The 1,037,008-nt window shown below is 37.3% G+C and overlaps 7 protein-coding genes, 5 long non-coding RNA genes, 1 other non-coding gene and 8 pseudogenes across 41 annotated transcripts; 12 read left to right on the top strand and 9 right to left on the bottom strand.

Annotated features, from left to right (window-relative positions):
* Positions 1 to 4,023: 4,023 nt before the first annotated feature.
* On the bottom strand, positions 4,024 to 18,892 carry STARD4 (StAR related lipid transfer domain containing 4). 5 transcript variants are annotated; one of them, XM_016137253.2, is made up of 6 exons: positions 18,774 to 18,892; positions 12,695 to 12,809; positions 11,695 to 11,744; positions 8,164 to 8,290; positions 7,175 to 7,289; positions 4,024 to 6,283 (listed from the first exon to the last, which is right to left on the bottom strand). In XM_016137253.2, the coding sequence occupies exons 2-6, from the start codon at positions 12,797 to 12,799 to the stop codon at positions 6,054 to 6,056; spliced, it is 627 nt and encodes a 208-aa protein (XP_015992739.1). In that variant the 5' UTR covers positions 12,800 to 12,809; positions 18,774 to 18,892; the 3' UTR covers positions 4,024 to 6,053. The 5 variants fall into 5 exon arrangements, with proteins under 5 accessions (XP_015992739.1, XP_036082078.1, XP_036082077.1 ...); XM_036226185.1 differs by lacking the exon at positions 18,774 to 18,892 and adding an exon at positions 18,601 to 18,727; XM_036226184.1 differs by lacking the exon at positions 18,774 to 18,892 and adding an exon at positions 18,336 to 18,567.
* A 199-nt stretch (positions 18,893 to 19,091) lies between these two features.
* Positions 19,092 to 32,743, top strand: LOC118606795. The gene is made up of 3 exons (XR_004952630.1): positions 19,092 to 19,271; positions 19,495 to 19,596; positions 32,362 to 32,743. It is a non-coding gene; the product is annotated as an uncharacterized LOC118606795 (long non-coding RNA).
* LOC118607636 lies at positions 30,601 to 30,719 on the top strand (annotated as a pseudogene).
* A 3,197-nt stretch (positions 32,744 to 35,940) lies between the features above and the next one.
* LOC107506532 lies at positions 35,941 to 37,261 on the bottom strand (annotated as a pseudogene).
* A 117,849-nt stretch (positions 37,262 to 155,110) lies between these two features.
* Positions 155,111 to 184,213, bottom strand: LOC107506547 (neuronal regeneration related protein). 3 transcript variants are annotated; one of them, XM_036225604.1, is made up of 5 exons: positions 183,950 to 184,213; positions 183,130 to 183,171; positions 181,772 to 181,834; positions 161,343 to 161,420; positions 155,111 to 156,862 (listed from the first exon to the last, which is right to left on the bottom strand). In XM_036225604.1, exons 3-5 carry the CDS (start codon positions 181,784 to 181,786, stop codon positions 156,737 to 156,739), a joined length of 219 nt encoding a protein of 72 aa, XP_036081497.1. In that variant the 5' UTR covers positions 181,787 to 181,834; positions 183,130 to 183,171; positions 183,950 to 184,213; the 3' UTR covers positions 155,111 to 156,736. The 3 variants fall into 3 exon arrangements, with proteins under 3 accessions (XP_036081497.1, XP_015992745.1, XP_036081496.1); XM_016137259.2 differs by lacking the exon at positions 183,950 to 184,213 and adding an exon at positions 183,584 to 183,686; XM_036225603.1 differs by lacking the exon at positions 183,950 to 184,213 and adding an exon at positions 183,326 to 183,344.
* LOC118607624 lies at positions 172,890 to 173,008 on the bottom strand (annotated as a pseudogene).
* Positions 184,214 to 207,263: 23,050 nt separating the features above from the next.
* LOC118606530 lies at positions 207,264 to 462,547 on the bottom strand. 3 transcript variants are annotated; one of them, XR_004952492.1, is made up of 5 exons: positions 462,264 to 462,547; positions 338,994 to 339,172; positions 302,057 to 302,206; positions 220,574 to 220,666; positions 207,264 to 210,173 (listed from the first exon to the last, which is right to left on the bottom strand). It is a non-coding gene; the product is annotated as an uncharacterized LOC118606530 (long non-coding RNA). The 3 variants fall into 3 exon arrangements; XR_004952493.1 differs by lacking the exons at positions 207,264 to 210,173; positions 220,574 to 220,666 and adding an exon at positions 267,167 to 268,734 and having other exon boundaries at positions 462,264 to 462,545; XR_004952494.1 differs by lacking the exons at positions 207,264 to 210,173; positions 220,574 to 220,666 and adding an exon at positions 275,973 to 288,088 and having other exon boundaries at positions 462,264 to 462,545.
* On the top strand, positions 358,739 to 378,248 carry LOC118606533. Of its 2 annotated transcripts, none has more exons than XR_004952497.1 (3): positions 358,739 to 358,834; positions 374,913 to 374,979; positions 377,770 to 378,248. It is a non-coding gene; the product is annotated as an uncharacterized LOC118606533 (long non-coding RNA). The 2 variants fall into 2 exon arrangements; XR_004952498.1 differs by lacking the exon at positions 358,739 to 358,834 and adding an exon at positions 363,047 to 363,351.
* Positions 426,664 to 448,527, top strand: LOC118606531. 2 transcript variants are annotated; one of them, XR_004952496.1, is made up of 4 exons: positions 426,664 to 426,796; positions 427,711 to 427,885; positions 442,046 to 442,244; positions 448,452 to 448,527. It is a non-coding gene; the product is annotated as an uncharacterized LOC118606531 (long non-coding RNA). The 2 variants fall into 2 exon arrangements; XR_004952495.1 differs by lacking the exon at positions 448,452 to 448,527 and having other exon boundaries at positions 442,046 to 442,491.
* On the top strand, positions 443,689 to 443,807 carry LOC118607562 (annotated as a pseudogene).
* A 104-nt stretch (positions 462,548 to 462,651) lies between the features above and the next one.
* LOC107512083 lies at positions 462,652 to 464,149 on the top strand. The gene is made up of 3 exons (XR_001597201.2): positions 462,652 to 463,092; positions 463,549 to 463,621; positions 463,994 to 464,149. It is a non-coding gene; the product is annotated as an uncharacterized LOC107512083 (long non-coding RNA).
* Positions 463,336 to 463,469, top strand: LOC118607189. Its single transcript, XR_004952727.1, has one exon. It is a non-coding gene; the product is annotated as a small nucleolar RNA SNORA13 (small nucleolar RNA).
* Positions 464,150 to 464,478: 329 nt separating the features above from the next.
* On the bottom strand, positions 464,479 to 675,957 carry EPB41L4A (erythrocyte membrane protein band 4.1 like 4A). 5 transcript variants are annotated; one of them, XM_016147164.2, is made up of 23 exons: positions 675,638 to 675,957; positions 598,901 to 599,005; positions 574,748 to 574,799; positions 569,454 to 569,532; positions 561,179 to 561,276; positions 559,931 to 560,051; positions 557,452 to 557,539; positions 555,161 to 555,249; positions 554,466 to 554,529; positions 539,075 to 539,166; positions 537,618 to 537,695; positions 532,710 to 532,831; positions 511,817 to 511,907; positions 509,334 to 509,417; positions 508,229 to 508,339; positions 500,661 to 500,708; positions 499,528 to 499,605; positions 488,178 to 488,297; positions 472,971 to 473,018; positions 472,346 to 472,414; positions 471,218 to 471,328; positions 470,063 to 470,144; positions 464,479 to 466,312 (listed from the first exon to the last, which is right to left on the bottom strand). In XM_016147164.2, the coding sequence occupies exons 1-23, from the start codon at positions 675,734 to 675,736 to the stop codon at positions 466,184 to 466,186; spliced, it is 2,058 nt and encodes a 685-aa protein (XP_016002650.2). In that variant the 5' UTR covers positions 675,737 to 675,957; the 3' UTR covers positions 464,479 to 466,183. The 5 variants fall into 5 exon arrangements, 4 of the variants coding, with proteins under 4 accessions (XP_016002650.2, XP_016002660.2, XP_016002677.1 ...); XM_016147174.2 differs by having other exon boundaries at positions 569,454 to 569,529; positions 675,638 to 675,764; XM_016147191.2 differs by lacking the exon at positions 598,901 to 599,005 and having other exon boundaries at positions 675,638 to 675,763.
* Positions 608,348 to 608,463, top strand: LOC118607631 (annotated as a pseudogene).
* On the top strand, positions 675,735 to 717,904 carry LOC118606529 (junctophilin-2-like). Its single transcript, XM_036225605.1, has 2 exons — positions 675,735 to 676,435; positions 717,813 to 717,904. Exons 1-2 carry the CDS (start codon positions 675,735 to 675,737, stop codon positions 717,820 to 717,822), a joined length of 711 nt encoding a protein of 236 aa, XP_036081498.1. The 3' UTR covers positions 717,823 to 717,904.
* Positions 717,905 to 763,311: 45,407 nt separating this feature from the next.
* On the bottom strand, positions 763,312 to 763,430 carry LOC118607524 (annotated as a pseudogene).
* Positions 763,431 to 823,391: 59,961 nt separating this feature from the next.
* APC (APC regulator of WNT signaling pathway) lies at positions 823,392 to 948,202 on the top strand. Of its 15 annotated transcripts, none has more exons than XM_016147102.2 (17): positions 823,413 to 823,560; positions 880,015 to 880,167; positions 885,045 to 885,129; positions 886,254 to 886,455; positions 890,639 to 890,747; positions 893,286 to 893,399; positions 901,980 to 902,063; positions 911,779 to 911,883; positions 922,380 to 922,478; positions 924,910 to 925,288; positions 927,052 to 927,147; positions 928,407 to 928,460; positions 932,002 to 932,141; positions 932,729 to 932,806; positions 933,075 to 933,191; positions 937,919 to 938,133; positions 939,569 to 948,202. In XM_016147102.2, the coding sequence occupies exons 2-17, from the start codon at positions 880,033 to 880,035 to the stop codon at positions 946,149 to 946,151; spliced, it is 8,595 nt and encodes a 2,864-aa protein (XP_016002588.2). In that variant the 5' UTR covers positions 823,413 to 823,560; positions 880,015 to 880,032; the 3' UTR covers positions 946,152 to 948,202. The 15 variants fall into 15 exon arrangements, with proteins under 15 accessions (XP_016002609.2, XP_036082089.1, XP_016002599.2 ...); XM_016147083.2 differs by lacking the exon at positions 823,413 to 823,560 and adding an exon at positions 823,645 to 823,752; XM_016147092.2 differs by lacking the exon at positions 823,413 to 823,560 and adding an exon at positions 864,958 to 865,065.
* Positions 829,418 to 829,536, bottom strand: LOC118607414 (annotated as a pseudogene).
* On the top strand, positions 893,794 to 893,911 carry LOC118607647 (annotated as a pseudogene).
* Positions 948,203 to 957,849: 9,647 nt separating the features above from the next.
* Positions 957,850 to 964,775, top strand: SRP19 (signal recognition particle 19). The gene is made up of 5 exons (XM_016147227.2): positions 957,850 to 957,986; positions 958,365 to 958,440; positions 960,841 to 960,912; positions 961,034 to 961,145; positions 962,668 to 964,775. Exons 1-5 carry the CDS (start codon positions 957,946 to 957,948, stop codon positions 962,799 to 962,801), a joined length of 435 nt encoding a protein of 144 aa, XP_016002713.1. The 5' UTR covers positions 957,850 to 957,945; the 3' UTR covers positions 962,802 to 964,775.
* A 5,008-nt stretch (positions 964,776 to 969,783) lies between these two features.
* Positions 969,784 to 1,003,950, bottom strand: REEP5 (receptor accessory protein 5). Its single transcript, XM_016147213.2, has 5 exons — positions 1,003,755 to 1,003,950; positions 1,002,937 to 1,003,030; positions 987,049 to 987,187; positions 976,666 to 976,834; positions 969,784 to 972,119 (listed from the first exon to the last, which is right to left on the bottom strand). Exons 1-5 carry the CDS (start codon positions 1,003,870 to 1,003,872, stop codon positions 972,070 to 972,072), a joined length of 570 nt encoding a protein of 189 aa, XP_016002699.1. The 5' UTR covers positions 1,003,873 to 1,003,950; the 3' UTR covers positions 969,784 to 972,069.
* Between the last annotated feature and the right edge of the window lie 33,058 nt (positions 1,003,951 to 1,037,008).

Genomic DNA, 1,037,008 nt, shown 5'->3' with positions numbered 1-1,037,008 from the left:
ATCTGGGTTATCTATATCCTGGCCTAGTGCTGACACCACTGGGAAGTCAATTCACTAGGTACAAAGTAAATGCAACTCATATAAAAACTGATTTTTCATTATAAAAATTGAAACTACAGGAAAATATAAAATTATCATTAACACCTTTCAAAAACAAGCACTTTCCCTAGCATTAGTTTTTTTCTTCCAGACTTGTGATCATTGTAACTTTTTTTGTATCAACGTAGTGCGAAAGCACAAGCACTTTTTGTATAATCTTCACAAACATTTTGATAGCTGCATTATTCCAGTCTCCATTGTTTTTCTTGTCTAACACTACGTAAAGCCTCTTGTGTTGGGAGAAGTCCATCCTAAAGAAATAATCCCAATGTGGAACTGATGGGGGCAAATGTATTTAGTGGTCATTTCAAGATGAAGCTTACAAACCTATAGGATCTGAGAATGAGGGTAAAAAACACATGCTCACTTTTAAGCTGATTGTTAGCAGGAGATATAAAAAGATCTGAGTCTAATTGATTAAGTCGACCACTTAATCAATTAGCAAACATTTGTGTGAAATATTTGAGGGGAAGGACTATGACAGCCAAGTTTACCCTCTGATTTACAGCTTGCTACCATTATATCCAAAATCTTCACTTTGTTGAGAAGATGCTTAGCCTAAACAGTGACTTGCCAACCAAGTTGAGGGAATTGCTAGAGAAAAACAAAAAACAAAAACCTCTCCCGTTTGCAAGTCCACTTTTGACTATAAGAAACATATTTTTATTTCAGTCTGGTTTTGCACAATCTCTGGACTACTTCTTTTAAAGAATCAGCTGCCGTGTACTGAAAAAATAGGTACTATGTACTAATACTTAAAAGATGTAACTAAAGCTCACTCCCTAAGCAGGAGGGTAAATCTCCTGAAAAAGAATACCATCCAAATGATGAGTAAAAAGCCTATTTTTATCAGAATAATAAATGCCACTAATCACCTCTACAGCTGACAAGTAGCGTGGATCCATCATCTTCTGGGATACATTTTCCATCAATTTTCTGTCATCTCCTGGTTATGAGTGCCTTCAACCATTGTGGACCCTCTGCTCCAAAAGAATAGAAATGCGGTATAATATAAACATAGGTTGTTCACACTGGATGCCATGTGATGCCATTAATTAACCTATAGAGGAAGCACCATCACATCATTACCTCAATTAAGAATACCTATGTAGCATCTGCTATGTAGATGGGGCCCAATAAATGTTTCATGTAAGAGTGAATGACTATTTGGCTATTATCATTTCTATTTTGGTAATCTATCACTTTTCTATTGACATCTGGAAGAACCTTATACACACATCCCAGAACCAATCCACTGAGAGATGCTATGGTTCCTTCTTCCAAGAGGCTGGAAATCCTTATGTTGGCCTTCCTGGTCAGCAAGGGGTAGTAGTCAGTCATGTGACCCAGGCTACTAGAAAGAAAAGAAATTGGAGGCTTCTGGGAAAGCTTCTGTTTTCCTGATAAGAATAGACAGGCGAGTGGTGCCATGCTTTTATTGCATACTGACCACTGTATCCATAACTACTATCTTATAACACAGTCAAGGGTTTCGTAATCATTTGCAGTTTTCAACTCCAAATGAAATTATCACAATTTCTAATCAAATTAACACAATTATTTAAACACGTGTACAATAAACCTTGTGCATGTTACTGTAGGAGCAGAATACAGTCATCATCATCCTGGCTATAAAATAGCAAATCAAGATTTAGCAGTATTGTGGCTTATATGAGACATTGACAGCAGATTAGCATGGGTATTATTGACCTTTAGTCCCCCGTTTATATACCTATTTTCATAAAAGTTCAGGAAGTTAAATTATATACTTTAAGTTCAGATATATGAAACTATGTGTCAGACTTAAGGTTAAAACAGCTTACACAGACAGAGTGATCAATTATGTGTCTAGAAATTTTATTCTGATATATTTCATAGCAATTTAAAAATAAATACACATTTTATTTATTTAACACATGTTCTTGGTTTAATAAAGATTCTAGTTTTACATATTGGCTGATAGAAGAATTTAAACTTCTTAAAAATAAAATCTCTCTATATATATAGTTAGCATAGCTTCTACTGAATTGCAAAAGATGGATTTTTATTTAACTATACATGTAAAATCTTTGGAAACAACAAAATAATGAAGAAATTATAATTCTAATGTCCTGTGCTCTGGGATTAATTTAAAGTTTCTTCTATGTTCAGATCCCACCATCCTCCACTTCTAGAAGTTGAATAAGAAAGACATGGAAGATACATTAGACAAGTAATTACACAACATGTTCTAATAGAAACCGGTCAAATTCCTTAGTTTCTCTGGGTTAATTTATCCATAGGGTTGGGATAGCTACAGCATCCACAAAATTAAAAGAAACTGGATTTTAACTGGATTCTGAGGATTCTAGTGTGCTTTTGAGTAAACACGTAAAGCTTTTACCTGTACCAAAGGTTACTCATACCCAAAAGCTTTTTTTTTAACTGGGAGATAATTTCTGACATAGAAATCTATAGTTTCTAAATCCAACCTCAATGAACAGTGAAATGAAGAGATCTTTAACATTTACAATTTCTTTAATACTCTAGAAGTGTATATTATATATAACTACAGAACACTAAATTTCCATAATTATTTTACTGAGTATTATGTCAAAGTTCAAGAGTTAATCAAGAGCTATCAATATAAACATTTCATACAAAATATCCTTTATGACAAATTACTATTTCTTGGATAGAACTATTTCTTCAAAAAACAGGTACCATGTACTAAAAACAGTACAGTGCCAAGTATTTCCTGTATACACATTTCTAATGCAAACTAGCAATAAGCTAGAGAAAATAATCAACCACCTAACAAGGCAGATTATATTCTTCCATAAAGCACCCTATGAAAAGTTATTTTTAAAGAAAATTTGGGGGGGGGGGTGGGCTGTAATTTCTATTTTATTGACAACTACTAACTGATTTATTTCTTATGTTTAGAAGTTCCCATTTAAGCACTGAAGGCTCCTGAGACCAGAAAAGATTTTGCATTTAAGAGAGTAATCCTATGAAATTCTCTACTTCATATTCTAAAGACAAATTAATACATATACTATAAAACTGCACTATTCAATATAGGCCCCTGGCCTCAGATGGATAATGAGCACTTAAAATGTGGCTAAGTCCCAATTAGTAAAATACACACCAGATTTCCAAGAATTAGAATAAAAGAATATAAGCTATCTTAATAATTTTTATATTGATCATATGTTGAAATGATAATAAATAGGATCTACTGAGTTAAATGGACCATATTATTAAAATTCAGCTATTTCTTTTTAATTTTTTAATGTGGCTGCTAGAAAATTTTTAATGACATATATGGCTCACATTATTTTTTTATTCTACAGCACTGTTACAGAAATAGCAGACTCAATTATCTGTTAATATTAATCTCAATCCACATCATTAAATGTTTGTATCATTATGACTTGAGATAACATCTGAGCTTAGATTCAAATACACCTCCTACTCTTAAAAAACAAAACTAAACAAAATCTAATCTTTTTCATCATTTCTGTATGCTCACAACTGTGCTAAACTTTGGTTAGGTATGAGTCTGCAAACAGGCAAAAGGATATTTTTGGGAGATGAAATGTTCTAAAACTAGATTATGGTGATGATTACACAACTATATGTATTCAAAAATCACTGCATTGCGTAGTTAAAACCAGTGACTTGTATAGCATGTAAATTATACCTTAATAAAGCTGAGTTTGTTTTTTTAAGTACAAAGCTAGAGCCTACCAGTTCTAAAGTGTCATCTAGAAGATGCATATAAATTTCAGGTAATTCAAATATAACTTTCAATCTACCATGACTCGATATTGCAATTAAAATTTTTCTGAGTATCCTTTTACCTGCAGAAGGTCCATAAATTCAATAGTGGATTATGCAACCACTAATTGGAGGTGTAAGTTGGAAAGGACAAAGGGAACATTAGAGTAGCTGAGAGTCGAAGTTTATTTGCCTTTAGAGAAACCCAGACCAGGCAATAATAGCCCTTGTAAATGTACAATACTGTCACAAATCCCTTTACCCAGTCTAGGCACTTTATAACTGAATATCTACTGGTATTTCCTCATCCCAGTTAGTATGCTGGAATATAAGAAACTTCCTACCCTACACTAATAAAACCAAATAAAAGAAAATACGTGAAGACAAATTAACAAACAATTTCCATGGGAAACTGAAAGCTAAACTGCTGTTTTCTTTTCCTCTTGCAAGAAGAAAAAAAAGTAGCAGAGAAATTCAGCAACTAAAAAGTTACAGTCAATTTGGAAAAGAATATTGGCGATTAATAAATTTCAGGTTAAGAATACAGGATCATTTATGAACTGTTCTGCAGACTTTGTTCCAAATTATTTTCAATTTAAACACTGTGAGATTATTCACCACGGATACTGTGTTTGGTGCTATTACCTTTTTGTTTGTTTGTTTTTTTTTTTTTTTTTTTGAACATCATTCTAACAGCAAAAAAATAAAATAAAAAATAAAACCAAAAACTAGTTCTACTTTTTTCACTTCATCGAAATGGGTTTGAAGAACTATAATTCACACATTCTTTTCACTCAGGAAAACACATTAAAGTAAAACATAGATTAAACCTTCATGGACTTGAACCACTCACTATATATTCTTGTGCTTTTTGTGGCTTCTCTAGCACATATTTCCAGAGCTCACTTTACCCCATATTAAAAAAAAGAAGAAGAAGAAAACAATGGGAACGGTAATAACACACAGGAAGAATTCACAATGGACAATGAAATAGATTTCAAGATGTATGCATGTACACAAACATAAATACATACAAAAATTTGTATAAACATAATGAGTTGCCTCAAGCTCTAATTTTAGAAGTAACCTAGGTAGATAGTTCAAAAGCCAAAGAGTCATTTGGAACGTTAAAATCATTTAGGAATGTTCATTTAAGGCAGCCATAAAATCAAGGACCTATTATGGTCCATTCTAGTTATAAAATGACTCAGGCATTTAGATAAATCTGTGAATGCATTTGTTATAGTTGCAGACTAAGGTTACATCACAATTGTAAATGTTTATGAAGTAGTTAGTAATAGTTTATGAGTTGAGTGATACTTTTAAAACTGAAACATTTACAGAACATTCACTGAATCCACTTTGTAGAGATGATTCTCTGTTGTTGAATACAGGATACCACCAGCCATTTCACACAACACAGACTACTGCCCAGTCAAAGTGGTGACCCCAGCACACAACTGGCAGGTTTTTGTACTGTCTTATTCATGTTTAAATGTTCTAAGACTCCCAAAATAAATGCACATAAAAATACAATTATATTTTTAAAGACACCCACAAAATAAGGCTATGTAGGTATTGAAACTGAACTGCATTTGAATTGTATCCATAGTTTCTATGATACTCTATTCTCTTCTTATTTCTGGTATTTTCAAAACTTAAAGTAGTGTAAGCCAACTGACAATGAAGTTTATCTTTATCAAATATAGAGAAGAAGAGAAGAGCTTTTTCTTTAGTACAAGATATTGGCAAACTCTTAGAGCATACCAAAAGTAAAGCACTAACATTTAACCTCCAAAAAAATTAGAACTTATATAAAATGTTCATAAAACTCCAAAATAAATTATTTTAACCTAACAGTATGAAGTTTGTGCTTTCTCAATTTCCAAGCAGCCAAAAAATTCACACTGAGGCACTATTCAATTTCTTAAGAGTGTAGGTCAAAGAACTGTTATCTACTTCTTGGTGGATTTCTGTCATATTCTCCATTGCTATACCAAACAATGTGCAAATAATTGTAAGAAAACTGAAATGCCCTTAGATAACTATTTAGTTTAGGAATAAAATCAACCAAAAACATCTCAAAGTTTTTAACAGGCTACGCAGAAGAGAGGTAAGAATGATTTTTACAGGTCATGTAGCTGAGAGAAAGAGTTGATTTAGGGGACCATAGTACTACAAATTCAAACATATTATGCCTTTTTTAAGGCTCTTCGTAAGTCTTCATAGAAGTTGATTAAAGTGCTTGCCATGGCTGTATCTACTGCAGACTGAGGAATCATCCCGCGTAGATCTGTCTGAATATAGCCTGTCAAAAGACTCTGGTTTGCATTGTCTTTAAGCGGAACACAAAACCAACCACATGGATGGTTATATCCACGAACAAATTCTGGTCTCTTTTCACTCCAGTCAAGACTTATCCCTACAAGGCAATTTTAAAACAACACTATTAATAGCAATGACTAACATTAGTCTAAAACTCTCATTAAAAATATTATTGGATTTCTTATTTAAATATTTTTCTTCTTATCCTTGTAGATGAAAATTAAGCACCAAGAGGGACCATGGGGAGAAAAAAAATTACCAAATAGAATTTATTTTTTTAATGTGGCTGCTAGATAGGCAAGGGGAAAGTTCCAACCCTTTCAGAATAGATGATATCTATTGGCATCTTGGTAACTCCTTGGAAATGAAGAATCTTGACTGTAGCATCCAGGCCACAAGGTGTCAATACAACTAGGGTACCACCACTACTCCCTACAGGTGCTACCATATCCAGCTTTGATACTGACTAAGAATAAACAAGATGTTTAACTATAACTGTCAACTCAACTATGTACAATAAAAATATTAATTTACCTATAAAATATATCTTAGAAAGCAAGATTCTTCTAATAGCAATATTTTTAATTTTGAAAGAAAAATATTGCATAACCCAAGGAAAGAAAAATATTCTAATACATACTAAGTCTATTTTTTCTACGTATATGACCAAGAAGCTGTTTTCTGTTTTCTCTTTAGAAAGAAATCCATTTAATGGACCTCTTTTGTAAAGGCAGTAATGTGGTCTATATTTGTTAGTTATGACCTGGAGGATACCATGCAACTGGGAATAAAAATTTATCAGAAAGATTTCAAAATGCTTCTTGATATTGTTATTTTAATTCCTAGGGTTCAGCATTTGCAAACAAAGCTTAGTGATTATAAAATAAGCATGAAGGTTAAAAATATTTCTTGCATAGAAAAAAATATCTGTCCTAGAAAACTCAAATATTTAAAATAAAATGAGGTATAAGATTTTTGAGATCATTACCACAGGATAAAAGCCCTTCTTTATGGCCTACAGTGTAGGAGAAATCAACAAACTCTCTTGGAGAAATGATATTCCAAAGCTGACTAGCAGTAGTGTAACGCATCACACAGCAATTCTGAAAGAGAAAGGGTAGTGGGGTGTTACTACTATACAAACACATACAAAGATTCATATATCATAATTTAATCTTTAGTAAAAAAATTAATACTCATTTAAAGTATATTATAATTAGTATTAATAATAATTCTTATAGTAATTCTGACAGATTTAGATCTCTAGTCTAAGTCTCACTGCTACTGTATGCACATGAAGAAAATATATAATCAAAATAGAGAGGTAAGTTACCCAGTATGCAAATCTCTAATTCAGTGCAGTCGCTTTGCAGCTCATATGATATTCAAAATAGAAGTGGGTGGTGTAGACTGTAGGTGTTTTAAGATAAAATCCACAAATAACTGACTAAACACCAAATGGTTTAAGAAAGAAATTCAAACAAGGCAAGAACTGAATTTATAAAAATAAAAGAGCAAGCCACTTTGATTACATAATTCCCTAATGCCTATGGTAGCATTTTTACCTTTAGTCTTTGATTTTGGCTTAATATTCATGGAAAACCTATATACAATTAGCTAGACACCTAAATACGATGGTGATGTTTTCAGAATTTTAAATTTCAGAACCTAAAGTAGTTTTACAATTAAAGATACTGACAATTTTCTTAAGCAGTAAAGGATACTATGGAAAACAAACTCAGTTCTGACTAACACTCATTAGCTAATATGAGCAAACTCAAGCTTTTTAAAAGGCAGCAAGACTTCCCCTGTGAGAGCTTTGCCATCACTACTTATTCTCAAAGCAATGAATTCAAGTGTATACACATGCTCATGCCCACATGTGCATGCTTGTTCTCTCTCTCTCTGTCTCTCTGTCTCTAACCCATGCACATACGCACACACACATACACAAATCTGAAACATTTCTAAACATACCTCTTCAAAGTGTTCCAAAATATCCATTGACGTCATTAAGCTGTCCCAATCCAAGCGACAGGGACCTGGGCGTATATGGTCTATTATACTATTGACAACATCATCTATAACACCTTGAGCTTTGAAACTGGAGAAAACAAATATTAAAGTCAAATGCTAATAGAAAAAAATTTCAGCATGCCCTCATAGTTCAGAGCTAACTTCAAAAAGAATAATTAATGAAAAATTTTTTAAAGGAGTAAATCCTAACAACATTTGTGATAAATTCTAATCGATTATTTTATCAGAATGTACTTTGCCCTCAAATCTAACAAGATAACAAGTGATCTGAAGTCTATATTATTCATTAGCATGAATGTAGTAAAGTACTTTTAAGGTGTGATGTAGCCACAAACAATCTGCAGAACACTGTAATGCTTCCATTTATTTTATATGTTATTCTTTTCTCAGTTATGCTCTAATATGTTATTAATATAAACATATTTTTACTCTGACTTTTAAAAACTTTTTATTGGGAAAAGAAAAGTAAGTCACCCAGGAATAGAACACTCAGGATTGGCTCACAAATAATATCAAAACTTGACATATTTTAATGGTGGCATTACATATCAGTGGGGAAAGGATGTACTATTCCATAAATGGTGCTTCGATTCAATAGTTATCCTAAAGGACAAAATAAAAACTGAATCCCTACTTCATACCACTCAAAACAACTAATTCCAGATAGATTAAGACCACTATGTAAAATGCAAAACTTTAAAACTTTAAGAAAAATATATAAGTGACCATCTTTGTAACCTCAGGATACAGGGGTTTTGTTTGTTTGTTTGTTTGTTAATATATAAAATACACACAAACATAAATAATACAAGATGGTTAAAATTTAAAACCTGTATAGCACAAATGGAAAAATAAGTAACTTCTTTAAAAACTAGTCACGGACTAAAAGAAGATATGTGCGACATATATAAAGACATTAATTACTATATAATTAATTCCTATAAACCAATAAAAAAAAGACAGGCAATCCAAAGATGGGCAAAGGACATGTTAAGATTGATCTGAAATGTTAATAAATTTGGAAAAGATGCTCAACTTCACTCATAATCAACTAAATACTAACAAGATACCATCTTGTATCCCTCGGATTGGCAGAAATTATAAACTTAATAACAAGTATTGAATAGCAGGAAATAAGAACTCTCAAACTGCTACCACTACTTTAGAGAACAATTTGGCAATGTCTAGTGAACTTGGCTGACGTATATCCCTGAGATCCAGGTACATACCCCAAGAAAATCACACAGGTATAGGAGATACCCAGAAGTTTACTATAGCATTATAAATTGACAACAACCTAAAATTTATCAGTGGGCAAATTTGCAAACAGATAAACACACGGGCAACATAATATTGAATAAGCAACATAATATTGAATGGAAAAATTAAAAGCAAATTATTAAAGGAAACGCATACATGGTCAAAGTATGAAACAGGAATAATACACACAACTTCAAGATAGCAGTTACCTCCAGGAGGAAAGAAAAGAGAAGAAATGAGAGATAAACTGGCTTTAACCCTAACAGCAACATTGGGGAGGGAGGGGGGAAGGAGGTCATTTTTGGTTGTTTTTAAAGCATCTGATGCTGTTTTATCATTTTATAAATATATAAAGTTCAAACTTACACTATGTCCCCCGTCCTAAACCTGCTCTTCTCTCCTGGGTCTCTAACTTTTAGTAAAGGATGAGGGTGGAGGTAATAAAAATTAATCCAGTCACTCAAATTAGAAATCTAAAATTCAACTTTTACTCTTCATTTTCACTTAACCCATTCCAACAGTCAGAATTCAGAGGTCACAATGTTTTATCAGGATGATTTCCTAAATGTAAAGTGCTTAGAACAATATCTGGTTCTCAATAAATGTTAGTTGTTATCTCCTTCACGTTTATATGCCCTTTTCAACTCCCATGTTTTGTACTTAGTTTGGGTATTCTGTGTCCAATTGGACACTGCATTAGTTTCTAGTTCTTTTGGTCACATATCTCTTTAAGAATCTGAAAAAAAAAGAAGACAAATGTCTTCCCAGGAATATAGACATTAACACAAAATTTTGTATACAATTTTGGTGGAACTTCAAGAAGTTAGGCGTGGACTCCCATGGTAAAACCTCTTCTCTGAATTCTCCATGCTAATTTCAATGTTATCAGAGTAAATTCAAAATCTTTTGAGGACCTGGGACATGAGGGTGGAGGTTGAGCAGAGATTAAATGTGATACTGAATTCCTTAGCTTAGCATTCAAAAATCCTGCAGACATATGCTTTCCCTACCCCCCTACTTTATGCTTCAGCTTTACGAATACAATTTCTACTTCCCTAAACAAACTCCTTAAAGCGTTTCCCATCTGTGTTTATGTAGTAGATGCAATTCCCTCTGCCTGGTATATGAATCAGTCCTCCTCATTCCCTAAGAAATTCTAATTTTTCCTTTAAGGCTTAGCTCAAATATTAGTTCCTATATGAAATCTTTTCATATCACCAAGCATAATGCTCCCTTATCATTGTTTATACTTTTCAACACCAACTGGGAATTACTGATCCAGAGAATTAACTTCCATACTTGCTTAATGTTAATTCAACTCCAGTTTTCCTGTCCTTGTTATAAATATTGTATAACTCATCTTTCTAGAAACACTATCACTGGTATTACACTTCAGAACATTCTGTATATAGTTAAGTGGGGCCAGACCCCAGTTTCAATTTTTAAAGGGGCTGAGTCCCAAGGATGTGAACATTCACTCTGATTGCACAAGGCAATTGTCCCCACTGGTTCAACTACATGCAAATACCAAAAAACAGAAATAAAAATCACCCATAAAATCACCATCTAGAGGTATGTATTTGATGTTAGATAGAAACATATCAATATATAAAAATACATAGTCAACTCACAATTGTGCTACATGCAGTTGAATATTCTGCTTTATTCACTTTAGATTGTATCTTGAGCATTTTATGTTTTTAAATAATTTTTGAAAATGTGCTTTTTAAAGACTATAAAATATCATATATGTTCCAAAATTTAATCATTCTCCAACTGTTGATTATTCAAGTTGTTTATAATTTTTAATATTATAAGTAATGCTATGAAGGAAGAGACAAATACTTAACTATTATCTTTCCAATAATTTCATAAAGATAAATTCTTAGCATAAAGTATGCTACAGCACTGAGTAAATGTAGAGTATTAGAAGGATCTTATATATCATGCTAAGAAATTAATATCTTAAGTCATTTGATTTCTCCCTTTCTTTTTGATATCATTATTTATGACCCCCTCACCAACGCAGTTTACACAGGACACTGTAGAGGCTTTGAATTCATAAGGTAATATGCTTCTCAGAAAGTCTAAATCTTAAAAGCAAAGACCAAATTTTACTGGCAATGATCATTTAGTGATCATAAATATGTGTGTGTGTAAAATGTTTAGCAATGTCTTAAGAGCTACATAAAACTACTAGAATTTACTTACAGATATCCATTAAATTCTTCTGAAGGTTTTCTCCAAATTGTTACATCTTTCTAGAAAAATCAAAATATGTTGATAATTATATAAGTGGAACCTTGAATATAAAACGGAAATTTCATAAGTCTAGAGCATTAGTCTTTGCATTAAAATAAAACTTAATATTCGGATATGCACAAAAGTCATTTATGCCATCAAATGATCCATATTTGAATTTCCTCTGTTTCCTAAAGTTCTTTATATTTTACTTAAGCTATAGACCTCCAAAAAAGATTTTGCAATAGCTTAATGAGACCCAAACACTGTGAAGATTCAGTGATGGCGCCATCTCATTATTATTTGCCTTATTCCAATCTTATCTACCGACACACTTAGACTTAAGATATTAGGAATGCTAAATATTTCATGCTGAATTTGCTCATGTCTTCTAGAATATTAAACAACTCACATCTATTATGATAGTGCTACCTTGAATTAGTCCCTACATTTTTTTTCTGGTTGTTTCCCAAGAAATTCTGAATATCAGAATAGCTAAGGACTTAAGTCCTGGGTTCTAGGGTTGGCTCTGTCAACACTTCAGCCATGTGATAGTTTAGGCAAGTCAGATTGGTGTAAAAAAAGAAAAGAAAAGAAAAGAAAAACCCCACTAACTGGTCACCCTCACCGGCTTGTTGAAATAGCTGAAACTACTCCAAACTATCAATTACTATACTTCCTTAAATTGACAATGATATATTTTATTCGTTGACTTAAGAGGCTACACTTTAGGCTCTTGTTGCCAAGAGTCTATTCTCATGTCCAATATCTAAAGAACTAAGTAATGAAAGCAGTGCAGGATTACTAGGTTCCTTCGTTTATGATATGCTAAACCATCAATTTTATTAGCAAAATTATCTACTCTGCACATCCATCTAAAGTACGGTCCATATTTTTCCACATCATTTTGAAAGTCGTCAACCATTTCATTAGACAGAAGTTATACCCCAAATATAAGTAACTAATTTACCGTTTTCTTTGCAACTCGCCACTTATCATCTTCAATGGTATGGTACTGGATGAGAGTATTTTTAAGTTTAGTTGCAAAAGCAGCAGTATCAGTTAGGCCTTCCATAGTTTTCCCCCTGTCACAGAGACCAAGATTAGCATCAACACACACCAGAGTTTGATGCAGTAGGCCAGTAGGTTTCATATGTGGCTTCACAATAGAATCACCTGGGGAACTATAAAAGATCTCTATACCTGGACCCCAGTCCAAATCAACTAATTAGAACCTCTGAGAGTAGGACCTGGTCATAGGTTTTGTTTTCTAAATGCTCCTAAAATGAGTAACACATAGGGATGAGAATCACATATTTTGAGTTGTTAAAGTAACTCATATAAAAAATAAAATGCAACCCTATTTTCTCTAATTGAATCTAGTAAAAAGGAATAAATTCTAAAATTCCAGATCAAGGTAACAAACTTAAATAAGAGATTCTGTAATGTGATGGTTTTAAAAACACTGCTGCATGTTTTTTGATACACTTCCCAAAAAGAAGTGGAATCTCCCATAAAGAGGTAGTCTGCATGACTTCCCAGGTTAGGTTAGAAAAGTCCATGCTCCCTTTGCAGGTTTCTTTTAGAATAATTGCTCTGGGAGTCTTTAATCAACATGCAGGCATGCAAAAACTCTGGCTAGCCTGAGGCTGACAAGTGGAAAGACCCAGGGGGAGAAGGGAAGAGAGAAAGAGCGAATCCACCCCAAAGTCCCAGATCTAGAACCCTACTTAGAGCTTCGTGCCTAATTGGCATCTCATGCTCCCCTCAATTTGTCTTAGACTTCCCATCTTAACAATTTACTATTAAAATGGTAATTGAGCCAGTTGTTCAAAGTCAAAAGCTTTGAAATCACCCTTAATAGGAATGAATGGAATCCTATTCATACTACCATATCCCTTTTGCCTATAATCTTGTCCTACTGGGTTTTTTTTGTTCCTCAGATAGGCCAAGCTTGCCACTGACTTTGGGCCTGTGTACTTGCAATTTCTCTGCCTGGATTACTAGGATCCCAAATCTGAGCATGACCAATAATAACAACTGGTAATAACAATTTCAGTTTAAAACTCCTGTCCTTATTTGGCCTTTCATAAGTCACTATCATAATCTTCTTTTATCACTACCTGAAATTAATTTGTTCATTTATTGATCATTTATTCTACTCTTTGGCCATCACATCTCCAACTAATAGAGCAGGGGCCCTTGTTTGCCTTAATCATCACTACATACCCACCAACTAGAACACTGCCTGGAACACAAGAGACCCCTAATCTTTGTTTGAAGTGTGTTTGCTTCAAAACAAGAATTATGTGGTCTTAACTCCATCTCCTTTCGATGCTATGGTACTCTCCAGTAAAATCCTAAAGGAGAAAAGACTTTCGGGGAAGTTTCCCATTTATAGACCCATCGAGTTACTACTAAAAAAGTAGATCAAGAAAAATCTAAATGAAATATCAAGCCTCAAGCGTCTATGAGAATAAGGCTGCAATTCTCAACTACAGATGTATGTATCAGAATCATCTTTGTTGTATTTTGTAGTAGTTGTTGCTCTTGACAAAGACTCCTTAGTCAGGCTCCTCTGAGTCTTCTTTTTGATTAGGCCTAGCTCTTAGGCTTGTCCTTAGCCCCCAGTTTTAGCAAGAATCCTGCTGAATCACTTTAAATTTCCCCCACCCTCAACAATTTCTCATTTTATCCTCAGTCTTACCCCTCTTGCCTACCTTCCACAGGAATCCTATCAAATTGATTTATCCAGAATCCCCTTTACCCCTAAAGTTTCCTCAGAGTAATTTTTCCACCCAGTGACACCTACCCTGCTCCTTGGCTATAAAGCTCCACTTGTCCTTGTCGTTATTCAGAAGGGAGCCCAGATCTATACTGACGTTTCTTTTCCCCATCACAATACCTCCTGATTAAGAACTGCTTTAACCACTTTAACTTCTGTCTGCTTTACGTTTTCTTATTTTCTTCGACACTATTTTTAAATGTTAGGTTTCAGGGCCCACTGCCAAAAAGTCTGATTTAGTGGGTCTGTTTTGGGGTAGGCCCCAGAAATCCTTTAAAAAGCTTCACTGATCATTCTGTTATTTGGCCAAGGTTGAGAGCTATTAATCTAAACACTAAAAGTGACAGAAATAAATCAATGTTGTAGTCAATATTTCATTAGCACAAAGCAGAGTACACAAGTCATTAAAAATGATGAACACTAAAATGGTATAGAACTGTAGAGGAGGAAAAAAATTTTTTTTCTACTCTTTTAGGTTCTATCTCTAGGACCTGTGAAATAAACTGACAAAGATTAACAGGAGAAAAGGATGACAAATTTTATGTGATTGTTAACATTTTAGTTTTTATCTGCACAGAGGCCTTCACAGAAAATAAGTGGAGACCCAAAGAAGAAGTTAGACCCAGGGACCTATATGCCACCTTAACAAAGGGTGATAAATTGTGACGATGAGACAAGACAAAGGAAAAAGGGTTTGGTTTCCAGGGATGGTAAATTATGGGAAGGAAAACATATGGGAGAAAACTAATAGAAGATAGGATTCCTTTAGTAAAGTTTGTTTGTGTAGACCATCTTGGTGCCAGCTTTCTATCTCCAGTGATGAGTTGTTCTCCTAGTATAGCAGAGAGAACAGGGAAGACCTTCACAAAAGGAAGTTTATGCCCCACTTTTAGGCAGGTAGTGGGAGGGAAAACAGCTTTCTGTATTTGCTGTTTCCTAATTGCCTTCGGCTCAAAATAATCCTTATTCCAAAGTGGTATATTTTGGGGTGGCATATCCTTTCAAAAACATGGGAAAGTATATAAAGAAATTTTAATAATATGAAATTTAGGATCTATGTGACACAAAACATATAAGTATAGATCCTACCTACAGAATAAAAGTGGATGAGTTAATTCAAAAAGTCCGTCTGTCAGAAATATATCCCATTTCCACTTGACAGACTGCCAACTCGATAGCCGTACAATGACCTTATTCAAACATGTGTTACAAGCACAAGTTCTTAGAGGACTGGCAAAACAAAATTTGGTTGTCTACTACCGAGATAATTATAATTAAACAATACTCTTTAAGCTCAAAGTTCACCAGCCAAGTTCCTGTGGTGGGCAGATAATTTTTTAAAAAACTGATTTGATAAAAATCAAAGATGAAATGGAAAGCTACCATTATCATAGATAACATTATCTCTGCAAGTCCTGCACACAAAATATAAGCAATTAAAATACTTATAAAGATGAGTATCTGAATCTTTACGGTGCTTACCTTAATAATCATTCACTCCTACTGATCATTATAAAATCTAAATTTCTTAATATGGCTTAGGGCCTTTTATGAACTGACTCGGCTTCACTGCCTAATTTCTACTCTTCTTTCCTATAGACTAAGTTGGTTCCCTCTCCAATGTTTTCTCACAGCAACTCTGTAATGTAATTATTCATTTATCATCTTCTCTCATTTAACTGAAAATGTTTTGGAGCAGGAAATGTGATTACTTCAATGATATAATCCTTACATCTAGTATACGATAGGAACCCAATGAATAAAAAAAGAAAAAAAACCGGAGGGCCTCAAGATATCTAAGCTGGCCCATTTATACTAATCATTCTTGACTTTCTGAATGACTAAAACTTTCATTACCATAATGAAACAATTTCTTAAAGGTTTTCTATTTTATTCTCCAAGCATCAAGTATATACCAGATCCCAGAACTAGAAAAATGGATGTAATCCAGTTTTTGTTCTCAAAGTTAACTTATTCTACCCTTTAAATAAACTGCAACAATAACAGACACTAAAACATTAAAAACTCCTATTAATGAGACACTTTAAGCTGATGGAGTACGGAGGTAGGAAAAGAAAACAACAAGGTATAAACTTGGAAAGCTCTCTTTTAGCCAATAGAATAACCAAGCAGTTAATTCTTGCATGAATACTTTTCATCAAGGTTAAGTCAATAAAGGAATGATGATTACTGTCTAAACTATCTGTGTGGGGGCAGGCATGGCATGACAGAGGATCTTTAGAAATATATGCCAGAACCAAGAAGGGACAATATTGGGGTTACCAAGGCCTGACACTCTCCTAAAATAACAGGGCACTCACATTAATTGACAGGAAATAATACAGTAAGCCCTCCTGCAATCTTCATCTGTGGAGAATGTCAAAAAAAAAAAAAAAAAGTTTTAAACACTATTCTGAACTCCCTTTTACTAATTAATTCTTTTATTCCTTTTCTTGACCTTACATCTGGAAACTCTCCAATTCCACCACTTACATTTTAGAAAGAACATATACCACTTAAGCTTATCAGAATCTAACAGCTCCATATAAAAAGGTTATATGTTCTTGACAGTTCTATTACTCAGAGCTGAGTAATGTCCATTTTCATTTTTTCCCTACTTTAATCTTTTTGTTCATTTTTTCTATGCCCACATTTTTGAAGTGCTCACTAGTATAGATAAGTGGCTACCATCATAGAGGGGGCAGATTTCCTAGTTAAAATTTTTCTTGAGGCCATGTATAAGCACCATAGTCTTTGACCAATACAACTCCAATTATTGTCAAATATATGTCACAGTGAAATGGTCCTAGCTTCTATTTTAACTATGGAACATCATAAACATCTTAACTGCTAATAAATAGTAAATGCCATAAGAATCCATTTGGACTAATGTAGTATGAGTAAGTCAGAATTCACTTGATAAAGAAGTTCCTATCAGAATTAACTTTCCATTAACAGACACGGATTTCACTTATGTAAATAGCTTCAATTTAACATGCCATATATTTTCCCGAAAATGTTGTGCAAACCAAGGCCTTGTAAATTAAAGTATATTTTCACCTAACTTAAGAATTTCAGTATATGCTTGGTTTCCAATTAATCTTAAATTGGTAATTCAGCTTTTTCAACTCAGTCAAATACAGTAGTTTTCTCATTTTTGAGAATGACAACTAGGAAGCCTACTTCTGCAATGTGACTAATGCTCCTCTGTTTTAGTGCTCACTTGTGCTTATTTTAGTACAAGCCTTACAACAATGTTGAGGCTTTTTACAACATTTAAGGCAATATTAAATTTTAATGATATCACAGCTATGAGTCCAAGTTAACATTCAAGTCCTAATGCTCTAATCCTTATTTAAAATAATAATAGCTAACAATGATTTTTTTTTTCATTTATTATGCGATCAATCTTTCTGGCCACTTTAAATTATATTATCTCATTTAATTCTTATAAAGACCCTTAAGAGCCGATCCTATTATTTTTCTCTATTTTACAGAAAGGGAAAGTAGCAACAAGGTATTAGGTCACTTGTCCAAGATCATACATCTAATAAGTGATGAAACCCAAGCCTTCTGCCTTCAGAGGCTAAAGTTTGTTTTGTAAAATGCTCAAAGTTGATCACAGGCTGGAGAAGACTTTACATTAAAAATCTGACATTGTATTGAATTTATCATATTTTGTCCTGGTTTCTGAACACAAAATAGCTCAGGTAATATTTCTTAATGGTAAATTAGGGATAATAGTGACATTAATTTACTGAGGAATTACATGAGTTAACACACTTAGCATTGAACTTGTAAGATAAACACTGGGAAACGCTCTTACCATCAATATCTCAGCCAAAGCCTGACATTAGAGGATGGATCCTATGTTCTCCGTGCACCACCTCCCTAGAAGCGACCTCAATGAAACTTCACCACCACCCTAGAAGCGAAATTACTGTGCCTTCCTCATTTAACAGATGAAGAAACTGAAACCTAATCGTTGTCTAAATCCTCAAGCTGGTGAGCAGTGTAGGGAGGCGAGGTGGAAGCCCTGGGATCCTTCCAGCTCGCCCCTTCTCCTCCCTGGGCCTCAGTATTTCTCTCACCTGTGAGGTCCACATCCGCCCGGACGCCGGGGTCCTCCAGCCCCAACCTCCACAGCGGCCTCCCTCAACCCACTAGCCACAACGTTTCCAGGAAAATGTACCGGGCGCCCCTGCCGCTCATCCCCTAGGCAGCCACACTTCCACCGCGACTCCGTGCCCCTACACATGGGTACCTGCGAAGATGCGAGGAGTGATGCGGGACCCAGACGCGTCAGACCCAGACAGGACTCACCGCTCTCGGCTACACTGACGCGTTAGAGCTCTCAGCTTCCCCGCCCGCCGAGACCGCGAGCGGAAGCAGCCAATGGGCGTCAAGCCACTCCGGTCGCAGCCAATTGAAGGCATCAAGCTCCTCACGGGAAGGCGGGCCAACCTCCAGCCACGCCTCCATCTCGAACCCGACGCTCTTAGGGGCCAGCCGCAGGAGTTGGCCCGAGCAACGTGTATTTGCTTGGATTGGCTGGCGTGGCAGCGTGCGGAGTGCTGATTGGTCGCCGGGAAATGGAATGATTCCGCGTGTTGGCAGGAGGCAGGCCAGGGTTTCCTGCGGGTCTAGGGTTTCCTGCGGCTTTGGGGTTTCCTGTGGGTTTGCCTCGGGTGGGGGGTCCTACGGCTAATTCGTGCTGCGAGAAATACAGACACGAAGAGGGAATGAATGGTGATAGTGAGGGGTAAGGCTGTCCTAAACTCTCCTCAGCTGTGAAGATCTAGTATTGTGCCGCGGCACTAGAGTACCCTCCCAGTACCAAATGAGAAAAGGCAAAAGTCCCGAGGATGACACGCCTTTCTGCCGCCCGCCTTCCCCAACTTAGAGTTGACAGCGCTTAATGAGAACGCAAATAAACAAAGTCACTGCCACAGATCATTGATTTTTGACCTAACTTTTGTCCTCAGATAAGGGAGTTCAGAGGACAACCTTGAAAGTAGAGAAGAGAGAAAGTGTGGCAGGTGGCTTTAGAAGCCTCACAAAGTGTTCTGGTTTTCATCTATTTGAAGGTTAAGTGACATTTCATCCAGTGGCTGTGAAGTCACCTATCTTATAGATAAATCTGAATACTAAAAATCAGGCGTTTGCAAATTATATTTACCAGGCTATGTAGTTTGAAAACCAAGAGTAGGGAGGAATGCAATGTTACACCATTAGTCATTATTGATAGACCTGCAAGGAGAATAATACTTCGTAAAGTTTGAAATTAGCGTCACTAAGAGAATCACCACAAACAACTTGTTCATTATTATTATTGGCAGATTTTTTTAAAATCTTACCTCATTCTTTATATATAAAAGGAATACTAATTTGATGATTATTTTTCCATTGAAACATACCAATGTAGGTATGTTTTACATGTTTCACATGTTTCACATGTAAAACATACCTACATTGGGGGGCTGTTAAGTGGATTCAACGAAATATGAAGTATGTAAAACTTTATACAAAGCACTTTTCCACAACTATCTCAAATTATTACCCGTATATATACAAACAAGGACCACAATAGTTGACTAATAACAACAGCAGGTTAATGGAGCCCTAGGCATAGAACTTAAAACCAATTACTAGTTTCTGAGGAGCTGCATTAGAATTTGGTCCAAGTCTGCTAGACTCTAAAACTGGACCTCTTGACCCCCACAAAATTCAATGTGTTTCACAGCTCTCTGTCAAGCACCTGTGCACAGCAGTGGGGATCAGAAATGAAAGGCCTAATGCCTGCCCAGAAGGTGGAGAGAAACAGATCTTCATATGCATTTCAGAAAAGAAGAAAATTAGTATCTCTTATTTTTAGGAGACAGATGTGGGTACATTGCTTCACAGCTCTTTTCTCTCACAGAACCCAGTAGAACATGTTGAAAACAAAATTAACAGCTTTTCTTTTTTTGTAAGGAGGTGTGCTGCAGGTGTCCAGTAGGGTGGTTTTTGTTTCTTTGCCTTTTGTTCTTCATATGTTGCCATGTTTTATTCTTGGTTACAAATTGGGGTAATTAAAAACCACTCAATGTCTATTAAAGTGAAATGCTACTAAAAGCAAAACTTCAGGTTCAAAAAAAAATACATTTGTCATCTGGAGCTTTTAATGAGGGCTTACAATAGACCAGGCACAGTGCTGAGCAGTTTATACATCTTGACTCAATAAATCCAGATAATAGCCCTGTGATGTATGCACTATATTACTGTTATTAAACTCACGAGGGAAATATAATGTATAGGGCAACAGACAGATCTCCCCTCCAAATAGTTTGAAAATGGGAAAATAAGTTTTCTATCTAGAGAGTTCAAGTATAAAAGAGTCATATAACGTACCTGACCAGCTATATGGAAAGTCACCCTAAAGAGACAAAACAGCTTCCTTGACAAGCCCTGACTGTATCAGGTTGAATGTATTAACATATCTAAAGAAAGAATTTCCGGAAAGAAAAATGAAAAAAAAATCAAAACAATATATACCTAATTTCTGACCAGGAGGCAATAAATCTAGGAATAAAACAGAATAAAAACACATATGCACAAATATCCCCAAATACTTGAAAACTAAAAAAAAAAATATCTCCCCCCAAATTTTTGATCAAAAAGAAAATCAAATATACTGAAGAATATCAATAAATATATTTAAAATATTAATATTAATAAATATTAACATTAATAAAAATGAATTAAAATAAAATCCCTATGCATCAAAACAAGGACATATGACAAATTTAATACTTAGAGAATTCGACTCAGGAAAATACATAGCCTTAATTCGATCAACCACTATGTATGAAATACCTGCTGTAGGAACCCTGTTGAAGCTGGGACAGTTTATAAAGTGACCCTCAGCTAATTCCAGAGCTGGATTTAATCCTGAACTTTTAATTTATATAACTTAATAAAAAAAATTTTTAAGTCATTTTGAATTGATTTTCTCTCATTTAGGATGAAAGAGCTTTTAAAGAATAGAGGGTCCCTCTTGCAACCCTTTCTTTGTTTTATCCATCTGGAGCCAGGTGAAAACTGGGAGTAGGTGAGGTGTTGGAGAGGGATGTCCTAGGGGTAGCTCAACAGAAAGGGGAACCTGAAAATTTTCAACTTTAGCTGTGGGGAGACAAGGATAGTTCCTGCATTCCTGGGCAGCTCCTACACCTGGCTAAAGCAACTTTTTGGGTGAGACCATTTATACATATGTTGGGAGAATACATATATGAGAATTTTATATTTATTTTGTTGTTATAAATATCTCAGACACCCAAGGCTGTGTTTAAACAAGTTTTCTTAAGGCCAAACTGTATTGTCAATATTTGGGTTCTATGACACTCTCCTATAACCTTTCAATAAGCCTTCTTCATGTTTTTTGAATGGGTTTCTGTTCCTTATAATCACTCCCTGACAGAAGTACAAGGCTTGACCCATCCCCTCGTGGAGATTTCTTCCATGCTTAAACAAATGAATTAATATCAACTATAGTATTAACTATATGCTCTTGTCGAGGAAAGAGGTGGAAGAGTTTGTACAACTTACTAAGCATAACTGAGCCTTAATTTCCTCACCTGTACTATGTGATTAAGAAGATCTCCTTTGCAGGGTGGTTGTAATTGTTTGAGACAGTGGCTGCAGAAGCTGGCATGGTTTTTGGCACTGTGTGAGCACACAGACAGTGGTAGTTGGGATTAGGGAGGAACACTTGGGTGAAAACAGGAGTGAGGGTATAGAGCAAAGGTCCCCAAGTCTCCTATACATTTGCATCATGGAGGCATTTTAAAAATCAAGATTTAAAACTGTATCCTGAAACTACCAAGTCAGAATCTTTGGAGGTGCAGGGCTAGAAATGTGACTTCTAACAAGCATCCCTGAATTATTTCATCTAGTTAATCTAAGCCTAGTCTGACTAGTGTACAAGAACTACCAGAAAAGAGGGGGAGGCAAGGTCTGTGTGAGAAGAGAACAGGCTAGAGGAACGGTCAACTGGTAAGAATCAGGGGGTACAACACTGAATCACCTGTAGTATTTATTTCTATTACTTTTTGTGTGTGTTTTACTCTTTTGTGCTGTCTGCTCTACTGTTTAAAGCTTATGCTCATTTGTTTTTTAAAAAGTGCACTTTTAAGAAGAATGAAAGCCAATTAAAAATATCATAATCTTCATAAATGATATAAATAGCTGATACTAAATTCCCCATTGTAGATAGCACCTGTGGAATGTCTGCTATAGTCCAGGCACTGCTTCAAGTAACCATTATCGTGATCCCTGTCTTGCGCATTGGGAAACCAAAGCATAGAAAGATTAGGTAATTATCCTAAGGTTGCACAGCTAATAAATACCAGAGGTCAGATGTGAACCTTGTACTCCTGGTCACTATGCTAGTCTCTCTTTCAGTACAAAAGCTAAAGCGCTGTCAAGGAAGGTTGGCAATAGAATTTCTACCCTGGTATGGGAGGCCATACCGGCTTACAGGTGCTCCTGGTATGTAAAGGATACCAAGAGGCTGTAGGTGAATCCAGCTTACAGTTGAGGCTGACAAAAGAACATAGATTGCTTCAGGCGTAGCTGAGCATAGCTGAGAGTAACTAGCTGTCTCCTTTATAAAGATGGTTACTGAAGTTAAAGAAATTTCATGTGTTTAGGTTCACAAATGTTCAGAACATTATACATGACCATAAAGTAAAAGGAAGCAGAGGAAATGCCATCTCAAACGCCAGAAGTTAGGTGGAGTGGAGTGGAGTGGAGTGTATGAAAGAAAGGACTATCTACACACAAGGAAAAGAGAATGGGCCAACTAGAATCCACATCTTCAGTGATCAGCAAGGTACTCTGATGAAATTTTTATCATGAAATTATCTAAAACAAGGGTTGGCAAATGACAGCTCACTTTCCAAATTAGATTCCTCAGCTTTTTTTCTAAGGTAAGTTCTGTTGGAACAAAAGCACACTCATTATCTATGATTGCTTTCACACTACAATGTCATGACTGAGAAACTGCAACAGACACTGTGTGGCCCAGACCTCTCCTCTAAAACATATTTCGCAAATTTAGGTTTAACATGTAAATCTTTAAAGAGATAAAACCAGGCTCGATCCACATCTAAGAGCCCTTATTTCCTTGGATCGTGAGTATCAGAAGACACAGAGAGGTGAAACTACTTGAGAAAGAACCAAGTATAAGAGAATTCAGTTAAACCAGGACCTTTAATTTATAAGGTCAATTACTCCTCCAGAGAATGAAATCTGTAACTAGTTATATTTAGAAATATTCCGGTTACATGTATAAATATTCCAGCTGAGAGAACACTGTATTACACTTGAATAAGCAAAAGTTCAAAGTGATTGTGACATAGTTTGCCTTTTACAAATCTGATCTCTTATTTCTGAGTTCGCATTTCCTCTCTCTAAGTGGAAACTTGTATTATGTTTCCATAAATTTGTCAATTATAAAGGGCCTGCTCTATGCCAGAAATAATTCTAAAATATTTACGTTCACAATCTAACACGTGTTCTTTATCTCCTTCCTCCTTTTCTCTCACAGAAATAGAGCCCTTAACCTTTAGCTGGACACACCATAGGTCAGAGTAACAAACATTTCCCACTCACTAATAGCTAGAGCTCTGATTTGACTTGCATCCTTCTTATCCGATGTACTCGTAAGAGGCTTGCAAGGTAGAAATCGTGCTTTTACTGCTTCTGCAATTCTAACACAGGTTTCCATTTCCCAATTTCCCTCTCCAGTTCAAGATTGCTTTGTGATCTTGGTGGTTTCCTAATAGCCATAGGAACATGAGCAGTGGTGTGCCCATTCTGCTGTACTATTCTCTAAGGGTTCTTTGATTATCTCTTTGGTCCTCCAATTGATTCTCTGAGCCATAACAATACTCGTACTTAATCCTTTTCTGATTAAACTAGCTGCCCTAAAGGATAATAATGTATGTTTCCTTCACTTAGCAGTCTTAAGCAGCAGATGACGAAAACAGGTATAGCAGTGTGGAAAGCTGAGACCCTTGTATTCAGTGGCAAACCATTTGATAAATGGTTGCCTAAAATAACCTTAAAAGAGAGATTATATGCAGATCAAGTCTGTAGCTATAGGTTAAATCGTTGGAAAATTTCATGATGGCATAGGTTGATTGCTTCAGCAAAATTTTATAAGAAAAAGATGAACTAAATTTAGATTTAGCCAGTTTGCAAAGAGAAATGCAAAGCCTATATCTCTGTTAAGGAAAGGACAGAGAATCTAAAATGGTAGCAGAGAATCTCAACCTGTGGTGGAGAATCTAAAATATTTGAGAGCCTAATAATTTGATGCTGAAAAAGTCAATTGTGTCTGTACCCCAACACCGAAGCAATACTAAGAGTTTGCTTTGAAGGAGCACAATGACCCCAACTATTTACAAGCATCTCTCCAAAGCATTCTGGACCAGTCGATAAGAATCAAGCTAGAAGCACAGATCAGGTTAAGGGTGTTGTCTTACCATTCAAGATCTTTATTTTAGGGCACTATAGAGCTGCCGTAACAAAATACCACAAACTGGGTGGCTTAAACAACAGAAATTTGTTGTCTTACAGTTGCAGAGGCTAGAAGGTTGAGATTAAGGTCTCAGTAGGGTTGGTTTCTTCTGAGACCTGTGAGGGAGAATTTGGAGGTGTATTGGCAGCCTTTTGCATTCCTTGACTTGTGGATTCATCACCTTGATCCCTGCCTTCATATGCACCTGGCACTCTCCATGTATGCATGGCTATGTCCTAAGTTCCCCTTCTTATAAGGACACTAGTCATTTTGAATTAGAGCTCACCCTAATGACCTCATTTTAGCTTGAACTCCTCTATAAAGTTCCTGTGTCCAAAGAAGATAACATTCTGAGGTACTAGGGGTTAAGAATCAAACTTTTTTTGGTGGGGTAAGGGGGACAGGAGATACAATTCAACCCATAAACACCACCATTAGGTTGAAAAGAGGCTGTACAGAACAGGGCAGCTAACAATTAAAACCAGATCTTCACCTCTTCCTTACTGTGTGTCCATATTAAAGGAAATGGGTTAACAAAGTCTTTTAAACTGTAACTCACAGGAAATACAGAGTGACATATAAACTGAATTCCCTAAACACTCAGGGTCCCTCTCAGTGCCTTTACTCTGTCCCTCTCGCTCTGCCTCTGAGAAGAGACCACGCTCTGTGGAGTGTTACCCATTTTCTAAAAATTTTCCTTTTAAGACTCTAAGAAACAAACAAACAAACAGATCTTCAGACTTAAATATATATAATGTCCAGATGAGCTCTGAACTGACCAGAAGAAAGATTTGAAGCTCATTAAGTTTATAAGGAAATTCTTTACCAGAGAAACCATAAACCTGGCCTGCCTGACTGTCTGAGTACAATGAAAGCTTTAAGTACTCAAACCTACACCAGCAAAAAGAAGGATGACAAAGTTTTGCAGCTCCAGTGCTCAATTCAGATATGGTCAAGGAGGCTATTAGACAAGGAGGACCTCCAAAAAAACAAAGCCAGTAGTCATGGAGATAACAGAAGAATGAGAGGCTGTTGTTGGAAAGGCTAACCCAGAAAATATGAATAGTCTATTGCTAGGGCAGAGGTTTCTGAAATTCTTGCCCAGTATAATATTATTTCTGAGGGGAATTTTTTATTATAGTTACTTCGTTCCAACAATACCATTGAATAGTGTGTGTTAGGCAACGAGGGATAACTTATCTGTCAATTCCTGGATCACTCCAACACAAGTAGCCACATCTGGACCTGATGGAGAGGACTCTATGTCGTTCAGGTATTCTGGTCTTTGAGCTGGGTCCAGTCTCTGGCTGAGACTTTGAGGTCATACCTCTTAGGTAGGGTATGAATTGTTCTCTGTTTGTGTAAGAGATGCTCACAGATCTCAGGGATGGAAATGGGTGGTCTGCGGCAGACTGCTAGATATCCTTCAATAGCTGTTCTCCCCCTTTTTTTTAATCTATGGCAAAAGAACCTATGATTTTTTTTTTCTTTTTATCTGGACACAAGACCACTCCAAATAAAAACTATATTTCTGAGCCTCCCATGGAACTACAGTTCTGGTTATGAATTAGTTTCGGTCAATCAGATGTATTATTGAAATATTCAGAAATTAAGTAGAAAGTAGAGGCAGGGTGGAGGTCTCTGGTTTGTGTGTACCTGCTTCTGATCAGGGAGGCTTTCCTGATCATGGTAGAGGCAAAGCAGTTTCAAAACTGTTAACCACTGCAACTTCCTAAATGAGCAGGTAGCTTCCTGAACATAGAAGAGACAATAAGTCCCTCCATAGCCCAGTTTGGTGGTGTGACTCTCAAATTGGTTTTCAAGAGCTCAAACTATAACCTATTTTGTAATCCTTCCCTACAGTTATATAGGGCATTTAAGACTGTCTAGCAAATGCCTTTTCTATTTAAACTAACAGAGAGATTCTCTCTACTGAAACTAAATGTGTCCAGTACAAGTTGGAATTGCTTGTCTCATTTTATGGAACTAAGGCTTAGAGATAGAAGGGAGTTACTAAACCTGTTCTCTGTGAGGGGAACACATGCATTCATTTATAGTTTTTGCCACCATCTGTGGTAAATTCTCCCACTATGGCTGAATTCAGATCTCCAGAAGTTTAACAACTTTTAGGCAAAACTACTGAAAACTTAACAATTGGCTTTACAAGCTGACTCTTGCTCCAATATATCACTGCTTAGGGAATTTAAGTAACTTTCCCAAGGTACCAAGTCAGTAAGTAGTTAATTAAAAGATTGAAAATAGAATGATATTTATTTTGCCTGAAAATCCATTATGCTTTATCAAGAGAGTTTTTGGCTGCCAACACAACATTGAACAATAATTTACAACACACGGTATAAACGTCTTCGGTGTCTTCACTTCAGAGACTTAGTTAATGAGTGTTGAGACAGGAGTAGAGAAGTTTATAATATTTTTAAAGCTTTGAGTAGAATTTGGATGTGTAGTCATGACCAATATGTACACAGACAGAAAAGAGTTTAAACAGCTTAAGACCGTCAAAGTTTTAGATGGGACTTAAGGAGTGAGGGAAATAATTTTATAAATGTAAAGTCATAAATTTATAAATGTAAAGTCAGTGCTTCTAGACTCCTGTTTGAGTTTGTGGTTGAGGTAGTTATACAAGTGACCTACTAGAAAATTCCTGAAGATCATAAAGAAACTGGGCTTTCTTCCTGCACATTTAGATTATCATAGTATTGCTTTTTGACATTAAATGAGCAAAGAAGAAACTGATAGTGTATGTCCCATTTTTCTGGGGGGTCTGTGAGGAAATCTGGTGCTTAGTCTAAGGAGTTGGATCTGGCCATTTATCAAGACTCCTCAGAACAATGAAGTGGGGGGCATCTATTCTTTACCTCGGTATGACTGTGACAATCTGGTCAAGGCAAAGGCTTTTAGGTAAGTACTCAAAAGAGACCTTAAAATGAGATGACAGGTTTTATTTTTAGAATTTTGGAAAAAGAACTAAATAATCTGCTAAAATAAGAGGTAAATTGTGCAAATGCACACAATAATGAACACTCTATAGATCTTAGCATTTAAAAATTATAAGACAACAGTGGTAGGAAAAAATATGTGACTGGAAGGTTTAGACATAGGCCTCATTCATTCAGTTCATCGAACATACTCAGGCAGCCCCTGTTGTGCTCCCAGCATTCACCAGGTGCTGCAGGAGCCAGGGCTGTGGCCTCTCAGGGATTTTTTTGACAGGAAGATGTGGTGAGTTCTCCTTCCTTAGGTCAAATGATCAAATAGGTTTTGCTTTTAAACACTGTAAGATAACAAACAAAACTATAATAAGATTAGAAATAATTCTCAAATTTGTTATTTCTTTATAAGGTTATAATTTGAAAGGGCAAAACATTTTGAGACTAAGAAAATTCTTTATAAAGTAATGTGGAGATACATGAATCCTGTTCTTCCTTAGATATACCTGCTTTAGAAAACATTCTCATGGTTTCCTTTCCATCATCTATGAAGAAAAGCTTATTGAGTAATTAGAAAACATTACTGCTTGACAAGTGAGAACAAATGATAAGACAATAGATAAGTGTAAAGACACAGTTTTATCTAAAACTGCCACTGCTTTAAAGATAGAGATTGATTTTAATTCCAAGGAAGTCAGTCACTGTAATAGATTCTGTGTTTCAGTATTTCTTCCACCCCTCTTGACATCTACATTCCTGTCTCCACCACAGCCTCATGTTCGTAGTACTATATCAGAATCTTAATGGTATAGAACAGATTTCCTACTTCCAGTTCTTCTCAACTCAGATCTGTCCTCTATACTAGTTCTTGATGAATGTACCTAAATCATTGATTTTATGAGGCAAATCCTCTTCCACAAACTAATGATCCACAATGTAATTTATTAAAGCATTATAGAAATTTGTCCTGAATTAAAATGAGCTAAAATGTCCAATAATAGAGGATTATTAAATATGATTTGATGTATCAATAAAATATTATGCAGTCATTAAGAACTTGTGATAGAAAAAAATTATTGATCTGAAGAAAATATTTGCACATTATTGAATATAAAGAAAAGCATGAAACAAACCACCTAACAGTGTGTACAAATTCTGTAAAAAGAAGTAAATACTCTTTGACTCAAAATTTTGCTTCTGGGAATTTATCTAAGAAAGTACTAAGGAATGGGTGCAAAGATTCCAAGTTCATCTTCATCTAAGAATTGTTTTTAATAGTACAAAAATTAAAAACAACTTACAAGTCCAAAAATACTATTGAATTTCTGTTTGCAATCAAGATAGAGTAACAAAAGACATACAAAGTATGTTCTCTGACCACAATGGAATTAAATTAGAAATTAATAACAGGAAGTTATCTGGACAAACCCCAAATATTTGGAAATTAAGTTACATACTTTAAAATAACCCATGGGTCAAAAAAGAAATCAAAAGGGAAATTAGAAACAATTTTAACTGAATAAAAATGAAAACAGCATATGACAATTTATGGAATACAGCTAAAGCAGTAATTAGAGGGCGTATTTTTGCTCTGAACACCTGTATTAAAAAAAAAGAGCTCTAGTCAGTGACATCAGCTTCCACCTTAAGAAACAAAAAAAATTCAAATTCCTTAAAAGATATAAACTATCAGCCCTATTTAAGAAGAAACATAACCTGAAGAGCCCTATATCTATTAAAGATAGTGAATTTTGAATTTTAAACCTTCCCACAAAGAAAATTTTATTCTTAGATTCCTTCACTGGTGAATCCTACCAAACACTTAAGAAGAAATAGTATCATTTCAACAAACTTTTCTAGAAAATTAAAGACTTCCCAACTCATTCTATGAGGCCATGAAACTAAAACCAGAAAAAGATACTGTAAGAAAAGTAAATAATTTTAGTTTCATTACCATGAAACTAAAACCAGAAAAAGATACTGTAAGAAAAGTACAGAATGATATCCCTCATGAATGTAGAGAAAACAGTTCTTACCAAATTTTAACAACTATTAAAAAGCCAATACGTCATGACCAAGTGGGATTTATATTGGAAAGCAAAGTTAGTTTAACATTTGAAAACCAATCAGTGTAACTCACTGTGATAACAGACTGAAAAAAGAAAAATGATATATCTCAATAAATAAAAACATTTGATAAATGCTCAACATCTGATCCTAATAAAAACACGCAGCAAACTAGAACTAGAAGGAATATCCTCCACCTGATTGCCCTTTATGAAAGCTGTGCTGATAACATCATACTTAATCATGAAAGACAAAATTCTTTCTCCTAAGGTGAGGAAAACAGGCTAGGATGTCTACTCTCACCACTTTTAGTCAACATTGCATTGGAGGTTTTAGCCAGCCCAACCAGGCAAGAAAAAAAGAATAAAAGACTTTTGAAAAGATCAGAAATGAAGAAGTAAAATTGTCTTTGTTCACAGATGACATGATCATCTATATAGAAAAACCTGTGGAATCTGTACCTTTATTGAGTTAGTAGAGCTAATAAGTTTAGCAAGACCAAAAGATGCAAGATCGTTTATGTCCATGCCACACTGAACGCGCCCAGTCTCGTCTGATCTTGGAAGCTAAGCAGGGTCAGGCCTGATTAGTACTTGCATGGGAGATCACTTAGGAATACCAGGTGCTGCAGGCATTAAAAAAAGAAAGAAAGAGAAAAGATAGTGATAAGTTAGAAAAAAAAAAAAGGAAGATGCAAGATCAATATACTAGCAGCAAACAATTGGAAATTGAGATTTAAATGACTATACCATTTGGAGAGCATAAAAATATGAACTACTTAGAGACAATGTGAGAAAAAAAATGTGCAAATCCTGTAATTGAAAACTGTAAAACATACTGAGAAAACTCAAAGAACTCCTAAATAGAGATAAATGCCATATTTATGGATAAACAGATAAAATATCGATTCTCCTGAATTTGATCTATAATAACACAGTCTCAATTAACATCTTAGTGGGCTCATTTGTATTTCTTGACAACTAATTCTAAAATTCATGTGGAAATGCAGAAGACATGGAATAGCCAAAACTACTTTGTAAAAGAATGAAGTTAGCTAATTTATTCTACCTGATTTCAAGTCTTAGTATAAAGTTACATTGATCAAGATTGTGACATTAGAATTAAGAGAGACAAAGAGATCAATAATAGATCAGAATAGTCTAGCAATAGACCCACACATGTATGGTTAATTGATTTCAACAAAGATGCAAAGACAATTTAAAAATGTGAGATTAATTGAATAAATTATTTTGTATAGGATGCAGCCTTTAAATTTTGCTGAAAAAATACATGTGTTAACAGTAAGATGCTCATAGTATATTAAGAGACAACTGCAGGGTCTAAAACAGCTTGTAAATATTATTCTATTGTTGAATGAGATCTTTGTTTTTTTCAAAAGGATACACATACATACACACATATGCACACAACAAAAGTAATTATTAATAGTAGAAGCTTGGAATTGCTTATAATTTGTTTTTAATGTTTATGCTTCTATTTTATTTATTTACAATACATATTACTATACTAAAAGACAAAAAACATTAAAATATTGTGTAATTATTACATAAATTTCAATAACATTTTTTTTGGGAGGGGGGCATGTGTTTGTGTAGTAACTGGAAGATATATTCCAGTTACTAGAAGATATATTGCTGGCATTACAAAGAGTGGTGGAGTTACAAATACTCTTTTAGCTTTGTCTTTCTTGGTTTCCAAATTTTCTACATGAGGCACAATTTGCATTTGAAAAATCATAAAAACAGTATATATATATATATATATATATATATATATATATATTTTTTTTTTTTTTTTAACTCTAAATAATTCTCCATTACTACCTGGCTAAAGATCTAACTTCCTAATTTGATGTTAAGATCTGCTATGAACAATATGGCCCAAACTGACCTTTCTGACTTTCCTCCCTTCCCATGCAAGTCCTCCTGTTCTCTGCTAATTCACCTTGATTTGTTCTCTGCACTTGTACACCCCACCCCCACCCCACCCACTTCCTTCCTCCACTCCTTCCTTCTTACTTGGGCCATGCTTTCCCCTCTGTACATTTTTGCTTCATACTGATACACAATATCACTTGTAAAATTCTTAATCTTTTAGCAGGAAATGATAAGGGACATCTCTTGCAGAGTTCTTAATCTTTTTAGTAAACCTAGTTAAGTTTTCTTTCCTTTACTGGCTTAATAGGCAAATCAATAATAGAACTTAATAGACATATGATTTAAATAACAAATTTGTATCTTCTTTTCCTTGTCTAGGGACTGAAGCGGCACTTCAGCAGGAAACCCAAGACTTCACCCTCAGGCAGAAAAGGAAAGAAAGAGCTCCATGAAACGCAATGAGCAGGGACTACGGCGCTTCTCAGCAGGAAGCAGATACAGAAGAGACTTCTTGTCCCCCAACATCCATACTAATAATAAGGGGGTTTATAGCTCTTAGAATAGAATTAGTCAGGAAGGCAGTTAGGGAGTTTAGGGTCTGCCTGCAAAGACACTGAAGTCATCCTATTCTAGAAGGGATCCTCCCTAATCCACCCATAATTAAGCAAGCCAGAAGGCATTTTGTTTAACTCACACAAAGAAACAAGTTAGCAGAGAATTAGGTACTAGTTTAAGCCAGTCACTCACACCTGCGCAATAAAGACCCCAATGACCTTCAACTCACCTGAGCCTCGTTATGCCATCATTATAATATGATGCATATGCCCAGAAGTTCATTAATATCATTATAACTGACTGAATTCTGGGAACGAACATGCGCAGAAAGTAAATGATGAATCACTGAGGCCTGTCAATCTTAGTTGTTAATCAAGGAAGCCCACCCCTCTAAGAAAAGTAACCACCCACAGCAAATAGGGATAAAAACCCCAAAGGCTTTGTTACCAGGCCTTTTGAGCCACGCTTGTCTTGCTCAGATCTGCTTCTACATCTGGAAGTGTACTTTCCCTTCTAATAAAGCTTTTCTTTTCTACTGTATTTCAGTGTCTTGCTCAATTCTTTGTTCGAGACATCAAGAACCTGGACAACGCCCCGGGGGCGGGGGGATCCCCACTCTCCCGTAACAATACCAATGTTTGAAGTCAAGTTTCTGCTATCTCTGATATTTCTCTAAGAAATGCCTTTATCAAGTATCCTATGCTAAACAGACTTAAGGTTTTGGAACTAGACTGTTGGTTTTTAAATCTTGGCTTTACCAGTTAATAGGTGGTTGATCTGAGGGCAAATTCTTTCACTTCTCTTTATCTCAGTTTTCTCTTTTAAAAATTAAATATAATACAAGAATTTGCCTCGTAAAGTTATTATGGAATTAGAGTAGTACTGAAAAGCATTAGCATATTGCCTGGCACATAGTAAGCACTCAATAGGTATTAGCTATTTGTTATAATAGTTATTGTTAAAATCTCAGAAACAAGTCCATTCGGAAAACCCAGAAATTTAAGGGCTTAGAAGACATTCTGAAATAACCTCTATATTTGACTTTCTCATATTTAGTCCCCTTAGTTAATCTAAGATTTCTCGTATGTTATCTGACTCTGAGAGTAGACAGCAAATAAAGATAGAATTTAGGGCTAATATTTGAGAGAACATTAAATTCCCAATTGAAAAGCCCAATTTGGGCCACTAGGTGGCTATAAAACACTAGCTATGCTTTTTTAAAATCAACTACAAGAAACAATTTTAAGACATAATCCATATTTCACATTTACTTTCATAATTTCTAATTACTCCCTCCTCCAGTGCAGAGGATGCAGAGAAAGAGAACTGTGAGTCAGAACCCTTTCTTTGAAAACCCAGAGGCATTGGTCAGAGGAGATAGTATCTTGGGGACCCTCCCTAGTTTGGCTGCACACCCAGACAAGAAGCCAGCAAAGGTTATATATTTTAAGGTACCGTTTGCCTAACCTGTGCACCCTGGATGTGATGAATATTTATTTTTCCATCTCATTGCTACCTAATAGTAGTAGGAGAGCTTCTTAAACTCCAACCTCACTCTGGCTAACTGTTCTATGGGTGACAGCAATGGTGTGGTATGACATGAGAGGGCATGGGCAGCCAGCAGCAAGATGAAGGCAGAGAGAAAGTTAATGCAGGGGTGGTGACCAGAGACTCGTCCGAGCAGCTCGTGCAAGTTCGAGAGGAGGCTTCAGTACCTAGGGGTCTGTGCTTTAATTTACAAATAGAAAATATGTTTAGTCTTTGTATCTGCAAATCCTAAACATTCAGATTTAAAATACAGGGTTGTCTACAATATTTAAAATTTTTGAACATTTTCTCCCCAAGGTGACTACCACTCGTCATCTGTATAATTGACCACCAACTTCTTGCATTTAAAATTTGTGCTTACAATTCTCTGGAGCTTCTAAAAAATGGCAGACCTAAACTAGAATACCTCTTAGAAATTTTCATCAAGAAGATGAAAAGACTTGAGTGGACACAGATCTAAAGAGGAAAGAGACCGAAGATAATTCTGTACTTTTGAACTGAACGCCAGAGTGCCCCAAAACTAGCTGGGTGGGGCTTTGGGATGATAGAGGTGAGGAGACTTCTAAATCAGCTTGGGTCTCAAGAACTGCTTTACAGAGGACATTTAACTTCATCTGCTAAATTTTATTGAGTTATTAACTTATGTTTTCTGCCTAAATTTTTCATTTTCCTTATGCCACATTCAGGCAGCCAACTCTACCTCCTTGCCCCAGGGTAGGACTGTGGCAGGGTAGTTTTTATTCAAACTTACTCGCCTAGGAGATTGTATGCTGGGAGCAGAGGGAAATTGTAATAGGCGGGGATTGGGGGACTGAGGATGTAGGTGTTAGATAAGATTGCTCCATGCCAGGAGGGACTGAGTAGAAGACAATGGGTGGAATTTTCAGAAGTACACCTAACTGCATTCTGGCGTTGCCGATGGGGTGAAGGTGGGAAATTCTCAGACAAAACTGCATGCAAGGTGACCTGTAGGCAGAGAGGATTTTATCCTCACATATGTAGCAAATATGAGTAAATATCCCAAATAAATAGTAGAATATGCTGCTTCTAGATCTTTGCCAATGCTGTGTTGTCTTTCTGGAAAGGTCCTCCCTTCTTATCTATTTGTTGACTTTCTATTATGGGAGCAGAATTGTACTAAAGTTTAACAGGCAAGGAAGACTGTATTCAAGGCTGTTGCAATAGAGAAACCAAAACTGAGTCTGAACTCAACTGAACTGAAACAAAAAGCAGGAGGGTTTTTAAAAGTGAGATAAGCTCGTGAAAAAAAAAAAAAAAACTGGAGGTGTTAGGCTAATCAATTGGATGTGTCCAGCACATTGAGTTATTCCTGAGTTTCTCCATGTTTTTCTCTGTGATTAGGCCACCTGTGCTTGCTAATTGGCAGGTGGAAGTAGGTGTCTACCCTCCTACAGAGATTGGGAGATAGGTTACTATCTTTCTTGATGATCATATTTCAAAGGGATGGCTCTTAGGTCCTTGAGAAAGACAGTCTTGGGTTCTAAAACTGCAAGGGGCTTTTTAAAAGATTTACATTTCAAAAGGGCAGATAAAGAATGATAATTTTCTAAGGTAAATGCTCTAAGAAAAAGGGATTAGGGCCTAGATTCAGAAGCAAGACTTTCTAAAGTTTAGTCAAGCTGAGGGGTACCTTAAGGCCATCTTGGTCATATATCTTTTCTTTTTTCTTTTTCCATGACTTTACTTTTAGACACGAGGGGAAAATCTTATAGATACACATGAAAAAGACAGACATGATTCACAGGTAAAAGCGAAGACAGCCTAGCCAGAAAGCTTAAAAGCCTGTCAGCTGTTGAAGCTGGAATATGACATGTTGCAGAAGGAAAGGAATAATTAGTATTCCTCTCTCTCTTCCTCACCCTCTCTTTCTTCCTCACCCTCTCCTTCAACAGAGTCCACACCAATCTCCTCACAGTCCTTCTCAAGGGCAGCCATGTCCTCACGGGCCTCAGAAAACTCTCCTTTCTCACCCACATACCAGTGAACAAAGGCACGCTTGATACACATCAGGTCAAACTTGTGGTCCAGGTGAGCCCAGGCCTCAGCAATAGCTGTGGTGTTGTTCAACATGCACACAGCTCACTGTACTTTGGATTTCCATCAGGTACCACAGTGGGAGGCTGATAATTAATGCCAACTTCGGAGCCAGTGGGGCACCAGTCTACAAACCGGATGCTGCACTTGGTCTCGATGGTGGCAATGGCAGCATTGGCATCTTTGGGAACCATGTCCCCAGTGAACAACAGGCAGAAAGCCATATATTTACTGTGGCAGGGGTCACATTTTACCATCTGGTTGGCTGGCTCAAAGCACACACTGGTGATCTGCACTACAGAAAGCTGTTCACGGTAGGCTTTCTCAGCAGAGATGACAGGGATAGATGTGGCCAGAGGGAAGTGGATGCAGGGATGGGCACCAGGTTGGTCTGGAATGGTCAGATCAACATTCAGGGCTCCATCACATCTCAGTGAAGTAGTGATGGAGGACACGATCTGGCTAATAAGGCCGTTAAAGTTAGTGCAGGTTGAGTGTTCGATATTGAGGTTTCTATGACAGATGTCGTAGATAGCCTCATTGTCAATCATGAAGGTATAATCAGAGTGCTCTAGGGTGGTGTGAGTGGTGAGGATGGAGTTATAGGGCTCAATTACAGCTGTGGAAAACTGGGGGCCTGCGTAAACGGAGAACTCCAGCATGGGCTTCTTGTTATAATCTACAGAGATGGTCCATCAGCAGAGAGGTGAACCCAGAACTCACTTCCCCAAAGCTATGGAAAACCAAGAAACCCTGAAGACCTGTACACTGGTCAGTCAATGATCTCACCAATGGTGTAGTGCCCACAAGCATAGTTATTGGCAGCATCTTCCTTACCTGTGATGAGCTGCTCAGGGTGGAAGAGCTGGTGGTAGGTGCCAGTGGGAACTTCATCAATGGCTGCAGGTTCCAGGTCTACAAATGCTTCCCTGGGCACATGCTTGCCATCACCTGTCTCACTGAAGTAAGTGTTGAAGGAGTTGTCTCCCCCCACAAAGGTCTTGTAACTTGTCATCTGGCCATCAGGCTGGATGCCACGTTCCAGGCAGTTGAGCTCCCAGCAGGCATTGCCGATCCGGACACCAGCCTGGCCAATGTGGATGGAGATGTACTCACACATGTGTACGAGTCAGCAGATGCGGGGAACAGAAGTAGACACCAGATCCCAGTTATCATCCTTGACAAGCCAAGTGTCGAGGTAAGTGAGTGCTCACTATCTTTAAATTCCACTTTTTGTCACTAAAACTGACACGTCTTGATTTTCTTTCCCTATTCTCATTTTTTTTTTTTTTTTAACTCCAGCATTCACAGAAATTCTGATTCTTGTTCATACATCCATTACTGGTATGTGGAACTGAAGTATTGATTTATATATTTAGACATTGGAGGCAGGGATGATAAAGGCATACTTTGTTTTGTTGCACTTTACTTTATTGTGCTTCACAGATGTGTTTCTTACAAATTAAAGGTTTGTGGCAACCCTGGATTGAGCAAGTGTAGCAACACCATTTTTCCAACAGCATTTGCTCACTTTGTGTCTCTGTCACATTTTGGTAATTCTTGCAATATTTCGAACTTTTTCATTATTATTGTATTTGTTATGGTGATCTGTGATTAGTCAGTCAGTAGCCATCGACATCGAGGCAGGACCCTCATCAGCAAAAAGATTACTACTCACCGATGGCTCAGATGATGGTTAGCACTTTTTAGCAATAAAGCATTTTTTTAATTAAGGTATGTACATTTTTTAGACATAATGCTATTTTACCCTTAATAGACTACATATTACAGTTCTCTATATAATGTATCACTGTATTACAATATAGTGTAAGCGTAACTTTTATACACACTGGGAAACCAAAAAATCATATGACTCGCTTTATTGTGAAACTGGCTTTATTGCAGTGGTCTGAAGCTGAACTCTCAATATCTCTGAGACGTGCCTGGTATCTCATTCTATCAGTTAGTACAATGATGATAACCTGGTTTGCAATGCAGAATAAATATTTGTTAAACTGAACGAAATCTTGCTAACTCACAGGATATCATGACTATTTTCACTTACATGATCTTTCTATCAAACTGGCTGTCAATCAGTGCACTTATTTTTTCCCCACCTAATCACCACACATGACTTATTTAGTTCATTTGTTTTGTTTCTGTTAATTTGAATAGTTTGCATGTCTCCTTAGGTTAAGTGACTAGAATTCTAATGTGACATATTACCATTCAATGTGAGCCCAGTTTAAAGAATAGATCATTTTTAGACAGATTCTAAGTTTGAGCAGTAAATTTTCCACTTTCTCTATTAGCAACATTCATGAATGGTAAAACCAAAGAAGAACCTTCATAGGGGCTTTGAGTGTAGCTCCTGGAAAAAAAATTTGAGTGAGGAATGGCTGCCAATTTCCCATCAGCTAAAAAATTGCCTCTCAAATAGTTCTACCAGTAATTCCATGGAAGCCGAGGCTTTGTCATTTCACAGTGAAGGGAAACATTGAAGACGTGGTTTGTGTTGATTTTAAATTCCCTCTTCAAATCATTCTCTAGTAAGAAGAAACATCATTCTTCTGTCTGAATTACCCAGAACTGTTTGTTTTGATTAAATCCAGCAGATAATTCCTAGTCAGCTCCCAGCAGTAATCCTATTTAGCTGTCCAGACAACTGAAAATGCTATGCCAAGTTCATTTTCTTGTCTTGTTGACCAGACACAGCCTAACTATTAACTTGGATTTCAATTGGCTCTCATACATAAAAATATATATATGTATATGGAGTTTATATAGTTATTGTTGTTTTATATTAGCCAAGGGCTTTATTCTACTCTTGAAACTTAATTTAAGCAATTATGGTCCAACAGTTCCTGTTGGTCATAGAGTAGCATTTTGTACACAGCATGAGTAGGTTACTATATGGATTCTGTTAACATGAAAGAGTTAATGTGTTTCTAAAAATTAAGTTGCCAGTTCTCAGAAAGTCAATTTTATGTCCAGACCACCAGATAACAATGAAATAACATCCCGTACAAGTCTAATGAAGTGTACACAAGTTTATTGTGCTCTACCTCAAACATAATTGTTTCTAAATACAAAGAAGATGGAGTCATGAAATAAACCATATTTCTTAAAACATAGGCCACTGTTTTGTAAATATCTCTCCCTCACATCCCTCCGTTCCTCTATTGCCTGATTTATCTCAATTATAGTGCATTTTTAATATAATTACCTGATTTATTTACATGGATATTCATGTAATATATACATGGTACCTTGAAAAAATCAGTTGCATGAGAAATATATATGAGAAGATGGACTGTTATGATGTCTAAGATGGTTTCTCAGCACTTTTTATATCTGAGACTCTGGTATCATGTTTGTGAGAGGCTTGATATTTACATTGGTTTTAAAAATATACCCTCCTAAATATCTTTGGTATAGGAAAAAGAAGGGTACACATTTAGATGCTAAAAATCTCTCTGTCTTTATGCAGCTGACATATTAATTTGGTGTGACACTGGGTTCTGATGCCAGTAAAGCATTGCCACTAATACATTCTACTAAGTCTGGTTCATATTTTTGGATGTCCTTTATGTTCAAGATTTTTGTTTATACACATAGAAGTTTGGAATAATGTCATTAGTGAATTGTATCTCTAGTTCGCTCATGGAAAAGGTTATGTCTCTACAAAGCCATTGAATTGAATGAATTAATTTTGCATTAAATTTAATGTCAGTTAAGATAGCTCTAACTGCCACTATTAACCATTCCTCAACTTGTGTATCTATTGTAAAGGAAAAAATATTAATCTAACAAAGATAATATAACAAAATTGAATACATTTGATATCAATCATAAAATAATTGTCTTCTAAGAGAAAATCTTCATGAAAACAAAATCTTTACCCACAGAGAAGAGAGCTAAGCTGGCTAGGAGATGTCAATTTTCTTTGTCTGATTCTAGACAAAGAAATTATTCCTCTTTATAGCTGTGCTAGCTTAGAAAGTTATTTCATGTCATTTGACCCATGTTCACCAGCGCCCTTATCTATAAAATAGGACTAAAACCACCTGCTTCTGAAGTTGATGTGAGACTTAAATAAGACATTATATAAAACGCTTAAGAAAAATGATTGGTGCATATTAAATTCTCAGCAAATACTAGCTAGTATTAGTTTTATTATAAATTAGGAGAGGAAAAGATCAGTGAAATGCCTACTGAAGAACTATGGGAATCAGGAAATCAAAAAGGATTAATGCTTCCTTAGTTCTCAAAATGGCTGTAATGGCATTTTTTTCTTCTCTAGGTATTTCCCTTGCCTTTCCCCTTCTTGGAGAAACTCGCAAAGGTGTTACAACTTCCACACCTCACTCTTATTTTCTTATCAACTACAGCTCTCTAGGCCCTGGCCTGCTTTCCCATCCTCTTGGTAACTGCCAGCACCCATGCTGCCCCTGGGTGTCTTTTTCCTTCCAATCTCCTAGTGTGGGAGTATGGACCCCACATCCTCCCTTCATTTGTGTCCTGAAAGTATGAGACACTTGAAAAGGCATATAAACATGAAGGAGCATAGCATACGTTGGGAAATAAAGTTATGACTTGCACTAGGGCATCGGGACAAGAGAAGAAGCTAGCGAAGGTAGAAGGAGTCAGATCATGGAAGACCTGTAAAGTTCTACTGAGAAGCTGGATTTTATCCTGAGGTTAAGAGGGAGCCAGTGAGGTACAATATAAGCCAGGAGGGACCTGATCATATTTTCATTTTATAATCAGGACTCAGACTCTAGCATTGAGAACGGGTTAGGAGGCTGGATCATTTAAAAGAAATAATAAGAGTTTCTATAGAAGCTGTGTAATGAAGATGGAGAAAAGAGACCAATATAAGGAGATATTAGGAGGCAGATTTTCCAGGAGGTGGTGGCTCATAGGAGGTGGGAAATGAGGGGCAGAGGGAGTTAAGGATTCTCTGGTTTCTGGCTTGGAAGGCTAAGTGGATGATGGACATAGTAAGAGGAGCCAGCTGTGGACAAGAGAATAAGTTCAATTTGAGGTGTTCATGCAACATGCAAGTGAAGATGGGAAGCTATCCAGTGGGCAGCTATATTATAGGTCTAGAACTCAATTTAAGGTTATGAGCTGTAAATATAAATCTTGGAATTATTAGTATATGAAGATTCCAGGGATAACGTGAAAAGGGAATAGAAGGAAATAGAAAAGAGAATCCTAGGAAGCAACTTAAAGGGAAAAGCAAAACAAGAGGGAAAGCTGGAAACAAGAAGATGTATTCTCAAGCCATGGGATGAGTTCAGGAAAGAAGGAGTAGCTGTCGTCTGTGTTGAATGTTTTTATTTTGTTGAGAAGCTTAAACAGCTATGGAAAATTACCAAAGTTCATAGAGTAGAATATTCTGGAAGCTCACCTGTTTGATGTCTTATTCAATTCAACACTCATTTATTAGACTACACGTCTGCTCCTTACATCATAGTGGAGAAAAATATAATCCAGATATAGTTTTGGTGCTCAAGAAGCCTAAGATTAAAGTCAAATATAAAAAAGGATTAGCAAGATTCATTTAAGAGAAAACAGATATACTAAACCAAATTCTTCAATTTTTATTTGAATATTTATGTTTTTTTAGATAGAAATCTTACTTCTATTATGTCAAAAATATGACAAGTATGGAAAGATTAATTAAGTAATTAGACTTGGCAATATCAAATTAAAAAATAAAAACTGTTATTTTAGAATTGTATAGATACAGTCATGATATATTCCTATTTGGGATTATACCGCAGTTTGATTTGTCATTTCATTATGTGGTAGCAGGTCTTGAGAAGATTTAAAACTTCCTAATTATGTTTATTAAAAAGTTAAATGTCATTGTTCTAATTTTTAAAGGGTCTTTGAAAAAATTCTATAAATCAATCTGTTTCTGCAGGGCCTATCTCTCTAGTACTTATATTTATCGCATTTCTATATTTTATGTTGAAGAGCATTTAAATAGAAATCAAAGAACCCTATTATTAACTCAATTACCTCTTTGAAGAAGCTACTGAGAACATTTATCAATTATTAATGTACTGGAAAAAAATGTAGGATCAGGAATTGAGAAACTTGGTTTTTAGTCTCCATTCTGTCACTTACTATTTGGGTAAATTTGGGCAAGTTGCTCCACTGCTCTGAACCTGTGTTCTTGTCTGTAAAATGGTAATAATAGCAGGATTAGTGTGAGGCTTTGATAAGGTATAAAATGCACTATATCAAATAAATATGTGAAATTTCTTTAAAAATAATAAATTCCTATACATATATTTATTACATTATCATTTCCTTGAGAGAAAAGTTAATGTGAGAAAAAATTTCAAATATGAACTACCACTCAAGGCTTATAGATGTATATTTGCATCAGTTTCAATGGCATATAGAATCATTGCCACGTTGTAGATGGAATTGCCAAATAACCAATCCCTTTCAGTGGTAAATGGATAGAAATAATTGATGGGGGCATTTTGCTGATCTTAATGACCAGATGTCACTCCTTGGCACTAGATATTCATGATAGATAAAAGAAAGAAATTGATACCCAAATAACAATTACACAAACAAGTCTTTGAATTTAAAAACTTATTTCATATAGGAATACATGAATATTAGTGCTGTATATATGATTGTATGTCCTACATTGGGTATATGTATATATATGTATGTGTGTGTGTGTGTGTGTGTGTGTATTTGAACCTAGATATAAATATAAAGAGGATATACTCATATAGCATAATTACATCAATTTTCATCAATCTTTTAACCAAATCTTTTAAGAAAAATAGAATTGAAGAAAGAAATGTGGATAAGAGAATAACTGAATAATTTTGAATATGGGGCAATACGTTAACCACAGAATCACTGAATATTAGAGTAGGAAGACATCTTAGATTTTTAGGGGCTTGGGGATGCAAACCACTCAAGAGTAGCAGAAAGAGAAAGGACGCACTGACTTCTGGCAGACGCCAGTTCCGCAAAACCGGCTATGGCACCCTTTCTGCCTCAATTTCATCTGTAAAAATGGTAATAAGGGATTTTTAAAGCTCCATATCACTTTTAAAAATAAACAATTTCAACTCTTACTTAAATAAAATAAAACAAATTGGGAAAAACTATTTTTAAAATTCCAAGATATGACAAAGCTTACGATAGACTTTTTAGATTGTTAGTGTCTTAGATTTTGTGATGCAAACTCAAACCAGAGGTTGCTGGAGGAGGTCATTAAGAGGATGTGACTGCTGGCTGACCCTCAAGCTGGGCCCAGGCAATCAGAGGCTCCTCACCCCCTCTCCTGTTCTTGGAATGTATAGTATTCTCTGTCCTCCATTTCCACAAACAGAGCCATTTTCAAGGACGAAGCCTTGAGAGAACAATGTGTCATTGAGACCATCTGAATGGTATATGTGACTGAACCCAGTTAAAGCTTTTGTATAAACTTTAAGATCCTGGCAGGCAGGTGCAGAGATGCACTTGTCTGGTGGATGCCGAGGTCAAGCCTCCCAAGTTCATTGCTTATTAAACCTGCCACTTGCCAATCTGAGAGTCTGCCTCTTTCTTCGGTCTCTCCTTGCCCTCTGTGTACAGGGACCAGTTTACAAACCAACAAATACATAATATTTTTCTTATTAAGATTTCAATTTTTTCAACGTGTGTGATGCATTATTGCAATATACAAGAAGTTGATAATATATTTACAAATTTATTTCTCGGTTGAGTTAGAATTGTGATGGCTTTATTTATTAACATATCTACGCTGTTTTATTACCCTGAGATTTCAGTGACTTTGAGACTATAAGAAAATCTAGAGAAAATGTGGGAAAATGAAACAAACATTTGTAAATGTGCGTGATAGTTGAATTAATCTTTCCATCATATTTTTATGATTATCATCCTAAAGAAAGATAAAAAAATGTATTAAACATTCTCTTCAGTCTCAAATGGAACATTTAACAACCAGGAAATAGTACATCCATGGGTAAAGAAATAGATTTCCCTTAAGAATCTCCACATTTAAATGAATACATTTTTATATAACCAAAAAATAACTCAGTGATATGAAAGACTGAATTGCTTCTGTCATCTTCATTTTGGGAAATGAACACACAATTCCCTGAGGTTTTTTAGGTCTTGCCCTTTTGTTATAATTTGTTAGTTTTTCATCTAACCAAAAAGTTGGGAACTTTCATCAGCCAACCAAGGACCAGCTTTCTAAACTTTTTTCCTTTTGACACAGGGCTGGGATCCCAAATCCTGTAGAGTTGTGCCTGTTTGCTCACTGGTCAGGAGAACACATGATCACAGGTTGATTAAAACAAGATTTTCTGCAGAATGGGGCTGATTTCTCAAAGTGCAGTGGTGCAATTCTCCTCTGCTCCCTATCTCAATTATCTCCTCTCTGCACTGGATTCATGAGAGGAAAATTACTTCATAATTCTGCACAGCACAACTTTCAATTGAAGAGCCTTGGGCACATATGGATGTAGCACTGAAGCAGGTGGGCATAACTGCCTTCTTATCCCAGGCTTGCCAGTGACCCTGGGCATGTCCCATCTCATCTTAGTTTCCACATGGTTGAGCTGAATAGTTAATGAAGCTCCTTGTGGCAATTTCATCCTATGATTGACAGCCCATTTATTCAACTTTTGGTGGTTTTCCCTAAAAAAATAACTTTTTAAATCTAATTTAATTTCAGTAAATGATCAAACAGTAAATCTGACCTTTTTTTTTCCTTTTCAAGTAGAATTCTGTGAGATTTAACACATATAGAGATTCTTGTATCCATTACAATCAGGAAACTATACCGTCCCTTCACCGCCCCAAATCCCTACAGCTATCCCTTTATAGTCAGACCCTTTCCCCTGGCAATCACTGATCTTGTTCCAACCTATAATTTTATCTTTTTGAGATTGTTAAATAAGTGGAATTATACTGTGTGTGTGTGTGTGTGTGTGTGTGTGTGTGTGACCTTTGAGACTGGTTTTATTCACTCGCTCAACATAACGCTTTTAAAATTTATCCAAGTTGTGTAGTATATCAATAATTTGTTCTCTTTTACTATTAATTAGTAATCCAATATATGGGTACACAACAGTTTATGTGTTTATGACTCTGCTCATTAAGGGATATTGGGTCATTTCCAGTTATTAACTATCATAAATCTACTATGAACATATGTGTATAGGTTTTTGTGTGAACATAAGTTTTCATTCTCAAGGGTAAACACCCAGGACTACAGTTGCTGGGTCAGTAGTAAAACTATGTTTAATTCTATACAAAACTTAAAGACTGTCTTCCAGAGTGGCTGTACCATTTTTCATTCCTATCAGCAATATGTAAGAATTCCAGTCCCGTCACCACTTGGTATTGTTAGTATTTTTAATTTGAGCCATTCTGATAGGTGTTTAGTGATATGATTGTAGTTTTGTATGTGATAATAACGTTGAGCATTTTTTGATGTTTATTTGCCATTCTTATAGCCTCTTTGATAAAGATTCTATTCAAATCCTTTGCCCATTTTTTAACTGGGTTGTTTGTTTATTTTTATTGTTGAGTATATTCTGGACACATGGCCTTTGTCAGATATGTAGTTTGCAAATATCTTCTCCAAGTCTGTAGCCTGTCTCTTCATTGTCTTGGCAATTTCTTAAGCAGAGCAAAAGTTTTTAATTTGATGAGGTCTAAATTATCTCTTTTTTTTTCTTTATAGATCATAGATTCTATTTTGGTGTCATTTTAAAGAACTCTTTGCCTAACTCTAGGTTGTAAAAATTTTCCCTGAGAAAACTATTTCAAAGAAAGAAAATATTATATGCATGCAGACATTCCTCATAGCAATATTAGTAAATAGTGAAAATTCAGAAATAATATCATGTTGCTACCATAGAGCAATGGGTACATAAATTATGGCCTTGTCATCCAATGACTATTAAAAATATTTATAAAGAGCGTGTAATAACACCACAGGGAAATAATTATGACTTATTTCCCTGTGGTGTAAGATACTTTATGTGTGTTATATTCCCAGAATTATAGAAAACAAACAAACAAACAAAACAAAAAATAAGGCAAACACTGCTTAGAAAAAGAGATAAGAAGGAAATATGCTAAAAAAAATTTTAACAAAGACTAACTACAGTGATTTTGGGTAACTTTTATGCTTTCTACTTTTTTGTAGTTCCCTAATTTTCTTTAAATAGGTTTATGAAATAAACCAAAAAACAAACACAATTTTATTTTTAAAAAAATCCACTCTTGGCATTTTATGTTCAGTGTGAGATTGAGCATTGCTCTATACTGAGTCTGACTGCTATCCCCCAGTTGGCCAGGGGGATAAAGGTTCGAAGAGAAAGAACTACCTGCCCTGGGTAGGGTGGAGTCGCCTCAGAGTTGGGGCGTGGAAATGTAAGGGGAGTGTGAGAGCAGGAGTACCTTTGATAACACATGGGAACAGTGGTTGTAGCCTACGTACCAGCAAATTCTATTTTTATCTCTCATAACCTCTGCCTCAGTTTGCTCTAAGCCAGGAGCTCTGGAAACAGTCTAGATTTTTGTATGGATATATTCATTCAGTCACTACTGAGGATACTCTGTGTGTCCTGTAACACAAAGAGGACTAATGCACACCCTCTATCTCGTAGGCCCTCACTATCCAATGATTTCATCTGCCATCTAGCACAAGCAAACTACTAGTTAGTACTGCAGCTAAAAAAACTCTTCTCTGATGGAGATGTGCTGCTGTTTTCAAAATTATGTTTTATTTAATATTTCCCCAAATAGCCACGTGATTCACCTTTCTTAGTCTCCTGCCCTGAGCTGTAAAATTATGTTGTGTTTTGTTTCTTACACATAGCTGCTCTATTTCACATCAGGGCACTGATGGCTCCAGAGAAGATAGGTAATCAACACAGTGTTCTCCAGAAGGACCGCTGCAATCCTCCTCATGAATGTGGGAGAGAACCAACAGGTGTTCTAGAGTCACCTGCAGTGTCTGAGAGAGGAAACAAAGCACAAAAGCACAAAAGGACCTATCAATCCTGATTAACCCCTTTCCGCGTAGCAATCTGAGCAAACTGAAAAGCCTCCATCTACCACGCCTGACCAAGTTAATTCATGCTGAGTTCATCTTTAAATATTTCATGCAGGAAATGCAGGAGTCGCTTGCAATGTCTGAGAGAGGAAACAAAGCACAAAGGCACAGAAAGACGGTTCTGAGACAAGATAAACAAGGCTGTCATCATGGATTACAAAGTGAGGGACCTCCCACCAGAAGGAGGCGCTCTCAGACAGGACCTGTGGCTGCCTATAACTTGGTCCCTTTGACCTCTGAGCAGGGCTCTGCTAATAAAAAATGGAGGCGCTTGTTAGCTTTCCTTTTCATTCTTGCTTGTTTTGAAAACATTACATTCCTTACAGATTACATGGTAATTATACTTAAGGACTGCCAAGGTGCTTCAGGAATAATTATCATATGATTTGCAGGATTTAGAGATCGGGTAACACTTTAAGGCTAGGAGGACCTCTTTAGTCATTTGCAGCAATTACTTTCTCCAAAATGCACTCACGATCTTAAATTATTCCTTGAGTCCAGTAAGAAGCCAAAGAAGCTAAATGAGACGTGTTCAAGGGAGGTGGGGAAACTTAGGGGATGTGAAGCTCCACCGGAGTCCTGACTGCAGAGCCGGCTCAAAAGTGCTTACTCCTTCCTTCCTTACTCTTCACGGAAACCTTGAAATGGGAATTAAGTATCGTTGCAAGCAGTCATTTTCACCACTTAACTGGAATTGCTCATGAGGATGTTTCTAACTATGCCCAGTTAAGTGGTAAAGGCTTTGAGAATTTGCCGTCAGCAGGTTAAGCTTTAGCTGACCAGCCCTCTTCTGGGTGAAACCCTCTTTTCCTTCGATATTGAAGACACTGTTCTTCCCTGTTTGTTATTCTACTTCTCTTTAATTTCTCCATTGATTCCTTCATACTGGGCTGAGTTCTGTGTTTAACATGTAGTTGGTCCTGGGTAATTCTTGTTCTATAAATTAATTGGTGATAATCAAATACTGAATGAGTTGCACTGAATGAGCACATGTCAATGGTCATCAACGTGTATGTGCTGTTAGAGAATGGTGTCTGTTATGTCCCACTCACTCATTTATTCATCACTCAATACCTATGTAACAGCTGTCAAGTGTCAGGCAACAGGCTGGACACTGGTGTCACAACTAGGAACAAAATAGGTAGAAACAGAAATTCTGCTTTTAGGGAGCCTGGTCTAGTGGGAGATGCTAAGTAAAAAAGCAATCAAAATATAGCCCAATAAGAGCTATAACGGGAAGCAAAGAGGACTGTGGGAGCACATGAGAGACACATCAACTCCATGCTTATAAGAGAGCAGCTCTCCCCAGACTTGGGGGCTGAAATCTGAAGGATGTCTAAGATTTGGAGAGGGTTAAGAGGAAGCATGGTTCAGATGAAGAAATAGCCTGTAAGAGAAACTGGAGGTAAAAGTGAGTTGAGATACTATGAAGGAATGAAGGGAAGAGGCCAGGGAAGAGCAAGTAAAGGACAGATTGATTAATTCTGGGTCTTGTGCATTTGGGAGAATGTCCAAGTAGGGTACAAGCATTATGTGCTCAGGACACACTTTGCCTGATGGGAAACAGTAGGGTTACCAGTTACAGAAGTCTCTGGTAGAATCAAGAAATACACCAGTTTAACCACAGTGAGAAGAGAGAGATCATTTCTAAATGAGACAAGACTTTATAGGAAACACTGTGACTCTTCACAACTGTTCCTGTGTAAGGCGACAGGATAGGTAGAGTATCTCCCCCTTATCCACAGTTTCCATGGTTTTGGTTACCCAGGGTCAATCATATTCCAAAAATATCAAATATAAAATTCCAGAAATAAACAATTTATAAGTTTTAAATTGCATGATGTTCTGAGTAGCATGATGAAATCTCCAGCTTATTCATGCTGTATATACTGCCTGCCCATTAGTCACTTAGTGGCCATTGTGTCATCCCACATCATCACAAGACTGGTGAGTACAGTACAATAAGATATTTTGAGAGAGAGAGATCATATTCACATAACTTTTATTATAGCATGTCGTTATAATTGTTCTTTTCTTATTAGCTATTGTTGTTAAACTCTTACTGTGCCTAATATATAAATTAAACCTAATTATAGGTATGTGTAGGAAAAAACATAGTATAAACAGGGTTCGGTGCCATCCACAGTTTCAGGCACCTGAGGGGGGTCTTGGAACATATTTTTCCGTAAGGGGTTACTACTGTCAGTCGCCTCTACCCTGGCAAGAAAATTAATGAGATTCCCACAAGAGGGCGCCCTTGCAGAAGAAAGTCCTTCATCCACTCACATCCTTTGTGCCTGTCTGACAACAGCAACCTCAGAAGAAAGGAGGATCCCCTCTGAGGGTCCTGCTGTCATCCCCTGATGATTACGGTAAGGACACTGGCCCTCTTAAATTTCTGTGGGGCTTAACACAGGTGTTCTTCTGATCCCAAAACAAAAAACTCTTATTATAATCTTAGTGATCTATTTTCTAAGTCAGATCATCCTTAAGGAACCACACACTATTTATAATAACTGATTCACTTTCCTTATCATATAAGCAATGAGCTGTCTATTTTTGGCACCTAGAAGTATTCGAGGTGAACCTTTTGGCATCTTTCATTTTCCACCACACACGTCACCCTCAGATCTGTTATAAGACCATGAGATTGTATCTTATTTGTGTCTTATTTTAGGTGAAATACTATAGTCATTTGTCCCCAGAAATATGCCTGTCACCTTAAAGTCATTTGGTTTCTTAGTGGTATTATCTTGGAATTTCAGCCCTTTTCCTTAGGAAGTGCTCATAGCAGTACAGGATGCAGAATTTAGTCTAATGACCAGACAACAATGCAGATGTTTTAAGCCCAGGCTATGTTTTGGATAACTGCTTAAATATAAAAGAATAAATGGACCTTTTTTTCCCTTGCCTAAGGACCCATATTGGAAAGACCCTTCCCTATCCCTCACAGATGCTGACCCAGTAAAATATGGCAGATAATGAGTATTATCTGACATGGTCCCTCACTTGCCTAGGCCCTTTCCAAGGCTCTTGGAGGGGCCTAGAAATTTTGTATTAGAGTTCTGTATTTTTTCTTAGATGGGGCTCCCCAAATTATACAAACTTTGGATGTTCCCACAAAACCTTGGTTCCACAGATGTTATTTATGTGAAGCCATATCTTGATCTATCCTTTCAGCAGCAGGACACCTGTGAATCCCTGCTAGCTCAAACACATCTAGGACAATAGCAATTGTTTGAAATTGTGCGCATTTCCACCAGCTTTTCTCCCCTGGTTTTTCTTTAAGGGGCTATTGTACAAAAGAGAAGGAAGGAAGTGACTAAGAAAAGGAAGTTATGCCTAAGTCATTTTAAAAGTGTATTTTTCAAATGACAAAAGCTTTTTCCCAAAGTAAGGGTTTCTGGTGAGGCTAAGGACAGTGTGGATTGAAACAAATCTTTGAGGGGTTGAATTCCTTCTTTGACCTGCTCCTATTCATCACCATACAGATTGTTATTTGAGGTTTCACAAATTTTCCCAGTGTCCTTTCTATATTCCCAAACTCAGTCGGTGGTTGGTCTGAACCTCTCTGTTTCAAATCTTTTTCCTCAGCCTTCAGGGATGTGCATGCCTACTTTCTGCATTGCTGACTTCATTTCCATCTTCAGCATGTGAGAGACTCTGTCCTGGCTGCAGATATATTACCTCTGTGTTCCTGGAGTCTTTCCCAACAGCGCTTATGTCAGTCAGCTCCCTTCCACATTATTTCATCCCGTGTCGTCCCCCTCAGTCAACATCAGCTAGCAAGGCTAATGGAGACAGTGAACTTACCATGCTTTGTGTCCATCCTTCAGGAGAAATCATTTCTAATAGTGTTTAATCCGCAGTGGAAAAGAGGAAAGAATCTTGTGCTGTATGGTCTCAAGCCCACAATAGTAGAGATTGACTTACTACGAAACTTCAAGCTTCAGGCCAAGCGGGGAAAGAGTTCAGGGCATGCCTGAAATACGTGTATTAGGTTTGCCCAATAATTGATATGCACCTGGTACAAGCCCCACTTTTATACTCTTTCTACATGTTGGATATGTCAGGAAGCCCTTTTTTTTTTTCACTTTGACATTTAGTTAAACTAATGCAAAAACAGCCATCTGTACTGGCTTTGATACAGTAGATTGCTAAAAGCTGTTCCCTGTCAGACCTCTTCTTTCAGCCTTGGCAAAGAGATGTACACATATGACAATTTTCTCATCCACATATGAAATACACAGATTTCAACAGAGTCATAGGTCCTCTATGAAAACATCAGGCTAAATACTAAATTCTCCCCAATGGCTGGCTTTCCTTCTATTGCCACAGCAGAATGGAAGGTATTAATTTCACTTTCAGGTTTTAGGTTTTGTGTGTGTTTCGTTTTCATTGCTGAGGGGCACCAAACATTTTTTCTGATCCTGAATTGCGCTCTATATTTTTCATTAACACTTGCATTTAAGCTGCTCGTTCTAATTCTTTCCATTGTTCCTGTTCTGCATGAACTATCTGCTGGCAGTTGCCATGCCAACCCCAAATCCTGGGGTCCTGCTGCTAGATCACAAGCTTCCATTAGCATATTTTTAATAGCACCTGATTGCCCTCCAAAGACCTTCTAGTAGCTGAACTCCATTAGCTCAGAGTGTCACGAGATTTGACTGCGTATTTACAGACTGGATCAGGGGGAGAATATGCTGAGTTGCACAGCTCATCTCCAGGCCTAGTTTCCATGAGTGCCAGGTTGGTTCCTTGGGCCTCATTCAAACGGAAGATCATGACAATTATATAGTCCACGTAGGTAACATTTCTTGTTTCTAGAGCTGACTTACCATAATGTGGAATGCCCGTATGACAAACCTGGAAGGCTTCTCTCACTTTTATTGAAAAATTAGCCACTCTCCTCAGTTTAAGAGCATGAGAGGGGCGATGCTACCATCTTGCTCTTTCTAACTTATTCCAAACCCAACGGAGCAAGCAGTATTGATCAACAGTCAGTTTCTTCTTCAAAAGAGCAGTAGAGAAAGAGTGAATTAGAAGTGTTTCAATAATTAAGAGAGTTAAGACAGATTATTTCAAAGTAAATAGCTGAGAACTTTGAAATTAAGTTGCTTTGAAGTTCCGAAGATGCTCAGCAGCCAGTGAGCTAAGTAGAAGAATTTTGACAGCTAAAATGAAGACAAAAGAAAGTTTTAAAATTGCTTCTAAAATTTGAAGACAGCAAAAAAGACTTATATTAAAATGTGAAAGATTTATACGATCTGAAGATAAACCAGAGTATTAAAAAAGAGTTCTATTAAACTGTGGGCAAAAACAACTTGACGAAGAGTGAACTTGCAAACTCAGATGCTTATGGAGGCAAAACAGACAAGGCAAATAGATGAAGTGAAAGGCAGATGAAGATGATGGAAGGCAGTAGGTGCTCAGTGTCAATACTACAGAAACATAAGTGACATAAGGACAAGAGCAATTCAGAGTGCCGACACCATCTAAGGGCAGTGCTCTCTCCTACAGGTGATCTGGAAGGCCCAACGCTACCAAATATTCAAATGCTGAAAAAAAGTTAGAGATATATTTTTAGTAAAATCTTCCAATTTAAAAATATTGTGTATATAATAATTTGACTTTAAAACACTGGGCAATCCAACACTCTGGAGGGCAAAAACAAAAACAAAACAAAAAAGAAACACTTCTTGCATTGAAAATGGTCTAGGAGCTGCCAGTTCGCAACCCATTTTAAACAGAAGCCATTTTTAATCCTAGAACTAAGCTATTCTAAAACAATAAATTCAATCTACTAAGAAATTATATTTTGATAGAAAGCAATACTAGATAAAGTTATATGTTAATCTGTATTCCTAGATAAACTTTCATAAGCCTCTGAATTTGGTTCAAATAACCAAGCAACGCTGGAAGAATAGGATGGACAATGAGCAATGTGAGAGTTCAAAAGATAAAACAAAACAAAACATGGGTGGCTGGTACAATCAATCATAGAAGGCTTCAAGGAAGAGGTAGAACTTAATCTGTCCTTCAAAGGGTAGTTGAATGTAGAGAAAAGAGATGAGAGGGGAAATTAATCTGGGGAGAAGACATAGCACAACCACCAGTTCAAAGGCAGGAAATTATAAGATACTTTATTCTCCAATGACTGAACTGAAACATCACAGAGGCAATGCTGAGTGAATGAATGAATGAATAAATAAATCAATAAATATTAATTAACTTGAAACAAAGAAAAACATTACTACTTACAGTTCTTAACTTTCCGTTAGGGCTAGAGGCAGGAAGAAATGAATTTATCTTGGGAATGAAGATTCAAGTATTAGAATACTGCTGACTAAGAAGCTGACAATCTGAAAGGCATTGCATTGGTACTCAGAGTATTCACTTAAATTATGATTATGTGAATACATTTTCCCCTGATTTTCTTTAGAAAACTTGTATTTCTCCATTTTTTAATTACTTCTATATGCTGCCACTGTGTTAATAGATCACCAGCTTAATTTTGAATTACAATTGTAAGCCTGGAATCATAAAATAGTTTTCTTTTATCAAAAATTTAAAAATTTGCTTGCCCACTGAGGTCAGTTACAGATGCCTTCTTTGACACTGGCCACCTACTGTTCCTCAAGGGCTTGGTGGTTTCATCATTAATTTGACTAGTCAATAGACTAAACATTATGATACTCTAACTGTTGATGGAGAATTTAGGTCTTGTAAATATAATTTGATTATATATCTGTTTCTGTAGAGCTTCCTACAGCCTTCCCAGGCAAAGTCATGCAGAGGGTGGGACTGTGGAGTTAGTTCATCTCCAATCAGGGCTGCCCTGGAGAAGTGTCCGCAAGTGTGGGAGGGGGTCTTAGATGGGTGCCAACAGGGGCTTGCGTGGAACTATCAGGAGGAAGAAGGTTAATTAAAAGTCTAGTTAAGTCAACCCAAAAGAATAATAAATCAAAAAGTTCATCAGGCTGGAGGAGCTGAGTTGAACAGGAGCCAAAAGATCAAAGTGAGGGTCAGAAACAGGATGACTGGAGACAAAGCCGACTCAGGAACTTGCCCTGGGAATGCTGAGACAATGCTCTGGCAATGTCTTATGCATAAGTCAGTGAGCCCAGATGGACAGGGCCCCTGTTCTGACAGTATGGGAGCCTCATATTTTGATGGGAAGGGAACATTACTGAGAGACAATTTTGCAAGCACTAGTTTCGGAGCATTGCTTTCCTAGTCTGTCAAATGAGAGATTTGTGCTGATGATGGTTCATGTCTGTGTGAATAATAATGTTCCCTAACACCATCTGGATAAGGCACCTAAAGCAGTAGATTGGGACTCTCCTACACTCGGCCGGTCCTCCCTCAACTTTGAAAACTTATCCCTGGTCAATGTGCTAACCATCTAAGGAGAGCAAACAGCTGGGGCAAAGCTCCAGAACATCCATCCTTCCTAGGTGCTGACAGGTACCTCCGTGAGCCCCTATTGCAGGAAGGAAATGCCTGTGGAGCGTTCCTTTCCATATGCCCCAAGATCAGGCCTTGGAATCTGGGTAAATGCTTGCAATGGGAATGTGCTGTCCTCCGAAATCAAGCACACCCGGTTAAGCTGAAAGAAAGCGAGTAAAGTGCATGCCAAGTTTGCCTGTGGTCACATAAACGAGCCTTAGCTGTTTCCTGAAGATAGGAGCTGGAACTCTCATGGGGAAAGCTGCCTGAGCTCACACATTTCACCCTTGGCCTAGTTTGTTTATCTTGAGACCACTGAAGCATTCAGTCTAGACCGTACAGTATTTCCAGTATCGCGTGTTACTTCTTTCCCAAGCATCTGTTTTTTCTCAGGCCCCACGTGACTCACCCTACATGACCTGTGCTGGGACCCAAGAACTCCTACAGAATGTCCTGCCAGTGCTTGGGTCACTGAGACATCTATTAAAGTCTGGGGCCAGTCTTCCAAGACAACCTGTCAAATAGTACAAACTTCGGTTCTCTTTCTGGACAGTGAGTGTGGGGCATTCGAATGTGATCTTTTACTAGACCAGAACTCAGGGAAGGGAACAACCAGGGAGTTTCTTCCCTGGGAACTCAGACTACAGGCCTGGGAACTTTTTTGTGGTGAAAGCACTGAAACTCTTTGAAGCGCCTCAACTACTGTTCAAGTTGGTTCTCACACCATTCACATCCATTGTATCATTGTGTTCATTATTTTTGTTTCTCTTCGCTTTTACGGTATATAAAAACCCACCAATCAACAAGTATTTTTTGAATACCTGCAATATAACTGTGCTAAGCTACCTGCTTCAGTGAAGTCTTCTGATCTCAAGAAGCTTATCACCGAGATGAGATGATAAAAATGATTTGTATAAAGGAATATTGAGTAACACAAGGCAGTGTGTCATGAAGGCCTACATTCTGAGTGGCAAGCAAGTTCTGTAAAAATAGAAAGTTAAAGGGAGAGTGATGGATGCTTCCAGGTAGAAATGTTATTATGGTAGGCTTTGTAAGGTGGATAGAAATTGAATGGTGGATTGAATCTTTATTCAAGATAAATTATCTAAATTTATTTAGACAGATAGAAATAATAAACTAAGTAAACCATAGAACAACATTCCAGATTAGGTTTATTTATCATGTTGTCACATCATCTTGTATTACCTTTTTATGTAAAGGGATAAGAAATTTGATTTCTATTTGATACAAGTACAGATAACCTGTAATTACTTATTTACTTCTGCCCTTTGGGTCTAAGGGTGACACTACCAGTTCTCATAAACTGCCCAAAATACCATATGTTCCTTCAGTATCACACTGTTTTCTTTCAGCCAACAGTTATATGTTATTGTCTTAGCTATTCTATATTTGTGATTAGATCCATTCCTACTCCTAGCTTTACCCAGTCCCTGATATACTATTTTCATATAACGTTTTCTCCTCCTAACTTATGAATGTTCAATTGGATAAGAACCAATTCATAAACATTCATACATCTAATTCATATTTAACTTCAGTTTCAGAAAGTTTTGGTATCCCTTTATTAATTGTTCTATTTCAAACTAAGGGATGATAAGCAGCCAATGATTGACATCTAAAGGAGATACTGAGGCCAGAAACAGGCTGATCCTGTTGACTCCATCAGACCTGCCAGAGTCAACGTCACCATATTGCTGAAGACAGGTACCAGGAAAGACGGCCAGGATGGGAACCATGTGAACATTCAGAACCAGAGAATGCTTCATGTGATACTGATGTGTTTAATCTTAACTGCAGAGGACAACCAAGTTGGTCACAAAGAAATTGACTGCCCGCAGAGAGTACACCTAAACCTTTGCACTTGGATAGCCTACCCTTAAAACATGTTCTGAGCTGTACCTGGTGGCTCCCAATAATGATTAAGTCTTTATCTCACACAATTTGGGGGCAAACTCACTAGAGGACTAGCGCTCAGGCATGGCTATAGGGGAAAAAAGAGGAATTATGGAAGTAAGGAAACTGTATCTTCAACATGCCTAGTGGGGCTGTATCCACAAACAGAGAGGGTTTATGGGAAGGTGTTTGGAAAGCCACTGTAGAGAGCAGTGAATGTGCACAGTGGAGCAGGAGTTGGAGTATGTACAAGAGCTGGATACTCTGGCCAATAAGTGATCGGTTTGGTCCCTCACAAGCAGGACAAGTCCCATTGTGTATCATTTGTCCCTTAGCTACATTTGCACATACTCCTGAAAGTGACAGCACCTAAATTGTTGGGACATTTCTAGTGCCCTTATTTTCACAGAAGAGGAAGCATGGTACTGTCATAAACAAACACAAATTTCACTGGGTAAAATTTTTAAATGCTTAACCTGGTTCTGGGAATGAGATAGAAACATACTTTCAGTGTATATTCTGTTCTATTGCACGAAATGCTATGTAAGATCTAACACATATGCACGCCTAAAGTAAGCCTTTAGAGGTGTGGCCTTAGGGAAATGCTACAGGGTAGAGTTCTGACTGTGATGCTGCCTTCATTCATTTGACTGCCAGGGACATCATGGAATGAGTAATAAAGAGCATAAGAAGCAGAGGGTACTTGATTAATCACATCAACAAATTTGTTTTGAGTCCTGCTAATGGCAGACAATGCAATAGGTATCAAAGATATGGGGATGAATGGTCCTCCCTCTCAAGAGTTTATAGATAAATGAAGGGGGAAATACAATAATTCAGAAAAGTAGTTGTTTTGATAAATATATACATGAGAAAAAGTGGAAACATTTATATTTTTATATAGTTTATCAGGGACTGCTGGAAACCCCCCTAAAATCTGAATTCCCAGGTGCCAGCCAAGGGTCAACCTTGCAAGCAGGCCTTTCTGAAGACATCAGTCTCAGACCTGCTATGTACTTACTGTACACATGCCTCTGCTTTGCTGCAATGGAAGCTGGGAAATGTAGTCCATCTGTGACTGTGTGCCCAGCTAAAACTTGAGAGGTTTGATTATTAAAAGATGAAGAATGAATACTGTAATAATTAGTAGCCTCTACCACACAAGAGAAGTAGAGGGACCAGGGTAAGGGTTCTCAACCCTAGAACTATTGAAATTTAAGACTGGATAATTCTTCGTTGTGAGAGGCTATTCTGTACATGTGGGTAGCACACCTTTCAGCACTGAAAATCAAAAATGTCTCCAGACATTGCCAAATGTGCTCTAGGGGTTCACAAATGTCCTGGAAGAGATCCAAACTAGTGTGTGAAGGCTAGAGAGACCAGGCCTTTTTGAGGAAACTACAAGTAGTTTGTTACAGTTTGAGTGTAAATTAGAGATGAAGAATAGTAAGAAATAATACTGAAGACACAGGCACGGTCATATTATTAAGCAATGTGTGTCATAATAAGGAGTTTGAATTTTTAAAAAATCATTTAAAGGTATGAGGAGCTACTTAAAGATAATTAAACCAAGGATCATATTTATGTTTTCAGAAAACAGTTTGACCTACATGTGGAGAATTAATTGAAAGGCAAATAGTCTGGAGTCAGAGAGACTAATTAGGAAGATATTTCACCTATATTCAGGTAAGAAATTTTGGGAAACAAAGTGAAGACAGTTGAGAATAAAAAGGGAAGAATTTCATAAATATCATAGAAATAGGAAAAAAAAGAGGACTTGGTGATTGGTTGGAATTGGGACTGTCATTCAGAGTTTTGCTTTGAGCATCTGGGTAAACTGCAATAACAAAGTCGAGAGAAGGAGAATAATATAAGGAGAAGTTTGAGTGATCATGGGACTTCCAACAGGAGATTGATGATGTATGATGCATGATATAATGGACACTTGGTGTAATGTGGGCAGATGAAGACGAAACCTACACATACAGCCAACTATTGCCAATATTTCTTTCCTACTGAATTTCTAAAATCTCATGGCTTACTTTCAAATGTATATAAAGCAACTGCTCTACCAAGTTTGTTAAGTCGAGAGGGTGGTTCCCTCATTCCCAAATATTCAGATGGGTTTTAAAATATTACAACCTAGCTACCCAGACATTTTCATTTCTTTCTAAACTGGGTATCATTTCTTGGGCACAATATATTTTGGCTTTAGTAACTGTTTTCCACTTTGAGAACTTAGAATCTTCTGGCATTCAGTGCCTTTGAGTATAAATAATCCTTAAAGGGACTGAACTACAAAAACTTAGGTAGATATGGAAACTACTATTCTGTGATTTAAATGATTTAACCAGAAGACATTTCACACTGGTGACTACAGTTTCCCCATCTTTAGTAGAAGGTATATTGTGTCTGTCAGAGAAGCTAAATTGGCTTTCTCTCAGGCAAGACATGTATCATGTGGTTAAAGAATTAGTTGGAGATTAGTTACTTTAATTAGCAATCAAGACACAGGCTGCTAAACACGAGGTCAGGGATTCTAAGCACCTGCATACCTCAACCCATAATAATAAGGGAAAGTTCTCATATACATTCCTTACAAAGTTTGATATGAGAGTAAACAGTGGGATAAAATCCAGGTTCTGGTCTTTAATGACTCAGATATCATTGTTGACAGGAAGAGATACGTTGTGTGTTGTTTCTCCATTTGCTTAGCAAGATTTGACATGTGGTGAGCCAGAATAGAAGTCTGAAGAGTTGAATTAAGTTATGTTGAAGGAATTTTGAGTGAAAGAAGTGATAAAAGAAGATCTGGATATACAACATTATGCTGCAGATGGAAACCTTAAAATAATTTTGCAGGATTGCCTGTTTTGTTAAGCTGATTGGTAAAGTCGGTGCTCGTAGAAAAGAATTTTTAAAATACAGAGGATATACGACCAGGATATCATAACTCTAAATAAACAATGTCCATTGTCCATCTATTTATATTTGTTTACATAGTGACAAATACTTACCGATGGCCCTGGAAGCTTGAGCTAGGGGAAACAGAATAAGGTGAAGGAGTGTGGGGTGCATGATGAGCAAGTTGGTTATCCTTTACCACTCATAAGAGCCAGGATTTGATTTATTGCTGTATAGTCTTCTTCTCTTAGCAATTACCCTTGCTAATTCCTGAAGGTTTATTTGTTGTTTTGAATTGCCTACTATGTCTTTTCCTCCTTTGTGACCACATTTACCGATTTTACTTTTGAAACTAAAGAAGGTGAGGGCTGTGAGTTCTTGACGGTCCTTGAAAGCAATCACCTCCCACCTAGCAGTGTGCTCTGGCTGGCAATTCCCAAAGCCAGTGCTCTGTCATGCCTGTTGAAATCCATATCCCATTTTCAAATTAGCCTACTGGGTGGCATTTAAATAAAGCCTCATAAAATCACTAAGATACTGATGACTGATGCTCATGGAGGTTACTCTTCCCATATATTTTTTCTTCATTTATTCCTTCTATAAATATTTATTAACCATTATGCTAGGCACTGGGAATATGTAGATTTTGTCAGTTAGGGTCCTGAAAGGAAACGATGACACGCTTAAGTTGGGTGATTTGAAGAGGGTTTTAAAAAGTGACTATTTACGAATTATCAGTTGGGTGGAATTAAATCATGAGGAAAGGACAAGGGATGGTGCAATTTCCTGGGACTGTGAACAGCAGTGGTAGGGAATTCATTACCAACACTACACGAGAAGGAATGAGAAGAGGAAAACTGAGTCAGGGAAAGATGTGTGGAGAGAGCCAACTGATAGAAAGCTGTTACCTTCCATTAAAGGAAGCCTTCAGCCCTTGATGACCTTGCAAGAAGGGCATTGGGAAGAAGTCAACATCTTGAACTTATTCCCCTCACATCCATCTCTGGGTGCCTCCTATCAATCAACCCCCACAAGATACTGCTGATATTGTCAGTACAGATTGCTTCTTAAACACAGTAACATGAGAATACAGGGGAATGGACCTGAAGGGGCAAAGGAAGATGGTCTAATACAGAGATGGATAAGACAGGGTGCCTTCCCAGAAGCCTACAGCAGTGCTTCCCACACTTCAGCAGCAGACATAACAATTACATAGGTTTTGTTAAAAGACAGATAGATTATTGGGTTCTACCCTCTAGCAATTCTGATTCAGTAGATCTAGAGTAAGGTGGGAAAACTAGTATTTCAGACACATTCCTGGTATTTCCGATACTGCTTTCCTACAGCTCATTTTCTGTAGCACTGGTCTGACATTTTGCGACAAGGCAATATCAAACCCTAAGAAATGGATGTCTTATAGAGTATCAACTCTATTTCAGTAACTTAAAGATAGTTCTTTCACTTTGTTAGTACACTACTGCCAAGACTGCTTTCAAGGCAAGCGGATCTTGACTAAAAGTCATCAAAAAAGAGAGTTCTGAATTTGCAAGAACGTAAGGATGGTTATGGGTTTAACTTTTCTCCTCCTAAGTCAAGCTTTCTCTCTAAAGAAGTTCATTTAGAGTAAGGTAGAGACATTTCATTTCCAGTGTATGCAAAGGCTAGACTGTGTAGCCTTTTTTACTGTTAAAATATATTTTTCATTAAAGATGTTTTAATTTAAAAAATAATTGAAGTCAAATGACTTTATTTTTAACATTTTTCTGTAATAAGTTTTTGTAAGGGAATTTTCTAAACTAAATTAAAAAAAAAACTTAATAAAACCGTTCTAGAAAGTACATGGGAAAGAATGGAAAGTCCTCTTCCAAATATTCTTGGGTAAGAGCCAAATTTCTGATTTGTTATTCCTTCTTTAGCATTAATCCATGAGAATAATGAGCAGTTGACCAACAATAATGGCTCAGAGATCAAGTTATCAGGGAAGAGAAACTGGCCTTTGATTCGTGAGAGAGAGAATCAGTGTTTAAATTGATAATACCTGCTCAGAGCAATGACATGGTACATGCGTAAACCGATGTCCTCTTATTCTCTTTTAGCTACTCTTAAATTTCTCCTTTATCAGTCAAGCCTTTTATTAGAATAGATTAAACTCACTGCCCCACCTCTTCACCTTTCATGCATTTTGTCAATGACTTCTTCTGACTCAGCGTCTTCCAAAATTACATTGGCAAAGACAGCTTTTGATGCTGCGTACCTCTCTCTCATTTCATTGGTTTTAGTGGCATTACTCTCTTCTGGGGGCCTCCGAGTCCCTGATAATTCCTTCTTATAACCCTGAGAAATCTGTCATGTTGTGATGTTCGGCCTCTACTTAGAAACTTTTTCAAAGATGTCCAGAGCAACAACTAAAAGCAACTTAGCCTTATATTCCCAACAGAATATTAAAAGGATTCTAATTCATCTACACTTAGCTAAGACTCCTTAAACACTCACAGGTTTTCTTAAAGCTGGCCTGCAGCCTCCCACTCGAAGACCTCCAAACCTTTCCTGGAGCTCCAGATGCAAGACTTTTCTTTATTCTTCTACACTCTTCCTCCATCTATCTCTTTTTGCATAGCTTCGCTTGCCTTTTGCTATCCTTACTACTTTGGAACGGTGAAGAAGAAAGAAATGAGGGGCTGAATACAGGTTTCTTCTTAAAGCATGGGCGAAGAGTGGAGGAAAAGTGATATAATAGAGTGGTGCTCACACACAAGTGCTTATGCTCCACTACATGTTCATCATCTTTGATTGTCCCCTCTTGCTCTGCCTTCCCCTGAAATGTGGGCATCCCCTCAATTTTCCATGATTGCATTACCTTCTGGTTTTTATCAGCTACTCCTGTGATTCTGCCTCTCTCTCTGAATAGGAATTGTGGACAATGTTTTTCTTGTCCAAAATCTACAGCCCCTCAATACCTTTCAAATGACACTCATCTTCTCCATACATGCTTTTCGTTCAATGTTCCCTTTGCAAGTGCTCCTCGAGGCTCAGCCCAGTGAGCATTGGGCGTCATCCTTGATCCGCCTTCTGCTGTCATATTCCATCTCAAATCGATTTCCAAATTTGTGAATTATTCAATTCCCAAAGTTTCTCAAATCCATTGTTCTTTCCTGATCCCTATACTTCTGCCCTAAGATATACCCTTAATATATCTCCCCTAAACTGTCTCAATGGCACCCTAAGTGTTCCCCTACTTACAGACTAGTTCTTTTTAAATCAAACTTTTTCACCACTGACAAATAACCTTTCCAAAATGCAAATCTTACTCTGTTATTGCACACTTCACTGTTTAGAATGCACTCTCCACATTACCTATGTGATCTGGGTCCTTTACGATCTGAGCCCTACTTGCCTCTTTTTTCATACTGCAGCTCTTCTGAAAGGTCTACAGATCTTCCACAAACCAGCCTCTGTGCCTTAGCTTGTACTTTTATTTCTTTCTATCCTGCCTTTCGCTGGTTACTATTTAATGCTAACTCATCACTTTACTCTGCTAGATGAAGCTAAATAACCTACCTTGGTGTTCTTATTCCCATAGCATGAATTTGTCACATTGTATTCTCATGTCTGTTTGTTGCATGTCTCTGAATTTCTCATAAGTGTTTTGAAGATTGTCAGAGCTGAAATTTAAGTTTAGTTGGGGGAAAAAAACACTTGGCTAGAAATCATGAGAACTTGGGGCCAAGTCTAAATCAGCTGTTAATCTGCTGTGAAATCTTAGAGAAGTCACTCTCCTTCTCTGGTCTGTCTTTCACAGGAGTATCTAACATGCTTTGGTTCTACTTTACGCCTTACTACATATCTAGAGAGAGTGTTCACTGATAGTCACACAATACCCTTTCTAACTTCCCCTATTCCTCTGCTTTCTTTCTCCAGGGTTTTGTCTAAGACAGTTGTTCTCAAACCTGGTTTCTCTGTGGCACTTTAAAAGATACAGATGGCTGGCCCTTTTCCAGGAGATGCTGATTTTATTGGTCCAGCATCAGTATTTTTTCAAAGCACTTCAGATACTTCTAATATGCAGTTAAGATTAGGAACAATTACTATCAAACAGGGATTTTTAAAGTTCTGGCCTTAGACCAGAAGCATCAGCATTGTTTGGAAAATTGTTAGAAATGCAAATTCTCAGGCTGTAAGCCAGACTTACTGAATTAGAAACTCCAGTGTCTACAGATGATTCTCACACAAACTAAATCACTGCCTCAACTTGAATCCTTCCCTCCCAAATCCACCAAATAGGAATTAGAGGTCACTACTGTAGTTTCAGATCTTATACCCCTGGTGTTTATCTCCAAAGATGTTCCCTCAGACAACCTAAATCTGCTTCAAAGAGTTGTTTATGCCACCCTTAAATCTTCCAAGAAGGAAGACTCTAGGCTGGATTGGATTAACATTTAAAATAAATATTAGGTTGGGGCATAGACTGGAACGATGGACTTCATCTTGGAGAGCAGTGGGGCATATCCCTGGCTAGGATATAGGATAGAAGTGACCATCAGGCACAGATGTTGCCCGCATGCGCAGGGCCCTTAGAAACAGGCCAACTGGAATTGGCTATGGTGTTGCCTCACTTTTCCTCTCATAAGTTTCTGATTTCCAACATTTTCTCACAAATCCTAGAATGAAATATATGGTCTGGGTTGTGGTTACTGGTCAGCCAAAATCTAGAGAATTGACTAGTGCTCCTAATTCATCTCCTGAGAAAAAGCACACTGGTTTGAGAGCCATACAATCTGACTGCCTGAATTTACATCCGCATTAATATTTTAGCTTCATAAGTAGTTTGTTTACACCATCCTCTTACCCTCTGCAGAGGAGGCAGACAATAGCAGCATGCACCTATTTCCTCACTTTCAATCTATTTTCCCCATGCGAGAGGCAGTCACTCTCTATGGAGGCTAGAGATGAATTCCAATCCTAATTTTTCTTTATTTGTCCAAGCAGTCTCTGTTCTCTAAATTATGGAGCCCTGGAAATATTTATTCAATCATTAATTATTTCCTGAACAAAATGTCTCAATTTGAAAGTGATATGTGTGTTTTATATTTATCATATTTTTAATTATATTGTTGTTTATTGGTTTAATTATTTGTCTAGCTCCCTCACTAACTGAAAGCTCTATTCAGATTAAGACCATGTCAGTTTGTTAACTGCAATCTAGCCAGTATCTACCACCTGGTAGGTACTTCTTAAATACTGAATGAATATTTTCTCCTCTCTTTGAAATATCTATAAATCCTTTTGAAAACTAGTGAAATATTTTGTGAGCTTTATGACCAGAAATGTCTTTCTTAAGGACCTGGGAGTTATCTCTCTGAAATATAAACATCGAGGGTGATAGCACCCCTACTTCCCAGTTTTTGTGGGAGAGTAGGAGTCTCACTTCAGTGGGCACTTTGCTCCAAGTTGCAAAATTGCCTCCTGTCATAAAAGTATGAGAAATTTGTTTTTCTTTTCGATAAAACCAATTAACAAACACAGATGATTAGCCCAATTACCAGGTAAAGTAGGATAAACCATGTGTGACAAATGATACTGCCAAGTCCTCTTATGTGTGGACTAGTTATTATTTATCTTGAAAACAGGTATGTAATGGGCTGTATTTGCCTGGATGCAATAAGGGTAAGATTTCTTCCTATCCTCACAGTTTCTTAGGCGATTGCCTGTGACACATATCACATTCTGGTTTAATGCTTATATAAAACTTAAAAAAAAAAAAAATCTCTACTACCTTTGTGGGAAAGGGGTTCTGGGATGGGAGGGATTTTGTTTCATTATATCTCTCTAAAATGGACAAGGGCACTCAGCAGAGAATTTATGGGAGAGCAGAAGTTTTCCATGTGAAGGGGAAGTGTTTTTATCACGTGAAAAGGACCAGAGAGGTCAGAAAGGACCAGCTGCACGAGAGATGCAGGGAAGAGCCAGGGACCAAAGAGCCTCTTAAATGATGTTCAGGGATTTGGACTTTCCCTGGAGATAAAGTGAATAAGCAAAGTGGCATCATAATAAGATTTTCCTTTAGGAGCCATAACTCTTGGAGTAATATGCAGAAAATATTGGAGAGAGTTATTAATGGACATAAGGAGATAAAGTTAGGTGAGAGATTCAGTTATCAAGAAGGGCGATAATAATAACAGTAATAATAATAATAATAATAATTGTGGTAACCACAACTAGCACTTTCTTGAGCTAACTATGTACTAGGTACTCTTCTAAGCCCATCACATGTATTGTCATCAATTTTTACAACAACTCCATGAGTTTGTTGCATTTTATTTTCCACATACGGATGAGGAAATTAAAGCATAAACAAATTAAATGACCTGCTCAAGAGTAGTATGAGGTCATGCTGGAATGTAAACCCTGGCTCAGGGACAGTTCTTTTATCCTCTACTCTTAATTGCCTTCTGATATCACATTTTGGACAAGGATGGTGGCAGAATGGATATGGTAAGGTGGGTTGATTCAATAAATAGAAGGTAGAATGAATAGACAGGACCTGAGGATTGAATGGCTGTGGGGAATGGGCAAGAAGATGCTGTTAGGTATGTCAAGCAGTCTTGTATTAGTACAGTTGGGATATTCGCTAAGGCACGAGCACCAAGAATGCCTCAGTTGCAGAAGGCAAAGTTAAGGAATTTGAAGGACACACTGCATTGAGGAACCAGAGTGGAAATGTCTGATGAAGCAGCTCTGGAGGTCAGTAGGAAAGAGTCCTGAGCTCGAGAATGGTATCTGAGGTCATGGGGGCAGACCAGGACACCCACAAAGAGTGAGCTCAGTAAAAAGGAGAGGTGTGGAAAAAAGCCTGGGAGAACAATAAGAGGAGATTAAGAAGATATCTCCAAAAAATATATAAGAAACAATATTAGGAGAGTGTGGTATTTGCAAAGCCCAGAGCCAAGCCAGGAGAGAAGACTGTCCCCCAAGGAGGTAGGGTCAGCAGTGTTAAGAGCTGCCGTGAGATTTCCCTTGGCTTAGAAAGAAGTGAGGGTGTGACCCTTCCTTCAAACTATCGACAAGTCTGAACATAAATCTAGCTCAGTTTCTGATGGATGGTTAACATGGCAATACCTCGCTTCGATTTTTTGCTTTAAATGTTTAGACTGCTGCTGTCATTCCCCCCCTCCCCTCCCCCCCGCCCCATGGTACACCATACTGCTTGCCTTCTGTGAAGCTAAGTATGCAAAAAGAAGGCATGGCAAATCCTCCTGCTGCCTCAGGAGGAAAATGCAGAAAATGAAGGCTGGTGCAGTAAGCAAGCTGAGTATTTGTCTCTGCGAGAACAAAACCGGCCATTTTCACTGTCTCCCATTAAAGCTCTGCAGATCTCAAGGATGTCATTTACTTGACAGACTTCTCTCTTTTGTGACCCATATCTTCCTATCGATATCATTTCATCACTTGGCATTTTCTTTTGGAAGCAGTTTCAGCGTGAATTAATGATGCTTGCAGAGTTTTTATTTATTTATTTATCTTTTTAAATAGACCTGCCAATGGCATTTGTACCTAGTTTGGGAAAGCTAAAATGGAGCCTATTATTTATGCCTAAAGATTCTAAGGAATGGCTAAATGTTTTCATCCTGTGCATCTGGGCAACTTAATTTCATTTTGTCCCCTGACGTTTGAAGATAGCTTTAGGGTTTTTTTTTCTTTTTCTTTCTATTCATTCTCTCCCAAACTTTCCTCTCTCTTCTCCTCCCCTCCTCACTATTGGATTGTTCATCTTTATTGGCTTGGAAACAAGACTGCAATGTGATTTTCCACTTGGTTTCTAGTGGAATGGAATTTTTAGAAGTTTTTCTATCTTCTGGCTGCATGTGGGTGATGAGGAAAATTCTTTCCATCAAGACTCAGAAGATATTACAATAGTTACCTATCAGGAATGCTTGAGGTCTGGAGTTGAGGTGCCTAAATCAGTATATAAATAAGGTCAGACCTACAAGAACTGATAAAGTAAGGAACTAATGATGGGTTTTGAGAACTTGGAGATACTCTCTCTACCTCTTCCTAGTCTTTCTGTATCGAGTTCTCATAAAAAGGAAGTAGCACTGGTTGGAATTCTGTGCAGGGCTCTGCCAATCCTGTTTTAGCTCTTGTCGTGGGTAGTGATAGTTCGAGGTAAGATGTGAGATGATAAACAGGATGGCTCTTGGTGCAATGCAGACAGATTTTTTTTCTCTCTTAATTTGAGAACTTTGAGAACCATTTACTTTCATTTAATTTAATTCCATATAGTTCTAAATATTCACTCCCAGCCTTGGTGTTGATTTGCTGGACATTCGGCAAATTCTGTAAGCACTCTGGGTTTCGTCTGCTCCTCATCAACGTCAGAGCAGTAGCCCATCTCCAGGGCAGTGGGATGCTTTAGATAATAGGGGAAATGAAAGCAGCTATGTGCACATTAGCTCTTGCATTTTCCTCACACAGCATATTAAAGCCCAAGCAGGGATGGCGTGTAAGGAATACCTCTTGCAAAAGCACAGGCGATCACCACTTCTAAATAAGTAACTGAAGAGCATTCCCTTTCATCTAGAGAAGAATGAAGGAGTCTGAGATGGCCAAGAAGTCTTCTGAGAAGTGGATAGACTCAAGTTGGCATACAGTAGAAAAGAGTAAGACTTTCTGGAGACTAGTGGAATGTGAGCCAGGGTAGAGGTGTTCTGTAGGAGGCTCCTGGCTTCAGGATACTCACTCTCACCAGATAGAGAGAGGGAAGGGACCCTGCATTTCCTGAGTACTTTGTCCATGCCAGGCATAGCACTGGACAGTTTTAAGCACATGATCTGGTTTAAGAACTGCTCAATGAGGCAGACACTATTACATAACTTCACTTATGAGGAACTGAGGCTCGGAAAGGTGATAAGATTTGCTGATAGACGCCCCATTAGTAAAGGACATTGATGGAATTCAAACCTAAATCTATCTGAGTTCAAAGTCCATTCCCATCCTTGATATCCTGCTTCTGGCCACACTCCCTGCTCTGGCATTGTCAGGAAACGGAGGCCACCGTGGACGCTCTGCAACCTCACTGCAGATGTTATAGAGGGTGCTGACCTCGTCCCTGCTCTGCAGAGATGGGCACATGACCCAGGCAGGCCCAGTACCAAGACTATGGTACACCTGTGGCCACCATGTTTAGGTCAGGGTCAGGCACATGGCACAAGTAAATCCAATGAGTGTCAACCCTTAGAACTGAGAAAAAGGTACTCTCTTTTGGGGTCGCCAAGCCTGTGGAAAGGAAGACTGGAACGGCCAATAGACACGTGACACCATGTAAGAATAGCGTATATGAGAATAAAATGAGCAAATGCACAGAGGAAAAGTGTATTTCTGACTTCAAAAGTCACCTGATTTTTTTCTGTTGTGTCCAAAGCTAGACCTACTTTAGAACTTTTCATTGATTGAGCCAGATTCCCAACTTGATAAAATTTTCACTAAATTTTCTGTTACTTGCAACCAAAAGAACCCTAATTAATATGAAAATTAAAAGAGAAAAATTTTAAAAATATTTGCATTGTCTCTGATCTTTGGAAATTGTCATTTTATGTTGGAGGAAATAACATGTATCTTTGAAAGAGTTAAATAACCATAGAGAAATAATTTTTTATTTCTGCCATAACAGTTTACCACAAACTCAGTGTATTAAAAAACACTAATTTATTATGTTACAGTTCTATAGTTCAGAATTGTGATAGGGGTCTCATGGGGCTAAAATCAAGGTGCCTGCAGGGCTACATTCCTTTCCAGAGGCTCTAGGAGAGAAGCCATTCCCTGGCCTTGTCCAACTTCTACAGGTCACCCAAACTCTGTGGTTTGTGGTTCCCTTCCTTTGTCTTCAAAGCCAACAACATAACTTCCATCACCACATATTTTGTTCTGACACTTCTACTTCCTCTTCTGCTTTTAGTATCCTTACAATTACCTTAGGCCCACCTGGATAGCCCAGGATACTCCTCCTATTTTAAGGTCAGCTGATTAGCAAACTTAATTTCATCTGCAACCTTAATTCTTTTGCCATGCGAACTAACACATTCACAGCTTCTGAGCATTAGGATGTGGCCATCTTTGGTGGTGGTGAGGCATCTTTTTGCTTACTGCGGTGCATTCTCCCTATATAGCGAGGAACCTGTTTTTTTTTGTGTGTTTTGTTTTGTTTTATTTTTGTAATTATGTGTTGACTTGCTGCTTCTCCAATAGGCTATGATCATCTCTTGTTTTTAATTTTGCCCCAATGTCTATCAAGGAGCTTGTCCCATTAGTCAGTGCCAATTAAAATTTCTGGGTTTGTTTGCTAAGGAAAATCGGGAGAAGGACAATTAGCAGGGCTTAGGAAAGGGTTTCCGGAAAGTGATTGTTATTGCTGTATATTTGCCACCTAACACTCTATATATTTACAAAATTGTTTGGAGATTGAATGAACAAATAAAGGTGGGATTTGAACTGGACCTTTTCAGATGGGTAGTATTTAAGATTTCGAGTAAAAATGTGTAAGGTATACAGGAGAGCTCGGCGAGGAGAGAATGAAAGTACAGCAGGTCCTTGAATAATGTCGTTTTCTTCAACATCTTTTCATTATAACATTGATGAGATGCTGTAGGAACTTGACTTCTGTTTATATCAATTAGCCTATTGTAAAATTGATTTCGTTATTTTATTTCACTTTAAGCCACAGATCCTATCCACGTTGAGTGAGGACTTACCGTAATGACTGGTGTAGAAGGTTCACAAAAGGGAGTTTTTGAACAGCCACAGTTAAGCTGGGTTATAGCCAGCCTTGGGGAACAGCATAAGGAGCAAAGAACTTGTGTTCTCTATGGACCATGAGAACTCCTCTCTGCCCATGCACACCCTATATGATGCGACTGACACCCTCTCGCTTGATGATCTCATCCGGTCCCACTGACATTATCAGTATGCCGATACTTCTCAAATGTGCACCTCCAGACGCAACCTCTCCTGAGACCTCAACACTCACACATCCAAGTGCTTACTTGACATTGCCACCCAGATATCTAAAAAGCATCCCAAAATTTAATGTCCAAAATTAAACTCCAGATTTTCCTTCCACACCCCAATGCCAACTTTCTCTTTCCCCAGTCTTCCACATTTTAATAAATGGATACTCCAGTCTTCCAGCTGCTTAGGTGAAAGGCCTCAGAGTCTGCTTTCCCTCATACTGCACGTTCAACTCATTGGCATATCTTACTCTACCTTTAAGATATTTCCAGAATCTAACTACTTCTCCATACCCCTGCTGCTATCTTCAGTTCAAGCTGCTACAATCTCTCAACCAGGATTACTGTAATGGCTTCCTAACTGGGCTTCCTCATTTCACTATGTCCCCCTTATAAAATAGCTAGAATAATCTTTTTCAAATTCAAATTAGATCTCTGTTCAAAATCCCCCAGCGGCTCTGATTTTTACTCAAAATAAAAGCTAAAGTCCATACAACAACCTACAAGTTCCTTTACCACCTGGCGTCGCCACCTCTGCCCCTCTCTGTCCTCATGGCCTGTGTGCTCTCACATGCACACTCTGCTCCAGCCGCACCGGCCTTCTTCCTGCTCCTCGAATGCACCAAGCCTGCTTCTGCCTCAGGACTTGGTATCTACCGTGCGGGTCTAGCTACACAACTGCTCTTTCCCCAGATGCTCCCATGATTCATGCACTCATTCATTTCTTCCAGGTCTCTGCTAAAATATCACCTTCTCAGAAGGGCCTTCCTTCATCACCCACTATAAAATAGTACCCTGACCTCACCCCAACATTTTCTATTTCCCTTACTAAACGCTTCCTTTTTCTGCAAAGCATTCACTACCATGTCCGATTTACTATATATTTGTTTTACTTTGCGCTCCCTCCAAAATGGTAGTAACTATGCAATTTATTTATTTATTTATTTTTGCAATACTCAATGCTGAGAATAGTACCCAGCACGAAATAAGAACTCAATAAATATTTGTTGCATGTAGTGGCCTTAAGGGGAATGAGGTAGATGCAGACTGCAGACTACAGAAGCACCCAGGACACTGAGACAGATGCCCAGGTTCTTGGATTGAGGAGTACAAGAAAGGAGAGATAGTGTAAAAGAAGTCCACAGTGAAAACCTCTTGGGTATGGTAGAATGAATATTGGAAATGAAGGTGAAAGAAGAGTCAAGTGACTTGATGATTTTTAAACAGGGAAATAGAAATGTGAGTGCCACTAAGAGAAGATGGGTGCTAGCTAGTACAGGGGACCCTTTTGAAGGAAAACAATGGACTAGTATGGGGCTAAGTTCCTTTTGGTGTATCTTCAAAACATCCAGATAGTGGCTTCTCTCAGGGGAAGGGGCAGTGACTAAGCCCGTATGTGACTTTCTGTAGGGCCCTCGGAAGCCTGAGGAGTCAGTCTTGTTGGATGTGCAGGAGTCTCATGTGCTCGCTTGTAGCACAGTCTAATGCCTGGACAGACTGGGTATCCAGCTTGGTTGAGGAACTGATTAGATGGGTTCCTGCTTGAGGCAACCCTGTTTGAAGATTGTCATGGTGGGAGAAATCAGACATGGGAAATTCTAAAGCAGCCCTTAGGGGGTGAGCAGAGATAATTAACCCAGCAAAGGGAGAACTAGAGTGTGTTTATCTCTTTGTTTTTTCATGTTGGTGAGAAAGTTTGGGATTTATCAGGATTCCTAAAGACAGGAAAATGCCATTTTATAGAAATTCCAGTTTCATGGGTTGGGCAATTGAGGCAATCTGTGGCTTTAAGTCCACCGGTAACTGGACTGTGGCAGCAACCCTGCCTGCTCAGGAATGTGCTACCTCATAAATTTTGCTTGAACACTTAATGCTCTCATGTTATTCTAGTTGAGATTTCACCTAAATAGTTTCACCAGTTAAATATTGGCAGAGTCCCGCTTTTCCAATACTCAGTGAAGGAGATTGGTTGCCTTCTGCTCCAGAGGGCTGGTGCTGTGAGCAGAAACCTTTCACACATTCTCGGGTGAGGACAACATGGCCCCCACCATGAAGGCTGTGGTGACTGAGGGGAAGGAGCCAGCTCCCTAGACCAGACATGGTCCTCAGATGCCAAGGAAGGACAAACCAGTGAAGCAGAGCTCCCCATCAATTACCTAGTGACTTTGCTAAAACAATAGCAGTCCTGGGGGCTGAACATCTGACAGGTCATTGACTGACTCATGCCAACTCCCTTCGGGTATACTTTTGAAAATGGCAATGATTCATCTTTAGCTTGGCACCTCTTCTTTGGTACTGGAGCAGGTGTTTGCTTTTCCCTGGGTAGCATAAGTAGATTCCTAATAGACATGTTAACTCAGTCAAATATTTACCCAAATTTCTGGGGGTTTTGAAGGAAATGAATGGTTTTAATTTTTGCTTGATTTTTGTAGCCTCAAAAGGGAGGTGCCTTAACATAGTGCTGTAGAATATGGCTTTCATATCTCTTTACGTCATAGTCACACTGGCTATCAACATGGTTTAAACCTAAGGGATCTCTTAGTATTCAACTTTCTACCTCTATAACCTGCTTGGGGACATGTTACTATTTTGGAGCCAGAAAGCTGTGGCCTTTTGAGTCATCCCCGGGACCATGTCCCTTCAAAGTCTTGCTTTCTACTGGGCCGTAGCGATGAACTGAACACACTTCTCTATGGCTCCAGGTCTCATCCTTAGTTTGCTGGAATTTTCCTTTTCAGACTAGTTCTTTTCAAAGGCATTTCCCTCTTGCCTTACTCCTTCAGGACACTAGCATCAGCTCTTCAACTGCAAGAAATACAGGAAAGATATACAAACACAGGAAGAGCCACTGCCCTCAAACAACACAGCAGCAATCCAGGAGACAAGGAAATGCAGAGCCTGACAACCTGCTTGCCAGAGTGGGAGGCGGGAAAATACAGGGAGAATCACTAAATTACTCTCCCAATAAATCATCCTCCCACGGAACAAAAACCACCTCTATATGCCATCCAGCCTTTTACAGGCCCTGTCTCTACTTCCCCTTTTATAAAATGGGGACCCTATAGGGGTTTTGGAGTAGTGAGAAATTGGTAATTCATTCTTTCAACAAATACTATTGATCATCTGTTTATATGATAAGCACCAAGGATAAAGCAGTATGCTCTTATGCAACTGGCATGCTAATGAGAAGCTGAGGCTTGAGTAAGAAGGCAGTGTCCAGCCCCAGAAAGCCAGGAGGAAGAGCATTCCTGAGAGAGGAGGACACAGCTAGTGCAGAGGCTCTAAGGTGGAAACAAGTTTTGCCTCCCCGGAAATCGGAAAATAGCCAACGTGCCTGGAGTCTATGGGAAAAATCAGGGTGGGGAGGGCAGCAGGGGTCAGCTCATCTGAGACATGTAGGAGAGGGTGATTATTTGGATTTCATGTTAAGTACAGTAGGAAGAGTAGCACGTTTTGTTTTACATTTCAAAAGATCCCACTGTTCTCTCTATGAGGACTGTAGATGGTAAGAGTGCAAGTAGGAAGATTGAAATAGAGTAAAATGCAATCATTTAGAACAAGAGCATGTGATTTGTACCTGACACATAGGACTTTTCACTTCTGAGCAGTAAAAGTTGAGTCTTAACTGGTTTCCAACAGCATCTATGGTCATGCATTCAGAGTAAAGCATCTTGCCTTATCATCTATATGAAGAAGTCTTTGTGAGCCTTTTTAAACATCCAATCTGTTTAGTCTTTGTATCACATCTAAGTCTGGTGTCTTTATTAGTCAAAGACACAGAATATTCTAGAGCTGCTAAGAGGTCATATGGCACATTCATTGTTTCAGCTTGGCCACTCTTAGACCCTTTCTGTCCAGATGAATATCTACACTTAAAAAAAAAAAATTTAACAACTTTATTGAGATGTGATTTGCATGCCACAAAATTTATCTACTTAAGCGTAGAAGTCAGTGGTTTTTAGTATACTCCCAGAGTTGTGCAGCCATCAGCACAATCTAATTTTAGAGTATTTTTCATCACTCCAAAAAGAAATCTCATACCCTTTAGCAGTCACTCTCCATTCCTCCTAATCTTCTGCTTCAGACCTAGGCAACTACTAACCTACTTTCTGTTTTTGTGAATTTGCTTATTCTGAACATTTTATATAAATGCAATCATGAAATATGTGTCCTTATGTGACCAGCTTCTTTCACTTTGCACAATGCTTTCAAGGTTAATGCATGTTGCAGCTTATGTCAGAACTTCATTTCTTTATTTTTATTTATTTACTTATTTTTTTAATGAATAACATTCTATTGCATGGATAGACCACATTTTGTTTATCTCTCCATCAGTTGATAGAAAATTTAGGTTGTTTACATTATTTCTACTTTTTGGCAATTACGAATAATTTTACTATGAACACACATGTACAAGTTTTTGTAAATATATGTTTTTATTTCTCTTGGCTACATACCTAAGAATAGAATTGCTGGATCAATGGTAATTTTGTGTTTAATTGTTTGAGGAACTGCCAGATTATTTTCCATAGTGCACAAGATTTCACCCTGCTCCCTGGTTGCATATTTCTTGAGTTATCTCCCTAAGTGGGAAGTTTATTCACATGAATCTAGAAACTTATTTTCTATATTTGACTATAATGCTAAAACAGCATCCCTTAGTGTCCTCCAAATAAAACAATAGTGAATTTTTTCCTTTAGATAATTTCTTTTTTCTCCTACTCCTTTATAGACTCTTTCTTAATTTAAAATATAAAAATCGAGATCCATCACTTTAATAAATACTTGACCAATGCCAGCAATTACAAAAAGACTGATTATATAGTAACAGCACATATTGTTTCCTTAGTTATATATATACTCACTTTAATCCTCAGGTCTTTTTCTGGCATACTTGTATAATTTGAGTTAATCTCTCCCTCTTTTATCTGCAGTTTTTCATTTTTCCACATGGAATAGTCCGTATTCCATTTTATTTATACATGTCACTCCACATGCCGATGCTTGAAGCTGGTGCTCATCTGATCCCTAGAACTGAGACTTTCTTTCTCTCCCACTTTGGACCACTTACCTTTCTCTCCATTTTGGCTCTGTAACACCAGCACATAATTTTCAGTGGCTGGGAAAAGGGCCCCTTCTCGACCCTTTAAATTCTCAGCTCCCATTGGACTCTTTCCTTTGAGATGAAGGAAGCTGAGTCCTCCTTGCTCCCAAGTTCAACATAATAATTCTGCTTGGATCACAGCTCTTCATGAACCGATGCTATTTATTTATTTTTTCATTCAGTCCTCATTCAACAAATAGTTATTGAGGGTTAGGTGCTGTTTTAGGTTCTAGTGACATGGTAATGAACAAAACAGACCACAATGCTATACTCATGGTTTATAGTCTAGTGAAGGTAATGTAATTTAAGCATAAACAAGCTTGAGTTTGGGGATCAGACCATTTGAAAGGGATTTTATATTTCTGTGAAGTCTGCCCCCCTCTTTTTAAAAAAAATAAAGCTACATAACAGAATGATTACTTGAATTTTTCATAATTAATCTCTGGTGAGCTAAAATGGATCCCAGGTCTTAGACAACTGGAGTCCCCTCCACCACCCTGTATTAATGAACTGGTTTCAGAAACGCCTTGAACTGACAAACATGAGTTAATGTAACATTTATTAGTTGCGGGAACACATATGAGATGTTAGTAGACATTGCTACATGTCTTGGAATAAAAAAAACACAAGGAACATAGAAGAGAAGGAAAAGCAAGAAGTGGTGCTTGAGATTTCTTTTTTAAATCAGACCCTCTTACTTGAGTGAGCGATATGAAATCAGACTTCCAAGGTACAGTAAATATTGTGAACAAACGTATATGATTTAATGGATCTTTTACAGACTCTTTTTGTTTTCTTCAAGGGACTATGAAGGCTGTTTTCCAAGGGCGAATTGGGCGGTGAATTTTCCTGTTTTAATTTCACTGTTCAGCATGTTATTTTATGTTCCCAAAGGCTTCCTGTTTCTCCTTTCTCTCAGAGTTCAAGATTAACAGCAGTTTTCCATCTTGAAAACAATGTAAACATTTCACTTCTATGGATTACAGTGCCGGGCTTATTGATGGCCATGTACATCTGGGCCTTTATGAAGTAGCTTGTGCTTCTTCTCAAGGCCTCGCTTCAGACTGGGCAAAGAAGTGAATTTCTTTTTTAACTGGTGTGGAAGATAATTACAAAACTGTGTTTATTAGAAGCCTCTAATTTTTTAAAAAAAATTTATTGCAAGTAAATAACCTGTGGTAGCTCCTTTATGCAGATCCCACACTCAGACATGCTAGTGTGCAGTTTGGGTGGTTTTTGTTGAGTTTTAGATGTTCAGCTTATTGTCATTTCAAGAGGAGATATCTGGGCACGTCTCTCACTCTGCCATGTTTAATCCAGTCTCTTGAGGCTTCTAATTTTGCAGCCTGTGAGAATCCTCTTCTAAGGTCTGCACATGACTTCGAAGGCTGAGTAACATGAATTGTCCTCCACCCCCAAGACCAGACATGTCAGTGCTGACTCCATGCTGTTGGACCCCTGCCTATATGACAACGTCTTTTCCCTTCTAAAACCCCAGGGAAAGCAATGAGGAATCGACGGTGGCAGAAAAGTTTAGAAAGAGGAATCAATATGTACCAAGAAAATGCAAGGTTTATCCTCTAAAATAGAAAGAAATTAAAGAAGTATCATGGTGGCATAAAAGTAAAATATTTACAAATCAAAGGTGAATTTAGAAATGTAAATGACTATTTAGAGAGAGAGAAGAAAAAACCTGTAGGAAATCTCTACCCTTCTACTCCTTTCTCCAATCACCTCATCACTTCCTTCATCCTGCACGCACACACACTCACCTCAACTTGCCAACAAATGCAGTCTGATAATAAGTGGCAGCAAAGGATTTAATCATTTCCCAAATGAGTCAGGGAAGATCTGGTCTTTTGTCTCTAGCATTTATGATTCACAAGGTGTCAAAAAAACTTACACACTGCAAATACGAGCAATCGTGTTTCCTGACAGAAATCCCTTTGTCTGCATTTTTTGCTTAGAGGTGAAGCTTGTTACATCCATTCACCCCAGGAATCAGAACCCTCTGGTTCGTAGCTATCATCCTGCCACACATGGCTTTTAGCTGTTTCTTCGAGACATCTACCAGCCATTTTTCTGTGGTCATCGAGGTAAAGTGATAGTCTTTTAAATTCTATCAATATTTATTGAATACTTACTATGTGTTATTTTGTGCCAGAAAGTGGCAAATTGAAAGATAAAACAAGCACCAAATTCTCTGGCTTTAAGTCACTTATAGTCTTGGTCTTTTGGAAATGAGCAAAAACAGTCTAACTCAATGAGTACGTGACTTTATGCTCGTGTTTTCCATCAAAGACAACTAACTGATTAGAGCACAGCGTTGTCAAAGTTGAGCTGTATTTCTTCAACCGGGACCAAGCGCCACCTCGGATAACTGCTGTAGTTATCAGATACCTGTAGAACCAATATAGACTGTTCCAAACAGGCATGGCCATATAAGATTTCAGATGTCTTAGGAGGAAAGTGACTATTTTTCTTGCCTAGACTTGGAGGAACCAGATGGATCAGAGTAACTTTGATTGATATCATATTACGGTAACTACATGGCCATTACATAGTGATATAATTAATCTGCAAGAACCAAATTACATCCATTCTGATCCATCACCCTTACTAGGCTCTTAGAGAAAAGCAGAAAGATGTACAATTTAATAAGGGGGGGGGGATGAAGACACAGCAGATGGTATAGTATAGAGAATAAAGACAAGGCTTGAGCTGGACTCTCCGAATTTGAATCCAGATTGTAATACTTACTAGCTGTAAAACCATGAACAATTTTCTTAATCTTCACTATGCCTTGGTTATTTCATCTGTAAAACTAGGATAATAATATTGGCATCTGCCTCAGAGAATGATGAGAGTTAAATGAATTAATACTTCAAAGTGTTTGAAATAATGTCTAGACCATAGTAAGGGCTCAATAAATCTTAGATCTTATTATTCTATTAACCACCTTAAGTTAATTCAGGACCAATTAATGTAACATCCATGCAGAGAACTCAGAGCACAGATACACTGATGGTGACACTTGGAGGTGGTGATACTTGAGCTCAGTTTTGTATGTAAGTGAATCTTTCAAGATGGGGGAATAACTACTGCAAGGTCATAGACATATGAATGTGTTAAATATTATACACAAGGAAGGAGCTGTTTAATATATTCTACAAGAGTCAAAGCTGCAAGATTCTAAGGCAACAGCTGAAGATAATAAACACTCACTGCTTAAAATTCCTCCCAGACTGAGTGATAGAGAAGGTGACAGAATGAGTGCATAAGATGACAGAAAATAATTTTAATAATAGAATTAATTTATATTAGTACAAGAAAACAAGTACCTTTATTGAACAGAAATTTAGAGAAGTCATGACAATGTAAAGAAGAAGGTATATAAATCAGACTTTAAGTTTGAATAACAGAATCTATTCTGCCTAGTTTAAGCAGAAGGGAAATTTATTAAGAAATATTAATTACCTCCCGGAATGGGGAAGGAGGAGTAGAATCAAATTGTAGTTAACCAATCCAAAACAACATTTAACCATGCCAGACTTCTCTAACTGAAGTTCCCTGCCACTACCGCTCAGCACCTATCGTTCAAGACTGGGTAACAGAAGCCCCATCACTGTGTAAGTAACACAAAGTAACAGTGTAAGTAAGAGGCTGGTAAACTCATAAATAGGCCACCTATTTTTGTAAATAAAGCTTTATTGGAACACAGTCATGCCCACTCGTTTATATATATAGCGCTTACAGTTGTTTTTGTGCTGCAACCACATAGTTAAATAGTACAGATAGAATCTAGGTGGCCCACAAAACTAAAATATTTACTTACTGCCCTTTTACAGAAACAGTTTGCTAACCACTGGTCTAGAAACACATTTAGCCTTGAGAAGAAAAAGTGACCCAGCCCTGGAACCAAAATTGAAAGCATGGCATACCCTAGCAAACAGCACATTCTCCTCTTACCAGACACGAGTTATGGTAAACAGAAGCGGCTTCCACAGAGAAGTTAACAAGGAACTCGGATTGGAAGATGAAAGGCCTCTTAATAATCACCAAGTGTTTGAAGAAAACTAAGTACAAAAAAATGAAGATACGACGATGAAACTCCTCATAAAGAAAGAGTTATCAGAACAAACATAAGAATACCTTAAAATAAATAATATAAGTAACACCTATAGAAGTTTAATCGAATCCATTGTACCCAGAAAACAAGGTTATTACCCTAAAGAAGCAGGGAAATTTTTTTAAAAATGTGATCATAAAAAACAAGAGAAGGATCCAGATAGGTAAACTAATTTAAATTTAAATTAAACTCATTACAAATTTACAAGTACAAATTTGAATTCTCTTGACAAAGGACATAATAAATAATGTAAAGAGACAGGAGAAAACTTAAGAGCAGATATTTGATGTCCATATAACAAAGAATAATGTCCATAATATGAAGGGAGGCTTTTCAAATCTATAAGAAAAGGATAAGGAACTCGACACCCTCTCAGATCAGCCAAACTTATCAATAAGCAATTACAGAACAAAAAATGCAAATGGTGAATAAGAAGATAACCAACCTCGTTAATAATTGGTGAGGCGAGACCAGACTACAAATAAACTGGTATTAACGTATACTGCTGGTGATAATAAAAAACGTATATTCCTTTAGCCAGCATTTTATCTCTGATTATCTCTCCTGTAAGATTCATATAAGTTTGCAAAGATGCTTGCTTGGAAATCTTCGATGCCCCTCAGGGACTAAATAAAGATTAAATATCCAAACTATGAAATACTACTATGTAGTTGTTATAAATATTGGGATAGATATATATATATATGCTTCAGGGAAATATCATTATGAAAAGATATTAGGTAGAAGAAGTAAGTTTGAGAACTTTTGTTTTTCAATTATGTAAAAAGGAAACCCAGGTGTATTTGTATATACATATTTATAAATGCTAAAACAAAACTAGAAAGAGGCACATCGAATTGTTAGCAATGTTTGCATGTGAGAGGCATTTGAGCATTGGGTGTAAGGAGTGGGGACTTTCCCATGTTTCCTTAAATAATAATATATTTATCAAATATTTTATAATAAGCTGTATTCATTCGTGACTTATGTATTAAAATAAAAAAAAATTATGGTGCATAGGCTGCAAGATGCAATTAAAGGATCTTGAGCTTTGGAATCAAGCAACCTTGGTTTCTATACTCCTGGCTTTTTCTTGTTGGTTCTGTGACTTTAGGCAAGTCACTCGGGCTCTCTGAAACTTCATCTAAATTTTTACATCTATAAAATATGTGTAATCAAATAAAAATATGTATGTAAATGTCAAACAGTACTTTGAACATAGGAGATTTTCAATAAAATTTGCTGTTTTCCTTCTCCCAGGGAATAGTGAAAAATAAGTAAGACACAGATAGGGCAGAGGCCTCTTTTTCAAGACTTTGAAAATGAGGAAGAATGACTGGGCCTTCATTTGGTAAGAAGAGCCATGGTAAAATCTTGAACCAGAGAGTGAAGATATTTTAAGAAGATTAGTTTGGAGGTTCTAAAGAGAAAAACAAGTCCATTGGCATGGTTTCATCTCTTTTTCTGTATAAATGGCGACATTGTAGAATTGGAAACCTTTATGATGCATCGTTTGTCCTTCATTTCCGCACATGACCTAGCTGAGGATCTGGCCAGAAGAACGGTCCCCAGGGAAGCCCGTAGCTGTGTAGCTTTATTCGATCCTCTCAGAATCAGCGTTGTGGCTGAGCTCCAATGGAGTCAGTTTCTCTAATTGTTTTTCACCAGGATTATCTGCTTTTCTTTCATATTCCTCAGCTACCACTGCAGCTATTGAAATACAAGAAAGTTTTCTTAGTAAGTTGAAAGGAACATTAAAGGTAGACCTAGTTTAGTCATAGCACAAAATTTTGTCATCACAAATATTCCAAAAAAATTCTTACAGTTAAGATAGACTTTCTGTGCTTTCCTGGGAGATAACTGACATTCTGGAAGGATATTCTCACATGGCATGTCCTATCTGATGCCTAAGGCTCCTAGCTTGGTCATTTAGGATAACCCTATGTCCTAATAAATGTTCCCTAGAGGACAGCACTTGTCTGTGGCCTATTAATGATAATAGTCAAAATAGAGGAATAAATATGCTTAGCAACTTGGAGTTTGCAGACCATATTCCTTAACCATCTTCTCACTAGGTCCTCTCACCCTGTGTCTTTATCTTCATCTTGTCTCCATACCAGAAACCATCTTGGTTGACTCTCCAGATTGTGGTACTATACTGAGCTCAGCCTTGAGAAGGAAGGGAATAGGTACTAACCTTTTGGGTGTTCGGAGTGCTACCAAGTCAGGTCGCCGCCCATGTTAGTTTCCAAAGATTTAGAAATAAAGATTTTTTCAGTCAATGCTGAAAGTTGGTAGGCCAAAGTAGATGAAATGTTAAGATAGCAGCTGCTGTATTTCTTTTTGTGCACCCTGCAAGTCATTCAAAAGCCTGCTCTGAGAAGCACACCTCTGCAAGCTCCTTTATATATGTTCTATGCTACAGGGTGATCACTGAATTTATAGAAAGATCACTCTGAGATAGTCTAAGGCACTTCATACCATAAAATAAAATATTTTTCTTTTTCTATGTTTAATTTATTTTTTCTATTAAATATAGTGTTTGTCCCCTAAATGGTCTGACATGTGATGTGTTGAAAAGACATGTAGGAAACATGGAACTCTAGAGAATGTGAAAGGAAGAGAGATCATATATAGGAAAGAGTGCAGAAAGCATATACCTGTAACTTAAAGAATAAAGTGTATAACCATAGAGCTCTCTCCCAGGTTAAGGAGTTAAACCTTGCCAGCGCCCAGAAGCCCCCTGGACATCTTTCTGTATCACCAGGACACTCCCTCTCCTGAGCTCAGAAAGATCTTATCTTAGACTCTTTTAAAAGTTTTGTAATCTTGCCTTTTACATTTAGGTTTATAATCATCCCTGAACAATTTTTTGTGTATATGAGTTGAGGTATAGATCCAGGTTTTTTTTTTTTTCTTTTAGATACTCAATTGTCCCAGTACCATTTACCAAAGAGCCTATCTCCATTGCATTGTGTAAATCAATGATCTGTCTCTAGGCCCTGAATTTATTTATCCTGATTTAAAGAGACACTTTAAAACTTCATTAATTTAAGCCTCGGGTTATTCTAGCTCCCCTTTCTTGAACCTGAGAGACTGAGGCTCTCTCTATGTTTAACAGATAATCTCATTCAGTCCTCATGATCACCCTATGTGGGAGTTCCTATTGTTATTCCCATGTGGTTTAGAGGTTAAGTAATTTGCCCAAGGTCACCCAGCTAGTTAGTGACAAAGTCAAGATTACAAAGTCTGTTCTCCTGCATTTTACTCTGAAGCCCACATACCTTCTACAGTAATGGCCAGCAACCACTTCAGTCACAGACTTTTAGGTATCTTGTCTAAAACCTGCCCTGAACCATCCTGCCCTTCGAGACGCATAACTTGCTCTTTATCTGTATGGGGGAAGTTCTGCTGATCGGATTAGAATTCTTTGTCTATTTAAAGAATCAAATATCAGTCAGCCACCCAAGCGGCCCAAGCATCAGGCTCTCTGCCATGTGCTCTTGCCAAGGAACCTTGGCTAGGTTCGGGGTTTTCCCAAAAGGGTTTGATACTTGATATTCACTCTTCAGCCTAATTTTCAACCTGTGATGCTTTCCTGAGCCCTTACAGGTAGTTGATTGTGCAACTTATCTTTTGTGTACAAAGAATGTTTCGTCATCAGCCCAGATTTACTCTCTCCAAAGGTATCAGTGAGAAATGGCAACCTTTGGGAAAGAAAGAGCTGATTGGAGAATTGGAAATGGGTCCTTGGATTGACGTGTGTTGCTTGGTTGCCAAGCAGGGCTACGTTTTCAAAAGAGATAAATATCCAAGGTCTGTTTCAGAGCTGAAATGAGTCTTACAAAAAAGAAGGGGTTAGTGGCAATGCCATTCACATTGAATATGCCAAATTGTTGATCATGAAATATTCTCAGAATGTTGGCAGTCCCTTCTGGGTAACCCCACTTACACAATAGTTCCCAAAGCTGCCAGACACACTGGTATGAAAAGCTTAAGTAAGGTCAATAAACATGTAGGTGCTCATTGCCTTTCTCTGAAATATCTTACTGACTCTGAATATGAAGAATGTAGATAATCTTTCCTGCTACAAAAACACATGTCAGAGCATGGACGTTGCTACCTTGTTCCATCCACGTGACATTGCCACATAGGGACACAGCTCCCATGAGTCGCATGAGGAATGGATACGACATATAACTGTGTTATTTAAATGCTCTATACTTCTTTTTTTCTAAGGCTTCTCACCTGAGATGTAGTGGCTAAAGGCCAGATGCATTTTGGAAAGAAAAGTTTTAGGTTTCATCTTGGAGTCTATTTCATACCTGGTGGTCCCCCACCACACACTCTTAGGTTTACTGACAACCGGTTAACAACAAGATAACTTTAGCTCTTAGCAGAAGTGATGCATTCTGCTGGTAGAAAGAGGCCATTGCTTTGGTTTTCAGTATCTATTTCCCTTTTTTTAAGACTAAGAAAGATTCTAGTTTTCTTGAGGTATGAAATTTGCCTATATTTACTGACCTTCTGTGCTACCAGATTCTTCACTACTAGACTAAAATCTTAAATGTTTTTGATACATCTCCCACCTTTTCACCTCACCTTTTTTGAGAACTTGTTTTCATCAGCAGTTGTCACTACTATCTGCGTGGGCTCCAAGAATGACCTAAGATAATTATTTAAGTATTGGATTTATTTACAAGAAAGAATGATATAAATTTCCTCATGGCAAAACCATGAATTGCAGTGAGGCCTCCTCTTCAAAATCAGCTACAAGTTAAACGTTTATTTCAGAATCTCCTGGCACTGGAGAAATCTTGGAAAATGAGGAAAGAATACTCAATTTAACATGTTCTGGATTTGTACATAACTAGTTCTATGCAAAGATGTTTCTCAAAGTCAGAATTCTTGCTGTGAGTTCCAAAAATTATAAATACAGATAGGTTCACTATAAATGGGGCTCAGAAAAATCAGTGAAAACCTGTAGTATTATATTTTGGAAGTGATCTTCAACATATAGTGTCTAAATTTATAGAGAATGTGTTGGCAGCAAGAAACTTGGCATCGATTAGAAAATCTAGGGGAATGCAAGTTATAGACAGACAGCTGCTAGGTTGTTTCTCTCTCTTGTTTGCTGTCTAAGGGATGTGGTAGATAGGAGTCCTGCTCTTATGTTCATACTTCCAAATAAAAATATTTCTGAGAGCATCAGAAGTTGAGAGAAAGAGAGAGACTCTCTGATGTATTCTAAGAGAAACCAATAATAATAATAATAAAAGCAACGTCTGGAAAACAGATTAGGGTAGTCAGGACTGCTGATGCTGCTCCTCACCACCCCTGAATCTATGCTGGCTGAAACATGAAACAAGGGGGAATCCAAAAAAAAACAGGAACGAAGCCAAGATAAGGCTTCCAGATGGTGACTTCCATCCCCAACCCAGCCCGCTCCACCCCATCACCATTTGCAAGCACTTTCGAAAAGTCTCTCCCTGGCTTCTCAGAGTTAATTTAGAGTTGGCACCCTCTAGGCAAGTTCTCTCTGTCAGTGTGCCCACATCTTCACTCCTCTGACTAAACATGTCCTGGGGCTCTGACATGTGTAGTGAATATTTCAGTCAAGCTTGCCTTGGAACCTGGAGTTTTAATCAATAAGATGAAAGGGACAAGGAAATTCCAGGAAGTGAAACTTGTAGAGAATAATAATGCTATGATGCTTGACAGCTTAAATATTGTTTTCACATCTGAGATGGCAGTGACTCCGTTTGGTCAAGAGTGGTTACACCAGTCTACGGCCACATCCTTACACTGAATAGTTGCCAATATTTGTTGAATTTGCGATGAACAAAGAAATCTATTATTTCAATTGATATCATAATCACCCACTGAGTAGCTAGGGCTGTTGCCATCCATTCTCATTTTATAGATGAGGAAATTGAGTGTCGGGAAGCGTAAACGTTTCTCCCCTAGAATTTAGGCTGCAAAATTGCTGCGCTGAGACCATAACCCAGTTATTTTTATTCCAAATCTATTGTTCCTTCAACTACACCAAGGAGGAGAAGAAGAAAGCTAAAAGTAATTTGAGTCAGATGTCTAGGAAAATGGATGGATTTCCAATTTTCTCTAGTTAGGGAGGTTGGAGTTTCATCCACAGCCTGAATCCGATTAGGATCTAGAGGAGTCAGTTGGAGGATGTCAGAGGCTTCAAGAAGCAGGGCTTCTTATGGCTTGATCAGAGAGCTAGCTATTGGCTGGGAAGGGGCAATGTTAAGAAGTAGAGTAGCTATAAAAAGTGAAAGCAGAACTTTGGCATAAAAGAAATCACAAGGTGAGGAATGACAGTGAGATCCAGCGGTTACAATATCCAAGGGTAAGTGGGAAGATGGGCCCAAGGACATGGGAGTAATTTTTAAGGGTCAGAAGCTAGAGTGCTAGAAGAACTACATTTGAGCTAGAACAAAAGCTGCAGACTGAAAGCAAGAGCAATCGAGACTTGCAGCAGCATCTGTAATCAGTGTGTCTTGATAGTGGAGCCATCGTGTATAGTAACATGCTCTTCACCTCCCACCCGCCTTTCTCCTGGGAACTGAACCTATCGCTGCTCTTGGGAGAATGCTAGTAAATGCCTGCTGTAGCTCCTGAAAGTTGAGCTTCAGATCCCTGACCCAGAGCACATGACGTTTTCTTATCCTTCATCTCACCCCTTGGAGATTTCAAAAGAGACCTTCATGTTCCTAAACCAATCCAGAGACAATGTATTGGAATGGAAAGACCACTGGAAGAAAGCAGGAGTCACAGGTTGAGTCGTGGCTTTGTCAATAACTGTGTGACCTTAAACAAGTCACTCATACTTCCCAGGGTTCACTGTCCCCATTTGGAAATGGAAGATTAACATAGACTTAGACTCTATGTCATAAAAGGTCCCTGAGTCTAACAATCTGTGATGCAAGGGAGAGAATCAGACGCAATATTTATAAAGAGTTTTGCTTCTTTTATAGATATGGTTTCAGAGGCTGTGTTTAATGCATGCTACTCAAGGCAGGCTGGTTTCCAGGCCCTGATTCATTATGCCAGTGATTTATCAGGCTTACCTAATTACTATTCCCATATAAAAACAAATGAGCCAAATTTAGTTAATTTAGCCTACCTAAGAAAAAAGTCAAATTTTAATGACTTATAAAAAATATCAAAATTAAAAAGAGTAGGGGATTGAAAACACTAGAGGCAAAGACTCCTTTTTGTTTTGAAAAAGATGATAGAATATTTCTTTGGATTATTAGTATACAGTGTATGGGAAATACATTTAAAGAGCAGATTAATTACTTTGGCATGTCCACACAGTAATACTTGGAGAAGATGGGAACATTTCCAGAAAGCGATAAATACTAACTTTCCTTCAAAAGTAGACTTGGGGAGTGGGGGAGGGAGGGAGAGAGGTACTCATCTGAGGATGACATAATTCTAAATGCATGACTCACATTTGCTTTCACTAAGCAAAGTTCCTGAGTGGAACATATGGCCAGAGATTGTTAGTATTCCTTTTAAAATCATCACCTCAGGGCAACTGTTAATCAGACACTAACACCTCTGCAGGTTGAGAAGAGACAGGCTCCATGCCAAATGAGACTGAGTTTTATCTGAATGCTCTCCGAGATGCCTTTCTTGTTCTATTTGCTTTGCTAGAGAGACAGTGTGTGCAGTCATTAGGACCATCAGATTGGAAGTCAGACTATATATAAAGTCTCATTAAGTAGCTGAGCGACCTTAAGCAACTTATTGAATCTCTTGCCTCAGTTAACTTACCTCTACAACAGAATTATAATAGAATTTTAGAGCATTATTCTAAAGAATAAATGAACTAATACACAGACATAGCTTGAATGAATGCCTATTGAGTACTACTGGGTTACCTAGGATAATTGTTGCTGTTGTTAAATTATCTTGGTATAGAATAATTTGTGATCTGAGATGAGGTGTGGAGTGGATATTTGATTAGAGGTCATGACTTGGCACTGGCTGAGTAATATGATGGTTGACATCGGTTGGACCGAAAAGACCAAAGCTTAGAGGGAAATATTCCTTAACTACAGTTAAGTCATGCCACATAACCAATAATTGACTACACCTGGATTTTAATTCTAATTGGGAATTATCTTTGTCCTCCTTTTCTCTACAATGAGAAAGGAGATTTGAGTGAATATAATTTCGTAATAATCAATTAAGTGGCCCAGAATATAAAAGTGACATGTTCTGCCAGTTCTTTCCAAGATATTGTGAATTGGAGTAGAAGTGAATGATCATGAAACTAGCAGCTATTATAATTCATAGATGTAGCTCACTGTAGAAAGGGGATAGTCCAAGCTCCTTCACACTTGTTTAGTTCTTCGTAGATTTTTGACTCTAGCAAGATAATATTTGTCAATCATATGGCACCGTCATATTCTTAAAGAGAGAAACACCATTTGGGAACAGTCTCAAGAGAATTAATGTATTTCAATGCTTGTCAATATTAACAAGAGGGAGTCAGACATTCTCTATATAGGATCTTTTTTATACCTTTTTAGTTTAAATAGAACCACTAATCTATGGAATGTTTCTAATTTTAACTCTCTAAATAGAAATGAAGGACTGAATTGGGCATATTAAAGTGGCAGAGCATACTTATAGAACATATGCCTCTTTCTCTATTTATCTCTGTCCAAAATGGGTAAAATAGTCTCTGTTTTCTTCCTTTTCCTTTCTGACATCCTGGTGATTTTAGTATCCATAATTCTAACAATCACCACCAAGTACAAAGTTTAAGATTTTTTGTGTCTGAAAATAGTTATGGGGATGTAAAGTATAGCATAGGGAAGATAGTCAATAATATTGTAACAATTATGTATTATGTCACATGGGTACTAGATTTATCGGGTGATCACTTTGTAAGTTACTTAAAAGTCTAATCACTATGTTGTACACCTGAAACTAATATAATATTGTATGTCAACTTGTAATTAAAATGTTAAAAAGTTATTTTAAAAAAATTTGTTGTTTGTGGTTAGAAAAGAATGAAGGGCTCCGATATCATGATTATAAAACATCGCTTTTGGCATTTTGCTTCCTGAACTGATTTCTTATTTGAACAAACATTTTTTTTTCTAGAACCCAGTAATTATATACACTAACACTAATTTCTTTCTTTAATCCAAGCCCAGAAACCAAACTTTGTTTGCAAAAGTGCTCCTATCTTGACCGAGCAGCAAACAATTTCATTTTGTGTGTACTAAGAACAAAAGTGGGAGGGTGTGAGGATAAAAATGAGGGATGTGAAGCTACACACTCTATATAGCAGTGGACATTTTTCTTGGGTAATGACTTTAATAATCCTACACTTGACAGAAAGGGCAAGAAGGAAAATAAAGTTGATGGTTCCGAGCTCTATTTTTTCCTGAATTTTAGCAATTACTTTAGCTCTTGAAATTGGAGTCATCACACTCACTTTTGCCATTTTATCCTTAAAGCCATAAATTGAAAACACTTATTATACTTATCCATGGATCCCTGAGTCTATGGTATTAAGTGGATAGTAGGTAACTCTATGAGTTAGGATTAGGATCAGCAGCATGTAACAGAAAAACTCAAAATGACAGCAGCTTAAACAAGACAGATGTGTCTTATTTCTCTCTCACACAAAAGGAGTACAAAAGCAGGCAGTCCAGACCTGATGAGGTGGCTCCATATTGTCATTAGGAACACAGCATCCTTCTAGGTCTCTGTATCATCATCCCTAGGCTGTGGTCTTTGTCCTTGAAAGCCCCAAGAAGTCTTCTAAGTACATCTGTGGACCAGACAGCAAATGGAGGAGACTCTCTTTTAAGGGATTTCTCCCCCCAAACGCCATTGAACAATTACATTTGCATCTCATTGGCTTAAACTTAATGACATAGCCAAAGTTGGCTGCAGAAAAGGCTGAGAAATGTACCTCGGCAGTAATGTACCCAGCTAAAAATTTGGTTTCCTGTGACCAAGAAGCAGAACACAGATAATAGGAAGCAGTCGGTCGTCTCTGTGCAGAACATTGGTGCAGCCCATTCTAGAGGCCAATGGTAGAGAAAACTTGAAAAGCTTCTGTAAAACAGTGCCTAACCTTCGAGGAATCTATGTTAGCATTCTCTAAGTTTTCTATTTCTATGGGTGCTGCATGTAATGTATACAAGTGAACAGGTTATATTATTGAATTCATGTATTGGTAATGCAGGACTTGCAAAACCTGATCATAGAAAGTGAAGTACATAAGAGAATAAAGTCAGAATGTTAGACTTCCTACTCTTCCCAGACCCTCTGCTGACACTCAGCAAGTTACATGCCATGATACGGTGGGTATTATACACATACGACCACGTTCATATTCTTCTACGAACAAAAGACAAGTGTAAATGCTAGGGAAAAAGGAAAAAAGTGATTCTAGGTGTAGGGGAGACCCATTCATCTTATGGCAAATAAATAGATGGCTCTAGAAGTGCTGTTTCATCCATGGAAAAGCCCTATTTCACAGAGGGCTAAAGAGAAAGCTTATATTTAGAATAACACGTCTGTGAAAAGCAACTGTGCAGAATACTATGATAAAAGTGAGCCAGTGAATGCTGAAGAGGCACAGGGCAAAAGAAAACATAGATGAAGGTAGAACTCAGGAGAAAGGCCTGTGGCGTGAGAGTATCGAGGCTAAATGAAGCCAAGTGGAGGATTCCCACTGGCTGAGGGGGCTGCTCGTTCCTTCTCTACTCACAAGGTTAGTTTTAAATGTCTCTCAGGGTTTAGCAGGAAAAAAAATATGTAATTTTTCACCTATTGCTCCAGAAATAGTTAAAGCAAGGATCAGAGTCACATCTGTCAGTCCATAAAAGCCAAATAACAAAATTTTAAACAGAAACGCAGGTACCCACTTGCAGATTATAGAGAGGACACCTCTCTTGGGTCTTCTGTTCTCTGCTCCAGCAGAAAGGGAGTCCCAGAGCAGATCCCCATCACCTGTTTCTGACTGGTCCAGTGGCCCTGGATGACCTGAGTCTTCTCAGGGATCCCCATGAAAAACACAACCCTATTAACTTTACAGTTTTATTTAATCTCACTCCAAGGGATGGGTCAGTCTTTCTCACTGACCTGAGACAACCTCTCTGCAGCTGTGGCCTTGAGAAAATCCTCCATAAGCCCTCTGGCAAGAACAGAAATGGAATCCTGAAAGAACCAGTAAAGTTCCATTGCCTAAGATCGCAAAGTCCCTTCAAATGGTTGAATGGAAGCCAGATGAGGAGAATTAGTGGGCAGTATTTGTCCTCAGACCTGAGCCACCCTGAAGCCCAAACCTACTGGATTACTACCCATGGTACGAAAAGAAATTCTTGAATTTAGATCGGGTATATTATTAACAGTATCATGGGAGGCAGACCCCGCAACTCTACCTCTGGTTCTCAGCCTTTTCAATACAGTTTATGCTTTCCTAGGCTTTAGTAACATGGCCAGGCAAATCAAAGAGGCTTGATGTACCATGATTCTTAAATTGCCTCCATGGGACTGGTCAAAAACAGCACCTGCCCTTCTCATTTCCCCTTATAGATTACACCATGCTGTCTTTGGAATACTTACAAGTAGATAGGAGCTGTCGGTAAGTCCCAGAAGAGAGAGAGACTGGTGAATGGGGATGTTCTCAGCTGTGAGGGTCTATGAAGGTGTATTCTTCTAGTCCACTATTCAGGAAAAAGTCATAGAGATCCATAAAAAGGAGCTAGGCAAGGATTTTCAACCTGTTTATAACTAATCACAATATTCACTTATTCAATTACCATCTATTGATGACCTTTTTTAACCAGGCACTAAACTAACAACTAGGGATACAATGATTAACCAAACAGATGGCCTCTCCTGTCATAGAGCTTACATTCTCATAGGGGAAACATTTTCAAACAACCAAATTTACAAGTAATTATTTAATTGCAGGTGTGCTAAGTTGCTACAAGGAAGTATCCAGTCATACAGATATATTACAAGGGCACCATCCTAACCCGTGGTTCTGGAAAGGCTTCTCTGATGCTGTGTGGTTGTACAATGAGGTTTAAGTTGGTATCCAAAGGATAAATGAAGCTAATTAGCAATGATGATGCTCTTAACAGAAGGAAAAGCATGAGGGAGGCCCCAAGGAAGAGAAAGGGACAGATGATAAGAAAGAAAATGCGGTACATATATACAATGGAATTTTTTTAGCCATAAAAATGAAGTAAGTCCTGCCATTTATGACAGCACAGATGAAACTTGAGGGCATTATGCTAAGTGAAACAAGTCAGACAGAGAAATAAAAATATTGTATAATTTCACTTATATGTGGAATCTAAACAAACAAACAAACAAACAAACAAACAGTTATAGATACAAATAACAGATTGATGGTTACCAGAGGCAGAGTAGGGTGGGTGAAATGAGTGAAGGTGGTCAAAAGGTAGAAACTTCCAGTTATAAGGTAAATAAGTCCCCGGGGATGGAATGTAAAACATGGCGACTATAGTTAACAATACTGTATTGCATTATTTGAAAGTTGCCAGGAAAGTAGATATCAAAGTTCTCACCACAAGAAAAAAATTGTAACTGTGCTAATGATTGTTAACTAAACTTACTGTGGTAATCATTTCACAACATATACATATATCAAATCATTATGTTGCACACCTGCAGATAATACAATGTTATATGTCACTTATACCTCATTTAAAAGAGAGAGAGAGAGAGAGAGAGAGAGAGAGAGAGAGAGAGAGAGAGAGAGAACGAACAGTGGTTTTAGAGCACAGTGAACAGTGAGCTTCCCTACATGAGACAGAAGGGGTTGGCAGGCTGTTTTAAAGATTTCTACACACCATAGATAAAGATAAGCTTGCAAAAGCTTCCAGATAGAAAAAAAGAAACTAAATACACATTCTCTTCTTGTCTCTTGCTCCTCAGCTTCTGATTTGATATCTCTAGCCAACCAGCTTCAAATTTTAGGGCAAACTAAGAAAAATTAAACCAACCTTTAAGCTTTTTGCAAAATTAAACTCTTACATGAGATGACTATGAAGCAAATAATCAGAAATATAAAAATTAAACTCATGTTTTCATCTGATTGAATATATCTATGATTCAGTAGACTTGGCCTTGGCACTTGCACTCATTTATCTCTAAAAACATGTGCAGATGTTTTAACCTTCTGATTTACATGCATTCAGAGCTTTCCACAGCAAACAGCAAATACATGTCGATTTTAAGTAGTACAGGGAACACATACTTCCCTGGATCAAAAAAAATAACTTTATTAGGGATATAAAAACTCATTGATGGAAAAGTAAAGCATCCTCCCTTGATGTAAAATTTGATATCCTGCTTTTACCCTGGTAAGAGAAGTATGGAGACATAGAATTCATCTATATACATGACATTAAGATAAAAAGAGAATGTACCCACAGGCAAAGACATTTATGAAGTAATGTACTTGAAAATTCTTCATCTACTTTTCCTAAAAATGTAAGCACTTGAAGCTTAAAGAGTTTGTACTTCTTTCTTCAACTCCCATTTATACAGGATATCTAGAAGGTAAGGCTGTTTTACTCACTGTGATTCAGGTGTCTAATCCCCAAACACAGCTCCTCCCCTTGGCACACAGCTAGATTACATTCCCAGCTGCTGTCGCAGGTTGTCCAACGGAACTTTAGCAGAAGTAGTATGGACCATTTCTAGGCCCGGTCCATAAAACTTTCCAACAGGCCATCATCTGTGCTCTTTTATTCTTCAGCGACTTTATGAAACCAATCATGGTGACCTTGGACATTACATAATAAAGATGGTGGCGCTGTAAGACAGAGGGAGCCTGGGTCTCTGCATCAAAGGTGCAGAAAAGCAGCCTACCAATCAACCGCTCAGAGTTCTGACTTTAGGTTCTCTCTTCATTTCTGGCACATGGCAATTTTCCTTTTTTGAGCTCTATGATTTCTGAGCTCTAGTGTGATTTAAAATTATTATATTATACTTTGTTCCGCATTTTCATGTAATTGCATTAAGAGAACATTGCACATTAGTCAGCTCAATCTACCATGTGGCTGGAACCAGAACACTATTAAAAATCATGAATATTATTAGTACCCTGATCAGTAGCAAGATTAATAATTTAGAAGGTATTTTTGGATCTTGCCATGCCTCTTGTTATAATTATAATCTATTGTGTTTCATTGTATTTAATACAGTTGAACTATCTAGTTGATTGTTGGATGACTTGGATTTCTTAGTCTCACAAATGTTGCGAATCGGCCTAATCATGGGAAAGAGTTATACTATACTTTATGTGAGTCCACCCAGGTGGGAGGCATCTCCACTTGAAGCACAGTATATTCAAGCAATCTGTCTAACCTTCCTGAGTGGAATACGGTCTCTAAAAATTTTAATATTATTTGTTAATTTGCAAGAGAGGGAGAAATTGCACAAGAGATACTGTAGGCACATAGGAAAAAGGAAAGGAGAGAGAGTGTAGAGCAAGAGAGGAATTGTTCTAGAAGGGAGTGTGTCATAGTGACTAGAAGTTAGACATCTTAGATTCACCACCTACTAGCTGTGTAACCTTGGGTAAGTTACTAAACTTTTCTGAATGTTAGTTTTCCTACCCATAAATAGAGAATAATAATATCAGCTACTTCTTCAATTGTGATTTGGGTGAGATAATACAAATAAATTATTTAAAATGAAGGCTGAAACGAAGTAATCACTCAATATATGCTAAATATTATTATTTAAAATTATTCTAGAAGTGGAGGAAAGGAAAAATGGCAAATGTGGTTGATTGCTAGAAACATTTAAAAAGGTACCTTGCCAGCCCTCCTTGGAGCTCAAGCCTGTTAGTACCCAACCATCCACTGCCTTTCTTAGCCGACTCTAGAGTCTCAGATCTAGCTCTCACTGTGGCTTAAGGGCCATGAAAACCCATAAGGTCAAGTTGGCAGAACTGGACCAACTGCTCCCTCTCACAGCCCCTCCACACCACTATTCGGCAATAGTCATTGTGGCTCACTGTCAACCGGCCACCACCTTTTGAAAGACTCAAACCCTACGTAATTCTACCTCGAGTGCCAGGGTCAGGGCTCACAAAGAAAACACGGTCCTGGGTTCCTTAGACAGATTCCAGAAACCTTTTTGAAAAAGAAAACCATCCTTTTGCTTTGAAGAATATCTCTTATCTTTTAATAGATGCTGTTCTAATATGACTTGGTTACCGGCGCCTTTAAGTGCATAGTAGTTACTTAATAAATGGCAGCTACTACTATGACTAATTTCTTTATTCACTATACTATCTTTTAAAGTCTTTATCTTCATTTTCATTGGCTTTCAAATATCCTGACAATAGTAGTTTTGTGTTTTGCCTGAATTCCATGAGGTTTTAAATTTTTAATAGTAATGAGATTTATGAGTCACTCGCTGGCAGAATCTGCAGGTTTTAGCATCTCAAGTGTTAGAAAAATGATCCATAACATAATACAAAATTGAAAAGGAACAAGTGATCAGTTTCAGAAGAAGCTACAAAAGTCAAACAAATGGAAGGGATGAAAGTTTTTGGTTATATAAGGGATAGAGTATTTAAAGAAACGAGACATTGAGAGTAGCATTTCTTATGTCTAAGTAGATATCCTTTTCAATACTTCTCCTATGGCCCCGACTGGCATCTATCCTTCCATTAGTCCACAGAGGACATGATCTTAGCTTGACAGAGGACATGATCTCTCAAACAAGTTCTTTTGTTCTCTCCTCTCTTGGGCTGGCCTGTTACATTAGGGAATGTGGAAAGGCAGAGTTGAAAACTGATCTCTGACTGACAAGAGGAATCTGAACCTCATCTTCTTCTTTTTTTTTATTTCTATTGAATCAATCACAAACATTCGCTCACTCTTTGGAGCGCAAAGACAAGGAGCCAAGCCAGAAGAAAATGAGGCCATGGCCTTAGGAATATAATTTGCCATCTTTTTTCATTCCTCTTCTCTGGTCTCTGACTTTTAAGTGTTAGTTTTAAAGAGAGAGATGGACTACACTTACCCTAACCCTTGGATGAAGAGCTGTAGAGAGGAAGGGGCAAATGCAGCACTGGTTAGCACTGAAATGGATTTTCTTTTTTTTTTTTTTCAACAAAGTAAGCTAGATACTTTCTTGCTCAGTGACCTATACAAAACTAGGGTTTATGACCGGCCCCACCCCTTCCCCTTGACTTGATGGTAAGTCAGCGGAGCCCCAGTCAGAGTGACTTGCCCAAATTACCACTAAATTGGAAGATTTAATTCTACTGTTATTAGTAACAAACAGTACTGAGAAATTATCTCTAACTGTGTCACATTGACATCTTGATATGTCATGATTGACATCATGCTGTGTCTTAATTTGACCTGATAGTATGTATTTTCCTTACATTCATATTGCTACTTGTGATCCACAGAACTTTTTAAATTATAAAATCCTAAAGATAAAGAAACTCTTCGTACTTAATAAAGTTGGGCTATAACTGACCTTTTCAGGTTTACTTCCATTCTTGTTGCTGCTGCTGAGATACAGACAGAGGATAACTGGAATAAAGCCCACCCTGGCTGAATGCAAAAAGTTTTGATCATATTTTTAGTTCTAGTGCATTGGACAAAGATGTGAAGAAGGCAATGGGACCCCACTTGGTTCCATCAGCAGTCTCCCACACCACCAGCCCTGAATAATGTTTCAAATAAGCTTTCCAAGGGCTTTCTTCCCTTTCCCCTTGGAAAGGCAATTAAGACCATGAGGTACATTGATTCTGAAACTACTCGAGCTTTCTTCTGCAGCATCCAACATTGGACAATGAATGACTCATTAAGATTAATTTCTAGCTTACATAATATCCCTTGCACAAGAATATGTTTGCACTCTAGAGTATTGACACTGGCAAATGGGGCCAGACTTTTGGCAGGTTTTTCAGATAAACAATGCCAAGCTGGCTAACTTCCTATATTTCTCTTTTTTGGAAAATATCTAGAACACTTTCCAAGAAATTAGTTTAGGTCAGTCAGATTTTGTTCTGGATAATGCTGTTTATTGTTGCGTAAGAATCTAAGTAAGGATCAACTCCCCTTCCAGACCCAAGTCAATTAATACTGACATAACACATGGGCTTTTTTGCTCAGGGCATGAAGGCTACTGGAGGTTCAAAAAGGAAATACAAATTATATTTCTGGGTGACTCGAATTGGCCATGATCTCACTACTAGTTCTGCAGATTTGAGGAGACTCTGGTTGATAATAAGAGGAACGGTAATATCCAAATAATTTGAAAAGCTAATGGTTTCTCTCTGTGTTGATCTTTTTCCTGACTGGTGGGAATAAGTACGCTGAATGGGGTGCAGGGAGAGCACAATGCTGGACCTGGTTCTCACAATTACTGGCTAGTTAGGTAGTTCAGTGGGACACAAAGTGTTCAGTGGACAAATTTGAAATCTTTCGAATTTCAACGAAGACAAAGCCAATCTAACTTTCAGTTCATCACAGAATGAATTTCTAGTCCAACAACAATTTAATTATTATGATAATTTGTCATTATAATTTTTAGTTGATAAAGTTTAAAAATTTTGACATCATGTTACAGGAATAATGATTTCTTGGTACTGTCAGTTACTAGATTGCTTCTATGGTCATAACACTTCAATGTGCAATACTAAATAGTCATTTTCCATTTAGGTTAATTGAGTAGCAACATGTTTTTTTAGGACAGCCCTGCTGGCAATTTATTGTCATTGCTAATGATAATAAATTGCCACCCGGATATTAAATGTTCTTTTTTTCTCTAGTAGAAATTTACTAAATAAAGATGTATCTTTTATGACCCACCAGACTATGTAATTTTATTGAGATAATGCCACAAACTACAGCTTTCTGTATTGCATTAAGAAAATGCTTTATGAGTATTTTTAGAAATCAACTTTAAAACATTCTATGTAAGATTAACAATTTTCACAGTTATCATGAGTTATTGCAGAATTTTACTAACTGCCAGAATTTCAACATGTAAAGCACATAAGTAGATTTTTACTTTGTCTAGAATGCTTTCCTATATTTGAAAGTGAATATTTAGTTATTAATTATAAGCTTAACTAGTGTTCCCTGCTTGTTTTACTCTTATTACACTGATTAGATTTGCTTGTAGCCTGGTGGTTTATATTATCGTTGATCATAAATATTGTCAGAAATGCCTAAACCCATAAAGGTCTTCCAAAGGCTAAGGCTGAAGCCCAACTCGAAGAGTAGATTTTGGTCAAATCTTTAGGGTGACATTAAGCTGTATAAAGTTGAGCAGTTTTCTTAATCTATGGAAGCTTTATTTCTTTATGTGAGAAGGGAGGACACCACCTCTTCTTTTCTCTTCTTACTAAATTGTTGTAAAGATAAGAGACCTAGACAATAAATATGTAGGTCCTTGATAAATAGTAAAAGTCTATATATACTCAACGTGCTATCAGTTATTTCAGAAATTTTAGCACATCGTCTAGTACACAAGCATAAGGCCAAGGTGTAGTTTGGTGTAATTGGTATTTGTAGAAGCTTTATTCTTCAAAATCTTCATGCCAGGAACCCCATCATTAAGCCATCTTTTGCAATACTCAGTGTATCCCTTTCTTCGGCCAACGCAACCCACTTCCGGCCCTGATTGCCTCCTGCCTGGTCTATATAATTAACCTCAGTCATGCTTCCCCTGTGTGCAGGCCTCTCTTCACCACTTGTCCAGAACTCCAGGACCAGATTCATATTACAACAGATTTTGTCATGCTGTCTTAAACTCAAACATTGCTCCCCACTGCTTACCATAGAGTCTGCACTCTTTAAAGTCCTTTGAAATCTACTTCCAACCTGTATTTAGAATCTTCCTACTCTCTTGCCCATTTCCTCTGAGCCAGTCACATCAGGCCTCTTGTTTTCCTTCCATGTGACTTTTTGCTTTACTGACTCAACTCTCTCTTCATACTGCGTCTTTTACATAAAACGCCCTCTTCTTCACTCTTGTTTATAGAAATCTTGTCTACCATTACAGGCTCAATTCTACAGTCATAGCTTATAATAGATTACATAAGCATATATTTATATATAACATATAAGTATGGGTATCCAACTTGTGTAAGTGTATATCTATAAATATATTTTACTTCATCCCAATTATATAAATAAGACAGGCTCTTTTGAAAACTTAAGTCAATATATAAAATATAAGAAAATAAAAATTACTTGGACTCTCAATCTTGAGACAACCACTATGAACATTTTGGTGACTCTTGCACTTCTTTATATACGAATATGCATATATATTTATCTTGTTATATTAATGTGATGAAATGATATCTGCTTTTTAAAAATTATATTCAGTTTTATATATACATGTAAAAAAACAAATATTTTTTGCTTTTTTTTTTTTTATTGCATAGCTCCCTCCTTATCTTTTATTTACACCATTCCCTCTAACAAATTCATCCTAGGTAATCAATGTTAAAAACTTGCTACATATTTTTCCATCTTTCTTTATGCACATGTAACCATATGTATACTTTATGTTATTGATTTAAAAAAAAAATTATGAGCTTTTTGAACCAAACTGACAGCATATACTGGGGAGCAAGATCTCAAATTCACCACAGAAGTTTTGCAGTCTCTTTTATACATTTGAAATTAAGGAGAGAACCACAAGAAGATTACATGGAGGTCAGGGAAATCAAGGTGGGGATTAGATTACAGGATAGTTAATAAGATTATGTGCCCTCTTGAGAGTGTTACAATTTATTTTAAAGGTATGTTAACCTAAATACACAGAAACAAAGGAGAGGGCTTGCTTACAGCAAAGATAAGGCTTTTCAGTAAAAAAGTTATATGCCTGGGGTGTAACTACCCACCATGACCTGCCCAGTTAGTAATTTTGATCAGATCACCTGTGAGGTTACTATCCATAGAACCTTTTTTTTCATCCACAGTTCCCCCTTTTGCTAATAAATCAATCCAAAGGGTGCATCGATAACCAAGCAAACTTTTGGTTGGATACTGTGGTCTCACAGCATTAGGGAGCCTTATTAGGAAAGTTTCAACATTAAGGTCATCTTGTTGACCATTGTGGATGGGCCAATGCTAAAACCACGGTGTCTGAGTTGAGGCTGGATTTTCCCAAAATGGGAAGAGGTGGTAAATTGAAGGCAGTCAGGTCTTATGGCATTCATTGCAAGAAAAAAAAAAAATGTGGATTTCTATCTAGTGAACTATCATGATCTGAGTTTTGCCTTCTGTCTCATTTTTCTATACTTGGCATCTAGTATAAGATTTACATAAGCCTTGAAAAGAGTTATACATGTTCGGTAATCATAAACGGTTGGACTATATAGAAAAAAACAGAAGAACAAGTATAACTATTATTATTATAAGGAGAACGTGGGACATATCGAGAGAAGTTTTAAAAGCAAGGCTTTATTGGGAGAGCACTCCTGGGTGAAGTTCTCTGGTCCAGAGAGGAGAGGGGCCAGAAAAGTCATGCCCTGGGACAGGGGGCAGAGTTTTTATAGGGTTACGTGGGGGTAGGGTATAGAATGCAGAATGTCAGTTGAGCATTTGGATTAGGGTGGTGGCGGATTAGGGCGGTGGTGCCAGGGCTTTAGGGTGGGCCCTTGTTTGGATTCCATGTCAAGCTGGGAAGCCTCCAGGCAGGCACTTGGCTGGCCCTGCCCCCACCCCCTAACAATTATGACTAACATCATTAGTAGACAGGTACAGACAAACAAAATAGATTCTGAGTTTGATATCAAACCATAGGATAGCGGACCTTTCTGATGTCTTAGGATAGCTATCTACCTCTGATGTCAATGGCTTCTCATCTCGGAGGAGTCTTTGATGTCTAATGTAGGTGGAGGAGAGTGTCAGAGACAGGGGTAGATGCCCATCTGTGTTTAGGGACCTGATAAGGTACTTTCCAATGAGCTTGAAGAGTGTTTTATTTGATGTCCTTCCTAATATATATATTAGGAAGGACATCAAATAAAATATATATATATATTTTAATATATATATATATATATATATATATATATATATATATATATATATATATATAAAGCCTTTGTCTTCTGGGAGCTCACTGTGAAAGGAAGAGTTTGCCAACTTGACATTTTCTCCAAGTGACTTTATCAAATCTCAGCAGTAGTATAAGATGTCTCCTTTCAATAAGGTCAGCTCATAAGTTCCTTCATCTAAGTTCAGCTTAAATGCACTGTGATGCATGAAGGAATGCAAAAAGCAAAAAATGGGGAGTCAGCCAGCAGGGAAGAACCAAGCAGCCATCCTGGCTTTCCCATACCCCTGACTATTTGCTTAATTTATAACCATCATTTACCCATACAATATACGCTAGAAGTTTTTACCACTTTTTCACAGTACTTCCCATGCAATTTCAAATCTTTAAGGCATTCCAGGAGCCCATCTGAAACACCGCCAAGTTATTTCTACATATATTGAGATTTTACACATAAAACCTCCTCTAGAAACATAGGCTCTTTTACTGGCAAATATATTTAAGACATTTTGTAACCACTAGAAACATATTTTATAGACATCAAAGTCAATTATTAACATGGACTTATTTTTATAAAACCTAGGTAAAATAAAGATACGTCTGTTTTACTTAAACCAACTAATTTAAGATAGCTTTCATTTACTAAGAATTAATCTTAGATAAAGGGAACTTGAAAAGCATTAGAGTTGGTTTCTATATTTCTTAAAATTTTAGAATACCCAATCCTTACAAGAATTTAAATTTAAATCTTAAATTAATTTTAACCATACCATCTGGAGGTAGAAAATTATCTTATATTTACAACATACATATATAGACATACACAGACAGACACAAACAGAACAGTTGGATTTAAATTTTGTTTTGGAGGCATTTTACAATTTACATTTGTCCTTGACAAGTCAAGTTCCAAATGACCTTCCCCCTTTTAAAATAAGGACGGCCATTTTTAATACCTCAGAGAAGTGTTTGACACCTAAACGACATCATAGGTTGGTTGATACATTTCTCTCTCTCTTTTTTTTTGTAAATTTTTTTTACATATTTTCAGCTTCACTTTAGCTTAGGGCAGAAGGCCTTTTTAAAGTTCTGAGATAGTCTTTAATAGTTTTGATCCCCATTCATTCTGCCCAAATTTACAGCCAGGTTTTTCTAATTGTGCACACACCAGATTTTGACCATCTTAGTTTTAACGGAAGGCTGACTGCCATGGGGCTTGTGGGCCTCGGAAGCATGTTTCCCTTATAGGAGTCTAAACAAACTTCTAAGGAAAATCAGCCTTTATGTGCACGTCGCCAGAAGAGCCAAAGTGCGGTAGATACCCCTACGGAGCTGCTTTATGCCCTAAGGGAAAACTTACTCAGGCAATCTCACAAAGATCTTAGCCACCTAGGAAAACCCGAGCAAGGGCCAGCGGGAGCTTCCCAGGCACTGCCCCAAACCGCAGCACTCATCATGAACCCATTCCAGGGCTCCTGCCCTTCTCCCAGGGGCTCCCGAAGGCTTCTCCAGAATCGGGAATGTTACTGAACTGGATGCCTCTCAGCACCCATCTCTACCACTCTGGATTTGGAGATCTAAACAACTGTCATCACCCCTTCGGCTATTCAGGTTGGAGAAGCAAGGGTCCTTTCTCTTTTGGTATATTTAGACTCTCAGGAAGCAATCCAATTTAAAAGCCTAAATTCAAAGCAGCAACTTCCCCCAACCCTTCCCTTTTTTTTTTTTTCTTTGTTTTCCCTGGGTTATCTCAACCCTTCTCCGCCTCAAAGATTTTCAAAGAACAGTTCGAATAAAGTCAAATAAAGTCTGCTCCTTAAAGCGAGGAAGTCCAAAATTCCCAGGGAAACTCACCCACGTTAATATGGAGTGGGAGCCAGTGGGCCTCAGTGGGCCCTTGCTGCTACCTAGCAGCCAGTCTGAGTCCGCAGCGTGGTTCTGGCTGGGCTTCTTCAGAACCCTGTTGACTGTGCCAAGTAAATATCCACATAAGAATGTCCAAAACTGTAGAGAATTTTTATGAGTTTATTTGAGCCAAACTGACAACATATGCCAGGGCACAAAATCTTAAATGCTCCCTTGATTAATTTTCAAAGTAGACTCATATTATAAATATATAATGAAAATTTCTCCAAGTCACTTAATACAGAGTTAAACCATTAAAACTTATTTTATCTATTTTCTTTGTTCACATTGCCGCAAATATATATAATTTTATATAAATGCATGCTTGTTTCTTAAGTTCTACTTTTTGCACCATCTTTATTTGCCTTTTTTCTCTTTCTTTTTTTTTGGGGGGGAAGAGCATAGATTTTCTCCCTTTAACTCATTCTTATTGGCTGTACACCTACTACTACACTTTGTTTTACTATTTCCCTAATTGTGTTGTTTCCAGGTTTTCTGCACTTAGACAATGCTATAGTGTGTGTATGTGTATGCGCTCATGCGCGCGCGAGCGTGCACGCACGTGCACATGTGTTTGAATTTTTGATTAATTTGATGATTAGAATTCTAAATCAGAGGGAATGTATATTTCTAATTTTAATTGATAGGAACAAATTATTTTCCAAAAAGGCTGTAGAATTCGTATTTCCAATAACAAGAATGTATGAGAGTGCCGTCTCCTCATCTTTGTAAATTAAGTCTTATCTGAGAGTTGATGTGATTCTCTCACTGCCACCTTGATTTGCATTTCTATGACTACTGTAGAGGATGAAAATCTCTTCATATGTAATTATTTAAATTTTCTCTTATGTGATTGCTTATTCCTGTCCTTTGCTCACATCTATATCAAGTAATCTTTTTCTAACCAGTTTGTGAAAGCAATTTGTACATTACGGTGGTAGACAGCTTTCCAAATTAACTCCCAGTGACCTCACATCCTGGTATTCATGCCCGAGTGTAATCCCCTCCTCTGAGTATGGGCTGGACCTAGTGATTTGCTTCTAAAGATAGTATACAGCAAAAATGATGAGATATCACTTCTATGATTAGGTTACAAATGACCACGACTTCCGTTTTGCTGGTATTCTTTCTGTGGTTCTTTTCATATGCTTGCTCAGATTGAGAGGGCCACCTGGCATGGAACTGAAGTGGCTTCTAGCCAACGGCCTGTATGCTAAGGCTCTTATTCCAAGAGTCCTTAAGAAAATAAATTCTGCAAACATCTGCATACTCTTGGAAGCAGATCCTTCTCCATTCATGCCTTCAGATGAGACTGCAGCCCGGCTGACATCTCAGCTGCAGCCTTGTGAGAGATGCTGAAGCAGAGCACTCAGTTAATTTGTGCCTGGATTCCTGACGGTGAGTAATGTGCGTTGTTTTAAGCTACAAAGTTTTGGGACCATTTATTTAGCAAAATTAAATAATGAATACAATTACATATACTAAATTTTATCTGAATTATATATTACAAATATTTTTCCTAATCTTTTATTCATTTATTGACTTGTTTATCATGTCTTTTTCCATACATGATTTAAAATTTTTATATAATCAAATATGTCTATGTTTTCTTTCATGGTTTTTAGATTTGATAAAGTGTGTATATGTTTCTCTATGTATTATCTAAATTCTCTTAAATTGTTTTCTAATATTTTTAAGATTTCGGCTTTGGGGTTAAATTCTTAATACATCATTTAGGGAAAATATATATGAGAGTCAACCTCAAGATCTTTTCCCTCACATCCATTTTTAAAATTAGGAGTAACACTGATATTTTGGGTTGCTAATTGACTATTGAACATATACATTCATCGCTTCTCGGCCCTTTGGCTAAGATCAAGTGCGGAATATATACATTCACCACTCACAGCAGAGTCTGATTTTGTTAAACATTCCATACTCTAAGACTTCAAAAATTTTTCTTGTGGAAAGATAAAGACAATTAAAATAATCCTGGAGTGAAAGAGTGATCAAGAAATTGAAATGTCAATCTATAAGATCCTAAAAGAGAACTTTTCTATTATTAGATCATAATATTATTTATTTCACAAACATTTGTTAAGTATATTTCACCTGCCGGGTAGTGTACTAGGTCCTGGTGATAAAAAGGAAAAGGAGACAGGCAAACATGGAATTTAATCTTTACCTTCATAGAATTCTATGCAGGTATGAAGCCAGTTATTAGTAATGTGATGACTATTATGAGAAGGATAGGCAATGACAACATAAGACAAGGAACCCTAAAAAAGATCATGATGGAGAAGAGACAGTTAAGCTGGGAGTAAGAGTTGGCCTCGAAAAACCAGGAAAGAGGAGAGTCTAGGCAGAGGAAACAGGCTGAGTGACTTTCAAGGTGAGAGCAGGCATGGCACAATTGAAGAACCAAATAGGGAAAGATCAATGGGCTAGAACTCCAAGTGTAAGTGAGTCGTGAAAGCTGAGAGCAGTGAGGTAGGTAGAGACTCAGAGGTGGAGATCCTCAGTAACCATGTCACAGAATTAAGATTTGATCCCAAAAGGAGCAGAGAGCAATAGGAGATTTCAAGATTGAGTGTTGTGATGAGATCTACTTTTTAGGAAAGTTACTCTACCTATGGTTTGAAGAATGCATTGGAATAGGAAACAAATCAAGGAGATCACTTAGAAGGTTGAATAATCAGGTTTCAGAATTGCAAACAACTTTATCTAATTTAAGAATTTTAGCTAGGAAAGTAAAATGATATGACACTGGTTGGAGAGGAAATGGGGTCAAAGAAAATTTGAAATTTTTTTTAGTATTGATTGGTTTTACCACGGGGAAGTTTTAAATATGATGATAATAGCTAATGCAGAAAAAAAATGCCTGTAGGTACATGAAGGAGATAAACTCAAAATGATACAGGCTAATACTTTGAATTCTTAACAAAGTGATAGTCTTTAAATATGGGCTAATATTTATTTAATGGGGACAGAAAAAGGCTGAACTTTAAGGCCAAAGAAATGGCATACTTTATTTTTCATAAATTTCTCATTAAAATAATGGATCTAATTTAGGCACTAAATATTATGTAGCATATAGCATTTAACGTATTTGAAATGGTCTACATTTCAGAAGTTTTAAACTTAAAAGTGGTTATTTAGTAATTCTAACTCTCTAAAGATGGAAGTAATTTAAACATATTAGTTACTGATTTTGTTCAAAATGTCTTGAATTCTTTTTTTTAATATTGGCAAAATGTTTCCCATTTTTCTCTAGTTCTTGCTTTCCATTACGATATTTTAAAAATCAGTTAACACCATTAGGTGCTTTTATTAGGTAATAAAATAAGTTACTCTCTCCTAGAAAACACCAGTGTTTTCTATGTTACAGTTGGTTAATGCCTTGTGTGGGGGCTGGGTTGTAAAGTCCAAGAGCAAAGGGATAATCACATTTTCTCAAACCAATCCTCTAGCATCCAGAGTAGAGTACACACACACACACACACACACACACACACACACACACACACACAGTGATGTAGAAGGCATAATAAAGTGTACACATACAAAATATAACGAATATAATTCTACAGCATTTTTAATTATGGGATAGCAAGAGGAGGAGAATAGAAGCCTTTTTTTTTTTTTAAAGGAAAACAACGATGCTGAATATTCACATGCTTCATGGATAGTTTTGCCTGGATCTGATGTTATTAATGGTGACTCATCATGATGACTGATGCTGACAATAGTGATGAGTTCAGTGTCTGTGCGATGAGGAATGAGATAATGAAGATGGGTGTTGTTCACACTCCGGGGATTTGTTTTCCTCCTCCCTGACAACACTATTGTAGGTCAGATGAGCAGTGAGGAGACTGGTAGGCAGAACTGCTTACAATATGTAAATCGTTAGTTGCTGAGCTCTCACTTTTGTTCTTGTGCTCTCTTTAGTGGCTCATATATCATTGATTTTAGATAAGTCAAACGCACTTTTGATGCTTCTTCACTGTATTGTTCTGAAGATTTCAGCTCACTCCAAACAGTTGTCAGTTGGCTGATTTCAGTGTTGGTGGCAACATAGAGGTTGTATCTTGCAATATGAAAGCTCACAAACTCATTTGTCATAGATCAGAGTTGGAGGAGAATTTGCTTGGTTGTTGTTTGGTTTTAATCTCCATTCAGTAAGACGAAGACTAATTTATACTTTATGTTTATACATGAAAACTTGAATTATATGTCTATATTAACTAATTTATTAATTAATGTGCTATATTTCTAAATAATTAACTCCAGGAATGTTTTTCATCTTTTATAAATTGGCATGCTGCTTAGGTGACCTGACTTTGAAAGGAAATCTGAAGATGGGGAAACGGTCAGTGCAGATTCCTTGAGATGTTGAGAATAGGAGGTGATAAAGTAAACCAGCTGTCCCCAACCTTTTTGGCACAAGGGACTGGTGCTCCTATGAGAATCGAATGCCTGATGATCTGCAGTGGAGCTGAGGCAGTGATGCTAGCACTGGGGAGCAGCTGAAAATACAGATGAAGCTTCCCTTGCTTGTCCAACATTCACCTCCTGCTGTGTGGCCCAGTTCCTAACAGGCCTCGGACCAGTACTGGTCCATGGCCCAGGGGTTGGGGAGCCCTGGAGTAAACCCATGGAACAGCTGGCCTTTCATAGGAGGAGGGGCTCCTTGTCAAGGGTAAGGAGTGAAGCAGGACAGGATGAGAGAAGTTGATGTAGAGATTTGGAAGGTTCCAATTTCATGAGGTAAATGAGAGAGTAAGAAATCTGGAGGTATTTGAGGTGGCAATGAACTGACCTGGGAAATGGAAGATTGTCAGGCTACTCCATTTCAAGCACCCAGCGGAAGATGTTGGCCATCTTTTATAGAGACAACAATCTGCCCAGCTGGATTCTCTGTAGTAGTGTAGCAGCCTGGATTTAGGCACTAAGAAGGCCTTTTTTCTAGGAGTAAATATTTAAGGATAATATCAGAAGCCTGAGGAGAAAACTAAATTACAAAATAAGTTGGTTAAATTATTAATTAAGGGGTTAAACCCTGAAGGTAAGATTGACTAAAGAGTGAGAGACTATGTTTCTAAGGCAGTGGGGCCAGCCCATGGGTATTGAGGCCCTGGGGGGGCCTGGCCACGTGGAGGAGCCTCAATGATCATAAAGCTGCAGGTATCAGTGTAATCAATAAAAGCTTCGTTTTGTGCAGAATCAATCATTCTTACAGCGTGTTGCCCCAGGTTGTTCCTATTGGAGATGTCACTTATGAACTTTACAGTCCCCAAAAGCGGTTTTGTTCTTTTGGAACAAAAGGAAGGCTGAGCCATAACAGGTGACTTGAGGAGGTTGAGTTTCATTTCCCCATGCAAACAGAGGGGCCTCTAATGGGTGGTCTACTTCCACTTTACACAAACTTTTAGGGGTTAAGTTGAGCCCCAAGCAAGTTTCCAGGGAGCAGCCCTATGACTATGTGACTCATCCAGGAACAAACTGGTGCCAGGAATGCTAGAACAGATGATCTACCCCACAAGCCAGTGGTCAGTATATTTTCAGTCAAGACTCAGGAGAGACTTGAGAATAAGGCCCTCTTCTTCTCTTGGTCGCAGAACATAGAGATTAACAAAAATCTTCACTTTTAATAAATGGCATGGGAGAACAGGAAACCAGGCACCTGCCTTAGTTCTGATGTTTAGTCTCTATGGAACTTACAGAAATTTTTTTCACTTACAGGCTATATGGAAAGGTGGTTCTGTTCTTAGATTCTGAAGTCTCATTCCCTGAGTCCAATTCTACCATCTCCATCATTGTAATAGCTATGTGACCATGAGAGAGTTATTTAATCTCTTGCATCCTGATTTATTCACCTATAAAAATAAAAGTTATAATATCGGTTGTGGGCATTAAATGAAACAATATCTGCTAAGGCACATGCTTGGCACATAATAAGCAGTGAGTAAAAGTTGACCATTGCACGGGCCTGTTTTATCTTCTATAAAATGAAGTTCTTGAACCAATATCCTTTCCAGCTCTGAAACTCCAGGATTCTGTGACCGATAGGATTTTGCTTATTGTTCCATAGAGGGGGGCAGTAAATGTTTTATGTAAAGATCTTGGTAGTGGCAATTTAGACTTTGCATGTCACACAGTCTTCATCATAACTATTCAACTGACATTGTAGTGTGAAAGTAGCCAGAGATAATACTTAAAAGAATGGACATGCTTGTGTTTCAACAAAACATTATTTATAAAACTAAGCCGTGGCCTAGATTTGATCCACAGGAAGTACTGTGCTAACCTCTGTTCTATAGACTAAAAATATGTGGGGAAAAGAAGTGAAATGCAATCTGTAATAGAAAAAGGACACAGGAAACCATGTACTAGAAAATTGTGTAAGCTTATAGCACATTTGTTTAGCTCAAAACCTTTTTTGTACTGAGCACATGAAAGAAAGCAGATGTTCTGCAACAAAGGTGGATAATAGAAATACAATAAATAGCTTTCACCAGCTTAAATATTTATAAACATTTAACAGGCATAAATATGTAAAATAAGTGAAATGGAAAACAGTGGCTCAGAAATTCTTATTTGCTACAAATTGAAAGAAGGCAAGAAGATAGCAATCATGCAAAAAGCGTGAGAAGCCCAGTTTGCAGCAGCAAGCTAGTGTTGCTTTTGACTCCATAACTAAGGAGACAGTTATGCATTAAACTGGCTCAAACACTTGCAGGGTGATTATACAACCTTCCAGTCACACTCAATCTGATCTTGTCATATGAATACTACAATAACTGGGTTGTGGGCTGTTTTCCTTATTATGTTGATTCAGTGACGAACCATCCAGCAGTCATGTCTTCATGGAATCTGGGTATCTTGACAAAGAAAATCTAACTCTATAGCAGTCACGTTGTACCTGTGAGCACAACCAGAAATAATATTGAGGAAAGAAAAAGAAGAAAAATGTGACTGAATAAATAAAAGTCATGACAAGAAAGGTACATATGAAGAAATGCTACTGGAGAAACATAGAATGAGAGTCCAAATGCCTCATTGGGACACTTGCTATGGGAGAATCATAAGAAGACTATACATGTGTTAGCATCAATAGTCTCTTCATGGGTCCATTGCAGCCATCCCTCTCCCCCAAGCCCTTCCACAGACGTCTTTGTGTCACAGCTGCCTCTCTCCCTTCTAGGTCTTCCCCAGGTGGTTCTCTTAACTAGAGTTTACTCATTTCAAAAAGAGCAAACAGGATAATCTTTGAGCAAATAATTTACTCTCAGTATTTTTCCATCCTCTCATTTCAGGCATTCTAGTACTTTGCTTGCTTCAGGGATTGTGCACAACAGAATACTTGATGTCAAAGGTCTTTCTTGTCTTTTGTCAAAGCTTAAACTCTGAAGAAATTATGCTAGGTGTCCCAGAGAGGAAAGAGAAAAGGTGATGATTTTCAAGGTGGAGAGATTTCCTGAGAGGTAAAAGGAAATAAAGGTCAGAGTCCTTCTAATGTCAACGATCATACACCTTAGCAGAGCCTGAGGAAGGGACGAGAACCCACCCCCCCTCCAAAACAAACAAAAATACAGCTGTAGAGGGCACATAGGAAAGCAGGCCCTACATACAGCCTTGCCTGAGATTCCAGTGCCCTGAGGGTGGCCGCTGGGGCCGATGGCCCCAATGGGACTGTAACAATAGACATCACAGCAGTAACCAGCAAGGACCATGGCCCACGACCAGAGGGGCCAACCTGTTGTTTGGGCAATATATAAGTTCCTTTTCACAGGCTTTGAAAGTGGTGAGCCTTGAAGGAGGGAGATCCAGGGCCGATTTAAACTGTTTTAAAGATATAAAGAAACATAATGGCTCTTACAAAATAGCATCCTTGGGCTGATAGTCATGTACTAACAAATGTTTGGGAATGGGGGTGGGGAGCTGGCAGGAAGAAAGAGGACCTCATATTCTATTTGGCACAGTCTCTGATTCAGAACCAGCAATCTCCCTGGGGAACAGATTAGGTGTGTGGAGGCAATGTGACCACAGTGGCTAAGAAAGAGCAGAAGGCTGCCTTATAAATCCTTCGTCGGGTAAATGAGTGCCCAGAAAAACACAGAGAATGGATGGAGTAACATAATTGAAAACAGCTGAACTGCAAAGCGGGCCTAATTTTTTCTGAACTAAGAATGAGTAAACTGTCTTTTCAAGAACTGGATATAAAAATGGAACAAGGAGATAAAGAAAACCCACTATATTTAGTTGTTCACACACATGCACACACAACTAATATAGTAGCCATGTGATGCATTAAGAAAATCTTCTCCTGTGCTTTTCATAACTTGTCTGGTTGTGTGGCAATCAGTACTTGCAGACTGAAGAACAAAAGGCTTCCTGACCCATGGATAGATCTTAAGAACCTGTGAGTTCATCTCATTAAGAAGCATAACTGCTCAGGGGGCTCAGTGTGGACTCCAGGCTGCGAAGGCTCTGCTCTCTTGAGAAAAGCACATGTAGAGTGCAGGGAAGGGGAGGGGAAGCTGCCCATCAGGCCAGGTGAGCTGGGTGAGCTGGGTCAGCCGGGGCTATCTGGACGGCCAGTGCCCTGGGCTATTCTCGCATCCACTTTCTCACCCAGCTCTTGTTTCAGTGAGATCAGAGGGATCCAGGTAGTGAGCCACTTGCTAAATCAATAGATTTGGTGTAATATTCACTGTTATTATAAAATATTCAAGTCATATTCTGAGTAATAAGTAATTCCCTTAGAGCAAGTGTAGAGCAGTAATTCAAACCAGGTTCTTTGGATCCAGAGATCTATCTACTTACCTATTTATAATCCCTATTGCTTCTACGAGCATAGCAATGATCGTTCTCACCTGTACTGCACAGATGTGACACCAGCTGTGGGCAACAGTTAATGCACTAAGCCACTGAAATCTACTAACGACACAAGGTCAATGATAATTTATTTTGAAATATCACATAACGAAAGGAGGAAACTGCATAAAGGAGAAAAAGAGTCCTTTTAAAAACAAATAATTAATGGGGTCTGATATTTAGCACCTGACAAATATGATTTTACTTTTTGTTATGTTAATATGCCCATTATTAAGGCCCAGTTCTGAGGTGGGGAGTCCAAGAAGATGGACAGGCTTTGAAAAGAAGGATCCAGACAAAACTATCACTTCATTTTTATAAAACTGTATCAATTCAATAATGATGTGAGGAAACTTCCAAAAAATATGAGAAGACAGTAAAATGCATGTTTTCTATTTGAAGAATTATGCATCCCCAGGACATAAGAATAAGCCATTACCTGCAAATGTGCTATTAAACTTTCTCTTTCTTTATTTCCTACAAAAATTGATTGCCACAGATCTGGTCTTGAAATCCCTGTGGTTTCTGAAATCTTATTCAAAAGAAGTGATACATTTTCCTATTCCTGCAGTTTGAGCCAAGCAACAACAAAGAAACTAAGTCTGATCATTCTATTTTCGTTTTTATAAAATTAGCACACTGGTAGATTCGAAAATGCCATTGACATGGTCCATCTTTGCTCACTGGTTTAATAATTTGACCAATAAACACTTAATGAGCATCCAATATGTCCCAGGCACTGGAAAAACTGAGGTCAGTCAAATATGGCTCCTTCCCACATGGAGCTGCATTTAGTAGGGTAGGTAGACAGACTAACAAAGAATTGGGATAATATTTTGAAATACTGTAAGAAGTCTTATTCTTCCTTGGAAAAATCTTTTTTACCTTGTGGCTCTTTCACTGTTGAAACAGACCAAGAGACTAAGGCTGATTGCCCCAGAGAAGAAAGGACACAAAAGAACACAGCCAGAACAGAGTCCAATTTCTGGCTGAGAACCTAAAAAGAAAACCTTGAAAGCTTTCATTCCTAAGAGCCTAGTATTTGGGGGAGGTGGGAAGTTGGGGGTTAGTTTTTGTTGTATTTCATTATTTATTTTTGAATTCTAAAACCTTGGCTCTGACTCAATAGAGTGAAGCCTAAAAGACTAGGCAGTTTCTCCCCAAACCCGGGGAGTGGGGCAGAATGCATGATCTTGCAAGAGCAGCTTTCCAGCCTCAGAGGAAACAAGGCCTTTTCTGAGATGGAGAAGGAGCTTTGGGAGGAAGAAGAAAGGAAAACTAGAGTATTGAGATGCAAATGAGAGCTTTCCTGAAACCCCTGGATGAGGATGGAGGAAGAGGAAGGGTGCCTCCTGGAAATGTTTGGGATCTGAAAGTAGGTGTCCTGCTCTCCATGTGAAGTAGCCCTGCTGGCCTTCCCCTTGGTCGTTGCTCATGCTCAACTACTTGTTAAATATTTTTAATATTATCCTTACACCAGAGAGTTTGGGTAGGTTTTATTCAAGGATGCAACACAATAAGGCCTGCAATTCTGACAGAACTCCAGTGAAGATGAAGACAATAGGCTGGAGGAGAAAAGAGCAGAGACATGGAGAGAAGCTCACAGGCAGTTACTCGGGGAACAGCCCCAGTTCAGGAGTCTAAGCACTTTAATGCTTTGCATGAGCTTAAACTTTGCACTAGTTTACTGATAAGGGAGATGAGGGAGAGGGAAGATCTAGGATTGCACTGGGATTTTGGCACAGTAGGCTGGATGGTGGTGCCATCATCCAACGGACTATCGAGGAGTAAGAGTGAGTCAAGAAAGAAAGATAATGAGTTCAACTTTCATCTATGCATGTTGTGAAATCTTTAAAAATCTTTGAGAAATTGGAGAAATGTGAACTGGTTGATAGCACAGTCAGAAGGATCTGAAGCTAGTGGAACAAATGAACCCACTGTGCTTTTAATGAATCACGATGCCTCTCAAGGGAGGTCTCTGGTGTCACACTGGAGGGCTCTGTCCTTGGCCTATTTTTTTCAAGAACTTGGATATAGACACAGAAGACATACTAATCAAATTGATGTAAGGTGCAGATCTTGAAGAAATAGCTATTATAATAGAAAAATATTCAGAAGACCGAAGCAAATGTCAGAAAATAACAGGATGATACTTAACAGAATAAATATAAAGCCCTGCCTTCAGGTTTAAAGCAAAGTGAACAGCACAGTTGGAGGATGTGAAGGCCTGACTTGGCAGCAGTTCCTCTGGACAATTATATGAGGATTTCAGTTGACTTAAAGTTTACGAATTAACAATGTGATGCAGCCACTTAAAGGCAACCCCATCTCTAGCTGTGATGAAGTAAGGTTGAGAAGACCTACTTTCTAGCAAGTTGCCTCAGTTTTCCCAAACTAAAATCATTTTTTTGAGAAAAAAATAAATAGCTTAAAGAAACCAAAGATGAAAAACGAAGGCTTTTGGTCACCCCTTCCAAACACACTCAACAGGAATAGTTCTTCAGTTGGTGACTTTGTTCCTGATCGCATCATAAGTTTACACAGAGACAGCCAGTGCTCACTGAATATCCATGTGCTCTTCCACATTTTCCAGTGTCTTTTCTGTTAAGTTGGAGTTATGTGACTGAGTTCTGGTGGATGGGAATGAGAGCAGAAGTGATATGGCACTTCTGGTCCTATGTTCTTTACTGTTTGTGTACCTTCTCCATCTATCTCCTCTCCTGACATCATGAATTTGACATCACGTGTTGAGATGTTGACAGTACAAGGTGAAGAGAACCTGGACCCAAATCACTGGAAGGCAGAGTGTCCTGCTGACCCACATGACTTCACATGAGTAAGACATGAACTTTTGTGGTTGTTGAGACCTTGAGATTTAGGCACGTGTCTGTTGCTGCCACCAGCATCACCTAACCCTAACAGCATTTATCTTTGAGCATCCCCAGTCTCTGCTAAGGTGTGTCAGTGCTCTGTATTCATTATATTCCCCTTCAGGGAACTTTTGGGAAACAGCCTGTGGCTACAGCTCAGAGTCCTTCAATGGATAAATCCTCTTGTCAGACACTTAAGTAAAGTGGCTAAATTTTAGGTGATTTGGCTGGAAGAAACCAGTTTTGATTTAGATAATTTATATTTTAAGGAAATTACCAATTTATACTAGGACATACAACATTTTCTTGAGATGTCTGATGGGGTGGGAGTTTGGACTAGATGTCAACCAACATCCCTTTCAGTTCTATGAAGTAAAGCAGAAATCAGTATAAACATAAGAGGAAATCTTAGAGGCCAGCTAATACAACCAAATGCTAGACTCTATAAATGAAGAAACTAAGCCCAAGAGATATTAAGATGTTTGTTCTAAGTCTCTTAGATACCCTGAATTCTATTTTCATGCTGTTTCTAGTATGTAGTTTTGAAAGTATAGTATTTAAAGCAAACAGACCAACAATTAAGACAAACAAACAAACAAAATTCTCCTGATTCTTTTTACCATGAAGGTGAGCTGATTTTTTTTTTTTTTCTTCCTGGATCCCTTTAATCTTTATGATTTCATGAAATGGGGAGGAAAATGTTTCTTCAGGAACAATGACTAAAGTGTGGCAGATGCAAAGGGAACACTGTGCAAGCACAATGCTTGACTTAACCCATAACTACATATACCTTTCTTGGTCCTAAACCCCCGATCCATTCTTTTCTTTAGCGACCCCACAACACAACACATAAAAATGTGCTGCAAAATCTGCATATAACATATTACTTTTATTTTTCTCATTCTAGTTTAAAATTAGTCCAGTCCAGTGATATTTTTTAGTCCAATTAAATTATAAAAATTCTTGTTTATAATTTTAACCCCAGAATACTCTCATCTCAAGGATCTTTTCCTACTCTTTACCACCTAGTTTTAATTTACTTCAAAGCTGGGGAAGACGAGGAAATCTTCTAGCTTAGTAGTAGTAGTAGTAGTAGTAGTAGTAGTAGTAGTAGTAGTATTGGTATTAGTATTTTATTATAAAGGATACAACTCAGGAACGTACAAATGGAAGATATATGCAAGGCAGGGCTGGGGGAAGGGGCTCAGAGCTTCCATGCCTTCCCTATTCTCATCCCTCTCTCAGTACCTTGATGTGTTCACCAACTCAGAAGCTCCTCCAAACCCTGTCATTCAGTTATTTTGTTTTGTTTTGTCTTAGAAATCACCTGAAAAGGCTAGCTTACTAGAATGACTCCTTGGTAGAACTAGGGCAACCAGTAGCTTATGTCAACATGCCAGGCTCTACGTCTGTGATAGCCAGTGTCCGATTCCATCATGGGAAATCAGGGGCCTAGCTAGTCCTCAATATGTTGAGGATCCCACCCATCAGTGCCATTTTCTCCCTCTCATCTGTACCTTCCTACTCAATTATTTGTTTCTTCAATCTGAAACCCCACAGAATGACCAGCAGGCCCTGATGCTTCCTTTTGCAATTGGTCTGGGTATACAGGAAACCTAAGAATCCCTGCCACCCTTGACTTGATTCCATGGGAAACCAGAGGAGTGATCCTTGTACTTTGCCATTCACTATCCTTCTCTGCCTCTCCCTAGGACCCTTGCCCATGCTCTAGAACACCATGGTTCCTCTGCAGGTCCCACCTGCAACCATCCGGGGGGAAAGAGTTGCCAGTCTTCCCATCATGTCATTTGCCCACATTTCACTGGGAAAGTTTTGGAAGGTCTCTGCCTTTGGGAAAGCAGACATTGAGAGGTGAAATAGAAAGGAATATTTACTGATTCAATAATAATAAATTCTACTTATCATTTACTATGCCAACCACTTTTCAAATACTATACATATTACCTCGTTGACTCCTCCCAAGGACTCTAATAAAGTAGGAATTCTAAAAAAGGTGCCTTTTTTTTCTTTTCTTAGACCCTGAGGTGGGTCTGTGGTGAGTGCTGCTGCATAAGTTCTGCTGAAATGCCTAGTCTTTAAACCCTGGGAGGAGGATGTCCAATTCCCTTTTTTTTTTTTTTCAGTTTATACTCGCCTCCAAAATTGCTCATTACCACCTGTCAGAAATCCTGAAGGAGCAAGAAATCGTTTTGTTCTGTACACCACACTCTCATGCTGCAATTATCTTGGTGTTTATAAAAGGAGAGTAATATGAATGCATGTATATATATGTTTACATCTTTTCGTTGTGCGCTTTTTAACTGTAAGAGTAATAGATGCTGCTGTAACAAATTTAAACAACACAGAAATATAACAAATAACAACTGATTTTCTATCAGTTAATTGCCTCATCCCCTTATAATAACTTTTATCAGTTTGGAATGTGTGTATTTTCTATGTATATGCTTTTTTAGTGTATATATAAACATAGATATATACTATTTTTGTTTTCATCTTCATAAAAATATGATTATGTTATATATGTGTATATATGCACATGCATACTACATATGTATCTATATACATGCATGTACATATATAAATGTAAACATATTTACATTTATTAATATTAGAAATAAACATAAAATACAAATATATATATAAAATACCTAAAATTTATATATAAATATAGATATACATACCTATTTCTGAGTCATTTTTCATTTAACATATTACCATGTCAGAACATTTAGATTCACTACATCTTTTTGGTTGTCTCATAATATTCCTTGTTTGGATGTTTTATGACTTATTTGTTCACTTCCCCATTGATGGTATTTGGGTTGTCTCCAGTTTTTGCTATTATAATGTTACAATTTGTACACACACACACACACATACACACACACACACACACACAACCACCCTTCCTTCTAGAGTCAGAGCTTTTCTAAAATAGAATCTTATCGGTGGGTCTACTTGGTTGTAAAATGTGTTTATTTAAATGTGTTAAATTTTGCCAAATTGTCTTTCAAAAATGTCATACCAATTTATATACCCATTAACAAAATATAAAAAGGTTTATTTTCCTCTCCTCTTAGAAACACTGAATATCATAAAATCTTAACATTTGCCAACAAAAAAAAAATAACTTAATAACGTTTTAAATTGAATTACTGTAATGATTAGTGAGTTTGAGCATTTTTCAAATGTTATTGACCATTTGTAATTTTCTTCTCTAAAATGCATCTTCTTATCATTTGTGCATTTTTTTCCCTTAGGTCTTTTTATTTTGTTTTGTAGGAGCATTTTAGCTCTAATAAATTGTTAACTCTTTGTCTTTTATATGCGTTACAACTATTTTCCCACAGTCTTCATTTGACTTTTAAATTTGTTCACGTGAGCTGATTTTGCAAAGTAACAGTTTTGACTTCTTAATCATTCCAATCTGTCGACCTTTCTCTTTATGGTTTCTGGGTCTCCTATTATCCTTAGAAGATTTTCCCCACTCCAGGCTTGCGAAAATATGGAGAGTGTGCCAACTTAGAGCACGAGGTGATCAAATTCAAAGAGGCAGCAGCAACATAATTGATAGAATGCCAAGGAAAATCGCCCTAAGCCCTGTGAGGAATCTGCCTAGCCCACATTTCCCCTCCACTGTACTTTTCCAGCCTGTGGTTATTTGTTATGCTCTAGGCAGCCCCGACTTTCCACTAAGTTCGCCTCCCTCCTCCCTTATTCCCCTACAGAGAGCTGTTTGGTTTTCCGTTTTTGCTTTGTTTCGCAGACTGTTCTCAGCAATAAATGGGCTCCATTTACCTGTAGGTCTCCCACCCTGGGACTGAGTGCAACATTACTGACGATATTTTCATCTTTCTGCTTCTTTACTGTTCACCCCTACCCCCACCACCCACCACCACTTCCTGGAGTGAGCTAGCAAGGCCGCCAAAAGCAGACATTTGACACATCTGCCCTGTGTTGGCTCAATTCCAATGGGAAAGTTTGCTGTCGCAAGCTTTTAAAAGTCACTTGCATTTCCCTGACTTACAATCAAACATGCTTCCTTGACTTCCTTCTAATTCAATAAGGACAAAGAAAGCAAGCCGAGTTTGTGGGGCTCCAATCCTGGGGGAACTAGCCCCAGGCAAGCAGATGACTTAAGAGCCATTGTCCTGGGCCCCTTTCTCTGCCCCAACTGCCTCTTCCTGTCCCCAGGGCTGCCTTTTCTCTCCTGCTTGGGAGCTTGGGACACTCTATCTACTCTAAAGTTTCTTTCCCTAGTGGGGTCAACCACAAGCCAATGTCAAGGATTATTTTAGGAGGATTTTTACCCACCACAGTATCTGTCAGCGTTCACATTGATTATGGTTATTTCTTAAACACACTCTCCGAGTAAAAGCAGTATACCTGCCATGTCATTGTAGCTTCAATCACGTGCCCGGCAACCCACTGCAGCCACATTTCAGTCTGTCATACGTAAATCCCTTCTGTGTGGACATCCTGGACCCCACCTCCTTTCCCTAATTTTTCCAGTTATTTGTGGGGTCAGCATGAGTGCAGGGGATGGAGGATTAAGCCCAGGCACAAGGATTTCAGGTCTTGGTGAGCAAGGTTAGGAAGCAGAGAGCTGGGTGGTACCTCTGAACTCCCACCTCGTGGGAAAGCACCTCATAATCTGTGCTGTGGAGGAATACTGCTTCCTGTTGGACCTTTGCTGGTGAACACTGCAGAGAAAGAGATTGTGGTGCTTTCAACATTTTCTTTTGTTTTGATTATCCATATTTTGTGATTTTTTTTCTTCTATAACCCTAAATATTGTTTCTAATATTAGAATAATGTTTTAGTCCAAATTAAAAAAAAAAAAAAAAAAAAAAAAAAAAAAACAATGTTATCCTCAGGGAAGCTCTCAAAACTCCCAGAAAGAGTTTAAAAGAAATCATGTGTATATTTAAATGAGTTAATAGGTTCCAGTATGTAGGAAGCCCTGGCTAAATGTCAGTTGTTATCATGATCAGTACTATGATTGCTATTATCATTCTGGAGAAGGAACTCAGTGTAAAAATAAAGTCAACAGTGGGTGAGGAGAAGACAGCTGATTTTAGAGTTTGATGGTGCTTCTTGCAGACTATGGAGTCTGCTCAAATTAGCCACATTTATGTTTAGGAATCATATAAAGATTTCAACAAGCAAGGGTCCCAGCAGTGTGAAGGATGCTGATATCTTGATGTTTCTTCCTGTGGCCTGAGTCATGGACAAATAATTCTGGGGGAAAAAATTCTTTATCAGTGTCAAATACTGAAGAGAGACTAGAAAGCCTGAGAAAGTACTGAGAAAATACCAGAGAGGACCCAATTCCTAGGTGATCCTGAAACAAAGAAAAATCATTGGTCTAGTATTTCTTGAAAGTCATATGTACATATGGGCTTTTCTAAGATAATCCTGATTTTAGATATTCTATCCCTTTTCTTCAACAATACAGTCAAGGGTTCTGATGTTTACGTTAGCAAACACGACCACCATATGTCTTCCTAAACACAAGAAAACTTCTAAGTATTGCACAATTTCCTCTGTTCAACATGCATTGTAAATCTCAAATGCCCCAAATATTTTGAAGTTTCCCTTCACCAAAAGGAGTAGAGAAACAGCGGCTCAGTGGCACACAAGTTGTTGAAAACTCATTTCAACCAGAGGATGCCGTTGCCTCGGTGGCTTTGTGCCTCAAGCTCACACACAGGGCTTCTACTGTTTGGGGTGCCAGGAACCCCACTAGGGATCCAAGTTTTCAAGGCTAATAAAGATGATTTAGATGTGATGTTTGAAAGGTCTGTGTGGCATAAAGCCTTCCCTGTATGAAATCCTGGCAGAGCTGTTCAGAGAAATGTGAGTGGGCAGAGATGATGGGGATGTGAGAAGGCACAATGCCATCCCCGGCCGAGCTGGCCATGAAGAAGGAGTTAGAGAGTATAACTCTTTTTCTGCCTTAACTCTATCAATTTAATCTTTTTTTTTTTTTAAGGAAAAAGAGCTCCATTAAAAAAAAAAGAAGAAGAAAAAACTTGGCAATTCATTCAGTAAAGCATGCGCTATGCCCAAGTAGTGAGATTTACTTTTTTTAATGCAAGATTTAAGATTGCAGGGTTAGTGAGACAACACAATTACCGGAACAAATGACCACAGATCATCTAGTTAATCAACAAAACTTGAACCTTGGGGGGAAAAAAATAGGTGGCCTGTGATCTAATCACTCCTTGTCTTCATGAAACACCGAGAAACCTGGATAACACTAGGAAGACCGTTTGAGAGCATATATCATCGGCCGTGGCGTTACTATAAATACTCATCAGTCACAGAGGAACCCAGAATCTTCCAACATAGTAAAAGCAACACGACAGCTGTTCTGATCCAATGAAAAAAAGATGTGTGGCCTTTCACCCTTAATCTTTGCTCTGAAGTCTGACCCTTCAACCCCCTGGGGAGATGGCAAGCCCACTGCAGTCCCTAATGACTCCGGGAGCTCAGCCTGTTGGTCTGAGATCCTGACCCAACAGATGAACTCATGCTTAATAATTTCTTCAGGTTCCTTTCTGTAGAAGGAGCATACGAAGGCTCTGTATGATCATGGCCACATAGCCACTATTATTGCTCCACACGGCTGATTTCTATGATTAAAGCAGCAATTTTAAAACTTACTGTATTTTTCCTGATGATGACATTATCGCTTTTTTTGAAGTTCAAAGAAGAATCATATGAACTGATTTAAACCTTAGCTCATTTCATTTACATGAAAGCCTACAATGATATGTTGAGGGTACGAAGAGAGTCACCTTTCTTGGTGTTCAGGAAGGTGCTGACAGTGAGAGCCTGGTCCGTTCCTGCAACAACGTGGCATGAGCACCTGATGGCGCAGGAGCAAAATGTTCCCCGTGTTAAGGAGCACTCAGAGGAATTTATACTTGGAGTTAAGCCCATAATTTCCTATTACCATACATTAGTGACTTTCTAGAAAGGGCCTCGCTCTAGATTTTTAACAAAATCTAACAGTTATGAAGTGTTTTATTACTCACTATACACTATATATGCATTATCTCATTTTCTCCTTGCAAAAATCCTGTGGGGTCAGTTTTATTATTATCCTCATATAATACTTGAGAAAATGAAGCATAGAGAGGTTAAGTAGCTTTTCCAAGATCACACAGTAATAAATGGCAACATTTGGATTCAAGTGGGGAGCTGTCTGACAGCAAAGTCTGGGCTCTACTGAGACTCCTTTGTGGGTCTATCTACAAAGAACTGTCTCACATGTAATCTCAGGTAATCTTCAAAACAGCCTTGTACATTAAACATTATTATCCTCATCTTACAGATAAAACTTAAGAAGGTTAAGAAACATACTTAGGTCCATTAGCTTTTTAAAGAAATCATTTAAAAATGTCAAACAAACAGATGAACCGTTAGAAACTCTATTCACATGGTATATTTTAAATATTCATCACCTAAGAAAATGTTCAATTTTAACATAAAATTTTGCTAACTCCCATTTTGAATAGGGTTGCCAGGTTTAACAAATAAACATACAGAACGCCTAGTTAAATTTGCATTTCAGATAAACAGCGAATGATTTGCATGGGACATTCAGATACTATAAAAGGATTCATTGTTTATCTGAAATTCAAATTTAACTGGGCATCCTAACTTATCTAGCAACCCTATTTCTGGAAGATATATTTAGTATGTAATAAATAAGGAAATTTTAAGCCAGTTGGAAAAGATTAGAAAACTTTTCCTTAATCACCAGCTAAGTTTGTACTAAGTACGTCCCTGTGGGTGATGTCTGCCTAGCTGCTGTGTGCTCTGGTCTCTGCCCTCCAGGAGTTTACACTCTCAGCTAATATTAATGTAAAAAAATGTGATAAATTGATGATCCTTTTATATGCTGTTAGTTCTTGCTACTAAAAAGTAATAATAGGAATTGCCATTTGTATAGTGTTTGATGATTCGTGCTAATTTAAGATTCACAAAATCTTATTAGGGTCGTGGATATTCCCATTTCACAGATGGAGAAAAAGAGACTAAAAAGTGATTTGTCTAAGGAAACAAAGCCGATAAGGAGCAGAACTGGGGTTTAAGTCTCTCTTATCTTTTCTCTACACTCTACCCAACTGTTTTGTTACCAGGGATCAGTGCTCCTATGAGAATCTCATGCCTCATAGGAGGCATGAGGCGGTATTGCTTGCACTGGGGAGAGGCCGCAAATACAAATGAAGCTTTGCTTGCTCGCTCACCCGCCCCTCACCTTCTGCCATGTGGGCCAGTTCCTAACAGGCCACGGACAGGTACCAGTCCACGTTCCGGGGGTTAGGGACTTCTGCTCTAGAGTGCCTTGCTTCTCAAAGCAACAAGCCAGTCATGCAGGAAGAGCACGGGGAAGGAGCAGCCAGATAGAAATGAATGCCATTTTTATAGACACGTTTATGATGGCTCCAGACATTGGAGCTCTAGATGACAGTAGAAGGTGATGATTCTCCAAGGGAGTGTCTTCAGGTTGACCTCAAGCCCCTAGAACTCTGGGAATGGAGCAGTCAGAATCAGCTTAGGTAAACAACCAGAAGACAAGTTAGTTGGGAGCAAAAGGTAATGCAGGAAAAGCTAAGATCCTATAAAAGATGGCCTGGGCTCTGTCTATGTCAGATTTTTCCTAAGTGAATATGATGATTAATTTCATGTGTCAACTTGCCTGGGCCACAGGGTTCCCAGATAGTTGATTAAACATTGCTCTAGGTGTTATTGTGAAGGTGTTTTAGGATGAGTTTCGTATTTAAATCAGTAGACTGAGTACAGCAAATTACCCTCCCTAATGTGGGTGGGCCTTGTCTAATCAGAGGAAGGCCTGACTATAATAAATTGCTGATACTCCCCAAATAAGAGGGAAGTCCTCCTGTCTGACAGTCTTCTAACTAGAAAATCCATCCTTTTCCTGCCTTCAGACTCAAAGTAAAACATCAGCTTTTCCTGGGTCTCAAGCCTGTTGGCCTTTGCCCTGGAACTACACCATAAGTTCTTCTGGGTCTCCAGCCAGCTGACTGCAGATCTTGGTACTTCTCAGCCTTCATAATCACATGAGCCAATTCCTCATTATTTATATATACGTGTGTGTCTGTATGTTATTTATATATATTATAGATGTCATTTTATATTATAGATAAATCTGTTATTTACACATAAAATATAAATCTGTTATTTATGTATATATAATATATATAATCTATTATTAGTTCTGTTTCTTGGAAAACCTAACTAATCCAACAAATGTCTGCATAATTTTCGTAAGTGAACGTCCGCATCACCACCTACACATCTCACGAGGAAAGCAAATGGCTCTCGCCTCTCTCAAAAAGGCAGCATGGCTTTATTTCACAGTAACTCACCCTGTCCTGCCCCCATTGCAGCTAAGAAAACTGACATATCAGTACAGTGCAGTGAGCCATCTATCCATTCCTTTGATCAGTCTTTTACAAACATTATTTTTATCAAGTCTATTTTTTAAGCTTACAAAGTAGATAAAAGGGGATGAACTTTGATGAAATTGGCCGCCTTGGGAGGGTGGGGTGTCAGGGAGGCCCTGTCAGGTGCTGGTAGCTCCTTGCTCCAGGCCTCAGCAGGTTTTGTTTTCATCACATGAAACAAAACTATTAACATCTTTTTTCTTCTTGAAAAAAACATTTTATTATACAAGTTACATATAGATGTGCTCTAATAAAAAGAAAAAATACCCATTATCTAAAATTCTACTGACCAAAGTAACATTTCATGTTTCTAAATTGTTAACACACACATACATATTAACATATGCATATTTATATTTGCATTATATACACAGACCAAAGCCCTTCTGAAATAATTCCTTTCAGAACAAATAACCATATAGAATTGAAATGCATCTTTTTATAAGGAAAAGGTAGAGTAAAATGTATCTTGACTAAGGAACAATTTCCCCCTGGTTAAGCTGCCTTTCGATTACACATATCAGAGCTTTTACATATAGGTGAACACTATCCTCCTCTTAATAGTTACCTAGTGAGACCATAATTTCCAGTAATGCTGAAAATATATTTTTAGGTTATCTAGACTCTTCAGTACGTTTCTCTAAATATTTCTAGTTGCAGTAAATCTATATTCTTTAGGAGTGGACTAAATGTCTGAAAATAATCAAATATCCAGAGGCTATGGAGTGACCATTTTAGATAACGCAGTTGACCCATTTGGGGTTTGAAAACCCAGGAAAAGAGAGATGTCTAATTTTTGCAATTTCTTTTTGAAATCAACTATATAGAGCAGGATCAAAATTGTTTCATTAGGTAGCCTTGTTATAACAGACATATCTTCGAGGGACATTTTGGGAAAGTATTGCGGGTTTTCAATTTGCTGCCCAGAATACCTCGCCAATCTTTCCTCCTAATTCTCACCTATATATACTGTACACTCCTGTCATTCCTGGTTCCTTAATAACCTGTCTGAGTTTTCCCAAGCCCATGCCCTTGCTGTGCCCTTCCTCATCTGTAGAAAAGTTACCCATATTTTGAGCCAGTGGTTCTCAAACATGTGTGCATCAGAATCACCCAACCACAGCTGGCAGGTGCCACTTCCAGGGTTTCTAATTCAGTAGGTCTGGAGTGGGATGAGAAGTTGCATCTCTAACGCATTCCCAGGTGATGCTGACTTGGGGACCCCGCTTGGAAAGCTGCTGCATAGCAGTGCTTCTCAAATGTTCCTGAGCCTAGGATCACCTGAGGTCCTTGCTAAATGAGAGCCTGATTTAGTAGGTCTATGGTGGACCCTGAGCTTCTGCTTCTTTAGCAGCATTAATGGCAGCATGATTGTAAGGCTCAGCTCAGAATACCCCTGATTTTCTTTTTTTGGAGAAAGACAACCCCTCTTTCTTTCAAGGTGGTCCCCCTGAGCACTCCACTCTCTTTGTTCCCTCACTTCAAAAGCAGGTTTGAAAATTATAAGCATTAAAAAACTACTATACACATGTAATAAAAATAATAGCATTGTGCCCACCAGACAAATATCACCCACTAGAAGTATCCACTAGTGTTTATTAGTTGTTCTGAATAGTATATGAAAAAAAAAAAAACTTTTCTTTTTTATTTTTTTAAATAAGATACCATTGTGCAATGCTGAATTTCTTGACATTATTTTCCAATCCAAGAAATTTTAGTAGCTCCGACCTTTGGCTGCCTAGGGTTTATTGTTGCCCAATCTGCTAATTCCCTTTCTCAATATTTTGCCAGTAAGTTGGGTCTTACTTGGACCAGTGACCGCCATGGGGTACATGCTTTCCAATTACTTGACTACCTGCACAGTCTGCCACCTTGGCCCCTTCCCAAAAGACTATTTAAGGAGGAGTCAGGCTTCTTATTACTGTATTTCACTTATGGCTGGAAAAGATTGGGTTTTTCTTCTCTACAAACATCTGGCCATCAACCGCCAGGAGTATCACTTATGTGCCATTTGGAAGAGTTTCTTGTCCATAATTATTTCCAGATTATATTTCAAATGGATAATGTGGTCAAATTCCATTCTTGTTCAGAGGGCAAAGGATAAACTGAGCACCTCAAAGCACCCCAAAACATTTTACCAAGAGCATGTACATGTAACTGTCCCCAGAGAGGAGGCTTTCATTGCTAATAGGACAAAATCCTTAAAGTAGGGACAGTCTTTTTTCCAACTTGATATCCCCATGGCACAGTGCATGTAGTGGCCTTTCTTGCCTCTTAACAAATCTTGGTTCAAATGAACTAAATTACCAACCTAATAGAAGCTGACTTTAAAATTATTTTATGTTTCCAAACCAATTCAGGATATTAGGTTTTTTTGGGAAAGACGAACTGTCATTTATGACTCTGGCTAAGAGGAATGCCAGCGTCCATTGAAATACAATATTTTCGGTATCATGTTCTCTTAGACAAAATGATATCCCTCAATTATCTTAGGAAGAAAAGAGTAAAAGGAGTAAGTATAGACAGGAGAAAGAAAGAAAAGAAAGAAAAAGAAGAAAGAAAGGAAAGAAAGAAAGAAAGAAAGAAAGAAAGAAAGAAAGAAAGAGAGAGAGAGAGAGAGAGAGAGAGAGAGAGAGAGAGAGAAACAAAGAAACAAAGAGAAAATTAGCTTTCTGAAAGGTGAAATTAGGTAAATTGCTTCACTTTTAAATGCATTTTTTTCATCTAGAAAATGAGGACAGTATTACCTACTTCCAAGTGGGTTGTGATGAAGATTGATGAAGATAATATTTGTAAAGCAATAATGCAGTGTCTCTCACATTTTAAGACACTTATAGGGAGTATCTACATTATTATTACTATTACTGCTGCTGCTGTTATTTTTATAGTGACATGTAGTTACCAGTCTAGATCAGAAAGTCTATTTTATGGTTGTCATCACTATAGTAGTGGTGTTAGAAGATTACAACTGGGAAAGAAGAATATCAGGAAATCAAGCATTTGTTTCAAAAAAATTTTCTGTTGAGGTATAATTGACATATTATATTAGGTTCAGGTATACAATACGATTTGATATTTGTGTAAATTGCAAAATGATCATCACAATAAGTCTAGTTACCATTCGTCCCACACATAGTTATAATTTTTTTCTTTTTCTTTTCTTGTAATGAAGACTTTTAATATCTACTTTCTTAGCAACTTTCAAGTATGCAATATGGTATTATTAACGATAGTCACCACGCTGTAGATTAAATTTCCGTGACTTTTTTTATAAGTGGAAGTTTGTACCTTTTGACCCCCTTCACCCATTTTACCCACCCCAACCAAGCATGTGCTCTTGAATGACGTCTCCCTTTTATCCTTAAACGTTCTTTCATGGGGAAAGACTTGTTTTTTATTAGTTCACAACTTTCAAACACCATGAAGGGAATCTTTGGAAAAATAGTAAACTAAAGCACGATATTTTTGCTCTGCACTAAATCAAGGAATTGGATCTCTTGCACACCATTTTGTGATTTTTTAATATTAATTTAATGAACTGCCTCCCGTGTTACTATTCCCTTTAGTCACACAACTGCGTGCCAGATTTGAGAAGTGAAACACAGAATCGTGGGATTGCCTTGCCGTGGGTGAGTCCATACCCTGTGAGTGGCTGTCCATTGAAGGGTGGGCTCTCCTTCTGTCAACCATACACCCAGAACAGGAAATAAGTCACACTTTGATCTTATCTCCATTCTCCATAAAGGAGGACTATTCCCCTTTGGGGGGCCTAAGATGAGGCTGAAGGCCTCGATTCTGGCTAAAAGAGAACAAAGTCGGCCCTCTTGTGCAGAAGTAAGGTGGTCCTTCCTGGCCGCATGTAGGGAGGTAGGACTGAGGCGGCCTGTGGAAGAGCCCTGGGGAAGTCTCTAGGAGGAGAGTCTAGAAGACATCCTATCTAGAAGCTAGCTTTTAATTTTCTCCTTTTTCATTAGTATTGACTTATACCCAATACTTCAATAATCCTTTGTTAAATGTTGCTGAGTAGTCTCAGCTGGTACTGGAGGAATTGCCAATGCCCCTGTGGGAGGGTCCAATGTCTGTACTTACGGAGGAAGCAAGAAATGGCAAAACGTGAATGACTATTAAGCAAGGAAAATCCAAGCGAGAAAGCTGGCTGAGAGGTGCAGGGATGACCAAAATATTTAAAAGAGTATGAAAGCACTCTTAATCGAATTCTCAAAAATTTGCTAGGGGTGGTGGGAGGGTAGAAAAAAGTCTGGTAAGACGAGATCTCCACATTTCTCAAAATGAGATCCAGATGATTGTTGTGTTTGTTTGCTTATGGTTATTGTTATTTGAATTAAAAGGAAATAACCAAAAAGCTGGAGAGTTCACCAGCATTTGAGTCCTATCATTTTGCTAGGGACACCATAACCAAATACTGTAGACTGGGTTCAGCTATTAAAATTTCTTTTCTCACAGTCTGAAGACCGGAAGTCTGAGATCAAAGTGTCAACAGGACTGGTTTCTCCTGAGGCCTCTGTCCTTGGTTTGCAGGTGTACCCTCACTGTGTCCCCACAAAGCCTGTCTCTGTGCACCCACGTCCCTGGTGTCTCTCCCTCTTCTCATGAGGAGCCAGTTCTATTAGATTTGGACTCACTCTAACAACCTCATAATCACCTCTTTGAAGACCTTATCTTCAAATGCAATCTCATTTTGGGGGTACTGGGGTTTAGGGCTTCAACAAGAAGTTGGGAGGGACATAATTCAGATGTCAGAATGCGATAGCATCTAGACTCTAAAGTGTAGGAAAAGAAAACAAGGAGGTGAGGGTGATATCAGTGCCAGGGTAACTGATCTTTATTCTGATCCTCTCTTGTCTGCAAAGCATAGCATCATTTTTAACTGATTATTTTTCTGGAAATCCTAGGCTATTTCCTTGATGCTCACTTTCTAGAAGATTTTAATAGAGAGATCTCTATCAGGGATCAGTGAAATGGTGTGATGGAAAAGACCGCAAAGTTAAAATCATGAAATTAAGAAAGCCTCTTGTCTCTATGCCCAGCAGTAAGAGCTTGGCTAAGAGACAAGTATGCTGCACGCAAATCTGCTTTCTGCACTGGACTTCCCAACTACCTCTGGGGCATCTAGTACTTCATTCAAACACACTCAAGACAAAGCACTCAAACACTTGCTGAACATTTCTCTGTCAAGTTTCCAGTACTTTATTTTTCTTGCTAATATGACAGGGAAAATTATACAAAGTATCCAGGATGTTGATACCCCACTCGCCTCACAGTTTACTTCAAAGTCCCTTCAGAATTTTCTGAATCTTACTTTCTAGAACAAATATTAACGGCATAAGCTAACTACCCATGTAGTTATTCTTAATAGCAGTGATAAGCAAGTTCTGGATTTTTAGGTCAGAAGCAATGTCTTCTAGCAATTAACAACTAATTGTCATGTAGTAATAAGTTTAGTTGGCACAAGCTTATGTCTCCAATTCACTGATTCAACAACAACAAAGTGTAAAAATGTTCTTACATGGTAACATCGCTTGGCATTGCCCCAGGTACTCCTTTAGCTTCTTGACTGAAGATGACATCTAAGGAGATTTTTTTGATTCACCAAATTATAAAGCTAAATAGGACCACCAGAAATTGTTTAGTTAAATCTGCCAGGAAAACTACATGCAACAAAACCATCAACATTTCCATGGCAGAAAAGCAGCATTTCCAGCATATTTAGCTGTTGGAAAGGTTTTCCTTTGTCGAAATCACTTCCCTGCCAGTGTCTGAACTTGGATTAACTCTAAATCCTACCAAATCCCCTGCCTGATATCCAGTCTTAGGAAGAGAACTAGTATTCTAACATTTTTCAAGAAAATACAAACTGAACTTCGAACAGTGAGTGACCTGGGTTACCCTTGAAATCTTGATTTCTGGCATTAGTCAGGGACACAGCTAGAGGAGCACATATCCTACGGTGGATTCAAAAATTCTTTGTGAATGGAAGACTCATCTGGTCAATTCATTGAAATCTGAAGATTAATTCTAGTCATAAATGTGACTTTCCAGGGGGAACCCTCTGCAATGTTTTTTGAAGTGCAGTTGTTTTCCTCATGTTAGGAATTTGGCTGGTTGCTTATTTTAGGCTATTTGCTTATCGCTTTGCTGTGCCTCTGCATGGATGACCAAGGCATACTTTGCTATCTTCAGCTCTTTCTGTGGTCTCCCATTCTGCTTCCTTTCCTTCAGTCTTCAATAAGAATCCATGTTTTTAAGAACAACACCCACCTGACATTGTCCTCTGCTTCCCACACGGCAACTTAGCAGTGAGATCATCCAGTCCCGGCTCTGGACTTCTGGCTTGTGTTATTGACCAAATAGGAACTGAGATTCGTTCAATGACCTGTTGTTTGGAAGCATAGAAACCAAAGCACGTGGCCAGTCACTTAATGACAGGTTGCTAGGGAAGAACTTGGGCTGTTTAATGTTGCATGTTAAAAGCATCCTCATCAGCCCAGAAACTTAGGGTTTCTGGACATAGAGTCCAAGTGGAGATGCTTTGGGGGTCATCGGTATAGTTGAACTGTGTCCTCCACCGCTGCCAACATAGTGCAGCTCAGGCTCTTATTTTATAGGTGAGGGAAATGGGTTCCAGGGATGTATTAGTCATTTGCCCAAATTCATGTAGCTTGAAGCTGGAAAGTTGTGTGTATAACACAGGCCCTCTGACTTTCAGCTCAGGGTTTGTGACATTACACCATGTGGTTCGCCTCCCACCTGTCCCACAATGCTACCTTAGCCTCAAAACCAAGTAAGTCAGCTCTTTGCATGCCCAACAAAATAACAAGTCTGGGTACATGAGCTGAGCAGCTGAAAAGCCTGAGGGTACTCTTGTCTCTCCACCTCAAGAATTGTCCCTTTCCCTCACCCGCCAGCCCCTGAAGCAGCTAAAGGCACTACAAATAACAAATATTACTGGCCTCCAGTTCCTTCTGTATTTCCTAACGGAAGTTCAAATTCCTTGTCTCGACATTAGAGACAGTCATAGGCTGCTCTAAACCTCCCTGCTTCCTTTCTCCCCAGCTGCTCCCTACCCTGTCTGTTCTTGCTGTTGCTGTATTCTTGCCCCTTTGCCTCCCATTCTCCTTGGCCAAAGTGACCCTCCCACACTCTTCTTCACCTAATTTTAGCTAAACCTCCAAGACCTAAGTTTATTTTCCTAGGTCTTGATCAGGAGGGGTTCTCTCCACCTCCTCTCTGGAGTCATCTAAGCACCCCCCGAACACTGAGTACGTAGAGTCAGGCATTGTTTTCTGTCTCCCAGGTTTCTCCTTTCCTAAAGGCTTTTTAATATCCATTGAATACACCTTATACCTTCTCACCTCTGCACCTTTGGCTGTGCTGTTCTCCTGCTTGGAATTCCTTTTCTCATTTCTGCCTATTAGAATCCCACCTAGCGATCCTGTCTGATCCCAGAAGCTAAGTAGGGTCGGGCCTGGTTAGTACTTGGATGGGAGACCACCTAGAAAGACCAGGTGCTGTAGGTGTAGAAAAAATAAAAAAATAAAAAAAAAAGGGATTGTAAACTGACAAGGGCCTTGCAATCTGTGAGATCAACCAAGGGTTGCCTTGCCTTAAAAAAAAAAAAAAAAAAAGTCTTACCTATATATCAAAGTTCACCTGAAATTCTACTCTCCATTTAACTTTCTCTAATCCTCTGTATTCTATTGCTGCTGTGACAAATTACCACAAACAGTAGCTCGAAACAACACAAATTTATTATTTTATAATTCTGGAAGTCACAAGTCTCAAATGGCTTTCGGTGTCAGCGGGTTTGTGTTCCTTCTGCACTGTCTAGAGGAGAATCGATTTCCATGCCTTCTCCATCTTCTAGAGGCTACCTGCATTCTCTGGCTTGTGACCCTGTTCTACCTCAGAGCCACAGGGTGGCATCTTTAAATCTTTCTCTGCTCTGCTGTTACATTGCCTTCTCTCTTCATTCTTCCTGCCTCTCTCTTATAAGGACCCTTGTGATAAGGACCTGGATATTTAAAAAAAACCTCCCACTTCAAGGTCCTTACATTTGCAGAGCCCCTTTTACCGTGTAAAGTAACTTATTCACAGGTGCTAGCGATTCCCCTGTTAGGCCTAACAGAGAATCATTTTCATTTCTAATACCTCATTTCATTGTGTTTATGTATCTATAATTCGGAGTTCAACAGAGGCTGTCATGAGCCTCACTGTATCCCTAGCAGAGTAAATTCTTTGAGAGGAAGCACTGTGTCTTACTTGTCTTCATTTTCCTCCAATATTAAGCTTGATGTCTTGAATGTAGCAAGTCCCCTACTATGCTTATTGAATTACTAACAGTAATTTTCTCTGCTTCACTTTACATCTTCAGAGATGATTCTAGAAGATTAAATGACCGTAATACAGACATGTAAGGGGAGTCAGTGGGAAAAAAAAAATGATTCTAGATAATCAACAAGCTTGGTCAGCACTTGGGGGGCGAGGTGGGGTTCACAACCTTCATTTTGGCTACAAGCCTTGTTCACTGCTCCATCCCTCATACTTCGCCTAGCATTGTGCCCAGCAAATAGCAGCTTAGTATTGGACAAATGGGAATCAGTAAGTGAATAAATGTGCCTTATAGGCTATGTGTGTGTTTGGGATAATAGATCAAAGTATTTGAAGTTTGAAAGCTAACGAAGCTATATTGATTTTGTTTGTTCATTTCTTCTGAATAAGGCTCAACAATGAAGAAAAGTAGGATTAGAACATAAGTTTCAACATTCCCCTTTATCCTGGCCCCCTTCCACCATAGAAACAACAGCCTCCTGAGATTTCAGGCTTTATATTTCACTAGCAACTTCTAAATGAGTCCAGAAGCTTTGAGTCAAAGCCCCAAGCTCAGCCAGTAAAGCCCCACTACTAGAAAGTGCCTCTTCAGCTTGAAAGCCACACCATAGGAATACTTGCCTTCTTTGCAGCTAACTGACTTGTGTTCCAGAAGAGTCAGACTGCACATGCAGCCCTGTGAACTCTGTGGGGCAAGGGTGTAGCTCTATGTGGCCTGGTTACCCATGACTTACTTAGCTAGCATCTTACCACGTACACTGGCTTAGCACAATGCACCTACACATAGGAAACCTAATAAAATACACTTGAACCCTCGTATTTGCTGTGAATAGTCATATAAATTTTTCCAGGGGGCAATTTGGCGAGAGATTTGAAAATATTAATTGTGCACATCCTTTTCCCTTACAATTATTTTCTAGAAACATCCTAACCTCCCTCCCCTACTGCAATGCCCACATATGGGCATAAAGATAATTTACACCAGTATGTTCATTGCAGAAATATCTATAGTAATGAATAATTGGAAACAAAAGTCTATCGATATAGTACTATTAAATTATAGTATAGTAAAGCAAAATACTAAGGAGATATTCAAAACAAGAGAGAGATGCATAAACTTGCATGGAAATGTTCACAATACAAAGTTTAAAAAAAAAAAGCAAGTTGCACTAAAGCAATTTGGCTTTTGAAAACAAAATCATTATATATATAGTTATATGTGCAAACAAAAGATCTGAAAGATGAAGAGGTTATCTCTTGGGTATGTGATTTTGTTTCACCTTCTTTGAACATTCGAATTTGATTTTACAGTTATGTTTTGGTTTTATAGTTGAAGAAAAGAAAAGAAACCTATTGCTGAAAAATATAGCAACAGCTGCTACGTAAATTCCGAAAAACAAGAAAGGTCAATAAATGGGCATTTGATAAGAAACCAAAACACAGGACATTCTTCTTTCAGAGGAAACTGAACTCCAAGAAGGAGGTAGAATCCCCTAGTTAACCTTAAAAAATCAACTGCTTTACTTTGAGTTTCTTCTTTTATATGACAGCAGTCATATAAAAATATTTCTCAGTGACATTAGGATGTCAAGAATCCACTATTCTCTACATCTGACGCCTTTCAGGTACTTCTGCTTAAGGAAATCTCCCAGAATTCCCAGGGTGAGGAGGGAGAGAAAAAAATATCTTTTGTAATTGAATTGGATACAGGATTACAGGTAATATTAACAAAAAATATTTTGAAAGTGGATTTAATAAAATGGTTTATAGTTTTAAATGGTTCTATTTGTGAATTTTAGAGGGTTTTTTAAATGAAGTCTCTTTTTCCTTTAAGTCCCCATGTCTCTGTTTTTTTTTCTCCTATACTCTAGAATCTAATCAATTTAGAATTCTTTACACATGATGATTCTTTGAATTGAGTTTGGCCACCAAAACAGCAGGATGCTATCAAACTTAGTTTTACACACACACACACACACACAAACACGTTTCCATATGTTTAAAGGTCAATATGCAAATATATGCAAAAATTCCAACCTTTATTTAAATTAAAAAAAAAAAATCTCCCTTAACTTGAAACCAGGCCTTATGGGCCATTCTAGGTATTCTGAAGCTAGGTGGCTTACACATGTGAGTGGGCGATGGATGGCAGGCACAAACCTCACTTTCTTCCTTAAAGTAGCTAAAAATCAAATCTCCAGGAAACCAAGGAGATGTATTCAGAAGGTGCTCAATAATGATGTTCTATAGTCCAATCAAGATGGTGAAGTAGCTAAACATTGTACATGCCTCCTCCCATGACTGCATTAAAATTGCAACTAAATTGTGGAACAGTCAGCCTGGAGAACCATCTGAAGACTAGCTAAACAGAACTGATGTAGCTGTGGATGTAAAGAGATGGGTAGGAGTGGCAGAGGAGCAAACAAGCTGGTCCCACCCCCACATGTGGCAGTTGAGCATTGGGAGGGCTATCTCAGAGGAACAAGGGACCCCAACCCCATACTGGGGCTCCCCAACCCAGGGTTCCAGTACCAGGAAGAGAAATTCCCACCAAATCTGACTGTGAAAATCAGTGGGGATTCCATCCATCTGGGTGAGATGGAAGGCAGCTGGAAAACCAGACATCCCCTTAAAGGGCTCACACACAGACTCACTTGCTTACAGGCATTCACCCTGGGCTCCAGCGGAGGAAGAGAAGGTCAGGAGGTGCCAGAGACATACAGAGAAAGACTGAGTTGTATAGCTTCAGGGCGAAGGCTGGAAGGACAGCCACCATTATTTTCTTGTTTTTTGTTGAGCGCTCCTCCTGTGCAGCCTACATGTGGGTGCAATCTCGCCTGTGTTGAGCCCTCCCCCAACCCAGCCAAATCTGATTCTGCATTGGCCTGGGCAGTGCCAATCACTTTACCACATGACTATCTGAGGGCACCCCACCCCACTTCCCTGGCACCCAACTCGCAAATTTTCAGTGGCAATTTCGATGCTGGGCAACCAGCCCCTGCTCATGCTCTGGCTAGAGACTCCTAGGCAGCAATCAACAGGCCTCTACTCACATACTTCAAAAGACACTTTTGGTGGCTGCAACTAGCCATGGCCCTAGCTGCAGTGTTTCTGGAACAAATCTCAGGGATGTGTGGTCCCAAGGTGGGGAATGGCTGGCCTCATTGTGATCCGAGAGTTTTTCAAGTAGCTACAGCTCACCACTATAATAAATCTGAGCCTACACCAACATGGGGAATACCATTTGCCCCACCCTGGTAACTCCTTGGAACTTTGCCTCACCCAACTTGCATACCGCCTGAGGGTCTTTTAGCTACCGAGTCTTATGGAAAGCCAGCACCTTCTGATGCCCTGAAACTTTTGCTGAACTGCCCCAGACCCAGCTTTGGTTCACTGCGTGGCCTCTCCCATGTGTCTCCAGGTCTAGTACAGACAGCAACCAACCACAAATAGCTTTGTAGCTCTTACCAGGTAGCCCCTGGCTGGTCACAGGCAATGGCTGACCTAGGCCTGCACAGGAGTCCCTCTCCAGGGGCTCCAGAACCAACATACCCAGAGGCTAGAATTGGACCTCAATAGACCAACACCTATTTAGTCCACAAAGCAGTAAACCCAAAGGGTGGTCTCAACAGGCACGCAAGCTTGCTGAGATGAATCCCACTCTGTGGGGTCAGTCCCCACACAGCAGCTCATACACTGTGGGAATGTCCAGTCTCACAGCCAGTCAATCTCTTCTACTGATGGGCCAATAGCAATCGAGGCTCAACTACAACAGGAGGGCACACACGACTACACAAGAGTCACTGCTGGAGCACTTGGCACAGATAATCAGGGAAATCATGACATTGGGCCTCACAGGACATCTACTGTATAGGGCTAGCAGGCTAAGACTGGGAGATGTAGCAGATCTACCTAATATATAGATCTACCTAATACAGAGAGGCAGCCAAAATGAGAAAACAAAGAAAAATGTCTCAAATGAAAGAACAAGAGAAAACTCAAGAAAAAGAACTAAGTGAAATGAAGGCAGGCAACCTAAAAATTTTTAAAAATCTGAGGTAGCAATACTTATATCAGACAAAATAGACTTTAAAACAAAGGTTATAAGAGACAAAGAAGGACATTACATAATGATAAAGGATCAATCCAACAAAAGGATATAACCCTAGTAAACATTTATGTACTCAACAGAGGAGCACCTAAATATATAAAGCAAATTTTGATCAACATAAAGAGAATGATTGACAGTAATACAGTCATAGTAGAAAACTGTAACACCCCATTGACACCAATGGACAGATCTTCCACACAGAAAAACAATAAGGAAAGAGCGGCCTTAAATGACGCAGTAGACCAGATGGATTTAATTAATATTTTCAGAGCATTTTACCCCAAGGCAGCAGAATATACTTTCTTCTCAAGTACGCATGGAACATTTTCCAAGATAGATCACATTTTAGGCCACGAAACAAGTCTCAGTAAATTTAAGAAGACCGAGGTCATATCAAGCATCTTCTCCAATTACAATGGTATGAAACTTGAAATCAACTACAAGAAAAAAACTGCAAAATACACAAACACATGGAGGCTAAATAACATGCTATTAAACAATGGATAGGTTAATGATGAGATCAAGGAATAAATCACAAGATACCTTGAGACAAATGAAAATAAAAACACAATGATCCAAAATGTATGGGTCACATTGAAAGCAGTCCTAAGTGAGGAATTCATAGCAAAACAGGCCTACCTCAAGAAACAAGAAAAACTCAAATAAATAATCTAATCTTACACCTAAAGTCACTAGAAAAAACAGCAAAAAAACCCCAAAGCGAGTAAAAAGAAAGAAATAATAAAGATTAGAGTGGAAATAAATGAAATAGAGTCTCAAAAAAATACAAAAGATCAATGAAACCAAGAGCTGGGTCTTTAAAAAGATAAACAAAATCGATAAACCTTTAACCAGACTGATTAAGAAAAAAAGAGAGGACCCAAATAAATAAAATCAGGAAAAAAAAAAGAGAAGTGACAACTGACACCACAGAAATACAAAGGATTATGTGAAAATACTACAAGCAATTATACACCGACAAATCGGACAATCTGGAAGAAACAGAATCCTAGAAACACACAATCTTCCAAGACTAAGTCAAGAAGAAACAGAAAATATAAACTGTTCAAAAACTCCCAGCAAACAAAAGTCCTGGACTGGATGGCTTCACAAGTGAATTTTACTAAACATTCAAAAAAGAATTAATACCTATTCTTCTAAAACTATTCTACAAAATTTAAGAGGTGAGAAGGCTCCCAACCTCATTTTACAAGGCCACAATTATGCTGATTCTAAAACCAGGCAAAGACATTAAAAAAAAAAAAAAAAAATATATATATATATATATATATATATATATATATATATATATATACACACACATGCCAGTATCCCTGATGAACATAGATGCAATACATTAAAAACATCATGCATTGTGATCAAATGAGATTTATTCCTGGGAGGCACAGTTGGCACAATATTCACAAATCACTTAATGTGATACACTACATTAACAAATTGAAAGATAAAAATCACATGATTGTAGCAATAGATGCAGAAAAAGCATTTGAGAAAATTTAGCAAAGATTGTTAATAAAAAAGCTCAGCAAAGTGGTAGTAGAAGGAATATACCTCATTATAACAAAGGCCATAGATGACAAACCCACAGCTAACATAATTATCGAAAGCTAAAAGTATTTTCCTTAAGATTAGGAAAAAACCAAGGATGTCCAATTTTGCCACTTTTATTCAACATAATATTGGAAGTCCTAGCCACAGCTATCAAACAAGGAAAAATAAATCAATAAAAGGCATCTAAATTGGAAAAGAAGAAGAAAAACTGTCACTATTTGCAGATGACATGATACTAGATACAGAGAACCCTAAAGATTCCACCAAAAAACTGTTAGAATGGATAAATGAATGCAGTAAAGTAGCAGGATACTAAATTAATATCAGAAATCAATTGCACTGTTATACACCAATAAAGAACTATCAGACAGAGAAATTAAGAAAATTCCCATTTACAATTGCATCAAAAACAATAAAATACCTAGGAACTAACATTACCAAGGAGGTAAAAGTCCTGTACTTGGAAAATTATAAGTCGTTGAGGAAAGAAATTGAAGAAGATACAAATAAATGGAAATATATACCGAGCTCATGGATAGGAAGAATTAACATCATTAAAATGTTCATACTACCCAAAGTAATCTATAGATTAAATGAAATCCCTATCAAAACGCCAATGGCATCTTTCACAGAACTAGAACAAATAATCCTAAAATGTTTGGAATCATAAAAGACCCCAAATAGCCACAGCAATCTTGAAAAAGAACAAAGTGGGAGGTATCACACTACCTAATATCAAGTTCCACTACAAGTTTACAGGAATCAAAACAGCATGGTGCTGGCATAAAAACTGACACATAGATCAATGAACAAGAATAGTGAGTCCAGAAATAAACCCATGCCTATACGGTCATTTAATTTATGTCAAAGGAGGCAAGAATATACAATGTGGTAAAGACCATCCTCAAAAAAGTAAAAATAGATCTACCTTATGACCCAGCAATTCCACTTCCTCATATTTATCTGAAGAAAATCAGAATAATAATTTGAAAAAATATGTGTAACTTTATCTTCACTGCAGTGCTATTTACAATAGTAAAGATAGAAGCAAACTACATGCTCATCAATAGATGATTAAATAATGAAGTTGTGGTGCATATGTATAATGGAATATTACTCAGCAATAAAAAAATAAAATCAGCATTTGCAATGACATGGATGGACCTAGAGGGTATATGCGAAGAGAAATAATTCAGACAGAAAGAGGCAAATACCATATGATTTCTAAAGAACAATGTAAACTAGCAAGCAAAATGGAAACAGACTTATGGATGCAGAGAGCGAACTGGTGATTGACAGATGTAAGGCTGTAGGGATACTGGGTGAAAAAGGTGAAGGGATAAGAAGTACAAATTCAGTTACAAAATTGCTATGGGGATGATAAGTACAGCTTAGGAAATACAGTCAATAATATTGTAATAACTATGTATAGTGCCAGGCAGACACTAGACTAATTATGAGATGCTTAGTAAATTATATAAATGTATAACCCCTCTTCTGCACAGCTGAAAGTAATCTAAAATAATATTGAATGGCAACTCTAATTGAAATATAAAAATTAAATGAAATAATGATTTTCTAACTGACAATATTTTGTAGATACTTTTTTAAAACATAGTTCCATTTACTTTAGTCAACAGTACTCCCACTGTTATCTCTGCGATTGTACCTTTACACTCTGTCTAGTAACGTGATTCCTCCATTACAGAATAATAAATCTAATTAGCTGTTTATTCAGAATTTCGATTTAATTCAGAGCTCAGAAACAAGGCTGTATTTTTTATTTGAGAGTCTTTTCCATCATTGGCAATCTTCTCTGCATACAATGTCTTCTGCTATAACAAAGCTAGAATTTCAAAATCTTAAAAAATGCTATGCTTAGTGTCATAATAAGAATTTACAAAAACTCAGTGCTATTTATGTCTTCTTAGAATGACCTTTTTCTCCCCCCAGAATCTGAAACTCTTATCGGGACTCAATGTATCAAGAAAATACTCCAAGCTCAAGGAAGGAAAGAAAGAAGAAAGGATTTCAAGTGGTTGAGTTATAAAATAACATGAACCAGAGAATTCTAAGAGGTTGTACTGCTTTATGTAGGCCCAGCCTTGCACAGTACCAGCCACGCTTACATCTCCTACTCCTAGGACCTCCCACTTCTATCCATCTACCCTCCTTACTCTGACCCATGCACCCACCTCCGGCCCACTCACCCTCTTACCTCTCGTAGGGATACTCGTCAATTAACAGGTGAGCTGATTACATATTATTCAGGTTATGAATGAATATGTTTTGGGGATAAAATGTCAACTCATTCTTTACTTTTTGGTACATTCTAAGCTATAAAGTGACATTTCCCAGAACAGAACACAAATATGCCTGTTCATCCCAGGCGGTGGATCAAGTGACTGTATTTTCAGCTCTAAGACCTCCTTACATTGGGGAATGAAGCCAGTTTTCTTTTTTTAATGTTGAAAATTAGAGCTCATGTTTAAAGTATACTTAAGTCTTTAACTGATTGGGCCATTAAGGTCTTTTGTGAGATGAAATAAAGCAAATTGAGCTTTTGCATAAAGCAAAAGTTGAAGTTAAGTTAGAGAAGCCAGGAAGAATGGTAGAAGAGCGGGCAAGGGAACTCTGCAGCAGAAGGATGCTCCCCTGCCACCCGGGGGAACCGGGGAGGTGGGTGGTGGGAGGGGTCACCCTCTGAGAGGAGGTTCTCATTTCTGTTTTGTAAAATATGTCAGTTTACACAGCTTTGTACGTACATATGCAAATAGACTTCAATATACAATCTAGGGGTGTGGATTAGCATATGAAGCACCCTAATCGGAAATTCATATATGGGCAATAAATAGCTCCAAATATTGCTCTCTAAATATACAACACAGAGTTTTTAATTAGAGGGAGGCATATCAGCAAATACTTTTCTTAGTGGGAATTAGAGGCTTTCAAGACAGGTGGGTTGGTCAGGAATATTTAGACAGATATTTTGCCCTGCACGAATGAGGTGTAAGGTTATAGCAAGACTGTCTAACAGCTTTTGGGGGCACCTGTGATCTAGAACCCCTATTGGTCCTATGTTCCCTTAGGACCACTTTGAAAGGACACTTAGAATGATTCTCTTGCCTGATTCCACCCGAAAGTCAGCTGATATTATAGTCAGTATTTGTTGCTTTTGCTGTGGCACAAGCTTTTCCTGTAAAGTATGTGTTAAAGTTCCAGAAACACTGGAGAGTGAGGACTTTGGCAAGTTTAATAAATAAGCTGTATGACTGCTTTGGTGCCTCCTGGTTTATTAAGGGATGTAAGCAAGGTAGCACTGAGCCTGAGACTTTTATTCACTATAATATGTATAATTTTATTTATTATGATATACCACATGGTAGAGAGGTTGTTCGAAAAAGGCATATGGCTCCCACCTACTCTGCTAGTAGAAGGCTGCTAATATTCACCAGAGAAACATGACATTTGGTAAAGGCCAGATTGGTTTGAGTTCTTGAAAGAGGGGGAACTGCTAAAAAGCCCAGAAATGAAGTCAAAGCAGAGTCTTTGTTTGTCAACCACAAGGCCACATGTGAAAAGTAATCTCATTTCACTTTGCCAGCATGCACTGACAAATGTGAGCTCAGGTGAACGCGAACAGAGGTTTTTGGGCCTCGATTTTAGGGATAGCTCCAGAAACTCTTGATTCCTCTCCTGGTCCTTGCACATAGTCTGCCTAACATGGAACTTACATGATCCCCAGCAGCCTTTCATGCAGGCCACCCTCTGCTCTAGGGTATTCTGTTAGTCTCCAGAAGAAAGCACTCATTCTTCCTCCAACTCTAAAAAGCAGCCACTCAGTGAGGCATCTTGGACTGTTCACTCGTGGATGCCCACACGAAGTGAGGATTTGGAAAGCAATTCGCACAGCAGTGATGTTCTGGTGACAATATTTTCCATAAGATAAAAATCCTATTTATTATGAATGTTTAGAATAATTAGAAAAAGAGGGTGGTGAGTATATGTAGCAGAAGGGAAAGTGGGCCAGGGCTTATAGAAATTCCAGACAAAATAAGAATATAAAAAAAAAAAAATAGTAGAAGCAACAAAGTTGTTATCAATCATAAGCATAGAATGATCATTTTGCCAAAATGCTATTTAGATAAAAATCAGACAAGTTATTTTGCAAGTATCCAAGACAATTAGATTTGATTGGCAGTCAATTTTGTATGTCTTTATGCTGGAATTTTCTTTGATTTCTAAAAAGCTAACATTAATGGGTAAAAGAAAGCTGACAATAAAGTCACTGATTCACCACAAATAATTGTTGAAAAACCAAACATGGAGACCAGGGATGATGCTAGAGTACTTCGTGAAACAGGAAGGTGATATAAAGGGAGAAAATGACAACTTTTTTTGTGAGAAAATAGGTAGATAGTGATAGATTGAACAATAGTGAATTTAACCTCTATCTCGGGATTTTCCTGAGCACATGGTGTGGGAGGAGATCATCTTTTAGAATCAGTGACACAAGAAATATCATGCCGGAATGCTGTTTCCTTTACAGCTGTGACGACTCTGCAGGTGGATGGGGGTGTGTTAGAACCAGTGAGTCTAGACTTAAGCAGGACACTTGACAGTGTCTAAGTTCTGTTCTTGTCGTCAAGACAGGGAAACAGAGGTAGCGGTTTTGAAAGCTCGTCCTTGAACTAATGCCAAAACAATTGCTTAAGTGTCCCCTGGGGAGCTTGTTAAATGGCCCAAGATGCCTGTGTCACAGTACTTAAGGAATGAATTCCAGAAGTCAAGTTTTAGTAAGCTCCTCAAATGACTCCCATGAGCAGGCAGGTGTGACATCCCTGAAGGGAGCTGACTTAAAGACCAAAGACAATTGAAGAGAAGCTTCCCAAAGTGCCATGCAGGGTCCTGCTCCAGCCAACACTTTTACCAGTGCCTCAGATAAAGAGAAGTTGACTAAATTCAAGGTAAAGTCATGAAACTGGACAAGGCAGCGGAATTTCCATCTGAAATGACTCAGGATACTAAGTCTAACCAGATAAAGACCAAATAGAAGGTTCAAATATTTTTTAAAAAGGCTGTCAGTAGAATTTTTATATCAACTATAATTTCAAGTCACATGGGAAACATCCAAAATTAATTTCATTATGTGTAATATTAGAAAGCCAATGAAATAGAGGGATCTGGCCAAGGTCAATGGGGAGGCAGATGATTCAGTACTTTGAGAGGCAAATAGTCATGTGATCACTTTGGTGCCAGGGTCGGGGGCAGTTGTCTTAATTTCTGTGAGTAGACTGTGGAAGAAATAGATAATGTTTACAGCTTAAATCCAAAAACATAGGTCACATGGTGCACATTTCCTGAAACTATGGAATCTAGTATAAATAAGATTTATTTCACCCCAACAAAGTCTAGGCCAAAAACTGGTTGTTAGTTAACCGGAATGGCACTTGTCCTCCTTAAAAAGTGGGCATCTTTCAATGTCAAAATTGAGAATTCAGTAGAGAAATATCTTAGGAAACTCATATCCAATAATATTAATATTTTTGAACTAAAGAAACCTAAAATATAATACTTTATTTACTTGTAACATCTGGGAATCGCATTTGAGTAATAGCTTTGTAACTTCAATTTAAAATATCTAATTAAGTAATTGATTCAGACTTACAGTTTGCACTGGAATTCCTACTAACTATATAATACAATATTGTAACACTTAAGAGAACTCACGGTTCATGAAATTTATGAACTTAATTTATAATATTAAATGAATTGCTTAGTATTGGCGAAGTTTGCTAGTAAGGCAATTGAATTAGTCTAAAAGGAATTAAAATGTATTAAACTTATAAATGCAGGGAAAAATATGTGATAGTGTATAATTAACTAGTTGTAAATAGGATCAAGTATTGCTTAAAGACCATTGCAGTGATTGCTAAAATCGTTAGGCATAACTGGAATAACAGGATTTGTTAAATGAACTTAAAGCCTAAGGAAGAATGAGGTTATTAAAAATTGGTGACTTTAACAAAGAGAATGTTAATTTTTGAAAACAAAATAAACACTTGAATAAGCTTTTTTCAACGTAAAAAATGTATCCTTGGGTGAACCAAAAATCTCACATTAGCTTGTCCAAGGTCAGGATGGACCCACAGCAAGTGTGCAGATGACTAAGGCGGGAGGTTGAGTCCTCAAAGCACTCTGGAGGTCTCAGAATGCAGAGCCTGCCAAGAGCTGCTGCAGGCGTAAGCTGAGTGGAGAGGAGAGTGTCCAGAGACAGAAAACTGATCACCACCCTCCATTCTACCCTAATCACATCCATTGGCATAATGTTCACTTCTGGAAACCTATCATTAAGATCAATTGTTGTTAACTGTCCTGAGCCAGTTTGATCACTCACTGACTCTGAGGTTCTTTGTTTGTGTGGGCAATGGTAGATATTTTAGCAGATAATAGAAGTGGATGAGATCAGTTACATCCCCACAGTTACTACCAAGTTAAAATGAAAGCAGGTTTTCAGCTGAGTTCTGCCTCATGTCTACCAGGTGCTTACTAAACAAACATCTATTAATAAGTAAACACAAAGCAGTTCACACAATCTGAAAAGCCAGCTGTCCTTTTATGTAATCTAACTATACTTTTTATTAAGAAATCTCTATAGACAGATGTGACAATATTTTGGCAGAACTCTAACTCTTATGAAGAGCTACAGGACTCTCACAAGGGCATGGGCTTGGACTTGCGAGGCAGCTTAGTACCACCTAACAAAATAATTCAGAGAAAAAAACCTGAGACACATGAAGACCTGGGTTGAAGTATTGGCTGTCCCCATACATTAATGGGAATGTTACACAATCTCTTTCACCTTTCATTTCCTCATCTGTAAGGCAGGGATGATAGAAACTACCTGTTTTTAAGGTTGTTGTAGGAACTAAATGAAATAATGTATATAATGTACATATTATCCAATAGTCAACATGCAATAAATATAAACTAGTATTGCCATTGTTTCATGTGGCTCTGGAGAAAGAACTAGAATTTATGGGTAAGAATCAGAAATAGAAAAGAAAAAGTGAGTCAATTCAAAGAAAAAATTTTTTGACAATTATGGTATTATAAAAATCTTAAACTACCTTTTGCTGAAATAAATTCCTATTAGGGGAGTATCCAAGGAGAAACTGTCTAAGGTCTCTACTTCTCTCTAACACACAGATTCTGTAATGTTGGCCCATTTTCTTCCCTGGTAGGTATAATTTAGATGGGATTATCCACATGTAGTCACAGGAAGGTTCTCTAGTCTTGTAGTTTTACAGATTGAGAATATTGGTCTACAGAGATCACTTTTTATTTATTTCTAACTCTACACTCTTTTCCTGAAAAACAGTCCAAAGCTCTTCAAATGCATCTTTATTTCCATTATAAGCAGTGTAGAAAATGTTTCTGCTTTCATATTTCTTTCAGGTGCATATACATGCACCAATCTGATATTTTCCATTCCTCAATTTATATCCACAGGCAGCCATTTTCAGACAACCCTAGCCTTATATTTGTTTCAAAGGGTGGGTCTCTACTGAAACAATAGGAACTCATTTCTGGGATTAAAACTGTACCCTGGACTACCTCTCCAGCTTTCCGCTATTTGTATTTTTATGCCATTTGATTTCTGCACAATTTTGTATATTTACCTGCCTCTCTGCTCCTTCTTTCCACCAGGGAAGGCTATACTTAGCTCTTTGTTTATGGAGTGCATGCTGGAATATTGCTTTCTGTGCAGAAATCATTTCTTGATTCCCCCCAGACTTAAATTATGTCTTATCTGGACACTGCCTCTGACCTCACTCTGGTTATGTCTGCTCATCCTCCTCACTTCCTGGTTATGTTTCACCTCAGGATATCCATAATATCTAAACCTGTCTGTCACTTTCATAATAACTTTTAACAAATTACTATCAATTTTTAACCAGCTGATACTCCCTGTGCCCATCACTTCATGCATGAAGAGCCAGAGGTATCCCTCAGTCCCTAATGAATAGACTAATCATAAACGATAGAAATGATTTATAAACATTTAAAAATGTTCACCCTCACTACTACAGAAAAGCTAATACAGGCAATGAGGTACAGTGTTTAACCTACAATAGCAGAGATTGGAAACCAGTTGGGCATCGCAAGCCTGGTAAGGGAACAGGCATCTTGCTTACTCTACTGATGAGTGTAACTTGATACAAACTTTTCAGAAAGCAGTTTGGCAGAATATGAAAGGAAATATGACAGGTACATATAAAGCTTTCAGGGCATAGCGGTTCATCATGGCATTATTTGGAGTGTGAAAAATAAGAAATAAATGTCCAAATTAAATAGATAAGAAATTTTGCTATAATTGAATAGTTTGCAGACATTCAATGTGTTTTCCTAACTCTATTTTTAAAATTAAACTTTCTATTTTGAGATAATTGTGGATTCACATGCAGTGTAGGAAATAATGCAGAGACATCACTTTTACTTTTTACCCACTTTTCCCAGTGATGACATCTTGTAAAACTGTGGCACAGTATCCCAGTCAGGATGCTGACATTGATACAGTCAAGATGCAGAACAGTCCCATCACTTATAGGGTCCTTCATGTTGGCTTTTATGTTTCCTCCTGCCCACACCTCCTCTCTAGCTCCTAGGAACCACTAATCTATTCTCTATTTTTACTTTTGTCATTTCAAAAAAGTTATAAATGGAATCATACAGCATGCAAGCTTTTGGGACTGACTTTTCTTCACTTGGCATAATTCTCTGATTTATCCAGGCTGTTGTATGTATCAATAATTTCTTTCTTTTTATTGCTGAGCAGTATTCCATGAGGTGGATGTACACTCTTAGGCCAATCCACTGAAAGACACCTAGGTTGTTTCCATTTTGGGGCTGTTATGAATCAAGCTGCTGTAACATTCATACATAGGCATTTTTGTAAACACAACTTTCCTTTTCTCTGGTTTAAATACCCAGGAATGCAATTTCTAGGTCATATGTCAACTGTATATTTAGATTTGTAAGCAACTAACAAGATGGTTTCCACAGGGGCTGTACTTTTTACATCCCCACTGGCACTGTATGAATGATCCACTTTTTCTTCATCTTCATCAGCAGTTGGTGTCGTCACTATTTTTTAAAAATTATTCTGACAGGTGTGTAGTGATGTCTCATTGCGGTTTTCATGGGCATTTCCCTGAAGGCTAATGATACGGAATATCTTCTGTGCCTGTATGCCATCGGTATCTTCTCTACATTGACATGTCTCTTCAGGTCACTTGCCATTTTCTAATTGAATTGTTGGTATTTTACTGTTGGATTTTTAAAAATTGAGATGTAATTAACATACAAAACTCATCCTTTTATGGTGTACAAGTCAGTAGTGTTTAGTATATTCGAAAGATTCAAAATGTAACCATCACATTTTATATTATTCCGGAACATGTTAATCACCCCCCGAAGAAAGCCAATCACTCTCCATTCTCTCCTTACTTGGCTTTGGGCAACTTCTAATCTACTTTCTATTTCTATAGATTTGCCTATTCTGGACATTTAATATAAATGATATCATATAACATGTGATCTCTTATGACTAGTTTCTTTCACTTTGCGTGTTTTCAAGGTTCATCCATGTTGTAGCATGTATCGGTGCTTCATCCGTTCTTTGATTTTTTAATTAATTATTTTTTTCATTAGTTTTTATGGCTGCATAAAATCCCACTAGACTGTGAGTAGACCGTGTTTTATGTATCTGTTCATCGGTTGATGGACATTCGTTTTCACTTTTCAGCTAATATGAACATTTGTGTACAAGTTTCTGTGTGTACCCATTTTCAATTCATTGGGTATATACCTAGGAGTGGGATTGCTGAGTCATACGCTAACTCTATGTTTAATTTTTTTAAGAAATAAACCGTTTTCCGAAACTGCTGTACCACGTTACATTCCCACCGGCGATGTACGAGTGTAAAGGAAAAGGCTCTGCCATCTTAGACAAGGTATTTTACTCTGGGCAGTTAATTATCCCTCAACTGAGCTAATGATTCTGACCTCACAGTGTTGCGGAGGGACCATATGCGAAGTGATATAAGTGACAGCCCCTCGAGTGTCCCACACAGGCAATGAGCAAGCGGCTATTTTTCACACTCTTCTGGAGGTTGTTACCACACTTTTTAAATGTCCCTCTGAGCTAATCCTCCTCCTCCACAAGAATGCACATCAAATACTCCCTCATTATCACATCTGACAAAGCAGATCCTAGCTGTTAATGACAAATTAAGAGTGTTCCAGTCACCCCTCTCTCCTAGAAAGTGGTGCCCCTCAGCTCTGCAGGCAACATTTGCTTTTCAGAAACCAGTCTTGGGCTTTTAAGGAAGGTGCCAGCAGGGAGGTGGCCCCTGGGAGGCCTGAGGAGGCACCCTTGCTTGCTCCTCTCTCTCAAACATCTGTCACCTTGGGCGTACACAGCCCGGGAAAGAACAAGAGGTGAGCTAGGGCCTCTGCGGGAAGTGACCACGTCCCTCCCCAGGGCCAGGAAGCAGCACTATGGTGCAAGCATGGCGGAGACTGGGCTCGGGCCTGGGGCCGTCCAAAGCATCAGGGGGAGCAGAGCGCACGGGGCTCTACAGCAGCTGTTTAGACTGTAACTGGAACCCTCACTCTCTGAACTTAGCTATGTCATAGGTCACCCTGATGACCAGCACACCATACAGTATGTCCTTCATGAAAGCCTCTGCCACTGATCTTTCCCAGACCACAGCTACCATTTTTAACAGATTCCGAGTCAGTCACAAACAAGGGTTCTTGGAAGAGGGCAATGGGGGTGGTGAAATTTCCAGAAAACAGGTCACAGGAAATCTAGCTAAAGGAACTGAGGCAGTTTGGTCTGGAGGAGAAAAAGGCAATGGGTATAGGATGAGAAAGAATGTTCTGTGGAAGAAAGAGCTGGCTCAGTCTGCACGGCTCTGAAAACTCAGCTAGGACCAAAGGGTGGGTGGAAAGTAATAGAGGCTTTGGGCTCAGAAAGGTTCCAACTAATAATTAAAGCTGCCCAACTTGAAGGACTCAGCAAATTAATGCATTCTTAAAATTCTCTATTCCATGAGGCTTTCACGTAGCCACGTGGGTCTCTCAGTGAAAAAGCTAAGCTGTGCATTAATGGCATTGTGTATTGTGTGAGGGAACAGATTAATTTCGTACCGCTCCTATGTAGTTATGCTCAGAGGTAAGCCTAACGGACACATGCAATAAAAGAACAGATGACCCTTTTTTCTGCTCTGATTCAGAAGCTGCTTGCTGCTCTAAGGACTTTTCCCTAGGGGTGCTGGGGTCTCAAGAACTAAAGGGTTGGGAGCCTGATGTATAATAGCACTTCTCTCACTGACCTGAGCCCCCTTCTCCTGTGACCATTGATTCAGACCTTTTAGATGTGTTGGATAGAGAGCTAATGAAGTGGTTGGAGAATCTGGAGGAAAAAGATATTAGCATTAAAGGGATTTGACATTGTAAGGGAACAAAGTAAAGGCTCTAAGAATTGCCGGTCTTTGGTCTTTTACATGCTGTTGGAAATTACAGCCCTGATCCCTGGGATCATCCTCATGCCTTTCCCCCAAGTGGTTTGTGCCTCAGTGGACAAACCCCTGACAGTCTGGATCTTTCTGTTGCTTCCCCATCAAAATTCACTGATGCTGTGTTCTCCCAGGGTCTTGTCCCCTGCAGTGCCATAGTTCATGGCCAGCAACCTTCAAGCCTTCAATCAGAATGATAATGGGAGAAATTCAGGCATTGCAGCTGGGTGGAAAAGTATTCAGGGCCAAGAGTGAGTGCCTCAAAACAGCCACAGGTGCTTGTCTAGCTCAGAGGTCTTCAAACTGTTTGGGTCTTAGACCCTCTAAAAGAATTTTAATAAAGTATGTACCATCATGTGGTTTTTAATAAAGTTTTTCATCATAAGTTTAAATGTGTTTAAAGGATGTAATTTGGAGCATGTTGTAACTATTTCCATTTTTAAATGAAAGTTGAGTTTCTTTTGTAAATGTATACAATCTACTCTAAACATTACAATTGACATTCTTATCAATTCCATTTTTAAAAACTTATTTACCCTGCAGAAATCTGATTTTTCTTTTTCTTCTTGACCTTCCATTTTCATTCCACTTCCTCCAAAAATTTTACCTCAATGTAATATAATTATTGTTCGAAAAGACTTTGATTACTCTAGAACATTTATCTTCAAGGAAAATGAGTCCAAATTAAAATTTTTGACTTTTACTTTGTGTTACCATAGACTCTAAGCATTAAACAAATCTGTGTTCTTAAATTATCATTATTAGCAATATACTAATTAAAATAACATGAATATATTATACTGATTATTAAATGTAAGAAGTGAGATTATATTGCAAATGAATCTCTTAATTAGATGAACATTTTTCAGTTAGTTCATATATCTGTAGATGAATATTATTTATTGCTAGAATGAGACAGAGATTGGCATCAATTCTATTTTTTGTTTTTATAGATGTAAGCTGTAGGAATTGAAAGTGTTTATTTGAACTTCTGTGTTGCATGTCAAAATTCATGTAATGCTTTCTTATCAAAAAATATTTTTAATCTTCTGTCACTTGACAACTGATTAGGTCCTTCTTCATTTTTCTTATGGACAGTGAATTGGAAAGCACCTGGCTTGCAAAGAAATTTGTTCTCATTCTTAGACTAATTCACTTTCTCAATTTCTGGGAAGTATACCGAAAGAGCTCTACTAAGATTTATCAAATTATTGTTAATTATGCTGTAACACTTTCACTTAGACCTACCTTTTGAAATCCCCAATCTTCAAAAATGATAGGAAAAAGATATATTATTAATGCATTACTCTTTTGCCAAAATAATGCTTTTTGAGAAAATACTTTGAACTTATTTCTTGCTTTAAATATATTACCATTACTTTTAAGCTGCAGATTTAACACATTTATGGAAAATATCTATCACAAATCTGATAGGCAGAAAAAAATTTTGACTTCATTTTTCAATTCAAATAGCTATTTTGAGGATTATTATAAAAATCAATGAGCATTGAAAGCACAGCTTATGAAACTAATCACTAAAAACAATCAAAATTAAAGTAATATAGATCTAATATAATTAATTATTCCATGTTTAAGTTATAAAATCAAGATGATCAATACTCTCTCATATAAACAGGAATGATAGAAGGCATGGTAAACATCTGGTAAAACTGAGTGAGGCTATTGAATGGTGCTGACTGCCTCTGTAGAATAAATAAGAACTAACGTAAAAAAAATACCACTAATAATACAAAAAGTTCTCGGCTGTTAAAGTCTGGCAGCATGTATTCCCTTTTATTATGAAAAGAATATTAAACGTTTTGTAAGGTATATCATGATGAGAATTGACTGTAACTGAAACAAATATTTCATGCTATGGTTTGATACAACAGGTTTTGACAACTTTGTTAACTAACGCACATCAAATCTCAAAGAACCCGCATGAAAGCTTATCCTTGGGTTTTATTTGTCTTCTCAAAAGTTGGTATTCCTCAAAGCTACTTCAATTACATTTAAAATAATTAGCATTGCAAACTAATAGTGCTTTAGCTTTTCTAAGTTACCCTTCTTGCCAGTTAAAATCTATCCTAGAGATGAGTAGGGAGTACAGTAGAAAATAATTGCTTACAATTACATGAAGAAGCTATTTTTGGTATTTAATGTCTCTTACTGATTTCTCTGCTTCACTTTCTTAGGACTCTCCCTCAAGACCACAGCATTCTTTGACAAGAGTCAGGAGATAGAAGAGGAAAAGCCATTAAAGAAAAATTGTCATTATTTCCATCACTCCACTTCACCATATATCTGAATTCTGAAAATCCATGAGTCCAAACACTTCATTTCTGTGTATTCTAACATGTCACTTTTAATGTGTATATGAAAAGGGAAAGCCCAGTACTATGGATTTATGATAAATTAAAGGAACCTCTCTGTTCGCTATATCTAGGTTTTTTGTGTCATATTAAGGGAAAGGACTATTAGAACACACTCATTTTCAGCCGATTTTATGAAAGAGTACAGTATCTATAGAGGATCTGGAAAGACTTTGCATACTCCAAGGTACGTATACCCTTTTGAAAATCATGAGTTTGTCAGACCCCAGTGTATCCTAACTTGACCCAGTCCAGATTTTTTTTTTTTTTTTTACCATGGGAATCTCTGTCCCTGAGGGAATGTAACTGGAGAGTTTAAGAGGGCCCAGGAGTGCAGCCGAAACTGCAGCAGCCTGTTTTGGAAATAGTAATGAAGAGCCTGTTTCAAGTCTGATGTTGATAGACCTGCACGTGCTCCATGCTATCAAACAAAAAGATCTTAGAAGCTCCCATGGCCCTTTGCTGGTGAACAAGCACATCATTAGCCCCTGAAATCAGAGGACTAGTGTTGCAAACTCACATGCCAAAAGAGAAGTGCAGGTGATACAAATGAATGAAGGGGGTATAAGAAAGTAGGAGGTGTGAGGACTGGATCTTGGAAGGGCCATGCCTCACCAAAGGTGGAGGCTGCTACTCAGCTCCAACCCCACTAGACTTTCCATTTTTCCAGGGAAGCCAAAACTCCGAATTTTCATGTGAAATCTTTCAATTTGTAAATGTTGGCAATTAAATCAACATTTTTATAAAACATACAGCAGGGAAATCAAGTCTGCAGGTCATACGTTCCCCATGGTTGTTGGTTAGCAATCTGCTCAATCACAATATGGGATGCTCTCTTCCTCCAGAGAGAGCATAAAGCTGTCTTTAATCAAAGTTTGGGTCTCCAGCTATGTTCGACTCCAGCTAGAGTTCTACTTTGTTAGTTTTGTCTCAGTAGTTATTAACCCTTACTAAGTCCATAGCTGAACCTCACACATGGGTCCTGCAAGTTTACAGTGAAGTGCAGGGTAAATCATCTGATATTTCAAGCTTCATGGAGGCCAAGGGAGTTGTCATCAGCAAAACCAAGTCCAATGATTTGGACAGAATTTAAATATCATTTATCCCACTTTTCTATTTTTAAAGCTCCTAATAACATTCTCTAAATATTCCTTTTGGGACTAACTGTACTTATATTAGTAAATGAAGGCTATGCAACCCCAATAGTACAGCGTCTGGATGCTCTCCTTGCATCCCTGCAGTCTCTGGAGCTCTAAGGACTGTAAAATCTTCAGTGAAAGAAATTGCTATCATTCTGGTTTCAGTCCTTCTCAGTTCCAGCCTCAGGCCACCAACTACCCTGAGCACTTTAGTGCAGATGGTATGCTGATTTTAAAATGTGTCCAGAAATTCTTTGATACTCCTCCCTTCAGGAAGTTGAGCTTAATCTCCTCCGAGTGTAGGCTATACTTACTGACTTGCTTCTAATGAACAGAATATGATGTATGACAGTAACCTCTGAGAATAAGTCACAGGCAGTGTGGCTTGTTCCCAGCTTTCTCTCGAATTACTTGCTCTGAGAGAAGCCAGAGGTCATGAGGACACTTAAGTAGCCTTATGGAGAGGCCTATAAGCGGAGGAACCAAGTTCTACTGCCAAAAGCCATTTGAGTGAGCCATATTGAGAGATTCTCCAGCTCTAATCAAGCCTTTAGGTGACTGCAGCCTGCTGATATCTTGACTGCAAACTCAGGAGAGATCCTGAGCCACAGCCACCAGCTAAACTTCTCCTGAATTCCTGACCAAGAGAATCTGTGAAATAAATAGATTGCCATTTCAAGATGCGGTATGATTGTAATGTTTTATGTGGCAATAAAAACCAACTAGATGGGCATAAAGCAACCCAGGCCAGACCACCCCCCCCCCACGTCCCCCACCTGGCCTCATCACCTTTCTCTATTCTCTGTTTAGCAAGGGCAAAAAGCAAGATGTATCCCCTCACAGCTGCGATAATAAAGATGGGAGCCTATTGGCCGAGGAAAACAGTGACTATTTCTAAGATGAAAGGTAATTAAGTTTAAGAATTTCTCTAACATCCAGAAATACTAATCATGGGATGGGATTACCAAAAGAGGTAGTGGTGGCTCCATTTTAAGAATTTCTTTCAGATTGAGCAAATTCTGGTAAGCAGTTGGGATTTAGTTCTGCCCTAGGCTTTCTCTAATTAGGTTAAAAGTTGAGGGTAAAAAGGAAACTTAACCGAAATCTAAGATGTGCATCAACTTCAAAGGTAACTCCCCAATTTAGGAGTCCTTTCTGATACACACATACACGGCTCAAGACCCAAGCTTTTGCAGAAGGCGTCCGATCTCCCCTCTCCAGAGGATGAGTTTCCACTTTGGGGCCATGAACTTTTGCTCCTCTTCCTTCTCTCACTGGCTCTTATCTCGGGGTATCTTCCTTAGCCTCTGGTCAGGTGAAACTCAAATATCTGAACCCAACCAGCCTACTCAGCAACTTGTGTGTAATTCTAGTTGACGTTGCACTCTCATGATAGACAGGAAGAGAGCAGCAGGCATTTCTCATGCACCGAGAGAGCATGACACTCCTGACTGCAGGGTTTCAGGGTCACATGAGACTTCTAGAAGGTTCTAGTGATGCCATCTCATCATCTGCTAGATTCCAGGTAGATGGGTACATATAAATTAATGACTTAAAACCCTATGTCGAAATTTTATCATCTTACAAGCATAAGCCTTTTGTTGGAACATGTATCTTTTGGCAAGGATAAAGAATACCACAGAGTGGGTCTTAATGGTAAGGAGTAAGAAAGAATAAGTTTTGAGGTGTGTGGTAGTGCCCTGAAAGGTGGGAAAACGTGTAGAAATAAAGGAGTTTTAGTTTAATTCTTCTTTGTATCCAGAGGCAGCTCTGCAAATACCATCCTAATGAACCACTGCCTAACCTCTAATCTCATAACACCCTCATAAGGGAAAATGCATGAAAGGCGGAGTTGATTCTATCCTTTTTGATATTTGCCCTTGAGTCTACTTTTGGGGTTCTGAGAACACATGAATGAACATGAACCAGTGAAAGCATTCCAAAGTAGGCCTTTCCAATGACAAGCTAAGCCGGTTACCTTACAGCTTGTATATTTATTGAACAAATACTACTAAAATAGCTAAAATACACTGGGTACTTGTCATGAGTGCATCAGTAAAGATCACATTGTTACAAAAGCCTGCATTTTCAGCAGTACACAACTGCAACTCTACATAAATGCCACAGATGCAGAATACTGTTTTCTTGCTCTATTTACACAGCTGATATACCTATTCTAACAAAGGAGAGAAGAGGAGAAATGCACGAGAAACTCAGGCCAATGGGAGAGCGAGAAGAAAACGAAGTGCAGCGCATGCGTCATCGATGTTTAACAGTCAGAAGCAGAACAGTTCAGAACGGAGCCTGCCCTGTGAAAGGAAGAGCTAAAAGACAGTTATATAAAAATTAAGGTGGGCTTTCAGACTGGCTAACACAACAACATTCCATGAGTAGATGGTATTTCTGATTTGTTTGTTTATTTATCCATTCCATTGGGAGCAAGGACAAAAATGTAAGATCTACGCCTTGCGTATTTAAACTGCCGAAAAAGTGTGCTCTGCCTATTTTTTTTTTTTTTCAATTTTGTAAAGACATTTTTTCCAACCTAATTTTTGGGAAGGGTGTCATTTTCATATTCCTACTCAGATGCCAGTTTTGGGATTTTTTTTTTTTTCCAGAGGGCATTTATTAAAAAAGAGTTTGCCCTTTTCCCCCCCAGTCTTCCAAACAAAAAGAACCAAGAGAGACACCTAAAAACGCCTGTCAAATTATTGCTTTTCTTTCTCTAAGTTAGGCAGGCGAGGCTACTGAAAGGAAGAGATTTGGTAAGTAAATTACAGTTTTGTGATTGCTCCCGCTCCAGTGCCTGCGTGTCCGTGAGTGCCAGCCAATGAGACGTGAGTCTCTTACACTCTCGCTGGTAGCATTCTCTCAACCTACAATGCTGAAGAAGAAAGCCACACTGAAGACACAAGGAAAACAAGTCAATCCAGTCTAGAGAACAACATTCAGGGAAACAGAGTACCAACACCTTCTTAGAACATGGAAATAAAAAATAACTCCATCAGAGCTACCTCGCCAAGGAGCATGTTGAAAGTCCAAAATAGCACCATTCATCAGTGTCTCAGGTCCTGTGGCAGCATCTCGGTCACTTACCACAAGGAAACAATGAGTTTCAAACTACTTCTATACATCAAAAGAGTACATGGATAAAATATAGAGATATACAGACAATTGATGAACATAAACTACTAGGTTTGTTACATCTAAATGAAAAAAAAAAATGGGGACTCTCAGCCTCTGCAAGAAGCAGTCGGGAGCTGTGTGAGTGACAAGGCAGGAGTGGACCGGTTGTGTGAGAGCAGTGGGAGTTTGAGTTGTGGAAGACGTCGTCGTAGAGAACCAGGCCTGAAGGCCCACCTGTAAGGGTTGTAAACGTGGATTCACAGTGTGAAATTCTGAGCGTTTCACTTGAGTCAGAATGATTAAAAACTGGTTTGATGATACCTATTTGTCCACTGTAAATTCTCTAAAGCAAGGCTCAGAGTCCCATAGTTTCTTCTTATACTTGATGATTTACACAGAAAAAAATCCCATATATGATACCATGACCTCATCAATACCCATACACCATATGTAATACAAATGGAGGTGTTATGATTAAAAAGAGTAGAGGTAACTAATTCTTGGGGAGTGGAGTTCATTGCTGCCAAGTGGAGCCAGGGAGGCAGCCTCAGTCTCGTCATTCTTCTTGCGGTTCACTTCCTTTGGGACAGGAAGTCTTCCCTGAAAAGCAGGTGGGCCGAGACACAAACAGACGGACATACACAAAAGAGAGACACAGTTATGCTTCTGAAACCATTTGAAAATCTTTGCCTCTCCCTCCCGCCTTTTATCCTTGAACTCCCGATGTTTTGCAAACAGAGTTTACATATTAAACACAGTTCACCTGAATGTAAATATTAGGTCTGTGGGGGCATGAAGTAATTAAACACTAGCTGCCTTGGCTTCAGAAGAATCAAGTGCGTTTCTAATGGCTATACCCAGCCATGTGAGAGGCGGCATTCTCCAAGAGTCAGGTTTGTGAGGACAGTTTTTAGTATCAGATAGGGCTGGCTGAGAGGTGCTCGTAGGAGTATTAATACATTTTTTAAAAAGTTCAATAGCTGTGGTGGATTAGGGTCATTATTTTCTGACATATAATAAAAATATTTAAAAGCATAGAACCACTTGCACAAAAGTAATTTATGTATGGTTTACTCTATAAGCACCGGCACATTACATGTGGGCCTCATGGTCAGAACCAGAAGTGGAGATCAGAGGTGGAAGAGTGTTTGCGAGGGAAATGGTGGGGCTGCTGGGTGGAGTTATAGGACAGAGGATGGCAGTGTGAACTAAGGCTGAAGAGAGAGATTCAGCTACTTTGGACTGACTGGGGCTTATCCTAAGTCTGTCTTCACAGTCCTGTGTTTCTGAATAGAATAACCCAACCTCAGAGTGACAGGCGATCTGTCCAAAACCCTTGGGGAGAAGCTCACCATTGCAAACAAACAGCAAGAGGACAGGACAAACGAAGCACATTTGGCAAGGGATGATATCAAACAAGACTTGTTTCACCATGAATAAAACTGTATGTCCCAATCAGATATGAAAATACTGATCTGTCAAGTTTCTCTTTTAGACAAATTATTAATAACTGCAGTTTTCTTGAAAAAAAAAAAATGCTTATTGTGGTTTTAAAAGATATTTTTTTTCTTTTTGCTGAGGCCACATGTTCTAACAGGACATTTTTAATAAGCTAATTTGACTGGATATAAATACTTGGATTAAAGTGATAATCTTGCTTTGTGATATGTACATGATCACATTTGAATTTCTTTTTAAGAATTCAGATATCAAAAACTTCTGAACAACTGGACTGAATAAATGTTTTCAGCATCCTTAGGGTGAACTAAATGCAACAGATAATCCAAGTCTAAGAAGTATTATTTACTGTATAGAGTTTTCATATTAAACATCTGGTATGCCTAAATTTTGTGTTTAAAAACCTCAGACTTTGAGAGCACACAACATTAGTAGGGTGTATATAAAATCCACTCAGTATGTGTACTTTAATGTTCCAGTCTTAGATTGTGATTTAGAGGTTGTTTTGATACCATTAAATACCAATAGGACCAAATCAGAAAATTAAATTAAAATATAATTCATTACTATCACACATTTAAGGATCTAAATAAATTTCCAAAAGCATTATTTTGGGCAGTTCCTTTCAGTTGTAAAATAATTTCAATCTTGAAATTTTAGCATGCAAGTTCAAGATTAAAAAAAAGAAAGAAATTCACTGTAATATTGGTACCTTTAAAATGTTTGTTCTTCCTCCCTCAACAACCAGTTAGTATGGTTCAAAATGTAACAAACTTGGGTTCTGGACAAATGAAGAGTTCAAGGGCTGCTAATTATCACAGGCCAGGAAGGAAAATCGAAAGTTCATAAACATTATTTCGCTCAACAACTACACTTTGTACATGGTTGTGCTTAAAACTTCTAATTTCAATTCAGACTTATTCTGTTCAAAAGTGAATATAAAGAACATTAGTCTGTCTCTTTATTGGTCTCATTCTTACTAACATTTTACCTCCACAGAAAATACACAACGAAATGAAATGAAGAGCTTAGTGGGATCTGGATAATTTGGGGAAAAAAAAAATGTGAAGATTATTTCAAATTAGAATTCACCATTTTTACTAATTTTTCTCTCTTTTGAGGCTCCCAAACATTTATGTCTGTATTTATTATTCATGTTCTGAGTGCGTGATACAGTTTGAGTATACCTATTACACTTTAAGCCTACAAAGATTAAAACAGACAAAAAAACAGCCACTGCCCATCCTACCCTAAATTAACTTATATGGGAGACAAGGAAGTACAAATGGGCAATGGAGACAAGGAAGTACAAATGGACAATGGAGACAAGGAAGTACAAATGGACAATGGCGAGGCAATGGCGTCACTCACACAGGGAGAAATGTTACTGAAGCAGCCTGAGGGGCCATGACCCAAAACATGCTTGTGGGGGAGAGGAGCTCCAGAGGGGTAAGTACCGCACATCTTCTTTTTGGAGGCCAGAATTTACTAGATTTCAATCCTAACCTCCTGTCCCTCATTAAAATAAATTAAAAAATAAAGTTTTTCTGCTCCCTCTGCAAGGATTTTAGGCTTCTACAGCAAGAGGAGAAGGTGTTTTCAAGAGGAGATACAATAACGTCTTACTTCTCCACAAGTGAGGCCTTACAGAACTTCAGGCAAAAATAATCCCACCTTCCTGCTTTCTGAGGAACCTGAATAATCTAGAAGGCTGGAGGAAGGGAAACAGATGTGTCCAGTGGCTCCCACAGACCAGTGCTCTTGGACGCGCCTACAGTTGAGCTACCTCAGGTTGGATAACCCTCTCTGCTGATGGCTATTAGTAGATGAATTCCCCAGTTGCTCAATAATGTGCCTTGGACCAAATAAGTCAGGATTATTTTTCTTATTATTATGCTTTCTTTTTTCTTTTTCTTTCTTTCTTTCTTTCTTTCTTTCTTTCTTTCTTTCTTTCTTTCTTTCTTTCTTTCTTTCTCTTTCTTTCTCTCTCTTTCTCTCTCTCTCTTTCTTTCTTTCTTTTTCTTTTCTTTCTCTATGTGTTCAGTAATTATTTATTGAAAAAAATAACCAATTGCTTTCTTAAGATGTGCTTTTCCAGAAAGAAACTGCTGGAAATAGGACAAATATCTTATGTTTAAGATACTATTCATGTACTTAGAGAGGAAAGAGCTTGCAATAACAGAAGACCTGAATCACAAGATGCATTGTGCCAACTCTCTGGAGCACAACTCATTGTAAGCAAGGCCTAGCACCTGGACTGGCCTTCCAAGAGGAAAGGGAGGCACTACTGACCTCACTGAAAAATTTACTTAATCTTGTTCCTCTGGTCGATATCACCAGTATCAAAGACCTCTGGATGCCTGAATGGGGCAGGAACTAACGAAGACTACAGTCTCCCCCGCACTTTCCATTATCATGTCTTCCCCACTGCTACTCAGGAATTACGCCCTGAGCTGGCCAGTAAAGAATGCTTAGAGTTATACTGCTGATGCCAGTGGTATGATGGTGGTGAGATGATGGGGTGTAGGTGTATGTTAAGTAAAGCTCTAGCGTTTTAGCTCACTTCCACTCCAACTCTACAATATCAGTGCAAATGGATCTCAGGCAGGGCCCAAATCATTTTGTTTACCTATTTTCCTGCCAATGATTTCAACTGTGACCTTCAGAAATTCTCTAAAAAATTAAATGTGATTTAGAATTTTCTTTCAGTGCAAACTGCCAGTTGACACAATCTCTTCAAACTCTGCTTGTCAGTAAAAGAGAATTGTTGAAACCACTCAGGGTAAATAAGAGTTTTTCAAGTATCGAAATAGCTAGAAAGGCCTCATCAATTACACATATGAAATTTTTAAATGTTAATTTTATTTTCAATAGGCTCTATTTTTATTAATTGTAAAATCAGCAAGTCAGTGATAAAAAGTACAATCCTCTTATTTAAGGTCAAATGGACATTTACCTTAACAGGCAAAGTCCAAATGTATCTGCAGTAAAAACTGGTAAATATATTTTTCAATGTTTTTGTTTTTTCCCCCCAGAAATGGTGCATAAATCTAAAATGTAAATTTTATAAATTTTCTTGAGGCAGAGAACTGTCACAGCTAAGATGTCAGAACAAAGAAACATGTTTATAGAAAATATTCTTAAGCATAAAAATTAAAAAGAAGAACATAACAGTTTCTCTTTTTTTTAATGTTCCTTCTGTCTTGTTTCATGGGTAATCTTATCAGACATGCAGGCATTATTACCAGACAAAACTGTCATTATCTTATCCTTTTAAGATATCTTTTAGTTTGAGTAACACATTTAAGTTTATCTTCCCAAGAAGGGAACAAACTAATTAAAAACCTGTAAAATGTATGTTGATTCCATAATCTTATATGAAAATATGCCTTGGACTTTGGATTTGTTAAGAAAGGAAGATAATGTGAACTTTAAGAGTCATAGGATTTTAAGGTGTGACTTTTTTTTTAGTATATGTTATTTCCAAGGTCATAATAGTATCAAATTAATGGATTATTATAGTAGACTATAATGGATATTAAAATAAAAAATGAATAAATTTGCTTTTTAAAAAATTGCTTCTAATTTAAAACAAAAAAAAAATAATAGCTAAGGATCTTACCTTAGGAAGCCTTCCCTCCATTTCTTTGTTTGGAAATGGTTCTTGACTGACCCAGACAGAGAGCTCTGGGTAATAAACCTGTAAGAGACATAAAAGCACACACATTGAGATTAAAAACAGGATCCACTTCGAAACCACAAACGGTCAGTTTAATGAGCTCAATTCTCCTCAATTGTTACTTACTTCCTGATTCCGACTCTGAGCCATGGGGAAGCCCATCAACTTTCAGACTGTTAGTGTTCTTCTGAATGTTTGCTGCACTAAGGAGAGGTTTAGCTCAATGGCCAATAGACTAAGTCCAGTGGAGCGGAGATAGCAATCAATGTTATCTCCAGCATGCCAAGTGGCAGCTTCATGGCATGACTGGCTAAGCAAACTAAGGCACTTGGGGAGGCCTAACTTTCAAAGCAACCCATGATAAATCCCCTTGTAAAATTCCATATTTATGAAACAAATATACCATGTACCCATCAAACACTGTTGGGGTGATCCTAATCATTTATCAGAAGACTCAAAATTATTCACAAAGCGTAAGAGAGGAAAGGAGGAAGCAGCCTGCATTCTCTTCAGCTACTGAGAGAGGGGCAGGAAGATGGGGAGCAATGCCATGAATGATTCAGAGAGTACTAACTGATGAATTTGGGGGTGGGGGCAGCAGCGGGGGCAGGTGGGGGAGAGTGAGTCAAACTGAGTAACTCTTCTTTAAATATACAAAGATTTCTTATCATAATAAGTTTTCTGACCAGCTGTTCTCCATCTCCAATAAAGACAGGCGTAGGGGATTAGGACTTAAATTACAACTACAGATTTAGGTCAGCTATAAGAAAGAACTTGGCATAAGAACTATTGAAGTACTAAGAGAATTTAGAGATGGAAAAAATGCCAAATCTTCTTTAAAAAATTTAGATACAGAATGTAACAACCTAATTCAGGACTAATTCACATTTGATACAGCCTGGCTTGAAGAGAGGAGGAAATTGTTAAGACCCCCTCCAGATCTGATTCTCTAAACGCTATAAATGCTTCACATTTAATAAATAATGGAAAGAATCACACATCATCAATAGTATAACAGACTTACGTGTTGTTTTTGTTTTTGGAAGTACTAGGTGTGATAGCCTAATCACTGGGTTAACCACAACGTCTTCAATGTCCCAATCAATCCATTTGATCCTGAGGTCTGAGGTAGCAAATGTGGATGACTGTGCTTATTCCTGGGATAGTAACATCGCTCTCCTCCAGTAACATTTATGGCACATCCCAATTTACAAAGCAGCTTTGCATACATCACCTAATTTATCCTGATGATAAACCCACGGATATGTCTTATCATTACAGAGATGAGGAAAGTGAAATCCAAAAAGGTCACCCAACTTGCCCAAAGTCATAATTAGTGTAGAACGGAATTGAATTCAAACCAGGTTTCCAGATTCTAAACTTTAGTTCTTCCCTCTACCCTCATGTTCTTGAATTATCCCAGAATGCAAACTGCCTACCCGCCTGTCTCTCAGAATTACTCAAGTTCATAGCCACCACACAGATTTAGATCTTAAATACTTGAGAGTTCATCTTGCAAGAACTGGACCTATTTTCTGACTTTGTACAGGGTCTGCTCTGGCCATGTGCTTCCCCCAACCCCAACCTCCTTCTTCTTGCTCAGCTTTCCTCTCCTCTCACCAGCTCCTTCTGGGAGAATTCTACCATCTACCTTGTTTGGGACAAACAGCCATCCCTGACATTCCTTTTAGCCAGGAATGGGTGAAGAAAACAAAACTGCAATCTAAAATACACAAGCTTAAATCAAAGTCACAGGATACAAAATCCCAGTTGGGGCTTAATTTTAGGAGACCCTAAATTGGGAGCAACTGTAAATTCACTTAATATAAATTGATATAAGATGATTACATTATCTACATTACTACTTTTAAAAGCATGCTTCAAGTACATTAAAAATACTACACACATTAGTGAGAAACGAAGTTCCACTGTAAACCAAAAACATTAAGAAAAATATATGTAAAAACCTAGTAGGCAGATGGATGCAACAAAAAGCAAATTCAAGTACACATTATGTCTGTGTTCTTAAGATTTTCTGTGATATTCTATTTTAACAAAATAACACTCCTTTAGCATTTAACTTCTAGGTTCAAAGCATCAATACTAAAGCCACCCAAGTCTGATTTGTAGAGAAAAAAATAGCTTGCCTCTCAGAAATTATACTTATTATTACAATTTGTTTTTCTAACTTTCCTTTTTTAAGAAAAAGTCAGTGATTTTTTTGCCAAAGAACTCAGGAACATGAGTATCTGATAGCAAAACCCACAACTGAGGAAACTTCCCCACCTACCTCAAATTTGTTCTTTTGAAACATATTAATTTTAGCCACAGATTTGCGAAGGGCATTTCTAATTAGGCATTTTTTAGTGTTTGAGTCATAAAGTAATCATTGTACACTTTAAGAAAAATAAATGCCACTTTGGCCTTGTGGTAAATTCTTCCAGTCTCACTCAGAATCAGAACTTTTGAGCCCCAAATGGCAAGAACAGAGGAGTCTCAGTTACATTCGTAAAACCTGCTTGGCTGGTCTCTAAGAACTGAGCATATACCTGGACATGGTATCTAAACAGAATATTTAAACTTCCTCTTTAGATTTTGGAAAAAGGTGCCGGATTATTGGAATTATGAGATACCTACGTTACAACTTTGTTCTTTCTTATATACCTATGGTGTTTTGAGACTCTAACATGAAGGTCTTAAGAGAAAAGATACACAACAATTTTTACCCTTGCTCTCATATAATTCAGAACACCTTTGTCCGTGCATGCACTCACTATGAGTTTGTGAATCACCTCCAATGTGCTGGATACTGTTAGGTTCTGGGAATTGCGAGAAGAGAAAATAAGAGCTTGCCTTCCAGAAGCTCAAATTGAGGGGGTGGGAGGAGGGTGCAGTAGGGGTGACAGACCCTCTAAAAGATCGTTTTAAAAGTGTGTGCTATGGACTGGATTGTGCCCTGACTCCATTCATATGCTGAAGTTTTAAACACCCAGCACCTCAGAATTTGACTGTATTTAGAGATGAGTCTTTAAAGAGGTGATTAAGTTAAAATGAGATCTTTAGGATGGACCCTAATCCAAGGACTGATGTCCTTACAAAAGGAGGAAATGAGACCACAGACACACACAGAAGGAAGACCACGCAAAGAAACAAAGAGAAGATCATCTACAAGCCAAGGAGAGGAGTCTCAGGAGAAACTAACCCTGTCAACATCTTGACCTCAGACTTCTAGACTCCAGAACTGTGAGAAAATAAAACTTCTACTATTTCAACCCCCTAGTCTTCGTACTTTGACAACCCTCAAACTAATAGTGTGCTTTAAGTGCATCTCACACACACACACACACACACACACACACACACAGAAATGTATAGGTTATGTCAAATGTAATAGCTGTTGGAACATATATCAAATGATAAACAAACGAAACCAACATTACCAAAACATCTAGTAGCACTGTCAACAGAAGAGATGGAGGCAGCAGTGAGTGGATCTGGGAGTGACTCCACAGGCTGCTGTGCCCCAGTATTTTTTACCCAGTCCATCATACTGGGAGCTGACAATGACCCTGTAACTGAGGCTTTTGAGTACTGATAACACGTGTGTCAGAAAATGGGGCTAAGTTGATATGTCTTTCTGGAGTCCTTCTGTTCCTACTGGACCCTGAAACTGTTCACTCTTCTCGGTACTAGTCAACTGCTGCTCCGAAGATGGACCCATGGCTTAAACTGTATTCCAGTCATTCTTTTCTGGATTCAAGTTTCTGTTTTTCATGAAGAACAATTAACCTTTTCCTTTTTAAACTTTACTGAATTCTCTCTCTCTCTGTGGTGGTGGTGTACATCTCAAAAATGTAAGCAATGTGGGCAATCCACATGGAAATACTTCAAAACTGCTGTTGTATTAAACAAGTAAGCCAAAGTGTGTCTTGATCTTCACAAGAGAAGTATGTGTCCTTTTAAAACCGTTTCCATAGAAAAAAAAGCAGCATTTGTTTGTTCTTGCTCAAGTAAAGTCCTCAAAACTCTCTAGAAGACTATTTTTCCAGAAGTGAGAAAACAGAGAAGCAAGCTATACCCTCGACAACTAAGAAAACATGAGCATTTGGAAAATATAAAGGGAAAAATGTTTTATTGTTTTAAATTGCAGAACATGCAAAGGTTTTGTTTGAATTCTGGGATAGTTTGAGTGTTTATGTTTGTCACCGAATATATGAGTTAATGTGCCTTTTTCTACAATGCTATATTTATATCACTGACAACTATGTTTAAAAACAACAGAGCTGACATGAAGAATCACATTTGTTTAAATACACTAATCATGATAGATATGTATTTAAATATCATGAATAAGTCTTAGGTAAAACCAATCTTTTGCTTTCAAGTACACTTAACATAGTTAAACCCTCTGTATATTTAAATCTATAGTTTTATGGTGAAAATGTACTATTTCTTACTGATTCTCTTAAATGTATTGGATGTTTGGCTACTTAAGTTTCAATTGTCTATCACAACATTCAAGTTGAAAACAAAATGCTCATGATTTTTACCTTTTTAAATCTTCCTTTTTTTCGTTTGAGGCTGGTTATTCTCTGGACAATGCATCATAAAAAATTACTTCACTTTTTTAAGTCTGTAAGGTAAATTATCTTGCCAATGGATATTACTTGGTGATCAAATTAGAAAAATAATATGTGGGGAAAATCAGAGCCCATTTCTCCAAAGTCCCCCTAAAATGCAAACTAGATAATTCCTTACATTTTTTGTAACCCCTTTTAAGCTTTTCATTTCAAAACTTGCTATTTATTTTCTAATAGTATGGTCTACGTACAGAATCAATCTAATTGATATGTTTCCTAGCACTTTATACTGTATGTAAAATTTGAATTCTATCTATTTACTACTTGTTTCCCAATTTGTAGATGCCTCTCTTCATTTACAGTATTTCTTTGGGGAAACTGTTATATGAGAATGATTCTCAAAGGCAAAGTCATGGCTTTATTCAGAGCCTAAATACATCACTTACATATATGTTACTTAACTGATTAACATACTTTCTCTGAAACCTACTATGAAGATGTTGCATGGCTTGGTTATTAATGACCATAATTATAATATTATTTCTATTTTTGGTAGAGTTTTCTGTGCTTAAGGAATGCACATACATGGCCTTCTTATGACTTAACAAGGACAGGGTAAGTCACCAATTAGGAAAGTGGACTAGGGCTGCAGGTATCCAAACTGCATAATTAATACTTTAAGCATCAAAGGAGTACATTTCATAATCTCTCTGCCAATTAAAGAGCATGTGTGTGTCTGCACATTTACTATGTCCATGTATCTGCATGTTCTATTCCGCCTAACTGGCACGGAGGTTGTGTAACCTAGCACTGTTATACAAGGGGAATTTACATGCATCTACACACTTAATTTCTGCACATATCCTTTGATGTGGTGCTATCGAGAATCTCCCTCAAGAGCTACTGTGCTCCCAGGTGTTGCTGGTCATGTGAGAGGACAGAATGCAAACTGAAACCATAAATGAGTTACAAGGATCCTTTTCCCTGAACAGCATTATATCAATGATTAGATGGTGCCAAAAGATGATGCACTGTCTCTGGAGACCTAGTCTTAGAGATCTGCCTAACCCTGCGAATGCCGCTTGGAGATGAAGCTAGCAATGAAGGAAATGCATTGCAGTTGGAAGACAAAGAGATAAACGAGCAGAACATCGAGCCATTCAGATAACGTAGGTAATCTCTGCACATTCTAAAAAACAGAATAAAAGCACTGGTGCCTAAGTTGGCAAACATTCTCATTTGGGAACTAGCTGAAACATGCAGTGACCTAATTTAGATACATACGCACACACACACACACACACACGCACACATGCACACACGCACACAGAAGCTAGCTGTGGTAACAATGGGTAATTACAGAGAAAGCATTACAAACACTTAGCCATAAATTCCCTCCTGCCAGAAAGAAAAGGATGGCCTTTTTAGGGCAGTGCTGTATCATAACACCTGCTGACATTGGCTTTTCCACGGCCTGACAGGTCCTTAACCTGCACAAATAGGGGTAAGGAAACAACTGTGGTTCAATAAGGAAGATGGTGACAGCTCACAAACTGGTTAAGCCCACTGGGATTAGCTTTGCTTTAGGTGTGCAGATGCACTATGGGCACAGAAAATGTTCACGTTTTATTAATATTATACAGCAGATTGTTACCATCCAACATTATATGCCAGGCAGGCCAAAGATTTACAATTCTTTACTTTGTGAGATGGGGTGTCTGAAACAAGCTGCAAAGACCTTAATAGTGGAATCTTACAAATTCACACTGCTCGTTGTGAGGCCATCTTGAGAGGCCTCTGATGAATATGTGAAAACCTGACAGCTGTAGAATTTTATTTCTAAATTTCAACTAGGCAGAGAAAAGAAAAGGAAATCTCCTGGCAACAAAATGAAAGTGTTTACATGTGAAATTAATCATCAGCACAAAGAGCTTTCACAGTCACTCTGTTCCACAATATAATATTCTGCCTGTTTGGCTGCTGAGTCTTTTGAAATTTGATTTTTAAGAATAACAGCAAAAATTTTCAAGAAGAGCAATGAATCAAGACAGGAGCAAGCCACGAAAGGTTAACAACACTATCCAACTTTGCTTTTCACCACTATTTAAAACAGTTCGAGATGTGAGTTTTTCAGGGCTTTGATGGCACATGGTTCACGGCAAGGTACAGCAGCAGCTGGGTAATTCAAGCATGGTGAACACAGAGGTTAGCTGCAAACATTTGTGCTGAGAAAACTCCTCCTCTCATACCAGCCTCATTCCTTTCCAAGAAGAACATGCTTAGCACAAAGCAATCCACCTAAAGACTCCATAAATCCAAAAAAGGGAGTTACTGATCGAGGAATTCTCAGATTTCTGCCAAGACGCCCTCCCCTGGGCTGGAGGTCAGCCTGGTACAGTAATCACAGCCAAACTGCGGACTGGACTCAAGGAATAAAGTTCACCACTTCAAATCTAGATTTTAATGGGAGAATTTTCTTTTCAGTTATGAAGACAAAACAAAGTACAAAGAGCTGATAACAGCCCAAAGTAAACCAGAAGAAAAAGTACAAGAGTAAAGCTTGGAAACAAATCCATAAGGGATATCTAAGAAGAGATTTCACTAACAAAGGGAGAAAATAAAGCAGCTTTTGAAAGCTCTGGTTTGAGATTAAGTAGTTTGTGAATGAACAATAAAAAGTAAAGGCCACAAAACAAGATATTTGCTCTTTTCAGCAGAAAAAAAATACTGGCCTTTGTTAACTAGCAGGAAAAAAAAAAAAAGGCCCCTCAGGCATTTAAGCACAGCATAAGTTTTTCCTTGCCCTCATGACCTCAGCAAATATGTTAATAAAATCTTTTACCTCCCTGGAGTGGAACCAGAGTAAATATTTACTTAACACATTTGAGTTCCAAGTCTGGACCACCTTATTCCTTTATATAAATTGGTTTTTATTTGCAATCAAGAGATTAAAAACACTACATTTTGCAATGTTTCTCCTACTTTTAAGGTGAAAGAGGAGAGAAGAAAGGAAGAAAACAATATTGTGGCCTGACACACTAAACTGCACTTGTGAATTTTTTGAACAGTATTCTCTGCCACAAATTAGAGTACTGTTGTTGATATGCTTTCCAATAGTGGACATCTGGAGTTAGCAGGACTTTTCTAAGCACATTCCAAGGTTAATAGGAAACATCTAGACTTGCTTTTATTAGCCGGTTTGAATAATTTTAGGTATGCTGGGTTTCACCTTCAAATAACTATAAGAAGTCTGATTTCTATTCACCAAGAATGCTATTTTTTCCCCTCTTATCCTAAAATTACTGCGTTATCCATTAAAATCGTATGATTTTTTTTACCAGCAACATGGAAGAACAAGTCTTCAAAAATCAGATGTCTTTTGTTAAAACCCTCAATAAAAGGCTAGTGAGATAGCTGTATCTTTATCTATATATAAGTAAGGATTTTGAATTTTTCTTAGTCTAAGTGGATGATGAGTTAGCCAGTTGCTTTTGAGAAGTCTGTGGACATTTCAAAGCATTCCTCTTGCTGACAAGTATAAGACTGAGTTTTCCAGAAAGTGTGCATTTTCTCCCAAAGCGCTCATTCCAAAAGAAACTACTCATTCTTTCCATCAGTGCACCCTCTTCTGCTGGCAGCGGCAAACCCCCTAGCACTTAGTAAAAGTCATTTCACAGTGCAGTGCTTGTCTTGCACTGTCTTGGCCATTTAAAGACCGACACATCTTTACCATCGAACAGCATCATAACAGATCACCAAATTTGGAGAGAAAGTAGTTTCTGTTGTGGGAGGATATAATTAAAATTGGTTTAAATCAGAGGATAGTTGGTTATTTCTTAAAAAGCCTGGTTTTAAAAAAAGGAAAAACAGCCAGATCTGCATCCTCATGCAATAAGTGCTCAGGTCACAAAGAGGCTGCTAAAAGGCTTCCAATAAACTGTCCTCTATGAAAACTGCAAAAGCTACAAGTACAAGAGGAACAGAATAAGATTAGGATAGCTGTGCTCTGTACACCACCTGGCTTTTCAACTCTACTGTGTGGAGCCTTTTTAGTAGGGCTCAGCCGGGCAGTACCATGGGAAGCAGGGAAGACCTAAGGCGGCCAACCAAATCACTAAGGTGTTTCTAGGCTGGGAGTCACGGAAGAAACAAACATCTCAAGAGTTGTGAAGACAACTGCAAAAAGAATGGCAAATTAGGAGGCTAAGTTCCCTGTAAAAGGGATCACATACGCTAACTGACATGCAAAAGACAATAATGGAAACTCAGACTTTCATTAGAGTCCTGACGGCATCCTCCAGAAGGAGAATGCTTCGACCTCAGCTTTTTGTCTTTGTTCCATTGCAAACCAATCATGAAAACTATGCTACTCCAACAGAAAAGAGAACTATAAGTGATACACGGGACTTGTTGGAACCCACACAGGCAGAGTGTGTAAATTTGAGGATCCACAATTTTCTGTGGAAATGCACATAGTTTTTATTTTATTTCATTTCATTTTTTTAATTTTTTAAATTTTAGGCATGTTTTCCAGGTGCCCTCATTTAATTCTTTCAGTGCTGGTTCAAGGATGAAATGCATGAGTATATGTAAAGTGCCGGCAGCGGGATCAGGTACATAAGTAAGTGGATCTAGTTAGCTGTCATTATCATCGTCCTCACCATTCTAGGTGAGAATGCTGAGGGAGAGCAGTCAGGGAGCCTGTCCAAGGTCGCAAAAGCAAAAAAATGGGGACGACAAGATGCACACCCAGTTTCTCCTCTAATAGAACACAGTCTGTCAATATCGATCTCTGTCTCGCTGCCACCAGACATGCCGCCATGAGGCCCCTGAGTGCTGGGGCCAGTTTTCAATTCCCCTAGATGTTGAATATCTCTGCTTAGTGCCTTCGTGATGAACTTGGGATGGACTTCTGACACCTACTGTCAAGAGTAATTTTCTCAAAAATATGTTGTTCTGCTGCCCGTGTTTTTGATAAATAGTTGCCTTTCAAAAATAATTTGCCCAAACAAATAAACAAAAATAGCACTGTCTGAGAGCACAGAGTTTGTTCCTCCACGTTCATGTGTTGTATGGCTATTGAGGAAAGACTGCTCTTAGAGCAGCAACTTCGTCTTCGCTACATTAGGATTCTGGATCTAATTAAACCTAAGCAACACTGGTTATCAGAGTTTTGTCTTTTCTCTGTTTTCCACGGAAGGAAATGTTCAGCCCAATACAAATATCCAGTAATCACGAAAGCTAATTACAAAGGGTGTTTGCTGAGAAGCCAAATCGTTTTACTACAACCCCCAAGTGCACTCTCAAACACTTTCTCAAATGGCCTAGCAGTGGACGATCTAATTCAGAATATCTTTCTTTCATGAGATGCACTTGAAACATGTTCACCATAAGTTTACTTTTCAAAATTTTAGTCAATTTAAAAACAAACTGCTTATAGGAAAATTAAAATTTTATCTTAATCAATGATCTGAAGATAGACAAACCATACACTACATAAAAATAAAAAGTGATCGAGTCGAAGAGAAAGAATGGAAACACTTATCGGACCAGAGAGGCAGTGTGTAAACTACTAAGAATGGTAATTCGGAAAGAAAAACAAATTTAACCTGACTCTACTTGGAAACTCTTAAGTAATATAGTAGAAATGTAGACAGTTCTAAAGACAGAAAAATGGAAAAATGGAGATGGGGTAACAAGCCAATTATTAGTTATTACTATCATGAAGATACCAGGTAACAAATAACAAGGTAAGCGCATTTGATCTCCAGATTACATGTGGAGTACCGCACTTAATCACAAAGTCATATTGCTCCTCTGCCTTTGTCTAAACAACATAAGAACGGCTGATCAATTTAGTAAAAATTCACATTAATTATCAGATGAATTATTTCTATGATGCCAAAGAACAAATTTAATTGAATTTCTGATTGAATTGATTGTGACAGTGTAGACAGTTAAGCCTCATAAAATAAAATTAAAGTTTAAAGAGCAGTCCTCATGCAAAAAAAAAAAAAAAAAAAAAAAAAAAAAAAAAAAGGAGAAGAAATAGGCTTAATGAAGATGAAATGAAAAGATGTGGAGACTTGGCTCCCAGACCTTGGTAACAAGATCAGAACAATTTAAGATTCTATTATCAAGAAGCAAGCAAAATATCCAAGGCCAGGGGCATTTGTGATGTATAATTAGACCCAAGTCTCCACAGGGCAGCATGAAATGGAGACTCAGTTATGGTCCAGAGCATCCAGACTTCGGAAACAGTCAAACACAGGTAATTAAGAATCAAAATTATGAAGATGAGAAGGACTCAGATAAGATGTGGGCAGAACTTCTGATGCTATATTAATTGGATTGGTCGGGTATATAATCTCAATTACCCAATCAATTAATCAAAAAATATGTACTAAGTATTTACTTTCTGTGAAGTATTGAATATTTGGTAGGTAGCTTTCAATCTTATAGAATAAACATCTTATGAAAAAGTATGCCCCATTAGTTTGGTCTGGAAGTGCCAAGGGAGCAGACACATTTTTTCCAAAAAAAGTGTTTTTAGAACTAAGCTACCAAATCTGGGGACATCTATTGAGGAAAGGAGTGGGCTAGATAATTAATTCATCTTTTCGAGTTCTAATTCTTTTAACCACACCAAATGGAAATCCCTGATGTTGCCTGTTTCAAACAGTGGGCCCATTTCCTACATGGTAGTCATTCTTTCGGCCAGTATTAACTGAGTCCCTAAAATGCAGCAGGCACTAAACTAAACGTTCAACCATGTGCTGCCACCACCTCCCCTCTGCCCACTACTCCTCCCCCCGCCCCGGACACTGATACACTGAGGTTCGGCAAATGCCTGGCAAATATTCTAAGAACAGAATTTTAGGTCATGGTCCCACTAAGCCTTTTTAAAAAACACTTACAGCACCTGGTCATCCTAGGTGGTCTCCCATCCAAGTACTAACCAGGCCTGACCCTGCTTAGCTTCCGAGATCACACGAGATTTGGCACGTTCAGGGTGGCATGGCCACAGGCACTAAGCGTTTTGGGTAACTCCTACTGCCACGACTTCGTACAGGGCATGAAACAGTACTTAGTAACAATCTCTTACTTGGGTCATGTTTATAAGTATCTTAGTCAATAGGTTTTATCCATCTAACTACTGACTATAGTTTTTCCTTGAGAGTTCCGAATGTGGGCTGCCAAAGATGCAATATCTTCTCCTGATTTCTACTCTTTCCTGTCTGAGAACGGGTCTGTGTCTGACACTGCCTTTATCCATTAAAAGTGTCCTCAAAACACCTAGACCCATTTTAAACACAGTAACTTGTGTAGCTGTCTCCCTGTTCAGCTACTGGACTGCAGTACTTTTCCCTGCTGGAATGATATCAAACACAATTCAGACAGGAAAGCTGTACCTGCCCCAGTCATCAAAGGACAGTGGTGTGTGATGGTGATCTGAGTACGGGCTGGGAGGGGAGAAGGGAAAAGAGCTAGAACCGGGGAGCCGCACCAAAACTTCTGTGCACATTATGACTCTCCCTCTTGTTTTAATTACTTATTGGTATGAGTCTCTGGCTTGTCTTTTTATTGGCAACGACTATTCAGCTATTCTCCCTTTCTTTCCAATCAATGGCTCTGATTCCCAATTTCAGCTTAAAATGGACAAATAGACCTTCCTTTCATTGGCCACACTCTCATATGTAACTCTTCTTCCTCCTCCTTTTTGAACAGGAGTTACAATTGTATTTTAGTCTTTGACAGTAAAACAGTCTAAAACAAAGGTTTAAAAATATCTCCAGCTAGATAATCCTAACACATTTAAGACAAAAAGCTTAGATCGGAAACCATTCTAAGGTAATACCAAGCAATAATTTTATTTATGAAGATTTCACTACTTTGTGAAACCAGAGCAGATTATACTCTACTGTCATGATTACCTCAGATTGTTGAAAAAAACTGCAAAACTGCTTGAAAAACATTAATAACCTAGCGCATAATGGTATTCCACAGCTAGTGTTTTGGATGTGCGAATCTACCCTGAAGTGAGATTCCTCTTTCAGCAGACCAGACCAAACTAACTTTCTAAATTCTCTTAGGATGGCTTCTGTCTAAACAAGTGTAAAAAAAGGAAACACAGAATTTAGGAATTCTTTTTGTAGCGTGCTTAGATTTCACTTAACTCTCCCCACCTCCCTACGTCCCTAACATTGAGTCTTCTTAAATGTTCAGTGAAAGGGACTTTTCAGTAAATTCACAAACTGTGTTTAAATATTTTATAATTGGAACTGTCACAACTCTGCAAAGTGATGGGCTGTTACTAGTTGTTAATCTCAAGGTGAGCCTCCTGGTTCTGCCCAGAAAAAAAACAAACAGATCTCCATGTATCTGTGACCACTGACTCTTACATTTATTCCACAGACATTCATTCATCACTAAGGATGTGCTAAATTCTGAATAGGTTCTGCAACAGTTATTGGACTGATGCATGAATAAGGGATTTGTTCTAAGGTCTCACTAGAGCATGTCAGTTAAAGTTAGGGGTTTCTTCCACTGTGTAGAAAGAGAATGCTAATCAAACTCACTAGCTGTTCTAGAGTTCTCTCTCAATGATGAAACTTTTCCACATCTAAATTTACTATCCTGCTGGTAGAGGAAAAGGAAAAAAATGAGGCACCGCAGACTCAACTGCTACCGAAGAGAGATGATGCTGAGTTACTAAGGGTCAAGGTTCTTGTTTCAAGTTTCTAATCTTGGCAGGGTAGGGAAAACCCACAGAAATAAGGCAGCTACAGCTAGAACACTATAAATGTGATAAAGTGTACAAAGGAGCATGTAGTTATTTCTGCTGGATATACTGGGGTCTAGAAAATGACTATTTCGTCAGGAGGAGCATTCTTTCTAGGACTGAGTAAGCAGAGGCACAGAAGGAGGGACTCCTGGGACACATTAGAATAACAAGTGGCCTGCTTCCTCTAAGAAAATAAATTCCACTGTGGCTAGAAATAAAGTATTAGTCCACATAGTTCCTACTATGGCTGCCCAGCCACAAAAATTAAATTTACTAAGGTCTAAACACAGTAGTTGAAAAAAAAATTTTTTTAAACTACAAAGTAGAAGTGGGAAGAAAGAATTCAGGGAGCACTGCTTACTTATGTCACTTCTGAGAGACTCAGTGATAAGTCAGCCACATCTGAAAGGGCTAAGAAGAGCTGGTGAAACCATTGCATGTTGAAAATCTTGCACTTGATGCATTCTAAGCTAGGAATCTGTGCTATATCCAGAAGAAATTCCAGAAAAATCCTTTTTGCTCTTCTTGGCTTTCCTCAATTTTTGCATATCATGTGATGAGATCCCCTTTAGATGGTCACCAGATTATTGACCAAATTAGTAAAAGCCTGTAGGCCTCAAATTGTAAACAATTTTATTATGATGATGTAAGTGTTGGCTTGAATTCTGAATAAGTACGTCTGGCTAATCAGGAAGAATTAGAGAGAGAGAGAACCAGCTGTGTACTTGTGGTTGCAACTGATTAATAAATACATGGCTACACCCAGCTAGCCTCACAGAAGGGAAGCGTGGTGCCTCCTCTCGGGCGGCTGGCACGGGAGCAGCACCCTCTCTAGCCAAAAGGACACCTCTGAACTGCTTGGGTTTGTCAGTGGGATTGCTGCCATTTTCTCAAAAGAAAGAGGTTAAGTGTGCTCTCCTTTCCTTTCCAATTCTTTTTACTTAGGGACCTTTCTTCTCTCTATCACTCCACCCAAGCCCAAAGGCAGTGAGAGGCAGCAATAAAGTAAGCTTACATTTAACTAGAAAATGTATGTGTGTGCTCTTTTCCTTTGGGCACAATCAAAAAGCAAAAACCTGACAGGGTTGGAACCTGAGTGAGAGCCTTGGGCTGCCTCTAAGATGCCAGATCAGTGGCCTTCTATGGCTCAACACATCAAGTTCTTGACTTCTAGGCCTAGTTTGTGAGGTCTGCCCTTGACAGCACACAGACCCTAAATGGACAAGGGCATTCCCTACTGCAGTAAAAATGCATTAAGCTCACTCTTGCAAATATACCTTTATAATGCATTCCCTTTTTCTAGAATACACTTCTCTCTCATCTGAATCTACTCAAATATTCTTAATTCTTTATTTACTCAATATTTGCTAAGGACTGGTGCTAAACCCTAGGGATAAAAAGCTTAAGAAGGTATAGTACCTGCTCTAAAGGAGCAAATAGTCCACTTCTAGGCTTCAAATTTTGTGCCAACTTCAATCAATAGTTAATGGTACCTTATGCTGAAGATTTTGAAATCAAATTCAGGATAAACAATGATTGTCAAGGTTGATTAGCAACGTCTGCCATAGGTGTAGCAGGAGTTGGTGACGGCATTCCTAGTCAGCACTCCTGGTCCCCTTATTTCTCAGTATAGCAATGCGACTCCATAGAGGATGCTTCCATTCCTCTTAACTACTCCCAGCTAAAGCACCACTTTATTCATTTATTCTGAGAATGTGGAGGGGGTTGCGAAGGAGTCAAGAGCAAGGGAAGTAAAGGTCGGCTGGCAGCCATCTGAGTCTAGCTTAATTTCTACCTCCTTAAAAAAAGTTTTCCCTTATAATCCCCAGTCCTCAATAGTGCACTCTTCTGCAGCTTATGATTTAGTACTAGATTACATTGCATAACATTGTTTGTTAAGTTTGTCATGCATGTTAGTCTTCCTCCCAGAACTAAAATATAAATCCACTGAGAGCATAGGCGAAAAATGCACTTTCTATAATGCAAAGAACTAAGTACAAATAAAATACTCAAAAATCTCACCAAAAAAACCTTATTCAATTGACATGGGAATAGATGCATAAACCTACCACCAACTCTTCTCAGTCTCTTCAATACTTTCAGACATGGCACCTTTGTCTTCTTGGGATCATCTTCATAATATCACAGAATCAGATTACACTGGAAATAAGTGAGGGCTTTAAAGTCCTGATACCGAGAGGAAAGCTTGTCCTGGATCCCAGAGGGGAATTTTATGGCTGCAGGAAAAGTTGCCATGAGCTTTGAGTACCAGTGCTGGACCACACTTCGAGAGCTAGCATCTCACCAGGTTACTCAGAGTATACACTAAAAGCTGGTCATGGTGAACAGTTGCAAGTCACTCTTTTTGGCAAGTGGCTTTATGGCTTAACCACATTTTTTTTTTTCTACTGTTAATAAATTACAGAAAAAAAAACTAGCTGTGAAAACTAAAATACATTCATTTCAATTTCCTAGATCTTTAAGGACACACATGAATTCTAGTTCACCAAAACTAAACATGATTAAGCCAGTGAGGATGAATTTTAAAAGTCCAACTTAATAGATATTAGCATGCATAGACTAAATAGTTTTGCACTTCTAACATACATTTAACACTTTATTAAGCACTGTATATGAACTTTATAAACCTTCTGGGTGTCTATAATTTAGTCAGTCAATGAAAGAAATGCATATGATCCCACTAACAAACAATGCAGGAGTGTGACTAGTGTTATACCCAGGTTAATACCAAGCCATTGCTAATAACTGAATTTATATTTAGAATTTAGTAGAGAGCCATGTTAATGCTTAAATCTCAAACCATTACAGCTGCTCGTATTTGTCATGCACTAACAGATGAACTTCAGGATCACTGCTATTTTTTAAACCACTGAGATGAGAAATTCTTGAAGCTGTCCCTAGATCAAAATATGTCTAGAAATACCCATTTCTGATGAATGCAGACCCAATAAATGATATTTTTAGTAACCATAATCTCTACAGCTGTGGGCTGAGACTCATGGGTAACCTGTTTTCCAGTTCAAAGCAAAAAAGAAGTTTAAAATTGGAATCTTCTAATACATCTTGATCAACCAAGATGACATAGTCCAAGTATATTCAATACATTTTCCTCTGATATATTCTAATTGGATTTGCTGATAAAATTTCCTTGTCCCTAGTCTTTTCCTGTGTAACAAAGGAATTATTCAAGTAAATCAGGCAAATCCTTCCCACTCCTATATCACTCCAGTAACATTTTAAATAACCAAGATGAATCAGACAAAATCAAGTTTTTTTTAAAGCATAATTATTCAGATAATTATCTCAACCCTCCATTTCACTTTGCCTATGAGGATAAGGCCTTAAAAGCCCTTCCAGCCAGAAACATCACTAAGAAAATATGTGCAAGACCCAGGAAGTCACAGTGTTTCACTCCAAGGCTCCCTAACAGTCTAATGTAGATGAATACTTAACTTATGAAACTAGTAATCTGGAGGTTATTCATTTAGTTTAGTTTTAGAAGTCTATTTTCTTGTTTTAGAAGCATTCATATTAAGATTTAAAATAAAGTGAATTCCTTCTGTGTATTTATAATGATCTGATTTACACACAAGTTCTTAAGAACTGTATGGGTTAAAATAGAACAATACTTTGAATAGCTGTTTATTCCACAATTTCTGCTAAAACACCTTCTCCTCCTTGAATTATCTGTATAGCTCAAAAGGAAGCTGGACTAGGGTTAAACCCTGATAGCCAGCCCATCCTACTAATTCCTCAAACAATTCCCAATTCTCCCCCTTACAATGTGCTGAGAGAGAAGATAGTGTCATATAAAATTACCGTTTTCGGTACTCGTCCGCAACTCCACAATCAAGAATCACTGTGAACAACTTGCAAATTTACATTCCAAAACCCAGTGGCACAGCTACCAATAGGACTGCATCCCTCCACAACCTTTGTCTTTTTCTTTAAAACAGGAAAACCTTATGTTAATGGAGAGATTATTCAAAGAGTCTCCTTGTAAGCCCATGAATGCCACTTCACAGACTACAGAAAGCAGAGCTCTATGAACGGTACAATGGAGTCAACTCATCTTTTTTAAAAGCTCAGCATCAGCCTTAGAGAGAATTTAAATTGTTCCAATTCCTAAGTTTTTGTTAAAACATGAGTCCAATGCACAAACACACTCAGAGGCAAGTTTAGCCAGAGGGTAGGCATGTTGAAAATCAGGACTTAACCTTGACATTGGATTCTAAAATTTATTTATTCAAACTATTCAATAAGACCATCTGCACGTTCTTTAAGTATTTTCCTCTTACTGACTTATCTAAAGCAAATGCCTTTAAAATAAAACACCTAAGCAAATAAAATGTAATCTTAGAAATTAAAATATAGCAAACAGCCAAATATAAATTTAAAAAAGGATCTCTGTAGACTCACAATATCTTGCTAACTGTTAAATGCAGTGGGGGTGGGGGGTGCAGATGGGGGAGGCAACTGGTAAAAGGAATGCTTACTAACTTAAAAAGTTGGGGAATGAGTTATTGAAAAGAATATTCTGTTCAACCAAGATATGGCAAACTACTCAAACTTAAAATTTTTAACAGTATTCCTGAGTTGCACAGCCCCAGGGTCACTCTAAGATTCATGAGTGAATCTCTAAATTATTGCTGTGAAACATCATTTTAGGATATATAAAATGTCTAGATATTGATTCACTGTTTTGAATTCTGGAGTCTACCAATTAATTTCTTTTACTGGAATGAGCCGATTATAAATTTGTATTTGGAATAAGCCTTTTACTAAACAGGCTAAATGCACTGAAATCAGATCCTCTTTAGTTTTTAAAATTATATAAATGGAATAACATATTTAACAGAAAGGGCATGTTTATATATTTTCTAGAGGTGGCCAGGTATTAAATCTACTGCTTCTTCAGCAGTAGTTTTTATTGTATGTGGGCTAAGGCTTTAAGTAAGCCAGTTACAGATCAGCAAAGTAATTTTAGTTTTAATCAAGGAAAGAAAATAACTTCATTTCATCAGAAAGAAAAAAGAGGAGGCACAACAAAACACCTCTGATAATAGTTTTTAAAAAACAAATTGAAACATTTTTTTACTTTAATATGTGCAAAGACTTTGAAGAGCTCAGACCTCCCGGAATAAGAGAATTGCTAGAAAGTTACTTGGAATCACCCACAGACAATAACTGTCGGTGGTTTCATTTCAGGCAATGGGCTTGTGCCAAAAGGGACTGACATCTTGATGAAAGGATCACCAAAAAAGTTGTGAGAATTTTTCCATGAGTAAAAATCCTTCCAAGAGCAACAAATTGTGATTTCTCATTCTGCCATCATACATAAACGGCAACTGTAAAAAATTAACAACATGTAATGATACTTTGAATTTGCTCTTCTGCATTCAAATCGTTCCAACTTTCATAATTCTCAGCATTGGCAGATATGCTTGCTTTCCGCAAAGCTCGTTCCACTCACTACTACAGAAACATGGTATTTACTCTCTGAGCTTGATCTAAAGAGCTAGTTTTGGCAGGGTCTGTGGTCAAATTTATGTTTAACCAAAATGGTCACCTGACACACTACAACATACATGGGCCTTCATGATCTACCTACGGTGACACAGAGAGTAAGGTTCTGGGATACAGAGCTAGGTGATTTGGCCCGTCACAAGAAAAGATAATTAAATAAAAATATTTTTTAGCACTTTATTTTGTTGCCATTCTGGTATTCTATATAACAATGGCTAATTAGGAATTTAAGATGAAGTTACGAGAACCATTTACACAAAACCCATTCATCAGTTTAACTTTCTATTCATCCCATTTGTTCTTCTACCACAAGTTCCTTAGTTTGCTTATTAGGAAAGTCTGAACAACAGCTATTTTATTTGGTGCTTCATAACCCACCTGTTGAAATGACAGGTGAGGAATACACAAAAAATAAAGAGTCTACTTGTTAATAGGATTCAAACTGAACTCATCTAATTGCTTCTGATTCATTTTTCTACTTGGAAGCTTATACTTGGGTTGTTCTCAAAGAAAACATCAAGTATATCAGATTCAACTGATTCATTAAATTCCACCCTCGTTTAAAAAAAAGGAAAAACTAAAACTAAATTTGGAAATTACACATTCTAAGTGACAAAGAGGTGTTTTAAAGAGTATAAACATCTGCAGTAGGACATGCTGTACTTATCTGAAAAGTTTCATGACATTTCTATTTTTTTTGTTCAACTTTTTTCCAAAGAGGAAATTTTTTCATAGCAGATTAATATATTACTCAGCTGTATTTAATGTGTATTTCATCTATTTCTTTATTTAATCAGGCATCAAACACTAAACTACTTTTTCTGTGGATCATAATGCCTGTCAGAAATAGTTACATTTTCATTTAGAGGAAAACATGCGTGGCTTCTAAAACTGAGCAGATGTCTCTCATAAATGAAGGTTATAAACCAACAAAAAATAATGCTAATTATAACTGAGATACAACTGACAGAGTGTATTACTATAAAAGTCCATGTTCTTCATATATTGTTCTTAAGGACAGCAGATACTATAGCAATTTGATTAGCTGGACACAGACCCCTACTTTTTGGGTAAGTTCTGGCTATCACTAATACAAGACCCACTGCTTTGTTTGAGCCCTACTGCTGTCACCCTTTCCATGCAAGTCACAACACATCACTCTTCTTAAAGAACAGAATGGTTTCTGTTGTTCAAGTTAAATAAATCTTCACTTCTGAAAAAGGAATTTCAGTGTTCTATTCAAAAATGATTGGAAAATCAAAAGATCTAACTCATCACATCCAATTCATATAAATTACTATACTGCAAAGCTCCCACATGCTGGAGATAGAACCGTTTAAAGGTCACATGGTGTAGGAACAATGAAGGTTTGAGGTGAGATGAAGGTGGGTCATTGATATTTATACAAATAAAGACTTTTAAGAAGCTACTGAGAATCTCCTCTGATGACCAATTCTTACCATTTTGAGAATCATAACAGTCTTGGCCTTGTACCCTCCCTTCTTCAGTCCAGGTAGACCAACCTGAAAAATATGTTTAAATACAGTAGACAAATTGCCTCACCACAGGTCAGCAAATGAAAAATGCCTGCTTAGAGGTTACAGGTAAATAACCATTTTCTGTGGTTAAGTTACATGCAAATTATTACCACCACTGGGGCTTCTGAAAGAGCTTTGCAAGAGGTCTATATGGTTAAATGGGGGACAAAGGAATCCTTGGTACCTGGCTTTGCAGAGTCCTGGGCTATTCTTAGCAATCGGTTCATTTTTAAATTGCAGTTCAAAAGGTTTAGCAACTTAAAAGTGGAACCAAGTGATAAAAATAGATTGTTTTCTGGCTGCTCTTTGTTCCCAGACATACTACTGGCAGTATATTTGCAATCAAGACAGCAGAATAGGAATCAGCCTTCCACCGTGTAGTGTAATGCCTCAGAGTGGATATTTTTGGAAATGGCACTGCATTACATAACCTTCCGTGTTAAAAAAAAAAAAAAAAAAAAACTACACTGGGGGCCGGGGGGGGGGGGGGGGTCAGGAATATACACCATTATGTCCTTCTCTCTAAACCAAATCAACATTAATATACATGCTGCAGTGATTTCCCCCTCAACCTTTAAGTCAACAGAACACAGTTCTTTTGTTAAGACAAAAATTAAGATGAATGGAGAAACTAAATAAAAGTTCTCTAAAAGGGTATCATAAGCTCTTAGAGTTTTCCTGTAATGTTATCATATATACATATAAATGCAAATCATATTATTATCATCAAGCAAAAAGCATTTATATTTAAGCCCTCCCTTCCTCCCACAAAGTTCAACTGCTTTATAAGAAAAGGTAGAAAAAGTGTTGCAAGATCAAATGCCCCAAAAGACCCTTGGCGGCAGCAGCAGCGTAGAAAGAGTAATAAATAGTGTAAGGATGGAGGACACAAATTTATTTGATAAAGGGGGGGCATGCCCCAAAAGTGCATTTAATGCAAAGAAACAAAACAGTTCCTAACAATGCTTTACGAGCACGAAGAACAAAAATTAACCGCACCAACAGGCAGAAAACCCCACCCCTTCCCCCAAAGAATTCTGCCTCTTAACTTGTACATTAAAAAAAAAAAAAGCAGCCCAAGTTAAATTCCAGCTTTAATGCAGCAGGACCAAAATGCCAGAATCTCTCCAAGGTACACGCTTCAGCTCTTTAAAATTTTGAGAGAAGAAGCATGAACTCTGCAGGGTTGCAGGGTCCATCCAGCTAAGAGCAAAAGCAAGGAATCAACACAAAAGAGAAAGCAGCGCTCCCGGCCGGGGATGGGAATGGCATATACTTACAGACAAAAGCCCCGCTCCCTGCTCACTCTCTCCTCTCTACACCTGAAACACAAATGTGGATGAAAAAGGGCATCATGCAAGAAAGACAGCTGGGGGGGAGGGGAGGGGAGGGGAGGGAAGGGAAGGGGGAGGGGAAAGGGGTGGAGGAAGAGGAGGGAGGAGGGGGAAGGGGAAACAAAACCTAAACCCGCTTCACTTAAGTGCAGCCTTGGAAAAAGGAGGGGAAGGTTTCCCTGCCTCGCTCTCTCTCTTCAACTGTGTGTGTGAGTGTGTGTGTGTGTATCTTTCTCTAAGAGAGTGTCTCTGAGTCAGTGTCTGTCTGTCTCTCTCTCCTGCTGCTGCTGCTGCTGCTAGTGTGCTAGTGAACAATGAGCTAATTCTGATGGGACTGGCACGGCGCCAGCGCCCCAGCCTTGCTGCCACTGTGCTGCCGCGGCGGGGCCAGACTGCTTACTCGGCAGGAATCGGTGACTCGGGGCCCCGTCGGCGAGCGGCCAACGCGCGCGCCCCGGCACCCCGCACCCCTGGCGCCCTGAACCTCCCCCACCGAGCCCGCCGGGCCCCTGGGGGACAAAGGAGCCCGCAGCTGGGCGCGCCGCCCGGGCCCCGCCCCCGAGCCCAGCGCGCGCGCACCGGCCCGGCCTCTCCCGGCCCTGGCGGGCTCTCCGCCTCGACGTGCGATTGCTTTTCAGACAAATAAGGAGGCGGAGTAGGCGGTTTGGGGGCGCGCCAACCGTGAAGGCGGCCAGGGCGCTCCACAGCCCGGCGGCCAGCCAGGGCCGCGGGGAGAGGCGGCGCGGCCCGTACTGTAATAATAAACCTGCGGCAGAGGGCATCTGAGGGAAAGAGGACGGCGATGGGCCGCAGCCGCCTTCCCTTTTATGTGCCTGTCCCGAGCGAAGCAAAAATGGTGCCGACGGCGGCGGCCGCACAGAGACACACAAAGAGCCGGCGCCGCACGCGTGTGCGCACGGCCCCGGGTGGGCCCGGCCGCCCCGCCGACTACGCGCGCCCCGCGCCCGCCCCCGCCCCGAGGACGCCCGGGGCAGCAGCGCCCCCAAGGCCGGGCCTGGAGGCCGTGGCTGCGCGCGCGCACACTCGTGCACACACACACAGGGACACGCGCGTGCACAGACTGCATGGGCTGTGACCTGGTGTGATCACCGCAAGACATATTCCCTTGGTAATCTCTTCTTCTCCTCCCTCTCTGTCCCACTGAAATTGTACTTTTTAAAATTGGAGATTGCTTTTTTTTTTTTTTAAAGTGCTCTGCATTTTTGATTTAAGGAAAAAAAAAAACCTCCTCTTTCATATTTAAAATCTATCTTTTCATAGTAATATAACAGCTCAAAATTTTGCTGCAAACTCAAACTGATTTGTTGACAACAAAATGCTAATCATTTTATAGTACATGTCAGATGTTAGGGAAGATTATTTTGTAATTAAATTGCTTTGCCAAGAAAAAAGTATACAAAGGATCATAATGTCTTCTAAATTTACCGTCCACATTTTACTTCTAATCATTAAAGCAATATTTTCTATAACAGTCAAAGGAAAGGGGGAAGGAGAATTTACAAAAACCTTTATAGAATGTCTTATTTTTTAATTTTAGTATTTTGGGGGTACAGAAATAGCACACCGAAAAAGTAATATTTTACATTCTTAATTCTAAAGAGTAAATTCTCTATAAGCTTATTGCTAGGACTATAGATCCACTTTTCATACTATAAAAGCCACTGCAGCAGCAAATACTTATTAGATTGCCAGTGGGTGTTACGTTTAAGGGGCCCACAAGGAGCTTCCTTGAATTAATCTAAAATATTACAGTTATTTTCCTGAAAAAAAAAAAGTCTTAACTTTGGATCCATTGCTAGGAACAAAGGGACGAAATAACTCAACAAACTTCCCCAGTGTCTTCAGGGTCAGAGTTTACCTTCCAGGAAAATGATGGAAGGAAGGTCTGAGTAGTAAGTGGAGCAGTGGGAGAGGGCAGAAGCCTGGGGGCTGCTTCTGCACGTCTGAAGCTCTAACAAGCTGGGCAAGGGCACCTCAACATTGAGGTCTTAGTCATTCACCTCAGTCAGGCTTGAAAAGAAACCTAAGAGGACACTGACACGTGGACGAAAAATCTATCCCAGGAAGATATGTTCAAAAGTTGTTTCTATAATAAAACACACACACACACTAACTTTAATGTTTATGTATAACTTACCAAAGATGTCTTTTCGAAACACAGGGAAATATGGGATTTGTTATATGCTAATTTTTCTTCATGTAGCCACAGACAGGTGACATCAGTAATTTTAAGAAATAATACTGGGTCAGAATCATAGTCTATTTACTGTGTTCCAAAAAAAGGTCACCAATCCAACTATCCAAGAAACATTCTTGAGTCTTTCTGGGTATAGAAGACTACGCTAACCACTAGTGACATAAAGGAACTCACACAGTGTCGCTTCTCTCAGGAAATGCAATAATAGCTGTCTCACAGTGCTCCTGTCCATCATGCTCTGCCCCTTTCCCATCTATCCTGCAGGTTATATGAGATGCTCACTCTCCTAAAATATCTTTCTAATCATGGTACCCACCATTCCATTATAGAATAAAGACTGTATTTAGCCTTCCACTCAAAACTCGCCACAATATGACCACAATTTAACTTTCCAGCTTTATCGTCCATCTCTTTCATCTCTTTCCCAATTGTAGAATATCAGTCCTTCGCTTCAGTCTAATTGATTATTTAGGGCTTATATTCATCCCTAGGCCATTAATAATTAGGAAGTGAAGTCACAGAAGTATTGTCTTAAACCAGGGTGTCTCAACTTCAGTACTATTGAGAGCTGGATGAATAATTCTTGGATAGAGCCAAGGGGCAGGGTGAGGGGAATGTGGAGAGGATAAGAACTGTCCTGTTCATTGCACGATGTTTAGCAGCATCTCTGGCCTCTAGCAGCTGGATGCCAGTAGTAATCCCCAGTTGTGACAACCAGTTATGTGTCCAGACATTGTCAAATGTCCCTCAGAGGAGCAAACTTGCCCTTGATTGAGAACCACTGGCTTAAACAATCAGATTAATTCCTTGAGATGGGAAAGCAGTGGCCTCCTTTGAGCCATGTAGACTGTATGTGGGAAGGACAGAGACCTGCATAAAACCAAGGTTTTCTTAGGAAAGAGGAAAAAGAACTCGGCCATTTCCTTATCTTCATGGAATTTATGGTCTGGGATTAGGGGGTGCAGAGACAATCAAAGCCAAAATTACAGTGCAGTGTGGTAGAGTTCTGCAAAGGGCACAGTGTAATCACCAATGCATCTTTCTAAATCAAACCAAGGGTTCAAAGAAAGTTTCCTAAAGGAGGTAATGCTTAAACTAAATTTGTGAAGAATGAACAAAAGTCAGACAATTGAAAATGGAGGGAGAGACATTGTAGGCAGGGACAGGGAAAAATCGTGAGCTAAGAAATTTGATCGAAGACCCTTGGGTCAGAACCTGCCCCTTGTCTTCTGTCCCCGATATGTATACCAAAGAATAGTCCATCAGAGGATTTGGTCACAAGGAGAAGATGCATTTTCGATGCAGGATTTTCCTTCGAGCTTCTTTAGATATTTCATTCTCAAATGTATCTTCCTACATCCAACTGTATCTCAAATATATATTCCCCCAATTTCATTCATTTTCAGTCTGTATCACTGCTTGGGTCCCATGAGTCTGAGTTCCAGGTGAAAGGCTAAGTATAAAATGATTAAAGCCAAATTTACGTGACCCTGGAGAAGTTATTTAACCTATTTGTCTGTTTCTTCATCTTTCAGTTGGGCTTTAGACCATAATACTAAAGTGCTGAATTATGTAAAATTGCATGCAGTGTTTGGCATTTTAGTTAATGTTACATACATGGTACCAACAGGTATTATAGGTAGTTTATAGAATAAAACTTACATGATGTATCATGATCTGGCCCACCTCTCCTTCTAGCCTCATCTTCAGTCCTTCTCTGCTCAGTTTGAATGATGTGTGACTTTTCAATGAGTCATTGTTGCATGATTCTTGGGCCTTCTCACTTGCTATTCCTATTGCCAGAATGCTTTTTCCTCCTTCTTCAGAGTGTTAACTATCGTTCATTCTTCATAAATTTACTTTACGCATCACCTCTCTTAGGAAACTTTCTTTGGACCCCTAGTCTGATTAGAAAGAAGTATTGGAGCTCATAGTGCGCCCTGTCCAGAGAACTGCAATTGTCCTTATCATGCTGCACTGTAACTTTGGCTTTACTTTTCTGTTTCACTACTAGACTGTAAATTTCATGAAGAAACAGAGAGTAGTTGACATTACTGGTTATCTGCCTAACACTCATTATCTCTTTCTTGATGAAACCCTGATTTTGTCCTGGTGTCTGTCCTTCCCCCATATGGCCCACAAGTCCCAGGGAAGGTGATCCCAAGAAACAGATACTAATTTTTTAGCCAATTAGTGCATTGAATTGTTTGGATTTGATAATGAACTCAAGATAAGCATGTGACCTAAGTTCAACCAATCAGACTAAAGGAAAAAAATTGCATTGCATGCTTGAGCTGAGAAATTGAATTTTATGCTTGAAGCAATACAGAACTATTGAAGAAATTTAATCTGAAAGTGATATGAACAAATTTTTTTCCTAGAAAGATTATTGTGAAAGCAATTCGAAAGATGGGTTTGAGTAGGGAGAAGGGGCAGAACTGAGGAAGTGGAGATGATTAGGAAGGAGACTTTCACAGTAATCCAGATGAGAATTATGAATGGCCCAAATTGTGATAGAGGCCATGCCGGAGCCAGCTGGCTGAAGTCGATCAGTACCTGAAAGAGGGGGGTGAAGCCTAAGAAAAAAGAAGAAGACAGGAAAGAAATGTGGGGAGGGCATACAGTCAATGCTGCAGCCTCGAGTTTATTTAGCGCAGCCTTTATATAAGTTTTTGGATAGAGTAGCAAAGCACAGAGTGCAATAGCAAAGCACAATGTACATTACAATAGGAATGCTGACATTTACTTAAGTTCCTATATATCCTTCCCTCAGGGTACAAGCATTCTTTTCTGGGCTGTAAAACATTCCACTGTCTTAAGAGGATTTATTTAGGAGGCAAACCTCCCCTCCAGGGTCAGTAACGTTTAACTCCACACCCTGCTTCCTAGAACCATTTTTAAGCAGTCTCAGCAGTTGCTTCATGGCTATCAGCTACGTGACTTCTTCAGTGTCTCTTAATGGCTCCTGACAAGGCCATGGGAGAGAGGGGAAAGAGGTAAAGTTAAAACAGAGAGGTGGGATTGCAGGACTCATGAGGGCAGGGGGCCCCAATCCCTGGACCATGGACCAGTACCAGGCCATGGCCTGTTAGGAACCGAGCTACACAGCAAGAGGTGAGTGGCGGACCAGGGAGTGAAGCTTCATCTATATTTGCAGCCACTCCCCAGCACTAGCATCATTGCCTCAGCTGCACCTAAGATAATCAGGCATTAAATTCTCAGGGTCACTGATCCCTGGTGCCAAAAAAGGTTGGGGACCACTGCCCTAGGAGCTTGATAGAATACCAGAGATTCGCTGGAGAAAAGAATCCGAGATGATTGCAAGTTTTTGGCTTTGTGACCACTTGGATGCTGTTGGTCTTTCCTAAAACAGAAAAACACAGGAAGAATAGTGGATTTGTGAGGAAAAGGGGGTGATAATGAGTTCGATTTTATATGTGTTGAGTGTAGAACTCATTTAATATTCCAACAGCAAGCCTTGAGTAATTTCATCAACATTTCTCCTTTCCTCGTGCTTTCTTCCTATGATAGGCTTAATTTTGTCTCCTCCAAAATTCATATGTTGAAGTTCTAACCCCCAGTTCCTCAGAATGTGACCGTAATTAATATAAAGTGGGGTCCTTATAAGAGGAGGTGATTAGGATACAGGCATACACTCAGAGAAGGCCATGTGAAAACACTGGGAGAAGATGCCCATCTAGCAGCCCAGGAGAGAGGCCTCAGAAGACATCAACCCTGATAACAGCCTGATCTCCAGAACTGTGAGAAAATAAATTTCTATTGTTTAAGCCACCTAGTTTGTGGTACTTTGTTGTGGCAGACCTAGCAAACTAATATACCGCCCTTACATCAAACATTCAAAATCCAACAGAATTTGTAGTATTTCTGTTTGTTATGAGGTTTAGGATATTGTAAAATAGAAAGTCCAAGAAAGAGCCTGAAGCTAAAGAAGTAATATGTCCATCAAGGGAAAGGCTTTGTCCAAACAAAGAAAGTCACATTAAATATGAAGAAGACAGTTGCAGTCATGGAGGCTCATCTGAAATTCATGGTTCGTGGTTCTCAAAACAGCATTCCAAAACACATAAGGAAACGTATTTGCAGTCGACCCTGTCCACTTGCAACTTTCCAGCTGTATTTACACAGCTGCCGAAGGCAGCACAGATGAGGAAGATTCTGCACTTCACCACTGAGAAACCCACACTAAGAATAAATTCAGAAAAGTGCCTTCATATCTGAGAATTCAGTAAGTCTCAGAAAGGAACACAAAACACCAACTGAGTCATTGATACTGGGGACACTGGCAATGAAAGGAGGAAAAATAGCTGTAAATTTAGCAAAATGTGAACTCCGAGTATAAAATAGAATATAAGATGACTTGTAACCTGTGTCACTCTACAAAGCACACTGATAAACAGCATTTAAAATATAAAGGACAATTGTAAGAGGCGAGAAACTTGAAAATCATGGTGCTCTCAATCTTGTATTTTGTCCAACATCTGGATATAATCAAAAATCCCTGGAAAAGTCAAGTTAGCCCTCCTGGAGGTGAAGAACAAGCTGGCTGTTGCAGAAACAAAGAGGTAAGTGGAAGGAATGTCTCAAAGGGAGATTTATCCAGATTATCCTACCACGCAAAACAGACCATGTGAAACACATTTAAAAATTAGCCTTCTGCTTGCCTTAAAACTTATCTGAATGGTGGTACAAAATGTTAAAAATAATACTGGAGGTTAATGCTATTCCAAAACAAGTAAAAGGGAATTATTTTAAAATCTCAGTGTGTGAGCATGAGCGTGAGCGTGAGTGTGAGTGTGAGTGTGTGTGTGTGTTAGCTAATTAGCCCTACATAGAAATTTTTTTCCCCCTGGGAAATTCCGAATTTTAAAATTGATTAAAGTAATCGATGGGTAGTCTCCAAAACATAGGAAATGCAAAAATGCGCTCTAAGATGTTAACGAAAGATATAACATTCTGTTACATGAAGGTAGTGTGGAGAAACAAAAAATGTCTCTGGATTTAAATACCCCTTAATACTGTGTAGTGGTTAAGATGAAATTCTGTACAGATTCGATCTAATTTTGAAATTAGCACCTTGATAGATAAATGAAGTTCTGTCCCATCACAGTGGGATTTGGTAGCCGTAGACTCTAGGATCCAGTAGAGGCTGAAATAGTTAGGGTTATAGTTTGGGGCATTCGCCTCACCTGACCGCCTTTCTCACGTGACCACTCAGTGGAACATGGAGATGGAAGGCATAGGCTGACCAAAACGAGAAACAGCTAGTTGGAAGACAGAAGAGAATGAGGTTCTTCTTTGCAAGAGTTGGAACAACGTACCTCCTCTTCTTCTGAAGATATTCAAGAAGGTAAACCCTTTCCAGAAACGTCAAACATCAGATGGTGTGGTCCCCTGGAATTCATGGAAATATACAAATAAAGAATATTAAAGGTATTTATGTGTAACAATAATAACTTCACAGACGTTTATTGTACTTCCTTTTTAACTTGTTAAAAATATATACACATACACATATATATGTGTATATATGTATATGTGCGTGTGTGTGTGTTTGTGTGTGTGTATACAATCAGTCACAAGAACCAGATAAAGAAGCAGGTGGAAAAATGAAGGGAATAATTTAGGATTACAGCTCTAGTTAGTAACTGACTGGACTCTCTAAACCATGATTGGACAGTATTCCTTTTCACCCAAAGTCCTCAATTTCCCAGAAAATAGCATTTGAAACAAGCATTCCCCATGTGCAGGCAGATAGATCATATAGTCCTTGTATTAATTCTGTGACATTGGTTTCTCACTTCACAGATAAGAAACTGAGGTGGGGAGAGGTTAAACCATCCAATTACTTAACACAATGTAAACGGTAGAGCTGGGACTTGAATGCAGAAAGTCTGACTACAGAATTCCATTCTTACCCATCATGCTCTTGTGCCTCCCCTGTTTTACCATGAGGCCTACAGATGTCCAGATCCAGTGGACGCTGGTTAGTCCTTCACTCCTTGACTTCCCTTCATTTCTTGGCCATCCTCTCTGGCTTCTTCTTTGACTTTTTCACAGACTCATTTTCCTTCTTCTATCCCATAAATCCTGGAAATTTATAGGAATGAGATGGTTCTGCTGGCAAAACAATATGTAAAAATGGCACCTAAACTATTCCTAAAACAAGTTGTGACTCTTTGAGGTGATTAATTTATTTCACAAATGGTTTTTCAATGATATCATGTGCCACTTATTCCACCAAATACTGGTAATGACATATTGTCAGAAAACAAAACTGAAAAACCGAGGGTCTCTTCCCCCCCACCCCACATATTCATTTGCATATCTATCATTACAGTTCCTTTTAAAAGTGTACAGATTTCATACTTCAGGTTTATCTTGGTGTTGGTGGTGTATGTAGCCCTGTCATTCTAAATTAAACACCTTGCTGGAGTCAAAAATGTGTCCTAACCATTTTTTTAAAGCAGGGTAAAGTTTTATTTTTGTTGATCCTCAAAGGCATCATAATAAACAGTGAATTTGACTCTGTGACTTGGAGGACCCATGAGACTTCCTTGAGAATTCTGAGCATGTGCACCTTAAGAAGCTGAAATCGGGACTGTTCCAAGAATTGTCAGGTTTTCATTTGCATGAATTTGCCTCATTTTGTACCAAAAGATCAGTGCCTTAAAGCATCCAGCTGTAATCTCTTAACTATACCCTGAAGAGTTCAAAGGGTAAAATGCCTCAGCTACTCATTAGAGAGAAAAATCCTAGAGTTGGACAATCAAAAACACAAGAGTAGAGGATAGTGCAAGGTGGTTCTCTATTTTCTGTCTCAAGTTGCCTTCCATATACTGAGCCTATCCGGGACTGACATCTGAAACCTTTATTCCTGGGTCTCCTCCCCTTGTCTTCTTAGAGCTTCGCCTCTCTCTTCCTCCTCTCACCTCTGTGGAGTTCTGCTGCTTCCTCCTCACAACCTCAAGTTCAAATTAGCAGTCCATTGTTTTCTCCTCCATACAGATGGGTGTCCTTTCAGTTCTGGTGAGAGAGAGGGACCAAAGGTCCAGAAAGCAGGTAGGTAAATGCTTTCTCCCTGGAAGAGCTTGACAAAGAGGTAAATCTTCTTTCTGTTCTAAATCACATGGATGCTAATTCTTCGTTGGTTGCTTAGGTGAGAAACGTCTTGGTTCCTTCTGTTGACAAATTCACTTTTTCTAGTTTTGCAGTTTTAAATGTCCTGATTTCTTTTTGTCTACTTTTTATAAGTCGCAATTTACTTTAACATCTCCCCACCCCAGGGATTTATGGACACACATGGACAAAGCCACAGTTGGTGATATATAAACACATCCTCAGGAATCCAGTTAAGAATTTTGATACTCAGCTTAAGTTTAGACGGAACTGTATTTTTGCAATGCATGTGAAGGAAGATTTTATGAGACAAATGAATGAGATAAACAAGATTTAAGGCCTTAAAAGTCTAGCTTTATGTTTTAAAGTCTAGCTTCAGCACATTTTCCATAATTTTCACAAATTGTGCTGCAAATTACAACAAACAAACAAAAAACAATGAACTTACTTAATAAAGTAGTCCCTGAAGGATTTATGCGTAGAAATAGTTCACTGGCAACTCTCCTGGTGGCTCTATAAGGTGAAAAGGAGCAGAAACCTCTGTCTCCAACACAGACCTACTGCCCTTTGTCTAAGTGTGTGTGGCACACCCCTATCCGCATGGCCTGCAGACATCATAAACCTATCTTATCCCAAACTTAAATTTTCAGCTCTCTTGGAAGTCTGGGAATATCTTTTGTTCTCTGTTTATGCAAAACTTCACACTTCCATTTACTCACTCACACAAGGTAAAAACCTTGGTCTTCCAATCAGTCCCCATTTGATGTTAATCCTGTATCTTAAACAAGGTACTTTAAGCCTCAGGTCAAGCGTTACCTCCTATGTGAAGCTTCCTTAATGGCTCCACTTAATCCTCATGGAACCATGCCTTTGATTCAATAAATATTTACTGAGCAGCTCCTTACTACATGCAAGGCAAAGTGCTGGAGCAGTGAACTGGAGCAGTGAGCTGGAGATAGAGCAGTGAACAAGACAGACCCAGGCACTGTCCTAATGGAACTTAATTCTACAATTCCAATCAAAAATTCAAGATACAAGTAAACAAATTAGTAACTAAGGCATTTTCAGATAAAGAAAAATGTTTTTAAAACGTGATGTGGCAAAGAATGGCTGGGGACAGGGTGAGGGAAGGGGTATCTAGGGAAGGCCTCTTTGAGCTGACACGAGTTAAGACCAGAATGATGAAACGAAGCAAGGAATTGAAAGATAGGGGGCATGAGCATTTCTATCAGAGAGGAGAAAGCAAGTGCAAAGGTACAGAGGCAGGAATCAATGAGGGTGTTTAAAGGATAGCAAGAGTGTGATTGAGGTAAGGTGGCTGGAGTGTAGTGAGCAAAAGTAAAGAGTAATACAGATGAGATCAGAAAGGTAGTCATTCATCTAGTTTAGCACACGTCATAATGTATTGTAAGACTTTCATTGTGTTTTCTTGTCTTATCACCAGACTCTGGGGATCATTACTATTGATTTTTAGATCCCTGGTGTTTGACACGGAACCTGACACTAAGTAGGTAAAATATCTGTTTAATGTATAAAAATGAAAGAACACCTTTTTGCTTTAGAAATAAAGTCTAAAGTGGCTAAACTGATTCAGGATAATGAAGTTTTACTAAATGTTTAATAAATCATCAATATTAAATTTTAAAGATGCACAGAATTTGTGGAGAATTAAAAAAGCAAACTGTAATTTCTTTCTTTAGGCTGTAAAGTCAGCTTAACTTTAGACTGCATGTGTGGTGTTAGAATTATTTTTTTTTACTCTTAACTACAACAAGTTCAAGTTTAATTTAGTACCAAAGTTAAAATAAAGTTTATGCTAATTTGACTAGACTTTAGGAAGACAAACTGATGAATTTTTCCCAATTCCCTCTCTCTGGGCAAGCAAGAGAGAAAAGCACTATAGCTTGATTTGAATGAGTTCTTTCAAAGTAATTCCAATGTCTATGTTTGGAACCCTTCTTTCTCTCAGAAAAGAAACACTCAAAATAGAAAATTTTGGCTTCATCTGAAGAACTAAAGTAATCAAATATTAGTAGAACAGCACTGATACTTCATTTAGAAATAATGAAATGATATAGAACGAATTCAAGTAATAGGTATAAGACACATGAGTGATGGAAGAAAGGGACGAAAGGAGTAGCTATTGAGCTGGTATGTCATGAGAGGTACGGTGTTAAGCACATTCTCCTACATAATGTCCCTTAAACTTTGTAAAATACATTGAGTTCTTTAACTCATTTTAACAGATCTGAGATTACTGTGTAAATAATTTGCCTGACATCATACACAGTTATTATCGACAGAAATAGATTTTGAAAGGACTGTCTGACCAGAGGCTTTATACTCTTTTACATATATATGTAAAAACATATGTATGTATATACACATATATATATGTTTTTATGTATCATATATTTATGTGTTCCAATAGAAAATTCAGAGGTAGGATATTATCATTCCATCAAAATTTAGTATTTCCCTATTCTTCAATGTAAACTAAAAATTATACCAAAGTCTCTAAGAACATTTTACATGGCTTCGGTTTTAGCTTAAAAAAATCGAAGCAAGGGAGCCTTGATTACAGAATGACTTAAAATATATATGTACACACACACACACACACACACACACACGTCTGCTGTTAAAATGGCTTAGCTGTCAGATTGTTATAAATGTCACTGTAAAATACTGTCATTAGGAAAATTTTTAGAGGAAATGAAATAAATAGGAATTCCATGATCTATAAGACAAGGAGATTGAACTAAAAGTTTCTCCAAATCTTTTCCAGTTGTAAAACCCTAAAATCCTATGACTTTAAAGCTTGGAATGAAACTATTGTGTGAAAATTTGTAAGTGAGGTCTTCTGCTTAAATGCATTTATTTAGTTGCCCTCAAACTGTGATGTCTCGTCAAATCATTATCTCAATATTTGGTCAAAGGTCTCAGTTTTGCACTCCTGATAAACAATCAGAGGTGACAGGATGAATGATTTTTAAAAAATTCTTCAGTAGGTTTGAACTGTAATTCCTTTGTCATTTTTGCTAGTGCACGTTTCACTAAATTTTAGAAATAATTCTGAGATTTTCGTTCTTAATGTGCAAATGCTTTTATAAAAGGGCAATTATATTCCTACCTAAGAAACATTCCAATTTCTCAAAGTCTGGAGGTTCAGCTGCAATAAGCAAATCACTGTTTCATTTGAGGAACTTCTTTATGCACTCATGTGAGCACAGTCAGTCAGTCTGGCCCCACAGAGAGGAAAAGGTGTATGGCCTCAGAGCTATACAACAGGGTCATCTCAATCAGCTCCTCACCAAACACATTGACGTGGGTGCCTCTGGCTCTTGATGCAAACTATAATCATAGCCTTTGACCAGGGAGGTGGTTTATTTCCCATGAAGAACGTAACTGAAATTATTTTTGAAATAACACCTAAATGATATTATTTTCTTGAAATGTTCCTTTTCATGAATTTTTCTTCTTATTATTTATCATAGAGATTTAATATAAATGATGTTGAGTTTTATAGCATAATAGTTTTATATTAAGTAATGTTATCTTGTTACTAATGGTTACTGCTGCTTAGTTTCTCTTAAATAGCAGATGATGATATTCAGATGATCTATTTTAGGTTCCATGTTTATTGGTATTCAACTAAGTCAACATAGTGTTGGTAATTCCAGAAGTTTACTATATATAAACACAATTTCTTTCAACTATTAAGTATGTTCATACATCATCAATATGTCTATGGTTGCAGGTTACAACAGACAGTACAGTATGCAAGATACAGTACATATAAATTCCATTTCAAGCCTTTTCTGAGCTTTTATTCTAAAAATTTTTTATAAGAAACTATCGTGTATCCAATACACTATGTACGATGTTTTTGGATTAAAAATAAATCCTTTGCCTAAGGAAGGTGCAATCTAGGGGGTAGATAGAATTATTTATATAGAAACCTTAGTAAGTATTTATTTCTCTAAAATAAATATAATAAATAGTTTTTATAGGTTATTAATTAGTCCTTGATTGTTGCAAAAAATGATACAATGCTTTTATTTCACTCAAACCAAAGTGTGGGAGCTAAAGTATTGGACAAAATATCTTTGCTCAAGAAATTTGGAGATGATTATTTATTTCGCTGAGAACATTTGACAATGAAGAGTAATCGTTAGTGAAACTTGAAGAAAGGTGAGAATCTGTCTTTTCAGTTGTCCAGCAAAGATCAGTAAGAATTTTCCTCTGGGTAGATCATGATGAAAATTCTCATGCAAAGATGTCTCTTTGCTCTCCACCAAGAAGACCCCAGAATCAGATAACATTTCAAATGATCTAAAGTTCTTTTTCTACTGCATGGGATATTTCTTTTTTAAAAAATATATTGCCTTCTCTAGAGTGCTTAATATTCTTCTGTTTATCTAAAAACCCTGGTGAGTCCAACTTTGGCATATGTCATCACAGAGTTCTGTCTGTTTTGTCCCCAAGCCTTGCATGGCACAGCAACCTCAAGGTGCTTAGGCAACCCCAAAGGTGAGCTTAGACCAAGATACACAGAACCACACTCCTGGACCAGGCAGGCCCCTCGCCCCAGGCTGTGGGGGAAAGGGGATGAGACACCCCTTTTGTTTTTTCTACTCTGATATTCTGGGAGTTTATAAACCACCTGACAAATTCTTTTTAATATATATTCCCAGAATTCAGAATGAAGCCTCAAGATGAAGCACTCTAAAAACATCATTGAACCAACTAACATTTATTTAGTTCTCTTTACATTATATGCCAGTAGTGTGCTTGATAGTAGAGAGGAAGAGGGAATGAGAGAAGAGAAAGAGAGAGGTGAGAAGGAAGTAGGAAGAGAATATATTAGTATATTAGACAGATTAATGCCCACCCCCCAAGATGTCTGCGTCCTATCCTCAAAACCTCTGAATACATCACCTTACATGGTAAAAGGGACTTTGCGGATGTAATTACAGTTATAAGCCTTTAGAGAGGAAGATTATCCTGGATGATGCAGTTGTGCCCAGCTAATCTCATTGGCCTTTAGAAGTAGAGAAACTTTTCCAGCTGTGACATGGAGAGATGCCATGAAAGGGGGGAATTCAGGGAGATTCAAAATGAGTCAATGCTCTGCTGTGGGCTTGAAGATGGAGGGGACAATGAATCAGGAATGCAGGTGGCCTTAAAGAGCTGAGAGAAGCTCCTGGAAATGGGGACCATGGCTTACAGTCTCAAGGAACTATATCCCACCAACAACCTGAGTGAGCTTGGAGATGGATCCAGGCCCCCATGTCCCCACCGCAGAGTTTCCAGAAAGCAGCCTGCTCAGGTTCTATCTAACATTTTGATTTGAATAGCAGAGGTCAGTGGGTGAGGAGAAATCTTCCTAAAGTTTGAGACTGATAGTTTAAGCATCTCTGTAATATCACTACTTAGAATAATGTCTTAGGTTCCTCTTTATACCAATCCTCATTTTGAGGGATGTCTCTCATTTTATGAGATATTCGAAGTTGACTAAGTATTTGGGAGCAGTGTGTAGTGACTGCCCATATCTCTGTGACTTGCTGTCTTAGATTAGTGTGAGGCATCTGATTATCACATACACTTTTCGAAGCTGAACAGATGATCCTAACACATAATCTTACTAAGAATGTAACTTGCCTTTTGCTTTCTTGAAAAAATTGTTAAGATACCAGTCATACTCATGTTCTGCATGTCTGCCAATTGCTTTTTTATATTCAGGCTTCCTTTCAATTCTCTAGGTTGTGCATTAGGGCAAAATTATTTTTAATCATCCAGAGAATGCATTTAAAGCATAATTTATTTTTATTCATGAATAATGGTCAAGACACATCTTGTGGGTGGCAAAAGAAAGGGTAGACTAGGGCTTTGTAAAATATGCTTTGGAAACCTTATGTAAAGGTAATATTCCAAATTATTCCTCAATTATTAACAGACACAAAAGACAAGCAGCAATCTGGGGGAAATATTTGTAATTCATATCATAGCAAAAGCACTAATTTCTTTACTATAAAAACAGCTCTCCTAAATCAATAAAAGACTAACTCAATAGACTAATGGGTAAAGCATATTAAAAGAAAAATCACAGAAAAGGAAATACAAATGCTTTTGAACTTATGAAAAGATATCCGATATCACTTATAATAAGATACTTTCAAATTAAAACTACAAAGAAACATGATTTATACCTATGGGACAGACAAGTTCAAAACATTTGATGATTTACTAAGTCCATGTATGGTGCAAAACACTGTCACATATTGCCAGTAAGGTGTATGTACTAGTTAAAACACATGGGAGACAATTTTTTTCATATCTAACAAAATTAAAAACGCACGTCCTTGGGTCTAGCAAATTCACTTCTTATACTTTTATTCTATAGATAAACTTATATACGTGCAAAATGACTTATGCAAAAGGATATTTTGAACATATTTTTTAATAGCAAATAGTTGAAAACAACTTATATTACTATTAATAGTCAAGCAGTTTTAATAAATCATGACAAATCCATATAATACTATGCAGCTGTTAAACAAATGAGGAAAATGGAAACAACATTTTGGAAAACTGGCAATGTTTACTACAGCTGACCCAATCTGCACCTAGTACCTGCCCAAGATAAATGAGTGCCTATATCCACTAAAAGGCGTGTATAAGTCTGTCCACAGCAGCTTTATTCAAAATAGCCCCCGAATGGAAACAATCCAGATACTTACTAACAGGAGAATGAATAGTGATTTGTCCATATAATGGAATGATAATCAACAGTAAAAATAAACTGATACATACAGCAACATGGACAATCTCTCTGACATGTTGAGGGAAAGAAGGAAAATGCAAATATGATTGCATTTACAGGACATTTCAAAACAGGAAAAACTAACTAATTGTAATGTCAGAATTAAACTACAAGTTGCTTCTGGAGCATGAGGGGACATTCTCAAGTGATGGAAATGTCCTAGTTCATACTCTGAATGGTGGTTATATGGGTGTGAACATATATAAATTTAAGTATATGCTGTACTTTTGACTGATGCACTTCACATACTTTCTAATTTGTTATACCTTAATATAAAAGTAAAAGAGGAAGAACAAGGAAAAGAAGGAGGATGAGTAGTAAGTAGTAGGAGAGCAGATCTACATGAATATAATCTGCAAGCTAGATTGTTCAGTATATATTTATCACAAGAAATTAACAGTGATTGTCTCTGGAGAGGGAACTAAGTAGCTCATTTTTAATTGCATGACCAATTGCACAGTTCGAATTGTGTACTATGTGCCTGTAAACACACACATTTCTAAACGTGACAGAGCGTAAGAGAGGTGGGGCTCTTAGGAGTAAAGGCAACGATGCTTCAGTATGTTTGCACATTAACTGAGATAGGTATGCTAGTGGTATTTTGAACAAAAATGTTTTCAGCTCAATTTTTAAGTCCAAAATGTGAGTAAACTGAGAAAGAAAAAGCAAATTTCTGAGGGCAAGGTGTATGATTTAAGATTGTTAAAGTTCCACAAATTGTAGGTGAAGAGAGAAGAAAAAAAAAGGAAATTTGTTAGGAGCATAAAATATGTCAGGGTTGCAATAATATTCCACTAGCAGGTTGGGTCACTTTTTCCTGTCCAGTACAATTGTAATCTGACTGCCTGTGTGATGGCTCACGTGAAGTCGGTTGACTGAGATAAACAAGGTAGGGGAGATCCAGGAATCTGACTGTTTTGCTAGTAATTTTAAAGTTTAGACAGCAAAAGATTAAAACAGCTTCTTAGTCTTGCCAGTGAGTAAAAGTGAATGAAACTAAAGAATGACAAAGAAACTGCAGCTTGATGACTGAAACCATGGGATTCAGCACAGACCAATTTATGTCCACACACACACACACACACACACACACACACACACACAGACAGAGAGAGAGAGAGAGAGAGAGAGAGAGAGAGAGAGAGAGAGATTGAGAAATGGGAGTGGTCTTGGTAAGCAGAGACAAATTGTGTGCCAGTTTCCAGCCAGCACATCAGACTCTTCATATACTAAGAAAATTACACTAGAATTTCCAGATATGTTTGTAATAATGAAGAAAACTGCTATACAACCAGTAAGTATTATGAGATTTACTGAGCACATCAATGCATGTGCCAAGTGCTTTACCTGCCCTATATTGTCAAACCCTCACAACAGCCCATTGTAGTAAATGATGCTGTTATCATGTTACAAATAAGGAAACAAGCTCAATGAGTTTAAGTAGCTTGTTTAATAGTGTGGAGCGTACTTCCTTTCCTCTAAACCATGTCTTGTTTGTGCATTATGTGGCCCATCGTCAGTCAGTGGTATAAATTCCTTACATGAAGAATCATACGTACAGCTTTACAAAGTCCCACTCTTTATTTATTTGTCAATTTAGGCTTTTCCCACAATCCATTACATTTTTTATTTTATACATATATTTTACCTCCATTTCTTGAAATGGATACGTGTTTCTTAGAAATGTTTGACAAGTCTGTTTTTATTTGTTTGCGTGTGTGTTTGTTTTGTTGTGACACTCACCCTTAGGAGCAGAAAGAGATTTCATGAAAACAGTGACAAGTAGCACATTCCTTAGCATCCCGTAAAGCCCTGCTCTGGAGCCCTCTCAAATAAAGTTCACTATTCAAGGGTTAATGCATGCAAAATACTTTCAGAGATACTTCAGCAGCATACAGTTTCTTGAGAAAGATCTTTGATTACCTTGAATAAATTCACAACATTTCATTCACTATTAAAATATGTTTTGTTCTTTTAATGGTCCTAGGATATCAGAGAGGAACATTGATAATACTTTATTGAAACTCCTCGATTTCTAATTCTTCACTACACAGAAAATAGTAGGTAAGTAAATTAATAAAATAAAAATATCTTTCCATTTTCTTCTTCCATCCTGTGTAGAATAATCTGTTTACTTGGTCACACAGTAACTGAAGCAATAAGGTCAGCATACTGTTTCATTGATGGGATCTCTCAGCCAAGCCCAAGGGCAAGAGGAGTAGAGCAGTCAGAAATCTCAAAGGCCAGGAAGCACGAACTAGATGACATTTGAGAACCAGATTTATTTCTCCAGTTCTGGAAGCCAAATGGTTTGAATCCTTGTCAAATCTCTTAGCATCGACTTTATGTTTCTGCCTCTGCTAAGAGGTTTGCTCTGCTTTGCTCAGACTATTGTAGCTACTGTCTTTTAGTCCTATCCCATTGTCCTAGGAAAACTATTTTATTGAATTAGTTTGCGCCAGTCATCCACCATGATCCATTCGCCTGTAGACAGGTATGTAGGATCACATGGTACAATCCCTCTCAGCAGGGCCAGAGTGGAGAGGAGTGGGTCTGGGCGGACTTGCTAAGACAAGGGTCATGGGAGTAGTGAGTACATGACTGTGGAGAAAATAGTTAAAATTTGTACCATGGCTGCCATGTGGGAAGCAATATTCTTCCAGCATCTGGCTATTTAGAAACTATTCAGAGAGTATCTCTATCATATTTAGATGTTTCCATAAAGGTCTCTCCTGAGGAAATAAATATTTCTTAAAATTCATAGGATTTAAGGATAGGCATTGGAAATGGAACCCAAATAGACCCAGAACTGAGCTAAAGGAGAAAGGACAAAAGTGGGGTTTACCTCTCTGGTCTGGATATGAATGGGGAATTGGAGGCTCTTTTGATTGCATGGTGATTTTTGCCTCAGGAGCTCTCTTCTTAGGCATATTCATAAGGTCTGAGGCCGAGCTGTCCCTGAATGTTTTGGAAATCAGAGATGGAAAACTTAAGTGGATAGTGCTGGCTGCAATTCAATGCACACCAATGCAATGCAGAGGAGGAGAGTGTTATTTAAAACCACAACTGAATGCAGCAACTTCTGCCTTTTCCATGGAGAAGATGGGGTGGGAATAGGGAATCATTTATACAACTGAAGAACTGAGTCTCTTCACTTCTCTTTGCCCTTGCAGAAAAAGGTGAAGGAGGGAAACAGGGTGAAGCCTAGATTAGGTGGCCTGTTGTTTGGAAGAATATGTGACTGGATCTTTGTACAGACAAAGAAAGTCTGTGTGCTGAGTACGGGGTATGAAGATGTAGAGGAGCTAAAACAAAATAATTTTTATAAGGAAAAGGAAGGTACTTCAAGTTTTTATTCTTGAGAGGGAAGAGGCAGATAAGAAAACAGATGGAAACAAGGAGAAAGAAAAGCCCTCAAAAGTAAGAAAGAGACTATAGAACTTTTCAAATTATTGGTTTCAAACATTCTATCTTCAGTTATTTGTTTGGCTAAAGTGTAAATCCTATCCATTGCTTCAAGCCTCAGTCAAGTCCACTACACAGAAAAGACTTTAATGAGTGTTTTTGTTTGTGTGTGTTTGGTAGGGAATGTATTTCTTTGTGTGTAAATCATGGAAGGAGGCTGGATTTCAAGTGCTGTATAGAATAGGGAGAAAACATACAAAACAGCTAGTCAATTCATTAATGGAACTAACTCAGCAAAAGCAGGAGTTAAGGGTCATCAGTGACTTGGAAAATTTTTAAATTTCTCACTATTGCTTCCTTTAGCAAACTTTACCTTGCAAAGAAGGCCATACCAATGTATACTTCTCATCCCTCATACTCTTTGTACAAGGTAACATTGGTACATCTTCATCAAGAAAGAGTCTATGTTCCTTTTCCTTGAACTCGATGGATCTTTATAAGTGCCTCAACCACAGAATGGGGTGGAAATGATGCTGCATGACTTCTGAGGCTAGATCAAAATAGGTGATTTGGCTTGCACCTGACACCTGCTCTCTCTCGGGATGTCTGCCCTGGGAACCACACCACCAATATGTGAGGTGTGAATATACACACATGGCCTTTCCATTATGTGTGCCATGGAACGGCCATGCGTGTATGTTCTGACCAATATCCCCAGCTAAGCACCGAGACGGTGTCAACTCCTAAAACTGTTGGCAAACTAGTTTTGGTGATCCCTTCAGCCTTCAAGCTTTCTAGCTGAGAGCCCACACATCGTGAAGCATAGGCAGGCCATCTCTACGATATCCTTACTGACTCAAAGAAACCATGAGAAATAACCAATAATTATTTTGTTACCACTAAGTTTTGGAAAAATTTGTTATGCATCAATAGGTAATATATTCTCATTCCCAGGATCTTCAGAAAACAAATTAAGAGGAACTTTTTGGTGAAATTTAGACGAATTCTATCTGAAGCTTAAAGAATTGGATCATATCTATTTTCATGGCACTTGTTACATCTCAAGTACTATTCTTCACACTTCAATTTCTGTGGCCTGAAAGACAATAGCTGTCAGAGCGAGGAAGGATGAGAGGTGCTTCGATCTGAATGCTTGGGACCCCACCAAATTCATATGTTGAAATCCTAACCTCAAAGGTGATGGTATTAGTAGGTGGGGCCTTTGGGAGGTGCTTAAGTCACGAGGGTGGAGCCCTCATGAATGGAATTAATGCCTTATGCAAGAGGTTCCAGAGAGAGCCCTAGGTCCTTGCCACCATATGAAAATGAGAAGTCTGTGACCTGGAAGAGGCCCCTCACCCAACCATGTTGAAATTATGACTTCAGACCTCCAGCCTCCAGGACTGAGAAATAAATTTCTGTTGTCAATAAGCTACCCAGTCTGTGGTATTTTGTTGTAACAGCCAACAGACTAAGACAGAAGGGGAGTTAGTTCAACTATCAGGAATAAAAAGGCAAAGGCCAAGGAGAAAACGAGTGGCTTGACACACTAAAGAATTAATTCCTCCAGATTCAGCTATTTATTAACTGCAGGACTGAAAAACTATTGTTTTTCTATGCCTCGGTGTCTTCACCTGTAAATGAGACTCATCCATGTTTATAATTGTGAGGATTAATAAAGAAAATGCATACAGTGTTTAGCATAGTGTCTCATGCAAACACTTTATAAATGCTTGCTTTTGTTAATATTATGATCAGCACAGTGCCTAACCCTAGGTAATGGCTTGATGAATGGTAGATGCAATTATTGTAGTGCTCCAAATATTTACTCTAACATGCAAATCCTGATCACTAAATTCTGTATTCCCATTTCCATGGCTATGTCATTGGAATTTCCATATGGAAAAGACAGAAAGCTCTGTAGTAGATGGAATTGTCAGCTTATCAGTATTAGTAGTAAGCTTGTCATAAAATTGAACTCATTCAAAATGTCTTAACCTAAAGCAATTTGTTAGCTACCAGCCTAAAAAGACATTGACTCATCTGTTCATGGGCTGAAATATAAATGACAATCCTTAGAGATGTAATCATGTATTCTGCCAACCTTGAAACATATTTAGAACTCGGAGAATCTGTTTCAAATTAGACTCTTACATTTTGAGTACTTAGTTTCATTTATACTTAACTATATGAGACTTTTGACTGTTCCATAAAATAGAGCTGAAAATAGATTCTCTGGGCATCTGATAGTTCTAAATGAGTAAAGCAGAGAAGAACAAGAAATTTCCCACAATATACACAATAAGTGGAAAATTCAAGTGGGTGTAGAAAAACAAAGAACCACATGGTATTTTTAAAATAGAGACATTTTTTAGGCTTTGGGCAAACTCATGGTAGGAAGGCCTAATTGTACTACACTATCAGAAACAACCTCCAAATTATAGGTGACACTTTCAATAGACTTACCAACTACAAAATTGATCACAATGTCTCCACTTAAAATCTCTGTGCTGATTGCTTCCATGAAAAATGGAGTAGGGAAGATACACCGACTTCCTGAGGCAATTCAGGTGTCCTGTGCAAATTCGTTTTAATGTTTTATAATTTGAAATTTTAATTTCCTCAAAAGGTTAAAAGTCTTCCTAAGATGACCTCATATATTCTATATGTTGGCAACAATATGCGATAGGAGATACTGGGCTCAAATATTCAACTCAATTTGTTATTCTTATCCTTTGCATCCACCAGCCAGGTAGATACAACAAAATGAAAATATTAGTTAAGATTTCTATAGGAGGCGAAATCTATTTTGCCCAAAAGATGTCTCAATGTGTACAAATTCCAAGAAGTTGTCCACATACCCCAACGAAATGATTTTGAAATTCATGAAGCAAAATAAGGTAGGAAATTGCCAAGCCAAATGTTTTCATATTTAAAATTTTTTCAACTTTATCATGGCATAATTGATGTACATTAAACTGTACATATTTAAAGTGTGCAATTTAATCAACTTTGACATTTGTATATATGCATGAAATCTTTACCAGAATCAGGATACCAAACATTCTCATCACTCGGAAAGTTTCCTTGCAACTTTTTATAAGGCTCCTGCTACTCTATCCCCATCCATAGATAACCACAGATCTCCTTTCTGTCACTATAAATTATTTTTCATTTTTTAGAATTGTATTTAAGTGGAATTCTAGAGTGTTTGCTCTTTTCTCTCTGCTTGCCTTCTTTCACTCAACGTGATTTTGAGATTCATCCATATTGTTAGATATCTCAACAGTTCTTTCCATTATTTAGCAATATTCTGTTATGTAGATAAAACAGAATTAGTTTGCTCACTCACCTGTTGATAGACATTAGAGTTACTTCCAGTGTGGGATAATTACAAATATAGCTGCTACAAATATTTGTGTATATGTCTTTGTGTGAACATATGCTTTAGTTTCCGTTGGGTAATTACCAAGGATTAGAAGTTGATAAAAGTTCATTTCTAAAACACTGCCACCAGCAGTGTTGCAGAGCTGTAGATGCTACACATTGTTGTCAACCCTTGGTAATGTCAGATTTTTTTGTTGTTGTTAATTTTAGCCATTCTAATGATGTGTAGTGGTATCTCATTGTATTTGCATGTCATTGATGTCTAATAATATTAAACATCTTTTCATATGCTTATCGACCATCCATATATCTTCTTTTGTGAAATCTATTCAAATCTTTTGACCCATTTTCTTACTAGGTTGTTTCCTTATCTTGGGGTTGTTAACGTTCTTTCAATACATACAGCAAGTTTCTTATCTGATATCTGTGTTGCAAACATTTTTTTCCAGTCTTTTCATTTTTGTCTTATGAAGAGCAAAAATATTTTTATTTTGAAGTCCAATTTATCTTTTTTTTAAATTTATGGTTTATGATTTTTGAATTCGACCTAAGAAAACCTTGCTTACTCTAAGGTCACAAAGATTTTCTCCAATGTTTTCTTCTGTAAGTTTTATAGTTTTAGGTTTTACATTTAAGTCTATAATATATTTTGATTTAATTTTTGTGCATTGAATAAGGTAAAGATTGATGTTTATTTTTTTCCCAGATAATGTACACAATTTGTTGAATGGACATTTGTCTATTAAATTGCCTTAGTAGCTTTGTCAAACATCCATGGCCATACATATGTAAGTCTATTTCTGTACCTTTTCTACTGATCTATCTCTCTACATTTTCACCAATACAAAAATGTCTTTATTATTGTAGATTTATAACAGGTTCTTAAATCTGGTAGGGTAAGTCTTCCAACTTTATTTATCTTTGTTTGTTTGTTTGTTTTTACACTTACTGCACCTGGTATTCCTCGGTGGTCTCCCATCCAAGTAGTAACCAGGCCTGGCCCTGCTTAGCTTCCGAGATTAGAGAAGATTGGGCACGTTCAGGGTGGCAGGGCCATAAACAGCTTTATTTATCTTTTTAAAAACTGCTTTATTTTTTCTGGTCCTTTGTATTTCCATATGACTTTTATAATCAGTTTGTCTATTTTTACAAAAATAAGCTGCTGGGATTTTGACTCAATTACAGTAAATCTATACACAATTTGATTATAATTGTAAATTAAGTCTTTGAACACATGAACATGGGGTATCTTTCTATTTTCTTAGGTCTCTTCTGATTTCTCTCAGTGTTTTCTAGTTTTCAGTGTTTAGGAACTATGCTTTATAGAAATGCTAAAAGTGGGTACCCTTGCATTGTTTCTGATCTCAAGGAGGAAACAGTTTTTCAACATTTAAGTTTGAAATTAGCTGTAATTTGTTTGCTTTTTTATAGATATTTTTACCCGTTTGAGGAAAGTACCTACTATTCCTAGTTTGCTGAACATTTTTTTTTATCTTGAATGGGTGTTGAATTCGGTCAAGCAAACAAACATCTAATGAAATGATCATATGGCTTTTCTTTTTCATTCTATTAATATAACGACCTGAGAAATTTCCAAATTTTTTTTACTTTATTTGCGTAAATATTCATCTGCTTTTAGATGGAGACTCTATATTATTCATCTTTATATCCCCAAACCTGGCACTTTGTGCATGAATAAATGTCTGTTGAATTATAAAATAAATGAATTAATAACTATAGACGTGCCAACTGTGTGTGGCCTTCTGTTTAGTAAGGATAAAAATCTTCCTATACAAGCAGCGATAAACTCAGCGACCTGCATGAAACACATACATTTGGGATAAGGTACTATTTTTATTTCTCAGATAAAGTCCAACTGACATGTGTGTGTGGTGGAGGGTAGAAGACAGAAGGGAGGGCTCTGCTCCACAAATGATTCGGGAGCTCAAGCTGAAGGTCTGCTGTCTTCAACATGTGGCTTTCAGTGCTATTCTACACAAGAAAATATAACCAGTCGATGAGCTGGGGGAAGTAGTAAAGGATGTCATAGATTTTTTTTTTTTTACAAGTTAAGCCTATAAGTGCTATATTTAATTTTTATCCATATTTCACTGGCCAGAACTCTGTATATAGGCCTACGTAAATGTAAGGGTGGCTGAGAATATGGTCTGTTTTCCTGTAGTTGTTTTTTTCCTGAAAAACTACAGTAAAGAAGGGGAGCATGAATTTTTTTGGTGTATAGCTAGTTATCTTTGCCTTGGAAAGGGAAAGAAAGTTCTATTAAATACTGGGCTACATGTATGCTGCACTACCTTTGATTTGTTAAACTGTAGCATTTCTCAATTCCTGCACTATTAATGGTCTTTGTTAAAAAGGTTTGCATGCCAAATAAGTTGAGGAAATATTAGTTTAAACATTTTTTCAATTAAAATATTAGTTTAAATATTTAAATAAGTTTCTTTTGTGCAGGACTTCTCTGGGGCTTTTAATATTTTAATGTGCATTTTGATTCTTCATGAATGCATGGAAGGCAAAGCATTTCCAAACCTTACTTGGTTGCAAATTATCTATGAAGATGATAGGGCTTGGTTTGAGAAGTATTAGGGCAATAAATACCCAATGATAGCAATTAAATAAAAAGCTATATTTTTCAATATTCCTAATCATCACTCATTCTACTTATTTTTATTAAGGAAATACAATAATACTATCTGGGAATAAAATTACTTTCTACAACATCAGGCTGAGTGTGTCTGGGAAAAGCAGAAATAGATCCAGCTAAGGGAAGGCTTGTATTCTTAGAGCTCCTATGCTTCAGGCCTTCATCAGGCTTGGGGTTACAGAGTCACTGAGTATCTTGTCTGGAAGGAACATCAGTGTGGGAATCGTAGGTCAGAATATGTTTTCTGTCTTCCTGAGGAGAAAGAAGGGAAAGTGTTCCCAACAGTAATCCATCACTGGGATTCCTGTGTAATTTCTTTCTTTAATACAGATTCTTTGGACCACAAAATATTCATCATGATTTCCTTCATTGACAAGAATCATGACTTTGTTAAACATAGAGATGCTGTACTCAGACATGATTTGTCTTTATCTTAAAATGACTAATCATTACTCCAAGTTTTGGAAGCTACTGTTGGTAAAAATATATGTGCGTGATGTGGTGATTCTATAATTCATTTTTGTAAAGTGGCTTGGGGTGGTGAGTTGGTGGAAGGGAGAAGAAAGAGGACTTGAAGCTGTGTTTGCTTAGTACACTTTATTCGTTTGAAGAAAACATCAATCATTGATAGCAATGCTTAGGAATAGAGAGAGGGATGAGAGATCAAACACTCCCATGTCTTCCTGAGTCCCCATAGTTTATATACATAAGCTATATGAAGAAGGTAGATAAACAGAGCAAAGGAGATGCAGAGGGAGGATGAGAGCAAGAGCATGGACTAGAGAGAAAAGCAAGGAGAAATCACTATTTTTTTCATCAAGCTATTGAGGGACCCAGAAAAGGCCTTAGAGGTCACCTTGTCCAAACCTCTGTCTTTCATTAATCTTTATTCAGCATTTGATCATTTATGCCCAGTGACAGGGTGCTTATGTAGTTCTCAAAGTAATTCACTTGATTTTTAAACAACTAATTTCTAGAGGATTCTTTCTTCTAGCTGTTAAAATATCTGCTTATTTCCATTTATTCATTCTAGTTCTGCTCATTTCCATTTATTCGTTCTAGTTCTGCTCCCCTCCTGGCCTCCTAAATGATATAGAAAAGTCTTCAATGTGACTGTCTTAAATATTTAAAGATAGTATGAACTCACTGTTTTCTTTTTCTTGTCCAAATATCAGTTTTTCAGATATGAAGATTTGAGAAAACTCCTCCATTCTTGTCACTCACTTCTGACTACATCAGGTATCAATGATCTTGAAAATTCAAGGTGAAGTAAATACAATTCATGGCGGATGCTGTTGCATCTGAAGACAGCGCTTTCAGGGAACTAGGCTCTTTGGAGATTTGGCAGTGTTAATCTCCCCGAGGGGGAAACATATCAGAATTTCGTATACTAAAATGGACCACATAAGCCAGCAGCACCATTAGACCTGTGGCCTTACAAAATGTCTCTCTCTGTCTTATATTCTCAGGCCTGTGGGATACTCTCCCAACTGTGCTTCCTCCCAAGTCCCAACAGGTGGTGTTCTCTGCTCAAGGTCACCACAACTACTTATCTGACATCGGTATTCCTCAGTGGTTTTAGAAAAAGATTCTGAAGCCATCAACACCATAAACACCAATGCCCAATAGTTTTCTGGTGTGTGTGCACACGTGTGTGTGTGTGTGTGTGTGTGTGTGTGTGTGTGTGTGTGTGAGAGAGAGAGAGAGAGAGAGAGAGGAAAAATTATTATTATCGCATAAATAATTTGCTTTAGAATTAGGGGTGAAGAAACTACTTGGTTCTCTGGACAAACAAATATACAATTTAAAAATGGATTGACAATAAGACATTTACATCTAATTGATAGTGTAGATCCCATTCTATGGTCCAGGTTTTTTAATCATATAAGTTCTTATAGCCTGCATAACTTCATATTTACCTGCCATCCTGACAGTGTCATTTTCCTAATCAAATTTTTGATTTTTAAATTTGTATTGTCTTGTTGAGAGTTTGATACACTGACCCAGATACCATGTATAAAAAGAGATAGGCTATAATTAAATAACCAACTGACCCAATTTTATGATATTTTTGGAAAAGATTTAATATATATGTTGCTACCAATATATTTAAATTAAAAAAATAATGCTATGAAGATAATATAGATTAAACCTGGGTATATGATAAAAAAAATAAATGGCCTGATTTCCCACAAAAGGATATGGTCTTAGTAATCCAGATAACAACTGGATTCTACTCCTACTCTTCAAAGAACAGTTTTCTCTGAGATACTTTGCTTACATAAACAATATTTACCATACTCTGGAAAGGAAGACGGATAGATGTGACAGAATCAGTAGAAAGAAATTCGGCAATAAGAGAAAGAAGAGAAAAGAAAAAAGAAAGGAGAGAAGAAAACAGAAAGGAGAGAAGAATTGTTTGAATGAAATGAACAAACAAAATTCAGTTACACTAGTGGTTCAACCACAATTTAGCTTTATGTGTGTCATTTATAATGTGGTTGGCAATTGGCTAAATTGGCACATATTAAAGCCACAGCAAAATGTGAAAATTCCTTTGTGATGACGTTTCTTATTATTTAGTGGTTCTCTGTTATTTCTAATTTTTCTAGTTCTTCAAAATTGAACATCACTATACAGAGGACACAATGGGCCTTTGGAAGGGAAAGGGAATGTATTATACTGATTAAAAATTATAACCAAGCATGTCAAATGACAGAGTTTTCCAAAGCCACTCAGTCAAGTGGGTGCTATAAATTCAAATGAAATATGGGCAGTTCCCAACTGAATTAGCTTTTTTATTTTTTTCACTTTGAGAAGTATCCGGTTTTAGAAACCCTTCTCACTCTCTTGCACAATGCTTCACACCTAATGAATGAAAAGGAAAGTTGATGAGTGAATGTTTATTGTAAAATGTTTCTCAAGTCAAAGTGAAATCGACAACCTCTTTAACAAACAGAAAAGAAATTAAATTCATAAGTGTTTCCATTTAGAATTCAATATAAAAATTCACCGTAATGAATTGCCTTGTCTTAAAACAGTTAACCAGTGTATCTATGATTCGAGTAGCATTATCATGACTTATATTATAAGGAGACATTGATATTCGACCATATTGTACCTCTATTTTGTTCTCTTCTAACCTTTCTGCTTTGTGTAAATAGATGGGGAAGCACAGATGGATCATTACTAAATAAATACACAAGAATAAATAAAATGAAGATGTCAGCGTCCAGGGAATGGACTGGCTATATTCTATCCAAGATTGCTGATCCTTGCAGGAAACTTCGAGGTGGTTTTGCTGACACCACTTCACAAGGAAACCCAGCACAGTGGAACAGAGAGGAGCTTGGCCTTAATTTGGCAAATTCAAGTTATGTAGACAATCAATCTGAATTATTCTGAACCATTTCCCTTGACATGTAAGTTTTTCCAAAGTTGCCTGACTCATCCTTTTTATTTGGCTTCATCTCCTCTTTATAGACTATAATACATATACATACACACACACACACACACACACACACACACACACACACACACATATTTATATATACATATAAATTTTACATTGTCCAAACTCTATAGAGGTAAAATTTCTGTTACTATTGTAATCAATATTTCAATACAATAATTTATTATCTCTTTTAACTCTGAAATCAGTGATTTGTATTTTTACTTAAGAAGCTATTCATACATTAAAATAGATTAAGTACTTTGAGGATGTATTGCTTTGTTAAAATTTAGCTAATTTTTCCAGGTATATCTAATTAAATGGGTAGAAATATAAAAATGATGGTTATAATTGATATTTTAAAATCGATTGAAAGCATATAAAATACTTCATGCAAATAAGTATTTATTAACACTCAAGCATAACTAAGCAACCACAGGAGAAGTGTGCTTTCATTATTCCCATCTTGGAGACAGAAGAACTGAGACAAAGCCAGACCTTCAAACAGTAAAGGCCTGATTAACCTTATTAGTTTCCTATCACTGCTGTAACAAATTACCACAAACTTAAAACCATACAAATATATTATCTTGCATTTATGGAGATCAGAAGTCCAAGATGGCTTTCGCTGAGCTAAAATCAAGATCCCAGCAGGCCTGTGTTCCTTCTGGAGGCTCTAAAGGAGAATCTGTTTCCTTGCCTTTTCCAGGTTTTCAAAGCCAGTTGCATTCCTTGGCTCATGACTCCTTCTTCCATCTTCAAAGCGGCAGCATAGCTCTTCAAATCTCCATTTGCCCCCAAACCCTTTCATACTCTCCCCCTTCCTCTCTCACCTCTAGCTTCTGTCCTCATACCTCCTCTGATTCTTCTAACTCCTTCTTCCATCTTTTAAGGACCCTGTGATTACATTGGGCTCATTGGGATAACCTTTTATCTTAAAAATAAATCTCGATCTTAAAACCTTAATGTGATTGCATATGCGAAGTCCCTTTGTAAGGTAACACAATCACAAATTCTAGAGATTAGGAAGTGAATACCTTTGAGAGGTACTTATTCTGTCCACCACAACCACCATATTAACTGGCATCCCAAAGTCACTGAGCCAAGAAGGCAGAGCCAAGACAAGAATCAGGTCATCTGCTTTTTCACATAATCCTTATTTTTCATCATACTGTGAGATGAAGACTATAAGGACAGTCATGACAAAGAAAAATTTTTTAAAAGGACTGCCTATTCAAAGCCCACAGTAATGTCACAGTCTGGCTCGGTAAATGTTTGATAAATAAATAATTGCTAATAGATGACTTGACTGTCTTAGTCAACCAAACATTCTGAATATAATAACCACTTATTAATGGACTAATATTTTGATGTGACCTACAAGTACAACAAAGAGGTCTCTGGCATTTTCCCTTGCTCTCAAGAAGCTTAACATCATATTGCAGAGAAAATTTTACCTTGCATAAAATCATTAAAGAACTAGCAAACTGTTAAATAAGAACTAAATCGTATTAAGGAATTTGCTGTCCCTAGAGTAAAAATAGATAATAGAAGGAAAATCAGAGAATCGGCGTGGGGGGCGGGGCGGTGTCATACTACTAGGAGGATCAGTGGAGTCTTAGAAATGACTGTTGACCAAAGGCACAAGAAAACACAAGCGCAGTGTCCACAAAAATAAATGAATCAATTAAAGGAAAAACAATAAAAAAGTGGCAAATACATACAGACTGTGGGATAGCTTAGAGAAGAAAATGGAGATTCAATAATTCATCCATTCAACAAATATTTGTTTATTGAGTACCCACTATGTGCTAGGTACTATCCAGGTGCCAGAGAAAAAAACTGAAAAGCTTATAGCCTGCATTTATACTGTGACATTTTATTTTCCTGCAATTGCTTTTTTTGCTTATAGCTTAAAATAAAGTGAAGGAATACTGGCCTAACTGTTGTTCTGTAAGAAGTGTTAACACTTTTATGATCAGGCCTATAACCACTAACATTTAGAGAAGAAAAGATAATTTAAGCAAGAGCCCAGACCTTACAGGTGTTATGTGGTACATGGGCTGCCTTCCCTTGAATTTATGGAGTCCATCACTTAAATATTCACATTCTGCTACTAAATATAAAAAGCTGATAACCTTGCTGGAGCTCTTAGGGTCTTTGCAGTTAAACTGAGAAGGCCAACAGGGCAGAGCTCTGGGCTGCAGTGTCTCAGATGTCAAATGTGTCCATATTGTGCTAGTTTTATCTTCAAATGAAATGAGTCCACCAGTAAGATGACTGAAATGAGAGCCAATAGCAGCCTCAACAGTCAAAGTAGCCTTCCGATTGATGAGAATAGGATTTCACTCCCTTTAGAAAAATGGATTTTCTTAGAAAATGGAGTGTAATGGAGTGAGGTAGATTTTAGACAACTCAATAGGACACATTTATGGAAGAAGGAAAGTAGAATTTTAGGTAAGAGGAGAACAAAGAAATGTGTAGAAAGTGCAGAAAGTGAAGACTAATAGGAAAAACCATCAAGTCTGCAAGGAACCAAAAACTCATTCATTTTGTAGTTCTCATACATTAATATTTTTTAGGTCTTTATATTAAGCACAGATTACTGAGAATTAACTTGATAATTTTACAATTTTCCCCATAAATTCAATGATATAACTTGGGTATTTTGACCTAAATATTAGAATTATAATGGTTATTTATAAAGGATATCTTACTTCTTTTGGTGGAGCTGGATTTTGAAATACAGGTAAAATTTAATTTTAGCAAATACAATAAAAATGACCTCATACACACACATATGACCATAGAGAAATGGGAAACTAAAATGTTTAAACCTCGAACTTTCTAAAAATGAAACACAAAAGTCTTTGGGAATGGATTATGTAATTCCACACCTTGAACACTAGAGAATAACATGGCTATTTTAACATTTCCTAGGAGATCTGACATTATCACTTTTTGAAATCCCACGTGGGACTGATGGATGTTGAAGAAGATCTTTTGCCCTAAGATAATAGATTCTATAATACAGTTCCTTTAAACTTTTTCTCTTTTGTTTTCTCTCTCGGTCATAGTCTTATTCTTTCTACTACTTAAATTTCCTATATGCTTATATTATATATACAAATATTAGCATGAAAGTCTGAGATTGGCTCCATATTCCCACTAAAAAATAAAATACTTGGGCATAATACCAATTATTTCTGATTCGATGTTGTCCAGAAGTTACAGTCACTTATTTCTGGTTCTGTGAAATCTGAACCAGATAAAGGATGATGTTATTTACTTGGGAAATTATTTGTAAATAAAATGTTTCCAAGACTCAGCCAATAGTCCATATCGCCAGAGTAAAGGTAGATATAATAAAATACAGTGAAATAATTTTGTTATTTTCTAAGAAATTGTTGGTAATGGAACTTTATATTTAATGGAATATAATTTAAAAAGTAATGAGCATGCAGAAAATTGTTGGCATCTTCGTTGCTTAAAGCATTCTATCAGAGCTGAGGGCCAGTGGTCTGGCAGCTTTTGCAGTAAGCTGGTGATTGTTAATCAGGGGTCTATAACAGAATCACCAATAGGTCAGGAGTTCACGGGAATTCTGTGAGATTTGAAGTGAATATTATTATGGAGATATATTTAAACAAAATCTCCTCTCAACCTAGAAAATCTCTCTACAAAGGCAGAAGAGGAAATAAACACTTTTTTATTGAATAAGCATTCCACCAGAATGTAATCCGTACCATAAGCAATCCGCTAAAGAGATCACAAAGGCAGAAAAAAATCTTACCTTTTTTTATAGCCAAGCAGAGACGACTCATTGTTAAGTTCTCAAGATAAACAATAACTAGTCCTCAAACAGCAGGCCTTGACAGCACCATTTGTCATATGTAGTTCATTCTAAATCCACCTGGAATTTGGGATGACCATCTGTGTTGGCTAATTGGCTTTATCCAAAGGAAAATAACTTCTCTTATCTTTACCACAAAAGGTAGTTTTGGAGAGAGGAGCTGGTAGTTAGGCTCATACCCTCCCACAGAAACTGGGAGATAGGGAGTCTGTATTTCTTGATTATTTACATTTCAAAGAGATGGTTGGTTCTCAGATTTTGAGAAAGACATTCCCTAGGCCATAAAGCTAAAAAAATCTTAGCTTTTAGAAGACATACATACATTTTAAAGAAGCAGTGAAAGAACTTAAAATTATAAGTTTTCTAAAGTAAAGAGGGAAGAAGTCTTTTTCTTTATTTTCATTGAAGAATCAATCTTCCTATTATAAATTTCTATTTGCCCTTAAAATAATACTGAGTGGGTGCAGGAGGGCAGGGGTTTGCTGACAGTCCTAAGAGGCCACGCTTTCTGTTCATTCCCAAACTTGCTTTAAATGCAAAAAGAAGGCAATGATGACCAAGGAATCACTTCATTTCCTTTCTTACTTGTGTTACTTCCCTGAATTCATCAACCACTTGTTCTAATAATAATAATAATAATAATAATATAAAAGGAAAGAGAAATATAAAGCCACTCATAAGTCCTTAACTTCAATCTTTCTTCACTCTTCAATTAACGGAAAGTAGAGAGTGTTGGTAGAATGTATACATTTCAAGAATTGAAATAAAACCAGTTCAGTTTGTGCAGTTTTCCACTGTTTTGAGAAGAAAAAAATACATATGTGTATGTGATCTATAGAGTATGAATTCTGTAATTTCAGTGAATCCAAATATGTGTTAAATTCTCTAATATTTAATGCCTTAAAAACTGGAATTGTATAGTGTAAAGATGAACAATAAAATTCATTCTAAGAACTTAAAATTTTGTACTTTTTAAATAACAACATTAAATAATTAATTGCAAGTAGAAAGTACCAAGACAATTTTAGAGAGACCATAGGAAAAAATGAATAAGCATTATATTTTGGTAGTTTTAGTGGCATTTTCTGTTTTTTGAACAAGGAGCCCTATATTTTTATTTTGTATGGGATCCTGCAAATTTACATGTAGCTGGTTCTGAGCCTTGGTGGGGCTTTAAAAAACAACGTTCCCAGATTATATACCTCAGACCTAAGGAATCACAATCTCTAGGCAGGGGGCCCAGGTATTTGTACTTTTCACAATCAAAGAGTAAAAGAGAAGATTCTAATGAGTATCTTTGATTAAGAACAACTAGGACAAGCTGTTAGGATAAGACAGTACTACCCAGAGTGGTTAGGAAAGGCTTACCGAAGGATTTGAAGAAAGCCTTTGAAAGAAAAACTAAGCTTTAGTTGGGAGTAAATTTAAGTGGGATATTAAGACTAAGAACGAATCAACAAAAACATTAATGTTGTGTCCTACACAGTTGGAAAGGACAGGAGGGAGATGATTCATCTTGTGGAAAAGAAATCGGCTAATGGTTAAGCAGGTGCCCCCCAGATTGCTAAAGACTTTTAGGGTGAAACAGTGTTGAAAACATTGGGGAGCACAGAATGTTTCTAAGAAACAGAGTTGGTGCCTCATGCAAGAGAGTATTGGAATGAGAGATGGGAAGTTAAAAAGACGGCAGGACGCAGAGCTCCAGGCAAGAGATGACCAGAGCCTGGATCAGCACAGTACTTTCAAAAACACAATTTAATAAATGTAAAAAATAACAAACTAATGGTATAAAAAAGTGTCAGCTAAAATGCACCCCCCTACCTGAACATTAGCCAAACCAAATTGACATGTCCTTCAGCTCATGTAGGCGGACAAAGGTTATTAAAAGACATAATGTAGTTTTTTTAAAATATTAAAATTAATGAATTAATTTTACATTTAAATATCACAAAATATAGATGAAAAAATAATTTCATAGCTTTTGCCTCTAAAAATGCAAAACATCTTACAGAATATTCAGTAGATTACAAGGGACTGTGGGCTCCATAGATGGGACTTTGAGTATTGCTGGACCAGACTGGACCTAAGGAGGAAGCTGAAGTAACAGAAGCAATAATATGAGGGGAGAATCACAAAATTTGTTGACTGATTGACTGTAAATGACCAAGGAACAGTGGAATAAAAAACTGGGAGAATGGTGTTGCCAAAGAAAAACGGAATTTCAGAAAAGATAGTAAAATTCGTTTTAGACAAGGTAAGTTTAATATAACTGTGAAGCAAGTCACTTGAAATTAGTAAGCTCCACTGATACCAGCCATACAGTCAGAGTTCAGAGGAAGAAATTATTTCTTGGGTAAAGTCTAATAATAGGGATTGTATTTTATCTGGATAGGAAATGAAGTTATGAGAGTGGGCGAACCCTCCAAAAGAGAAGCTTTTAATAGAGAAGATGTTGGCAAAAACTGACAGAGGTGATTAAATCAATGGTAGAGAAGATTAGTTTAGAGAAACTTCAAAAAAATCTGGATTGATATAGAGTCACAGGAACCAAATGAATATTTTGTCTAAAATGTACATTCACTAGACAGCAAAGCGCTGTGTCTGAATTCTGTATACTTATTTACAATGATTGTCTTTCCTGATCCTTTTATGTTTCCTTTTAATTACATGCTCATTTTGAAAATATTTGAACATTTAGAGTTCTCCCTTTCTAAGAAATGTTAAATTTATCTTTTTATTGCTTAGAGCATTTATGCTGATGCAAGTGGGAAAAATGAAGCTGCATTTTAAATACCTATTAATATTTATTATTGTCACAAAGCAAGAATCCTCAGCATTATTCATAGCCCTATCAAGTAAAAATCCCCTGGATGTATTATCAGTTATACTTCCTGGTAGAGTTTTTGTAATGCCATTTTATGTTGTGTCCCCCACAGAGATTAATGTTAAAATTTGGAAGGAACAAGATAAAAAATTATGCATAGACACAAAAGAAAAAAATATACAAGAATAAACTTAATAAGATATGTGCAAGCCCTTCTTTGTAACACAAAATAGAAAAATATTCCTTGTTCTTAAGATGAATAAAATCATAAAGATATAAGTTCTCCATAAATTAATTTATAAATGTAATAAAACCCCCATAAAACTAGTAATCCTTTTTTATCCTGGAACTGACAAGTTGATTCCGAACTTGCTATGGAAACTTTTCTGGAGTTCAGGAAAGGCTTAATGAAGAAAAATCTGAGATGAGATGAGGTGACAAAAATAAGAAAAATGAAGAAGGGACTATTCCATTAGAAATGTAAACAGAAATCAGTCAGTTTCAGTTTTAGTCTCTCTCTATCTCTGTCTATCTCTGTCTCTGTCTGTCTCTGTCTGTCTGTCTCTCTGTCTGTCTGTCTCTCTGTCACTCTCTCTCTGTGTATCTCTCTCTCCACCAAAGCCTCCATCAGGCACCTCAGAGACAATGCAGAGGACAGTCCCATTTCAGGACCCCCCACCCCCTCAGCCCAGGAGGCTGTTTCTCTTTTGATCCCTTCCCCATAAAAGCCTGTGTTTAGATCCCCCCAAGTTGGTTACAGGAACCTCAGTGGTACCATCCCACTGACTGATGGGGTGGGGTGAGGAGGATGGGAGGGGCTGAGCGAGTGGCACAGCAGGCTAGCCCCTGCTCATGCAAGTGAGAGTTGTGCTTGGGCTGGGGACTCCAGGCCCCCTCCCTGATCATGACACTGGGTTTTGATGCTGTAGTCAGCACTATACACCGACTAAGCAGAAGTCTCTAGAATTCAAACAGTGTGATATTAGCACACAAATGCTTACTTAGAACCATACAACAGAATAGAAAATCCAGAAATACATGGCATGTGGAAATTTAGTACGTGATGAAGGTGCATCTTAAACCATGGGAGGAATAGATAGATTTTTTTAGTAAAAGATTTGGAATAACTGGATAGCCAGTTGGAAAAATATACCATACCTCACATACACAAAAATAAACTGCAAATAGATCAGTGATCTAAAATGTTAAAATAAAATGAAACCATTAAAAAAAAAAAACCTAAAAGAAAACCCAGGTAAACCTCTTCATGCCTTGAGTATAGGGAAAATTTTCTATGACTCAAAATCCAGGTGTCATAAAATAAACAATTGACAATTTGGACTACATTAAAAAACAATATGGCAGAAAAATACCATAAGCAAAATCAAGGACAAATGCAAATTTGGAGATGATATTTGCAAAATATAGTACAGGTAAAGAGCTATTATTCCTAATATGGAATAGAATTCTAGAAAGCGAGATTCTAAAAAAATTCTAAAAAGGAGAAAAAGAGTGTTTATATACAGACATATAAATATATATATTTGTATATATATATAACCACATATATGTTTAACTTTACTCATAAGATAAATGCAATTTAAATTGAGATACCATATTTTACCTACCAAATTGGCAAAACTTTAGAAGTTTGACAACACAGAGGCAGTGGCCCTCTTACTCATCACTGGTGGGAATGCAGAATTGCACAACTGCTCTGGAGTAGAAAAAAAAGCACACAGATATTTGTTGTTTAAATCAGCAATCCCACATGTAGAATTTTCCCTTAAAGTTATACCTATGACAACACAGGAAAAATATGCATAAGTTTATTCATTGCATATTTGTAATTGCTGAGCATTGTAAACCTAAATGCGCAAACACAAGAGATAAGGTAGATAAACTATGATATAGCCACATAATGGAGTACTGTGTAATGGTTAAAAACATTGAGGAAGACCTGACTGAACTTATACAAAGTGATTTCTAGAATATATTGTTAACTGAATAAAGCAAGGTACAAGATAGTATATGTCTGAGATATATACGTATGTATATGAATGTTTGCGTGCGTGTGTCTATATAGACAGAATAATCAAACGAAAGAAATTTAGTGTGTATAAAAAGAAATGTGTTATTTGTAAGAAATCTGTGTGGCATAGGGAACAGAGTGGAAGCTATAGAGAATAAAATAGGATTTCAGTGATCACACCATTTTATATAGTTCTGACTTTTGAGCCATGCTAATATTTTATATGTTAAATAATAAACGATGGAGGATCCAAAATTTAATGCAAATAGAAACAAATGAGCCTAACTGTATATCAAATTAACATAGCCTCACAGAAAAGAACCTTTTTAAAAATTAGTAATTTTTGAAATATGAGTTCCCTAATTGATACACATAGAAATAATATCCCCTATGTAGTATTCTTGACATGAAATTTGTGCCCTGAAAATAATGAAGAAATAATGGGACAAATCAAAATTGAAGAGTAATTGCAAAATGACTGGTTTGGATTGTTCAAAAACGTCAAAGGCATATAAAAGCAAAATGTTTAAAAGACTGGGGACTCGTTCAAGGTATAAAGGAGACTAAAGAGACTTGACAAGGAAATGCATCGCATGCTCTGAACTGGATCTCAGACTTTAAAAAGGAAAAAAAAAAACAACTGTAAGTTCCTTATTGAAACACTTAATGAAATTAGAATACGAAGTGATCATTAGATAATAGTATTGTGTAAATATTAAATTTCATGACTGACAATTATATTGTGTTTATATAAGATTTGCCCTTTTTTTCTAAACAGATACTCATTTAAGTATTTGCTGTTGAAGTCTTAGCTCTCAATGCTTTAGCAAATGAATAAATAAATGAATGAATGTGTGTGTGTGTTATTAATGAGAGCAAAAAGAGAGAGATTAAGCAAATGTGACAAAATGTTAACAACTGTTGCATCTAGGAGAAGGGTATATGAGTGTTACTGTATTATTCTTGTCTCTCTAGTTTTGAAACTTTTCAAAATAAAAATCTGAGAGTAGGGGGAGAAGAACATGCCTAGATCTACATCTAGCTATGTGCATCTACCCCTGTCTCACTCATTAACCCCTTGGGTCAAAGATTACATACACCAAACTATCTCTATGGACGGGTACTCCTCCTACCTCTGATGACATAGCTTGATACAATAAAGTTATATCCCATGCTATTCCAGAATATCTCTATATGGGGAGAGAGGGGGGGATTCATGGAGTTTTAAAATGTGTGCTACCTTTCGTCAAGAAGAATGACGGGCCTGCTGCAGAAAAGTCACAGGCCTCCAGCACTCTTTCATGACAAATAAAACCTTTTTAAAAATGTTTTATTTATTTATTATTATTATTATTCTTTTTATGGTTAACACTGGTTAACAAAATCCAGTAAGTTTCAGGTATACAATTTAACAGTAAGGCATATATATATATATAGCATTGTGTGATAAATAATAGCTTTAAAATTGAGTGTCCATATCCTGTCATGGTAAATTAGCAAGCAGCCTTGACAAGGAGTATAGAGAAGAATAAGGAAGAGAAAAATAATTTCTCATCAGGTGTTATTGGTGGGGAGCATATTACTCAGCATACTTGTTACAAGCACCAGCCTTGGATTTCAACTTAGCCTTGAATTCTTGATCCAACAAGGGAAGGATACTAAGCATCTAATTCAGGCCTCTAGCCCTGACTGTCTGGATTCTGGTGCCAATTCAACAGTTTGTCCTTTTAATTTTTTTAAGGGAGGAACCAGTTCTTCTTTATTATATGTTTGAATGAGTCCTTCTGATCCTGCTTCAGGATGGAGACCAAACTGCGAACTGGGTCACATGATCTAAAGCTTATATGTATGAGTGGGGTAGGAGGATGTGTTTTAATAACAAGTTTCCAGTGTGGGGATAAGACCCTTAGAGATTATGCCTCCTGAAGCAGTGCCCTGAGACCTGCCTTGGTCCTGCCTGGACCTCCAGGGAGAGCCAGACTTGATGTGGCTTTTGGCTACAGGAGAAGGAACAGACTGTGCTGGGAAATTTTCTACTTGGAAAGTCTATTTTAAAAAAATGTGGGCTGGCAAATTTTAATGTCTTTACAAGGCTACATGTGAGATAATTAAAACTATTTATCTTAAAAAATAATAACTTCATGTATCTGACTATGGGTTTCAGCTTAAAAATAATCCCTAAATAAAAATCTTACACCTCTTAGTTGTTGAGTCAATGTTAAACAACTGGAAAGTCAGATATTCTTTATTCTGGGCCCAATTTTAGTGCAGACTCTCTTATAAGATGGAGAAAAAAATCACTAACTTTATTATGTCCCATCAGGTTATTCAATCATTGAAGAATAACAATTCTAACCTTTCTTTCAGATGACTCTTAAGAATAAGTAATAAACATGAAGGAATCTTGCCTGGAAGTTACCAAATATTATATAAATGCATATTGATCAAAACAATTTGCCTATTTTTGTCATATTATAAGGGTTTAAACTTTATAAAAACATTTAAAAAATCTTACTGTTTTTATTAAACAAAAAATAGTCACTTTTAAGGTAGCAAGTTTTAAAGACAATTTTTAAAATAACAATAGTAGAGGCTAAAAATTAATATTATTAGATACAATTGGTATGATTTAGTAAAAGTTATTTGTTTAGACACCCTAAAGAACCTTAAAGAAAAAAAAAAGATTTCAAAGACAATTTGGAAACATTTGCAACATGCCTTACTATGCACATTTTGTAAGTTCATAAAAATTTCCACAGGAAATGATTCAGCAATTCCATGAGTGAAGCTAACCCACCAAGATGGTGCTTGAAAGAGGAAAGGCTCATCTTTATAACAAAATGAAATACTTTATTCTCAATTATTCAATTAAATAAGGCATAAATATGCTTTTCCCTTTTGGGGGAGCATGGAGATGACATTTTCTCCTGCTTTACACCCTCTTAATAGTTTTGTACTCTCTCTGGTCTCTAGACAGATACACGTGGTCTTGCTTCTGCATGGAGCAATAATCTGCTCTCATTTCTTTACCTGATAACCCTTAGTTATCTGTAAGAAGCCACCAAAGTTTTAATTAGATGACACCCAAGACTGCATTAGCTTCTCCTCCTCCAATGGGCCACTATCGCAGGTCCTTTCTTCATTCAGACTATTTGCCACACTTATAACTGGCCCCCTGCTTTCACTGTACTTCTCTGCCAGGTAGGGGCACGTCTGTGTCATTCAGAACTACATCTTCAGCTCCCAGCACAGTGCTGACATTCGATGTTTCAAACAAAACCAAAAAATTTCTTCTCAGTTATACCGGTTAATCTGGCAGAACTATTTAGTATTGTTCTTTTTTGTTTAACAACTATTCATTGTTCTGGAAGTGAACCTCTTTCCCCATCCCTTTCCCCTCAATATTGACCTCTGCTTGGAAAGTTTCTATGTAACTCACAGGCCTCAAGTTTGCTAATATTCCATTTTAGGAAGCCTTCCTTGGACTTCTGGTCAGGGTTTGGTGCTCCTCCTCTGTGCTACCATTGCACTCTGCACTTCTCCTACGATGAGCATTATTGTTCATACAGTAATAGTAATTTGGCTTTTCTGCATCTTCCACCAGAATGTAATTCCCACAATGGCAAGGACCATATCACATTTTTAACCCTTTTACTTTCAACATGTGGCACATGCCGGCATGTAGGAGGCATTTAAGAAATAATTATTGAGTAAGTAGCATTGTGTAATTATAATTATTTGAAAGTTACAGATGACCTCTTCTTCAGATTCCCATTCCCCTCTCCTGTCCTGTAACGACACTGCCACATTGGCCTTTCTTAAATCCTTCCTTTCATCAACTCACTGTTTGAAACCTATTATTGCCACTTAATTCACTACATAATGAAACCTCAACTCTGTGTATAGAAGTTACGGCAGGTTTTAATAAAGGTAGCCTTTTGCTACTATTCTTCCACTTTAGGTCTTTCTGCTTCACATTGTATCTTTCACTTGAGTTAGTCCAATCACCTTAGTCTAGATTTAAATGACTATGGACAAAACTGTATGTTCATTTGTGATTTTATGATCTACTTTTAGTCCAATCCTAAAAATGCCTGCTACATCCATAGTTCCCTTCTGTGGAGGTTTTACCACAGTCCTGTCACCAAAGAGTCTTTTCCTGAGAGTAACTATGTTGACACACACCTTTTTCCATCTTTCTGCCTGGGGTGTGTGTGTGTGTGTGTGTGTGTGTGTGTGTGTGTGTGTGTATGGTGGGGGGATTGAGATTGAAAAATTACAGCCAACCTCTAGGTGAGATAGTATCTCTGAAGTAACCTGGGGTACAAGATCTCATAAATACAGTCAATAGTGATCTAGGAACCATTCAGACTAATATCGAAGGGAAATTGGAATGAGATATTAGTTAGCCAGATAAATATCCAGACAAAGATATGAGTAGACCAACAGAGGAGAAAATGAGTGAGAGAGAGAGAGGAGAAGAGTGAGAGAGAGAGAGAAAGTGAAGTAGAAAGGAAGCAGCAGACATAGAAGAGAAAAGCAGGCAATGAGCCATGTGTGCAGAGCCCATTAGGCAACAGAAACTGTGAATAAAAAGGCGGAAAATATACAGAGTTGAAAGTGAGGAGGATGCGAGTAGTTGAAAGTCAGGAATTAATGACTCTCTGCTGGTACAGAGCAACAACATAACCAGGTCACAAGTGCCACGCTGGACTCCGAATCACTTTTCAGTTCCTGACCCATGAGCAAGTCTCCACAACCTCAGACTGTACAACTCATTCCATTTCCATAATGCCCAGTGTGTGCCTAGATTCCAAATCTTCCTTGTTTCCACACATACTAGTATACTTACTGTATGTTTGATTTAATATACCCAGAGTGATCTCTGTTACTATCACTAAAAAACTTCACATAGATCCTTTTTGCCTTTATAAAAGTGAGACTCAATTTCTTTTGGAGGAATTCAATAAAATAGAAATAACGCAACTAGTAGACCACAGTATAGCCTCTGTGTTGTGTAGTTTCTGGTACCAAAAAATTGTAAGCTGTTCCATCACTGCCAACAATGAATGAGCATCTTGCTTTGCTAAAAATGGTTTCCCTCTTAACAAGTTTCATACATATTGAGTCTTTTATTTTTCTTTGTACAAAATTGTTACTGAATTGTGTGAGCACTATAATTATGTTTCAAAATTGACAGGTAAGATTGAATGTTAACTGAAGTAATTCTTTCAAGTGCGTTACAAGTACTGCATATTTATTGAAATTACTTGGCTTATCTGGTCAATACTCTGCAAATTAATTGAGGGAATTGATTCCTGATGTTCACTGGGGGAAAAAATCCAAGCAAAGCAGCCTTATATGATATAATTGTAGAACAACAACAACAAAAAAGGTGTGAAATGAACAATGAACCCGTGACCCTCCACCTTTGCTTTCCTTTTCTCCTGGAACTTCAGATCCCTCCAAATGTTATTTTCCTCTATCTCATCTTCACGCGAAGTGCCTCACTTCAACCTTTCTCTTGCCACCAGCCTTAATTTCTGTGTTCACTGTCCTTTTACTTATTGTTCTGCCTCACAGTAATCCATCTGAACTTGTCTCTCCTATTACTGAAATTTTGAGCACCAATGAGAAAATAAAACAAGTGCGAAGATATGTGCCACTCTACATGTATTGTCTGCAACCTAGGCTTAGTAAACATTTTTATGTGCTTGGTCATCTGTCACTCCTATTCCCACAGAAGAGCAGTCAAGATTGGACTGTTCTTTATGAGCCCCTTAACTCAGGCCCCACCTCCTTTAACAAGGATTTAGCATCCCTTTCATACACACACACACACACACACACACACATACACTCAAAATAGAAACCATGCAATTCCTCCTGCAAATTACCCGCATCTGAACCTGTCTCAGTCTTCTGTCCTGTCTTAGAGGCTGGGGAATATCAAAGTGCAATCTCATCAACTCCAGAGGGGAGAGCTTCAAACAAAAGAGCTTTAGGAGTTTTCTGGTATAGGACAAACATTTTCCTGCGATATTTATTTTTCTCTTGGCATTAGAGAAGCCCGTGTTCATGGATGCTAGTGCTAAACTGAAGCTCAGACCTGGTTTCAGTTTTTCTTAGTTCCAAATTATTGAGATTTCATGAATGGTTTTGTGATAAACAACTAGATAAATAACTAGAATGAGAGACAATAATCTGATCCTTTTTCAGTCTTATCCTTACTGATGTCTGGTCATGAAAGATAAATATAACCTTAAAAAATTAGAGACTAATATTTTTTCAATTAGATGAAATTAAGCTCAACTTGTTTCATCTCAATTTGACTCCTGAAATTTTTCTGCAAAATCCCAATCTAATTTTTAACAAGTAAGATATCATGGCTTAGATATTTTCAATATTTACTTTGGCCCAAGCAAAGTCCATGAAATATTACCTTTGAAAATCAAAATATTTAAAAATAAAATATCTGCATTAATTTCATTTAATATAGCTAAATAAGAATAATTAAGGAAAATTGCTTTGATATTGTTGTTAAAACAAAACAAGATCCAATTCTACAGTATAATCAATATATTCAATTTAAGTCAATGAAAAAGAAAATTTTTTAATTTTATAAAATAAATATTTTATCTCTTTCTTCTAATGAGTCATACTTATGTAAAGCATTTGAGATCTTTACCATTCCCCAGGGCCTTATTCTCAGACCATATAATTCAAAGTTACCATTTCCAGATAATATAAGTGGCAATTCTAATAAAGTAGTAAAGGTCACTGCACTGTCATCACTATGCATATAGATAGTATACTTGTGTATACTATATGCTGCATAAATATCACATTTGTAGAATACTAGAATTAAGATACCTAGAACTTCATATATGTCACAAATTTTTAAGAGCTGGTATGATATATTCTCATTTTGTAGGTGAGAAACTGAAGATTTGAGCAATTAAGTAACTTGGCAGTAGTCAATAGCTAGTACATTGTTGAGTCAGATTTTACCCAAGCCTAGCCTAACCCAAAACACTAGCTTTTGGTTACTGTACTGTGCTTCATCTTACAGGTACTTTACTGTTTATGTTCATATGAAGTAAGAAAACTATTCGACTTTGAGAGTCAACATATCAAATTGGCATGATCATCATGCCAATTAAAATTCTGAGGCCCAGGGAGGTTAAGTGACTTTCCCCAAGTTACTTTGCTGGTAAGTAGCAGTGCTGGACTCCTGATGGCAATTCCAGCTACAAGCTTTTCTATCAAATACACCTCAAGGTGTAGGGCATATATAGTTAGAGGAAGAAAAAGTCTCTCTTTCATTGTTACACTTTCAATAAAAATCTTAATAAGGCTTAAACATTTTTTTCCAAAATTAGCAATCTTCATAGTTTTGTTTGAGGATCAATTGTGTACCAAACCCTGATGGTTAGTAATGAATTAAAAAATTGAACTGACCATTTATTTATGTTCTAATGTATCATCTGCATTTGATTTTATAGATACATCTATATAGTTTTCTTCCTTCTTTTAAACCTACAATTTCAGAACATTTCCAGTCTTAAAACCAATTTCTGTAAAAAATGAACACTGTCTAGAGTGTACTTTATAGGTGATCCTATTATCTGATATATAGATTATACTCTTTTTAGTAACTGACCTCTTTGAAAAGAACTGGTTGCTATTTTTACCACAGAGAGAAAGAGAGAGATCACTTTGAAGCAAAGTACTGCAGTTGTGTTTTGAATGATCACGTTAACAATTTCCCCCAATGACTTATCTCACAATCCTCTTAGGAAACAAAAGATTAATATACATGAACATGGGAAAAACTATTTCTTAATTCTCTTAGTATCTAATAGATTCCAGATTCTATAGATGTGAAATCTGCCTTTGCTATCCTTTTGTGTACATGTCTTTAATTAATTTTAATAAGAATTCTGAACACACACTAACAGTTATAAGACTTAACTGTGCAAATGTTCAAGAAAGAATGATCTTAGAAGCTTCTGCCAGTTTTTCTTTGTTGCAGAGCTATTTGTCTGGTTAAGATTCTGAAGGCTGATAGTCGAAAAGTCAAATCAAAAAGCATGAGTTTCAGTTATGCAAATTAAATGTCCTTACACCATTTGATATGTTTACTTGTGCCACTGAACACCTGCAGATATAATCAGTAAAAGAAAAAAAAATATTCAAAGGTAGTCAAGTCTCTGACTTATCTATTTGTTTATACAAATTTTCAAATGTTTAATCAAGACACAAGGAACAGGCAAATATTCAAATAAGATTTCTTAGTCATCCTCTCACCAGGATATACTATGGGATATAATAAAATTAAAATAATTCTATACCATTCTAAGAGTTTAACATTAAAAAAAGGCAAAGGCAAAAAATAACTATTTTCCTCTTCACTCCCTCCCATAACTTTCTTTTCGATTGATTTCTGCTTATATTTTGAGAACTATTAGCATTAACATACTCTTCAGGTCTAGAAATTTATACTGTCTGCCATTCATTGACTTGACCAAAGAACAGCTATTTATTCAGCAACTGCCATGTACTTTGGAGGACTGGCTGCTTTGGAGGCGTTTAGGTGATATTAATGCTTAACAACTCACTCATTACCTGCAGAAGAAACTGAGATTTAAATGAAGACTTGGAAACACTGAAGGAATGGGGGTACGTGCAAATGATTAGAAGGACAGATTACTCTAGGGGTTAATGAGAGGAAATGGGTTGGTCTGGGGACATTGGGGTGCTGCTGGTAAGTAGTTGTTAGAAACCAAGAAATACTGGGTTTGAAAGAAGTAATAGGAAGGCTTTCAAATAAGTACAGGGAGTATGGAGAATATTGGGAAAAATGAAAAAGATGTGGTAAACTAGTGAGAGGGAAAAGAAGGTATGTAGAATACTAAAGGGACTGAGCATACAGAAAAGAATTTGGACCTACCAAGGAACTTTAGAGAAGTAAGTCCAATCACCAGCTGAGTTTGCCCTTGAGGCATCTGCCAAAGCCTAAACTGTATTGGGGCAAAATTGGAAAGAAATCTAGCAAAACCTGATACACCATATATTTCAGTTATAGGCTAAGGAAACAAGAATTTCAGCCCAGGATCTATTAAGGAGGATACAGCTGACTAAAAACCAGGCTTTCAGTTGACAATTGAGAACCCAGCAAGCCTATGGCCTGGTAGTAAGAGAAAATTGGGAACTGACAAGTCAGAAACTTAGCCTTGGGTCATCTCCATATTGGATTGGATCAAAAATGATCATCCTTTAATTTCTCTTCAAAAGAAAAGTAAATCTTCTCTGAAGATAAAACTATACACTATATAATTTTATCAAAAATGTTTGTCATTTAATAAAATAAACAGCATACAAAGATGATTGTACCAAGATTTAAAAAATATTGTAAATATGTTAAAGAAATTGGACAAGATGACAAATTTTTCAACCTGAGAAAGTATTTATGAAAAATCAAATGAAAATTCTAAAATCAAAAATACAATCACTGAAATAAAGAATGCAAACACTGGGTGTTGGGAAAGTTTAGACAGAACAGAAGAAATGATTAGTAACACAGAAGATGGATCAGTAAAAAAAGACCGAATGTGAAGCACACAGAGAAAAAAGAACTGAAAATATATATCAAGCCACAGACTCAAGATTTATAAAGTCCAAGGAACATGAGGTCCAAGAAAACCACATCTAGTCACATCAGAATGAAACTGCTGAAAGTAACAAAGTAAATAATCTTAAAAGCAGCTAGAGGGAAAAAAGACACATGGCCTTCAAAGGGACAACAGTAAGACAAACTATTAATTATAATAGCCAAGACCTGGAAAAAACCTATGTGTCTACTGACGGATAAATGAATAAAAAAATGTGGTATTTGTATACAATGGAATACTATTCAGCAAACATAAAGTTGAACAGAGACAGACAAATATGGTATAATCTCACTAATATATGGAATCTAAAAACAAACAAAAGAGATCAGATTTGTGGTTATCAGAGGCTGAGAAAGGGGGGGGTGAGAGAATTGGACAAGGGCAGCCAAAGGTACAAACTTCCAGTTATAAGATAAATAAGTACTAGGGATATAATGTACAATATAACGACTATAATTAACACTTCTGTATGGTATATTTGAAAGTTGCTAAAAATTCTCATCACAAGGAAAAAACATTTTTTTCTTTTTTTGGTATCTATATGAAGTGATAGGTGTTAACTAAAGTTATTGTGATAATCATTTCACAATATATGCAAGTCAATTCATTATGCTGTATACCTTAAACAGTGCTGTATGTCTATTATATATCAATAAAACTGAAAGAAAAAATCCTGTAATCAGTAAAAATATCCATCGAAAAGATTATTTTTTATATCTCTTTAAAAAGTTTGTTTCAAAAAGAATTTTGGAATTAAAAGTAGAGACTTTAAATAAATATAAACAGAGAATTCATTGCCAGCAGGCCCACAGAGAGGAAAGAAATACCAAAAAGATTTTGATAAGCAAAAAAAAAAAAAAAAAAAAAAAAAGATCCTGGATGGAGGCATAGTATTACATGAAAGAATAAAGAACTCCACAAAGAGTAATTAGGTTAATCTAAATAAATATAGATGTTTAAAGCAATGATAGCAATGTTTTCTGCAATTTAAAATATATATAAACTGAAAACATACAGCAATAAAAATGAAAAGGTGAAAGGTTGGTAAATGAATTTAAAGTATTATTAGATCCTTTCATTATCTGAGCAGTGCCAAAATTATTAACTTATGTTAGACTCTAGTAAGTCAAGGTAATTTTAAAATTTTCTATGGCACATTAAAGTAATAACCAAAAATGTTCACTGAATAAACTAAGAGAAGAAAATAGAATGATAAAAACAATCAATTAATCCAAAAGAAAGCAAGAAAGAAGAAAAAACTGATAATACCGAAAACTAGCAAGATGATAGATTTAAACTAAATGTATTATAATTCTATTACATATGAATGGTCTAAATATGTCTAACTAAACTTCTAAGATTCTCAGATTGAACACATAAAATATTCACTATACTAAGCAGAAAATTTGAAAGTAAAAGAATGCAAAAGGATATACCATAAAAATACCAACTAAAAGAGAGTCGTCGCTATACAAATAACAAAAAATATGTAGATTTAATATAGGCAGAAATAAAAGGGAGAAATTTATTCTTTAAAAGAAGGGAAGTAGACAGGGGAAAATTTAAATCATTTCTTTAATTAAAAAATTTTTAAAAATTATTCTTTAAAAAGGTCAATTCAGCATGAAGATCGTTAGGACTGAAAAACCAACAGACTTGATGTTAGCCTAAGACACAAGACATCTGCCCTGCAGTACTCCGGAGGACATGCACACAGCCTGTGGTTGGTGCCTCCTGAAGTTGTACAGTGTGGCAGTCCTGTTAGACTGATGGTTTCTCTGTTATATTATTTTTATGTTCCTCATTAGGATCCTGAGAAATTATGGGATCTAATGACTCATTCGAGACTGAAATATAAAATGCAGCTTCTGATATATACATTATTAGCTCTATTTTGTCATATTTCTTTTTATTATTTTTTTAAATTATTTTTTTGGGGGGGGGTGACAACAATTAACACAACCTAATTAGTTTCAAGTGTACAATTCAATAGAAAGTCATACTTCATACCCTTTTTTAAAAAAAATCAACTCCTTTCTGTGGCTTAAATGAGTTGCTTAAATCATGCATGTGTACATAAAAAAAACTTACGAATGTGGTCTAAAATAGATTTAATGTAATCCTGAAATTATTACGTAATTATAATTAAGGATACATTTATATTTCTATATCTGAATCCGAATACCTGAAACAAATCAAAGTATTTAGGAACAGTAAATATCAAAACAATTTCTTGACAAAAACAAATGCCAACAGTTATTCTATTAAAATGTCTGTTATTGGTATTTGTTAGCAAGATCTCTATTTTTTAAAACATATTTAAACAGGAAGCAAATAGAACAAAGATGTAACTTTAACTTCATGTTCTTTTTTCTCCCTTTAGCTTCTCATCTAATTCATTCAGCATCTTAGTCCTAGCCCTGGTATTGGAAACTCCTTGTTAAGCCTCCTCTTGCCTTCACTATCTGCCAGGCTATGGCAGAGGACTCAGAAGATGCTTTTTACAAGAGAAAGAATGTTTAGATTTTTTTTTTTTTGAGCGTGTAGAATGGCCTCATGTTGCAATAATATTATGTAGGTTATGTTGCTTTCTAAATGACACCAACAACCTTTTCTACTATGGATTTATACACACACACACACACACACACACACACACACACCGCTTTTTATTATTTTAAACTACAATTAACTTGCAAACTGGTTAATCAAATTTTGTTTTCACAAGAGTTGTCTATATATCAATGTACACATACATATAGAAGCACAGGCAAATTACAGTTAGGATGGACTAGCTCATTACAAACTAAGTTTCCCATTGAAAACAACTAAAAGGTCTACAAATAAAAAAGGAAGAAGAAAAGAAGAAAAAGAAAAGGAAGAGGAAGAGGAGGAAGAGGAAGAGGAGGAGGAAGAGGAAGAGGAAGAGGAAGAAAGTAGCTCTTTAAAGGCAACATGGAGCTATGAAAGCAGTCAAGACCCGAGTCCAAAATCCTGGAGAAAGAAAAATATAGAATAATAGGACAAATATTTATGTTCCTTTTCCCTTAGGGTATTTGTAAATTTACGATAGACATCTGAAAGACTGGGAAGCTAAATGTAAGGAACAAACTGAGAGAAGAGTTGAGACTAAGAAGTTGAGCAGAGCTTTAGAGTTTTATAAAATTGGAGAGACTAAAGTTTAGGGCCTGCAAAAGAGGAAAAGGCCTGGTAAACACTTCCAAACAATCTACTGGGACCCCTGAAAAGCCTACATGCTAGAAGTAAGGCTGAATGGAGAAAGACCAGACCTTAGGAAGTGGAAACCACAGCTTCATATCTGTTTCTAATCAGATTGGATTAATGTTATCGGCCCTTACTCTGACTGCTAGCCAAAACTTAAGTGAATACTTTCTGTGGGAACATAACATTATTCAGAGCCTGAGATTTTCTTTACAACTTCCACAGGCATTGTTCACCATGTAATAATAATGACAATTTTTAAAAAGGCCAGGCATACCAGGCAACAAGATCAAATAGTCAAAATCAATAGACATATTGGAAGTCCTAGCCACAGCAATCAGACAAGAAAAAGAAATAAAAGGCTTTCAAACTGGAAAGGAACAAGTAAAACTGTCATTATTTGCAGATAACATAATATTATATAGAGAGAACCCTAAAGATTTCACCAAAAAAAAAAAAAACCCAAACTGTTAGAAGTAATAAATGAATTCAGTAAAGTAGGACACGAAATTAATATTCAGAAATCAGTTGCATTTTTATACACCAATAATGAACTGTCAGAAAGAGAAATTAAGAAAACAATCTAATTTACAATTGCATCAAAAAAAGAATGCCTAGGAATAAATATAACCATGGAGATAAAAAGACCTACATTCCAAAAATTATAAGACATTGAAGAAATAAAATGAAGAAGATACAAATAAATGCAAGCATATAACGTGCTCATGAACAGGAAGAATTAACATTGTTAAAATGTCCATATTACCCAAAGCAATCCATAGATTCAATGCAATCCCATCAAAATACCAATGGCATTTTTCACAGAACTAGAGTAATCTTAAAATTTATATGGAACCATAAAAGACCCTGAATAGCTAAAGCAATCTTGAAAAAGAAGAACAAAGTAAGAGGCATCACGCTACCTGATGTTAAACTATGCTACAAGGCCATAGTAATCAAAACAGCATGATACTGGAAGAAAAGCAGACACAAAGATCAACAGATCAGAATAGAGAGTCCAGAAATAAACTTACATCTGTATAGTCAGGTGATGAAAATACACAATGGGAGTAAAGAGAGTCTATTCAATAAATGGTGTTGGGAAAACTTAACAGATATATGCCAAAAAAAAAAAAAAAAGAAAAAAAAAGAAAAAAGAAACTGGACCACTTTCTTCCATCATATATCAGAAAAAATTCAAAATGCATTAAAGATGTAAATGAAAGACCTGAAACCATAAAACTCCTAGAAGAAAGCACAGGCTGTAAACTCTCTAATACTGCTCTTAGTAATATTTTCTTCAGCTATATCTCCTTAGGTAAGAGAAACAAACAAATACACGAATAGGACTACGTCATACTAAAAAGATTTTTGCATAGCAAAGGAAACCATCAACACAACAAAAAGACAATATGCTGAATGGGAGAAGATACTTGCCAATGATACATCTGATAAGGGACTAATATCTAAAATTTATAAAGAACTTATACAACTTAACACCAGAAAACAAACGATCCAATTAAAAAATGAGCAGAGGACCTGAATAGACATTTTTCCCAAAAGGACTATAAATGGCCAATAGACATAGGAAAAGATGTTCGATATTACTAATTATTAGAGAAATGCAAATTGAAACCACAATGAGATATCACTTCATACCCATCAAAATGGCTATCATCAATAAATCATAAATCAAGTGTTGGCAAGGATGTGAAGAAAATAAAATCCTCATGCACTGTTGGTGGGATTGCAAATTGGTACAGCTGCTATGAAAAACAGTTTGAAGTTTCCTTAAAAAAATTAAAAATAGAACTAACTTATGAACCAGCAGTTCCACTTCTGGGTATTTATCAAAAAAACTCCACTAATTCCAAAAGATATATGCACCTCTATGTCCACTGCAGTGCTATTTACAATAGCCAAGATATGGAAGCAACCTAAGTGCCCATCAACAGATGATTAGATAAAGAAGTGGTACATACATGCAATGGAATATTACTAAGCCATTAAAAAACCAAAATCTTACCATTTGTAACAACATGGGTGGATCTAGAGGGTATTATGTTAAGTCGGACAGAAAAAGACAAATATCATATAATCTCACTTATATGTGGAATCTAAAAAATAAAATAAACAAACAAAATGAAAACAGACACATAGATGTGGAGAATAAACTGATGGTTTCCAGATAAGAAAGGGGTTGACGGTTGGGTGAAAAAGGTGAAGGGATTAAGAAGTACAAATTGGTAGTTAGAAAATAGTCATGGGGATTGAAAGTGTAGCATAGGGAATATAGTCAATAATATTGTAATAACTATGTATAGTGCCAGATGGGTACTAGATGAGGGGATTACTTCATAAATTATATAACTTTCTAACCACTATTCTGTATACCAGAAACTGATTTAGAATAATATTGTATGTCAACTGTAACTGAAAATTAAAAATTTAAAAAAAAAATCAAGAGTAAAAATGATGATAGAAATAATCCTCGGGACATCCAGACATTATAGTTATAAGACATAGACGTTAAAATACTTGCCATTAGTATATGCAAAAAATAGATGACAAGATGGAGAACATCAACAGAGAACTGGATTTATTTTTTTTAAAAAAAGAATCAAGTAAAAATTACAAAACTAAAAGCCATGTATGTTCACATACATCTCTATCTTTCTATTTTCTACCTTATCTAGCTGTTCCTTGATACTTACAATTAACCTAAATTCTGACTTCAATTAAAACAATCATGTATATTTATCTTTTATTTTTCTCTAATCTGCTTTTATCTAGGGAAGGAGAGTCTCCAGTTGCTAAAATGGAATGATATAGTTTAATAAAAGCATTACATATACCACATACTTCCAAATGTGTTATGTTATTTGATTGATAATCAGGCATATACAAAGTTATTCATTAAGTAAGATTATTATTCCATTATTAACAAAAAAAGTCTATTTGAGCTGAGCTCTCTTTATAAGGTTATAGTCTAATCTGTCAGTCACAGATAAAGTTTTCAAGTTTCAAAATATCACTTAATTCTTATTGTTTTACATTTCCTAGGAGGGGTCCAGAGTAATTCAATATATTCTCTGAGTAAAAAAATCTCAGATTCTTACTTATTCTAATAAAATCATTACTCTGTGAAGTCAGATGACAAACAAGAGTCTACTCAAATAGTTTCTTAATAGAAGTTTCCTAGTTACAGATCTCTTTTTAAGTATTTTGAGTTTACTTATAGGGTAGCATGTATTTATACACATAAATAAACTCATGCATACATATAAATATCTACTTTTTAAAATTGGTTAGCAGATTGATGAAATAAATGCTTATTTTTGATAAATTCTGAGGGGTCAGATGTAAGAATGGCAATTATACAAAAAAGGAAAGGAGATAATATTTATTAAGACCTAAGCCCTGAAAAGTAGGTATTATTTCTTCCATTACACAATGATGTTCAGAGAAATTAAGCAGCATGTTCATGGCCACAGAGCTAGTAAATGGCAGCACCGGCGTGCAAACACAGTTCTATGTGACTTCAAGGCCAATGTTCTTTCAAGTACACTGTGTTTTCTACCTATAGAAACAGATAGATGGGCAGATTTATGTTAAAATTGGTGAGTATATAATCCTGTTAGGAGTATAACATGATTTTTCTGTGAAGTCTATTACATTCCAAATTTGAATGTGACCAAAGTTAATCAAAGATGGACCTCATATTTCAAAGGTGTATAGAATTCTATGCATCATTTTTGTGTCTACTATTTATAATCTTCTCTTCATAAGTTGGTATACTATGTCCCAGTTGTATAGCCTTGAGTGCATAGGTGTGTAGGGTATACATCAGTTAAAGTAAGTTAATTCCACAAAGTAGAAAAGGAATAAGCTATAGGTCTCTATGTAAAGTGCTATGAACAGTTTGATAACTGCATTACCTACATCATTTATTTTCACGTGCATGTTGTCCTCGAGCTAATTTCGAATCAGAGGAGAGATATAAGACTCCACATTAACTGTTCTTATCTTAGAGTTGAGGACAATGACATTGTATTACAGCAAGGAGGTGTGTATATTACACAGCTATCATGCAAAATCAAATTTCCGTTTCCATTAAACTGCTTTAATATCCTGTTATTATACATGCTCATAAATAGTAATGTTAGACCCTCCGACAATGGATAAAAAGTAAAGCCCAGAGCTTCTCTATATTTTTGGAAGAGACCTAGGCAGCTATGCTCATACTAAAGCATTTGTTCCACTCTCTAGTCCTCAGTTGCAAATAAACTGATGAGTATTTGTGGTGGGAGATTAGGGCAGGGCTACAGCTGCAAACTATTTTGCATAGCTCTCTATGCTTCTTCCATTTTAACTCCACAGTTGCAATTATAATTGACTCTAGAACACAGGTTTGAATGGCATAGGTCCACTTATAGTAGATTATTTTCAATAAATACAGTAAATATATTTTCTCTTCCTCGACTTTCTTAATAACACTTTCTTTTCTCTAGCTTACTTTATTGTCAGAATACAGTGTGTAATACATGTAATATGCAAAGTGTGTGTTAATCGATTGTTTATGTTATCAGTAAGGCTTCTGGTCAACAATAAGCTATTAGCAGAGTTGGCCCTCTGTATCCGTGGATTCTCAACCATGGATTCTCAACCCTGGATTCTCAACCCTGGATTCCCAAATGCAGTTCAACAACACTGTTTTCTATCCACAGTTGGTTGAATCCATGGATGCAAAATCTGCCGTAAAGAAGGGCTAACTGTAGTTAAGTTTTGGGGGAGTCAAAAGTTATATGCGGATTTTCAACTGTGTGCAGGTTTGATGCCCCTAAACCCCACATTGTTTGAGGGTCATCCGTACCCTCAAACATTATTCCATTTGTGTTTAATGTTAATCTCTCCTTCTAGTATATGCCAAAGAACAGGGAATATGTGATTGGTTCATGAAAAAAAGCACGCAGAATTCTTGGTTACAATCATTAAAGAACACTCCAGTTATTGAAACATAGGGGATTTTGGGGAGCTAACAAGTCTCCAGGAGGGATAGAGAACCAGACTTGGATACTCTCTGGCTAGGAACAATGAAGGTAGGACAAATGCGCAATTCATATCATAGGCTGTTTTAATAAAACACGATAGCCTCAGTCCTAAACTTAGCACTGAATATGTTTAGATATAACCACTACAACTTCCACTACAGCAATTACGGAAGAATAAGCTTCCACCTTCACTGTGCGTGTCAGGAGATTAGGTTCTCTCTCCAAAGCCACAGCCTCAAGTTTTTCATTTTAGTATTCAGGTCTCTTTCAGGGCCATCTAATTGGTGGCACCTAGGTCACATGGCTGTATTCTGATTGTAAGGGAATATGGAAGTACAATTTTTAACTTTCTAGCCTATTTAGCGGAAGAGTGTTGAAATGGGTATTAAGTTCATGTACAAAATATGTTTCAATACATTTAGTACTAGATTACCTTTACTGTAACTAGGATTATTTTCTTATTTAAAGATGTATTCTTATGCACTAAAGTAAAAATAGGAAATGGATATTTTCTTGAAAGCCAATTCTGATCGTTAGTCACTGGCTTTCCCATGTTCAGTGGGAAAATATTGTGATCAATTTTTGATGTCTTCCTTCTATACTGAAGGATCATTACTGCTCTTAATTTATAAGTTTGATAAAATTTCACCAGTGGAATTTTATCTGCACAATATTTGTACACAGTACTGTACAATAAATAAATACTGTGCACAATACTGTACAATAAATGAATACTGTGCACAATACTGTACAATAAATAAATACTGTGCACAATACTGTACAATATTTATCAATGGAAGGGATGTACACTTTTGGTTTGTTTCCTACATATACTTATAGTTCAGTGTCAGGGAACCTTGAAGGTCAATGTGTTTATACCAGAAGGGTTGTTAGGAGATATCGAAATTTTTCTTAATTCCATTTCAATTATACTTGACAAGTATTACTAACAGTACACGATTTTTTACAAATGCCTAAGATACTGGAAAACCAAGATACCCCTCCAAGGGGGCAAGGTCTTCCATTTACTGTGCTTTTCCAAAAAATGGCCATGTCAGTTGCCCTGTAGGAAGAATAAACGCAGTGCACTCTCTGGAAATTCAATACAGTACCAAGATCATAAGTATGTTTTTACGAAGGTTCCTTCAGAAGACATTTCAAATAGGGCTTCCACAAATATCTTTCGTATTTAGAAGTAGCTTGACACAAAATCTTTATTTCCTTTGGAGATATTTGTAGACAATAGTGAAGAGAAAGATTGATGTGTGTGTATGTATGGGTAGGAAATGCTGCATTTGCGAATAAATAAGAGTATCACGGGGAAAATGTAATTAGTGTATGTATGACCTATGTGTCTCTTTAAAAAAAAACCACACGCAAACATTCATCCCTTAAACAATGTGCGCCTGCTGTCCTTTGGATGACTTTAGCTTAATTTCACACTTAATAATCTTAAAGATTACAGTGCTTAATTACAGCAGTTGTTGCTGATTACTTTGGAAATGAAAAATGGATGTCTAATATAAAGTCATTAATATTATACTTGATGGATTGGTGTTATTATTCATAATAATTCAGACTCTTGGGTTCTCATCTGATTTCTTCACATGTTAAAATGAAACAGTTATCACCTCAATGAAACAGTTTGGTGCACCACAAAGATATTAATGCATTCAACATTTCTTACTATATGCCAGGAACTGTAGGGTAACTATAATCAGTAACATGAGTTCCTTCAAGAAGGTCACAGTCTGGTGGACAACACAGACATAGAACTGCACTAACACGGCATCATACTCAATGTACATAAGATACTATGAGAGCACAGCCCGCTCGTTAGAGAGCCCTATAGAGGGGGAGACAGCTGAACTGAACCTCGTAGTTTCCCAGGCAGAGAAAAAGACAAAGTCATTCTGAGCAAGGAAATAAGGGCAAATTGGCATGAAAGAGAACAGTGTATTTGGGGAAAAACACATAATCCTGTGTGGCTAGAACATTGGGTACATGTTGGGGAGCACAAGGGATGAGATTGCAAAGCAGACTGTCCAGCTTGTGAAGGACAGTAAACGCCATATGAAAAGAGTTTAGACTTTATTCTTTTGAAGTGGGAGTCCAAAGAAGGGTTTTAAAGCAGTGTACTGACATAATCAGATTTGTATTTCATAAATGGAACTCTGTCAGCCATGGGGAGGAGGAATTGGCAGGGAAAGAGTCTGGAGTCGGGGAAACTCCCTAAGACTGTTTCTTCAAGATAGTTCGACACCCACTGGCCTATTAAGATGTTTCTTGATATTTCTTGCTTCTTCCCAATCTGCACCCACATATATCAAGTTTTCTCTGGGTTTTTGATCTTTGATTCCAGATTCTGCCTCTTTACATTCACTCTTTCTGGCATCTAAGCTCAGTTCCCCGCCAAATTTCTTGCTTCACAATGGATGAGTTCAGAGAGCAAATATTTAGTAAATACCTGGTGTCTGACCCTGTACATCCAGACCTTACCTGAACTCAGCTCCTGGGCTGGGGCTATACCTCTGTGTTAGAGGACAAAGAACCTGGATATTAAATAGATATTGAGTTTGTCCAACCTATTCCTGGCTCTTTAAACTCAGCTACCTGACCACATACTATGCCATGGACTAGTCAAACTCCAATGGGAAACCATAGATGAATTATTGGCTATTATATCAGCACTTACTGCCCTAGATTGCGTTTAAAATGTTGATGAAGGTGACTTACTGGAGGATGAGAAACTTACCCAAAAGAGTCTAGATAAAATTCTTATGATCAGCCCTGCCATCCTGGAAAACTCCCCTAGCTCTTATATTAAAGCCAGGTGAAAACTTAAGAGATGGTATCATGACAAGGGAGCAGCAAATGTCCCAGATTAAGGTGGACTCCTTAAAAAAAGTACCACTCAAGGAATCAAGCCTAAGTCAGGCAACGGGTGTGAATCTCACAGCCTGAGGCAGAAAGCAATGCAACTGTCACTGTGGAGTCAAAAGGTACCCAAAGTGGAAAAAGATGGTGTCAGTCATGTGGATTTCCTGAAATAGAGCATTAGGAAAGCCAAAAATACTGAAAGTTCATTTGATTGAGCCATGAGCTACCTCCAAAACACACTAACGTGAAAGTGAATGCAAAGACATGTTGGCACAGAACCATTCTCTCCTTCCATGCCCCTTATCCCTACCTTTCCCTCCAGCCTTAACTACTTTAAGAGAAAGTATAACTAGAAGTGTGACCAAGGTCTCTTTGTCTCCAAAGACTAGATACACCCTTTTGAATCTGCTGGAGAATTTCAGGGAGGAGACAGAATCAAACTTTTATGGTTCTGCTGGATACAGACGCCTAATCCACCATCCTACCAGTTCAATGAAGGGAGGGAACATCAGGATTCTAATAATAAGGATTGGGAAGGCCCAAAGTGGGGAAGGGACACTAATGTGACTTTATGGGTGGGGCCCTTTGGACCAATTCAATGTACTGTTGTTGCTACTTCTACATCAGAAATTATAACAAGAATTAATATGTTATATGCTTGTACTCCTTTGTTCTGTAAGAGACAGAAGGAATGCTCTTGTTCAGGGTGAACTGCATGTATAAAAGAGCTACTAAAAAAACATAAATTGCTTTCCAACCATGTCTCTAGCTCATCCTGAGTAGGGCCTGACAACCTTAATGTCCCCTTGAGCTACGAGTCTCTGCAACTGATGATTTTGACTACTGAAGCTTCTGGCAAAAGGTGCTTTCACCTGGAAGCCTCTGCCTAGAAGCATCCTTGTGGTTCTGGACTGATCATTTCCTGACAAGGCTCCTGGGTACATTCCTTTCAAAAAGCAGCGATTAGCTTGCTACCAGGCTCTTGAAGACATTGAAGACCTGACCCATGAAAGCCTTGTAACTCCCTAGACTGATAATCCCATTTTGGGGGTGGATCAACTCAGACTCAACAACTAACAAGATGTGAAGAGCACATCAAACCTTGCTTGTCAAATGAAACGGTATATTCAGGCACACAGCCAGTCTGGCCCAAGCAAGAACTTGGCTTCACATGAAGCCACTAGCTCAATGGGATCATCAATGCAGACAGTTTCCCCTAAATGACTGGGCCTGGCTCACTGATAGCTCAGCTAAGCTGGAACCAAACAGTGTCCCCTGTGCTGCTGTGATACTTTAACCTCAGCGCCATCGATACAGAACCCAAAGTGGACATGATCGCTATCTTCAACAGGCAGGGCTCTAGGTTATTCCTATAGTTTTGACCAATACTCTCTTTGATGAACCTTGTTTTGTTTTGCTGTCTCTTGGGTTGTTGCCAATGGCCTAGCTGTCTAGTCAGACTCTCTTTGGGGCTGTAAACAGTGAAAATAAATTGCAGCTGCTGATTCAACCATTTGGATCAACTCACATAGAAACTCAGTTTTTACACGAATAAGGGCTTGTTTCCTATGAGACGAACCACCCTGATTGCTACTATTTCTGTCTAGATATATAATCTTACCAGATATGGCAATACATCCACCATCATAGACTGGGCAAAAAGCAGAGAACATTTTTTTTCTGATGTCAAGGCTACCATCGAATGTCAGATTTGTGACTCCTGACAAAAGCTGACCTGCTAGTCTCAAGGTGGAGGAGGCTACACAGTATCCACATGGCCTCTGTCTGCTCCTGGCAGACTGACTACATTAGGCCTTTTACTCTCTTTGGGGTTATTAGTGGTTCCTCTGCTAACACTTTCAGATTCCTACGTTACTGTTCTAGTCCCATCCACCAACTTTGGTCACACCATTGTGGCCCTTGAAACTAATCTGTGTCATGTTTTCTGTTTATTAGAGTCTAAAAATGCATGACTTTTATTAAAAAAACTGCTCAATAATGGGCTGGTTGTCAAGGTATCTGATTGGCTTTCCACTCTCCCTGCCATCCACCCACAGACATCCTGTGTTGTGGACTGCTGGAGTGACCTCAAAAAACAACCCCAAAAGACCTCTGACTCTGTCTCAAGGCCTGGTCCACACACTTTAGCAAGGAAGTTTGTTCACTAAATGTTGCTGTTGCAAAAAGGAATTATCTTCTCTCAGATACTTCCTAGGTAGGGGCAGTGGGTTACATAGATCTAGTGAAAACTTTAGTTTTCATCCTGACCATTTTTAGCCATGACAACTTCTTTCTTTCCCTTAATGGCAGGCTTGGGTCAACCTGTTGGCATATCCTCCAGGTGGCAGCCTGACAAAAGGAGCCTAGTCAATGGAAACTTCCTTCTGGCTCCACCATTAGGTTCTCTTTTAGGTTTGACATGGTCTTAGGTCATGATCAGAAGGATAATGGCCACTTTGGCTGCATACACTGCTTGCTGAGTGGCTTATGCAGGACAAAGTGATGAACATAATAGGTCTCTGTAGTTTTATAACTCTTTACCCTCTCCCACTGAAACCATCTAGATGAAAGGTCTAAAAGTGAGGAGGGGATGTAAAGTCACAGCAACTGGAACAGGACGTACTGATTTTGTGGCAGTGGAAGAAGCAGTGGAAGAAACATATCAGACCTCGGCAGGTAGGGGAGAAAGACGGACATTAGTGATCTTTCTTTCAGAACCACCCTGGAGCCTTCCTCAGGAAAGAAAATGCCTTGGGGAGCTCTCCCTGATTGTTACAAGCATTTTAAATTTAACTAACTCCTGGGTCTGCCATTCTCCACCAAACAGTGCTGACCTTAATTTAGTTACTATTCCTTTAATTTTACTAAGAAATCTCAGAAACAGTAGAAGGCCCCAGCTTCTGCATTTCCTTGCAAAATACCTACCAGCACCTTCAGATCTCTTTACCATTCCCATTGCTGTAGCCAATAAACAGTCATTCCGTAGGTTGGATAAGTGCCACTTAGGTGGTGCCATGGAAAAATAAGTCAGGTTGGACGTCCTCAGGCAGTTCCCCCCAAACCAGGATTAGACTCAGTTACTGTAAACAAAGCTGAAACCCTAAGTTAACTGTAAGGACATAGTGAAGGCACTGTTAACTTGCAGCTCTGATTGAAACAGGTCCCACTGGGGATAAACAGCAGTTCCTCCCCTGGGACCACGCTTCTTGGTGGAAGCCAGGCATTAGTTTGCCTCCCTCCGTAAAACACAGTGCTTCTCATCTTAGAGATGGTCATAGGACATCTGAAAGTGTTGAAAGAAACACCACTTGCTTCTAGATCATGTAGCCCTCAGACAAGTGCAAAGAGCACCCTGAAATAAGGCTACTTTGTTACTCAGGGAAAATTGCCAGAGGGTAAACTGACTTGTATTTATGGGCACCCTCAAGTACAGTTTTGCCTATGTGAAAATCCTTCAGTTACAAAAGACAAAAATACAAAAATTGTCCCTGATCAATGACACCACTTTAGAGCTGCAAAGCATTTGGGTCAGTCTCAATTCATAGGTCAGAGTTGGTTTGGATAACAGAATTGTCCTAGACAATTTCGTTCTTTTAGGCCAAGATAGAATTTGTCCAACCGCTAATACATTCTGCTGTACCTGGACTAATGCTTCAAGCCAAGGAATTTAAGGAGAAACTGCCTGACATTTTACAGTAGACATTATGGTTTATGAGATTTGTAAGGCCAGATGAGTCTGAGACCCTGGCACACAATGGTAGTTAACAGTAGTCAACACTCCTGTCGCTTGAAGTCCTGATGATAGTATCCTGAATTAAATGCTATATAAGACTACTTGACAGATTTGGTCCCAGCCTCTGCCAGTCAGATCAGTCGAAGTGGCTGACAGAGCGGCATACTCACGGCAAAACTCACCAGAAGCCAAGGTAGGAAAGAAATGGAGGGTAGATATTATTTGTAGACAATATTCTGTAGTTCCCTTTCATTTCTGCATGTCTTATGAGTAGAGGTACTGGCTATCTTTGTTTCGGATTATGTTTTCAAGGATGTTTGTATATCAGACAACTTTGTAAGATATAGAGTCTCCCTCTAGATGAAGGGCAGGCAACCTGCCTTACTGCCTGTTAAAAAAGATTGGAATTCTCCAGGCTCCAAGGTCTTCTCCTACCACACTCACTATGAGAACAGATGTCACCTGGCTTTCTTTGTGCTGCCCTGTGGGAACTGGGGCTTAGGAAACCAGTACGAATGCGGATGCTCTGGTTACTGCTCCTGCCATGGGTGATAAAGTCCTTTGATCCTAACCTAGGGGTTTCATGTCTTCTGTCAGCATCCATGAGACTAACTTGTAAGATTACAAATATGATAACATTTCAGACCCTTCATAGTTCTTATCATCGCTATGCAGTGACAATTTAGTAGATTCATTATCAAACACTGTGACTTTCATTAATTCTATTATTGATCTCCAAGCTCCTTCTAAAAACAGAACCACGCATTTATAGTTGAAGGACCAAGACATGAAATAGTTACTTTCAAACCAAAACATTTTAAGTGATTGGAAAGATTAACTCCAAGTCATAGCTCCATGTAAGTAAATGACAAAGGCAGTACTATTTGGAAGCATATCCAAGCTGCCAGACTGTTACGGTATACATTCCAGGTGTTCCAGTCATCTCTTTTTCTCTGCATGTACTTTTGCTACTTATGCATATACTTAGATAATGAAGTTGAAAAGGTATTAGGGGAAATATCAAGAAACCTGAGTTCAAGTACCAGTTTTGCCAATTACTAGGGATGGGACCTTGGACAGATGACCTCCCACTACTCTGGACCTTAGATTCTTCATCTTTAAAATAAATGTGGATTAGGGTTGGTAAAATAAATGTATTTTGTTGGATTATTTTAAAGTTACTTACCCAGTTTTATTTTCAATGAATAATACAAAGAATTTATAGCCATGATGGATAATGAGTATGGGGTTTTTTTTTTTTTTTCTTTCCTGTTTGCTTTAGCAGAAGGTTCTAACACTGGAATAGAGATTTCCACAATCGCCTACTTGTTTTTGTCCTTGTGAGAATGATCTGTCTTAACCCTCCTTAATTTAAGGGTTACATTCCAAGAAGGTACCTCCTGTGAAATGAAATGCAATAGAAGAATATTACTTGCACAGAAGGTCTTTTCATTTGCTGCCTTCACCACACACAGCCATCTTTCCTTTGGCCAGCATACTACACAAACAGGAAAGTTAGTTGATTTCCTATTCAATACATGGCATGACCTTGCCAATGTCATGCTGTCCTTGCCAGGGCTGGCCACAGGAGAAACACACCCATTGGCTTAGACTATCATAGGATTTTTCCTAGACACAGTGGTGTAACTATAGGTAATGTGATAATCTCATTCATTCATTCACTCATTCATTCATTCATTCATTCATATTTTTCAATGAAAGCTTTTAGGATCTACTAAAGCCAGCCTCTGGAAATACACATGTTATTAACAGAATCTTGTACATGACCACAAGAATCCTACAATCACTTGGGGTAGGCATATCTGCCGACAGATAATCACAACACATCTGATACTAGGTAAAATTATAGAAGAAAGGAATAGCCAGCTCTTCTATAGGAGTTTTAGAAGGCTTCCCAGAGGAGGGAAAGTTTGAGCTGAGATTTGAAGGCATAGAATGAATTAAAGAATGAGAGGATACTTCAGCAAAAGAAAGAGAATATAAAAGCAAGAAAGAGGTGAACCACGATAGAGCGTCAGATATTTCAGTATAGCTGGAACATAGTTTTAGGGCTGCAAGCAACAGGAAGTAAAGATGAAGGGGCACGTAGAATTCTGGGGCAAGAAGGGAAGGGGGCTTTAAAAATCTGAAACACTTGAGCCAGTTTATATGCTGAGTAGAAGAAGCCAATGAAAAGGCTAAAGATAGAAGGGAGATCATTGTGAACTCGAGATCCTAGGAATAGTAGGAAGAGATGGTTTCTAGACAGAAGACAAGTGAAAATTGAAAATGGGTCCCTTCTTCCTTGTAGGTGAATGAAGAAGAAATAGATGCAGATGAAAATAAGTTTGAAAAACTATGAAAAGACAAAAACTTTGGCATCCTGGTCCTAGGAGCTGGGGAGGAATTAAGGTTCCTACAATTTAGGTGGTCTGCAATTCATATGCTTATTCAACCAGTCATTTCTTCCTTCCCTCATTCAAAATATTTACTAAGTATAGAAATACAATGATAAACTAGACACTGATTTTCCTTCTAAAGAATTTATAATCTAGTTCAGATAAAACAACACAAACTTTGGTAGGTAGTAGGTTCTTAGTGTATGTTTATAGAATGAATAATAAATAAAATCAATCCCAAAAGAAAGGCAGAGACAAAATAGGAAAAAGGAATATTTTCTGTGTTTGTGTGGATTCTGAAAATGGGTGGATCTAAATATACACCAATGTTCTTACCTGCTTCTCCATCTTCCCCTCTTGTTTCCTGTAACTCTAAAACTATGTTCCAGTCATAATAAAATATCTGACACTCTAGCTTGGTTCATTACTAATAGGAGGTGAGGAAAATCACTCTATACAAAAGGAATACATGAGCAAAATTCTGGTGGTAGGAAAGGGAAAAGGAGCTAAGACAGGAACAGCAAATCTCTCCTGAGCAATGTACACCAATGAAATAAAATTTGAAAACAATAATTCAGGTCTTTCTTAAGTTTTCTTTGGCCCTCTACATCAAAATTAGTGGCATTTATTGCCTTGATTAGGAGACAAAACACTTCAAACAGAAGGCAGTGTTAAAGTAGAAATATGTGGTGAGGAGGACGAGACAGTCCCTTGAATCTTTCAGAGCCCAACAGATGAAGAAGAAAGCATCCTACATTTCTTATGTCCTAGGAGTGGTTGACAGTGATTGTGAAGGGATCATTAGATTAGAAATTTCTAGCAGGTGTGACAAGGTGGACACAGAGGGATTTGCAAAAATCTGGTGACCAAGGAGCAGAGAGAACATGTACATTTGAATTGTGGATGTTGCTAAAAAAAAAAAAGGGACATCTTATGTTTTTATTTGCAAAATCTGGCATCCTGTAAATGAAAAAGATACCTCTTTCTGGGTACTAGGACAACACAAAACACTCCTTCCACCTTAACTCTCCCAAGTCTGTATAATCTTTGGAGAGAGGGAAGAATGAGAGAAAGGAGAGAGACCTAAATCTGATTGACTTTTAACTCAACAAAAGCTAAAAAGAATCCAGGAAAGACTAAGTTTATTTTGATTGGTAAGACTGACTTAGTTTTCTTATATCAGTGGAAATTTAAGTTGCTTATAGAGAAAAAAAATTCCACCTTTTCACTCCTAAGTTTATGAATGAAATTCATAGCATTATAAGTAAATCTAAAAAGTCATGATTTTAGGTCTTGGTTTCTAAATACATTTCCTAGTATAAGGAACGAGAAATATTGTTGGAGAAATATTTCAAGATCTGGGCAGGAAGGTTCAGGTGAGTCTGGGATATACTGCTATGTCAGAGAGCAAAAAATAGCTTTCTAGGACTGATGAGATTGTGTCGAAGGACACTGGAAGCATGTTCCCATGGTCCAAGTTTAAAAATTAAAGCATAAAATAAAAATGATTGTAGTTGGTTGAAAGATATTGTGTATATGAAAACAATCCATGAGTTTGCAATGATATTCAAAGAGAGGAACCAATAAAAAGTAATTTCTCATCATTTATGCCAGCTATTAAATCAATTTCTACTTTGAAAACTAGCAGTCAAAGAAAAGAGGTAATTTATTCCACCTTGCCAATGAGCATTCATAGCAACCAAAGGCTCTGAGTTAAACAGGAAACCTCTACTTAATAGAATGATGACAATCACTTATGTGCAAGGAATGACAAAATTGGATATTGGCTATCTTGCAATGTCTGGTGAGATGATTTATCCAAGCAAGGATTATTAATTGCTGCTGAAACCATCTGATTAATTGTTAGTGAGAAACTGGATGCTCTTATGGTGACAAATACCACAAGGATTACTTTCTCATCACAATAAGAAAAGCAATTTTACCATGAAAGAATCAGAGGATCGTCCCCTCAATTGGTGGCCAAACTCTAATAGTATATGAGGCAATATCTTCTATTGCCATATGAAGTAGCATTGCAATGTAATCTTTCTAGGAAAACTTAACTTTAATCTAATTAAATGTTTAGAATCAAATTTCTAGTTTACAGAAAATACAGAGGCCAGATCAGTGATATTAAAAAGAAATAAAATTTCCCTACATATGGAAGTTGAAATTTTCCAGTAATCATACTTTAAAAAATAAAATGAAACAGTAAAATTAATTTTAGTAATGTGTGCACTCTAACATAAAATATGAAAAATGCTATTATTTCAATAATAAAAATGATTTATATAATAAAATTATTAATAATATATTTAAATTACTTTTATTCGTAGTACATCTTTTAAATTTAGTGTAGATTTTACAATATAGCACACCTCAATTCAGACTGACTAAATTTCAAGTGCTAGGTAGCTAGTGGATGCCATATTGGATAGAGAGAGCTAGAAGAATAAGCTAAATAACACTGTGAGGGTTTAGTTTTATGTATTAACGTGCTTAGGCTATAATACCTAGTTTTCAACCAAACACTAATCTAGATGTTGTTGTTGAAGTATTTTATAGGTGTGGTTAAAACCTATGGTCACCTGACCTTAAAGAAAGAGGTTATCCTTAATAATATGGATGGGCCCCATCTAATCAGCAGCAAGGCCTTAAGAGCAAAACTAAGGTTTCTTTGAGGAAGAAGCCCCTGTCAGAGATTTTCTAGACTGTCAGCCTGCCCTTCAGATTTTAGCCTTGCTAGCTAGCCCCACGATCCCATAACCCAATTCTTTGAATTACATCATACACACACATAAACACACACAGATCTATAAGATATCTATCTATATAACATATATTTATACCTATGTGTTACAAATCAGCTCTAAAAGGCATAATCAAGCAATTGGAAAATTTAAATAATTTAGATAATTGAGGAGCTATGTCAATTTTAACAGGTAGGATATGTAAATTTGTTAATGGAGGAAAATGTTCATATTTTTTATAGATATCTCTGAACTATTTAAGGATGAAACATCATGATGACTATGGATTATACTCTGTTGACAAAATCTACATGAAATTATAACCTTTTGTAAAATGAAGGAAATACACCTAAACTTCAAAACTTCATCTTCATAAACTACATTATCTCTAGCATAACAAGTAACAGTTAACAAGATTTTAGCAGAATATTTAACAGAGTTTTATTGCGTGATGAGTTGGTTTTTAAAAATTAAATGAGAGGGAATCTTAAGATTGATGCAGTTAGCTTTTGCCAGTTGGGGGATCAGGAGGCATTCTACTCTGAGAGCACAGAGAGCAAAGATCAGAGCCATAAATGATGTGGATGATTCGAAATGAGAATTTTTTCCACTTGGCCCATATCTCTACATGACACCCAAGGACACCATGCCTCAGAATTATTACTCTCTCAAATCATCTATAAAACCAATATTTTGGCTTTCAGTATTGTTTGCTTAAGAGTGCAGATGTCCTGGCCAAGTTACAGTATGTTCCTACCAAAATTCTCCCGTACAACTAAAACAACAAGGTTAAGTCGTGATGGAGTGTCGAAGACCTTGTGTTGTGGTCACTGTTATTACTATGGTGACAGTCTGTACATTCCAAGAGAAAAAGCACACCAGCCTCGCATATAACATTAGTTTATAAAAGTCCTCTGTCAGAAGGAGGTAAATTAATTTTTTTGATATAAATTCTAAGTAAATATTTGTACGCCTACTATGTGCTTAGTTCAGTGTGGGATAGAACAATATTTTCCTATTACAAGCATAAAGGGCTTAATGGCTTGTTCACATGTATGATTCTATTTGACCCTATAGATCTGGGAAATTAGACGTTATTAACTCCACATTGCAAGTGGGAATGTGGCAGACACTATTAGGTCTTAACATTCATTCATCTCACCATTCCATCTTCATTGCTAACAAAATCTCGATTGTGCTTTTAGAGAGAAATTGTCCTGTTTCAGTCTAAGTATTTCTTTCCTCTAGCCCTGTTGCTGGGGGTATGTGCTACAGTTCAGGCTCATGACTCATAAAGAAGAAATCTGGGATTTCTGGGACGTCTTTGTTTGCATGTGTGTTTGGTGTTGCTTAAAGGAATTGACATGGTTAGCTCTGTCCTCCACTATCCTTCCTGCCTGTATGTGAATGTGAGGATGGAAGTTGCCATAATCATTATGTGACCAGGAAAGGCCAAAAAAATAAGTAAATAAATAAGTAACCCCCCAAAAATATTGGTTCGGCATTTATTTCTGGACTTTATTATGTGAGAATACAAAACTTCATTTGATTAAGAGGCTGCAGTAGAGTTTTCTGTTACCTACAGCCAAATGCATTGCCAACTGTGGCTGAGACTGAATGTTTAAATGACATTTTCCAAGGTCACATAACCTATAAGGGGCACTTTAAGTCAATTACTCTTTACATGTTGCAAAACTGTCCCATCTATCCAATGGTCAACAACATTCTATCCAATGCTTACAAATAGTCTCTATATAGAAAGAAGAACATGAAGGATACAATGCTTCTATTTAACCTCACAGGACACAAGCCGAGGAAACAAACATCAAACAAGTATGAACAGTAATGTTAACAGGAAAAACCAAACAAAATATGTCTCCAGATCAAATCCAGTTTGTGACCTCTGAAGTAGATGATGCTGGAGCAATGGTTTGAATGATAAAGAGATTTGCCAAACGGAAAAGGAGAAGGGCTTATTTTAGGCTTAAGGTAAAGCAAAAAAAAAAAAAAAGTGGAGCTAGAAGTTGTTTTGTATAGTATCTGTGTGCTTGAGCTTGAGCTTCTCCTGAGAAGCAGACTCTGAGATGGGGCTTGTATGTATGTCATTTATTTTGCGACACGATTTCAAGAAATAGGTATAGAAGTCATAGAAGAGTAAAGCAAAGACAGAGGAAAAACCAATACAAAGGTGAATTATCAAGTGAGACTCTACTTTGTGCAATCTTTCTGGGACCTTCCAAGGAACTGTGTAAAATACACTTCAGAATTGTCCACCTGCAGGCTGGAAAATGGCAGTGTTTATCCATCAGCTCCTGTCACCACGGGTCAAGGGCTGCCCCATGGATTGTTAACTACTGTGTACTTTCGGGTTTGCACCTGTGATCATGTCAAGACTGTTCTCAACAGCATCCTTGCCTTCCTTCCAGAAAAGTCCCAGGGCAGAAAGCAAGAGATAAGAGCTAGAGCTGAAGTGCAGTATTAAGTTACACCTGCAGGAAGCTGGTCTCTGCAGCAATTGCTGAAATAAAAGGTGAGCCAACGGATCTGAGGGCAGGCACCAAATGCGGTCTGCTACCCTGTGATATGGTTGTGGTGGGAGAGATAATGTCTAAGATGAGACTAGAAGGTAGATGGAAACTTCATGAGAAAACATACCGAATGTTGGTTCTTAACCCTGGGGTTCCCCACTTCCTTAGGGTACACTCCTGAATTGTGTGTAGAGGTTTGTTTATGTGAGTGTGGCTAATCCAGTCCTGGGAGGTTTAAGAGTTATATAGGGCTCAGTGATCCAGAATAATCTTAGAAACCCCTGTTCTGGGCATTAAGCAGAGTAGAAGCAAAAAAAATATTGGGTTGGAGTTCACATTTCAGCACTTTCTAAAGGGTGATGTTTCATGCCTTTTGAAGCTGATAGGATTGGAAGGCCAGTGTCAAAGACGTGTTTATTGACAGGCCTCTCTGGTTAGCACTCTGTGATTTAGCACTGAAATACCCAGGAGCCTCTGGTGTCATTGTATTATTGCTCTTAAATATCACTGTTGAGTGATCATTTCTTATAGATATTATCTATCATCTCGTTTTATCTTTACTCGACCCCTGTAGTAGGTAATGGTGATGTTAATGCTAGTTTTTGCTTAACTGAACTCATAATGTTCTTTTGTTATTGAGATGCCTTAATATTTTCCTTTTTTCTGGGTAAAATGTGTTCATGCCCCAAATTTACAATTGAAATTGAGGCCCTAGAAGTTTGGATAGTGGAGACATCACAGCCTTTCCAAGAATTACTGTAAGGAGTCCAGGAATCTGTAGATGAGCTAAGGAGTCATATCTTCTGAAGGGATGAGATTATGCTTAGAAGTCAAGATGGGAACAGTGACAGTTACCCTTGAAAACTTGGGAAGAAGCTCTGCGGAAGAACTTGAAGCCATCTCCCAACTGGTAGAGAGCACAGGCTTCACTCTCCTTGGAGCCCGTTTTCCTTTCTTTAGTTGAGAGCATTTCCTTTTTCAGTTGCAAATTAGCTTGCATTATGGGGATAATGTTCAAACACCACAGATAGTAAAACTCTAGAATCACACTGAGGGCTGCAACATGCCTACACTAGAGGGGATGGAGCACAGGAACAGGGCGAGGCAGGTGGGGGGAGGGGGAGGAGCGGAGGGAGGTCTCACTCTCCCTCTCCGGCACTAATTGAATAGAGCAGCAAGAGTAAATGTTCTCGTTATTTATGCTGTTGACACTTTTTTTTTTTCTGAGCTCCTTGAATTTAAATAAGTTACAAGGAAATATGAGTGACTCTGTAGATTATACCTTAACAGCTAATAGTTATTAAACAACCAAAGCGTACTACATGTTTTAACTAATTTAAGCCGCACACCCACTCTAAGAGGGAAGTGCCATTGTTGTTCTCATTCCACAGATGGTGAAACTGAGGCACAAAAAAGGTGTGCCTCAGTCACATATCTAGTAAGTGGGGAGCAGCCACTGCACGAGGCAGACTGGCTGCAGATTTTGTGCTCTTTGACCCTGGTGTGTGTATGTTGAGGGGTAGGGAAACGAGAGTGGGAAGAGGATGACTTGACTTTTTTTTGACCATAAAAATATCCGAAAGGGTGGGAAAAAACACTTTAATACAACTTCCTGGTTGCACAGATAAGAAAATGAACCTCAGACAAAATGAGGCACCTGGTATCCAACTTAAGGGATAAAAAGGTATAGAGTAAGATACGTAGTGGCCCCAAAAGCTATCCATGTTCTAATCCTTGGAATCTGTGCATGTTGCCGTGTGTGTGTGTGTGTGTGTGTGTGTGCGCACGCGCGTGTGCGTGTGTTTTTTTTTAAATCTTGCATATATGATTAAGGAAAGGATCTTGCAAAAAGGAGATTATTTTAAATTATTCATTTGTGCCCTAAATGTAATCACAAGTGTCCTTATAAGAAGGGGGCAAGAAGGTCAAAGGAAGAAGCAGAAGCGCTAGTGGAAGCAAGAAGTTAGAGTGACGTGAGTCAAGAAATGTAGGTGGCCTTCGGAAGACAGATAAGGCAAAAACAAACAAACAAACAGAAAATGAATTATCCCTCAGAGTCTTCAGAAGAAACCCTTGACTTTAGACCAGTGGAACTGATTTTGGACTTCTGACTTCCAGAACTGTAAGGGAATAAATGTATGTTGTTTTAAGCCACTAAATTTGTAGTAATTTGTTACAGTAATTATAGGAAACTAATACAGAGGGCTTCTTGCTGTTAATGTGAATTGGTTAAACAGTTTGCTTAACATCTGGTAGGCCACAGTTAATTCTGAGTTACATCGACTTGAGAAGAATAAAATTTTATTTCTTTGAAAAAAATATTCTCAGTTCACTTTTCACTAATACACATTTACCTTTTCCCTGATTTTTCCCAGTCAATGATATTTTAGTGTTATTTCTGTGACTCTCTGGCTATACAGCTCAATAAGATGATACCAAAATCACCAGGGCTTGACCCCTGGTTATGACATTTCTTTCATTAGCTAACTATGCCTAAGGCACATGTAATAGCTATCTGGATATAATTTAAGAAAACTGGATTAGAAACCAAAATGTGTTTATTTGTATTCATGGTTCATTCATTCATGCATTAATTAAACTAATGTTTTATTAAGCAACCACCAAATGTCATAAAGTCAAGCAAAAAGATTTACGGGACCAAATGCTAATAAAGGCGACACTTGACCTGACAGGCTTCTCATCTATAAGAGAGATACAGCCTCTTTCGTTTCACTAGACTACTGATGTATTTTTAAAAATAAAGACATGACATATTTTACATTCCATGTTCAATATTTACATTTAACAGACCAATGCTTTTTCATATACAAATTGATATAATTTTGCTCTCCATGCAGTAATGATGGGATTTATAAACTGTGCTATCTCGTAGTGCTCTGCAAAGCAGTATGATCCAGTAACGGGCCCAAGTTTAAAGGTATAAGATGAATGCCATGTGGTTTCAATCCTGTCAGCACATCTCTGACCCTTTGTATATACTCGTTTGGAGACAAGCTGGAATTTCTAAAATTGCTGCCCTTTGTCAATGGGAGGCCTGGGCCAAATGTCCCTCTCTGACCCCAGTTATTGACCATCCAATTAAAACAAGATGCATACATATTCACCATTCACACAGTTAATTAAGTACAAACATAATTCAAAGTTTCTATTCATATCTGTAAACTGGTTAAAACCACTGGCTGCATCAACTCCAATAATATACGTGTGTCTTTTCTAGGTCCTTCATTCTAAAATATTCCCGGAGGATACTTGCCGGTGGATTTTCCAGCATTGCCAGAGATTTAAGACCATGTTTCTTAGAAGGGGCTCTGCCTGGGGAATGCCCTGACCCTGAGATTGAGCAATGCTTATGGGACTGCATTTAGACAGTTCGGCCCTACCCAAATTCCTCCCTTAGGGGGAACACTAGAAACACTTTAAGTCAATAAATATCTGGTTTATGGCTTTGGTTATCTGTATCAAAATACTGATGACAAGGAGAAAAATACAATTAAAAGATATTTTGATTCTTAGTTTGTCATAAATTTAAAAGCTTGTGAGCTTTCTTTCCATAAACTATTTTTAGACTCAGTTGGCAGGCCATATGGATATATTTCTAGTTTATTTCTAGTAAGACTTTATTTAAAAAGAAAAACACGGACTAACCCTAGAACTTTCAAATTAGAGCAGATTGCAAGGCTAGCCATTTAGATGCTCACAGGATGCCTTTGGCACTCCTGCCCACATGGAGAGAAAAATATTTTCTTAGTACCACCTTGCATCCACACCTGCCTGTTTAAAATCAGGCATACAAAAGAGGAAATGCTGATGAATTTGGTGCTGTCTAGACAAGTATACTAATGTGCACTGTTGGGCTGGTGGTTGCCATGGTAATAAGCAAATAAGCTCTTAGAGCTCTGCTAAATAGTGGGTTGTGGCTGCTTCCTTTACAATAGGCAATTTTCCCTCCCTTGAAATGGGGACTGCCAAAAACAATCTGACTAACTCCAAGACGTGGAATCATGACATCCAACAATGTTTCAGGTTGTAAGATGAATGCCATACTCTAATGTTCCTTGTCAAAGTAATTCATTTTCTTTGTCATTTGTCAGCATATTAACAAGTTTCTCATTACGTAGCAGAAGGACTTGAGCCTAAGAAACAACAGTTAAATGGGCAGGGGATCCAAAGCGTTCTCACTTGCTTTGATAAATAATAGCTTTGAGTCTTTCTCTCATTAGAGTCATGCCTTTCTGTCATGTAACTAATACTTCTGAATCTCCTATTTTGTACCAGGTCCTGTGCTAACCTCCTGGTGCACAAATTTGGATAAGCGGCTACCTTTTTCTTCAAGGCACTGAGAGTAGTTATGGGTGACACTGAGAAGCCAAGCATCACAAGGCAGAGTTGAATAAGTGGTACATATGACATGCAGGGCACTTCAGGAACATGGAGATATGGCACAGAACTCTGTTCTGGAAGGTCACTGAAAGTTCCCTAGTGGACAAGGTAGGTATCTGGTGAAGGAAGACAGGAAGCCATACAAGCAAAGTAGAGGAAAGCATACTAAGAAGGGAAGAGGTTTGATGCCTCAGAGGGGTGGGAGATTAACACTGCATTCCAGTCAATGTTAGAAACTGAATGAAGGAGAAATGTAGGGTGTTATACACTATGTGAGAAAGAAGAGCAGACAGGTGATTCTTCAAAGGCAGATAGGTTTAGAATCACAGGAGCCTAGCTGTGCTTAGAGTTTTAGATTCTATCCTAAAAATATCAAGGAGTCAATAATGTGTTCAAGGAGAGGAATGACACTTTAGAAAATTACTTCTAATTGCAGCATGGTCAATGGATTGGAAGTCAGCAAGACTAGAGGCAGGGAAAAAAGTTAAATAGGCTTTTGTAGCAGCCAATAGCTCATCAAAATCAAGAGTCTTTTCTAAATTATTATTATTTTTTCCATTCATGGTAAAGACAGCTCACAGTCTCCCAATATCTATGCTTCCCTTATTACATAGTAAAAGATTAAAATTCATTTGGGCACATGGCTGCCCAGCTGAAGATTTACATTTCCCAGATTCCCTTGTAACCAGGAATGGCCATGGATCTAAACTGATGTGCGCGGCTTCTAAGGCATTCCTTTCCCATTCCCCTTTTCATCCTTCTTACAGACTTGAATACAAATGTGACAACAGGAAGTGGAGGATCTAATTTAGACCACAAGGAAACCTAGTGTCTTAGTTCATGCTGCTATAATAAAGTACCGAAAACTGGGTACTTTATAAACAACAGAAATTTACTTCTCATAGTTCTGGAGGCTGTAACCAGTATGGCTGGGTTCTGGTGAAAGCTTTTTTCCAGGTGGCAGACTACTGTCTTCTCATTGTATCTTCACGTGGCGAAAAGAGGGTGTGGAAGCTACCTGGGGTCCCTTTTATAAGGGTATGAATCCCTAATTACCTATTACCTACTCATCTCCCAAGGTCCCCACCTCCTAACACCATGACATTGGAGGGGGGCGGTTAGGAGTTTAGCATATAACTTTTGGGGTACACATTTAATGTACCCAGTGTTAAGGAGGCAGAGCAATAAGGTGAAAGGAACCTGGGACTTTGACTGTGGAATCACCACACTAGTCCCAAACCATTTAAGGCTGCCATTTTGATTTCTCAGTTACAGAAGCTCAGCCAGCAGCCTAACCAATACACTGTTTTTGTCATTTGACAGTATTGGGAGCTAGTCATTTTTCCTATAAATTGTCTACTGTTTCTTCTTCATGACAAATTCTGTATCTATCTATCTGTCTATCTGTCTGTCTATCTATCTATCTATCTATCTATCTATCTATCTATCTATCTATCTATCTATCATCTATCATCATCCATCCATCCGTCCATCTGTTATCTCTGTTAACCTTCCACTTCTCCAACTCTTCCCTATGTAGTAGCTTTCTTGGGTTCTCTTTGTCCTTCGGTCTCCTGTTTGGGGTCTGATTCTGTGGATGGACTCATGATTTTATTCAGTACAGAAGACATCCAGTTTTATATTTTAGCCCGATCTTTGGCTAGACTCATATTTTCAGATGCCTGCAGCATATTTCCATTTATGTCTCCAGCTATCATTTCCAAATCAACATGTCCCAAACTGAGCTTGTCAACTTCATTCCCTCACCCACATGATTCTGTTTCCCAGGGCTGTCTTTTCTTTCCATGTTTTTCTACTCTGTCAGCCCCCAAACCTTATGACTAACTTGAACTGCTCCCCCCCATCCCCATCCTTTATCCATTATGACTAACTTATCTTTAACACTTGGTTGCTTTGCTTTGTCTCAAGTAAAGTAACTTTCCTATTTGCCTTTCTTATCACTGTTGCCACTACTTGATTCAGCCTCCTTCTCTAAGCCCATTACTCCCATTCTCATCCTTTACTACTCTGTCTTAAATTTGTAACACTGTGAACAATTTCCTAAATTACTTAAATTTGTAACACTGTGAACAATTTCCTAAATTACTAATCCGCCCCACCCCTTGGCCCCCAAGAACTGAGGATAGAGGCTATCTAGGCGTTATCACATTAGCCCGGAGCCTACCCCTTAAGAAAGTGTATGGCACAGAGGAAAGAACAGGATGTGAGAACAAGGTGTGAACTGTTTATCTATTAATCACCAGGTGTGTGATCTTCAACAAATTTCTTTAGTGTTGGAAGTTTAGATAGTCACGTATATGAAATAGAGATGGTAAGAGTTCATATGGAGAGGCTGATGTGAAACTCAAGTAAAATAAGTAGCCTTTATTGTGGAGTGTAGCACACAGGTGTCAGCAATGTCATTTCCCTTCCTGGCCACTACATTCCGGTGCTACTCTATCCATCACATCTAAGTTCTACTTTTGCTTTTTTTTTGGCCTCAGTCTGGCTGAATGTGCTCAGTTCCACTTTTGTGCCTCCCATAAAATATGTTCCACCCATAAAATATGTATTTTCTTCCCTTTTTTATTCAACAAGTATTTATTGAGAGGATTCTACGTGCCAGCCACTCACATGAACCCTGCTTATCCTCTCTGATGTGGTTAAGCTTCATGAAGTTTTCTGCAGACACTCTAGTGTTCCTTCTGAACTGCTATTGTCCTAAACCTAGAGCACTTGGTTATTGTCAACTTCCTTGCCAGCCACTTTTTCATTCTATAAACTAGTGGAGAGCTAGAGAGTTTAATTACACTCCTTCCCATTTCCTGCTTGCTATTCCTTCTCTGAAAATAGCCAACTGACAAATACTATTGCTTAATAAATTAACTTTGACTCCAATATCTATTCCTTAAAAAGGAAACATCTTTGATTATTTCAGCTCTGGCTTAGGAGAAGTTCAGTTCAAAAAAACAAAGGTTACAGCTATACTAATGAGTTATCCAACAAGGCGTTGTTATCTATTTATATAATTATTGTCAGAGACTTTTGAACCATCTTTTTAGCCTTCCTCCCTACACTATTTGTGATAAAGATCTCATGTCCTGTAAGACATGAATCCTTTTCTAAGGATTTCTTCTTTGGAGAAGTTAGGCAATCCGCTAATGCATTTTCAGCAGGGAAACAGGCATTCCAGAGATCATCTTGGGGATGGGGATGGGTTGTCAACAGGAAGACTTTTTCTCCAAGTGGTTGGTAAAGGGGGAGGGGAGAGGGGGAAGTGAGGCACTGTTGTGTAATTTTTCCACTTTCACATATGTAATCTGTTTCTCTGTATCTTCCGCTGCCAAGCCGAAACCCCACAGTGCACTTTATCATAATGTTATGCTGCTGCCCTACAGCTTCTACCGGATGGCAGGCTTTCTTCACAGCATTCTGACTTTGGAGCAGTTGAGAACACTGGCAAAGCCCGAAGATGCACAGCATCTTAGAGCTTCTCGGACTTACAGTCACCATGGCTCGTCACCATTTCCCTTTGAGAATTAGAATGTATCTTGGTTCAAATGAAGAGATATTTATGAAGTGCCTATTATGAGCAAAGTATGCTCTCAAGGTCTTGTTTAAAGTCGAGAATCCCTCAGGTTCCATCCTATCATTCACTCCGGGACCTTGAGAAAGTCACGGACATATTTATTTTCTAATAAATCAGGAGATTCTTCTTTATAGGACTATGTTCTATGATGCAGTGCAGTGCCATAGTTTTTGTAGTGTACAAGCAGGGGATTAAGACATTACAACTGGCATTAAGAACACAGGCCCTAAACTCAGATCACTAAGGTTCAAATGTTGGCTTTGTTTCTTTAGCCATTGTGTGCTCCTGAGGAAGTCCCTGAACCTCTCTGTGTTTTGATCCCTCATTGTAAAGTAGACATAGGAAGAGTACCTTCCTCAGAGGTTTGTAGTGAGGACTGAAAATGCATTTAAAGAATTTGATGGAGCATGAGGGAACCTTTTGGGGTGATGGAAGCATTCTACATCTTGATTGTGATGGTGGTTATATTACCGTGCCTACTGTATGATATTAATGATGCAACATTCAAGAAAGACAAAACTATAGAGACAGTAAAAAGATCAGTGGCTGGCAGGGGTTTGGAGGGTTGGAGCGAAAGGCAAGGATGAATAGGTGAAATGGAGGGGATTTTTAGAGTAGTGAAACTGTTACGATACAAACACAGTGACAGCATATCAATATACGTTCGTCAAGACCCATAGAATATACAACGCAAAGTCTATAAACTATAGACTTTAGTTAATAAGAATGTATGAATTTGGTTCATCCTTTGTAACAAATGTACCATACAAATGCAAGAGATTAATAATAATGGGGAATATGGGCAAACTCGGTGCTTTCCACTCAAACTTTCTATAACTCTAAAACTAGCCTAAAAATTTGTCTAATAAAAAATCTTTTCAGAAATGAGCATTCAGTAAGTTAGTCACTACTGTTACTATTCCTTCCTTTGAAAACAATCAAAGTGATTTTTCTTAAGACTATATGAGGATACCTAGGCCTGGACTGTATCTTGCGGGAGAAGAGTGTACAAATGAGCAATAAAGAGTGCCCCCTCCGCCTCCCCCAATACGAACGTTCTAAACACTGATTTTTTTTTTTTTTAAGGTAAACGTAACTTCATAGCTATCCCCTCTCTGAGCATCTCCCTAAGGCCTGAACTGCATGTGGAAGCTGCTCTTTTCTCCTGATCTGCTCTCATTCTTCATGATTCAGCCACAGATGCTCTTTCTCATTTCATGATTATGTCTGCTGTTTTACCAAGGCACTGAAGACATGGAACAGCCAATTAAATATCATCACATTTTCAGTGCCCTTGGGAAAGCCATACAGGAAACAGACTGTGTTTATATCTAACACCTCTGGAGAGGCTGCGTAAGCTGAAAGCAATGTAGGATTTTTCCTTCTCTTTATTCTCAAAGAAGAATTAAAAACAAACAAAAAAAAAAAATCCAAGCCACAGAGCCACCCAAAACAAACAAAAAAATTAGTTTCAAATATAGAAACATTCTCCTCCAAGAGGAATATGCATGTGGAAGAATTGTCATAAAGTCTATAAAAAATGTGGTCAAAGGCCGTTTCATTTGGAGGCTCAGCAGCTGTCAGTGCTCAGGGCTATCAGAGCACATACACCAAGTTCATGGAGCATGGGACCAACATCCTCTTGGCTGTGTCAGGCAGCACCTTGCAGGGTTACCTGCCAGTGGAATGCTGCCGGACGGTGAGCTCATAGTGAGGCTTGTACCCCAGGCTCACTGTGGTCATAGACACGCTACATAATCTTACTGGTAAAATGTGGGCGTTGACTACAAAATCTCTAGCCCCACCATCTTGTGATTCTAAATTCCTGGTGTGGGTTTTCCAGAGCTGAAATACTACATTAAAAATGCTTTCAAATCAATTAATTAATTTATTTATCTATTCATCTGTCAATTTCTATTCATCCTTAATTGTATAAGAAAAACATGAAAATTAAAAAATAAAAATTATAGAACATGAAAAAAATAAGAGGTCACTTTACACATAATGCTGGAACCTCTCTGATTAGCATCTACATTACCTTCCTTTCTACCCCTTTTCAGAAATAACCACTGTTAGCATTCTTCAATATTTTTCCAGACCTTTTTACACCCACAGATATACAGAGAAAATAGGCAGTATTGCTTTTGTTTTTTTTACAGAAGTGGTATCACACCATTTGTTTCATTCTGCAACTTGCTTTATCACTCAATTATAGACCTTAAAGATCTCTCCATAATATATCTCATTCTTTTTTAATAGCCATGTGTTATTACACAGATATTTAAGTTGTGCATTTTTTCACTAAACAATGGTATGACTGATGCCTCATGGTGAATAAGTGTCTGCATTTTTCTAAGGTAGACATTAATAAGTGGAATCACTAAATGAGTTAATTAGTTTTTATTTTAAACGGTATTACTAAATTGTTCCAGAATGTGTCTATGCAAAACTACATACCTATATGGAGTACATTTTCACAGGGTCATATGGAATAATGGTTAAAAGCATCGGTATCTGGAAACAGACTGCATACATTCAACCTTTACAGTTCTGGGACCTTGGTCAAGATATTTTTCTGTCCTCGGTTTCCATGTAAAATAGGAATAAGATGTATCTATATGACAGGTTGCTCTGAGGATTACTAGCGCAGTTGCTGGCACAGTAAGGACTCCACATGAGCATTAATCATTACTACTTTTACTAGCTTTAGTTGAGGAGCTTCGGGGTCTGCTGTCCCATCTCCCAAATCACTCTGTGAGGCAGGATTTTTCCAGGCCCAGAGGTTAGACGCCTGCTGGGCTCATTTAACTCACACTTCTGAGTCCTTCTCTGAAGTGAAGCCAGCAGGGCTCTGACTGACAGGCCGCCAGCGCCTGTTTGTGCAACAGCCTTTGCTAATGTAAATAGCTAAATGCAAACTGCAACATCTAAGAGGCTTCAGGGTATTTGAGGACATTCTTGGAGGAGGCCGCTTTCATTAATACTTCAGAAGCAAAACACCTTGGCCACAGGCCATTCCAACCCCGCACGCAAGGCCAACCCTAAGAGTTGCAGAAGGAAGACAAATCTCACGGGGCCACTCTTCCCCGGTAGTGCTTTTATGCAGATGAAATCAGGTTAAAGTGAACACCAAAGGCAGCTTGGAGAGGAAAAGAAAGGTGAAAGAAAACTATTTGAAGCTGTAAGGATGTTTATAAAAAGATGAAAGTCCTGTTTTGTCCATTTTACTGTGTTATTATTGGCGAGGACCTGAGTGAGAACAGCTTATGTGTGAACCAGCTTTGGTTAATTTGTTGAGCAGCAGCTGGAGAGGCCTCCTTCTGTCTTGCCCTCCCTCTCTTGCTAGTTGTATGCTAGTCCACCCGCCGTGGAGGGTGGGGGAAGCAAGGTGGAGAATCCGGGATGTTTCCATTTAGAATACTGTCTGCCCACATAGATGGTCCCGCCGCAGAGGGCTATTGCATCTAGCTGTGTTGTCTGTTTTTAATGTGAACATAGGTTTTTTGTCGTTGTTGTTTTAAAAGCTGGATCTTTTCAGAAAGGTATACCGATGCTCAGAGAGTCACACAGATAGTGTCAGAGCCACAATAGGCCCCATATGTCTTGTTTTGCAGCCAGTGGCCTCTCCATATGTAAGTTAACTAAATAAGCAAACTCATATTCTTCTATTAAGGCCCCTAAGACATGAATTCTAAATCAGACAGTTGCCTTGATGCTCTGCATAAAGGATCGTTTTTGAAGAATAGAGAGTGATCAAAAACAAAGGTTAAAACTATCACCAACCTCGGTCTGAACTTCAGAGCCATGCTCTTAACTGCTCTCCACACTACCTTTACTAGAAGGAACATAGTCCATCCTCAGCTCAACCACCTGACGGTGCCTACTGGTACCCAAGTAATCACCATTTGACTGTCAAGGCATTCAAATTTACCCATTTTATGACACCAAAATGACAAAAATGAAATGGATTTGATGATTTGTTCCAGAGTTGTTGAAAGAAAATTTAAACTCAAGTCTGTCTTTTTTCAGTTTCTCTCTGACAAAAAGAGATCATATGGTGGGTGGATAGGTTAATTGATTGATTATTGATACTTTCAACATGTCTTATCTACAATGTGCTGCATCGTTTTTCTAAGTGTGATATCAATTTTGGTGTTTCTTAATTTTAAGTTACTTTGTTTCTGTACATTTCTATTTAGTTTCTTCGTAATTTTACCTCAACTTTTTCTGTTTACAGAAACGTGCTCGTTAAATATTGCTGCACGGTGACAAAACACAGCTGTAATAGGAAATTTCCGCAGAACTCAAAGCGCATGTGCTGGGTTTCCAGTTGGAAGCGGGCCCACACATTTCCCTGGAAAGCAGAGTTGAGAGTGCCAAGAGTATGCGGGGGAGTCTTTAGATGAAAATGACCAAGTGTTTGTCACTCCCCGCATTGTGGGACATAGAAGTCATTGCATCCAGAAGTTTATCTGGGCAGGAACTAGGCCAGGCACTGGGGCCATGGAGTGCAAAGCAGTGTGGCTTCGCTGTAAGCGTTAAGTGGTGCTCATTACAGACAAGGGAGCAGAACCCAAAAGCTGAACTGATAGTTCTTCGGCCTGCATGGTGGCTCTCCCCTCTGAATTATTGGCCTTAAAAGTAGTATCACATAATTTAGCACTTACTGAACAACGCAGCACTGTGAATAAATACTCCCTGAATCAAACTCTAGTAGCTTCATATGTTTGGTCTTACTAGCTTACTTAACCTTAAGTCTCTTGAGGGTGTGGATGGTATGTAATTCTTACCTAGCCTCAGCTGTGTGTTAGGGGGCTGGATGTATAGTAGGTGGAAAATAAAACTATGTTCACCAAATTGTGTTGGGACAAAGAGAATGCCTTGAATTGAGTGAGCTCTTTCATTATACTCTGGAGTGTCAAATCCATGAGTAGATAGATTTTTGTCTGTCTTGTTCATCATTAGAAGCCCGGCTTCTTAGAAAAGTGAGTGGAACACAGTAAGAACTCAATAAAATATTGGTTGAATGGGAAAATAAATGAAGGCACGTGTTGTTTTTCATTGTCCTCTGGATGGCAGCAGAAAGGAATGAGTAGCTGCTCACCTTCCTGTAGTACAACAGGAAGTGATAGCAGTCACCGTCCCAGAGGCAGTTCCTTCCAACGCCAAGCCTGCAGTCGATGTAAGGGACATGAAAAAATGACCCTCTACTATTTGAATCCACTTTAGAAAGAAAACACTCACCTTCGGCCTACAATACCTAAAAGTAAGAAAATGACTTCAAGCAATTGGCCCTCAAAGGAGGTCCCCAGAAACAACAGCATCAGCATCAATGAGAACTTGGTCGGAATAAAATTTTCAGGCATTACACCAGAGCTACTGAATCTGAGACTCTGGAGGAGGGACGAGCTGTTTTTTCAACAAGTCCTCTGGGCAGTTCCAACGCAAGCTGAAGCTTGAGAACCACCGACCTAGAGGTCCACAGCCTGTGTTTCTGCATCCCTCACTCTTCCAAAAGATTCCTTTTTATCTTATTTCTTTCTATCTTCTCTACTTATGTGATCTGGGCTTTCCACAGCCCAGGCCTCTCCCACCAAGTCCAGATCTCCTGATCTGGTCTAAGCTTACAAGGCCAAGGAGACCCTGTGATCAGCTTTTCTTCTGGGATTGAGTAGCTCTCCTGAAGAGACTCCAGATAAAAAGCATTAGCAAAGATTCAAAACATTTTGAGAGTTAGTAGGGCTTTGAAAATCATCAGATCTGAATCATTCACTTTGTATATGAGCAAAATGAATTACAAAGAGACTAAATAACTTAGCCAAGACCAAATATAGTTAAAAGAGTAAAACTCAGTCCAGCGACTCATAGACAAGCTCCCCCCACCATTACTGAAAAATGCCCCACATAACCTTACATCTATACGTCTATGTATAGTTCTAGAGACCCAACACCAACAAGAATACATGAACATTTTTATTTCATAGGGATGCATACAAACACCTCCATATTCACCAAGAAAGCTGAAGAAAAGGGAAAGGCCACATATGGATAACCAGACAAAGGACTAGTTTTAACAAACAATGACTGAATCAGAAAAAGAAGACTAAGTTTTTCTACCTCCTACTCTGACACTCTGGGATAGATCCTGCTACCCACATGCCTCTGATAACATCTACCAGGAGCTGATTTTCAGAATATGGATTCCTGGGGCTGAAAATGGTGGTTAAAGAGGCCAATCCCAATACTTTGAATAACAGCTTAGAGAGCATGCTTGCTCCCTTATCTCTCACTCACTAAAGAGCCTTTATCTAAGAAGGTTTCACTCTGAGCAAAGATTTTAGTCTTTGGCTGCTAGACACTCAAAAAGGGACTCATAGGACTAGGTAGATTGCCAAGGAAAAAATGGCAATATTTGAGTCAGAGATGACAGTGTGCCGGGCAGCTGTGTTCCACAGCATTTCCTCTTGCTGTTGAGTATAAGTTAGAAAACTGAAGCCCATTAGAAGCCATGGGATAAAGCTAGGAGGATAGATCTTAAAAGGGCAATGCAAATGTGCTCACAGATTGCTGAGGATCTGGAGCCAGGCACAGCCTTGCCCCTGCTGGCTCGCCCCTCTCCTCCACTACCATACCTGTTAGTATTTATTTTTCCAAGGGCTGAAAGAGCAGGTCAAGCCCGGTCATGCTGAAAACAGAATGGTTCCAGGAATCTTGCTGAGAAGTCCAAAAATATCTGCTATCCCACAGGCAACTTTATCTGCCCAGTCTTTTTAAATCAGGTCATCTTACTACTAACGGTGCTTGGTAATATTTCTGGGGGCAGCAAACATAAACCTAAACTAATTCAGGATCAAGGCACAGGTCACATTGTATATATTTATTAGCATTCTTACTTCTCATCAATTTGGCTTTATAGGCTCACCAAAATTTCTTTCAGATTTCAAGTCTTTGGGCTAATTTACAAGCCAGGCAAATACTCTGGAGCCTTACTCATGACTCTTCTATTACATGCAAGTTGCATAATCATGTTGTAAGTGAAAAATGATGTTGTAATGAAATCCTTCTAGGACTTCCAGGAATAAACTTTCTCGGATGGCGTCCAAGATGAAATCACCTTATACTGAACTCAAGGCTACAGCAACTGTTTCAAGGCACCGGTGTGTGTGTGCACTTGAGGAGTTAGAGACACTCCATATGAGTTCTCTGTCTCCACAAATGATGCCACTGTCTTCTTTAGACTACACTGAAAGCCTTGGCGTCCTTTTGATTTTCTCTTCCCATCATTCATAACCAACATTTTACCATGTTTATCATGTGTTTCTTTGAAATATTTCTTTCATTTATACTTTCTTGTCTATTCTATTTGCATTTTAATTTAAGGTCTCTTCAGTTAGTGCTTAGATTGCTGCAGAAATCTCCTACCTGGCCTTCCAGACTCCATACTCTCCCTCCTCCGATCTGTCTTAAACTTAGTTTCCAGTCCGTATCAAAGGAAAAATCCCTTTGCCTACTTTCCAGAACAATACCTAAAAAAATTCATATTCCATATTTTAACTGTATTTCTTATTACCACCAAACATAACAGTAGACATTATTTAAAAAAAGCAAAGTGAAAACTAGTTGCGCTAGGAAGGAATGTGGTAATCCATAAGAAAATGCTTTATGTATTCAGAAGCATTATATCAATGTAAAGAATTAAAGAAAAAATCTTTCAGAATTCTATACTTGGGAAACATTTATAATATGCTTTACACATAATTTTAGGGTTCATTGTTCATAAAAAAAATTCAACAATAAATGCTCTGGAGATTGGATCAGGATGGTGCTCTGGGAACACAAGGCTGTGTCCACTTCTGTCCTAAATCCCTAGAAATAACAGAAAAGAATCTTAAAATCCTAAAAAACAAAGGAAAACAAAAAATGATGAGAAATCCCTGAAAGAAAACAAATGAGGACAGAATCATGGAGAAAAACATGGCCTAGAATGCACTTAGAAGGAAACAGCTCTAAGAGTAGAAAGTGTCAATGGCTCCTAAAGCTCAGAGGCTTCAGGAATAGGGATTAGGAAGTATTTTTATAGCAGCTGCCATGGTGGTAAGTTTGGGCTCTATTTTTGGAACAAACAAATGTGCAGCGAGCGTTCCTCTTTAGCTTCCCCTTGGGCCAAGCAGTGGCTGCACAGGTCTTTTCCCTAGGAAAATACATAGGATGCTTGGGTCAGAAAGCTGTGGCGGTGAGTGTTGGGGCTCCTGATATGCAAAGGGGGCAGGGGGTGCTAAGCACAAGGAGAAATCGATGCCACATACCTAGAAGACTCAATGCATGCACCATCTTCTCAATGAAGTTTTCCCCTAAATAGTTATGGAAAATGCTTATTTTTAATAAATTATGAGTACCATTGTGAGAGCATATATATTTCTATTGATAGAAGTGCATTAAGTCACATCATACAAGAAAATAATCAACCAAGGGAAATTCTTTGGGTAAAACCTCCATTAGGAATAAATTCACTTGGAAATTATAAGTTTGCTGAGATGTTTATATTTTGGACAAGACTTAAAATCCTGAGGTTAGTCAAATTATCCATGCAAAAAGCATATAATTTTCTCCAATAGCAGGTAGGTTGACAGGTGATGATTCATGCTGGTGCAGAAAACAGATTGTCATTGAAATATTTCCAAGGGCATAGGTCAGAGAGCAGGGAAGCAAACTAAGTACAAGCACCCACTTCATTATGCAAGAAAAGGAAGCTGTAGCTCTCTCCAAGATTTGAAGGGGAGTACAGCAAGATTCTCAAGGCAGCATCAGTCCTAGTGAGGCAAGACTCTACATGGTGAAGTTCTCTCTCTCAAGGCAGAAATATTGGGAGGATGGAGAGTGTATGACTGTTGCAATTTTAAGAATGAACTTTTAAACAGTTGGCAGTTTCTTAGGAAACTAGGCCACATGGACCATACTCTATCTTTTCTTGCATTTATAAATATTTTAGCAATCAGAGGTCGGGAGAAGATAAACTTTATTCTTCGGTCCTCAAGTTTAATTATTTTACTCCTTTTACCAGGTCCTGTGCTATATTCTGGGAACACAACAGTGAACGTGAAAGACAAGGCTACTATCTACTAATGAAGACAGATATAAAACTACTCATTTTTTATAACTGTGATATATATAACAAGGGAGATAGTCAGGTGGGCAAATGTCATGTTTAAGAAACAAAAGGCAACCGGTGTAACTCATCTTATCCAAACAAGAGGAAGGTGATACACAGTAGGTTTGCTAGGGTAATAAGGAGCCTTGATTACTTAGGGCATTAAAAGACATTAAATATCTTGATATTAATTCTAAGAATGTGGCCATTGAAGGCTTTTAATCAGGGGACAATATAATCTTATTTGCAATTGCAAAAGAATGCATTAGATTCTGGTGGAAATAGATCCAAGGGAGGCAAGAATGGACCCTAGGGGACTGTGGTAGTGTCCAGGTGAAAGTGGTGGTGGTTAGCTGCAGAATGATGGTAGTGGACATAGATAAACGTGAAAAACACAGGAAAGAGGAAGAGTTGAAATCAAAGTGAATTGGTGATGTATTAGATGTGGAGAGTGAATGAGAGGATGGTTTCCTGGTCTTTTGTGACAGTGCCATTCACTGAGATACATTACAATGGAAGAAAAAGAGATTTGAGTTCGGTTTCGTATATGCTAAATGTGAGATACCCATAAAACACCCCAGCAGAGAGCTGGAGGAGGGCTGCTGGATCTATAGGGTTGGAAGTCAGAAAAGAGGTCTGTGCTAAAAGTGACATTTAGAAAATGTCTCTTTCCACATGGTTGAAGACTTGGGCGTCAATGAGTTTGCTTAGAGAGAATATTAATTTAAAAAAAAAAAAAAGGTCTAGGACTGAGCCTTAAGGAACTGTAAGACCTAAAGTTTGATGGGAGAAGGATAAGACGATGAGTTGGAGAAACAGTATCCAGAGAAGCGATGGAGCAACGATGAGAGTGCAGTGCCATTGAATCATGCGCAAGTGGATATTTCAAGAAGCAATCATAATCAATGTCAAATGGTGATGAGCAGTTAAATAAGATATAGATCTCACTCAAATGATCTGTTATTTCTGTCCAAGATGACTCATACACATGGCCAGCAAGCTGGTGCTGGCTTTTGACTGTAAACTCAGCTGGGACTGTCACCTGGAATCCTCAGTTCTTCTCCATGTGGACCCTCCATGGGGATTGTTTGGGCTTCCTCACACCCTAGCTCCAACAGCAAATGTTCCAAGATATAGGGAGTCTCTTAAGGCCTAAGCCCAGAAAAATGGCACTTCATCACCTCTACCATGTTCATCAAGATTCAAGGGAACAGGATATAAACCATGCTTATTAAAGGAAGACAGTCAGAAACATCATGGCATCTTTGGTCTACCACAGACCTCAATATTTGACATGTATAATCCTATCCATTTCAACATGTTTTATAAGCAGAAAAGATAAGAGAAATAATCTAAACATCCATCATTGAGATCCTAGTTAAGTAAATTAATTTAAATTTATAAAGTAATATACTACATACCCATTGAAAATGATAGGGATACTTATAATGTTATGGAAATATTACCATAAGATATTGTTGAGTTAAAAAAGCAAAGATTAGAGCAATAAGTATAGTATGTTACCATTTGTGTAAAAAGAGGGAAATAAAATGCATTTGTGTTTACTTGTATATACATAAAACACTAGAACCTGCATTCTCAATGGCATGATATCATCCCCAAAGGGGTAAAAATTGATTCTTGAGTGGTAGGAGTCTTAATCTTTCTATGTATAAGGCACAGTTATACATACAGCATAAGAACAGATACACAATGCAACTGCACATTAAATTTAAAGAGGGAGGAAGAATCAGGAAAAAATTGTTTTCAAAAGCTTTTTAGAGGCGTAATGATGAAAAAAGGCCGAGAAGCACTGCTCTAGAAGGATATAAAGAAATGAGTCCAACTGGTTGCCTGAAGAGGAAGAGATGGGTTATTGGAAAAAGTGATGAGAATGAGAATGTTCAGGGTGTAATTTTTCATTTTTTTTATATTAGAACCATGGGAACATAATACCCATGAAAATTTAAATTAAGAAATAAAATTTTTAAAAAGGCTAACTATTTTATTTAATCATATGGCATTGCTGAATAGGAGCCCTTAATACTAGTCTTGCAAAATAGCAGCTACTTTGTCATCAGAGTTCCCATCTCCCTCTGATGATCCCAAATGATAATGATGAAGCTGACTTCATCGCCTAGAAATTCCACAGAGACTACATGAATACAAAGCATTTTATAATAATTTTAGAAGTCCACTTAGACCATCCATCATTTCCTAGATTTACTCCCAGGTCATATCATGTGCAACTCTGATCAAAAGTGCCTTTTAGAAAAGATAGTGAATACATGAGGTGCAGCCTAGACCATAAGTTCTGTTCAACAATGCAGAAAAGCTAATGCTGAAAAGCACTGTGGGGATACAGAGCCACTCCCTGCCAACTTCTGATGTACTCCATTGCCTTGAAATATAGAGCTCTCTTGTGGGTATCTCTATGGACACTCAGCTAGGAGTTTTTAGTAAAAGAATGGCAGTTTATTTTCACTAACCCTATTGTCTTAGTCAGCTCGGGCTGCCATAATGAAATATCATAGAATGGGGGGCTTAAACAACAGAAATTTATTTCCTCACAGTTCTGGAGACTGGGAAGTCTGAGATCAGGGTGTCAGCATGACAGGTTCTCATGAAAGCCCTTTTCCTGGCTTTCCATGGCTGCCTTCTCACTGTGTGCTTACATGGCTTGGCATTTTCTCAGTGCAGGCACAGGGGGTGGGGTAGAGAAAAAGATGGAAAGAGGAAGGGAGGGATGTAGAGAGAGAGAAAGAGAAAGAGAGAGAGAGACAGACAGACAGACAGACAGACAGAGACAGACAGACAGAGACAGAGACAGAGAGAGAGACAGAACGTTTCTCTACGTATAAGTCTAACAATCCTATTGGATTAGGGCCAACCCCCTTATGATCTCATTTAGTCTTAATTACCTCCCAAAAGCCCTACCTCCAAATACTGTCACATTCTAGGTTAAGGCTTCAAAATAAGAATTTGGGAGAAGTGGGGATGTCAAAATTCAGCCAATAGCACCTATAATAATAGATTAGAAATATTTAAACATTAGCAAGGAAGTTTTAGGTTGAATATTAGAGAGGTTCAGAATGAAATAAGAACTTGAAATATGAGGCCATCTATTCATAAAACAAAACAAAATAGCACATCCTTATCTGATACTGCGTGTCCTCTGATGATGAAGATGCATCTTGGCATTATGGCTATGGCTTTTTCCTTTATTTTATTTTATTTTTTATTAAGTTCACTGGGGTAACATTGGTTAATACAATTATATAATTTTCAGGTGTACATTATAATTTGACATCTATATATTCTATTGTGTGATTACCACCCAAAGTCCAGTTTCCTTCAGCTACCATATATTTGACCCCCTTTACTCACTTCACCCTCCCCCTACCCCTCTATATTTGAACCCCTTTACCCCATCAACCTCTCCCCTCCCCCCTCACCCCCTCCCCTCAGGTAACCACTAGTCCATTGTCCATGTCCCTGAGTCTCTGTTCATCTGGTTCATTTGTTGCTTTTAGGTTTATATCCCACATATAAGTGATATCATGTGATTTTCTACTTTTTTAGTCTGGCTTATTTCACTTAGATGATTATCTCGAGGTCCATCCATGTTATCGCAAGTGGCAGTATTTCATATCTTCTTATGGCTGAATAATATTCCATTGTACATATGTGCCACAGCTTCTTTAGCCAATCATCTATCGTAGGACACTTTGGTTGCTTCCATGTCCTGGCCACTGTGAATAATGCTGCTATGAACATCAGTGTGCAAATATCTTTCTGAATATAGGTTTTCAAGTCTTTGGGGTAAATACCCAGTAGAGGGATTGCTGGATCACATGGTAAATCAATTCTTAGTTTTTTGAGGAAACTCAAAAATATTGTTTTCCATAGTGGCTGTACCAATTTGCAGTCCCACCAGCAGTGCATGAGGGTTCCTTTTTCTCTGCATCCTCTCCAACATTTGTTATTACTTGTCCTGTAGATTATAGCTATTCTAACAGGTGTGAGATGGTATCTCATTATGGTTTTGATCTGCTTTTCCCTAATAGCTAGTGATGTTGAGCATCTTTTCATATGTTTGTAGGCCATTCGTATGTCCTCTAGGGAGAAGTGTCCTCTGCCCATTTTTGGATCAATTGTTTTTTTGTTGTTATTGAGTCGTATGACTTCTTTGTATACTTTGTATATTAGGCCCTTAATGGGAAACATATTTTCCCACTGAGATGGTTGTCTCTTTACCTTATTGACAATTTCTTTTGCTGAGGGCTTTTTCCTTTAAACTGAGGTCAAATTTACCATTTTAAGTATTTCTGAGTATATAATTCAGTGGCTTCCAGTGCATTCGTGATGTTGTGTAATCATTACCACTATCTAATTTATGAACATTTTTATCACTTCAAAAAGAAATAATATACCTGAAAATAGTGACTCTCTATTTCTTCTGCCCCAGCCCCTGGCACTGGTCCGTTAAGGTTTGGGAATGAACGTTATAAAGTTATGTTTGTTCTCTCCACTGAGGAAAAAAAAAAATGGTGCTATTTAAAAATCTACTGGTACCACTAACTCAGAGAGAGTTTAATGTAGAGAACGGAGTCTGTCTTATGTCATCATGGAAAAGCCAACTTCATAGAAACACAGAGTCAGAGATCAAAGAGGATCTCAGTTTTCAGGGTCTCTCCAAATATGTTACCGCGGCTAAAAAGAAGTTATAGTTACCATGCATCCTCATACGCTCCCCTCAACAAAGGAACAGATTGTATGTTGAAATGCACTTAGGAAACTCTAAGTTAAACTTAACAGCTCTTTGTGAAGCAAAGAGGAAGGATTGAGTACCAAGAAGGAGGTTTTGCTTTTTGTTTCAATTATTACTGTAGACTACCACTTGCAACCCGGTGGTTTTTTATAGCAAAGGCACTAAAATCACAGATGGATTTTATTTTTCAAAAAAATAAAACCAATAATAAAATATCTATATATTTTACACAAAATATATAAATTTCTGATTTACTTTAAGACATTGGGTTAAGTTACAATTTCAGGCCCCTATAGTCAGTGGCAACAACTGGTTAGAAATGAGAGACTATTGTTTTTTTTTTTAAAGGATCACGTATATCCAGGCTCACTACAGCCCCATCTAGTCCATTTTCCTAGCTGCTTGGCCCCTGGCGGTGCTTGGATTTGCTTCTCCTGTTACAGACCAGTCTCTGCAGAGAGCTTGCGGAGGCACATTCTTTTAACCATCCTACTAGCACAAAGCCATCCAAATGTCAGGTAGACTTAAAGCATCATCCAATTATTTTACCATAATCTCGAACCTTCCATACTCAAAATGAATGGTGGGTGCTGTTCCCATGGGTCTAGCATCTTGAAAGTACAAGATTTTTGAGTGGTGGACAAATGACTAAACCTGCTCTCATTACATTTTTGCTGAGAATATCACTTTTCATAAATGTATCAGAAAAAATAAAATTTAGATACTATGGAAAGCTTATTGTGGTTTCCACCACTCAGAATATCCCACAACAATTTACATAATGGCTCTTGGACACTAAGCTCTTGCTTAGACCAGAAGTTCATTCTCAGTCTCTTTTTTTCCCCAGTATGTCTCCTTATAGTGTAGATAAAATAATATTATAATTCAAAAACAACATTCAGAAACAATCAAGTTAACCCATCATGTCTGGAATATTCAAGCTTAATCTCATTGTACTTTGTACTGGTAGGGGTAATTTCTAATTGGTTGAGAGATTTTCTTTCTTCCTTTTCCACACCTGGATTTCATTGGCCATCAGCTCTGATGGGGCTCAGAGATAAGAGTGAAGCATGGGTACCAGTTTATCAACTCTCCCTCACTTGACCATAAATCCCAAAGCACTTCAGAAAGGCAGGTCATTGGTTTCCAATGAAGTACGATTCCCACACACAGCCCCAGGAGGGGGATTGGTGTTCATGGGCTATGAGTACTGAACCCATTCACTTCCCAAAATGAAACAAAGAAACCATAATCTACCAACATAAGGAGAAAGTACCCAACATCACTCTTTTATTTACAATATACTTCCAGTTACAAAACTTGTGGTCTTGAGGCTTGTGACAATAAGGTACAAAGCACAACAGAGTCCCTTCAGTTTGAGTGTTCATATATATAATATTAACCAAATATGATTGTTTATGTATTCATCATAGAGTACTTACCATCTGCCAGGCACCGTTCTAAGTGTTTTACAAAAATTAACTCAGGTAATCCTCATGAGGAACATGTGAGGAAGGAAACATTATTATATTGATTTCACAGATGAAGAAATAAAGACACAGAAAATTTAAATAACTTATCCAAAGTCCCAAAGCTGGTAAATGGTAGAAGCAGGATATAAATTCTGTGATCTTAATCATTATATTAAGTTGGCTTTCATTCTCTAATGACAAAATAGTGACATATTTTGTATAACGCAAATTACTGAATTCACCATCTTTTCTCAAACATGCTTATGTTTCCACTGCTGATCCTAGTTACTGGCATAACTCATCTCACCCATCTAACCTAAGTCACATACCCTCTTCTTAATTACCTAAAGCTAATCTGTCACTATCATCCATCAATTCTATTTCCTATCTATCTCTGTCTGTCCTCTCTTCTCTATCGCTTCTGCTATGGCCTTATCGGCTCTCCCTGGGCCCCTGCAAGAACCTCCTCCACTGTTTACTGCTACCATTTCACAGCCTTCATCCATTATTTCTTCAATAATTCTAAAATATAAATTAATCATGCTACTCCAGCTGATAAACACCCTCTCATGATTTCCCATCCTCTCTACCAATGACCCTCAAAGTGTTTCTCCATGAACCACCAACATATTAGTCATTCTAAGCATATTTTAAAAATCAGGTTTTGTGGTTTCTACCTTAGCTCTATTGAATCAGGATTTCTGGAGACTGGGCCCAAGAGTCGGAATTTTAATAAACTCTTCAGGAGATTTTTATGTGCATGAAAATTAGAGAATCATAGATCTACTGAATAACCTCCAACTTCCACCACGGGGCACAAAATTCTCCTGGGATTTCGTCCTCACGCATTCTCCAGTCTCTTCTCTTGTCTCTCTCTCGTTCTGCTCTCCATAAATACGCAGCTGTGCCACAGCCATACTGTGCTACTCGAATTGTCTTTGCACATGCGGCTGCCTGTGTGCTCTGCCTTGTAAGCTCTGGCCATCTACTGAGGTGCATCTCTTGGACTGCTTATTCCTTAAGGCCTTCTCCTTGAGTGCATAACACTAAGCAAACTAATCATCTCCTCCTTTCTCCCCTCATCCCAGGACACCTTGCAGATGACACCGTAGCTATGTGTTTACCTGTCTGCCTCTCCCGCTGCACTGCAAACTCCATGGGGGTAAAACCTTTCTTCTTCAGATTTCACTTCCACTTCTACCACAGAGCCTGGGCTGTAGAGATACTGACCAACCTTTGCTGAATGAATGCTCTCAAGTTTACAAATCTCCATGAAACAGAAAACCGCACAGGGACATAGCAGCAGGAGTGGGTAACTTTAGAGGTGACATTTGTGTCAAGAAATAGAGCACCATCACAGACTACATTCAGGTCCTCCTTTTCTGGCCTAAAGCCAAAAAGGCCTATAAAACCTTCCCTACCGCTGCACACGGGGTCAGTCAAGGTGAAGCTTCTTGGCAAAGCTGTGTTTATCACAGGTTTTGTGTGTATGTGTACAGCAAAAATTATAGACAGAAATTAAAAGAATATTTGAAATATAAGCCTGTGTAGTTAGCATAAAAAGCCTGCTCTTTTGAAACACACTTTGTGCCACTGAAGGCAGGGAGGCTGGAAGTTGCTTTAATTAGGCTGCTTTTGTAAACACATGACAGAAACTAATTTGGATGTGTTAAATGAAAAGAAAAATCTTTTTTGTAATGATATCAGAGTATTTTACAGAACTCAGGCTTAAGAATGCAGCTGGAGATGAGGAAATTTGCACCAGGGACTCAAACGTTGTAGGCATCTCTCCACTCCTCAGCTTTGCTCAATTCATCTCTCTTGCTACACATGATGGAAAGCATGGTTGATACAATGTCTTAGTTTTAGATCTCATAGTTACTCTAAAAAGATCCTGACTGAACCCTCAGTACAGCAGCTCAATGACCAAGTTGAGTCAATGATCAAGTTCCCCCTGGCCAATCCAGCATGACACTGAAATATGGAGCCCTGGCTACAGCTATCTGAAAGGGTGAGAGGAGTGGACAATTCCGTAGGCATCCACCACAGAGAATCACTTCATTGATATGGGAGACGAAGAGCATAGTTTAAATTTTATGTAACTCGGGTTGGAGATATGGAATGGTAATGACTGAACTAGAAGACCCCAGCCAGGACTCAGCCAGAGAAAGAGCCCGAATCTACCTGGTAAAGGCGTTTACAATGCCACAGTGAGGAACTGACTGTTAAGCCTAAGGTTATCTGTATATTATTTATCATTTGCTGCTATGCTTGCTAAGGTTAAATATTACTATGCTAAATAAGAAGTTTGTATCACAGAATAGTTTTAGTTTTTAACTAATCTCTGTGTCATCTTTTTAAAGGCTTAAGTAAAAAAACCTTTCAAAAGAGAGTAAACAGATGTAGAAAAAAGTAAGAGGCTTAGAATCTGACAGGTCTGTTTTCCCAGAGTGACTCTATAATGCATGGGCTCTGTGACTGGAGAAGGTTCTGATTGTATCTGAGCCTTAGGTACTGTGTGTGTGTGTGTGTGTGTGTGTGTGTGTGTGTGTGTGTGTGTTTAAAATAATATATCTTCTTCATGTGTTTTATGTTTAGTTTAAACCGTAATTACTCATATAGTAAATATCCTTGATCCCCTACTACGTGCCAGACACTGTTCTAGTAACCTTGGATATTGCATTGAGAAAAATAAATCTCTCTGCCCTCATGCAGCTGCATTCTAGAGAAGAAAGTAATTAATAAACAAAATAAAAACGCAAAATTATAATGTTAGAAAGCACAGAACGGGTGACTTTATTTAAAATATTTGCCTTTATATTTACTGTCATCTGTCCACCCTCTTAGACTAAAACTACCTTGAGGGCAGGTGCCTTGTCTATCTGTTCCCCCTACATAGTGGAAACACTGCCTAGTGTAGTGTGGCAGATGCTAAATGAGTTTTGTTGGAGTCATGAAGAAAAAAGAGAATAACATGAAAGTGACTAATCCCAATGCATTGGCAGGCACTAGTATTAGTCCGTCCAGGCTCCCATAACAAAATACCATAGACAGAGTGGCTTGAACAACAACAACTTATTTCCTCATGATTCTGGAGGCTATAAGTCCAAAATCAACAGGTTTGGTTTCTTCTGGGGCCTCTCTTCTTGGCTTGTCGATGGCTACCTTCTGGCTGTGTCCTCACATGATCACCCCTCTGACTGGGTATGTTTCTGGTTTTTCTCCTTACGTGTCCAGCAGTCATATGGGATTAGAGCCCACCCTAAAGACCTCATTTTAACTTAACCAATTCTTTAAAAACCACATTTCTAATTGCGGTCACATTCTGAGATCCTGGGATTTAGAACTTTAGCATATGAATTGGGGGAAGATGACACTGAGGACACATTTCAGCCCATAACACTAGGAACACAAACCTTTTACAGCTTAAGCTACATTATTTTAGTTGGTGTTCATAGTCATGTTTAATACGGCAGGGAGACTTATACCACCATTATCTTCAGGATACAGACAAGACAGCAAGCAACAGCAGGCAGAATCGTGACTCCAGATCGAGTGCTCGATTCCTAACACCATAATACCTCTACGAGCTGTCACTTTCACTGATCTCAGTGAGATACAATTATTATCTGCTGAGGTCCAATTTGGGTAAGAAAGAGTAGAACTGCAGTGGGACAACGACCCTGAATAGTGTAGAATAGTAACCTGTACTTTGGACAATTTAATGGGTGTAAAGAATAGAAAAAGGGAGATTAAGTGCCTTGAAATGTAGCTGAATGCCTTGCCATTTGGGGTTTGTTTGGCAATTTTTCACTGATACTGTTCAAATCTAACTCAAGACATCTCTGACAGGTCTTTTCCAGAAAATTCTAATTTAAAGAACTGCTTGACATGACCATGAGTGTTGCTCTTGAGATGCAGGCAGACCGACCTGACAGCAACACATTCACCTTTTTTACAAAGTCCTTCTCCAGCCTTTTTCAAGTACAAACAGGATTCAGCCCTTTCACAGCCACCTAGTTGACTGGCCCAGAAAACACAGTTCTGATTACCTCATAGCAGCATTCCCAGAGGTGTCTTGTTAAAGCAATCACAAAATGATCTGAAATTGAAGGGAAAGTCCTGTCAAATGAACTACTGAAATGGCTGTACTTTGCAAGACTTACATAGTACAGTTTGTTATAAAACTGGGGGCTGCAGAAGAAGTAACCTTGAAATGTGAATCCAATGGCTACAGGCCTAGAGTGAGGGTCAGCTAAGGCAACTGGCCTTTGGTTCCAGAAATGCTGTTACACTTTTGGGTTGAACGTCTGTTGCCGTCTAAATTGTGGAACAATGATGACTGCCAACGCCTATATTTAATTACGTGTAATCTTTCATTTTAGTCTATGCCTCATTTTTTTGGTAATGGATTTCAATGAAAAGTTTTTGGCCAACTGCATACAGCTTACCATCAACAGGAATGTCTTTTCCACTCTCTCTCTCTCTTATTTCTCCTCCTTGGACCACACCCTAAGCTAACTATAATGCACTAAAAAAGAAATGGATTGACCTCCACTTCAAATGTTGGAACGAGCACATATATTTGCCTCTAGTATTTCATAAGACTCTATAGTAATAAAAATTGAGAAGCTCAAAGTGAACAAACTTATAACAGCAAAGAGAATAAGAGTGGGGTGGTAATTATCAGCGCATTGATGGATTTCAGCAAATATATGCAAGAGAGAAAATGGAATGATGTGTACGGCCTAAGACGCAGCAATCATACTCCTGGGATACATGTCAGATACATTCTCACTTAGGTCTGTAGAGGATATGTACATAGGTGGTCTTTGCACATGTACACAGTGATCATTATGGTAGTGGGGGCCGGAAGAAATTTAGGAGATGGGGTAAGGAGGAGTGACTGTATTCTATGACACACTGGGCAGTAATAAGGAGGAAAACAAAATAAATGAGAATTTAGTGGGAAAAGTAGAAACAGAATGAGAAAGCACATGATTGTTTCTGTAAATTAAAGACTAAAACGCAAAAGTGCATGTTATAAAAAATTACATGTGTATATTAAGAATATATCAATACATTACTGTGGGCACCTATGGGAGAGAGGTGGGTGGAAAGAAACGCGAGTGGGGATTAGGGAAGAAGAGAAACAAATATAACAACAGAGGACATACATTTAAATTACTAATAATGAAGTGCTCTGCACATGGTCCCGGGGTACCTATTGAAAAACACAAGGAATGGAGTAGATCAGATGAAAAAGGGAAGGGGACGTCATATTATAGAATGCACTAGACGGGAACCTATCTGTGTACTATAACATCAAGATAATTTCAACATTTGTATTAGGAAGTTACTTAAAGATAGACTCTAACTTCTCATCATAAGCAAGTCCAAACAATTTTACTTTTTCATCATGGTGCATATATCCTTTAAAAAATAAAAATTAAGAAAATATAGGTTGATTTTAACAGGCAGAGTGCCTGCAATTTTATTTATTTAAAAACTTGACTTACTCCTCCGTAAGTGTTAAAGAAATCACTCAGAAAACAAAAGAAGAGACTCTGAAGAGCAGCTGCCACAGGCAGCCATTCAAGACACTGACACGGGTTTTCAAAAACCCCATGAAGACTTGGGTTTCTTAGATCTGGGGGTTAGTAGATGTTTTATTAACAAAAGTCAAGCCCACCAGCAATATGACCCTTCTACTATGCACAAGGAAAACATGATTAACTGCACTAAGCATTAAATTGGAGAAAAATCTAGAACTCCAGTGAAAAACAACTTTATTGATTCCCCATGTTTGCCGCTGACACACCAGCAGCAGGTCTCATGATATTACACAGGAAGTCCAGCTCAGTCAGAGGGTTTGCTTTGTTGTATGACAGTTGCAGCCAGATCTTCCTGTCTAGATGAAGATACCATCCAAATCCCAGGAAAATGAAACAAAGGGTAAAAAGCCCAGTGGCTGCAAATAATTTCTGTCCAGTCATCAGGACAACTTTCTGCTTTAATTGCAACTACTATACAAACGTTCAGAACTAAATAGGGAAATAACGCAAAAACATTAACTTGGGCAACACACAGTTGGTAGATTCTGTGTAAGCTATAAGTTGAGTAAGGAAAATAATGACTTTTTAGAAAAGAAACAGTACAGTTGTTTCATTGATCAAAGACAAAATCCTTAAAACACCTTTTCTTTCTTCTGTAGATTATCTCGTCTGAGCACTATCTCAAGGTGGCATTCAAGTATTATTTTAAAAAGTTTCTAGTGAAATTTTATTCCATATTTCCAAAGCAAAATAAAGACTATTTACAACAGAAGAACTATACACTCAGTTTAGAACACAAAAATGGAAAATCAAAATGGAAAACTGGAAAATAAAACAGTGTCTACAAGCGTATCTAACTTAAGGGTTAAATCTAAGTTGCTGATTCCTCATTTAATTTTCGGGCAACCTGAGCATTTGCAATTCATTTTGCAATCTTATCATGACATCAGGTATAAAGGGATATAAGCAGAATTTTTACAGGGAGGTTTAAAAAATATGACTTTAACCTATGAATTGCTTTAGTTTTTATAAATAATATTAATGTTTTCCAAATAACAGTTTATCTTAGTTTGAGTGTAGACTATTAAAGAGAATCAATACTTAAGGTTATGATGGGAAATTGTATTGTTTAAAGGGAAAACCTGGTTTCTCTTAACGGACATTTCTTTTAATGGACATAAAGCTTAGAATAAATTTATTCTACTCAGGTTTTCTATTAGCATAACCTTGAGGGATTTTCTTTCTTTTTTTTTAGTTTGAGGTCCTGCTGGAACAAAATTAAATATGGCGGGACTTGCGGAGTCAGTTGGGATTTTCCCATAAATTTGATCTTTTAGAGTCAAACCAAATGGAAAATTGGCAGTTTTCCGAAAACACAGGCACTCCTGTGTTGAAACATAATTCTCTAATTCTGAAGACAAATAAGCCTAGTGAAATGACTGACTCAAAGCAAGACAGATATTGGCCCGGCTCTCTACTGTACTGATGATCCAGGCTGCCTAAATGACTTATTCTGGGACAATGAGACCATGATTGTTGATACACAACGGCAGACAGCCCTATGGGTGTGGGTGGGCTTTTAGATTATGGACAGAGTGGGGTAATCTCAAGGCCAGGATGTGGAGGCCATTCACACAAAGTGAAGAGTGGTCACAATATTTGTACAATGTATCACAATACATTGAAATTAGTTCTGCAACAACACTGTAAGACATTCAATCACCAGGAAAGTCATAACTCAAGTTAAGCAGAGAATGTCTAGGCAAATAATGTTTGTGAACAGCTCTTAGGACACCATCTGAGTGGAAGGCTCTGGGGAATGGCTTTGGCTATCATGCTTTTTGAAGCTGTTTTATGCTGCCGATACTGGAAATGTTGATGAGCAGTTATTTTAATTCACAGACAATGTGGTGGGGACTAAAAACAAATCAGTACACTTTGGATTGCTTTTGTTAACCAATGAAATGTGAAACGGATATGCTCATCTTGTCCTTAAACCTTATACACCCTCTAGGGATAGAGTGGAGCTCAGAAATCCATGGTAGTGAAAAATAAGTGAAGCTTGGCTAGGAAAGGGGAAGGATAGGGAGGGGACAGACAAACACACAGCAAACACACTGTTCTCCATGCAAGGGCAGAAAAACATTTTCTTCTCTTAATGCTGCATACATCCTAGGTGGGAGTGGCAGACAAGGAACAAAAAACTAAATAAGGTAATATCAGATAGTTTCAGTTCTATAAGAAAAAAATGTAAACAGATGACATAATGGAGAATGCTTAGGATAGTAGCAATTTGCCAAAGAGAAAAAGAAGGTAGTGGAGCATAATGTGGTACAGACAAAGTAGGCAGGGAAGAGAGGGTTATCTCAAGGTGTCTCAGCTTAGACATTATTGACATTTGGGGCCAGATAATTTGTGTTTCAGGGGCTGTTTTGTCCTGCAGGATGTCTAGTGTTATTCTTAGCTTCCCCTCAATAGATACCAGTAGCAGACCCACGTCATGACAACCAAAAATGTCTCTAGACATCACCAAATGTCCTCTGGAACATTTGAGAATCTCTAGTTGAGAACCACTAGGTCATGTAAGTACTAAGCAGCAGAAGTAATTTAACTCACATGGCATGAGCACCAGCCAATTAGAATGAGCTCTGTCTGTAAATAACCCATATGGTTATAGCAGTGCATTCTGGATACATATCAGCCCTGCTATATAGCTCATGGTAAATAAGGAGCTTAGATTTTATTATAATTGTGATAGAAAGCTATAGTAGTGACTTAATAAAGAGAGTGATGTGGCATCTTTTATGTTTTCAAAAAGATCATCTTAGCTGCTATTCAGAAAATAGATTTTAGGGTAGTACAGCATGAGAAAGCAGGAAGATTGGTAGGAAGCTACTGAAGAAATCTATATGCAAGATGATGGTGACTTGGACTAGAAAGATAGAGTGTGTGTAAGTCACAATGATTGCAATACATTCTGGAGGTAGAGGGCAACTAAAGAATAAAGGTTTAATAACTAAGTTTTGGCTTAACAATGGAGTGGATGGTAGTCATTTACTAAGATGAGAAGACTAGGGGGAGAAAAGATTTTTGAAGGAAAATCAAGAATTCTGTTTTAAGTATGTTAAGTTTCAGATGCCTATGAAATGTCTAAATGAAGTTGTCCAACAGGTACTAGTACTGGTTGGGTATTTGAGTCTTGAAGTTTGTATAAATTTGGCAATCACCAGCATATACAATACAGAAACTACTATCCAGAAATCTGTGTTTTCATAGATAATCAACACAGGAGAGGCCTCCAACCATTTAAACCAGAATATCTGCTCATTTGCTGAAATATAGCTTACATAATTCATGCCCCGAATCTCAAAACTTTCAAGTTCCTTCTTGTAGTTGATGAGGATCAGTATCATTTAATTTCAATTAACATATAGACTGTACTTAGTTTTCTACTGAAAAATCTTGAGCAAATACCACTGTGAACTTTTCAGGGTTTTCTGATAATACAAAATTGAATGTGTATCTATCAGAACTGGGGTGGGGCAGGGGCAGGGAGAGAAACTCACACAAAATATTTGGGTCACAATATGATTCCTTACTAGAAGGAATAAGAAATATTCCCACAATTAAATGCCATCTATTCTTTCAGTATTCAATACATTTATTTTTGCCATCATATTTCATTTAGTATTATTAAATTTCTGATTATACAATTGGTTTTGGAAGACAGGTTTCACTCCATTAGATTCAAATCTGGTTATAACAGATGTCAGCATACACTACTGTTAATAATAAATAAAATCTTATAGTTAAATAACATTGTGATTTTCAAAGCATTTCCTATGCTGATAAAAATTTTATTTTCACTACAATTTTGTAACATAGGAAAGACAGATATTTGTGCACTTATTTTAAAATAAGAAAACTATTACTCAACTAAATTAAATGATTTGCCCATGGTCCTATAGCTGGTAAATGTTAGGAAAAGAATGAGAACACAAGTATTTTGACAACTAATTCAGTACTGAAAGAGCAGAAAGTACATTCTACAGTGTAACTCACACTATATGACACCAAAGGTGAACTCTTGTTTGACTTTTTGCTGAAAAGGATTTGAGCTGGTTCAGAACTCAGGCATATTTTCCTGTGTTCCTTCTCTAGAATCTAATTTTTCCAAAATTCAAATGGCTGCTATCTGTATAAAACATGCTACCTTTCCTTCTGCTTTCTTGGCTTTCCTCCATCCTAGCTGACATCTTCCTGAGACTTCTTTGCTGGCATTCTAACTTTCCTCTGATTACTTCAGTCCTATTATGACAAACAGTGGAACAGACTATAAAACTTAAATTATATTCTTCTCCTTTGCCATGCTTTCGTGGGTTTACTTTGCTCTCCTTTATTAATAACCTCCCTTTTTCTAACCTAAAATTCTCATTTCTGCACTGATGAATTTTTTTACTAATTTTAAAACTAATATATGATATTGTAGAAAATGACATAAAAGTACAAAGAATAAAAATTACTTACATTCCTGATAATCAACAATCGGTAAAATCTGATTGCTTCATTATTTCTCTTGTTTCTTAAATTGCATGCTTAGTTAACAATTAAAAATTCTTGTTAATAGTGAAGACATTCAAGTCTATAAATTTTACTCAAATTACAGCTTCAGCCACATGTCATAACCTTGGAGGAGGGTGACAGAACATGAATTCAGAGAGGCAACATGACTGACCATGTAAGGCCTTATAGACCATTGTGAAAACTTTGGCATTTATTGGAATGAAAAAGAGAGCCAATGGAGAGATGCAGGTAGAGCAATATTATAATTTAACTTAAAGAATCAATTAAATTGCAAAGTGAAATGCCACAGAAGTACAAGGAAGTCTAAGAGAGTTAATATGCAATTTAGCCTTCCCTATCTGTAAGTAATGAGCCCTGTGATTTAACAGAAACACGTTTTTATTCTCTATAATTGCAATAACCAAAGTCTGATAAACATTTAAGTAAACATTACATTTTCATCTGATCCTCATGTTTTATCTTCATTATGTCTAGAATACTGAGTCTTACATACAATGAGTACTCAATAAATACCTGTTAGATAAAAGGAGGAAGAAGGAAAGGAGGAAGGGGAAAGTCAAAGGTGAAAGGTGTGGAAGGAGAGGACGGGAAAATCATTCAGTACACTTAGTTCTATAAATAGGGAAATATTTCTATTGTTTAGGACAAATAATTAAGCTAATACATTTATTAATTTATCTTTTAACATGTAATATGATGAGCCTGTACTTTAAAAACAAAGAACTGAGAAATCTTTTATTTCTTTAAACTATTCTTAAAAACTTAGGTGTCTGTTATTTGTAAAATATTTTCTTGCCCTATTTTTCTCAGTATATGAATTAAAAAAATAGAGTCATAACTCCTACCCCCTCACATGCACACATAGAGAAAGACAAATTCCTGTTAAAAACTAAGATGGTGGAAGAAGATAGAGTTGAATTTCTTCCCTTAATCAATGCAGAACAACAAAGAAAGTGCTAATTTGCACACGGGCTGGTTTTGTTGACAGTATTTTAAACCACATCAAATTCTGTATTAATGATTATTTAATTGAAGGATTTAGTATACAAATGGTCCCCAACTTACAATGGTTTGACAGGATTTTTTGACTTTATAATGGTGCAAAAGTAATACGCATTCAGTAGAAACTGCACTTCGAATTTTGAATTTTGATCTTTTCCCTGGCTAGCAATATGTAGTAGGGTACTCTCTCATGAGGCCGGACAGCAGCAGCTCTCAATTAGCCACGTGGTCACAATGGTAAACAACTCATACTCTATAGTATGCTGTTTTTCCAGCGCTGTTTTGGATATTGTTTTGTGTTTTCCCATCTCATCATGTCTACAAAACTCCAAGCTCTGTCTCCTGCTTCTGGTGGGAAGAGAAAGGCAATTATTCTTGAGATGAAACAAGATAATGGCTCAATATAAATGTTCTGAGCATGTTTAAGATAGGCTAGATTAAGCTATGACGATTGGTAAGTTAGGTGCATTAAATACATTTTCAGCTTAAAATACATTGACCTTACCAACGGGTTTCTCAGGACATAACCCCATCGTTACTTGAGGCGGCTCTGTGTATGAAAGAGAGCTATTTTGTGCATTTACAAAATGAAATATGATCAGCTTCTCTACCACTATATTTAGCAGCACAAGATATCACTGATAAATGGACTGAAGTGATAAATTTGTCTCCCCGTGAAAATCAAACCTACTTCTAGTCTAAGCAGCTTCTAAGTCTTCATGATCTAAAAATCTCCCAAAAGAGAACTGAGGTTACATCAAAAAAGTATTTTTGTGTGAATCCCATTTATCCTTTTGTAATGGCTTGCGCATCAAACGTATCCCATCTACATGTCAAAGTTTTCATTTTCTAATACAAAATACCACCCAGAGCCTCAGCACTTAGCTGTGTTCTCTTAGCCTTTCCTGTCAACACCAGATAACAATCTAGCAGTAACAATTCATCTGACAGTTTTGCCATGAACACAAGCGGCACAACGGGATACGGATTGCTCTGCCGTCGCTGCGTTATCATCCTTGCAGCTCCCACCATAAATTCCTCCTTTTGTGGATTAAGCAGGTAGTTATGAATAAATGCCTGGACCACAACTTTAACTGTGATTTCTTTCTCTCTTTCCATGTATAAGACTGACTTGATTAGTAAGTCTCAGGCAGGTACCATATAATTTACTGTTATAAAATGCACAGTTATAAGAGAATATAAATTACTGAATTTGTTGTGGACTAGAGTGATGTTATCTCTTCCATTTCCTTAAATTCAAATATCCTCAGCTAGCCAAATTTACCGTGATTGTACCCTGGTTTAACCATCTGCACTTCTGATTATCCACATATCTCCCTGAATTTTCACGCTGGATGCCAAAGAATAACATTCATTTTAGTTTCTGACATGGATCATTGTAAGTTTTTATAAATATATATTGAAGAAAAAACTTGCCACTTAACTTCTCTACTGGATAATTTAAAACACTTTTTTTTTTTTTTTTGTCTATAATAAGAATTCTCACTAGGAACATCATGGAGGGTCGACGTGTAAGAATTAATTGGCTGCTGTCTTTACGATGTGTGACTGGTAGCAGTGTCCTCATAACCAGAAGGACCTTAAGAACTGAACAGCTCAGAAGGACCCACATACTTATTATAATTGGCTTTCTCCAGGAGAAACTTACAATAAATTATAAATATCTAAGATAAGATTCAAAAAAAAAATATGAAAGATCCTAAGGATAGAATTGCTTGCCAAGTATAGGTTTAGGGATGACGTTATTTGGTACTATCAAGGCCCCGGGCTATGGAGCTAAGGAACTTGGCCTCTGTGACTACAAGAGACTCAAAGCTCTTCCAGGAGATAAACCCTTTGATGTCATTGGAGTAACCCCCAAAAAAGAAAGCCTCATGAGGAAGGGACCTGGTCTGTTTTGTTCACTGCCAGAATGCATTAGTATGCCCAGCTTTTTAAAACACAGGTTTCCAAATATTAAATTATTATTTTTGACTAGTTTATATAGCTACTGTAGTATATCCCCCAAATGATCCCCTACTACCCTAGCCTCTTCTTGGTCCTAGATGTTTCAGGGGGACAGCACCTGGCAGAGAAGAACAGCTCTGGGACACTGATCTACCATCACCAGCGTCAGTTCTGATAATTACTCATATGACACTAGCTGTTAAGTATGTTAGAGATCACCCCTGCACCCACTGTTCTGAACATCTCCAGGGCACAAAGCAGTGTCTGCCACACAAGAGCTGCTCAGTAAATTTTCTGAGTAAATTGATGAATGTTTTTACTTATACAATTTCCCAGAAACATTACCTATTTGCTAATTCAACCCAATAAATACCAAATATCTGCATTGGCATTATCCACATTTACAACACCATTCATCAAGACAAATCCTACTATGTGGCAAAAATCCTTCTGGGCCTTAGAGGAACCCTCCTGGAGCCTGAGTGAGCTAGCGATGTGTTTGGACTTCTTCCTAGAAGTACAGATCCCACAAATAATTCACAAATAGGAGAGAAAAGGAGATGCCAAAGAGATTAAGTGACTCATAAATATGCTACCATTCTTCACTCTTCAGGCTCAACTTGACTTCTCTTTGGCTTCGGTCGTAAGGTCTAAAAGTTATTTTTATGAGTGGCTAAAGACATAAAAATAGGCACAACCATATGACAGCTTGCCTAAGCTTGAGGAGACCTCTAGGCAGACATGTAACATCCAGACCCAGAACAGCTCATACTCATTGTCTACTCACTATGTGCCAAGCCCTGTGCAGAGCCTTTCATTTAGTGTCTAGAATCATCCATAAGCAAATACTAGTCTTTGCCCTCACTTTACAGACTCAGAGCTAAGTTGTGGGGAGGCTAAATAATTTGTCCAAAAGTACACAGTGATAGGTGTCAAGGACAAAATATAATCTCCAGTCTTTCAGTCTCCGGCATTCAAATGGTAAGCACTGCACCATTTACCTTGTAAAGATGTAAATCTAGTATACTTAGCTTCTCTGAGATTACTAATTTTATGCTATGTTATCCAATGTTTAAGTTAGAACAGTCATTACACGTCAATATTTCTCCCCAGCTAATGAACTGGTATAAGTTGCTATGGCAATACTCTCCAGCCTCATCCTACCATTCAATGTGCTCTTCTCTCTGACTTCCTCATCCAGTCTGGCATGGTTCCCACAAGTGACCGAACCCACACTGGTAAGATGAGCAAGGGTCTGCTGGTCACATTTTAAGTGCACATGGGTTTACTCGTTGAGCCTCCTCATTTCATTCACTAAGCACCTTGCTCCTTCCCCTGTTCTTCTGATGCCCTTGACTACTACTGGCTGTTGCACATCTATTATGTCCATACACTGACCCTAGAGAGAGATTATGGAGCTTGACTCATAATCTGTTCTTTCTATGTATCTGAAAATGATCTCTTCCTTAACTTCCCAGAGAGGTATAGATTTGTCTCTCTTCTTTGGCTCTGAACTTCCATAGACAAACTTCAGAGGATTGAGATCTTCTCTTTCTTGCCTTTCCAACATCCAAAATACCTAGACTTTTTTTTTTTTTCTTTTTGAACACGATCAATAATAAGCCAGCATGGGACTATGTATAATGTATCTTTGTATCTCTCAAAGTACCCAGCCCAGCCTTTAGCACCTAATAAGTACATAAAAAGTTAATAAACATATGAATACATAATCAGCTGGTTGATGAGACTAGAGAAGAGCTGGCTTGGTACACAACTGGAGTCTAATTTAAGAGATGCCACTTGTATCTTTCTTTCCGTACAGAGTGTCTAAGAAATATTTGAGTGGCTTATTTAACATATTGTTAATGTATTTGCTACATTCTATCAGACACTAACCTAGGAACTCTTTATAATTTTTAATTAAATAGCCTCAAAAATGTGGAAGATAAGTGTTAGTATCTTCTTTTCACAGTTGTGTAAAGACAGGTTAGGCAGGCTTGGAGAAGTTAAGTAAGTAGAGAATACGAAGGAGAGATGGATTCAATCCAGTGTCACTTTAATTCTTTCAAATCCAGGACTTCACTTTTCTTACTACATCACACTGCCTCATTATTGAAGGAGTCATAAAAATACTTCTCTTAAAATTTGCCAATGTTTTCAGAAGATGGGTAATTTGCATGTTATTATTAATCTAGTACCACAGACCAGTGGAAAAGAGCATCAATATATCTCTTAGCAGAAAAAATGACCTTGTATAAATAGAATGCAGGATAAGTAAATGGTAAAGTTTGATGGGGGAAAAAGAAATTTAAGAAGATTTAAATGCGCATCTTCCCAGATTAACAGGGGAATGAGTCTGTAGTTCAGGGTCCTACATGACAAGGACTTAAAACGAGGACAATAGACAATCAGAAGATATATAGAACTAGAAGCCAAAAGAACTAATAGGATAATAGGGTGTAAGGGAAGGATGGGTGGTGAAACAGGCTTTCTCACTTCACAAGAGAAAAGGGGTGATTGTTCAGTTCTATCTTTTTTTCCATCATTGGCTCTGATTATAGGGACGGTGCTGTTATTACAAAAGACTGATAAGGTAGGAGAGGGTAAGGCAAGTAGAAGAGATATCATCAGCTTTAAAGTTACCTAATGATGGATGAGGGAAACTTAAATTCAAGTCAAGCCACAAATGTACTTTAAACTAAAAGCATACCCAGCTTGAATTAGAGAGTAAAGGAAATGCTACAATCATTAGGGTTCAGACAGTAAGATTACCTGGTGGTCACTGGTACTTTTAGATTTGAGTTCATCGACAGCAAAAAAAAATTGAAATGTAAATGACATGTACAGAAGTAGGCACTAAGCTAAGGGACACATCTAACCTCAGATCCAAGGACTGCCATAAAGAGCCATTTAAGTATGATGCCTGGTAGGTCTCTGGCTGAAGTACTTATGCAGAAAGAGGTTCTCAGCATCTCTCCCTCTGCTTGCAAAATAGATCTTTAAGGTGGAACATGCCCATCTGAGGTGGTCAGAGAAGCTTAAAAAGATTAAATGTGCAACTTTCTCTAATATAAACTTAGGAATGTGCTCCAAAGTTGCTCTCAGGGGGATATCTTTCCATTTTTATAAAAATCCTGCTCTTCTCTTTTATTTGGTCTCTTGAACCATGTCTATGCATTGATAAAAGTCCTTTTACTTGTAGGCACAGTCACTCAAACCAGCTATCATCAATGCTATAAAGCTAGCCTGATGTCCTTAGATCCCTTTGACCATTTTTGGGTGCCTTTCTGCTTTCTTTGTTGTGCTATGCTTTCCGGGGCCTCTTCACTGACTTTTCTCTTGAGGACTCCCTTAGGCTTCTGAGCTGTGCACACAAAAAACTGGAGTTTACATGCCCCCGGGGTGGCCCTAAGCTGATGACTGATGGTGCAGGACAATGGAAGTCCAGCTTTTTGGTCTCAGGTCAAGAGAGCTCTGAGACTGAAGCTACCCTCCATAGACTACATGACATGCACCTTACGCAGCACTTTCTCCACTTCCTTTCAGCCTGTCCTGGGAGTGCTTCCTTAATACATTGCTTGCACATGATTCTCATCTCACAGTCAGCCTTTAGGGAACCTGACCTAAGACACTAGCCCAAATAAAAAATGCCTGGAGTAGTCTGAGTAAAGACTGCAAAAGGCAATCACACACAGAAACAGAGCGCAGCACTGCCTTGGGGACCGGAGCTCTAGTGCATTTGGGTCCTGCTGCTTCTCTCTGCACCACACCTCCATGTCTCTTACATGTAGTGGTTTGGTATCTTGTGCGTGCGTGCGTGGGTGCATGCGTGTGTGTGTGTGTGTGTTTCTCTTGGCACCTACCCTAATTCTCTCACTGCAAACAGCCTTCCCAAATTTCAGGAAGCTGTGCCCAAGGACGCATAGGTCAAATATGTAAGACTGATCACTTAAGCATGCCCTTTCATCTCTCTCTCTCTCTCTCTCTCTCTCTCTCTCTCTCTCTCTCTCTCATACACACATGCACACGCACACACACACATATGTTTAAATTGTAAAGTGCACATGTGAATAAAAATGGAGTAGAAAAAAGACAGGTTTATGAAATACAGATACGTTGATACGTTGTAAATCTTTTACATTTGAAAATACACTAGTAACTATATAATATGGAAAATTTACCTGAGAACAGACATTTAAGCACACCAATTTACAAGTCTTACTAGCTTTTCACACAGGTGTAGCTACCTTCTATTCTGAATGGATGATTGAAAAGTACTCTGTCTTGCCTAAAAAAGATACACGTGTGGAAGGGAGTGAGCGGGAGGTTAAATTGAATCATGGTCTTCTCTTTCCACCTAACAACTGTGTGAGTGAATACTCATGTGTTTCTTGGGTCTGCCTCATGTTTTGTGGGGCAGACAGTCATTGAGACAATTCAGGACACTCACTGTCTCCCAATCCTTCCCTCTGCTACTCTGCCAGGAGATGGGACATACTGACCATTAGTCACATCTACCCTATGGCCACAGTTTCTAGAAATTTTTGGCCTGTAATAACACCACAACCCAATTTATGCCCACACATGCACATGCATGCAAAACACATAAACACAATCAAAACACTTTGTGAAATAGTACTTGTTCCATCTGTAATGCACTCTAGTTTCCATTGTTTTCTATTATAATTGAGTCTATTTCATTTTTTAAATGCCAGCAGCAATCAACTAAATTGATTTCAGGGCCCATTAGTGGGATATGACCAGTGCCTCAGGACATTAAGAGCTTGCATCTAAATGCTGATATTACTAGAAGCACTGTCCCTATAAGTCATTATCATCCACCAACACCTTGTTGTGCATCAGCTCATTATTCACATAATAAATGTGTTTTGATCATCTGCTCCATGCAGGGCCTTTATGCTGGAAGCCAAGAAAGATACAAACATAAAGAAGCACTCACTCCTTATCTTTAAAAGCTTACCACTAAGGTCCTTAGTTACAAGCAATAGAAGCCTATTCTGGCTGATATGATATATAGGAGCTGTATATTATTATATACACAGTATGTAGTGATAAGTACAACTATATAGAGTTTTATAGTACATCAATGAGAGAGAGAAAGAGAGAGAGAGCACGTGGTGGTGGGGGGGGGGGGGCGAGTGTACAAGCAAGCAAACGAGGGAGCACAAATTAAGAGCTTTCCCAGGACTACCAGGAGGGAGAGAGAACCAAGTTGAGAGTTGCAAGTCCAGGGTCACATCCCAGTAGTGGTCCACAGCTGTTCCTGCCGGCACTCCAGGTTGAACTGTATGTGGCCTGCACCATGAGGCAGCCCTGAACCCCAGTCACTGTCACTGGCCATCACTGCCATTGTTACCCTGGGAAAGTCCATATTGCAGCTGCAGTGGCCCTCCCAAGTCCCAGGTGGTGTCCTATCTCTGCTTTTCTGAAGCACTAGCTCTTGAATAAGTCTACAGTGATTATATCTGTGTGTCCCAGGTCTGGCTGGTCTCAGGTCTGGCTGTGACCCAGGCTCGCGGCTAGGAATAAGACCCTGGATTTAGAATGTTACATTAGAGTAGTAGGGCGCCTGTGCCTAAAATATGTAACATAATTCAGCTTATTGTATTACGCATGTGTGGTTGAATGCCACTATAGTACTCTGACATATGTGGAGCCATGTGGTCCCCTGGGGAGCAGAAGGGGAGGACAAGAAAGGGAGCAGAAGAAGAGCAGAAGCAGAAATGAGCTTCTTGCAGTAGAACTGCACTCCTCACAGTAGAAGCGCACTCCCCACAATAAACTTGGTGCCTGCCATTTCATTCTCATGTTGCCCCCTTGTGCATTCTTCCAACTGGGTGTCTCAACACTGAAACCTTCCCTTCTGATCAGCTCAGCGCTGACGATATCTGACTATTTGAACTAGGGCCATGTGCATTTGCATGGTGACTTAAGAGTTTAGACTCTGGAGTCATATTCCTTTGGTTCAAATCTTGTCCCTTCTAATTACCTGCTTTGTGACCATAGCAAGTTACTTTCTCTCTGTGCTTCAGTTTCCTCAACTATATCAATTTGATAATAGTAGTACCTGCTTCACAAGGCAGTTTGAGGATTAAATGAGTTACTACTTATTAAGTGCTTACAAGTGACATATGTGTAACTATGAGGTGTTAGTAAAGGTAACAACTGGAACATTCATGTTTGATCGTGGGAGATAGGCTAAGCATCCAATCTAGATCCAAAAAAATGGGAAAATTTCCAAATCACATGATGGGCAGTCAAATAAGAAAGACCAATGTACATTATAAAATCCAGTGGGATCTTAAAAAAAATAAAATAAATGTGAATGATTTGATTCCTGTTCTTGTAGGTCAGGGTTCCAAGGGAATGAAACCCAGAATGGGACAGACTGCAGGGAACAGGGGAAAAGTCTGGAGCTCTGGGGGACCTGGACTGGGGAAGCGTGGCTGCCAAAAACTTCTGCGCAAATTCCAGGAGAAAGGCAGAGTGCAGGGATGAAGAGAAATGAATGCCAGAGGCTTTTTCACTTGATAACTTTGCCATGGACTATTTCTGTTCCTCCCCACCCTGAGAGAGATAAATCGGCATTCTAGAGTGGTAGTCTTCAAATATTTTTGCTCATGTACCCTTGAAAAGAATTTTGAAAACTACTTACTACACAGCTTTTTAAGTAAACATCTAGAATTTTTATCATAAATTCAAATAGTTAAAAAGTCAAAAGGTCGCTCCCTTATGAGCTGTGAAGTCTTAAATTGTCCTTTTGGCACCCTGATGGTTAAGTCCTGAGCAATGCATCATGGTCAAATTTAGGATGAGTGAAGTGGGAGGAAGGCAGCTGTAAAAGGGGAGGTGGGAAGAGAGAACCCACAGACCACAGGCACCTTCTTAGGTGGCCAATTTAGGAATGAATACATTTAGAAGTTAAAGAATGAAAGTTTATTCCTTAAAATAATCCCAACTCACATACTCACCGGAAAATCTTCAAGTACCCTCTGGGGTATGTTTTTTTTTTAATACACCTATTCTTAGAGCATATCTAACTTGGTGCTCTTTATATCATCATGTGCATACTTTCCATTAGGATATATATATATAATAATTATATGTTTTATATGTAGAGTTTGAGCCAATCAGGGCCAGTATGATATAGTAGGTGACACTTTTCCTTACATTGAGATACTTTTAATCTAGATTTCCTGATTATTGTCAAACTGACTTTAAAAAGAAATCTTCCTCTCTTTCTCTTAACATGTGTGTGACCAACACAGCATTCAGTAGGAAATGAGAAATCTGCACAGTGACCTTTAAGAATTTTCAGGACAGGTAAAATCCTTAAGGAATTAAATCTGTACAATGGAACTTCTATGTTACTCAATTCGTCAAGGAAATTCCTATGTGACAAACAATATTCTCCACTCCCAATCATTCATTTGCCCCCTGAACAACAGAAAATTAAAGCCCTCAGATACACTCAAAGCTAAGGAAGTGAATGAATAGTTAAGTGAACACCTATTAAGTGCAAAGCATCTAACCAAATTCCTTTGGATTAAACAAGTTTAGTTTTCCTACTAAAACAGGCAGATTATTTTTGCATTTTCTTCTCCCTTCTATTCTCCTGAATTTTCTTCAGGCAATTATCCAGCAATTGTAAAAACTCCATGAAATGACTAAAAGAAAGTAAAGTTGAAACATGAGAAAATGCTGGGGAGACACACTTTGGGTGAGCAATGCTGAAATCACCCTACATAGCTCTATAGGTCTCAGGAGTACAGAGAGGCAACAAGCCCTATGGCCCTCAATCACCTGCCTTATACAGGGCTCTAATTTATTAAGAGCACGGAGGAGGCAAGGGATATGAAACAATGGGGAAATAAAATATAAGACATCCAATTCAGTACCAGGCCATTTAATACATGGCTCAAGACTTCTCTTTAAATGTTAGGCTCCCGTTAGGACAAATGACAAATTTCACTCTTATCTGTTCCAACAAATGAAAAGAAGTATCATCCCCTTCACTTCATCCCAGATGTTATCATGGCTCCCATGTAAGTGGTGAATTTCATTTAATATCTAACCCCTCTCTTCCACCATCACCGAATATTGTTAAAGATGTATTTTGAGGTTATAGTTTCTGATTTTTTTCCACATCTTTGAAATAGAATGAATTTTATATCAAGAGCTACTGAGGGGTTCTCTAGACTTAATTTTCTGTCTGAAGTGTGAGCTTTTATATTCCACAAAAGAGGTGACATTGCCTTGTACACATGGCATGGTGACTAGAAGATCATTATGTAAGGAGGTTGAAGATCCACAGCTAGCTACCCATTTATCATCAACTCAGTATCCATTTCTCTTTCTTCCTTGTAAAGGGAGCTCTAATTTGTTTTAGCATCCACCCCAGCAACCCTAGCTCAGGAATATATCTTTATCTATGAAAGTCATTCATGGTAATCCCACGTCTTTTGCCTATGATTGGTTTAGCCTTGAATATGTAATGTAGTTATGATAAGGAACTCAAGACAGGAAGCCATTGAGGGTTTCTAGAAAAGGTTTCCTTACTCAAAACTCATATCACAAGGCAGACACAATCTATTTGTCTTGCTGGATTTTGTTGTGACTGGACAAGATAACCAGTATTTGTACAATCATTTTGCAGATATGTTAGGAACTGAACACAAAACCAAGGTACCAATTATGGCAGAACAGAAGATGGAAAGAACTCAGATCCTTGATGATGGCAATGAGATGCTGAAATAAATAATCCAGGCACTGCCCTATCTTTCCCCTTTTTCTCATGTCCCTTTTATTTAAACTTTCTGTGGAGGCTTTCAAATACATCAATGATTCTCTTCCTTATAAGAGATGATGCCTAAATATCTTCCCTTGAGTGAGAGCTGGACTTAGTGACTCACTTCTCTCAAACAGAATAAAGCAGAAGTGATAATATATAACTTCAGAGACTAAGTCTTGAAAAGGCACTATGGCTTTCTCTTCACTCACTTAGATTACTCACTTGGATCACTCAAGGTAGGTGAAACCAGATGTCATGTCATGAGGACACAAAAGTAGGCTAAAGAAAGTTCCAAGTGCTGAGGAGCAGAGTTCACTGCCAATAGACATGTAGATGAGCCATATTAGAAGTAGAACTTCCACTCGAGTCAAGCCTTAAGACTATTGCAGCCTACAATTCACAATAGCCAAGATATGGAAACAACCTAAATGCCCATCAATAGATGATTGGATAAAGAAGTTATGGTTCATATATACAATGGAATATAATTCAGCCATTAAAAATGAAATCCTACCATTTGCAACAACATAGATGGACCTAGAGGTTATTCTGCTGAGTGAAGTAAGTCAGAAAGAGAAAGATAAATACCATATGATTTCGCTTTTATGTGGAACCTAAGGAACAGAAAGAACAAACTAATCAAAAACAGACTCACAAATATAGAAGACAATCTGGTGATGGCCAGAGGGGAGTGGGGTTGGAGGACTGGGAAAATGGAGTGAAGGGTTAAAGAGCATAAATTAGTAGTTGATTGATGGTCACGGGGATGGGGAGCACAGTATAGGGAATGCAGTCAGCATTAATGTAATGGCTAGGTGGAGAGCCAGAGGAGAGACAGAGCAATGAGAGGGATTGTTTTATAAACTGTATAAATGTCTAACCAATGTACTGTATACTTGAAACTAATAAAATAAAAGAAATTAAAAAATAAGAATATTGCAGCCTAAATCCTGACTGCAACTTGATATCAGACTCTTAGATTAATTCGGCTAAGTCACTCCTAAATTTCTGACTTGTGGAAATTGTGAGCTGATATATACCTGTTGTTTTAACCTGCTACATGTTGGTAAAACTGTTATTAAACAATAGATAACAAAGACACTTTCTAAGATTTGGTTCTGTATTCTTTTCACACAAAGGTATATTGATCGATAAAATGTTCTAAAACACTCCTTCCTAAAACCAGAAAATTGCAGGGTCCTCCATGATCTGTTTTCCTCCTTTAAAAGATTATGTAATGTTACCCGAAACAAATAAATGTGTTTCTCACAAGGCCTTCTGAAAAAGGAGATAACAGTTGTTCCAGGGCTTCACTTTCACAAGCAACTGCTGAATCCCTCTGGTTATGATTAAACCGATTACAGCTCGTTGTCTTCTTAGAATCAAATAGTGTTTCCCAAACTTTCTTACAGAAAAAGTATCCTGAATAATATTAACAGATATTCTACCCAAAAAGGACTGGGGGGAGGTAGCGATTAAGATATAGAAAGAGCATATTAAATACTTTGGAGAAATCTTTCTGAAAAGACATTTGTTTAATTTTTATTTAATCCAGAATTTCTCAAATTGAGGGTGACTATGGACTGTCTCCTCCACGTTACTTCTCCCTGCCCCCAAAAATACCTATAAGCATTTCTTGGGACATAAATTTTATTCAGAATACAGGAAAACATGAGTGTGGATGAGAAAGGGTTCATAACAACACACTGAATGAACGCATTAGCATGAATGATCAAAATAGTTCAACACTATACTCAAAATAACGCAACCATCCTACGGAGGTACAGCTAACATCTATCATCTGAGTAGTTCAAAGTGTCTAAGTTTAGACTTAGATGTGCCCAATTAGTTGCAAAATAGGATCCACACATATTTCTTCTAAAAGATAAGCACTTTTCTCCAAATGCAAACTTTCACATTAGCTTCTTCTTTTCTACCAAACAATAAAAATTTTCTCCCTCCTTTAAAAATTTTTATTTTACTATTTCAGAAGAATGTTTCCTCTTAAATATTTGGTACAGGGGGAGAAAAAAAAACTGCTTACAGACATTTAAAAAATATAGATATCTGGTATCTAAGACCCCACATTAGCATGCCCATGCCAGCTAAAAGGTCAAATCGTACACCAACCGTGTAGCTGGCTCTGCCAAGGAAGCCAAGTCCTCTTGACAGTCAGTGCCAGTCCTGGATTCTATCCTTCTGTTAAGACCCAAAGCCAAGTAAGCTAAGCCTCACACTTCAGAGTGAGTGGGAAGATCACTCGCAGCAGTTGATCAGGACTTGCCCTAACCAGATAAGGTCCCCTAAGGTAAACGGTTCTGCCCTGGGGCTGGGCCAAATCTGACATGCCCAGCATACTTCTGACTTCTCCTTAGTATTATAACTTGGAAGGAATTTCTGTGCCTCCTGAAATCAAACCACCAACCCTTTAAGACTTCAGCAAAAATGGGATCTACAGAAACAAAAATATACAAATGTGGTATATGAGAAACTCCAATTTCCTCCTCCATCCCCATGGCCCTTTATCTTTGATTCTTGATGCTGTCACCATGCCCACCACCAAGGAAGAGAGAAAGCTTTTTTAACTCTGGTTCAAGTGAGGACACAAATGTGTTTTCTTAGTTCCCTTAGTACCAGTTAGCTATGCAAAAGAAAGTATCTGGTATCTAAAAAAAGATCCCCCAAAAGAAAAGAAATAGAGCAACTATGGAATGATCTTTGAATGATCAGGTTTCAAAAGGACAGGATTCTGATGCTATAATACACCTTGGCCCTAATGGCTGGTATATCTGGACTCCTCCCCAGGTTCTTCTATTAGTTAACCCATTAACTGCTTAATCCATTGCTTATAAGCCTTTACTGGGAACTTTACCACCTGGGCTGAGGACAGAAAGAATTTATTCTTTCTCACCCCAACCCATCAGCCCCCAATTGCTCAAGTTCTATGTTTTTCTCTAATAGGAGAGATTCTCATCTACAGCTTTCCCAACATCTCACTTCCTAACATCACAAATCCATGAAGGTTATTGCTCGGTCTCAGAATTTCCAAGAAATTAAGGGCACCCGAACCATTCTTTTTGCTTTGCTCAAGGGAAAGATGGACATTACACGTAGACTGCACTCACAAAGCTACTGATCTAGATGCTAGTGAGGACTTAAAACTATCTTGGAAACCAGAGCGGGTCCACTGAGTGGAGCTGCACAGGACCTGGAAAGACCTAGGCTGCCTCAGCCTGTCTCCCCACTCGAGCCGGACATGAGCAGCTCGGAGACAGCCACTTAACTCTCAGAAGGAAGCAGCTGGGCTGCAGTCTACATTCGGGACCAGCTCACTTTGCTTACTGCTTTAAGCAACGAGTTTCTCAATATCTGTTATGTGACGCCCAACAAATATTTACCCCAGGTAGGAAGTTCTGCCAGCACAGGTAGCTGAGCAACCTGGACATGGCAGGAATGCCCTGGAAAGATGAAGAACCTCCTGAGAGAACAAGCAGCAACCCCCAGAGGATGGAGGCAGTAACGTCAGCCACACTTACTTGCACAACTTTGGAGAAGCTAGAGACTACATCACCTACATGATCAGGTGCTGCTTTGCCTGTGGGAGTTACTGTCCTGAAGGAACACATTCTGGATGGAGCCCCAAATCACGGTGAGGTGGGTGGGTAGGAGGAACACAGGAGGGTCACCTAGAAAAGAAAGAGTACTTGGGTAGGATTTTTTTTTGGTAGGTTTAGTAATTATTTTTCTAGAAAGAGAACCATGGACATACGGTATTTTAAAACACTAACTGACATTTCCTCCCCAATATTACTCCACCTTCCCCTTTCCTACCTTGCGCTCATAACTACATGGGAGTAAGGTGACCACAGAAACAAGAGATAAAAAGAATTATTCTAGCCAATCCCCAAGCCTAGAGGGAGAGAGTAGCTATTTACTTGAGTGTAGAAAATAGCACCTTAGAGTACATTCCAGAGATCCCTACCTCCTAGCACAGTCTGAAAGTAGCAAAGAGCAACAAGGACCTGGAGCGAAGGGTGAGGAGCAAAGGAACAAGGAAATCTCAATGTTGAGCCCCAGAGTCCAAGGACTGAGGCCCAGAGGGGAGGATGGATGTTCCCAGCAGGGGAAGATGGCGCCAGGAAGAATGCAGCTCTGCCCACTTCCACGTCGTAGTACTTACTACACACAGTATGTAGCTGTAAATGTAGCTATAAATTCTAAGGTGTGGGAAAATAAAGGTAGTTTGATCAAGATTAAGTTTCTGTCATCTCATTGGAATAAAATAAAAATTAAGTTTAAATAGGGAGAAAAAATAACGTCATACTTTGTTTTAGGTGAGATTATCCCTGCAACAGTTACATTAAAAACATAGACTACAATTGTAAGGTCCCCCCCTTTTTTAGAAATGTAACACGTGATTCTTAGAAGAATACAATCCCCTTTCTATCATTTTAACAGTATGTTCCAGGCACCTGTAAATAACGTTTGTGAATAGGAGGCTGCGTTGGTTTCCTAGGACTGCTGTAACAAAGTACCAGGAAGGGGATGGCTTAAAACAACAGAAATCTATTCTCTCACAGTTCTGGAGGCTAGAAGTCTGAAAATCAAGGTGTCAGGTGGGCTCTGCTCTCTCTGAAGGCTTTAGGGAAGAGTCCTTCCTTGCCTCTTTGTAGCTTCTAGTGGTTGCTGGCAATCCTTGTGACTTGTAGACACATCATTCCAACCTCTGCCTTTGTCTTCATCTTCCACGGCATTCCCCTCCACGTCTGCCTCCATCTCTGTGCCTCTTCCTCTCCTCTTATAAGGATACCAATCATTTTGGATTACAGAGTATGACCATTTTAATTTAAGTAATTACATCTGCGATGACCTTATTTCCGATTAAGGTCACATCCTGAGGTTCTAGGAATAACATGAATTTGAGGGGGTGAGGAAGTCACTATTCAACCCTGTAAAGAGGCCATTGGCACTCTGCCCTCATAGCTTTGTCTCAAATGTAACTTCCTATAAAGAGATCAGAGACCAAGTGGCAACTGTTGACAATTTTTCTACTAAAGGTTGCATAACAAAGTAATTGAAATGGCTACTTTCAGAGTCAGCAGCTGCAGGTCCATCCAAGTGTCTCCCTGACTAATCCAAGAGCTACTTCCTTGGGCAGGAACTAACCTGTTCCCACCAAGGGGAGTATTCTTGACTCTGTGCCCTTAGAAACCAGGCTCACCCTGAGACCCCAGAGAAACGTTTTCTTCCTTGTGGTCAAGGGTTTACTTTCCTATTTTCATTTCTTGTCTTAGGATCAGTTTCTTTACAAGATAACTGACAATAGGAATGGCCACTCCCTTCATGAGAACAGAGCCGTTCACTTTCAGAGGAGAGTAGTCTCGACAGACGAACAGGCAGGCAGGCAGGCAGACAGATTAGTGCAGAGCTTAAAAATGTAACTTTAGTACATCCTGAAGTGTTTCAGTTTTAAATGGCATCAAAAGCAAAAAGATGACTTATTGGGCAAACTTAGCAGATAAATGTAACCTCCAGGAGTCCAGGGGTTCTGTCTGTCTTTCTCATTGTCATAACTTCTATAGTTAGCAGAGTCCTGAACATAGTAAGTGTTCAACCACAATTCATTGAACGGATGAATCAAAGTTGAACTGTTAAGTCTTTCAAATGTTTTCATGATCTCTTCTCCAGCATAAGGTAAAGATCATTCCTACTCACCTTTTCAAACACTAATTTGCTACATGAAGCTCTCAAAACTTACTCCCTTCTCCTCTCCAGATCATATATTGCCCAGGGAATGAGTATCAGCTATCTAACTGCATACACACAAAAGAAACATTAAACATCTCCCCTCGCAAAAAAGCAATAATTTTTTAAGAGACATAGCTCTGGTTAAAGATAAAGCAATCATGTAAATCATAAAATAGAATTCCCGGGTAACTGAAGAACCCATCTATTCCTCCTCACTCCCTTCCCCCACCCACCCAAAGGGATAATTCGCTCCCAGGTCTCCAGCTCTATCTAGAAATGTTTAAAAGGTACTATTCTTGCTTCTCTACTCCCCATCTTTATGCCTCATCTGCTCCTCCTGTCCTACCAGGTAGCTCTTCATCTGGTTTGGCACCAGCCTCTCACCCATGTCCCTTGCAGGGTCACTGGGCCCAACTGTCCGGGGCTCTGATTCACCTCATCATGTGTTTCAGACTTAAGCTGGCCAAGGCTGACCTCTGACTTTTGACCTGATTTTGACTTCTCAGCCCTCCTTTTGAAATGCTCCTTGTTCTGACCTCTACACACATTTCTGGGTTCCCTGTCCTGCTCATGCAATAGAACCTCAGCATCTATCCGCCCCTTTGTCCCTTGATTCCTTTCTATTTCAGCTTTCCTATGTAGTTTCCCTGACCTCGTGTCCATTCGGCCCTTCTTAGATTACCAGTGACCTTGACTCTCATCTCTGAATTTTTAAAGTAACACACTCCTCCTTGGCCATCCTTCCCTAGGGATCTGGACTTCCGCTTCCCTACTACCCCTTGCTGGGCTCTCCACTCTCTTGTCTCTATTCCTTCTCTGTGACACAAAGACCTTCACCAACTGATCCTTATGCTACTCTCCCAGTTCTCCTGTTGCTCATGAAAATGTCATTAGATGGATCACTAGATTATTGAATACTACTAAACAAACGTAAACCAAAGCTGTGCAGATCTATACTGTGAGAAGTTACTGCCAATAACTATCTCATTTTTATTTTATTTCATAATAGATTATATACCCTTCAGTTTAATTTTAAAAATTAATCTTAGCATTCAGACAAGTGAAATTTGAACTTAAAAAAATTAAGTTCATTTCCTCCTTAAGAAAGGGCAATATGGCACAATGTGTTCTGTAAGCACATGGCCTTAGTTGCGTCTTAAGTCTATCCTTACTAAACATATGACCTCTAGAACAAGTTACCTAACGTATGCCTCATTTTTCTTGTCTATAAACTGGGGATAAAACCACACAGGACCTAGTGTCCACCTCAAAGTTCTATTGTAAGGTTTAGATACCTCACACATGTAAAGGGTTTGGAAGAAAACTTAAGAGCATAAAAAGCTTTTGGTCAATACCAGCTAGTTATTGTTGTTCCTGACTGAAGGCTCAGTGTACTGCAGTCATCAGTTCCGAGATCACCTATGAACTTTAACAGTACTCTCAGAACCTCAAGAATGATGATGATGTCTCTATAGCACAGTGAAGAAGTAGGCTCTTTACGGGGCCCAGCTAGTGCGGCACGAAGTTATTTCTCTTAAATCCTTTCTAATGACTCAAGAAGCACCTGTCGCACTGGTATTTGGATCTAGACACCACTCATGGGAAACAATGTCAATAAGCACTTCTCTCTCCCTCGTTCCTTTTCTCTTTTCCTGTGTGTTTATGTTTTTACCTGAGGGCCTGGTTGATATTCCTGTTGTAGTTCTAACGGGAGCAAGTCTTTTCAAATCTATAATAGTCGTGGTCAAGGAGAAAATTTATTTCAAAGCACTTACAGTTAAATCAGAGATTCTATAGTATGAATTGTGAAAGACACTAGGTCATGTGTGGTTTTATATAAAGTTTTGGACATTTAAGTATAATACATGAGAAACTTAAGCCTGGCTCGCAACATTTGTATTATCATTGTACCCGATTAAGAACAGAATAAACATTTTGACTGAGGAAAAAAAGAAAAAGTAACCCTGCTGCCATGCCTTACAACAGCTGGAAGAGCAGTAGCCTGAATCGGTCCATCACTAGAGAAGCTCTTATTATCTTACTTATAGTAAGTATGATCTTGTTATATTATTCATAATCGATCTGAGAGAGACTCAGATTTTCTTTCTTCTTCAGACTCTTCTCCTCTTCCTTCTCCTTCTTATTCTTTGGTCAATAGTACCTAGAAATTACCTTCTCATTCTTGGTTTCCTTCCTTCTCTACCCCTTTCCTCACAACTACACAACTACTTTAATTCCTGGCAAAAAGTCCAGGGATCCTCGCATCCTCCAGCATGGAACACCACCTAGCAAGCAAACCAAGTTCCCTACTGAGGCTGATGACTTCCCATAGCACACATCTGATGTATGAGGTGGGCTAAAGGGACAGAGATTCCAGTCCTGCTCCCTTTGGAATTATAGAGTAGGAAAGATATAAGGAGCTCTCATTTCTTACAGAGACATGAACACCATAACCAAGTACCAACATCCTTTTAAAGATATGTTAGAGCAATGAGCATTTTTCCCTGGTGATACAGTTGATTCTCATTATTTGTGGATTTGGTTTTTGTGAATTTGCCTACTTGGTAAATTTACTTGTAATCCCCAAATCAATACTCACAGTACTTTTGTGGTCATTAGGGGACAAGCACGGAGTGCAAAAAATTTGAGTTGCCTCATGTGCCAGTTCCCAGCTGAGGTCGAACAAGGCAATGTTTTGCCTTCTTGTTTCAGCTCTCAGTGTAAACAAGTGTCTTTTTCATGATCCCTTTAGTGCACATTTTTCACATTTTTGTGCTTTCTGTTGGTGATTTCACCAACGAAATGGTCCCCAAGTAAAGTGCTGAAGTGCTGTCTAGTGTTTCTGTGTGTAAGAAGGCTGTGACGTGCCTCAGGGAGAAAATACATATGTTAGATAAGTTTCTTTCAGGTGTGAGTCATCGTGCTGCTGGCCCTGAGTTCAACAATATCTAAAATAAGCTGTCTTTAAATATAAACATACATAAAACAAGGTTATGTATTGATCAGTTAATTGTGGCCAGAGGTTTACAGGAAACTAACCCTGTCATTCAGTGTTTGCAGCAATTTTATAGAACAAAACTACAACAAATAATGAAAATCAACTATATATCCAAATCTGAATTAATTCATCCCAGGAAGAAGCCTCATTGCTAGCCACTCTCCAAGCACAGTGAAATAGGTTTTCAAAACAAAACTGCTCCTCCAAAGAAAATTTACTTGTTACATAAATTGGAAAAAATTGATTTAAGGCATCCAGCCTTTTGTTATGAATAAAGATGTCCAACATACCACCCTTACCAGAAAGACTGTGAGCTACCAAAAACAAAATTTACTTTAAGGATAAAGATAAAAGATAAAACGAAGGCCATTTTTGAAATACCATCGCCTCTCCTTTCCACCTACTGATTTAAATGCCATGCCCGCTGCCCCGTCGCCCCGCCAGACAGTTGCTCTCCTCTCTCTGCCACGAGCTGTGGCAGGCAAAAGGTTGTACTGACACGGGGATCAGAATGTCTATTTCCCCATGTTCCAGGCCCAGAGAAAGAGAACAGGAGACACAGCTCCCTTCCTTTACAACTTGCAGAAGTCTCGGAGGGGAGACGGAGACGGAAGGCAGGTGTGGCCTGCCCTACCACCCACCACCAGCTACTCCATCCCAGTGGGGGATGGGGGGGGTCACAGTTATAAGGATGGGCCCTGGCTCAGAGACAGAGAGGAGAGGCCAGTGACCCAGTTCAAAGATTGGGAGTACCCAAAACCACCCTCCCTTCTGGCATCTAGTACAAGGTTGGGGATCCTCAAGACCACCACTGGCACCCACTTTGAGTTTCCCTAAGACCACCATCAGGTTCAATAATTTGCTAGAAGGACCTAGAGAACTCAGCAAAACTGTAACCTTATGGTTATAGTTTATTATAGTGAAAGGACAGAGATTAAAAAGCAGCCAAGGGAAGACGCATAGAGGGCAGGGGTCAAGAGACTTCTACACACAATCTTCCAGTGTCCTCTCCCAGTAGAGTTGTGTGGACAGTGCTCTCTCCCAGCAATGATATGTGACAATATCAATAGTGTATTGCCAACCAGGAAAGCTCATCCAAACCCTGGTGACTGAATTTTTATTGGGGCTCAGTCACACAGAAAGAGTCAATCACCTTATTATGTGACCTAGGGTGCCTATCATAAATCATATTACCACCACAGATGATCTGCCATGGTCTAAGAATCCCAGTGAACAAAGACACTCTTATCAGGAAGGGCATTCCAAGAGCCTAAAAGTTACCTCCCAGGAGGCAGGGGCAAAAGCCAAACCTTTCTTTGAAGGAAGTTAATTCTTTGCTACACACCTCACTAGAGATTTCTACCCATTCTTATGTGGACATAGCAACAAAAGCTACTCGTCATATCCACAAGCACAAGAGCCATTCTGTTCTAACTGATGCAGAAGGACCCCTCCCTGCCTGGTGAACTGAGCCAAGTGAATCACATAGAAAAGAGAGAGAAGATGAGATGAGATGGTGTATTAGTTTACCACTGCTAGTATAACAAATTAACACAAACTTCACGGCTGAAAACAAGACAGGTGTATTCTCTTACAGTTCTGGAGGTCAGAGGTCCAAAACCAGTTTTTCTAAACCAAAGACAAGGTGCCAGCAGGACTGGTTCTTTCTGAACACACTGAGCAGAGAATCTGTTTCCTTGCTTTCTTCAGCTTCCAGTGATCATCTGGAATCCTTGGCTTGTGTTCCCATTCTCCTACTTCAAAACATGCCACTCCCATCTGTGTTTCTGTCATCACATCACCTTCTTGTGATTATCCAGGGTAATCTGCCATCTCAAGATCCTTAACTTAATCACATCTGCCAAGCCCCCTTTTCCATATAAGGCAATAATCTTGGGGCCCAGGAATTAGGACATGGGCATATCTGGGGGCCATTATTCTAGCACAGATGGGTTGTATGCCTGAAAAGGCCTAGGTACCACAAAGAGTGCATTTTATCTTCATTTTATCTCACCCATAGTAAGATTTACCCTGAGCAGCAAATATTTATTTCTCAGAACCATATACTATGAAGAAAAAAAATCTTATTTCGCTTAATAGAACAAAATCCCTCTCTAAGGAGTCATGCATTACATAGGGTAAATGTTTTGATAACTCTGAATGTCAGCTGTTCTCAAAGACTGAAAAGGCTGAGATAAAACTAGCTCTTCAGAAGAGTGCCTGGAGAGGAATTAGAAGCTATCTGGGGGGAGGAAAGTATGATCAGGGGAGAAACCAAAATGATTAATGGCAATTTGCTGAGTGGTATGTGATGCAAACCTTTTCCCGTCTTCCAAAAAATCTTCAGAAAAATCCACAATGTATATTTATGTGTTATTAAATGAATTTTTTGGGGGGAGAGCATGCAGCAAACTCTTATTCCTGCCTCAAGATTGCTGGTGGGGAAAACCACGGAATGATTATAGGATCCTAGCAACCTTTGGGTTACAAATGAATAAACGAACATCAAACTTTCCTTTCCCAAAGTAACTGAAAATTGTGAAGGAAGAAATGAATAAAAGTCATGTGGGAATTATCAGGCCTGTTTTCTGGTAGTTTAATTATCTTGTGATAATCTGGCATGTAAGATCTCAAGTGAAAGCTCAACATCGTACTTTTCAGCATTAGTCACCTAGGGCTGCTACAACCCAGTACCACAGAGTGAGTGGCTTAAACAACAGAAATTTATTTTCTCATACTTTCAGATGCTAGAAGTCCAAGATCAAGGTTTCAGCAGGGTTGGTTTCTTTTGAGGCCTCTCTCATTGGCTTACGGATGACCATCTTCTCCCTGTGTCTTCACCAGGTCCTCCCTCTGTGTGCTGTGTCCTGATCTCCTTTTCTCATAAGGGGACCAGCCACATTGGATAAAGGATCATGCTAACGAGATCATTTTAACTCAATTACCTTTTTAAAGACCCTATCTCCAAACACAGTTACCTTTTAAGGTACTGTGAGTTAGGACTTCAGCATATAAATTTAGGAGTACACAATTCAGGTCATAACACTTTACAATTAATGAATACAAGGCTGATATTAACATTTTAAGATAGGGCATCCAGAAATGAGACCGACAGCTAAAAGCCTTAGTGATTCTGGCCTAGAGCATACCATACATGTCTTAAAACTAATTTAAGAGGTTGACCTAACAGAATCCAACAAATGAAATGTAAATTTAAAGTCTGGGACATATAAAATAGTCATGAGGATGTAAAGTATAGCATAGAGAACATAGTCAATAATATTGCAATAACCGTGTATAATGCCAGGTAGGTACTAGACTAATTGAGGGGATCACTTTGTAAATTATATAAATGTCTGGCCACTATGCCATATATCTTAAACTAGTATAAAATAATACTGAATGTCAACTGTAATTAAAAAATAAAAATTAAAATGATAATAAATTTAAAAATAAGTAAAAAAAATTATTTCTTTCATAGATTCTATCCTACTTAGTTATGTCTCCCTCCTGAACATATTTAACTTTTATATCAACACACTAATATACTCATTAGTGCCTAATCTGCACTATGTGGGGACTCAGAATTTCATTTTGAGTAGTCAGTCCAACATTTTGTAGAATAGCAAAACTAATTTTTTTTCTTTTGCCTTTGTGATAAGAGTACCTGTCTAAGCAATCAATTACATAGGATGTAATCTTATTTTCATAAAAGTAATTATATCAAATTAGCCTTATGAAAGACCTTTTCTCTATTTTCTTATGGTAATCATCTTAGGAAAAACTGTTGGCAAGTATTTAATAGCTATTTCAATACATGTTAATTCTGATGCTTACCATAAAATATTTAATATCATTTAATACTTTAATTGAGAATGACACTAAGTAACTATAAAATAAAAATGATTCGTATTTGCTTCAATTGTGGTATTCTGAATTTTTTCACTTAAAAAGTCTCAGGAGATTTGCATTCCCATCTGATAAGTGAGACTCATAGTCCCACATAATGAAGCCTTTGCTCCAATCCCTGGTGCGGGTGAAAAAGAGGCTCTGTCGCTCTTCCTGGTGTCTTGGCTGCACCGTACTACATCTGCACTTTGCTGCATTGCAGGTGTCTTTTATTCATTGCAAAGTAGTTTCTGCTATAAGATAATGACAGCGAGTGTGCACGCTCAGCTTTCTATGCAGCTCTGACGATTGATTTCCCTTTTGCAGCTCTATTCTGTCCCCTGGTGAATTCAATAGCACATTAATAAAGGCCCTACTATTAATCTATTTTCACTAATAATAATAGCTACCATTTTTTGACATCTACTATGCTCCAGTTATTCTTCCTTTTGTGAAAGACACTATACTCCCTAAAACATTCTCTTCCCCAAACTTCCATGGAAACAGTGTCTTGATTTCCCTTGTTTCTTCTGCCTTTCTCTTAAAAACTAGGCTTCCTGGGCATTCTTTCCCCAGTCCTTTCTTACTCCACATACTTTCCTTTGGGTGATGACAATCACATATTTTCAATCAGCAGTTATATGCTTATTATTCTCAAAGCCATACCTCCAGCTTGAATTTCTCCCTGGAGCCCTTCTATGGTAGAGGTGCACTCAATGTCTCAAGTTGGATGTGCCACTGTACCCAAAGCCAGCACAGGCAATCTTAATTCATCTTCACACCCAACCCTCTCTTCCTCTTGTGTCCCTATCTGAGGAAATAGCATCCTTATCATCACTCTATCCCAAGACAGAATGTGTTAAATGTTGGATTGTAAAAGTAAACAACATAGAAATGAGCTCTCTCCTCATGGAGCTCAGATCTAACTGAAGGGTAAAGTATAGGCAAATGGGCCATTCCTCATTTCCTGCCTTATTCTTTCCTTGGGATTTTTTCATTAGCTCTTTTTAAAACTGATTAACTGTTATATTTTGCCACGCATATTTTCCTATTCAGTAACTTGTTTTTTTGCATTCAGAAATTTATTATAGTTATGGAATCAAATATAATGAGTTTTTCTTTTAGGATTTTTTTTTTCCTACCACTTCTAAGCTTACAAATGTTTCCTCCATCAGTAAATCTGATAAATTTTTCTTTCTTTCTTTCTTTTTTTTTCTATTGGTGTTTATATCTTGGAACTAGTAACTTGGCCAAATTGAGGGGAAGATGAGTCATCAACATTTACAAAATTCAGTTATGTTCATGAAGTTAAAGACTGTTTTAAAACATCTGGATAGCATTCTGTACCTTATCATGAAATCAACATCCATGGGCTACAAATATTTTAGTAAATATTTCAGGAAATAGGAATGTTATGTACTATGGCATCTTTTTTTCCCCAGTTATTCTATTTGGTCATGTTTCATTCTATTCCACTTAAAATTTATTTTTGTGACTTTCAGTGAATTTTAATTTATAAAGACTTCCAAAAGTCTTCTTAATAAGTTGGATGAGGTGTTTCTGACACCATTATCTCTTATTATTGAAATATTTGAGACCATCAATTTTTCTGTCTTGAAATTTGAATTGTCTTTGGTTTATCAGAACAATTTTTAGATTTCCTCCTACTCATTTGAACTTTGAGATCTCTCTTCTATTTACTCATTCCTCTCTCTCCTTTCTCCTTCTAATTGTATTTCTCTCTCAAAACAGCTAAATTCTTGGATATCTCCTCTTATCTTGATTATTTTCCTTGACTCCATTCTGGTCTACAACATCAAAGATCGCTTTGATTAGGATGACTTCCAAATGATTTTTTAGCAATGATGCTTCTGAGTTTCAAACCTGTTTCTTCAAGCCCCTACTCAAATTCAGCAAGAGCAAAACTCAACCTACAATTTCCTGCAGCCTTCAACTAGTTCACCTCCATTATTTCTCTATTTATAATAATCCTTTTTTCCAACAAAGTCACAGTCATGTATATTCAAAACCTCAGATTCATCGTCAGTTCTCCTTTATCTCTCTTATTTAATTAGCTAACAATGTCCACTCACGTTTCTCTCGAAGATTATTATTATTTGTATCAATCCCTACATCTCCATTCTAATAGGTTAATACTCTAAAGCAAGACTTCTTCCTCCTAAGTTTGTACAGTACCCTAATTGTTTCTTCATTTATGTACTCTTCATTCTTCAATGTTTATCATGCACTTCCACTGGAGTAGTCATCCTAATGTACAACTCTTATCCTGCTATTTATTTTTTTAAAAATAGGATGTAAATGAGAAAGTTCAACACTGTTATCCTAATTTTTAAGGCCCTGAATTATCTGATTCTATTTGCTGTAGTTTCTTATGAAGGGCCTTTAAAGTAAACGGGGCAAAAGGGGTGAAAAAGGATTAAAAGCAAAGGAAATGAAAACAAAAAAGGAGAGAAGAAATGGAAGAAGAGAAGAAAATGAAAAAAAAAGGATAGTTTTGCTGAAAATGACAGATATTAATCTTAAAGTAAATTAACAAAAATGAAATTATTGACACATATAACTAAGAACGTAAGAATTAAATCTGGCTTCAGGATAGTTTGATCCAGGGTCCTATATGAGATTATTAGGACACTGTATCTCTGTTTCACAGCCCTGGTTTCCTCATTATCTGCTTTATTTTCAGTCAGGGTCTCTGCAAAAAGATGAAAAAGATCTAAACAAGTTTAGCAAGCCAATTCAGATAGTACTAATGAATTTCTACTATTAACTCTGTTTGGCTCACCTTGGATCTTGTACCCAGCTCTGAACCAATAACTGTGACCAAGGACTAGTGGGACACTCTTTAATCAGATTTGGGATATATCCCCATCCCTGGAGCTAGCTAGTGTGAGCCAGACCTGTACCAAATGGACCAAGACTTGGAGAGAGGAGACTTTCCAAAGAGATTCTGTTATGACTTAACACAAACGAATGTAAGAAGAACTAAATTTGCAAGAGCTAGTGACCAAAATAATCTACCAATCTATAATTGCCAATTCTGCTAGTCATCATTGGTGAGATCTTGTCAAGTTAATTCAATTTCCTTTGTGCTTTAGTTTTTTTTTTTTTTACAAGAAAATGGGCATAGAATTTAAGCACCCCCAAAAGATCCTTAAATGTACCTTGACAAAGTACTGCCACAGCACAAATGGCAGATGTTTACAGAGTTAAGTACGAGCCTACACTGAAGTTCTTCACAGTGTTCACTTACACATGTACAGAGGTTTGGATTTTAAAGCATTGTCATATTGTCTTGTTTTATCTGAATAACACCATTATGAAGCATGTAGTTTCTTTTTTATACATAATGAATTTTTTTTTTCCTTTTTCTACATAATGCATTTGTTTCTCAGGACAGAGTAAAACGTAGTCCCTTTAAAACTCAGTTGTCATGTAGAACTGGCCATTTTCTCCCCTCCTACTCTCATTCTTTCCAGTAAAGTCCCTGTGAAGAAGACATATCGCTTCTTTCAGGGTCCTTTTTTTTTTTTAAGGGGCCAAAATCTGTCCAGAGGACAGTTTTTCCTCTTTACTTCCCTCTCCAACCAACAACTAAATTCCCATTGACCCCATCTCAACTTCAAGAGCAGCCACAACTTCTTCCAAAATTATCTCTGCTTCTCCTTTCAGTTATACATCTCCGAGAGTTTTATAATCAACCAGTTGAGAAACCGAAACCAAAACCAAAACCAACCAACCAACCAACCAACCAAGAAACATAAAATGTCTTAGAAGAAAAGTAAGCAAATGCTGGTCTCCTCACTATTATTCCCGTTTTTTTTCTACAACATAATTTAGCTAATAAACTTTAATTCTTCTAGGGTGGTGGATATTTGTAAAATCCAAAAGCACAATTTATAGTTTAAACATTCTCAATGAGAACAACTTTGACATTTTAAAAGATATAAATTCAAAGAAACAGTATATAACTATGGAAGTCCCTGTTTTTGTATTCTCTCCTCCACAATATTTCATAATTATCAGCATACAGTAGCTACCTTAAAATGTTTTCTTAAAATTAATTAAAATGTTGTCTTTGGAGATACTAAATACCAAACTTGTTAGAGAAAAACTTCTTTAGTTCGGCTCTCATTAATTGAGATCCTGTATTCTTTCAATTAAGAACTGAACTAACCTATCTTAGTATTATTAAGAAGAAACGTGGAAATAGTAAATGATGAATGATATTGAACTATACTATAGAGGGATATTTATTGACTTTGAAAAGAGTTTTTAGTTTTATCATTTACATATCAATTATATAATGTCATCATAGAGTCATATTCAATTTTTTGAACATCAAAGTTACCTTTGTTAGAAAACACATTTGCTAGTCTCAGATTTTAAATAATAAAGATAAGCTGCTATTAACAGAGGTAGAGAATGAATCATTCCTATAAATATTGAAATATTTAATTTCCCACAAAAACATTATTCTAATAATTTTATCTTTCCTGTAATGTTATTTCCCTAGTGGGAAGATCAGGTCAGTATGTTCCACATTTTTTGGACAACTTTGTATTTTGGATCAGAAATATATGGCAGTGAACAAGTATGGAGAAAATAGAATGCAGTGTGCTGGATAAATGCTGGCAATTCCCCCTGAAATGAATTCTCACCATTTTAGAACAACAACCATGTAAACTATATGCTTCCGGAGTTTGTTATCACTCAAACCTGACCTCATAGGCTGCATATGAGAGATGCCCTGGTGGTATCTGCTTGTATGTCAACAATTAGTAGGCTAGGATCTGTCCTGGACAGTTCAATTCTATCAAGTTCAAAGACCATTTGTCTTATATAAACAAGAGTCCTTCCCAGACAGCTGTGCCTAACGGCTATGTAACAGTGAGTGGTATTCCAAGGCATGTCTTCATGGAAAAAATTCCTAAACACTAAAACAAATTCAACTCTTCTTTCTCCTGCCCTGTTGGTCTGTCACCTTTCCCAAGCATGGATCAACTCACTGTAAGTGGACGATATGTTCCCAGCTGCAGCTGACTCATATTATGACTGTGAATCCAAGTCAGCATCTTCCCAGTGTGGGAAAAATCTGAACTTAATCAATTCCCCATGTGGAAGGCATTTTCAATTTCTCTAATTCTCTCTGGAGAACAAGAAATTCACCTAACTTGGAGACTTAGTGATCTAAACTCATCAAGCTAAGATGTGAAATAAAAGACAAAAATTGTTGCTGAATCTCTTACTAGATGTTCAAAGAGAAAAAAAAAAAACAGAGAAAAACAATGAAAGCTTGGAATCTGAACAAGAACTAGACTAATGATGGTAAAGTTTCTAAAGACGAATAAGTGGAAAAACAAAACAAAATTTTGATAATCTTTTTTCCCCTCAAGCAGCAATTTTCCATAGCAACCTATCACATCTATCATTAATAAGAGTGCTCTGGAAGACCAAGGCTACAGAAAGCATTTTTTGTTATCCAGCACAAGTGTTCTCATGTTAAATATGCTATCAAACAGGACCGATTATGGAATATGTAGGTGACACCACTGAATGAGACAGTAAGATTCAAGGTTATTGCAGCTGTGTATCAACAATAGGTCAAAAACTACAGCCCAATACAAAGGCATTCAAATTAAAAACCCTAGAAGTTATTTTAATCTTAAGATTCTTGAGGCATACAAAAAGGTCTAGGATACAGTATAATGAGCACTCATTTAGCCACCGTTTGTTTATTCTCGATGAGTTTAAGAAATAAAACATTAAATTGCAAATTAAGTCTCCTATGTGCCTCTCCCTGACAGCACTATCCTTAAGGTTCCCACTCTCCTAAATTTGGTGTTTGTCATTCTCATAAATGTTTTTATACTTTTACTACATATGTCTATATCTCAAAACAATATGTGTAATTGTTTTGTAAGTTTTAAAACTTTAAATAAATTGTATCATATTGTATGCATCCTTCTTACTTGAACATTATGTTTGTGAGATTTAATGATACAGATTACTTATTTATTCATTTATTCTGCTATAGTATTTCATTGTACATATCTATAACAATTCATTCTTCCAATGATAGACTTCAGGTTGTTTCAAATTTTTTCTATTATCAACAATGCTGTTATGAACATTCTTACACATTTATCTTTGTGTATAAGATTAAATGTTTCCTTAAGTCAGGAATCTGAAAACTATCTGTTGGCCCAATCTGGCCCACCATCTCTTTTTGTAAATAAAGTTTTATTGGAACACAGCCATGCTCATTTGTTTACATATTGTATATGGCTGCTTTCACACTACGGTGGCAGAGATGAATAGTTATGACAGGGAATGTATAGTCTGTAAAGCTGAAAATATTTATTATCTGGACTTTATTATTTTCTAGAACTTTTTCAGTTTGTTAACCTCTACTTTAGGGTATAAAGTTAGCAGTGATATGTTTGGGTCAAAGGTGACATAAATATTTATTTTTACCAAATGTTGCCACATGCTTTCAAAGTAATGCACTAATTTATACTCTCTTCAAAATATATCGCCATTCTCATTCTTCATCCTCACTGACAGCCCCTAAAATCTCAAAATTTTTCAAATTGTGTCCATTCATTTTGTGGTCCCATTTCAAATATCCTGGAGTTGCTATAATGATTCATAATGATTTTTGTGAGGTCTGCTATATGTTTCAGGGTAATAATTGAAATGGTAGAGCAATGGTATAACTCTATCCCCAGGTCGGGCTGTGGCACAAAAATGCCAAAGGATATCTCCCCATTGGATCCACATAAAGCTTCTCCTCCCCAAATCCTACATCCCATTCTCTTTTGTGACACCTCTACCCCAGGCACAGTATCTGTAAGAATTTGTCAGTGTGGATCACGTGTATCAAGTTCTTCTATAGCTCTTAATTTGATACCTGTTGAATATAACTTCCTATTCCTTCCCTTCACAAATTGTTCTACTACTCATAGTCCCAGAGGCTTTTCTTGAGTAGAGAGAGGAGAAAAGAGAAGTCCTAGATTTCAGTATGAAACAGCTGTTCTTCACACTATATAACCTAAGGGCAGTTTTTACCACCTACACATAAGGCCTGCCAGGCAGGAGTAAGGGTGTGGTGAAAGAAGGAAGGAATTATCTGTGCCTTTGGCTATTCCAAGGATAATCTTCCTATCTAGCTACATCTGGGATTATATGGTTTTGATCAAGTTCTTTGATGGAAGGAAATTAGCTTTTCAAAAAAAAAAAAAATCTTCCCAGGGCCTGTGATATTATTCTGGAAAACAAGTTTTGATTTACAAGAGCCAAGGTAATTATTTCATTTATTTAGTTGGCTATAGTAAAGGAAATTCTCTTCCTTGTGACTATTTCTATAACTTGAGTAGATAAATGAAGCAAGAAGGTAACAGGGGATAGTCAAGAATGATTTCATATGTGGCAGTTTATTGGAACATACCCAGTGCACCGAAATCTCAAATTATGCCTTCTTTTTATAGTAAAGGCTATTGATCTAAGTAAATTTAACGAGGGGCAAGGGGAATAAAAAGGAAAGGAAAAAATCATTTGAGGATATGATAAATAATGATTAGCCTAATTCCAGTCACAGTGAAGTATAGTTTGGGCTATTATAGTACAGGTTCATGTACTGACACTTAGAGGCCAGGAGGCAGGGACTTCTTACCCTGGGGGTAAATGGTTCAAGGCAGCACAGCTCAAAGCCCTGTCAAGTACCAGCTTCCCAGAATGGGTGTACTGGGGAGCCACTCTACAGCAGATATATCATGGCCATGATATACCCTGGGACTAATTCAACGAGTTTCCTTTTGAATACTCTGTGCATGGGTACAGACTCATGAGACCAGAAGTTTTGTTCCCAAAGATTTTCTCCTGCGTTGCTGGCAACCTCTTCCATTATTGTCTTTTTTTTTTTTTTCCTATCAAATGAGCTGTTTTCCAAAATTTTTCTGGTTCTTAAGCCTTATCTGAGTGTGCTTTCATTCTCCAGGTGTCATGTGGCCCACAAGTACTTGTTTAGGACAAAGTTGATAGATGAGTTTAAGTACTGGGAAAAGAAAAAGTTTCAAATACATGATCTCTGCCCTCAGAAAAACTTACAGTTAAGTCACATTACAGAGTGGAAAGGAGGAAGACATGAACCAAATATCCAGAGTGTGGAACAGGGACCAGTGAACTCTGGTTGGGCAAGTCAAGGAATATTTTCTGGTAGATTTGAGCTGGGCTTTGACGACTAACAGTGAAAAGGGAGGATAACCTAGGTAGAAGGACCAACGTACGCAAAGGCAAAACAATGTGGAAACACATGGCATATTTCGGGGAAATATTTTAAAATAATCATTCCTAGTGGGTAGGAAGTTCCAGCCTTATGTCCTTAAAGTACAAGTACTAGTACCTGTGGAAGTATCAGCATGTTTAGGATGCATTAGGGCCAGGGAGTGAGGTATACACCAGCGAAGGAATTGCAACATTATTTTCCAGGGCCCTGCACATCTCACTAACTTGAATTTACCTAAAGTGAATTAACATCTAACTTTCAGCTAGGCACATGATTAATTCTCTCAAGACATTTTCTGGCTGAGATGGGAAAATATGAGCTCTGTGGTGGCAAGTTTCATATATCATGTGATCATCGAAAGAAAGAAAGAGAGAGAGAGAGAGAGAGAGAGAGAGAGAGAGAAGGAAGGAAGGAAGGAAGGAAGGAAGGAAGGAAGGAAGGAAGGAAGGAAGGAAGGAAGGAAGGAAAGAAGGAAGGAAAAAAGGAAGGAAGAAAATAATTTCTAGTCTGTGCCTAATTGATTATTAATAATCTATTAATATTAATAATTACATTAATGGAGAAATGAACTGTTTCACTGTGGACATGTTCTTGGTTTGGCATAAGTTGTCAATGTCATCATGGCTTTCGTGGTGATATGTTTTGGTAATATGTTTTTTGACCTCCCAAAACTATCAAAAACTGACATTTCTTTAGAACCCCAAATAGATGCATTTTAGTGTCATTTAAATGACATGCTCTAGCAAAAAAACTTCTCCATACTTTGCGGTGTTCATTGCTAGATTGGAGAATAGCATTTTCTCCTTTGCTCACAGATAAATATTGAAAGGGTCAAAGGGAGAAAAAATATAACGAAAGAAAAGTAGAGAACAGAAAGGCAAACCAAGAAATGATAAATTTGTAAAAATGGAAATTGACATTTTCCCTCCATGTTGTAGGGAGGCCATAAGCAGTTAAATGTCTACAGTGTTTGCACAGATTGAGAAACTGAGGCGCTGGGTCATCTGAGCCTTGCCTTCAGACCACGCCATACCCACCTCTTGCTAGGAGCAGAGAGAGGATAACAATAAGATGTACAATACCTTTTGGAAAAGTACATTTTGAAAAAAAAAAATTTCGTTGAATATAGGTAACCATAGGAAAGATCGATTAAGTGCTAAATGTTGCAAATGACATGACTAGTGTACTATCAGAAGCAGACCATAATTCTTTGAAGAAGAAAAAGTGACTATGTGTATTAGTCCGTCGTAACAAAATACAATAGACTGAGTGACTTAAATGACAGAAATTTATCTTCTCACAATCCTGGAGGCTGAAGTCCAAGATCAAAGTGTTAACAGGGTTGGTTTCTTGCTTTTCTTTTGGTTTTAGACAGCTACTTTCTGTCTGTGTCCTCACATGGCCTCTTCTCTGTGCTCACATCCCTAGCGTCTCTTCCTCTTCTTATAAAGACACCAGTCCTATTGGATTAGGGTCCCACACTTATGCTCTTAGTTAATCTTAATTACCTCTTTAAAGGCCTCATCTCCCAATACAGTCATACTAGGGGTTTTGGCTTCAACATATGAATTTTGCGGGGACACAATTCAGTCCATAACAGCATGTGACACACAGAGAGGCAGGTCCAGATAAAAGAGAGCAGTGCTTGCATTACGTCTCCAAGATCTCACCCTAGACTCTACCTTGCATGCCCTGTGGAATCTTGCTGACATCTGGCAACCTACTTTAATCTTTTAGAATTTATCGGAGTATCTATATTGATTTCTTAACTTTAAGTCTAGAGTTGGCTTTTCCACTCCTGACTTCGGAACTCTGAACAATTTATCCAAGGACCTGGTACCAATTGGTTTCTAACATGAAGATTTCACCCCCTTGAACTCTGTCTTGGTCTTGCCTCAGTCTGACTTTTTCTGATACAGTGACGTGAATATAATTGTCTCTCTGCCATCCCCACCCCCCATCCCGTGCTCCAGCCATCTGTGTCCACTCTGAGCCTTCTGAGTAGGCCGTACCTGCCAGTCTAGAGTCTCGAAGGAGCTTAAAATATCTGCCAGCATGTGTCCCTCAATCACTAATCTGGATGATCCTTGAGACAAGGACTATATCTTGTTCAAATCTGTGCACTCAAGGCCCGTTTGAGTATGCAAAAAAAATTCTGAAAAATGTTTTTTAAAAAAATGACAAAGGAAAAAAACCAACTTTATAATGAAAATACACGAGGAAGAAGGCTCGATAAATTTGACAGTGCACTTGGATTTTTTTTTTGTTTGTTTGCTCTAGAAAGGAGAATGTATCTCCATATGCATTGATATTCCCCTCTACAATCAGACCTATGCTCTGCCTTCCTGACATATAGAGAGAAGGGGAAGAATAAGTAAAGTGTTACGGTAAAAGTTATACTCCCAGTGCCTCATTCCTTCATTCGACCAGCATTAATTGAGCACCAGCTAAAATCCAGAAACTATCCAGTCTTTATGTATTCAAAGAGGAATACAGTTCTTATATTTCTTCAGGTTGTAATCTATTATGGGTAACAGATATAAATTAGCAGAATGATAACATAAGTATTTTATTTATATGCTACCTATTCTACCAAAAAAATGAGAAATTTTATAAATATTCTTACTATGCAGAAGTATAAAGTTAATAGGTGAGAGTCAGAAAAAACGATAATTCACACTAATGCAGGCCATCCAGGATTCTGTATGTAGAGGTGCTAGAAGTAAGCAACAAATTTGGCCATAAATTATCTAGCAGCTGATAGACTGAGTTACCAGGTTTGTGGCAAGAAACACAACTATTCTTTGTGTAGAGGCCTGTAAATAATTCCTTTCTGTGTCTGTATAAGGAGAACACTGTGGAGATTTGCAAGTCAAAATAACATATTAAGTACATATTGAATTCCTCACTTCCACTCAAGTAACTAGCAAAACTAAATAAAATATATTAAACTACACTTATTTTATGTACATAGTCTAGAGATGAAAAGAATATTGAGAAAACCCAAGTGCCAGAAATGTAATAATTTGAGCTGGTCTGGCAACTTAAGGCATAGAAGGCAGATCTGGGAGTAAACAGAGCTATGGGATCTGGATTTCAACAGCAACATGAGGATGAGAGGTGGACTCACAAATCCCACTCCTATAGTGAAAAACCAGAGTTGGGCTTCCTAGTAAATCATCCACTCAAGCCGTGGTTGGAAATAGTTTCCCATGTAATTCCAGAATCTTGAGTCTGTGTCACATGACTGTGGAGGCCTAGTTATACTATCTAAAAAACAAAACAGAACAAAACAAAACAAAACAAAACAAAACAAAACAAAACACCCAGAGCCAAATTTAAGAACTTTCACAGCAACAGCGAGACCCGCCCTCGTCCCACAAGGGTTGCAAGGGAAAGGTCCACAACCCAAGGTACACAGATGCAAGAATGACAAAACCTATGAGAATGTCTGCATCAGGAAAATAATGGGAAAAACTCACACCAAAGAAATAACAAGCAACAAGAAAGGAATTTTAAAATGAGTACATTTAGTCTTCAAAGACATAAAGAAATTCTATTTTGTGAAATAAAAACAGTAAGTTATGAAAAAGTACATTGATATTAAAAAGCTCAATAGAAAAATTTAATATTAGATTAAAACAACAGAAAACAGAATTAATTTGAAGAGAAATTTAAGGCCATTTTCCACAATGAAAGATAGAAAAATAAATTGAGCTGGAATTTTTTCTTAAATTATAAGACATAAAAGAGAATATGTGAAGATTCAAAACACTTCGAAAGAACATTTTAGAAAAAAATGGTAAAATTGGGAAGAGGCAATATGCAAAAAACTATTAGTTGAAATTTCTAAAGACATGAAGAAAGATATCGATCTTTATTTTGAAAATTCCTATTAACTACATTGACATATAGTGTAGTGATACTGCAGAATATCAAAGTTAAAAAGAAACCTTCATTTTCCAAGAGAGGAATAAAAGAGATAGCTTCCAATGCATAACAGTCAGAAGGGGGTGGCATTCGAATTAAATATGTCAGGAATGAAAAGGGGTAATATCACAAACAATGGTAAATTTTCAAAATAATACTGGTACTTCCATCAATTTAATGCCAATTAATTTTAAAATGATAAAATGGACTTTTTTCTAGGAAATGCTGAATTACTAATATTGACCCACAAAGGATTTAAAAAATCTCAATGGCTCAATATATATTAGAGAAATTGAACCTTCTCACAAAGCCAGAACCATATAGCTTTATCAAACCTAAATGCACAGGTAATCCCTATCATACACACACACACACACACACACATACACGTATATATATATGTATATAGTTGTATGACATGACCAAGTAGTCTTGAAAGTGTAGTTTATCATTAGAAAACTTATCAAAGTAGATAAATAAAGGAAAACTAGAGATTTAAAAAGTTACAAGAAAATCATGAAAGATGATACACACACACACACACATACACACACATTTGATGACATCAAAATGTAAAATGATTTTTCAATAGATTAAAAAAATTGTTAAAGATGAAACAATACTTATTTATGATTCAAAGAAAGAAAAAAAGCCCAGAGAGGTAGTGAAGAAAAATTCCATAAAAGGAGCTTTCAAAAACTAACAATAAACATCTTATGTAATGACAAACTTTAGGAGCATTCTCATGAAAGCAAGAATAAGATATTTTTCATTTTATAGTAAAATTTATGTATAAAGTTGAGGAAACATTTTTACTCAGACAAGAGTAATGTGATATATTCTTATGCTTTACATATATATATACACATAAATTGTTCAGAATCTGCATATTACACAAATTCTAATACAACAATTTTTCTAATTTACATAAGATAATTTTCTTTATTTGTAAAACTTTGGATATTGATCCTATCCAATGCAATAAGAAAAATAAATGAGGCATAAAGGTGAGAAAAGAAGAAATAAAACTCATTATTTATAGATGATAGAATTTACTACATAGAATATCCAAGACAGGCAAAATGCAATATTTTAAAACTGAGGTACTTCAGCAAAGTAGCTGAATTCAAAATTTTTCTTCAAAAAGTGATATGTATTTCTACACATAATAACAATTTGAAATTATGGTGAAAATAAAACCCATTCAAAATATCAAAAAATTGAAAGCACAGAATTAAGCCTAATATAATATACACAAGAGAATTTTAAGCTCATTAAAATATGCAAAAAGCTATTATTGAAGGTGTAAAAGAGAATCAAGTTATCAGCAAAACAAACCATGTTCATGAATAAGATTCAATAGTTCTAAAAATGTTATTTCTCTCCCTAAATAGTTTCTAGATTTAATGCAATTTCAATCAAAAATCCTTATAAAAATTCACAAAGAACCTGACAAACTGATTATGAAATTCTTTTTAGAAAGTTGTATAAATAAAGAATTTTTTTAAGGACAATGTTAGGACAGAAGTTTGTGCTACACATATCAATATTAAAAATAATGAAAACCATGTTATTTTCACAAGAATATACAAATAAAGTAATGAGACAAAATAGATAGTCCTATGGCATGTCACAAATCACTCGGAAGGTTACTCTTCAATCCACTTTTGGTACATTTTGCTTTTCAGAAAAAAAAAATTATACTCCCTACTTCATACAAGAGAAAAACCAAATGGGTTAGGGAACTAAATGTGGAGGTTAAAACTGCAAACCTATTAAAAGATAATACAAGTTTCAGATAGGAAAAGTTTTAAGCAAGTCACCAAAAAATGCATAAAAAAAGATAAATAAATTTGACTAAATAAAATATATAAAGGCTGAACATCAAAATATACTCTAACTTACTCTATAAATTCCTTTATGTAAATTTTAAAAGCGGGCAAAACTACTCTGTGGTGTTTGAAATCAGAATAGCAGTTATCTTTGAGGAAGGGGTGGTTGGGTAGTAATTGAAGAAGGATGTAAGGGGAGTCTCTGGGTGATAGTGAAGTTCTTTCTTCTGATCTAGGTAAAGATTATACTTTTTGAAAAATCATCAGGCTGCGTGTGTGTGTGTGTGTGTGTGTGTGTACACACACTTTTCCATACACACATAAAATAAATTTAAAGTAAACAGATAATCTAAATATAACTAAAATGCAAATAGAATGTTAGAGAGTAATTTAAGTATATATAAAGGAAACTTAGTATCCAAATTATATATTTTTCAAAACTCACAAAATCAAATTAAAACAATATACTTTTTTAAAAAACCTACACTATTGATAAGAATTTTTAAAACCTCAAATGTCAAGAGTTAGCAAAGAGGTAGGAAAAATTGTATTTTCATACGAAACCCGTGTGTGTGTGGGGGGGACTAGTTTGAATACTTCAAAGAGCAATTTATCATCATTTCTATTAAAATTGAAATTTCATATAGCTCACAACTCATATATACCATAGAGCAATATTTTTCAAACTGTATGCTGTGAGTCATGAGGGAGTTGATAACCAAAAGTTGATAAAAAAAAAAAGTTAAATTAATTTCATGTATTATAACCAGATTTCTTTCATGAAATAAAAATAATCTTTGGAATATAAAAATACCAAAATCATGGACTATAGATAGCAGCCAGTTCAAGACGTGTTCTTCACCGGGACAAATTAAGAAGTAAAGAAGAATCAAGTTTTCATAAAACTGTTAATTTAAATATTTTAAATTCTGAGATTGTCCTTACAATCTTTTAGTACCAAAAAATAAAATAAAATAAAATAAAAAAATAAAGTTCATTCTATTATAAATTTTGGTGATTTTTAATGTCGATGGTAGCTATGGGTTTTTTAATATTTGGACTTAGCAAAATCAAAAGTTGATGAGCCTATGTGTATTCCCAATTTTTCCTCTAAAATTTGACATCTCACTGATTTCTGACATCTCAAAGTCTGATAAGCACTATTTTACTCCATACTTCAGCTGTTTCAAGTGATCAAACTTACAGACTGATAACTATTGAACTAATCACTCATTTTTAAATAAATTCAACGGATGAATGTTGAGGGGGTTGAGGCGAATAAATTGGTTAGCTTGATTTAACTCTACTACGAGGCCTTTTTAAAAGGAATCCATTGTTCACAAGGGCATGGCACAAGAGAAAGATGGATTATTACAAATCCATCATCACTGTGAAAAACAATCCAGAGAATCGGTTAATAAACTCATCTCTATTTGAATATGATGGCACATGAGTACAGTGCTAAGTGACCTGAAGAGGCAAGAATGTAGAGACTCAAAGGATAGTCAAGTCTAGACCCACTGGATTAACGTTTGAAAAGGAAAACAAATGTTAATAATCAACAACTAAATGCTGTGTTTTTGTCCATAAGGAAGCAATTGCGCTATTGATCTGTGGTCCAGCTAGAAGAGCTTTCTTAATCTGACAGCAAAATGAAATAATATTTGAGGGGAGACAATTCTCCTGTAAATGGTGAAAACATGCTCAAACATTCTAATTTCATCTGTAACATTTCCTGTGCATTTAACTTAAAAGAGTTTTATATGGATTATGAGTTCTATCATATTTCTACAGTGAAAAATGCTTACTTTTACTTACTTTACATTTATAATTTTCAAGTAATCCTATAGTTCCTTCTTATTTATTCTGGTTGCAAATCACTTGAAGAATCATCACATACTGTTTAATTTCCTAATCTCTCCTTATTCTATAAATTAGAAGTTCCTAATCAGAATGCTTTAGGGACCAAGCAATAACATAAACATGGGAAATGACCATTTGGAATAGTGAGGACTTGGTGAACAGGAGAGTTCATATCTTTTGTCCTTGTTCTACGTGGATTTTGAAAACACATGTAGAATTCTAACAGGAGTGTTAGAGAGAACACCGGTGAGCAATTAGCTAAAATTCTTTTTTAAAAAAGGTAGGTGAGAGAAACTGAGATGATCTTTTATAAATGAAGGCCTTGCTGTCTTTAACTTAGGGACCCAGTGAAGTATACATGGTCATGTCCCAGAGGAGGTAGTATGATTTGCTCTATAGCAGTCTCCACAGACAAAGCTCAGGTAGCCTCAATAGTTAAGTACTCTTTCATTCCAATACCAGAATCTTTTGTCCTGGCTTTGACTAGTGATGACCAACACTTGTTTTTAACCTCTTCAACAATTTCCTTACCTCTATTTTGCCTGAGAAAACTCATTCATTATCTTTGCTAAAAAGAGATAATCCAAAACTTATATCATTAAAAAATAAATCACTAATATAGGTGGATAAGCCAAAGAAAAATAATTCATGTAATAAAACGGATGCACTCAGAACATTCTTCACATTCTCCAATCCTACTCTACTATTTCATCTATAAGAGTAGAAAAATCAGCATCACAGAAGATGCTGTCAAGTACTTTTTTCTCTCTTCTTGAACAGACGTTTCCCTAAATACTCAATGAATCTCTCAGAGATTGACAGCATCTCAGAGTGACAGTGTCTCAAAGAAGCTCTCTCTGAAACATAAGCTACAAACAAGCCTTACATGAAAATATTATTCTACCAAGAAAGCACGGAACAAGAGATTTGAAAATGGACCATCAAAACTCAGTTCAGAATAAAAAGAAACACAGGAAGCAATTTGAGAACTGAAGGCAGTCAATGAAATAAGACTGAACCTCTTTCCTGAGGCCTCGCCCAGAGAAGTGTTTCAGGGCTTTCTAACAGTCCTGATGTTTTTATAGTTGTATTCACTACAGAAGTTTTGATGGCTCCCTATTCAAATTCTCAAGTTTCATATAGTTTGTACTCAAGGCCAATAGCTAATAAGCTTGAAAAAGAAAGAAAAGGCAGAATGAAGTGATATCTGGTGGGAAAATAGAAAATTACAGTAAGAACTCACCCCATTGGTTCAACTCCTCCTTTTTATAGAAACAGAAACTGTGTCCTTGGAATGACATGCTCAAAGCAAGAATGATGTGAGTAGCAATCCTGTTCTTAATTTTTAAAAATTCATATGCAGTTCTTTTTTAACAACAAAACACGACCTGAATTGGTAAAGACTTAAAAAAAAATTATTGAAGTATTATAGATACATATAGAAGAGCAAATTAAACAAGTGCATGTTTTTTACTTAATAAAGCAAACACTTGTAAAACCACCACCCAGGTAAAGAACCAGAACACCGCCAGTCTCTTGGAAGCCCTGGTATGCTCCTTATCACACCCTCCTCCTACTGCCACAGAAAACCACTCCCTCACATAGGTGATGGCTGCGCATTTACTTTACGTCATAGTTTCATTACTTAGATCTGTATCCCCAAGCAACATACTTTTAGTTTTGTTTATTTAATGGGATCACATCATTATACGCAAACTTTTATGTCTGACGTTCTTCATTCAATATATATTTGTAAGATTCAACTACATTGATGTATAGGGCTGTAGTTTGTTCATTTCATTCCTGTATAATAGTCCACTGTGTGAATATATCATATTTCATTAATCCATTTGACTGCTGATAGACAACTGGATGGGCGCAGTTTGGTGCTATCATAAAAATACTATTATGACATTCTTGAACATGTCTCCTGGCTTAAACATGTACAACCGTTTCTTTAGATTATATACCTATACGGAGTATAATTTCTGTAGAGTATGCACACAGTTTACTTAGATGCTTTCAGTGGGAAAAAATGTAACTCGGATTTAAAATGGCTTAAACAATAAGAGCATTTACTATTTTACATAATAAGAAATTTAAACTTAAAGAAAATTCAGTATTGTTTGTTTCAGGGCTCAACAGTGTGATTAAGGATCTGGGAAATTTCCATCTTCTGTTCTGCCAACCAGAGTGTCCCTGTTACTTTGTCCTCAGGGAAGGCCCTCATAGTCACAAGAGAGCTGCAACAGTTCCAGGCATCATATCCAATCACAACCAGATCCAGAGGAAGAAGACGCTATCTCCTCCAATGGTTTTCTCTTAGGTATAAGAAACCTTTCCCTGAAGTCCTGAGCAAACTTTCTTTCATCTCGCAGTTAAGAATTACATAACATGCTCCGCCTAAACCAATCATTGAAAAGGGAAATCAAACTAGTTTAAACCAACCAAGATATTCAATACACATCCTGACAGGCTCGAGAGAGGACACTTTCCTAAGGATCTAACCATGGGGAAGAGGTTGTATTCGTTATCTTTTCCCCTTAACTTTTGCTATAGTTAAATATAATAATATGAAGTTTTTATTGTACAAAATAAAACTTTTAACATACAAAAATAGAGAGAAGAGCATAATGAATCAAACAATACAAACTCTATCCGGTGTACCCATCTCCCAGCTCCATAAAGAACTCGTGGCCCATCTCCTTTTATCTATATCCAGTCAGCACCTTACTCCCTCCCCCAGATTATTTTTAAGTAAATCCAACTGTCAAGTCATTTCATCTGTATATATATATCAGTATAGATATTTAAAAGATAAAAGACTCAAAAAACAAAATCATAATGCAATTATCACATCATAAAAAAATAAGTTTCCTAATATCTACAAAAATCTTGTTAATACTCAGGTATCTCTAATTATTCCATAAATACATATGTGTGTGTTTAAAGAGTTTGTTTGAGTAGAGATAGAAATAAGTCCCAAACATTGTAATTGCTTGATAGGTCTTCTTAGTAGGACTGAGTATTCTTGAAAAAAAAAAAACAAAGCAAAACAAAACAAAACAAAATCAGAGTTCTATAAATAAAGAGGATGGCTGATTGAGGAAATGGGAGCAGGGACTGGAGCGCCCAGGCTAACAGGCCCCAAACAGTGTGTGGGTGGCCACACCTGGAATGCTGTGGCAGGGCAGTTGGGTTACAATCAGTAGACCTTTGTCCCTCAACAGGCAAGAGATATTAAGGATTCAAATCTCGTAGGAAAAGCATACACAAAGAAATAAGGTTTATTAAAAACTGAGTGGGGAAGATCAGGGAATTAATGCTGATTCCGCTCCAGAAAGAGTTTGTTTTTAAGAAATCAGTCATTAGCAAGAGATGAAAAAAGATGGTAAAAGACCAGAAAACTATAGCTCCCTGGCAAACAATTCCTATAGATTAAATTAAAATTTTAAAGTATAAAAGATGGTTTCAACTCGTCACTTTTTGTAATCAATTTTGCTTTTAATCTACACTTAGTTTTTAAAAGTAGGTTGTAAATATTTGAAATGATTGGTATTAAATTGGAAATTGTGATTTTTTTTTAATGTGAAGCTAAGATAAACTGCTAACAGAAGTGATATAGTGTTAAGATACTTTGCTATTTATTAATACCTCTCCTGCTTCTAAAAATGATTTGCAGTAACAAAGTAAAACACAGATTTGATACGATTGGAAAAAACATCAAAGCAGAGTAAAAAGGCCAAGTGAGAGGAGGAAAGGAGGAGGATAATTAAGCAGAAAACATGGGCTAAAGGAAGGAATTAAACAGAAAATGAGGACAAGAAAATCCTTATAATCACAATAAAGTAAATGATACTTTAGTTTACATAAAACATTTACTATACTTTAAAATAACAAAACTTTTGAAAGTTTGCTCTCCTCATTCTCTATTTTTCAAGCTATTTCTTTCTGTCCAACAGTCACAAGTCAGAGGCAGTAGTTCAATGAGGAGAAAAAAAAATGTTGACTATCAGTACAGCTTCTCCAGAAGCTGGACGTGGCAGAGTGGCTGTACCCAATAATGGGTCTAAGGCAGTGGTTCTAAGGCAGTTTTGTCCCCTAGAGAACATTTGGTAATGTCTGGAGACATTTTTGTTTGTTACAACTGAGGAGAGGGTACTGTTGTATTCTAGTGGGTAGAAGCCAAGGCTGCTGCTAAATATCTTATAATGCACAGGACCCCCCACCCCCCTCCGCCCCCAGTAAAGAATAATGCAGCCCAAGATAGCAATGGGTCCAGCTTGAGAATCCCTGATCCAACGAATGGAGATGTAGAACTACTCCAAGGCACAAGCCCATTAACATAAATAGAATGACTTTTCCCTCCTTTGTCCAACAAATTCTTTCTCTATGATTTTCTTTCCTTGTCATTATCTTCAGCACAATCAAAATGCATGCTTTCTTATCTCACTTCTAGTTTACTCTCAGCTTCCAACTGGTCTCCTGGCTCACTTTAGTTCATGAACACACAGATTAATTATTTTTTCTGACATTGTAGTTCACTCCCTCTCACCACAAGAATTGTGGTGGTTTCTATTTTGTCTACTGTGTCAAAGCTAAAGTTCTCATTCTAACACCAGGCTCATCATCCATTAATGGCTACTTTGCTTTTATAATCTCACCTTAAATTCCCACAGCTCCTTTGCTCCAGCCAAGACATCAAGAGATCTTTCTCTCTTTCATCTGCTTCACCTGGTTCAACCTGCCTCCTGGTTGTCTCTTGCTGTTTTGGTAAAAAATAATTCGTGAAAAACTACATTGTTTTTTTAAATGCTTCCATTATGGATAAGGGGAATGATAGTGGAATCTACTATAAAATTCATGAAATTAAAATAATTTTAATATGCTATGTCAGACAGCTGTTTTCAGCATTAAAGGCTGAAATAAACAAACAACAACAACAAAACGTTTTCAATCAAAAATCATTATTTTTCAATTAATCAATATTTTTTCATTTTCCAAGGGGTCTAATTAATGGAGATTTTCTTTCGTGAAAATTTTGGCTTGGAAGCAAGGAAAATTAGGGAGATGTCATTCACATCTTTTTATTTAAAATCTGGGGTTTCCTAATTGAAAAAAGATATTTCAGAGGATTTTAAAACACATATTAAACCTTATTGGCACAAAAATAAAAATAAAATATGATAACTGCATCTATATTTTCCAAAAAAAAAAAAAAAGTCCATTGCATAAGAGAGTTTTTACTTTCTTACTTCAGATAATGCTAAGTCAATAACATTTCTAGTACAGAAATTGGAACTGTTTGGCCTGTTTCTTTATATATATATATAAAAGAAACATGGGCACGATTTAAAAATATTTAAGTTGTTATACATAAAGAGGAATAAATAAACTTTCAAAATTGCTCACAAGGAGAGAAGCGGGACAAGCAGGAGGCAGTTGCAAGGAGGGAGATTTGGGCTCCAGATAGGGAAGAAGTCCTACAGCCACTGTGATTTTGATGGAGCTTTTGGAATGTCTCGACCATCACTTTGGTTAGGAAAGTGCACCCTGACCAAAAACTGATGGCTTTGGCTTCAGAATTCCCTCGATGTATTATGCACACTGCACACGCCAGCCCCATGACTTCATATTCTCAGTTCTCAAATCTTCTGGATCGCAGCTTCTCTCAGCATCTGGGCAGTCACCAGCTCTAAACATCACACGTAGATGCATTTATATTGCTTCTTTGTTCAAATGTAAGACTCCCTTACCCCTTACAATGATTTTCGAGGTCCTTCACAATCTGCTTACCACTATCAACCCACCGCCCCACTCCAGCTAGATAAGTAAAGATTTTGATGTAAAATAGGTCAAAATTTTAAAATTTGTTGTAGTTTCTTTTTTTTTGATAGAGTTTAAGGACTGATGTAGGGAAATGTTATAGATACAATGAAGCCGTGATAGATAGAAATTTAACAAAGTCTCCTGTAAAATCTTTGTAGTCGAGTGAAAGAAATGTGAACCAGAGTGTGGGGCATTCAGGAGGATCTATAACTAGAAAAGTGGCCATCACGTACTGGCTGATGGGTGATTCCCAGCCTAACGAGATTTCCAGCGGTGCAGTGCAGACTGTTGCCTGTTGGACCACATGGTTAAAAATATGGAACTCATGTTCATCACATTTGCAGATTATGATGCTGAGAAGGAAAACAAATATAGTGAATGGCAGGAATAGGAGACAAAAAGCTAGGAGGCCAGAACACTGGATGAAACAAAAAAAGATGAAATGCAACCAACTGAAAAACTGAACTGCAAAAGCACAGTGATATCATAGAACCATTTGTGGAAAAGGCATAAATATTTTATTCAACTGCAAGCTTAATATAAGTCAACATGTGACTCTCCAAAAAAGAAACTAATATGACCTTGGCTTGTATTAATAGACATACAGTAGCTATAATAAAGGAGATAAATGTTCATCTGTCCTCTACAGCCCAAATGGCAAAGAAACTGGTGATACTTAGCCTGAAAAAAGAAGGTGAATTGATTGTTCTCTTTAAACATTTAAAGAGGTGTCATGTAGAAGCAGCCCTCAAGTTCAACATACAGTGAGTAAAATATATGAGGAGATAAATTTGGATTTTCTTCCTAACAGTAAAAATTGCCATGGGAGAGAATAAGGTCTCCATTACTAGACTGGACCAGTTTTATACACACTGTAAGTCGGATTCAAGTCTTAGAGAGATGATCAGAATAAATTTAACTGTTAAGTATTTTGAATGCCGAGAATCTACTATTTGGAGTGACCCAGAAAGCTGGGGGTCAGTGGGTAAAGCTGTGATAATAGTAGACTGAGAAAGGTGGGGATTAGTGAAGGAAAATGGCTCAATCCTCAAAAATTATGAAATAAAACTCTTGCTGTCTCTGAACAAAGTTTTATTAAAGATGAATTGTACTTCCATACTCATTTGGTATAAAACCCAATAATAGAATTATAGGGAAAATTCTCTTTCTATTTTATGCTTTCAAAAGTTTCCCGTTCTTAAACCCGCTCTGCAAGATTTCTTTCTTAAATTATGTACAAGTAGATTTGGTAGCCATTTTCCAGGAGTAGTTTTTCAACTGTTGTAAAAGTTTAATAATAAATTGTAAAATAAATCTGATCTTTAGAATTAAAATTCGCGGTTCTAAATTTATTTTTTTATTTGAATTTATTTGGCATTTCCCAGACAGCCAGTAAAATAAACTTATCTGCCTGCACACATCGGCCTCCTTTTCTGACATCAATGTCCAATAGTTTTGATTTGAGTGTTTTAGCTCTCAACTTTGGTGACAATCTAGGCCTGGGTGCTGGCCCCAGGAACCCCGTCAGAGAACCCATGCTCCCGCCCCAGGCATGTGTGTGGGAGCACGGTGATGCTCAGCGTGCACCCTGCTCCCCGCTGACCCAGTGGACTCCACTCACAAAACACAAGCTCAAAGGCAAAATTATGAATAATGTTCAAATGGCAACAGCAGAGCATTAGACCAAGCACAGGGCCCCTTCTGGGAACGGGGTCCTATGTGACTGCACGTGGTGCATATCCATGAGACTGGCCCGCTGGGGAGAGAAGTCTTGCAGTTGCTGGGAATTAAATGGGATGTGACAATATCATGCTGTCATCTTGAGAGCACAATAAGAAGAGAGACTTCTTTTCTTTGGATTTTACTGTACTTGTTTCACAAAAATAGAGCTCTCAGCATTTTTTTCTGATCTCGCAGTCCCAGCAGCTGAAATCTTAATTTATAGATTTCCATGAGCAGCAAATTTGTTCTTTTTTCTTTTTTTAATTAATGTTTGAAACTTCTTTTCTTCTTAAGATGAAATTCATTGGACCTGTGATGGCCTGCTAGCTCTTATCCACATACAATATTGTAGGCATTAGTTTTTTTGAGGAAGAAATAGTTCTTCCATATCTCTCAGTTAATCAAAGTTATTTTTAAGTCATTTGACCAGGATGGAAGCTTGTCAGAGCTTTCATGGTAGCGTGCTTTATTCTGCTCTCAAGTCTTGTACCCTAGGAAAGCACCTCCAATAAGTCTCTCAGCAGCCTACCAAGCTCTGGGTCCCAAACCTTTCTGACCTTCATACATTCCCCTACACTGCTCATCCAGAGGTCACTCGCCACCTTGCTCTCTTTACTAACTGGAATAACAGTCATCCCAGATCCACCTTGTAACAGCCTTGGTATTATAACATGGTTTCTTAATTTTGTGATCTACTTTCTCACTTTTAAGAAACTCTCTCCTTTGTTTCTTGTCACGGGCCTGAAATTCCTGAGTTTTGAACTCTTCCTTTGCATTTAGTAAAAAAGGCATATTTATAAGTTACTGAGTATACATTTGTATCTAATTTCTCCTTTTTCTATCCAATTTGCCAGGTTTAATGCTGTTTACCCAATTCGTTATGAAACTATTTGTTTCTGAAATATTTTCCCAAATCGTGTGTGTGTGTGTGTGTGTGTGTGTGTGTGTGTGTATAAATATAGGTATACACTCCATTTCGGTTCTCTATTACTGAACCTTTTCCCCATGCTATAATGCTGCCTTCACTTGGAGGCACTCAGCCAATAAAAACTGAGACCCGTACTACAAAAACCCTTACATCTGAGTGTGTTAACTTGCTTTCCTACTGCTAGCATTTTCTGCATGGTGTCACTTTTCTTTGGTCTTTATTTCTGCCAATTATTTTGGGTCTGGTCAAGAGGTTTTATTCTTAATAGCTAACAAAATGTTTGAAAGTGATAGAGTTGGACTTGCCCCAAAGAAAGCAAGGAAAATATCACGCTGGATGCTATGTTTATACAAGTTGTAAGGCAGCTAATGTTGCCTTCAAAGAAATAGATGTGAAACCATAGGCTGAAGATCAGCAGAAAACTGAGGGACTGGTGGAAATGTAGTGACATTAGAATGGCAGCATAACATCTCTGTAGCTTGGGATAACTGACCTGCTATTGTTTGAAAAAACACCTAGAAGAAAACCTGGCCAGAAGCATGTTATGGCCTAACGGCGTGTGACGAGAATGGAAGAGGTACTGTCAATAAGAAAGGCCAGAAATGCATGGTCTTGACAGCTGTGCTATAACAACTCTGTGTGACATTGTTAGTGGTCCTATTTCCCAAAATACATCCTACTTGCCAAACACAGTGTGCGTATATCATACAATAGTACCTCTGTATAAAACTTGTCACTGTAAGAACTACTGCTACTTAACTTAATCCTAAAATAATTACTCGGTTAACATCATATTTAAGTTCATTTTCCACTTAACTTGTATTTTCAAGATCATCGTATATCTATAAGGTAGGAGTTGGCAACATCATCACTATCAAAATCAAGCACCTACAATGTTTCAGGCACTGGAGAGACACAAAGTCAGCACATATTGCCTCATCACTGAAGGAGTTTACAGTATAGTTTGGGGAAAAGGAAAGTGTCAGTGAGCATATTTTGAGAACAAGGGCTACATGAATTTTGAAGACAGACAGAATGCCCAAGTCGTCAGGGAAAGATGTGCAGGGCAAGAGGGAGTTGGGTTGGATGTTAGCAAGAATTAAAATTCCATGAGGGAGAGAATGGTGGAGGTCCTAATGCAGAGGTGGGGAAGAAGGAACACAATGGGGTTTAGGAAGTAAAGAGTCTGCATTAATTGAAGGGCTCATATAGGGCAGGAGTGAGGATGATTGCATTAGTGAGGAATTGCTTGGTTGCATGTGATAGAAATCCAACTTGAACTACTTTAATCAAAAAGGGGAAATCAGGATAGCAGAGTGTCTTGCACAATTCAAGAACAGAAATTTGGCACTGAACCTGGGAACAACTGGAAATAAGGATTCTTGTTGTCTGTCTTTCTGCTCTTCTGGGCTCATGCTTTATCGTCTCTGGTAAGAAACATGAATGCTCACACCACCCCAGTGCCATACCTTACAGCCTCAGCAATTCAAAACGAGAGGGGGAGAATGGGCTTTGCTCCCATTTATAAATCTCTGAGGAGGACACTGACTGGCTAAGGTATAGGATCAGTTGATTAACATAGAGACTCCTTCAGGAAACCTAAGGATGAATGAGAGGGATGCAGGGTAATTTAGGAAGAGATGTGGTTCTAAGAAAAGTGTTTGAGAAGGAAAATGGTTATACAGAAAACATACACATGTTACATGTAGGAACAGTATCCATGGACATACATATTCATGCTAAAAACTAAAATGGCACATTTTGTGTTTCTTAACTTGGAATTACAAATCCTTAAAACTTCACATCAAAATGCCAACCTGAAATAGAACTGATTCATTCCTGTTATTCTTCCTCCAAAATAGTTAATTTCACTTGCAATTATTAGAATGAAATATATTTACTTTAAGGACTCACTGCTGCTTTGTATTCTATGCAAGCATTTTACCATATCCACATTCCACCCCCTCTTTTCTGTCTTTGTTTAACTAAAGTAGCAGCACATAGAACTCTTTTACAAATTAAGTTGCACTTTCTTCTAGTTGGAGTGAAATCTTTTTAATAATGATAACTGTGGAACTGAGCTAATCCTCAAAGTATAGATTAACTATATCAGAATTTTAAGATGTATATTATGTTTTGAGACTGAAGATTTTAACAATTTCATGTAACAAATCATATTATAAGGAATCATTAGCCTTCACTCAGAAGATTGTGTAACAGCTTTTGACTTAAAAAGGAACTCTGAATATTTCAATGGTACAGTGAAAAAAATAGATAAAAATCATGACTACTGAAGAAATGCACAACTTTAATATAGACAATAAAGACACTGAAATTGTTACATATTTTGCTTACCTTGTTCAGTCATCAATTCAAATAGAGACTGCAGCCAAAAAGAAAAAAATTAAAAAAATAAAAAACAAGAGAAGGCTGAGACTTGGAAGGACAATTAGGAGAGATCACCAAGAACAAAGATATGTCATTGGAGGCCAAGGCTAAGATCATCCACACCCTTATAGTCCCAATTATTTTGTATGGATGCAAAAGTTGGACAGTGAAGAACGTTGATAGGAAAGAAAGAATGATTCATTTAAAATATGGTGTTGGAAGAGAGATCTACAGATACCCCGAACCACCAGAAAGATGAACAAGCAAGTTCTAGTGCAAATTAAGCCTGAAACACCACTGGAGAGAAAAAAAAAGACAAAATAGAAGTTGTCCCACTATAGAAGGCAAGGTTCTTTAGATTAAAAAACAAACAAACAAATAAACAAAAAAAACTGCTGGGGAAAATAGAAGGCAGCAGTAAAAAAGGAAGACCAATATGAGATGAATGTGATTGACTCCATGAAAGAAGCCACAGACAGGCATTTACAGGAGCTGAGCAGGGCTGTTGAGCACAAGACATTGGGGATGTCACTCATTCATAGGGTTGCCAGGAGCTGGACCCGACTCAATGGCACACAACACACATAGAGTGAAAGTGTAGTTAAAAGCATGATAGAAAAATTGGTATTTCTTTTATGGCATACTTGAAACTTTAAGAAATGTCAGTTCTACATCCAGTGTCCCTCTTGGAACAATTTTGCCATTTGTTTCCTGGAGCATTCCTCTTTGCCACACCCCAGTGCCTTCAACCCAAGTCTGTCCTATCATGTACCCGAAGGCCAGGGCTCAGTTTCGACTGGAGCAGGAACCTCACTGGATCCCAGAACCTAAAACAACACTGGAACCATAGTAGGCATTCAGTAAATACTGAATAAATCAATTATTTGTTTGTATTCATAAAAACACAGTAAATATATCCCCAAGGTAAAAAACAGCAAGGTTAAAATGGAGAGCAGTAAGAGAACAAAACATTCTATAAGTGCTTCCTTCCTTTAAAAATGTCCCTTCGTATGCATGAAACAGTAAGCTATTCTTCACATACCAAAGATGAATACTTCCGACTCCTTTCATTCCAGTTCTGTTGGTGCTTGGGGATAAAGCTCAGCCTCTAAAGGACAAAGAAGTTTCTTGCTGAGAGTTGGCCAAATGACTCAGGACACAGCTCTGAAGTCTGTTCTGATTGTCCAGTATTTCCTTTGATAAATAGCATGATTTCACTGCCTGGAAAAGTAATTCCTTCTATCAGAAGATGTTGGCAACATTCTAGACCATAAAAATTATAAAAGAAAATGATAGGAGTGTCAGCAAATTCAATCGGCAGGATGATATCAGCTTTTACTGGGTTCCTTGGAAAACCAGACAGCACATAGCATACTCTATGAATGAAATCTATCCAAGCCCAAACATCCAGCATTACACAGCACACCACATGTCTTTCTGCTATGCCCAAGACGCTCTCCTAATTAACAGAAATGAAGAGCATATGGTAGCAGGGAGACTGAGAGCAAGCACCAGGAGTTTGGGGTACCTTATGGGCAATCCAGGGAGATATGTGCAGTAGCAGATGTAAAAGGGTAAAGACCAGTAACGGTACAAATCATAGCTACCATATATTAAACACTTGCTAGACAAGGAGCTAAGACAATCACCTACGCGACCTCACTAACACATTGTGACAATCGTGAGTATGCTCTACTTTAATTCCCATTTTACCAATAAGGAAATAGAGGTTTAGATAGATTAAATAACTTGTTCACAACTAACAAATGGGAGAACTGGGATCTGAGCCAATATTCTTCTGAATCCAGACTTTATACTCTTAATCCTTACATATGCTGCCTCATATAAGAGAGCTCTAAGCTCAGTCTCCTCTTTCTCTGACTCCCTGCACAGGCAAGCCATTGTCTCTTCATTCACATTCACTTTTCCTGGACCTCAGCAGCAGCATCACTTCCTATCCCCACCACGCCATTGGACCTCTTCTTGCTAAATGTACCCGTGAGAATGTTTTGGGATGCACATGGCAGAATACCTAACATAAAGTAGTCTAAATAAAGGGTTTTGTTGTTTTGTTTTGTTTCACATAACAGGAAAGCCAAAAGCTGGGAAGGCCTAGTATGTGTTCAGTAGCTCAATGATGTTATCCTAGATGTAGCATCTTTGCATCCTTCTGCCCTGCACTTTTCAAGTGTTGGCTTTTATCCTCCAGTCTGTCGCCCCATGATTGTATGACGGCAGTACTCCCGCACCCAACTGCACCCAAAGTGAGAAAGGAAGAGACAGGGACACTGCTTGTGCATTTTTCTCTATATATGGGGGAAGAAATCAGTCCCGTTCCCCCTCATGACTCATTAGAAGTGTGTTTAAGTCATCCCTAGCTTCAGGGGATGCTAGGAACACAAGTATCTGGCATTTTTATAGTCTCAGTTGTAGATGTCAGATTCTTGGATTGAAGAACATGAAAGAAGGGAAGGGCGATTGGGTCATCAAAAAGAACACTCTACTACTTACCTGCTGATCCAGAGCAGAGGACCTTTATCGGCCCTTGCCAGACTGGCCTTTTTTTGTACATGACACTTCTGCCTGATTTCCTACTTCAACTCTTTCTTTCTGAGCCCAGGCTCTTGCTCGTCTTGCCTTCTACCTCTTTAGTCACTCCTTCTCAGTTTCTCCCCCAGTATCTCTCCATCAGAGATGAAACAGGAACACTGGACTCATTCCAGATCACACAAGTACCTCTAGGAACTAGGCCAAACAGATGTGGAGGGAGTCATGAGTGTTAGGGACTGGGGTAAAGTGGAGAATACAAGTTTGTAAAAAAATATGCAAATTCGCATTTTAAAAGCATTGGGCTAAGAAAAACTCCTCTGTAGGCTGAAGATAGCCTGTGGACCTTCACTTTACAACATCTGAATGATTGCCAATGCTTCGGTTCTAACATTTCTTCATGAATTTATCAAAGTAAGTTAAATACTCATGGGAGCCCGTTAACACCCTGAGGTCACAGGTGACATGTGCCTGCATTATTCTGCTTGGGCCAATATAACAAGGTACCACAGACTAAGTGGTTTAAACAATACAAATTTATTTTCTCACAGTTTTGGGGACTAGAAGTCCAACACCAAGGTGCCAGGAGGGTTGGTTTCTGGTGAAACCTCTCCTCCTGGCTTAAGGACAGCCACCTTCTCACGTGTCTTCACGTGGCCTTTACTCTGTGCATGCGTGGAAGGAGAGAGTGAGTGAGCTCTGGTGTCTGTTCCTCTTATTCTAAGAGCACCAGCCTTATAAGATTAGGGCCCCACCCTTATGACCTCATTTAACATTTATTAGTTCCTCATAGGCCCTATCTCCAAATATAGTCACACTAGGACTGAACATAATTCAGTCCACACAATTCAATGCCAGACACTGCTCACAGAGCTGAACCTTGTCAAATAATATTGGCAGGTGACACTGGACAGAGGAGAGTGGTGAGGACATTCTGAGTTATTTTAGAACCATAACTACAAAGTCAGTCAGGTCATCAGAAGATGATGATATAGGTATCTTATATGGCACCTTAATGCTTATAAAACTAAAGGCTTTCTTCAGCTAACACAGCATTATGAGCAGGTAAAATGAATACCATCCACAAGATGTGATTAGAAGGTCACAGGGTAATATCCCTACTGAAAAAATATCTTTAACAATTCTATATGAAATAGTTAGAAATTCATTCTTTTAGATTGTTGATTTTGTATTTTCAAGTCTTTTGTTATAATGCAAATACCTGTGGGCAGACTCATATTTATGTTTGTATCAGCTAATACTTTAATACAGTTAAGGGCAACGAATAGAAAATAAAAAAAAGAGGCTATATAAAGAATATAAAAACCTGCATTGCAGCTGGTTCTAAACACACAAACACACATAAATACACACACACACGAGATTTTTGATATGCTACCTCCCTTAAGAATCATTTTATAAACTGTAGGAAACTAAAATAGGCAATTTTTATTTTATAAATGAGACTATATATTGAAAATGGGATATCACATCTGCTGATCAGCCCATGGACCAAGGCTCCACACTATTCTATCACTTGCTGTTGCTTCTGAATTGTGAAGAACTGCTGGAACTATCTTTAAGCTGCTTTCTATACCATTGCCAGTCACTTTTTTGGACTTGAAAGTGCTATTTTCCTATTGACACTTGCATTATTTCATTTTGCATGCATCCATCCAGTGATTATACATAAGCAACATATGCATTCCGCTTATATATTTTTTAAAAAACCAAACATGCAAAAATGGTAAATAAACTATAAATTCCATAGTTTTTTTGCAAAATTATAATCATCGCCCATGTCATTAAAAGTTTAAATGGGTTTTGTAAAAAGATCAGTATAATAGGTCTGCAAATACTTTATAGATAACTCACTTCTACAAACGTATTTTCACTGTTTACTAGTAAAATGAGAAAAGCCAAGCTATTTATAAAAGGCCTTATGTCGTGTACATACATTGTCTTTGAAATATTTGTGGTTTAGTTTATTGCTTGTAAGAGAAATTACATAATTTATTTAGTAAATAAACTACTATAAACTGTCCTTTTATTGAAATATAATATTTTGTTCTCCAAAAAAAAAAGGGGGGGATATTTCACATATAATCCAGACCCGTCTTCGTTTGAAAAATCAGAGGATCTGGAAACACCGAGTCTACATTTTCTCATGGTAATAATCAGTCAGAGCTCAGTAGTGGCTACTCCTGTTAGACAAGGCATGCATTCTTCTATTTGTCACAGTCTTTCCCCCTCCCTACTGTTGTCCCTATTACTAAGAGCAATATCAGTTACTATTTACCACTGTGTTTTTACTGGAGCTTTTCTATAACTAAGAAATATTTCTTATATATCCATTTAAGAGTGGAAAATAAAATACTAAATAGGTAGAGCATTTCCAAAATATGTGAAAAGCATATGGCAGACTTCTGGTGGTCACCAACATCTGTGTTCTGCTTTCTCTGGGCCCTACATTTCTCAGTCTTTTGGATTTAAACCAATGGAATATGAGCAAGTGACACAGTCAGATAGGTTGAAAGATTTGGTGGAGGGCTGGGGGACTGTGGAGCCACAAAGTGGTTGCTGACTGGAAACCTGGATGACAGCATGGAACAGAGTCCCCTACTCTGTTCTGTAACATGAGTGAGAAATGTATGTTGTTAAGCCGCTGAGATTTGAGAGCTGTTTGTTATCGCAGTTAGCTTTCTTCACTGCCTGAACTGAAACAGAATGTACATTTTTTGTGAAACTGAAAAATATCTGACAAGTTTAATAAGTAACAAAATCTGTCCCCTATTGCTTCATTAATTTACATTACCCTTCAGGTTTCTATAGGTATCTCAACCCCAAAATCAGATAAGGTGTATAGCTAATGGTTTGTCAATATTATTTATCTTTCAAAGATCTAACTCTTAGTTTTGTTAATCTTTTCTACTGCTTTCCTGTTCTCTATTTCACATTTCTGCTCTAATCGTTATTTCCATCCATCTGCTAACTTTGGGTTTAAGTTTTCTCCTTTTTCTAGTTCCTTGAGAACTAGAAAGTTAGGTTCTAGTTAGGTTGTTAATTTGAGATGTTTCAATTTTCTTGAAGTATGAAGATAAGGTGTGGATGAAGAAAGATTAGGTTATAACAAGGGCAACTCAAACAAGATGGGCTGGGGGAGTCAAGACATGTATTAATGGGTTGCAAGATGAGTGTCTGGAGAGGGTAGGGACACAGACAAAGTCTGTTTGACAACTTTTCTTAGGGCTGGCCCTGGCTGCTTCCTTGTATTCTCCTCCTCAACTCAATGACTGCTCCCTCCTACAATACACTCTCTTTCTTTTATATTCAATCTAGTTATATTACTTATACTTTTTGTTTGTTAATCTTGAAATAGCCTTTGGATATCAGAGTTGTTTTATATACTCTGTGTCAAAATGAAATGATGGATTTAAGATTTATGGCATAGCCATTAAGGATGCTAGATTCCCTATCTAAAAAGAGTCTCTATTTGGGAGAAAATGATAGAGGTCTACAGCAGGAATTTCGATTGGTTTGAATTAGGCTTTTGGAAACAGAACACAGACTCACTCAGGCTAAGTCAAGGGAAGCGGGTTAATTATAAAAAGAAACAAAAATAGAGATCTCATGGGAATCCAAGAGCAGAGAACAAGAAAATTCCACAAAGATAGGAGCTGCTTTTGGGGGAAGTTCTAGGGACTTTTGCAGCAAAGTCCACATATCTTCCCTTTAATGGTATTGCCATCAAAGGGACTCAATTACTCTCTATACCTCTTGTTTGTTTTAATAGAGATTTTTTTTCAGCTTTATTGAAATATAATTGACATATAACATTACATAGGTTTAAGGTATATGAATTGTTGATTTGATAAACTTACATATTGCAAAATGATTACCACCATAGCATTAGCTAACACCTCCATCACATTGCATAATTACTATTTCTTTGTTGGTACAGATTCTTAATTCTCTTAGTAATTCCATTACTAATTTGCTTCCTCAGTATCTAGCCATAATTTTCTACCTCAAAACTTCAACTTACTTGCTAATTCTTTCTTCTATTAACTTCTTTTTGTTCATAGCTCCTTTTCTATATCATGACATTTATTATGTGAATTTTAGCTTCCACTCAACTGCACTACCAGCTCCTGCTGTTACTTGTCTATGTCTAGTCCAGTCACTGCAGAAGAGTGGAGGGCAGGAAATGTGGTACTGACAATGGCCTGGAGCAGAAGGACTCAAAAGGTTAGAGGGAGAACAGGCAGTCCAAGCAAGCACCAGGACTGCCATTACCAAGCTATTAAATATCAATGGATAAGCTTCATAGGTCTGTGGCATGTAGTTTTATCAGTGTTTATGTTGAAGCTTGTATGAACAGGCAGGTCATGATGTATGGATTCTTCTGTAAATAATAACAAACATTGGCCACAGTTAAATGTGTGAGAATACCTAGCTGTCCCTTGCAGAGCTCAGCATCTGAAATGAATTTCACAGTATACTCACCTCGTCCTACCTTCATCTACCAACCCCGCCTGCCATGTACACATCCAGCAATTTTTTAAATACAGGTAACTTTTAACACTTTTTTGATAAAATAATATATGCAAATAGAAGTTTTCGAATACTACTCAAAGATACCCAAAGATTGAATAGACATTAAGTCTCCCAGACAATTGACCCCAGCCACCTATTCCTTTTCTGTAAAGATTATCATTGTGCTTCCATGATTTTTATACAAATGGATTCATATTTAAATGAGCAATGGTAGCCTTAAAGGGAAAATAGGGAAGAAAGGCGATACTACCTAATTTGCTTGGACCATTGTGGGGGGTTTATGGACCTTGAAGAACAGGCTCCTTTTTCCCTCTCATAGACCCTAATGAGTCTCACAGTCCAGCTAGAAACTTCAGAAGAGAAATTCCGCAGCATATACCTGAGAATCCACCATACTCCATCGAAGGCTCTTTGTGAAAGTCAGGTAGGACCTATGAGACTATCTCCAAAACATGTGTGAATTGGTGAGTTAATGCTAGCTGGTTCCTCTTTCAGAGAAATACCAGATCTTATGCAAAAACTGTCCCATTGTATAAGACTGTTGCAGGAAGAAATATCTGTGCATTCAGTACTGTACCCTCAGAAGCCCAGCCTGATAAATAAGAATCCACCTAGACTTTTTTGTTCTCCCACCATGATTTATGTACTCCAGTAAACTGTTTTCTCCCCAAATAACAAATGTTGAAGTTCTTAGTAAAAACCAGATTTTAATGGTTCAGGAAATCCCACAAATCTTTGTTGATGCAAGTTATGTCTCTCTCTACTCCCATGACACAAAAATCTCTGGAATTACTAATGACCACCTAAAACCACTCCGAGAACCTTGTCTAAGGTTCTTGCCTCCACACGACCTCTCTCTTATCTTGAGTCCAGATAATACATTTCTGGTTGCTTCCCCTATACTCAATTCCCAGTTCTGCAGGAATTTTCTACACTGCCTTGCAAGAGGAAGCTAGTCTTACCTTGCCCCTCAAATAGCAAAGATGTAGTTAGCCCTCTAGAACCAGACACCCTGAAACTTCTTAATGATCATCTAAGACAGGGGTCCTCAAATTATAGTCCATAGGTCAAATCTGGTTGTGTGTAAATAACACTTTATTGGAACACAGTCACACTCATTTGCTTACATATTTTCTGTGGCTGCTTTTGTGCTATAATAGCAGCATTGAGCAGTTGAAACGGACACTGTATGGCTCACAAAGCCTAAAATACATGACCTGACAAACAGTGGTCTTGACATAAGAATATTTAACACTTTCCCAATCTACAGTCCAGAATTACCCAGGTTCCAGTTGGTTCATAGATTCGACAATGACCTCGGAGATCCAGGATCTTTACCCTCTTTCATTCTGCCATCCTCAGCAGGTTGATCTACTACTTCAGAGATTCCAGATGGCTACAACAGCTACAGACACCTTCATAGGACAGCATCCAAAAAAAGGAAAGCAAAAGGCAAAGGAGCCTTTTTCTTATGAAATTCTTTTTTTTTTTCTTCTTTTTTAACATGAAAGCAAAGCTTTCCCAGGAAACTTTGGTAGGAATTGGGCTGCATGCACAGCCTTGGATGGATCGCAAACGGAACTGATATTGCCATGATGAGGTTGGAGCTATGGTTGTCATGCCTGGTCGCATATTAAAATTACCTGCAGAGTAACCAGCAAATTAGAAAACACCAACATCTGTGCCCCATCTCTGATTAATTATGTTGGAATCTCTGAGATGATTCCCAGTATTGGCATTTTTCTTTAACACCTAAGAAGATTCTACTAGGTTGCAAGGAATGAGAACCACTATTTAGACTAATTATGATTCATTTCCTGGAGTTGAACATGTTTCCATATGAACAAAAACGGAGTTCATTTGGGAAAAAGACAAAATGGCTGACAGCTTCTGGGTTGACAACCATTAGTGTTTGCTGCATTCATGTACATGGACACTGAAGTAATTAGGTTAGCTTATAGGACTAAGAGAGAAGAGACTGCGAGCAAGAATCCACCCAGAGCCCTCAATGAATGAGGAGGAGTTCCCAGAAAGTTTATTGGCAACAACTCTAAGAAGAGTAGAGGGTCATGAACTTCAGTGAGGGAGAAACATACATATGAGATCACAGGAGATAAAGAGGGTCAAGGAAGGCAAGGCAAATAAGAAAGAAAGGAGTGCTGAGAGTATAATTAGTTCAATGTTGGGCATAATGAGGGTAAAGTGTCTGCGATATTTCAAGGTCAAGGTATCTAAAAAGACCTATCGATCCAGATTTCAAAAAAAAAAAGTGAAATACAGAAAGTTTTTTGAGAATGATACGGGGCTACTAACAACTTCCCTGAGGACTAAGTATGAAGTGAGTATTTGCCAAAAAAAAAAACGAAGAAAAACAAATACAAAAAAGTCCTATCTATGGGGATGGTGGAAGTCATGAATCTGGGTGAGGTTGTTCTGTGAGATGTGTGAAATACAGAGAAAGGTAAAGATCTGGACCCTGGGACACAATGAACATAAATCAGTCTGCTGCTAACTGTTTAAATAGATCATAGTTGTAAAAAATTGTCCTGAACTTCTGTTGAAGACAATAGAAGTTCGAATGTTTTAGTTTACATAGTTTAAGCTTTGATGGTCAAATGAAATCACTCTTTTTTCAGTTAAAAAAGAATAATACAACTACTAGGACAAACCCAAGACATCTAATTACAGAACACTTGGATTGATTCCTCACTTAATCCAAAAACTGATTTGCACATGACTGGTAACCACAGAATCTGAGTGACCTTTTGGTCTCCAATGAAACACTCTGAGAAAACTGTTTTCCCTACACTCATTTAAAAACAGTAACTGCTCCACATCATTTAAGACCCTTTATCAAGGGAATTCAATTAGCATCAGCCTGAGGTCACCTCAGGACTTCTTAAAACTTTTTCATCCTGTGAACTCTCCTGGGTTTTCCATGACTCATAGCAACTGTCCATAGAAAAATAAGTTTACTTTTCATCTTACTGATTCTGCAGTAGCTCTGGTCTCCCCCTTAGTGTCCCATCAAATCTGAAGGGAGGAAGTGCCCAAGGGGAGGCAAAAGGTGGAGAATGCTGGGTCACTCACAGTTCACTGCCTCTTCCCCAAGCAGCTATTCAGATTGCTGGGGCTGCAGTCTCTGTGACTTCCTGAGAACAACTCATGATCTCCCTTTGGGGCAACTCCCAGTGTAGAAAACACTGGGAAAATACTGAACGTCTATTTGGTTTAATGACAGACTATAAATTAAATAGAACCCAAGAATGGTAAAATAATAACATTTGCCATTTTGATATAGCGATGGCATAAAAATACCAGTTTAAATCATTGGGCAAATATATATTGGTTGCTATTATTACCAAAATTAAATATGACACCTTCATAACTATCAGAAACTGATATGTAAAAAAAAAAAAAAAGTTCAGCAAATACCTGGGTGCCTCTATGTGCAAATCATTATGTGAGTGAAACATAATTCTTTTAATAAAATTAAAAATCCAAAAATCAAAGTAATAAAATGATTGTTTCCTTTGTTAAAAAAAAAAAAAGGTAATATGACATTATAATATGGCACAAAGGTGTCAGAGCAAGCTCAGCATTCACCGTTAGAATTCAGATGTGCCTGATCATATCCATAGGTTTGATATACTGGGCCTACCAGGAATCCAAGCTTATGAGTTTCTTCCTGAAAAGGTAGCATGAAGGCTGGATTAGATAGGTAAATCCAGCCTGGTAGAAATGTGTCCATTGTCAGAGAGGTACAATTCTGACAGCCTTTGGCTATCAATTGTGTGTTTCCTTTCCCCTTTGAATAAAAGCAAAAAGAGTTGTTTGCATGAACATCTGTAGGATATTGGACCAGGCAGTAACACAGTGTGGCACACTTTGCTCTTTGAGAAAAGTCTTTTAACATGACCAAGACTTAAGCAAATTCAGTCATTCAACAAATATTTATTAAAAGCCAACAATGTGGCAGAAAGAGTCACAGGGTAGTGTGGCCTATGAAAACCCAGGTAACAAATGAATAATGCACATAAGCCACAAAGTGATCCAACTGATATATTTTAAATTAATGAGGTCCTTATTGGAATGGAGTGTCCAATTGGTGACAAATTTTTAAAGGATGTGTGAAGGCTAAAGTGGATTCAAAGGAGAATGGTGAAGATGATTAATTAGAAAAGGAAATTAAGTTCTATGAGAAAAGGTTAAATTAATTCCAGTTACTCAGAAAAGAGAAGACTAAGAGCTAACTTGATTATTATCTTCAGGATCAGGAAGAATTTTATGCTGTTCTTTTCTTTAAAGGACTAGACATGAAAAAAAATGGGATAAAATTACAGCATTTTATATGGGTGTCTGCCTTGTTGCCTAACACAGTAGGAGACTGCAGAAGCATGAAGATGAATACAGCAAGGTCTGCCATTTTATATGGACGTAAGAAAAAACTCCTTTGAACAACCAAGTGATAAACCTCAAGGATCGGCTGGAGAAGCATATGTAATATAAATGCCTAGAGATTGTCAAGAAGAATATTTGCCACTATTCAAGAGTGTTATGACTGTTTTGATCATAGAAATAGATGATGAATAGAGTTCCTTTCTAGATCTGCAATATTAAAACCTGTACCTTAGTCAACAGTTTCCTACAAAGTGATATAAAAGTTTTATATAACTACAGTATATATACAGTATATATATATATAAACAGTATATATATAGATAGATAGATAGATAGATAGATAAACTGGATTAATATTTATCCATTGACTAATATTATGATTTTATGTAAAATATTATGTTCATTTATAACTGATTTAATTAAAAGTAATATCTAACTCGTAGATTTAAGGGAAAATATCTAATAATCTCTCTGACAATGAGTTAAGGATTTAAACTCTGGATCAAGATGATTGCCAATAATAAACAGATTACAGCTATAAAATGAAAAGACTATTCAGAACATAATAATCGATTCAATTTTAACATGGAATCATCAGATTGACTATCCAGTATCACAGAATAGAAAATGGGCAACAAAAGCTCAATCAAGTCCTTCTCAAGAAATGTACTGAGGTACATATAACATTAAACATAGAGTCACATCTGGAATGTCTGATATTTAACCAGAATGCTAAAGAATATACAAATATTTGAAGCTGCCTGCTAGATATTTTTATTTGGGCATCTCACTGAAATTTCAAATTCAATACATCAAGAAAAGAGAATGAGAGAATTAAAGAGTGAGAGCATCTTTATCTACTTCAACTCAAATCTGTACCCTGTACTCACGTCTCTTATTTTAATGACAGGTATCGCCATCTTCCCAGTACATGAGAATAGCAATGTCCACCATCTAAGACTCCTCACTCACTTCTGTCTGCCAAATTCTTTTAGCAATAATTTGTTGGGTAACTATAATGTGTCTGTCACAATAGTAGGAGTTAGGAGTACAAAGATATATGCCACTGTATTTCCCCTCAAATATATGAACAACTAAGCCACTTTTCAGTCTCATGTAATTAGGTGTTTATTTTAAATTTCATTGTAGATTCATATGCAATTGTAAGACATAATATAGAGAGGTTTCTTTACACTTTGCCCCATTTCCTCTAGTGGTAACACCTTGCAAAGCTATAGTACATCAAACCAGATTTGTACATTGATACAATCCTTCCCTCGTATTCAGATTTCTCATTTTACTTGAACTTCTTTGTGTGTGTGTGGTTTAGTTCTATACAATTTTATCACTCATGTAAGTTTCTGTATCCACCACCACAAAAAAGATACTGAACAATTTCATTACTACGAAGGTTTTATTTCCCTTTTATAATGACGCCCACCTCATCCCATCCCCTTCCTCTTTTCCCAGCCACTGGCAGCCACTAATCTGTCCCTCATTTCTAAACTTTTCTCATTTCAAAAATGTTACATAAGTGGAACCATTCAGTATATAACCTCTGGGGGACTGGCTTTTTGTCTTAATACCCTAGAGATTCATCCAAGTGTTTACATATATCAATAATTTATTCCTTTTTATTGCTGAGTAGTATTTCATGGTATGTACTTTTGACAGTTCATTTAACCAGTTACCTGTTGAGTACTTTGGGGCAGATTCCAGCTTTTGGCTATTCCAAAAAAGCTGCAATAAATATCTGTGTACAGGTTTTTGTATGAACATACATTTTTATTTCTCTGGGATAAATGCTCAGGAGTACAATTGCTGGGTCATATGATAGTTCAATGTTTAGGGTTTTTTTTTTTTTTTAAAAGACTGTCAAACTGTTTTCCAGAAAGGCTGCATCATTTTACATTCCCACGAGCAATACATGAGTGATCAAATTTCTCTTTCTCAGCATTCTTGCCAGCATTTGGTGGTGTCACTATTTTTTATTTTAGCCATTCTGGTAGGTGTTTAGTGTCATATGATTTGTTTTATAATAAACCTATTGCTCTGGGTGGCAAGGAAGGGAGTGACAAAATCCAGCAAGCATTTGGGGGGTGGGAGGAAGTACAGGAGAGATGTGAGTAGGAAAACATCCATAAGGGGGTAACATCTGAGTTGAGTTTTTTAAAAATTAAGTCAATCTTCAGAAACCAGAGAGAAAGGAAAGATACCTGCAGCACAGTGAACAGAATATTCAGAATCAGGGGGAAATGTGAGAGCATGAAGAGTGGAGAGATCTACCTAGGTGGAGGCCAGTGTGCCAGGAAGAGGAAAAAGAAAGGAATTGGTGTAGGTGGAAGGACACTTTTACATGTCATGTCAGGGATTTTAACTCTGTGCTGTAGGTAAGAGGAAGGCCTCAGCTGTGATAAGGGCAGTGACAGGATTGTTTCCAGTCCCCATGTGCTCCCATAACGACTCCCATATCTGTCCCCTCCTTTTCTTTCTCACTGCCACTCTCCTGTCCCAGAGGCTCATCATATCCCGCCCTGCTCCAATCCACCCTACTGCTGATATCAGAGCCATTTTCCTAAATCCTACAGTTCAGTGTTATTTCTCTTCCCAGAAATCTTCACTGGTCCTCCTCCTCATACAGAAAAAAGTCTGAACTCTTCAGAGCCATCCTAAATCAGGGATGATATGACCTTATTGCTCCCCTCTAGGAAGATAAGCTCCAGGTTTGTGGGATGGATTTCTAGTCCCTACATGGGTAGTGCTTTTTCCAGCTTCTAGGCTAGAAACTGATGTTTCCTTCACCTCCTTCTAAAGGAGGAATGCTCCTGATCCTTAAAGACTCGGGCTCATGTGGTTTCTTTTGTGAAGGAAACCTCCACCCCCAAATTTATACTATTGTTTTTGGTTTCGCCATCATTTTTCTTATATCATAAATAATGTATTTACTTCACAATGCCTTGCATTGTAGTTTATAAGATTTTCTCCTCCAATATACTGTAGATTGATTCTAGGCTTTAGTGATATAGATGTGAACTGCAAAGTTGAGCTGTCCTCCATTTATCTAATATCAATGCATCTACATGCCAAGGATTTGGCTGCACCCTCGGGAAGGTATATAAACTCTCAAAGAGTAAGGAGTCTAAGGGACATGTTGAAAATAGTAACATACAAGACAGAATATGATTTGTTTTTTAAGAGCACAAATAGTTAAATTTACTCCATATACATCTAAAATGTGATTCTACGTCTAACTTTGTTTCATTTGAGGTTCCTTAGAAACATTTTTGTCCAAAAAAGAAAGAAAGGAAGGAAGGAAGGAAGGAAGGAAGGAAGGAAGGAAGGAAGGAAGGAAGGAAGGAAGGAAGGAGCAAGCAAACAAAAACACAAAAGTGCCACACTGGTCAAAAATGTGGAAAAATCTATTTTACATTTTTAGTCTTTGCTTCTTTTTATTTAACTATAGTGTAAACTTTCTATTTTTTATAAATAAATGTGATAGTGTATTCACAACTGTTCCTACACAATAAAGACTCTTACAATAAAAGGAGCAAAAAAGAACATGGTACTATAGTTTAAAAACTCCTAAAATATTTTTGTGAACATCAAGTCCACTTCTGATAAATTTTCAAAAATGCAGAAAGTGAGGTGCACATTAATAATATTGCCAGTTACAGACATTTTTCAAATTCAAAGTCTCAAACAACAGAATGCCCATGAGAGAGGTCAAGGTGATCACTCATTACCTGTAAGATATGACCAGATGATTTTTTAATAGTTCTCACTTAACAGTAATAAAAACATAATCAGAAATCTCAGAACAAATCTATACAGGATGAATGCAAAATTTATCCTTTGGTAATAATATGCTGATTAAGCTTGAAATTTATCAAGAAAACTTGACATCACCTGCTTTTTTTTAAAGAATTTATATGAATTATTCTTAGTCAAGACCAAGTAAATGTCACATTTTTCTCTAATAAAGTCAATATTCTATTTCTATATTGTATTGACGGCACTCAATGTGTCTTCAAATTAAAGAAAAAGAGAATATATGTCATACTGGCCTCTTAATGTATATAAACAAATATTATAAATAAGTTTAAAGTAGAATTGCTGGAGTATCCTCTCCCCTGGACATGCAATCATTTGGAGCTAATCACTAGGGTTGTCTTTGGGGTTCTCATATAAACTAAGTTTTTATTTGTTTTTATTTCCTTAGGTCAAGCAAATATTCTATAGTTTCAAAACAAATTCAGAAAAATTGAGGTCATGATTTTTATTAACTCCTAAAATTATAGCTTGCATCTCAGCTGCATCTTTTGATAGTCCTTTAATCATTTTTTAATCACATTCACCACAAGTACCAGGGACTGTAATCAAAATGTCCCTCTAACTTATTAGACCTGAGAAGAATGTAATCTCCTGGAAATTCAAACACATGCTTAGCTAAACAAAGAGATTTCTCTGAAGCCAAATTTTAGTTTTGCCCTCTTTCCTGATTAGAAAATGAAAATACAAAAATACAAAAACTTAACCATTAAGTGTATCAAATAAATTGAATGGTTATCTGAACCTTCAAGGGAAAGTGCTGCCAGCTGGACAGGATCCACGCAAACCGATGACAGTAAGGCTTAGTTTAGCCATAATGGATAATAGTTACTTAGAAAAAAAAAAAAAAGGATTTATATAAATGTTTCAACTTTTTCACTTTGTTCCTTCTCCTTTAATATTGAAAAAGGTCAAAAGGAGCTTTAAAAGGATGCTAGAGAAAGAGAACAAAGAAGCACATTAGAGGGAAATTAGAGGGTGGGGAAAAAACCATGGTGGAGAAATGCAATCAAAGTTTTTGATGGATCTACGTCATTGTATTAGAGTGTAATAAAGAAATAAATTAAATTTCCAGTCAAGATGGTGGAGCAGGTATGTATTTGCTTCTTCTCATGGCCACATCAAAATTATAGCCTTGCAGGTGCTGGTCAAAAATCGGGAGGAATAGCTTGGCTGTGGAGTTACCCCAGAGGAGTGAGGTGTCCCAGTCCCATGCCAGGATCCCCAGCCCAAGGTTCCAGTGCCAGGAAGAGAAGTCTCCACAAAATCTAGATGTGAAAATCAGCAGAGATTATGGCTGAGTGGGGCAGAGGCCTGTGGGGGTCATGGGCATTCCTATTAGAGGTCCTGCACATGAACTTACTCACTAATGGACTCACTTGCTCTGGGCTCCAGAGCTGGAGCAGCAGCTCAAAAGGTGCCAGGGACATAAAAGGAGGAAATTAATTGCCTGGCTTTGGGGTGAGGGTGGGAGGGTCAGCTTTCTCCCACATAGAACCATTGGTAGAATCCATTGTTTCTTTGGTAAGCCCCTACCATCCTCCATCCCAACCCGGCATGCAGATGCAGGCAAGTGCCATGTCTGAGTCTCCATCAACCTGGCCAACACTGGTTTCCCTGCCCTGGTGATTCTCTGAGAATCTTTCCTACTCAACTTTTAGGGCCCACTCAAGTTGTTTCCAGTGGCTTTTCCATACAAATGGCCTATCTTGGCTCATGCTGAGGACTTTCCTAAAATCTCTCAAAGGTTCACAAAACCTGAACGAGCATCATCTGGCCTTGGTGTGCCACATACCTCTTGCTGAGCAGACCCAAAGCCAGGCACTGGTAGTACCTGGCCTTGGTTTGCAGCTTGGCCTTTCAAGGCACCTCCAAACCCAATGTGGGTGGCAGCCATCTGTGGATTGCTTTGTGGCTCATGCTAGGTGGCCCAAGCAGGGCACGGCCTGCAGCTGAACTTGGCCTGTGGTGGGGCCCCTCCTAGGAGGCCCCAGGGCAGCATGCTCAGTGTCTTGCTTTGGACTGAACCTGAGCATCTCCTGGGGCCACATCTGAGAATGACACATACACAGGACAGACTGGGAAGGCACCAGAGCCCTGCTTAAGTGGATCCTGCTTCATAGGGTCAGCCCCTACACAACAGCTTTTCCATTGTAGTCACTGGCCAGTCTTCACAATCAGACAGCCCAAGGGTCAATCCCTCCCATTGATGTGCAAACAGCAACCAAGGCTCACCTATGACAGGAGGTCACATCAACTATGACAGGAGGTCACATACGACCCACACAAAAGACATACCTGGAACATCCAGCTCAGGTGACCAGAGAGATTGCACCACTGGGCCCCACAGGACACCTACATAAGGCCATTCTACTAAGATTGGGAAACATAGCAGCTCTATTGAATATATAGAAACAAACACAAGGAGGCAGTCAGAATGAGGAGATAAAGAAACATGTCTCAAATGAACAAACAGAACAAAGCTCCAGAAAAAGAACTAAACATAATGGAGATAAGCAATCTAGCAGATTCAAAATTCAAAACACTGGTTCTAAAGATCCTCAAGGAACTGAGGTGAGGAGTAGATGAATTCAGTGAGAATTTTAGCAAAGAGATAGGAAACATAAAAAGGGAGGTAGAAAACATGTAAGAACCAGTCAGAAATGAAGAATTACAATAACTGAAATGCAGAATACATTAGAGGGAATCAACAGTGGATGAAGCAGAAGTTAGAATGAGAAATTTAGAAGATAAGGTAGCAGAAAACAACCAATCAGAACAGCAACAACAACAAAAAAAGAATCTAAAAAATAAAGATAGTTTAGGGGCCTCTGGGATAATATCAAGCGTACCAACTTTCACATCATTAGGGTATCAGAACAAGAGAGAAAGAGCAAGAACTTGCAAATTTATGTGAAGAAATAATGACAGAAAACTTCCCTAACCTAGAGAAGGAAAGAGTCATACAAGGGCAGGAAGTGGAGTTCCAAACAAGAGAAACCCAAAGAGGCCCACATCAAGACACATCATAATTAAAGTCCCAAAGGTTAAAGACAAAGAATATTAAAAGCAGCAAGAGAAAAGCAGTTAGTTACCTACAAGGGAGCTCCCATAAGACTGTCAGCTGGTTTCTCAACAGAAATTTTGCAGGCCAGAAAGGATTGGTTAAAAATATTCAAAGTAATAAAAAGCAAGGACCTACAACCAAAATGACTCTACACAGTAAGGCTATCATTTAAAATTGAAAAAGAGATAGAGCTCTTCCCAGGCAAGAAGAAGCTAAAGGAATTCATCACCACCAAACCAGTATTACAAGAAATGTTAGAAGGACTTCTTTAAGAAAAAGGAGGAGAGAAAAAAAAGATAAATATGAATAATAAAATGGCAACAACTACACATCTATTAACAATTACTTTAGATGTAAATGGGTTAAATGCTACAATCAAAAGATAGAGTAGCTGAATGGATACAAAAACAAGACCCTTACATAACCTACCTATAACTCACTTCATTCACATCGAAAGACACACACAGACTGAAAGTAAAGAGATAGAAAAAAATATTTCATGAAACTGAAAACTAACAAAAATGCCAGGGTAGCAATACTTATTACCAGCCAAAATAGACTTTTAAAACAAAGGCTCTAACAGAAGAAAAAGGACTCAGTAATCCCACTACTGGGTATTTATCTGAAGAAACCCAAAATGCTGCCTCAAAGGGACATTTGAATCCATAGGTTCATTTCAGCATTATTTACAATAGTCAAGATATGGATGAATGGATAAAGAAGAGGTGACATATATACAATGAAATATTACTCAGCTATATAAAAAGAATGAAATCTTGCTACCTGCAATAACATAGATGGACCTACAGGATATTATGCCAAGTGGAGTAAGTCAGACAGAAAAAGACGAATGTCAAAAGATATCACTTACATGTGGAATCTAAGGAACAAAATAAACAAACAGAAACAAACTCAGAGATACAGAAAACATTTTGATGGTTGTCAGAAGGCAGGGGGGTTGGGTAAAAAAGGGGAAGGGATTAAGAAGTACAAAATATGTAAAATTGGAAGTTATGTAAATTACATCAAGTGAATTAAAAAATGCTTTGATTAAGGAAAAGCAAAATGAAATGAAAATTAAATCAAATTTAAAAAATAAAAAATATAAAAAGAATATTTTTATGTCATGTTAATAAAAGTGCCAGTAAAAAAAAAAAAAAGAAGAAGAAGAAGAAGAAGAAGTATGAATTGGTAGTTTCAAAATAGTCTTGGGAATGTAAAGTATAGCATAAGGAATATAGTCAGTAATATTGTAATAACTATGTATGGTATCAGATGGGTATCAAGGTGATCACTTTGTAAGTTATATAAATGTTTAATCACAATGCTGTACACCTAAAACTAATATAATATTGTATGCTAACTATAATTGAAAAATAAAAAATTATTATCAAACAAAAGAAAGAAAATAAATTCTAACAGGAAAAAAAGAATCTTTCAATAGCCCATCAATGCTATAATAGTAAAAATAATGCTAATATAAATACTTCCCACTTGACCAGTGTTTGGAATTTACCATGCACTTTCACCCACACACATTTCCTTACCTAATCTTCACAATAACTCTTTGAGGGAAAAAAATATTAACTAGTTTCATACCACCTAATACTGTTCTCTTGGCATATGTTCTCTTGGTGGCTCTTTGCATAGAATCTATATTCTCCATCTTTAAATATACAAGCAGAGTATTGGATTCAATTATCCACAGCATGCATAAGTTCTGCTAAAATTATGGACTGTTGAATTCCTGTGTGTATCTGACCCTACCGCTCAGTGCTTGCATCATGTACCATATTTTAGAAGCTACTTCTTTACTTAATGTGTTTTGTGATGATGTGGCCAGTGTAAGACTTTCTCTCTTAATAATGAACTTTATAGAGGTGAAAGGCAACTACAGGGTCTTCTCTATGAACAAGACAAATTTCTATAGTGTTATCTAACGAATCTTTAATTTTAAAGTTAATTTCATCTTAATTAAATCCACATGAATGGAACAGTTGTAATTTGACTGCAAAACTCGTGCCAACCTCTTTAACCTAATTGTGAAATTTAAGCCTTTAAGCAACAGGGACAGGTCAGAAATGAATGATTACAGTTTCTAATAGAGTTAGATTTACACAAATATTCTACATCTTTTGTTAGTTTTGTCATCTTGGACATGTTTAGTCTGAAATAAAGAAGAAACCATGACTATTATTATTGTGGCCTGGGTTCTGGCCACATGAGACACATATGACCTCAAGAAAGAGCACACTGAGTCAGCATTGTGGTTTAGAACGCAGAGGAATGAGTCCTAGATTGGAGCTCATGTCCACAAGGTTGAGTCATCAGTGTCTTGGGGCTGAGCCAATTATTTCCCAACTGAGGAGCTTTTTAGAATACAGAGTCCCACATCGCACCCTGGATCTAATAAACTCACATCTCTTGACGTGGGGCCTATGGAGCCACACTTTTCGAAAGCTCCCTATGTGACTGGATGATCAGTAAGTTTTGAGAAACAGAGGGCTAAATGAAAATTATTTTAAGTGGGCACAAAAAGAGGGGAGTTCTCCATCTAGCTGCAAACAGAAAAGGCCTTCTTAACTGTTTCTCCAGCATCTACTTTTGCTAACTAGAAGTCTGATTACAGTTTGACTCTTACTCATTTGTTTTACTCATTGATTGAGTTTCTCTCTGGAAACTTTAAAATTTAGAGATCAGAAATTTCATTAAGATATAGTTATGTAAAGATACTCTATCAATCTGAAGACTCAAAATATTTGGGCGAAGGGAAATTTCTCTCTTTTTCACGTTTTCTCTTTCCTATGTTTTCTTTTACTGAAACTCCTATTAAGGGGGGTATTTAATATCATGAATTAAAATTGTGATTTAGTTATTTTTTCCATTACTTTCTCTTTTTTCCTGCAGTTTTTGGAATATTTTATTATCCAGAAACTAATTCAGCCTTCATCAATGTTTATTCTGTTTTTCATCCCTTGCATTTGATTTTTTTTCCTTTACCAATGAGATTTTTCATTTCTAGAAGCAATTTGTGTTCTCTAATTATTCATCTTTATAGGAGTCTTTTCCTCCCCTTCCCCCCCTCATTACTCATTTCTTTTAATGAGTAATGGCCATTTGACTCTCTCTAAAGATATTTTTAAGCTATTTTTTAGGTTTACATCTATTCCTTGAATTATTTCTCTTAAAGCCTTGGATCAGTGGTTCCGTTAGTTCATCTTGCTCCTTCTGCTGGTCTTCATCAACTACCTGGTGATCTGTGATTGGCCATTAATAGATGGCTTGAGTTATTTCTGTAGTGATATGGTTCTGATGTTGATTAAAAAGACTGCTTTTAGTTTTCACATAAATGGTTAGGGTGGATCGACTGGGCAACATTCATTAAAGCTCCATGGGCATCAGCTGGCAGGCAGGCTAGGTATCCATTCCCTCTACACCTTGCCAGCTTAGGTAAATGTGCACTTTGGCAGAGGAGCACTTTAGAACCTGAACCTCCTTGGTGAGGGATACCGTCCCCTTTTTCCTACATGCCTGTATAAGTCTCAAGTTACACATGACCTGTTCCTCTTCTCACTGGGATCCCCTAAAGGATTAATTTTGATAATACTTTTCAGGCTTACCCTGGCATTGAATTTCATTTGTGCCTGTAATTTAGTATAGTGGAGGATGTGAAAGGCCTGAACCATTCCGTTGCTGAGATATTAGCTCCTGTTTACTCTGATGAGTATCCCTCTCCTCTATATTAAGTCACTCTGAGCTTAGAGGTTTTCAGCATTGCATCCTTTCTAATTTGCAAAAGTTCTCATAATTTTCTGCCTGCTGATGACACTCTTCCTCCTTTTCTAATATTGTTCTGAATTTTACAAAGATATGTATATTTTTTCAGCCATATCAGGGATTCTGGATAACAGGAAACTTAAGCTATATGTTCAGTAAAATCTCCTCCTACGAATAACTTCTCTTACATTCCTGCCATATTAAACCACTGACACATTTAACCACAGGAAGGTGCAAACACAAATATTAAATCCATCATTCCTAAAACATGTAAGAAACTGTAAAAAGCCCACAAAACTCATAGGCTAATGACATCTGTTTCTTTACTGAGATATAAACAGATAACTTATAGTTAGTCATTCTTTTTCATTTTCTTTTTCAAAAAAAAAAGCAGTCAGTTCTAGCTGACAAGGTATTTTCTTTGGTTAAGAAGAACATTGGGTTGATAAAACATACCATTCAACTACATAAAACAGTTGCTATCATTTTTGAAACTTTTAGTCTCGGAAAACCTAACGTGAATCCATCATCATGGCCTATTGTGTCATGTAAGTTTATAACAGGAATGATGCCTAAAGGATATTGTGAAATCTACATTAATCCTCAGTCTCTTGGATGGCTATAGATATAACATCTGTAGTTGCTAGTTAAAAGGAAACTCTTTCTCACCAGAGCACATCACTGACAGATGATTACAACCTCCTATTAATCTGCACACATGCTTGCCTTGGAGACTGCATTTTGAATTCACATTCTAAATACAAGGAGATGGAAATAGAGCTATATCGATACTGCCAAAAATTGTGATTATTCTTTTCCCCAAGATTTTACAGATAATCTTAACTCAGCCATATCATAGTAGGCCCTCCAAAATTATGGGTTAATAGCAACTAAAGTAAAAAAGAATCTGAAGAAAGCCAATGCTCATGCTAGTGGAAGATCTTACAGTATATAAGCAATGTAGATAAAACCTGCTTTGCATTCCAGAGAGCCAGGCAGTGTTAAAATAATACATAAGTCATATGCAAAGACAATCAATTTCATTTTGATGGCCTAAGTTTGAAGTATTTTCTACTAAAGATTGTGTGTGTCATACCACATTGCTTTTAGTGGGAGAAATAATTATGTTATGACCTTTTACTTACACATGGAAATGTACTGACAAATAAATCTAAAAATATGTGAGGAATTTTAGGCAGGAAAGTCTGAGAAATAAAGGATTTGTGCTGTATTAGTTTGCTAGGGCTATCTTCCCTCTGTACCTGTCTCCGTCCAAATCTTCTCTAACCATAAGGACACCAATCATATCGCATTAGGGCCCACCCTAATGGCCTTATTTTAACTTAATCACCTCTGTAAAGACTCTACTGCCAAATACGGTCACATTCTGACGTTCTGCGGGTTAAGACGTCAGTATATGAATTCTTGAGGAGACACAATCTATCCCATAGCATATAGCTATATGTTTTTGTTAAGTTTTTGGGTTTTTTGTTTTTTGTTTCTTAGAGAGCCATAGTAAATTCCAAATAAGTAAGTCTACTTAATTCCAAATAAGTAAGTTTACTTAATTCCAAATAAGTAAGTTTACCAGAGCCGTCACATCTAACTGAATCAAATAACAAGCTCAAGCAAGAGCCCACACTAGAAGAAAGAAGGAATTTGATATTCTTGACTAGAAAGAAGCAGTGGCAAGTTGAAGGAGACACATGAGTCCTTGCATTTGGCCCCTACTAATTCTTACTAACAATAACAATATCCTAAACTATAGATTCATCAAAAAATTAGAGAAACATTTTTAATTACAAAGTGAACAGATAATCTAGGATTATTTAAGATGAGGTCAGAGTTAATTATATATGAAGCTTCTTTACTGGAAAACATGATAAAGTATTTGTGATGTTATGATGTAGGATATCAAATCAATAATATTGTTGATCCTAGCTTTTTTTCAGTTTTCTGGTATCTACATAGAGGTTGATTTTCCTGATTCATATAATATTGTTGATTGAGGTGTTTGGCTTTGTTTTCAGGTGGGTTTTTTTTTTTTTTTTTGAGGACTATCATTAATAGGATATAAATAGGAATATGAGTAACATGAAAAACATAAAATTTCCTGGCTTTTGACCCCTACTGAAAAGTCAGGCAGACCTGCCAAGATATGAGTGAGAACTGGACTATCACCTCACACTAACATCTTCCACTTCCAATTTTTCACCTTCAAACATCCATGCATTTAAAATAAAAAGCTATAGCAAATCCACTTCAACAGAGTTTTTGACTTTAGCTTTATACTCCCCACCTCCGGACCTCACCAGCTGTCTGGAAATGCCACCAAACAGTCTAGGTTGAAAGATGTCAAAAGCATTGATGTGTCTTGGCAAACACACATCTTTTCTCTTCTGACTTTCAATCATAGCTTCAAAACCCTATGGGATGATGCTGGGGCCCACTTGATTTACCTTGGGAAGTGACCTGTTTTTAGCTCTTATGCTGGTGACTCACTGAGCGCATCTCTTTTATTAATCCTTGTATCTATTGCTATCAATCAACACTGGGGCTGAAACAGCTTTCCCGAATGTCACAAACTGTGTTTTCCTGTAAGCGCAAAGGGGGAAAAAAAAAAAAACAGAGATGAAGGCATCGGATATATAAAACATGCTATATATATTTGGTTTAGAAAGTTACATGTTTAAAATCTGTCTTTTAAAAGTTGGAGTCTCTTCTGAAGTTTTAATTGTCTCTTCTAAGATTCTAGGAACAAAATTGTCTATCCATTTTTCAGTGCGAGGCTGATTTTCATTATGAGGACAAGATTATTGGTAAAGGTATTTTTTGCTTGTGCATTTGTTTATTTGTTTGCTTGTCTGAAAGACTTCCATTTACCATTCAATGGTTTTTTCCTGAATAGCTCTCTGCCTCTGTTTACCACAGTTCGTCGCTGTAGTTACTTGGAATCATCTCTTTAAGTGGGAAGGGTGTGGACTTGGCCTCTTCATCATAGAGGCAAAATGCAAACCTGATAATGAAACCCTCCTTTTTGGTACAAACTCTAGAAAAATTTCCACCTATGTGCTCAGAGACATAAAAATACCAGTGAACTATTGTTTGAAGAAGTGATAAATATAGAAACTATGTCTGCGGATGGAGAAGTTGCTAATGAACTACGGGAAACCAAATCAATGGAACGCTAAGCAGCAGTTGAAGAGACAGAGTGGACCAGCATGTATGTAGTGACATTTGCCAGTTCTCTGGGTTCATTTTGTCTTGCTTTTGGCTGTCCAGCCTGCATACCCATTTCTTATTTGAAGAGAATTCTTTCACAAGATAGAAATATTTGCCCATCCCCTCTAAGTAGAAACATAGTATTAGAAACAAGTATTAGAACACTGCCTGACATATAATAAGTGTTCAGTGAATGTTATCTATTCTTTTTATCCATCTACATAGAGACCTACAACATTAAGTGGGATAACTTTGCACTAGGAAATGTGATACTCAAACTTTTTGTACTACTGCACTCTGGATCTGAGCTAACACTAATTCCTAGACCCAGAATACCACTGCAGTCTACTGGTCAGAGTGTGGGTATAGGGGATTCCTGTTAAAAATGGAATGCTGACAGCCTCCTAAGTGGGTCTCAGAGGACTCTGAATCTATTAAGTGGTTATTTGCAATTATAAACTCAGGAGCTGAAGAACTGATATCCTTAATCAACCACAGAGCCTTCCCATAATAGCTTCCTGATTCAAAGAATAAAGAATATAGAAGTAAGTAACAAATAAAATATGTTGGAACACCTTTCCCTACCATGATATTCAAGCAAAAGCCATACCACAATTCTGAGCACTGGCCAATGCGGTAAACACCAGTAAAGTTTTGAAATATATGGATGATAACTTTTATTGCTACTAATTTTCCAGCTTGGTTGGTCAAAGAAAGAGATGAATGGATGCTGGAGAATAACAGTGGATGAACATAATCTGTAAAGTAAAGCTATTCCCAGAAGCATTCAATTATCAAACAGAAGTGGATTTAAGGATGGGGTTTGAGTAGTTCTGAAAATCCAAATAAATTGAAAAAAGAGATTGCCGTTCTTATTCCAGTCCAGTCATAAAGCTGTTCTATTGCTGAGCTGAATCTTAGAAGCTATTGCCATCAGACTGTGACTACCTTGGCCCATCTGGCAAATCCATCCCTCTCAAGGGACGGAAGCGTCACATATCTCTGTACTGGCGCCACTGCACACACAGTTTATTTAAAGCCCCCTTGCTCTGAGTCCAGGATCACCAAGAAACTGACTCTCAAGTTGTTTAACTTTGGGGTAGGAACAGATTGATTATATAAATTGTACTCCTGAAATCCTTTTATTTTTTCTGTGGTTTTTAACCATGATGAACCTTCTCACGGAGGTTTGTCCACAGAGAAAAATTGTGTTGACCATGCTCTCTCAGGGACTCCCAGGCCACAGACCAGTTATATTTTCCTTTGTTAATAAATGATTTATCATTCTTGTGTCTACCTCAGTCATGCAAGTATTTTGGTAAACATGAGTCAGACTCTCAGGGCCTGGTCACTCCTGGGAAATAGAAGCCATTAGAACTTCAAAAGATGACCAAAATTAGCTGGCTTCTCTTTTTGATGACACTGCATGCAGGAGCACATGTCCATTCAGAATATTATTTTAATTTTTTTCATTTCCTTCCTTTCTCTTTGGCTGTTGGTAATATTCATTCTGTACCTGAACTCCAATTTTTATTCCTTCATCCTTATTGCATGGTAATTGAATTCTCAGTTACCACTCTATTCCAAGGAATTCACTAAAGGTTCCAGGAAGGTTTTTCTGGGAATCCATGGTTTTGTTGATATTGTTACTATTGGAGATCATGGTCATATAATAAACCTAAACCAGGGCCCAATTTTTCTTTCTCTCTCCAGTTGTGTCTAGGAACAATTGATACTTGATGTTCACATAACTAGAAAACTGGCTTCTTTATGGGCTCATGGAATATATTTTCCCAGAGATGCGTATGCTTATCGGTGGCTTTCACAAGAACTCCCTGTATTTTCTATTGTCTAAACCTGCTGCCAAAGCCAATACCCTTTATTTCCTGTGTCTTACTTAAATACATTAATATGGATTAAATAAAGCAGTTTTCTGCTGACCTGTCAAAAAATCAACCCCATAAATGATTAAACTTCTCTCAAGTCCTCTTCCAAACAAGTACTGGGCTGCCCAGAGATTTATTTTGGCAAAACTTGAACACAGCAAACCTAGAGCATGCTGGGTAGAAACTCCATCATTAATCTTCAAAGAGGTGACCAAGTGTAGTTGGCAGTCACCTTTGGCCAGACATGTAGAAACTTTTTCTTAGTGAGAAAATAGGACTAAAGGCATTTAGGAGAGAAGGGGAGAAATGGAGGGAGGGAGAAGGAAAAGGAGAATAGAAATGCATAAATAAAAAATGTGTTTCTTTGGACTTATGCATCAGAGTAATGTGTTACACTCAAATCCCAAATATGGGTTGAAATTTATTTTAAATCGTATTACTTTTATAATTGGCTTGATCAGAGTAAATGTCCAAAGTGGACATGTTTTGTCCCAAGAATTAACAATGTAAGAGAATAGAAATTTTAAAATTAGTTTTAAAAATCATCAATTCTCCAGTTCATGAGTTAGCAGCTGAATCCTAATAGAATAAATGGCTTGTGTAGAAAATACAGATGTATTAAGAGTCCCAATAAGGTATTTTTTTTATCTCTTTATAAACCAAGTGAATGTGTCACCTAAGATTTATACTTATTGCATTTTGCAAAGTCACTTTTTTTCAAAGCTAAAGGGACTTTATGCTATAGCAGTTTGTAAACAGTTACTTTTTTTTTTTTTATGGTGTGGTCTGCTTGGAAGATGTCCCATCTTTTAAACTATGTTTAACTAAACACCATTGTATGGGAAACCCTATAACATCATAGTTTATACATCTAAACTTGTATTTATATGTCTGAAATAATATTAATTAACATAGAGGATGTTTTAATTTTCAGTACTTCTTGGCAGGAAAATTTTGTCCTAAAATCGATAAATGAGAAATTTCACACACATGCACACACACACCCACTAATATAAATGTGAAAACAATAATAATGATGAAATTTCATCTTTAGAAACCATCTAGTTTATTACATAGATAAGAAAACTAAGATCGGGAGACATAAATTAGATGATATTTAGTTTCAAAACAGTAAAAAACATTTTTGTCCTCTTCTTTTAAAAATTACTCTCAAAAAAATATAAATAACAAAAAACAGAAACAAAAACATAAACTTCAGTGCATCCAGGAGATCACTATTACCCTGATCAAATATATGAAAGCAGAGAATGGATGGAGAAATGGTAAATGACTTAGCAGGCAGCAGGAAGATTAAATCTGCATGAACATGATACAAATGAGAAGCAACCCATTCTGATCCTCAGAATCCTGGAAAGTCTCAGGAAATAGAGCAGCAGCCATTATGAAAGCAAGCTGGAAATATTTTATATAAGGAGCACTGAGCTCTTCAGGTTCCCACCTCCATAATCAGACTAAATGCTCTCCCACCCCTCATAAAATACTGAACCAGAGAGCTCCAGATTGGGACACCAAGCACAGAGGAGGGTGAGATGTGGTGCCTTACTGAAAAAGGGAGAGTTAAATTTTATATGCATAATAACCAGTGACACTCTGGAGCCCTTTGCTTTCCCAGATGTAGTATGCTAAAAGCCAATGTTACACCCTCCAGGCAGGAAGTTGAAAGATCCTCTTTCTGAGAATTGTTCCAGAATAAAAATCTACAGAAACTCACATCTGGATGGAAAAACTTGCTGACCATCTTGATGATATCCCACAGGCTATAAGCCCCAGCCAAATATATCAATCCCAATCAGTATTTTGCTGCTTCTCTCTTGCATATAAACAGAGAGTCAAGAGTGATCAGATATTTAAAAAAATGTAAAAGACAGAGATGAGATTTGCCTTGCTGGGCTTTGTAAATTCAGTGTCTGGCAGAGTGAAGGTGCCTATAATGCATCCATGAGATTCTTACATAACATTGAATGCAAGTGTACATTTTTTCTCTGAAAATAAGCAAATATTCTCACAATATACCTTTAAAGGTAGATGGAATATTTTGCTATGTTGCTATTGCTCTTGCTATAATTGTTGTTTTTAAATAAAGTAGAAGAACTGTGTCTTAGCAGTTTTAAGAGGGAAATTTGGAGCATGAACACTACAAAAACTGGAAAATTCCTTGTCTGTAACACACATTCATGGACAGTCACACATCTAGCAAGAAAGAGAAAAACAATCTCTAGATGCAATCTCTTCATTGTAGGTGTTTACATAATAACCTCCCTGTCCATCTGGAGTTTCTGGAAAGAGACCTTGTATCAATATAAATAACTTGCGAATAGGATAATCTTTATGATATGAGTAACCAAATATTTGCCCTAAAACACTAAAAAAAAAAGAAAAAGAAAAAAGAAATGTTTCATAATACAATTAAAGAAAGCAAAAGCATAGTGCTAGTATTTCCAGATACGGTATCTGATCAACGATGTAAATAGTAAAAGACATAATAAGATTAATGTTAATATGAAGCCCTTTCCTTTCTCAGTAACAATTCTATCAGTCTGAACAGCCCCAGTATCACAGGGATCTGTGCTGTGGATCTTTGTATAACTATGTATCATGCATTTCTTCTTCCTTAAGTAATGGGGTCTGGTAGTACTGCTCACCAACTCTCAGACCAACTGGTTAAGATGGGAAAAACTCCATCCCCGGGTCTAGGGGTGGACATTTGGTCCTTGAGGGCCAATCAGAACACTGGTCCCCTGACCCCAAGGCAAGGAATCAGTTAAGCAAAGAGAACATGACCATGTCAGATAGTTCCAGGCCTTTGGCTATGGACACTAGGTTAAGAAATTCTTTCCTTTCTGCTACTCTGAAGATATAAGTCTGAGCTGCTAAGAGACAATCCAAAGAGAAAGTCCACTTGAGAGGGAAGCCAACATCTAGAGGGATGCAGGATCAAAATTAAAAGGGTGATTTGGTTATGAAATTATATCAATAAACTGGATCGAGCCATGCTCAAACAAGAAATACCCTGGGTTTTTCAGATATATGAGCTAATGAGCTCCTTTTCTTGCTTAAGCCAGTCTCGTTGGGTTTTCTATTGCTTGAACTAAAAAACCTTGACTAAATCAATCATTATTTGTATGTAAGTATAGTCAATATAAAATTTTATGATACAATCTAATATCCTTCCTTAGGTCAAATAAGCTAACTGCCATTCCAGGTGTGTCACATCTAAACAGACTTTCAGAACAAATATATACCACATTAATGATACAGCCTAAAAGTGCTTTTTAATCTAATTCCCAGGCATACTTAATAAAGAGTGAAAAATGATCAATGTTTACTGAATGACTTGAAAACGACAAGCTGAATAAATGAATGACTAATGTAGGTCCATGACCTTGTCTAACATCAATCTATGCAATAGAGATTCTCTGTATAGATAATCATTAATCCTAATTTAATGATTTCCAGGAATTGTTGGAAACTCCCAGTCTCCTTTGGTGGAAAGAAAAATATTCAATTAGCTTTATCTAATGCAAATAGAATGTGCCTACAATATTCTTAATGCTTGGTTAGAGAGTGGAAAAAGACAAATTAAACTGGCATAGTTCTTGTCACCTAGGAACTTATTAGCTAATATGGATAATGTACAGGAAGAGCTCTAAAAGAATATAAATATACAATGTTTAATAGGAATACATAACATATGTACACAGTTAAGCATAATTACTTTTTCAGAAATTCCTCACATGATACTAAATCCCTTCACAATCCTGGGAGTTCTCCTCTAAATGTACACTAATTTATTGTACAATAATAATTAGTCTTTTATTAAGCAATTACCCTGTGCCATGCATTGTGATAAGTTCTTTATATACATTATTATTTCTTGAACTCCTAATAGTAACTGTTTATGGCACAATAGAAGATCGTTTATCTGAGTTTAAATACTTTAAGCATTCAAATAATAAGTTATTCTTTAAAAAGGGTTTTTTGTTTTTTGTTTTTTTTGTTTTTTATAATTGTCAGTTTTAGTAATACCAGGTAATAGAAGATCACTTTGCTGCCATATGCTGTGTTAAGAGATGGTGTGGTCTCAAAGGCTGCAAATGACAGGCAGGTGATGACAAAATGGACAAGATGGTTTGGATTACAAAGGATGGTTAGAAAATGATTCTGATGAGGCTTTTAGATGCTGTGAAAAATTTCACAGATCCCACTAAATAAAATGTATTCCTTCACTGGTGAACAGAAGATACTCCAGATATACAGGCTGGGTTAAAGCCTTCAAAATGAAAGATGGCACAAGCAAGCAGAGGTCCCTGCCTGAAATTTTCCAAAGACCTATTGTATTATCCTCTCCTGTAGCTGCTACAGAAAGAAGCAAATCATAATGATTAGTGACCTTCTCGATCCTCTTTCTACAGGTTAGGGACAGTTTCATGTTTTTAAAATAAATTTTTGCTTAAAAAATTACTAGATTTTATTTTTACCATTTTTTAGGAAATGAACATAGTTTATAAATTCTGATTTTACTGTAAAAATATGGTAGGCAAAATACATTCATTATATATAAGGTTTACATTATTAAATATTTAGATTTATGGGATATGTTTTCCTTTTACAGGCTAATATTTTGATTCAATGCAAAACACCAATATATATACAATAAATTCTTTAAGTGATTTGCATGACATTTAAGTAAAAATGATTTTATGAGATTTATGCATTTTAAATTTAAAATTTTTTATTTCTTTTCATACTTAATATCTCATAGTATATATATACCAAAGTGTCAGACTAAAATGTCTTTTGTAAGTCATTATCTTCTTTTGGAGTTAAGATAGCTAACATAGGAAATATTAATCTGGAATGTGTCAGGTACTGCAAGTCTAAGTAAATAATCTTTTACCATAGGTATTAAGTGCCCACACTTTACTGATGGGGAAACTAGGGCTCAGAAAGTTTAAATAACTTGCCCAAATCAAACAGATAATAGTTAGCTGAGTGAAGACTCAAATCTCTCTGATTCCTAAGTTCATACTCTTAACCAGCGTGATATATTATTCAAGGGTAATGACCAAAGAAAATGCAATACAATTGGCCTGGCATAGTCCATATAGAATATAGTATATTACACTAAACACAGCAGTATAGTAAATTACACTAGAATAGAACTCCATGAGGTCAAGGATTTTTATCTGTTTTGTTCATTGTTCTAGTTCTATAACCTAAGATAGTTACTAATATAAAGGGTATTTAATATTTGTAGAACCAATAGAAAAGTGATAAATTCCCTTTATTCTTAATACAACCTAAAGCTTAACTTGTTTAGCAATGAGAGGATAACAGTATATTATATTTACACCTGACTAACTCTTATTTTTTTCTCACAAACAAATGGTAAGTCACAACTTGTCTATTATGTAACTGTGAATGTTTTTAAATTAATATTTATTTATTCACTCAAAAATATTTATTAGATGCTTACAATATGCTAAGATATCTAGGTATTTGAGATGTATCAGTAAACAGAACAAAATACTCTGCCTTCATGGAACTTGCTTTCTAGAAGGGGAGAAAGACAACAAACAATAAATCTAATAAATAAATAAATAACATAGTATACTGGAAAATAACAAGTGCTGTGTAAAAAGCGGGGGAAAAAAGAGGATGATCAGAAGTGCTGAGGGCACAGAATTAGGCATGCAGGTACCTGAGCAAGGAGTGTTCCAGGCAGAGAGAACAGCCAATTCAGACCCTAAGATGGGAATGTGACTGGTGTGTTTGAACAATAGCAAGGAGGCTATTGTGACTGGAGCAGAGTGAACGAGGAGGAGATAAAGTAAAAGTAGAGGAAGGAAGAGCAGACCATACTGTAAGGTCTTGCAGTCACAGTACGTTCTGGCTTTTACTCTAAATGAAATGTAGCAAGGTTTTGAGCATAGGCTACTATATTGAACATAGACTGAAGGGGCCAAAAGTAGAAGCAGGGAGATCATGAGGAATTTATTGCAGTAATCCAGGCCAGAGACTATAGTAGCTGAGACTGAGGCGGTAACAGTGGAGGTGATGAGATGTGATGAGATTTTGGATATGTTTTGAAAGTAGTGTTAAAATGTTTTCTTGAGGGACTGGATATAGAGTGTGATAAAAAGGGAGATAACACCGAGGTTTTTTGGCCTGAAAAACTGCAAGGATAAAAGGCCATTAACTGAGATGCGGAATGCTCTAAATTGAGCAGACTTGGCCGTAGGGAGCTTATTTCTGGACCTTTGTAAGAATCAGACATTTGAGAAATAGATCTGAACTAGACATGTGAATCTGGGAGTCATCAGCATACGAACGAGTTTTAAAGCCATGAAACTAGATGATCATCAAGGCAATAAATGCAGAAAAAGAAGAAAACCAAAGAGTGTGCCCTACCTCTAGGGCTCCTGGAGAAGACGAGGATGCAGAGAAGAGGAGCAAAGAAAAGAGACTGAAAATGAGTAACCAATAAAGTAGTAGAAAAACCAAACTAGTATGGTGTCCTGGAAATCAAAGGAAGAATGTATATCTATGAGAAAAGAAGTAGTTAAAAACATCAAAGGATGCTGACAAATCGAGTGAGATGAAAATAAAGAGCCAGCCATTTTAATAGAAGCATGAAAGCAAAATCTTGATTAGAGTGAGTTTAATAGAGAATGAGGAAAAAATTAGAAACATTGTCAAACAAACTCCATTGAGGAGTTTTGCTGCAAAGAATTGGAGCAGAAGTAAGATCTAAAGAAGGCTTTTTAGGGTAGAAGAAATAACAGTATGCTTATATGCTTGTGAATGTGACCTAGTAGAGAGTGAAAAGAAAAAAAGATATTGTAAGAACTTCCAGAAATCTTGGACTGATTTTCTTAAGTAAATGAGAGGGGTGGTGTCTAGTGTATATTGTGGGTATATGTTGGGTCATAAACAATTCGTCTCTCTAGGAACATAAAGGAAGGCAAAGTATGTGGGTGCAGAGAGGGTGATGGGTCAGGTGGAAGTTCTCATTAGATTCCTTACATTTTTTTCAGGGAAAAGAAAGGAAGGTCATCAGCTGAAAGCAAGAATGGGGAGGAAGTGATAATGTTTAAGGAGAGAGAAATAAGTCTGAAATAGCTATCAGAGGGAGTTCGGGGTGGTGGGCTTTTCTTTAAGCCATGTTTATCCATGGAGGCATGTAAAGAGTTAGATTTATCCACAGTTGTGGTTTTGTAAAGGACAAGGCCAGAGATGGGCAAAAGTGTAATTGTAATGATCAACCATAATATTAAGCTTGGTGATGAGGCAACAGGGAACAGGTAGGGGGTAAGAGACAAAAAAAGCTGGCTGATAGGATCAATGAAGTCGAGGAATTAAACTTCGTTTTAGTTGGAGCCATTTTTAACCACTCAATTCTTTCTGAATCTTAATTCTGTTACTAATTATATTACTCTTTTTTTGTGTCACATAAAACAAATCATAAATATGGCATTAAATCACTCATTCTTTCACCTATTCAAAAAATTTTACTGATGGATACTAAGTACCAGATGCTGTGGGCCAAAAAGTCAACTAAGATTGGTCTTAGACCTTAGAATTTCACAGCCTAGCAAAGAAAACAGACAAGTCAGTAAGGAATCACAGAACAATGTGGCAAGGACCATGAAAAACTATCATAGCAGAGCAGAGGAGAGGCCTCTAAGTCAAACTGGAGGGTGAGAGAAGCCTTCCGTTAGGAGGGGATTCTGAAGCAGGGTTTTGAAAATCAGACAGGAAATAGAAAAGGGCTTTCCATGACTCATCCAAAATATAAATCTAGAACCTTATAGCATGCCCCTAAAGATCACATTCTAAATAAATAATTTCATTAAGGAGTCATTATTGTTCTGCCAGATGTGGCCATTTCACCCAGCTTTTTCCTCCATCTTGTCCGTGATGCCACCTTGTGTAACTACTTCAAATGCATTGAAGAATCAAAATGCTCTATCAAGTTTCCCTGACCTCCCAACGCAGGGAACTATCTAAGAGAAAGCCTGGTTTGTCATTTGGTCTTAGAAAATTCACACAGACCTTCATAACTTACCACTGACTTTTTTTTTTTTTCCCTAAGTAGTAACGAACCTATGTGCTTAATATTCTGTTTTAGGATTTTTCCACTAAATGACATGAGATTTATCAATCTGAAACTTGTCTGTTTATAGAGGATAAAATCAGGCTGGGAATCAACACCTCTTTTTGAAAATGTTTCAAGCAGATGATAGTGTTTGAGAATCACTTTCATGTTAAGGGAATTGAGAAGGGAAAGGACTGTTTTAGACAAAGGCTGAAGATAGATAGGGCAAGATAAATGGAAGGAAAAGACAGAGCATTGGCCTGGAGAGATGGAGTGTTATTTAAGAAGTTTGCATTCTATTCATGAAGGAGAGTAATTCAGGTCAGCCTGGGTCAAGTCCTTAGAAGTCAAAGATAATGTCTTGGTTCTGACATCTGGTGAAGGGCTCTTTTAGAACTTGAGATAAAAGCCAGACTTACTAAGTAAAAACTTGGAAACCACTTTTAAATAAAACAAAGAAAATTCTTTTCTATGACATCACACCAACTCTGCCAAATCCCACTTTGCCAATGCTTGTCACAATGTTTATAATTAAGAATTCGAATACATAAAACTCTTTGATTCCACTGCAGTTGAGTGAGGCCTCCAAAAATCTGGAATAACTCCTTCAAGGGAAAAAAAAAAAATTGGTGACAGATAAAGAATCACAATTCAATCCAGATAATAGAGACTAGTGAGTTAAAGAAATCCCATTAAGTGGATCAATGTAGCCCTATTTGGTAGCTAAGCCACTAATTGATTTCTTTCTTTCCTTAATTGTAAAAATTTATTCTAAGTTATATTTGGTTCCCTTAGTGCCTACATTATTTTTTCAATCTTAAAATCAAAATACAACTTAATACTACTTTATCAAAGTTAAAAATAGTGCCTGCCCAAAGATGAGGGATGGCCAAGAAAGTGACTTCCTTTGGTTATCTTTTGGTTAAATTTTTTTTTAAAAAAAAAGTTATGCTCAAACAAAGTATCTAATGAGCAGAAAATTCAATATTCTCTGTTCAGTTTTTGCTGGGGAAGCAGGAAATAGAACCTAGAAGTCCTGAAATTGCCAAAATTAAAACAACCTGATTAAATTTCTTCTCCATTTAGCATCAGGAACAATTCATTATTATGCCAAGATTAGCCAGCCCTGAAAACAAATATGTTTCCTTCGAGAAAGTCAACTAATGCAATTATAACAATATGCCAATTCTTGCCATTTAGCAATGTTGTTAAAATACTCTTTCCATTTCAACAGAAAGTTTTTTAAACCAGTATTATTGATGAAACAGTGACCAAAAGGTCTAATTATGTAAGTGGGTGCTCCATGGGGGGTTTTTTCCTCTTCATTGCTTTACATGATCTGAACAGTCAGCCATGCTATAAATGCAAGAAGTTTTGAAAACTAAACTACATGAATAGCTTAGATCAAAATTAAATTAGGTATATGCAAAGTTATTCTGACATATTTAATGATGAGTCATTATCATTATGCTATATGGTGATTATTTTATAATTGACAATTGGTATATATTTTTTGGTACTAGTATTTTCAACAACTTTTTTCTCTTTATTTCTCAGTGCCTGCTATCAGTGGAGTTGGTGGTAACGGCAAGCACGTGCTGGAAGCAAAGGGGTGAGAGAGCAGGTCAGTCCACCAGGCTGGATGCAAAGGGAAGAGGAAGGTACCAGGGAGGGCGCAGAAGTGGAGTTTAAAGCCAAACCCTGACATCTTCCGAGGAAACAAAAACTGCTCCTGCTATTTTTTTCCTACTTTTTCTCTGACATTCAACCTTAATATTACTAGGGAGAAATTGTGTGTGTGTGTGTGTGTGTGTGTGTATTTTATATATATATATTTAAAGGGATAGTTTATCTCCTCTTTATTTCAGACATTTTTCGATCTTAGGCACTACCTAGCAGCACGACTTAGCACAATGACTCATATGCTGTAGCAACTGTGTAATTACCAAATACATTATTTTTAATCATTTTGAAAGAAATTGCTCAGTATTAGGTAAAAATTGCTCACTAGAACCAAGTCACTGACTCACTTAACCAATTAGCCATAGAGTAGTAAAAAGCTGATCTGGAAACAGTCCAGGCATCGCAGGTGCAGCAGGGGGAGTGTGTGCCTGAGTCCAGTTCTGGGTTGTTCATTCAGTGTTTTCCGTAAAAAATAGGTAGAAATCAATTTTTTTTTCTCAAATCAACATTTTATCTTAAATATTTCATTGAATTTGATCCTAATAGCAATTACCTATGAGATTTTAGGGAAGATAGTTACTATACTACCTCAGTTTTCTCATCTTTAAGAAGAGGGGTTTATTTAATTCACTAAATTTTATTAAGTGGGTCCAGACACTTCAAAAGAGAGGAAAGAGGACAGTATGGTTCCCCTATTTTCTTCAGGGTCTTAAACCATCCAGAAACAGGTCAGTATCTTTCCTCGTCTAAATAGTCACAAGGAAGGGTATTTAGGAGCATCTCTTAAACGTTATTTACAAATATAAGTAACTCTTTATTTCCACAGTCTTCACCTTAAATTGCCTTGGAGTTTAGCAAGGACAGTGATGACATGCCTTACAGAGTTAGAAAGCTTTTTATTTCTAATCCAAATCCTGCCTTCTATAGCTTATATCCATTTCTTCTTATTCTATTTTCATAGAAGACAGAGAACAACCGTTCATCCTCTATATAATAGTCCTTTATGTGTTAAAGATCTCAGTCTTCATTTCTCCAGGTTACACCAATTCCTTCCATTTTACTCACATATTTTCCCAAGCTTTTAAATTAATTCCATCACACTCCTCTTGGACTCTATGGATAACAAAATAGCCATTCAGCCCCTTTCAGATTCTAATTGGGGTAATAAATCTTCAGGGAGAGAAGTATTTTTAAATCTTGAATCAGAATCTCACATGATCAAGGATTTAAATGTTTTTGGAGAAAAGGAGGAGGCTGGAAAGCACATGTAACATTGGCATAGAAAGCATGGGAAGAAGTGGGAAAGTACCATTTGGGTGTTATTATTTCATAAAAGAAAACTAAGGCATGTGTCATGAAAATAAGGAAAAGAAGCAAGATTAAAGTCACAATTAAAAATAACCAGCTGCTGATTCCTGGTGTCCTACCAAATTTCTGTCAAGTGACTATAGTATCTAATTATAGTAATCCAGACTAAATTTTTAAAAAAATCAGATTATCACAGTTTAATTGGGCAGTGGAAATTCACTATATACCATGTTGGTATTATTTTTCTGGAAAATCTCCAAGTTTCCTCCTCTTCCCTTTCCGACTAAATTCTGCAAAAGAGTTCCTCTTCACTGATAGATTCTACAAGGGGAAATAAACTTCTGAGATCGTTAATTTATTAGACTCATATAGTATCTAAAATCAATCAACATGTATATAAAATATTAGTTACCTAAATTCCATGACTGATGAGTGGATAAAATGTCATATATCCATACAATAGAATATTCTCCAGCCATACAAAGAAATGAAATACTAACATGTGCTATGTACCACATATAAATTTTGAAAATAGTATGTTAAGCGAAAGAAGCTAGACACAAAAATTCACATATCGTATGATTTCATTTCTATGAAAATGTCCTGAGGGGGTAAATACATAGAGACAAAAGAGAGATTAGTGGTTGCCAGGGGCTTTGGTAAAAAGTAACGAGGAATACCTGCTAAATAAGAACTACATTTCTATTTGAGGTGATGAAAAATACTGCAACTAGAAGGTGGGGATGGTTGCACTACATTATGAATATACTGAAAGCCGCCAAATTGTACATTTTAAAATGGTTAATACAGTACATTTTATATTACATGTATTTTACCACAGTAAAGAACATATTACTTATATTCTAACGAACTATATGTATTAACACAAAGTGAGACAGAGATAGAGGTGAGACACAAGAGGTCCCCTCTTGCAAGTTGGGAATCAGTCACTTGAATATTTATTGAGCCTTCAGAGAGCAAATACTGGGTGCTGAGACACAGCAACAGGCAGAGATGTGGCCTCTGCCCTGGTGCGACAATTTGGTGGAGCACCCATCCTTTCATATCTCTCCCTTGCCTAAGATACATTATTCTTAGAGAAAACAATAAGAGAAAAAAATAATGAGTGGACTCTACTGATGCACTAAATATACCTGTATGTGAAAACAAACAACCGAAAAGGAAGCAGATAGCTGCTTACACACATAAAAGTTTATCTTGGGTCCCCAAAAAAGTTCATCGCAGGTCCTAAATAAACACCCTATCAGATGCTATGAAAAGAAGAAAGGATATTGTGTGGTGTATCTGTATATGATGGTGCAGACAGGAATGCTTTCAATCTTATATTTCATTTATCATAAAGAATAAATGAGATAGTTCTGATTATCGTTCAACGAATACTCACCTTTCGTCTCTTTCCTAGCTCTCCAAGAGTGCGATGTATTCCCCTGCCCCATGGATTCAGGGCTTGACCATGTGATTGACTTTGGCCAATGGAACCTTAGACTATGATGGCGTAGAAGTCTTAAATGTGTTTGCACAGTTAAGTTTGGCGCTTGTGTTTCTGCTCTGCCATAAGAATGTGCTCTGAGCAGACGCTGGTCTAGAAACAGTGAAAAGCACGTAAAGCACATATAACCTCAACCAGCAGCCCCAAGAAGAGTGGCACATTTGTTCTAGACTAGATCAAACTGTCAAACCTTTGATCATGAGAATAATTTCACATTGTTGTAAGCTTTGAGGTTTAGAGTTTTTATGTAGCATTATTTTGGTAATGTATGTGGTAACATTGAAATAAACTCACTCAGAATTCTCCCACAACATGTGATTTTTTAAAATACTAAGTTAACTATCAATAATAAATTAACTTTTTTGTCTCAATATTTCCTCATTTGTTTATAGATTTAGTATTAAAAATTGTCAACTGTGTATAATAACATAAGATTTACAAAATGTTACAAAAATATTAGTACTGAGATGTTAAGAACTATAGAAACTATAATATTTGTGCATACACGCTGATATAATCAGGTTCCAATAAATATCCTGAAAGCAAATAAATCACCAATCTGACATTTTCTTTTTGTAGATTAGCAAGATTAGGTTTTATGTTAAATGAAAATGTACTTAAGTATTCTGTCGAAGCAGGATCTCTGGTGGCACAGCTAATGGGATATATATAATTCAAGTAACTCTTCCTTAGAGTATTCTTTCATTTCAGACATTTCTCCTCCTAATCTTTATGTTTTCAGACCCCAGGCAGGACTCATAAAGCAATGTCACCTTTTTGTGAAATTTTCCATATGAAATATTCAAGTTTATAGGAAAAGCATTTGTCACATTCAGAAAATCTTATGATGTTTCTTTGTACCTTGTGTCTCTCCATTGGTCCAGAAGGAAAATTGAAAACTGAAAGACGATACAGTGAATATTATAAGATGTTTATAAAAACAGATTCTCTTAAAGAAATGTAATTCATTTTTAAATTTCATAGGGCACAAGATTTCTTTTTCCTTATAAAATGCTAGTTTATCAGATAAATATTGTTTACAAACTAGGATGAAATAGCTAATGAAGGTAATTCTCCTCTCATTGGACCCTCTCTGCTATTCACAAAAGTGCATTACTCAAGATGACAAAGTAGGTAAATGCTGTGCTCACTTCCTCCCATGACCACAGAAAAATTACAACTATGGAACAATTATCTTTGAGAACCACCTGAAGTCTAGCTGAACAGAAGTCCTATAACTAAAAATATAAAGAAGCCACCTTGAGACCGACAAGAAGGGCAGAAACACAAATAAGGCTGGCCCCGTACTCACGTATAGTGGTTGAAAAATAGAAGAGATATCTCAGCTTCAAGAGTTCCCCATGAGGAATGAGGGATCCCAGCCCCACAGCAGGCTGAGCGAGAAGGAGGGCTGCTGAAGTCCCAGGCGTTCCTCCTAACAGTCCACTCATGGACTTAGCTACTGACAGACTCACTTGTTCTGAGCGCCAGCGCTGGGGCAGTGGCTCAAAAAGTGCCAGGAACATACAGAAATAAACTGAATTGTCTGGCTTTGGGGCGAGGGTTGGAGGGGCTGCTTTCTCCCAGACAGAAGTGTTGGCAGGAGTCATTATTGCTTTGTTGTGCCCTCCCTCTACTCAGCCTGCACACACAGGCAGGTGCCATAGCTGAGTCTCCACCAGCCTAGCTAACACCATTCACCCTTTCCTGGTGATTCCCTGAGATCTCACCCCACTCAACTTTCAGGGCCTACCCGAGCTGCTTCCAGTGGCTTTTCTATACAAATGGCCTGCCTTGGCTCACGCTGGGGACTTCCCTAAAATCTGTCAAAGGTTCACAATCTTCAAACAAGCGTCATCTGGCCTCGGTATGCCCAATACTTCTTGCTAAGTAGCCCCAAGGCTGGCACTGGCAGCAGCCAGCTTCAGTTCACGGTTTAGCCTCTCCCATACACCTCCAAACCCAGCAAAGTGGTAACCACCTGGAGATCACTTTTAGCTCATACCAAGTGGACATGGGCAAGGCACAGGCAATGGTTAAACCTGACTTGCATCAGAGCCCCTCCCAAGAGACCCTAAAAACAACACACTTGGTGGCCAGCTCCAGCCCACACCAGAGCACCACCCAACCACCCCCACAAATGACACACCCAAAGGACAGACTTAGCAGGCACCAGAGCCCTGATAAAGTGAATCCTGCTCTGTAGGGTCAGCCCTTGGATAATAGCTCCTCCACCACAGTCATAGCCTATCCTCACTAGCAATCAGCCCGAGGGTCTATTCCTCCCACTGATATGTAAACAGCAATCAAGGCTCAACTACAAAAGGAGAGTACACATGACCTACAAAAGGGACACACCTAGAGTACTCAGCTCAGTTGACAAGGGAAGACTGCACCACTGGGACCCACAGAACACCTACTACATAAAGCCATTCTACTAAGACCAAGAGACACAGCAGTTATACTTAACATATAGAAATAAACACAGGGATGCAGCCGAATAGGGAGACAAAGAAATGTGTCCCAAATTAAGAATAGAACAAGATTCCAGAAAAAGAATTAAACCAAATGGAAATAAGCAATCTGCCAGATGCAGAGTTCAAGTAACTTGTTATAAGAATGCTCAATGATCTCAGTGAGAACATCAACAAAGAGATAAAAAACATAAAAATGGAGATAGAAATATGTAAAAGAACTAGTCAGAAATGAAGAATTAAAATAGCTGAAATGAAGAATACATTAGAGGGAATCAACAGTAGATTAGAAGCAGCAGAGTTTAGAATCAGAAATTCAGAAGATAAGGTAGGAGAAAACACCCAATCAGAATAGCAATAACAAAAAGGAATCCAAGAAAACGAGAATAGTTAAGGGGCCTCTAGGATACCATCAAGCGTACCAACATTCGCATCATAGGGGTACCAGAAAAAGAGAGAGAGAGAAAGGAATTGAAAACTTACTTGAAGAAACAATGACAGAAAACTTCCCTAACCTGGAGAAAGATATACAAATCCAGAAAGTGTAGAGAGTCTCAAACACGATGAATGCAAAGAGATCCACACCAAGTCACATCATAATTAAAGCACCAAAGGTTAAAGACAAAGAATGTTAAAAGCAGCAAGAGAAACGTGATTAGCTACCTATGAGAAGCCCCCATAAGACTGTCAGCTCATTTCTCAACAGAAACTTTGCAGGTACAAAATATTCAAAGTGATGAAAAGTGAGGATCTACAACCAAGATTACTCTACATTGCAAAGCTATCATTCAATATTGAAAAAGAGATAAAGAGTTTCCCAGGCAAGAAGAGGCTAAAGGAATTCATCACCACTAAACCAGTATTACAAGAAAGGTTAGAGAAACTTCTTTAAGAAGGAAAAGAAGAAAAAAAGATTAAAAATATGAATAATAAAATGGCACTAACTATACAGCACAATTACCTTAAATATAAATGGATTAAAGGTTCCAGTCAAAAGACATAGTGTGGCTGAATGGATAAAAAAACAAGACCCTTACATATGCTTCCCACAAGAGATTCACTTCAGATTGAAAGATACACACAGACTGAAAGTAAAAGAATGTAAAAAGATATTTCATGCAAATGGTAATGAAAATCAGAAGCTGAAGTAGCAATACTTGTACCAGACAAAATTGACTTTAAAACAAAGGCTATAACAAGAGACAAAGAAGGAACCAGTAATTCTACTTCTGGGTATTTATCTGAAGAAACCCAAAATGCTAATTCGAAAAGACACAGGCATTCATATGTTCATTGCAGAATTATTTACAATAAGCAAGATATGGAAACAACCTAAATGTCCATCAATAAATAAACGGATAAAGAAGTGGTACCTGCAACAACATGGATGGACCCTTAGCATTCCATAAGTGAACTAAGTCAGAAAGAAAAAGACAAATACCATATGATTTCACTTATATATAAAATCTAAGAAAAAAATTAACAGACAAAACAGAAACAAACTCATAGATATAAAGAACATTTTGATGGTTTCCAGATGGGAGGGGTTGGCAGGTTAGTGAAAAAGGGGAAGGAATTACAAATTGGTAGTTACAAAATAGTCTTGGGGATGTAAAGTATAGCATAGGGAATATAATTAGTAAAATTTTAATAACCATGCATGGAGTAAGATGGGTACTATATTTACTGGAGTGAATACTTTATAAGTTATATAAATGTCTAACACTATGTTGTACACCTGAAACTAATATAACATTGTATGTCAACTGAAATTAAAAAATAAAAATTATTTTTCAAAAGTTCATTTGAATAGGAAAAATATGTAAAATAATACACAAAGGAAATGAAACAATGTTCATTTAAACACACAAACAAAAAATTTAACCGTTATGATAATTATAAAAAATACTTGAGGTCAGATAAGTAATAGAGGCAGGCAGAGACACAGTATTCTATTTGCTGGAGATAGCTGAGAGTTAAAAATGATGGTGACTAGACCAAAACACACTCCTCAATAGCCACAAAAGGAAGAAACTGTTATTTATTTATTCATCCATTCAATAAACATCAACCATAAAGTATGTACTTGACTAGAAATTTAAATAAATCAAGGAAGTTGAGATTACAGGTTGTAGGAACTTTGAGAACCTTCTGTACTGACTAGAGTAGAAAAACATCAAGGAATCATGACTTCTGCCCTGAGGGAAAGGGTAGTCAAGAAAAACTCCATAGGCAGGTCTCCAAAGTAAATTCATTGCATGTGTCCTTTGACTAAATTAAAGCGGAGCCATGGAACGCTTTCCTTGTATAGTCATGCACTGAGATGCAGTAGGCCTCGTGATCAAGGAGAAAACTTCAGAAAAGCATGAAAAGAAAGCATTGGGGAGAGAGGGTACTATGAATTTTACTGTTGAATAAATTGATGATGAAATCTTTTTCTATGTAAATTCAGAAATCCAGTGAACTCTTAGATATATTCAAAAAAGTAAAAATATTTTTGAATTTAATTTTATATTAGTTTCCAGTATACAGTACAATGGTTAGACATTTATATAATTTATGAAGTGATCCCCCTGATCACTCTAGCACCCATCTGGCACGACATACAGACATTACAACAATACCGAATGCCTTCCCTATGCTGTACTCTATTTCCCTGAGACTGTTTTGTAACTACTAATTGGTACTTTTTCATCCCTCCACCTTTTTGACCCAGCCCCCCAACTCCCCTCCCCTCTGGCAATCACCAGTTTGTTCTCTGTATCTGTGAGTCTGTTTTCTCTTAGTTCGCTCATTTCTTTTGTTCCTTAGATTCCACATGTAAGTGAAATATGGTATTTGTCTTTGTCTGACTTATTTCATTCAGCATAATATCCTCTAGGTTCGTCCATGTCATTGCAAATGGTAGGATTTCTTTTTATGCCTGAGCAATAGTCCACTATACATATGTACCACCTCTTCTATATCCAATGATGGGCACATAGGTTGCTTCCATAGCTTGGCTATTGTGAATAGCACTGCAGTGACACAGGTGTGCATAAATATTTACAAATTAGTGTTTTGGTTTTCTTTGGATAAATACCTAGAAGTGCAATTGCTGGGTCAAAAGGCAGTTCTATTTTTAACTTTTTGAGGAACCTCCAAACTGTTTTCCATCGTGGCTATACCAATTTGCAACCTGCCAACAGTACGAGGGTTCCCTTTTCTTCACATCCTCACCAACACTTGTTTTTTGATTTATCAATGATAGCCATTCTGACAGGTGTGAGATGATATCTCATTGTGGTTTTCTGAAAACTGGACAACCGTCTTATGCCACATACAAGAGTAAGTTCAAAATGAATTAAAGACTTAAATGTAAGACCTGAAACAATAAAACTATATGGAAACATAGGCAGTAAACTCTCTAATATTGCTGTTAGAAAATTTTTTTCTGATATGTCTCCCAAGGCAACAGAAACAAAAGAGAAAATAAACAAATGGGACTATATCGAACTAAAGAGTTTTTGCATAGCAAAGGAAACCAACAAAATGAGAAGACAACCTCCTCAATGGGAGATGATATTTGCCTATGATACATCTGATAAGGGATTAATATTCAAAATGTATAAAGAACTCATATAACTCAACGACGAAAAAAATTCAATTAAAAATGGTCAGAAGACCTGAATAAAGGAAAAATATAGATGGCCAACAGACATGTGAAAAGATGCTTAAGGTCACTAATCATCAGAGAAATGCAAATCCAAAAACTAAAAAAAATAATGAATCTCTGATATCTGTAAGATCAAATAAATTTCGAATATAAATTATTTTAAATATTTAAATGACTTCCAAAGCATTTTTAATGTTTTTAATCTCTGTGGTAGGCAGAACTCCTAAGAGTGCTCCCCCTGCTCTCCCCCTCCCCACCCCCCCCCCCCGGAAGATTCCTGGCTTCTGGTACACACATTATCTTCTCCTAGTTATTTAATCAAACAATAATCTAGATACTACTGTAAAGGGATTTGCAGATATAATTAAGGTCCCAAGTTAGCAGACCCTAAGTTAGAGAGATTATATGAGTGAAGTGGACTTAATCATATGAACCTTTTAAAAGCAGAGTTTTCTCCCATTGGTCTCTGAAGAGGAAGTTAGAGAGTTTCTTAATGAGTGAGATTTATTGAGGGAGAAATTCCCCATTGCTGGCTATATTCACTTCTAACTGTTGTCTTAACAAATTATGACAAATTTAGTGGCTCGAAGCAATGAAAATTTATTCTCTTACTGTTTTGGAGGTCAGAAATCTAAAATGAGTCTTAAGGGGCTAAACTTAAGGTATGAGCAGGCCAGTTCCTTCTGGAGGCTCCAACAGAGAATTTGTACTTTGCTCTTCCAGCTTCTGAAGGCTGCAGCCTTCACTCTGGCTGCATCTCTTCAAACTCTTCTTCTCACTGCCTTCTCCCCTAGTAGGACCCTTGTGACTATATCAGGCCCTTCCAGACAAACCAGAATAATCTCCCATTTGAAGATCCTTAATTTTATTCACACCTGCAATGTCCCTTCTGCCATATAAGGTAACATATTCACAGGTTTTTAGAATTAGGACACGGAGATCTTTGACTGGTAGAAAGAACATTATTCGGCCTATCACACTGGCTTTGAAGATGAAAAGATTTACATGGTAAGAGAAGTGGGTGACCTGTAGGAGCTAAGAGCAGTCCCCAGCTGATAACCAACAAGGAAAGGGGGGCCTCGGTTCTACAATTGCAAGGAACTGAATTCTCCCAAGAATGATTTATAAAAACATCTCTTTTTTTCCCAGAATCTCCAGATGAGAGAGAATTCATTCAAGTCAACACCTTAACTTCAGCCTTATGATGATCTGAGCAGAGAACTCAGGCATGCCATGCCAGACTTCTAACCTATAAGTCACTAAATTTGTGGTCACTTGTTACACAGCAACAGAAGACTCATATAATCCAAACTATTTAACCTCAAGATATTTCAAAAATAGTTAAAATATTTCAAATAGATCTTGGTGTTCATGACGATACATACTAAAAGGTTTTGAACTTCATGCTCGAGCCATTAAAAAATGTGAGTAGTATGGATATGCGCAAGAACCAATATCACCTAGTTATTTGTGTTCTTTGTTGATATCAGGATGATTATTTTAGTCAACACATACTCTAGTAACTTACAAATAAACACCTTGAAACCATAACACTCAGGCACCCAGTTAGGAAAAAGAGACACAAGCAAGGACTTATAAGAACATGGCACCATGAGAGCATATACGCATAACCACCATTCTTGAAGTCTATTTAAATAAATAAAATTAAATTGGTTGAGGTATCAAAATCTCATCCATAATACTACTAGGGAACTACCACTGTCTATATCAAAGACTTCCAATTATAATTGTATCAACTCTTCCGCATACAATAAAATTTGGATCCAATCATAAGAAAATGCTGAGAATTGAAATCCATCTCCACAATCTTGATCTGAATGTAGTTTTGTTTTCTTTAAAAAAGAAAACATCCCTTCGGAAGAAAAGGAAAACACCAATGGCTGAGTTGAACCATGGAGGGAACGGCGGGGGGGGGGGGAAGCAATCACTTCAGTCTTATTTACATGTTCAAGAAAAACGATGAGGTCATTTTGAAGAAGTTACCATGTGCTGTGTCATCTTTATTTTGTGTAAACCTACCTGGGTTTACACAAATGATGGGTGTGTTATCACCCTTCACTATGATCTTTAAAACAAATAAAATTCAAAGGTAGTCCTCTGGTCCCATATACTATTCCAAACTCTAACCTGTACAGACTCCCAGAATGAGACATGTCCCATGATTCATCAGGTCTGGAAACCACCTGAAGCAAGGTTATGAGCTATGTTATCCTAGCTCACACATCACTGCCTCCCCAACATGCATATAAAATCCTACCTCTCACCAAAGTTTTAAGAGGACCACTTAAACAATGCCCATGTAAACATGATGGAGATCCCAGCTACTTTTGACAAAGAGCAGCAGATCAAGAGTCCCCATTTGTGACCCTATGCCTGGTCATCAGGCAGAATCCTGTTGGAGTCTCAAGTGGGCAAGGACCCACTTCCCCATTTCTTGCTGCCTCCATCAATAAGAATCAAGAGGGAACTTTGAGGACCCAGTTGTTCCTGCCCCAAACACTCAAACGTGCTCCTGCTCTCTGACTTGAATCAATCATTATGGCCTTTAGCCTTGTTCATGTTAATTCTTATAGCCTCAGATGTCTGAGTGCACCCTCATCTCCTACCTTGTAACCCCCACAAGGCTCTGAAAGCTCCTCTCCTACTCTCTTCTCCTGTCCCTACTAAATCCTCTTACTAGATTACTGGCACAACCCTAAACACCCTCAGCATCTTCTTTGGCGTTGTTAATATTCCTACTCTAAAAGAAGCCTGGCCGTGCCCTGAAGACACTGCTCCCTGCACAGACCTCTCAGAGGGAAGGCTGGCGTCCTCCCACAACCCTTGCATCTCTGAGCATGGAGATGAGGTGAAAATATCCCCTTTTGCACATTGCTTTCTCATTCATATCTACTTAAAAACAAAAACAAAAACAAACAAACAAACAAAACCCTCCAACTTTATATTTCATGGCATTGGATTAAAGTTTTTCAATTACGTATAATCAAGATATGTTATAATCTCAATAATATTATAATTATATCTCAGATTACATTACTCCTCAGTATTGCTCTATCTATAAATTTTTGTCTTGGTTATTTTTCCTTACTTTACAAAGACTTTCATTTCTTGCTTACTGTCTTTCTCTCCATTACTACTCCTTACTTAATTTTGGGAGATGTCAATATATAAATTCCCTAGCTTCTCAGTTCCCTCAGCTCCTCTCCTCCAGAGATCTTGTTTGTCTTCCTCATTATTTTAGTCATCTATTCCCATGGTCATACCATAGGCTTCACCATTATAACTTTAACCTCTACATAATCATAATTTCACAATTCTACTATTGGATAACCACTTCCTTTTGTTCTTTTCCATCTAGCACCCCAACTCCAACAATTCTTTGAAGCCACTAGGACTCCAGATGATTAGTCTTATCAACATTCTATTGTCCCTCACCTTTTCAATAGGTTCTTTCCCTTCCTTAACCAGCTTTACTCTCAAGGTCATTATAATCCTTCCTGTTGCACACCCTTAAATCCCTTATCTTTCTCCTCCATCATTATAAACACTTGGCAAATTTCTAACCTTGGTTAAATCCAACCTTTCAACCTCCACATACCCGTATCTCTCCAGCTGGATGTGGCTGGAGAAAAACACACAACTATTGGTCTCACTTTGAATTCATGGTTACAAACCTCAAACAATCTCCCTGACTATCATACTATACTTCCATAGCTTGTTCATTTTCTACTCTCTTAGAAAATCATTTTTGCTTTTTACTCCTTTCTCCTCAAACTTCTGTCATCTCCTCCTGTATCCTTACTTTTGATTATGATCCATCTTTCTTCCAACTTCACTATGAAAATTGAAGCAACCAGAAGGCAACATTCACAGACTCCTACTACTGCATCTGCCCAACTGCCAGTCTCGCATCTGTCACCTGACTTTTGCAGAGGAAGCAGCATCCATGGTGTACACCAGTCTTTGAGTGCTATTCTGGAAATCATTCCTGATGGCCCAGTCTACAACCTGCTCCTGCCCTTCCAGCGATACTGTAACACAACTTTACAGCTACAAATGCCTTGTGCTTAAAATAACTAAAGTAGCTTCCTTTATTTGCAACTTAACTCTGATATATCAGCCAAAATGAATGAAATGCTGAGGTTAACCTAATATGACTGATAGTATTTTTTTAAAGGAAAGGAACATACCCAACAAATGACAAAAAAGATTTTGAAATGGGAGATACGCCAAGAAACAAAAGAAAATTTTAGATAAAATATCTTAAGTAGGGTATTAAATCAAACCGAAGAGATTCAAGAGAACAAAGCTGAGATGTTACTTCAACTGAGGAAGACTTAAAAGGGAGTTAGCAAGGCTCAGAAGGCAACGCTATTACAAAAATAAAAATCAAATTGGATGCAGCAAGATAATGAACCAATACTGGTAAAACAAACAAAAAACACACAGTTGAAGTATGGAGGGAAAACTCAAGAAAATAACAGAGAAGTGAAGAAAATCTAGAAGGCAGTCAGTCATATCATAAAGAAGAGAACAACGCAATAATTATTCATCAATAAAATATTCCTTTTCTAAAAGCACACTTACATGTTAACATTAAAGGGTTAAGTGTGGCAGTATTTCATCTTTTCTTATTGCTCAGCAGTATTTCATGTATATTGTATATACATACCACATTTTCTTTATCCAAGCATTAGTCACGTTTACGTGGTTTCCATGTCTTGGTCAGTCACCATGAATAATGCCACAGTGAACATAGGAGTATACATATTTTCAAGAATGCTTTCAAATTTTTAAATTAAATTTATTGGGGTGACATTGGTTAAATTATATAGGTTTCAAGTGTACAATTCAATAATACATCATATATATATTGCATGTGTGTTCACCACCCAAAGTTCGATTTCCTTCTATCACCATATATTTGTGGGATATAAAACTGAAAACAACAAATGAACAAGATAAACTAACAGAGACTCATGGACACAGACAATAGTTTAGTGGTTACTGGAGGGAAAGGGGGAGGAAGGAGGTTAGGAAGAGTAAAGGGAGTCAAATTGTTGTTTTGAGTCATCTTTCAATTGGCTGTGTTGAAAATTCATGTATATTTCTTTTTCAAGAAGAGCTTTTAGTATTCTCCTTCCTGAGCTACTGCAAAATCAGACATTTCCTTCTGATCTGTGAATGACGGTCTGACTGGACACAGAGTTTTGCATCTCGTCCTTTTCCCCTGAGCCCTGTCGATGTAGTTCTTTTCTCTTTTTAGGCTTCAGCATTGCTGAAGCGAAATCTGAGGTTATTCTATTTTTAAAAAACACTTATAAGGGCCTGCAAAGAAACCAACAGATTATTTAATATGATCTATCATTATTATTTTAATTTTATAGAGCTATTTTCCCTAAATGTCACTAAACTCCAACGATTTTGTAAGTTGTTTCAAACCCCCAATGAATAAAATTCCCATGTTATTTTAACTACAGCGGAGCATATGATAAAAAAGAGAAATGCTTCCCTGATTGTTTATAAAATTAGCATATCACTGCCACCATAAACCCACAAAAGCAGCTTAAAATATATATATAAATTTTACTTATCTGGTTTAAGTTATCCCTGAAAGATAGAAATGGATCAAAATTAAGAATTCCATTAATAATAGACAACATATAGTCATCTTGATAGCAAAAATTCATTTGCTAAAATTTTTTATTAAAATGGTTTTCAAATCCATGATTCTTTTTTTAAACTTCAATAAAATTAAAAATTTAAAAATTTTATTGTTAAAATTTTTAACAATTTTAACAAAATTTAGTAAAAATTTATAGTTATTTAATTAACATGACAGCATATATAACACAATGGCCGGCCTCATGCTTAATGCTGAAACACTGGAACCAGAAGTAAGAAACACAGTGAGAAGATGCCTAATTTTACCATGACAGCTTCACTTTTCTCTGGAAGAATGAAAACAGAGTATCAGAGTAATTTTAGAAATATCAAAAAAGAAAAAAGTAATGTCATTACTGTTTACAGACACATGATTGCCTGTCTAGAAAACCAAAGGTAAGCAAGCGAAAAAGTACTAGAAAAAAACAAAGTATTCAACATTTAGCTGGATCCAAAATTAATATACAAAAATCAGTATCTCTCTATTATAAAAAATGGTGGAAAATATATTTATAATTGAAACAAATAGTACAAAACATTCCCGGAAAACTTAACCAGAAGCACATAGTCCCCATAAGAAAAAAGAGTTAAAATTCTACTAAGGGATCTAAAAGAAGACTTGAAAAACTAGTTTCATTATTTTTGTTTTTAGATAGGAAGACTCAATAGTTTAAAAGTATGTTTTTAATCAAATTAATCTATAAATTCAATGTTATAAAAATCAATATCCCCACTGTACTTTTAAAGCTGGGTCCATAATTTGAGCATAGGAAAGTGGAAGGCCTCTTAAATATTCAAATATATTAAAGCTACAGTAATAAAAAATCCTAGGATCAGCATAGAAATAGATAGCCAGAATTAATGCAACAAAATTAACCCGACTATATGGAAATGCAGTATTTGATAAGGATGGTATTTCAAATCAGTGGAGGGGAAAATGAACTATTGAAAGAAGGTTGTACAATGAGCCAGCCATTTGGAAAAGGATAGTAATTTGAAAAATAATTAAATCGAATCCATGCTTTATATCTTGTTACAAAATAAATTCCAGAAGGATGAAGAAGTTAACATACAAAGCCAAAAAGTAAATTCACAAAGAAACTAAGAGAAACAATGGTAAATATTTGTTATAACTTAGAATGCTGGAGTCATTTCTAAGCATGATATGAAACCTAGAAGCAATAAAATAAATTATAGATAGATTAACATAAAAATTTGAAAGTTCTGCAAGGCAAAATAAAGCAGAAACAAAATTAAGAAAACAAAAGCAGTCCAGGAAAAATATAGACAACACACAGAAGAGACACTCTAATATCCCTAATACATATTAATATATATTAACATATAAATTAAAATCGGTTGTTAATAAATCAAATAACCCAATAGGGAAAAAATGTACATGAACAGGCAACTCATAGAAGAAATACCATGGGCCAATAAACTTATAAAAAGAAGACAAACCTAACATTAAATAAATTTAAATTAAAACAGAGTTAACAAAATGATCGATACTATTCAGTAATGATGACTGTCTGGAGAGGTGTAGCTTAATACAACTTTATTTGGCAAAGCAATAAATAACATACTGATTGGCAAAATATTTACTGGCAATCTACTAAAATTTTAAATGTTCACAATTTTTGATCCAGCAATATCACATGTACTAATTTAGAGTTACAGAAACAGAAGGAAGAGGAGTGGGGGAATCAGAATGAGGGACATAGGGCAGCAGAAGAAGAAAAGGAAAAGGAAGGGGAGAAGAAAGTTGAAGAGGGGAATGAAGAAGTGAAAAAAAAGGAGAGGAAGCCAAAAGAGGAAGAGGAGGGGAGAAGCCCATCAAAATTAAAAAATAAACTCTAAAAAAATATACACGAACAGTTACAGTTACTTCTAGAGGGTGGTGAGATTACAGGGCAATTTCACCTTCCTGTAAATATTTGTATAGCATTTAATGTTTTACTAACAAGAATATATTGCTTTTGAAATAATCAAATATTTTGGAATGAAATGAAAATGCAAGCAAGCTTAGAGAGCATTTCTTCTAAGCTGATTTCTCTCCTGCTTATTCTCTGCCAAGTGCATATCTAGAGCCCCCATAGATATGATTTCTGTTTTCCATCCTAGTGGTCACCATCACATCCCCTCTGTTCATGTACTGCACACAGGATTGAATGAAATGGTCTCTATCAAAGCTTTACCCCTTAAAACCTAACGCTGACACAATATCTCCCCAAAAGGTTCAGATTGTTGATTTTAAGAGCCATTAGGCAAGAATCGTTGGAAAGCTAGTGCTGAGTTATATAAATAATGATCTAAAAGGAATGAAAATGATTGTGCTTTGCCAAGTCAGCAATCTAAGAATTCTGTTAGGGAAGCAATAGAAACTTGTTTATATCAAGATTGTTTGTTATGTTTCCAATAAATCTAAAAATCAAAGAAATTTCTTGGACAGGCCTAGTCCTTATTAATACTTTGGAGATGCCTTATCAGTAAAGGACCTCCGAGGAATTGTTAGCCTTGCTCAGCAGAGTGAAGAGGAGAGTTTTCACCTTTTGAACTAAAATTTTTGAATTCTTCCTAGCATTGGTTCAGCACCATGAAAATTAAATTTACTATTGATGTCGACATAATAAACAATTTATACGTATTTATTTCTATGCCTCTACATATTTCTATGTTCAAAGGATAGACAATGATAAAAATAATGAAAGGAACTTGGAAAAATATGCTTTAGTAACCAATTCTTCCAATAAACATATAAATTATTACAAAGACAATTATGTCAAAGTTCCCTGAGGAATTTTTTTTCCACACTGATAAGCATAGAGATTCACTCAGAAACTGAAGTCAACACCAACCCAGCTTCTGTAACTTGGAAATAGCTTAGGAGTGTGTCCATAGGATGGACACATGCACACCCTGGATGCCCTTGGATATCCTCCATGAAGAAAGGCAACGGCTTGCTTCTTAGTTTACTCCCTTCTCATCCTCTGGATGACACCTCGCATACATGCTAGGTAACTGTACTTAACAGTCACTTCAATTTGAACCTCAGTTATGCTTTGGAAAAAAGTACTCTTTTGTGGCCTGCTTCTAGACTGATCTTTAAGTGAACTACATGATCATATTAAGACAGATCCAAAATGCAAAAGGAAGATTCCTCTGTGAGTAAAACTTCACCCCGGCTGTCCTGGGATAGAAATACTGGTATCAGGTATTCAAGGGTTAAAATTAGACACAGATCATGGCTGAGTATGAATAGAGAATGTATAAAAGAGAAAGGATGCTAATTAAAAAATGTCTTGACTTCATTCGATGAACTTCACACTATGGTTGACATTGTCAGTGCTAGTACCCGGGACTTCCTCCTGGACACGGAAGACTGGACAGGGCCCAATAAGTGATTCTGGTCAATGTTATGAGCAGAAGTGCTGGGTGGCTCTTCCAGGAAGAAATATTTAATTATTGGCATGAGACCTTCCAGAGATCTCCACGTGCTGTTTTGATCATATAAATACATTATCAAATAGTAGCATCATGAGATGGTGGTTCATTCTTCATCCTGGGTCCCTGAATGACTATGAAGTACAGTGATCTGCTACTGAACCTCGTTGGGTGTATTTAAGTGGCTGAGATTTGAGGGATCTGTTAAAGGTGCATAACCTGACCTGCCTTGACTGACACATGTACTTAATCAACTATCATGGTATAGATGAAAGATCTGTTTGATGTCATCACTATGGGCAGCAAAAATGAATTAGGGGCTTAGTATTATTGTTTCAAATCTAGAATAAATTTCATGACATAGTTATGCACATAAATGAGCATAGAAATACATAGGTGATTGCAAAGAATTTTATAGATAATTTGCATAAACTAAGAAAGTTTTTTAATTTTCTTTTTATTTCCAAATATTTTGATTTATTTTTTAAGTGAGTATTATTTAAAGGAGAAAAAAGGTGGAGATAAAAATATAAATTTTTTCTTATCCAGTTAGCAGCATGTATACAGATGAGTATCTTTATTTTAGTAGTGGGAAGGAGATATTGTTAATCACATTACATGTTTATAAGCTGCAAGCTGTATCATATAACATCAGGATACATGCTTAGCCTGAGACAGTTCTACTCTAATGAGACAATTAGCTAGGATACTATTTTCTATTTGCTTAATGAAGATTTATTTTCTCTCATTTCTGCCTTGCTTTTACTCAACAGACTCTCATGCATTTTGGCTTCTGGTTATGTTCAGTCAACAGGGATGCTTGGGAAGAAAACAAAGAAGGAAACAAATATGGTCAGGGTATTATTCCTCTAATTCTCTCCTTGGAAAGTCACTTCAACACTGCGATATCCCTCAGAGTCACTGGTTTCTCACGACAGCATGCCGTACTTTATCCTGCTGCCTTCCAGTAACTCTCACCCCTTGTCACTTTCAGTTCTACTATTACTAGCTCTGGGTTCTTACACTATCCTTGCAAGTCCCCTATACGCCCCTCACAAATTTGTACTTAGTTCCTAATAACATTTTTGCATATGTCATTTATTTCTGAGCCTGCTATTTATTGTACCAAAAGATTAATGATGATAAATATTTGTGCTTGAAATAAACAAAGCCCATGCAGATGCAGTCGGCAATGAAGCGAGATTTCCCCTATATAACAGGAAGTTACATATTTTAATTACATATACACATTTACATATGTGTACATAAATGCATGTGTGTACAAATATGTAGATATGCATACACACACATGCTCACATATATACTTAGTTTCTCACATAGAACACACACCAGGCCAGTTTTCGCATGTGATAGAAAAGCTACGGCAAGGAGTGTGCAGTGTGAAGCCACTGTCTTGAGGGGAAGAAAGTGGACCTTTCTGATCAAGCCATCTGAACATCGCCTTCTGCTGACAGGACCATCTTCCTAGCAGCTGGAGTTATCACTGAGCTAATCCAGAAAGACTGCAGGATTGGGAGCTAAAGCCGTTCACAGTGTGCGCATCAGGACGGTCAGGAGTGAGAAGGGCCAGATCCAGTAGACTTGCTGAGATACAGCTGGAGGCAGCTGGCCTGCCAGATACGGGCTTAAGTAACGGTAACATCAGGGCATTTCTAAGAGGTGTCTAACAAAACAGAGAACTTTTCATATCTGAATAGTTATACAATCATCCAATCTTCAACTCTATTAACTAACCTGCAGATTCATGCACATAAAAAGATCAAATATAATTTTAGAAGAACAATCCCCTAAAAACGCAGATCTATGAGAGAGGGTAAGAACAATGGGGAGAAGGCATCGGTGCCAAGTCAAGAGACTCCAAGGGTACCCACACAGGCTCGCAGCAGAGCACGGGAAAAGGAAATCTTATTATTTTCCCTAAACCTGGGGGTCACATATCTTGGTTTATGACTCTCGCCCTAAGACATCCGCTGGCCCTGACTGAGGGTGAGGGCCATGGGAGTAGGCACACATCTGCCAATGGCAGTAAGAGCCCTGCTTGCAGGGAACCAGCTCCTCCAGAAGGAGGCTGCAGTGGACCACCAGGAGTTGGACCTGAAGTCTGAAAGCATCAGGAAAAAAAAAATCACCAAAAGAACATCACCCACACCAAGCAACTGCAGATGGAAAGCTCCCTGTGATCCTATGATTATGCTTCCTAAGAACTCACCAGAGTGGCCTGTGAGAGAAAGAGCATCCTGGTCAGTTTAGACTCACATGTTCCATCCCCTCTCAGCTCTCTTTCTCGCCTTCACCCTGAAAGAACCAGAAATGACCTTGAGGATAAGGACGAAGAGGTGAAAAATCCAGTGGGTGTAATCAATGGGCAAATTGCGCTTTTCTACTGTGGGTTTTCAAGCCTGGGTCAGGAGCAAGCTGCAAAAAGGGAAAGTTTCTAATTGTGTACAAGATAGAGGTTTAGATTTAAACAAGAATGAACTTTCTAGTGTCTGAAAATGAGACTGTCTCTGATTGCTGAATACAACTGGAAAATTATGAGATCTACCCAAGCTAGTTTCCTGGGGTAGAGAAGGGAGATTAGAACCAAAGGGCTCAAGGACAAGGTGAAAATAAATAATGAAATAAAGTTGCTTCCTGCTGGCATCCTACCAATAAAATGGGTACATGGTAACATTTCTGGGTCCGGCACAGAAGAGCTACACTTTAGAACTCTTGAGGAAAAAGAATTAAGATAGTGAGGACTGACTGTAGCACACTCAGTGTGTGCCCTTTGTCCTTACAACCTACCAAGGATAAAGTAAGGATTTGTATGTTCTAAATCTTACAGATGAGGAAACTGAGACTTAGAAAGTTTATGAAAATTGTCCAAGCACAGGGCTGATAATAACGATGGCTATACCATTTGCTGAGTAGGCTCTGCCAGCTCTGTACTGAGAGTTTTAGTTTTACATCCATTTCTCATTTAACCCTGACAATACCCTGTGAGGCAGCTTCTATACGTACAGGACAGGAAGTTAAACTGAGGTCTTTTCTGCCTCCCACTGTTTCACCACCCTGGGCAGCCCCGGCGCTCCAGGAAACCAAAGAAAAGCTTAGTGCAAGAACTTCGATGTATCCTTTAGCAAGGAAAAGTTCTCATAAGCAGCCCAGAGCTAAAGAAAATGTGTTCTAGATTTAATGTCCACTTTTCTTTTCATGTCAAGAGCAGATAGTTGTGACAAAATTACAGAAAAGAGTAGATTTTACTCACTATCCATTTGTAGCCCAAAATTACATGATTCATACCAATAGCTGCTGGACTATTTTAAAAATACTCGTTTATTTAAAGCTGTCAGATACAAACTCTTGGGTTACAGCTTGATGTAAAATTAACTACCAAGTAAATTTCTACTGCCAAGAATAAAAACTTAGAAGCATAAAATGTGAATGGTTTGCTGTGCTATACAGTTAACTTTATAGTTAGAATTATCAGTTTTCTTCCTAAGGAAGAGCACAATATTAGGCTTGGGGCATATCGCTCAATGCCAGGCAGTTACAGAGGAACATATTTCCAGAAGTTATTGAAACTATACTAGCTGGAGAAGAGGGATAGATGACTACAGTATACAAGTACACAAATTAACACAAGCCCAAAGGACAATGGAGTAGACAGGAAGATGACCACCTGGTTTTCTTGGAGCAGTACAGAGTGTGGGATCTGTAAATCTCAGTTATGATGGTACTGAAATCTAAAAAGACACCTTCGGGCATCACCTCGGCCCTTTATTTTAGCTACAAGGCAGGGTTACATTCTGCTCTGTTTTGGTAAGAAATCGATTTTGTTTTCTATTTTCTAGGTTCTGTTTTAATTAGGAAATCCTACTACATTGAGACATAATTTTGAGAAATCAATTTTGTAAGCAAATCTTTGTCCCCATCGCCCTTTGGCTAAGCTTGTTTTTAATTGGCTATTCTATAGCCAACATCTTTTGTTCCTTTGCTCTGTCAGGATTTGTTAAGATATAGATACATGATTTTGCCATTATGGAATTAGTTTTCAAGGTGGGAAGTGAGAAAAACAGAAGATTACAAAGAACCTAAAGGAACCAAGAAAATTATTTCTTAAACACTTTTAACTTCCTGGAGTTTGCTCATGTTATTATGCCATTTCTTTTCTTCTCATGATGATTAGTTGTTAAAACACTGAAATAAATTTTTAAAAAATTCTGTGTTCTGTCTTTGGGTACAGAAAGCAAGGGAGTACTGGAAGGATTGCATCTCAATCCTCAGCCAGAATCATGGAGAAAACACACACACACACACACACACACTCTCTCTCTCTCTCTCTCTCTCTCTCTCTCTCTCAACAAAGCAAGTGGTGGCATCATTAAAGATGGAAGTATTCCAGGTTTGGTCAAAAAGTAAGATGTTTAAGAGAAAACTCCAGAGTCCTAGGACCAGAACTAGGCCAAGTTGGAGTGAGGAGAACGTCATATCACAGCAACTACAAGTACACAATCTAAAAGACTGCCAACTCTTGCTCTGCCTTCCCTTTAGGAGGCAGTGTAGATGGGTTTGCACTTAGGCAAAGCACCATGCCACAGTAAGCGTACCCATCCTAGCAAGGTCATGTTACACAAATATGTTTCTGACTTTCTCTGTCTTGAAAGAGGTATAGCCAGATCACTTCTCCCTACTCAGAGTTCAGTAGAGAATGTCCCAGTATTTACTCTTATCTGGGCCTATCAAGTGGGCCTATCACGCCAAATCAAAAAGTCACCTTAAACTAAAGAGCTAGAGTGCTTCTCCATGACTTGTTTTATAGAACAGTCTCAAAATCAAGGGACAATGGATACCAGAATAGGAAAGTGGATAGTAGCCCTCCCGAAAGCAAGCCCTCAAGGGGAATGGGAAAAAAAGATTTATGTACTTTGCATATTCACATTTGGAACATCATTTGAAAGCTTCAACAAAATGGCCACAGAATCTTGGATAAACATTGGCAATTTTTAAAGTAATGACTGCTCCTCTCGACCCAATTTCAGAAGCAACAAAGAATATAGTACTGCAAGGAATAATTCAGCAGTCCATAAAAACAATTCTGCTTTATGAAAGTAATACTCACGTATTATAAGAAACAAGGAAATATTCTCTATTTCTGAAGCATTTATGATTCGTGTGTTGTATTTATACTAACCTGGATTATTCCCTCTTTAATTTTATGTAAATGGTGCTATCTGAATTTAGGTCTCTTTTTTCCTGTCGTTTTTTTTTTCTTATGTGCATTGCTCTCGGCTCAACATTAATGCTGCAGTACAGAAACACACATGCTGGTAATTATATTTTCCCTCCTATGTGTTTCTCCTTTGTTGTGTTTCTTTGTTGTGGATTAATTCTTATGATCTTTGTCATGAAAACCAAACAAATCAGACTAATGTTCATGGAAATATAACAAAAATTTTGGAAATGTTTGTAATCAATCCCACATGTTCTGTTTGCTTAGATTCATAAAGCTGGAAGGGACTCTTACTTGGCAATTTTAGAAATGAAATTTTATATGGTCTGTTATTATTTACTAATTTTCCAGAAGAAAAGGCTGCCTGAGCAAGTGGGTAGTTTCTCTTAGGCCCCTAGAGTTCCAACTGATAAGACTGCACTCTTGTGTACGAGAATACACTGTTTATAGATAAAGGGAATTCTGATGTCACCTTGGTGAAGGTACCAGAAAGCAAGTGGCAGACGCTACGGAACACTTCAAACAATTCAGATATCAAGAGAGACAGATGACATCAGAACTCTAACCAATTAAAGGCATAAAAAAAATCGATGATTCATGTAATAGTAGTCATTATTTTTTCTTAAGTAGACTAGTGATAAAACATGCAATATAAAATACAGTACCCTGAATGTCTGCTTTCTGCATGGCGTATCTACATAAGATGAACTTGACAGGAAGTTACTTGTCAATCAGGAAATGATTTTATTATTTGTTCTCTCAAATATTGTTTGCCTTAAGGAAATGGAAAAAGTTCAGTCATTTGTGCCACCCCCCTGCTGCTCAGGTGTCCATACTTAAATCCTCCAAAATAACTGTTCATTCATCTAATATTTAAAACCCTTTGAAAACAGGAATCTCATAACCTTCTCATTATGCTAAAATGCTTCCTACATACAAATTTGCTCTTTGGGTTACTATCAAACTCACTAGAGCTACAGGGGACCTTATCACAGCAGCAGAGTTGGTTAATAATGGTGAACTGACAAGGCATGCATGGTAGGGAGCCAAGGAGACAGCTGTAGGAAATAAAGGGAAATATTGGGACTAGCTCATGGGGTATGGTGCACTGCAGTGGTTCTCAAACTGTGGACGCATCAGAATCACCTGGAGGGTTAATTAAACAGATTGCTGGACACACCCAAGTTCCTATTTCAGTTAAGTCTGTTGTAATGCCTAATGGTTTACATTGCTAAAAATTTCCCAGTGAGGCTGATGCTGCCAGTTCAAGTACCTCATTCTGAGAGCATCTTGCTTACAGTATTTGCTCCTGCAAAAGACCTAGCTTCCTGAGACACAGGAAAGCATACAATATAAAAACATAAAAATCTTAGGGGGAAAAAGTTCGCTTTCATTTCTCTAAGAAACATTTTTCACATACCATAAGGATTAAATCTGCAACCATTTGTTTTTCTAATGATGGAGCTAACTGCTCTGATTCAAAAAGACCCCAAATGGGTACAGCCCAGACAGAAGTGTTATCTCCCTAGATATTTACATTTTAAAGAGAAATAAAGCCCAGAAGTTGGAGACATCTCTTGGTAGTACAAGCCAAGACACACAGGGCATTCTGGCTCCTGGGTAGATTTTATTTATAAATCAAAGGGTTGGAGAAAGGATTCAAGGCCGTCCTGTTTCCAAGGAGACATTTCCAGGAGGGGTGAAGGACAGATGCTTCCTTCTCCATCACAAGCAGAGAAAACCACTCTCCTGTCTCCCACCTGTGGGGTGTCCAGCCACTCAAGCTGGACATCTGGCCAGGCTTGTATCATGTCACCCCACAGGTGAGTTCTGGGGCAAGAGGGGCTGATGCACCTAGGGAAGCTCTCTCTCTTACCCAGAACACTTCATGTACACTTTGGGAATAAAATTAATAACTCATATGAAAACCCAACAGCATCCCAACCCTAAATCAGCTCTACTGTGACTGGGATGCTTAGCATCTCCTGACAGAAGTCAGGACTGCACCCAATTAATTCTGTAGAAGTAATAGGAAATATTTTCAAATAATTTCTATCTGGTAGAAAAAAGTAACCCCGCATGTGACAGTTGGTTGCCTTTTAGGCCATTAAACAGTTTCCCAATTAATTTAGCAATCTCATTCTAATGTTCTCTTACTAAATTTCCTATAAATGTCTAGTTTCTCAAAACACTCTTGGAAGCAGCCTTCCATCCTTCTGGTTCCCTCATTAATTGATTAGTTGAGTGAAATTGTTGACAGGTATTTATATTTGTATGAGTTACATCTTTCGCTATTTGAAAATTATATTTACAGGAAGATCCAACAACCATCACTCCAATAGAACCTGGACCAGCCCCTGGCCTGTGCTGCTGCTGCATCTATATTACCTACTCATGGAAGTGCTGTCTCAACAAAAAAAAAGACTCCGCTTATTTGAATAAGCACCATCATCTCTATTCTAACATAGATGTGCAATGTACCCTGAGTGAAATGGGCAAAACTTTAACCCTTACATCTGTTCTTTGGCAAAGGACCTCCTACAACTTTTAGGTGGCACAATCCCAGGTGCTCTTAGTCACATGAAATAAAATTCCATCTAAATGATGTCTTCTGGAGTTGTGCAGTGTGGGTGGCTCTAGATGGACCCCACTGGGTCTTGTCCCAGGAAGACAGGACATTAAAACATATTTGTATTTTATCCATACCCTATGAGCCTGTGGTTATAGAACGACCCACTCATCCAGAGGAAAAAACCTATTCTAGGTCTACATCTACAATTATATAACTAATGAAAAGGCAGTTATAGCCTGCTTAAATGTGCATAATGACCCTCAGTTTTTTCCACTTTTTTTGCTTTTACACAGAAAGTCATTTCCTCCTCCATATAAGCAAATGTTTTTTACTCCTTGACTCTCAAGCACTGAAGCAGCGCAGAGCCCCACAAAGGCGGGGCCAGCTCAGCTGTGGCTACTTATTGTCTCAGAAACAAATTGTTTCTTCTATTCAACTGTACATACAATTTAGAGAGTAACATCTCCTGGTAGGAATGATTTGCTGAACTGTTATTGAGTATGGAGCCATTGAGGCCTAGATAATCAACAACCCTCAGAAACGTTTCATTGCAATCACAGAAGGGCTCCACTGAGAGTATCAATCGTTACATCACATGATGCCAGCTCCTTTAAGACCTCAGGAAATGCCTGCCTCTCCCAGCCTCAGGGACACTTCTGTACCTCTGGAGCCACAGATATGTTTGTATTTTACGTACAACTGGCCCTACATACCTCTTTTCTGAATGGCTTCTAGAATATCAGACACAAACCTGAGGCTTTGTGGGTTTTCATGATTGTCATTTTTTTTTTTTCTAATTAACCTAATTTTTTGCTCCATTGTAATATGCATGTTCTTGTGTGGTTTTCTTCTCTTTTTAAAATTTATATTATTTTGTTTTTCCTTGTTATCTTTCTGTCTCTCCCCCATCCTCCCTCCCACCCTCGCCCCACATACACAGACCTGCAAATTTAAGATTTTTCTGGAACAAGGCAGGCATTAGAAGAAAGATGAATTCTCTACGTCTAGGATTTAGTACTTGAGCCATCTATTAACTTATGCCCTCATGACTCCACATATTATTCATCCATGATCCCTTCTACCCTGTATTTTCCAATTTTCTTTCCTTTTATCATGGACACTAATCGGCTTATCCGATATTCAATAAATTTTTAAGAAATGCAGTTATGCAACTCTTGATATTAGATAGTTCTTTCGATGCTGTCAAGAAACTGGGACGTATTGATTAAGGGGGGTTGTTTAGGGGAAGTAGTTTTTCAGATTAGTAGGAAGTAATTTGTAGATTCATGTCTCTGTGCGGCAAAAGTAAAATTTATTACTGCAGAATATGTTTCTGATTGTGTTTTAAACTTTCACTAACCACCAGCACCATATGAAGGACCAGAAATGACAGCATTAGACCTAATTACAGCCCAGTGGGCATGCTGCCTTTTCTTGCTCCTGTCTAATATAATTCTTTTTCTGTGGCTTACCCTGTCAATTTAGATGTTGTCATCTCTTATTCATCATTATTTTTAAAGTCTTATATCTATCACTAAAATTTCCAAGCAAGTCTAGGCATGTCAAGAAAACAAAAATCTAATTTGTAGAAAATATCGGAATCCCAAGTTTGTTATAAATTCTGAGATTTATTTCCTTAATAATGCGTCAAAAAATTGGTTTTAACGTTGTAAATTCTAAATGTTACACTTTCTCCTTTAATTCTTATTTATTTCCCGGAATTCGAGCAACTTGGACGTTACCCTCCAGGGACGTTACCTCGCCAAGGCACTGCGCTGCGATTACTCAGGGTGAAGATTTTCCGCCGAACGAGGTCGCGGTGCTGTGTTTTACACTTCATGCGAGCTACCCAAATATTCGCCGACTGTGAAAGAAGTCAGATTTTCCAGGGCCCACCGCCACCATCCCGTCTCCCCACTGGCCCCACCAGGCCTACGCTGTGCTGCTCCCGCCCTCGCTTTCCCTGACACAGGTTCCCTTTCAGCGTTCCACGACCTTCGACCTTCGCTTTCTACGCAGACAACTAAGTGGGAGGCATCACTAATATCAAACATGGGGGGACACGGGAGGGATCAATCCCTCTTCTTTTATTTAACCTACGTGAAGGCTTACAAGACAATCATATTGAAAGAAATCATATGGCTCAAATGGATAGTTGCAGACTATTACAGTACATGCCTAAAAAGATATCAGGAGAGGAATCAACAGAGCAATAGTGTAAAATGTGAAACATAACTCACCCCTCTACCCTAAACCCCAACGTGGTGACATTCCAAAGTCTTTCCAGTTCTAGGGCTGGATCAAGATTTCTTGCTTCTCATTGGTTATTTCTAAGTATCTCGGATAAGTTACAGCAATCTGAACGTGCTTCCTTTCTTGAGAATCCAAAAAGGAAGTGACTGAAATCTAGGAACATACACGCCCCCTTCCAAGACATATGAGTCACTCTGAAACATCAGGAAGATTTATGTTTTGGAAAAATTTCCATTCTCCTCTCCTTGCCTCATCTTTATGGCAGTTAGAAAATCATTGAAATTTTTCTGGTTACAGCTGGCACATACAGACCACATGCATTTACTAGACTACCCCATAAAACCCCACTAAAGTGACGTGGAAGGATTAAAAAGAAAAAAAAACTGCATGAGTTTCCTGGAGCTGCTGTTAGTGGTAACAAATTACCACGAACTTGGTATCTTAAAACAAACAACAAAAAAAAATTAATTCCCTCACAATTCTACAGGCTAGAAGTCTGAAATTAATAGTACTGTGCAGAAATCAAGATGTCAGTGGGGCCTCTGGAGACTCTAAAGAAAAAGCTGTTCCTTACCCCCTCCAGTTTCTGATGGCTGCCAGCATTCCTTGCCTTATGGCTGCATTCCTCCAGTCTCTGCCTCCAGGGTCACATTTCCTTCTCTTCTGTCTGTAACATACTTCCCTCTGCCTTTTTCTTCGAAGGATACTTGTGATTTTACATAGGGCCCGCCCGGATAGCCAGGATAGTCTCCCATTTCAAGAGCTTTAAATTAATCACACCTGTGGAATCTTTGTCACAAAAGGGAACATTAACAGTTTCCAGAGATTAGGTCACGGATATCTTTTGAAGAGGGCATTATTCAGCCCATTACATGCCTAAAAAGATATCAGGAGAGGAATCGACAGCATCTAAGAAGCATGACTTTTTAGAAGATTAAAGCAGATGGAGCAGTGGGGTGGAAGAGACTACAGGAGGAGAATACTAACTAAAAGTGAACTTGCATCGACCTAGCTTCCCTCTCCCAACCTACAGGAGAGAAGACACTATTCTCTGAAAAATGAAGTCAGAAAGGCCTCACAGTCATGGCCTTCAAAGAGAATGGAGGAGAAGAGTGTGGCACAGGACGAAAACTAGGGGATGAATTCAAAGTCTACATAGTAAACTAAGAAAACTAAGACTTGCAAACACCTTTCTCTGATCCAATCCCAAAAGGCACTACATAGCCCAAAGTCTGGGTACTGAAGGATTCCTCTCTGAAAGAAAATGAACAATTTCAGAAAAATGCACCTACAAATAACAACATTTGAGAGCATCCCAAGACTAGCTTCTTCCCTTCAACCCTATAACAGCAGTTCTTAAATGTTTTTGTCTTAGTACTTCCTTAAACTCATAAAAATTATTGGAGACTCCAAAGATCTCTCCTTCATGCATGCTATAGCTATCAAATGTTACCATTTTAGAAATTCTAGAAAGTTATTTATTTGTTTCAAAATAACAATAACAAGCCGTTACATAACATAACTAGTACATTTTTTATGGAAAATAACTACATTATCCAAAACAAAACAAAGTTGTAGTGGAAGAGTGCTATTTTTGGCAACCTCTGGAAGGGTTCTCATATCTGTTTCTGCATTAAACTGTAGCAACATGTTATTTTGGTTGAAGTATATGAAGAAAATACAGCCTCACATTAATATGTAGTTGCAAAGAGGAATTGTTTTGAATAACCTTTGCAGATAATTGTAGACTGAAACTACACCACTACTTGAAAAACAGGAGTTTCTTAAAGGTTAGGTGCAAAGCAGAATCTAAAACCACACCAGTGAATTTTTTGTGCTGTTACATTGAAATTCATTAGTCTATTTTGCAGTTTTACCCATGCATGATTCTATAACATTATGCATTTATGATTTGAAAAATTTTGCTCACTGATTTATACACATCTTCCAAATATTGACACATTTCATTGTACAATATCAAGAAATTACATTTGTGAATATTACCACTGATCTCATCAGAATATTCTGTTAAGTATTGGGGAGCTGTCAAGTTCCCAGTGGCCAAAACAAGTTTTCCAAACTTCTATTTTTTTCTTGAAAACTCGACAGTTATTTTTCTTAAAGTGACAGGCTCACTTTATTCATTTCCAAAAAAAAATGTCTGCCAAATGCCCAAGTCTCAATAACCATAGTTCATCTGTCATTCTTTCAAGTGGAAATTGTTTCCATGAAAGAAAATATGGTGAATACAACTCAACTAAAATAATCACACTAGTGCTCTTCCTTGAAACAGCCATTGTATTACAGTACGTAACAAAACTGCTGTAGGCATAATTACCATTTTATCACCAAAATATTAAAAGATATGTACTCAATTCCCAAGTTTTACTGTTTTACTAAGGTCAACCTTAAGTGAAACTAGCATATTTTTTTACAACAGAGTATGGCAATAAAGAATACTGGTATACCTTGGTGCCGCTTTATTTGCTCATGGCAAAATCTTCAGCAGTTTTACCCATCAATGTTTTGTACCATCAGTGCAAATGTTAACACAGTGACAACAAGTCAAATAAAATGTGGTATTGATATGAAAATAGTTTTAAGGTTGTGAACTCCCTGCACAGTTCTCTGATATCTCAAGTACCCTTGAACACTTTGAGAACCACTGCCCTATAATAATGAATTAACCCTGTCTTCCTGTTCTGAAAATCTATGTGTATTTAGTCCCTTACTTAAAAATATGAAGAGTTAATTAAGAATAACCTTCGTATTTGGGTGTCTAAGGCCATGCTCAATGATTCACTGGGAGGACCCATAAGTCTAGAAAAGTTGTTATACTCATGGTTCTATTTTATTACAATTAAAGGATAATGATTAGAACCAGCAAAGGGAAAACATACATGGAACAAAGCCCAAGAAAAACCAGGCACAAGCTTCCATGTGTCCCCTCCCAGTGAAATCATATAAGAATGCATTTAATTCTCTCTGCAATGCTATATGACACATGTAAAGTGTTGTCAACAAGGAAAGCTCATCTGAGCCTTGGTGTTCACGGTTTTTATTGGGGGTCAGTCATAGAGGCAGTGTGATTGACCTCGGCTACTCAGACTTCAGCCTCCCTACCCAGAGCAAAACCAGGCTTTCACCATAAATCACACTGTTAGCATAAACAATCAGATCAAACTAGTATAATGTGGCCCAAGGCCTCAGGCATAAAAATCAATCTTATCAGGCAGAATATTTCAAGGGCTCAGAATTTATCTTTTAGGATCCAGCCATGGGCCAGTTCTGAAGACAAATCTTTCTTTGCAATGTGTTAACCCTTTCCTGCTAAAACTACTTCCAACATAAAAGAAAAAGATAAAGACAAAGATTATATATATATATATATATATATATATATATATATATATATCATAAAAAGAAACAAAGCAAAAGCAGAGGAAACTTCAAATAAATTATAAATATTATCCTCAGTGAGATAAGAATAGATATTATATTCATAAATGAAGAAGCTACACAATGATAAGAGAAGAAAAAGCTTTTAGAAATTAACCATCATAAAATATCCAAAATAAAGGATTCAAATGGTTGAAAGTTAAAACAGAAGACTTCACCAAGAAGGTTAAACAAAAGAACTAGAGTCAGAAAGTACAATAAAGAAGAAGGAAAAAAATTCCTTCTAGATTTGATTTAGGATGGCCAATGAATAATAGAAGTTCTAAAATTACAAAACAAGCAGGTTGGTGGAGAGAAATAATTAAAAAACAAAAACAAAAACAAAAACAAAAAAAAACACAAGATATTTTCCTGAATTAAAAGGAAGATGAGTCTACCTTTGAAAGGGTAAACCAAATGGCCAGAGTGATGAAAGAATATGCAACATTTACAAAACATCAGAATGTCAGGGATAATGTGAAAATCCTAAAAGCTTCCAGAGAGAGAAAGCCTGTCAATAAAAAAGATGGGAATGAGAGTTGCATCAATTACACAATAGCAATACTGAATGGTAGAAGACAGTGGAGCAATCTTTCAAAATCTACGGGAAAAATATTTTTTCTACTTAAAATTCTGTGCCAAGCCAAAATATCAATCAAATGTGAAGATAAAGTAGAGACAGTTTAGACACAAAATGTTTTTTTAAATGAATGTGCCCGTGCACCTTTTTGAAGGATATGCCTCAGCAAACAAAGGAGTCAATCAAGAAGGAGAAATTCATGCATTCCAGGCTCCAAAAAAGTGGCTCCAAGAAAAGAGAGTGAGAATGTCAAAAGGAAAGTTCAGAATGATTCCATACATCAGTTTGTTTCCATTATAATCGCATGACCATATAACCTCTGTTTGCTGGGACAGTACCAGTTTACACAAATTGGTCACAAAACTTCCTTTAACTCTCAAGAGTGTTCAGGTTTGACAATAAATTATGTGGTCACTTTAATTACTAAGCCATTGTATCAGACGGCTTAGCTAAATTATGCTACAGTAACAAATGACCCTAAAATCTGAGTGGCAGAAAACTACGTAAATGGGATTCTCATTCAGGTTCACCATCGTTGTCTCTTTTCCACAGCTTCTTTACAGGCCAAAGGCTGAAGGAGTAGCCTCCTAGCTGCCAGTTTTGTAGAGGAAGGAAAAGCATGAGGGCAGAACCACATTACGGCTCTTAAAGTCTCTACTCAGAAGTGACGCACATCACTTTCATTCATATGTTATTGCCCCTAGGAAGTTACATGCCCAAACATGACACTACTGACTTTAGAATTAAAAACCTCCTGTAGTATGGAGCCCAGTAAGGAGAAAATCAGTTGAGGTTGGTGGGAGTAAATTATTTTTGAATGGTAATTTACTCTAGCACAGGTATTTAGAATCATTTAGTTTTAAAACTGTACATGTTTCACTTTAATTAAAATAAAAACTGATTTTAAAGTAGCAATTCATGAAAAGCCCTGATTCTCGTCTAGAGAGCAGTCACTTGTTTCAGGGAAGTTATAAGTAGCAGCAGAACTCTCCCAGTGAACAGTCTAGACTACTGGGTAAGACTCTACTCACTCATGACTTAGCACATCATAGGCATAAACTTTCATCGCAGCACATGGCAACAAATTGACCTAAATTTGCTCATTCATGCATTCCTTCCTTTAGCACACATGTACTAAACGCTGGAAATCCAAAATCAAATAAGATTTAAAACTGCCTACAAGGAACCCTACATGAAGATACTGATAATACAATGGGATGTGTACTGTCGTATTTCTAACAAAGTCCTTTGTGAGCACTGTTGGGTTGTCCTTGGTTACTGGTCTGTATCTCTCTCACAATGTCCCTCCTGCTGTGGCCTCATTGAGATACTTAGAAATATTTGTTAATTTTTAAACTATATGGTATTTTGATAAAGTGGTTAAAAGTCCAATCAGTATTTTATAGTAACACACTGTTTTTGTTAAGTCCACGTGAAGCAATCATCTCACGCTGTCTAAGCAGAGCATTCTTCTCCGGATTGATAGTCAATGGCTGTAGCTCAAAGGAAATGACAACATAGAAGCACTGCTGCAGAAAATGCCATTCCTCAAAGAAAATCTGATTTCGATTAGATCCATTTACCTAAGAATTTCAATTAAGGAAACCTAAAATGTCACAATTATAAAAACCCAAATTACCAGCTAACATAAAATTTCAGTGGTAAGACAAAACAACAACAAAGTAGAATGAAAGTACAGAGCATCTTAAATCAAAGCAGAAGATGACCCAGGTACGAACCGCAGTAGGAGAAATGTCAGGCTCACAGTGATGTGCTTCCCCTAAAGACCCCTCTTCACTGGTCTATGCACTGACTCAGTGATGGTGATCGAGTTCTTTCTCTGGGCTGAACATTCCTGCCTCTGTAGTACATCTCTTCCATCCTTTCCTTAACCTCTATTTACTTCATGAGATTGGCCAAGGCAGATGTTCCTAAGAGTCAAAGCAGATCTCAGGCACCAGCTCCATAATCTGGGGGGAAAAGTATTTCTTTTCTTTTCTCGAAGCTGATATCACCTAAGAGTAGCGAAAGATGAGAAAATGTAGGGACGAACCTTCTGAAAGCTATGCTTTATTACCCACTGGGAATAACTCTAAGTGCTTTTCATGCAACATCTCATTTTATCCTTTCAAATGACCCATGGTAACTTTTAAATCTCTATTTTGCCAATGAAAAATGTGTGCCCCAAATAAGTTAATACTTTGCCCAAGATAACATTACTAGTAACTGGTAGAACGAGGATTTGAACCCATGAAGACCTCAGAGCCCATGACCTTAATCATACACCAAATTGCCTAGATGGCAGCAAATATGGAAGAGAACATAGTGATAGAAACTGTAGTATAGGAAATATCTTGAATATGTGCTAATCCAATAGTCAATCTGCATTTAGATACCAAGGAACTAGTTAGAAATTCCTGTATTATTTTATGTGGAACATCCACCTTTCCTTTTAAACATCCCCAGTGAGGACAACAACTCATCAAATGTGCTGAACAAAATAAATTAATAAATATTAGTTGGGTGAATTAATTCAACAATCTCAACAATAACTTATCCAAAATATCTTAAAGACTAAAATGTTTCATAGCTAGTTCATAGAGCTAGTATAACAACTTGATTTATAGTCAACAATTTTTTCCTTCTGGGGAAAGAAATCATAACAGTAGACCTCATATGCATATGCACTCCAAGTCAGTAACGGTATGAGTTCTAAGCAAAAGCATTTGTGAGAGATAATAATGTTATCTTTCACTTGATAAGTAAAGTGTTTAGTTTTGAAATATCCTATTTCTGTTCAAGTTGTAATTTGAGCAACATATGCCAGCAAGTATTAAAACAATAACTGTCTTAATTGATTAGTAACCATTATTTTTTAGAATCAAGATTTTATTTATATTTTAATCTATTACCAGTAAAGGAGAATACATATAACAACATGCTTTTAACATTTAAAATTAATTGTTTAACAGATATATTCAAGAGATTTGTATTTCAAATGTTATATATACTCCAAATATCTAAACCCACTTGCATTTATTCTTTAAAAAAAGCGGGGGAAGGGACATCAATTTCTAATTTCACAGGACATAAGTGTGTACTGTGAGAGTATTGATTCTGCCTCTGACAGAGTTATTTCATTCCATTAGAAAATTATGGCTTAGAGGTTATTAGAAGCATAGCAGAATATTACATGTGCATGATGGCAATTTACTACTGAGCTTTCTCAATTTTATTCCCTCTAGTTTTCTACTTTGCTTTATGTGGTCTTCCAGACATACCACTCTACAAAGTACAGCTCTTAATGACAGGAGATTTTACTTTGTTAATTGAATTAGAGGAATTCTCAGAGTCATTATACAGACCATTGGTATATCCTAAGTTATATTATTTGCACAGTCTAGGAGTGAAAATAAATATAACTGAGAATTTTCACCCATGTTCATAAATCTATTCATACAACTATTCAAATGAGATTACACATAACAAAATTCTTCAACATTTACCTTGATTAGCAAGTATTGGTATCTCTAAATTTTTATTTCCCAGATTCACCTAAAAATGGAAATTATTTTATTTTTAGAGGCCACATTATCTATCCCAAACATATTAGATAGCATTTCTTAAATCGGGCAAAATGGAATAATGAAAAGAAAGTCTTGGAAAACTTAATTATTTTTAGTCTGCTTAAATTTGGAAGACGAAAAGGCAGGGAGAAGTTAAATACATCATATGGGATAATTCACATCTCCTTTTTTAAACTACACAGCATTATGCAAACTAAAGATATTTATTCAGAAATTTTGACATATTTTCCCTTTAATTGTTCACCATCAAAAAAGATAAAACATGCTCATTAGAGTTTTGGAACTGAACAAACACTAAATATTTTAGTCTTAAAAAAAAATAGAGAAGTGGCTGTATAACTAGTTGACACCAGAATTGAGGCTAAGTTTCTATTATTTCACTCTTTATTTGACATACTCATTTTTATAACATTTCCATACTGTTTCTATATTGGCTCTTTCTTAACACAATATATATTTGCTGAACATGTCAGCCACTTCCTTGATGATTTGAAGATTTTTATAAAAGTCCAACAAGAAAATATTTAAGGATTTTTAATGGGGAAATGGCATGACCCGATTTATGTTTTTAAAAGGTCTGTCCACTGTATGAAGAATGACTTAGAAGTATGCAAGAGCAGATGTCGGGAAATATTGAGATGATATAGCTAAGATTAAGGTAGGGCTCTACAGGTGGAGAGAATTGGGAAGATTTAAGATATATTTGAAAGTACAGTCCATAAGACTCAGTGATAAGTCTAACATGTGATGAGAACGAAAGAATAAATCTTGGTTTTAGCATTTTGTCAATTAAAGATAACTTTATTTTGAGTCATTTTTCTCTCTATATGGGAAACTTATATCTTGACTGTATTAATTCAGAGTATATTTGTCCTAAAATTCAGTTTTCCACATACTTCATCAGAGGAAGTATCAGATAGATACTTCATCTATCAATATAATTGATTTCACATTATCAGTGCACTGCGCTCCTGTTCTCCAACATCCTGATGGATGATCTCTCACCAACCTCAAAGGAATTATTTTAGACAGACTGTCTCAAAGTCCTGGGAGACGGAGATCTCACCTAAGCATTAAAACTCCATAGCCTTTTGTCACACACAGACAAAAGGTTCTGTCTTCACTTTTCCTGGAAGACAGTTCTCTCTGGGGAAATAATAGTATGCTGATGTTTGTCTATATTTAGAATCCAGTTGATTCTATTTGAATCTGTTTATGTTTTATAATTTTTCTGACTTTTATTTTGTTGTTGCTGAACTGAGTAGCCACTGGTTTTGACAGAGTCTTCATAAAGCCCTTCTAGTTGTCAAACTCTAATAACTTTGAATATGAGTATAATAGAAATTAAGTAATAGTATGTAAGAACTTGTTAAAAGTAAAGTTAACCATATAACAGTTCAATAAAAACTCTACATTATACTAGAAAGTAAACTGTCTCCCCCTACAAACGGAATTGAAGACTACAAAAATAAGTTGCAAATAGAAAAACGCACTTTGTCATTAATTGCCATTTATGTTTCAATTATATTTAAGTTATTAAAACATAAAAGCTTAAATATTACACAAGAACTTTATGAAGATTCTTGTCTCAGAGAAAAATATTGTCACTGCTTATCACACTGTATGTGTATCTCAACTGACATTTAAAGTCATAATGCTGCCCTCAAAGAGACCAAATGATGTCCTAAAATACTATTCTGATTTGAGGTATTAATGAGTGATATTCTTTTTTCCTTACTTATTTAAAAATTTTATACTATTACTAATGTAAAATTTTGCGATCAAATAAATGTTATATTTAATGTAAAAAATAAAAGACATACATCCTGATACCAAAACTCACTACAAAGCTACAGCAATCAAGACAGTGTGGTAGTGGCAAAGGACAGATATATAGGTCAATGAAATAGAATTGAAATTTATGATTAATTGGCCTCAACAAAAATACCAACACAATTCAATTGAGGAAAGATAGTTTTACAACTGATTCTGAAACAACTAAATGTCTACATGCAAAAAAAAAAAAAATAAAACCCTATCTCCCACCATTTACTCAAAAGTGGATCCAAAACCTAAATTTAAGAGCTAAAACTATAAAAGCTGTTAGAAGAAAACCTAAGCATAAATCTTTGGGAATTTAAATTAGGCAATGGCTTTTTAGATCTGCCATTAAAAGCATAAGTGATGAAAAAATAACTGACAAATTGAACTTTATAAAAATTAAAAATGCTTAAGACCCAAAGAACACCATCGAGAAGTAAAGTGACGACCCACAAAACAGGAGAAAACATTTTATATAAATGGAATTATATGATGTATTTGATATGGTTTTTTTTCCCAGAATATATAAAGAATTCTTACAACAATAAAAAGACAAATAGTCACATTTTAAAATGGGACAGGGGTTTGAATATACCTTCTTTCTCCAGATAAGATATGTGAACGGCCAACAAGCACATATAAAGATGTTCAACATTATTAGTCACTAGGGAAATGCAAATCAAAACTACAATGAGATATCAGTTCATAACATTAGGATAACTTTTACTAAAAAGACATACACTAACAAGGCAAGGATGTGGAGAAATTAAAACTCTCACACCTTGCTATTGGGAATGTAAAATGATATCACCACTCTGGAAAACAGTTTGGTAGTTCCTCAAAATATCATACAAAATATCATGCTAGTTACTGTATAAACCAGCAATTTCACTCCTAGGAATCTATATATGAAACTTATAAAAACTCATATCCACATGAAAACTTGTACATGAATAGTGCAAATTTTAGAAGCAACCCAAATGTCCATCAACTGATGAAAGGATAAACAAAACATGGTCTAGCCATACAATGGAATAGTATTTGACAATTAACTAAATACTGACACATACAATAAAGATAAACCTTGAAAACATTATGTTGGGTGAAGAAAGCCAGATACACATTATATAATTGGCCACATATAATATAATTCCATTTATATAAAATGTTCAGAATAGGCAAATCTGTAGAGATAGAAAGTAGATTAGTGGTTGCCAGAGACTGAGAGAAGATATGAAGTTGGGGGCGGGGAGTGACTACTAATCAGTACAGTGTTTCTTTATGGCCCAAGGAAATGTCCTAAAATTAGATTTTGGTGATAGTTTCGCTTTGATGAAAATTCACAAAAAATTTACCTTTAGTGAAAGATTACAAAATTTCACTTCACAATTGTGTAAATAAGACAAAAAAAAAAACCCCATTTAACTGTATGTAATACTTCAAATGATATGTAAATTATATATCAATAAAAATTTTTATAAGTAAATTCACAGTAATACAATTCATAACAACAGAACATTGAAAGTAATCCAAATATCCATCCACAGAAGAGAAAACTTGTATGTCTATAATCTGCAATATCCATAGCAATGGAAATGAGTGAGCTATATATCAAGAGTATAAATAAAGAAGAATCTCAAAAAACATATCATTGAACAGTAGAAGCTACAGAAGTACATAGAATGATTCCATGTATAGAATACAAATAGATAAAACTAAACAAAGTAACTCTATTCCGATTTGATTACTCACTAAAGGAAAAAAAATTAGTGTCATAGTTAACAATTTGTCCATATTATGAAATGTTTGTCCATATTATAGAGTCTATAAGTTTATCATAGAATCTACAACTTTTTTAAAGTTAATGATTATTTTCTGTGAAAGAAGTCTATCCTCTCTAAAAATCGACATTAATATTTTTATCTTCATTCTGTACTTTATTTTACCAAATTCTTATTTAAAGAAAGTTAAAAAGAAAAAAAAATCTCTTGACACTGGAAATGTCTGTATAGATAATGGATATATATGGAACATTACAAAAACATCCATTAAATATCACAGACAAAAGGGGAAGTTTCATAATACTTTAAGCTCTTGTTTTGAATAAAAATAAGTTATGAAATTGAAAGAACTTAAAACTAAATTGTCTTTATTTTTAAACTATTTTCTGTTTTTAGAATTCTCTGTTCATATGTTTAAAGTCTGATTAAATGAGAAATAAAGCTATGGTACTCCTTACCAATTTACTACATGATTAACAGATGGTTTAGGTAGTATAATTTCTGAATAGGAGTGATGGATAAGATCATGGGGTTTCTGGGTTCCACTAACAAGATTCTGATTCAGTAAACTTTAGATATTTGTATATTTTAAAAGTCATCACAGGGAATTTTGAGGTCACTGAATTAGAGAATTCTTAAAGTCCCAGTTCTAGTTTTACGTTGTAAAATACTAGAACTGTGTAAAGCAACTAGTTGGCAACATTAGAATGGTACGGCTGATCCAGTCATCAAATCACAGGTCTTAGAATACAAATACACTCTGCTTTGTGATAAGCTGAATAGCTGTCTTATCTAGTAAACAAAACTGAAATCACATCCTACTTAGAAGACCCAAAAGGTGTTGAACACAGAATCAGTAACCAGAATTCATTCTTTAAATAATACACATTCTTCAAGGCACCTACTCACAGGAAAAATGAAAAATTAAATGATAAGTAGTTCCCATTCTCTAGGTGTGTGGTAATATTTTTCTTTTAGATATGTATAAATAATCTCCATGTTGTGATTAGGTCTTAGTTTTTACCCAAAGGTTTTCAACCCTATCCATTTTTAGTTATATATATAATGGTCACCTACAGACGTCATAGAAATTTTAAGTCATCTGTTTTTCTGATTGCCTCATAAGGTCCTTAAATTCCTTTCAAGTGTAGATTCTCTGTAGGTTCTCTGTGGGCGTCACTTTCTGCAGATAAGTGTTGATGAAAAGCCAAAAGAATTACCTTAAAAGGATGGAGAAAGGGCCAATCACAGTAGTCTAGACATGTACCAAGTAGCTGAACCTTTTTGGTGCCTACCTAATCCCATCCTCAGTCTCACCAGGTTCCTCTCCAGCTTGGCAGATCTGTTCTAACTGGTCCTGCTTCCACAAGGTTGCACATCACAAAGAGTTTTCCTCTCATATCTGTATTTCCACCTTGGGTTTGTTTATTGGCTCAACCCTAACTTTCTTTGGGAAAGAAGCTGCATAAATAAGAACTGTCCTCTGTTTAGGACATATTGACTAGAACAAAGTTATCTTTGATTCCTAATATATTTTGGGAGAACACTTACTAACAATTAAACACTAAACATTAATATGCCCTTTGTTTTTATTCTTTCAAAAGGAATAAAAAATAATATGAGAATAAGAAAACAAACAACTTGATTAAAGAATAGGCCAAAGACCTTAAGATACATTTCATACCAAAGACGATATACAATGGCAAATAAGCATATGAAAAGACGCCCTATATTACCTGCCATCGGGGAAACGCAAATTAAAACAACAGTGGGGTACCATGACACATCAGTTAGAATAGCCAAAATCCAGAATGCTGACAGCACCAAGGAACTCTGATGGGAATGCGAAACGCCACTTTGGAAGACAGTTTGGCTGTTTCTTGCAAAACTAAATGTATTTTTACCAGATGGTCCAGCAATCACACTCCTTGGTATTTAACAAAAGGAGTTGAAAACTTATGTCCACACAAAAACCTGCATGCACATGTTTATAGCAGTTTTGTTTATAATTGCCAAAACTTGGGAGCATCCAAAATGTATTTCAGTAGGTGAATGGATAAATAAAATGTGGTATATTCAGACAATAGAAAATTATTTAGTGCAAAAAAAAGAGAGAGAGAGAGAGAGAGAGCGAGCAAGCCATGAAAATACATGGAGGAACCTTAAATGCATACTACTAACTGAAAGAAGCCAATCTGAGAAGGCTACATATTACATGATATTATGGAAAAGGAAAAACTATACGGAAACAATAAAAACATAAGTGATTGCCAAGGTGAGGTGGTGTAGAGACGAACAGGCAGAGCACAGAGAACTTTTAGGGCAGTGAAAATACTCTATGTATTTTATAATGATGGATATGTGCATTATACATTTGTCCAAATCCATGTAATATAAAACTCCAACAGTGAACCCTAAGGTAAACTATGGACTTTGGGTGATTATGATGTGTCAGTGCAGGTTCTTCTCTGTTAAAAAAAAAAAAAAAAAGTACCATTCTGGTGAGTGTTGATAAGGAGAAGCTGTGCCTGTGTGGGCAGGGGGTTTGTGAGAACTCTCTTGTAACCCTAAAACTACTCTTAAAAACTAATTCTTTGATAAAAATTACTAATAATAAGAGATTGAATAATTTACCAAAATATCAATGTGTTTTTTCTTTTCCCAACCATAGGTATTTTTCCCACTTTATCCCAAGGAGGTTCCTAAGCTTATGTGTCCCCCTTGCTTTGTCTCAAACGTTTTAGTGTTCAAACATAAAACAAACTATTGGGAACCCACAAGATAATACCCCCTCTTGGCTTTTGTATTCAAAAACTTAAACTTATGGAAGGGATTACTGGGTCATTCCAGAGAAACAGATGAGGCAGGCTGGGGCTTTGAAGTATGAGGAGAAGGATGTAGGGAGCTTCACCTGAAGAGCTGGGGAATCATAATTCACCTCAGTGCAAATGTACCCACACACCCTCTAACCAAAATACGACTAGCCCACTAATGGGTCATGAGGGAACCTATGGAGGAGCGATGGGCTTGGAACACTAAGAATCATATCCATGGACACTTTGGGGAAGGATCTTGTGACCACGACACAAAAGTGGCAATGCTGCTATGTGGCTTAGGAAATAGGCAGTCAAAACTAAAGACTGTGGAACACAGTGTTCTGTACTGTGGAGGGCCCTTAAAAACTTTGGGTGATCAGGGTGGCAGGGAAAGAGCTCTAGCAATGAGTGAGATGGAATTTCTTGGCAGTGTATCAGGACAGGAGCTTGAAGAAAATCTGACCCGGGCTACAACAGTTTCTTATTGCTTCATGTTATAGAATACTAAATTTTCTAAATAACAATATTTGGTAGAAAAATTCCCTACATATATTCTTTACTTTTTCTGCTCAAATTTAGATGACCACACAGAACTCTTCCCGAAAACCACTAATCAACGTCTTCAGTTTAAGAAAGGTCATCTGTAGAACCATCAAGATATTTGATGCAGTGACCACAGGAAAAACATGCCTTGTTTATACAATGAAGAGAAGAAAGTATAGTAAATTGCTCTGAGTTAACACATAAAATCCAATCACTTCTTCTCATTCACTGTGGAACAAAACCAAGAAGGAATAAAATTTTAAAACGCCAGACCTCCACTCCTAAAAGCATGTTGTTAATAGTACACTTACTAAACAAAGAGTCATCCTAAATGAATTCAGTTAACCCAAAATGATTCAAGGATGTTTTCTTCTTTCTTTTCAATATAGAAAATAAGAAAATTCTTGGATCTATCTCACTGTAATATAATGTTGAGAGTAAAGTAGTTTAAAGTGTTTTAAGAATGTTCAAGTGTTTTACAGATTTACTTTGATTTTAGAAATCTATAAATACCTACTATTTCTTCTAATTCCTAGATCTCTCTCCCATCCTCTCGCAACTATTCGCTTCTTGTTTTACTTAAAATTTTTCAGTCGAATAAACCATAAGATCTAAATATAAAGCATTGAAAAATATTTTCCTTTTTATACAAAAAACCAAATTCACCCCCAAGTGGGCTGCCCTAACCGATCCAACAGGGAGTGAAGAAATTCTCTCACAACTTTACCCTGAATTGCTCCTTCATCGAAAGGAGAGTCCATGTGGATTTAAAGTATTTTAAGTTCCCTTGAAAAGAAAGCCTATGTGTCTGTGATGAATTAATACACATGTATGCCATTTCCTACTTCTGCAGAAGTACATACCTGACCTCCTCACAAATCCCAGTGTCACAGAGCGCTTCCTGTGACTTGATACCAACCGACTCTTAACAGGTGAAAATTGCAACACACAATCTTAAGTTAGACTGATGAGTAACCATGGATAGTCCCTAAAAAGAAAACAAAGGAATATTCCTAAATCCATACAGAATACCCTAGGCTTGACAGGAACTACCGATATATATAGGAGGAGGGCACAAATCCCCTAAATTTTTAGGACTCGATTTTTTGTTTGTTTGTTTACAATTCTGGATACTAATTAGCTTCTGAAAGCCCAGTAAGGCAGGACAACTACAGCCACCAAAAGAAAGAGTGTAAAAAATATTCATTGCTTAAAATGGTGGGATTATCCAAGCAAACAATGGCCACAAAGGAGTGGAGACTGTGGAACACAAATTAAATTAGTAAGCAAATGGCATGCCCTAATATGACAGTAACTAAGACACTCAAGGGATTCTCTGATTTCCCATCTGTAAAATGGGCCTAATCACTCTAAATACATTTCACAGGCACATACATTAGATTAATGGATATAGGTAAAGCTTTGCTCTTCTTGATTAATATTGAAGGCTCGGGACCACCCTTTAGTTCTTTAGTGATCTATTTAGGTCACAAACAAGATATTTCTTGTGTTACTGAAGCACAGACAGATCATTCAAGGGATTCAAATCCTATCCCTGGTTAAAGATATTCAATGGCTCCCTTTACATACATTTTACCCAATTAGAATCATATGATCAACAAATTGTCTTTCATTTTCATCTACAATTAGCAAATCCACCCTAAAACCTTTTGTTAGGATGTAATCATATTTTAAGAAGTATTGTGTGTGTGTGTGTGTGTGTGTGTGTGTGTGTGTATTTCCTAGTTCAGCTTCTAGGAGGGTATAGATTCGATGACACACCAGTAGCAATGAGCACATCTGTCACCCAGATCTTGATTTCTGAATGCTATTTTCTGTCCGATCTTGGAAGAAATGGTTGATTCAAGTGCCAGAGTAAGGAAAATACAAGATGAACTTAGAACATCTTGTTTCAGAGGTAAGAAGTACTCAAAATATAATAAAAATTAAAACAGTTTGAGCATTAAATAATATCACTATATTATAATCCATTGGATAAAATAAAATCTATGATTTCGTGTTGAAATAAAAGAAGGAAGAGAGTGTGGGAGAAGAGTAAAGGAGAGGAAGGATAAACTTTTTTGACAGTAGAATGCCAACTAATAATAGTAGAAGAAATAATGGTGTTAGAAAAATCCCTATTTTTCAAACATAGTAATGATAATACTAATAATTGATGGGTGTATTTCTGAAAAAATTAACAGCAGCCCACTCTCTCTCTCCCTGTAATTCTGGAAGTAGTTGGCAGTCAAACTGTAACATTTTATAGTATCTCAATATACTTTTCAGCTCTCGACACTGAGATAAAGATGGAACCAAGAAAACAGAATAGGAAAGTGGTGGGAAAATAATTCCTTGATGCCATTTTTGAGTCAGTGAATCAAACCAATCTTAAATCTACCCTAATTCAGAACTTCCAATTACATAAAACATTAGATTTGTTATATTCCTTACCTCAGTTTTCTTATATGCAAGCAAAGCACAGTTACTGACACAGACTTGTGATCTCAAAGTTTAAGTCTGACTTTTTACAAATTTGGTTTCTATGACATAGTTCAATAGAATCACTCTAAGATCTAGTCATTATCACTACACAGACATTAGACTTTTCAGGGCTTCAGTCTCATTATTTGTTAAATGGTTTTACATATATTAAATAACTACAAGCCAGTGAAAATACAAAATGCAAATATTGAAAATCCCACAAGTCTGAGTTGAGATGACTTAATTAATGACAGCAACAGTGATTGTGTCAAAATATGATTCTAAGTAATGTCTCTAAATTCCAGGCAAAAGTTTTCTTCCACTCCTTTTTTCCTCATTCACAATTCTCCCACAGAAATACATACCAAAGCTATGCGGATTTGAAACTGAAAGATAATTACAGGTAGGGTGTGTGTGTGTGTGTGTGTGTGTGTGTGTGTGTGTGTGTGTGTTGCTTTACTGTGGAAGAAAAATATGGAAGTACACAATGGCATTCTGATTTTGTCCAGCAGTCATAATCTGCTCTATAATAATCTCTACAATTTCACCTCCCGTATTTTTCCTTCTTTTTTTTTTCTCTCTTCCTATCTTGTCTCCTATCCTTTACTGCATATTCTTCTTTCCTAAATATATTATCCTCTTTAAATCATTCAACAGTTTTTATAATTCTCCTAGAAGACTCTGGTCCTTGAAGCACATAAATTCTTTCAGTGTAAATTAATAAATGTGTTGTCAGTACCAATTCTCCTTCTTGGCTTAATACTATGAGAAGCAACAGAATATGAGAATGAGCTAACTGGGAACTAGGCATCGTTAAAGAATGGAAGAACAAATAAATCATGAAAATTATTTATATATACAGCCTAAAATCCTGGCTCAGATAATATGTTGCTGAAATTCAGTTTGCAAGAGTTTTCCAAAAGAAAAGAGAAAAGTAAATAAAATGATAGGTTGGACTTTATATTTTAAAAGTACATTTTTCTTTCAAAACCAAACAAGGGAAAAGTCTTACCCACATTCTTTTGATTAGCTTATCCTATTAAAACAAACAAATATAGTAGGCCCATGCTTTCAAAACCGTAAGTAATAAGCTTCTCTAGATAAAGAAATTAACCCTATAAAAAAAGAATTAACTGGCTTTTATACTTATTTTTGCCTTTTAAAAATTCTTTCTCTCTTTGTCTTCAGAAGTTCTTATTTCCAAGCTCATCTTGAAGGGAACTGAAGAACAATAAAAACTATTTCATTGTATGTTTAGTAGAATATGTTGAATTATGTTTAACCATAACACGGCTTTTTATTTTTAATATAAACTTTATGGATTCTAGGAGCATGAGAACTGTCTACTTGATTCAATTAAAGCCAATAAAAATACATGAAGATTCCAAAATATTTCAGGTACTCAGCCACTTTAAGTGCCTAGTACATTTATCCTTATTATCAGCTCTCTTTGAATTAAATAAAAGAGCTGACGATTAGACAAATAACATGGCCTTTGGTTCTCTTGTCTCTAAAACAAGGTAGCTACATTAAGATTGTTACCTTGCTAAAAAAAAAAAAATGAACAAATAAACAAACAAAAACTTGTGATTCACATTTGTGTCTTCTCATTTTCAGGTAAGCAGTGATACTGCTATAGCCTGAAAGTGGGTCGTAAATGTAAAAGTGTTTTAGGAATTCTGAGAAATAATGGCAACAGTAGTGGCATAGTTTTTGAATCTTGGAAACACTGAAAGAAAGGAAGGAAAGGAAGGAAGGAAGAGAGAGAGAGAGAAGGAGGAAGGAAGGGAAGAAGGAAGGAGAAGAAAGGAGGGCAACTAAATAGCAAAATCAAAGAAAACCATTGACAAAACTTATGGCAAGATATTTCCATAAAACCCAAAAGAGAAGCATTGAGGACAGGTCACCAAAATCCACAAAAAAACTACATGTTATCAACATCTGTGTGGGAAGAAGCAAAAGGTAATAAAAGAGTAGATTAGGAATCTGAGAATGGGAGAGCCCCCCAAAAGCCAATAAATATTCATCAGAAAGCATTGGAGACCAATTTGAGAATGGAGGCTGAAACTAGCAAAGTTTCTATATCTAAAACAAATGAAAGAAGTATTCGGTTAACTTTCAAGGGACTGGAGCAGATATGAACATTCGGAGGTGATGAGTTGAGGTTGATCTTCCAAGACCGAGCCCCCACGGCGAGAAGAAACTGAGCAGAATAATGACAATACAGACAAAGAAAGAGAAAGAGCTAATGGAAAGAAGCCAGCAAATCTCAGAAAGCAAACCAACATAATGCCTAACACTACCCAAAACAACAGAAGTAGGAACTATATGAAGTTAGAAATACTATCCTTCTAAATGTTCAGAAAAACTAATTTCTCATAAAAAGTTATAAAGGCAAGGATTGAGGTCAAATCCTATACTTTATTATAAGAAAGAGAATGAGGAGGAAAACACTACCAATGATGAAAGCATGCCAGAAATACATGCCCATGTATCAGACCAAAATGCTTCAAAATGAGTCAATCGATATAAGAAGTGATACAAGATATGAAAGAACAACATCAGAAAAAAAAAAAAAAAACCTCATAAATGAAGTGACAGGCTCACAAAAGAAACAGAAATAATTTTTTTAAGAAAACATTTCAGTAATGAGGAAACAACTAGAAGGGGCAGAAAAGCAAATAAAAATACTATGTAATGCCCTCAGAGAATTATTAGGTAAAAAGAAATGTTAAATTGAAAATTAAAAAGTAATGAAGACAAAAATCAAAAAGGAAAGAAGACAGAGTTTAAAAAGGATTTAAAAGAAAGTGACAAACACTGCACATACACTGACTCAACAATGAGAATAGGAGTCTCTGAAAAAAAGAAAATGTAAGCAACGTTTGAGAACATTTGCTAAACACTATAAATTCAACAAAACTTCTCAAATTTTTCCTTGAAACTACATCTTCATAATTACCAGTACCAAGATAGGCTTGTAAAATGACTGGACTTTAAACAAATGAACAAGTGACTTACAGAGGAAAGAAAATTATATTTTTCGTCTAATTAATTGTCATCTTCAGGTACTGTTTTATGCCACGAGATAATGAGGTAACATATATAGTTAAGAAATTCTAAGAAAATGTGAACCATGGATTTTATCCAGCCAAAACTGACTTTCAAATGTAAAGAGCACAGACGAATGGACATCAATGTGCAAAACCTTATGGACTAGCGTTCCCATGAGCCCTCCTGAGGAATCCACCAGAGAAGCAGCTTCAGACGACTTGAATGGCCAAAGAGATTACCACAAAACATAGTGGTAAGCATTAAACTAAAACTAAATGAATATGAAAGGGAGAGAGTACGGTACTTGATGGCTGTAAGCTCAGACAACAAACAGTAGAATCATTTTAAAAGGAAGGAAGCGGGGAAAGTAAGGAGAACATATGCAAATTTTTAACTGCCCAGAGTAATCATATTGGTGGTAATGGCATTAGCATTACTATTGTGAGTTTGTTGTGGTACAATGTGGAATAAATCAAGGGCATAATTATGGGATTCACAGTGTGGGAGAATAGAGATGCAGATATAGTAAAGCAGATAGTACGTTAAAGACGCTATAGTACTTAGGTATCCCTAACGCTCAGATTGTGGTCTTGAAATATCATTTGCACTAAAATAAACTGGAACTCCTCAGAGCATGCCATCAATAGGGCGATACTGCCTCACAAGGGGGAGAAGTTTGGTCTGGGGGAGATAAAAAAAATCCTACATTACAATGGTTTGTGGTCCTGCAAAACTCGCCTTTACATGAAAAAAAAAAATCTTATTCCTTAATATTTTATTTCTTTCATTAAGGATTTATTAATTTACTTTTTCTCAAGGGAGGATAATAATTTTTTAAAAGATCAAGAGCCACTGTCTCAGAAAAAGGACTGATTCCAGGTCTGGGGAGGAAATATATAAAATAAATCTGGAACAACTTTTCAAACCAGAGGGGAGGAAGCTACCAAAGATTATTAGAGTTATGCCAAAAAGACTCAGAAGAGGTTCCCGCCTGCCATAGATGGGCAATTTGTTCTTCAATAAGGATAATTGCAATGGATTGAATCTATCAAATATATTTAAGTCCATAAGTTTATAACAATACTAAAAAGTAGTCATTGGTTACCTTCAGATGTTGATAAGGAACCAATTCATTATTTTGAATCCTACCTTTCTATTACATACTATTCCCTTGGATAATCATTATTTTGTGAACTCAATGAATTATGAGATATAAATGGCTCACATCATAAACATAGAGACAACAAGACTTACATGCCTCCCACGGTCTTTCCAAACACCAGAGTCTTGACAAAGGAATTGAACCTGAGTCTGATTAGGTTCTGGATCCATCTGCCAAATGTTATTCCAGGAAATAAAAGTGATTTTTAAAAAGTGATGACATCCTGCCAAAAGGACACAGGACAGCTTGAACATCTTGAGCATCAAAATAAATAATGATAGTAGTAAGTTTTGACTCATTAAGTAAAATAACAATCTATGTGTCTATGCTGATGAAAGAACAAGAAAGGAAGAGAGAGAGAGGAGGGAGACAGGAAGGAAAGGAGAAGTGTCTATGGCCATGCCGCCTTGAACATGCCCAATCTCGTCTGATCTCGGAAGCTAAGCCGGGTTGGGCCTGGCTAGTACTTGGATGGAAGACTACCTTGGAATACCAAGGGGAATTAAAAATGGAAGTCATGATAGTAACAACTGAATCAGGCAAAAATCAACAATGGGTGCTTAAAACTAATAGGAGAAATTTTGCTGAGAAACATGATAGTTATAAAATCTCAATGCATCTCCCCACAAAGTACTCACTAATTACAAAAGGTAAAAACTTGGCACTTTACAAGAGGAAACTGAGAGACACTGCCTTAAACAAGTGATTGGACTTAACATCACTAAGAGTGGAGCAGACTGACATTGTATACTTCCTGATATGATGCACTGAGAAGAACACAGCACCTGTGTATTATTCCTGCCCAAAACACACAAATGGAACTTAACAATGAGGAAATATCAGACTTTAAAGTGAGAGACATTCAGCCAAAAAAATAAAATAAAATACTGGCCTGTACTCTTCAAAAATGTTAAGGTCATAAAAGACAAGGAAATAATTAGGGACTATTCTAGACAGATGTGAATTCAATCTAAACTCCTTCACTTACCAGCGATGTGACGTAGAGCCGGTCATTTTCCCTCTGTGTGCCTCAGTTTCATTATCTACAAAAGGGTACTACTAATTTCTAGCTTTTTTTTTTGAGGATGAAGATTGTTGAGGGTTTTTTTTTAAGTACAGTTTCTGGGTCATATTAAGTAGTTAATAAATGATAGTTTTATAGCCAATGTATCAAATTTCTGTGCTTAATTTCAACTTCTTTTAGCTGTTGTATATAATGTTCTTCTCATATGAGTGGAAATAGTCTAAACTTTTGAACAGTCAACTCAGTTTTTTGTATTAACAGTAGGCTATGGTTAAAACAATCTCAGAATTTATTTATATCTAATTTTAGAGTATACTTTTTCAAATTCATTTAACTATCTTTATAGGAACACTACAGTATAGCAGGTTAACTACCTTTATAGAAGTTTGTAATTAACCAAGCCTGATATTGGAATATGTATTGCTTGTATGTTTAGTTATTTTTCACAGTGTATTTCTTGAAAGCAATAGATCACTCACATTTGAAACCCTTTTGCTCTAGCATATTGTTTTGCACATAGTAGGCATCCAACAAATTTGTTTTGACTTGAATTTAACTCTTTGCTCAAAGTTCAGGTTCCTCCCCCAAAGTAACTGTAGTAGATGTTATTGCTGCTTCTCCCAGATCTCCTTTACGGGTTGATATGTCCATCTCCCAGCTTCTGAAGTTGCTATAACTAACAACTTACACCTGTGACCTTCTCCCGAGCATTGCCTCAGCTGGAGATGCCTGAAAAATTAAATCACCAGCATCACTCCACTATCCCTACCCCAGGGGGTGGCCAGTGATTGGCTGATATTGGGTGCAGACTCTGGTCCCCTTGCCTCAAGGCAGGACAGCTCCAGATTGGATCACTTATACCCCAGAGCCCCCCGTGAATCAGGCTATGGCTAGACTTTATCCGAGACCATGCCATTGCTTTACTTGTCTGCCTTCCCCATCCTGTTTCCTTCATCCCCTTACAGATCCATCCCCAAAAGCACTTCTTCCTTTACTCACGTATACCTAAATCTCCTCTGTCTCGGGCTCTTTTAGGAAATGTGATCTAAGACACAATCTCTCCTTCTCCCTCTCCCTCTCCTTTTCTCCATTCCACTAGCATGACTCACACCTTCCACAAGTTGAGTTTAGGTTTACTTCTGCTTAACTTTGTTCAATAAGTATTAACTGCTCTCTGGGCTTCACCAAGTAAAGTCTTTACAAGACAGTGGTTTTTACAAAGGCAGTGGGTCCTAAACAGGCCTGAGAGGTTCGTCAAGAGGGACACTTGAAGATTTCTCCCATAGTATCAAGACTTGAAAGTGTAATTGGAAATTCTGAACATACCAAAGGTAAGACTCAACTCAAGTTCTAGATTTCAAGACAAAATTGGACTCCCAGCTCTGTGGAAAAATTCACATTAAAATAATGTCATTGCTAGTTATTACTTCAGATTATACAGTTACTGGAAAGACTACTAAGATTAAGAATCTAGTATTTAGTTGGATTATTGTACAAAAGTTCAAGTAAACTTACATGTCATATAGTCATACAGTATATTTACATAGTCATAAAATTTGATAATTGAATTAATGCAAGCTAGGACTTTTTCATGATATATCTAGTAAAAAGAATAGTTGAGATAAAGTATAGTTTTTACCAACAACAGGGATGGGAAAGTAAGTGACCACCTTCAACAGCCAACTCAATCAGCAGCTTACACTTCCAACCCTCTTCCCATGGTGATAATCAGATGACTTTAATCTGTCTCTCTATAATTCTATTCTTCTTCACAGTCATAGAGTGGATACAGAAGCTCCAAATAGCATGTTTTCGCTTCACTTTCAAAGACAAAGAACATGAGGAGATGTATCCTTCTCTCACTGGGGAAAAAAAAAATCTTTCCCAAGAGCACCTGGCACACATTCCCTGGCCAAAACCAGGCATCATGATCACTCCTAGGCCGGAGTATGGACCCATTTTGCCTCAGATCATTTTCTCTGCTTCAAATCTCAGCCCCCAGTGATCCCTACCCGCTGTTATTCATCCTGTATAATAACATGAATCCCCTTGAGTATGGGCTGGGCCTAGTGACTCACTTCTAATCAATAGAAATGACAAAGTGATTCCATGTCACTTCCAACATTAGATTATGAAAATACTGTGGCTTCTGTTTTCGATTCATTCTCTCTCTCTCTCTCTCACTCTCTCTCTCTTCCCCCCCACCCCCTCTCTCTCACTCCTTCCCTCCTTCCCTCCCTAAAAGGGCAGGAAGCCCTGGCCCACATGAATTATACTGTAAGTAGATCATCTAGGCCTGCCAGCAACCACAGCAGTGAGCTTGAGAGCAAATCCTTCAACCCAGCCTCCAGAGAGATCCTGAACCAGAGGCACCCAGCTACACGACACCAGATTCTATAACCGTAAGACCCACAGAAACTGTAAGATAAATGTTTGCTGTTTTAAAGTGCTAAATGGGGGGGGGGGGGGTAACTTGTAAAGCAATAACAGAAAACTTCTACGCAGTGGTTTATGATCCAAACAAGGTCCTTGAGGCAAAGGATATGTGCTAGTGCAATAAATGAAACGAAAGAGTATATGTGAGAATCCCACTATCTTCTATTAATCCAAATGATAAAGAAATTTGTAAAATGTAAAGCAATGCTATTCTCAATAATTTTTTGTTTTAAAAAATACAGTTATTTTTCATTAAAATGTGACACGTATCATTGTTTTTAAATAAATTAATAAATATCTTCTTAATTTTCAGTCTTAATTTCCAATATAATAAATACAATAGCTTTAACTCATATTTAAAAGTTTCTTGAGGATCCTCAATAATGTTAAAGAGTATACAGTGGTCCTGAGACAAAAATGACTAGAAACTGCTGTTACAGGTCATAGTATGGAATAAGCATTTTTTTTCAAGTTGAATTGGACTAAAAGCCATTGAAGGATTTTTGAGCAGGATGATATGACCTGATTAAAATTTGTAAAAGATTATTTTGGGTCCCCTAAGGAAGAATGGATTATGTGAGAGAGAAATGTGGAACTCTGTCAGTACTTGGTAAACAATTACCCATAGATGTTTTCATGTGGATCTGAAGAGGACAGTTCTGACGCTGAGGGTTGAATTTTTCACATTAGGAAAGAAAAAGATCTTATGTGAAAATAACTGATATTTCTATCATACAACTGAAGCTTTGCTAGTATATTGATTTAAAAACATAGGAATAAACAAATCCTGATGACTTAGAATGCAATGTGGAATTTCCTTTTCACTTGTTCCTCAGGTCCTGGTAATTTATTTGAAGCTGTGATGTGGCACTCTGCTGACTTGACCTAGGCACGCCATATAATTTCTAAGCAAAATAGAGAAATTATACTTTAGTGACTTTCTGCAAGATGAAATAATCAGAAACAGAGCTACCTACTGGCTGCATTCAGCTTTGCTTTTGCCATTACAAAATTCATGCTTTTATAAATTGGCAGTAATAGAATTTCACCTTCCTTATAAATAGCACATTTGAGATGGATAAAATGTTATCTCCAACAGCGCTGTGCCACAGAAATAGAAAACAAACAAATAAAACAAAAACTCTCTAATATTTCCATTGTTGGGCGAAATGTGTTGGGGGTTTTTTCTGCCAAATGTCAACCCACAGTAACAACAGGATCTAGTCTTAAGTTCTATGAAGTAAAAATTTTTAATTAAATTGAATTACTACTGGTGTTTTAGATATCTTTACTGAACCTTTTCTACCAACTCTAAGGCATACCCAATGCTGTTGATGACTAGCTAGCTTGATTTTTCCCCTATATTCAATGTTTCAGGAAATACAGTTAAAAATCTAGGAAAAACAAATTATATGTCTTTCCAGACTATATGAATTTCTGACCTTTTTAATATCCTCCTTTATGAATTAATCAAACATTAAGGTAAATGCCTACTTAGTGTAGCCTAAATATAATACCACATCTTTCTGAATACTCTCACTAATTTTCCTTACTTAACTTTAGAAATGTAAAAATAAAAAAAAAATCCAATAAATTTTTCTTAGTAGAAAAGAAGAAGCTGTGTGACATTAAAGAATGAAATGTAACAGCACAAAAAGAAATTAAAGTCTGCTAAAGATTTGGTGTAGTTTGCCTGATTTGGGCTACAGAGTACTAGTTTTAGCCTAAATTGCTCATTCTGGCTTTCAACAATGAGAAAAGCAGGCAGAAGATAAAATTTTAAAATTCTCTTTGGATCGACTTCAGGCAATCAGTTTAATATAACTATTGGCCAGTGGCAGAATAGAAATTATTTTCCTGGACATGAGATTTTGAAATCAAATTTGGAATAAATGCAAACAAACCTGATATTAAAACGTACAGCTTCCATGAAATGGAAATGTGATTATTTTTTTAAGCACTCTTTGCAACCTAATCAAATTTACGAAAGTGAGTTTTAAACAGTAGATTTGAAATAGCACTTTATTTGCAGAAAGTCACTTCATGCAAATTTTCAAAAATGTACTTAAAGTAAAGCACATCAGACATTAAATTATTTGCATGATAGCTAGCACAAGGCAACCCTGGAAGTCAGTTTAATTTCCTTCTACTTCTTTCCATCCCATATCCTTTTCTTTCACTCTTATTAACAAGCTCTCAAGATCCTACTGCTCTTGCTCTGTAGGATGGTAATTGCCACATGAGGCAGGATGATTTAAACATAAAAGACAATAAGTACACCAGAGTCAAGCTTACATGTAGCCGCTGCCAACATCATGTGATTTTAAAAGTTCCAAAAGGCCTCCGTGCCCCCTTCTCTATTTTTGCTCACTAAATTCTCTCTATTGCAGAGCCAGAAATTTCCATAGCTTCCACTCTTTGATCCAAGGAAGCAGAGACTCTTGACTAAATACAAACATTACCCAGGAGAGACAGCATAGCAAGTGGTGGAAAAAAATAACTTATGAGTTGTGAGCTTCTCAGATTAGTAGGAGATTGTGAAATCCAAGCTAATCAAGGTGGAAATTCATCTACGATAAACTCATATGGATGAAATGAGGGATAGGGTCAGTAAACTGAAACCTTGGTGGATAAGAAACATGGTGGGTAATGGTTGCTTACTTACTGGGGAAAAATGAATCTTCCCGCTGGAGCAGAAATTCCAAGTCTTAAGGCAAATCCAGTTCAGGAGATACAAGAAAAGTCAGGCGCCACAGAGCAAGTTAGAAATAGGTCAGAAGAGTTTTGCTCTGAGAGTATCTTAAAGGCATCATGCAACCCCCTAGTCGAAAAAAAACAAACAAAAATGTATATGATCAGCTTTGCATTCAAATATTTGGAGATCGATTTCACTTCACTCCAAGTGAAGTGGAATTGTCCAATAGGTTGGCACTAACCGGTCTGTAACTTAAGAGTGAAAACAGGACTGGTGATTTAAGATAAAAGAATTATCCACAGTGAGTTGATGGAGGACTGTGAAGAGGTGACATCACCAGCAAAATATATTAAAGAAGGCCCGAGGGAATAGCTATGGAGATCAGTAGGCACTGGGCTAGAAAAAGAGCGAGAAAAGAATTTGGGGATGAAAAAGAGAAGCCAGAAGGGTGTAGATAACTAAAGGAAAGAAAAGAATTTCAGGAAAAGATGTATAGACAAGTGTCAACAGCCAGAGAGAAACAAGTGGATTAAGGTCCATCAAATGATGTTGGGTAAAGCGAAGTGGAAGGCAGTGATGAACATTCACTGCGTAGACTCAGTCGAATAGGATGAATGGGTTCTGTGTGAAGAGAAAATGGAGGCAATAAGCATAAACCACTCAGTGGCCATTAAAGGAAGTAGAGAATCAAATGATAGTTGGAGGAAGGAGCAATGTCAGGGGAAGATTTTTCTTACGGTAGAGGAGACCCAAAAGAGAAAGTAGATCTTATCTCCTGCTTCTGGCTCTGAAGATGGTGAAAAGTGAGCATGTGTAGGCAAGAGTGTCTTGACCTCAGATCCCTCTAGAAAAGGAACAGGGAGAAAATTAACTCCCCCTCTAAAGTAAAAGATGTTTCTCTTCTAGATAGATTTGTTAAGGAATAAAAAACATTTCTCCAAATACTCCCCACTCCATTCTACCCCACCCCACTCCCACGCTGCTGACACTATTCACTTCCCAGCAGTTACCCACCCACAGGGTCTTCGCCCCTTTCCTGCGCCAGGCCTGGTGGGAAGACCCATGCCTTTCCCTTGTTTTCAGCTGAACCATCTACTTGCCTCTAGACTAGAGATTCTTAACTTCTGCATTATTGTCATGTTGAACCCAGTAACTTTTTGTTGGGCTGGGAGTAGGGGTTCCTGTGCATGGTAGAATGTTTAGTAGCATCCCTGGCCTCTCCCAGTAGCATGCTCTCCCATAGTCCTAACAATCAAATACATCTCCAGATAGTGCCAGATGTTCTTCTGGGGCAAAATACCTCCCCCCACGCCACCCCCACGTTGAGAACCACTGCTATCGACACTTCTGTCCACTGATTTTCCCTAAAGGCCAATACAGATATCCTCTCTAACTCTGCTTCTCATACTGCCTGTTACTGAAACAAGCAAATGACACGGGTTTTTTTCCAATTATTTCTCACATTAGGTAAAAACTAACAAGGTTTAACAAATGTAATCCTGACAGAATTACAGTTTCAAGAATGCTGACAAAGCAGCCATGCCCCTAGACTCTAGGGAAGCACGAAAGCAATGAGGGCTGCAGTTCCATGCCCCCTTTCCAGGCTTCCCCTTAGCTAATAGTGGGATATGGCTGCATCCCAGTTACGGTGAGACTGGATGCCGGACCCACTTCCTATTCATAGTCTTGTGAGACACAGACATAGGTTGCATGATCATTAGATCTGGTAGTTTGGCATCTTTATTTCACTGTCAGGTTTTGGCTGCATAGTCACCCCTTTTGCCAAAAATCAGTGTCATTTCTTGACATTGTGTTCTTATTCTAGGAACCCCCATGCCTATTCTTCAAATATTCAGATTCCTCAGGTTTCAGTCTATTATTTTCTGACTTTGTACCATACAGAGAGATTTATGGTTCCAAGCCTGGGATCTCAACCCTTCCCTGGGCCCTGGGCGAGGAACTGCGTCTCCCCGTCCACTCCGAGGCTCCCTCCTTGACTGTCAGGCTGCCCTGCACTAACCTGCATTCGCCCCGTTAGTCGTCCCGGTGGTCTCCAGGGCTCTGTCTGTGTGATCCAGCCCTCTCCCCAATCCATTTTTCTCTGTACTTTTTATTTTCCTCAAACATCTTTATTGGACTGTTAATGCTAGTCTGATACGTTGGACTTTCAATAAATTTTTCTCACAGTCCAAACAACATTGTGGGTCCTCAGCTCGTTTGAAGACAAGAAATGACAAATATACCTTGAGGCCAATAAATTATTAATACATTTCTGATGGATAACACTAGCTTTACTTACTTTTCAAAAGCCTCTCTGCATCACTATTTATGTCCTTTTCCTCATCCCTCTGAGGAAGAGGTTGTTTACTAGGTTAAGCCAATACTCGCAGACGACTTAGTTGACTTAGGGAGACATCCCTGACCCCCTAACCAGGGAAGACATTAAAAGCACTTGTTTCTAAATTGACTGTCTTTTTGAAGACGTATTTGCATATCTCTTTGGAATTTCTCTCTTTGAATGGCTTAACTGATAGAAATATAAAGGGAAATTGGCCCTACAAAAAGGACAGAAGTATGGTCTCTTCTCTCCCTCACGTTTCTTCTACCACCTTGAGGACGGTTACCGTCGGTCAAAATGGGGACCTCGGTCTACCTTAGCAACACCCTCCAACTGGTTCCCAGATCAATCGACATGCCTGTAAATATTTTGCTTTCAGCCCTCTGCCCTCACATAGTACCCAGAGAAATAAATGCCTATTCTTCCAACCCATTTCTAGTTAATTCATTTAGTATCTGCTCTCAAAAATAAGCAGATACTTCTCCCTAAGACTTTGATAAAAAAATCCTTTCCAAATCCTACCAATTCTCCTCTGAATGTGTGTAGTCTAATATAGCCACTGACTCTAGCATGTGCCTAACTTGATTTTCAAGGAAAAGAGAGAGAGAGAGAGAGAGAGAGAGAGAGAGAGAGAGAGAGAGAGAGAGAGAGAGAAATGCTCCCAAATGTCAATACAAGAGTCTAGGATAGCTACCATTTTCCCAAGGACTGATAGCATGCACAAACAATAAGACCAGTCTCTCCCTTCAGCAAAGACTCGAGAATTTGAAGAATGTACACGCAGAATTGATCTACTCATGTCATGGACAAGACTGACAGGAGAGAGGCTTTAGATTATTCCATTCCCTAACTTACAAGAAAATTATCATTTACAACCATAATATTTTCCCCATTATTGAAAACAGTAGCTATAACTCTTGGTTTGTAACCAAACTTTTTATTTAACTGACCTAGGAAAGTTGATTAAAATTCCATTTGGTGTTATAATTTAAAAACAAGTGAGATGACACTTCTAAGAATATATATACATCCACTTTCTTGAGTCATTTGGAAGGATTATAGAAATGAATTAAATTCACAATAAAAACAGTACAAGTGAGAATTGGTCCCTGTGGGTGTGCGGGATTGAATATGAGAGAGGAAGTGATAAATTGGGAAAGGAGAACAGGATGCATCTCTCTTTGGGCCACAAAAAAAAAAAAAAGAAAAAAAAAAAAACCATAGGAAACTGGGGAAGAGTGCAGAAAGGGTTTTCTTCTTCTTCTTTCCTCCCACAGGAAATCACTAATACTTTCTGAGAAAAGGGATAAGCTGCCCAGTTTTTACCCATTAGTGAAACAGCAATTTCTAAACTTAAGCATATGAGTGAGCACTGCCCATTACAAGAGCTCAAGAAAATTCTGCTTAGAAAGAAAACACTTGACAGTAATCCCCATTGTTTCTTAAGTAAATTCACCCTATTTTAAATGTAACTCCAAAAATTGGACTTCTAAAGAAATGCAAGCAGATTAATATAGGAAATTCTAAGACCCAGCTAAAAACACTCCAGTGTAATGTAATCCTTACCCAGAACTAATTGAAGCAAAATGGGCAGCATGAAGAAATGTATGCTACTAAAGGAGCATTTGAAATTTGAATCTATGACATGCCAGCCTTTTTGAGAACCTTTGGGAAAAGTAGCTGAGGGGAGTTATTTGGTGCCCTCATTTCCCTCCTCGTAATGTGACCACTATGGGAGTAGATCCAGCCCATAACAGATCAGGTCTGGCACCTTTAATCCAGAGTGACAATTGAAAAGGCCAGGTCACTTTCCATGGAGCAAGAGGCTGGGGCATCTCCCTTACACCCTTTTCTCCCCCTATACAGGGCCTTACTTCCTGGGCTGTCCTCGGAATTAACCTACTAACCTAGCGATCAGAGCAGACAGACATATATTTGACTTGTTAAAAAATCCCTAGGATCAACCCCCAGGCTGACTTCCATCTCTAGAATTTAACCACCCACCAACCTTCCCCTATGTCATTTTCATTAGGTCATGATGAAAAAACAGTCAGATCTCTAGTTTAATCACAACTTCTGATTCAGAGGAGGAAATAATGGCATTAAAAGTCAAAAGCTATTCACAGAGTTTCTGTAAATAGCTATTTACAGAGCTTCTTATCTGTCTTCTAGTAATACGTGATTCTTCATATAGTTCTATTTTATACAACTCCAAAGAAATAGCTTCTGATCTATTTGATGATTTTGGAATTATCATGCAATCTTTTATAATTATTTAAGAATCTCATCCTACATTTAAAGCCTGGAAAACAATAGAAAAATTACACTGTTGATTCCTGTGAAATAGCACATATGCAATACAATACTATGTTAAAACTTAAAGACGGGTGAGTGTTAGGTTATGTGTGTGTTATAATACCCCTAACATGATGACAATTACCATTTAATTTTTGTTACCATTTGGTTTGCAAGACTCTAAAAGATCTCTTTCCCCATCTGCTTTAGGATCACTATTCCCCACACACTTGCTAACTTGGCTTGCGTTGATTTCTTGACATGGGGACAGGGACTAAATCCTACCAGAGCAGCATTCTGACTGCTAAAAGACTAATATCACTGTGCAACATATGCATATGTTTCTTGCCTGATAATTAAAATCCATATTTTTGAGATCCATGGAATCTCAATACCCTTGAAACACCAAGTGACATCAAACATTTCTGTGTTCTTCTTTCCACTGTTATGAGCTAAATTGTATCACCTTAAAATTCATATGTCGAAGTCCAAACCCCCAGTACCTCCGAATGTGACTGTATTTGGAAGAAGAGTCTTTACAGAGGTAATTAAGTTAAAATAAGGTCATTAGTTTGGGCCCTAATCCATATGACCGATGTCCTTACAAGAAGAGGATATTTGGACACAGACACGTACAGGGGAAAGACAATGTGAAGACACATGGGGAAGATGACTATCCACAAGCCGAGGAGAGAGGCCTAGAACAAATTCTCTCCTCCTGGCCCTCAGAAGGAACCGATTCTGCTGACACCTCAATTTCAAACTTACAGTCTTCAGAAATGTAAGAAAATAAATTTCTGTTGCTTAAGACACTCTGTCTGTGATACTTTGTTATGGAAACCCTAGCAAAGCAATACACTTACCAAGGGAGGAAGAGTGCAGGAAGTTTTAAGATGCCAAAAGGACAGACTGTAAAACAGTAGGAAATGGGGAAGTCCATTAAGATGACAAGTGGGAGCCAACAGGTTACATAAGAGTACAACTGTTATGCACTCCTTGTAAAGGAAAGGATTAATTTTAGAGCCTGCTGGACCATGCAAAGGTGTAAATTAAACAAAATTATCCCTCCAATTCTAGTTTAAAAAAAAAAAACATAGAAGAACACTGAAATATATTAAGATATAAAGTATCAAAAAGAAATCTGCTATATTGAAAGTATGTTAGGGTATTGAGTTAAAATCAATAGTCTTAACATTTGAATACATAAGACAATAAAAAAGACATAAATCTTTCAAGCTACACAGTAGCAAATTCTAGTATTCCTTTAAAATGTTAAAAAGAAATCTCACTGATTTATTCACTGCAAAACGGTAGTAAAAACAGTCCTAAGGTAATTGTAGCATAGTGCAATTTAGTCTGGTAAGAAATAGATTTCAATTAAATTTATAGAATCACTGATAATGGATTTTTCCCAATATAATTTTTTAATATTTCTAAATTTTCTTCTAATAAATACTGATACCTAAATGGCAACTTGAAACAAATCATTAAGCAGTTTTGGTCCTCTGTTTCCCTATTATGAGTTATAGATACATAAATATCTGAGATACTCAGATTAAACTTTTTATCTTCCTGGATGAAAACTATCAGAGGTGGCAAGAGCGAAGGGATACACTATATGATAAGTAGCTTTATTTTGCTCTGATCATCCTCATTGCATCATTCTGCTCACCAGGGTGGAGAAATGTACCACCTAATGTTTCACAAAAGAGAAAGCATTTTTCTGTCTTTATGTCACAGAGAAGATTGAATTCTCATAATTGTATATTATGCTTTTGTCTTAAGCATCAACCCATCCTTTTCTATCCATGAACCAGAATAGTGAGTTGATTATGATCCTGCAAGCATACCCTTTGCTGAGGTTTATTTTTCATTAGTTTTCATTATTTTTCATTAGTTGCAATTCTGGAAGGAAGGAGATAGAGCCTATATAGGTGATGGATGGGGTTAAGGGCTCAAGGACTAACACGATTGGAAAGAAGCTACTGCTTGCTGGGTGATATATGGACATATTGGAGTAATAAGCACTGAAAGTGAGGAGGCAGCATGGAGCAGTTGGCAGGACAACATGCAGCCCAAACTACATCATTCATTTAATAGGTGTAACATATGGCAGCTATTACATCTCCAAAACAAATGCAAGACTAACCAACACCCTCATAGAAAAGAAGGTTCCATTCTTAATTTTTTAAAATAAAAGGCCTCATTCTAAGTTGCTGCCAATTCCAACAGAATAATAACATATTTCTAAATGCAATAATACAGACTTTGCTAAGAAATTGTTTCACATGCTAATATATAAAATGTTAAATTTCTTGTTTTTGCCTTTTACAAATGTTTAAAGTAGCGGTGTAGGAACTCAATTGGATAATTTCATGGTTCTAAGTAGCAACTGAATTTTGTAATATATATAAATCAGTTCATTATTGTTTTCAGAATGAAGGCTATAAATGCTCTATATTAAAGCTGGCCTTTGCTTAAAGCATGTAAAACATATCTTCGATTCTACCATTCTCCAATTAATCTCATTTTCGTGTTGCACAAAACATAGGAGAAAGCTCCAGTGATCTTTTGGGAACCTAATTTTGTCCTCGTTCAATATGGTTTTCAAAGAGTCACCCTAATCAGGAAAAGAGAGAGAAAGAGAGAAATTGAGAATTTATAACCACTTTCTTTCCACCAACGAACACTGAAAATTATTTTATCATACTTAAGTAAAATCCTTCATCGAGATGCCAGCTCTTCTGCTGAGCTACCCTTAAGCTCTCAGGCCCTCTGCAGTCACTCCAGAAGGGAAAGGGCCTAGGACTGACAGATATATACAAAACAACTTTGCACCAAAATTCAAACAGGGACCCAGAAGTTAGGTCATTCCTCATTGCCTACCTCTGAATTCTATTCTTTATCCATGACTCAGAGTGCAATTCTCCCCTGTCCCTTGAATTTAATGCCATTCATTTAGCCTTTTGCTTCTTTCTGACTTCTCTCATCTATCATACCTCCCTTATACCATTGTTTAAGGCTTTACAATGCACCCTATGGAATATCATTCTTCTGCCCAGAAATTTCCAAAATTTTAAACTTTTTTAAGAATACTATTCCTCTACTGAGTGTCTACTCACTTTTTTTCTAGATTGTATTAGCCCAATTTTCCTCTGGGAAACTTCTTCATTCTGTCCAAATACTTATAGTAAAGTTAACTCTAGCCCTGTCTCCAGGGGCACACAAGAATTAAAGAATAATCAACCAAAGAATAATATTTTCCTTCTCCTCTCTCCATCCTCCCCCTCTTTGTGGTTATGATGAGTTTAGAATGGGCATGTGAACTGATCAGATCCAATGAGAGATGCAAGATGTTCTAGAACTGCTGACAAAGGCAAACTCTGTTCTATTGCACATAACCTGGAAGAATGTAGCCCTGGAGTAGTGGTAAACACATTTCCAACACTGAGCCCTAAGAATAAAGCCATAGTGAATGATACAAAACCAAGAGGTGGTGTGAAACCATTGTGAAACCTCTGTACAGCCATTTACTTCTTATGTTACTACTTAATTATCTCAGGAGTGGAATTGAATATCCCTTGAGATCAAGTTCCTGGATGTCTTTTAGTAGGTTCAACTGTGTCTAACATATTTTATACTTGCTCTGACAAAAGAAAGAGAACTATAATAATATAATAAATAATGTGTACATCTTTGCTCCACATTCTATTTACACCCCAAATTAAAATTAATCTGAGAGATGTAAAGTGCTCTACCTCAATGTACCTCTCTCATGGTGTGAGCATCTCACCACACCGAATGTGATTCCAGAATTCAAAGAAACTTTTTAAAATACAACACTGTCCTTAAACACAAGGCATCTACTTTGTATGGAACTCAGGTGAATATTTAGGAAGTTTTAAGGTAATTTTCACTGTTAATTTTTGCCTTAAGGGTTGATATTATGGCCAAACACCTGAATAATATATGGCTCTTTATGTGACAGACTAGTGCACACCATGGTCATACTAGATTCAGAAGAAGGAGAGACCGATGTGATTGAGGGTCTATAGCAGGAGCTTGATGTGACATTTCTTGATATCGAACTACAGGAAAAACTTGTCTACTTCTCAGAGCCTGAATTCTTCATCTCCAGAAACTCATCTGGAATGCCCAAAGTGCTGTTACTATTAAAATGATTAAGTTTACCTCAGTAAGAGTGACCTATGGACCTCTGAGCATCATTGGTTGTTCATGAGTCCATGGGGTACAGGGAGGTTGATCCACAGAGAATGTGTAAACCTTTTGGTTCTTAAAAAACTATTTTTTTCCTTTTACATGTTCTTATGCTTCTCTGAGCCTCATTAAAGTTTCTGCCAAGGAGACTTGATGAGTAAGAACATAAGAACCTGGAAGTCCCAGTACCTGGTATCAGAGTGAGAATCCAGAGAGGTACCAGGGTCTCAAACAGAGATTGACCTTGAGGTACATTGAAGCAGATGGGCCACAGAAAGCCTCACACAGATTCTGTTTCCTAGCATAGTACACAGGCACAGAACATTCCTACCTCTTCTAGCCTGGCACAGAAGCAGCAGAGAGAGCTACTTGACCAGAAGGCCCTAAGCAGACTGCTCAGTGTAGAAGACGAAGAGAACATGAAGACTCACATGTTAGGATAGGTGCAATAAGGTAGGGTCTGGACATCCCAGTGTGGGAAACCACTGCTTCAAGGCCCCTGGTGCATAGGAATATATGAGAGGCTGTGCTGGCCCCACTGGCCAGGTATTCCACCAGCCATTCCTCCAGCTACACTCAGGTACCAGGGCTTGGAGGCCCTCTTTGAGGCTCAAGGTAGGTTCCCTCTCTCGCCCTCCAACCCAGAAAATCTTTCTCTAATTTTGGGGTTAGTCCTGTCCTCCTCCTCCTACTTCTTCTAAATATTTTGTCCAGAGCCAAAATACTTAGTTCCCTAAGGACTTAGGGTTTGGAACACTACTCTAGAGAGGCGTTTTCTAGTCACTTCCCTTCCCTGAGGTGATGAGCCGAGAGCTAACCATCTGCTCCAATGGGGAGAGGAAAGAAGTGCCAAAAGAAATGAAATAATAAATCTCAAAGGTATTATTCAACCATATTGTCCTCCTGCATTAAAATATGTGCCTCCCTGCAAAGAATTTACTCTACATGCAAGTATTACAACTCATCCTCACCTTCTATGTTTTGCCAATGAGGAAACTAAGGGCCAGAAACCTAAAGTGCTCATAGTAATAACTTCAAAGTTATAGAGTAGTGGTCAGGGACACAAGCTCTGGAATCAGCTACCAAGGTTAAATCTTGGCCCCACTACATACTAGCTATGTGCCCTTGGGCAAGTGTCTTAATCTCTGTGGCCTCTATCCTTTCTTCTATAAAATGAATATGGCTAAAATAGTATCTACCTCATTGAGGTGTTGTAATTAAACATGAGAGTATAAGTAAAGGGCTTTGAGCAGTCGCTGGCACATCACGAATGTTCTGTGTGCTATGTATATGGTAGCTATTGTTTGTTTGTTTTTTGTACAAAAAAAAAATGAGCCCGTTAGTGGCAGAAGTGGAATAGAAACTGAGTTTTCCAAATTCCCGGCTGGTGCTCTCCCCTGTGCCAGGCTCCCTCTCATTGTGCTAGCAACACGGTACCTGGCCAGGAGTAAGCAGTCAATATGTGTTTACTGGTTGAGTGCAGAAGTGTCCACAGAACAGAAACTCACATGTATAGGAATTTCAGAGACAATAATAGTGAGTCAAGAGGGTCCTTGTTAAAATAATTATTTACGTAGGAAAATATCCAGAATACATCTCTAAGTAGTCCACAAATTTGATATCAATGGTGTTAAATATATGCACACATAAATATGTATAAAAATGTGGAAATTTTATGCATCAAAATGTCAATGCAATGGTATATAATTTGGAGTGGCTTTTACTGTTTTCCTTTGTGAAATATTTCATTTTCAAGTATTCTGCAGGGAACATGAATTATTTTTTTAACAGGAAGAAACAATTTTATTTTAAGGTCAGTGGATATAATTTAAAGATGAGTCAAATACAAATGGAAGAATTAATGATATCCCTTTTCAGTAATTCTTCATAATTCCCCAGTTTCATAATATAATTTTTGTGGAATTCAATGTGAATAACATGAGATTATGAAAGTTATTACATTTAGCTTTAATTATAATTACTAACTGTTCCACTTCTGTTCACATGACACCTGGTAGAAGTGACGTTCAGGTGGTTGAGCCTAAATGGCCTATAAGTACACAGGTACTATCTAATTAAGAAAAAAAGTTTTCCAAAAATCTCAGGTAGATCATATCCTGGGGTCGGAAATGTCATATTTGGCTTGAAGCTATCATATACTCCTAAATATATAAATAAATACATGTACAAATGACAAATAATAATAAGAGGTAGACACAATGTAGTATGTGACTCTATGTCAAAAGTTATTACAGGCAACACATTTAATCAATCGGTGGCTTCATTTCAAAGCTTCCTCCTCCTCTGCCTCTGCCCATTCTGATTAATTGAAGTGAGAAGCCTCTAAAATGGCTTTCAGTGATTCCCATTTCCTCGTATTCATGCCCTTCTATAATCCCCACACTCACACTTTAAGTCTGGCTAGACCAATGACTCGCTTGTAACAAATACAAAATGGCCAAAGTAATAGGATGTCACTTGCAAGAATGGGTTACAAAAGGACTGTGATTTCCATCTTGGGCACTTTCTCTCACTCTCTTGATCTGAGGGAAGCCAGCTACCATGTTGTGAGCCGTTCTGTGACTGTCTCTTGCCTAGACAGCAAGGAAATGACATCTCCATCCAATGGCCATTAAGGACCTGAGGACTACCAACATCAGCTGCAGCCTGGGAAAGCAGAACCGCCCCCATGGAGGCTTGCGAAGATTACAGCTCCAACTGATACCCCGACTGCAGTCTTGTAAAGGACCGAACGCATCCGGTTAAGCCACACCAAGATTCCTGACCCATGGAAACTGTGAGATAATAATGTTCATTGTTTTAAGCCACTAAGTTTTGGGGTAATTTGTTATGCAGCAACAGATAACTAAAGGAAGGGGGGAGAAAACTTAAACCAATACCATACAATGTAATAAAAAAAAATAATAAGAGGCATAAAATCTAGAACAATTTGGGGAACAAAATAATGTATTGTTAGATAATAATGTATAATTGGACTATAAATAAACATACAATAAATATACATTGGTATTGATATAAGTAAATGATTGAAGAAAAAAAGGAATACCTATTTCTTACAGAAAAATTCCATATATTACATACTCCCCATACTCCCTCCTTATCCACTCCAAGGAGGTATAGCCTAGTTTCCCTCCTTCTTGAGTGTGGGCTGGACCTAAAAACTTGCTTCCAAAGAATAGAATACCGAAAGGGAAAATAGTGGCTTTAGAATAGAGAAACCTGAAAACTCTGCCTTACCTAAGTGATGAAGATTAACATCAGCAGAAATAAATCATGTGGATGTACAGCCCTTTATGATGCGATGAGAGGAGACTGTAACTCTGTGGTATTCTTCCCCAGAACTTATAACCTAGTCTAATCATGAGAAAAATAGCAAACGAACCCACAGAGGGGGATAATCTATAAAATATCTGACCAGTATTGTGCAAGACCATCAAGGTCATGAAAAACAGGAAAAAACTAGAAAACTGTCACGGACCAGCAGAGACCATGGAGACATGACAACTAACGCAATGTGGTATCCTGGATCGGCAACTAGGACAGAAAAAGGACATCAGTAAAATAACAAAACAAAAAAAATGAGCCTTCTCTCTTCCTGTATGTCTCTCTCCGGTGTTGTTTAAGGACACTTGTTATCAGATTTAAGGCCCACTCAGATAATCCAGGATGATCTCATCTCAAGATCCTTAATTGAGTTATATCTGCAAAGACTCTTTTTCCAAATAAGGTCACAAAGACATCTCTTTGTAAGCAGCAATACTGGTGGCAGTGGGTGCCTGTATGTTTGTAAAGAAAAACACTTAGATCAATATTAATAGTCTAGAAGATCTTAGATTATATTTTGTTTTTATAAGCAAGTCTAAGTCACTAAAGATGAAAAACTGTCCTGATCTTTCCAATATCTTCAAGGTGACGAATGTGAAATTGCTTTCATATCTCGTTACTTTTCTTCCTTTTTTTAATTAAAGGTTTAGAAGAAGGGGATTGGTCAATCACTACAAGAAAATATTATCTGCAGATCCAACAACTCTGATTTTCTTTGAGTACTTCTCACAACACAGTAAAATTCCAAACTCTACAAAATTTGCTCTAATTTGTTCAGTATTTTGAGCAAATGCAAGATAAATTATTCCATTGGACGCTTCTTCCTCTGTATTTATCAACAAAGTCATTTCTACAGTTCAATCCCATGATTGAAAAGCTTAAAATGAGTGTGTGGTGTATACAGCCATGCTACCCTGAACAAACCCAATCCTGCCTGATCTCAGAAGCTAAGCAGGGTTGGGCCTGGTTAGTACTTAGATGGGAAACTGCCTAGGAAGACCAGGTGCTGTAGGCATAAAAAATAAAAAAAAATAAGGGATCATAAGCTGACAAGGTCCTTGCAATCTGTGAGGTCAACCAAGGGTTGCCTCACTTAAGAAAAAAAAGTGAGTATGTGGAGTTGCCTTTCCTGAATTTTTTTTTGGGGGGGGGGCGTGGAGGGTCCTTTTGAGATTTATTCTTTTATCTAATGGGCATTAATTTATTTTCTTTTAATTTCCTTGGGTTATTTTTCTTAATATTATAAAATGGAATCTATTGTCTCAAATGGTTCTAGTTGAAAAGTGATTTCAGGCTTATTCAGAATTCTTACTCTCATGTAAGAACTCTGCGCCCTTTTGATGTAGGGAAAGGGTCTACAGTCAGATGACAGTCACATACAGACAAAATTTCACAGACAAGGAATACAGGAATATCAGGTCCCACAGCCCTGGGATCCAGCTTTGACTGCAGGCCAAACTTCTTTGACTTAGGCAGAACGGCCATCCTCTCTTTCCAGAGTTATCCAGCACCAGAATACAGACAGAGACTGATGGAAAAGAGGAACAACTGATTCTCCATTCCAAGGTTCTCTGTGCTTCTGAACACAGAATGCACAAACCTTAAAACAAATCGCTAAGGAAGCCCGTCAGGGAGTACGAGCCCTGTCTTGCTCTCTCTGACGAGAACACACTGCAGTGCTTCTCACAGCCCATCTTTTCCTGACCGCCAGATTCTAAAATCAAAACCAATTCTGGTGTTTAATATGGCAAATTTACCAATGTAATGAAAAGAAGTTGAAGATATAAGGTCCTATGATATTTAAAAATTGTACATATCACCTTTTCCCCTAGTCGCCAGCTTATACGTCATGAAGCCACCTGCTCTCGTTACCTATCCATAGATTTCCTCTTACTTGTCCTCTTTCACCTCCTCCTGTCTCATTTGAACCATTTGAACATTCCCCTTTCCCCATGCCAAAATCCCAAATGTGAGTTCCAATCATCCCATCTCAAGCCAAATGATCCCTGAGATGTTCCCAAGTGTTCAGTTCTCAGAAGATGTTCATCTGTTTCTTTCCATACCCTCCTAACCTTCCTTTCTTTACAGTAATTGTGCACTTTAGGCATTGAATTTCATGAGATAAAGCTGCCTGTGTGACCACCCTCTCCCGCCAACACCTTTCAGAGACTGTTCTAGAGGAACAAATGTTAACATTCAGCTAGGCATGCGAGGAGGGTTTGAGCTAAATTGTTTTGGTAGAGGCACAATGTGGGGCATCTGAGTCTTGCAGTGCAATACCAGGCTCTGTGTGCATTGTCTCTGTCCCCCACATTCTAACCTTTTGAGGATCTTTGGGGAAAGTTGTTTCTGGAATATGCGTGGAGCCTTTTACACTAGGCTATAGGATTCTTCCACTTAAATGATAGTCACTGAGATTACTACTCTCCTTAGAATCCTACAGGATTGAGGTCCACTGCCTCTTTCTTTCATTTATCGACAGTATTCCTCCCATTTCATAGATCTCACTGTATTCCAGCTTCCCATTTGCCTGAACTTATTATTTCTCATAAAGTATCATTTAAGAATTTACTAGATACTACAAATTATTTTATCTATTCTCCTAAAATAACATCTTGTATTTCAAATCTAGCTGTGATGCAAAATGACAATATGAACTTCATTTTATTATGGATATGAATATGGATTAAAATGCTTATAAGTGTAACTCAAGAATAACCTATTCATAGAAAGTTAATACCTTTATTATAATGAAGAACTCTTCATAATAACTTAGAAGTCATTCAAAAGTGATCTAAGAATAAGACTTTAGAAACTAATTAAGTTGTGACATCTGGACTTCATAGATCAATCAGCAAAGCTAGAGAGAGATGTTGAAAGAGAGTGAGATTTTCAATCAGAAGATTAAGGCTCAATCCTGTCTCTGCTGCTTCCTAGTCATGTGGCCTTGAGTAAATTTCTTATATTTTAAAGTATATGTACCTAATACCTTTTCCAGTCAATTAGTTGTGCTCCCATTTTTTAAATAATTCCCTATATCTATCCCCTTTGACTTTCGGCTCCTCCCATTAAAAGTGGAGACTATTTCCTCATTTCCTGAATCAGGGCTAGCCTTGTACTTTGGCCAGTAGGATGCAGCAGAAGGGGTAAGGTGCGGGCATCCCCCCCTAACCTTGAGAGGACTTCACATCTCCATTCACTCTCTTGAAACTCTGCAAGGCCCACTGAAAAAGCCTGAGCTAATCTTCTGGAGACACACGTCCAGTCACCCCTGTGGGAGCAGCTGAGAAAACCACCAAATTCCAGACCTATGAGTGAGGCCATCCTAAACTAGTCAATCCCCAGAAATCTGCCAACTTACTGCAGACCCATGAGCAAGCCTATTTAAGGTCTGCTGAACCTGGTCTAAACAAGAAGAATCACCTGCTCAAGCCATAGACTTGGTAAAATAAATTCTTATTGTTTCAAGCTACTAAGGTTTGGGACAGTTACCCAGCAATAGCTAACTGATTACAGGTACTACACAGGTTGTTGTGAAGACTAAATGAAAAAATAAATAAATTATATATATATACATATATGTACATACGTATATATATGTGTGTATATATATATATATATATATAGAGAGAGAGAGAGAGAGAGCAATTCTTAGTACCTAGTAGATGCTTGATAAATGATAGTTATTTTTATTATCATCATACCAATGTCATCGGTATTTTTATGTTTATGAAGTAATATTTCATCAAAAGGCTTTTTCTAATATTTCTGTTTGAAGTCTGCATTAGTCAGGATACAGATGACAGAAATACAAATTAGCTTAAACAAAACAAAAAAGGAGTGGCTTATTAGAGCTGACATCAGACAGAACTGAATCCAGACCTCAAACAACATCATCAATTCTCTTCCTTCCTCTCATCTTTCTTTGGGTAGGCCTCATTCTGACAACTGCAGACACACTTATATCACAGGTTGATAGAGTTAGCCACTGTCAGCTAGCCTTTCAGTTCCAGGAACACAGAAGCAAAAGCAGTTTCTCATATTAACTTTCCTATAGGTAAGTCCTAGACAAGGACTCTTATTCGCCAAGGGTGGGTCATGTGTCACATCTAAACCAATCACAACGGCCAGGTGGATGGGGCTTCCTGACCCTATTCAGTCATATGCTGATCCTATGTAAAGAGAGGGAGCAGAGTGTGCACTAAAGTAGGAAAGAAGAAATGTTTTGGGCTGCAAAACTAAGGCTTCTAGAATGCTGGAATAATAAATTCTGCTACTGCCACTTACCAATTCATTACACGTAAAACTGCCCCCTCGTTATCACTGGATTAGATCTTTGGACTTGGAAGTCTATAGTCCAGTAAGACAGAAAATAAACTGCTCTCAGAAACAGAATTCAAGGTTCTTTGCTTACTTCTCTCTCTACAATCACTCCTTATAATCCTCTTAATCACCATGATATGGAACAGCACTGGGAATATAGGGAAATTAAACCAATATACATATATTTTAAGTAAAGGCACTTTATTATACTTGACTTTCCATTTTCTTACCAACATATAAATATTCTCGCTGCATTCTAACAGGGTTTTTGGTGTTCTGGATACTGAGATTTCTAGAGGCTTAAGTTGCCATGGCTGAATTTACACATAAGCATTAAAGATGATGTCTCTTGTGAACTGAGTCATAGGATTGTGGAGACAAAAGAAAACTTCAAGATCATTTAAATCTAAATTGGATGAAAACAGCAAAGACGTCTTGAGTTACAGGCTTTGGGGCCATGGGTGCTGCAATCATTGCTCTTGCTGTCCTCGTTCAATGTGTGACACAGAGGCTGTACATATAAATACGTAATCCAAGAGGAGTGCTAAACTTTTGAAACCCTTTATTCAGGATCATTAGAAAGACTGAATGTCTTGTAAGAGTTAAAACTAATAGACACAATCTAGTGTAATTTATAACAAACTATTGCTATTGCTCAAGAGATCAATCCAGAAATTAGGAATTCCAGCAAAGAACAGAGCAGATTAAGATGTTGCCTACTCATTCTGTCTACTTTATGACATTCTAATCAGTGTCTCATTTTTAGCTAAATTGAAAATGCACACCTTACTGTATAATTTTAAATAGCTAAGTTAAAGAAATAATTTGTTTGTGCCAACCCTTTCCAGGGCAGGTCAGAGACTCTAACAGAAATTTACAGATAATTGCATTACTTTAGACAGCAGTTGTGTTATGAAGAGACTTAAAATTCAAGGACAAACTATGTCTATTTTTCATTGCACATGAGTAAAAAAATGCAAAACTATCTCATAAATTCTAAAAGGTTTGAGGAATTCTTTAATATTTAATTGTATTTAATTGACTATTCCTTTCAATTCCTTAAATTTAGTTGGACTGTGACCTTTTATCTATGTAGACTGAATCAGCAGTATTAATATAGGTAAAACTCTTAAAATACCTGTGCTCAGAATGATCTGTCTAAAGCTTATCTATATAAAGTTGACAGAGAGGAACACAAAGGAAAACCTTAACACTATATTTAGGCAGAAAACACAATCAGTATGCCAGTAGAAAGAAACATGGAAGTTCAGTTAATTAGATCTCTTCTGGAAAAAAAATCTAGCTATAAGTAACTATTTCTAAAACTAAATTGCAGATGCATACATATATACTAAATCTTCATTGTGAGATGAAATGGAAACAGAACTACAAAGCTAAAAGGAACCAAGAGATCGTCTATAGGTAAAGAAACTTAGAACCCAAAGGGGTAGGAAGACTTGCTATGGACACTGCTATTTGGTGACAAAATCACATCTAGAATCCATCCATCCATCAATGGCTCCGGCATTCCCACTCATAGCTGTAGCCAGCTTATCTGCTTCCTAAGCTAGTCTGCACAGGATGCAAGCAGAAAGCAGCCTGATTCTTTCTTCTACTGTCTCTTCAAACCTGCTTTCTGGACTCCTTTCTACCCTTGAATGTAAACTTAGGAAGGTCTCACAGCTCTCTGTCCCTTTTAAATGTCAACAATAGCCTTACTTGGTTATTTTAAAGTCTTTTTATTTACTATCAAACTTCCAAAATCTTAACTAATTTAAATCAGCTCCCCCAGCTGTCTTCCTGAAATTCCAGCAGGAGTTTGAAGGTAGGTTTTTCTACCCTTCTTGTTCCACCTCTGCCCATGATCACACAGTGAATAAGCAGTAGAGGCGGGATTTGAACCTAGAGCCTGGCTTTAGTCAGTTCTCTTAATCTCTTCTTGATTGGCCTCCAGTTGTGGCCTATTCACAGTCTCCTCCATCAGCACCTAATTGCTTGTAGTCCACTCCCTCCAGGGCAAAGTTGGGCAAGGTTCCCGTTAAAATAACTCCACTTCTGGTCTAGGGGAAACATGCACCTCGGACACATCCCTTTCGTGGTGGTGGAGACTGTTCCCGCCAAAGCCCTCTCTCTCCTTTGCACTACTGCCAGGCATGAGTAGCTCCAGCTACAGCCTCTCTTAGTGGGAGTCACCATCCCTGAGTCTCCCAAATTTCAGGACACACATGTCAAATTCTCCCAGCAGCTCCCCACGGGAGGGCGGGTATCTTGTGGCACACCAATGACTCTATCGCAGTCTTCATCACCAATTCTTCAACTCCAACCCCAGAGGTGAGCAATGGACCAATACGGGCAGAACTGGTTGCCCCATCATTTAACACAACCCGTTTAGGTAATCTCTTTAGGATTTGGTATCTATTTTGTTAATCTTGGCATTGGGGCTTTCACCATGTCTCTGAGACATTAGTTATAGAGATGACATTTAAAATCCTGGTACTGACTGCTAAATAAAAACATTGAAAAGAAAACAACGACGATTAAACATATTAGGATTACAGGGATAAAATAATATTGAGAAATTTTCAAAGATGTCCTTTCTTAAGGATTCCTATTAGCTTAATAATAGATTAATAAAATAACCATAAACTTTCAGAATGGGAAGAACTTTTAAATTCAACTATCTATCAGTTGCTAAGACATTTCCAAGTTCTTATCCATCCATGCTTGAACACTCTAATGACAAAAAAATCACCATCTCTTGAAACAGTTTGTTCTTATCTGGGACTGCTTCCAACCATCAGAAAGTCATTATATGACGCTCAGAACTTTCTCTTTAAGGCTTCCACACCCTTGATCTTAATTTGATCCCTTAGGATCAAAAAGAACAATAATCCCTCACAATGACAGACTTCCAAATATGTGAAGCCAGTGTCACTCCATCTCCTGATACTGCATTTTCTAAACCCAATTCCTTCGGCCACTCCCTTTATAACACAGCGTCTATTACTCTTGTTATCTTGCTCATCCCTTTCCCGAACAGTCCCTAGCCTACCTATGCCCCACCTGAACCTAGAACTGAAGGGAGGTCCAGCCAGTAGAAGAGGGGCATCTCCTCTCTTCTGTGCCATGCCACGCTCTTATTAATATAGAATTTATTAACTTATATTAAGTGTAAAATAAGTTTCCTTCCTCAGATTAATCAAATCTAAGTTAACATTTACTCTGCTGACAGCCATGGTACACAGCTGATTTATACCATATCTACTGCCAACTATACTTCCTTAAGTCTTTTCCAGATGTGCCACAACTAAGATATGACTTACTCTGTATATACACTGCCGATTATAGGACACAAGCAGTGGCCTTTGCATATGTTCTCTTTAAAATCATTCTGCTAAGACTTGCCAGGGTCAATTAGCCAAAGATTTTAGAATTCTGATTATACCATTTATGTTCTTTAATTTCATATCATCTCAGATTTTATAAGAGTGAATTTAATATCTTCAACCAAATCACCAATAAAAAGGATTAAAGAAAAGAGACTGAGGACATTCCTAGAAACATCCCTCCATTAAACAGTATCCCCTTGGTAGCTATTCACTTAATTGTCAATATACATAATGACACATCTCAATTCAGTCAGAGAAGTAGTATGAGACTTTGTCAAGTGCCTTGTTCAAATTCATATTTCAAGGTTCTCCACCCTTGCCAGCTCTGGAGGTCTGGACACTTTGTTAAAAAAGAAAGTTTGCTGTGATAGATGTTGAAACCATTCTGACTTATCATGAATAAGTGATGTTGTTTCAAGGACTCATCAATCATTTATTTGATAGTATATTATGGATATAATTGAGAACATGTTTGTTATTTTGGACCAGAGTTTGTTGAAATTATTTCTTCCTCTGTTTGAAAGTTTGAAGGATCAGAATCTTTTAGCCCTTCTTGGCCTCTTTACGATTTCTCACAGATGCCTGATAGAGGTTCTGTGTGCTCAATTTCAAGGTTCCTCAGTACTCAGGGATTTAATTTATTCAGCTGAGAGATTTCAAATCTCTAATGAAGCAGCTTGGAATGCTCTTGCAGTGGCTAAAACGAATGTAACATTAATACGACTAAAGTCACTGATTAGAAATCCAGGTTTTGGGTTCTGTGCTGTACAAGCTAGTCCATGTTCCACAGGAGCACCTGTCTGCCTCAAAGAACACCCTCCACCACTGTCTGCTCCCCCAAAGAAAGACTCCGGCACCATAAAAGAGCTAAGTTACTGATATGAAAACAGATGTTTCTAAAAATACCCTGGGAAATATATGGACATGAAACACATGCCACATATATTTAGTCATAAAAATAAAAAAAAAAAATCATATTTTTATCTAGCAACTATTTATTTGCAGATATGTGACTAAGCACTGCAATCAAGTCATACCTACCTTAAAAAAAATTAGACAGATTTAGCTGTCTAACCCACAAAATAAATGTCTATTTATAATTCAACCCCACTTGCTATGTATATATTTCCTGGCAGGCTGGCTCCTGACTAAAGCACCAGCTTTATCTTCCTGATTGGCTTAGGACATATAGTTCTGGGGCACAGGGAATCTTACGACTCAGAGATGTTTCATTTTGTCTGAACTGGAAGGCATTAGATTTTCTTTCAGGTTTACTCCAAGTAACATATTAAAACAGATCTTTCCAATTCCACTAGAGCAGTTTAAAAAAAAAAAAGAAAGAGAAAGAAAAGAAAGCCTCATATCTGAAAAACTAATATAAAACCAGGTTTAAAAAACACCTGAGGTGGTGGCGTAATTTTACTCAAATATATTCAATTACTAATTTAATTTCAGTTAAAGTGTAACTGTATGTGCATCTATGAACTACAGTTTTGTGCTTGGCTTGTACTGCCACCTGGTGGTTTCTTCTTGTACTAACATCAGACAATTAAGGAATTTCTTGGATTAACATTCATTTAGCAATACTAAGTCAGTACTCTGGTAAGAGCTCTAAAATGGTGATGCAGAAGAGATTTTACATAGTCTTTGTTAACTAAGTAAATATGAACTACATCTTATTCACACATATTATTTATATATGAACATATCAAGCATAATGATTAGTAAATTCATAATGAAAAATTTATAAGAAGACAATTTAAGCCCATTCACACTCTGAAATAAGAACAAAATGGAAGAGATAAGATCTCTCTAAACATGGACCTACCTAGCTTTTAGTTTAAAAAAAAAATCAACATATAAATATCAGAAAAAGAAACTGGAAATTTAAGGGTCAAATAATATTATTACAAATGAGTAGTGTTCCAAAAAATATTTTTCATAGAATTCCTTAAGGTATTAATACTTATGGGTATGTTTTAAAATTCATGTTTCTCTTTTGTGAAATATCTCTTTTTGTTTTTCATTCTACTGGATTCTCAGTGTTCAGGTGGATCAACATTATTATTAATAAGGATTATACTTGTTATAATTATATTTATTATAAGAATTTGGCCAATTGAAAATGGAAATTCTCTTTAATTATTAAAGGCAGAAAAGTTTTAAATTTCAAGAAAATTTCAGAAAAGTTTGAAATTTCAAATCAAGATTATCAATCATTTTCTTACTCTTTTCAATGATTAATTTTTAAAATAAATTTTATTTCTTATTTTGAAAGGTAATACTTTCTTATAGTCGAAAAGCAAGATAAGTCTCTCTACCACTTCATCATTCATCGTAACCAAATTCTTGCCACTTTCCAGAAACAGCCAATGATTTTTAAGTCGAGTAAGACGTTTCTACAATCAAACATGTATTTTGTTAGCCTTTCTATCATTTGATTTTTCTCATTTAATTCTTTAAACTATGTAAGTTTCATTTTGCTTTATATCAAGTAAAACTCTTTTTTAATATGACAAGTTACTCTTGCCAGCAACATGTGTGGATTAAGCCCTCCCTTCTCTGCTGATTTGGGAGGTTTGCTTTAAGACATGTTAAGATTTAAAATATAATAAGAACTGTTCATGAGTTATATCTTCCATTGCTTTGATAGGTGAATGCCTGTGCCATTACCATGTTGATTTAATTATCTTATAAAGTTTAGACTCTCTTTTAATATTTAATATTAGACTATGTTAAATATTTAGTATTAAGGAAGGAGTTAGTCTTCCATCATTACTCTTCTTTTTCTAAGTCATTCTGGCTATTTTCATCACTTATTTCAAATGAACTTCAGAATAATTTTATTAGGTTCCTAAAGAATCTGACCAAGTTACCTTAAGAAAGAGACTTTGTGAGAGTTACTCTAAATTGTAAATTATTTGGGGAAGAATTGTTACCTTTATACATACATTGTTAGTAGAAAAAGCTGGATTAGTGATAAGCCCTTACGATGTTCTTAAGATGGGTGGTTTTTCAAGTAATACACAGATTAAGAAATTCAAAAGGTATTTTGTGCTTGCAATATGGCAGGAGAGATATGCAGGAAAATCCCCTAATTCAGAATAATTAAAAATCTTGGACAAAATATTTTAAAATATCATTCTAAATGCATGAATAAATTGGTTGAAAAATAGGGGAAGTCCTCAGAGGCCACAAATAAAATATAGCATGAATCCAAAGCAAGTTCTGGAGCTGACATTTGCCTGGGACATCTACCTATAACCCTGGAGGCTTAGGACTTAGGCTTCATAGGGCCATATGGGATTTAGGAGATAAGACATGAGGCCTGAGCAAGGTGGGAAGTAGAACTGATGACCCAGGTATAAAGCGGTGTTCCCTGAAAGGTAACATTCTCACAAGAAGCGAATGGGAAGGAGAGTATCACCCTACAGAGAGAAGCAATAGAGATAATTAGCCTATACATTTTTATGGAGAAGGATAAAATAGGAGGGAAAAGTTTCCCTTGAAATTTATGAACACCAGACCTCCCTCACATAGAAAAGGGCACATCCTACCCCACATGGAACAGGCAGGATGGACTCGCAGTGCTCCCAGGTCAGTGGTGCCCCTAGGATCCAATGATACCAAATGTAAATCCTTTTTAAAGGAATAGACCCAAATGGTTACAATTCAACTTCCAAAGAACATATGCTCACAATTTAAAAAAAAAATCACAAACCCATGAGAAAAGAAAAAGTCCCAGTAAACTGAAACAGAGTTAGACTATTCCAACTTCTGACTTACAGGCTATCAAATAAGAGTGTTCAATATATTTTGAGAAATAAGAGAGGGGACATAACAAAGGAACAAAAGATACCACAAATATCTGTTTGAAAGATATCCAAAAAAGAATCAAAGAGAAATCCTAGAAAAATAATTTCTAATAACTGACATTAGAAACTCAGTGTTATGATCTGGTTCAAGACAGTAACATAAGAGGCTCTTGACCTCACCTCCTCCCATGACACACTGAATCTATAGCTACAAATAGAATAATTCCCTCTGAACGAAATCCAGAAACTACCTGAGTAACTCCTACACAATGAGCAAATGAGAAAAAAACACACATCAAAACAGAAAAAAGAGGCTGAGAAACAAGCTCACCATAAACCCCCGCCCCTGGGGCGCAGCAGCATACACGCACTGTGAGGGAGCTCGTACCAGCCCCCCCACCTCCCTCCTCCCACATCCCTCCTCCCACCTCCCGCCACCCTCCCCCTGCCCCGTCCTCCCTGAGACATGAAGGTTTAGACCCCACATCTGGTTTCTCAACTCTTAAGACTGCTACCTGAGAGATGGGCACCCAAAACATCTAGTTGTGAAAGCCAGTGGGGCTTGCATCCATGAGCCCCACACGGGAACTAAGAGACAATTTAGAGGCTCTCATAGACTCACTGTGGCTACACCCTAGGGCTCAGCACAGAATCAGTAGACTAAAATCTGATGAGTTTTTCTGTGAAAGACACTTCTTTGCATATCTTAATAGGCACAAACTGAGTGGTAAGCTTCTAATTTAACACACACCAAGGGGCTGACTGCAATACCCTCCAGAGACCAGGGAGGCCCGTAGGTGCCATCTTCATCATCTCCCTTCAGGTCACTAGTATCTCCTGGAAAGGAGCTTATGTGTATGTCTTAGGCTCCAATTTTTTTTGGCTATCACCCAAAAGATACCCCTTGATCACCTGGCTCTGGTGGCCAGCGTGGGTTATGTTCACTGGTTCCACAAGACTGTAACAATTGGAAGCAAAAGAAAGGATCAGTGACTCAAAAACAAAGCAATGGAATTCACCTCATCAGAGGAGCGAAAAGAAAATATATTGAACATAGCTTGAAGGACTTATGGGACATTGTCAAGTCGACCAATATTTGATGATAGGGGTCTCAGAAGGAGGGAAGAAAAAGGGACAGAAAACTTACTTGAAGAAATAATAAAAACTCCCCCAGCCTGGGGAAGGGAACAGATATCCAGACCCAAAGTCCAGAGAGTTCCAATAAAATAAACCTAAGAGACCAAAACAAAAACACATTATAATTAAAGTGTTGAAAGGTAAAGATGAGGAATCTTAAAAGCAGCAAGAAAAAAAACAAAACAAAACAAAAAAACAACCATTTGGCAGAAACTTTGCAGTTCAGAAGGGAGTATCACAATATATTTGAAGTGCTTAAAGAACAAAATTGCCAACTAAGAGTGCTCTCTCTGGCAAAGCTGTCCTTCGGCACTGGAGGAGAGAGAAAAAGTTTTCCAGACAATAAAAGCTGAGAGAGTTCTTCATCACTGGACTGGCCTTACGAGAAATGTTAAAGTAATTTCTTTAAGCTGAAATGAAAGGGCACTAACTAGTAACAGAAAAATACAGGAAAGTATACCACTACTAAAGGTAAATATATTGTTAAATTTGGAATAATCTAATGTAATGGTGGTGGGCTAATTACTTATAAATCTAGTACAAAAGTTAAAAGACAAAAGTAAAAATAATTATAACTAAAATAATTTGTTAATGGATACACAATATAAAAATATGTAAACTGTGCCTCCAAAAATATGAAATATGGATGGGGTTAAGAATGTAGAGCTTTTGAATGTACTTAAACTTGAGTTTTTCTCAGTTTAAAATAGACTATTATAATTCTAGGTACTTAAACTTGAGTTTTTCTCAGTTTAAAATAGACTATTATAATTCTAGGATGTTTTATGTAAGCCTCATGATAAGAACGAAGCAAAAACTTTTAATAGATACACAAAAGGTAGAGAAAGGAATCTAAGCATACCACTACAGAGAAGCATCAAATCACAAAGGAAGAGAGCAAGAGAAGGAAGAAAGGAATTGCAGAACAGCCAGAAGACAACTAAACTACCAATAAGTCCATAACAATTGATAATTACTTTAAATGTAAATATACTAAAATCTCCAATCAAAAGACATAGAGTTGTTGAATGAATAAAAAAAAAAAAAATAAGACCCAACTATATTCTACCTATAAGAGACTCACTTCAGCTTTAAGGGCACACATAGATTAAAGGGAAGGGATGGAAAAAGATATTCCCTAACCTGGAGAATAAACGAAAGCTGGGGTAGCCACACTTATATCAGACAAAATAGACTTTAACACAAAGACCGTAATAAGAAACAAAGAAGGTCATCATATAATGATAAAGTGATCAATCAAAAAAGATAGTAATTGTAAATATTTATGCACCCAATATAAGAGCACCTAGATATAGAAAGGAAATACTAACAGAACTAAAGGGAGTAATAGCAATACAATAGTAGTGTACCTCACTTTCATCAATTAATAGATAATCCAGACAGAAAATCAATAAGGAAACATTGGACTTAAAACTACAGATCAGACCATGTGGACCTAACAGATATGTGCAGGACATTCCATCCAAAAGCAGAAAATACACATTACTCTCAAGTTCACATGGCACATTCTCCAGGTTAGATCATGTTAGGCTACAAAACAAGTCTTAATAAATTTAAGACTGAAATCATATCAAGTACCTTTTCTGACAATAATGATATAAAACTGGGAATCAATTACAAGAAGAAAACTGGAAGATTCGTAAATGTGTGGCGATTAAACAACATGCTACCAAACAACCAATGGTCAAAGAAGAAACCAAGAGATTAATCAAAAAAATCAAGACAAATGAAAATAAAATATAACACACCAAAATTTATGGGATTCAGCATAAACAGTTGTAAGAAGGAAGTTTACAGCCATAAATATCTGCATTAAGAAATGAAAAAGATCTGAAATAAATAAATATAAAATAAAAATACAAGGTAATATAAGTGAAGTGTAATAAAATATAGATATTCAGTCTTTGTCCCTGGTTCTGGTACAGAGCTCCCCAAACCCTTGGATTTCATAAGTGATAGAAGTATCTTTTGCAATTCATGGCAAGCCCCTTTCAATCATAGCCAAGTTTATGTCAGTAAAGTGACTCTACATGGGACTTCCTTGCTAGCTTCAAGATGAGGCTCCTTGTCAGGGGAAATACCATGTGACTAGAGAGTTGGAACTTTCAGCCTACCCACCCAACCACCATCTCTGGGAAGGGAAGAGAAGCTAGAGGTTTTATTTAATCACCAATAGCCAATGATTTAATCAACTGTGGCTGCATAAGGGAACCTCCATAAAAACTTGTGAACACTGAGGTTCAGGGGGCTTCTGGGTTCGTTAACACATCTACATACTAGCACCTTGCCCTATACATCTCTTCCATTTGGCTGTTCCTGAGTTGTATTCTCTATAATAAATTGATAGTAGCAAGTAAAATGTTTTCCTGAGTTCTGTGAATTATTCTCGTGAATTATCAAACCTGAGGTTGGGGAGAGGGTCATGGGAATCCCCAAATTTGTAGTCAGCTAGGCAGAAGTATGGGTAGATTGGGCACCCCACTGTCACTGGCAAATGAAATGGGGGCCGTCTTGTGGGACTGAGCCCTTAACTTGTGGAGTCTGATGACAACTCCAGGAATTAGTGTCAGAATTGAACTGAATTGCTGGGCACCTAGTTCGTGTCAGAGAATTAGAGAATCGGTTGGGGTGAGGGAAAAAAATATAACAACTTTCTGCCAACAAATTTAAAAACATGGCAGAAATGGACACATTCCTAGGAAAGATGACTTACCAAAACTGACTAAAAAAGAAAAAGCCTGAATGGCCCTACGACCACGAAAGACATTGAATCAGTATTTCAAAATCTTCCCACAAAGAAAATACTAGACCCAGATAGTTTCAAAAGTGAGGTTTATTTTAAAAGCGAAAAAATAATCGACGGTATATTAAATTTTTCAGAGAAAAGAAATAGAGGAAAAGTCTAATTTTGCAAAGCCAGTAGAGGAATATCCACAGAGCATTTTCCTGATTAATGTTTTCTCAGTAAATTACCTCTTGTATTTAACATCCAACATCATACAACATATATATCTCTTTCGCAACAACATTTCAACTGATATTTATAAAGGAAAATTGTGTTTCGTTCCCCAAAACTTACTACGACATATTTACCAATAACAAGCAGGAAAGAAAACAACAACAACAACAACAAAACAAGTGTGCAGAATGTCTTGAGAATTACATTACAAACACAATTAGTAAACCATCCCCATCAAGTGTGAGCAAATCAAAAAGTGTACTGAATGTCAGTGAAGGAGATGGTCCACACAAATGCCACTGGCGATAAAAGAAGCATTAGAGTATCATCTCCAGGGTGAATTATTGTCTGACACATCTCCACAGTGCCTTTCGTATATCGTACTGCCCTTTTTTTTCTCTAGTTTTGTAGAATGAAAACCAAAAACATCAAGAAAGTGTTAAAGAACTTAGTGGAGAAGGAAGCAAAGCAAGTGGAAAAGAAATAATGATGAAAGAGAATGTGTTACCGCTGACAACGCAACTATTTGTTAACAGCTATATTGTTTGGCATCAGGAAACACAGTTTTGAACATTTACAGTCTAAAATTATAGTTTCATATTTAATAGAGGTTTGTTTACTATATTTTAGTTAATTGTATGAAATCGGTTTGGGTTAACAAGTAACCCATTGAAAATAGGCTTCCAGATAACGTTTTTGCACAGAACATCCGATTTTCAGAAACAAACTACAAGTATTAAGTAGATACCTGCATAATTTTAACATTAAAACTATCAAAGATGATATGAGAATGATAACCACAGCCCCATCTCATCCATAAACGTAAGTGCAATAATTCCAAACAAAATATATTTTTAAATGACAAGTTTGGTTTCCTCCAGAAATGTAAAATTGGTTCAACATTAGAATTGTTTTCATGCAGTAGCCTCATTAATAGTTGAAAGAAAAACTTTTATGCTAATTTTAGAGGCAGAAAACACATTTAATAAAAGTCGACATTCATTTGATATTAAAAACAGCTTAGCAAACTAGAAATATAAATAGAAAGAAACTTCTCTAACCCCATAAACAGGAAAGACATAAGAATACCATTCACATTCAAAGAAATGCTGAAACTTTAAGAGCATTCCTTTAAAAATCACAAACAAGACACACATGTCTACCATTATCACTCTATTCAACATTTCTAGAGGTCCTCGCCTGGGCATTCTCACACACAGAGACACACATGAGAGGTATACGAACTGGAAAAGAAGAAATAAAGCTTCTACAGATGATATGATTGTTTAAGGAAAAAAAAAAAAAAAAACCTCGAATCTACAAATTATTTTAAATTATAAAAAGTATTCAAATTGTTTAATATCAGCTGGACATAAATTGAGTCCCCAGCACCCACTAAAAATGAGTCAACCCTATATGAATTAAGCACTTAAAATGAAATGTACATAGCTTAGTTGCAAAATCTTACATATAATCCTGATGAGAGTGGGATGAGCAGTAGGGGTAAGTAAACAGCTCACTTCTCACTCTCCATCCCTTAAAGGGTTGTTAGTTTTCTCTTGCTGCCATAACAAATTAACATAAATTTAATGGCTTAAAACAACACAAGTTTATTATCACAGCTCTGTAGATCAGAAGTCTGCCGTGAGTCTCGCTGGGCAAAAATCAAGGCATTGAAAGGGCTGTGTTTTCTGGAGACTAGGCGACAATGTGCTTCTATGCTCATTCAAGTTGTTGGAAAGATCCGGTTACATGCAATTGTAGAAATGAAATCCGTTTCCTTGCTGGCTGTCAGTGGAGGGCCATTCCCAGCTTCAAGAGGAGGCTGTTGGCATTCTTTGGCTTCTAAGATTGTCTTCCTTCATCTTCAAAGCTAGCAAGGAAGGTTGGGTCCCTCTCCTGCCTTCTCTTCTGCTACATCTCTAAGTCTTCTCCCTTCTTTTCAATTTTTATCTCCAGTCTTAGTCCCTAACATCTGCAATGTGTCTTTTATTAAGGCACATTGAATGAAGCATATTCACAGGTTCCGAGGATTAAGATGTGGGCATCTTTGGGGGACCATTAACCTGCCTATCACCGGGAAACTGAGGTCATTCCATGTTTGCACTAATACCCTATGTACCTTGTACATAATGCTGCAGCCCCAAAAGGCAAGGGTGGAGGGGAGACTAGGTAGAAAAATCCCTTTTTTTCTCATGTCCTTTCTGCTTGCCTTTGCTTAATCATTAGGTTTTTCTTACCAGGATGTTGAGGTTAAAGCAGAAAGGAAGATGATGAATTGTGAACTGATTTCCTGACACCAACACTGATCCAATATTTGCAGCAAATGTCTCCCCTCTACCCACTCCTGAATGACCCAGTATTTAGGGAAGATATATAAAGGGTAAAACAAAAAAGAGTAAGGTAGGAGCAAAAATGTCAAGCCATTCAAAGAAAACAGCAGCGTATTTCCCCCTTCCTGAAGAACTCAATTCAAGAAGCTTCCGTACCTCGGCAGCAGTAAATGAGAGGAAGAGCCTAGCTCATGAGAGTCATTTATTGGCTTTTATTATGTATTGCACAGTGCTAGATGATTCCACAAACCTTACTTAATTTTTTAAACTAACCTATATAGTTCATGGCTATAGTTATTATGCCGAAAATGAGGAACCTTGGGCTCAGAGAGACGGTCATTTACCTAAGGGAACTGTCAGAGATGGATTTAAACCTAGGTCTGCTGGCTGCTCCGGCCTAAGGAAATTCCCTCTCCCTGACTTTTCCCAGCAAGACGAGGTTAATGGTTTTATAATCCCCACACTGTACCCTTTAAATGATACTCTTGGGGGCACTGTCCTCCTTTCTCAAACTTTCCCCTAGATGTTAAACTGACTTCCTAATGAAGGTCTTGGAGTTATTTACCTTCTTGCGATCATTACACATTTACTCCTTCTGAATGGACACTGTCTCTATTGTCCCCAAGTTGATGTTATTATTCAGGCTAGCCTTTGTGTACTGACCACTGGCCAATGAGCTTGAATTTTATTTTCTTTTTTTCTTCCTTTCCTTTTTCTCAGCTGTAAGTTTCTGGGATGTGGTCTTTGGATGAGTGTCTGTCTGGACTTACAGGAGCAAAGACACCCAGTTGTTACCATACAGCTTTTCTCACTGCAGTCTCTATCCCTTCAATGAGTTATCAGCAAAAAGCCAGTAACAACCTTTGCTTTATTTCTGTGGTAATAATTAATCAATTTCAAATTACAGCATACAATCCCAACTCCTTACCACAAGTACAAAGCTCTATTTACGCTGCTCCTAGCTGTCTCTTCCACTTCATCTTAGGTCACTCCGCACTCTGGCTGCTCTAGCCACAATGGCCAAGGCCTGCTTCTGAGCACTTGAAATGTGACTAGCCCGAATGCAATGTGCTGGAAGTATAAAATATGCACTAGACACTTAAGACTTAGTAGGAATAAAAGCATGCGAAATATAGCATTAATAATTTTATATTGTTTATGTGTCGAAACGATAATATTTAGCATATACTGAGTTACTATTAATGTTTCTTTTTACTCTTATACGTGATAGTTAGAAAAATTTAAGTTACATTCTTGGTTCGCACTGTTTTTCTATAGGACAGCACTGCTCTGTCACATTACCCTCTTTGTTTCATTCTTGGCGTTTACACTATCTGGAATCAGTGTCCATGTGTTACCTGTTTGGTGTCTTTCTTGCCCAACTAGAAAGTGAGACAGGAACACTGTCTCATTCACACCTGATCCCAGGTATTTAGGACAGCGCCTGAAGCATAATAAGTACTCGATAAATATTTTTTGAACGAATGACCTTACTCTTCCTCAGCTGGAGGTGGTGCTCTGTCTGTCCTTCCCCAGAACACGAGGTCTCAAGTCCTTTAGGCTACACGTGCAGCTCAGCGCTGACCACATGCTGCTGGCACTGGAAGGTTGAACGGGAGTCCACGCTGGATAAAACCTTCTCCGTGGAAAGGACTGGGCGCACAAAGGAACGGGAGCGCAGGGGGCGAACCCTCGCTGCTCAGTCCTCTTCCGCTTGGAGACCCGCCCCACAGCTAATCCCTGGGCACTTCGCCCTCCCGCCACACGGCGGCGTCTCGCGAGCGCGCGGCGGCCGATGGTACAGCCCGTTCTCCCCGCGCTCTGCGGACAGTGGGTCCTTCCGACGGTAGAAAAACATTGTGGGAGGGGCTCGCGGTCCTTTCCTCTGCGCTGGGGTCGGTGTGTTCTGTTTTTCGGGGTCCGAGATGGCGGGTGGCTTCGGGCGCCGGAGAGGATCTCACGGCCGCTCTGAGCCTGGTGACGTGCCCGCGGAGTCCGGGCCGGGTCCGCAGTCCCGCGCCCTGGGTGCATGGAGGGCAGAGGCCTGGCCTGACTTCGGCCACGTTGTCGGGAACCCCAGGAGATTCTGCTTTCCTGTGCTAAGAATTAGGGGCATTGGTTTTAATGCCTTTAAGTTTATTGGTCATCGACCGTGTGCCGGGAAGTTAACATGAGTGAGGATTTCTTTGGTGGGAAGATAAAGTCCCGGCCGGGTAACCGCACGTGTGCCTACCCTATCACAGTGTGAAAGCAGCCTAGAAGTAAAGTGCCTTTTAAGGTGCAGAGCTTGGCGGAAATCGAAAAAGTAACACCAAATTTGCAGGTGAGTTTTAATGTTTCTGCGGAAAGGACCGGTTGCGTTGAATTTTTAAGATTTTAACCACTTAAAACTATCAATTTCCATTACCTGCCTGTCGCACTTTCAATTGTAAAAAAAAAAAAAAAAAAATTATGAGCTGGAATTAGTTAACTCCCCCTCCAGCTTTTAACAAGTCATCCCAGCCAGTTGATTTAGGGTCAGCAGCTTTGTGCCACAGATAGAGCGGTCCTTAGGGAATTTTCAAGTAGCCTTTGTGTTGCCCGTTCACTTTTGGAAACTAGTGAATGTGGTGTCAAAAAAGGCGTAAACTAAACACTTTGCAGCCTTTTCCTGCCTTTGAGTTTGATATCTTTGGTGTAGGAACTGCGCAAGTAACAGTTTGTGCTTTCACGTGTAATCTTGAATCTGACAAGGTTAAGTGTAGTTTCTCTGAACTGGTCTTAACTAATTTTTGTTTAGGAGAAAGGTGGATGGATGCTTCGAGCAGAGACTGCTGACAGCTGAATACCTGGAAGCACAAAGGTGACCTAAGGTAGGGTAATACTGCTGAAGTTCTGTCCAAAAGCTGTTACTGGTAATGGGAATTTAGTCACTGTTCTAGATTAGCGTGCCTTCTCTTGTGGGTATTTAAATTAGTTATTAATGGCTTATTAATATTAGTGAAGTTAATAGCAAACAGGATAGTCTGTTTCCAGCTTATTTTTGACGTCTTAAGATGTTTCTGCGTAGTAGCTAAATTTATAAAAACCCTTGTCAAATTTCAAGACGCATGTTTTATGTTGACATCTAAATCTGATTCCAGAAATGGAGAATTTAGAGCAATGCAGAATTGCTTATTGAGTTTATTACCAAGTTCTGAATGTATGATACATGTATTTGCGTCTCAATTTTTTTTTTTTTTTAGGATATCCTTGGTGAAGAATTTTTGAAAATTTGATCTTCAGAGGAGTTGCTTGGATCATTTAAGATTTTCAAGAGTCTGAAGGAGTACTTAACCTGTCTTCGAACAGTCCATAAAGATACATTTAAAATTGGGTTTACTAATAAATACTTAAATGTGCTTCTTAGAGGTTTGTGTATTGACTGTCAAAATAGCACTTTCACTGAAAGATCAAAGGAATTTCGCCCTTCTCCCCCAGCAACTTCAAAAATCTCAGCATTTAAGATGAACATTCAGTGCTATCAGTCACTAAAAGGCTAATGTAATGCGAGGCCCACAGAGAAATGTGTGCTTTCTTCCAGTGCCTTGTGATGAACTGAACTAGACTAGTTGGTTTCTAGATCACAGATGTGCTAATTTTACATTGTCACTGCATTTTTTTTTTAATTGTAAACTTGAGGCCAGCATATCTCCTGCCTTCACTTTGCAGAAAAGAACAAATAATGTGGTTCAGACATTCAAAAAATTTATTGAAAGCACTGTACTAGTAGATGGGAACACAATGGTGAACAAAAGAGTTCCTCCCTCTGGATGCTTACAGGTGAATGAAGGAAATGTGGAACTTGCTTTGGTGAGACAAGTCCCATGAAAGGATTTGACGAAGTTAGAAACCTCAGTACTGAGTTGAGAGGAGGGGTAGTTGTCATTTTGGAAGGCAAAGTTGGGTGAGTGACATGTGCAGAGGCTTTGATCTAGAAAAAAAGATATGACTAAGTCCAGATTTGTGAGTTTAATTGCTTTTACTCCTTAATGCCCTGATTGAGACACATGTTTAATGAGGCATGATAGGTGGCCATTATGAGAGATGGGAGTCTTAGAAATTGAGGCAGAACAGTAAGACGCCAGATCACTTAAGGCTATGTTCAAAGCAAGGGGAAATCTGATAGTTCGCAATTGCAAAAAAAAAAGGGCCCCACTGGAGGCTACTACAGTGGTTTAGGCAAGAGATGACCACTTTGTGCCAATGTCGTAAAATTAGTAAAGGGGTAATTAAGCTATAGAGGGCAAAGCTAATAGGACTTGGCAACTGGAGAAGTGTCCATGATTACTATTTGTGTAGACTTGCACATTCATAAGGATAATAGCCCTAAAACTAGCTGGGAGGTGGCAGCATTTTAAATGTCTCCTGGCTGAATGCTGGTCTGTAGTCCAAACTATAGATCATGGGCATATAAGAACCAGTTGGGGTAGAGGAAAGGGCCTAAATCTAAAGTTTGAGAAATTCTAGTAACTAGTGAGGTAGAGTAGGATGAACTACAAAGGAAGGTCAGAAAGGTAGAAATTAAATGGGAAGCAGGACATTGATGGTATTTCAGAGCAGCCCAAAAAGCCTTGGAGTTTGTTGAGAAGATTGTAGTAAGACTGCTTTAGTGGAGAATACGTATTAGACAGGACAGTGACTACAGGTAATTAACCTGGAATGAGAAAAATGGTAGTTGGGGATGGTATGTGGTTGTAAGTCATCTGCAGAGAGAAAAGGTCTGAAAATAGACTTTGGGGAAGAGTTAGCCAGCCAGGCAGGATGGAGAGACCATTTGAAGTTGAGGGTGGTATGATTTAAAAGCTAAGGTCAACTTAAATTCACATATAGCCTTTTTTTTTTTTTTTCCTGAAAACACAAGGACCCTAGAAATTAAAAGCAACACTTTCAAACAAAAAGCTTTTTACATTTGTTAATAACCAGTGGAACAATGCCACAAATACAGTATTACAAAGGACTTATATATTAATATCTGCAGGTTGAAAGTAATGTGAACTCAGTCTTCATGCACCTGCATAGGCTGAGATCCACCTAGAGCTGAGAAGGACCTTTTCATCCCACTTGTACTATTGCACAGCTAGCTAGCTGCAGTCCAGGGTTCCAGAACTGATCAGACGCCATCTGGTTTGGTTCTAGACACCAGATCCAGTTTCCAGGAAGGAAAATAATAGCATCAAGTGAATGAGTTTTTACAAGGTGACTGTCCTTACAGTTAACCAAACAGAAAGGCTCTTCAGCACAAATATGCTGTAGTTAAACCCTTAAAAGAAGCAACAGACTTGATTATTCTGAAGAAACACTTGCAAGTCCAAGATACTTGAATAATAATAATTCACAGTTTCAAAGGCGGCACACACGCCCTTCCCACCCCCATCCCAATCCTTTCACTGGGATCAAGTCTCTATCTTGAAGCGTGAAGCTTGAATAGTTTTTATTGTTTTTGCTGTATGTTTTCCAGCCAGGTTGCTTGTGGATGTCTGAGATTTTTCTTCAATCAGGCTATCTTTAGACCCATTTCTTCTCTAGGAAAAAGAAAAACATTCAAAAAGTTAGATTCAGAGAAGTACAGCCAAGTCAATTTTATTACATCAGAAATTAAGATTTTCTAGTTAAGACGTCAAGTTACATGAAGATTGTTTAATCTTAAAAGTTCATTCAACACTTAACATGCATAAAAAGTTTATGAAAATTAAGCATAAGTCTTGTCCATTCCCCCAATTCAGTGTCCTTTTCTTTACAGTCCTTCCTAAGCCAGGCTCTCAGGCCTCCCACTTTAACAACAATGGACAGAGATGAAAAGAACAGGATTGTGGGTAATTTATGATCTCCCCTGACTATATTTTAGTAGTCACTGAATGGAACCCCATAACGATGTCCTGGGGGCCCTCATCACTTGGGGCTAGAGCCCCATCACGGAGAAATGGAAGCTGAGCTACCACAGCCTGGGCACCACAGCCAGGACTCCTGGAGTTGGGTTGTATCTCCCAATGCCCCAGGAGAAGGGCCTGAGAATGATACTAATAGTGCCTTACACAGCTTCTCTGCTTAACCTTCCTGCTCTATCTCCTAGAGGTGGCCTAAACCTGTCAGATCAGGCTGATGGGTATATTCCCCCAAAATATGTCCCTACACAAATGGAGCTACACTGTCCAGAATTCTATATTTTGAGATTTGGGCTAAAAATTAGTCGCCCTTTAAGAAGTTAACTTTCACCTGTTCCTATGACTAGCTTAATTTGTTTTACTGACATTCAAAGGCGCACTGATGGAACAACAATTTTGCTGAGCATAGGGAGACTGAATCAAGAATCCTGTGGAACATGAGACACGTTTGGGATGGAATATTTCTAGACAACCAGAGAGGTAGGAGGACATCGGTGTGTGTGAGAATCAGGACAGGGGAATAGAGAGAGCTATATATCGGAAGAATCAACAGTAAGGAGCTAGGAAGTTACCTGAAAGTTACGCCTTATAAATTTGTCTAGGACTGAATCTGTCCCCTCTGCTTATAAACCTTAAGGAAATAATTAAAGTCCCTAATCCATCCCTCTGCTCTACCAGTCTCCTGCATGAAAAGGTAAGGTGAGGTATAGATAGACAAGCCAGGCCACTGCCAGAACTCTGGCCTGGTGGTGGAACTCAGGAAATGCAACCGTTCTGCTTCCACGTGTCACTCTGGTCCCTTCTCCAAATGGCACCCGCACCAGTGGTTTCTTTTTTGCACTTAAAATGTAAAATCCAAACTCTTCCTGCGGCATCTAAGGCCCTAAGTTATCTGTCCTTCCTCACTCGCTACACTCAGATGACACTGGTCTTTCAGCTTCTCAAACACCCCAGTCCTTTCTAGCCTCAGCAATTTTCCCATGCTTTTTTCCTCTCCGTCTATCAGCTTTCCACCCACTCACATGGCTGGCTCCTCATCTGCAAAGATTCAGCTTTACATGTCACTTTCTGACAGAGCCTTCTCTGACCACCCTATCTACCAAAGAAAGGTCACCTGTTGATTTTCTAACTCAGGCTCTTGTTTCTCCGTAATGCTTACCTAATTTTTTGTATTGTTTTGCTTGTTTACTTTTATGTGTTATGTTCCTAGGGCAGGAATCAGCAAACATTTTTCTAGAAAGGGCCAGATTGTAGACTATCTCCTCTCTCACATATTCTTTTTTTTTAACCCTTTAAAAATGTAAAAACCATTATTAGCTTCACAGCGACACAGAAACAGGCAGCAGACTAGACTTAGCCCATAGGCTGTACTCTGCTGACTGCCCAGACCAGTGCCTGTCACTCCTTAGATGTGCTCATTAGCTGTCTGTTGAGTTCAAGATCAAAGGTGTCCCAGGGACAACCTTAGATTTGGTAACATTGATCAGAAGATGAATGTGACTTGTACACAGCAAAGTAAGTGCTATTCTTTCAATATTTAATGTGAATAATTTAAGTTTTTTGAGATTTCTAAATGATGGTGATTAGTTAGGGAGTAATTAAAAAAAAATAAAGTAAAATTCCTATTTATATTAAAACCACCTTAAATTTTAGACCAAAAGTAAAAGTTCTGAGAAAAACTGCTTATTAATCCTCACAATAGCCCTAGAATGTAGGTTATTACCAACACTGCATAGAAATCAAGGCTTAGAAGTTAAACACTTTGCTCAAAGTCACACAAGTAATATGTACAGACTGGGAGACACATGTGTAACTCAGTCTCAATGCAAAGCCCTAACTACTAATGGGAATATACTTTTTAAAAGGTGCTACTGACTTGAAGCAAATTGTTTGGACAACTTATTAGCTCTCCCAGATTTATCTAATCAAATATGCAGATTGTAGTGGAAGCTGAGGTTAACCACCCCAATCTCCCTGACTGAGGCATTCATTCCCTCAGCTGCTGAGAGTGATGGCTGCTATAATACAGCTCAAAACTGAGCCCCTGCCCAAGAGCTACCCTCAGCTGAAGACGACCACTTTGCCCGAGATCATGTCCCATCCCAGGATGTCCTTTATTCAGTGACTGCTACATAATGAGAGTGAGTATATAGAGACCCAAACCCCTTGAAGCCAGGTAGGACGAATCAGAAGGGCCATTTCAGTTCCAAAGCTCCCCATGAAATCAGTGGATGCCTGTACTGGAACTATCCTACATAGCTCAACTCTTGCCTCTGCCCAAGCCTCTTTCACTCTCCAGCAAGTGTTGATCTTGAGAGCTCTTAATAAACTTCCTCCATGCAAATCTCCATCTCAGAATCTGTTTCTAGGGAATCTAACCTAAAATAGCACAGTTTTCTGTCCTTGCTCAAGTCATTACAAAAAATGAATCAGGATAAAGAGCAGCACATAATGGATTTTTAGGCTGTCAGGATTCTTAAGCTGACCATGAATGCCTAGAATTAATTTACAAAACTGTGGATGTGATTGCAGGCATTTTTAAGGGAGAGAGACAGTAGTTATAATTGGCTTTTCAAAGCGATCCATGATCTGAATAAGACTGAAAACCACAGCACTGCAAACAATAGACTGACACTGATCCATTATAAACATCTACTTTGTTTTTAGAGCAGTTGTTTAACCAGATATATATCCATCCAAAAATCTTATACAGCCTATTTTTTTTTCTATCTTTTTAAATATATATATGCCACAAGTGGTGGTGTCAAACACCTTGCTGAAATATATTGCTACAGTGCACCCCTGATATATACCTGTCTAATTTGTCTGAGTGTTAAATTGATTTTGTTAAGGCAACTAGATGCCCTGCTATGTCCTTGAATTCCCTTTTAACTATATTTTAAAACCTTTCCTGAACAAAATTATTTCTCTTTGATGAAGCAGACAGAAATAAGACAGGACTTGAGTAATTCTCCTGTCTGCCATCAGTTAACAACAGAACATCTGCCTCTTGTGAGTCTACCACTTTCTCCTTGTTTCTCTGGCTCAAAAAGTATCAGCATTTTTTAAAAAAAAAAATTAGTGAAGCCATTGTTTCTCTATTCTACTCCAAACAATCTATGGTCTTTGTTACCTTTGGCTTTGCCACAAGCCTCAGATCATTTTAGACCTTGCACTATCTCTAGCCCTTGCTCTTCACATAACTCTTCCCAGGCTGTACCCACCGCCTCCTTCCTTCTTCGTCTATGTGTTGTACACACTCTTTTTAAATACAGAATCTCAGATTAAAGTTAAAGATTCATTTCCCTACCTCACAAAAGAACTTTCGGAAAAGTGCTTCTCAAAACTGTCATCATTAAAACACCTTCTTAAAACTTTATTATAACCAACCTGATGAACTGTGGAGCCACCAGAACCCTGAGCATCTGAAGACCGGGTCACAGGAAGTGGAGGTACAAGATCTGTTTTTGAACTGCAGAGTGAATTTAGGAATTAATTTTTGAGAATCACAACTTGAGCTAGAAGACAGTTACAGCATAGAAAGCATGTTTTATACATCGTTGTATTCCTGAGAGTGCCCACCACAGAACTTTACAGAGAAATTTAATAACGTTTTTCAATTAAGTTGGACGGGTTAAGTAATTTTCCCAAAGTCAGAGCAAATAAAGAGAAGAATCAAGAATAAAACATAGGTATGGTTCCCATTTGGTTTTCTTACTGTGACATGTTGTATAAGTGGCTTTTTGATTTGTTTCTAAAGAAACATTTATTGGCCATTTATGCTTTTCTATAAATCTATGAACTATAGACAGACATTACCAACATTTTACAAACAAAACAAAAAGAAAATCTGGCCTATACCTTTGTCCCCTGGGCTAGCCTATCACCCAATTTATTGTTTATCAAAGATTTGAGCCTTAATTCAGAGTTTAATGGTTAATACTCCTATCCAGCAATACAAAGTAAATGAATTTCTATGATTATAGTACTTTTACAAATGAATGTATAATTTTTTCATTAACATATTCATTTAAAATATAGCACCTGTGGAATATCTCAAGTGAGATACTGTCACATTTCCTCATGAGTAAAAATAACACAAAGATACAAACTACGGTAATATGATAATTGCTGTAGTAAAAGAAAACACAAAATGCCATCAGATAGAAAAGAAAAACTTTTATGCCAACTTCTCTCAAATATAGCTGCATCATTCACAATAGAATAGCTCGTGCATTTTTTTCTTTCTTCTAAATGCTTCAGTGCATACCTTGGAAGTCCATGATTCAGCCTAAGTATGGTCTAGATCTGTGCTATCTAATATGGTAGCCACTAGTCATACATGGCTACTTAAATTTAAATTACATAAAATTAACATGCAACATTAATTCAATATTCGATTTTTAGCTTCTTGGTCACACTAGTCACATTTCGAATATTTAATAGCCACAGATATGGAACATTTCCATCCTCGCAGGAAGTTCTATTAGACTGTGCCATTCTGCAGCCATGAGGGTGATGATAAACTCAGGCTTGCCTACTTACTTCACTTCTGAGAGAACAGATCGCTCTCCATCTGAACACTGGGACCTGCGATACTGGCGGTAACTTCGCGGTGAATGAGAATGCCTGATGCGGATTGGGTCACCTTGAGTCCTGAACAAGCAACCAAAAAACATAGAAACAAACACACTGTAAGACAGAATAGGATAATTCCTTAATATAAATTCTGCCATGGATTAAAAACTGAGAGTTTTAAAAAGAGTTTGACCCCTCTGGGTTTGGAAATCCTAAGTGGCTTAAATTTCACAAGTTAACAGAAAACTGCTCCCCTGACCATACATAAAAATGAAACTCTTTATTAGTATTTGTACGTATATATTAAATATGTATATTTTTTAACCACTAAACTGTAATGAAATTATTCCCTACAGTTGTATTCTTTCCAGTAGTGTGAAATAAAAAGTCTACAGTTGGTCATTGTCCTAGCTACCAAACTAGCCTGTCATTAAGAAGTCAATCTTTGGCTTAAAGATGAAGGGGCTCAAAGTTGTGTGGGGGTGGGGTGCAGGAGGGAGGTGCAGGTGGGGAGGCTGTGTACCAACTCACGATATGACCAGAGCGGGAAGGAAGCATGAGTTACAGAAGGGAAATAAAGTAATAGAGCAGGCTCTTATTTTCTCATAAGCAGTTCTAGCAGGGCAGAAAACAGTGAGCAGGTCATCTGCTGCATCCTGCACTGAGTGCTGGTTAGGGAATCCCTATGCTTTCATGAAGCACTTTCAATGTGCTAGTTCTATGATAGGGACTGGATTGGGTTTATAAGGTAGGGTTTTGTGATCAACATATTTCTCTTATGTTGTTAAATAGTGAATAAAAAGAAATTTTGTTGCCAATCAATGAATATCAAAAAGAAAAAAAGAATTTATATTTAAAACTAACCATCAAAAGACCCTTTGTACCTATCATATACAAATAGGTATTTAATAAGAGATAACAGCGATTGTAGTACAGAAGAATGATTAGCTTTAATATACCCTTTTCTTCCTCTTTCTTTATAGTGCTATTTAATTTTAGTTAAAATGGAAAGCCAAATGCAAGCACTGAAGAACAAGAATGAATTACTCACTTATAAGTACTAATGAAACTGTGAAAAGATTTTCAAAGACATACTCTATTTTAGTGTATGGAATCTCTTTTAATTGTTCTTCTGACAATCCAGATGGATCCACAAGTTCCTTCCTAGAAGGTAACAAGCAAGAAAATAAAAGTTGCGAGGCTGGTATAAATACTAATACCCTTCACGACTTTTCTCAAACATAGTATTAGCAAAACCCATAAAAATATAAGCTAGAAACAAAGATTTAAAAACTAGAATGTGTTCAAGGAAAACTGGGAGGAAAACCTTTCCTGTAGCTCTTCTACCTTCTTCCAGTTTTTCTATATCCAGAATGTAGAGGGCCCTCTAGCCATCCCCAATTTCCCTACAAAACTTCTATTTCTCTCTCCTGTAGTAGGTGTTTTTCCTTCTAAATCTGTTTTCCTTGGTATTTATTTGTAAAATATTGGTCTGTCTGAGGCCCACCTACAGGTGAGGCTAAGTGGTCTCAGGAGAGATGTCAGGGCTCCTGGCAAGACAAGGTGCCACCACTGAGTGCATGTTCCACATAATGATGGCAATGAAGACTATTTGACAGGCGTCAGCCCCAAGTAGTCTCTTAGTGTCAGTGGTCTTCCTTGTAAATGCCTTAAAACTACCAGGGCTTTAAAATAATGAGAAAAAACAGTCAGCACTCACTGAATATGCTTCCATAACTCTTCTTTTGCTTGGATATCAGGACTTCTCCTATAAACAGAAAAAATTCCACTTATCTCTGCAAATATGCTTCATCCAACAATCTCATAGCTAACTTTAGCAGAGCTACAGCACTAATAGTTTTCAGACTGTGACATTCTCATTTGCCAGCTGAGAACAGACAAAGAAAGACTAGGCAGGGAGAGCTAATGTGAAATGGTTAATGTAAAGACACCAGAATAATTTATCTGCTAGCACCACTGAAGAAAAATCACATAAAAAAGCAGCCATAACCAAAGTTTCATTTGATGACAGCGCTTAGAACTACAGGGGCAAATCCACACACCCTCCAGTTGTGATACCACAGTGAAGAATAATTTGAGGCTTCCATTTCTAGTCCTTCTAGCTATTTCTAAGTAAAGGCAAACGAACTCATCCTGATTCTATTAATATGAAAGAGACCCAACATGATCTGTGATTACCCTGTAGAAACAGCAACCATAAGGGAAAAGGAAATGGTGGGACAGGCCAGACTGGCAGACTGTGTGCCACTGACCCCCCCTTTCATGTTACATCCGATGTGTTTCTGGACCAAAGCGGAGACCGCAAATGCTGGAACCTATCTGTGGCTCATGCTGTCACCCTTCATATGCCCTTCTCCATCCCTGTATAGACCCACCAATCTCTCCTCCAAGAACGACTTGAATAGAAAGTAGTTACAACACTATCTTTACCTTCCTAGATGAGAAATTCAAAGTCAGCATTCATGTGTTCACACTCGCCATAACAGCAATGAATACTAGAAATCTATTATCACTACAATTGTTGCCACAGAATGTCTGTTTCATGGTGAGAAAAATGATAAGCTTTCATCCGTCCTTTCAAGAGAACTAAGGACTAATAATAGGCCTGAAGAAAGGATCCAAACCCTAAAAATTAAAAGGGCTGGAGCTAAGCAAAGCCACAGAAATATTCTGTTCTATGGTATTTTACATTTATACTTTGTATCAGAATTTGGGGGCTCAATGTCACTTTCAATGTGATATTATGTTGCCTTCCTTTTTCCTCAGTTAATAAGGGCACCATAGGCATTCTGGTAGGGCTTTCTGAGCTCACAGTATACAACCAGCTACTTTCTAGTAAATGAATTAAATAGTTTCTTTTTCCCCCTCTGTGGAAAAAAATCTGTAAAGACCTTTTAATCAACTCAAAAGGAGTCAAAACATGGAAGATAAAAGGAAGGGATGCAGCCTTGGTCTCAGACATAGAAAACACAATATTGTTAATAGATTTTGTCATAAGAATAAAATTGTATGCTTGAAAAATCTAAAGAAATGCTTCCTTGGAAGGATTTCTTATATAGAATCTACCTTTCCTATATTTATCTGGTCTGATTCACTAGACCATATGTTAACCTATTAAATAATACTGCCAGAAAAGGTGCAAATATTAAAAAACACTAGCAGGGGATATTTCTGAATGTTGGAATTACAGGTAATTTTATTTTCATATTTATATTTACTTAACTTTTCCGATTTTTTTTTTTTTTAGCCAAGAGATTTTCTTACCTTAATTATCAGGAATGGAAAAAACATAAAGGTATTTTTATGTTTTAAAAAACTATTGCTGCAGTTCCACGGGAAATGCCTTTCATCCCCATCTCGGAAGAATTAGCAGAAATGTCACCTTAACCTAAATGAGAACATCAGTCTTTCCAGCCATAATTATTGGTCCTAAAACATTCAGGAATTTAGTCCATATGTGTAAGTTCTATAGTACAATAATACTCATATATTTAACTAAACCAAATTCTGAAATGGCCAGAAGTTTCAAACAGTTTTAAGGCAGGGAAAAGTTCCAAAGTTAAAAGAAAAAAAAAAAATGCCAATTTCCTCCAATTGCTAGACCACCTGTGATTTAACAAATGTGAACATGTGCTAATGAGGAATGTATTATTTTTATGCTTACATCTGCACCCATTTACTCAATAATTTAGGATGAATTCATAATCTTCAGCACAACCTCATTTTGTGGATTTAGAAAGCTGTGGAATTTTAACAGCCATTTTTCTTAATTAAAAGGCCCTTAATTATGCAGATGTTTTACTTGAACTTTCCAAATAAGTTTCTGAGGAAATAGAGCCCTGAGTTGTCCATAGATACAACATATATAAAAAATACACATGTAGTCCTATGTTAGTCCAATAATCTTCAAAAGCATCCCTCACCTGCAACTTATAGCAATAGCCCCAAGTTAAATATTTAATTTTCAGAGAAACTAGTCTGATAAGACATCATTTAGAAATCATTTTCCTTTCTTCCAAAACCCTAAAATAAGACTTCATAAATCTACAAAGGTTTAAACCTCATCATTGCATATAGTCTTCTAAATCCCCCACTCTAATTATCTAGAAAATATTGCTAAGAAAATTGTAAATTTACAAAACATCTTTATTTAAAGAATTCAAAGCACTTAGTTAATATCCCAGTAATTCCTCATCATATTCGTGAGTGGTCAGAATAGATATGATTAGGAGATGTCTTAATCTTCCTTTTTCCTTTCCTGCCATTCTCCCCACACACCCGCCCCCGCCCCCCGCCCCAAATTGAAGGATTGGGAAGTTGCGGAAGCAAGCAACCTAGCCCCTTCCAGAGGCCTCGTGCTAAATCTTTATCTAAGGCACCAGACTTCTGTTTTGTGTTTACCTGAGAACATCCCTTCACCCTGACAACCTCATCACCTCATCTTCCACATTTTCATTTTTTTCAATAAAAACAGTAAGACATCACTGCCACCAGAGGGCGCCTGAGCGTTCTCTCTCACACACACACACACTAGTTGAACCTTAGAGAACTATTGTTTCAGCATCAGTGTCTGTTCCGAATATCCCAATAGTAAAGGTTCACTCATGTGGAAAAGTAGTTTCATCAAAGTTTTCTAATGGCAAGTAAATATAAATGTCAGGAATGGCAATGCAGCTGAAAACACGTTATTAGAACTATACTTTTTAATGTCTTACTAGATGAAATCAATCATATTTCAGCTTAAGGAGTTTCAGGAGAGAGGAGTTTGTATTTTATACTGCTGTATGTCTCTGGTATTTATTAATGAATACGACTTTCTAGTTTTCATTGGAGATTAAAAAAACAGAATGAATGAATCATATATGAATGATGTATCATAACATTCTAAAACTTAAGTGGATACCTCCATGTAGGCAATTTATAAACACAGTGGTAGGACCCGAAGAATACAACAGGCCCCCCCATCCACAGGGTATACATCACAAGACCCCCCAGTAGATGCCTGAAACCACAGATATGTACCGAACCCTGTATATACAGTATTTTTTCCTATACATATATACATGATAAATACTAGTTTATAAGTTATGCACAATACAAAATTAACAATAATAATAAAATAGAAAAACATAACAATATACTATAATAAAAATATTGTGAATGAGGTCTCTCCCTCTTCTCTCTCAAAATATCCTATAGTACTGTCCTCACCCCTTCACTTAAGGGGAGCACTTCACGGCTTCTCCTTGGCATATCCAAACTGCCCGCATCACTACTCTCGTGCTTTGGGTAGATTAAGTAAAATACGGGTTATCTGAGCACAAGCACTGCGATACAATGATAGTCAAACAGCTACCAAGCAACTAATAGGCAGGTCAGCAGATACAATGTGGAGATACTGAACAAAGGGATGGTTCACTTCCTGGGCCGGATGGAGTGGGACAGCACCAGAGTTCATCACGCTACTCAGAATGATGCACGATTTAAACTTATGAATTGTTTATTTCTAGAATTAGCCATTTAATATTTTCGGATCGTAGTTCACCAAGGGTAACAAACTGTGGAAAGCAAAACCACAGATAAGGGAGTAATTGAGGGATAGTTTACTGTTTATCTGAAATGCCAAATATAAATATATCTGCCAACAATTTTAATTACTTTCTTCAGATACTGCTCTACTCATGTTTCCACTTTTTAAAAAAGCTATAGTGGTTCCTAGTGGTTCCTAATTCTCACAGAACCAAATTCTAACTTTTGGCCCCACTCTACTTTCTCCACTTCTCAACTCTCTCCTCATCTCAAGGGAAAAACAATCAAATACCTTGTATGTTTCTAGAGATTAACCAAGACCTGGAAAACTTAGTAACTATAGGAAATGCAATTCCAGGCATTTATCATGTCACAGGTACTTGATGTATGTGATATAACTTAATGTTCAGCAAAATCCCATGAGGATGCTATTAACTGTGTTGTGCAGATGATACTGGAAGTTTGTGGATATTAGGTAATAAGGTCACATTGGGTGGCAGAATGTAGACAGAGGTATGACAATAGCAGCCAGTAGATATATTTTTAAATTATTAAATTTACTGGGCTGATATTGGTTAATAACATTAGTAAGTTTCAAATGTACAAGTCTATAATATATCATCTGTACACTGCATTGTATGCTCGCCACCCAAAGTCTGGTCTCCTTTCATTACCATATATTTGACCTCCTTTATCCTCTTCATCCTCCCTGCTAGCCCTCTTCCCCTCTGATAACCAATATTAGGTTGTTTGTATCTATAAGTTTGGTTGTTTTGTCTGTCCATTTGTTGCTTTCTGTTACATATCCCACATGGTGAGAGAAATCATATGGTTTTTTTTTTTTAATTTTTCTCATCTGACTTACTTCACTTAGCATGATATTCTTTAGATTCATCCATGTTGTTGCAAATGGCAATATTTCATCTTTCCTCACGGCTAAGTAACATAAGTATATATGTTGCACTTCTTCTTTATCCAATCATCCATCACAGGACTTTTAGGTTGCTTCCATTTCGTGGTCACTGTGAATAATGCTGCAATGAACATAGGGATACATATATTTTTACAAATAAGTGTTTTCAAATTTCTCAGGTAAATACCCAGAAGACAGATTGCTGGGTCATATGGTGGAGCTATTCTTAATGTTTTTGAGGAAAGTCTATACTGTTTTTCACAGTGGCTGTACCAATTTACATTCCTACCAGCAGTGTATGAGGGTTCCTTTTTTTCCACAATTTCTCCTGCACTTATTTCTTGTCTCGTTGATAATAGCTATTTTAACAGGCATGAGATGGCATCTCATTGTGATTCTGAATTACAATTCCCTTATAGCTGGTGAAGTTGAGCATCTTTTCATATGTCTATTGGCCATTTGTGTGTCTTGTTGGGAGAACTGTCTGTTTAGGTCTTCTGCCCATTTTTAAATTAGATTGTTTTGTTGTTGAGTTACATGAGTTCTTACATGTTTTGGATATTATCCCCTTATAAGAGGTACTGATTACAAATATCTTCTCTCATTTTGTTGGTTGCCTTTTTGTATTGTTGATGGTTTCTTTTGCTGTGCAAAAGCTTTTATAGTTTTATATAATCCCATTCATTTATTTTTGCTTTTATCTCTTTTGCTTTTGGGGTCAAATTCACAAAAGCCTCTCTAAGACCAAGGCCCGTGAGTTTAGTACCTATGTTTTCCTCTATATAGTTTATTGTTTCAGGTCTTATATTTGGGTTTTTGATCCATTTTGAGATAATTTTGGTGTATGGTGACAGAGAGCAGTCTAATTTCATTCTTTTGCATGTGGCTTTCCAATCTTCCCAGAACTATTTATTGAGGTGGCATTCTTTTCTCCATTGTCCGTCCTTGGCTCCTTTGTCAAAAATTATTTACCAATTTATACATGGGTCTATTTCTAAGCTCTCAATTCGTTTCATCGGTTGGTGTGTCTTTTTCGGCCAATAGCATGCTGTTTTGATTATTGTTGCTTTGTAGTATAATTTGAAGTCAGGGAGTGTTATACCTCCAGTTTTGTTCTTTATGCTCAAGATTGCTTTGGCTATTCAAAGTCTTTGTGGTTCCATACAAATTTGATCATTTTTGTTATAATATTTCTTTTAAAAAATGCCATTGAGATTTTGATGGAAGTTGCATTAAATCTGTATTTTGCTTTAGGTAATGTAGCCATTTTAACTATGTTGAGTCTTCTAATCCATGAACCAGCAGATATTTTCTTAATTGTCAACAGACCTGCGGTTTTTAATATCATAGCTCAAATAAAAGACAGAGCCCAGTTTCTCCTATATAAAGTGATCCATCATCTTGCAGAGTTATAACACTTTTATCCAATTGCCTACCTGAATTTCCATTTGATTGCCCACTTGGTTTTCAATCCTAATGAAACAAAAATCTTGACACTCTATCCCCACAAATCCCTGGCTCGGCTCACCCCATTGTCAGTAAAACGGCATGGCTACCTACTCCATCCATCAGCCCTAAAGCTAAAATTCATCCATGATACCTCTCACACTATGAATCTGTCAGCTCTACTTCCAAAATGTATAATCATCCACTTCTCTTCATTTCTACTACCACCATTTTTTCTGAGATAAAACCATCTCTCATACCTGAACAACTATAAATGTTTTTCAATTGTTCTTCCTGCTTTCTTTCTTTCTCAATAGTCTTTTTTTTTTCAATCAGCCAGAGAAACGTCTGAATGAATATTCTTCAAAAAGATTTACTCCCATGCATTTAGATTAAAAAAAACAAACAAACAAAAAGAAGACTACACTTTGGCCATCTCAGCTATAAAAGTTAATCAAGTTCAGTTACAAAGTCATCCCAAATATTTGCTAGCTGTTTTTATGGTTTGCTTTAAAACTAGAACAGTACATATCAAACTCTTAAAGGTGTTCTTCTTACACAACTGCATTGTTCTGAGATAACCCTCTATCTGATATTTTTATCATGTAGATAAGATTAAAAAGAAAGTTTAAATAAAATTTAAATTTTAAAGCACTGTTAGATTCTTTTCTGATTTCAGTTGATCTATTAGAAGCAATAGCAATTTTAAGATATCTGTCTACCTTCAAAGAGTATTCCTGAACTCCCAGTTTTGGCCACAATGGAGTAATTGGTATCAGACAAACCCTCCCATCCTCAAAAACTATAAAATAAAACAAAATATACAAAGCAACTATTTTTCAGACATTGGGCAACAGACAGCATAAGCCTGTGACATTTAAGGGAAGGAAACCACAAAGTGAGCCCTCACTTGCTCCAGTTTCCTGCCTGGGAACACTTTCCCAATGCGATACAGGAAAGCAGAGCATAAGAGGCAACAGTCTCAAGCACTGAGGAGGCAGAGATCAGTATTTTAGGCTGTTGATGAGGCTGGAATTTACAATGCAGGATAAAAGAAAAACAGGACCAGAAGTCTGCATGGGGTTTTCCTTAAGAGGTTGGCTGAGAACATTCACTGTACTTTATATGTAAGCAGAGAGAGACTCTGTGAGGCTTAACAGAGAGCAGCTGCTGCAAGGTTGAGAGCTGAACAGATACCAGAGAGTGTGAAGTGGTAGGAGATAAAGTTCCATTACAATCACAGTGGAGAAGCCATGCTGAGCACTGTGTGCATTCAACTAACACTCCAGAAAAGCCAATCTTGAGGAAAAAGGACCAATCCTAGAGTAAAGAACACATCCAAGGCTATGACAAAATCTAAGCAGTCTCGCCACTCTATCAAAGCATAGAAACAAGCATAAAATATAAGATCAAGAGGATCCAACATTAATTTAGCTTCCTGCCAGAACAAAATTTGATACTCTATAAAGGAAGACAACATAGTCCAGATCCACAAACATCTAAATTTCCAGCATATAATAAAAAAAGTTACTATATATGTAGAGACACAAGAAAATATATGACCACAATCTAGAAAAAAATAGTCAGTAGAAACAAACTGTGAAAGACCCAGATATGGGAATTCACAAACAAGGGCTTAAAAACATCTTGTATGACTATGTACAATTTAAAAGGAAATACGGATATAATAAATAGATGGGAAATCTCAGCGGAGAAATGGAAAGTATAAAAAGAAAAACAAATGAAATTATAGAACAGAGAAGTACAAACTTCACTGAGTGGGTTTAATAGCAGATTGAACTATTTGGGAAGGGGGATGCGAAGAGTTGATGAAGTTGAAAACAGGTCAATAGAAATGATCAAAATTGAAAAGAGGGAGAAAACAAATTTTAAAAATGAACAGAACCTTAGTTGTTCATGGGGCAATAGCATGGTCTAACATCTATAGCTAAGATTCCCAAAAGGAGAAAAAGAGAGAATAGGTCAGAAAAAAGAATTTGAAATATAATGCTCCCAAATTTTTCAAATTTGTTGAAAAACATCAGAGACTCTAAAAAGATAAATATAAAGAAAACCACACTCAGTTACACCACAAACAGATAAAAACTAAAGATAAAGAAAAAAAATCAGAAAAGTTACTAATTTAAAAAAACAAATTCCACACAGTACATACGGAACAAAGACAGCGTTCTTATCAGAAATGCCAGAGATCAGAAAATAACAGAACAACAATCTCTTTAAAGTAAGAAAGGAAAACTATTAACCCAAAATTCTACAGCTAATGAAAATATCTCTTACAAAAAAGGTAAAATAAAGACATTTCTATGTAAAATAAAACTGAATTTAGCATATGCAGACCTGTACTACAAAAAATGCTAAAGGAAATTAAATGCATTATCAGATCTAGAGGAAGAAACAGAACACATTGGTAACAGTAAATATATGGGTAACTGTATTCATTTTTCATTGTTGCTATAACAAATTACCATAAATTTAGTAGCTCAAAACAACACAAATTTATTATCTTACAGTTCTGTATGTTGAAAATCTGACACAGGTCTCACTGGATTAAAATTGAGGTGTTGTCAGGGCTGAGTTCCTTTCTGAGTTGTTGGGACACTCTACGAGTAAATCCATTTTCTTTGCCTCTTCTGAATTTTAGAGGCTGCGGTCATTCCTTGGTTCATGGCCCCTTCCTCCATCTTCAAAGCCAGCAACAGTAGGTTAAGTTCTTCTTATATTGAATCTTTCTGACTTCCTCTTCTGTCCCTTTATCCACTTCTAAGAACCCTTGTGATTACTTGGGGCCTACTTGGATAATCAGGATAATCCTTCCCTCAGAAGGTCAGCTGATTAACAATCTTAATTCCACCAGTGACCTTAATTTCCCTTTGCCATCTAACAAAATATTTACAAATTATAGAGATTAAGACATGGACATCTTTAGAGGCTATTTTCTGCCCATGACATTAACTATAATTTTTCCCTCTTTTCTTGATTTCTTTTTAAAACAACTTACTGTTTTAACAAAGATAATAACAGTCTAATGTGGGACTACTAACATGCAAAAATAAAATATATAAAAACAGCACAAAGGACAAAGAGAGGCGGATAAATGGAGCTATATTTTTCCAAGGTTTATAATTTTAAATAAAATTATAAAGTAAGGGAACATACTGTAAGCCATAGAGAAACCACTAAAAAAAAAAAAATTAAGTATAGGTAAGCCAATAGAAGAAGTAAAATGGAGTACCAAAAAATGTTCAATTAACACAAAATACAATAGGAGGGACAAACCAACAAAAAATAGATACGATAAATAGGAAAAAAGAACAAGATGGTAGATTTAAGCCCCCAAATATTAATAATTACATTAATTGTAAATATACTAACCATTCTATTTAGAGGTAGAGATGGTCAGACTGGATTGAGGAAAAAAAGCAAAAAACAAGACCAATTATATGCTGTCTACAAAAGATGGTCTTTAAATATAAATACTCAGGCTTAGAGTGAAAGGATTAAAAGGATATACCATGCAAATGATGAGCACGATAAAGGTAAAATGGCTGTGTGTATGTGTGTGTGTGTGTGTATAGTGGACAGAGAGACAAATGACAGAACAAAGAGGACATTTCAAAGTGTCAGTTCATCAGAAAGACAAAAAAAAAAAAAAAAATCACAAATATTTATGAACCTAATACCAGAGCTTCTAAATAACTTGAAGCAAAAACTGACAAAGCTAAAGGGGAAAACAGACAAATGCACAATCATTGAAAATTTTTAACATCCCTTTCAATGACTAAAAAGTAGATAAATCGGAAAAGACACAGACAACCTGAACAACACAATCAACTAACTAGATCTACTTGGCACTTATAGACAATAGCCAATGACCGAATTCTAATTCTTTTCAGGCCCACCAGATCACTATCATTAAATACTACATGCTAAGTCTTAAAGCAAATCTCAAAATATTTCAAAGGATTAAAATCTTAGATTTTTTAAATCAAAATGAAATTAAATAAGAAATAAATAGCAATGAGATATCTAGCAAATGCCCAAATACATAGAAATTAAACAACACCTACTAAAAAAAAAAAAAAAAATCTGTGATCAAAGAAATAACAAGAGAAAATAAAAATTAGTTTGAGCCTACTTGGATAATTCATGATAATCTCCCAGGCAGAAGGTCAACTAATTAACAATCTTAATTCTATGACAATAAAAACATGACAATAAAAGCAGTGCTTATCAAAATATATTAGATATAATTAAAGCAGGGCTCAGAGTGAAACGTATAACTTTATAGTTATTTCTAAAAAGAAGAGAGGTTTAAAATTAGTGTTACCTTAAGGAGATTAAAAAAAGAACAAATAAAAGACAAAATAGAGGGACGATAGTAATAAAGAGTGGAAATCAATGAAACAGATAACAGATAACAGAAAATCAACAAAACCCAAAATTGGTTCTCTGAAAAGATAAAGAAAAAATGAAGAGAAAACACAAATTGTCAACACCGGGAATGAAAGATGATATCACAACAGATATTAAAAGGATACTAAAAATTATCGTGAACAAAATTTTGCTGACCGATTTGACAACTAAGATGAAATGAACAAATTGTTTTTTAAAAAATTTACCTAAACCTACTCTTAACAAATAGAATATCTGAACAGCCACAGTATCTGTTTAAAAAAATTGAGTTTGTAAATTAAAACTTCCTACAAAGAAAATTCCAGAGATTTCACTTGTGAACTATAATTGAGGGAAAAAATAATGCTAATTTTACACTAACTCTTTCAGAAAATAGAGGAAAAAGGAACACTTTCGAAATAATTCCAAGCAACAAATATAACTCTGTTACCAAAAGCCTGACAAAACACTGCAAGAAAATTACAGACCAATATTTCTCGTGAACATAGAACATCTTATCAAAATAATACCAAATGGAATCCAATAATATGCAAAAAGGTTAATACATCAGGACCAGGAGGAGCTTATCCCAGGAATGTAAGCATGTATCATTTAAAACTCTGTCAATGTAAATTCTCCACTAACTGAATAAAAAAGGAAACCCATATACAATCATCTCAACAGATGGAGAAAGAGCTTATAACAAAATCCAAAACTCATTTATGATAAAAACTCTCAACAAACCAGAATGGAAGGGATCTTCCTCAGTTTTACCGCTAGCTTAATACTTAATGTGGCACACTGAATACTTTCCCCCTAAGAACAAGAAAAGCCAAGGATGTCTTTCTCACCACTTCTATTCAATACTATACTGGAGGATTTCATCAGTACACTAAGGAAAAAAAAAAAAGGCAAAAAGATTAGAAACAAAAGAAAGCTGTCTCTGTTCACAAACTATATAGTTGTAAATGTAAAAAACCCTAGGAAATTTCCAAAAAAGAAAAAAAAGCGAGCTACTAGAATACGTTAATTTAACAATGTTGCAGGATGGCAAGATACAAAATCAGTATTTAAAAAATAATTTGTTTTCCTATAGGCTAACAAACAATTGGAAAACAAAAATTTCAAATGTATTATTCAATACCATTAAAACTATTAAATATTTAGAATAAAATTTAACAAAATAAATGCAATAACTATGTTGAAAACTATGAAACATTGCTGAAAGAAGTTAAAAACAAATAAATGGATGGATAAGACATTAATTTTCTCAAAATTGATCAACAGATTTAACATAATCCTAATCTATAGCCGATAGTTTAAAAAAAAAAAAACCATACTAACAAGGTGATTCAAAAATTTACATAGAACTGCCCTAGACCTAAAATAGAAAAAATAACCTTGAATAAAAGGACAAAGCTGGAGAATTTACACTGCCTGATTCTAGTCTTAATATAAAGCTACAGTAACCAAGACAACATGGTGGCTTAGGGACAAATAGATCAATAAAATAAAACTGGCCCACATATAAGCAACCAACTGATTTTCAACAAAGGTCCCAAGGCATTTCAGTGAATGGTAGTGAAATAACCAGTAAAACACATGGGAAAAAACTTCTAAATATTTACCTCTACCTCATATATAGAGGACAATTATTTCTAGATGGATCACAGAACTGATATAAGAGCGCAATCTATAAAGCTTCTAGAAAAAATATCTTTATGACTTTGGTATAGGCAAATATTCCTTAATATGCAGAAAAGCCTTAACTGTAAATAAAAAAATGATATAGTGATTTTCATCAAAATTTAAGATGTATGCTCATCAAAAAACAATGTTAATAACACAAAAAAGCAAACTATAGCCAGGAGAAAGGATTCATAATAATACACACATCTGAAAAAGAACTTATATCCAAAATACATAAAGAACGCTACAAATAACTAATGAAAAAAACGGTCTAATTAAAAAGGAAAAAGAGCAAAAACATGAACAGAGGCTTTAAAAATGAAGATATATGAATCACCAATAAGCACAGGAAAATGTGATTAACATCATTAGTCATCAAGGAAATGTTAATTAAAACCACAACGAAACACCACTTTATACCTACTAGACTAGCTAAAACTAACAAGACAGACAAAAGTAAATATGAGTAAGAATGGGGCAGAATTGGAATTCTCATACATTGCTAGTGGGAGTATAAAATGAAACAACCTTTTTGGAAATCATTTTTACAGTTTCTTATAACATTAAATATGCAAATATTCTCAAACCAATAATTCCACTCCTAGGTATTTACCCAAGGCAAAAGATAACACACTCCACAGATACACTTATACAGAATGTCTATGGAGCTTTTAGCATAATAGCAAAATCTGGGAACTGTCCAAATGTCCATCAGGAGGAGAATGGACATTTGGTATATTCAGACAATGGACTATTACTCAAAAATTTTCAATAAGCACTGACACACATAACATGGCTTAATCTCAAAAACATGTTGAATGAAAGAAGTCAAGTTTTAAAAGAGCATATATTGTATAATTACATTTGTATGACATTCTATAAGAGACAAACACTAATCTATGGTGATAGAAATCAGAACAGTGGTTGTCCACATGGGTTGGGTACTAACTAGAAGAAACATGAGGGAACTTTTTTATTCTATATCTTGATTGGCATGATGGATACACTTATTTGACAAAATTCATTGAATTCACTTAAGAGCATTTCATTGTATGTAAATTGTACCTCAAATTACCCTAGATTTAAAAATAAAAAGTTTATTCCTTAGGCTGCTAAATAAATCTCACATAACTCCATTAAAATGATTAAATTCCTAGGCCCATCTACAGATGTTTGCCCTATACCTGAATTATAATAACTATAATACTTAACACTGATTTTTTCTGATTTTACTTGTAAATGAATTGTTTCATTTATTTAGTACTGCCCCAGTACTGTTTTTTAACTTCTTTAAAATCTCTATGTAGGATTTTATTTTACTTTTCCCTTTTTCTAATAAATTAGATTTACTATTGACACTAATTGAATTTAGAGAGCTTCAGAAATGATTAGAAAAACTGAATGCTGTTTTAAGATTTAACATGAAGTCACCAGACCTTGTGGATTTCAAGTCTCTCATAGAATAAGGTTCCACGTGGATAGGTAAAAGCATGGTTATAAAAGATTTTATCATGACTGTGCTAAGACCCAATCTTGGGATTCTGTGCCTTTTTCGTTAGACTATGTTCAGTAAGGTCTTGATTTGTCCAGATCTAAACGTCTCTTGTTTAATGGAGGTGGGAAGAAATAGTATCCAAGACAAAGGAAGCTTTTTATTAACTTCTGCCTTAAATTGAACATTTTAATTAAGTTTCAGAACAAAAACATTATGGAGTAAGGAATAAATCTATAAAGGTGTAAAGCAGGTCCTCAAATAACATTGTTTTGTTATAATGTTGATGAGGTGTCATTGGAACTTAACTCTTTATATATCAGTTACCCTGTAGTAAAACTAGTTTGTTATACATAATTTTGCTTAAAGCCATAGATCTTATCCATGATGCTACGTGAAGACTTACTAGATACAGCTTGGTGTATTTGCAAATTTCTTATTACAAAAGAAACAAATATTACTCATATGAGGTACTACAAATTAAAAAAAAAATCAGGGAGTCAGTTTTTAATTAAAAAGTAAGCATCTAAAACTGAGAAGCATCTCTTAAGAGTCATGCAGGGTTCTGGGGTGTCCTGTGCGGAGTCCTTCCCTGACATCTGTTAACCTAAGTTGGGATCCTTCTTCCTGGCTCCCTCAGAGTTCCCACCTACCTACACAGTTTGTCTCCAAATCCATTCGCCAGCACCCTTCCACTATGCCCTCTTCCACGAGTAAGCAACATCATGCATCTGACTACCCGAGACCACAGGAGGATGGGCAGTAAGTCTCATCTTTGGGAAGTGGGGTGGGGTGGAAAGTCTAAATCTGGACAAAGCACACATTTAAAAAAAACAACAACAACTCATAAACAGGTCAAAAAAATTAATTTGGGGGACTGGCAATCTCATCATTATGGGGTAATTGTTTTCACAATTACCTAGCAACAGAAGGTACAGGCAAATCCCAACATTGGGGTGTAATGAATCACTCACTGACTACTGCTCACAAATGGTAATTTGATGGGAAGATTTTCGCATCTGGTTCAATCTGAAACAAGACTTCAGAGAATTCTGCAGACTCCAATTGAGAGAAGCAGCAGGTATTTCACCAACAGCCAGGCTCCGGAACAAAGGAAACTATTCCTACTTACTCAGCTGAATATACGCTTTTGTTTGAAAACTAAACAAAACGTGATTTTGATAGCCTTGTTTTTTCATGACATTTTGGTTTGGCTGTGTTCCAACTTCTATAGCTTCAGATATGGTTAATGAAAATATATATAAGAAGGTAAATATGACAAATAAACAACATGATAATCATGGTTGAACTAAATCACTTTAAAAAACCTCAGAGAGACAGCTAATTTGCCAATCTGCCCTAGAATCCCCATGCTACTTTAAGCGCAGTGTTTTTGAATCAAAGTACAAAAAGAGTCCACATACGAGCGAGATCTGTGTCTGGATCGCCTGTTGTTGGGGTCTGCCTGGTTTTTTTCCTTTTGTCTCCTTAATACAGCTTCCCACTGAGGCGCTGAATCAACCATATCATTCTCCTGCCGTATTCTGCAAAGAAAGACCACCGTCTAAAGTTAACATTCACACATGTGGTGCTTTGTTTTTCAGTTCATCCTAAACTGGCTTTTAAATGATATTAAGTTATCAAATACATTACTTAAAAGTTATTAAGAAATACAAAGTTATTTAAGAAGAAATTTCATTATAATTACTGAAAGCTAAACATGTATTACACAAATTAATATACCCATAAGTATATACATATATATAAATTTATGGTTTGGCTATAAGTATATATTATAATATTTATATATAAATATGTAAGTATATATTAATTATTTTCAGGCTTCTATCATTGGCTTAAAATTTTCTTAAAAAACAATGTGTCAAACAAAAACTCATTTAAAAGATTTACGTTTTGGCTAAAGAAATAGTGGTGTCTGCTATAGAGACACCCTTAATTCATGAAACGAAATGATTTTTTTTTTAAAAAAAGTGCTAACTAAAATGGCAATAAATAATTTTACATTGAAATGCTCTTTTAAAAAATCACACTAATTGTCAAGGTTTTCATGGACAAGAGTTGCCAGATATAATTCCCATTTTTTAAGATAAAAAACTATAAGTGCAAAAAGTCAAATATGGTGGCATTGTATGTTAGCAGCTGAGCAGGCACACAGCACTCTCATTATGGCTGCTCACAGGGCAAGGAGGGAATGAGGGTTGAGCATTCAGTGTGGCCAAGGGCCAGGATGGAATGTAAATGAGGAAACAGGAAATCCACAGTGAGAGGGAACTGGGGAGCACAGGCACCTGCCCAGATGTGAGATCACAGGATAGTGTTACCAAGTCTTGTCATTTTAAAAGAGATAATATACAACTATGAATTTTTAAAGTGAACTCTTCCCATTTTTAAGCAATGGCAATCAACTCTGAATATTAAGGTACTGCACAGACCTAACAAAACCCATCCATGGGCCACACTGCAGAAGTTTTGCGCTTTGGCCCTATCAAGTCTTTCTAATAACAAGGGAAAGGTGTTGTAGGAGCGAGGGGCAGAGAGTGCTTATTAATGTGTAAATACTTTCTGGAACACACTGCAACAACTGTGAGGCCATGAATCTTCCTTGCAAAAGTCAAACACCTGTCATTTGAATATTTAACTTTTAATTTATGTAAGTCCTTCAGGAAACTGCTCCAGCGAGTTCATTTCACATGCTGATGCTGGGAGAGCAGCAGGAATTGTAAGATAATCATCCCACTACTGTGACTCTGTAAGCATAACGGCTTCAAAACAAAAATGAAAACAACAGGCAAGTTTGGAGTCATTTCTCTCATTGAACAGATGTCTTTTGGTGGTCCTGTTACAACACTTAGTACAGACTGTGGATATCTGGATTTGCTTATAAATGCCAATCAGTAGAAGGGTGACAAATAGTCATTTTACATATAACTTAGAGACAATGTAAGGCAAATTCAAGTTAAAGAGAGCAGTACCTTATGAGGAAGAAATTATTTAAGTCTTTCTAGATTAAGGAGGAACTGTGTTAAGTAAAAAATTATCTGTAACATACTTCAAGTCTTTGAACTGAATATATTCCTTTGCTAAAGCTTTCATTTCTAATGGTCTATTTGAATATTAATAGGATATAGTCCTGGTAAATTAAACAGAATCAAGAACATAGTTCTCTCTCTCATGGCATGTACAGAGGAAGTTAAAATGTAACATATAGAGCTATGAATCTTAATATTAGAAATATCTGAAGAAAAAAATATGAGAAGGCATACTACTTGAGGTCATAATTATTAACCATTCTTTGAAAGGAACACTCCCATCTGCAAATGCCATGTGCATGTGTATGTGTATGTATTTTTATAGTGAGAACATATATCTCCAAACTACCCTTGTACCCTATGACAGCCTTCTGGAGGAACAGTCCTGGATGTTCCCAGGACCGAGGCATCCAAAGTTGGGAAGAAATAGTCAATGGGAAGGTATTGAGCTAGCAAGGAGATATCTCCCCTCCCCAGCAACCCACACTTCACATGCTCAGGGATAGACACAAAATCCAGGTCTCCCAACTCCAAACCCTAAAGTCTTTTAGACTATAGCTTCCATTCTGAACTAAATCGCTGCATAGTCCATAGTTCATTGTGAAATTGACATTTCGCAATGTCAATTTTTAATTAGGAAGTCAGTATCTTTAAATATTTTTAAGAAGTCAAGCCTAAGGGCAAGGTGCAGGTGTGATTTAGGCAAACACATTTTTCCCAGAGGGCAGAAGTTTAAAAGGAAGCACAGTTGGTGTACATTTATTCTCTATTGTCGAATTTGGCTGGTTACCTTCATACTCAGACTTTATCTTGCTGGTAAAATATTAAAACTTCTGAGGCATGAGAACACAGAGTTCTTGTACTTTGCTAGCAACAAGGGCGACATCAGAAAGAATTTCAGGCTGTGACATGTACCTTTAACGTATTTCTAAAAGTCTAATGTAAGGGCAGTGAAACCTGTCATTTAATATCCATCCTCGTGACCCACATGTTTCAAAGACAGATGCCCTCTACTGGTGATACGGTTTCATAAATATTCTAACAAGGTACATTAAAAATGTAAGGCTCACTGAAGAGTCACAACACAAGCACATTTTCCTGAGTAATGGTGGTGTGGCTGTCTTAGTCTGTAATGAAGTTTGAAATTACACCCTTACAAAAGACCTCTAGTTAATAGTACCTCATTACAGGAATAAAAGTGTCATTTCTTTCATTGATGAACTGCTCCAGAAAACACAGGTGCTACATGGAAAGGAAAAATCCTAGCCCTAGAAGCAAGATTACTGTAACAAACAGTCTTTAAGAGGCAGAAGTTGACTATTTTGTTTCTGCATGAGTGAATAAAGACATATTTAAATGTAAAAGATGTCTCCTAGAATGCTTCTGCTTTGTTGGTCTCACTTAGCCTTAGGTGTGGGATATACAAATGCTTTTTTTGCTTCTTTCCTGCTATATTTTAAGTTTGATGTTGCGATTTACATTAAAAAGAATAAAAACACTTCAAGTATTATATGACATAGTACCTTCTAAAAAGTCAAAATGTGTTCTTACATAACAGACAGTCATGGAACTCTCGACAGGAGGGAAAAAGAAATTCGTTGTAAAATTTAGATAGGAAATGTATTCATTTTCTGATGTTGCATTTAGAGTGAACCTCAAAATCTACATGTTCCTTTCCTGTATCCTTACATGCAATAACTATGTATCATATTTTCTCTACTTCTTCATCTGTAACTATGGAAAATGAACAGCTGGGGTAGAAAGGTTTATTGTAACAAGGCTTTTGTTTTTTAATGTATAAGGAAGAGGATTGCTTTAGAATAGAACATATTTCAATGATGTTTCAGAATAAGAGAATTTTATTTCCTCCATCTCTCACCAAACTTCAGCACCCTACGTTTCCAGACTATGCCTGCAATTTAGATTTTAACTGCATTTGACACTTAATTAAAGTTTGCGAAAGGTTTTGAAGACAAAATGCCACATAATCATTTGATAACAATAATGAAGATACTGACTATTCCTAGTTTCTTCTTTCCTATCTTCCCAATTATAGTTCTGCCTCTTCCGCAGAATTTTGCACATTAAATGAATTCTTATACAAATCCCAGTGGGCTTTACTTTGCCCTCTACCTTTACCGGGGCAGTTTGGTTCCTAATAGGATCTTCCTTTATCCAAATTCTCAATGCACTTCTCATTTTCTTGAGATAAAGACCTTGTTTAACGCTGAACCTGAGAAGCTTCACAGAGCAAATATATAACGAAGCTTCAAGATGAAATGAGTAATACATATAGCACTCTTGAGTTCTTCCCGGTCCCATATCTGCCATTAGCTGGGCAAATTGCTTATCTTCTTTGTCAAGTCTCAGTTTTTTCATCTACCGAATTACTGTAAAGATCCTAACTTTAAAACTCTATGTTTCTCTATTTGAATTTTATTTCCAAGCTAGTTAGATACATCAAAACAAACCTCTACTCTTCAGCTATAGCACAGCTTTCCAGGCGACTGCTTCACACAGCCGCTCCATTGCTAATATTAAGTCTGCAGGTCCCATCTGATTGTAGACTTGTGTTTCACATCAGCTACACGCATTTTTGGATCACCTGCTATAAACCAATCTTTTTTTTTTTTTTCAGTAGTTTTTCTTCCCTAGGGAAATTTATGTTGGTTCCAGGCATCTGTCGACATACTTATTGAAGACCAGCAAGGAAAAAATTCATTTGCTTTTCCCAACCTTTCCCACCATCAAAAATTATTCTTATTTGCTCTTAAAGGTGCTTCTGTTTCTTCCACTTATTCTTTATGTTCTCCCTACAAAATAGGCTGCCTTTTGTGCAATCTCCCTATCGAAGTCTTTTGTTTTCCTAATTTTTCCACCTGGTTTGCCCTCACTCAGTAATCTGACAGCATTCCTCAGCAGCTGCAGCTTTGCAAGTCCACAGTTATCTCTGTATCTTTGATTATGCTGTGGAAGACCTAAATCATCCTTATCAAATGTCTAAATCTTGAGATGACTTACTAAAGTGGAAATCAGAAACCCCTTCAATATGCAGCATGGTGAACACTCTGTTTCCACCGGCTTTGTATGAACTGCTCTCTCCATATTCACAATTTTTACCTTGTTTGCAGCCTCTACCTAAATCAGAAACAGGGCAGGAGGAAATGCTTGCATGGAAATAGTTACCTATTTTCAGGCTATCTGGAAGAAATGCCCCACTAGTTTAAGCTTGCTATCAACTAAAACACATTTTTTTCCTAAGGCACAAGAACAATAAAGTGTGTGTGTTTTTTAAGTACTCTAACAAAAACAAAACCCTACCAAAATCATGATCTTCTAGGTTTGCCCTACTTAGATGTATCGTCCCTATTAGCTGCAGTGTCACAGAAAACAGTTTCTTCTATTTTTTTAAAGAAAAATAATATAAAAGACCTATGGAACATATATAAAATATTTAAAAACCATCTTAATCCATTATTCAGAAACAGATTCTAAAACACACCTAAAAGGCAGGAAGAAACTAACGACATTTGTGGCAGAGCAAATTCATGTTAGAAACACTGACATCTTTTTTGTTAAAGGGAGCTGAGCCCTGTTTTACAGATGCAACAGGGACTTCAGATAACAAAGAACAGTGCTGGCTGTTCTCATTAATGTAGGAGTATCCACCTATACAGAGAACTATCTACTTTTTCAAAGCATATCCATTATCTCCTGGATGTTTACAAACCTCTTGTGAGGTAGGACAGGTATTACTCCACTTAGCATATGAGAAAACTAAGATTCAAAGGGTAAGGTAACCAACTCCTAGCCACACGGCTCTTCAAGCAGGGTCAAATTCATAATGTAGGCTCCCTAATTCTTTGTTTTGTGCTTTATTGCACCTGCGTGTACACATGTATACACACAGCCTCACATACATAACATTTGTGATGCAAAACATCCCAGAATAAAATTAGGGAAAGGTCCAAATGGTCTCCTGTTGCCAATTTACTCTAGTCCTGCTCTTATCCCAGATTCTCTCATTTCTTTTACTCTTTTAATCCTCACCAAGCTCCAGAGTTACTTCCACTTTTATGCTTATGCAAAAAATACCAGACTGCTTCTCTGAGTCACTGTCCCCCACCCCTCCAAATGTCCTACATCAAAATCCTAAAAGCCTAGCCACACATCAAAGCTAATGACTGAGTAATCCACAGATTCTCCCTGGTGGATGCTCAAAGGACTGCTGATTTTCATCAATCGCACAAAGGATGTTTTGCAGACAGGTTTCTTTGAAAGTGAAGGATATTTTATTAAGCTCAAGGTATTTTCAGGGAAAGCTGGTTTGTGAAAGGTTTTCCTCTGATAAGTCTATTTCTAGATCTTTCTTCGGCTATACCCTGGGCAAGGCTATAGCATGCCCATAGGCTAGAATCTCCAGAAATAAGCTAGCTGACCCTTCTGATCTCAGATACAAGATTCATAATTCTATCCAGTAGAAACTAATACAATCTAATATTGACATAGATCATTACCTTCATGCTGCCTTGTACTTGGTAGGTTCCCAATCTGATGAATTTAATTGAACCAATTGTTCAGCAAATTGGTATAGCTAAGCAATCGCTAAAGAAAATTCAAGTATTTTAGTTTTTACTCCTACTGAAGAGGAATTTTTCACTCAAAAGGCTAATCTTATAATCAGCCCTTTGTTCTGCTTCTGTAGACATACTTGCTGCATAGGCCAAAGGGCAAAGTGATCTTTAGACCAACTAAAGACTCACCTTTCCCTTTGATTGTTCTGTCTAGATAACAGATGTATTGGCTACATTTCTGTCTGAAAATCTCAGGCTCTGTAACTGCCCAGTAGCCCATAACAACTCCCCTGCTTACCTATATCCCATAACAACTCCCAAGGTCTATAACGGCCTGAGGATAAATCAACCAATCAGCCCATGCCCACTATAATAGCATGGATAAGCCCTAAAAAAACAAGATTGCCCCTGAGCTCGGGGCCCAGATCTTTAGAGCTCTTGTTCTTCTGGGACCTCTAGCATGTTAAACCTGAGTTCTCCAGCTCTCAAAGTGGTGCTTGGTTTCTCGCCGGTCTGATTTCACACCATTTCTGCAACATTACCAGTAAACTAAAATATGAATTTCATTTCCCAATATCAATCTGTTCCTTCACTATTTAGATAATAACTGCTTTATAACTTTTGCGGGGTCACACAGATACTCTCTTAAGAATCTGATAAAAGCTACTGACCTTATCAACAGAAAATTGTATACTTGGAAACACAAAGAAGTACACAAACAACTTCATGAATTTGAGACCCCTAAAACCTACTCATGAACCAACAGATAAAAATGATTAGCCTAAAAATATGAACGTGTAAGGCTAGGGAAGGTGGAAGAACAGAAGACAGGACAAAAAGACAAGTGAAAAAAGTAGAAGGGGGTAAAGAAGAGATGAAATGGGCAAAGAAGAGGCAGTAACTCCGAAATTAGATATCAAACTGTGTGATTCTATACCCCGAAGCAATCTCGTCTATTAGATTTCATTTGACTCATTAACAAAAAGATCATATTATATCCTACTTTAAAGATGAGAAAACTAAGATTTAAACTGGTTAAATGAGTGGTCTAAGATCAAATATATCGGTACATAAAAGAAGCAAGACCTTGACTCACATTCTTGGGGTTTTTTTGGACACATCGCTGACTCCTAAGTGGAAATGGAATTCAGAGAAGACTGAAGAAAGGAAGAAACGGTGGGTAAGAAGCTAAGAAAAGAAAGAGAAAGGAACTGGGTGAGGAAAAATAATATGAAAGAGATTTAAAGTGGAAGCAAGAGAATATAGATGAAGATAAGGAATAAAGGGGGCAATAAGAACTTTCTGTCATCTTGTTAGGTAGTTAGTCAGACACGAGCAACAGAGAGAAAAAAGGAAGAGAGGCCCAGCCCAGAGACCACCCAAAGAACACCCCAATAGTAGTAGAAGTCTGGGTATGCACATGCGCAGTAAGTAAAGAGTTATATAGCAGGCCAAGTGTCAATCTAAATGACCTCACTAGCCAATCATCTAGGAATGACTTTGGAACCATCCAGCGCAGCCTAAATATAATGCAGACATTCCCACTTGTGGGCCTTCTTTGCTCTTTTGTGGCCTTTTGTGTGGCCTTTTCTGGCTTTTTTGACCTTTTCGTGGCCCCCTTGTGTTAGTTATTGTGGTTACAGTGCTCTGTTACAGGGACCCAGTGCCTCCCTGGGATATGCTTTGTCTTTCTAAAACATACTTTTAATGAATCTTTTCAAATCTCATTGATCCGTGATTCTTCACTGTGTCAATGAGGAAGACCTGAGGAAAAACGCTAACTACGCTTCTAGGTTGTTATCCCTCTGCCTCCCCCATGCCATTGGGGCAACGCTAAACTCCTATTGGACCCAACGGTAACAACCTTAGTTGTTATAACAAGAATCTGTGTTGCAACTTCTAGCTCTTTATAAAAACAGAGTAAAAAAAACTCTTTCTCAAACATCAAAATCTAGAAAACTGTAGGATATGCATCCCGATTATGAAAATGGTAAAGAAAAACTAAAGCAGAAGGGGGTAGAGAAAGATATAAACAATTCCTCCCAAAAAGGAGGAGGCTGAGGACTTCCGGTGTGGAATGAAACCCTACAGTTAATGCATAACTGACCAAAGAACCCTCACACACCTCTTCTCAACAGCTTTGGACACAAAGGTGGTATGGGGAGTTGAGGGGGGTGGGGGGGGGTGTTTATCTACAGTTACGTTTTTCTAAAATTGAAACTAAACAAGAATCCTCATTTCTAATATTAGCCTTCTAGACTTGGTGTGGATTATGGCTTTATTATTATTATTATTTTTAATGATTGTTAGAAGCCACTGCTACTACTTTGGATAAAGTCGATTTGTAAACACTTTTATTAACTTCTGCTTCTCCTCACAGAAAGTGAGAGATGTTTAAATTGTTATGCATGGGAATGGCAAAATGGCTTCAGCTCCAATGGGTAGACTTTGAGAAAAGTCAGTATTTCCACAGAGTGGCCAAAACTTAACAGGAAAGACTTCCTTATGTTTAAAAAAAAAAAAAAAAAGAAGAAGAAGAACCCAACAAGAAGGGGTGGCAAAGGGAACAGCAGTCAGAAAACCACCTATAAGATCAAAAAAGTAAACCACTGGACACAGCATGGGTTTCAAAACAGTGTTTGAAAGCAAATCTGCAAAAGTCTCTGCTCCTTTGCTCCAGGTGACAGTTCCCAGTGGGAGACAGGAAAGCAGGGTGTGGTGGGTGCAGGCTCCAGTGCGCAAGAGAAGAAGCATACAGGGCTGAATTTAGAGACCTTGCTGGCAGGAAGTAGAATATTAGCATGTTCAAGATTCAGTCACTCTGCCCTATTCTAGGGTTACCAGAGTCCATGAATAAAAGCACAAAGGATGTTTGGGAGAGCTTGGCTGGGTCACACTGTTGTTGAGATGAGGAAGGACAGATGAGTTGAAGAGATCTGTCTCCCCCAAAACAGAGTCTTTTGCACAAGGAGGAAGTCAGACATCCGGAGACAACCCTTCATCACAGATGAAGACATATTGGGACCTACAGCAGCGCTGCAGTTTAAATATTCAGACCTATGCATCCTGATGTGGAATGAGTGGGTTGTAGCTAATTTAAAAAGCTAATAATGGAATAGAGGTGTTAGTGGTAGCAAAGCATAATGGGTAAGTGGCACCTAGAGGCAGAATCCTGTGTTTGCAGCCTTTCCCTGCACTCGCTGTCCCCTGCCGCACAAAAATTTTCAGGAGTAGGGTTTGGAACCAAAGACATATTTCTTCTTCCGTCTACTTCCTACTATGCCCCTGGAAGCCAGAACTCTAGACTGTATCTTCTACAGACACAGGCAAGTTATGGAACCCAATAGCAATGTTTTTGCAGGTAAAATAAATGAATTTGAAAGTCGTTGTGTCAGAGCGTGTTTTGAAAATCATTTCTCGTTAACAGCCTTACGAATTGCATTAGCATGTAAACATTCTAAAATATACTACTTATACGTGCAAAGAAATCCAATCCAAAAAATTGTTCATGGGAAGGATGAAGGAGAAGCTATCGAGGGAGAGAATACCTACAAGGAATACTGAGCCCATACAACAAGCTCAGTAATGAGCTATTTAAAGATTTGTTGGCAACCTTTAAATAGTGTTTCACTTTGAACAGCAAATGTTACTGTGAGCATTTTGGCCCCTGAAGACACTGTTTTAAATAGGCCGCCTTCTGAAAACTTAAGATTAGAGCATCTATAAGCACAGCTTACAGTACACCAAGCAAAAGAAATCTATGTTTGTTAAGATAATGGCTTGATGAATAAGTACAAATGGGAGAGGGGTTTGTGTGGTTGTTTGCTTTGCTTTGTTTTATGTTGTTTGTGCAGATACTGAATTTTAGAGCAGGAAGAGAGCACCTCAGGGAGAGCTGCCCTCCACACTTGGGTTTTTATAGCTGAAGAAACTGAAATAATTTCCTTGAGAAGAGAGTCATAACACCTTACGATCTCACGTCTATCTAGTGTGATTCTAGGTGCTAAGAAAGCTCCAGATAGAAAGCTTTCCTTTCTGTGTGGAAAATGGTCCACTCTCTCTCACAATGCTGTCTGGGCTATTATTACACAGGCTTTGTAGTGAGAGAGGAGACTGATTCAATGCATGCCAAGCACAAGGGCTCCAAGCACGAAAGAAGGACCTTGGAGATTATCTCATCCAACTTCCTCATTTTACAGAAGAGAAAAAGACAACCCAGAAAAGTAAAAGCAACCAGACCAGAGTTCCATATCAGGTGAGAACAGGTTTCCACAGTAGCACCACTGACATATTTTTGGACCCGATACTTCTTAGATGTGGAGGCTGTCCTGTGCATTGCAGGATGTTTAGCGGCATCCCTGGCCAGCAGCAATCCTCCAACCAACTGTGACAATGAAGTGTCTCAAAACATTGCCTAATATCCTGTAAGAGTGGAGGGGGAGGACAGAATTGCTCCCAGTTAAGAACCACTGGGTTAGAAACTAGTATAACCAGCAACTAAATCCCTCTCACTCCCAGCCTGATGCTTTTTCGCTATGCGAACATTTGTTTTCAAATAAATATTTTGCCACCAGGGAGAACTGATTAATGCATTAAGCCATTCCTACTACTGATTACATGTCAAATGATGTTTTAACAAGCTCTTAAAAACGAGTCTTAAAGATATAAACTAAGCACATTTCCCCATCTAATTGTGTGTACCTGACGTGAATATAAACACTTATTTGTATGTACATATACAGGAAGCTGAAACTATGGAATCTATGAAATGAGTTCCTCGTTTTGAGTTGGGCTAAATATAGCAATGCCATGTTAAAAGATAATTCAGGGAGAAATCCCTCTAGCAACAGTAAAATTTCTTACCACCCTTAGACAAATTCACTACATGTTGTACCTAAATACAGATCCGTCTTTTTTTTTTTAATTAACAAGAAACTTCATTGTCAAGTTGCTTAATTATCTTATCATAAAGATAAAAAACTCAGTTCAAAGAGCTGAGGTTTCCTAAAATATTGCTTCAAAATAGTGCCAGATTCCTTCTTAAACACAGATGAGATGATCAGGCTTAAAAATACAGACACCCACCTCTTAACCACCAATAGCAGCCTCTCATTTTGGAGTTCCAGTTAACTACAATGTTGCAATATTACCTGTTTCTCTTTTTCCGGTGTTCTCTGTTAGAATTTTCGGATTCACTACCACTGCTTGTGTTACAGCGTGAGCGTGACCTGGAGATAAAACAAGGAAAAAAAAAAACACACACACACACACATCTATGACAAACAAAACCTTTTAGGTTGGTTCTTTACAATTAATTCTGCAGTAAAATTACTAATCCAACATAAGTGTTATCCCTCCTCCAGTCAGTACTTCTCAATTCAGTCAGACATCTGAATGAATCTAAAGAAATGTGCAAGTACATTAAGACAAATGTCACCATGCATGCAGAAGTGACCACAAAACCAAGTACTTCCAGTAGCACTCTGACATGGCAAAGCTATAATCTCTGTGGTGGACTAAATATGGACATAAACTCCTGTCACACTGTCAAACCCCCAACATACATAGAGAGAGGTACAGTTTATTTCCCCTCCCCTTGAATTTGCACTGGTCCTATGACTAATTTTATCAATAGAATGAGGTAGAAGGGATACTCTGCCAGGTCCTGGACCACCCCTCAACAGGGCTAGTAGATCCTGCTTCCTCCTAGTCACTATCTATAGAAGCCTAGGCTAGCCAGGTGGAGAGACCATGGAGAGAGAGGCCCCTAACCTCCAGCCACTCTGCCAAAATACTAAGTACGAGAGAGAAAAAGGGCTCTTGAATAATCTAACTTCAGCCACCATCTGACTGTAGCTTCATCTGAGGCTAGAAAGACTAGCTAAAGAACTGTCCATTCAATCAACAGAATTACAAAAGAGTAATAAAGCTGTTGTTGCTTTAAAAGACATCAAATTGGGGGGTGGGTGGTTTTAATGTAGCAATAGATAAAGAAGACAGCTCCTCTGATACAAAGGAACAGAGAAAAAGAAATTGCTAAGGATGCGATAGAATGGAAGACTGAGAACCAGCTGAAGCCAAAATTGGTATTTGAAAATTAAAAAAAACAAATTAATAATACTCTTAAAATAGCCTAATAAAACAAACAAATAAACTAATAAAACTAATAAAGCAACTAACAAAAAAAAACAAAAACATGTTCCCATTCTTGCCTCCACACTGAGCAGTGCTAACTGCTAATCCTTCCTCCTTTCTCTGACCCTCCTTCTAATTTTTTTTTTACCTCCTCCTTTGCTTTAAATCTGAGTCTTCACCACTGTTATGGGCTTTCCTACAGAAAAATAAAATAAATGAAGACATTAAACAAAATAGAAAATTATCAATTGGCTAAGGAAAGCACACTTCAGTTAATGAATATTTGTTATATATTCATTCATTCACCAAACATTTAAATCACACATATATAAAAATCTATCAATCGATCAATCAATCACACATATATGCCAGGCCCAGAAATAAAACAACGACTGGCTTCAAGAAGTCAGCAACTTAGTGAGGGCTGCAAACAGTCTATAAATAACAATACGCAACATGACTCAAGTTCCATTCATCCAATGATGGAGTTAGTCTGCAGTTCCTAGGTCTGCCATCCACCAGGCCAAATTCAGCCATAATCTGATGTCAGTTCTCACTTGGATGCCCTTTCCAGTGTCCTGGCTTCCCAGTCTCTTGATCTTTACCCTAATAAACTATTCGGAATAACGTAGCAACCCACGTCATAGTCACTCTAGACTTTATTGTCCATAACCACCTCCAAACACATTCACCTCTCCTTCCTGTTTGCCACTCCTGTTTACCTTCGAACAGGTTCGGTGAGGCTTCCTGGTTAAATGTGTGGGCTCCGGAGGAAGACAGCCTGAACGTGTACCCCATCTCGCCCACTGCCGAGTTCTGTGATTTAAACAAATGACTCCTCTATTTGGGGCCTCAGTTTTAGTAGCGCCTCCCACGTAGTTTTGTTAGGAGGATAAAATGAATTAACACATTTAAAATGTACAGAGTAGGACCTGACCCATTGTAAGCATTCAATGTATATTAGCTATCACTATCATTGCTTACTCAACCACTTCCATTCTTCCTTTCTTTGATCTCAATGGGACTATTTGTCTACTGACCTTGCAACTTTGCATCAGCTCCTTGCCTTTCTCCATTTCTTCCCTGACTCAGCTTAGACTTCTGTCATCTCAATAACGTACATGTCAGCACTCAAATTTCCTCAAACTCTTTTGTTTTCTTTAGTCTTTTTGGTAGGACCCCAAGCATGGATGAATCCCACTATCCAGGTTTCTGGGCTGGCCCTCAACAGCTGGCGAAGCAGTGCAGGAGGGAGCCACACAAAAGAACATATTAGTTACACTACCATGCTCATAAAACCTCAAATGGATCCACAACATGGCCCAGCAATCCTACTACCCTTCTCTGATCTAAGTACTCTGTTTCTGAAAATCAGTTTTAAATTCTTTTCGCCTTGCAATCCTCTGATATAGGGTACCTCTGCTTTAACAGATAACTGTTTTCTTCCAAAAGAAAAAGGAGCAATCAAACGGCAACTCTTTCATCTTCCTCTTACCAAAAATAAAACTTACCAACATCTCCCTTTCTGTTATTTACAGATCTGTCCTTACAACTAAGGTCAGTCCCTCTGCCTGTGCTACGTAGGTCCCATTACCTCTTGTCCTCTCAATGACTTTCATTAACTACCCTCTTACCTCTCGCATATATTCAACTTGTCCTCATGGAAAATTCTTTTTCAGGTTTTTCACATTCTCCAGTCTCTCCTATTCTCACACACACACACACACACACACACACACACACACACACACACACCCCTACTTGACTCCACACATCCCCTTGTGTCTTCTGCCCAGTCTGTCCTCCTTCAAAGGCAAACTTCGTGAGAGAGGTGTCTAAGTTCCTTTACTCCATTTCCTTTCCCTTTATTCTATGTGCCTTTACACTCTGATCGGGGCACACACAGCTCTTTAATACCACCATCACAGCTTACATTCCCCCTTTTCCCAATATACTTTTATCAAATAACATAACATTGGCATGTCTCTGTCCTTACATCAAATTTCTGGATAATTAATATAAACTAGTAAAAAAAATGTGTGTGTGTGTGTGTGTATGGTTCATGTATGTAGCACTCGACAAATACAATTCTATTCTTGTATAGGTTTGACAATTTTCTTAGAGATGATAACTGTCTAGTTTTCTATGTACCTACTGGTTGGTTAGTTTTCCTTCTACTTATCACTAATTCTTAATCCAAACTCTCTAAGACAGCTGAAAAATTCCTCCTGAGATAGGTGAATGCTCCTGTCCCCCTGCTCTCATCTGGACGGTCTTCTATATAGTACTGCTGCACAAATGTCACTTTAACTCCATGTACCATGATCCAGGGACTTCCTTTTGCTTCTTTGTACGCTGAATCCCATATACCCAAGTGTCATGACTTCTTCTCTTAGCTTTGGTGGAATTTATCTTTCAGTTGTTAATAGAGAAAATTTGCATAGCAGGTACATTTTTTCAAGAGCTAGAATTTATGAAAATGTTTTTACTCTACACACATAATTATAACTTATCTGGGCATAAAATCCTAAATTGAAAATAATCTTCCTTCAGCATTTTAAATTCAATGCTTCACTATCTTGTTTTTCTGATACTAAGCAGCCCAATGCCAAAACTATGATTTGCAACCAGTTGTGCATGGATTTTTCTCTCTCATATTTCTTCCCCACTCCAAGTTTTAAAAATTCTTTCTTAATATATAATATTTTGAGATTTAATGATAATGGATCTTGGTATTCATCTAATTTTTAAATCTATTATGCCAAAAGTTCAGTGGGTTCCTATCTATAAAGTTAGATCATTCAGTTATGGGATATTTTCTTGTATTATTTCTTTTATAGTTTCTTCTCCTGCATTTTCTGGGGGTTTTGCGTTAGAAATTTCATTAGTCAAATATTTGATATCCAGGTTTGATAATTTTTTATATTTATCTCCATATATTTGTTTGTTTTTGTTCTACTTGGGGGAAAAGTTCTTTAACTTCTTCTTTAAATCCTTCAATTGATTATTTTAAATTCTGCCGCATTAATTTAAAGTCTAAGAGCTCTTACTCACTCTTTTCTTTGGATATAAAACTTTTTATTTTTTAAAGATAATTATGTTTTTTAAATTTTTTCTCTGTTTCTTACGTTGCCTCAATTTCCTATGACTTCACCACCACCACCACCAAAAACAACCCCTAGTAACTCCTAATTGTTTGTTTCAGTCTCTGTCTTTCCAAACAGAAGTTATCTTCAAATGCCAGGTGATTATGGCTCTCTCTTCATATTTGAGCATTAGGCATGAAAAAGACTGGAAATCTCTGGATGGAGAGCATGTTAACTGATGGCTTCACTGTCATGTGGGGCAATGTAAAACAGGTAGTTTCAACCATGCATTGGAGGAACCTTTGAAAGTTGGTATCTATACATCTTTTCTCTTGTATCTGTCCATTTCCTACAGTGAGATTCTCTAATTGCATGCCTGGAATATAAACCTGGCTTCTAGCATTCTGGGAATGCAAAGAGAAGGGAGCCATTTAGTAAGCAGATATTCACTCTCTTGATTTTTTTTCCCCCCACTATGGCCACAATTTGTCTCTTTTACAAAGCTAATCCTCTTCAACTAAGCCAAATAAATGCTGGAGTTTCTCTCAGCTCTGTCATTGGCTTTGTCTTTGCATTCTATCTATACTATCTATCTAGACAACCCTAATCTCTATTTCATATTTCAATAAACATCTTTAAGAAATTTATATTTCAATCTAGACAGCCAATCCAGCTTCTGACTTATCAGTAATCCATTTATATCCCACACTTGGACGTCTCAAAGGTACCACAAATTCAGCATTCCAAAAACCAAACAGTCGTCCCTTTCAATCCTATAATGTCCTGTTGATTCTTATTTCAGAGTATCATTCATTAATTCATGAAACTATACAAGCCTGGATTTCATTCTTTACATCTGTCACTCCTTCACCCTCATACTGGTCCTTCCAGCCTTATTGATTTAGCCTCCCAATGGATCTCGAAACCACTAGCTTCCTTTTCTCTACATTACCACGTTGGCCTAAGCCCCCATTCTGTTTGGCCAAGATTCATATGATATAGCCCACTGCCTGGTCTCTCTGTTTCTACTACTGTCCTCTTCCACCTTTTCTCCTCAGAATAGTAATGGACATTTTTACACATCTTTACATCTTTCTAAAAACTACTGGTCTAATGACCAAAATCCTCAAAAAGGCTCAGGTCTTATGAGGTCTGGCACCATTTTTCTCTCTGAGCTCATTTCTAACACTTTTCTGTCGACTATCAATGCATGAGCAACACTCGCCTTTTGTCATTTTCACAAATGCCCCCCCCCCTCCATCCCAAGGCCTATGCACATGCTCTTGTCCTAGATTCCGGCTCCAGAATTCCACCTCAAGGAACCCTCCCAGACCTTCCCGACTCAACAACTCAGCAAAATTCCCCCTAATAGTGCTGGTTACACAGGTCAGGCAGCTATTCTTGTGACACATGTACTTTTCCGTATGCACATTCAGTTTCAATTTTAAAAAAGATGCCTTTTAAATCCCCCTAAGCATAACTCTGAGACCCCGAAGACATATAAAAGTCATAAACGCACTGGTCTTTGTGTGATTTGTATAATCCTTCCCCAACAAACTGTAGGCTCTCAAAGGGCAGAGACTTTCTTTAGTGCTGTTTAACACAGAGCCTGGCATAAAGTAAGCACTCAGTAAACATTTTTGAGGGTAAAGATGAATGGGGTGAAAATAAATTGTACTGCCAAAAAAGTACGCTGGCTTTATTTTTCCAGAACAGGAATATTTAAACAACCAGGCTTCAGGGTCTCCATGAACCTTAAAAATTATATGGAAGTTTGTATGTGTATTTCATTATGCACATTTTGCCCCCTAGGAAAAGAATCCAACATTTCATTAGATTCTCAGAGTTCTATTATCCAAAACAGTCAAGGACCAATGTTCTAGACTCTGTCGGAGTTTGACAGATGACTCTATCTAATGACAAACAACTGGCAGAACATGAAATTTTGATATCTTTTACAAAACATGTTATCCTGGCATCCGCTACAAAGTAGAATTCCCTATCCTTAAATTTAAGTCCTTGAGATCCTTCCATGCTAATGACAGATCTTGGTTTTAAATGTCAGAGTTAACGCATCTATGTAGGGATTTACACCCAGGGGCAAGGTAAATATGTGTGAAGATAAAACAAAACTAACAAGAACAGGGCCACTGCAGGACATTCATAGTGAAAAGTAAAAAAAAAAAAAAAAAAAAAAAAAAAAAAAAAAAAAAGAGTTTTAGCTCTCCCACGCCAACATGCAGCAATGGCTAATCTCCTCAAACACACATGCCGAATAAGAGAACTTTCAAGTGATGCACAGAACAAGACAGAAGGCTCTGTGGTTGCTCAGACAAAATCAAAATGGTCTTTCCCTTGGATGGCGTCAATGAAAGAACCTTGTAACCACTCACCACAATTATTTCTCTGTATTTCACAGGAAACCAACAGAAAATGTATCTCAGTACAGAAGTCATTAAGTCTGGATCTGAGAATGTATATGCTCCAAATTATTTCAAGCATTTAGTTTGAAAAAAAAATAATGTAAATTTTGGTATATTGTACCAAAACTTGATAAATTCATTTTGAATATATTAAAATCGAAATGGCCATCTGCTCAACACGTATAATTTTATTTAGGTAATAATGACAAAGTACACTAATAATTAAGGAGGAAAAACTGTAAAAACCTATCTAACAATAATCATACAGTGCCAAATTTCTAATATATTTAGTGATTCCTACCACCCACATCCCCTCAACACATATATACATACAAATGCGCTCCAAAAATGGTGTTTAACTGTTTGTTATCCAAGCTGAATCAATCCTTGGTAGGGAAGGAGAACAAAAAATCTTTCCTCCTGCCTCATTTAAATGATAGTTCTTTATCCCTGCCTTTTTCACTTGTATAGACCTGGATCCACATCCCAGATGTGTTACGAAGGACAGTTACCGTGATCTACCTGAGTCTCAGTTTTCTCATCTGTAAAATTGACATGATAATGCTGGACCAGGTATTTTCCATGATACTCAGCCCCATCTCAACCCATCTACAATCTTTCCCACATTGCCAAGACTAGATGCCTGAAAATTACATTTTTCTGGACTACTTAGCCAGCTAGGTTCCACCGAGAGAGGCACTTAGGTAGGATTTGAAGGCAGGAGAAAAGGGAAAGCGATGTGCTCCTGAAAGTACCTACAGCATCCACTACTGAACTCCTGAGAAGCGGAGAGCCCACCATGTTACCTGCGGTGGTGGTACCTCCAACAGCGGCAGCAAGAGTCGTTCCTATGGTAGTGGTACCTACAGCTATGTCAGTAGTAAGCACAGGCCAGTGAGGGCCATCTTTGGGATCTCTGGGTAACAAACACCCTCTTTTCTTCTTTGGTTTCTCCACAGAGCAGGGTCAGTAGAGCGTCCAGACCTCACAGATGTACCACTCTGTCTTTTGTTCCTTCTTCACTCCTACTCACGTTTATGCACTAAAGTACCATGCATTAATCCCTCTCTACTCAAAATGCCTAGTGACTGAATGATGCAAATGCCCATTTCCAGATGATTATTATAAGGATCAAATGAGATAATATATAGCAAACAATTTGCTCAGGACTTAGAACAGGATAAATGCCAACTACTGTTCCACTATTCTGTCTAATCACTGTTGATCATGATTTATCTCTCCCTTTCCAGTCCTACTAGGTGAAGGTGATACAGACCTTTCTCTTCTTAACTATCAAAGGATTTCAGTGAAATTGAATCTGGTTTGAGAAAGGTGGGGAATAAGACTCTGGGAAATTGGTACAAGTAGAAAGAATCAGATAGGGATGGACCACCAAGTAAGTATAAACTAAGGCACAAGAGAGAGAAGGGCTTCTGCTTTCCAGATCCACAGCATATATATATCAAAATATATATATATATTGTTATCTGAGAACATGACCTGAACTTGTCATAATTATAAAAGTCACATATAAAATACCTCTTATATAGGTAAAACAAAGTAAAATGGCTCCCGTTATATAGGAATGAAATGAATTTAACTTGGACCCATCACATTGCCCAGCCTGTTTTGCAAAGGGAATCTAAAACTTCTACAAACAGACGCTAAAAAAAGAAAATTAAGTACACACACACAAACACACACACACACACATACACACACACACACACAATCATATATAATCTGACCTGCTGGGTAAAAAGGGTTCATTTTCTCTGTGTTTTGAAAAGGGTTTTATTCACATTTATGCAACAATATCATTCTGGAGAGCAGAGCACTTGGCCTCAGCTAAGATTTATCTATAAACATAATTTCATCTTCTCAGGTCAAAAAATTTAATATCTCATATATTAATATAGATCATTAATATAATATATACTATGTAATATAATGTATTATGCATACTATATAACATATAGTTAATATATATACATATTGTTAACTTATCAGTCTTAATCACAACATAGGAAGAAGTTCCTATCAATATTTTTGAAATTATTCTCTGAAACTCTGTCTGTTTAAGAGAAATGTTTCAGGATTCCTAGCTAATTTTATCTCAAAAACCACAAGCTTTCTGTTAACTTAAGGAGACTGGAACTCTGAGCTTCTGTTGAGAATCAAAAACAGAGGGGCTGTGTTCAGTTTACCTTCTCCTTGTTGGCTGTACAGAGTCGTCACTCCCACAGGAGGGGTTCCGGTGGCGCATGTAGGGGAACTTTGGGGATTTTGTTCGGTCATTGGGAGAGTTGTAGAGTCCACTGGGGTGGAAGAGGAATGGTCAATAATGACTACAGAGGGCCCAGAAGAGCGAACACCCTCACCCTAGAACCTGATACTTCTATGCAAGAGTTCGTAACTTCATAGTTGATAATCACAGGGGAATACTAGATTGTGGACACACAGATCTCTTTGCTGACAAGATATAGTAAAAGAAAAGAGAGGTAAGACCTGGTATAACAAATCATAAAAGTCATTATTTTGCAGGAATGGATTTGCCTCATTGGCCTTCAACAGTTAGAAATGAACAGACCCAGATGATAGCAATAATAACAACAACAAATTGCATTTATGATACACCTACCACATGCTAGGCGCTGACCAAGCTAAAAGCTTTGTATTCATTATCTTAGCTAATCTTCACATCAACCCTATTTAACCAAAAATAATAATAATAAAAAAAATAAAGGAAATACAGAGTTTTTAATTAAGTAGCTCAAGTAAGGAGCTAGAAAGTGGTAGAGCTAGAATTTGAACCCCTGGGTGGTCATACCTAAAACTACCATAACTATACAGCCAGCAGGCTATAATGCAGGTCTGTCACTGGTTTGGTAGTTATGAGCAAAAGAAATTAAATATCTATGTATTTTAGGAGTAAAGGTCTTCTAGAATCACTATAGTTTTTAACTAAAATTTTTATAAGAATTAAAATTAGAGAAATTATCTTTATTTCATTTAGAATATATTCAGAAATATATTATCTTACTCTAAGCCACCACAATGACCTTCCAAGACAGTTTCTTAATATACACTAGTTTTCATTTCTGTCTTTCCAGGAGAGAGTTTCAAGTTAGGACACATCCTGTTGATTTCTACTTCAGAAGTTCCCGGTCACACTGATTTAGGAATCTGACTGCCTCGTCCAGAAGTAGTCATAACCAGCCACAGGATTCCATTATTTGATAGGGGCAAATGCTATCCACTTTTCTACTATTCTCCTTTAGGGGACCAAAAAAAAAAAAAAAATCCCTTTACCTCTGGGGGCCGTTTTCTTCCCATGGTGCATGAGATTTGCTTCTTTGGGTGTCAGGGCTGTTTTCATTCTTTGTTTTCTTAAAGCTTTAAAAAAAAAAAAGAATACAAAACAAATCAACTAGAATATAAAAAGAATCTGTGTACTTATTTCTTCAGTAAAATTATTTATTTAACAAATGCCTACGAATGTGTGTTTTTATTTATATTTGGGACTTACCCCAAAAAGATTATGAAGCGGTTGCCTAAAAAGACACGTCTCCAGCAAGTAATTCTGAGTCTTTCCCCACCCTCTTCCTTTCTAGTTTTACTGCTTTTAAATCAAAAGAAGGCTCGTCATCCATTTTTATGAAACTCAAGAGAGTCCGCCTGCATGACAGGAAGCAAGGGCAACCAGCTGATGAAGAAGGAAAACTCTTTTTAGCAGCGGCCAGAGACTCCCTGGCTCTGGACTTGGGACTGAATCTGTGCAGGTCAGTAAGCTCTAGGCAGGTTTAGGCTACCCACATCGACCTTTCCTTGCCCCCAGTTTCCACATCTTGGCATCATCCGTCCAAACAAGAATGACTTTCAAATGCTATTTCCTGACCTAGTATCATCTTTCTGTCCTAAGAATGTAAGTATAACCAAGTTGTTATCCAATCCCAACAAATTGTTTTAGAAACACATGGGAGACACCAGGAAGGGACTCATTAGAAGCTGGCTCACCAGTGGGGGAGGGGAGGTGTGTCATCTCTAACTTCCCCAGGAGAGTCTCATAATCTACTTTTAACCCTGACTTTTTGAGGCATCTCCTATATAACTGTCCTCAAACATAGTCATAGCAAGGTTCTTTATAAAGCCAAGATAGAGGAGAGAGAAAAAATAGACAAGGTCATTCAAAAAAGGGAAAATAAACTTCTACCCTAGCATATTATAATTATACAGGAATATAAGCCTAAAAAAATATGTTTGACGAAAGCACATAACTCATAGCATTAGTAGACAGTAGTAGGTTTTATATATGAACGTTACTTTTATAAAGGTTAGAAATCTTTAGAAGATCAAATTTCCAAAGTAAAAGTTTACTTTTGAAATGTGGAAAAATAATAAATATTGTAGATATTTAATACAACAGCAGAAAATGTTCACATACCCACACAGGTGTGTGAGAGTTTAATAAGTAAAAAAGAAAAGGGAAATTGAGAAATGGAATAGCAAGATGAAAGGAGAATTGGGAGACAAAGAACAATGAAATCCTGGGTGGCAAATTAATGGCATTCACTCCCTAAGCTAGTTCTCATCTAGAGCTTGAGTGGGGGAATCTGGCAGTCCTTCAGGTATCGGTTCTGTTGGCAAGACCTCAGTTACAAAGGAGACTGAACTCCTTTTCCACATTCTAAAAGGCTTGGGAACTGAATTTCAGGGAGGATTACTATTCTTACGCTGGACTTACTATAGCACATCCTGTGCAAACGGGTTAAGGTGACTCTACCCACAGCTGTGAGGCTGACTAAGGGAGGCACAGTAAGCTAAAGTGTATGCAAAGGCAAATAACTTGTCATTCCAAAAGAGAATCTGTACAGGGAGTGTTCTGGAAACCTGATAAAAGAAAACCCTGCAGTCAAAACCCTGGGGGCAAACATCGCAACTCTGAGAATCCTTATACCTTAAAACTACTTTGGTAAGAAATTATATACTGTATTTCTCCAAGTAATCACAATCCAGCTAAATGAAGACACCATTATTTACTAACAAAAGATGGAGGAGATGATCTAAGAATTCTTTCAAGGTCACATATTTCTGATTACTTGGACTTCTCCATGATGTGTGTGGAGTAATCTCTAGAGAGAATATGAACTGATGAAAGCTGCTCATTGTATGTCTGAAACGCTGTTCCATGAACATAATTGGAGATAGAAAAAAATTACACAAAAATAGTATCTTAAGAACAAGTCTGATCTTTCAGGGAAACAATTCATGTAATATATTAAAAGAAAGTCTTTCCGCTGGGGAATGCTGCTGGGAAAATTGATGCAAAGGACCATGACAACCCTTCATACATATGCAAACACTGACTTTTGAAGCCCTGCGCCTCTAAATGCTATAAACTCTCTTTCCAGGGCCATAGTTCAGTGTACTGCTGTAATGAACACAGTACATTAAACATGAATATCATCCACTTTATTTCATAGGTCCCTTTGAGTTAGTCCATTATACCATGCCATTTAAGAAATCACATGGAATTTTCACTTTGCTGCCAAGAACGCAGACCACAGACTATCTTGGAGTCCACCATGCTGTGACAGCAGGAGTATTTCCTTCAATTGAGAGAGGCAGGATCTGATGTTTTATAATTCAATTGCATTATAAAATAGTCTTTGGCCCACAGACTATTTTGATCAAAAGTGTTAGTTAATTATCAAAATGAAAAGATTCTTAACCTTGCCCACAGGAACAATCATCTTTGTGACAGCGCATAACGTTCCTTCAGTTAACTGACTGACCTTTTTATTGGTGAAGGTGCAATAATTTTAGTTGTTCCTTCATGTTCTCCATTTTCCATGTTTGCAGTTACTCGATTTATGCTGTTTGATCCTAGTAGCAAAGAGAGAGAAGAGAAGATAAAAGGAAGAAGGAGACAGTGATGAGGAAAACAGCAAGAAGCACAAAATTATTTTCAAATGCAATTTTGGGGATGTCATGGCACACTGGGTTGATAAATTATAATTCCAAATAAATAATGAGTTGAACAATAAGGTGCTATTTTCTGACATGTAAAACCATCAGTCCTCAACATAACAATGTCCTATGGGGTCTAGGCTATGACACTACTTTAAAATGGGACCTTATGAGACTCTGAGAGTTAATTAATAACTCCATACATCATGGACATTCTTAGACTGTTCAAATAAGATTCTAAGATATTTAGTGCTTTATCTTGAAATGTAAAACATAGTAATTGATAGCTATGCTGTAAAGAAGTGACCAATTCTTGGCATGCCATGATAGTTTCCATTCTAAAACAAAGCAAAGGACAATACATTTTAAACTTGGAACTATGAAATATTTCAACTCATTATACAGATGGCAAAAAAAGAGTAATACAGATGTGATTTGTACCTCATGCGCACACAAAAAATTTTCAAATGTGTTTATGCAAACATCTCTAAAAGCCTAAAACTGACTTTTTAAAAGCTGTTATTGCACAGATTTGCCTATATGTTAGGTGAACCAGCAGAGGGAGCCCCCAGTAGACAAGATGTTGCAAATCTTGATCCAATAGAGATAAGTGATGGGCTAGGCTCATCCAGGAAGTCTGGACCTCATTCTCTGAACAGAGGCTGATAAGCCTGTAGAGATGAGATGTGTAGGCACTGATGATGACTCTTCTCAAATGGCATGAACCTCTCTCTGGGAGGTGCAGGGGAGACCAGTGAGGGGATGCCCGAAGTTCTTTTTCAATTAACTCTATGCTCTACAGGTGTGTCTACCTCAAAGCAGTATCTTGCAGATGTCCACAGTTTGAGTCCTTCAACCTAAAATGTAATCATCACTAACCACTGATGGTTTTCAAGTCATGAGATGAACTTGTAATAGTAGTAAGAGCTAATATTTATTGAGCATTTATTATGTGTCAGGTGCTATTCCAAGCACCTCATGTTTATTTATTCATATAATCCTCGAAATAATCCTATGAGGTAAATACTAACCTTAGTCCCATCTTTAAGATTAAAAAAATAAATAAAAGGGCCTTTCCTAAGGTCTCACAGCATATGGGGTTGGAGCAGGTGTGTAGCTTTGAAACCCAGCAGTGTGGCTCCAGAGACTTAAATCTAAACCACAATACATGGCCTTCCATGTGCCCTCTGTGCCCCACTTTTTCAATAGTTAAAAAGTCAGTCTAAATTAAGGGTCTACTGGAAAGGAGGTAGACTCTTTAGAAGATAAGTGAAAAGAACATCCAATGAAGAGAACATCCCATAGCCAACTAAGAGGAGAATTTTTTCTCTCAAGGTTAACTAAGACTGAAATGAAGGAATGTGATGTAGATTCAATATCGAATTTTGGTTCCTATTTTGTAATGCTGAACTGGAAAGGCGAGCCTAGAGATACATGTGGCATTAAAGGCCAGCTCTTGCTAAAGTAACATTCAGAATTCAGGCATCAGAAAAGAATAGCATTGGAGCCTATGGGAAATTTCACCAGGAAATTTCATTATAAATATGGGATACAACCAATTCCCTTGAACTACCCCATGGCCAGTTACTGTCTATTTTACCACAACCATTATTAAAATCATAAGGGTAGATTCCCAAAATTCCAGCCACAGATTTGAGATGGATCTGCTTCTCAAATGTGGAACTCTGTGTGGTATGTGGGACAGTGGCAAGACGGATCAATTCATTTGTGATTATTTTTAGTTGTTTCTAATAATTTTTTTATGTGGTATTGTTCTTAACTGGCATTATTACTTCATAATATAAATAAGACTTCCATGTACCTAAGGCTGTTTCCTCAGGCCTGCGAGAGGAGAAGGCACAACAGAGAGACCAATACCCACCACCAATAACTCCATTCGGAGAGGCACCGAGCAAAGGTGAACATCGTGATGCTAACCAAAGCCCTGTAACAAGTTTAAGCACAAGCCTAGATTTACTCCAAACCCTACCTCATTAGATGGACTAGTCTAACAACTAACCACCTTGGGGAAAGTCAGGTTGCTTAATCACTTTCACCTAGTTTTCTTCTATCCAAATCTTCCAAAAAAATTAATAAACAGGTAGACAAACAACTGAGAAACATTTTAAAATAGAAAAATTTCATATTAAATAAATATGGTATATATTTTCTTCAAAAGAACATTTGATTATTCATGAAATCCAAATCTTAATTTTATGATGAAACACTAGATGAGTTGTTTTTTAAAAGACTTTCAGGGGGGAAAAAAATCACGAATATGAGCTCTCTGAGACACGAACAGTAAGGTCAGGCTTCTCCAAAACAAATTGTTCAACTCTAAAGACTATTTTACTAACACAACAGTCATAATTCTCATATACACGGCATAAATAAGGTATTATCAGTAATACGATTTAATTCACGGCTCTTTTCTTTTAAAACAGTGGACTACTAACTAAATATCTGTTTAAATGTATTCTCCTCGCCCTACCTTGTGAATTGGACCAGCCTAGGTCTTAAAAGCCTTTCTAGGAAAACAACTTAAAGGAGGAAAAGCTACTTAACAACAATAACTTACTGGGAGGACTTAATTAATGAGATTTTATCATACTGCCATTTGAGAAGAAAGCTAAGCTATGTGTTGGTTAGGTTATGTGTTGGTTACCAAAATCTGCAAAAGTGAGAAATACAGGTTATGAATTACTTAGGTTTACTGACCCCATTTCACTGACATTGATGACTAACTTTTTTCCCCATGAATCACCTTACAGAATCATTCCTTCTACATCATTTCACATTCTTGGGCTACAGAGAAGAGGTGATCTGACAAACTCTAAACACGAAAGGGCTCATGTTTTCATGTGTTATTGGCCAGAGTAATTCCATTTTAAAAAAGAAAAGTTAAAGCCAAATATTAACTAAAATAATTAATTGATAACAATGGAATTTCAAGCACTGCTCCAGGAGGTATTTTGAAGTTGGAAAAATCTTTTTTCTTCACACTTCTTTTATTGTAAATTATAACAGCCCACTGCAAAAGAATATATTATACATATATGAAAGGTTTAACAAATTATTATAAAGAAAATGGCTATTTAACCATTCCCACTTTAAGAAATAAAACATTGAAGGCAAATCACTCTATTTGGGGCAACTCTTTCTTTTAGATAAAGCCAAACAGTTGTTCTCCAACTAAAATATCTAGAAACAGAAATTATTATGTATTCATTTCACAAAATATTTATAGTATACACAATAAAATTATTAATTTTAATTTTTAAATGAAAGTTAAGGCCTCAAATATTTTTATTGAGGTATAATTCAAATGTTACATTAATGACAGGATTTGATATTTGTATTTATTGCCAAATGATCACCACAATAAGTCTAGTTAACATCTGTCACCATACATAATTACAAAACTGTTTTACTTGTGATGAGAACTTTTAAGATCTACTCTCTTAGCAACTTCCAAATGTTCAATATAGTACTGTCAACTACAACAACTCTGTTGTACATTACATCCCCATGAATTACTTACTTTATAATAAGCCCTCAAAATCTTAATAAATGAAGGACATTGTGTCCCTCTATAAAGGATGTATTTCTGTTTCCACTCTTTTTACCACTAAAAGGGGAAAAAGTGTCAAAACTAAGACCGAAAAATCCTGGATGTGGTAGTACGGGAAATGTGGGACAAGAGGGCATGTGCCATACCCTGTAGGACTTGGCTACTTCTTAGAAACAGCCTCATGCGATAGCGTGCTGCTCTACTGAATGATTGCCACAGATTATCTGTAACAAAGATCAGTTATTGACATATGGATGTGAAATCTGTATTTTATTTTAGATTAAATATTAACTGCAGCAAGACTACTGAGAAGGAGTCGAGAGCATCCAATTCATTTTAAATATTGTTCACACTGAAAACACAAAGGGCTGTATTTCAGGAGACTGGTCGCATCTAGAAGAATGAGTTTATCAGGGGGCTTATTAAGGAGCCAAATCTAACTCATAACCTGTGATCATGTTTTTTTCTGGACTGTTAGACACTATAATTTAATACGGGCCCACAATTCTCCACAGCTGAGACAATACTGCAATGCCAGTGTCTGATGTCCCATGGTCTCATCTGTTCATTTTTTAACATCCTAAATGCAAATGCTTCCAGCCTGTGTGCATCAGACCACTACCAAGCTTTTGTGTACTTTGGCTCTCTTCACGTTTGAGTGCCCTCATCTTAAGTGACCCTCACCTTCAGTTCAGGAAGAATGGCTGTCAGAAACAGAATCAACTCTCCCAGGATCTATTTAGCTACTTGATCTGGGGGCAATTCTTTAAAGTCATCTCTGTGATGTCAAGATCTGGTGATGAATACACATGGCTGTCCAATTATAAAAACACTTTGCATTTAAATAGTATTATAAGTCTCACAAAATTTGTAACTCTATTTGATACTTAAATTAGTCAACCTAAATTAAATCTTTGATGTTACTTAAATGTTGTCACTGATTTTAATCTACAGAGTGAACATGAAAAATGAATATGTGACATTTAAATGAAAAAATATATATGTCAGTAAGTAACAATGCCTCAGTCTGTTATATGGGGAAAGGACAAACAGTCAATAAGGAAAGCAGGATTGTGATATATAAATAGTTTTGTTTTAAGAACTCTGAAATATGATAAATTTCTAAACTTTCAGGTTAAATTTTATCCCATTTAATCACATATCTTCTCTTCTCTAAACTTAAAAAAAAAGGAAAGAAAAAGAAACTCTGTATTTGATGCTTAAGACAGATAACCAGGACAGATTATAACTATTTTCAATACAATAGGTTATTAGGTTTCAGCAAACCCAATCTGATTGTATATTATCTAAGCCAATACAACTTCTCAGAAGAAATGTGATATTCATGAATTAAGAATGAGCTAATAAATGGAAATATATTTTAGCTCTATTTCTCACACTGACCGTACAAAGTCACTTTGCCTTGGTTTCACCAACTTTAGACTGAATACTATGGAAAAAATGGCAGATAGTACAGCAAATTAGCAAAGTAAAACAAATATTTTCTAATGCCACAAATTATGATCAAAAGTAAAATGACAAAAAAAACCATATATAAAAACAGATATAGAAATCTATATACATATACATATATAGATATATATATACATCTCTATATAATATGTGTGTATATGTGTATATAGACATATATATGTATATGTGTGTGTGTGTGTGAGTGTGTGTGTGTGTGTATTTCTTCCTATCATCATGAAAGGTTTTACACTTGGCAGAATACTCATTATATTATATAAAACAAAACTGAATTTCAAAACTCACAATTTGGAAAACAGGTATTTCTGAGTCCAATATCTAATTCATTAAAGTTCGAATGCCTATTATCAGCTCACTCATCCTAAAGAGACAGCCAGATTTCTGCCTTTTTTTTTTTTTGAGTTTCTGCATTCAAATGTCTAAGGGTGGTATTTAAGCACAGTTACCTCTTTATCACAAATACACAGACTTTTAAGTGACTGGTTTGGCTACATGTCAACTATAAGATCAAACAAGGGATTCTACTAAAAAGCTGGAGGGTAGATTATAAAGAATGAGTGTGGATGAGAAAGATGCTAGGAAAATATGTCTATGCATGAATGATCCCTTCCCTGGTTGGTCTGTTTCCAGTTTCTTCTTCCCTGACCCAGCACCCTCCTGGATCCCTCTGCTTTCCTTATGACCAAAATGTGAGTGTCAGTCAGGGAGAAGTAAAGGTACTTTATTCTCTGCCCCTCCACCAGAGCTAGAGAGGCACACCCACTAAGTTAGAGGTGGTCACAGACACCCTTCTTTGTGGGTCAGAATGCCAGGTTCAAAAACAAGAAAAGCATTTCCAAGCCTAAGAAAGCATTTCCTCACTCCCTTAAGATCCTTGGAGTAGAATGAAAGCATTCCACTATCTGAAGAACTTATAGTCTACACCTGGGTATGCTGGAGGGGCTGCCAGGTATGGCAACAGCAGAGGGACACCTATCTTTCCTTTCAGCCCTCTCACATCTAATGACAACACCTATCTGTGAATGGTTGGCTGGAAGCAAGAGGTGTTGCAAATCACTTAGATGCCAAATTTTTCTTCCTGTGATGAAGACACAGTGTGGAGGAAGAGCGTTCAGTAAACGCTCACAGTCTAACCTGGTCGTACTCTTGCAAGCCCCCAACCCCTCCAACAGGGCCACACAATTTAGAGCAACCTATAAAACCTTCTCCAGCCACCTTCTCTCAAACAATTTATGCTCACTCGGTCTAGGGCAAGTAGACAGTGCCATACCTGACCTAAAGTTGGTTCTGTTTCAAAGTGTCCTAGACCACTGCTTTAGAGGTTTTTATTTGATGCAACTGTAACAGTATATAAAGTATATACAAAGTGCATATAATTGTATATTAGATTGCTTTTAAAAGGATTATTTAACAAAGACAAAAGTGGGAAAATTGATTTTTTTCTGCTTCCATATTTGAGCTCATATCTAGGAGGCTTTAACTCAGTGTTCTTCAAACTATTTTACCCAAGTCTTCACTAAATGAATTTGAAAAACTATACACCTCAGTGCATGTATGTAAGATAATAGCTAACATTTTTCATTTAAAGTTTAAATACCACCAAAAGATGCCACTTACAGCTCATAGTAAATATTGACATTTTAAAATGAAACTTTTTCATGACTCTCTTAAATGTATCCAGGGTAATAAAATACTACAGAAATTTGATACTGATAGTCATCCATTTTAAAAGTACATGAAATGAGTTTAGCAGTTAGAAATTTCAAAGCATTCTCTTTTCTCCTTGTATTTGCATTTCAACTCCACCTTCTCTGCAAAAATTTCCTGGAAGTAATGTTTTATGCAAGAAAGTTTCTGTCATCCTATTTTACTTCTCTGTGCCCCAAAAATTAATTAATTAATTAATTAATTAATTAATTAAGTTTTACTTCCAATTACCATATAGCTCTAGGTGTTAAAAATTTCTTTTGAACTTATCATTACAATTATTAATGTTATATTATTAATATACCATACTAATGTTGATAATTATAAAACATGAAAATTTTTGGAAAATGACTCTTAATGAGATTAACAAGGTAGTTTTGTTTTCCCAATGATTATATGGATAATGTCCATTCAAGAATACTATTTTTTGCTATAATAAAACAGTTAAGCAACAATTCCATTCCTACTTTTTATTGTGATATAGTCTCAACACTGAGAAAACTTGTAAAGTATTCTGTTATGAAGACATCACCAAAGTCCGAAAGAACTTGTAAAAATTACATGTAGACATCTATAACTCTACAAGTAATGATATATTATCTCAAATGATTTCAAATGTTCTATCAGGTGACAAATCAATTGGGTCCTCCTTCATTTTGTTGAAAGCCAAAATGAGAAAATGACTTAGAAAAAGATGTGCCACTTGATAATTCAAGTCATTTACTTTGCCAACGTCAACCCAGGAGGTTTAACATTTAAAGACAAAGCAGTGTAACAGAGTCCAGATGGGGAAAAGGGCTGCCTTTCTTTTGATTTGTTTCTCAGCTTTGCCAATTTACCCCTGTGCTCTTGGACAAGTTATCAAACCCTTCTGGAACTCAGTTTTCTCATCAGTAAAATGGAGATATCACAACTACTTATATAGTGATATGGGGATTATATTAGATAATTTATAGAAAGTGCTCGGCACAGTGCTCGGTATTTATTAAGTGCTAAATAACTGTTGAATTATTTTTAGATGACTGAATTCCTCTAGATCAGGGCCAAGTTTTATTCACCTTTCTGTACTCCATGGAATATGGTCTCTGCTGTTTTTCCAGTAACACCAAGCAATTCTTCAACTTTCAGGGGACACTGACTGCATGACCTGAAATTTAATCAATTCTGACACTATTTACCTGGATACAGTGTCATATCTCACAGGTTAAGGGCTCAGCCCTACAAGACTGTCCCCACTTTAAGCACCAACCAAAAGACCAGGTTATTATCTGTTCTTCTGGACAACTGGCTATAAATCAGAAGTCCCTACGACCCCTTTCCCCTCAGTTTGAGTAATCTGCTAGAGTGGCTCAAAAAATTCAGGAAAACAGTTTATTTACTAGATGGCCAAGGAACAGCCATATGGAAGAGATGTATAGGGCAAGGGACACAGGAAGGGGCACAGAGCTTCTGCAGTCTCTCTGAGTGTACCATTCTTCCTGCATCTTCATGTGCTCACCAACTCCTCAGAACCCTGACCTTCTGGGTTTTTATGGAGGTTTCATTACATAAGCATGATTGATAAAAGCGCCAGCCACTGGTACATGATTCAGCCTCCAACCCCTCACCCCTTCCTGGAATCATAAGGTGGGACTATAGGTTTCACCCCCCCTAATGACACAGTTGGTTTTACCTGGCAACCAGCCTCCAATCTCAGGGCTTTCCAAAAGTCACCTCATCAACATAAACTCATATCTGGTTAAAAGGACCTTGTTATGAATAACAAAAGTCATTCCTTTCACCTTCGTTGCTATTATCACTTAGGAAATACCAAGTGTTTTAGGAGCTCTGTGCCAGGAACAGGGACGAACATCAAACATACATTTCTTATTATAAATCACAAGATCACAGGTCTTACGAGAAAGGGGTGTTCAATAAATTCTTGTTGAATGAGAAGGGAAAGGAAAAAAAGGTCATTTATGGTAACTCACTAAAACTATGATATTTAACTTGAATATACAATAGGCCTTTGGTCTTGCTTGCTTTTCTAATTTTGCTGGCTATGCATGGAATGCTAAATGCTCCTAGGAAGAGTAGAAACATTAACTTTTTAGAGAAAATCTAACCAGAACTGCCATATATTAATAAATCTTTTACAGAATGAAAAACAAACATCAGCTTTAAGGCAGAATGGAAAAGTGTCAACAACAAAGGAAAACGGCTTTGAACAAGTGAACAAGCATACATGTGATGTGATCTACCTAATGCTCCTTGTAAAAGAACACAGTTACTGCTTTTCCCCTCTTTGTCAGGTAAAATGTCCCAAAGAACTTAAGATACTTTCTTTAAAAAATGACATGACATAAAAGCAGGTTGACTTGCTACTCCTCAAAAAATGAGCAGAATGTACTGTCTTCTCAAGAATATCTGCATAGAAATCCCACAGAGGGGAAAACAGGGGATGGGTATTTACAAATAATTCTAGGCCTTTCACCTTTTTATTTTCCATTTGCTTTCCAAACATGCACCCTCCAAAGACCTGGCTTCAAATCCTGACACTGTTCTTTTAGCTGTATAATCCTGAATAAGTACTTAATGTTTCTGAGCATCAGTTACCTCAGGGGTAAAATGAGAATATCACCACCCTGCACATGGGTTTCCCAAAAGGATTATATGAAGCAATGCTATTCACTGTTAAGGTGTCAGGAAACCAGCTCAAATTAGAGATTCATCCTAAAGACACAGAAGGATCTCACAGATTGGATATGCCTACTAAGTCTACTATCCTCATCCTCCTCTCAAGGCTACATGGGCCATCCTTCAGTGTTTCTCACAGTGAGTCTATTCTTTCTCTGCAAACCAGCTTCTATGTTCAGAGGTATTCTTGTAACAGCAGCCTTAAAAGGCATGGCTCTCCCCAGGTGAATGACTCATCCTCTGGGCTCCAATTCCAGCTTCTCTGGAGAAGGAAACTGATTGGGTGGTTTCCTCAGGCGCCCCATTCTCACACTGGGAAAAAAGAAGGGGGAGGGGAAGGCCATTGTTACAGAACCTGTTCTGTTCCCTCCACAGGACTCTTGGTTCCAAGACTGGCACAGTGCATGCTCAAGTGCCAACCAGGGTACCTGCTCCTCAGTGAAAGTAGTTATTTCCTCTCTCCCTTGTTTCACCTCTTGTCCCTACACCCTGGACCCCGGGAACTCCAGATATTTTTCACACTGATACCAATCAGTAACTCAAGCAGGGCCATAAAAATCAATCCCAAATTTCTCAAAGTCCAAAGAAAAAGCTGGCAAAGAAATCAATATGAATCCTACGTCTGTTAGTAAAACAAAGGTGTGGAATACTCAGATGCCATCTGCTTAAAAGATCTAACTCAAAAGAGAAGCTCAAACAGGTGACAGATACACCCTCAGACCCCTGAAGAAAGAGGGGTGAGAAATCAGGGAAATTTGCCTAAATGGTTAGTAAAATCTAGGTAAAACCTCAAGAATTGACACTACAAACAAGGGCCAAGGTATATCCAATTCATACTGCTGATTTCTACAAGTTCGAGTAGATTCAGTCTATGGTTATATTCACACAGAAAGTAAAGGCAGAGACAAAGCCATGCAAAGCCCATGATAAAAGACCTCTTTTTTTATTTGTATCACTCAAGATGGCACTAATTTCTAAATGAGAGTTAATCAAAGCTAAAATCCTAGATTCATGTGGTCAATTTAGATGAAGAATAATTTTAAAAACTATATTGACGCGAAAGTTATTGCAATGTCATTCAATTTTGTCAGTAAGAATTTTTTATTTATTATTTATTTATGGTGACATTGGTTATTAAATCCAATAAGTTTCAGGTGTAAGAATTTCATTTGAACTAAAGTTTTAAAGAATCAAGTCCACTTTTGTATACAAAAGTACACACAAAATATTGTGTATTTCCAATAACAAGAATATATATTTTATGACGTGGTAAGATATTTTTCACAAGTCTGTAAGTCTTCTGAAGTGATGGCTAAAAAAAAAAAAAAAAAAAAAAAAAAAAAACCCCAAAAAATAAAGCTTCCCAAAATCTTTTTTTTTTTTTTTTTTTCATACTCAGTCCTTTCTTTCCATTCTGTGACAGGTATGCCAGACAGAAGAGAGAATTTTAGAAAAAAAAAAGGATCTTTAAAGTTTATGTGCCCAATTCCTTTATTTTACAGATAAGGAGATGAAAGCATGGAATGTCGAATGATATGTTACAGATCATGGCCAAGTTAGACCAGGAATTCAAGTCTACTCAAATCAGGTATTTTTTTTTTTTCTCCCACTGTATCAAATGCCTTCTCAAAGCAAAAGCTTATATAATTAGTCAAGAGGTGATCTAAGACTCCCTTTGCAGGAATTCTTACAGTCAGGATGAAAAGAAAGTGGGATCACAGATTTGGATCACATCTCAGTTGATTACTGAATTCTGATTTGCCACCTTGAAGGACAGTCACAAGGGTACTCTCTCTAAAACAGAGTTAACACTGTTAAATTTTCTAGAAATCATCTCCAAATCCACCCATTTGATGACTCTTGGTCAGAATGCCACATACAGGAATGAATGTGTCTTGTGCTCTCACCTTGAAGACTTGGATTATATCTATTAAGATGCAGTAGAAATTCTTAACATTTAAATTTTGTATTATCAGTCTTGTATCGTTTTTCCATGAATTATAATGCACACTTCCTAGCATAACATCAGTTTCCCAAGCTCTGAGCTTTTCAAGAATATCTATTAGAAACTTTAATGTGCATTTGAAATCATTGTGTGAACTTAATACATTCATGACAATTATATGTAGGGCTTTTCTAATGTAAGACAGTAAAAAAAAAATGCTGTTAAAAAATACATAGTAAAAATAAATCTCTCTCCTGCTGATCCCCATTCTTTCAAAAACCCTTCTTAGAGCCACTGATGTTACTAGTTTCTCATGTATCCTGTCTGCAAGTAAATACATATGCGTATCCTCCCATTCTTAAACTGTCTTTTTATATAAGTGTATTATATGCTGCTGCCCATCCTCGCTTTTTGTGTTTCTTGCTTATACTCTATGCTGGAGATCGTTCATATCAGCACAAACATATTATGTTCTTTTTTGTTTTTTCTCTCGACATTGTGGACTCTAACTGACCTGAGTTCAAATTTCAGCTCCAGGACCCTGGACAAGGTCCAGCCTCTGTCTTTTCACCTGTGCATTGAGAGTCATGGCATCTTCTAAATGAAACGAGTGAGATACTATCTGTAGGGGGCCGAGAACAGTGGCAGGCAAGCAGTGATGTTCAGTGAGTGCCAGTTATTAATATTCCTCTACCTTGTGGAACTCCTCAGGAGACCTGGCCTTTCATGGCAGGTAATATGGAACTGTAGAATCAGACAGACACAAATTCAAATCCTTAGGTAGTTTACCATCTCTGTGATGACAAACACAGCAACAGGTCTGCTCATGTGAAAGTGAGGTTAGGAATTAACTTGTGAAATCCCAGACCCAGAGCCCCAGCTTCTGTTTATTCAACAATTCTGCTTCTCCTCTCCAAGCCCTGTCGCTTTGCTCTTTCTTTGTCTCGTTTCCATTGTCTGTTTGACATGAAAAATGCACTCAAGTAGGCCAAGCAGCTAATTATTTTGAATAGGGGAAACCATTAAATGGAAAATGGAATGGTTAACTATGTGAACTTTAAAATTATCATGAATCTCATCATTACTATGAACTTACTGTGAGGAGTTTGTTTTCCCCCCTTCATAGCCTTAGACTATCCAAATGAGACTGAAGAGAAGTGAGCATGGGGTGGGGGGTAAAAATCAGAGAAGAAAAATGGTGAACTAACAGCTACTCTGAAAAGTAGAAACATAGTAAGCAAGAAAACCTCTAACTCAGGAATGCTAATACTGCCTACCAACAGCTGCCCTTGGGGACTCAGAGATCTGCCGGTAGCAGAAAAACCTACTCACAGAAAGCACTCTGACTCGCCCATTCCCCTCATACCAAATCTTCTAAAATAAAGCAGGAGTACCCCATTTCCTTCTGAAGCCCCATTTGCTGTACTTAAATGACTGTCTTTCCACTCATTGCTCTCAAAATTTCACACTTCCTCCATATATTATACTATTATTTTATGTGAAGTTGACGCTACATGGTAAATATAATTCAAAGCCTGATGGGTAGACAGACTCACAGACTGGTCTACACCATGTAAAGAAAGATTTCCTCTTGGTTTAAAAGAAGAAAACTAAAGTATCCCAAGCCTCTATGTACTCAACATGATGCTCTGCCCATTTCAGATGCTATTCCCATGGCATCAACCAGGAGGAAGGGGTAATATCCCTATCTGACGGATGAAGAAATTCGGATGTCAGCTGGTTGAGTCACTTCATAACATTTCACAGTCAGTACATGGCCTACTGAGGCTGAATCCAGATTTATCAGATGGCAGCCCACTAGAGCATACTGCCTCAGTCTGATGTGCTGGTCTCTACTTACACAGCTTGCCTTTCGTCTCCCTTAAACGTATTTTTAAAAATATATTTCTGATCACCACGAGCCAAGGTATGCTTCTTCTGACATCACATCTGACATGATGTACCAATCAGAAGTGCTAAATATGATTATTACTTTCTGAACATTATAATTTCTCAGCAGCTCAGAGCTACATACTACATCAAGTAAAACTGTACTTCACGAAGTATTCCTCTATCTCTCCTGCTTTGGGCTGTACCCACCTCACATCACCAATAGATGCCAGTCAGCTACCCACATGTGAATCATTTGATACAGAGGCCAGAGCTGTGTGGCACTGTCTTCCCCTGGAGTTGACCAACTGACCGACTAACGACAAAGTTCTCATACTCAGTCTTGGAGTGCTGAATCCGATTTAGTGATACTCACAGGGGAGGCTGGAGAAACCTACAGTGAACCCCCAGGGAAGGTGGATAAGCCATTCATTCACACTGAGGAGGCAGTCCTCAAGCCATATCTTGCCCCCAGGAACGTTCGAGTTACCACAGACTTTCTTTAAAATGAAATCAATTGCCAATACTGAAAATTCTAGAAAGTTTCCATAAATATCCAAATTTCATGCTTCCCTTAAAACACTGGAAGATTTGACAACACTGAGTCCACGCTCCTGCACAGAAACAACTGGGTCGGGCCTGAGCAGTAACTATCTGCTTGCACACAGGCATGAATCATCACTCGAAAGTCACTTTCACGACCTCTCCAGCATTGTGTTCACAGCATCTTCCACATATTCAATACAGGAATACCAAAATGTCACCCGGTTTTCCTTTTCAGTTGTCTGAAGACAACTATTTAGTTCTCTCTTCATCAGTGTGATATCTTTAAGAACTTTAAAAGCCACATCAGACGACCACAGCATTATTTATCCATAACAAATAGCTTCACCCATTACTTTTCTTGCAGCAATTATGGATTATAGCCAAATATTCTGGCTTTACTGCCAACTTATAGTACAGACTCTCTTCTGATAAGAACCCACCAAAATGGGTTGCCAAGACCTTGTTAGAGAAAGGGCTGTACAAATAAAATATGCACTTTTCCTTCCTGCCACCTCATCTCACCTCCTGTTTTACCCCAAGCTCCTCAGAAACCATTTAGATTTGCAGGAATGCTCTGGCTGCCTGCCCTGGTGCTGAACTCCTCTGGGTGGGGCAGCAGGCAGGGTGGCAGGGCTCTTGACTTTGGAATGTACTTCCTCATAGAGGTGCCAAGGCCTAACCTTGGCGGATTCTAAACACAATGGCTTTTTAGTCACCAGGGCATTTGTTATTCCTGATTGAGGGGTGAAACAAAAGCTTTTTAAATTAGCGAAGAGAAAACTGAGCGACAGGTTAAGGGGAGTAGTCATTGAGTTTAACTGAATTTCTTTAACTTCAGAAGAGATAAAAGAATATCTTCTAGGGCAATAAGTCATGTATTACAAATTAATGATATAAACTAAAAAAAAAAAAAGCAAAAGTCTCCTTTCAATCACTTTTTAAATTATTATTATAAATGTTAAATGAAAGGGAGAATTTAAGTTGGTAACTCCTGAAACTGCACTTATTAAATTTTATTTTAGAGAGAATACCAGCAGAATTCAATCTATAAATATTAATAGCTGAACTTATTAGTTTTAAAAAAATCTATCTTCTATATAAACCATAATTCCATTTTTGCTAAATACAATATAATCTAATTAAACAAACTTTTTCTATGTGTTGAAATTGACTTTCTACCATTTTAATTGTCGAATTTTTTTTTTTTCAAAAACAGCTTGTTCCTTTGCTGTGCAGCCACCCATGAATGAGCCCCAGAAACAAGGAGCTTCTGAGAGAGGGGGTGCTCTAGAGCTGACAGTGAGGGAGGATGATGTGACAGGGATGGAGGAGCTGCTTGGGGTGATGGGGGAGGGGACAGAGGCCTTAGGGCTCCGGTGACCTAATGACTCACAGGCCAATCCCTCACAGCATTTCCCCACCCCCATTCTGTAGTAGAGCCTTAGAGGGGGACCGGGAGCATGGTCTCTCTCACCAGGCTTGACCCTCAACATGATTTATTGGATTTAGATAATATTCTGATATAAATAGCTAATAATTGATTTACTAGATCTACAATTTTATAGGTTCTGTTGTTTTAATTTGTCTTAAGTTAAATTCTCTTTCCAATCTCACCTTAGCTGAGATAATCTCTCAGCTGCATATTGGTCCTTGGTTGTTACACAAAGCAACCACAGTAGCTATTTCTAATTAATAGTTGTGGACCCTGAGAAAGAAGATGCCTACAAAGAAGGGCTCCTGGTGGTTAACTGGGCTCAATTTTTAAAAAGCAGAGCCTAGTAGCCATTTCTACACAGGGGCCTCTTATGTAAACTGCAGTTCAGGGTAAAGCCTGCACCAAGCTGCCTGCTTGCACTGGGTTCCTGCCATCTGAGCCAGCCCTTAAAAAGGAGTTCCTGGAATTGTGTTTCTACCAATATGACTGAGGCTTTCCTTATCCAATTGGAGGTGTGCAGTTACATCTCCATCAGCATCTTCACCAACCAATCAGAGTGCTCCCTACTGACCAATCAAAACAGTGCTTTTCTTTTTAGCCCAATCAAACTGTGAGGATTTGGAGCCCTCATTTGCATGAGCATGGCTTAATCAAGGACAGGGCAAGGACTTCTTTATATATATGTTGGCTTCCCTCTGGCTTAGCGAATACACTTTTCCTTTCCACTAAAAACTATAGCCTGTGTTTTCGGGCTGGAGCTAAAACACCAAAGACATCTTGCCAGAGCAGAGCAGAGCAGAGTAGAGCAGGCAGAGCAAAACAGGGCAGAGCAGAGTGAGGGCTGCCTTGTAGCCTTGCTGTTTCATAAAGGAGCTATAACACTATTGAGCTATTCCAGGGCCATGCTGTTCTCACAGCTGTGCTGTATCATAATTGAGATTTTTGCACTGAATAGTTTCCTTTTCCACTGTACTCCAATTTGGGGGATTCCTATTGGCATTGAATTGGCACCAACAACCATCAGTTGAAAACCCTAAGTCCAGGATGCTCGCCAAAGGACCTTGCCCTCCCACACACAAAGCAGCCTAGCTTCTCACAGAACTGCCCACCTTCTTGGGGTCTGGTGGGCTGGGACTAGAAGCACAGTGGTAAATGATGTAGTTGAAGACAAGAGTGCCCCCTTCAAATATTCTGCTGCAAGTGAGAATCCCACCATGGCCTTAGGAGTGGGAGATGGCTGAAACTGAGTCTTTACCAGCTGGATTCAACTGAGGCTCAAAGCAGAGTACATGTGAATTAGAGGGAAAAGAAAATGTTACTTTTAAAAAACAGAATAACAGTAATCCCTGACCCATGACGTCCTTCATCTGTACATGACAGCTACTATAACAGTGCATCATTGACATCTGCTAAATGATTCTTCCCCACCCAGACAATCACGCACTGTCAAGAAAAGGGTCATCTCTGGGTCCCTAGAACACATCACAGTTTTGTGAAACGTAGGCCTAAAAAGTCAGGCTGAAAGTAATTTAAAATCAAAGTGAAATGTGTAAACAGAGAAATCTTAGTTTTTAAACCATAGCATTGTTTAATCCTCTTTTTAAAATAAAAATGAAAATACACCATTGTTTAAAATATATGTAATAAATTAGCATGAGTGCTTAAAGATGTCACTGTAAGAACATTCACTTTAGTTATATTTATAGTCTTCCAAATTTGAAACGGCTTCAAAATCCAAGAACTAAAGATTGGTTGAATAAATTATGTCAAGTCTATATATCTATGCAGGAGAAAATTATACAGATCTTAAAATAGTACAGTATAAGAATATTTAAATACTTATTAGAACATATCCATGATATAGTATTCAAAAAAAAAAATAAAGGTTGTAAAACATTACTATATAAGCTTTGCAGAAAAGATATACAAATAACTAAAAGGCTATATAACATAGTGTTAGTACCAGGAGAATGGAATTGAATATGAAAATGTTTTCATTTTAGGAGGGAAGGTTCTAAGTTTCCTAAATTTTCTAAAGCAAACGTATATTTTTATAATAGTAAAAGCGTAACATGTGCTGCATTTTTATAAGATCCACCTGATGCTTATCTCCTAACAAAGAGGTGGTGTGTTTTATTTATTTATTTTTCTGTTTATATATTTGTTTGTTTGTTTTTTATTGGTTTCAGGTATACAGTACATTAGTTAGACATTTATGTAATTTATGAAACAATCCCCCAATTACTCTGTTATCTATCTGGCTCTATACACAGCCATTACAATACTATTGACTATAGTCCCTATCCTGCGCTCTAAATCCCTGTGACTATTTTTTAACTATTAATTTGTACTTCGTCTATGACACAAGGCGGGTGAGGAGTGGGTAGGAGGTAAATGTGAGGGCTCGATACAATCCCAGGTTGCTCTGTGAAAACTGCATTTGACTAGATCTGCATAAGTCATGAGAACAAAACAAAAAACCCTATGTCCCTAAATTAATCAGCTTCTAGAATTTGGGCTTCCAAAGAGAGCCACACAAACACAAAAATGTTACAGAGGCAGATATTTTTATAAGAGCGTATGAGTAGAAAAGGAGCAACCTGAGTGGGTTTGTATAAAAAGCATGTGTGATGCTTCCTGTATCTCAAGTGGAATGAAATGTTGATTTGAAGCAAGGAACACATGAGTAGAAAAGTAGAAATGCTTTTGATATTCTCAGTTGGTCTTCAAATAATGTTATGAGGTATGGTGTTTCAGAAATAAAAAAGGATTTTAAAGTTTGCTTATTGATTATAACACACTGGACTTGATCCAAGTGGAATTTAAGACCTCTCATATACAGAAATAAATACAAAAGATAAAGATATTAAATATTAAGGCTAAAATTTGTGTCCTAAACCACCTACTTATTATGTATTCTTGGCCAAATTACTTTTTAAATTTTAGTTTCCATCAGCCAAATGGGGATAATGAAAATACTTATATGGCAAAGTAATCTATTAAAAATTAAATCATGTTTTATTTTTGCCATTGTAGAACCATCAGAAAGAATTTCATTTTCTCCCAGCCCAATGAGAGGAAGGGACCTACAATCAGATTTAATTTGGCTTTAGAAACAGTAGGTCAGGTGACATTTTCACAGCCAGCAGCAGTATAGAGCAAACTCAAACACTTTCTTCATAGGCTTGACATAATGGTGAAATAAAACAATGGGTGTCATTACGTTACGTCAATTGACATGCAATGTTCAGGTGTCAATTATTGTTATTAAAAATTCCATTTGCAGCTATAATCAACATGACAAGTAATGACAACTGTTGGAGAGGATGCAGAGAAAAAGGAATCCTTATACACTGCTGGTGGGACTGCAAAGTGGTACAGCCACTATGGAAAATAGTACGGAGGCTCCTCAAAAAACTAAGAATTGATCTAACATATGATCCAGCAATCCCTCTACTGGGTATTTACTCCAAAGACTTTTGAAAACCCATGTCCAAAAAGATATTTGCTCACTGATGTTCATAGCAGCATTATTTACAGTGGCCAGGACATGGAAGCAACCAAAGTGACCTACAATAGATGATTGGCTAAAGAAGCTGCGGCACATATGTACAATGGAATATTACTCAGCCATAAGAAGAGATGAAATACTGCCATTTGCGACAACATGGATGGACCTTGAGATAATCATGCTAAGTGAAATAAGTCAGACAGAAAAAGTTGAAAGTCACATGATATCACTTATATGTGGGATATAGACCTAAAAGCAACAAATGAACAAGACAAATGAATAGAGACTCATGGACATGGATGATAGACTAGTGGTTGCCAGAGGGTAGAGGGGAGGTGAGAAGTGTAAGGTATATGGGGTAAAGGGGGTCAAATATGTGGTAACAGAAAGAAATCCAACTATACTAAATGTACTTTAGTATACACTACATATAACATTGAAAGAAGCAAGACACAAGAACACATACCGTGATTCGTTCATATAATGTTAAAAACAGGCAAAAAATTAGTTTGTTCAGGGAAGGCTATATAAATAATAAAATCATAATGAAAGTTTACAGAAATAATTATCACAAAGTCACACAGTGTAAATATATATATATACCTTACTGTTAAAGTATACAACTGAAATTTATTGGATTTTGTCAACCAATGCCACCATAATAAGTAAGGAAGTAAATAAATAAATAAATAAATAAATAAATAGACAGATAGATGATTGATAGATAGATAGATAGATAGATAGATCGATCGATCCATTCACTTCCTATAATACTATAGCAAAATAACCCAGGAGACCTGGGTTTTTCTCCCAGGCCCACCCCTATTTAGCTGCTGGGACCATGTCTTCCTCATCTGCAAAATGGAAACATGCTCTTTGCTTTGCCCTACCTCATAGTGTTATTGTAAGTCTCAAGGGAGATAATATATTTAAAAAGTCTGTTGAGAGTGTCAGACAAGCGTGAGCTATAAGCAAACCACAATCAAAGTCGGATATATCACTTTAGAGTAAAATTCTGTGAGCTCCGAGTATTGAACACGGATTGAAGCTGATTGATTAGGTGGTTTTCTTAAAGAAGTATTCTACATTAAAAACAAAAAATCTGAATAACCCAAATTTCAGTCAGCATTAGAATGGATAAAGAAACTGTCATATGACAGAATACTCAAAGAAAGAAAAATAAATGTACTTTAGTATATACTACATATAACATTGAAAGAAGCAAGACACAAGAACACATACCATGATTTGTTCATATAATGTTAAAAACAGGCAAAAAATCAGTTTGTTCAGGGAAGGCTATATAAATAATAAAATCATAATGAAAGTTTACAGAAATAATTATCACAAAGTCAGATGGGATTTTCTCTGGTTGATAAGGAAGGACGCAGGAAAGATGTGAATAGGTAAATGGGACAGATTCTTGGCTTGCAGGCTATGTTAAATTGTGTGTGTGCGTGCGTGCGTGTGTGCGCGCGTGTGTGTGTTGTGTGTGTGATGTGCATGTGTATATCTATTTTATGCATTTTTCAATTTGTACACTTTAGAAACATCAGAAAGAATTTACAAAAGACCAACAATAACAAAAAACCAACTGAATTCTGTCCAAATTTATCAAATGTTCCTCTTTTTTAAAAAAAGAATATTTATTTTCTAAGAGTTTGTTTCAATTCCAATCAGATACACCCAACTAAGAAATTACTCAGTTGAGATTTTATTTAATCTCTTCTAAAAGAAAGTATAGTCATTAAGCAGGTTATAGTGATTTAAGATGACTACTTGTTTACTTATTTATAAATTCTGACTGCTTAGACATTTTAGGGGTCAAATTAAGAATTCTAGTATTAATAATAATAAAAAAAACAACTACTAGGCTATAGTCACCACTTAAGCATATCCTATACCATCAGTCTAACAGGAAACACAAGTTTATGTCTATGACTTACCAGATGGCTGTGTTTGTGCTGTTCTCTTAGGATAAGTCTTGCTTCGACTTCTTGTCACATTCTGATCTGGCCGGGGAAGTTGAATAGAAAGATCTCGATTCATTTGCAATGCTGTCCTGCCACTTGAAAATGCAACATTTTGATTAACAGGTAAAACCACACAGCCACAAAATTAAACAACAGCTCATTCATAATTATCCACAAAGTATGGAGAGAGAAAAAACACAGAAATTTAACACAGGCCGCAAGCACATGATTTTCATTGCAATGTTACCAAGGAGGTAGTATGAAATTCTTAGGAAAGATTTAGGTTAGGTAGAATAACTATCTTTCAGGAGAAGAAATAGAGAAAGAGGGTCTATTAAAGGAGGAGTAAAGTTTAGATTTAAGTAGAATGCTGGGCTATAAGTAGAGGACGCTGATTGCCTTCTAGCTCTACAAAGGAATAAATTACACAAGGGCAATGACTCTACATGAATCGACATGTCCCCAATATTATACTTAAATAGCAACTCGTAAAGCATCCCCTAAAGGACCACTGCGTGATCTGCTCTCAACCCTGCTATGGCACAATCAGCCATGTATCATGCCCACCTCACCTGTGCCAGATCAAGTGCCCAGGAAGATTGGAAGCAGGCCAAAAACCCCATGCATGGTGCTGCTTCTTTACAGAGCTTGTGAGGATTTAAGAGGGTGAGCTTTCTCAGGGGATGGCCTGTCTTCTCAAGGAATTATATAATTTCATTTGCTGTATTTCAGGAAACACTCATCCTACTGAAAATGTATTCCACAGCTGCTGAATCTGAGCCAATGAATGACCCTGGCTTTCACCTAACATATCAATTAGGTACAAAAAGGAATGCATTTCTGTTTATCTAGCTTGATTCACCTCAAGAGGAATCATCTATAGGAGGACAAAAAGGCTTTGAATAGTGCCAAATGTAGGAATAGCATCCTACATTTATAAAATAAATATTGGTGAATCTCTCCCAAAAGAGATTAAATGAGACTTATAAAGCAAAATTTACCTTTTGCATGCTTCTGCAAAAATTTCCCCTCCTCACTACCCCAACCACTTTTATCAGAAAAATTTTTTAAATGCCTGAAACACTCGTAACAACCTCTCTCTCCTGAAAAGCTAAAAAAAAAATAAAAATAATAAAAATTAAAAAAAATTTAAAAATCCACAGAGAGAGCAAAATTTCATTAATATAAATGGTTTGGAGTATGAGGAAAGAACTATGTACAACACTTTCTCTTGTTATAAGACTCGGGTACTGTGTACCTCATTGCATAGAGGGAAAAATCTCTGTCCTAAAAATATATCCCATTATATGGACCATTGAGGCATTTTATAATGAGATTTTACATTATTATTCAATTTTTCCTCATGGTTTCTCTCTCAGGAATAAAGGAGAATAACAAAATCATATCACAAATTTTATTAAACTATATAGTCCAGAAACATAAACTAATCTGCCACTGTCTATATGAGATGGAGGACTAGAACGAGCTTTCAGACCTCTGGCTGGTCAGTATGGCACAGACTCACTGTTCAGGAGAAAGAACGCAGATGTTTGAAGTTGTAAGCATGTTCTAAAAAACAGCTCTGCTATAACTGTATGGTCTTCAACAGATTATTTTTGAGATCTCCTAGTGCCTTATTTTCACCATTTATAATATATTTCTACTTGTTCTTACTATTTCCCAACAGAAATATCCTTGTACAGTATTTGTACTGTTTCCTTTTAGCATAAAGTATTTGATAACTAGAGAGTTTTATAGTGTCTGGTGGCTCTCCACAGTGACAGTACAGAGTCTTATTCTCATGATCTGCCACTTGCCTTCCTCCCTACATTCTGGCACACACACACACCCCCATTCTATGCTGAGTGACACTCCCAGCAGCCCTTCAGCCCCAAAGTGAGGTTACAATAGACAATCAGTGAGATAGAGAGAAGAGAATAAGACCAGAGACACCTGCGTTCAATTCCCAGCTTTGCCACTTATTGGTTAAAGGTCTTTAGTTCAGTTACTTTATTTGAGGGGGCTCAAATTTCTCATGGGTATAAATGAGGATATGACAGCTCCTTTGGTGGGTCTCTGAGCAGATTAAATAAAGTAACACATGTGAAAGCACCTGACACAAAAGAGGTTCTCATGAGAACTTGTTCTCCCTTCCACGCTTTAAGAAATACGGAAAGCTCATGTGATTTAAATCCTACAAGAGGTCATCTGGGTTTCCAGGGAGGTTTTCTCAGGCCCAATTCTCATTTCTGGAGTATAAATCCTACACAACTTATTCATTCATCAAAACCAGGAGTCCCCTACAAATTTAACAATGGGTAAAGGCAAGGTTAATTTTTTAAAAGGCTTGGAGAAAGAGATAACAGTGTATGACAAAATATTTAATAAAAGATTTAATCAATCTCAATTTCAAATTATTGGTCTCTAACAATAAAACAACAACAGCAAAAGGATTATATCGTCAGATTTCAGCTTAGCCTTTCCTCACAAATTTAATTTAGAATTCTGGAAAGGACTGGCCTTCACATATCACTAAAAATGTCTAATTTTTCCCTTCTTAAGTAATACTAGTTTTTCTAAAAGGTGCTGGAATCTCCTTGGTATTGTGCAAACCTAAAGACACAGGAGAGAGGGTAAAGACTAGAACTCTGTCTTCCTATATCACATACACCCACACACACCCCTATAAACACATATACAACTGAACACACAAATACAGACACACCCACATTCACACACCCCAGCCAGGTGTTACACTGTTCTTCATCCCCCACACTCTAAAAGCCTGCAGGGTAAAAGAGGAGGCTGTCTGCATTTCCAGAGCTCTGCTTTCATTCCAGACCTACAGAATGTCTCGAAAAAAGAGCAGCCATACGATGTTTGTTAAAGGCTGGTTATGTTTCCTCTTTTGACAATTAACAGTGCACATGCTGGCGACCACCCTGCTGTCTGAGACCCATCCCTAATGAAGCCTAGCTCTGGGCAGTGGGATGAAACATGTTTCTTCCTGGGATGCTGTAACTTCAGTGCTTCCTACATACAGACGTGGAGATTTAGGTTTCATTAAGAATTACCAGGCAGTTAACACCAGCCACAAAATAAGAACAGATTTAGCAGAGCTTCCAATTCCTCAAAGGTTACCTTTAATTACTTTCTTGGAAGAAATGATATTTAATATGCAAAATCCAATAACTTCCTAATAATAATTCCCAGTAGCCACACCATTTGCATTTAAATAAATTTGAGAAATCAGGTATGAGTAAATTTATGGAAACCAACTACAGCATGTGTTAAACAGCATAATTACAATTTTAATAGTAGGAACATTAAGACAGATGCCTTTTCACTAGCTTCGTTGCTGTAAAAAGTAGATTTACATATTCTCACTATAACTCTTGAAATGTTTTATGCTCCAAATGGGACAAGAGTTCAAATAGTGACTATTAGCTGTTCTTCTCAATATAAAAGTAAATATTTTCCTTAAATTTCTGATAATTATATCACTGTCTTGGGAAGAAACTTGATAACCTGAAGGTTTAATTTTAGTTAAGCAATGAATACCTTCATACAAATACCAAGAAAAGCTATAATACAATAAAATTTAACTTTTATTTTAAATCATCAAATGAGCAAAGGTCTGAGTGAATAACATGTAAAGACTAATGCACTGAACATTAATATTAATCCCTCTTTGATTGATTATCTCTGGTTTCCAATTCAAGACAAAAAATGTGGATTATAAAAGAGAATTAAAATCTGGCATACCACTGCTCTGCAAACACTTCACTAGGCTTTATTCTTAAAGCTCCTAGGTAAGCATCTCATTCAGTAGTATCCCCACTGGAACTGAGAGGACAGTGGCCCCACCTGACCAGCATCTCTGTACCCAGCTTGGGTTTTGCAGGGCCTGGAATTTGCCTCACTGCCTGAATGATACTGTAGCTCTCTCTAAAGGCAGAGGAGGTTAGATCTGAATCTTTGTATCTCTAGGCACCCAATACCATGCCTTTGTACATCACAGGCTCTCCACTTAACAGAAGGAATTGAAACAAAACAAATTCTCTTTCAAAACATAGAAGCCTCCAATACATGAAACAAAACAAATTCTTTTCAAAACATAGAAGGCTCCAACAGAAGGCTCCGACTTTTAATGCTGATATTAGAAAAAGATACAAGCACCTGCCTAACTATCGAGCTTTTCCTGCAACACACTAGTGGTTAAAAAGCATGAGCATTGGAGTGAGACCTCACTTTACTATTTCCTAGCTGGGTTACTTTGACACGTGACATGGCCTCTCTGAGCCTTAATTTCCTCAGTTAGTAATGAGAATAATATTAAGATCTGTGATAATTAAATGAAGCAACAAATGGAAACCATTTATCACAATACATGGCACTTAGCAAACATTTGATAAAGTTTAACTGTATTTGTTAGCATTAGCATTACTACAAGTAGGCCTTATACTACAGAAAACATGATTTGATCCCAAATACAAAGTATACATTGTGTTACAATAGGGAGCAACTGAATACCCTATGAATACTAATCAGCTAGTATTCAAAATACCTATTTTGTTTCATAATCAGAACATGATTAGAAATAAGTGACATCCGCATCAAAATAAACCTCTGAAGATAATACTACATTCTAAAAGTTCTAAGTTAGCCTAGCTAATGCAGACATTAAGTATAATTAAACCTAGAAGATCATTTTTGTCAAAAAAAATTTTTAATGAACTATTATGCTTAAGAAATTTGTTGGCACTGTGGAAAAATAAGAAAAAAATTAAATCTCAAACTTTAGTGTGCATATATGTGGACAGCTAAATTAATTTTTTTTTTTATTGACACTCTCCTCCCAAGGGAAAAAACACCATTTACCTATACCGGTGCTTGTAACTCAGGGATCCAAACTTGCTGAGTTTTCTTGACAATGAATTCGATTCATTTTCTGGCATTCTGATTCATTTTTTTAAAAAACAGATAAAGACTCATAAATACAGATACTTGTGCAACACGAGCAAAAGCTATGTAGAAAATATAACAGTGTGACTCAATTTTAATAGTGTAACAACACTTCAACGGTTAGTTATTCTATATGCTGGCAGAAAATAAAAATCAGTTATTTCAAGCTAATATTTGAAACAACCATACTTTAGATTTTTATATGTATAATATCAAAATACTCATACTTTCCAAAGACTATAATATATATTATTACCCTTGGAAGCTTTAGTTGTGAATCAGCTTACTTTCTCTATTTAAATCATCTTGGGAACTTTGCCACTATGCAGATTTACTCATTTCTAGGTTCTCATGATAGTTAATCATAGCTGATATGCTAGTTCACTCCCCTTTGCACACATACTCTAGTACTCCCCAGTCCAGGACAGCTTCGACAGAAACTTCCACGGGGAGCTCTGCAGCCCAGCTACACTGTCTCAGGCTCTCTGGGCCACATTTCTCTCCTCATACGAACTCTACGAAGGACACTGCCATTTTATGAGAATACCTGTCCAACAACATTCTATCTGGGGAAATTGGTCCATGACAATCAAATAGGAACAAAGAGAAGAATTAAGGGAGTTTTCAATTTAAAAACAAAAAAGTAAAGCTTAATGTATTACCTGATAAAATTTAGTTTTATTTTTATACCATAAGGATGCGAAACAAACAATCCAATGGTTAATTCTCTACCCTCATCTTGACCTCTCAGGAGCACAGCATACAAGGCAAGGTGCCAGCTCCGTATTCACCCAGATATTTTCCGCCCACATTTCCTGTTTTCCTACACACTCTCCTGGTTACTCCTTGTCATATGCCACAGCTGACTCTTCCTGTCCTTTAAATGCTGGGAGGGTCCCACAGCTCACTCCTTGGCTTTCTCCTTCTCTCACTTCTATTTTTCTGTAGGTGGCTTCGTCCAGTCCCCTTTTCTTTTAATACCTACTAAATTTACATGGCTAATCTTGGTCTTTCCAATAAGCCTTGTATGCCCAATTGCCTACCCATATCTCTACTTAGATAGCTAACAGGCATTTCAATTATAGTATGTCCACAGCAGAATACTTAATTTCCACCAATATCAAAACTGCATTTTACACAAAACAAACAAATTGTCCTTGACTTTTTCTTATAATATGAGCAAAGAAGATATCTATGTGTGTGTATTTATATATTTGTATTAATATCATCCAGAAAATTAGGTGGCTGGAAAAAAATAATAAAAGAGAAATACTTTTAAATTTCTACTTGTAACCAGAACAGAATCCTTGTTATAAAAGCAAATGCAATTTTCATTTATAAGCGCAATGAAGAAAATTTTCCCATTAACATACCTAAAAAATGTATGATGTTCTACACTACACTTCCAAAGATGCTTGCAAGCAGTTTTACTTCGAGCTTCAAAAAAGAATGAGGTTTCATTGCACTGAGAGAGAAAAAGAGAGAGAGAACATGAATTACTGACCACAACATTCTTCAGATGTCAGCCACCCTCTAGGTACCAAAAATCCAAATAAAGAGACAAATTACTGTTAACACATAACACAGAGATTAATTATCTCTGTGCAACTGTTTTTAGAGGTTTGCTTTAAAACCTTCAGCTAATTAAAATTACAAAACATAAGTTACAGGTAAATCTTGGTGCTGTTGACCTTTAGCACTTACTTCACCATCACCCATGACCCTGAATAACCAGGGTAATGGCACTAAGGTACCACAAACTCTTTGGCTATGAATGGGCACCAAATTAGGAAAAACACCGTAGAAATCAATGCACAGTAAAAAGGAGGTGCCCATAAATTCAGGTCTTAACTGTATTACTTTCAGGGATGTCCAGCCTACACCTAAACTGATATCTAAAGAATCTCAAGAGGGTCAGGGGAGGAATGATCAGCACAGCAAGTTAAATAATGTCTGATTTTGAATTTCTCCTTTCTGCACTGTTATTGGGTGAATTAAATTAAATGATACGACAGATGTAAAATGTCATACAATACGTATACAATAAATTTTAACTATTATTTTAATCCAGTGGTTACTTAATTATCTACATTTAATACATAAGAAACAAAGGCAATATTAGAGGTAATTCTAACTATGCAGAAGATACTATTTTTTTCAAGTGACTGAAGAGGAAATCAATCAAAATACAACATAAATACCAAAATAATAAAACACACGCTCTGTGAAGTTACATAATTGTTAATTTAGTTTCAAATAAAAACCAAGTTCATGTCTCGAATGCAGAAATGCCTCTGAAATGAGGTTTCTATGGATTCATAGACACAAAATTGTCAATGCAGAGGAATAATTAAAATGATTCCCCCCTCCCACTCCCCCGCAATGATACCACGCACCCTGCTACTTTTAACAAGGACAGAACATTTATAAGCATGAAATTTCTCCCATGTCCATCTGGAATGAGGTTGCCCAGTTTAGAATTTTATTTGTAAAAATGAAAGGATGTGATAAAAACAGAGCCAATATATTCATGTTACAACAAGGCAACCTGTAATTCCAAAACCCTGTGAGGTGGAAAAAAAAACTTAGGGCAATTCCCAGGTTTCAGCTTGGGAGCTGCTAAGTACTGAAATAGAGCAAGTGGGGGGAAATGGGACTTTGGATGATGAGAGAATGGACAGTAAGTTCAGACTTTTTTGATTTTGAGATGCCCACGGAATTGAGAACTAGTAGGCCAATAAACATGCAGGTATAGAGCTAAGGGGAAAGGTCATACCTGCTGACACAGATAATGTCACCAAGGATGTAAAAAGGATTGCTCAAGAAGAGAGCACAGAGTGGATAAAGGTGGAATTATAGCAGAGAGGCTCGTGAAAGTGGAGGGAGGGAGTTCAACACGGACCAGGAGGCAATGGTGTCGGGGAGGCTGGAAGGAGAGTCCAAATCTCAAGTGACCCAGAAAGGTCAAACAGGGTTTCAAGGGAGGTTACTGCATTTCACGGTAAGAAACATTCAGTGACTTTCGTGAAAGGAATCGAGATTACAAAATTAGAGACGAGGAAGAAAAGTCAATGAATTCAGAGAGTGCTTTCCTAGAAGGTAAAAGAAGCTGCGGGGGAGGGGTGGGAAAGGGTGTGCGGAGGAAATCACAGAAGATCCGTGGGGGCAGGGTGGGAAACCAAGCTTCCTGTCAGGAGATGGGAATGCTTAAAGGGAATTTTTTTTCTTTTACCTTTCTTTAATATATAGTACACACACACACACACACAGTACGAAGGCGGAAAGTTACCAAAGTGGATCCACAATGATAACTATATCTCCCTCCCAGCACTGTCTCCAATTCCCCTCCCAAAATATAACTACTATTCAGAGTTTCTTATATAAACAGATGGGTGTTTTTAAGGTCACTGAATTATCCAAAAATATAATGTACAGGTTGATTATTTCAAAATAATTTTACTTGTCATTGCATTGTTATGAGGATAGATGATTAACATAAAGTAAGTACAGAGAGGCTGTCCCTCCCCTCCCCCTCTACCACCTTCCTCAGCATTTGCTCCCTCTTCTCCCTGTGCCTCTCAGCGACTGAAGCGCCAAGTATGGCAGGGCCCACTGGGCATGATCACTGACAAGAAATGGTGACTGGTGACGACTGCTCTATGACACACACACTTTCACATTTTAGCAAGAGCATCCACAAAATCAGGTAGAATTTACATACCTAAATCAAATTTTTTAAAATGTTAATTACATGTAATCCAGATTTAGAAAAGTGAAAGAAAAACAAAAAATTATTCAATCTGAAAATTTAAAAAATCTTAAACTTTTCGTGGACTGATTTTCACTTCATTCTCCACATAAACATTTGTATTCTTTTGTTTTTCAGATAGAGACCTAATCACAGGATATCCAATTTTTAATACATTTTTTAAAAACTACCATCACTTACTGAAAGGAAAAAAGGTATCTAAGGTCCGACCAGAATTGGGTTTTCTCAAGGTTCTTTGGGTACAAATACATTAAAGGAACAAAAGAGGCTTCCACAGTCCTCTAATTACTTCTGCCATGTGCAAATAACAAGTATAAACTCATCCTCCATTTATACAGGGCTTTAACACCAGCTGCCTGTTTTTTAATCCCATTGTCAGCAGGATGGTCCAAATACCAAAAGGAAGGTTAACATAACTAAAAATGAAGCCAGGTATTCTGAATAAATTGTATTTTTGCACTTATGGTAACTACTGGCATGAATGTAACGGATGTAGTATTTTAAATGTTTTTCTTTCCAACACTCTCCTACCTACTAAACATTTTTTTAAACAGACATGGATAATTAGCACCTTCCCATTCATTCGTACAAAGATGAGCTGCTTAAGTTTATTCCAACCTACTACCTAAATATCTTATCCAAGAATCCAGTGCTTGCTTTTAGCAAAATTACTCAAACATCTTCATAGCTTTTGTCATTTCATGCCAGAAGCAAAGCTATGGTCTGAATCTACTTCTTTTTATTTTATAAACTAATCAAGCTTAAATCACCTGTAACACAGATATCATGTGGGGGCTCCATTGTGCTGTGGGTCCCTAGGTAAACTTGGCTCAAACTCTAATTCCACCATTTGTTAAGAATTCAGGACATGTATCATACAGATGAATTCCCAACCTAATTCTCTCTGGTCATCTCAGTCTCATTTCCCATTTTTGCTAGCTATGTTTCTCTTTGAGAGCTTGAAGAAATTAATCTACTTTAGCCTGGCTTCACCTAAGTATACTGAGATTACTGACAGGTCATGGAGGGGTTCACACTGCAAGCTATACAGCAGCTTACCCTTCTCAAGTCCGCTCTGACCCTCCTTGCCACACAAACAGCCCCTCTAGCTGTTTCATTCATTTGTCTTAAGAAACATCCACGAATGGACAGTCTGCCTTCCCCAGCCTCCCCAGACATCTTCTCAGTCCTATTGTTATACATTTGTCCCACCTCCACGGTCACTAGAAGTAACCTAAGGTACACTGGATAGGTCAAATATTTAAGAGGAAAAGAGATTAGTACTTCTAACAATAGTAAAAGGTAATCGTTATAAATAACTGGAAAAGCCTACAGCAAGTAAGTTGCCTATCAATGATCTGCAGAGAAGCTAAAAGTGTGAAGATTATAGGTCTAAAGTACTGGGGGATTTTTTTTTAAAAAAACATTCAATCTCTACAGGATTTACATGTACTTGGTAATTGTTAACTTATGTTAGGCACTAGAGGGAAAAAAAACCCAAAATCACTAGAGGGCTGATGGCAAATGACTAAAATAATTACTAATAAAGCAAAGTAGAACAAGAGGTGGAAGTGAAAACGTTTATTCTTCAACTGAAAATAGATACTAAAGAGGTATCACGAAATTCTAAATGTTTTGAAAATTTTTATCTTTAAAAATAGTGAGATTGAATGATTGAATTTTTAAAAATTGAACGATGTTTGTATATGTGAGAGAGGAGGCACAATGTTTATGTTAATGACTTTCCCCATATTTCCTACTGCTCACTCTTCTAGGCATCCTGAGTTTAAATTCAGATAAAGAATTCAAAGTGACCACCGCAACAAAAAATTTGCTGATCTTGTGATTAGTTAGAATGAAAAGTCAGAAGGGAATTTTAAAATATTGAGTAAAATATCTTATTCTTTCAAACTTTTTCTTTACTGCTTAATAAACAGTGTTTCTTACAGAATTAATGTCTTGTGATATTGGCAAAAAAAATAAGAGTTCTATAGTCAGATAAGTTTGGGAAACACTGGGTTAAATACTCAGATCTTTTTTTAAATTAAATTTATTGGGCGACATTTGTTAATAACATAAGTTCCAATTCTATAATATATCATCTATATATACGGCATTGTATGGTCGCCACCCAAACTCTAGTCTGTTTCCTTTATCGCCATATATTTGACCCCTTTACCGTCTTCATCCTCCCCAGTCCCCTTCCCCTGTTGTCTATGAGTTTCTTTCATTTTGTTTGTCTGTTTGCTGCTTTCTGTTTTATATCCCACGAATGAGTGAAATCATATGGTTCTTGTCCTTTTCCATCTGACTTACTTCACTTAGCATGATACTCTAAAGATCCATCCATGAAGCTACAAATGGCAGTATTTCATCTTTTCTTGTGGCTGAATATACTCAGATCTTTAATGTGTTAATGTGCACTGTGAATCTCCAAGAGACGGTTAGGTAGTTGGTGTTTCCTTGATTTATATGAACGGAGAACTTATTTCAAGGAAGTGGTTTTTCAGTACTCTGGTTTAAAAAATATTGTAATACACATAAACACCCCCCTCCCTCAAACACATAGACACACACACTTGCACTCACACACACTAGTCTTTTTTTAATTCTCTTTGAAATGCATTTAATATGGTTTGTATTAAAAATCACTGTGCATTTCAGCAGAACACACCGAGAATAAAATTAATTTCTATTCCTGCATATATGTTATAGTTCACAATGAAAGAACAAAAACAGCAAAAATATTCCAGTACTCTTTTGTCAGCTGTGTGGGTTATATTTCAAAATACATACTAAATGTGAAAAGCTTTTCACCTTCTATAGATGAATAACTGATAGCTTGATGAATAATTATATATAACTCTAGTTCATTGAAACATAAATTATAGAGTTAGAAAGGATGTGTTAGATTGTTGCTTCTTTTTCCTTTTCCTCCAAAAATTCAAAAAAAAAATACAAGCCCAAATATTAGAGAATATTTATATCAAGTTTCAGTAAACTTTGAAAACTATTATATTGAGCTTATTCTGCTTCCTATTTGAAAAAATTCATAGATACAAACCCAAAATTTCAGATATTTTATGTTTATTATTATTGTTTTCACTCTCTCTTTTCCTCATCTACTCTTTAGAGAACTGTACGTCAACATATCTCTTACACTTACAGATTTGAGTTTTTAGTAGTAATTCATCATTATTTCCAGTTTACAAATGTTAAAAACAATAACAAATGTTATTTAAGCTTGTTAAAATGAAGGCATATCTAATAACATCTATTGATACCCTTAGTTAAAAAAATATATATTTTATAGCACAATTCAAAAATTTCTTCCAAATGGCCTATGTATTTTAATTATTGAGAAAGTCAACAAACACACTAGTAAGTAAAACAAAGGTAAATCCATGAGCCTGAAAGACCTGGGCGCCCCCTTCTTGCCTTGGCATAAGCTATTCACTAACCGAGACTCATCAAGAACAAGGTGCTCCCCAAGTCCCTTTCTGTACAAAACTTCAGCACTCTAAGAAGCATGAGGCCAAGACAGGTCCAGTTCAGAGACATGTACCAGGTGCCTATTATATGTCCAACTTTGGAGTTGGTGCTTTCAACCACACAACAATGCTATAAGACAGGTACTGTCATCCTCACTTTAAGGAAATGTAGGTTAAATGTTGTTCAGGTAAGTGACAGACCTAGACTTAAACCATGCTATTTGACCACATGTCTAGTATTTCATCGCTGAACCTGAACGAGTCCAAACCAAACTGTCATGTGGCATAAAGATCCAAATATTACTAACAAAGCCATACTTATGAACGCTTGGGGGAAAATATTACATCTATCATCCCAGGTACACTCACATATTGTAAGTGTAAATATGAAATGCCACAAAGACTTTGGATGCAGATTGGGGGCAGGGCGAACATGGCAATAACTAACAAAACTGCATATGACCTTACCCTTTGCCCAAGCATTCCCACTTCTGGGGATTTACCCCAAAGATACCCCTCCAACAATATAAAAACAGATATGCACAAAGTTATACTGATTGAATGAAAATTTATAATTGAAAACTACTTAAATGTCCCAACATAAACGATTACTTGAATAAACTATGGTACATACATTCAAAGGAGTACTATGCAACTGCACAAAAGAATAAGAAAGCTCTTGATCAACTGACAGAGATTTCCAGGAGGTATTACTGAGTGAAAGAAAAAGATAGTGCAAACACATATAAAGTATGCTACCTTTTAGGCAAGGAAGAAGGAAAAAAATGTAAATATGCTTATCTTTACAAATAGAAAAATGAGGAAGATGAATCATAAAACACTAAAGTTGATTACCTAAAAGGAAGGGTGGGCGGGGGAGGGGGACCAGATTTCAGGAATAAGGGAGTTAGTGATACTTCTCTGAGAGTACCTTTTTGTATAGTTTTACTTTGGGAAGCATGCCAATTTTCAGCATCTTCAGAAAATAAAACCAAATAAATAAAGATATGAAGGCAGGACTTATAACTTAAAGCAAACTAAAACAAGTAAACCTAACTAGATCTCAAATAAATACCATAACCACAGTGATAGGGAAGATGAGAAGGAAGCCAACCCAATTAAATTTTGAACATGGTATTTGAATATATCCTTTCAGTCTTGGCAAGATGGTATATGTGAGTGAAACTGGAAGCCAGTATCAATTTTGGTGGTTTGGCCAAAGCAATTCTGGAACTATGAGATGTATTTCAGAAGTGAGCAAAAAAGTAAACGTGTTATTGCTATTGGGGGCCAAGGTTCTCAAGGCCAGAGAAGGGACGTACAAATTCAAACTGAGAAAAGGCAGAAAGAATCTTGTGGAGATGGGTGGAAATTAGAGGGATGGTATGACTCATGATTTCTAAAATATGCATAAGCATGTTTACATGCACAGGTATGTATGTATATACGTATATGTGTATGTATGTGTATATGCATGTATATATTCTCTAGCTTTGTCCACAGAACAAGCCAAGAAAAGTCACCCCAGTAGCAATGACTGCACCTAACACCCAGATCTTGACCTTTTCCTACTTAAAGGAACTAGGGCTCTTTGGAGAAATGGTTGATAACAGGGTGGGTACATGATATACCTGCAACATCATATTGTACCAAAATGAAAAAAAGTGACAAAAAACATACAGGGGCAGGTCAAAAGGCACAGAAGCCAGATTAAAAGGGCACACACAGATCAGGTATGATAATGTATTATAAACCACTGGCGGGGGGGTGTTGGGGACAGAAATAAGTCCATATAAATATCTGATTGAGAATGTGGAGTGAGAGAGCTAGAAAATCAGTATTTTGCAAGCATCATAGTAAAAGATCAGATAGAGCAAGAAGCCTCAATAAATGCTAGGTGTACAGGGAAATTTTGAAGGGAAGCAGGGTATTTGCATTGAATTAAAGTATACCTCCAGAGATTACTTATTAGTTGCAAAAGAGAAAAAAAAACAAACAAACCGTAATTATACAGTGGAAAATTGGACCACACCATGACTGAGTGGTCAAACTCAACCAAGGAAAGACAGATGGTCATCATGCCTCGCCAGATGTGATGCTCTGAGAGGACAATCTCACCTATGCCGCTTTCCAGCTGCAAACACAGAACCTCAGCCTAATCACAAGGAGACAACAGACAAACATGAAACAAGAAGCTTTCTATTTTTAAAAAGTGGAGCAGAACCATATTCTTCAAAACATGTCAATGTCATAAAAAACAAAAATGCTATGAAAATGTACCATATTAAAGGAGGCTAATTAGAGTCTATCCTGGAGAGGGAAAATGCTACAAAGAACATTATTAGGTCAACCAACAAAATTGAAATATAGAAAGTAGATGATAGAAGTATTATATCAACATAAACTTATTAACTTGATAATAATACATCAGAGAACATCCCTATTCTTAGGAAATACACACTGAAGTTTTTAGAGACATACGGCAAGTGACACTCTCAAATCTTTCAGAATTGTGTGTTTGTGTGTGTGTGTGTGAGAGAGAGAGTAAGATAACAAATGAAAAAGGAAATGAAGTTAAATGTTAACAATAACAGGTGACCATGTTTTTTGTAATATTTTAATTTTTGTGACTTTGTAGATTTGAAATTATTCAAATAAAAATATTTTTAAAAAATCTATCGTTCCATTTAAAATGTGAAAGGAGCCCTAGAGCATGTAAGTGAGACCTCTTGGCCTTGCTGAGAAACAGTGACAACTCCTGGCCATCTTCACTTCCCATGTACTCTTCCCAAAGCAGGCCCAAGAGTTCGGCCAAGTGGGTCTCATTACTCACGGCCAGAGTTGCCAGGAATCTTTTGGTTCTACATCCTGTCACGCTGGGTAAGTTTAGCTGAGGTTAGCTGCATGATGCATTATACATAAAAGTAATCACAGCTTCCTTTTTTCATTTTTTTCATGTATTCAACAAATGTGCTTAGTATATGCCAACTTCTGGGCCCACTGCTGGGGACTATATTCTCTCTCTGTTGATGAAACCAAGAAATTTGGGTATGATCCAAAACTCTTCCCTATTTTTCACAAAAACATTCCATCTGCTACTAATCAGAGGCAATTTTACCTCCAAAATGCCTCCCAAATCTGCCCTCTTCTCTCCATCCTTGTTGTGACTGAGTTGATCAGTCGGCAGTCTCCTAACTTGTCTGCCTTTGTTCTCACTTCCATGTTCCACACCTGTAGCCAGTGCTCCTTCTGAAATGTAAATCTGATCACAGTGGATGAAACCCAGGGCTTAATGTATCACCTAGTTTCCCCATGAGTCCTAAAGTCTAACAGCCAGTGTCAAGACTGAGCACATGCATACAGGTAAGTGAGGCCTTCTACCAAGAAAGGCAAGACTGAATGAGTGCACTGGGACCATCTCACTTCCCTCAGGCCTCCTGCTTCCATCACCAGGGTGGATAGGCAGGCATGGAAAACCAACCCTCGCTCTCTTCTGACATTCACAGTCTCTCTACCTTCACCTTGAACCCACTGGGCCAATCTCATTATGCTCCCCTATCTTTGATCATGTCAGTCACCCCCAAGCAATGCTCAGCATATTCCCTCATTTGTCCCCTTCTCACTGCTACCAACTTCTGAAGCTCTTCCTTTTTGCCTTCCGGAATCCATGACTTATCATCGGAAAAGTCCCCTAGCTCCTCAATCCATTCTTGTACATGGCCTTCACCCTCTGTGCCAGTAGAAACCTGACTCTCCCTGAAGACACTGTCTTGACTGTAGCCCTCTCGAGTGGTGGCTGTGCCTTTGGTCCCGGCCATTCTCATATCGCTGCACCTGAAATGGATGGAGAATCCCCCTTGCTCCCCATTGCTACTTGCAGACCATTCTCTTTCTTTCCCCTGAAACTCACAGTTTGGACTCTCATCAGATTATATCACCTGCCATTTCTATGGAGGTTGTCATCCTTAAAGTCATCTCCCTCACACATTGATGCTCCTGCAAGCACTGTCTTTCTCTCTAAGACTACTCGTTTGTAAATTATTAGAAATTTCAATATATAAATAATAGAAACGATCCCTCCAACAACCGGACACCTCAGTTCCCTGACCTTCTCTCCTCCAACGATGTTGTCCTCCTCCCTATCCCAGCCACTTGCTCTCATGCTCAGAATTCTGGAGCAGCAGCATTTCTCAGCTTCAGCACTATTGACATTTGTGCGAGACCACTGTGGGCCAATTTACAACATATTGTAAAATACTCAACAGTATATCCAACCCCTTACACGCCAGATGCCAGTAACATCCCCTTCCCACTCGGCACTACGACAACAAAAATGCCTCTAGGTGTTGCCAAATATTCCAGGAGTGGGGGACAGTGGGTGAGCGCCAACTGCCCCCAGGTGAGAACCACTGCTCTATGACTTTCCACTTACAATAACTGAAGCCCCTCCATAATCTCAAGGCCTAGCACCTCACTTCCTGACTACCACCCTCTCTCCAGCTCACACCCACCCCCAACAATATTTCACCACCAGCAGGACCTCCACCCACAGATCTGACCATACTTTCATTGTCCTTGCTCACCTCCTTATCCAATTTCAAGTCCATGAGAGACTCACTGGAGTCCCTTGCCCTCCTCTCTCTTCATACCATTCTCTTGACAAAATCGACTCTCTACCTGCTTCATGCCACTGAACATGGCTGCAGAAAAGCACACCATGAGTGGGCTTACTTTAAATTCATGACCCTCCATACTTCCAAGCTATCATATGATGTCATCGAACCACATGTCCCTTATCTATTTTCTCTCCAAAATTATTATTGCATTTCTCCTTCTTCCCAACACATTCTCCCCAACTGCAGCCTCAGCCAATGGCCTTACTATCTAGCTCCCTCAAAATAAAAAGCAGAACGGGCATAAGAGAACTACCAACCTACTCTAATCTATATTTCTATGCTCTGTCTTCCTGCTTGTTAACCACAGACGCTAACCAGGCTGCCCTCTAAAATCAGTCCCTCCATTTATACATCGGATGTCATCCCCTATCATCCACTCAAGGAATATCACTCCAGCAAATTCTCTTTCTGTCCTATGTCATCACGTCATCAAGTTTTCACCATGTGTTGAACCATTCTCAACAAAGTATAAATGTGCTAGTATTTCCTCCAACTTTAAAAACAAAACAAAACAAAACAAAACAATACACCGCCTCTTGACCTGCTCCCCCTGCCAGCTATCTTCTATTTGTTCCTCTTTGTGCCAAACTCCTTAAAAGATTTGTCTGCACTCATCATCTTCAATTCCTCTCTCATTACTTCTTTTGCTTTTTTATTAATATGCATTGATTTAGGTATTCATTCTCCTATAATGGACTTCTAGGTTATTATTATCATTTATGACTTTCACATACGTGCTGCAGTGAACACACATATCTCTGTATTCTCTAAGGTATCCGGACCTAAGCGTAAAATTGCTAGGTTACATCTTGATCTTCGATCCACCAAAATTGGTCTTATCAATGACTTTCTACGTTTCAGTGTTCAATTCTCAGCACTTATCTTATTTGACATATCAGCATTATTGACACTTACTTAATACATGATTTTCACTGGCAAAGTTGAAAACGATTAGTGTTCTTTCTACCTGCTTCTCTATCTACCTCCTTTGCGGGTTCTTCTTCCTCTCTTCTCTATACTCATTCTCCTAGTGATCTCACAGTCTCATGACTTTTAATACCAAGATAAGTCACTGATTCTCAAATTTGAATATCCTGCTTAGACTTTGGTCTCAAAGGCCAGACTCACCTCTCACTTATTAAACGTCTCCACTTAGATATCTAGCAGACATCTCAAACTCAACATGCTAAAAACTAGACCTTCCTAAGTCTGCTCTAATCATCGTCTTCTCCACCTCACTTGATGGTAGCTCTATTCTTCCTGGTTCATCAGTCAAACACCTGTAAGTCGCCAGGGCTCTATCTCATACCTCCCCATATCCATGAAACCATATGGCTAAATCCAGAGTCCAACAGCTTCTCAGCACTTTGAGAAGTGGCTCACTGGTCTGAGCCACTATCATCCCTCCCCTGGAGTTTTGAAATAAGCATTGGTCATTGAATGAGTGAACAAACAACCTTTGCTCTCAAGGCATTCAGTGAAAATCAACCATTTGATAACAGACTTTTAAAAAATTTAAACCCCTGGTAAATAAGCACATATTCATAAAACCAAGAGGTAATACCTAAGTGGCAGAACAAAGTGGCATTTTAATTAAAATCACAAACCAATCAAGGATGCCTGATATTGCTAGATCACTTAACGTTCCTCTAGAATTTCTATAAAATATGAAACATAAATAACAGAAATGAGGGAATAAATTGTTTTTATTTGTTAGTGATATATACCTCTACAAATTTATAAGAATCAAATTTAGAGCTCTTGGCTAGAACTCAAGAATTCAGCAAAACGGCCAAATTTGAGATAAACATAAAATTCTGTACCTTTTCCTTCTACCAGCAAAAAACAATTATAAGATATAATAGAAGGAAAAAATTGATCCACAATATTAAAAAAAGAAGTAAAACCCATAAAAAGTAAAACATTTTCAAACACTGTGCAGGCACATAATGAATGAATATAATAAAGGAAAAATGTTTATGATGAAAACCTATGTATAAAACCACATAAAAGATGATGTATATATCTGTATATACATATATTATATGTTCACTCTAACAGGATAAAATCTGAAAGGGATGTACCTAAATAATAATCATTTCCTCTGAATTTTATGTTAATAGGTAATTTTATTTCTCTTTATAAAATTTCTTCTTCATAGTAAATTCCCGGATTTTTCTATAATCACTGTGTAAGATCTTTTCACTAAAAGTTTTCATTTTCTGTAAGGTATTAAACCACAGTGCCTATTTTGAAGCTTAAATAATGCATAAAAGTATTTATAATAATTAGCTTCTGACCCTGTCAGAGGGATAAATTTTCATAAAACCAGTATTTAGTTTCAGATAACCATTTGTTGCATTGTCAAAAATGAATCACTGAACTCGTTAAGGTTATATCTGAGAAAGATGAGATTGTTATTTGTGGATGCAAGAAATATATGACTAGGTAAACAGTACATGTTAATGTGTTATCAGTATTTATTAAGATTTGTTAATGTGTCATGTTGGACACAGTTCACATTAAAATGTAGAATCAGAAAGTGTTAGTGATATAGTGTGCCACAAGGAAAATCTTTTATCTGTAGGACTTTGCTTTCTTTTGGAAACTGAATATTTGAATTTGACCTCCATAGCACTGAACATACAAAGTTGAGTCTCTCTGACCCAACCAGCCAACCAGAAAACCAGCAGAATAGGAATTTTAACCATTTTTCAAGCTGATGTGATGATTATTGTTCCAGGTGATAGGTTTCAGGGGACTTTTCTATTTAATCTATGATTATGGTTAGGCATCCATAATATCAACTTAATTCCGCCATTATGTAAATCACTACCTTACAGAGAGGCACCCTGGTAGAAAAAGAAGAAAGACTCCACAAAGCAAGAATGCTCAGGAAATGAGTTGCTTTGGTTAAATTAATGTGCTATTTAATTTTTTTAGAATTCCTCTGAGTCAATCCCGAGTTATGTGACCTGCTTTGCCACTGTACTAAAGATCACTGACACTAGGCTTAAATGACTCAGGAGTGTGCAGGGTCTCAGTCTATACCCAAACATTCATTTCTTCTCAAAGCCACAGAAGGGCCTGGCACTGAGTCGAGCGCATGAGAAAACAGGGCATATCATAGAGGCTGCCATTAAAAAAATAACATGATGATAATAGTTTTGTTATTGTGTTCACTTGATTAGAAAGAATTCTAAGAAGTTGAAAATTCAAATTGGTTGAGAATTTATCAAATATTTATCCCAAGGCAGTATAAGACATTTTAAGTCACTGCAATTATAAGAGAAAAGAAATACACCAAAGAACCTTACTCACAAATTAATTTAGATATAAGGGAGAAAATAAATAATAGCAATGCTTCCATGAAGTCTTACCATTTTATCATATTCTTATTAAAAACTTGAAACATTATTAGTGATGTATCAAACAGACATTACTCATTGTGCTATTAAGTCATGTAAAACCAGTGGCAAGATAAGGAGAAATTGGCATAACCTTACTATCTAGTAATTCTACTTTTTGGATTATTTAAATTCAATCTTATACTAGCACATCATTTAAGTTGGATGCATCTAATCAAGAGTTGAAGAAAAGTGGATTTTCTTCAAATTATACTGTTAAGAACTACTCTGAGGTTTCGGGATATTATTCCTTTAAAAATCTGGAATTTCCCCCCCCTTACAAGTTAAAATCATTTTAAAATCCGATTTTAATTTTATCAATAAATGGCAGCATGTCACAGTTCAAGGAGGATCACTGTATTTTTTTCTAGAAGAACAAACAGTAGTATCAGGTTTTGGGATTTGGCAATACATAATCTCAGCAGAGAAGTTCATTGATCGTCCGGCGGATATTTACTGAGTACCTGCTATATGTAAACTACTACGCCAGAAGCATGTTCCAGCTGCAGCTGCAGCCACTTTTCCTGTGTCTCAACTTGTAGATGCATAAACACAGATTTCATTTACCTCTTTTTTACAACAAATATCTCATCAATTCAATGCCACTCACTTAGGTTTTTGTTCTGCATAAAGTTAGTAAGTATCAAAGAGACAGAAGGGTGGATTCTGCTACATCGTATTTTCACCCATTTATCCCATAAATGTTGATTATAGTCATCCCACTTCAAGGGAGTACTATTTTTACAGGTAGCTTAAAAGGAAGCTTTAGCATCCTTGCCTTCTTTTGCCCAGTTTCCTAAAAGCTACCTGTCAAGGCATGAAAGCACCTCCAGGCTCTGACGAATACTGTGCCCATTACTCGAGCAGTCCTGGGGGACACTGCCAAGGTGCAGAGCGAGGGCCAGCACTTTTGCACCCCTATCTTACATTCTCCCTTTAAAGGTCCAGAATCTCCCTTTTAGTTTATCTGCCATGCCCAGCAGGGGAGGAGCAGAAGCGTGACTGCCTAGGTTATTTAGCTTACTTTGGGACAAAATTAGGACACTTCTTATTCTGCATGCAGGTACACACAGATTGTAGAAATCCTTCTGATTGTACAAATCCCACCTTCACAGACAGTACTGAAGAGCAAATGCACAATGGTAAATTATAATAACAACAATCACCTGCTATTCTCTCCTCTGCCCTAGAAAGCTTTATTTCCTTTTGCTAAAACTAAAATGACATTTCTCCATTACCAGCTCATTCATGTCTACTCAATTCCCTGTCCCTTCTTTAAGAAGTTATGCACATGAGTCAATTAACTGGTTTCCATGTGTTTGCAACTGAAGAAAACATGGAAGTTCTATTTCACAATGTCTTTTAGCTAGCAACGAGGCGGCAAGATTTCCCCCTTCTCAGGTAAACTGAGCGCTACTTACATCTTTTCCCAGTACTCTGAGTTCAAATTGTGTCTCCTTGAAGTGAACCTTTGTAATCCGAGGCCTGAAGGGGCAGGAGGAAAAAAAAAAAAAAAAAAACAGATGGTGGTGGTGTTACTGTTTTTAAAATTAACCCTTCAGAAATTCAGAAAAGTGTCAGTGGAAAAAGACTGATTCACAGTGGCTCCTTTATACACTGCTGCAGTAATTGCAGAGTTCCCCTGTGTATCTTCTGCTTTTGGACACCTTCCTAAACAAAACTCCATCCTCATTCTCCTCTGCTTCTCCGGTAAATGCAGACAAGCCTGGAATCCCCAAGGCCCTCGCAGTGCTGCTTCCCAGACACGGTGTGGTGCCATGAGAGTCTCACTCTCTCTCAGATTTTTCCCCACTTAGACTTAGAACACAGAGAAATCATAGGCCCACAACCCAGCAGCACGCACTGGGACAGGTATGAAATCTGACTATACACAGTTTCCATAAACAAGAGTCCAGAATCACAGTACCTGACATTTACAGAGAAAATATTTTAAGATGCGTTGGAACAGACCTTATACCCAATTTCACTCATATTTATCAATCACTGGAAATATAGCTGTTTTCTTTTTTTCAACCCTTTCATTGACACCTAAGTCCCATAAGCCCAATATACAGTGTATAACTTTAATTCAACCCTGCCCTCAATTTATACTTACCAGAAATACTTCCCCACTTGCTTTTTATTCTTGTAAACAACAACACCAACTGGAGTTAATCCTAAGAAATATTCAGATTTGTTTTCTCCCTGCAAAAACAACCATATACTTATAACTATGAATTAATTCATATAAATGCTCTTGGTCAAACTGTAATTGGCCACACAAACATAACTTGTCGCTTTAATACTGGATCTAGTTTTTGGAAGATATCGGCTTAAAAAGCTAGCTAAGCTATGATGGTAGCTAATTTGTTGTTCATTTTTTTCAAAGTTTTTAAGAAAATTTTCTTAGTGCATTCATACTTGTAACTTCGGTTATTAAAAGAACCTAGACTACCAATCAGGCCACTGACCGACTCACCCTGTGTTGTTTCTACAGTGGTGTGCAACCCTTACTGCACATTAATTGGAATCACCCATTCAGCCTACAATGCTAATGCCCGGATGCTATCAAAACCAGCTAAATCAGAATCTGGAACAAAGGGGCCCACACAGCAAAAACACATAAATGCTCCAGGTGCTTCTCCTGAGCAGCCAGGGACTGAGAACTTCTATCAAGAGTCTCCTCTATCATGGGTCCCTTTCCAAGGGTTCATCTTGATCTTTCTCTCTGGTATGGACAATCATGAGACCTGGTTCATCATCGCCCACCTCTGAAAGTTCAGGCAGGCACCTGAAGACATTTACTTGGATTTTCTGAGGTCTCTGTCTTACTCCTTCCCACTTCCACTTGTGATTTTAAGACTGCTCAAAAATTTTAAAATACAATCTCTTCTGGTAAAAACTGGACACTCTTAATTTCCAGACAATGATAAATTTCAATTAAGAAAATGGAATTGGTGAAATGAAAAAGTTACAGAGTGGGTACCAAGAACATGCACAGAACTGCCTGTTTATGTTCATCTTATTTCTACTCTCAGGTCAAGTAACAGACTGCAAAGTCATATTCCCAAAGACCATAAAATAACTCATAAGTTTTGGAAGAATTCCAGCCGCTGCCCACTTCCAGTTCTAAAAATTCAATCTTAAAGGAACGTATAGAAGATTCTAATGAATCTAGTTCATTTACCATAAATTCCACGGCCCACAAAAAAGTGTTTGTGAATTGGGATAAACATAACACAAATGCGGAAATATTTTGACTCTCTCTTTATATATTTCCTATTGAAAAAAAAAAAAAAAACCTGAAAACCTAACAAGATTAATGTGGTAAGAAGGAAAAAAGATAGCTATTCCACAACATTTCAGAAGTGTTCTTAAAGACAGTTTAGAGCATTTAACGAGCTGATGATCTGATGAGACTGAAATCTACCAGGGTACTACTACTACTTCCCCCAGCTATGTAACTTTTATTACACATTAGTGGTATACCCAGAAATGGACCTAACTCTTTACTAATAATACGATTTCTTGTTTTAGGAAACTCTGATAAGCCAAAGACACACAAAATGAATACATGAATGAGTTATTTGCATTACAGTAAGTTTTATCAGAGTTCTTTAAAAATTGAGTCCCGTAATCCAATTGACAAACACCCTATATATAATCTTTAGCAATTCATTTCATATAAAGAATAAGGTACCTAGCTCCTTTTCTCAAATAATTAAATCTGAGTATTGCTAACTAAACTCTTAACATAAAAGGCACATTTCAATCTCACTGGAATCGAATAATCAATTAGTAACCTTAGAGAAGTGGCTCAAAGGTTAAGACCTAGACCCAGAACACTTGACACAGATTCAGTATAACTGCTCAATGACTATGTTCAGCAAGTTTCTGTCATCCACTGAAGAAAATCTGCAAAAACATTTCTATTAATGCAGTGGTAAGAACTACAATAGGCAATAACCATAATATTGACAGAGCCTGCAGAACCACCAATAGTTGCATAAAGTCAACTTTACCTGGCAAATGATTTGATAAATGTTTTTTCAGCCATAAAATCTATTTTTGGAAAACCCTCCTGTTTTCCGTCTAATACAATCAATTACAGGCCAATTTTAAATTGTTTTGACATTTAGCTAAGCCCTTTGGAGCTGTTATCCAGATTGTGTTTTCAAGCCCAGTTAATTGTTTTCTACACATGGAAATAAAATCACAGACTTTTATGTAAAACTCATTAGGGTTTTAATCCATGCAAGAGATTCGTTGTGTTCAAAAAACACAGATGAAAAAGTATCAACTGCTCACTAAATAACAGGACTGCAGCTTTCCTTTGGGAGTTTCAGTGACACTTGAAGAAAAATGTCATCAGCTTAAAATATTTTGTGTTAATTAAATGTCACTCACGTAGACGGGATGAAGATCAACGCCATACATCTCCAGGGATTTGGCAGTCCTCAAGTAATTCAGCTCTGCTTCAGAAGGAGCCTGACCCCTACATCCAGCATAAAAACAAAGAGCCTTCCTTTACTGATAGCGATGGCTCCTAACAGGGAATGTAAACCATCTTCACTATATTCACTGTAAAAATAAATAATCCTTTGTGCTAATGCAAATGTAAGTCTTTATATTTCAAGATGCCCCTTGCTTACTTTGTGACCAAATTTTATACTCTGAAGTGATACTCATGTTAAGTTAATTTCATTTACCGAATGCATTTTTGCTCATTATAGCCAATCCCAATGTCCTAGCATATATTAAAAATTCTCAGTTTAAGAAACCCCCGAAGAGATTAAGCAGCACTCAGGTTTAAAAAGCATACCCCTGACACAGAGTAAAACATCTCCATGCACCAGCGGCTAGCTCTCCGTCAGGAGGAAAAAGGCAGGAGAGCAGTGGTGGGTGGGAAGAAGAGAATGGACTCCCCCGCACCCCCAACTCATTGGCCTCTCCTGAGCACAGCAGTTTGGAAACACATAGTTAGTATTTAGAAATTGTAAAAAATACTTGTCATTTTCTTAATACAAAGTACAGAAATCCACCTAAAATCTTCACTGGCAATAATACACAGAAAACAGCATTCATTCCTAATGAGGGTGAGCATCTGCCAGGGAGCTCCACGCGCGCGCGCGTGTGTGTGTGTGTAAAAAGATTTTTTATGGTTAACAAAAGAAGCTGTGAATTTTTGAAAATTAAGAAATCCTGCTTTAATGTATTCCTATGTTTCATATTACCTTGGAAACCCCAGTAATAAATCATATTTTTTAAATCTATAAAAAATGTTCATCACAAATTAGATACAAGAAAGCTACCAAACCTTGATCAAGCTTTATTCTCTTTTAAGTAACAGTCACATTGTCAACATCATCACATAAAACATGTAAGGCCCTTTACCCAACGCTCCTTGATAATTTCAAAATATAATTGTGCTTTGAAACTCCTAGAATTATTAGTCTCGAAATGTGTCAAACATAATGTAATAACAGGCACTTTCTTAGCATCCACTTCAGCGAAACCATAAAATGAAGGGCTCTATAATCAGCCCGGAGAAAATTCTGGTACACACTAATACAAGATGGAGAGTCTGCCTTCTCTGACTGCAATTCAGGAACTGACTTCTGTGACTACTCACTGAAACAGATCCTTCAGGCAAACATTTTTTGTTGACCATATTAATTCTACACTTTTTTTTCTTAACAATACTAGATCTGAAACCAAGCAAGTTCAAGAGAGTGTTACATAAGAAGGCAATAAAGCAAAGTTAATCAGTATAGAAATTTTAACTAAAATAACTACAATTAAATTATAACTTCAATGCTGCAGGCCATTAATTGAAAATCCTACTTGGGGCGGGTATATTCTCAGAAGTGCATGTGGTGGTGTTAACACAACATCCTCCAGGGCTCCACACCAGTCTCATCGTGATTTCCCGATTCATTACTACAGACTGACCAGGACTTTGCGTATAACTGTGAAGAACTTACAAACTTAATGACATAGCAAATCCAAAATACATTGAGGCTTTTGTGGTTATAAAATACATTTATAGCTAAAAAATAAATCTCACAAGGTACTGGTGACTAAAAAGTAGGCTGCAAAATACAGTACACACAGAATGACTCCAATTATGTAAAATCATACATACGTAAATCTATATGTAATAAATTTCCTCGATGGGAAATTATGCATAGAGAGAGGTTTGAAAGGCCAATAACCAAAAATATCTTGACTTTAGGTAATGGGAGTTACTCTCTCCTTTATATTTATAATTGTTTTGAGTTTCTATGAGCATTTTATTGTTAAGTGCAGTAAAAATCTTAAAAAGAATGACAGACTGTTTCAGAAAAGGGTGAGAAATTTATTCTATAAACTTTTCTTAAGCCTGCTAATAGCAAATGATGATGATTGATGTAATATATTATCTTTTTTCCAGCTTTATTGAGATATAATTGACATAAAATCTTGTGTAAGTTTAAGGTGCACAATGTGTTGACTTGATACATTTATATATTGCAAAATGACTACCACCATAGCTAGCTAATACCTCCATCTTATCACATAATTACCATTTCTTTTTTGTGGTGAGAAAATTTAAGATCTACTCTCTTAGCTATTTTCAAATATATAGATGGACCTTGAGGGCATTACACTAAGTGAAATAAATTAAGGAAAGACAAACACTGCATGATATCAGTTGTGTGTGGAATCTAAAGAAGTCGACCTCATAGAAACAGAGAATGAAATGATAGTTACCAGGGGCTGGTCGCGAGGGTGGGAGACATGGAGGAGATGTTGGTCAAAGAGTATAAACTTCCAAATATAAAATGACATTCTGGGCACCTAACGTACAACATGTTGATTACAGTTATTAAAAAGTGATCCTCACATTAGAGTTTTATGAATTCTTTCTATGGCTTCTTCAAGTTCTTCCTTCTGATCAGGAACAAACCGGTACTCTGACACATATCCCGCAGTATGCTTATATGGGTCATAATCTCCAAGTTCAGCTAAAAAATAAAAAAAGTTTAATTTTTCCATTTTAGGAAAATATTCCTAAAAATGCAAGAGTAAAAATATCTCTATAATGCTCAAACATTTTCTTCAAATGCCTTATTAATAAATTCATATATAACTAATTTAGTAAAAAACAAGTCTGATGAGCATATATGAATGGTATAAACAAAATCATAATAAAAACACAAGTTCTGTAGTTTTACTTTCTGAAAGACTATAATTATCATTTTCATTTCGATTTTTCTTATCAATTTATATACCAAAAAAAATGTTGTAAACAGAATTTAGATACATATATTGGAAATACTAGATGTGAAAAACAACCATGAATCCAATATATCCTCTCACACAATGACACTAAGAAATAGAGCACATGATTCAAAATATATTTGCCCCAAATAATGGTCACAGAAATATAACACAATGCTGCACGAAACCCCCACCACAGTTTATACAAAGAAGTAAAAGAAAAGCAGAAAGCTCACTATGTTATGCTTCAAAATTCTCCCTCCAGCCCAACCCAGTTCGTCTACATGACATGTTTCCTAGGATATTTTTCCTAGAATGTTTCTGATCTGCAAGAGACACAAAGACAAGAATGTGCTATCCAGCCTCACTGCCCCCAGCCTCTGCCCCCGTCTCCAAAACAACAATGCAACCTGGAACTGCCCCACATGGTCATCATATTGATGCCAACAGGTGAAGTGCAATAAGTGCCGAACGTGTGCCTCACTGCAGTGGCGTTGGCACCTGACCCCGTGGAGTCTTGACCACAAGGGCCTGGAAGCAATGTGATCTCTGTATCATACCTTCAGGGGATCGATGAACTCAGGTAGAAGGTAGAAGAGAACAGATTTTCAGACCTTCCGCTTAATCAAGAATCAATGCTATTCCTGTGACTAAAACTGCATTGGACCTACTATAAGGAATATATAACTGGCATCGTTCTTACCTCTCCCTGAAGGGACACTGACTAAAACTTGAATTCTGACTAAATTCATTTTTTTTTTAACAATATGATATTTGATAAGAAAAATTTTAGTACACAAACTTACTTAAAAAGAAAAATTCAATTATTTTTCTCACACATCTGACACAAATTTACTTAAGTGGAACCTACCCTGGATGGCATATGCTCCCAGCTGAGCAGCAGTGCTGACAGGGCAGGGCAGCCGGCCCTGAAGGACATCTTGCTTCACCTGCAAGAAAAACTGATATCTAAAAGAGAAATGGAAAGAAGAGATTAATGATACCTTACGCTACCCAGACCTGAAGTTTCAGAGCCTGAGATTCAGGTAACAACCAATCACCTTTAATGAAAATAAAGTACTTTCTGCTCTTTTGTGAAGGGACTGTTTGGGAACAGACTCTTTAAAAACACATTCGACAGAGGCAATACAGGGTAGTGGCTAAAAAACGCAGGCTCTCAAGTTAGACTGGCTGGACTGCACGCCAGCTCCATCACTCTCTAGCCTGTCACCTTGGTCTGTGGCTGAACCTCTCTAACAGCCAGTCTCCTCGCCTGGAAAACCGGGCAGTGAAGTATCTACACTACATAAGGCTGATGTGGAGGTTACATATAAGCTATTCTTACCATTCTCATTACTGCTATTGCCACTACTATGACGTCATAATCTTAATGAGAGAACAAATCACAAGGACCCAACTTATATGACATGTGTTAGCTGCAGGGTCTAAAATCACAGATACAGGACAAAAATTCCATCAAGCCTCCCACTTAAAGGCCCTGCCCATTATCTGCAGCTTTACTCATTCCATTCACCTGAACAAAACTTGTTATAATAGTGCCACCCACTTTTCTAAGCATTGTAAATATAGTAACTCATTCTAAGTATTTTACATATAACTTATGCAAAATTTTAAAATGAGGTCAGTACTTTTATAATCTCCATTGTGCAGATGAAGAAACATACACAAAGAGATGAAGTAACTTGTCCAAGATTTCGCAACTAGTCAAGTAGCAGAGCCAGACTGGAATCTGAGAAATCTGATCCTAGATCTCTCTTAATAGGGTGCTATATAACTTGGCTAGTTTCCCATCCCCCACTCACCCTACCACTCACCTTTGTGTCAGTGGAGTGAGAGAGACCAGATGTTTATGAACCAATCTAATGAACTACCAACATGACCCCAGGCCAACACTACTAACTTACTATTATTCTCTCTCCCTCTCTCCCTCTCTTTCTCCTCCCAACCCCCGCCCCAACCCCTTTTTCTCTCCCACCTCCACATTTCAGGCTATCTTTTGTGATTTCTCTTTCTTTGCAAGGTGACTCTTCATGTCATCGAGAAGAGCAGAAAAAAGCAAAGGAAATGATTTATAACAATCGGCTGTGATAAATTTCTCTTCTCTAAATGCTCACAACCAAAGCTCTCTTTGAGGGAATCTGAATGTTAGAGGCTACTCTGATTATTTCTAAAAGACTGATACCCCCTTTGATTACACCCACAGGCTTAAGTGAAAATCTGCTTAACAGCCTGTGTTTCCGCACAGCCCATTTCAGTAAATGACACCACAGTTGTCCAGACATCCAAGTAAAAGAAGTCTAAGAATAATGCACAACCCTTGGCACCCACATGCTATCAATAAATCTGGTAGTTTTGGGAATCCATACATTTCTCTCCATCTTCTAGTTCAGGTCACTCGCTACCCACTGGATTTCTAAACCTTCACTGCTCTGTCATTATTCATACTTATCTCTCTTCCAAACTATTTACCTTCCTGAAAGGTAAGTAGGATTCTTAACAGGTAAATAAGACACACCTCTCTCTTGATTAAAACAGATAAACCAACAAACCAACCAACAAACCAACCCTTAAACGACTTCCCTTTGTCTTCAGAATAAAGTTCAAGATCCTTAAGATAGGCTATAAGACTTACTTCTTGAGCCAAATTTCTTGCTATTAACCAATGACTACCCACTACCACCACTCCCTACCTTGCATTTGCATTTCTGGCCCGACTTCAAAACTTTCTTTCCCTGAATGAATGCTAGCTAGTCCTGGATATCAAATCTATTTCATTGTAATCATCTATGCTCCTCTTGAAGAGTGACATTAGCAGAAATTAAATGCAAAAGCTTATAAACTGAAGAGACATTTCACTAGAAGTACCAATGCTTGCTGGAAACGCATTTAGCTACTCTCTCTCTTTCCCTACTGTAACTTGGAATTTCTTTTCCTGAAGAGTATTTTTTTTTTTTTTAGGAAATGGGTCACAGATGCATATTTGTCTTGCTCTATTAAGACTTTTATAACATCTGACTGGATAGTTAAATCCTTTGCCAAATACAGAAACTGAAGGACCTAAATCTCACAAGAGTTTGCTTTAAAGAGAAAGGAAAAGAGAAACAGGGAGATGAAAAAGACAGAGCTGAAACAGAAAGACAAACATACAAAAAACAGGAATTGTAATCCACTCGTGACGGTATTCCCACCATAAGCACACAGTAGCTCCTTAATAAAGATCTGTTGTCCTGATGGATGGCTATGATTACGAGCAGGTCAAGAGGTGGATGAAAATGGAAAAAATGAACCGTTGTTGTCTCTGAGAAATTCATGAAGAAAAAGAAAAAAAGGACATCTGTTCAGACTTCCCTGTACAGCCTACTTTTTAAAGATACCAAAAGATCTTTAAGTCATTGCATTAATAATCCAGTAACATAAAAGAAGACAGGTAAACTATTTTTAATTAGGAATTTATTTTAATGACAGCAAGCATTGTAATAGTTTTATACAAGACAAATTTATGATATAATAAAATCTTATTTTTATATGCTAAACACTTGATTATATCTCAGATTCTATTTTTAATTAACTATATATTTTGTCCATTTTATGGGACTTAGACAGTACAACTTAAAATTTTATTTAAATTCCAGATTTAGAGTTGCTGTGCTTTCTGTGTCATTCTGATAATGGCTATGATTGGATGCTTAACTCCTTGTTTATCTCTGGTTTTAATTAGGGTGAATCTGCACTCCAGTTTACCTCAGACAGTTCTAGTTTGTGCCTATTACACAGGCCTAATTATTATAACTCTCCTCATCGTTCTCCAAAGTGTCAGGATTTAGACAATAAATTATATTGTGACCCTAGTTATATTGTGCCCTTATTGGAGAAAAAAAAATTCTGACTAAAAATAATCCACTTAATAAGGAGGCTTTATAACATACATTTTGGTATAAAGCAGAGGCTTCACAAAGCAACTACTGTTTATCTTTTATGTGAATTAGTATACCGGTATATATGCACTCTCTCCCAAGCTGGACTGTGAGCCTTGGGGAAGAAATGCTCTGTCTTTCCTCCATCCACACTCATCACAACACTACATCCAGTACAAGTGAGGGGTTTGAAATATTGGCCTCGCGGTTTTCTGTTTATCTGCTGTTCAATGAAAAAAGCTGAACTGACACGAAGTATGTATAAGCCATTGTGGACCATTAACAATTTAGTAAGTATCAGAGGCAAGAAGAATGGGCAAAGGAGATTTGCTTAGACAAGGAGAAGAGACTCTCTTCTTTCAGGAGCCCAAAGCAAAGATTCTCCTGAGGTTCCGTGGCCAAAGAAGGCCAGAAACACCCACAGCAAAGCAGCCTGAAGTGTACCTTCCAGTGACTGGAGACCCTAATGAGGAAACTGAAAGATGGGGGGACAAGCAGAAGTTTGATTTCTGGTGCCAGTTGAATATGAAACTGAGGAATTGAAGAGGAGAGTACCTACCTAAACGGGAGGCAGGAGTATTTCTGCGTCCCCGCCAAGGACAGTACACAATGGGAGCCTAATCATTTTGGATTAAACTTAAACGTGATGGACAGAGGGAAAAGTGCTTAAATAATAACATGATATTAAACACTGGAGGAAATGGCATGCATGGCTTAAGAAGAAAAGGAGTGGAGGAAGCATCCAATAAATCTCAAGAGAAAGTGACAAAGAAGATCTGGAATAACACTTGCGCCTCAGAAGCTTAACAGTGATGATTACAATATAGGAACAAATAGCAATAGTATCACTTTCTATTTGTATAGTCCTTTAAAGTTTACAAATTTATTTTGCGTCCATACTGGAATGTGACCCTCGCCTCAACGCTGATGTATTGAGGACCATTCTCTTCACTTAGAGAAAGAAACAGGGGCTCCAGAAGTAGGTATGTAACTGAAGGCCACTCAGTTGGCAAAGAAGGTAAGACAATCTAATCTTCACGAAGTGAATAATATGGATTCCCAAGACAATAATAATAAAATTGATAAGCCTAATGGCAATCCACAGAAAATAAAACAAAATATTACAAAACAAAGTAAAAAACAAAGACCCGTTTTTATTTTTTATTTTATTTACTTATTTTTAGGCAAGGCAACCCTTGGTTGACCTCGCAGATTGCAAGGACCTTGTCAGCTTACGATCCCTTATTTTTTATGCCTACAGCACCTGGTCTTCGAAGGTTGTCTCCCATCCAGGTACTGACCAGGCCCAAACATGCTTAGCTTCCGAGATCAAAGACCTGTTTTAGTAGCTAAAAAGTGTTCATTATGAACATGTCATCTGGAACTAACATTCTTTTCATTTTTAGAAATAGTTGTTAGAGCCTTAGAAATTTGGGGAAATTTCAGTGGCATCACAGATAGGGCTGTCAGCAAAGCAATGGACAGTTTCTCTGTCTCTTTCTCTTTGGAGAACTGAAAACATACCTCCCTTTGGTCACTACTAAATTTCCTTGGTACTCAGTGCACTGAAACACAATGTTCTACATAGTTAGCGATTGTAGGGTAGGTGAGTGAGTGAATTTTGTCTTTTTATACAAATTTAAGAAATGCAGACTAGAGGGATGATTCAGAATCAAATGAATAACAAACCTGGAAAGTTCTGATTAGAGGATTGACTTTAACCTAGAATACCTCTCTCCAGGTTCCAAGTTGGTTTTTTTCCTTCTATAGTTCTATAATCAATCATTTGAAAATGAAATAGTTATCATTATTTCCATTTTAGCTAACCCACCATCTACTGAATACTTACGCTTTCACTTTACTGGTAAGTACTTTGCATGTATTATTTTACATATTCCTCCAGTCATCTTTTTAAAAAAATACTTTAATTCCATTTACAGAAGAGAAAACAGTCTTTAAAAAGGTTAGGTAATCTTCTCAAGATTGTACAACTAATGAGTGCCAGAGCAAGGATGCAAACCTCAGTCTTTCTGACTCTAAAGCCTGTCTTTTTAACCAGTATGTGTGTTATGCTGATCAAATCTGCAGAGGATACAGAGTTATGAATGAAATAAAATACATGGCAGACTGTCATAATATTTTGAGTTGAAAATAAGATTGACAAATGTCATGAGGTCCTGAATTACTTAAAAGACAGAAAAAGGAGAAGAAAGATGATATTTATTCTGCATAGACCTAGAAAGAAAACCTAGTACTAATGACAGAAGTTCCAGGAGTTTATTTCTTCTTGAATTTCCTATTGTCTCACGATGCAGTAAGGTTTTCTATCTTTAAAGTGTTTATAAAGAAGCATGCTGACATGTCAGGAATGTTCTACCAGGGTGGAGGTTAGGATATGTGACCCTGAAGTTCTCTAACTTTAGTTCAGAAAACAGGAGCACCTAACAAGTACTCCAAGTTGATATGATTCTTTGACTTACATTTCTCATGGTATGGAATCTTACTTTCTTGTGTATCCCATTCACCTCTAATTTTGTTTTGTTTTTCTAAATACAATGTCCTTCTGGAATACTGTATCTAGTATGATCATATATGTACATGAAAAGATTCAATGCAGCATTATCCATAATTTTTAAAAAGGAAACAAACTAAGAGCCATTCCATGGTTAAATAAATTGTGAAATACTATGCAGGAGTAAAACAAATGAGTTCAATGGTGAAAGAGGGCTGTATAATATGTATGAAATGGTATGATTACCAAAAAAACCATATACATGGAAGAATAGGAATAAGCATGTTTACCACAGTATTATTTTTCATACCAAAAAAATTATAAGCAACCTAAGAGCCAATACAGAGTAGGCCAGAAATTTTTTCAAAAGAATTGAAGCAAATAAATGAACAACTTAAAATGCTGACCTAAGTAGACTTTTTCCAGCATATATTGGAGGGGGCGGGGGAATATTGTTCCTGCTTTTGCCAAAATTATCTCATATAAATGACTCCCTTTTCAAGGTCCATTATACCTACCCATTTAAGTTAACATGTTCACGCAAATCAATGACTTTATCTTCAGGACATTCCAAGAATAAGTGTATAGTGATATCACATTTAAATGTACGTTTAACTTACCTAAATACAACTATATATTTTGAGCAATAAAAATAAATTATTATAGATCATGGCCACTCCTGTAAGGCAATTATGTCATCTGGTTCTTAACTACACGATCTGGTCTAATACTTGAGGAAAGACAGGTGGTACTGAATATTTTGCGGGGTTGTCCGTAACACACAAATCCATGTATTCTGTTAATGAGCTGTCAGTAGATTCTGAAACAAAATGTCTGTTCATCTTTAATATTTGGTGACCAGGTGTGAAATAGTGCATTATAAAGCACTTCTGTCTTTCTTCCTTCTTAACACTAAATCACTTATCTTTTGGAACCTAACCCTCATTTAAGATGTAACTCTGCTGCACTGCCAAAACAAGGAGAAAATGAAATAATGAGTGCTGACACTTACTGTAAGACAAACATAACCAACTACAACTGACCCTTGAACAATATGGAGCTTAGAGGTATCGACCTCCATGCTGCTGAAACCCCATGTATAACTTCTGACTCCTTTAAAACTTAAATTATTAATAAACTACTGCTGATCAGAGGCCTTAATGATAACATAGTCAATTAACATATTTTTGGATGTTTTATGTATTATATACTGTATTAAAATAAAGTAAGCTAGTAAAAAGAAAATGTTATTAAGAAAATCATAAGGAAGAGAAAATGCATCTACAGTATTTACTGAAAAAACACACACACATACATATAAGTGAACCCATGCAGTTCAAACCCCTGTCATTCAAGGGTCAACTGTATGAGAGTTGCACATACATTATTCCATGGAATGCTTACAAAAATCTCAATATTACAGCTGAGGAAACTGAGGCAGAGAGCGGTTACTGACAAACTCAAAATGAAGGACCTCCTGTATTTTCATAAAATGCTTCCTTGCAATTCCCTAATGAGTTACAGATATAAATGCATTTTTATACCATGCAGACTCATGAGCCCAGGATTCAGAAATTCCTCTTGAATGCAAAGACTATTCATGAAACTCTAATGTAAATACAACCCCACTCTTCGATATCTCCCCAACACAATGGCCTTTCTCCCACAGCGGTATGCTCGTGGAAAGCTTGAACGAGCAGCCCTGCTTTTCAAATGTTCACTAACAATGTGGTGATGGAAGATGTGAATACAGACATCAGCACGGTTCTAAAAATGAGGCCTAATTATAGCACTTCAGAGTGGAATAGAAAATGTCCAATTAGTCTACCTTCTTCTCACTCTTCTGGGTGCAGTCCAGAATCAAGACAAAACAATGTCTAAGGAAAAAAAATGAAAAGATGGAATAGGAACAAAACCACAGACCATCTTCGTTATCAAAGAGAAGACTTCAAATTTTTTGAATAACACATTAGGCTTTACTTAGGCCAACGATAGGGGTTTACTAAGAAAACTGACTACTTAAAAGTTAAGTTCGGAAAAACACTTTTGTTTTATGCTTCCATGTGCGGTCAGGTCACAAGTGTGGAATAAGTGAAAACATCACACTATTATTTGCTCTTTATAAGCCACTTTCAAATGTTGGCATGGACTATTTAACAACAGAATCAGTATCAATTGAAAATTCTGCCTTAAATGAAATAAAACATTCAATGACAAAGGTGAAGTGATGCATCATAAAATATAAAAGCAATTTTTCGTTTCCTACAGAGATAAATGAAACCCCTGGACAGATGATATTTAAGCTACAACCAATTAAAGAGAAATGGCTGGCTCTTCAAATTTACATTTATATATACAAACTGAGCATCAAAATACCCTTCCTTTACACAGTTCAAACAGCTACCTTTACATGACTACAAAGGCTGAATGCATCTTTCACAATAATGATACAGAAACATCCCATCACAGCAGATGCAAAATCTATCATCGTATCACCCAGGTTCATGCCATTGTTCAAACACATCTATCATCAGCCATTGATCTGCCCCATGCAACACTCGTCTAAATTTAACTCTCACAGGAGTGCATTACAAAACGCAGGGAGACACACATCCAAATGTTTGACCTCAATTCATTTTAAATAAAGCCTTTTATATGGGCCATACACGTACTGTTCATAAGCAATGTAAATACTGTACCTGGTGATTTCTTCTTTAAGCTTACATGGATCATCAGCATAGAATTTAATACCAAAATACAAAGTATATGGAGGTCCTGCTAAAATAAGAAATAGAAAATAATTAAATTTCATATTATAAATTAGTCAATGTATATAATTATACAACTATTAAAAATTACACTCACCAAAAATATTTGCAAACCATATATAGATAAGAGGTTAACATCCAAAATATGTGAGGAATTCATACAACTCAATAGCAACAAATAACCCAATTAAAAAATGGTCAAAGACCTAAACAGACATTTTTCTAAAGAAAACATACAAATGGCCAACAAATACATGAAAAGGTACTTAACATCACTCCTTATCAGGGAAATGCAAATCAAAACCACAATGAGATATCACCTCACACCTATAAAAATGACTATTATCAAAAAGACAAAAGTGTTGATGAGGATGTAAAAAAAAGAGAATCCCTGGGCACTGGTGGTAGGAATGTAAGTTGATACAGCCATAATGGAAAATAGTATGAAAGTTCCTCAAAAATTAAAAAAGAGAACTACCGTATGACCCAGCAATGCCAATACCTAGTATTATCTAAGGGAAATAAAATCATTAATCTTGAAGAGACATCTGTACCCTCATGTTCATTGCAGCATTATTCGTAATAGTCAAGATGCCTGTGTCCACTAATGAAAAAAGTGGATAAATAAAATGTGGTACACATACACAGAGAGAGGGGTAGGGACAGACAGAGGCATATTATTCAGCAAGAAAAAAGAAGAAAATCTTCCTATTTAAAAAAACATGGATGAACCTAGACGACATTATGTTAGGTAAAATAAGACACACACACACACACACACACACACACACACACACACACACACACACACTGCCCAATCTCGCTTATATGTGGAATCTAAAATAGTCACATACATAGATGCAGAGAGTAGAATTGTGGTCGCCAGGGGCTGGGGAGAGGAAAATAAGATGTTGCTCAAAGGGTATATAAAGTTTCAGTTTTGCAAGATGAATGAGTTCTGAGGACTTAGGGTACAACATGGTGATGATAGTTAAGATACTATAATGCATACTTGAAATTTGCTAAGAGGACTAATCTTAAATCTTCTCTCACACACACACCCCACACACTGGTAACTATGTAAAGGTGATAGCTAAATTATGTACCTTGATTGTGCTGATCATTTCACAATGTATACACACATCAAACATCAAGTTGTACACCTTAAATGTAAATAATTTTTATGCGAAAGCTATCAAAATTGAGTTGTTGAAAAAATTATACTCACCAAGATTTTCTTAACACACAAGAAAATACGAAATAGAAAAAAACAGGGTCAGAACTGAATGACAGCAGGACTTCAACTATGCAGGTATCTATATATACATGTGGGTCTACATGTTCATCAATACAGGAAAAAAGGACCAAATACACCAGAATGTTGCTGGTTCTTTCCCTGGTTAGTGAGGTGATGCGCAATTTTTATTAATTTATAATTTTTCCATTTTTCACATTTGCTTCAACATATATGTATTTTTTCATATTGAAGAAAGATTATAAATAAACAAAATAAATGGCTTGAAAAGCCATCCACCTATCACTAATTATTGCAAAACATGGCAAAAAAAAATCTGCAAAAAACTGGAAACAACTTAAATGCTCAGCAGCAGGTGGGCGTTTAAGTGAAGCAAAGGACATGAATGTACGGAGCCAGGTAACCGCTTAAATGGGCAGAGTGAGAACTCCAGGTGCAGACGGGGAAAGAGCACCAATATCTATTTCTGACTGCAGAAATACTAGCCCTTTTGCAAAAAAAGAAAGCTATTTGTTAAAATATTTTTTCCCTAGAATACATAAGAAATTACTAACAGTGGCAAACTTTGGGGAGAGGAACTAAAAGTTTTTTTTTCCAGCTTTATTGAAGTAAATTGACAAATTGTAAGGTATTTAAAATGTTCAATGTGATGATTTGATAGATGTATACATTGTGAAAAGATTCCTGCCACCTAGTTAATTAACACATATGATCCGTCATATATTTACCTTTTTTCCCCAGTGAGAATATTTATTCTACTCTCTTACCAAAACTGATATGTTAGAAATATCTTACCATGAATATCTCTTCCTTTTAAGAAAAAAAAAATCATCAGTGAGACTATGTGGTAGGATTAAGGTCACCACTGTCTCATTCTTAAACTTTTCTGAATCTAAGAATGTGTTCTTATATATTTAAGAAGACAATTCCCATCTCAGTCATTTACTACGTACACAAGAACTACACGCACCAATACCAAATATATATGAAGCAAAGCCTGAAATTGTACCTACATGGACAAATGTAAACGATAATTAAACATTCAGATTGTGAAAGGGGACAAAAGCCCCTTGGAGTGCCAACTGCATTATATTATACTTTTACTATAAGTATTTCTATTTCAAAGGATGTGAATCTAACCTGCACTGTTTGCAAAACTATATACTTCTGAGCAGTGTGTTAACAAGATGATACATTAAAACTGTTTTGAAATGGACTTGTAATGTGCTGCACCAATTGGTGGTCACAGTTTCTGGTCTTTTTTCTTAAACAGAAGCTCTCCCACACAAATAAAAATAGATATGAAGTGTGCACCTTAGTAAATATACTGCCACCTACACATGTGATCCCCAGTCTCTGATACTGCGTAATTGACATAAAGTAACCTCAGTCTTTCTATTTCCCTTTTTAACTGAGTAAATGAAGTCCCAAATTTAGAAGTTAAGGCAAGCAAATTAAATAGAACAAAAGATAATAAACTCATAATGCATTTAATACAAACTGTATCATTATTTATTATTATTATTATTATTATTATTATTATTATTATTATATTATGACACACACATGCTGTTTGTAGAACCCCAAAGCCCTGCTCCGGGTATACAGAAGACAACTGAGACTAGGGCCCTGCTCCTCTCCCCTCATCTCTGCCTTCCTGTATAGGCACCCCTTACCCCAGAGCTTCTTTAAAAGCTACGTTTTAAAAGAAATTTTGTTTTAATTTTCTGTCATTAGAGTTGACTCCGTATGTTCGATTTCTACGTGTAGTTCATCGCTGTATTTGTGTTTCTGACAAACACACCCCCACCCCTGCACAGAGATGTCAGGGAGGCACAGACTATCAAATATTTAGAAGAGCCAGGAAGTCCACCCTCTGCTGATCCATCTTTGTCAATCAAGCTCTGTGTTACCAAGCAGATGGGTCGGCCTGTGCCGCAGGCCACTGGGGCTGGCGTCTGGGGGCGGCAGGAGCACAGACGCTGCTTCCGCTGCTGCCGAGACGGCGCACAAAGAAAAGGAGGCCTTGTCCAGAGAGCAGAGCTGCTTTTATTCTCTGGAACATGGCAGATTACACCCTATTGACCAAGCCCGGCCACTTCAAATGTGTTGAGTGATGAGCAGTTATGTAGAAGTTTGAAAAATACACAATTGAAAGCGTTTGGTTTTGGCTAATTTTCTTAAAGGACCTGTGGCCCAAATCGGCCCTCCCTTTCCCATTTACACATTTAAAATGGCTTGAGTTCTAAGTATAAAGCATCATTATACCATTTGATTGCATTTGATAAAGTACAAAAATGTTTCCTAAACATTTGATTCTCAACAACTACCTGGTAACATACATAAGGCAGGTGAAGCACCAAGGAGGTAAGTAACTTGCCTAAAATCACAGAGATCACAAACTAAGAATCAAGTTTGCAAATACCTAGAGTTCAGTGCTTTCTGGCTGCTATTCCATACAGTCTTTCAGGGAAAAAATTATAATACTTTAGAGTAAGTAAATACTTTCATTTATATTACTGTCATATAGTTCAGTCAAAGACTATAGAAATGAACATTTAGGAGAGAGAATATGTCTAGCCAGATATTTTTAGGCGTCCTATTCTAAGACTGACTATAAAAGTCAGTCTCTAAGTTATTATCTTGAATCCATGTCTTTCCACGGAGTTGACCTTTAAGAAATCCTTACGTAAAGTAAGTTAATATTGTTTTACTTTAGTATAAAATACAGAAGACGGAAACTGGGAATCCTCTATCTTTTGTGAAGACTAATTTCAAGGTTTTTAATGATTAATAAAGTGTCTTCCATTAGCACAGGGATCAATCAAGACTCACCTATGAGAATCTTGGTGACTAGCAAGTATTCTGTCATTTTTATGGATATTCCTTCTGACTAATCTACTAGAGATGTTGAGAGCCACTCTCCTTCATTAATTATCAAACTATCTCATGAAACAAGATATAAAGACTATTGTTCAGTTAAATAATCTTTCTTCCATTTTAATATAGGTGTTTTATTCTTACTGTATGTTCCTGCCCTTGGGGTCCATGAAGCACCATGCACACAATTTTACCACAGGAACCGAGACAATATACATGGAAAGTACAGACTTGGAATTGGGGTAATAGGACAACAAGAATCAACTGGGTCTTATTAGCGATCATTTGCATATTAAAGCATAACAGTTTAATGTGTGCAGAGTTTCCAGTTTGGGAGGATGATGAAGTTTTGGAGTTGGACAGTGGTGTCAGCTGCAATGTGAGTGTACTAATGTCACTGAATTCACACTCAAAAATGTTTAAAATAGTATGTTTTACGATAGTTTTTAAAGATAGTCTTTTTTAAAAATAACTACTCTTTTGCATACTTAAGGACCACGAGTACAGGTATGCATGCGCGTACACGTAGTTGTAAATAAAAACTTAGGTTACGAAAATTAAGGTTAATAAATGTAACTTAAATTATAGTAAGATTCATATTTACAAAACCTAAAGCAGAATAGATGGGTCATTTCTGAAGCCACTGAAATCTTTCAGGTCACAAGAGCATTTCTTAATTATTGACTCAGAAACTAAACAGTGTGACAAACCCCTTCTTAATCAAAGAAACTCAAATCAAGCATTTTAAAAGGTCAGATATCTACCTTTTTCCGATACAGTGCCTCTCTGCCTTTTCTCTTTTAAGGTGAAAATTTAAAGATAAGCAACTAGAAAAATCACAGACTAAAGTCAAGAACAAGAATAGCCCAAGCAAATTTCAATACTAAGATCTACTTGGAGTCTTTATCAACTCAAATTTAATCAGAGTTTGCAGAGACCAGTCAATGTATGCACACAAATTTCCATATTCTGGCACATGAGAACTAGTACTCACCTCTGTAGTTTGAAAGCCTGTTTCTGCACCCAACTAATCACCGACATTACATCATTTTGAAGGCACCCCTTAACAAAGTTAAAATTAGATACCTACTGTTGATCAGTTCTTTGTGTTCAGCGAGGGTTTTTGCAGGATCCAGCCAATACTGTGAGGAAGAAAAGGGTAATTATAGAAATTAGTTGCTTTTCATTGGCCTTCATTTCAAGAGCATTTGCAAAGTGTTATTTTAAATGGCATTTAAATAATAAATAAAGTATTCACTTTATCATATGCACAGAAAACATACAGAAGAGCTTTCTGTAGCCAGAACATTGAAAGGTAAATGATGTCAATGTTTAGAAAGCAGCAGAGAAGAGAAGAGAGAAAGTACTCGCTGGGTTCTTAGTTGAATTCTCGTACTGATTATAAGATCGGCAATTTCAAGATGCTAATGAGTGACTGACTTACTGCTTTTGATGGGAAAACAACGGCCACAGAGAATGCCTCCCAAGTCTCTTTTCCAAAGTCCCCATCACAACCCCCTAAAAGGTCTTTACCTTCCTCACTTCTAGTCCCGTTCTTTATAAGTGTCACTGCTAGAGGTAAGGAGGAAAGCGATCAAATTAAATAAAACCCTCATTACATATTTGGGACAGGCTGCTCAGTACAGTGGCTGAGGATGGTCCAGATCTCAGTGCCCACCCAGCTGGATTCCATCCTGCCTCTCCTCTCATCATAACTATGTAACGTGGACCAAGTTACTGGACATCTCTGAACCTTCCTCTAGGCTTGCTGTGAGGATTAAATAAGTTAATTCATGTAAAGCCTTTGGAACAGCCCCTGGCTCATACAAAGTAAATAATATACACTAGTGATGATTATTATTAAGGTGTGAGGCTCATTCCTAATGTGCCTTTAGCCAGCCTGAGGTACTTGCTTATTAATTCAAATTCATCTTTAATGAACAGAATTTCAGACGGTGATGGGAGAATTTTTGGTCCTGGGGAGAGGTCTTCCTTTAAATCCCCTCCTTGTGAAATAAAATCACTGAAAGAAAAAGAAACAAGCCTTTAGCCTTTAGCCTCGTCTCCATCTGGATGAAGAGCTAGGGAGAAGCACAGAGGGGCATCCAGGTTCCCCTAGAAGCACACAAGTCGAAGGGATTCTGGAGCCCTGGAGGGTCAGGGGAGGGTAGAGCAGAACCTCTCCCCAGCTGTCCTTGACAAATGCTGGTGATCCCAAGAACCCGGTTAACCAGCTTCCATTTTCTCATGTTCCTGAATGAAGAAGGGCAGCTCGCACAGCAGGGAGGTGAAGCTGGCCCACCTTGAGCCGCTGCATTCCCAGCATTCTCATGTTCACCCTAGTAAAACATGCGCACTCTCCTGACACTTCTGGGTCAGGAATCAGAAGTCGCAGGTCGGAAAAGAGGTCCAAGAGAACCTTCCTGCCCAGTTCCTTCTTCCATCGAAAGCGTAAATATTTGCTCTGCTATACAACAATAGCAATAATTACAAATACTTATTGTAGTAGTTTTTTTGCAATCCTCTTACCTTTTATTACTAATTACAATGAATATAATAACAATTATTCATACTAAATATATGTCATAATCATTTTATTATCAGATTTTATTACAGGACTAAACTCTATTCATGTGCATCTATGATCTTCACTATTTGCCACTCATAAAGCAGTTTCAGTTTTCCAACTGTTTAAAAAATATAGCGACTAACAACAATGCTTATTATTTTGTTTCTAATCATGCCTTGATTTTTGAAGGTCTAAACACACTCACTTTTAAAATAAAAAAGATATTTGAAGCAGAAGCTGTAATCAATGACCTGCTTTTAGAGATATGGCTCTGCTGTTAAAATAATGGTTCATAAGGAAACACTGATTCATCCAAGTAGAGTAAAATGAGCCCAAATGCTAAGCTGTGTGTTAGAGAGCAGACCCTTTCTTCTAGATACATAAAGCTGTGGATGCTCCTCATGAAATAGAAACATTAGATGGATGCCATTCATGTTAAATAAAATGATTCCTGGGTTTTTCAAAGAGGATAAAACCAAGGAAAACATACACAACTAGCCATGTTTAAACACTTGCCTTCAGAACTGTGAAGAATAAATTTATTGTTGAGAAAAATTTTAAATAAACACTTGCATTACATTTCTATTGCTGCCTAAGTAGCAGAAGCTTATTAGCAGCTTACAATGATACCCATTTATAATCTCTAAGTTCTGTAGATCAGCTGGTTTCTTTTCACCAAGTTTCATAAGGCCAAAATCGAGATGTGAGCTGGCTAGCTGGCTAGGATCCTGGAGGGTTATTTGTCAAGGGGATCCTACCCATGAGAGCACTTTAAGGAGGAGACTTGGAGTTGAGCCATGAGAGGCTCTCTCAGTGTCCCCCAGATGTCAAGGTATGCATATTATGTCTTAATTTTCAGCCTTAGACCACACTGACACATGAGGACTCAGTAAGTGCCTAGGACAAGAAAGAGGGAAGGAAAGGGAAGGGGAAGCGGTCTCTGGGTTTACTACTATCTCATCTCATGTTGAAACTAGTAAAAAACAGAAATTGGAAGAAAGCTTCTTAATCTCTCCTTCTAACAGTGTCACTAAAAAACTACTTTACAGATTCCTCAAACCAATTTTTTTTTGCCTCCAGAATGTTTTTCAGTTATTAAAAAAAAACTAAATAAAGAAAATAGAAAGAAAACTTTTAATTAAATGTAACAGTAAAGATTAGTTAGCCTACTAAAAATTTTTATATTAATGATAATCTCTTCACTTTTAAAATAAATCTCTTTCCATAGAGCAATCTGATTTGTGAGGTGAAAAGTATAATGAAGGTTTGAGATGAGTTAGAAATTACAATTTTGCAGCAAAAAAAAAAAAAAGTCAAGACTCAAAGGCTGTTTGATTGGCACACTGCACATCAGATATGCTAAGCATCAATCCAGCGCTCGCCATGCATAAATCTCATTTGATCCAAATGGAAATCCAGAATTACAGAGGTCAGACGATGGTAAATGCCTCAGAACATAAATAATAAACACAAGCCACCAGATTTCATAAGCTAACATCTCAAATTGTAAAACCCACTTACACTCAACCAAGAGAAAGAAATGACCTTAAGACCAAAGCAGCCATACTATGAGGCACTTGTCACCACTCATTATCAACAAGCAATCAAACATAGCATGTCTGATCACCATGAAACACATCAGGCAGCTATTCCAAAACTAATGAGAAAAAGAACACAAGAAATTGCCAACGGACACAATATCCCATTCATTTAACATTTACGGAATATCCATCATACATGTTCTTTATAATATGTCAGACCTTGTCCTGGGGAGTGTGGGACAACAAAGATGACTGAGACCTACCCCTAATCTTGAGGCCCTAGCAGGAGACACACAGACACAGAAGCATGACACAATGCTATAAGTGAGAGGATAATATGCATAAGATGAGTGAGTATTAGATAATAAAATTAGGTACAAAGAAAATAAGCTCTGCAGGGTGACTATAAGAAGGCGTCACTGAAGAGAAAAACTTTGAGTGGTGTGCACATGAATAAAAAGCTTCCCCAAAATACAGAAATGTAGAACAGAGTCTTAAAGTTTTTTAAAAATGGTACCTACCAGCTCAACTGTTCTTAAAGTAAGTGGGTCTGTTTGTAAGTGACAACATGGAATACTGCAGGTCCTTTACAAATGAGTACTATGTTGAAAGCAGTGCCACCCAATAGTTAACAAACACTCAGCTAAGAAACCCATGTTTATAGAAGACTTCCAAAAAGAGAAGTGGTCCATTTAGTTTTTCCATCTGCCCTGGGCAGGGAAACTAAGAGGAGCAGAGAGCTCACCACAATTAATTGTGGCACTGGGCAACAGAATGTCTTTTCTAAACTGCACTTTGCTGTGAAGCTGTCTTGTCCACCCGGACAGTCGCAAGGACAGAGAGCCTTATCTCTCTCATTCTCTCTCAATATTCAAGCCGCTCATTCTCTAGAAAAATCTTTCACTCACTTAATCTTCCTCTTTCCCCACCTCCATCCCTTCAATTTCAAACTTATACCCTGTAGCTTGTATATCCTTACAAGTTGAACTCAGTCCTGTTTCGTAGGAAGATAAGATAATAATTAACAGAAGTAGACCCTGCTCTCTCATCCTGATTTCTACAGTGGGCTTCCTTACAAATGAGAACATTAACAGACTGCAACCCCAATAACCAACCACTGAAGAGTCAGGATGACAGCCCCCCTTGGCTCTCCAATCCTTTGCCAAGGGATAAGAGGCCAGCAGTTAGATGGCCTTGCCCTCTTCAGTCTCATCGATCTTAATAACAGCATTTATGTAACCCAGGGAGAATAACAGGTGGGCACAAGTTCCTTCTTACTCTGGCAGTCTTGGCTAAATGCCCTGAGCATCTTTTATTCACCTTGGCTGATAATGTCTGAATTTCATCAATTTCCTAGGTAACAGTCTCAGAATTAGATTTTAAAACTCTAACACTATCCAGTAAATCAATATCCTAACCTTCAAAATTCAGGGTCCAACCTTTCATCTGACAACTGTTCTTTTGAAGTTTCCTAGAGTTCTAATAGTAGAATAAGTCCTAAAATGTTTTAGATAAAGCTTCACTACATCTTATTTCACAGGGGGTATAATGCTGATTCTCCCGTGGAGAATTTAAGAACACTATAGATTAAAAAAAAAAAGGCTTTAAAAACATACACAGTTTTTGTCAGTAAAACAAAGACAACCTCTTGATCTAAGGGAGTATAAAGAGAGTTGGGCATCTATAAGGAACAATGGAGCCACAAAGATCTCAAAAAAAGGATACTACTGTTTAATCTTAGGGAGTCCCAGGACTTGCACATATGTTCCAAGAAATCCAGGAGTGTGGTGATAGCTATTTGTGTTTTTCCCAGTGCCCCTGCAGACAGATCTCAGGCCCTCTAAGCAACATCAACAGAACATGGTTTGAGTTGCTCCTCAGGTACCGTGCGCTCAGGCACCACAACCGAGCTGACACGTAGCAGGGACTAAAACAAGGACCTGTCATCAGGCAATCTGCAGTGAAGGGGAGGAATTGTAACTGGGCCCCATTTTTTTCAACGAAAGTGGATTCTAATGAATCACCATGGGACCGTCTGGCTCCTCATCAAGTGTCACTGGCCCCAGTTCTCACCCATGGACCCTGGCTCCACTCTATGAGTCACAGAGATAACAACAGTAATAGCTAACATTTATTGAAAGCTTAGCGCGTGCCAGGTACCACTGAAGACCTTACACATATATACTCAATTCTCTTAATAACTCTAATGAAGTAGTAACTACTATAATTACCATTTTACACATAAGGAAACTGAGACACTGGGTGTTTAAACTACTTGCTCAAAAGAGCAGAACAGTGGATCCAAGGAACTGAACACCGGTGCTTGTTAATCTCAGGCCAAGCCGTTCTCTAGAGTACAGTCTGAACAGGAAGTTTCAAGATTTTTACACACAACTACCAACTCCTCTTTTTTCATCTCCCTTCTGATATTCTGATTCCACTTAGACACACAATTCAGTGATCCTACAATCTTTTCATGTTCCCTTCTTCCCAAGTCCTCACTTCTCTTTCTACTCATTTATTCATTCGCTGGCAGTCTTCCTCAATTACCCTGCACAATCTTTATAATACACACCAGAAAAAAAAACCCCGCCAACTCTACTTTCTCCAAGCCAGCACCTGAGAGGCTGACTAACTGGAGACTCAACCTGCAAGACCATAGATAGGCTCACCTGAAATTCATTATCAATAACCTGAGGGAACCCAGAATCTTACCACATTTTGTTCTTTCACTTGCCTGGATATCTCCTTCACACTTTCTCCTCCCCCTTTCTCATTCTTAGATGATAATCTTGCTTATTTCTCTGAGAAAGCTGAAGCAATCAGAAGAGAACATGCATCCCCTCTCACCAAACCTACCAACCTGTATGTACCCATGCTAGTGTCCTGTCTTCTCCACTTTTATTGATGAACTGTCCATGCTTCACTTAAGCCCATCCATTCCCACATGTTCAGAAATGTGGTTCCTGAAACTTCCTACTCTCTTTCCAGTACCAAAGTTCTTCTTTCTACAGAATCATTCCTAGGAGAATACTAGGCTTTATTTTTCCCATATTAAAACAAACAAAAACACCTTGTCAACACTGTATCTGCCCATTTCACCTCTGCATTTTAAAATAAATCTCTTGAACCCATTTAGAACACAGTCCAGCATCCACTGCAATGACCTCCATTGTTGTTAAATCAAATTATAGATGCAGCATCTTCACCTACTTTCTTGAAATGAATTTGTCGCCTGGTTTCTAGGACACCACTTCCTCCGACTTCCCCTCCCACCTCACTGTCCACAGCTTCACAATCTCCTTTCCTGGCTGCTCATTATCCCCCTAACCAGGAAAGGCTAGATGGCCCTCGGCTCACCACACCTTACATCAAGTTACATCTAGGCTCATGGCTTTAAATGTCATCTATACACTGACAGCTCCCAAATGCATAGCCAGACCAGAACTGTTCCTGAATCTAGCTGCCTACTTGACATCTCTGTTTCAATGCCTATTAAAATCTCAAACTTTACAGGTTCATAAGGGAAATTATTCTACTCTCCCTTTAAAAATACCTGTTCTCCTCCAGTCTTCCCCATCTCAGTAAATAGACAACACCTTTCCATTGACTCTGAATGAAATCTCTTTATCCTCTATCTCTTCTATCCACCTGCAAATCCTGTGGACTCTATGTTAGAAATATAAACAGAATCTGAAGAATTCTCACCACTCCCTCATCCAAGAAGCCATCACCATTCACCTGGATTTCTTAAACAACTCCTTTAATAGTATCCCTGCTTCTACCTTGGCAATTAGAGAAATTCTTTACAAACAGGTCAAATCAGTTTACTCTCCTGTTCAACATCTTCCAGTGGTCTGCCTTCTTAAAGTTAAGTCAAAAATCCCTATGATGGTCTATAAGGCCTTACATAATCTGGTCCCGCTCCCTTCACTCTACTCTGTGTGTTTTTGGGATGAGACAGCAGGAAGGGCCTTGAAAGTGGTAGTGGAAGTCTCAGGGCCCTTAAGGCGGCCACTGGTGAGGGCCTACAGAAAAACAAAGAGAAAGCTATTAGAAGGAGGAAGAAGGGGACTTTACTATCTAGAGGCAGAGAGTTTAGCAATGCTGTTGCCTGTGGCAACATGCAAAATAAAAGATGTACCTAATGAACTGGATGATCCAGATAAAGAGATTTGCAGGCAGACTGTTGAAAGTGCAGATTGGCTTTTGCTGCTTATAATGAAATGCAAGGAGAGAGAGAGAGATAAGCTTTAAAAAAAAAAAAAGAAAGAAAGAAAGAAAGAAAATGAAAAGAACTGTTAAATATAAAAGAGCCAGGACTTACTGGGTTTAAAATAGAGGTTTCTCATCCCTAGACTTATCAGGAGGCAAACGGTGCCACAATTAAGAAATTACTTCTGGGCAGAGACTGAATTCAGAGTTCCTCAGGAAAACAGGAATATAACTATAAAACTCATTATTAAGTCCTCAGAAAAGATCTAATAGGAGGCCTCAGACCCTTTCAAACTAACAAAAGGACTTCTAACAATCCTAAGGGCATTGTTCCCCAACAGCTATACAAGGAATCTAAAGTACTGTGAATGAAAAGGGGTTCTATGGAAAGTAACCTCACAAGGTGATCTGATCATAAAATTCCTAACTGGGCAAATCGTGGTGGGTAGTCACACCCTGGGTATATAACTTCTTTACTAAAAGGCTTATCTTTTCCTTATGCAAGGCCTGCCTGTAGTTTCTGTGCATCTAGTGAGCACATCTTTAAAATGGCAAAATAATCCTTTTTCAGACCCCTCAGAGGCATAACCACCCTCAGGGGAGCACCTAAACTTGCTGACTAACCATGATCCAATCCCCACCTTGCTTTCTCCCACCCTCCTGTAATCTTCTTTAAGTTCCATCCTTAATTTCAAATGCATAAAAGAAACTGCAAAACAAATTCTCAGGAGCATTTGATATCCTGCTCCCTGGCAACTGTTGTTAAGTTTGGCTCAAAAAAATAAATCTTATAAAAATTCTTTATAGGTTTGGATGTTCTTACATCAACAGTATAGAAGAGCTTATTTCCAAGCAATTTATGGGCACTATCTTTGTCTAACCGAGTTGATTATAAGTTGATTTATAAGAAATCCACAACATTTAAAAAAAAAAATCAGCTTGGGGTGAAAGAGACAGAGACACCACACATTAACAAGAGGATTGTGGAACCCCATTTTCATCAGAGGAACAGCAGGCTGAGAATACTCAGCAATGAATACACACTGCTTTTTACAGAAAGGGAAGAAACATTCAGAACAGAATCAAAAGCCCAGAGAGCAGAACCAGTCATCACGGTGAACAACTTCTAGGCAGTAAGACCAAGCTCTAGTCAAAGAAATGGCTACATGTGCCTCTCTAGACTTCAGACCTATTATGGAGTAATGACTGCTATGTGCCTTCCATTTTCTCCCTGTGCTAAATGGAGGTTTCCATACCAGTTATCCAGTCCTATATATGTCCCATCGCTCTATGCTGAATGGGGGAGGGTGGATGTATCTTTCTTACCCTCTTAATTCACAGGTCTTCAGATCAAGAGGAACTAGACTCAAGGGGTTAAATTTAAAGAATGATACTCAAAGAATCTAATTGATGAGGACAGGTGGGTACATGTCACATGCAGGAAGAATATAAATAATTTTTGTCAAGAAGACAGACTCTCATGCTTTAAAGAATCACTGCAAATTAGTTGACATTCCTCCTATCAAATGGTATAATCTAATCTCTGGTCCCTTTAAATGTGGGCTGGCCTTCTCTTCACTACAAATCAAGAGAATAAGGAAGTAACACTATCTGACTTCTGAGAGTTGGCCATAAAAGATGACAGCTTTTGCCACTCCCTCCCTCTCTGTCTTCCTCTGGATGCTTGCACTGGGAACCCAACCGCTACCCTGCGAGGAAGCCGAGCAACAACATGCAAAGTCCACATGTGGGTGCTCCAACCCCAGCCCAGCCAGTGCCAAGACCCACCACCAGACACATGTCAGAGACTTGGCTCTAGCCTTCGAGCCTCTCCAGACGAGATTAAGTGGTACAGAGATGAGCTGCCTATGCCGAGCCCTGTCCAAGTCACACATTCATAAGTAAAATTTATGTTGCCATAATTTAAAGCTACTAAACTCCGAGGTGGCTTGTTTCACAGCAATGAATAACAGGAATGCTTCCCAATTTGTCAAAATCTCTTTGATCCCTGCTCTTTCACTCAACAGACCTGCTGTTGCTCCTGCATTTTGTCATCTGTGAACTTGACGAGCATGCCCTCGACAGCTCCTTCCTTGGCACTGGGATATACCTAGAAACCTCCCAGCTGGCATTTAAAAATCAGTTCTCTCTGCTGAAGGGTAATCAATTACATTAAACTATCTTTCAATTTAACTATCATTTTTTCATTCAGTTTACAAAGATATATAAATTTGTCTGTATATCTTTCTGAATTCCAGATATACTAGTTTTATCACAAATAAAGATGTCAGGCAGGCATGAGTTGCTTTTTTTGTTACTGAACCATATCGGCTAACAGGGACTCACACGTATATCCTCTAGGAGTCCACAGATGATCCCTGGAACACGCCCTCTGTCAAGCTGCGACTGTCTCTAGTGGAACACCTTTATTTGTCTCTCCCTTAGTGCCACTGTTCCAGCTGTTCTTTCATCCTACCATCCTCTCCCTTCCTGCCATTCAAATCTCAGTTTGAATATCGTCTCAGAGAGGCTTTTACTGGCCACTCAATGGAAGTAGCCTCTTAGTCTTTCTGGCACATCATCTTATTTTCAATCTAATCTAATATTTTATCTAATATTTTAACACATATTTATGGTCTGCCTTTCCCCTGAAATATAAACTCCTTGAGACTGTTATGGGTGGACAATTTTCCAGTAAGCCAGTATTAAATACTTACTTCTGATTCTGTTAACCAGGGTGTGGTAATCTGATCAAGGATTCTGTTAACCGGGGTGTGGTAATCTGATCAAGGAGACTCTATTAACCAGGGTAATCTGATCAAGGAGATGCTGTTAACCAGGGCAATCTGATCAAGGACATGCTAATGGCCAACTGTTAACCAGGGCGTGGTGATCTGCTCAGGGATATGCTGGTGGCTATATAAACTGCCTCTTCTGGGAGCTCAGGGCTGATCTCTTCTTGCCCTGCGTCTTAGAGAGTCAGTCACCGGCTGGGTAATAAAGGCTCACAATTCATCTCAATTGGCTCCATGGGTCTTGGATTTGATTGCATAACAAGGGACCTTGTCTCTTGCTGATCACTAACCCCTGGTTCCTGGGGCATGATGGTCACCCAGAAAATATTTGATTCATGCCTGAATGGATATGAGAAATACCAGATTCTCTTCTCTCCTCACAATCTCAGGTCAGGAGTGTTATAAGACTAAGGATATAACACTAAAAAACTTTAAACAAGAAATGTTCTCACTAAATATCCTTCATAAAATATCCTACAACCCAAAAAATCTGAAGAATATGTAGCAAGGAAAAATTAAGCTCCCATATATCATCAGTTTTTAAGGTGCCTACTTTTGTTAATTCATAGAACAGCTTTCAAAATTTATAGTCCAGAAGCTAAAGTGAGTAACTCTCACTTCTGACTCCCCAAAAATCACCTGCTCAGCTTTGAATAATTCCTGGAGCAGCTCTCTTTCTGGAATAGGTCACACAAAACATAGACAAACTAGTCACCTTAGCTGGTAGAGCATGCAACATATTTGAAATTTTATAAAATTCAAGACACAATAATATAGCAAATAATACATAAAATACATTTCATCAGTAGGCTACTGGCACATCCCAATCAAATCTCTTATTATATTCATGGAGAAAATCCTCTTACAATTCAAATAAGGTTAAATCAAGGTCAGCTTCTCAGAAGTTTGTATCAACCTCTAGATTAAAGAAAAAACTAGTTTCCTATGATAAGCAAGAAAATGTCCAGAATCATTAACTCTAAAACCACTACTTTCTTTAGCCGTTCAATCAACTGCCTAAAATTCCATCCTTTATATCTTATTTAATCAGGAAGAAGAATAGTATAATAAAATGACCATAGTAAGGGAATCAGCAATATTCCTATCACACATTTACACAACTAAGAAGGTGTGAGTCACAGAAACTGGTCATAGAAAACCTATTTCATTGACAAGAAGAACACAACATATATACATACTTTACCATACATACAAATATACGTGGCATGTAAATATGGTGAAGTTTCTACCACTCTTGATAGTTTCATTTCGAAGTATTTGAGCCTTAATCATTTTCAACAGTTTCTCCTTTTAATTTATTTTTGGTGAAAAGGGGCACTAGGTGCCATTAATGAAGAAAGAACTTTCTGTGTGAGACAGAACTCAGCCCTTCACCTCCCTAAACATGAAAAACAACAAATATATAAAAGCCATGGGATAAAATATTTTATGAAACACGACCCATGGAAGACACATTCGTGCCTATTGTGATCAACCATCTGAGACGGGGAAAAGGAGGAGGAAAAAAAAAGTAGAAGATTAAGTTTAAGATGAGTGCCCGAGCTGACTCTAGACAAATCCAGGCCCTTCAAAAGCATTTTTGAATCTATGTCAAAATAACACAGAGAACAAAGAAACTGAAGAACAATCAAAGTATGCTCTGCTCCCCAGGTGCTCCAGTGCAGAAAGCATGCAACACTCCAAGCGGCTCTGTGGGTGGCAGCTGGGCAGGCTCCCCTGTCAGCACTTCCCAGGGTTCTTTCAAGCATGTCAGCTGCTGAATTCTCATGCCGTATCACATGACTGCCCAGAGGAGATCAGACTCACTTTGAGCAGAAAACGGTTCCAGAAAAACATTATCTCTTCCTTTCTTAACAGAAACTGTTTGACTATAGCAAAATAGAAAAAAAAAACCTACTGTTTTATTTAAAATAGTTTATGATAAGTATTTTTTTTTTTTTTTAAATCATGAGATCCACAACCTAAAAGTTCCCGGTGCCATTACTTGAACTCAAATCCTTATATACCTTCTGCTACCACACACTACAACCATCACTAGAGAAGAATTCAAAACAGCACACAAGAATATCATATTTTGGTAATTTCTTACAATCTTACATATTTTCAACCTAATTTTCTCACATCTCACTAAAGTTTCTTTTCTTTCTTTCTTTTTTTTTTTTAACATAGGTAAAATTTGGTTAAAATGAACAAGAGAGGTCTTTCATAAGAGAAACTATTATGGGTGGACAATTTTCCAGTAACGATTTTCCAATTTTTCCACAACATAACAAGGCAATAAATTCAAAGAACATCAGGGAAAGAAAGCAGCAGACAGACATGGTGTTGTGGTGCGATCAAATCCGCAATCAAATCCAAGACCCTCGGAGCCAATTGAGACGAATTGTGAGCCTTTATTAGCCATCTGGCGACTGACTCTCCACCACAAAGGGTTAGAAGAGATCAGCCCTGAGCTCCCAGAAGAGGCAGTTCATATAGCCACCAGCGCATCCCTGAGCAGATCACCACACCCTGGTTAACAGTTGGCCATTAGCATATCCTTGATCAGATTACCAGGCCCTGGTTAACAGAATCAGAAGTAAATATTTAATACTGGCTTACTGGAAAATTGTCCACCCATAACAATAGGAAGTAGAGGAAGGGAACTGCTCTTGCCACAGTCTCACCTCCACCTGGCCTGCCCACATTCTCTAGGCGAGCACTCTTTGCTTCACTAATATTACAGATCACTTAGCTGGCAGTGACAAAAGGTGGTAATAGAGTGATGAAAAGGACACAATCCTCCCCTCGAATTGTCTCCAATCAAGTGGGGAATGTTTCTCAACTGGCAAATACAATGTAGTATTTGTAATATGTGATGGGAGTAGGCCTGAGGCCGGAGGTGGGGGTGGGGGCAGCGAGGAAAAACTTCAGGAAGAAGTATACATCAGAGATATCTCAACTAGACGATTAGGAAGAGCAGGATTTAAGGAGGTAAAAATGAGGCAGGGAAAAGAACGAGAGGATGTGCAGGCAGGAAAGCAGCACACACATAATTCTGAGGCACTGTGCTACAAGTCAGGTGTGCAGGTAGTTAGGTGTGGCTGTAATGTACCTGGAGTATGAGGTTGGGTGGAGCATGAGTAGCAGGACTGAAGAGAAGAACTCCTTGCGAGAGAAGAAGCTAAAGAGCAACCAAGGGCCACATATCTTGAAGTACCTTGTAGTCCATGTTAAGGAATTCAGATTTTCCATTAGGCATTAAGGGTGGAAAATTTTCCAGTAAGCCAGTATTAAGGATTTACTCTGCTTCTGTAATCTACTCAAAGATATGCTTAACCAGGGTGTGGTAATCTGCTCAAAGATATGCTAAAGGCCAATTTCTGATTCTGTAATCTGCTTATTTGTTTTGATGTTAACCAGGGTGTGGTAATCTGCTTACTTGTTAACCAAAGTGTGGTTCTAGGTTTTATAAACTGTCTCCTTTGGGAGCTCAGGACTGATCTCTTCTAACCCTGCAGGCTAATAAAGGCTCACAATTCATCTCGATTGGCTCCTTGGGTCTTCGAATTGAGGGAACCACAACATTAAGGATCTGTTAAAACATTTTAAGTCACAGAGGAGACATCATTAATGTTCCTTTCTGGAAAAAAAAAAATTACTACTGCAATGGGGAGAACATTGGAGGGAACAAGAGAATAGACAGGAACACCAGTCAGAAAGTTATTACCGAAATTAACGCCAATGTGCTGGCACCGAAACTAGAATTCAGAGATAGAGACTAATTCTAGAAAGATTAATAGCTGACCGACCCTAAGTTCTGTTTACAACTGCTGTCCCAGCTCAATTATTAACAGTGGCCCTTTTCACTCTTAAAAGTATTCTGGGTTTGGATGATGAATTACACAGCCTGGGATGGCGGTGGCATTTGCTAAGGTATTCAAACAGATATGCAGGCACCTTAGGGATATATATGTGAGAACTTCCCAAAGGGTACAGGGGCAATGGACAGTTTTAAGGGGATTAATTCCCAAATCCAGGACTTCCATGCAGTCTTTCCTAAAACCGATCTACTTAAGAATAGCTCTGAGATTAAGACACAGGTTCCCCTTTCCACTATGCTCCCCTTTCGCAATTCCCCTTTCCCAATTTAAAGTAGAAGGCATATCTCACCCATTTCAAGTACATTGTTCCAGGATGTGAAAAACCCCAGGGGTAGAAATACAGGAATATTTTAAAATACTAGTGCTAGCAACATTGCCTTTAATAAAGACACCATAAATTATGTCTTTCCCTACCTAAACATATTTCTGGTAAGAACTAGATAAAGTGATAGAATGGTATTTTGACCCTACTTGGGTTGTTTTGAATTCAGATATATTATACAATAGGGCAGCAGTGACAATTTTCAGTTATCTTGTAAACTTCCATCTTCCAACTAAAACTGAAATATACATAGCTCATGAGGAAGAGTCTCATAAGAATAAAACAAATCAAAGCCCTGATAAACCTATTTCATCTCGGTGACAAAACACTATGCCTTATCTGTCTATTCATCTCAGAAATAAAATTTCAAAGTAAAATACTTATCGCAGAACATATGTTAACATTTTTATTTAAATTGAAAAATGACAGAAAAGGAAGTTGGTTTGGCTGACTGGTTTGATGACTGGCTTTGGCAAAGAGTTATACATTGGACAATTTCCATTAAATGAATGAACTAAATCTGCAGCTCCAAGATTCTGATAAAAATATAAAGTACATAATTAGAAATAAGCATTTAATCAAAAAGCTTGTATTGGCAAATGTATGTTAAAGTTAACAGTTTTTAATTTTCCTAACCCTTTCCAACTAAATTGGATCAAATCATGTGACCCTAAGTACAAGAGAAAAAGCATAATACTCCTTTGATAAATCTTGGTAAAGCATTTTTTAATATATTTCAGAAATTGCAAAACTGAATTACTATAATGATTAATAAATCATTTGCAAGTCAAGTGGTTTTGAATTCACTGCTTTCAATTAAACTGAGGGAGGACCTAGTGAGTGGTCTGTGAAATCACTTTTCTTAGGAACATAAAAAGAGGTAACGGAAGTCGAAAGTTATAAAATCAATAAGTCATGGTGACTACAATTAGTACTGTACTGCATATTTGAAAGTTGCTAAGAGAGTAAACCTTAAAAAGTCTCATTATAAAAAAAATTGTAACTATATACGGTGATGAGTGGAAACTAGATTTATGTGATCATTTTGCAGTGCATACAAATATAAAATCATGTGGTACACCTCAAAGTAACATAATGTTATATGACGATTGTACCTCAATAAAATAAAAAAAAGAAAAAGAGTCGAGTTAGAGAGAAAGATGATAACTACATTGCATTTGAGGCACCTGATTACGAAGAATAATTTTAGATGACAGATCACTGATTTTTTGGCATAAAACTCAGAAGGAGTTCAAGGAATTGAGTGATCTTCCTTTATCGAAACTCCTTCCTCTTCTATCTACCTATTTAAATAAATTGGGTTACTAGGGCTCACATCTACAAGAAAAAAAAAATAGGCATAAAACTGTTCCTGAGACCCTATCTCCCTCCAGGAATATCTTATAATCATCCAAGGGTACCTGGGCTAATGAAGAAAAAAACCTATTCATTTCCTTAGGAGATGCATTTCCAATAAATGTTTACTTTTCATGTTTAATAATTGTTAAAAGTCATAATATTTTGCTGTTTTAATTAACTGGATACGGATAACCATGGTAAGAACTACTCTAAGACCCAATAACAAGCAGAGCCTTAAGGACTCAAGAAATAAACTAAAATATATATTTATATGTATGATATTGTTATGGATAAATATATTTAATAAAATATAATAAGAGTTTATAAAGAAAATGGGACATAAATACGAGTTCAAGGAGATAAAAGAAAAATATTTGACCTAAACAAAAAGCTTGTTAATGTATTTTAAAAAAATACATAAGTACGAATTGATATGATATACAGAATCACTGGATAGATTTAAGAGTAACATGGCAGATTTGACAATGTCAATATTTATGATGAACCAAAAATTTGCATCTACTTAAAACTTGTAATAAAATTTTTACTGTCAATCTAAAATTATATACAAGTATATAGTTTTGTTTTTTTTTTAATTCTGGAAAATCACGGCTTTCAAGAACATAAGAAAAAGAGTTCTGGAGGGGGAGATGACACCTTCGGTTTGAATACGCTGCACCTGAGGGACGTGGGGGACTTCCAGGTACGGAACGACAGCTCACAGGTAGAACTGCACTGACCACGCGGTTGAAAGCACCAGTCTGGGTGTTTTAGTATGTAGGCTTCTTAACCCTCAGCTACTATCTTTGAAGTTCGGTACTATTACTATCCCAACTTACAAATGGGGAAACTGAGGCACAGAAGTCAGGAGTCTCATCTATTGTCATATAGCTCTCCCACGTACTAGATCGTTTATGAATCCAGACAGAAAACCTTTCTGCTTCTTGTTCTTTGCCCTCTGTCTCCCCACCCACCCCCAGATGCTCGAAGGTGCCCTGAATAGTAAAAGTTTTGATTCGTAATAATCCTACATGACCTCTTTGCAAGAGAACTCACATTATTATTTACACACCTCATCAGTCATTGTGTTTGCCAGAACATAAAATTACAGAAAGTAAAATCTCATTCACGCTGCAAAATTCAATAAATCAGGATGCAAAGAACACCATTACCCAAGGCAGAGCCTGCCTGCTTGTGCTCAACGGATGAGGAGCATTTTTGCTCAGTAATACTCGAAGCATTTGGGCAAAAGGAGGATACAAGTACATAGTTTAGCTTATATTTTTAAAGAAAATTATTTCAGAGACAAATCGTGCTAGAAGAGACTGTACTAAATGTGTGAGCCTGTTAGAGCCTAAGAGAATCATGGACAAAATCCTGGTGATTATCAACATTTTATGAAATAGGCAGAGAAGTGATCATAAAGAAGACTGAATAGAAATAACCAGATGAAAACTTGAAAAGAGGAAAACAAGGAGAATGTGTTGTTATTAGAGCAAAATAAAAAGACTTCAAGGTGTGAGTCATTAGGGTCACTCAACAGAAAGGTCAAGAAAGGCAAGAGCTGAAAGTGTGCTTGGATTTAGCAACTGGAGACCCTGACAACAGTTTCAGTGGCATGATAGGTATCAAACCAGAACTATGAGAAGGTAATGGGATTTGAGAAGTGGAGGTAATGAATGTAGATTGAGGCTTCTGGGGTTTAGGAGTGACACAGAGTCCATGGCAGTAGACAGAGGAGGACGTGGAGCGGGGCAAGAGTGTAATTAAGTAGGAGAGACTTAAACATGTCCAAACCCTCATAGGAGAGAGATGGGGGTTAGAAATGCAGAGGTGAGAGGCGATAAGATCCAGGTCAGAGGCGCTGGGGCTCTTCTACTGAGAGGCGAGGAGAGGATGGGTAAGAAGCCACCAAGCCTGCGTGGAGGGTTAAGAAGTTGGAAAGGCATGTTAGGATTGCTTTTACTGTCTTGTTAACCTAAAACTAAAAGGCCAAAGTGAGAGGCTGTAACAAGCATATATCTGAGATCCAAGAATAGCTATTCTGGAAGCACTGATCCAGGCGGAAATCCAAATAGTGTTCTGATTAGGACCTGAAGGCAGCAGAGGATAGTCAGTCATAAGAAAGGGAAGGGGAACAATCACATCAATGAAGGAAGGCCTTTCTATAAGTGCAGATAAGCTACCATAGTGATGTTAACTCTAAAGAATGTTTTTAATTCTCAGTCCCTTAGTCATAATACCTGGTTTCTTGTTATCTTTGCAAACAATTGTTTAGGATACAATTGCTTTAGGCAGAGTCCAAAGGTTATTTTCCTCAATTTTAACATTCCAAAGGTCTGAGGAGGAAGACAAGCAAGGCAGTTCCCCTGGGATGGCAGCTCCCAGTCAACTCCACTTTAAAGTGGCTTCTCTTATACTATTATTTTTTTTCAGTCTTGGTGAAGAAAAGAGCAGCTCATTAGAGAAAGAGGCTATTTACATGCTGGCTGTGTCTGAATGCTATGTGTCCCCTCCTCTAACTTCAGAAGTAATAGGGCAACAGTCCAAGCAGCCTGTTTCTCAAAGCCAGGTTGAATTTCATATTCTGAGAAAAGCCCTAATTATATAGAACTTCTGCCTCTGAAGGAGTAATTTGTAAAGGAGCCTCAGAGTTAACATTAAAACAAGACATGGTTATAACTACTAATTTTAAAACCAGAAGTAGTACTAGGATATCACATTTATTCTTATTACTGCTTGCAATATCAACAAAACTCGTTTTTGAAATTCTCCAAAGGTACTTAAGAGTCCAGAGCTTATTTGATTTTCTCGCTTCTTTCCTCTGGACTGTTTCTTTCATGTCTCTACTCCATTTTTTTAAAAAATATATATCACCAACAATATTTTCCTCCATCCTAGATTCAACAGGAAAGGCCTTCTAAATATTTAACACTTTTAACTACAAAAAGCTGTCATGTGTTCTCTAATTTAGTCCTACAATAATCCTGGGAGTTGGGGAAGGGGGGAGGCATTATTATTCTCAAGATTTAGAAAAATTAAGTGACTTGGCCGTTCATGAGGAGCAGATCCAGGACTCAGACCTACCTCATGACTCCAAATGCTGTTATCTGTTCCCGTACATCACACTCCATTTGTAATAGCTTCTGAACACCCAGAAAGGTGGCTCTTTCTAGTCTCAGACTAATTTCAGATTTACCCAATTCTTAAAAGTGAAGAAGTCTGCATTGTAATTTCAGTTCTCCATCTATCATTAACAGACCTCACCATCTCTCTCATAATGAGCCTAAATAATTTTAGAAGCGGCAACTAATATTGCTCATTTGGGGATGTACATGCAGCCCTGATTAAAGAAATCCTGAGTATCTGAGGAAGGATATATGCCATTATTTCTCAGGGAAAGTAACAGTGTTTCAGATTTCTGCCTAATGTGATGAACTCAGACAAGAAAGCCCTCATAGCAAGCAAGATAAAATGTTTCCCACTGTAACCATGTGTATGGTTTATTTTTACTACAGTAATAACAGAAATTCTTACACTTCCAAAGGCTAGAAGTCCCAAATGTTCCCACTGGGTACAAGAGAATGAATATTTGTGACTCCCTCTCGCCCCAAAGTTCATGTGCTGGTATTTGCAGGTAGAACCTTTAGGAGATAATTAGGTCAGGAAAGCAGAGCCCTCATAAACAGGATTAGTGCCCATAAGAAAAGGGCAGACTGCTAGCCAGCTAAGCACTCTCTTTTTACCTTGTGAAGTTACAAGGAGAAGTCAGCTGTCTGCAACCTGGAAGAGGACTCTTACCAGAACCCAACCATGCTGGAACCCTAATCTCAGACTTCCAGACCCAGAACTATGAGAAGTAAATATTTCTTGTTTAAGCCATCCAGTCTATGGTAATTTGTTAAGCAGCCCACACTAAGACTCTGGGCTAAAATCAAGGTGTGGGCAGGGCTGTGGTTCTTCTGGAAGATCCCTGAAGAATCCCTTTCTTTGCCTTTTCCAGCTTCTAGAGGCTGCCTGCATTCCTTGGGTCAAAATCCTCTAAAATAAACACATGACTCTGACCTCTGCTTTTACTGTCACATCTCCTTGACTCTCCTGAGTCCATCTTTCATGTATAAGGACACTTGGAATTATATTGGTCTTACGGGGAAATCCAGGACACTCTCCCCATTATAAAATCCTTAATCATATCTGCACAGTCCCTTTTTGCCTTGTAAAGTGATAAATTCACAAGTGCTAGGGATTAGGATACAAAACAGAGATATCTGGTACCCATTCAAAGTTAAGGCACACTGAGCTGAGCTGCTGGGCCATGTACCTTGAGGAGAATGAGGTGTTCCCGCTGAGCTAACAACCACACTGGTGACAGGCAGTGTGAGGATGGACTGGAGGGAGCAAACTTCTGGAAGAGCTGCTGTTCTAGATTTAATGGTCAGTATTTTAAGAGAATTTTAAATATTGGCAATATTTAAAATTAAAAATAGGCGGCAAGATCATCAGATAAATCTGGATCTCTTTTAACTCCCATGTGTGTTCTTATAACCCCTAAGATAGACTGCCTCCATTCACCTTAAATTGAGGCTGGAAATCTTCTGTAAGTCAAATCAAGGCCCCGACAGAGAAGGACTACATCTCCTGTTTGGACCAGCTAGATCAAAAAAGAACCTGATGACAGAGGCCAGAGCAGAACAGAAAGTAGGCTCTATGCCCAGGCTAAATGCTTTCATGTTTGTCTTTAGGAAAAGGAACTGCAAGTTTGTGAACTTCATGGTGTATGTTTAAGAGACTGGTTTATAAAAGTAAGCCTGGATTAACACATGTGGCACTGTGTTGATTCAGTCTCAGTAAATGTGTCTTCATGAAGAACTGTTTTTATTTCCTAGAGATTCTTTTCCAGACCTTACCTGAGAAGTGAAGCGAAGACATTATGGTGCCCAGAGTGTTCCAAAGCAAGTCGGCTGTACTCCTTTAAGAAAAGTGTGCTTTACCAGAGTTTATTTCTACGTAGCTAGTTCTCTTTACGTATAGGTTACACCTTAATCAATGCATTTGTTACATGAACTTCCCAGGACTTGGTTTCACGGTACGCATAGCTTAATAAAATTCGTATTTTTCCGCTTAATATTCCAGGCAGTAAATTCCCTTTCCCCAGAACCCCAGAGACTATGTGAAAAACAGTGAAGTCTCTAGCACATGGCCTGCACATATTAGGCATTCATTAAATAACCACTGAGCAACCCATGAATGCATACACAAAGGCCTAAACAAACTCTCTTGCCACAAGGTCAATCTGAGAAGTTCACTTACTGTAAAATGCCATTTAACTCCACTCAACAAACATTTTTATGCAAATTGCATAGAAAAAGAGAATTCCTTAGTATCCTAAGTATGCAAAACCTTTTTATTTTACATGCATTCTAGTCAGGGTATTATAATGGTTGAAAGGTCTTGGAGACATTAAGACTTGAATTTAAATTCTGGTCCTAATACTAGCTTTGGGGAAGTTGCTTAACCTTTTTAGCTTCCATTTCTTCATCTCTAGTAGCAGAATAATAAAATTGAATTTGTACAGGTGTTCTGAGCAAATAATGACAACATTTAGAAAATGTTCAATAGTTCCTGGGGCATTGATGACAATGATGGTGGTGGATGATGATGATGAACTGTCTAGATCCTCCAGGACAGACAAGTTCCCTGCAGTGTGAGGTGCATCTGTCCTAGGGACATGTTCATCAGTATGCTGCTCTTGGATTCTCTACAGTAGCTGCCTATCTTCTTATGCAACATGCACGAAATCTCAGAGTAGGGCATAAAGCCCTCCCTGACCTCTCATCCACTGCCAGTCCAGCTCACTTGCTTATATATCACATGCTTATACTTTGACCATAACTGACTAACCAGCAGTCCTGCAGATTACCCAGTCCTAGCCCCACACCTGGCAACCCCCCATCAGGGTCTGGGGCATAGCCCCAAGGTGCGATCTATTTCTAAGGGAAGGAGAGCCTAGGGCTTTTTATCTCTGTGAGCAATCTCTCCTTTCCTTGTCACCTTTCATGCTTTCCTTTTAGCCCCAAACCTCCTTCTCCCACTTTCTCTTTTTATTTACCTTGAAAGGTGACCTAAATAGTCCTTCTCAGGGACACAAAGTTTTCTCTATGTAGATCTTAATTTTACTATAGATTATTAAATAGGAATTACCCATTAAAAATAAACTTTGGGATGCATAAAAAGAGCAAAGCAATACAGAAAATACGATCTAATGGACAGTAATGTAGGTGCATTCCTGGGAGTCATTACTCTATTTTTAAGACAAAGATTTTTCACCATGTCCTGTGCTATCCTAACATAGGGTTGTCCTTTAAATTCCTATTTCCTTTAAGTAACTATGGGATGTTTACCTTAAGTAACTATGGGGTATGCAGGGCTGCTCCTACGAATTTAGAGAGGGAACAGGGAAGTATCAATTTGGGTTTGTCAATGACTTCCTTAGAAACAAGCTGTGCCTTGGGTGATTGATTGCCTTTCTGGAGTGAAAAGCCTGCTTCAGCTTTTCGGGAGGGAGATCCCAACTTCTGCCTCAGTACTCAAGAGAAGATAGCCAGAAATGGAATCACCTATTCCTACCCAGATACACGCTATCAGCCCTCTATAACAGTATGCTTTGATAAAAGAGTTACACAGAGGAAAGGCAAATTTTCATGACACAGCTTCCCACAATTAAAAAGAACATAAGATCATCGGATATTTAAGCATGCAAAGACTAGGCAATGTTTACAAATCACCTCTATTTTATCTGCACTCACTAGGAATAAATCTGGGACTTAAAAAATCATTTTTTCATATGATTTATACAACTTATTAAAAAACATGACTTAAGAGCTTTCCCTTTCTAATTGTGTAATTTATTTTTTCCTAAAACACCTGTATTACAAATACTACCACAAATGCCAACCCTTAAAAATAAAAGGTAGGAAAAAAATTTGGGGGTCTAATATAAGCCCTAGAAAACTTTGAATAAACTGTCAATATTAACTGCTACTTCTTTTGCAATATTATAAGCCATTATTTGAAATTCTCTAGCATTTCACATTTTTTCTTTGGAAAGTAAAACAAAACAAAACAAAACAAAAATACCCAGCAGATAAGGTCTATATAATTTTAGTAAGACAGTCAATTATTCCAGGATAGGTCTGGCATACTAGATAAGATCAGAGAATTGTACATTTTTTTCTGCTAGGAAAAATGTTTCAAAAATATGAATGTAATGTGAGATATCTTCTACAGCCTTCAATCTAATCTTTCCGTATAGATTTACAGTTTTGCTGTATTGACTTAGGACCTGTATGGGATAGAATTCAGTGAACTTCTGAACATGCCCATTCCCTTTCTTTAAAGTGTCCATTAATGAATGTTTGCCTTTAGAAAGCTATTTGTTTCTGTGGAAAGCTAACCAACACATTCAATTTTTTATTCCTACTTTGTAAATCCTCCTATGAAACAGAACAGGTTATGAAACTAGCGCAAGAAAAATCACAACTTATAACCATCAGTAACATTCTGTTAGTCTGCCTCATCTCTTCCTGACATATTCCTGGAACCTGAGCTGAGAAACACCGCTCAGCCAACCATGTCCCTCTCTGAATAGACCCCAGGTGACCCCAGGAGAGGCTGAGAGAACTGATGTAGAAGAGGAAATTTTTTTTTAACAGGAGGTAAACAGCGTGAAAAATAAAGGGTAAGTCAAACAGGGTATTTTTAAGGCAAGCATAAGTATTTTGCATAAGACTGTCTATGTGAGGTTAAGGTCTTTCTTAGACTAAAACAAGTCATTAATAAAAATCCTTTTGTACCTCAAGATCATGACCTTCAAAGTCTTTCCTCTCTTCATCATCCATGAAACAGCTTTTCAGACTCATAACCACGTGAATCAATATTAACCAATGTGGTGAGCATCTTCGTAACTCTCTAACCATCCAAACAGTCAAGAATACATTCTGAGTTAAACCCTTGTAAACAACTGCTATCAGATACCAAAAGCTTGTTTACCTTTATTACTTTTATTTCATCAAGCTAATGAATGAGAACTTCTATTTATTTTACTTTATAATTCCTCATCCAACTTCTAAAATGTAGATAGGCATCTTTTTACAGAATATGTATTTCCTCTTTTTAACCATTCGCTTTCTTAAAGACAATAACTGTCACTTCAAGAGAATATCTATCTATCCACTTGCCCCCCAACACATTAAATGGTTTATTTAGTCCACTTAACAGCACAAATGGAACATACTCTCTCTGCCATGGTTGCAAAAATGAAAATCAGGTAAGCCATCTGCAAAGAGGAGTACAAACATACGACTTGTGAATCCTGGAACTCTAGAGACTTTTGGCTAGAGGAAAAAATACAAAGGAATCAGCAAGGGAAAACATGCTTAAGGTTTTCAAAGTTATTTTCATTTACAAGGAAACTAACCACCTAAAGCCACATCAGAAAAGGCCAGAAATAGAGTGAAATTTATAACCAGAAAAATTTAATACAAAGTCATTGTACTCACTGTCTGATGGCTTCTGTCACAGTAACGCAGCCCAAAATAATCTATCTCCACAAGGTTTATGTGACGGAATACATGGTCAAGGACAACAGAACCTTTCGTTGACTTCTGCAAAAACAATTCACAGTTCTTTTTTTAAACAAGGTGTTTTCTCTTCCTCAGGGGGACACAGTCACAGCTCTCATTTTTAATTAGCTTCACTAACAGTGGGAGCAATTTTATTAGCCCATAGTTCCCTCAATAAGTTTTGCCTCAGTTACAAAGAAAAAAAGGGTTGTAAGTAATGTGTATTATTAAAGAAATTGCTTTGGAAAACAATCTTAAAATTGTAGTGGGTTTTAAATTAATATAAACTTTTTTTTTCTTATGGGATTGTAAATTACCCAGGACAAAATTCTTTATTAAGACAATCTTTTATATAAAGAGAATCTAATAAATTCATAAAAAAAACCCACTTTGATTAAAATCTCACAATTCTTTTAGTTTAAGAAGCAATTTTCACCTATAGTGTTACTCTCACAATACAGAAATTAAAACAACAATAGCCAAAGTTTTATTTTCGATCTTTAAGTAATAAACCCATAGATTAAAGATATCAAAGGTAATATTCTCAAATGGCCTAATGGAATATATTTTACTTGATCTCTTTCACATAAGCAAAGACATAGAGAAAACATATTTCCCTTGGCTGCTCTGTAAATGCAGACACCTATTTAAAAATATAATCTCTTATTCCCCTCCCACTACATACACAGATTCTTTAAATTAAGATTCTTATCATAGAATATATTAAGTACCATTTATTCACTCACGAGCTAAACATTTAATCAGGGAGCACTATTTCACATACCACATAAATTTTGAAAATAATCCATTTTGATGTCTTGTGTACATATACACACCTTTCCTTTCTTTTGCCCCATCGTTGGCAGATACAACCAGATAGTAAAAGAAATCCCCAAGAATTCACGCATTGAAGTAGGACTTTGTTCAGCTGCATTTTCCCTCAGAGAATTCCCGTTACATGCTTACTCCTCCTGTAAAGTGAGTACTGAGCATTGACTCACTTTTAGAAAACAAATTTGTCATGTAAAGGAAATGTTTTGATTAAATGTATAATAAAATGGGTAATAAGAGGGGGTAAAAGCACACAGTGCAAGAAAATAGTTCTTATTTCAAATTCCACAAGTATTTCATTTTCCTCTAACTTATCTTGGTTAAACTTAATTAGTCCCTTTTCCAAGATTCATTAGATTTATAAACAAAAAGCCCTTTTATGATGGATCTGTAGGTTGTTGGTATAATAACAATGCCACTTTCAGTAAATGCCTCGTTGTGTTCATGTATCTATGTCTTCAGTTAGGATAAAAAATTGGAAAGTACATTACTAATTCAAAGAATATGCATACTTAAAATTACAATGGGCACTGCCCAGAACACCATTACAATTCATTCAATGAGAGTATATTTCCCTACCCCCTTGCCAACATTTGGACTGAGCAAAATTTTTCCATTCTGACTGAACAAAACAGGAGAAGGGGGCAATCGCTCTATCATGTGCTCAGTAATCAATTGCATTTCCTGGCATTTGAGTGACACATTCCCTAAACACAAGTTTAAAAGCAAATTCTATGAAGCATTTCTAATACAATTTTATTTAGTATATTTAGCTCTTCACGCTATCTGGAAATTATTTTTATGCTTGAGATAAGAGACTAACTTTGTTTCCAAATAGACAACTGCACCACCATTGAATAGAAAAGCCATAATTTCCCTCTGGATTCAAAACAACTTTAGCACCTACTAAACGAACCCTCATTCAACCCCACGGATCATTCTTAAACCAATCTTCAAAGATTTTAATGAATCTAGTTTAATTTGTTGCTATCCATCACTCCTTTTCAAAAATGTTTTGCCAACTCTTATACATCTTTCTCTATTAGAGGACATTAAAACCAGCTTGCCAATTTAATAAACCATTCTGTATGGAATCTGACTGGAATCAAATTTAATTGACAGACTTGGGGAGGAGGTGATATGATATTTACAAAGGGAAACCTACAAGGAATTTTTATGCCTTTTTTCATGTAGGTCTTATAAGATTCTACTAGGGATGAATTTACAAAATGCTCCCTTACTCCAAAAATAGATCCTGCTTTAATCCCTAGATCCGGTGAATATGATGAAATATCACTCCTGTTATATGTCACAACTGCCCTTAAAATACACACACACACACACACACACACACACACACACACTCTACTGAAGTATGATCTGACCTAATTACTTGGGCCTTTACAAGCAAAGCACTTTCTCCATCAAAAGGGAAGAGCAGAGGGAAAGTAAAATATACTGAAAGCATGAGAACAACTGCACAGGTCCTTGCCACTTGAAAGATGGAGGGGCCATCTGGGAAAGCTATAAAAACAGCCTCATGGAGCTACGAGTAGGCCCCAGCTGACAGCCAGTAAGAAAATGAGAACCTCAGTTCTACAACCACAAGAATAAGGTTTTGTTAACAATTGGAAAGAGTCTGGAAGCAGAATCTTCCCCAGAACCTTCCAGATAAGAGTCCCACACCCTAACACCTTGACTTTAGCCTTGTGAGACTAAAGAGGAGTTAACCTAACCACACTATCCTAGACTTCTAACCTACAGAATAATGAGATAATAAATTGGGGTATATTTAAGCCACAGATTTGTGGTAATTTGTTATTCAGCAATAGTAAACTAATTCATGCTTATTCTTAGCTATTTTATAGTTTTATTGATATATTATACTTTCTAAATGGCTATTGCTAATGTATTGAAAAGCAACTGAGTTTTTATATTTCCCAGCCATCTTGCTAAACTCACATTAGTAAAAAGAATTTGTCTATGGAGTCTGTTCATATAATCACATTTTCTACAAAGAAGAAGTGTCCTAGTTCTTCCTTTTCAAAATGCCTCCTCCATATTTGGTTTTGTTTTTGTTTTTACTGCACTAGATGGGGTCTCAATAAAAGGATGACTGAGAGCTGTGAACACGTTCACCCTTCTTTCTGAGTTTAACAGAATTGCTTCTAAAATTTTACCACTAAGCATAATGGCTGCTATATAGCCCTTTGTGTATACCTTTATCAAACAGAATGTCCTTTTATTCTTGCTTTGGGGTCTTTGTTTTGTTTTATTCTGTTTTGATTTTTAACCAAGAATGGGTGATAATTTTCTCAACTTCTTTATGGGAATATGAAATGATTACATGGTTTTTGTTGTTTAATTTAGGAGATAATAAAAGTTTCCAATGTCAAATATTTTTAATACAGAATTTCCCATTTTAATTCTTTTGTTCTGGGTGTTTATCAAGCCCTCCCCTCTATGTGGAGAGGATCCCCCATTGTGTGAATCTTGGTGGAAGCAGGAACCAGACACCCTGACATCTGGCAGCTGGGCCATGACACATGACCTGGTTTCAGTCAAGGACTTTTGCATTCTGAATAAGTAATGCAAAGATGAAGGAAGAGATGAGAATTCAGTCATCCAGTTTTGGAATCAATTGTAACAAGGAGTAATAGTGACCAATTTGTAAGCCAGGTTTCCCTGCATTCTTTAAGTACTAAATGAACAGCCAGTCAATCCACCAGCCTCCCGTCCCTTGCCCTGTGATGGCAGTGTATATGTATGTTTGGGTCCAAGAACCAGGGTCCCAAGTAAAACTCCTGAGTAAGAGTATAGGAAATTTAGCATCCAATTGTATACTAAATATACCATCATGAATGCAAATAGTTTATTGTAGGAATGTGAGTGCATCAAGCAGAGTTCTTGGTTGCAAACAATAATAGATGACTCTTGCTAAATAACTATGAAAGGAATTTACTGGAAAGATATTAGGTGTCTTGCAAGTTCTATAGACATCACCGGGAATGTTGCTTGGGTCTTATCTTATGCCAATATGTCAACAGCCACTAAGTTTAGAGCAATCCTTAATCCACCACTACCTCCTTCCATAGTTCTACCCACAGTTTTGGAGTATGGTTTTCACTTTCGATCTTTCACATTTGCCTTTTGCCTCAGGAATTTTTTTTTATAGTTTCTGGCCAGCTGAGATCAGCCTTTCTTATTTTCCAGACAGCTGTGGAAAATGCGCACATATCTTTCCTGTTACTTCAAAATATTTCTGGAAGGCTGGCATATGAGGCTAGTGTTCCATCTTGATCTAATCTCTCCTCTAGGTCCTTTCTGGTTAGGCACAGACAGGAACAGACTGAGTAACTAAAGCCGGTAGAGCCACACAACTCCAACCTAATCTTCCTATCCCAAGCAGGTATAGAAGTGCTTCCTGAACAAAAGAAGAATGAATTGTCCTTAAAATTACAGCACTGAAATGCAGGCAGATTTAAATACATACATACATAATACACACATACATATGTGTGTGTGTGTGTGTGTGTGTATAGATAGATATGAAGGCTGTCTTCATGAAAAATATTCTTTTGTGCTTCTATTTCCACAAGAAATGTTAGCTTTTTCATACATATAATTTATTTATAAAGTATAAAAAAGAGATACTACTTTACTCATGAAAAATACACACAAAAGCAAGATTGGAAAACCAGCTTAGTAGTTTGGAAAGTATTTAGAAATTGCAAAAATTTTCACACACAGAAGGAATCATTGTTTTCCAAAACTATCATTCCAAAAATACTGGAACGTAGTCTGTCGATCCTCTGTGACAGTTTTGCATTTATATAAATCTGGTGCTGAAAATTCTTTACAAATATCATCCTTCAGCATATTTGTTATCCTGTACAGAGAAACCACAAGGAAAGCATGCAATGTTATGCAGTGCCCCCAGAGCTGACCTAAGAGAAAACATGATGTCTCATGATTCCCTCTACAGCTTTCTGTACATTATGGGTGTGTCTACACATGCACCTGGAGCAGAGCCAAGTGAACCTCAGAAATATTATATTTCTGTCACTACTTCCAGCAAACATGTACAAGAAAACCTCTTAATTCTCATCTGTCATACTATAATATGACAAGACTCAAAGCATGAATGCCAGCAGTAAATTAGCTGGGGGGTGCATGTCACCAGCTCACATTTCTGCCAGTCCTGCTCTAATCCTTCCAATTACCCTTCCCCCAATTTGTATTCCGTTATTATGTCTTCTGCTTTAAAACTTAGAGATAATTTCATTTTTCATGTGGGTTCTTCTTAGAGACTACCTGTGGGCTATATTTTGTAGTTCAGGTTGAAAGTCTTCAGGTTTGGAAGAAATCATCCTGAATAAAGAAATGAAAGACCTGACAGAGAACTAACGCAAGAGCCAAAAAACAAACCAGAAGTACACTGAGCGAAGAACAGGACAGTTCCAGGATTTATTATTAGAAAAGGACAAATAAGTACCATCAGGATATTATAAAAGAAAAAATGACTTCATTCATTCACATATTTACTAAGTACCTATTACATGCCAGCAAATGGTTAATCTCTAAAAGATGGAAAGAGTACGCTAATAAAAATTCCAGAGGAGAACAACAAGCACCTAGAATGTAATACAAAGAACATCTATGGGGAAAGCAGTTGATTGACCCATCAGAATGCTAAAGAAGTTCCCGGGGCAATAGAACGACTAAAACTTTGAAGAAACTTCTAGAAAACTTTGTTTTCATCAGAAGTGTTTTTGTACATGTGACTAGTTACCATGCCACATTTAATTATGTAAAAATATTTTGAAAAAGAAAAAGTATGCTAAGAAGAAACTAGTCATTACCTTTTTTGTTTCATGGAGGTAGTTCTTTTGTGGATTTGGTTCATGTAGGAAGAGAAGTTAAGTAAGGAAAATGCATAGAATAGAGACAAGATAGGACTATGGTGTAGACCTGTCAACTTGTTGACCACATTAACATATAATTAATTCACCCTTCTTATTCCCCTCAAATAAGTTACTCTAAGACTCTTTAATCTGAATTCTTCTGGGGTCATTTGAACAGGCAGAGACCTAACTATTAGAGGCCCTTAAATACTAGTGTGGAGGCTACATACCCCCCCCAGTTCCTTCTACACTGAGACACAAGCCTCATTTTAAAGTCAGATGATCACTTTCATTTGAAGTTTAAGGAAAACATGTCTCCTAACTTTACTTCTTTCAGTATTTGGCAAAGGAAACACATGAATGTGATTGTGATTGTATTCCAGTCCTTCCTGACCATCTCCAGAAGAAACCTCTGCTGAAATGAGAAATGTCTAAGTTGTACAAAATAAGAGTTAACTGTGACCACAGCACTGGGCTATATGCTCAAAGATTTTTTAAAATAATTATTTTAATTTTTCAACTATATTTGACATATAATATTATATTAGTTTCAGGTATACAACATAGTGATTAGATATTTATATACCTTGTAAATGGTCACCCCAATAAATCTAGTATCCATCTGATGCCATATTTAGCTATTACAATATTATTGACTATATTCCCTATGCTATACTTTACATCCCCATGACGATTTTTTAACTACCAATTTGTACTTCTGAATCGTTTCCTTGTTTTCACCCATCTCTCAAACCCCATCCCACCTGGCAACCATCAAAATGTTCTCTGTATGTATGAATTTGTTTCTGTTTTGTTTATTTTGTTCTTTAGAAAGAAGAATACAATCAAAAATTGTCTTTGACATACAATGGACCTCCACTAATGAGACCTGCAAGTTAAGTGACAACACAAATGTCAGGACAGGAATTCATGAGGTCTGCTTGCCTGTACTGTTCTCTTTATCTGGAATATCTTCCCTGTCATCATCAAAACTCCACTTATCCTTCAAGACCCAATTCTAACCCCACTTTCTCCATAAAGCTGGCCCTTATCCCCTCAACTTCATTATGGCCTCTGCCGCCACTGAACCTACAATGTGTCATTTTTTGCCTGTCTCTGAGACTTACACTAGTCTGCCTTTATTAAAGCCATCTACTTCTCTTAACTTTTCTAATATTTAGACATTTTAAAAGCAAGTACTGGGCATTATACATCACTTAGTTTCCATGCAGGCCAATTACACACAGTAGGAACTCCCCAGAAGTTCACTGAGTTAATGCTAAGGGAAAATGAACGAAGAAGAGATGCAGTACTAGAAACACGGTGGACGATGAATGAGACTTCTTTTCCTGCCTCTTAGTGAATATTTCTATTTTTCTTTACCTACGAATCAGATCTATGAAAGTAAAGAGAAGGATGGATGGATTCAGTTATCTTGACCTCAGTATTTAACTGATTCAAAGCTACTGAGTTTACCTTTAAATAAAAAAAAATACATCTGTTTCAGTGTTCTTTAATTCTAACAGGCTCAGACTACAAAGGAATAAGTAGCTTATATTTGAAATTTCAAAGATATCACAAAGGGCCCTGAAATTGAATTTTTATATATAAATCTTATATAAGATATGTATAATTTTCTTTGTATAATAAAATAAATCTGACAGAAATGTGGTTTTTCATCAGGAAAATAAAAGAGATTGGATATCAAATAGTTAAAAAGAAAATAAAGGAAGCAACTTACTTTTTATAACTCCATTCAGAAAAACTATATTTAAATGTTACAGTAGATTAATTTACTTTTCAAGTGAAAGTAAATAAATGCCTATGACATATTTCTGGATTGTGAATTACATCACTTAAATCTCAGCAAACAGAAATAGATTACTGATATTACTAACATACTAGCAACATTCTGGAAAGGACAGAGGTACAAGAGGCACATAACCTTAGAGAAAGACTCCCAAGTAGGACAATTTTATTTAAAAATACCATCAGTGAGACTTTCAACTAGAACAAAGAATTCTTCAAATGAATAATAACACCTTTGCTGATTAACAGGACACTCCAAACCAGATAAGCAGGTTTTTACCAGCTGCACACAGAATAACTATTACATTCAAGACAAACTCTGTCAGAGTCTACTCCTTCACAAAGAAGAAATGAACCCTTCAAAAAATTCTTTAATGTTATGCCTTTAAAATTCACCGTTTTTACTTAACATTTTAAACATAATAGATGCCAAATTCTCTGGGAGGATGTAAATCACGTTAATTTTTTTTTTTTTTTTTTTTTTTTTAAGCTCAGGTCCATTAGGGTAAGGTAAAGCAGAAGCATGAAGGAGCATTTCTCAGGCACCAATGGTAATTGCTTCTCAAACCAAGTAATGTTAACCATCACCTGATGGTTTTAGACTAAGAGTTCCCTTCATTCTCCAGGTGAGGAATTTGCAAAGAAAGCCCTCATTTAGTCATAAAAAAGCAAAATGTGTTTATTTGTCAAAGTGCTGCTTATATTTGTCATGTATAAAAATTTGTTCACATTGATTAACTTTTCTGAGATTTTCATCTCCTGTTTCTCTTATCTATTGCTATGTAACAATATCACCTTGAAACTTAGTAGCTTAAAGAAACAACTGCGATTTGCTCATAATTCTATAATTTGGGTAGGGCTTGGGAGAAACAACTAGTATCTTCTCTGATGTTGGCTAGAGAGGTTCACCTGGACTTGAGCACTCAAGATGGTTTCACTGATATAGTGACATCTCACCTGAGATGAGTGGAATGTCTGGAGGCTGGCTGGGTGTGTCTCTCTGTGTATGTGTCTCTCTGTCTGTCTGTCTGTCTCTCCCTTTTCCCCCCAGCTATCGTCTATTAAGCCAGATATTAATGCACAAAGATATAAAAACAATGGCATGTTTCTCACTAAATTGTTTTCTTTTGAAAATATAGCTATTTTCATAAAAATGTTAATTTCCCGGTTTGGGGAAATATACATGATTACTTACAATATTAACATTAGGGGAAGCTGAGGGAAGGGTATTCAGGAATTCTCTTAGTCGCTCCAGCTTGTCTACAAATCTGATTTGATTTTTTTTTCCAGTAAGATGTTAGAAATTAACCTTTGAGCTCAAAAAGTTTCACATGTTATGAGGGACATAAAGTGAACAGAAATCCCATTATATCCATTCTAGTGATTATAGGTCACAATACTGAGACATTGGGCAATATAAAACATATAAAACATTATCACAACCACAACCTTTAAGTTTTTAAAGTAAAAATAAAAGTGGATTATACATACTGAAAATGTAATCTTGAGAATTCATTAATAATCTTGCTTTATTCAGGACATTTAAATGTTTATATTTTTAAAGCTCATAAACCTTACAGAGCAGAACATGTGTTAAGCCAAGGATTTGTGCTTTATAGACATAATCCCTCACTTAAGGTATAACCATTTGAACTTTGATTAACGAAAAGACTATATTTCAAAATTTTAAATGTACTATGTTTAATATTAGCAATTATAAATCCATGCTAAAAACAATAAACATTCTATTTTATATAGAAGTTTATTGTGTAGTGGTTAGCACGTCTGCTTTACATACAGAAGGTCCTGGGTTCACTCCCCAGTGGAGCTACGGTCCATGGTCTATGGCCATGCCACACTGAACAAGCCTGATGTCTGATCTCAGAAGCTAAACAGTGTTGGGCCTGGTTAGTCCTTGGATGGGAGACCACCTAGGAAGACTAGGCGCTGTAGGCATAAATAATAATAATATAGAAATAAAAATTCATTCATTTCTACTTACAATTTTTCAAAGTGTGGTACAGTAAAGATTGCTGCTAATTTTTCGACTCTTCTCATCAAGAGGTCTAACTTCCCTCTCTTTGATTGTGGGCTAGCCTACGACTGCTCTCACTGACAGACTACTGCAGAAGTGTTGCTGAGACAGGTCCAGCGTAGTCTTTAAAACAACTTCTTTCATGATGGAACCTTGAGCCATCATGAAAGAAGTCTAACCACCATGCTAAAGAGACCATGTAAAAAGACTACATAAGGAGGAACGGGGCTTAGCTGAGCTCAACCTTTTAGCCCTCTGTCCTGATGCCAAGCCTGTGAATGGAGACCTCATATAGCCCCTTCAGAACAGCCCAACAGCCTGATCAACACCAACAAGTCCACAATTAACATTACATGGAGAAAAATTGCTCAATGTACTGATCTACAAACCATGAAACATAATACAATTGCTGTTGTTTCAAGCCACTATATTCTGGGTAGTTTTAGGTCATTTTTAAAGTACAACTATACAACTATGGATAATCGGATTAATGGTAATACTCAATTATTTTCAGTCTACAAATGCAGATCCTCATGAAGAGTCAAAGCATGTACCAAAATACTCTATTACTTCTGTCTTCCTGTTACAAGTTAGATATGTAAAACATATATGTTAAATAGTATATCCTCAAAAATTTCCAGTGTAAAGTTATTTCATACCCACCTTCAATCTCCCTGTACTGTTGTACTTCCTTCCACCCTTGCCTCTGGCACATCTTGAAGCTTATCCCAGTGTACCATGGAACTAGCTTGTTATCTGGAGCTCTTAAGAGTCTCCATTGTTAACACAATAACTTCTTAGTTTCCTCAACTAGAAAGTCCCACTTGGTACAAATGGTTCTTTTCCCAGGGGGTACTCCTAGTGGGTAAGACACAGCACATGTTCCCAGACTTCTGTGTCATTGTATCATATAATGATCAAGCCCTTATTCTGTGAGAATTTTTTTTTTCAGAATTGAGAAAAGGATTTTTTAAAAACGTGTACAACCACCTTAAAAGACAGAAAATGTACCCATTTAACAATGAAATTTTAAGAAAGTAAATAAAGTGAAGTACAGGTAAACTCCCTCACCCAAAATATAATATGTGTTTGCATAGAGTAGGTGACCCTACTTCTGTCAGATGACAACGGTGTTACAGCTAAGTCGTACCTGCAGCCGTGATTCCGTAGTACAGAGAGTGGTATCGGATTAAAAATGCATGGCCCTGACATCAATGATGATATTTTGCTTTCATTTCTCACACACTTAGAGGAGCCAAACACATTATTCCTTTCCTCTCTCTTCCTTCCTGAATAATAAAAAAATCTCATTGAAAAGCCACTAGGTCCCTTCCTCTTCCTCAATACTTGTTAGAGATGGACAGCAGGCTCAGGGCTGAGCAAGGTAGTCATGTGGTGGGGCTGGAGGTTGAGCCAAACAGGTATCTGTGCAAATATGGATGCCAAGCAAGGCAGCAGCCAGGCAGAACTGGGAGACTGGTTACATACAGAAGGATTAAGCAGTAAGTAAATATACTGGGTGGGAATAATAGGAGCCAGATTTCTATTGCTAGAGAAGGAGTTACAAATATGGAAAAGGAGAAAAAAAGAATAAACCCATGGACCAGGAGGTACCAGTGTGAGTTCATGATTTAATATGTGTAGATAAATATAGGGGTGTGTGTGTGCGCATCCCATTACTCAAGGTCTCCCCACTGAGAGAGTAGGAGAGCAGTGACAACTTGATAGCAATGATCACACCTAGTGCCCAGATCTTTGGTCTCTAAATATCAGTCTCTACCCCTTTACCAGTAGTGGGATAAACTGACATCATGTACCAGCTGAAAGGATGTGACAAAAACAAATACAGCACCACTTATGTGTGTTTCCTGCCAAAGATATTTAACCTGAATTTAATACTGAACAAACATCAGACAAGCCCAAATTAAGAGACACTGTACAAAATACCTGACCTACTCTCTTCAAAACTAGTAAGGTCATGCAAAGTACTGAGTAACTGTTCGAGACTGAAGGAGACAGACAACATGTTAACAAAATGCCATGAATAACATGGATTAGATTATTTTGCTCTAAAGAGCAATAGGGGACAACTGACAACACTTGATTGATTTTTTTTTTTTTTTTGCACTAATGCATTTGGGGCTAATAAGTCTTGTGTTTTCAGTCAGTATCACATAAAATAATTAATCGTACTAACATTTATTGGCACTTATTTTTACTTTACTTAATCCTCACAGCAGCCCCATCAGTTGGAAATGATAATAAGAGCTAATATTTACTAAATATTTGTCATGTGCTAGGCACTGTTCTAAGAGCACTACATCTTTCCATGAAGATTAAACTTATTTAATCCTCATATCAATTCAAGAAGATAAGTGTTATTATTATCCTCATTTTAGAGATAAGATAATTAGTTAAGTAGTTTTCCCAAGAGCACACAGACAGTAAATGGCAGAGCCAGGATTAAAACCTAGGCTGTCTGGCTCTAGAACTTGTGTTTCAAAATGCTCCCACACTATACAGGAAGAGCTAGAAAATGGGCCTGAAGCCAGAGTTCTCTCAAAATGCCTGCAGAGAGTGCTCTTAAAACCCCTATGTGCCAAAGGACCCACCTGGGTTAACCATAGATTTTAAAGTTTCCTAAACTGACCTGGCCAGAAATCTAAGTTGATTCTGCTTGGGAAGACACTTTAGCTGGTGGGTCTGTCCAACCCTAATGACCCCAGAAAGCCGGAGGGTCAGTGTACTGATGAGCTGAACTGCTCTTGAGGACCAAGTGGTCTCGTCATAATTCCGGTGATGGGTCTCAGGTTTGAAGGCTCATTCTCACCATGTTTTTATCCTTGAGTACTTGATTTACCACTGCCCAAGAATCTTCTTAGCCTGCCTGAGGAACAGATACCCGTGCAAAAACAAAGAAAAATGATGACCCATGTAACAGGTTTCAACCACATGAGAAAAACCAAGATTAATAACCAGAACAAAAAGTATCTGTGAAAAGACAAAAGAAAATAAGGCAACAGGGACTTTCAAGGAGATACTGTCAGAATACAAGAAAAGGTTCTCTAAAACCACAAAACATGATTTCTGATATTAAAATGTCAATAGGCAAAATGGAAAAGGAGATGGTTACTACTAAAAAAAAAATACAAACCCATTCAGTGTTCTGAAAGATCAAATAGATATCATAAGAAAAAATTCCAGAGACATGGAATATATAACCAGGAGACAGAACATGCAGAAAACAGGTTTCCCTGGAGGAGACACAGTAATGAACAAAGAAGAAATAATTAGAAGGGAGGGAGAGGACAAAAGAAAACCTCCCTGAGCTGAAAGAAGGGATAATTCTCAAGACTGAAAGGGCTCACAACAAGCTCAGGCAGTATTAATGAAGAAAAGAAAGACACATGCCTAGACTTATAAAATATTTAAATCATCTGCAACCACATATCTTACTAATGTGCACTAACATGACTTTACTATTCAACTGTCTGGATTCATATAACTTTACTATTTCAAGCAACGCTCACCCAGGTAGACAAAATAATAATTTTAGTTGGTTTCAAGAATCTTCCAGAAACCCATTTATCTGAACAACAGACACCTCAACTAATGCTTAGGAGAGTAAGTTCCCCTTACTCAGCCCACCAGTCTTAACTTATTTTATCAAAAACATTCTCAAATTTCATGTCCTTGCACTGAACAACATGCTTCACACTGGACTATAACAAACCTCATAAATCCCCCATCTCTGTCCTTCCTCCCCAACGCTCGATGCTGTGGTCTCCTTTATTGCAGAAGGCAATAAGCTTGGCTTTGCTTCATCTACAACCTATTCTGCAATCTTTTCAGTATCAGCCATCAGAGACTCTAAAGAGGAAGAAAAAAAATTTAGTTATTCAAATAAATTGAACAGAGGACTTACAGAAGAAAAAGAATCGGATTAGCAACAAACTCCTCAACTGCGATACTAGAAACTAGAGCGCAGTGCAACAATGACTAGTGAGAGAAAAAGACCAATCAAAATGTTCTTCACCTGTCAGGGAAGACCAAAAAAAACTTTTTTAAACATGTAAGAACTAAGAAACTGCTTAACCAATAAACCCAATCCGAGGAAAGCTTGGAAGATGGGCTCTAACTAGACAGAGATCTCAAGACATGGAAGACAAAGACGAAAGCGAAAAGTGGTACAATGTAATGGGATAAAAAAATACGACTAGGATCATCTAATTTTCAGTTTAAATATTAAGAAGCATACAATATGAAAAAAAACTTAATAGATAATTAAAAATTCTAACCTGTGTAGGTAAAACCCAAGGTAGGTGAATACTTTTTATTTAATTTTTATAACTTAATAAAGAATTTTTAATTATAGCTGTTCTGATATTACAAAGTGGGAAAATAACCACTAATAGGGTAGAAAAGCAAAAAACCGCCATGTTAAAGAGGTGAGTAGAGAAATGAGGAGAAATCTGACTATGTAGCAAAAGGAAAAAGAGTAAACAGTAACAAAGTATAATAAATGATAAATAAAAAATGGATGGAAAGAATAAAAACAAATGTAGCATTGATGATGATAAATGTGAATGACAGAGAAGCTACAACAATCTTCTTGAAAAGTAATCAGACAGTAGCTATCACACATGTCCTTAGAACTAGCTATCTCATTTTGGGAATCTATTTTATGGGGAAAAAAATCACCAGCTATATAGCCAAGGATGTTCACTGTAACATTATTTGACTTTGGCAAAATAAAATCACCCAACTTGCATGACCATCAATAGAAGAATTATTGAATAAACAACAGTCATCCTAACTGAGGAATTATGCAACAATTAAAAAGAATTGGATAAATATATGTTGCATTTAAGTGATGCCCAAGATACTTCAGTTACAAAAACAGAATAGTGTTTTAAATGGGTGATAAGGAATTAACTTTCTCTTTATGTATCTTGTATTTTTTAACTTATTACAGCAGCATGTTTTACTTTTGCAATTTCAAATTTCAAATTTTATAATTTCAAACACATCAGGAAAAAAGGGAATAAAATAAAAGATGGTGGGGTGTCGTTCCATGGCAGGACAATGGCATAGATCGGTGTTCAGAGGCAGCTGAAGGTGAGTTGGGGACCTGGGTTTTATCCAACTCTGCTCCTAACTCACTGTGCAACCTCAGGTGGGCTGCTGAACCACTCAGGGTTCAAGTTTCTTAGTTCATGAAATGAGACAACTGAACTAGTAAAGGTCCTTTCCACCTCTAGCAATCCATGAATATGTAAAAAAAAACAAAAACAAAAACAAAACTAGAAACCTCCACTGACTGCCTCTGTGAATGAACATTAACTGACCAGGGATCTGGTCAAGTGTCTCCAACCCACCATGTTTTTTCCCAGTTACCCCACCTTGAAGGCATGACCACCTCAACCCCACGCCCAGGAGAAAATCCACCTGAAGGCTATCAACAGAACTGCCAGACCTATACTGAGCCATAGCACAAAAGCCAGTCAGTAGGGCACTTTTGCCAAGCATGCTCTCCCAGTTTCATAGCAAAAACAATAAACCCCACTCCAGGGTATTACTGGTCCAGTAGTAATTAAAAATAATTTTAAGTAGAAAATGTTTTTTTCATCTCAAATTTATGGGGAGATATAAAAAGGGAGGACTACTATTAGAACAGAAGTTTTACAAGCTTTCTGAACTCGTCATGCTTCTGAAGACAGTCTTATTTCAGTATCCAGCTACTTCATGTACTATTTACTCCTGCACCCCTAAAAAAATGTGATGTGCAGCCGTTTATGGTGCAAAAGGCTCGTGCTCTCCTCAACTCACCCACTCTCCTTTGTTTTGACTCCCACTTTATTCCTTTCCCTTTCTCCACCTTAAAAAATCAATCAAATAACTAAAGCCACTAATACACCTACACCAAGTCAGTTCTACATTCAACCAAAACTCTTCAAACGCAATAGAGAGCTAACAGGTGTCACAGATTCAATTATTTATTCACTCTAAAACATGCACTGAACACATACCATACGCTATGCTAGAGACTTTGGATACTTCATTTTACCTTCATGACAATTGTGTCTGACAAGCAATAGTAGTTTTAATTTTACAAATGGGGAAACTAAGGTTCAGGGAAGCCAACTGAGTGACCTGCTCAAGCCATGGAACCAGAAGGTGCTGAAACCCAGATGTGCACCCTGGGCTTCCAAACTCATAGTCCTTCCTGCATGTGATTTAAGACTCAGAAGAACAGAGAGGATTTTTGACTGCAATAATTAGAAAAGGCTTCCCTAAAGAAAAAGGAATTCAAGATGTTACGGAGTCAACAAAGCTTAATAAAGAAGGAAGCTTCCATGTTTAAATTCAATAATTCTAAGAAATAAATATCTTCTAAAGCTACTTTTAAGGATATAAAATGTCAAAACATGCATCTGCTCAACAAGACATTTCTTTGTTGTAATAGGAATTAGAGACTACACACTTTAGCTATAAATAGAAGTACCTTGAATATAGTAAATAATAACTACTCTTGAATAACAGAAAGAAAGGAATAGAAAAGAGAGGAGGGGAAGTAAGTATTGGATTCGCAATGGGGTTTGGTTGTCCAGTCACTTTACTCTGTGTTTACTATAGTTCTACGGATTTTTATTACATGCTGTCTCCATCGATTTATTTTGTTCTGGTTCATATCTTTATTTATTCCTCTCTAATATTTGGGCAAGATATAGTGCTTTGAAAAGATGCTGTAAAATATAGGAAGAGGGAAGAGTCTACAAATCAAAATAATCTTAGTTGAATCTGACTTTTCCAAAGAAATAACACTATGAATGAAGAGCTGTAGACCTGAGCAGAAAGAGGTTGCATATCTGATAACCATTAAAAACTAGTGATATTTAAATTCATGTTGTTGTATTTTTTTTAAAGAAGTGATTTTAGATTTTTAGAAATAGATCTAACCTAAGAAATTTCTCTGAGAGTCAATTTACAACTAGAGTGGAGACTAGAATCCAATTCTCCTTGCTGCTTGATGTTTATCACGCTCACTGATTTAAAATGCCATTCGGGTTAACACTTGGTAAGCAATAAAGTACTCCTAAAAAGTTTTGAGAAAATCAAATTTTAATCATTCAAACCATATTGGACCATTGACCTACTTTTGTCTGAAATTTTTAAACTTCCTAATCCTCAAGTATCAAAGTACCTAATAAAACTTCTCAGTTCCTTGGATTTTTTTTTTTTTTTGGTGAAATAGTTAATACACTAGAAGGAAACACAAATGTACTACAAGAATTTATCATTTAAAGTCTGTACAATGAATTATTTTTATAATGTGAATCGCCAACTCCTAAATTACAGGCTCTGAAAAATTAGATTTTTCTGTTGCACGTATTAAAGCAAAGTTCACCCAGTTTCCTTAGTCTAAGAGAGTTTAACCAAAATGTACACTGCAACGTTGCCAAGGGCCAAGACTCATGGTCTTTGTTTCAAAGCAACCTGAACAATGTGTATTTTAACCAGACCCTACCCTCTGAGAGCTATGCTGTCCTATATAGTAGCCACTAGCCTCAGGTCCAAATTGAGATGTACTGTAAATGTAAAATACACACAGGATTTTGAAGGCAATATGAAAAAAAAAAAAAACCAGAATAATTTTTTACATTAATTTCATACTGAAGAAATAGTTTAGGTATATTGGATTAAATGTTATTAAAAATGTTTAACTTTTTTTAATATGGCTACTAGAAAATTAAAAATTACCTATGTGGTTCACATAATGCTTTTACTGGACAGCACTATACTGAAGCTTTCCTTGCTAAAGGAACACCACTGCTGAAGGCTGGTTGCCTGGGTTGAGGAAAGAGTTCTGACAGACCTGAGTACTAATTCTTTCATGACGGACCCTCCCTATCTGGTTGTGGCTCTGCTATTAACCAGCGGGGTGACCTGGGACTGCCACTTACCCTCACTGGCCCTAAATCTTCAGCAGTGAACCTAGAAAACATCTAAAACTAAGGCATTATTTTAAACAGTGGAGGCGCTAAGACCACATTTCCTGCCCTGCCTCATGGCTCTCTTTGGTGCACAACTGCACCACACCCCCTTCCTGATTTTATCTCTCCGGCATCCCTACCATGCATCTCTAATCATAGGGACCGCCCTGAAAATATGTGTCACTCTTTACAGGAAAAGGGGTGTGGAGAGATCTGACCAAACCTATCCCCCCATGGGGGAAACACTTTCAGCACCCCAGCCCTCCTCAGCTGAAGATAACAGGAGTTCCCCACCGCAGGTGGCCCACAGAGTTCTTTGCAGTATCAAAGGGAGACAGAGTGCTGGGCATCGTAACAGCTCTAGAGGAGGCTATGTGACCTACAGCAAGTCTGCTGAATCCTTTTGAGACTTGGCTTCCTCATTTGCAAAAAGCACTGGTCCAAACCACATCATAGGCTAGCTTATAAGATCAAATATAACATACCTAGAAGATCTCTTTAAACTCACAAAGCACCACATGGTCTCATTCCTATCCTAAAAGCTAGGCAGCGCACAACCACAGCCATGTTTTCCACTAACCAGGCCCTGCAGCACTGGAAGATAACAAGAAGGGCACATTTTGATAATGTGCTAAATTCATTTATTTTTTTAGGGGAAAAAATAGGAAATGTAGATCTATTTTTAAGTTTACAAAAAAAAAAAAAACAGCAAGATTCAGAGTAAGAGTTTACATTCATTCCGCATTTACTATGCACCAGGCAATGCTCCATATTCTTAACATTATCAGATTCAATCAGAATAACCTATGTTACAGATGAGGAAACTGAGGCAGAGAGTGACTGCCTCAATGCCTTATACATGATAAGAAGAGACCACATTTGAACCCAGGCCCACGCTTGCATCTGTGCTGTCCTGACTCTAAGGTACAGAGTATACTCTCTTGGTACAAATTTTTAAAAAGGATAATATTTTTGGATCTTTGTGCCAATATATGTTAACATTTATATAGAGTTGGAAGAAATTTAATAGTGATTACCATCAAAGAAAGCAATTAGCAGGATGGAGAGTGGACAGAATGAGGCTTTCATTCTTCATTTTACAAACTTCTGTACTGGTTCAATTTTCTGACCTTGTGCATCTTGTTTACATCAGGCTGTTCTAAAGAAAGGAAGTCATCTTTCAACATGCTAAGGAGCTACCTTTCTATTCTTGCAAATCCTTCCACCAACACGGTAAGAAAGCTACCAACTCTGTGTTAAGCAAACCAAAGCCCAAATCGCAGTTCCCACTACCTAATACTCGTGTAAATTTGCAAAGCTCCTTAAGAGTCTGTGGCATGCTGCTTCTACAAGGAAAAACTCCACCTTCCTCACAGCTTGTTGTGAAGATTAATGCATGCAAATAACCAGGTTCCAAACTGGCGCCCCACTGACATTCAAAAACATCGCTAACACTCCATCCCCCGCTTGTAACTACTCAGATCTGGTTTTCCACATAAACCAGTGGAGAAGTGTTGATCTGCTATGCCGGACAAATGGCCCCAAACTGGCGATTAAATTCTGCTTCCTGGTTTCCTTGTTTATAATGACCGGTGGGCACACGCCCTTGTGGATCCCCTAAAACTGGAGAAGTGAGGGTTCCCCAGGGTTTCAGAGGGCTGACACGTCCTGCTTCCCACTGGGATGTTGAACCAAAGAAACGCTGGGCGTGTAGGGCCAGAGCCACTGAGAGCAGCAGGCGAGAGCGGCCACAGTGGGGCTCTCCAGGTACCACTACTGCACCCCAGTGAGTCTGCATCAGAGCAAAGTTGTGAGCCTCCACTCTGGCACTAGGCCAGCAGATCTCGACAAGTGCAGCCAGCAGAGTTAGGAGCCAAGGGGTCTCAGCCCCTCAGAGCCGACATCCACCAGTCCACCAACCAACAAGGGTGACAGCAGCTGGGGAGCTACTAAGCCAATGCAGGATATAAGGGGTGCCCGCTCCTGGGTGCATGTAAAGAACCACCTGGGCTGCTTATTCAAAATACTGATCTCTCACTTCCTACCCTGTGCTGTCCAGGGGATCACCACCGGCAGCCAGGCATTAGAATCACAGCAAGTATTTCTTATTAAGGAACCAGACTGCTACTAAGCAGCTCCCCCTCAAAACAGGTGAGCTGAGAATGGAAACTGAAAGAACCTATGAGATCTGGTCTGCGGGACAGGAAGGAAAGCCAAGGGCATTCGTGACCTCCACCTCTCTTCTCACACAGGTAGGTACGATACTAGGAGTCCAGCCTCTGAAGTTCCAATTCCAAAATCTTAAAGATAGAGAGAAGGTAAAGCAGTCTTTTTGTTTTTAGTTCTTCATTACAAACTATCTTACCAACTTGTCTTATTCTAACCTTTATCCATTCTTGCTGAATCACAGCCTTAGGTGGGATAATACCACCTGTCTTTTGGAGTAATGATCTGGCTTGAGGACCACCCAGGACCTTGACTCCTCTTTTCTCTTTGTCACTACCCATTTCACAGTGTCAAGGGTCTGCCATAAAATAACTGCTTATCTTTTTTGTATTATTATTTTTAGTATACCATAATGAAACTCAGGGCTAAAAGAAATGTGTGGCACTGATATTATGGAAAGGTACGCCAGGCCTTCTCTGGAGACGCTCTTCCGCTCCCCTGTGGAGGCACACTTTCCTTTTCCCAACCCTGTTTTGTTTTTTTCTTTTTCCCCTCTTCCTTTGTGCATTCTTTCTCTCCTAAGTCTAATATTTGACACTCCAGGTTATACTTTAGGCCCCATTGATGGTAACCTGTTATTCTGAGAATGGTACAGTTAAAACTAGGAGTAGAAAATACACACAGATATGGTGGAACTACAGCTTATTAAAAAATGTATCGTATTTTCCTAAAAGATCATTGTTATTTTTGTAGTTTTGCTTATATACTTTGTAGCTATTTACGAATAGTAAAAGGCTTTCTTCCTTGACTGTTTTGAAAGCAACACAAACCTAACCCTCAACAGATTCGTGTCCAAGATTTAGAGAAAGGTTCTTCAGAGACTCAGATCACACACAGCATGCGGTGTCAGGAGAACAGGGAGATGGTGGGTACTGACATTTAAGTGTAACTCGTAACTTGTGGTTTCTCTCACTAGTATACAGTCCTCATTGCCTGTAAATGCTAAGAATACTGAAATCATGAGTAGCCACTTTGCTGGCCAATAGCTCCATAAATGCAGGGCTGTTCTTTTCTCCATCAGTTTAAAATGGAGGTGCCCTCTCAAAGGGCTTAGAAAACATCGGTTTGAGAACGAGCCTCTGGCTAAGGAGCTGCAATCCTGAGCAGGTTTCATTTCTTACGCAAGACCTTCTAATTCCTCCTTGTTCTGCTGCCCCTCTGCTCTAGGAAATATATTGGGAAGGGGGAAGATGTCAAGGAGGGGGGAAGGGAAGATGGCAGGAATGTGCATGTCAATGCTGCTGACCCTACCAGCCAATTAAGGAGAGGCACTACTGGTCTCCACGGGAAGCTGCAGCCAGCCGCAAATGGAAGGATAATGGTTGTGACACCGAGCCCCAGGAGACAGGGTGTTGATGAATATTAAACAAACACACAGACAAAGCAGAGACAATCCAGGATGCTGTGTTTGCATCAGAAACAGTGAGTTTGGCCATGAAAACGTGTCTTCCCCAAACTGCTCGACTTCCTCTGGTGCTCCTTCCTTTTCCCTGCCTTCCTCTTACGCATCTGTATGAGAGAGGCTGTCTCTCTGTCTCTGTCTGTCTGTCTCTCTGTCTCTCTCTCTGACTGCTACATACTGATAGCAGACCTGATGCTACCTTCCTTCAGGACACATGTCACCAGCTCTCCTTTTGCAAAACTGCTTTTTTGGAAACCTGGCTGCCTGCCAAAGCCTCTGATTAGATGGGAGGAATATCACATTGAATCATTCTATGTTCACACTCAATGCTATTACCATCAGTTTCCTCTGTAAATACACAGAAACAGCTTGCTCAGCACCATTTCAGGTCACCTCAAAGACTCCAATGCAGGATTAATAGGAAGTTTAAGAAAATGAAAAGTAAAAGATGAGGGGTATGGGTATTTCATAGACACCCCACTGGACAAAGCCAAATATTACACTTTGCTAGAGAAAAGAACTGCAAAAAGCATTTGTGAAAATAACTTTAGGAAACATATTACCAAACCCTGGTCTGGAATGGGATAAATCTCACCGTGAAAGTTATTTTTTAATCTCATTAAGTTAATGCAGCACGAGAAGCAGCACTCAGAGCACAGAAGCCAAAAGGCCTTGCACTGATTGGGCACAAGAGGCCTTGCTTGGACGCAGCCAAGGCTCTGCAGAGCAAGCATGAGGGCGGGGAGCAATCTCCATCCCTGGAAGGCAAAAGACCAAAGGCACCCCCACTGGTGTCTGAATCCACCCAAGCACCAAACTCACAGAGAGACTCAGTGTTAAGGGCCCTCTTTTTGGAGCCTTCAGAAATCTTCTCAGTCTCATGGGAGGAAAAATTAATCTACTATCTTTTAATAGGAAAAGGTCAGTTTAAAATAGATTTATAGGCTAAAAATATCACTTACCACTACCTTTTTTTTTTGAAATCTTGTATTATTTTTCACCAAATCTATAAAATCAAAACAAATGAGGAATATGAAAACAATCACTCAGACAGAATGGGTGCTTCTAGATGTTCAACTCCATTAACCCAGGCCCACAAATTGGCTTTTTCTAGGCGGTTCACTTTACCCAACCAGCCAGACATTGAGATGATTGAGATAAGACTTCTAGACACGAATCTGTCCATGGCTCTGCATCTCCACCACTTCCACCCAGTCCAAGCCACCTAGACTACTACATCCGACATTTTAAAAAAATTTTTAATTAAGCTCATTGGAGTAACATTGGTTAATACAATTATATAATTTTCAGGTATACATTAGCATTTGACATCTGTATATTCTATTGTGTGTTTACCACCCGAAGTCCAGTTTCCTTCAGCTGCCATATATTTGATCCCCTTTACTCATCTACCTCTCCCCTCCTCCTCCGCCCCACGTGTAACCACTAGCCTACAGTCCATGTCCATGAGTCTCTGTTTGTCTGTCCTGCCCATTTGTTGCTTTTAGGTTTAAATCCCACATATAAGTGATATCACGTGATTTTCAACTTTTTCTGTCTGGCTTGCATCTGACTTGTAATTGGACATAGCATCCAGGGTGAGTAGTTTAAGATGTAAACTTGACCTTGACCTATTCAAGTTTTTCAATGGAGTCCCAATGTTACAAAGACAAAAACCAAACTCCCCCAAGTCCTCCTTCCATATAATCTTGCTCCCATCAGTTACAGCTGGTGTTTCTCTCACCTCAATTGTATAGGTCCCAGCCACATTGGGCTTTCTTCCACGGATCCTTTGCTTAGAAACAGTACCCTGTCCAGTCTTTTTTAACCCATCAGGTCCACCCTTAGATGTCCTCAAAATTGTGTTTCCTGATTCCCAATATACTAGGGAAGGAGACGCTCCCTGAAGGAAATGAGACATTAAATGAGAAGGATTTGGATAATGAAAAGAAAAAGGAAGGGCCTTATATGTAAGAGGAAAACCTGAGTGAAGACACAGTGGGGGATTAGAAAGTAGAAAAACACTGGTAGTTTAAAAAGCTTGGGAAAAGTCAGAGACCACGTGTTTTACATTAATTTTAAGACCAAAAATGGATGTGGGTGGGATACTAGAAATCTCTGCATAATCCTAGCAAAAGCAGAGTTTTGGTTAGAATTTCCTCAACAACAGTAATGTACTAAGATGCTAAGTAACCAAAACACAAACTGAAGGATATGGCTATCAATTACGTAGGGAATTGAGATTGTATGGTCTGTCATTTTGGAAAATGCAGACAAACATCTTCCAAATGATGTGACTCTCTTTAGAGTAGCTCACCAAATATCCCCAACAGTAGGATAGCACTTCCTGGTCCCCCCACGTGATTAAATGGGGCCCTATGTTTAGGGCTTATCACTTGATTTTGTCCAAAATTTGAGACCAGAAAGCTAGGCAGGGTGGGGGAGGCAACAGTACAGAAAGGAGATGACCAGAAGGTCCAAAGGTTGTGCCACAGAGACATCAGGAGGGCGACCTCTCATTAGTGAAGGCCAGAAAGTTAGAAAGAAAAAGGCTTTTAGTTGCAAGAATAATGAGCAGGTGGTAGCTTTTACAGTTGACAAATAACCTAGAGGTATTTGGGGTCAATTACATGACTTTCAACTTTTTCAAGGCTTTGTCCAGAATTTCTGATTTCTCTGAAGCTAAAAAGTGTCTTTTCATTAGAGTCTGTCCACATACTTTGCTCCTCTCTTCTGAACAATACAAAACAATAAGTAATACCTGTCTGCAGTTATCCCATAAGCCACGGAGAACCCAAAGAGGCTAGTTCTCTTGGCCTAGAAGTAATATGCATTGTTAATTATTATTTCTAAGTAATCATATGTCAAACCTGTCAGGTGCAGGGTTTGTAAGATTCAAGAGCATGTGATCATTAATACTGACAATGCATGTATACTGAGATTCTTTCATTCACATACAAATGAAATTTTATCAGCTTTTCCCTTTGTAATCATTTTCTAAGTTATCTCTGAGATCTTATAAATTAATCTTTACAGAGGCCAAACCCATGTGTTACCAGCTTTGCCACTACTTGGGCTGGTCTGTATCCACTCACTATAAACTATCTATAATATACTCTGTCAACCAATATTTTTTAGCATTTACTATGTATCAGGTACTGTGTTAAGCACTTCTGTAATGTAACAATAATGCTACTAATAACTGCTAACATTTATCGAACAATTAAAATGTACAGGCTTTGTTTTAAGTGCTTCCATGCAGTCAGTCAGTTATCACAAGAGCCCTGTGGGGCTGGTAATACTATCTCCTTTCACGGATAAGGAAATGTAGGCTCAGAGAAACCTTCATTTACCCAAGTGGTGGGATGCCATAACTCCTGAGTTCATATTCCCCACTATATTGTATACTATGACTCAATATCAATAAAACATCCTTGCCTAGAGAATGTTAAAATACCTGAGAAACCTCTCTGACCCATAGGGTAAGAGAAGTAACAGGAAGAAGGTGCTCTGAAACCGGGAGACGCAGACTGAAGTGATTAGGGCAGGCTTCCCATAGAAGGAAATCGTGGGCCATTCTTTGCAAATGAAGGTCAGGAGCAGGAACAAAGGTGCAAGTACAGCAAGACAGCACTTAGAAGACAGAAGAGGATCCATGTGGCTGAGTGCATGATGTCTCCTGAATCCATCGCCTCACCTCCATCACCTCAGTCCCAGGCCAGATGCTTATTCTTCCTCCCACCCACATCCCCCACCTCTCATCCTCCACACAACTACCTGTAACCTTTTCTAAAACACAAGCAGTGTTCCTCTCCCTAAAAATCTGCCCTAAAAATCTGCCCTAAAAATCTGAATAAAGTCGAAACTCTTTGGCATGACGTCCAAAGCCTACTTTACCAACTGCAGCTCCTCTCACTCCCCCGTGAGCTGTCTGACACGTTCTCTGGTCAGACCAAACCTCTTTCTTTCCCAAACCAGATTGTCCCCACTCACACCTCCAGACCCTCATGCAGGCTCTCATTTCTCTCTGAAAAGTCCTTCCTCCCGTGTCTGCTGGTAACCTCCTACCTGCCCTTCCTTGCCAGCTGTCTCAGAAGCCCTGCCCACTCTCGTCCCGGCTCACCCCACCAGCCTGGCCTCCCCACCGTTCCCTGAGTGAGCCCCACACATGGCCATGCCAGGGGCACTGCACGAGTGCTCCCTCCACCTGCAAGGTTCTTCCCCCACCTGTCCTGTGATTGTTTCCCCGCCTTCTTCAAATTCAGAGGCTTCTTCTACCAGCCTATGTGAAAAAGAACACACTCACACCCAGCCCTCCTCACCCCCTTCACACTGCTTTATTTTCTTCATAACATGTGTCACAACTTGTTATACACATACACTTTTTTATTGTGTATGTTAATGGCCTGCCTCACTCTTTACCACAGTGTCGGCAAACTACAGTACATGTGCCAAATCTGGCCTGCCACCTGAGCCTTCATGGGAACAAAGGCACACTATTGTTTTACATATTGTCTAAGCCAGAGTCCAATAGCTGTAACAGAGGCCTTATGACCCACAAAGCCTAAAATATTTCCCACTTGATCCTTTACAGAAAAAGGTTTACCCACCCCTGCTCCAGAATGCCAAGCAGCCATGCCATCTCTCCCGCTGTGCTCACAGTTTACCTCCGGACCCATCGGTGCATTACTTAGCATGCTGTAGGCAGCCAGAAACCATTCGCTACATAAAAGAAAGTGGGAGGGAGGGGGAAGGTGAATGGAAAGGAGGAAACAGATGCAAGAGATGCTGGAGAAGAAAATCAACAAGCCTGGTAACTGGGTTCAGACACTCGTGAAAAGAGGAATCACAGAAGAGCAGCATCTCAAACGCAGCTGTGTTCCTTTGGATGAGATTCTAATCAGCAACCATAAATACGAGCTCTGCATCAGGGCTGGCTATCTCCCCACTGACAGATTTAAAACGAAGGTGTCAGGCTCCTTGGCAAGGTCAGTCAATGCCTGACAGCAGAGTCCCCACTAATAAACTGGCTCATTCTTATGGGACTAAAATATACATTAGGTAGGCAAAGGTTTGGGAACCACAGATAATATGTTAAATCTGAGCAGCCATCGACAGAGTAGCAAACATGTTTAAACAAATCTATGAATTAAAAAATTTTAAATACATGTTTATAAAATAATAGAAAACCTTAGATCTAATGGAAGAGCGCCTTTTATGATGATCAAATCTCACTCTCGGGGTTATGAGAAGAGAAAACTAGGGCCCATATTGGTTAAGTGCTCACACCTGGTCGCCCAGCTGATTAAAAGGAGGAGGATGGATCAGAACCCAGAACTCTTGACTAGGGGCCTAGGGTTCTTCCCACGTATCGGTGCTCACAGCAGCACGAGAAAAGTCAGAAGGGAGGTCCTGCCAACTTAGAGCACTTTCAGCTAAGTGCTGGGGCCAGAGCAGGACCGCACGGGACTGAGGGAACAAAGGAATAAAACAAAGAACTACCCAGTCAGGAACTCCGGTGGGGAATTCTGGCCTTTACTTAATTCGACCTTTCTGTAACACAGTGGTTCTCAAACTTTAGAGTGCATCACAACTGGTGACCTTGTTAAAACAGATGACTGCTCCCCACTCCCACCCCGAGTTACCGATTATTTGGTCTGGGGTGGACCCAAGAATCTTTATTTTTAAACAAGATCCCGGGGGATGCTGATGCTGATGGGAACCACTGCTGCAACATCTGACCGTGACCTGTCCTGTGGCTTTCCTGACACCTCCCTCACGTGGCTCTTTACCTCCCTCTCTGGACACTAATTTGAGAAATCTGTCTATGAAGAGAAGTCAGGAAATACGGTGGTGACCGGTACAAGTTCAAGAAAGATGTAAGAGACCTGAGCCTGCTCACATCCAAGGAAAGAGCTACTACCATCAGTGAGAAAGCAATAAAAGATGGGGATCGGAAAGGATGACAGGTGTCACTGCAGACAGAAGGGGACGGGATCTATCCAGACATCAGTGATGAGCTCCATGCTCCAGAGGTCAAACAATGAATAATTTTACAAGTGCGCCAGGGTGAACGTCTCAAAACGAATGCTGATGGCCCACCTCAACACTCTCATGATTATGCTGCTTTGCCAACAGCGTAGGCATATGTCCAAATAGTTTAGTGTTTCCTCTAGAATTGCCTTCTGAGAATGTAACACATTCTTTAAATAGCGTCAATGTTTCCAAGTTGCCATTTGAGGCTATAAATTGGAAAAACATCCAACTTGGACAGATGATAGAGATGACTCACTACCACCTTCCTTTTGTTATATTCCTCTAATCATCAACAGTGTTGGGGCCCTAAATCCAGGTTGTCATGTTACTACCTCTCAGAAAAAAATAAAAAGGTGCTGAGAAGGGGAGAAATTGGTATGATTCTCCCAAAGCTCAAAGTTTCCCATTTTAAAAAACACAACTGATTTAATAAACACTGCCTCATAGGATGGCTTTGAGAGTTGAATGACAAGATTCTACACTGCGTTCGGCTGGCACATGCTACTTCACTATAAGAGCATCTTCCATGCTCTGTTACTGCACCAATAGGCCTACTTAGGTCAGGACGCCCCTGTGGGGCCTGACTGTGCCCCAAGGCCCATCCCCTTCTTCCCTTCCACGAAAACTAAAGCCAGCTCCAAAAACCTGGATGAGCCAAGGAGAATGTTTACAAATCCTGCTCCTTCCAATTTGGAAGTAGGGCCAACTAAGGTCTCCACTATTCAGCATCGAAGTCCCTGCTCCTGAAAAACCACCAGAAGCTGGCTGCAGGCACCGTCTGGCCAGTGAAGCTGAGCCACTGCCCTTCTCCTAAAGATCTGGTTCATCTGTCCTGTCTTTCTGTCGTACACTTTCCCTCCTAACTTGACTTTCTATGATTACTCCTCCTATTATTAATAATGGCCATAAATGACCGAGCACTTAAAGTAGATGAGTCTGTTCCAAAGTACTTTACAGGGATCATCTCATTTCATTCCCACAACAACCATTTGAGGCTGGAACTACTGTTATTCTATTTTTCAGAGGCGGACAAACTGAGACACAGAGAAGCTAAGTGACCCGCTCAAGGTCACACAGCCAATAAGACTTGAAGCTCAGATTCAAACACAAGCCATGTTATTCAGAGCCCATGCTCCTGACCACGCATCTTTTCACACAAAAGCACAACCAGTTTTCGACAATCCCAACACAAGCGTTCTGAAGCTTCCTGACTGCACTCTAGGCAGACGCCTCCTCAGCAATGGCCCCGACCTCCATCCATGGGCCTTTATTCACAGTGTAAAGTAATGACAGTGCATCTTCGTGTTTTGTTTGTAAAAATTCCTCAACTCACCACTTCCCCTCCCTCCAAAAAGTATGAGTCAACTAGCCTCTTGAAAAGCACAATCATGTCCCTGTTTTAATTCCTCAGTGAGAGGGAAACTTAACCAGTCCTATTTCCCACTATGTAGTTATAACAGAGCAGTAGCCCTGTGAAGCACTAAGAAGCAGAAAATGAAAAATACATAACAAAAATGCATTACACTCCCATCAGGGATTCTTGAATTGTTATGCGTTTTATGTGGCTGCCCCGTTGCCGAAAAACACATCACCTGCAGAAGAAATTGACAGCTAAAGATGAAGTATCCATCGAACGTAAGGAGATGCTTAGTGTGCACAGCTGTGATCAAGTGAGTTTTGTGGGTATCTGTTTTTGTCCTACTCTATGCCTAATTGTCAGATTGCCAAGATGCAGAAAGTATTTTTTATGTGTTTTTTTAAAAAAAATTCTTTAATGTCACCATATTTGATCCCTTTTACCCCACCTACCTCCCTCCACCTCCGACTCTTGCTACCCTCTGGTAAGCACTAGTCGATCACCTATGTCCATGAGTCTCTGCTTGTTTGTCCTGCTCATTTGTTGCTTTTAGGTTTATATCCCACATATAAGTGATAGCATGTGGTTTTTGACTTTTTCTGTCTGGCTTATTTTGCTGCAAAAAGTACTTCAAGGTTCATCTTCTCTTTTCATTTTTGACAGATTTAGAAGAAAACAAAGCATTCCTTAATGCCTGTATTCATTTCCTAGAGTTGCCATAACAAAGTATCACAAATCTAGTGGCTTAAACAACAGAAACTTCTTGTCTCACAGTTCTGGAGGCTAGAAGTCTGTGATCAAGGCGTTGGCTGGGTTGATTCCTTCTGAGGGTTGTGAGGGAGAATCTTCCTGCCTCCCTCCTTCCTGGCTTCCGGTGGCCTCAGACTGCCTTTGGCTTGTAGGTGGTGTTCTCTTGTCTTCACACCGTCTTCCCTCTGTTCAGATCTCCCTACCTCCAAATTTCCTTCTTTTTATAAGGACACAGTCATATTAGGTTAGGGCCCAGTCTAATGACCTCATCTTAACTGGATTATCTGCAAATAAGGTCACAGTCACGAATAATGGGGGTTAGGACCTCAACATGTTTTTGAGGTCCACAATTCAACCCCATAAGAATGTCTAACTGGAAAGTCTTAGATGACTTTTTTTTAATAAGAGAAAATTTTCTAGTTCATACATAAAGATTAAATAGTAATAAAAACAAATCCTTGCTCTGAAGAATATAACATCAATTTTTAAATTACTGTGTAACAGCATATTCAAGTTTTATTTTTACCTTTTACCTTCACTAGCTCTAACTACATGTGCATTTCTGCCAATTTTATTTTGTGATATAAATTTTGTATACAAATGATCCACTTAAAATGATGTGTATCTTTCTCTTATCTCTGCTCCCTAGATAAAGATCGAATTTAGACAGCAAGCCCAAAATATTTACTCAGCCCTAACAAAATCTTAAATATTGTTCATAAATAAGTATCCATTTACACATGCCTGAGAACCTTGGTACCTACTGTTCACTCTGCAGGGAACTTTCCTTCTCTCCATCAAATAGCCACAGGGTTTGCTCCCTTGCTTTATTTAGGTTTCTGTTTCAATGTTACCTCATCAGAAAGGCCTTCTCAACTACTGCTCTAAAATAGCAATTCTCCCCACATCCTCCTAACTCTTATCCCCTTCATCCACGGGAACAGGGACTTTTAGTTCACTGCCCTGTCTCGAGTCTGGCACATGAAGCTCTCAATAAATTTTAGCTGAATTTGTTGAATGAATCCAAAAATCTCACATAAAATTTATTGTGTTCCATTATAATGCATTAACCTTCCAACCTAAAACTGATAGAAATATTGTCTACCTCCCTCAAAACCAATTCTTTAAGGAGTAAGTTCACAAAAACACACACAAGCACACATTCATGAATTTAGCACTGTTGATCTAGAAAATCATTTTAATAGCAAATGTCATCAAATATAGCCTTAAAGTATCTGATACTTTAACTGTCAACTGAAATATCATAATAGGATTCCCTAATACATATTCCATAACCTCACAAGTGAACAGGGCAAATAAACTATTATATTTTTGTTGATGGTTCGCATCCAATAATCTGAAAGTAAATTTAAATGTTGAAAGATATATTGGTCATTTTAACTACATGCCCTGAAAAGTAGGATACTATAGAGTGTTGTATCAAAAAAAAAAAAAAAAAAAGACCTGAAAAATATATTTTTGTGCAATAATCTAAAATTCTGTATGCCATCTTAGCTTACATGAAGATAGTATGTATACAAATTAAAAATGGGCAAAGTTCTTCAGCTATCGATACTTAAAGCCAAATACAAACTATTTTATACTATAGGATAAACCAAAATAATTCATGAAACACTATGCAAAATTACCTGCAATGAGAAACTGTTAAACTGTCAGAGAATACATTGTTGGAAGGTTCCTAAAAATAGTTTTAAATTTTTTTTAAGAAGAGAATTAAAGTAATCCCTTTCATTAAATACTATTTCATTAAAGATACTGAACAACAAAGAGAAACACTACACAGAATGTGCAATAATCTAACCTCGCTTATAGGATACAATACTTGCTGCCCTAGTTAGCGCACCAATTTCCTTTCCTTCTCTTCCTTTGTTCCTCTTCCCTTTTCTTTCTCCTTCTCTCTTTCTATTAATTACAGACATATGATATGCACCTTATCTTATCACTGATCTTTTCTGATAAGTTTTCTAACACATTTACTGCCCTGTATTTAAAGAAACTGTGCCTAATCCAGTGGGTGGGCTTCAGACGCCAGGCTGTCCTGAGTGGGTGGGCTGGCAGTAGATTTTATGTAGGTGTAATAGTGCCAGGCACATTTTCTAGATCGGCCAGGCCAATTTCCCCATGAGCTGTTTTAGGTACCAGTTTAATCTAATACAAGCAAAAGGAATTAGTGTTGGAGCTGTCTACTGTTCCTTAGCGTGTTGAGCTGGGAGCAGACAGCACCATGGCCACCTGAGCTGAAGAAGTGAGGAGGTCACATCTGAAGCAGTGGTTTTGAGGGACAAGCAGCCACTGAGACTTGAGGGGATTAGCTTGCGTGCTTCCAGTTAGCAGACAGGGATACACAGTAGAAAAATTCCAGTGGATGCAGACCCTCAGGTTTTGCAGTAAGTTGCTATACTTCAGAGGCATTCGGTTCCCAGAGCGCATTTCAGCAGTCCATTTTGTCATCACAAACAAATCCCTACTAACGCAGTGGAGAAAAATAATCTAGAAATTGTACAAGGCACTTTGGACAGAGTAGTTTCTAAACAGCTTTGTTAGATTTCTATAATGTTCAAGTGACTTAAAATAAAAGTGTCATATTCAGGATGTGGCCTGTGGAAATAGATTCTGTTTTAAAGCAACAGACACACAAGGCACAAATAAGAATCTGGGAATAGTACGCGGTTGACTTTACAGACAAGTAAACACTTTCCATAACAGTCTTTCATATTAAGGGTTCTCAAGTGCTTTCAAGCATTAATTGATTCCATTCTCCCAAGAGCCCTAGAAATTCAGTTAGTAAAATTAGGTCCATAATTTCAAACATGTCCAGGTTGCTAAGAGGCAGCCAAAATGAATTTCTCCTGTGTTTAAAAGGAAATACAGTATGGAGACCATGTAGCATAGTGGTTAAGAATCCAGACTCTGGATCCAGACTGCCTGGGTTGAATCTTAATTCTGATACTTATTACCTTTTTAACACAGAAGTCACTTGACCAGTCTAGTGGAATAATAATGACATCCACGTTATGAAGATGAAATGAGTTGATATCTGTGCAGTACTTAAAGTGACTGGCACAGAGCAAGTGCTCATGTTTAGTTATGTCGTCAGTGCCATAACTACCACCATCGTTTCAGGAAAGGTTAGGGGCTCATCTATCTATAAAATGAGCAAGACATATTATCTAACGAGGACAAATAATCCAGTATTTTAAATAAATAAATAGCTCATCAGAGAGAACCTATAGTTTTGAAACCAGGAATAACTACAAATTACAGTGTACAGGTCTTATAGGTAATTTATCACACTTATGAAATAACTGGAAATGTTAATATGAAAAGATATTTGCTAATATTAAGGAATTGCCATTAGACTTTTGGCACACTAGGATTGTTTATGTTTTCTAAAACAGAGCTCTTAGCTGTGCTCACCAATACCACACCCACATATGGCTATTTAAATTAATTAAAATTAAGTAAAAGTAAATTTTACTTCCTTAGTCCACTAGCCACATTCTAGTGGGTAATAGCTTTTTGTAGCTAGTAGCTACAGATACAGAATATTTCTGTCATTGCAGGAAATTATGTTGGACAGCACCAGGCTGGAGATAAATACCTACTGAAACATCTGTAAATGAAATGATGTGATGACTGGGATTTGCTTTAAAATAAAATCAGAAGGGGAAACGTGGTGAAGGTATGAATGAGGCAAACTAGTTTATGGTTACTGCAGGGGGAAGGATACACGAGGATTCATTAAACTATTCTGTTTGATGGCTAGTTTTATGAGAATGTGGCTAGGCTATAGTCTTCAGTTACTCAAATGCTTATCTGCTGCTGTAGAAGTATTTCGTAGACTTGATTAAAGTCTATAATCAGTTTACTTTAAGAAAAATAGATTATCCTAAGTAATCCAGGTATGTCTGACTCAATCAGTTGCAAGCCCATAAGAGCAGAACTGAGGATTCCTGTAAGAAGAAACTCCACCTGTGGACATCAATTCAGCTACATCCAAGACATCCAGTCCACCCTTCCTGACAGCCCACCCTGGGGATTTAATATTGACCTAGCCAGCCTCCACATTAACATAATTCCTTGCAATAAATTGATAACGTATATCGATCTCCTACTGGTTCTGTTTCCCTCGGGGAACCCTAACTGATACAATCTACTTCTGTAGTGTTTCATTTTTCAAATGTTATCTACCTCACAGGGCCACTGTGTAATAACAAGTGTAAATATCTTACTTAGCACAGTGCCTGCCACGTAAGAAGTCTCAATAAATGGTAACTATTATAATATTATTTCCTCTTTTACATCAATATAAGCTTACTTTGCCAAAATTTGCAGGTCTGAGACACAGATTATTCACATGCTACAATGGTTTGTATTACTGTTTTCATTTCAAACTTATTTTATCTGGCCAACATGACAGTAGGCTCCTTTAAGGGCATGAGTGGAATAGCGCATAGCTTTGAATGTCAACAGGGGCCTCAATCATAGGTTCTTGAATTAAACTGACCTGAATCCAGTAGAGAAAACTGATACAAATACAAATGTCCAGAGCTGAGGAAGAAGTTTTGTGCCATTAGGTTTATCTTATTTACAAAAATTAAGAATTGTAACAACCTAAATATCTAACAATAGGGAACCGATTATATAAAACTGTAGTTCATGTGAATAATGGATATAATGTGGCTATTAAATATTATATTTAAAGCATATTTAATGACATTTGGAAATGCTCGTTACAATTTAATTTTTTAAAAGTAGGCTACAGTACCCTACACACAAGATCTCCATTTTAAAAAAACATACTAGATTAGAAGGAAAAATACAAAATGTTAACCATGGTTGTTCCTAGGTACTAAGACTAGAGGATTTTTTTTTTTTTTTTGCATTGCAGTATAATTTAATAAGACGGATCTTAAGGATACAGTTTGAAGAGTTCTGACGAATAAACCTTTGCAACCAATAGCTCAATAAAAAAACTGACAACATTTCTATCACCCCAGGAAGTTTCCTACTTCCCATTTATAGTCAACATGTACACACACATCCCAGGCAACCTAGAATGATTTTTACTTTTTTTTTTGTTATACCCTTTAGTGTTTTCCAGACTTTCCAATATAAACATGTTTTTAATTTTACAATTTAAGCATTTTGATGTTTTGTTTCTTTAATTTTTAAAGAGTTGAGATGGTATAGAATTCATTGATTTCACTGTTAATGAAAAAGGGGATCATGGACCCAGAAATCTTAATTAGAAATACTGGGAACAAGACAGCTACCACACTTCACAATTATTTTTGCTTTCTTTTTCCATGGTTTCCAATGCTTTTGAATGCCACATCATTTGTTTACACAGATGTAACTATGTGTTACATTTTTATCAAACGCATGTGTAAAAAAAAATCTTTTAAAGTTAGAATGTATGCTTTTACCTGAGAGAGAGAGAGACAGAATTTATAAGATGTCTAAAGGTTAATAAACAGAAAATGAAAGAAGTCAAACTGTGAGAATAGATACTTCCTCTGGTTTCCATGAAAAATATTAGCCCCAGAGGTGTATAAACAGAAACACAGCAGCCATATTCCACACTGCAGAAGTATACACAACTATCAATACTTCACAATGCTATTATGTTATTTTACAGTCATAATCTAAAATAACCAAAAATAAATGTTAGTGAATTAAAACTTATAAGTCATCATTTTCCTGTTCTGTTAGTCAACATAAGTTTTAATCACAGAAATCATGAGATTTCTTGGACCATGACTTTGAATGAAAAGCTACATTTATATAATTTTTAAATCCCCAGTGTTCTTTATAGCTTTCTGACATCAAGGAGAGGGATCTGAGGGTGAATGCCCAGTATTTGTCATTTTGACACTTAAAGTCCAAACAGCCAGCTGTATGTCTCGCCCTAACCCCAAACCACAAAATTGGGCACAAAACCTGCCAACAAACAGCATCCTGAGCCACAACATGGATAGAACCACTGAGTTCTACACATTGTTCTGTGAAGAAATACTAAACAAACGGCAAAGCGAGTGAAAGCTACAAGTAGCTAGTTAGTATCATCTAGCCACAAAAAGGACCTGGAATAATCAAAAGATGGTTGGGTATACACACATACCAGCATTTTCAAAGAGTGATGCATTTAAGAGAGTCCATGAGGTCAACACTGTGTTTGTAATGATACTAAGACTGTTTCATTGTGTTGACATTTGCACTGATGGTGGAAAGTAATAATGGGTAAAAAGATGAGGGAAATGCAAAAGGAATCAGTGAATTTTTTAAAAACTGAGGAAAACTCTGGCAATTCCCTAAGCAGTATGGATAATTCATATCTGCTTATTAAAATGAAGAATTTAGGCAACTACTATAATTACAGATTTTTCAGTACCCTACCAATTCCATCTCCTACAGGCACAACTTAACAAGCATCTTGGAGCCATTACATGGGTTTAGCTAAGAACACATAGTTGCTGTGCTCATATCGAACATGCTCTTGGACCTTCGTGCAGCTTTCAATTATTCATTTTGTAAGTGGCTTCTCTTCTTCCTCCCTTTACTGCCTGACCTTTGGGCAGCCATTTAGAACATAACTGAATACTTGTTGAGTAGCGACAGAAAGACTGAACTAGCAAAAATTTAGAGAAGACTAAGTCTAAGAAGTTGAGCACCCAAACGCCACGGTTTCAGTCTCAGATCACAGTGGGGGACAGCCAAGGGGCAGCCTCGGTGTCCCATCACCACAAGACTCTGAAGAGAAAGCCTCAACATCACCACCTCTTAGGTTAGTCACCCACCCACAGGTGCCCTGCCTTGAACCTTCCAACACTCCCATCTCGCTGCCAGAGCATCTTCCCAGTGTCCAATCTTCACACTGTTCCTCTGACAAAAACCCTAGAAGGCTCCCTACTACTTACCACATCTGCACCATGAAGGCTGGCATTTGAGGTCCTGTATTTTGTGGCTCAACTTATCCTTCCATGTTTATCTCCCAATATGTCCTTACATCAATCAAACTGAAAGACTCAATATTAGCGAACATGTGCCACACTTTTTACCACCTTTATTTATGTCACTCCCTCCACCTGAATTGCCTCATCTTCACTCTAGTCTCTGCTTGTTGAAATCCTTGTTCATCCTTCAAGGTCCTTGTCATGTCAACCCCTTCGTGAAAACTTCTGTAAAATGTCCGACCTTTGTCCATTTATCACGTACCTGTATTAGAATTAAAGGGTACATTTATATTCTTTTCCTAGTAGCTTATAATCACAAAAGCCATGCCTTTCATAGTTTACTTCCTTCTTTGTATCTGTAAGAACACGTTCCTCATAAATGGATAAATTAATCGTTTTTGGATATCGACAATAATGTGCCTAAATCCTATTTTATGGAAAGCCATTTTGTTAGAAAATATGATTAAAAACACAGTGCTTTTGAAGGTTCCTTGACTGCAGACAGAACCTAAAACATCTGGAAAGTCCCATGAGTCACCGCAGGGAAGTGAGAAGTCTGCTAGAGAAGGCAGATATGGGGAGGGAGGCTGAGTTCAAGGCAAACCTGCAAAGTGAGACAGTATGATAAGTGACGTGACAGTGATACAAATAAGGCATTTGGGCGTTTTGTACAGAGAGAAAATGTACCTCAACAGTGAGCTCGTGTTTCAAGGTATCCCCAAACGAGCTACTTATTCCCTGTACAGAATCACATTGGAGCCTCCCCCCATTCAGTAACGTAACTAAGCACAATGTTCACACCAAACGTCAGACCTGATGTTGTGGATTTTCAAATGAAGACAATATGAGTAAGGCAGGGTCTAAATCCTCATAAATTACTGCAGTTGAGTATAACAAGGACTGTGGGGAGACAGGAAGAACATGCAGAGGATTCTGGGAAGAAACTGGAAAGGACAGAGGAGAACCAGAGAATGCGGTGTCATAGACCCAACGAAAGATTTAGGAAAGTAGGAGTGGCAACAACTTCAAATGACACTGCAGAACACAGAACTGGCATTTGGAGGCCATTAATGACACAGAATGAACAGTTTCACAAGATTAGCAGGTGTAGGAGCCAGACCGAAGAGAGTGAAAAATGTTGAAATTTGTCAAGACAGAAAATGAAGGTAATAAGGACATCATTTTATGGGGATGCACAATCAAGAAAACACTTTTTTTTTTTTTTTTCAGAATAAGAGACACTTGGTATAGGAAGACAGGGCTTAGATACCCAGCTGGAGAGGTAGCTAAGGAGTGGGGTCTCTCCTCTGAGATGAGGGAAAGAATGAAGAATGGGTACAGCTATGGAAAGGTATGAAGGAAGCCATGTCAGTGAGCTGCTATAAAGTGAAGGTCATGGGGGAAAGGAAGCAGACAGTGTGAGGGGTGGGAAGGAGCATGGTACAAAGCAGCACTGTCCAGCAGAAGTTCTGCGGTGACAGAAATATTCTATATCTATATGGTCCAATAAGCAGTCACCAGCCAAATGCGGCTACAGGGCACTTGATATATTCCAAGTACAAATGAGGAACTGAATTTTTATTTAATTTTAATTCATTTAAATTTAAATGAGCACATGTGGCTAGAAGCTAAGTAGTACAGATGTAGAGCGATGGTTCTCAACTTCAACTGCATAATAAAATTACCTGAGGAGACTTGAAAAGTACTGTTGTCTGGGTCCCACTCCCCAGAGATTCTGATTTAATTTAGCTGGGTATGTGTCCTTGGCATCAGCATTTTTTAAAGTTTCCAGGTACAGACAAGTTTGAGAACCACTGCTGTAGTGATTAAGAACATGGACTCTGGAGCCAGATTACATGAGTTCAAAACCCAGGTCTGCTCATTTTGAGGTGTTGTTTTTTGAGCAAATAATCTTAATTTTTCAAATTCCCATTTGTAAAATGTGAATGGCAGTACCTACCTCATAGGGCTATTCTGAAGATTAAATGACATGTAAAAATGGTTTATACTAAAGCCTGGAACATAAGAAGAGCTCATTAAATGTCATTATTATTCTTAGGAGTTACTAAGGCTGAGAGCTACAAGGGGAAAACAGTGGATATGAGGTGCTAAAGGCCTAAAACTGTGCTTAGGAGGGATTTAGAAGTCAGGAATAGACAAAGTTGAGGATTAAGAGAAAGAAAAAAAGGACAATAAGTAAAGAGAAGAGAAATAACCAGGAAGGAGCAGTGATAAGGCAAGAAAACGTAGACCCCACTCCCTGGCAAAGTGATATATTGCAAATGGGAACAGAAAAATGGGGAGATATGTCAGGAGAAAGCCAAATTTTAGTTAGGGTAAGGAAGAACATGAAAGAAACATTTAATTCAGTTCGACGAAATTCTATCCCTGTCCCCAAAAAAGTCAACATAAACTAATTATCAGTCTAGTAATGTTTTTTATATTAGTGTTTATTTTTCCTTGCCATATAGTTCACCATTTACAAAAAACTCCCAGGAAAGGCCTCTTCTTGGTGAAAATTCCACTTTCTAATTAACATTCCACAAGAAACAGCCACCTGCAGACAAATGGTAAATACTTTATGATTCGTAATTACCTAGTTCAAACCTGGCTTAATTGATGTTGAAGTCTTTGCAAACCATATACCAAGACTCTATCAGTAAATGTGCCTTATTTGCATTTGTAACTATGTTTTTTGTAAGTCTCAGAGAACACTAATTCATTAACGAGCATAGCATATTACCATCAGGTAAGAAAAGTTATTATGTATGACTAAGGAAAAAGTATTTTCCCAAAATTTGATTTAAGAATAGGTACCAAAACAAAGAATGGGGGGTGGGGAGACCTAAAATGAGACCAGAAAGATATGAGAGGAAAAATAAAATTTGAACACCAACAAATACCTTAGATTACAACATTTTTTTTGTTTGCATAGAATTTCATATATAGGCATTAATTTAGTGAACACAGATTTGTATGCAAATTTCATTGTCACTACCAGATAATCTATTTCATCCACTTGCAAAAGAAAATAAGTAAAAAAAAATTCATATTTATTTGCAACTAGTAATATAAAGTTACTAGAAGTTAAAAGCTATTTCACAGATAGTTTCTATGCAACTAAAGAGGCTGAATTAAGCGATGCAGTGCATGGAAATCAAATGTTTCAGATGAATCCACTATGTTTAGATTTTCACTTGAATAGTAATAAAAAAAATTGTCTGAAATTTCTTTACAGATAAGTTATTTCTCATGAGAAAAAGAAACACCTACAATCTCTTTTCTACAAGCATGTTTCACACTTCAAAATGATATTTCACTTGCTTTGGGAGTGCTAAATGTGTTCATATATCAGCACAACTTGAGTTTCACAGTTGAAACACAATTTCCAATATGATGAAGTTCATTTCTGGTTCCTCATTCAAAAACAATTTGAAACCACTAAGAATGTGTGAACACAAAAACATTCTTCCAAATTTTTTGCCTAATACAATTACAAGCTCCGCAGGAACTACCTTCTGCAAAAGACCACCACCCATGGAGAATTCCACTCCCCCACCTGTTGGCCCTTAAATACCTCTTAGGGTTGCTGTTCTTATAGATAGTATCCTAAGAGATCTTGGTGCTGGAAAGAAAAGCATAGCCAATACACATTCTATTTGCTGTGATTCCCCCAGACGGCAGTCCTTACTTTTCTACTTTTTAAGAGTGAGAGTTCTACTTAATCCTAGAGATGTAAAATATTGACAGTCCACCAGTGAAAGTCAAGTTTATTACAGTGAGGTGATTTGAGATGTTTTGGCCTCTTCCATCTCACAATGGGTCCAATAAAGCCATGGACGCAACCACCCTAAGGTTATTTTGCACTTTCTGAATGTAGAATTCTCACAATGGCTCCCTTACCATGGCGTATGGCCTATTTCGTAGGAATGACCAAGTGAAAGACTCAGAATTTCTCCTCTCTACAAGGATAGTAAACCAAAAGAAATACTACATTCCTGGGAAAACTGTAGAGATCGATGCCACCACCGAAACCTTGACATTTTCAAGGGTTGTAATTCCTGTCACATTCAGGTTGAACTTACATCTTTGGTCTGTGCAGAAAGCAGCCATAGCCTGGAGAAGGGGTCCGGCTTACCATATACCCACTGAGGCAGTGGCTCTAATGCGACTAGTTTGCCAAATAAAGTGCCTTTGCTGGAGCAAATCTAGCCCCTGACACCTGATATAAAGCTGCTAATCTGGAAAATGTTTTGTCAATATGCCAGGGACACAAGAAACCATTTGCTTTTATTTCAGGTCAAGGTTAAGAATATACTTTCACATTTCTGCCTTGGGGCTATAACAACTCTTCTCCCTGCCATGATTAGTCTACAGAGATCCTGCTTGTTTGCACATCCTACAGACCATGGCACTGCTCCAGGAATTGATTACACCATGCTGACTGGACCTAATTAATGGGAAGTAACAAATCTTTAGATGTCTTAGTAAGATGCACCCAAGCTTGATAGTAAAAAAATAATAATATTAACATGAAAATTCAAAGTCTACCACCTCAGTAAAGTTTCTTGGGATCCAGTGGTTTGGAATATGCTGGAATAACCCCTCTAAAGTAAAGTGAAATGCAAGTTGCTGAACCCCAAACTGCTCACTACTAAAAAAGAGGCACAACACTTCATGAGCCATGAGCCTCTGCATTTTAAAGATGACACAAACTGCATGTAAACATGCTGTTCTGACTCCTTTACTAGGTAAACTATAAAACTACCTGTGTTGAGAAGGGCTCAGAGTAAGAGACGGTTATGCAGCATGTCTGGTCTGCATCATGAATTACTATGCCTCCTGGTTCTTAGGATGCAGCAGATCTAACTAGTTAAATCCATAGGTTCCAGAGAATCATATCACCAACCTCTAATAAGGTTCTGAAAAAAAGCCACACCCTTTTCTGCAGATAACTATGTTTTAAATAAAGGACTCCTGGCTTGCAACTAGGCTTTGGCAGAGCCTGATTGAAGCTTATCAAGAGACTGTGTGACCTGAGCTGCCCATAATGATTTGAATGTTATCTGACCCATCAGGCCATAAAGTGGGGCCTATGCAGAAGCAATTAATCATTAAAAAGCAATGGCATAAAAGATTAAGTTAAAGTAGATCTACAAGGCACAAGAAATTGCATGAGAAGACGACTCAAACACCTCTAACACACCTACTGTATCACAAGACCTATAGCTTCAAGGAGAGAGAGTTCCTTGTGACTTAAGATGGAAACTTGGGCCTGGTTTAGAGATGGTTTGCATGATATCAGGCACCAAGCAAAAGTGGACTACTGCAGCCTTACATCTTCAAAAAAAAGCATCCGTGAAATACTTTGTGAAGAGAAATCATCCCAGCAGATGCAACTGTGGCCAGCACGTTTGCCTGTTCACTTCATCTATGTTGAGAAATGGCCAAAATTATGGACCTATTCTGAGTCATGGGCAAAGATTAATGGTTAACCTGGATGGTCAAGGACTTGGGGGAAAAAAAAAACAGTATTGGAAGAGAGGGTACAAGGGGGTCTAGGGAAGAGGTATATGGCTGCACCTCTGAAGGAACACAGTGTATGAAAAATGTGTTTGTCTCAAGTAAGTGTTTACCGAAAGGCATCCACTGCAGAGGGGCTTCTCAGTAATCAAGCAAACAGAATTACAAATCTGTGGATGTCAGACTCTTTCAGCAGCCACAACAATGCCTCCGCCATAGACCAAGTAGAAGCAGCCGTGGTGGTGGAAGCAGAGGCTGTGCATGGGTGCAGCAGCAAGGACTTCTCACGAAGGCTAACCTCACTCCTGCCAAAATTGAGTAGCTAACCTGCCAACAGCAAAACCAGTTCTCAGTGCCCAAGACAGCAGCATTCTCCTTAAGGACCAGGCAGCAACTTGATGGCAGATGGATTGATTACACTGGACCCTTTCCCTCACTGTATGCATCCAACTTACACAAACACACACACACGTACTTCCATGTAATTTATTTTTCCTCGCTTCTTCTCCATGCTTTTCAAGAAGATTGGTCATAGTGGTTAACTTTATAATTAATTTCTAGGTTACAGAATATTACTATGGAATTGTGAATAAGTTAGAGGAGATAATTTCACTTTGAAACAGATACTGTAACTGTCATCCAGCAGTGAAGTTCTTAATCTGAGATCCTGATGTGAGTACATGAAGTTAATTAGGAGAACCAAAATTCCCTTTGCAATCACATGAGGGGAAAACAATCACTCATTGGAATAGCAAAAGTTTAAAAGACTGATAACACTGAGTGTTGGCAAGGACACAGAGCAACCAGAATCTGATGTATTGCTAGCTGGAGTGTAAGCTGGTATACCCACTTTGGAAATCTGTTTGGTAGTCTCTTCCAAAGCTAAACATACACCTACCCTGTGATGCGGTGATTCTGCTTCTGACTACAAATATAAGAGAAAAGAGTGCGTAACTTCACCAAAAGATGTGTATAAGAATGTTCAGAACAGCTCTATATATAACAGCTAAATACTACCCATTAGCAGTAGAATAAACTATATTATATTCATACAATGGAATACCATACTACCATACAGAAATAGAAAAAAGCAAAGAACTTCACTGCAGGCAATAACATAAAAGAATCCCAAAGCCTAATGTGAAGTTAAAGAAACCCGACACAAAAGGGTACATATTTCATTTTTCCATTTATACATCAAAAACAGACCACATTAATGTACAGTGCTAAAAGTCAGAAGAGAGATTTACCGCTGGGTGGGTGAGTGGAGGGAGGAGGAAGGTACTGTTTGCAAAAAGACACATACACCTACCCTGTGATGCGGTGATTCTGCTTCTGACTACACATATAAGAGAAAAGAGTTTCCTTGGGTCCTGAAAATATTCTGTATCTTGATCTAGATGGTATTAGTACAATTTTATCTATATGTAAAAAAATTCATCCAGCTATATATTTAATATTGGTATACTTTACTGTATATTATACTTGAATAAAATTGTTTTTAAAAGATTTATGTATATGTGCATCTTACTTAGAGAATCAAGAGAGGTGTTACTTTTTTTTTAGGTTCTCTAATGAGTCCATCAAAAGTAGTGAACACCAGAGATAAGCAATTCATCAAATTTTCAGTTGAGTATATGCTTAGAGAAACTTCCATCTTGCTACAAAGCCAGAGGCAGCCAATTAATTATCTACTATAGTTGATGTCAAAAGCTTTCACTTTCTTAAGCACTCTAATCATAATATGGTTGGAATAACGATTACTGAGTTTTGAATTTGAAACAACTTACTTCCTGTGTCAGTTTCAAGGATAAGTAAGAAAAATGCCCTTGAAAGCCTTGATAAGTTTATTTCAAATTAAGTCACATACTATATACTATATACTATATACTTTTAAATAAAGTTATACTTACTATGATATAGCATCTTCATTTTCTAACTCCATATACTGTATTTCAAAACTCAAAATACCTTTTTGAACTCTATAATTACTTATTGCATTTTTAAACTGTTTTATTCAGATTAGACATCCAACAGAAATCAAATACATTTATCATGTTGACATATTTTTTCTTCTTTCTTGATAAGCCAAACCATCATGGTAACTTGTTCTAAATTCTTGGGCTTGTTGGCAAATAACCAACTCAAATGGGCTAGTCTACTATTAGCAACCTTGTTTTAAATTTCTAAAACAAGCAGATCATTAATTTTAAAAGTTGGCTAAAACACTGACCTCAGTTTACCATTAATATCAATTCCTTAGAGGTTAATGTTGATACTACTAAAAATTAAACTTTGGGAAACAACAGGTATGTCTTCAGCGCTCAAGTTCCCTAAAGTAGCCATTAACAATGATATTTACCCCTCTCATCAATACATTACCATCCTTAAGACAATGCATCATTTTTTAATATTGTCTGTTTAAAATTAAACTGTTACACAACACAGCTGTATGCGCGTTCAGTAGTTTCTATTAAAAGTGCACCTTAGTGTTTTCCCCTATCTCAATCAGGTAATCGCTTCACCACTGAAACCCTTTATGCTGTATTTGCATATAAGTTTTTAGAGTAAAACTTTCACAAAAAATTCAATAATGATGCTTTTCAAAAAGCAATAAATTCAGCATGGACTCCAGAAAAGGTAATAATAAAACTGTGCCAATATTTTTATGCGTGATTTATTGTCTATAGAATATTTATGAATGTTTACATTACAGTTACAATGCTTAAATTTCCATTATCATAGTGATTTGGAAGTGCTGCTAATACTAATTTTTCACCAGTAATACTGGCATTATTGCAAAATTTCTATGCAGTAGACATCATGATAGTCTCACTGGAAGTAAGACAAATAATCTGAGAAACTCAAAGGGAGGGTTGGGGCACTTTCTTTTCATAAATATTGTACTCAAAATGCAATCATACTACAGATATGCAGCTTCTCCCTGTCCCTCCATCAAATTAGGGGAAATTAATATGTCTAACAAAATTCATCTGATTTAAGAAGGGCTTCTCTCTAAATCCTGACTCTGAGGAAATACCTAAAAACTCCTTCTGACTTTAAGCACTTTTTTTGTATTAATTACTGCATCAAGTAAATTTATAACACAAATATTTCCCAATTCATAATTTCAGCCTCTGTGTAAGGTTAAGGATAATCCCTAAATCTAGCCTCATTTCTTAAACACAAACTGTAAAATAAATGTGCAACATACATATATTAGACCCAAATGTAATTTAATAAATATACCTTTATATTCACAGAAGTTTTAGTACTTAATATGAGTATATAGTACGATGTGCTGGGATAAAATAAATCTGAGATAAAGAATTAAGATAAGTATCCAGAAAAACAAAATAAGAGATACTTCTTAACTGTAAAGAAACTTGTCTATTACTGTATTTCAAAAGCCTAGTTCAGTTTCTGGCAAGAAACAAGTACTAAATAAGTACTTGTTGAATTATGAATGAATATTCCAGACAAGAAATAAGGGGTCTTAACAGGTCTAAATTGTACAGAACGTTTGTGAACTCTATACATCACTTCAGGTCCAAATAATTATCTTCCTCAAATACTGTGCAAAAAAAATTTTTATGTAAATGTTTTAAAAAAGCATTTCTGATTTAACATCAACTTATCTAAATGTCAAAGACTTTGATTTTTTAAAATAAACTTTATTTCAGAATAGTTTAGACTTATATGAAAGCTGCAAATTAGAGAGTCCCCATGTTCCTGGTACCCAGTTTCCTCTGTCGCCAGCCTCTGACAGTACTACGGTGCACTCGTAACAACTAAAGGACCAGCACGGATATATTACTATAAACAAATTTCCACATTATATTCAATTTTCATTAGTTTTTCCCTAATGTCCAAGACCTGATCCAGAATAGCATATTACATTTCATCATCACATTTCCTGAGCCTCCTCTGGTCTGCGACAGTTTCTCAGACTTTCCTTAAGTTTGAAAACCGTGACGAGGACTGAGCTGAGGGAATATTCCTCAATCTGGGCTTGCCTAATGTTTTTTCTGAGAAGGCTCTGATTTTGAAAACATCAGATTTCAAAATGTTTGACTGTAAGTTTTCTGATAGGACAAAAATTTTGGCCTTTATTTCCCTATTTTCTCAACAAAAAAATGTACTACTCTGCAAAGAAGTAAACCACAGTTTAAATCCGGACTGCAGGTAGAGAGGACCACAGTGAAAGGAAACAAAACTGAATAACGGTGCTGGTGGACAAATCACAAAAACCTAGGGTAAAGTGAACCTCAGAAAGACTAAGTGCAAGGAAACATTTGGGGAAAGCTGGGAGAAAACCAATCTGGCTTCTGTTATGTCGCAAGCATCACTTCAAAGCTAGAGTTCAACTACAGAAACCATATTGACTATTGCCTCTGCCACTCCGTACCTTTGCCCGACTCTTTTTCCAGTCTTATTCATTGTAGTGTAGCTGTCCTTTTTATAAGTTGCCTCTAATAATTTTTAGAAAAAGAAAAAAGAAGTCAGTCAGGTCCGAGCAGAAAACAACACACCAAGAGAATACCTGAGAAGAGAGTAATCAAGGAGCTGTCCACAAAGCTGTGGGCAGAGACACCGACCTTAGATGGCTGGTACCCTGGTGCTGGCAATCGTGGCGAGCTGTGCCACCAGGCTGGGAAGACAGGGGGAGGAAGGTGGTGTACAACTGGAAGGAGCAGTGAATAGGAAAGGTCATCCTCATATCACTCTCCTTCTGCCCTCAACCCTGCTAGAGCTTCCTTTGGCCAGAAGCAAAGAGACCAGAAGGCAAAGGAGTTTATGTTGCCAACACAGATCAATGTCCCAGGGCACAGTGCAGAATGACGGGATGAAGGATGGATCTAGACGGGCAAACGTAAGATATGCAGTTCAGGAAGGAAGGCAAGCCAAACTTGCATCTTTTGGATAGTTATTTGCATTTTGATATTTGTGTCTTATTACCTCACTACACCATGAACTCCTTGAAGACAAGGATTTATAGAAAAAAATCTTAGGTCCCACACAAACCTCCTAGTAGTCTACTAGAGATAAATTTTAAAAAGGGGGTAAAACAGGCCCACCTTATCTACAGGTCAGGATGAAACTTAGGTCCATCACAGCATGACTCTGCTGCTGGAAGAACTTATACACAGGGTACACCTCAGCCTGACCCTGACCCTGACAGAGCCCTCAGAAACAGATGCAGATGAGGTCAGCCCTCCCATGTTAAAGAGAAGGCCAATCAATACTTGCTACAAAACCAGTGAGCAGCTTCAAGTCTTTTCAATAGTCAGACTAATCACTCGGCTCTGTCTGACACCCCCATGTCAGTACAAGATAGAGTTTGCACCTGTGGTCATAGGCAAAGATGGGCCTAAGTTCTATTGAGTAAGAGCGTAACCACTAGATCACCCTGCCCGATACTTCACAAGCTCCAGTGCTGGACTGAGACCTTTAATGAGGCATTAGTGCTTCGATGTTTGTATGTCCTAAGCAGTAGAGCTCTGCCCTCCCCTCCTGGCCTCAGTGCTCTTGCCTTTTCTAAGGAGCTTACCACTGCACACTCCCTACCTGACAGGTTCCATTACCAGCTATTTCCAGGACAGGGAGATGTCTCCCTATTTCTTCTGATTTCCAACCAGATGAGTGTGATTCTGGGCAGCGCAGAAAGTACTTAACGGATTCATGAACTAAATGTGCTGTGTACAGATGCCTTTGCATTTAGTAAACCAAAACAAAGCAAAACAAGACACTCTTAAGAAATGCCATGAAAATATGAAAGGCTGAAGGACTACAAGAATGATATTTACATTTCATTATGATTATGCTGTCAATAAAGTCCCAAGTACCTGTTTTAAAAAATCATAAGCTGCCTGCTCATCAAATAAAGAACACCAAATACTATCACCCAGAATAAATTTTCACAGTGATGTGGCAATGAGCTACTATGCTTACCTTACCAGGGATACAGGCCAAAGATTTGATATAGTTATTTATAAAGAAGATGATCAACAATAGTATTTAACTTATCAAAATAGGTTTGTACAGAGACTACTTTGAGGGGAAAAATAGACCATAAAACTTATGGCATAAATTAAAAGCCACAAAGAAACAACAAATTTTTTGTAGCTTTTAAGCCTCTTGTTAGTCTTATTACTCAATTATCTGTTAAGATATCAGAAGTTAACTTGTAGACGGACTGGGCTTTTAGGGGAAAGTCTTCATGTCTAGCTCATCTCTTGGCCTCTACCTGTAAAACAGTCTTATTCCTCCTCACCTGGTCTTAGAGCACAAATTATCTCATTTGATGCCATTTCTTTCATGGCATAGTTGATACTACTCCTTCCCACCTCCTATGGTTCCTGGTCCATCGTTAATCCCTCTCCTCTATCAAAACCTTGTCCCCTTGACTTACTCTTTCTTTCTAGCCAATATATACACCTTAAGTCAATCAAATCCTTTTAAAAGTAACCAATAAAAATCTCACTGGCCCCTACATAAGTCCCTCCAGCTACCACTCCATTGCTTTCCTTATTCTCATGTGAAAGAGACTGTTGGTCCCCCACCTCCCTACTTCCTGACACTTTTTTTCCTTGCGCCAAGGCCTGACACCACCATTTTCTACTGAATCTGCTCTCCCAATGGACATCAATTTCTTGCAGATGCCAAATCACTAAATACGTTTCAGCCTATGTCTTGCTGTCCTGCTCTACCATGTTTGATACCATTGACCTCTCCTTCCCGTGGCAATTATAAAGCTATCTTTTCTTTTCTGGTTGTTTGGAAGCTTTCTAACTATTCTTGCTTACTGTGCTTTTTCCACGTTTCTCTGCCTACTCCTTAAACATTGCTGTCCCTGATGGTTCTGTCTTTCGTTACCACCTCTGTCTTTTTGTCTTCTCCAACCTGTCTCAAATTCTCTTGTACTCCCCTCACCCCGCCCCAACCCCTCTGCTTGCATTCCCACTCTCTCCACGCCCTCCTTAGAGCAGTCTTATCCATTTCCACAGTTCTAACTCTCACTTTTCACAGAAGGCTCCTAAGTCTTTCCTCCAAGCCAGCAATCTGGAGTCATCTTAAAGTCTTCCTCCTCCTCCTTCATTTCCAGCATCCAATCATCACCAAATCTTGCAAGTTTTATCTCCTAAATATTTTTAAAACTCATCCCTTCCTTTCTGGATGCCCCAACACTCATTCAAGTTCCTATTGTTTCTTGCCTGACCATTGCAAAGTCTCATAACAGAGCTTCCTGCTTCTAGCCTTAACCTCCTTAATTTCACTTCCATGACATAGCCTGCAAGATCTACTGAAAATACAAACATCTATGACCAGCCTAGTCAAAACACTTAAAAAGACCTTCCGTTAACTATGCATACACAACATAAAGGTTCTCCCCTTCCAGGCCCCATCTACTTCTGGAGAAGTAGATGGGGCCTGAAATAGTAATGTTCACTCTTCTGGTCTCAGGTGACATCTCCTCCAGGAAGCCTTCTTAGGTTCATTAAATAAAAATCATCTGTTTGTGAGATGCATCCGACAGACTGTAAGCTGGCAGAAGACAGGTACTATGTCCTATTCAGTGTTGTACTCTCTGCACTGCACAGCACAGAGGCACAAGACATATTTGCTGAGTCAAAGAACTTTAATGAAAGTAATTGGACTTAATAAAGAAAACGTTAGTTTGATTAAAAACATTTGAGGAATATTTTGAATACCATTTAGATTTGGATCACAAGTAAATAAAGAGGGCCTAAAGAAAAATTTTTGGAGGTAAAAATTTTGATGAGCCCTGAGAACACTATCTTCCTTCATTATAACTACAAACAAAACAATACCAAAAATCAAGTTAGCATATGTCACTGTTTCTGCATAGAATTTCAGAAAAAGGTTATTTTTCTTGTAGAAGTTCCATTCAGGGACTTGAAGAACGGCTGCATAATCAGAAGTAGGCATGGTATTTCTTTAATGACTAAATTAGAAAACTTATGTATTTGCAAGTTTATTTGAAACAGACATAAATCTTGTGACATTGTTTTTTACATGCTGTGTTTATATTAAATGATGATTTATAATAACATGTCCTAGTTTAACATTAAGAAATTATTTCCAAAAAAGTTATCTTAATTCATTCATGTGTATTTCATAAGAGGGAGGCAATGCCTCATACTACTTGTATCTACATGGCATTGAACACAGACCATTTACAGAGCTGGGGATCAATTACCACTTATTTATATAATGAGCTATGCCAGGTATTTTTTCCATTCACTTATGCAATATTTACAAAATTCTTGTGATACTTGTTTTGCCTTCACATATAACTGAAGAAATATTGAGAAATTACCAGTCGGCCACTGGAAATTGCTAGGAGGCTGCAGGAATGCTGTCAGAGAGGTGGGCAGCTCATCATCTGGGAGTCTCCACCTTCCTAGGGGAATAAGAAGACACCCTAGCACCCACCCGTTTGCCTGCTTGGACCTGCAGCAAAAGCCTGTGGGGAAAAAAAAGCCTGACATGTGGGAAAGGCTCCCTGTCCTCTGAGCTCTGCATTAGTCAGTATCTGATGAACACCCTAGGGCACCATCCTGCTTCTGCTGCTTCCCAACTCCGGGGTGCAGGTCTTCAGAACAGTTTCTACCACTGAGCAATCCTCTGCTCCTGTTTCTAACCACTTTTGTTTTTCTACAGAACTGGTAATTTTTCCATCTTTCGAGAATTACTCTATGGTGTCAATCTGTTGATGGCATTCAATATATTTCTTGGATTTGAAGGGTTTTTTTTTCTTTGAAAAGTGTTTTTTCTGTTATTTTCATAGCATTTTTAAGTATATGAGTGGTAATGGGTGTACCCAGTTTCCCATATTTGTAAAATGTCCTCCTAATTAAATCGGACTTAAAACTTTTTTTCAAATCAAACATGTTTGATTGAGTATAACCAAATTGACTTGATCTAGGTTAAATAAAAACATTCATGGATTTCTAGAAAAAGGTTGATTTTTCAAGTTACAAATCCTCAACTTAAAAATCAATTTTGCTCCAAAAGTTTGTAAACTGGTTGCTTAGAACATATTTTTTTTCTGTCATAATAATTTTATTCATTCGTGTAATACCTATCATAACTAAGTACTATTTTAAGTGATAGACATTCTGTAGAAAATAAAGTCCCTATCTATTAAAATTTCTGTACGGTGTACGGTGGGAAGTAATAAAATATGAACATGGAAAGAATAGGTAAGAGCCAGATCACATCTTAGGTGGAGATGGAGATCGGTGGACAGATATTTTGGGGGTAGAAGTGACAGGACTCAGCAGCCCTCGATTGCTGCCTCAATTTAATATACCTGGCATACATAACACCAATATCTACTCCTTTCAAAAGCCGAACAGAATTTCACCACCAGGAATATCGTTATTCCTGGTGGTGAAATTCTGAAAAATGTATTCAGCTATAAATTCAGAACCCAAGAATATAGATGCCCACATTTCAGGCTGAGCATGAGACTCAGGGATGCCTGTTTCATCATCTGCCCAACAAAAGAGAGGAGGGGATGCCCCCACCTCCAGTCTGCTGGCTGTGCTCCTGTGGCCTGAGACAAACATCACGCCGCAGACAGTGAGGAGTGGGAGAGGACTCCAGAAGGACAGTCAGCAGATGGCACCAGAGGTTCCTGCAGTGTTTACCCAGGGTCCCCTCAGGCCAGCTCCCTATCACCACAGTCCCTCTTTCTTTTCCCTCCGCCCTTGTAAACCAGTCTACATGCTTCCCTTTTCACTGACATCACCGGCTGCTCAGATGTGTTTGCTCTTCCCCTGTCACCCCATGCGGAATTCAATCCCTTTTCATATATACATGTCGAGTGTGCAGAAACTGGGAGGCACCTATATTTTACATCCCTTAAAACAATAAAAATAGCTAATTCATTGAGTACTCATTGTTATATGCCACATGTACAGTTTTAGAGCTTTCAGTGTATAAACCCATGACTTTCTCATAAAAATCCTATCCCCGCTTTAAAAAAGGGGAAACTAAGGTACAAAAAAGTTAAGCAACTTGACCAGCTAGCAAGCGGCAGAGGCAGGATCAGAACCCTGGTAGTCTGCCCACGGTCCCCAGCTCTTAACCTCTTGAGCTACGTTGCTTCTGGGGTCCAGCTTCAAAGTCATGTTCTTCAAGAATAAGAGAAGAGCTGTAGTCAACCATCACAGAAAGGTCTATGATTCAATTTAAAGATAGTATCCAACTTTTATATTTTAATGGCAAGATGGTGAAGAGAAAGTTTATGTGGTTTCTGTAGTGCTAGAATTATGTGTTTGTTTTCGTCAAGCTTTGGATCACCTCCAGAAAATCGGATTAAGATGTGAAGAGAAAACACTCATTTTTCAATGAATATGTGGTAAAAGAGAGCAACTCATGTACACAATTATCAGTTCTGCCAGAGTGCAACTCTGCAGGGTAGGAAGCACCCATCTCCTGTGAGAACTTCCCACAAAGAGAATCATTAGTGTGGAAGGAGTTCTCAGTTCAGAAATAAATGGCATTCTCCAAATGTCAGATACATCCCCATGGAACAACACAGGTCCTCAACATGACTATTAACTGGTGTTACAAACTGTGGCCATAAAGAAAGGGCTCATCCACGCTGACAGTGATTGGGAGAGGAAGCAAAAAGGCTGCAAATGTTCTCATTATCTAACAGTTCCATGGTTTAACCTTCTAAGAATGAACAGAAGTGTTTCCTAAGTTTAAAATTCAGAGACAGGGACTCTCATCACCCAGAGCTTTAGACCAAAAAAAAAAAAAAAAAAAAAAAAAAAAAAAAAGATAAGAAATATCAGTATTCAGGGGAATGAATACTTTGACAGTTCAAGATGATAAAAGGTGGAGAAGTCTTCTAAATAAAAATGACTCATACTATAAAACATCACATTAGCCCAGTCACCTAGGTTACATAACAGTAAGAGTTATAAACATCACTCAGAGACAGCAATATTTTGTCTCTGGGGCCTTCAGGGTGCATCTCAAAACAACTCCACCGAAGTAAACCCTATAAATGCACATCCCTGGTGTTAGGGCTCACCACAGATGTTAGCTTTCTCCACACTCCCGCCTGCTCACTTTTTTTCCTTAAAAAAAAAGGGGAAAAAATGCATGCAAATTTTACATCCTACTCTACAAAAAAAACTGTTCTGAGTTTGTTTGTTTGTTTGTTTTTGCAGGGTAATTTAAAACATGATTTTTCTATCCTGAAAAGCTAGAACTCCAGGAAGGTGGGCCAAGTTTATTTATCCTGTGGCTTTCCACATCTCCCTACCACCACTGGGAATGGCTATATTCAAAACTCTGAGTTTAAGACAAAGGCTTTAAAAATTTGTAGGAATCCATAATGTTAAGTTCAACACTCAGGTTCTCTTTGTCCTGCATAGTAGCTCTCGACTCTAGGTGCACATTACACTTACCTGGGAAGCTTTCAAAAACACCACTGCCTAAGCTCCACTCCAGGCCAAGTGAATCAAAATCTCAGAGTGGAGAAAGATACCATCATTCGATTGTTGCTTTTAGCTCCACTGGGTGAGTTTAATGGACAGAGAGGGTTGGAACCACTGCTTAGAGGATGCTAAAGAAATGGTAAGGCCCCAGAGTGATGGCAAAACACCAAGCCAATCCCTGGGGGTAAAGCTCTTGCCCCTTCTTCCTAACCTAACCCCTTGGAGACAGGGAGTAATTAGGTGAAAACTCACCCCCTTCTCCTGCTTAAGTGGTGGTAAAATCAGAAGGTTTAAATGAAATCTGGAATTTCACAACTCAAAATATCCAGGCTTTGATCAGAAGTTCCTCATCCCACCAAGAACCAGGAATGAAAAAAGACAATCAATAGATTCCAATGTCAAGATAACAAATGTTAGAACTGACAAAAAAAATTAACGCAGCCATGATTAATAAATAAATAGATGGATAGATAGATAGATAGATAGATAAATAAAAAGCTCTTCAGGTAACAAGGAGAAATGCACGAGATGAACTGGGGAAATGCCTTCCCATCCCTCACCTCAGGCCCCTGAAGCATGCTCACTGCTGGCACAGACAGGTCTATGCAGGTCAGGAAGGGTGTTTGGTGGAAGAATCCCACGGACACCTCCTGGCTGCACACTGGCTTGTGCTCGCCCAGTGCAGGTTCACTCTAATTTGCCTTTGGCTTGATGGATCCAACCTGACTTTCTGAATGAGACTGCTGAATGAGTCAAAGCTGAGAATCCCTAGCAGGAAGCTACACCCTGGGGAATGAGTAACAGACAACAGTTGTGTCTCCAAAGGGACAGGTTAGAAAGAAGGGACAAGATGATTGACCTCAGGGGTTGGCTTTGACTAGTCAAAAAAAGTATTACTTAAAAAAAAAACCTGATAAATTTGATTTTATCAAAATTAATCATTTCTGTTCTGGAAAACATCTTGTAAAGAGGATGAAAAGAAAATATAAGCTACAAACTAAGAGAAAATATCTACAAACTACACATCCAAGAAAAGGACTAGCATCTCGACTATGTAAAAAACTCTCAGAATTCAACAATAGAACGACAATCCATTTAGAACATTAGTAAAGACACAGACACTTCACAGGATATACAGATAGTATATAAGTACATGTAAAATATGTTTGACATAATTAGCCATTAGGGAAACGTAAATTAAAACTAAAATGCAACATCACTATATGCCTAACAGGACTGCTAAAATAAAAAATAGTGACAACACCGAAAGCTGAGGAGGCTGCAAAGGGACAGGGTCACTCACACACTGCTGGTGGGACTGTGAAATGTTATAGCCAATCTGGAATACGATTAGGCCGTTTCTTTAAAAAACTAAGCGTGCAACTGCCATATGACCCAGTAATCGCACCCTTCAGCATTTATTCCAGAGAAATAAAAATTTTCATACATAAAACATATGCATACATGTTTATAGCAGCTTTATTCCTAAAGCCAAACGCTATGGACAACCCAGATGTCCATCTGCAGGTGAATGGTTAAGCAAACTGTGGACCATCTATAACACGGAATTCCACTTGGAAATAAACACTGACGTATCCAAAAATGAATCTCCAGAGAGTTATGCTGAGTGAAAAAAAAGCCAATGCAAAAGGTATGATTCCACTGACACAACTATTCTTAAAATAAAATTATCGAACCAGAAAAGAGATTAGTGGTTTCCAATTTAAGAAGAGGTGAAAGAGGCAGAGAAGTAGATGAGGCTATAAAAAGGGCAACAGAGGAATCTCTGTGGTGACAGAAACATTCTGCATCAAGGTCAATATCCTGGCTGTGATGCTGTATTAAAGTTCGGCAGAAAGTTATCTTCGAGGGAAACTGGTTAAAGGGATATAAAATCTCTGTATTATTTCTTACAATTACATGTGAATTATCTCAAAATAAAAAAGTTCAATTAAAAAGAAAGAAAAAAAAAGGCTACTGGCCCACTGAACCCTGACCGCGCCATACAGGAGACAACAAGAACTTGGACGTGACCTTTATGTGTTTTCCAGACCTGTATTTATTAGTCTTTTACAGCCCTCGCATTTCATCTATGATTCACGAATCTCAGCAACCTAATTTTATTCAATAAAGAAGGGACACCCTGTGGCCTTGCCAAGAACAATTATTTCCTTGGGGACACTCAACATAATATTATCAAACCTACAACACACCACAGCCTAGAATGACCACTTCTTATGCTGCTGCTTACTTTTCTTTGTTCTCTTCCATCTTTTCAGAGAAAACCCTAAAATGCTTACATGTTCCTCTGCCTAGTACCACAATCCTTCCAGTGCTGTCTTTCAGACTAATGTACTCGTATGAATTGGAAAAAAAAATCACAACCAATTACAACAAATCCAATTCTTGGTGCAGGGGACAAAACAGGATATTACTCTATGGTGTATTTAGGACAAGAAGGATACTACAGCAACCCGATTCACACTTGGAAGATTCTGAATCCACAATTAGCAGGTGCAAAAACAAAAGAAAAAAAATCACAACCTTCACTTTCTACCTACAAGTACAGTCCTTAAAAATTCCCCAGACATAAGAATGCATGAACCTCATTTGCAGGGAGAAATTTATTTCAACATGGAAAGGTGAAAGCCTCCTAAACTGAAAGCTCTCCAGAGAGGGAAAATCTACAGTCTATCCTGACACTTGTTCTGATACTTTACAACCTTTATGCATCAAGCCATGCTACCTTCTGCATCACATCTTGGTCAAAATTATATGTTTCTTCTCAGGACTGTAGGAATTAACCTGCACAAAATTTTAGTCACTCCTAAGGACATCAGCCTGTCTGGGTCAGAGAGCATACGGTATTTAACTTTTGCAACCTGAGCTAGATGAATCAAGGAAACAAGGAAATTCTGCAGGCCATTCCTGTTCCCTCAGCTCCTGTTTCAGCTCCTGTTAGGCTCTTCGGTGTGCTTCAAAACATTGAGTCTGATCCTCATGGTTCAAGTGTGTTCTTTTGTACACAAGCCTCTAAACACAAGCCTCCTTCAACTGAACATCCAGTAATTTTTCCAAATCAAGAGGAAACAAGCTGTGTTTCATGGCTGATCAGGCAGTTTCCATGGTAGAACCTTCCTAAAGGGTTTTATTTTTAAGTCTAATTTTGACCAGCACTCTATTTTTGCGTCAGAGGCTGAAATCTGGAAACCATCGCACTGTGATGGGCTCCCCGTATGCCTGTACTCATCCTTCTGGGGACAGGTGTGTATGTATATAATCCTTGTACAAAGGTGGCCAAGCACAAGGGGCTATGACCAAACCAGTGCTTCCTCGTCGTATCTGTAGACTTTCATTCTCGAAGGGACGAGCTCCTGGGGGAGCCAAAGCAGCCCATCGATTTCAGTGGACATTAAGGGAGGCAAAGGAACATATATATTTCCCCTCAAACATTTCTAATTTTACTCTTAAAATTAGTAATTAGAAGTTTAAGCACTTCTTTTAATGTAATAAACCTATAAAACAGCAGCGCCAAAACAATTTCTCTAAGTATTCTGAACACCTAGAATTCCTTCATGGCAAAATAAGGACTTGTATCCCACAAATAATGTTACAGCGTAACATCGAAATACTTTTGAAAGAAGGGTGAAGGTCTAAAAATCATCTTTTATGAAGACAGATTTTAATGAAACAAAAGGTGAGGAACACAGAGGCCAGGCTCAAGGCTGAAGAAATGCCAAGGAGAGGCACAGAGCTACTAGCAGGAGCTGAGGCTGTGACAACACACCGCAGCCATCCTGGGAGTTTGTCCATCATTAAGAATAAGAGAAACAACAACATTCAGATGCCTCATCACTCCTTTCTCACCTGTAAAGAGAGGACAAGATCTCACCAGCAGCTAACTGCATAAAAAGACCCAGCCATTCTGAAAAGCTACAGGTAGCACTTCCCATACTAACTTAGACAGACATTGATCTCTGGCTCACCCGAAGGCACAATACATTCTCCAGCATTAAATATGAGCATTATCAAGACAATTGCTTAATGGAACCTGTCTCAATCTAGGATCAGTTGCTTTTGCCAAAATATGATTAGTAACTATAATTCTACAAGACCTAAAGAAGGGTAATTCATGCTTCCTTTTGCTCCAAGCACTGACCTAGTTGAATTTAAGAAGACTATTTTAAGGAAACTGAAAGTCAGGCAATTTCTCTAGATTATGATCTTAGGATCACAAAATTTAGAGTCAAAATTGAAGCTACTCTTTCACACAGATTAATCATTGTGACCTAAAAGAGAATTGCTATGTAATCAAAAGTGTCCCCTGTACCAGAGAGCACAGCCCTAAACCCAGAGAACACTGCAGGAGCCAGGGGCCTGATAGGAGCAGCTAGGAGAGTCTCATACCAAATCATGAATCTATGCTACCAAATCCTGAGGAAAAACCACAGTGACGCTAAGAAGTGACTACAAACGACTAAGGATCAGTAGGAAAATTATCTGAGGGTTCCTACCTAACTATATTTAAATACATGTAATTCTTTCTCTTTTCCTACTTATTCAATAAAATGTTTTTCATTAACAAAGTATTACTTAGTTGTTATAACTTTATTCATGACATTGTATAAAATAATGTTAAAATAATGGTAAACATAGATAGGAATCAACCATAAATGCTTTTTTTCATCCATAATACCACCACTTGAAAATTCTTTGACCAATAGATAAATATGTGGAAACTTACCAAAAACAAAAAACAAAAAACTCTCTCTAATAATTGGCATGTTTGAGAAAATTACCAGAAAATAACCTCAAAAACGGGTGGGAGTGGGGGGGGAGAGACTAGTTTCAGATTCAGTTCAATGTATACTCTTTTCAACTTTCAAAGAACAGTAAATCTCTGGTTATGAAATCCATTACAAAGCACAGGAATAAGACTGAGATGTCCTCAAGTCAATGTTCAGATGCTGGCATAACCTCAGTACCAAAACTGGCCAGAGAAACACATAGGTACATGTGCACACAACTAAACCAAAGGGAAGGCGGAGCGAAGCACGTACCTCATGCACCCAGAGCACACTGTTTTGAAAACTCTCCCAGACCATTCTGATACTCTTTCTTTTAGAGAGCCAGTATATGTCAATAATCCTTCTCAAATCCCTTACCCAAAACTCATGAGGCCAGATGTGTTTCAAGATTCAAAAACTTTCCAGAAGAGCATGAATGGGCTTATCCAATATATTTCACACATCTTCAGAGAGTCTAGGGTAACTATGAGAATTCTGAAGCAAAAATGCATAAATATTTACACTAATGTGATTAATAAAGACTTTAAATTTCCTCACATTATAGTCAGGTCTTTTCCTCAACTATACCCATGTTACGTCAGGTTTTATAATCAAATGAATTAGGAACCAAAATTTGTTTTTAGAACTTTTTAGATTTCAGAATTGTAGGAAAGGAATTATTGACCCATTACAGAACACTCTGTAAATAATAAGGTTAATTACTAATAATTCATTGAGTGCCTACTATGAGATAACACACTTGGTATATATTATTTCTAACTCTTTCTACCACCCTGAAAGGTTTTACAAGTGAGATTCAGAGAGTTTAAGAGACTTGCGCAAAGCCAGTTACTGAAAGAACCAGGACTTGAACTAAGACCTGTTCATACCACATCCAGTATGCTATTATATAGTCAGGTTCTTGATTGTGAACTACAGAAAGAGAATGTAGGAAACCTAAGCAGAGAAGCGATTTTCTGGAAGCATATTGATAGCTCACACAAAGGATGCAAAACATGGGGAACCAAGCTCACAAAATGATCAAAAGCTAAGAAAGGCCAAGTTGCACAGGTTATGACAAGTCCTAAGTCAAGTCCTAAACTCAGGATGCTGCTATTGGCATCACCACCACGACTGCTGCCTCCATCCTGCTATGGCAGAGCACATATCACTATTGCCAGTGGATTCTCGGCAATCAAGCACAGCCTGGAAAACTTTCTCAAACGTACATCTCTATCTTTGCAAGGTTCAAATTCTCAGCACTTTAAGCCTCAGGCACATGCCTTCCTGCTTTCACAGTGTGAAAAAGGTAGCATGCCCCACCAATTCCACATCAAGGAAGGGCTCTTCCCCTAAGTGAAGAAGTCAGGAGCCTGGGCAATCTCCCCCTAGAAGTGGGGGATGACAATGCAGCCATTCTAAATAAAATATTTGCAAGTCATATTCAATGGCATGCAATAAATTATGACTTCAAGAAATGAAATTTTTTAATTTTAAGAAATTTATATGGTAATTCACAACAATTTGTCAAAAAAATTTTTAAAGAAGAAATCAATTGGTGATTTAAAAGACATTTGATATATTTTAACATTCATTCCTAATTTTTATACTTAGGAAAAGAAAGCTCTTTCCTTAACCTGATATTCTTCACCTGAATCTAATCACATTTAAAAGAGCAATACAAAGGCATTTCAATTAGTCGCCACCATTCCTTCATGTCACTGGAAAGTTCTAATCAATGGGGGTCAAAAAAGAAGAGATGTAACTGACAGAAAGCAAGGAGCAAACCTTCATTATCTGGCAAATGACAGGACTGGATATCTGTAAAGAAGATCAAGACTATGACCCGTAATAGAGGCTAAAATCCACCGGGACTAATGATGGCATAAAAGCACTGAGATTTCGCAAAGACACAGCCATCCAGACACAAGAGCCTGTGGGAAGGCTTGAAGGCTGCCTACCTTTCAGCTCTGTTAGCAAGTGCCCCGTAAGGAACTGATTTAGGGTCTGGCATCGCTCAGGGTGATGCTCTGAATCTGAGACCCTCAATGGCCTCCCCACTGATAACTCTGCTCAGAAAGGTCCCTAGGCTGATTCTCATGGCCGTTGACTTGACCAGAACCAGCTTCAGCCAGGGATTAAGGCAGCTGCATGAACTAACCACATGAGCTAACCACATAAGACACGAGTGCCCTCCCTAAGCCCACCCATCTCAACCCTGGCTTCCAGCAACATTCCAAGGCCTTCTCACCACTTTAAATATCTCAAAGGTAGAGAACCACCATTAAAAAATGTGTCAGACTGCCTGGAATGGACTATTTATTAAAAGAGTTTCTTACCAGGTGGCAATATTTTACAGAAATTGTGTTAAATAATTTGCAATTTTTCCTTTTTGCAGCAAAATAATGTTTATCACAAAGTCCTCTAAAATGCAGATTTAGAAAGTTTCCACACTGTCAAATATACATTATTTGCAAATAAAACTGTATACAAACAGTTGTCTTTAATCTTCCAAAGGGCATCTTGGTTGGACCCAGGGAAACAGAGCAAGACGGTGGAGACACCGCTGGCAAGGGGCCTTGGGAGTCAGCCAGGAGGGAGTTTCCAGGCCCATGACTCGCCCCTTTTAGCCCCTGCTCAGTCCTCAGAGGTAAACACACACTTAAGAGTAAATTATTGGTTTGAGGGCCTCTGAAGCAGTTGGTTCTTAAATTAATTAAATGAGCTGTGAACTCATGCTAAAGTATCTTCTTATCCCAGAAGAAACTATTGGACAGGGGGGAAAAAAATGTCTGGGATTTAGCAGGAGGGTCGGAGCACAAGAGTGGAGAAAAAAATGAAATAATTTAAAAAGCAAAGCTCTAACATTTTCTAATATGAGGGAATGATTTCATTCAAGATTTTCCTTTCCCTTTATTGATAGATTTATATTGGCATTTTTAAAGCAGTTAAAAATAAAAAAAAAGACTTTATAATGCTGTGTAATAAGCACGTAATATCACATATATTATCTCATTTGATCCTTTTGGTAATGCTACAATTAGCGGTAAGGACCGTGTCAGTTGGCCACCCCACTGCATCTCAGGCCCAGCCCAATGTCAAACACCTGGAAGGTTCTCAAATATATTTGGTCGATGAATGACTGCCTAAAATGTTTTTTTTTTTTTTTTCCTACTCCACTCTATGGTTGAATCCCAGCTCTCATCACCTTGCCACCAACTGCTTTCCCAGATTCCAGTCTCCCCTCACTGCAACGCAGCCTGCAGTGGCTAATGGCCAGTTTACCTTAACAAAATACAAGAACTCTCCTCTGCTTTGACTTATCACACACCAGGTCTTAACTTCCCCTGGGGAATGGCACCGGATTTCCCCTTTGCCTCCAGGTTCAGCCAGTTTCCTCACTGTCTCAGGACTTCCAGTGGGCAACCCCTCACTTTTGTTTATCTAATGCCCACTTAGCCTTACACCTCAAATTCAATGCACATTTCTCCATGAGACCCTCATCTCACACTTCAATATCACACTTCTGGTCCTAGTCTAGATTTAACTGTTCTCTTATAATTTCATGTGTATTCCCCAGAGCAGGCCCACTAGAGTTGAGAAAGGAAGATATTAACAGTTACTGAACACAACTGGGTGTCAAACAGGACATGAGATATAAAATATCTGGGTGAATGGTAAGTACCATTAACACTTTCATTCAATTGACTGGCTTACACTTTCTTACGGACAACCTTTTAATTGCATATGGTCCTACTCCACGAAGAAGCCTTAAAGAATAATAAAATCCACCCCAAAATGGAGTAATTAAAAAATCAATATGTTCATGAGTCTGAGAAAGAACAAACTGCTTCACTCTCCCTTCCCTACCAAATCAATCATTCAGTTGTTGAAAACAGAAAATGTAATTGCTTTTCCTGGGCCCTGCCCATGCTATGAAGGGAACTGAAAAAGCCACAGTAATCTCTGAAGCCTGAGTAATGAAAAGTTGATTGTGGCTCCAGACTAGATAAACCACAAACATGATCTCAAGGTCTGAAAACTAGCACCTGTCACCACAGCCACTGTAGACAAAACCCATTAGACTTCCAGAGCTGGAAGGAAGCTCAGCGACTTATCCTAATGTTCAAAGGCTTGTATCAAATATACATTTAATATGTTCACTACCCAAGGTTTGCAGAATCTTTTCCTCATTCTTTACTCAGTTAAGAACTAAAAGTTCCTGTGTAGGAGGAAGCTATTTCTCAGTCAAGATTTATAGCATTAATTTTGAAAAACTTTTTAAAACGTTATACTTGCACAACAAGAAATACAAGAATCATGAAATAGCAAACATACATGAGGATTTGCAAATGCTTTATTCTTAACATATACAAAACTTTTAATTTATGAAGAAGTATAAAATCTGTTAGTTTTATAAAAATTACTAAATATTTCTAAATATTTGGGTTCTTATTGGCTCTCTTTTTTTTTTTCAGCCTGCAATAGGAATCCAACACAATCTAACACAAGAAATGCAATCAAATAGACCCAAGTAGTGTCAATGAACTCTTCAGTGGAGAAAAGATTTGCCAAATGATACCCAAACTCTTTGACAGATGCATATAGTGAGATTCAAAATACACCAATGAGCTTAAGCCATCTCTGCTCATCATTTTTGGTTGAACATGCTTAGAAAACTAGCAACTTGGCATGTCTAGTAAGCCATGGATTCCACTCAAAGAAGCAGAATCTATTATATGTGGAGAGAAATGGTTTATTTTGTTGTCACTTTGCTACCCATGGCAGAAAGCAAAAGATAATTTAACCATTTGAGGACAAAAGTGGAAACACATACTGGTAAAACCAAAACAGAAGTATGCCTGTCTTCTGCTTTGTGCTGAAAATGACAGCCATCTTTGTCAGGAACATGGCTTTGGTCGACTCAGCAGTGAAGCAGCAAGTGGAAAAGTACCTGTAAGCAATTTAGCACACCAAAAAAATCATCACCCTTCTCCGAGGTGGGGTACCCTGTGTTGTTTTCACATTTTCAATGACACCAGAAGGGAAGCATTTTAAATCACAATGAAACTTTTCAAAAAAATAATTTGAGTAAAGCGAGGTACATTTGTTGAATATGTACACCTGTTCCAGGAGCCCCGATTGTCGTAATTAAGGAAAATTTTGTTTCCAGACATAAATACTGCTTATCTCTTAAAAAGAATATTTAAAAGGAAGATAGTTTCCCAGAGAGCAGTTAGTCATTATAGTATCTACTCTTAAACATAATAGATCCAAATATTAAAGTGATATTTAAACATTAGGTCACTAATCTTTCTCCCTCTGGTACACGTGCGCACGCGAGCACACACACACACACAGACACACACATACACACAGTTTAACGTTTTCAAGTAGGAAAAAAACTCGAGGATTTTTAACGTAAAAACATACAAAGAACCCAAGTTTTTTCACCACCATTCACAAAGGAAATCTGTGACCTAAGGGAATTGATCTGCTGTCAGCCTGGGGTCTGATTTCCTTTAAAGTCCTCTTCTTTGGGAGTCTCCCTCATGCCTGTGTCAATACCAGTGTTTCCATGACACTGTCACAGCCTGCTCCCCCCGGGTGCATGTAATGGCTTAAAGGCAGTCTAAGGGAAAGTTCTTCAGGGTTTGTGGGACAAAGATTCTAGAAAATAATGATTTATTAAGGTTCTCATGATCCTTAAAAAAAAAAAAAAAAAAGGTTATTCAGATTCTTACAAAGGCTAAATCATAAGACATTATAAGACATTAACCCAATGTCTTTATCGCTGAAATTAATAGAATTGTAAGTCTTCATTTTTTACTCATAATTTACTTCTACAAGGAATTTTAATGAGTAAATCCTGCCAGGTTTCCAAATCTAAGCTTCATTTTTGAAATACATCTTCATCAAGTGATCAAGATTATCTAAATTGAACTCACCTCTTTATGCTTGGGCAGACAAGTGACTACTATGCTGCCAGAAATGCAAAGGGATTTATTTTCAGCTATGACCTTCAAAAATTTGAAAAGCTATACATGAAGGTCAACACTGAGAGAGAGAAAGGAAGCTGGTAGTTGTTTTCAAACTAATCTCTGTCCAACAAAGTAAATCAGTTTTCTAGTCAGCAAATGCAAATATGAATAACAAAAAACCTTTCAGGAAAACTGTAATTTGTCTCATTGTTTAGAATTGTCTAAGGATATTCTAAGTCATCATTTCACATTTTTTTAATCCCTCATAGGCTCAGCACTATATGGCTACATAATAAAAAAAGATATTTAGTCAGTATTCCTTGTGTTATCATGCACTGGGCACTACCCTAAGCCTTTATATGTATTATTTTATTCAAATCTCATAGAAGTCTACAAATATATAGTATTATTATCCTCATTTTGATGATGAAACTGAGGCACAGAGTTAAATAACCTGCCAAAGGTCACTAGTTAGTAAATGATAGAGCACAAGACAGTAATTATTAACACTCTATATCACTTTAAAATTTTCCAAGTTTTTTCAGGCCATTATCTCCTTTGAGCTTCACAACACCTGTAATATTGATGAAACAACATAAGCATCAGTTTAATTTTACAAGTGGAAAACCGAAGCTCCAAAACACCTTTTCCAAGCTAGTAAATAAAGAGCTGGAACAAGAATCCAGATTTTCTGAGGCTATATGCTTTCCTTCTCCCATTACACAAGCTGAGTTTCTTATTGAAGACAGTACAAGTTATTTCCCGAAGCAAAATTCTAGATTTTTCAAAGCATAATTCTATCTCCAGATGGTTAAAACTGTATTTAACTCACCTTTTTATCCCTGGCATCAAGTACAATGTCTGGCACACAACAAGTCTATGAGTCTGAGTGTTCCCCAGATCTCTTCATTTTCTTCCACCAAACTCATTCCTCTATGTTCATGCTACCTTGCCATCCTAGACCACCTTGAGAGCCACAGTCCATCCTCATAAGTCATCACTTTGAGGAGGCTAAAGTCTATATATAAAGTCCACTATCTAAAATCAGAAAAAGATATGAAAACTAAAAGTTTTGTCTTCATTTTAAGCTAAACTCATTTGAGTCTATGGTAGTCCATTTTCAAGATAGTTCCCAGTGATCCCTGCCTCCCAGTATTCACACCCTTATACAGTCCCCTCTCACAACAAGGTTGTGTGCTGTGACCAACAAAATACCACAGAATAGCATGTTATAAAAGATCAAGGCTTCCATCTTGGGCTTTCTCTCTTTGTAGAATCACTTGCTTTGGAGGGAACCCAGCTGCCACATGGAGAGGACACTCAGAGCGTATAAAGAGGCCCATGTGGCAAGGAACTGAGGCCTGCAGGTAAGTGAGTCTGGGAGCAGATCCACCATCCCTAGATGACTGATACCTCAAACACAGCTTGAATGCAGCCTCATGAGACCCTGAACCAGAGTCATTCAGTTATGCTGCTCCTGGATTCTGGACCCACAGGTGACAAATGTTTGCTCCTTTAAGCTGCTAAGTTTGCATTGTAACCTGCCACATAGCAATAAATACTAGGTCAAAACCTATTATAAACTGGAATAAGGCTACTTAGAATTTCTATTTACCCCTGCTTGTGGGGGATATCCAAATGATGAGCTATATAAATAATAATGTCCTTGTTTTTGGAAAATACAACCCAGACCTGGCCAGGGATATTGTACAATTAATGGTATATATGCCATATCGTCCTGCTGGAATCTGAAAAAATTTTGAACCTTGAAACATGCCTGGCCCCAAGGGTTTCAGATAATGTACTTTTTCTATTAAATGTTTCCTGATTGACACCACCTTGGTATATAAGAAACATAATTTCTTATAAGAATTTCTGTACCTCTTAGGTTCTCAACAACATAATCCAATACCTGGTTATCAATTATCTTGTATTGTACTCTTTTATAGGTAAATGTTCATCTTTCCATCTAAAAGTTAAATTTCTTACAGGCAAGAATCCTCGCCTCTATTTCATCATCCCCGTCAGAAATCCTGGACACTACTGGGTACGCAACAAGCTCTGAATACATTATTGTGGAATTGAGTTCACAAATCCATACTTATAATTACAATCACATAGCATTGGTCCAGACTCCCCTGTACCCTCACACTCAAAGCCTATTTGTCATCAAACAACTGCCCTAAAACATGATATAAAAACAGTGTCTGTCAGAAAGAAAAAGAAGCTGGCTCTCTGAGGAATTCTGGAATTTTGCACATCCCCCAAGTGCCCTTGTAAACAGCAGCAGAAGCACAAAATAGTCATTATCAGGGGAAAAGATCTATTAGCCCCTGATGACTAGCCCATCTGAAACCTTTCCAGGAAAGAGCAATTTTACCTTTCTGCTTTCCTCTCTGGCACCCTCCCTCAGGCAATAAGAAGGGTTACTAATCGGTGTTTAATTTTCTTTCTTGGAGATTCAGAATGGAGATGTAAAAACTCAGAGTTAAAGTCTTTACAAAATAAAGACTAAGGAAAAACTCTGAGTGATATGAGCTCTAAAATCATGGCATTAAATAAATTATTCTAGACCTTTTAGATAAATAAGTGTTTTCAAAAAAACCAAAATATTAAAATGCAATGCAGTAAGTATTGTTCTGAAAAATGGTCTCTCCCTCATAAAATCTACCCGGAAAGAATTCCACCAATCCAAATGCCAAGACTATAGAAAGTAATCAGACCAGATCGAAGGCCTATAAAGATGTAATTTAAAGGAAGCAGGAGGGAGGGAACAGGGAGGGGCTGGGAGCATGGAAGATGAGCTTGGCAGTAAACCTAAATGATTTCCATTAAATAATGACCTCTTCCTCAATAATCAGCTCTCAGCCCTTCCTCTCTTGCATGCAGCAAAGAAACCGCAGGTGGGTGAGCACTGAGAAAATGACCAGATAGGAAACTAAGAGGGTTCCAGAACCACGTTCTGGACTCTAGCAACTCACTGTGCCTCACTGGGTGGTCCCTGTTTGCCTGCAGAATGGGAGACTTAGATGGTTCCAAATGTCCATGCCAGGTCTAACTTGCTATTGTAAGTAAAATCTAGTCTGCTGCAATTTATGTCATCTCTTCCACATTCTCCCCGTCTAATGTCTGCTGCATTTTCAGGCAGCATCATGGGACTGAATTAACTGAGGACATGTGATCTCTCACAGGTCTGCTACAGAGAATCAGACAGTTGAATTATTGGGCAAAAGAATGAGTGGTTAGCAGGAGAATGCAATGTCAAGTAGAAATGAATTTGTGTGAAAGATTTTGTCATGGCCATGGCATTATGTAGACTCTAGACCCTTGAGACTTACTTCACAGAGGGAACTGCCTGTAGCCTGAATATCTAGTGGGATTTTTCAAGTGTTTGAGTACTGCCAACTTTTAAAATATACAATTTATACAAAACTGTAAAGCCTATATTATGCCCGTTTCAATACCACTAAGATTTGCTTCAATTTCCCTCGGTCATAGGAGATGTTAGTCCAATTCTATAAAGCCATAATTCCCTAGGCTTTAACCTGCAATCCTGCTACGAATTCTGAAATTTCATGGATGAAAGGAAGTCGCAAGGCTGAAGGAGACTGTGTATTCATAAGTGGTCTTCTAACAGTCCACATTATTTTCCTAGGAGGAAGATAGTGCACATCCCACTTCTCAGGACAAATTTCTAGCCATTTCTCCATGTTTGACAGTAATAGATTAAAGCCACATACCTATTTAAGTGATATTAACTTTTCTAACATGCTACACCTTCACCTACCAAAACAGATTTATTCATAAAACATACACAAATGCACTTTTTCCAGCCCTCCACCAAGTAATTTATAGTAACATCTTGCAAGAACCAAAGGCAAATCATTTGTACCATGTAAATAACAACCCTCAAAACTTGCACAGTAAAGTTTAAAAAATCGAAATATTCAACCAAGGTTTTGAGGTACAAAAGCAATAGTATCAGCATAACTGAAACAATCTTTCTATCTATCAGTACTTCTTCCAATTATGACAAATATTTACCAAGCACTACGATGTGCCTAGGACTTTTCTAGGTTCCTGAGGATTTAACAGTAAATAAAACAATGTTTTACTGTCCCCAAGAAGTTTATAGAAAATTTTTCTTAAAATATTTAATGTCAAATTTGTTTAGCTGGGAGTATCTTCTCTGTTGAACTACACGCACCAAAGAACTACTAAAAGTAAACAAGATGTATAAAAATAGAACTGAAATTAATAACCATTAATCTTCACATTTTTTGTCAATTGGTTTTTGATAAGAGTGCCAAGATACTCTAATGGGAAAAATAGTCTTTCCAACAAATGAGCTGAGACAACTGGATAGCCACATGAAAAAGGATGAAGAATGGATCATAGACCTATATATAAGAGCTAAAGCCATAAAACTCTTAGAAAAAAACATAGGCATACAAGTTACTGCTCCCCCATTTCTAAAAACTACCCATGCCCCACAGAGAGCCAGTGTCACTGTGGGCAGAGGTGAGGAATTAGATATTTCAAATTGGAATTTAAAAGAATTTATTAGCAAATAATAGATCATACATAAAATCAGTATCATTTATTGAGCATTTTTTATCCTATATGCCTAAAATTCTTTCCTGAAATTCTCACAGTGATCCTATGAGGCAGGTATCATGCCCTCAGCTTAAAAGGAGGAAAAAGAGGCTAGTGCAAAGAAGAGTTATTCGGCCAATTATAAGACCAATAATTTCATGGCAGACCAGGTCAGGAATGACAAGAGGAGAGACTAAAGGTGATCACACAGCACCCCAATTAGGAGGCTGATTCAGGTGAGAAGTATGAGGGCCTGGACTGATTTAGGAGCATTGAGAATGGTGGGAAAAAAACAGTTTTGACAAGTGACAGTTAAGGTAGCAGAGGCTCCAAGATTGCTTCTCAAACATAGCTCTGAATGAAGGACAAGTGGGACCTAAAATAGTTTAAATACTCCATGGGTCTCTGCGGGCTCACTCAGGAACCTGACCCTCACTCACATCACTGTTTGTATGGCAAACTTATACTAAATGAGGCACATTCTCACCAATTTCTAGGACACCATTCCCATCTCCCCCAGGCTGGGAAATCTCGGTATTAGGAACTGTGCTTTCTCATGTGCTCAGGAGATTCTAAACAATCTCCTTCTGTTTTTAGTTCCCAATATGGTCTCAGTTAGCTGATCCCTGCCCTACCATGAATCCTTCAGTTATTATCCATGGGGACTAGCACTCTGGCACCTCTCAGTTCTCCTTGTCTGCCATCATCTCTCTTGTTCTGACTTCCTCTTAGCATGTCAATATCCTTGAAAACAAACTTCTCGCACGTTTGGAAGCCACTGCCAATTATGAGGAGCTCCCCCTGTGGAGCCATCCTGGCCTTTGGAAATTTCTTGGTAAAGTGTTTAGTTACAGAGAAATGGATTAACCATTGGCAGCAATAAGGAAGAGTGGCTGCTTCATGAAGAAGAGGAGGAGGAGGAGGAGGAGAAGGAGGAGGAGGAGAAGAGATACATACATACATACATACATACATACATACATACATACATGGCTCAGAGGGCACAGGCATGTGATCCACATTTCTGAGAATGGTATAGACTCTCCGAAGTGTATATACAGGCTTTTTGAGTCACAAACTAAACCGGCTTGTTCCTGACCTTAACACACCTAGTCTTACCTAGACAAGTAATAACAGATACCTGGTTAATCTTAATACAGGAGACTTAGAAACAAATCTGGTGAGGCAGAAGCAAATGGCAGGTACTCATTACAACCATAACAACCTGACTGGGACTGTCAGGAGTTTTATTTGTGGCTAAAATATCAGAGACAAAGCTCAGCCAAAGCAATCAATCTCAGAAAAGCTGGAGGGGCATGGCAAATCTGATCTCTGACCTGTCATGTTTATAATAGGCCCGCAGAAAAATACACTGTATCGGAATGAAAAACTTATCATTTGTCATAAAAAGCCAATATTTAATTTATTGACACTGCCTTTTCCATTAAGCCTTAAGCAGTGTCAGATGAGGTTTATGTAGCTTCAAGAGTAAAATGTATGGTACAGCAAAATTAAAAATTACACCAATGGTCCTGACTGGGTAAACCCACACTGCAAAATCAACTGACACTGTTCTCAGACAGAATAGCACACAAGAAAAGGAACTAGAGTGTGAGAATCTACTGTCCACTCTTAAAAAAAATATGCTCTTCTTCCAAAAGACTCTCAAGTTGCAAAGGGAAAGTTACATTTTTTTAAAAAAAGAGAAAGACTTGGTAGTTACCACTATAATACAAAAATGGTGTGGCTCATGTTTTCTAAAACAGCTGCCTACTGACTCTTCAATGTGGTATACGTATTCAGTCCACTGTACCATCTCATTTTCTACCCATTATCAATATAAAAATTAGAGTATCTTGGCAACAGAGTTTTCATGAGCTTCACTTTATTCTACGATCTTTTCTAGTAAAAATAAAATGGCAAAGGACCCTCATTATCCAGAAGATTTTCAATGTGGACAATTCCAACTGTAACAGTCCATTCATTCTTTTCGAATTATAGTTAATAAGCATCTATCGCATGGGGTGAGCAGCTCTAGCTGCTGCAGATCACAGGTGTGGGCTCACAGGCTGCTGGAGAAGACAGGTGTGTCCAGAAATAATGCTAGCAATGTGATAAATGGGAGGCATTGATCAGTGCCTAATTCTGTCTGTTCAAGCTGGGTGGAAGGCTTTCTAGCAGATGGGACGCTGTATTTAAGTCTTAAAAGGTGAGTTCAGATGGGTGTGTGCATAAGCGTGGACTACTCAGAGGGGCTCCCATGCATAAAAGCACAGGACAGTCTGGTATGATTAGGAGACTGAGTAGTTCTGCATGCCCACAGAGCAGGTCACTGGGGTAGGGAGGACTAGATCAGAAAGGATGCTAACCCAAACCATGAAGTTTTGGGGCTTTATCTATAGATAGAAAGGGGCACTAAAAGAAGAAGGAGGGGATGAAGAAAGGAGAAAAGGAAAAAAGCTAATGTTTTCTGTGTGCTTATACATGCAAGGCAGTGTGAACAAAATTTCTCCGTTTTCAGATAAGTATCTTTCTGAAGGCCTCATAGCTAATAGGCAATCAGCAGAGCCAAAATTTAAACCCAGGTGGTCTAACTCCAGAGCCCAAGCTTGTAGTCATTTCGTTATCTTGCTCCTAGAATATTAAGCAAGTTAAAGACACGAACATCATATTGTTTTCACTGACAAGTAGAGTATAAAACTACCTTCCCAAAAGAGAAAAAAGAAGGCAACCAAATGTTAGCCTCTATCAATGTGGAAGGCAAGGCACCAAACACACAAGAATAAAGGCAGCTGTTCTTCTCCATGGCAGTGGTTCTCAACCAAAGGTGATTTTGCCCATCAGGGACATTCGGCAACATCTTGGAATATTTCTGGTGGTTGTGAGTGGGAAAGAGGCACTACTGGCATCCCACAGTTAGAAGCCAGGAATACTGCTCGATATCCCACAATGGGTAAGACAGCCTCCCACAACAAAGAACTGTTTCACCCTGCTCCAAGATACAACCTGACACATACCATGTTCATAAGTGTCTTAATAAAAATGACAAACCACTGTCCACGCGGCTGGCTAATGGAAAGTAATCTGAACTTTTGTCCCTGCAATTTAGATTTAACTGTTTTGATCTGAATGTTTGTGTGCCCACAAAATTCACATGCTAGAAACTTAACTACCAATAACAGGTGAGGTCTTTGGAATTAGCATTCCTATGAAGGAGGGGCAGTGGAGCCCCCGGCCTCTTCTGCCATGCAAGGATACAAGAAGTTTTCCATCCAGAAGAGGGTTCTCACCTGGCCATGCTGGCAACCTGATCTCAGACTTCCAGCCTCTAGAACTAAAAAATAAATTTCTCTTGTTTATAAGTTACCCAGTCTGTGGTACTTTGTTATAGCAGCCCGAACAAACCAAGATACCACCAATAGGCAAAAGCAACAAAAGCTCTGCATTAGTTCGAGTTTAGTTCAAAGTTAGTTCAAGCTTAACATTACAGAATTCAAGAACAATTATATTAAAGGGGCTGCAAAGAGTGTGGTCCACCTTCAACTAAGAAAATTATAAACACCTGGAGAAGGACAGCCATTAGCTAGCTGCTGGAGGTAACAATGATTTACCCCTTAAATTATTTTTAAATCACTTTCAAAGCATGAATGATAAAAAGTATTTTTATTATTATTTTTTCAATAAAAGAACTTATAAAATTGAGGGGGCACTTAAGGTCTGAGGATGTAATATACAACATAGTGACTACAGTTGATAATGCTGTCTTGTATAACTGAAATTTACTGAGAGTAGAACTTAAGTGTCCTCAACAACAAAAGATAAATAGGTGAGGTGACAATGTGTTAACTTGGTGGGATGGTAAGAATCCTTTCACGATGTATATGTATATCAAATCACATTGTACACTTTAAATTTATTACAATTTTGTTTGTCGACTATACCTCAATAAAGCTGAAAAATACTTTGAATCATTTTTAAAAAACAAAAACACAAAAAATGTGAGGGAGCATTCACATATTAGTTCATCTTCAACAGCGACAATATGAATATATTTGAGTTTTAGAAACCTAGATGAAGAGTGGAGAAGGAGTACTTCTATCCCAGTTACATCGAATTTACTAACCAATCAAGACCCCAGCCAACCTTACATTAACAAAAATGTTGGTGTATGATTACCTGCTTCAACCTATGTTTGTAAGGTCTCTGACTCTATACCCTACATGGTTGATATCAAAGATATAGCTATTCACATAAATACTTAATATAATTTGTGAACAACTACTGCTTGTCATTTTTGCCCAATCACCTTAGATTTTTCTTCACCAGTCCAAATGGAATGAAAATTACAATTCTTGGTGAGAGGGATATAATCTAAGTCCCCACCTTCTAATTGTTTTTCTAGTTTATTAGGAAGTTTCTGATCAAAGCATCAAAACTGATGTAATATTCCCTCAGGAAACTCAGGATGATTAGGAAGTAACTTCATTTAAAAGTTAATGGATGAACTGTACACTTTAATTGTATGAACTGTATGATATATCTCAATAAAGCTGGTTGAAAAAAGTTAATGGAATTTCCATCTTGCTATCATTGGTTTCATTAACTTAGTCAAATCTCTTGAGAGGAAAATTAGCACCTTAGTGGTTATTACATTACTACTCGAAGGACTAAAATCTTGCTGAAATCAAAATATTAATCTAGTTCATATTTGCAGCAGCAATTTTCAAACTAAATTTATAATCAAACCTTGCAATTTTTTCCCCCTGAAAATTTTTGCTAATCAAATGACAACCTATAAAGGTAGTGTGAGCCACATTCAAGTTTTGTTTTCTAAAGAGAACAAAAAGAAAGACTTCTACCTCCATCAAGACAAAAAGCTACAAAGGACATAACAAAAGTTTCCCTGAACAAACATTACTCAAAAAAACAAGAGACCAACCACAGCAGAAATTCTTAACTTGAATAAACAACAGAGATAGCAGAGAACAAACAGCTACAAGTTATTGTGGGGCTCAATACACAACCAATAGCTTACAGTTTACATAAACTTGGTTTTTTAAACCATGGATAGGACTCAAACTACAAACTGCATGAAAAAGACTTTCTGTTTGTCAAAATGAGGTTACCTCTAAAGCAAATTAAGGCAGCAAATTTCTGCATAATACTGAATACAAATATACTGTTTTATTTTTCTGTTTATGTTTTAAACAAAAAATTACTTTCCATTTAAATGCTACTTAACATATAACATGTGTAACTACTGTCTAAAGCTGAATTGTTTTCCATGGGAAAAAATACCAATTTTTTTCTCATGTCCATAGAAACATTGATCTGAAATGCAGAAAATCACTTCATAACTGACTTTTCAATTTGTAATTTGGCACTTAGATCCGAAAAGTGTTTTTTTTTTTTCAAAATGGCACACAGAAAAAAATGTATTACCAAGCTTCTCTCACACTCCTCCTTAATTTCTTTAACTCACAAAGAATTATTATAACAGTTACACAAGCAAATTCTTAAGTAATTATCAGGAATCAGTAAAATTATTTCCATTAAGGGATGAAATATGTGAATAATTTTAATGCAAAATTAGCTGTATTCATTCTATTTGAGATAGAATGCAAGACAGGGTCATCTCAAAATAATTATAAGAAAATGCTTTTGAAAAATAGTAAGATATTTCTATTTAAATTTCAGGGAAAATGGGCTAATTGATGTTGCATGCTTAACTCTAACTTTAGTGATAATCAAAATTATCAAGTATACTGTAGCAGAAGGAAAACACTATTATTGTAACTATTATACTGTTAACTTTGAAGTAATTGTTTACTATTTCACTTACAAACTAAAATAGGAGTTCAAATGCCAAGTATGTACAGAATAATAATACGTACATTCATTCAATATTTGAATACCTTCTATATTCGAGATACTGTTCATATATTCCACTTACAAATATACATATGTGTTTAATTTAGTACACGCCACAAGTAGATATGTGCTTAACACATGCATTTTATGGTAGCATGGTAGTTACAGATAATGTGGTTAAGTTCAGCAGAAAACATCTGTGTTACACATATGGCCATCGAAATAATTGTGGCATGCTTTTGTGACACTGAAAGAAGTCAAGCATGTTGCAAAATGATTACTTCCTACAAAAGCCTGCTTAAATTATTGTTTAGTTAAATGGCATCTATCCAAAATAACATCGTTTTAAAGTTGCTATTGTCTTTGAATCACTCTCCAGTTTTCAACTTATTTGTAAAGCAAGGTAAGCGCTATCAGGTTATAAAAAGTAATTATGGACTAGGATTTTTGATTCATGTTCCTTTAACAAAATTACTCCATTTGATCCCAAGACTTGGCTGCTCTCTTAACAGAGTAACGTACATGCTCCACAGCTGACCGGTATGGCTTTCATGGTTATACAGGAAGCTCACACTCTATATGACTTTAGACTTGGCACTCCAGAAGGATTTGTTCTAGTATCAGATCATCAGTTATCTTTTTCTAATTGTTTCTATCCCCAAGCCAAAGAGAATTATTGTATTATCAAAAATTTCTGATGTTTTTGATTTTTGCCATTTTATTCACACAGTATACCCAAGGATGCTGTTATATGATCTTATAAGGGAAGTTCTTTTCCTGATGTCATTTGGGCAGAGGGGATGTTTTGGAAGATAAAGATAAGTTGAAAATAGAAAATGAACACTGTCCTGAAGGGAAAACCAAAGGGGAATCTGATTGACTTTTGCTTATTGTAATTACTGGGGACACACTATTCAAAACAATTTCCTAAAGGGTTAACTTTATCTTGTGGTTTTAATGGACCATTTTTGCCCTTTTTCCTGCAAAACAATGACATCTGTGAAATCAGAATCCTGTATACCAAAAACGGTAATATCAAAACTGAAGCTTTTGGTCAGGAACAGTTACTCTAGTGTGCATAAAGCTAGGTAAAAACTGATGCACACAAGGAAATGCCCAGGGCCTATGCCATTAGGATTAATTTCTGAGATGACAAGACTAGGAGAGGACACTTGGCAGAGACTTAACTTGATTTCTCAGGGGACAAGCTGGGGAGGAGGAGGGAGAGGCTGACCTTCACCAGACTCAGAGGCTGAGTTATCTAAAATATCTGTGATTTAAAAGTGAAGGAGAAAAGTAAACAAAACGCTCCCGATTCCTATCACCTCCAGGTAGTTACATGGCTGCAACAGCAAAACAAGTGCGTCTCCGCCTCCGTCAGGTTTGTCCACTCGACCACAAGAACTCAGCAAAATTAAGGAAGTGGATCTCTGCGATCTCTCACAGCCTTTGTGTTTAGTTCTCTAGGTTAACAGTAGTAATTGCATTTTAATGACCTACAAACAGGAGCAAAGTTACTGAATCGCTTTGAGAGATGTTTATTTAAATGTGGGGAACCAGTTTGCTTGCTAGTGGAAAGGGAGATTATTTTCCTTCCAAAGGTAACAATACCCAGCTACAAGTACAGGCAACACAATCACAATCACCCAATCAATGTATTTCAACGAGTGAACTCCTTCACTTCCTCAATGACACCGTCAGGAAAAAGCCTCATCAAAGCCGAGGGAAATCGTGTCTTCCACGCAGCAAGCAGCACGTATATTCAATTCTGTGCCTCCCTGGGAGCTGCAGGGGACCTTTAGATGCTTTGGGAGGAAACTGGTGTTAGGAAGAGTTTTGGCCTCCGTTGCAGGACCGGGGACTGCAGCTGAGAATTAATGCGTGGACTACCCTTTGAGACGTCAAACTTACTTTCCTTTATGAAGGGATTCAAAGTTAACCCACCCTGGCACGTCTACCCTCTACCTGAGCTCTGGGGGTAGCTGCGGTTCTTTCCCACTGCCCGGCGACGCAGTTGCCGGCCCAACCGGTGACAGCCCTCACACTAAGCCACGGACCCCCCGAGCCCTCCGGGCTGCCAATGCCCCGAACACGCCCCCGGCCGGCCCCTACCTTAATGCCCTGCTGCTGGGTGGTGAGAGTTAACTTCGATTCGTCCAGGAGCAAAACTTCGCAGTAAAATTCTTCCGGAACAGCGCAGAAACAGCCCATGACGGCAGTGGCAGTCTCCAGCCAGGCGAGAAAGACGCGACCCGGGCGCCGAGCCGCCCCCTCCCCTCAAGCGCGAGGCGTTAATTTATCGTCCGCGCTGTGGCGAGGGCGACAGGAACCGCTCGCGGCGAGGTCCGGGGCCGCGCAGGCGGGAGGCGAGGACCGCGGGCGAACGCGCAGCGTCAGCGCCCGGGAGCCGGCGGGGAAGGGCCGGCGGAACTGGGCGCGGAGGGCGGCGGCGCGTCCCCGCGCATCCTGCGGCTCCGGCTCCTCGAAAGGCGGGGGCGCCGCGGCCCCTCCCGGAGTCCTGAGGACAACGAAAGTCGCCTGGCAATCGGGGCAAGAGGCCCAAAACGGGAGGGACGAGAGCTCGAGGCGCCCCCCCGCCCGCCTCGACTTGGAAGACCCTCAAAGCTCCTCAGCCGCCTCCACCCGCGCGTCCCAGAGCGCGGCCGGCACGCGCCGACCGCCCCTCCGCCTGCGGGGTCCCCGGCGGGCGCGCACTTCCAGCTGCGACCCCACCCCGCAGCCTCGGGTCCCGTCCGCCGAATGGGGAGCACTCGGCCACTCCTCTGTGTTTCAGGGGTACCCACGACGTCCCGGCAACACCGCAGGGGCAGCGGCGACCGTCGTCCCAGTCTGCGGGCACCGAGAAGTCCGCAGACCGTCGGGAAGGGCAGCGGGCTCCTCCCGCGACCGGTGAGTGGAAGTCAGCTGGCCGCGGAGCGCAGCTCCAGTCTGGGGATCCCCGAGCCCATCGTGGGGAACTGTGCGGGGCCAAGTTCAAGGTCCCCCTCCGGAATGCCCTGCCGCCGCGGCGGTGCGCTGCTTCTCCGGGAGGTCAGAGAAGCGCGGAGTCGCAGGACTGGCGTGCGGGCGCGTGGGGGGTGTGCCTCGGGCGCGCCAGGCCGCGGCGGCTCCAGGGAAAGTTGTCTCGGCAGAGCGAGGGGTGGCGCCCCGCGCGGGCGCAGCCCAGGTGCAGCTGGGCCGGGCTGGGCCGGGGCGTCAGCAAAAAGCCCCGGAGCGAAGCGACAGCCAGGCGGCCGGGAAGGGGGCTCCCCTTCTGGGCGGGGTCGCGGCTGGGGGCGGAGGGCGGAGCGGAGGTGGTCTAATGGCGAAGTGCTGACAGGTCCGCGGGCGAAGCTGCGCGCGGCGCGCAAGTCACGGGGTCGCGCGGAACCCTGACCCCGCTCGCTGTGTCCGTTTCCCGGGGAGACCCGGCGGCTGGCGCCGGGAGGGGAGGGCGCATTCCTCCTTGGACCCGGCGTTCGGCGCTCGCGGTCCCACGCCCTCCGCGCGGCCGGCAGTGTCCAGGACTGGCGGACACAACAGCTCTGAGGCTGCAGTGACCCCTGGTGGGTCCTCTTATCGGTGCACAGGCAGCGGGGGCTGAGCTGCGAATGAGGCAGAACTGCTCTGGCCTTCGGAGCAGGTGCAATCTGTGCTCTCCAGCTGGGAACCAGCAGCTATTTGATACGAGTCCTAACTAGAGGAGACACAGGGGAGGATGCGGAGCCAGGTTGAGGGTAGGCCTCCCAGAAAATTTCTCTACTCTATATTAAGTATTAGAAAGAGCAAGAGCTTTGGCATCAGACAGTTTTGCGTTCCCTCCTCTACCACTTAGAAGCTAGGTAGCCACGCTCAAAAAAATTTGGTTAAAATCAAAAAAGCTGGCACCTGCAGCACAGTGGAATGAAGTGAACAATTTGCAACTTTGGAGTGAGTTTCCTTCCATAGTACTTTCACAAAGAACCTTCTGTAGGAAGCCTTGGCCCCCTGCTATAGCAGTCTTTTCTAAACATGAATGAGCACAACGCCCACATGTGATATAAACCCACCATGTATGATATGAACTTTACCTAAAACCATCAATCAAACCTATTTTATCTTACAAGCTTTCTGTGAAATGAAAGCAGATTTTGAATTTCTAATCAAATTCTGTGCCCAGCTTTGGGTTGTATTGTCCAAGTTTTGCAGTACATGATCTAACACATTATTCTGGGTTTAATGTCTTTACTCTGGAGGCTTTTCTGTAATATAATACTCCTGACACAAATTATCAAATGAGATTGAAACATTTTATAACAGATTTTCATTCTTTATCATAATGCTCAGTAAAGCCACCTATGCCTGGAAAACCAAAGATAAGACTCAAGTGTAACAATTTGTTTCCCAGTTCTGACTTTTGCTGCCACTCGTTTTATGTCCTTTGATTTGAGTTTTGTTTTACCTCCAATGATAATGGAAAGGCTAGGGGTTTGGGGTGAGGCAGCGATCTAGTTACAAGCTCTTTACAAGGGAGAGCACCAAGCTGAGAAGTCCTATACATATGACCACCTTTACTGAGTGAGACATTTTCTTTTTCATTTCTTTATCACAGACTGGAGAAAATAAACAATGTATTTAATACAAAATTGGAGTTTCCTAGATATAATAGGAAGATTCTACAGGTTGCTAAAAAAAAAAAAAAAATCACTCGAGATATAATTGGCATGAAATAAATTGCATATATTTAAAGTATGCGATTTGATAAATTTTTGCATGTGTGTATACCGATGGAACCACCACAGTCAAGCTAGCACACATATCCATCACCCATAAAGTTTCCTCCTTTACCTTTGTAATCTCTCCTTTGGACTCCTCACCACGTGCCCCCTCCCAGGCAACCACAGATCTACTTTTTGTCACTATAGATTATCTGCATTTTCTACAGTTTTATATAAATGGAATCATTGTGTCAACTCTTTTATGTCCGATTTGTTTCACTTAGCATAATTATTTTGAGATTTATGAATAGTTCATCCATTTGTATTGCTCAGTAGTATTTCTTTATACATACATACCACAATTTGTATATCTATTCATTTGTGTGGTTTCTAATTTTTTACTATTATAAATAGTACAAATTTTAAAAATTCTTCTCTGAGGATTGTACTAGTAAGCTCGGGCTATCTTAACAAAATGGTGTAGTCCAGGTGGCTTAAATGTCTACGGCCATGCCACCTTGAACAAGCCCAATCACCTCTGATCTCGGAAACTAAGCAAGGTTGGGCCTGGTTAATACTTGGGTGAGAGACCACCTGGGAAAACTAGGTGCTTGCTGTAGGTGCAAAAAATAAATAAATAAATAAATAAATAAATAGATAGATAGATAGATAAATATATAAAAATAAAAATAAAGGATTATAAGATGACAAGGTCCTTGCAATCTGTGAGGTCAACCAAGGATTGTGTCGCCTAAGAAAATAAATAAATAAAAGGTGGCTTAAACACCAGACACTTATTTTCTCACAGTTCTGGAGGCTGGAAGTCCAAGATCAGGGTGCCAGCATAGTCACTTCCTAGTGAGACCTCTCTTCTTGGCTATGGGCAGCTACTATCCCACCGTGTGCTCACATGACCTCTTCTTTGTTCCAAGATGTGAGCTCTACGGTGTCTCGTCTCATAAGGACATTAAACCTTTTGTATCAACGCCCCGCTCTTACCACTTCATGTAACCTCAATTACCTCCTTGTAGACCCTGTCTCCACATATAGTCACATTGAGGGACAGAGCATTTATTTATTTATCTGTTTATCTGTTTGTTTATTCATTTTTTTATTTAATAAAGAATGGAATAATTAGATTATAAGATATACAAGTGAAAAATAACCACAGGAAAATATACTGGATATCATTAGTCATTAGGGGAATGACTATTAAAATCACCATAAAATACAACTGCAGACCTAGCAGAATGGCTACCATACCTAGTTATCATACCACCATACTAAGTATTGGTGAGGATGAGGAACAATTTGAATTCTCATGCACTGCTGGTGGGCATGTAAGATGATATGACCAGTTTCTTAAAAAGCTGAACATACACCTTCCGCAGGATTTTGGAAGAAGACTTTCTCTGCCTATCTAGAGAAACAAATTCACAAAATACTATTCAAACACATCACTCCCCACCCCCAGGAAAAATCATATAGTTTTTCAACATGTGCATAACATAATAGAGTCTTTTTAAAGCCTGTGTGAAAGCCTTTGATCTCTTTTCAGAGATTTTTTAGAAAAATATTTTCTTTGGTCGAGATGACATTTTGTCATTATATAACCCTATGTAGATGAGTCAAATGACAAATTCAGAGTAGATAATATTTTATGGAAATATGTAGACCATCTGTGAAAGACTATAGGAATCTTCATCCTAGAAGAAGCATTTTGACTTCACATAAAACAAGCTCTACCCCTTGCTGAAACATGTGCTTCAAAATGCCAGGCACAGAATTCTTTTTAAAGCACCGTATTCTTTTTTTAGGGAGATGTATTTAAACAATCCATGTCCTCTGTCATCTTTTATATTTTTGCATTTTCCAAACTTTAGAAAGTTAACTATAATTTGAGACAGGAAAAAACACCTTGAAAATATTAACTGTAAACAAGTAATAACTCAATTACTTAAATACCCAAGGGCAGTGCAGTAAAATCGCCTGAAAGACTTGTTAAAACATAGATTGTTGGCCCCACCCCTAGAGTTTCTGGCAGCCTGCAGGGGAGCCTGAGAATTTGCATTTCTAACCAGGTCCTAGGTGATGCTTATTCTGCTGGTTTGCAACCACACTTTGAGAAGCACTGCTCTAGAAATTACAAAAAATAATAAAAATTTTCCTAATTACCTATGAATAGTTGTTTAAAGGGGAGGTGTGTTCTTTACTAGTAGCTTCCCTGTTACTTGCCTCATCCATCATTACCTCATTAATGCTTGTCAAGGAAGAGTATTGAAGACCCTGCCAAGTAGATTACATCAGAAAAAGTAGTTTTTCAAGAAGGGAAATATCCCTGTTTTAATTTCATCATGCTCTTGCCTAGTCTCTTCAGACACTTTACGCATTTTTCTTTCTAATATAGGATATGCCCAGACACATCCAGTTTTTAAGACCATTCTGCCTTCTGACTCACTTCAAATATATGTCCTTAACCAGCTATCCTCTCTTCTAAGTACTGAGGACTCAGATCCCATTTATTGAAACGCCTCAAGGGTGTTACCCACATTTCAAGGGAAGTCATCTCCCAGACAGCAACCTAAGCTGTTTCTTCATTCTTGTCATCTCCATATAAATGTTCTTTGGAGTTTACTGAGAATTCTCATTTTCCATAGTTTGTAATCCTAGTTGGTGAATGCATTGATATGCTTTGTATTTGGTATAAATGGTTTAGAACTTTGACTTTTGAAGTACCCTAGTATCCGCTTCTCTGGTCAAATGTAAACTGGCAAAAAATGGGGGTAGAGGAGCAAGATAATAAGTCTAGTCCCTTTGGAGACATTTTTGAGTTTCTTAGACAACAGATTAACATCTTCTGCCTATTTGATTTGATTAAGCTTGGTCAAAGTGGATAAAATGGCTATTTGGATACGTAGTTGGTAGAACTCAGGCTTTCTGGAGTGCAAACTGGCATAGATACAATAATTTAAATATGCATACACTTTGAGCCAGAAATTCAATATCAAGGAATTTATCTTTATCCAATAATAGACATGATGTATGTAAAAATATATTTACTATGGCATGTTTATAATATTAAAGCTTTTTAAATAACTCAAGTGTCCAGTAATAGGGAGTTGTTACATTAACTCTAGAGTATGCATGGAATAGAAGACCCAACAGCTGTTAGGAAAAGCTGAGTTGGATGTGTATGCACTGACATGGAAAGTTATCCCAACTAAGCAATGAGATGGAGGGAAAAAAAGCAGCTTACATACTAGTGCAAATAAAAAGATCCATTTTTATTTGTTTTTAAAAGAAAGTTTGAATTTTTTACAATGAGCATGAATGAATTAAAAAATGAAAATAAATTTTTATATTAAAAGAATGTTGTCAAATTTCTGGCTAATGAAGTTGAACTTCATTTAAAAATAAATTTTTTTTCTAGACTCTGTCCAGGATTCTAATGTATTGACTCTTTTATCTGGTACCCATCAAAGGATGAGGAAATTAGCTTTTAGTTATGCTGCAATTGTTTTGATTTTAAGTCAGACTAGCCATATGACCTTAAAGAAGTCCCATCATCTCTCCATGCCTCAGCATGCTCTTCTATAAAATAAAGGACCGAAGACTTGTCTTCTGGTGCCTCTAGATCTTCACACCCAGCATGCTGCTTTCTTCTGAAAACAACACATTGCTCTTCCTATAAAGGTGATGTTCCCGGAAAGAGCAACCCAGTGTAACGTCTGGCAAAGTAGATTACCTCTGAACGCATGTCCAGGCTTCTGATTCTGACATTAAGAAGTTGCCAAGAAAAACTGAAACAGTCATTTCATGGGTGGTTGGTGGTTGGGACTAGTATCGAGACATTTTACTGTATTTCTTTTTGTACATTTGGAATTTTATATACTGTTATTCTGTACACCTGTTACCTGTCATTAAAAAATAAATCTTTTTAAATCATTTTTAAAAGACAAAGTATAGTTTATGCCCTGTCTTTTTAAATGGACACTCATAGAGTAAAGACTGGATTCATGTATGTCAAAATATCAACAGCGAGTATCTCTTTGTGGTAGAACTGTGAGTGAATTTTGTTTCCTATGATTTTATTTATTTTTATAAATTTTATTTCATGAATATTATTCCTGTGGCCTGGTAAATCTTTTCATTTTAAGCATTGATCTTAAATTTTTTAAAATGTAAAGAAAAGAACAAAAGGAAGCCAAATGACCACATCAAAACAAAGGGAAAAGGAGTTGGCACAAAATCTCTATTGGTGACCATGTCACCTGACACAGACAGGTGCTCAAGTGCTTGGCCTATGACTCGCTGACTTTCAGCCTCTGAATCCTCATGTCCTCTCATTATTAGCTGTTTTCTCAGCTTACAACCTGTCTGTCTCTTCCCCACATCTTTCATCCGTTGCCCCATTTTCATGTTGGTAGGTCCCACCTGCTGCTCAGGTGTGCACTCAGATGGCTCTCCTCCAGGAAGCTACCATGACTCTTAGGTCTGGGTTACTTTCTAATCCAATCTGCATTATCACCACCCACTTCCTAGACTGTACTTCCTGAAATCAGGACCATGGCTGACTTGTTCTTATAGCTCAAGTGCCTGTCACAGTAGACTCTCAAAAAAATGTGTGTTGAATGAATGAGATTGCATATGCAAGCTTCACTTCTGGCATGCTACTTGTACTTTTTTTTTTTTTTTTGGTAGCACCTTCAACTGGATTCTAGCTTGATTCCCTTCTAGAAAATTCTGATTTCACCAGTTATCCATCTTAACCAAAAGCAACTTTTGTTAATGGGATAACTTTGCCCTGAGGCTTCCCAATGCCCCGTGTATTACTGAGTTTTGTAGTTGGCATTTGGATCTCAGAAGTTTTGTGAGATAGTCCCTTATTTTCAGTAGAAATTAACTTTGATGAGCAATTAGAACAAGTGTAATTACTTGAGTGCTTCCTTGTGTAAACTTACAGACTAGAGTTCATACTATATCGAATAAACAATAATGCTAGTAGAAATACCTCATGAGCTGATATCTAAAATGATACTGATAAAAGGGTTGCAATAATCTGTTCCTTTGGAAGGCCTGGTTGAGTTGCCCAAAATGAGGAGCGATCTCTAATAATTCATTTAATCTGGGTTTAAAGCATGCTTATTGATATTATGATTGTAGTTGGTGGTGGTGGTGATATTCCAAAACAGTTGCAAGTAATAAAACTACTTAGAACCTGTAGCATGTGAAATCTGGAAGGAATTTTAATGATCACCTTAATCCCACCCATTAATTATCTTACATATGAAAGTTTTGAGACACAAAGAGATGAAGTGTTTAGCTGTTGGCAGAGTTTGGTTAGACAGTAGGACTCCTCCCCTTAAGTCTTAATTTAATTCTCCACTACTTGTAACATAACCCCACCCAAAATTCTAGGAAAATATTAAATTCATTTAAGCTTTGTTGTATATAGATATAATGTATATGTAAGAAGTGTATATTTTAGTCCAGGTTGTAGATAAGATAAAGCAATATTTATGAGGGGTATATATCTAACCATAATCAAATTACTGTATTCCATTGAATCTAAGATGCCACAGATTACATTAATAACTTAGAAAGAAATAAAGAATAAGAAAGAAATAAAAACTGCCAATTGATTGTTAATTAGGATCATGTTTATCTTACTCCTTTCTGCTAAAATAATTGAAAATGTTACTAATCTCTCCACATTTATATCATGTTCATTGGTAAATGTAAGTGAAGAACCAGACACAAATGTTTTCATGTAACAGATGTATATAACAAAGAATCCATGTATATAATTTTTTAGTAAATCAAATTTCAGGATACTTTGAAAACCCAACTTAAACCAACCTTTAATATAGAGTTTATTGCCTCGCTGACTACAAATTCCAAGCAGCATCCAAGAACTGGCTCTGAGTCTTTGGGTCCTGTCACCTCTAGCACTATCATGTATTGGTCTTGAACTTAGCCTCGCTTCTCCTGAAGCAATCACATGCTGGAGTACTTCCAGGACTCACATCTGCTGTCCACACCACATTGAGCAAAGGGAGCCAACTGTTGGAGCTTTCTTAGTGGGAGGCACAGGGTTCACTCTGATGGACCAGCTTGAGTCACAAGCCGTTCAGTGAAACCATTAAGAACAAAGATTCCAGAGTTAAACTGTGTGAGCTCACTGTTAGCCAGCTTTGTACCTCAGAGCGACACCGATGGGGTTATACTAGCACTTGCCTCATGAGGATGTCATGAGGATTAAATGGAATAATGCAGTGTTTAGAATAGTGCCTGGCACTTAGTAAACAGTATGAAAGTATTGTTAATGATGATGTCATCCATCCCTGAAGTAATCACCATGGCTAGGGAGACTACTGAACAGTTTAGCATAGGTCAAAAGGCACCTCTAAAGTGATAGGCAGAATTTGTTTCTCTGGAGTCACATGGGGTTCACTAATAGGGGCACCGAGAAGGAATAACTAGGCAATTAAGACAAAGAATGCAGGTAGGAGTAGCCAACAGACATCTACTACACAAGTCATGGTTTAAATATAGAGTTTAATAAATCACATTCTAAAACGAAGACCATGTATCTAAGGTAAATAATTTTCTTTGAAAAATCTTGTATCTTTGACAAATACCCATTTTTATATACTATTTCCATAACAATATGTAACATATAAGTTATACATTTTAAAAATGCTCTTCAGACTCACCTTATTCTCATGTATTTTCATTCATGTTACTGTTCAGTCAGTACTCATTGACCATCCACTGCATAGGCTTAGCATTCAACAAATTGGACCTGGTCTCTGCCCTCGCAGAGTTTGCAGTCCTATAGGAGGTAGTTCTTAGCAAGTATTATCCTTCCTTTACCTAGATCACTATTTCATTAAAAAAGAAGTGCAAATAAGACCCTAGAAAATTAATATGTGAATTTTTTTGGCTGAGTAGATTATTTTTGACTACATATTGTAATTATGAATTATTGCATTCTATGTATTTGTGTCCCTTGTTAGACTGTGAGCTGCTCGAGGGCAGAGACAGCACCCTATTCATTTGGTTTTCTGTTTTTGTTTTTGTTTTTCATTTGTAACACCAAAAATAATGCCTGGCATATAGGTACCCACAGCTTTTAATTAATTAATTTAGTCAAAACTCCAGAAAAGCAGTATGAGTGGCTGGAGTGGGTAAGAGTTAGGTAGCAAGAGGCAGTTCCTAAGTATTTATCCAAAAGATATTTCTGATTTTGCAACTTATGATAACTAGAGGTTACAGCTTACCTTCCCATTATCTATATATCAAAGCAAAATGTAGCATATAATCTACCTCTGAAATTAAACCCCAATTTTTATCTGGGCATTTTCCCCAAATTCCGTGGCCAGTAGGTATAGCCATGTGGCTTAGACCTAGCCAATAAGATTTAAGTGTTAAGCTTAAATGGTATTTCCTGGGAGTCTTTTAAAAGTCTTCCTAAAAGTCTTCAAAAGGAAGGAAGGAAACAGACAACATTTCTGTCCTCCTTCCTTGTAGCCAGAATTTTAATGTGATGGCCAGAGTGTAAAAAGCTATCTAAAGACAATGACTTGGGAACAAAAAAGGAGCGTGAGCCCTGCAAGCACGGCCACCCCACCAGCCTTGGGCATCTCTGGGCTTCTTCATGTCCACCTGTTCAAACCCCCGTTGTTTGTTTTTGGGGGTTTGCTCGTTGCTTGTTTGTTTTTTGTTATAGGTGACTACATATAATCCTGAATGAAACTCACACCCATCTTTTAACTGTATAAAACAGCAAGAAGCCATATAAACAACCTAAATTTTTTTTAAGGACCACTTACTTACGTGCTACATGCTGCTCCTTTGAAATAAGTTTTGTCTATTATGGAATACAAATATTTAACTCCTCTGATTCCAAATATTTAATATTAGTATATTCCTTTTCTTTGAAAATGTATAACTTAGACTTCTTAATTCAGGAAGAACTAGAGGGAAAGAAGGGATTTCTTCCGCTGCAGAAGTCCCCACGGCTAACTCCAACAGTAGCCTGTCCCGTCCTTGCCCCTCCATTGGCAACTCTGGGCTTGGGACACAGAAATGGGGGACAGAAAGCAAAGTTAGGATGAGGGGATACTCCAGAGTGATTTGTTGTTCCTCAGAAGCCTTTGTTATTAACTTTTAAAAATCTTCAGGTCCCGTTATATAATTAACGTCATTTGAGCTTCTAAACCCATGACAAAGGCAGGACCAGTGTTATCATCTTTGTTGTGAAGTTGAGTAAACCGGGGCTTAGAGAGGTAAGGGGACTTCCCCAGCAGGTAGTGTTTTGGGAAAAGAGGGGTCTGTTGCACTACATACATGCTGTAGTTACCCACATACTCGTGGATCTGACCTAATAGAGTAATTTCTTAAGTAAAGGTGAAATAAAACAAAAATACACTTATCCTCCTCGGTCTGATTTAACAAAGGGACGATCTGAGGTTAGACAGTCAATATTCATTCTTTTTTTTCTTTCTTTTTTTTTTTTAATTTCAAATTTTACAAGCTGCCTTTGGTGGAAGAACTAGAGGATTAAGGCACAAGCAAGAGAGCCTTACTGATATTTCATTCTCTTTCTAGACTGTGCTCCTGAAAGACCAAGGCTCCTGCTTGCTGGGCTGGTAGACCCCTCTGACTGATCCCACCTGCCAGCACACTTCAGCTGGCTCCCCAGCAAACATATGGTGCCAAGGTCAATATTTACCTTCATTTAACATGTACAGTACTTCATCTGTTTATTTATTCAGTAGATAGGCTTCACAGAGCAAAATCCTTTTGTTCTCTACATGGATTACTAAATATCAGAGCCATGGAAAACAACTTCCAGACAAGACCATCCAACCCTTTTTGTGCAATGTTTGCATACAATTGCTTCTCCTATGAGAGGAATACACACACACACATAGACACACACACACATATGTGTGTGTATGTATATATACACATACACACATATGTATATATACACACACAAATATATACATTGAGAATATATTATTTTTATGTGTAATATATATGCTTGAGATTACATTATTGACTATATATATTATTTAGAAAATAGTATATAGTATTTTTAATTTAGGCATTGCTACCTAAATTTAGGCATTACTACCTTAATTTAGGCATTGCTACCTTTGAGAGGCTTTTACAAACAGAAAAGACTATTCAGGATCTTTTTTTTAAAATAATTAATGATCAAAATGAAAAATCTAGGTCTTGAGCTTTTAGTTCACTTATAAATATTATTCTGTTCATAAAACTAACAAATTTTAATAATCACTTTTAAGGAAGCTTTGATTACTTGATTACTATGTTATATTAGATTGAAGGGTGCTTAAAAACTGAAGGAACAATGTCATGCCAAATAACTTTGGGGTTACTGTCTCAATGTGCTAATATTTCACCGAGATCACAGATATTAAATGAGATGTGAGGTTAAGGGTTAGAAATACCAAGCACCATCTTCTTCCCAACCCTTGTGGTTTGGCCGAGCTTCTTATAACAATCACTGTGTCAAATGACTCAAGTGACTGGATTTATCTCTTCTGACACCACAGAGTACTGGGCTCTAAACAGTGGATGTGCTTAAAGTCTTTTTTCCCTCTTCTTCTATCGCTAACCCTGGCACTTGAGTCATAACTTGGGAGAAAGCGCCTTCTTCTCCTTTAATTCACACCTTTCCAAACAATCACCAGCTTCCTATTTCACCTACAGCCTCCGAAATCACCCTCAGATCTGCCCCACTCCTTCCCCACAGCAGTCGCCTGAATTCAGGCTTTATCATTATTTTCTCTGGTTACTCAATAGCTCCCACCAGTCGCCTCTGTTCCAGGGGCTCTGTCATAAGCCTCCTCCTTCAGTCATGATGGTAACTACTCCACCACCACCACCCACCACCACTGCCATTTACGAATGCCTTCTGCACGCCAGACAGCAAGCTAGATGCTCTCACTGTGTTATCCCCATGACTTTGGCTAGAGCCCTGCCTAAGACAAATTATTAGCCTCATTTTAAGATGAGTAAACCGAGGCTTGGGGAGGTTAAATAACCTTTTCAAGGTCAAGAAGTTAGTGTGGAGGTAAATCAGGACTTAAACCCAATACTTAGCAGTTTCCCAAAATAGCCTTGTTCCTCTTCCCCACCTATAACAGTCTTACTATTTTATATTCTGGATCATTCTTCTGAGATGACGCCCACTCCTGACCCTCATCTGATTGAGATATCTCTGCCTTAGTTTCCATAGCACTTTCTGCATTCCTTTATCAGAGCACCAAGCATACTTGACTATACATGATTCACTTCTTTACCTTTCCAGCCCCAAGGAAAATGCCTGATACTCAAGCACAGATTTTAGAGACCAAAATACTCCATCACTTACTAGCCCAGTGACCTTGGGCAAGTCATTTATTCTCTCTGATTTACATCAGTGACTAAATAAGAATAATAATTCCACTTGCTGGGTTGTTGTGAGAATAGAATTAAAATGTACAAAAAATACTAGGCACTGCTTGACAGAAAATAAATAATAGCTGCCATTATGATATTGATATGGTTATTGACCACTAAAGAAGGTGTTGTTTCTGAGTAGGTAATGTGAATCAAGTATATGAAAGTAGAGTATCTTACAGGGAAGAGCCTGGGCTCTCTGGGGACCAGCAATAAATCTGCCATTTCAAAACCTACTTCTTGTCTCTAGACAGCTTCCTTTCAACCCAATCAGGGGATGCTAAAAGTCTCCTCTTTTCTATGGTTCATTTTAATTGAAATCTCCAGACATTGCCTGAGTTCCCACTGTATGTCCGATACAGAACCTTGTAGAAGATACACTGTTGAGGACAGGCCTCTCTCTACCCTTCATGAGTTGGTTCTAATTCTCCCAAGGAAAAAACTGACTGACATGCACTCGGTGTGGGCAAGGGTGAGGGCCATTACTGGCCTCAGTGGAGATGGGAACATGCAAAGGGGTGAAGAAAAGAGAAAATCAGTGAAATCAGTTGGACAGTTCATCAGCCCAGGGCAAATTTGGGTTGCAGAAAGGCCAAAACAGCTGCAATATTTAAAAAATGAGATTGTAGAGACCAAGCTAGAGACCTGTTAACACGTAAACTTTCTGTGTCTGGGTACTTGGGATTGATGTAACTGAATCAAAGACCTCGATCACACCCAGATTTTACTGCTCTGTACATTGAGTGACTTCTGTGTGGGGCAGGAATCTGATTGTGATGGGACTTGAATCTGTTCTACTTTACCCTCTCTAAACAACTTTTTGTAGATTATTTAATTGGCTTCTCATATTTGAACTTGGGACTTATTCCTGCTGAGCTAGGTTAAAGCAGTTTATCTAGATGATTGCCTGTGTTGTATGATTTAACTGGCCTGGAAGACGTGGATTCCAACAGCTCTCCATCTCCCCAAAATTTCAACAGCACTAATACATTCCTTTGGGTTTACAACTGACTCTAGGAAGATCATATGTTGACTATCTTGTATATTTTGGCATGATCTAGTGAATTATCTTCTTAAGAAGCAGATGAAAGTGCAGAATAAGCAAATAGTTATTGAACACTAACTGTGTAACAGACACAAGGCTAGTGGCCAGGACACAATAATGAATAGGATGCAGCCCCTGCCCTCCGGTGGCTCACAGCTTAATGCCTGGAGACTTTCCATGCCTGCAGCATTGCCGGAGGAAGGGAGGTTTGCTGAGGCCCCAGAGTAGAGAGTTCTGGGTAATCCAGGGTAGCATGAGGTCCATGATCAAAAAGGTAAGAGGAAGAGCTTAATATACATTTTAGCTGTTTTACACTTTGATCTAAGACAGCCTTGTTTCCTGGACTTTTCCAGTTCATTCTAACCTCTGCCTCCTAAAGCATCTGCACTATATCATCCCAATCTTGAGTATTCACGTAGGTGGCTGTCATCTTCACATCCTGAGTGACTTGATATTACTCACTCCTCTCAGGCCTGCTGCCCCAATGTCAAGCCTTCATTTTCTTTACAGGCAGTTACTTTATCTCCCTGCCTCTCGCCCATGACTATCCACCACATTTTTTGTACTATAGCCAGAGCATTTTTCTGGACAATAAATCTGGTCTTTATCACCTTCTAGTCTAATTATTCCACTCCCTGAGCAATACTCTGCCAGAGATTTTTCCTGCATATTCAAGCTCCCCAAAACATACAAGGTCCTTATCCTCCATACTTTTCCCAACAAATCTCCACATACCCATGAGTTCAAGCCAAAATGATACAAGCCAATGAAGCATTTGTACTTTTATTTTTAATAAATTTCACCAGAATTTTTTTCTCAGAGTTATAGCAACTATTTCTCTCCATCCTTACTTGCCCTTTTTATTTTTTTAATTTATTTATTTAAATTAATTTCAAGTATACAATACATTGGTTAGACATCTATATAGTTCATAAAACGATCCCCCCAATTGCTCTCTCTCTCCCAACCTTCCACCTGGCCAACATATTAATGCAAACTGCATTCCCTATACTGTGCTCCCCATCCCTGTGACCATCTATCAGCTACTAATTTGCCCTTTTTAATTTTGCAACCCCAATGTGTGAAACATAGCATCTCATTGTTTCTCCTCCTCCTCCTCCTCCTCCTCCTCCTCCTCCTCCTCCTCCTCCTCCTCCTCCTCCTCCTCCTCTTCCTCCTCCTCCTCTTCCTCCTCCTCCTTCTCCTCCTCCTCCTCCTTCTTCTCCTCCTTCTATTAGCTGGAAAGAGAGAGTGAGAGAGAGAAAGAAATGAGAGTCTCTGTTGTTTAAATGTGTATTTTCCCCTGACCTCTAGGAAGGCTGAGCATAGTTTTAGATATTTACTAATGATTAGGAATTCCTCCTCTATACTTTGCTTGTTCATAGCCATTGCATAATTTTCAATTAAAGTATTTTTCCTTTTCTTGTTAATTTATAGAAGCTCTTTATGAAACGAACTTTTGATTTTCTAGTAAAGAAAATAGGTAACAATTATCGAGTACTTTTCTGTAGCAGGCACTGTTTCTCCAGTCAATTGTAGGTCTTTAGATTTTGCTTATGTTATATTTTTAAAGCTATAAACTAATAAATATTTAATGAATAATGGATAAATGAATGAGTGAATGAAGTGTGTGAATAAAATGTATAAATCCCGTCTGTTCCCTAAGGCTGGCTTTTTGACTGGGGCTATTTCATCACAGGATCCCTCTGTATTCTCTTGTGCCCCTTTCTCTCCTTTCCCTGCTCCTTCCAGCCACCACTCTCCGCCTCTTCTTTGACCAGGTAGAAAGTACACCAGATACATGCTTCCAGAAGGAGGTGAAAGCCTTTCTCGCCTGTTAAGTGTTGGGCTTTGGAAAAGGGCTCAGGAAACACACTCACGGTGAGAGCAGGAAAAGCTTTGTTTCATAAATTGTTCAGAGGAAGCAGTTATTACCTGAGATGATATGCCTAGCACATAGGGACATAAAAGATCTTAGCGGTGAGCCAACTAAAATTTTAGTGTTATTTCTTTAATATACTGTATTTTGGGAGGAGTTTTAAACCCTTTCTGGCTTATTTATGAAACACCAATGAGCCCGCAGAACTCTAGAGAGATGTATTCCAGAAAAAAAGAGCCAAATCCATGACAATAGACAAGGCAGAATGGCAGAAAAATATTAAACCTGAATTGAAGAGGTTTCGCCCCTAAAGCGTGTATTCGATGATTTTCTTTTAATATTAAAAGTGCTTCCAATTCAAATTTATACCAGCATACCCCAGTGTAATTCAGTGTATTTCTTCACGATCCCCACTCCACTACTTCTGCTGAGACTACCAAATAATTTCCACGGCTCCTTTTCTGCATGCTCCCCGCAACCCCAGTTTTCTTTTAACATTCATTTCTCTTAAATGACTCATAAGTTAAAGTCAGTGCATTTGGGACACTCTGTGTGTTACTTGCAGATAAAACACTTAAGTGTTTCATTTGGAATCAAATAGTTTCCTTAGGAAATTAACTGAAATCCCAGAATTGCTGAATAAACCGATAAGCAAAATCAGGTCACCAGACAAAAAAATCATCTTTTTATTAACAAAGAATCTAAAGCAGCTTTACAAAGATACACAAACAGAAAGACATCGGTCTAGAAATCACTTCGTTTGGGCCCAAATTACCATTGCGTACTAATGTAGGCAGTCAGAAAATAAAGATTTTAATAAAAATGAGCAGGGCCAGGTTCCATAAACTAATCAGGAATAACTACAAAAGCCATTTCCCTAGAGATGGATTCATGACATCTGGCTTTGACAGTTCAGTCTCCTGGCTGGCAGCAGAGGTCTAGGCAAGATGATCAAAACCCTGGTCCATAATGTATTCTAGCCTGAGGATAATCATTGACATCAGACTTGGCAAACCTTGGGCAAGATCAATTCATTCATTCATTATTCAATAACTATTTACAGAGCGCATACTCCAAGTACTCCACCAGCGATACATTAGTTCCTTGTCAGGGGAAAACAGTCCCTGTTTGGAATCCAGCAAGGGAAGCCAAGTCAAATGCCCACAGAAGCCAGGCAGGGAACGTCGTAAATGAGGGAGGCCGGGTGGGGATTGGGAATTAGGGTAGATGGAAGAGCAGAGGCCTGTCTAGAAGAGGCTGCCTTTCTTCACCTCCACTGATTATTTCCATAGGGAAACATGAGCTCAGTATTGCCACATTTTTAGTTTTCAAAAAAGGATTCTCAAGTCCCAATTTTATTGTGAAATTTCTTTTTCTTAAACATTGGCAACTAATCACAATTTTTTTTTTTTTTAAATGCGATGTCAGCAGAGCAAAACATGACTGCAAAGCCAAGTTTGACCTGAGCAGCCGGTTTACAACCTCTGACCTGGAACATTTACATAGTATTTAAAAAAAATGGGCAATGAATTTCACTAAGTTGCTATTTCCCTCTCCCCTCAACTTTTGAAAATACCTGAAATATGGGACTGCTATTCTTAAAATAAGTTTGACATAAAACAAATTTTTTAAATGATTGGAATGTGATACTCGAAATCTCTCTCCACCCCATTCCCGCCCCCCTCCCCCTACCACTTGGAGTGTCTAGGATTATCTTGAAAATGACTCAAAATATAGGAACCTTTCTAATCAAGTGTCCTTACCACCTACACATCATTGGTCATTTTATTGTGGAATTTTCACACACACACACACACACACACACACACACACACACACACACACCGCCCCTTCCCGCCCAGGGGTGTCTCAAGATCTAGATGCTATTGCCCCTTTGCATATCTGAAACTCAGGCCCTATTGGTACTGCAAATCCTCGCTGATTTTTACAAAGGAGAGGGTAACTTTTTCCTTTTTCTGGCCGTTGTCGCCTTTTCTCTCTACTCCTGGAAAGTCTCCCACTCTTGCTCTTCAGCCCCAGCCAGAGTATTGCCCCCACCCTAGCACCTATGCTAGCCAGTACTGTAACTGTGCAAATTAGAAAAGGGGGGCCTTGCCTCGCGGCACTTCACTAATCCTTGGAAGATTGTCAGAATATACAAATCCCTGACTCCTTCATCAATGGGCTCTCTTCCAGTACCATCTACACAATAAGGGATGGCCCTCTTCTCACCCCCTCCAAGGGCACTTTCTCTCCAATCCATCCCCAAATTCCTTGTCTTTTGGCACCTCATAAACCCATGGCCCTTATTTTTCAACTTCTTGTTTTCGCAATTAATTGACCAATCAATAATAAAGGAACTGAACTAGGTGTTCCCCTCCCTGCCCCCAGGTCTTGATCTTGTAAAGGATTGGCAGGCAGAGTCACCTTTATTGGACTACTGAGAAAAGTTTGAACAAATGGGACCAGAGGGCGATAAATATGTAGCACAGGGCAGTTTTCCAGAGATTCTTAAATCCAGGCTTCAAAAAAGAGACTAAAAATTGACTGCCGCAACTGCGAAGTAGTTTAATCTACCCTAAGATATATGTGTTTGTTTTTGTTTTTGCATGCACATCGTTTACTAAAGTTTGGATTTTAATGCTTATAGGATTTTAACCACTCTGCTCAATTGTCTCTACCGTGTGAATTAAGAAATAGATTCTACTATAAACGTTACTTAAATGAAACGTGTTTTTTCTCATGTAATATAGTTCTAGCATAAACAGTACAAAGCTAGGATGACAGATCCATGGTGTGAGGGACCTAGGCCCCTTCTATGTTGTTACTCAACCATCCTAAGGCATTGACTTTATCTGAGTTGTCCGAGATAGCTGACTCTCACCTTGTACAGGTTCTTGCTGATGAGAAAGGGGGAAGGAAGGGGATAGTGGGCCCATTCTCCATAATGTACAGCCTAGAAGTTACATTTATTATTTCTGCTCACACCTCATTGGCCAGAACTTAATCACATGCTGTCTTAGTCTGCTTGAGCTGCTATAACAAAGTACCACAGACTGGGTGGTACAAATAACAGAAATTTATTTCTCACAGTTCTGGAGGTTAGGAAGTTCAAAATCAAGGTACTGGCTGATTTGATTTTTGGTGAGAGCTCTCGTCTTGGCATGCAGACAACTGTCTTCTCACTGTGTCCTCTATAGTGGGAAGAGAGCGAGCTTTCTCTTCCTCATATTAGAAGGCAGAAGTCTTTTGAGATTAGGGCCCCACCCTTATGACCTCATTTAACCTTGATTTCTTCCTATAGACGCTATCTCCAGATGTAGTCACTTGGGGGAGGGTTAGGTATCAACGTGTGAATTTGGGTAGGACACAATCCATTCCATAACACTACATAACAAGTGGTCTGGCCTAGTTGACAGGTGGCCTGGGCAGTGTAGTGTGTATTCTCTGCAGGATTCTATTACTAATATTAAAGGTCCATTGGTAGTCTTTCATACGACACAACTTTTTTACCTGCCTAGTTCTTCTAGGCATTTCCTTTGGCAATAGTATTTCAGTGTCTATTATTTTGTTGGCAGTTTTCTGAATCCCAGCAACAGTCATATCTATATTCAGAAATAAATATACTATAAAGACCAATATGAATGATGTTTACATTACTCACCACAGATCTCCCAGCGCCATAAATTGATTGAGCATCTCAGAGAACAAAAGTGACCAGTGAGCTAATGCTAATTGTATGCAATCGTTTTAATTTAATAAAGCTGTATAAAACCAAGAAAGCTGTACCACCTTTCATTTTCCTATTTGTGACTGGCTCAGCTCTGCTCTGTAGCCTTGTAACCTGACAGTGGTGAGACAGTGAGGCAGTGCTCAGCGACCCCTCATTTAATTCAGAGAGCCAACCACATCCTGCAAAATCGGATTTTAAAAGTATGCAAATTAAGGTCAAACGGCCCCACATCTAAGATTTAATGGCTAATCTGTTCAGACAGCTGCTTCTTGGCCATTAAATTACAAGGTGACTGAGTTCATTAAGATTTTCACACACAACTAACTCCTCAAATTGTATTCCATACTTCTTGAAGACTTTCATGGGCAAAGCTAGTCAGATGAGCTATGGCTATAGCAGAAAGAGCCAATCTGTCGCCATTTGTTTTCCAGTAGACAAAGAAGCATTATTTTCAGGGTGATTAGAGCTGGTCACTCAAGCCAGATTCCAGGATGAGGTCATAAAGACCGGTCACTGTGGGGTTTATTGCCAAAGGCAACTGAGGAAAGAGTCCAGTTTTCTTTGCTGAAAGACATATTGCCAAACATTCAAATTAAACATTAAAATTAAGTTACCTTTATTCACATTATCTTGAACATATTGAAAATAATAGAGCCAGATTCAGGTCCTTAAACATTAGCCTTATATATGGACGCACCGTTTATTATTATTGCTATTCTCTTTCCTCTTTTCTATGCTTTTCCTCTCTTTTCCTTTTGTTTTGTAAAACTATATTTCCAAGCAAAATAATGTGAAATACACTTTGTTCTGCTCATACGATTTATGTAATATTATTTTATTATTAAATATGAGAAAATTTTAATGCATTAACTATACTACTCAAATTTTCTCATATGTACTATAAGCTACTTTATTTTCACAGAACTGTCTAGTCAATTAAAATTACTGTGAATTCTTAAAACAACTCAAAGTCTTGTGTTATAAGCATGTTAAGATAAAACCTCACAAACTGGCAATGATAAGGAAATGGTTATTCTCCTAAATGAGATTTCTTTATTACAGATATTCGTAAAAGCAATTTGTCCTTAACTAGCACATATAATATAGAAACAAGGAACAAAATAAACTATGATTGAACAATAAACACAAGCCATTTAGCACAAAATAATTTTATTGCTAAAACCAGAAGTTGAAGGTTCATAGAATAAATTAATTTATGAGCTCTAGAATTGGGAAAAAAAAGTTATCAGCGTAAGACTAAATTGCCTTTTCTAACTAGTAAGGTCCTGAAATTCACAGAGCCAAAAATTACTTTCAATCATAATTAAATCAATTACACCTTGAATTATCACAAATTCTAATTGAAGTAATCATGAGATTTAAGAATTCAGTTGTCCCTTGCAATATTACCAAAGGAAGTAAGCTTTAAAATTTTTGAAAAAGTTCTATCTACATTCTCTGTTATTTGTAGGTGAGAAAAAGTGATAGCAATCTAAATATCTTTTTATAAGGTATGGTTATAAAGTCATTTAAACTGCACTCAAAATAATATGAAATAAATGGAAAATAGTTATGATAGAATGTGAAGTATAAAAGGCAAATCTTAAGGTTTTCTTTTCTTCCAAAGGAATGAATTACTGTGATGGGAAAATAATTTTGGTTGTCATTGTTATAAACTACGAAAGATCAATATTCAATACCTCCCAGTCTAATCCTGTCATTTTAATAATGAAATACAATAGTGCAAGCATCAATTCCAGTTTTCTATGGTGAGGCATTTACTTGAAATCCATATATGTTAGCTACTTCCCCTCCAGTTTCTCCTCAGTATCCCCTGTGTAACAGGTTTGAGTTGGTTGAATGTGCTGGGCTCCAGAGGGTGTAGGCAGGAAGCACCTTCATTTTCCCCTGCTTTGATCTTCAGATATCTCCTGTCAGATCTCCATTTTCAGCCTCTGGATAGTAGCTTAAGCAGATCCCATAGATTTACAGTCCCTTTCAGAGATTAAAAGGTTTTGTTTTCAAGCACAGTATCAACAAGTCCTGTGTGATAAAAATGAAAACTTTGATCTCTCCAGCGTCTCCCCACCACTATCCACAGACTAGTAGCCGAGAAGGGACATGGTCTTTTCTTTATCTTCACAATTCTCTGACTTGGCTCCTTTACTCTTCCTCTCCTGCTCACTATGCACCTTTGGTTCTTTTGGGGTTTAAGGAGATGGAAGGGAGGGGACAGGAGAGGGGAAAACAGGTGTGACCCGATGTGTGCTTTGGTAACCTGGTGTTAGTGACCTCTGCATAGAAGATGCACCAAAGCTGGCTCTTTCTTTGGGGGGAGGGGGTCCTCTGGGGACTGTACCCTCAGATACATCCATCACTTTCTGTGTTTGGACATGGGCAGTTCACTCCCCTAGACAGCTACTTACTCACAGCACCCCAGATTCTGTTTCTTTCTTAAAAATTTTTCTTCAATTACAATTGACTTTCAATATTATATTAGTTTTAGGTATATAGCATAGTGGTTAGACATTTATATAACTTACAAAGTGAACACCCCATATTCACCTGACACCATACATAGTTATTACAATATTACTGACTGTATTCCCTATGCTGAACTTTATATCCCTGTGACCATTTTTATAACTGCCAATTTGTAATTAATACCTTCACCTTTTTCTCCCATCCCTCCTAACCACTCTCCCATGTAGTAACCATCAGTTCTCTGTATCTATGAATTTGTTTCTCTTGTTTGTTTGTTTTGTTTTTCGATTCCATGTGTAAGTGAAATCATATGGTATTTGTCTTTCTCTGTCTGACTTATGTGACTTAGCATAGTAATAATACCCTCTAGGTCTATCCATGTTGTCACAAATAGCAAGATTTCATTCTTTTTTATGGCTGAGTCATTTTCTCATATCATACTTCCAGTGGAATGCCCCCCACAGGCCACTGCAACCTGGAGAATCTATTATACCTGGAGAGAGATGGGGCCAGCGCGCCCTCAGCTAAAGCTGTTCACTTTGCCCTTGCTTTAGGGGCAGATCCAGAGAACCTCTCACCTTAGATGTTTCCAGGCAGGAGTCAAACCCCAGATTCTTTAAACTCTGGGAGTTCAGGTGTCACAGTTTCCTGTGAGCTCTCTCACCAGGCTCCACTCCAGCACCATGGCTTCATGAGGACTTATGGAGCCCCCTCTCTTGGTTTCAGGTGGGAGACGGCAGCACCCTCTCTCACTTGGAGGGTGGGGGCCATACCACAGAGCTCGACACCTTTCAGACGTCCAAGAAATCCTCATTCTCCATCCTTCGCTAAAGCTAGAAGAGGCAGTAGTTTTGAGTCACCTCTTAGCAGATCCTACAGAGATGGTCTAGTGCCTCACTTTAGAATATAGAGATACTTGCCATCTAGCGTTCTCAACTTTGTGGCCTTAATTAGAATTAAGAAAAATCTTGTTTTGCTATTATGCATAATATCCCTCACTCATTAATGAATAATTTTCTTCTAGTGCCACTGCTCGATTCCAATGGATTGCCCTAAAAATCTGCTCAATCACTCCAAGATTTGAGAGGTTTTTTCGTTTGTTTGTTTTTGTTTTGCTTTTTTTAAAAATAGACTTCACCAACACTCAGATCAGTCCCTTTTCTGCAATGACTCATAGCTGGGATTCAAATAGGACCAGGCTTGTCTGTTGAACTGGTAGGGCAGGACTGCCAGAGGGTTTGCTTTGTTTTGTTGGGTTTTGTTGGTTGTAAAAGGAAAGAGACAGGATGCCCAAGTCCTAGAGGGAAGGAGAAATTGGGAAACGTGGCAGAGTCTCGGTAATGTTCCCTTGGCCAGCCACGGAAACTTGGAATTGAGGCTCTGGAGAGAATGACTGCAGGCAGACACTGAAGGAGCTTTTTTCATAAGGGACTTTGTGTGACATTGTGAGACACGAGGATGTAGGTAGTGTTGCTTCTGTGCCCAGGTAAAGGGGAGGCATCTTCTTCCAGGCCAGGTATAGATCACGGCGTGCCTTCAGGACACTGAGGACTCAGAAGACTGCAGCACCACTGGTAATTTGCGGCTTCAAGGGGTCAGAAGGCAGCACCTTTGGCTAAGACGTCAGTAAAGTCTCAGTGGATCCCTGAGTGGACCTTACTGACAGTGACTGGATACCAACGAGCCATTCCTGGCATACTCTCTGAGTGGAGTTAAACCATGTATCTCCTGTGTGCTTCAACCAGTTCCAAATCCAGGTTCTCTGGATGATATCCAGCCATCCTCCAAATATAGCTCTTCAAGTCAAATATATGAAATATGTGAAATAGTGGAGAGAGGACAGAATAACTTCAGTCACAATTCTCATTTGGGAAAGGAGAGAACACAATAGCCCCTGGACCATAGCATGTCTTATCTCCTGCAGGAAAGGAAGAGCAAAAGACTCCAGACCCCAGCAGCCCTTGGTCTACTGCCAGCCGCCCCAGCTTATGTGGGATTGGAGAGAAAATTTCTTTGCCCATTGATTTCCATGATCACCAGTTCTGCTTTCTGAGATCTCCCTTATCTAATAACCCAGCACCACTATAGAAATTAGGGCTGATCTGATGACTGTAACTCCTTTTAAAACCTCTTTCTTTTGATATGAATTCCGGAGGCTCAAGGAAGTCAATAGCCATGCTTAGGGGTTTCCTGACCATGTAACTTTTTTAAAAACTTAGTAGGTTTCAATTCCATGGGCTATTACCCAATGCCTCAAGTCCATTAGAGTCATAGACTTTGGGTATAAAAACTGGCCTTTGAATTTTTTTCTCCTACCAACAGGCGTGGGTGCCTCTGCCAGTTTTACAGTACCCCTTTGACCTCTGCCTCAGGGCAATTGTAAACGATAGACTGAGGTAGGGCAGCAACCATGAATCTGCCTCTTCTCTGCAGCCACGGCCAATCACAGTGAATGATTGTCCCTGTTGCACACGGATGAGCTGCTGTGAAGGCCTCGGGGTATCAAGCTTCTTCCAGGTTCTGTAGAATCCCAAATTTTGGCCCTTGCCTCTCTGCTTGTCCTTGCACCAACGTTAGATTGGAGAGGGAATTTGGTTTTTATTCCCAGGTATTACAGAAAATGAATCTTTAGCTAAATTATGCACTATAAATAAAGTAGGTGCTCATAATTTCAATGTATGTGCTATGTGTATATGTATATCATATTCAGAGTCAACTACATAATTTTCAGAATCCAGTACAAAATGAAAATGCAGGGCTCCTTGTTCAAAAAAGAAGAAAAACAAGAAAAAATTACTGTTAAAGGTATTAAAATGTAAAGCTTTTTCTTTTCTTTTGCTGTCTTTCAACTTGTCCTGTGTTTTAAATTTTCCATTTAATGTCATTCTAAGTAAAGAAACATTAAAATTTTTAATTATTAGCATGAATTTTATTATTCATTTTTATATTATATGATACTAATTTTAAATGCAAATGTAAGAACATTTAACTTGTATGTGGAATCACTGAAATTACACAGTTTCTGTTTTGCAGCCCATATATGCATATGCATTTTGCTCTTACCAGAACAGGAGGGACACAGCACAAAACTAACTGAACTGTTTTTATTTTGCTTCGTGATAGGTGTATGTTCTATCAACATTCTCTACCTTCAGCTTAACTGCTGAAGGAAGGAGGACAAAAAGGAAAAGGAGCTGCAAGTTGCCCTATTTTTCTTTTCCCTTCTATATCATAATTTTTCATGTAAGTAGTTGGTTAATACAGGGAAATAGAAAAGATAATAGGGCTCCTTGGTTGTTCATGTTTTTTAGAATGACATTGTCTTGTTTCTGCATTCAGAGCAAGTTTTAGCTCGAACAGAAAGCATGGCTTCCTGGGGCTGTCAATGCAATCATTTACTCAGTTGTAGATGTAACATACTTACTTTGTTCTTGCCTTGAGTTTTGCCCAATGCCCATACATAGTGACCAGAATTCTGTGCTCATGGGTATTGCACACACTATATGCAAAGGAGGCCACAAGGAATGGGGGACACACATGTTGCACATATCTCCTTTGCTCATGTGCGTGCTCTGTTGTTCCATCAGTCTTTATTTACAGTAATAAGTTCAAGATAAAATTATTAAGGATTTCAAGATGGTGGCAGCAGAGCATTAAACCAAACATGGGACCCTTCTAAGCACTGGGCCTCTGTGACTCCAGGTCCATGCCTGTGAAGTCGGCCCTGCTCATGTCATATGGTAGCCACTGTTATAAGTGCTTTTCATATTTTAATACATTTAACCCTCTCAACATGGTGCACAACTCATATTTTGTCTATATAATATTCTCTGACTAACAACTATATGGCCAGGATTTACCTGTGTGTGTTTTATGAAACTGTAATATCAAAATGTTATTATAGCATATCTATTCTGTGTGTTTTGGAGTAAAGTCATGATGACAGCAAAAACAACAAAAGGAATCTTTGTCAAAAAATGGTATAACTTTTAAAGAGCTCTTATGGTAAAAAATTGCCAACCAAATAGTCATTATATGAGATTAGTCTATAGTAACTGGGCTAAATATTTTGTTCAGTAATAATCAGGAAACCAGGTTTAATCTATCATTTTGCTCTATCATAATTAGGATGCAGAATTTATCCTCATGGTCAGAAGATGACTGCTCCAACTTAAGGCATCATGTTTATATTCTAGGGAGAAAAGACAGTAATCCATCCTTAGAGACTTCTTTCAGTGTTTTAGTATCCCCCAACTATGTTAATTATAACTGCAAGGGAGTCTGGAAAGGTGTGTATTTTAGCTTTTCAGTCTCTTTAGTAGAGAAGGGCAAGGGGAAGGGGTTTATAAAAGGTTCTTGGATAGGCCATCCATAATGTCCATCATAGTCTGCTCCTTTGGCTATGCAATGTTTATACGTTTCTTTATTTTCATGTACTTAAATTCATGCGGGATATGTTTACTTCTTCTCCTAAGTAGTACAACTCTAGTTACTGCATCCAGATCAAAGCTTAATATCCCTGTGATATACAGTTCTCTTCAACAATTCTGGCTGTGGTTCTATGTGCCCTGGCAAACTTAATTTTAAAAGTAATCTCCAAATCGACCAGTATACAATGGTGGGGCAAGAAAGAAGATAGCTACAGTAAAAACTCCCATTTGGATCAGTGTGGATAGGAAACACACTGCCCATATTGCATCCTGCCAGATAGTAAGAATGAGGCTCTTCCACTGAGGCAATGGAGCTTCTCTCCTCAGACCCCGGCTCTAGGGAAATCCTCTCTGTTAATTTCCTTTTCCTCCTGGTTATATATCTTGAAGAAGACATTCCCTGTTAACTGCCTCTCGTGGCAACATCTGACATGAGCATTTAGCAGGATGCTCTTTCTAAGGCTCCTCAGCTTTTGCACCATCTTTCCATAAGTTTGAATTCAGTCTTACAGGCCAGTTAGTGACAAATTGTCAACCAGTCTTGAGTTTGTTTTTGTTACATGTTTTGTATTGTTGTTGTTGTTGTTGCAATACAATTCCACCTTAAACTATCAAGTGTTATGTGTTGGTTTTCTCACAGTTGCCCCAGCAGAACTTCTACTCATCTCAGCCCTGCTCGGTGCTCTGGGAAGCTGACCTAAATGTATAGCCTTGATGATTCTCTTATTCTCTGGCTTTCTGTTGAGTTTGGCCAATGGGGGGAAGTAGGAGGTCACAGGGAATGAGAAGAAGGAGATATAGGTATCTTTGATCCCGGATATCTTTTTACTGGGTTGCCGTGGGCCTCCCAAAGGTCCCGGCGCCTGTGAAGTGGTCCTCTCTGAGTTCTGATAACTGCTCCCTCCCCTTTCCTTTCACGTCAAGAGTGGTAATGGCTCCCTGTTATTACTCATCCTGGGGTGCCGCACTACCGTTCGTGACTTCTTTATACTCTCCCCACAGTTTTGTCAATAGTCCCTTTTAAAAACTCTCCTCAAATTACCCAAATCCAGTGTGCTATCCATTTCCTGCCAGTATTCTGCTTTAATTTTCAGTTTATTAGCTTCTGGTCAAATATGTATGTAAGCGTGTATGTTCCATAAGATTGCATAGTTCATAAAAAGTTACATGAAATACTTGAGAAACTTTAAATTTATTTTGTACAATGGATGGAAAACTAAATCAATTGTGGGTTATCATTATTGTACAGCTTAATCTATTATTTATACAGTTAAAGGTTATATAAATGTTTGAAAGTAATAGAATAAGAATGCAATGAGGTGAATGATATACCATTTAAATTCATGGGCGGTTTCAGAAATTAGTGAAGGCTCGGTGTACTATTATTATTTTCACTTTACGATTGGGGAGAATAAAGTCCAGAGGGGTTAATTGACTCATTCATGGTCAAACAACTAATAAACAGCAGAGCTGAGATTTGAGCTTAAGAAATCTGGCTCCAAAGCCTAGGCTCTTAACTTCACCCACTCATTCTCAGTGCCGTACCTGGAAATAGTTGGACCTCAAGGGTCAGACATAGCACATACATTGGGAACCTCAGATCCTAAATTTTGAAGTAACATGATGTTCTATAATTTCTCACAGTTAACTAAAGAGACTATTTTGGAGCTAGGAAGCAAATTTGGGTCTTTTGAAAAACCACAGGATTCTATGACTTAGAAAGTAGCCGCCACGTACAGGTTGAGTTAGCTTCCCCTTTCTCTGTATTTCCATAGCACTATGAACACATCCCTGTTATAGCTTTAATTATAGTGTTGTAATTGTTTTTATGTGTCTGTTGTCTGGTCTATAAGCTCTCCAAATTAAAATATATATATATATATATGTCTTATGCATCCTCATTAATGCTCTATAATATAGGACATTTAATGAAGGAAAAATTAATGTCTAATCTCTAAATATCCATCTAATCATGTCTTAATTTAGCAATCCATATAGGTAGCCACAGCATAGGTGAACTTCTGTTGGGTTTTTGTCATTAGCCATTACATATTTTAGGACCTAATTAGTATTTTTACTCTTATTACTGTTGAGACAAATATTAAGATTTAATATAGACATATAAAAAAAGCTATAAGCTAAGCAACAAAATATTAAAATTACAACAAACTACAAAAAGAAAATCTGGTTCCCAAATTGAGCTTTAGAAATATGAAATCAAAAGAAAATAGCTATATAATTAGTTATGCCCTTAAAAAGTTCTGATTTATATCCAGCTCACTTAGCCCCTTTCAGGGTCTGCACCCAGACGGTCATTTAATTTGGAAGCTGCTGAGACACAACAGTGAGAGAGAACAGAGAAATTCCTACTCAGCTGCTCTCAGCTCCAGGTTGGAAAATTGATTTTATATAAACTTTCCTGCTGCATTATTCTATGTGATGACTTTCTCCTCTGCTTATTGAGAGATTTACCCTATCTCATTTTCCCTCCCTTCAGCATTTCAGTGGGGTAAGGGGAGCAGTAGAAGATGGGTTTGTCTGGGCATGGTTATTGTGACCACGCTGTGTTGCTTTATTTCCTATATCTTATTCTTGAAAGAAATGGCCTGGATGTTAGGCCGTGCTAAAATTACACGTCTCCCCAAATTCCCTATGTCAGGCTTGACAAATGAGCTTAAGTCACATGCTTATATGGATCTGTCCTAGGCACAGAGGAGCATTCATTCAACAATATTTATTCACTCTGCAAATGCTGTCTGAATGCCTACTTTGTGCCAAAAACCATGGCAGATAAGATTAGCAAGATAGTCCCTACACTCCGTAGTTTAAAATCTATTAGGGAGCAAAGATGATCTTAATTGAAACAAACAATAAATAATAGAAGAGTATACATGATAACTTTTTTAATTAAACTTTTTATTTTGAAATAATCATAGGTTTATTTGATTTGCTAGAAACACTCTTTCCCCAGTTTTCTCTCAATGGTAATATCTTATAAAACCATAGTATGACGTCACAACCAGGACATTGACACTGATGCAGTCAAGATACCAAACATTTCTCTGAACACAAGAACCCCTCAAGTTACTCTTTATAGACGTACTCATTTTGTTACTAGTACCACCCCCTCCTTAACCTCTGGCAACCACTGATCTGTAATTCAGTTCTATAAATATGTCATTTCAATGGAATCATATAATATGTAACAATTTGGGATTGGCATTTTTCACTCAGTGTAATTCTTCCAAGTTGTTGTGTGTACCAAGAGTTTGTTCTTTTAATTGCTGAATAGTATTCCATAGTATGGATTACCACATTTTGTTTAAAAGTTCACCTGTTGAAAGGCATTTGGGTTCTTTCCAGTTTGGGATTATTATGTATAAAGTTTCTATAAACGTTCATGTGCAAGGTTTTTTGTTTTTTGTTTTTTGTTTTTTGTTTTTGGTAAACAGTCTTCTTATTTCTCTGGCATAAAGACCCAAGAAGTTGTTTAGCTATATGGTAGCTGCACATTTAGTTTCTTTAAAAAACTGCCGAATTGTTTTTCAGAGTAGATGCACCATTTTACATTCTTATCAACAATGTATGAGTGAAATTTTCCTACATCCTCACCAGCATTTTGTGTTGTCACTATTTTTTATGTTAGTCATTCTAATAGGTGTGTAGTGATATCTCATTATAATTTTAATTTGTACTTCTCTGATCGCTAATAAAGTTGAACATCTTTGAATGTGCTTATTTGCCACCAGTATATTATTTGGTGAAAATTCTTTCCATGTTTTTGCTGATGTTCTAAATGGACCATTCGCTTCTTTCCTTTTGAGTTTTGAGAATTCTTTTCATATTCTAGATACTAGTGCTTTTGTTCAGATATGCGGTTTGCAAATATTTTCTCTCAGCCTGTAGCTTGTCTTTCATCTTCTTACCTGGGTCTTTCACAGAGTAAAACTTTTAATTTTGATTTTAATTTATTTTTTATTTTGTATAGGTCATGCTTTTGGTGTCAAGTCTAAGAACTCTTTGCCAAGTCCTAAATGCCAAAGATTTTCTCCTTATATTTTTTATAGTTTTACATTTTAAATTTAAGTTCATTAACCATTGTGAGTTACTTTTTGTATAAGGCATGAGATTTATGTGAAGTCTCTTTAATTCTTTCTTTGTTGCTTTATTTTATTTTATTTTGCCTATGGATGTTCAGTTTCTCCAGCACAATTTGTTGGAAAGACTTTCTTCCATTGAATTGCTTATACACCTTTTGCAAGAAACAGTTGGGCATATTTGTGTAGGTGTATTTCTGATTTCTCTATTCTGTTCTATTCACTTATATATTTATCCCACTTCCAATAGCTTTGGTTACTGTAGTGATATAGTAAGTCTTGATATTGGTTAAATGTTCTCACTTTATTTTTCTTTTTCAAAATTGTTTTAGCTATTTTTGTTTTTTTTTACCTGTCCATATAAATTTTGGAATAATTTGTTCTTTTCTACAAAAAATCCTGCTGGGATTTTGATAGGAATTATGTTACACTTGTATATCTATCTATAGGAGAGAATTGACATCTTTATTATGTTGAGTCTTCTAATCAGTAAACATGCCATGTCTCTCTATACATGTTTTGCTATATTTACATCTAAGCAGTTATTTTGTTGTTTTTGAGAATTGTAAATGGTATTGCATTTTTAATTTCGATTTTCACAAGTTTGCAGGAATGGTTGCATTATTGCTGAGTAATGCTAAAAGTCCTGGCTCTCTTCTAGGCCTCCTCTGAGACCACTCCAGGGAAAGGGAAGGGATGAAAGCCTAGGCTCCCTAAATGGCCTCTTCTGACACCACCCTACTTGGAGTGTTGGGTACCTCATTACAGTCTCACACGTGTAGAAGTCTAGGCTCCCCATTTGGTCTTTTCTGGCATGGGTGGTCATGAAGCCACAGTGTATTCTATAGTATTTGGCTGGAGTAGAGCTGTTATTGTCTAAAAGTTTTTTGTCTCGCCAGGTTTCCCCTTTCTTGTCCTTTGGATAGATATAGGCCTTTGTTGATTTTTTTTTTTTTTTTTTTTTTTTTGGTCTACCCATTTGGCATTTTTGAATTGATTGCTTCTTCAACGCCAAGTTTGGAATATATGAGACAAAAAGCAAACCCAGGAACCTCATCGCTGTGTCATTCTTTGTGTCCTTAAATTCTTAGCTATTCTGCCTTTTTCTAATTTTCAGTCTGTTTATCCTTGATATATGTATGTATGTATGTATGTATGTATGTATTTTAACATACGTGTGTGTGTGTGTGTGTGTGTGTGTATTTTTTATCCGGGGGCTTAGTAGTACTTGGCAGGAGGAATATGAAAAAACATATCCAGTCCATCTCCCTGGACACAAAAGTAACATCTTCAAGATAGATAAAATGTTGTCCACACAGGAACAGTTTGGGTCAATGAGGACTGACATGGTGGAAACAGGTTTGAATCTAACTTTCAAAAGTGGTAAAGGAGGAGAATAAGAAAGAAGGAGAGAGAGAAGAAAAGAAGCCACTTCTAAGAGGAAATGGGATTGGGAATGAATCTTTAAACCTGTGAGAAGAATAGGCATGACTAGTATGGATAATTCATATTGGAATAGAGTGGAGATGATAATAAGAGAATATTCTATTTGTTTGGTACCTAATACCATTCAGCTAAGAACTTGAAATATATTGTTTTATATACTCCTCATAGTTCTTTGAAGTAATTACTTACATTTGTATTTTATAAATAAGGAAATTAAAGTTCATAGAAATAATATAATTATTATTATATTACATAATATAATAGGTCACATATTTAGTAAATAGTGAAGCCTGGATTGAACTCAGGTCTTTTTGATACTATAGACTGTTGATAACCAAGAGATCTTACTATATTGTACATTGTAAACACACACACACACACACACACACACACACACAGGGTCTTTGAAGATGTAATCAAGTTAAGATGAGGTAATACTGGATTAGGGTGGGCCTTAACTCCAGTAAAGAAGAGGGAAATAGAGATGCCAGGCAGAAGGCCATGTGAAAAGGGAGGCAGAGATTCCAGTGGTGCATCTATAAGCCAAGGAGTGCTAAGCACTGCTAGCAACCACCAGAATTTAGAAGAGGCAAGGAAGGAGACTTCCCAGGATCCTTTAGAGGGACCATATCCTTTGGTTTTAAACTCTGGCCTCCAGAACTGTGGGAGAATAAATTTCTGTTGTTTTAAGCCACACGGTTTGTGGCAACTTGTTACGGCAGCCCCAGGAAACTAATACAGAAAACAAGTTCACTGAGCAGTGTGAAAAATGAGAGAAGATCCAAAAATTGAGACAAAACTAAGACCTAAGAATTAGGTAGAAATGTCCAGAGCAGGTTTAGGTAGAAGTGATGACTCTTCTTGGTAGAGAAATAGAACTGTAGTGATACAGGACAAGACTAATGAAGAGAAAGAGCCCTTTTGAAGATATGTGTTTTGTGGCCATTAGGTTAAAATGTAGGGGAAAATGTAAGAGAAAAATGTAGGGAATCAAGATGACTGATATAGGAGACATCAACAAGAATGAAGATGGAAAAGGAGGATCTAATTTAGGCAAACGAGACTCTAAAATCCAAACTAAAAATTCCTATAATGTGCTGCTTCTCGGGGTGTTAGAAGTGGGAAAAAAAACTCAGAAATAATGTAGACCACTCATTCAACACCAGTCCTGTGCCAGTACCAATTTGAATCCCACTTTTTACTTTGTGTTTGAAGATATCATTTTATAGATGAGGAAACCGAGATCCAGAGAGATTGCTTTTGTGACTTAGGCTTTTTTGAACTGAAGGTGTCTTCTGTAACTGTGGCAAGTGATGCCTAACATTAAAGCCTATTTATTAAATACCTGAGAAAGAGCAGACATGACCCATTGAAATAGTGGTCATCTATCTCAGGGTATATTTTTGGTCTCCTAAGACTGACTGACCTATCCCTCCACCTTTTTTTTTCCTTTCTTTCTCTCTCTTTAGGTTTTTTTTTTTTTTTTTTTTTATCCAGGAGGACAGAATATTCTTCCCCAATACAAATCTACAATGACTGAGTGTCTGACATATCAGATGCTAAAAGAGATCTTGCTAAAAACAGCTTAAAGTTGGAGGCTATTATCTCAATCTTGTGTCAGTCAAGGTGTCCTTGATTTTGCTTTAAATTTCAGTTTCTGTGATTGGAGTTCTTGAAGAAGGAAAGGGGGAAAAATAAAGAATAGGCTCCTGGGAAGTATGCTCAGGCTGCCCATCTGCCAGAGAAGGCTGCCAGCTTTCTGCATCCCTGTGGGTACAACAGTATAAGGCTCTGAGACCTTGAGTAAGGGTAAGGAAGTACCAATGGATGGTTTTCTAAGACCACTCCTTAAACGGGTTCAGTGGAGGACAGAAATCTCTACATATACCAAAGAACTGCCTCAAGAAGTATCAAAAATTCTGTTAAGTACACATGCCAGAAACAAAGGCAATATTCTATTCTAAAACTTTTTGTTTTTTTTTTTGGTATGTAAGGTGTACAAATTAGAAGATAACAGAGGGAATTATCAAGGCCACTCATTCAACACCAGTCCTGTGTCAAATACATTGTTCTCGACTTACGCTTTTTTGGATGTCTCAAGATTAAAACCAATTTTAATCCCATTTTTTACTTTGTGTTTGAAGATATTGTTCAAGTATTTAGAATGTTAATTTACTGAGACGTAAGTTAGAGTGGAAAAATAAAAACAATGATTATTTTTATTGAAAATTACCAGTAACTATTTCAATGATTAAGTGGAAAAGATAGAAACAAGAAATCTGTCTTATTAACAAACTTTACTGTCTCTTAAGTAAAAGCAGAATGAAACACGTTCGAACATCTGACAGGACCTAGCAACACCTGAATACATTTTACTGACCCAGAAGGCAGCTGCCACATTCATCACAGCCAGAATCCTTAATATAATAGAAGGTGATTTATGGTTACCAGTTAGAAATAGGTCATGAAATATTGGAACAGTAAGGCCATTCAGGGGAAACCAAAATTGACCAGTAGATTTACAATACCTACTACAATTAACTTTCCATATATACCTACAAGGAAACGACTAATGTTCGTCATTTAAATGAAGGACTAAATTATATTTAATGTGGTTTATTTTCCAGTACCTTGCTTGATTTGTCCTAGCCCATACAATCTTAGCATTTGTCATACATTTTACAGAAAGTACTAATTCATTTTTTGTTGAGAAAAAATTTAAATGCACACTAGCCTGAAGCCGAAGAGGCTAATCGGTTTTACAGATCAACATAGCACTTTGTAAAGCTAAATAGCGTGCTCCTCCACAGCTGAATTGTATCAGATCCTATAACAGGAGAAACAGAACATTGATGACCTTCTACTCACTTCATCTAAGCTTTAGGCAAATCAGTCCAGTGAGGATCTATGATTCTTCATAATGAAGAGAAGTCAAGCGTATACAAAATGGAATGCATATCTCAAATTCAAGAACATGCCTCTGGCATTTCATCCACTAAATTATCCCAAGAGTCTTTCTTTGCTCTTTTAAGTAGATGCTTTTGGGACACATCAATATGATTTGTGGTTACTTAAAGTAATTCAGGAAATGCCAGAAAGTGCCCTGATTACCTGTAGATATTTTTCTTGCCTCTGAAGTGAGGGAGATTATATCCACCAAAATAAATTTCATCAGATAAATGAGACCCTTCTCTACTGCTGTGTTCTGTGGCCCCAAAACCATGTGCCTGGGCCCTGGTTTTGTGCCTACATCACTCTAACTTTGGTATCGACTTACCTGCACTGTTTCTCACTAGATCACAACTCTGGAAAAGCAGTGGGTGCTGGCAGCCTGCCTTCAAGGACCAGTGGTTATTTGGGACATGAATGTCCTAGGATGTCTAAAGCTATCAGACTAGTGCTCAGAGTATGATCCTGTTTCCAGAATATTAGGGCCCTCCCTCTGACCCTGGTTCAAGGGAGACTCCATTCCCCCCAAAAAGAGTGCATGACAGCTGTGTTGATTAAAGCAGTAAGTCCCAGACCTCTAGCCCATCAGCTCCAGGAGGTCGCCTACTTTCTGTGCTACCATGGATCCCTGTGTATGGCTTTTAGATAGCACCTATTTGTTTGTTTTGTTGATGCATAATTGGTATATTATGAATTTCATATATTTAAACTATAAAATTTGATCAATTTTGTCTGATATATCTGTGAAACTGTCATCATAATCAAGACCATAAACATATTCATCACGTCATGCCCCATCTCCCTCCACAGGCAACAACTGATCTGCTTTCTGTCACTATAGATTAGTCTGCATTTTCTAGAATTCTATACAAATGAAATTCTACAGTAAGTACTCTTTTTTGTCTGGCCTCTTTTACTCGGCGTAACTATTTTGAGATTTATTCTCATTGTAGTATGTATCAATAGTTCATTTCTTTTTTTTCTGAGTAGTAGTCCATTGTATGGATGTACCACAATTTGTTTATACATTCACCTGTTGATAAACATTGGGGTTCTTCCTAGTTTGGAACTATATGCTTTGACTATTCATGTATAACTTTTTTTATGGATATATGCTTTTCTTTCTTTTGGGTAAATACCTAGGAGTAGCGTGGCTGGATCATATGCAGTAAATATTAAGATTTTAAGAAACTGTCACTATTTTCTATAGTGATTAAACCATTTTACATTCCTACCATCAGGATATACGAGTTCCAATTCCTTCACATCCTTGCCAGCATTTGATATCATTAGTGTGTTCATTCCTAATGCTGCTGAAACAAATTACTATGAACTTGGTGACTTAACAGAAATTTATTCTCTCACAGTTCTAGAAGCCAGAAGTCCAAAATTGGTATCTTTGGGCTGAAATCAGGTGTCAGTGGGGCCACACTCCCTCTGGAGACTCTAAGGAGAATTTGTTCCTTGCCTCTTCCAGCTTCTGGTGCTTGTTGGCTACATCATTCTAATCTCTACTTCTGTGGTTACATTGCCTCCTCTTCTGTGAAATTTATCTCTACTTCTGTCTTATAAAAACACTTGTGATTGCAGTTGGGTCCACCTGAGTAATCACCTCATCTCAAGATCCTTAAGTTAGTCACATCACAAAAGACACACACACACACACACACACACACACACACATGCACGCACACACACACACTCTTATTATTTGGCTAGGGGGTGCATATAATGTTAGCAGTTTCAGGTTCTATGAATTAGGATGTGGATATCTTTGGGCAGAGAGCATTTTTCAGGCTAATACAGCCAGTCTTATTAATATTAGAACTTCTAACAGGTTTGTAGTGGTATCACATTATGGTTTTAATTTGCATTTCTCTAATGGCTAGTGACGTTGAGTATCTTTTCATATGCTTATTTATATCTGTATCTCTTCTTTGATGAAGTATATGTTCAAATCTTTGCTGATTTTTTAATTAAATTGTTCATTTTTATTTTTGAGTTTTTAGAGTTCTTTATATATCCTGCATACAAATTCTTGATCAGATATATAATTTATATCATTTCTTTCAGGTCGTGGCTTGTTTTTCATTCTCTTAACAATGCTTTCTTTGACAGCATTTCTTTTCATTTTTTATATAGTATTTCTTGATTTGTATCATAATTCATCCTTTTTAGACTTTTTGACTGAGTCATTTAAGGCATGGGCTATAAATTATTCCTTCTATGTCCTCAGCACCCAGTACAATGCCTAATACATAGGAGATCATCATTGATTTTTTTTCTCCTCCCTTTCCTGCTCTTGCTTTTCATAGGGTTATATTTAAAAAGCACAATTTCTTATATTATTAACATAATTCAGTGTGGCCTAAATAGTGAGTAGCTTATTTTATTTTTATTGAGATATAATTCACAAGCCATAAAATTCACCCTTTTAAAGTGTATAGTTCAGTGATTATTAGTATATTTATAAGATTATGCAACCATCACCTCTGTGTAATTCCAGAACATTTTTATCACCCCAGAAGGAAACCCCATTCCCATTAAAGTCATGCCGCATTTTTCTTTCCCCACTACAGACCCGAGGAAACACCAATCTACTTCCTGTCTTTACGGTGTTGCTAGTTTCAGACATTTCATATAAATAGAATCCCATGATTTGCCATCTGCAATTGGGGGACCAGGGAGAGCCAGTGGTATAGTTTTGTCTGAACACAAAAGCCTGAGAACCAGGGGAGTCAACGGTGCATTTCCTAATCAAGGGCAGGAGGAGACCGATGTTTTAGCTCATACTGTCAGGCAGAAAAGCAGATTCTTCTTTCACCTTCTTGTTCATTTCAGGCCCTCAGTGGATTGGATGATGCCCACACATATTGGGGAGGGCCATCCGCTGTATTCAGTCTCCCAGTCCAAATGCTAATCTCACCCAGGAACACTCTCATGGACACATCCAGAAATAAGTGTCTATCCAAATATCCTGGAACTCCATGATCCAGTCAAGCTGACACGTAAAATTAACCAACATAAAAATTATCTATGTTATATCATATATTACTACTTCATTCCTTTTTATGATTAAATAATATTTCATTGTATGACTATACTACATTTTGTTTATTCATTCATCAGTTGATGGACATTTGGGTTGTTTCAACTTTTTGGCTACTGTGTATAATGACGCTATGAATATTCATGTAAAATTTTTTGCTTTAATATGTTTTTAATTCTCTTGGTTATAGATCTGGAAGTGGAGTTTTCGGGTCATATAGTAATGCTATATTAAACATTCTAAGGAACTTCCAACTGTTTTCCAAAGCAGCTGAACCATTTAACATTGCTATCAGCAATGTATAAGGGTATCAATTTCTTCACATCCCCTCCAACATTTATTACCTATCTTTTTTATAATGGGCATCCTAATGTGTATGAAATGGTTTTGATTTGAACTTTCCTAATGACTAATGATATTGAGCTTATTTTCATGTGTTTATAGGTCCATAGCTGATTTAAAGTCTTTATCCAGTGATTTTAACATCTGGTCTTCCCTAGGGACAGTTCTCATTAATTGCTATTTTGTTTTCCCTAGTTATGGGCCATACTTTCTTGTTTCCTTGCACACCTTATAAATTTTTTTTTTGTTAAAACTAAACATTTAAATAATAAATTGTGACAACTATAGAAATCAGATTTTCCCTTCCCAGGATGTATTGTTGTTGCCTTTTGTTGTTACTTGTTTGTTTGTTTTAGCAACTTTCCTAAATGATTATGTCTGTGTTCTTTGTCATGTGTGCCTACAAAGTCTCTGCTCAGTTAGTTTAGTGGTCAGGCAATGATTGGACAGTGGTTTTCTTAAATGCCAAGAACCAGTTGGTCTCCCAGTCTTTGCCAAGGGGCCCTATGTGTGTATTGAGTCACGTCTTTAATACTCAGTCAGGAAATTAACAATTTTGCCTTAGCCTTCACTTGTCACTTGCACAGACACTCAGGGTCATCCAGAGATAAGAGCTTATGGCTTTCTCAGTCTTCGCTTACTGTGCACGCACAGAGTCCAGGGCATACACCGCTCTGTGCCTGCACTTGGCCTTCTAAATTCATAGGAATGTGTCAGAGCTTTTCAAGGTCCCTATGGATATAGTATTCCCTATCTTTTTCTTTTAAGCTTTTGGTTAGCCTATTGTTTATCCTAACTTGCTCAATTACCTCAAGCAGCCACAAATTTAAACAATTGACACAAAGTGTTTTGACAAACACCCCTGAGGAAAATGTTTTTCCCACTAGATGAGCTTTATTCTGAGTCATGTCAAATAAAGACAGCTTCGCAAGTATGGTCAGTCTTCTAGGGAACCACCAGACAAATCAAATGATGGCAATTCTCTGGGAATGAGGCTTTGAAGGAGGTCCAGCTTCATTCTGCAACCTCCAGTGGCTGCCGGATTGCCAGTTTTCAATGTGATTGCAAGCTATTGGTTTTCAAGGCTACCATGGAACTAGAGAGGGAAGATGGGAATTGCTAAGTTAAAATGCCACAAATCTCACTGTTTTTACTGAGATTCAGCCATTTTTCTTGAATAAACACTCCCCAGATTGCTGGAAGCCTTTGGTTAATATCTAAAGTTCTGGAACAGTTGATTCTGATGGATTTTGCCAGTTTTTTTATTGTTTATATGAAAAATTTTTGGTGATCTTTACTTTGACATTTTCTCTCACTCTGTAGTTTATTTAAGGTGACATATTTTGTCATTCAAATGGTGTGCCCAATTACTATATTTTTGCATAGCTAACTCCTACCCATCCTTAAGACTCAGCTCAAGAGTCACTTCCTTGAGCAATGGACATTTTCTGCAAATTAAATCTGACACAGAGCTGGTTAATTAAATGAAGTGCTATCTCAGTTTCTCTTGTTCAATGAGTGAATGAAGAGAACTGGATTCATGCCAGATCGGCATTCACTTTTCCCAGTTCCCTTCACTTCCTCCCCACAACAGCCCTTGAAGCACTGTCTTTGGAAGCCTGAGGCTCTACAGGTCATAGCATGAAACTTCAAGATAGAAGAATGTTTGTGAAGATTTTAAAAAGCAGATTTAAGCAGTAGGCAGTCAGTTGAGCTGAATAGCATATAGATCTCTTCTAACCAGAAATTATGTGTTCTTTTGAATGAAAAAGATGGACAATTACCCCAATGATTTACTAACAAGACTATAATGCTTTTTAGAAAATTATAGAAATATGTAAATTACTGATACATGCTTCCTCAAATAATATTAGAAATATGAATTCAAGAAAAGTTTTCTTAATCTATTATGAAGATTCTCGTGGAGAACTGTTGGCTAAATGAATTTTGAAGACCATTGGCACAGGTATATTGATACTACCATTGTTTTGGATCACATCTTAGTTTTTCAAATTTAGACAATTAGTATGAATCAACCTGAACATCCCCTGGAGCATGTAAGTCCTTTTTTAGAGACCATAGTATGATTTTTTAAGTGGACTGTAATGTTATTTATAAGTGAATTTATACCATTTTTAATAGACAGAATTTTTTTAATTGGACATTAATTGATTTTATATAACTTATGTGACATAACACATTCATAGACCGATATAACATGTTAAGGAGAGAAAAACTCTTAAAGTAATACCAATAAGTAGTTGTTGATTATGGTGCTGCTGATATTTCAAACAGCTCTATTCATATACTGTTTAGATAAAAGGAAAAATGTAGACTTATGGGATTATTATGAGAGACACATTTATATCTAAAGTTCTAAAGTAAAGAAAAAAGAAATTAAAACTAACCAATTATCTGATGAAGTTTGTCATTAAAGAAATCTAGCCTAGGTGACTCGAGAGAGAATAAAATGCTTTTCTAATAAGGAATATTTTTGCTTGAGTAAATTCAAACAATTTCATTGACATTTTAATTAGCATTAATCCATAAAATCATTTAAGTAGGAAGTTTTTAAATTAGAACTTCTAACTGAAGCATTCAAGGAAAAAAATACATTCCAAAGCAAAAATGAAAATTGGTTGCATGACCATTTTTTAAATAATTTTATGTTTCAAAATAGTTTAAGACTCACAAGAAATCACAAAAATAGTTCAGAGGTTCCCATATACCCTTCACCCAGCTTCATCCAGTGTTAATATCTTACATAGCCACTATACATGTCAAAACTAGAGCTGCATAACTCTTAACTCCTTATCCATGTTGAGCATATAAATGTATCAGGTGTCTGGAGATCAAAATAAAGGATTTTTGAAGGGTGATAGTCCTTTGGAAAGAACTCTCGAGTGTGCTATAGGTCCCCATAAGGTTTCATCAAGAAGCAACCACAGATTTGTAACAAATGAATATTTTCTATTCTTTCCAAGAAGCCCCGACTGTCTGAAAAACTACAGGAGGAAAAAAGCACTTAAGATAACCATATAGGTTTTCTGTTGTTTATTTCCTTAAAGCTTTTACCATTCTGTAATTCAAGGAGAGTTTTCAACAAGAAGAAATTATTGTTTCCAACTAAGTAAGATACAAGACATTAAAGGCAAAATTTCTTTCTCTTTAAATCTCTTATGAGTACATCTCTAATTTTATTTTTACTTTTGTAGCTCTCTTAATTTCATTTTAGCAAAATTATCATTGAAATCTACTTGAGAGAGAATAGGAATTACAGTAATATATCCAGTGTGGTTTTATCTGAATATACCAAATGCCTGCAGGTCTTTATTCTGGGAAGTCATGCTTTGTCAGTAAGTTCTCCTTTGTACCTCACCTCGCGTGATCCATCTCCTACCAACTCTGCATTACCCACATCCTCCCCATTTAGCTGAACCTCTTCTTTTAATTTATTTTTTCAGGTTTGGATTATTTCTAGGACTTTTGTAACACTTCTGATCTTAGACTTGGTCTATGGAAAATGGGCATGCTTAATTCAAAATTCGATACATTTACCTCATTGCTTTTGGAAAAAAAATTAATCACTTTTTTCTTATGTTAATGTTGTTGATTTTGTTTTCAATTCATCTCTGTATTTTCTACTTTGCCTCACAGAGTGTCTTGAACATAATCGGAACTCAATGAATGTCTACTGAATGGATGAATTCCTTCCATGAAGAAAAGAGCCGAAAGGATGACTAGCGAAGGTAATAAGCCAAATAATTACAAATCAGTTTTTCTTTAATATTTGGAAATTTATACAGATAATTACTTTAATATATTACATTGCTCGTGCGCATGTGTGGAACCCAGTATTTGTATATACATACAGCCTTACAAAAAGTAGATAACCCCAGTTGGTTAAAAAAAATCCTATTCATAGAAAATATCAAAATCAACTATTACCAGTATTATTTCTCAGAAAAAGGAAAGGAAATTGTTGGATCAGTGAGGTCACCAGATTTATACTTTTCATTGTCCATGTTTCTACGCAGTTTTAATTCTTATATGCATGTATTATTTTTCAATATTTTTTCAATTATAGAAACTAAGTAGAGGTACTGTGGTCCTGAGCTTTTGAGCTTGTATCCTTCATTGACTCCTAGTAGGGAATACAAAATCAAATGCTCCAGGGCACAGGCAGGGCATGCAAGCAAGCAATTGGACTACAGATGGGTTGTGACAAATTGGGGGTAGGGGGTGTTTATGCCTTGTCTAAAGTGGCCAGGTGCTACCCAATTCTGCCAGATCACCCAATTTTCAAATGAAGTTAGAAGTCTGGAGATTATGTGGTGAAATTTCCTGATTTTTAAATAAAAGCAACTGATTTAAAAGTTTTATAGTTTAAGATGCAGACCAAAGAAAACATGTCTATGGCCCAAATCCAACCTGAGCATCACCAGTTTGTAAACTCTCACTAAGGTAATAGTCTAGAGTTCTTTACTTGTTTTTAAAAACAGATGAAGCTATTTCAAGAAATTTACTCCTCCCTTGCCTGTTTTCTTCCTATCCAAAGTATCAGTTAATATTCTAGAACCTACAAAGTACTCTAGGTATTTCCATGACAACTAACTAAGCAGTAGGCCCAAAAACTGCCAAGCCTCTGCGGACTTGTAAAATGATTCTCTATCAACACAGCCTTCTGGGGCCAGTCATAAAGGAAAGGTCTCAGGCATGTGTTTCCTAAGAAGGACATGAAGGCCAAGAATTGAAATGAGGTTAATAGAAAAGAATCAAAGTAAAGAAAGAAGCAGTCTTCAAATCCTAGAGTTACATTCAGTTGGATTATAAACCCTAAAATAGTCATGAAGGCCAAATTTAAAATATACATAATGTGATATTTGGATATGAGCAGGGGTCAAAACAAATAAAAAGCATTTATTCTTACATAAAAATGTGTGTGTGTGTGTGTGTGTGTGTGTGTGTGTGTGGTGTGTATGACACACACAGAGATATATAGGTAGAAAGATGGAGTCCCTCCCAACTTCAAAGCTAGTACTATTCAAGATTGAGCCATAAGTGGAGAACTAATCCAGAATAGCCTAATGGAGTCTTATTTTCCACTTAAATAATTTTTAACACTATTCAATTTAACACAAAGATAGTGCAGTTACCTAACAAATGAATTCTGTCAGGCCACTTGTTCAATCAAGTAAGATATGCCAAGTATTTTTCCCTTACGTATAATATCTATCATGTTATTTATCAGCACTCACTATTGAAAATTTAGCTGAAAAATAAGAAATAAATGAACATTAAAAACAAAATTCCCCAGTTTATCTGAATCACCCTTACAAGGCAAGGCAATGAGGATCACAGGGCTGATTACAGGGGCACATCTCCCTCCAGCGCATGTTGATCTACTTGACACATAGAATGCTAAGAAAATGGGCTCTCTGGTTCTTCATTAAAGTAACTGGAAGCAGTAAATAAAAAACAACACAGCCCTTAGTAGGTACTCCATAAATTTATCAAGTGCTAAATGTGAGTACTAGAAACAAAACACAGCTAAAATTGTCAGCCAATTGCCTGAGAGAGAGAGAGAGAAGACACATACTCTTAAGAGATGACACAAGACTTAAAATAACTTCTTGGCCTGAAGAAATTAGAAGTAGAAATAAAGCTCCGGAGAGCATCACTCTATATCGCACAACGCAAAACTGCTGCCCTACCCTGCTTGAGAGGAGCCACTGTGGAGGCAGCCTACCTGGGTTCCATTGAACTGGCTGGGTGACCTTCGACATGTAGCTTAACCTAATTTAATTTGAGTTTCCTCATCTAAAAATATCTAAATGCCTCATAGGGTTGTGAGGATTCAATGAATTAACACTTGTAAAACAAGTCTTAGAAGAGTGTCAGGTACACAAAAAATACTCAATAAGGTTATCTATGGATAAGGATGCTTTTGTCATCTTGGAAAAGAGTAGATTATGCTCAGGATAATCTAATAAGGCAAGAAGTAAATAACAAATGTGTGGAAGACCTTCCAAAATTATTAAAACAAAAAAATTTGGTTGTGTAGAGAACTGCGTTGTTAGCTATGTAGAAAACTCATGGGAAATACTTGATTGGTGAGCGTGGCGGCATAGCTCAACACAGTGTCCTGTGGACACCTGCTAGAAGCAGACCGCCTGACTTCAGTCTCAGCTCTGTCAGTTACTAGCTGTGTAGCACTGGCAAGTCACTTAAGTGTGCTTCAGTCCTCTCATCTATAAAATTAAGGTAATAGTAGCATTGTTATTAGAACTATCTTATGATTTTTGTGGTCCCTACATACATTTGCCTTTACAAGCCCATTTTTCCATAAAATAATATTAAAAGTTATATTTTATGACTACAGTGCATAAAGACAAATGAATCCAGGCTGAATTCCTTATTATTTTATTATTACTATTAGTAGTAGTAGTAGTAGTAGTATATTCAATTTTTTCTCCTGACTTTAAAGAAATTAAAATTAAAACATTTTTTTCATGGACACTAGGCACACTAGTCAACCCTTATTGTTATGAATACTGAATTAATTAGCATTTATAAAGCACTTGGAACAGTGCCTGATACCATGGTAAGCACTATATGAGTTTTGTTAAATAAATAAAAATTTAAAGTGTCAGACAAGACAGATGTTACTTCTTTCCCAAACTTCCTCCCTGCTCCCCCTGCTCCCCCTTTGATCAGTAAATTCTGTTCCAAATTATGGTTAAAAACTTGCCTATCACTAACCTGTAGTTAGCAGTAGCAACTCTGAAACTACAAAGGCTTCAGAAGAATAAATTAAGAGCACAGATTGTGTTTAATTAAATTCCATTTTGTTAAAAATAAGCAGAGTTGCTGAACACTGATTGCACCTCTTCCCAAATCAGCACATCTTAAGAGGTGCTGAGCAAGAGAGGGTTGCAAGATTGTGGCACTCTGAATGGGGAGAATTTGATTTGTGGCTTCAAGCCTTCATTATCAAGAGCAATAGCCCTTATCAATGTCTCCCATATGTATGACTAAAGACACCATATTTAAGAGAGGAACTATAAGGCTTTTTTTTTTCTCCCCCACAGATTAAAACACACACATGAAAAGAATGTTATAAGATATAACAGTCATTCTTTTTAATAATTACATTCACTTTAAATGCATAACTGATAACTGAATTTTCATTATGGTAATTCATTCCATAATATAGGAAGGCTAAAAGAAAAATTCAGCTCTCCGTAAGATCTCTCAGATTCAGAAAAATTTATAACTGCCTTTATTTCCACTTTCAAGGACTAACATGGTCTTAGAACACAGTAAACACTGGATGGCCTCATTTTTGGCCAATTGCATGAAACAAGATTGAAACACCAACCACTATTTAAACTTGGATTCAGGATACCCTATGCTTTCATCTTGATCTCAACCCCCTTGATTTTCTCTTATTTCCCCTGCTTCAACTTCATGACTCATTGCCCAGCTCTGGTCTTCATATTTGCCCCATGGATTTGTTATTCATTCTTACTCTCCCCTGTATTTAAGCATCAGCCTAGTTCACTCCTTGTTCAGTTATTAGCTACCCCTCTCACCAGTGTTTGCTACGTAATTTGTGGGGCTCGTGAAAAATGAAAACGTGGAGCCTCTCATTTAAAAAGCAGAAGAAAAAGCTTTTTTTCCTTCTTTTGTGGTCTCTCTTGATTCGTCATGATGTTTTTAATTTGTTATTTGATGTTGCACTCCCTCATGCTCAAGGATACTTGAGGAATGAGTGAGACCCAGTCTCACAACTCAACAGGTGGTGTGTGTATGCAGCATGAGCATGCTTGGTCCCAACCCTACTTGCCTCACACCCAGGCCCCAACCAGGGGCACAGGGTACTGGTGGTTACTGAGGGCATGTGGCTGCTGGGAGAGCCTGCAGCTGAGAAGCAGGGAGCAGGTGGTGAAAAGCAAGATTGCTTACGAGTCCAGGCCTTAAGTTCCTGCTTTATGATCTCACCTGACTTCACTTATAAAACACAAATTCAAAAATAAGATTATTAAAAATTTCAAGATGGCGATCGCACGATCGCAGAGCGTTAAACTTCAAGCATGAGATTTTTCTGAGCAGAAGGCCCTATGCAGCTGTACTGGTCACTTTTGAATTCTTAATCCAGACTCAGGAACTCAAAATCCAATCCCCACTTGGCCTCTTGGGCGCCCTGGTCCTCGGTGAGGAAGTCTGACTCAGAGACCCTGTCCTTCACAAACAATGTAAACTCATGACCAGATTTCCAGAATTCAGTCAAGTCATTCCTTGTCCCTCTCGCATTGCTCTACGTGTCTGGCTTCCTTGGATCCACGTACTCAGCATGACCAAGCACCTCGAGACGAGAAATGAATGGGCTGTACTTTTCTCACACTAGTCTGTGCTTTCCTTTCCAAGTGTCTGAGCTTCTAAGAGGAGTGTTGGACCAGATCCCAACACACGAATAAAACTAACAAGGACACCCTTCATCCTAGATCATTTTTTTCTCTCTTTACCTTTCTCTAGCTCCATCCTCTTACTCATATTTCAAGTTAGACTATGTTGAGTATCAGAAGTCACTGTTTATTATTGAAAGAGGCATTCCAACCCAGCCATGACAAGATAGAGAATCAAACAAACCCCACTGAAACCCCCTCAGAGTAATTGGAGTAGACTGTATGGATTTTATAGTAACCAGACATGTGCTTCTGGCTGCCAGCACCTAGATTGAATTTCTCTCCTACCAGTAAATATCAGAGTAATCTTTTGCCTTGTTGTCTGGAGAAATAAAAACAAGATGTACTCAGAGCAGATAGATCATATTTATATCAGATGAATTGAAAGTTGTTTTATCTTGAGCATTTAAAAGATCTATTAGGCTCAAAAGAGTTTGAATTTAAATATGAAAGTTATGGTTGTCTATAGCTAATTCAGTCCCTGCCTTATCCTTTTATCAGTCACATCATATGAAATTTTATCACTTGTCATTTCATACCATACTTTTAAAAAGAAAAAGACCTACCAATAATTTCATTTTGTAGATGAAAAAACTGAAGCCCAGAGAAATTAAGCCCAGGGTCACACACAGTGGATTAGGTAATGTTAAGAAAACAATTGGAACTGGCTTCTGACTTCCTACCAGGCCTGCCCTGGTTCTATAGCCCAATGATTCATAGAATCCAAAGAAATATAGGAACTGTTACTTGGATAATTTTAAGTGTTTCTCTGTTTAAATGCCAAACAAATTAGCCTCAAATAGAAAATTTAAAACTCCTTTTACATAAAAACTAAAAACCAGCTATAAACTTGGGACCTTATTCAAAATTCTCGACACACAAACATTATTGCTCTTATTTAATTAAAAAGCACTTACATGCTTACATACATACATACTTACTAATCACTAACCCTTACTATTTTAGCTTATTCAGAATCTTGCTTGTTGTTCCTTTCCAGGATCCCACTTTGTCATGATTGTTTGGGGCCGATGAAACCCTGGGGTTTCTTTTAATAATTATGTACTGGAATTACTTTCACTAAGTATGACTTTAGAGGAAATGACTAAAATTAGATTTGATCTAATTCACGTCAACTATATTGCATTAAATGCTAAAGAAAGGGTTGGACAAGGGCCATGGAGCTAGGTGTTGCATACCTGGGGTGTAGGCACACTAGGCAGGCCTCATCCTGACCCAGTCGCTGTCCCCAAGAGAAAGAATTGACACTGTTTTAGGCCCATGATACCCTTTTCTGGCTGAACAGCCAAGGAGAATTAGGCCAATTGGGATACAGCTGTCACGAGGTCCATAGCGGTCTAGAAAGCATTGCCTATGCTGTTCAGCAAGAAGAAGTCCCTCTGTGGCTTGGAAGCCTCTTGGGTTCCAGCACAGAAAACTCTTCTTGGTCTGAGAAGCCTTTGACAGCAGTGTGGAGAGGCCCAGGAGGAGAGTATTCATATGAGGACTAGTTCAAGAGAAAAAAATAAAGAAAAGCAAGAAGCACAAAGAACACCCAGGTAGGGCTGGAGATTGAGTGTAGTCATTGGATGTTTGGCTAAGCTGGCCTCCTTTATTTGCCCGAGGACACAGTGAATGCCCCTGACTTGGAAGCTGCCTGACCTGTCACTAACACTGATGCCTTTGGTCAGTTTGTATGGAAGATACTACACACCAGATGCCTCTCTATCTTACCATGTTTCCCATCACCCAGAAGCAGCTGGCCCAATAGAACGGTAGTAGAATATTCTAATGAGACTTAAATCCAGGTTACAGTGCCAGTTAAAATACAATATCCTAAAAGTATGGGGTTCTCTCTTATAAAAGACAGTTCTTGCTTAGATCAGTAACTAATATTTGGCGCTCTTTCATTCACAGCCAACATACGTGGGTCAAAGAATCAAGGGGTAGATAAGGCAGTGTCTCTTCTCACTATTACATACAATAACCTTCTTGCAGAATTTTTGCCTCCCATCCCCACAATAGTTTTCTGTACTGGTTTGAAGGGAAGAATGATTCCTTTGGGGTATACACCAATGTTTCCATTGAATTGAAAAATGAGACTGCTACCTGGTCATTTTGGGGTCTTCATGTCCCTCAATCAATAGGTAAAAAAGATTATTCTACTGGCTGGGATGATTGATTCTGATCACCAAGGGCCAATTGTATTACAGTTATAAAATGAAGGTAGGGAGGACCATGTTCAGAACTCAGGGGCTTCTCTGGGGGTGTACCTTAGCACTTCCATGACCAATAACAAAAGTTAATGGAAAACTCCACAACTAAAAAAAAAAATGCAGAACCACTGAGGGTTCAGACACCTATGAAATCATTTTGTCATTCAAGAATGAATATTTGGGCTACTTCAAGTAAAGAACTAGCTTAGGTTCTGAGAGCATAGAAATCTTGGAATAGGACAGTAAGAGAGAGAGAGAGAGAGAGAGGGAGAGAAACAGTAAAATTTTCTGTAAAGGACCAGATAATATTTCAGGCTTTGCGGACCATGTGGTCCTTTCTGCAAGTACTCACTCTGCCGTTGTAATCTGAAAGCAGCTGTAGGTAATATGTAAATAAATGGATGCAGCTGTGTTTTAATAAATTTTTTTATTTTAATTTGGATTTGGCCTATAGGTTGGAGTTTGTTGACCACTGACATAAACTAATTTTGTATTTCTTCTTCCCCATACTATTTTATGTAAGACAATTTAGTCTTTCGGTAGTAGAATATTCTGATGAGACTGAATTTGAGAATAACTAAGATAGCTCAAAGATGGATATGACTGTCTCCCAGAGGTAGATACAGTGACTACTCAGACTTTGAGGGTTATTGGGACATTGAGATACAATGAGGTTGAGGACATCCTCGGTGTAAAGGAAGTTGCATTTAGTCAAACAGAAACCTGAAGTTGTTTTCCATGTGTGGATGTCTGCGGGGAAGCTCTTGTGTGGAAGAAAGGTGCCTGTGGATGCTGAGTGGCCAAAGGAGTGGCCAGTTATTGTTATTGTTTTCCAGCATCAAACCCACCCATTTATAGTCTGCTCTGTGATTCTGAGGCTAGGGAAGAATCCACAAACCTCAGTTCTCCTTTATCAACTGGATCCCTTTTAGGCTTTGCCAATAAGGGGCACAAGCGAGAGACTACAAGGCTGGAGGAAGAAGGGACACACTCCTCCCTGTGTACTTCCTGTTCCTTTTGTCTTATTGTTCCTGTCAGCCGCATCCTAGCAATGGCTTTTCATCTCAGGGGCAGCAGCAGGTTGTCTTAGTAGCACCAGTCGCTTCTGGTTTGCATTTTTCCAACATTCACAGAACCAGCACCATTGCATTCCCTAGAGATCTCAGCACCAGCTAGTCAGTGCCCCCTCCTCAGAGGTCTGGGTCTCACCCCACAGGGTGTCCTTCAAGCTCCTGAGGCAACGGTGCAGCTGAGTGAGCAGTGACCCTTATCAGAGGTCTGAGCTCAGCTTTGCAGGGCCTCTCCTCACGCCCTAAACTTTAACAATCTCAAACTCTGCCAGTGATTCCCCCAGTTCTTGGGTTGTAGCTGCTTCCTATAATTGCTGCTCTCTTAGTGTTTCATTTTTGAAAAGGCTTTTCATTTCTTCACTACAGAGACGTGGAATAGGTAAATAACTGAACCAAGGCCACAAAACTAGTACGAGACAGGAATAGAGCTTAAACCCAGGTATTTCTGGTTGCAAAGCCCTTGCTCTTTTAAACACTACACAGTTCTGCAGAGTGAAGGCGGATCTAGTCAATTTCTCTCTGGCCTCTTCTAACAAGGAGACTGGTGTTCAAATTAGACTGGGCCATGTGAATGCAAGAGCAAGCACAGCTGGCAGCTTTAAGATTATGTATGACACTGGGCCCAAGTGAGTTCTATTCCAAAGCGCTAAGGAGCCTGCAGATGAGATCTGAAATACTGTAGTAATCTCAAAAAAAAAAAAAAAAAAAAAAAAAAGTGGGGTGCTGCCAGAATACTGGAGAGAGTTAAAGGTTTTTCCCGTATCTTAGAAAGTATATAAATAGTCTCAACATTAACCTCTAGCATAAATGAAAGTGTACTTTTAGCAAAACCGTTTCCCAAGAACAAGCATGTGAAACACCTAAGCTCATTTGCTTTCACACAGTCAGCTGTGATATGCACGTAGGTGAAATAGTGAAATGAGGAATGGGTGGGGATCACCACTTTGGTGTGTAAACATGCTTGCTTGGAAATAAGGGCAAGATTTGAGGCAGTGTTAGTACCTGGGCTGGACCCAGCGGGCAGGTTTCAAAAGGCAGAGCTGAGAGCACAGGTGAGTCTCCGTCATCACTCTGCCAGGAAGGCAGCCGGGTGCCTCCTGTGCCTCCCAGGGAAAATGAATCCAAGATGCAACGAGACCCACAGGGGTGAGGTCATCAATGTCATCCTGAGGATCAGATGGAGAAGGTGAAGCAGACCTGGAGATTATTACCAGAAAGGCGAGATCAATCTATGATGCCCAGCAGCAGAGTGTCACTTTCTAAGGGGGGACCTCCAGGTTTCCCTTTGCATCTCTGTCTCCAAGTTGTCTGTCTGCCCACACGATGGTGATTAAGATGGCAACTGTGGTGATCATTTGTTGGTTTTGCCTCCAGCATTCATTCCTCCTCCTCCTTCTGGCAGCAGTTCCTCGATCTTTCTTTGCTTTACTTCATTAGCTACATTCTGTGTGGACATGAAGAAATACCACTGCCACCCCAGCATGGGGTAGGCATGTATCAGATGGGGTGGACATGGCACCCACACTGGGCCAGCTCTTCTTGTCGTTCGAATCTTTATCAGAGGGACAAAAAACTGAAAATAATTGTTGCCAAAACAATAGCAGCACCTGGAAAAACCTGCTCATTGGTTCCTGCTATTTAGATCCCCAAAGCTGTCTTTTGTTCTGCTCTCTCCAAGCCTGATTCTTCCACTCTCCCTTCAATTTTCCGAGCTGTTCCATTTCGCTCAGACGGATCCATTTTTGGCCAGGGATTTTGTTCATTCGTTTGCCTGCTTGCAGCTGTGGAATCCACACTGATTTCATAAGCTGTGTTGGTAGGGGAAAATATAAAGGTTCTCTACCAGCTTTAGAGGACTCTCACATGGGAAAAAGATAATGGTCTTGTTCTATATTGCTTCCGATTGCACATAGCCACAGGAGAGTTACAGGGAAGCAGATCGTAACTTCTGTATGTTCAGGCACTAGTTCAGCTTCTTCACCACTAGACTCAAATGTCCCAGAACAGTGCCTGACAGAGTAGGTGCTAAATAAATATCAATTACAGGAGTAAATGGATATAGAATGATCCGTCCTTTAATTATGGAATTGCTGCATCATGATGTGGTGAGTGAGCTCCTTGTCATTAAAGAGATTTAATTAGAGCCTAGATCTCTCAGGATGACAAAAAAGAAAAAAATATTCCTGCATTGAGTAGGTCATTTCCAAAAAGTATCTAACTCTGTCTTTGTAATTTCATACTTATTCTATTTGATCTTAGAAAATATTTTTTAAGTAAAAATAGAACACTGTATGCATTAAGATAATATAGAGAGCACAGACCAGATGGTTAGAACCAAAAGAATATGACAATTTGTCAAGGTTAGGAGAGCATTTCTTAACACGCCCATAAAAATACAGCAAAAGCTGTAGCATGAGATATAAACCATTCCTGACTTGTTTGCAGTGATCTATTTTTAGTCTCAAGAAAAGTGAAATAATAAAAGAATGGATAGGTTGGTGCCCAAGGTTATTTCTATCCACCAGCTCAGCTCAGCACCCATTTCCCATCATTTCTAATAACCCAGTTTCTTGAAGCCATATCTTAGGAGCCTATAACCCAGGCTCTTTATGAAATGGTTCCCCTTGGCACCACCCTCATCTCGCCACTTTCCACAGCTTCTTTTTGTCTCGGCAGTCTTCGGCATTGCTTGGGAATGATAAATACCCAACCAAAGGCTACCAAGATTTTTCAGTGCAGGTAAGTCTTATGCTTGGTCACATCCAGTTAGGTATCTGAATGGCTCACGTGTTTCTGAACCTAAAGGGTACATCCTTCCCTATGTCGCCAGAGCGAAAAGCAGCTGAAATGGTAGGTTGCTATTTTCTGTAACACTGATTTTACTTATTTTATAAGCAGCACACCTTGACGGGGAAGCATGTGGAATTTAAAAAGCACAGTCTGGAGAATATGCTACCTTGTGAAACTGAGCTAGACAGTTCTCTTTTATGTTTCATATTTCTTTAGTAACTAAGAAAGTATCCCAAGTTTTGGCAGAAGCCCGTGAGAATGGAAAGAATCCCTCTAGGGCCTCTTCAGAGATACTGTGTGGGAAATTATGCCCCCTTGGTATATTCTGGTCTGTGGTATAGCAGTTGTGGAAGTTTGACTTTCTGTAGACTCATACAATTTTTAAAAAAGGTACTCCTAATGTCACACATTTACACATCTAAACAGTAGGTGGCAACCTTGCCTTTTGTGTCACTAGTCAAAGCCATTTTGTAAAATCGTAATAATTAAGGAAATAAATTAAACCATCAAATCTCAGCCTTCCTTGCCCAGTTTTAATACTGGCATCCAGAGGTAACAAACAACCAAAGCCCATCATGAAAGGCAAGCCCAAATCGGGGGAACATTAAATGTATGTGTAGGCATTTTGTTTCACAGTATTTATCTGAAAGCCTGCAGCCTCACAATTGTTAGAATTCCCTTGTGTTCCTGGACGTGTATGTTTGTGGATTAAACGCTTGTTCTAGGAATGGGGGGGTTCTATGGTGAAAAAGAGACGAGGTCCTTGCTTTTGTGGTGCTTGCATTGAAGTGGAAGAGGCAAACCCTAAAAAAAATAACTTTACATAATAACTACAATGAAAAAATGAGGACGTCATGTACTAGAAACTGGGCATGAGGGGAAGGAAAAGGTGGTTGTGAAAGACCTCTGAGGAGCTGGTGTGTGACCCAAAGTCCACATGAAGAGGAGGAGCCAGCCAGGCCAAGAGCTGGGAGCAGAGTGGTCCAGGTGGAGGGAAGAGCACTTTATGCAGCAGCCCCGGGTGGGAACAAGCTGTGGGTGTTCAAGAAATAGGATGACGCTAGTGTGGCCAGAGCATGGGAAGGGGAAAGAAGAACAGGACGACATGAGGCTGGAAGATAAGCAGGAGTCAGATCACATAAGGACAGTTGGTCAATGAAGACAGAGCTCAATGAAAAGCCCTGGAGGAAGAGTAAGAAGGACAAAGGGACCTGAGTTCACTCTCGTTGTTATCTCCCATGAGGATGCTTTAAGCTCCCGACAGCGCTCACAATGAACTGACTATTGAGATAACAGATTTAGTAGACATGGCTCCCACCCTAGGACCTCCCAACCCAGAACAGACCTCGGGGGGCGCAGCATGCCCCAGTGAAGGCATTCTTTCAAGTGTGGATCCCTGAAAGGAAAAGGCGAAAGAGGAGGAAAAATCAGTTTAGGAGATCACCAAACACAGCAACAAGCATCCATCTGCCTCTAAGAACCTCCACAGACCTTCTTTATGCCAGAAAGGAAAACAAGTGATAGAATTTCCCCATTATGATACGCACAGATCAAATTTAGGCTCTAGGCCACCTGAGTTCAGCATGGCTCTCTTTGCCTGGCACCTCACAACAAAGCTTTATGATAAATGATGATGGCGACAAGTTGATAGGAGACAGTCTGTTTAGTTCACTGAGGCATTTTATTCAGAAGGCAAACATTCTTAGATAAACTCAGCCTTGCTCAGCTAGTCCCAAGACTTTTCTTTTGATACAGCCTTACCCAGGCCTGTTGATGGGCTACTCTGCCCACTTAGCTTCGTGCTATGGCACTGAGCAGAATCTCAGGAGGCTGTGAGTAGAATGGGGCAAGAAGAGGCTTTGCCCCCTGACCGTACTAAATCAAGACAAAGGTGCAGGACTGCTTCTTTCTGCCAGCTGCATGTGTGCACAGACACTCACACAGAGTTAAGCTGTCCTTTTATGATTCCTCCATCTTCCCCTACTTTTGAGGTTGCTCTAAGTCAATGTCGTCCACTGAGAAGCTGGCCCATTCAAGTAACGTAAGTGAGTGTGTGTATCTAGTGGGGCCTGCGTCCAAGTGGAGAGGACATTCCCCAGTGAAAGGGGACAGCCACTCCCCAGCTTCAGCCAACTGTGTCCATGCAAGAATGTAGGGATTGATGCCTTCAGAGCTCCTGATTTTTCTAGAGAAACTAGAAATACAGATTTTTATACAATTAAAAAAATTCCTTGATGGCCAAATAAATCATGTCTCTGTATCTTACGTGGCCTGTGGGCAACCTATGTGTAAACTCTACTTCAGCCATTTATTTATTTTCCAATATTATGAAAATTTTAAATGTATAGAAAAGTCGAAATCACTTTACGGTGGACACTCTGTTTATGTATCACCTAGATTCTACTTGCTTTATCATATACCTACTTAGTTACTTTAATCAAATTTTAACTGTATGGAAATTTGAAGGGGTAGCATAGAGGAAAGGAGAGCGTAAGTCCTGCAGAGGCGACTCTAGTCTATTAACTCATTTCTTAAAATTCAACCTCAGAGGGAGGGGAAAATGGGTATAAAGTGTCAGCTGTGCAAAATAAATATGTTTTACAGATCTACTCTACAACATTGTACCTAGGGATAGCAAAACTGTATTGTACACTTAAAAATCTGTTAAGAGGGTAGATCTCATGTTAGGTGTTCTTACCACAATAAAATGAATAACAATAATACATTTTTTAAAAAATTCAGTCTTTTATTTGCCAAGTTTTTTATTCAGCTACGATTTTAAAATCGTCCTTAGAATGCCTTAGACACCTTAAACTTATATAATCTTTTATGTCAATTATATGTCAATTTTTAAAAAATGGACCTTAGGAGTTAGAGATTTCAAAGTGCTGGTAAGCCAGGTCAGCATCGGGCAGATTCAGCCTGCTTCTCACAGTGACTTCCCAGGGAGTGAGCCCCTGGGTGCTGCAGGGTTTTATGAATGAGAGAGGGAATGAATTCTCCCATTTCCCTGGACGCAGTCAGAACCTCTAACACCTCATAAGTCAGACCAGGAAGGTCTGGGCAGGTCCATGGGCTATGGATTATCTTTCTCTGCCCTCAGTTTTGTCAGAAAGGGCCAAACGCAGACCATGGGATCCCTGCCAGGAGGAGAGCGTGCAGTTAAAGATGTCACTCGCTCTGAGTATGTGCACGTGGGATGCTCATTTTGTGTGGGAGGTTAGTGTCGAAAGCCTGGGATGTGAAAACTGATTATTTTAATTAAGTCCCAAGAGATTTGCTGCAGAACACTTTTTTAGGGGGTTGAAAATAGGCTTTCTCAGGGTTCCCACATGTGCACTGGGAACCAGGGAAAGGATTTAAATCCTGACAGCAGCTCTCATGTTGATTTGTCTGGAGAGATTGATCAGCAGCCTGCTCTTGTTCTTTGTGGTGACTGAGGAGCACCTAGGGACAGAGGGAGAGAGAAAGCTTTTATACCTACTACTGTTCTTCCACTACTTTCCACTGAGCTTAAAGAAAATTACATTCCCCCATGTGTTAGCAGCGTATCATTAAGGGATGGTAATCACCATGGTAACCCGGGATGGTCTGCTACAAGCAAATGGAAAAAGAAAGAAAAGCATAGGGCCAGAGCTTTCTACACCTACATTAGTTCAAAATGCCCAGGCTTTTAAGTAATATGGAAAAGAATATATTTTCTAGACGGACAGCTGGACTGAATTTTAGAATCTTTAACTCATAAAAATGAAAGAAGACTTACAGAATGACCAAGGGCTACAACTGAATGACTTCAGGATCAGCTGATCAGGTAAATAATCAGGCCAGCAACACTATGGTGGTTGGGGCAGGGGGTGGGGGCAGGGTCTTTTAAACGGGAGCCAGGCTCTGAGAGAAGGGGCAACAGCTTCTGCAGCTGCAGCTAATTGGAGCAGTGGGAGAGGCCGGCCCTGTAATGTCAGATGGTACAATTTTTAGAGGGAGCTGAGAATGCAGATTTTTATATGAAGAATCCCAATTTTGGCTACGAATTAAAACTAATTTCAAGCAAGTCAAGTAAGACACGTCTATGAACTCCCAGTTCACATTTGATTCAGTACACACACCCACTCTTTTTCTTAAACCCTGAAAATAATTAGGTCGAGAAGAGTTGTTATTCATGCAGGTCACAGTCAGTGAGCAAGTCAGGCCTCTGGGATCTGGACTCAGGTAGAGTTCTCCTCCCTTTTCAAAATGTCGTGGAGACAAGTCAGCTTAGCTTCAGGGGCCTTTTTTCCACTTTACTTGGTACATAAACTATAGGCTAAAAATTAAAAAACTATAAAAGTAGTTCTCAGAGAGTATGAGAGGTGTAGATCTATCCATTCCCATCCATTCTTTGATAATTTCCTGAATAGTTTGTGTTTATAGTTACTGTAAATGAGATTTTTTAAATTATATTTTAAACTGATATCTGTATATAGAAAGCTATTAACTTTCTCATTACATTCGTAATACCCACTTTACTGAATTGTCTTTTTCTAATGGCACAGCAACTCATTGTCATGGAATTTCTAAATATAGACTCAAATCTTCTGCAACTAATTATTATTTTAGGCCTTTATTTCCTTTTCTTATCTTTGCATTAATTAATACTTACATAGGACAGTGTGAACTAAGAGTACTTAATGGGCATCTTTGTGTTATTCCTAAATTTAACAGGAGTTTTTTGTCTCACCATTAAGCATGATGCTAATCTTTTATCTATATCTTAAATACATTAAGGAAGTATATCTTAAATACATTAAGAAATTATAATGAATATGTTACATTATATCAAATTCTTTTTTAGCACCAGTAGAGATGACTAAATGGTTTCACTCCATTGAGAAATATGGGGAATTTCATTACCAGATTTCCTAGTATAGAACTACCTTTGCCTTCCCGGAAGGAAGTCTATTCTTTTAAAGTTCTGCTGGTTTCTGCTTACAAACATTTCATCTAAGATGCCTGGGCTCATCTGTGGTCTGTAGTTCTCTTTTGTTATGATATCTTTGACAGGTTTTGTCATCAATTGACTTAAACTTTTAAAATTTCTAAACCACCACGGCCCTGACAAAGTCCGTCCCCCGCTCTTCTCCAATGACCAGTTCTGTCTCCTGAAAGAGATCCTCTGTGTTTCATGTCCTCCACCCTGGAGTATGCTCTGTGCCCCTTGTATAGCAACAGCTTTTATCTTCCTTCCGATAGTCCAGTTTCTTTTTCTTTTAAAGATATTTTTATTAACATTTAGCTAACATACAATATTATATTAGTTTCAGGTATACACCATAGTTGTTCAACATTTATATACCCAAAGAAGTGATCACCTTGATAAGTCCAGTACCCATCTGACACCATACAACATTATTACATTATTATTGACCATATTCCCTGTGCTGTACATTTGCAATTCAGTTTCTTGATCCTGGTGGCTGAAAATCCCATGTTTCCTCCAGAGTGCCTCCCAAATGGCGTAGGAGACTTCAAAGAAACTAGAACCTTCTGTAACAGCCCAGGATAGCTGAGGTGTAAATGTAGATCTGATTCACTTAGCCTACCTCTTTTCTCCTACTTAGAAGAAGTACCAGACCTGCGATTCTTGCATTTAACCTCCAATCTGCAGCATTTGTTATTGTCCTATGTATTAAGTGTGGCTCTACCTAGCCAGCATGGTGGTGATGTCTCTACTTCCCCTCTTTGTCCAATTCTTATCCTCTTCACTTTTTTCTTCTTTCTCTCTCTCTCTCTCTCTTTTCTAGTTCTTTCCTTGCTGATGGCAGAGGTGTGCATACTTTAGATTGCAAGAGCAGGAGACATTCTGGTCCATCTTCATTTAGCTCATATCCTGGATTCTAGCTTTTCACAGACATTCTTATTGTAACAAAACCAAGACCATTGCACAGACTCCAAGCACCCCAGATGAATCATACAGGCAATTAAACAAATAATTTCATCTTTTACACCATTTTTCACATAAATGAAACCACTATTGGAAATGAATAGAGCTGGGTAGAAGAGCTCTTTATACCAAATATTTTATTTCCTCATCAGGATGCTCTTAAGCTTACCTGTGAGCCCAAGAATGTTCTTGACCCAGTGGATATTTGTGATGATGTGGTCCAATGAAAGAAAGCTCCAGGGCTTAACCACATATTAAAATGGGCAAATTAAAAATCTCATGCCCCAAAGATGAGAAACCAAAATTTCCCTTCCCTATAGATCTTACTTTCAAGAGGAAGAATGTGCACGGCCTTGTGAAGACTAATTCTTTCCAAGTCATACAAAACTGTGCCATACATTTCCTGGGGTCTTTGTTCCCAACTCTATGCTTCCTCTGAAGTCCATCAGCCTAGATAAGTTTGAGGCAGTATTACAACCAAAGAAAGAAAATAGCTAATGACAGGAACATTGCCCTCCCAGTAACAAACATGAACAGGTGGTTGAGCAGCAGGTTCTTGAATACTGTGCCACAACAAGAGAAGGAAGAGAAAAGATGCAACATTTGCACTTGCAAAAATATCCTTCCTTTAATAACAACTTTACACTGTAAATGCAAATGATATGCTAAACTCGGTGGGGGGATGGCATGATAGTGCCATAGTTATTTGGTAGCACAATAAAACAATGTTAGTGGGAGCCCTGCTGGGCACTTGTGTGGTGCTTAACGTTTTCAAAGCGTCTGACAGGCAGCAGTTCATTGTGAGGCTTTTCATTAGCTTTCTCTGGCCTGACAGTGCATGTAAATTCTTTTCTGCACATATACCTTAATGCAGCAGCTAGCTTGGTTTGTACACTCAACTGACAGTGTTTAAAGGTGCCATAACCACGTAGGAAGTCAAATTATGGACTAGCTAGCAGCCTAGAGACTAGTAGTCCTTGAGACTCTAGTTATGGAAAGTAAATATTATTAATTAAATATTATTAACTCCCCAGTTTTCACTTTTCTGTGCCAACACACCCCATTAACGAAGCCCCAGAGAACAGTCTCATTAGATTTTAGAGATGCATATGCACCAATTTTGTCAATAATAAAAACTTTATGGGCCCCAAAACATTTTTATCTATGTCCCCTCCCCAACAAAATTTACTATTCATACTACTGGCCAAATATGTGAAAGCCATCTATCTCATAAATGACTTATTATACATTTTTATTGATTCAAGATATGTATTTTTTTTTTGAGGATGATACTCCAAACTCCCTTGCATTATTTTTTATAGTTTATTGTGGTCTCCTTTCTCTAGATTGTGACAAGATTTTTTGCTTGACCAAACTTCATTCAGGCTCCTGGATCTTTTCTAGGCCTATCCATGCACTTCCTTGTAAAGTCTAGTTTTTGCGAGAACCCTGCTCGGTCCATTCAACAAGAATCCCTCATTGTCTATGCCTGATCGCTCTCACTAACTAAGCAGGCTCCTCATCCACCACTGCCCTCCAGGTGATGTCTGATTTTCCTGGCCTGTCTTCAGCAAAGATCCTGTCAAGTCGGTTTAGCTAGAATCTCCCTCACTCCTGATATTTTCCCTTAGTAATTTTCCACCCACCGATCCCTACCCTGCTCCTTGGCTGTAAATTCCCACAGGTCCATGCTGCATTCAGATTAAGCCCAGTTAAGTACTGAGGTCTCTTTTCCCCTATGGTAATAGTCCTGAATATAGTCAGTTTTTACTGCTTTACCTACTGTCTAGCTCTGGTTTTCTTTAACAGTTAAGCAACTGCAGTCATAATGTTTATCATTTAGTTCTAGGAAGATTGCTGCCATTAAAAACAAATGCCTATGGACAACTTAGAAGAAACAGACTTTCAACTTTATTCTGAAAAACAGCATAATAACATAAATATTTAAAGTAGTATACTTCATTCCACACACAGCATTACTGAGGCTGTGCTATATACAAAGCATGCGCCAGGCATAGGGCTACCATGATAGATACAACATGATTCCTGCCTTTAAAAATCTCATTGTCTATCTGGGTGAGGGAAAATGTATATGTGGAATGAAGTATAATAGTCCATAAAATAGAGATGTGAGATGGATGAATGGATAAATGGAGAGGGAGGGAGGGAAGAAAGGAAAAACAAAAGAGAAAACCATTTGTACACTTGGGATCGTGGGGCGATCAGAGAAAGCTAGAGAAAAGAGATGGCATTTTAACTTAACTAGAAGATTAAGTAAGCAGTCACCATTTGGACATGGAAAAAGGTAGTTCTAGGCAGAGGGCAAGAGGCACTACAAAAGCAAAGGTAGAGAAATAAGACACATGTCACTGCTCCCTAGTCCTCCTGGAACCCAGTGATTTGAGCACAGAATGAAGTCAAAGCTCAGTAAGCATTTGCCAAATACACAAATGCATGCGCGAATGAGGGAATCCGTGGGAGAAACATAACCCATTGATCTCCAAATCAGACAGCCCTAAGAAGCTGATCTAGCTAAAGGGTGACATCTGACCGAAGGCCATGGCTGGACTAGTGAGTTTGTAAAAGGCAGGTGATAGGTCTTAGAACTCCAACTGCATTTCTCACCAGGATGAAGCTTTTGTCCATGAAAAATATTTTCAGCAGAAAAATATCAGGACTGGAAGGGACATTAGAGAGCCTCTAATTCAGTCCTGAGATGTTACAATGATGGGCTCAACTCCATTCTGTGTCCAGCGGTGATCCCTTCCACAGTCAATGCTGAATAACCTAACACAGCCCAGGCCTCAGGCCCTTCTCGAGGAAGGAAGAAACAGGGGAAAAGGAAAGGGTAAATAGGAAGAAAAGCCATTAACCAGGCAGAGTGGCTGGCCTGTGAACCCCAGCTTGAGATTTGGCTGGCATTGGGTTTATTCCTCAGAGTCTTGCTAGAAGGGAAACTCTCTTGAGCCCAGTTCCCATCAGGGGAAAGGAATGGTTTTTCACAGACTACTACACAGAAACAAGCCTGCCTTCAATCCCTCTTGGGAAGGAAAGGCTTTTATGATACTTCAGCAGTGTTGTTGGTCCTTCCCCGCCACCCCCACCCCACTGCACAGGGGCAATTGGTTGCAAGTTTCCAACCCAGCCCTTCGAACTTTTATGGGAAATTCCTAGAGACTAATTAGTCTAGCTACAAAGTCTTTGGCAGCTCAGTTCTGAAACCTCCTTTGAATTCTAAAGGAACCAGCAGGGGCACCTGGGCCTCTGCTTCTGGGCTGTCGACAGCCTTGATCCAGAGACCTGGGTGGGATGAGTTTCCCCACATGAACAAAAATGACCCTTGATGTCTTTGCCCCTGCGTCCTCCCACACCAGGTGGCCTAAATTAAATAGTCTTCCTATAGAAGAGGAGATTTTAACCCAGTGGTTCTTACACTTTAGCATGTATCAGAGCCACGTGTAGGGGTTGCTGAAGACAGATTGCTGGGCTCATCATCCCCAGTTTCTGACTGAGTAGGTTCAAGATAAAGCCTAAATTTGCATTTCCAACAAGGTTCCTGATGATGCCAATGCTTGTGTGACATGGCCCACGCTTTGAGAACCATTAAATCAGGAATCAGATCTTGTTTTGTTTTGTTTAGTTTTGTTTTTTGTTTTGTTTTGTTTAGTTTCTCCCTGCAACCAAGTTCTTCTCTGCCCACCTGTACCTCAGGAATTTTTAAATGATGAATCAGACCTTGTATTTTTTTTCTGCAAACAAGTTTTTCTCTGCTCTCTTATACCTCAAAATTGACCTCTGTTCTTCTCCTTGGGAACATAATCATTTCATTGATTAATTACTACTCAATGTACTTATGATTACAACAGTTTTGTTCCTGGCATCATGAGACATTCTTAATTTTATTTCCTGCCCCTCTTATTTAGATCAGAATCTCATTTATAATCTCCAGGCCCAAATACACGTATGTAGACACAATAGAACAATACAGCCCAGAGAACAAAGACAGTGTTCTTTCTTAAGAAAAAGGAGCTTTAGTTGAAAGCTTATGTAAGCTTTAGATAGAAAATGGAGTTGCCTGCACATGGAGTGATGGTAATAGGCTCTGCTAGTGAGGAAATTTTCTTCTTGAACAAGGTTAGGGATTGCTGCCAGAATTAATTAAGAATAAAGGTGAGTGAATCTTTTGCTCTGTTGAAAAGAGTCTATTCCGTGTGGCCTTGCTTGCACCCGTAATACCAGGCAGGATGTAGTGTGAGTTTCTCCACAGGTGCACTGAGCCCTCCTGCAAGAGACACCAGGGCAAGGCCATTACGCTAGTAGAAGGGTTGGGTAATCCACAAACTCCCACTCTTACTGATTTTTCACACATTGGACTACATCTAAAGAGGAAAGATAGCTACATGTGCAATATTTCTGAGCTCATGAGAGGACACAATTAGAAGCCATTTTTAGAGGTGGCCATCTGGGACCCCAAGATGGAAAGTTTGGGGTGGAGATAGAGAGGGATTTTACCAGATACCAAAAGCTACAGTTGTTTGCAGGTAGCGTGGGGCTGGAGGTGGGGCAACAGAACAGGTGCTAAAGGGTTGCAAACTGTGGATTGAACGTTGAAGAGAATGTCTCCAAGAGAGAAATAACAGAGAGTTGTGAAGAGACGTGATGAGTAGACATGAATATTTGCAAAAATTACTCAGCCCACTAGGGTGTGAGGTAGAGGATGAGGGAGATGCTGTCAGTGACAATGAAAGTGGCTGTGGACTAGGTGGGTGAAACATGGGACATGTTAAACAAACTTGTTAGGTTACCACCTAACTCCACCATTCTGGGAACCGCTCATTCTATGGGTTGAAATCTGGCACCCCAACCTTGAGCATTCTCTAAGACTCTGCTGGAGTGGCTAACAGTCATGCCATTTTGTTACAAACTATACTCCTCCTTTCCACGATAAGTTGCTTGATGCTGGGCTTATACAAAAACGACTAAAATAAAATTGCAGAAGAGAAGAAGTGAAGGTGTAACAGTTTCTAACTCTGAAGTCAGTATTGATTAGTCTCCATCTTTTATTTGTGCCTTTGTTCTTTGTGTAGGTTTATCACCTCACATCTAACTCTATTCTGTTAGTTTCTTACTATGCTTTTGTAGAAATCTAGACTTCAGCCTAGAAGGCAAACTTCCTCAAGGCAGAAACTCTGATTGCTTTGTTCACAACCATAGACCCAATGCCTGGTGCCTGCCTGGCATAGTATATGTTCATTAAGCATTTGTTGAATGAATAAAGAGAGGTAGGAGGTATAGGGCAGAAATCTGGAAAAGAGGGGAAGTTGCTGAACAGTGAATATAAGGGCCTGAAGTTCCCTTAACTAGTGCCACCTGGAATTCTATAGGAATTGCTTAAATGAGAAAGTAATCACACATTTCTCATTTGTAAAATGGAGATAATTATGCCTTTCTTGCAGAGATGTTGTGGGAATTAGAGAAATGTAAGATACTCAGCTCTGCATCTGATGTGAAGTAGGAGCTCAGTAAATTATGATCATTATTGCTATCATTGGCTTGCTTATTCCATATATTTCATCATTCTGCTGTTTTTTGTTTTTTTGTTTTTTAACTTTAGCCGAGGACATCCTAAGAAAATTAAGCTTATGTTAATCCACGGTTTGCAATTTGGTATTTTTAAACTCAGCAATATACTGTATCATTCATGTTATCTCTTTTCTCAACTGAAAAGATGGCCAGAAGCAAATAATCAGCCACATATAGATTGCACAGCAATTTCCAACCAGTGCACAAATACTCTGATAATGCATTTAGCATGCAAGTCAATTGTACGGTGAGTTTTCCAAGCAGACTCGACCTTCTGTATCAAGAGGATTATATTTGCCATCTACTCTCTCTGGCTCTACTGCAGTGAGGATTAATGAGTTGATATGTATTAAGTACTTTGAGCTGCAGGGGAAAAAAGGCGTCATAGAAACACAAAGAAGTATTAACTGCCAAACAAATTGCTTTAACTCAATGGTGTTTTGGAAAATCATAAGAAAATAGTATATCATGATTACTACAAATATTTTAGCTCCTTTATGGTTTTTCATGCATATGTGAACTAATATACAAAATAGAGAACAATTCTAAAATTTATGAATTTGCTCCTGTTTAAACTTTAAACATCTCAAAGCTAATTAGTTCTTTGGCTTTCATAAGTTCTAATGAAAACACTTTATACATATGTTGGGTCCTTACAGCACAAAGTCAAGCTTCATCAAATATTTTATGGAATTGCTTTTACGATCAAAGCAAAATGCCTTAATTATGCAAGTAATTAGCTTTGAGACAGAAGTCCAACTGGTGAATTTAAAGGTTCCTCCCAGTGACAGAACCAATAGCCATTCCATATGCAGTTAGATGTTATAGTTCTATTGATCATAGGAGTTACACATTATCCTCTGAAATGGTAAAGTAATGAACTTGAATACAATGTCACCGAATGACTGTTAGACTAGGACCCAGGAAACCTGGGTTTTTGTTCAGGCTGCCACTCATAACCTGTATTACTTAGGATAAAGTACCTTACCTGCCTGGGCCTCTTTTTCCTCGATTATAAATTTGGAAAGCTGGACTACATGACTTGTAAAGTCCCTTCCAGTGGTTAAATTTTTCAAGCCTGTGTTGAAGAATTCCTCCCTTTCAGTTCTTATTTTGGAAGCCACTTGCTTCCTAGCACTGTGCCTGTCAAATAGCGTTGCTGCCAGCAACTTATAAGGTAGGTCTGTCGGTGCAGGAGAGAGGCATCTGCCTGATCTAGTTTTGTTTACAGTGGCAGCATTTCAGCACATCCTCTGTGCTTTCAGCAGGAAGCAGCCAGGCAGCAAAATTGCTCCAGCATGAAACAAATCCAGCTGCAGGGCATCTTCAAATGCTCCCTATGTGTTTTTCGATTTAGCCTACTATTAAAATTTAAAAATACAATTTAGAGCTGCAGTGTACCGTCTTCTGTTACAAAATGAATCCACGTTTCTCATTACTGGATTTGGGGTACAGGGGAGGATGAGAGGGAAGGGGACTATTCAGAGAAAGAAGATATTTTAGAATGTGGAGGATGATTTGCCTTTGATCCCTCCTGTCCAAGCACTCATCACCTGTGCCTCATTCAAGGACTTCAGCCCATTCTTCCCATAACCCAGCCAGTTCACAGCTGCAGGTTAAAGAGAGGATTGGAGCAGGGCCAGCCTAATCTGCAGATGGAAGGGGTGGTTTAGGTGAGAGGTGCGATCTGAGAAGCTGAGGGTCAGGATTGCCAGGAAGGGGGAATTGGTAGACAGAGAGGACATCGGAACAGGAGGAGCAGAGCAACAAACCATGGAGGAAGGAAGAGCCTGGTATGTTTGGATGATGCAACTTAGTTTTTAGTAGCTTTGTGTTTAATGAAGGGAAAGCAAAGGATTAGATGGAGAGAGAGGCATGGTCAGTCATGTAAGGTCTTGTAGGACTGTGTCATGCTGCCCAGACCCCCATTCCAGGACCAAAGGACTTATAGCTACTGCTTGGCCAAGGTCACACCCCCTTCCTTAGGGACCACCCATACCCAATAACTTGTAGATGTTGGGGGTTGGGCAGATATAAAGCTTCCCAAGAGCACTCCCTAATACATTTTCTGCGTGCTAATCTGTGACTCATTTTGCTTCCCAGGGAGCCCAATATTATGCTAGAGAGATTGATGGTACCCTGTTGGCAATGGTGAGACCCTGAAAAGTGGTAAACAGAGGTTAACCCTGATTAGATTTTGCAATTTTAAAAGATTGCTCTGTGGCAGTATATAGAGGGTGTATTAAAGTGGGCAGACGCAGAGGAATAGTGTCATGTAGGAAGTGACCTTGATGCATTGTATCTTCCCACTACACAACCAGGAGAGCTATCTCAGAAGCAGGGCTCTCCCACAGATCAGAAAAGCTCACAGCACAAACCGAGATACTCAAACCACACAGTTCATTAAATCAATCCAAAACACATGGTGAGAAGCAAGGAGAAAGAAACTGAGTATATTAACACAGTTAAGATAGTGTGCAAGCAGGTGAAAGGACCACACTAGCTCAATTGTGTTCATATGTCCTCTTCCCCAACCCTTCTCACATCAGCCTTCCCCACTGATGGTGTGGTTGTGATGGCCAGAGCTGACATTTGAGCAAGAGGCATCAGAGAAAGGGTACCGGAGACCAAAGACACTCGATCTACTGAAGGGGCGGGGCACAGGGCAAGTACACCTGCCACAGTTGTAGCTTTCCAAATAGCCCACTAAACAGCTACTAGTTTTATCTGCAGTTCTTGGGCAGAGCACATGTGAGTCCAGAAGGGTATCATAAACATACGGGGTGTTACCATGCGGTGACTGATTAGGGATGACATATCACTGTCAGCCCAGTGAAAGCTGCCATCCCTCTCTGTTTGTAAGCACCTCTCTTGTTTCTTATATCATATCTTCTATTCTCTGTATTCTCTGCATGTCTCACAGGTTAATAACATTTATTTTTAACACATCCTATGAATTCTACCAAGTCTTACATGCTACTTGTTTCATGATTTCCTGTATTTAACATGTGCTGTGAGTTTAGCCGATATTTCATCAGCTCTTCACTTACTTACTGTCAGTGCTTTATAGCTCCTGAGTTACATCTGTCCTGTTTCTCTTGTTTAGCAGAATTGAATATTCTCAAATAATACAGCAAAATCACATTATAAGTATAAACCATTTTGGAGTTTTTTGCAAGAGCGGAGGCTACAGATGATGTGATTCTGAACTAGGGAGGTGGCCGTAGAGGTCCAAGAGCAATTCCATGAAGAAAAATGAGCAGAAGCGATGATCGAATAGATGTAGTAGGTGATAAGATAGACACTGTTGATTGGCCGATCCGATGTCTATTCCATCCCCCTTCTCCCTCCCAGTGTAGAGGCTAGAAAAATTAAATGCTCATTAGTAGACTCTCTTGTCCCTATCCCTAGGGGCGACCACAAATCACGGTTCTAACCAATGAGATAAATATGGAAGTCTGCCCTGGGGAATTCCATGAAAGCAGTTGCTTCTCTTAATAATAATAAAAAAGGGACAGATATAGCTGGAGCCATCCCTCTCATCTTCTTCCTGCCCTTAACAAGAAAGTGATGCTTAGAGCTGTGACAATCATCGTGTTACCTACTATGATGTGAGAAACCACTATGCCGAGAATGGCAGAGTGAAAATGTAGGAAAAATCTGGGAGTCGAGGACATCTTTCAGCGGCTTCTTTAGCCCTGAGCTGCCAACCTCTAAACCTATTATGAGAGAAAAATGAACCCCTGTTGTTAAACTACCATGAGCTGCATTTTCCGCTACTTATAGCCAGACGCATCCTAAATTCTCAGTGAAAAAGTGAGAGGAGGCAGGATAACTTAATCAAGTGGCCATTCCTTGATGTGAAAGGCACTGTGAAATATAGCCTTTATTTTGAGTGACCATATGCCCAACTAAAACTTGAAAGATCTCTTCCTAATTAAGAAGACAACTAGCAGGATTTTCCAGGGGAGCATCCAAGCTGCTAGTACTCAGCAGTGCGAAGTCAAGTTTCCTATGCTCCCTGGTCCTCTAGCATCCCACAGTTGCAAACAAATTCAGACTGATTAAACTAGAATCTTGGAGATGGCAGAGCCCAGGCTCAACCTTTTTAAAAGCTCCTGTCTTGATTCTAATGAATAGCCAGGGTTGAGAAACTTTGCTTTTAATGACTATAACTCTTTTTTAAAAAAAAAAAAAATTGTTTTCATGCCCTTCCTCCTTCTAAGCTTTACAGACTGTTAAACTCAGTTATCTGGATCTCTGAGCAGAGGTGGAAAATACCAGACGTTAGAAACTTATGAGTATCTGCTTAGATTAAAATAATACTATGAACCTTGAATGCAAAGTACAGGCCCATGCGTTCTAGAATATCAAGATAAAGTTTGTTGAGTGGCATATTACCATTCTGCTACATTTTTCTGTCAGCTGCTTCAAGTGTCAGCAACACTCCCACCTGCATAGCAAAGAGAAATAATACCAATGTTCTTCTGTCTGCAAATTCTTCTACAGTCTAGAATCCTTTTTTTAACTTGAAGCTGCCCCTCTTCCCTTTTTTAAATTTCAAAGTGGAAAATGTTTCCGGTCATGCTTTTATCAAAGGCCTTTTCCGGTGATTCAATTCAGCCTTACCTTTATAATGGTTATAATATATCTGGCCACAAAACTTAGGTATACAAAAGTATAAAATCCTATATTTTCCATAACTGACTCTAATTTCTAACCTGAGTCCCCTTTATATTTGATGGCAGAACTGAAACAAGTCAATTCCAGGTAAACTCAGTCCATTCAGGGTTTTTTGCCCTCCCCACTCTGCTTCAGGGAGTTTGGAGACTGATAGAACATCTGGACCTAGAGGGGGCTCATCTGGTCCTTGGATGTCATCTGTCCATACTGGCATCCTCTTCTCTGTCTTGTCCCTCAGAGTCACCAAGCGTCAGCCTCTCTCTCTGCTGGTATCCATGGCGGGAACTGAGTTCCCATCTGGCCTGTGATATAAGAACAGTGCTGACATCTGCTCTTGGGCCCCTGTTTCCCAATACAAAGCATCTCCTAATCGGCCAGGCTCCTTGAGGTAGTCCTGTACCTGTCTCAGACCAGTGTAGATGCACTGCTGTCCACTCCAGGCAGCAGGAGACGCAGGACTGACCTGCAATGCTGAGATTTCTTACCCTCTGACTCACACACAAAAGGAAAGAGCAAGACAATCTCAGATCTTTGTCACTTTCCTGAAACTCCCTGAGAAGACAAGGCAGATCCTCTTGGAATTGAGCCTCCATTCCCATCAGCCCAGAAAGGAGCAGCCCAGGGCTGCCCCTTAGGGACACATAGCAGCCTTCCCCGTCTTCTCCCTCATTGCCAGCTCACAGGATCTTCATCTACCAGAGTAAACAGGAAAAATGCTGGCTCAATGAGTGGGGACAGAGTAGAGGCCAAAAACATTAATCTTTTAACATATCTCCATTAATTTTAATTAAATTTATTAATACATGAAATGTATTTAAAATATATAATACTTCAAAAATATTATTCTACTGCACCTCCTTGTTAATCTGGGAAGTCTGCCTCTAATTCACTCATTATCAAGAAAAATTACATTAAAAACTAGACACAATGAAACAGAGTTTTTTTAAAATTTTCATAGTAATATTAATGCTCAATTTTTCTTTCATATCACCTTTTATACATTTTTCAAATTTCTACTGTGAACTTTTTTGCCTTATGTTTCTATAATAAAAACATGGAAAACTTCCAACTAAACCTCTGCTGGAAAAAAAAAGGCATAAAGGAAAAGACTGATAAATCCAATCACATAACAATGTAAAACTTAAATAAGATGAAAAAAACCCTCCATAAACAAAATAAAAAGACAAGTGACAGACTAAAAGGAAAAATTGCACACATGTAACAAAAAATGTATGCAGAAGATGAATATAGGCAAACCATAAAAACAGATAACAGAAAAATAAAAACAAATGGCCAAAAACATAAGTACAACCTCACTCAATTGCAAAAATGCAAAACAAAACTGAGATATCATTTTTACTTAGATTTGCAAAGTGAAAAAAAATGTATAAAACTTAGTAATTGATTAAAGTATAGGAACAGATATCACTATTTTTTAGAATAAATTTGAGGGACTCTTTTTGGAGAAATTTGGCAAATTGATCAAAATGTTAAATATATTTTTAGGAACCCCTTGCAAAAGTATACCAACTGAATAAGGACATGGACAAGGATATGAACAAAGATCATCACTATAGGAGTGTCTATAACAGCCAAAAAAAAAAAAAAAAAAAGTGGAAACAACCTGAAGGACCATCAAAAGGAGATTGGTCAAATAAATTATAGCACATAAATCTAATCAAGTACCATACAACTGTTTAAAACAAACATTATGTGTCATATTCCAATATGGAAAATTCTCCAAGATATATTATTAACTGAAAAAAACAATGTGGAAGATAAGGTGAATAGTATAATACCTTTTCATGTAAATAAGAAACTATATTTTCTAAATATCAGTGCTTATGTAGTCACAGAAAATGTTTTAGGGGTGTAAACAGAATTGTTAAAGAAATGCTCTACACTTTAAATATTCTAAGTTCATGTTTAATGTTTATTGTTTAATGTGAACTTGTTTATCTACCTGCGAATAACAGATAAGTATGTTTTCTTATAGAATTTGTTTTAAAAAATGAGCTTTCAGTTAAAAAAGCATAATATGTAGAACTGTATCAAGTCCATCTGTTCCTCTGATCATCGGTTCTTAAAGAATATAATAAACATTATAGCCCTGAGCTGTCCAATGCAGCAGCTACTAACGACATGGGGCTATTGAGCACTTGAAATTTATCTCATCCCAATTGTGATGTGCAGTATGTGTAAAACGCACATCAGATTTTGAAGACTTATCACAATGAAAAGAATGTAAATGATCTCTTAATAGTGTTTTTTTTTGCATTTATTATATCTTGAAATAACATTTGGATTTATTTGATAAATAAAATTAATTTTACCAACTTTTTACTTTTTAAAATGTGGTTACTGAAAAGTTACAAAATTTTGAAAATTTGAAAATTACAAATGTCAGCATTATGTTCATAAAATTTCTGTTGGACAGCCAATTATGCACTCTCTCTCCATATGCTCAAGATGTTTGCCATTTCAGGATGTTCACCACCCTGGAATCCATCCATATACCCCAAGTTAGACACCCCACTTCAGCTGCAGGTTAGGCAGAACCAGCAGAAAACTGTGTGTTTGGACTGGTCTAGATTCGGTCGCCATATTAATGTGTTTCCTGAGCCGCACTTTAGTGGATGCTGTCAGTCTTGGTTTAGTTAGGGTCACCGTTGTCACTAATCCTTTGGAGCTTGTTTCTTAGCTAATCAATGGATATTTTGATGACTTTTATCACAGAATCTTGACAAAGGACCTTTATAAGAAAGGCAGTAGCAATTAGAATTGGGCTTTTACTGACTCATTTGTTACTAGAATAGCCAATATTTATCGACCCCTTCTATACACCAAGCACGATTTCAAGTTCTTTACATCTATTACCTTACTTAATCCTCACAACAACTTGGTGAGGTAGGTACCCTGGTTGACCCATTTTACAAATGAGGAATTCGAGAGTGGTGCTCGTACTGACTGATCCCATAGATGGTGGTTCTGACCCCAAAGCCCAGGTTCTATATTTCTACACTATCTTTTATAGACCCCGTGAATTGTAGACCTAACCAGCTTTTCCTTTTGGTGATGGCTACTAGGAAGCTTGGAGCAGACGTGGTATGTGCGGCATACAGTCTTTCAGTGTCCTCATTCCTGGCTGTATTGTATATCCTAGCATTTGTTTTCTTTATTCTTTATTAAAACCTCATAATTAAATCCTCTTCCTATATTCTGTATATCCAAGTAAGTTGCCACCCAGGCTTTCAGAAGAAGGCACTGTATGCACCTCCTCAGGTTCCCAGACCTTGTCCGTCTCCCGGACCCAGGCTGCTCGCTCTGCCTTCATCATCACTGTGACATAGGCTCTGTGCGGACCTCAACCCCAGGCCCACACCTCACGTCTCTACTCCTATCACCATTTCTGAACTCAAATGAAGTGCCGAAAGGACCAAGTGATACAACCAGGAGTAGTGGGGAGTTAATTCTCTGTAAGGTGACCTTTAACAAATGGGTGACAGGACTCGGGAGGAAGACAGCAGATACATATTCTCTCTGTTCTGTGTCCAATGGATCATTCCAAGGAACAGATATTCTGAACAGACTCTGAAAACATCCCTTGTGCTAAAGCAATCCCCTGGTTATCTTCAAATCATGCGAAGTAGCCAACTTGGTACTTGTTGATATACCCAGTATGTCAGTGGTTGGTTCTGGATCACTTCCGGACAAGGTAGGTCATTTCAGCTGAAGGCAACTCTCCAGAGAGGGGGGCAGCTGTGAGCCATTAGCAGCCAACACGCACAGCAGCTGGGGAAAGGGCGCTCCGACCTTGCTTGTGGTGGGATAGACCGACAACAGTGTCCACCACAGGAGATGAAAACAAGTGTTTCATTTTGGACATGGTACATTTGAAACAAATTTAAGATATGCAGAGTCAAGTAAGCAATTGGAAAGTCTATGACTCAGAAAAGGGGTCTGAACTAAAACACATAAATTTGGTAGTGGTCAGTATATACATGGTATTTTTGAAATAATGTGGTTATCTCTGTTCTGATATAGAATGAGCTCTAGCATATACAGTAAAGAAAAAAAAAGCAAGCTTCAGAATAATGTTTATAATACTGCTCTTCATGTAAGAAAAGATAAGAATGCATACACTCCCACATATACATGTATATTTACATACATTTGCATTTACAAAAGGGAACACTGGAAGAATACAGTAGGAACTAATGAAAGTACTTACCTGAGGCATGAGACTTCTTTAAGCATTTTTTTATATCATTTCAATTTTTTACGTTATTACTTATCGTAAAAACAAATACAACTTTAAATTTTTTTTTAAAGAAAGAAAGCCATGTGGAGAGTTGAGATCGTCTATGAAGAAAGGAAGGAAACGAGAAAAGGGCCCAGATCCAAAGCCTAAAGATCAGCACAGCACTGGTAGTGGCAGCGGGACCAACAAAAGGCACAAGAAGCAGCAGGTGAGAGAGAGGTAAGAGGGATCGTGGTGCTGGGATTCCGTTCACAGAAGCAGGAGTGTGAGCCCTTGTGAAACCCCTGGGAGCTCGATTCAGCCCTGACGGGGGCATGTACACGGTGGGATAAGGGAAAAGTTACAAATCCGCGCTTTTCCCCACTAAGTTCCGGTTTGCCGCCACAACACTGCATGAGATCGGAGAAGGAAAGTATTCAACAGCATGAAATGCCACTTAGAGGCCAAATGAGACAAGGACAGAAAAACGTCTGTCATTTGCAGAGTTATCAATACGAAGGTCACTGGTGATTCAATAAGAGCAGTTTCAGTGGAGAGGTTGGTGTGGAAGCCTGACGTGGAGAGAAGGAGTGAGAGGTGAAGAAGTAAAGACACTATAGAGACCTTTCTTCCGATGTGTTTTGCCATGAAGGGGAGGAATGAAATCAGGAAGTAGCCGATGTGAGGTCAAGGGAGAGGAGTATATATATGTGTTTAAGACGAGTAATATTAAAAATCAACATGTCCCCTGATAAGCTTTGGTGGGGGGGAGGGAGAGATAGAGACCGAAGAAAGAAGAAAATGGCTAGAGTGTTATCCTTGATAGCGCATACTTAGAAGAACACTCATTTGATACGGAGGCCATTTCTTCCATTAGAAGAAGTTTATGACGCTTTAAGCAGCATTTGTGATGAGGAGATGCCCAGGTACACAAGGCCCTACCATCTCCTGCCTGTGAAAGTCCATTACCAACACCTTGACATTGTTCTTAAGAATGAGTGCACACATATGCCTTTTTCAGAGACATGTAACCAATTAGTAAATAAATTTCTAGGCATCATCAGTATCTCAAAGGAAGCTGGAGTAGTATCTAAAAACCCAGGATTCCAGCCATGAAAAGAAGGGAACCCGCTAAAGTGTGCAAATATTCTAAGCAAATGAGTTCCCCCAAAAAAGCTTAGATGTAATTGTGTCAGGATTTCACTATCTGCCACTTCTGGATTATACTTGATTTAAAGTGCTAATGCTTTCTTGCTTTTAGTAGCTCAGCTAAAAGGACAGTTTCTAGTGAACAGGTGGTACATTATATTGAAACATAAAAGAAAGAGACTAAAAGTGCTCCAGTGAGTGCTTTGAATGAGAAAGAGAAGGGCCTTTGGAAGATGAAAGTGATGATTACCGTAATTGTTTTGAAAAAGAAAAAAATGATCTTTTCACTCAGAGGGAGGCGCTTCAGCCGTGGTCAGAGTTTTCCACCAGCTTCCAATTATTTTGTGGCTATGGAGACCAATGTCTTTGATGAGTCACGCTTGGATGGGGTCCTCGTTGTGCTAACTGGGTGTTCTTAGAGTTGTTAGTGAAAAGAACAAGGCCTTTGAATAAAACGCCTATAGCATCCTACCTATGATGAATAATAATTATCAATTACTTTATTATTTTTATTATTATTTAGTCATTCATTTCTTTAAGTTCTGCTGTTCTCTGTTATTACCTAAATGTGTTAGCATGGCATGTGACTTGCCTTCTTTCCCAGGCTTATGCCAAGGTAAATTGTCCCGTGGTTAATAACTGTGACTGTTACATGAAGGATGAGTTTCCTATTTGCAACTCTGCTGGATTTTAAGATATTTCTATTCAAATGAAGACTTTTGTCCATGAACATTATATCCACATCAGTGTCTGTTTAACTGTATCTGATCAATTCACAGCTTCAAGTAGTGTTTAAGTGCATCTCAAGAGTTTCAAACTAGTGTTTGGGGCACAGCCATCTTGTTCTCAATAACAATATTTGTTAGGGAAGATTTCTTTCTCCCAGTTTGGAAGGGTATCTTTCTTAGAACAATCTTGCAGAAACAAAATCTGAGATGTGGACAAGCAATGTATTGACAGAATGAGAGGGTACTCTTCAGGATAAGCCTGTAAGAGAGTGGGGAAGCAGAATAAGGGAAGGAAAGTAGTTAGGATCAGCTTTAGCCTGATCTCATGGAGAACTCTAGAGCATGAATTGTACCATAGTTTGTTCTGCCTTGAGGCAAGGAGCTGGGCTTTTATATTACCCCCTATTGGTCACAGGCCACTCTCCTATGGGTGGAGGGGGAATCATAACCTCCCTGGCTTCTCTGGACAAGGGGAGACCCATTGGCTAAGGGCTGGTGCCCTAAGAAAGGGACAGCTGTGAGCTGCTGTTAGCAGCAAACGCCCACGGTGAATTCTGGGGGTGGAGGGAAGTGGGATCTTCAGCCTAGAAAAAGAGGATCTGGGTGGGACACCAAGGGCAACCGCCTCTGAGGACAAGTGTCAATGGTAATTCCAATCCTAGACCATCATCCAGGAGGAGATCCAACAGGGAGTGTGAGCTTCCTTGGCCGTGCCATTTGGATCACTGCTGCAGTCCTTGAATGTTCAGTCATTTGACCTCTCAGTAATGAAAATAGAACTGCCAAGTGGTAGTAACTTATCCGAGAACAATTACAAAGATGTTCAGCCCACAAGCTTACTGTTTCTGTTCTCCTATTTAATGGTCATTAAATATTTTTTTTAGGGTACTCCAGGTAGAAACTAACATGTCAAGGGCACAATTCTTATTCTAGAAATGCTTATACTTTACAACATTTGATGCCATTAGGAATAACCCTTATGAAATAATAAGGATGACATCATTATGGTGTGAATCTAGCTGTCTCTTTTAGAAGTTAAGTCTTGCGGGGTAAAGCTGTGGTTTGGATGAGTAATAATGTAAAAAAGGCAAAGGGCAATTTGCTAGGTACATGATTTTTATTGTTAGGAGAAAAGTAAGTGCATTGTATGCCCTGTTGTCAGTGACCAAAGATTACCTCAGTAACTCATTTTCTGAGGTTAGCAGATGAGCTTCAGATGAACAAATAACACAAATCAATACGTGCTCCTGCAGCATGTTAATTACAGTGAGACACTTTGTCGATGTCAATGCTCTTATTCTGTCTGCTACTGAAGGTGCTTCCTCCAGGCATGGGTTTCGTGACCTGAAGGGTGATTCTAATAGTGCTCCGTGAGAAAATTTCTTGTTCACAGTCAATGCTCCTGGCCAGGTAGGGCTAGCATACTAAATGGAACTGCAGAACCTGAGTTCAGGAGTCCTGGCCACCTGCGTGGTTGCTAAGTGCTTGAATTTCCTGGCAGGTTGCAGTGCATTGAAGAAGGAACTTGGGGCAAGGGCACTGAGGTGAATCCAGGGTTGAGCAAAGAGGTCGTTTTGTCTCACAACGACTAACAAGATTTCTCTCCATGAGATATGAACAAGGTGGGCCCACTAGAGAAAAAAATGGTGAGAAATGTGATTGAGTGCCTAAAGATATGACTGAGATCTTCTCGTGAAAGCACATGGAAGGCAAGGACTGCGTCACTTGTTCTGAAACTCCCGAACACCGACCTCTGCACAAGAAGGGAACATGCTAACTAAACTGAAGCTCTTTGGCATATTTGATTTTTCTATTGTCCTCCAAATGCCTGACTGACCTTTAGTAAGAGTTTACTAAGTACATGTTTGATTAATGAGCGTTGTGCTGTCACTGATGTGCTACAGACCAGTTAGTTTTAACTTATTCAGGTTTAAACAGGAGGGATTTACTGGGGACCAACATGAAAGGATAGCTTTTTGAGAAATGCTGCGTTTATAAATCACCTCAAGAAGCCTTTAAGTTTCTCAATTCCCATCCCTTTAATTAAATGATTCGGTGAGAAAATATTGTTTTCTGGCTTCTTAACAGCCCAGAATTTCTCAGGACAATTTTTTTTTTGTAGGTAATGTAGAAGCTCTCTGGGTGCTAACCTCTTATAAATATACAGATTTCTAAAAATACTCTAGATTATCAGTTATGAGATCGAGGATGGGCATCAAAAATCTCATTTATAATAAACACTCAGGTAGTTTTGATGTAGACGTGTTCAGTAGGCTCTTGTCACAATAACATTGCATCACAAACCACCCAAAGCTCAGTGGCAAACAACAGTAAGCATGTCACCTACGAGTCTGCAGGTAAACCGGAGTAAGGCTTGTCTGGGTTGGGCTAAGTTCCAGTCTGTTGGCTGGGTCCAGATCTGTTCCACATGTCTCTCATCCTCCTTGAACCAGCATCTACTGCAGGCAGGTTCTTCTCATGGAGAAAAGCTAGAGTGTGAGGATGGCAAGCTCTACCACCGAAGCAGATCCCAAGCCTCTGCCCATCTTATCTGCTAATATCCCACTGGCCAAAGGTACTAACATGACCAAGGCAAAAGTTAAGGGAAGGGAAATATACTGTTTTCATGGAATCAGTAATGGCAGTAACTATTTGCTGAATCATAATTTAATCCCTCACAAGATAAGATAAAAACTTTGTACTTTGAAAAGCACTAGAGTCTCTTGAACCATACAAGGAAGGTGAATGTAAGGTCAACTTTTTATTTAATTAGTTATTCAACAAATATTTATGAGTGACTACCAAATCAAGGCAGACAGGTAATTAGTCATTGTTTATCTATAAAGAGGCCACTCCAGAGACAGATAGGTACATAGATGATTACAAGGCAATGTGCAATTTACTATATAACAGAAGTAAGAGAAGAATTATCTTATGAAATCTAAAACAAACCTGAAAAGCAAAATGTAATGTTCTCCATGAGCCAGAAATTATAAAAATATTTAAAAATCTTGAAAATATGGGAGATATATAGAATCAGATGTGAGATGAAATCTAGTCCCAGAGTACTTTCTGGAGAAGACTTGCAATGATAGAAGTGGCTCATGGAGTGTTCCAGGCTCACAGGTTTAGACATGAGGACAAGAGGAGACCTGGGATACCATCAGCTTAGCAACTGGAAAAAGTCTCAGAGGTGACTTTCATTGGCCCAAAGAGGGGCACACATCCTCCCTGCACCACTCCTGTGACACACTGGCCCAATATGGTCATTGTCCTGCTCCTGGAGGGAAAAGGTGAGGTTGATCAGATATGTTAACAAATAGTGTGGGAGGTGATTTCCCCAGGGAAAATCAAGGTACTGGCAAAACAACAACAAAAACAGGCGTCCTCCATGCTGGAATGCTGTACAGCTGAAATAAATTTTTTTTATGCTGACGTGGAAATACTTTCAAGATATAGTGTTGGGTAAAATAAGGAAGTTACAGAATATTTTATGTGATATTTATGTGAATAAATTTTATAATTCTCTATGTGCATTTGTATATCTTAGAGCATAGAAATTTTGCAGTATACACACCAAAGTCCTAAAAATAGTGAGTGGTTAACCTGGAGAGGAGACTGGGATCTGGGGATGAGATGCAATAAACAGGGACTGAGTTTTTCTATATCTTTGAGGCTAGTTGGTTTTCTCCTCTCACTAGAAATCTCAAGACAATAGGGACTTTTTCCTGTTTTGCTCACTACTGTGCCTCTAAAGCTTGGAAGAGTTTTTAGTAGGTACTCAGTAAATGTTTATGGAATGAAGAGCACACATACAGGAATGAAGATGTGAAAGGCCATGGAGCAACTAGGAAACCAGATAGTTCGGCATGACCAGAGCGCTTGTCACAAAAGAAAGAGCAGCAGAAGATGAATCTGAAAAGTAGGCAGCAGTCTGTTCATATACTATGCCAGAGAACTGCATTACTCACTGGATAACAGAGACACAGGACAGGGGGGAGACATGATAGGCTTTGCATTTTAGAAAGGTTACTCGTGCCACCATTTGAAGGATACAATGGAAGAAAACAAAATGGAGAACTAAATGCCAGTCAAAATGCCCAGGTGAGAAATGGTGAATTTTGAAGTAAGGGAGGGCCAGTAGGGATAAAGAGATGATGGTTTCGAGAGAGATGCAGGCCTTCATGGCCTATAGAATATTAGGAGAGTGGGGAAAGGGAGGGGCCTAAGATGACTCCCAGGCGTCTGGATGGGCAACTACAGGGATGATGGTGCCATTCACATAGAGAGGGGAAATGTGGAAAGAAGTTCATGGGTGAAGGTTATGAGCTCGTCTTCAGACATGTTGATTTTGAGGGTACTGTGGAACCTCTGGGTAAACATGTCCAACAGAAAATATGGGGTCTGTACTAATGTCTCACTTTTATTCTGCTCAGGGAGAGCCTTCGGTATTTCTTTAATGCTTTAATTTTAATTATATTCATTAGGGTAATATTAGTTAATAGCATTATATAAATTTCAATAACATAATTTCATAATTCGTCATCTGTATTTCGCATTGTATGCACACCACCCAGAGTCTAATCTCCCTCCATCACCATATATTTGACTCCCTTTACCTTCTCTCCTACCCTGCTTCCCTTCTGATAACCACTCTTCTGTTGTCTGTGTCTGTGAGTTGGTTTGTTTTGTTTGTTCATTTGTTGCTCTCTGTTTGATATCCCACATATAAGTGAAAGCATATGGCTCTTGCCCTTTTCCATCTGAGTTATTTTGCATGGCAAAATAAGATCCATCCATGTTGTCGCAAATGACAGTATGTCATCTTTTTTATGGCTGAATAGTATTTCATTATATATATGTACCACATCTTCTTTAACCACGCATCCATTGAAGGACATTTAGGTCATCTCCATGTCTTAGCTACTACGAATAATGCTGCAGTGCACTAGGGGTACATATATCTTGACGAATAAACGTTTTCAAATTTTTCAGGGTAGGTACCTAGAAGAGAGATTACTAGGTCATATGGAAGCTCTATTCTTAATTTTTTGAGGAAACTCTCTACTATTTTCCATAGTGGCTGTACCAATTTACATTCCCGCAAGCAGTGTATGAGGGTGCTTTTTTCTCTACATCCTCTCCAACACCTGTTATTTCTTTTCTAAATGATAATAGCCATTCTAACAGGTGTGAGGTGATATCTCATTGTGATTTTGATTTGTATTTCCCTAATAGCTAGTGAAGTCAAGCATCTTTTCATATATCTATTGGCCATCTGTATGTTTTCTTGGGAAAAAGTGTCTGATCAGTTTCTCTACCCATTTTTTATTTGTATTGTTTGTTTTTTATTATTGAGTTGTATGAATTTTTATATATTTTAGAAATTAGCCCGTTATCAGAGATATTCTTTTAAAATATCTCCTCCCATTTCTCATTAAACATTTTTAAAAGGAACCAATCCTCGCACAAGAGAGTGTTTAGTGCTTATTCTCTTAAAGGAGAGATAGACCAGCAGAGATGACTTTGTCCTTAGGCCTACGATTTCAACTGACCCAGCAATCTGTAATAAATGTTATCCACTTGTTTTATTAGCCAGAATAACATGAAGTACATAATTTGTTAAAAGAAACTAAAAAATGTGCCCTTGGAGAATTAGAAATAGAAGGCACACGGCTTTTCGTGTTAGGACTTGGGAGTGTTTGTTGGTGCTTGAAACAATGGCCCTCAGTGTAACAGCGGTTATGTGAGGATGCTAAGATGCAAAGTTAAATTCCAAAATATATAGGAGGATATTTTCTGGAAACTACTTGATTAAATCTCACAATCTTACCAGCATCCTGGGAGGTGATGAATACTAATGAAGCTATGGATGTCATGACTAGCAATTTCATTTTGAATGCAAGGTCGCCATCTGTCCATTGAAAGAGGACAGTTTGCTGTGATGGTCCAAAGCCATAACCATTTCTGGCTAGTGCCCTGAGGTTTACTTATCTGTTGTATGGAAAACTGATCAGGAAAAGCTCTTTGTTTTATGATCATGGAAAGAAAACATACAAACCAACACAGATTATGTTTATTTTTAATTTTACAAATAGATTCTGAACCAACACCAAATCTAGGTTAATGTACCCTTAAGGTTCAAGCCATTTCACTTCAATCATGTCACAATGCCTTAGACTGTCACAACCTATTAACCAATAAATTACTTCCTAGATCGATTTCTAGGAATGCACATCAAACTGTATTTTAAATGGAAAATTTTTTTCAGTTAGCCAGACTTATAATCAAAGTATTCTGAATGAATGTCTTGCTTCAGTCATGTGTTTGAATTGGAAATGCGTAATTATAGTCAAAGCTGCGTGGAGGTTGAAAATAGAAGGTACACAGAACGGTGTCCGGGGACATAGGTTGCCTTCAATTTAAAGGTGTTATCTGGCAAAGGATAGCTGGGGGAGAGACCAGGGAACTCACAATCCCCTCAGCTGAGGTTCCCACCTGGCCAGAACCTCAGCTCTCTGTTCTGATATCCAGAGCACCCCCTTCTTCCACGTGCTTTTAACAACATTTTCTTTCATCTGTTTCAAGGCTCCAAATTTGCAGTAGTGATAAATAGTAAGATTTGGGATGAATGGCCATCAACTTTGATGCCAGTGACATGCTGATTCTCCTGGGAACCCAGTTCTGCACCTGGCACTTCAGTACAGTGAGCAAAGGAGTACAAAAGAGCCTTTCACCGGATTCTTTTACCCCACTCTGAAAAGGCGGAGCCTGGGATGAGAACTTTCCTCTCCCACAACAAAAGCTGAAAACTTAAACCTACCTTGTGCCTAACCACCAGCCTTTCTGGAAAACCTTTTCCTCTTTGTCTCTTTGTATTTCACAGCTATTGGAACTGGATTGTTCAAAGAAGTACCTGACCTTGTTTGTTAAATGAGAAACAAAAAATGCTGACCCTGAATTCTTTTATTTGCTTCTGCTGCTAACCTAGCAGTACTGCAGAATCTGAGACACTTCAGCAGCTTTAGACAGGCAAGGGGTATAGAATAATAAATGCATAAAGCTCCCTGACAGAAGGCTTTTCTTCCCTCTGGAGGGAGGGAGGCCATCAGGAAGGAGTTAGCACAAAAAAGAAGTGATATGTAGGCATGATGAGGACAAAGGCCAGTTTCAGCTAATGCTGTTTGACCTGCTGGTATTGTTCTTACTCAGAATGTTCTTTTCACTTTGTTGTGTTGCCTGGGTCCTGCCATTAATTTTGTCAAAGAAAGAGAGTGAGCACATAAGGACAGAGGCAGTATCTCATTCATCTCCAGATCTTAGCATAAAACCTAGATTTAGAGAGGTAGAGATTATGGGGAGGGCATCTTTTGCATTTCGAAAGGCATATAGCTTTGACTTGTACTTTGTAGAAGAGCAACATAGGATTGGCGATGTTAAGAGACAAGTTCAAAACACAAAGCTAGTCAATAGCAGTTCTTAATTGGGTAACCTTACAGATAAGCAACAGAATACAACTCTGGCATGTTTACCCAAAAGTGTCATTTATTGGCAGAGTATTGGGATGTAGGAAGGACAGGAATCTAGAAACACGAATCAAAACAAGGACAGGTATTAAGACAGACACAAAGACAGCAGGGATTACTCCACCATCTCACTTAGGAGTCAGCCCACGCCAACACTCTGCCATCCTTGCCGTCACTCTGCTCAAGATGGCCAAAGCCCTAGGGGAAAGGATGGGATTGGCCAAGCTCCGTTTCGCTCGGTGAGGGGTGAGTGAGACACTACCTCCAAAACTTGAAGTCTCATCATGTCTGCATACAATGAAGAAAGGTCATGGGATCCTGTTAGGGGAAATGGGTACTGAGTAGCTATAAAATTCACATGTCCACCCCAGAGAGCAGGATTCAAGACGATGAACATTAGTTACCAAAGTTTGTCCTCCTTCCTTCCCTAGGGTACCAGGCCAGCATCGTATAAGTAGTATTCTCAACCAGTGGTGATTTTTGTCCTCCTACCCCCAGAGACATTTGGCAATGTCTGAGGATATTTGAGGTTGTTATAACTGGATAGAGATGCTATTAGCATCTAGTGGGCAGTAGCCAGAGATGATACTGAAAATCCTTCAGCACAGCCCTCCACACAAGGAATTATCTAGCCCAAGATGTTAGTAGTGCCATATTTGGGAAGCTCAAGTATAAGCTAAGACAGAGATTTGAGATACTACACTGGAGATTTAAGAAAATTCAATAATTCCGTTTGGTGGAAATACAGATTACATATAGAAAAATAGAATAGGGAAAAACTTTAAAAAAAATAATTTCAGACCAGATTTTGTGGCGTCTAGAATGGCAGGCTAAGTTTTCTAGACCAGGGGTCCCTGGTACTGGTCCATGGCCTGGGTCACATAGCAGGAGGTGAGGGACAGGCGAGCAAGTGAAGCTTCATCTGTATTTGCAGCCGGTCCCCAGTGCTAGCATCACCACCTCAGCTCCACCTCAGATCCCATAGGAGCACAAGTCCCTGGTGCCAAAAAGGTTGGGGACTGCCGAGCTAGTCTATAGTTAATCAGATTGTGTGATTCTGAGCCCAAACTTATATCTTAATTGCCTGAGCCTTACAATCTATGTATTCTAAAGTTTATCTCTAGAAGACCTTCAGAGCACACGGCTGAATGATATGAAACTGTCAATGGCAAGGCCCCATCGGTGTCCTCCATCCTGGGCAAACTCTCGAGTCTCTCTCACATCTCTCAGATTTATGATATTGGAAAAGTCACTGTTTCTTAGAGTGAATATGCTCCTGCTAAAGAGACTCATTCACATTTTTTTCACCTCCGAAATCAGCATATCCTTACAATCAATAGTATGTCCTAGTTTAAGGGGTAGTGCTTTTTTCTTTCTTAGGCATATATTTTAAAATGGCACTTACAAGCAATGGCACTTTAAATTCAATGAGATATGATATATTTATTTTCCTCTCATTTGTCATTGGTTAAATTTTATTCACACTCATTTAAAAGAACTGGCTGTAGGCATTGTATATGGGTATTAGTGTTCAACTCTTGCAGAATGCTAAGAACCATACAGAATCATGATAGAACTGGCCCTCTCTGTCATTATTTTATAATTAGAAATACAGCTCTTATGTTGAACAGAAGAGGTTTTGTAACCATGCAACCATCTCCCCAGTGGGAACATCCAGGGCCTGCCCCCAATGAAATGTTTCGTCTGTGTTTCAAAGCTTTTAAAGAGTATGTGAAAGAAACATTCATTCAGGTTGAATTGCCTTGGCATATGCTTTGGGGCTGTTCTTATTTTATACAGACTTCCTTGGTCCATCATTAGATTTTTATTTGTATGAAAGAAATGGAGTAAAATTTTCTTCTACATCCTTTCTCTGTTTTTCATCTTTATGATCTAACAGGACTTCCTTCCTTTTTCATCACTATCCATCAGTAAGATTAATATATAATGAAATCTATCCTCTTTCAGTGTCAGCAGCCTAAGAAACAAAGGCATTAAGTAAGACTAAAGAAGAACAGAAGATGAATAGTGGTGAAGTTTAAGCAACTGTGAATTTCCAGGAAATATTTATGAGCTGATTTAAATACTAATGAGCTGGTAGTCTGAGCAGCAAGAAGACTAAAATACAGGAGCGCAAAGTCTCAGCTGGGCCGTGGGTTGTCTTACAGATACACAAGCTGTATGGCAGAGTGGCCACATTTTAAGCCTCCTGCTAACCAGACATTTCAAAATGCTAAGTGAGAAATTGACATTTTCCCACTGATTTCAGTTTTTTTATTTCTACCATAGTACTTACCAATCCATTTAAATCCCATGAAAAAGGTGTCTTGGGCCTGAATGTAAAAACCACTTCATCCAAACCTTTGATCTAAATGACCACTGTATCAGGAAAGACTCTTTCAATTTTCTTTTCTGTCCCCTTTAAGAATCCACCAAATCACCTCTCCTTGCAAGTTCCTATGCAGCAGCATGAATGGCGTCTCTAGAGTGTAGTAAGAAGTCATTTATCTGAAAATGTCTCCTGTCCCAGCCTGACTGCAGAAAATACTTCAGTTGCCTATGGATTAGAAAAGATCAAAACACTTGCTTTATAATAAAACAAATTTAACTTCCAAAGAGCTTTTTACATATATTGCCTTGGGCCTGACAATCTGCTGACTTGATCCAAAATAAACAACTGGCTTTTCCATTTCTAAACCATATTTCCAAGTTCCACATACAAAATTCTGTTAGGGCTTATTCAACCAGGGATTTTTTTGGGAGGTGGGGGGCGGGGATGGGGAGACACTGTTCCTAACACGAAGATGCTAAGTAAGGCAAGGAGAAAAATAGGAAGAACAGCCCAGAGAGTGTCTGGAAAACTAGTCATCTTTAAAACTAGGGAGCTGTATATCCCAAGAGTTAGACAGCAGAGAGTCAGGTCACGCAATCCAGAAGCCTTGCACGCATTTTGATGCCCCGAGGATATGGCAGCTGGCCAGCCTGGCAGCAAAATGAGGCAAGCGAGACACTCACCTCTGGTACAAAATATAGGACAGCATCAAAAAACTCAGTAATCAAGATAAATACTATTTTTATGTAATATTTTTTAAATCGAAATTAATGCAAAAGAACTATAATGAATGAAATCGCACAATTTTAAATAAAAACAGGATCCAGCAATGCCTTGCCAAGCCATATTGGTGCCTGTGGCAAAAGGAAAAATGTGCATCCTCATACACGTTTTTATGTTTCTTCTAATGTTTTTTGTTCCAGAAATACATTTTGAACATATTACTGATAACGTTTGCTTTTATTAAATTATAAATATAAAAAATTCTCTTCAGACTATTAGTCAGATGTTTAAACTTAAATTATGCTGCAAATTTTTATACACCTACATTTTCATTTTTCAGTATTTTCTCAACTACATGAACATTCTGGTCAGAATTCCACCATGTAGCATTGCACAGAGCTAGCCCAGAAGATGTGTCAAAATGAGAGGCTGCAAAACCAACCTGAAAGCTGTGTTAAGACCTCTCATCAAGGGTGTTCTCTATTTCTGTGATCTGTATTTCATTTTATGTGCAACATTTGTGGACCACTGTATTAGGATGGTGCAATGAACAGATAACCCATTGTTTATTACTTAACTATGAAGAAAATTTATTTTTATATAACAAAAGGAAGAGTAGCAGCGAAATGGTTAATTCAACATCTCAGTGACATGAACCAGGATACAGATTCTTTTCATTGCCCTGCTCTGCCAAACACAGCAGGTGGTTTTGTCTTTGGTTGGCTCTTCTCACAGATAAAAAGTGGCTGCCTCGGTTCCTAGAGTCCCATGAAAAACTGACAGTGCCTCACAAAAGGGAAAACAGAAGGATCTTTTTCCCCGTTTGGTCTCATTTTAAGAGTAAGGAAAACTTTCTCAGAAGACTAACAACAGACTTCCCATATCTCGTTGGCCAGAATAAGGTCACATGTCACCATTAAAACCAACCCCTGGGAAAGAGAATGAAATAACAGTGACAGGCTTGGGTTAATGAAGATTTGCCTTTTATCACATCATGGAGGGATAGCTGCCCAAGCAAAGATAGGGCTTTGTAGCAGGGAAGATGGAGGAAATAGACTTCAGCTGAGCAGCCAGGAGTGTCTACTGCAAATGCCAATTGTGAGTAGTCATATCATTGTATCAGGTAGAAAGCATATCACTAATGTTTGTATCAGGTAGAAAGCATATCACTAATGTTTGTATCAGGCTTATCATTCACCAGGAATGGCCAAGATGTTGCATAAGACAAACTGTAGAAATCTTCAATGGAGTAATGTAGTTCGATCCATAACCTCCCAGCTGGTGACAGGAGAAAGTTCAAGTCGATCATAGAATTAAATGTAAAAACTTTACTATTATTAAATGAACACATTGGAAAATTCTATTATAATCTTGGAGTAGGAGAAGCCTTTTTAATTATGACTCAAGATTAAGAAGCCATAAAAGGGAAGAAAATTTTGTCTTGGAATGAAAACCAGAGGCAAAGTGAAAAACAATTAACTAGGGTTGGGGGTGGTTTGGATTGTAACTCATGTAAGACAATAAGGTAATCTTCCAATTGTATAAGAGCTCTTAGATATTAATAAGTAAAAAAGCTGTTAACATATAAAATAACATAGAATGATAAGCAAAGGATATACATATCCAATTCAAAAGAAAGAAAAGCCTATAAATGTCTCTTAAAAAATTTATATATGCGATCGTGTTTGTATTTATTACTTACTTTTATTTTATTATTTTATTTATTTTAACCTACAGCACCCAATATTCCCAGGTGGAATCCCATCCAAGTACTAACCAGGCCCGACTCTGCTTAGCTTCCGAGATCAGGTGAGATTGAGCATGTTCAGGGTGATATGGCCACAGACTATTACAAATTTTAAAGAATTTTCTGTAATTCTATAAGAAAATTCTACATTTTTTTCCCCCTCACTTTTTTCACCTAATCCCTCAACCCCTCTCCTATCTGGCAGCCCTTAGTTTGGTCTCTGTATTTATAAGTCTGCTTTTGTTTTATTTGTTCATTTATTTTGTTCTTTAGATTCTACATGTGAGATCATATGGTGTTTGTCTTTCTCTGTCTGACTTATTTCACTTAGCATAATACCCTCTAGGTCCAACCATGTTGTCACAAATGACAAAATTTCATTTTTTTTTTATGGCCAAGTATATTTCATTGTACGTATATACCACTTCTTTATCCAGCCATCTATTGATGGGCACATAGGTGGCTTCCATATCTTGGCTTTTGTAAATAATGCTACAGTGAATATAGGGGTGTATATATCTTTTCAGATTTGTGTTTTGGGTTCTTTGGATAAATACCCAGAAGTGGAATTGCTGCGTCATAAGGTAGTTTTATTTTTAATTTTTTGAGAAACCTCCAAACTGGTTTCCATAGTAGTCGTACCAGTTTCCAATCCCACCAATAGTGCACAAGTGTTCCCTTTTCTCCACATCCTTGCCAACACTTGTTTGTTGATGTTAGTCTTTCTGACAGGTGTGAGGTGCTATCATGCTGTGGTTTTATTTGCATTTCTCTTTCGGTTAGTGATATTGAGCATCTTTTTATATGTCTATTGGTCATCGGCATTTCCTCTTTGGAGAAATAGCTATTCAGATCCTCTGCCTATTGTTTAATTAGGTTGTTTGTTTTTTGTTGTTGCTAAGTTGTTGTTGAGTGGTATAAGTTCTTAGTAAATTTTGGATATTAACTCCTAATTATATGCATCATTGGCAAATATCTTCTCCCATTCAATATGTTGTCTTTTCATTTTGTTGATTGTTTCCTTTGCTGTGCAAAAACTTTTTAGTTTGATATAGTCACATTTGTTTATTTTTTCTTTTGTTTCCCTTGACCAAAGAGATATATCAAAAAATATTTTACTAAGCAATGACAAAGAGTTTATTGCCTGTTTTCTTGTATGAGTTTAATGGTTTCAGGTCTTACATTTAAGTCTTTAGTCCATTTTAAGTTTATTCTTGTATATGGTATAAGAAGGTCCAGTTTCATTTTTTTGCATCTATCTGTCCAGTTTTCCCAACATCATTTATTGAATAGACTATCTTTACCCCATTGTATCTTCTTGCCTCCTTTGTCATAGATTAAATAACCATGTAGGCATGAGTTTATTTCTGGGCTCTCTATTTTTTCCATTGATCTGTGTGTCTGTTTTTATGCCAGTACTGTGCTATTTTGATTACTGTATCCTTGTAGTATAGTTTGATATCAGGTAGAATGATACCTGTAACTTTGTTCTTCTTTCTCAAAATTGCTGTGGCTATCCAGGGTCTTTTGTGGTTCTATATAAATTTTAGGATTATTTGTTCTAGTTCTGGGAAAAATGCCATTGTATCTTAATAGAAATTGCATTGAATCTATAGATTGCTTTGGAGAGTATAGACATTTTAATGTTAATTCTTCCTATCCATGGACATGGTATATGCCTCCTTTATTTGTATCTATTTTTTTCTTCAGTGTCTTATAGTTTTCTGAGTGCAAATCTTTTACCTCCTTGGATAAATTTTTCCTAGGTGTTTTTTTTTTTTTAATGCAATTGTAAGTGGTATTTTTTCTTAATAGCTCTTCCTGATAGTTTGTTATCGGTGTGTAAAAATGCAACCGATTTATTAATGTTAATGTTGTATCCTGCTACTTTACCAAATGTATTTTCCAGTTCTGTGTTTTGGTGGAATCTTTAGGGCTCTCTATATATAGTATCATGTCATCTGCCAATAAGGACAGTTTTACTTCTTTCTTTCTAATTTGGATGCTTTTTATTTCTTTTTCCTGTCCGATAGCTGTAGCTAGGACTTCTAATCCTCTGTTGAATAAAAGTGGTGGTGGTGGACATCTTTGTCTTATTCCTTGAGAAAATTCTGTAATTTTAATGAATTTTTCCATGTACTTATATATCTTGTAATTTTTATATATCAGTGTATATGGCTTTTTTAATGGTTGGATAATATTCTATCATATAGAATATTATAACTTCCCGTTTCCCTTGCTGGGCATTTTGATTGTTTTAACGAGAGTCGTCATTGGAATAAATTGTTGGCGTACTTTTACCATAAATTGTTGCAATAAATTGTTGGCATACTTTTACCATAACATCGAAGTATAATTTTAGGTGAATGTAGGTGGGTTTTAAAATGTGATCGACATTGCCAATTGCCTTCAAAAGCGTTTTATCATTTTCTGTTTTCAGAAGTATATGAAAATACTCCTTTTCTCAATCTCTCACCAGTATTGAATTTGAAACTTTTCAAAGTTGCCTTACAGGCAAAAGTATCCTTTTTATTCTTAGTTTGCATTTCCTTAATTATGAGAATGAATATGTTTTTATATGTATATAGGAATTTGTATTTCTTTTTTCATAAACTCTTTATTTTAGTTTATAGAATCAAATAAAGCCATCTTTTCTATTACGAATCCAGGATTTACTTCCACATGACATACACACACAAATTTTCTACATTTTCTTTTAGACTCTTATATATCTTTAAATGTTTAAATCTTTATTCGGATTAGTAGGGAAGGGGTGGTGTATCCTGAGAAATAACATTGTAACTTTATTTTTTCCCCCAAGTGTCCCACTATAACTTCCTGAGCAATCTATATCTTCTTCATTGATTTGAAATACAAAATTTATTATATACTAAATTTCCACAGGCAGTAAGTCTTGTCTGTTCTCTTCTATTCATCTGAATATCTCTTCTCACCTAATACCACAGTATTTAAGTTACTACTGCTTTATAACACGTTTTCATCTGATAGGCTGATCCCGAACTCATACGTTTTTCTTTTTTCCTTTCAAAACATCCTCACATATTTCAGCACATTTAATATTCTAGTTGTACTTACAGGTTAATTTGAGGAACTTCATATTTTTACAATGTTGAGTCTTTCTGACTCTAACTCCAGTGTCATGTGAAATCATTAGATAATTACTTAGTGAATCTGAGACTATATCCTTGTGAACATTAGTTGTGTGAGTCATCCAAATCTATGACATAATTGTGCAATTTTCCCCTTTCTTGTGTAGACACATGAGAATTACATGGATATTAGGAAAACTAGGCTCAGGGCAAAAAATAAAGAGTCCCTCCATATCCTTCAGGAATTTTTTAATAGAAAAATTAATCATTCACATCCTGTCCACAGTGAGAGTGGAGCTCCAGCCACAATCAGTACCACCGCTCCTCTGTGCTGGAGGCTGCATGCGGCTTGGGTGTGGAATTCCTGGCCCATGGCCATAACCAATACAGGAATAAATGCCATTTAATTCCACCCAGCTGTTCCTGAGGCCTTCCATGGGTGGGTCTGCTAAGGGGTGTTTCATTCAGTTCACAAGGAAAAAAATGTGCCCCTCAACTATTTGGCACAGAGCCAGATTTGCTAGGACTTTGCAAACACACCACTGTGGGGGAGATGCCATGAAGGCTGTTTACATCACACACCAACCTGCCCAAGGTGTTCTGCTAGAGTCTCTTGTCATTTTGTTGCAGGGCTCTGAACTTGTACTTCATTTCATACTGGAAAACCAGTGCTTTGTGTTAGTATAAGAGCTTTCTAACATATGAGGTCAAGAAGACATCTTTACCTATTTAAATAAATGGGGCAGTGGAAGTAATTAAATAGAAATTACACTTCACAGAGCAGTCAGGGTGACATTAATCTATGTAAATTAATGACATAGAGGAGAATATAATGTTCTTAATCCAAAAATATAGACCTTCTTTTGTTTGACAGTAGGCTACCAAATTGATGTGTTGTGGTTGTGTGTTTAGGTGCCATAAAAACAATTTCAGGTTGTACAAAGAGTAGTGATTTCCCATATCCTATCATATAATTCCAGTGTTACAGTTCAAAATTATCCTTCCTCCCTTGAAAAACAAACAAATGCAAGGGACCCTATGTGGTTTGCCCTTTTGTTGTTGTTCTGTTTTGCTTTGATACTTCCCAAGACTGTTAGAGGGTTTAGAAATTGTGTACCATGTTCTCTTATACCAAGAGAGTGGCTAGTGTGGCCAAGGCCATGTGGTATAGCAGGGTTGGGAGATTTGTTGGAACTGAAATAAGGCTACATGGGCTTGGGGCAGCCCCAAACCAAAGGCTCCCTGCATTTTTGCCTGTGATAGGCAGAAACTTTATAGGGAATAGAAGGAAATAGAAAGAATCCTTGTTGAGAAAAGGTACACATTTGATCATAGTTAAACCCCACCACACCCTGCTTTGAGAACTAAGCCTCGCTATTTAAATTAGCTATATGTATTTTAACTCATTTGTTAAACTCTTAACAGTGCCAACATAGAAAATCTGTAGGCTGGCCAAACTCATGTTTTAGGAGAGGATACATATTTATTGGGCATCTAATAAGTCTTAGACTTGTGCTATTGACAATTTCTAGCCCACCATATTAGCTTTTCAGTATTTCAAATTCATATTAATTAATGTAATGGATTTTTAAAAATAGTTTAAAAGTATATTGCATATTCTATAACACTTAGAAAAGGAAAGTTGGGGATTTTTTCAAACGAGTTTTAAATACGGAGAAGAATTTCTTCTGCAATCTAGATGCTCCAACTGATGGGATTTTAGAATGTTCTCAGACCATACAGTGCAACATATCATAGTAGGGGACTTTTCTTCCAAGAAACATATTTCAAATTGCACATAGCAAGTTGCCGGAGAAAGTCTGGCTTGGTATGATTGACCGTTGCTCAGCATCCATTCCATCTCATTCTCTGTGCTTTCCTGCATCAAAGGCTGGAAAACTGAAACTTGCATTTTCCAGATCTCTTGATGCCAGGCTCGGAATGCCACTTGGACTCTGGCGATTGGATGCACTTACATTTGATTTGGAGTGTGGGAGTAAAGCCAAGAACATCTTCCTATGACTATTTCTACTGGCAAACAAGGTCATGGAGTGTCAAGAGGCAGGTGGTATTTGGACTCAGATTTCCAATTTCTAGTCTCCAGCGTAAGTGGTTGGAAAGGCAGTTGTGTTCATCATAGCAGTGGCTTTCTTACTGCCAGCTCCCCACTATGCCAGTGTGCTCAATATTGTTGATGGCTGCCATTGATCCCTGCTCCCCTAGTCCTTCCAATGGTTTTAGAATTGTTTAATGCCCTGTATTAAATCCTTTCCACTTAAAATATCTAAAGTTGTCCTTTTTTCCTTCACTAAACCCTGACTGATAAGGAACTCCTTAAAAGTTTCTTGAGGTCCTGAATTTAAATTTATACTCCTTGTAATGAAGTACCAGCAAGGAGGAAATAAATAAGAGTTTAGTATATTTAAGTCACTTCCTTATAAGCAATTTGGTTCTAAAATAATTAGAAGGCATAATAATAATAGCTTTATTGTGCATTTACAGCCTTTATTCCACTTAATCCTTATAGAAACTCTATTTCACAGAGGATAAACCCAAGGTTTAGGTAAGTTAAACTTTTGTTCGATGATGATCTTGTAGACAGAATCATGAGACCCCCACCACCACCACCACCACCACCACCACCACAAACCAAAGATGTCCATGTCCTAATCCCCAGAACATATGAATATGTTAGTGACAAAAGGGGGTTTGCAGGTGTGATTAAATTAAGGATATTGAGATGGGAAGATTATCCTGGATTATCTGGGTGGATCCAATGTGAATGCAAGAGTCTTAATAAGAGGGAGGCAGGAAAGCCGAAGGAGGAGAAGGAGATGTGGAAACCCAATTAGAGAGAGAGAGAGAGAGAGAGAGAGAGAGAGAGAGAGAGAGAGAAAGGGAGATTGAAAATGCCACACTGCTGACTTTAAAAACGGAGGATGGAACCATGAGCCAAGGAATACAAGTAGCCTCTAAAACCTAGAAAAACAAGAGAATGGATTTTCCCCTAGAGCCTCCAAAAGGAATACAGCCTTGCTGACCCATTTTAGACGTTTGACCTCTAGAAGTATAAAAGAATAGATTGTGTTGTTTTAAGCCATTAAAATTGTGGTAATTTGTTACATAGCAGCAATAGAAAACTAATACACACATTTAATATTTATTGTGATCCTACCATGCGGTGCTGGGATATACAATTATAACAAAACTAAATGTCCCAGGCTAATATTTTAGCTTGCATTCTTGCCTGGAGTTAAGCAAAAGCAGGACCCAACCCCAGGCCTGTTGGTTTTGAGAGCCAGTGCTCATAGCCCTGGACTCTGCTACACACACCATGGCAAGCTCAAGGCAGATGCCCAGGCCTGTGCCCATTTTTATTCTAATAAGAGATCTAATAAATCTTATTCCTAACTGGATGCTGATAAATTAACACAAAGCATCTTTTCTCATTTGTAGGGACCTGGAAGATTCTCTTCCTTATGAGGGTCATCGTGGTATTTTCTTCAGAGAAGGTTTTTGCTCCCACGATTATTCTAGACTTTAGTTCTCAGGTCTTTTCTTGAATATAGGGTGGTTTTTAAAACATCCAGCTTCCAGAGTTCTAATTCCACACATTTTGACAGGGCCTGAGGATATATATAGGTGATTCTGAGACAGGCTTACCCGAGACCTCATTTGAGAAATAGTCTTTTATATAAAACTATAGAAGAGCCTTTGCTTTCTGAGTTCTCAGAGATGGTACTCCCACATTTCAATTGCCTCAGTTCTAATAGGGTTTGGAGCAGACGTTCTTTTACTCACTACACATGTTTTGCAATGGCATTATAAAATAACTGTGTCCCACAACGACTAATAATAGGGGTCATGTTGTTCTGTATTTTCTTTGTGGTACAGTAATGCTATTAGACTTATCTCTCTTTTCAATATTATTATAATATTAATACTAATTATATTACTACTGATCCCATTGCTTTTTTCAAGTCATGTTGAAATAATCAATGCAGTTCAACATTCTCAGACATAATCCAGTAGGATTGGATTTTATTTTAATGTAATTTCAATTCAATTAAAGGTTGTTTTACTGAAATTAACACTTATTGGTTTATGGTTTAAGAAATTTGTTCCGAGTGACAGCTCAGAAGCCAATTCACTTCACTGCAAACAACAGATCGTACAGATTTCCTTTAGATATTTACAATACTTTATTGAACTAGATAATTTTATTGCTGCAAAGAGCACCCTAGAAATTATCTAACCTAGCCCCACCATTTTGCAAATGAGGAAAATGAGGTTTAAAAGACGGAAATGACTTGCTGAAAGTTATTCGGTAGTTAAGAGACTGAAGTGAGACCAGCAACTACTTTCTTGACTCCTAGTCTATTCAGAAATCCTGTCACTATCATTTTACTTCTAAATACTCTCATGGCATTGTCATTGTTTCCAGTGTAAATGGACTTTTTATATAATGGATAATCTCGAAAGATAGATTTCAATACTCATATTTATGTTTTGCTATTTTTCCCTTTGAAGAAATAAACTAAAGAACTATTCCATATCGACCCCACCTTTTTTCTCCTAGTTATTTATTATTCGAAGCAGGACCAGTAAGGACTTAGAAAAATTGTTATGGATCTCTACTTCGTGATCCTTATCCTGATAACTCTTCCATTTAAATAAAAACAATATTTGGGGGTTCCGAGTGAGGCCTAGAACTCTGCTAACCTCACTGTGTTTTAATGTACCATTGAGTGCATCAGATCCAGCCATTACCCCAAATCTTCTCTGTCTTAGACACTATAAAATGGTCTCATACAACTGACTCAAGTAAAGTAAAGTTCTTTGAACAGTTGTCAGGGCAGGAAACTCAACACCCCAGAATAGTGACAACAGAGGTGGTGGTGTAACAGCTGGGGGAATTGTGCTGCCCCTGCCGGCCACAAGCAGACGAAGTGTGGGTCCACCTCTCAAGTTACTATTGCTCTGATTTGGATCCAGGAACAAAGGCCTAGACCATGAATACTTGATTCAGTATGAAACTTGGCGACACCTATCCCTCAGTCTAATAAGTGTAACCAAATGACCCCTAAAGTTTTCCTATTTGCTAGTCTTCTGGCCCGAATGTCAGACAAATCGGACTTTGGATTATATACAGCCATTAGGTATCAAAAGGGTGGAGGGAGTTCTCTTCCTAGCAAAAGAGAAGGAAGAGAGGTGGAGGGGGACACAGGACACAGTGTGGCTAATGCTGACCTGACTTCACCTCTGTCTCAATGAAGTCACGTGTCTAAAACAACCATACAGGGCTGGTTTCAGCTCCGACCTGTAAAATAACCGTACTCAGAGATTATCTTGACATGAAGCAGAGCAGGAAATTGAAGTGGGGGAGGAGGGTCTCATTGTGTCTCTTGGCAGCAGAGCTGACAACAGTCAGAGGTGGAGGTAGTAATTTTGCGGGAGAGGCTAAAGATAAGTATTGTGTGTTTTCACATGTCTTTTACAGATTTTTCAGTTCAGGCATGTGAAAAATTGGGTTGGCCCTTACATTTATTGTTGCCTTGAACTCCAGCCCACTGGGGACAAAGTAGTCTTGTTTGGTTACATCCCACTGGAAAATTAGTTCAATGTCTTTTTTTCCTTCCTCCAGAACACAGCTTTTCTTTGTAACAAGTCATTCATTTACTTATTTATTCTTTGGACAAATAATTATTTCTATGTACTGACACTTGCTAGGTGCTTGAGATATGGTGCTGATTATAGCTGCTTTCGTAAGCTCGAGGTCTTATGGGGGAAGCATACAAGCAAATAAGTCATAACAAAAAAATATATTAAGTGTTATGATAAAGGGAGTAAAAAGATAAATAGCTAAAACACCAATATTGTCTACTTCCTTACCTATAAAATGGGGCTGTTAAAAAAGAATGTCTACCTCTGGGTATGAGGACCAGATGAAATTATGTGGTTAAAATGGTTTCTACTTCCTTGTCAAATCCCCTTTTGGAATAATTTAAATGCTGCAGAGCAAGATTTACAAAAATACCCCTCTTATTTTGAGAGTCCAATTTCTGGTTCCAGCAGATACAAGAGGCTGGCCAGGCATCACCCACCACATGCTAAACAAAGACTCTGTACTGGCCTCCATGATTGAGCTATACGCTGTGAAAGCCCTGCCTCACTAGGTGTCTAAGGTCTAAAACAGACTGTGTGGACACAGGCAGGAGCCAGTAAATGACAGGCACAAGGAGAACGAAGACCTTCAAGTCTCAGCTCACCAGGAACCTACCCAATCCCCCTCCACTCTCCTGCCTTTCTGCCTTTTACTCAGTCCTTTTCGTAGTTGTAATCTTATATCTGTGGGATCATTTTAATCAATCTCTGTCCCCTCTGGTAGGTAGTCGCTCCTCTAGGACAGAGCCCAGAGCCGTTTCGCTTGCCGCTGTAGGCCCCAAACCCAGCCCAAGAAGGGTGAATAGTGCTGCTCAATGAATATTGTCTAAATGAATGACAGAATGTGTGTGACTTACTTTGACTTATATTCTTTGGAAAGTATCACCTTCTAGCTGACTAGTAGTTTCCATTTGACATTTCTCAATAATGAAATCTCTATAAGACTGTTCCTGAGAGGGAGTACAAGCAAGCGGGGACTAGAAGTACAAGTTCAGAATGAAAGGGGCCAGGACAGTCACCCAGAGACCCTTTCAAGTGCCTAGAGCAGGAAATTCTAGAAAGAGTCTCACTTCTGGCTGGGAAACATTTTCAGTAATGAGGAAGACACATCCATTTGAAAACAAGGCGTTTGATACACTGTAGTGTCTGGAGAGGCAGCTGGGCCCCACATTCTTAGGTGAGAAGGTCCCTTCTTGAAGGGGACTTCCAGAGTCTCCACTGTGTCCTTCCCTAGTAAATGCTGACTTTTGGCTTCCGGTGTCTGTTTTTATGCCCTGGTTGTATGCAGTACAACGAGAAGGGGAAAAATGGGAATATGTTTTGAGTACATGTGTTTTCATCCTGGTGCCTTCTGAGTTCCACAGTGGCTATAAATTCCAAAATCCAAACACAAGAAGCCCTGTCAAGCAGCAATGACCCAGCACTTTGGACTCCACTCAGTGTCCACATGAAGAATATCCTGGGCAAAGAGCAGTCATAACAGAGTACTGGTAAAAATAACAATCGTTCTCTCAATTTTCAACTAAATATAACTCCTAATGGTTAAAGTACTGTAAGGTAATCAGATCTTTTTGACCTCCAAAGAAACAATTTAAAAATCAATATTACCTATAATATACAAAACCAGTATTATCTATGACACGAGATATTCTGGACTGCTGTACAATTGGTTGTTCTACATCATTATCTTAGAATTTTGAGTGTTCCAGTGTTTCCTATTATGGAGTGAAGGGAGAATATAGAAGAAACAGAACTTACTGTATATTTTTATCTTTGTAAGAAACTAAACATTCTATATATCATAAAAGATAATGCCATAATAGTGTATAGATAATCTAAAGAGAGAATATACAGTGAAGAATATCGGAACCTTTGGTTCACATAATTGTTCTAGGAATACACAGAAGGCTGAAGGGAAAACGAGGTTAGCCAACTGGCTCCCAGATGTTTTTCAGACTGGGGGAGTGAAAGCAGAACTGTTGACAAATGAGCCCTTCAGTAGACAATTGCCTAATGAGAAACTGCTACTGAAGAGGAAGTGATGGTGATTTAGAGGCGCAGTGATTTAGAGAAAGGGGCACTGGACCAGGAGAAAGAGAGTTAAAATTAGAACAGGTTGGAGGAGTTTAAAGGCAAAAATCATGCCTATTATGGTTGATTTTCAAACTTCCTCTAGTGAAAAACTAAGATGATTGTCATGTCTGCAAGATTTATTCACTCAAGAATATCAGAATCAGCTTCCCTTTTATCCTGAAAGAAATGATGCATTAAACCTCTGCCCTACATATTTTAACCAGGGGATAGACTAGACCAGGTCCCCCGTTATACCACGTTAAGCCCCATGGCATTTTCTTTCATAGCACTAAATAGGAGTCACCATTTAAAATCTCACATGTAGTTATTAGGTAAAAGTCACTCTCCCCCATTAAACTACAAGTTCTCCCATGACAAAGATTTTGTCCTTTTTATTTTTGCTAGCTGTTGATTCGTAGAGTCTAGCACATTGCCTGACACAAAAGAGACACTCATTTGTTAACTGAATGAATGAATAAATGAATGAATGTAGCTTAATTATCCTTCCCCTTTTTCTTATTTTCATCTTCCTTTCCTACTCAATATTTTCTAGTTTAGCTCTATATTATTTCATTTCACTTCATTTTCATATCAAAACCAAATTCATCTCAACTCTTCCACACAATGGGTTCTTTTGATAACAGCTCTGCATAAAACTAGAGGTAGCCTCCTTTGCCTCCAAACTACTCTTGTGTCTATTACATGAAACAAAGACTGGAAGCTTAGAGAGCCCCAACCCAGTAAGCTCTGGGAATGGTAGTATATGCAGTAGGTCAGAGTGCAGAGACTGGAGCAGACTGCTTGGATTTGAATTGTACTTGGATAACTTACTAAATATGTGATTCTACATGGCTTGTTTAACTTTTCTAAGTTTTAATGTCCTCAACTATAAAATGAGGATAATAATGCAATCAACCACCTCAGAGTGTTATAATGATTGAATGACTTACTAGAAGTAAGGCACTGAAAACAGTGTCTTGTACATGGACAGTAGTAGAAGGTATCAGCTCTTATCAACTTAATGACCACAAAGTCTAAATGGGGACTTTTTTGCAACTGGTTCACAATTTGCACCCCAAAAGTGGACAAAGGGATCCTGGTCCCCTGCTGCTTGTCACTGCTCCTTGTCAGTCTCCTTCCCCAACTCTTCAGGCTGCAGGAATGTCTGCTTTGGATTAGAGGGATTGAGCTGTGGTCCTGGGGGGTGTAGTAGAAGGTAGAAAGAACCCAGTGAAAATCAGAGCTCAATGGCCAGTTGTTATTCCGGGGGGATATTTCTTTGTCTCCATTCTTGGCTTGCAGACAGCATGGCCTAAGGCATTGCCCTGAATCTCCTGGGAGGCAATCTGTGCCTGTGAAACACCGCATCATTCCAAGAGCTCTCCTCTCTCATACTGCCTTTCCAAAACACCAGCAGGAGTCATGTGGTTAAATTCCTGTGTCACTGGGAAAAAGGAATGCTTTATAACTTTACTTCAATCATCCAAATCTTTCTCTCCAAATCTGGGGGGAGGTGAGGCTTCTACCACAGGCAACTCAGCAGGCAGAAATGGTTGGGGCCTCTGCAGAGAGAAGAGGTGAGAAGTTGCCCAGAGCAGCTCAGAGGCTAAGGTCACTGAACCCACCAGCCACTGCTTAAAAGAGGGCCTTTCTGAGAGAAACAGGAAAGGGTGGATGCACTGTCAACATTTCTGCGTTTTGCTCTTCAGACAACCAAAGAAATCAGGATGACAGACAGAGTCCCCTGCCGGGGAAAAGCAGCTCTTTGCAACCCAGATTAGAGGGTTGGGAATGGGGAGGAGTATGGAGAAGTCATCCTAGACACCCTTCTATTTGTCCAGGATGTGGGAAGAAGGGGGAAGGAGGCAGAACTCCACCACATCTCCATACAGATGTCCCCTGAGGCTTGAAACTGGACAGATGGATGAGACCAACAGTGTACATAAAGCTACTTTGCAGCTTTCTGGTCAAGGGTCTGTGACTGCAGAGATGGAAACCAATTTGTCAGGGACCCCAGGGGATGCTCAATTCAGAAACCAGGAAGCAGAAATGCTGGGAGAGGGTGAATGAGGCCGAGATTGCCTATATGCAGAATTATACAGGGAAGAGAAAGCTGCCAGGGTTTTGCATTCTAGGCCAAGTGTGGGGGCTGCCGCCCAGGGGGCTGGGCCAGAAAGCAGGGACAAAAGGGCATGGGCAACCCGAAGCTGTGTGTCTAGGCTCACGAACCCCAGAGCAAGGAGTTTTGAGGGTCTTTCTTGTATTTACTGCATAGAATAAAACTTTTACACAGTTACAGAACCTCCTTTTTCATGACTGAGCACAAGGCAGGAACTCAATGTTTCCTTAAGGTCGACTCAAAATTTCCAGCTTGTAGGAAATGAGGAAAAGGGAGTGTTTGTCATCACTTTCCCCACCAGGTTCTCTTCTCTGTGTCTGATTTCAAAACATTGACATAATTCTCACCTTTGAAATTAGCCTGATTTTAAATTTCTTACTGGTTTTAATTATTTTAAGTTTCCATTTAAATAAATCTTTTTGCCAACAGAATGTCTAATGAAAGATGCAGTGGCTCTAAATTGGGAACATGTTCTTAATAGTTATACTTCTTCAGAGGAAGGAGAAAATACTTAAAACCCTGGAAATTTTAAGATTGGATTTGTTTTTCTAAAGCTGAAAAATAATTAGGACTCCAAAGAAAAAAATCTTGGGAAGGAACCTTTACTTTTTATTTAAATGGAAAAATAAATTGATGTCCAGAAGAGAAGCTTTGGTTTTCATGGTAGCCCTGGGTGCTACCCATGCTACTCTAATACTGCTGTTAATACTCCAGTACTGCTTATGGTCAATAGTAAACTCTGCTGTTAATATCACTGGTAAAGTTATTTCAATTTTATGCAAATATTCTAAAGCCACACTTATTTCAGCAACCATGTACATTTAGGACTTCTAGACCCACTGAGCCAAAAACTCTCATTTTACTAACGCACGACATCGACATAGCATTTCCCAGTTTTTCACCATGCTTACATACATTGCCTCAGGTTATTCCTCAAAAGGGTCTTCTGAGACAGACAAAGCAACTTTATCAATTTTGTTTTTGTTTTTAACTTATTTTAGCTTATTTCTTGAAAAATACGTGCATACCTATGGTAACAAATTCAAGTTGAAGGGCATAAATTGAAAAATGTCTCTTAACCTGCCCCCACCCTTATATACCATGAAGGGTTTCTCTATGTCCTGTTAGAAATCGTTATCACACACTAGCACGATTCTGTGTGTGCCTTTAAAAAATGACCTCACACACAGGAGCAGGCTCTTCCCTAGTTTGTGCCCTCCTGTTTTCAATTAACCATGCATTTTGGAGATCTTCCATAAGAACTGTACGACTCTACCTCATTCTATGATAGTCTGAGTAACTGGTCCCCTAATGGTGGGTATTTAGGTTATGTCCAGTCTTTTCTGTTACAAACAATGCCGCAATGAACAATATTAGCGAAAATTTGTATTGTGAGTACTTGGTATTGTTCATATATATGAAGCCAGTTAATTCTCACAGCTATGCAATGACATAGAAAATATCATTGCTCCATTTTAGAGATGAGAAAATAGGCAGAGAGATGTTAATAATTTGCTCAAAGTCACATAGCTAGCAAGTGGTGGAGCACAGGTTTGAATACAGTCTGGCTCCGATACCCAACCTTTTAACCAAATGCAGTGTACTCTCTGTGTTTTCTGTTTGAAATTAGATCTGAAAAGCCAGGAGGCACTTTATGGCTGGAGAAACTGAGACCAGAAGGGATTGTGCCCCTGTGGTTGCACAGTTGGGTAGTGAAGAAGGGGACTAGAAATCACATCTCCCAATTCCCAGACCCTTGCTCATTCTCTTACCCTTAACGACATGCCAATACCTTCAGAATGTTGTCTTTTTGAATTCCTGGGAAGTTATGAACACTTAAGACATGAATGGAGAGTCTACATTTGAGTAGTGGTTCAGGAGAGTCTTTCAGAGACCTTGGGCCATAATGAATGAGTTTGTTTCTCAGGGCCTTTTTAACAGTCATTTCCTGTGCTACTAGATACTATAGTTAAAGCAAATGTTACCTCTGAATATTTTTAATATAAAAATGTCCTTTCTGAGTTTCAAAATTAGAGATAAGTTATGCCACATTGTATTCAACATTACTACTCATTTTTGGCTATTACTGCAAAGAAAAATGTATTAAATCGTGGATGTTTTGACTAAAGAAAGTATGCCCAATTTAATCCTGAACGGCTACTCATCTACCATAGAGAAAGTGTCATGAAACTGATATTGTCCCCCTGGCTTGGGACTTGCACAGCTGCACTCTATATCTGAAACCATCTTCCAAAGTGCTGGTTAGCACTTGAGAGCTGTGAGCAAAAGTATTTTCAAATACCCCTTGAATTGAAATAGTTTAAGAATCTCCCTCAGGGTAAAAGAGGTCAAATATATGGTGACAGAAGGACACTCGACTTGAGGTGATGAACACACAAAGCAGTATATAAATGATATATTATATGGACAAATTATACACTTGAAACCTGTGTGATTTCATTAACCAATGTTGCCTCAACAAATTAAATTAAAACATTTTTAATTAAAAAAAAGTTTTCGAAAAAAAATCTCCCTCAGAATCTCATACCACCCCTGGTCCTGGCCCCTCTTGGCTATAAATGCCATAGATTGAAAGGCCAGAAGGCTTCTGAGAACCATCTAATCCAGGCTTTCATCATCATAAGGCCTCATCGTACCTAGTGCGTTGTTGCCTTGCAATCACCTCGCCACTTATAAGTTCCTGTGACTGCCCCCCAGGAGCGGGTGCTGTGTCTTCACACTTTTTATATCCCCTTCACCAAGACAGGGCTTGACCCACAGTGAAAACTCTATAGATGTTTGTTGAATCTTTCCCTGTTTATATGTTGTCCTAAAATTTACCCCATTTTTTTGTCCCAACTGTTACCTGGAAAAACTGAACCCTTCCAGCAGTTTGACAGGTTTGATGAAGAACCAGGCTCTTTGCCTTTGCTGCTAAAAGAAAGGTTTGAGACTGGTTTCTGGGCTACATATTTAGGTTTATAACTTTTCTTTATTCATTCATTAGTCGTGCACCTACTCTATGCCATGTTTCCTGACAGAGATGGACAAGAGCAGCAGAGAGTTAGTCCTGTGTGGATGACAGATATAATTTAGATTGGCACTGCCGAAGAAACGATATTTAAACAGATCTAAAGGATGGAAGGGATACAGCTACTTGCAGAGTGGTGGGGGGGGGGGTGGCGGGGAGAGCGAGAAGGCCAGCAAGGGAACAGCGTGTACAAAGTCACCAACACCAGACAAAGCTTGGAGTAGGAGATGCTTCTGGTGCCCCCTGCTACATCCACACAGCCCTCCTCTGTTTCAGCCACAGCTATGGTGGACAGTCCCTATGAACTCAGACTCACCTCTAGCTGACAGCCACCCACTCCAAACATCTGAGCATCTTTCTGCTTTCTCTGATAATGCTATAAGTGCAGTGTGCAAATACAGGAGTGTTAATCACACCCCCAACCCCGGAACCCCTCAGCTGTGGGGGACAAATGCCCTAGCCTCCCCCGCTTTAGGCCGACATCTCTGGGAGGCATTCTGTATACTTCTGAGGAGGTCTCGGCAAATTAGAGCCCTGGTGCCCAGAACAGCGGTCTCAAAAATACACTCATATTGGTTTTTTCCCCCTTCTTTCTCACTCTTCTTATGCCCTCACTCCTTCTGGATCTCCCCTGTCTCACATCTGAGTCATTTCAAGGGAACTCAATCCAGGATACATATACATTAGAGAAACTTAAAAAAAAAAAAAAAAAAAAAAGTCTGAAAGGGAATGAGCTAGGAAAAGAATAAAGCAAGATGAGGTTTAAATTGTAGGTTAGAAGCAGACTGTGCAGATTTGTGAGCCAGGAAGAGAATGTTATACTACATGCTTGTGGGTAGAGACTGAGTTATAGTAGATGTGAAAAGCAGGAGGCTCTAGCAGTAGTCCAGGCAGCAAGATAGTGGCTTGAACTCTGATGTTAGCAGAGGCGATGAAAAGAGAGGGACAGGCTGGGGTATATTTTTAATGTGGAATGGTCTTCACGTGCTAATGGATTGGGTTAGAGAAAGGAGGGGATCAAGGATGATCTGACTTGAACAACTGGGTGGATGGTGGTAACATTCATCTGAGAATGGAAGGACAAGGGAAGAAACAAGATTGGGCAGGAAAATCAAGAGTGTAATTTTGTACTCATAAAACCTGAGACGTCTGTGTGACATCCAAGTGGAAAGCATTTGGATCTATGAGTCAGGAATTCAAGGGAGTGTCCAGAACTGTAGATTTGGGGGTCATCCGTTTATACATGATGTTTAAACCGAGGGACTGCATGAGGTCACATGGAGAGATCAGATAGAGAAGAGAAGAGGGCCTTTAATGGAGCCCCTAGGAGCTCCAGCATTCCCAATAATGTAGGTAGAGAAAGAAGAGGCAGCAAATGACATTAAAAAGGAGCCACCAGAAACATAGGACGCTAGTGGTAACATAAGCAAGGAGAGTGTTTCAAAAAGGAAGGGGTGGTTGACTGTTTTGAATGCTGCTTAGAAGTGAGAGAATTTACAGACATAGAACTATCATCACATCTCACATCTTCCATCAGCGTTAAATACCCTCAGGCCAACCATCCCAAGTACAACAAAGCTACCCCTAAAAACAAGCAGATGACTTGCAGTAACTAAATACTTTGCCTGGTTTAGAAGACATCTTACTTAAAGGTCCTTAGACTTGTGTACCTCTCTTTGCCTGGGCCTCTCTCTTCCTGTCTCTCTACTAAGTCTGTATTCCTTTTCTAGTCCACTGTACTTTTGGCTCTGGCTCAAGTCCTCGAGTTCTTCTAGCCCCAAGGAAAGTATCAAATTAGTTTTCCAGAGTAATGTATTAATTTTCTAGGGCCGCCATAACAAATACCGCATACTATATGGATTAACAGAAATTTAAAGCCCCGTTCTGGACGTTAGGAGACCAAGCTCAAGTGTCAGCCTGGTTGATTTTATTTTGAGGCCTTTCTTTGCCTCGTAGATTACTTTTTTCTCCCTTATCTTCACATTGCTCTCCTCTTATAAGGACATCAGTCATATTGGATGAGAGCCCACCCTACTGGTGGATTCATTTAACCTTAAGTACCTCTTTGAAGACCCTGCTTCCAAATACAGTCTAAGTCTGAGGTACTGAAGATTAGGACTTCAACATATGAATTTTGGTGGTGGGAAGGGGGTGGGGCATAACTTAGCCCTTAATAGGTATATTCTTTTTTCAGATCTTAGCCATGATTTAAGAATTTTACCACCATAGGCCTATCATTCCTGGGTGTACAGGTCACAGATCTATACTCAATTTCTAAACTCTTCCTCTTGACTTTCTTTTATTCATTCTTTCCTCTTTCATGTAAACTTTTAGCTTTCTTTCTTTTGCTCTTGAGCCACCCAGATTTGAAATTGCCACACTGTGCCCTTTGAACACAGTAATTCATCAGGGATACATGGACTGGCTCCAGGAAAAGTCACTGATGTGTATAGGGCCCTTCTTCACTGTAACTGAGTGTTCTATGCCACAGGAGGTTAGCTTTCTAGACGTAGTCCATCTCTTCCAGCAACCCTTCTGTTGATGGTTCATACTCTAAGGTTGTATTGATGGTGGGGAAAATGTTTATTTCATGGCCATTCCCGTGAGAAGATAGAGTCATATAATTAGAGAAATCAAGAGGGTCCATACCTTGGAGTCAGATTTTCAGGATACCCACTCTCTCTCTGTCTCCTAAGCCATCCCAAGTATCTATAACTAAGCTCCCTTGAGTTATGTCTTTTTTATTAGATCACTTTTCTGTTCAAAAGTTTTCAGTGTCTCTTTTTGCTTATTTTATCTAGTCTTGCTCCTTTTAAAATCTTCCATAGCCAGCCCTGCCATACTACTATCCACATGAAAAAACAAGCTCTCTACCAGTGTAGCCCTTTCTCCTCATGGCTGTGGAAGTCGACCTTGCCTCTTTCCACCTGTCCTGTAGTCCTTACTCAGAATGCACCCCTCAGCGCAAGCCCTACCCCTTCATTGAGACCCGCTTGCTATTAAACTCTAGGCTTCAGATTATTCTCTTTTAAAATCTCGGAGCCATTGATAGCCACCTGTAATTTAGCCTTTGACCTCACCTTAATTTTTATTTTATTCTGGGCATTAGTATGAACTCTTTATCCAAATTATTAAAGTCCTCTCTAGTCCCACTGTCTGCCACTGACCCAAGTCAAGCCCTTAGTACCTCTCGCCAGAATAATAGCACTTTTAATAGTACTTAACTGGTATGATATAATCCCTCCTCTACTTAGAAATCCTTCAGAAGCTCTCAGGATAAAGTTCATTCTTTTAACCAATACCTACAGTCTCACATGCTCCAGCTTTGCTATCCTTTCTGGCTTCATCTCCATCTTGCAGCCACCAATGGCTGATTCTAGCTAACGAAATCTAGCTTCTTCAGTTTAGAATTCAAGACCCTTGGCAATAGGATCCCTGCTTTGCATACATCCCAGTTGTACTTGCTGTTTTGTAAGAGTGTCTCCTATGCTTTGCAACTCTGGTTATTAACTCAAACCCAAATAGTTGTCCTGGAGTGATGTCATTTTTTCCCCTCGTGAATTTCCTCAACATCTAGCCTATTCTCTAAGCCTTAGGTCAAACGCCATCTCCTCTATAAAAACATTCCCTTATTTCCCCCTACCTGAGTCATAATTAATTTCCCCCCTCCTCTACTTTTATAACATTTGACATCTAATTATAGTATTCATTTCTGTTTGCCATATATTAGATGTGTGGGTGTGTGTTCCCCATTAGATCATTAGATGATAAGGCCCCCACAGCACCTAGGACATAGTTCATACTCAGAAAATGTACTAAAATGTGATCTTTTTTTCCTTTTTAGAAGAAGCCCTTAGTTCAGGCTGGCTTCTATGACAAGTTTAGCTGCTTATAACCTTGGGAAGGTCCCTTCTGTTGACCTCCCTTGCCTCATCTCTAAAAGAAGATTAATCATTATCAGGAATGCTGTGAAAATTAATTATTTATCATTTTGAAAGTGCCTTGAGATCTTTAGAGATTGGCATTTCTATTTTTGTGGCATCTTTCTTGCTAGAGCTTACAGTTCTTTTAAAAGAAACATGCAAAGGAGAAGCAGAGGCTGTTCAAAGAATAGTTTTTTTTTCAGAACCTGAAATAATTACATCCTGTATTTCAGACAAGGTCGTCTCTTACCTTTATAGTAAATGATGGAGTCTTTAAGAAACCTGCTTTCCCTACCAGTGACTTTAAAATGATTACAGTATTTATGTTGAAGTATAAAAAGATGAGTAAGGATTTTATCATGCAGAGAACAGAGATTTCCCTGAGGAGAGAAATAAATGAATTAAACGTTTAGAACATACCAGATGTAAATGACCTTTACAGAAACAAGTCTCCTGGTCAAGGCTTGTGGTAGAAATACTTACTTGAGTGATTTGTTCATTTCAAGACATATCTAAAGTCAAGGGCAAAGGGAGCAAAGTCACTGATATAATAACTCTTGTTTCATATACATTAACTCATTCAGTCTTCACAGTAGTCCCATGAGATACTCGGGGCAGGTCTTACTAAACCTGTTTTATGGTTGAGGAAATTGCACGCCAGTGTGGTTATGCAGCCTGTCCAAGGCCACTCTGTAAGTTATGGGGCCAGGACTCAACCTGATCTTCTGGCTCAGAGTCCAGGGCTCCTCCCACTCACCTCACTGCATCTCGGCCCTAGTGCTCCAAGCACTGTGCACAAGACACCAGGGCTGCTTGGGAGGGCAAGGAGGGATGGGGACTTCAGAGAACTTCCTGTGCAGCTTTGAGTCCTCTTCTTAACCAGGTCTCTTAGCCTCTCTGCATAGGGATCCACCTTTTCCAGAGGCTAGTGCTCTCTCAGTATGTACATGACCTTTTCCTCAGTCAGGGCTTCCTTCTCCTCCCAGGCTTCCATCAGCCGGCTGCCGCATGGCCGTAACTTGAAGCCACAGAGTAGGGAGACTGTTTATGGTGTCAGAGCCCGACACACTCAGCACACAAAAGATAGCATCTGGGGGCATCTCAGGTTTGCACCCAGAGCAGCTTCCCCTGAGGTTCTCTGAAGAGAGGAGAGGTGCCCAGAGAGATTGCAGCTACTACAGTCTGAAGGGGCACCCTTAAAAATGGCCATGATCCAGACATGAACTGCCTGACTTTGCATCCAGTCTGTCCAAACCCCTCCTCTGGGAGGAGTGCGTGAACCAGAGCGGAAGGAGTTCAGTCCCTGAGTCTGGAGAGGTGTGGTTCCTTCTTAAAGAAGGAAAGGCAATCACTTCCCATGGCTTGTTCTTTCTCTCCCCTGGGCTCTCACAGCTCTTGCAATATTCCTCACCTTGGGTCTTGAGTTATGGTTCTCTGTGGACATGTCATCTCCCCTAATGGATCATAAGCTTACTGAAAGCAGAGAAAATGTTTACTATCCTGGTAACAATAATGGGAAGCACTATTTGTTGAATATTTACTGGGTGGTAGATATGGTGCTAAGCACTTTTCATATCCAGTGTAATGAATCTTTGCAACAGCCTTATGAAGCAGGTATCATTATTTATCCAAATTTTATAGCTGAGAAGACAGAGAAGTAAAGAAATCATTTGTCCTTGATGTCATATCTAATAATCATCAAAGCCAAGATCAAGAGAGAGAGGTCTGTCATTATCTTTCTCTGTAACCTCCGAATGACCTAGTAGGACAATAATGTTCATTGAGTTACAGGAGGATCTAGAAGCACACTTAATAGGATGTCATAAAATATTTGCTTGATTTAAGTAAATTGCTGTGTAGTTTAATTTGGAAGGCCCATAATAATAGCTAACGTGTTTATTGCCAGGACCTGTGCTAAATGTGCTATGCTCAGTATCTCTCTCAACGCACAGCGCACTTAATGTCTCTCCCTCCTCCTCTCCTTCCCCTTCCTTCATCTCTCTCTCCCCCAAAGCAAAACATTTTTATTTCTTCTTCTTTCAATTTACTTATTGAAGAAAGCAGGTCACTCATCTTGTAGAGTTGTCCTCACTCTGGATTTTGTAGATTATATTACATAATACCCGTAACAATCATATGATTAATCTTATCAGGTGGATACTATGGTTATCCCCATTGGGCAGGCAAGAAAAATATGGCGCTGAAAGGTTTGCTTAAGGTGACATAGGAAGTGGTAAGTGAGGACACACACCTGGGTGTCACTCTCCCAAGAGCCTTGTGGAAATATCCACCAAATGGATGTCACTCTCTCTGCTATAATTCATCTTACCACAAATATTAAAGCAGAATAGTACTTATATGTTTTTTGTTCATTTACAAGTTTTTTGAGGATTATAACTACCATTCGATGTTTGATTAACGAAGCATAGTACACACAATTCTCTAAAATGAGACATCACAATTTTATCATGGATAGTCAATGTACAAAGTGTATTTTTTTTTACAGAGTTCTTTAATTCATAAGTTAAAAAGGTAATATGTATAAGTAAGTTCAGAAAGGATTTAAATAAAGTATTAGATCCATAGTGGTTTATAAAAGGAAGCCAAGGATATCTATGATAAATATCCCATCTTTAAACATTACAAATAAAAGTAATAAATGTTTATTATTGGACATTTGGAGAAATTTTAAAGTACAAAGAAAATAAAAGCCACTTACCATGCATGGTCTTACCCTCAGGTCCCTCACCTGTTGAGCTGATGTGGCTGCAAGAGATAAGTTTGGCCTGTGGGTAACAAAGGTCTGATTTCTAGTTTGGAATCTCTAGGGAATGTTTCAGAAGGGATAGAGCATATGCTCACAGACATTGGAGTGTGGGGCACATTCGAGATCAGAAATAAAGTAGTACTAATATGGTAAGAGTCATAAAATCTGAGAGACAAATAATAAAATATGGATATAGATACTGGTAAAAACAGCATGGAAAAAAATGAACAGTGAAAGAAGAGAAGGCATGTGGGTTTATATTTTAGGTGAGTTCCAGAAGTTTCAACATTTAAATCACCTGCATTTTTAGAAACAGAGATTTTGACCTGCATAGTAGGAGATCAGGTCACAGGATGAAATGGGACATAAGAAACTGAGCCACAGATCATTTCTAAAAAGATAAAAGGCCTCACCTTTTCCAAAGATGCCAAGCCAGGGGTTAACAGCTCCACAACCTAGCTGCACGCCAGCCACTCCCTGAGCTTGCCACTGCAGACCCATCCTGGCTGTCACCTTATCCAGGGCTTTACTCTCATACCCCATTCATTTCCATGTACCTGGGCTCCTCCAGGGAAGTTTCCACTGTAGCTGATAGCAGAACTAAGTTTAGAATCTTGCTGCTCAAAGTGTGGTCACTGGACCAGTAACATCGACATCATCTGGGGATTTCTTAGGAATGCAGAATCTCAGGCCCTTCCCCAAACCTACTGAATCAGAACCGGCATCTTAACAAAATCCTCAGCTATGTTCTTGGATTCTCTCAATTCCTGACTCACGGCCCTAGCCATCTTTGGAAAACATAATCCAATTTCTTTGATCCAGACATTGTGGGTTCCCCTTTCCACATTGTCATCTCAACCTGGACACCATTTTCTAGGGCATTCTGGGAATATGGCAATGAACAAAATAGTCAACATTTCCTGCACTCATGGAGCTTACATTCTAAAGGAGGGAGATAGACTGATTTAAAAAAAAAAAAGATAAAAATTAGGGGCAGGGGGAACCTAGCCTTCTGCAAGATCACCTCTATCCAGGCACCAAGGTCGAGGCTAGGGTCCTCTGTGTAAAGATCTATTGCTTCTGGCCTGATGTACACCCCCACTCCCTCTCCCTTGCCAGGGAAAGAAAAAGACCTTGCTGACCCCAATGCTAAGACCTGATGTAAATGATCAGTGCTCAGCAGTTCTCAGGGCAGATGGAAACAGTTTGATATTGCTCTGCAACTGGCCCTTCTCCAAACCCAATTCCTTATGGAGATAGTCATAGGTTTTAAAGGTAACCACATGCACATCTGTAATGTAACCTGTGGTACTTATTATGGTATTTAATGAATGGGGGGTGTGACAGATCAGTTTTATAGAGAGACCTAATAAGTGGCCCTACTTATTTTTTCCAGTAGTGAGACTGCTCCACAGCCTGCTTTGCTGCCCTGTCTTAGGTCGTTTCCATGCTCAGCCAGAAACGTAGAAGGTGGAGGCGGACTGTGTCTTTTCTTAGGAGCCGAAGGTAACAGCAGGCTCAGCTCCTGAGATGCCACCGGGTCAGTCTGATGTTTAAATTGGGACTTACCATACTTCATTTTTTAGAAGTTGTCTCATCATTTTTTGTTTAGGCAAATAATCAACCATAAACTAATTTGGAGATTTTTCTATAAAGAGAGAAGAAAAGCAGGATACAGTGAAAATGAGACTGAACAGGAATGGGAAAGAAGTGGAGGGAAAGTTTTTTCACCAACACAAGTGAGGTCTGAGCCCAGAAGCCTCACTTCAGCCAGAATGAAAGAACGATCTCTTTCTCTTTCATAACCCCAACCCAATTTACTTTTTAAAATTCTGCAGCTTGGTATGTTTACAGAAATCTACCCAGGCATGCATAGTTATGTTTCTTTCTTCCAGAAAGATTTTGATTTTCCAGTTTCAAAAAGTATACATGTAATATCTAGGCCTAAATGAAATAAATATTTACATTTCTTTAGTTCTCCTAATCTTTGTTGACGTATACACATAGTTTTTACACAACTCACCAAATGTATATAATTTTGTGTTCCACATTTTTAACTGTGCTTCTCATTGGAGGTCTGTTTTTTTTTTTTTTTTTTCAAGTAATCAAATATAGCTTGGGACCCTAGTCTATAGTTTTTACATTTCAAAATAAAATGTTTTATTTTTAAGGTGATTTAAGTTACAAAAACTGAGTGGTACAAATTGCTTCAAATGGAATATCTAACTTTACGAAGTTATAATCTCCCTAGTCACCTTCTACCCTTTACTCCATGTCCTTCATACAATATTTCTGAAAATGAAATGCCAATGTAAACTTTATAGGAGAAAACTATTTCTTAAGAGATTCCAAACAGAGAAAATTGAGACTATGAACCTGGTGAGATAGAGGAACAATCAATTCCAATCAGCTTGAACCAGAGGGAGACAGGAATGGTGCTGGTGACTGAGGGATTTGACAAGAGAAGAGAATCCAAGAGAATTTTTAGAAGCAGGTGGGAGAAAACGAAGTACTTGGAGATGACATCAAAGACTTCTTTTGTCTGGAACTTGTTAAAGTACCTGTATCAATTAAGAGCATTAACTGCCCCACATTGTTCTCTCCACAGATAAAAATGTGAAGGGGAGGGACATACTGAAAAAATTACCTCTTCACTGTTGTTCAGGAAATAAGAATGACAAAAGATGCCCTAGGTTCCCTAAGATTTCTGTATAATGGAAAGGAGTAAAAAGCAAAGTTTAATATATTGTGCGCATTCGAGACAAAAGAACAGAGCAGGAAAGCTAGATACGCAGGAAAACTGGGCCCTCACTTCACTGCCACCCTCAGAAACTGCCGATGCCCATCAACAAAATCCTGAGGATTCTCACCAATACTCCCAAATTTGAAGAGAAATACATGGAGTGCGTATGTGCATCTCTCTTATTTTCTGACCGAGGAATAGTGGGAATGGATAAGGAGAGGGAGCAATGCTGCTTGCTCTCTCTGGAAAGCCAGAAGGTTCCAGGCTTCCAGGCTAAATTAAGGCAACAATCCAAAACCCAAAAGTATCGCCAACACTGCTGGGGCTCCATCCACACCTCCTCCCTTTCCCTTCCTCACTCTTCCACTCCTACCAGTGCTTCCTGGGGTCACCTCCTCCGAAATAAACTACTTCCCCTCATTTTCTTGCCTCAGCTCTGCTTCTGTGGCAACCCAACCTGTGAACCACTGAAAAGAATGAAATGCACGCCCAAATGAAGAGTATAAACTCTGGCTTAAAACGATTAACAAAATCCTAGAAGGGAGAGTAAAGTCCAGGTAATGTCAAAGGTAACATACCTATCATAATAGTATAATTACATTTTTATAAAAGTGTTTCACTCTTGCTCTCCACCAGCCAACTAGTCATCTATCCATCTTGTTCACCTGTCTATAGACAGACACACATAGAAAGATGTCTAAAATTATGCCCTTCTAATATTAAGTTTAATTATCTCTAGATGGCACAACCTGAGTTATTTTTAACCTTTATAGTTGTCCTTTTCTATAGTGTACACATTTTTTATAATAAGCATGTGCCATTTTTACAACAACAATAATGATTTAAAAAAAAAAAAGCTGGAAACAAATATGCCAAGAGATGAACAGGAGTAGTTCACTCTGTAGCATGTGAATATAAATGACTATAATTTTCTTTTATGACTTTTTGTATTTTTAGTGAAAACCATTTTCTCTTCTCATTCCTATCAAATCAGTAATGAGTTTTTAAATTGAAAGTATGCAGTGTTGAAGAAAGACAGCAAAATATGCAGTTTTATATGTTACGAAGGGGAAGGAGAATACTTTAAAGCAGTGAATTGATAAACTAGCAGAACCTTTCAGAAAGGTATATTAACAATATAAGTCAAAGGCCTTAAAAATATCTATGCTTTGATCCAATAATTCTGTTTCTATGTAGCTAGCCTAAGGCAGTTTCCCAAAGTTTGATCCAAACGTCAGAATCACCTGGACCCCTCCAGAGACATCTGAATCAATATTTCTGATTCAGACCAAGATTTGGGAATTTTGCACTAACAGCTTCTCCTGATAATTCTTATATACATTGAAGCTTAAGCCCTACCAGCCTGGGAAAATAAAGAGATTCATTCATTAATGCTTATTGAGTCCCTACAAAGAATCGGGCTCTATTCTGTGCACTGGGGACACAACCATAATAACACAGAAAAAGTCCTTGTGCTCATGCAGCTTATATTTTTTACTCAACATTTTTGTGTAAATGTATTACAGTAGTATTTATGATAAAAAAAAAAATAGAAAGGAAATACCCAATGAGCTTTCAGAGACTGGCAGGAGAAACCATTCACCATGTGTTGTCAAATGAAAATAGCTATGATCTTTTTTTCAAATATACATATACATTGATAAAAAGACTAAGGGAAATATATATACACAAGAATATTAATCTTGGTTATCTCTGGAAAACATGGTTATAGATTATTTTTATTTCTTCTTTGTGCTTTTTGGTGTTTTCTAGATTCCTGGAATAAACATGAGCTTACTGATCATCAAAAGAAAAAGTAATGTTTTTAAAAACTGAATTAAACACCAGAGAAAATGAGAAATTTTAAAAGAAATTGTAAAATTTCTCTTAAAATATGTTTTGAGTTAACAATTATCAATCACAATCACTTTCATTTATGAAGTAAACCTTAGCACTTTTGATTCCATTATGGGAGCTGTTCATTTTCCATTTCAGTCTTAAGGAGATGAGCTTTCAAATTCTCTGTGAAATGAAGGTGTTTGACCAGCAGATGAACCCTAAGTACTTTCCAGATCCAACAAATGGAGGGCTCAATAAGATTCTTAACTTTTCTCTTAAATTTTTAATCAATATTGTCTTTTCTGGATTTCAAATATAATATATAATTGTCATGTAAACATATTAGATACAGAATATAGAAACAGAAAATTAGCCACAATTCCAGCTCTCCCCATCCCTAAGAAAACCACCTTAAAGTATTTGGTTATGTTTTTTCAAATTAGTTATCTATGCATTTTTACACACATATACACACACACAGTTTTGGATCTTGCTATTTCCTCTTATCAAATATTTTGTCTATCTTCCCATATCATCTTATAGAGATCTACTTTATCTCTATAATATTTACTTTCTGTAAATATTAATTGGGTGGGCATATGTCAATTCAAAGAATTTCTCTTATTTAATCTTTTTGCATATATTTTACAACTGATAATTGCCGATACGTAAGAAACCTAATGATTTGGCATGTTTATAGTTATACTTGGCTTCCTTACTTATATTTCTCATTATACCTCATTATTTTTCCTTTGATTGTCAGAAATTTTCTAGGAAGACAGTCATATCATTTAGTGATCATGACATTTTTGTCTCTTTTCAATACTTCTCATCCTGTTTTTTCCTATTGTCTTATGTTTTAACTAAGACTTCCAGAAGAGTGATAAATATCACTAAGCATTGCTATCTGTGTAATTTAGGTCAAAGTTGATCTTTTGGGTTCTAGAATTATTGAGAGAGCTAAGTTATCTAATTAACCAGTGTAGAATGTGTCTATTCTCAAGCACCACATTACTTTCTCTTAACCTGACAATGTACTTTGAAGATTAGAGAGTTCAAGGTAGACATTTTTAACTGCAGACAGCAGAGGCAGAATGAGACGATCATAGGTGCACTCTTATAGATGATACTAGTCTGCAGTTTCTAAGTCTCAGATGTAGTCCTGACCAATTCCCAATTTCCTATTTCTGCTACCTTCTATCACAGGAGATAAAAACAAATGAGGAGCCCTCAGATTCTGCTGTTTCCACACCTATCCTACCCACAGACAACTCTACCCCCAGCTAGACAGTGCTAACTTAGGAAGGGAGAGCTGCTGCATCAAATAAGTAGCAAAGGTCTTACTTGGATACCTAGAGTCTCTCTGGAACTTGGTGGGAGGGAAACCGAACATAAAGACTATGGTAGAATTACTGGTATTATTAAGCTGATGTAGAAAGTTGCTTAAATTTAGTAAGGGAATGGTTAATTTAAAAAAAAATTATTTTCACTTAAGCTATAAATCAGGCTAGAAAACTGATATTATTATGGCTTCGGGGTGGGGGAGGGTAGCAAAGATTGTTTGAGGTCAGCACAATTCTGTCAATAACCAAGTTGGAAAAGTTGGAAAGTTGTGCTGTTTTTACGTAGTCTAATCTTGTTCTCAGTAATTGCTTCCTTTCAACCATAAAGTTGTTTAGTGTAGGAGAGATATTCCAAGGCTTCTCTTTATACTCACTGCTGCAAGATCCCATTTTAGCATAATTACAGTCTTGGAGTTGCAGAGACAGGCTCACTCTATCTAGCTATGCAGCTGGCTTTCTCAAATGACAATAGGATGCTCACCAGCTTAGCAACGTCCAAGGCTGTGAGCCAGGGGGGAGGCCCTGATGCTGAAATTTTGCCCTTGCTTTGTATTTCCTCTGTAAAAATGGGGAAATGGTTTAGAATATTAAAAAGCACAGTTTTTTTTCTTATTCTTTTAGGACCTTTAAAGGGACATGATGTGCTTCAAATGCAGATTTCAGAAACCCAAGTCAGAAATTACTCATCTTTGCATCTCAAACTGATATTACTGATCAAAAACAACGGAAAAAAAAGAAAAACAAAATTTGCATTGCTTTTCTCTTCTCCTTGTCCTTTTTATATTTCTTTTGTTCCTTCCTTCCTTCCTGTTCCTTCTTTCCTTCCTTCTTCCCTCCCTCCCTTCCCCTTCCCTCCCTCCCTTCCTTCCTTCCTTTTTTCTTTTGTGAGAAATCTAAAGAAAGTCTAAATTTGCCTGCCTCTTTTACCTGCAGGGTGATTCCACATTCACCTTGACTACTTGCTACAGAAATTCTCACCATGGTTTGAAATAATCAATAACTGTTCACACTGAACTGTCAGTTATATACTTAGAGACTTCTGCTTACATCTACACTGATCTTCCAGCTTCCCAGTAAGACTAAGGACCCTCCTGTCTTCTATCCAGCTCACCAAGATGTATTGCCCCCTACCCCAAAATTATGTTCATTTCTTCCTTTACATAAATTTTTCCATCCACACTCTTTCCATTCCACTTATCACAACCTGAGTTCAGGTCTTTGTATTCCTTTTTTGAGTTATTATAAAAGGTTCCTAAATAGCCCATCTACTTCTAGGATCTCTCTACCCAAACTCTTTTGAAGATTTCAGATCAACTTTCTTATAGCACCATTCAAAAAAGAATGAACAAAAAAGACTTATAAACCATGCATTACGTATCACATGCCGAAACTGACACTTGGAATACCTAAATGAAAGACACTTTCTGCTCTGGACAAACTGATATCTTTCCTGGCTCAGGGAGAGGTTCCATATATCAGTGTTTCTAAAGTGGGATGGGGTTATTTTGCCCTCCAGGGGATGTTGGAAATTTCTGGAGAAACTTTTGATTGTCCCAGCTGTACTGGAGAAGGGAGTTACTGTCATCAAGTGTATAGAGGCCTGGGATGCTTCTAAATATCCTACAATCTAGAGGACAGCTCACCACAACAAAAATAATACAGTTCAAAGTGTCGGTGGTGCTAAAGTTGAGAAACTCTGCATACGTTGATAGTTAACTCATGAATTGTCCCTTCAGTTCAGTGCTTCCTATTCTCCAAAGTTTGCTTCAACTCCATCTCCCCTACTTATCTCTTCGAATTTCTGACACACTTTTGGTCTGTACCACTCACCATGGGTGTATAAGCATCATTTTCCTTTGGAGATAATGCTCTGCCTCCCATGTGCCCTATCTTGTCAGGGTATGGCTGCAACTCACTGGGCCCATATTCTGCTGTATTTTCTATAGCACCAAACACAGGGCTCTGTATATATTACACAATTAATAAATAGTTGTAACTCAAAAGATGAATTCATTAGCACAGGAAGTAATAGTGGAAGTGATCAGAAGAGAATCTGCTGCAGAGTAAATATTAGGACAGTTAATCTACAACAGTATCATTAATAGCAGAGCTAAGAGAAAGACCGTGGAGAAAGGAAGGAACAAGGACTTCAAGATGTACTTGCCTAGGATAAGAGAGTTAGATTGTGCACTTAATCAGATTATTTTATTGTGGTAAAATATACATAACAAATGTATCATTTTAATTACTTTCAAGTGTACAGTGATACCAAATACATTCATATTGTTGGGCAACCATCACCTCCAGAGCTTTCTTCATCCTGCAAAACCAAAACTCTATAACCATTAATCAATAACACTCCATTATCCTCTTCCCTCAACCACCATTCTATTTTCTATCTTTATAAATTTGACTACTCTTGAAGCCTCGTATAAGAGGAATCATACAATATTTGTCCTTTTGTGACTGGCTTATTTCACTTAGCTTAATGTCTTCAAAGATCATCTATGTGTTAGTATTTACTTCCTTTTTAAGGCTGAATAATATTCCATTGTATGTATACCACATTTTGTTTATTCATTCATCTGCCAATGGATACTTGAGTTGCTTTCACTTTTAGTTTTTGTGAATAATGCTGCTGTGAACATGTGTGTGTAAATATCTTTATAAGTCCTCTCTTTCAGTTCTTTTGGATTTATACCCAGAAGTAGAATTACTGGATAATTTGATAATTCTTTTTAATTTTTGAGGAATTGCCATACTCTTGTCTATAGCAGCTACACTTTTGGCATTCCCACCAACAGTTCACAAGTGTTTCAATTTCTTCACATCTTTGAAAACACAAATTATTTTCTATTTTGTTTTATTCTGTTTTAAATAGTATCCATCCTAATAAGTGTAAAGTGGTAGTATCTCATTGTTGTATGGGTCTCTATTTCCCTAATAACTAGTGACATTGGGCATCTTTGCATGTGCTTATTGGCCATTTGTACATCTTCTTTGAAGAAATGTCTATTCAAGTCTTTTGCCCATTTTTTAATCTGGTTGTTTTATTGTTGTTGAGTTATAAGAGTTCTTTATGTATTCTAGATATCAATCCCTTATCAAATATATATTTGCAAATGTTTTCACCTATTCTGTGGGTTACCTTTTTATTTTGTTATAGTGTTCTTTGATGCACAAATGTTTTTGATTTTGGTGAAGTCCAGCTTATCCTTTTGTTGCCTGTGCTGTCATACCCAAGAAATTATTGCCAAATCCAATGTTGTGAAGAATTTCTCTATGTTTTCTTCTAAGGGTTTTTTAGTCTTAGCTCATATATTTGGGGTTTTTATCCATTTTGAGTGAATTTTTGTATATGGTGTAAGGTAAGGGCCCAACTTAGTTTTTTTTGCATATGGATATCTGTTTTTCTTAGCACTATTGATTTAAAAGTCTGTCCTTTCTCCATTCGATGGTCTTGGCATCCTTGTCAAAATCATTTGACCATATATGAGGGGGTTCGTTTCTGAGCTCCCTGTTCTTTTCCATTGTTTTATATGTCTGTCTTTATGTCGATACCACACTGTTTTGATTACCATGGTTTTGTAGTAAGTTTTGATATCAAGAAATGTGAGATCTCAAACTTTGTTCTTTTCCAAGATTGTTTGACTATTTGATGCCCTTTGAGATTCCACATGGATTTTAGCACAGATCTTTCTATTTATGCAAATAATATTGTTGGAATTTTTACAGAGATTGCATTGAATCTGCAGATCACTTTGGATAGTATTGACATTTTAATAATATTACATTTTTCAATCCCTAAACACTAAATGTCTTTCCATTTATTTTTGTCCCTTTAATTTCAACAATAGTTTATAGTTTTCAGTATATATATCAATCAAATCTTTTATTAAAGAAATTATTTTTGCAACTATAATAATAACAGTATTTGAAATTTTAAAATATAAAATATTCACCCCAAATCATATTTTCCTACAAATCATGTGGCCTCATTTTCTCCATATCTTCTTCTGGTCTTATCTGTATATATATATAATTTCAATATAATTGCAATCATTACATGAATGCAGCTTTGAACCTTGGTTTCTGTACTTATTATACACTACTTATTTCCCATATTGTTCGTTCTCTCTCTCTCTCTCTCTCTCTCTCTCTCTTTTCCAATTTTCATCAATAAATACTTTCTAAGCAGAAGGAAAATGGGATTTAGAGATTGTGCTGGGGAACCTGTTTTGGTACTTGAATAAGAATTGTCACAATTCAAGAAAATATATTGACTGACTTTACTGGTACATCCTCTGAATGTTCTCTAACTCTAACTCTGAAAGGCAGCATTTAACATTTGGAATACATTTTGAAAGACAAGAATCCTAAAGCATCGGAACATTTATTTGCTATACTTATCACAGTGGATGACTGAAATATTTATATTCATCTGTAACTTTCAGTTACTTGGTTTTCAATAGCCATTCAGAAATTTTAAGAACTGGCTAAAATATATATATATATATATATATATATATATATATATATATATATACACACACACACACACACACACACACACACACACACACATATATGCGTGTGTGTGTGTGTGTGTGTGTGTGTATAGAGAGAGAGAGAGAGAGAGAGAGAGAGAGACAGCGCCATTTTAGTAATGTTTGATTTTATCACCTTTCTTGGAAGGAAAAACTAAGCCAACAGTGTTGAGTGTTAAACCGGGATCTATGAACAGGTTTGGGAAGACTTGCCACGCTAAAGTTTATAATCAGACTAGTGAACATGCCCCTGCAGCAAAAGCAGTCTGTCTCCTAGAATTATCTTTCTTCAAGTACTTAGAAGAAGCCTGTACGTACTTGACTATGCCAGTGAAAATCCACAGCTTCACCTTTCCTTTTACAAGATTTATGCCGTTTCTTGGATGAATTTGAGGACCAATAAAAACATTAAAAAGGCTCTTGGATTCTTCCTTTCCACAGTTGCTTCCACCTTTTTTTTTTTTCTCCCCTTAATTTGGGGACTGTGTATTTCTAATCAGACTTACTAAAGATATTATGGACAAAAAAGTTCTACTAGATATTTTTCTTCTTTTCCTCTTCCTTCTCCTTCTCCTCCTCCTTCATCATCATCACCATCAGAGATTCTTTTTTTAATGTTAAAGCTATTAATGTAAATGTCTTAAGTCACATTTTTCTACTATCACCACTTTTTCAGGGTTCAGGAATTAAAACATGGGTAAAGCACAATGTTCCTCTTAATTTCTGTTTGTTTCCCACTCAATTTAAAATGGAATCTTTTTTTTTTTTTTTTAACCGAAATGTATTTTGACAGTCCCGGATTAAAACTTTTTTTTTAACTCCCGGAGACCAGCCCTGAAAGATTCAAGATCTTACTTAAGAGGTTAAAATAACAAATACCCACACTGAACAGCTACTGGAAAACTGGTTCATTTAACTTTGTAGGCCAGGTAACCAAGATGGCCTGCTTCCATCCGTGGGGCACACTCGCCCTATTTTAGAGTCAGAATGCACTCATTTTAGCCAGTCATTTCTAACATATACCAGGAAGTAGATAGCTCCATTAGGCAATGTCAGAGGAGATAAATGTGTCTAAATTACTTGTCAAAAATGCTTAGTGAGTATCAAAGAGACGAGTTCTGCTTTACAAATTACAAAGCAGACTATTCAGAAGTACTGAAACATTCCTTTTTTAAACAGGAGCCAGAGACAAATGTCTTCTTTTGAAGCCACAGAAACTTTTTCCCTTCAGTGTTCAACTCAATAAAAGGTGTGAAAGGATGTGTATCATTTAGCATCGCTGACGTTTAAGATGTGACTGAGGGTTTCATTCAGAGAAACCTATGGATCCTGGAAGGTTAATTTTCTACTTTTAGATTAATTTGTTTCAGTGGTATCAACTTGTCTGGTTTTCTCTGTAAAAATACTGCAGTAAATTATTGCAGTCTGTATATGTATTGTATGTATAAGTGTATCATAGTCTGTGTATATACATCTTTCTGGGAAACAGGACCTAAGTGTAAATCATGATATATTTAAAATCTGGCATTTTTCTTTGATTCTACAAAAGGTAGAATGGAGAAGTCAATCGTCTCTAAGGAACTGTTTTTGAAAGTGAGCTCCTAGTACTGTCTGTATCAGAATTACTTGGCTTTAAAAAAAAAAAATTCAGAATTCAGAGTGCTACCCCAGATAGGGCCTGGGAACATGCATTTTATCAAACACCTAGATGATTCTGATGCAGATGGCCCCACCATCTCTTGTCTAAGAAATACTGCCCTGGGCAGCCAGCAGAGCAGTTCCTCAAAGCTCTCTTAGAGGTACTGAGTTCTCTTCTTCCCCGTTGTGGAAGGAAAGAATTCAACATTTATACTGAGTTATTTTGCTCTGCAGAACTATTCACAGAAAAGAATTAAGAGAAGTTAGTAGTATTATTTTGACATCTGTCAACTTTGTCATCTTTTTTTCTCATTCTAGTATTTCTTCAATTTTTCTCTGTAGTAAACTCTTATGTTCCAGCTGTGGGCCCTCAGTCATTCTCATTTATTTTTATGTAGCTCACTAAAGAACAGAGAGCTAGCCGCCATGTTTAGGGAATGTTTCAATTATCAAACGATTATTCCTTTATTATTAACTAGTAGTTAGTGACTAGAATTCTAGGTTTTTCCTTTTGGCCATGAGAACACTTTGAAGAGAAAGCATACAGTACGAGGTATAGGAGAATACAGGGGGTATAGGAGCATTCTCTGTTTGAAACCATTTCTTAGGAACCTTGTGTAAAGTAGATAGTGTTCCTTTCAATGCTTTAGAACTCTCCCACCTTCTCATCAAATCATTTCTCGTGAGCACCAAGCCGTCCCACTCCTATTTGCCATCATCCAGATGCCCCTCATCTCCACTAAAGGGCTTCCATATAAAACTTTCTCTTCCTTACTATATACAAGAATTTGTTCTCCTGTCAAACTTTGCCTATTCATTTATTAATATCAGTCCAGAGGTCAAAGAAAATATTATCAAACAGAATCCAGCAGCACATGAAAGGAATAACAAACCAAGGCCAAGTAGGTTTCATTCTAGAAATGCAAAGGTATATTTATTATAAGAACTCTGTTAATTTAAGTCATTTTACTAGATCTTAGGAGGAAAGTCATCTAAGATCATCTCCATAGATGCTGAAAAGACTCTTGAAAAATATATACATCTATTCCAAAAAAAAAAAAAAACTCTCAATTTTTAACATGATTGAGTGGATCTGCCTTAATTCAAAAGGCATCATTATACTTAATGAAGAATCATCAGAAACATTTCCACCAAAATTAAGAACAAAAAATATTTATTCACTTTTATTTCTCTTAATAAGCACTGTAGTAAAGTGATAAAAGTTGAGGACTTTGGCATTCAACTACCAGGGCCTAAATCCCAACTTTGCCACTTAGAACACATATGATTATGGCATTCTTAAGGCTGTTTGCTGTGAGGTATACATATATATAGTTCGATAGTTGTAGAGTACTTTTACACTACAAGGCATATAAGTATTCAATAAGTTTTAACTATCATTGCTATTATTTAACATTATTTTTGAAGTGCTAAACAAACTAAACAGATAATTCCAAAAAAGGGAATTAGAAATATTAGAAGGAAAGATAAAATTATCTACATGTTCAGTCACTTTAACTGTAAAACTTGAAAATCCAAGAGAATAAAAAAATTTATAGAATTAAAATTTCTATAAATATAGTCTAAAATTTATATTCAAAAATCAGTAGACCTTATGTATATGTAGAAGAACCGAATAAAAAGAAAGGCATACCATGTTCCTAGATAGGAAAGGCAACATCATGTAGATGTTAAACCTCTCTAATTTATAAGTTTCACACTGTCATTAACAAAACACAAGAAATTTTTTTAACTAAATAAGTTGATTCTAAATTTCGTGTGCAAAGCAATCACACAAGAAGTTCCAGGAAGATTCTGGAAAAGAAGAAAATAAGTGGTCATTTATTCCACCAGATATTAAACATTACAAAGCCTCAATAATTTTCTAAAAAGTATATACTAGTATACAAATGGATTAATTGAATAGGATATAAACTCAAAGTGAGCTTAAACACAAGAACTTAGTTAATAACAAAGTTGTCATCTAGAACCAGTTGGGAAATTTCCCCCACATTGATAATGAGGTAACAGTGTAGCCATCTAGAAATATAGAGGTAAGTCTTGTAAGGAGCCTGGATTTTACTCTGCTAGGATTTCACAGATACCCTCAGAAGACATGAGATTCCTGGATCAGAGACAAAAGATTTTATTACTGATGCATAGCAGGAAGCACGAGTTCTATAATTGCTTTAGTTCCCCTTGCTCCCTAAGTACCTCTGAGGTGATGCAGAGATTGGTAGATGCTGTACACACAGTGGGTTGTATTACATTTGAATAACTCCGACCCTAGAAAACCTTCCAGTTTATAAGAGGACTGCTAATAAACCTGACCCAGAGGGAAACATTATCTTTATTATTGGATAGTAAATAAATCTGACCTTTGACCTGGAGAGAGAGACTATCTCTGTCTTCCAAGGCTGATCACTATATAAACATCTTTGAAAAGATAGTTCGTAACAAGATCTGTCTTCATATGCACAAAAACATGAGAATTCCATGAAGATCTGAGTCCTAGCAGATCCATACCTTTCCCCTTATACCAGGATAAATTCAAACTGTATCAAAGAATTAAATGTTTATATATTTTTTAAAAAAATAAGCAATAAAAAACTATAAAAAGAGAGAATCTTCAGAAGGGCAAAGACCTTAATAAACTATAACAAAAATATTATAACAGTTTTTAAGTCCATGCTAAAATCACCACTTACAGCAAGAAACAAACTTGGAAAAAGAATTTGCAACTCATATTATGAGCAAATACCTAATTGACCTAATATAGCTGTTACAAATAAAATGCTTAGTGAAAAAAACAAAGTCCAAAAGGAAAATGGACAAAGGAGATAAATAGTTCACCAGAAAAGAAAATATAAATGGCTCTTGAATATATGAAAGATTTTCAATTCTATTCCTTATAAAAGGGGAAAAGACACTTAAAATTACAGCAACATAATATTTTTTACCTATTAGATTGGTGAAAACATGAAAATTTTATAATACACTATGTTGGTGGTCTGGAGAAATAGGCATTCATGCATTGCTGGGAGGAAAATGAACTGCGACAATCCCTATGAAGGGGAATTTGGCCATACTATCAAAATTACAAATGTGCATGTTCCTTGCCAAACAATTCTATTTGTAAGAATTTATAGATATACCAGTATATATGCAAGTTTATACAAACAATATTCATTGTAGCATTGTCGATAATAGAAAATTATTGAAAATAACAAATTTCTACCAATAGGGGATTTATTAAATAAATTATGGTACATCCATGTAATACAATGCTATGCAACTATAAAAGAGATTTAGGAAGCTCTTTATGTGCAGATATGGAAAAGATATCTAAGATATAAGGTTTTTCTTTTATAAGTTGATGTGGAAGAGTATGTATTACATGTAACAATTTCTGTTTTTGAAAAAGGGGAGGACGAATTTATGTTTGAATACATTTATATAAAATACCTCTGGACAGAATCATAAGAAACTAATAATAGTGATTGGGTAGCTGAGAAAGGATGTTTTTCCACTACACACCTTAGTCACTCAGGATTCAGTTGCAAATATAGAAACCCTCTAGCTAGTTTAAACAGAAGAGGCTTTAGGACAAAAATTTAGATTCTTACAAAACTCACTGGAAGTGCTGGAAGAGCAGACTCTAGAACAGGCTCCTCAGACAACTACCAGATAAATACCAAATGCTCAAGGGAACTGCTGCCTCGTTGACTATCAAGAAACTGGGGTGAGGGCAGTGAAAGATAATAAATTTGCTGACCTGACTTCTAGTTCCAGGTTCACCCAACTTAGTTTTGTTCCATTAGCTGATCTCATTCAGAAACAAGTCAGAGTCATTGTTGGCTAGCGGAAAACTTGGCCTTAGCTGCTATTCAGGAATCAGCTAATACCATTCTCATCAGCAAAATTGGTGACTTCTGTGCCATTTCTCTCCCCAGATAACTTATTTTTAAATTCAAAGTTTACAAAAGTGTATCTAGCAGATATATCTAATTCATATCTGGAACCCTAGTTTCAAAGAAATATTTACATGTAGTTTTTGCTTTTCAGCCTCTGCTGTATAGAAAGTTGGAGAACATACAGAACATGCCCATCTGTTGGGTTTACTACACTATTACTTTTAAATATTTTGAACCACAATAACGTATTAGCTCTTTTAAAAATTAAGCTATAAAATTAAAAGTTCATTAATTTCTGGCTTATAACAGCTTTATTCATAATCACAAAAATAAAAATAATCCAAATGTCCCTGTATTATCTGCTCAGGCTTATATAACACAGTACCACTGACTGGGTGGCTTAAATTTATTTTCTCACACTTCTGGTAGCTGTAAAGTCTAAGATCAAAGTGGCAGCCAATTCAGTTTCTGGTAAGAACGTCCTTATTGACTTAGAGATGGCCACCTTCTCTCTGTGTGCTCACAGGGCCTTTCCTCGGTGTGTGTGCTCAGGGAGAGAGCTATGATGTCTCTTTTTTTTTTTTTTTTTTTTTTTTTTTTTTTTTTTTTTTACAAAGGCATCAGCCCTATCAGATTAGGACCCACCCCTATGACTTCATTTAACCTTAATTATCTCCTACTGGTCCTATCTCCTAATACAGTTAGAGTCGAGTCAGGGTTTCAACATAGGAATTTGGAAGGGAGGAAGGGGACACAAGTCACTCCACAGTCTCTTAAATGGAGAATGAATAAACAAAATCTGGTACATCCATACAATGAGGTGCTACTCAACAATAAAAAGGGAACAAATTATTGAAAGATAAAACGACATGGGTGAATTTCAAATACATTATGCTAAGTGACTAAAGCCAGATTAAAAAGTCTAAATACTGTATGAGCTCATTTATAGGACATTCTAGAAAAGGCAAAGCTATAGGAACGGAAAACAGATCAGTGGTTGCTAAGGAATGGAAAAAGGTTTGATACAAAGAGATATGGAAGAATTTTTTGGTGTGATAGAATTATTTCATATGTTGATTGTGGTGGTTCTTACATGATTGTATGCATTCATCAACACTTGTAAAAGTATATTCTAAAAGGGGTAAAATTTACTGTATCTAAATTTAATTTTTTTAATTAAAAAAAGTCTATTTTGTGTTGTATACCCTATATGATAAGGTAATAGTGTCAAATAATGACATAATAGTTTTTCCTTACCAAGGGTTTCTTATTTTTGCTTATTCAATTTAACAGAGCCTCTCGGGAAAAAAAATAATGACTTAACTAAAGCAGTGAATCTCGATGAAAGTTTAGGGAACGATTTTTTTTCTTGGGGTTAGGATGTCCTTTGTTTAATCCTACGAACAGAGAGTTACTTACTGAGGTTCCAAGCTACAAACTAGTAATATTGCTAGCAAGCATAAAGAAGGAATCTTTGAAAACAGCCCTATTTTTTCTTCCTTTTGAAAGAACGGACAAAGGCATCAAAGAGATTCAGAGAACGTGAACCCAACCTGCTATGTCCTATAGCAACACCTGCTCTCAGGGTAGGAGAGCTAGGGTTCTATTTCTCATGTCACCTCCCCTCCCCTCTCTCCATTTTCCTGCCATCTGCCCGGTGTCCACACAGCAACCAAACATAATTTCAACCATGTTTTATCAGTAATAAAAGAAAAATAAACCGGTGAGACAAGCCCTATGATACAGCAACATCAGAATTTTTTTAAGCCCCACCAAGCAGGAAATAACAGATGAAAGCCACACTCGCTAATGGAACTGCTCATAGAAAAAACAAGTAGCCCAGCACTGATAGGCTGTCAGTTTGATATGAAATGAAATTTGTTTAAAATATTTTGGAGGAATCATCGGACGAGAAATCATCAGACTGGAAAAGTCAACATGTCTAGAAAGAAAACAAAAACTACCTTGCTCCAAAATAAAATCACCTACCCTGCCCCTCACCACTTAGATTCCTCTCTTCGGTACCCCCATAGTCAGATTTGCACACTGTGGGAGGGTGGATGTGAGTCTTTTCCAAGCTGGAGAATTAGTCTATGAGTGGGAATGGGGATATGCAAATGCACACAGCTCTTGGAGGAACTGTCTGTGGATCCATGCTCTACCCTCAGGATCTGAGCTCAAGCCCTCACTGTGAGGCTGAGCGTTGTGTACATTGGGTCTGGCCTGCTCTGGAAAAAGGCTCAACCACTGTCAAGAATAGCTCTATGGCATGGCTGGGACCCAGACTTGGCTGCCATGCTCTTGGCTCCATTTCTGCAGCTTCAAGAAGCAGCTCTGCACTGCCTGTCAGGCCCAGATTGCCCAATGAAACCCATAGAAACATCCACTCCTCTTTGTCCCTCTCAACTAGTCATTTGTCCCTATTTTTAGGATTCCCTAGCAACTGAGCAGCCGGTTATTCCATAGCTAATATTTTACATTCCTGAGTCCATTACCATACTTATCACCTCCCGCCCTTCCTCTAAATGTAGGCCTTATCATCCCTGTAAATTCTCCCCTCAAATGTATGTCATATTGTTATTGCAAGTTCTCCAGGGACAGGAAAAACACATTCATCAGAATCTGCTCTGTGCCTCATAACTCCCTGATTCAGGAAATTCCTCCTATGTCTGTCCTCAACTCCTAATGAAGTTGAACCCTATTTCTATCTCTCCATCTTCACCAGAAATGAAGAATAGCTAATCTTCTTTATAAGTCTTCCTTTTACTTTATTAGAAACAAGAAATGCATGACATTTTTAAAAAGCAATTATCTACTTTTGAAAAAGCCTTAGAGCAAAAAAGCTACATCCACCCCACTATAGCCCTAGTATGGGAGGAAGAGGTGGGGAGAGGAGAATTTATTTTTTTTAAGTTTCCAGGTCTAAGGAATTCTGCCATTTTTGCTGTAACTCATAGAAGCATTTGTGCTACTGTTTTAAGATGTTATAACATAACAGAGTGGGGGGTAGATCTCTGCTTTTTTCAACTCAGCATCATTTTTAATCATTCCGTCTTGGCAGGTCTAGTTTTTACCCATAACTCCCTCTTACTAACAGCTTGTTCCTATTCTCAGCTTGGTGGAAAAGTTTGACTATGCGATATGTTTTGGGAAAATTAGTTAGAGTCATTGAATGTACAAATGAAGAAATTTATTCTATAGATATTTAAAGTAAGTTAACGCTAACTTTAAAAAAAACTATCTTCCACAATAAAATCTAATTTTAAGTGTATTTATTATAAACATTTTTTTTCTGATAAAAAAGAGATGCTTTTTTTTTTACCATGAGAACTTGGCAATAGCTATTTCTACAGTGAGCTTTCAACAAATACCAGTGTACTTTCAAGTTCAACAGTGTGGGTTCTAGATTTCACTGATAGAGACCCTTAGCTTCTGCTTTCCTGTGGCAGCTGGTTTGCTCCACTGAAGAACTTGGCCTTGGTGGAGTCTGAAGCAGTGCATTCTTTCGGGCAGGCCCTTTATTATCTTGCCAACTATTTGAAGCTTTGTCTGTTCAGTGCAAAGCTCATATCACTCTAGTACTTAATGGAATGACAAGAAGAGAATGTGGGTCATTTGCATTAGCATGGGCTCTGTGGGACCATGACTTCTAAAATCTTTTCCTGTAGATTAGAATATACCTTGTTTTGACACTACCTTCGGCCACATAAGCCGGACAGAATATTAGAGAAAGATATAGTGGGGATTCTGGGTAGGTCAGAGGCACTAACTGGCTCAACAACCCAGAATATTACATGCCTCCTAACAACCCAGTGGGGTAAGTCACTATTGTGACAGTTACCCCTGAGATTAAGGTATATGCAGATTTCACACTTCTATAATTTTTCCATCAGAATCTGTCTTTTAGACATTGTCAGCTGCTTTAGTAAATGCTGTGGTTAAATGTATTCTAACAGCTTCATCCATGTTAATACACTTTTCCCAAAAGAATTATTTTAATTGTCATCTATACATACTAAATGATATAAACAATTTTTGTTGTTATCCAAGATAAACCCAAAGACACTTTTGCATCGGCCAGCTATATGTTTAAACAAAAGTACAGTTTAGGCAGAATTACGTAGACTATTTGCCTCAATTTTCAGAATCACATTGATCCAGCTCATGCTCTGATAGTTTTAGTCAAATGCTGCTTGGATGACTGTACCCAAACGGTTGTCTGGGACCTCAAGGACCCCAGAGGTCTTTGGTCTTCTAATTCATAGGAAAAGCCTTCAGCCAAGCAGCCAGAGGCAGAACTGGGGAGTATCTCATGCCCTCCATGCCACTGGCCTGGCTGCTGCCCTCCTCTCTGCAAACTTTCCAGTCTAGGACGAGAGCCCATCTGAGAGCTGGCTCCTCTCCTTTGTTTTGGAAAGCACGGAGAAAGAGGAACTCCACGCTCTGTAGGGCTGTTTTCTTAAATTCCTAGCGTCAGGATGTGGTGGTTCCAAATACTGCAGCCCGTACCTCTTTCCCCTCCCTGCTCCTTTCGGCCTCCTGCCAGCAGGAGCAAATAATGGGTGTTGCATGTCTCCAAAATCAGCCACAAACAAATTAAATTCTGGTACCCAAAGGAGCCATTTTGTTCACTTACTAAAGGTAAGTCTAGAATTCTCTTTAACACCTGAAAAGCCAGTTAATAATAGGGATTCATGGGTTATAATACACCTAGAAAAAAATACATTCTAGTAGTTCCTCGTGGAGAGATTTCGCCAAAAGGTTCTACCGCATTCCTATGTAATTAACCCCTATGAGCTAATTTGTGAAATAAGATGTTGGCCCTAAGCACATTTCTTAGAAGTAAATAATAAATTCAAGTAAATATTATGTAAGTTACTTTGAAGCTACTACTCTGTATTCCCTTCACTATCAGTTGAATAACTGTTTTTAAAATACCATGTTTTGAAGGGAGCTTTGTTTTTTTCAGCTCTTTCTCCCATCTGCTACATTTTGTAACAAAGCCATAATCTGGTGTTTATGATTTTAGTTGCTATAGAAATTAATTTAATGCTATTCTACAGCGTTTTACTGAGACAGCATGCATCAGTAAAGAGATTTGAAAAAAGTATTAAACTAAAATAAGCAGTTGAAATGAGCAAAACATTTGAATAAATGGAATCAATTTTAGAAATAATATGTACCCACCTTTATACTCACATATTGCTTAGTTGCAGGTGTATTTTAAAGGATTAGGTCAAAGAAACTTCTGCTTGAAGGGATCTGTTATTTGGGGAATTAAATTGCATACAAATGAAGACACGAGGCTATTGTATTTTAAAGTGACCTCCATTGCACTTCCCAGCATAAAGTATTCTTACAAAGATAATTGACCTCTCCCCCTCCTCAGAATACTTGATTAGTAATGTGTCTAAAATGTGTGTGTGTGTGTGTGTGTGTTAAAGATAGGAAACTAGTATGGGAGGAACAACAGATCCTTGTAATGTTAGACACTTCTACCTTAAATAATAATTTTCTTAAAGCCTTTTATTCCTTCCTCTGAAATGAAAAGAATTAATGCCTCTCTTTCTCAGAAGCTCTCTGCTTTCCCATTTGTTCAACAACCACCTTCCAGCTCCCACGTCTGTCCTAGCAGACTACATTGACATGACCCTACACAGCAAACTCTCCCCTAGAACACCCAGGGTGTTCTCACCCTCCTGGACTTACCCCCAGACCCAAAGAGAAAAGACTTGGATCAGAGAGTTCTTGTTGGCAATATTGCAAGCTTTCACGAATGGTAAAGGATAAAACTGGATTGAGATGGAAGGTCTCAGACAGCAAACTTGCTGGAGTGAATGCTTGTTTAGCTTTTTCCCGTCATTACCATTATCTCCTTCCTGCTTTGGCACCACCAGCTTTACTCATTGCCTCATTCCTGCCCCTGATTTTGCACACTGCCTCTTTGCTGCTCTTTGTCACTTTGTCCTCTCAGTCACCAAAAGAAAGAGGAAAGCAGTTTATTATTTGAAATATTTGACCTTCACTGAGCTTCTTGAAGTGAGCTCCTAGCTTCCAATATATTATTTACAGGCTGGCACTTAATATACCATAAATGCTTAATAAATCTGAATTTTTGGTCATATAAAGATAACTAATGGGACATGTAATGGGTCCTAGCCTCGGAAGAAGCTGTGTCATCTTTAGGCCGTTGTCATCTGAGAGAAATTGAAAAGTTCTAGGACCTCTAAGCCAGCTACTCAAATGGCTTGAAATGCACCCAAGGACTCCTAGTGTGAATGACAAAACCTATAGAAATTGCCCATACTGTTTTACTGAGCTCATATCTGAGCCATATTGCTGTCCACACAAGGTACATGGTTTAAGACTTCAAAGGGAGAATAAGATAGTAATGCATTTAAAATTCACGATCTACCACTCAAGTGGAAAGAAAGGTATTTTAGTTTATTTCTCAATAATGGAATTCAACTTGACTCTAAGCCCCATTTTTAATGATAGGGGAAACTCAATCTTGTCATTCTCAAGGTGATGGTATCATTGAAGTTTCAAAGTTAGTCTCTTGGAGCAAATGTTCAGTCAAATTAAAGATTTAAACTCAGCCCATTTAAAGCTTAAATTCAATGAGTATTGTATTCTCAAGGGTTCTCCTATTCTCTTCCCTTCAGGATATATCTGGGTGCAGGGGAAGAACAGCAAGGGAGGGTCTGGTTGTGCCCCAGATGCCTCTGTCCTTGTTGTAGCTAAAGATTTTGCAGCTGAATAATATGTAGTCTGTAGTCTTAACAGAATAAAGGTCCACCACCCCCACTGCTTTATCCCTTCCTGGCTTGAAGCTTAGAGACTCATCCTCATCCCCTTGGGCTGCCCACTTTAGAGCCTGTACTATAGGGTCACTTTACCCCAAGGCAAGATGGCCCAGACCTAGGCCAAGCCCACTGCTGGGGCCAATTGGAGAGCTGCATGTTCAGGCTTTTGAGCACTGTCTCCAGCCTTCTGTCTGCTTAAATTGCCACACTGTCATTTCTACTCTGGGTTACAGAGAAGAGGGTCAAAGGGCACTCTGCTCCAGGGCTTCTAGGTTGTCTAGGGGTCTCTATATCCTACAGAGAAGGAGGAGAGGTGTTTGAAGCTGTCCTGAGTATAAGATGGGAAGAGGTGAATCTGGGAGCAGGTAAATATTCTCAGCTAAACTTTTGTGCTTTCTTCTTCTCTCTTTCAAAGTTCTTTTCCTTGGCTCTTATCTCTTTTCTATGACTTGGAGAAATTGAAAAGATATGTTGTTATCTTAGCACAATCTACTCTTTATTTCAAAATCACGTAACTTTGTAACTACTCCTTTAAATATAGGCAGCAGATAGATTGTAAAACAACCTTACAAATAAAATGAAAAATCAAGTTGTAATCAGGTATCATATTTGTAAATACTACTCTTATCCTTAGTACTAATAGCTGAAATCCATGTTCTAATATTATTCCTGTCGAAATCTAGTATTTTCTTTGTTGAGCTTACAGATTACTTTGAAGCTTCAAATTATATTATTTTTGACCAGCATCTGATGGCTCATGCAGCAATTTATTTTTGCTGTCCTCGGCTTTTTTTTCTGTGGGCAATGGGGCAGCAATAGATAATTTCAGCACCTCTAATCCATTGGTTCCCAAGCAATTTCTCCAGGAGGTGGTCCTGGAGTAGAAAGCCATGATCTGGGAACTCAGCCAAGTAGCGGGGGACACCGAAGCTTGAAAAACACCCTTTCCTCCATGGTAAATTAGCTAGCCCATCTGGAAGAATATAGGCTGTGGTCTGGAAGGCCCTCAAGCGTCACTAGGAGCTATATTTCTGAGAGTGGTGTCCTGGGACAGCCAGCTCTACTCACCTTGGAGTTCTGTGGGCACTTCATGAAATATCTTTGGTCTTCATAACTGGAGGCACAGATTACCTGGTGCTCCCTCCCACCTCCTCCATTGCCTATCCTTTCTCCACCAGCACTGGGGTTGTTATGCACATGACCAGTGATAGCACTGACACCTGCCTTACTTATCTATTTAGTATCCCAGGGCTTCACTGCCACATTTGTGCTGTTTGACATCACCAGCTATGCCTAAGGGGTTATTACTGCAAGGATAAGCAGAGACTTCTAGTGTGCCCTCAATGACCCTCACCTGAGTAGCTCAAGCCTGAACTCTTCAGCATCCACTTTGCTAGCTGGGTTCATTACACACAAAGAAGAGCTAGAGGATGCCCCCTAACTCTACTCAGACATAGGAGCCTTTGTTTGAAGATGGCAACATAATCCACACCAGCATTCAACCTCCACCAAGAATCTGGACAGCCTCTAGCGATGCTACCACTGCTCTCCTTTTTCAGCTACAGGTAGGTGGGGACTTTCTTTGTTGTCCCAACACCACACCACAATTCTCCTTTGGCCTGGGATTGGGCCCTCGCCCAGTGTGTAGCCCACAGTGAGAGCCTAGAGCACTGGAAAGAGTCCCTACCTCCAGGAGAGTTGACTTTAGATGAGAATGAAAAGAGAGCCTAAACTTTTCAGGCATGAGATGCTATGCCTTTTTTCTAATCTCCATTCCAAATTCAATTCTACTCCCTGCTCTAAATTCATCCTTCATTGTGTGCTCCGTGATAATGGAGCTGGACCCTAAATAGTTTTCCTCTTCTATCTAGCATGTTATTTGTCAGTAGAGTGGCCTTTCATCTAGGAGCTCACAATCTAGTGGAGAACACACACACGCATGCATGCGTGCACACACACACACATGCTACGAGACACAAGAAAGATGGAATACTGCAAGAATTCAGACAGAAGAGACTGAGAGGACTCATGCAGTTCAACGTAACTACAAAAAGTGATTTTCCAAAGGGAAATAAGAAGGATTTCAGAACACAGAGAACTTTAGGCCACAAAAAAAAAGATTTTCCTGTTTCTTTTCAAGAATGTGAAGAGAGATACTAAGCTGCCTTCTATAGTGACATAAGGAAAGAAGCACACACTCACTGCTTTGCATATCATAGGATATCGGAAGGTCTCCAAGTCAGAGGGCAGGAATAAAACCCAGGACTTAAAATTGAGCAACCAAAATATAGGTCTCTTTACCCCTTGTACTGGTGAGAGATATTGGCAGGATCCCTAATTCTGAAACCAACTCTGCTTTATCAGGTAAGGAGTAAAGCTCTCACGGACCCTGGTGTTCAGGACTTCAGGCTGTCTTTGTTACCCTGCAGCCAATACTGCTTCACTCTCCTTCCAGAGCTCACTCTCCTGACCCATGAGGCATTCCTGGGAGGTGATTCCACCCCATTTATCAATCTCTGTTCCTTCCCCTTTTGCACAATCCCCTGGACCTCGAGTTATAGGGTTTTTAGCACCTTACTTTTCTTCCTTTACTATCCACATCTTTCTCAATAGGGAGACTGGAAGAGGGGCATAATAAAATTTCTACATATATTTTCTTTAAAAAAAAGACTCACTATAAATAATTATGAGGTAGAAATCACAAGTGCATGGTTCAGAATGAACAAAAATGTCAGCTACTCTAATGTTATGCAAATAGGTACTTTGGCTTGTGATAAAATTGCTGAAGACAGCTTCATGCAGAGATTCAAAAAGTACTGTATTTCAAATAACAGAGCTGCCGATGTGCTCTGAAAAAAAACTGGGTTAGATGACACATAAAGTGGTTCTAGTGTTGACAAAGATTCTGACAATGATACATGTGAAGAACTTAAGTAAAACTGTGTCATGATATCAAAGAAAAAAACAGCACTCCTAAATGAATGTATCATTTTATACAATATGAGATTTTTATAAATAATTGCCTACTATAACAAAGTTTTTTTTTTAAAAAAAAGACATTTGATGGCTTTATCTATATTACTAGAAGTATATATTTATATTAAAGTTAGCCTAAAATAATTCTAAAATTTTTTAATTATTCTATTGAAAAAACATGAGGGATCTGCTTATATTCAGGATTGCCTTGTATTCAGGCATATAAGGTATACAATGAGCAGGATAGCTAGTAAGCAGCCAAAAACTTATTTCTCCAAGTTCAAGGTAGAACAAGCCTAGGCCTAAGCCTTCTTCCAAGCTTCCTGCTTCAGGAATTTACTAAGCCCAAAGAACTGGTGAGAATGGTGTTTGTGCCCCCCCCACACCAAGTTACCCTTTTCATCCCCAGAAAAGAGCAATTCAAAGCCCTTGACATAGGTTTTATTTCAAAATCCTAACAACCCATATATGTACATATGGTGAATTGATCCTCAACAAAGGTGCAAAGACAATATAATAAATAAAGAATAATCTCTTCAATAAATGGTGCTAAAAACCTGGATATCCATATGCAAAAAAAAACAAAGAAAAAGAAAAAAGAAAAGAACCTCAACCCTTACCTTGTACCATATTCAAAAATTAATACAAAACTAGATCATAGATATAAATTTACAAGCCATAACTATAAAACTTCGAGAAGAAATCATAGGAGAAAATGTTGTGACCTTGGGTTAAGCAAGATTTCGTAGATACAACACTAAAAACAAGATCCATTAAAATGGAAACAACTGATAATTAGGAGTTTATCAAAAGTTAAAACTTCTCTTCAAAAGACACTATTAAAATAAAAATACAAATTGGGAGAAATTATTTGTAAAGTACGTATCCAACATATAAATGGTTCTCTACATTCAATAATTAAAAAAAAAAAAAGTGGCCACTATTAGAAAAACCAAAATCTGGAACTCTGACAACACCAAATGCTGACAAGGATGTGGAGTAGCAGGAGTTCTCATTTATTGATGGTGGGAATGCAAAATGGACAATGATTTGGAAGACAGTTTGGTATTTTCTTACAAAACTAAACATATTCTTACAATGCTGTCTAGCAATCATGCTCCTTGGTATTTACTCAAAGAGTTGAAAACTTAGGTTCACACAAAAACCTGCACACAGATGTTTATAGCAGTTTTATTCATAATTGGTAAAACTTGGAAACAACCAAGATATACTTTTGTAGGTGAATGGATAAATAAACTGTGGTCCATCCAGACAATGGATATTATTCAGCACTAAAAAGAAAGTAGCTATCAAGCCATGAAAAGATATGGATAAAACTTAAATGCTTATTACTAAGTGAAATAAGTCAACCTGAAAAGGCTACAAACAGCATGATCCCAACTATATGACATTCTGGAAAAGGCAAAACTATAGAGACAATAAAAACAGCAGTGATGGCTGGGGGGGGCAGGGAGATAAATAGGCAGAACACAGAGGATTTTAAGGGCAGTGAAAATATTCTGTATGATATAATGATGGATATATGTCATTATACATTTGTTCAAACCTGTAGAATGTACAACACCAAGAGTGAGCCCTAAGGTAAACTATGGACTTTGGGTGATTGCATGTGTCAGTGTAAGCTCCTACTTATAACGCATGTATGTACCACTCTGGTGAGTGATGTTGATAATGGGAAGGCTATTTGGGGGCAGAGGCAGGGGCTCTACGGGAAATCTCTGTACCTTTCTCTCAATTTTATTGTGAACCTAAATTTGCTCTAAGAAAATTACGTCTTTAAATTAAGAAGTAAAACAATCAACTATCCAAGTGGAATTATTCATAATCATTTTCAACTGAAAACATTCCAGTATTCCTCAATCAGTGAATAGGTAACAAACTGTGGTACTGTATACTGCAGTCTATATGCTACAATAAAAAGAAATGAACTGCAGATACATGCAACAACATGGGGAATCTCTAATACTTGATGTTAAGTGTAAGAAGTTAGACTTGAAAGTTTACATACTGTATAAGTTCTTCACATGACATTCTGGGGGCAAAAGGTGGGGTATGAAACTAATCAGTGGTTGCCAGGAGCTTGAGATAAAAAGAGGGTTTGAGGAATGATAGAAATGTTCTGTATCTTGGTTGTGGTTGTAGTTACATGACGATATGCATTTGTCAAACTCATAGAACTGTACTCTAAAGTGGCAAATTTTACTATATGTAAATTATGCCATGATTTTTTTAAATGTTAATAACAAAACAAAAACAGACCAAAACTCTGCCCCAGAGTCAGCATGATTATTATTGTTGGAGATTGCTGCCTCCTTAGCTCCCAGAAGTGAAGTCAACAGCTATTCCCAGCCGTATTTGTGACTCCAGAAATGCTGGAGGGTTGTGCAGTGGTTCGTCTTCTTTCTCATAGACAAGTGCTAGCTGCTGAGGAAATATGGAAAGGAGGCGGGATAGGCACAAGCAAGACGAGAATTTTTCCTACCTATTCTTTTTTTTCTCTTCTTCTCTCTTCTATTTCCCTCCTCCCCCAGCTTTATTTCTCTTATTCTCCCTTCCCCTATTTATCAATTCAAGCCTAGCTGAAAGAATCTCTTGGAAGCTATGACAAGTGGGGCAAAAGGAAGCATTTGCTCTGATCAGTAGCGTTTTGGTAAACGATTAACAACCAGCTCTCTGAAACACACACGTGCAAACACACACACACATACAAGTATATTTATTTAAAATTTACTGATATAAAGAGTATAAAGCACATAGTTTATAAATAATAATAAAATACATAATATTCTTTTACGCAAATTCCATATCATTGATTCCCACAGAATGTTTCATTAATTTTAGCTGAACTTTTGTCTCTGTAGCCAACCTATCATTGTACGTAACAAACAAATGTAGTTTTGACAAGAATCTTGGCTGATATTTTAATTGACATTAATGATTAAGATGAAAGTGAAACCACAAACATATGTGTTGGAACTTCACTCACTTGTCAATAACACAAGTGACTTAGATAAATTTTATAATAATTTTTGAATACTGGAAGAATATGTCCTTCATCTTTGTGTCACAGTAACAACTATAAACATATTTTTTGTTTAATCTACATTTTAGATTATTTACATTTTCTCCATCACTGGACAATCAACAAAACAATAAATGAAGTCCAGATTTGGAGCATTTGTTTATTTCTATGATGTAAATATTAACTCTGTCCAGTTTCACACTACCAGTGTGAAATCAGTGAACATAGTTATGAAAGCATGTGCCCAGCATACTTTATACAGCATTTCTACCACACAGATACAATAAATAGAAACAACATCAGGAACATAGATAATAGCAAAATATAAAATGATTAAAAAGTGATGTTTTGAGTATTTATTTTGTTTTAAACATAATTTATAAGTTTATATGAACGACTGTGTTTAATGGCCAGCTCACAAAATTCCTGAAATTTAATAGTCAGCTCACTTACTGGGCTGTTTGCAGCCCATCAAGGATCCTGGTACAAATGTGTGAACTCCTCCCCCACCACAAATTCTGGGCAGCAGTGACAACATGTGGGGAGACTGGGTGCAAACATATGTTGTTTCCCCGAGCCCCATTACTCTTGACGTGCTGCCACGGCTGCTTTAGCCTTATGGGACATTTCCCTGAGCTATTCAGCCTGGTTGTTAGGGCTGAATTATCAATGTCATCAGCCACTCCATAAACTATATTAGGAAATGGATGTGGGCTTCAGTGGAATAAATGTTTTGGTATTCTTCATTACATGTCATTCATTAAAATATTCTGTTGGAGTTTTTTTTTTAATGTGAACTTATTGTTGATAAGAAAAATTGTTATTCTGAAACTCCCTTTATTTTTAAAGCTAAATTTCGTGAAAAATGTTCACCAAAATGTTAACAATTATCTTGGATGGCGAGATTTTTCTTTCTTCTTGTGATTTCCTATAGCTTCCAAATTTTCTACAAAAAATATATAATGCTTTAGTAATATGAAAAAAAATTGAGACAAATATTTGGTTACTTGATATTTGAAACTGCACTGGTGTTGTCCTTTTAAAGACTAAGAGAATAAATAGCATTTCGATAAAAGAATGACCAGAGAAACAGACATTACTATGTTCAGTTTCATTTAAAAGCCAGATGTCTGGGAATTGAATATGGCCAATTATCAATTGCTACCCAGATGGAGTGTTTTCTTTTTTCCTATCATTAGATGGAAAAGCACAGCATCTCGGGCTGCGTGCTTTATTACATTCAGTCATTTTAGTTGGAAAGCCTTAAGGAATAGGTGGAGCTTAGAAGAAGGGCAGTTTATTCTATCATGAATCAAAAGTTAAAACAGGTACAAGAGCTAGAAAAAAAAAAGAATTAAGATGCGTGATTGGTTACATGAAAGATTTTCAAGCTTGTTCTTTGATCAGTTCCAGCAATGTTAGAAATGGGCTTCATACCTTTTCATGTCAGTCTTCCAATATTACTCTATTGCTGTGTAACAAATTACTTTACTATTTTGCAACTTTAAACATGAAATACCTATTATTTCACAGTTTCTATGTATCAGAAAGTTGAACATGGTTTAGCTGGCTGCCTGTGGCTCAAGGTTTCCCATTAATGTTCAACTAGCCATGCATGTTGAACCAACCAGCCTGGAATAAATTCTACTTGGTCATATTTATATATTTTTTAATACATTGTTGAATTTGATTTACTGATATTTTGTTGGTGATATTTGTACCTAAGTTTATGAGAGATATTAGTCTCTAGTTTTCTTTATTATATGATCTTTGTCTAGTTTTAGTATCAGACTAATACTGGCCCTATAAAGTAAGTAGAGAAGTATTCCTTCCTTTTCTAGTCTCTGGAAGAGATTGTATAAAATTGGTACTAGTTTTTCTCAAACTATTTGATAGAATTGTCCAGTGAAACCATCTGGAGATTTTTTTCCAGAGAATTTTAAGGACAAGTTCAATTTCTTTAAAGGTTACAGGACTATTCTATTTCATCTCGTTTGAGCTATGATGGTTTGTAGTTTTTGAAGAATTTGTCCATTTCTTCTAAGTGGTTGGATTTCTAAGTGTAAAGATAACTCTAGTATTCTCTTTATACCTTTTAAAGGCTGCAGGAACTATAATGATATACCATTTCATTACTAACATTGGTGATTTGTGTCTTCTCTCTTTTTATTTTGTCAGCCTTACTGAAAGTCTGTTAACCAGCTTTTAGATTCATTGGGTTTTTAAAATTGTTTTATCTTCCAATTTCATTGATCTCTGCTCTTATCGTTATTATTATTATTATTATTATTATTATTATTATTTTGCTTTAGGTTTATTTTTCTCTCTCTTTTTTTTTCTAGTTTCTTGAGGTAGGAACTTAGATTATAGATTTGAGAACTTTTATAATGTAAGTTTTTCCTCTTTTCTGATGTAATTGTTTAATGCATAAATTTCCCTCTCAGCACCACTTTAACTGCAACTCACATATTTTAATATGTTGTATTTTCATTCTCCTTCACTTCTGTGTATTTTTAAAAATTTTCTTTGAGACGTCCTCTTTGACCAGGTATTATTTAAAAGCATGTTATTTAATTGTCGAGTATTTAAAGAATTTCCTTTGCCTTTCTCTCACTGATTTCTAATTCAATTACTTAATGGTCAAAGAACATTCTCTGTATGAATTCTATTCTTTTAAATCTGTTAACATTTGTTTACTGGCCCAGCATGTAGTCTATTGTGGGTGCTTGAAAACAAAAATGTACATTCCGCTGTTGTGGATGGAGTGTTCTATAAATGTTAGATTCTATTGGTCAATGTGTTGTTCAGTTCTTCTATGTATTTGTTCATTTTCTGACTTAGTTTTATCAATTGCTGAGTGGGGTATGTTGAAGTCCCTAATAATAATTTTAGAGATCCATGTTTTATGAAAGATCAATTTTGGAATATTAGTTTAAGAGAAAAATATAAAATTTGAATACAAATTTAGGTAAGTGTTTATTTAGAATGAGAAAATAAATCACAACAAATTACAAATCTCAAAATGCTGACAAAATCTACAAACATCACAAAATCCAAAAACAGCATAATATGTTTATTATTAAATTTTTGACATATCTCTGTCACACTTTTTCCCTACATTTTTTTTTTTTTTGGTCCTGATGGTCTTTATTTGGCTCTTCATATGACAGTGATTTTGTTTTATCATATGTGTATAGATTGAATAGAAATATAGTCTTTCTTCAAGCATGGTTGATCAAAATTTTTTTATTACTAGTTGATGGTTTTTACTTTATCAACTTCTTGTTAGTAAGAATATAATTTTTAAAGATTGCAGTCATATTTGGGGTAATATTAGGTTTCATTTATTTAAGAGCTATCAAATTTTGAAGAATTTTCTTCCAACTAACTTCTTAGTCTGTCCATATTTCTAGTGCAAGTAGTATAGGACATATTCATATTGGACACAACCTATGGCCCTGCACCTACAATGCTGGCAGAAGTCAAATAATGGGCTGTAGGAGTAGTCCTGAAAGCTATTCCAGATTAGCAATAAGATACTTCTGCACACAGAGGTAACTATCAATCACATAGATATCTTCCCACCAAATTCAAACAAATTGTACCCAACCTCAACTTCCCTTTATCTGGATCCCCAAAATGACTATAGCTACTCTAATACTACCTGACACAAGGAGAACTGTGACGGTGGGGAAGTCAGAGTAGAGGGAAGCAATATCCTTAACTAATTATGGTTGAAATGTATTACACATGCAATTTTTACAAAAACTCGTGAACATGTAAACATATTGCTAATGCACCTTTTAGGAGCTTGGAAAGGGCCCATGCAAGTGAGGGGCCTTGAACTTTAACCTTCATTAGTTACACTGAAAATTGACCTCTGCTACTTTTTGATGGGATAGAAAGAGAAGGGAGGTAAATACTTATACTTAATCCACAATCTTGAAGCAGAAGTTTCTTGGATTTCTTTTTTTAAAGAATCTTTTTATTATGAAAATTCCCAAGCATATCCAAACATACCAAGAATAGCGTAATGAATGTTCATGATACTCATCATCCAGCCTCTAAAATTATCAAATTTGGTTGATCTTGTTTGTTTGGGTGCTTCTAGTTCAAGACACTGTATAAGATAGACACAAAAGTGAATGAGACATGGTCTCTGCCGTCATGTCTGTACCTAGTAAAGAAGCATAGGCCAACAGTCATGTCGTACTACCCAGAGGAGAGCTCTAGACCATGGAAGGAGAGATCATCATTAGCCAGGCATGACCAGTAAAGGCTTCAAGGAAGAAATGGGCTACCTAAGAGATCAGTACAAGTTTTAAACCCTTTTCCCATTTAGAAAAAAAATGAATGTTGTTAACGTTCATTTAACATCACCCATAGGAATGCTACGTTTTCTAGGATTTGACGTTTTCAGCAATCGAACTACTAAAAACAGAATGTTATAAATAGAATGATGTCATTTGTTTCCAAAGACTTGTGATATACTAGAGTGATGCAAAATAATAATAAAAGCGAAATATTTCATGGCAAACTTTGAGGGTAAGGTTAGGACTATTATTTGTGAGTTATCTTAGGGCAAACACTGCACCCTCGCCATTGGTGAGTATTCTCAGGGCAAACAGGAAATGGATTAACTTGTCCAAGCTGAGGCAGGATTGAAATATCTGAAATACATATTTCCGGGTTTTTACTTTAGAGTATTCCTCTTGGCTTTTAGGAAATAGTTCGGCCTTATAGCTATTTATTTATATCTCTAACTAGATGCTCAGAGTGATTCAGATTTAGTTAACATTTATTGATTGCTTGCTAAGTGGTACCCATTTTCAGATATATTATTTCATTGGATCCTCACAACAAGCCTGAGAGATAGATATCAACATCCCCATTTCTGAAGATGAGAAGAGGGATCCAGAGAGGCAACTTCTCTAAGCCTACACAGACAAAAAGCATAACTAAAATGCAGGACTTCTAATTTCAATTCTAGTGTTCTTAAAGTTCTGTCTAGATCTGCATGGTAATTAAACTGTTCAAAGTTCTTCCCCAGTTCAGAAACTTGAATGGCTCCTGGTCACTACACCACAAAATTAATAATAAAAGCCCTTCATCTACTATTTCCCTTTCTTTACAATCCTATCTTGGTTTTCCTTTAACTTTTTCTTCCATTCACAAAACTATATCTGACCTCTCTTCCTATGTTTGGAAAATTATCCTCCTTGTAACCAGAATTCACCTCACACTATGGAAATCAAAACTCCATACACTCATTTTCATGGCCCCCCTATCAGAGTTGTGTTGTCAAATATGATAACCACTGGTCCCATGCAGATACTGGGCACTTGAAATGCAGTTAGTGCCATATGTTGAAATGATAATATTTTGCATATACTGGGTTAAATAAAATACATTATGAAAATCGATTTCACTTTTTTCTTTAATTTTTTAATGTGGCTACAAGGAGATTTAGGATCCTGTGTGTGGTTTGCCTTATATTTCTGTTGGACGGCATTGAGCTGGAGTATTAACATATGACTGGGTGTGTCAATCATTTGGCCTCAGTCTTAAAACTGAAAGATAGTATGGTGAAATCATAGTGATTCTCCTTCATTCTATTGAGAGTAGTGGCAGTGACAGTAACTGTAGTTTCTAGGGGCAGCAGTAATATCATCTAGTGTCTAGGTCAAGTGGCACTGATGATCCCAGTTTTGGTACCTATGTCTAGCAGTGGCTGTAGTGGTAATATAATGTTGAGTGTTGCTCCTGAAGATCCTGCAGGTATCCAGTAGTCTTTACTGCTAAGGTTCTTCATGAACTCTCCCCTCTCCATCCCAGTCCACAATATTCTTCCTCTTTTCAACATCCACAGTGAGTCAGATCCAAAGCACATGCTTGGCACTTGGCCTATGCTAGGTATCCTCTCATAGAAAAGTGCCTTTCCTCACAGCCAGATTGTAAAATTACCTGTAGTAGGAACCTCACTTTTGCAAAATTGTCTCTCATTACCTGTTAGGCCGTCTCAGTCACAGAATTTCTGGAGGAATACTTGTTAGTTATCACTGCAGATCTCTGAGGTAGGCTGAGCATTTATCATTATTCCTGTCATACAGATGAGGAGACTTACTCAGTGGGGTCATGTGACTTGCCTGAGGTCTTGTAGCTGGTTTGCTGCCAAACCCCCTCCCATCTCCTCCCTCTATTTCAGGCCTTGCCATATACATAAAATGATGTATTAGTTTCTAGGGCTACTGAAACAAAATGCCACAAATTGAGTGACTTAAAACGTTGAAAATGTATTATCTTATAATTGTGGAGTCTTTAAGTTTGAAATCAAGGCATTGGCAGGGCCATGCTCTCTCTGAAACCTATAAGGAAATCCTTGCTTACATCCTCCTAAATTCTGGTGGTTTGTCAGCAACCTTTGGTATTCCTTGGCTTGTAGCTATATAACTTCATCTCTGTCTTTATCATCACATGGCTTTCTCCCCTTGTGTCTCTTTCTTCATATAGCCATCTTCTTATAAGGACACTAATTGTTGAATTAGGGGTCAACCTTACTTTGATAAAACGTATAGAAGATATGAATAAAAAGAAATACACATTTTTTAAAAAACACGAAAAAGCAATGGTGAAATGAGCTCTGCTTCATTCCAAAAGAAATGGATGACAGTAGTTTCCAATTAGGCCCTTTGTTGAGATCCTATACAAGAATGGCAATATGACTGGGATTCTAAGATGCCAGTAGTCTACCTCTAATGAAACCTTGCTAATAACACAGTCAAATCACCAAATAAGCCCATCTCCAAATCCAACTTCTCTAGATGGGAAGAGCATGGGCTATAGGGTCAGTACTATCTTTTAATGTGTGATTTTTTTTCTATATATAAAAATGAGGATAACTACCTAGCAGGGCTGTGATGGAGATCAAGCCCGGCATATATAATAGGTCCTCCATTAAATTGAAGCCTTTCTTCTCCCAGTCCTGCAACACAATTTCTGGCCACTGCCCCAACATCACCTATTCTTCTCCATCCGATTCCCACCGCTCCCCCCCCCCTTTCCAGAGTTCCTATTTATAATCTAGTTGAGGAGACATATTAATAGAAAACAACTAGCTTTTAATTTTAAAAATGAACAAGTAAAAAACAATGTAGCATTCTACTGACTGCTTAAGTGCTGACAAACCAATAAATGTCTCAATAATTCAGACATTTATTGAGTGACCACCCATGCCAGGCATGGTGCTGGGCTTGCAGTATTCATTGGTAGTGAAAACATCTTCCCTCCCTCATAGAGTTCACAGTGTAGTGAGGAGACAGTGAAGAAACAGTAAATATGTAACTTAAAAAAATGTTGAGTGTGATGAAAGAAATGATCAGGTGCAATGATGGAGACTAATGGGAGGGCAGGAGGGAGACTTAGGTTAGGAAGACTATTTCTTCTGAGGTGCAGTTTAAACTGAAACCTGAAAGATGGCAGGCTAGACATGTGTAGAACAAGAGTAAGGATCTTTGAGACAGTGGAATCAGTATGTACAAAACGGTGAGGCAATCAGGAGTTAGAGGTGTTTGAAGAGGAATTGTTGCGGCACTCTCAGCAGATTAGAGGGGCTGCTTGGAATAAAATGCAATTCTTGCCATGGCCTTGGAGTCCTACCTTATTTGACTCTTGTTTCCCTCTGACCTCATCTCCTCCAACTGTCCATGCCACCTATTTCCTGTCCCTCTTGTGTGCTGGTCTCATTCCCACCTCTGGCCTCTTCTTTTGCTGTTCCCTCTGTCTGGAAGGCTCTACCCCATATCGTCTCATGACTCCTGGACCCTGTGGTTTGCTCTCTTTCCATCCCTTAACACTATCAAACGTTATTTTGCTGATTCATTTTTGCTTTTAATTGTATTTTCTTCCCAACTAGAATGTAAGTCTCATGAGTTTATATTTTACTACAAGAAACCTAGAGCCTAGAACAGTATCTAATATATAATGGAAACTCAAGTATTATTTGAGTTAATGTTGAAATTAAGCTAGAGGTAATTCAGGGCAAAGGACTGATCAGACTGTGTGAGACAAACAGGGAGGACTTCCCAAAAAAGAGTATGTTTTGAATTAAAATTGTGGGGCTGGAGGAGGGGACGGTGCACAGCTACAAACAATAATTTAGGGAATTATTCGTTCATCTCCGTCTTCATTAGATTAGAAACTCCTTTAGAGCTGGAACCAAGCTTTATTAACTCTCCCATCATCAGCGCCTAGCTGGTGAACTGGCATGTAGTAGGCATTAGAAAGATGTTAGCAGAATGACTGACTGTGGGTTGCGCTGAAGGGTCTATTAATTAGGCCGCAGCACAGCTCAGGAAGGGGTTAGCGGTCTGGCAACTCCGAGGCTCCGCTTCGCAAGTAGCAGTCGCACAAGCCGCAGGAGGGCGAAGCGGAAGCCCGTGGCCGAAGTGCAGCGGTCAACACGGCTGCGCATTAGGCCCTCTTCGCAGGGCTGCGGGACGCCGAGCAGGCACGCATGCGCGCTGTATTCTTCCCGCCTCCAACAAGATGGCGGAGGCCAAGTAGCGAGGGGGCGGGGTGTTGCCGCCGGAAACCCGGCCGCTGCTGGGGGGAGCTGCGGGCGAAGGCCCGGGAGCAGCGGGCCGAGGTTGGCGCGATGCTGTCCCCGGGAAGCGTTGTTGGGTACTGGTGAAAAAGGTGAAGACGGGGTTGCCTTCCCGGGTGCCCCCTATGTACTCCTCCTTGGGCTTGGGTCCGGTAGCCGCTTTGCCCGCTTCTGTACCACTCTCTGCCCTCGGGTCCTGGAGCGGCAAAGGCTGCATTATCCCGCATGAGAGGAAGCTCCCGGGCGGCGCCCGTGCTTCTGGCTGCGGGGCGAGCGTCTGGCAGGTGAGTGAGGCTGCAGACATTCGCGTCTCCTCCCCCGGCAAGTCTTCTTGGCTTTGCCCCGCCGCTGCACGCCGCTGTTCGGCCCGACTCTGCGGCTCTCTTGTCTCCACGTCCCACCCCCCTCCCCGCCCCGCACCCTGTTTCAGGCCTCCAGTTGGCCCCTGGCTTTGCTGGTTCCTCGTTCTCACACAGTGAGTGGGGGTCGTGACGCCGGCCGCCCTCCGCACCCTTCTTGGCTCTTGACGAAGCGAAATGTCACCCCTACAAGTGGTCTCCTTCGCGTTTGGTGGGTGGGTCGTCCGCCCCTCCTATTTAGTTGCCTCCCCATCTTCCTCGTTTCGACCCTCTTTTCCTTTAAAAGTTTCTTCAACTGTCTGGAAGATTACCCAATAGCCTGACATATAGAATTACAAAGAAAAGGCTGGTTATCCAGAAGCTATTCAGTTTTGTTCACCTGAATGAGGGAATCAAGTCCCCAGGGCACCGGGATGGTTTGGGAGCGTTTGACTCCTTGGCCCGTCGAACTTTTGCAGAGTAGAGGAATGGTACCTTTGATGGCAAAAGATTGTTCGTCTAATTTGATCTCTTTCTGACTATAGTAAATCTTTAGACTGTAAACTTTTGAGGCGCGGGGGGCGGGGTAAGTTTTCTATTATCTAGTGAAAGAATTGAGACGTTCGTTTTTAAAAAGTCCCTATGAATGTGAGATATTTAATGGCACAAGAAAAGATAAATGATTTATTCTTTTATTAATTATTAGCTTTAAATTACCCAATGAAGCTTTAGAATCCCTTATTGTACAGCCCTTTGTTTTATTTAGAAAGGACTAAAATGGAGAAGAGATTTTTAAACTCAAAATTCCAGTTTCTTGGATTCACCATTATTGCTGCTACTTAACAAACAGTCCTTATGGTAGGTACTTGATATTTTCCATAAAATTTAGGCTGTGCCAGTCTCATTTCTTCCTCCATTTTTACTGGGATAAGGGGGAATCAGAATTAATGGTGTAATGGTACTGTGCCAGAGTTTATAAGTGGTAGTAGTGGACAAAGTTGCCATAGCTGATTCTCCCATGTTTTCCTGTAGTTGAATAATGTGTCAAGAGCCCCCAGATTGTAAAAATGGGATTATAAATGGTAGCTTGTCCTTTGAGATCACAAATACGTGGACCCTTTTTATTGACATTAAATTGAGCAATATCATTTTGTTTAAATTTTGCTAGATGCTCTCCAAAGTTACTAAAACACAAACTATTCTTGCCCTGTTGGAATTCTATCCTAAAAATCTTTTACATGTGAGTTATAATGTTATAATTGGCCTGACAGATTTGTTTACTTTTCATTCTGTCTCATGACACATAATATGTTTGTTTCTTTTTCTTAGATATTATGATCTCTTAATGAATTTCTTAAATTTGGAGATAGAATTGTTCAGTTTTAAAGAAGGGGAGATATTTTTGTTTGTTTTCGGTATGGGCTGGTTCTTTCATTTGTTGCTAGCTTCACTATTCAACAGCCAAGAACTGCATGTTTTTAGAGCTGGTTGTCTCTCAATTCTGTGTTTTTGACTGAAGAGAGTAGGACTGCTGAGCCCCAATCAATGGCTCATTGCCTCTTGCAAAATAATTTGAAGCACTCAAACCCTCCTTAAAAATCTCACTCTTCCACTCCTAAAGAGTCTACTTTCCCTCTCACTCTCTCGTTTTGAACCTGACTGTTCATCCAACCCATTATTCTCCAGCTAATTTCATTTGCTTCCCTATGTAACCGAGGGAAGATCTACTTTATGTAGATTTACCTTTCTAGTCCCCAGTCCTGAGTTAGCCTCATCACTAGCTTTGTCAGTTTGATCTGACCCCTGAAATCCCGAAGATGTAAAAGACAGTTATGTAAGGATATTAGTTTTCATAGCAATTTGTGCTCTGCTCTCCTGAGTCTTTAATGTTGATGGTGTTCTTTTTTGTCTCATTTCCTAAAGGTTCCTGTAGCAGATAACTCGATCTCTTCCTTTACTGAGAGAAATCTCAACTGTCTGAGGTGTACTCCCTCCACTTCCATCTCTTCCATCTCAGTATCGTTTCCTTATTTGCTCATATCTTTCCTTTTTTTTCAAGAGCAACCCTTTCAGATGTGTTCTCAATCAGTCCTCCCCATCTTTATATCTCTAAAACTGTTCATTATTACCCTTCAATCTCTCCCTCTCTAGCCTACATACATGCTTATACTGGGGCTGCCAAATACAGTGCCGTGTGCAGCACAACTCAAGGAAGCCAGTCTGAGTCTTGAGCCTAATGTGCTCCTGTGTTCTTTAACTCATTTCCCATTTGTCTCGAGAATACTCGCCAGCGGCGCTTGTGGCTGCAGCATTTACCCCGAAATAACTTGTGGATTGTAGTCCTAACCTTATCTCCAAAGTTTGCCACAAAAAATCCTGCTTTTATTATTACTTTCACATCACTCTAGTATATTGATAGTCTTTGGAAACAAATGACATTCTATTTATAGCATTCTGTTTTCAGTAGTGGGATTTCCATATACAAAATATAGTAATTCTCTGTTGCTGAAAATGTCAAATCTTAGAAAACGTAGCATTCCTGTGCATGATGTTAATGCTGGCAGCAGCTGCACTTTTTTTCCTAAAGAGGAAAAGGGGTAAAGACTCATTCTTTTAATCCCAGTAGCTTGATATAGTAGGAAGAAAGTTGACTTTTGAGCCAGATAGATCTGGGTTTGAAATCTATTAAAACCACTCAGTGGTTATGTGACTGGTTAAGTTACTACTCAGACTCTATTCTTTATCTATAAAATAGAATGTTATACTTACCTCGCAGAATTGTAATTAAAGGAGTTTAACAATGTTAAATGTCTGTCAAAGTGTTTGGTACATTATGTAGTTTTTAATAAATATAAATTATTCTTTTCTTTGCACTTCGACTTCCTTTACTATTTCAGCACTGAAATTGCTATTTAAAAGTCACTTATAACTTCCTATCACCAAATCTAATGGCCTTTCCTTGCTAATCCTTGGTTTCCTTAGACCATTTGTGAAATACACCCAATAGGTATTAAATGATCTGATTTCTTGATTCTTTTGCATTGTGCTTTCTAAGTCTCCTCCTTCGAAAGTTTATACCTGGACTGGCTTGGTTTTGTTCTTTACCTTAAACGCAGCTGTTCCTTATATCAGTTAGGTTGCAAATTGGATTGAAAAACAAAAGAAATGTATTGGCTCATGTAATTGGCAAGTGCATAGATAGCATTGGCTTAAAGAGTAGTTTGTTCACCAGCATGTATCATCAGGGCTGTGGTTCCATTTTTCTGCTATTCTCTCAACTTTGTCCTCCTGTTTGGGCTTCATACTCAGACTGTCTTTCCTCCTAGTAAAAAGATGGCTGTCAGCAATGTTCATATTATAGCCTTCTTCATTTACTTCCAAAGAGAGAGAGAATATTCTATACTTTTCCCAAAAGTCCTAAGCTCTACTCTGATTGCATAAATGAAGGTCATGCTGCCAAGTCTGTCACAATATCATTGTCAGGAGAGATGGGATTCTATTTGGCTTAGCTAATGGACGAATTCCATCTCAAATGAGGAGGAGGTAGAATGGATCCTGAGAAGATAACCAGTGTCCTCAGGATCTCTATGCTTTTCTTTGTGTTCTCTTGGTGATCATATCCTTTTTATTTTTTTTAATGATATAAATCATTGTTTTTGTGTGGCCGATTCACAGCTCTGTAACTCTGCTTCCCAATTCTACTGCTTGCTGTAGGTTTCTATCTTTTGGATGTGCTACTTTAAGCTTAACTCATAACAGCTAAATCAATTTGATTTTCATCCACCAACCCTCACCTAGTGTTTTTACATGTGTGTATAAGAATTCCTTTTCCTCCTGATTTCTCTTTTTCAACCACTTTTCTTTCAGCTACCCAGTCTTGGAATCTTGCAGTCATCTTGGTTCTTCTCCTCCTTTTCAGTTGTCAGATCTTGAATTAGTTCGGTCCCAGGCTATATAATACCCAACTAACAGTGATTTAAACTAGTGGTCCTCAGCCTTTTTTGGCATCAGGGACCAGTGCGCCTATGAGAATCTACTGCCTTATGATCTGAGGTAGAGCTGAGGCGGTGATACTAGAGCTGGGGAGTGGCTGCAAATACAGATGAAGCTTTGCTTGCTCGCCCCGCCGCTTACCTCTTCCTGTGTGGCCCAGTTCCTAACAGGCCATAGACCGGTACCGTATCTCATGTAAAACAATATCTCATATAAAAAGAAGTCTGGAGTCGGAGAATTACATGGTTAGTCAGTTGAGTTGCACAATGATGTTGCCAAGGATCCAGGTGCTTTCCATCTTTATCCTCAATGTGCCGACGACCTTTATGTTCAGGCCTGTCCTCTCACAGTTGCAGATTGCTCTTTCTGCTCCATGCATCGCATTCTCACATAGCCACCAAAGACATGGGAGAGGATGTTTGCTCTTCCATCTCTTGATTAGGCAAGTAAATCTTCCGTAGAACCCCTATATCAGACGTTTATCCTGGTACACTCATGCCCTAGTTGCAAGGGAACAGGAAAATCTGATATCTGGCATTTCAGTGTAGAAAGAAGTTTAGCAAATAGCTGAAGGGACGGTAACCAACAATGTCAGTGACATACGGCCATAACATTGTATGGAAAGTAAGTTTAAATAAATAAGAATTTTCAGATAAATAGTAGCAGACTTAAAGTACTGCTTATCCCAAGAGTCAATATAAGCTGTACTTCAGATTTTGGTCAAAAATTAGATAGTCATAGATGACTGTTTAAAATTGAATTGTTATGTAAAATTAAGATACTTGAGTGGTGTATCCCAGTTCTAAGGTTGATATTAAGTACATTTAAGTATACCTGGTGGCACCACTGTGAGAAATGGGTACATATAACAACTATTAGGAAATAGATATGTGGTTCCCGTTGAGGGTAGGAGGCATTTGGAAATATATGTGAGGTCCTACTGACAGTGGTTAGAGGCCAGATACACTAAGTGTTCTATGATATTTGCCCACAAAACAAGAATCATCCCTTGAAAAACGCCATCAGTGTCCCTATGCACTGAAATAGGCAAACGCTTTGCTTTTTGAAAGAATTCACTGTGATTCATCTGTATTCTTATATTGCAGGTGACAGAAGACCAGACTCAAACCGCTTAAACAAAAAAGGGAATGATTAGATCTTGTACTTAAACTTCAACTAAGGCTTCATCCAGTGGCTCACATGAAATCATCAAGGACTTAGCTCAATTTTTCTGTGATTCATTCTGCTGTCATTCCCCTTGTTTTGGTTTCATTCTTAGGCTAGCTTATGTCATGGTAGCAAATTACTGCAGCACTTCCAGACTTAATACTCTCATTTTACATAGAAAGTGAAATGAAGAACATCTTTTTTATTTGATTTTGCAAGTATTTGTTGAGTATCATCACTGCTGAAACCTTCCTAAACACCTACCACTAAGTTTATTACTTCCTTTGTTATACTACAATTTTGTAACCTGTATACCTCTATTACATGTCATACTGTGTATATTATTATTATTATTATTATTATTATTATTTAGGCATTACAACCCTTGGATGACCTTACAGATTGCAAGAACCTTGTCAGCTTACAATTCCTTATTTTTTAAATTTTTTACGCCTTTTAGTACCTGGTCTTCCTAGGTGGTCTCCCATTCAAGTACTAACCAGGCCCGTCCTTGCTTAGCTTCCGAGATCAGACAGGATCGGGTTTGTTCAGGGTAGCATGGCTATAAACCTGTGTGTATTATTTTTATGTGTCTAATGCATTACCTTGTCTTAAGTATCTTTGTATTCTTAATGTCTAGAATATTCTCTTGTTTAATAGTACAAAATAACTTTATGGAAAGAATTAATGAATGATGCATGAAGGAAGTCTGTGGCAAGGAGCAAAGCAATATAAGAAGGACTGTTCCTTCAGTAGTTGTTATTGAACCCTGAATCGTGTACATTCTCCATCTACCACCAAAGCATGTATGTGATGCTCTCGTGATTAATAGGGTATGAATTCATTTGAAAGGCTTACTAAATTCTAGTAGTATTTTTGTCCTTTTCTCAACAAAACTGAAAGTAATTATCATCATTCATTTGTTTAACAAATATTTTTGAGGGCCTTCTGAGTGCACATAATGTGGCAGCAATGGTAAACAAAACAGAGCCTGTGCTCTGTTTGAGCTTAAATGTTAGTGAGAGATTCGGTCAGTAAACATCATACATGTGTATACACATACATCAGGAAGTTAATAGGCTTTGAAGTAAAGTAGGTTCAGGGGATGGAGAATAAGGGGATGTTACTTTAGATAGGTTGGTGAGGGAAAGGCTTATTGAAAAGCCCTTTGAGCTGAGACACCTGAATGAAGAGATAGAGTAAGTCACAGAACTGTATGAGGGAAAGTGTTCAGGAAGAGGGAACAGCGTCTGCTAAGATGGAAGCATGCTTGACATGTTGGAAGAACAACAGGGAGGCTAGTGTGGCTAAAGCAGAGCTAGTAAAGGGGAGAGTGGTAACAGGACAGGGAGTAGGGGCAGGTGGGCAGAGGCTAGATAAAGTAGGGATTGAGGATCATTTAAAGACTTGCTTTTATTATGGAGTGCAGTAGAAACCATCGAAGAGTTTTAAGTATGGACTATCCAATTTGACTTGTTTTTTTAAGAGGATTACTCTGACTATATGTAGAGAATTGTTTGTATGAGGCAAGAATGGAAGCGAGAAAACCAGTTTGGAATATCTGAATAATGTAGGTTGGAAATGTGGTGCTTGGACAAGGTGGTGGGGAGCAAAGAAGTGGTCAGATTTGTGATATATTTAGAATGTAGAGTAATTAGAATTTATTAATGGATCAGATATGGAGTGTGAAGGAAAGAGAAGTAAAGGATGACTCCAAGTTTTTTGACATGAGCAACTAGATGAAAGGTGGTACATTTTGCTGAGATAAGCACTATGGAACAGGGTAGGTAAAAGGTTTGGTGGGAAGCAGATTTAAATCAGGAGTTGTTTTGGGTGTGGCTTTGTTTGAAGGACTTATCAAATATTTCAGTAGAGACATTAAACAGGCACGTATATTAGCAGTTTGTATTAGAGGTGAAGCGAGAGAGATACATTTGGAACTTATCAGTGCAGAGGTAGTATTTAGGGCCATGGGACCAAATGATATCACTTGGGGAGTAAACATGAGATTCATGAAATGTTTTGGTATTAGAAATAGTTTCTTGTATCAAAGATTGGGAGCCACTGCTTTGGACAATAATTATTATGCATTCACAGTTTGGAGAGGATAATGAGAAAGATGGGATTTGACTTGGACTTCAGAGGATAGAAAAGGTTTTTCCTACTCTCATGTCAAACGCAGTGCCTGGCATAGTGTGAGCATTATACAGTTGCTTGTAATGAACAAAAAACACTTAGGCTTGAGAACAGCTTGAGCAGAGGTATGGCAGCCGCCAAAGCTGGGAGTACTCTTAAAGAAAGTCAGAGAAATGGAAAATATGTTTGTGCTGGCAAGTAGTGAAAAGTAGGATTGCTTAGTCATTTTAAGGCTTAAGTGATAAAATAACTGTTAGTTATTATTTAATCCTATGATCTAATAATTTTCACCTCTTTCTATTGTTAGCACAGTACCTCTAATTCCTTGCCTCTGAGAGATGCTCAGTAAATACTGAATAAGTACATGTGGAATTCCCAGCATGTAAAATTTATCTTTCCTATAGGCTCACCCTCTCAATAAAGTATATTGGAATGCATACTATGTTAAGTGATATAGGGATAACCTTATGTTTGCTTCAATTTATTATTATCTCTAATGATAAGCATTAAAAACACATACTTTATTATTGATATCAAATTACTCGAGATATACCTGACAACTGGTCAGAAAATACGAGGGTATTGGCAACACTAAGGTTGAAAAATTGCTGCCCAAGGAAATGAGGAGCCATAGCAATCTTTTATTCAGAGACTAACAGTTATTTTGTTTTCACAGAAATGACTGCTTGAGGTCTGTTTATAGATCATTTTCTCCTTTACCTCTCAAGGAGCAAACTGGTTTAGAATTACAGAAATATTAGCAAGAAAACTGGAAACAATATATCTTTGGCTATCTAATAATTATAATTTTTAAGTTATGTCATCTTGAATATGAAATATAATTAGAAGTTATCTTTATTCTAAATAGTGTATCATAGATTTATATAATTCAAATATTAGAAAATAATTTACTTAAATAACATACTCAGATAAAAATTGACATTTTAAAGTTACATTTTGAAGTAATATTTTTAAATTTAAGATACATTAAATTTGTGATTATTTTGTTCAGTTCTTGTAATATACCCCATTATTAAAGTTTTATACAGTCATTAAAGAAAATTCAGGAAATGCAATAAAAAGTACAGGTAACATCCGTAAGCTCATCAATGAAAGAAAACCACTGTAGTTTCTGCCACTCCTTCCCTCCTTCCTTCCTTCCCTCCCTCCCTCCCTCCTTTTTCTCTTCTTTTTCTGTGCTTGGGACTTTTTTCCCCCCACTTTTGTCATAGTATAAATGTACGTGTATATCTAATTTTTTAAACATTAGGTTATATGCATTTTCTTAGACTTTTGTAAATCTTATTTTTATTTACTGTTTAATAATTCCATTGAAAGAATTATTTTTTTTTAACTATTCCCTATAGGTATTTAGTTATTTTCCATTTTTTAAAAACATGTGCCATGAACATCTTAGCACATTATAGATTTTTTTCGTATTTATTTTGGCCTTTTCCTTAGGTTAGGTTCACAGACAATGGAGTTACCTCATTATAGGATACAAACATTTTTAAGGCTCATAGTACATGTTGCCAGATTGTACAGTGCTTTATAGGCCCAATATATGTTAATCGGTTTGAAATTAATTATTATGGGGGAAAAAATTAAGACCTACAGAGTTGCTGAGCTTGAGTGATAGTCTAAGTCAGCCTTTTGTTCATCTCCAAGTATTTCTTTAACATATTCCAGATTGTACATAAAACAAAATGAAAAACTTAATATGTTACTGTAAACACACATGAAGTCATCAACCAAGTCAAGAAATAGAGCGCTTATAAATGTCTAACCAATGTACTATATACTTAAAACTAATAATAAAATAAAATGTAAAAAAGAGAAAATAAATAGAGTACTGACATCATCCCAGAGCTTATGATTTCCCTGTCTTGTTCCTTATCTCAAAGCTTTTAACATTTCACTCCCAAGTTTGTTTGCCGAAGGTATTTTTATTTTGCTTTGTTTTTGTTAAAACCATTACCATATTAAAGAAGTTCCCTTCTATACTTATTTACTAAGAGTTTTGTTTTTTGTTTTGTTAGTTTGAATTTAGTGCTTTGAGGGGGAACTTTATCATAGGAATTTTCTCCTTTAGTGTTAATATATTGAATTACATTTCATTTTAATTGTTAAATGTAACTTGATTCTTGGGTTAAACCTAACTTGGTCGTACTATATTATCCTTTTTATATTTTGCAGAGTCCAGTTTGTTCATACTTTGTTTATGATTTTTCATCAGTGTTAATGAATGAGATGGCCAATATATTGCCCTTTTCAGGATTTGAAATCAACATTATGCTACCCTTATAAAATGAGCTGACCTTTATTTTCTATTCTGGAAGGACTTCGTATGATCGAAATTATTTCTTCCTTAAATGTTTGTTAAATCTGTCAGAGAAGCCATCGGGGCTGAGAGTTTTCTTTGTTTTTAATTACTAAATTAACTTCTCATTTTTAAGCCTGATCAAGTTTTCTGTCTTTTCCCCTAAGAGGTTGTCTTTATCTAAATTTTTTAATTTACTGGCATAAAGTTATTTATAATAAATAGTCTATCATTTTTGGAAGAGCTACAGGAAAAGAATTCCCTTTCATGTCTGTTAATAGGCTATATGTACCTTCTCTTTTTCATTTGTCAATCTCACCAGAGATTTAGTAGTCTTTCAAAAGAACCAAATTTTGGATCTCAGTTCTTTTTATTTTGTGCTTGTTTTCTATTGCACCTATTACTGCTCTTAATTTCCTTCTACTTTTTTCGGGTTTACTTTTTTATTCTTTTGCTAACTTCTTGTAGTTCACTACTTTGTAGCATTTCTTCCTTTTAAATATATGCATTTAATGCTAAGCATTTCCTTCTAAGCAGTGTTTTATCTACTATATTACTCAAATTTTGCTGTATAATATTTTTATACATCACTTTAAAATGTTTTCTAATTTTCATTGGTTTCTACTTTGACTTTTGAATTATTTAGAAATATATTTCTCAATTTCTAAACATATGGAGATTTTCTAGTTATTTTAAAATTTGTTTTTTATTTTTAAGATTAAAATGTAATCAGAGAACACTGTGCTTCAAAGGTCTGTCTTCAGACCCTTAATATTTGAGATCTGCATTATGGATGGCCCAGTGTTGTCTTTTTTTCTCTGTAGTTACTGAGTGCAATGTTCTGTGTATTTTCATTAGATCATGTTTGTTAATCCTGTAATTCAAATCTTTAGTAGCATTAGTGGTATTTTGTTTGCTTGTATCAGTTACAGAGAAAGGTGTGTTAACATCTCCCATCATGATTGTGGATTTGGTTATGGATTTGATTATTTCTCCTTGTAGTTCTCTCAACTTTTGCTTTATATATTTGAGGCTATGCTAGTAGATTATTAGAAATGTGTAATAGTTATATCTTATTGACTTATTAGGATCAAGTTTTCCTTTTATTCTGATAGTGCTTTTTATATTAAGATTTAGTTTGTCTGGGATTGATATAACAACACTAGCTTTCTTTTTAATTATTGTTTGCATGATTTTTTTTCCTTTTTTTGGTCCAACCTTTCTGTACTATTATGTTTTAGATGTGTCTCTTGTGTGACATAGTTGGATTTAATCTCCCATTAAAGATTATGTACTTTAAGTCTGTCCTAATAATTGTTCCCTTTTCTCTCCTTTCTTGCCATTTAAATGAGTTGGCACATTCTGGGTTGATAGTTACTTTATGTCAACACATTTCATTACTGTTGAGACCTCAGCAATTTGTGTCTCTTCTTTCCTTTTAAAATAATCTATCCTTTTCCTTTGACTGCTTTTGAGATTTTTATCTTTGTCTTTGATATTCTGTTATCTGCTATGTGTTGTGGTTAGGCATTAGATTCTTTGGGTTTCATGAATGTATGGATTGGTGTCTTAGCCATTATTTTTTAAAATATTTCTTTTGTTCCACGTTCTTTCTCCTGTTCTTGTAGGACTGTAGTATATTAGACTGTCTGTTTTCGTCCTTTACTACCCTTTTATATAATTTTCCTTTTTTTTGTTCCTCTAGTTTTTATTCTGGATAGTTTGGTCTGACCTGTCTTCAGAGTTCATAAGTTTTTTCTCCTATGTCTAACCTGCTGTTAACTCATTTAATAAATTCTTAGTTTAGGATATTTTATCTTTCAATACTGGATTTTTATTCAGTTCTTTTTCATATCAACAATATCTCTTTTTATAGTTTTCAGTGCCAAGCAAAAAAATTAAGCTGTCTGTTATCCCCTTGAATTTAGTAAGCATACTTATTTTTCAGTCTATGTCTGATAATTCCAATACTCTCAGGTCTCTGTTGGTCTGATTCTGTTTTTGTTATAGAAATAATATATAAGATCAAGTTAGTTTTTCTCTAGAGAAGATTTTTATTGGCTATTGCCAAGTGCTTGGGAGTATGAGACCATCTTAATCCAATTTTAAATTTTTAACTTTTGTGGGCCATCTGGTTTCTTCCTACTATTCTTAGGGTGCATCTCTTTGGAGTCCTAGCCCAAGGCTAAGGGTGTTTTTACTGTAGTCCTTACCCTTGGTGGGTCTCAAACTCTGACTTTTGTCTCTCAGTCCTGCAAGGCAGGCAGCAAATCACAAAATTCATCCTCTTAAATGCTGCTTCTTTGTTGGCAAACACACAAAGGCATAAGCTGGGCTCACCTTTCTGGGTTTCAGTTTCTGGTGGATTCGAGCTGGTAATTTATTCCTTACTAGTTATTTGATGTTTTTAAGAAGATTATTTTAATATTTTGTCTAGCTTTTAAAATTGACTTCAGAAGGATAGTTGGTCTAGATTGCCTAGTCTGCTATTTTTATAAGCAGAAACCCAAATATTTCTTTGACTAACTTGTTCAAGGAGGACTTAACATTTCTACATTAGTCATCCCTTTGTGTTAAGGCTTCTTTTATAGTACAAATGAAATTCCTAGGAAACAAAAACATTAAGGTATGTTTCCTTTTAGTACTTCAGCATGTGTTATCACATTAGTTCTTATTACTTTGCAAAGCTCCAAGGGAAGGGGACAAAGATATTTTATTTGACTGGAGAAGTCAGAAATACTTGTAATACATGGATAGTGCATTGGAGTAGGAAATGTCTTTCAAGTGGGCAAAGAATATAATGTGAACTTTTTTTTTTACGTAGAGATATATGAAGAGAGGGATAATGCATTGATCTGAGGAGGGACTATTCTTTAGTATTTTTGAGAGGAAGTGGGGTTCATTTCCAATAATTAATGTGACAACTCTCTATATGTCATGTGGATGTTGTGATTTCCAATTTATTTTTAATATTGTTTGATATGTCTCGGGTAGAATGATTTTTTAATCTTTTTATCCACATCTATTTAAAATATGTGTAATTTGCATTTAATATCTGAGATTAAATCTATAAGTAGGAGGTCAGACACACAGAAATTCTACTAGGCAGACTAAACTATAGTGGTCTTTACGTAAATTGACATTCTTCTGTGGGTAGGAGGATGTTGAAATTTAATATAACATACCAATGTATTTTTGCTTTAAAGACATTTGACTTGAGTTAATCACAGCTGTTAGCATGAAATGCCATCCATCACTTTGTGATTATATTGATGCATCAACAAAATGCAAAACCCATTCTCCTTTAAGGAAATGTAGAATTCCTATATTTATTTATTTGATCTTTTTTTTCTCTCAATTAAAAGAAAATACTAAGTTGAAGATTTCTATTAATTATAGTTCCTCACTTCCCCGCTATGTTAGATTTACACAGCTCTTTATTTTAGGTGTGTTCACTTCCCTTCAGAAAACTGAAGGATAAAATGAATGGATAGAATTTTGAAACTGGACGAGATATCATTAGGTCTCTCTTGTGCCCTCCCTTCCTACCCATTTCCCATTTTAAGATGTGAAAACAGGCCCAAGGAAAATGGGTAACTTGACTAGCCTAAAGTTAAACTGAACTAAAATCCAGATCTCTCTTCATAGTTTCCTAAAGTTCTTTTCAGCCATATGATACCATTAACTATACCAGGCATATAATTAACATGATAATTTATCAGTAACTGTTAATATCTGATAAATGTAATGTATCTTGATTTTCCATATATTTATTATAAATGCAATCACTTTTATACTTCCTAAATTAAATTTGTAAGTCTGGTGTTTAACTTCTTAAAGTTTGCTTTTTAAAGTTTAACTTCTTAAATGCAGATGTCACTTGGTCTTGGCATTCAGTCTCATCATTTGTTTATATCTGTGCTCTCCCAAGTTGGATTCTCATGTCCAATTTTCTGAAGATTTTTACTTCAATATTATGTCCCATAAAGCAGCACTTATTTTAGACTAAGTACGTAGATGAATGATAATATTCTACTGTTAACATTTAGCATAATATGTGCTTATTAACTGTTTTTTCCAAAGTCTTGCAGTCCTTGCCACAAAACTATAACATGTATTTCTTCTATTATTTTCTTCCATGTTCATTACAGCTTGATTTCAGCACTTCTGTTTTATTTGGCCTGAGGCATTATAAGCTTCTCCTAGTCATTCTTTAATTTTAATTTCTTCTGTCTTTTTTGTTTTCGCCATAGTTTTGTCAGAGACTGATATTTGTTCGAATATTTCAACAATATTTCTTCTATGGCTTCTTATTCTAACAGAAGAATTTTTACTCTGCCTTCTCTAACAAACATCAGTTTCATATTAGCATCACTGAAAGATGATTTTAGCCATCAGTTAGGAAAATAAACTCACAGGTTAGAAAAATTGTCACACTGGGCAAAATGTACAAATGTATTTTAATTATTCTACTCATTTGATTTAGCACTCACTCATATCACATATATTCTAATGAATTATTGAGTTGGGTCCCAGTTGAAATTAAGTTACAGATTTTCCCAGAAATTTCATGCTTACTCAAAAACAAAAAGTCATATGGGAGAAAAGTCAGTTCTGTCATACCAATATATTATGCTAGCTTTAGAATTTAGTTGTTGCTTCACTTTCATAGAAGAATTTACATGCTGTCTTTTGGAAGTACATATTGGTAGGATTTTTTCCCCTACAACTTAATTATATTTTATCATGAGTTACCACATGCTACTATTTCTTATTAGTTTATATTGGATTAAGATTCTTAATTTAGTGTAGAATTAGATCATTAAACAAAGGTTTGCATCTCAATTCAGGTAATAAATAGCCTGCAAATTAAATATGATTATTAGGACCTTGAGAATTTGACTTGAACCATGATAGTTTTTTGCCAAAATGTTAAATATAAGGAAACAAAAAAAAAATAGCTGAATGGGAAAAAGTTTTTGTCATCTTCTGTAACCAGTTTTGTATACTGCTTTATATGGCTGAAAAACAGGTCATTGTGTGTCCTTTTTTAAAATTCCCTTCCTAATCTATCTCAGTGTTACTCAATTGCAAATTTTATTTGGCTTTTAACTGCTTCTTAATGAAGTTTCTGAAGGCCCTCTGTAAACTTGGTAGTGGAGGCTTCGGTTTTGTTACTTACATTACCTATACTCAACATTTAATTTGATAAAGGAATTTTACAAAAATTTTTCATACCTGGCACATGTATTCTCATATAATGTCCACTTTTTTGTGAAATTAAGGACCAGCCACTGGTATAGGAAGATGTCTTTTTGTTAAAGATAAATATATTTAAATTTCTAAATCAGAAGTAGTTGATTTGGTTTAGTGGCAAATGAAACTGGGATTCAACTCTTTGGCTCTGCCTTAACTAGATTAGGACAGATCACTTAAAACCTTCTTGTGATTTAGCTTTTACATCTACAAAACGAGGACTTACTATGTTTTAACTATGCTTTTTTTCCAAGTATTTTTCTGAAGTGATTGATACAGAGAGCAACTATCTCACATAACTTTTCTAAAGCTGATGTACATATAAAATTTTTAAAATCACATTTATATTATCAAAGCCAGATTGTTTCTTGTCATATCATTTTGGTTGTTGCCAGAGTTGTTAACACGTAACTTGTGCCCTGGCCTCAAAATTAAATGTAGGTACTAATAAGATGCTGAGATAATGTCTTACTTGGTAGACCGAAAAAAGTAGTAAGCTTGGTATTGTCGACGCTAAAACAGTCAGTTATTCAGAGACTCAGGGACATGGACAATAGACGAGTGGTTACCAGAAGGTGGGGTGGGGAAGAGGAAGGAAGAGGTAAACAGGATAAAGGGAGTCAAATATACAGGGCTGGGTAGGGTGAAATCGGTAAAGGAGATAAAATATATGGTAGCTGAAGGAAACTGAACTCTGGGTGGTAATCACGCAATAGAATATATAGATGTCAAATTACAAGATACACCTGAAAATTATACAATTGTATTAACCAATGTTACTTCAATAAACTTAAAAAAATTTTTTTTAGTTAAAATTAAAAAAAAAAAGTCAGTTTTACCAGCAAAGATAGATTTATGCAGGAGTTGCAAAGAATTGCAATTTGAGACAAGCAAGCTATGGCAAAAGCCTTAGGTGACTCCAACAATAAAAGAAAGGAATGTTATTTTATGGAGAAAAAGGAGGAGGAAGTTGGGAGGGGTTATTTTGAACAAAAGTCCATTGAAGAAAAGCGAGAGTTCAAGAAAATGAACTCATTGGCTAAGTTGCTGCATTCAGTTTTAGGTAAGAGATACAATGTATATCTTTTCCTCTTGGAGCCAATAATTGATTATCCCTTCCTGTTGATTCTTCTGTTGGGGTCTGTAATTGATCGTGCTTCCTGTAATTGACATCAAGTGGTACTGCGCGAGAGCTCCCCCTTCTGGCCTCTCAGTTCCGTTTTAGTGAAGTTTTCCTTTATTCTCACAATTTTGAATAAATACTAAAGTCGTTTTAGGTCTTTCATTTTAAATGTAAAAAATGCAGCTTTGTCAAGAAAAGAGTCTTAACAATACTTTATCTTTGAGCAGACATTACATGCATGTAGTACACATTTCAAAAACTACAAGAGTATTTATGAAATGAAAATTAATCTCCTACTCCCCTCCATAGAGGCAGTCACTGTTACCAGTTTATTCTCTTTCCACTTCAGCAACATTTATTGACTGGACTGGGGCTAGAGGATCTGCTTCCAAGGTCACTCACTCATTTAGCTGGCAAGTTGATGCTGGTCTGGGCTCCATGTTGGCCTTTCCAGAGGGTGACATAAATATCCTCACAACATGGTGTCTGGCTCCAGAGTGAGCAATCCAGGAGACTACAGTGTCTGTGACCTAGCCTTGGAAGACACACACTTCTGCAATATCTTATTGGTCATGCCAGTCAGCTCTATTAAGCATGGGAGAACATTAAACAAAGGCTGGAATACCAGAATTTAAAAATCATTGGGGATTTTTTTGAAAGTTGGTTGCCTCCCCCCACCCCCAATTTAAATAAAGATTGCATCAGCAGTGTTATAGTTGGTGTTTATGGTGATCTCAAGGTGAATTTATGCAAAAGAAGCCTAAGGCTTTCAGAATGCTACATACCTTTCTATTATTTATGCGCTACTCAGGAAAGTGCTTGTTTGATTGCCAGGCTTTTTTCAGTGATTTATTTTTATTATGTTTGATGTCTGATAAGAATAAAACTCACATAAACTGGGAATGTAGTTTCCTCTTAGAAATTGTAGAATAAATTCTCTGGCTTTAACATGTTAGTAAAATCTTGGCTACCTCGTCTGTAGATGTTACTACTTTAACCTAGCTTCTGAGTCCAGATGTCATTCAGAAATCTGAGTGGATATGGGTATCTTTTATTTACAAAATAATGAATTCTGACTATAACCAAATTTTAAGGTGCTGGCCTGTTAATGCTGCTGGAATAGTAGTGAAGAATAAGGCTGCCACTATATGATGAAACTGAGGGGGAAATTGCCTAAATGTTATGTTAGAGGATGCTCTTTAGAGGAGTAAGAATTTGAAAGATTTAAGTGTGGTGGGGAGGGGGCAAGGTGATTTATGAATCAAGTGGCTGTTTAGTTTTAAATGTCACAAACATCCAAATGAAATATCAGGTAGATAGAGGAGAAGTTTAGGATGCAGATCTAAATTTGAGATTTAGCATCATATAGATGATGTTTAAAGCCTTATGATTAGGTGAGAAAACATTAACGAAAGCAAGCAGTCCTAGAACAAGCCCTGACGCACTCCATCTTTTAGAAGACAAGCAAAGAGGCAGAACCCATTGAAGGTAGTTAGAGAAAGGAGGAAATCCAAGAGAATATGTCATGAAGGCTAAGAGAATATTATCTATTTCAGGTAGAAGAGACTGATCTAATATTACTATAAAGGTTGTTGTATTAAGATAAGGGCAATGGAATTTGGCCACATGGAAGTCATTGGTGGCCATGACAGTTGAGCTTTAAGAAATTGTTTAGGATTAGGGTGGGTTAAAGAATGAATTAGAGGCGAGAAAATAGAGACAGGAAATGAAGGTCGCTAGATAAAGTAGTTTTGCTGTGAGTAGAACAGAGAAATGAGGTCATATCTAGTGTGTATGTGTATGGGGAGAGGGGTGGGATTTGTAAAAGTGAGTGATACTGGAAAACTCATTTGTGTGTTCATGAAAATAATCCATTAGAAAAGAAGAAATTGGTTATACAGGGCTAATTAAAGGTAACTTCTTGAAAAGACAAGAGTAGTTGGAATCCATTACCCAAGTGAGGAGCAGAGGCGCTTTTTCTATTTTAATAGGAGGGAAGCAGTGTAGCCTTGGTAGGGAAATGTGGGAATTTTTCTCTAATAGAACGAAGTAGGTGTTCAACTGAGGGTGTTATATATAAGAAAATAGGTGTTACAAGTTTGAAGAGAGAAAAATCATATAAAGAAGTTCATTTGGAGATTGAGAAAGAGAACTTTCTACGAAAGATAGTAATCCTGGCAGGCAGTGTTAAATATCTTTTCAGGTTTAATGTTGTAAATTTCAAGTGAAACCAGCTAGTCTTATTATCTGATTCCCACACCACCACCGCTCTGCCCCCTCTGCCCTTTCTGAATAAGGAGCTCTGATGCAGGCATGCAAAAGTGGAACAGTTCAGTTCAACCGGAGTTGAGATTTTACTAGGTAAAAATAACAGAAGGAGAGAGGAATTAAGAGTTCAAGTTATTGAATGGCAGTGATGGTTGTTGAGTGTCAGGAAGAAAATAAAGGCAAAAGTAATGGGTAGTAAAAAATAATGAGTTGAAGAACTGAGCGAAGTAAAAGAATATTGCATTTGAGGATAGTAGAGCAAACGAGGGAAAGGAGGTATGCCTCTGAGACTGGAACTTTGTGATTGAGTTGTTTTTTTAAGATTTTGGAGTTGGTGCAGTTATTGATGATGGCAAGGCCCTCAGTGTGATCATGGGAGTGAATAATTGGAGGTGAAGAAGTTCCGAAACAAACAATCCAGGATAATAGATGAGTAATCAATCCACTGACTCTGAAGTCACTGAGAGGGATGACTGGGATAAGAATGGAGAAGGGTGCTGGGAACAATAGTAGTTGCAAACTGAACACAATAGTGTGTCCGAAAGAGCTTGGGCGTTTAAACAAGTAGGGAAAATGATTTGGTAATGGTAATTGGATGCAAGGAGTGCATCCTTCCCTTCCCCTGATTCCTTCAACATCCCACCATTCCTATCTGGCCTAAAGTACAGGGATATGAGAGGGGAAAATCTCCCCTTGAGAAAGTTGCAGAGAAAGTAGTGTCATCATATTTCAGCTAAGATAAATAGGTGGAGAGGCTATTCATTAAAGAACTTGAAGTTATAGGGGTGTTGCTGTATTGATTTATTGGTACATACTTTTGTATTTTAGTACAGTAGTATTAAAGGGTACTGTTTGATAAATTTATATGCTGTCATATTAAATATGTTAAACATTATGTCAAACCTGTTATGAAATTCAGATTTTCTTTTGCGGGAGGAGGAAATTTAAAGAGAGGAGTATATGGTAGTTCAAAAATCCAAACATCTGTTGTGATCCCTTAGGAATAGTATTGACTATATTAATTATGTCCCCAGCCTTGCACCCATACTGTTTAATCCATAAGCAGTTTTAACTCCCATACCTACTATTTATAACATTGAGTAACACTATTTCTAGAGTAAAATGTATTCAGTTTTTCAATTTGAGATGTCAAAAATATTTAATCTATCCTCATTGTCCTGGCATAGGAGTTTCTCTCCTGATCATTATCAACCTATTAAAGTGGGACTTCCCTGCTTCTAAGCTGCTGGTAAGGCTCTAGTTTTGTGATGGGTAATAGTTAGAAGTGAGAATAGAATTCGAATGGAAAAGAGAGCAGCAGAGTTTTGGGAAGTCAGAGAGCTGGCCGAGAAATTGTTTAGTACTTTTAATGGCTCCCTATCCCTAATCCTAAAACAAGCACAAAGTGCTTTTAGAGCTTTGTGGTCTTTTAGTAAAGATGGAGAAATAAATAAGAAATGAGCAGGGTATCCTATGCTTAATTTCCTCCCCCCTCCCCCCCCCCCCGCCACTTGTACTTTTCAAGGAATATTCACTTCATTCACTCAACAAATATTTAATTTCTGCTAGATCCCTAGGACAGTGCTTGTATAATTAGGACAAAGCTCACAGTCTGTGTGGAGAAGTAGATTTAAGTTGAGTTGACAATTGATTTGATTTAAGTACTGCATGAACGCAGACAGAAAAGAATCTGACTTCTTGGGATAATTAGAGGTAGCTTCACAGAATTGGATCTTCACATGAAATAGTTTGTTCATAATTCCACAAATATTTGAGTAACTACTTTGCGCCAGGCAGAATATTGGGTGTGGAGAAACAATAATGATATACAAGATAAGAGTCTTGTCTTCAAGGAGCTCAGTGAGAAAGATCACTAAGTAAGTAATCCCAAGTGTGTGGTAAATGAGATAGCTGGTAAGGTATCTGGAAGCGTATTATGGTAGAGGGGATCTAATTCTCTGGCAAGAGATCATAGAGAGGCTTTGAGGAAATGTCATCTAAACTGAGTCCTAAAAAATGGGTCAGCTTTAGCTAGGTTAAAAAGTAGGGATGAGAACCTTCCAGGAGACAAAATAGTACAATGTGTTGATGTTGAGTGCACAGGAGTCTAAGTGGCTAGAGTATAACTGGAGTAGTTGAGTGGCCATGGGTAAAGTTGGAGAGGTGTGAAGGGGTCAGATCACAAAAGACCTTACATGTAGTGTTAATGAGCTTGACCTTTTATTTTTGTCACCTGTTGAAAGCAATGAAAGATGGAAAATACTAATCTTGAAGGATCTTTCTCAAAGCTGGCAATTATGTATACTTTTTTTGTTAAGGATAGCTTAGTGCTGTTTTTTGTTGTTGTTAATGTAAAAGTAGTACAGAATACTGTTAAAAATTCAACTAAAAGTGACACAATTCTACTACTCCTCAGAAGAAACCACTGTTAAGTGTATGAAGAATTTCAAAAAATATTTCCAGCAACATAATGTTCTTAATACCAGAATAGTGTTAGACAAAACACTAATTTATGAGTGTGTGTGTGTGTACATGCACCTATAGCACCTGGTCTTCCTAGGTGGGTCTCCCATCCAAGTACTAACCAGGCCCGACCTTGCTTAGCTTCCGAGATCAGACATCGGGCTTGTTCAGGGCAGCATGTCCATAGAACAACAAAATGCTGTTTTAGAAGTGGTGGGAGGTGGGAAAATCAACCCTCCTAGCTTTCAGGCAAATAAGATTTTATATAGACCATTTATATATCATAAAGTATTGATAAGTCCAGCCAAGTTGTCTTATCACTATGTAGGAGACTAAAAAAATAAAAATTAAAAAAAAAATTGTGTTCTCTTTGTAAAAGAGCAAGTATCAAAAAATCTCCTATGAAATTCCCAAGTGTTTCATTGATCAGATCTATTTTGTCTGAGGTAAATAGCAAACTTTCTTTGGGAAAAGATTATAAAAATGCCTTTTTTAAATTTTATTACAGACTATTACAGGTGTAGACTAGTTTAGGATCAAGATACTTATTGATTGCTAGTGTCTGTTAAAGTATTTGAATGTGAAATGAAATTTAGTCCAGTTCTTAAGAAATCTTACTTTTTGCTTCTTTAAAAGCTGTGACACTTTAAATAATTCTACCCAAACTTGGAGTACTTGGCAAAGAGAGTTTTAAAAGTCTTAGTTTTAGTTTTAAAAACAGTCAATATTGAAAGAAGAAATTACATAAGTTTTAGTTTTAAAAACAATCAATATTGAAAGAAGAAATTACATTTATTAGTTTGCTTTGATTTTCCTTTCTCCCCTCTTAGAACATAAAATATTAGGTATTCACTTTGAATTCCTTTTATTAAGTGACTCTCCTAATTCTTAAAATGAATCCATATATTAGGTACTATTGGAGGTGGTCCAAGTTGACCCAGAGGTTTCTGATTTAATTGACAGTCTAATAAAGGTTGGTAGATTTATTTTTTCTTTTACTTAATAGTAAGTTTGGATTATTTAGACTATAATAGCAAACATTTATTTTCAGATATGCAGAAATGAAATATTTTTATAGTCTGTACTTTGCCTTATATGTTTAAAATTAAGCATAAAGCAAGAAAGAGGGAAAACATTTAAAAAGAAAGAAATTGGTATGAAATTAGACAATATTACCTGCAATTGGTATATAAGGTGTTGGAAAAGTTATTATTTTCACATCCAAGGTAAGAATTTGTGGATGTTGGTATAAGAATAGAAGTTTTGACCCAAGGATTTGGTTTAAGGTTCTAGTAAATAAAGTAACTGCCATTATTTGGCCATATATTTATTCTTTTATGTACTCCAAATTCTGTTTTTGACATCAATTAAAATTGGGTTTTTCCTCATCAGTTCCAATGTATTCCAAGGGCTAATTTGTGTATTATAACTTGATAAGTGATTCATTAACTAATCTAAGTATTTTGCGATATTTTAAATGTTAAGTGATGATAATTTTTAATCTTTTCCTGGGAGGAGGACATTTTTTTAAAAACTCATTGTCTGTACTTTTCTTTCTTAAATTCACAGTGACAACATAAACGTTTGGTGCTGTTTTGGTGACTTTATGCCACTGAGCTCTTTAGTGTTAAAATGTCATCTTTATGAACAGGTTTTATAAGTTTGTACTGCAAATTGTACCTTTGGTAACAATTTTATTGCTGTTTTAGGTTTTCTGTAGAGATCAAAATTTAAAACATTAACAAAACATACTTTGAAAAAAAAAAACACAGGAAAGCATAAAATCTTGTTTTAAACATTTAGTTTTTAAAAATTAATCAGATTTTCTTCCCACCCCCTACCTCCGGGGGAAGTATAGTTTAAAACATTGAATGTCCTAAAACTGGAACTTTATCAGATTAGGGCATGTTAAGAATTTAGAAAAAAATTTTTCATTTGTACACAAGTATTTGAATATTTTATTAATTGAGTAAAATGGTCACCAAAGGTGATTTTGGTTTTTTTATTAACAACATAAAATTAATAAGTAACTTGTCAAAATGACCAAAGTAACACCAAATAAAACAAAATTAAATTCCTGGTGGAATATAAAACAAGTGTTTTTTCTGCCATCATATTTTCCATTTGAAAAAGTCTTTAACCATTAAATATAACTATAAATTATTAGTAATATGCATATGATTTCTGATTATTTCTCCTCAAATAGGAACTAGATACTAGTTCTGTTAATTTTTGCTGATCTTGCTCGAATAGTGTACCCTTCCTTATTTGAGACATCTTTGTTTTTCATTGTGTATAAGATGAAGTCTAAATTTTTTAACCTAATAGGCAAGGTGGAAGTCTCTGCCCTGAAAAATTTCTAAACATCTTTCAAGGCTAGCTCTCTTGCTACTTTCTCTCTGATATCTTTTTTGATTATCTAGCTGGAAATGATCTAATCTCTCATCTTTTGACAAACATTTCTTTGTATTAAAACTTTTGGTACAATCTACAAGAGGACCTAGTAGGTCGTAAATTAATGTCTTACTCATCTTTCTTTATATCATCTGCATTCATACATTCAGCAAAATGTATTGAATGTTTACTGTGGACTAAGAACTATTCCATGTATGAAGGAAGTAGCACTGCACAAGAATCTAGATTCCTGTTCTCATAGAATTTATATTCTAGTTTGGGAAATGGTGATGAAGGAAGGACACAGCATATTAGATAGAAACATAGAGCCTTTCAGATCTTAAATGATTCTGGGACAAAACAAGCATAATGTGATAGGAAGTTTAAGAACGGTATCAATGTTGATAAAGTGATCATGGACAGTCTTTTTGAAGATGTGACTATACTAAGATATGAACGATATGATGAAGCAGTCATTTGAAGATTTGGGAGCAGTTCTTGAAGATGAATGAAAGGCTATGCATAGACATAAAAAAGAAGAAGGAAAGGAGGGGAAGGCGGGGAAAAAGAGTGAGAGAGTGGCAGCAGGAGCTACGTTATGCAGAATCTTGTAAACCAAGGTAAGGAAATTTATTCTAATTTCATTAGGAAACCAGTGAATAGTTTGAAGCTTTTAAGGGCTCCTTTTATTACAGTGGGCCTACCCAGGATAATCTCCCTATTTTAAAGTCTGCTAATTAATAATTGTAATTACATCTGCCAAGTCCTTTTTACTCTGTAGTTTAGCATATTCACTAGAGTAACACTAAGACATATTTAACCTAATACATATTTAACATCTTTAACTTTATACAAGGGCAGTAAAGCAGAATTAACTCAGAGTAGCCATTATTGAGTCATTCACACTTTTTCTGACTTCTTTTGCCTTTACTGATAATGCCCACTACCAGGCAATACCTTTTATTTGCCATAACCGCAAACTTTCTTTAACTATTTAACTAAATTAACATTAAAATGTCTCCTACGTTTAAAGAAATTTTGTTCTAGATATGTTTCAGAAAAATCTGTGGTTATTCACTGATAAAAATTTATGGATAAAGAGTATTTATTGTGGATTCAAGTAGACATTTTCAAAGCTATTTTCTTGTTTTCACATATTCCGATTATTAAAAATGCATTCATTCAATAAGTGTTTATAGAGCATCTACTATGACAGAGCCAGGTGCTGCAGTAATCATCAGGGTGATAAATGAACAAGTAACTTCTTGAAGCGTGAGTCTCTGAAGAAATATAGGATGCTCTGGGAGATAACATACTTAGATCTAACTTAATATAGAAAAGTGCTCACGAGACTTGGAAAGTGAGGCATTTTGATCAACATTAGCTTAGGAGTCAGACTACCACTTCACTGTTGTGTGACCTGGATAGGTTTTAAAATTTCTTTGAGCCTCAGTTCTCTGTGTGAATAGTAATTTTTATTTATTTTTATCTCTACAAAGGTCTTAATTAGGATTAAATGAGATTTTATATATTTGCCTAACATAATGTCTTCTGCTGGTTTAGAAAGAGGTTTGTCATGAAACTAATGAAGTTTATTTAATGCACTTAACTGCATGGGCCCTTCCTAGGCCCTTTTGCTGCAGTCCTAGAAATTTTCATTTAATTTGTATTTTCCTTAAGGAAGACTCCCTCACAATTTATATATGTGTCTAGCTCCCACAAAATTTGAATTTACCGTTGGCCACAGGTTAGATGAGAAACATATGTTAATTTATCTCCTTCAAAGGCTGGGAATTTGAATTGTGTTCAATTTAGAAGTACTTAACTTTTGAAAAAAAAATGCAGAAATATGTGTTAGGTTGTAAAAATTTTCTAAAACTCAGAAATGTTAAATTTCTATAATTTCACACTGAGGAAAGACACGCAGTGTTTTGGTTATTTTGTTCTGGTCTTAACTGTGCATATATATAATTTACTTTAAAAAAGCAAGCTAGTCAGTATCATAGTAAATATAATGTTCTGCATTTTCAGTTAATGTATGAGTTATATCATATGATAATATATAGTTATCTTCTATGACTTTTTTTTGTTTCTGTAAGTTTACTTTTTATTTAGATTCCACATATACAAGTGACACCATACAGTACTTGTCTTTGGCTTATTTCACTTGGTATAATACCCTTGAGATCCATCCATGTTATCGCTATGACAGGATTTCCTTTTTCTCATGACAATTATGAATAATGCTGCAATGAACATGGAAGTCAAATATCTCTTGCATATTCTGTTTTCATTTACTTTAGCAATATATACCCAGAAGTGGGATTGTTGGCTCCTAAGGTAGTTTTATTTTTAATTTCTTGAGGAACCTTCATACTCTTTTCCATAGTGGCTGCACCAATTTACATCCCCACTAACAAGGCACAAGGGTTCCCTTTTTAACACATTGTCCCCAACACTTGTTATCTCTTGTCTTTTTGATGACAGACATTCTAACAAGTGTGAGGTGATATCTCATTGGGATTTTGATTTGCATTTTCCTACTGATTATTAGTGTTTTAAGTACCTTTTCATGTACCTGTTGGCCATTTGGATATCTTTGAGAAAATATGTCTATTCAGGTCTTCTGTCCACTTTTTAATTGTTTGGTTTTGTTTTCTTTTTGCTATTGAGTTGTGTGAGCTCTTCGTATGTTTCGGCTATATTGACTCCTTAGCAGATATGATTTGCAAATATTTTCTTCCATTCAGTAGGTTGCCTTTTCATTTTGTTGATGGTTTCTTTTGCTATGCAAAAGTTTTTTGGTTTGTATACTTTCACTTGTTTATTTTGCTTTTGTTGCCTTTTATTTTGGTATCAAATCCAGAAATATGACAGGATCGATGTCAAGGAGCCTACCGTTTTCTTCTGGGAGTTTTACAGTTTCAGGTTTTAAATTTAGGTCTTTAATCTTTTGAATTGATTTTCATGTATGGCGTAAGATAGGGGTCCACTTTCATTCATTTGTATGTGTGGCTGTCCAGTTTTTCCAATACCATTTAATGAAGAGACTGTTGTTTCCCCATTGTATATTGTATATAGGTAGAATGGTGGGTGGTGCTTCTAAATTCTGGCAGCACATACCAATGCCTGGGCTTCATTCTCAGAGATCCTGACTTAATGGTCTTTTAAAAACTCCTCAACCTGAACATGCCTGATCTCGTCTGATCTTGGAAGCTAAGCAGGGTTGGGCCTGGTTAGAATTGGATGGGAGACCACCTAGGAGTACCAGATGCTGTAGGCGATAGGTAGGTAGGTAGGTAGGTAGGTAGGTAGATAGTAGATAGATAGATAGATAGATAGATAGATAGATAGATAGATACTCCTCAAGCTCATAAAGTGATTCTGTGTGCAGCTACCTAACCTCAGGCACTTAGTCTTAAGGCTGCATTGCTTTTTTTTTTTTTTTTTTTCCCCCACATATAGGGCCCGGGGTTTTTATTTAAAGCATTACATTTTCTCTGTAGAAAGTAATATTTTGCTATGGTATTCATTATTCAGGATTTGCTTTACTCTTAATCATGAGGGCATCTGCATTGGCTACCCTTCGGTGATTCATTTTAAGTCATCCCTTGAGCTAATATTTAATAAATGTCTATTATGGTTCACATCATGAGACATGCAAGATAAAGTCAGGTGTAATTCTTCATTCAGTGTTCTTATAGTCAAGAATAGGGAAGGAGGTGTACATAGAGGGGTACAAAATGTGTTTGTGCCATAAAAGAGGGAACAATGGAGGGAAGAAGAGGAAGAGACGATTCTGGGTGGGATGATAGATTACTTAATAGAAATATTTGTATAAGCCGAACCTTGATTTGGACCAGTAGAGCAATTAATAATCCTTTGCTTTTAATAAGTTTGTTCATGGTGACAGCTTTGATCCTTACAACAACTATAAAATAGACCAAACAGTTATTTTACACATGAAAGAATAGCCAAGTCTTAAAATTGTTAAGTGACCTATCCGGACTCATAGAGCTACAAAATGGAAGATGCAGAAGTTTAAAGATAAGTCTTCAGTTTCCATTTGCTGAAGATAAGTCTTCAATTTCCACATGCTGGAGCCTTCTACTCTATCACGTTAGTGTGTGTGTTATGTGCTGCTGAGTCGACTCTGACTCCTGGTAACTGTATGAATGAGTGACATCCACAGTGTCCTGTCCTCAAGAGCCCTGCCTAGCTCCTCAGTACATCTCATATTCGGTCCTCCTCTTTTCCTGCTGCATTCTATTTCTTTTCCAAAGAACCCTGCCTTCTCGTGATGTACCCAGAGTACGATTTAGTTTTGTCATTTTTCCCTCCAGTGATGTTTCAGGTTTAATTTGCTTTAGGATCACAGAGTAAAGGCAGAAAGCTCTACATTTAAGGTAACTTTTAGAAATGGCTAATTGTTTAGTTCGACTGGATTATGATTAGGATGCAAGTTCTGAAGTTGTTAAAGGTAAAGCTGTAGTGTGGTAGGCAGAATAATGGATCGATCCCCAGTGGTGTCCATTTTGTAATCCTCAGAACCTGTGAATGTGTTAGGTTATGTAACAAAGGAGAATTAAAGTTGCTAATGAAGTGACCTGAACATAGGGAGATTATCCTAGATTATGGAGGAGGGCCAATGTAAACTTCTTGAAAGTGAGTCCTTATAAGTGGAAGAGGGAAGCAAAAGAATGAGAGTTAAAGAATGAGATACTGATATAAGCAAGGTCAGAGTGCTGCAAATTGAGGACTCAGTTCGCCCTTGCTGGCTTTAAAGTTGGAGGGAAGAGGCTTTTAACCTAGGAATGTGGTTGGTGTCTAGAAATTGGAAAGGGCAAGAAAACATTTTTCCTTAGAGCCTCCAGAAAGGAGTGTAGCCCCTTAGGTACTTTGATTTTAGCTCAGTGAAACCTGTTTTGGACTTCTGAGATACAAAACTGTAAGATAACAAATTTCGCTGTTTTAAGCCACTAAATTTGTGGTAATTTGTTATGGCACCCATAGGAAACTTAATACAAGTAAGACACCTTTTAGTGTAGGAAGACTAATCAACTTGCCATTCAGGGCACTCTGTAATTAAACTCTAAACTATCTCAATTCCACTGTCTAGCAGTGGAAAGCCATGAATGTTCTTGAGCAGGGGTGTAAGAAACTATTTGGGTGTTTGCTGATTAGAGAGGAGAAAAACTAATTAAAATTCTACTATTGTTGTTAGAAGTATTTCTTATGAGAAACTTTTGTCCCTGGAGGTAACACAACACACAAGTAAGTCTGGCTTGTAGAAGACTTAACTATATCTCCCACTTAGTTGATACTTAACTAAAAATCCCATTGACATTGCAACATTTCAGCCCTTTCCCATGTCCCATGAGAAACATAGAAAAGGTGGGTAAATTGGTCTTCATAACCAGTTTAGCCTTAGAAATCTGACTCATTTTATTCTCTTATGTTTTTTCATTATATCATAACCTGGTATAAATCTAAAAACCATAAGGTTTCTAAATGAATCTGAGCTTTTTTTTATCTAATGGTTTAGAACCTGGAAAACTTAGATTCACATTAGCATACATTTTTTCAATGCATGATTATTATTTTTAAAGAAAAAAACTTTTGGTGCTTTCTTTGTATGCATAAATCTATTTATTCTATTCTACAATATCTAAGGTCTTTGATGAAGTACACTTGTCCCTCAATTTACGCAGATTTTCCATTCCACGTTTTTTTTTTTGTTTCTTTTTAATGTGGGAAAAAAACACATAAAAAGAGTCCATCAGTATGAAAAAATATTCTAAAGAAATAGGCAGTTATAAGTCATAAAAATATTAATTTCACATATTTTCACAAAAAATGTTAATGAAAATTCAAGGGAAAAAAAATAAATTTGATTTGCTGTTGGCGTCTGTGCTATAATTATAATCTAAAGCAATCAACCTCTTTTTAATTGGCACAAAGTCTGTATCTTCAAAACTCAAAATATTTGGAAGTACTACTTTGGTTTCATTGTTTGTTTGTTTGTTTGTTTGTTTTATGATGGCATTAGGTACCAAAATCCAGTAAGTTTCATGTGTACAATTCAACAGTAAGGCATATATATAGATTGCATTATGTGTTCAGCACCCATAGTTAGATATCTTTCTGTCACCACATGTTTGAACCCTTTTACCCCATCTACCTGTCTCCCCCCTACCTTCTGGTAACCACTGGTTTATTGTCCATGTCCATAAGTCTCCTGTTCATTTGCTTCTGTTAGGTTTATATTCCACATATAAGTGGTACCATGTGGTTTTCAACTTTTTCTGTCTGGCTTGTTTCGCTTAGCATGATTATCTCAAGGTCCATCCATGTTCTTGCAAATGGCAGTATTTCATCTCTTCTTATGGCTGAGTAATATTCCATTGTATATATGTACCACAGCTTCTTTAGCCAGTCGTCTATCATAGTACACTTCGGTTGCTTCCATGTCCTAGCTACCACGAATAATGCTGTTGTGCATTATTTGGTGTGCAATTATCTTTTCAGATATTTGTTTTCAAGTTTTTTGCAGTAAATACCCAGTAGAGGGATTGCTGGATTGTTTGGTAGATCAATTCTTATTTTATTTGGGAATCACCAGACTGTTTTTCACAGCAGCTATACCAATTTGCAGTCCCACCAGCAGTGTATGAGGGTTCCTTTTTCTCCGCATCTTCTCCAATACTATTATTACTTCTCCTGTTGATAATACCTATTCCAGCAGGTGGACATGGTACCTCATTGTGGGATTTGTATTTCCATAATAGCTGTCCACGATGAGCACCTTTTCATATGTTTGTTGGCCATTTGTATGTCTTCTTGGGAGAAGTATCTGTTGAGATCCTTTGCCCATTTTTTAATTGGACTGTTTGGTTTTTTTTGTCATTATTGAATTCTATGAGTTCTTTGTATATTTCGGGTATTAGGCCCTCATCAGAGGTGTTGCTTGCAAATATATTTTTTCATTCTGATGGTTCTCTCTTTACCTTGTTGACAGTTTCTTTTGCTGTGCAGAAGCTTTTTAGTTGGTGTAGTCTCATTCATTTATTTTTGCTTTTACTTCCTTTGCGTCTGAGGTCAGATTCATAAGTTAAAAGTTCATAAGTTTAGTTCCTATGATTTCTTCTATGCAATTTAGGTTTCAGGTTTTATATTCAGGTCCTTAATCCATTTCGAGTTAATTTTGGTGTGTGGCGATGGACAACAGTCTAACCTCATCCTTTTGCACGTGGCTTTCCAGTTTTCCCAGCACCTTTTATTGAAGAGTCTTTCTTTTCTCCACTATATATTTTTGGCTCTTTTGTCAAAAATTATTTGCCCATATAAACATGGGTTTACTTCTGGACTCTCAATTCTATTCCTCTGGTCTATGTGTCTATTTTTCTGGCAATATCATGCCACTTTGTAGTGTAATTTGGAGTCAGGCAGAGTGATGCCTACAGTCTCCTTTTTTCTCAGGATGGCTTTGGCAATTTGGAGTCTTTTGTGCTTCTACACAAATCTGATGGTTTTTCTTTAAAAAATGCTGACTGGATTTTGATCAGGATTGTGTTAAAACTGAATAATGCTTTAGGTAATAAGGTCATTTTAACTACATGATTCTTCCAATCCCCGAACATGGAATATCTTTCCATGTCTTTGTGTCTTCAATTTATTTTAATAATGTCTTATAGTTTTCAGTGCATAGGTCCTTTAAATGCTTCATTAAATTTGTTCCTGGGTATTTTATTCTTTTTGTTGTAAGTACAAGAGGAATTATTTTTACCATTTCTTTTCTTTTTTTTTTGGCGATTTATTATTAGAGTATAGGAACACTACGGATTTTTGAACATTGATTTTGTACCCAGAAACTTGACTGCATTTATTTATTGTTTGTAGCAGTGTTCTTGTGGAGTCTTTAGGGTTTTCTATAGAGAGAATCATGTCATCCACAAATAGTGACAGTTTGACTTCATTTCCTATTTGGATGCTTTATATATCTTTCTTTTACCTGATTGCACTTGCTAGGACCTCCAATGTTAGGTTGAATAACAATAGCAATAGTGAACAGCCTTGTTTTATTCCTGATCCTAGAGGAAAGGTTTATAGTTTTTCACCATTCAGTATTATGTTGGCTGAGGGTTTGTCATATATGGCCTTAATTATGTTAAGGTACTTTCCTACTATACCAATTTTGTGAAGTGTTTTGATCATAAATGGATGCTGTATCTTGTCAAAGGTTTTTTTCTGCATCTATTGATGTGATCATATTCTTATTTTTTTAATTTGTTTATGTAGTATATCACATTAATTGATTTGAATATATTAAACCATCCCTGTGCCCCTGGGATGAAGCCCACTTGATCATGGTATACAATCTTTTTTAATATGTTGCTGTATTTGGTTCGCTAGTATCTTATTTAGGATTTTTGCATTGGTGTTCATGAGAAACATTGATTCTTTTGTTCTTATCTTTACCAGGTTTTGGTATCAGAGTAATATTGGTCTCATAAAATGAGTTAGGAAGTATTGCCTCCTCTTCTACTTTTGGGAAGAGTTTGAGGAGAATGATATTAATCCTTTGAATGTTTGGTAGAATTCACTGGTAAAGCCACCTGGTCCTGGACTTTTGCTTTTTGGTAGGTTTTTGATGATTGTTTCAGTTTCCGTACTGCTGATTGGTCTATTTAGATTTTCCAGTTCTTCTTGATTCAGTCTAGGATGGCTGTATCAAAGTACCGGTCCATTTCTTCTAGATTGTTAAATCTGGTGTTATATACTTTTTCATAGTATTCTTGTATGATCCTTTGTATTTCTGCAGTGTTTGTCATAATTCCTCCTCTTTCATCCCTGAATTCGTTTATTCGTTTCCTTTCTCTTTTTTCTTACATGAGTCTAGCCAGGGGTTTGTCAATTTTATTAAACTTCTCAAAAAAACAGTGCCTTGTTGTATTTATTTTTACTATTTTTTTTCAATTTCATTTAATTCAGCTCTAATTTTGATTATTTCTTTCCTTCTGCTGATTTTAGGCTTCATTTGTTCTTCCTTTTCTAGTTTTTTTTTAAGATGAAGTATTAGGTTGTTTATTTGGTCTCCTTGTTTTTGGAGACAGGCCTGTAACAATATGAACTTTCTTCTTATGACCACTTTTGCTGTGTCCCAAAAGTTTTACTATGTTGTACTATCATCATTCATTTCTGTATATCTCTTGATCTCTCTTTTTATCTCCTCTCTGACCCATTCATTCTTTAATACCATGTTGTTTAATCTTCATGTGGTTCTTCCCGCTTTCTGTTTACAGTTGATCTCCCACTTTAAAGCATTATGATCACAGGATATGGTTGGTATTATCTCAGTCCTCTTATATTGAGGCCATCTTATGTTGAGGCCATCTCTGTGTCCCAGTATGTGGTCAGTCCTTGAGAATGTTCCATGTGCACTAGAGGACAATGTATAAGCAGCTGTTTCGGGGTGGAAGGCTCTTTAAATGTTAATTATGTCCAGTTGGTCTAATGTGTCATTTAAGGATGTTATTTCCTTATTGATTTTCTGTTTGGATGATCTGTCCATATCCAACAGCAGGGTATTTAGGTCCCCTACTATGATAGTGTTTTGGTGTGTTTCTCCCTTTAGTTCTGTTAGTAATTGCTTTATATATTTTGGGGCTCCCTTTTTGGGAACATAGATATTAATACATGTTATATCTTCTTGGTGCATGATTCTTTTTATCATTTTGAAGTATCCCTCAGTATCTTTCTTTAAATTTTTTATTTTGAAGTCTATTTCGTCCAATATTAGTACTGCTATTCCTGCTTTTCTCTGAATGCCATTTGCTTGAAATATTTTCTACTCTTCTGCTTTGAGTCTATTTTTGTCTTTGGAACTGAGATGTGTCTTCTGGAGGCAGGATATGGTTAGGTTTTTTGTTTATTTGTTTTTTACAGTAGAAAAGAAAAGTTTTATTAGAAAGGAAAGTACACTTTCAGAAGTGGAAGTGAGCCTGAACAAGAGAAACATGGCTCAAAAGGCCTAGGGTTTGTTTTTGATCCAATCTGCAACTTTGTGCCTTTTTATTGGTGAGTTCACCATTTACATTTAGGGTGATTATTGAAATTGAGGTTTTCCTATAGCCATTTTATCTTTTGCTTTCTGGTAACTTGGTGTTTCCATTGCTTCCTTGTCCTTGTGTTTCTGGGTTTTTGTTTTTATTTTGTTTTGTTTTGTTTTTATTCTTAGTTGGGTTTTGTGGATTTTCCTTCGGTCCTGCTAGTTTTATGTTATATATTTCAGTTCTGAATCTTTGGCGTGTGGTTACCATTACAAACATGTAGAGGATGGCTGGCTGGCTGGCTGGCTGGCTGGCTGGCTAGATGTTCATTATTATCTTGCTATAGCAAATCTTTTCTTATTGTTTAAGCTTATAATTCCCTGTTCTTAATTAGGTTTGCACTCCTCTGCTTATATTTGCCTGCTAGTCACCTTACTCATAGTTATGTATTTTTTTTTTTTTTTTTTTTTTTTGTCATTTTGTTTTAGGTGAGCTGACTCCTTTCAGCCTCGTAGTGGAGAACTCCCTCAATTTTTGTATGTCTGGAAAGGTCTTCTCCTTCATGTCTGAAGAAGAGCTTAGCTGGATACATTATTCTAGGCTGGTAGTTCCTTTCACTTAATAGTTTGAATATTTGATTTCACTCGTTTCTTGCTTGTAAGGATTGTGCTGAGAAGTCCGACGATAATTTAGTGGGGTTTTCTTTATAGGTTACAGTCTTATTTTCCCTGACTGCCCTGAGAATTCTTTCTTTGTTATTGATTTTTGATAAATTTAATTTAATATGTCTTGGAGGAGGCCTTTTTGGGTTGAGATAATTGGGTGTTCTGTTAATTTCTTGAATTCCAAGCTCCAGCTCATTCCTTATATTTGGGAAATTCTCATCAACTATTTGTCTGAAAATACTTTCTAATCCCTGCTATGTTTCCTCCCCTTCGAGAATGGCCCTTATTCGTATGTTTCCTCTCCTGATGGTATCAGCTAGTTCTTGTATTTCTCTTTTATTTTTATTCTTTGGTTTCTCTCTTCTTCCTTCAGATTTATGTCTAGCTTTCTGTCTTCGATATCACTGATCCTTTCCTCCATTTGGTCAACTCTATTTCCCAAGCTTGCTATTTCATTCATCATCTCTTTCAGTGTGTTTTTTATCTCCAGAAGTTCTGTTTGGTTCTTTTTAAGGGTTTCAGTCTCCTTGCTAAAAAAAAAAAAAAAAAAAAAAACTCATTCTGCTAATCTAGTTGTTTTCCAGTTCCTGTAATTGTTGATATGAATTATTTTGGATCTCATTGAGTTTTTTCAGAAGTACCATCTGAATTCTTTATCATTTAAGTTGCATATTTCTTTGTCTTTAAGCTTATTTTCTGGAGATTTTTCTCTCTCTTTCAGAGATGCCTTGTCACCTTGATTGTTCATGTGTTTAATGGAGTATTTCTCCACCTGGGCATTATTGGAAGTGTATTCTGCTCTTCCCTCCCTCCCCCCAAAGAAGATTTATTATATAAAGGTCTCTCTTTAGCCTGTTGCTAAGAAGGCATTTTTTCTTTTGGTTTCCAGTAGGTAGCATCTAAGCTTTTTAGATCCCTGCTTTATATAAAGTCTTAATAATGCCTTTTTTTTTCCCTCGTAAATATTCAATCATGCTTGCTACCCTTAGTCTCAGTCTCTGTCAGTGTTAGCAACAGTTTTAGTAGCATTTGCTCAGCTTTCTCTGGGGCTCTGCGGTGTTCATTGTTGGAGGATGTAGGGAGAGGTGCCCTCTAGGCTGGGGAATGGGGACTGTAGCTCAGCCTCGCATTTTGCAACCACACTGGTAATAGTCAACTGTTGCTTCTCTGCCATCCCCACTTCTCTGCTTTCTGCCCTGATGCCTGGGCACTGCCACTGTGTGGAGCTCACAGCACTCCCAGGCAGGGCTGTTTAAGGAACTTGCCACACCTTCTCCCCTCCCCCTCTTGCAGGGACTCTTGCTGCAAGAGGCAACTTCTTTGTTTCTCCCAGTCTACTGCCTGACTCCCACAGTCTGACCTGTGGTAGCTTTTATTCACAGATCACTTGCTCAGACATGCTTGTGTGCAGGTTAGGTGTTTTTTGTTGAGTTTTAGTTGTTCCACTTATTATTGTGTCAATGGGAGAGATCTGAGAACATCTCTCACTCTGCCGTGTCTCTGACGTCACTTCTGGTTTCATTATTTATGTTTATGTTTTTAGGATGATCTCTTTCCAGCTAAGTTTTCTTAAATTCTTTGATATTCACTACGACATTTTTTTTTAATCTGTTCGAAATTTTAGAGCTCATTGGATCTCCGGCTCAATATCTATCTAGAATTGCAGTTTCCAGTTTTGTGGCCAATTGAAGAGCTTTGTAAATATTTTCTGCAGTGAATAAAACTGGTTCAAGGTCACTGCTATATTCATCAGGAAGATGGGCTCAGATATTAAGAAAATTAATTCTTTATCATTTAATTCATGACTAACCAGTAATTCATTAATATCATCTACATTCAAATTGTCAGAGACTTCTTGAAATTTATTTAATAACTTAGTAATGCCAGTCAATCCCTCTTAAGTTGTTGGAACCATATTCCCCTGTACAACCACTTCTGGCCATATTGCTTTCCAGCAAACATTTAAAGTTGATAGATTTATATTACTCAAAGCTAAAGCAATATTCTTCATACATGTTAAAATTGTGCGTTGATTCCAGGCTTCTAGAACTGTGATTTATTATCTTCAAGATTATTAAAAATACCATTAAAAATCGATTTAATATAATTTATCTTAAAGGTGGAAATAAAGCCTTAATCTAAAGGTTGGATCAAGGAAGTTGTATTTGGTGGCAAATATACAACTTTTATATTTGGATGTCCTAAATTGTGTGGATGACTAGGTGCATTATCGAAAGAGTAAAAGTATTTTAAAAGTAAAACATATTTTTTAAACATAATTTTCAGTTTACATAGCAAAACATTTGTAAAACCAATCCTGAAAACTTCAGTAGTCACCCATGCTTTTTTATTTGGCATCCAGTGAATGGGAAGATCATTAGTAATTGTGTGTTAGTAAGCACACAATTTGTACTTAGCTGAGTTAAGCTAATTTTTAGTAATGAATGAAAAAGGAAAAACTGTGTAAAATGAGACTGCATAAATGGAAAAACCACATATAAAAAGTCCACATAATGGGAGAGGGGGAGATATTTACCGCATATAAAAAAAACTCATGTAAAAAAATTACTGCATAAATCAAGGGACAAGTATATTAATCAAGCACAAGAATCAGTTAAGACAAGTGAAAGGAACACTAATTTCAACTCATTTTATACTAGTTAATATAGTGTTGCTTATATTCTTGTCAGTTTTTAAAATGAGTAGTCTCGAAATAGGCGAAACGTGTTTATATAAAAATGTTAATCCTGTTTAGTCATTACTTTTTTTAAGCTGCAGACGGTTCATAAGTTTTTTTTTTTAAGGTGGACTATATGTTCATATTTATACATTTACTTATGAACATTTACTAAAAACAGTCAAGTTGATTATAATGAATGCAGATTTTTGAAATCGGGGGCATGTCTGTAAGTGCCATCTTACAACAGTCTTAACATAAAATATGTTTCTGTATTTAATTTTGATCAGAAAATATTTTTAATGCTTACTATATGTGTAGTTAAATGATAATATTTTAAATAGGATTAGCAGAATATTTATTCTGAGATTTGTACAAACCTAGTAGCACAAATTAATGCTTCAGTGATTTTTGTTTTGTTCAGTTTTGGCTCAATATATTTTAATTGTAAATATTTTTAATTATAGTTGTTAAAATAGATTGATATATTTTTAAAACTTCAAATGAAACTTTTGTGGAATCCCTGAGAAAATGGGTTTGAAAATCTTAATGAATAATTCAATTGGCAACGTTTAAAATGTAAAATTTTTAGATCGGCTTGCTTTTACATTTTAATCATAGTGATTAATGAACATGTAATGGTCATAGTTTTCTTTAAAATTCTGTCATTTGAATCACTGACTGCTACAATACATGTAGTGAAAACCAAGACAAATATTTTGGCTACAGACTAGTTTACTGAATAATAATAGCTTGAATCATAGTCTGAGTCAAGAGTAATAGAGTCGTTTCTTAGATACTAAGAAGTTATTTTTAGGAACTTCTACAGTGTATTCTTTGTTTTGAAAGGTACATTTTCTTTTCAGAAAGGAAAGGGTACTTTTTCTTGGCTTTATGAGAAATGATCTATAATGAATTTGTCACAAATAGTCAATGGCTATAAATAATTAAGTCCTGTTCAATGAATCATACTCTTTGAGTAAGACGGTCTTGAAAGCCTTTTATAAAACTAAGTCATCTTGACAAAAGGGATATTTAAGATAGAACCAAATTGATTTACATGTTTCCTTTATCTCAAATCACATGTTTCTTTTATTTCAAACATGAAGGGAAATTGTTTCTAAAAATATTTAAACTTTTAATATATAATTCTTCTAATTACTCATAATATGTGGTCGGTTCACTTACTCATTCAACAAATATAGAGAATATTTGCTGTATATCAGAGACAAAGAAAAAATACTCAAAAGCACAAAGAAAAAGCAGAAATCACTCTAATCCCACCTTCCAGAGATAACCACTATGAACATCTGTTGTGTGTATGTCTGTGAGCATTTTACTGTGTCTATTAATTTTCTAATTTAAACAATTCTTAATAAAATGGAATTGCTCCAAATATGCTGTGTTGACATAGTAATGTCCGTACCTGTAGAGAATTTTATAAGAGTTTTTTTGAGCCCAACTGATGACATATGCTGGAGAGCAAGATCTCAAATGCTCCAGAGAATAATAGTCTTGCAGCTTCTTCTTATTCATTAAGGAGGGAAGGTACATGGAGATGGGAGAAATCAAGGTGGGAATTGGATTATAGAATAGTCAAGAAGATTATGTGCTCTCTTGAGGGTTAATACCCCCTTCATAGCTGTTACTTCTGGCATTTCAAAGGTTTGTTAACCTAGATGCTCAAGAACTATGGATAGGGCTGCCTTAAAACTTTCACTGAAGAAGTTATAGGTCTGGGGCATGACTATCACCATGACCTGCCCAGTTAGGAATTTATGATCAGATCACCTACTTTCTATAGAACCCCTTTTTTTATCTATGAGGCAGCAGGAATAGGAAAAGACAATAAATCTGGACAACGAAGAAAACGTACAGCAGGACAATTGGAGAAGAGGGAAAAGTGAGGTGTTGGCATTGAGCAGTCTTTAGCTCAGAGAGCCTCTAAAATTTTATTAAGCCTCTCTCTGTGCTCCATTTCAAAGGCTTCTATTTGCCCGTTGTAAGCTTCCCATTCATTCAGTTTTATTTAAGAGCTGGATTTTTCTATCCTGTGCACAAAAAAATTCATTTAGGTGTCAGAAGAGTTCCATTTTGCTCATCTTAAGTTAATATGACTTCTGTTTAAATCCTCCCATTTCTGTAAGTACTTGCAAGTAAAGGCTTTCTATAAGGTATACATCTACAAGAGTTTTAATAGAGGTGGGAGCTTGTTGTCTTTGGGGGCATGATTTCCCATGTTAATTTTAGTTTCTGAAATATGCAGAGTCTGAACAAATTTTTAGGAATACTGTCTGGTGGGTTGAAGTATGCTCCTTATGAGTTGAGCACCAAGGGGCTGTCACCTCCTGAGTTGCTCCAACCCTCTTATGTATCTTCGTTTCTCTCCATGGCTATCCGATAGAACTGTGAGAACTCAGAGCACTAGGTAACCAGCCTTTATGTGCATATCCCCACATGAGACAATTATTTAATTATAGTTTTGTTGGAATTTTGTATTGGGCCTTGCTCATCCTGAAGGTACCCTCAGACACCGCCACATAGGTTCCTAGTCACCTAAGAATACCTGAAATTTGATCTGGAAATGCCCCTTACCTTTGGGACTGACCGAGATCAGACTGTCATTTATCTAGCAAAAGGTTTTGTTCATACTTTCAGTAAGCAATTCCAGTTGAAAGCCAAAATTTAAAACCAATCACCAATTTTTTTTTTTTCTCCTGTCCCTTATTATCTCAGCTCTTATCCTTAGCCTGGGTTTTCTCAACCCCGTATCCTTTAGTGCTACACTCAGGGTTTTGTTTTATTTTGTTTTGCTTTTTAAGAACAGCTCAAATAAAGTCAGGGCTTCCTTTCTTAAAGCAAGGAGGTACAGAATTTCAAGAAAAACTCACCCAAGTTCACCAGATGCAAAGTGGGGAAATGGTGTTCACCTGCTGCTACCTAGCACCTGGGTCCAGGTCTGCAGGGTAGTCCAGGGTGGGTCTCTTTGAGATCCTGCTGACTCCACCAAGTAAATGTTGGCACAAGAAATATCCAAACCCATAGAGAATTTTTATGAGTTTATTTGAGCCAAACTGATGACAATTGCCAGGAAGCAAAATCTCAATGGATTGAGAAAATGATCCCGAGAATGGCAGTTTCGCAGGTTATTTTATACATGAGAATAAAAGAAGGAAACTTGAGAAGAGTTACATGAAATCCATTGGTGGTAGATTAAGGGGGCAGGAGAAAGCAAAGCCAAGAAATTTTGGGGATTGGATAAAAAGGCAAAATAGAGACACACTTACTTTTACATTGGTAGATACAGGATAGTTAATAATTAACATTTACAACACAGAGATGGTATGCAGGGGAACAAGATAATCATGAGGGGTTCTGTGGTCTCCTGCTTTGGAACCTGCAGTTATGCCTTGAGGGGTCTGGAAAAGATTACTCTGACCTTTCAAAGGTATTTTGGATGCAAAAAGACAATAGGCCCACTCAAAGTAAAGATTGAACGTTCACAAGGAAGCTACAGGCCTAAGACATGACTAACCACCATGACCCGCTTTTAGTTAGGAATTTTTATGTTCAGACCATCCTATGTGGTTACTTTTGGTCCTTGAGTTGGTAAGACTTGCCATGCAGGCCTCCCATGAGCTTGTTAGGTTTACTATGTGGCCCCTTTTTCATCCACAGCTGTTTAATAACTTGCTCCTTTTCATGCTATTAATTTGAAAAATTAAAAAGATTATAGTAAATATATTTTGTTTAAAGACTTGAAGTTAAGTATCCTTTTAAATTTGAACTAGATCATGGAAATGGGTTCCTCCTGCCCCATTTAAACCAGAATTTATATCTACTTTAAATTTTTGGCAGTTTGGATTTTGTCCCTCTAACTCATAAAAATTAGTAATTTAAACTTTACTTGGTTAGATTTAAATAAAATGTAGGATTTGCATTAAAATAATTAAGTTTCAGATTAGAAAGATTAGAAGTAGCCAGCAGCACTTACTGTGTAAGGGACTACTCTAAGTACTGCTTCATATATATTAATCTCTCTATTCCATACTTCTGCCATTTTATAGAGGAAATTGAAGCACTGAGCCATTAAAAGACTAAAATCACAGAGCTAATAAGTGGCAGCAGCAAAGAATCAATGCAGACCAATAACTCCATAATGGTTATTGCTGTCATAGTTTTTCTGGTAACTATTTTTGATTCAAACATAGTTCGAGTGATTTACCTTAACAAATTAGTGATTTGTAATGTAAAATTATTTGTTATAATACATTTAATACATTTTTTTCCTCTATGCTACAAACATGTAAATCTTTTTGTGTAATTTATTACTCACCCACCCACCTCCACCATCTCGCACTAATCTTGCTGCCCTATGGACCTTCCCCACGCCAAACCATCATGCATGTCAGCTTCTGTAAGCTTTGGTGAGTTGCCTGGGGGTAGGGGTGCTGAGGGCATACCCACAAGCGCTTTGTGCAGGTTAGGGCTCTGCCGCCTGTTCAGCAGGGCGGGGCCTTGTGCCCTGCTGCGGAGAGCGAGAGCGGAGTGCCGGTTGCGGGCCGGGAAGCAGAGCGTCAAGCAGCTGTGTAATCCGCTGGATGCGGACCAGGGCTCTCCCCATTCCCGTCGGGGACCCACGGATTGGCTGGGCGCAGGCACACGTGACCGACATGTGGCTATATTGGCGCAGCCCGTTTCAGTGTCACTGGAGACGGAATGGAGGTGCTGCTGGCCTCGGAAATGGGGTAGGTGCTGGAGCCACGGTGGCCCGGCTTGCTGCGGAGGGAGGGGGAGACGATTTCTCTTCCTGCTGTCTGAAACTGGTGGCCTTTCCTTGGCACAGGGTCCACTGCCACATGCCAAGCGTGAAGGCAGGGGCGGCTCCCCTCCTCCTCCCCCTCTACTGCAGCACAGGAGATGGATTTCCTGTGCTTCTGATCCAGGCTTTTTGACAGAAGAGGAAGAAAGGGGGGAGGGGTAGGAGTGTTAGGGGGAATCTGGTGAGAAAAGAGCTATTTTTGAATCTAGAAGGTTTTGTTTTTATAATGCTTGTTGACAGAGTAGAATGGAATAACAGTAGCTAAGGAAACGGGTAGAGGACAACAAAGAATGGAGCATATTCATGGCGAATAGCAAAAGCTCTAGCCCATTGAAAGGCTTCTTTTCCTCCCTGGCCACAGGGACACATGCAGTGGTAGCCAAGAGAGGGGATACAAAGCTGCTGCTGATGGCTGATGTGAACCTAGTGGAAAGGGCTACTTGGGAGTAAAGGAAGAGGGGCCAGATACTGCAAACCTTGAGTGTTGATTTTGGTTAATTGGTGAAATTTTGGGCACCAGAAGTGCTTGCTTTTGTGAAACATCTAAGTGAACTCCCTGTGAATAGGGTAGCAAAAAGATACCAGAGTCTTTGTTAGTTATAAGGCGCAGTGGTAGTGGCTTTTGCAGATGACTGCAGCAGTGCTTTTCTCCCTCTGTTAGGCTGAAAAGATAACTGCAGAGAAATAAGAAACCTTGCAGCAGTGCTGGTGGAGAAGTCCATTTACAAGAAACCATAGTTAATAACTGCCTGAATAAAAGAGAATTGTTTGTTTTTTATAAAGTAGGAAAAATACCAGGCTATGAATGTTTTGACAGTAGGATACATCAGACTCTGATTGTCCATCTCAAAAGAGATGTTCAAATTCTTTGCTAACCTAAATCTTATAAGAAATCTTAATAAATTCTATATAAAACAGGATCTTTTCCTTTGTTAGTGTAGCTTTATGTCATTAATTAGATTATTCAACAGTAAATCCCTTTACTATATAAATTACTTTATGAAAAATTATAGTGATAAATTTTTCATAGGCTGAATATTTAAGATCTGTGTTTATGAAGTAATTTTGTATTACTCTTTAGTCAATTTTAGAGATCATGAATAAAGTATACAGGCAAATATTTTAAATGAAAGCAACACGGCTTTTCTTTTAGACGTATTTCTGTTTTTAGTGACTACTCATAAGTTATACTCTTGATGTAAAGTGTTTTCATTGTATTTTTTTCCTTTCCTTCAATTTTTAAAAACATGTTTTTGGATTGATATGGCTTTAAATGTATTATCTTTATGCATATTTATAGTAGCCAGCCTACCCCACCTCCCTACTCCCTGAACAGGATGGCAGTGGCTTTGTAAAGCCCTCTAGGATCAAGAACAGTATCTCTTAAATAGTGTTTATATAATAGAAAGTCTTCAGAGAACCTATAATTTTGTTTCAGTAATTTTTCAAGATAATAAGGAATTGGACTTAAGACTGTAAAGTTTTCATTGATAAAGCAATTTTATCCTATCTTTAAAATATTTCTGCTTTAAGAATTATTTATTATGGATATCAGGGTTAATAGTCCTTAAGATCTCTTTTTAAAATGCGATGGAAACTATAGTTAAAATTAAAGATATAACATTTAAATACCAAATGAAATTTAATAGCTAATACCATTCAGTTCTTTGAACCCCATTTGGAATAGTCTTTGACAGTTTATGATTCTCATTTTTACGTAAGTTATCTCATTTTACTATTTAAACAGCTCATTGTAGCCTTATTTTCATTAAAAGTGTTAGAGTACTCCTAATTAGTTGTGTTGTGATTTTATCTAAGGTTTTCTATTTTACAAGGATGTAAAGAACTTAAATCTTCTAACTCCATTTTATCCTAAGCGATTACTATTTTATAATGTCTCTTACTACATAACATACAAAATTGTTTATAACAAATTATTTGAAAAGCAATATAAATTATTGACAGATCATCAAATGAAAAAGAAATCTTAACTTGGTTATGAGTTTTTAACTACAATGTAAGAATGCTTTCTAAAACCTAATAGCTGGGGAAATGGAGAGGCAGCAATTTTCATAATGACATTTGTAATATACTTTTGTAGATCATCATATTAATCACATGCATACTTCTAAATAGAACAGCATTAGTTTGAGATTTTTTTTTAAGAATTAAGAAATAAAGAACTAAAATAAGAAATGTTGATTTCTTTCCCCGTATAGTATGAACTATGCAATATAAGACATATATAAAATAAGACTAAATTGTTGGCTTTATCCTTCTTTGAAATTATTATTGCTAATTGTTATGGCTAGAACTGAGCTATTAAGAAATTCAAAAATTAAGTCGTCGTTAAGTGTGCCTATGAACTGAATCAAAAGTTAAATAGCCATAAATATGCCTATGAATTGAATCAAAGATATTTAATTGATGTTTTTCATGTATAAACTGCTCCGTAGATTTTTATTTTATCATTTTTCTCTATTTTTCAGTTACTAATTTTACATAATTTAACCAATCTTTTTATGTTAAATGTAGTCTTTGTGATTGTGTTCCTCTTTTTTTTTTTTTTTACTTTACACACAAGGTGGAATTTTTTCGCATCACACACAAGATGCTATAAGGCGGTATGAGGTAGAAAAGGTGAATGCTACTTGAAAAAATACATATTTGAGTACCTACTAAATGCCAGAACTATAATAGTTGCTGGAGAGTCAAATAAGACATGGAAGCTAACCTCTAGGAAACTTACATTAGAACTATGTGAAATGTTTTTTGTTATCAGACCATACAGGCAAGCTATCTTTCCTTTATTCTCATACCATACTCCCATTTCCCTTATAGGCATTCAAATGTTTTCTTAAATATGCATTAATTATTGAGAAATATTTGCCATCATTTTGTGTCTATTTTTTTTTTTTAGAGCTAATGAGTTTTTTATTGTGGTAAAATATAAATACATAAAATTTACCATCTTAGCCAGTAAAAAATACATATTTCTTTGCCATTAAGTATATTCATATTGTTGTGAATGTACCACCACCCCTGTCCAGAAATTTTTTAACTTCCTGAACCAAAACTCTGTACCTGTTAATAGTAACTCTCTATTTTTCCCTCCTTGCAGTTTCTGGCAACCACTCTTCTGCTTTCTCTGTCAAATTCATAGACTTCTTTATGAGCCTCGTGTAAGAGAAATCATATGCAACATTTGCCTTGTCGTGCCTGGTTTATTCACTTAGCATAATGTCTTCAGTTCATCTGTGTTGTATGTAGCATGTGTCAGAATTTCCTTCCTTTTTAAGGCTGAATAATATTCCATTGTATGTGTATACTGCATTTTGTTTATCTGTTCATCTCAGTGGACAGACACTTGAGTTGCTTCTACCTATTGGTATTGTGAATAATGCTGCTTTGAACATGGGTATACAAATATCTGTTCAAGTCCCTGATTTCACTTCATATGGATATGTACCCAAAATTATATTTTTAATTTACATAATTTTTGACTATTTTAAACAATACTGTTTTTAAGATCTGTTTTACTTTATGTCCATCTAGTTTGTGGTGCTGACTCTGCTGTATAATGTTTTGTAGTATATATCACTATTGTTCTTTCCAAATCTCTTCTACCACAAACACTGCCATGGTGTATGCCATTGTACATGACTCCTTATGGAGTATTTACATGTTCTTATGTAACAAATTACCCCAAATCTTAGTGAGTTAAACAACAAATATTTATTATTTTAGAGTTTCTATGGGGCAGAAATTCAGGGACATATTAGTTGGGAGGTCTTGCTCAGAATCTCTCATGACGTTGCAGTCTGTCAGCCAGGGCTGTAGTCACCTGAAGGCTTGACTAGACTGGAGGATCCACTTCCAAAATAACTTATAGTCTGTTTGTCCTGATTGTTGTCAGGCCTCAGTTCCTTGCTATGAGCCTCTCCACAGGGATACTTGAGTGTGTTAGTGACATGGCTGCTGGCTTCCTCTAATGATCCCAGAGAGAAAGAGCAAGGAGGAAGCCATTTATGACATAGTCTCAGAGGTTAAACATCATCACTTCTACTATAGTCTCTTTACTGGAAGTAAGCAACTAAATAAAGCTCATACAAGAGGAGATAAATTAAGCTCTACTTTTTGAAGGAATAGGGTCAAAGATTGCTACATGGACAGTGATTTCACTGGAATTTATCGTAGGAGAGAGATCAGTGGATCATAGGGTATTTTTTCTTATTGCTGTTATAGCAAATTACCATAGACTTAGTAGTTTAAAAGAACACAAATTTATTACCTTTCAATCCTAGAGATCAGAAGTTCATGAAATGGTTTTCACTGGATCAAAATCAGGATAGCAGCAGTGTTAGACTTCCTCCCGAGACTATAGGGGGAAATTCGTTTCCAGCTTCTAGAGGTTACCTACATTTTGGTTAATGGCCCATTCTTCCAGTTTTGGTGCCAGTGGCATTTAAATGTGTCTCTGACTTTGACTCTCCTGCCTTTTCCTTATTATAATCCTTGTGATTGATTACATTAGATCAATCTACTTGTATAATTCAGGAAAATCTCCCCATGTCAAGATCCTTAAACCAATTATATCTGAAAAATTTCTTTAGCCATGTAAGGTAACACATTCACAAGTGTAAGGATTAGGACATGGACCTCTTTGCAGGGCCATTATTCTCTCTATTATAGGTGTATATATTACAGTACTTTATTTTTTCAGGCATACATATAGAGTTCGTATTTTTTTTTAAGCTGAAGTATATTTTTGTTGTTGTACTTATACTTTTGTGAATGAATGTTACTTTATTGGGTAAGTTCAGATTTTCATTTACCAAAGTTGCTTATAGTATAATATATATCAATTGCTAAGATAGTAAGCAGATATTTTTTGAAGAGTATTGAAATATATTTTCCAGAAGCTATTTTTTTTAAGAAAAAAATGATAACAATTTGTTTAAGGATCTTAGGGTTTGCAAACCAGAACACAACTAGGCATTACCCAGAGTGTTCCAAAGAAGAAAAAAGAACCTGAGTGTTTTTATAGTAAAAAATATATTTTTGAGAAGAATAAGTCTTACATTCTTAGCCTCTGGATTGGTCCAAGATGGTATTCCTCTAGATAAGCATTTTTTCTGGATAATGAATGTCACCTAATCTGGACATGTGAACATTCTTTCCTTAGTAATTTTGCTCATTGCTTTCAGGTTCAGTAGTCTTATGTCATAACGCTGTTTGTTGCATCAAAACTAGTCTGCCCCACATACAGTTATTGAGGCTCTGGGGAAGAATCCATTTCCGAGCTCATTCCAGTTGTTGGCCAAATATAGTTTTAATCTTGGTAGAACTACGGTCTCTATTTTCTTGTTGGCTGTCAGTCCAGGAGTTGGTCTTTGTTCCTAGGGGCTGCCCACATTTCTCTTGCAACAGTGGGTCAAGTCCCTCCCACTGCTTGATTCTCTCTACTAGTTAGTTTTAGATTCTTCTTTATTATCACTTAATATATATTAGCTACTTCTGCCATAGTTTATAATAGAAACAGAGAGATGTTAAAGCAACATGGCCTTGTACCTTGTTATCACACCATTTATATATGGGTACTCCTCAAACCTCTTTAGCTAGACAAAATGTGGTTCCAGTCCATATTTATGCACTTAACTCCTTCTTTTTTCTGATTCCTCCACAGTATATCTCAGCTAAATTAGACTGTCATCTATTCCTCCAAATATACATCATTTTTTCAAACCGCTTTGATTGGGCTGTCGATTCTTCTGGAATATTGTCTTCTCACATTTATGTTTATTATAATTGTTCCATCTCTCAAGTCCCTTCTTAAATGGCTTTTACATTCTCAATACTTTTCTCAGTTTTCTCAGCAAGACATGACTGTCATAGCACTCTGTCATTGCTTTTGAACCCAAATTTGCCTTAGAATTGTAGGTAATTTGTATCTTAGCCTGCAGTCTCCTATAAGTCAGAATCTTGAGACAATCAAGGCTTTGTATGAAATATGTTCTTTGTGAAGTGATCCAGAATCTGGAGTAGAGGCCTGGAAAGAGTTAAGAGGGGCAGCCAGTGTAAGCATGTGTTTTCAAGTTGGTCACCACTTTGGACAACTGTGGCTTGATCTGCCAAGACTTTCTGAGGAACCATAAAGAATTGTCTACCCAAAGGTAAGAATTACATATACTAACAACTCCTTTAGTCAAGGATTATCCTATTGAGCATTCACTCCTTTATAGGTTGTGCATGCAGGAATGTTGACCCACACTGAGGTGTCACAGACAGAAAGCAAAAGATACCTGGTACAGCTGGTGTGCTTTCAGCTTACATTTGATTGTGAGCTGACTGATGCAGCAATGACTAGAGTTAACGTGAGCCAAGAGAGAAAGTAAGATGGGACGCAAACTTCTGGTATATTTGTATACTGATCCTATTTACTCTTTCCATTAGAATATTATTCCTTTGCTAGATATTAAGATCTTTGAGAACAGGGAACATGTCAATTTTTCTTTCCCACCTCAATTAGTCTTGTAGGGCTGCTGCGACAGAGTACCACAGACTGGTGGCTTAAAACCATAGAAATCTGTTCTCTCACTGTTCTGAAGGCTAGAAGTACAAAATTAAGGGGTAAGCAAAGTTGGTTCCTTCTGGAGACATTAAGGAAGACTCATTTCCACACCCCTCTCCCTAACTCTGGTTGCTGAGAATTTTTGGCATTCTTTAACTCCAATCTCTGCCTCCATTGTCAGATGACCTTTTTCCGGAGTCTCTGAGTCTGTTTCTTCACACGGTCTTTTTTAAAGGATGCCAGTCATTGGACTTAGGGCTTACCCTAATCCACTAAGACCGCATCTTAACTTGATTATATCTGCAAAAACCCTGTTTCCAAAAAAAGGTCAAGTTCAGAGGTACCAGGGATTAGCTACCTGTGACCCAACATATTTTGTGGGGTAACACAATTCAACCCACAAAGCCTCCTTACAATATTTGCATGGTGTCTTGTGAGTAATAAGTTCTCAAATATTTGTTGTTTTGAATTGTATAGCCACAGAGAGAAATCCGTCACCTTACTTTTTTAATGGAAAAGACATCTTGGACATACTCTGAATTTGTGCCCTTTTATTCTGTTCAGTGCTTCATGGCTGATAAGCACTGTTTCTGTTTTTCTTGCACATATTTATCTTTTTGTGGCTGTCACTGAGTAAAGCTTTATGGGAATTACAGGTGCTAAGTATTAGATATAAACTTTTGTCTTAAAGGTGAGTAAACAAAACTCACCAAAGTATAATGAATTAGGAAATAGTTAATAAAGAACAAAATAAACCAATGGAAAATAAGAGGAGATATAATTAATAAAGATAAACACAGAAATGAATAAAATAGGAAACAGTAATGGAAAAGCTATGTATACCAGTAGTTCATTTTTTGGTAAAGATCAGTAAAATAAATAAAACCCTACAAAACCTGATAACAGCAAAAGACAGAACAAAAGAGAACATGAATGGGAAAGGAGACAAATTTTTAAATAAGACAATATACACAACTCTGTGGTAATACACTTGGACAGGGAATGGCTAATTTACTGGTGAACTATTAATCAAATCAGTACAAGAAGGTGAAGAAAACATGAAAAGACTTAACCACAGAAGAAATTTCAAAATACTTATAAATCTCTTCTGTAAAAGAATACCTTCTGATCTAAATTCTAGCTGACTTTCAAAGAATAGATGTTATTATTCAAACTATTCTAGACTATATAAAATTAAGATGAGAAACATCCTACCAATTTATTTTATAAACTTAACATAAACTTATGCAGAGCTTTATTTTGAAATACTGTAAAAATTTTGAACTACATATTGATTTCTCATAAGAATTCCACATGAAATATTGAAAAATGAACAAACTAGTAAAAAAAAAACCATGAACAGATAGGATTTATTGCAAGCATGGAGGCTGGATCAAAATGAGAAAATATGGTTATATGTTATATCAAAAGGTGCTGTAAAAGCATTTAGAAGCCACTCCTAAGGAGAAATTTAAAATAAAAGGAAAATACCCAAACATGTTAAAAATAGTTACTGAAATCTAAGAGTAGGACTATTAAATGGTGAAACACTAAACCATTTCTATTGGTCACTATTATTCAAAATTATTTTGAAGTTTTAAGCTAACAAGACAAGAAAAATAAATGAGATATAAATATTGGGAAAGAAGAGACACAATTATCTTTACTTACAGATTAGTGTGATTGCATACCCAGAAAATCTATAAGAAAAACTATTAGAATTCATAGGATAGTTTGATTAGGTGGAAGCAAGAGAGGTATGTATTAATAAAATTAGTAGTTTTTATCTGTACTAGCAGTATCTGGTATGATACTGCAAACCGAACAACAAAAAACCCAGAAATAAATTTTATACAAAAGGCATAGGACCTTTCCTTGGGGGAATGAGGAGACTGGAAAATTTGATTATAGGACCTTAATTATTCATGACACAGAGAGATAAGATTTAGTATCATAAAAATGTAATGTCACAAATTAATGTAAATGTAATGCAGTTAAGTTCTAAGGATATATGAGAATGTAGCATATGATAAGAGATAACATTTCCATTCAGCGGTAGAATATGGTTTGTTTAATAAATAGTTGATGTAATTGGTTATCCATGTGAAAAACCACTGCACTCATACCATATAAAAAAATTAAAATTCTATATGAATCAAAAATCTTAATGTAAAAACAGAATTTCTGATGCAAGCTAGTGAATTAATCACTCACATTTACCACTTCTTTCTCCTAAGGCCCCATTCAAAGTAATAGTAAAAAAAAAAAAAAAGTTTTTTTTTAAGATACGTGCTTGTAATGCCATAGAGTGAGAGGAAGCCAAATCAAGATTGCAACAAAATTCTGGAAGGTGAAAAAAATCACAGAAAATAAAAATGATTGCTGAAAAAGAAACAGAAACCTTAAGACTTCCTAGTTCTCTTTCCTTTCCAACATGGCAGGTTACTTCCTATTATTTAAAAGTGAAAAATACTAATTTTGAGAATTTCCCAATAGCCTTTGAAATTATTTGGGCTGCTTTGTGGTATTTGAAAACCAAGATTGGTAATTCATGCTCTGAGCCAGGGTTCAGCAAAACGCCGCTGTTCATGTAAGCTAGGTTTTATTGGAGCAGGCCTTGCTCATTTATTTATGTATTCTCTGTATCTGTTTTTGTGCTACAGCAACAAAGTCAAATAGTTGCAATAGAAATCATATGGCCATAAAGCCTTATTATCTGATGCTTGCATAAAATATTAGCCAAACCCCACTTCACATAATTTTGGTGGCCATTGTGGAACTTACCTTCACTTGAAATGGGCTTGGATGAGTTCAGCCAATGTATGTAGCTATTTATCAAATGTAAGGAAAGGGCAAGGTGGGGAAAAAATATAGCAGATAGGAAACTGAATTGGGTCCTCAATAGAGAGGAGAAAGAGAAGTAGAATGTAAGATAAGGGCTTGATTGTTAAAGAGAAAAGAATTAAAAATGGGTAAGATACATTCTGCTTGGAATTAAAAACTTTTTTGTATGTTGATTTTTTTATCTAACAAACTAGTTAGATTTTCAAATTTCTTAAGCTTTTTCTGTTTTGTTTCTTCTTTTCCAATCATTATCCTTTCCTTTTTAAATATTGTGCTAATTAGGACTTTCAAAAGTATGTTGACTAAAACTGGTAATAGTAAACATCCTCATCTTGTTCTTGATTTTGAGAAGAAAGCCTCTAACATTAATGAGTATTTACTGATTTACCTATTGAGATGACCATATGGTTTTTGTCCTTTAATGTTTTAATGTTGTGATGACACATAAATGATCTAGTGTTAAACTATCCTTGCATTTCTGGAATAAAGTCAGCTAAACTGTTGTAGTTCTTTAATGTATACTATTATATGCTATTTTCTGATATTTTATTTAGGATTTTCCTGTCAGTATTCATGAATAATATTGGCCTATAATTCTTTTTCACACTACCTTTGACTTTTATATAGCAATTATATTGGCATCAAATGCATTGGGAAAATATTTCCTATATTTTTCTTCCTGGAGAAGTTTGTATAAGGTTTGAATGATTTGTTTTTTAAATTTTGGTAAAAACTGTCTGTAAAACCATTTGAATTTGGTGGTTTTCTAGTGTTGGGAGGGGGAGAGGGAAAATACTGCTTCAGTTTTTCAATAGTTATGAAACTATTAGCTTTTCTATTTATTCTTGAATCACAACCTCAACTTTAGAATTTCATTTATTTTATATGTTTGGGCTTCTCTCTCTCTCTCTCTCTCTCTCTCTCTCTCTCTCTCTCTCTCTCTCATTATATTTAGTCTTTTCAAAGAACCAACTTTTTGTTTTGACCTTCAAACTCTACAAAAGAGTATGTAATGAAGAAGGCTCCTCCACAGACCTCAGACCTTTTTTCCAGAGGCAATGACTGTTTTATACTATAGCCTTTGGATAACATTTTTTAAATCTTTATACAATTTTATTTTTTACCAGGACAGTATGGACCATATGAGATACAGTGATCAGAACTTTCCTTTTGTGTGTGTGTGTTTTACCTTTTTTGGGGGGTTTTGTTTTATTTTTACATCAAATTCTTTTCAATGTCAGTGTTCCACCGCATGGGTTCTTCCTATTTATTTATCCTAAGTAATCCATTCCATACTCCTAGTCTAATGACAGACATCATCACTTCAGAAAACTCCTATTGGCCCTCCATGTGCCGTATACCCTTTTATATATTAAAGTTAAATGTTTCTTGCTCCATAACACCCTCCTTGGAAGAAAGTATATTCCATTTATATACTTTCAATTTAAAAACTAAACTTTCTGTAATTTAATGCTATATCATGTTTTTAAACACTTAAACCTTTTTTTCTTTCTCAATTTATCCTAGTATATAGTATGAAGAATAGATGTAATTTTATCTTCTTCCTCTTGGCTATCCTGTTTCCCAATGCCATTTATTTAAAATCCATCTTTTCACATGTATTTGAATGCTACCTTTATCATTACCAGATTTACATATGTTTACTTCTGTTTTTTTATTGTGTTCCAATGGTTGATCTATTCATATGACAATATCATAGCTTTTAAAAACTTTTTATTTTTAAATAACCGGACTTATAAAAGAGTTGGAAAATGGTACAGAGAGTTCCCATATACCCTTCACCTAGCTTCCCCAAATGTAAGCATCTTATATATTCATAGTACAATGATCAAAACTAAGAAATTAACCTATTGGTGTAATACAGTTATTACTTACACATTGTTTTACTTATAAAGGCTTCATACAGTATTTTAATATGTGGTAGGTCTACTCTTCTCCTCTCCTTGTTTCATATTTTTCTATTTTGTTTTCTTTTTTTCTATTGTCTACCTGCAAAAAAAAAAACAAAAAACAAAATAAAAACAAACCTTATGTAGTATTTTTATCGGGACCGTAAAATTTATAAATTAACTTAGGGAGAAATGACATCTTTATGACACTGAATCTTAATATATATGAGCAAGGTGTGTCTTTCCATTTGTTGAAGTCTACCTTTGTGTCATTCAGAAGTGTTTCACAGTTTTCCTCATATGTGTTTTAGATATTTTGTTCAGTTTATGCCTAAGTATTTTATTATTTTATTTTTTATTGTAAATGAGATCTTTCCTTCCATCACGTACCTGGTTTCTCTTTATACATGTAAATGAAACATTTCTGTATATTTTGCACTATACTACATTACTAAATTGTCTTATAGTAATATTTAATTTTGTCGACTAGTATTTTAAGTAATAGAGTGGTAAAAATGGGCTTTTCCTAACTTTAGGAATATACCTAGTGTTTCCAAGTTGAGTATGGTGCTGACTTTAGGACTGATATATATCATGTTGAAGAATGTTTGTCTGTATTCAGTATTTTCAACAAGAATGGACATCGAATTTATAAAATGTCTTGTCTTTTGGTATGATCCTATTTTTTCCTCTTTGTAGCCCTTATTAGTATGTTGAATGATATCAATTTTCTAATAGTAATTTTTTTATTGTAAATTTTAGATTTTCCATTTTGGGGAGTCAGTTTTGATACATTACATTTTCTAGTAAGTTATTTCATTTAGATTTTTTAATTTATTAGCATAGAGTGGAGCAAAGTAGTCTTTTATGATTCTTTTGGTTTCTTCTTTCTGTTGGTATTCTCTTATTTCGTCACCATCTAACAGTACCGACAAATACATTTTTATTATCATTATTCATTAAAACAATAAAAGCAGCTCCACTAATTTTTAAAAAGTGATCTCAAACTTCTTAAATTAGTAATAATGAATCTTCCACAGTTAATTATAACTGAGTATCCCTTGCCTGCCTAAACTTTCTGTATCTTTGCATTAATTTCTTGGGACACTTGTAAAATTGTTTTCCAGTGAACATATAGATAAAAGTCTACACAGATAACAGCCCTTTTGCTTTCTTTTCCTTAACCCAACTCTTATGGGATAGGGATACCTTTAATAGGCATCTTTCTACAGAAAAACAAATTGAGCTGTTTGCATATTGTCAGTAAAGTGAAAGATTCAGAGGTTTTCCTCATTTCATGAGATAAATCTTGACTTTTTAAAATGTTGTTGAGTGACTTGCAGTTAAGATATATGTGGTATGAAATTCTTGTGATTATATAAAAAACTTTTCAGAGTAAATTTATGATTTCTCAGATTTCACATAAAGCAATTTTTAGTTAGAGAGGGATGGTTACAATATCCTAAAAGGATATAGGGTGGAGTATTACATCTTATTTTTCTCATAGAATTATATGAAACACTGTGTTTTCTGCAAAAATGATTTTAATGATTGTCATTCTGGAGGGGGAAGAAAGATGATACAGTGTTTTAATTAACCATCCGAAGGATTGAATATTTTTTTTCCCCTCCAATAAAGAGCACTTCTAATAGTCTCTGCTCCTCCTGTCCATCTGGCTCATCTTGTGATTGTGTAAGGTTATAAACCTGTATGTCTTATCTATACCTGTCTCTTGTGTTACTGCCTTTCCTCTTTATTTTATTACTTTAGTGCAAAATTACCTGTTAAAATTTTGTTTGAAATAAAGAATTTTAGGGCTTACATTATTAAATTCTGTCAGATTTCCACCTCTTTCACATGGTTTTTAATGTGCTGTATCTTTCCATACTTACATATCAATGATATGATGTAAAACAGAAAAATTATCACACCTATAAACTTCTTCATTTTCGAGATGTCTCCTCTGTCCTTTTCAAGAAGGTCAGTTATTTCTTCATCTCTTGTTTATTTGTTGGGGGACAGGGATTATAACAGTAACTCAACAAAAGTCTTAGTAAGGAAGTTATGTTACATGTGTATTTTCATTAATACGACATATTTACATAGCACCTTTATTTTTCATCCCGCCTTTTGTTAATTAATTCTAACCTTATCCCTGTAAATTATATTAGAGCAGGTAGTACACATTCATTTTACAAATGGTAGAATGAAGGGGCAAAGGTTAAACCGTGACCAAGCCTAAAATTAAGACCTAAGTCTTCATATACGAATCTAGCGCTCCCTCTTTTCAGTCATAAAGAGTGGTCCCCACCTCCGAGATCTCTCTTCAACTGACAATGAGTTGTACCAGGTTTATTATGACAATGGCTAGTCATAGCCATTGGAGAACTGATTAGACCTGAGTTCCTTGATATCCCTTGTTTGGAGTCCTCCAGTTGCTGAACTCCAACATAGTCATGACTAGCCAGTGTTATTACCCGTCTGCCCTATCTTGTATAGTGGATTTTATTACAGAAGCATTTTTTATTTCAAGATCTTTAAATATTGCTTAAGTACAAACTTTGTAATACTTTTTAGCTCTTAAAAAAATCAAAATAGGCAGAATTATATTTATTCCAAAGTGAGTTTGGATTAAACTAAAAAGAGAACCTGGGTCTTCTGAATTTAGTTAGTCTTAATATTACTCCTAGCATTCTATAAATCTTCATACCAAGGACTTCTTATTACCTGACTATCTTCTATGTCTTTCTTTTCTCCCCTCTTCTTTTACAATCATATAATTAACTGTTTCATTTCTCTGACAATATCTACTCCTAAAATCATCTACTTTCTTTAAGTGTCTTTCAGCCTCAATCTGAGGACAATGGGTTCCAAGATCTCATATGCCATGGCATGGCCTATTATATTCATCCTTTCGAATAAATATAATAAAACTTTATATTAATAATTCTTATCTTTCTATCAGAAAGATTTGAACTCTCAATGTAATACTCTCCTTTGTGTCCATTTTGTTAAATGACTGCCTTTTAATGAGGCCGCCTTGAAACTTCAGGACTACTTCCCCATGGGTGATGTTTAAGACTAGTCTTTCATGAAATGAAGTGTGATGGAATGCACCTCCTAATTTTATTAATCAATTCTGGCTAAAATTTTGTAACTATGCAACAAAGTCCAGAAATAAATTAATACTTCTCATATAAATAACTTCCTTATCATTAATTACATTTCCTAAATTTTGCCTGTTAGACCAGGTAAAATATCTTCTAACCCGATAGAAATTTTATTCACTGTGAAAAGGCAGCTGTATTCAATTACTACTGAAGTTCTCTTCTGTTCTAGTCTTGTTCGTCTTCAACTAAGACCCAGTGTTTCATCCTCTTAGAAAGATGCTGCTACTTAAACAATATTGTTTTGAGACAGAAACTAGCATATTAACACTATTCTTCTTATTAAATGTCTCAAGAGTTTTGTTTCTTTATCCCTTTCTTTGTAAACAAGCAGCCACTATATTTTTTAGTAGTGAATTTCAAAATCCTTTTTAACCTTATAGGTCCAAGGGTAGCCAAGGATGGCTGCAGCTTCATATGATCAGTTGTTAAAGCAAGTTGAGGCACTGAAGATGGAGAACTCAAATCTTCGACAAGAGCTAGAAGATAATTCCAATCATCTTACAAAACTGGAAACTGAGGCATCTAATATGAAGGTATCAAGACTGTGACTTTTAATTGTAGTTTACCCATTTTTATTCAGTATTCCCTCTTACAAACTTGTAGTTAGACACTTCACTTATTTAAAAGTGTTATTTTAAGTTAAGCAGTGACATGTAAACTTTTTAACACATTTAAATAAAATGTATTGAATTCATTCAGTGAATCATACAAAGAAAATAAGTGTAAAACCTCAGTGACTAGTTACTTAGTTCTTAATTATTTTTAAGCTTAAAAATAAGAGACCAACTTCAGCATCACTATACTGAGACCAGGTGTTTTATGTAATTCTTAGAAACTAGTTTCACAGTTTTAAAATACATCGCAATTATTAAATACAGCCTTTCTCCCCAACTCTCTCAGATCTTGTCATCACTTAAGTGCTGCATTGTTAGATGATGAAGAAATTCAGGGTGCCCTAGTGTGAAGAGTCATGATGAAAGTCAATACCTGGTCCTATTCCTGGTGTTGCCACGAGCTGAGCTACATCACCTTTGAGTCCCCTTTTGGACTTAAGTTGCCTTATTTGGTTAATACGGGTATTGAATTAGCCTAGATGATTTCCATGGTACCTTCAAGACCTACAGTCGGTTTGCCAAATCGCATTAAAAAGCTATGATAACCTCCAAGAAGAGCTATAAAATATTCAGTCCGCAGTGGGGAAAATATGTTCTAATTTCAAAATAATAGAAGTTAAAACTTTAGTTGTTTTAATTTCCAATTACGTAGGTTCATTCTCTTCTCACTGAATTTAATAACTATAGAATTGGAGATCATCAACAAAACTGTTACGTCCTTCCCTTTAAAAAAAATTCTTCCGGCTTTGTGTTGTCTCTGATCCTAGGCTATTTTAACATCTGTGTTCTTGACTCTGTTCTACCTGTCTGTTCACTAATCCTATTTCTTATTCATTTTCTATTCTGAGTTCTTTTTCTATCCATTCTGAGGACTCTCTTATTCTTCAAGCTTCTCTCTATCACTGAACTATATTCGTTCCCCTTTTACCCTTTAATCACTATCTCAAAACAGTTCAACCTTTTTATTCATATGTACTATTCTTTCTATTTATCTGTCTATCTTTATATCTACCTACCTACCTGCCTTCCTCCCGACCTATCTATCTGTAAATATTTTCTATTCTGATTGCCTATTTCTATGGTAAAAACTTCTCAGCAATGACAGATATTCAAAGTATCTACCTCAAATCCTTTTACAAATAAGAAATACTATAAACACTTTTCTTACCATGAACTATGGGTGGCCTTAGATACAGCCCAATTACTTAACAGATTATAAAAGAATAGTTTGACATTTTAACACTTATCCATACAATATATCTAAAATTGTACATGGCATGTGTTTTTAAATGTTTTAAAGATACAAAATTAAAAATTCCCAGTAAAACTATTCTTCCATCTACTTTAGAGGTTTATTTTGCAGAGAACTCCTGGTAAGCCTATCTGGATGTCTGTTTTGTAATATAGAACTCTGAGGTGACTTTTTAAGTTTGTGTGTAACTACTTGAGCAAATTCAAAATTCATTTTTGGGATACATTTTAACTTATCCTTAGATCCATCTCCATGCTGAAGTGGAATGTCTCTCAGAATAATAATAAATTCAAACCCTTAAAATTCTAAAGTGGAATATCAAGTTGACCACTTACCCAGGTATATTCATAATATACATTATTCATAATTTACAATGTTCATAATATGCGTCATGAATATTGACATTTAAGATATATCTGAATTCAATGATGAATTGATAATTATTCAACATGTTTTTCTACAGACATCCTTGTTAACCATTAACATATTTCTTTAGGATTGGGCATTGGTATCATAGCAATTACAACCTTATAACGAAATTATTTGTGTAACTTTTCCTCAGGAGGCTTTAAGCTGTTAAAGAGCAGGAACATGAATTGTTTATTTTCGCTTAGGATATCAGTTTGTGAAAAAACACTTGGAAACACTGGAACTTCTGCCTTGGAATGAAGTTTATCCAAAACAATGTTTATTTCCACACCCCGCCCCCCAAATCACTTATTAGACTTTAGCATACATAATCAGTATAGTATTAACCCCAAAGAAAAGCAAGGTGTATCTCCTTCAACCAGATCATTTAAGAATTCCTGCAGTTTATACAGTAATACCATCTAGTGGCAAAAGAGAATACTGCTTTGCTGTCGATTACATAGCATTGATACAAACTATAAAAATATTTTTATGTGTGTGACATTCAGCAAAATAGATATACAACAGGGAAATGTGAACACTGTATTTGAGAATATCGAGGAAATGTTTTTCTTTTAGGTGCAATGGTGGCATTGTGGTTGTGTTTAGAAGGAATCTTTAAGTATATATATTGAAATATTTACAGAAGAAATGGTATAATGTCGGAGATTTGTTTTCGTAATAAATCTGGGTAGAGGTGGGGAAATGGAGGAAGTGGGTATGAATGTAGATGAAACAAGACTATGAGTTGATACTTATTAAAGCAGGATGTGAGGATACATGGGAGTTTGTTATGTTCTTTATACTTATGTATATGTTTGACATTTTCTGTAATAAAAATTAATAAGGTAAAATAGAGATTTCACAGGATTTAGCTAACCCGGAATTAGATAAATGCAGAAATTATAACTTTCATGTGCTGTATTTTTTACTCCAGGGGTAAAACTCAACTTGATTGATTTCAAATGCTGAGCATAGCAACATGATAATTATGGTCATGTAGGCAAATTATTAAGGAACCATTTGTATTTTTGTTGTATTTTGACAAAATGAAATGTTTACAAATTGTACTGTGAACTGTAAAACCGTATACATGTAAAATATCTTTTCACAGTGTAAGGAAAAAATGAGAAATAAAAATTCAGATTGACATATTTTATAATTTATTTTGGAGATTTAATTATCAAGTGTACCTGTCTTTGGTAATGAATGAAGTTGTAACTGTGAAGTATTGAGAAAAACAGAATCGGCTTAGGTAGCAACCCTCATGAAATGATAGTTGCTCACTGATAAATATTTTATATTCTCTGATGTTACCATAGCATATTTTGTCGCTAAACAATATTTCTGTGATGTTTTTAAAATCTTAAAATGGTTTTAAGAATAATGTTTGATTGTATAATGTAATTAATTTTTAAAAACCAAGCTTCCAGAAGCTTTAAATTCAAATGAATATTGTGTCCTTCAAAATTACATATTGATTTCAACAGCTGACATTTCTCAAAGCACTTTTTGAAATATTTTATTTGTAATTGCTTTGTCAGTTGTACTATATTTTCTTTTAAAAACTATGAAATTGAGGATGACTTCTTTTAGGTATATGTGTTATGCAGCCCAGGTGATCAGTCCTACTGCAGCAACTATAAAACATTGGTTAACACACAAAAACCATACTTTCAAAGACATTGGAGAACCGTGGAAGCATCAAAGACTGTATTATCTAAAATTCCAAAGAGGAAAGAGCCCTTTCTAGATGAGCCGAGATCTCTGGTGATTTTCTTCCCCAGGGATATTTGTCGATTCTGGGTACAGACGTAATATCATCATTGGAACAAGCAGAAGGACTCCACTAGAGGAAATAAACTATTGATGGTCTTGACAAACATGTTGGCAGATGTGAAGTGTGACATTTAGAGGGGCTCTATGGGTAGTTTTCCCAGTGGGACATTGGCCAGATCTTTGTGGTAAAGGATGCTAAGAACAGACTAGGAAGGCAGAATGTTACTTTGTCCTGCTTATATAAAAGAGACACATTACTTTCACACATCTCCTACTCAAGACATTTGTTGAATGTTGAACTTTTTGGCATAGGAAGTTAAAGACTTAAGCTCGCAACCTTCAAGGGGTAGAACTTTAGGGCTAAGGAGTCAGATACTACCTGAAAATAAGGGTGAGCTGGAAGGCAAAGTAAAATATCCCATAATCTTACAATGCTTGAGACACACAGAGCTGCTAGAGAGAAGAGACCTGTATCAAACACAATTCATTTTCCTTTAAAGATAAATGTCAGATTTTGGAGCTGTGTAGACTAAAGGGTGAGGACACAGAACCCTGTAATATTTTCAGTTTTAATTTGGATGAGAGACATAATTAAGGAACTCGGCGAATCAAATCAAGAGAAAAATTTAGATGGGAAAGAAATAATAGCATCAAAAGACAGACAATAAGCACATATAACCTATCTGCTGAATATAAATCAGTATACTAGAATATACTTAAATGTGGTATATAAAAGATTGAATAGTAGGATATTAAATAAAGCAGCCTATTATAATGTGTTAATTTGATGTTTTTCATGGTCATGTTGGTACAAGCTTAAGAGACGTTAATTATAAATACATAACTGTCAACTGAGCGTCATTGAGGCTTGTTTTCTGATTATTTTTTTCTTCAGGATTCTTCTACTTATTCTCTCTCCTTCCTATACATTTACCTAGGAGTCAGTGAATTTCTCTGAGCATCAGCATTTGTGATAAGGATTTCCTCTGCTCCCTGTATAAATTTGTTGTTCAATAGCTTGTTCAGGTCTTTCAGTCTCAGTTGATTGATCTGAACATGAGAATAACCCACCTTGTTGAATAGTTTTAAAAGTTAGAGATAATGTATTTTAAGTGTTCCATATAGTATCTTGCAAGGAGATTTGTAGTAGTCACCAGAATATCATTATTATTGTGGAGATTAATTAACAATAGGTAATATATGTAGAGTGCTTCACAACTTGTGATATGTTTTCATATTGACCTGAAATAATATTTTTCCTTGGCACTGGCTAAGAGCCAAGAAACTTAGAATCATGTCCTCAAGGAATTTTTAAGAATTTCATCATGTTCCCATGTTATATATTTTTTTTTGACAGGAAGTACTTAAACAACTGCAAGGAAGTATTGAAGATGAAGCTATGACATCTTCTGGACAAATTGATTTATTAGAGCGTCTCAAAGGTAGATTTGTTTCAAAATATCTTAAAATATTTTTAAGTTTTGTGTGTCAACTTTATGTCTGTGTATTCAAGTATTGCTTCTCTTGATTAGGGTGTTGCTTTAGTATCCGTTTGCTTGGTTTAACAGCTTTAACCATTAGAATGTAATTATTAAAGTACAAATATGTAAAAAGTCTATTCGCTTGTTGTTTCTTCAGTTAAACATTTCACTGTCTTCGAACAAACTTGATAATTTGCAGCTTAGCTCACTGTTGTTCTGCCAGTCACTAAATAGGCCTTTAATAAGCTCTGTGCCACAGACTGGGCCCATTGCCTCATTTGAAGTAGTGTCCTTCTCTGTTGCATCTAGGATAGAAACGCTTTATCTTCTCACATACATAAGCTAATTGTAAACCATTTTTAGCAGAATTTTAAAAGAATATCATTTTATTGCATAAAAATTTCAATATCAATCAGTAAAGTGCTTAATTATAATTGAAGCCAGGCAGAGAAATTACCTTTGGGTCTCCAGTTGTATTACACATTCTGTCTTATTTTCCTTTAACATACTTCTTTTTTCCCCCTGGCTCGAGCAGACTTTAGAGGGAAAGTTTAGCCATTCTATTTCTAAATAATTATTTATTCGATCACATATATTCGTGGTTTCCTCTTTTAGAAATTTAGAGTTGTAAGCTTCTGAACCAAGAAGTGTGTCATTTTATGCAGTCAGCGCTCCAGTACACTTCTTTTTGGCAAGCCCTCAGAGAGCCAGCCTCATTGAGGATTGGCCATTTTCTGTTTTTTTGTTTTTTTTTTTTCTTCAGGATTCTTTTCCTCATTGTCTCTCTTACCTAATATTTACCTAAAATCTGGAGTTGGTGAATTTCTCTGAGTATTAGTATTTGTGATAAGGATTTTCTCTGCTCCCTGCATAAATTGGCTGCTTAGTAGCTGCCAGAATTTAGTACTCTTACAGGCTTTATGTAATACTTATAAAATATTTTCAGTCATATTATAAAATATATTAAAATTGAAGGCTAAAATATGAACCTAAGATTTCCCTTTTAAAACAGCATAGATGTATCAGCAATAGTTTAGACTACTTAAAGCAGTTGTTATATGAAAACTTATCTCTATTTTATTTAGAGCTTAACTTAGATAGCAGTAATTTTCCTGGAGTGAAACTACGGTCAAAAATGTCCCTCCGTTCTTATGGAAGCCGTGAAGGATCTGTATCGAGTCGTTCAGGAGAGTGCAGTCCTGTACCTATGGGTTCATTTCCAAGAAGAGGGTTTGTAAATGGAAGCAGAGAAAATACCGGTTATTTAGAAGAACTTGAGAAAGAGAGGTAACTTTTTTTCATTAATTAGCAAACATTGACTTATGTGCTCCAGTATTTGCTATTATTTTGTCATTTTGTAGTACAAGATACGAATTCTGAAGCATACATCATGGATGACTGCTAATACTCTGAGAGCAGTTTGCATTTATTAACTCAAAGATAGTATGTTACTCATGGTCCCTGTACTAAATCTAAAAATGTAAAGGAGGCAATTTCTTGAGATTATAAAACTTTATTTTGTCACTTAAGTACTTCAAATGCTTTGTACATTGGGTACTACAAATGATCACAATCTCTATGTCTGGTTAAAATATATACCTGATTTTTAATTGCATTTCTGGTTATCTTTTGAACTAAAGTAGCTATTAGGTCTGGTATAAGGTGACAGTTTCCATTATGGAAGCCTTGTTACAAGTGCCATAAATGAAACATTTCTTAATTTATAATTTCAGTGTCAAAAAAACATTGTGGAGTGAGTTCTGCTTTCTTACAGTTAATATATTCTTCTCTTTCTGCAGTTAATATGTAGATGTGTCTATATGTATCTTCATATTTATAATTATCATTTTCAAGAGCTTTAAGTATTTTATGTCTCCTAAAAGATTATAAATTACTTAATGCATGAACGAAACCATTCAGGAAATGTTAACATGTATAAAATGTTACATATTAACTCTGGGACCTAGGTCAAGTAATTAAATTTTGTTTTTTTCTGTAAAATAGAGATTTGGTTCCACCCTGTAGAGCTATTAGAATTGACTGTTAACATTTAGAAAATGCCCAGCATATCTCACTGAAAAGCAAAAGACCATTTACTGCTTTCTCTCTCTGGTTTTAGGTGTGTTCGTCTAAAATAAGAATAATCACCTGGGCCAGAAGTATTGTTAAACTTTCTTTTTTCTTTAGGGTCATACAACTATTTTGTACCTTGAACCTGGACTATTTCTCTCTGATGGTGTAGGAAATACTGTGCTAAAAAATAAGAGGCTAACTAGGGTCCATGATGTCCCATCTTTTTATCCTCTTGGAGCACAATTAAGATGCAAAGGACATATGAGCATACTCATTTTCCTAGGAACTTTTAGATAAAGACTTGATTTTATTAAAGGGGAGAGAGAAAGGGCATTTGTGGATATAGTTCTGATGTATCTGATGTTCTCTTGGTTCTCACTATGTTGGAGAAAAATTGAGTCTTTGCTTTTGTTGCAGTACCTTTATTTTCCTCTCACACTTAGTTGATAGTATGGATAGGTCTAGTTTCCCACTCATTTTCCTCTTGTTATCAGTGTTGCTAATGAGAAATTTAATACCAGTCTGATTCTCATTCTTTTCTAAGCAATCATTTTTCCTCTTTTAAACTTTTAGAATGCCTTGGTGTATCTGTTATCATGCTGGATATTCACTGCGCCCTTGGGATCTGGAAATTTGTTTTCTTCAGCTTTTGATAATTCTGTTATGTTATTTCTTTGATGATGTTCTCCCCTCTGTTTTTTCTATTCTTTCTTTCTATACCTCCCTTACATCATATGTTAACTCTCTCTGTGTCTCTTTTTTTCTTATTTTCTGTATTGCACACAAGTGCCAGAAAGTAGTCAAACTAGAATTCACACCCAAGTCTATAGCTCTATTACCTTTTTGACCCTCAGTTTTCCATTCTATAGAATGAGCATAAGATTAAGTACCTCATAGGATGATGTGAGGATTAAATTAGATTTCTAAAAAGTACTTAGTGCTATGTCTTATAGAGAACATTTAATAAATGTTTATTGTCATGCTAGGCGTTAATTTATTTAACAAATATTTATTGAATACTTAAGACATATGCTGTGCTCTTTAAGGTGACTCTGAGTTAACTAGAGGACTAAGAAGACATGAGATTTACCTGAAGAAACATTTTTTTTTTAGTAATTATGTACTGAAATATGCTAAGAATTTTGATGAAGAAAATTATCAATAATCACTATATAAGTCATTAGTACACTAAACCCTGAAGACCTGCCTCTGGGTCATTTCTGAGCCTTAAGCACTGTTATGTGAGTTACAAAGTCTCCTAGTATCATTTAACCACTTATTTTCATTTCGGCTCAAGACATTGTAACCTTGGCTTTCCCAGAACATTTCACCACAGTTTGATCTTAACCTTAAAGATAACAACTTGTCCCTGTTCTTCCCAACCTTGCTCTACCATCATCGCTAACATTGGCCTGTCAACTTAAGCTCTTTTAATACCCAGTTCTTATTTCATAACCCTATTTATTTCATCATCTATCCTTTCTTTTCCCTGCTTTAGTTCTGATAGGTCTTGCAGGGCCTCACCAGAGAAAGCTGAAAAATAGAATCAGATCTCATCTTTATGCTCATTGTGGTACCTGGCTTTTGGAAGGGGTTTGGGCTTTCTATAGTACTTTCTCCCATTATCAGAAATGGGAGGGAAGGAACAGCTTCTCATTAGTCCACACTTCCCAAGTTGCTGTATTATAAGGGGCTTATCATGAATTCCCTCAGTACTGAGATTACCACATCAAAAGTGAAGGCTGATTTCTTATTTTTAAAATTGCTTCTCAGTAAAGGGAAGGGAAATTTCAAAAGAATAGAAGCTTTCACATTCTTGCATGCATACATATTTTCCAAGAAGATATAATCAAACAGGATTTTAAAGTAACAGTATCAGAGTGGGGAACATCTCTCTGTTTATGAGCAAACTCCAGAAGCCATAATAGAAATATCCATAAATACAACTACAAGAATATCAAAAAATTTTACATGGCAAGACATTATAAACAAAGTTAAAAGACAAGTGATAAACAAATTATATTTGCAGCTCATGTAACTGGCAAAGTGCTGTCACTGTAAACATAGAAGAGGCCCTACAAATGAGTAATAAAATCACAGAAAATAAAATACAAATGATTTTTGAAAAAAATGCTTAATGTCACTCATACTAAAATAAGTCAAATTAAAACCATAATGGTAGACCATTTTTTGGAGGGGAAAAAACCCTAGATTTGCAAAACCTAAAAATGTTTGATAAAACATTTGCATTGGTGAAGGTAATAGGTGCATAAATAGCCTCTAAAATAAGGGCAATAAGTTAAAAATTTACGTACCTTAAGAATCAATCTTACATATATTCTTGCACATTTGTGAAATGAAGATGTGTGTAAGGATATTCAGTGCAGCGTTCTTTATAATAGCAAAAGATTTTAGAAAGGTCCTTAGTGCCCTCCAAAAAGAACTGGTGATGGTGTATCCCTTCCTGGATTCATGAAAACTATGGAATACTATGAAGCTAGCCAAAAATACGTAGGACCTCTATGTTCTGAAATAAAATTACCTCCAAGATGGGTTTTTTAGTGAAAAAAATATATATATAGGACAACACTTATGCTACTATTTATGTTTAAGAATGCACATATATCCTTGCATTTTATAGGATATTTCTGGATATATAAACAAGAAAATGATAATAGTGGTAGTTTTGGGAGAAAAAGTCACATGAAAGGATATATTTCTTGTACTAAGTGAGTTTTGTCCTGGTACCACTCTTATTTTGCATTTATGTTTATAATGATCAGATATAAAGTATCTTGACGTAAATTGTATTGAGGACACCGTTGATTGGGCTTTTCAGTAATTACATAAATTCATCTTTAAATTTCAAACTAAGAAAAATTCTCTTCCTCAAAATAACTTCTCTTATTACTCAGTGACAATACATTTTTTATTATTTTGACTGCTGAGAAGCTAAATACATTTGTGTCCAATGCAGTGGCTTCCTATACTCTCTGCTTATTTTCTGCATAATTACTGCTGTTCTTTACTCCTTTATTCTTTTTTGTTGTTGTTTTAATTTGGAGTTTTTTTATAGTTGTACGTTTTTACTGTAAACCATCATTACATTCTTAAACTGTAAAGAAATGTGAAGACAAAGCCTTCCATGAAATGTAAATAATATTCTAGTAAGGATGATTACCATCTATTTAGGTAAATAAATAAAACAACTTTTTTTATACTCAACTTTTAATGATTATATTATAAGTCATCTTCAAAAATCCAAAATCACTGTTTTTCATTTATTCATTATTAATACTTTAGTGTAAAAAAGATAACTTTACAATAACAGCTAATAAAAATTGCTGTTATATACTATATTTGCATTGTGTAAACTTAACTTTTTTTAAAAAAACAGGTCATTACTTCTTGCTGACCTTGACAAAGAAGAAAAAGAAAAAGACTGGTATTATGCTCAACTTCAGAATCTTACTAAAAGAATAGATAGTCTTCCTTTAACTGAAAATGTAAGTAACTTGACAATACGACTTACTTTAGAGTTTAATAACTTGAATTTTGGAAGTTTCTAAATTATCCATTAAAAATCCAGGATAACTACATTTACAGTTATTTGTAACTAAATATGTTTTATCCAACTATAAACTTGAATATATAATATTAAATGAATTTTTGCTGATAATAAGATTTCATTGTGCTCAAGCAAATATTTAAGTCTGTAGTTAGGAAAATCTATTGAGTTTGAATCCTAAAGGACTCAGGATTCAACTAGGCAACTGGTTTTTTATTCTGTCTATTGAATTGTCAATCATATTCTGTAGAAGTATTTATTACTATCTATTTTTTGAAATATCACAGAAATCATGCCAGTTTTTGAATAAAAATATATTTGAAGATAATTTGAGTCTTTTTCCAGTTATAAATGACATTAGCTCTTGGCGTGATCATAGAACCTTTTGAAAGTACTAAAATGTGTTTGTTTTACAAAGTATAACTATGTAAATAAAAGAATTTAATCCTATCAGTGTCTCCTTCCCTACCCAGTCTCTCCATGTCAACTATCTTAATTTCTGGGATACCATATGTAATTTCAAACAAGACCGTATTTCAACTCTTGTTTATAAATATTTTTTATAATTTTTAAATACATATATATATAATAAGCTACTTAAAATATATCTTCCTCTCTTAGTTTAGATTTTTCATTTCCTAATAACACTTTTGAGAGAACATAATAAACAAAAACTAAAAATAGGTAGAAGAAAAACCTTTTCCAAAACATGTAATGCCAGATTTCCTGGGTGAGCATTGTCTAGCAGGAGCTAGAACTAGAAGCTGAAGTGCGCAATTCCCTAGGACAGTCATTCAGGATTTTGAGAGAAAAGAAGATCCCCCTTCCTAACAATGTCCTTAACATCTTCCTGGGAATTAAAGAGACACAAATGATGAAACAGTTATTGGAGAGTTCTTAGCAGACACAAGGTTTAGGAACTCAAGAGGGTTTTGTGGGATTTTTACTCTTATAAACAAAAATACCAAAATGTAGTTTTGTTCACTATTCACTTTGGTTATTAAAATATACAAAATTTAGAGACCAACTGTCTGCATGCAGTCAGGTTCAGGAAAGGGCTAAGATAAACATAACAACTCAATAGCAATTGGTTAATATTTGAAACAAAGTTGTTAAATTATTCTCATGAATTTATTAAATATGTTTATTTAATGGAATATGTAAGACATTATTATGGGTTATTTGGGAACATTAGCCAACTTAAATTGCTTGCATTTCATAAATTTTTTTTAATTTCACAAATTTTACTTTTAATATTGGGAAGCCTTAAGAATACTTTCATACGGAAATACTTATGAAGATATAGACATTGCTAAAAATATCAAATCGACAACACAGTATGTCATGTTCAACCTTTTTTTGCAAGGGAGTTTGAGAAGTAGAGGACATAGGAGTATAGTTAAAACTGGCTAATTGGAAATTAGAAATGACATGTAGACTTTCTTCTAAATTGTGTCACATGATTTGGGTATGCCTGTGGGAATATAGTCTGCATATAAATGTCATCTGTATATTACAAGGGAAAAGGGTGAGAGCTTCTCTGTTAATTGACAATGCAATTTTGAATCCTTGGTCCTACAGAATGCTATTCTGAGTCAGACATGTGTCACACACACACAACTTTCTGTTGGGCACGTAGAGCATGAAAAATCTATAGTACTTTCTTATTCCCTTTATGACACATTATAATTTTCCTATTTAATCATATTTTTAGCCTTTATTACCTCTTGGGGCATGTGTTGATAAGTTTCATTACCTTGTTCTTTTCATCCCTTTTTATGCCTAGCAGTTATCAGTGCCTGGAATTTTAATTAGAGGGTTAATAAATTATTGAATGAATTAACACTTACCCTGTGAAGGTGTATTTCTTTGTATTTGTTTGGACTTTGCCTCACTTTTGGATTGTTACCAAAAAGCTTGTGTTGACTTTGTCCTCACAATTTGAGATTATCTGGATTACATAAAAGCTTTTTCTTATCCCATTTTTTTCATTTTCCAAACGGAGAAGTTCTCTCTTTTTAGTCTGCACATTTATGTTAATCTTTACCGTAAACTGAGGAATAAATTTAAAGTTGATGGACCTTTTTCTTGATTTTTCTATGTTGTCCACATTAATATGCTAGTTTTTAATAATTAAAAATAGTACCTCTTCAGTGGAGAAGAATCATAAAGATACTAAAATTAGCCTTACAGTTATGTATTTTAAATGAAGTAGTACAATTTAATTAAAGACATTTGTGGCTATGGGGCAATAAAAATGTTTAAGCTCTGCATTTCATATCAGGGACCCAACCTGAGCCTTGCACCTATAGTCTAAGTTTTAGGACTCTTTGAACTAAAATATAGTTTTCTCATGCAATGTAACATATATTTGCTTATTCATTTTCTTTGTTGATATTTATGTGCTTTTTTGTGTGTGTGCTTTTACTGATAAACACATAAACATGAGATTTTAAAATATTATTTGTGGTTTTAGTTTTCTTTACAAACAGATATGACTAGAAGGCAATTGGAATATGAAGCAAGACAAATCAGAGTTGCAATGGAAGAGCAACTAGGAACGTGCCAAGATATGGAAAAACGAGCACAGGTAACTGACTTATTATTAAACTAAAACAAGCACCTGCTAAGGAAGAGCTATTAAGATTGGAATTAATTATGGCTTTGTTAACATTGATTAAATGTATTATTAAAGGTATTTATTAATCTGTCTTCATTCTGGCACTATTTCAGAATAAGAATAATTTACCGTAGCTACTAGGCAACATAACCAGTGTTCACATAATTTGCCTCTACTGCATTTCATTTTCCTGTTACTGTTCATCTCTGCATTGTAAGAGGGAGAAAGAGTTAGATATTTGTCATCTGGAATCTGAAAGTGCGCTTCAGTTCTCCTTTGAAATGTTTACTTCTTGTAATCTAAGTGTGTGTAGTAACATTCAGAATATTTCACTGCTCTTCAAAAAAAAAAAGAAGAAGCCCTAGTCTATGCCATGCTAGCCTGAACAAGCCTGATCCCGTCTGATCTCAGAAGCTAAGCAAGGACGGGCTGGGTTAGTACTTGGACGGGAGACCACCTAGGAAGACCAGGTGCTATAGGCATAAAAAATAAAAAAATAAGGTATTGTAAGATGACAAGGTCCTTACAATCTGTGAGGTCAACCAAGGGTTGCCTCGCCTAAAAAAAATTTAAAAAAATAAAAAATTTAAGAAAAGAAGCTCTCATTCAAAGAAGGTAAGAAGGGAACATGTAAAGAGGACTTTGGGAAAGATGAAGTGAGTTGGTTAGAGAACATTCCCATATTTCTATCTTCAACTAATGTTAAGAAAGAATATTAACTAGCTTTGTTATTTGTTAAGCATTTTCATATATTTCTTGAATTTTAGTTCTTTTATATTTACACAGTGTATTGCTGATGTTTTCAAGCCTTGAAGAGGCTTTGCTATTGCTTTGTTGCAAAGCAAGCATGGAGAATTTAAAAAAAAAAAAAACTATTGGGACAAAGTGAGAGGAGAACATGACTTGAAAGATTTTCTTTAAATAGCAAATAAAAAGGGAACCTACATTTGTATGTGTGCTATAACTCCTTTTTTGTATTCTGAAAAATTTATTTCATAGTTTTAAAATCACTAATATAAGACATTTTGCATTCCCAAAGTCTTTATCTTTTATGTGGTAGATTCTTAAATATAATGAATATTCTTCTATTTATGCTGGAGTATGGTGGTAGACTAAGGTGATACTTAAACCCCAGTACCATGATACATTTCATAGTCCATACCTGTTAGTTTTACAGTAAGGCTAGATGCTCAACTAATACATGCGTATATTAGTTACATAAAAATACATATATCTAATATATTCTTTGTTCTTAGTCTCTTCTCACCTCTATTCCATTCAGATTGTCTTAAATGCCAAAAGGAAACCCTTTTAAAAAACCTTTCAGTAGAAATTATATGTATCTTTCTGATACTGGGGTTAGAAAGGATTTCTTAAATAAGATATAAGACTAATTATAAAAGATTGATAAATTTTACTGTATTAAAGTTAAGAATTTATCTTCATCAGGGACCTTAAAGAAAGTGAAAAGATAAGCTACAAATTGAGAGAAGATATTTATCACCATATAACAAAAAATTAAAATCAAGAATATAACAAAGAATTTCCAAAACTATATTATTTTAAATTTAGTATTTGTAACATTTGGGAGTTTCATGGAAACACTTTAAAATGTCAGGCAGATTTCTTTTGTTTGCAGAAAAAAAAGATATTAATTTGGTTTATATGAATTTGCCTTTTTAGAATATGTACAATATATGGAATATTGTATACAGAAGTTAATTTTTCTGTATCTGTAATGTGTTTGATTTTAGAGATCCTTAAGGAACAAAATTTTGTTGATATATGTGCTGATACAGTCATTTCTATTTTGTTCTGCAATACAGTGGTCCTCATTTTTATAGTTAATAGTCTAAGGAAGTTTTATTCCATATTTTTAGAAATGCAACATGTATTTATTTATTCTGGAAATAGCCATATGAAGATTAGGGTTAAAGAAATATAAACAAAGTGAAAGGCAAATAATGGAAATGTTTGTAATGTATATGTATAAGAAGTTAATATCCCTAGTGTATAATAAGGAGCACCTACAAAGAGTTGAAAGGAAAACAAACAAATAGTAAAATAATCAGAAGACATGAGTAGTTCCATCACAAAATACATGCAGGTGATTAATAAACAATTGTGATACTTAAACATCACTAGCATCAAGGAAATGTAACATTAAATACATTGTTTTTATGTTGTTAGTGGTGGGTTTGGTTGTTGGCCCATCAGATTAGTAAAAAAAAAACTTTACAGTTTGATGACATGCATTATTGGTGAGAGCATAAAAGTAATAAGCAATGTTTCCTCTATTGTAAATATCAACTGATATATTTGTGGAAGACAAGGTGGCACTATCTGTCAAAATTAAAATGCCTGTCCCTTCTGACTTGGTAATTTTATGGGACTTCTAGGACTATGTCCTCAGAAATACTTAGGGCAACAAGAATATAGGTATAGATTTTATGATGATTATTGCCGTACTATTTGTGAGACATTAACAGAGACAATTCAATGTTGATCTGTTGGGGAGATATTTAATAAATTATTGAATGACTAGTATGCAGCTGTTAAGAATAAGGTAACGGGAATAATGGAGGCACATTGGCCAGAGCACTTCTTTCTCTCCTCTCTGCATGGGTAACAGACTCAACATGTAAAACAGTAATGGCCAGCTAGCTATTGGACCTGAAAGTAGATGCTAGGAGGACTTGAGACCATGAGAAAAAATGTGGAAACTCATTTGCAAGGAGAAAAGATAGATAAGAATTCCAAATAAAGAATAGAGTGAAAATTTCTTTAAAAAATAAGTATTTTTAAGAAGCCAGAAGCAAACTTTACAATAATTTGAGAAAAATAGAGAAATAATTAGGTTATTAACATTGCAATTATTAATATGGTTGGGGTGCTTGCTGTCACCACTGTTAATCAATTTCATTTGGAAGCTCCACTAATGCAGTTAGAAAAATCAAATTAACAGTATAAATACTACACTATTTTCTAACTAGAAAGGGAGAGACCAGATAATTGTCATTTTCAAATGATATGGTTGGCTAGAAAAGCCCTAGAGAATGAACAAACAAAAATTTTTAACTAATAGAGAATCGAGTATGGTAGCTGGAGTTAAGATACATTACAAAAATACATTTTCTCTAGTAGTAATAACTACCAGTTAAAAATGGAAATGTGTTAGGTGGACCTATTCACAACAACAGGAAACTGTAAAATACCTAGAAAAGACGCATATGGAGAGAAATAAAATTACTAAAGATCACAAAACATGACCTTAAAAACAGAGAAGCCTCAGATTGTAGCTAGACTTACCATAGTAATCATTTAATAGTGTATATAAATTTTGAAACTGATATACTGTTATATTTCCATTCTACCTCAAGTTTTTAAAAAAAGAGAAACCTAGATGAGATTTTAATATACTAAAATCTTTTTTAAATTAATATATAAATATAATACAGTTCTAACTATAATCTTAATAATTTCTTGGAACCTGGAAAAGTGACTCTAAAAGTCATAATGTGAGAATTTCCAATAATATTTAAGAAAAATCAGTGAGTAGGATTTAAAAATTAAATTTTTAAAATTAAAATTCATTAAAAATTGCTGTAAAGATGTTGCAATAATCACAGTGTAAAAGCACAGGAATAGACATAGGCAAATGGATCAGAGACTAGAATAAGATGCAAGAATCTATGGAATCTTTATAGGATAAAAATTATATTATAAATTTGAGGCAAAATAGTAAATAACTTAGTAATACAACTAGCAACCTACTTGGAAGAAGAGAAGTTAAATTAGATTGCTACCTCATATCCAGGAAAAATTACAGATTGATTAAATATCTAAGTATGAAACATAAATATAAAATTAATAGAAGAAATTATAGGACAAAAGAGACCTTCCTAAGAATGGAAATCAAAAGCAGTAAAGAGGGAAAAAATTTATTTCATAAAATTGTAAAACATTCATCCTGCAGATAACTCTTGATAAACCCAGGGAAAATATTTGTAACTCATAAAGGGATAAATAGTTGATATCTCTAAAATATAAGAATTCTTAAAAATTCATAAGAAAAAGATAACTTTTTTTAATGTGCAGAGACTTAGTCAATTTATTGGAAATAAAATGCAAATGGGCAGTAAAACACAAATGTCTGGTAAACAATTTAGGAAAACTCAAAACAAAATTCACTCTTGCTCATGTCTGTGTGAAATTTAGTCTGCAGCTACTAACAGTTCGATTATTTACTTACTCTTATTGACATATTTGGGCACCTGTAATGGTGGTCCCTACTCTCTTCTAGGCATGTAACAAAGGTAGGAAAAATGTAAGTCAAGTTAATAGAGTTTATCTCTGGGGGGTGAGGATTGGTAGGGTGAAGGTTACTTACACTTCTCTATTGCCATAATTTTTTACAATTATATGAATGATATAGTTTAAAATAGTTAATCTCTTTCCTGGTTGATGAAAATTTAAGTCATTTATAATTTTTCATTGTTAAAACAACTCTAATAAACATACTACTCATAAACAGGTGCAAGATTTTCTCTACATCAAAAATCAGAAATCTTTTAAAGAGCCACATAGTAAATATTTTATACATTGTGGTCCTTATAGACTGTCACAACTAGTCACCTCTTCCATTGTAGCAAGAAACCAAACATGTGACTGTATATAAGCAAATTAGCATGGCTGTGTGTCAATAAAACTTAACTTACAAAAATGGATGTCTAGCAGGCCCTAATTTGCTGAATTCTGCTCTAGGGTATATACCTACAAGCATAATTGCTGGCCATTAGGTATGAGTGTTTTAAACTAATGTTTGCCAAATTGCTTTCAAAACAACTTATTGATTTACGTTTCCACTTGTAATATATGAGAGTTCCAGTTACTTCTGCATGTCTTCTCCACACTTATGAGTCGGACTTTATAATTAACCATTGGGCAGTGAAACATCATCTTATCATTTAGTTTATAACTCCTTGAATACTACTGAAGCTGAATATCTTCATGTATTAGACTTTTGGATTTTCTATTAATGTGTTTGCCTATTTTCTATTGTTAAATGTCTTATATTTGAGAGATGTTTTAATATCTTCATGATAGCAATCTGTTATAGATAATATACATCACAATCCTTTCCCTCCAAATCTGTTACCTATTTTACCTTTGTGATAAAAATTAGTTTTTGTCGTAAAGCTAAATTCATTATATTGCTATATTCATGCTTTCTTTGATCGCTTTATACATCTTATTCTATCCTGAAGTCATAAAGTTACCCTCCTATTGTTTCTAATAGTTTTAATATTTTGTTTTTACAGTTCTTTAATCTCAAATTTGCTATTATGTATGTTTTGGAGGTAGAGATCTAATATGTATATATATATACATATACACACATTTAAAAATATTTGTACATATAATTTAAAATATTTAATATAAATCAGTATATCATTAATTTAATATATTTACTAAAGATATAATCTAAAATATTAAAATGTAGTGTTGCTCATGATTATTAATATGTAATATATATTATGTACACACATATACATACATACAGATACATGCATATTTATATTGTTAACTAAATTTCTCATTTATCGGATACTCCACTATTTTGCCATTGATTAGTAATGCTATCTCTGACATATACTAAATTGATATTTTCTAGATATTTCTGGACTCTGTTCCATTTATCTATTTTAGTTTCTCTATGCCTTCACTGATACTACATTTATTTTATTCTTGTTTTCTAAATCTTCGTATCTAGGAGTATGAGTCCTCCTTATTTTAGTTTGTAAAAGTGTAGTTATATTCTGTTTCATTACTCTTCCATTCGAAATTTCATATTAGCTTGTGTAATTCAAAGAAAGCCTTTTGGTCTTTTAATCAGAATTACATTGAATTAATAGATTAATTTGAGGAGAACATACATTTTTACAGTATTGACTCTTCTTGGTTGAAAGAATAGACTTAAGCCAGACATGGCTTCTAATCCCAAACCTGTTACTTACCAGCACTGTGATCTTGCATAAACTCTTCTCTCTGCCTCATTTTTCTCATTAGTAAAATACAGATAATGATAAATTGTAAAATGTGAGGATTAAATGAGTTAGTACTTGTAAAAGCACTGAGAATCTGATACATAATAAAACACTCAGTAAATCTTATGTATTGTTATGAAATTTATATCTCCATTCATCTTATTTTATGTCCTTCAATGTAGTTTTATAATATTCTTCATAAAGCTATTATACATGTTTTTTTTAAGATTTATTCCTCGATATATTTTCTGTTGCTATCATGAATGAAATTTTCTTTAATTACAATACTAAATTACATTTAAGTATCCAGTAATTACCCTAAATTCTATTATTAGATTGTCTCAGTAGTTTAAGAATTTCTTTACTATTTCCATGTAAACTGTCATATTGTTTGCAAATAATGACAATTTTATTTTTTCCATTCCTTTTTTTTTTTCTTTGTATCATATAAGAACTCTAATACATCTATGAATAAAAAGCAGTGGTATTGGTCTTGTCTTGACTTTAAGAGAATTCTTCTGTAATTTCACTATTAAGTTTGTTGTTTACTCAAGATTTTTAATAGATACACTTTTTCAAGTTCATTTACCTTCTAGTCCTAATTTGTCAAGAGTTATCCAAAATCTATTGAACTGTATTACTATAATTTTTTAAAATCTATTTTTCGGAAATCATACAAGCTCCATATTTCTGAACAGTTAAGCATTTTTTATTAAACATAATTTTATAAATACTCAACCTCGTCATATAGAAAAAGAAATACTACTGGCTTCTTCTATTTTTATGTTGAGAAACAAGCACAAGAATTGTCATATGAGAAATTATCCACCTCAGTGGACATCAAGACATAGGCTTGACCTCGGGATTTAGTGACATATTGGAAATACATAAATGTATCATGGAGAGGAATATTAGATATCATTTCCTGTTTTCACCCTCTAAATAATAAAATATTTAATTTGGGACATTATTGGTGAAGGAGTCCTAATTATATAGAGAAAGGAAAAACCAGTCAAAAACAAGACCAGTAATTTTCTGTGGTTTGGTCATTTCTATAAAGCCAGGCCAGGAAATATTTACCATGTGGTTGTGGAAGTAATCATTCATTTTTGTAGTATCTGAAAGCTACCAAAAGTTCAATGCAGGCATTTCTTATTCAGCATGTTTTTATCATGTAAATTGGACATGGCAAGATTTATTAATTAGAGAATGTTATTTACCTTAAGTTCACTATTTGCAGAACCATGATAGAGAATCAGCATAGTTACAGTGTTACAAAGGAAGGGAAGAAGGGAGAGAGAGAGGAAAGAAGAAAGGATTTTTGTGTGTGTGAGCACAACTTCTTTGAGCTTTTCTGTGTTTATTATAACATTGGGTAATAGTAATGAGCATTTTTACTATGGTGGTAAAAATAAGGAGGACATTGTATTTAAGGAAAACTAGATATGATCAAAGATAAATTTTGTATGTAAGTTTTATAATTGTATATACTTAAAGCTATTTGTTACAGTCCTTTTATTATTTATTGACTGGAGTATATATGCTGAGTAATCTTGTATTTATGGTACACATAATCAAAAAGAAGTTTGGAAACAACTCAGTCTAGCTTCTAACATTTTCCCCCATTGAAACAATTACTCTTATAATACAGTTTTTGTTCCCTTAGTAGTAGGATGTCAACTATAGAATTATTGCAGAAAATGATACCACATTGATAGTATTTGTTTTTAATAGCTGTGTATTTGATCATAAAGCTAATTAAAAATAATTCCACTTGACAAGGTTTTTATAAATAAGTGATTTGATTTTTCCCACTTCCAGTAATATTTATAAAAATTAAAGCAAAGTCTAGCTTTTTCTAAAAGCACTGTTTTTATGTTGTTTCACTTCCACATTATTCGTTCTGTAGTTACTGTTTCCTGTTCACTTGATGGTCACTATCAGGATAGTGGGTAAGCAAAAGCTGTATCATCACTGTAAGCCCTGTGTTGGAAATAAACATAATGTTTAGCTGCAGTTGGTATTTGGGAAAGCAACCCTGAAAGTACTACTGATTTGTAATAAAAATAGCTTTAGGGAATGTTAATGCTACTGGTTAAACCTGATGTTTATTGAAACAAATCAAATACTCTTTCCCTTTACAGGCATATCATGCTATATATAAATTCATTACATTATATTGAATTCCGGATTAAAATAAAAGATTAAATTCAGGTGTAATTTTCTCTTTGTTAAAATGTGTTTTGAGAATAACTTTTAAATACCAATTTTCATACTATATGCATCATACAATTTGATATATGACTTGTATTTGTAAAGTTAGATATATTAAAAAATCGAACTGACCCCAATGTCATCAGTGTGTGAATATATACATATCTAACTTCTTATAAAATAATGGTTTGACATAACCCTTAGCTGTTAAGTGGTAGCCATAGTAGAATTATTTACACCAATGTTTTTAATAAAAATAGATCTAATTTAGTCACTTATTTTATTTTAGCGAAGAGTAACCAGAATTCAACAAATAGAGAAGGACATACTTCGTATACGACAGCTTTTACAGTCCCAAGCAACAGAAGCAGAGGTTAGTAAATTGTTTTTCTTGTTTGCAGGTATAAATATAGGTAGTTATTCTAAGGAAAGAAAATATGTATAATTAATGTGGCATCATTGAAATATAAATGTTTTTCTAGAAAATTAAGATAATTTGTAAGTTTTTTTCATGAAATTAAATTATCAAAAACATTGACTTTGATTTCTTCATAACTTGTAGGCAGCTAAAGTTTATAGAGCCATAAATACAGATACCTTACTTCAATTATCAATTTACATATAATCAGAGCTAACATAATCTGGGCATTATCAACTAGTAAATAAGCTATTTATTTATATATAATCCATAGTAAAAATTGATTATACACATTTTTCTATGTTTAGTCCACAAACCTCATTAAAATAACAGTAAAAGAATGAAATGAAAAAGACGTGAAGACCAGAACAGGTGACATCAATAAAGTTTGGGGAGCTGGAAAGCAGGCAGACAAATGTGCTAGGCTAGCATATGGTAGAGAGTTAACTTCCAAGTCAACAAGAAGGAAGTTATGAAGCAGCTTGTTTCATACTGTAGAATCCTAAAAAGTTCCAGAATTGGCAACATCAGGTACCTCCATATATAAGGATTAAGAAAAGGGGCTAAAAGCAGGAAGATGATTGAAAATTTATTAAGAACTGGGTGGAGCCCCCAGAACCTCTCTTCAGCTCTGTGTTGCTGGGTGCCTGCTGTCTTCCATCTCAGCAAAAGATGAGAGAATTATTCAGATAGTGATATAAAGTAGTAAGCCAAGTGTAATTTAAGGTGGGGGTACCATACAAAAAAACTAAATGAAGTGAATGTTTACTTATTGAATGCTGAAACTCTCACTGGCATCCAGGCTTATTATACAGGCAAGTTTCTAGAAACAGCTTCTCTAAGAAATGTGACTAACCCAAGAAAAAAAGACATAAAGATACGACATTGGAGGATTCCCCCAAGAAACAACCCAGCTGGACCACTCTACAGGATAGCTGTAGTTGATAAATGTTTTCCTTCTGGCATAGACCTTCACTTAACTTTTTCATATGTAGCTCACTCTTAAATATGGATGAACAGCTAAAGATCACCAGACATTTAAAGAAAGTTCCTAATAAATATTTACTGAAATAGATACTATGGAAGAAAAAGAAAACTTTTAAAAATAAAGCTAACATTAATATTCTCAGATGAAAGATACTACATCCAAAAAGAAAAGAGAAAAAAACAATAGTATATAAAAGGAACATTCAAATAATTACAAAAGAAACATCCTTGGGAATTAAATTGTGGTAGCAGGAATGAAAAACTCAGTATAAAGTTAAAAAATTTCTCAGGAGGTAGAACAAAAAAGTAATGAAATAGATAATAGAAATGAGAATATCAAAGAATCTAGGGTTTGATATCCAGATAAAAAGGAGTTCCAGAAAGAGAATGGAGAAACTAAAGGGAGGAAATATTCATAAGATATAAATCAAAATTTCCTAGAACTAAGAGGAATAGTTTTCTAAATAAAATGTTCTCTCCAGTATCCAACATCACAGATAAAAATAATTCCATACTAGGCACATCATGATGAAATTTCGTTTCATTGGGGATAAAGAGAAAATCCCATCACCTTCTAGAGAAGGGGAGGAAAAGAAATTTCACACAAAGAAACAGGAATATAATATCTTTAGATATAAATAGCAACACTGGAAGCTGCTAAGTAGAGTAGCAATTTCTTAAAACTTCTGAACAAAAGTTATTTCCAGCTATGTTTCAACATCAATTCTCTGATATCACTGGGTCTCCTACAATTGAATTCAATTCTGACACTAAACACCCAGAGTTTGTGTATACCCCACATTTAAGGGTAAAATCATTCACAAGACTACTCTCTCTTTAGGAGCCAACTGCAAGATTTGGGTGTCCCCAAGCCGCCTGCACTCTGCTCAATTTGCTATAAATCCCACCCCAAGTGTGTGTGCTATAGTGAAATGCAATTCTCAAGCTAATTGCCAGGAGTTAGCATAGACCCAACAGGTTAGAAGCAAAGTCCTTCACAAGACTGCCCTCATTTCAGATGCCAGGTCACCCATACTTCTGCCCCAATGGCTACAAATTTGGGGCTTTCCACAACCTAATTATTTTCAGTAATTAACTAGCATGACTCAACTCACTGCAAGTACTAGATTTACAATTACAGACTTATTATAAAGGATATAGATCAGGAACAGCCAAATGAAGAAACATATAAGACAACATCTGGAGAAGGTAAGGAATGGAGGATGCAGAGCTTTCATGCTCTCTCCTCATAGAATGCAGACACATCACTCTCCCAGCACATCAGTGGGTTCACCAACCAGGAAGTCCCACTGAGCTTTAGTGTCCAGAGTTTTTATTGGGGTTTCATTATGTAAGCATGCTTGATTAAATAAGTGGATGTGTAATTGAACTAAATTTTCAGCTCCTTCCTCTCCCTGGAAGCCAGTCTGGCCCAAAGTTCCAACCTTCGAGTCACATGTTTGGTCTTTTTGGTGACCAGCACCCACCCTGAAGTTCTCTGGATACCCTCCTTGAGTCACCTCATTTGCACAAGGTTTTTGAGGTTCTATGCCAGGAGTGAAGGGACAAAGAACAGATATATTTTTTATTATACCATACCAGTCTATAAATTTACCTCTGGTCAAACTGCCTATTAAGTTTGAAAGTTTGAAAGTAGAATGTATTTTCAGGTAGGCAAGGTCTCAGAAATAGGTATTTTTCATGAACCATTTTCTGGAAGCTATTAAAGGATATATTTAAATGAAATTATAAAACAAGAAAAATGAAGATTTGGGATTCAAGCTATAGGGAATACAATATAAGAAAGAGATAAAAGACTCCCTAGAATGAAAATGAAAGAGGAGTAACCAGTCCATATTGGAATAGTTAAGATTCCAGGAAAGATGAGTCTAAGAAGACAAAAGCAGTAGAATACTTAATGTTTTTTAATTTATTGAAAGGAAATTTACACAGTAGGAGAGAAATGGATATCAGAAATACACGACACCAAATACGTAAAACAAAAATGATAACATTTAACACCATTGACAGCAAGAAGTTGTAAAGGAAAACAATCATAGTATATCACCTGTCAGCCATGATTAGAATTTAATAGTTAAAAATATGTAAATAGTGAAAATTTTAAGTATAAACCACTGTTGGATGAACAAAAGCACTTGCAGAAGGATTTATAGTATGGATTACAAGTGGGTCAATAATAGTAAAAGGAGAACCCAGTTCTCATCTCACATAATAAAAACTCAACAAATGATGCATTAAACTGAAAAATTGAAGAACTAGCAGTACAGGCAGGTTATTTAAAGATAGGGAGGGAAATGTTTCTCCTACCCCCTCCAAAAAAATCCTCTGCAGGAGATGAAAATGTTTGCCTTTAGAGAACAGGAAACAGGACAGGGCAGGCAAATGTGAGAGTGCTGTTTATTGTCACAAGCCTTTTGAATTAAGGACTATTTAAATGCATAACTGTAATAAAAAAGAAAACATTTAAAAGAGCCAGAGCCATAATTTAGAAGATGTTTATACTTATCTTCCTCTACAGGCCAGATTGGCTTAATAATTGCGTCTTGATAATGATGTAGTAAAGAACTTGGAAGGAGCTTAGAGACAGCAAAAATATTAGAAACAGTACATGCTGGGAAAGGCATATTTAATATACTATCACTGAGTACAAGACCAAGCAGTGGGAGTAAGAGGAGGGTACTGTTTTTCAGTGAAATGCAAATATAGTATATTCATGCCTGCTAGAAACTGAATGTTCCTGAGGCCTCTGCATATTTGTCTGCCCTGCAACTAATTATCTAAAATTTGGTTTTGATTACCATACATAAGGGTAGGAGTATAAGTTAACAGACCATCCCCTCATTTATCTGTTGACAACCACTAAATTTAGGCACTTCTCACCTTGTTTATAGGTGAATACAAAGAAAACTTAACAAGGCCTTAAGTAAACTATCACAGAATAAGGATAAGGAAAAGAGAGTAGCATCTGGGAAGCAAGGAAAATTTTCAGGAAAGTATTTGCTTCTTAAGGTCAACTACAGGAAGACCTGTCTTTATGCAGCAGGAGCCGAGTCAAAGAGTAGAATGAAATGGCTTTAGGATGAAATGTAAAGGAAAGTGGGTAAAGAAGGACTGCAAGAGTTAAAAAAAAAAAAAAAAAAAGCTAAATAAAAATTCACACTGAACAATAAAGAACAGAATCGTTGCTAGGAAAAATTGGTTCAGTATTTGAGGACAAACTTGGGAAGAATCAATGGAAAGTTCAATACACAGCCAGAATCAGACTCACATCAGAGACCTAATGGGGAAAAAAAGAATGAAAAGAATGAAACATGAGCATACTGCTATTTTATAAACATAATTAGTGAAAACATTATGAAGCATTTATATTTTAAAATGTTTACAATATACAAAATAGTACGTACACGTTGATCCCATTTTTTAAAGATAAACACAAACGTACCTGAGAAATAATTTGAATTATGTAGATAACCATTTTTAATACTTGTTTTTCTCTTTTGGCCTTTTGTTCTGAATTCTCTTCATAGTAGCTACATACAGCTTTTATAATGAGGAGAAAAAACTTATATACAAAACAAACTTGGTATGTTCTGTCATCACCAACACATATTTTCCACCCATGTACCCATTTTAGGAGTATTTGCTAAAATAATGAACAGTTCTGTATTAAACCAAAAATTTAGTGCAAACATATCAATACACAGAGAAGACAACTGTTTCTAATGTAGAAAGTATAATTTTTGAAAGAGTAGAGTCCAGAAGTTTATGAGCTCATTTATTCTTTATGAGAATGTTTTCGTCCATGCCTGACTTTTTTAATGTCTTAAGAACTTCGGCTTTAGTACATCTGAATTTGAAATATGTGGAAACATGTATTTATTAAGTAGGCAGTTTAAGTACAATGGCTATATTCCTAAAAGCAATTTAACCTGTCTTCAGGCAACATAAGTCAAATATTTGTATTATAAGGAATAATTGTCCATCTTGCGATGTTGGCTCTTAATGACAAAACAACAAAAATATCTCTCTACTCCCATTTCATTGTATTGACGTTTTTGTATGCAGTATTCTGATTGTTGTGACTCCTTTGGCTTTCCAGTGTAGTTTATCTGTAATATTATTTTTCCTTGATTAAATTTACTGCATTCTATTTTGAAAATTATTTTTCAAAAGACAACGCTTTGTGTTTGTTGAGCAGCACTACATTTTATATTTTTGCTTGGTATTCTTCGTTTTAAGGTTTTGCTTTGAGGTTGTTTTTCTAGCTTCTTTAGTTATAGTTAGTTATTTTTATTAGTTATTGTTATTAGTTATTACTGTTTGGCTATATATAACAAGTTTTTATATTTCTAAATCAATATTCACATTTTTTCTAGTTGATTGACTTTTATTTGTACAAAATATACTTCATTTTCCATTTAATCTTCTTCACCTCAACTTTTATTTTGTTTGCTATGAATATAACTACACTGACTGTGTTTGCTCAGTATAACATATTCCTTTCCTGTAGTTCTAAATTTTATCAACTTTCTGGCCTCTGAAAATTCCTAAGAAATTGTCATTTGTTGATAGCAATATTCATTTTCCAGCACAGTTAAGTTTATTGCAGTTTCGGGATTTGTTTGTGTTTTTTGTATTTGTTCAAAACTCACTCATATCATTGATTTTTGAGTCCAACTGTCTACCATAGTGATTTAATCTCTTCTTGTTGCCTTTTGTTATAAAAGTGGTTATATCATTTGTTACATAAAATTGTTACATTTAGTCTAATAGTTAAGTGAATATAAACTCAAAAAAGGTGCCATGTCACATTTAAGAAAGAACCAAAACCCCTTTTTAAAATTTTGCTGTTTAAAGTTTCTTTATTATTGTCATTCTTCTAATGCACATAAGAAGGAGAAGCTAGAAAATGGGAAAAAACTGACAATTGGAGACTCATAAATTAGTTCATATGTAGGGTCTAGATGCCAGACATAATTTAAGGGATATAATTATTACACATGGTTCAAATCTCGAAAGTTACAAAAGGATATATGAGGCAACCAACTACTACTTTCTTGTGTATCCTTTCTAACAGGTTATTTAAGAAGCTGTGAGGAAAATTGTAGCATGGCGTGTAAATCTCTAGAAAATAGTTAATGAGAAATATTTAGTAAAATCCTATGCAAAGTACTCTTAAAACTCGTTAGTAAAGAGACAATCCAATTTAAAAAGATTTTAATAGACATTTCACCAAAAAAAAAGATAGGAATGGCTAATAGACACATGAAAATATATTCAACATCATCAGTCATTAGGGAAATACAAATCAAAACTGCAATGAGATACCACCTGACACCCATTACGATGGCTAGGATCTTAAAGACAGTAATAAGGATTGGCAAGGATGTGGATAAATACTATGCTAGTAGGACTGTAAAACGTACAGCCACTTGGAAAACAGTTTGGCAGTTCCTCAGTAGTAAACATAGAGTTACCATGTGACTCAGCAGTTCCCCTTCTAGGTATCTAACCAAGAGAAATGAAAACATGTTACACAAAGACTTTAACTTGAACATTTATGGCACATTAGTCAAAATAGTCTCAAAGTAGAAATAATGCAAGTCTCAACTGATGAATGAATAAACAATGTGGTATATCCTGAAGTGAAATACTGTTCATCAATAAAAAGAAATAAATTGATAACATATACTATAATGTGGATTAACCTCGAAAACATTATGCTAAGTACAAGAAGCCAGACAGGTAAATACTATTTATAAGAAATGTCCAGAAAAGGCAAATTTATAAAGACAAAGTACATCAGTAGTTGCCTGGGGCTGTGGGTGTGTGGGTGATAATGAGTATTAACTATAAATGAACACAACGGATCTTACTAGAACAATAAAAATGTTCTAAAACAATTATAGTAATATTGGTAAATTTACTAAAAATCTTTGAATTGTACACTTTGGATAAATTATCCAGCAACAATAGAAGTGGGGAAGCTAGTTAGGACTGTTCTTTCATATAAATCAGAAATGGCCTCTGCCTTCAATGTTAGCAGTAGTTTTGTACAGTGATCAAAGAGTGCAGGCAGGCCTGTAGCCTAGGATCAATGAAAGAATAAAGGGAGTAAATAAGAAAATAAAGGTAGTAAATGTTACATAATTAGTTTAGGCTAGCTAGGTGGTGATCTCAGACTAGCTGGGTGGTGATCCCAGCTCTGGCTTTGTCATTTACTAGGTATGTGACCTAAGGCCAGATACTTATCTTCCCTATGTCTCAGTTTCTTCATCTGTAAACTGAGGATAATAGTTGTACCTATCTCATAGAGTTGGTGTGATAATTAAATAAATTAATAGATGACAAGTGATTAATGCATCGTAAATATTAGTTGTTTTTCTAAACTTTGTCAGATTTATCATCATCACCATCATCAAATGGACCTGACAGTCCTGCAAGCCTTCTGTGTTTCTCTGGATCCCCCATTTTCCCACTTTTAGAAATAACTATTTCAGCCCTTATTTATCTCTCTCTCTCTCTGATAATTCCACCTCATCCTTCACAGAGAAAACAGTAGCTGTATAGGAATTACCTCATTCCTACCAGGAAGTATTCTGCCTTTCTTTCTTTGATTTTCAACTCTTGCCTTCTTAGCAACTTTTTACTCATCTCTTTTTCTCACATATTTATCTTTTTTCTCTTCTATTGGCACCTTTCCATTAGCATTTAAACAGGCTCAAATCTTATCTTTAAAATATAAAATAAACCTTACTCAGTTCCACCTCTCCCTGCAAAAGTCTTTCTTCATCTTTCCACTTACTTCCTCATTCTCTTTTCCCAATCCCCACTCCAGAGATGTTTCTAGACTCCAAGTCGGCATTTATCACCACCATTCACTCTTAACACAAGCCAATCTAATTTCTACTCCTAGAGTTTCACTAAAATGGATCATCAGTAACTTCCATATAATTAATTAAATTGACATTTTTCACAAAATTGAGTACTTCCTGTTGCTTGAAATATTCTCAGTATCTATGACAGCATTTTTTGGCTTTCTTCCCAAATCCTACCTCTTTGGACTTTATAGGCTCACATTCCTTTATGTGGACATTATTATAGGCATTCCTTAAGGCTTATTTCTCCTTTCTGTGTATTGTCTCTTCCTAACATTATCCCCGCTGTGCTCAGAGCGTCGATTACCATCTATATACTCTTGGCTCTCAAATTTATTTTTCTAGCTCCGAGCTCCAGACTCCCTCAATCTACATGCCTACTCTGCATCTCCATTTAGATGTCTCAAAGGCATTTTAAATCCAACATATCAAAAACATAATTAATGTTCTCTTTCTAAGTTCTCCTTACCACTCCACTTCCTAAAACAAAACAAAACAAAACAAACAAAAACCTTATCTTCCTTTAGTTTTACCCGTCTCTGTGATTGATTGACACCATCATTATTCACTTGTGTGAGCTAAGGGATATAGGAGTAATTCTTGACACCAGATATCTTCCTCCACCCACAAAATATTCAGTTTGTCGCCTAGTCCTTCAGATTTACCTGTCTCTCCACTTCTTTTACCTCCCATCACTGCTTCCCTAGTGCAAAGTACTATCATCTCATACTTACATTAATACATTAGCCTCCAAATTGGTCTTTGATCCATTTTATCTCTAGATTGACTTTGTATGTCTCTACTTTTCTTGATTTTGTTGAATTTTATAGTGTGATTTTCAGATGGTACTATTTTTTTTTTATTTCCGAATTATTGAGACTACCTCACTTTTAGCCTTCATATATACTTACTAGTTTATTGAAGCAAATGTTGCATGTAAGTTAATTTTAAGTCACATTTTAAATGATCTCGGAAAGCTTGATGTTTAGAGAAGTTCTAGTGGAAGCCATTTTGTAAAATAATTACTCATTAGTATATCAGATTTAAAGTATAATTTTTATTTTAGAGTGTCATTTTCCTGGAGCAGTCACTTTTTAAATTGTCTCTATAAAAGACAATGGAAAAATTATTTTATTTCTTTGATTCTGCAGTGGTATTTTTACAAAGTGACTGCTTTGTACTGGATATAATCTATCTTGAAATGACTGCTTTTACTGGCTATAATCTGTCATTTCATTGCATATAACAGATGATGGTTACAGTAAAAAAGGTTTTTAGTTTTATTCATATCAGAATCTAAGAGCTTATCTCTTGGTTTTATATGACTTTTATTAGCAGAAGATGTATATATATTCTTTATATATATATATATACTTATACAGAAAGTATTCATAAGCTTAGGTAATAGTTTAACTGTTATATTTGCAGCTCCATTAAATGCCAGAATAATGTGTCCTTGCAGAAAAGACAGTTATTTGTTCTAGTTGGGTTATATTCCTGATAGTGATGTGAGCACAGCTGGTGGAGGATGGTATTTCTGTGAGTCTCAGAAAATCCTTTGTCTTGTACGGCTCTAATGCTCATGGGACACACTTCACTTTCCTCTTACCAAAATAGTCGACTGCCAACCACGCCGGAGGTTATGAAGTCTGAAGTGCAGTTCCATGCCTTTGTAAACCTGTATCATTGATACATTCAAAGCTTTAAAATAAGAAAAGAGAGAGCTGTAAGCTAAGAAGCACACACCATTTTTGTACATAATGACATTAACTCCATGTTAACAGAGGTCATCTCAGAACAAGCATGAAGCTGGCTCACATGAAGCTGAGCGGCAGAATGAAGGTCAAGGAGTGGCAGAAATCAACATGGCAACTTCTGGTAATGGTCAGGTAAATAAATTATTATTATTTTTAATGAGCTATTTAAATATTTCAAAAGAAATACGGAGTGAGATGGTCCTCAGAATGATCTGTAAATCTTGTCTGTTTTCTTAGTCCTGAATGGCTATCTGCAGAAGAATTCAGTACCAAAATGCTGTCATTTTTCTTTATTACATCTAACAATAATGCTTTTAGAATTTCTAAGTATATTTTTTAGCTCTAAATTATGTGTTTCTGTTATTGTCTAAAATGATTAGTGTGAGTAGAGTTTGTTTTTTAAATAAATACTAAGCTGTATTTTGGTTTTATATGTGATTTGACCTAGTTGTTATTATTGCTTGCGTTGAAATAGGTTTGCTCTTTCTCTAAGGCAGTGTTTGCAAAGACATTTTTATGTTTTTTAAAAATGACCATAAGGACTTGGTTGTAGTTCTTGTTTTCTGTTGTGATTCAAGATTATATAAATCTAGAAATCCGAATCTTATCTAAGGTGATTCTAATGTTCATAAAAATTAAAGAGACATAGCCTAGTCATGTTTAACTGTTATCACATCATTTTTTAGCAAAATTATGGAAATCACTTTGATTTTTTTTTTTTTTATAACAAAAAATATTGTTATACTGCCATCAGTTTTCTATTAGAGTCTTATTAGATGCATCATACCATGACAGCATTTTTCTTTGGTGTGTTCTGTATTCTCCATATCTTTTCAATGAATATTTGTATGCTGTAAATGAATGATTTTTTTAAAACAGAATTTCACCAAGTTGCTTTTGAGTTAATTTTCCTACTTTTAATATAAAATATTCCATTAGTGTCTATAGGTTACTTTTGATGATATTATTTATTTTTTTAAAAAAAGCACAAGCTTCTATTAGTTCATTAAAATTTAAAGCTTAAATATCTCATACTTAAGTATTGAAATTTATTTTACTAAGGAAGAACAAAGAGATAGTTTATTTTAGAACTAGTTAGCATCATACTAGAAAACTCTTATGTTATAGATAGTAAATTAATGCAAAAGAAATTATTTTTAAATAGCACATTTGAGTTATTTCTTTGTCTGTTTAGGGAATTATTTGAGAAGTTCATGTGTTCCTACACATATAGAAAGAAAAGTTTCATCTTGACAGAAAAAAAATTATTTTCTTAGGATAAGATTTATCATTAGTGCCTTGGGTCATATTCCAATTATTATGTACTTCAAAACCTTACCTATCCAATAATCTGGCTATTTAAAAAATAGTAATTAAATCCTTATCACACTTCTTTCATCAGAATTAATTCCAAACAGATTAGATTTAATGTCAAAAATGAAAACTATTAAAAATATAAAAAGATTAGAAGAAAACGTGGGTAGAATTTTTATGGTCATGAGGTAGGCAGGAAACCATATAAGAAAGACTCAATAGGTTTACATAAAAATGCAAAATTTTAAAAAATATATGCCATAAAATTATAGGAAAGTTACAGGACAAACAGAAATCAAGGTCACATTGTTTATAAATATGACAAGTAAAAAGTTAAAATTCAAAATATATAAAGAATATTTACAAATTATGTAAAAACCATTAAAACATGGGCAAAAGACATGAATAATAGGATTAAACGGAAATAAAAATGACTTGTAAAAATGTGGAAAGATGATTGATTTTATTAGTAATGATGTATAATTGTAAACTACAACCAAAATGAGATTTTGGGGGGAGACCATTGGGTTGGCACAAAGATCAGTAACACTCAGTAATGGTTAACAGGCATTCTCATATACTGTTTTTATTTGTATGAAATGGGACAATGTTTCTGCAGAACAATTTTGTAATATGTATCTAAATTTATAATGTGCTCTGTGATTCATTATTGCAGCATCTAAGATTAATGCTAATGAAAGTCAAGAGTGCACGGTGTGTTTGAAGAGATTCGTTGCAATATTATTTATAATAGCAAAAATAGAAATAATCTGTACGTACGTTAATCAATAAGTAATTGGTTAAATTATCAGTCAGTCAGCTGACTAACTGGTTAAGTAGCTCTGGAGTCCGGAGACCTGGTATTAAATCCCTCTTCCCCACTAATTAGCTAAGAGACTAGAAATGGATGAGTCAACTCTGAGCTTTAAGGTTTCCTCTTTATGAAATCAGATGATATAGTTGTGATAATTAAATGCAATACTCATTAAAGGTAACATCTATTGTTGTAATTAATAGTTATTTTTAAAGTAATAAACAGTATGTGCCAGATACTGTTCTGAACTCTAGAGATAGAGATTTGAAGAGGACAGACAATCCGTGGTCTCATGGAACTTACATGGTACGTCCATGTAAATGTTAAAAATGATAAATCTAACTTTTGTTTTAGCTTTCAGTCTTGCCTTTTCTAGTATACTCTTCGTTTATAATCAGAGTAACCTTTGCAAAGCCTAAACCTGATCATGTCACTTATTTGCTTAAACTTGTTGTGGCTACTCACTGCCCATAGAATAGAACCTAGGTTCTTTGTGTTGCCTGCTCTTCCCGCACTTATTACTGTTTGCCCACTTTTCTCACCACACCCTCAGCTTCAGTTTCTTCACGTCCTTGAGTATGTCCATGCCTTCCACATGACATTCACTGTGCCTTGAAGTCTTTTCTGCTTCAATTCACTTGTATATGTTTTACTTACCTTCCCCTCAGTTTAAATGGCACTTCTTCCAGGACTTTTCCTTTGTTCCCACCTCCCTAGAATATATAAGGTGCTCTCAGGTACTCTCTACTGTTGTTCTCATAGCATTTAGTGTAGTTTATTGTTGGTTTAATTGTCTGCCTACGTTTTTTTAAAGTCCTTAAAGTTGGACTATTACACTTGCTCATCATTGTACCCCAAACAACTATCATAGTACCCAGCAGACAGTAAGTGCTTACTAAATGATTGTTGAATATTAATAAATGTTATTAACTTAGGAAAATAATAACTTTTTGCTTAAAAAAGCAAATATTGTGTGATCTCTCATACATATATGTGTGTATACACATGTATATGCATAGAGAAACATCTGGAAGAATGTTCTTCAAAATGTTACCAGTGGTTTATCTGTAAGTGTTGAGATTTACATGCTTTTTACTTTGTTGTTTATACTTTCATGTATTATTTGGATTTTTTTTTTTGTAATGAGCATGAAATCTATTAAAAATAGTTAATCAGATGCAAGTATTCATTAATTCTTCAAATAATGAATTCTGATAGTGCATTGGATTCAGTGGTAAACATGACAAGCACGTTTGGCAATATTAGTCATAGACTTTCCCACTAAATCGGTGTTTGTATGACACTAATGCTCCTAATGTCATTTATTTGGTTACTTACGGTCACTATTTAAAACAATACTGTAGCTGCTCCAAGATCCTAATGTAGAGAAGTGATATTTATCTATGGGGCTGTGATTTGGTCGCTCCAAGATTTCTTTAACCTATCTTAATAGAATCTGTACACATAACAGCCTCTTGGGGTTTGTTTGTTTGTTTGTTTTGTTTTATTATTTGTTCCAGAGACAAAAAACATTGACAATAATTGAAAATGATCATCAGTCTCTTTGACTTTCTCAAGATCCCAGTAGCAAGATTCTCCAAAGCTTCTATTCTGGTGGCACTTTCTCTGCCACCATGCGGAAGTTCTTTGCACCTTTCTCTTTCATCTGGTTTCCTGCCTACATCCAGTCTGCCAAAATGATTTTACAAAAAGTAAATCACTCTCCTTGTAAAACCCTTGATTGACTTCCTTGGTTCATAAAATAAAATAATCCTTTGTCATGGCCTATGTAATCTGGCTCCAGCTTTATGTCACATTTCACTGTCACCACTTCAACCATACTGGCCTTTCAGTGCCTCATATTTACTGGGCTTCCTCTTCCTGCATCTTGTAGACAATCTGTGTCTATTCCATATTGTGTTCTTATCTCACTTCACTCAATTAACATCAGTTCATGTGTGTCTGAGCTTGAGCATGACTTTCTCAGGGGGCTTGAGTACTACAGATCCCATTGTTTTAGACTGTCCTCGCATGTTCTTCTCCTTTGAAGACTACCACAGTTGCAGTTTTACATTTATGTATGTGATTATTTAATTGATATCTATTTCCCCCACTAGACTGTAAGCTCAGAAGGAAAAGGATTCTGTCTATTTTTCTCCATTTTTATGCTCCCACAGTCCTTGATAGATAATAGATAACAATAAATCTGTGTTGGTTGGAACAAAGGACAGATGTTACTTTTAGAAATAGAGTTTCTTGATCTGTTACTAGTCTCCCTTGGAAGTTAAATGGAAAGAGTAAGCCAAAAGTAAATTATAAAGGTCAGATCTCTGATTGCTTAGTATATAACTATGTGTGTGATTCATTTATGAATTGGCTCTCAGCTTTTCTATTTAAAGTTTAGAACCAGATCTGTAGTGTTAGCTAACCAGTAAGTAGTGATGAACCTCAACCAAGAGAGGGAAAAGGAGAAATGGCAGGAGAATCCTTTCCACTGTTAATAAGTGTTTTAAAACTTTATTATGGAAAATTCCAAACATATACAGAGGCATATAATATAGTGATCCACTTGTACCCTATATACTTTGCCATCCCTTTTTATCTTTGAAGATCCCAGGCATCATTAACACCATTTCTTCCCTGTTTCACTGTGTATTTCCCAAAGATAGGAACACTTTTAAAATAGGTAACTATATTGCCATTATTATACTCCCAAAGAAACTAACAGTAACTTCTTAATAGCATCAGATATCCATCCAGTCAGTATTCAAATTTGCAGTTTCATAAACGTCATAATTTTTCATAATTTATTTGACTCCAGGTCCAGATAAAGTTCATGCATTGAAATTGCTTAATGTATTTCTGAAGTCTCTTTTACTGTAGTTACTTTTTTGTCTCTGTTTTTTTCTTGCTATTAACTTGTTGAAGAATCAAAGTTGTTTGTTTTATAGGAAAATCTCCACTGGGTTTCAAAAAAAAAGTTCATTGTCGATCCTGGCAAAAGCAGTTTCATTGGCTTTCTTCCCTGCCATGTCATATTGGAATGAGCTGAGGTTTAAATGAAAGGTTAAAAAGAGAAGAGAACAATTTTAGCTAACTCAAAAAAGTCTAGACGTGAACTGCTTGAGAGAGTAAAGGCCTCCAACTGATGCAGAGTACAGATTTGAAAGTTTGAAAATTCCTGTTTTTTAAGATGGAGGAAACAGACATATTTGAATGATGATGGAAAGGAGCTAGAAGAGGAAAAGGTTGAAGATTCAGATGAACAAGGAGAAATGGGGAGAGAAAGGATCCAGAGTACACACAAGGGGATGGGCCTTAGGTAGGAGAATGGGTGCCTCTGTTGGAGAAGGATATGAAGATGGGTAATTTTATCAGTTTGGTAGCAAGAAGTTGAGGGAGTTTGTTATGGTGTCTTCCATTTCTTTGTAAATTAGAAGGTAAAATTATTTGTTGTGAAGGAAGAAGAGCCAAAACTTTGTACAAAACAAGACATATCTAAAATAACCACTATGAGGAAAGAAAGGAGAGCTAACTAAGGATACACAAGGATTACAGGTGCAGTACTAAAGGCCCAGGTGTATTAGTGACCATAAATGTTGCATGGGCAGCATGCTGGAGAGTTGTGTGAATTTCTTACATGCTCAGAGTTCTAAAATACTGTTCAGCAGTTCATATCAGAGTGTAGAAAAAACAGACAATTAGATTCATCTATAGTTGCAGTGTTTCCTGGCAGGTGGCATGAAATAACTGTGTGGCAAAGCTATTAAAATCTAGCAAGGGAATTGTGGGTGTGGTAGACCAGAAGAAATTGAAACTGGCGTATGTAGAGAGATCCGTGCACTGAATATTCCAGTCATTTCAAAGAAGCTTTCTTGGGAAAGGTTAAAGGAGATTGCTAGATGAATAGGCTGTCAGAGTTGCAACAGAATAAATAAATGCATTATTCTGAGAAGGTGCGTTTTGGGGTAATGGGAAATGGTCCAGAATAGAGCCAGGCTAAATGTCAATGGCTAAAGTGGAATAGCCACTTGGAAAAATGTCAGTGAAGATGATATCAGAGAACCAAAGGGCCAGGGTTTTGAATGGGCCATGTGCATGGATATTGATGTTACCCAGAATGGTGATAGTAATTGAAGTGGAAAGAAGTCAGTGACCCTTGTACCAAAGTATTTTAATGATTGAGGACAGTGATCGAGAGGTTAGTAGATGATAGCACTGAAGAAGGGGAAAGGTGATTATAACACAAGGAAATTTGGGGATGATATAGGAAGGTGGAGGAGTAATGGTTTCAAAGTGTTATTGAAGAGTAAGGAAAATATAGACTTATGCTACCTCCTGACTCTGAAGTACATGGGATCTGGAAAAAAGGACTGTAGGGGGAAGTGGTGTCCTATGAGAGCTAGGTTTCAATTAAGGCCAAGAGTAAAAAGAACATTAAGTGAAGAGTTGAGGATGTAGAGGTATTTATATGAATCGTGGTACCTGCATTCCACAAGGAAGGTTAAGTAGGAAAGGGAATAGTGAGAAGTATTTTAAGGTTGAGAGTCGAGAATGATAGAGTACCTATATCTTTGGGCAATGAGCAAGGCTAATTCAAGGGGTATGTATCATAACTGATTTAATAGGTCTTGAGGTTATGAAAGTTAATCACACTCAGGTTTCTTAAGAATTTAGTCATGAGTTGGGTGGGAAACACGAAGTTACTGTTTCTTGTGGGTAGAGACTCTAGTCTCTCTGGAAGATGTTGGCTCAGGTCTAGCCATAATAAAGGGGTCTAGCAAAGATCCTCAAGGCCCAAGTTCTAGGCTTACAGGGAATGTGAGCATGGAAATGTTCTTTTGGTGTTTCTTTACAATGAATGTATCTGAATTTCTAGCTAGATATATTAAGAGAGAGGGGAATGTCCCCCAAATCAAGGAACTGTATAGGAAGATATTAAGATTAAAGCTTAAAGATTTGATGTCTACACTAAATGAATGTCAAGAACATGTTTTGTGGAAATAGTTTTTCTCTTGTTTAACCTTTAACCCCTGGTTTCTCTTTTGTTTCAAACACTGTTAGTTATCTATTGCTTCTTAACAAATTTAGCAGCTTAACAAACATTTGTTGTTTCTGTAGCTGAGTGCCTCTAGTTGAGGGTCTCTCACAAGGGTACAATCAGGGTGTTGACTGGGACTACAGTCATGTGAAGGCTTGACTAGGGTAAGATCTGCTTCTAGGTTTACTCATATGGCTATTGGTAGGCCTCGCATCCTCACTGACTGTTGGCCAGAGATATCAGTTTCCTACCACCTGGGCCTCTCCAGAGGTCAATGCAGTGTGGTAACTGGCTTCCCTTAGAGAAAACAACAGAGGGTGCCCAAGATGAAAGCCACAGTCTTTGTAACATTATCTTAGAAATGACTTATCAACTTTGCAGTACTCTGTTCACTAGAAGCCATTCATTAGATCTAGCCCATACTCTAAGGGAGGGGATTACATAAGGGCATGAATACCTAGAGACAGGCGCATTAGGGGTTGTCCTAAAACCTAGATACCCCAAACAATAAAAATGTTTAGGTATCCTCAAAGATGGTGTGCTTACTTCAGGGTAAGGAGTCATTCCCTTTCTACTGTAGACCAGAGCAGGCCCCTTGCCTGAATTTATTTAAATTAAAGCCCCCTGACCATTCTCTTTACCCCAAGTCTTAGTCCCTCAATCTATCCTCTTTATAGCAACTTGAATCAGCTCTTTATCTCTCCCCTATACACAAAGATTTTTTCTGACCTATGTTTCATCTGGATTACCCTGTGACTAATCTATCTCCTTCTTTTTATTGGCTAAACTCCTCCTCATAGCTCAAGTTCAAAGTCAGTAGCACTTTTTCTGGGAAGCCCTCCCTATACTCCCAAGACTGAGTACATGCCCTTCCCATGTGATCCCATAGCCTCTGTCGAAAGCACTTAACACTCTGTATTTGCCTGTTGACCTCCCCATCTAGGCTCTACATGCAGTGAGGGTAGGACTGTCTTCAGTGACAGCACTATACCTAGAAAGTAGCAGAAGCTCAATAAATATTTGTTGTGTGGTTGCATGTGAATTGAATGACCATTATAAAAGCACTCAGCAGCTGGTGCAGTGGAAAGAGATACAGGATGAGTCTTTTCTCTGCTGCCTCCTCTCCCTGTCCTGAGGAGTACTAACTAGCTGCTCCAAATTGAGAAGTATCCCTAGAGAACTAATCAACATAAAGCATCCAGACTCACAAAGGGAGCAGAGACTGGAAAGGGTAGCCACTCTGGGACTCTGTATTAGTATTCTTACTCCAACTCTAGATTTCCCCTATGTAGGTGTGAAAAAGTGGGTCTTCGTGCTTTTATGTAGGGAGACAAAAAGACCTTTCCAGTTTCTACTTCTTAAAATCAACTTCATTGAGGAAAGAGTAACATAGAATAAAATGTACCCATTTTAAGTATACAGTTTAATGAATTTTACATTTACTATTTAGAAATTTTTTGCAAGTTTTTATATATTTTATTTATATATGTAATTTTATTTATAAATGTAAATTTTTCTTAAAAATGTTATTGTAAATAATGGTCTAAAATATGCTTTTGTAAGATGGTCAGAAAAACCTAACCTTGGCCTATAATGTGACGTCTATGAAAGTTCTAAGCAGCTCTTTTAAAAATGAGCTTTATAGTATAACCTATTCAAAGATTTTTAATGACAAATTTAGACATCTCTGTATGAGTAGTTATATACAATTAGAATGCTGACTAATCGCTTAGGAATGCTTGTTAACAATCTTCTATGTTGTCTACCAGTAGAAGTTAGCAGATGAACTGTTAAGATTGCTGGCTAACAAGGAAGTTTTAATGTATCATCAAAAGTGAGCTTTATGCACAAAAGGAAATTACAAGGTCTGTTGATTCCAGAAGTTAGAGAAATGGGGTACATTCAGAGGTAATGACTCATTCCAACCCTTTTTATCCTCCAGAGTAGAAGATACCAACTCCCAATCCTCAAAACCTATTGTTCCCATCATGGTTTTCTCTTTGTTAAACCCCCTTCTGCAATTAGACAAAGCATCTATACCTGAAAGATGATTAGAACCAGCAATGGTATCCCCTGTCCTTATGAATTTTGCTACTAGTTCCACATTTATTTGTAATTCAACAAATATTTTGTGGATACCTACTATATGAGCTTAGGACTACTCATGATAGTAGGAATACAGCAGTGAACAGAATGAACTTTTTGCCCTCAAATAGCTTATGTTCTAGCTTTTCCTTTTGAAAGGTTGAGAACAACAGAATACTTGCCAATATTGCTTTCTAATTGAATTCTAGTTTTATAACTATTCCTAATCATTAAGGGATGGCTTTAGCTATGGACTGCATTTGATAGGTCCCAGATATTTATCTACAGCCCGTACTCCTGTCCAGAGTTGCATCTTATGTTTTCAGATGCCCATTAAGCATTCTTACTGGATATCAGTATATTCAGAAGTGAGCTCAGTTCCCCCACTGAAAGCATTATCTCTTCCTGAGTTTCCTGTATCCATTAATGGCATCATTACCTACTCATGTATCCAAGTTCAGCACTTCAAGTTGTCCTTGACTCCCGGCATATCCTATTCACATCCAATCAGTTAGCAAGCCAATTAATTTTATCCCCTAAATATAGGGCATCCCCATTTCATTATTAATCCTTACATTGTGCTCTCAGAACTGCCCAACTATTGAAAATACCTTGTTCCTGATTTCCTACTTGTGATCTTTCCATTCTGTCTTCATACTTTTTAAGGCATAATTCTTGTGCCATTCTCTTGCGTAAAGTCTAGTGGCCCTGCAATATCCACAGCTTGAAAGCAACATCTTTAAAATGACACATGAGATATTTGATAATTTATTCTAACCTTTATCTCCCACTATACACCTTGTTTTTCTATCCAAATTAAACTGGAACACTCCATGCTCTCCATATTTATTCCTTTTCACAGGTTCTTCCATCACTCTCCTACTCCAAATTCAAAGCCTATATTAAATGTTACTTATTTTATGCCTCCTTTAATAGTTCCTAAGCAACTAGCTGTTTATTCCTGCGTTCTTCAGTATTTTATATATTCTTCTACTGTAGTGTTTATCATACCACACTGCAATTTTTTATTTTTTTGTCTTTCACCAATACAAGTTTCAAACAGTCCTCTCTGGAGTTTTCAGTTAAATTTTTATTGAACTGGATGTGCTTGCATGTCTTTGGACCTATGAAAAAATATCACTTAGACTTTCAGTGTTTGCTTACTTCCATGCTGTAGTTTAACTGTCTTTTGCAACGAATCTCATTTTCTTCAGTTTTTCTCTAAAATGTACTTAAGTTCATTTTGAGCAGGTTAAAATGTTCACACTTTTAATGGTATATTTAACTATTTATCTGAAAGAGTGCCTTAACATGAATTTAGCTATATTTATCTATACTCTAAGTTACACTATCTATAATTCATATAATTTCTAGGGTTCCACTGCACGTATGGATCATGAAACAGCCAGTGTTTTGAGTTCTAGTAGCACACACTCTGCACCTCGAAGGCTGACAAGTCATCTGGGAACCAAGGTAACAGATTATAAACCTGGTCACTAAAATCACAAGTACTTTTCTAGTATTTGCTAGATATGTTGCTGAAAACATTCTTCATCTTTTAAATTTAACTAGTGGAGAATTTTGATTCCATCATCACAGTCTCTGAAAGAAGCGACATTTTTTATACAGAGAAGTGCAAAGGAAAAATGAGAATTGTAAAAGGTCCCAAATTAACTAGGTTTTTTTTTCAGCTTATTATCCACTTTTCAGCAGGTATCCTAAGCTCCAGCCACCCTGGCTTACTTGCTGCTTCCTGAGTACTCCCCATGACTTTTCTGCCTCCATACCTTACCTGCAGTGGCACACACCTCCACTTTCTACCCCACTGCAAAATGAGTATCAAAACCCTAGCCAGCCTTTAGAACTTCTCTCAGACTTTACTTGTTTACAAAACATTTTCTGATTCTCAGGGTCCTCTTACTCTCCCATGCAGTCTGTCTGCCTTCTTCAAATCACTACAGTTCACATGAAACTTTTTTGGAGAACATGGACCGTTTTTTATGTATGTTTTGTTGCATCTAACACAGAGCCTGCACATAACAAGTGTTTAATAAATATTTAAATAGATGGAAATATTATTGTAATTGAATGTTATCCATTGCTGATAAATCAGCTTTCTTAGGGTCTCTCAGATGTTAGCAAATATTTTAGGACTTGAGAATAGTATATTTGAAAAGAAAACAATTGTTTTATTACTGTTTGAAAGGCAGAGACTTTAATATTATGTTGGAAAAGATGAAATTCTAATATTACTAAACAGTATATTTTCTGTTAAATCTAAAGAATTCCATTAATTGTTTTCACAGTATACTCTATATACTCTTTCTTTAATAATATGGTTCTTAGGAAAAGAATTACTGGGATAACTAATGTTGATTTAGGAAATGAATTTTAGAGTAATCCATGAGATTTTAATATGGGATTTAAGCCTTTTAATACCTCACAATAGCTACTACTTAGAACCTCTGGTATTCCAGTAACTGTGCTAGGAGTTTATGTATATAATCTCTGATCTTCTCAAAAACCAAACCCTCCTTGTTCCTTATTTTTTCAAGTGAGAAAACTGATACAAAAAAAGAGTCAGGTGGCTCTTATGTAATTAAACTAAAATTCAACCCCAGATCTATCCAACATCAATACATAATTTTTACTAACAAGAATAACATTCAACATTGCTATTGTGTGAAAACTGGCAGCTAGAATACCTGTTCCCTTTGAAGTGATTTATGCATAAGACCTTACTACATTTTTTAATCCAGCTACTACCCTGCAAATATATTATTTAATCTTCATAGAGAGAACCCTATTAGGTAAATCCCTTCATTTTATAACTGAAAGAACAGGCTCAGAGAAATCTTATTAAATAACTTGGTAGCGCCACACAGCTTGCTCGTAAGTGGTGGAGCCAGAATTTGAAAGCCCATTTATCCACAATTCTATACTGCCTTCCTAAAACTTTTAAATCTAACAGTGATGTGTGTTTACACATTTAGAGCAGAGTTTCTCAGCCTAAGCACTTGTGGCTGTGCCCATCAGATAAATACCCATAGCACTTGCTCCCACAGTTGTGACTTACCAGAAAGATCTTGAAGGCACTGCCAAAGGTGTGGAGCAGGAGTTAACACTGCCCCCTGATTAAAAACCACTGATTTATAGACATGACACATTCTTTATAGAATAGCCCCTGCTTTGATGGAATAATCTTGAGTTTTTAAATGAGGCTGATTACAGTCTAGAACAGGGTACTGTTTTATGTTTCTAATCTGCTTTTAAGTAAATCCTTAGACTTTATTTTCAGAGAGTAATTATTGCTTAACAATTGCTTTAAAAGAATTGAATTAGAATCCTGGCTTTATACTTCCTATGTGATCATGGCATTCTTCTTTTTATGACAATATTTTTTACATGTATAAGGGAGAAATTTTATAATTTTAACAGTATTATTATAATTGATGAGGGTTAGTGATTGCTAGGAACTAGTACTTAGTAAATAATGATTGTTGAAAAATGTTTTCTATTAATTATAGTCATAGATTAAAAGAAAATTTGTAATTATGCAAAGAATTTAGACTACATTCCTCTGTGTATGTGTGTGAAATTTGTTGATTTCCATTCACTTATAATCAATGGATTATCACCAACTGATCCAAACAGCAATTTAAGTATGTAAGAACATTTCTCTCTCAACACTGTATACTACCACTAGTATTATTTACTCATATAAATAAATTGATGATGATTATATAGATTTTGAACTAATGTTCATTACTTCATCCTGGAAAGGATTTTTTATTTTTGGTTTTTTTTTTAATGAGTTACAATAAATATCCCATTTATCACTTCATTGGTTTGGCATTTAGATATTAAAGTCATAATTTTGTTTCTAAACTCATTTGGCCCACAGGTGGAAATGGTGTATTCATTGTTGTCAATGCTTGGTACTCATGATAAGGATGATATGTCGCGAACTTTGCTAGCTATGTCTAGCTCCCAAGACAGCTGTATATCCATGCGACAGTCTGGATGTCTTCCTCTCCTCATCCAGCTTTTACATGGCAATGACAAAGACTCTGTGTTGTTGGGAAATTCCCGGGGCAGTAAAGAGGCTCGGGCCAGGGCCAGTGCAGCACTCCACAACATCATTCACTCACAGCCTGATGACAAGAGAGGCAGGCGTGAAATCCGAGTCCTTCATCTTTTGGAACAGATACGAGCTTACTGTGAAACCTGTTGGGAGTGGCAGGAAGCCCACGAACAAGGCATGGACCAGGACAAAAACCCAAGTATGTTCCCTGTAGTGTACATCATAGTGCATGTTATGAACGAATGTAAAAGTTTTTAAAAGGAAAACTTATTTAGTTAGTATGTTATCTTTATAGATAGGAAGGGAAAATGCACATTAGCCATCTACACTGCTAACGTAGTTTAAAGCTTAAGTCTACATTTCCCTAGAAAAATATAGCAAAGGAAAATGTTATAGGCACTACTTTGCAGCCAAAAAAGAAAAAGAAATCAAGAGAACTTTGTAGACTCATAGTATAGAAGATCTAGAAAGAACTTGAGCAATTATGTTGCCCATTTCTTTCATTTTATAGATGAAGTTGAGGAAAGTGACTTCACATAAGTTCCTTGAGCTATCAGTGACCAAGCCATAATCTTTTACATTTGCATATCACTCAACTCAGCGGATACAGAGCTATGTTTTGTCTGTTGTTACGTGATGATCCTCACAATAACCTTATGAAGTAGGAAGGGAAGATATTATTATCTCCATTTTACAGATGAAGAAACTGAGACTCAGAAAGTCTAAAAGACTTGCCTGTGACCTCACAGCTATTAAGTGGTGGAGGCAGATCAGAGGCCAGATCTTCTGACTCTCAGCCCAGTGTTCTTCCTACTGCACCATCCTTCTCTAGGCGATGGGCCCCTATTGCTGGGGGTGATCAGGCACCCAGCTCTTTGCTCAGGGAGAGACCCTCTTGGCCATCAGCATCTCTCTCAGGAGCAAGGGACATGAGAGTTGGGATCCTTGGGCAAATAATTTACTTTATTTCTATAGCAAGAACCAGAAACAGTAATTATGTAAGGTAAGACCTTCCTTTCACCTGGTAAGACAACACACATACACACACACCCACGCACCACAGAGAGAGAGAGAGAGAGAACAAAGGACTATTGCTTCAACCTATTGATTTGGGAAGCAGGAGGGAGCGATGGAGAGAACATGATCTATGAAGTTTTAGCAGAATTTTTTAAACTTGGGTATAAAGGTGGATTTATTTAAAGTCTAAAAAACTTCAGGAATAAGAAAACAGAAGAAATCGTTTTTTATATCTGTTTTCCTAGGAATGAAGAGAATAATAAGACACTTTACTGGGAGAACATTGTCTTTCTAGATTGTTTTCTTTGGCTACTCACAATTATGTAATTACTAGCATTTTGTGCTCTTGATAACCTATTCTCAAAAAAGTTAAATAGAATAAATTAATATTACTTCAGAAAAATAGACATGCTTTTTAAATTTTATTTCACATCATGAGATTTGAAACCTTATGCATAATATTAAATATGGAGGTACATTTTCTCGCACATCTTTTCTTAAAATTTCGTTTACTATTTAATATCTGTCAATATAGTACACTTTCTCTGCTAGGTTTGCACTAGATTTCTCTGCTACACTCATGACAGTAGTTTAAATAGAAATTATAAATTAAACAGTTTTATATCAAAATGTTTTATTTCATATAGTAAATGTAATTTTAAATTAGTTGAGTTATAGCATATATCAGTAAGGGACTTATTCTGACAGACTTGGTCAAGGGTAGATGAGTGGTAAACATTTTTATGGAGCCAAGAAAAGCCCTTTACTCATATTTTCATTTCCATGTTTATAGTATTTATTCATTTATCCAGCAAATACTTGTCGATACACTAGACAATGCATTAGGGATTTGTTAGTGAGCCCTGCATGGTTTTTTATGTATAATAAACATCATTGCTTTTGAGAAAACAAAGCATTATGGTTTATGTCAATGTTATTTTTCAGTGCCAGCTCCTGTCGAACATCAGATCTGTCCTGCTGTGTGTGTTCTAATGAAACTTTCATTTGATGAAGAGCATAGACATGCAATGAATGAACTTGGTGAGACAAAAATGTTTCTTAATGCCATAGAAGAATATTAAAGGTTTCATCATTGTTGAAATAAAATATAAGGCCACTAACTTCTATTACCAGCTGCTTCCTCCTTGTTTATAGCAAATGATCATACTCTGGTTTCCAGAGGAGAAAAAGTTCTAAGTAACAGAAACTGTTACCCTGTTGTCAACTAACTTGATTTTCAAAACCTTAGTCATAGATTGGAAAAATTGCTAGATGGGCCACTCCTTGCCCATGTTGCCAAGGTAGACCCAGTATGACAGTTAACAGAGAGGGTAATTTCGATTATTTTGAAATGTGGAGCTACTTCATTATTCTTGAACTCAGTCGCTTCATTTATCTTTGTGATTATCAGTACTTTACTGGATTTTCATGATAAGCAGCATGGTATTTTTGAAACTGGTTACTATGGAAAAGCATAATGCTCTAATTTAAGTAAGAAACATTCCATTAATTTTGGAAGGATTATTCTTTTAGCTATGTGTTACCACACATTGTAATCTTTATACAGCCTGCATTTTCATGTAATGGTTTTTCTTTGATATCTAGGTTCATTTCGCACATGTGGCATTTATAAATTGCATCATGCCAAACATTCCCATGTGAACTGGAACTCTAGTCATGCCACAGCAAGACTTGTACACTGAGTTCCTGTCTTAGTGTAGCTGTGCCCTGGCTTTTTGTGCTGTTTATGTTACATTGCATTCCAGCCCCCACTTTGTATTCCTGTCACCCTCATCACTGTCATTCATCATTTATCTTAAAAGTGGCAAACTCATGAGACTCTTAAACAGAGAACCCGAATAGCCAAAATGAGTGTTGTCTCCTTCAGTCATAACTTCAGGAGGCTGTGTACTTGTGATTTAGGCCTGGCCTCCAGCCATGCTTCTCTTCCCACAGGCCCTTGCAATTGGCCCACCTGATTCTCATTCCTTCCCCAGCCACCTCCCTCAGCCTCCTGTGGAACTGAGTATAATCTTATGGATTCTCCCTCCTCAGTATAATTTCAGCATTTGGGAAAATTTTATGTTTGGGTGAGTTTTTTTTAATGCAAATAATAATGGGAAAGAGATAAAAATAACGAATAAACAGGAAAATTAATCCAATTTTCAGCTAACATAAAGATTTTTTTTTTATATAAATGTCCCTATGTTCCAATGGACTGTAGACTAGGACTGACACATTAATCATCTGAATTTCAAAGTAAAACGTAGACTCAGTATTTGTTCCTCTTCCTTCTTCAGGTAGGAAGGCTACCCGGGGCATTTCATCACAGGAGCTAGGGCAGGGGCTTTCAGGTGAGGAGCAGGATGGGGCCTCTGGGGGTGTGACTGCTGGGGACATAGCCACAGGGGATTACCTTCTTCTCATTCCTAGCCTCCAAATTTGCACTGGAACAAAAGAATGATCAAAGTTTATGGATTGTGGAGAAACAGAGTAAGATAGCACAAAATACCTAACTGCCTGTGAGGGATGAAGAGAAAAAAAAGTCCCAAGTAGGTGAAGGGAAATTCCTAAGCCCAGTCAACTGGGACTGTCATTTGTCCATACAAGATTCTACAGCTATCATGGTCATGTAAGTTTGCACATATTAGTACTGTAAGTTTTTAGCTATAACATTAGGGATCTATATATTTATTAATTATTAGGTCTGTCCCAGAAACTTTGCTAGTACTAGATATAAAAAAGATTAGGACATAGTCCTGACTTTCAAGGGACTCATGGTTTATTTCCGTTGCTGTTTCTGAAACCAGAGTGTAATGAAGACCAGTGGCACCTGTCAAACCTGTAGGTTCTCTGGCCCTGTAGCAAGCAGACATAGTAAAACAGAATCTGCAGAGGGGGTACCTGGGAACCATATTTAATAAGTGGCCCAAGTGATTCAGATCAGGAAATTTTGTTAAACATCAGTGTACAGAATATTGATGTTGGGCCCCTAATATTTATTTTAGAATAAGGCATTCCATGCTAATGGTGAATATCTAAACAAAGTAAGAAAAATAAATGTGTATATATATGTACAAATAGATACACATGTGTCTATGTATATACTTTATTAAAGTGCCATCTTTCTATTACTTTTTTGAATTAGGATCTGTTGAATGTTACCTGAAGCCGTTGGTCCTCTATTATCTATAAGGTTATGGAATACCATATTAGACAGTATTTGGTCCATATGGACCACTATTTTCTAACAGGCACCAAGAAAAATATGGAAGGACATTCTCATCATCTTTGCATTACCTTGAAACATCCTAATTTTTCTCAGGGAAACCTATTTTTTACTCTGTCATGAATTTACATCATATTTTTTATTTGCCTGAAAACAAAGGATTCTCTCTTTTATCTGATATCCTAAATTCTATTGAGTGTTCTTTTTTATTAGCCATGTTATTTATGATTTTGTTGGTCATATCTCTCTTTACTTTTTGTTTTCAGAATCAAATCCTAAGATTTTTAGTTTTTTTTTCATACAAGAGTATTAAATTCTGCTTATTTAGTGCCTTCTTGGGATCTTTATCATAGCTATTGCTACATCAGGCAGGATTTTAGGGAGGCACAAAGCATAGATGCTTAACGTTTCGCTGATGTCATCAGTACATAGGGCCACTGTCTTTAGGTCTATAATGACCACCCCACCCCACCCCCAGGTCAGTGTCTTTGGTCCAAACTCTCAGTTCTTTTACTGGCTCCTCCTTTGTCCAAGTATTAAATGATGGAATTCCTCGAAGCTCTGTCCTAGGCTCTCTTCCTGTCTCCCTAGGCAGTATCCTCCACTCCATGGCTTCAGTTACAATGTTTTTCAAATTTACATCTTAATACAAGTTCTTGCTCCCGAATTTTAGATACATTATCAAATTGTTCATCTGACATCTTCACTTAACATCATTTTTTAGACATTTCTAACTCAACTGCCACTAACTGAATTTTTTATCTCCTCCATCCTAATCCCTTATTTCTCCAGGGTTCCTTTTTTCAGAAAATGACATTCCATCAACCCAGGTGCTCAAGCCAGAATCTTGGATGACTTCTATGACCACATTCTTATCTCCTACATATAGTAACTAAGTGCTTTAATTCTGCTTCTTAAATCAAATCACTGCTCTTCTTTTCATTCCCAGTCCAAGCGACCATCACCTCTCATATTCTGCAGCACTTTGTCTTACTTGTCTCCCAGCTTCTAGTCATAATCCATTCTGTACCCTGCAACCATAGGAATCTATTTAGAACATCTATATAATTATTTCTTCCCCTGCCTAAAGCCCTTAGCGTGGCACATAAAGTCTTGGGTGATCTGACCTCTACCCATTTTTGTAGCTTCATTTTGTAACTCTTTCCTTGTTGCTATGTGTTTCAGGCCCAGACTCTTGCACATGCTGTTTGATCTACCTGAAATGCTTCATCGTTCCTGTCACACCCTTTTTAGCTACTCTTTCATCATTTAAGTATCAACTTAGACATTATTTCCTCAGCCTTTTTCTTGATCCTTCCAGTCTAGGTCAAGTCCAACTGATATCTTGCCCTATACTTCTCCACAATCCAACACACTTTAATTAGTTGTTCAGTGTCTGTCTTGGCTCTAACCATAAAGAAAGTGACTATTTTAGTCACTACTATATATTTTTCCATCATTATGGGAAGATTCTAGGAAAGTCTTCCTAAATATGGTTTGGACTTTCCTTAACCAAATTAGTTTTTACTTATCCGCATTCAAATTCATTATTTCTGTTAATCATAAAAATTTATGTGAATCTTACTATAGTTAAATCTCAGGCCTGGAATTCTTGACCCAAGATAGAACTTTGTTTTGTAAATTTGCAGATTCCTCTACATACTGACTCTTCTAGATTATTTGCAAAAATATTAAATGTACAGGCTCTCTCAGATTAATGACCTGTTTAGACTTACAGTATCCAAGTATTGTGTTTATATTCATCCTACTTTTTTCTGTCTAAGCCACTTCTCTGTGACAAAATGATATTCCCATCTCCACAATGATTAATGTTGATGATGAGTAATATTTTGAATAGCCTCCATATGCATTTTATTTTTGTTCACTCACCATTCTGCTTCACTTTTTGTTTTGTTTTGTTTTGTTTTTACTACCCCTTCCTTTATGTCTTTCCCTTTCCTTTCTCTTCATTATCCTCCTTGCTTTCCTAGTGTTGACCACTGTGGGCATTGCTGAGCATACCCAGTGCTGGGAATCAAGGGAAAATACTAAATCCCAGTATAGTCGATATTTGACACGTGCGAGTATAAAAGTAAAAAAAAGATTTTTAAACATAAATAGGTAGTTTTATAGAGCTTACAAATCGAAGAGATAATTCTTTTTCATGAGAAAAATAAGCTTTGCTTCTTGTACAATTTCATTTAGATTTTTCACTTTCTAAGGAGAATTATTAGGCAGATAAAAAATATTAAAGTAATTAGGGCACTGTGTACAACAATGAAGAGTGTCTGTAAAGTCATTATAATAAAAATAAGTTACTTTTTTCTCCTTACATTCAGGAAGACCTAGTATTAAAAAATAGCCGTTTTCATCATTGACAGGATACAATATATGTGCAATAAACAGTATAATGCTCATTTCACCCAGTAAAGCAAAGAGTGGAGGGTGGAGTAACTGGCAGAAAATGGACTAATTGTCAGTTGTACTTTATAAGTGTATTACACAAAAGTTTTTGATAACATTGTTGTAATTTGTAATTCTAAAAACATTTAAATTATAGATTCTTATTCTTTGAGATTTTTTTCCTAATGCTTAAGTTATAAACTTGGTACTAGTTTGTTTTATTTTAGATTATTATCTTTTTCCTCTTGCCCTTTTTAAATTAGGGGGACTGCAGGCCATTGCAGAATTATTGCAAGTGGACTGTGAAATGTATGGGCTTACTAATGACCACTACAGTATTACATTAAGACGATATGCTGGAATGGCTTTGACAAACTTGACTTTTGGAGATGTAGCCAACAAGGTATGTTTTCTAAGATCCATTTCTTAAGACAGCTCAGGTATGGGTTAGTTTACGCTCATACAAACTGCTTTTTACTGCTTTCCTTTCTGTCACTCTCCTCATTAAACACTAACTAATAAAAACTCGTGGTTCACACTCTACTCTATATCCTTATTCATTTGGTTATCTAAGGACTAAACAAAGGCAGAAGATGGAACACAGTATGGATTTATGTAATCGCATTTAAAACACTGTTTCTAGGAATGACATCAAAAATCTGAAAATCTTGATGACCAGCAAAGTGTTACACACTTATTGGTTGCATCCAAAAAGAGACCTTACCTTAAAACCCTTGGCTTATCATTACTTATCATTTATTCACTTTATTTTTCCAGTTTGCCAAGAGAAGAACAGATAGCAAAGGATTAAGAGGGTATTTGTCTTTCATTTAGGTAATCCGATTCTAAATCTTTTATTGGGTGGAATATTAGCTGTAATTAAAATGAGACCATTAAAATTAGATTTGAAGTTTAGTTGTCAAAAGTAAAGCTCAACATCAGGTTTCCTTGTTAGTGACCCTCTGTTCATGTTCATATCTGCTTTTACAGGCTACGCTCTGCTCTATGAAAGGCTGCATGAGAGCACTGGTGGCCCAACTAAAATCTGAAAGTGAGGACTTACAGCAGGTACTACTTATAATTTCAAGTGTTTTTCTAGGATATGAGTGAGTTAGTATCCTTATTTAAATTCATTTAAGCTGTGGCTCAGTATTTAGTATCCTATTTAAATTATGGTTACATTAATACCAGAATAAAGGAAAATAATTGGAGGAATTCCTTTTGTCACCTAATAGCATTTATTAATAGATTTCAACTTTTATAGCATAAAAACCAAAAAAGCAACTATTATAAATCATTTTATACACAGATTATTCTAAAATTGATTCATTTGCAGGTAATTGCAAGTGTTTTGAGGAATTTGTCTTGGCGAGCAGATGTAAATAGTAAAAAGACATTGCGTGAAGTTGGAAGTGTGAAAGCATTGATGGAATGTGCTTTGGAAGTTAAAAAGGTACTTTTGAAAACATTCAGTACTGTAATATGGATTTTACCTTTGGATGCTTTTTTGCTGCCCTCTCTCACCCCTAATTTCTGACTTGTTTATCTCACCAATCCTTAATCTAGACTATTTCAAACTTCCAAAGTATTAAGATGGAAAAGATTGTGTGGTGACTTAGTGTAAGTCAAGGTTTCTCAGACTCGGCAATGTCGACATCTTGGGCCAGATAATTCTTTGTTTTGGGGGACTGATCTGTGCCTATGGGATGTTTAGTTAGCAGCATTCCTGGACTTTGTCCACTAGTTATCAGTAAACCCTCCCCTCAGTCATGACAGTCAAAAATATCTCCAAATATTATCAAATGTCCCCCAGAAGGGAGGAGGGACAGAATCACCCCCAGTTAAGAATCGCTGGTGTTAAGTGTTACATCTCAGTCTCATTACATCTTTAAATCTCAATCCCCCAAAGTCCTCAAATTTTGATAGTCATCTTATTAAGAGGGGATCAGACTCAAAGGTGGAGAATCCCCAAATAGGAATTTGTTTATAAAAACAAATATCTCCAGGTGGGATATCCATTTTAGAAACTGTTTTCCTGTTGTTGTTGGTTTTTGTTTTTTTTAATTATACTTGAAATTTGAGAGGGACTAAGCAACTCTTATATTAGCTAATCTGAGCTTCCTTTCCCCCCACCTGTCCTCCTAGACCCACAGCCTATATTTTTTTCTTCAAAATTTCCTTTTCAGAGAATGCAAAAAGTTTTGGTTTTTCATTTGTTCATTTATGTATTTTTGCTAAATTATATTATTTTATACCTGGAAAACCTAAGAAAATCAACTGAAAAATTATTAGAAACAAAAAAATGTATTTAAATAGCATATTATAAAGTTAATATTGAAATATACTTAGGGTCTGCATAAAGATACCTTTAAAATACTACTGAATTGACAGAACACTTGTACTAAAGCTGCAGAAAAGAATGTATTTGAATGTCCAATAAGCACTTGAAAAGATACTCACCAACATTTGTAATCATGGAAATATAAATTAAAACCACAATGAGATACCATTACACATATTACATTGGTTAAAATTTAAAAGATTGACCAAGTGTTGTCAAGGATGTTGAGCAGCTGGAATTCTCACGCACTGCTGGTGGGAATGTAAAATGGAATAACCACTTTGGAGAACATTTCTCCATGGTCTAAGGTTAAACATACACCTACCTTACAACCTAACTTACTCCTAGTTTTTACTCAAGAGGAACAAAGATTTATGTTCACCCAAAGACTTACACACAGATGTTCACAGCAGTATTATATATGATAGCCAAAAACAAGAAAGAACTCGCATGTCCATCAACAAGGGAAATAGGTAAACAAATTGTGGAGTATCCACAATGAAATACTGTTCAGCTATGAAAGACATGAACTGTTGATACATGCAGTAATCTGTAATGATAGGAAACAGATAAGTAGTTGCCTGGAGTTGGTGGGGGGGGGGGATGGATTACAAGGGGCTACTAGGAAATTTAGAGGGATGAAATAAATGTTGTCTCGATTGGAGTGATGGTTTCATAAGTATACACATACCTCAATAAAGCTATACAAAAAAATTAGCACTGTGCACACTCTATGATTCCTCATCTAATCAACTACATTTTCAGAAAGGTTTCCTATGTATTATAGGAATTCGTACTGCTGCTGAATAGTTCATGACTTTATTATCTTTCAAGGACCTCAGAGATCTTCATACAAACTAATTGCTACAAACCAAGAAAGCTAGATTAAGAAACACATCTTATAGGGAACATAAAAACACCATTATAAATGGAAAGACATACTCTCTTTTTATAAAAGAAGAGTTGTATTTTAAAGATCATTTTTCCCTAAATTCATATATAAATTTTAAATGTAAGTCCAAACTTGGGAAAAAAATATCAGAAATGTCTAATACCCAATTCTGGTTTTGGCCTGCTTCTAGTTAGCAGTATTAGAATTTATTTGCTCCCTCTTTTTCTATTTTCATTGCAATAGTCATGGACATTCTCTTTCTCTTTTTAATTCATCATCATTTCCTTCTCAACTTCATTTACTACGGACCAAGAGAATCAGACCTTCCATAGTCTCCATGTATTTCTTTATTTTAACCAAATTTAACTGGCTCTTACTCTTATACACAATAGAATCTTTCCTTCACCTATAGTCTGTGCCCCAAGTGTTGCTGTTCACTCAAAGATATTACTCCCTTACTCTTGTCTTTTGTATCTTCTCTAATGAATATAGAGAAGAAAGCCTTTTATGTTTCATTTATTTATAAGAAGCCAGTTTTTTGAAAATTTAAAAATTATCTTGCTTTTTCTAACTCTTGCAGTTTTTCTTTTTCCTGTAACAACCAGGACCCTGAAGAAGTTACTCGCTCCATTTCTCTTTTTTCTTTCCTTTGAGCGAGTAATCAAAAAGATTTAGAGAGACAGAGAGAGCCCAAGATAGAAGCCGTAGTGTTTTTATAACTTATTCTTGAGAGACAGCCATTCACATCTACCATAGACTATTTATTAGAAATGAATCACTAGGTTCAGCCCAAACTCAAGGGGAGAGGAATTAAGCTTTACCTCTTGAGAGGGAAGTGCCAGAGAGAGAATCTTTGGATATACCTTTAAACCACCACAGAAAATTACTTAGCTTCTTAGTGTGTTTCCCCATCTGTAAAATGGAGATATCAGTAATACCTACAACACAGAGTTTCTGTTAACCAGAGTTCTCCAGAGAAACGGAACCAATAGGATGTGTGTGGGGAGAAAGAAAGAGGGAGAGGGAAGGAGAGTGAAAGTGAGAGAGAGATTGAGATTGATTTATTATAAGGAAATGGCTCACACAATTATGGAAGCTTGACAAGTCCTAAGATCTGTACTTGGCAAGCTGGGAACCCAGGAAAGCCAATGTGTGGTTCCAGTCTGAATGCTGGCAGGCTCAAGATCCAAGTAGGGCCAATTTTTCAGTCTGAGTCTGAAGGCCAGAAATGACCAGTGGCCCAGCTCAAACAATCAGACGAAAGTACCCACTTGCTCCATTTCTTAACCAGTCTACCTTCTTCGGTCCCTCCTAATATTTTTTCTGGCAAAATCTAGATTTATAGATTAATTTGGGCTTTTATTTTCTGCCTACAGCTATGTTTGATACTTTCTGATCACACACCTTATTGAAATCCTCCCTTTGTTTTTACTATCTGTACCTTCAGCCCCTAATCACTTCTTGTTTTCTCTAATTCTAACTATAAAGCTTCTTTAAAACAAAACCCTTGGCCTTCCGCATGTCTCATAAGGTGCAACTTCTATTTTTGTACCTTCACCTCTTTCTCTGGGCCAGTTGCAGTTTAAAAGCTCATTCTAAACTCGCTGTTATTCTGTTCTCAGGATACTTTGAATGTCCCACCTTGATGTCAATTACAATATAATTAAAATTGGTGAAAGCACTTCTTCCCTGCCTCCTCATAAATAGTATCTGAACCTGTTCCTTGGATTGTTTTGTTCATTTAATTTCCTTATGAAGAAAATACAGTGCCTATTTATTGGGTTAGGCCCAAAATGATTGCCCTGACATTCAAGGTCTTTTTTGACCTCTCTGACCCTTCCTCCCACTGTTCCCCAGCATGAACTTGAATCGCTGCGTCTTCTTTCTATTCTTCAGTCCTCCCTTTCTGATTCCCATTTACATGCCTTTCCTTATTCTACTTCCCTATCCAGGAGCAACTTTCTTCTTTTCTTTCAGAACACAATTTTCTACAAAGCCGATCTCCTTCATGAAATATTTATTTGATTAAATTTAGGTGGTAACAGTCTTTCCTTTAGAGTACTTTGTTTCATATATGGTTTTGCATCTCCCTCCCCAAGTAAATTCTTTGTACCTTCAAAGCAGGTTATCGGTTTGCTATGTTAATATCCTCTGGAATATCTCTCTCTAATTGTGATAGGCACAGAGTAAACTTCTAATGTATGTTTATTCCTTGATCGCTTTGTAGTTTGAGGAAAGACTGGCATCGGGATCATGGCAGGTTTTGATCAGACATCCTTAATTGTATATGCAGAGTATTTCTGTGGCAATTACAATTTGACAGTTTACTGTGATGTTGTATACCAGGGAGTTCTGGTTTTTGTAATTACTTTTGTTTCTTTGGGAATTTTAAGAACTGGAGTTTTTCCCACTACACTTTCTTTTTAATAGTTATCTTTTTACTTTTGAATCAACTGCATATAAATATATGTGTGTTTTTTATACAACCAAATATTGTACATACTGCTCACAACTTGCTCTTTTCATTGAATAATACTTCTTAAATATCATTCCATATCAGCATATAGACAGTTTTTTGTAATTTCTGTTGCCTTGAAAATGTTATCTTTTCAGAATGCACATCTGTTTTGTTTCATATTCTAATGTAAACTCTTGTAAGATATGTCTGTACCCTGTAAATACCTAGAATACATTTCATAAAGATCATTAGTTTAATATTTTGTTCTGCTTGTTTTATGGGGATATCATAAATGGACTTAAGTTCCATTTAGTATTTTATGAAAGTTTTTCTAAATGAGGAATTCCTAATACCTTAGGAATACCAGTGAGGGCTGAGCAGCAGAAGAGATAAAAAAAATAAATAACTTACTCCATAGAAGTAAATCTAGAAGTTAGAAAAGGCAAATTCAAACTCTAATTAGATGACACATAATTTGTTTCTTAATAGGAATCAACCCTCAAAAGCGTATTGAGTGCCTTATGGAATTTGTCAGCACATTGCACTGAGAATAAAGCTGATATATGTGCTGTAGATGGTGCGCTTGCATTTTTGGTTGGCACTCTCACTTACCGGAGCCAGACAAATACTTTAGCCATTATTGAAAGTGGAGGTGGGATATTACGGAATGTGTCCAGCTTGATAGCTACAAATGAAGACCACAGGTAAATACAATTTTATATTACTTTTAAATGAATTAGTATATAATTCATTCCCTCAAAAAGACCCATGTGTGAGTAGTGTTTTGTGTAGTTATGCAAGTTCTAAGCCAAATTATATTGTGAAAAGATAACTATTAATTTCTAATTTGTTCATTATTAATATATTTTAATAAAAGTTCATAGTATCATAATGATATCTAGAAGTAAACCAATGATAGCTGAGTGATATAACTCCTGTTATATCAGAGAGAAAACTAAGTCACAATAACAAAAATAAAACCTATGGGTATGATTCAGAGTACAGTGATTTACATTTTTCTAGTGGTTTCTTAACATCAGTGATTATAATGTTATTTAGCAACAGCCGTTCATCCAGTATATTAGAGCTGTGAAACTAAATGAGCACCTCCAATATGAGACACACATTTTCAGAACTCGGGCTCTGTATTATGTCAACCAAAATATGGGTATCTTTCACAGCATGTTTATTTTATTCAGTATTGTTTCTGTTTTACTTTTTTAAAAAAAGATAATATGGTACTTTTAGTAAAAGAACCTGTAAAGAATATAAACATCTTTTAAGTTTTTGATGCACAAACCACAAGCCTTATAGCCTTTTCTGCTACGCAAAGACTTCTTAAACTCAGTAAGCGATCAGGTGTCTACTGGACTACTAAGAGAAGACCACCATCTTAAAGCTTATTGTACACCCTTACCAATCAATTTTATAGCCCACTAAGGCTGAATGTGTTATTAAACTTCAGTTTACCCTACGTTAAACAAGCTGTAGCTCTTCAAGTCCCAAAGTTCATTTTGCTGAGTCTCAACCCTTGTTTTTATACTTAGTTATTTTTAAATGGTTTGAAAACCTTTCCTTTTTTCTTTGTTTTTAGAACTAACAGCTATACATACAGTTTACCAGAGAGCACTTGTAACAGGGATGACAATATCACAAAATCAAGCTAGAGACATAAAGATTACTCTAAAAGTTAGTTTGCTGATCTACATTCTTACAGCATGCTCCTTGACTGCATAAAGATCCTTTAATGAAACTACCATAAAGTCCCCGTTCAGATTTCATGATACTTTTATAGTTCTTAAATAGGAAAACTGTCACCATGTAAATAAAGTAAATGTATCTGCTCAAGAAAAAATTTTAAAAGGTATCAGGTCAGAATAGGAAATGCAGAATGGATTAAAATTAACACTTGTACTTCTTTTAGTCTGACAACTAAGTAACTTAAAACAATACCTTAAATAAACTAAGAACAAAAGGAGATATGGAATGCTTGGAATTTATAGTATAATTTGACACAATTTTATTATGCCTGTTAATAAGTTTTGTAGTTATCTTAAGATTTAAATTTGTTTTCTATCCTTCTATGTGTTCTTACTACAGATTTTGACCTTAATTTTATGATCTTATTTTTATTTTCAGGCAAATCCTAAGAGAGAACAACTGCCTGCAAACCTTATTACAACACTTAAAATCTCACAGTTTGACAATAGTCAGTAATGCATGTGGAACCTTGTGGAATCTCTCAGCAAGAAACCCTAAAGACCAGGAAGCATTATGGGACATGGGGGCAGTCAGCATGCTCAAGAACCTCATTCATTCAAAGCACAAAATGATTGCTATGGGAAGCGCTGCAGCTTTAAGGAATCTCATGGCAAATAGACCTGCAAAGTATAAGGATGCCAATATTATGTCTCCTGGTTCAAGCTTGCCATCTCTTCATGTAAGAAAACAAAAAGCCCTAGAAGCAGAATTAGATGCTCAGCATTTATCAGAAACTTTTGATAATATTGACAATTTAAGTCCCAAGGCATCTCATCGTAGTAAGCAAAGACACAAGCAAAGTCTCTATGGTGACTATGTTTTTGACACCAATCGACATGATGAAAACAGGTCAGACAATTTTAATACTGGAAACATGACTGTCCTTTCACCATATTTAAATACTACAGTGTTGCCCAGCTCCTCTTCATCGAGGGGAAGTTTAGATAGTTCTCGTTCTGAAAAAGATAGAAGTTTGGAGAGAGAACGAGGAATTAGCTTAGGCAATTATCACCCAGCGACAGAAAATCCAGGAACCTCTTCAAAGCGAGGTTTGCAAATTTCCACCACTGCAGCCCAAATTGCTAAAGTCATGGAAGAAGTATCAGCTATTCACACCGCCCAGGAAGACAGAAGTTCTGGGTCTACCACCGAATTACACTGTGGGGCAGATGAGAGGAATGCACTAAGAAGAAGCTCTGGTGCCCACACACATTCAAATACTTACAACTTCACTAAATCAGAAACTTCAAATAGGACATGTCCTATGCCTTATGCCAAATTGGAATATAAGAGATCTTCAAATGATAGTTTAAATAGCGTTAGTAGTAGTGATGGTTATGGTAAAAGAGGTCAAATGAAACCTTCAATTGAATCCTATTCTGAAGACGATGAAAGTAAATTTTGCAGCTATGGTCAATATCCAGCTGACCTAGCCCATAAAATACATAGTGCAAATCATATGGATGATAATGATGGAGAACTAGACACACCAATAAATTATAGTCTTAAATATTCAGATGAGCAGTTGAACTCTGGAAGGCAAAGTCCTTCACAGAATGAAAGATGGGCGAGACCCAAACATATTATAGAAGATGAAATGAAACAAAGTGAGCAAAGACAATCAAGGAGTCAAAGCACAACTTATCCTGTATATACTGAGAGCACTGATGAGAAACACCTCAAGTTCCAGCCACATTTTGGGCAGCAAGAATGTGTTTCCCCATATAGGTCAAGAGGAGCCAATGGTTCAGAAACAAATCGAGTAGGTTCTACTCATGGAATTAATCAAAATGTAAACCAGTCTTTGTGTCAGGATGATGACTATGAAGATGATAAGCCGACCAACTATAGTGAACGTTACTCTGAGGAAGAGCAGCATGAAGAAGAAGAGAGACCAACAAACTATAGCATAAAATATAATGAAGAAAAACATCATGTGGATCAGCCTATTGATTACAGTTTAAAATATGCCACAGACATTTCTTCCTCACAAAAACCAGCTTTTTCATTCTCAAAGAGTTCATCTGGACAAAGCACTAAAACTGAACACATCTCTTCAAGCAGTGAGAATACATCCACACCTTCATCTAATGCCAAGAGGCAGAATCAGCTCCATCCAAGTTCAGCTCAGAGCAGAAGTGGTCAGACACAAAAAGCCACCTCTTGCAAAGTTCCCTCTATCAACCAAGAAACGATACAGACGTATTGTGTAGAAGATACCCCAATATGTTTTTCAAGGTGTAGTTCATTATCATCTTTGTCATCAGCTGAAGATGAAATAGGATGTGATCAGACAACAAAGGAAACAGATTCTGCCGATACACTACAAAGAGCAGAAATAAAAGAAAACAGTGGAACTAGATCAACTGAAGATTCTGTAAGTGAAGTTCCAACAGTGTCACAGCACATTAGAACCAAATCCAGCAGACTCCAGTCTTCTGGTTTACCATCAGAATCGACCAGACACAAAACTGTTGAGCTTTCTTCAGGAGCCAAATCTCCATCAAAAAGTGGTGCTCAGACACCTAAAAGTCCACCAGAGCACTATGTCCAAGAGACTCCACTCATGTTTAGCAGATGTACTTCTGTCAGTTCACTTGATAGTTTTGAGAGCCGTTCAATTGCCAGCTCTGTTCAGAGTGAACCCTGCAGCGGAATGGTAAGTGGCATTATAAGCCCCAGTGATCTTCCAGATAGCCCTGGACAAACCATGCCACCAAGCAGAAGTAAAACTCCTCCTCCTCCTCCTCCTCCTCAAACAGTTCAAGCTAAACAAGAGGTACCTAAAACTAAAGTTCCTAATGCTGAAAAGAGAGAAAGTGGACCTAAGCCAGCTGTGGCAAATGCTGCGGTTCAGAGGGTCCAGGTGCTTCCTGACGCTGATACTTTATTACATTTTGCCACAGAAAGTACTCCAGATGGTTTTTCTTGTTCATCTAGTCTGAGTGCTCTGAGCCTTGATGAGCCATTTATACAGAAGGATGTAGAATTAAGAATAATGCCTCCAGTTCAGGAAAATGACAATGGGAATGAAACAGAATCTGAGCAGCCAGAAGAATCGAATGAAAACCAGAAAAAGGAGGCCGAAAAACCTGCTGATTCTGAAAAAGACCTATTAGATGATTCAGATGATGACGATATAGAAATACTGGAAGAATGTATTATTTCTGCCATGCCAACAAAATCTTCACGCAAAGCCAAAAAACCAGCCCAGAATGCTTCAAAATTACCTCCACCTGTCGCAAGGAAACCAAGTCAACTACCTGTATACAAACTTCTGCCATCACAAAACAGGATACAAGCACAAAAGCATGTTAGTTTTACACCAGGAGATGATATGCCACGCGTGTATTGTGTAGAAGGGACACCTATAAACTTTTCCACAGCTACATCTCTAAGTGATTTAACAATAGAATCCCCTCCAAATGAGTTAGCTGCTGGAGAAAGCGTTAGAACAGGGGCCCAGTCAGGTGAATTTGAAAAACGAGATACTATTCCTACAGAAGGCCGAAGCACGGATGAGGCTCAAAGAGGAAAAACGTCATCTATAACTATACCTGAACTGGATGACAGTAAAACAGAAGAAGGTGATATTCTTGCAGAATGCATTAATTCTGCCATGCCCAAAGGAAAAAGTCACAAGCCTTTCCGTGTGAAAAAGATAATGGACCAGGTCCAACAAGCATCTATGACGTCATCTGGAACTAACAAGAATCAATTCGATGGTAAGAAAAAGAAACCTACTTCACCAGTAAAACCTATGCCACAAAATACTGACTATAGGACACGTGTAAAAAAAAATACAGATTCAAAAAATAATTTAAATGCTGAAAGAAATTTTTCAGACAACAACGATTCAAAAAAACAGAATTCAAAAAATAATTCCAAGGATTTCAATGATAAGTTACCAAATAATGAAGAACGAGTCAAAGGAAGTTTTACTTTTGATTCACCTCATCATTATACACCTATTGAAGGAACTCCATACTGTTTTTCACGAAATGACTCTTTGAGTTCTCTAGATTTTGATGATGATGATGTTGACCTTTCCAGGGAAAAGGCTGAATTAAGAAAGGGTAAAGAAAATAAGGAATCAGAGGCTAAAGTTAACAGTCACACAGAACTAACCTCCAGCCAACAATCAGCTAATAAGACACAAGCTGTAACAAAACATCCAGTAAGTCGAGGACAGTCTAAAACCGTGCTGCAGAAGCAGTCCACTTTTCCCCAGTCATCCAAAGACATACCAGACAGAGGGGCAGCAACTGATGAAAAATTACAGAATTTTGCTATTGAAAATACTCCAGTTTGCTTTTCTCGAAATTCCTCTTTAAGTTCTCTTAGCGACATTGATCAGGAAAACAACAACAACAAAGAAAGTGAACTTATCAAAGAGACAGAGCCTGCTGATTCACAGGGAGAACCAAGTAAACCTCAGCCATCAGGTTATGCTCCGAAATCATTTCACGTTGAAGATACCCCTGTTTGTTTCTCAAGAAACAGTTCTCTCAGTTCTCTCAGTATCGATTCTGAAGATGATCTGTTGCAAGAGTGTATAAGTTCTGCAATGCCAAAAAAGAAAAAGCCTTCAAGACTCAAGGGTGATAATGAAAAGCATAGTCCCAGAAATATGGGTGGCATATTAGCAGAAGATTTGACGCTTGATTTGAAAGATATACAGAGACCAGATTCTGAACATGGTTTATCCCCTGATTCAGAAAATTTTGATTGGAAAGCCATTCAGGAAGGTGCAAATTCCATAGTAAGTAGTTTACATCAAGCTGCTGCTGCTGCATGTTTATCTAGACAAGCTTCATCAGATTCAGATTCCATCCTTTCACTAAAGTCAGGAATCTCTCTGGGATCACCATTTCATCTTACACCTGATCAAGAGGATAAACCCTTTACAAGTAATAAAGGCCCACGAATTCTGAAACCTGGGGAGAAAAGTACGTTGGAAGCTAAAAAGTTAGAATCTGAAAATAAGGGAATCAAAGGAGGGAAAAAGGTTTATAAGAGTTTGATTACTGGAAAAGTTCGGTCAAATTCAGAAATTTCAAGCCAAATGAAACAGCCCCTTCAAACAAACATGCCTTCATTCTCTCGAGGAAGGACAATGATTCACATTCCAGGAGTTCGAAATAGCTCTTCAAGTACAAGTCCAGTTTCTAAAAAAGGCCCACCCCTAAAGACTCCAGCCTCCAAAAGCCCCAGTGAATGTCAGACAGCCACCACTTCTCCTAGAGGAGCCAAGCCATCGGTAAAGTCAGAATTAAGCCCTGTTACCAGGCAGACATCCCAACAGGCTGGGTCAAATAAAGGGCCATCTAGGTCAGGATCTAGAGATTCCACTCCTTCAAGACCTGCCCAGCAACCGTTAAGTAGACCTATACAGTCTCCAGGGCGAAACTCAATTTCTCCTGGTAGAAATGGAATAAGCCCTCCTAACAAATTATCTCAACTGCCAAGGACATCATCCCCTAGTACTGCTTCAACCAAGTCCTCGGGTTCTGGGAAAATGTCCTACACATCTCCAGGCAGACAGATGAGTCAGCAGAACCTTACCAAACAAGTGGCTTTATCCAAGAATGGCAGCAGTATCCCAAGAAGTGAGTCTGCCTCCAAAGGACTAAATCAGCTGAATAATAGCAATGGGTCCAACAAAAAGGTAGAACTTTCTAGAATGTCTTCAACTAAATCAAGTGGAAGTGAATCTGATAGGTCAGAGAGACCCGTATTAGTACGCCAGTCAACTTTCATCAAAGAAGCTCCAAGCCCAACCCTGAGGAGAAAATTGGAGGAATCCGCATCCTTCGAATCTCTCTCTCCATCTTCTAGGCCAGATTCTCCCACTAGGTCCCAGGCACAGACTCCAGTTTTAAGTCCTTCCCTTCCTGATATGTCTCTGTCAACACATTCATCTGTTCAGTCTGGTGGATGGCGAAAACTCCCACCTAATCTCAGTCCCACTGTAGAGTATAATGATGGAAGACCAGCAAAGCGCCATGACATAGCACGCTCCCATTCTGAAAGTCCTTCCAGACTTCCAATCAATAGGTCAGGAACCTGGAAACGTGAGCACAGCAAACATTCGTCATCCCTTCCTCGAGTAAGCACGTGGAGAAGAACTGGAAGTTCATCCTCAATTCTTTCTGCTTCATCAGAATCCAGTGAAAAAGCAAAAAGCGAGGATGAAAAACATGTGAACTGTGTTTCAGGAACCAAACAAACTAAAGAAAACCAAGTATCCACAAAGGGAACATGGAGAAAAATAAAGGAAAGTGAAATTTCTCCCATAAATAGTACTTCTCAGACCACTTCCTCAGGTGCTGCAAATGGTGCTGAAACAAAGACTCTAATTTATCAAATGGCACCTGCTGTTTCAAAAACAGAGGATGTTTGGGTGAGAATTGAGGACTGTCCCATTAACAACCCTAGATCCGGAAGATCTCCCACAGGAAATACTCCCCCAGTGATTGACAGTGTTTCGGAAAAGGGAAACCCAAATGCTAAAGATTCAAAAGATAACCAGGGAAAACAAAATGTGGGTAATGGCAGTGGTCCTGTACGCACCATGGGTTTGGAAAACCGCCTGAACTCCTTTATTCAGGTAGATGCCTCAGACCAAAAAGGAACTGAAACAAAACCGGGACAAAGTAATTCTGTTCCTGCATCAGAGACTAATGAAAGTTCTATAGCTGAACGTACCCCATTTGGTTCTAGCGGTTCAAGCAAGCACAGTTCACCTAGTGGGACTGTTGCTGCCAGAGTGACTCCTTTTAATTACAACCCAAGCCCTAGGAAAAGCAGCGTAGATAGCACTTCGGCTCGGCCATCTCAGATCCCAACTCCAGTGAATAACAACACAAAGAAACGAGATTCAAAAACTGACAGCACAGAATCCAGTGGAACTCAAAGCCCTAAGCGCCATTCTGGGTCTTACCTTGTGACGTCTGTTTAAAAGAGCTGGAATAATGAAACTAAGAAAAATATGTGTTAATTACAACTGCTATGTAGAAATTTTGTTTCAAATGAAACTTTAAAAGACTGAAAATTATGTAAATAGGTTTGATTCTTATTAGAAGGTTTTTGTTCTGGAAGCCATATTTGATAGTATACTTTGTCTTCACTGGTCATATTTTGAGAGGTACTCTTGATAGTTAGGAAGAAGATGGTAAAGCCAAGTATATTTGTACAGTATGTTTTACATGTATTTAAGTAGCATCCCATCCCATCATCCTTTAATTATTGCTTGTCTTAATGAACACTACAGATAGAAGATATGATATATTGTATGATATATTGCTGTTATCAATCATGTCTAGGTTATAAACTGACTAAACTTACATCAGGGAGAAATTGGTATTTATGCAAAAAAACATTCTGTTTTAGTTCTCGTGAGTCCACCTAACATTATAATTAATCATGTGGCTGTGAAATTCACAGTAATATGGTTCCCGATGAACAAGTTTACCCAGCCTGCTTTGCTTTACTGCATGAATGAAACTGATGGTTCAATTAACAGTTCTGTGGTCACATGATGTGCATATAGATAGCTATAGTGTAACAATTTACACTCTTGTGCTCAAAACAAAAAAAAAAATCTGTGTTAACTGTAAAACATTGAATGAAACTATTTTACCTGAACTAGATTTTATCTGAAAGTAGGTAGACTTTTTGCTATGCTGTAACTTGTATATTCTGGTATTTGAGGTGAGATGGCTGCTCTTTTATTGATGAGACATGAATTGTGTCTCAACAGAAACTAAATGAACATTTCAGAATAAATTATTGCTGTATGTAAACTTACTGAAAATGGTATTGGTTTGAAGGGTCTTATTTCACATTTGTATTAATAATTGTCAGAAAGGGCCTATTTTAAAAGCTTATATAAATTTTTTCTTCCAATTCTATGCATTGAGTAAAATTCCTTCTACTGTAATAAAACCAATTGAAGCTGACTGTTGGCATTTAACCATTCCATGCAATGGCACTTAATCATTCCTGAGATTTATTTTTCTCATATGTGATTAGCATTTCCTGATGTTTAATACTTTCCCACTGAATTTTTTTCTTTTTTTTTTTACACCACTGGAGCTAGTTTAAAACAAATTCATTTACTAGCAATGTAAACTGCCTAGCACATACTAGGCATTGAACATAATAGGCCCACATAGACTTTCTTTTTTCCTAATAGAATTTTATACTTGAAATATTAATCCATTGTTCTTAGGTATATAGTCTCTTCCAAGCCTGTCTTGGAATGTAACTCTTGTCCCTTCATCTTCTCCCTGTTGCTACGGAGTCTAGAGTGAACACCTTTTATCACTCTATATGTTATGGCAAAATTCCAGCAACCAGGTATAATTAGCACTTCACTATGCTCAGAAAATGCAGGTCACAGGAGTGTCAAATATAGCTGTAATACCGTTAGGATGGTCAAAAGACTATTTGAGTAAAAAACTCTGCCTGTTAAGAAAAACCTTTGTTTTTGACAGAGTTGTAGAAACAGGGAGAATCCTCCTTCACGGAGGAAAATTAACTGATACATTTATTAGCAAAGATAATTTAATATCTCTTCCCAGAATGTGTTCTAAAAGATCAGAGGATGAGGATGATGATAAATACACTTGTTGAATAAAGGAAAATTTATTTTTAATAATTCATGCATTCTGCATTTGTAGAAGGGAAAACAATTATGGTGGGGCTCTGGGAAAAGGGGGTGAGAAGGAGTAAGCACATCTATTTTGTGCCCTTGAAATCACTTCATGTACTTAATTTTCTACCTTACCTGTGTTTATCACCTACAGGCAATGAGGCTGAATTTTTTTTTTCAATAAAATGCCAGTAAAGTGCTATGATTTGAAGTAAGGCCTTTTACTTCATAGCCCATACTCCTTCCACTGCACCACTTTGCAAACACCTCAATTTACTGATTTTTGGAATGTATATTTAAATTGTTGTCAAATTTTATCTGAAATCATTTGTGAATAATAATACTAATTTATTCTATTTATGTTTTTCTCAGTCTGTTTTATCCAATGGATACACACATATAGGTCGTATTTCTTTCCGCTGAGTCCTGATTTTCTATTTTTTCTGAATTATTGCATGCCAGTTTTTTATAAACCACGTCTAATTCTTTTATGGAAAGAAATGGGATGTAAACTGATTGATAAAATTGCCCTTTTCAAGAGAAGGAAAAAAATGTCTTTTTCAAATAAGGGAAAATATTGTCGATGGAAATGAAAAAAGAAAAAAGGTGCCTTCCACATGCTAGAAAACTCAGGAATTCCTGTAGGCAGCACCTACTGGGAGAAGGGCCAACCCCTTTATATTGTCCATTGAGGGAAAAGTTGCTCTATGAGACTCTCTAGAGAATTAGTAAAGAGGCAAATCTCAGTTCTACTTTTAGAAGTTCACAGGGTGCTCCCATAACAGCAGGCCAGATGGTCCCAGTTTATGCTTATTACTTATAAGTGACATACTGAGCTCGGTGTTGGGGATTAGTTAAGAGTTATGACTATTAAGAAAAGTAGGAGTCAGTGCTTTATCCAGCTTTAGAGTGCAGCAAACTTAAGGCAGTGGTTTTTAAACAAGTACATTAGAACTACTAGCTGTGCTTATTAAGACATAGCTCGGCCACACTCCTCATAGTTTCTGATTCTGAGTGAGGCCCAAGAAGTTGCAATTCTGGTGATGCTGGTCTGGAACCACACTTTGAGAACTACTACTCTAATAAGGAAGCTCCTTGAGTGATTGCCTTCAGTTCTAGCTATTCCTCTTCCTCTCAACAACTGGACCTTTAATCTGACACTGTATACCAACAAATAAACTTCCCTCTTCTTTAGGCATGAAATATTTGTATATTGAGCTCTATAGTCCATCTCAAATTCCAATAGTGGACAAATTTACAAGAAATGAATGAACAAGTAATTCTAAAGACTGACCGTATCTAAAGGATCAACTAACGTTTCCTTCAAAACACTTATTGTATAGGCAATAATTTCAGCAAATGTCTAATTTGGATTTGCAATAAGAAACCATGAAAAGGAACTTTGAAATGAGGGAAGATTGATTTCAAAGGAAAATGTGCCCAATTTGTTAATAAACAGCGGGAGCGATTAACATCAACTATGACAAATCATACCAGTATTTGAAAATAAACTACAAGTTACCTGGGCACTAAAAGGAAAGTTAATGAGAGAGAAATAAGAAATAAAAGATAAACCCATAACAATCAAATAGCACCATAAGTACAGACAAAAAAAAAAATTGACAATGTAAAATACAGATGGGTACCACAAGGTTAAGGAATGAGTCTGTTGCTGAGAATAGGAGCCAGTTGCACTATATCAGAACTTATGTTTTCACTAGGTTTATTTGTATCTAAGATAGGCAAAGAAAATAGTGCCAGAAATGCAAAATAAATTGCCAAGAGCAGAAGATTTGAGTAGTCAAATCATTAAAATTTACCAAACAAAAATAATTTTTCAAGTTATGATGGCTGAAATAGAGTATACAAATTATTTTTTAATTTCTAATCAGCGTATTTCCTTCATTTTATGCTGACTTTAAAATACTGCTTTGTAATGTTGAAATCTATGGACTTTGACTCCTGTAAACACTGGGTCATTTTCTTGCCATTCCCCTCACTCTGTTCTGTGATCTGTCTATAACTATATTCTGGTTTTTGTTAGGACATTGATACTTCTTTCAACCTGTATGCTCTATATGTATAATATTGTTCTTGGTGCTAAATATACTTTCTTCTGACATTAAGGATAATTCTTTCTCTATATTTGTGGCTTTTCACTCATTTTCTTGAAGTTATGTGATTGTTACTATTTTTAAATTAAAAATACTCATCCTGTATACTAATGAAGGTGACCATTGAATATAAAGCAACATTAATGAAAAATAGTTACTAAGAACAATGTCAAACATTACCTGCCCTGCCTACACCACATTTTGGAAACCAAACATTTAGCCTCACTAATTGGTCACTGAACCACATACCCTGTCTTTCTCCCTGACTTAGGGGAGACTAATCAACTGACCAGTGACCAAAGACTTGTATGACCTGGTTTTAAAAAAAGAAAGGAAAAAAGACTAGGCCAATCAATTTGAAGTAAGAGTCATGAAATAAATGTATGGTTGGCAGTTGAGGGCTGGAACTGAAAGATCTAGAGTTAAGGCAAGGATTATGACTGGCCTCATAAAGCTAAAACTAAGAAAGTCAACCAGTAGAGCGAGAGAAGGGAACAGATTTGGGTGGGGGACATGGAGAGCAAGTGAAAGACAAAGAGTCACTAGTTCCTGGTGTTACCTCAGTCCCTGTGATTTCTAAGACCTAGTTCTTTTCCTTGTGTTTAGGGCATTTGTGAATTTTTCAACCTACTTTGTTTCTGAAGTAACTGAACTAACAGAAAACCATATTTAGATAAATCTTAGTGAGGTTTTTTTTTTTGAAAGGTAGAGAAAATTTTCTTAAAACTTCTGTAGGGAGAAGAATAGGTTGTCTGCCAAAAAAAAAAAAATTAGGTTGACATCAGAGTTATTTGCAATACTGAACATCTATATATATATGCAGCATTTGGAAGGGAATGGAAATATTACCTAGAAATTTTGAAACCAGCCAAACCAGTATTTATGTAAGTACTTATGAAGAATTCTTATGGTTGTTACCAACAACACCTTCTCTAAAGACAAGATGTTCATTCTTTTAAAGAATATTAAGTAGCTCACCGGATTTGTATGAGGACCAGAAAATCAGTCTTGGAAACTAGACAGTAGAACAAAACCCAAACCATACTATGCGTCTGCTTCAGTAAAGACCCAGTTTCTGTCCCTAAACACTGGAGCCCTCTGACACATCCTGGTCATAAAATATCACATGTGGCACTTGCTTCCTCACTGGAGTTTGGGTGGCTACTTGGGTAAACATGATTGGCAGAGGCTATGTCACATGCCTGTGCTGGATTCATGAATTCCCCATATCTGTGAAAGGCATTTCAAAAGCACTGGGCAACCAGATACCGTGACATATTTCCACCAGTATTCCAGCGTCCAAGCAATTAAATGGAAAGGTGTTAAGGAAACAATTTGAGCAATAAAACTTTTAAACGAATAAACTGTAAATAATTGTGGTTAATATGATAATGAATTGCAATGTAAATATCCAAATAACTCAAAATTGAAACGATGAAATTCTTAATTTTAATAATCTTTAATTCCAGGTTATTCCAACCCAAACTGGGAAATAGTATATAGGAGGGAGGGAGGATGTAAAAAGTGTGTTAAATTTCTTATCTTTTGTAGGCAATGTCAAGAATGCTATTTTTAACCTAGAAAAATACAAATGTTTTAATTTAGTGGTAATGTCAATATTAAAAATTAAATAAAATTTTTCATCCAAATCATTTGCCAAAAATATAACAACTAGCGAAACTTAAAATTTCAAAGGACAGGAGAAATGGCAGAGGGAGAATTATCCACACAAGCATAAAATGACAGAGTACTACCAAATAATGAATAGATTAAGTGTAGAGTAAAATAAACACTCTCAGTTGGAGTCAAGTAAAAAAGGTCTTCCAACTATACAACATTAACAAAAGACACACTCAAAATGATCCAGGATGGATAAAAGTACAACCACACTTGCACAGGCAAATGCAAAGAAAGCAGTGATGGAAAACTTAGGTCAAAGTGTAATTCTGAATAAAAGGCATCAAACAATGAAAAGTGAACATCGGTTTTATGATGCTTTCTTTAAAATGTGAAATGATACAGCATCAAATACATAAAAATTACAAATACAAAAATTAAAACCATGGAACCAGTGAGACTTAGTCTGACTTAATATATACACGACTGAATGCTTGTGTTCCCTCAAAATTCATATGCTAAAGTGCTAACCTCAGGTGTGGCTGTTTCTGGAGATGTGGCCTCTAAAGAAGTATTAAGATAAAATGAGAGCATAAGAATGAGGGTCTAATTTGATAGGATTAGTGTCCTTATAAGAAGAGACATCAGAGTGTGCTTGCGCGCGCGCGCGCTCGCTCTCTCTCTCTCTCTCTCTCTCTCTCTCTCTCTCTCTCTCTCTTTCTCTCTCTTTCTCTGTCTCTCTCTGTCTCTGTCTCTGTCTCTCTCATTCTCTCTCTCTTTCACTTAAACACAAAGAAGTCACAGCAAGAAACCAAGAAAGCAGCTGCCCAGAAGTCAAAAGAAAGGGGCTTCAGAATGAAACGTACCTTGCTGGATCCCTGTTGTTGGACATTCCTGCCTCCAGAACTGTGAAAAATAAATTTCTTTCATTTAAGAAAAACACACCAAAAGAAGTTATGTAAAACCACAACTTATTCTTTATTCTAAAAAGGGTGGATCTTAAAGAATGATTCTCAGAGGTCCTTTTCTTTAGCTGAAGACCTTGATGGGTTTGGGATCTGGAAAGCTAAGTCTTGAGTTTAGGTGAAAGGACGGTTAGAGAAACTTTCATAGGTTGGCTTAAGAGAGGCAAGAATTTGGGATTATTGGGGTACTCCAGGAATGGGAGGGACTGGGGAGCACAGATGGGGAAGACAAAAGAAATGAGGAGGCAACAAAATGGCAAAAAGTCGTGGTGCTATGTCAGGTAGCATGGCCAGTGAAAACCCTAGTGATGTAGTGGCTAAAAACAATTTTAGAAACTGAGACACATATTGTTTCCATTGGAACCCCAAGTCCTTTGCAAAATCACTGCGTTTACTTGTTTTTAATTTTCAGAATCTTTTCTTAATTGCAATTAGCTTTGCCATCACATCAATAATTATTTAAATCTAAGCATAAATTAGATTTAAGTGTTCACTGTTTCCTCTATATTACACACCTTTCATTTTTTTCAGTTATTTAGGTTATTATAATTTGGCTTGAATGGAATATATCCTCAGAATATTATTTTTCCGGAAAAGGTTAGTCAAGGATATACTTTCTAAATCCTTCTATAAAATCGTTTTCTTTTTCCCTCCCACAAAGGACAATTTGGATCACAATGTTGATCACAATTCTTTTTCCTCAAAACTTTTTCCTCAATTCTTTTTCCTCTAATGTATACTGTGGCTAAGAAATTAAAATATCAGTCTGGATTTTTTTTCCCCCTCTTTAGATAACTTTTATTTCTTACCTTAGTGTTCGTAAGATTTTGTTTCTATCCTTGAAATAAAAAAAAAAAAAAATTACTAACATGAGTCCTGCTGTGTGTCTCTTTTCCACAATTCTGTCTTTTAATACTGAATCTTTTCAATCTTGAGTCTGAAGCTCAGTAAATGTCCTCATGTTATTGCTGCTCCTTTATCACTTCCTTTCTCTTATTTATCAGTCTATAATATAAAAGGTTTGGAGTGGATGCCAAGTTCAGATCAACCTGTCTACCAGAATGGCCCTCTCCGTCAGACACCAGCCCAAATCTCGTTGGTGACAGTGCTTGCAGTTCTTGACGCCCACAAGTCGCACTATGTCCTCTAGAAGTGAGGAGAACGTCTGTCCGCCACTTTGGTGTTAATGTTTTCCACAAATGTGCCGAAGCAGTACTGCTCGTGTTCAAATGCCTTAAACGATTTTTCATAAAGCAGTCATATTAAAACAAGTTTTACTTATTTACCTTCCCGCCCCAAGATAGAGATGTGACTCTTAACAGAGGCTGTATATGGAATGTAGAAAAATCTGAGTCATAAACACCAGGTTGTTCTCTGAATTTTCTACCTGACAGTGAAAACTCTGTTATTGGGTCAAGTAGTTATTTTAGGGTAAATTCTCAAGTTTGTAAAAATTGGCTTTCAACAATATGGTAGATCATATTTCTGAAGAAGGTACACAATCTCCCATCCCACATGCTTTTTTGCAATATGAGTCTTATTACCCCTCCTTTGAATCTGAGCTGCCCCTGCGACTGCTTTGACCAAAAGAATGTGAAGGAAGTGACAAGACCAGGCATTAAAAAGGCCTGGCAGCCTCCACGGTGCAGACTGCAGGACACCGGCCATTATGTAAGAAGTTCTGAAACCACTGTTAGGAAGTCCTGAAACTACCATGCTGTGAGGAAGCTGTTAAAGAAAAAGTTATTCTGACACTCATTAAAATAGTAAAGAAGACTTTATTTAATAGGGATATTGCAATAGGGGAGAGAGATCAGCTCACCTCTGAAAGCAACAAAGATGGGTGGAGATTTAAAAAGAAAGAGCAGAGCAAAGAGATCAGTAGATAGAAAATTACTAAGAAGAGAAATAAAGGGTAGGGTAAGTTTAGGTTGCTAAACTAACCTAACGGGATTCTTGCTGAAGGCAGAACAAGGGTTTATGCAGACAGTCCCAAATTTACAATGGTTTGACTTAATGATTTTTGACTTTATAATTATATAAAAGCAATACACATAATAAGTCACATCAGATACTTGATAACTTGCTATAAAACAGACTTTGTTAGATAATTTTGCCCAACTGTAGTCTAATGTAAGTGTTCTGAGAGCATTTAAGGCTAGGCTAAGCTATGATGTTCAGTAGATTAGGTGTATTAAATGCATTTTTTACTTATGATATTTTCAGCTTATGATGGGTTTATCAGGAAGTAACCCCATTATAAGTCAAGGAACATCTATCTGTATATCAGAGGTGGGGAATGAGGAATTTGATCATATTTTGAGGGTGATTAGATATCAGGAGTTGGGGGGACTCTTGCTAAGCTTACTATGACGGTTAATTTTATGTGTCAACTTGACTGGGCTAAGGAAAACCAGATAGCTGGTAAACTATTTCTGGTTGTTTCTATGAGGATGTTTCTGAAAGAGATTTGCATGTTAATCAGTAGAGACTGAGTAAAGAAGATCTACCCTCACCAATGTGGGCACTCATCATCCAACCCACTGAGGGCCCAAATAGAACAAAAGGGCAGAGGAAGGATGAGTCTCTCTCCTTGGTCTGAGACATCCACCTTAAGCCTTGGACTGAGAGTTACACCATCAGCTCCCGTGGTTCCTAGGCCTTTGAACTCAGACTGAATTATACCACTGCTTTCCTGGTTCTCCAGCTTGCAGATAGCATACTGTGGCATATCTCAGCTCCCGTAATGGCATGAGCCAATTCCAATAATAAACTCCTCTTACATTTCTTATTGGTTCTATCTTCAGAGAACCCCAATATGCTTAACTTAGCAGGATTCTTGCTACAACTGGGCTAGGCAGGCTGAAGATGGAACAGGTGCCAAGGCTAAGGCCTAAGCCAACAAGAGGACTCAGAGGAGCCAGTCTAAAGTTTGGTCAAGGAAAGGACCTTTGTCAAAGTTCAACCTAGCCATATGGAGAGGCTGCACCACAGGGAGAGGGAGGTGCCCAGCTAGACTTCAGCTGTTCTAGCCATCCCAGCTGAGGAAGAGACATGTGAGTGAAGAAATCATTTCGAATGATCTAGCTCCAGCAGATGCCACATAGATAAGCTATCCCTGTTGAGCCCTACCCCAACTGCAGTTTCACGAGCAAAAAAAAAGATTGTTGTTGTTTTAAGGCACTAAGTTTTAGAATGCTTTTTTACACAGCAATGGACAAGTGAAATAGGACAGACTATTCCATTAGTTAACCAAATATATCCAGGCATGCCTGAATTCCCTGATGGATTCGACTTAGGCCCAGGCTGGGATAGCCCTGCTATATAGCTGTATGCATGTCAGTCTCATCCTTTAGACTATTTGAAATTTGAGCAAGAGTTATTTTATTATATCTGTATTCCTAGCACCTCTCGAGAGCATCTGTTATATAGTAGCTTCTCACTATGTTCTTACTGGATGGATTGGAGACCTATGAGTGATCTGTAGCACAGATATTATCTAATCCACCATTTTCTTCCTCTTCTCACTTTTTCTGTCAATGCTCAAGGTCACTTCACTCACACCTCCAGCAGCCCACTCCCACCTACACACACATTTACATCTCTTCTTTAACTCCTTTCCTCCTCCTGCTTTGAATTCTTACTCAACTAGCTTAGGAAAATTTCTCTTGCCCACCTCTATCTTCTTTCCACATTTGTGAACCCCACCCCTACCAAACAGCCTCAAACAAGGTCGATAGGTTGAATTTAGTGGCATAAGGAAAAGGAAGAGAGTTTGATAAAAATTTGATTTGAAAACAAGTACCATCCATCTTCGAAGCCCTTTCATCATCTCTACAATTTTCCATGTCCAACTTCATCCTCCTTTTAATTGGACTTGCTTTAACTTCCACAAGTATAAGCATTTAAAAACATATTTGTTACTGTTTCTTTAATCATCAGTGTGGTACAAACATTGCTGTCTCTACCCATCCCCTTTTCTTTGTACTTTTATACTATTTCGACAATAGTGTAGAGTTAAATAGGAGTTATAGATCTAGCATAGAACTCAAAAAAATATTAGCTCCATCATTAACTCCATTAGTGTGTATGAACCAGGAAATGTAATCAATTTTTAAATGAATCTTTTTGTCTCCACTTACTTTACTTTAAAAAAAAAACAACTCCATGGTAAGTAGGTACTACATGTATTAAACCTGGGACTACCTTGTTCATTTCTCACTTCTTCCACAGCATATATGAAATGTTAATTTTCTGAAAAGAAATATTCGAATTTCGAGATGCAACTAGTATAAAAGCAAAGTCCAAGAGCAGGTAAACTATGTCTTTTAAAGATTGGTTCATTTCATCCCTAAATGTTTTGTTCGATTTGGTCATTGCATGACATTCTTTTAACAGGAATCACGTACACTTTAGAAAGAAATAAGACTTATCAGCATCGAATTAATCCGGTACTGCAAAGAGGACTGGAAGGCGGGGATTGAGAGCACGGATAAAAGTCAGGAGCTGGATTCTAGTCAGCCTAGCTGAAAATCTATGTTCAGCCATCATTAGCGTGAATGGGCAAATAACCCCACTGAGACTAAGCTTTTGGGGGGATTTTTTGTTTCTTTAGTGTTTCTTTTACCTGTAAGAGAATATCTATCTTACCTTTCCCGATTTTTTGAAAAGTACCTTTGTAGGTGTGGCATGAACAACAGCTACTAAATTGGAATGAAGGTGTATATTTAGTTGAAGAACAGAAAAGCTGAAATAGTACTTTGCAAAAATATAGTGAATTTTAGTATAGATGATCTTCGTATTTTAAAAATGCAGTCAATCTTCTAAGATTTATACGGAACGTTAAAACACAGTGCCAGTAATTTTGCTAGTTCCACCACTATAAAAATCCACTTAGCCAAGTGAAAAGCCAGCTGCAGCGGCCAGGAGCGGATAAAGATAAAACTTACTGGGCATTTTTTTGCCTGCTTCAACGACCTGCTCAGAACCACACAGACTGCCGCAGTACACAGAGTGCCCGCGGCGGAATGCTCTCGTCTGCCGGTGAGAGTATATAGCACCAAATTCAAGGCGAAACTGGACGTGAAAGAGCAAGATAATTTAACCCTAGCTTAACAATAGCGCATGCGCCCCAAACGGCCCGTTTGGGTGACACAGAGAAAGGAAGGAATGAAACACTTTCGTGGATCCTATCGCGAGAAAAGAATGCCGAATAACACGTAAGAAACTAAAGATCCTGGCGTCGAGTGACAGGTGCCGGAACAAACGGACATTGAGAAGCCATAGACGCGTGGGCAGGACTTCCGCCGGAAGACAGGGTGGTCTGGGAAACCTCAAAGCCCAGTTCCTGCCGGTTCTCTACTTTCCAGGTACGAGCTTGCTGCTGCTGGGGAACGGGTGAAGATGGCTTGCGCCGCGGCGAGATCCCCGGCGGACCAAGACAGGTAGGTCCTGAGAAAGCAAGAGGCTTGCTGCGAGTCCGCGGGTGTTGCTTCGCTTTCCCCACCCTCGAGAAAGGTTTGCCGGTGAATTCCGCCCGGCCGCAGGTTCTGCACCTATTTGAGCGTTCGCTTGTCCGGAAGGCCAGCAGCCCACGCTCTTCGCAGGGTCACTGAAATCCCGACTTTAGCTCAGTGTTTATCTGTGCGTGAGACAAAGGATTTTGGGTGCCTCGTGGACATGATATTATGTAAAAAAGGAGACAACTTAAAGGGAAAAAAAAGTATGCCAGTAATAGGTGAACCGGCAAGTCGTGGTAATGAATGAATGAATGGAATTTTGGAAATTGCTCTAGTGATAACAGCTATGTTTTTCTGTGACAGGTTTATTTGTATATATCCTGCTTATTTAAATAACAAGAAGACCATTGCAGAGGGCAGGAGAATCCCCATAAGTAAGGTAAGCAAGTTGGCGCCTTGGTTGGAGGGATTGGGAGTGGCTTTACTGTTAGGGTCACAGAAGCTTCTTTTACTTTACTGCATTTGGCGGGGAGAACTCAAGAGAACAGAAGCCAAAAATTTCCTTAATAATGGTAAAACCAGAAAGGCACAAAATTCATAGTTGGAGGAATTTTTCAAGTGGTTCTTCATGAGCTTGTGTTCGAAAGAAGCAGGGGAGGGTTGTAAGGTTTGCAGTGTTTTTCTTTAAACTAAGGTTATGACAGTCATCCCCTTAGTTAAGGAAACCAAAATTGTGTCATTGTACAATAGAATGTCCAGAATGTAGTTCAGTTTTTAAAGAAAACTTGCAGAAAATTCAGAGGTGTCGAGTTTTATATTTTTATGTCAATGATCTTTTTCAAGATGGGTAAAGTTACTTTAAAAGTTACTTGGGTTAGGAAAGTGCCTACTGCCAAGTGAAGGGCCTTTGTAGCAGCTTTTTATTTTTTTTTTCAAAATTGATGTCAAAATTAAGAATTACTTATCTTGTAATCTAACAACACAACTTTGTCTGAAGCAATGAATTCATTATTTTTGTGATATTTAATATCTCCCATTTTTCTGCTTAAATGTGTAAAGGAAAGTCTGTTTTGCTGCCTGAGAATAAAAGAGAAGATACCAAAGCACTAGTTCAGAATGATGCCTGACATCAAGCCACTATAATAGCCTGGACATAATTTGGAGAATGATTAAATTATTTTTAACTTTATTGATGTATAGCATACATACAGAAACACATAAATCTTAAGTATCTGTCTGGATTAATTCTCACGAAGCGAGTATACCTGGGTAACCAGCACCCTAATTTAAAAATAGAAAACATTACCGGCACCCAGGAAGATTCCTTTTTGTTCCTTCCCAGTAATCGCCCTCACCACATATACTCACATACAAGGATAACTACTATCCTGACTTGCAACTGTATATATTACTTTTGCTTGTTTTTGAATTTCATTTAAATTATATTATACACTACATACCTTTGTGTCTGTCTTTTTTCACCAAACTTCAAGCTTATGAGGTTCATCCACATTTTTGAGTGAAATTTAATTCTCATTGCTCTGTGGCAGGTCTTTTCAACAGCTGCAGATGACATTTTGAGCCAGATGATTATTTGTTGTGAAACTGTCCCATGCATTTTGGGTCGTTTAACAGCTTCCTTGGCCTCTACCCATTAGATGCCTGTATGCTACACCACTCTTTTTGTGACAATCAAAAATGTCTCCAAGCATTGCCAATATAGGTTGAGGTGCAGAATTTCTTTCCTGAAAACCACTTTTTTGTAGTATTGCATTGTATGATTATTCCACAGTCTGTCCTTCTGTTGATGGATAATCAAATTGTTTCTTGTTTGGGGCTATTATATATAGTGCTGCTGTGAACATTCCTGAGTTTGTCTTTTGGTGAACAAATTTTTGCAGGGCCATAATGAATGTATGTATTTAGCTTTAGCAGATACTGCCAAACAGTTTCTAAAGTGATTGTATCTGTAGTAGTTGTTTAACCAATATTCATTGGGCACCTACTATGTTCTAAGTGTCATACCAGGTGCTGGGGAATATACTGGTGAACAAAATAGTCCTTTTCTTTGTGAAGTTTAGGTTCTGTTGGAAGGGTGATGGACATACAAGTATGAATCAGTGCTTTTAGGAATTTTTTTTATTATTATTACAATGGAAATAACTGTACCTGGTAGAAAAGGAAACCTAGGGTTTGGTATGTGTTTTGATCATGGTATTTGAAATGATTTACACAACAATATTACAGTATCCACTTTAAGCTGTTTAGTGTTTTGGTTTTTTTTAATTTTTCAATTAAAATTGACATTCAGTGTTATATAAGTTTCAGGTGTACAGCATAGTGGTTAGACATTTATATAATTTACAAAGTGATCCCTCCGATAGGTCTTATACCCACCTGACACCATACATAGTTATTACATTATTGACTTTACATCCCTGTGACTATTTTGTAACTACCAATTTGTACTTTTTAATCCCTTCACCTTTTTCACTCAGCCTCTCAACTCCTCTCCCATCTGGCAGCCATCAGTTGATCTCTCTGAGTCTGTTTTGTTTGTTCTTTAATTTTGTTCTATAGATTCCACACATAAGGAAAATCACATGGTATTTGTGCTTCTCTGTCTGACTTATTTCACTTAGCATAATACCCTCTAGGTCTGTCCACGTTGTCCCAAATGGTAAGATTTCATCCTTTTTTATGGCTGAGTAATATTCCACATGTGCCGCATCATCTTTATCCAGTTGTTTATTAATGGGCACGTAGGTTTCTTCCATATCTTGGCTTTTATAAATATTGCTGCGTAAGGTGTTTAGTGCTTTTGTTTTTAACTGTTCAGGCTGTTGAAAATCCTACGGCTATAGAAATTCAAGATGTGTGCTTAGCAGTTGGACTTAACGTATTTCTAGAGGTAAGATGTGTTCTTCACTGTTTTCCATACTCATCTCATTGATGTAATAATTTTCTTAAACAAAACCCGCAGTATTTATTTATTTATTTATTTATTTATTTATTTATTTATTTAATGTTAGAAAAATAAAATGTACTCCAGAGAATGGAATCGTGATGTCCAGTACAAGGGCAGAGTTCGGGTCCAGCTCAAACAGGAAGATGGCAGCCTCTGTCTTGTACAGTTCCCATCACGTAAGCTTTTTTCAGTGAATAAGTAAAGTTTGGGGATAGGTTATTCCTCTGCATGCAGAAAAGATTCTGATATTTTGAACAGTACAAGTCCTAATTTGTGTTCTACAGATCACTTTAGATAAAGGACTACCACTGGTGGAGAGGTAAACAGTGGTTCTAACTTTAAGTTAAGGACCTCTTTGAGAATGTGATAAAACCTACTAATGATTTCTCCAAAAAAATTATTTAGTAAACATTTTATATACTTCTGGAAGTCCATCATTGTTCCCAGGTAAAGAATATAAAATTATTAAATAGTCAAATGTTGCCATTTTAGATCTTAAGAGATCCTGAAGTTTGCTTATAATTTCCATTAATCTAAAAAGCCACATTTAGTGAAAAAAGATATGCATAGTGTGGTACCACTTGGGTAAATATAAATACAAAATAAGAAAACACCTAGTCTTAAGATAGTAGTTAACTTAATGGCAGGCAGGAAGTGGGGTCAGGAGGGTTGTGGTCAGAGAAGACTGTAGCATTATCCCTATTGTTTTATTTCTTAAAAAAACAATAACTAAACAAAACTGGACATCAGTATTCCCAAATGTTAATTCTGGGTATTACAAAGATGAGTATTTACATGTTACTCTTTTCTGAATTTTTTATTTTATAAAAATGTATTTTTTTTTAGAAAATATATTTAATATTTTTAAATGGAGTTTTTTTGTTTTGTTTTTTTGACACAATAAGTCAAGACTTGTAACTTGTTTTTAGTTGAATCAAAATAGATTGGTTACACACTAAAACTTGTCAGGATCAGTAGCTATTTCTGGAAACGTAAGATTTTCTGACTGAGGAGTGATTTGTATATTCCAATGTGTTTTTCCTTCTCTTTGACTTTTTTCCTCTTTTACTTTCAAAAGTAAAAAGAAAAAAAATCCAAAAACTTTTTATTTAAAAATTGCAGTTGAAAAGATGTTGCTTCCTGTTTCCAGTAAGGAAATAGTTACAAAGTAAAAAGGAAAGCCAGGGGCTTGTATGTTAGGGTAAGGAAGGCAGCTATTGGAGCTGAAGGATGTAGTTGGTGCACAGAACAGGGGCTGGGTATTCAGAAGTCATCTGAGTAATATCTTTTGTAACTTAATGACATTGGATTTTTGTTACAAGAGTTAGAGGCCCTTGTTTCCCTAGCTTAAGTTACGATGACAGGATGATTTTTTTCCCAACCTGTTATATTTAGAAGTATTCTCCTTTCAACTTCAAGTCAACTACTAGGACAGAGACCAAAATTTTTGTTTCATACTTAGTGTTTTAAATTTTGATTGTGTTCATTTAAATATTTCAGCGTTGTTCTCAGAACCTTTCTCCACCAAAGGCCCCCCACTTGAACAAGTCATTGTCTTCATAGTCATTTATTTTTTTTCTTTTAAAATCTTTATCATTTTCTTGATGTGATGATTTCTTGAACTTTATGTATTTAAGTTAATGACCTTTTACGTCTTATCTCTCAGATTATACACTAAGCGTAACTTCTTGTTCCTAGGTAAGTCAGTAATGTTGTATGCAGCGGAAATGATACCTAAATTAAAAACAAGGACACAAAAAACAGGAGGTGGTGACCAAAGCCTTCAGCAAGGAGAGGGAAGTAAAAAAGGGAAAGGAAAGAAGAAGAAGTGACCTGGTAATGGGAGTCAAGTTTGTGATACTACTGTAAGAGACATGAATGGAGGTTTCTAATTTGTATCTGAGAGAAACAGAAGCTTTTTGTTTGTATTATTAAACTGAATTGTGAGCATCTGTGCCTCCCAGCTTCAGCATCCGAGTTGGCAGTGAAATAAATTTACGTCAGAAGTTTGCATCTAGCATTTATGCAGTATAAAATAATTTTTTTTTTTTGCCATTCAATGCAGTTATTGTTTAAGAAAGGCATTTTTTTTTAAATGGACAGTGGACTTTACCATAAATTACTTGAAATCCTGTATCTGTCCTCTGTAAACATGTTCAGATAAAGGAATTTAAAGATTTGAAACATATTTTGTTCATCTTTTAAGTTAATGAAATAAAATTTGAAACTGACTTGTAGCTTTTGCTTATGAACTAATCAATGCCAGTAGAGGAAATAATTAATAATATGAGTAATGGAAGTTTAGTGTGAACTTAAAACTAGAAGAAAATGGTTAAATATTTTTGGAGGTCTGCGAACAGCAAGACTATAGATCATATTCTTTTAATCAATTGCTGTAATTGAATTCTTCAGTTACCAGTTTTGACATATGGAAAGTTTTGGAGTTTAAGCTTTAGATTTGCTTATTTTGTAGACTTAAGAACATTATTTTAATCGCAATTGTAAAATTTCCTGTGCGTTAATGCCTTGAGTTACACTTTTTTTCAAGAACCTAAATTGGATTGGTGATTCTGACTGTTCCAAAACATTATTTCTGAAAGTGGTGATATTTTTGTAAAATTTAAGAGAATTTCTATCTAGCCATGTTTTTGTCTACTGAGTATCTCTTGGGGAGCTTTCTTGCCTAACCATGTGTGCTCCTGGAAGGGCTGTTACGGTCATGCAGTACATATTGTTTAGACGGTGATCCCATAATATTATAATGGAGCTGAGAAATTCCTATTGCCCTGTGACGTCTTAGCCGTTGTAAATTCAGAGCACTTAATTCATGTTTGTGGTGATGCTGGTGTAAACAAACCTGTGCTGCCAGTCATATAAAAGTATAGCAAATATAATTATGTTCAGTACATAATACTTGATAATAAACAACTATGTGTATACTATATATTTACTATGCTTTTTTGTCATTTTAGAATATACTTTTTCTACACATAAGTTTGCTGTGAAATGCTGCATTATATAGCAGCAGCACCCTCATATATCTTGTACTTACTGCGTTTCTTGATTACATCATTTATTCTTGCATTTGATTTGATCTCATGTTGTTTTATAAGTTTAGTGTACCTAAGTGTACAGTGTTTTCTGAAGTCTACAGTAGTGTTCAGTAATGCCCTAGGCCTTCACATTCACTCGCCACTCCCTCACTGACTCACCCAGAGCAATATCCAGTCCCGGAAGCTCCATTCATGATAAGTGCCCCGTACAGGTGTACCGTTTTTAAACATCTTATACTGCATTTTTACTGTGCCTTTTCTATGTTAAGTATATTTAAATACACAAATACTAAACCATTGTATTAAAAATTGCCTACAGTATTCAGTACAGTAACATGCCATACAGGCTTGTAGCCTAGGTAGGTAGTAGGCTGAACCATATATGTTTGTGTACGTGCACACTGATGTTTGCACAATGCTGAAATTGCCTAACAGTGAATTTCTCAGAACACATCCCGTTGTTAAGCACCACATGGCTGTAATTACAGGACTGCATCCTGACTGCAGGATATGACCCAAGCCAGGCCAGTGAATTATTTCTCAGGAATTTAAATCGAGTAGAAACACGGGTACAGATGGTGATGGGAGCTAAAAGGTCTATAAATTTGAGGTATTCCTGATGTCTGTTCTTCCTGAGGCCTGGAATTCTGTGAATTCTATTAAATATCCTTCCAGTAAACCCTAATTATGTTTTTATTGCTCGAGATCAAATGATTCCAATTGATTAGTTAAATAAATGAACCCATAGTTTCAGAGCTTTAAATGGGATTTTATACCCAGGCTGTATGAAGATGATCCATTGGTGCATAGGAAGAAGTATTAGAATTTCTACTAACTTTTTTTTCTCTTTAACAGTATCTGTTGTTAGTGTGTTTTATGTGTAATATAAAATGTAATAACATATAACAGCTTACATATTTAACTTATAAATAGTGGGACAATATGTCCAAAACATTCAGAGCAGGCCTCTTTAGGAAAGTATTAAGAACGTGTTTGGCTAGGTAACAGAAGACATTGAGGGACTTAAAACAGGCATTGAATTTTTTCAAACATTAAATCCAAATGTTATAGGCCTTGCTTCAGTTGTTCAGTGATGCCCTCAGGATCTTCATACTATCCATGACATGTTTCTGAAATCCATACGATTGTTGTTTCAAGCTTGTGAAAAGGCTGATACGTACAGCACCAGACAGTACATCACAATTCAAGGCAGAAAGAAAAAATAGCTGTGCCAGCCATATCCGTACCCTTCCCTTAAAAGGAAAGCTAAAGATTTCTCAGAATCCCTCCACAGCCAACTTTCACTTAAGTCTCACTGTCAAGAACTGTGGCACATGTCCATCTTCAGCTGCAGGGGAGACTGAAAAAGTGAATATATAGCTTTTTCAGGCCTGACAATAGAGGCAGCCAAGTAGAAAGTAGTTGAGAGTGGATATTGGAGCAGCCAGTATCCATTCTTAAAAGATTTGTCACAGAATGATGATTGAAATCTAAAATGGTTTTAGTTCTGGGGCAATAAGAGTTGTCAGAAAATGTTTCAGAACTTTTGCTGGAACACTATTGCTGTTTCTTTGTATTGTTGCAATCTGAATAATTGAACTTTTCTTCTTTGCCAATCAAGTGAAAAATGGAATCTTATAATGAGCAAGATTGAGCATTTATGTGTTGAGATACCATTTGTATTTACTTCAGTGAATTATGTTCAGATCCTTTGCACACTTCTTAAGGACTTATTTGTTATCAATATTACACATAATTTAAAGAAACAGCTGGTATTAATAGTTTCAATTTTAGGCATTAACTTCCATCTTAGAAGAGTAGGATTTAGTTTTCTTTACCCCTACCACATGCATGCCTGCTTCTTGTCTTCTCTCCTACCAGTTCCCAATATATTTCATAATTTAATCACTATTCAGAATTTGCATTATTACTATATATTCCATTTGTAGCTGATACATGTTGCTAGCATCTTTGTTACTCAACAATGTGCTCAGGAGTCCAGCAGTACTGGCCTCCCCTGGGAGCTTGTGAAAAATGCAGACTCCCTAGCCCCAGCCCAGATTTCAGATGCATTTAACAAGAACCCCAGGTGATTCTTAATGCACGTTAAACTTTAAGAAACTCTGAAGTATGCTATGGATATTTTCATTTTCTGGACATGTTTTCCTTGGAGCTTTTATTTTTTCTTTTATTTGCTTAGTTTTCTGAATATCACTAAACTATAAATTATCTGTTGTCCATTTTGAGCTCTATCCTAACTACTTTCCTGTAGGGCTCTCCCGATGACATAGGTTTGAGAGCTCCACACGTGCTCCCCATTTCTGTCTTGGTTAAGGTCTCTGTCAAGTTTTGACACTCTGAACCTCCTCCCAGGCCCCACCCCTCCACCCAAGCCTTGGTCAACCAGACTCCTAGGACGCAATCCAGTGGAGAGTCGCCAACCCCTGCGTGCGCCCTGGGGAAGGTGTCCTTTCTAGCTGCACAGTCTGCAAGCTGCCCGCGAATCCCCTTGGGATCAGCCTAATCCCCACCAAGAAACCTTGGGGCTGTGGTGCGGGCCTCACGAGCTCCCTGCTCTCTGTGAGGAAGGTGCAGATGCACTGGGATGCTCTGGGGCGCCCCCCGCATCTCTTAATTTCATCTTTGTAGAGAAATTTCTGGAGCCTTTTACCTGGCTCTAATCTTTACTGGTCACCCTTTAGGCCTAGCTCACAGGTGCATTCTGGGTTCTCTTCGCCGTCACCTGGAGTGTGGCTTCACCGTTTTTGCTGTTTTAGATATCCTGTATCAGTGTATCCTGTGTATTCCCTTTTTTCGGTTACTTGTTTTGTCTAACCAAACTTCAGGATCATCCTGGGAAAAATGCAAGGGAGGTAAATGTTTTAGACCTTGCATATCTGAAAGTGTCACATCAGTCTACCCTCACACTGTTTGGCTGTATATAGAATTGGAAATCATTTTATTTCAGAAGTTCAAGGGAATTGCTTCATGGTCTTCCGACTTCTGTTATAGCTGAAGGGAAGTCCAAGCCATTCTAGTTCATGATCTTTTGTGACCCACATGTGTTTCTTTTTGAAACTCACAACCATATTAGTATTCAGAAATATCACACTAATGTGCTTTGGGTCTTTATTTTTTCCTATGCTGAGTACTTAATGAGCCATTTCAATCTGGAAATGTGTTCTTAAGTTCTAGGAAACGTTCTTGAAAAAAATTTTAATGATTTTTCTCCTCTTTCAGGTCTTTCTTGGACTCTTGATTTAAATATTGGACCTACTGGACTAGTCTTCAAATTTTATCTCTTCTTATTTCCATCCCTTTGCCTTTATATTCTCCTTCCTAGAATCCTTCAGCTTTATCTTCTGACTCTTCTATTGAATTTTTCATTTTTCTTTTATTTTCAAGTTCTCTAATCTCTTGTCATCTGAATATTTCCCTTTTCAAGCATTCTATTATTTCATGGGTGTAATTTCTTGTTTCTCAGAGGGTATGATTTATATTCTTTTCTAAGTTTCTCTTTGTCCTTCCATTTTTATTTTGATCCCTGTCATGTTAAGTGGTTTTCCTTAGATTGATGATTTCTTTAAGAGTGAAAGATCAAAAAGCTGATTTGAAGTTCTGAGAACATATGGGCCTGCAGACTGAGTTTCACTAGCAAGATAGCTGTCTGAGATGTTTTTTGGGAAATTTCCAAGATCAGAGGTGTTTACTCTTAAACTGATCTGTTTTCTCAGAGAGAATGATAAAGCTCTCAGGATGATAAGTGCCTGAGAGACTAATGGGAGAAGGTAGGGTGGGGAAATGCATCTCTGCATTTAGTCACTCATTCCTGTTTTAATACAAGTTCCATCCGTCAACTCTGCCTGTGTCCCCTTCTCCAAAGATCCTCTTAATATTTTCAGAAGATAAATCTCTAGTCTTACTTGAATAGGGATAAGGTAGTTTTTTTTTTTTAACCCTCCTTATTTTAGTTCCCTCCCAATATTAAGATTGCTCGTTACAGTTATTTTGATATTGGATGTGACTTTATAATGAAATTTCTATATCCAAAAAGAGACTAGATGGGTTAGGTAAAATAACGCCCCTCCCAAACCTGTGAATGTTACTTTACATGACCAAAAAAAAAAAAGGCTTTGTAGATTTAAGGATCTTGAGCTAAAGAGAGTACAGGTGTACTTCAGAGATTGTGGGTTTGGTTCCAGACTACCGTAATAAAGTGAGTACAGGCTTATCTTGGAGATAACGTGGGTTTGGTTCTAGACCACCAACCTAAAGCATCACCATAAAATGAGTTGTAATAGTTTTGCTGGTGGAGGATCTTACCTTCCGTTTGTGAAAAATACAACACCTGTGAAGCACAATAAAATGAGGTATGCCTACAGCCAGAATATCCAGGTGTGCCCAATGTAATTACAAGGTTCCTCATAAAAGCGAAGAAGTAGAGGGCGTACTAGAGCGCCAGGAGCCGAGGAATCCGGCAGAATCTTGAAGCTGAAAGCAAGGAAGTGCATTCTCCTAAACGACAGGCGGAATGCAGCGCTGCCAACCAATTTTGGATGTCTGACCTCCAGAACTGTAAGCTAGTGAATTTGTGTGATTTTAAGCCAATATATTTGTGGTAGTATGTTACAGTAATAATAGGAAATTAATACATCAAGTGAACTATATAGTTAAGACACTCTCCAGACCTTAGGATTCTTGGCCTCATTAGTAGTCTCTACTTAGTGGTTTGTAACCCTGGCTACATAGCTACATATTAGAATCACCTGGAGTTTTTAACTGCATACTAGCACCTGGATACCACAATAGATTCAGAATTTCTGGTCGTGGAGTCAGATACCAGTATTTTTGGAAAGCTACTCAAGTGATCGTAACGTGCAGTCAGGTCTGGAAATCTCTGTATTTTAAGTGTAAAGATAGCATTTACCTAATGCAGTGGTTCTTGGACCATCAGCGTCACCCGGGACCTTGTTGGAAATCAAAGTTTTCAGCCCTATCCCAGAACTACTAAATCAGCAATTTAGTAGTGGGTAGGGCCAGCAATCATGTTTTAACAACCTGCCCCTCCCCAAAGAAATTCTGTTGCACACTGATGTTTAAGAATCACTATCTAACCAAAGAAACTCCTTACTGTTTATAATTTTTACAAGGTGTGTTATAAAGAGATGTTATAAGTTAATATAGTAAGTAACCAGAAAAGCTTTATTAAGGTCATTCTCAAATATATTTACTTTCCTGCTATACTATACAGAACTGTAATATTTGGTGGCTAAAGATCTGAATCATATATATTATTCTAAAAACAGAGATTGTAGACATGTAAAGGCAGATGTAGGAGAGAGCTAACGCACATCCTCTAGCAATGAATGGTTTTAGTAAAATTCTTAAATTTTTGTTCTCAAAACAGAATAATTTGGAGGCACATAAAAGAAGTGTTTACTATATCATAATATATTCAATACACCCCATTTGTCATGAGACTTGTATCTAATGCAATGCAGGGATAGAAAGCAGTGGTTTAGATTTCTTTTAACTCTAGTGCTAATTATTGATTGAAACTTTTTTCGGTTGATATATCTTCTCTAGGGAAAGTCCTTCCTCTGACAGGTAGTATTCACCAGGGGAAAACTACTGGCCAGTGAGGAATGGGATTAATAAACAGCAGTGTTTGAGGTTCATTTATCTGTTATCAGATTTTACATAAATTTTTCTAGATTCGCTTTAAAAGCCCCACCAAATAAAATAAAATATAACACTTCAATGAGATAATGGAATTTTATTTACATCCATTTCCGTTTAATATATCACATCTTCAGGATAGGTGGTAATTTAATTAAAGGCCATGCTTGTTTTCCTCAGGCAGTGGACAGAAGACTCTCCCAAATAGCAGTAATTATTGATCAGAAACCTTTCAAGTAGAGAAAGAATTGCTGTAGAGATTCTGTAACTTTACTTTCCCCTAAAATACCATTCATGTACAAATAAATGCTTGTCTTCTAGCTAGAAACAAGCTCAGTTAGCTTTTCAAATACTCTAACCACGGCAATACATTTACTTGGGAAATCTAAACTGAAGCAGAATTGTTAAAACGCATAATTTCTTGTCTTTAATATGTACACTTTGACTGCCAAAAACAGTAACACATTTCCTCCAGAATGCATTGTTAGGAGAAAGCTATCAGGACAAGTTTGCATTCAGAATGTTTTCTTGCTATAGTTGTTTTTAAACTGATATTAACCTGTAAGTAGTTATGAGCATTAGTAACTTTTATGCCTTCCATTTTACCTGATAATATATTCTGTATACTGACAATCTGATTATATGTTCTGTATGCTAGAAGTTGGCTAATTTTTTCTTTTTTTTTTTTTTTTGCCTCCAATAAAAACATACTTCTTTATAGGGAAAGTAATTTAAATATTCCTAGAAGCACCTTTTCTTTCTTTCTTTCTTTCTTTTTTAAATCCAAGGCTTTTCTCTCAATTATTTGCTTTCTAACATTTTTTTTTTCTTTGTTTACTAAGACTCCTTATGATCGCCACTGTTTTACCCAGGGGAAAAAAAATGCCCTGCTCCATATTACTGTCTCTTATTTTTGATATCTTTATATATATTTTTCCATCATTCAAAAGGAGAACTAATCAGCTTTATTTGCCTTAAAAATATTTTACAGACTGGATATTTAATCTTGATAGTTTTGTTATGCTCTTTAGTCAGTTTTGTCTAATTCAGAAGGATCCTAGCTCAGTTTTTCTAGTCCAGACAAATTGTCAAGGTCACTATAAGCTACTTGGCTGATCAAGCTGGAGACACTGATTTTTAACTTTTTCTCCATACTTAAACTATGTAGTTGTATGCAGTTTATCAAAACAAAGCATAAAGATGAAGGCATTTAAATGGATTACAAATGATTGACTTGCAAACTAGGGAGTCCTCTTGTGTTTGACCTTAAAGGCTAGAGAAAGAAAGTGAAGGCAGTTTTGACTTAACCGCTGCCAACTAAATTACAGGTTATAGCATACTTCCTTTCACTCTCCCAGAACTGCTCTTAGAGCCTGGTGTCATCATTAGCATGTAGTTGCTAGCTAATGATATAAATGACAACATACATATACTCAGAGGTGGGCAAGTCTCTAGAGGTTCCTTAAACTGGTTTAAAGAATGACTGGGAAAGAAGACTAAATACATGTTAGCACTGAAGGTGACACCAGGGGTGGTTTCCATTTTAGCATCTAAAAAACAGATAAATCTAAAGCTTATAAGCAGATTTTTAAAAGGCCACAAGATGGTATCACTAGTTCTACAGGGAACTGGGAGCTGTAGATTACTGACACGTGTGTACATTTCCCCATTTATCACCAAAGTGACTGCTTTACATAGCTGTTCTAGTAGTCAGCTGCTACGATGTTAGGAAAACAACCAGGCCAACTTCCATTCAAGCTCACTTATCACTTAACTATTCATTTAAAATACTACTCGTTCGTATTAATTTTCTGAAGTACTGTTCAGCAAATCACACCAGCACAATGGAACGTTCAGTGTTTGGCAGGTGCTCTCCATGAGCACTATGCATGCTATATAGTCAGTAACATTTCCCTACCTATATGTATGCACAAATACATTAAAAACATTTAATACAAAATTGTACATTACATGAATGTAGAACCTTAAAGAGTATCCTGAAATATAAGTACAGAGAAAATGCATGCAGAGAGGGCCCATTAAAGTACAAAGCCTGTGGGATATCTAATTTTACTTTAATATTTCCTGCAGGATGGTAACATATGTCTTTTTGTACCCAGAGGCAAAATATATTTTCCAAAAAATTTGGACACTGCCCATTGCATTTAATTTAAATTAAAATGCTCCCTATGTATATAGACAGTAAAAGTAAGCAAAACAAACTTATAACACATTCCTTTTTTTAATATATCAAAAACGTTTCCAAGGCAACATTATGTTAAAATGATTATACCACAGTCCCTAATCCAACATCGAGCTCTAATAGGAAGGTACAGAGAGGGCGGGAAAGTTTCCTCCAGTCGGTGGTTTAGGTGCTCTTCTTTTCTTCACCCAGTAAATTCACGGCAGCTTTCTTGGCTGTGGAGAAGAAAGGAAATTTATCAAAGCTATTTGTAATACTGGCTCCGGGCTTAATATAGCTACTAGATAACAACTGTCCTCCCTTATGCGTCAGATTCCTTGGGCATATGGTGTTCCTCTATACAATCAAGAAATTCCTGTTTGTGTCTGGGACCTGTACAATTTCACTATGTCTCAATCAGATGGCAACTAGGCATCTATCTATTCCGTGGCGACAGAAATCAGAGAGTCCTCATTCCCTGAACCCAGAAATGATGGTCTATTTACACACATATTTTTGTTTTCTTATCGTGCTACCATTTCCTCCTATGATGGAAAGTATGCTGCAAGTCTTTGAGTTGGTGAGGAGATACCATGTTCATCGAGAAAGTATTACACATCTGTGGAAGACTAAGCCTTGCCCTTCCTAATTGCTAAGTAGCCTGGAACATGCTGTAGGAACTAGTGTGTGTGACATGGAGGAAGGGAAGGGGTTTTCGGAAGTCTCCAGGGCCTCCTGTGAGATTCCACAACTGGAGCTGTTTTTTGATGGAACCCGAGTCCAGTGATGAGACCCAGGCAGACCCTCCTTGTTCATCAGCGACCTGACAGCTGCTCTCCCTTCATTTAATTACTATTGCTGATCAAAATTAACAATAACAAAAACTGCAGCCTCTCTCCTAACTGGACTTTTGTAAACATTTACTTACTGGAGAATGCAGAGTTTGGAGAAAAGTCTAAAAGATGTCAGCGTGGATATTCCTCCTTAATTTCATTCCTACACCCCTGCTTAGGAATGTATCACATTGTAAAATTGAATTAAAATTGAATCTTAGAATATTGATATCTAAGAGAACCAAGAGGCTAAGAACTGTGGGCAAACTAGACAGAAATGACATTATCAGAGGTTGCTGGTTAGGCTACGGGCAAGGAAAATAGGGGGAAAAAAGTTCTTTAAAAGAAAACTGGTGATCCCAAAGCGGGAGTATGTGAAGGTTACAAGTTATATTTAAAACTGTAGACAAATGTATTGAAGTAGACTGGAGTTCTATGTACAGAAATAGGAGTGCAGAGGAGGGAGAGGTCTGTGAGAGAGAAATGGGGACAGCACATCACTGCTGGGAGGCCAGTGCTGCCTGAGAACCGTCTCCTCTCAGTGGATCTCGCCTCCCGCTGGTCAGGTCGCCTCTCACCGCCCACTTTCCAATTACCATAGCGCTCTAACAACAAAGTTCTCCAACTTCTGAAAACCTTACTGTGCCCTCTGGAACTAAAGACCCATCGCCAGCCAAATCTCTATTGTCAACCACTTCTCCAAATGTTTCCTTTCCTTTCTTGCTTGTCCCTGAGGACACTGCTTTCTCACGTGGTGGCTGGTTTTTTTTTGTTTGTTTTGTTTTCCCCCTTCCATGACCCTAGCGCCACTGAGCCGGTTGTTCTGGTAAGTGTTACCTTTGTTCTTCATTGCCACATTCAGAATCTCATGTCATCAGATTCTATCTTCCTCTAACATTCCTTTTCCCAATCATCTCTGACCCTTGGGCTATGCTGACATTTCTTTTAAGATTTTAGCTCCAAAGTTGTCATCATTCCCTAATACTACTCCTAATTATGAGTGATTTCAGTATTCATGTAGAGTTATGTGATCCTTCCAATATCCTGACCTTAGCTCCTCCCTTCCAATAACCTTCATATTCCATCCTGACTGCTCCTGCCTACCGCAGGCACTCACTCATGATCATGTCATTACCAGTAACTGCAGTCCCTTTACAATCTCAGTGTCAAGCATCCCACTCTCCACCATCATCTATCATTTGTAGCTCACTCCTTCTATTATCCTGCTTCAGAGCTGTTCCCCACCACCTGATCTTATCAACACTGATCTTACCACCTTTTCCACTGTTGGTTACTTCGCTCCTCACCCAGCTTAAATTTCATCGTCAAACATTAATCACGCCTTAGTCCACTCTCACTTCATAGCTCTTACTTAAAAGTAACCCTGATACAACTCTCCAAAACACAGACAAACCAGTTTCACTTTAAATTCATGGACACAAATCCCACGTGAGCCTTTAATAATGCCTGGCAATCGCATGACACTGTCCCGGTCCATTCACTCTCCCACTGTCTTAGAGGGGTCAGCAAATTCCAGCCATACTCAGTGGTTTACATATTGTCTGTAGCTGCTTTCTCTCTGCAATGAAAGAGTTGAGTAGCTGCAACAGAAACCCGATAGCCTGCAAAAACTAAAATATCTTGCTCTTTTTCTGGGGTCAGAAAAGTTTGCCGACCCCAGTCTTAGACAACTATTTCAAACCTTCTCTTCTTTCTATCACTTCTTTCCCTATCCTCTCACTTGACCTTTCCTTCCTACTTTACTGAGAAATTTGAAGGAATCAGAAATTACTTCTATAAGCTCCTGTCATCACATATACTCTGAGTACTCACCAGCATCTTTACCCATAAACCCTGATTTCCCTCCTGTTATTATAAACTCTTCCTGTCCTATGACCAATCCCTCTGTACACTAGAGCCTGTCTCCTCTGTTCTAGTCCAGGACAGACGTCCAGCAATTCACCCCCTCACTTCTATCATTGTCTTGCTCTTCGCTGGATCATTTCCATTAATTTTCAAACATACTTTGTTTTTTCCACCTTAAGGAGAAGAAAAAAAAAAATCCTCAGGACCCTAGTTCTTTCTTCCAGGTATAGCCCCATTCTTCTGTTCTCTGGCAGGAAACTTCTCAAAACAGTTGTCTATATTCTCTCATGCCTTTCCTCCTATTTCTCTCCAATCCATTCCAATCCGGATTTTGCTCCCGCCACTCCACAAAACCTGCTTTGTCAAGATCACCAGTGCCTTCCCCACTGCTGAGTCCAAAGGTCAGTTTTCAGTCCTTATCTTACTTGCCTTGTCTGCAGCACGTGACACAAAGAATCACTCCTTGTTCTTTAAGACACTTTCCTCAGTTGGTCCTAATGATACCATAGTCTCGTGGTTTTCTTGCTACCCTAACTGCCCACTCGTCATCAGTCTGCTTTGCTGTTTGCTTCTCATCTCCCCAATCTCTAAACACTGAAGGCCCCAGGGCTCAGTCCTTAGACCTCTTCTTTTCTAACCACACTCACTTCCTTAGAGATCCCATTCAGTCTATACTGTCTATGTGCTGGTGACCCCCAAGCTGACATCCCCAGCCTAGAACTGTCTCCTGAACTCTTCATGTCTATATCCAACTGGCTGTTTGATTACTCTGTGTAGTTACCTAACAGACACCTCAGAGTTACGTCCAGAACGGAATTCCTTATTTTCCCCCTTCTTAACCTGTTATACCCAGTCTTTCCCAGCATAATGGCAACTTTATCCTTCTATCTGTTCAGGTTAAAAAGCTTGGCCTCGTCCTTGACTCTTCACTCATACTCCATGACTGATCCATAAGCAAATCCTATTGGCTCTACCTTTAAAATCTATCAAGAATCCAATGACTTCTTACCTCCTTCACTACCATCACAAACCAGTCACCATCAGCATCTCCAGCCAGATCACTACAATAGCCTTTTAACTGGTTTCCTGATTTCCTCCCTGGTCCCTTTCAGTCTATTCTTAACACAGTGGCCAAAGTGATACTGTTAAAATACAGAATGGATCATGTTGCTCCTCTGCTCAAAATCCCCCAGTGGTACCCCATCTCACAGAGGAAAAGCCAAAGCCTTTACAATAGCCCATAAGGCATTACATGATCTGTATTCCAGCCTCCACTCCCAACCTCTCTGACCTTGTCTCTTGCTCTCCCTCTAGATGGTTCTCTTCCCACCATACTGTTTCCGCCTCCAGGCTTTTCCTTACACTGTTCCTTCCTTCTGGAGCATTCTTCCCCATGGTTCCCTCCTTTACTACTTGCAAGTCTGATTTGGTATAGCCTTCTTGGTGAGGATTTCCTAAATCACTCTAAAACTGTAACCTTCCTTTCAGCCCATAGCACTATCTTTTTATCTGTTACATTTCCTTCCATGTCACCTGCTGCCTATACCATATAACTTACTTTAAAATTTTATTGTCTATCTCAATAAGATTGTAAGTCATGAGTTCAAGAAGTATGATCTTTTTGGTTCACTGGTTAATCTCCACTGCTATGAACATGCTTGGGACATATTAAGCACCTTGATAAATAAATATTTGTTGAATGAATGAGTCAAGAGAGCTATGACAGAATGCATTCTCTTGGGCCTGTAACAAAGGCAATTTGAACAACATACTAAGCAGTTCGCCCTGAACTGTATTAAAGAGAATGTACGTGAATATAAATACAGATGACTCTCTAAACTCTGCCTACGACATGAAGTCATTCTTCCTAATAAGCTGACTGAATGGTACATTGAATGTGGCATGGAGGAAGAAGCTTGAGAAAAGTAAAGGGCACAGGCAATGTCTTGGTAAAGAAATCCCCAAGTAATCCCGTGATCTGGCCGAGGACAGCTAATGGGACACGAAGGCCAGGAAGCTTCTTATTTGGGCCCAGTGTATCATATCTCCTCTCACATGCTGCACCAAGCTTCTTTGAACTTACCTTCTTTAGCGATGGCATCTGCAGTCTCTTTGGCTTTGTCCTTCAAGTCACTCACCACGTGGTCTACCTGGGACTCGTGCCTCAGGAAGAAAGGACGGATGATGCGCTTGTAGAGCAGTTCGGCCCCGTTGGAGGGGCTCGGGGCCATGCACCACAGCAAGAAGCCACACTGCACAGAAAGAGCCAGCGCGGTTACAGGAGGGCAGTGGGCGTCCCGACACACACACCGCCCACTGCCCACCGCAACTGGGGGCGGCGCTGCCTCTGCTATAGCATTTCCAGTGTTTTCTGTGAGCTACAGGTGGGCCTTTCTTAGATGTAAAAAAAAAAAAAAAACCACGGCAAATAATGAATGGGGTAGTAAGGAAAAGCTGAGACTGAAAAAGAAAGGTAGAACACACCAAGTCCAGACAGCTTAACGTGCTTTTTAACTTGGGCCACTTTTTAGTTTATAGCTATAAGAGGCTTTTATTATTTATAATTCTTTAAATTTTAAATACACAATATTTACCTGCATGTGGAAAGCCCATATGGATAAGCCTAATATCTACGAAGCTTGTTCTTAGTAGGCCTACCTTGGTAAGTTAGTCACATTTATTAATCCTACTATAGAAAAAAATACCCTGGCCATCCTTGAAATCTTCCCGTAGTGGAATCTCAGTTTTTAGTAGATCTTAGCTTTCAAGGAATCTTTACAGTCAGATGAGATGTTCTCTTCTGTCACCTTGAATGTAGATATTATGCCTAACTCTTTCTTTATAGCTCTACTTAGCCACTGAGTATTTAAAAAAAATCAACAAGAATTCTGCTCTAAAAACTTAAACAAAACTTGTCACACACATTCCAGCATCAAAAAACAGGCATTTCCTTGCCCCCCCCAAAAAAACAATTATCACACTATATATCCAAAATAATTTTACTGTTTACACAAATGATAAATAACATTTCAGCACTTCAAGCTGTCTAAGCAGTTTATTCCTATAAGACAATGAGCAACACAGGGAATATTCAGAGTGATATGCTCATTTCCCTAGAAAGTTTAATAAACTACATACTGGGTGGATTTTTTTAGTTTGAGATTCTAACACCCAGCCTAGATGAATCCATAAAAACGGAAGTAATTTCTTGAGATTCCAAATCTACTTTTTACAACTTCTTAACGTAACTACCCTTCAACTTCTTATGTCACAAATTTAACTCTATCGCCTTAGTCCTTGTTATTCCAAACCAAAGACTACATTCAAATAATCAAGAAACTGTACTGCTTTTCTAAGATAGTTCTTTGAACTTGAAATGCACATATTTGTGCCCCGAAGCTCACTCTATCAGTATCATGTTGGCTCTAAGAAATTTGTATTACATACTGAAGTTCTGTTACACTCAAAAAATAAAATGCACGTTTCAACAGATTATTCTCTCTAGATTATATGAACTATAGAATTCTGGAAAAGAAACAGTCATGAATTAGACACGAGCAGGGGGAGCAAGCTTTCAAAAGACAGGTTATCAGACTGGATTCAGAAAGACAAACTATAGCTATGTGCTTCTTACAAGAAACACACAAGACAAAACCAATTAAGAACACTTAAAGGGAAGCCAAAAAAGAACACATAAAGGGATTTTCAGCCCTTTATTTGTATTAGACAAATATCAACTTCCAAAATAGCTCATATGGTAATTTTAGTAGTACATAAATATTACTTAAGGCAAAACAAGCAGAGTGATAAAGAAGGAAAATAAGTCATCAAGAAGATTCACCTGAACCTATATCTTTGATATCAGTAAATTATATATAGCTAAGTATATATGTTTATATAATTTTTATTTTTATAATTATGTATAGCTTCCAAATATAGCTCTGAAATATGTAAAGTCAGAATTACATAAATAGACAAAAGCCACAATTGTACATTTTTATACTTCCATTAGAAATTAATCTATCAGACAAGAAAATAAAACTACAGAAGAGAACCATTTAAAATCTTGATCTCAAGATATATACAGATTTCTCTACCCAACAAGGATTCTAAGAGAATTTTATACTACATTATGTAAAGCAGGGGTTCCCAACCCCTGGCCTCAGACCAGTACTGGTCCGTGACCTGTTAGGAACCAGGCCACACAGCAGGAGGTGAGCAGAGGGCTAGTGAGCAAGCTAAGCTTCCTCTGTATTTGCAGCCGCTCCCTAGTGCTACTAGCATCACCACCTCAGCTATATACTTCAGATCATCGGGCATTAGATTCTCATGGAAGCACTGGTCCCTGGTGCCAAAAAGGCTGGGGACCGCTGAAGAGGATAAGAGAATGTGCTCAGAGAAACTGGGTTCCAATGCTGGTTCTGCTGCTTACTAGGCAAGCCTTGTGCATGTTATTTAATTGCTTAAATCTGTTTTTGACTATAAAATAATTTAGTTGAAATTTTAAAAAGATCTACCTCCTACAGATTTTTAAGAAAATAAGAAACATTTGGAGCACCTGGCATAGTAGAGGCCTTGTCTCTTTCTCAAGAATACTGTCTTCTACCAACATCCATGAAATAGTAGCAAGCTCACGTACTAGCTTTAAGTAAAATCAAATCCCAGAACCAACATACACCCTTTCTTAAACATGTATTTTGTAACTCTTTTTTTTACTACCTGAAATGAAATTCAAAGTAATGATATACACATAATTACAAAAAAAAAAAAAAAAATGATAGTACAGTAGTCCTCCCTTATCCAAGGGGCAAATGTTCTAAGACCCCCAGTGGAGGCCTGAAACCACAGATAACACTGAACCCTTTACATACTGTTTTTTTCCTATACATATATACCTATGATAAAGTTTATACAGTAAGAGGTTAACAACATATAACTAATGATAAAATACAGTGATTATAATATACTGTGATAAAAGATATGCGAATGGTTTTGGGGACTTTATTAAGTAAAATAAGGGTTACTTGAACACAAGGACGGTGATACCACGACAGTCAGTCTGATAATGGAGACAGCTACTAAATCACTGACGGGAGGGTTATTTCTGGCGTGTTTCGTTGAATATTTCTGGACCACGTTTGACTGCTGGTAACTGAAACTGCAGAAAAGGGGGGACTACTGTATTCTAACTGCAATATAAAGGAAAAATACAGTGAAAGTAATTTATAGTAAAATAACATGTAAATGTTCAAGCCAGACTGTACTAAAAAACACCATAAAATACTCTCAAGTAGAATCAGTGACTATAACAGTTAAAATTTCCTCCATATACTCCCAAAAGGTTGAGAATTTCTGGACTAGAAGGACTATACAGCCTGCTTTCCATATCAGAGGACTCGGTCAAAACACAAAACACAAATAATATTTAAGCCAGTCCTCCCTTTACCTCTCCTACCCCTGATGTGTGACAGACTCCAAAACTCATTTACTGAGCATAGCACCAGGAAAACAAAGTTCAGAGTTAGGAAGCAAAAGAGGGGAAAGCATGGCAGTAGGAAGGGGGAGGGCAGAGATGCAAACTAGCCATCTCGTAGTCTCAGTACACGTGCGTCTCCAGTGAGCCCCCGCAGACACACGATGGCAGGGTAAGACCTTCTATGACAGGTCCACACACTTAAATAAGGCAATTTCTTGAACTACCCCTCAGTACCTCAGTAGGTATGTTAGTTCTATGTTTGCTGTTTTCCCAGTGGCTCTGCTCTGATATCCCCTGGGCTTGGCCAGCTATCCTAGTGAATTAGAAGATGTTGCAAGAGAGAACCTTCGTCTCCTGAACCACACGTTTGCATGAACCCCAAATGAAGAACTAAATGACCATAGTTTTCACTGGCTTTAGCTTTCATTTCCTCTGCTTAGATCCAGGTTACAGACAGTAAAAACCAGTTTGGTTTTTAATATCCAAACATTCATACAATGTTCTCCACTGGTTGCTTATATAGGCAACATTACACACACACACACACAAGTTTCAATACAACAATTTAGACAAAATTATATGTAGGAAAAGGAAAAGTTACATTCTTGACAGAACATCAGAATTCCATGTGGACATTTTGAAGAGTATGCAGAGTGTCCACGGAGATGTGCCATGTACTACTGCATGAAAAACAATTGTTTGTTTGTTTGTTTTGGTTTTTTATGTCTGCAGTACCTGGTCTTCCTAGTACTGACCAGGCTCAACACTACTTAGCTTCTGAGATCAGATATTGTGCTTGTTCACGGTGGCATGGCCATAGACCACGAACTGTGGCTCTACTGGGGCACGAACCCAGGACTTTCTGCATGTAAAGCAGACTTGCTAATTGCTACACTGTGGAACCACATCAGAAAAGCAACAGTTTCTTACCAACTATATTAACTACAGACGGCCCCTGACTTACAGTGGTTCAGCTTACAAGTTTTTAACTTTACAACAGTGCAAGAGCACAATACGCATTCAGTAGAGGTCAGCTATGATGTTTGGTAGGTTAGGTGTATTAAATGCATTTCAGCGTACAGTATTTTCAACTTACAATGGGCTTATCAAAACGTAATCCCATCATAAGGAGCATCTGGATTTGGACAGCGGGAAGTGTTTTTAGCATCTAACATCCTAATATGATATTTGTTACATAAATACAGAGAGGTGTCTTGCTGTGTTTTATTAATATTTAGGAAAGTGATATGGCGTTTAAGATTGACATGTAATAAAATTTAATTCTTACCATGTAAAATTGCAACAAATAGTCTCCTGGCTGGTATTCCTATGTAGAATATGTGATTTTCAGGAATGGATTATTGATGTAGAGACAGATGTTCATATTATAACCACAGGGATCAAGGTGAATGGAAATAACTCACTGGATTAAGAATCAAGAGAGCTGGTATCTGTTTTATGACTTTAAATAAATCATCCCCTCTAAGAATTCATTTTTTCTTCTGCAGGACTTTAGAAAAGTCATAAATTAATATACTTGAAGAAAGTATACAAGACAGTAGTAGTATTACCAACTTCTTACTGTTGTTGAAAATCTCTGAATTATCATCTACCTATGTAGACATCAACCCTTTAGCAACCTATAAAAGCTGTTCCATTCACTTTTTCTGTATAAATTAAGGCAAGACTACCAGACAGCACCAGAGCCAAGTGTCTATATATTTTCGCATCTCTCCCACGCGATTACTTTGTAAGCTATACTCCAGACTGTTAATTTAGTTTTTTCCTGTAACCTCTGGCTATTGTCTTGAGATAGTAAAATAATTACTGCTCTCTACCTACATCCTTAGCATTTTCCAGGTCTCCAATGAAATAATGTTCTTATATTAAAAATAAAGTTAATTACTATTCAACTCTCAAGGTGATATTCAGCTGCCAAATTTTACAACTTCCTTTTTAAAAAATCTCTGTAACTGTTCTACAGCTTAGGAGTACCCTGAGCTACACAGTTCTTGCCATCCTTTTAATCAAGCTGCCTTCAAAGTGCCAGGTGACGATACTCCCTCAAAAAAACACGAGCCCACTCCCTCACTGCAGTTCAAAAAGTCCATGTTATTTGAACTGAACTCTTGGCACTATTAGCACTGACACACTAAATCTTTAAATTACAAATTATAACAGGACAGATAATTCTGTCTGTGATTCAAATGCTGTCATCATACAATTTTCCCCTAGAAGGGGTATCTCCAAGGTAGGGATGTGTTTAATATGCACTTTGGGACTAGCCTGGTCAGAACCGAGAGTTAATGTCAGAAAAAAATATATTTCAACATTAACCTCTTGATATGCTGCAATCACTTGATCAGAAACATAAATCTTCAATGTGATATACACATGATCTATTATTGAATTTTACACTAGAAACCTATCTGACTTTATTAAGCAATGCCACTCCAATAATTTTTAAAAACCCATAAATCTCAGGAAGCCTTTCCAGTGTAGTTACAAAACTAGTGATGGGCTAAAGTTAAAACACTGCTCAGAATGCACAAACAAAAGTTTAAAACAAACATGTGAAGGGGGTGATTTCTCTATCTTTTTTGCCAACTACAAAATTAAGTAGAGAAATGTTATGCTCTGTCAATAGGTGAAACAGATCCAGATAGGTGACAGTCTGGATAAGGACTTAAACTTGCTCCAGTTTATTCAAACTTGTTTTAAAAATAAATCTAAAATATCTGCTGAATAATGGAATGAGTATATGCTATTTTCATTATCAGAGAAAAAGGGGATTTTACATTTTACATTTATTTTTAAACCCTTCTGTTCAGCTCAGGATCCAATGTTTCTCATTCAATCCATTGTATGTGATCTTCTCAACTCACTTTTGATATCAAACCACTAGTCCCTCTTATTTACTTCTAATTTATAGGCTGCTTTAGAAAAATGAAAAACCATACAAAACCACCAATAGTAATTCTGCAAAAGATAAAATATTAAAACACATTCTTATTTGCAGGCCTTTTTTTTACCCTCCCATACAAAACTACCAATAGTAATTCTGCAAAAGATAAAATATTAAAACACATTCTTATTTGCAGGCCTTTTTTTTACCCTCCCATACAATCACCATAGGTAAGATCTAGGCTACTCCTCGACCTGGGATACTCTCCCTTAAAACGACTCCTACAGACTCTAACTCAGAGACTTATTCTCAGTCCGTTCATTGAAGCCACTCAAAATATGCTACTAATGCAGGTAGAAAGCATTTAGATTGACAGCATAATCAATTTTAAATCATTTCAAGTGTATTATCTACTTGGAACATATGCAGCAAATTCACTCTCATTGTCATACAGCAAATGGTTACTAATGGACGCACATTCACTTTACTATTAGGAAAGAAAATTTGCTGCCAAACACTTTTTGAAATGTATTTCAAAACAAAATATAAATGATTTAATGATTATCTCTTATTTTGGATCCTCTTTCCTCCTCTTCCATTAGCAGAGGTGACCAGGAGCGGGCTGAATAGAAGTCAGCCTTGCTCATGTTTCAGACGTTTGAGGTCAGATACCGGCCTGATGGTTCTGCTGACAAGATACCGTCCACTGCAACAAGCAGGTGGGCTCAAGGCAGAGGCCAAGTTTCTTTCCAGTAGAGAGAGTATTGTGATGTCACTACCATCAGATGGATCTTATTAAGGGGTTCGAAATTATTTGAAGTTTAAAATATAGGAATCCAAATTAAAGATTATAAAAACATTTTAATAAGTGCTAAATGTCTTTGAATAACAGAAACAGAAACTATCCAGCAAGCTCTGAAATCTTAAATCTTCCAACAGACCAATTTTTTCCATTTGTTTCACAAGGAAAATTCTTCAGCTATCTTATGAGGCCTTCTGTGGTAATGTCATTCAGAAGTAAAAAGATATAATGAGCATGTTTTCATTTAAAATTTTAAACTATTTAGCTTCTTGTTTTTATTTTTACCATGAATGATGTCATACTGTATGTAACATTCTATACTTTATATAATTTTTAAATATTTCTATATCTGAACATATGAATCATTTCATTCCCCTTAAATGGATGTACTATTAATTCATTTAACCATTTACCTGCTGATGGACACTTCAGTTGTTTATCATTTTTAGTTATAACCAACAATGCTGTAATAAATATCTTTATACAGCTCTCTTATGCAGATTGAATATCTCCTTAGGATATATACTTAAGAACTGCTAGGAAGAAAATTTTCAATTTGACAAGAAACTGTCAAAAGGTCCCTTAAAAGGCCATTCCAATTTATACCATGACACCACCACCACACATCCATTGTCCAATATATTCACCAAAACCAGACAATAGTAATCTTTTAAATATCGGTCAATTAAATAAGCATAATATGATACTTCACAATTTTAACTATCATTTCCCAGGTCACTAGTGAGATGTTAACTGACTACTCATATTTTTCTCTTCTGGAAAATGTCTATAATTTTTGTCCATTTTCTTTTACTTGTAAACATTTTTTTTACATATTCTGTATACTAATTCCATTTACAACATTGTTGTAAATGTTGTAAATATGTCCCTCTAGTCTGTTATTATTTTAACTTGGTTTATGTTGCCCATTGTTGCATAGACATTTAATTTTTAAAAATTTCATTTAGTCAAATTTATCAAATCGTTTTCTTTGTGACTTTTATGCTTTGTCTTGGCTTCATACCTCCAAGATAAAAAATTACCTTATACTTTTGTCTAAAACAAAGGTTTTGGCATAGAAGTCCTGTCCTTGTATGGCACTGAGGAAAACAGATGGGGACTAAGTTGCCAGAGCAGTTCCTTCTCAATACCTCCTGCTCCAACCCCTACAGATGTGAATTACAATTTAACAGTATCTCCTTCTAATACTGTTTGGGGAGCAAAGGGTGACACCTAGACCTGAAGACCTGTTTTGTGAGGGAACAGTGATTAACTGTGGTTCCTCAGCTGCCTGGGGCTCCCCACCCTAGAACTCATCCAGCCCTACCAAGAGCTTATTAGGACTGGCATAAATTGGGGTGTGGCCTTTCTCCCAGTTCCCAACAGAGTAGCTGATAATCCTGGAGGAAAACGGGCTTAGAGGCGAAAATAAGAAGGTATTTGAAAAATACAACCATTTCAATAGAAAGACAACACAATTAACATGGATCCTGTCAGCAGCAGAAATATTAGAACTGAATGACCAAGAATTTTAAATTGGATTGCTAACTATATTTTTTAAATGTACAGCAATATGAAACAAACAACAAAAAATAGGAAAGAGCAAATCAATAATATTAGGTATGAAAAATATAATAGTTCAGATAAGGAACACAATGTATAACATAAATAGCAGAATGGAACAAACTTGAAAATTAGAAGATGAGATTGAGAAAATCTCCCAGAAGGAAAATATAAATAGATTTGTAAAACAGCTAAAACCAGAGAACAAGAAACAATATATCCACAATTACCTAGAAATAAAAATTGAGATAATATCAACATGGTGGTGGTTGCAGTGAGGGAGACCAAAGAATGAGAGAGCTTCTGTATCTAATTTCTTAAATCTAAATTTTTTTAGATAAAAGTTTTAAAAAGGAAGTAGAAATGTAGAAAAAGTAAGACAAATTGAAACAATAAGGACATGAGACATAGGTCTGAATATATAAATAAGAAAACAATGATTAGTTCTAGGGGAAATAAAAAACTGCAAGAATACTACATGTACATCAGATGCATACCATATGGCCCAACTAAATAGTATTTACAAAGTAATTGTAATGTAAGTGGTGAATGTTCTCCTAACCAAAATTATGATACAGACACCTGAGGAAGATGGGGATGTGGGAAGGCTGCATGTGTGTGGCCGGGATGAGAGAGAGAAGAGAGCCAAATCTTCATCTTCCAGTGGGAATCAAGAGCTAAAGCATAAAATGGGAAAACTAAGACGACTAAACAAGAATGTTACTTAGACACAGAGCAAAACAATCTGCCATAAATGAAGGGATAGTGGTTGCTTTTAAGGAAGACAATACGTGGAGCACAGGGATGCAGAACTGCTATTCTTCAAAAATCTTATAGAACTATTTGAGTCTTTAAACTATATGATGCAAAAATTTTATTAAAACAAAAACTTAAGGCTATGAAGGGAAAGAGGAGGGCCTAGAATTCGTAAGGGCTGGACACACCACCCTCCCCAGCTTGGGAAGCCTGGCCCTGGGGACCAGACTGTTTACATCCTGCGCAACTAACAGGAAGCAGGGCCACTTCCATGGAAGACACTTGTCCCATTTAGGGAGAAAGAACCACTCTATTAAAAGGTGTGAACTTTCTTATTCTTATTAACCCCTGGTGCAAATCTGGAGTCAATACAGGCCGCATTGGGAATGAGTTTCAACTTCCTACTCCTTTTCCACACAGGGTGGTAAAGGGGCCATTCCTCTGCCAAATGAGGTGTGTCAGGCTGCACCTGCCAGCTATTAAAATGACTTCCTCAGAGAGCCAATTTCACGTTTTTCCTCCCAACCTATATGAGAAATAATGGGGTATGGCCTTCATCACTACAGAAATAATGATCCCGCTCCCCATCTTGAATAATCAGTGGCCTGCCAACATTTGCAATGCCTTCTACATGAAATGTAGATAATACTGCATGAAGATAAGATCTTGGCAAATAGCAGTGTTTGTGCTAGGTCTTAGTATTTCCATCTTCTATCATTATCAAACACTTCTTAAACATACTATTGCTTTGGCTGTTTCCAAGACAGCACACAAAAAAATGTTAGACATGTTGAATCTTGTCTTTCTGTTTATATGATATGAGGCAGAGCCACAGATATCCAACACTCAAGCATTCGTTTCTATTCTTTGTTTATTGGTCCTGACATGGAGTTTATTTTAGGGGTAGGGAGCAAATCAAATACATAGATGGAAGGAAACAGCTGTTCAGGAACAGCCAACATACCTTTAACATGTAGTAGAAAGGGAACCATGACAGGAAGAGGTCAGAGAAGAATTCGGCAATGCTGAACACACCGTACACCACCCAGTAGGTGAGCCACTGGGTGTCGTCTTCTTTGTTCGGACTCTCTATGGCTTTAATTCTGAAGGGCAACACAAAAGCAAGCATATCATGTAGTAAGACGTCAATGAAACATATTCAAACATTACAGTTTCACAGCCTGCCCTCCAACAGCAACTGAGAAACTCAGGAAAATGTATGCGGTGTGTCACTATACACAGAAAACAATGTGGAGATATCAGATCAAGTCATTATAACGACATGTTCCAGTCATCTTCTGGTCACCAGGGAAACAAGCACCAGCTGTCACCTCAATCTCCACCCTGCTCAGCCTCCACCTGGCCCCCAGGAGATGCCGCCAATGACTGGGAACCTGGGGAACTCCCACTCCCCTGGATTCCCGCCATCAGGGATATATCAAGAGCTGTCTCATGGTAACTCAATTCTCATGCACCTTTAATAACTGAGATACATCATGGTGAGTAGGAATTTACATAAAGGAACTTCTGGAACACAGTACAGGCACTGCCCAAAGTCCATAACATACTTCTTAACAAAGAGATGAAAACAAAAAATCATGGTGTCCATGTTGTTCTGTCATTATGCAATCCTCAAACTATGGTCTTTCCTCCCCTTGCCAGTCAACAACATGATTTTCTCAGTATCGACTACTTCTCAAACAAAATTCATTCTAAAAATGAAGAGAAATAAATTTAAAATAATCTTCTTTTACGCTTTTTTTTATTACCGTCCCCTACTCCGTCTCCTTTGGTAACCATCAGCTGTTCTCTATGGGCCTGTTTCTATTTTGTTTATTCACTTATTTTGTTTTTTTTAGATTCCACATGTAAGTGAGATAATATGGTATTTGTCTTTGTCTGATTTATTTCACTCAGCATAATAGCCTCTAGGTCCATCCATGTTGTGGCAAATGGCAAGATTTCATTCTTTTTTATGGCTGAATACTACTCCATTGTGTATATATACCACATCTTCTTTATCTATTCATCTGTTGATGAATATCCAGGTTGCTTCCATATCTTGGCTATTACTAGTAATGCCGCAATAAACATAGGGGCACAAATACCTTTTTGAATTCGTGTTTTTGTTTTCTTCAGATAAATACCCTGAATTGGAACTGCTGGGTCATAAGGTAGTTTTATTTTTAATTTTTGAGGAACCTCCAAACTATTTTCCATAGTGGGTGTACCAACTTGCAATCCCACCAACAGTGCACAAAGGTTCCCTTTTCTCCACATCCTCACCAGCTCTTGTTATTTGTTAGTTTATTGATATCCATTCCGACAGGTATGATTTTAATTTGCATTTCCCTGATGATTAGTGACATTGAGCAACCTCTCATATGCCTTCCATCTGTTTGTCTTCTTGGAAGAAAGGTCTTTTCAGGTCCTGTACCCATTTCCAATTGGACTGTTTGTTTTTTTTGGAGTTAATTTGTATGAGTTCTTTATATACTTTGGATATTAACTCTTCATCAGATGTATAATTTGTAGATATCGTCTCCCATTCAGTAGGTTGTCTTTTAGTTTTGTTGGTTTCCTTTGCTGTGCAAAACTTTTCAGCTTGATGTAGTCCCATTCACTTAATTTATTTTTTTCTTTTGTTTCCTTTGCTCGAGGAGATAAATCAAAACGATATTGCTAAGAGTTTACTGTGTTTTCTTCTAGGAGTTTTGCGGTTTCAAGTCTAACATGTAAGTGTTTACTCCATTTTGTGTTTATTTTTGTATATGGTGTAAGAAAGTGGTCTAGGTTCATTGTTTTACGTGTTATCTGTCTAGCTGTGCCAACACCACTTATTGAAGAGACTTTACCCCCACTGTATTCCTTGCCTCTTTTGTCATAAGATTAACTGACCATATAAATGATGATTTATTTCTGGGCTCTCTATTCTATTCCATTCATCCATATATGTTTTAATGCCAGTACCATACTGTTTTTATTATCACAGCTTCGTGGTACAGTTTGATTATCAGGGAGCATGATACTTCCCACCTTGTTCTTTGTCAAGATTTCTTTGGCTATTTGGGGGTGTTCTGTGGTTCCATATAAATTTTAGGATTAGCTGTTCTAATAAAAAACAATCATCTTTTACTTCTGAAACACAGAAATTTCTTCCAGTCCTAGGAATCTCTTTATTCTAAATCTAAATTCCATAATTTTTAAAATCCTATCCTAACATATGCCTGGGTATTTATAACTGAGCTGGACTAAAACAGTAAACTAGAAGAAATATGAATCTTGTTTAGCCCATGATATGGGTTAAGTATTGAAAATACATTGACTACTTGGTAAAATGGGTTCCCCAAAGAGACAGGCTGCTGGATCATGCTGAGTCACTCACTAAGAAAGACTCTGAAGTAATTAGAAACAGCAATGGGTGAATATGTGTGTGTGCGTGCATGCGTGCATGAGTGTTTTAGGAAAATAACCAAGAGGAGGGGAGCTGAATAAGATGACTGTTACTGACATAAGGAAGAGAAAGAGAAGAGGAAGTGATGAAATGAATGTTGCTTTGATATCAAGACTGGGCAAAAGTTTTTCACTTTAGATACAAGAATCATATAAAATGAATTTAAGAGAGTTGATTATAAAATAATGGCTTATGAGATGTAGACTACATTTATGTTTTAGCTTTCCTCAGATAGAGCTAATATAAGACCAAAGAAAAGGTGTAGGCAAGCGTGTTAACCAAAGAACACTACAATGTAAACAGTACACTGTTTACACTTAAGTTTTTTTTCCTCCGAGCTTTTATTAGAGTATGGTTTAACACACATGGTCTAGTAAACACACATATCCACTTATAAACTGCTAAGCATTTCATGAAATCATTCTAAATCTGATATCTTCAATTCCATTCTATCATTATTTTTTAAGATAGTACTCAAGATCTACGTAGATTCAAAAATAGAAAAACTACCCTAACATTTCAAATTCAGAGCTTCAAGGAACAATAACAAAAAATATGGTTAGTTCCTTAACTTATCAATAACGTGAATTCAAGTTTCCATGTTAATATACCTGGAACAAGATAGAGTAACCCTGAAAAGCAAAAAGAAAAGAACTCAAAACTGAACGTATACATTGATCACAACTTTATAGAAAACCAAGGCAATGAAAGAAGACAAAACAGAGTTTTCTTAAAGCAAAAGTTTTTTTTATAGAACTTCTCGTATTATTGAAGCATTTAATTATTGTTTTAATTTAAAATAGCATAACATTCGTTTTAAAAAATGTCTACATGTCATAACATAAGCTAGTCAGTACAAGAAAGAACATTACAGTCTCACCCACTCAGTTTACAGTTGAGGAACCTAAGACTCAAAAAAGTAGAGAATAAAAACTTAAAACGGGGAGTTGCATAATGTTATTTACTTATATATTTTCTTGTCCAGGTGAGCAAATATAGGTGATTTTTCAACAATACACTCTACTGCCTTGTACATATACTGAATCATATTCCATCTTATGTATCAGGAAGAGGATGTATCAACTTATGCAACCTATGGGATTTAAAAAACCATGAGATGTATTCTGTGTCCTTAGGTCATCTGTAGTCCAGCCAAAATGGCAAAGCTAAAGAAAGAATGGGGGCGGGGGGGGGGGGGTAGGACCCTTATAATTATTTAATTTAACCTTCATAACAGCCCTATGGAATAGGTGTTATTCTCATTTTGAGAGGAAGAAACAGAGATGTGGCCAGAGTGCAGAAGATGGGTGGTAACACTGTGGAGCAGTTAGCAGTTCTAAAAATGCTCTGAGCAGAACTGGAATCATAGACTATGGAGTTGGAAGATATTTTAGAGGTGGACCAGTCTGAATTCCACATTTGACAGACAAAAATAAATAAATAAATAAAGTTCAAAGAAGGAAGAGTGATATTAAAATGAATTTCAACTCAAACTTTAAGATGACAGAAGCATGCGTTCACACATTTTAAAGGGTGACAATGAACCATTTAAATGCATTTTCGTGTATCCATACACTGAACTATTCTGAAGGTTTTAAAAAGGATATTGACAGGGAAAGCGGCCCAAGATACAGTGTTGAGTGTAAAAGAGATTACTAATTTTGTGTAAAAAAAAATCCCAAAACATACTCATGTGTGTTTACAAATTAAGAATGGTGTCCAGAAATATTTATTTCAAATTGTATAAAGTTTATCCTGCATATTGGAATTGCAGAATTTTACTTTTATAAAGGTCTCTGCAGTGAGCATGTACTAGTTTTTATAATAAAAGGAAGGAAAAAGGTTTCTAGTTGGAAAAAAAAATGGGCGCCAGACTTTCTATAACTACTTCCTCCTATGAGATTAGGTCTCTCTTTAGGGCTTTATTAAAAACAAACACTAAAGTGAACATCAGACACATTCACTTAATTTCTCTCTTGAGGAAACAGCTCATGAAACAAAAATCTCTAACAACAACCAGATACATTCTGTCGTGTTTTACAGCATTAAAAGGCCTTCAATACACACATATACAAACAGAAAGATACAAAGAGAGAAAAGAGAGTCATACAGCCATCACATGAAACTGACTCATTCTAGTTTTCTATTTATACAAAACAAACTATCAAAAACTATTAATTACACCGAACTATGAATAGCCAGGTTTTTCCCTTCATTTCTTCCCAATGCTCCTCTGGCTTTACATCATTTTCCCATTCTTAACTTGCAGCTTTATATCCTGGTTCTACCACTTAATAGGTATGTGACCTTGGGCAAGTTACTGGCCTCAGTTTCCTCATCTGTCAACTAGGGACGATAAACTTCATTGTGTTGTTGTGAAGGTTAAATTAATACATGTCAAGCACTTAGAAATAATGGCTAGAACAGAGTAAGCATCACTAAATATTAACTTAATAGGTAATAATTACATTATGGTAATAATTTTTACCATCACAAAGCAAAAGATTAAAAACAGAGGATAACACTACAGTCATTGTGGCTAAGCGGAGCTAGTAAAGGATTAATAGCATTGTTAATAGGCTAAAGGAGATTAGAGAATTACCCATGGATTTTAATTATACCTCTCTCTCCAAATCCCAAATGCTACAGAGAATAAAGAGTTAGCTGAAATCCCAAAAATCCTATTTGCAGGTCAGTGAGAACAAATTCGACACTGCTGAAAACATTTTTCAAGGCACACGCTAGAAAGGTGGCTGGCCAAAATTCTTTACATTCATACTGAATTGGTACAGATATGTCCATGGCCCACTGGCCAGCCCGCATCCAGACCACGGGGCCCCAGTGACTGGTACTGGCTGCCTCCATCGTGGCCCATCTGTGGTTGACATCTTCGCTGTTTTCTTAAACCAAGCACAGCTAAAGGACAGCATTAAACGCAAAGTCCATGTTTATTATCTGTAGTAACATGTAATAGCATTTAGAAGTTTCAAGCAATTAACAAATGCAAAAAATGTCAAAAAACACCCAGCTCAACTTTTACCTAATGTTTATATTATAAATATTCTATTGTTATATCATTAAAAAATTAAAAGTAACAAACAGGAAAAACAGATATGAGAAGGGAAGCCATTTTTGTTTTTGAGATACTTCTCAGTTATAATTACTGATATTTTCTCCTTTCACCAAAGACAACTTCAGTTATGTTCTACCATTGGATTGAATGTTATATTCTCTCACTTCAATGTAGTTATAAATTGAGCATTTCTGACACTGCATTAACTCTTTGAGATTCAAGTTTATTCCTGGTTAATGGGTATTTCAATACCTTTGTTCATGTCATTAAACTGAAAAATGTCAATTTCCTACATTAGAATGGAGTATATTCTGCATATATATTACATTTATGTATTATACACACACATAAGTATATGATGAAAGACAAGCATAAGATAGATGAGAAATCCAAAAATTCCCTGGGAAGTTTTACAGATATTCATTTCTATGTCCTATATTTCAAATGATAGAAAGGTAACTTCTGAACAGGAAATACGACTATCTGCTTTAATCTTCTTTTCTTTGTTATAATTTTTCTTAAGACAAGAAGGAAATGAAAAAAATAAGTACTTATTTACTTATTATTTAATAAGTAATTATTTACTATCAGTACAAACCATAAACTTGACTGGCTATACTTTTCTCCACTGAATTCTTAGTAGTGGGGGATGAAATGAAATGGCCAGAGAAGCCTTGTATAGTTTACCCAGCACAGAATATCGGTGATAAGACGCATTCAGACATACGTCTATACCAAAAACTGACAGTGCTTAAGCCTGACACTGTGCTTAAGCCTTGGGGCCAAAACAATGATTCTCAAGGACCTAAAGTCAATAGTCAAAAAATAATTCTACTCCTAATTAAGCAGCATATGTGTGCTTAGGGAGGGGTTCCGTAAAGGAAGTTAGAAAGGTGGAGTTACAGAAAACTGGAAATCTCAATGGAAACAAAACAAGGTAAACAATGCGTTTAATATTTTTAAATGTTCTTTAAAAGTATACCCTATGCTTAGGAACATGTGTACCAAAAGAGAAGAAAACCACTAGCCATACCATATATTTACAGCTGGGAAGAACAAAACTTTATTGTACTTTATTGCTCTTGAATGGTGTTAAGCTACTGATATAAGTATAAAAAAAAAAGAAAAAGAAAAAGAAAAGAAAGAAACAAAAAAGAGTACATGGAAAAAATAAATGAAAGAAAATTATTAGGAAGGTGTTCCTTAATCATTTGAAAGTTCAATAACAGAGTTAGAGAGCCATGACTGTGATTAAGTCAATTTTCCTCTCTGTGTTTTAAAATTAACCATGCTTAATTAAGCACTTACTGAATGCTTGATTCTATGCTTTTTGACATATTCCCTCCTTTTACATATGAGAAAATTGGGTTTTATAAAAGTTAAGCTATTTGCCCAATGGTTAACATAGCTAGTGATTATCAGCTCCATATACGTGGATTCTCATCAATCACACGAAAAGCAGCTCAGGCACATACTATCTGCACTATACATGGTTCAGATGAAACTCAGTAACTACAAATCAAACTAGCCAAATGACATAAAATTAAGTAATATTAAATGTCTTCAAAGCATTAGCTTTACTACCATAATCAGTTGTACCCATCAATAGGATTTCAATTTTAACAAGTTGATTTTATATTACCACACTGGCAGTGCCTCAAAATAAGCAATAAACAATAAAAACTTTGAGATGTGCTGTTCATAAAGAACAGAAAGGAAACTGCTTTGTGGTCCATCTGCTTTACTTCTAATGTAGTAAACTATGTTTAATAACAAATAGTCCAGAGTTCAAAGTAAATTCTTTGAAGCTTGAATATGAAGAATGTTTAGAATCCTTTTGATATAGCAGACACATTAACGTGACCATCTAAACACGGGACGCTTTTGGCTGTATTTATCAGAGAATGTGAAGAATTCCTGATAAGCTCAAAATGGTTTTCCTATTACCTCTGTTTAACAGTCTGCCGCTGCAAATCTTATTTGATGCATGTGGTACATCAGATCAGAAGGAAAAAAGTCATGTATTTTAAGACATAAACACTAATTTATTTCAATGCCAATAAGAAAAAGATTTTTCTTTTTCATGGAAAAAAGGGTCAGAAACTATGGGCGCTCAGAAAGTTACACTTGTTTTTCACTGACAAGTAGGTGTGTTTCAAAGCAAGAGGAAGAACAGAGCAAGAGAGACGAGTGAAAGAAAACAGAATATATAATAAAAAAAAATTTGCTTAAGTACTATTTATGTCATGCCCAACCCTCTTCCCTGACCCCAAAGATTTGAGATAGCTAGTGGCAGATATGCTTCTTAAATATATAAACTGTCTTCTAAGATGAGTGTCCATAAACAATAAGAAATATATCATGCTCCTTTACTCTTTAATATAGTTTCCACCATAGTATAAAATGACCAATTTAATGAAATGCATAACATACAATAAGCTAAATTTATAGACGAATACATTTGAAGATGAGTCTATAAAACATCTCTAATGGAGACTGAATTACAAAAAAAAAAAAAATCCCACAAAAAACAGTCAGTCATTCAGTGGTCTCTCTATACCTATATCTGACTTTGCCTCAACACTCTTGCGTCCCAAGTCTAGTAACTCCAGTTTGTGGCCTTGGTTTCCAGATCTGTTAAAGATGGCTATACCCCCAGTAGCCTGATCTCTAAGACCTCTCCCAGCTAACATTTTATAACTCGAATCTGAATGCATGAAACTATTTGATAGCTAGATGATTAAAAACAATGAATGCTTGAAGCAATAAAACAGCACATGCAAATCCTACTGGGACAAGCCTGTCAGTAAAATTGATGGCTCTATAAATATATCTATAAGTTTTACTTAAGCTCAAGTACCGTTACTACCAACACAGGACCAACCTAAACTGACCTTTCCCAAACAAAAGGGACACATCAAGATGTAGACAGAAGTCTGGCATTACCTCTGACATGTAAGCGATCCCTCACTAGATCACCTGGCATAACTATCAGAAGCAGTAGGATATATATAGTGGCCATGTGACTGAGAGGGACTGATGATAAGCTCTACTCCCAGGAATCAGAAGCATGAGCAAGTGATAGAAGGAAGTCAGGACAGTTTTCTACAGCCCCTACTTATATTTCAAGTGCTACAACAGTAATTTCATTAGCAATTTTTGAAATTTAAACTTCTCCTGTACTAATTCATTGTTCCTCAAAATTAATTAACTGGTAAAGTTAGTGATAGACAATAAATACCTTAAAATGCCCCATATGTATTTACATTTGTTTTAAGTGCTATACGAGGGTTTAAATTGAAAAATTAAGTCCTCATTCACAGTCCTGAAAAAGAGAACTCAAGGACAGGGGAAAGATGAAGGTGGCTTGGAAGGAAAAACAGACTGAATATCCAGGGCATTCATAAAGAGAGGAAAAAAGTTCACTAAAGTTCAAAGGAACACTGCAGAACAGGAATGAGATCTCCCTCCACATTGGCATCAGAGTCCAAAAACTATATCGTAAATAAATAATTTAAATCATTATTTGTTCCTCAAAATGTTCTTTTCTCTATGACACAGGCAAAGGGAAAAAAAAATAAGAATGTAACCAAAACACTGGCTCTAATTATCTACAAAAATAGTCACAAGGTTGTTATAAGAATATTTTTTCAGTTTTTCTACAAGTTCTCCATCTTAAAATAGCTCAGCAATATTAGCAGTAATACTAAAGTAGAAACACAACTAGTAAAAAGGCAGCAAAAGTAAAATATTTAAATGTTTAAGGTTTCAATGTTGCTGAAGGCAAAATTTGTAGAATGCCAGTTATGGTTTGATCCAAGTTTACAGGTAGCTAGAATATTTGTCTGTGCTTCATACTACCCAGAGAAGGCAACGTGTGGGCAGTCGTTTCTTTGCTCTTAACCACTCTAATGAAGAACATAGTTGCAGAGAGAAAAGCTAGTGGAATAGGAACACAAGCAGCTTAGTAGAAAATATTTCTGCTCCCAAGTTCTCAAGAGTAAAAAAGAAAGAACACTAATTATAAGTTCTCAAAGGAACACAAGAAAACAAACACGCCCCTTACAAATGAGTCTATAAAGAGAACCACACGCATGCATGCACGCACATGCGCGCGCACACACACCCACACATGCACACACGTACTTCCTCCAGCGCCATTAGGGGATCCTAGCTCTGTTTCTGATGACTTGCTCTTCTGGGTAAGGAATCTGTTTAGGAGTCTGCCATTGAGAATCTTATATTAGTAGATTTCAACCCTTCCTTTTTCTTTTTTTTTTATTTTGATTTCAACCCTTTCTAAGGTATATTCCCTTACTTTATTTGTCGTGCATAATTATCTAAGAAGATGCTGTGGCTTTTATCTGTGGTTAATTGTATTGAAAGTCTCATAATTATATTGACAGTGTTTTTTGTTTTTTTCCAAATTCTCCCCCTCACCATCCCCTTCCCGATCTGACCTCAAGGAGTCATAGGCAAACATCTCCCCTTGAGACTTGTTGGCTAACACAGAACTAAAGGCAAGGCTACGCTTCCTCAAAAATCCAATCCACAGTGCCATCTTGGGGTGGGCTTGTCTTGGTAAAACAGCAGCTCTGCAAATAACTATATGGCTGCTGTCATAAGTCAAAGCTACAGCACAGACAACAAGAGGAAGAACTTGTTTGTAACATATTTTAACTCATGGTCACAAAACACTGGAAATGACATTGTGTGCAAATATACTATTTGGGATGGCAAAGCCTTATTCGAGTAGAAATATACTGCATGAAGGTAATGTACTAATAGTACAAAATTGATACAAGAAAGAGTTAACATCGACAGTTTAATGTTCATCTCTACATAAGGTTATGGCATATCTCTGTGGGACACTCAAAGAACCACTTGGGAAGTAGTATAACATTAAAGTTAAAAACATGGACTTTGGAGCCAGACTACCTGGGTTTAAATACCAGTTTTGCCATCTACTAGTTTTCAAACCTTAATCAAGTTACTTCTTTTTCTGTTTCCTCATGTGTAAAATAGGAACAATCATAGTACTTATGTTGTAGGGTTGTCATGAGAATTAAATGAGCTATATTTATTTATAAGGCACTTAAACAGGGATATATAAGTGTCAATTAAAGTGTTGAACAGGTGTTCGGCAGCCATGCAAAGAGCTAAAAGCTGTTACACTCTTTGTACTGATGGCAAAGCTTAAAAATGGGCCGGTGAGGACACACAGAAGAGAAAATGACACATCCCTGAAGTGGGCATGAGATTTCCAAAGCGCGACTGAACATTAGATTACATATACACACCAACATGCTGGACTCTAGACATTCAATTCTTCGACCTTGGTGCTAGAATATGCCTAATGTGCTTTCACATTGCTGTGTAGTCACTGATGGTTCCAGCCCAAATTGCCTGTATGACCTTGTGAAACATACTCTGTCTCTCTTAGTCCCTGGATCGTTTGAAAACTAAAGGAATTAATCCCCTAAGGCCCAACTCTGATAGTCCCAGGAAGGTGGCAGCCTGATTCTTACAAAATATATAAAGTAAAAAGAGGACAATTAATAGACTTTTTTAAATAGAAATTTAAACAAAAAGGTTGTTGAGTAGAACAAATAAAGCACAGCCTTCCTTTCCCTTCTCTGCAGAGCAAAAATAAAAATAGAAAATAAGTTATTAGACTTTCCTTCATAATTCCATTTGAATAAAGGAGCAGGGAGGAGACAGGCACCCACACTCAAGGACCACTGGGAGGGGGTTATCTCAGGTCCCAGGAAACAGACTCTGCATTTAATCTCTAAGGCCCAACTCTTATAGTCCCAGGAAGGGCAGCACAGCAATGCTTCTGACAGGCCTCTCAGAAAGGTTATCTGTTCAATGCCAGTAAAAGCAGGGCTGCGCAGAAACAAAAGACCACATATTGTTTGATTCCATTTATATGAAATGCCCAGAATAGGCAAATCCATAGAGATAGTAAATAAACTGGTGGTTTCTGGGGACGAGGGTGTAGGAGAAATGGAGAGTGACTGCTAATGAGTATGGGGTTTCCTTCAGGTCTGATAAAAATGTTTTGGAATTAGATAGTGGTGATGGTTGTACAACTTTAAGAATATACTAACAACCAAACTATATTTTAAAAAGGTTGCATGTGAACTATATCTCAGCAGAGTGGGGGGTGGGGGCAAATCTGCCTTAATAATGGAGGTTCCTATTATCCAATAGTCTGTCTTCTCTTATCAGGAATAGAAGAAAGTAAGGAGATTGAAGTAACTGTGTCAACAGCTCTTAATAACGAGAAGGCTGGAATTAGATTTCAAACTGTTTGTACAGGGTGGCGAAAAAGTCTGGAAACGGAGAAGCTCTGCTCTCAAAGAGTTTAAAGGGAAATTACACAGAAAATGAGAGTAACCAGAAGCAATGGGCACTGGATAGGGTGCCGATTGCTCTCCATGAGTGCTAGCCAGGCCTTCGGATTCCGTGGACTCTAACACGCCAAGACCTGACCTAGAGCCAGGTGCCCCTGAGCTCCACCCACAGATTTCCCACGGTGGTGAGTCATGAGAAAAGTTAGGAAGCCAAATAAGCTTTTCTAAATTTTATTTCTGCACCCTTCTAGAAGTCATAGCAGCCAGAATGACCTTTCTATGTTATCATCTCACCCCCTATTTAAAACCCAGCCAAGGTGATCAGAAAACATGCAAACTCCCTAAAACCACCTGGAATAAAATGCACACTTCATGTCCTGGCCACCAGCCATGCCTGGTGGCGCCTGCACCTCTCAGGTCCCCCACCGCTCTTCCTCTCACAGAGCTTTCATTGCACCAGTTCTTCCAACAGCCTCAGCACCTGCTGCCCTGGGCTGGCACAGGCTGCCGCTTCTGCCTGGCTCTGCTCCTGGCTGGCCCCTTCTCACTCCTCTGGTCTTAACTCAAACAGGGTTTCAGATAAATACGAAAGAGCCCTTCCTGTTATTCTCTACCACAGCTCCCTGCTGATTTTCTTTGGAGGGCTTCCCACACTCTGTCGCTACTTTACTATTTATTGTATTTTTTGTTTGTTTGTTTTGTTTTTTTCTGGTAGACTGTTCAAAGAGGACAGAGAGCATGTCTACCTTAGTCCCTGACTCATGGCTAGCATTTGATTTTTGCTAAATAGATGAATCTGTATTTTTAAGATCAACTCTGGCTAGGGAGCACACGGAGAATTACAAGAAGCAAGAATAATAAAGTGAAAGTGATCACAGATCACACTTTAAGTAATACTGAGTTAGGTGCTATTAATTAATCCTACCGTTTTCGAGGACTTTTTTCTGACAATTACACAATCATATTGGTTAAGCCGTGAACAGACTTAATTAGACAAATGTAACATGGATTGCCTGAATGTTTACTAACTGGGGGGCTGTATGTTTTATACTGTGCATAGTCCCATGTCTCCTTTTGCAGGGATGAAATGGTTTGGAATTAGATAATGGTGATGGTTGTACAACTTTATAACCTTACAAAGCAGAGGCCAGCTAGGTTTCTGGACTATTCCCAGGGTCAACAGGCCACTTTCCCTTCCCTTTCACCCCATCTTCAAGTGTAACAAGCACAGGTTACTTCTGTCACTCTTAACCAGGTTCTCAATATTCACTGTACATTAGAATCCTTTAAAAATTTGAAAAGATCGAGGAAGCTTTAAAAATCTCAAAACCGAGGGCACACCTCAGACCAATGACATCAGAATCTTTGGGCTGGGACCCAGGCATGAGTATTTTTTAAAGGCTCCTCAGATAACTCCAATGGGCAATCAAGGCTAAGAACCACTGTTGTAGGGAAAAGTCCAAATATTCACAGTAACCAACCTCCACTTCATTTTCTTATGGTCACAGAATCTTGTATTTATTTTAAAGGTAAAAGAATTGGGTCTACCCAAGGAAAATATCCTATGAATAAATACTAATCCAGAAACATTATTTCTCGACTTTTTGCTTAAATCATTAAATTCCCTTTATTAGATTAAACCTTCCCCAAGTCCTGTTAAGGTGTACTAATGTCACTGCCTCAGAATACTCAAAAAGAAAAGAATTCTAAAATATGTAAAACCCACTTACCTGAACTACTCAGAATATGATTCTAATATTTTACAGAATTCCTAGCAACAAACCAGGAACATATAGCTTCTTCTAAGTAAAGAGAGCCAGAAATATTCAACTGGCTATGTAAAAAAAAAAAAAAAAAAAAAAAAAAAAAAAAGAATGAAAGAATGATGAGAAAAAAAATTGGCTGGCTTGAAATTACTTTAAAATATGACTAAAAAAACAGCCCCTGCTGGAATTAATCCACTTTAGATAAGGAGAAGCATATTCAAGTTGTGTCCAAATCTGTCACATCCACTTCTACACGTGCACGTATCTACCTGTCCCACCTAGAAACAGATTTTTACCTTTCGAAAGTCCACAGCAATGATCTCATCACACGAACAGAGAAGGAAATGTTTCTCATAAGATTATGTACCAAATGGAACTGATGTGGAAAAAATTTTAAGCTATTCAATATTTTAAAAAATCCATATGCCTTGCTAGAAAAAGTTTTTTATGCTATTTAGTGTTTTTAAAAATATATGTCTTGCCAATTCAATGTAATTCAAACAGCGAAGCAGTATTAAACTGCCGCACAAGGTTTGTTCTCAATGTGATCAATAACATCTAGAGTACAAACCTGAAAAATGCTTCAAAATCTCTTTTTAGAAGAGCTCCTCCAAGTGGACCACACGAACCCAAGAAAAGTAAAGGTATGTACTACGAGATAATTTTTCTCTTATCACACAGCGATATGTGAGCCATTTTGAATCAAAGTTGTCTACAAACTTTCTACATATACCATATATCAGTAGATTACGTTTTATGGAAAACTGCTATTCTTGTATATTTTTCACTGATCTGAAAGCCAAATCAGTTTTTCTGATCTGCCTTCGGAATGTTTGGTATTCACATAAAACCTGGAAGGTACTTTAGCAGGAAAGCATAAAAGCTCTTCTCAGCCTGAAGACTGAGTATCTTCAAATTCATAATCAAGCAGTGTCCTACATGTAGGTAGACTTTCTGGACCCATGCTAAGTTTCCCAAACCAATACAGTAACTATTACTTAATTTCAATTTCATTATTTAAATCAGAACTAACTTCTAAAACACGTTTCCTTTATTCCAATGATAGACACAGATGTGTTATCTGTGTTGTAGCCTCCCAGCTAAATTTTTTTTTTCTTTATTTTTGTCTCTGTGGTTGAGGAAAGTTACAAAAACCAATTCAATGACAGTAAAACCCACCAGCTTTCTTCGGGAGAGTTGTATAGTAATACTGAATTTATTTGGGGTAGGGATTAATTCCTACTTGAATGAATGGAAAAATGAAATTGTATTTACAAAATAAACATACTGCAGAGTAAAAACGACCTAAACAAATAAAAATTCAGCTCCTAATCTAATAAGATTTGTAACTTAATTTAATTACAGAAGCCATTTATTTAACCAAGGAGCTACATTAGAGGAGATGCATTTCATAAAGTTTTTGTTTTTAATACTAGGGTGTTTCCCATTTACCTGCAATAAGTGGCTTTTTTATTATTTTTTAAATTAAATGTATTGGGGTAACATTGGTTAATAACATAAGTTTCAGGTATACAATTCTATAATACATCATCTGTATGCTGCATTGTGTGCTCACCACCCAAAGTCTCCTTCCCCCACCATATAGTTGACCCTCTCTACCCTCTTCATTCTCCCTCCATCTCTCTGCCCCTCTGGTAACCACCACACTATTATGTCTATGAGTCTGTTGCTTTCTGTTTTATATCACATATATGAGTGAGATCATACAGTTCTTGTGCAAGCTTTTATAAATCAAAAAGACAGAATTCTCCGGTGTCTGAATTAACATTAATTCAGAATTAAGGAAGTCTTGATTGATAAGATCTTACTGTCTAAGTATATGAATATAAGGTGAAATGTACATTAAAAGAATTATTAGGGAGAAGGAATCAGCTTTCTGTACCCATTGAGAACTCCCCACCAGTAAAGGTAGGGTGACTTAGTTGTAACACTTTCCATTTGTGCATCCATTAGAAGGTACACAGCGTGCCAGTATAATCTGATGAAATATACATTTCGGCTAGTCATCAGGAGATAGAGCACCAAGTTAAGGTTCTAAAATGTGTAATCTTAAGCAGTTACTACCCTGTGGTGCTTTGACTGCTGTCTCAGGGAAATGGATACAGTAACTAAGGCACCCTTGGATGGGGGAAGGGGAGTAGAGGGGAGGATGGATGGTTTGGGGGGAGGGGTCACTTACGAGATGTAGGCTGGGTAGCCAAATCCTATCAGGTTGCAGAGGAGAGAGGCTCCACAACCGAATGCCAGGTACAAGGCCACCAGCCCGATGACACCTGGAGACACGAGAAGGGAAGTGGGTTGGGTGGCACGAGAGGCACTTAAGCCCAGCAGCCCCCCACCCCACCGCAAGGCTTAGCTTGTTCTAGGCAGGCGTTAGAGAAAAACATAACAAGCAAAGGTTGGGCCTGCGCCTTGGCGGGTTGTTGCCTTCCGTCTGGGATTACCGAGCAGCCCCCCAACTTTGTGCCCTTCCTCCTGCCTTCCCTCCAGCAGGGTCTCCCGCCGAGCTGCACACCAGCCCATGGAGTCTCACTCCACGGAGGGTCTGCAAAGGCCCCGATTCCCGTGCGCGCCCGCAGCCCCCTCTTTTGCCGAGCGGACACCCCTTCGCGGTGCAGAGCTCCACCAGGGCTCTCGGTGGACTGGGGACCTCCGCCACTGTGCCCTCGCGACCAGCCGCTGGGCGCCAGCCCTGCTCACGGCCCCGGGGATACTGCGGTCACAGACACGTCAGCGTCTTTCCCGCTCCTCGGGTGCTCCGCCACCTGGCCGCAGGCACAGGCCAACCGTCCCCCCAGCTCGGGCCGCCCCGAAAAGGGGCGATCTCCAGGCCTCGGCCTTTCTCGCGGCCAGTTCGGTCCCCAAGGATGCGCACGCCCCTGTTGGTCACAGACGTCACCTTCCCCGAACCCTCTCCCTGCTCGCTTCCCCAGCGCTGGTACAGCAGCTGCTCCCGGGCCGGGGGAGCAGCGGGGACCCGCGGCGGCCCACACCCACCGAGTGCGATGTAGGTCCGGTTCACGCCGGTCTTGGCCTCGAGCTTGGCCAAGACCTCGGTCATGCAGTTCTTCTCGTGCAGGAACCGGTCGAACCTCTGTCTCATGGCCGCAGACATGGCGAGGACCGTCGTGCCACCGCACGGGGCTGCTCCTAATACGGGCGGCTGCGGAGCGGGGTGACGGGCGGGGCCGGCGGCGTCTGCGCGTCCGTCCTGCGCGGCCCCCTCCTCGCCCCGCCCGGCCCGCGCCACCCCCGGTCCCTCCCCCCGCGCGCTGCGCTGCCAGCGCCACACCCGGGGCGGCGTCTGGGCCTGTGCATCCCCCAGCAGCTGCGAGGTGGCGGGACCTGCAGCGGCTCCTGGCTGAGCGGTCGCCCTCCGCGACAGTCTTCGTCCTTTGAGGGTAAAAAAATGACTTGGGCTAATCCAGCTAATCCAAAAAAAGCAGGTGGAAAAAGAGACAGGCGCCCTTGCTCCTGCCTGCAGTGTAGTGGAACTGATTCGATGGACCTACACAGCCGTGCTCAGCCTGCTGGGACATTTTAAATTTAAATATTGGCGTGCATAACCATCCCGAAGGAACTCTGGTTGCAGACATGCTCTTTTCTTCGTCGTCATAGATTTTTCTCACCTACAGATGATAGTGTTTTTAAAAAAGGCCCTTGAAGAAACCAAACTCACCCTCCTCTGGGGGACACCTTTTCCAAGAAAGTACTGCATTACTTAAACCTTTTCTTGGTGGGCTTGAATTTGCTTGATGTCTGATATTGTGGAAACGTTTCCAAAACCCCTCAAAGGAGACAACAGTTTGCACTTTCCTGCAAGCAAAAGTACCCTGAAGAAGGTAATTGCAGGCCGTAGGGCAGGATCTCACTTTACTTCCTTCAGAATGCTTCGCTCGCCTTCTCCGCCTAAACCTAGGTTCTTGTTATTTCCCATCCGTATTATTTCATGAGACTACTTTGAAACTATTGTTTCTGACTACTATGACCTGTACACTAAAAACTGCAAAGTTTTTCTAATTGCTGAAGCTTCAAAGGCTCTCCATTAATTATAGACTAGAGCCTCGATTCCTTCGCTTGGTATTCACTGATCCTGCACACAAACTAGTCGCCAACGGTCTTTCTTTTTCCTACGCAACTTCTCTGTTCTTTCAAATGGACTTAATCACCATATTGCCTTCCACTTCCGCAAAACATGTTACCCACTCCTAGCTTTTTCCTTTTACGTTAATTCTTCCTCTTTTCTTCCCCAGAGCTTCTTAGCTCACGTCTCTCAGCGCTCCCACCACCATCCAGCCAAAGGAGTGAACAATTTAAATTAAACCAAATAAAAAATGAATGGGATTATTGTGATAGCCTCCCAACCGAGCTGTTCATTTCTGTCTTTCCACCTACAGTCAATTCTCGATGTGGCAGCCAATTGGATGGTTTAAAAATGTGGGTCAAGTTGTGTTATCTTTTTGCCCTTCCCTCAGGTGGCTTCCGATATGCCTAGAGTGACCTCAGAGTCACAGGCGATGGGGTTCATCCCTCTTCCTCCTAATTTCATCTACTGCCTGCCTTCCTGCTGTGCTTCAAATAAGCTGAGTGAGTCCCCCTTGTCCTTCCTATTCCACCTAGTCCTCCTCCCCACGGCTTTCACTTTTCTTCTGTCTTAGTGGTTCTTAACCAAGAGTGATTTTAGGCCCCTACAGGACACGTGCCAATGTCCGGAGACATCTTTGGATGTCAGACAGAAGGTCACAATTGGGATAGTAGTTGTTACCCACTACTGGCACCTAGTAGGTAGTGGCTAGGGATTGCTGCTAAACATATGACAATGTACAAGACAGCCCCCCACCCAACAAAAAAATTATTCAGCCCCAAATGTCAGTAGTGCTGAGGTAGGGAAACCCTCTTACATCTAAAAAGCTCCAGATAGCCACTTAACTGTCTCCTCCTATTCTTTAGGTCTTTGCTCAAATGGCACCTCTATGAGGCCCTCTCTGATCCCAAACTGCAAACTTCAGCGCTATCGAGTTCCTGTCATGCTTTACTTTTCTCCATAGCACTTATTAGTCTTACATTCTATAAGTTCTACTTTTTAAAAAAATTATTTATTTTAATTAGTTTCAAGTATAGAGTACATTGGTTAGACGTCTATATAGTTTGTAAAATGATACCCCCAATTGCTCCCTCCCTCCCTGACCCTCCACCTAGCCAACGTATTAACACTAACTGCATTTCCTCTTCCATGCTCCCCATCCCCGTGACCATCCATCGGCCACTAATTTGTATTTCTTTAATCCTTCACCCAATTCTCCCAGACCCCCAAACTGCTCCTCCCCTCTGTCTATCACCAAATTGTCCACTATATTTGTGAGTCTGTTTTTGATTAGTTTGTTCTTTTTATTCCTTAGATTCTGCATATAAGTGAAATCATGTCTTATCTTTCTCTGTCTGACTTAAATACCTTCTAGATCCATCAAAGCAATATCTTTTTCCATCCCCTTCCTTTTAGTCTCTGTGTGTCTTTTAATCTGAAGTGAGTTTCTTGTAGGCAGCATGTGGGGGTCTTGTTTACTTATCCATTCATCTACTCTATCTTTTAGTTGGAGCACTTAATTCTTTTCCCTTTGAGGTGCTTATTGATAGGAACATAGTTGTTACCATTCTTTTTTCCTGTTTTCAATACATGTTTTTTCTTCTTAAAGAAGTCCCTCCAACGTTTCCTGTAATACTGGCTTGGTGGTGACACATTCCTTTAGCTTATTTTTGTCTGGGAAGCTCTTAATCTGTCCTTCAACTCTAAATGATAACTTTGCTGGATAATGTATTCTTGGTTGTAGATCCTGGATCTTCATACTGTCAAATATTTTTTGCTAAGTCCTTCTGTCCTGCATACTTTTGAGAAATCAGCTGCCAGTCTTATGGGTGTTTCCTTGTAGGTAGCTATCTGTTTTTCTCTTTTGGCTTTTAAGATTCTTTCTTTGTATTTAATCTTTGGATTTTAATTATGTTGTGTCTTGGTGTGCGTCTCTTTGGATCCCTGTGTTTGGGGGTTCTCTGAGCTTCCTGGGGTTTTATGTCTATTTCCTTCACCAGGTCAGGGAAGGTTTCCATCATTATTTTTTCAAACAGCTGTTCAACATCTTGTTTTCCTTCAGATACCCCCACGACACGGATATTTTGACCTTTAATAGTGTCCCATATGCTCCTTAAATTATTTTTATAATCTTGGCCTCTTATCTCTTGTCATTCTGATTGAGCATCTTTGGCTTTCCTATCCTCTAGATAGACCATTTGATCCTCTTCTTTATTCATTCTGTTTATTCCTTTGTTTATTCCACTTAATATATTTCTCATCTCAGATAATGTGTTCTTCATTTCTGACTGGCTCCCTTTTATAATTTCCATTTCCATTTTTATGTTTTTTATCTCTTTGTTGAAGTTCTCACTGAATTTATATACACTTCCCATAAGTTCATTGAGCATCTTTATAATCAGTGTTTTGAACTCTGCATCTGTTAGATTACTTGATTGCATTATACCTGGATCTCTTGTTCTGTTCTCTCATATGGTTTCTGCTTCCTTGTCTTCCCATTTTGACTGCCTTTCTGTGTCTGTTTCTATGTACTAAGCAAAGCTCCTAAGTCTCCCGGTCTATTAGTGTGGATTTGTGTAGTAGGTGTCCAGTGGCACAGAGAGGGATTCAGCTGCAGGCTAAATTTAGCCCAAGACTGTGCCCCTCGGGGACCACCTGTTAAGATTCAGCAGGCAATCCACAGATGCTGTGCTTATAATTGACTCAAAAGGCCATGCCAGAAACTGAGGCCAGCTACCTCCAAGTGTGATTCTAAGCGCTGCTCAGTAAGGAGCACCTGACTCGCTGAGGATAAACCTGGATGTGGTTTGGGTAGGGCTATGAGTTGAGGGAGATGGGGTTTCAGGGAATCCTCTGGGTGGAGCAACCTCTGTTATCTAGTTTGATGACATCTCGGCTATGGGGGCACTGAGTCCCTGCACTGGGAGTGGGACGGGCTCAACAAGGAACAACAGATACCTCGGGAACTTCTGTATAGAGCGAGTATCGCCTCAGCCTTCACTTCGACAATGTCTCCCTATAAGTCCCTGGTGCCCCCTGCATGCAGTCCAGTCAGCACTCGTGCTCAGAGCACTCAGCTCCATCACCACAAAAATTCACTCTTGGACGCGGCCCCTTTAAGAGGTTTCTGCTGCTGCCACAGCCTCCACCTCACTCAGCCACTGGTGACCAGGTCAGCCGGGGTCCTTGCCCTGTCCTTGCAGAGAGATGTCTTAGATATCTCCCTAGTTGTATGGCTTGTTCATCTAGATTCCAGGTGATTTTTCCTTACTTTTTGTTCCCAGTTTCTGTCACAATTTTGATTTAGTCGCCAGAGGGATGAACAGATCCTCTATCATCTATGCCATTTTTTTCCTCCCCCTATATGTTCTACTTTTTGTTTTTCTTTTCCCACTAGATTATTAACTCCATAAAGTAAAAATTTTTGCCTATTTGGTTTACTTCTGTATCTCTAACACCTAGAACAGTGACCTGCACTTAACAGGTGTTCAAAGACTATTTGTCGAGTGAATGAATATTTGACATGTATTGTACTAACTCTATATTCTAATTCATTCATGTACTAATTCATTTAATCCTCACAATAGTATGAGGCAGGTACCATCTGTTTTATCCTCATTTAAGGGAAGGAAATGAGGTACACCAAGGTCTCATAATTAATTAATGTCAGAGCTAGAATGCATACCTGGGCCCTTACCTGTGTATTACACTGCTGATATAGATTGAATTGTGGTCCACCCCCCACCCCCAAATATGTTGGAGCCCCAACCCCCAGTACCTCAGAATGTGATCTTATTTGGAAACAGGATCTTTACAAAGGTAATCAGGTTAAAATGAGGTAGTTAGGTGGGCTCTGACTGGTGTCAATATGACTGGTGTCCTTATAAAAAGGGACATTTAGAGACAGAGATAGACGCTCACAGAGAAAAGACAATGTGAAGATATACAGGGAGAAGCCCATCATCTACAAGCCAAGGACAGAGATTTAGAAGAAATCCTTCCTTCACAGCTCTCATGAAACCAACCCTCTTGATACCTTGATCTTGGACTTCTGGCCACCAGAACTGTGAGACAATAAGTTTCTGCTATTAAAGCTTCCCAGTTTGTGGTGCTTTGGCACGGCAGCCCTAGCAAACCATTATAACTGCCTACGGAATAACTGAATTTTGAACTTTTTAACCAGTTTGAGTTTGTTTGATTTCCTACTAAGCAAATACAGTAATTATTCCCTTATCTGGAAGCCAGAGTCAAGTTTTTGAGTACTTAAAATGACTCACAATTTGATAGTTTTATTTTTTAATCTAAGGAGGAAATCCTTTTAAATTAGATACTCAAATCAGCCTAAATTTTTATCATATTTCATACTGTGTCAACATTTGTGCTATATGAACTATGTATGAAGTATCTGGAAATATACTATTCTTTTGGATGTATATTGTGTATTGTTCTCTTCTCAATTATCTCCTGAGATTCTAAATGCTTTCTTTCCTCCATCATTCCACCTAATGCTAATAAGACGAGGCAGCATAGTAAGGCATAGTGTATGAAGCACTGTCTCTGGATCCAGCCTGTATGGGTGAAATCCCAGCTGCACCATTTAGCTGTGCGACTTTGGGCAAGTTCCTTAAGTTCTCTGTGCCTCTGTTCCCTCATCTGTAAAATAGGGATAACAATAGTACCTATTTCACAGGGTTGTCATGTTGATTGAGTTGTTATTTGTAAAATTTTTGGAAGAATACCTGGTGCAACATGTGTTTGTTAAATAACTTTAGAAAGAAAGAAGGGGGGAAAACACACAGCTAGATGCTAAATTGAGACAGAGGAATATTACATAATTCTTGCCTTTAGGAAATTACAATCAGGTTGGGGAGTATGAAACCCTTTGGTCATCTAGTAATCACTACAAAGTTTAGACTCTTTCCTAGATGAGAAAAGAGATACAGAAGAACTCTGCTTTGGGTGTCAGACTATTTACTCACTCATATTTATGGAGTATATCTATGTGCCAGACACTTCTAGACCTGAGAACCAGATAGGCCAGGTTTCTGCCTGGGAGGCCACAAAGAAGGCTGGCCTGAAGCAGGTTGACTTTGGCAATTCCTAAGAAGGAAGTCAAACCAACTCAGGGTGATGCAAATGCTATTACTATAGTACCTTTCATGGGCTAGAGAAGAATTTTTGCCAGAGGCCTATAGTGTTCTCCACAAGCTATTTCTTCAGGTTAAGATAATTTCTCAACTACTCATACATGTTCTAACTCTCACATATGTTAGGTATAAGATACAGAGTATAATTTTTTAATTACCATTCCTCAAACACACATTTGGAGGGGACCATGGCTTTTATTAGAGCTGGGCACCGATGAGGCAGCCAGTCTGCTCAACCAGGACACCCTCAGCCACTGGGGACTCAGCCCTGTTGACACTCCCAGCTGATGGTGACATGTTATTGAAATAAAAAAGGGAAAAGACAAAGTAAACAAAACCTGAGACAAGCTTGCAAGGTGACAGAATGGAAATGCAGAAGCTGAAAATAATTTAAGAAAGAGTATGAAAATAAAGAAAATGTGTAAAATTACCATGGCTCATTGAATACATTGGAATTACATTTTATTTGCCTCATTTGTCTTAAACATTTTCTACTGAAAATATGGACAAAGCATTTTATTATATGTTTCCATTTATCAAATAGGAAGTTGAATTTTAGAAAATTACTGCTCATGATTGAAAATAAATCAACCTGGGGATATCCTTTTGTTTAGCAGAGTAATTTTATTCTGAAATTAAATACCGTATGTCGTTGCTATCACATGTAAATCTAGACGGAAGTATAACATGCCTTCCGTTTCACTCTTTCATTTCTCTAATGATACCTGCATAGGTGATAAATAAATATATGTCATAGGTTGTTTCTCTATGTTCCAAACTGGTTAGTCCAGTTCTGGACAACTATGATGTTTGGATTCCATACTGGGGTAGTGCTGTGTTCACTGACCTTGGGGTAAGGTTTCAACCAAAAGAACAATCCAGATTCATCTCACAATCTACAGGGTGGCATGCATTTTTCCTTTTCTTTCCTCATAAGAGAAGGACCAGAGTTAGACAGTGTGTGCATTTCCCTCTGTGAACATCAGAGGAATTTAGCTAATTTGAATAAAGGAACTGACTACTAGTTGTATTAGTTTCCTACTGCTGCTGCAACAGATGACCACAAACTTGGTGGCTTAAAGCAACACAAATTTATTATCTTACAGTTAATATATCTCAATGCCAGATGTCTGACACAGGTCTCACTGGGCTATAATCACAATTACATGGGCAGGGCTGCATTCCTTTCTGGAGGCTCAGGCAAAGATGACATGGTTTTGTTTGTTTGCTCATTTTGAGTTGTTGGTAGAACTGAGGTCCTCATGGTTGTGGGACTAAGGTTTCCATTTCTTTCTTTATCTCCAAAGCCAGCATCATTGGGTTGATAAGGCATAGCGTGTGAAGCACTGTCTAGATGGACTAGATGCAGATATCCTAAATAACTCACAAAAGGCTTGAGTGCAAAATTAAGAGGAGAATATGCCTATTATCTTGATAAATTATTATTATCTTAATGAATTAAACAGAAAAACAACACTGGTTTAATTACCGAGTAATGTTTTTGAAGTAAGTTATTTATTAGTTACCTCAAATCACTTTTTCCAGTTTTATTAATTCAGAAGAGAATACTTCAGATGTCTCTTTTTCTTCTGTCTCCTCTCTCTGATCCACCTGCCTTCCATGTCCATTTTTAAGGCCCACGTGGTTAGATTGAGCTCACCCAGATAATCCAGGAAAATCTCCCTATTTTAAGATCCATAACCTTAATCACATCTATGAAGTCCCTTTGTGAGGGGACACATTCATGAGTTCTGGGCATGGGCATTTTTTGGAAGTCATTATTCTGCCTACCACACCAGCCTTAGGTGGGGGCTTCATAAGCAGTCTCAAGGTTTCTGGACAGAATGAATACGTTGAGATTAATCAGTTTGGTATAGTCCTTCCACTCACTGAAGGCCCACGCAGGACATGGAGCAGGCTTCAGGCACAGGCCTGGGAGCAGATGCCCTGCTTCGTTACTTGCTAGCTGTGTGATCTTAGGAAAGTTCTCAAACTTCAAAAGTCTATCACATTATGACAATGTTAGTTGAAGATACTATAGCCTGAGTATTTGTCCTCCTCAAATTCATATGTTGAAACCTAAACTCCAATGAGATGTTATTGGAAAGTGGGGCTTTTGGGAGATGATTTGGTCGTGAGAGTAGGACCTTCATGAATGAGATTAGGGTCCTTATAAAAGATGTCCCAGAGAGCTCTCTCACCCCCTCCTCTATGTGAGGACACAGAGAGAAAATGGTAGTCTGCGAGCCAAGAAGTGGCCCTCGCCAGACACTGAATCTACCAGTACCTTGATCTTGGACTTCTCAGCCTCCAGAACTGTGAGAAATAAATGTTTGCTGTTTAAGCCACCCAGTCTATGATATTTTTGCTATTGCAGCCCAAATGGACTAATACACTACCTCATGCGGTTGTTGGGGTAAACGACATACTCCATGTAAAGCAGTTTATAGAGTGCCTAGCCTCACTGATTGCTGACGAAGTTGTAGCTAACCTGAAAAACTCAGATATAAATGAAGTAGACAATCATAAAAGTCGATGCCTAAAATTCCTCCCTCTTGTCTGGCTCCTTTGATTCATGAATTTGATATTTTTGAAAATAAAAACACTCAAAGAAATAAGAGCATGTTTTTATCAGTAATTTCACTTTAGGAAAGAGGGAGAAAAATGAAAATTTATACCAAGCACCTATTTTATGTTAGGCAATTTAGGTGCATAAGGATCTGAGAGGTATTTTAATGGGGTGGGTTCAGCAGGTGCTTGAGGATTATAGCGGTAGGCTTTCCCCAGGCACAAAGTAATACAATAAAATTGTTGATTTCCTAGTTTTGTCTAGGACCTCTTGACTAATCTGTGGCCAAAGGAAATAGATCCTTTAGGCATGCACAGATGGGAACAAGGAACTGACCTAACAGAGTATCAGGTCAAGTCAGGCTGTTCTCTGACATTCAAAGAGCTGATTTATGCAACTCCTTATCACTTAGCAGTCTCCAAATGCTTCCCCTCTCTCTCCTTGGTCTCTGTCTTTCAGCCTTTTTTGGATGAGTTTTGGCCAAGGTCGTCCAGCTCTTGGCCATCGATCATGCCATTACCACACTGGTTGACTCAAGGACAAGCCTCTTCCTTTGCATACATAAATAACTTTAGCTTTATTATGAGCTCTGCCATGCAGCAAGGAGAGAAATGACCTGATCATGTAGACTTTTGCTGATGACCTTTAAAAAGGATGAACTTTTAAATCAATTCTGATATAGATATAACTAGCTAGTATTAGAGGATTTGGAATAAGGTTTGGGAAGACAACCTTGATTTTTTTTCTTTCACAGCTTTGTTTCTAACAATGGTTTATTGGCCACCATAACAAAACTCTGCTGAAAGTAGGACTTTATAGTCTAAAAAAAAGTCACAAGTGTTGATACTTTTGATCCGTCTTACAAAAACTGTTACAACTTAGAAAAATCAACCATTATAACTGTAACTTCTAATTCTGTACAATAGAAATTAAACTTATGTCTAATACATATACCTAGTTTGTATCACACATAGTATATTTAGTATCTTTATAACTGCAGACAGTGGTATGTGAAATAGATTAAAAGAGGAGTCTCCATTTCTAGATTCTTTTGGAATGTGATTATTTATAACTTGAATCTTTAACATGCAGGAGGACCTTCGAGTGATTAATATCAAGTTCACAGCTTTTATTTAATATTAAACATTGCCATGATTTGGACTAGATGCAGATATCCTAAATAAGCTACAAAAGGCTTGAGTGCAAAATTAGGAGGAGAATATGCATATTATCTTGATAAATTATCGTTATCTTGGTAAATTAAAACAGAAAAACAACACTAGCTTAATTTCAGAGTAATGTTTTTGAAATAAGTTATTTTTTAATAGTTACCTCAAATCACTTTTTCCAGTTTGTATTAATTCAGAGGAGAATAAAGAAATTAATGCCGATTAATTTGACAGCCTTCTGAAAATGAATATAAAATACTTAACAAATTCAGTTACCAGGAACCAAGACAGATAAAGTCCAAGTTTTATGGATCTCATAGTAGATAATAACCTTGGCAATATTCAGTGTCTGTCATTGAGAGATGGAAAAAAAAACTTTAGTATCTTAACCAAAGATATATTTTTTATCACTAAAAAGAAAACTATTATCAATTTTTAAAAACTTCTTAATTTGACTATCAAATGATATCATCTGTAGTCTCTTTACCAGACGCCTTTACTCTGTGGGCAGCACAGCCTTTTCAACTCCACCAGCTTTCTCTTCCCTGTTCCCAGATCTAATAGGAATTGGGGGAGCGGCAACTTCATGGTTGAGTCATCATTTTGCTGCGTTATGTAATAGATTCATAGATACTAACAGTGGAAAAAACTAAACAGTGGGGAAAAATCCACTGTTTATCCCTCATCTTCAGTTTCCCAATACTTTCCCAGTAGGATCACTTGTGAAATGATGAGATTTACAAGTAGTGGGAGAAAGAGCTAATCACTGACCTGACCAAGCATCTGAGGTTAATACACTTTTTACTCTATAAAGAAACATTTAAAATTGTATAAATAAACATCTTATTGCTTTACCTTAATGTAAAATGTGTTAGCAGTTAGCAATTGTTTGTTATACCAGTCGACTAACATCTGTTAACAATGAGATTTTGGCATCCCATTCTATGTGAGTAATTCTGAGGCAAGGAAGCCAGAATAGTAAAGTAGTGGTCACCCCAAAATAGCCCTGAGACTGCAACTTTGAGCGGAACACCCCATAGGCAAAGCTGTGAGGCAAGCAGAGCTGTTTGTCCCCTGAGTCATCTGTTTTACACACACCTATATAGCGGCTGTGGTGTGCTAAACATTATACTTAAAAAATGAACAAGATGCACTTCCTGCCCAAAGAAATTTATAAATTTTAGCTTCCTTCTCCTGACTTTTTAAAAAAATCTCTATACACCGCATGTGTCCAGTATCCTGGTCTTCCTTGTTCTTTGCTCTTTTGATTCTCCTATTAAAAACTCTTCATAATTAGCTATAATTTGGGAAGAAACTAATCATTAAATCACGTTAATGTGCAAAAGACTAATGGTTTAATTTATAGTAGTCTACTACCTTTCTGAGAAGAGCTTGCATTTTCAGAGAAAGGAACCTTTTATTCTGAAGCAGTGAAATCAATGGTAGAACTTCAGGCACTAGTGAAGCAATAGAGGAACTTTTTTCCCCAAATATATGTAATTTTCCAAGGTCCATCACACATGGAGAAGACCAGGGCTGACCTTGAGCTCTGGATGCTCAGTTTACTTTTAGATATGTGCCCCAGCAGATTATGTCAACTATGTTCATGTGTGTGTGTGTGTGTGTCAGTGTGCGTGCGTTCATAATGAAACCAAAATCTTTCAGGTAGTAGTTCACATTTCTCCGTTAGTCTATAATTAAAGTTTTCATGGCTTTTAAAAGTTTACTTTAAAGTGCATTTATTTATTCAACAAATGCCAGTCATGCTGTTAGGAAAAAAAAATTCTTTTGGTATTAACACAAAACATAAAATACATAAATATAAATTTGACAAAACATGTAATGGACATATTTGAAGAAAACTATATAACTCAACTAAGTAACATAAAAGACTTGGAATATATTCAATATTTTAAATATGTTAGTTCTCCCCAAATGTATTAAGTTTAACACAATCTCAAAATTGAGGATTTAACAAAATTATTCTAATTTATCCATAAGAATAAACATGCAAAAATAACTAGCAGCATTCCAAAAAAGAAAAGTATTAGGAAAGCTTGCTTTACCAGGTATACAGAATTATAGTAACTATAGCCCATGGATCCTGGTGTAAGAATGGACAATTCAGAGAAATAATATATGGACAGACACCAATATAAACATGAAATTAATACGTGTAAAAAGTGGAGGAGAGTGGTAAAAAAAAAAAAAAGCACAATAAAAATCTAAAGGACAAAAAGCAAACCTGGAAAAATACTTTATATGTGTATCATTAGGGTTAATAACTTTATATATAAGCAGTTATTTTTAAAAAGTAGGAGAATTCTAAGAAAAGTGGACAAAGTACATAAATACCATAATTCACAAAATAAGAAAAACAAATGCACAGCAAGCATGATAAACATATTTGATCTTTTAATAAAAACATGATAAAAACAATGAGACTATTTTTGGCTAGTGGAAAAATATTAAACTTAATAATAAACAGGGCTGATGAGAGAGTGCAGAAAATGTGCACAACTATAACCTATCAACATTGTTTTAAATACAAAAAGATGGGAAACTGCCTAAAGGCCCGTATGTAGACAATTAAATGATGCTTTCGTGTAGCCATACAATGAAATTGTATAGAACAATTAAAACCACTGACATAAATAATTTTAATTGATATAAAAGGCTGTTCTGTATGCTTTTATAATTTCTGAAGTAGTATATGCATAGTTTAGAATAGATAATACAAATATATGTAAAGTAAAAATTTAAAGTGTCCTTTACTTACCCCCACTTCTATCCTATTTCTTGTGAAAATTTTGATTTGTACCCTGCCATATCATTTTCTGCACAAACGAAATCATATATGTGTGTATCTAGAGTTATATTTATGTCTAGGTATAAATATATAGAATTTTTAAAGAACATATGGGTCACGTTATAAACATATATATTACTCAGTAACGTCCTTTCTTCAATCTACAACATACTAGTAATATCTATGAAATGTTAAGAAAAAATAGGTTCTAAAACAACATTTTTAGACTGACCCTGCTTTTGGAAGGTGTGTGCGCATGCATGCACATACTCAAAAGTAAAGTCTGGACATACAGATTTCTTGGTGAAGAAAGTACAGGTGATTTTTAGTTTTTTTTTTTTAAAAAAGTACATTATTGTTTAACTTTTTAAAATAAAAGTAAGCCTTTTTACATATTATTTTTATAACCAGAATAAAATCTGGTCACAAAGAAAAATGATATTACTGAAAAACAAGACAGAATTTGGCTGAGGTCTTACTGTTAAATGGTGGATTATTGCTCCTATGACCTTCTGTCCTCTCAAAGTTTGCAAATTCAAATTAATTTTCTATACCTTTGTAAGCCAAAATGTGAACTATATTATATAATACATAATTATATAATATACGTAAACTGTATATTTAAAATGAATTGAGACTACATTTAGGGCTCCTGTTTCTAGATGAGATGGAGCTTAACTTTTCGTGGTTTTATTGACTGAGATAATTATTTCTAATAAATCCAGCAATTATAGGACAAACTGAAACTGTCACAAGAGGAAGAAATTTAAAACCACAATCATCATGTTGCCTTCTTTGTTATTGCTGTAGGTGGTGAGATTGATTTTTTTGCATCTAGAGAAGTGAGCTATAAATGAACCTTTCAAGGTGAACAGAGGGAGTACGCCTTTCCACTCAACCTTCTGCATTCTCTGTCAGCGTTTTGCTATGCTGCCTGGCTACAAGGAGAAGGTCCTGGTACATCAAATCAGTTCTGGCTAAACTGGGGGATTTTCTCAGGCATCTCCTCAGCCTCCTCCATGTCTTTTCTCCTCTGGGGATGAATACTCTCTTCCACTCTCACCCTTATTTTCCTTATAAAATCTGCTTTTAGAAATGTAGTCATTAAGTGTCAATTTGACCCAAGGTATTTGTATCCAAACAGTGAAAAAACCTTAAGGCAAAGCAACAACTGGAATGACCAAGTCTAGGAGGTCTACAGACCTTGACTCTAGCAACAGCTGAAGGGGAAAGCTCCAGGAGAACTACACCCCTATCTCTATATAGAGTCATGGATTTGTAGCAGTAGTAAAAGATTTTAGGCCATGAAATTGTGGCCCTGTGGGTGTGAGTGTTCCCTTATGCCTTTGTGGGTGTCTGTTTCTCCTCTATATCAGTCTTTGGCCTTGTTTTTTGTGCCTCTATTTCTTTCTCTCTCTTCATTTTCTTTCCTTTTTATCTTTTCTCTTTATTGGCCATAAGTATTGAAAAAAATGTGTTACTTATGGACTTTATCATATAATTACATTTTCTATATATTTTCTGTTGAGAAAAAAGTTGTTGCTTATTTAGAGATTTAGAATGATCATCCTTTATATTTCTTTATAGCAGTTATCACTGTCAGTGCATTATGCATTTACTGGCTTATCTCTCTCAATAGGATGCAGACTCCCTGAGATCTGGACCCTTAGTCTTGTTCTCTGCTATACCCCAGTTGGGTCCACCCTCCAGCCATACTATAGTTTCTTCATTTACCCTGTTCCAATCCCAGTCCTTTCCCTTTCTCCTAAAATTAATCAGATCTTGACATTTATGGTCATTTCCTTGGTTTCCTTACAGTTCTATCATCTAAGATGTATCTCTCAATCCTATAGTTTAGTTTACTTTTTTAAAAATATACATCTTTTAAGTCTCTTTCAATTCTCCGAGTACCTTTCCATCATCCTCTTGCTCTAACTTTTTCTTTGCAACTTAGTTCCAGAACTAACTTGAGTTTCCCATTTCTGGATTTTGAGAATTGTATTTCCATGTAATTTATCATGTTCTTCTGTCTTCTGTATTTCTTATAAATTGGTAATGGGATTATGGACTTGACCATATTCAGGTACAATTATGTGACAGAATCCTTTGCAGGTGGCAAATAGGAGATATGTATAGCTCTCCTACATATGTGCGTGATGTAGGCAGCCATTAATACATTAATTCAACAGGAGTTCCAAAATGGCAATATTCGAATTATGCATTCCTTCTTTATTTAGTTGGTGAAATACTTTCATAATGAGAAACTTCTCAACTTCTATTTGGTTACTTTGTATAGCAAAGGCAGCATAAATGCTTGATGAAAATACAATTTTAGATATACAAAATATAGGCATTAAATGTACAAAAATAAAAGAACTTACTAACCATAGACCTATAATGAAGTATCTATTAAAAGGTGTACTTCAATAAGAACAGTAAATAACCCAGGAAGAAGCAATTAAGTGCAAGAAAAAAGTTAGTACAGAAATTAATAGATTAAATGGTAAATATAATTGACTATTACTTTTTAAAAAATAATTTGAGGGTTAAAAAACAATATGAGAATATTTAAAAGGTTGTTAAAGCATGTTTAACTCTGCATCTTGTTTAAGAGAAAGAAAAAAACATTGAATAACTTAAGACATTGTAGGGAAAATGCAGAGATAAATAAATATGCATGTTAAAAATTAGAAATATAGTGTATAGCTTCAAAACCAACAAAAGAGGAAAAAAGAATATAGACACATCATCAGTCCCAAAGAAGAGAAAGGAGTAAAGAGAAAAAAAGAAAATGGATAATAAAGAGAAAACCCAAATTAGATAATAGACACAAATCCAAATATACTAGGATCACTATATGAATTAATTGAATAGAACTCATTTATCAAAATGAGTTCAAAAGTATCCCATTTGATTAAAAAGAAAATAAACAGAAAACAAATAAAACCATATCTAGAAGAGACACACTTAAAACAATCCAGAAATTTGAAAATAAAAGTAAGGGAAGATATAACAAATACAAATGAAAAGAAAAAAATATGCAGAAGAGTAATAGCATTTAATGTAATTACTATCAGGTAAATGGAATTTAAGATTAAAAAGATGTGGAATAAAAAAGCAAAGCTCTTTGATAAAATAATAATAATAATAATAATAATAATAATAATAATTTACCAGAAGATAGAACAATCAAGAACCACAGAAAGATGATTAACCACATTACTATCAAGAGGGAAGATCTTAACACCCTTTTAATTAATAGATCAAGTTGACCAGAAGAAATGAAATTAATGAGCTTAATTGAATTGATCTATAACAAAGGGCTCAGAGTTTCCCACCTGGTGGGCTACAAGATGTTGATTTCAATACATTGGTCAGGAAAGGCAGGGTGTGGGTTATTGAAGTCTGTGCACTGTGACGGACTATGTTAACATTAATCACAAGAGGATGTGAGGCAAATGGGCACTTTCATGTATTGCTGGTGGGAGTTGAAATCGTTACAACCATTTGAAAAGCTATTTGGCATTATCGACGTTTAAGCTATGTGCACTCAGCAATTTCACTTGTAAGTATATAGCACAGAGAAACATTTATGTATGTACGCAAGGGAAAGAAACAAGAACATTTCTTACAGCATTTTTTGGAACCTGAGAAAAACTGGAAGTAATTTAAATGTGCATCAACAGGAAAATGGGTTTATGAAATTGAAATTCTAGATGGTTGAAATAAGTGATCTAGAGTTACCTTATTAACATCAGGTAAACTAAAATATTTATTGTAAAGAGAGAAAAGGGAGATTGCTGAATAATAAGTAGAGTATGATAATATTCAAAACTTAAAACATGCATACACAACAATAGTGTATATTATTTATGGATACATACTATTATGGTAAAAATATGAAAAATGCATGGAAATGGTATACGGCATTTATAGAATGATTTTCTAAGAAAGAGAGAAAGAAGAGGCTTTAAATACTTTAAAATAAATATATCTATAGAGTGATTACTTATAGAATGAGTACCATATTCTATAAATCTATTACTAGAATGTGGGTAGGCCCAGTTATGACCAGTTTATACAAGCCTAAAAAAATAGCCTGTAGTCAGTATAATGGCACATGAAAGTGTGTCAGTTTTTAAAATTGCTGTGGTTTTATCAACAAGATGATAATCTTATTCCTTGGGAAACCTGGCAAATGGGAACCACATGTTGGTTTTAGCTGAGATGTCCTTCATTTATGTGTGGTTTATAAATAGTACACTCATGTTAATTCAGATTTCATGGCTTAGGTAGAATTAATCAGTTACACCTCAATTGAGTGTTATATGTGCAAGGTTCTGTAGAAAATTCAAAATGAATATAAAATATTTTCCCTATACTCAACTTAAAATCTAGTTCTAGAGATAAGACAGAGAACAATACAATACCAAATGCGGGCTAACATATGTCACGTGTTATAAAAATTTAGAAAAGTTGGAGATCAGGACGAGCTCAGATAGCAGTTGGTAAAGCTTCATGAAGTGGAATCCAAGCTGGGCTTTTAAAAATGAGAAAAATTTACTCTGGTGCAGAGATGGAATTTAAAAGCAAGGCTTTTCTTGGGTGGTTCTCTTTTTCCAGATCTAAGGAAGATTAATTTCCATCACCCACTGGCACTGGATTTAAAAGCAGCTCAATGCATAAACACTGGTCCAGTGGGGGAGCTGGGGTTGGATAACTTAGTGCTCAGCCCTTTGCCTGTTCCAGCTCTTTACTAGGTTGAGACTGAAATAAGAACAAGGATCATGCTATCCCTCTTTCTGTCCTCCTCGAAGTCTGGGGTAACTTATAGCAGAGAGCAGAAACACACTCAAGCATGCAAAAGTTAAAACAAGAGCTTATTGAGCTGTTACTGAAGGTTAGTGGACACGAACAGCCAGGATTCAAAGGGCCTGTGAAATGGAAAGTCAGGTTTAAAATCTACTATCTGGGTCTCTCCTATCTCTTTCTCCTCTTCGTTTTCCTGTTTTTGTCTCTTACCTTTGTTGTCTGGCTTCCTCTGTTCACTCATCTTACACATAGCTCAAAATGATCTATCAAAACTTTAGATGTATATTCCTTTTGCTTTTGCAAATCAATTTCTTGGAACTTCTATTGTAGATATGCTTGCAAGAGTGTGCAAAAATAAATGTGAAAAGATCTTTGAAAAAAATAAAGAAAAGCCAGAAGCACTCTAAATGGCCATAGGTAAGGGACTACTTAAATAAATTATGGTATATTCTTTCAATGATATATGTGGTATATGTTAATGAGGTTCATCAATATGTCTTGATCCATTTTCCTTCTGAGTCCATGGGAGAAAGATCCTTTTCTCCCCCTTTGAGGTTGAGTATGCTGATGTGATTTGCTTTGACCCCTGAAATTTGAGAAGCATTTTCAGAGCCCGTGTGAGATTTTCCGTGTTCTCTTCTGGTAGAGCAATTGTAGGCACACATTGGGAGGGAGAGTCATGAAACAGAAGTAGCCAGAGCACTGAGCCTTCACAGGGGGACAGCAGACTTCACATGCACAATCAGTTAAATTTAATTGTGTAAAGCCACAGAGATTCTGATGTTTGTTATCATGGAATAACCTAGACCATCCTATCTGAAACATACTGTGCAGCCAATAAGACAAATGAGAGAGGTATGTATGTACTGAAATGAAAAATGTCCAAGATATATTAAGTGAGAAAGGCAAGAGACCTTACTTTATATAAAATTATTCTATTTTATAAGAATGTTATCTATAGAAAAAGAAAGACTGAGGAACTCTTCCAAATTAAAGGAGACTAAAGAGACATGACAGCTAAATGCAATATATGATCTTAGATTGGATCCAGGACCAGAAAAAATTTATTCTTTCGCTATAAAAGACAGTGTGGTAATTCATGAAATTTGAGGAAAGTCTATAAATCAGATAATAATATTACATTAATGTTAATTTCTTGATTTTTATAATTATACTGTTTGTAAAGGAAAATGTCCTTGTTTTCCAGAAACACACACTGACATACTTAGTGATAAAGGGCATTGTATTTGCAATCCAATTTCAAATTGTTCAGAAAAAAGTACATGTAGAGAGACAATAAAGCAAATGTGACACAGTGCTAATGTTTGCGGAGTCTGGATGAAGGGTATGTGTTTTATTGTGCTATTTTCATAGTTTTTCTATATCTAAAGTTATTTCAAAACAAAAAGCCAACAGTATCTCTTTATACATATGTATATATGCTTATATATGCTTAGAAATTTTAAAAACATAGTTATCTTTGGGTAGGTGGGTGGGTAGATGAAATCAGAGTACTGGGATGGAAGGAAGACTTTTGCTTTTGGGGGGGTACCCTTTTATTTCATTTTAATTCCCTAGAAGTAATAAATGTTTGTTGCTCTTTTCAGATACAAAGTTTTGAGGTAATTTGTCTGGCAGTAACAGATAACTAACACACAAGATCACTCCTAGCAAAATACAGACTGCTGCAGGAGAAATGTGACAACCTGAACCACAACTGAAAAAGTAAGAGAATGTATCAAGATTAAATTATAGCATGTAAGAGGATTTCTGAAAACATTAAGCAAAAGTTTCTAATTTTAAAATTTAGTAGATAAATTTAAAGACAAGATAGTAATGTTGAAACTTAAATTAGTGGTCTGGAAAGTGAAGGAATGGTTTCAAAAAAACAGGAAAAAAGTACTGGAAATGGTGAGCAAATAAAGTCATGAAAGCCAGATCCTGGAGATGCATCATGTAAGTAATAAGATTACCAGAAGGGGGAAAAGGAACAAGTAGAGGAGAGGCAATAATTGAACAAAAAAAAAAAAAGAAAGAAAGAAAATATATCTAAGCCAAAGAACATTTTGAATCTGAAAATTGAAAGGCCTTGCTGAATTACAATCAGATTGATTTAAAAAATAATAACAACAACAAAACAAACCTATACTCACACATAAGCCTATTCTGGTAAAATTCCTGAACTCTAAGAATCAAAAGTAGTAATCTTAGAATTTGTCAAGTATAAAGAGAAAGTTACTTAAAAAGAAAAAATCTGAGTCTGGCCTTAGATTTCTTATTAAAAATCTGAAGCTGGAGAAAATGAGATAAAATCCACAGATTATTGAGAAAAACAAAACAAAAATAACCAAAAACCCTACCCAAGAATCTTCACCCAGCTCAGATACCATTTATATGTTAGGGTAAAGGAAAGGTCTGTGTGGATCCACGAAGCTTAAAAGAGCACATCACAAAATCCCCCGTAGTGATACAGCCAATAGCTGGATCAGAACTGGGGTCAAAGGGCCAGCACACTTCTTATTTACTGTGAGATATTAAGAAACCTGACTCTGGTCCAAAACTCTTCATGTGCACATTCAAGTTAAAATTAACGAAGATGAATATTAAAAACCCAGCAATCACTTTTTACCAAGATGTAATAATTATATAATAGCTCGTATGGCTGGTGGCAATAGAGGTGACAGCAGGAGAAGACACGCTCTGTACATTGCACTTGGAACTATGAAGCCAGTACAGTTTTATTGAGAAAGCAATCTGGCAGTCCTATTAAAAAAACACATACCTTTGCCACAGTAATCTCACTCCTGCTAGTCCTTAGTAATAAGGTTGCCAGTTCATAAGAAGAGGCATAAAGGACTTTTATTGCAGCACATTCTGTAGGGACAAAAAACTGGAAACAGAGTGTATGCCCATCAATAGAGAAATAATTGACTAAATTGTGGTATATCTAAATCATAGACTCTTAAGCAACACAGAATGTTATATATTTAAGAGAATGAGCGAGCTCTCCATCATTGGACTTGGAGAGATTTCGATATATTTTTCCTAAGAAAGGAAATGCAGAGAATCTTATCACCCTCCTCTTATTTTGTAAAATAAAGAAGAGGAAATCCCTATGTATCTATGTTTGTCTAATTAAAATAGTAGGGAGAAGGTGTGCAAGGACACACAGAGGTTGTAAATGTGCTCGGAGAAGGGAGGAGTTATGGGGGAGGAGGAAAGAAAGAGGAGGTAAGGAAGGCGAGGTCATACGCAGGGCAGGGAACGTAAGTAATAATTCATGCAGTACTTCATGATAAGCTTAGCACCTGTACAGAGTGGGCTGATGCTTTGCAAATAAAACTTTAGATTTGTGAAAACTAACATATGTTTTTGCATGGCTTTTATGGAGCTCTGGCAAAATGGCTGTTTTACCTTAATTAGGGATGCCTGCTGTACATTCCAAGTTTAGCGATGCAAATTCTCTTCTGTGGAAAATTAAATAAGCAGGTTTTAATGTATATGCTAAGATAAGGCCAGACCAGTAGTTCTTTTGAAACCTGGCAGTCTTCTACCTGGTCATTCATTATATGTCATTCTTTTCCCCAAAAAAACTACTTCTGAAGAAATAGCACTCAAAAGCCAGAAGCAGATAGATAATCTTTAAGACTTATATAATTTTGGAAACTGTAAACTTATGACTCACATACCCCACTATCATGAAAATAATGATATATATGGGCAAATGTATGGAAATTAACACTCCATTTTTGCGTATTAATAATATTATGGCTTGGGCTTTTTAAGTATAAAAATTGCATATATTATTTATTTTCAGAGTGAGTCTTTCATTAATCTAAATGAATTTTTCATACTTAGAGTTAGGAATATTCACTTTTAGAAAGTCTTTTACTAGTCCTTTACTAGTAAAAACAATGAAGCTCATTTAAATGGTAAAGTAGAAGGCATTCAATTTTTGCTTAAATAAAATAAATTTCTCAGTATGAATGTCTTTATGAGTGATGAAGTTTAATGTATTAATGCTCTTCCTGGACATTCTGCATTTTTAGAAGAGAAAAGCCTTAGGACAAAGGAATAGTATTCTACCGTATTCTAACACAGTGTTTCCAACATTAGTGAAAATAGAGGCTTTGCCCCTAGTAGGCAGGGAGACTTCTATCATGCAAAAAAACTATAAACAAGAGAAGTGAGCCCTGTCCTTTAAAGCAGCTCCACTCCCCAGAGCCCTACTGACAAAGGCCAAAGGTGGACCCTCCAAAATCTCTTTGTTCATTTCTAACCTGAGTTTTTATTACTCTGTCTCTAACTCAGAAAGTGTAACCCCCTTGCCCAACACCCCCCCTTTCCAATTCCATACTTTTCCATTGAATTCTGGTTCTGCTTAGGACCATCCAGACCTGGTGTTTGGATCTGGTCTGCTAGGTGCAGTTTGACTTTCTACTCTCTCAAACAGTTTGTTATGATCTGAACTCTCCCTGCTCTTTTGCAGGGCTGTGCATCAGCCTCAATGGTGCTGATGGAAGGCTGCATGGCACATAAAATTGTTGTCGTAAGGTTGCTTGAAGTTTGAATTGAAACAGAGCCTAAGTTCAATGGTGTTTATTTATTTTTTAAATGCAAGTTTATTTGTTTTCCATACTATATATGCATGTTTTTTTTTAAACATTTTATTTTTTTTCTTTTGCCCCTCCCTTCTGGTAACCACTAGTCCATTGTCCATGTCCACGAGTCTCTGTTTGTTTGTCTCAGTGATTTGTAAAGGTTAATGATCCTATTGGAGCCATTATGTGGGAGTAGGGACAAGCAGATGGTCAAGTTGGCTACTCAGTGAGTCTTCAGTATATGGAACTTGAAGAGGCAGTGCCAAGTGCTGCATCTCAGATCTTTCAAGCTTCCCTCTATGTCTTGTTGACTCATTGTTTTTTTAGAGATGTGAATAATGCTAGCCAACTCTCTGATTCAGTTGTTCCCACTTGGACTTATGAGACAGTTTTCTGTAGATATCATATTTCATTCACGACATATTGCTTTTATTAGCGTAACTGGAGTGTCCCTAAGTTCTCCAGGTCTCAGAGGTCATTCTTGTTTAGGGCCAAAGTAGTGGGGCCTAAGCTCCCATCTGCATCCCAAGGTTGCCCTCTTGCTTTGGACCACTGCTCCATTCCTGCCAGTCATCCTTTGTTCTCTTATAACTTTTTTTTGTGTCTCTTTGTTCCCCTAATAACTACACACTTCAAATGTAGATATAGAACTCTTCCTTGATTCCCCAAAGCACCACAGGACCAGACTTGGTGTGTTAGTTAGGACTCGGGGTTTCAAAAGGCAGACATTCGACTAAGCTATGTTAAAAGAAACACCACCACCACCAGAAAAAGGGAGTGTGCTGGCTGTGGTAAGGACAAGTCCAGACGCTACACATAGTCCAAAGCCCAGCGGGACTTCAGGGCTCAAATAGCATGATCAGAAATTGGTTTCTCTTCATCTCTTACCCTTGTTTCTTCTGTTTTGGCGTTGCTTTCAGGCAGACTGTCCTGAGTAATAGCAGGGAAGGCACAGACTCTCCAGGCTTATGTTCTCAGCACTTTAGCAAGCTGAGCAGAAAGAAAGCATTTCCCAATAAGTCCAGCAAACATTCCAGCCTTGGGTCTTTTGAGCTAGGCTTGGATTCCTACCTTATCCCTTAGATAATCTCTGTGACAAATGCTCTTGGAGATTTAGGGCTAAGGTGAAAGAGTGGATGGTGAGGAATCGAACCCACCCAAATGCATGGATGAGAGTGAGGGAGGAATTATTCCTGAAGGAAAAAAGGAAAATAGCTTCATGTTACCGGAAGGTAAATGGCTGCTGAGAAATTAAAAAAGAAAGAAAGAAAGAAAGAAAACGCATAGGCCCGTACTCATGCAAGAGGTAGTGGGGGCGGGGTGGGGAGGGAGGCTCACTACACCACTACACTTGGACATCAGCAAAAGCAATTACTGTGCATAAAAGAAAAAGTACCCAATTTAAAATTAATGCTTGACTGGCTGCTAGATTCATCTCTGCAGAGGGCTGCTGCAAGGGCTGTCACTTTCCTTAGGCACCTGGAGGCAGGGGCATCTTTGAGAGACTAGATGACAGATGTGGGAACTGTAAACTTAACTCTAGCCAGGGTGCTAGCTCTCAACTATACGCCCTTCTTTTTCCCTTCTAAAAAGAAGGGCAGTCCTTTCTTCCTGACCCGTCTTCCTTCCTTCAACATTATAATCCCCTTTCTGCGGAGCCTCAACTCCACTCAAAGAAGATAAGACTTTGCATCATTCCACAGAGCTGTTTACCTTCCACCCATCTCAAACTCTTCAGTCGGTAATCATTTCAGGCCTTCAATTTCCTGTGATCAAAAGGCCTATTGAATTTTTTTCCCCAAATCAAAGAGCAATCTCAAGTCTCAGATGACAACTGCCTTTGCCTCCAGATAAGAAGACTGCTTATGTTAGTTTGGACTACTGTCTGTATATAACAGAAAACAAAAAGAAAACAAAAAACAATATCATGGCTTAAACAAGCTAGAAGTTTGTCTCTGCCTCTCTTTATCTCTGTCTCTGTCTCCGTCTCTGTAAAAGAAGTCTAAAGACAGGAATTCCGGGGCTGGTTTGGGGGCTTCAAGGTCATTGGAGAACACAACATCTTCTCTTTTGCTTCTCTGGGCAGATGGACAATTGCTAGCCTCAGGAAGCACCAAGAGGAAGGATTGAAGAAAAGCCTTCCACTTCCTTCCAGAGACTTCTCAGAGGTCCTGAACTACCCTGTGCTTACACTGTTTTAACCAACCATAGTTGCCACACCTGGTCAAGTATTGCTGTGAGAAGGTCCAGAAAATGCAGGCTTTTAAATGAGCCATTTACTAAAAGGGAGGAGGAGAATGGCTGTTAGAGGAGGTAGCTAGCAGTGGTAGTGGTATCTGTCACATGGCTGACGACTTCTGGCCATCAGGGTGGCTGACTCTGACTGCCCTGCCTCCCCACTGTGCTGCTTTGTCTCTGGGGTTCCCAGATGCCTCTCTGCTGTCTTTGCACTGCTCTCAATTCCTTATTTGAGTTTATATTTTGCTAGTCTGTCTATGGTTCCTAAAATGTAGTTAGTACAATTTTAGAATTATATCAGTATATTGACAGCTCAGAAAAATGGGTTTCAGTAATTTTAAGCAATCGTTAATAAGTTCCTAAAAAAGCTGAGAGGAAGGCATATAAAAGTCATGAAAATGTTTTCATTTAGAATACACAATAAGCATTCGATACCCAGACAGAAAATGCTGGCTATCAAAGGACGACATGAAGGATCTCTATGGTGATGAAAACGTGTTGATGTTAATATCCTGTGTTGATGTTGATATCCTGCTGTAGTTTTGGAAGACGGTACCGTGTGGAAAACTGGGTGAAGGGTACACTCAATCTCTCTTCTTGCAACTAGATGTGAATCTACAATTTTCTCAAAGTAAAAATTTTAATTTTACAAAAAGTCCAAAGCATTTCTTTGTAAATTATATCTCAATAGACATAGAGAAGGACTGTAGGGCAAGGTTAAAGAGTGTCGCAAGCAGAGTTATGTTTGGCAGTGTTGCAATGACTACAGAACAGTGAAGAGAAGGCTGACTTTAAAAGGGAGGTTTTCATTGTGTAGGAAAGAGGTTTTTCAGAGATCTGAGTCAATTAACCAGAAAATAATATAATGACTCGAACTCTTTAGAAATGGGGTCCTATGTATCATACAACCTCAGTTTTCCAGTCCTGCTTTTGTGCTAAAAACATGAGTCAGCAATATGATGTGAAATTCTAAAATGAAAAAAAGGAATGGACCCCCTCTGCTGGTAGACATAAAACATACTTTTGGTATTTCGGATTCTGTTTTCCTTGTAAATCTGGGAAAAGTTAGGGCTGCTCTGGCCTGTTACAGGTTGGGCCTCTCTGTCTGGAGAGTGACAGACCCACTGTAGACTCTGAGCCCCATGTGGACCATGTAGAATAGAGTTATGGGGACAAACTAAACTGATTATTTTAGTAATGAGTGATTGAAGAAGTACTTGGATTTGTTTGTTATTTTTTCAACAGAATCTCTTCTTTTAAGGAATTCAGTATGAGATGATATGAGACAAACAGCTTTCCCAATAAAGATGTTTACAAGGTCAATTATAGAAAGAAAAACAAACCAGCCTCCAGCATGCTAACTCAGCAACAAGACTTATTCAAAGATTCAACACAGTCAAAATTTTAGTAAAAAAAAAAAAAAAAAAAAAAAAATCCCTTTGTCAGTCCCTGGGAATTAAGAAGCTTCTTAAGAACTGCTATAGAGAATATGTTTCTGATTTTAAAAAATTAAGAAATTAGTTTCAAGAAGGAAAAATTCTAAAACAATTTTCTTTTTCCTGAATTGTCTCTCAGGTAAAAGAAAATTGTTTACCACTAGATTAGAGCCTTTTTATTTGGGTCTGACAGCTTCATTTGTCTCCTTTCAATTGCCTCCTCCCATTCCAGGAAAAATCCCCTGAGCATAGGAGTTAGACAAAAGGGGAGATGGGGGGCGCAAAAGAAAAGAAGATATTCTAGGATTCTAGAATCTAGAGTTGTTTTGTATACACACACACATATGTTTATATATAATGTTTTTATTTAGCATACATAGTTATATATTCTATATATCTATTATAGCATTTCTATTTATATTATTGTATAAACTACATGCATTTATATGATATGTTACATACATTTATGTAATATATATCTAATATATACACACACACTTAGAGAGAAAGTGAGCCCCGTATTAATTAGAATTCTTTTGTTAAAGTAACGAAAACCCATCTGAGCTAGAATGAGTTAATCTTTTCCAACAGATTTCTAAGCACAGATGCACTTTTTTAAAAAAGAGATTCACGCTTACTCATATTAAGATTTTGCAACTCATCACCTCCTCCTCAATAACCGCAGTACATATTGATGATAATTTCCTCATTTGCCTATTCTTTAGTTAGCAAATGTTTATAGAGTGCCTACCATATGTTAAAGATGTTCTAAGCACTGGGGATTCAATGAATAACATAGGAAAGATTCCTGTACTTTTGTAATTTATAGTATAGTGGAAGAGAGGAAAAAATCGATTGGAAAAAAATTCAGATTGAGGAAGCATAGTATGAAGGAAACAAAGGAACGTGGTAGATAACGATGGTAGGGACTCTTTCGATAGAATGGTCAGAGGAGGGTTTCTAATGAGGTGATGTTTAAGCTGTACATAAAGGATAAAAAGGAGGGAATCATGGAAGAGGGTGGGCAGCATTCCAGGTTGAGAGGATCGTAGACAGAAAGAGCTTGGAGTATTATTTGATGAATTGGAGGAGAACTAGTGTGGCTAGAATGTAGTGAGAGGGAGATAAAAGTAGGACATAGAATGAAGCTAGAGATAGGCAGGTGTCCCATCATGTACAATCTCTTAGGCCACAGCACATACGTTGGACCATAAGGGCCGTGAAGATTTTTGAGCAAGAGAGTGATGTGATCAGGTTTATATTTTAAGAGCATCAGTCTTGCTGATAGGTGAAGGATGAATTAACATGGGGTAAGAGTGGAAGGTGGGAGACCAGCTAGGAACCTACTGAAGTAGTCCAAGTGAAAGATGAGGTGCTTGGACTAAGGTAAGGCAAGTGGAAGTGAGAAAGGGTATGGATCTTAGGTGTTTCAGAGCTAGACTGGACAGGAATCAATGATGGATTGAACATGGTAATGTGTGAGAAAGACAGGAATCAAGGTTCATTTTTAAGTTTCTGGTCCGAGTTACTGGATGGTAAAGTGGACATATCAATTAGAATGATTTGGACTCAAGTAACAGAAAGCTTTAGGTGAGACAAAAAGAAATGATTGGGTTCATGTAAGTTCAAAGGTAGGAAGAGCTTCAGGGTTCACTTAACTCCAGTAGTCTTTGAGGCGGCTGGCTCATGGTTAAAGACCTATGTGTGATTATTCAGGCATAACCATAGGCAATCATGAAAGTTACGCCTCACGGGGATTAACTGCTCTCCCTAAGCAGACTTGGTGCACTGCCAGTGCATAGCAGTCCTCTCTGACTCATATTCTTCATATATTTGCATTCCTAGCTCCAGGGCTTTCTATCCTAGGTCTCTTTATCTTGGACCTTGGGCAGAGGTCTTCTTTAGGCTCCTCTCCTGAGCCCTTTTTATAGGGGAAAGAGAAGTACTTTTCCACTCCTAGCCCTTCACCTTTGAAGCCTTCAGGTCCATAAAACTGCTTGGAACCTTTGACTCACTGAGACTACCTCTAGTGGCAGGTGGATCTGCGCTGATCCACCTGAGATCTGGACCAGGGCTCATTTCATGGGGAAAATGAAGGGAGCCTGCTTTGTTTTGTTTTAACTTTTTGTTCATACCATCACAGTGATTAAAGGCTTAACTTTCTTATTTTTGGCCGGCTGGTTAATCAGCCACTCTAATACCTGATAGCTGAGCTCACTCTCACTTGCCGGCTCGCGCTCTCTCTCTCTCTCTCTCTCTCTCTCTCTCTCTCTCTCTCTCTCTCTCATCACCAGGTCAGGATATGATTTCTGGAACTGCCAGGGCAATCTCACCATCATCCTGAGGATAAATGTAACACATTGAGTAACAAATCTGAAGACTTGTAGAGAAATGGAGCCAGAGCTGTCAGGAGCTCAGCTGAGCTGAGGCCATTTAGTACATGAAATATTTTTTTAGAATTGCATGACAACTTGTTTTGCTGTGTTAAAAAACAAAATTCGGCAGAGTAAATTTGAAATCTAATTGGCTTTATTAAGTGATTCATGAATTGAGCAGCATTCCATTTAGCAACTAGAAAGAAGGGTGGTCTGAGAGGGTGTTCAAAGTGGATTTTATAGGAAGAAGGGTGGGGCAAGGGAGGTATTAACAAAAGAAAAGAAAGGATTATCCTTAGGGCTGGACATCTCTTCTTTGAAGGAAGAGAATGAAAGGGTCTGTATCATGCTGACTGTCTTTTTTTCCTATGGCAGGTAGAGAGGGCCCAAGTGACAGATTATCTTAGAGGTGCTTGACCAGAAAATTCCAGGCTGATTGATTAAATTTCTGGAAGAGTTTGAAAATCCAATTAGATAAGCTATTAAATCTAGGTTTGATATTAATGTAGAGAGGAGACAAGGGAACTAAAGTGTTAAATCAAGCTAAATCAGAGACTGCAATATGCTGATCAGCCCTGCAGCCAGACCTACACCACCAGGAAACCTGCAGAACAAGGAAGGTCTCTGCTAGGATTGCGAACAGACCATTTCCCCACACCCTGAAAAGAGAACAGGAAAACAGCCTTTTTGTCATACCCTACACAAAATTATTCCAGCCCTATGGCTAAAACCTTGGGAAACCTATGGATCAAAGGCTGAGAACTGCCAGCAGGGCTTTTTAAGTTACCTACCTTTTGATGCTACATACCCTTACCCTTCCTCACTGTATGTCAAATATTGTCAAAGAAAATGGGTAAACAAAGTCTTTAAATTGTAATTCACAGAAACTAAAGAATGATATATAAAATGGATTCTTGACAGTCAGGGCTTTTTTCCTTGTCTTGGCTTTTTGTTTTTGCTTTTTCTGTCTATGGAGCATTACCCATTCTCTAATACACTTTCTTTTTGATTCCAACTCTGCCAAGCATTTGAATTCTTTCTTGTGCTCAGCCAAGACTCACTCTGCCCCCCTCTCCCAGCATCTATCTCTGTACAGGGCTTGAACTCCCCTCTACTCAGGAAAATTTGCTCCATCCTGCCCATAGCTTAGGCTTTTAGCACAGGTGATGCCATGTTGAGTTTGGGGTTTTTTTGGTCTTTATCAATTGTGAGGATTATTGTATTTGAAAAGCACTTCACATTATAATATGCTGTAAAGACATAATTATTGTGTCATTCTCCCTAAAGCAGAATTCCTACTGTGAAATCAGAAGAGCTGAATTCTAACACTGGGCCCATTATATATAGTGACTTGATTTTTATAAATCACTTAATCTTTTTAAGCTTCATTAATCTGCCTACCCCATGTAGTTATAAAGACTAATTGAAATAACATATTTTAAAAGTTTAAAGGTGTTAAACAAAAAATTTTAATTTCCATGGCAGAGAGTCTTTTTAAAAGAGAGGGTTTATTAGGCCATTGCTAGGAAAAAAAGACAGTTCTTGGGGCATGGGTCTAAACCACCAGCAACATGGCTGGGTGGGAAAGACATGTCCATCATCCCAGAGTTTTGAAGCATTTTACAAATCAAGTTATGGGGAGAGGGGAAAAAGATGTAAAGCCTGAAAGGATTATTATTAGCTATAGACAGAAGGGATGGGAGAAGGTGAAGCAGGGTTAGTTCTAGGATAGGCACAGCTGAGCCTACAAGGAAGAAGTGTCCACTCCCGCGGATTGGCTATGGGTAGCAGACCGGAAAAGTTCAAGTGCAAATAAGAAGTGGAGACTCTTGGGGTTCTGTAGTGCCTGGCTATTCTCTCTTTCGGATAATTGAGGAAATAGCCACCTGGAAATTAATCCTAAATTCAAACAGACATACAGGAATGTGAACAGTGTTTTGTCAGTTGACCCACAGCTATTAACAGGTGAATTGTTCTGTCTCTTTACCTCACTCTCTAGCTGTTGTAGTTTTAATTGAGAACATCTCAGAATTATTTTTTGTCAAAGAATTTGATCAACCCAATTATTTAAAACTTGTATCAGTATTATAATTTAAGAACCCTAGCACCTCCTTTCCCCTCAACTGCAAACTCCAATTTATCTGCCTTTCTCGAGCCACAGGCTCCTGGGGCCTGTGGACAGTTGGACTCAAATGAGGTCTTGGGTTATGTGGAAGTTACGGCTCAGAGGACCGCTAAAAGGGCTGCTCTACTGTGCACTAGCCCAGCTCCTAGAAACATGTATGTGAGGAAGCAGGATTGGATTGGCAATGGGCAGGGAAGTAGCTGGGAAGATGCTTGCCTCTAGACATCTCTGGGACTCTCCATCAGGGGGATTAGTTTAGCACTGTATGAGAGTTTGGGGGAATTTCTTGCCCCTAAGAACCAAAAAAGGAGTTGTATAGCTGCCCCTGAGCTGGGAGACTACAAAGAGATAAGGGAGCAGGAAGACTTCCTCCAGGCCCTTCAGCAGGAACCTGGTAATCTGTTTGTTTGTATACATACCATCTGCCCCTTGGGGATAAACACCACTTTGCTTTCCACTGTTGTTTCACTGTCATCATTTAGAGCAGCGGTTCCCAACTTTTTTGGCACAAGCGACTGGTGCTCCTATGAGAATTTAATGCCTGATGATCAGATGGAGCTGAGGTAGTGATGCTAGCGCTGGGGAGCGACTGCAAATACCGATGAAGCTTTTCTCGCTTTCCCACCACTCACCTCCTGCTGTGTGGCCTGGTTCCTAACAGACCACGGATTGGTACTGGTCTGCTGCTCGAGGTTGGGGACCCCAGATTTAGAGTACTCCATAAACCAGATTTGAGCTCCAAGTAGACAATTAAGAAAAATAGCTGCTATGGTGCCACCCAGAGAAAGAAAAGTTCACGTAGGACAGGTAGAATACGCACCCAGCAAAACAGAATTATTGACAGGGCTCACCCTCACCTTTACCAATGCATTACACCACATTGCCTGGACTTCCAACTGCTAGCATCTGCATTTCTTTGCCTGAGGACTTTTTCTGGCCACTAAAGCCTGCCTCGCTGCCCATGAGGAAGCTGGGGTGCAGGCCCCAGGAGCAGCCTTCAAACAGTGGCTGATTTTAAAGCTATTATGTAAATATTTCATCTTCCTCATCCCTTGAGTGGTATAACTCTAAGGTGTGTGTTTTATATTGTTGTCCAAAGTTCTCCAGCAAGATTAGTTCCAGTTACCCACAATGCTGACTTCCTCGATATTAATCTTTTTATTGGCTTTCCTCTCTTCCTTGAGTCACTTTGCTTTTCTGCTACCCATCTTTCCCAGGATCACCTCCCACATAAACTACTTGCACTTAAATCCTTGTCTCAGGGTCTTCTTCTTCGGAAACCCAAACTATACTTGTACAGTGCCAAGGGGGATTGAATAAAAAAAATAGAATACTCCAGCCTATTATCCCCAGGATACTTCTAGGTTGGCCTGTGTGAATGAAAGAGGGGCTATGTAATAAACTTGACAAACTTAGGGGGCCACATGGTGGCCTGACAAGCTCAGCGACCAAAAGTAACCACACAGGATGATCTGATCACAAATTCCTAATTGGGCAGGTCATAGCAGATAGTCACATCCCAGGCCTGTAATTTCCTTAGCAAAGGTCAATCTTTACCTAAAGTGAGCTCTGTCCATTGTTCTTATGCATCTAGGATAACATCTTTAAAATACCAGAGTAACTTCTTTTCCTACTACTTGAAGTCACAACTGAGGGCACCAGAACATGAAACCACAGAACCCCTCATTGTTATCCTGTTCCTTGCATACTATCTTTATGTGCTATAGATGTGAATTACTATCCTGTACCCACCAATGTAAAAGAAATATGTGTTTCTCCATTTGTCTTTTATCCAGTCCTAGAGCTTTTCCCACTATGCTTTCTCCTGTCTCGTTTTCTACCATGAATAGATTTCATGCACCTCCTTACATCTTCTCTTTTGATTCTAATGTATAAAATAAGCTACAAAACTGTCATTCTTGGGAGTATCTGAGATCTTGCTCCATGGCATATGTTGTCAGTTTGGCTCAAATAAACTCATAAAAATTTCTTATGTAGACACCTCGAAGGATCTTGTTGTTAGGGAATTTCACCAGCTGAAAAGAATGTCCTGCAGATACTGATGCCATGTGTTTCCAACCAACAGCCCAGCCAGACGCTCTCAGGAAACGAGTCTCATCCACATGCTGGGAGCTTCTAATTAGTTTTTATAGCACTTAACTCCAGTTTTTTAGTTCCCTACTCTTAAGTATGAGTGAATACAGGCATACCTTGGAAATATTGTGAATTTGGTTCTAGACAACTGCCATAAAAGAGTGTTGCAGTAAAGTGAGCAGTAATCTTTTTGCTGGTCTGTGGGGTCTTGTCTTCAATTTGTAAAACCAAAAAAACAAAACAAAAAACTGCAACATCTGTGAAGCTCAATAACGCTAAGTGCAATAAAAGCAAATAAGGTATGCCTGTAGTTGAGGAACACCAGAAAACTTTTAACATGATAGATGGAGATCTAATTAATTACAAAATGCAGCTGAGAAAAATGTGAGGCTATTCAGGAAGAACAAAACCTTAAAAATGTATTAATATCCTCATAGGGATGGGAAAATTTATGAAGGCTATGACACTACAACAGAGATATTTGAAGAACTAATGAGAACTCTAGAAAAGTAAAGTTAGATAGATGGCTAGAAGATAAATTTGAGGAATTCTCCAATAAAGAGCAAAAAGATAGGAAACAGTAAAATAGATAACAGTGCTCTTACATAAAGTTTGGGCTTGATCATACATCAGAAGCTGAAAAGATGTAATTTGTTCATATGTGAAAAAACCAAATAAAATGTGGTGGACAGTTGTACAAGCCAAGAATGGAGGCAGAGGTAGTTGGTTAGTCAGCTCTTGCACTAGTGAGGAAAAATAACGTGAAGAAGGCAATTGGACAGAAATTAAGAA

This window comes from Rousettus aegyptiacus, unplaced genomic scaffold, assembly GCF_014176215.1.
Source record: "Rousettus aegyptiacus isolate mRouAeg1 unplaced genomic scaffold, mRouAeg1.p scaffold_m13_p_8, whole genome shotgun sequence".
NCBI lineage: Eukaryota > Metazoa > Chordata > Mammalia > Chiroptera > Pteropodidae > Rousettus > Rousettus aegyptiacus.
Note: the sequence above shows the minus strand (reverse complement) of the source record. Positions and strands in the feature narration are given on the sequence as shown.

Coding starts and splice junctions, on each gene's coding strand:
- STARD4 (XM_016137252.2), bottom strand. CDS start 12,877: ATGAAACCTACTGGCCTACTGCATCAAACTCTGGTGTGTGTTGATGCT. Junction 11,745..12,694: donor GGCGAGTTGCAAAGAAAACG/GTAAATTAGTTA, acceptor TGATTTTTCTAG/AAAGATGTAACAATTTGGAG. Junction 7,290..8,163: donor TTTTGGAACACTTTGAAGAG/GTATGTTTAGAA, acceptor TTTCTCTTTCAG/AATTGCTGTGTGATGCGTTA.
- LOC107506547 (XM_036225604.1), bottom strand. Junction 156,863..161,342: donor TGGAGGGAAGGCTTCCTAAG/GTAAGATCCTTA, acceptor CCTGCTTTTCAG/GGAAGACTTCCTGTCCCAAA.
- LOC118606529 (XM_036225605.1), top strand. CDS start 675,735: ATGACGGCAGTGGCAGTCTCCAGCCAGGCGAGAAAGACGCGACCCGGG.
- EPB41L4A (XM_016147164.2), bottom strand. CDS start 675,736: ATGGGCTGTTTCTGCGCTGTTCCGGAAGAATTTTACTGCGAAGTTTTG. Junction 574,800..598,900: donor GTGACAGAAGCCATCAGACA/GTGAGTACAATG, acceptor TCTTCCTCACAG/TATTGGCTGGATCCTGCAAA. Junction 569,533..574,747: donor ACACAAAGAACTGATCAACA/GTAGGTATCTAA, acceptor TTCTTATTTTAG/CAGGACCTCCATATACTTTG.
- APC (XM_016147065.2), top strand. CDS start 823,594: ATGTACTCCTCCTTGGGCTTGGGTCCGGTAGCCGCTTTGCCCGCTTCT. Junction 890,748..893,285: donor GTCTTCCTTTAACTGAAAAT/GTAAGTAACTTG, acceptor TTGTGGTTTTAG/TTTTCTTTACAAACAGATAT. Junction 938,134..939,568: donor GCTACAAATGAAGACCACAG/GTAAATACAATT, acceptor TTTTATTTTCAG/GCAAATCCTAAGAGAGAACA.
- SRP19 (XM_016147227.2), top strand. CDS start 957,946: ATGGCTTGCGCCGCGGCGAGATCCCCGGCGGACCAAGACAG. Junction 957,987..958,364: donor TCCCCGGCGGACCAAGACAG/GTAGGTCCTGAG, acceptor TTTCTGTGACAG/GTTTATTTGTATATATCCTG. Junction 958,441..960,840: donor GGAGAATCCCCATAAGTAAG/GTAAGCAAGTTG, acceptor TTAACTGTTCAG/GCTGTTGAAAATCCTACGGC.
- REEP5 (XM_016147213.2), bottom strand. CDS start 1,003,872: ATGTCTGCGGCCATGAGACAGAGGTTCGACCGGTTCCTGCACGAGAAG. Junction 1,003,031..1,003,754: donor CCGGACCTACATCGCACTCG/GTGGGTGTGGGC, acceptor TCGTGTCTCCAG/GTGTCATCGGGCTGGTGGCC. Junction 987,188..1,002,936: donor GGCTACCCAGCCTACATCTC/GTAAGTGACCCC, acceptor GTTGCCCTTCAG/AATTAAAGCCATAGAGAGTC.